Source organism: Rhipicephalus microplus, chromosome 2, assembly GCF_043290135.1.
Source record: "Rhipicephalus microplus isolate Deutch F79 chromosome 2, USDA_Rmic, whole genome shotgun sequence".
Classification (NCBI taxonomy): Eukaryota; Metazoa; Arthropoda; class Arachnida; order Ixodida; family Ixodidae; genus Rhipicephalus; species Rhipicephalus microplus.
Genome location: NC_134701.1, coordinates 194,983,601 through 195,891,100, shown reverse-complemented (window position 1 = coordinate 195,891,100; position 907,500 = coordinate 194,983,601). Strand labels below are relative to the sequence as shown.

General features: G+C 45.5%; 4 protein-coding genes and 1 long non-coding RNA gene across 17 annotated transcripts in view; 3 read left to right on the top strand and 2 right to left on the bottom strand.

Moving 5' to 3' along the window:
- The first annotated feature begins 67,450 nt into the window (after window positions 1–67,450).
- On the top strand, window positions 67,451–660,554 carry LOC119170511 (dopamine receptor 1). Of its 9 annotated transcripts, none has more exons than XM_075887203.1 (5): window positions 67,451–68,915; window positions 432,993–433,112; window positions 567,161–567,251; window positions 641,887–642,080; window positions 656,271–660,554. In XM_075887203.1, the coding sequence occupies exons 4-5, from the start codon at window positions 642,015–642,017 to the stop codon at window positions 657,621–657,623; spliced, it is 1,419 nt and encodes a 472-aa protein (XP_075743318.1). In that variant the 5' UTR covers window positions 67,451–68,915; window positions 432,993–433,112; window positions 567,161–567,251; window positions 641,887–642,014; the 3' UTR covers window positions 657,624–660,554. The 9 variants fall into 9 exon arrangements, with proteins under 9 accessions (XP_075743318.1, XP_075743319.1, XP_075743324.1 ...); XM_075887204.1 differs by having other exon boundaries at window positions 432,993–433,134; XM_075887209.1 differs by lacking the exon at window positions 641,887–642,080.
- LOC142793249 (uncharacterized) lies at window positions 187,968–191,168 on the bottom strand. The gene has a single exon (XM_075885768.1). It carries the CDS (start codon window positions 191,166–191,168, stop codon window positions 187,968–187,970), a length of 3,201 nt encoding a protein of 1,066 aa, XP_075741883.1.
- Window positions 660,555–672,970: 12,416 nt separating the features above from the next.
- LOC119169614 (uncharacterized) lies at window positions 672,971–757,642 on the top strand. Of its 5 annotated transcripts, none has more exons than XM_075887199.1 (23): window positions 672,971–673,479; window positions 674,253–674,302; window positions 674,405–674,436; window positions 676,369–676,505; window positions 676,907–677,007; window positions 677,121–677,236; window positions 678,808–679,621; window positions 682,683–683,025; window positions 685,707–689,582; window positions 689,835–689,944; window positions 690,033–690,119; window positions 694,651–694,766; window positions 697,708–697,870; window positions 700,044–700,187; window positions 704,494–704,662; window positions 705,162–705,280; window positions 705,783–706,083; window positions 706,289–706,347; window positions 710,503–710,679; window positions 724,508–724,636; window positions 726,321–726,454; window positions 732,520–732,668; window positions 756,736–757,642. In XM_075887199.1, the coding sequence occupies exons 2-23, from the start codon at window positions 674,276–674,278 to the stop codon at window positions 756,867–756,869; spliced, it is 7,437 nt and encodes a 2,478-aa protein (XP_075743314.1). In that variant the 5' UTR covers window positions 672,971–673,479; window positions 674,253–674,275; the 3' UTR covers window positions 756,870–757,642. The 5 variants fall into 5 exon arrangements, with proteins under 5 accessions (XP_075743314.1, XP_075743315.1, XP_075743313.1 ...); XM_075887200.1 differs by having other exon boundaries at window positions 672,972–673,479; window positions 682,680–683,025; window positions 732,529–732,668; XM_075887198.1 differs by having other exon boundaries at window positions 672,972–673,479; window positions 682,680–683,025.
- Window positions 757,643–821,402: 63,760 nt separating this feature from the next.
- Window positions 821,403–907,500, top strand: part of LOC119170512 (uncharacterized) — a 106,457-nt gene continuing 20,359 nt past the window's right edge. The window contains exon 1 of the mRNA XM_037421705.2: window positions 821,403–821,538. The gene's annotated coding sequence lies outside the window, so the exon portion shown is untranslated. The remainder of the gene's footprint in view (window positions 821,539–907,500) is intronic.
- On the bottom strand, window positions 874,633–887,449 carry LOC119170513 (uncharacterized). The gene is made up of 3 exons (XR_005109695.2): window positions 886,686–887,449; window positions 876,277–876,394; window positions 874,633–875,645 (listed from the first exon to the last, which is right to left on the bottom strand). It is a non-coding gene; the product is annotated as an uncharacterized LOC119170513 (long non-coding RNA).

Sequence of the window (907,500 nt, the reverse complement as noted above, 5' to 3'; positions counted from 1 at the left end):
AACTAAAACACCAATGCTTCCTTGATACGAAAAAAGCAGAATGTTAATATTGATTTCAGAGAGAGTTGGTAAAAATGACATTGCAATTTTTATCTTGTAGTAAAGTTCAATGCAATAGAAAAAAAGAACATGTATTCTCCCCGAAAAGAGTGATTCACGCCACAATTTTCAAGCCTCGTGGTTTCTCCACAAACACAGCGATATCTTAGTCGACATTGACTTGTATACGGTGAATGGATATTAGGGTCAGACCATCAATCTGCTCCTCAGCCGTCCGATTCCTCAAATACTTTTTCACTATTTTCAGTGTCGGGAAGCTGCGTTCTACAGCAGCTGTACTGACTTGGACCGTCGCCAACATCTTGAGGAGGGTGTGAATTTTCGAAAATAAGGCTTTGTCGCATTCAGCTAAAGTATCCGTCACGAAGCGGGGAAATTTGGCCTTTTGCGTGGCCTTTTGGTTTTCCAGACTTTCTATTCATCATTTAGTTTAAGGATTTGAGCTGTTGTCATATCGCTTAGGTAAAAATCGAAGGCCAGCTGCGCAGATTCAAGTTTTCTTTGGAGGCGTGCTTTGGAAACACGAATTGCGAACTTTTTATTGTTTTGCGGTGGTTTTCAAATCGCCTTTTGAGGAAAGCTTTCAGTTTATCTATGTACGGAATGAAGAGGGTGTTGAATAGTACTCTTCCGCAGAACTACAATTGTAATTGGTACTGTATCTTTGTGTTTTTACCACCTGTTGAATCTTGCACTTCAATTCCAAACTCCGCCGCTGTGTCTTGGCATAGAGAAAATATTTTGTGAAATTCTGCCTCCGCGTCAGCTCCCGTCTCTTTCAGCTTAATCATCACCAAGACAACCTCCTCCAATGCAACGCTCATGTGATTTATATGGGCTCTGCAGATACGCAGACAATTGGTGTGTGTAGCCTAGCAATGTCTTACTAGTAGCGAGGCATATAAGAAAGTTGGGCGGGCAAATTCACCGATGAAGGCAATGAGTGGTGGACGCTGTTGTTTGTCGCAGAAGGTGTCCATGAACTCTTCCAGTGAGGGAACTATATCTCGCAAAACGCCTCTGCAAATAATGCAACTGAATCGCGACTTCCCACCCCATTTCCGGCACAATATCGGCGCAGCTGGCTGAATCACACTGTAGAAGCTTCTATATTTTTGTCAGGACGGCTGTCTTTTTGAATGACGCCCAATACACTCTTAACTAATTGCTCCGAAGACCCGTGGAATGTCTTGCACAGCTGTGGCGCCAGTCAAACAAAGTTTATGGGAGTGCGACGAGCAATGCGTGTACAAAGTCATTTGGAAGTTATTCCGGATGAGCGCTTGCACCCCTGGAGGTCAACGACACTCTTCCCCTTTCTTTCCCACTGCCGGACTCTCATCCTCCCCGCACGATCTTCGAGCCATTCGATTGGCGGGAGGTGCGAACACCGGGTGCCTCAGGGTTGTCCGACGGCTGCCTATATAAGCCGAAGACCGTTGCCTTTTTCCTCTTCTTCTTCCTATTATTCTCTTTCCCCATTATGTGTAAATTAACCTCCGTCTGTCCCACAAGGGCCCATTTCCTGACTACAAAGGATGAATACAGTGACGAAGGCTGGCTACCAGAGGAGACCGGCTGGACCCCATCCCAACAAACTGGAGGCCGTGGTGCGATACTCGTAACCCCTGAGCCTCTACACCACGCAACATCTGGAGAACAGGAGAAATCGAAGAGGTAGCGTCTGATTCCACAGACAAATCTGTGAGAAGGAAGTGGCCCGTTCCCCACAGCTTTTGCCATGCTACGCATATACGAATCACGCAGAAGCTTTCCTGGCTTCAAATCCCAGGCCCAAGCGCGCGGCGACGGTGGCACGGAGAGTAAGTCAGTGAGGCGTCAGTTAGAGAAGTCTGTTGCTCAAGGGATAGCGTGGTTCGCTCTACCAGAGGAGGCGTGTTTTATGAATTGGTGTGGTCACTCGGAGTGTTGAAAAATATCAATAGATTACGTCGCGAGAGCAGTGACAAGTTTTGAAAAGGGTCGCTGAGGAGACATATGATCACCTCCTACTCCGAAGGAGAGCGAACCGTGAGCGCTGCTTTCTAGGTGGAATGAATCGTCAAGCCGGTGAATACGATAGAAGCTTCGTGCAGACCAGCGTTAAAAGGACCAGATACGAGGTGCAGTTCGTGGTGAAGATCATATTTGTTTTGATTACAAATGTGACGTCTTACTCTGATTCTTTTCTTCCTGAAGCAAACAATTGCCACATTGTTGCTTCTGTATATAGTATATACAGAACGTTCGGGCGAAGTGCCCTTCCACGGTGGTCGAACCGAGCCTTCACATGCTTAGGCTCTGATAGCTTTCATTGTTTACCAGTGTCAAACTGATCGAGTGCATCCAATGAGCGCATGTACGACAGAACGAAAGCTTGAGAGCAAGAACCGACGCATCAACTCGCACAATGTCGGAGCGACTCACCTGTCTCAACGCACGGTGGCGATTCATTGCATCCGTCGCTATTTCTAAAAAGGCCTTTCGGTAAATGAGTAAAACCGTGATGCGGGTGAGGGCTTTTGGGGGTTTAGCACCCAACTCCAGAGCAATTATTAGACATCCCTAGAAGTTTCAGCCACCACGCATACGAGAAACTTTGCTATTTTCTAACAAAAAACGGAAACACGAGCAACGCGGTACCACGCGTATAACGACGTAAATAACAACGGTGGTCGTCTGCCTACTTTAAAAAGAGTAATGCCGAAGTTAGGCAACTATGGCGCTTCCGTGAGCATCCAATAGACGAATATCTGGCGAGCCGCATGAACACTCATTCAACAGATGGGTGTCTCAACCGTACAAATTGTTTACACTGTGTACTGTTTACGCCACGTGGGCACCTGCCCGAAGACAGCGGCAGAGGACAAGGGTCGAGGGGTTCGCACAGGTCATGAATGAGGACAGACGGGCCAATAGATCGTCGAATCCGTTGCATTCCGTACTAAAAATCCTTTTTTCAAGCTCTCCGTTTATAAAGTACATTTGGCTGTTTCCCTCGGTGGACGGCCTTTGGCAATATGGAGAAAGCATGTGGTCGTAGGATTGTAAGACACTCGAATTTCTTCTTCCCTGCACTGGCATTGGTTTCGCTGACGTCTCAGGCATAGGGGTGAGTAGTGTTACTGTAGTGGTGTTGATTCTCGTGCCGAACGCTGAAATTCTATGCGAGAATTCTTGTCCTTTCAAAATAAAGTTCTTTGGTAGCTGTTCACAATTAGTTCCGATAGCGTTTGCTTTGCATTTGTTAAAATGCGCGTCAGCTGCTTGTACTTGTGCATCTACACTCGGGCGTTATTGGCCTACTGCATTAATTTAGGGGAAGAAAGGTCCGGGCTTCCCTGGGCTATCCCCTTGCTTACGTGCCTGCTAATGATATTCTCGCCAGTGTCGTCTGTTATCGCGAACTTTACGTCAATGCGGAATTTTTTATCATAGCTGAAACTACAATAAAGTAAATAATTACCAAAGTTTGTTTGTTAGGTTTTTATGTAAGTATCTACTTGATGACACTCGTTTAGATGAGGGAGTCGTAGGACGTTCCAATAAACCACATTTCTTTTTAATGGTGAAAGCTCAACGTAATTACAGATACTTATCACCGAATTTAAATGTTGCTTTAGAAGCTGCAGGGAATGTGACTTCTCTGTTACGTCAGAGCAGAACTGCTTTTGACAAGGAATTGAAGAACGGAGAAGCACGTGTGATTGCCTGAGGCTTGTCATGAGAGAGTGTGAAACATGATCATAATCATAGCAATAGCATTGGAAGCGCATGCAGAAGCTAGCCGTCAGTTAAATTGCACAGAAAACTGACGTGTTTAAGCAGTTATCTCTCTCCTAATAGCACACGTGGGCGCTCCATAAAAGAGCCCGCGCGCCCATGAGTATTGTGTCCACCTTCATTTCCGGCACAGTGCTACCTTTCAGTTGATAGTAAACGCTCGTGTCGTATCGACTAGTGCCCGTGCTTACAAGTCCACTCTTTTTCATGATTTTCTAAAGAATAAAAAAAACTTGTTAAATGTTTTGCTTTGTCTCAGCAAAACCACGTGTTATTAGCAAAAAGCTAAATGAAGCTCTTGCTGGCTCTAAGCTAATACACCTTTCATGAAGATTTCTATACTTTCTGTATATTTTTTTCTCGAAATAAATGTACAAATATACGAATGGGGGAGAGGTCACCACATCTTGGCGACGGCTACCTTTTGCTTCAGACAAGAATCTACCCGAGCTCTGAGGAAGTGCACACAATATACTCCCAACGCTTCCCAAGCCCGTATGGACCCCTTTGTGGTGGTTGTATAGACTTTGAGCATGTCCTGTGTGGCTGTGCCTTTGCCGGTCCCCATGTCCACCAAGAAGATAGTAACAAGCTCATTAAGACCCAGGACCGGATCTTTCAAATCCTGGACGTTCAGAGGGCCCGCGTGAGGGCGATCAGGTTTAAATTGACCGTCCAATAGTGGGGCTAGCCAGGTGACGTTGAGTTAGCTCGCGGCTATTGTGGTCCTAATAGAGACGGTTCACTCACTAACTCTAATGGCTCGTATGGTTCGCACGTGCAATTGACAAAGAACATTCCAGTTGGCCTCACTCGCGTTTTTACAAGATAATTTGCTTGAGTAAAGACCAAGTCAACAGTTGTTAATGACAGTTGTACCCTCCCACATTGACAAAGACCTTGATTTATTGCGCAAGACATTTATACATTCCATCACACGAAAAAAGAAGCCATGTTTAAGTCATTCGGTGCTGGCGTACACCGAAACAAAGGTGAAAGGATTAGCCAGGAGGGTTTGTCAGTAGCTAGTGAGTGTAATACCCGACGTGTTAGGGTGGGGAAATAGTGGTTCGAAAGATGACAGAGGGAGACATTAAAAGGAAAATAAAAAGAAGAAAGAACGCCCGCACGCGAACACACTGGAAGGGCGCTTCACTCGGAGTAGTTCTGATAGGCCGGTGAAATGTGCTTCCACAGAATTCTACAGTAGCACTTTCATGGATTTCTTAGACGGCGATGGTACAGGAATCTTTTGATTCGACTAAGGTCAGTCGTACAACTTTTGTTTTTCAGTCCGTTATGAAAACAATTGTCTCTGTGCACTGTAATCTGGGGCATTCGAGAAATGTGCGCAATAGTTTCTTCATTGCCGCAGTATTCATGGGCTATGGTGTCGGCTGTTTTGTGTGCGAAACGCGTTTGCATTGGTACGTTTAAGAGGGTGATACACCAAGATTTTAAATGCGATGTTTTGCGTTAAGATGTTAACAGAAAATACGAGTTGTTGTGTTGACATGGTGGCACAACTGCAATATTCTGTACCGAATGCGACAAAAACACATCTGCCTACAGGTTTCGAATCTATACATTTTATGCAGTTCATAGCTTCTGCAAAAAAGTAAAGGAGGTAAGGCAAGTGCAAACGCTGTTGCTATACTTCAGTGTGTCTCGCACACACGCACCTATATTCGATAAGCCGAGGGACGCAATGCATTATGGCCAACGCGTAATACTGTGCAGTGCAGCGATTCCCCTGTGCTACAGCATTGCGTAATCTTTCTTCTTTTTTACGGTGTATCGTGGGAATAACCGATCCACTTACGCTTATCGCAATACATGTCACGCTTCGTTTGTTGTGTCTGATTCGCAGGCAGTGCTCTTGCTTTCGCGCACTCCTCAGAGTATATAGCATCGTGTCAACACGTACCAATGATGCCATACGTATAGTTGTAAGATGACAGCCGTTTTTCTCCCTTTTTGATTGCGCCTGGTTTGGTACTCCGTATTGTTCGTTTTTTTTCTCTTTCTTATCGTGTGTGTTTGTTTGTGTTCGGTAAGAGTAGATAAGACCTGTCGTGACGGTCACGCAGTTGCAGTGCTGCGTTGGTGCAGCCTTTGCGCCTTGGGTGGCTCTTGAGCGCGTGGTGATGACGTGCAGTCTCGACGTGCAGGGACGAAGTGCCGATGGGAGCCACAAATTCATGTGTTGTTGCTGCCGCGCACTGTGGTTCTACTCGTGAAGCAAGATTCGATGTCAATAACCTTGTATTTCTTTGGGCGCGCTGTTGTTTATTATATTTAATAGTATTTTCCTTGCGATGTACTTTTCTAACGTCGCAGTCCCAATGCTTTTTCTTTAGCCTTAGTATTTACGACGAGACCTTGCCAAGTGATATCTTTCTCGCCGTTCTGTGTCCTTTCTTTTTTGCGGTAATACAGTTTTGGCAATCACATTGCTATTTCACCACAAGATATGCTTATGCAAAAATCAATCAAAAGAGCACCATAGGCGCTTGGAAAAAAAAACAAATACTTGATGTTGTAAGGCAGGGATGTACGATTTGATTGCTCCACTCTTTGAGGAAAACTAAGTTGCGCAACGTAGGTTACTGCGGTCTATTCTTAATTATTATCCCTAGCTTTGAACTAGAGTGATTGTGTGTACATTAGCGGTGCTCCTTTCAATTTAATACATTTATATTTTACTTCTATGTCTTGCTCCGTATCTTTCTCTCCATTACTTTTCGCTCTAGGGTAAGAACCGTTCATTTTAAATTTCCCTTCAACAGCTTAACCTGTCTCCTCCCTTTAATCTACATCTCCGGCATCCTTTATAGGACCATCCTTGCTCTCCAGCTTATCTAGGTTCCTATCTTTCCTTGTTCTCGGTGGGCTCGTGTACATGTGTATGAAAATAAAATAATAAGCACAAATAATGCTTTATTTGGGGCTTTGCTTCCATAATTATGAACTAGGTTCATGAACATCGTCTCAATATTTGCACAAACGACTACACAGTATTAAGAAACTGCTCTTAGAGTCTTTAATATTAGATTATATTCTGGCATGATTCTGTTCCGTCTTAATGTCCCATATTTGTGCGTCTATAATGTTAAACGTCAGCTAAGTTCAATCCGTTGCAATCCCACTTTTCGTGCACGGTATTTGAAGAAATGCCTATTAACTTAACACGAGACGCAGCTTTAGTCCGGTGTGCATGTCCGGCGTGTTTATTTTGTATTGTTTACAACTAACGAAAATGACATGTATAACATCAAGAGACGAGAAAAGACCAGAGTGGGTCAGGGAACAAACGGGGGTCAAGAATATCATAGTTTAAATCAAAAAGAAACAGACATTGACCGGGCACGTAACACGTGCACTGGATAACCACTGTTCATTAAGGGTTACTGACTGGATTCCGAGTGAAGGCAAACACATGGAGGGGAGACAGATAGTTAGGTGGCAAGATGTCATTCAGACGTTTGTGGATATAACATGGCAGCAGAAAGCATGGAACCGCGTTTATTTGCGAAACGTGGGCGCACTGCAGTGCGTGTTGTGATGCTGCTGCTGCTGATGACGACGATGGTGACGACGGCTATGTACATCAGACCGATGGCCCTTTAACGTAGCATTACAAAGACGTCTGCATTACGGCGTCATTCACCTAGTGTAAACACGCTGAATGTGTGGTCTGTAAGATTATTCGCATTTATCTTTACGCTTAGAGTACAGTTCTAAGGTTAATTGTTAGTCTTGACAGTGCATTAGACGTGCCTTCTTAGTATGAAAAAGGCACACCTCTTATACTAAAAATGTCGAAAAAACTTATGAAAATGTTTATATTATAGTAGAAGCAAAAATGTTTTCCTATAAAGACTAGTGCTAAGAGTAATTTATCTTTACACTTACTGTACAGTTATAACGTTAAATGTTAGACTTGTCAGTGCATTAGACGTACCTTGCCTGCATGACAAAAGGCACACCTCTTACTAAAAAAAACGGTGTAAAATTTTGTTAAAATCTATAGAATATAGAAATATAAATGTTTTTTTCCTATGGAGACTACTGTCAAGAGTAAATTTTTTTACCGGCTACGAAATTATTACCCATCAACCTGCATGTCGTAGCAAATTAAGAACGAAAAGAAGTCATGTGAATTTCTCTTTGACACAGCAACATGTTCCGCATGAAGTATACATGCTCTGAGTTTATAAACATGTAGGAATAACTTCGCTCCACAGACAGACTTTTCAGCAATTCTTTTATTTCTAGTCACGTACGGAGTTCGTGCACGCAGATTGAGTTCCGTAACAGCAGTAGGTGACTTTTTCTTCCGCGCATGCCCTTGTCTTCGCATCCCTAATGCGATAAACGTATACCTTTTGACCCATGTATATATAAAAAATGACACCATTTCTTTTAGCAAATGCCTTTAGTCAAAAGAAAACGAAACTTGACGATGATGGTTTTCCAACAGAGATCACTTAAGTCGTCTCTCGTTTCTGTTGCGGCGCTATTCGTTTTTCTTTTATTCTGTGTTTAAAGACAGCTCACTGTAATCTAGGGGCAGACCGATACCACAGCGTTTGCATAAATCAGGTGGCCGTATTTAAACGAATGTAAGTTCTATTTCAATTGCTACTTTTTCTCTTCATTTTCTTTGACTATCAATGCGTCGTTTCCGGTGTGAAGGCAGTATATAGAGTATATCCGTTTTTGTTTGCGCACTAGAAACACTCGTGTGCTGCCACACAGGATTGGTGCAACAATACACCCAGACTTAAAGCTCTGTAGGAATGCAAACGTTCTTTATTCTTTACTGATTATGTTTCTTTTTTTTGTTTTCGCGAACATTAGGTGATCACAACACTACGCAATAAATGTTTTGATAATGCAGCCCTCAAGTGCGCGTTCGTTGTTTACAGATTGCTTGCAGGAAGCGAGAAAACAAATAGCACGTTAGAGAATAAAAAAAAAAACCAGACCTGCGTGGAACGTGTAGCGCAGTCAGGGCGAAAGCTAAAATATCGGCCTTCCAGAGCTGTGTTTAAACACTTCTTGTGTAATTGCTACTAGAAAACTTGCAGGGTACCCAATACACCACATATCATCATAACATTTTTGTAGAGGCATTCACTTATATGCCATTCCTTGCCCTTTTTCGGAGAAGCGCTATACACGCTATACACTTGCAATGAATGTCGCGCTTTTTTTGTATGGTTTGGCTGACGGCAGTGAAGGATTATGCCTGAAGCTTTTTGTAATGGGGAGATTGTAAGGGGGAGAGAGGAAGTTAGGATGAGAAGGGGAAAGAGGAGAGAGAGGGGTGGTAGCGTTCGACGACCCCCTCATTAAGCCTTACGCATTGTGTGACGCCTTGTTGTTCTGTTGCTGTTTCAAAACGCTGTAATATACTTATATCAACGCGATTCATTTTCCGACATCACGTCTGCCTAAGATCGGTTTGCAACGGAGTTCCAAGATCCGGCGTGGCTCTGCGGCTTGCACGCAGGGAACCTGGGTTTGAATTTTATTGAGTAATTGGTGTTTTTACAGCGAAAGTTGTTATGCAATCACAACTCGGGTCTCACGCAGCATCGTATAGTTGTCCACCACCGCCAGTGTGCGCAACCACATCGCGCGAAATTACAAAAAAAAAAACCTAGTACCAATGGCACAGTGGCGCTCAAACCCGGGTCCGCTGGGTGACACGCCAGAATTCTGCCACTGAGCCACGCCGGTGCTTGGGACTTGTTCTCCAACTTGCCTTAGGCAGGCTTGATGTCGGGAAATGAATCGCGTTGATGTGAGTAATAAAGCGTTTTAGAACATAAACACAAATAGTGTAACGAGCGGGTCTTCCAATGCGCAACCAATTACAAAAGCTCGTTCCTGTTCACCTATTGACTTTGGCGCACACACACTACAGGCATAATTCTTCATCGTCGTCAGCCACTGCACGAAGAATTGGCCCAAACTTCCTCGCAATAGCTTAGCGGATACCACGCTTCTCAGAAAAATGAAGAAAAATAGGATAGTGAATGCCAGCCTAGTACACTAAAACTTTTATCATTCATTCCGAAGGGGGCATCAAGCGTGCTTGCATAAGTTACCCAATGAGTGTTTATAAAATACTCTGAAAGGCCGTTCTTCTAGCTTTCGTTTTGACTGTGCTGCGCCTTCCGCGCAGGCCTGGCGTTTTAGATGCGGAGCATCTAATACTCGAGGCTTGTAGTGCGGCGCCGTCCGCAGACTTCCTCCTCCTTCTTCCACCATCTGTGCATCCCTTCCTCCTCTACACACCGCGCGCGCTTCTCTCCTCCACCATCTGTGCACCCTTCCTCCTCTACACACCGCGTGCGCTTCTCCTCTTCACGAACATTCGCTAGCTGTATAATGTAGCGCGCATGCGCCGTCACGCTTCGAGAACATCGGCAGCTGACGCGCGCGCATGTGCCGTCGCGCTTCGAGAACATCGGCAGCTGACGCGCGCATGCGCCGTTGCACTTCTCCCCCTTCTCGAACATTCGACAGCTGACAGTGCATGCGCCGTCGCGCTGCATATATACTCAAGGTCGGCGCTCGCTCGCTCAGTTGCCACTCGTCGGTTGGTTTGTACGGCGCGTCGACGTCCGAGGTCGCAATGATCGACGTCCCTTCGAGCAGCGCCGGCCAAAGTGTTGGCGGAACCGCAACCAAGTCGTCGTCCGAAGACAAGGCAGCGCGGAGAAGAGCTCGCGACGCCGAACGTAAACGTCGGCGACGAGCGGAAGATTCTCAACTTAGAGAACGTGAAGCCGCTGAGAGACGTCAGCGTCGAGCAGCAGCACCGGATTCGGCCGCTTTGAAACGTAAGCGTCGACAAGAGGACCCGGACTTTCGAAAACGGGAAGCCGAGTGCAAGCGTCGGCGACGAGAGGCCGATCCCCATGCTGCCCGCGAGCACAAGCGCGCCGAGGTAGCGGCGTGGCGCGCCAAGCAGTATGCCACGCCCAACGCTCGCTTCAAGCGCGACTTCCTCGACCGAAGCTTCGGCCACACCTTCAAGGTGTGTGATCGTCTTTGGTTCGATAACAACTTAACTCGGATCGGACACATTCAGAACAACTCCAAAGCGTTGTCGGTTCTTTGCGATACGTTTGGAAAGGGCACCGACTATGCCGACTACGTCGTGTGTGCTACGTGCAAGCAGTCGTTGATTGCCGGTCGAGTTCCCTCAGCTAGCGTGAGTTACGGCTACCGCTACCCGCCCCGACCCGAACATCTACCCGAGTTGAACGCGGTTGAAGAACGACTCATCGCTCCTCGACTCCCGTTCATGAGTATACGACGCTTGACTCACGGCAACGGACAGCACGGAATCAAGGGCCAGATCGTGAACGTTCCCATCCAAGTTCCCACTGTCGTTAGGTGCTTGCTAATTATATGCTCCGCATCCTCCTCAGTGTTCCCCCGAGGGAAGCTGCGGGCAATTTTTTTTACTTACTCAGTTTTTTCCCCTTATTTGGGCGATGGTGGTTGCGGACTACGGTGGTGGCAGTTGGGGATAACTAGGACGCACGCGTCTCTTGTGATCTCACAACAGCGTTCACTGTAAAACAGCGAGCGCAGCCCGCATCTGCCGGAATGCGGAACGTGAGAGCTCATGGCAAACGAAGTAATTGCTCATGAGAAAAAATTGCCCGCAGCTTCCCTCAGGGGAACACTGAGGAGGATGCGGAGCATATAATTGGTTAACGGGGTGTTAAAGTGCGACTTACTTGGGTCGATGGCTAAATTGGTTAACGTGGTTGTGAGATGGGGTGTTAAATTGCGACTTACTTGGGTCGATGGCTAAATTGGTTAACGTGGTGGTAGGAGGGGGTGTTAAATGAGTGAACACGTACACAGGTATGCGAAAGGGCGGCGCTGGTCGAAGGGACGTCGATCACTGTGTTTGTGGATTCGTTGGAATTCATTTCACCGCGACCTTGGACGTCGACGCGCCGTACAAACCAACCGACGAGCGGCAACTGAGCGAGCGAGCGCCGACCTTGAGTATATATACAGCACGACGGCGCATGCACTGTCAGCTGTCGAATGTTCGAGAAGGGGGAGAAGCGCAACGGCGCATGCGCGCGCGTCAGCTGCCGATGTTCTCGAAGCGCGACGGCGCATGCGCGCGCGTCAGCTGCCGATGTTCTCGAAGCGTGACGGCGCATGCGCGCTACATTATACAGCTAGCGAATGTTCGTGAAGAGGAGAAGCGCACGCGGTGTGTAGAGGAGGAAGGGTGCACAGATGGTGGAGGAGTGAAGCGCGCGCGGTGTGTAGAGGAGGAAGGGATGCACAGATGGTGGAAGAAGGAGGAGGAAGCTTGCGGAAGGCGCCGCACTACAAGCCTCGAGTATTAGATGCTCCGCATCTAAAACCAACGCAACGTCCCGAACGCAGGGTGTGCTTACACTCCGAGCAGATGATTCACGCTTTGCCGGTAAAACCCTTCGAAGCTTCGCCTCAGTCATCATTGTTCACTCCGTGGGTATGTTTTGATTCTTTCCCGTTTCTTCCAGCAATATACAATTTTTCGCCCTCAAAAACTAAAAGATGGTTGGTCAGGCTATATATGGCCTGATCAACCTGAATACGTTATATCTAATTGGCTTGTTTGCGCGTAAAAAGAGGAACAACAGAGCAAGAGACAGCAATACAGAAAACGTGTAACGGTTACTTATGCGTTACCCTTTGACAACTGAAACACTAAATAAATTTGTTCAGTTTTTCGTTATTCTTCCCACTCGATTCACATGTGCTGAACTCAGAAGACATTCTATACGTAGCGTTGTTTTTGTTTGGCCTCCGGGGTCACATTTCACTTCTGATCCAGCGAAAATGTCGATTGATGAAGTAATCATGCGACATAATGTCACAACGTCAGGATGTCATCCCAAAAGTTGGCGATATGTAAGGTCATGATGAAGTCACAGCGTGACATCATCTTATAAAAAAGGTCATGTGGCTGTACGTCAATGGCAACTACGCATTCACTTTATCAGGCCAATTTGTATACCGATTTTTATTACCTATAGGTCTTTTTGCATTTGTTGTGTTGATGCCAAGGCCACCGACAAGATCTCGCGTCGTGTCACCACATCTTTCGAAATAGCAGAAAATCTCTCGAAGTATTGTCAGGTCTCGCGATGCCTTGATAATTTCTTGACTCATGAGGTTTACAATGTTATCGTTTCAAAAGGAATGAATGTAGATGATCCACAAACTTGATGTGGCGTAACTACCGAAGGCTTTTCAATTATAGTGGCAATACCGTAATTTACAGCGAATGACGCTGGTTTTTACGAAATTCAATGCTGTCGTTTTCACGCTTCCCCTTTAAAACGCACTGAATCAAAGTTTGTAAGATAAAAAGCATGCAGGGTCGAAATAGAAAAATGAAAGCTACAGAAGAACAAAGTGAGCTTTATTCACCCCGCGCTTGTGTTTTCTGTCACGTTTCAGCACCGTCTATTTGTACAAGTTCGGCATTCATTTTCCACTGGTTATGTTCTAAGCAAACGTGTTTTTTTCCTCAACGGTAAGGTCACAAGACAAGTTAATGTTCGCGTCTGTGGGTTTTGCTGACGGTAGCTTGTGTTAAATAAATCTGACAATTGCAAATTACCGTGCAACGTGAGTTACGAACATGAATTACGAACAAAAAGACACTCGTCAACATTTCGACGTTCTTGCCTAATGGTCACCTCACATACTCGAGGCCTTTTTTTTCCTCCTCGTTTCCATGTGTTCTGGGATACTCGTCTCAAGGAAATGACGAAGAAAAAATACCTTCTTGTTATCCCACGGCAATTCATCAAGAGAGGGCTTTCCAATAAACGTACATTTATCGTTCTCGTACACCACAGCTAGAAGTGCCAGCTGACAAAACTTTCCAGGCCGCTTTATTTATGGGCAGTTGGTCTCCGTAATGCAACTGAACTGACCTCATTTTTCAAGCTCGCACGCACGGGACTAGAGACCGAATGCAAATGTAGCCTATACAAAATGTGCTGTGAATTGACGACACAGCGTCACCAGGAAAATATAAACCACTTTTGCAAAGCATTATGTATACCTTCAAATACTGAAGGAAAAAGCTCCACTCTGAATGAATTGTTGTCACTAACTAAATCAACAGCTTCTTTTTTTTTTTGAGGCACAATTGTGGCTCCAACAAAGCTTTTGGCGCATCATATGGCTTCAATCGCATTGTAAAAAGTGATCGTGACCTAGAACAGTTTAGGGAAAGTTTCGACACACTTCTGCTATGGAGAAAGCGGGCACCTCGCACCTTGGGTTTCACCAAGATCCTATTTGTGGTTCATATCTGTCTTTTTTACATAGCCGCAAATAAATATTTTTGACACAAATGCACAACGCTTCCTGTGTTCTGTCTCAGAACTAGCGCAACGTATGTCCATGTAATATAAATCGTGTTTTTCGCATTGCGCAATTTTCACAACGTTAAGCCGCGAGGCCTCGCACTGTATAAATAAAGCAGGGCGCACGGGAACGCAAGTTGGTACGTTTCTGTTTGTCTTGAACGTATATAAGAACATTTTTCGAGCCTGTTTCTACAGAAATTGCAACTTTGTTTTTTTATTAGCTGTAAATCAGTCGATGATCATCCCGGCCATCATACTTGTATGACTGATTTCCACATTCTCTGCAACATGAAACCGATTGTCTTCCTACGTCTTTCTAGCACTTCACTACGTAATTTATTGCGTGGGCAGATCGGTAATCGCAATAACATTGTTCTTGGTATAGACAGTGAAGTGCTACAGTAATGTGCAAAACTCAAGTAAGAAACAGCAGTCTTGGCAGAGAACAACGTTCGGCGATACATGGCGATACTGGAAGTTGTGAATATGTATACTTAGCACAGGTAGTAACCATGGACCCGAACCATAACAATGAAATGACTAAAAGAATAAGGATGGGGCAGAGCCCTTTCGGCAAGCATTCTTAAATCATGAATAGCAGCCACCACTAACCTTCAACCGGAAGCTATTTAACAGCTGCATTTTACCGGTAGTTACCTACGCAGAAGAAGCCTGGAGGCTTACAAAGAGGGTTCAACCTAAATTAAATAACGATTGGAAAGAAAATAATGCGCGCAATCTTAAGAGGCGGGAAGAGAGCAGAATGCGTTTGTGAACAAATAGGGGTGAAGGATATTATAGTTAAAATCAATAACAACAAATGGGTATGGGCTGGACACGTAAGGCGTGGACAGGATAACCAGTGGCCGTTTAGGACAACTGACTGCATTCCAAGAGATGGCGAACGCGTTAGAGGGAGGCATAAAATTGACTGGGCTGTTTGAGATTACGTTTGCCGGTACAATGTGGCAGCAGGACCGTGTTGATTGGTGAAACATGGGGAGAACGTTGTCCTGCAGTAGGCGTTGTCGGGCTGATGATGATGACCTGCATGTCTACACCCAGCTTCGTCGTTGGTGATTACGTGCGGACTAAGGTATGTGCGGTTCATTGCAAGGTGCCTCCACGAATCTGCGCGCCCAATAAAATATACGTGGACATGCGTCGTACCTGTTGGAAGATTGGCGAGTGAGAAACGCATCCAAATTAGCCACTGTTCAGCATGGAGCCGTTCATATACTCAAGTGAGGTATCTCTGCAGCCATAAACTGGTCATCGGTCTCTAATCAGTCACTGGGTGATTCAAAACCTGGCACATCAGGAGTAGGCAGACACGAAAATGCACACATTGGAGCATCAGCTGCAAAGAGCCTGCAAGTTTTAGCCCATTTTTTGCAAGTTTGCAAGTTTTTTTTTCTCAGGATACGATGCGCTCATAAGAAGACTCCAAAGAAGTAGCAGGACTACGTTACACAGTAAAGAATAACTGTGCGTTTTTTGTTGTTGTTATTGTTCTTTTCTTAAAAGAGGCTATGGTATTGAAACGTTGCTACCAACGAGATCGACGGCGCTACGAGATCAGACGTGCTGTCTTCGCTAACGTGCTCTTAATTATTGTGTATGATATCAAATATAGTAGGCAAGAAGAGTGGAATACATGCAATTGAAAATTATCACAAAATAACTCGGGAGAGGTGTGGATGAGTCCACACCGTAAACAGCCGAGTGAGAATAAGAAAAAGATCTGTAGTTGCGAACAATGTGGGCGTACCGTCAGGCGAAGATTGTCAGTGATATTTAAAGAAACTCTCTCTCCTTCTCTCTCTAAAATGCGGGGTATGAATGGGAAATGAAAAAAAAAGACGCCTGAGTATAGGTATGGTACTGCGTTGTTCGCGTCAAGTTTGCGTGAAGGTGCATTTTCTTGGCGTCATTTCCAACACACATTTGCCCTTTTTGAGTTGCCTCTGTGCAAGCGCTCGCGCAAATACATGCGAAAAAAAAAAACACAGCATGGTGTGACTTCACTCCAATTTCCTCGCGAGCGTGGGATGAGGTGGTCTTTTTATGTAAAATGACAGACCAGCTGGTATTTTCATCTTGATCTCGTCAGCAAAGAGGTTTTTGCACATGCATAGACAAATACGTAGGCAGTGAAAAGGAATTTTTTTTCAGTGCTCTTACTCTTGAAAAGCCTCATATTCAGCAGAACAATGTACTCGCTCCCTTACCATGCCATCAATAGAGAGGAAAAAGACAGTGCTGACCAATTTATTAGAATGGCTTAAAAGACGATATTTAGGTTGCCGTGCAACACTTCAAATGAGAAGCTTTCATCTCTCGGCGTCCGTAACACATTGGATGAGCTAGCTGAGGCCCAACTCTTAGCGCGGAGCAGTTAGTTGGGGCAAACTCCAGCTGACAGAGCTCGTCTTCACAGAGTCAGCCATGAAGAGTGGGCACGCACACATCAGAAGACCAAGGAGCCACCCTGCCAGATCAGAGATTTGTATGGGTATCATCAATACCACAAAACGTCAATCCGTCATTACACGCGTGGCGGAGAGAAGCTCGAGAGGCATTCATGGACAAAGTTTTTGAATGACGTAAGATTCACGGATGCTTTTCCATACTGGGCCAACGCCAAAGATATGGTGGTAGTTGTCGTAAACAGAAGAGGTAAAGTCACAGCCTCTGCTTCAACCTCTCACGCAATCACCCAAGAAACTTGGAGTTGCCTGTGTCTTAGCTATAAGGGAAGTCATTGAGCGCAATGTTCAGCTAACTGTTATCATTGACTCTCAGGCCTCATGTAAAAATTATTAGAAAAAAATCAGTGCCAAGGTGCACCGGATACTTTCTCAAAGTAACAGAGAGCCAGACATAAGCTATACCCATACCATAACTTGGGCCCCGGCACACGAGGATGCTATTCGGAATCTCTATTCAGATGAAGCGGCTGGAGGTTTTACTAATTACCGAGCTGCCGAAGGCCCCACTGTGGAGGAGCGGACACACCTCGATCTCAGTTACAAAACGATCCTGCAATATTACCGAAATTTGCGCAGAACCCAGCACGACACAAAACCTTTTCGGTCGGGGACTCTGCGGCGTTAAGCCGACTCCAAATGAGCACATAAACATCCGCAGATTGCATACGTACAAGGAGGATTAAAAAAAATGCTGGAGTGGAAGCTCCAGCAATGCCTTGCCAGCAGAAGTGAAACCATCTTTTGCCACTGCGAGGATGGCGGAAACATGCTCTTTTCTGATGGTGCCCACTTAAAGATCAACTGGCTTTGATATGTTATGTAAATGCAACGTTAGTTCTATGTTAAAGGATAGTTGTTCCCGACGAAATAGCACACAAAAAGGAGTATAAATGACTGAATATTCAAAGAGCTTTGCCTCCAGTTAGAGGCTCACTAAGGAAAACTAGTAACTGTAACACGCACTTGGAGCACTATGTGACCAGAAAAAGTTCCCACATTGAACTTGTTGGGCGTGCGAGGGAAACGCTTCGTTTTTATTCGCTGAACGGTGATGATTTATCATGCCCCTAGTAAGATGGCCACCACAGCCGCCATCTTGCCAGTGGAACGGTTTCACTTTTGAGCAGCCATTTCCACTCCAGCAATTTTTTTTTATTTCTCCTTGCATACGTACTACCCCACAGCATACAAAGCTCAAAGTGTGGGAGCACATGGACGCTCTACCACAACGCGCGGGAATGCGTGGCACACACCAAGTAGCGGGAACGGGATAGCAGCAGACCGAGGCAACGCTGTCCAGCCCGGCCCTTGATAATCAGCTGAGGTTAGTCAGGAGGGCTGAAAGAATGGCCAGAACCAAGCGGTGCCTCAGAATAGAGGCCCTACCGCGCGGCGTTGCCCTGTTTTTAGCGACAACGCAGTCTTTCGCACAAATAAAATGTTCTTGTTCTTCAGTGCTCTTATCATATATGAGCCCCTACCTGTCGCGACAGCTGTCGAACAAATTGCGTCAAGGAGACTCCTTTCACCTCATGACATTTATGCGGTGTTTTTTTTTTTTTGTAAGCAGCTGCAAGTAACCTCATGGCATTATGGTAGCACACTTGCTTGCCACGCGAGCGGCCCAAGCTCGGTCCTCACTGGTACCAAAATTTTATTGTTCATTTTATTGGCTTCTATTTCTATTTTTCGCTCACTGTCTATTTTTCGCTCTCAACCGACGGTGCCGACACCAATACAACATTTCTGTGACACGAGCTCTCTAACGCTATCGCATTAAAAAGTGTGCGTGCGTACACATGTGTATTCGCTCACTCAGAGAGCTGGAGGCACCGTTTCTTGAACACAACTGCGGTCAACCCCATGGAAACAAAACACGTTTTTAGTGATTTTAATAAATGGTTACGACTACTTCTTAGTTATTTGTGTTAATTATATTACTCTAGACCTTGTATTTACACTTCAACTCAAATTTGAGCATTTTTATCTTTGTTATGACCTATAGCGCGCCGTTACGAACTATTGTGCGAGTATGATCAGGCCACATCCATGGAACGGATGAACGACAAACAGGGCGCCTGAAGTTCGTCGCACTCAATAAGTGAATACGCAAATACGAATAATTTTGCGAATATGGTTCCTGTTCTTGTTAGTGCATGTGTACGTCTGTATGTATGTGCGCACGTGAGAGAAAGTGTGGTGCTTGCCTGTGTGTATACGTGTGGGTCTTCGATAGTAATGTCCCTACGAACGATTATTCCCCCTGAGTTCTGTTGTGGCCGCTTACAATTGCCACTTTATTTTCTGAACTACAATCTTCCTTCGTTTACTCATATTGGGCCGGTAACAACCACCCCATTTCGCTAACATGCATCTGTTGCAAGCTGCTTGAACACATCATCACCTCTCATATATACAGCCATCTTGAGTCAAATAACTTCTTCTTTCTAAATCAGCATGGTTTTCGGAAAGCGTTATTTTGTGATACTCAGCTATTAGAATTTACGTCTGATTCACATAACGGCATGAATAGTAATAAAACTGTTGACTGCATCTTTTTAGACTATGCGAAAGCATTTGACAGAGTTGCCCATTGTCGCCTAATAGCTAAGCTGTCTGCACTTAAACTCGACTCATCAACATTATCTTGGCTTAGAAATTTTTTGTCAAATCGACAGCAGTTTACATTTGTCAATAACTTCAGCTCGTCTACTTCATTTGTTTCATCAGGTGTGCCCCAGGGCAGTGTATTAGGCCCTCTTCTTTTTCTGATTTATATTAATGATTTGCCTTGTAACATTTCTTCCTCAATTCGTCTTTTCGCGGATGACTGCGTAGTGTACAGAACTATTAACTCTGAAGAAGACCACGTACATTTACAAAAGGACCTCGACTTAATAAATCAGTGGTGTGACCGTTGGCAAATGACGCTTAACACATCTAAGTGCTGCGTACTTTCTTTCACCCGTAAGAAATTGGTTTTTAACTTTTCTTACTCTATCTGTTCAGCTGTAATTCACCGTTCATCTACATACAAATACCTTGGTGTCCATCTTTGTACTAATCTTGCCTGGTGTACTCACATCGACAAGATATGCGCGAAAGCAAACAAAACTCTGGGATTCTTGCGCCGGAATCTGCATCATTCCCCATCTACCATTCGGCAGCAGGCCTACCAAACGTTTGTACGTCCTCAGCTGGAATACGCTTCATCGATCTGGTCTCCGCATCAACAATACCTAATAGATAAACTGGAATCCATCCAAAATCGTGCAGCCCGCTTCATCACTTCAATGTATAACCGCCACTCCAGCATCACCCAAATCAAACGCGATATTGCCCTTACTAACTTGGATTCCCGCCGCTCTGTCTCCCGTCTATGCCTCCTCCATAAGTACTACTACAACTCGTGGACCAGTCGTCTATCGCTTGACATTCCTTCGCGTACATCTAGTCGACTTCATAATCATCTCAGTTTCAGACGCATCTTCGGCAACACTCAATCATTCAATAATTCTGCATTGCCACGCGCCATCGCAGTTTGGAATAGCCTTCCGGATGAAATTGTTTCCGTGAGAGATCCGGTCAAATTTCGTGAGCTACTGCAAATTTATATGTTCTCTTGATTTTGTATAACGATGCTTTATTTTTTTTTTCATTTTGTTTTTTTGCTGCATTTGCTTATAGTGTTTGTTCTTCTCCCTTCCATTGTGCAATTTTCTTTGTTTTCTTCGATATAATTTCTTTTTATGCTTTATGTTATTGTCATTTTTCTGTAACCCCCCCTACTCAATGCTCTTCTGGGGCCTGTAGGGTAACATGAATAAATAAATAAATATTGCACATAATTCAATGCCTTAAGAAATTTCGATACACTTTCCTAGGTGTGAATGAGCTAAGAAAAGACAAAAAGAAAAACAATTTCATTACCCAGTGAGCACAGCTTTTATCAGAATCAGAATCAGAGACGGTTTTATTTCCCAACAAAATTGTTGCGGGTCCGTCTGGCGATAAGCTGCATCATACACCTTTTATGTGCCTGAAGGCCCACACATAGCAGCAGTAACATTAAAATCAGTATTCATACATGTTTCAAGTATACATTCAGAAAACCAAATCACATTTTTAATTGAATTGAAAAAAATTGGCAGATCACACGTGCAGTGGGAATCGATTATATGCGAAGCACGAATGAGAAATGTTGATCTGTGACTTTAAATAAGCACAACGTTACGAGGTGGATGGTGGAGGTAAATGATGCCGTTCATGGCTTCCGTGTCAAGGTTAGTATGTTTAGATGTGTCTTTTACCTTCGCCATCTATTCACGTCCCGTTATGCCAAATTTAGTAAATGTGAAGCTAGCGAAATGGCCGGGAGCACGCTATGAGCGTGGTAGGTTGTCATATTCTTACATGACACGCGTGTCAGGATTATCATGTTTGCACCAGTCATCCATTGACGTCACGTGACACCAAATGTTGTATATGTGGAGCTAGCAAAACGGCTGCGAGCGCATCATGAACGGCCCAATATACTCCAATGTAGCGTTGACGCGCGTGAACGCTGGGCACAGCGGTGCTACGCTAGCAAAATGCGAGCACTGTATATATTCTGACGCCAGGCGCGACCAGCGTCCGTCGGTGCGGCCCGACGGCAACCGGTGCGAAATGCGACATACTGCAATTCGAGCCGATGCGTTACCCAGGCAACACTGCGTCTCCCTCTTTTCGAGACAGAGGCGTCCCTCTGTGTCACGCGCATGTGTCAAAGCAACGCAGTGTACCGCGTGCACCTGGTGCGTGGCGTGGAAACGCCGGCGTGACCCGACGAAATCAACGCCGGTGAGCGTGATCACCGCGTCACGTCGAAATGTATAGGCGCCTTGATTGTGACATGTAGTCATGTTCTCACATGACGCGCATCTCATGATTATCATGTTTTCACAAGTCACACACCTTCGTCATTCATTGACGTCACGTAATACCCAATTCGGCATATTGCCCCGCCGCGGTGGTCTAGTGGCTAAGGTACTCGGCTGCTGACCCGCAGGTCGCGGGTTCAAATCGCGGCTGCGGCGGCTGCATTTCCGATGGAGGCGGAAATGTTGTAGGCCTGTGTGCTCAGATTTGGGTGCACGCTAAAGAACCCCAGGTGGTCGAAATTTCCGGAGCCCTCCACTACGGCGTTTCTCATAATCAAATCGAGGTTTTGGGACGTTAAACCCCACATATCAATCAATCATCATCAAATTTGGCATATGTAAAGCTAGCGAAACGGCCACTAGAGCATCATGAGCGTAGAATGTTCAACATGTTTTTACATAACGAGCATGTCGGGATTACCATGTTTGTATGTGTCATTTACCTATGTCGTCCGTTCGCGTCACGTAATACCGAGTTTGGTACATGTGAAGCTAGTGAAACGGCAGCGAGCGCATCATGAGCGTAGCATGTAGTTATGTTGTTACAGAACACGCATCTCATGTTTAGCATGTTTGCACCAGTCACATATACCTTCGCCACCCATTTACGTACCGTAATACCAAATTTGATATATGTGACTCTAGCAGAACGCCCGCGAGCGCACCATGAGCTTGGCATGTAGTCATGTTGTTACATGACACGCATGTCGTGATTTTCATGTTCGGGTCTGTCACTTGTGTTTGCCATGCAGTCATGTCATACCTTACCAGTTTTGCAACATGCCATGTGAGCAAAGGCATCGCAAGAGCTGCAGGACTATGAAATGTAAATCATAACATTCATGACATACAGGTCGTGATTTTTATGTTATGAATAGTAAGGTATGTGCTTCATATAGTAATGTTATGCCATACCAAATTTGGTAATCGTACCGTTATCGAAACAGCCAGGAGAGCTAAATGTCGTGGGTGGATAGATAGATAGATAGATAGATAGATAGATAGATAGATAGATAGATAGATAGATAGATAGATAGATAGATAGATAGATAGATTGCAACCCCTTAACATCGTAGTATTGCAACCCCTTAACATTGCAATATGTTTTTATTATGCGAAGCATTTCTTAACGAACTTCGGCGACCTTGAGCGTATCTATCTATCTATCTATCTATCTATCTATCTATCTATCTATCTATCTATCTATCTATCTATCTATCTATCTATCTATCTATCTATCTCACTGCTTTCGTTTGTGTGCTCTCGTGGTCACCCCCTTCCCCTTAACGTGGAGTGAACCAAAATCAGCATGGATGGGTAAGATGGTTTGACGAATATGACGCGCTGCTAAAGACATGAATAGTGTTCCAATCCTGTCGCGTACGTCGTCCAACACTTCCCGCCAGACAATGGCACATACTCACGGGCGGGTATGTGCCGCTGGTAAGCGGGTATGTGCCACAGGTGATTGACACTTAGTATCTACCCGGGAATGACCAGAACACGCACGGTTAATTTTAATGCGTGAGCGTTAAGGAATACCCAACATCGGTAGCATCGAAGCAACGAACGCATAGAATAAATGTCAGTGTTAATAAAAACCTGACATAGCGTTGGTCACCGGACGAATGCAAATAATAAATTACAGGGTCCGAGCAGGAATCGAACCCAGGCATTCTGCGTAGCAGTCAAGCATTCTACTACAAAGTTACGCCTGGTCTCGGCACTACTATTCAAATAGACGCTAATCATCGTGGAACGTCAATAGTGGTTGCAGTGCTGCCTACCCAGTTTTATAAACATTACAAATGTACTCCTTTCATACAGCCGTCGAATCGGTTTAACGTCAATTGTGGTGAGGTGCCATGCGCGTAAACCGATTTATGTAGCAATGTCAAGGGCCGGCATCTTCGCGAGCATTAGCGCTTCATATCAGCTTTAGGTGTTGCTCAAACTCATTTCCAGCTGAAATCGTTGTGCAAGTGGAAAGCTGGTTATATAAACATCTCAAACTCTTCAACATACATGTTTTCTTTAACATATATCTGTGCGTGCAAGATTTGTACATATATTTAGCATTATTTCATGACGTGTCGCTCAAAAAAAAAAAAAAGAATTCGACACTGTCCCCTTCCCTGCGCGTGTTTCTCATAAAGTCAATTCCCAGGTACGTGGGATCTGCCGAATTTTTTTTCGGTGCCTTTTAAGAAGGCCGTAGCATCGTCGTCGCGGTTATTTTTTAGCGTAGCAGGTGCGCCAGCCCCATGCGTTGGAGAGTGTCCGGTACATTACAAGACACCGGAAAGGTTGGACCATCTACCGGAGCAGAGGTCTCACAAACCGCTAGAAACCCAATCGGGGTGCCTCTATACTTATTGGAAAGTCCAGCTTGTGCTCGGCGACAATGGTATTCCACCTTCGTACCTTCAACATTGTAGATGCACTATCCATCGCTTCGGTATACCCCTGAAGCTGTGTTGTTTCTTTCTATTCTCTGGTTCAGCTGATGCCACCCAATACACAAAAACCTCGCGGGGACACTAGCGCCTATTCCGCCTGTATCACATGCCTAGCCCCATCGTCAATCTCCAAAAGAGTCTCTCTGTCTCTCGTTGTTTTATTGCCGTGAATACAAGCGGGCAGTGCTACTAAATCGTAGGTGCTCAGGATTACGCACGTGTATCTTCGTGCCGCGAAGGCTCGTTCCATCGCAGTAGGGGCTTCAATCGACCGTGTACAGTCAGCATAATAGCTACTAAGTTAGTCCTAGCTGGATTTTTATTGTTTTTAAGTGCCGCACTTTGAGTAGAACGCTTCGCCTTAACACTCGGCTACGATTTTCTGATTGCTACCAAGGCGTAGCGCCTCGCGTAATTAAGTTACGTGTAACTAATTGGAGTCTGAAATCGTCCTGGTCGTCTTGCATCAGTGGCGGTCATAAAGCAACCTATACCTGAGAATTAAAAGCACAAATAAAGCCACGGAAGGAGTCCCATTAGTGTAGATGTGGCTTTTTTATTGCCAGCCACAATGAGCCCTTTTTCTAGAGGCTCTCCGAGTATGTGCTGGCTCTGTGCACTCTGTTTTTTGCGTCGACGCCGAATGCGTGATACCTCGGTAGCAATAATGTGGTAGGACAAAAAAAAAAAAACAAGTGTCTTTATTAGGGCGAACTTGCGCCCACGAGTGTAATGGTCGTCGAAGTCCGAGTAGTCGAGCTACACAGACCCAACTGTCTTCCTCTTCCTCGTAGCCCGATCGCATGAGCACGTGTCGCATGCCAGCCGGGTCTTGCCGGGTTCTCGTGCCACGATTATTGCGGTGGGCTACTTGAACGTGGCAAACCTGTCGTGGCAATATATACTGATTATTTTGTGACCATTGGCGCCTACACGAGTCTATTAATGAAATTCACAGACAATGTCGGCATACATATTGTACTTGAACGATGTGATAGTCATGACTGTGTGCTTTCTTTCGTGGCATCACAAAGAGCATCGTCCGCATCCCTCGACAGCCCACAAGGCAGTGAAACCCCTCTTGTGTTTTTTTTTTGAGGACGACGGGTTTGTGCGAAAGCCTTTGACCTGTGGTGGAGTTCTACAGTCTGCAAGAAATTTACTGTCTGTCTTCCCCTTTTTTCTTTCTATTCCCTCTTTCGCATCTTTCTTGTCCCCTTCCCTAATCTCTCAGTGTAAGATAGCCAACTGGATGTCTTTCTGGATAACATTCCTGCCTTATTTTTTTCCGTTTCCTTTCTTCCAGACTCCTCTTTCAATATTTTACATTTCTTTTCTCCTTCAGAAGTACAGCATAACTAGAGTAACTGTATATGGTCTCTACAGTGTCCCATAGGGACCATATACAGTTACTCTATGCCTAGCTAACGGGAGGCGTCCTCTGGTGAACCTTCCTGTCGTTTCTTTGTTCTATGCTTCTCTCGCATTATTATTCTTTCACTATTGAAATTACGTTTGCAACATCATTTAAATTGTCGCGGAATCGGATCCCGGCCAAGGCAACTGCATTTGCGATGAAGGTGAAACTGCGCGAGGTATGTGCGTTTGTGTTTAGATGCACGTTAAGAAACCTCATGGATGAACAATATGTTGGTCAAATTGGTAATCTATAACTGCAGTACGACGGCACAACGTAATGAAACTCAATGTGGTCGGAATTTTCGAAGCCATCCACTATTGCGTCCCTTATATCATATCATGGCTTTTGTACGGCAAACCTTTGATAACTACTTGATAACGACAGGGCTGGCTGCATTCACTCATTGTGTGTATATGACGGTGTTAGAGCTCAAAAAATGTGCCAAAAATATTCAACGAATCTTGTCTCAATGAAATCAAGTCAAGTTTGCTTGACTTGATTTTGTGTGTGTGTGTGTGTGTGTGTGTGTCTGTGTGTGTGTGTGTGTGTGTGTGTGTGCACTCGTGCATGTGTGTCTAGACAAGTGAATAGCGATGTGTTTCAGACATTCAACATTAAAACTTGCCTTTCAATCTCACTTTGGAGTCATTCATAATTCGTCATTCATAATTCATTTTTATTACCTTAATTCACATTTATTCGGATACACTGGCACAGCTGTTACTACTACGCAAAACAACGTTAACGGCCACGAACAAGCAATCACACCGAAGAAAGTACAGCGTATTGATAGACTGATACGAGGGGTTTACCCAAAACCACCATATGATTATGAGAGACGCCGTAGTGGAGGCCGCCCGAAATTTATACCACCTGGGGTTCTTTACCCAAATCTGAGCGCACGAGCCTACAGCGATTCGCCTCCATCAAAAAGGCAGCCGCCGCAGCCGGGATTTGATACAGCGACCTGCGGGTCATCATCCGTGTATCTTAGCCAGTAGACCACCGTGGTGGGGCAAAGTACAGCGTATGTTATTTGTTGTAATGTTGTACCGCAGCGTGCGTCGATATGTCCCCACTTGCGACCTCTGCCAGCGCTGGAAAAGACCTTCCTTGGTGCCAGCTGGATATCTTCATCCAATTGATGTCCCCTTTGAAACATTTCATCGCGTGGGACTCGATCTTCTTGGCCCTTTTCCCACGACAACACTGGGAAATAAATGGATCGCCGTCGGCACAGATTATGCGACCCGTTACGCAATAACAAAGGCCATGCCAAACAGTTGCGCCACTGACGTCGCGAATTTTCTTCTTCATGACGTCATCTTACACCACGGTGCACCCTGACAGCTGCTTACGGACCGCGGCTGCTCTTTCTGGTCTAAAGCTGCCGACGGCCACCTTCCATCGTGTGCTAGAGCCCATAAGCTATCTACCGTCTACCACCCACAAACTAATGGCCTATCTGAACGTTTCGTCTCGTCTCACCAGGTCACAGGATATGCAAAAACACGCTACGACCACCGGCATCGTAATATAACGTTTGCCCCAGGTGACCCCGTGCTCCTCTGGTCACCGGGTCGCCATGTAGGTCTCCCCGAAAAACTTTTGTCCCGATACGCAGCACCCTATTTAGTCTTACGTCAAATTAGCGACTTCAACTACGAGACAGCGCCTTAGCACTCCAATACGTCACCAAGTTCGTCTCTTGTTGACATTGTCCATGCTTCGCGCATGAAACCCTACTTCTGTCGCACTTCTCCAGACTCGCGCCGAGACGGCGCTCTAGCGCCCGGGGGTCCTGTTATGGAAATGAAGTAAAGGAAGAGGAAAGACACAATAAGCTGAGAGGCGCACGAGTGTGCCACTCAGCCATTGTGACTCTTGGATGTGGCTTTTCCTCTGTGAAAGCATTTTATACAAAAGTCACCAACCCCGTAACAATATAAATACCAAAAAAAGACAACATGCCGCCAGCCGAGAGCGAGGCTGCAACCTACAAAACAGTCGCTTCATCACGCATCCAAAATCCTGCTTTCCGACCGGCTGAGTTGATCAATATAGCAAATTGTATTCTGGACTGTGGTGCCATTCAAATATATTCACCATTACGTGGCTGAGTGCATCGAGTATTCTCCTGCTATTTTTTGTTGTCATCGTCGTCGTCGTCGTCGTCGTCATCGTCGTCGTCGTCGTCGTCGTCGTTGTTGTTGTTGTTGTTGTTGTTGTTGCTGTTGTTGTTGTTGCTGTTGTTGTTCGTGTTGTTGTGTAGCAACGCATTTACGGCTTTACCGAAATTCAAGAAATACCATGGTAAACATTTTTTGTTTACACCAGCGAGCGTAGCCATCATTGACAACTGGATGTACACTAATTTAGGCTTAAAAACTGCGAAACAGGCAATAATTTTGTCTACGTGGTGTTTCTTTTCCATGCACTCAATGATAATTGCGCCCACTGTCGTTCGGCTTCTGTGTCAGCTTCTTTTATTTGAACTATGCAGCCCGAGCAACAAGCTATCGCTCACTTTTCTTGTTGTGAGAAATGTTACGCACGCTACTGACCCCGTGACATTGAGAGCCTAGAATGCTGCAATGCCATTCAGATAAGAGTCTAATTTATGGCTTTTTTGCCGTTCTGTTTTTCTAAAGAACAACAAAGAGCTGCTTTATTTTGCATAGATAGTCACAGTAACAAGGTAAAGTGACGCCACTTTGGAGGAAAATAAGAAAAGAAAGAAAAATATAATAGTTTCCCAAGGACGATATCTGTTTCACAAGTTTATAGCGGACGCGTGGGCAGCATTTGCTTCTGCTGCAAATATCTGCGCGTTTGTCTGAAAGAAAACGTTGTTCCCAACTAAGAAGTCGCAACGCCGACACTAGTTTTTTTTATTTAAAGTGAATTACGAGAATGTCTGCGTAGTTTTCGTTCGCAATCGCGTGGATAATGGATGTTTGTGGACCCTTGAAAGACGCTTCGCCATGCGCGTACTATTTGCTGTCTGTCTGCTTTTATTTTTCCCTACGGTAATGTGTAAAGTTAGGCATTACAATTCTACGACTCCCTATAACGTTTACTTTTGTTTGTCGAGGACGAATAGCCTGCTAGTTGTTCGCTCTGTAGGAAAGAAACAAAAAAGAGAAAACGTTGATGGCTAACGTATCGGCTACACCACTTACTCATAATCATAGTTAACTTCAATTACTAGGTGCGTGCGAGACAAGAAGGACATTACAAAAGGAGATGAAAATAGAGGTGCGAACTTTTGGTAGCGGAAGAAGGAAGTTCTCCGCCATAGCTTGTGTACAATGCAAAGCGATCTGGTATTTGCAGCATGTGAACGAGACGTTCCAGCAAGTGCCACAAAAACAGTCATTATCGCTCCATCACAGAATTGAAAGCAGAGCACGGTGAAAAAAAAACACAGATAAAAATATGGGTTAACAATAAAGCGCACTTTTCTGTAGTTATTACATTCGAAATGGAAGATATTGCATAATATGGCTATGTGTCACAATGCCGAAAAAACCGTGACATCTCTATGGAGTGCTTTCACGGAGAGGAGGAGCGTAGACGCGAACAGGTGCATTTTTGTCACTCTCCCTACCGGCCATTTGCTGCGCCATGCTCCCTACTGGTTTGCAGAAATTAGGCGCCTTCTTCTTCTAACCGCCACCATCACCGGCCGTTCGGTCACTGCTGGTGTCTGGGAATTGTCGCGTTTTGCATGCGCGTCACTTGAAAATGCGGCGTGTTTCCCTTAGGGGCGAAGCTCTTTAAGCCATGGGTCTGTACATACATGTCTCTCTTGGCACGTGACCGCGTAGTTCTATGACTCACTCAGCAGGTGCGGATGGACGGATGGACAGGCAAACAGACAGACCGATGGACGGACGGACGGTTGGACGAATGGAGAGTTTACGGTGTACCGATAAAAGCCTTTGAAGCTTCGCCCCACACATCATTCACCTTGTGAATTGTTTTCTTCTTTGTCTTGCGCTAAAGCAGTTGTGCTGCCGAAAATTAAAACATCAGATAACAGGTCGATAGGCTACCGCGGCGCTGTGTTTGCGTGAGACAATAGCCATCAAAATTACAAAAGGCTGGTAGCCGAGACATGCAAGGTGCACCTTACGTCTAAAGGACTTTACTTCGGTCACATGTCACTTTCTCCGACGAATGCTTCATTATGTGTGGTGTGTGTGCTCGTGGCCGTTTCTTGATTGCACCAGGTTGTGATATTGGTGGGGTGCTGGTGCAGTTCATCATTTGGCAGCAAGAAGCAATATCAAAGCTGGTGATTAATGCAGAGAATGCTTTGCCTATTATTGTTCCTTTGTAACAGGCACTTCACATATTTATGCAACCACACTTGAGTTAAAATGTCTGCAGCTACCGAAATCGAAACGTGTGCAATTCGATTGTGACCTCTTCGGCAATCAGCCATTTCTGATATGACGAAGTGATCGTTTGTGGAGGTCACTTTTCATCTCCTGTTGCCAAATTTCTTTGTAGCATTTTCTTTTAAATTTCATTGTTTTATACATGACCATCATTTTGTCTTGTAGCAACAGATGCCAAGCACACGGGTGCTGGTTCAGTTACCGTTATGATTGATTGATTGATATGTGGGGTTTAACGTCCCAAAACCACCATTTGATTATGAGAGACGCCGTAGTGGAGGGCTCCGAAAATTTCGACCACCTGGGGTTCTTTAACGTGCACCCAAATCTGAGTACACGGGCCTACAACATTTCCGCCTCCATCGGAAATGCAGCCGCCGCAGCCGGGAATCGAACCCGCGACCTGCGGGTCAGCAGCCGAGTACCTTAGCCACTAGACCACCGCGGCGGGGCAGTTACCGTTATGGTGGAAGCAAACAAAGTTCGGAGGGAGTATTTCGCTTCGCGATAGAAAGAAAGAAAGAAGTAAAAAAGGAAGTTAGTAAAGTAAGTAACGTAACGTAAAGTAAGCAAACCGAAGTAATTAAGTAAGAAAGTATGTAAGTGTAAAGCTAATAAGTAAGTAAAGAAAAATATATAAGTAAATAACTGAATAAAGAAGTAAAAATAAAGTAAGTAAAGTAAGTGTACGTAACGTAAAGTTAGTAAACTGAATTAATTAACTCAGAAAGTATGTAATTGTAAAGTTAAGTAAGTAGAGAAACAAAGAAATAAGTATGCCAGGCACACCCATGCAAATCTTCGATAGCCTCAATTTTCCCGATATATCAATGGCTTCAATTTTTTTTTTGTCAGTATACTGTCATCTTTCAAGTTATCCTCCAACAGTTCGAAGTATCGGATCTGTGTGTTCCTCTACACAGACTTAGGCACTTCGGTTCTCTTTTCTGAGCCATCCCCGGGAAACATCTTGAAGAATCACCGGTTGCTAGCCAGAGCAGTAAATTTTCTCTTCTGAGACAAAAAAAAAACACGACGAAAATGTTCCAGTGTATGTGAATTGCACCGACATGATTTTGGTGGCTTTGTTTTTGCTAAGTCTTTGTTTGGAACTACAGCACAAAGGCTGACTTGAAATCGCCCGCGTGACACAGATTACTCACTCGCTAAGCGCTCTGTTGGATCATACATATTGCGACAGGAGGCTTGGGTTGTATTTTCTAAATTAATGCGTCATGGCAAGGAAAAAGTTATTGTATTTGTGTATTTTTTTAGCCGCGTAGCAAACGCTTGATGACACTGGGCTGGATACTGTGCCTGCACTATCAAGTTTCTGTCGCTTCGTAATGTTGCAGTTTATTGGCTGGTCATCACCGGACGCCGTGCAGTGCAAGTGTATGAAAATGATTTATTTCAGCACATTGTTTGTACTATATTCGCTTTTTACTAACGGACATGTATACTTCTTTAAATTACAGCTGTCTGAAAAAGTGCAGCCTTTTAATGTTCTGACCTCCGTACTGTGTTTGTAGTAGTTCGAGATAGCGATTGCTGGTGGTGATCTTCAATAATATACGGCAGTGAGGCGCTGGCGCTCACTTATTGCTGACATCTGCGTTTGAGATGCGGTCGTAAAAAAACTGATCAGTTGTAAAATAGCAGCCGCTATTCGAAGTATTTCTTTTCGTTTCCTTTTGCACCTCAAGTACGAGGTCGTAAAATAGGCTTTTGTGACCTGAGGCGAATGAGCTGTTTACTCTTGGCAGAATAACATTTGGTCTTTCCCGGCTTCCCGGCGTTTGTGCAAACAAATTGGGCAACTGAAAAGAAATATTTTGTTTGTTCACGTCAGAAAGTAGGGTTTTTTGCAAGTATAAGTGCGCAAAGTGCAGCATTTTGTGCAGACGGCGAGGACCTTGTTTACTTAAGAGTTTTCTTATAAACAGTCGAGGAAGTGGATTAGCTGAACACACATGGAGGTGTGCAGAAGTGCTAGCATCACTCCAAGAGGCTACCAAAAGAGACACGACAATAAGATTTTAGTGGATACCTTCACATATTACTGTCAACGATAACACAACAGCAGATACCCTAGCCAATGAACCACTTTTAAGACAACCGAAAGACAAGCAAATGTCAAAAGAGACAGTTCCGTGCCATTTTCGCTCTTTATGTAGTTCGCTTCAACAGCTCTGCATCACAAAAGGGCTTAGTAACGCCGAGTCAACCCTGCTGAATTGATTTTAGAGCATGATTAGCCTACACTGTAGTGCATGGCTATTTAGAGCAAGGGGTTCGCCTTTCCCGCTGTGCACTGAGTGCAATGAAGTTCACGATATACATCGCTACCCCTGGTCCTGTAGGTGCCTTTCGAAAGCTGAGAAAACAATGAAAAAAAAGAGGGTTTCACCACGAATGCTGTAAAGGCATTGTGTTTCTGGCAGGTGTGCTGTTCATGGGAAATGAGGCGGTTAATATACTTTCACGTTTCTTACGATAGACAAGATTGAGGGATGCATGGTGGGATATACTACTCGGAATGAGTCACTCAGAAGAAGCGATTGACGGTCATGAGTGCAGGATCAACGCCACCTGAGACAACATCATCGCGCCCGTCACCACTCAGGGCATCTTACGTTTCACATGTGAAACTCCGCGGCTTCTTTTAAAGAGCGATTACGGAGTCCAGATATAGGGTGCCTAAAAATATTGTCATTGGAAGCATTGTTGAGGCAATGAGATTAGCAAAATTCTTCGAACAACTATCCGCGTTCGTGGATTCGTGGTTGGTAAATCTTAGCGTCATGTTCTGGATGTTTGATATTCGACTGCATGCTGATATTGTCATGGTTCACTCATAACAGAGTGTCATCGCCACAAGTGCAAGATGTACTGCGTCGCAATCGAGATGCAGACCCAGAAGGTAAGCTCGCATGAACGTCTTTTCGTAAGTGCTCACATGCTCCAGCAGGTTGATCATTGTTTTCACTGCTGCCAGGGCAAGCGTTTGAAGTTATGCTCATTTTAAAGAGAGCATCATGATAATTTTTTACTTATGGTCGTTGATTTACAGTCAGCGAGAAATTGAGCGCATCACTCTGATACGGTTGTTCCACGCCCACCACGTGTGCTGTCTCAGCCAGACATTGACGGCATTTCGAACAAGATAGGCTATCAGGAATGACATCACTACTGACGTCCCGAAGACGGCGCAGCAACTAGTGGGGACCGTCTTAATTATAGGCGTAAATGTTCTTCTCCGTAGCGCTGACATCGTACAAGGAGACCAAATCCAAACTACAACGCCGTGCTCAGAAACGACGAATCGATTGTGAGGATTGTATCGTCGGAAGTAACGTTATTGCAGGTTGGTTGTACTGACACCGGCATACTGCCCGGCTTCTTCGGCACGCCAGGTGAAGTCTGCGGTATTAGTTTCGGAATCACTTAATCATCAGCCAGCATAGCTTCCAGCAGAGTCGTAACTTCGCAACCACGAAGTAGTGCAAACGGTGTTGTTCTTTCTTGCAGTATCGCAACATATGTCGACAGCTGTTTGTCCCAATGTTACTGGGTTTTTCCCAATTCTTTTGTTCTACCTCGTCACATATGCTAAGCATGTCGGCTATGGTCTTGTTAAAGCGTTCTGTTAGTCCAATAGTTTGTGGGTGGTAGGCTGTTGTCTTCCTCTGCGCCGCACCACGGAGCATGAACGTCATACGGAGAAGCTTAACTGCGAACACTGTTCTTTAAAGGGGAACTCCGGCGAATTTTCATCCATACTGAGATAATGCTATTTTCTAATAGTATTCACAGACCTGAAAAAACCTAGGGTGGTTCGTTTCGCCCAGGCACTCGTTAATAATTTTAATTAAGCAGAAAGTGACGAGTCAAAACAGAAACCGAAAGAGGGAGCGGTTCTGTTTGTCCATAGCGGGTATCCGATGCCGTCACAAGATACCGTCGCCGATGACATCACGAGATCCGATACAACCCGCCATGGCTGGCCAGGGCATAAACATTGCTCAGGTGCCTAGATCTTCCGATGCGCGAGAAGCAAGTTGGTAATGGAGCTGACAAAATTGAACTGTGCTCGCATTGTCATCACCTCGTAGAAGGAAGCGTGCGCTGCATCCGTCTGCTGAAAAAGGCGGGGTTTTCGAAAAAAAAATAGTAGGCCCTCACGTCATATAGACAAGGTGGCCCGCGTTTACAAGTATGATTCCAAAATTAGCTACAAATTTTTAAATTTGTTTTCTAAAAAAATAAATGACTTATGGTTGTATAATTTTGCACATTTCACCGCGGTACTAACGCGAACACATGTTCAAAGTTTTTTTTTTTGAAATCGGTGAATATCAAAAAAACACCGGAGTTCCCCTTTAATCATTTACGACAACTGCTGGCGCCCGTGGCTCAGTACAATGGTTTCAACAAAGACTCATGATTGCGCCATTTGAGCTTCAATTGTTGACATTGCTCGGAGTGATGTCGTTCAGTCTTGATAAGAACAACGTTTTAAGTCATTTCTTGTCACAACCGTGCACATGCAACACGCGTGCAGCTTGCTTCGCTTAGCCAGCCGAGTTCGGAGAGAACGGGTAATGAGACTTGGGCGAAACAGTGAGGGGCGCACGAGTTGGCTCACCTTCACCCATGTGCCGCCTGACATCTACATGTGCGGGACAATTTTTTTTGTCGCACATCTTGTAGCGCAACCATGACGGCTTCTATTATTTCGTTAGCGTTAATAGCGTCTACATTTTTGCGCGCAAAAACCACGATATGATTACTGGGTACACTGTATTTGAGGGTTCTGTGAATTTCAACCATCTAGTGTTCTTTATCGTGTGCTCACATCACAGAGCACACAGGCCTCTGGCACTTCACCTCACGGTGAATGCAACAGCCGCTGCCACGAAGAGCACCCTACTTTCGAGTCATTGAACAAGAACCGTAAGAGCTGAGTGCAGTGGTCCTGTTACTGTCGTGTTGCCTGACTGATTTGATTGATTGATTTGTGGGGTTTAACGTCCCAAAACCACCATATGATTATGAGAGACGCCGTAGTGGAGGGCTCCGGAAATTTTTGACCACCTGGGGTTCTTTAACGTGCACCCAAATCTGAGCGCACGGGCCTCGACATTTCCGCCTCCATCGGAAATGCAGCCGCCGCAGCCGGGATTTGAACCCGCGACCTGCGGGTCAGCAGCCGAGTACCTTAGCCACTAGACCACCGCGGCGGGGCACGTGTTGCCTGACTGCCAAGCAGCCTGAAGCAAGACTCTATCTTCAAATGCAAGTCACTTAATCAAAGAATGTCCACACATTATACCCACACGTCTCGTGGTCTGAGAACTTGGTAGACGCTCGCATCAGCCCCACTGATCCGCACGGCCTGCGTGTTCTCAGCTCATTGCTATAACTACTGGGATACAGTGCATTATGTCACTTTTATGTGTACTAAATGAGTTAATTGCCTGCAGCAAAAACAAGCTATAGTTTTGCTACAACCGTTCCTAGTTGCGGACAACGTTTATGTTATTTGGTTTGTTTTAACCTAGACGCAATCCTGTTTTATAACAAAACTCGGACTCATAACTACCGCCGCTGGCTTGAAAAGACGCAGTGACGCGGTCAGCCGTTGCGTATAGGCAAAGCTTCGATAACATAACAAAATATAGCTCTGAAATGCAAACTATTAGATGAAATGTGCTAACGCATATTCCATATAACATGCACTCAATCCTGGCTTTCATATACGACCACGGAAAACAATTTTCAATGGCTCCTTTACGTGCACTCCAAGTTGTACGCCTTGCAATGGTTAAACACAATGTTAGAAAGTTAAATGAAACAACGTTAAATAGAACGCTGTGATGGTACCATTGCAATAGTTATCTAATAGAGTCATACTGCTGTAACAGTGCTTCAGTCCGGAACAAAGTTCAGTATATAAAGGCCTTTTTAAGAAGTATCAAATGGTTTAAGTTTTGGATATGTTGGGTGAAGGCATTTGGCCACAGAGGAAAAAAGAAAGGTGTTGGGGCTATTTACGCATAAACGAATAATAACTATTGCCAACTGTTACTAATCAGCCTATTATCGGATTTTAAATCTTAACAAAGTGTTATTACCCATTTTAAGTTTATGTAGGGTGTTGTTTCTGGTCGGTAAATTCCCGATATAGCTTTAGTGTTGATCGCTATTACACAGCACGGGCCTTTCAGGCAGCCTTAGGCATTAATTAAAAAGTACTTTTGCATAGGAATGGCGGATAGCTCCCGATGTGAATCGTGTGACGCTGACGAGACAATAGAACATCTACTGTGTTCATGTGAATGTTTTTTGAGCGAACGCAACTTGCTACGCGAAACGTTAGAGACACTAGACAGTAGACCTTTCTCCGAAGAGAAGATTCTTGGTTCATGGTTGTACGCGTCGCAGGCCAGCGAAGCGACGCGAGCACTGCTAAGTTTTCTACAGACGACCGGACTACGTGACCGCTTATAAGCGTGCAATGGACAAAGTCACATCTACACACACGTTGCCCTTCACTTCTCTCTCTTCTCTTTTAATCCCCTCACCCCTTCCCTCAGTGCAGGGTAGCAAAACGGAAGTGCATCTGGTTGACCTCCCTGCCTTTCATTTCTTTCCTTCCTCCTCCTTCTCCTCCTCCTAAAAAAGGCAACTTTCAAGACAACGATTAAAAGTGCTCGATTTCGACTATCACTAAGTCAATATATGTGTAAAAAAGCTTGACTGAATGACATGAAAAGGCAAACTTGGCTTATTAAAAGACAGGCCCGAAACTGTGGTCTTGTGTCTAAGGCACTAGGCTGCTGACCTGCAGATGGAATGGAATGAAAAAAAAAAACTTTATTTGCTGACCTGCAGATCGCGGGATCAAATCCCAGCCAAGGCGGCCGCATTTTCAATGGCGGTGAAAATTCTTGAGGCCCGTGTTGTTAGATTTAAGTGCACGCTAAAGAACTTCCGGTGGTCAAAATTCATGGAGCCCTTCACAAGACTGGGACGTAAACCTCAGCAGTTCTTGTATTGCTAAAATATAGAGACACTATATACGTTCATAATGACATAGCGTGTACCTAAGTGTGCCTGAAAGCGTCAGTAACTTGTTTAGGTTGCCAATGTCAGCACGGACAAAGTTTTTCAAGTATTTATTTTATAGATTGCTGATTACAATGTTTGTTCTAACTCATTTTTCTACCCGCGCACGTAATTGCGATGGCACAGCTCTTTTTTCGTACCTTACAGCCTTTTCAATTCCTGGAAAGGGAACAGCCCTCGGGGTGTTTACAGTTGCCGATTCACAGAACTCGGTAAGATCGATTTTATCGCATCAGCGTTTTTCAAACGTGCGTTTTGCTTTAATTCACGCTCTGAATCTTAAACTTTAAATAAGCCCAGCATATAGCATGTAACTCTATTCGAACGTTTCCCACGTGTATTTTCGGTTCTGTTTGAATTTTTTTTTTTCACCGAAAGTTTTCCTGTGCATTCGTCTTCGTCTTTGTCGCCTAACTAAAAGCAAGGCCTGAGGAAGGAAAACGGAAGGAAAAGAACGATAGACAGCCGGTTTGCTACCCTGCGCAAGAAAGGGGGATGGGGGAGATGAAAGATAGAGAGGAGAGAGGGAAGAGAGATAGACACAGCAGATTAAGCAGCACACGCGCAAACGACCTGAGCCTTGCTGCCATGCTGTACGGGCTGTTTGTGAAGTAAATTTCAACCTGTACTTGTCTGTGTATGAATTAGGTTTTAAAACAATGCATAAAATGTTTTTGGGTGGGAGGGAAATTTGAATTGCTGAATTTCGCCCGCCTGGTGGCTCACAGCGATAAAGCAGCCGAATAGATATGATATTGTTCTGACTTTTAAAGAAACGTGTAGTAATTTATCTTGTGATGTATTAGGTGTTACATTGTCATTGGGATATTGATAGCTATAATAATAATAATAATAATAATAATAATAATAATAATAATAATAATAATAATAATAATAATAATAATAATAATAATAATAATAATAATAATAATAATAATAATAATAATAATAATAATAATAATAATAATAATAATAATAATAATGCAAACAATTACATTTGCAATTAATATGTGATCACCTCTATCTACTTCTTAATTTTTTGGCTGACCCCTAGTGTAGGTGTGAGCCGCGCATTTAGGCAATCACGATCATCATCCCCATAAAGTCTGGCGTTCATCATAAGTCATCATAAACCCACAATACGAGAGGTTACGCCCAAAACCACAATTAACAGGTCGACGACTAACCTGGCCCTGCGAAGGGAGAGTTATCGCGATGCGGCCACACATCACCTCAGCGCGACGTCCTTCACTCAACATCAGCCGGCGCTACTCCCGCCTACATCTTGCACCCGCGCCTACTGCTGTGCTGGGGTGGTAGCGAGCACCTGGCACTTTTGCTCGGGTGCTGTTTTTGGTGGCAGCTGAGATCTATTGGACTGCCCGAAACCACGATATGATTGTGAGAGACGCCGTAGTGGAGGGCTGCTTAGTATTCTGACCATCTGGTGTTCTCTAACGTCCACTGACGTCACACAGTAAACGGGCCTCTACCATTTCGTCTCCAGCGAAACGCGACCACCACGGCTGGGATCGAACTCACCACAACCTTCGGGTCAGCAGCCGAACACCGTGACCTCTGATCGACCTTGACGGGCAGTAAAATCTCTAAGAGTAAACTAATTTATGGCGTCGAGTTTGGAAAGCGCTTTATATGGATGGTCGTGGTCATAAAGCAGACGACATTAGCCGGGCTTATATACACAGCCCGCAATAGTTCCGTCTCTGTGCGACTTGATTTGCAGTGGTGTATCACCACGTGTTACCCAGCACCGTGTCTCGTAGTTAAATAATCAAAACTCGTTGAAAGACCTACATCAATATCGCGAACCTTTCAGAAATAAAACGACATCTTCGTACGTTCGGGGCCTATAATCACCCCTTCAGAGGCTATGGGTCATTTTCCTTTTATTTTCCTGCGAAACTGCGGTATAACGCCGCATCAAATGCTCAATGTTGTTGATGTCCGCAGAGAAATTGAAACGTGGGAAAGCGAGTTAGCCTGAAGTAATTGCAGATTACAATTTTTGTTGTTCAGATAAATTTTGGGAGGTGTCCACGAGCAAACTCTTTTAGGTAAAAATAAGTAGCATCGAGTAATCAAGAAGATGCACACAATAAAGCAAAACAAAATTTAGCCATCTCCGCTTGTCGGACACTGATCAAACAGCAAGCTTGTGTCGTGGAGTGGGGCTGAATGAAATGAATTGAAGTGGTATAAAGTGGAAGTGAAGTCGGAGTAAAGAGGCATGAAGTGGGGGAGTGAAGTGAGGGGAGTGGGGGAGCACCAACGGACGTAGCGGTGAGTTGTGGGAGTGGATGCAGGAGTGCGACATATCCGTAGTGGGATTTATCCTCTTTCTGTGGGTAAATCCCACTGTGATCTACAATCTCCCACTGTCCCCGCACATACAATCCTCGACCTTCACTGTTCAAACAAATGAAGCTATGTTTAATTCACCTATATTTCTTTCTGAGTATCAAATCGTGAATTAGCTGCTTTAGAATAAACCGAGCAGCGCCATCTCCGAACGCTCAGGAAGCAGCGCCGACACCGATGACTCCCAAACCCATTCATTTCATAGAGTGCACCTTCTGACGACTCCTTCTAGATTGGGATAAGCCGCATGGCGAAGAGGAAAAGCTCCTGCTACTTGTCATGCCCAATTTACATCACTGTAAAGGATATTTGACCCACTTTGTCATTCGTCACCCTGTTTGTGTCTGTGCTCGGTACCAGCAACGTCATATATACACTACAAAGGGCGAAGTGATTCTCTACCTTACAATGCCTGCTGGCGGGCTTGCTGTTTGCCCAGGAGAGCTTTTAGACACTAAGCAATAGCAATTTCTGTTTTTTTACGGGTCATAACAAGTGACGGGAGCTGACGTTGTACGAAGATACTATTCCAGGGCGAATGGCCAACGTTCCATGCCAAGATCGAATGATTTCTTGCTTCCGATAAAAAGACTGATCTAATGCATAAGCTGCGTGACGCTTAAATATGTGAACAGTGTACGTGCCCGCATGGTGGTGGAATGACATTTTTCCGGCCCTGGCAGCAACTGACGGCTGCCACGCTACCAGCTTTAAGTGCACTAACAATTTTATACCATATGGTGTCTCTTCTGAATAATATGCCAGGATCATAAAAAAAACTTTCATCTCAAAGCAAAATATAAGAGACTACTCATCGTTGCAGGGCTTTGCATAAATAGATCAGAAATAGAGGCGGTGATCTTGTGAAGCCGCTTTCCAAGGCGCAAGGCACGATTGGACACCCATAGTGCTATTGTTCTCCTTATTACGAGTGCACGGCAGCCTTGACACACATATCTTCACAAAAAGCTACCAGAAGGCTGCCAAGTCTCTGTCATATAATAAAGCTACCAGTTGAAGCACTTTTCTGCTTCACATTCTTTCGAACAATACTTCGCAAAACATCTGACCGTGCTTCCGTGCGCTGCTTATGCTGAATAGAATCGATCATAAGCGTCCTGTATTGTAGCCATACGTTTGTCCCGCAACCCCGCCACAATGGTGTAATGGCTAAAGTACTCGGCTGCCGACCCGCAGGTGGAAATGGTGTAGGCCCGTGTGCTCAGATTTGGGCGCACGTTAAAGAACCCCAGGTGGACGAAGTTTCCTGAGCCCTTCACTACAGCGTCTCTCATAATCATATGGTGGTTTTGGGACGTTAAATCACGCATATCGTCATCATCATCATCATCATCATCATCATCATCATTTTTCCCGCATCTTACGTGCTTGATCCTGCAACCATTCCGACCTCAACCGCAGGAGTACTTCCATCCCAACGTCAGCTGTAGCTCTGTGAGATAGTCACCGTATGTGACACGAATTCGCACGACTGCGCTACCTTACAAGTGCATATTTACCTCAGATGCACAGGAATGGACTTGAATGAATGTGAACTGCGCAGGAATGACATGTAATTACATCGTTTTAACCCTTACTGATGCCAATGCCATCGCATTTGTGACATCAAGCAGAAAACGCCAGCTCATGTTTATGAACGTGCGGTGTAATGAAAAACACAGGTTTTAGCCCATATTTAAAAGAACTTGCTTTGTTAATGCCAGAGAGGGCCACGATGAAAGCGAATGTTAGAACGTGCGTTCGTTGCTGTCGTTAGCCGAGTTTCTCATTGAAGCTTGGCGCTGTGGCACGTTTGTGCAAAATCGTACCCGTTGTTTCTTCTTATGCGACACGCCGTATTGTCGATGAAAAGTTCCACTTGCTCTTTAAACTTCAAAGTGGTGGCCAAAAGACTTGTTTATCACTGGAATCGTCAGCGCCCTTCTTGCCGCAGTGCTGTTTTGTCTCTCGAGCTCGTGAGAGCTTCACGTATAAAGTGGCTCCCACAGTGCGTGGGATCTGTATAATTTTAGCTAACCTGGCGACACTATCTGCAGTTGCCTCACTGTTTAGCGTGCCTTCTAAAAATATTGTAGATCGCGCATTGATGTCATTTGGGACATATATAAAGAGTTTATTGGTCAGCCAGTCGAACCTAAGTGGCTTACTTACTCTGTTGCCGACGACTTCATCGTAATAATCACTCTTATGTTCCGCCTGTTTTGTTCCAGACGATGTACAACATGTGGCAACACTAGTCTTCCTATATACCTACACGGACTGAAGCTTCAATGCTTAGTAACCAAAATGAAGTGTTCGTGTCTGTATGCACTAACCTCTTATATATCTTCGCATACAATTGACTCGGAAGGAAAGGAAGACTTTTACCTCTCAATTTTTTGGGGCAAATGCACAAGGAACTGTATAGATTTTTAGCAGAGGGGCTGTTTAAGCCTGCCTTAATCTCTTCAGTTCCCTAGCAACCAGCTGGACAGCTGCGCGCCTGCTTCACCAGCTCATACACTGCTCCGCCAAAAGGCGGCCTGCCTGAGCAGTGGACACTGCGCGCAACCACTATAGGTCACTCTAGACGCGACGTGAGGTGCGTTCCTTCATTTTCTATAAACCGGGCGCGCCGAGGCGGTGCACCCCACGCAAAGATAGAGAGAGCAAATAAAGGTTGCACTGTCGATCGATGAGCCATTAACCGGGAATAGCAACCGAGACTGCTACACTCGACTCGTTTCAAGTATAGTCCTTGACGTGTCTACCGTCTAGGTACGTCGTACGCTATAAGCGGTGAGGTGTGACTGCTGGACTCGACTGGAACCTAACATCACTTGGAATGACTTCGTGTAACATGGTAAAACTTCGAATGGTCAGGACTCGTTAGGGACCGATCAGCTCTTCTGTGTCTACACTCTTTCACCTCCTGTGGTTCTTTGTTGCGCCACAACTTTTCACATGTGTAGGAAAGCAGTGGACGATAATGATTGCACCACCAGCATTCATAAAGCTCATTAGGGAAATACTTCCTTGCTATTTTTCCGGTAAAACGTGATGATATCTAGCACTGTACATGACTAAGCGTCACCTCTCCGTTTTAAAAGAGGATGCCTTTATACACACTCATCATTTTCGGGCTTCCTCATGCTCAGAATTATCCACCTGTCTCAGCAGTTCGAGCAAGAATATTCACGGAAAAACTTGGCCGAGTTTGGCACGTTTATATAGGCTTTGCTCAAGGACGTTGATAAGTTGACGAGAGTATCGGGAGTTATCACATACAATACTAAAAGCATCCTCCTTTTTACGACAACTTTGTGTACTGCAGAGATCAGGCAGTATACGTCTGGACAGTAATTAGGGGGCCAACACGTCCAACAAAACCACCATGTTGTACTGGAGCCGGCGGACGCTTGCCATGACAGACGCCCCAAATAAGATGTCTGTGTTCACTGTTCCTGTAGGGTTTTTTTATTTCGCTGCACCTCCTTGAATAGTTCACAAAAGTGTCGTGCCGGTGCTGCGGCAGTTCCTCTCGCATCAGTGTAGCGTGACACTAGCGGTTTCGGTGCAGAGGCTACGTCGGGGGCAAACGTGCAACCATGCCGTATACCCTGTGCTGCTTGCACGAGATGAGAACTCGAGAGATTTGATTGATATGTAGGGTTTAACGTCCCAAAACCACCCTATTGTTATGAGAGATGGACGCCGTAGTGGAGGGCTCCGGAAATTTCGACCACCTGGGGTTCTTCAACGTGGACACAATTCTGAGCACACGGGCCTACAAAATTTCTGCCTCCATCGAAAATGCAGCCGCCGCAGCAGGAATTCGATCCCGCAACCTGCGGGTCAGCAGCCGAGTACCTTAGCCATTACACCACCATGCCGGGGCGAGAACTCGAGAGAAAGCTTGTGCTTAAGGGCTGATGAACTCGTGCAGCATGAAGCCAAATCGATTGCAGAAGCTCAGGTGGCGTGAGCTGCACTCGCTAAATAGAGAGCCAAAATGCAGCGCTCTTTGAACTATAGTATAGTGTAAAAATTGCAGCCAAGTCGAGGAGATCATACGAAAGCTTCTAATTTCTGAAGTTTCATGAGTGTGTTTGTGATCATTCTTGCATGTCGCTTTAAGAAGAGGAGGCGTCTACGTGAACTACCTCGGCCCAATCTAGCGCTCACGAGGACAAACGATGTCATCACCTTGCTCCGGGCGCAAGCAGCACTCACTTTGAGGCACCTTAATTCACAAAGGCACGTTTTCCCATCACATGTTGTCGTACGGAACACCGGGTTTCGAACTTGGAATTATGAAAAGCGTGCATCACATCATGCTTTTCGTAGGCACCTTAGGAACTGCTTCATAATTACATGGCCCACACTGGCAGCCACGTGATCGTGTCCAGGCTAGTACGCGCTGTAATTGGTCCAACTGTCTTTTAATAAGAAGTAACAGTTTTGCTGCGAGGCTACGTGTCAACCAGTTTCGTTTGCCCCTTGTATCGACACGTGAAAGATACTGCTAGCGGCGTTTAATTTGCCATTAGGGCTCGCCATGGGTCGGGCGCCTGTCGTAAGCTGCGAAGAGGAGCAGTGGCAGTACGAGGAAGTTTGGCCCGCCGGTAAGCGCGAGTTCACGTGCCGCCGTCGAGCCAATAGCACCAACGACAATCGGACAAGAGAAGCCAAACACACACAGAAGTTTCCACCTTCGGAACGCTTCCCATGTGATACCTCGAGATTCTGGAACGTTTCCAAAACCCCGTTGATGCCGCGAGTACAGTTCTCTCCGACGTATTCGAAAGTAACGCTGAACTTGCATTCTATGTCTCTTGAATTTCATCAGCAGGTAAACATAGTGCCATTCAAGTTCCCAAATATATACACGCAACAGCTTCGCTGGCATTTCCTCTTCATGATGTTGGGAGGGCTTTAAGCTTGTTTGTGTGTATGCAGCCTCATGAACTGTGAGGTTCCCAGAATTACGGTGCCCGAGCTGATACTTTTTAGTATGACATGCTTTAATTTCTGTTACAAAACTCGAGCTAATATTATGCTCCAGAACCAAGTTATCATCACTTTCTTTGGCGTGATAATATTATAATAACTAACAATGCAAATGTAAAAGATAAAAAAAATGTTTCATCTCTTTTTGTAGTGAGTTTCAGCTAGTAACTTCAATGGAACGGCGTCGAATGCTAGCTTCAAAGCTGGTCCCCTCCGATGACAATAAACTGCCTCCGGTTATGATAAACTACACAAAGCGATTTCAATCCAGCTAGATTCACTCTTCTTATGTGTGCGTGCTCACTTTACAAAGAAATGCTTTGAATGGGAACACTCCGCCCTTACCATTCAAATGGTTTTGTGGCAGTATGTACTGACAGAAATCAATAGATGCAGAAGCAGACCATTTCGCCCCCAGACAAAGTCATGCTACACGGTACGTCGTTGCTTAGTGTGGGTCATCAAAGATCTCATGCAAAGAAATTGCGCTTCCTTGATGTCGAAATGCGAGGCATCGGCCAACTAGATGCACTGCAATAAAGGCAAGTACGATAAGCGTTCAATTTCAATCTCTGAAATGTAAGATATCTGGAAGTGCTCTGCGCAAACAGGAAGTTGAGAAGCGTCATGTTTATAAAGAACCTTTTACCCCATCTAACTTTCTTCTTTTTCTTGAAACTTGATAAGGTCAGGTATCTTGGTTATTTATTTATGCGAAGTGCTTCTGTTCTTAACAGAGTTGATCGAGTCGTCCTTTCGAACGTGTTTGATATTTGCGTCAAATGTCCGGGCCAAGTTGAAATATTCATATTAGAAAGCTTATGTAACCATGCTGTCTTAAACAAGGCTTAAGTTTTCTAGGTTGAAACACAACTGCTTTTCTTCTAGTTTTGCATAATTGATGCTACTATGATTTAGTGCAAACATGAAACGTTGTACGATGCGCGTTTTGTTTCGATATCTCCCAGTATTTTACGAATGTCACTGATTTATTTGGTCAACCATATATGTACATTTTTTTATTGACTTCATTCGCTGTTATGGCATTTTTAAAAACTACGACGAAGCCTATATTTACGGCAGATGTGTGCATTGTGGTGGATCTGTTATTTTTTTTCTGCTCTTGGCAAACTTGTGTTCAACATTCTTGTAGCATAACGATTGCAGTAGATTCATGTACGAGTGATCTTGAGAGTACTTCTTTTGACGATAGTTGGTAAAGCTTAGACACAAAATGAAGCTTCCTCGTCTTGTCATTTACATTTTCTTTTGGTCAACATGCATATGTGACTGCCTTCGCCTCGTAATGTTCAACGACGATCATTCGTAATTGAACAATATTGCTTTCATCGTTTACCATGGGAATCGATCTTAAATAGCCCACTCTATAAGCAATCGCCACTGAGTGCAACAAAGGAACTTTCGTAAGTACAATAGGGAGAGAAAAGCAAAGAAAAGGCAGAGAGGTTAACCGTGCGAAACCCGGTTTGATGCATGGAGGAGCGGTAAAGGGGAGGAAAAGAATAAAGAAGTAAAGTAGTGCACCATCACCATCACAGACCTGTATACGGCAGGCTTGCAAACTAAGTCATGGCCTCTACTGGTATTGCTTTTTGTTAAACACAAATGCGTACGCATTGTGTCAGTCAGCTGGAATAGTGACCAATTTGTGTGGGCGTGCCTTCACTCTCCTTTCTTCATATATTTTCCTTTTTTTCTATCTCTGAAACACGCCCACCTCATGCTGCCCCCTCTCCAGCAGCCCCATTAGAAGGTACCATGCTAGATTTTCCCTAATGGTTATCCTTCCACACCATTATGTAAGTTACATTATGTATTGTTTATGTATTAATTATGTATTATGTATTAATACATTATGTATTATGTATTGTAAGTTACACAACATTATGCATGCCTACATTATGTAAGTTCTGACTTTCCACTTTCACAAAACTCTTTAAAGAGACACGTGCACTTTTTTTGGAGATTTTATACTCTCAGAAGAGTCCGGGGCGGCAGCCTGTTGTTACATAGCAAGTAATTGAGACGATGCTGCCTATTATACCATCTTCTGAAAGTCGTTCGACCCAAAAGAGATTCAACTTGTTTCTTCGTGGAAAGGGGAGCACGTGGAACACGAGGACTCACATAAAAGTGTAACACGTACTCGGTCTTCCTTAAGAGGTTTACCTTTCGCCTCTTTTTTGTTTCTTTTCCCCTCTTTTTACACCCCTTTCCTAGTCTCACTCCTTCCCTCTTTCTAATATCGAAACTTTCGCCTTCTTGAGCACAGGCTGTTTCAGCTAAGGGCTTTGTGAAATTGAACTGCAGTAGTAGAATGCGAAATCGCTAGTCCAAATAATTCTATTCATATGAACGGCTGTAGCTGGCCATAAATATCGTGGCTCTTGTTTGTCTTCGACTAGATTTGGGCTACAGTTTCTCGGGCTTTTGGCTGCATTGCCTCGTCCGGCCTGACAACGCTTTCCGGAGGACGCACTTTTCTAAGTCCCTCAGAAGGGGATGGCGCTTATCTGTAAGGCTCTCCTGGAGAATTGCAGCTGTCAGTGCCTACTCCGAACGCTCCACTGTGCGCGCTTTCCTGCACAATGCCCGTCGAAGGTGGGCGAGGAGTCATATCTGCTTCCGTCCTGCCGGGATTTGAAATAGATGTTGACAATGAAGAAGAAAGCTCACTCCTCGGGGACATCTACGCCAAGAAAATGTATATTAGATAAGAGGCCCGCTATAGCATCAGGCTTCTTCTCATGTTCGGAAAGTTCCTAGTATATTTTGTTGGCTGCGTCCGTGACCTACGTATACGTTGGGTGGTGTAGTTGTATTGTTATTATGACGCCAATTATAAGGGCAGTTTCAGCTGATTTTTACTGTCATCCTCACCATCATGTCCCGTGCCTCGATGTGCTTTTAAGGAACAGGGTGGATACACTGCTTTTGTGGACACCATATTGGTTCGAACGTTCGCTGGCATTGCTTGACATGCAGAGAGGGATCGCTTTCAGTAAAATGCGCGGTAACGTGGCTCAGTTCATCCTTTCTTGCGGTAGGGACACAACGTGTTGGTAACACAACGTGTTAACACAACGACACAACGTGTTGGTAACAAATTATTTAGACACTTATTATTACGCACAAAGCATTTGATAGGGAAATAAAGGCATATATGGCCTATCTATTTGTGTGCCCACTTCACTGGCTGCGTAGATCCTCATGTTTTGGGGGCCGATTGATTATGTTGACGAGCACCAAAATAAACATGGCTTGAAAAGAGCATGTTGAAAACGTAAATGACTACTCATTACTTGAAAATCGTGACCTGTCCTAATTATACGCCAAGCACATATGTGGCATGGTCAAGGAGCTACAATGGCTGTTTGGGGAACTTCATTTGTATGAACCCTGACATGGTATGATAAAAGCATGAGTCAAACACGCATGACTGGTCTTAACACGAACACGTTGACATACATGTCATATAGGCTATGAGATACATGACCCAGTCATTGAGCCGAGTCCTTACGACCACTTAGCTTGATGTGTACCAAAACTGATTTGATATATCATGAGCATATGGTTAACATGAATGACTGGTCATAACACGAAAATCATGTTACGCATGTTATGTGTGCCATGAAACACACGACAAAGTCACAATTTTCTAACGTCGATCATTTTATTAATTTTTTGTATACAAAAATTGACAGGGCATGATAACGGCGTAAGATGACGAAAAAGATGTGTCTGCTGTGGGCCAGCCCCACTTCGTTATCTTTCTCCGTTGAGTTCAAATGTATATATTGACGTACATTAGATGTCAGAACACCCTCTTTTGTCGTAAGTATGATGATGATACTTTTAAGCGTGGCAACTGGGCACTATAAGTGCCACGCTGCCTGTCAACAAGATCAATAAATATAGATAGGCTACTTGATTCACATTTTGTTAATTTATTTTTTTCAATGGATTGGTTTCTGTGAATTTACAAAAAGGGGCACTCTCTTCTGAAGCCTTACCAGTTGGCCCAAAAATCTGTTCCACTAAACTTCGTTGCAATACTTTGTTGCCGAGCTTGGATAACCTCCCTGCCTTTCTTCTCTATTTCTTTCTGTCTCTCTTTCTCTCTTTGTTGCATAGCCAATCAGTTTTTGTATACTTTTCGAGCCTTTCACTAGCATTGAGATATATGTAATGCTAGGCACCATAGCATATCTCTGGGTCTCGTCTGCGCTCTCTGTCACTGGTAAGCTGATTTCGCCAATTATGCGCCTAATCTCTTCTCATCTACTCCCATGACTATTTACAGCTACAGAATATTCTTGTAGATACACGTCCAGTGCACAACCGTCGTGGTGGTCTAGAGCGGTGCTCGACTGCTGAACCGATGGTCGCGGGATCGAATCCCGGACGTGGCGGTCACATTTTTGATGGAGGCAAAAATCCTTGAGGCCGAGGCACTTATATTCAGGTCCACGTTATAAAACACCGGCTGGTGAAAATTTACCCAGCCATTTCCTATACGGCGTCCCTCATACCTTGTCGTCGTTTTGTGACGTTAAACGCCAAGAATCATTCCCCGAACATGGATGGACCGAGAGCACAAGTCTCGAAGTTGTAACATATTTTTTTCCAGCTCTTCTGAACTACAAACGCGGAATAACTTGATACAAGCACTTCGGAGTGTAGGAGCGGGACTCTTTCGGCACGTCGCTACAAGTTTGCGCCGATAGTGTGACGGCAACGCGTCGAGATACGAAACGTCGCAAACATCACTCATCTTCTAGGAACCCGGCTTGGCACATGGAAGAAGTTGTTTCATATCGTGCGTGAGTGTTTTGTAACGATTTACTTTCTGGGTGTGACGGAAGAGCGTGACTAAGCCATGGCTGCCAGCGCCAGCCCACGGGCAAGGGTACAGCTAAGGCCAAGGATGTTGTTTACCAAAAACAATGAGACGAAGTGGATCGTGTGCTGCTGCTACGCAGATATCTGATTGGCCTCGGCACGATAACGACCCCCGGGACATGCTTGCAAGCTTCCGGAGATCATCTTGAATCTCGTCACCGAGTCCTGCTGCTCCAGCTGTTGCGCTGAAGGGGTCGACGGAACAACATGTTTCTAGGGAAATCTCTATGACTGCATTTTTTTCCCGCGTATGTTGTTCTCACTGGAAGCCCGCGCAAGGGGCGCGCAAGGCGACACTCAGTGGGACGCCGCTTTTTTTTCCAAGTTGTAATTACCTAACCACACTGTTGGTTAGAATATATGTGTCACGTTTTAAAGTCAAGAAACCACAGTACATGTCTGCTAGCATACGTGAGCTCTTACATATTCAAATGAAAGGGAAGTCAATTTGCATTCATTTCCACTTGGTACACATATGGTGCCCAAACCTCTTTAGCAGTTGTGCTGTGAGACGAATACAGCCAAAGCCTTTTCGGAACCTTCTATGAGAAGGTTCAGCTTTTCTGGCACCTCGAGAATCGAGTAAGTTAGAGAGGGGAGGCGAATGAATGACGTTGTTCAATGTTATTTTTTTTGTCCTGAGATTCATACGTTAAGAAAGCCGTAGGTGATGAAGGACCCAGAATTAACTTTAACACCACTGAGTTCCTTAATGAGCAGCTGTATATATCTAAATATGGTGGCTCTTTCTCATTCGGTACCGTCTAGTTTTGGTCACTGTGCGCCGGAATCGGACTCGCACCTTCGCATTCAGCGGTGTCACGTCATGGCTTCTATGTCACTGTGATGGGTTCTGTCGTGATGATGGCGCTTATCTCTGCTTAAGTATAGCAAACATTCGAGTCAAGTGTATGGATGTTAGTTCGGCGGCTGAATCTCATATTTTGGGACCTATTTTAGTTGGGAGCCTGTGCTCTTATTTGAGGCTCTGTTACTAAAATTCAAATATAAGGGGATATACGCGCCAAAAAAAAAGAAGGATATTATCATGAGGCACCCAATGATGTGCGCCTGCGGTACAATTCGAGGCACATCGCAAGGGGCATCTGCGGATTAAATTTTAGCGGCTGGGGTTATTTACCTACTATTCAAGTCAAAGTACACGAACCCTTGGAATGCAAATATGGTCACCATGACCTGAATTAAACACGCGACTCCGAGATCACAAACTCAATGCCATATCCGTGACTGGTTATCAGGGTTGGTGTGTTTCTATGCAGCAGTAAGGCTTCAAAAACAAACGAAGTACAATCACTCGCTATTTTCTTCCATGCACTTATTGAAACAGCTCTTGTGACCGCACGTGTAACCACTTCTTGCTTACCCTTCTGTATAGCATCTGATGCAATGATGGTGATTGCCACCACTATTGTGGAGTTTGGTGGCACTGTTTTCGCTATATGAGGACAATAGAAAGACGCAAATGCATTCGATGCTCGGTAGCGTTGCCAGAAACACGTATGTCTGAGAGGCGGCGCGTTGCTGAGAGAAGTAGACAAGAGAAAGGCTCGATAGAGATGTGACACTGTTCGCAAGTCGTGCCAGAGCTGAAAACATAGCAGTCACTATCTTTCGCCGGTGTAGTGTTACGGAGGTCTTGCTATCCCGCGAAAGTTTACATTCTTTTCCAGATACGAGGTCACGCGTGAGTTGGCAGGCTGAAATCACGCTTGCTGTCAAGTTCAGAGCAATCATTTGCTATAGTGTAGCAAGTGTGTCATACTATCGCAATCTACAGCGTAGCTGTAGCCGAAAGCTGCTGCTTAGAGCTTCGAGTAACGTTACTGCTTGTTGTTTGAACTCTTGAGTCGGTTGACGTGAATTCACCAGTAACAGTCAGCAATTTTCACCTCGATAGCAACAGCAAAGTCAGCACTAGCAATCTATGTTATTTCTGTAATCTGTTTTTGTTTAGTTTTTACAATGTCTTCGCTTAATATGATTCGCTGGTATACTTTTCGCCATTAAATCATCATTCGTAAGCTCTCTCCATTTTATTGCTGTGAATAAATAAAACGAGCAATCTGTAAGAAGTGAAATGTTTCAAATAAATACCCAGTTACCGTGTTGAGGAAGAAGACGAGGAAGGGAAGAAATGAAAGGCGGGAAGGTCAACTAGACGCACGTCCGGTTTGCTACACTGCACTGGGGAAGGGGGAGGGGATTAAAGGAGAAGAGAGAGAGAAGTGAAGGGCAACGTGTGTGTAGATGTGAACTTGTCCATTGCACGCTTATAAGCGGTCGCGTAGTCCAGTCGTTTTAGAAAACTCTAACGTTTCGCGTGTCTCTAACGTTTCGCGTAGCAAGTTGCGTTCGCTCGCAAAACGTTCACTTGAACTCAGTAGATGTTCTATTGTCTCGTCAGTGTTGCATGATTCACATCGGGAGCTATCCGCCATTCCTATGCGAAAGGAGTACGCCTTCGTAAAAGCTACTCCTAACCACAGGTGGCACAGTAAAGTTGCATCCTGGCTAGAGAGGTCCGATAGAACTTGAAGTTTTCTCGATGGGTCCAATTTGTGTAGGCGGCGGATCCCGACACTGGGGTCACTCAGCCAAGTTTCCGACATGGTGTTAGCGAACGAGTGAAGGTCCCTTGTAGCGTCGGTTATCGACAATGAAATTGGGCTTGTCTGGGCGTCCGCGTGGGCGGATCGGGCAGCATTATCAGCAAGGTCGTTACAGACAATACCACAATGTCCCGGTAACCACTGGAACACCATGTCATGTCCTTTCGATAAAGCTTCGTGAAGCACTTCTCTTGTTTCATTCACTAGTTGTTGATGCACCCTTTGCCGTAAAGCTGATTGCAAGCTCTAAAGGGATGCCTTGGAGCCGCAGATCACAGCCCATTTTTTAGGCTAGGCTTCTGCGATATAAAGTATAGCAGCACGTAAGGCGGCAAGCTCCGCTGCTGTAGATGTTGTCCTATGCGACAGTTTGAACTTTATAGTGACCTGGTACGTCGGGATGACAGCAGCACCTGTGGAGCTGCCAGCCGAGACCGATCCATCGGTGTAAATGTGGGTTCTCTGGCCGTATTTTTTGTTGAGTAGCCACAAGGTCACCTGTCGTAGGACCACAGTTGAATGACGGCTCTTGTTCGTTATTCCCGGAATAGTGAAGCACACCTGTGGTTGTTGTAGGCACCACGGAGGTGACGCTGGTCTTGTTGCTGGAGTGAAGCCAAAAGAAGGCATTCTCTATGGGCATAAATAATCTTTGAAAAGATCGCGTGTAGTCGTCGAAGTGGCAAAACTGCAACATGGCGACCAGCAACTCGGCAGAGGTGTCTTATGTGGGCTCTCAAATTGTCAGTGGTGATGTATGTTCGAATTGGATGCTCTCTTGCGATCACAATTGCCCCGTAGGTTGAGATGCATCACGTAGTGCTTGTCCTTGCAGACTTTTGAGGGTGCGGATGTTCGTCTTGCACGTACTTGCCAGTAACGGCAAGCTGTAGCCCGAAAATCTCAGAAACAGTGTCCTGCATAGCTGCAACATTGACCTTATCGATGTGCTCCAAGGTTTTCCGCAAAGGAACCGCATTATATGGATGATGGTAGTTAGCCTTCTCTTCAGGTAATCGCAGTGGGCACTCCACGAAAGGTCCCTGTCAATAATCACACCCAGGAAGCGATGGTTCTTCTGGTATGGAATATTTTGTCCATTGATGGTAACGGGTATTGTGTCATGGCTCTGCGAGTAAACGCAACCAATGTACACTTCTCCGTTGAGATGGAAATACCTTGTTTGCGGAGATATGAGCATGTCAGGGTGGCAGCCTGCTGGACTCTTGCACGTACTTGTAGACGAGTTACAGCTGAAGTCTATTGACAAACATCGTCAGCATATATGGATATGAGGATGGCACTTGGCAAAATTTCACGAAGTCCTACCATCACGAGATTAAATAAACTGGGACTTCATACGGCGCCCTGAGGGACGCCATGGGAGGTATAGTAATTGGTGGTAGGTCCATCTGAGGTTTGTACAAAAAAGGACCTTCTCGTCAAATAATCCTGGATCCATTGGAACATCCGACCACCGATTCCGACAGCTTCCAACGAGTCTAGGATGGCTTTATGTGTTACGTTATCATAAGCTCCTTTGACGTCGAGGAAGAGTGCCAGTGGTATGTGCTTGAGGCTCTTCTGTTGCTGGATAAATGTTGTGAGATCAATCCCGTTGTCAAGAGATGACCTACCTCGCCGAAAACCCGTCATGCAGTTTGGGTATACGTTGTAGCGCTCGAAGTACCATCCTAGGCGTGTAAGTATCATCCTTTCCATGACTTTTCCTACGCAACTTGCGAGGGCAATAGGGCGAAATGATGTAAAATGAAATGGTGACTTTCCTGGTTTGAGTAGTGGCACAAGTCGACTTATCTTGCAATCCTGGGGAACAATGCCCGCCTGCCGTGAGTGGTTGTAATAGCATAACAACTGTACCCTGGCCTCCTGTTGAAGGTTGGCTAGAGCGGCGTAGGTGATGCCATCGGGTCCTGGTGAAGATGATCGTCGGGAAGCCGCCAAAGATGCGTCAAGTTTTTCTATAGTGAAAAGATTGTCCATTTCTGAGATGCGGGGTTCAGGGATCACACTCCTAATGGTGCCAGCGGACAAGGCGGACACGCCAGCGATTCGCGTACAAAACTCATTTGCCACTTCAAGTTGGGTGCGGCCTAAATGTAGGGCTAAAGCCATGAACGGGTGTCTTTGTTGGGGAGTCGAGCGCAGGACACGAATAGTGCTCCACATGCGTGACAACGGCTTTCGGGGATCCAATGATTCGCAGAATGATTTCCAGCGTTTGTGTTCAAGTTTGCCTAAACGTCGCTGGACTTTTTCCTGTATGCCTCAAGTCACATATTGCTTTCGTCCGTCTGTATCTTCTTTCCACCCTTCGGCGAAGCGCACACAGTTTTTCCAGTTCAACGTCGAAATCTGAACGCTTGCTGGTGAACGGGAGAAGACAGGAAGCTTCCCTCATTGCCTCTCTGGTGACATACTCCAAGTTCTGGTCAGTGTCTTCATGGCATGTATTTTCGATGAGTCGCTGAAATTTTGACCATTCAACTCTTCGTTTTGTGATCTTAAGAGAGTAGTTAGTAAGACCCTTATTCGCATATAAGTTGGAATGTGGTCACTCCCATGCGTTTCGATGTCTGAAAACCTTTGCACTTGCGACCGGAAGTTTCTGGATACCAGAGTCAAATCGAGGCAACTGCTGCACGTAAGGCCCCGCAGGTATGTAGGACTGCCATCATTTAAGAAACATAGGTCGTGCTTGGAGGAGAATGACACGAGGTTTCTTCCTTTAGCGTTGATCGTCGAAGTACCCCATATTAAGTGATGTGCGTTGAAGTCTCCAGTTATAACCTACGGGCCCGTAGTTGTTGTCAGTATGTATCGTAGTCGGTCTTGTTCAAACCGTCCGGATGGTCATATGTAGACACCAATGAGTTCGCATGACACTTTTTGCTTATTAACACGTAAGCAGACATATTGATTGTCATCATGCGGTTGAACTGCGTGATGCACATATGTGAAATCGGTGCGAATGTAAACAACCACCTTGCTGCGTTCCTCGCACGTTGAAGAAACGAAATAATCATGCCCTGATAGTTTAGAAGGTTGTTGCACGTTTGGTTCACATATAACTATTATAGGAATACGATTCATGAATATATACTGAAGGAATGAAGAGATGCGGGATCTCGGGCCTCTCGCATTCCACTGCAGTATCGACGCTTGTCGGACCTCGTTGCGGAAGGAGAAAATTGGTCGAGCCATGGTTGCTACTAGAGACTTGCTATACTGGACTTAGAGCATCCAGTACTTGTAGTGCACTCTGAGCGAGGGGAGACTCAGGCTGCTGCGCAGCTTTCGCAAGGCATCCAGCAGTGTTCGGAACATTCTGATGACTTCTGTGTCCTCCTCAGGCAGCTTGTCAGTGGCTGGTTGAAGGGATGTGATTGTCGATGTGCACTTGAAATTTGCAGGCGGCTGTGATTTCGGCAATGAAGGCCAAACTGATTCATCTGCAACATTGCTGTTCGTTGGTTTGTTGACCGCGCTGGCCGCCATCGGTCTGGGAGGCAAGGGCGGTGGAAGAGAAGGGTGGTGGTGTGGCGCTTTCGATGCAGCGTCTGCAGCATTCTTTGTTGAACTGCGGTGACGATGACGCCTCTTTCGGACCATCCAGGCAGTTTCTCGATGCGACGAATTGTCTCTGACCATTTGTTTCAATACCGCTATTTCTCTTTGGACTTTGGGGCATTCTTTCGACGAAGCTGCATGTGACCCTTGGCAATTCGGGCATTGAACTATCGAGCATTGAACCGTGTTGAACTATCGCATCCTTCCAATGGTACATTACAAAAATACCGTTATTTCAGGAACCATCATAACAATATTCTTGAGGGACACATTGTATGACAAACATTTCTCCGCATCTAAAGTCATGTACTTTCTCTGTCACTCACTCACTACATAAGAAACGCTGTAGCCTTGCGAAAAGATCTCGAATGTTTACGCTTGTTGCGGAGTGCCCACAGCGCTCTTAAGCTTACTTTTTCTTTTTGCGAACTTCCCTGGCGGCTGGCGAACACAACACGAAATTCACAAATTAACCTCATATGGTTCAAGCAACACAATATGAAGTGATTATTAACTCGTAAATTGGCTTACGCTAACATTTATATAGGTATATGCTCCCTTTTTCCGGCTGCTCGTGCTCTTTCATTTACTTCCGCACCACCCTTCACTCGCAATGTTGCAAGTAAGAAATCTTAGTATTCACATTAGGCCATTGGCGTGATCGGATCTGCGATGCAAACGACGTACGTGCGTTTGTCCAGAACAGGACTGCGACAAGATTCTTGCCGTGTGATGCGAGTGGCATATCTGCAGTCTGACTGCCCGAATTCAAGCGGCCACCTTAGGCGTGGATAGAGTCGAGGCTGGCATACTAAATCGTTCCTGCTATGGTCGTATACATATGCGCAGGCACGAAGGAAGTTAAGGGCCTCCTTGACGAGACATAATAGGTGTTGTTATGGAAGAGGCCGGCTTATCTCTGTTTTGTGCGCAGACTGAGCGGGAAGTCAGTGTCTACTAGATGTGCCGTCAAGCGAAAAATCTTACAGACCACGCGAGTGATATCAAACGGTCTTTCCGCACCCCCCGGTGGTTTACCACCTTCTGTGTTCGCACCGCTGGGTTCATGCTTGAGGCTATATTGTTCTGTAGCGACGCACCTGCCTGCGAGTGACAGCCTAGCAGCTTGTACATGACACCCATCATTTATTTTTATTTATTTAGTTTTTGTGTCACTTGTTTTTATATATTTATTACCCTCTTTCTTTTTTGTTTTTTTCGTTCTCTGATTTTTGTTTTTCTGTCATCCTTTCTTTCTCTCTTTTGTTGTTGTTTTTTTATACCTCTTTCCTCCAGTCCAGAAAAGGTCACACTTCTTACACGAGCGACGACCCAGATTAGCGTGTTTTGAGAACTCCTATGATCTCTATTAGTTCGTTTCTTTGCAGTGTAGAAACATATACGTCGGTTCACTTACTCGTCGCCCATGTTCAGACACTGGTACAGGACGTCTGTGCTATCTTCTTTGTCGATTACCTTTCCTAATGAGCCAAATTATCCGCATTGCAGAACCACCCTGAACTGGAAAATTGAGGGAACCCTGAAGCAGCTTCTCCTTGAGGAGTTGAACGCGATAGCGACATCCGGTTCCATGCGCGCACTTTAAACACTTGGTGCATGAAAACTTTTTGAATTTGCAATGCACCCACTACCTGGCCTCAAGGGAATAGGCGCAGTAGCATATGTGCTCTTTGCAGTGGAGTACCCACTTTCAACCACGTAGCCAATATGATCATCACATAATCGGACGCCCGTTGGCAATGGACGGTTGTACCATGCATTATTACTGCAATATTCCATGTTGCATTGTGAAGCATGTATTCAGGACGCATGTGTTTGTTAAGCATGAAAGCTACTTTCACTGCATTTCCAAGCAGAGGAAGCTTACACTATCCGTTATCTTTTGCCAACATCTCTTGTTGAAGTGCCTTTTGATATGGTTTTCCCCATGGGTATACACAGCCTATGGAAGACGCGTATGCAAGACCGCAATGCAGAACAGAGCATTTCTTCGTGGTCACATTTTATTAGAATGGCTGAAATCTGAAAGACAATTATGATGAAATGGATTTCAAATTAGATTGGTACCTCATCTTGGTGAGCTGCTTGGCGTTGTCACATCTTGTGTATAACGCAATTTGAAGAGCTCTCACGGCTCTACTGAACTTCCTTACTTGTCGAGTGTTTCCATAGTAATGCTAGAGCGCTTATTGTCGCTGTGTGATTGTACTTATGTTCCATACTATAAGTGTCATTTTATGTTCATTATAACACACAGCGTTAAAAATACCGCAAGTTAGAAACAAAAATAACATGCGTGGTCGTGTGGCAAAACATCCGCTTTCCACGCAAACGACAGGGGTTTGATACCCACTTAAAACCAAATCAACCTTGTGCAGTCTGCTGCAGGATTTTTTTATGATTATGTACTTTATTTGCTTCGATATGGGTTTTGCGGTCACACATAAGATAATGATTTTCGCTCACAACCAACGACGTTCACCGACGCCGACACCTAAATTTCTCCGAAACGAGCTGTTTAACACTATCGCGTTAATAAAGTAGGTACAACAATGGCCCCAAATAGTTTACGCGTACTTTTTAGATGCTCCCACTTTTATTATGCACGCACCAAAAAAAAATGTTGAAACTAGTTGGAAGTCAGCTTTTTTTGTAGTGTTTTGCACATTCCGATAATGTACTCTGTTTACTTGGGTCACATTTATTCTACTCGATTAAGAATGAAGCCTTGAGGGAACAGACAAAGGTGAGTGACCAGAAAGCTGGTTCGTGGAACGGGAACTTTTCAGTGGGGTTTGCATTTCAAACACGATGTAACCCCCTCACCCCCCCCCCAAAAAAAAAAAAAAGCTGTGGCGCAATGTATTCGGTTGCACCTGTGGTGTGAACTGAATTTCAAAGTAGGCGGATACAAAACAATCGGGCGTTCGAACAATGTTTCGCCATTTGAAATTGACCTCAGGTGATAGGAGAAAAAAGAAATGAAAGGCTAGGCTCTACGTATGGTGAAATCTCGGATGAACTCAAATGCTTTTTTTTTTATTTCTCAGCTATCGTGAATAGCCATCGTCCTATCTTTGGCCGTCGGCCTTGTGGGGTGGTAGGGAAGTTAGATGCGTGCATTGCAAATTTTCTTAGTTCCTTGACCTCAAGTGGCTGCTTTCGGGGATGCCTTTGATTCAGCTAGCAACAGTCGACAGGAAACACAGCAGCACGTTTTAAATGTTCTATCTTCTCTAACACTTTGTGACTGGCGTAGTGTAGGCTTCGTTCCTTGTTTTCTTACAATCAGACCTCATTCGAGTAATTTTAATTCTTTAGTGTAAAATTCGACTTTAAGTGTTTGCCGGATAAAGCGTAATATGTGTGAGCTAAAAAGAATTGGAATGTCAGTCGCGCCTGATTGGCAAAAAAAAAAAATGTTTACTTTTTGTTCTAGAACAAAAACCTACTATAACAGACTCAAATATGTTCTGGACAATTTAAACGAAATGCAAACACATCAACTTAAACTGTCAACTAATCTAATTGATTTGGTAACTTTTGTTCTATGCCAGAAAATGAGCGGGTTGTTATCTGGCCCATTACTGTTGGATGTCAAAGGAGCCTATGGGAATGTTTCTCGTGATACCACATTTGATACCTTTGAATCAGCTGGTCTTGATAGTCGAGTTTTCTGCTGCATCGGTCGCTTGCCATCACAGGAGTTCATTCTTTGTGCGAACTGACAGTGGGCCGACTTCCCGACGCCTCACGCATTATGGTGTTCCTTAGTTTGGCGGCTTGATCTCCATACGATTCCACATAATTGTAGTCGGTATTGTGAAACGTATGCCGGATCCTGTTCTTATGTTGGTTTATTTAGATAATACCTGTGTTTGGACATCTGGTGTCTACGGCGGTGCTCCTAAATGCACTCCATATGCTTCAACCTACACCACCACTAAAAAGGCACCTGCGGTAGCAAGGACAACGAAGACGACGACGGAGCTATTTTAAATGCCCGTGAACATGGCTATTCTAGTAATAAAAAAAAGCAGCAGCTTTGCCGCAAAGGCGAAGCAATGAACGCGATAGAAACGAATCGGAAGGTCCCGCACAGACTGGTAAGCAGATCGAAACGTGCCCTGCGTTTCTCATGCACAAATGGCGCACGAAACGTACTCACAGGTACAGATGAACGCGAATAAACGTCTCAGTTGTTACTTCGCCCTGTCTCAAAAGCGCACCCTTTTCGCAAATGGAGGATGTGCAACAATTACAGTGACCTTTGTACATCCGGTAACTGCAACAGAAAACTTACGAGACGTACGGACCTCCCCACTGCAAGATAAGGGCGCGTGATCGAGTGTACACCACCTTATTCGCTACGCGGGCCAAAGTACGCGTGAGAGATGAGAGCCGCCATGCGTGCTCACTGCGCCATCTTTCTAATAATGCTGAAAATGCGATAGTTTTCATACGAGATGCCTGCCAACAGCGATAGCTGGTATATATAAATACCTTGCCGTTTAAATGACCAAGGAGGGAGCCCAGTGACCCCACAATGGCTCAGTGGTTAACGCCTCGCATTCAGAACATGGAGGTCCTACGTTCGATTCCGCGCGCCAGAGTTTTTCTGATTTTTCTTTCTTTCTTGGGTTTTCATATATATACATACATATACATATACTGTGCACGACATCGACGCCGACGCCGGTGGCAAAATCCAGCCGAGAGTGTCCATAAAATTGTCTTTGCAATAAAATGACCAAGCAGCGAAAATTCGTTAGCGTGCGCTGGATGTAGAGAACGTATTGTTTTCTGCCAGCCCAGCCACAGAACACCCTGCATTTCCGATGGAGGCGGAAATGTTGTAGGCCCGTGAACTCAGATTTGGGTGCACGTTAAAGAACCCCAGGAGGTCAAAATTTCCGGAGCCCTCCACTACGGCGTCTCTCATAATCAAATGGTGGTTTTGGGACGTTAAACCCCACATATCAATCAATCAATGAGAGAGCCGGGCGTTGGCGATGCTGTTTGCGGCAGGCACGTCTTCTTCTTCACATATGTAACGTCCCAAAACCACGATACGAGAAGTGCCGTAGTGGAGGGCTCCGGAAACTTGGCCATCTGGGGTTCTTTAACGCTGGCGTCGCACAGGAAACGCGCATCTAGCATTTCGTCTCCCTCTAAATGGAACCGCCGTTGCTGGAATCGAACCTGCGACCTTCGCATCAGCAGCTGAGCACCCAAACCTCTACACCACCACGCCAGACCATATTTAATGGATTTTGGAGTGTATCACAGGAATAGGTAATGCTTAACAGTGTTTGCAACTTGCCGTACGTCGTGACCTGTACCGGTTCCCGCATGATATCTGTGGAAGCTTGTAGGATACCGATACGTACCTGCGTGATGATGTGCAGAACTGGTTTCTAAGGGAAAGAGTGTGAGAGAGGGTGTAGTAAGCAAACTGCACACTTCAAAAGAAATAAAGAAGGAAAGAATTACTAAAGTTCCACGAGTATTTGAAATTTTCGAACAATGTATCCAATAGCATTCAATTCGATTCGATACTCGAATGAAATAGAGGTGCCTTGAAAAAACTCTAATACTTTTCTAATAGTATCAAATAATAAGCACCGAAGAAAAAAACCTCAAAGGACGCCCCACCACGGTGGTCTAGTGGCTTAGGTAGTCGGCTGCTGACCCGCAGGTCGCGGTATCTAATCCCGGCTGCGGCGGCTGCATTTTCAATGGAAGCGAAAATGCTGCAGGTACGTGTGCTCAGATTTGGGTGCACGTTAAAGAACTCCAGGTGGTCTGGATTTTCGTAGCCCTCCACTGCGACGTCTCTCATAATCATATGGTGGTTTTGGGACGTTAAACCCCACATATCATTTAATAAAATCCTCAAAGAAACCAAACATCAGAAAAAGAAAGGGGAGGGGGGGCGTACGTGCTTTTTGTATTGTTCTTTAACATTATTAGCATCACCTGCACATTCTTTTCTTTCTTTCCTACCAGACTCCCCTTAACTCTTCTTTGGTGCAGCGTAAAAAAATATATTTAGCTTTCATTTATTATTCGTGGCTTCCACATAATGCTTACCTTTCTCTCTCTTTTTTTGTTGTAACCTTACCATTTGACAAATTCACATTTAAACATACGCTGCATTCACTTACGTCGTCTCCCCTAAGAATTCCTTAACTAAAGCTCGGTCACTTGGTGACAGAAAATCCTACATTGGTGCATACCGACTCCAGTAATGTTCTACACATTACTGGAGGAAAGAGTAACCTGAACTTACAACCGCAGTTTAATAACAAAGGGTACTGCCTACAGCACTACCACGCGTGCATTAACCACCAACAGCAGCCATCATACTAACACACATGCAATCTAACAAGCTCCATTTTGTTCACCGCATGTGTTGCACGTGCCAAAGTCCGGTCAAAATGATGAGGAAGCGAGGCGGAGGGTTTGAATTGTGTTTGTATATTAGCATGATTGATACTGCTAGTTCTTTACGCTTTTTTCGGTGGTGTTCTACGGAAGGCCTTCAAGTCCAGGTTTGTCCTGTGCGTCTCTTTCCTTGTGCTTGCGTTTAAGAGGCTGGAATCCTTCACATTGTTTTTGTAATAGGGTCCTATAGTTTACTACAATAATTGTGTACACTTTACACAGCCCTTAATCCAGGATGCTCTTTCAACACAGAAAGCTGGATAGGAACGTTTACTACCGTTTTCTTACTGAATTAACCACGTTCAACAAATCCGTGTTCCGGTGAACATTTATAGTTCATTTGATTGATATGTGGGATTTAACGCCCCCAAACCACCATGTGATTATGAGAGACGCCGTAGTGGAGAACTCCGGAAATTTTGACCACCTGGAGTTCTTTAACGTGCACCCAAATCTGAGCACACGGGCCTACAGCATTTCCGCCTGCATCGGAAGTGCAGCCACCGCAGCCGGGATTCTATTCCGCGACCTGCGGGTCAGCAGCCGAGTACCTTAACCACTAGACCACCGCGGCGGGGCCGTTGAACATTTATGATGCCTCAAGGAAGATTCACAAGAGAGGGACATAATAAAGTGGTGCTAGATAATTAGAGTGCGGATTGTGAATTTTATTAAGAGAATATTTACAGTGGTATTGCTGGTGGTGTTGAATCTTAATGTATGCAGTGTTGAATTTAAACTCCACCAGCAGGTTATTTCGATAAATTTCCGAAATTATTTCACTGATTGCGCGTAGGTAACCAGTGAAGTAATTTCGGGAGTTTTCCGGGATGTTCACGGTGCATCGCGGTAATTTTATTTTACCCCATGGAACTCATTGTAAGCGCTCGAGACCTTACAGTTCGGGGTTTGCAGCGCTATAACGGAAGCGAAAGTGACTCTGATGTTGACATCACACATGCTTTGACCTGCGGATTTACCGTACGTTTTTGTCACAGCCACAGAACCATGTACGTGCGCCACTTGTGCCACGTCGTCCTTAAAAATTGGAATTTATTCTATGAGACGGAATGAGGTGCATCGATCTTTTATCTTTTTATTAGATAGGCCTTGTTTCGTCGTCTTTCTTTCCCAGGGTAATTGTTTGGCACTGTGAGAAATGAACGTGGCTTCAACTTTAGGAAAATATATGGTAGAGCGAAAGCCCGCTTGTTCTTGCACGGCGCTAAGTCGACAAGTCCCAGTGAGTGCAGCTCAGTACTCTCAGATCAGATGCATACATAGCCTCTACTCTGCTTAGAGCCACAGCAGCACTTGCCCCCTTACAGATCTTAGCGATTTCAAAGCTGATCAGTGATCACTATGGCTTGCTCCTTACGGGAGTCTAACGATTGTCGTCAAGCTGTCATGATCATTTTAGTGTCGCCATCTCGTCCTTAGTCAAAACAGTGTCATCGTCAATCTTGTGTCGTCATAGAATTGCCGTCACAGCGGCGTCGCTATGGGGCCGTGGTTTGCTCCCTCCAAGTGACTCATATTTTATTAAGGCGGAAACATAAAATAATTGATTAAATTCCAAAAATGACTGCTGGCATCGGCGTCCACACAAATGGTTAAAAAAGAATATTAAGATATTCATCACGTTCTTACGTCACACTATGAAGTCAAAGAGACGTCACAAGTAGCCAAAATGTATGACGCCGTCATGAAGTCGCTGTCACGCCATATAACGGAGTGTCACATGATGATGCCATCACATAAGATCGTCGTTTGGCCGAAAGTGCACAAATCTCGGAGGCAATCCCAAACCCATAGATGTGCGGAACACTTCCGATGCCTCCGATCCCATGGCAGTGCAAAAACTGCGTTGGGACGTTGGGCGCTAAAAGCTTTCAACAGGGTGCGGGTAGGAGTTGGGTAAAAAATTTTAAAAAGTAATTGAAGAAGATGGCTTCGTATTCGAGTCTGAACAACGAAACGTGCAGGGAACGTGCAAGCCACTGGTTATAGGTATCACCGTCTAGCGTGTGTAGCGTTCGACCACGTCAGCACGCAGAAACGCGACCAACTCCCGCAAGGTCCACATCAAAGTCTTTTCAAACACGGAACGGGACAGCTTTGTCGCCAAACACAAAACTTTCAACGCGTGCGCCGCAGCCACGCAAGCAGCCGCCGAGTTTTAGTAGTCTGTTGGAGTGAACGCAGCCAAAGAAAAATGGTGACTCTGACGTCATCACAGCTTTTTTTTTTTTTGTTGGCTGCAGCGTGTGGACGTGTGGGAAGTATAGAGGGGTCACTTTGGGGCCACTTTTGAGCGTGTCAATACCGTCATAATTCAGCTTTCGGAAATCATGTAAAATACACTCCAAAATAGATTCACTGCTGATATTTCGTAGTTGAGATACAGATATTCAAGGAAATTGATTAGGCGGGCGATCTTAGCCGTGAAATTTTGTGTCGGTACACTTTGACGTTCTTAGTTCAAATTACAGGTGTTTCAAGTAACAGCTTTTTTCCCTGTCCTCTTTCATGTGCGTTATGAACGACGTTGGCTTATCAAATAAATCTGGTCCTGTGAACTTTACCCTGAATATGATACTAGGAGCACGCTGTTTCACGGATTTTTATACCCTTCATGTATTAATTGAACTGGGTCATTTGGTTTGTGCGCAGGCAACAGGAAGCAGCGGGGGACGAAAATAGGTTGATCTCTATGAAAGAAATGAATACACTAAATCTTCGGGCACGAAACAATGCCACTATATCGAGAACCAACTGCCATGTGAAGTACGAACAATTAACCAGGGTTGATTAACACAAATTTGTTGAATTCGGTGAATATAAAGGGTCAGTCATGAGTTACAGATGCCGATTAACCTCAAGGTTTTTCTGTCACTTGCAGCTTTTGTTTGTGATGACGCACATTGTAATTTTTTGGGCGTGCTTTTGGAGCAGCGCCCAATTGAACCTATGGATCTGTGCATGTGTGATTGGCACTAAGGTCAAGTTTATTGAAAATAAGCTGGCCATCTTGATGGAAACTTTAGCAAGAAAAAAAAAACTGGAGAGATAATTAATGCCTTCTTTTATGGCATTCGCTATACAATTTTCTCAATTATTACTACTTATTTAAGTATGGCGTTGAAGTACGCTGTTTATAACCGGAAGCAGAAATTCTTATTTCCAGAGCTCGAAAATAAATAAAAAAGAATCTTCAGAAACAGGGTTGGCATTCTGCAACGTCACACAGGCACATTGTCTTTTCTTGCCACAAGAAGCGCATCGGGTGTGGTCATTTGCTTCATACTTGTAAGTGTTCGCTGAGTATTTTAAAAATAGTGGTGCAGATGTCATTCTTGGGAAGTGCTCTTTCGAACGCTAATGAACGCCTAACTCTGACGAGTCTCCACAGCGCTTGCTATTAACTTTCTCTTTTTAGGGGCTAAGCTCCTTAAAGCGGCACCCGTTCGTCTCTCGTAGCAGTGCGTAACATGTCGTAAAGTGTCGCTCAATAAAAAATTGCAATACGGTCACCTTTCTTCCGCATGCCTCACATAATGTGGATTCCCAGGTACGTGGGATCTGCCGAATTTTTCCTCATCCTTTGACGTCACGTAACACTACATTTGGCATATGTGAAGCTAGTGAAACGGCTCCCAGGGCATCATGAGCGTAGCATGTAGTCATGTTGTTACATGACGCGCATCTCATGTTTATCACGTTTGCACCAGTATCATAACTTCGTCATCCATTCACGTCCCGTAATACCAAATGTGGTATCAGTGAAGCCAGTGAAACAGCCACCGGTGCATCATGAGCGTGGCATGTAGTCATGTTGTTACATGACACACATGTCATGATTTTCAGGTTAGGGTCTGTCGCTTGTGTTCGCCGTGCAATCATATCATATCATACCAGTTTTTCTACATGCCGTGTGAACGAAACCACCGCAAGAGCTGCAGGACCTTGAAATGTGAATCATGACATTCATAACATACATTTCATGATTTTGATGTTATGACTAGTCAATTATGTTCTTCATACAGTCATGTTATGCCATACCAAGTTTGGTATCGATACTATTATCTAAACGCCCAGGAGAGCTAAAACTCGTAGATAGATAGATAGATAGATAGATAGATAGATAGATAGATAGATAGATAGATAGATAGATAGATAGATAGATAGATAGATAGATAGATAGATAGATAGATAGATAGATAGATAGATAGATAGATAGATAGATAGATAGATAGATAGATAGATACGTTCAAAGTCGCCGAAGTTCGCTAAGAAATGCTTCGTATTTAAAAGGAGCTGAAGAGGACAACGACCCACTACAAAGCGCTGAAGCGCCCTTTACAAAGCCGCAAGGCGTCGCTACGGCACATCCTAAATATCTGCACATAACAAGAGGTTCACTCATATGTCACAGCCGGTATTTATGCACTTGCAAGTAGCCTCTTAAGCGTCTCACTTACTGCAACAGATATATATTGCGCGAACAAATGTTGTCCACCACTGCAGAGCCGTTTATGGTGATCAGCTGCTGACCCGAAGGTTGTGGGTTCGGTCCCAGCTGAGGATGTCACATTTCGATGGAGGTAAAATTTTGGAGACTTGTACACAGTTCGATGTAAGTGCACGCTCAAGAACACGAGACGATCAAAATTTGCGGAGAGCAGTACTACGACATCTCTCATAATCATATAGCGGTTTTGGAACACAAAACCCCGGATATTATGGTCATGTGTAAAGGAATTACAGACAAACACGAAAATATAGAAGAAACATGTAACCAATAATGTCAACTGGCTACAAGAATGCGAACCACATTTTGTATCGAATGTGGCATCTTTGTCATATCTTCTGTACTGTTCTTGTAAAAATTGCTCGAATGCGCGCTCGTGCACGTAGTGAAAAGATTTTGTTGGCCATGAGCGACTGATAAAATGTTGTAGGCCCGTGTGCTCAGATTTGGGTGCACGTTAAAGAACCCCAGGTGGTCTAAATTTCCGGAGCCCTCTGCTACGGCGTCTCTCATAATCATATAGTGGTTTTGGGACGTTAAACCCCACATATCAATCAATCATGGGCGACTGATAGTGGCCGTCACTTTTCTCGGAAAAAGTCGGAGCGACCCGCTAGAGCCCGAGGCCGACTATGCGCGTCTCGGGATCCCATCAACTTTTTGCCTCCGCGCTCTCTTTCCCTCTCTGGCCAGCGAAGAAAAACGAAAGCGCATTCTCCTCCTCTCTCTCGGTGCTTCCTTTCCTTCGCGGGTGAACTCGCGCACCACGTGACAACGCGCGCCGCGCGCTCCCGACGGTTTGCCGATCAGTGTTCGGCGGGCGACGGTGCGTTGGCAGCTGCTGCTGCCGAGAGCTCACTCCTAGTGCGTTTCTTTTGCGGTGTGCATCAGGCTGGAGCTCGCCCCCTTCTCTGCACATTCATCTGTCACTTAATATTTGGCAATGTAGTCGACGTTTTAACGACGCTGTTGACCGTGGTGGGACGGACGTTGTGTGACGTTGGAAACAGACGACGATCGCAGTTCCAAACATAGGCATCGAGCGAATTCACCGGTTGTTGTAAGCCCACGTTGGAACGAATTGTTTTTTTTTTTTCGTCTGGCTAGTAGTGTGATACTTTTCTCAGGACCATTCAAGTGAAAACTGGATTTTTTTTTTCTTCCCCGAAGAAACGCTGTTAAAAAAGGTCACAGCTTACTTCGAAGGCTCGGTGGACGGCAGTACTATCAACACCCTTGTCGTTCGGAAGCCAAACTATTAGAGAAGAGGTGCACGGTGATAGCTGATGTGATACCTGGGAATTCTAAGGCAATTTTACTTGCGCAGAGCGCTACCGTGGATGTCATTTCTGATGTGCGCGTTCATTAACGCATCATGGTGTTGTTGTTCTCACGCATCAAAAAGTGAATGACTGGCCGATCACACGTCGACGTACTCTGCTACAGTGATTCGCTTCTGTGCACTATTTTATATTTTTGTTTATCCTTCGACGGATTCTGTGCACGTGTTCGCGGCAACACATTCAGTGATTTCTCCTTCACCTATTCCCTGCTTCGCGGTGCTTTCCTCTTTTTAAGAATTATTCACTGACATCATCTCACTTTCTCTCCATTTCTTGAACTCAATAACCCTATTTCCTCGAAATTTTCACTGCCTGTCATCTCTCCTCATCACGCTGTCGCTCACGGCCCAGCGGCGAAATACTTCGTGGCACTTTGCCAGGTGCCAAGTCAAATCGGTGCGAAATCATTTAGCTCGTACACCACGACCATATGCGCATATGTGCTCTAATATTCTTTTAGCGCAAGCTTGCAATAGTTGTGCACACTGTTGTCATGACGTAGTTTAAGGTAGGCAGTTTTCTCTGTCGCGTTATCACTTATCGTGTGCGTGTTCGCGAACTTCGCCGTCCTTCTATTCTTTGGTGCGCGTGTGAGGCTGTGAGTGTGTGCAACTTGCGACATGTGCTTTGATCAACGAAGTTCATCGATCCGGCTCCCAACGTATTCAGTGTCTTTGTGTGACTACGCCCACAGCTCGTCGACCCCTGCGATTCCAGCGATCGTTTTGTGAACTTGGCAACCGACCGCTTCGTTCCGGCTTCTGCACTGCTGCTCTGTCACCGTATACGCTGTATTTTTTTCGTAACGTCTTTTGCCCTCCGTGTCTGTGCGCGTGTGAACTCCGGTTCGGAAAAGAAAGTCTGGTGGCCCTTGACATCGCCGAGAGGGACAGATCTGTTGAACGGATTCTCCGGTCTACCTCGGCCTTCGATGGATTAACAGGTTTGGCCTTACTTCATCGTTTTCATTAGTTTCAAGCGTGATAACCTCAGTGTGGTGAGATGGCGCACTATAACTGCTGGAAAAAAGAAAGAGAGAGAGAGAGAAGGCTCAAAGAGGAGCGATGGGAGTGAATGCTGTTTCGGTGACGAAACGCGGAAGCGGCAGGTGCTCCGTGGTGCGCGCGTCATGCCCCCGCTGCTGTCACCATTACGGCGCTGAACCCTTGAAATATTAAATGTCATCGCTTCTTCTTGGCGCCTGAACGATGTGTCATGCGCATTTGTGCCATCTGAAAACTGAAGCTTCTGAGCCGTCGTGCCGCACAATAATTCTCAATTTTTATAAAATAATAATTGGTCATTCTCTCTAACATTTTTATCGTCACTTTAAGCGTCGAACGATGTGAATCGTTCAGTTTTGTGTGTAAAATATTCTCGCCTTTAATTCATTTTTTACTGCTAAATCAAAGAGGGTAAAGTGTGAAACTGGTGCGAAGGCCCTGTATTAGCGTCTTGGCAGCTAGTTAAGTAAGATTATTGCCACGTGTCATGAGCCTAACAAGAAACAAATTAAGACAGCTTAGTGTTCAAATTTCAGCGATGGAAAAGAATCCTCACGTGTACCTTATTAGCCTAGGCAGTTATGTGAGCTCGAAATAATTACAAATTCTGCAAGTATGATTTTTTTCTCGCCACGATTTCGTCATTATTTTGAGCGAGCAATTCAAAATATCTCAGTCTAGTGCTTGTCACGACATTCATTTATGCCAAACTTTGAAGCACTGGAGGGTTGAGCTAGCTCGAAAGCATCGTAGTCATCCTCAGATTGACTACGCCCACTGCAGGGCAAAGGCCTCTCCCATGTTCCGCCAATCAGCCCGATCTTATACTTTCTGCTGCACCGTTATACCTGCAAACTTGTCAATCCCTTCTCCTCACATGATTTTTTGTATATCCCTCGTGCGTTTGGCTTTTGTGGGAATCCAGTAAGCAATCCTTGATTATCAGTGGTTATCGTGCCTACGCGCTACATGCCCGGTCCATATTCATTTCTTCTTCTTGATTTCAACTATGATATCTACAACCCCGGCTTGTTCCCTGACCCACTCTGGTCTTTTCTTGTCTCTATCATTTTCCTTTCCATCGCTAACTGCGTTGTCGTCAATTTAAGCTGAACCTTCTTTGTAAGCTTTCAGGTTCTTGCTCGGTAGGTAAGAGGCGGCAAGGTGCAGCTGTTGTAGTATACCTTCCTCTTGAGGGTTAGTGTTAAACCAGCATTCATAATTTGAGAAGGGTTGCGGAATTTGATTCACTCGGTCTTTATTCTTCTAGTTTTTTCACTCTCATGGTCCGGCTCTGCGGTTACTGTCTGTCCTAAGTAGACATTTTCTTATGCAACTTCGAGCCTATCGCAAAACGCTGTTTTTTGCCTTCCTTAATAAACTGGTCCTCATACTCATAGTGACTATGACTTCAATCTCATCAGATATCGTTAAAAAAACTAAACAGCTTCGCAGTTCCTGAAGAAAGAATAAAAATAATGTTGCCGAGTTTCTTTTTTTCTTTTTTTTTGTAGAGATAAGTCTCTGCTCATCTCATTCTAGATAAAGCTCCGCATCAACGTGGTTGGAACGAACGTCATACGACTATTGGAAAAAATATGCGTAGTCGTCATGAAGAGAGTTTAGTGCAAGGACATTCTTAACTGTGCCTTCTTTGTTCCTCGTTTTTTTTAAGTTTCACTGTTTTTTCCAGTATTAATCATGATCTCAGTTGAATATCGTTCTGACTGATGACGCCAGATACCTTGCTTGATCGTTACATCTAAGTCTTGCTGCGCAGAATTTAAGAGGAATTGTGGTAACCCACACACTAGCTTCTTAGGCGGTTTACCGGAAGCCACAGAGATAACTGTACGTGACCTTAAAGAAATTTGTAATAAATTTAAAAGCGAATGGCACATATGGCGATGCGCGAAGTCGCTAGCTATACCTGACGGCACGTAGCGACAAAAACAGTATTTAAAGTTAGGGCTTCATGAGCTCCAATCATTTTGTCTGACAACCTGCCACGTAACATTGTCCTGATAATGATGTCCACTTTTTTACACAAGCTCATACGAGTTGCACCTAAACTGTCACTGTCTTAAAGCAAGGAAAGCATGCTTGCCGAATTATGAAACAATATTTATTGCCACTGTGCCTATATCTCATTGCGTTTTTAGCAAATTGATATTCGAACCAACCTTCTTACCTAATCCCGATTTCGCAACCTGGTGAGTATCGCACTGTAGTGATAGCAAAAAAAATAAAACAACAGACGTGGGCATATCAACCAGTAAGCGCGTTATGACACTGTAAAATGCAGCTTCCAGTTAAGTGCAGCTCGCGAGGCATTTGCAGCTGCTGCTGCCATGCTCGCTGTCGTATTCGTATACCTGTACGAACGCAGTGCAGGTCTTTCCTTCTGTTTCTGAAGCAAGCGATAACTCACTTCGTGGATGGCAACAGGTGCACCGTCACATTAGGCATCATCATGAACAGTTGGCCGTATTAATCGAGGTTATGTATTTATTGCTGCTATTTAATTTGATGATACGCTTGCTTTGGAGAGTTAAACTTTTTTGAAGGTTTTCTTTTCTTGCATACAGTACATATTTGTTTATTTACTAATTATTCACTTATATGTTCATTTATTTTTATCTCTTGTCATCATACCAGTAATTTTCGCACATCGTGTCCTGCAATCTTGAAGAAAATGCTGTTATCTCGATACCACGCGCAAAATATTTGGGGTGTTTTGTGACTTATGAACACTCAAGTGTTCTATCCTCAACATATGTCGCTTCCCTAATACCGTAATGGCGTGGTATATTGTGTACTGCAAATCCAATTAATATATTTTGAGCAGGTTCGTTGTCTTGTTGTCTCAAGGCGCAAAAAGAAAACTATTGGGGACGTTTTATGACACGCAGACACTTACTTATGAGCACCCTTCGTCATTATATTTAGCGTCTTTATCATCAAACTGAAGGTCTGCCGCTCGATTATTACGTTTGCGACGTGATATAGCGCGTACTGCAGACCCATATGTGCGATGACTCACATTAAGAGTCAGAGTGCACAGACGTGGTTGTGGAACTGTTTTGACCTGTATAAAGCAGGCGTACGTTATACAAAAATCTTGCTTTGTTAGCAGGGTATGCAAATCAGCGTAAGGCAGTTTCCTATAAATTGTTGTGTGGCGTGTTTTGTGAGCTGTGTTGTGGTGTGTGGTGCTGCGTGTGCTGGACCAAGTGGCGTGGCGTATTGTGATGTGAGGAAGCTTCATGCACGTGTTAATTCGTGCTGTGGTGTGGATCGGTAGTGGTAGCAAGCTTGCACTGTCATGTCGTTGTGGTCACGTTGTTCTAAATCCACTATTGCAATATTGTCTTAATCCTGCTGCCTTCTTCGCTGCGATGCCGTTGTGATCTCTGTAGTGACTGCAGTGCCATAGCATTATCGTCATTGTGTCGAAGTGTTGAAAAAATACAGAGCAAATTAATTCCGAGTACAACGCGATATACTGTAAAAGAGCTGTGTGTGACCCTTCTTGAAACAAGCCGTTTAGGAATGAATCGAACAGCTTCATAGAACATGATTTGCGCAACAATTCCAACATATTAGGAACTCAATGTTACTGCCTTGCTTGTACTCCTTGGTATTTTTGTGTTCAATTTTCGGGGCCCTCTTGTGTTATTCGCTTGCGACGACACATCCATGTGGGTGGGAACACCTGCCGTGGTAGCCTAGTGGCTATGCTGTTCGACTGGCGACTCAAATTACGCAGTACCTAATTCTGGCCACGCCAGCCCGTTTCGATGGTTATAGGCCCATGTAATATAAAAGTTAGACGCTTGTTACTCAGGCCGTAGCGGTTTTCAGAGCCCTCCTGAAACTTGAGCCCTCCTAAAATCGCTACCCAGGCGGTAGCAATCTTCAGAGCCCTCCACTACGCCGTCGTTCATATAGGGGTTTTGACACATCAAACGCTGGAATTATGGCGTTATTTATCTGAATAACTTCTTGTAATTTTGATTATTTGGGGGTTTTTCTTGAGATCTTCAAGTTTCTTTTCCCGTTAAATTGTTTGCGTAAACTAATCAATTAAACTAAACAATCAAACTATCTACTTTTCCATAGTTGAGTACCAAATACCGCAGAATCGTTAAACAATTTGTTGAACACATTTTTTTTTCACTTTTGGAGAACTTTATTTTGTCGTCTGTTTATTTATTGCAACTTACAGTTTATGATTGCCCCGCCGCGGTGTTCCAATGGCTAAGGTACTCGGCAGCTGACCCGCAGGTTGCGGGATCGAATCCCGGCTTCGGTGGCTGCATTTTCGATGGAGGCGAAAATGCTGTAGGCCTGTGTGCTCAGATTTTGGGGCACGTTAAAGAACCCCTGGTGGGCGAAATTCCCGAAGCCCTCCACTACGGCGTCTTTCATAATCGTATGGTGGTCTTGGGAAGTTAAACCCCATATATAAATCATTCAATACAATTTTAAACTCTTCTGTTTTACGTTTAAATTTCGACGGTTTTCTACTCTGCCCATTATACAAAAAAGTCCGACCATACTTGTTTTTTTTTATTTTCCCACCTATCTTTGCGCCCCCAACACCCCCTCGTCCATCCTTTGAACGCTGGGTGAACTTCTACTTAAAGTCGAAGGGAGATAGTACGTTCACTTACTATCTCTCTTCGACTTCAACTAGAAGTCAGTGAACGTATGGTTGCGCTGCCAAGCGGAAATTATGCATCATTTGCTGCGTCATGTTCTGATTTTGTTGCCGTTATTGGCCTGGTTCACATCTGCTTTTCTCGGCTCGACACAGTTTGAACCGGCTACTGCTCCGTCTCGAAGCTAAACAACGAAAAACAAGGATGCCCACGGGCACTGCGCGGAGGAAGGAGAGGGAGAGGGTATTGAAGTGAAGAGATAAAATCCAGGGTCTGACGAAATCCCGTCTGGTCTGGAGGAGGCAGTGAAAGAAAAGAAGAAACGGCGACCATGATAAAAACACGATAAAAAAAACTAAATGTTTCCGCTCTGACATGGGAGTCGAAACGACTTTTGTTTTGTTTTAAAGTGTTCCTATTATGGTTGTTGCATATTCTGTCTTGCGGTGAAAAAAAAGATGCACTCACCTCATATAATCACCCTCCACCCCTTAACCACCACCGTACAGCGTCCAGTCTGTCACAGACGTTCGTGTACGTTGGTGAGCTTCAATGAAAGAAGGCTCGGTTTAGTATCTTGTCCATCGTAAATGAAGTGGAGGTGATAGTCTCGAAGTGTTTTCTTCCATTAAGGGCCTGTTGTCTCAATGTCTGAATAGTAATTGATGGTTTCTGGAGGGCAAGTCTAAAAGCCCATCTGAAATGAAGAGAGACTTCCGGTGGATCTGAGGAAAAGACGGTATTAATGCAGCGCCAGTTTAGGAGCACGACTCAGCGTTGCCGAAGGCGCTGCTTCTCTTTGTTCTCGTGTTAATACAAAACGGGAACTTCTATAACTTCCGCCTCCTCATTTTTAAGACCTTTCATGGAGCCAGCTAGGCTTACAGTCGTAAAAACAAGCATTTGGGCGAGTTTGTCCTGATACATCACCGAAATTTAACCAGCTCGAGAAAACGCCAGCTGGAAAAACAAATAGAACACACCAGCTGTATCCAGCGCTCGGGTTTTGGCTATTCTAACGACCCGTAGGCAGCATTTATTCTTACGCTGCTTGACTTTCGGTGATGGACATGGCCTACTGACTTTTTTTTGTTTCACTCTTGTTGTGGTCTCGTCGTCTGGCCGAGCGATGGAATGCAGCGTTTTGCTGAAATTACAATAACATATATTAGTTCCAGAAAGGACCAAAAGTAAAGCTTACAACACAACCTTCACTGTCGCCATGCAAGCCTTTGCCAACGCGGCTGTTCTAACCCCCCCTCCCCCTTTTTTTTTTCCATTCCGTCTGTCGCCAACACCATGCGTCGGCTGGCGCTTTTGTAGAGTATATCTGTGAAACACGCGCACCCCTATGGCGCAGCACTCGTTGTAACCGGGAGGCGATGAGCATGATTCGGACACTGTCTATTTATCGTTTTTTTAGAAACAAGTTAACGTTTCTGTCACATTCTTTTATATTTTGAATTGTCGTATTTTTTCTGTAAACTGCTTGCCATCATAGTTTATGGGGAAGCATGCACTTGATACGTATGATCGTCCAGTGGTCATAGATCGAACCTGAATGCGTTGTTACCAAGAAGTATTCTCTACCGTGCTCGTCAAAATAACGGCGAAATGCCATGAAGTGTAAAATGCTTACGTAAACGCATTGTGGAGACAAAGTGCAGGCTTATAGCAGACAGCTGACGTGGAGCCTGTCACAAGAGGAAAAGTAACGAGCGGCTCGCATTTTCTCCATTGCGAGTGCTCGTGTGTACACGAGAGTCATGGACACACGTGGTCGTTAACGTGATTGGGCTAACGCAATACGATCTGTCTCTTCTGATTAAATTTTATTTGTTACACCAACAGCTATAGGCCTAGCCGCTTTTGACAACAACACTAATTTTGCCCCGCCGCTGTGGTCTAGTGGCTAAGGTACTCGGCTGCTGACCCGCAGGTCGCGGCATTTAATCCCGGCTGAGGCAGCTGCATTTTTGATGGAGGCGGAAGTGTTGCAGGCCCGTGTGCTCAGATTTGTGTGTACGTTAAAACGCCCCAGGTGCTCAAAATTTCCGGAGCCCTCCACTACGGCGTCTTTCATAATCATATGGTGGTTTGGGGACGTTAAACCCCACATATCAATCAAAACAACACTGATTCTGCTGCACTGTAAACGGTCGCTAAAGATAACAATAATTGAATAACTAGTCAATCGAAATGGCCTAGTAGCGTGATCCCAGTCGCGAATGTTGCGCTATCCCCTTCTGCCTCTCTAACCTCTCACTGCCGATATCAGTGTAAACTGTGTAAAAAAAGTTATCTACTTCATTTTGGACTAATTGACTTTTTTACCAAAGGACTAATAAACCTTCTCCCCTAATGCAAAAACATCTGGCCAGGGAACTAAAAGAAGATCCGTCACCCACTACTTACGTGGCAGTGTCTGCATAGGCACTGTTGCTCACCGAAAGTTAGGCCACTGAATCTTCATCGTTTGCACAGCATAACCTTTCTAATGCAAATCAGCTTCGGGGCGCAGACATATCATTCTATGTTCGAGAGGTAAAGGTCGCAGCATACCATCACTTAAAAGCTCGACAGATTAAAAGTTCGATTGTAATATTGCTACTCTTAAGACAGATGCTGCGTCAGTTTGTCGCCCACATTGCGTAACTATATATGTAGATATACATGCGCAGCATGTGCCTTATTTTGCACTTTTTTCCCTTTCCCATCTTTTTTTAGTTCCTACCACACTTAACCCCATATAAGTATATTCGGTACGTCTGGCGTGTAATGTCATATCAGTCATCGTTATGCTGCATTCTTCTCCGATTAAAAGGGCATCCAAGCGCTTGCGGCAGGGGCGTTCGTAATCGCTCTGCTTGCCTTCTCTTAACGCGAAAAACTTTATGCCGGGTTCCACCAATGGTTCAGTGCCGTATTTCTATCACGGATATGTCGTTGTAAAGATGGATGCTAATGAATAAGAAAGAAATATCCACGAAGAAAAATGTCCGCCGTCACTAATCGAGCGTCCTATACCTCCCGGTCCGTGGCGTTATGCACCCAGCGCTGTACCGACTAGGCATATTAGTTTGCGATGCCTCGTCACCGAAGTAGTGGAGCTTACCCTTGCGTCAACGTTGTTTGTCCGCCGCTAACCACTTCGACAGTGGTAGCACCGACGGATAAAACCGCTTCAATAAGCACCGCAGAAAGCAACGATGTCTACGGGCGTCTGTCGCGCTTTGGTGGAGCGAGACAAAGGCAGTCATGTACTCTGTACAGAATATAAGTGACAGATTACAAATATCATTACACCATGTAAAATGTAGTTGATTACACAGGTCAATTACAGCTCCGTAAAAGTAGCTGATGATTAAAAAATATTCGATTACTTTTGTACTGATTCCTTCAAAATTTTATTGCCGTAGCACAATACACATCAGTTCTCTAAAACTTGGATGGTACAGAGAAGGCTGGGAGGCTTACTGTTGCTGTTATATAGTGTTACACCTTATGTCACTTTAAAATCAGCACAATGTCATGAGGTGGAGGTAAATGATGCTGTACATGACTTCCGCGTCATGATTATCATGTTTGCACCAGATATATATTTCGTCATTCATTGACGTCACGTAACACCAAATTTAGTATAAGTGGAGCTAGCAAAATGGCTGCGAGCGCATCGTGAAGGGCCCAATATACTCCAATTTAGCGTTGACGCACGCGCGTGCTGGGCACAGCGACGCTACGTTAGCAAAACAACAGCACTCTATACTGACGCCAGGCGCGATTGGCGTCCGTCGGCGCGGCCCCGCGGCAACCAGCGTGAAATGCGACATGCTGCATTTCGTGCCGATTCGTTACCCAGACAACACTGCGTCTCCCTGTTTTCGTGGCGGAGGGACGCTGGACGGACTAAAACGCGAATGTGTCAAAGCAACGCAGCACGGTGCGCGCCTGTGAGTCTATGGCAGGTCCGGCGTCTGGCGTGGCAATGCCGGTGTGACGCAACGAAATGAACGCCGGCGAACACACACATTGCGTCACGTCAAAATGTATTGGCGCCTTGACTGTGGCAGATACTCATGCTCTCACATGACACGCATCTCATGATTAGTATGTTTGCACCAGTCACATACCTTTGTCATCCGTTCACGTCCCGTAATACCAAATTTGGTATAAGTGACGCTAGTGAAACGGCCGTCAGCGCATCATGTACGTGGCACGTAGTCATTTTGTTACAAGACACGCATGTCATGATTTTCAGGTTAGGGCTTGTCGCTTGTGTTCGCCATGAAATCATGCCAGACCATACCAGTTTTGCAACATATCATGTGAACGAAACCACCGCAAGAGCTGCAGGACCATGAAATGTAAATCATGACATGCATCACATACGTTTCGCGATGTTCATGTTATGTCTACTCAAATATGTTCTTCATACAGTCATGTTATGCCATACCAAGTTTGGTATTGTTACCATTTTTGAAATGGCCAGGAGAGCTAAAAGTCGTAAGAGGATAGATAGATAGATAGATAGATAGATAGATAGACAGATAGATAGATAGATAGATAGATAGATAGATAGATAGATAGATAGATAGATAGATAGATAGATAGATAGATAGATAGATAGATAGATAGATAGATAGATAGATAGATAGATAGATAGATAGATAGATAGATAGATAGATAGATAGATAGATAGATAGATAGATAGATGCGCTCAAAATCGCCAAAGCTCACTAAGAATAAGAAATGCATCACATTTAAAACGAAAGCAAGGGTCATACTTGAGCTACTTTCATTTCGGTCTATTGTCTTCAATACGAACATGCTCACATTATGCGTGTGCCAAAAAATGGCGGCATATCCACGGAGTGAATGATGGAGAGTGGGGCGAAGCATTCGTCTGTCCATTCGTCCTTGCTTCCGTCCGTCCAAGCGTGCGCCTGTGTGGCCGCCCGTGCGTCCATCCACCTGTCCGTGCGTGTGTCTGTTCGTGCGTCCGCACGTCCATCTGTGCGTCCGTCCTTGCGTTCGTCCATGCATCCGCTTCTGCGTCCGTCCATGCGTTCATCCGCCTGTGCACACCATCCGTGCGTCCGTCAATGCATCTGCCGGTGTGCGTCCGCCTATTCAACACTCCAAGTACCACCATCTCTCATCTTTTCATCATATATTCCTCATATAGAAGCGCCGCCATCCAGCAGACATTCCAAGGACTGAACTAGAGGAGGCACACGCACACTTTCCTACGGCTTGCGCTTCGTGTCTACTTCCCACCTTTAACCCTCTAGAGTTCATGATATACGCTAGTTCACTGTATTAATGGCACTGCGGCCCAACGCTCGCTAAACCTTTCTACAACCAAGGAGGTTACACCTAGCGAGTATAACGTAGTAACCCCTTTCTTGTCAGATAGTGCTCAATGTACATGCCAATGGCTACTAAGGAGTAATGAGATACCGGAGAATTCGGCTTTTATTTAATGCGCACGCTGCAATTTTTTTATTGTTCAACAACGCACAGAAGAAATCTCCCACCGGCACCACGTTTGAGGTAAAATCTTAGAATGGTTACACAATATGATTACTACTACTACTACTACGAGAGATGAATGGGTGCCGCTTTCAGGAGACTCGCCCCTAAAGGTAAGAGTATATTCTTAGGACTCCCTGAGCCACGCGAATGGTTTCAAGGTTTCACATCTCACACACCATGAAGAAAAAGCTACGTTGGGAATCTCGATGTTCGTATAAATGACCTCGAGACACCTTATTAATTAGGGCAGTCCCAAAATTAAACTTAGTGAGTATGCGAGACTCAGACTTAAACTTCATCGTGCTCATCGTGCGTTACGTTCCTTAATGCGTAGCGTTAAGATTAAAAAAAAAAAGAAAACGCTCGTTCGCTCTGCTAGTTCGAGTTCTGAGCAATTTAAACATTGTATCGCAAGAGTTTCACTAAAAGTGGTAAACTTCTCGCACGAACTTTTCTTACACAGGCTTATGCAGTGTCCTTGTAGATAAGGAACGGTAGGTTCGTCCTATGTGTTGTAGCAAATACATGCAAGTTTAAGCGCATTCCTCATTAGCGCAATATTAAACTATGATGAGAAAGAATTAAACTTTATTTGCGAGCAGCCGCACGCTATTCTCATCCAGAGGTGCCCCGCCGTGGTGGTCTAGAGGCTAAGGTACTCGGCTGCTGACCCGCAGCTCGCGGGTTCGAATCCCGGCTGCGGCGGCTGCATTTCCGATGGAGGCGGAAATGTTGTAGGCCCGTGTGCTCAGATTTGGGTGCACGTTAAAGAACCCCAGGTGGTTGAAAGTTCCGGAGCTCTCCACTACGGCGTCTGTCATGATCATATGGTGGTTATGGGACGTTAAACCCCACAAATCAATCAATTAATCAAATCATCCAGAGGTGGGTGGCTTTTTCATTCCAGGTGAAAAAGCGTCGCTTTATTTTACTCTCTTTCTTCTTGACTGAAACGTGTTGAACATGCAATGCTCGTAATGGGAGCTCAGTAATTTATCTGTGTCTATCTGCGTTACTTGTGTCTTCATTGAAGCGAACATAAATGAAGCAGCAGTTTCTGCCGTTCTCTGGCACTGGCAATAAGAATTGATAAGATAGAAATAATGTATCTTCTTCGGAGAGTTCAAAGTTCAATAATGCTACCACGAGTAAGATTCACATTTTAGACGTAATTAACTAAATCCAAACCTGACCGCTGCAGCCGCATCCCGATGCAGATGAAATGGTTCAGGCCCTTGTGCTTAGATTCAGGTGCATGGTAAAGAACCTCAGGTGGTCAAAGTTTTTAGAGCCCTCTACTGCGGCACACCTCATACTCATATGCTGGTTTTAGGATGCATAGCACCCACAGTTATCGTTATCTGCCGTACAGTAAATACTCACATCAAATTGCAATCTTTTAGGTGAAGAGTTTGCTGCTATAGCATTGCCTTGTGATTGCCCATTCATTTTATGGAGTGACAAGGATCGTTCAGAATTCTATAAAAGGAGGTCTTGTTTGAGTCATTGCGTATGTGTTATGCACGTGACATAATCAAGCCTCAGCTTATACATATCCTCGCGTTGCTCCCTATTTCTTTATGGCAAACTACAGCGAATTCTTACTAAAGGTGTATTCGTTTCCTTTCGGTAAGGAGTAGTCCTAGATACTTCTCAGATGGTCACCTCAAAACCTCAGAGCTTTTGTAGTCCAATTAAAAAAAAGTAACAAACAAATCATGAATACCACCCTAGCACCTGGCGCACTGCAACTACCGTGAGAGATCAGCATGGTGCGTTTACCTTAAGCAGCGAGCCTCACCTGAGTCAAGAAAATATCTACCAAATTATTTCCTATGCTAACACATTGTTTGTTCGTTTTGTTTTTTTAATACTTTCGCATTCCTTGTCACCCAGCTTTGGCTCCAACCGTACACTTATTCAGCCAGCATGTTCTTATTTTTTCTGTTTGCCATACTCACTGTTACTAAACTCCACCTTTACCTTGTGGCAGCGAACAAATTAATGTTCGCGACCATAAAGCGTTCCATCCGGGTGATATTGCATGCCTAATGAGCATATCGCCGAAATGCGGCCCCTTCACGTTCATAATATCCACGTGAAGAGCTGCTCAGATAAATTGAATGAGGTAGTTATATGCCGTAGTTGTAGAAGCTCTTCTCCAAGAGTTTTCGAATGACAGGCGCACTATTGGAGAAACACTGCTACTCACAGCTCACACACGAAAGAACCAATTTCAGGATCAGAATCTATTTGTTCGAAATTGTTGTTTAGAAGTACTCACTTGCATATTACCGCGGTAGACTCTCATTCGTGGAATTGTGTCATTTCAGAGAGCATTAAGCTTCTTTTGTGTCTTAGGGAGCAACAAGTAGTGACTTCCTTTTAATATGATTAAAGAAATAATATTTTTAGTATTCTTTTTTGTTCGTCATAACCTCAATGAAATAAAAAGATAATTAGGCCAAGAAGGAAGGGGCGTAGGCAGCAGCTCTTTTTTTGTGGGGGGAGTGGGAAGAAGGGGGTAAACTCCTTGATGTCGATCGTGTAGGGGCCGTGCAGGCAAACGTGGTCGAGTATCGTTTCGTGCTCTGTGTGTCAGGGCAAAAATTATTTCGAGAGGGGAAGGGAGGGGGGGGGGGTCACGGGCCCGGTGTTTTTAGGCTACGCCACTGGAAAGAAAAAAAGGGAGCGGTAATCGTACCATTTGAAGCGCATTGTAACAATAAAGATGTAGATGGGAAGGGAATATAGTGAACGGAAGGACAACTTGCCGCTGGAAGGTGCCGGACCTGCGACCTTCCTTGGCCTCAATACTTGCTTTCTTCATTAAGGTTTCTTTCTATTTATGACTTTTGCACGAGTCAACATATATATATATATATATATATATATATATATATATATATATATATATATATATAAATATATATATATATATATGTTTTATTTTTTTCATTTGTGTGTGCGAAAGAACTAGATCTGGATTCAAAGAATATTGAAAATTAGGTCATTTACAATAATGGGTATACTTTCTGACCAGAGGTAGTGCTATCCGTTATTCAGTGTCAGTGATAAAGAATAGTCCTAATCCTTTAAAAGCATACACTTTCGGAATAGCCTTTAACTTGACAGCCTTTAAATATCTTTGTGTGCCGCAAACTAACATTTTTGTATCATCAAAGTGACAAACATCACCCTTTGCTTCTTTAAACTTCACCGCATTTGTCTTTCTGTATGGCAGAAGTACTTCAGTGCTGTGCGTTCTCCATATATTACCGATACGAATTACTATCATTATTGAAGCCTCTCAAAGCTTCTTTGTCTTTCTATTAGATTTCTCTCATTTTTCTTTAATCTTTATGCTATAAAAGCTGTTCCTAAAGGGCTTGCGTTTACATATGGTTGAAAAGTGCGTATGTAGTAACTGAGAAATATTGAAGCATATTACACAATATCAGGCAGATCATTTCTCCCGCTAATGAAAAAAGCGAATAACCCTTTAGCTAGTTATGAAAAACTTTTCACACACGTCCGAGCCAGAAACGCGGAATGGGCTCGGATCGATGCCTTGCGGTCTGGCCTTGCACTGTTCCACTTGTGGAGGTTTTATCAAGCACTCTGGGGACTTCACATAATGTCATTGGGGCGTCCATTGTCTTTCAACTGTCTCTTTCTATTTTCGCCATCTTCTCTGTCTGTGAGGCACTTACGCTGCACGCAATCGATTTTTCTTTATTTTACTCCAAAATCAAAACTGTCGGAACGTTCCTCGGTGTTTTTTTTCTCGTCTTTATTATAGCCCAATTTAGAGTTTTCTTCATTCCGATTGCATAGACGAATAATTACACTCCTCTATACCAACAATGAATAATGACGGGTGATTGGACCTATCGTATTGACTCGCGTGCAACCAGCAACCAACTGCTAGGCGGGTCATGTGGCAGCAGATATAGGCTTGTGTTGTCTAAAAAGGACCGAAGAAGGACTTTACTTTGAATGTGTCTGCCGAAAGTTGGCTAAATAATTGCTAGTGTTTTCACGCGCCTGTTATATGATGTGAGTTACGAACAATACGTGTGCACTGCCTTAGCGTCTGCAAATGTAGCCTTGCTACTAATTTGCAATTACTTTTTTCCCTACTGCTAAGAGGAACGCTGCGAGTTTTCCGGCGCAGCCATGGCCGAATGGCTGCAGTCATGTACACTGCACGACAATGTGCTCGGAGACGTAACGTCACCTCACTTCCCGCCTTTGTTTGATCCCGACCCGCGTGCCTCATGGCAGGGCTGTCGAAGGAAGGTTGCATTTTTGAAGTACGCTATTTTCAAGGGCGAAAAAGAAAAGTGCACGTGCTCTATTGTCCTTCCCGTCTGCGCGTTCAGTTGTACGCGAAAAAGAATGCGCAGGAATCTTGTTTTAGGGGCGAAGCTCCTGAGGCCGTGGATCTGTCTGTTCATGTCTCCTCTTCGTGACCGGTTCGTAACCACCTAGTTGTTTAACTCACTCAGCAGGTGGCACTAGTGTGTGAGAGACACAGACAGACAGACAGACAGACAGACAGACAGACAGACAGACAGACAGACAGACAGACAGACAGACAGACAGACAGACAGACAGACAGACGGACAGACGGACGGACGGACGGACGGACGGACGGACAGAGGGACAGAGGGACGGACAGAGGGACGGACAGAGGGACGGACGAACAAACGGACGGACAAACGGACAGACAGACGGGTGGGTGGGCAGGTGGATGGGCAGGTGGATGGACGGATGGATGGATACACGGACGTACACACGGACGGAGGGACCTCATTGCCAATAACTGCATCGTGCAGTACATACTTTCCAAATACGCACTCAGATGTATCCATATGCAACCTACCACGATCCGAAGGACGTGCATAGACTTAGTATTTGCAAACTTTCCACTACAGCCAGTACAAGAACCTCTCTCGCTTCATTTCACGGACCATAAAGTTGTAATAATGGAGGAACCTCGCAATCTAACCGCCATGACAACAAAAGAAAAACAGAAAAATAAGTGATGAAACGAAACAACAAACGACAAGAACAGAATGAAAGTTTATTCGTATAATATATACACAGCATTGTGTTTTTCAAATGATTTAATGGGCTGCCTTTTCATGGGAGAGTTAGGGTTTACGGATGATCTCCCCTTCTCGAGCTTCGCCCATTTATCATTCATTCCGTGGATAAGGCGTGATTTTTTTCGAGTTTCACATATAACGCAACCTGTAGCACCACGTCGTGTCGAAACTCTGTGACTACAATGACCGCTTGTGTCACATGCCGTAGGCTAACGGAGCGATCAGAAAATAAAGCAACAAAAAACAAAAAGCAAGCCCTTGGACTATTGCTGTTTTTTTTTCATGTCGCAAGCTGTTGCATAAAAACCATTACTTCCAATTATTGCGTCTATGAATTGGACGTGGCCGTTACTTGTGCGCGTTGTCTTCTGTAAGGTAACAGTGGCTGCAGAGAGACAGATATAAATTGGAAGAAAAATTCATTGCCGCGTTCTGTGTTGGAAAATAAAAAGCTGTGTGTCACATGCGCTAAACTGGATAAGCTGTGCTCGTTTCGTAGCAAAACGAGCAAGGCCTTATTTTTTTTGTGACTTTAAATTTTTAGGTGTTGCTTAAAAATGTTTAATACTCACTATCAGAAAGAAATACAAGCTTCGTAGTTTATATGAGCGAGTTTTACAGAGTCGCCACGGGCTGATTGATGTCTTCTAGCTGCAAATCTTTGAACAGAGCTTTTTGTTTTAATTTGAAACAGTAATCCAACAATCGGAACAATTTGTGTTTGATTGCCCATTCCTTCATAAATTGGAAATGTTTTACTTGGTGTTTTTTTTTCTTTTCTCGTGTGTTTCTTACCCATTTCTTACTTTACTGCATTCGAATGTTTCAAGCCAAGTGAATAAAATTAGTGTCCTGAGCAGCTCCGGTTCCGGTGCTCTTGCCGGGTGTGCTCGCTTTCGAGACGAACTTCTGACTTAGGTACAATACCATTCCATTCACGTGCTTGCTCGGACTTCCCAAATAGCAGCAGAACGTTCGGTGTGCACATAAGCTCTTCGGCTACGGCGTCGGACAGCCTCGGCATAATATGCGAAGAAGAGGGATATTACCACAAATATAGAGTTTAAGGGGCGAAATATGTCCCCCTTTCTGACAGCGTATACTTTACACATTCGCAATGGGAGCTCACTGGGCACTTTCGTGTTGTTTTTTGGGGACTTGTGAATAGCGCTATGCTTCGTCCAAAAAGTACGGCGCAGGGAGCAGCGCCTGCCTTCGTACTCACGCTTAAAGAAAAAAAGTGCTCATTTTTTCCGCAATATACGTTAATATTTGGGGCAAAATACGGGAGAAAGAAAGGTACGATAAAATATGGGCAGCCATCCGGTTAGCGGTTTCAGAAAAACAAATACAAAATTTATATAACTGGCGTTCGTCATCAAGACAATGGAGCAGTCTCTGAGAATCACGGAATAATAGGGCAAATACAACAAAAAGCTGTGCAGGCTTGACTTTTTCAAGATAACATCAACCATTTCAATAGACATATGGTCGAAGCAACGTGCAAATTAAACTGTACGCATTCCGTGTGTTCTCTGCACAATTGATTTTTCTTTCCTATAAGCAATGTATATTGTGTATACATCTGGCTTGTAGGCACCGAAGCGTGGTATCTTTTTACAAATATTGACAAATTAATTAGCAATCAAAGCGTGGCGATAGCTTTTCTTCAACGTCGTATAATACGTATACATAATCTCTATTCCCTGAAGCTTATGAAATTTTAGTGTGTTCCATGCCGCTGCCCATCTTACCGAACTCAACGACGTGCTCTGGAAAGCCCCACTTGATCGTCTTGATGCAAGAGCACTTTCAACGGAAAAAGTCGCAGCATATATCCACGGATCCGAGTGAATAATGATCAGTGGGGTGAAACGTCTGATCGTCCGTCCGTCCGTCCGTCCGTCCGTCCATCTGTCTGTCTGTCTGTCTGTCTGTCTGTCTGTCTGTCTGTCTGTCTGTCTGTCTGTCTGTCTGTCTGTCTGTCTGTCTGTCTGTCTGTCTGTCTGTCTGTCAACTATGCCAAATCGTCAACTATGCAAAAACCACTAGCGCCATCTAGTGATAATATTTCCAAGGACATATACACACGCCATCTATTGTACCATAAGGGAGACGCTTCAGGGTACGCCGGAGGGACGAGTGGTTCACCTTGACCATATGAAGCTTCGCCGCTAAAAAAAAAAAAAACTGGACCATGAAACATTACCTCTTGGTTACGTGCATGTTCACGGTTACGAAAGCCTTATTGGATGACTTGAAGTCGCCCGCACCTAATGAGTGCTTCTGAACTACCAGTGCGAGTTCGTGTTCTGTGTGTTCACACTAAGACTTCTTCCCTTACTTTCATTTATTTTGGCCTTCTCTGTTTTATCCATTGTTTCACCTCTTTTCCTCCCCCTACATCCTCTCGTGTAGGGTAGTTGCCAGCCAAGCAATTTTTGGTTAGCCTTCCTGACGCGTTCACTTATCTCTCTTTTTCTCTCTATTACACAATGCTCTAGCATTTAGATATACCTTTAGCATACCTCTTACATCCTAAAGTTATAAAATAAAATACAGTCCTAATGAACTGCGGATAGGCGCGCGAATGTCCACGCATTTTTTTTTTCATTTCTGCAACTTCGCTTTCAGGTCCCACTTCTTGTATTGCCAGAACTGTCGCATACCTGTCGCGGAATGCCGAAGTCACGTTCTCAGCGCCCACTTTTGTTTCGGTCGAAATCGCGGAACACTCTTTCCGCGGGCCCCAGTATGTCGCAAAAAAAGCGAGAGAGAGAGAGAGAGAGAGATAAGCAGGACTCTAGTTTTACGCTCTTAGCCAATAAAGCATGTTTCATGACGACACTACAATGCTTCCCAAAAACGTGAACGCGTCTTTCTCCTGGAAGGAGCGCGGGGATGAAATAAACGTACAGAATGAATAACAAAGCACATTCCAGGCAAGGGACGCCAGCAAGATTTCGCCATTCTCTAGAATACACGCTTGCTTGCTTTGCAAAGCCTAAACGCGAGAGAATACCTTCAACTTGGCCCTGTAGCTCACTTGTTTATTTACTCTTTTTCCTAACCTGCTCGAGAAGCGACGCAAGCCGAAACAAGTCAGAGAACTGAAGCCATTTGTAAAAGGAGTGACAAGAACAAGCACTTCTTCTTGCTTTAGGCATGCGAGCCCTCTTGCTGAGCTCCTGCGCCTGGTCATTAGTCGATGCCTGGCGACTCGTTACGAACACTGGTTATTCTATTTCTCACGCGATGATGCGTAGCGTACAGGCATGTTCTCGTGCGACGATCCTTAGCAGCCTTGGCTTCCTCGTTCTGTCTGTTGTTTTAGCTCTGTCATCATGACAAGATACCTAACAACTATAGCTAGCTCTGCCATTCTGCGAGCCGATGTTCAACACCATCCTTACCTAAAATGCTTTTTTTCTTTTTTGATTATTTGATTGGCAGAAAGCCGAAATGCGATACAAAAAGTTTGGAAATGAGTCGTCACTTTTTTAATAACATTATGACTAATTCAAGACTTTAGCGAGAGCACTTGGCTGCATCTAAGTATATAGGTGTGAAATATTTGAAAGGAACAACGTCTTCAGGGAAAAGGAGCACAGGGACCAGTGGGAAATCTGCAGTTGTTCCCCAGAATTCTCACGAGACGACAGATTTCTTGTGAAATAAGTGCGTCGCGTTGTACAGGTAGCGAAAAAGACTACAAAGATGCCAGAAAGTGTTTTTTTTTCCTCTAAAATCAAGGAGTATGCACAGGAAACTTTAATCTGCTATTTTTGTTTTGCAGTGCTTTTTCACAGACTGTGAAACGTGGGACAGTGATGTGCGCTGCATTGAAAATGAAAGTTGGAAAAATATATAAAAGTGAATTTAGTTAAATATGAAAGCAGACTACAATGTTTTACGTTTTCTGAAGGTTTACGAAAGTGGCTAAAATCGCAGTATGACTAAGCTGTTCTCTGTTGACAATATGTGGGAATAATGCGTTAAGGTAATGTTAATTCCTTGCGACAGGAAAAGTACTCTGATCTTAGCCGAAACGCCGAAATTGGGTAAACGTGAACTTAATAAAATCATTGATATACATCCAATGTAGGCACAAGTGCGTTTATTACCTGCTGGACACAGAAGACGACGCCAAAGGTTATACTATATAAATACGCTTCTAGCCTGGTTCGTTATGTCTCTTCTAATTGCTGAAGGAAGCAACAACCTCAAATGCATTTATTTTTGCCTGCGTGTGTTTATTTCTATGTTTCTTTTTTTTTCGTGTTATAAAGCGCACACGTAAGCATAAATTCAGCTACCAGAGTACATTATTCTTAATCCTGGATGCAGTAATTAAGAAGCGAAAAACAGTACATCGCAGCTGCTGTTTCGTTGCCTCTGGCTACATCTGTTTTGTTTTTGAATTTATTTTATTATCTATGCTACTGGCACGGCTGCTGGATAAAAAAATAACGTTTTTTTTATCCAGCGGCCGTGTTACTGGCTTGCGTATTCAATGGGCGGGGTCTACGCGTATTTTACTAAAGCGCAATCTCCACGAACGCTTTCCGTTAGTTTCGTTTATTGTTTACATCAACGTATCTGCCTAACATCAAGTGTTTCAATGCAAGGAAATAGGAAGAGATACAAAATAAAAGTAGCGCTAAGCTTTTCCAATCAGGTCGTGTCTGTTGGACGTAAGGTCATGGTGACCTTTCCCTCTCACTTTTCTGAACATGGTTCTTCTATACTTCTAATGAGTCTTCGGCGGCTCGTTAGCCATATAGATGACTTTGGGCTGACCAGCCATTCATGGCCCCGAATGCAGCGAGACGAAGGCTGATGGTTCATCACGATGTCGTTTTGTGGGGTTCAAAACGGCCCGCCGTGTGACAGATGAACACGGAAGTTTTCTTATTGCTCGGCAGCGCAACGAGTTGCGGCCTCCTCAAGCGTCATCAGATATCTGTAAGTAGAACAGTTTCGGACGTCGACAATGACATTGGGCCCGCTTGTTAGCGAAAGCTGCGCACTGGCAGTGATCCTGCGCTATCGCCTTCCGCGGTGTGAAACCTACAAGAAACTAAAAACGAAGCACTTGCGGCCGTATATTTGTCTTGCGCTTTTTCTTGCGTAGTGACGTTGAAGGGGGTGTGAGGAGTGGGAGTGAGGTCATTGTAGTTTACGGTTAGAGTTGCATACTTAGTTATAGTTTGACCTTTAGTTATAGTTTAGTTTAGGTCAGTTATAGTCTGACCTTTAGAGCCGAGAACGCGAAACACTGACGTAAACGTACATTCGTGTGTGTGTGTGTGTGTGTGTGTGTGTGTGTGTGTGTGTGTGTGTGTGTGTGTGTGTGTGTGTGTGTGTGTGTGTGTGTGTGTGTGTGTGTGTGTGTGTGTGTGTGTGTGTGTGTGTGTGTGTGTGTGTGTGTGTGTGTGTGTGTGTGTAATAAACGCCAGAATTTGATTCGCAGCTCAAATGAGCTTAAGAGCATTGCACACGTCCTTTGCCTGTTTGAACACGCATGCCGAATCATTCTTCTATGAACAATTAACGGCGCAAAGTTTGAAAAGTGCGCATCAAACGCTAAAATAGAAATGTCGATTAGGAGCGGTACGTGAAGAATCGTAGTTTTTGCACATGCTGACTGTATTATTATAGAGTGTTGATACATGTAACACAACTGCTGCCTCAATTTAAAGAAGGAAAGATAAACTAGATATGGCAACCTTTCTTGGGCTGTATACTTTATATCCGGTTGTGATTCGAGAACCTCTGTGGTTTGCGAAATATAGCCCAAGGACGTCTGAATGAATAGCAGTTGAAGATTCGCAATACTCTGGAGAATGAGGATACATATTGAGCTCATATGTCGGCGCTGCGGGATGGCAATGGGTAGCGAAGTTGTGTTTGTAAAAAAATGAAAGGACTCCACATACCTATGCAAGGTTAGCGCAGTGTAACAATTACTTTCTCCCTCATTTATGTTATTGTTGCCATGCCAGTGACAACATTCGTGAATGGAGCGCGAGCGAAGCGCGCAAGGAATGGCCGGTCGAACTAAGTCCTTCCGTCACGCCTATTCCAAGAGTTGTTAAAGCTTAAAACGTAGTGTGAGTGAACCAGTAGCACGCCGAATTGCAGTTTTAACAATATGACAATAGTATAGCGCGAGAACAGAAGGGAGACACAGAGACAAGAAGGACATGATTCGTCGTCGTTCTGTTCTCGCGCTATAACTATTGTCATGTCATACCAACTAGCCCAAGCTGCCGCACTGCAGTTTTAAGTTGCACTCAGCGAAATTCACCCAATGCGCAGTTAGGTGAAGGAAAGTATAGGGAACACTTATTGCTGTCTTTAGGTGCAGTGTAGCAATAGCGACGTTAATTGCGATGAAATGAATGGCAGGAAAAGTGACCCTGTCTGAATGCTGATTGTGCGATGCCTTCGCTTTCCACAGCGGTATACGAGACGTCCGCCGAACCGGACCATTTCGCGTAGGAGTGCACCTGCAGAGCCTTCATCTCCATAGCTCTGCCTTCATTGCCAGGAAAAGTTGTACGCGAGCGTACTGCACATATTTCTTCGAAAACGCAGTGACATTGCGCACTTGCCCGTAAGGGCATTCATCCATAAGTGACATATTCTCGTGTCGTCCGGTAATTTTTCCTTGTATTATTTACCAAGCCCAAGCGACCCCAGACGGCAAAAACTGCGAACTTCGCTTTTTATCGGACTTTTCGAAATACGGAGAGGTACATTCGGCACAGCTGACTCTGCTTCAAAGTGTGAGCCTGTTTTTATATTTGACCGTGCTTCAATGTTTGAGTGTGCTTCAATATCTGATGTCTTTCCACTTGCCATAATCGTTGAGAGGGCACCTGTAGAAGACGCACGTGCGTCCTCTCTGACTGCGAAATCCCAGAGCTAAGAACGGAGTACGAAGGTTTGTTATGGTCGATTTGTGTCAACGTACCACATTTACGCTCCCACATCTCTGTCTTTGCGTCTTTCTCTCCTTCTTCCGCAGCTTGGAGGTCCCTTGGCGAAGCATAGATTTCACACGACAAGGTTGAGATCCGGGCCAATCGCTGCAGTGACGAAAATAAAGAAAAACAAGAAAAAGCATGGGTAACAGAGATGTTGGCAAGAAAAACAAAGAATTTTAAACACGGACAGAATGAAGAATATAAAGTATACAAAAGCAATAAAGTGGGAGTGCAAGACTGAGTTTTACGACGCTGCGTAGAAAACACTCTACGTTTGGTGGCTCCCACATAGCTGGGCGATTTCCCGAAACAGTTGTCTACGGCAACACACGGTTCTACATGAGAGTCGAGCTACATGATCTGTGACTTTGAGTGCTCGTAGAAGGTATCGCTATACAGCGCCTATCCAAACACAAAAAGTGGTTATTATTTCGATCCCGTTAATGGCCACGCTTTATGTTCATATGGTCGCCTTGCATGCCAGGGCCCATATTCACAAACCGCGTTTAGTGCTAAGAAATCTTTGTAATCCCTATGCTGGACGTATCATTCGCAAAGCAGGCCGGGTAATTGCTAATTGTATTCAATTGTATAATTGTAGATGAGTGAGCGAATAAACGTTTATTGTAAATTGGTCCGGCAGTTTTACCTCGAGCCACGTTAAGAAAAGAGGGGATACACCTCTGTCCCGTCCTATATCCATGCATGTGTCAATCACATTGGTGGTATAGGTGCCTAGGTGAATAATCAATGAGATTTTCATGCGAGGGGCTCGTTTATTAGTTAAACATAACCAAGTGAATTCGAATAAGAAGTAAGCCAAGAAAAGTATACGGGACCCTTATTGTTGTGTTTAGTTTATTGTAACAATTATGACGTAGATAATAAATCGATCAGAGTGAAAGATAAGTCAGCGTTTACAGTCGGTGGGATCCCAACCTAAAACCTTCGAATTACGCGTCCGATGCTCCACCATTAAACCATTGGATGCGTTCTTGGAATGTTGTGGATTGCGATCCCCCGCCGAAAATTGTTATTTTTAGACCGTTTCACTTCATCCAAAACTTGCGCAATAATCGCTACGCTCAATTAAATACAGGTGTCTCTTATGTTTTTCTTCGTCTCGTTTTTTTTGCGAAGTTTGTTTGGTAGTTGATAAAACGAAGTTTTCCTAAGCTTACCGGCCCCCGCCCCCCCTTTAGTCACTGAACGTTTGAAGTGTTTCGTAAAAAGCAGGTAGCGAATACAGTAACTGATTAAGTGATAATCCACCGGCGTAGCGCATGGCTGAACAGGCCTACACCCTCTTCATGAGGTGTACAGCCGAGACAAGTAAAGGTATGTGCGTCGGGACCGAGTTGAACGGCTCTGTATGCGAACAAGGTATACAAAGTGCATCCAGTGCAAAATACTAAAACACATACACTGTTCACGTGTAGGTGCGCGCTTTTTTTTTTCAAGTATACGCTTTGAGGCTGCGATCTTGTTGGAACACCTGGCTTGTAAGCTTTAGATATTTTTGAAAGCAGATTCACCTACGCGATTTATTTTTCAAAGAAGTGAACAGAATTTATTGACGTAAAATAGTTTACAGAAAGACAATAGTGTCAAAAATTCACTTGAAAATCTACCCAAAGACTACTTTGAATTCATACGAAAATAATCATGAAGAAGGGCTTCCCATTTATAAAAAAATGCAAACATAACTATTTCACTAAAGTTATAACACGCGGAAAACTGATTACAGCAAACTGTATTCACAGACGTCGCTTGTCCGCTCGTCCTTCCTTCTATTTTGTTATAGGAAGTTTTCTTTCTATTCACATTTACTTATAGACATGTTTTACCCAACATGTGCTTTCATCGGCAACTCTTGGTGGCTGTTTCACCTTTGCCTTATTTATGACGTAATCACTCTATATTCCGTAAGTAAGCATCTACACTAATAAAAACCAAATCGTCATTGGAAACAACAAATGAGTGTTGTTCTCATTGTGCACACAATGCGGACATCAAAGAATGCACGTCCAAATTAGTGTGTTCGCATTAGCATTGAATGTTTTTTCATTAGCGCATCCTGGACCACCTCGTGCTAGCTAGGCTTGGTCATGGAAAAGATGGTGGGTACCTAGCTTATCCGAACTTGGCCAGGCTCCCACCCTTTACTCTGCTACACTGCGCGTGCTTACGCCTGCTTTTTTTTTTCATCGTTTTTTTCTGTTTCTATCACTCTTTCTCTGTAAATTTCTTTCTCTAACTTTTCTTTTTTTTATCTTTTGCTTATTCTCTTGTTTTCTCTTAATTATTCTAGCCTAGCGGTTACATTATAGCTATGCTTTCTCTCTGTCTCTTTCTTTATCTTTCTATCCTTTTCTCTCTTTTTCTCGAGTTTTGTTTTTCTTTCTCGCTACCTTTCCCTTTCTCCTTCTTTATATGTGAATGTTTATTAACGATATGGTAATTTTTATAGAGAACACACGGCTAACATCGAGCATGGCAGATCTACTGTAATAATTAACGAGCCTCGCCGGTATGTGCCACAGAAATCGGGCAAGCTTACTTACGCTTCGCCCATTTCTATACTATATTAAACATGGCCATGTTCTCTTTATCTCTTGTTTCTATCTTTTAAAGACGATACTCTTTTTTTTGGATACATGAACGCAAAATTTTTGGTCTGTCTTTTTGTCTCGCTGTCACAATTCAGCACACCGGCCAAAACTAAGCACTAGCTGAACGTCAAGCCATCTTGATTGGTGGCTGTGTTACACTTGTGAACATAGTCGATTGAAAAAGAAAAAAAAAACGCCAGGCCTGCATGGAACGCGCAGCACTGTTACCACGAAAGCTATAATCGCGGCCTTTTCGAGCTTTGCTAAACATTTTGTGGGTGTGGTGGCTTACTTTGGGTATTGTTGCAAACACAATTGTAGGGTACACACTACGCCATAGACGAAATTTTTTTTGTAGTAGGGAGGCATTCACTATACGCAATTCTTCGTCATTCTTCTGAGAAGCAGGCACCCGCTACATGCTATAGCAAGGAGTATTGATCAATATTTTTTGCTGTGGCTAACGAAAATGAATCATTCCTGAATCTTTCAATGGGTTGGAGCCACGAGAGAAGGTCGACAAGAACAAGAACAAGGTTGGACCATTTGATGACCCATTCGTTACGCAATTCACATTGTGTGACGCTTTGTTCTTTCTTTGCTGTTCTAAAACGCTTTATTACTGTAGTTAACGAGATTACTTTCTCTAGATCATGATTGATTTGTGGGGTTTAACGTCCCAAAACCACCATATGATTATGAGAGACGCCGTAGTGGAGGGCTCTGGAAATTTAGACCACCTGGGGTTCTTTAACGTGCACCCAAATGGGAGTACACGGGCCTACAACATTTCCGCCTCCATCGGAAATGCAGCCGCCAAAGCCGGGATTTGATCCCGCGACCTGCGGGTCAGCAGCCGAGTACCTTAACCACTAGACCACCGTGGGGGGACTTTCTCAAGATCAAGCCTACCTAAGGTCAGTTGGCAACGAAGTTCAAGCACTGTGGTAAAATACTGGGTTAGCACGTGGGAATCCCGGGATTGAATCCTATGGTGTCCTTGGTGTTATTCGTTCAGTTTTTTCTTACTTCGCGTGATAGTGATTATGGACACCGGTGGCTACGATGACGGTGGCGGACAATCAAGGCGCATGCAACCCTTGTTGTGATCTCATAACAGCATTTGCTGTAAAACCAAATATTACGCATATCTGAGGCGCAGAATCAACACGTAAGCATTAAGTGGCGTGTTCCTTTATTAGAAAATACATAGATGCGTAATTTTAAAGAATTTAGCGTTCATAGAGCTGCGCTGAAAATGCAATGCCATGCACAAAAGAAGGCCGGCAGACGACTATGGTCTTTAGACGACATTTGCAGAGAAGCACGCAGATACACGGTACATTTTTCTTTCTATTCGCTCTTCCTTTCTATCCCTTTATATTGACGATAGTTTTCTACGTACGAAACACGGCCAACTTAGAGCATAACAGCTCTGCTTTAACATCCCATTGTCGACTGTTTTATGGAAGAGTGTACCACGCACTCATCATCATGCGTGATTTTACAGAAGCGTGGTGTCCTATCTGTCGAATAATATTGTATCAGTTTGCGTAGGACCTTCGTCACAAACAGATTTTTCAAAGAGCATTCAGACATGTTGCAGCGTATATTTTGCAGCGGTTATGAGAAATGCGCTAGATGATAGGCTTGCTAGGGGCATCGGATTCGTTTCTTTCTCCTAAGGCGGCTCATGTGGCTAGAGACTCAACCTGAATTACGACGTCATGCTCTACAGGTACATTTTTCGCTACACGTGTCACTGCGTCATCATTCATAATGACTAAAGTAAGGCGACATTTGTCCGGGTGTCTGTCGCACGTACGCGTCATTTCTTCGGGCGCAAAACAAGGACGAGGAACATAAACATTGACATAAAAAGAAAGATAAAGGCATGTATGAATACAGCTAGCGAAGTCACTGACTCGTCACGAGAGCAGTGCTTCTTATTCTTCGTATACAAGTGCGCACTTGTCAAAGCGTTTCTCAACGCCTTAAGGTCGTAGGTTAACGCGCATGCGCACAACGAAACAGACAAGCCTCGGCGACCAAAAGTCAAGCGACAGCGATCCCTCACCTTGTGTGTGTGTTTCGTGCAACAATACCCGGCTCCCAACGTCAGGGAGATGAATGCGTATGGAAACTTTGACGGCGGTCGAAGCGGATAGCTCCAGCGGGAACTCGCGCCCTTGCGCACTAAGCGTGCACTGGAGGTTTTGTGAGCGCGAAATCGCTTCTCTAGATCTCCATCAAAGCTCGCACAAACCGCGAAGACGAGTACGTCTCGGTATATAAAGATTTTGGAGGTTTTCCGTGTCCAAACGACGATGTGGTTGAGACATGCCGTAGTGGAGGGTATCGGTAATTTTGACTACTAGGGCATTCTTTGAAGGACCCCTAAACCTCCCCGTGTTCAAAGGCGACACGGAAGTTTCTCTCTCGCTTTCACTATGCTTACTACAAGCGTCGTTTTCTCCTCGCCACTTTTTTCTCTCTAAAACAGGTCGAATGTCACCACTAGGCGTTGAGTTTGTCAGGATTTCGACGGTACACGCTGTTGTTTCAGCTTGCAGTCGCAAACGCTGAAAACGAAGTGAAATCAGTTTATCGCACGATGTAAGCATGCAATATTACGAAGAACGTGCATGCGACTGCCTGGTAAAGCAGAATACGAAACAAATCAGAACCGATGTATCTCCGATGTTCACTGAGAGCTTATTTCGTGCTGACGTCACGTGACCTAGCTGTTGACGTCACGAATTCAGAATGGAAAAACGCCGGAAGAGAATGAAACGCCCTTTTTTGTATATTCAGAGACGTTTTGGGGCCCTTTAACGCGCGCTGACATCGTGCAGTACGGTTGCATACAACATTTCACTTCTCTCTGAATGCGTCCCCCACGGCCTGATCAACTTCCGAGTCGGGAGTCGGGTACCGTAGTCCATGTACCACTGAGCCTGGTAATGTTGCTCTCGTCGAGACTTGGGCATTCCTTGCTGAGCGATTCCTCAACCACTCAGGCCCGTGAAATTTTTTTATTTATTTATACTTATACCTACAGCGCGCTCTGGGGGCATCGTTGTAAGAGGTTTACAAATTCAAAGTACATTTAAATCAGTGGGAACAAGTTCAATTGCACGGCACACAAGAAATATAAACAAATCAAAAATACCTAAATCACAGCATACAATATCATTGTGTGACCACACACTCCTTTAAAAGGGAAAGAAACTTTGTGGAAGGGGTGGTCACAATGTTTTTTTAGAGACTGTTTCTTTCGTGTATCGTTTTAGGGAAAACAGTATTTGCATACGTTGATGTTCGGCACATATATTCACACACTTTCAAAGAATGGTCCCATCGTGATGAGATGTATGTTTGTGGTCTGATGTATTTGTTCTTCTTTCTCTCTTTCTTTTGACTTTCCTCTTTGACTGGTTATGTCATACTTCTCGCAAGAGGACGCCGTTAGCTTTCGTTTTAATAACCCTTTGTCAAACTGCATTCGGCACAGTGCAGCGTCGACGTAGCAGTCACATTTCCGAATCCAACATCATAGCATATCGCTTTTGTCCCCAAGCTACGTACTTGGCAATATTTTTTTTCTCTGCTGCTCGGTTTCACAATCGTAGGTACACCACGCTGGCAGAATGTTATAATGCGTAATCAAGTCTTCCTGCTCAAGAACTGGCCAGATGGCCAATCTAAAAGTATGACACATTTCCCCTGGGCTTCAGAGACATAGGAATGTAACACGCAAATATGGTTACGTGATAACATGAATGAATGAAATCAGTAATACCCTGCATGCGTTCTTGCTTCACTTAACTGCATAGGAAGTGTGGCATTAAAGCAATATGATACATAGAGACCAAGATCTTGGACCAAGAAGTGTGGCAGTTTGGGCTAGCTGGTATGACATGACGATAGTTATAGCGCGATAACATGACGACAAAGAAACAAGAAAGAGACGAGCACTTGTCTCTTTGTAGTCGTTCTCGTTTCACGCTATAACTATCGTCCGGGGTCGTGGGGTCGAATCCCGGCTGTGGCGGCTGCATTTTCGATTGAGGCGGAAATGCTGTAGGCCCGTGTGCTCAGATTTGGGCGCACGTTAAAGAACCCCAGGTGCTCTAAACTTCCGGAGCCCTTCACTACGGCGTCTCTCATAATTATATGGTGGTTTTAGGACGTTAAACCCCACATATCAATCAATCAATCGATCAATCAAATTATTCAACTATCGTTTGCAACCAAATTCTGATCGCTTCACTTTCTCGAGTCCACTTTCGCAATGGCCAGCTGCTTTCGCAAATGCAATGTACCGCACCGTGATTAGCTGAAATATTCTCATTCGAAAGCATTTATTGTAAAACGTCTTTGTGAATACGGGTCTAGATTCGGAGCAATGCGGGGTGCTGTATCATATTTACGTGTGCTCAAACCACCTGGTCATCTGATATTTATTTCATCAGCATATTTTTTCGTAAGCTATCGCACTCAAAGGTAGGTTTTCGAACCTACTTCGCATTATTTTCGCATGGACGTTACCGGGGGCATTTTTCATATTCAGAGCGCATGAAATTTCTGGTCGACCAGCAGCACTCCATTTCAAGCCACGATGACGAATTGGGCTTTTACTCAATCGCCAACTCGGCACCGGGAGAACCAGAGCGGCGTAATCAAACGGATTTAACGTAGCTGCTTTCCACGTGTTTCTCTTTTCAGAACCCATAAAAAAGTAGCACCCATTAATACGCAGCGAATGATTCGAAGTCCCGATACAGCAGTTGCTCTTCGAAACATTTCTAGCAGTGGTGAACAAACGAAAACCTTCAATTTTCGCCAGCAAGTTCCATGCTTCTAGACGAGCGGCATGTTAACGCGTCACTCTATAGTGAAACGTAGCTCTAACGCAACGTATTTGCGAAACGATGGGACTCGGTGGCAATGCTCCGTACACATGGTGTTGAAAGCGTGGGGCCCCTCATGGCGCCCGAACTGTCACGCTGTCATCATGTGCTGCCGCATGCTGCTTCACGTCGTCTCGAGTCGCATCTGCCTAACGCAGGCAAAATTGCGTATACACCATATAGCCATCGATAACATAGTCGTTTATGGCTATAGGGGACGGAAAAGAGAAGTGGGGCTCAGGAGCAGCAGTGTGAGGGTAAGCAGGTGAGAAGTAAGGAAAGAAGGGAGTCAAGGGTCATCGTAGTCATCATATGTCGTCTCTTGGTGTCGCGCATGTATAGCATAGCCGGGTGTAGCAAGGGCGCGGCAAATGAAAGCAGGGTGAGGAGGATAAAAAGGAGTGAGTAAGAGGGCAAATCACTCCACAGTCATGTGTGGCGTTATAGGCAGACATAAGCATGTAAAGCATAACCACGTATTTCAGTGCAAGAGCTTAGCTTGTAAAAAGTACGGGATACTATACAGAGCTAATTCTTAGAAATAAATTTGCACTTTCGGTGCTTTTCAGTTCATATATATAAGAGATTGCAGCTCCAGTGCGCCGAACCCACAATGTCGCAATACCAGATAACTACACCGTGCCACGGCATCTCGTGTCTCGAGATCTTGTGTTTAAGCATTCGTTTACCTTGGTGTTTCACGAAGCCCGACGTATAAAATTATGCAGAAGCCCTATGTGACTGAGTGGCCATATGTGACAATGTGACTAAGTGCACGTTGCTAACCTTTTAGTGTAGTCAGTCGTATAATTTTTGTAATCTGCTTAGTGTCTTAATTACGCAATACTAATTAACTAACTGTAGAAGCGATAAAAGCTGTGTAGGAAAATCACACGAGAAAGTTGTATACCGCATTGTAAAACGTCCAATTAGACCATTTCTACCTTTCTGTACATCAAGGTACGAAAGAAGGGCCGTTTTCGAGAGAATAATTTCTTTATGAGCAACTTACAAAACCAACTGACGAGTTAGGACAAAAAAATAAACAAAGCGTACATTATTTGTTACGTTTATACTGAGGTGGAACTAGTAAAACCTAAATTTCATTTAAAAGAAAGTACACTACACAAAATTTCCCTGGTTGGAATCAAAGCTACAACCTTCGAACTACGCTACTGATCAGCCAATTGATCGACGGTGAAGGGCGTTCCGTTGTATTCTTAGTTAGATATTTATGGGCGTTTCTATGCATTATGTTGGTGGTATTTATGTGTCTTGGGTATGTATAAGGAGGGGGGTTTCCAATCCAGTTTCCCCAAAATTTCAAATCGCATGGGTACATGCGCACGGACACATAGAAACACACGCGCGAATATATATAAAATATACGTAGTTAAGCCTAAAAAAAGGTAGTTGGACGTTAGCCGTGGAGCAAGCAAACACCATGCATAAGGCCTTACACGTGATCAAATATTCAGTGGATATATGATAGCTACATTCGTGTCCTCAAGGTCGACGTTGGCACTGCGTTCCGACACAGGCACTGCACTATGATAAATGTCACGCTGTCGACGACCCATTTCGCAGGTGCGCTAACACATGGCGATGACGATGAAAAAACAAAAGCTAATAGCTTTGTATAGAGTGAGAAGTGGCGAAGATGTAGAAAGAAGTTCCCAAACTCCGGGAAGCAATGCGATACGTCGGTTCATCATGTCTTTTTTTACGTGCGTTGGTCGAAGAGAATCAGTGTGTTGGTGATGAAGGGTTCTGCATAAAAACAAAAGAATGCATTAAACTCAACGTGGATGAATAAGTCATTGTCAATGTCAGTAAACACTCTAAAAGAAGAAAAAACGCCAGAAGATGCTCAAGAAATATTTATGTAACAACGCAATGTTTGCAAGTTGATAATGAAGACGATAGCCTTTCTTGGGGACCTTCTACGCAAAAATTTTGGTCTGCCTGCCTGCCTGCCTGCCTGCCTGCCTGCCTGTCTGTCTGTCTGTCTGTCTGTCTGTCTGTCTGTCTGTCTGTCTGTCTGTCTGTCTGTCTGTCTGTCTGTCTGTCTGTCTGTCTGTCTGTCTGTCTGTCTGTCTGTCTGTCTGTCTGTCTGTCTGTCTGTCTGTCTGTCTGTCTGTCTGTCTGTCTGTCTGTCTGTCTGTCTGTCTGTCTGTCTGTCTGTCTGTCTGTCTGTCTGTCTGTCTGTCTGTCTACTCTTAACCGCACCGGGTACTTGAAACGGCCGACCCCATCCGCAGCGCCCACCAATGTTGCTTAAGGTTTAGCGTTCATGCTTGTGCAATGGTCAATTAAAAAGCAATTATTGCGTATGTCTAGGGCACCATAACAAATACGTATCAATTTGGCATGTGCATCTTCTACTAGAAAAGGCATACATAAATAATTTTAAGGACCGTAGCGCTTATAACGCTGCGCGGACCATGCAACGCTTGCACGAAAAGACGACTGTTTCCAACGCTTTGCTAAGACAAGACGGTGGTGGCACCTACCCGTCGCCTTGCGTTTTACGCCTTATCAGCGCTGAGACGGGCGCGTACACCCGTCTCCGAGCCACGCGCTTTGTTTTTCAAGAAAACTGCCAGATTGCGCTCACGTCTCACGTGTGAAGTGACTTGATTCGTTCGTTCGCCACCGCTGCACGCTCGAGGCACTCTAACGCAGCGCCTCTAGAAAACCATTCACGGATTTTCTTGGGCAGAACATCAAATAAATGTTTTGTTCACTCTCTTCACATGCAAGACTATCGTCTTTCGACGACATTTGCAGATTAATATGGAGATGCAGGGCCAATTTTTTTCCATCTGTCGTTGCGTACATATATACCAGCTGATACTGGGTGCATGTTATCATCAAGGGGTGGAATCACTTCCTGTTTGGCGTTGTGAAAAATGTTTCTTTCGCTTCGTTAGTTCGGGTGCACTTAAGGTTATTTCGGTCATCGTCCTACCGTAACCTCTCTGGCTTATTGATTGATGTTTAATATGTAAAGGTATCCACACACGTTGTTGTTAGTAAAAGTTGGTCGTCTTTTTTCAAAGGGTACACGGGTTTACTTTATAGCCATTTCAGTCCAACGTCTACTTCACTGTGATTGGCGGTGTAAGAAGTGTTAATACTATCATTATAAATTTTTGCTAGCGGTGTTGTTTTGTTTTTCACTACATTGGTTACAGTGAAGTGTATAATAGTTCAAATAAAATCACGAGATCATCCGACTCAATGAGAACAAGAATTGATGCTGTACTCATGCGTGAACTTAGAAAAATTTGCAGTTTGTATATATTCACTCAGTGTTTTCGCAAAAGGCAGTGTAACGTCGTTTGTGCTTGTAGTCATCGAGGCGACTCACTTTTCATTTTGTTGTGAAGAAGCTATAAAATTTGGTTTATTATTCATGTTTATTTTGCTCATATCATCACAAAACTAAGTTACCATACATTACCATCGGCCGTCACAACTTGTGATTATCATGACGACTTCATTGGTTAAAAAATGGTCACCTATTACAAAAGCCACGCACGTTGTTACTGCGCGCATTCCCTCAAGATCATGTAGCGGGTGCACCGAGAAGTTCAAAAAAACATTTCATGCAAATTGCTCATGGTTTAAGCTGTGCTACCCATTACACAGAATGCAGCCATATGCGAATCATCCACTGACACAAGCCACTTGAAGCTTCATCGATTACAGTTTTCAACGTCGACCACTTGAGGTTCTTGAACGTGTACCCAAATCTGAGCACACGAGGCTACAGCATTTTGACCTCCATCGGAAATGCGTGCGACAAATACAAACCCATCCCCTACAACCTCAAAGGCTTGTACTACGCGCGCGCTTTTTTTTTTGCTCCCGTATCTCGCAATGAAACAGGCATGCATAGTAGAAAGAGCTTCCACTTTGTGTATACCGTGAAACTGTGTCGTCATGAGGTTCACTTGCCGCGTGGTGAGAACACGACAGCTGCCACGAGGCTTACGTGTTCCTTTTTCGCAAGTTTCCGAGAAAAAAAATGTTTCTCTTTTTGAAGTGTTTTCTTTTAATCTATGTCTCCTTCTTCTTTCTATTTACTTTTTATCTTTTTATTCGTATACAGATACTGCCTTTACTTTCTATCTCTCTTCTCTCTCTCTTCTACGTTGCATCTTCAGATGGAAGCTTTGATCCGTCCCGTATGTTATCCTCACCTTGCTGTGTGGTGTAACTTTACCGGTTATCTCAACTGCCGTGCCGCACCCTGTTGTTTACACAACTCGAAGATGGGGGTGATGTAGGTGCCGCAACTGGACTGGGCAGGGGTAGGGAGGATAACTATATGCTAAGACCGGTCTGCTGCCCTGTACTTGGGAAAAACTAAACGAAATATGAGGATGAGGAAGTGACTGGAGGTTCACACTTCTTGCACGCACAGCCGAGCTAAATATCATGGGCAGTATCGTCGAGAGAGAAAGGGAAAGCAAGAAAAGAGAAAACATAGGCGGGTTAACCAGACGAACGTCCGGTCTGCTACCCTGCACTTGGAATAAAGATTCATGAACACAAAAGGACACACAGGAAATTTGGCTGACAATCGCTGGCAGCTAACGGCGCCCAAAACTTGCTTACTCCTTCGGGTAGGGGCACATAGAGGAAAGGAAGATAAGAGGTAAGAAATGGCAAAGAAAAGTGAGAAGTAAGCAAATACCACATACGGGTACTAAAGTGAGTAGTAACCCAGAAAATCGCCTACAAAATAGAGGCCAAACTGGACTTGTTCACTAAAGTTAGTTAGCCGGGTGTCCTCGCTGAAGCGTGCAGCTGTGATGGCTTACGCAACATCTCTCTGTCAGGGCTGTACTGCGTTACACAGCGTATGTTCCGACCACGTCTAACGTAGTGCGTCTCAGTTGAAAGCACTTTTATTCACTTTAAAAACACTGCCATTCACGTTGGGATCAGTGCTCTGTGACGCAAGGCTCGCGGTAGCATTATGATAACCACTTTGCTCTAACTGTGTTATTTATCATCCTCCCTAAACCTGCATGTTTCTTAACTTTATATATATATCATTAGAAATGCTCTCTGATGAGAGTGCTAGCCTAGAAGTGTGCGACCTGGTTCGGAAAAGTCCGCTTTGGGGTTCGCCTTTCATAATTCACGCGCACGTGTCGTCGCGTCGTACACTCGGCTCCAACCGAGGAGAGATGCGAAAAATGAAAATGCGGATTTAGCGTTCAGAACGTTCTGACGCCAGGCACGCACAGGAGTTCAGCGAGCACGAAATTACCTTTTGCCTGGGAGCATTCGGCGTATATATGCGGTGATGAAAGAACAAAGAATGAACTTCTATATAAAAAAATTGAGTCGAAGGACATTGCGCTGAAAATGTGAGATTGCTTTGATGGGTGCCTGGACAGACGAGAACCAGGCTCTACGAAATATTTTATAGATCGATGTGTCGTCCTCTGGAAGAAGGTCGGCTGTACTTTATTTCTCTCCATTATAATATTTTTTAGTAACTGTACTAATACTATTGCGCAAGAAATTACTCCAATACACGCCCTTTTTGTTGGGGGGGGGGGGGAGCATTGCTCATCAGCAAATACTGAATTACGATTGGTTGCTTGTGCACTACGGAGCCGCGACTAAAACTTTTTGCGCAAAGGAAATGTCCTGCTTTTATTTCGCTTCCATGTGGTACGTTTTACATTTGTTCAAGATTCAACAATGTCGACCAAAATTTTCAAGTTCCGTTTAAACTCCATTTAGTGGCTGATGAACAGAGTTAGTTTCACATAAGTTCCTCAAGATTAACACTGCACGTGATTTTTACAGGGTACGTGCATTTTACTGTGGCTCCGTGGCTTGCTGTTGTGTGAGTGATTTACCACACTAAACCAGCACCTGCACATTTTGCTAAAAACCCGCATGAAGGCTTACCAGGTGTTTTTTTTCGCTCGTAATAGAGTGACGTGACAATTTTAAGGCTAAGAAAATGATAACACATCTTTCTCCCACACTAACGTCGGTCTGAGAATGTGCGACTTGGTGCTAGTAACGTTATCGTGACGACATACGTCGTGACTCAGCGAAAAGATATCAGACGTCAGAGATGTTTAACGTAATGTAGAGAGGTTTAATGCAACAAGTAGAATCGGGCAACCAATGCGAAAAGGCAAGAACTCTTTTATTGTTGTTTTTTGTTTGAATAAAAGTTATTCCATGGCCTTTCGTGCGGCCAAGCATGAATGAAAAAGACATCAGAAAAAGACGCCACTTTTTCCAGGCGTGTTCTGTCTGTGCATTTTGAATTGCCCGATGCGTCGCTATATATATCTTCCCGGGCTTTAAAAGGCATTCTGGGATTACGTTTGCCATCACACACAACTTCTCACACTTAGAGCAAACACATCACTTTATACGCGGCGTCAATCGAATTAGGCTGATCGACTGCTGTTTACATTGGACCAACACGGTGGCGTGCGCATTTATTGGTTCTGCGCTAATATAAGAGATGGCAGTGTGCTTTGATAGAGATTTGAATCCCAGTGCGTAAATTTTATCGACATTTCGAAACCGTAGCCGTTTATGTGCACTTGTTGACACTTCAGCCCCGCTGCCGGTGGGGCGTCATTTGTTTTTATCCACTGCCATGCGCCGAATCGAAGAAAATATACGAGTTGTGGCGATTCAGTTGAACCAACAATCCAACCTAAATTGCACAAAACAAAGACTTTCATTTCATTTCATTTCATTTATTTACTCTCAAGGCCGAAGCATTACAGAGAGGAGCGGGTATACATCATACAGAAAATCAGGAAATACAGCAAATCAAAATTATATGCGCACAATGGCGGTCTGAAAACCATAAAAGAAAAGAAAGACTGCGTGATGTGAAGAAGAGGCAGGGTGGTTGTAACAACAATGTTCAACATGGTTGCATCTTTGAATGACACGCGCACACAAAAAACTAACAAGAGAAAACACAGCGTGACTTAAGTGGCGAATTTACGCGAAATGGTTAGAGAGGGCGTTTTTAAACAAAGTGAGGTAAGTGATAGCAGCGATAGGGGCGGGAAGGTGGTTCCACTCATTTGCAGTTTTCGGGATGAATGATTCAAAATATAAATTCGTGCGGGCGCTAGGAACGCCCACTTTAAACGCACTTGCAGTGAAGATCTGCAAGTGCGTTTTGTAGATATCCTTTTCGGGAGTCGACCATCTTTTATGTCATTCGCGTGTTTGTGCGCGTGTATATACGTATGTAAATGCAAAATTAAAATATTCTGAGGGAGGAGTCAGAGCGTTCCCCATTCCTCCCACCCCCGTCAATACCAATGTTGCCTAGTACTTTCTATTTCGCTATTGGATCACATAAAGCCTCTCCCCAGTATCACTAATATTGGTAGTTCTGCTCAATAGATACGAAGCGATTAACTAAACGGTAATAGGACTGCCGGAATGTAGGATCAGTAAAATTTTAAACGCATAACAACGAAGTGACCACAAGAACGTCTAGATTTAACAAAAACAACGAAGATGAAGATGAAAAGCCATAACACTGTAAATCTGTTGTGTTTAAAAAGAAATTTTCATCAATACTCTAGGCAACTCTTTGTTCCTACTCCATTCCATAGTGAATACCAGTAATAAACCAATATCAGAAGCAGCGAGCGACTCACGCAGGATTGGGTCATCGTCATTAATGTGGTAGTTCCGAATATTCATGGAACTGTATCCGAACTTGGCAATACATTGTCCACCCTTTGCGTATCTGCTGCACAAATGAGTGAGTGAGTGAGTGAGTGAGTGAGTGAGTGAGTGTAGCTGCGTGTGTCAACCGAGTCAATCAGCGTCTCCACCGACCACCATCAGCTACAGGCGTCATTTATGTGCCTTATGAACACGCCATTTACCTATATCCTTTATAGCTTATTTGTAAAACCCAAGCTTAAGAGAGAGGGTGCGAACGCGTCTTCGTAGACAAACAGACAAAAAATAGAAATAAAGTATTGGCGCTGGAACACCAACCTCCACACTTCGTGTCGACTAAGTGCTCAGTGCAGCTTCATAGGGCGTTCCTTCCGGGACGGCATTGTTACTATCGCACTCACTCTGCCAGCTTGAAAGTGCAGTCACTAAGCATCTGCCTGGTTCACCTGTCGGACGTCCGTCAAGGCCCCACTGTAATTCGAGCGGCGCTGTTTGTCGTCTACTTTCGCTGAACTCGCCTAGTTCTGCGAGGTGTTTGCGTCTAGGGGGGGGGGGGGGGGGGATGAAGAGCAGTTTATAGTGAATATGCGTGGTCAGTAAACAGCTGCTACCAAGGTTTCATCCAATCTTGATATGAAAAAAACCATAAAAAAACAAGAATAGTGCACCAGACTGAAGCACAAAGTGTCACCTCTATAAGGTCGCTTTTCCGTAAAACGTTCCTTAGTTTGTCGAATTCTGTAGAACCAGTACACAAGCACTTTCCACGAACCTTTTTCTTTGACTGTCATGCGTCTGTATGATTATCATTATCGACCTTCAGAGGTGTATCGGGGCAGGCACCAATACAAAAGGAGAAGCGTAGGATGGCAGCTGGCTAAAGAACGACCCGTACAATGCTTGGCTTGTGTTCAGGTGATTGGCTGGCGAAGCAGACATTAAGCGTATAAATAAGATAAGAGATGAAATGCTGAAAACTCGTGCACTGTGTGAGGTCCGGGTACGTTGAACAACACCAGAAGGTCGAAATTACTTCGAGCGAAATACACGTTTTGTCATAGCCAGAGTTGCTCCGGGACGTTAAACCACAGAAACAAGTGGTGAATAAAATGACGAAAAGAGTTAAGCGAAACGATTACACGTCATATGGATAAGGTTAACCTGATCAGCGAGCGAGCAGGGTCATGCAAATGCTAGCGGTCATTGCAACTGCAGCAGAAACTAACGCATTCGTCATTAACTGGTTAATTACGAATGAATTAAAGAAATCAACACATATCTAAATCAGCCTAGATTTCCTGAGAGAGAGCATTACCATATGCAACGTTTATTTGTGACTTTATTTCTCGAGTGTCCTCATCTTCTTTTTATTTTATTTGCTGTTGCGGTACACAAAAAAACCACACCAAATGCACCCTGATATTCGCAGTGTAGGCAAAAGTGGTAAGTAGAAAAACACCAATACTTTAGAGATGAAATGCAGTAAGGAAGCAACAAAAGGGAGGAGGCAGGGAGGTTAACCAGAGAGACATCCAGAAAGATATAAACTATATATTCTGACGTTTTTCAAAAAGGGTATACGAATGCCACATTGCAATTTCTAGCCTAGCTTCGTGACTTCAAAAGCTGCCTAATTAACTTTGCCTAATTATTCAATTAGGTAGGAGAGAAAAAATAGTTTGGCTAACATCGCGCAATAGCTAGCAAAATGTATTTATTTGCCTCGTCGATGAGTACGTCAACATATTTGGAAACTCTGAATAGATTTAACGAATGCACCTCCGTAAGCCCAACAAAAAGCAGTCTCCCGACAAGCGATGCATATTCGGTCACTCTTTGATTGATCAGCTCTGGAAATTACTAATTCGCAGAAGCAAAACGAGAAATAAAACACGCTCGACACTTACACAGCACTGAACATAAATTCCATAATCTGTACGTCAAATTTCAAGGTTCAATGTCGCTATGTGGAAGAGGGTATAGGTGACTAGAAATACCAATTTGTATATATCATTTATAAATACCGGTCGCTAATAGTGACAGTTCTCATGAATGCCTTTTGGGAAGACTTTATGAATGGGCTAAGAGTGTCACACGTCAATCACCTACTTTACTAAAATTGAAGGCTGGCTTCAGCGTGTGCAGGCGTATTGAACAGAAATCGGCTAAATTCGTAAAGAAAGTCCTTGAAGTATTTCGACCATCACTACTTCGGGCAGCTCCTTCTTGTTTTCTGACAAAAAAAAAACTGAATTTCAGCGAGCCCAACGAGCTTTTTTTTTACGCTGAGAATTCTCTCCTTTCCTATTGCGTATAAAAACAAAATCGGTCACCGTGAGATCAGTTTTAATAACGTGAAAGCTGCATGAATTACATGAATTTCAAATGGTCAGGACTCAAGCGGGTTCTAGCGAGCGTGTCGGTCGGGAAGGGTGCACCCGTTCTTACTTACTTTGTTCTGTAGTAGCATTGAAATAACTGTTGAAGTTTTACATCCCGAAACGAAGGCATGATCATCAGGGACACCGTAAAAAAGGGGGCGGGGGGTCTAGCAGTTGGCCTTCATCGAAATGCGCCGGCCACGGCCTGGATCCGATCTCGCAATCTCTGGGTGAGCTGCCGAGCACCTTAATCACTACAGACCACCCTGGTGAGTCACGTAGTGTGGTTGAAAGAGCGGTCAACATTTCCTTACGAGTTTCCTCTTCTTTCACGGCGCAAACATCACACATACGAGTAGCATAGGAAAAATAAAACGTGAGAATAAACACATTTATTTTATTTTCTCTTATTCTTGTACGATATTTATGGAGCACGCACCCACGCCCCGTGAACACAAAGTTTCACAGTTTCGCACCGGGTTTGCTTGCCTTCTGTGACCGGGAAGCAAGTGTGCATCCATCAAGAAGATGCAGAGGACTGGTGCATAACGAAATACACCGAGCTGCCCTCCGCGCGCGTCGAAAGAACACACACATCTCACGGATCGTGGCGCTGTTGCTGAGGGCACTGCAGCTTTTTTGTATACGCTATATAAAAGCGGATGGCGAAAGCGTCGACGCATGACCATGCATAAACGAGGCGGAAGAACAAAGCTTGAGACAAAACGGTTAAGAAAGCTTTTCACCTGACAGGGCTTCTGGAAGCGGAGCGTCTTCGTCGCACTTCGGTTCGCCCCCTCTCTCGTCGACACCGCTTCCTCGTCGCGTGATTAGGCAGGCGCAGCGTCACCATCATCGTCGAGTTCTAGGTAAACTCCAGCTGCGTTCTCATGAACTGTTAGAATATACAGACGCGATAACACTTTCTCCCGCCTTCCTCTTCTTCTGTTTTCTTTCTGCTCAGCTTCATATCCGCGCCATGGATGCCCTTGTGTCTCAGCTGAGCCTGAACATAGAATCGGTGTACAAGGGCGGAGTGTACGAGATACGCATATACTCCTTGCAGTTTGTGCTTTTCCTGCGTTTTTCATGCTTGTCGCTCTTTATGGCACAGTAACAGCGGATTGTTCAGAGGTGGTAAGGCCCAGGACGTAGGAACACTTTCGAAAGTGCACTGGCTTCGCGAAGTGCGTTCTTATTCCTTACGAAAGTAATTTACAAGTCAGGAGTGAAGCTGCTGAGCACACGGATAGTAGAAAGTGAAGAAAATAATAGTCCCAAGTTTGGAAACAAGCAACGTCTCGTTTGTAGGTGCCTGGAGTGGGCTTAATAAAAGCATCGACGCGTCCCCCTGGTTATGAGGAAGGGTGTTACGTTTTGCCTGCGTTTTGTTACAGTCACCTTGTTTCGTAAGCGACTTGCAGCGACACATAACTGAGCGTGCTGGGGGTGCGCCCGGACAAAGCTCGTGACAGCTAGGACCAGTGTTTACTAAGTGGTCTGGCGTGACGTGCTCCAACTCAATCGCTCGTGCTGGCGCTTCTGCCTGGACTCTATTGCTGCCTTTGTCACCCACCGCGTCGGTCTGGCGTTACCACCACATCTCACCCGCAACCCGACGCTAGCGTGGTCATTACTTAAGCCCTGGGAACTTAATGAAATGTCACTGTAGCGTTTCTCCGATACGCAAATGCACATTTGCATTTGTACTTAGTACCTACTCAGTATTTTCCTTTAGAACTAATCAGGAAAAAAGACACAGGGGAAAGAAAAGGCAGAGATGTTTAACAATGTTAAGGACTGGTTTGCTGCACTTCACAAGGGAAAAGGGTTAGAGGTTTTAAAGATAGAGGACGAGGGAGAACAAATTACTATATTTGTCACGAGTGCCAAACACCGAATTTTATCGCAATATCATGTGGAGAACCGCACACATTGCGATTCGTAGACGCCTGTTGCCTTTACGTTTCCTCTGTCAACGCACACGACGCACCAAATAATGCAGGATGAGACGGCGTTTGCTTTTTAAGGCTTGGTCCATGCGCCTTTAGCCATGTGTTTCCTCCTCTTCCTCTGCCTGTTTTCCCATCTTAGCCCTTAGACAAAAAGTAAGCTGTCCAAGTCGTTTTCCTGCCAATAGGATCGCTCTTACCAGACGTGACAGGCGTGGCGCTTGTAATAGTTAACAGTGTTTTTATTCTGTTCTACTGCATCAGCTGCGGCTTGATCTCAACAGCCTTGTCAGCTCGCTGCAGGTTAGCACCCCGTATACTAATTTCGCGTATCGACTTCTTCTGTTGCGAAACCGAATGCCCATGAATAGTTTTTTAAAACTATTATTCCTTCAGCTCACAGAATTATTACTTCACACTTCGATTCCCCTACTGCTTCGACCAATCTATTCAAATGTATTATTCTCACCGTCACCTCTTTCAAATTAACCCTGATGTCAACCACGACGAAAGCTTGCCTTTCTGCACCACTAACGCACAATTTTCGTTTCTAAGTAAGCCCGCATCTAGTGGTTTTAGGGGCGAAGCTCCTTCAAGCGGCACCCGTTCATCCCTCGTAGTCGTAGTGTGTAACAAGTGTTACATTTTGACCTGCTAGGTGGTGCCGGTGGGAGATTTCTTCTGTGCTTTATTGAACAATAAAAAGTTCAAGGCGTGTGCGTTAACTAAAAGCCGAACTCTCATGTCTCTCATTCCCCATTAGCAGCCATTGGCATGTGCATTGAGCACTATCTGACAAGAAAGGGTTGCTACGTTATACTCACTGGGTGTAACCTCCTTAGTTTTAGAGAGGTTTAGCGAGCGTTGAGCCGCAGTGCCATGAATACAGTGAGCTAGTATATACCATGAATGAACTCGAGGTGGTTAAAGGTGGGACGTAGATACGAAGCGCAAGCCGTAAGAAAGTGTGTGTGTGCCACCTCTCATTTAGTCCTTGGAATGTCCGCTGGATGGCGGTGCTTCTATATGGGAAATATATGAAGAAAAGATGCGAGATGGTGGTACTTGGAGTGTTGAATATATATGGACGAACGGACACACAGACAGATGCATGGATGGACGCATGAACGGACGCAGAGGCCGAAGCATGAACGAACGCAGGGACGGACGTACGAACAGACGCGCATGAACGGGCGGATGGACGCATGGATGGTCACACAGACGGACGCATGGACGGACGGAAGCAAGAACGAATGGACGGACGAATGCTTCGCCCCACTCTCCATCATTCACTCCGAGGATATGCTGGCAATTTTTTTTTTCTGTGACCGATAAGCTCGTCTCAAAGAGACTGAATTCTCTGGGAGACGAAGTTCAAAAAACACTGAACCCTGTGCGGTACGAATATTCGTCTAAACTGTCCCCTTATGTATTTCGCGTATAAGAACCGTGGTCTTGCGTCACAAAATAAGTTCACCTTCTATAGTAATGTTTAGCGCAGCCCACACTTGAGACGTCTTCTGCATCTAATGCGGTGGTATAAGCAGATATGTTGCGCACCGCACATCGTAACCAACCCACGATTAAGAGACGATGAACCCTTCATGGACGTAAGCTTCGCACTACGTGGACGGGTTAACATGTGCACACGCCTAACTGGGCCACCATTACAATGCAGAGCTGTGTCTGCGCGATTCGTAAAATCGTGCCAGGTTATTGAACGAACGTCCATCTGCTTAACCAGGCTGGCATTGGCAGAAAGTTTGAGCCCGTGAAGAAGGTGTAGCTTTATCGTTTAGTTTATGATTAGTTACTAAGGTTATCTATTTTTTCACTCCGGTTTCCGATCACCTGCTAAGTTAATAGCCTAGTTTGACCTTTCGGGGCTTTTTATGGAAGGTATTGGTCGTCCCTGAAGAAATATTAGATGAGTGGAGATGTAGGCCGGAAGCTTAACCTGATATTGGCAACCGGTTTTATACCCTGCGAATTAACAACGTCGAGTACGCCTCTGGTCACAAGATATCCGCCATTTCACATCAGCAGTACCTCAATAAAATTCGATGGTTTTTATGATCCGAAATTTCCCTCCCTTCTCGCTACATGTCGTAACTGGTTCTTGTCTTCCATCGCTGACATAAACTGTATTCTGTATGTCCTTCGGCAATTTCATTCGACCATGTCTCTTCAAAGTATTTCTTTCTCTCTTTTCTTCTTTCTTTCTTTCTTTCTTTCTTTCTTTCTTTCTTTCTTTCTTTCTTTCTTTCTTCCTTCTTTCTCTCTTTCTTTCTTTCTTTCTTTCTTTTTTTCTTTCTTTCTTTCTTGCTTGCTTGCTTGCTTTCGGGAAAAGCAACAAACACAACACTTATATTCTTTCAAATTTAAAAAAGAAAGTGCCCGTACCACGAGTGCATGTACTGCAAGTGCTTTACCAGCCAGTCCAAACCAGGCAGAACTTTAAGAGATGATATAGGCTCCATACAATGAAATATAGACGAACAGGGAACATCGGCAAAGCCGGCATTTCAACGAGAAAAATTGTCCTCCTTAGTACAGCAAGTCTGCCCTGAAGAAAACAAGCCCCCTCTCCGAAACGCAGATTACAGTGACATTCCTTGTTCGTCTATTTTCCTGCACCCGACGATTACACCCCTTGTGAAATAGCTATGAAGTAGTTAGGAAAGAAAAACTATAACATGTACGTGAGTTACGTTCTAGTTATTAAATTAAATGAGGCAAAGGAAGGCGGAGCTGCTCATTGTGTATTCCGTGGTGTTTTATCTTAACACACGCTGCCGTCGTGTCGTGCGTGGCGTAGATGTGCACAGTGGGAGGAAAAGACCCCTGCCTTGACTTTTCTACTCATTTGAAAGGAGCATTAACGGTTACCTCACTTCGAAAGGTCGTGTTTCTCGACGCGACTAGGACCATCGAGCTCTATTGACTTTCATGACCAAATGGACTTGGCCGCCCATTTATGGACATTTTTTTTCTTTTTATTGTTTTCGCCTATTTTAGTCCTTGTCTTTCTCATCCTTATTACTTCACTATTTCTCTCTTCTCATGTTCCTGTCCTCTTCCTTCATCCAAAAGAGTAAGCAGGCATAGGCGTAACGAGAGGGGGGGGCAAGGGGGTGCGAGCCCCCCCACTGAGAAAAATTGGGGGGGCTGAGCCCCCCACTGTCGACAGTGGTCACTCTTGGCTGCACGCTGGGAAACCAACAAGCAAGGCAAAGTTTCCCGTCACAACTATAATCACTCTATCATATTCCTCTGGGGGAACGAAAATGTTATTGAGGCAATGTTACGACATAGTGAAATTTGGCCAACATTTCCGATGTGATGATTTTTCTTGTAGGCTCATTGCTGTGTGGGTCGCCTATGTGAAGTTTTCGCGTCTTGCGCTGTATATTGCAGAGTAGGCAGGTGCTGAACAGGTGCTCTATAATATTGCACCACTTGTTCATGCTTTTATTTTTCTGTGACTTGATGATGCTGTTGCGAATGGGAACGAGCAAACTTTTTATGGACCGGTCAAAGCCTTTGCTGCTTCCGGAAAATAATTTTCTTCGAAAAGGATATATCATCACCACTGATCTGTCGAAGCTGTGGCGAGCCTATTAGTGGGGCGAATCATTTTTGGTGCTTAAGTTTTTGCGAACTGAAGTGCCGAAAATCGCTTCCACTTTAGTCTCTGATAAACCTGATCAGCCTTGCTTATGGTAACTTGGATCCATAGCGGCAGCTTGAAAAGTTGGTTGGTTGCAAAACTTTATTGCGGCAGCCTGCAAAGAGGCCACGAATAAAGCAGTGGACTCCAGCCCAGTATATATAGAAAGCTCAGCTTTTAAGCTTGCCCCACAACTTAACCCACCGGACCAGGGAGTAGTTGGAAGACCGTGGTTTTAAACACTGTACTATAGAGGCTATAGTTAAGAATCAAGTTAGTTGGTTTTCGCTCAACTTGAATTGTCCTTTACATCTCGAACAGCGAAGAAGCACAAACTTGTAGCGCTGCCTATTTCTCTCTATTCCTCTTTCTCTCAGCAAGTATGAGCTCACAGAGATGTTTACACGCACAAACTACTGAACATCATTATGCTGCTAGTGGAAATATTTTAATACACTCATAATCCATCTCAACACATGCTATAAGTAGTCGCTGCTTATGTGAGTAGCTGCTAGCCTACTAAGGAAATGCTCTCCTTACTACTACTAAGGAGATTCTCTCCGGCTTCGGGCCCTGATGTAACGAGCAGGCGATTTTGTGGCGCGCAGAAAATTCAAATGCAGAAGAACCAATGGCAAACAATATACCGTACTGAAAATAGTTTCCCTTAGTTTTTACGTGGTTGTGTATAATTGTTGGTAACGCAAGGGGTCATTTTTGTGTCAATCGTTGCCTTGCGTAACAAGCTGGTGATGTGTGCATGACAAAGTCTGTTTACACCAATAATATACAGCTAACGACCATTTCGAAAGAAAGCAACGAGGAATATTTAAACCTTATAATTGCCCGCAGTTTGTTCTTTCAAAAGAATTTTTTTACACCATTTGTATTGGCGTATTTATCCAGGTGCCTGGGGGGCCCTTAAAAAATGATAATGTAAATACAATGAGTCTAAACAATGTCCTACGCTCCTAACGCCTCAAATTATACAATTTTAAAGAAAGGGGTTCACAAGTTGATGATAAGTTAATAACAGTAATATACCAATTGCAATATCATTAATAATTTCTTGCTCTGGAAAATTGTTCAGACAATTAGCAAACAAAAGAAATTATAATGTTCCCAAGCCTTTACATATGCAAGAAAGCTTAATATTGGTTGAAAAATAGAACATCAATCATTCGTTGAAAGAACATGGTTTATAAAGTAAAACGCGCCTGCACATAGGTAATTGAATGTTTACTGTTCAATGATAAATGGGGGTTTGCTGAGTGTATGTTCTGGTGCTTGTATGCTATAGCCCCGCTTAACGTGAATTTATCCTCGTTGACGCTTGGTACATCTTCATGTTGGCGACTAACATCCATCATAAATTTATTAAGCTATTGTGCCATCATCCTTACATGCTAACTGCCAAAGCATAATCAGAGAAAGTGGCGTGAAGACAAAATGAGTGTTGCATATTGGACGCAGAAATTGGGCTAAGGGCGGCATTCCTCGGCCTCAGCCTGTTAACGTGTGATTGAACTACGTGGTATCCAAGACAGCTCGTTGTGTCACCTCAGGATATGCAAATTCATCATACCAAAGTGCGAGCACGTACATGAAAGGTCTCTCTCGACACACACACACACACACACACACACACACACACACACACACACACACACACACACACACACACACACACACACGCGCGCGCGCGCGCGCACACATACATGCATATATATATATATATATATATATATATATATATATATATAGGGGAAAGAAGTGTATAACTAAGGGCTCGTTTTTCCGTATTTTGAAAGAGCAATAATGAGATATAATAGACGATAATGCCAAAAAATGTATAGAAGAAGTTATTAGAACCAATGTGATGTAAATAAGAAGAATGAAAAGTGGGTGAAAAAATAACTTGCCGTGAGCAGGAATTGATTTTACGACCTTCGAATAACGCGTTCGATGCTCTAACCACTGAGCTATTATGGCTTTTTTCTTTCTTTATTGCACTGAGCTATTATGGCGGCTATCCCTCCAGCCACTTTATTGGGTTTATATGTGAATTAAAACGTGGGACTGTCAGTCAGCGAAATCTGTAGCCATGGCGGCGAGTGAGTGTGGAACACCCTTTTATGAGCCTGTGTGGCTTCACGTAGCAAGTGAACGTATTACGAGCGGGCAGCTGACCAATAGTCCCTCGTATACAACCTAACGGTACCACGTTTAAATTTACATATAAACATAATAAAGGCTGGGGGGGGGGGATAGCCACCGTGATAGCTCAGTGGCTAGAGCAACGAACGCGTTATTCGAAGGTCGTATGCTCGATTCCTGCTCACGGCAAGTGATTTCTTCACCCACTTTTCTTTCTTCTTATTTACATTACATTGGTTCTAATAACTTGCCCTATACATTCTTTGGCTATACTGTCTGTTAGATCTCATTCATATATATATATATATATATATATATATATATATATATATATATATATATATATATATATATATATATATATATATATATCGGCTGTGAAGTAGGTTTGCTTTCCCCCCCCCTCTCCACTCGTGAAAGAGTTGGTACGCCACTGTAGGCAGGAGTTGTGCCCCTCCGGGTAGTAGTTGCCAGCTTGCTCTCTCCCAGTTTTCTGGTCTCCTTTTGGACGGGCGTCTGCAAATCTAACAAACAACAACAACAACAACAACAACAACAACAACAACAACAACAACAACAACAACAACAACAACAATAACAATAACAATAACAATAATAATAATAATAATAATAATAATAATAATAATAATAATAATAATAATAATAAATTGTTGTTATTATTATTATTATTATTATTATTATTATTATTATTATTATTATTATACCAAGGGCGTACTAATTCTACCAGGTACCATTACTCAGTCAGACCTTACGCGTCCTGTCTTATTTATGAGAATGGGAGAATGGTCATGGCTATGCATGTTGTTTTTTACACTAGTGGCTGTCAAAGACTTCAGATGTTGCATTCAAACAGCCATTTGCTTCCCGCCTTTAAACCCAGAAAGCAGAAGACTGATGGCAGGTTTGTGGAAAGCACATCATCGCTGCATTTTCATTTTTGCATCTATAGGGTAGGTTTTCTTTTGGGCTTGGCCAAGAGGAGGGGGCCGGGCGCTTTGAGATGACACTTTTTGTGCGTGGTGTCCATAACGAAGAGGTTGCTTTTGTTCGATTAGATAAAGACTGAGTATTTAGCTCATTGCTGCAGTATACGAGTCGGTTTCAACGATGCAAAGCTGAGGGCAGGCGTCAATAGTGTGCACGGCACACATTTCTTGTTATAGCAGGGATGAACCGTGGTGATAAAAAACAGAAACAACATTATTCTCATAAAAAAACTGAATTCAGTCGGCTCCTGATTCAGCAAAGGCTCAATAAGAATTGTCATCTGGAAATCTATAACATAGGGGTGACTGCGATTGAACAGTAAAATAAAGGCGACCTATTGTAAGTACGTGTACGGGGACTTCTGTTCAGTAATTCTTGGAACCATCACTAATATCCTGTGCCAGTCCTACTTTTCTTGCCCTTCGTTTTTAAGTCTTGGTTAAAAGTCAGAGTTTTCAGGAATGGCTCTCTCCGACCGTAGTCTTCTCGCTTCATTTCCTTGGTCTTCTTCTTTTCTGTCATTGCTTGCACATCCTTTGGTTCCAGGGCTTGCAATCGCCGCAATAATGGCGCTTCTGCACTGGGTGCTGCTGATTTTCTTTTTCATCACTTGCCTTGAAAACCTGACTGTGATGGAACGAAGTTCTTCCATTTTTTCTTCGCACTACTGTCTCACTCATTACCGCATTCGAATCACTGAAAATTAAGGCTTCGAATGGCGGCGAAATTGGTAGCCGCAATGCAATTTGGTACGTTGATAAAGGTTCGCTAACACGAACTTAGGGGCTCCTCTCTTGATGACTGAAACACCTCTTCACTTTCGAGGTTCTTCTTAAACTCATTTTGACTTCACCATTGTCGACATTGGACCCTTTCTTTAGTATCACTTTGCTTTTTTTTATTGCCCCCGAGCACGTAAGCTCCAGAACACTCTTCCAGGAAATTACGAGCTTATTTCGTTCATTCTCCATCTCACATGATCTCACTAGATAAAATTTCTTCTTCTGAATTATCTCACCCCACCGCGAACTTGAAAGAACTTGGAAGAAAAAGGCTCCAGTCTATTTGGAAAGGCAGTTTTGTCAAAAGCCTAAAAGAATGTTCGAAAGTGGACGACTGTCAAACGAAGTCTGTTCCCTCACCATATCCCTCCATCGTATACAGATGGCGCACCTTTCGAGCATTTCGAACATTCTAGTATATATTCTCAATTTTATTATTTAATCTTTCGTCACACTCTCTAGGTTGGTTCAATTTCTTTGCTTTGCATTGACGACTGACTGCTTCCACGTTTCATGACCAGAGGAACTTTGCTCACTGATCCAATCGGGGGCTATCATGCCACGCGAGAATGATATTCTCCTCCTAGTGCGTATACTTCAACCACTTAGTGCATACTTTTTTTTATTGCACAATGTTTCTTGAGAAGTTCCGATTGAGGATTATTACAATGTATCTAATCGATAAAACTTAAAGTGGCTTGTGTAACTGAATCTTTTGCATATGACCGCATTCTGTGTAATTCTGTGTAACCATGAGCAATTAATTATTCGCATGAAAGTTTTTCGAACTTGATATTCGCTCACTACGTGGTCTTGAGAGAATACGCGCCGTAATATGTGTGGCTTTTGTGATGAGCGGCCGGCTTCAATCCACAAAGGCGTTACGATAATCGCATGTTTTGACACCTCATTGGAATGTACACTTGTGCCACCTATATTACTGCGGTATTACATGTTGTATTTTGAAGTCTGTATGCAATGCACCCGTCTTTGTAAAGCATGAACGTTGTTTTCACTCCATTTGCAAGTAGAGAAAGTTATTTAAACTGCATTTACAAGCAGACGCTTGGCTGTGTAATAGAACACCTGCTTGCCACGCAAACAGCCTCTTGTGTTCGATTCTAACTCAGACCCAAAAAATTCTAATATTTATTTTATTCGCGTCTTTCTGGATTTTTCAGTAACGGACAAGTTGGGTGGTTTTTTGTGCAGAACCAATTGTGGTGCCGACGCCAGAATTTCTGCCAAGCAAGTTGTTCATTGTTATCGCTGTAATAATGTAAAAAAAAGCAATGATGAAATTGACTACATGTCTTCATTCGCTTAGCTTTTTTCACCCCTTAGTGAGTTCTGATATTACGTCACCTGGTGGTGAGGTCAACTGGATATGCGCACAACACGTTAAATAAAGCGCCTTTCAAGGAATTTTTTGGGGTGGGCACGCATTTGTTTTTTTTTTTTTGTGCTAGTCATACAGCTGCAAGCAACATCCGCTGAATCAACACGTCACGTGTGCTAAGAAACTCGCAGCAACAAATGTGGGAGGTATGTGAAGTGTATTGGCCTCGGGAAAAAAAGGCATTCATTGTTCCCAGCATCATACTGATGAAGCTTTCTTTACAAGCCTGCCACTCTCGCTCTTTCTATCTCGATAAATATTTGTAGTCGTCGTATGGTGGCTCCTTCGTACATGGCAAGCGAAGCCACAGAGATGAAGCAGATGAGTGTAGACACACTAGTCCACTTCGTTTCGATGTTAGAAATCTCGAAACAGCAACTCACGCGACAATCAGATTTTTTTTAGAGCACGTGTGTGTATGTCTCTTTATATATATAAAGCACATGCGTGCATATGCTTGTATACACATGCATAAGTTCAGCTTCTTGAGATATGGTCTTGAGATATAGGCGATTATTAATGTGAGTGCCCGTACATAATCAACAAAAAAGACCATTACGCGATTTTTCGTTCAGCGACTGCTGAAAAAAAATCCTGACAACGAGGCTTTCAACGCTCTTGAAGAAGACTAGTTCCCAGTCGCGCGCGCGTTTGGTACGGACATGAACAAATATGTAGGGAAGCATCCCGGCATCTTAGAAATAAATGTAGATTGCTTGCCGGGGTCCTACGATTATATATGAATTTCAGGCGCCAGTCCCGAGTCGGCGTATGTATTCGTGAGGCGTAATCATTTTTGGTGGCAATAACTAAATGTCACGAACATAGCTGCTTCCTCAATTTGCGCATAATGGGATTTCTTTTCTCGTTTCCTCACTCAGCCAAGCAAGCCGGGTCACTCATTCGTTAAAATTTGGGCTTTATATTAGTTTTGCCTCAACATTCAAAAGCATTCGGTGTCTCAACTTCCACAAGCCTTCAACCGCACAACATGCAAAAGAACATTTTGTGCTTCAAATTATCCCATCTCATAATCAACCACGGCTGCGAAGTTGCCACGACGCCATAATCCTTCATTTTGAAAATTGGTGAAGTATGCCCCAAACGCACCTGCGCGACTGCACTTCATAATGGGAAGGCACCTTCAAATTATCACTCATTGTGCAGTTCACATTTTATGACGTCCAGTTTGTTTTTCAACGTATGCCACACATTGTTATACAAGTTAAGGAGACTTTTTACACTGCAAGGCATTCTTATACTTTTGTGTGTGTACGTGTGAAAGAGCTTCAATTACTAGCGTAGCTTCCCGTTAGAGAACCTGCTTGCCACACAGAAGGGCTGTGCTTGATTCACACTTGAATCGAACACGTTTTTTTATCTATTTATTTGCGTGCATCCCAAATATTTGCTCACAGACTACACCTTTTTTTTTTTGCTCACAACCCAGGACACTACCGCCGACGCCGACACTAGAATTTGTGCAAAACGAGGCCCATAATGCTGTCACGTTATTAACGTGCCGTTTCCAGAAGTTCTACTTACTGCTTCATGCGCCGCATAAAAAATACAAGTGTTATCAAACAGTGAAAACTACTCGCATCGAATGCGATGGTGAAGTATTCATCAGAAAGCCTGATCCGTTGAGGCGGTAGCACCAACCGGTTGGCTTTGTCTTTTATTGCCATACATTGCCGGCCTCTCAAGTACAAAGTATGTAGTATGTATGTTTTGAGATAGAGAGGCATTGCAGCTTTCACTACTACCTGTTATAAACTCGACAAAACACGACTTTACCGTCCAGCTTGCACTTCGTCCTCGCCTTTACGAATGCTTACGCCTATTTCTATTATGCGAGCAGCCCCGCCGCGGTGGTCTAGTGGCTAAGGTACCCGGCTGCTGACCCGCAGGGCGCGGGTTCGAATCCCGGCTGCGGCGGCTGCCTTTCCGATGGAGGCGGAAAGGTTGTAGGCCCGTGTGCTCAGATTTGGGTGCACGTTAAAGAACCCCAGGTAGTCTAAATTTTCGGAGCCCTCCACTACGGCGTCTCTCATAATCATATAGTGGTTTTGGGACGTTAAACCCCACATATCAATCAATTATTATGCGAGCATGACAGCCTTGTGCAAGATTTTATGACTATGGCAACAGATCGCTATGTGCCGCATTTCTTTTAAGAACTATAAAACAGGCTTTCGGTACGGTTTGAGGTTAAGTGGACGATGCATGAAGGGAATTCTGGGATCATAGCCTCCAATTGGACCTTTACTGCAGGGCATGAAAGTGCTGCTGCATTTCCTGAAAACAGCTAAGTTCTGTGACCATGCGTGGTTCTATGATGCACGCTGTTATGTGTGCGTCTGCAAGACTTGACCTTGGTTGACGTCTCTTTACTTTCTTTTTCTGTCTACTTACCCTCTCCACGATGTAGGTTAGAGGACAAGAAGGAACGTAATATATCCGTCCGCAGTTGCCCTTTTCTTTCTTTCCAAAAAACTTGATAAATAGCAGTAAAGTGGCAATGAAGGGAGTACGCAAAGTGAAACGCGACACCCGTGTATATATTGAGTACACTTTTTGTCACATTCATATCCACCCAAAACTCCGGGCAGTGAAAAGAGCTGCGGAGGTGGCCATCAGACTCTACGTGTACGTCAGCTCTTTGTAAATAAAAAAACTTAAATTTCCTCTAATTGAATTTGTATCTTCCTGCCTTTATATTTCGCTCAGGTCACACTAGCACGTACCCTTTTAGAAGCAGCGAAAAATGAATAGTATGCACATTATTGTTTTATCAGTAAATACGGAGGCTGATTCAATGAATCCGAAGAAAAAAATCGATAATGCAACGCGTGGAAATATGCGAAAAAAATTCACCATGTGATACCTTCATTCCTATCTTTTACTTTTGATAAGATAACTGTTCACAGGGACAACTATAGCTGACAGAAAAAAAAATTGTACCATCACACTAAAAAAATTTCAGCGGTACTATTTCTACCCATCTTTACTCGTACGTCGAAAAACCGTTCCTTTTCTACACCCGAGTCAAAAAGGAAAACCGGTCATCTTTATTTTACGAATGGCTCTCATATTGAGCGGTTGTCAAATCGTGACATGGCGAAAAGTACACGTCTACGCCTCGATCGCACTGCGCCCCAAATACATATCTTACGCAGCCCCTCAAAGCGGGCGTTCATTGTGGGACTTTGGTTGGGGGGTTTGGACCCGTAACGAGGACCGCAAACATGGTACTGCAATAAAGTCAACACATCCATCACGAAAGGGTCGCGCGCTAGAATAGAACTAGAAACGGCGTCCCAAGCTCTTTTCTATTGCACGCCACTCACGGCGCTTGTTGCGTCAGTCTACTCGAGAGATCATTCAATCCAGTCGTCGTTATCTTATTACTTTCTTTACCATGCGTGTGTCTGCATTAAGAAGTATGTGTACTCTGAGAGTGTTGGTGCTTTTTTGTTTTTGAGCGCACACGGGTGCGTTCGCGTGTTTTACCAGAGTTGAGTGAATTCGCCCGTCTTTGTACACCAACCGCTGCTGGGTCACGGCGATGGCGAGTGCGATAATGAGATGGCAGCCCCCCTTGAAAAAAACGAGTCTGTTCTTTTTACCGTTCATTCGATCCACCATCGAGCGGAACTTGACTGATTTAGACTCTATATAGATTGCCTCAGTGCGCGAAAGAAGAGAGTAACGGAGATGGCGCAAATGCAACCACGAGGCAAGTGTTTTTACGTATTTTTTATTGTTTTTAGCTAGCTCGAGCCTCCAGTGTTCGACTTGGCCCTGCTTTCGGGTCATTTGCGCTTCCTTTTCTTATGCCTGATAAAAGTGCCCCACAACCATGTTCTGAACAATTGGACTTGTGCTAGCTCTAAGTTTTTTTGTGGCAAGTCTACGAACGTTGCCCAAGCTGTTTTACCTTGAATGCGCTTCGTGCGGCTTAGAAAACATTGCACAGGCTTGTTCTTATGGCTGCAAACGGTTGGTGAGTATCAACGCCTTCTATTTTTAAAGGAAACGTAGCGCTTGGCTCATTGCTGGTGCTTTGGTGACATTGAAACACTGGTAGAACTCAAGTAAACTATTAGTTTAACGGATGAAGTAGTGGCGGAAAAGCTGCGATGCAAATACCCAAGCCAACTTTACGCAACTGCTCGTAAAATATTCGTTATGCACTGCTAGGCTACGTTATGTACAGTGAGAACTTACAAATCTATACCAACTAACAGGTCCTAATTGAACACCGTTTAGTATATTGTGAGCACAGTTGCTGCCTCTTCGTCGTCATCTGGATAAATCACTATCATTTGTACAATTTACTCAACTGTAGATATCATCATCAATGTGTGTGAGCCTGACCTCGACTCGAATAAAGCCGTGCCTCACATTATGAATAGGGGACCTCTTGTACGTGTTATTGGCGACACCCATAACCATGTATTTCCTGTCATTTAGTTTCATAAACCTTATTTCACGCCAGTTGACCGCTGTGTCGGATTGATTATCACCAGTTTGGTGTATCCTAATACAGTTCATGAAGAAACGGGAGAGATCTTGTCTTGGACGGCGTTATCATTCACCGTTATGCTGTTTCGCATCGCAATACAAAGTGTACCGTCTGAAGAGTCCAACTTTCCAACAGTTTCTGTAGAAAGTGAGTAAACATTTTAACATCGGTCAAGCCGATGTCTGTTTCAGTGCTGGTCAAAGTCAAAAACTGAAACCTTGTACTGTTTTTTACAGGCTTCGCAGTTCCGTTAAATAATAAAACAAATATCATCGTGGTCAGTTTAAGCACGCAAATCGTCAGATAAAGTATGCTATGTTACCATGGTTCCTTTAGCTTTGTTTAATTGGCCTGAAAATGCACACTGCCGTGCCATGGTGGCCTTGTAACTAAGGTACTCGGCTGCTGAACCGCAGGTCGCGGGACCTAATCCCGGCTGCGGCGGCTGCAATTTCGATGAAGGCGAAAACGCTTTGGGCCCGTGTGCTCAGATTTGGATGCACGTTAAAAAACTACAAGTGGTCGAAATTTCCGGAGCCCTCCACTACGACATCTCTTATGTTCATATCGTGGGTTTGGGACGTTAAATCCCACATATGAATCATGTCACTTATGAAAATGCACTGCAGTCGATCGGAAAACATCAACTGTTCCAGCAGCACCGGTACGCCAGCGTTGTGAAACAAATTGTTGCAGTTCCACTCATGCCAAACGTGCTACCAAAACGAACACGAGCTATTCTTCCTAAAGTAACAGAAGTCCCTTGCTGCATTTCAGTTGCGTTTCTTCGAAGGTTTCGTGAACGTGTGAGAAAAGCGAAGCATACAGTACTCTCTGGCGCATGCTAAAGTTACCTCAAGGGTGTCAAATTCAATTTTAAGTTGTATGTTCTCAAGCAAAATGACTCTACCTGCAAGAATTTCTCGACCTGCTACTAGAGTGAAAGACATCTCAATATGGTGGCACTAGCGGCCATTCCTTGTCGACTTTCAATAAAATTCATACCTTTTTACACCAGCCACGATGGTCTGGTAGCTAAGGCACGCGGTTGTTGACCCCCAGGTCGCGGGACAGCATCGCGGCCTCGGCGGCCACACTACCAACGGAAGCGAAAATGCTTGGGGCCCAAGTGCTTAGATTCGGGGGCACGTCGAAGAAACCCAGGCGGTCGAAATTTTCAGAGCTCTCTACCGTGCCTCTCCTATTCCCATGGTGGTTTTGAAATGTTAAACCCTAATAATTATTATAATTCATTTTTATGGCTCAAAAGCACGCTTGTTATGGGCGATGTTGTCAAAGACCTTCTAATTTTCACCACAAACAGAAGGAATTTTTTGAGTGTTCGACAGCTCCTTGAATAATGGAGAATCGCAGTCAACACGGCATTAGAAACATCAAACGTTAAAGCAGTTTTTTCTCAAGGCCACAGACCGAAGTCATTTAGTTTAGTTTATTCAGAATTGAAAGTCATTTAGTTGAGTTAGCCAAAGAGCACCCCATCTACAGCCCCGCCACGGTGGTCTAGTGGCTAAGGTACTCGGCTGCTGACCCGCAGGTTGCGGAATCAAATCCCGGCTGTGGCGGCTGCATTTCCGATGGAGGCGGAAATGTTGTAGGCCCGTGTACTCAGATTTGGGTGCACGTTAAAGAACCCCAGGTGGTCAAAATTTCCGGAGCCCTCCACTACGGCGTCTCTCATAATCAAATAGTGGTTTTGGGACGTTAAACCCCACAAATCAATCAATCAATCACCCCATCTACTTTTTATCACGGATGTTTGTTTTTAGGAGTTCAGTGAAGAACCACGTGGTGCGATATCAGCAATATAAACTGCCATCAGCATAGCAAGTGGGAAGCGTGTATCACGTGCTCGCCACGTGTTTGCCAACATTTGTGCAACTTCGTCACTCTCTCTTTGTAGGCATCTATACCTTAGACTACAGACACCTGCCTGGTTCGTGAACGAGATACCTGGCTTACGAACGAAAATTAGTAATTCCCCGTCCAATGTGAAAAAAATGCCTAGGTAAATTCCGGCAGCTTTAAATATTCCATTTTCTATTATTTGCAATTCAAGCTTCTTTATATCGTAGCTAGTAGCACGTAGGCAGGATAACCGCTGGTCATTAAGAGCACCTGACTGAATTCCCAGAAAAGGCAAACGTACGAGGGGTAGACAGACTATTAGGTGTGGCGATGAGATTAAAACGTTCGCAGGTAAAACGTTTCAGCAGAAAGCACAGAAAGCACAAGACCAGATTGTTTGGTGGATCATGGGAGAAGCCTTCCCCTGCAGGGGGAAGGGGAGTAGTTAGTCTGATGATTGATTTATTGATATGTGGGGTTTAACGTCCCAAAACCACTATATGATTATGAGAGACGCCGTAGTGGAGGGCTTCGGAAATTTCGACCACCTGGGATTCTTTCACGTGCACCCAGTTAGTGTGATGATGATGAATACTTTTGACCTATGTAACCCAATGAAAAAATCCCCCCACCTCTTGGCCATTGTCATACGATTGATATGTATGGGCATGGCTTCGTGTTTTCAGATAAATCGGAAGAAAATCTTAAAACACTCGCTGGTGAAGTTTTTGACCATTCAGTTTCATCCGATGAACTCCGATTTGAAAAAGGCAATTTTAAAGCTTACCATCATCAAGCTGGGCTTCTGTCCCCCTCTCCCCATAAAACAAAACAGGGTATTAACAGCATAAATGAATAGCAAGTAAAACGGAAAGACAGGAACAACAGGATTATTAGCAACGATATACAGCATAATAACCGCAAATAAAAGTAATCAGAACATAGTCGGATAACTTATATTGCAAAGTTATGCACCAAAATACGGAGAACTGGAGATTCACGAAAATGAATCCGGCAAATTTCCGATCTCCAAAAAGCTAACATTGAAAAACAGCCTCCGTATTTCATAGGAAAATAAACTCTGAAAACATCAAACCCTACGCCTGGTGTCTAGAAGAATATTTCTCGGTGTACACCAGTCGGCTGCTAGGGCGGCTACGTGCGCGCACATTAGCCGACACGACAGGAATGTTCGTAAATATTATTTAGTCTGTCGGATTGCTTGCTAGCTCGTAGACAAGTAAGCAGAAAATTCTACCGAGTTCGTGACCATAAAAGAAAACAAAATATCGAAAACGTAGCCACGATGCTAACGAAAAGTTTTCGTTCTCACACTAGGCAGTAATATAGTTAATATGACTCAATGTAGTCATGAAAGGCAACCCTGTCCTATAAAGCTGCCTATATGAACCTATGACGATAAAGCAACGTTGATAAGCAGCAATATCTCTGAAAGCTTCTTGGTATCAAATATCACAATGCTTCGTGTTTTACATCGTGCTGTCGGGGGGCAGACGAATAAAAAAAAAGATTCTGGCACGTTAACCACGCTGCGCCAGATTTTTTATCCTGTGCTAACAAAGGGAGCAGAGAGGCAACTTCAGAGTATCATTTTTGTTTATTTTATTTTATTAACAGATACTGCAATCTGCATAGAGGATTCGAGCTAGGTACAATTAAATACCATGGCGAAAATGAGAGGCAAGAACACTAAAAACGGTTGCGTACATTGCTTACAAAAATGTAAATAAAAACAAAACAAATAAAAGCTCACGCAAGCTTGCCAAAGCAATAATCGTTCAGTGTGGCGCTAAGTTAGGCTTCATATAAAACTGCACTAATATATATATATATATATATATATATATATATATATATATATATATATATATATATATATATATATATATATATATATAGCATTTACCACTAATTCCAATCATAGCTCTCAAAGCGACATCACGCGCCTCCCTCTTAAGCGACTTCTGACTTGACTATAAGGAGTATTTAAAGGCATAAATCCGGGCTGTAGAGTCAGACCTGAGCCGACATTTTTGCCGAATAACGCGCGAGCTCACCATGCAAATTTTGTATAGCTTTTCAATTCAACTAATGCCCTGTGAAGCAAGCTATAGGCAACACGCTTATTGGTAGAGTGGTGGCATCGAGTGCGAAGGAAAGAGACTGCAGAGAATTGTAGTATACGTTCATTGCAACACACTTCTATTTCAAAGGTATATGGTGAAACTTCTCTTTGAATATTCAAATATCTCTTGCGAATATTATGATGTGGACACCATAGAATGTTGTATATTAGACTCCGGGGGGCCGTGTCCGCCTCGGTGAATGAGTAGCTGTTCGGCTGCGGACCTGAAGGTCGCGGGTTCGATTCCGGCTGTAATGGTAGTGGTTCGATTGAGGCGAAATGGTAGAAGCCCGTGCAGTGTGCGATGTCATTGTACGATAAAAATAGCTGATGGTCAAAATTTCCGGAGCTTTTGACTACGGCGTCTCTTATACTTACAATGCGCTTATGGGGCATAAAACCCGACATATTATTATTATTATTATTATTATTATTATTATTATTATTATTATTATTATTATTATTATTATTATTATTATTATTATTATTATTATTATTATTATTATTATTATTATTATTATTATTATTACCGCAACGTCAACCCGTCTCTATGTCACTTGACAGAATATATTACATCAGTCCTGCGAAGCAAGAAACCGGTAGCGACATACCCAGAATCCCAACTAATTGCCAGTGGGCTCATGAGAACCTCCACGCCATCTAACCGGCGCACAGCCGAAGCTAATCCTAGTGATCACAGTGCACCCCCGGCCATCGCAGACCAGTGTTGACCTCCCAATCAACCGGCAGAACCGATATCTCTCGTACGAGATGACCCTGCAAAGGGTTTGAACGCATAGGAAGACCCACACACCGAGGGGCAGCAAAGACCTGTTTATCCGAAAGCCCGCTTTCCGGATAGAGTCCCTCCTTATGAAGCAGGGTGGCAGCTGCACCCTAAGGCAAGCAAGTCCACCGTCTCTCTCTGTTTATCAAGAGTATTTGTCTTGCAGTTTCTTAAGGCTGCTCCTGCCAAGGCAAGGCCGTTTGAGCGCACACTGTACACGTGGTACGATGACGCAGGTGTTAGTCGTTCCGCGTGGAAGTCTGAGCGGGGCAGGTGTGCCCTGCAAAACCATTGCATTCGCATTCATCCCTGCGGCTGTGCCAACACATGTATTGAAGCGTCCACGAAGACAAACGCAATTTTCTGACTGAACTGATCCCATAGGTGTGATAGTTGCTTGACATAACCCGCTATATATCCAGTGAGTGTCTTCTGTGGATTCAGTGTCCAGTGAATAATAAGAATGGGCTTGAGTGGACGAACGTACGAAAACTTTCATTAGTTCCTAAGTTGATATATATATATATATATATATATATATGTGTGTGTGTGTGTGTGTGTGTGTGTGTGTGTGTGTGTGTGTGTGTGTGTGTGTGTGTGTGTGTGTGTGTGTGTGATTCTCAGCCTTCACTACGGCAGCTGAATGCCTCCTGTGTTTCAATTTTTATTTTTACTCCTTCCTCTGATATGAGAAATTGGAATAGCTTGTGCATAAAAATCGGCATTTCGATCTTTCTCCGGGAGGGGCCTACATAAAGTTATTCCATTACGAGTGAACCACATAATATAGGTATCTATTTTAGTTCAAAAAAATTTTCCTAAAGAATTTTTATTTAGATTATTCACTTTGCTTATACAGGAAACGATGAAGCGTATAAAAATAAGCTTTGTGCGTGTGTGTGTGTGTGTGTGTGTGTGTGTGTGTGTGTGTGTGTGTGTGTGTGTGTGTGTGTGTGAGGGGTGGGGAGGAAATTCAATGTGTAGTCTACATATTTAAGCTTGACTGGAGCAAGTATCAATATTACTTTTCGCAGGTCCTCAAGTTTCTCTCCTTTCTTTCGAAGCGCCCACTTCCTTTCGGTACGTGAATTCTCCTAAAGTCAAAGTGATTTGCAATACAAATAAATATGCCTCGACGCGCACGACTAACCTGATGTCACAGAAGTGAACGTATATTTTAAAATTTCTAGCATTCCCATGGAGTGGATGATGGTGAGGCAGGCGAAGCTCCGGACGTTTTTCGGTGATACTGTCAAGCAGCATGCGGGTCCATCCGGAGCCACGCGCACTTCGCCGACTCTTCTCGCTATTGCAAGCAGGGGTACTTTCTCGTTAGCCTGGGGGGGGGGGGGGTGGAGTGATTATAAATGAAAAGAAGAGAAAGGTGAGCCCCGTAGCTGTCTCTCAGGGGGGGACACCTCCACAGTAGTTCACGAGGGATGGGGGTAGAAAAGAGAAGAAAAGGATAGGATTAAAAGGTAGAGAGATAGAGAGAAAGCAACGAGAGAGTGAGGCACAGGGACAAGGAAGCGACGGAAGTAAGGAGAAGACAGGAAAGCTGGACATGGTTGAAGGAGTCTGAGGACGGGGCACCACTGGCGAGAACTCTTGTCGTTGACAGGAGATGGCGTAGGGCTAATCCAGTCAAGTAGAGCTACGCTGTCGTCGTCGTAGTGGACCGGCGTCAGTAGGTGGCGTAGGACCAACCCAGTCGGCCAGAGCTGCACTGTCGTCGGAGATTGCGAGGGCACAACCGGCCGGCACGGAATCCAGCGAGCGAGTGTCTTGTTAGCCCGTTTCGCAGCGGTTCCCTTGGGGCGCACGGTATCGGGATCCGCCCGGCACCACGTTCACCTGGCGGGAGCCTCTCTAGCCACCAAGCGCTGTTCGACACGTGCGGCGGCAATCCACAAGAATGAGATATATCGTGCGCACCAGCACAGCCCGCGTAGTAGCCAATCAGAGAGCAGCGACACCTACAACGCCATTCATCAAGCCGCCATATAGCGCACGATGATGATGATGATGATGATGATGATGCTGATGATTTGAGGCTGATCCCTTTGTATCGGGCGGGCCAGATTCATCTGCCCTAGCCAGAGTAAAAAAAACACTTAAAAAGTAAATAAACAAAACACTCCACAGGCGTACGCACTTGCATCTGCACACCTTCGATTTTGTCCACATAAATCATTACCGCTGCGTCGTGCGCTCCACTGCACCAGCCTTGTTTTGGTGGTGCGTACTGCCGCATAGTTCACTGTACCAGCCGCTCCATCGCCTGTAGGCGGCCTCGGGTCATCTTTGTGAACAAACCCCAGAGCCTCGGGCGGTGTGGTACCCTTTCGTTGGTGTGGGCCGAAACAGGTACAGCGTAGCACTAGTTGGGGGATGGTTTCTTCTTCCTGCCCACACACCCGGCACATCGCACTCGTGTCATCGGTATTCTCGTCGAATCGGCGACGGTACACAAAGATTCGTAGTGCCCTAGCCCGCGCTTAGAACACAAGGCCACTATACATGCGCTCCTTTTCTATTTCATTCTCGTAACTTTGATATACCGTCAACGTTGCCTTGTAACGCATCGCCCTCCGCCACTGCTCATTCTCTTCCTCCCGTACCTGTTCTTGGACGGCACGGGCCCATCCGCACTCTGTGCTTGCCTTCACGGGTTTCGTGAAGAAACCAAACTTTCGGCGCAGGGTGTACACCCGCGCAGTCCACTGGGTCGTTATTCCAGTCAGGCTGGGGTATTGAAACTAGCGTCTTGCCCACCTGTTGTAGTTCATGAGACGCAGGCGGTCCTCGTACGCTATCTTGCTCCTGGCTTCTCGGGCCTCATATGAAGACCATCCAACGTCTCATCTTTATGGGTCAGAGCCATCTAGGAAACTAGACGAGAAATGGCGATGACGATACAGAATGCGTACAGTGCCATCTAGCACATCGTCACCCAACTGCAGTTTGCCTGCATCTCTGTGTGGCAGAGCCAGCTATTGTGTGATAAGAGAGACGCTACTGGGTACGGCGGAGGGACGAGGGATGGGTCTAGACAATAAGGTAAACAAATGTGTCTGTGTGCATCTCGAGCGTCGATGCCGTCTTTCACTCATGCAGATAGCATAGTTGATACAGGTCAATAAAATAGATAATTATTTTTTTTTTGTAAAACAACAGCGCCAAAACTTCAGAGAGCACGAGACTTTAAAAAAAAGGTGAATATTTTTGCGTGTTAAGCAGGCAGTTATGGGTTTACATTTCCAGCCTGTTTTAATACTCGCTACCATGTGCAGTGCCAATCGACTAAAAAGCAGCCACATATTTGTGGGAAATTCAGTTTACTCCGATGTAGCAGCCTCTAAACTTCTGACGCCGTCTGTACATCTTATTTACCACTGTCTTTCTTCGGAATTCATCTTGGGGATCAATCGACAAAAACGTCACAGGTAAAATTTTCTTAATGATATCTTCTGCGATAGAAGAGAGATATGGAAGGTTTGCCCAGCTTGGTTTGACGTTCTGGCTTAACTATTGTACCCTATTCAAGTCACTTGGCTCAACTTTGCAATGTCACTAGCAGTGCCACTCATTTTTTTGACTCCTGTCTGGCACATCAGTTATAAACGGTGTTTATGCATCAAATTCTATACCATCTCGAAAACTAATAAATCAGAACACATCCCACAAATCTCACATTGCGAATTTTGCCACTCACTATTACCTAAAGAGTTCTAAATGAGTATGAGTAACGTAAGATTAAGCCGCGCATGATTCCATCACACGTGAAGCTTGCGTTAGCTTCCAAGCAGCAACATTATCCTGCCAGCATTCGACAGGTTATGACTCTGTGGACGCATAGCAAGAGAGCAAATCCGCACTTCGTCAGGAGACGCGATAACTGTTGTCAAAGTAGCTGACCTTGCTCAAACTTTCAGAATGCGAAAAAGCAAGCTTTCATGATTTGCTAGGACTTATTCCGCTTCAGTCCGGGGATGGAGATTGATTAAAATAAATTACCGTATTGCCGCTTTTCTCCTAGAGCTCAATTTTTCTACCCATATACGAATTGCCGTCGTGTTCTATTCCTAAAGTGTGAGAGTGCTGTGGGCCCTCTAACAAAAATTTATCCGTGAGCTTCTATCTCCAAGAGACCTGGCTCTTCACCATTTTCTGCATTGTTGTGGTCGCTTTTCCTCTTATTATGATCTTTCTAAATCACGCAGGGCATCAATGAGACTACATATAAGCACTGCTTTTTCAGCCATCCCCAAAAGTGTAGCCGCCAGCAGAATAAAACTCGCATCAGTCAACTGCACCGATATGAGGTGAAATTTGTTCAGCGTTATTTTTTTCTTTTTTATAATCTAAAGCGCGTTTCTTGTTCTCCACCTCTCAAAAGCTTGTTGCTCTGTACCCCTTTGGGTATCTGATCAAACAGTAATTACTTGAAAGAACCTTGGCTGCACGCAGCGCCATAAGGAGGTGGTATTTCGAAACTTCTGAATCCATAAGGTGCGCACTCGGGAAATTTTGTTGCTGTATTGGCAGCTGATGGAATGCAATCTTCCTTTCTTCTACTAGGCGGTATTGCACAATGTAACGTTGTTACCTAGTGTGGAGGCGACTTGATAATCTTGGAAAATAAACTGCGTCCTATGTAAGACACAAAAAGGGCGATTTACTAGTACTCAACTGGGGTCCGCTTGTTCGTCCAGAGACATCTATCACGATCCTTCTGGAAATATCTTTAGCTGCAGTCATATATTGGCAGCCAGGGCCTCCACTAGAGTGGCTGGCGCTGCGATCGTCTTGACGTCATTGATAGGATACGCTCTTGCTCGCCTTGCTGCTTATTTGTGGAAAATCCCGGCTGCGGCGGCTGCATTTCCGATGGAGGCGGAAATGTTGTAGGCCCGTGTGCTCAGATTTGGGTGCACGTTAAAGAACCCCAGGTGGTCTAAATTTCCGGAGCCCTCCACTACGGCGTCTCTCATAATCATATGGTGGTTTTGGGACGTTAAACCCCACATATCAATCAATCATGCTTATTTGTGGAACGCGACGTTTCATCGTGGGGGATTGCGGTGCACGGCATTCATTTATCAGAGTGTAAAGCTTAGTTTGTCCTTACGGAGTTAATATTGCCTTCTAAGTAGTGCTAAGCTGCGTCCATCTTTTGATCATATAAAATCTGAGGTTTTACGCCCCAAAATGGCGATATGAGTAGGGGGGGATGCCATAGCAGAGGGCTCCAGAAATATTGATCATCTGGTGTTCCTTAAGGGGAAACTAAAGACAAATAACACTTTATGCTTGAATAAAAGTTCAATGTATGACAACGTCTAAAACAGTAACTTCGCGAGTGTCCAACTACAAATATTCACAGTAATCAAACTAGCTACAATAAAAAAACCTCTGTGCTTCACAAGACGCAATTAAATGCTCCTTGTCCGTTTCTCTTTGATTTATAGAAAAAATGAACTGCCGGATGATACTATGGGCAATGACGCGGGTAGTTCAACAGTTTCATTTTTTTCCTGGTTAAACTGTACAGGTCATGGCATCTCGGAAGCCATGGCAGAGAATTGTTCAGTGGCCGTTGTTGCTGCTGTGGCTTCCGCTACTTTCACTCTACTGCTAATGGCGTCGGTGGCCGCGCAGCGAAGCCAGGCAACATTTCGCATGGCAACGATGACGTGAAAATCTCCACATGGAAGTGGGTATTTTAAGTGGGCCTACGTGATGCGGAGCACGAAATCGTGAATTTAATTTTTGAAAGTCACAGTTTATCCACGGAGTGAATGATGATCAGTGGGGCGAAGCTTCGAAGGGTTTTATGGGCAAACCATGTATCATTCGTTGACCGCGTATGTATGTATGTATGTATGTATGTATGTATGTATGTATGTATGTATGTATGTATGTATGTATGTATGTATGTATGTATGTATGTATGTATGTATGTATGTATGTATGTATGTATGTATGTATGTATGTATGTATGTATGTATGTATGTATGTATGTATGTATGTATGTATGTATGTATGTATGTATGTGTGTGTTCATCCGTACGTCCGCCCATGTGTCTGTCTGCCTGTCATCTGCCTGTCTGTCCTTCCATCTGTCTGTCCATCCGTCCGTCCATCTAGTGAGCACTCCAAGTACCGCCATTTCGCGTCTTTTCATCATATTCGTAACAGAATATAAGTACTTAGGAGTCATTTTTTCCAGCAATTTGACTTGGAATGCGCACATAAATTACATCGTAACAAAGGCCAGCAACACATTAAACTTCTTAAGACGTAACTTTAAACAAGCACCGGCCAGCCTGAAAGAAATCCTGTATATGTCGAATGTACGCCCACTTTTGGAATACGCGTGCAGCACGTGGGACCCTTTTACTAAGGTGAACATCGACGCTCTAGAACGCGTGCAGCTGAGAGCGGCCCGTTTCGTCACGGGTGATTACAACTTTTCTAAAAGATCTTTCGAAATCAAGAGTACTTTAGGATGGCCTCTTCTTGAAGACAGGCGCAAATTCCTACGTCTATCTCTGTTTCACAAAATATTCCAAGGTTTAACGGGTATTCACAAAGAAAACTACATATCGGAACCTACGTATATATCTGCTCGTACTGATCACCCCCTTAAAGTGCGCGAGTTCTCTACCAGAATTAACCTTTTTAAATATTCATTTTTTCCGCGATCAATTAAGCAATAGAACAAACTACCTCATGAAATTGTAGCCGCGTCCAGGGAAACTTTCGCCACTGCGCTGGAACATCATATCTTATCGTAGCCTGAGCACAAATTAAGGTTGCTTACACTTTCGTCTCATCTCTCTAGCGATCTACGCTTCAGCTCTTTTTTTCTCGCCTGCTTTTTATCAGTGTGTGTATATATATGTATGTATATATGTGTGTGTGCGTATGCATTTTATATATATGTATATATATTTTTCTTGCTGCTGTACCTTCACACACGTCAATTTTTATTACGTGTCACCGTTGGATGCTTTATTATGTATCTGTATTTCTTTTATGTTCAACTCAGTGTTAATGGACTGTCGCCTTTCTGCATTTTGAAATCGTTATCTCCCCCCTACACTAATGCCCCTCGCGGGCGCTGTAGGTACTGTAAATAAATAAGTAAATAAATAAATATAATAATCATACGTAAGTACCGCCATCTAGCGGACATTCCAAATACTAAAATGAGAGGCGGCTACTACGTACAGGAGACGAACGACCCATGCCTCAAGGAGCTTCGCCACTAAAAAGCACTTTCTTGGCACAAAAGTAGCACTACGAGGTTTCTGCATCGCTATTTCTGCAATCAACATTGACTTAATACGTGCTTTTAGCGTCCGTTTAACGTGCACTGACATCGAGTCGTACACGGGCCTCGGGAACTTCGCCTCCATCGAAATATAACCGTCCCAGCCGGGATGCAACCCGTGACTTCAACAGCAGAGTACCGTAACCGTGACACCACCGCTATCGACTGCAAGCAGCCTAAGCTTGTTAGTCTACAGTTAGATGCCTCAGTGCCAAACGTATGCGACAGATGGCCTTGTATGTTTTCATTATTGCTCCAAATGCGAAGAAATGCGCTACACTTGGCTAGTAAAGCTGAGACTGGTAAAAAGGTGCCAGCGCTTATGCGCTCGTTCTCAGAAAACATTTTTGTGACGACGATTTCATGTACGACGCCGCAGCTGAGATGTTCTGTAACAGCTGGCGTATGTTCACGAACGCTCCCGACAGCTCATCGCGTGCGTTAGCCGATGAATGTATCGATAATGTAAAACGACAGGCTCGCTGTAAATTACCAAAATAAGTACAAAGAAGAGCACCCACGTCTCAAATATATCTCTTACGGCAAAGTACTTAGAAAACAGTTTGTCTCAATTACCGTCCAATCGAAGGCACTGAACCTTGGTTGATACTGTCAACAAGTGTCAACCAAGGTGAAAAGTAAATTTATGTGTAGTAAAAAAAGTATATATAGATAGTAAGAAAAAACTGAAAAAAATGAAATGCCGATGTACGTCAATAGAACTAACAAGAGCACTGGAGGGCAAACAGCTTGGCCCTTCGTGTTGCAGATTTCTGAAGCACCTCTAAGCATGTGTGGTGATTCCTTCCAATCACCATTCTCACGAGTTCGTAGACAATTGGGCATTCACACCACACTCGCTGGTGATACTACTATACTGCGGCATGTTTACCTGGTTAATAAGCAAGTTTACGCGCTCATATTATGCACTGCGTAATAATTCTTCCGGGAAAGTATTCGCGCCTTATTTTTCCGTGACTTGCATCGTCGGCTATGGTATCAGCTGCTCTCTGATTGTAGCGTGCTACAAGTGGGTGGCAACAAGGGCACCGACTCGTGGTTTCCGTGTCCGAATTATCATGTCATTCTTTCTGAAGACAGGACATGCAAACACGCACGCAAGAAGGAAGTGGGGACACCACAAACGCCTGTCAACGACAGGTGACTTTTTTATGGTGTCCATGTTCACGCGCCGTGTCTTTTAGAATGAAAACGTAACGACTAGCTGAGCGCTCTGCTATTTTATGCCTTATAAGGTGATACCCAACCTTAACGAAATGAGCTTCATGACAAGGAGGACGCACGCGCGGTGCACACAACAAAGACGCGTGGTGTCAAAAGCGTAAGAAATGCCGTGTACCAGCAGACGTCACAACCCGGCATCCTATGAGAGACGCCAAGCTGTGTCCCCGAGGTCAATATGGGTAGCATGGTTTTGGCAGCATGGCATTATGTGCACAATATCATTAAATTATCGATGTTAATAGTCTTCTTGCTTAGCCTTTTCTCAGTGATCCAATGTTTCTCTGTACAGACAGACAGACAGACAGACAGACAGACAGACAGACAGACAGACAGACAGACAGACAGACAGACAGACAGACAGACAGACAGACAGACAGACAGACAGACAGATAGACATACAGATAGATAGATAGATAGATAGATAGATAGATAGATAGATAGATAGATAGATAGATAGATAGATAGATAGATAGATAGATAGATAGATAGATAGATAGATAGATAGATAGATAGATAGATAGATAGATAGATAGATAGATAGATAGATAGATAGATAGATAGATAGATAGATAGATATATAGATAGATAGATAGATAGATAGATAGATAGATAGATAGATTTTGCGATGCGTGGGATCTCAATTGACAGACGCGCCGACGATTCATATGATAATCGGGTGTGCCGGTGAACAAGTTTGCCTTCTCTATACGCACAAGTTACCGCTACTACGCTGGGAGATACCTCCGGTCGAAATCCAACGACTGTGAGTCCCTGATGCCGAGGCATACGTGGAAGGCTTCTTCCGCAATCGAAATGCACTCCACCAAAAGCTCCCGAGATGCCTGTTGCCAATAGCCCTCTCAAGGAAGATTGTGAGCAGCCAGACAGACAGGAAAACTGGTGGTGCATAGGAAAGGTCCGCGCAAGCAGGTTGACTCTTTCGTCCCTGCTTGTAGGGTATATGCAGAGTCCTTCGAGTCTGCGATATGAGCATCCTAGGCCAGCCGGTGATGTTCGAATGCCCGAAGTGCTTTATTATCGCACCCAGCAACTTCCATTCATTCGAGATGCCGAGATGCCTTAATCTCGCTCACCGTCGGTTTCTGCTTTCCTGCAGTATTGGTTATGTAGATAGACGCGTGTGTGTGTGGGGGGGGGGGGGGGGGCATAGATGCGCTCTTCCTGGTGACTGCTGGCGTTGCCGACGTGGGGACGATTTTCTAAATATAGCCCCTGTGGAAGCTGCCACATCGTCCATTGTGTTCAAGACGTGTGCTTGTACTGCTGGCGCCACTAACGGCGGCGACGCCTCGCATTCTGCCGCTGCATGAGCAGTCGTCGCTTGTCTGCGACAGCGACATGCTTGTCGTACCCCGTACCTATACAGAAGCGAAAGGGTAGAGGCGGAAGGACTGCAGCGTTTGAGAGAATAGGTTCGGTGCGAAATATTTCCTGACGTCAAAGAGGCACGCAGCTGAAAAAGAGAAGGGTGTAACAGAACGAAGTTGATGGGCTAGTTCTTCTGTCGGTTGCAGTTCTCATTCGTTTAATAATTATTTCATTGTTATTTTTTTCTCTTAGCATGATGCGTTGAAGTCTCGTATTTGGCGCCAGTTCACAAATGTGCATCCTTAATTGTCTTTGTCATTGCACGTTTTGAAGGGAAAGATATAGATCTTGTTGAGAAGCGAAAGGGACGCTTTGCTACGATCGTCCCTAGACTGCATGAATTTGATAGCCCTGTGGTGCATCAGATTGACCTCACAAATTAGAAACCACCCTTCAGCAACCGCGAGTGGCTCTTTGCAGTGATCTGAAAAATGGGTTTCTTTCATGTCTCCGAAATGTTGAGTTATCGCGTTTGTTTTGCCTATCTTCGATTCCGTTTTATTTTACTGATCAGCAAAACAAGTTAGTGAATGATCTTTGGCGAGGCTTTGCCATGAAAAGTTTGTTTTTCCTTCTCGTTTTTCACTATGACGTTTGATTCACCATCCACCCGTTATGTACACGCGAAAGTCTACAAGAACTTCAAGAAAAAAAGATTCAAGTAGAAAACACTGACATGATACGGACCCCAGCAAAGATAATCCAACCAGCAATGGCAAACACTGTTCTGAAAATTGATCGGCACGCTTCCTTTGGAAACATCAATAACGGTAATTTTCTAAGAAAGGCAAACATGCTGCCACTCCTTTTTAGAGGGTCATGACGGCGTCGACTTTTTTGCTATCACTCAAAAAAAAAAAACAAGAGGGAAACGCCTGTTTCTCGACTCGGTGTTGTTTAGGTCCGGGACAATGGTTGTCAGTTTTCGGCGATCACTCCTAGGTCTCTATCGCACAGAGTATGCAAATGCGGAGTTGATACGATGACCGTCTAGCGTGGATGTTGGAGTCTCCCTTTGCAACTGTGGCTGCTCGTGAAGATCAAGCGGCTTCGACTGCGTATGGTTGCTCTCCGCTGGGATGATTGAGCGCGTGAGGGCCTCGGTGAGGTGCTAAATCACCGGGAGGGCAGCCGCGCTCATTTACTTTGAATGGAATTGTGCCAAATAAAAGAATAAAATAATCAAAAGTGTTCCGTGATCCAGCACTCACGCTCGGCTCATGGCTCAAGCGCAATGTATTACACGCAGGTCTGTCTGGCAGTCATTCGTGTTGTCTGGTCACCGGCTGACCATGACTATTGCTTCGGCACTGTGCCTTCGGATGACATCAAGGCGGCTTTCTTTTTGTTCTTTATTCGGCTGCTGCTCTTTGTGTTAGTTGACTTTTATAATTTGTGCCATCTTAGTGCGTATCTTTCTGCAAACGATCAACGATTACTCACTGAGGAACCAGGCTAGCAACTTCGGGGTAACCAATAAAAAATGTTATCTATCTCAAGCATCTATTCCAATAGCAACGATTATTCAGCCTCTCCGTTAATCACTTAGTTTGCATGTGAATAAACTCTCCTAATGCTTTATCACTTTTTGCAGGCTTCTACACATCGATGAGTGATCTGACCAGCACAGTCTTCTCGGAATTATTGCAATAAAAGCTTGTCCATTCGGACTCTAAAAGGGCTGTACAATTACCTGAATTAAACGGAGCTCGTGTAAGTTAATGTAAAGCCTCATGTCGCCAGCAGTAAAGACCAAATTCGGCGTGTGTCTGCATACATATGTGACCTTTTTGTTTGTTTTTATGTCACGTTTCAGCGCTTTCCCCTTTTGCAATACAATATATGTAGCTGACATATAGGGCATTCACAAACTAGAAACGCAATCAAACGGGACGGGCGCTTGAGTTTCTTTTTTCTATGAACGTGCTTCAACGATACAATTAGCAAACACCAACTAGCCCAATAACATGGTAATCTTTATTAGCGCAATTACCTTCCCCGTCTTTCTCCTAACACTTCTCTTTCACTCTCTCTCTCTCCATGGAAAATTGAGCCGGCGTAATTACCGCCAATCACCGCGGTCAATCTTACAAAGCTTAAAAGATGGAGGCAGTCATTAAACTGCCCATGAAAAAACAAATTCCCCCCCCCCCCCTTTTTTTTTTTGCACTGTCGTAAGCTGCCTCCTAGTTTCATGAAGGAAATTACCAGTTGGCGCTATTTAAGCGCCCTCTGTAGATTGAAACTGAGAGACATTTCACAGACAGCGCCCTCTTCGCTCACTTCGAGACTGTTGAGCACGTTACTGGCATGTAGTAAGAACACTATAAAGGTCTGGGAGAAATTCACGACCACCGCCCGTTTCTTGAGAACGACGGGCACTCTGTAAGTCCGAATTTAATTTCGACCTTATAACGATCCAAGGCCGTAGAAATAATAATAATGAAAAAAAAAACGTCACTCGTCTTCTACGAGTCCGCCTCGGCCCAGTTCGCCACGCGGTGACCCACCCGAGGAACTCATTCTACGAAAAACCCATTGTGAATAACGATTAGAACATAATGATGCCATTAATGTGGTGACAAGTTCTGCGCACCGCGCGCGGACGCCAGGACACCTCCGGAGAAATTCGGTTAATGGTCCTGAGGCTACAGTTGTCTTATAGCTCCGACAAGGCGCGAGTGCTATATGTGGCGGCAATTGAACGCGTCTCTCGCTCGACAGCCTGGAATGAGTGAAGGCGCTAGGACCGGGCGGGTGTGTACGCCGTCCCATTTGCGGCGGGAGGCCATCTTCGGTTAATGAGTGCGGGGACGAGCGGAAGCGCGCAGCGGCGCCAATCTATTCAGAGCGATGCGGCGAAGCGTTCAGGTGTTTCGCCCGACAAGACGTGCTTGTGTGTGAACTTACGTGTGCACATCCATATAGCGGTGGTTAGTGCGTGTCTCCTCTTATCATTACGAGGAGCCCAACCTGGCATCTGCGTCAGCGGCGACGACCACATGCGAACGACTTGCCCGGCAGTTTCGTTTTCGACTCTCCGCATTGCTCGACCAGGATGTTCTCGGTCTCTCTCTCGTTCTGCATCACTTTGTTTGTTAATACCCTCCTTGCGGGTGGGACCCATACTTCGAGTTGAGAGGTATTCTGTGCCCATGGCAAAGCAGCCCCAGTGCATTACGCACAACTAAAGTGCTGCTCACTTTCTTGCTGACCACAAAGCTGAATGAAACTTTGTAAATAGTGGGGTCGACGTGTATGTGATTGTATGCGTTATGTGCTTATCAGTGCATATATAATAATAATCATCCAGAACCTGTAGCAGCGTGTCAGGTGAAAACCCAGAGAAACACGATATCTAGCTGTTGATTAAAATATTTCTCCATCTCTCTTACCTTCTTACGGTCCTTGCCAGACAATTACAACTTGACATGAACTGCGGCATCCATGCATTACGGAATGTTGCACATCAAGTTCTTGACCATTGGTGCAACCTTGTTCGTCGTTACATGTTGGGGTAAATATAGCGTTCGAAATGTTTACGACGCAAGGCGCGACAAACTCGTTAAAACTTACAACGATGGTGTTTTACTGAACCTCACTCTGTCTTCTTATATGGTGTCTAAACGTCTCTTAACTTGTCGATTCGGCTGATATCATAGCACTACGCGGACAGTTATTTACATAGTTTTTTTTTTTTCAGTAGCCAGATTGTTAGCCGTGTTGACGCCGGAGAGCACCGCTACATTCTTACTTTCATCTGCCCATCACGTCTAGGCCATGAAACCATATTTGGCTTCTTCAAACAGTCAGTCGACATTCTGATACCAAGCGATTTTCGTCGGATGCAGCCCTGTCAACAAATGCGTCAGCGCAATAGTTAGTCGAAACCTTTCGTCATATAAGTATTACTGCGTGAACATTAAACCGGCCGGTTAAAAAACTGTTTATTTTATATTGTGTCTAATAACCTTAACCTTGCTAATCAGATATAAAGATTATAATTATTGCGAGGATTAGCTGCTTAGTGCTGTATGCCGGCTTTAATATATTTAACTATGGGGGAGTCGGCGAAAAGCTAAAACACCTGCTTACAAAGTCTGTGACTAATATGAGCCGCATTAAAAAGATGATTGTGTGCAATGAAAAAAAAAATGGAAACTTTTGAGAAATGCATGTCCACATAAAGTGTTTGATTTTCGATAAGGTGATTTAACATATCTACGTAACTAAATGAAATTCTCATAAGCGCCACTGTGTAAAAAATAAGCATTCAAATACTCACAATGCGCACATGATACTGTAGAGATATTATGCTTTTGTTGCCATAAATGCTACTCCACGTAAAGTTCTCAGATAACCTATATGGCGGCCATGCATAACGTTGCAGACACGGGCTAAATGTCACGCTTTCGCGTTCTTGAGTTTGTTTGAATTCTGGGTTTTCAGGTGAAGATTAGCTAAAACCTTTGGGAGTTTGATTGAGAATTGCTCAACGGTGACTGGCGTATAACTAATTCTCTTTGTGTATAGATTTGTGCATAATGCGTCGTAAAGAGACATCAGTTCAGAGAGAGACAGTTAAACAGAGTGTAGTGGAGCATACGCACCAACGCGTATGCGCCTTCGGAAGACAACAAAAAGCCCGTGCTCTGCTTGCGCGAGAGTTTGTGCCGCCTCTGCCAGACTTGCCGTACGCCCACTTTCCGTTGCGACCTCGCTGCGACTTCTCGGCTCGAATAAACGTCATCACATTTGGTGGAGGGTGCTGAGATCCCCAAGAAGACCTGGAGCTCCGCTCTCGCAAGTTGCCTGAAAGACTACCGCGAAACATGACTGACGCAGTCGCCAACCAGCCCGTCCCAGCCCAGCCAGCACCATCGGCTGCCCCGTCTACCTGCCCCGGCGCTACCCGCCAGCGGGACCCACCAATCTTCAGCGGAAGTGGTGAGCAAGACGTCGAAGACTAGCTCTCCTTGTACGAACGTGTAAGCGTCAGCAACAAGTGGGACGACGACTCTAAACTCGCTTACGTCATCTTTTACTTGGCAGACGTAGCTAAGCTTTGGTTTACCAACCGCGAAACCGCCATCACCAACTGGTCGTCCTTTAAGACCCTCGTAACAGAAGCGTTCGGCCGACCAGAGGTCCGCAAGCTCCGCGCCGACCAGCGTCTGCGCCACAGAGCCCAGCAGCCTGGCGAAACGTTTACGAGTTACATTGAGGATGTTCTCGACCTCTGCAGGCGTGTTAACCAATCTATGCCCGAAGAAGAGAAAATTCGGCAGATTCTCAAGGGCATTGAGGATGGCGCATTCCAGATGTTGCTAGCGAAAAGCCCGACCTCGGTGGCAATCCTCGTAAGCCTGTGCCAGAGCTTCGATGAATTACGCCGTCAGCGTTCCATCGCCCGACAGAGTGTCTCACCACCAGATTCGATCTCGGCTGTCGCACTCGCAAATGTCAACGTTCGCCAAGAAAGCCTGTCCAACCAGATCAAAGACTTCATCAGGGAGGAAGTCGCCCGACAGCTCTCCCTGCTGCCGCATAGCGACGCGCCCACCGCAAGTCTGTCTTCGACACTGCAGCAGGCCATACGCACTGAAATTTGCGATGCCCTACCTACAGTGCAGGCCCCTTACGCATGCACTTCAGCAGCATCTAATCTCTCAGCTGTCAGCTACGCACCACCTGCACCATCTTCACCTCTCAGCTACGCAGCTGTGGTTGCGCGACCCCCACCGCATCCAGTATCCTTATCGGCTCCAACTCCTCCGGCAGCGCCACCGGTTTACAGGCCCTCACCTCGCTTTTTCCGTCCATCTAATGAGTGGCGCACCCATGACAACCGTCCTATCTGCTTCGCGTGTGGCATCGCTGGCCACATTGCACGCTACTGCCGCCGCCGTCCCACACCTGCGTACGCCTCCTTTGGAACTCCTACCTATGCGTCGCAGCAGGCCACCACGTCTGCATACGAACAGAGGCACTCTGACTCGGATCGTCGCCCATCAACTTCTCGTTTCTCATCTCCTCGTCGCCGATCACCATCTCCTATGCGTCGTAGACCACCTCCTGAGGAGGGAAACTAATCAGTGCAGTTCCAGAGGCAAGAACTGCAACTTCTGCGCAATTATCAAGGCCTCCATTTTCGCCGCGAAATGTTGTTGATGTCAATGTTGAGGGAGTCGCCACACAAGCGTTAATTGATACTGGGGCCGCCGTTTCTGTGATGAACGCAAAATTTTGTCGCAAACTGAAGAAAGTGACCACATCTCTCTGTGGCATCGTGCTGTCCACGGCTAGCGCGCAACGCATTCAGCCCTCGTCTGTGTGTACGGCGCGCGTCGTCATCCAAGACGTTTTGTACATCGTCCAATTTTTCGTACTACCATCTTGCTCTCATGACCTCATCCTGGGTTGGGATTTCTTATCAGGTCATGAAGCTATCATCGATTGTTGCCGTGCGGAAGTGTCCCTAGTGCCAAGTTGTGAGTTTCCATCGCCCGACCATTCACCACTGCTCTGCAAACTCATCGCTGACGACGACATCACCTTGCCTCCGGAAGCTTCAGTCCCTATTAGCCTTTCATGTGTGGCGCAACCTGACGCCACGGTGGTATTTACGCCATCCCCTGTTTTTACTGAACGCAAGGGCATCGTGCTCCCATTTGCCGTTCTTACGATTGCGTCTGGTTTAACCGTAATGCTGGTTACCAACCACTGCAACTACCCCATTGGCTTGCTTCGTGGTGAAACGTTAAGATATGTGCAACCTGTCGACCATATCAATGATTATTCTGCCCGACGAAACGCCATGTCAGATTGCCGCAATCACTCAGGCGTTTGAGCCATCAAGCTCACCAGCCTTCGACGATGCTGTTGACGCAGACCTTCCCCCCTCGCATCGCAGCCAACTTGTTGCTCTCCTTAACAAGTTTCGCTCTTCTTTCGACTTTCAGAAACCTGCTTTGGACCGCACCACGACTGTCACTCATACTATTGACACCGGCTCACATTCGCCTCTGCGACAGCGTCCTTACCGCGTTTCTGCCGAAGAGCGCCGCGTCATTACGGAGCAAGTAGATGACATGCTTAAACGTGGAGTCATACAGCCTTCTCAAAGCGCTTGGTCGTCACCCGTGGTTCTGGTAAAGAAAAAAGATGGCACCGTTCGATTTTGCGTGGACTATCGCCGCTTAAACAAGATTACAAAGAAAGACGTCTACCCGCTACCACGAATAGACGATGCTCTTGACTGTTTACAAGGCGCTGAGTACTTCACATCCTTGGATCTGCGTTCTGGGTATTGGCAGGTGCCAATGGCTGAATGTGATCGCCCTAAAACAGCCTTTGTAACGCCAGATGGCCTGTATGAGTTCAAAGTCATGCCATTTGGGCTCTGCAACGCGCCTGCGACGTTTGAACGCATGATAGATACCATATTGCGGGCCCACAAGTGGAAAACTTGCTTGTGTTACCTAGATGACATCGTAGTCTTTTCAGCTGACTTCCCGACACATCTTCGTCGTCTCCACGAGATTCTGGCGTGTATAGCTTCTGCAGGCCTACAACTTAACACCAAGAAGTGCCACTTCGCAGCCCGCAAACTAACCATCTTGGGACATGTCATCACAAGAGACGGTGTTCTTCCGGACCCCGATAAGCTTCGAGCTGTCGCTGACTTCCCCATGCCCACATCACTGAAAGCCCTAAGAAGTTTCGTTGGTCTTTGCTCTTACTTTCGTCGCTTCGTGCGCAACTTCGCGTCCATCATTGCACCTCTGACTAGTCTGCTTTCCAACAGCAAAGGTATATCTGCATGGTCACCTGCATGTGACGACGCATTTCACCAGCTGCGCCGCCTGCTGACCTCGCCACCTATTCTTCGCCACTACGACCCCACTTCTGCCACAGAAGTTCACACTGATGCAAGCGGCGTTGGTCTTGGCGCAGTTTTGGCACAACGGAAAGGTACCCAAACCGAATATGTAGTCGCTTATGCAAGTCGCGCTCTTAAGAAGGCTGAATTGAATTACTCCGTGACAGAGAAGGAGTGTTTGGCCATAATCTGGGCGCTTACGAAGTTTCGCCCGTACCTTTACGGCCGTCCTTTCGATGTGGTCACAGACCACCACGCTCTATGTTGGCTGTCCACCTTGAAAGACCCGTCCGGACGTCTGGGCCGTTGGGCACTTCGATTGCAGGAATACGACATCCGTGTCGTATATCGTTCCGGTCGCAAGCATGCGGACGCCGATGCACTTTCCCGATCGCCATTAACACCAGATTTGGCTTCTCTGTCACCCCCTTTTACCACCTTGTCACCACTCGACAGCACCGACATGCTTTCGGAGCAGCGTAAAGACCCATACCTTGCCTTGTTAGTCGACTACCTTACCGATCCGTCTTCTGTCCCTTCCACGAGAGCGGTACGCCGGCAAGCAGCCCACTTTTCCTTACGTGACAACATTCTGTACCGCCGCAACTACACGCCTGGTGGTCGGAAGTGGCTCCTTGCTGTCCCAACTCATATGCGCTCTGACATCTGCATGAATTTCCATGCAGATCCCCAAAGTTCTCACGCAGGTGTCCTGAAAACCTACGAACGGCTGCGCCAACGCTATTACTGGCGAGGAATGTATCGTTTTGTGCAGAAATACGTTCAGTCTTGCACCACTTGCCAACAGAACAAAACACCTCCGCGGCACCTTACCGGCATGTTACAGCCGCTGCCGTGCCCGGCTCGCCCATTCGACCGCGTGGGTATAGACCTCTATGGCCCACTCCCATAAAGTAGCTCTGGAAACCGGTGGATTATTGTCGGAGTCGATCATCTGACACGCTACGCTGAGACTGCAGCTCTACCGGCAGCGACCGCCCACGAAGTTGCACTCTTCATTCTCCGCAGCTTCATTCTACGCCATGGTGCTCCGCGGGAATTACTCAGTGATAGGGGTCGAGTGTTCCTGTCGGAGGTCATCCAAGCTATCCTCGCTGAATGCAACATTATCCACCGGAAATCTACCGCATACCATCCACAGACAAATGGTCTTACTGAGCGGTTCAACCGCACACTTGGCGACATGCTGAGGATGTACACCTCCTCCGACCACACTAACTGGGACGCTGTATTGCCCTTTGTTACCTTCGCTTATAACACCGCGACGCAAGCGACTACCGGTTTTTCTCCGTTCTTTCTATTGTACGGCCGCGAACCTTCCCACCCCCTCGACACTATACTACCGTACCGCCCTGATGCATCTGAGTGCTCCCCGCTTTCGGAAGTCGCCAGATACGCTGAAGACTGCCGTCAGTTGGCTCGGTCTCTGACAAGTGAGGCTCAAGGTCTACAAAAGACTCGACACGACGACGCTCACCGCATAGCTCCTACATTTCGTGCTGGCTCCCTTGTGTGGCTTTGGGTGCCCCCGCACGTTCCTGGCCTGTCTTCTAAACTTCTGGCCCGGTACCATGGTCCGTACCGTATCATTGACGCGACCTCCCCGGTGAATTACATCATCGAGCCGTTAACACAATCACCAGATTTGCGCCGTCGAGGACGCGACACCGTACACGTCGACCGTCTCAAGCCCTACTACGACCCCATCATTGTGCCTACTCCCTGAGTCGCCAGGATGGCTACCCTTCATCCCGGGGGTATTGTAGTGGAGCATACGCACCAACGCGTATGCGCCTTCGGAAGACAACAAAAAGCCCGTGCTCTGCTTGCGCGAGAGTTTGTGCCGCCTCTGCCAGACTTGCCGTACGCCCACTTTCCGTTGCGACCTCGCTGCGATGCGACTTCTCGGCTCGAATAAACGTCATCACAAGAGTTACTTTCTGGTTAACAGTCTTGTACTTTTCTGAAAAGGAACCGTAACGTAAGGAGGAGGAGGAAGAAGAAAGAAATCACAGCATATCCACGGATTGATTGATTGATTTGTGGGGTTTAACGTCCCAAAACCACCATATGATTATGAGAGACGCCGTAGTGGAGGGCTCCGGAAATTTTGACCACCTGGGGTTCTTTAACGTGCACCCAAATCTGAGCACACGGGCCTCGACATTTCCGCCTCCATCGGAAATGCAGCCGCCGCAGCCTGGATTTGAACCCGCGACCTGCGGGTCAGCAGCCGAGTACCTTAGCCACTAGACCACCGCGGTGGGGCAGCATATCCACGGAGTGAATGATGATGAGTGGAGCGAAGCGTCCGTCCATCCATCCGTCCATGCGTCCGTCCGTTCGTGCATGCCTTCGTGCGTCAGATGGCATTCGAGAATGCAGACGGTGCGCGGGTAACGCCGGCGAGACGCGAGCCGAAGAAGCCGAGCTCAAGCGTCTTCGACACGCCCACCGCTCTGCTTCATCCGTGTTCCACCAACGATCCTCCACGTACGGCGACTGTCTAGGAGACTGAGGGAGGCGCTTCTTCCTCGCGCACCCAGGCACAACCCACGCAGCAGCCAATCGGAGAGTAGTGGTGCAGCCCCATCTAGAATATCCTCACTCAACTGCCGTTTGTATGTACTTCTGGGAGACAGCACCATCTATTATACTGTTCGAGAGATACTGCTTTCTGTTTTTCTCGTCTCTTCTCTCAGTTTCTCGCCCCTTCTTCTCTCGATTTCTCGTCTCTTCTTCTCTCTGTTTCGTCCCACGCAGGACAAGGTTTGACTAAGAGAAGCTTAGTCCCTAAAGAAAAAAAAACAAGGAGGTCAACCAGAACCGCGTTCGGTTTGCTACCCCATACTGGAGTGAAGGAATGATGGGATTAAAAAGATTTGAAGGAAGTCGCGTAGTTCAAAGACAATGAAGCCACTGCCTTAATGTTGCAGCCTTTCCTTAAGTCCTGATAACTTGAAAGAAAACAGATACAGGCACTTTAAAATATATTCGCGCTTAAGTCGGTTGGGACCCCACGGTGTAAGCCTAAGGATTCTGTTTGCTGTAGAAATGCGATTGTCAAGTTTGTCGCGCCAACCTCGAGTTCACCGTCTTTTTTTTCTGACAGATGTCCTTCGTAAAAAAAAATGGAGGGGGGAGGGCATTCTTGAAACGAGAGCTGCGTGATCGTCTCTTAACACCAACGAACTTCATATCCGAGAATGCTGCAGTCTGACAGAAAATTATCGATAACTTCGACTGCACGAAATCTGCGCCCTCATGTGGGAGGCAACCCCCGTGTAACAGTCAATTCGCCATCGGTCTGCTCTGAGGTGAATTAAATGATACAGCTTCCCGCAGGCCGCATAAAAAGGAGAAGTTGAACAAAACTACAGGATGAACGCTAAAATGATGGCTTTATGTCTAATCATTGAAATGGAAGCGCCGATATTCTCTCTTTCATCCTAGTGCGCGCCTCTGATTTTTCTCATAAAGGTCTCCTTCGACGCGTGAAATAGCTCTCTTGCCCGCACCTGTTCGTGAGCTTTCCACACTGTTAAGCTCATTTATTCTCAACGCTCTTGTTTTTGTAACCTCAAACCAGCTTGACTTTTCTTGGTTTCACTATGGCTCTTTACTTCTTCCTATAGGTGATTTCACCCTGTCCGCCCAGCACTTCTTAAACGAGGATACGTTCCCACAAATTATTAAGAGGGGTGGAAAAAGATGCGAGGCGTTGTCAGCAATCATTCCGAGCGTTTGCTCTTTGTGTGTATTATGCCGTTTAATACACTTATTTATTATGCCGCTTTTGTAAAAAGTGGATTCTTCGTTTTGCACAGCTGAACCGATTTTCGTCTATTTAAAAAACGCTAACGAGGTTATTGAGCGCTCCTAAGCAATGAGACATTCGCGAGAGCGATGCACGCATAGATGTTTCAGCATTGTACGACACACTGTTATGACTGCTTAGTTTAAAGCGTTCCTATCGCAGTGCGAAAAGTGGAGACGCTGTGCTTTATTTATTACAAATTTTATCTAAGGGCATATTCGTCTGAGTAATTGGGGAAACTTGTCAGTCACAAGGCGGCTTCACTGAAGTCATCTGTGGGCATCGCCCAATGGAATACGTCGGCTTTGTTTCAAATAACGTACACTGCTCGCTATGGTGCGAGACAATGTCACGAGCTGCTCCAGGAATTTGTTTAGGTATGCACGATCCGTCCTCTCCACAGTCCATAATGAACATGCCAATAAGTGCTTTCCAGACTAAATTGCTAATGAAACTTTGTGTTACGATAGCCATTATATATGCACCCTCGGCTATATTTTGCCACCATTGTCAGTGACCGCCGTCAATCACCGTATATGTATACGTACTTATAGATATGAAAACGGAAAAAAGAAAGAAAAAATAATCCAGAAAAATGCCCCGGCGCGAAGAATCGAACGTCCCACTTATTGCTTATACGAACGCGAGGCGTTAGACACTAAGCAACGAAGGAGCGCCTCCTTTAACGTTGAAACGGCTAGGAAGTTATAACTACCACTTACCGCTGGGGATGGTGATCTTGGGGAAACTATCGTATTTTCAGCATTACCAGCGAGATGGCGCAGTGAGCGCGCGTCGACAGATTGGTACAACACAGTGACGTGCGCTGCTGCGGTCATCTCCCACGCGTACTTTGCCCTACGTAGGAGGAGGGTGGGGGGGGGGGTGTAGACGCTCACGTGTGTGAACATATCTCGCGGTCAAACGAATCATACGCTTTGGGCTTTCACCGCAACTATTCTGTTGTAGTTACCGGGCGCACAAAGGTCGCTGCAATCGTTGCACAGTCTCCGTTTGCAAAAAGAGCGCACTTTTCAGACAGAACGAAATTAACAACTGAGACACTTATTCACATTCATCTGTACCTGTCAGTACGTTTCGTGCCTCATTTGTGCCTGAGCGACGCGGGACACGTTTCGATCTGCTTGCTGTTAATCGCTTGACATTCCAATTTGTTGCCATCGCGTTCATTGCTTTGCCTCTGCGGCAAAGGTGCAGAGACACAACTTTGCCTATGCGGCAAAGTTGTGTCTTTTTTCCACTTTCTTTCGCTTTTTATAGGGGCGAAGCTCCTCAAGGCATGCGTCGTTCGTGTCCTGTATGTAGTGGCCACCTCTAGTTTTACTTTTTCGACCTTCCCCCAGATGGTGCTATTTGTACATGACGAATATAACATAAAAAGATGTGAGATGGCGGTACTTGGAGTGTTCAGTAGATGAACGGACGAACGGATGGACAGACATGCATACAGACAGATGGACATGCGGACAGATGAACGGACAGACAGACAGACAGACAGACAGACAGACAGACAGACAGACAGACAGACAGACAGACAGACAGACAGACAGACGGATGCGGCCAGAGGATTATTCACGGTTTACCCATAAAACTCTGATTGATATGGGATGTTTAACTTGCCAAAACCACCATATCATGGAGAGACGCCATAGTGGACTCCGGAAATTTCGACCAACTGGGGTTCCTTAAAGTGCACCCAAATCTGAGCACACGGGCCTACAACATTTCCGCCTCCATCGGAAATGCAACCGCCGCCGCCGGGATTCTATCCCGCGACCTGCGGGTCAGCAGCCGAGTACCTTAGCCACTAGACCACCGCGGCGGGCACAGATAAAACCCTTCGAATCTTCGCCCGACTTATCATCGTTCACTCCGTGGATATGCTGTGATATTTGCTAGCTTTTTTATTGCTTTATTGGAAGAATATACTTAATATAACACCAATATCTGGGTTTCAAGTCTTGAAACCAGCATTTGATTATGAGAGACGCATTTGTGGAGGGCTCTAGGGTGCCTCGATGCGCGAGGCCTCGTCGAGGAACTCTACAGGGCTCCGGAAATATCGACCAGCTGGTGATCTTTAACGACATCGAACAGTACACAGGCTTCAACCATTTTGTCTCTATTGAAATGCGACCCCCAACTACAGAATCAAACGTGCGACTTTAGGGTCAGGAGCGGAGCACCGCAACCAGTGCACGATCAAGGTGAATGCTAATATTGTCGACGCTAAGACGTGACGTGAAAATTGTCTGGTTCATCTATCGTACAGCGCTATTGAAGCATCCGGCACAAACAGTCGATCAGAACAAAACGCACATTATCAGCGTAAACGTTGTCGTCTGCGTCAACGTGTACGTCTGTTCAGAAGGCTATGCAGAATATGCCACGCTAAAAATATACGCAGCTGCTACGAGTTAGCAAAAAGGCACAGTCACTGTCAGTTCTGCGTCGGACACTTGCACGTGAGACATATCTGTGTTTTGAAAACATCATACTGCTTCGTTGTTCCACTGCTTTGCGTGCCCGAAAGTTTCTTTAATTGAACCACCAAGTGCCACATCATTTTAGGGGCGAAGCTCGTTCGGCCGTTTGTCGTTCCCTCCTCTGTAGCAGTAGTATATGTGGCCACATCTACTTTATGAGTTCCTCAATAGATGGCGTTGTGTGTTTAAGTCCTCGTTATAATGTAACTAAACGGCAATAGAGTTTTCGTAAGTCCTCGTTATAATGTAACTAAACGGCAATAGAGTTTTCATAGCTGTGAATAGGTTATGAAAATATTAATACCATCTAGACATATTGGTGTCGTCTCGTTATATTAATGCCGTCTAGTTATACTAATGAGGGACGCTTCGCCTCACTCATTAGAGTGAGGCGAAGCGTCCTTCTGTAAGTTTGTTCGTTCGTCCATCCGTGCATCCATCAGTCCGTCTGTGCATCCGTGGGTCTGTCCATGCTTCCGTCCGTCCGTCTGTCCGTGCTTCCATGCCTCCATTCGTCCATCCATACGTTCATTTGCTTCCATTCGTCCATGATTCCGCCTGTGCTCCGATCCGTCCATGCATCCATTCATCTTTCCGTGCGTACATCTATCCGTCCGTCTGTCCGTCCATCCGTGCTTCTGCCCATCCGTCCGTGGTTCCGCCCGTCTGTCTGTCCGTGTGACCGGATGAACAGAAGCATGAAAGCGCGGACAGATGGATGGAAGCACGAACGTATGGACAGGCGAACGTACCGGCACACGGATGGATGGATAGCTCCTTCGCCCTACTCATCATCGCTCACTCCGTGGGTATGCTGTGATTTTTAACAGTAAAGCTGTTTAGGCTCATCATTCCGCCGGCTCACGTGACCAGATAACTATCATTTTCGTGAACGACTTCTCATTAGTTGGCACCTGGCGTGGCCTATAGCACGTGGCACAGCTGCGCCAAGCGCGTGAGAAGCAATAACTTGGTCAGTGCGAGCTTTCTCGCTCCACTTCATTTTAGCATTGACTATAAGTAAAGACACTTTGCTGTCGGCGACGTACAGCTGAGAAATATGAGCAAGTTATAATGCATTTTTCCTGTATCACCTGGTCATTTGGCGGATAGTAAGGCGTATGCCCAGCACACCCAATAAGCTTGACACCATGGTCGTGCTATGTAGACATAGTTTCAAGGCGTGAGCCTTCCGAAAAGATCCGTAAAAAACATCGGGTTGAATCTCTCCCGTAGTTTAGTACGAAGTACTCGAAATCGTTACACACTTTTCTTACACACAGATCATCTAGGGGTGCTGGGACGCCTTCCTGCCCTCCGGTACTGAAGTGCGAAGTACTCGGAACCGTTTACTACGTCTTCTAAGCACATCCATACCCAGGATAGCCTTTGGCTCTCCTATAATAGTAGCGTGCGTATAGAAATCGTTCGCAATTTATTCTGAACACAAGTGTTGTAGCGGCGATGCTATTTAGAGAAAGCGGGCCGCAAGCCTCATAAAGGCGCGTACCCCACACCCCAGATGCCGATTATTGGAGTTTTGTCGGGCAAGGATCATGAGTGGCAGAAGAGCGGTGACAAATGGTGGCAGTGATGGTGTATTATGGCTCAATAGAACCATAAAGTCGCGTGCTATATAGAAGCGTAAAACTTGCGTAAGTAGTATAAAACTATGAAAGTGATACGTCATGTGATCTATAGAGGTGGAATGAATTTTAAGTAGGTAATATGTGTTGAAACGATAAGCATGGTAAGCATAGGAACAGCGTGAATTCTTTTTCAAGGTCCTTGAGACCAAAGGCACTCCGGACTCAGAAAATGCTCTTCATTATGTGGACTTACCTCGATGAGCAGCGCGAAATAAACGGCGAAAAGGATGTCCTTCAATTTCATTAAAGGGGCCCTGCAACACTATTGAGCAAGGTCATAAAACGCTGCCTATCAGAAGTAGAGCCTCCCGAGCCAAATATTATAGCACGGCATGCGGCCTGGAATTCACAATTATTGATCAAAGCCAGCTAAAGATTACTTTCTCTTCTCTTGCAAAATAACGAAGGAAGCTCAAAGGTCACTCGTAGAAGGCCTTCTATTAGCCATTGGCTGATTTGAACATGCGGTGCTCGGTGGTTACAGGTATCGCCGCGGGAGGCAACAACTTGTTCACGCGTGCGCACGCAATCACACGGAAAAAGAGAAAAAAAAAAGGGGGGGGGGGCTCAAAGAAAAAAAAAGAAAAAAAAGCTCAGTCACGAAGCACACGTGATGCATTTTATTTGCCTATGTCATCCACCCTGCATATTTTATAGTGCTTTGTCGGGATGAGAGAATAAAGAAAGCGGTTGCAACATGAGACAAAGTTTTGCAACTCCACTCGTAGTGGACGGATTATTAATTTTGCGGCGTAGAACTTCTGAGGCAATAAGCTCTTTTAGAGAGTTCATCCTATGGTTACTTGAAAAAGTGTTTCATGGTCCCTTTAATGTAAGGAAGGGACAGCTGGATTTTCCATTTGTCCCGTACTAACAAAGCTCACACTCTAGAATAATCTCCAAAATATCTGCAAAATTGTAGAGTTGTTTGTATAGGTTGTGTGCGTTCAGATAGAGAAATCATTGCACTGAAGCTTTAGTGATATCTGTAAAATGTATATTATGTTTTTACTTCTTTTCTTTGTTTCGATCATTTGTGTACATGTAAAATAAAACTTCTCCTTGCATACAGAACTGAAGCTGCAGTTGAAGTGTTATCTCTGCATGCACGGAAACAGTTTTGTGATAACCTGACCTTGTGGCAGTCACGAATGTCGCACTCATATAGAGTTCGTGTGTCCGACGAATTCTTGCCCAACGTATAAGCAGCTAACGCACGCGGTTCAAGTTGCGCATAGTCGGCACTCGGTGATCACGCTCCGTTACTTTTCACCCTTAACATGAGCGCAGGAACAAAAATTCTCAAACCACGGAGGATGGACCCAACCATTCTTCATGATGAAAACATAATTTCTACGCTTCCGAATCAGGTGGCTGCCTCACTTGCGGAATCGGGGTGCGCAAGTCCGACCACATGGGACCGCTTCAATTCTCGATGCAGTATCATAGCTCGGAAGGCAGGAAGTGCGCGTTCCGTTCACCTCACTACCAAGCGTCTCTCGTAATCATCAGTGGTTTTGGGACGTTAAACTCCACATGTCAATCAATCACCTCACTACCAAATCGAACGAGGTTGTCCGGCGGATTCAAATTAAAGAAAGAGAAGGTCAACCCCAATCGCTATGTATGCTCGAATATGTTGAAGCGTAAGAATTGAAATACGAAACCATGTTAAGGCAAAGAGGTCACAGGCCCCAAGACTAGCAAATGAACTCCACTCACGGACAGACGAAATCGAGACTTGGCCTTCGCGCATTAAATCCGTGTTCGTCGGCACCAGCCCCGCTACATCGATCTTGAATGATAATCTTGAACGAGTGTCACGTTCATTACGACTGCAAAACGAACCATTTATAATAAAAATTGAGGTGCAAGACCGGTTTCATAATGCTTCACCGGGCTAGGCACTGAAACGTCCCTTCTTGGCTTTGCGTTGTTCTTAGAGGCCTAATAGAAAAAAAAAGTTTCTAAAAGTGCTATATAGTGATAACCTATGCGATGAGAAGTAGCACGCAAGAAAAGCAACATAATGCCGCACATTCTGGGCGTACTTTAACCTACTTCGGCTGAATGCATAACAAACTGGCCTGCTCGAAGGTTAGCTTCTACATCTCATCGCATTGGTGTCTCTCCTTTGAAGGCGTGAGAATGACAAGTTCTAAAAAATTGTGGTTTCTTATGTCAATCAAGAAGAGGGCAACTTAAGACAACCGAAATTAATGAAGCTCAGGCTGGAACTGTCTGCTAAAAACACTGACTCAATAGTGAGTGAGAGAGAGAGCGAGAGAGAGAGAGAGAAGCATCACGCTAAAGTATCGCTCCTTTGGCAAAAAGGGATACTAAAAGCAGTCAGGAGTTAGAATTGGAACATAGACGGCACGATATGACTGGTCGTGCCTTAGGTCGAGGCTTCTCGCAGTTCAACCGGTGCGCTAGCAAGCTTGAATGCGTTATAGGTATTTGTGGACGCGCAAAGGAGGAGGTTAATCCGTTTCGGTTATGCGTTTCGACGTCTAACTTAACGCGAAATAGTATGCGCATACACGTTTTTCCTGCGAACCCACCCACGTGCACGTGTGAAAAAACAGACTCCCTCCTATACGCTCCCGAAACAAGAGGTTCATCTCCAAAACATGCGCGTACGCCAAACATTATGCTACCAATAACTACGTTGAATTTCGTAATCTCATAGCGTCACTCAATAAGTTATTTACACTGACTAACGCCCAGTTTTTTTTTTAAGGATCGTACGCGTTCCGGCACCGTTTATGAGCGGTACCCGTGTTCCATGATTACTATTGACGTATTTCTGTACGCACGAATGCTTTTGCTCCGGCAGCGGTCGGCACAGGTGATCGGAATGTACGGCCAAGATTTATGGCTGCAGTGCGTACAGGACATAGTATCATTTTTCGATCTGTATACCCTCTCAGACACGATATATTTCAAGGTTGCGTACGAGACATCTGTGGCGACTTTCGCGCTGACCAGTGTTTTTCAATCGAATGAGAGCCTAGAACATCCTGCCTTATGTATATAGTATGCGGGACAAGGCCAATTACGTGACCCACACATTCACTCTACTCATAATGTTTTTTCTATATGTTGAAGTCAACGGAATGAGTTGCCGGTTGGTCAGAACGGTGATTTCTACTGTCAACACGTGGCTATCTTCGTCCTATACTTCAGTTCCACTTTCTTTTCGTCTTCGTAATACTGTTACAGTATTTAGAATATACTCTAGTTACTGTAGTACTGTGGTCACAGTTCAGCATGTGAGCTTGTTCAGTCTATGTCTTTTCATTGTAGCATGCCGTGTGAGAGAGGGTTGAGTCTGCGACAGTGCGAGAATGACGCTTTATGGAAGTTGTCTCGGACCTTATTAAGACCACTTTGATAGTTTTTGACATTCGCCAAGAGCTATATAATTAACTTCGAACTTAATCCGCCCAGCGCAACCAAGTTTCTCGTCCATATCGGGAGTAACAAAGCTATGACCATTGGACCAATTCACCGCGTGAAATGTACTAATTATAATAAAGAACGAAGACAGTCAAAATCACCGACAGTCCGGGCTGAGCGTCTCGTGCTTAGCACTGACAATGTGTTTGCCGAGATTTGCATGACCCACTACATTCATCATTACATAATATTTGGGTTTTCATGTCCCAAAACCAAAATACGAATTCGAGAAACGTCACATATATAGTCAAGGTCTCCGCATATTGTCACTGTTTGCTGTTCTTTAACGTTGCAGTGACATCACACAGTACACGGGACAGTGTTTAATGGTATGTTCGCATGTGTGGGTCTGGTAAACAACAGGCTTAGGTTAAACATCACGTTAAACCTACGCGCCCTGTCTTTCCTCCTTCAATCCTCCTCCTCCTTAACTGACGCGGAAGCAGCTTCAAGACAACCTACTTTCAATTAGGCACCCTTCGAGACACCCTCCCCCAATCGGGTTATAAACATTAGTGGGTAGGTTAAAAGTTAAAGTTTGTAGCTTTGGATTATACGGCATCTTACTGGCCTCGGTGTCTTTCTCTCCTTTTCATTCTCTTGGTCTTGTTAACTTTGCATTCATTTTATATTATCCCGCTCAGCACCTATATCCCCCTTTTCCCTATATGAACACTCGCGCATGTTTAATCCTATAATGGCCCGGATAGCTTCAAACAAGCTATAGGTCTAATGGCGAAAGGCTGCCATTAACGCTTTGCTTTTTATTATACATTTTTTGGCAAGCGACTGTCTAGCATGGTCACATGCTTACCAGAAACAAAGAAGAAGAATAAAGAAATAATGATTATAAACACGAACAGCTGAGACGACACTTGCAGTGCGCACGGGCCAGCGGCTTGCCGAAAGGCACATTCGAGAAAAGCAGTGTCAGCTTGTTGCGCAAAGTTTCTCTACCGAGCGCCCTGGGGCCTCAAGTGGGGCGACGCTGGCAGAAAGTGCGCTGAACTTTAAATTACTTTGAGCTGCTGCCGTAGAAAGACCAAACAAAGGAAAGATCGACTAAGTTAAAACGAGCGAGTACAACGCTTACAGTGTACCGGGCCGTGACTCGTGCGAAAAGAAGAATTTCGTCGGGCGTGCTTGACCGCTTGGCTAACCGTATGCTCTGAGGCGTTCACCGCCACTTGTAGGAGCTTGTGCAAGGAACAAAACTTTGGGATAGCCATTGGATTCATACTTTCTCCTCTATAGGTTGGGCAGTATTCTGTCCTCCTCACTGATTTAAATCTGCACAACAGAGAAACTTTCACCGTCTACAAGTTCTTGGAACCGTGTGACTACGCGTCGTGGTTATGAAAAGCAATGAAATCGTCATTTCCAATACTGCGAATGGCCGGTCTGCCTGACAAGCAACAAATTGTTATCAAACAATCGATCAATCAATCAATCAGTCAGTCACTCGGTATATCAGTCAATCAATGAATCAGTTGGTCGGGTCGGCCGACTGACTGAACGACCGACTGACTTGTCGAAAGAATAAAATATGGGATATAGGTAAGTACAGTAATCATATACGCCCCGAAGTAGCACTTGTTGGGAGCACCTGTTACATTTCCTTAAGTAGGGATAGAATGTTAGCCAGTATATCGTACTTCAACGACAGTGACAGGCTTCTTTTCTTTCTCGTCACACATTTTCATCCCGTTTTCCAGTGCAGCGTAAAAGACAAGATGCAGTTCCCGTTAAACTACTTACCTTCTACTTATCCTTCTTTATCCCTCACATGACGTATATTTACGAAGGCTGCTTGAATTTTACTGCGTTTACGTGTCACCTCATGTGAATATTTGTTTATAACGTAGCACTCTGTTGTCCGACATGAAGCCAGAAACCATGTAGCCGCTTTCTTTCACGCGGAAGTGATTAAACCTTCATGAACGAATAAACAAAAGCGTACTTACTTCAACAGGGAAGCATAAAGTAAGTGGAAATAACATGAGATAACAGTATGAAAATAAGCATTCTTTTCTTTGTACAAGCCATTGTCGAATGGAATACATTACCAGTTGATTTAGTTGGCCGCAAGACTGCAGATTCATATATGAGGCACTGTGCCCCCCGCAATAATGCCTGAGATGGTGCTGTGGGTAATATTCCAAATAAAAAAATATATAAATATGGCAATATATAACAAATCCAACGAAATAGTAAATAACTAAAAAATCATTTTCTTGAGCCAGTGGATTAAGAAATAAATAATAAATGGCTATATTAGCGCTAAAACAGATTTTTGTGATTGCGAGCACTATACAGTAGTAGTAGTAGTAGTAGTAGTAGTAGTAGTAGTAGTAGTAGTAGTAGTGGTTGTAGTAGTAGTAGTAGTAGTAGTAGTAGTAGTAGTAGTAGTAGTAGTAGTAGTAGTAGTAGTAGTAGTAGTAGTAGTAATAATAGACTTTTATTCAGCCACAATTTACAGGCCGAGCATTTCGACCGCCTGTGCGACCAGTCGACGCTGTTCTTCTTCCCCTTTGGCGCCGATCCAGTCGAGCCAGGAGGTGATTGAAAGGGATGGGGGAAGGTAATAGCTGGATTGCTGAGCAGTTGGGCAGTAAAACAGGCAGTGTGACAAGTCTGCACACGGAGAGGGGAAATTAGGACAGCAGGGGTTAGACCTATATTTATAAGGAAAAGGCGAGAGGGGTTTATCAGGCAATTCATTTGGATGTGCCGTAGAGTTCGAGCCCCGAGCGCAGTGAAAGATGGATGAGGGGGAGGGTAAAGACGCTTGTCGAGCAGGAGCTGGAGACATACCTCCTTAATAGTGTGACGCAAGGAGATCAGGCCATGGTTATTTGCGGAGCTCTCACTGTCTTCCAATACAAACTATTCGTGCGCATGATCAACGGTTGACAAAATATTTTTTGGACCAAATCATTACGTGAAAAAGAGCAGAACCTTGAAAAGTGATCTGTTTGGAGCCCAACCTGCTTCCCGGTAGGTAAAAAAAAAAAGCTCATCTATGGAAAATGTTTACATGGTTATACGAGAGCATTCTGCCTGAACATGGTTTTCAGTCGTTCTTCACTGTGCTGATCATTTGTGCTTTACTTATAAATAAGTTCTAATCAAATAACGCCAAACAGACCGAGTGTTCACTTTACTAATAACATAAGAATGTAATTTACTTTTATGATGCTTCTAGAACGCAGCATACCCCTTCACGAAAATTGGATGAACAATCCAAAATGCTCTCTTACTATATTTCGCTGACAACCCCCCCTTTTTTTTTTTGCCCCACGATTCGCAAATAGAGTGACAAAGGGACCGGTTGTGCGCTTGGACAATGCGTTCAGCGCAACATTGTTCTGGTAAACGCATTATGTTCACGTTCAGGACAGAAAAAACATGCGCCCCTTGTTTTTACAAACAAGGTGTTCTCACTGCATGTAGTAGCGAATTCGCCAGGGACGCGCCATTGTCTTTCGAGACAGCATTCGTTCGTTGCATCGACACGCTTTCCCGGAAACAATTGGACGCGAGGGCGAAAAACAAGCTCAATTTATTTGCATGACTGGCACAAAAAGAATCCATGAGACCAGCTCTGCCGTTTAAAAGAGTGCATGCTAATATTAAAAGGTAAGCACCTACAGCAAAGAACAAAATGTCTTTTCAGTCATGGTTTTAATGGAGAACTTCAGAAAACTGCATTTACCTAATGGACGCGCGAAACGTAATTTGTCCTTTGTTTACATCCATGCTTGCCTTCCTTCAGAAGGGACACGTTTAGTACTGTCTCTCAAAAGCAGCAATGCTAGCAGCACTCGAGCTGCGTTCTCACGGCAGAGAGCTTTCAGCCACTCATTATAACAAGTACTCTCAAACGAACGATTACGTAATTTCACTAACGTCTACAGAACTCATTGTCCGTTGCTCGAAACGCTTTTGTGTGACGAATATGCCGCTGTGACAAGATTTGCTCACGGGAGTTTTAGCGCCCGTCCTGGCAACGACGAAATGACGGTGCGTAGAAAGAATGGGGCGGAAGATCGCGCAAATTATCATATGCCTCTTTGTTGAGCAGTTCCTGAGCAGCGAAGTGCCTCCGAATACGGGAACGTAGTGCTAGCTGTTCGCCAAATTATCTCTTTGTACGCCTTTGTTGTTAGCTCTACGCAGCTATAAAAGTGGTGGGACTAAATACGTTTGCATGGTTATATAGGGTGGGTTAGAGATGGGCGGAAAAATGACTTTAACTACAGCTTTTACTGAACACAAAAAAGTGACCCGTAATTACGATAACGTACTATTCCTAACAGGTCTCACGCATAATTAAGCAATAATTCTGGCCTTTTTGCTGTTCTTTTCACAGCAGTCGTACAGCGTCACAGCAGTCGTAAAGCTATTGGGTCGCCAATTTAATGAGTGGATTCAAGCAGTGAATACATAAAGAACGAAGACACGGTGGAGACGAAATATTTAAGGGCGTTGCTGAACCCCCGAACACGCCTTCTGGCTGTGCCACTCGCTATCAGCAAGCATCAAGCGCCGATGACGGAATCGACCTTGGTAATTGTGAGAGTTCCTGCTTGGCTACCGGCTGCTGCGTACTCCTTGTCGGCCGGCGTTTCAGCGCCGTGCCTTGGGATCTCCGTTCGGCGCGTCCGCCACGATACTACAGTAATCTATGGCAATTAACTTCACACTCAACCGTTATCTTTTGGTCCGTGTGCTAGCGTGCGTGCGTGCGCGCGCGCGCGCGCGTGTGTGTGTGTGTGCATGCGTGCGTGTGCGTGCGTGTGCGAGCGTGTGTGTGTGCGTGTGCGTGCGTGCGTGCGTGCGTGTGAGTGTGTGTGTCTAAACAGAGCAGTGAATAGCACATGTGTGACATATGGACACCTTCCCTTTTTCGTATAATGCCTCGTTGGTATAGCGTTGAATGTTTAAACATGCAAATAACTCGTTTCGCGTTACCTCTGTTTGAAAATCTCCATGTTGTTGCAGAGCCTCTGAACGACCGGGACAGTAGGACGATAATGTTGTCATATATTTTCACTGAGTGTCGTGCTCACGCCACGCCTCATGTTTAGAACTCAAGGAAAGACGTTACGGGAATATAGAGTCAAGCGTAAAGCCACGGACGTCGCTGTCGCTGGCCGCCGGCGTTTGCTTCGAAAGCAAACGAAAGCGATATAGAGGAGGAAAGGAGTGGTGCCTGTGCGCATGTTCGAGCACTTGCAGGCAAGATGCAAAGTATATGTATGCAAGACAAGATAAACGTTGTTTGTGGGGCACGAGTGACGTAACCTTACCTAGACCAACTATATGTCTAATTGCGTGCATGCTATATTCCTTGTGACAAGAAACATGAACTACGCAATATAAAACACGGGCACGAACTCTGATTGACATGTGTGGTTTAACGTCCCAAAACTACGATATGATTATGAGAGACGCCGTAGTGGAGGTCCCCGGTAATTTCGACCACCTGGGGTTCTTTAACGTGCAACCAAATCTGAGCACACGGACATAGAGTATTTCCGCCTTCATCAGAAATGCAACCGCCACAGGCGGGATTCGATGCCGCGACTTGCGGTCAGCAGCCGAGTACCTTAGCCACCAAACCACCGCGGTAGGGCACTGGCACGAACTCTGTCATGGTGTAAACTCTCGGCAGGTTCCGCACAGAACTGCCAATGCCTTAAGTTGTACGCCTAAAGGTGTGGCTCAGGACCCGCCATGAAGGCCTAGTGCGTGCGTGCGTGCGTGCGTGTGTGCATGCGTGTGTGTGTGCGTGTGTGTTTGTGTGCGTGCGTGTGTGTGTGTGTGTGCGTGTGTGCGTGTGTGTGCGTGCATGCGTGTGTGTGTGTGTGTGTGTGTGTGTGTGTGTGTGTGTGTGTGTGTGTGTGTGTGTGTGTGTGTGTGTGTGTGTGTGTGTGTGTGTGTGTGTGTGTGTGTGTGTGTGTGTGTGTGTGTGTTCTCGACTGCTTACCCCGCAGTTGCTTGGGCATGGGATCATATCCCTACCATGGTGGTCATATTGCCGATGGAGGTGGAAATTCTTGAGGTCTCTGTGGTTATATGTAGATGCATGTTAAAGAACCCCTGCTGGTCGAAGTCTACGAAGCCTTCGACCACGGTGCCTCTCGTAATCGTCTCACGGTTTGCGATGTTAAAGCACGTCAATTTATTATAAGGTGATGCAGCGCTAGATTTATCGGCCCCCTCGCATCATACTTGCGTACTAATTGTGTCAACTAATATGCTTACCTCTACGAATACTTTTCTGGAAAGCTCGTTTATAATAATAAAAGAAGGAGACTGATAGAGAGGGTCAAAGTACAATGAAGTATCCACACCTGCGTATACTTAAGACTACACCCAAGAAAAAAAAAGCACTCAGGATGTGGGGATGAGTATTAAACGCACGAAACTGAGGCTGCAGAAAGAAGAAATGTTCGGCTGGTTACATACGTCGAACAAAAAGCGTGTGTACACATACACAAAAGCAAGGACCTCTTTGTCCTGATTTGATTTTCGTGTGTCTTCGTTCCCACTCAACTGCTCTAGGTTAACACGTTTAAGTCGCTCATTATTTGCAACACAATGGAGCGGTGTGAGATTCCTCACATATTTTATTTAAATAAAAATTCATGCACTGAGCAGTGTATTGAAGCACGCAGTAGATGTACGTAGCCATCGTCATCATCATCACAATTTCCAGCTCTATTTCATGTCCACTGCTGAAACACGGCCGCTCCAATTGATGTTCAGTTTAACGTCGAGCAAGCAATATACGGCTTTCACAACGTCACAAGTGAAATCTTCAGGCTAGGCACAAAATCTTACACGCGTGTCAGGTCAACATTTTCCCAATTTTACGTTCCCTGACCTTGCGTGGAACGAGAATGACCCTCAGAGGTCGTAAAAATTTTTTTATATTCCAGGGAAGTTTCACCCGATCACCGACCCCCGAATGGATCTCAAACTTTAGATTCTGATCTCCGCATAGACGTGACTGCTTTTTAATGACCCCTAAATCAGAAAAAAGCGACGGCGCAAAGCAGATAAGAAGAGCAAACATCATGAAAGTGTACGCTAGATAGTCTAGGCGACGGTTCACACTGATATACATAGATTACCGCAAACTGCCCTAAGGCCTTGTAAGTTCGCGGTATGTTCTTGCCACTCCGGGGCCACTCATGCGGCGCTTTATTTACTCAAGTAAAGTGTAGTTCATTAATTCCTCTCGCCAATATTTTCCTCGACATTCATTACTATTTCTTCCAGAATGAAGTTGTTTTTATTCTTTTCTTGTTACCATCGCTTCGAGACAGTCGTACTTGAAAGCGAGCTAAAAAACATAGACCATCTTCCCGAAGGGTACCCTGATGGGATGTGAAGCAGCGGCGTTGTGCACGGGTAGTGTCATAGGCTGAACGGCGCCAATGTGGGTGCTGCAGTGAGCGCTAAAAGATTCGTTTGAAGAGATGGCTGGCGTAGATCTTCTAGCTGACGCGCACAGACATGTTCTGACGCGTACGCTAGGCGCGCGTCAGACTTATTGCGCGTGAACCGATGAGTCGGCGGTGTAGCGAGTATACGGGCCACGGCAGGTGTTGCGGGCGAACGGACGAGGCGGCAGCTGTGTGCGCCGTGGCAAGCGCGCGGCAGGCGAGCGAGACAGCGACATCAGCTCACACTGCGAAGGGAGCGTGGCGTAAACGAGCAGCAGTGGCATGACCTACTTTGCACCGTGCCAACACCTGCGGTGCGCGGTGCGTTTCTTACCCCCGAATGCAGAGATGTTACTTTGCTCGCGTCTTAGACTTGACTTGACTAAGTCAGCGTGACGCAACCAGCGGACTTAAAAACGCCCTAGTCGGCCTTCACGTTTCATAGTTGCTCAGGCTGTCTTGCTTGGTCAAGTCAAGAACGAGCTTCAAAGCAGAAACACGCTGCTCACCTGCTAACGAGGTTAATAATGAAGTTGTTCGCGTAAGGCACGTGCTAAAGCAAAAAAAAAAAAAAAAGACAGCATATCCACGGAGGGAATGATGGAGAGTGGGGCGAAGCATTCGTCCGTCAATTCGTTCTTGCTTCCGTCCGTCCATGCGTCCGCCTGTGTGACCATCCATGCGTTCATCCGCCCGTCCGTGCGTGCGTCTGTTTGTGCATCCGTCCCTGCGTCCGTCCCTGCATCCGCCCCTGCGTCGGTTCATGCGTCCATCCATGCATCTGTCTCTGTGTCCGTTCGTCCATCTATTCAACACTCCAAGTACCACCATCTCGCATCTTTTCATCATATATTCCCCATATAGAAGCACCGCCATCCAACGGACATTCCAAGGACTAAATGAGAGGAGACACACGCACACTTTCTTACGGCTTGCGCTTCGGGTCTACTTCCCGCCTTTAACGACCTCGAGTTCATGATATATACTAGTTCACTGTATCCATGGCACTGCGGCCCAACGCTCACTTAACCTTCTTAAAACCAAGGAGGTTACGCCCAGCGAGCATAACTAGCAAACTTTTCCTGTAAGATAGTGCTCAATGTACATGCCAATGGCTGCTAATGGGAAATGAGAGGCAGGAGAATTCGGCTTTTACTTTCTTACGGCTTGTGCTTCGTATCTACTTCCCACATTTAACCACCTCGAGTTCATGGTATGTACTAGTTCATTGTATTCATGGCACTGCGGCTCAACGCTCGCTAAACCTTTCTAAAACTAAGGAGGCTACACCCAGCGAGTATAACGTAGCAACCCTTTCTTGTCACATAGTGCTCAACGTACATGCCAATCGCTGCTAATGGGGATCGCAGCGTGCACGTTAACTAAAAGCCGAATGCTCCTGTCTCTAATTCCCCATTCTCAGCCATGAACATGTACATTGAGAGCTATTTCTTATTGTTCAACAACGCACAGAAGAAATCTCTCACCGGCACCACCTTAAAGGTCAAAATGTTATACTTGTTACATACTACAACAGCTACAAGGGACGAACAGGTGTCGATATAAGGGACAAGCATATTTTTGCACGGCTAACGAGCGGCGCGTAGTGCCTGCCATAGACTTTCCCACAATACTTACTAAAGGGAACTCTGGCTCTAGTGTCTATGGGAGTTGCAACACACGGTGCTTCAGCGAGCATGGGAATGACGGGTAGTGCACACATTTGTCTAATTTTCGTACTTCTGGCCTGCTTCTGGCTCCGGGTGTGTTCGTGTGGCTTGGAGCTGTTTTTTCACGAAAATATGATATAGCAAATGTTCACCGTTCGCGCTTCACAACGTTATTTTTTTAAGCTTACTATTTCGAATCAAGTCCCTAAGTTCAAAACGGCTTGTTCTTTCTTTCAAAACAAAACCGTAACCAGTAATAAACAAAGCCGCAAGTACGATTCGCTGCCTGCAAGTACGAAGACAAGGCAAATGTGTGTACTACCCATCATTTCCATGGTTGCTGAACGATCGCACCGCCAGAGTGCCCTCTAGTTAATTTTGGGAAACTCTATGGTGCCCGCAGCCGCAGTGATGCGCAGTGTTGCTTCTGTAAACCGTTCGTTGCCCGCTGGTTTTAGTGGCCACCCAAATGCGGCGCGTTTGTTGACGCTTCCTTGTTTGGAGGCAAACCGAGCGTCACGTTGGGGTCTCTAACCATTTCTTTAGGGGCGAAGCTCTTTATAGCGGCACCTGTTCGTCCTTCGTAGCCGTTGTAGTACGTTACAATCGTATCATTTTGACCTTAAAGGTGGTGCCGGTGAGAGATTTTTTCTGTGAGTTGTTGAACAATAAAAAATAGGGCTCAATGTGCATGCCAATGTCTACTAATGGGGAATGAGACAGGAGCATTCGGCTTTTAGTTAAAGCGCACGCTGCGATCCCAGTTAGCAGCCATTGGCATGTACATTGAGCACTATTTGACAAGAAAGGGTTGCTACGTTATACTCTCTAGGTGTAACCTCCTTGGTTTTAGAAAGGTTTAGCGAGTGTTGGGCCGCAGTGCCATGAATACAGTAAACTTGTATATACCATGAACTCGAGGTGGTTAAAGGTGGGAAGTAGACAGGAAGTGCAAGCCGTAAGAAAGTGTGCGTGTGCCACCTCTCATTTAGTCCTTGGAATGTCCGCTGGATGGCGGTTCTTCTATATGGGGAATATGTGATGAAAAGATGCGAGATGGTGGTACTTGGAGTGTTGAATGGATGGACGAAGGGACACACAGACAGATGCACGCATGAACGGACGCAGGGGCGTATGCATGGACGAACGCAGGGACGGACGCACGAACAGACGCACGCACGGACGGGCGGATGGACGCATGGACGGTCACACAGACGGACGCATGGACGGACGGAAGCAAGAACGAATGGACAGACGAATGCTTCGCCCCACTCTCCATCATTCACTCCGTTGATACGCTGCCAATTTTTTCAATCTAGCGCCACGGCGTGTATTTGTGCTGACCTAGCTCGCGAGGTGACGGAATTTTCAAAGTATTCGCCTTTCTATTCAACTGTGGGCATGGTAATTGTAGCGGGCTAAGTCGCAGTTATAAATAGAAAATAAAAAAATTAAAAACAAGTTGAGGGAACGAAAGTGATTCATATGCTTTTGTTGATCTTGGTGAACAAGAGAAAAAGCTGGGGTCAGTACATTGCTTTCGCCAGAAGTTTGTCTTGCGGGGTGCAATAATGTCACGCTGCATGATGGTGAAGGGGGAGGCACGTGGTCAGGAAACCCATGATAGGGGCACCTGTGTGTGTGTGTGTGTGTGTGTGTGTGTGTGTGTGTGTGTGTGTGTGTGTGTGTGTGTGCGTGTGTGTGTGTGTGCGCGTGTGTGCGTGCGCGCGTGTGTGTGTGTGTGTGTGGAATTTTTCGTAGCGTTGTGCGGCAAACGATGCCTGTCTGAGTGAGAAAACGGTGCCCTAGACGGGGCCAAAGGATTGACTTGGCACACAAACACATCGCTGTGTCAATTTTGTCCCGAAAGAGACAAAAACGACGAAAAATGTCGTCGTGTTTTAGAAAAAAAAACAGAAGTAGTCCTTGCGGTTACAGAACACTTCGGCGTCGTCACCACCGGGGCTATTAATACGCACTTGGGCGCAGCCGACACATCCTGTAACGCCAAGGAATTCAACCACTTCCATAAAAGTCGCGCATAACTATAGGAAGTGCCGCCGGCTGCGGAAAGCGCGCCAGCATCGCGTACAGGTGCTTGCCGATGAGTAACGTTGCTTTTCCGACTGCACGGCACATTGCCGACTAGGGAATGCGGACGAGATTCCCGGTGACTGTTCGGAATGTACCAGCACCGTGAAACCTGAGAACCATCAGTAGCTGTAACAATGGAGGCACAGGCTGTCTTCGGTTGTGCTCACTTTCACGAAGCGGCAACATAGCAAGCAGCTGCCGCACGGCGTTCTTCGTGAATCTGTATCGAGCGCGGGATTGTTCCTCGCCGTACAACTCCATCGGATTTCCTCGGTCACGTAAAGCGGGCCGACGAATCTTCGGCAGACAGTGCGTCTCACAAAATGCTACGTTTATGGCGTGGCATGCGAACTCAACAGCGGCCAATCTTTGCGCGACTTCCATGCGAGAGGTGGCCATGTTGTAATAACACATGTAGTCGCTTTCAAGCTAGCCCCGCAGCTGACTTGAAAGTTGTCCATGACTTAGACCGAGCCAAGTCACCTTCAAGTCATCCGCAAGTTCGAGAACGATTTATGGCGAGCAGCAAGACTGTCGTGAGTCAAGAACAAGTGATGTACGAGTCAAGTAACATCTCTGCATTCGGGGGTTATACAAAGGGACGCCGTTACACAGGGTAGTCAATGAGCTGCTTCGCATCTAAAAGCTGTAACTGATTCCAGATAGACCGCGTCGATAGCCGACCGCTGTCATACCGGTTTCTAAATACGACAAACGTCCGTCAGAGCCGCATTGACTTGATGAACAGCGTACGGTCACGCCCGCGTTTTCCAGCGCCCTCGTAATATACGTGATTGCGCGCAATCCAAGCTTCGTGAGCGTGTTTTCGAATGCGTGATTACTCACTGTCACGGCGCTGTAATACGCCCTCGCGCCGTGGTCACACCTGTCGTCATCCAAGTGATATCGTCCGTAGGGCGACGAGAGGGCGAACGAATGATTAATTCATCTACCACATGTCGCGGTTACAGGCTGACATCGTAACTCACGGTGGGGTCTTGTCAGTTACAGTATATTTTGCCACTAAAGTACGCTAGCTTGGCCTTTATATTGTTCATTTTTTTTTGTTTCGGTGATTGAAATCAAGCAACGAAGTCCGAATGATTTCGGAGGTTTTGATAGTTTTCTAAAATATTTCAAACCGAGGACGATGTCGCAACGTGTCGCTTGTCGGGTTTGTTTTCAGGGACGTTATATCTTGTCGCTCGTGGAAAGGTCGAAACACGTTGTAGTATACGTCTCGTTGACGACGTCCTGCCGATACCGAGACGCTGGGACGTGCAAGCTCACGGTACACGCCAGGGGGCAGGGGATCTTATAATTGCTCGAAAAAAGAAAACAAAACTACTAAGCTTGTTTGCGCCCACACAGCAGAGTTCGTGCTTTTGATGGCACGCTGATAACTCTGCAGCAATGATCGCACGCCTTTCCACGCAGGGCTAATAAATCTGGAAAATTGGCTTCTGACGACTTCGGAGCTGTATTACTGAACTCGAATCCAACTTCGTCAATGAGGCCTTACATTTTCGTTCGCGAAGTACGTTCTTGCTTTTCCTCGCGAACATTGCGGTTCGGGAGGTATTGGTGACTCCGTGCTTTTCTGCGTCTTGGTATTTTTCATTCAAAACGAAATGCGCAAAACTTCAAAGTCGTGATGGTGATTTAAATGCGACACTAGAAGCTACTCGCTTTACTTGTACGCTCTGTGCGGAGCACGTACCGAAGGGTGCAGTACATGCGGGTAATTTTAGAACGACACCGAGGTTCGAATTTGGGAGCCTTGTGAGCGCAGGTGATGACATAGCTCCTTGCGTCGGTGGCAGCGGTGATGAGTCACAGTATTTTAAATATATCTCTGCGTCCACTGCATGGATGAATACACACACATGGTTTTATACTGGATACAGATGACCAATGAACACGCAGTTCACGAAGGTGTGGCCTTTCTTCGAGGACCGAGACAGTTTCTTTGTTATTAGGTTTTTTGACGCGACGGTCGCCTTAAATACTTAGGTATTCAAGTAAAGGGTGCCAAAGACAATTATATGTAGTAGCTAAATTGCTATAGCATCGGACGCATCCTTCGAGAGCTGTGGAAAGTAAAGGTTGTTTTTGTGCGATTCAGTATATTTGAATTCCTCATTACTAGACCAAAGGTAAAACAATAATGCCCCCTATTTTAGTCTTTGGTGCTTCATGTAAATGGAGGTGAAATGGTAGAGCCCCATGTACATATGTTTAGGTCTATTTACGGAAATTTGACCATATGTTAAATATTTCCAGAGCCCTTCAGTCTATGGTACCCCTTTATAGTCAGAAAAAGGTTCAGCGGCGTAAAACCCTAACAATAATTATACATAAGAGGTATGTGTGTTTTTATGATAAAAAATGGCAGCATATCCACGGAGTGAATGATGGAGAGTGGGGCGAAGCATTCGTTCGCCCATGCGTCCGTCTGTGTGACCGTCCATGCGTCCATCCGCCCGTCCGTGCGTGCACCTGTTCGTGCGTCCGTCCCTGCGTTCGTCCATGCATCCGCCCCTGCGTCCGTTCATGCGTCCATCCATGCATCTGTCTGTGTGTCCGCTCGTCTATCTATTCAACGCTCCATGTACCACCATCTCGCATCTTTTCATCATATATTCCCCATGTAGAAGCACCACCATCCAGCGGACATTCCAAGGCCTAAACAAGAGGTGGCACACCGACACTTTCTTACGGCTTGCGCTTCGGGTCTACTTTCCACCGTTAACCACCTCGAGTTCATGGCATATACTAGTTCACTGTATTCATGGCACTGCGACCCAACGCTCGCTAAACTTTTCTAAAACCAAGGAGGTTACGCCCAGCGAGTGTAACGTAGCAACCTTTTCCTGTCAGATAGTGCTCAATGTACATGCCAATGGCTGCTAATGGGAAATGAGAGACAGGAGAGGTCGGCTTTTCCTTTCTTACGGCTTACGCTTCGTATCTACTTCCCGCCTTTAACCACCTCGAGTTCATTCATGGTATGTACTAGTTCTTTGTATTCATGGCACTGCGGCTCAACGCTCGCTAAGCCTTTCTAAAACTAAGGAGGTTACACCCAGCGAGTATAACGTAGCAAACCTTTCTTGTCAGATAGTGCTCAATGTACATGCCAATGGCTGTTAATGGGGATCGCAGCGTGCGCGTTAACTAAAAGCCGAATGCTCCTGTCTGTCATTCCCCCTTAGCAGCCATGGCCTTGTACATTGAGCAGTATCGTTTATTGTTCAACAACGCACAGAAGAAATCTCTCACCGCCACCACCTTGGAGATCAAAATGTTATACTTATTACACACTACAACGGCTACGAGGGACGAACAGCTGCTGCTATAAGGAGCTTTGCCCCTAAAAATTACAGAATATGCACGGGGTGCATGATGGATGGTGGGGCGAAGCTGGGTCCAAACGCCGCCGTCGCGCCGCTTCAGCCTCCCATTCTCGTACGCCGGGATCTTGTCGGCGCCGCTGCGCAGCTTCACGGCACGCGTCTTCCTCGCGCACTCGCACATGGGGGTTCCATCTACGAGCTCGAGCCGCCGCTGTCTTGAGTGTATAATTCTTTTTATCGGCAAACCGTGAATCATCCGCTGGCCGCGTCCATCCATCGTCTATCTGTCTGTCTGACGCACGGACGGATGTGCGAATGAATGGACGCATGAACGAACGCAAGGACGGACGCACGAGAGGACGGACGGACGGATGAATGGATGAACGAATTGACGCATAGAAGGACGTATGGACGAACGCAGGTATATGGACGCACAGATGGACGCACAAGAGGACGGACGGACGGACGGACGCAAGGGTGGATGCATGGATGAAAGAATGAACGCAAGGACGCATGGATGCATGGTTCGACGGAAGCGAGAACGAACGGACGGAAGCGCGGACGGACTGACGGAAGCTTCGCCCCGCTCATCATTCACTCCATGGGTATGCTGTGATTTTGATTATTTATCATACTACAAGTAACGTCCTAGCTCTAGTATCGTACCATTTGCATTTTTCAGCTTATAAGCATTTGGTGATATGTACAAGTACAGCCCTCTACGAACGGATCAAGAATTAACGAGAGGTGGCTACATACGACTACGACTGGACGATCAGCCCACGCCTTAAGGAGCTTCGCTCCTAAAATAAAAGTGAACGTGTTCTCAAAGCTAAGCATTTTTTTATTTATATTGAACAGATTTGGATTAGCATGCACTACACAGAGCATTGACAAGGTGAGGAGTTATCTAAATGTACATTTACCTAATAATAACTGCTGGAACTAATATAAAATCGCTGTCGGCGTCCTATGTAACATTTTTACCAGTGTCATTCTGTTCTTCATTAAATGTCCTTGCGGATAGCGCACAGAAATCATCCTCTTTCAGAAACTCGACACGCTAAGGACGATACTAGGGTGCTGACTTCACTCAGTGCATTCAAAAGTATAGGAATGCTTCATAAATATCGTTGTTCTTATTCGTTTTTATTGTAGACATATGTGACGTCTTGTCACTAGTGGACGTGCCTCAACCTAACAAATTAGGGTGACTCTAAGCGTGCACGAGTGGAGGAGCGGGTATCTAGGCACTCTATAACAAATACCTATCCAAACACTCTACGGCGCAACCAAGAGTAGCGCTATTTATGCACAAAGCTCACAAGCCAGAACATTTATCGTAGCCTAAAGGTTCTATAAAACACCCAAGACCATGTCCGACAATCCCCGACCCTAATTGTGTACAGGTTCCTCATCAACACGTGTTCAGAGGTCGCTCATTTTGGCGAGATAAATGAATGTGCGCAACTCTGCCGGCGAGAATCGACGTTGTATGCGTAATCCACGCATGCGCGTGACATTCGTTTTACGGCCTAGCTCTTAAGGTCGAGACTGACTGTGTGTCGCAGATAGCAAATTATCATCATCGGGGAGCGGCCACGCGCCATCTTCGCCCCATGCTTAGCCTTTTTCCTCAGGGACCCTCCCACCTTCACTCACAAGCTTCTTTCAATAAATCTTCACTCTCTCTCTCTCTCTCCTGATTCGTTACCGGAATACGTGTGCCGGTTTGTCTGGCTAACGTTGCAATAATTTCATGAGCAAGAGAACGAGTTCAGAGAGGGATCAATAATGAAATACAAAGAGAGAGGAAAAGAGTCGTTATTGGGAGAGAAAACCTATTTTGTCGAGACGAGATTGAATACCCGTGCTGTACCCTTGATCCAAAGGCGTGCGTCCCTACCACTCGGCTAACTGGGGGCACTGGCCGAGCAGAGCATAGCCTTGTGTAATCAATACAGTACAGCAATCCGGAGAGAGCGAGTGGTTAGGGTGAGGATGAGGGATATCGTATGTACGAGGAGTTGAATAAGGTTGGGATACTAAGGGTAGACAGAGAGAGGTAGAATGAAATGGAAGAAGCGGAGAAAAACATAGAACGCGAGGGACCAACTACAGAGAAAACTACCCACTTCGATGGGTAGTTATCAGTGACTCATAGTCCTCATTAGTTTCTCTAAAAGGAATCAGCTTGGGCAACAAAGCTAGTGATCTCGCATATGAAATACAGAGGACGTACGCTATAGCAAAAGATTTAAACCACACTCTAATGTTCCAGTGTGTGCCCAGCCACTGTGGAATCACAGAAAACGACGCAGCTGATCACATTGCTCATGCAGCACATCAAGGAAATAATATATCACTGCTACCTCTATCATTGAGCGACGCACAGTGTCTAATAAATAAGCTGAGCTGTCAACTGTCTAAGGAAACCTGGTTCGAAAATGGTGCGCAAAACTTTCTGTTGTATAACATTGATCCCAGCATAGAATTTAATATTCCGTTAAAGATTAGCCGATTTGTAAAAACAGTCATCCATAGGCTTCGACTCGGTACAGCCTACCCGAAGGCCTTCTTGTATAGAATAAAGAAAGCTGGCAGTCCTACCTGCTCATGTGGAGAAGCTCAAGAACGCATAGAGCACATTCTTCTGCATTGTAGAAATCATGACAAACTTCGAAGGAACCGTTTTCAAAAATCACAAGTCTTTGGATAAGCGACCTCCATCATTTGCTAAAATAATGGGTCCATAGCCAAAAGGAAAGCTAAAAGCCACTGCAGCGCGTGCAGTCGTTCACTTTCTGGAGAAATCAGAAATAGCTCAAAGGTACTAAACAAAAAACAAATGTACTTCACTGTTAACCAGTATGTTTCAAAACAGTATTTTTGTGTTTCACTCTGATATTTTTGGGAATACCTTCCTGAAAGCAGTTCAGTATTTAAGCGACAAGATCACCTTAGACATTTTATTGAACTTTCATGTTTGTGAACACATAAACGGGCGTGATTACTTGTGTTCTCACAAACTCAGTGTGGTGCGGACACATTTCTATGTTGTTTGAACACATTTCTGTGTGGTGTGGACACTCAGTTTTAAAAAACGTGAACTTATTGTGAAAGTGTTGTGCTATGTACATATGCATAACCTTGTGTTTGCTACAAAATGTGCAATGTCGACTTTTGTGCAAGAGGAGTAGCCGGCGCCACGCATGGGCACCAACCTCTCCTTATATACATTTAATTAAAAAAAAACACCGCCACTGAAAGAAAGAAAGAGAGAAAGAAAGAAGAAAAGAAAGGTAAAGAGAAAAATCGAGAAAAAAGGAAATTGAAGGAGAAAAGACAGAAAGACAGAGAAAGAAAACAGACGCGAGAACGAATGTAAACAAGAAAGAGCAAAAGCATAGCTGCGTATATTGCATTACAGCGAGTATTGCCGGCCATGTTACATAAGAAACAGGAAAAACTGTCATCTTCATACAGGCATGCACTGTATTCGTTATCATCTTCAATTTCTTTAGTTTGTTCCTCTCCTGCTTTGCTTTCTGAACATGTGGGCCGATTTGTCCACCATAGCATGCTATAACAACAATAGGCGAAAGGTGCTACGTTTAACACGTCAGCAATCCCATAACACCCAATATATTGCATTGCACAAACCCAAGAGCGGTTCATCAGGACTGTCGTATTCAATACTTGCGTCACGTAATATGAGCTACGCTAATTCTGTCTTTTGAGAGAGTGATATGTGCCGGTTTTCTTTTCGTAGTGACATTGTGCGCTTACGTACGAGCATCTGCTTGTTGGTTGGTTTACCCTTAATAAACTACAGAAACATTAAACCCTTATTTCACTTTTATTTCTTTGCTGAATTGGCATCATAGGCAATCCATATAGGGTGGGAATCACAGGCTACATTTTAGTAATTAGTGGCAACATGTTTTAAACAAGCGGTGTTATTTGTGAGGGAATGTTAATAGGCAGGAGTCTTAATGAATGTACCGCACTTCAAGTACGACTGTCATATTCGCGGAAGCAAATGATACATGCACATGGAAACACAAAGGACCTACCTGTAAGTACTTGTTAACATTGCCACGTGTGTTTATGTTGAGGCCTTCTTATTTACGCAGCACTGTCTCAGCTTATCTACAGTGTGACTTCGTTAACGCGTCCCTCCGTCGATCGCACGTTGGAAATATGCCTCTGATAAGTAGTGCACTATTTTATTGTCTCATGCGCTTGATACGCCAAGTTTTTGTCCGAGACAGTTTGCCGTGAACGTTATAAAAGACTGCATCGGCGAAGGTTCTGGTATTTTTTCCACCGACGCTGTACCGCACAGACCATCCCGACACCGACGAAAGTTTTTCGCTCAGTTCTCTCATGGGCACAAGTTCGCTCAAACAAAATTTATTTGTATTCAAGTCACCCCATCTCCGTGCTTGTGGTCTAAGAGTGCCGTTCCGAAAAATATTTATTTCATTTGCTATTTTTGACATATTTGTAGGGGTGAAGCTCCTTATGCTGTGGTCGTGCGTCCACAATGTTTACAGTAGTAATGGTAGTAGTAAGCCCCGATGTATGCAGTAGTAGTATAGTAGTAGTGGTAGTGGTAGTAGTGGTAGCAGTGGTTGTGGTAGTAGTAGTAGTAGTAGTAGTAGTAGGTAGCCACCTCTTGTTGGGTCCTTGGAATGTCCTCTGGATGGCGGTACTTCTATATGTTGAATATATAAAATGTCGTGGTTTAACGTTCAAAAACCACCATATGATTATGATAGACGCAATGAATATATTATGAAAAGATGCGAGATGGCGGTACTCGGAATGTTCACTAGATGGGCGAACAGACGAACGCAAGGAAGCTAGGACAGAGAGACAAGCAGACGGATGGACAGACGCACGTACGGACAGATGGATGCATGAAAGGATGCACCCACGGATGGACGTACCCAAATACGGAAGGCCGTACAGATGAACGGTAGTAAGAACGAACGGACGGATGGAGGCGCGGACGGGCTGACGGATGCTTCACCTCACTTATCATTCAGTCCGTGGATATGCTGTGATATGGAAGGCTTTTCTGAGACTCCTGCAGCAGTTTTTGCAAAATTTTCTGTTGGCAACGAACCTAGAAGTTTTGCTAATACCAGCTGCCATCTATTCCGATTGTGTATTTTTTATATTATTTTACAAAAATAATCCTGTATCGATTTAGTTTCATAGAAGTAAGAAGCACACGAAGTCATGTTTTGAGCGGGCACACACACATTTTGCTCAGATCACTAAATGAAAACAAAATTATCTTGTGCAATTCCTTCTCTTGTACAAACAATTGGAGCCTATACTCATGTTATTTGTATATAAGGAATATTGCGTTAACTCCGTCTTTCGATCAGGTGCGCATCATGTGCGTAGCGGCAGCATCGAAACCCGAGTGTAGGGAAGCGAAGCTTCGAACACTCACAGAACGTTTCTTCGAGGATGAGTGAACTCAGTGCCTGTGCAGTTTTCGCGCCCGGCGGCACAACTTACGCAAACATATACACTTCTCGTCGTAATGCGGTCTCGAACATCCACGATGAAATTTAACGCTTGGCTTACCGTTCAGGTGATTCGGCGTTGTGCTTTTTTGTGGACCTGATAATACCGCTGGTAATTCGGCCCCGTAGGAATACAACAAATGATGAGACATTTCGAGTGTTCTTTAGTTCTCTTGGAAGAAGGAGCTTGTGGTTTATAGGCAGTGCAAATACAGAAATCATGGGGCGCGAAGATTGCGCAAGAGTCACTTAGAAGGCTTCATTTGATGTCGATTGAGGACCACTTCGTTTTTGGCTGGGACACTTAAACTGAATAAAATTGTCGCAGCATCGTTTGGTTGGCCCAAGAGAAAACGATAACAAAAAACTTTGATTGGTCGTACAGTGTATGTTAATGAGGCGTGTACTATGAACGATGAGCGACGCAGAGGCCAAGAAACAATGCGCAGAAAAAAAGTAATAATAAATAATGTGTTGGGTGGAGAGCTAACGAACCGTTAAACGCGAAATACCATCAACGCGGAGACCTGCACAGGACGCGCCTCATTTGAATACGAATGCGTTCGTCACGTTCCTTTGAGATCCCGACGGCAGCTCTGATGCTGTCTTCGCCTGAAGGCACGTCTTTCAGTAAGTGCCGCTCCTTCGGAGACGCAAAAGTGCACGAATGACACTTTTATTAACAAGGTTCTCTCGATGGTTAACTTTCCTTACACTGGAAGCCATTCTTATGCCGTATTGTCGTCCGCATATACCGATGCTCGATATCACCGGTGAGCAGTTGACGTTAATAATACGGTTAATAAGCGTCTTATCAGTACTCATTACTTCACTATTTTATGAAACGATGGGACGGTGAACTCACAGCCAGTGGAGCCTTAGAAGATGAACCACTTCCTCGCGCACCACCTGCGATGAACTAATTTTTCTTTATTAAATGTTGTTTCTCTCTCACACACTCTCTGGTTGTGTTGGTTGTGTTAGCAGCGGATGTTTTTCGACGCCATGCATTGTTCGCGCCATTGTTAGAATAACATAGCGGAGATAAATTTCATAACTTTAGCATGTCAACATCCTTGGTTTAAGAAGTGACGGGGCTCAGTAGAAAACAAAACACTTACAACAAGTGCTACTAGTGTCAAATGAAACCTGAATAGCGCAAGCATTCGCGATGGTATAGTGCACACCCTACACTATCGCCGTGGACAGGCACGCATATATGCACAGAGCTGCCGTACAGTCACCTGTCACTCTCACTTGTCCCCTGTCCATGGTGACAAGTGAAAAGCACGCACTATACTATCGCGGATGCTTGCCACTGTTTTGGTTTCATCTGACGCTGATAGTACAATGGGGATCGAAAGAAACGCGAACGCGTGGCGTCTACATTCTGTGGTGTTCCGCATTTACTTACAAGTGGTTGGTAAAAAGCTGCTATAGTCATACTCGATTCAATCAAGAAGCATCTATCTACTTTTTTGCCTCGAATGTTAGAGCGTAGTAAGAACAAAACAAAAATAAAAAAGAGTACGAGAACGCGGTTGTTTGAACATTAATAGAAACAACGCACTCCAGCCATTCATATCGGTGTGGTGAATAAGGTATAGCTCTTCAACTATCCAGTCATTATTTATAATGACCAAAAAAAGAACTTCTGGCATTTTCATGGTGCTTTTAGGCTTGACCGTTCTATTGGTCATCTCGCTTGCCAGCCGTTACATTCACACTTTCTTTCTGCGCGTCTTCCAGAATGCATTTACACCTTCTCTTTGCTTTTTTCTCTCTCTCTCTCTCTTTCGCGTGTTCTCTCTTTTCTTAGAAAGGGCCCGTTTAATGAAATAAAAAATCATGGAGCATAAATCAGGCAAAATCCTGCAATCAGTATTCCTCGGAAAGCTGACAGAGACGTGCGCTAATAGTGTCATAGCTCAACAGTTTATTCCGTTCATTTCCCCAATCTGGTGAATGTCGTTTCCATTAGACCGCCGTAGTTTTCTCAATCTGCTTTCCTTTCTTTCTTTTCAAGGGCACTAGGCCAAGGCTTGCGTGACCAGTCACCAGTTCATAGTCGGCTGTGACACCAATATCCTCTCTGACGTGCAGCTATTTCGGAGGTTTGTTCAACCGATCTGTATAAGAAGAGCGCTTCCCCGTGTACACGGGCAGAATCGCGCTGAACGACGCGTTTCCCTTGGTCACGCTCCCGCGCTAGGATACGGTTTAGAACGAAGACAGGGTGCACGAATCGGTTGCTTCCTTTATCTTCAGAGCGTTGGCTCCTGAGAAAAGACTACAGCGCCGTGACGTAAATTGTTCACATCAGCTCTCGCTGCCGCAGTGCGTGGCATGAGTGAGAGAGGAAGCTGGCTCCTTGGCTCTCTCTTTCCGCTGAGAGGACGAGACGCTGTGAACAAAAGGCGAGTTCTTCGGAAAGCTCAACAAGGCCGTAATGATAGCTGACAGAGGAACGCTCTATAGGTTCACTCGGTCATCGATTATGACTGTTTTTTCATGCATATCAACGAGCCCCTTTATCTATCCCACTTTTGTTTTTGTTACTTCACACCTAAATTTAATTGACCACAACAACAACAACAACGACGACGACGACGACGACAACAATAACATTTTATTATTAATTATAATAACAATATTTGTAATAATATTATATGTGTGAAGAGGTTTATTAGCCGTTAAAGACAGCGACGAGACAGCGTGAAGAACCGTCCAGCGATCGGCATAGCAACGAACCGAAGCACGAGCTGAGAGAGCAGGGCGTTGGCAATCCTGCTTCCTGCAAGCACATCTTCTTCTTCACATATGTAACGTCCCAAAACCACGATACGAGAAGTGCCGTAGTGGAGGGCTGCGGAAATTTGGCCATCTGGGGTTCTTTAATGCTGGCGTCTCCCTCATTTCGTCTCCCTCTAAATTTCGTCTCCCTCTAAATATTTCGTCTCCCTCTAAATAGGACCGCCGTTGCTGGAATCGAACCTGCGACCTTCGGATCAGCAGCTGAGCACCCAAACCTCTACACCACCACGGCAGACCATATATAATGGATTTTGGAGTGTATCCCAGGAATAGGTAATGCTTAACAGTGTTTGCAACTTGCCGTACGTCGTGACCTGTACCGCTTCCCGCATGATAGCTGCGGAATCTTGTAGGATACCGATACGTACCTGCGTGATGATGTGCAGAACTGGTTGCTAAGGTAAAGAGTGTGAGAGAGAATGTAGTCAGCAAACCGCACACTTCAAAATAATTAAAGAAGGAAAAAATTACTGAAGTTCCACGAGTATTTGACATTTTCGAACAATGTATCCAATAGCGTTCAATTCGATTCGACACTCGAATGAAATAGAGGTGCCTTGAAAAAACTCTAATACTTTTCTAATAGTATCAAATAATAAGCACCAAAAAAAAAAACCTCAAAGGGATGCCCCACCGCGGTGGTCTAGTGGCTAAGGTACTCTGCTGCTAACCCGTAGGTCGCGGGATCTAATCCCGGCTGCGGCGGCTGCATTTTCGATGGAAGCGAAAATGCTGTATGTACGTGTGCTCAGATTTGGGTGCACGTTAAAGAACTCCAGGTGGTCTGGATTTTCGGAGCCCTCCACTGTAACGTCTCTCGTAATCATATGGTGGTTTTGGGACGTTAAACCCCACAAATCATTCAATAAAATCCTCAAAGAAACCAAACATCAGAAAAAGTGCTAACGTTTCTTGTTTTAACTGTAGAACTACCGAGATGCATGCAACTGAAGGGTTTACGGCGCTATCGACTCATTATTGAAGTTATGATGAAGGCGTTTTTGCTTAAAACTCCAGTTTCATCAGCGCGACAGCAGTATCAATACACTGTCTTCATCATGACATTCATGATGATGACTCATCAATATTGCTTGATATTTATATATGATATTTATTTAGAATTTCTTGAGAAAGTGCTACGTTATTGTGACTTCTGTGCCAGAACCTAGACTTACAAAATATTTCTAAGGCTCTATAACTGCTGGCGCATGCAATCTTGGATCAGTAAACAAAATAGTAGCATTTTTCATGGTTCTTTCTGGGGGTTCAAGATAAACGTATTGGTCCTCTATACGGCCAGTAAGAATCCCGTGGTCTGAAAATTTTTATGAAGAGAAATATGCTTACTTTTCCTATGTGAACATGCCGCCGCAAGAAGTTCGCGAATGCGTGCTATAATAAGAAAGTAACACGGGTTCAAGCATTTGTTTTAGCTGGTTTTCCCGTCCGATAGGTAGGGCTAACGGGGCCGTCCGCCGTCGTGACTCCACCCACTTCGGCAACGTGACACGACGTCACCGATACGTCATGCGGTTAAGCAGCAAGATACCTCTTTATCTCGGAGGCTTAAGTTCTGGCCACGGTGCAAGAATACTTCAGGTGAGTGAACGTCGGTGCTATCCAATGCCCCTTAGGGTTCTGCTTCGCCAGGAGCGAGGGAGATGGCGCTACAAACTTTGACCCCGTAAAAAGAGGCGTCATGCCCCGGCTTCTCTTCCCCCCATCTCGGTGCAGGAAAGCCCCGTTATGTAGGAAAGTAGCGGTGCTCATTTATTGTCGCCACAGCACCCTCGCCGCGCCATCAACCTCTTCCCTTATCAGCCTCTCTTTCGCGGCGCCACTCTACGCGTGTCGCGTGGTTGATATTGTCACGAGCAAAACAAGACCTACAGCCAGGAGTTCACCTGAACTAGAGGAACGAAAATGTTCTCTTCTTCTTTGCAGCCTAAAATGAGTATGATCCACAGCGGCTCGTTCATCAATGGTGGCAATATCACGCAATTAGCCGGTTTTCTCATATTTACGAACCGTCGCTCACGTCCCGGATGTGCTTTGCGGAATTAGCCGGCAGCCCGCCGCAGTCCTCAGTCCGGCGAGCCACCTATCGGCACGCCGCAAAACGAGAACATAATCTTTCCTTCCCCGCCAAGCGCTCGCCTCACGGCGTTCGCTCACCTAAAGTATTTCTGCACCGTGGTTCTGGCAAATACCGCTTATCCCGATTGTCTCGGGGTGTTCAAAATAGCAGAGGGCAGCGCCGGAAAACAAAAATGCGGACTGCGCAGCCCATACTGCTTTACCAAAGGGACGAGGCATCATTTCATGGGTCAAAGAACCAATACACGAGCTCAGTGGTTCGTAAAGTTGCCCACAGCCAAGCTTTCCTCACTGTGAGCGTACAAGGAGAAGCGGTCAGGCAAAGGAAGCAGGCGCGGGATTGTTTCTCGAAACGGAGAGTCTGCGCTGCGCACAGAGCTGTAATATTCGGAAAATGGGATCGCCCCGGTGAACAGTACGAGGCGGCGAGGACATTTTCGTGGTGTGAACAAAAAAATGTTGGACCTTGTGTACTGACTCCTTAAAGAAGCTTGTGGATATTTGTGTCGAATAAGATGTCGCCGAATTCTCGGGCTGTTTCTAAAATCGTTCCACTGAAATTCTAGGACTACTTTCATAATGGTGGCTTTACTATTCTTAAATCTATTCGATTAGTATTTGGGCTCCTATTTGTATTCGATTCGGTGTCATTGCTATTCAATTCGTATTTGACTAGGATTTATATTTCACTATTCGCACATCCGTAAAAATTGCCTTTTGGCCTATTCTGTAAGTCCCTACTTGGCTCGTACATAAATTTCTTCGAATCTTCTTTTTCTTGCTGCGTAGCGTACCGTAATCAGGAGTGCTATAATGTTTGACAATCAGCAGAAGATAATGCACAGCTTTAGTAAACACTTCGCACGTTCCCCGCTAATCGAAACATGTATATTAGTTCTGCTATTTCGCAATGTCAAGAGCACGATATGAATATGCGGTACACCGCACTAGGTGTTTCAGGATGACTTTCGAACAGCTCCGTTTCTTTAAGACGCATACATAGGCGCTCTTGCATATTCGAATGCAGCCACCGTGGTGTGTAATCAAAAACCGGCCCTCGCACTTAACAGCGCAACACTACATCGCCATAGCAGCTACGGCAGATGTTCTGATGATGCGAAGCTATGCAGTTGAGCCCCTCCTTTTACCCACTTCAAATTTACTTAGTTATTTTTTTTTACTTTTCGTTTATTTATGTATTAATGTATTTATTAACTTATATTACTCTCATGCCAAAATCACATTGAAGAGGGGAGTGCATAAATTAAATCAAATATACAGAATGAAGGATTGCAGTGAATTCAGTCAACACATAATTTTTCCAGATATTATACTACGTATTGAAGTTATTTTAGGAAAACAAAATAAAATAAAATAACACATGAGCAATCCATACAGGTAACTGAATGTCTTCGTTATACAATAGTAGTTCAAGTTTCATGGAAAGGATTGCAGTCAGTGATAGCTGTGACACTTGAGCGAATGGTGGTTTTAATGCTGAGAAGTACGTGAAATTAACGACTGAAACAAAGGTTTGGTGTGACACGATGCAAACCCTACATTCTTATTACGATCAACACGGTTTGAAGAAAAAGTGGCAGATTCCACGTACAGTAGAAATCTATGATATGCGAAGCACAAATGTGGAGGATTCATATGTCACTTTAAAATCAGCACAGCGTTACGAGGCGGAGGTAAACTATGCCATACATGACTTCGTTGTCACGATTCTCATGTTTGAACGCGTCATTTACCTTCCTCATCTATTCAGGTCACCTGATACCACATTTAGTACACGTGGAGCTAGCGAAACAATTACGAGCGCATCATGAATGTCCGAATACACTCCGACGTAACGTTGACGCGCGTGCACGCTGGACACAGCGACGCTGCGCTAGCAAAACGCGAGCACTAATCTAAAGTCTGACGCTGCGCTAGCAAAACGCGAGCACTAATCTAAAGTCTGACGCCAGGAGCGACTGGCGCGACCAGGGTCCGTCGGCGTGGCCCGGCGGCAACCGTCGCGAAATGCGACATGGCGAATTTCGCGCCGAGAACGTTACCCAGACAGCACTGCGTCTGCCTCCTTTCGTGACGGGGGGGACGCCGGCCGCGCTCAAACGCGCATGCGTCTAAGCAACGCAGCGCGACGCGCGCCTTAATGCCGGCAGATCGGCGCCTGACGTGGCATCGCCGTCATGACGCAACGAAACGAACGCGGGCGTGCCGGGTGCCGTCGAAGTGTATTGGGGCCTTGAGGGTGACATGTAGTCATGTTCTTACATGACACGCATCTCATGATTATCACGTTCGCACCAGTCTCATACCTTCGTCATGCATTCACGTCCCGTAATACCAAATTTGGTAAATGTGAAGCTAGCGAAACGACCGCGAGCACCCCATGAGCGTAACGTGTAATCATGACTCATGACTTATATGACATGCATGTCATGATTTCTACGTTAGGGTCTGTCACTTGCGTTCGCGATGCAGTCATGTCATGTCATACCAGTTGTGCAACATGCCATGTTAACTAAACCACCGCGACAGCAGCGTAACCATGAAATGTAAATCGTGACTTTCATGACGTACATGTCGTGATATTCATGTTATAACTGGTCAATTACACTCGTCATACAGTCACGTTACGCCATACCAAGTTTGCTATCGATCCCATTATTGAAGCGGCCAGGAGAGCTAAACGTCGTAAGCGGCAAGATAGAGAGATAGATACGCTCAAAGACGGCGAAGTTCACTGAGAAATGCTCCGCATTTAAAATACACAGGGTGGAGTATGATACCATGAAACAATTGAGACTTTCTTTTAAAAGCGGAGCATTTCTAAGTCGCACGATGTCACGCTTTGACGTCGGCGGTTGCGCCGTCCAAACCCTTACTGTGCATGATCGCGTCTCGTGCCAGCTCTGGAAGACACTCGCAAAACTGTCGGTCTCCTTCCTCTCTCTCGCTGTCACACCTGTCCCGTTATTAGGGAGGCGATCGCCGGGCTAATTCCAAGAGCCGAAGTATCGGCCCCCCGAACCGCACCACGAAAGCGTGGACAATTTAGAAGTGGTCCTTATTGGTGCGCCAGCGGACGCCGGCTGTGGCCCAAAGAACAAGACAGAGCCGAGAGTTGATAAACAAACAAAATTATATTCTCATTAACGGCAGATCAAAACACAATACACACGTATGCACACTCCACAATAGTTACATACAATACGTCACCAGACAAACAATGTACTACACAGTACAATCAACCACACTTGAAACAACGGACACAGACAACAATACGCACTACAATGCAGTCGCATGCATTGAACAACCAAGACACTTAAAAACCAAAGAGATATAAAACCTATTCAGTCCAAAGTCCTTGGAACAAAAGTCTGAATGATACTCTTCCGAGAATCACTCACTCAAAGTCCAGCGTTGTTGTCGTTCCGCAGCTCTCGAAGTTCTCTTCCAGGAAACCTCCCGTCTTCAATTGGCCACTCTTCCAACTTCAACTTCTTCGCCGGAACACGTCGGCTTCACACTCGCAGCGGTTGCCACGGGTCTTCGCTCGATAGCGGTAAACACACACTCTTGCCTGTAGCTCGAGCCGTCCCTACGGACCACAAACTTCGCCGGCTACACGGCGGACTCTCTACGCACTCTGGCGCTCACTTCCGTCTCCTCCTGATTTCTCGTCTCGGCTGCTCGGTTAAATACCTTGCGCGCGACTTTCCAGAAATTTCTGGTCATTTCGTCGGCGCGATACGCGGCGAAAGCTGGGAAGAGGGCGAGACAGTTGGAATGCCCTCTCCGGCCGGTGAGTCAACTCGGTATGGCCCCGCCCCCTTCGTTCTGGAAAAATCGCGGGCTTGCTGGGCCGCCGAAGTGGGGTGAGGAGGATCGTCTGCGAAGCCGTGCTTCTGCGGGGAGAGCGCGCGCCCGGGAGCCCTGGGTGTTTGCTTTCTTTTTTTTTCTTTTTACCTCGCGGCGTTTCTGCCGCCCGTTGTCGCAAGGATTTGGCGGCGCGCTCTTTTTTAGCGCTCGTTCTGTGACACTGCCCCCCACTTTAAGAATATTATCTCATAATATTCAAAACCACACAAACGAGCGCGAACAGTCACCACTCATTCTCACAGACTGTAACACGATCCGTCGCCCATGACACTTCACATTCACAATATATCACGCAATACAATCTTACATTGTAGTTCAATTCCACAACTCATGAAATATAACCACAGGCACATGAGTACAACACTCCACCACAAATTCCCAACTATACAAATGTACAAAGTTCATTCATTGCAACAATTGTACAATACATCACATCACATCACCGGAACAACCATTTTGATTCGCTCGACACTGGATAACACAATAACAACACAGCCTATTGCATTCACTACTGTCAGACCCTTCCAAAACATTCAAACTCGGCTAAGGTAGTCGGCACCAACGTTCTCGCTTCCCTTGATGTGCTCGACTCGGAACTGATACTCTTGCAGAAGCAAGCTCCACCTCAACACTCTGCTGTTGAGCTGTTTAGCCTGTTTTATGTATTGGAGAGGCTGGTGGTCAGTTTGGACCAAGAAAGGAACTCCGTAGTGATAAATATTAAACTTCTGTATCCCCCACACCAGGGCTAGACATTCTCTTTCGATGGTGCTGTAGGATGATTCCCGGGGAAGTAGTTTGCGACTGGCGTAGGCTATGGGATGGAGGGTCCCTTCGTGTGACTGCAGGAGCACAGCCCCAAGGCTGGTGTCGGAAGCGTCGGTGCGGAGGATGAATTCCTTGGTTAAGTCTGGGAGGCGGAGCACGGGAGGGTTCGAGATACATTCCTTGAGTTTCGCAAATGCTTTCTCGTGTGTCGTCGTCCATTTTACTAAGTTGCTTTCACCCTTCTTGATCAGTTCTGTGAGAGGGGCGCTGATCTCGGCATAATTTGGAATGAACTCCCGGTAATAGCTGGTCAACCCGAGAAAAGCGCGTACCTGTCGCTTCGTTTTTGGGGCGGGTGCAGCTTGGATTTTGTCAAGAGTCTTTCCCAGTGGAGCAAGCATGTTTTGTCCAATGTGATGACCCAGGAAATCAATCTCATTCATTCCCAACTCACACTTGCTCGGTCTCACGGTCAACCCGGCAGCCTGAATTCGAGCGAAGAGTTGTCTGAGAGTGGATAGGTGTTCCTCCCAGGTCGTGCTTGTTATGAGCACGTCGTCGTAGTAATGTTCAACGCCCGGGATTCCCTCAGTGACTAGTCGCATCAGCCGGGCGAACACGGCGGGTGCCGTTTTGATCCCGAAAGGCATGTAGCAAAACTGGTAGAGACCGGATTTTGTCGAAAACGCAGTTTTAGGTCTCGACTGCTGGGAGAGTGGGATTTGCCAGTAGCCCTTAACGAAATCTAACTTAGAGAAGTATCTTTTGTTTGTGGCACTGGCAAAAACGGCATCTGCCCTAGGCATGGGCTCTGCATCTGCTATCATGAGGTTGTTCAGGCGCCGGAAATCGACTACAAACCGCTTGGTTTTGTCTGGTTTGTCCACAAGCAACACTGGGGAATTATAGGGCGATTTCGAGACTTCAATTATGCCCAGTGTTTTCATTTGCTGTACCTCGGCCTCGATGTCTTTAGTCGTAGCAAAAGGTAACGGGTACTGTTTGACGTGGACTGGGGACTCCGTCACTGTCTCGAGGTGGCACTCCACCCAATCTGTCTTGCCCGGGACATTCGAAAATATTTTAGACTGCACTTTCATGGTTTTCTCCAACTCCTCCTTTTGTTGGTCCGTCAAACTTGGGCAGATCTTGACGTCAGTAATCCCTTCTGTCTGCACGAACTCCGGCACCGGTAGTTCCTGTTCCTCTCCATTGTCAATAACCCCTACGATGGCTTGGCATTGATGTGGCGCATCTTGGTTCGTTTCCCGCTCCGCATACTTCTTCAGCAAATTGGCATGGAAAATTTTCGGCCCACCCGGCGTCTTTATGGAGTAATCGAAGTCCCCAATTTTCGCCTGCACTTCGAAGGGCCCCTTCCAATGCAGCAAGAGTTTATTTTTGTCAGTTGGGAGCAGGATGAGAACCTTATCTCCTGGTTGGAATACTCTATCCCTTGATTTTCGATTGTAGTGCTTAGCGTAGCGTACTCCCGCCCTTCGGAGTTCTTCGTGAGCTAGGCGGCACGTCTCTTCTAGACGATTTCGGAGATCCAATACGTACTGATAGGTTGTCTTCAGCTCATCGTCCAGCTCCTGGTTCGTCCAAACTTCCTTTAAGATCGCCAGGGGTCCCCGGACATGTCGGCCGTACAGAAGCTCGAACGGTGAAAAGCCGAGACTTGCCTGGGGAACCTCTCTGTACGCGAACAGCAACGGACCGAGGAATCTGTCCCAGTTTTTTGGTTTCTCCGCACACATTCTTTTGAGCATAGTCTTCAGGGTGCCATTAAATTTTTCCACCATCCCGTTGGCCATTGGGTGGTAAGGGGTGGTATGGAGTTGTCGCACCGATAGAAGTCGTGCCACTTCCTTCATTAACTCCGACGTGAAATTCGAGCCCCGATCACTTAGAATTTCCCTCGGTACACCAAAACGGGAGAACATCTCCACGAGGGCCTCTGCGACTCGTTCGGTCTCTATGCCAGGTAGTGCAACTGCCTCCGGATAGCGCGTGGCGCAATCGACGAGAGTCAGGATATAGCGGTTTCCTTGACCAGATGGAGGTCGGATAGGGCCTACTATATCAATAGCTACCCTTCTAAAGGGGGTGTCTATGACGGGGGACTGGCCGAGTGACACGTGTGGCACCCTTCCTTTTGGCACAGTTCGCTGGCAGATATCGCAAGATGCCACGAACCGTTTCACGTCGGCTGTGACACCGGGCCAGAAGAATTCTTCCTGAATTCTGTCCTTGGTTTTCTCGGCCCCCAGGTGCCCAGCCATTATCCCATCGTGGGCTAGCTTCATAACAGCCTCTCGGTGGTTCTTCGGCACCAAGAGCTGTCGTATCCGCCGACCACTCCTCTCCGTATAGTACCTGTAGAGCAGTCCATCTTCCTGCTTGAACATTATCGCGCATTTACTATTACGGCATCTGAGGTCCTTGCCGATTTGCGCAAAGCAGGGTTTTAACGACTCGTCCTGGATTTGTTCCTCGGCATAGCTGAAGCTCGGGTCCTCTGCGGAATTGGGTGCAGGGAGGGGCTGGAATGGCTTCGACTGGGCTTTGGTCTGTGCTCGGGTTGCAACTGCGACTACGTCCTCGTCGGCCGTGGCTGGTTGGTCGTGAGGGTTTGCAATCGATGGTAGATCGATTTCTGAGTCCTCTTCCAGTGGTTCGGGTTGGTCCGGCGATCGGGCGCCCTCGATGTTCCCCACGATTACGTCATACAATGGATCATCCATGCAGAAGGCAGAAACAATCCCACTGTAGAAGGGCGTCTCGATCCTGACCTTGGCCTCAGGCAGCCTCATGACCGAACGGTCGACGGTGTAAATCAGGCTGGTCTGGCCCGTGAGTTCATCGTCGCGGACTAGGTCTCTTCGTACTATTACAGTGGAGCACCCAGTGTCTCTTAAAACGTCTACACGCCTTCCCGCCACTTTTCCAGCCATCACAGGCATTCCCTTCGTAGCACCCGTTTGTTGTTTTGCCAATACAGCACCCACAATAGGGATTTTCTCCCCATTTTTCAACTCTACGAATCCATCGGTGACGTCATCAACGGTTTTTGGCGCCACTTGTGCACAGGATACCTGGTGAGTTTGACTCGCTCCGTTACGACATGCGTCTGCCTTGTGCCCAGTCTGACCACATTTGAAACATTTTACAACCGTGGGGCTCGTGAAGTTAGTTCGGCAGTGGCTAGCACGGTGACCCACTCGGTTACACAGAAAACATCGCGGAATTTTCTCCGGTGCATGCTTCTTTTCCTCAGGAGCCGATTTCTTCGAATCCTCGGGACCCTCCTTCTTGACTTTGGCCAAATTAGTGCCACCTTGCGCTTCCAAGAATTGATCAGCTAATTCAAGCATGTCTTCAAGTGACTTAGCTCTCCTCTCTTTCAAGTACAGCGACAGGCTTGGGTGGCAACTAGTAAGAAATTGTTCTCTAATTAGGAGCTCTCTAAGCTCCTCGTACTCCTGTGCTGTCCCTGAAAGTTCAATCCATCTGTCGAAATAATGGCAAAGTCGGGCGGCATACTGCGTAGCCGTTTCACCATCAGCTGGCTTTCCTGTCCGAAATCTGTCCCGGAATCCTTCCACAGTGAACCTAAATCGCTTCAACAAAGCAGCTTTCACCTTTGCATAGTTGGCCGCATCGGTCGGCGTCAGCCTACCGTACACACTGAGCGCTTCACCACTCAAGCAGGTACTCAAAGCAGTTGCCCATTGCTGTTCCGGCCAATTCTGGCTCCTCGCAATCGTCTCAAATCTGTGGAGGTACGCGTCTAGGTCGTCCTTCCTTTCATCAAACGCTACGAGCAGCTTGCTTGGGTTCAAGCGGAAGCCGTGATCTTCGCGTTCGCTGCTTTCAACTCTAGCTTGGACGGGAGTTTCGTTTCGCTGTTGCAAACGGAGCCGCTCGAGTTCAATTTCGTGCTGCCGCTGCCGTTCCCTTTCAGCCATCTCCGCTTCTCTTTCTTCTTTCAGCTGTCGCTCCTTTGCTTCTCTTTCTTCTCTCGCCCTTTCAGCGGCCAGCCTTTCTCTCTCCAACTCAGCTGCCTTTTCTTCCTTGGCTCTCTCTTTTTCTTCTTTTTCCTTCTGGGTGACCCACTTCCGTAGTTCGGCGCCAGAAAGACCCATCTTTTCACCAAGAGCAACTAACTTTTCGAGATCCATTGTGTCTCGCAACTCGCAACTAAAACCTTGCCGCGTGCAAAAAGTATCTGCCTAAATCAGTCTATCGGAACACTCCCCTGCACTCGTTAACGAGAACACTGAACAACACACAAAATCGTTCCGATAGCACTATCAACAACTCGAGGCTCTTTCTCACTACTTTGGACACACTGTGCACCAAAAGGTCCTGTCGCGGACGCCAGATTAATTGTCACACCTGTCCCGTTATTAGGGAGGCGATCGCCGGGCTAATTCCAAGAGCCGAAGTATCGGCCCCCCGAACCGCACCACGAAAGCGTGGACAATTTAGAAGTGGTCCTTATTGGTGCGCCAGCGGACGCCGGCTGTGGCCCAAAGAACAAGACAGAGCCGAGAGTTGATAAACAAACAAAATTATATTCTCATTAACGGCAGATCAAAACACAATACACACGTATGCACACTCCACAATAGTTACATACAATACGTCACCAGACAAACAATGTACTACACAGTACAATCAACCACACTTGAAACAACGGACACAGACAACAATACGCACTACAATGCAGTCGCATGCATTGAACAACCAAGACACTTAAAGACCAAAGAGATATAAAACCTATTCAGTCCAAAGTCCTTGGAACAAAAGTCTGAATGATACTCTTCCGAGAATCACTCACTCAAAGTCCAGCGTTGTTGTCGTTCCGCAGCTCTCGAAGTTCTCTTCCAGGAAACCTCCCGTCTTCAATTGGCCACTCTTCCAACTTCAACTTCTTCGCCGGAACACGTCGGCTTCACACTCGCAGCGGTTGCCACGGGTCTTCGCTCGATAGCGGTAAACACACACTCTTGCCTGTAGCTCGAGCCGTCCCTACGGACCACAAACTTCGCCGACTACACGGCGGACTCTCTACGCACTCTGGCGCTCACTTCCGTCTCCTCCTGATTTCTCGTCTCGGCTGCTCGGTTAAATACCTTGCGCGCGACTTTCCAGAAATTTCTGGTCATTTCGTCGGCGCGATACGCGGCGAAAGCTGGGAAGAGGGCGAGACAGTTGGAATGCCCTCTCCGGCCGGTGAGTCAACTCGGTATGGCCCCGCCCCCTTCGTTCTGGAAAAATCGCGGGCTTGCTGGGCCGCCGAAGTGGGGTGAGGAGGATCGTCTGCGAAGCCGTGCTTCTGCGGGGAGAGCGCGCGCCCGGGAGCCCTGGGTGTTTGCTTTCTTTTTTTTTCTTTTTACCTCGCGGCGTTTCTGCCGCCCGTTGTCGCAAGGATTTGGCGGCGCGCTCTTTTTTAGCGCTCGTTCTGTGACACTCGCCTCTCAAGGCCGACGTAGATAGCGCCTGCTAGTAAAAAAAAATGGCCGCTCGCGCTGCACCGTAGAGTTTACAAAAAATACATTAGAGGGAACTCTGGTGCTAGTGTTTGTGGGAGCTGCAATGCATGACACTTCAGCAAGCATGAGAATTACGAGTATGACGTGGATTTGCCTAGGCTTCCTACTTTACGTTCGTTCTGACTTGGTGTGGCTTGAAGCTGCTTTGTCACGAAACCACAATCGGCAAGTGTTCAGCAGTTGCGCTTCACCACCTCAATATTTTAGGCTTACCGCTTCAAATTGGGTAACGAAGTGAACACGGTTTCTTCTTTCATTCGAATCAAAGCCAAGACACAGTATTATAGGAAGCCACAAGTTCATTCGCCGCCCGCAAGCACGAATGCTAGGCAAATCCATGTCATACCCGTAATTCCCATGGTCGCTGAATGATCGCAGCACCAGTGTCCTCTCTAGTTAATTTTAGGAAACCCTATGCGCTGCACAACCATTCGCTGGTCACCCCGTATATGTAGGCACTAGATCGCATGTTCTGAATTCAGTCAAGGGCTCTTTACTTGTATTTCGCTTGACGTTGAAGGCAAGTGTTCTCCTTCATACATTAACTAAAAATAATAAAGATGTAACAGCAATTACGTATTTTCAAACTATACCCAATGACGCAACATTCACGCGATACGCCCCCACACCCCACTCTGCGACGCATTTACTCGACTTCCCCCCGTGGGAAGATGAGAGCGGCATTTTTTTTATTATCAATATTTATCAACGAAAAGAAAAACAAACACAGCCAACTTGTCGCATCCTGCGGCATTGTGAGATAAACAGACGTTACACGTCATCACACGAAAGCTGAAATATAGATCGGTCGGCACTTCGAAACGGATTGGTGGTAATAGGGAAAAGTTGCCAACTGTGTGGATATATACCTCCCACGAGAAACGACCACACGCCGCTTCCGAAGTACTTGGCCGTTAGTCCTTGTGTCGGCAAAAAAACACGAAACTTTGTTTTTCGCCGAGCATGGTTGCAGCAAAGTTCCCACCTGGCGAGTCCGTATTAATGTAGACTTAGACTCACCACGACACACGGCGATTAATCACGCAAAGGTGTGATACCTAGTTTTATGCGCTGTTCACGTACCCTGTTAGAATTCTGGTCTTGTTGCTGTGGCTCTTTGGAGAAGAGCAGCATTAAGCTGTGCTGCCAAGCGTTGTCTCATTAACATCTGGCAGATATAACTTCGAACGCGATAACTGACTATTCTCGGGGATACGAGTCGATTCAGACTCATTCGGCGAAGTATGCGACTTCTGGTTATAAATGGTTGGTTTTTACGCTTTCAAGCTCTGCCGAATGCAGTGCCAGCACGTTCAGTCTACGCTCGCTGCGACTCAAATGAATGCGCTAAATCGTGACTGCAGGTGACTCAGCGAGCAAACTCGCTAGCCGGCCGACGCCGGCAAATGGAGATATCATAACCGATCGAGGCAGAATGTGAGCGAGCACGCTATAAGAGGGGCCTGAGATGTTTAAGAATGAACCTTGTTCATCTCGAGTCTCGCTTTTGTGAGAACCGGGATGCATTAACATTTGGCCTCGACCTCGAATCATTCGATTCAAAGCGGGTGGCTTCGTGTCTGGCGAGACAGGGTGACGCCTGTAGGCGGGCGTACACCTTTCTAGATGAAGTGAAACTCAATCGCTCCTTCTCATCCGCGTCGCCTCAGGACGTGGTACCTTGGTGCGCGCTCTGCATTCGCATAGTATGCGCGCAAGACATGGGCGTCAGGGTTTCGTCGACCGAGAGCGTATGATATTGTGAGCGATATGAGCTGCGACAAATAATTAATTTTATTTTATGCATACTTCTAATGTACTGATATGAATGTGACTTGCTGACTCGCGATAAATACCTTCCCACTGGTGCTTTTTCCTGTCGCGAACACTTCCACGCTTCCTAACGGCGTTCAGCCGCTATACGACACTTGAAAGGTAATTTCGCTGTTCCAGCTCATATTGTCGATGACCGTTCATGTCGGTTGCGCCTTGAGTGTAGCATGATGTCCTTTGCAGCGCCCTACAGATCAAAAGTCGCGATGTTGGAAAATAAGGATTCGTACGACGGATCAAAATTTCTGAAGAGTCTACAACCTATCGGTTGTGGAGTCCTAAGAAAGTCGGTGTTTACGCGTCGCGCTGCTAAGCTTGGTGTTGTAGGCTTGGATCCCGGCCACGACCACTGCATTTTGATCAGTTTGAAACTCGAAAAAAAAAAAAACCTGTGAGCTCAGAATAGGGTGTTATGTAAATAGCAGTAACACCTGTGGGCTCAGATCGAGGTGCTCGTTAAGCAAGTTTTGGTGCTCACACTGAATCCCAAGTTTCAACTCTATGCCGTGCTTCGTAAACATATTGTGCACGATTATGACGCTTAAAAGACTAGAATTTAATCATACAAAGATTTCGATGTTGCCTTCTCGTAAAAAGTCGTAAGGCTGAGCTGTCCGAGTAAATGACAACGCACACATAAAAACGTAAAGCTTTAGCGATGTCGCAGCACCAAATTAAGGCACACTAAAGAAAAACAATGAGTTGTTTTAGATTGGTAAACAGCAATCTGAGAACTTTGATGTCACAACATTCACTGCCATAGATTGATTGTTAGCGGTGAAATTTAGGGTTGAAGTTTAATTTTTAAATTTCCTGCTGTAATCTCCGCGTGTGACGTAAGAAATTCCACAATGCATTTTTCGTATTCTCGCGACATTGGCTCGATGAAATTTCCGCAAACTTTGGATGCTAGGTCTATGGCATCGACGAATGACGATGCATTTCAATTTTATTGATTAGAAGCAACGTAGAATCTAGTATACGCCTTAAAATGTCTATGACGTCACAGTGTTTGCCGCGGGAGCCTCAAGATGGCATGTCCATCTACAGTTTTTTTGCATGTTTTCTTACTTATCAAGTGTTATGTTATGGTAAGAGTTGTGTTTTTGGGATTGCGAAATTGTACTTTACAATTATGTGAAAAAGCGTTGTGCTCTTTAGTGTCCCTTCAAAAAACACCAGATGGCCGAAATTTCCGCAAACCTCAACTTCGGTGTCGCTGGTAATCACATCGTAGTTTCGGGGCATCAAAACCCAGATATTATTGTTGTGAGCACCAGCAAGGCACCGATTCAGGCTGTTGCAACTTATTTAATTGAAATACGATCCTCCTGAAGATAAAATTGCAATTTCTCTGATGACCTTAAGTAATCACGAAAAGAAGAAAAGAAATACTACCCGAGAAAGAAGATTGCTTTGGCTTTTTGGTCTTTTTGTTCATTCGTAGCCCAGTGCTATTGAAAGACCGGCGGAAAGATGCCACTGAGTGTGGCCATGAATTTGCTGCGGATAGCTTCGGAAACTGATCGTTACAATGCCTGCACCGAGCGCATGATAATGAATGGCGTAAGAGATGCACTGCATATGTCTACCACGTTAAACGCATGACTGTATAGGTGCGAGAGCACTGCTCTTCGTTGGCGATGCAACGGGTTTGATTCATTTGGTGTCACCTACCCTTATATGAGCCTTCTCTGAAAGAACGTCTGGTGGTTTCTTCTTGGCAGCCTCTGATTTTCGTTCCCAGCGTGCGTGTCTGGCTGTGAAGTGACTTGTCCTAACCCACTCTGATTGATATCTTTTTCTTCTGATTGGAGGGTGAATAAAGAAAATTCGGCAATCGTTTCCCTCGTTCGCAAAATGTAGTATATATCGGCCTGAGACGCCGATCGTGGGCCAATTCGGCGGAAATGTGCCTGGAGACTTCATTTCTATTCTTGCCTCACGCAAATTCCTCCTAAATTGCGCCGCCCCAAATTAGAATCGTCCTATCGAGAGCACTCCTTCTTTTTTATGTATAGAGGAATCGTTGGCCGCTTACTCTGCCTTTGACGTGATTTTTCCTTTTTTTGTTTTATTCTCGAAGTCGTATATTTACAGTGGGAACCAGCTCGATGTGACTGCGCGTTCAATAAGCTGCAGTAAATATGCTGAATGCATCCATACACATTTGCTACCGTTCGCTACTTGGCATAAATTGCTATCCAGCCTCCCAGTTTTTAGCGCTCAATGAGAAAACTTGCAAAGTCATCTTAATCACAAGAAGCATTTTTCTCGGAAATGTTCATTTTGTCATTATGACCATCCAGTTTAGCAGTGCTCTATTTCTTCTTCCTGCACTGTTTTGATGTTTGAAGCTTGATGCATATCCAGCGCTTAGGAGAAAACAAATACAAAAAAAAAATCCAGAAACGCAAGACGTCATATACCTTTCTTGTCTTCGTGTAGATTTTTTTTTCAATTTTTTTAAGCAGCGAAAATGCATTATTGCCAATATTCCAACTAGGCCAACTAACCTCTTTATTAATGTTTTACGTTCTCTACGTATGAGGCTGGCTGTATACGTAACAAGCAAAATTGACCAGAGAGAGTAAACTATATTTTGAAAGACGTACGCATATTCAGGGGGGGGGGGGGAGAAAGAAGTAGTCTCTCGAACAAGCACAATATTTTATGGTGGTTGCGAATCATGGTAGTACAACGAAAGAACAAGATCTGTTGTTCAGAGCAGGGGTTTCAATTTTGTCGCATCTGTGTATATTATAAACAGTTCACACGGCGGCTCCCAAACTACGTTTTCTCCACTTTTTTCCCCATGGCTAACTCAGCGCAACTCCTTGAAGGACGATATAAGCATACTACGGGAGGTATCTATGTCATCTATACTAGATCGCTCATTCAAGAATATTAGTGCCAATCTTAAACCAGTGCTCGAAAAAGAGTGTAGTACAGATTTGCAGGAATGCAACAGGTTCCTTTACCACTATTCAGTAATTCAGTTAAAACGTGGTACCTGGCACGAACTTCCGTTGTTTCTTATTCGTTGCACTTATTGTTCTATTATGCCGGGTGTTCATACGTCTACTCATTAACTCACTGTTTTCTCCTTCGCACCGGCTCCGCATTCTCGAGATTCGCACAGCTTGCACATGTACCTGCACAATACTACTGCAGTACCCTTTTCACTTGAGATACTGAGTGCGGAAGAGGCGTTACGTGCATCGAGCTGAGCGTGCACCCGAAAGTACGGAAGCCCATTTCTTCACACATTCCTCGGCAACGACAACAAGGCAATATGTACAGGGTCTGCTATGCATAACGCGTAAGTCGTCGTGTTAACCGTCTTTATGGGGCGAAGCTCCATATAGCGGCACCCGTTCGTCCCTCGAAGGCATTGTAGTGTGTAACAAGTATAACATTTTGACCTCCAAGGTGGGTGGTGCCGGTGAGAAATTTCTTCTGTGCGTTGTTGAACAATGAAAAATAGTGCTCAATGTACATGCCAATGGCTGCTAATGGGTAATGAGAGACAGGAGCGTTCGGCTTTTAGTTAACGCGCACGCTGCGAATTTTTTTATTGTTCAACAACGCACAGAAGACAAGAAAGGGTTGCTACGTTATACTCGCTGGGCGTAACCTCCTAGGTTTTAGAAAGGTTTAGCGAGCGTTGGGCCGCAGTGCTATGAATACAGTGAACTAGTATATACCATGAACTCGAGGTGGTTAAAGGTGGGAAGTAGACCCGAAGCGCAAACCGTAAGAAAGTGTGCGTGTGCCACCTCTCGTTTAGTCCTTGGAATGTCCGCTGGATGGCGGTGCTTCTATATGCGGAATATATGATGAAAAGATGCGAGATGGTGGTACTTGGAGTGTTGACTAGATGGACGAATGGACACACAGACGGATGCATGGACGGACGCATGGATGGCTGCACGGACGAATGGACGCATGGACGGACGCAGGAGCAGATGCACGAACGAAAGCAGGGACGGACGCACAGATGAACGTGCGGACGCACGAACAGACGCACGTATGGACGGGCGGATGGACGCACGGGCGGCCACACAGACGCACGCATGAATAAACGGAAGCAAGAACGAATGGACGGATGGATGCTTCGCCCCACTATTTATCATTCACTCCGTGGATATGCTGTGATTTTTTGTATTATCGGTCATTGTACAAAACATCACACGGCTCCCTGCGAAGGCCTGCCGCACCTTACCTGGTCTTGCGATGCCTCCTTAGTTGGCCCAACTTCGGCCGAACGACGGTGTCATGCAATAATGTCATGTGGCGTCTCATTGTGCCAAGCCATGATGACGTCATAGGGACGTAATGATTGAGTCGCAAAATCAGCAAAGTTATTTATTCATAATGCCTTGAAGGTCCCACACAGGATGTGACACGAGGTGAGGGTGAAATGAAGAGAGAGAGAGAGAGATAAAGATGCAAGGAAAGGCGGGGAGGTTAACCAGACGCACGTCCGGTTTGCTACCCTGCACTGGGGAAGGGATAAAGGGGAGAAAAGAGGTTGCAGAGAGATGAGAAGGTACACACAATCACGAGCACACTCGGGGAGCACAGGCGGTCTACAGGCGGTCGCTCAGGTTTGTTGACTTTAGGTAAAGTAGCAGTGCTTTAGTTGCTTTCTGCGCAACTGAGGCAGATGCCCAAGGTCCTAGTATCTTCTGCACACAAAATTGTCCGGGGTCAAGTTGGTTCAAAACCATCCGGAGCTGGCATCGCTGTGTGTCGTAGCAAGCGCAGCTGCACAGGATGTGTTCGATGGTCTCTTCAGCTCCGCAGTAGTCGCATGTAGGAGTGTCTGCCATACCAATGCGAAAGGAGTACACCTTTGTAAATGCAACACCCAACCAAAGGCGGCATAACAGTGTCGCATAGGAGCGGGAAAGTTGTGATGGTAGCTTTAGCTTGAGCGAAGGATCCAGTTCATAAAACTGACACCTTTGGAAGTTGGTAGACGACCAGACCGTGCGTGTGAGATCTCGAGCCAGCAGGTAAAGTTGTCTTGCTGCATCATTCCTTGATAGAGGAATCGGGACTACACGGGTTGCTTTATGGGCTGAGCGGGCTGCATCATCGGCTAATTGATTTCCGGTAATACCGATATATCCAGGCAGCCATTGATATATAATGTCATGCCCTCATGCTAGAGCTTCATGATGGCAATGTCTTATTTCTTGTACCAATTGGTCATGACTCCTCCTACGCATGCCATACTGCAAACTCTCAAGCGCTGCCTACGAATCACAGAATATGACCCATTTTCCTGGACATTCTTGAACGAGATATTGTAAAGCAGCCCTTATAGCAGCAAGCTCTGATGCCGTAGATGTAGTCATATGCGACAACTTAAACTTGATTGTCATTGCTGCAGCCGGAATGGCAGCGGCACATGATGAGCTGCTGGACGAGACGGACCCATCAGTGTATATCTGCGTTCGGTCTAAGTACAACTCATGTAATAATAGCAGTGTTGCTTGCTTCAATGCTACTCTGGAATGATTGATTTTCTTTTTGATTCCCGGAATTTCTAGACGTACTTGCGGCTGGTCGAGCCACCACAAAGGACATGCCATTCTCGCAGCTGGGGTATATCCTGATGGAATGCTGTTTAGGTGCTTGGCTATGACGTCTGAAAACGTAGCACGTGGTCTTCCGGAGGGTAGAAGGGCCAAGTGGTGGTCGGGGACACGGCTAGCATGTCGAATGCGCGCTCTGAGGCAATCCACAACTCTATATGTCCTGACCGAATGGTCTTTGGCAAGCATGATTAGGCATAAGTAGAAGCGCATCGGGGCCATCTTAGGCAGATACGCAGTGCCTGACCCTGCAAACTCTCCAATGAAGGAGTATTGGATTTGCAAGTGTTAGTCAGTACCGGCAAGCTGTAGCGCAATAGACCCAGAAATAGGACCCTGTACAGCTGTAGCATGGAGACCACAGAAGTTCCCCATGCTTTCTCGCACATGAATTTCATTATGTGCACAATAGGTAGCAGTCTCTTCTTCAAATACGCATAATGTGGGCTCGACGAAAGACTTCTGTCGATTATTATGCCCAGGAAACGATGCGTCCGTGCATATTTGACACTCTGCCTATTGATGTAACCAGGGTATGGCGTCATTGGTTTGCGTGTAAACGCCATCAACGCGCACTTCACAGTTGATATAGTTAGGCCTTGTTTCTGAAGGTAGGCTGTTGTGAGGGTTGCTGCCCGCTGTATTCGTGCACGCACCTGTGGCGAGTAACTGCAGCACTCCCGAGGCAAATATCATCGGCGTATATGGATAGGCACACCGACTTTGGCACAACCTTCACCAGACCAATGAGGGCAACATTGAACAATGTGGGGCTTAAAACACCTCCCTGAGGTACTCCGCAGTAGGTGTAATGTTCAGCAGTTGTACCCTCATATGTTTGCACAAAGAAACCCCTGCCAGTTATATAATCTTTTATTCATTGAAACATTCGTCCACCAATGCCCATTGCTGCGAGAGAAGTGAGGATGGCATCGTGAGCTACATTATCATATGCACCCTTCACATCAAGAAAGAGTGCCACTGATATGCGCTTGCGACTTTTTTTTGTTGCACAAATGTCGATAAGTCAAGAACACAGTCAATGGAGGAGCGGCCCCGACGAAAGCCTGCCATGCAAGAAGGGTATTTGGTGTATCGTTCCAAGTACCACTCGAGACGAAATAGAACCATTCTTTCCATCACTTTTCCGAGGCAGCTTGCGAGGGCAATAGGGCGATACGCTGTCAAGTCCAATGGAGATTTTCCTGATTTCAAAAGTGGTATTAATCGACTTATTTTCCATTGTCGGGGAACACTGCCACTGAGCCAGGAGTTGTTGAAGGATGTTAAAAGTTCTTTTCTGGCTTTTTGTCCAAGGTGTCCCAACGCACTATGAGTAATACCATCAGAACCTGGCGATGGCATGCGCTTAGAAGCGACTAACGCACCTTCCAGTTCTTCCATGGTGAATGGAATGCTCATTTCTGGTAATCGCGTCCCAGGAACGATCACGGCGTCGATGCTCTCGTTCATAATATTCCCGGCAACTCTCGTGCAAAATTCTTCAGCCACCTCGAGTTCTGTTATTCCATGATGGAGTGCCAAAGCTTTAAAAGGGTGCCGTTGTTTCGGAGAGGAGCGAAGACCACGAACTGTTCTCTAGATATATGACAGCGGTTTATGAGGGTCTAGAAATTCGCAGAATGCTTTCCAGCGTTCACTCTCCAGCTTGTAAATGCGTCGTTGAATCTTTTTCTGGAGCCGTCTTGCTTCCCTCAGATCGTAAATTGATCTTGTTCGTCTATATCGTCGTTCAGCACGCCTTCGTATAGCTCGTAATCTTTCCAGTTCGATGTCAAATTGTGTTTTTTTTTTCACGAAAATGGTAATTTACATTTGGACGCTTGCTTAGCTTCCGCTATGGTATTTTCCAGGCTGCAGGCGAGGCCTTCTTTGCAAGCGTCCTCAACACACGATGTAAACATCGACCAGTCAGTGCCATTTACAACAACGGAAGATAAATTTTTTATGATACCATAGATCGTCACGTAGGTGGGTATGTGATCACTCCCATGAGTCTCAATATCGCAAAACCATTTAACTTTGTGAGAGAAGCACCGTGACACCAATGTCAGGTCAAGGCAACTGCCATACGTGAGACCCCGCAGATATGTGGGGGTACCATCCTTCATGATGGAAAGGTCGTAATCGGAAGCGAATGTAACAATTTCCATCACATGCTCCCCCAACGCCCATTACATGCTCCCCCAAAGCATGTGATGGGATTTGAAGTCACCGGTGATGATCCAAGGCCTATCGGTCCTCATTAGGATGTCTTTTAATCTGTCGCAGTCAAATCGCGATGACGGAGATATATATCCATCAATAAGCGTGAACGAAACTGCATTCTTCTTTACAAGAAGACACACGTACTGATTGTCATCATTTGAACTTATTGGGTGCGAAAGATAAGTCAAGTCTGTGCGAATGTAAACAATTACTTTGCTTCGTTCTTCGCAAGCGGCTGAACAAAAAGCTTCATAACCTGGCAATCTATAAGGCGTTGATACGTTTGGTTCACATATGACAAGTATAGGGAATTGATTGGCCCGAACAAATTGGCGGAAGTCCGAGATACGGGACTTCATGCCTCTGGCATTCCACTGAAAAATCAACGCACTTTTAACTTCAGGGTGGAAGATGAGATTTTGTGGAGCCATTGTGCCTATACGACGTTAGCAAGAACTGGATTCAGTGCATCCAGTATTTGCAGTGCACTCTTAGCAGACGGAGATTGTATGCTGCTCAGTAGCGTGCGAATCGTGGCAATTAATGATTGCACGATTGCAGTCACTTGCCTGTCTTGGTTGGAAAGATCTCGAACCGGGATCGCGGACTGGCCGTCATGAAACTCCTTCGGTTCGCTTGATGCTGCTCCCTTTGAAGTGCAGGCCACTCTGTCGCAGTTAGGCTACGCTCACTGGCTTTGTCCTTTACAGCCTTTCCCACGGCATGTGGTCTGGGAAGCAAAGGAGGTGGCACTGATGAGGGATCTGGCAAACGTGTCGAGGAGGTAGCGGGCGTCCTTGAAGACCGACGTCGACGTGAGCGACGTCTTCGGACTTTAGCTGCGGCTTCTCGATAAGATGAGTGATTGCGCACCATCTCCTTCAAGATGGCAATTTCCTTCTGAATCCGCGGGCAGTCCTTCGATGTGGCTTGATGGGATCCATTGCAATTAGAGCATTTCTTGACAGTTGCGACGCACTTATCCGCATCATGGGGCTCGGCGCAGCGGTGGCATACCACTGAATTCTCGCAGACGCTGCTCACATGTCCAAGTTTCATGCATTTACGGCACTGGAGAGGCTTTGGAATGAAAGGCCGCACAGCATGTCTGAAGTACCCCACCTTCACATGAAAGGGGAGTGATGTGCTCTTAAACGCAATCTTCACACAGCGAGACTTTCCTAGCCGGGTGACATCAACAATATGAGTATCAGTTGTTGACTTGACAAGAAATTGTAAGTCATTATTGGAAATAGCCACATCTGTGTCGTAGATCACGCCTGTTACTACATCACATCCCAAGAGAACATGAGAGCTCACCTGCATGGTTGCCGTCCAAGTCCGTTACACTGCGCAGAATGCCCAACGCACTTGCGTGCAAAACGTCCACAGCCAGTATATTCTTTCTGGCGTTCACTCTTATGTCCGTGATCTCATTTGGCACGAGCGTTTCCAGAGACCTCGACACAGACTGTCTGTTAAGGCGTTTCATGCTGACGGTAGGAAGTGCAGGCAGAAACAGGATGGTATAAGTGTTCGATTTTGGCGCTTCACTTACAGTTTGAATAGTTGAGGATGAGGATGTCCTCATGTTCCTCCTCCTCGCTTTGCGGCTTAGCACAGGTTGGACACCGTAATCTGAAAAGTCCTCACTACTGAGATAGTAAGCATGAGTATCTTCACTGTCGCTGTCACTCGCTTATCCCATCCGCTTCCTGGAGGCGGCCGCCGCTGACGCCGCTGGTGCAGGCAGGCGCCCGGGGTGGTCTACATCCATCCCGTCCAAAGGAGCAGCAAAAACTGATCAACAGACTTAAATTACAACTGAAATACGCTGGAGTTAGCAGAAGTAGCTCCTATTCAAAACACACTTCTTCGTCTTCCAGGGTAAAATGAAAAATCCACAGATCCCACGTACCTCAGGAATCGACGTCATGCGAAGCATGCGTAGGGAAGGTGACCATGTTGCAATTTTTTTTTTTCGAGTGACACGTTACGAAGTGACCCTAAATATAAGTAAAAATGCTCTATGCGGATACTTATGCTGAACAATCGCACATGTTTTATTATATAACGAGTTGTCTACGCTTGCGCAATAATAGCAACAGTAACATGAGTATTAGTAACATGAGCTGACATGTAACGCTTGTGCTCGAGACGGTGATATATTGCTGGACACTGTACCTCAATGAACTTCAGTGGATCGCATTTAACTACAGCTGACGTTAACCGGACGAGATAGCTGTGGCTACATATGTAAAGTATACAAAATTGGGTAGCCAGAATTGCAACCACAATTCACGTTTCAACAACGTTGCACCTGAATACTTCATTTTTTTGAAGCAATACCGACAGGTGGTGTGACTCCGCGTGTGTTAGAACATTTGTTTGTCACGCAGAGTGCTTGGGTTCGATTCCTGCCGAGACCCTATGTTCTTCGGGTCAACACTGCCGTTGTCACTATTTTTAAATGCGAAGCATTTCTTAGCGAACTTCGGCGACTTTGGGCGTATCTATCGATCTATCTAGCCACCTGCAACAATTAGCTCTCCTGACCGTTTTGAAAATGGTATCGATACCATAATTAGTATTGCATAACATGGCGAACGTTTGAAGAACATATATGACCGCATGAAGAACATATGACTCGTCATAACATGAAAATGATATTTGTCATCAATGTCATGATTTAAACTTCATGGTCCTGCTGCTCTTGCGGTGGTTTCGTTCACATAGTATGTTGCAAAACTGGTACAGTATGGCATGATTGCATGGCGAACAGAAGTGACAGACCCTAACATGAAAACCCTGACAAGTGTGTCATGTAACAAAATGACGACATGCCACGCTCATGATGCGCTCGTGGCCATTTCGCTAGCGTCACATATACCTAACTTTGTATTACAGTACGTGAATGGATAACGAAGGCATGTATGTCGCTGAATCAAACATGATAATCATGAGATGCGTGTCATGTGAGAACATGACTACATGCCACAGTCAGGGCGCCAATACATTTCGACGTGACGCGGTGCACGTGCTCGCCAGCGTTTATATCGTCGAGTCACGCCGGCGTTGCAATGTCAGGCGCCAGTCCTGTTTTATACTAGTAGGCGCACGCCGCGCTGCGTTGCTTTGGCGCATGTGTGTTTCAGCACGTCCTGAATCCTTCCGTCCCGAAAAAAAAAAGAGACACAGTGTTGCCTCGGTAACGCATCGGCATGAAATTCAGCATGTCGCGTTTCGCGCCGGTTGCCGTCGGCCGCGCCGACGGACGCTGGTCGCGCCTGGCGTCAGACTATAGAGTGCTCTCGTTTCGCTAATGTAGCGTCACTGTGCACGGCGTGAGCGCGTCAACGCTTCATTGAAGAATATTGGGCCCTTCATGATGCGCTTGCGGCCGTTTTGCTAGCTCCACATACACCAAATTTGGTTTTACGTGACGTCAATGAATGACGAAATATATGACTGGTGCAAACATGGTAATCCTGACAGGCGTGCATTTGAGAAAATAACATACGATGCTCATAGCGTGCTCAGGGCTATTTCGCTAGCTCCACATATGCTAAATTTGGTATCACGTGACGTGAAGAGATGACGAAGGTAAACGACACATCCAAACATGATAATCATGACACGGAGGTCATGTACGGCATTTTACCTCCACCACGTAATATCGTGCTGATTTAAAAGTGACAAATCAACATTTCTCATTCGTGCATCGCATATTGTCGATTCCCACTGTACGTGGGATCTGCCCATTTCTTAACGTTCTCGCATATAAGTTACCAATTTCGGTTGCTGGCGTTCCTGAAGTTGGTACTCATAAACGGTTAATTATCTGTGGTCCATACCCGCATACCAGTCGGATATGCATGCCCGTGGTATGGGATACTGTTTGGCAGGAAGTGTTGAATGACGTACGCGAAGGAATGGTAAAATTATTGATGTCACAACCAGTGAGTCATATTCATCAAACCATCTTACCCTTTCATTCTAATTTTGATTCATCCCAAGTTCATCCCAAGGGAGGGAGGGAGGGAGGGAGGGATGAATGGACGGACGGACGGACGGACAGACGGACGGACGCCAAAGCACCTGCAGTATGGAAAGAATTGCTTCGCATTTAAGCTGTTCATGTTAGATTTCATGACTTCCAAGATGGTGTTCAGGGGCTGCAGCTTTGATTTGAACATTTTCGGTGATGATGGGGATATCTGAAGGAAGGGCATTCCGTTCTCCGGCAGTATGCAGGCAAATATTGTCGATAGGGTGTCGTATACAAAACATTTTGCGGTGAGTGGTGAGAAGAATGGTGTGCAAGAGTGGTGATCTGACTTCCTTCGTCAGAATTTGTCACGTAATTACGTCATATGGTAACGTCCTCACATGCTTATGGTATTTCCCATAACTCCTACTTTACTTAATGTCAACAAATCTGAGCGACCGTCTGTAGACAGTGTGTGCTCCCCCGAGTGTGCTCGTGATAGTGTGTACCTTCTTATTTCTCTGCAACCACTTTTCTCCCCTTCATTACTTCCCCAGTGCAGGGTAGCAAACCGCATGTGCGTCTGGTTAACCTCCCTGCCTTTCCTTTCATCTTTATCTCTCTTTCTCTCTCGCATCACTCCCGGAGACGCAGCCTATATACGCGGGACGTTACCAACGGTCAACTTTCTCTTTTGATGAGGCACGTAAAGCTGTCGACTCGAAAGCAAACAAAATTAACTATACGTTTTTTTTTCGTTTATAACAGTTACACACAAATGCGCGAAGCGGTGTTCTCATTGTGACCTACTTCATTATCTTGTCTAATTCACTTACAGACGCACAGGTGAGTGACTTTCTGCGGCTTGTAACGACCGCAGGTAGCGCACAGGTAACGATGGCTCCCCGTGCGCACTAGGTAGCGTTAGAGAAAGTCAAGCGCGCTTACCACAGTTTGCCCGTCAGTTCGTGCTCAGAATACGCACACAGACCTCTCTGTGCATAAGGCTATGGCGTACGCGGATGTGCAGGCAGGAACATACGCTCGGCAATGCTAGCGTCTGTCACAGCGAACGAGCGTTCGCCTCTTCTCTCTCGACTCGCTTCCGCTTTCCTACGCACGTCGTGTGGATTTCGTTAACGCGATTTCGCTAATCAACTTACGCAGCCTCACGAGCTCTCTCTGGCTGGCACCGTATCAAGGCGCACCGTGACGGCACTCTCGAATGGCGCGCTAAGTACGTGTCGTCGGTAAGCGTAGTACGTTATGAGGTTACGCTTTGAAGACGTATGTGGGGGGGTTTTGCGGTTTGTGTAAGAGTGCAAGGGGCGTTGACGTGTCTGTTTGTGTCGTATTCGCGCGCGCGCGTGCGTGCGTACGTGCGTGTGCGTGTGCGTGTGCATGTGTGTGTGTGTGTGTGTGCGTGTGTGTGCGTGTGCGTGTGCGTGTGTGTGTGTGTGTGTGTGTGTGTGTGTGTGTGTGTGTGTGTGTGTGTGTGTGTGTGTGTGCACGCGAGAGAGAAAGTTAGTGAGCGAGGGGTGTGTGTTGCCGTCAAGACACGGATATGCAAGGATAGCGAGCACAAAGTGCACGTGGGTTCGGTGAAAGGCAGACAGTGGCATCGATTGTCTCCGCGCTAAGTGCCGCTTCCGGCTTTTACGGATAGCGACACTGCGTAGGGGCGGGTAAGAAGCGCCAGCCGGGAGTAGGACGCGTGCTTTTGCCTCTGATATTTCACCGGCGGCTCGGTGGCAGCCTAAACCGCAACGAGACTTTTCAACGTCCGGAAAGAAAAAAAAAAGAGATACTGTCGCTTCATTCTTTCGTCGTCCATTTCTGCCGCACGTGCTTCGCTTGTGATGGCTTTCACGGTCACCAGTGCGTCACGCGTTCAGCGACAAACGGAACCATTTGGTGTGGGCCGCTGAAAACAGCAGAACACATTAAGAGGAAGTTTTTGTGCATCACCACGCCTATTACGGCAAGACGTTCGGATATAAACACAGACGTGTTCGTTAAACAAGCACGTTTCGGAGAGAAAGGGTCGTAGACAATGCCGTAAAATACCCGCGGTGTTGTTATGGTGATTACTAGCTAAAGGGCCTCAAAAAAAAACGTAATATAAATAATAACCACTTTGCGTTCTCGCACTTTTGTTGAATGCAAAAGCTTAAATCCGTGCAACAAAATCATGAGTGAAGAAAATAATGTGGAGAAGAAGACGATAACAATAACAGGCGACACCCTATAAAACGGGGCTGATTCCCTCGCACTACTGTTATTGCTGTAGTTCAATGTTTTGTTCAGCTGCAGTTGCATTTGATTAGACTTTCTTATGAGGGCAAGTATGTGCAAATATTAGACAACATTTAAAAACACGACTACTAATTCCCGCTAATCTTCCTTTCCGCATGAAAATATCTAAGTTCGTTGCTCTACACTCTTACTGACGCTCTTATTAACGTAACGGGGCGAATATTCTTTACGTAAAGAAAAAGCTTAGACACAGACACATAAGGAAAGTGGGAAGTAGTTCATTGTACTTACACGGTATAACGTGATCGGACAAAAAAGAGAAAGGCAACCATGCAGAGATGGTACCACAAGTGTCTCTGAACCTTCGAGTTCGAGCTCTTTTGAGGCCTCCGAAAAGTTATTTATAAGGCCCAAAATTCTTCAATCTTCACCGGCAGGTCGAACCCCACGTGCCTTTGAGCTTTCCGCTGTATAAAAAGCCGAACAAAGCAAACCACAAAATATACAGCGTAAGGCGTCACAGTTGCGGCTTCTTTGATCTCTCTTCAGTGCCGAAACTCGACGCACTATATCAACGCACCCTCATGATCTAAAAACAAAAAACAAAAAGTTTCTCGCGCGATGCCAAGTGCACGCTTTCCGAAGTTGAGCACTATGCGAACTCTTCGATCGAGCCCACTATTGCGGTGCGTTTCAGTGCGGAGCCGCTATAAAATCCACTCTGAATTCGCGGCACCACAAACACTCGAGTGGGCACAGGGGCAGATGTGTCTGCGGTCTGTTCGTTCATGCAGCAGCGCAGGGTACACAATGGGTGAGCCTGTAGTTACCGCACAATCCACCCTCCTACCTACGAAAGCTTACGCGAATGCGTTTGGTGAGCAAGGCGGGATCAGAAAACTGAGTGTGCTGTGTAGACTGTGTAGACGAGAAGCGGCTGGACTTCGTATCGACGATGAAAGGGGAGAGGATGACCACTCGATGAATATGCAAAGATCCGGAATAAGTTCGCGGCAGGGCATCTACTCAGCGCGTAATTTAAACTGTCGGCTGGAGTACGTTAAAGCCATCTCTGAGTGCGTCTTTTAATCAGTTGGGTGGACGCACAGTTTTCACAGATGTCTTTGAAAATATACGCCATTCATTTTCTTTGTTCTTTTTTGTAGCTTAAGTGTTTAGGGCTGATGGCGTCGCTTTTTCTGGTTAAGTATCACCATTATAATCAAAGTTCAAGATCTTTTTTCCGCCTTTACTGTTCTTGCTCGCTACGCAACCGAAAGAGAACAACCATAATGGGAAGCAGCATGATACAAGAAAGAGGAGAAAGACCATACAAAACTAGCCCTATTAGCCTTTTCTCTATTGTTCTATCACGCTGTTTTCTACTCTAAATATTTACGAAGAGACGGAGCTTTGCACGCTTCTCAAGGCTTATCGTAATGTTGATTTCTGTAATTTCTTCAGTGTTTCTTCCTTTCTCAACACCTACCGTTGAAGGACCGCTGATACCAATTCGGAAACTCGAGATGCTTTTGTTTTGTGATGGGGCAGCATGCAGGGACACCTGTGACCGATTATTAGTGGCGAGCATTGCCTAGAAAAGATCTTAATTTGGTTTAAAGTAAGTGCGCACGCTCATGCAACTATTCAAGTGCAATCGACATTCTCAGAGGTTTCACATAGACAGAGCTTCCCCTTGTGACATTGTAGAGGTCAGGCAAGTATTCGTGAAGTGAACATTTGCGGGGTGCGCACAATGCCCGACTGGCAACAGACGAGGATCATTGTTCGAAGGAAGTCCACGTTATTTGATTTCTGCACTACACGGGACGGCTTTCTGCTCTCCCATAGTTGAGTACATCGTACTCTAAATCGTTAACAACTTTTTCTAAACACACACCGTCACCCCTCTTGTTCTGTTGTCGGGCTGCTCTCAAAGTAGTTTCGGCTGCTTAAGCCAGGAATGCACTTCTTTTAAAGACGACAGTCCTTCTTGGGGACGTTCGACAGAAAAATTTTGGTCTGTCTGTCTCTCTGTACATTTGTCTGTTTGTTCGCCCTAACGATACCTCAAGCGGCACCAAACGGCTAACCCCATCCACAGCTCCCACCAATATTGCTCAAGGTTTAGCGTTCTTATCTGTGCGATTGTCAATTAAAAATCAATTATTGCGCATGTTTGGGGCACTACAACAACGCTTCCATGTTTTTTATGTCTACCTTTATACTAGAAGAGGCACACACAAGTAACTCTAAGGAATGTAGCGTTTATCGCGCTGCGCTGACAGTGCAACGCGATGCTCAGAAAGGTGTTTCCAACGATTTGCTACGACGTCACGGTGGCGGCACCTGGCCGTCGCTTTGCGTTCTACACCTTATCACCTCCGGGACTGGCGCGCATCTTTCTCCGCGGGCTGCACGCCTTCGTTTTCGAAGATACTGCCAGACGGAGCTTGTGTATAACTTGCCTCGATGCGCCCGTTCGCCTCCGCTACATGCTCGAGGCACTCTAACGCAGCGCCTCCAGAATACAATTCACCAATTTTCTTGCGCAGAACATCAAATAAACGTTTTGTTCACTCTCTCTAGACGCAAGACTATCGTCTTTCGACGACATTTGCAGATTTGGAACCAACTTTTTTTCTGAGCGGGACACGCTTTTCACCCACATCGTTCTAATCTTCACTACCCGCGGGTCCCCCTATCTTAAAACAAAGCGTTTCAGATTCACCCAAGCTTGAGCACACGTAGTCTTGGGGGCAGGTCCGCTGTGGGGCGCTAGTTTTTTATAGTATTTAAGCGGGCATTTCGAACTGACGCGATATCGTTCATAATTGACGACACTAGAAATAAATGATGATACGATGTGGTAGAGCATTTACTATATCATTTCGGCATTACCAGATGCAAATGTACAAATTACTGTAAAATACTCGCAAACAAACATTTCGCTTTCAGGGCCCAATAACGGTCCACTGATTGCAGTGAAGAATAAAGTGACGATACACCTTTAATTCTTGAGCAATCTTAGGCTAGCTCCCCGCGCAATATTTCCGTCTGTCTGCATATCTGTGAAATAACGCCTGTCCCGTAAGAACACCCGGGCCTCCAAAGAAAAAAACGTGCGAAACGTTGAGCTGTATATATATATATATATATATATATATATATATATATATATATATATATATATATATATATATATATATATATATATATAGTGCCACGCGCGTTTCCCATTCTCACTTTTGTTCCCATCATTCGGTTTTCGCCCACGAAGCGTGCCAGGAACGCTCAGCGCGAACTGCGACTCATTGAATGAGAAGGTTTGCGGTTATTGTAGATAGTTCTGTTAAGAATGCATGAAACACACGAAAACTCGAGATTATTCGAGGAATTGTGCAATAACCAGTGATAAAGCTAGAATATTCGACTACACGCGTATAAATGCCGATGCACTTCGCCGCCTGCCAGTTGATCGACAGCCGACGCCCTGTTCGCCACAGTGCCAGTGTGTTGACGTAATGTGACTTTCCACTTTACCAGCCACAAGCTCAGCCAAATAAACAGTTTAATCATCGCCATACAGTCTGGTTCCTTCATCAACTTAATCACCACGTGACAATAGTGGAAAAGAATAAGAACTCGTGACTTACCTAGTCAGTCGGAGGCTGGAACCGTAGCCCTTCTGAGCATGGAATGTACTGAAACCCTATCTAGAGAACTATCGGGAAGCTCGAATACCGAACGTTCCAAGTGCGTAGGCTATAATATAATCCTCGACCTATAACACCTAAACTTCGAAGTGCGTCGAGTATCGAGTCATTGACTACTGCGATATACGGAAACTCGAACAGCGGAGCTCGCAACTTTGAAGGGCATCAGAGTTGACGCAGTCAAGAAAGCGGCACAATTCTTGAGCATGCTTTTGTAAACAACTGCAACAATTATTTTACCGTGTATGTCGTCATGATTCCCCCACGTTTTGATATGTTACTTCTGTGCACATAGCTGGCATTATCAGAGGTTGTTATAAGCCGCTAAGGGCTATATATAGACGTAAGCCACTGCTTTGCCTCGTATACATCTGCCGGAACATAATAAAAAGTAATTTAACTATATAGGGTGCGCTCGTAGGCTCTTACACACATGGGGTAATGCTCTAGTGCACACGCCGCGTTTGTCGTTCGATGAACACTTGCCATGTCTGGTAATGAAAAAAATATAGAAAAAGAGAAGAAATCGAGGAAAACAAACAAAAGTGCGCAATTTGATATTTTACTCCTGCACATCTCGTGGGATTTCTCAAGATATATTTATTTTAGATGCGAAGCGTCCTATGATCGAGCTCGATCCGGTGTGCGGCGTCCCCATGCTTACTGCGCAAGCGCGTCCACTCTATTTCCTCTCCTACGCTCCCCCCTCTCTTGCCTCGCAACGCCGACGCAAGCAGTGTCGGCTACAGAGTTTCTTGATTGAAAAAAACTGTAGAACCGTTCACTGGCCGCCCCGTATACATAGGCAGTGAATCTTGACCTCCAAGGCGGTGCGGCTGGGAAATTTCTCCTGTGCGTTGTTGAGCAGTTAAACATCGCAGCGTGCGCTTTAACTAAAAGTGAACTGCGCGTCTCTGTGTTCAGTCGGAGTGTTCTGTCTCTCATTGCCCATTAGCTGTGATTGGTATGTTTAAGTGGAAAACACCGGTCTATCAATACGTGATTTGTGCCTCTCCAGGATTTTCTCGCGCGCAACGCCGCGATGAGCTCCAGCTTCAACGCCACCTCCATTTTATAAGCGTGAGCACCCGCTTTTTCGCATACTACACTTGAATCCCTCTAGCGGGATATCGCGGAATGTTTTTCTTTAGCTTTTCCCGTTTTGCAGTAACTCCAATGATGGAAGTGTACATGGAATCTGGTATTCAGGCGTAACGCCACGAATTTATTTCCTCGAGCCTTTGGGTCAGTGTTTCGATAAGAGAGCGCCTGTGCGCGAACGAGCATATATCAAGAAGTGCTCCCTGTGCGGCCGTGCCCAGCGGCTAGGCAGGTGATGAAAGGCCTGACGGAGCCATGCGACCACGGTGCTGCGGTCCACAGGCTTGCAGCTCATTCGGTTAGCAGGATTATCAGATGGCTGCCAACTTTCGTGCGCACCAACTTTACCAGGTAGATGATGCACGCTTGTGAGTGGTGTTCGCTATGTCACCCATCTATCTGCTTTTTTTTTTCTTTTTTGAAGATGTGGGTGGAAGGTGCGTTGAATTTAGAGCTATAACAACGAGCACGTGATAAGAGACACAAACAAAAGGAATTTTGAGTTGATGTGTCGTATCTCCATTGTCGTATGTTATTGTAATTGATTGATATGTGGGGTTCAACCTCAGAAAACCACCATATGATTATGAGAGATGCCACAGTGGAGGGCTCCGGAAATTTCGAGCCCCTGGGGTTCTTAACGAGCACCAAAATTTGAACACACGGGCCTACAGTATTTTCGTCGTTGTGAATCTAGCGCTGTTGATCTACCTCGACGATAATGCTCTGACAAGTCCGGATTTCAACAGTTTTGACAACGCACTGCCTCAGTGCCTTCTGTAAAGTTCGCAAACTTTTTTAACACACAAAGAAGGCCCTGAACTTTCTGAAACAGAGCAGCGAAATGCATTTAATTCTTGCACTTGAGAAAGCAGCTCCAGAAGTTTGAAAGAAACACAGATGTGAAAAGTACTTACACAGTCTTTCAATACAAGAACTCTGGCACAAATACGAAAACCTACGTTTGTTTCAAACTTGCAACTTGGTTTATTAAGTACGACATTTAAACTCTAATATTAAAGCCCAATGCTAGCATTAACTATCCATTCATTTGTTCAACAAACGACCGTACGCGCAAAAATATGGCAAGTCATCCCCCCTCTCCCTCTCTTCCCATAAAATCACGCAACTCTTTCCCGCTTGCAGAATCATGACATTGATACGGGGACATGCAGCGGTAAAACAATGGTTGTCTCAGAATGCGCCAGGCATATCGGCATGAAGTTTCATTGCGACTCTGATAATTCAAGTGTAATTGATAGCAGTAGTTGCTGATGACGAATTCAACCATTACGCTTCCTGCCAGCATTATGATGTTTTCCTTAACGTTTTTAGGGAGAAGTTGGTGCCTATAGGTACAGCCCGGCTACTTTTTTCTTACCTCATATTTAGCATGATGAAGTTATGAATAACAATGACGCAATAAAACATTCACACTTGAAAGTATTAAATCACAAATGCAAATTTAATACGTCATGAACAGTGTTCCTACCCAAAAGGCGTTCGTGCTTTGCGTAGGAGTTGAATCTGCCGTTGTTTACTGACGATGATTACACGAGTCACTCGTGTTACGATGATTGCAGTGCAAGAAACTCTATGCCATTGGCATTCCTTGAGATAAAGCGAAAGCTTCTCTCAGATTGGTGGCGTTCTATAGGTGACACCCACTTCCGATGAACTTGGTTCAGCTCCTCAACCTGAGTGCGTAAGTGCTTACGCCTTTCATGTCTTCACTCCCTCTTTGCTCTTGTAACGTCTCGCCTCCCACCTCCGTTATGATTTTGTCGATTATTTCTTGATTAACTGATTGAATTACTTGTATTTCTGTTGTGAGACGCTGCATATATATAATTGCTCAGCTTCCTAAAATGATCAGTCTGCCACCTAGGAAAAGATTTTACCTGCTCAACAGTTTCTCCTTGATAATACTTTATTAAATTGCTTTCATGTATAAGCCCGAAGCTAACACATTCTCACATTCTCACATTCTATCGCTGTAATGTTCTCAACTTCATTTGATTGTACATAAGGAATATCGAAGATGCCATTGCGAACTGAATGTTATAAAATATTCAGCGAAGGTTTGCAATTTATACCAGTGGCGTCACGTGGCTCTATATCCAACTATTTCTCGGCTCAAACGTATCAAACCACACACGGTATACGCAATGGACTCGGCAACCTCGATTAGTTGCCCGGTGAAAGCGTTATTTTCCCCATTATTCTTTTTAGCATATTTTCGCGCAGTAATTGTTTTTCTCCTCAAGTTGGTCTTGTCGGTCTACTTGTTCCTGAAATAACCCTCAAATGCGACGCAACTAATTATCTTTTGTTCACGCGATTCCCCGAAATTAAAATAAAAAAGTCAAGGCCAGCTGTGTGTATACGCTATATGGGCCAGTGTTTTAATGCCTTCAAAATAGCCTTGTACTGTAAATTGCTCCCTTTCTTTCTTTCTTTCTTTCTTTCTTTCTTTCTTTCTTTCTTTCTTTCTTTCTTTCTTTCTTTCTTTCTTTCTTTCTTTTTGCGTTTTCGCCTTTGAAATAACTTTGTCTTTTCGGTGACGCTAAGAAACTCAGTCCGGCCGTAATTTTATTCGAAGGAAAAAAATGTCTCTCACTTTCTTGTCAGATCCAATTACTGGAGCCCGCGCGTCTTCATTCCACTTTAAGCTCCTTATGCACCTAAGCGTGTCAGGTGGAAAAAAAAACACAATGTTGCTCAACGCAAACGGTGAAGTCTGAGAAAGTTAATGGAATCACCCTTGCTTCCTGCTCAACTGATTCTTTTTACATGGAAGCATGGAAGAAAGCTCCGTGATAGACTTAATATCAGTCACCGATCCAGTCATTTGTATGCGTGGTAGGGATATAAACTGCGCATTATATTTCCTTGGAAGTCAGTTCCGTTTTTCTGCTTCTTTTTTTGTATTCCTGCGCGGTGACTGATTGAATAAGACTCGGAATCCAATTTGAAGCGCGTTATCCAAACCCAGTTAGAAACGTCAGGCTGGCTTTTTGTTGTTGTTTCTGTTTCTTGCATAGAGACTGACCGATGCTGTCACCTGTAAGTCCATTTACCGTAGTCGTTCGTGCGCCTTTACGCAACAAGCATTCATAAGTATCATCATCATCATCCTGACTACGCCTACTGCAGGGCAAAAAGGCTCTCCCGTGTTTCGCCATCATCACGACTAGAAGTTTTAATACTGCACGTATAACAGGGATGCAAATGCAATTGTCTTGAATCCGGACGTGCGCGGGCATAGCTTAACACTTATCTCCTGGGGGAAAAAGGTAACGCATTTAATGGGACTTATATAACTGTTTTTCCCAGAGCTGTGTACATCCACATGAATTGCGTAACACTTGCGTGGTATGAATTACTGCACCAGTTATGTATCTATGAAATCATGTTTCAAGCACGTTTCATCTGTGTATTGCGCCGCACCTGTTGCTGGCGCAATTGTAAAGCTTTAAGCTAAACTAAACTAAGCCAAACTAAGCTAAAGCGCATCCGTTGTAGCAGATGTGAATCTCGTCGTTTGACCTCGTGTGCCTTTGGTTAATCCGTTTGCTCTGTGCAGCCGATCTCTGTAGTGAGTGCTTTTATTAGTGGATATGTACCCACCACCAGACCGCAAGAGAAAATACATTGCCGTAACCTGAGATGCAGGTACTTACTTCTTTTCTTTCGTCGACTGAGAGACTTCACAGCTTTTATTTCGGAATAGTTCTGCTCCTGCACGCTTTTGTAAAAGGTTGCAGGGTTTATAAATAAAATGCTGGTTTGGTTGGTTCTGCCAGAGCATGCAATCTATTTATGCCCCAGAGCTTATTCTCGATGTTTGCTTAGAAGCTACAAGTTCAATCGCAACCCCACTTTGCATTAAAGTGATGTAGCGGTGAGTAAAAGCTCTATATAGAATGTGAGAAGAGGAAAGAAAGTACACAAAAGTTTAACAAAAGGAAAATCTCAATCGGTGTACCCTATGCGATGGAGCACAAAAACAAGTGGGTTGCACCAAAAAGGTGCAGCCGGCTGTTTTTTGTTGTTGTTGTTTTTTGGGAAAAAAATTACCGCGTTTCGTTGAATAAGTTGATATATCATTCAAACACTTGGAATACGAATGCTTCTAGCGTAATTTGAGCCTGACAGTGTATGTATAGGCTTCTTCCTAACGCGATGAAAGGCTATGCTAACGGTGACTTTGAGTGCGCAAAACATATGACGCCACATTAACTTGAAAGCCAATGAAGTCACTACGGCATCTTGACCAATGCTCCTTAGTCAGGGAGTGTACGGGACTCTCCACCGCTCCGCCTTTCTAAAAATATGATCTAGTGCTAAAACTGTCTCTAAGAGAAAATTCTGACTAATTTCTACAGAACGCTGTCGTGGGAGGTGACTTGCTAATCAGAAAGTGCACTTAGAAGATTGAAAGTTTGCGCGAATTCCGCAGCGATTTTCCAATACATATATCAAATGCTTGTGCTGTTCTGAGTGACTGAGGTCTCGGCTAGTTTGTCTCGGTTCGAGAGTATTCTGTCAATGTAGTGGGAGAACAAATTAAGCCACAATGCTATAAATAGGATGAAAGTATTCTCGATAAGTGCAAGGCACGATTATAAATTTGTTCTTTATCGGTGGTTGAATGGGGCATTTCTTTGAAATAACAGAGATATAGGCTGGTTGGTGCGCATTTATTCTAACAAAGTTCGCTATTTTGTTTTTGTTTTTGTCTGAGGCTCATTGTTCATGTCGGGTGACCTTCTTCGTTTTTTTTCCCTCGCTGCAGAACTTATAGATGTGGAGTAGCCGATCTATTATGAACCTGAACCTGTCCACGCCAAGACAGTTGCAGCACGACAGAGACAGACGGGACATGCATACAAGGACACATGAAGAAAGTCAGGGCTGCGGGAGGCTAACTTCTTTTTTGAGCCCGTGTACGCATGCGCAGTCTGTTTTAGAATGAAGGGGTGATTTCTCTCTGTCGTTTGCTTGAATGATATTTGTTGAAACTTATTCATTTCGCTAGTTTACACTCTTGTTAGAGGTAGCATCTGGGCATTCATTATCATAAATAGGCCCAATCATTTCTTAAAAACAAAGCACCCACGTCTCCACCTATTACTTTTTTCTAAAAGCTTTAAATTTCTACCTACATACTTGAACTAACGTTAGCGCGTTTATTGCAAAGGTTGGAATAATACCGCTATTCTCGTCGTTGAAGTTCACGCCATCGCATTATTTAGTTACCCTTTACCATAAAATGCGTGTTTAAAACGAAATTCAGCCAGAAAAGCGCGCCCATTTTAAGGTGGACGCACCAGTGCCTAGCAACTTCATGAACCAAAAATATAACGGAAAAGCTGTAAGTGTCGTTGTAGCTTTTATTGACCACAGCTCCCAGTAGTGGCCTGAAGTAATAACCTCGATCCAGGCCGTTGCTTGGGCTGGCCTTACTTTTTTTACATCATTATGACGTCACACGAAAGTAGTATATTTCAATCGGTCTGACTCTCTCAACAACTTTTTTTTTGTGTGTGAAGTGGTTCACATCCAACCTCTCATTCAACAGTCCCCTTCTATGAATAGAATGAAAATGGTCTCCTCAGCTTTGAAGTTTCAACAGTGAATCTTTATCGCCAAAAGCAAATCAAGTAATTGAGCATGACGTTGTTTTAGAGCTATGGCTAGGAGATCTGCCACTGTTTGCTTTCATATAATATTTCTTTGTATCTGCGCAACATTCTATAAGTGCTTTGAGAACATTCTTCAAGTCTAGAACGTGAAAAAGCGGAAGCATAAAACGAGAATTTTCCTTTTTTTTATGATGCAACTACATATTCACCAAGATGCTGCAGGCTAATTTGCTTATTATAGATTTAGGCGCACTCGATAACGATTCTCCCGTGGTCTTTATTCCCCGACCCTCCCCTACGGCGGCCCTCATAATCGTAGATATGAGGACTTTGCAAATTAAAACCGGGATAGTTATCATCAGCTACACATTTCCTCCATTTAAGTCACTCTCTAGAGACGCGTAAATAATTTTTACAGCATGCTGTTGTTAACTTTATTTATTGCTGCTTCCGTCGTAATTTTATGCAAGCAGTGTTAACTGTTTCTCAATATGCTATTACGATATTCAGTATGGCACGAATCATTACTCTTGCGAGCAGTTTTCCATGCAGTATCTTACAATCGGGCTTTTATAATCCTGCTCGTAAAGGTATGGGCAATCTTGTGCGCGAGCTTGCGTGCGAATGCATGCGTAAGCTTGTCCGGCATTGACTCCGAAATTATTGGCAATATACGTGGTGGACCATCCCGTGTAACTCCATAACGGAGATCTCGGATGCTCGTGCTTGCCTCGCTGTTAGTTTTTAACGGGTCAATTATTAAGCTTTACTGACGTTACCAGTAGGGTCGTAAAAGTAAGAGCCAGTTTGGTTTATGAGCCGTAGGCTTCTTCGAGATGAGCTATACGCTGTTAACGATGTGGTCTGTGCGGGAAAGCCGTAAACGTGGCGCAGATGATAATTCACGTAAATTATGACTTCGTCAGTCCGTGTTGACTATTTTACTCGAATAACTTGCATCGTGAACAACTAGTATCACTCGCACTAGTTGAGAGTAATCTTGAGAGTAAGTTGAGAGCAAGTTGAGAGTAAGTTGAGAGTCAAACTGCAACATATTGACATATATGGGAGTTGGTTATTCTAAAAGTGGCAGCCATTGAAATAGAGCAAACTGAAGAATCACATTTCAAACTTCGTTGACAACGTGACCGTTTTTGTTTAGGTTGCAGTAATTTCATGCTGTAAGCTTGTATCTTACACCGCGAATCGGGCATATCGGGTAGGCATCACAATTATTGCTTACGGATATGAGGTTGGCTTGTAGTTAGATTTAAAGTCAATATTTTTAGTGCAGGCAGCAAAGATTTAGGAATAAAATTATAATTGATGAAGTAAGTGCATGCCTATGAATGATTAAGTTCAAATCGTTCGGGAAAAGATGAAGAGAAATTGTTATTGTGGCATAGTTACTTGCGCTTCATGTCTGCTTTAATAATGATTGATTGATTGATTTGTGGAGTTTAACGTTCTAAAAGCATCATACGATTATGAGAGATGCCGTAGTGGGAGGATCCGGAAGTGTTGACCACCTGGGGTTCCTTAACGTGCACCCAAATCTGAGCACACGGGCCTACAACATTTCCGCCTCCATCGCAAAATGCAACCGCTGCAGCCGGGATTCGATCGCGCGACCTGCGGGTCAGCAGCCGAGTACCTTATCCACTAGACCACTGTGGTGGGGCCTTTAAGGATGATGGTATGTGGCATTTAATGACGTAAAGGCCAGGTATGAATGAAGGGCGCCAGACCCATTTGGCTTAAGTACTTTAAACGATAGATTATTGTGTGTAAGGCTTCATCAAAAGTCGTAAGAGAATCACAGGACTATACATACAAATGGCGCTAGATCGCTATTCTCATCCAGACAGTCTGTTGAGACTCTAATCGCCAACCTAGCTTCGTAAGAGTGGTGAGGTCTTGTTATTGCACCGTATTAAAAAAATGTTACCTAAACTATTAGTGCAGTGCCTTTCTTAGCTTTTATTTTTAAAGTTATCATGGACCCACTAAAAGTAAAAGAAGCATCAGCATTAGCATTATTTCCATCATGACACATTTAACGGTGATATTAGCATAAAACAAACTTGACTACAGTGCGTTTTTTTTTTTTACCAGTACCCCATACCACTTTTGACCCCTTGTAGATAGCGAAAAGACCGAGCTTTCATTTCCCGTTCGACTAACTCATAGCGCTCAAACACTTGCCTAAATCTCGCAACTTTCTTTTTCTCAATTTTCCCCGCCGTAGCGGAAGGCCGAATACGCGTTATTTTGGTCAAAGCTGCTTTTCATAAAAAAAACCCGGTAATGTCGTCCAATTCGAATGCGGCCTTTCCAGAAAGTCCTTTCATCAAACTCCAGGGCAGCCGCGCGCACACCGCGTCCATTTTTTTTTCACTATTAACTCTTCATTCGCTCAACTAACAATGGGAGGCGACGTTGAGCCACTTCCCTCACAATGAGCTGCTGTTGGCTGCTTCGTGGTAGATATGACGTCGACGAGCAGTGAAGGCACAATAGCGGCCGACTGGCCGCAAGGGCTTGGCGCAATCTTTGTGGCGCGTATGAGACCCTTTTGGTCGAGTGAAAAATGTTCTCACGTTATTCTCGACAGTTTAACATTGGCGTGAATACGACTGCGTCATATTGTCGTTATAGATGCCACAGCCTGATATACGTTTATATAGTAATTCTCTTGTTACTTCTAAAAATATGTATTTCAACTCCAAGACAACAAGGCTGGACTGATCTGTAGCGTCTTCAAGTTGAGAAACATTTTTTTTTTTAAAGAATACACTCCATTGAATGAAAGTCGCGGCAGATGGCTTTGTATGCCTGGTACTTTTGGCGGTTTGCAACCAGCGGGTGACGATGTTATTCGCGCTACTATAAGTAATATCATCCAAGCGACGGTGCGTCGGGTTTAGAAAGTTTCAGCTTTGGAGTCTTGTTTTGCTGAATTTGGAAGGGTGTTATAGGGCAAGGCAGATGTGCGGGTACGGGCAACTGATCGCTTTCATTCATTGTTCGTGCCATGTGCGAATCAGTTTTTTACTCCTAAAACGTGGTTTCTATAAGGAGAACTTTCCAAGCGAATTTCGCGCCGCGGCAAAAGAAAGTGACGACACGATGGCTGTGTTTATTGGCTTGCTTTTTATAGAAACGGAGAGAGGGGGTCAAAGAAACGCAAGAAAAAAAGAAGCGTTGATTGAAGAGTGTCTACACAACAAAAACAACTACTACAAAGTTGAGCTTCAACTTGGTCCATGTTTCAGCGACTTGAATGTGTTAACGCACTTTAGCGTTCAGTCAACACACAATGTAAAAGTTTTTGGTAATAGTTACTGCTCGGTAATACGCTCACATACTTCCACTTGTTCAAGTATTTAGCACGTACTTTTCATTTCGATCATTCTTTGCGACCTTGCAGCCAAACATGGTAACGAAATATTTTGAACAATGCAGCATGGCTAAAGTTTCTGCTTTCAGAGGCAATTACTGTATTATTTTATAACAGGTGAACTGGAGTCGTATGAAACTGAGTGCGAGGGGCTATGTTCTCTTGGAAAGCAGTATCTATATATAAGCAAAGCATATAGGCAATACAGCTCCCTCTTGGCTTCTAAAGAGTTCAAAGCGAAAGCATTGAATTAACTAAGATTTCTTGGAATACCTGCACGCCACAACTATGCGCGCAATAGTTGATGTAGTCACTATACATATACACCTTAATGACTGCGAAAAACCGAGTTACAAGTGAATCAAAGTGTTAGTTTTTTTTTTCGCGCAAGAACCATGACTGCTTTAATTAATCGAACATTCTGAACCGCCGTAAGCTGACGTGTTGCAAGAGAACTTGTTGTTGGGCTAGTTGGTAGACCATTTCGAAAAGTTAATTAGAGCGCGAAAACTTTTTTTGGACGTGTTGCACTACCAATCTCGTGAGCACGAGTTTAATTCTTGATCACGGCGGCCCCATTTTCATGGGGCCGAAATACGATATGCTCCCGTGTACTTATAGATTTAGGTGCCCGTTAAAGAACCCCGAGTAGTTACCCTCCCCCTCCACCACGTGCCAAAGAATCGTATATTCATTTTCTGACTTTAAATCACATAACCGATTGATTAGCACTCAAGAATAAAGAACACAATCGATTGCGTGGCTAAAGCAGGTTTCTCAACGTGCCAATGGCTCAGGTAATGCCAAGCAAGTCACTGAAATGTATATGTGCAGCTCAGACTTCGAAACAAATTGCATAGATTGCACAACTAGCCCAAGCTGCCACACTTCTAAGTTGCATAGGTAAATATTGCCTGGAGACGTATTGGGGTGCGGCGGTCTCCAATGTTCCGAAACGTCCTTGCAGGCTGTTTTTGTAACTAGAGAGTGTAGCCTAATTGCCTTTAGGTTTCTCTCGACACTTACCGCGCTCATGTCTTTCCGTTAGGTTCCGGCGCATGGAATGACTAACACCAAACATTGCCTCGCTGTTCCATACGTATATACGATTACTTCTCAACCACATAAGCGATAAATCACATTCACCGAGTCTACGGAGCTCAGTCCTATGTGTTTCATAAGACTCCGATACACAGTGCAACTCGTGCAGTCCATTTCGGTATTCCAATCAGCTTGTGGCAGTGCGTGTTTCTTCACGCATACGGCCCTGTCTCCACTGTGCTTATTTCCAAAGTATTTTTATCGACTACACAAACAAGGCGCGCGCCAACTCGCCCTGTATGGTATCCTTAGCTTGACGATGCTCGTCGACGAAACATGTTCTTGTTTTTTCGATTTACTATGTCTCCTTTGTGTGTGTGCCGCATTCCACGGCGATCCATTCGGAACAGATGGTCTTGGTGATGAAGATCGTCGATGCTATGGCGGGGCAATCTTCTTGCCACTTGCCCTCAAAACGTATACGCAGGGCTTGTAAAGAAAAGAACAGTGATGGAACGGGATCTGCAGAAATGAAGATAGAATGCAGAGCGTGCTCGAAGAAGCAGCTTCCACACAGCGGCGGATCAGTCTTGCGTCGCGCGCCCCTGTACACCATTCCTGGGCGCAATTTTCTGCGTCGCTGCTCATCTTGAGAGGTATAGGTCGCCAGCGAGAGTATTTCCAATTGGATGGTGGCTTACGTCAATAAGAATACTCGGATAATAACGCATATACGACAAAAGTTGTTAAAGACATTAACTGAATTGAGCCTCAGGCTCTCTTCTTTCCGTTTGATGAGGTGTGCGACAAAGGAGGTATATGCTAAAATAGGGTGCATGACAAGAATACGTACTTCGAAAAGATACGTGACACAGTGTATCTGACTAATAGAGAGAGCAGTGCATAGTAAGAGGATGGTTATATGCTTTCGCTTCGCTGGTTCGATTGGGAATCCATTTTCTTGTGAGACGAAGCAGCGCGAATGGTGGGTGCCCGTTGGATTCCATATTCAGTGTTCGAGGAAAAAAGATTGTATTCAAAGCTCAGTATATAACTTCTTTCTGGAATTTTTGTTTGGCAGTGGCTTGTTTTTTTAACGTGGTCTATATTTCGAACAACATCGAACGCCTGAAAAAGCTGGTGCGGCTGGTAGAGTGGAAATGACGCGTTTTGAAATCAATTGCCCGCGAGGAAAACCCCCGTATGCGTAATTTTGGAACGCTCCGTCGGCTCGTCTCAAGTGGTGACAAGGCAAATCGCCTAATCCGATTATGTGCCGGGCAGGTAACTCACGCAAGAGACGACGTACGGGTGATGTACTTCTAACTGGGCGCTTCCCAGTTAGGGAAAGGTAAAAAAAAAGAACAACCACGCTTATCAACTTGACGTCTAAAAAGACAGAAAATAAAAAAGTTTGCCTGTGGGATTTAGCTCAAGGTGCGACTCAATGTGGTCTTGCACTGGCGGTACTACCTGGCGCTTTTAAAAGAGGATGACTGGGGGCAACAGCGTACTCTTCAAAATGGAGATTTTATAAGTCCCGAAATAGCTACCTTTGCCAGGCATTAGTTTTTGGTTTTTTTTTTGCAATTCGACTGCTGTCACATCAAAACCTACGTTACTTCATCCGCAGAAAGAAGCTTAGCTTGGGACTCTGCGGTCAAATATATTATCGTATGAACTGTCGCTTTTTCTGACAAGCCGAAAATTTGACGTACGAAGTATACTTTTATTTTTGTTGATTTCATAACCAATTTATTGCTTGTAATATGGAAGTTCCGAGATATTTCAGAATTCTGCCGTTTGAAAGCGATTGCTCGAAGGTTAACTTGCCCTACTAAATCGTGCTATAAAATTTAAAGAAAGGTATTGATGGGCCAAAAGTCTGAGGTGAGTGGTATTCTGCAAAATAAACTCTGAAATTACTTTGACCGCCTTGACGTGCGTCTAAAACTGTGAGCGCAGGCAATTTCGCATTTCGCTTCTATCGAAACGCGGGACGTCCATGGTGAAATGGCAGCAATCATGCCGTGACTCATGATTGTTATTTCGCTTAAAACCTTAGAATTCCGCGTTGTTGTTTCTTTAGTTTTAATTTCGATGATGAAAGCTTTTGCGTTTAACCTTTCAGGTGAATGTGGCAATGCTGTAAATTTATCAATGTATTTCGTGCTTAGCATTAGCGCACCACAACCACTCGACCAATTCGGCTCAACAGTTTTGCGTTAAAGTGATGCACATAACATATTTTGCTTGGTGTGTCTGTATTATTATATTTTGCTAGACTTTAGTCCCTTGAGTGTAAATGATGAAAGGGGGGGGGGGGCGTAGGAAAGGTTAGTGGGGAGCATCGCGCAACAAGACCTAAACCAATAAACGTGTATCAGTCCGACACGAGTTGCCCACGTCAGAGCACGCATTCGGCGCAGCCAAAGCTGCAGCTACCTGGACTCATGAACGCACTCAGCCAATATGCTGCACCTGCTTCGTCGCAGAGGTCATGTATTGGGCCGACAGACCTCAACCTATTCTCAGCAGACCAGATATAACCAAGCTTAATAGACTCCAGTCTGTCTACTTGACCCGATGCCCTCTCCACTCTTTTATTTTCCTTCCAGCCTTATCTGAAATATTGGCCTTGACTGTAGTCTACATCGGGACAATACGAGCTCAGACACCTTGCGTAACGCTGCGTCGACCTGAGCGGTACTGGGTTTATTAAGCAGCGTCATACACCCACTTGCTCAATAGGTGGCACCATTGAGGTGGCGTCATACACCCACTTGCTCACCACAGCTTGCGTACATCGCCCGACAGCAGGTGACTACAGACGTCGAGATTACAGGTGTACACGCGGTAAGGCGTTTACGAGAGTGATAGATTTGAGCTCTCGCGGACGTGACGTGATCAGCGATGATGAATCGTATACGTTGGGACGTGAATATGGTTTGCCCCAAGGCTGATATGCTCCAGACGGAGTGAAGCAGGGTCGCGTATGTTTGCCTGTCTTGCCATATGACGAGGGCGTTGTGTTTCTTTCAGTCGGCATAGCACTCGAGGCTGTGCACGTACCTGGCTGCTGTGGCCACTCAGCCTGGCCTATTCGAACATGTGTGCACTCGAGATTAGAATGTGTCGTGCGTGAGACGCATCAGTGACGCGAGCGGTCCCCGACTTCGAGAAAAATTGGCGAGGTTGAGGCGAAGCACGTGATTTCCCATATTTTTATCTCGCCTACAACCGATCGATCCAGTGCCCACATAGAAGCTGGTGCTGTGAAACGATGCCGATGACCATCAGTGAATGACGCTTGGCTTTGTCAATGCATGAACGTGTTCAGAATTTTATAAAGGCGCCAAACTAAGCTAGCTTGGGGAGTAACAGAAAAAAAAAAACTGTGAGTGTGGTCACCCCATAGGCAACAAACTCAAAGTACGTTACCGATGTTTTAACTTGTTTAGCTGTTTACAGTGCGCACTGTCGAATTATGCTGTAAAAACCAAGACTGTTTGTGTAAACAGGGTCGTAGTATAGACCACCTCCAGTATGGCGATCCAAATAATAATAATAATAATAATAATAATAATAATAATAATAATAATAATAATAATAATAATAATAATAATAATAATAATAATTAATAATAATAATAATAATAATAATTCTCAGGGCATAACGTCCCGAAACGACAAAAATTGCCCGCAGCTTCCCTCGGGGGAACACTGAGGAGGATGCGGAGCATATAATTGGTTAACGGGGTGTTAAAGTGCGACTTACTTGGGTCGATGCCAAAATTGGTTAACGTGGTTGTGAAATGGGGTGTTAAATTGCGACTTACTTGGGTCGCTGGCTAAATTGGTTAACGTGGTTGTAGGAGGGGTGTTAAATGAGTGAACACGTACGACACGTATGCGAAAGGGCGGTGTTTATTTATTGCGACGAACTTTGAGCACGATGGCTTTTTGGTCGGTAAGGTGAAGAGTGAGTGGTTCGGGTTGCAGCGGTCGTAGGTCGAAATTTGCAAAGACGTGGTCGATGCAGGTTCCGCGAATGGTGGTCGGTTGGTGGAGTTTGCAGTCGTCGTGCGTTGCGCGTTTCAGCGAGTGTCGCGACGCCATGTATTCGACTATCGCGGGCAGCATCGGGATCGGCCTCTCGTCGCCGACGCTTGCACTCGGCTTCCCGTTTTCTAAAGTCCGGGTCCTCTTGTCGACGCTTACGTTTCAAAGCGGCCGAATCCGGTGCTGCTGCTCGACGCTGACGTCTCTCAGCGGCTTCACGTTCTCTAAGTTGAGCATCTTCCGCTCGACACCGACGTTTACGTTCGGCGTCGCGAGCTCTTCTCCGCGCTGCCTTGTCTTCGGACGACGACTTGGTTGCGGTTCCGCCAACACTTTGGCCGGCGCTGGTCGAAGGGACGTCGATCATTGCGACCTCGGACGTCGACGCGCCGTACAAACAGACCGACGAGCGGCAACTGAGCGAGCGAGCACCGACCTTGAGTATATATACAGCGCGACGGCGCATGCACTGTCAGCTGTCGAATGTTCGAGAAGGGGGAGAAGCGCAAGGGCGCATGCGCGCGCGTCAGCTGCCGATGTTTTCGAAGCGCGACGGCGCATGCGCGCGCGTCAGCTGCCGATGTTCTCGAAGCGTGACGGCGCATGCGCGCTACATTATACAGCTAGCGAATGCTCGTGAAGAGGAGAAGCGCACGCGGTGTGTAGAGGAGGAAGGGTGCACAGATGGTGGAGGAGTGAAGCGCGCGCGGTGTGTAGAGGAGGAAGGGATGCCCAGATGGTGGAAGAAGGAGGAGGAAGCTTGCGGACGGCGCCGCACTACAAGCCTCGAGTATTAGATGCTCCGCATCTAATATGAAGAGACGCTGTAGTGGAGGTGTCTCGAAAGTTTAACCACCTAGGGATTCTTTAAAGCGCACTTTTATACACAAAGGTCTCAGGCTCATGCATTTCGATCCCATCGAAAATGTGGCCACCGCTGGTACGGCGATTGAAAAAAAAAAGGGGGGGGGGGTTCTCGAGATGATTGCTCTAGTAAATCTGTTACGTTCTGGATAGGATTTCGTGAACATAAAATAGGCATGTCGGGCTCACTAGTTTAGCTTTACCGCTTCACATGTGCATTAGTGGTCTGGGCGTAACTTCCATGCAAAACTTCACCAGTGTTTCTATCACATTCACTTTTCTCTTTGAGACCCGCCACGGGGGTCCAGTAGCTGAGGTGCTCGGCTGCTGACCCGCAGCATTGGATTAGATAAACTTTTATTTGGTCCTCCAAAACACAGATCACTGTGTTGCGGGCAGCTCCCACGTGGGGACTGAGATGCCAAGCTCCTCAGCCGCCTCGCGGGCTTGGTGGACAGCCCAGAGCTGATCTGCCAAGGACGAGCTGCGGATTGCCGCCACCCATCTGGCAGAGGTGATGTGTGATAAATGAGCGAATTTGGTGCACTGCCAGAGCATGTGTTCTAATGAAGCTATTTCCCCACAATGTGGACAAAGATTACTTCGGTATAGGTCAGGGTACATGATGTGTAACATTTTCAAGGTAGGTTACATCCGCGTTTGCAAAAGCCTTAATGTAAGTGCTTGGGGCCGGGTTAGATTTTTGTGAGGTGGACGGAAAATCCTTCTACACAGGTAGAAATGTTTAGTGAGCTCGTTATGCAGTCGCGGCATGGAATCTCGGCTGTGGTGGCAGCGTTTTCGATTCAGGTGGAAATGCTGGAGTCTCGTGTACTCAGATTTGGGTGCACATTGAAGAACTCCAGGAGGTTGAAATTTGCGGAGCCCTCCACTACGGCGTCTCTGCTGATCATATGGTGGTTTGGGGACGTTAAACTCCACACATTATTACTTTTCTCTTTGAGCACATCGTATGCAGTACAATATGGTTTCCTTTAAATTACTGATTTATTATTATTATTATTATTATTATTATTATTATTATTATTATTATTATTATTATTATTATTATTATTATTATTATTATTATTATTATTATTTAGAGCTGCTTTGTAATTGATCTGCCAATCACTGACCATGTTCTTCGCTACAATATCCACGCATGTGCGTTTTTTTAACCATGGACGTGAGACAGCAAATATTCATAATCATTTTCTTCACACTTCTTGTTGGACGTTACGCCGTGAGGATTCATCTGCCTGGAGAGCGCATGTGCGTTTTTTGAGAAATCACTGACGCGAGCGCACATATTCTTTTGACTAAAATTCGTTGAGAGCGTGTACAGACACTTCTTTCTACGTCTCTTTCATACACTTTTATACTTTCGTATACATCTATTTCATGTACTTTTGATATCTTTTTGAGAAGCTCTCATTCTTCTATGTCCCTTCTAAAGAAGGACAAAGACTTATGCATACGTCTTTGTCAGTTCATGCGAGAAAGTAGATGTGCCTCATTCCGAATGGGTCGAAAGCGACATATGCGGTTCTATGTGGCTGAGAGAAGGTCGTAATTTAATACTCAGTATACAGCTTCCGTACCCCCCAAGCTCAACTGTAACTTATGGAAAACTTTGCATAATCTCTAAACTTAACACAGCTGATAAATTATGCAAAAGAACTTGGACTTTGCGATGCATAACATAACCGTCCTGTTTCACTTAAGAACACCGACATTAGGGCGAGTGGAATTTTCGTGGCGGAACACTGTCAGACGCCTGCAAAAAATGACGTAGTTTGTCACCACCTCCTTCTGCCTCCGTTTCTGTGAGCTTCACAGTGTTTTTCTTTTTATTATGTGATCACTTGCCCGGGAGGTTAGTGACCCTGCTCATATGCCGCCTTATTAAATCGCTAAGCACTACATAAACGGGGTGCCATTGGACGCATAACGTTCATTGCCCCTCTTCTATCCTTTTTAGTACGCAAGTTCATCGAATAGATTACAGTTTGGTTAGTTTCGTTCTTTAGCTTAGGTTGCGAAAATTTGCGTGGCCAGAGTTTGAACCGTCGGGCTTGCGTGTATTTGCTGCTTTTAAACTTTCTAGAATCTTCACATTATGGCTTGCTTATTCTTGAATGCACGCTTTTTACTCGTATTCTGGGTATCGCCTGCACTGTTCATCCCGACCACCATGCGTCCATAGATATATTATGATACGCGCATTTGCAAGATACACCTGGTGCGCACGTTAAAAGTGGTACCAACTTACAGTAGCAAAATTAGGATCTCGATGAAATATACTAAAAACAATACCAAAGAGAACTATACAAGATATTTACAGAATACTAATGAATCAAAACCATACGAAAAAGAAACTACGCGGAAATACGGTTCGGCAAGCATATCGCACGATTAAAAATTGGCAGCATATCCACGGAGTGAATGATAGATAGTGGGGCGAAGCATCCGTCCGTTCATTCATTCTTGCCTCAGTCCATCCATGCGTACGTATGTGTGGCCGCCCGTGCGTCCACCCACCCGTTCATGCGTGCGTCTGTTGGTGCGTCCGCACGTTCATCTGTGCGTCCGTCCCTGCTTTCGTCCATGCGTCTGCTCCTGCGTCCGTCCATGCGTCCATCCGTCCGTGCAGTCATCCGTGCGTCCGTCCATGCATCTGTCTGTGTGTCCGTTCGTCCATCTATTCAACACTCCAAGTACCAACATCTCGCATATTTTCATCATATATTCCTCATATAGAAGCACCGCCATCCAGCGGACATTCCAAGGACTGAACTAGAGGAGGCACACGCACACTTTCTTACGAATTGCGCTTCGTGTCTACTTCCCACTTTTAACCACCTCGAGTTCATGGCGTATACTAGTTCACTGTATTAATGGCACTGCGGCCCAACGCTAGCTAAACCTTTCTAAAACATAGGAGGTTACGCCCAGCAAGTATAACCTAGCAACCCTTTCTTGTCTTCTGTGCGTTTTTGAACAATACAAAAATTCGCAGCGTGCGCATTAACTAAAAGCCGAATTCTCCTCTCTCTCATTCCCCCTTAGCAGCCCCCTTAGCATGTACATTGAGCACTATCTTTTATTGTTCAACAACGCACAGAAGAAATCTCTCATCAGCACCAACTTGAAGGACAAAATGTTATACTTGTTACACACTACTACAACGGCTACGAGGGACGAACGGGTGCCCCTATAAATAGCTTCACCCCTAAAAGAAACCACTAGTCTGCAAACAGCTGAGCATTCCTTCACCATATGGGGATTGCCCACAACAAAGCTGCCATGCGCAGTTTTCTGACATACCGCGGTCGATTCGCAATCGCGCCGCGATCTTCAAGCTCCATTTAGTGTAGCCGAATTTACATAAAATAAAGAGGCACCACCATCTTGTGCGGTTACACGAATGTTTTTTTTTTCTTACTTTTGTTTGTTGCGATGTGAATGAATAAGATCGTGAGACGTCGAATTCACCGATACAACCGTTTTTGCACGTGCGCGTTTGTATTAGTTTAGATAAAACGGTTCATTGAGCTAGTTGGTACGACGTACTCCGCAAAAAGCAAAAGCAAAAAATAGAGAATTCAAAAGAAATGCTTACAAAATATTTTGTTCGTCAAAGTCACGCAATATATACCTATGCAGGGTGCACACGCAGGAAGGGTAATCTCCACTTGCCTATCATTGCCCAAGGGCATTATTTGAAGGGCAATAACTGCGAGTGAAGCCACATTATTCAACATGCTTTTTTTATTGATTGTGGAGGCTGATGTTACAGAAAATAAGTGGGACAAGTATAAGAAATATCAAAAATGCTTTTTTTAAATGTCCTCGGAACTTCTCATTGCATGCTGTTTTCTTGAAGTCATTGCAACTGTATCTTTTTATAGTAAAGTGCTACTATTGTAGCCTTTGGCAGTTTTAAATAAGCACGCTGAAGAAGTAATACGGAACTTTCACCGCTCTGTCATAGGCCCTTTTCTAAATAACCGCCTACAATGTAGAAAAACAGACGTTTCCCGAGTCAAATTCGAGATTTTTCATATAAAAAATCAAGACTAAAACAAAAATCCTAAAATAATTTAACGTAAAGAATACGTCTTCATTTACCTAAACGAATTTGAGGTACACAGCCTTGATGTATTCTGTGTAATTCATCGCCAATGTCGAATAAAACCGCGGAACAGATAAGGGTGGCACTCCACGTTATTATTGATTCACTATGGCTCGAAATTTTGTTTTCAGCATAACCGATTGCGCATATCTTTTTTCCGCTCTTGTGGCAAAAATATATTACATTTTGAAAGAAACTTAAGACAGTGCGCCATCAACATCTTTCCACAAACATGCCACAGAAAAAAAAATAAAGTTTTCTGTATGTTTTTCTTTACAAATGAGGAAATATAAGAGGTTGGTACCAATAAGGGAACACCTTTCTGTAGCAATGATGACCCTTCACCAATGTTTTCGATGCTAAGTAGAGTAAAAGTTCGGTTCAATAGGGCAGCATCGTAGCATCAGTCGTAGAGCAGTCTACAGCTACAATCCCGGAAAGGTTCTAGTATCTGAGACAATGAAATCCAAGAGTGGTTATTGTTTGTTTGTTTCTTTCTTTGTTTTTTCTTCCTTGCTGATTTGTTGTAGTAATTTATATAAGCATTCACATGTGCAATCATTCTTCAATGAATATGTTAACGCCAGTGTTTTCACATGGGGGCACCACACAAATCAACTTCATAAGCGAAATCATAACTGTAATAGTACAAGTCCACAGAAGATGCGTATTCAATTGGTGCCATATTCTTGACGAAATGTTTATAGAAGTTGGTTGTCCTTGCCAACAGCACGCTGAATACTAATGTGTCTCTGTGGCATTCTGACTGGCACTTCCCATAGAGTTTCCCGAAATTAACTAGGGGGCACCACTCTGGCTTTGCGATCGTTCAGCGACCATGGGAATGATGGGTAGTACACACATTTGCCTAGTCTTCGTACTTGCGGACGGCGAATCGTACTTGCGGCTTCGTTTATTGTTGTGTTTCGGTTTTGTTTTGAGAGAAAGATTCAACCATTTTGAACTTCATGACCCGATTTAGAAAGGTAAGTCTAAAAAAATAAGATGCTGAAGCGCAACCACTGAACATTTGCTAATTTGTGTTTTCGTGAGAAAAAAAAAAACAACTTCAAGCAACATGAACACACATGGAGCCTGAAGCAGGCCACAAGTACGAATATTAAACAAATGTGTGTACTACCCATCATTCCCATGCTCGCTGAAGCGCCGTGTGTTGCAGCTCCCATAGACACTAGCGCCAGAATTCCCTCTAGTGTAAATAAGAAACTCTATGGCACTTCCCAAACTCGTGCTCATCTGCCGAGCAGGCCTCATAGAGGCTGTGGGATCCCCACATGCACTGCTGGTGGCCGCGGTAAGCACCGCGCTGCATTACAGTAACAACAGATTGGCTGTATTCAAGGTGAATACATAGCTTGTAACACAGAACGGAACATGATGCGCCTCTTTTCAGGAGAATACAACTTTATTAAAAGAGATTTCAATGGTTTCGAGCTGGCTGCTTGTCTGCGGCGACCTCTTGTGCCCATGCAATGACTGCTTTCTGCAGTTTTTCGTTGGAGGACCGTAATAAGGTCCCATGGAACTGAGCTCCCCGATAGGAGAGGCAGTGACCTCCTGTAACGAACCTACGAATATGCGCCTCTCTTCAAACCTGAATGATTTGTCATATCACCGGTGCGACTCTCTCCAAATGGCTTAGCAAATTTTGCCGTTGAAGTCTTTATTTACGCATAAAAGACGTCCTTACGTAATTACTTTTACATTTGTAGATGTTCGTTACTGTTATTCGCGTTGTCTATAACCCATTTCCTCGATCTATTTCCATGTGCTAATCTCGTTTGTGGAGAAGAAATCAATAAGTCGTGCATTTTTTTCTCGAAATTCTTGTGTGCCTTCGTGCGCACAAGATTACATTTTCTGCATGACTGTCACAGTCTTTTATGATGAACTGTGACTGACAGTGTGTGTGTGTGTGTGTATGTGTGTATCTATCTATCTATCTATCTATCTATCTATCTATCTATCTATCTATCTATCTATCTATCTATCTATCTATCTATCTATCTATCTATCTATCTATCTATCTATCTATCTATCTATCTATCTATCTATCTGTCTGTCTGTCTGTCTGTCTGTCTGTCTGTCTGTCTGTCTGTCTGTCTGTCTGTCTGTCTGTCTGTCTGTCTGTCTGTCTGTCTGTCTCTCTCTCTCTCCAGTCTAGTTTCCATGCCCAGGATGGTGAACTGGTTGTCCTAAACTGCTTAACCTACCTGTATTTTCTTCTTTACCAATTAAAGGGTGAAGCTCTTTAAAGTCGATGCTTGTCCGTTGTCGCATCGTAGCCAGCTCCACTCCCACCCGTGAGAATGGAGCTAGCATCTCTCGCCAGCCCCGCCTCCACTCCTGAGTTGGTGAGGGCAAGGGATGAAGCAGCCAAGCGCCTGATGTGATCGCTACGCGAGTTTAATAATTGGTGACACTGATCTGCTCTATGAGCGCGGCATTCTAAATCGTAGTTTCGGCCACAGTTGCAGTGTTTAAGAGCTCTCATGGTCCGAGAAAAATTTGAACACCATCTCCAGTATCAAAACGAGCAATCCCGCGCCAACGTCATCGTGGTTAAATGGCGGGAGTAAAAGAAAAAAACAATCACGGCGCATTATATCCAAGAAACACTGTCACTTCTTTCACTGACGACAAAGCGGTGATAATGAAAGGTCAGCGAAATGCGCGTCTCACTACCATATTTGGTGAATAATAAAGCATTATGTTGTGTACACACCGTACCACCCCCCTGTTTGTCACGTGTTTACATGATGATCGAGAGGACGAAATGTACAGGTGAGTCACGGTTTCCTACCAGGGCTTCCTGCGTAACTTCGCCCACTCATGATCCTTCACTTCGTCAATACGGGCAGATTTATTTTTCTCTACAGTTTTCTTTCCAACGTCATATATCAGCATACTAGTAGTGCGTCTAAGCCGCATGACAATCATGAACGTCTTGTTCCCGCCAATATTTCACTGCATATACACTGCACCTAATTTGAACGAGATAGCGTTAAAGAGATCGTTTCGCAGAAATTCAGGCGTCGGCGTCGGCTTCAGATTCGTCGGCTGTAAGCGAAATATCACCATCTTCTGCATGACTAAAAAAAGAAGAAAGATGCAAATAAAATAAATAATAAAGAATTATGGGCTTGAGGGGGGTGGGGGCTCGAACCCGGGTCAGGCGCGTGGAAAGCGGGTGTTCTTCCACATAGCCAAGCGGTTATGTTTAAGATGTTGTACCAAAGTGGATGGTGCGCATTCAACCATTGTTACGAATGCCGAAGTATTGTTCAATACTAAGCTCTGAACTGGTGGTTCTTCAATGCATTTTGTGGCTACATTTAGTGGTACCCATGTATTTTGTCGAGTATATAAAATGTTAACAGTCATGATATGCAAGGCACGCCGCTATGCGTCTGCTTTTAAATGCAATGAAAATAACTTCTTCAGCTTGGAAATGCAGTGAAAGCACCTTTCATGCTTTCCAAACACACGCGTCCTGTATACATGTTTCGCAATACAACATGAAATATTGCAGTAATGCTGCCTGATGCAAGCGTACACTTTCCACCGGGTGTCAGAACATGTGATTATCATGATAATTTCGTGGTTTACGCTAAAGCTGGTCACCCCCTACAGAAGACACACCCGTTATTGCACGTATTCTCTTGAGGCTACGTAGTGGGTGCATGGAAAGTTCGAAAAAACTTCATGCACTAAGTGTTTGAGCTACACACTAAGGATAAGATGTCACTCTCGCGTTCAACTCTCAAAGGCACAGCTCAAGGATCTTCTCATTTTGTCTCCTTGTTGTTGCTCATACGAACTTGTGGCCCCCATGCAAGTCCCTTAAGAATGAAGATCAGTGTATATGAAAGTCCAAGTGTAAGTCTTTTTTTTCTGCGTTTAATTATGAAAATCAGTGTTCATTACTGAATGAAAAAGGAAGCCCACGATTTCTTACCGACAGTTCTTTATTCGTGTTTTTTTAGTTTCTTTACGTTATGGCCGTGACCAGGAACTCTGTTGGCCGGTTATCTCGTCGAGGCAACTAGTGGAATTTCTGAGTTCTTCGTTTAATTTCAGTGCAATGCAGTAGAGATATTTATTAACGTCAAGGTCGTCGGCAAACCACGAGCAAAAGCTCTAGAGATCTATTACGCAGTGCTCACAAACTATAACTTGATGTCACCAATAGTCTCTTCTTACACCTGCGTCATTTCTGACCTACAAGCACGTTATCGATAATCGGTAATGTTAACTATTACCAAGGAGAAATTACAGTAGCACTGTTTGCCAGCACAGCTTCTTAAATTCTTTCCCGTTATTATCAATTTCTGAAGATTGACTGGTTACCAGGCCGAGAACAGACAGACAACCTCAAATTAACACACACACACACACACATATATATATATATATATATATAAGGGAAAAGTGTATACTCATGGGCTTGTTTTTTCGGGTTTTGGCACAATATTAATGAAATCTAACGAATATATATATATATATATATATATATATATATATATATATAGAGAGAGAGAGAGAGAGAGAGAGTGGGAGTCATAATTCAATGGGCCAGTTAGTCTTCGTGAAGGTATGGGATATGGCACAACGGGAGCGTTGTCAACGAGGATAAATATATTTATTTCCCAACAGTTTCGGGAGGGGTCCTCCCTTCAGCCCCTGATGAAGGGAGGACCCCTCGCGAAACTGTTGGGAAATAAATATATTTATCCTTGTTGACAACGCTCCCGTTGTGCCATATCCCATATATATATATATATATATATATATATATATATATATATATATATATATATATATATATATATATATATATATATATATATATATATATATATATATATATATAAGGGACAGAAGTGTATACCTAAGGGCTCGTTTTTTCGTGTTTCCTGCTCACGGCTGGTTATTTTTTTCATCCACTTTTCTTCCTTCTTATTTACATTTTACTGGTTCTAATAACTTCCCCTATACATTACTTGACATTACTGTCTGTTAGATCTCATTAATATTGTGTTAAAACACGGAAAAACGAGCCCTTAGGTATACACTTCTTTCCCTTATTTCATTAAACGAGGGTCTCGTACTGGCAGACTTGGTGTCATTAGGTTGTATACGAGGGACTATTAATGAGCTGCCCGCTCATAATAAGTTCATGTGCTACGTGACGCCAAACATGCTCATAAAAGAGTGTTTTCACACTCGTCGCTTGGCTTATAGATGGCCCTGACTGTCATTCCTACTTCTAAATTCACATATAAACCCAAAAAAGTGGATGGAGGGAAGGCCGCTGTAGTAGCTCAGTGGTTAGAGCATCGAATGCGTTATTCGAAGGTCGTAGGTTCGTTTCCTGCTCACGGCTGGTTATTTTCTTCATCCACTTTTCTTTCTTCTTTCTTCTTATTTACATTCCATTGATTATAATACCTTCCCTTGTATATTTCTTGGCATTACTGTCTGTTAGATCTCTTTATTATTGTGTTAAAACACGGAAAAAACGAGCCCTTAGGTATACACTTCTTTCCCTTATTTTATATATATATGTATATATATATATATTCTTCAGTTGTACAGGTGATGCTGGTGCCCTTTCATATCATCGACTGCTTACTTTAACAGTAAAGTGAAAATACTGTACACTAAATACATGGTAAGAAAAAGAGATGGTTTGTCTCCCCGATACAACGTAGTATCGCGCGAAAGCCGATTCGAGAACGCCGTTCTGCGATGCTAGGTCAATTTTTAAGGCGTGTCACTCAAATGTAAGGAGTGTGTTAAGTTCATCTTGAAGGTGGGCTAAGGTGAGGTCGAGAACACCTTAATGCAATTTTGGGCAGGGGCCAAGCCAGTTCGTACAAGAGAGCAATCAGATCTATTGACGTTAAAATTCAGTCACAATCCTTCCAAGGTTTAATTTATGGTGAATAATCTCATGTCCTGAACATGTTCATTGCTACGAACTGCCATTCAAATTCTGCAGAGCTGTCGCGAAATTGTGAATTTCTCGTTGCGTTACTATGCCTCTCTATTCATTCGGCTGAGTCCAGCTGAAGCATGCTGTTGTTTTTTTTCTGACATCCGTGAAATATCGAAATGTTCTTGCATTAAAAGATAGCATAATACGCCATTTTGTTTACGGTGCGCTGTCCCGGGGCAAACACAATGCGAAAGTGGACGAACTCATGAGCAGTTCAATATTATAAACACTCTAACGTAAAAAGGACAAGTTTATTCTTGCTCACCAGGGAACTAAGCGTTCGCCTAGTAGTGTGGAATGAACTGGAGACTTCAATGAGCGAAAAAAGAAAAAAAAGAGCGAGAACTTCAATGTCCACATCCGAGGGGGAAAAACACAAATGACCTTCCCTCATATATTTCTACTTTACCTTGCTTGTATGTCAATAGCTCTTGCAAGTTGCGACAATGCACAGGATGCTTTAGGCTGACTCCATCGATTGCACGCGAATGTCCACCCATAATCGATATTTTCGCTTAGTGCCTTTCAAATATATATAATATAGCTTACGACCATGATGGAACACCAGAGTAAATATTGAAAACTTCGAACATCGTGAATTCAAAAGCCCATCATCCCAGCGAGGGCGTAAGGCCTGCTTTATTTATTCCATGCAAACAATGAATTTGTGTCAACCATGTGATCAGGTAAATATACGCAAAAAGAGCCTGAATATTTTTTTTCACATTTATGGGACACTAAGCGACAGGACCGTAGCAATATCACAGAAATACAACATTAACATTTTACAAACGTCATCATGTCTTCTCTTCTTTTAAATACTACAGGGATAAAATTGTTCTGAAGAACTGTTCATAGTCATGAATGTGTAAGTACATGTAAAAACTATATTTATGGGCTCTACCTGTGGTAACTTCTGTGAGCACCTTCGCGCATTGGACTCTGCCCTTGGAAGTATTCTTTATATGTCAGAGATCCTATGAGCACATAATGCTTTTGATCATTTTTATCGTCCATACTTGTTATCCCATTCTCTATTTTTTCTTACTTTTTTATTGTTTTTAAATTTTACTATCACGTTGATGGGATAGCCAACTCTAACGCAGCCTACCTTCTTTAAGTATTGTACGTAGAAAAAAAAACAATTTCCGGCTGTGTTTTTTTTCTCTTTAGGGGTGACGGCTATCCTGGTTTCTTTCTTCTTTGTTTTTACTTGTGTCCTTACTTTTGCTGAGCTGGTACTAGAAGATAGCCGGAGCAAAAGTTGAACGAACAAAGAACAGACGGGCTCAATGGTGAGTGACAGCTGCACGATCCCTCATGTCCCGTCGACAGCACGTCGCCAAAATCTTCCGCTCTCGTCATGCTTCCCTCTCTCTGGCCTGTACCTTCCTATGCCTCATGTCTGTCGACCACCGACAACCCTCTTCTATCATCTCGCTAATCTCTGCCCATTTATCACTTCCTGCGTCCTCGCGTTCCGGTTATTTGGCGACGAACCTATCCGTGACGAAGTGGGTAGGCCCTCCGATATTGAACGCGCTCTCTCAAACACCTACTCCAGCACCGTGTTCAGTGAAACCCCACGCCCGCGCGCCACTGGTTCGGCGCGACGGTTCACTTAGCCTTCGTATACTTCATTTAATTTTGTTGGCGTTTTCTTCGCCGCTTGCGCTGATGGCGGGAGATCATCTCAGTCTGGTCTCCATTGGTGCGCCCATTAACATTACTCGTTATTGTGCCGGAAACATTACCTAAGTGAAAAAAAAATTATGGCAAATGCCTTTATTATATTTGTGAGTTTGTGTGTGTGTCAAGGCTGGGGGGGGGGGGGGCAAGCTTAAACTGCCTCCTGGGTGCAGTGTCGACGGGCATGAAACTCCTCTTCCGGGCATCCTTGAGTCCCTTGACAGGAATATAGTATTGTTTGGTTAACTCACTGATAAAGGGAAGCCTTCGGCACATGCTGGCCTGGTAAGTTATCCGTGTTATAGCTCTTTCGCTCATACCACTTCTAGCTTGAAGTTATAGCCCTAGTTCAGAAGGAAGAGAAGGTATGCTTTTGTTCAGGGCTTTGGTATTTGGCGAAAAATACATTCTCTGGAGAACAAAACTTGTGTCTCATCGTGTAGGCTGATGGGGCAGGTGGGGGCAGATGTCCCTTTTGCACCAACTGCCTACGCTCATGCATGAGAGCAGGCCACGGGTAGCTGAGCGTGGCACTTTAATTCATGCCCTTCTTTCGTTTATTGCGAGAGCTATTATATGGATACGCTTGGTTCATTTGTTATATAATACTTTCGGATGATATATATAATATATATCGGAGAGAAAAATAAATAAGAGGCAAAAAGTCTACGGCAGCCACCGGAGACTGACTCAAACAAGCAACCAATCGACCCCTCGCTCCTCAGCGCGCTGCGTTAACCAACTTGTTGCTTAACGCACTATTCGAACCGCCTTCCTGGAAGCATCCCGCCATTGAAAACCATCAACTGTTCAAAACAACATTAGCTAAAACTGCATAAATAGGCGCCAAAGAACATGTATTTTACTTATTGTTTGCTGCGTTTCTTGTTTGCTTTTACTTATATTTTTTTGGCTCACTCCCCTCTGTAACGCCTTTGGCCTTGAAGGTACTAATAAATTAAATGAAATGAAACTGAGCCACGCTGTTCAACTGTCCATCGCACCAATGGCGGGTCATGCATATATAACATTTACAACTGGCTTACAAAAGAAACATTCTTGAATAAAGTATATCCTATGTTCGGATAAGCCATGCATGCTTTATTTAGACATTGATGTGTCCGACAGCTCGATTAATGCTGGGATGGGTTCACTGCAGTGCATATGGCTGGACTAAAGGGGCAATTCAAAATGTCTCTGGCTCCAATTTCACCCTAAAGCAACAGGAAGAATCGCTCGCATCAAGTCCAGGGTCATTCGGGAATTTGCTGGTCCTGTCGTGCCTGTGAAATCAGTTCCCATCGAATTGGGCACCGCCAGTATCACTTTAGGCAGACAAACTAAACTCGCTGCCCCCGATGAGTTGTCGTAGCGCTTGTGCGGTTAAAGCATAGCACGGCTTCGTCATCCCACCAGTTTACATCTCACCAGGAACATTGCGGACTGTCGTAATGAACGTTTTCCGGCACGACTTTCGTGTGCTGTGCCTACAGGATGGGCGGGTGGTAGCCAAGGGAGACTTCAACGTTAATGTACTTCAACGTAAAAACTAGTGACTTGACACGTTTTTGGATGCCGAACCTAGACTTCTTCTCCTATTGGACGACGTCACGCAGTCAACTTTTCTCAACAACACTTGCTTAGATACTGTGGTTACTGCATTACTGTCAATTTAAGCACAATCGACCATGTTCGCTACAATTAGTATGGTTCCTAAATCCCATATATCTTTACTTCGTAGCCCGATCTCTTGCTATAGCAATAATTTCCTTTTATCTTGTGCCGAAAGCGTGACTTTCTTTCCCCTTTTTCTGCACGTGGCACAAACAAACATTCGCGAATTAACCACGCATATATTTACTGGTCTCTCGAGGAAAATCAGGGGATTGACGGCCAAGACAGTCCGTGGTCGGCACACGTTTTGTTCCGGCTTCATCATTAGACAATGTTTTTTTTTTTTTTTGAGCTGCCTTCGTAACGATTTATTGCGATATTGATAGTGAATGTAGACTATGTCGTTTGAGCGACGATATCGATTTTGCCGGAGTAATAGCATCGTACGTTGGATTAACCCTGAGAATTAAGTCTCGCATACCTACTTTTCTTTTCATATTGTAATCTACCATGTAAGGTATTGTGGTGTTTCGGCCGTTTCTACTTTTTTATTCTTTTTCAGTCTTATTCTTTCCCTTGTTCAAGCAGATAGGCGCATTGCCCCATATGAAACGCATTTATAATACCGTTTTTTTTTTCTTTTTCTTCCTCCGTAAGGTTTTCAGAAGTTCTCCCCAATAATGAAAAACTCCATATACACCTAGGTACGTGGTCGAGCCGACATTTCTACTAGTGGTCTTGTCTTCTTTAAGACTGGAGTGCTGGAAGACAAAACATTTACAGTTGCTTTAGATACACATTTTTAATGTAAGTTTGCTGTCTATACGAATGAAGATCTTGGCGAGATGGTCTTCTTGTTACATAAGTCTGGCACACTACAGCGTAAAAACACATGACGGAGAGAAGGAACACAAACGACGTCGTCGTTGTTTGTTTTCCTTCCGTTCATTTTTTGCATTTGTGCTGTACTTTGCCAGGACTCCAAATAACTTCACTCGCTCAGACGTCAAGTCCCGCGTTAGAGTTCTATCTTAAAACTGCCCCGTTATGCCATTGACGCTACCGTTACGGTGCCCCTTTCTTACAACCCTCTCACGTATAGGACGCCACGTACCAAACAGGCCGTATGGCTTCCCTTGCTCAATATATACGGCTCGAGACCCTACATTGGGCTTCAAAAGCGGATTTTATTCTGTTAACGTTTGCGGCTTGAGAACATAAAAGAAACGAGAAGGTAGCGTTCATCCAAATTCCACTTAGCCTAGCGAACAATTTTGTTTCGCAGTCTTGCATTAGGCCTACCTACGGAGACATCTTTTTTCCCCCGATTATATGGGCTCTTTTCTGTCGGGCCCACTTCCTAGCCTCGGGCAAATCTATCGCGCGAAGCCGTGATGGCTACGGAGAATTCATGTCTTGTAGAAGCCACGGGCAGACAAAAGGGTTTGCTGATGGCCGCCGTTACCACATCTTTCATCATCCTAATGCACGGCCGCAAGCGGCAGGGCCGTCTTCCTTTGGTCGCGAATGTTTGTTCTCTCGCAAGCCGAAACGTGCACACGAGGGGAACACGTACAGATCAAAAAAAGGAAAATCTCTCTTCTGCTGACTGCGGACATTCGCGGCTGTAGCCATGCTCTCTCGTCCCGTGCTGGAGAATAAGTGAATTCCGATCTGTGCATTCCTAATGCACCCACTCCCGCCGAAAGGCGCCACTTCGGGCGCGTGTGTAACCGTCCTCAGACATCACGTGTGTCGTATGCCCTTTTGCTTTGTGCAGCGCGCCCTCCCCTCCCTCGACCGTTCCGTTTCCCCGAAGAACTCCGAAACGGAGAGCCTCTCGTCCATCACGCACATCACGACACCGCATTCCCGCACATTTTGCGAAATGCGCTGTTATCTCTGTGACGTGCCGCGCTGCTACGGGGCGTGTGCTGAAGCCTGGCGCTAGAGGGCGTTACCATCGGAATGACTGTTGGAAGAGCTCATTTTTCCGACTTGCAGCTGTACTATACAAGCTCGATGGTTGAAACGCCTCAGTTTGTTGTCGGGTGATATTCTTATGTGCTTTAAAAGGCGATAGTCTTTCCTAGGGTACTTCGACGCAAAAAGTTTGTCTGTCTGCCTTTCTGTTTTTCTGTACATTTGTCTGTTTGTCTGTACATTTGTCTCTTTGTCCGCAGTAACGATACCTCAAATGGAGCCAAGCGTTGCCCCTAACCGCCAACCCCATCTGCAGCAGTCACCAATAATACTCATGTTTCAGTGTTAATACTTATGCGATTGTCAAATAAAAAAATTGCCCGCAGCTTCCCTCGGGGGAACACTGAGGAGGATGCGGACCATATAATTGGTTAACGGGGTGTTAAAGTGCGACTTATTGGGTCGATGGCTAAATTGGTTAACGTGGTTGTGAAATGGGGTGTTAAATTGCGACTTACTTGGGTCGATGGCTAAAATGGTTAACGTGGTTGTAGGAGGGGGTGTTAAATGAGTGAACACGTACACACGTATGCGAAAGGGCGGCGCTGGTCGAAGGGACGTCGATCATTGTGTTTGTGGATTCGTTGGAATTCATTTCACCACGACCTTGGACGTCGACGCGCCGTACAAACCAACCGACGAGCGGCAACTGAGCGAGCGAGCGCCGACCTTGAGTATATATACAGCACGACGGCGCATGCACTGTCAGCTGTTGAATGTTCTCGAAGCGCGACGCCACATGCGCGTCCACTGGAGAATCAGGAGAATTGTAGATGTCGAACGCGGTGTGTAGAGGAGGGAGGGTGCACAGATGGTGGAGGAGTGAAGCGCGCGCGGTGTGTAGAGGAGGAAGGGATGCACAAATGGTGGAAGAGTGGGCGACGGCGAGACGGCGCATGCGCGCGCGTCAGCTGTCGAATGTTCGAGAAGCGGTGTGGACGGCGCGGACGACGCGGACGGCGCACTACAAGGCGCGAGTATAAGATGCTCCGCATCTAAAAACAATTATTGCACATATCTGAGGAACCATAACAGGTCAGTATTTTGTATGTGCGTCTTTATACTAAAGAAGTGACACTTAAGTCATTTTAATGACCGCAGCGTTTATTCCGCTGCACTGACAATTCAACGCGATGCTCGAAAAGGAGAGTGTTTCCAACGCTTTGCTATAACGACACAGTGGCGGTTACTGCCCGTCGCTTTACGTTCTACACCTTATCGCCTTCGAGACAGATGCGCATCTTTCTCCCACTAATCCCCATCAAAAAAAAAAAATTGGCCCCGTATCTGCATGTTACACCACAAATGTCGTCGAAAGACGATAGTCTTGCGTCTGGAGAGAGTGGACAAAACGATTATTTGATGTTCTGCGCAAAAACATTGGTGTATGGTATTCTAAAGGCGCTGCGTTGGACTGCCTCGAGTGTGCAGCGAAGGCGAACAAGCGCATCAAGTCGCGTCACACGTGAGACATGGGCGCCATCTGGCAGTTAATCTAGAAAATGGGGTGCGCGCCGTGCGCGCCCGTCTCTGAGGTGATAAGGTGGAGAAAGCAAGGTGAAGGGGAGGTGCCACCACCGTGTCGTCTTAGCAATGTGTTGGAAACACTTGCCGTCTCGCGCAAGCGTTGCATGGCCAGCGCAGCGTTATAAAGGCTACGATCCTTAAAATTAGTCATGTATGCATTTTCTAGTGAAAAATACACATACATAATATTCACGTGTTGTTGTGGTGCCTCAGATATGCGCAATAATAGCTTTTTAATTTACAATCGCACAAGCATGAACGCTGAACCTTGAGCAATATTGGTGGGCGCTGCGGATGGGGTCGGCCGTTTGGAGTATCGCTTGGTCACTTTAATGCTGTTTAGGGTACCACTAAGGGTGGAAAAACAGACAAATCTACAGACAGACAGACAGACAGACAGACAGACAGACAGGCAGGCAGGCAGGCAGGCAGGCAGGCAGGCAGGGAGACAGACCAAAATTTTTGCGACGAAGGTCCCCAAGACCGTCTTTAAAAGGCTAGACGACGAATCTCCGCTCACCCATGTGGGCGCTTGTGGAGCCACCAGAAGCTGGCGTTTTCTGGGCGTTTTAGGCGTGTCCTTGATATAATATCTGGTGGCAGTTGTTGTGATTGTATTTTTGTATTTTCTTTTTATAATATAACGTTTTGGTGGTCATCCAACGCTACACGAAAAGTGACAGACGCCCTAGCGACGACGTCCGAAACGGTGGGGTGCTGTGATCTAAAACTATGACCTAAACCTTAATTGTCTTGCTGGCAAAATGGCACTTTTTCGTGTTCAGCTGAAGGCCAGCCGTACCAAGGCACATGAGGACTTCGTCTAAATGGTGTAAGTGTTGAGAGAAGGTTGACGAGAAAACAATGATGTCGTCCAAATAGCACAGGCAAGTTTTCCACTTCAGGCCACGCAAAATGGTATCAATCATGCGTTGGAATGTTGCGGCTGCGTTGCAGAGGCCGAAGGCCATTACATTTAACTCGTAATGTCCGTCTGGTGTCGAAAATGACGTATTTTCTTTATTGTCCTCATGCATCGGTATCTGCCAGTATCCCGAACGTAGATCGAGACTCGAGAAGTATTGAGCTCCCTGTAGTGAATCCAAGGCGTCATCTATACGTGGCTCAGGGCATACATCCTTGCGCGTGATCTTGTTTAGCGCCCGGTAATCCATGCAGAAGCGCAAAGAACCGTCTTTTTTTTCGAACTAAGACGACAGGTGATGACCAAGGGCTAGCAGAGGGGCATATTATGTTCCGTCTCAACATGTTGTGAACGTTTTCTTCAATGACCTTCCGCTCAGCTACTGATACGCGATATGGCCGACGACGAACGATTGACGTACCATGAGTCTCGATGCGATGCGTGGTGACGCACTGTCCCGATACGGGTGAATGGACGTCAAACAAAGCTTCGTGGTTAGTCAGCAATGCAAACAGTAGTTCGGTCTGTGAAGGGGTCAGGTCAGAGCTGATGGTAGTTTTGAGGGTGGAGATGCATGGGGAACGTACAACAGGGGGATCTTCAGCAGAGGCGTCTTGAAAAGTTACTACAGAAAAAAGCTTCGGTGTAGCAACGCAAGCCAACGCTAAGCCCTTCGGATAAAGAATTTTTTCGGGCGTTGGGTTTGTTGCGCAAAAGAATGCGAAGCCATCGTCGAAACGTATCAGACCTGATGCGAAGGCTATTCTTCTGGTGACACAGTGTACGGAGGGTTGTACGAGCACATCGCCGTAGTCAATGACATCAGACAGAAGAGTAACAATTTGCTGACTGTGCGGAGGTAGCTCAGTGTCTTCTGCAGCATAAAAACGAAGCGATGCATCATCTGCGTGAAACCAATAGGCGGTATCGTTCATTTGTAGGCGGCGTTGCCTGCAGCTGATGGACGCGCACGCCGTTGAAAGAAAGATCCATCCTAATATTAGTGGTTGAGTACACGAATTAAGCACTGCAAATTGAACATAATGTAGAAATCCATCAATGTAGAGACGAACAGTGCACATGGCGGAATGTCGGATGGCGTCCCCTTGAGCAGCGAGCAACGTAGGTCCATCGTAGGGCGTAGTAACTTTGCGAAGACTCGTACCCGAATCTCTCTGTAAATGACTGAGAAACTAGCACCAGTGTCTATTAATTCTTCCAGTTTTATGCCTTCCACCGAAACAGATATCATATTATGAGGATGTTCTGGAGGAATGTTTTCTACTTTGCTAAATGCAGCTTTCCCCCCAGAAGCTGCGTAATTCAATTTTCCGGGCGATGGTCAGCGAACTGAGAGGCTGGTCGAAGTGGCGACGTAGAGCGACGGAGAGGGGACGGCGAGCGATGCCTGGTACCACTTTGCCGGCGGTATCGGTGGAACGAAGGCTGGAGTAACTGCGGCGACTTGCGCGTAAGTCAGTGTGGCTTTAGAGACGTGAGGGTTTGTGTACGCATTACCAGTCATAGCCGCCAACTCCTCCTTGATGACATCCCATAAATTTGTACTGATGGTGTCAGAAGGAAACTGACACGCTGGAAAACCAAGCGACTGCAGCTCCTCTCGTGTCAAGGTGCGGATCATGGATCTTAACGAGGGGTCGGCAGTAAGGTTGTCAGGGATGGCTGCAGGAGAGTTGAGCAGCTGCAGCCGTGCGGATTCGTGCTCGTCCCGGCGCTAGAACATAACTACAATGTCAGCAACGGTACTTGGACCCTTTACGACCAAAGCATTCAAGGCAACAGGCCCTATGCCTTTGAGCAGATGGCGCACTTTGTCTGTCTCGGTCATGGAGGCGTTGACGCGTCGACAGAGAGAGAAAACATCCTCGATATACGAGGTATAAGACTCGCCTAGTTGTTGTTTACGACCATCAAGTGTTCTCTTTGCCAGACTGGCTCGAACTGCTGGAGTAGCGAAGACTTGGCGCAGATGTATTTTTGAAGACGTTGCAGTTGGGAAATTCGATCGGGTGGTTAAAAAACCAAGTCTTCGCCACGTCAGTGAGGTAGAAGGAGACGTGGTGTAGCTTGTGTGGATCATCCCAGTCGTTCGCTGCACTCACTATGTCATATTGGTGTAGCCAGTCGTCCACGTCCCCATTTCGGTGTCCTGCAAATAGAGGGGGCTCGCGAAGAGTGAGTATAGCTGCGGCAGTCGTAGCCGGAGGGGTAAAGGAAGAAGCGCCCAAAGGGTTCGTCCTGCGGCATGCTGGTGGACACGAAGCCCCAACGGCGACCTGAGCGAAGCTCCCAGAGGTAATGCGGGCAAACAGGAACGGGGAATCGAGGAGCAACCTCCACCACTTGCGACGAAGTCCTTTACACGCCTTTATTAGGCCTGGAATACGTGGCCAAGAACAGTCCCCTCCAAGGCACAGAACCAACTCGAGAGCTTTATCCACTAACGATGAAGATGAAGAACGCTAGGTGATGATGGTTTTGTACCAGGGATGAAAAAAAACGTGCTTTATATGCCCACACTATGTACTTCAGCTGTTCTTGGGGTTCTTAATTATGCAACTTTGTATGCCACACTTCGCCCTCCGAAGGTTTGAGGACGTGAACTTTCAGCAGTGCGCTCGCCCCAGATAAAAAGTTGGCAGATCCCACGTACAGTGGGAATTTATAATATGCGAAGCGCGAATGAGAAAGGTTGACATGTCACTTCTAAATCAGCAAAACGCTAAGAGGTGGAGGTAAATGATGCCGTTCATGACTTCCGTGACATGATTATCATTTTTGAATGTGTCTTTTACCTTCGCCATCTATTCGCGTCACGTGACAGCAAGTTTAGTATATGTGGAGCTTGCGAAATGACTTCAAGCATGCTATGAGCGTGGTATGTTGGAATGTTCTTACATAACACGCGTGTCAGTATTATCATGTTTGCACCAATCATATACTTTCGTCTTCCTTTGACACCACGTAACACTAAATTTGGTGTATGTTGAGCTATCAAAACAGCCGCAAGCGCATCATGAAGGGCCCAATATACTCCAATGTAGTGTTCACGCGTGGGCATGCTGGACACAGCGACGCTACGTTAGCAAAACGCGAGCACTCTATAGTCTGACGCCAGGAGCAACCGGTGCGACCAGCGTCCGTCGGCGTGGCCCGACGGCAACCGGCGTTAAAGGCGACATGCTGCATTTCACGCCGATGCGTTACCCAGACAACACTGCATTTCCCTCTTTTCGTGACAGAGGGATGCCGGACGCGCTGAAATGCGCATGCATCAAAGCAACCCACCGCGGCGCGCTTGCGAGTATATGGCAGCACCAGTGCGTGACATGGCGACGTCAGTGTGACCCAACGAAATAAACGCCGGTGAGCACGCGCACCACGTCACGTAGAAATGTATTGGCGCCCTAACTGTGGCATCTAGTCATGTTATCACAAGACACGCATCTCATTTATATCCTAATTGCACCAGTCACATACCTCGTGATCCATTGACGTCACGTAATACCAAATTTGGCATGTACAGCTAGCGAAACGGACGCGAGCGCATCATGAGTATGGCATGTAGTCAGGTTGTTACATGACACGCATCTCATGATTATCATGTTTGCACCAGTGTCATTCCTTAATTCATCATTCATTCACGAAACGTAATACCAAATTTTGTATAAGTGAAGCTAGCGAAACGACTGCCAGTGCATCTTGAACGTGGCATGTAGTCATGTTGTTACATGACACGCATCTGATGATTATCAAGTTAGCAGCAGTCACATACCTTCGTCATCCATGCACGTACCGTATTTCCAAATCTGGCATATTTTACGCAGGCAAAACGCTCGCGAGCGCATCATGAGCGTGGCATGTAGTCACGTTGTTACATGACATGGATGTCATGATTTTCATGTTAGGGTCTGTCGTTTTTGTTTGCTGTGCAGTCACGCCATCATTTAAGTTTTGCAACATGCTATGTGAACGAACTACCACTACAACTGCAGGACCAGGACATGTAAATCATCACATTCATGACATCAGTGCCATGATTCTCATGTTATGGCTTGTAAAATATGTTCTTCATACAGTCATGTTATGCCGTACCAAGTTTGGTATTGATAACATTCGCGGAAAGGCCAGGGGAGCTATAAGTCGTAGGTGGCTAGATAGATAGATAGATAGATAGATAGATAGATAGATAGATAGATAGATAGATAGATAGATAGATAGATAGACAGACAGACAGACAGACAGACAGACAGACAGACAGACAGACAGACAGACAGACAGACAGACAGACAGACAGACAGACAGACAGACAGACAGACAGACAGACAGACAGACAGACAGACAGATAGATAGATAGATAGATAGATAGATAGATAGATAGATAGATAGATAGATAGATAGATAGATAGATAGATAGATAGATAGATAGATAGATAGATAGATAGATAGATAGATAGATAGATAGATAGATAGATAGATAGATAGATAGATAGATAGATAGATAGATAGATAGATAGATAGATAGATACGCGCAAAGTCGCCGAAGTTCACTAAGAAATGCTTCGCATTTAAAAGGTTAATGTCCGACGAGTACACGAACGGCTCGGTACAGTGTGACTTCGCATAGGGACGACAGAAAGATAGCATGTGAGTCCAACCGATCGATAACCACCGGCGTCCTGCAAAGACCGCGTCAACAAAGTATACATTATACTTGTTGAATGCTATAAATAAGGAAATTTCCTGCGTATGCACTCAATCATTTCCTGAATAATTTGATACCTATATATATCCGGAAAACTATGCAAAAAATGTGATTTCCTGGCTAAATCCAGCACTTTACGCGGGACCTGAATAAGGTCGTACTAAAACAACGCTGAATGTTGATTTGAGTGATATGTGGGGTTTAATGTCTCACAACCACTATATATGATTATGAGACACGCTGTAGTGGAGAGAGAGAGAGAGAGAAAACTTTATTTGCGCATAACGCGGAGCATTCCAAATGGTCGGGCCCCTATTCCAGGGCTCCGCTGGCCCTAGCCATCATCTCTACCCGTTGGACCAGCCAGCGCTGATCAACAATGGCCGAGCTGGACAGCAGCGCCTCCCATTGTTCCTCTGTGTTGTTCATGTTGTGGTGTTCTTCATTGTGATGCGTACACTCCCACGTGATGTGAAACAGAGTTGGTGTGGCCCCACACCACGGACATATATCTTTGTATGCTGTGGGGTAGAATACATGCAGCCTGTGTAAGTTCGTGTATGTGTTTGTTTGGATTCTGCGTAATGCCACCGATTCCATTGCTGTAAGTTTCTTATGCGGTGCTGGATACACTTTCCTATTGTCCCTGTAATACTGAAGAATTGCACCAAAGTTAGGGTCTAGGGGCGTTGGATCCTCTATTGCAGTGTGCAAGGAAGCTCGGTAATCTGTGAAGCCTCGAGCCGCCTCATCCGCAAACTGGTTCCCGGTGACGCCCTCGTGCCCCGGCGCCCAGATAATGGTTTGGGTGTATTCAATTGGGAAGTCCTTGTGAGCTTTGGTTAGAATTTGGAAGGCCTTCATACATATTCTACCTTTTTCGTAATTTCTACATGCAGCCTTCGAGTCTGTGATTATTGTCATTGGGGTTTTTCGCTCCCTACCCTCCTTGATTGCCAGCGCAATCGGTATCTCTTCCGCTTCTGTGATAGAGGCTTGGGCTATGGAGGCACAACTTGTGACGTTTCCTTTTCGGTCTGTGACCACGGCCACCATGTTCTTTGCATTTACCTGATATGGTGCAGCGTCAGTAAATCTTGCCGTATTCAGATATTTTGTCTGTTTATCTATGTAAGCGGCTCTTGCTTTACGTCTTCCAGCATGTAAAACTGGGTCCATGTTCTTCGGTAGGGGGCATATTTTGTACCAGGCTCTGACTGAGCACGACAATTCCTTAGCTCTTCCACGTGCCTGTACTTGTTCGCCGAGGCCGATCCTCTGAAGAAGTTTTCTGCCGGTTGTCGTCTGTAGCAGGCGGTTAATCTGGGTGGTTACTTGTGCCTCAGCCAACTCATCAAATGTATTGTGAAGTCCGAGCGCTAATAGCTTCGCAGTTGAAGTGCTTTGTGGTAGTCGCAGAGCTGCTTTATACGCCATCCTTATTATTTTGTCTGCTTTTTCTTTCTCCTCTCTATTCATGTTGTGGTAGGGTAGCGAGTATGTTAATCTGCTGATGACTAAGCTCACGCTGTAGTGGAGGGCTCCGGAAATATCGACCACCTGGGGCCGCCCAGCCACAGTGGTCTAGTGGATAAGGTACTCGGCTGCTGATCCGCAGGTCACGGGATTGAATCCCAGTTGCGGCGGCTGCATTTACGATGGAGGCGGAAATGTTGTAGGTCGTGGTCAGATTTGGGTGCACGTTAATGAACCTCAGGAGGTCAAAATTTCCGGAACCCTTTATTACGGCATCTCTCATAATCATATGGTGGTTTTGGGACGTTAAATTCTACATATCAATCAATCACCACCTGGGCTCTTTAACGTGCACCCAAATCTGAGCACACGGGCCTACTGCATTCTCAGTGTTGTCGTCGGGGCAACGCTGAATGTTGCCGTCACATAAAGTAAATCCCACGCATAGTGGCAGTACGAACAATCACGGTGAGAGACGTAAGAGGTGCCGTGTTTATGGTGGCTGGTCGGAGTTGGCACTTGAACTTTTTTAGCAAAATTAACTTCAAGTTTGGTGAAGCCGCAGAAAGCACGGGAAGTCACCGTCATTTTAACGCAATAAAAGCTTAACGCACAATATTTTCTGCCTTGCTCAACAAACAAAGCCTTTGTCGAGGACGCGGGAAATAAATCACCCTGCCGCTGTGCGCGCCATTACGCCACGCTCTCACACCTTTATCCAAAGACGCTTGCCGCTCATGTGTAGATTGTCATGAAACCCTGATAAAAGCTAATCTAGGCAGTGTGTTAAAGAATGACCAAGAAAAAAAAAGGCGTTGCACAAAACACAAATTAATCTCGACTTCCATATTGTTCAGTGGTTCTAGAGTGTTCACACATGCTTATGCGGATGTCTTCTTCTTTATCTTTTCAGGTAAGCATTCCTGCTATACACCGTTGCATCAATGGCTGCGACTCAACTAGGACGCTTAGAGGAGATGGAAATTGGTAAGCCGTTACCTAAGCAAAAATGGCGACAAGGATCCCAAATAATGCGTTAATTGTTTTTTTCTGCTTTGGTTCTGATGGTTCTGGCTCCTGGGGGGAGCTTGCTTGTCAGAAACTAATTTATAAGGAGCTTGGACGAAAATCTGTGCGTGTACAGCTCCTTGCATTAGTAAAATATGTCTGATATTTTCACTAAAAATATCACAGCACATCCATGGAGTGAATTATGATTGGTGCGGCGAAGCGTTCGTCAGTCCGTCCGTGCTTTCGTCCGCCCATCCGTTCTTGCTTCCGTCCATCTTTGCGTTCGTCCATGCGTCCGTCCGTGTGTCCATCCATCCGTGGGACTGTCGGTGCATCCGTTCTTCCGTGCCTCCCTCCATGCATCCGTCCGTACGTCCGTTCTTCTGTCTGTCCTTCCGTCTGTCCATGTGTCTGTTCGTGCAGCCGACCCTCTGTCCGTCTGTCCATCCGTCCGTCCCTTTATGGTGCATTCAGACGACGGACCAAATCCGGATTTGTCGTGGACGCGGACAGCTAATCCGCGGATGGTCCGCCTGCAGGCGCATCCACACGACGGACGGTCTCCTAGGGGAAAACAGCCGGATTACCCTCGACAGCAGATTCGGCGCTCACCTCCGCCCGCTGGCAGCAGACCGGTTTGAGAGTATTCAACATGGATGCCCGCAAGAAGCGAAGCTTGGCTGCGATGTCTGTCGTGTTGTGACAAATGAACGAGTAGTGTTATTCTTTCAGTGGAAAAGGGAGTTGCTAGCAGGATATTCTTTCAACTACATTATTCCCCACTTGTAGAACTTCTAAACGTGTCTCCCGCCTTTTTTTTTTTTTTAGAAGCGGCACGTCGCCGGTTGCAGAAGTTGGAATATTTCACCACCATGACGGCTAAGAATCTCGCGTGTTAAGCGACGGCGGCGACATTTCCCGAACCACCAAAAGTGATTTCTGCATATTTAATCACCTGAGAACAAAGTCTCCGGAAACTAAGTAAACAATCATCAAGCGTAGATGATGCCGACCAGTCATGCAGCTGTCCGCGAGCCATGGAGGACATGCCGCGAGCAGACGAAAAGTGTACTGGTTGCCACCGTCCCCAAGCTATTCCGCTGAAGTACCGGCTCTCCCCCGCCAGAATCCTGATGTGAGAAACACGTTGGGTTCATCCGTCCGCGAGCCGCGCGGACGAGTCGCGGACGAGGGGAATCGCTGATGTGAGGTCACGTGACGCGCCGTCCGTCCGGTCACATCGGGATTCGATCCGTCGTCTGAATGCACCATTAGGCGTCCACCCCTCTGTCTGTCTGTGCGTCCGTCAGTTCGTCCGTCTATCTGTATGTTCGTCAGTCCGTCCATCTAGTGAACACTCCAAGTACAGCCATCTCATATCTTTTCCTTTTTAAATAAATTGAGGACGACGCAGCGAGCAATGAAAAGAAAAATGGTAGGTGTAACCTTAAGAGACAAGAAGAGAGCAGAGTGGATTAGGGGACAAACGGGGGTTAAGGGTATCATAGTTGAAATAAAGAAGAGGAAATGGACATGGGCCGGGCATGTAGCGCGTAGACAGGATAACCGCTGGTCATTAAGGGTAACTAACTGGATTCCCAGAGAAGGGAAGCGGGTTAGAGGGAGACAGAAGGTTAGGTGGGCAGATGAGATTAAGAAGTTTGCGGGTATAAATTGGCAGCAGCAAGCACAGGACCGGGTTAACTGGCGGAACATGGGAGAGGCCTTTGTCCTGCAGTGGACGTAGTCAGGCTGATGATGATGATGATGATGATGATCTTTTCCTCGTGTATTCATCATATACAAGTGCCACCGTGCAGCGGACATTCTAAGGACCGCTCTTTCGGGTATGTGTCACCGGTGGCTACATACACACTCGGAGGATGGACAGACCAACACCCTAAGGAGCTTCGCCCCTAAAACTTAACAAAATATTTGTGGCACAGCTGATACTAGCAAGGAAAAAAGAAGGAGACAGGATAGGGCGCCAGACTTTCAACTAGTTTATTTTCCTCACATCACCCAAATATATATGCTTCCAAAAGGCGCACACAGAGGGGGCGCAGCAGAAGCGACTATCACATTGCACGAATGAAAACCCAAACAGAAAAAAAAGCTATCGCACAGCGCTATCTAGAAACAGGTATTCTTTCTTGTACAAAGTGATCGATGGGACAGTGACGCATTCGTTCCCCTTACTTTGTATGTGATATGCCTCAAGTACTTCATGTGCTAACGTTTCCTTGCTTCGTCCTAACACACGTTTTTCTCGGAACAGTGGCGTGCAGCCGCAACAAGCACAATGTAACGGCAGGTGCGAACCAACGCCATTCTTAACTGATAATGTATATGCTCCCTAAGGCGATAATTAACACAGTGTTCTGTTTGGTCTATGTACACCTTGTCGGAGAACAACGGAATTTCATAAATAACGCTCACTATGCAACGCGGAACTAGCCCGGCGTGCTCTTTTTCGCATGAAAGGTTAGCTTTTTGCGAACAAATGCGGGCACAAAGCTTTGACAGCTTGTTGGGTGCAGATAATAAATAACGCGTGTGCGCTCGCTTTCGCATTATTCTGGCTGTGCAAGAAACGTCTAGTGGATAAGGTACTCGGCTGCTGACCCGCACGTCGCGGGTTTGAATCTCGGCTACGGCGGCTGCATTTCTGATTGAGGCGGAAGTGGTGTAGGTTAGTGTGTGCTCAGATTTCGGCACACTTAACGAACCCCAGTTGGTCAAAATTTTCGGAGCCCTCCACTACGGCGTCCCTCATACGCATATGGTGATTTTGGGACGTTACGCCCCACATATAATCCGAAAAGTGATGTCTCGGCCATTTATTCGCAAGCTAATGTATACAGGATTTTCTGAGAAATTTGTCCATTATTGAAGAACTACACAAAAGAGGCATCTGCGTGCTACCTCCGGCATTCCATTTACTGCGATAGAGGACATGTTCAGATGTGTACAAGTAATATTTACGACAGCAATTGTAGAAATACAACAATTAACCTTTTAACCTCATCTGCTTATTTTAAACATAAGCGGTTGAGTCATATGGACAAATTCAAGTGCCTCCTGCTAGTAGTTCATAGCCACTTCTCAAAGGCGACAACTGGTAATCAGCGTGGGGTGATGTAATCCAGCTCTTTTAGCAGGCGAGACCGAAACCGACGCACCAAACAGTACGCCTTCCATTCATTTCGAAAACGCCCTCAATGACGACCATGATGACGACGCTGTTTCCCTCGCCGTTACCAACCGTCAATCTGCATACTTCGTTTCGTGACAACGCTTTCGTGCTGCATGGCTCCTTATCGACGCTCACTTACCCCCGTATTCACAAACGCTGCTCGACTCGACTTTCACCCTTCACTTGACAGAGTTGCGCACTGCGCCGCTACTCGGCTGAAAAGGACGCTGAGCTACACAAGAATAGCAGCAAATTATCACTGATATGCAGTGACTTTTCCTGCCTAGAGATGGCGCTCTATTCAGCTTTTTCAAGTGAAGGTAGAGCGTTGAGTGAAAGGGGCGTTCTAGAATACGGGGGTTAGCCTCTGTCCCGATGCAAGGGAAACAGTGTCATCGCTCAGGGCGTTCCCAAAGACAGAGAGTGGCGTTGGGCACTATAAATTTACCTAAAAGAACATAAAGTGTTAAGCCCTGCCTGCTGCACCTAAGTATCGCAGGTTGCCAAATTTAAATATATATATATATATGTATATATATATATATATATATATATATATATATATATATATATATATATATATATATATATATATATATATATATATATATATATATAATTTTTTTATAAAATAAAGAACAGAATAAAAGAAAGGGATGACTGCCACCAGGGGAACGACAGCCAAGGGAGCGGACCGGGAAATCAGGGAATTTATTTTGTATTTACCATAAACTAATTTACATTCTATGTGAAATCTTCATCTTGACTTACAATGATTCTTCTTTTGTCCCCTTAAGCGAACTAATTTGCATACTATTTTTGTCTTGTTTGGTCTTGACTAACAATTATTCTTCTGTTGTCTTCTTGTTATGTAGGCTTCTTGTAACCTTTGTAGTCTTCGCTTGACGACTTTCCATGGAGTCCTCCTCGATTCTTCACCTGTGTTGATCCCCCACCTTTTTTTTCCCTTTCCCTACAGTTTCCTCACCACTGCCCAGGCTCTTACATTTGACGCTTGATTTCGTATACACAATAAGTAAGTAATTGATGTGAATTAAACATTCATACCCTCTTTTTTGTTTGTTTCCCGCCTTTTTTCTTTTTTCTTGTAATTCTCCACGGTTTTTTTTTCTTTTCTTTTTTGTTTTTTTTCTTTCTCTCTTTTCTTTCATCCTGTTTTTCTTTTGATTGATTTTTTCACTTTTGTGCAGGACATTTTCTTTTTTTGTTTTTTCTCTCTCCCTTTTTGGTATCGTGTTTTTGTCTTTGGTTTTTTTTTTTGTACAGGACATTTTTTGCCTTTTTAGACACAAGGATCCTATTGTTGTGACATTGGTAATTTGTGTTAGACCAAGGCCGTCCAAGTGGAACGGTTTATTACTATTAGCTTCTTTCGTTCTCTTTTTGTTTTTTCTAGCGAATTCCCAGCTACGAACATGCCACTGGTATTAGGCCCTTCGAGGTTCTCGATTGCGTTCCCGAAAACAGGTGTCAATGCGCTATTTGGTGCGTCGGTTTCGGCTTCGCTTACAAAATCAGCCAGATTTCATCGCCTTGTAGTGATTGCCAGTGGCCGCCTTTCAGAAATTTCACAATGTCGTTGGATCATTTGCAGGAAGGACCAGAATTCTGTTAAAGTAAAGGAAACAGCGCAGAAAACACGCAGCAATTTTTCAATAATAGTGGACACATTTCTTGCAGCACCCTGTATAATATATACGAGGCTTCATACTTTACTCAAACGCTCGCTCTAACCTCTGTCGTTATCTTCTTTTAAATGCGAAGCATTTCTTAGCGAACTTCGGCGACTTCGAGCGTATATCTATCTATTGTTGGGACTCCAGGTCCTGCCGGTCTCTCCTGGTCGTTTCGATAATGGAATCTATACCAAACTTGGTATGGCATAACATGACTGCATAAAGAACTTATTTTACCAGTCATAACATGAAAACCATGACATGTATGTCAGCAATGTCATAATTTACCACTCATGGTCCTGCAGCTCTTGTGGTGGTTTCGTTTACATGAATGTTGCAAAACAGGCTTGGTATAGCATGATTGCATGGCGAACACAAGCGACAGACCCTAACATGAAAATCGTGACATGCGTGTCATGTAGGAACATGACTACATTTCACGCTTATGATGCGCCCGCGGCTGTTTCACTAGCTTCAAATATGCCAAATTTAGTATTACGTGACGCTGACGGATGACGAAGGTATGTGACTGGAGCAAACATGATATTCATGAGATGCGTGTCATGCGAGAACATGACTACATGCCAAAGTCAAGGCGCCAATACATGGCGGCTCGCCGGCGTCGCCGCGCCAGGCGCCGGACCTGCCATATACTCGCAGGCACGTGCCGCACTGCGTTGTCTTGACGCATGCGCGTTTGAGCGCGTCCAGCGTCCCTCCGTCACGAAAAGAGGAAGACGCGGGGTCGTCTGGGTAACGCATTGGCGCGAAATGCAGCATGTCGCATTTCGTGCTGGTTGCCGCCGGGCCGTCCCAACGGACGCTGGTCGCACCGGTCGCGCCTGGCTATAGAGTGCTCCCGTTTTGCTAACGTAGCGTCGCCGTGTCCAGCGTGCGCACGCGTCAACACGCTACAATGCAATATATATATATATATATATATATATATTCATGATGCGTTCGTGGTCGTTTTGCTAGATCCACATATACCAAATTTGGTGTTACGTGACGTCGTTGGATGGCGACGTCACGTAACACCAAATTTGGTAGTGTGACTGGTGCAAGCATCATAATCTTGACATGCGTGTCATGTAAGAACATGGCAACATACCACGCTCATAACGTGCTCGCGGCCGTTTCCCTAGCTCCACATATACCAAAATTGGTATCACGTGACGTGAATAGATGACGAAGATAAACGACTATTCAAAACATGATAATCATGACACGTAAGTCATGTACGGCATCATTTACTTCCGCCAGGCAACGTTGCGCTGATTTCAAAGTGACATATCTACATTTCTCATTTGGGCTTCGCATATCATCGATTCCCACTGTATGTGGGATCTCACAATTTTTTTTCTATTCAAATAAACATATAATGCCGATTGTGTTTGTTTCTCTCACAGCCATCATATGCGATTACGAATCAGTAGCGAGTAATTAACAAAAATGATGCATTTAAATAAAATTTTACCAAAGCTTTAGTGGGAACTGCTGAGGTCTTCCTTCTTCTGAGGAAGACATCGCAGATTTCAACTCCACTCCCCACATTTAAAGACGCATGGGTGGTAAAGAATGATTTAAGAGAACGACGAGTGACAAAACAAAAATATTCCAGAAAACCGTCAAAGCTTCAATAGCAAAAGTGCTTTCAGTTTCATCCTCCCGTGGAAGAGCAGCAACCGTACATCGGGCGAGAAAGCAGATAGATTCGGGTTTTTTTAAGATACCCGACTCAAGGGCCCGCAACAGAGTTAACTGTGGGGATTTCTCAAACCGCTTGCGCAGTTCTGCCGAGTCTAAAGCGCACTCTTCGGGATGATGCTCTTATGGGGCGAAGACGCTGCTTGTATCTCTGCCGGATTTCGCATTACGTTGGTTCCATGGCTTTCTTTCTTTCGCTCGTTATTGTTGTCATCGTCGGGAGCTTATTGTCTCAAGCAATGCACTCCGTTCTGCTATCTGTCCATTTGCGAATGAAAAGAAGCTGAGAGTCGCATTCAGTTTTAGTCTTGTTTTCGCGTCCCTCCTGAAGCTGGGAGTTAAGCCCTCGTGATGACTGCGAGCCATGGATTTCAAGACGGCGAGATGCGCGACCGCTTTGTGTCGAATGACGAGCCAGATTTTCCTTTCCATCCTTTCGTTTTCTTTTTGCGCAAGATTCTCTCTAGCCATATCATAAAACAAGCGAACATAAGTGGAAGACAATGTGTGCGCAAGAGATTCCTCAGAAAAGAGTTAAAATGTAGAAGAAGAAGAAGAAGAAGAAAGACGTGCCGCCATCACTAGGGTTGCAATCGAGTGATTTCCCCGCATCCAGGAGCCAAATGCTGTGATGGAGGTTGCGCGTTGCTTTAATTGCGTGCTCAGATTTCTGCCAGTGCAATGTAACCACTTCAACTGCCTTTTAAGACCTCGCTTCTCGCTGATTCCAAACGTTATTCGCTGTTGGAGTCTTTCGCGAAAAGGTTTCACTAATTGTAGCGCGTTTTACTTTCCCAAAATTTGATTAGGGGCCTCTGTGTGCTGTATGGAGCACTTTTCAGGCACTCCCGCGTAACGAGAAAAAAATTTCTCGTTCGACATAGTCTGCGAAATCCGGCATTTTCGGGTGTGCCACACTCCTTTGAATCGTTAATTTGAAATTGTATAAAATGCGAAGAGTGTCAGCTGGTGCCAGTGAAGGTAGGAAAACAGAAGAAAGAGGAAAGGCAGGAATGTTAACCAATTTAGTTTTATCTGGTTCACTACTCAGCACAGGCAAAATAGATGGGGATATTGAAAGTAACAAGGGTATAAGAAGCGAAAAAGAAAGAGAGGGAGGAAGAACATAAGCATACGACAGAGCCCATCATCCTTGTGCTTTACGCATCTCACTATCAATGTCTAGCCAACCGGGCAAGTCTCTTATTCTTAAAAATGTTGACACGGTCTTCGATCGCAAGACGTCAGCATAACATTCGTGGATAGCTGCTAGCGACATCAGAATGTGACCTATAGGCGACGTAGAGTGACTGCGACAGATCGCCTTTGCACAGCGTACCGAGAACATTCGCAGGGAATGTGCAGCAGTCTTCTCGATGCCACAGTCGCCGCAAGGAGCATTGTTGGCCATTTCTACACAAGAAGAAAATGACTTAGTGAAATGCTCGAGTGAAGAAGCCGATCTTTGAAGGTTGAAGTCTGAAGTTTTTTTTTGTTTTTTTTAACCCCACTGTTACATTTTTACAGGCATGCACGAAAGTGCCATACCCATTCTAACTATGCTAATGGTGAATTAGATAGATAGATAGATAGATAGATAGATAGATAGATAGATAGATAGATAGATAGATAGATAGATAGATAGATAGATAGATAGATAGATAGATAGATAGATAGATAGATAGATAGATAGATAGATAGATAGATAGATAGACAGACAGACAGACAGACAGACAGACAGACAGACAGACAGACAGACAGACAGACAGACAGACAGACAGACAGACAGACAGACAGACAGACAGACAGACAGACAGACAGACAGACAGACAGACAGACAGACAGACAGACAGACAGACAGATAGATAGATAGATAGATAGATAGATAGATAGATAGATAGATAGATAGATAGATAGATAGATAGATAGATAGATAGATAGATAGATAGATAGATAGATAGATAGATAGATAGATAGATAGATAGATAGATAGATAGATAGATAGATAGATAGATAGATAGATAGATAGATAGATAGATAGATAGATAGGGATGGATGGGGTGCATGGAACGAATTGGGTTGGAAGGAATAAATTGGGATGGATGAGGTGCATGGAATAAATTGGGATGGATGAGGTGCATGGAATGAATTGGGATGGATGAGGTGCGTGGAATGAATTGGGGTGGATGTGGTGCGTGGAATGAATTAGATGGAATTAAAATGGATGAATTGAATCAGATAGTATTAGAATGAATGGAATGAATTAGAGGGGATTAGAATGGATGGAATGAATTAGAAGGGATTAGAATGGATGGAATGAATTAGATGAGATTACAATAGATGGAATGAATTGTAATAGGTTGATTGAGATTCGAATAGGATAGATTAAACAAGTTAAATAGAAAATTGGCAATTACATTATACAAAAAGTAACAAAGAAGTCCTTCTCCGACTTTCTGATGTTATCTTGCTGCTAACCTACTTTACCTTGGTTGGCTTAACGACAACCCGATCAACATATTACTCTACGATTAGGCAAATGCCCCATTCTAGATAACATGTTCTCAATCGATAGACCAAGAGGTATAAAACATGGCTCTCATCCAACTCTCTGCAGCTGTGGTCCAAGATTACAGATATGCTCCCTGGCATCCGGTAGTACGTTTACATTATACCGCTCATCCAAAGGCACACTTACTCCGCTGCTGTTAACCAACCACTTCCGAGGAACCACGTACATCTCGCCCTACCGTCGACGGTATCAGCGTACACAAAGCACCTTTGGTGTCTCCCCTTTTGTCACTTGTCTTATCTCATGCTCCTTATTTTTTCCTTCTTATCTTGGCCGCTGTCGCCTGTGTTTCCGGTGTCCTGTAGCCTCCGGGTTCCCTGCGGGGTGATTTGCACATCGCTTGCCGGGATTACCCTATACACGGTCGCCCGTCTTCTAGGAATGCGGAGGCTGGAAATGGAATCTGTTACCCAGCTAGCTGGCCAAACAGAAACCTGCATGTCGTACCTGTCGCTCGAAGCCCGGAGGGTCCAAGACGGATGGCGATAGATCGATGGCGTGATTTGTGTAAACAAAAGCAGGAGCAGCTTGTCGACGAAAATCTGCAGGCGCAAGAGTAAAACAATGTTTTGCGTGAGAAGTGGTTCTTTCCGACCCCGGGAAACGCTTTACGTGCAGGCACGTCGCAGAATGCAGCATTGGCCTTCTCAATCCCTGTAAGCCTTCTGTTCGTTGCCGCGTTATTTTGTATTTCCGAAAAGAAAGTTTCACGGAAAAGTGCGGCGAGGCTCGTCCTTGGCTACGTCCGCATTGGTGATGTATAAGAAGAGAGTACGAACTCTGTTCTAGGTTTGGCCGTATTCGTGTATATGTTGCTTGTTTATGCGTGGGATGTATAAACGAAGTGACCGTGCTGCTATAGCTGACAGAGAAATCAGTGTTTGTTTACGTGCGTTGGAGTGAGTTTTGTGGGCGACTGCATCTTTGCGCGTTACCTGTTTGAATCTGCTTAGAGGCCCAAGAAAGATTACATCGTTCATCTGTACAATAAACTTGGAGAGTGAGTGTGTTTTTGTAACTCTTTTTCAAAATTATTTATGTCGAAAGGTCCAACACTGATAACTAGGAAAGATAAGTAATATGATCGAAGAATGTGTAAAAATATCGTGTGGTCTCAGTATTGGGTGCACATTCACTGCATTCACTGAGCTCGTCTGCAGATATATTGTAACTATTACAATTAAGGTGTACCATATATACTCGCTGCAAGAAAACAGCATCTTAATGTCGTTACAGCATCTGACCGATGGACTGCCATCTGGTTGGCAAGAAAGAAAACTTGAATATATTCTGAGTGAAGCAAGTGCAGGGGTACACTCAGGTTCATGATCGTTACTCATGATCGTGAACCAGAACGCTAACGCAAGCATGAGAAGAAGGCTTGTGCGCACACAGGTACAAACACGCACCCAAACACACGCACACACCAGTTACGTATGGTATAAGCAATGTTTTTGAGCATTCCATAAAATCTAAAAGTGAAATCAGGCAGTGCTCATGACGTCCTTCTTGGTGACAAACACAGAAGCTGCCTAGGGTTCAGAAGGTTGTTTTTTTGTATTTCGTTATTTTAATGTTTTGCGTCATTCTAGCACCAATGCCAAATACAGAGCAACCACTTTCTCGTATCACGTGTCAAGGTCGCTGTACATGTGTCTCGGTGTCTCGCGCATAAAGGTAAAGAATGCGTGCAGACGGGAGGCGTTTCGAGTACCGCGATTGTTCCGCCGTGTGCTCTGCACTCGTTTTCGATCGCAAACAATCGTTAAGCTACAGATTTGAACATTGTGCGTCTCGCCCAGAACCCCTGTTTTCGCTCTCACTGAGAAGCGTTTTCTTTGCGCCTCAAGTCATCAGCTCTCCCTCTCCTTCCCCCCCCCCCCCCCCTGCTCGGAGACTTGTAACGCCCAAGTCCCACTCGTTTTATTTTTTTTTTTTACCCAAAGTAACTCAATGGTGGCCCTGAAACGACTGCTTACTTTTCCCGGTGTAAAGAAAAGAGGCGAACACGGCTCACCTGGCCCAGTCGTTCACCGAATGCGGCTTCGATCCATTTGTTCGTTCGCATTTGGGTATAACGTCTGAGGGTGGACCTAAAAAGAAAACAAAAAACGGAGCACAGTGCCAGGCCGTCGCGCAAGCGGTAGCAACAGTAGCAGTCTTGCAGCGACTGCTTTCCGACCGATTAACGAGAAGCCCAGAAATAAAGGTAATCGATTTTAATGATTCGCCCCTGACTCGAAGGCGAAACATCCATCGAGCCTGGAGAACGGTGACCTTGAGCTTAGTCGAACAGCCACATCCCGTCTTCGGAGGGAGCTCGACGTTTAACCGAGATTTTAAGTGTCCATGGCTGGGGAAATATACGTATGAACAGTATAAACCTTTTTTACAGATTCGAATCGGCAAAGAGCAAACAAATGTATTTTTTCATGTAGCTTAAAGGCCCGACGGCATTACGTAGGAGGATTATAAGCATACATACATAAAACTAACACTAAAAATGAAGGAAGGAAAGGTTTGAAAAATAAATATCATATTATTATTTTTAAAAATCACAGCATATCCACGAATTGAAGGATGATAAGTGGGGTGAAGCGGGGTGGCGCGTCCATCAGCCCGTCCGTGCTTCCGTCTGTCCGTTCGTTCTTGCTTCCGTGCATCAGCGTGACCATACGTGCGTCCATCCATGCGTCAGTCCGTCTGTCCATGCGTCCGTCCATGAGTCTGTCCATTCATGTCTGTCTATCTGCTCGTGCGTCCATCCATCCGTACGTCCGCGCATCTATCCATCCGTTCGTTCGTCTGCTAGTCCGTCTGTCCGTCCGTCCGCACGGCCATCTAGTGAACACTTCAAGTACTGTCATCTCCCATCTCGCATCCCCTGTGGCACACACTCACTCTAGAGCGGGTATGTGCCACCTGTGGCTACGTACTACTACATACATACATACAAGGGATGGACAGACCCACGCCTTAAGGAGCTTCGCCCCTAAAACTCAGAGAAAAGCAGTTATAAGGACAAACTGCCCTAAAAAGGAAAGCGTAACGCAAAAGCAATTTAGGCTGAATATTTATCTCCGAAAGAACAGTCAAGCTATCGAGTTATATAGCGAGCTAGATAAATCACTGTCGGCACATGTACATCTGAGGCAGTTATACGAGGTCACGCAAAGATAAAGATGAATCTTTAAATTGTGAGTGAATGTATTGTGCTTTTAATACAGACAACACCGTTAGGTAGTCGATACAAATGTTTAACAGCAAGAAGTAGTTGCGAAAAATGAGAAAACAAAAAAGTTTGCTTGCGCAAATAAGAGTAAAACACGCTTAAGAGAGTTGCTTGTTGGGCTAGTTGGTAAATACTTAGTAAACTACAAAACCACAAAACGTCGAAATTGCAATGCTCTGTTTTTATCTGATTTCGACATTTTGTGGCTTCTGTAGTTTACTAAAGGTGAAACAACTGTATCTCCAGAAACAATGGGAGCAACGACCAAGCTGAGATCGAATCTGCAACCTTTAGCGACCGAGTGCTGTTACCGCTGCACCAGCACGGCGGCCTTTTGTAATTTCAATCGATGCTTTTTACCGCGTAAGGCGGAAACCGAGAAAAGTTTCTACATATTGAAGGTTTCAAAAGTGGCTCGCGACATGCGTGCCTTACATGAACATGGATTAATTTTGAATCCATTGCGTAAAAAACTGGTTCCAACTCGAAGTTCATGTATTGCGTTATGAGCTAGCAGTTGCGCCTTGAGCTACTGGTGCTGTGTGTCTTTATGATGACACTGCGCTATTGTAGTGGTCACTTATTTAAATTAACCATACATTACGGGGATAGAAGGGGCGTTTAAGCAAGAACGAAATATGACTGATGAATGGGTCGCGCACGCAAAGTTTCGCCAAACAAATGTAGAAAGTACAATTATCGATGATAAGTTTTGTATACTAGGCTATTATGGTAATGCATGACGATCGTGTGTAACCAAGCGCATTTTTCTATGCCGCAAATCGCTGTGTACTTCCAACTAGTATCCCATTAGGCAAATTTAAACGGATTTTCTCTCGCGCTAGCTTTACTTTATTTGCTAAGAACAGCACGCAGTCATTGTCCAGTCAATGCGGTATCACCCGTTTAACACATCGAGCTTAGCTAAGCCTTTAACTGAAAATGAAAGCTCCAGTCATTTTACTGCTGTGGGATGGGCTTTTATTCTAGCGACAATGCACACGTGCAACATCTGCACCCGCTCTTTCCTCGTAGTTGGTTGTGATCGGGCCTTGATGACCGATACAAAGACGTTCACGCGATAGGCACGTGGTCTCGCTAAAGCAAGTTGCTGTTTGGATTAGTCACCGAACACGAGCTGTCACGTGGCGCAGAGATTATTTCATAAGCATTTTCTCGTCAGAAAGATTAAAATGTTCGAGATAAACGCTTGGGAAAGACGGCCTTTAGCTTTCGCCCGCTCTCTTCTCCCTCTCTTGTTTTTGCGACGAAGGACTCAGCTAACAAGTGAACGGGCTGTCAGTTGCCTAGCACACTCATGCTCTTGCAGTTGTACCCAACACACGCATGTAATAATATTTACATAGATGAATATAGCAGGCTTAACGAGGTCTCAGGGCACCGTTTTACGCATGACAACATGCGAAAATGCATCATACGTGAGTTATATGCATATGCTGGGTAACGATTCTCTTATCTACGGAAATCACGCAATAGAATAAGAAATGGTACCCATATAATCCTAGAGCAGCAAGTATGTTCGTCATATCGCATTTTCTTTAACACAGTTAAATGCTTTTTGAGGTAACTGCGGCTATTCCTCCACGATTGCGATCTCTGTAAATGGCGTCACTACGTACCGTATCCTTCTGTCTTGTGCCTCCGTCATATTCGCGCATATTTGCCAAGTATACGGATTCCTTGATTCACCCACCTCTGTAAGTTGGCGTAACAGGGTGTAGTAAGCTTAGTGCGGGCAGCCCCCCCCCCCACCCCCACGCCCTGTCGAGAATACATAAAAAAAAGTTGCTATACTCTCTCCCACTCACCTTCAAAAAATCTAATGCTAAATGTAGTTCACATTCACCGTGACTCCCCAGTGTGGTCGTTGGTGTAGTTTTAAATTCTGCTCTAAATGCTGGTCCACTGCAGTGAAACTTAAAAAAAATGTGTAGTGCGGGCACCAAGGCATTCCCGTTGCATCTGTCTTTGTCCGCATAGTCTACTGTCGCAGATCTTATTGTCCTGAAAGATCGATTATATTGTCACGTGGTCGGTACATTGATGAAAGCAGCAATCGGCATGTTCAAGACTCAACTTTTTTTTTTATTTTGGCGAACCTGTGCCCGTAAATCCAATTATTACGTACAAGTGATTCACACCTTAAGCTGGTTGTGGTGTGAAGAGTGGTCGGTGGTCAATTATGCGATCTAATAATAATTAAAATCACAGCATATCGACGGAGTGTATGATGATGAGTGTTGCGAAGCGTCTGTCTGTCTGTCTGTCTGTCTGTCTGTCTGTCTGTCTGTCTGTCTGCCTGTCTGTCTGTCTGTCTGTCTGTCTGGGACAGCGCCATCTATTGTATAATAAATGAGATAGTACTAGGTAAGCCGGAAGGACGAGGGATCGCCCTAGACCATAAGGATCTTCGTCCCTAATAATAATAATAATAATAATAATAATAATAATAATAATAATAATAATAATAATAATAATATGTGGGATTTGGCGTGCCGAAACAATATGATTTTGAGAGATGCCATAGTGGAGGGCTACGGAAATTTAAGCCATCCTGTGTTCTTCAAGCCATCCTGCACATACATCGTACAGTACACGGGCCTCTACATTTCGCCTCCATCGAAGTGCGAACGCTGCGGCCAGCATCGCACCCGCGACCTGGGTCAGCAGCCGAGGAGCCTATCCACTGATCCACCGATGTGGACAGTGTGTGATACACGGTGGGATGCGTCCACATTTACACATGCAGCATGGAACATTCAAAAATTTGTCACTGGTGCCCAGGTGAGCTCTCGGATAAACTCGATTGTTCACGTCCACCCAATGGTCACAACAAAACAATCTTGAACAATCGCGAAAGCTTTCAAGCATTGGTGTGTGGACCACATTAAGAATTGCTGGCAGAATTGCTGACAACGAAACCACACGTATTTCTCGTTTTAAAAAAGAAGTACAACTACTTCTGATGTCTCGTGCAAATGTATGAGTTTTCAATGATGTATCGTAAAATGCTGATGTTTAACCGTTTGCTTTGTAATGTATGTGCTTCATATGCAAATATATATTCACTTTCTCTAGTACAGTTTGTAAAACCTTTTTTTCTTATATTCATGTCAAAGTGTTCCTTTTATTTTGATTTTTATTTGCATGCTCTTTAATGAGGAGATCATTATTTCTATTTGTGGACATGTATCCCTGATTTTGTAGCTTTTGTTCCTGCTGTCTGGCATATAGATTCGAAGTAAAAGCCTAATCAGGAGACATATGAGTCAGCTTTTGCCTCACCTCGGGGACATATTCCTCTTATATATAAGTCTGAAATACCTGAATAGAAATATTGAAATATTTTTAGGTGACCCGAGCACATCAACAGGAAGAACTAAACAGGCGTGGCAGTATGCACTAATAATTGCCGCAAGAACTTCACTCTGGGTGTACCGGGATCACGGCGACAAGTGGTATACCCAGAGCTATGCCGGGGAAATATATCCTCACACCCGTATGTACTACCTCTGCGCCCGCATCTCTCGGCCTCAATACTGTACGAAAGCAAAGCGCAAAGGCGGTTCGATTTCGATCGACGGAGATCTTCATATTCCATCACCGCACAGTACTTCGCTTTCTCTACTGCGCGGCGTTTACGCCGCAATTCGATTTCCATTTCCAGTCAGGTCTTAGTTCCGTATACTCCCCTACCCCACTTCGTCCCTTTATTTTTCCTCACATTTTTTGTTTCTTTCCTTTCTTCCACTCCGCAGCTTAAAGGCAGAAAGGATGGAGAGGACACCGAATAGCTCCGAAGTTCGGATCCGAAGCGGCATTGGTGCACGCTTTTGCGCCACTTTGCTTTATCGCTTGTTTATTCCTCTCGAAGCATCAAGGAGATAAGACGCCGAACGCTGTTACCTGTATACTTTGTAGTCCCATGCAGTTCCCTTCGAATTATTTATATTTCTAACGGCCCCGTTTGCACCTTCGTCGCAAGACAGTCCCGATTGCCCATGTAGCCAATGATTGCGGGTCTCATCTGAATACTACGTAGCTCTGTTTTTCTGGTAGAGCCACGATTCTAAGGGAAAAGTGAAGTTTTGGGGACGAAATTATAGAACTGAAAGAAACGAAAATATCGCGAAGCCTTAGCAAGCAAACAATACACGAAGATAGGCAAGGAGGATTTCGTCACACAGAAAAAAGCTATCTATGGCGGCAGGTATAACCCTCGGCTGCTGAGTGCATTCACTTTCTTTTTATCTGCGACAATATTTGTACTCGGTTCTCCTCGTCCGTTTTTCGATGGCACCTTCCTTGATTTGAAGAGAGGTCGCTGTTTATGTGTGTTCGAGAAAGCTTCCCGTTTGTATAGTTGGGGAACGATGACAATGCCTATATTTCTTCGTGATTCCGCATACCTCGGGAAAAGTTGTTACATCCGGGTGGGCATTTGGCAAATCGACTTGCCGCCTTACGTACGTTTCTGCTCTGTTTATCTGATATTCTGCGTTGCGACGGGCTTTCGTCGAGTTAAAGCAAGACGTTGTTCCGCATGTTTTGGGCGGGCGTGGCGCTGCTGTGAACAATGAGCTATCCCTGGAACAGGCTTTCACTTTTAGGCTGCGGAAAGTTTGTTCCGGTGCAAAAACGTCATACGCCATACAGTGGCGAAGGCGGTAATTTGTTTAGGGGAGGGCACGCCCATGTACGACGAAGGGTAATGGCAGGTAAGAGTGGGCGACTCTTATTCGGTGCTCTTTATTTCATGGCGGAAAACATTTTCGTCGGGCAAGGGGCCGCGTGGCCCCAGTGTGCCACCCCCTAGCTACACCACTGACGCACTATGTATACACCTAAAAATTAACATTTTTTTTTCTTTTTTGCCTCGAAGTCGGCAGTTTCACTACTTGTGGCTGTAGGTGAACAGCAGTGAGTGTTGCATCTTGCGCTACACAATTGGCAACTGCGATAAAGAACAGTCATGCAAGACCTCTCAGATCATCACTTTTACAACGAATCATATACTTTTTTATTTGCTTCAGTTGCCGATGGGCTTAATGCTGGAAGAGGGGATTGTATTACGTATGGCAACAGCAACTTACGGGAAAAACATCGTACATGAGACACTCGCGAGGGTCGTTGTCGTCCTACTGGGAACTTCCAAACTAAATTACAGTTGTCAGCCTCTAGAAGGACCAGAGCACTTGATTGACTGCATGCGTTCTTCGTTGGGGGGATTCAGGGAGCAAAAGATGGATGGTGTAAGGGTCGCCATCGCCCTTCGCCTTCGGTGGAAGACTATATATACTTACGCGGAGTGAAGGTACATGAGTAGTTGTTATGGCTGTGGGCGCTTTGCTTGCTGGAATAATGTTAATCTAGCCGTCAGAGTGGTAAGTGAATATATCATGATCAAGGGTCATCCTATGTCACGGCTGCCAATGAACGTCCGTAGAAATCTGTATGGTATCACGAAAGTGTGAAGTGTAGGTTGTGAACAAAGCGTGAGTGTTTAAGTACATTGAGAGAGTGAGTGAGTGAGTGAGTTATCCCACGAGCCGTTCTCTCTAGACTGCTATTTATGCTGGCTAACTTATAACAGCTCGCCGCACAGCGAGCCAAGGCGTTAAGCGACACGTTATACCGACACATTGCTGACTCGCGCCTTTATTAACATACGGAAGAAGAAGTTTGACAAGGTGGGGGCTCAACTGTGGCTAACCCAGCAAGCCCATGAGGCGGCGAGGGGACGGGGTCTTCGGTCCTCGTCGGGGACGGCCTATAGGTTCCTGTCCCGAATTCGCCGGAGTTATCAATAAGGTTGTTACCACCGACAAGTGTTTCAAACAACGCAAAGTGATGTTCCCACAGGAGGGGTTGTGGTCGGTGCATACTGCTGCCCAATTATGTTGGAAATGAAGGCACCGCTTAGACGTCACAGAAATAGCAAAACGCATGAAGCAGTGAGGCATCCTTTCAGAGGGCGTGTGAATAGCATAGCCGCAACGCCAAGAACTACGATGTTCAAGCTAAAACAAACATGTAAACAACTGAATATATATATATATATATATATATATATATATATATATATATATATATATATATATATATATATATATATATATATATATATATATATATATATATATATATATATATATATATATATATATATATAAATACGAGAAACTGTACAATAAATCTTGAAAGATTTTATCAGCATCATGCAACGTGTTCCACTCAATAGAGCAGCGCTGAGCTGTTTATGGCATGCACGCTGGTCAAAGGGAACCGCACACTGCACATTAAGGAAGGGAGGTAAACATTTCATACTGAAATGCACTAGCGAGTTCTTGCCGTGCGCGTGAGTGGAGAGAGGCGACGTGTTTGAGTTTACAGAGTGCTCGCACCTAAACTATTCGCATGTCGGCTTCGGCAGCACAAGTGGCCCCTGAGGACCTGTCAGTGGTTGTCACAATAAAAGCCGATACGAAGGTGACAGTGCTTCAACGAAAATATTGCCCTTCCTTGAGTGCGTTTGTTCAACTTCGCCAGGTATTCGCAGAAGGAACGGTTCCTTAGCTTCTACGAATTGTCAGCATCAGAGCCTCCATATTGACACGCCCGATAGCTGGCGCGTTTTATCCTATTCTTGTGCGAGTGTTTTGCTAGTATTCGTCCTCCTGTTATTTAGCTGTCGGGGTGTTTGTTTGCTCTGTCACGGCTTTCTCTGCATGCGCTCGAATTGTTCACTCGCGTGGACTCCTGGTAATTAAACAGTTAACTTTCGATGAGGTCGGCAGTGGAAATCGGGTCGGAAAGAGAGAAAAGAGTTCCATGAAAAAAAGAATAAAAAACGGCACACGACTGTCCACAGCCCATGATAACAGATGGCAGCATAACACCGTCTTTTTTTTTCCTTGTTTTGCGTTTTGTGACATGATTTTTCAAGGCGCCGACGAATGCTGATGCAACTGGCTGCAATGATGATAATTGTGCTGTTAAATAGTATGGAAGATAAATCGCATTGCTACGAGAATTTTCGAACAGCACTACTTTTTTAAAACATTCCACGGCGTTTTCATTAGTACAGTTTTCAATTGAGTCAGGAATATCTAGAAAATACTCAATCTATAGAAGTCAGTGCTCGCATTGTAGACTATTAACAATTACTTCTGGCCGCATGTATTCTGTCTTTTGATGTGTCTCGTGTTATCGTCTATCGGCATTTGTTTTTTGCAATCGTGACGATCTTGTGCTTAGTCAAGTGCCCAGAGGATGTTGTGGGATCACTTTAATGGACATTTCGGTAAAGCATGGACTTTTAGTGCTGTGAACATTTGTGACGCGAAAACAACGCTGTTCCGTGAACTGGGGCTGCAGTACTGGAATTAGAAATATGAATAATTATTCATGCTAAAACTTTGTACCGCTTTTTGATTACAGACAACTTCGCAATAAAACTCTTATGTAAGAAAATATGAGCAACCGGAGCCACGCCTAAGCATCGATCTCACCTTAAACAGATTAAAAAATAATTTTAACAAATTATTCGCTGGCCGTTAGCTACGTCAAGGACCGAGGTTCCGCGTTGAGCTGCTTTCCGTTGTCGACATGGATGACGATATAGTTCCTCTGATGAAAATCTTGTTAATGCATGATTATTTCAGTGTATTTGCGTTTTCACTTCTAAACTTTAGTGATGCCTGGATCTCCACATTTTATTAGTATAGCCAGTCTCAAGGTTTAGTCTGCGATTGAGAACGAAAGCTTGATTCGGTCACATCGATTACATTTGTTGTTCGGTTATATAGGGTGATTGTTTTTGCACCTTGCCGTATCCCATCCTCTATCATTCTTGCACGAATACTTTCCTCTTTTCTAGAACTGAGTACCAAAGTGGAGGCTTTCGCTGGCCAATAAAAGACAGGCGAGCAAGGTGAACACTAGAAAGAATAGGAAAGGACGGTAAGAAGATGTGGACAACAGCTTTTGTTCTGTCTTCTGCTTGTCCTCCCTTTTATCTTTATTTTATTTTATTTATACCCACTGTGGCTCATCATGGGCTATGGCAGCAGTGGTGATAACATCGCGTCAAGGGCAGACGAAAAATCGGTCATTGGAAAAGCGCGAACACACCCAGGCAAAGCATTTCAACATTAAACTTCTGCATAAAAGCACCCGAGTTTGTACAAATCAAGTCTAGATTTAGGTGGCAAAAGATTAAGTTTACGCAACCTATGAGTACAGGAAGGTGTGTTTAGAGAAAGTATTAATCATTTAGAGCACTTGGTACTCTACTATGGGAGAGAACAAAGTCGGGAAGGTTGAGGGGGGGGGGGGTTAGAAAAAGTGGGTAACAATTGTGAGTACACTCTACTAACTGAAAGTGGTGATTTTAGTGGGCACAGTGTGGAGTTCAATTAAGGTGGCAGGAACTTTAAGCGTTCGGTGTGGTGACATGTTGCCCGAGTAGTCAGACTGAAATCACAGAGTATGCAAGAGAGTGCAAAGTGCCTATCGTAGCGATGGTAGATAAAACGAATAGCTTTTTTTAGCAGACTCAATTGTGTTAATACCGTTTTCATGAAATGGATTCCAAACAATACACGCATATTCTACGGCTGGACGGATTAGTGTTTTATACGTGATCAGTTTGGTTTCCTGAGAGGCTACTCGAAGCGTGCGCTGGTTATCTGTTTTTTTTTTGTTATTATTTCTAGGATATAGTGCCAGTAAGTATTTTTATTCGTTCCTCCATTTAACCTTTTTCTTTCCTTTACTTTTCACTTTCTCTCTTTTAAGCTGCATACTAGAAACTCCCTTTAGTTGAAGGAAGTTGAGCGCAATGTAGCGAAGCTGGGTTTCGAGATGATGTTTTGGATGTAAAAAAATGACACTGCTGACAAGTTCGCCGAACAGCTGTTTACAGAGCGTGGCATTGATGGTCTATATATAGCCATATGCCTTATTGTTTAGAAAAACTGTTTTTGTTTGCATGGGTGAAAAAAAAAGGCAAGCGCGAATTTTTATAGCGAGAGAAACAATAGCCTTCCTGTAGAAGTAGGGTTATTGCGAAGGAAGCGCTTTCTGCAGCTTTTATTGCTCGTGCTTCACTTGCCCGAGTTATATTGTCACCAATCTTGTCTCACTCAAGGAAACCTTCCGCAGAACTGCTCGTCAAGCTAGGACAAAAAGAAAAACTGCTCCAACCCAACCTCTTCGTCCTCTTCCACACGAAAACCACGCGAATTCATGCGGCATTAAAAAGCGGCTCAATCCCAACCTCTTCGTCCTCTTCCACACGAAAACCACGCGAATTCATGCGGCATTAGTCCCCCCTTTTAAAAAAGCATCGACTCGATGCTTCTAAATAAAAAGAAGAAGAAAAAAAAAACCCATAATTAGAACACGCGTTGACGCAGAGAATGACAAAGTGAGTGCCAGGGAAAACAAAGAGGGCGCACAAGCACTTGGACCATGCGCGAACACAACAGCACCAGTGGAAGAGTCAAGAAAAAAAAAAACACCACATGAGATCACTGTCACGTTTGCGAAGTAACTCGCAAGCACAGAGACTATTGTGTGTAGTACGGCTTGAGTCGTACGACATGCACAGTTTCGGGCCGATGTTGTCGACGTGACGACACTGTGCCGTCCGGAAGTACTTCGTATGTAAGGTCACTCACACGTCGGATAACCTTGTATGGTCCGAAATAACGGCTCAGAAGCTTTTCAGACAAGCCTGGTCGTCGGACAGGAGTCCACACCCACACTCGTTCACCCGGGTGGTATGCGACGTTTCGACGGCGAAGGTTGTAACGTCGTGCATCTGCGTCTTGTTGGTGACCGATGTTCACGCGAGCCAGTTGACGAGCCTCTTCGGCGTACTGCGTGTATTGCTCGGCTTCTGGAGAAAGAGCATCGCTATTATCGTACGGCAGCATAGCGTCAAGCATCGTTTGTACGTTGCGTCCATAAACAAGGTGGAAAGGTGAAAATCGGGTTGTTTCCTGCATTGCCGTATTGTATGCGAACGTGACGTATGGGAGGATATCGTCCCAGGTTTTGTGCTGCACGTCCACGTACATTGACAGCATGTCCGCTATGGTCTTGTTGAGCCTTTCCGTCAGTCCATTACTTTGTGGGTGGTAAGCCGTTGTTTTTCGGTGACTCGTGCAGCTCAGTCTGAAAATGTCCTCTAGCATTTGTGCCGTAAATGATGTTCCTCTATCCGTAATCACACATGACGGCGCGCCGTGCCGGAGGACGATGTGCTGCACGAAGAACTTCGCCACTTCAGACGCCGTGCCGCGGGGTAATGCCTTTGTCTCAGCATACCGGGTCAAGTAATCGGTTGCCACTATAATCCATTTGTTACCAGTGGCCGACAAAGGGAAGGGTCCTAGAAGGTCCATTCCCACGAGGTCGAAAGGTGTCCGTGGTGGTGTAATAGGGTGGAGAAGGCCCGCAGGTTTCACGGGTGGCGTCTTGCGACGCTGGCACTCGCGGCAGCCTTGCACGTAGCGGTGTACACTGGTCGAAAGTCGTGGCCAATAGTACTGCTGGCGCACTCTGGCGAGAGTCCGCGAGTAGCCCAAGTGTCCCGACGTGGGCTCGTCATGGCACGCGAGGAGGATGTCATCCCGCATGTCGGCTGGTACAACGAGGAGGAAGGCTTTGTTGCTACCTCGAGCATTTTTCTTGTAAAGAATGCCCCTCCTTAGACAAAAGGATGACAATTCGCGAGCGATGCGCCGAGGAGTGTGAGAATTTCGGCCTTCTAAGGAATCAATAATAGGGCGCAATTCCTGATCGGCTCTCTGTCTAGACATAAAGTCAGAATCACTGAGGGCTCCGAGAAAACCATCAGCATATTCCGAGTCCATATCAGGATGTCCCACGGGTGCTCGAGAAAGTGCGTCGGCATCTTCGTGCTTGCGCCCAGACCTATACACAATCATGATGTCAAACTCTTGCAAGCGCAAACTCCACCGAGCGAGACGACCAGACGGGTCACGGAGATTGGCCAGCCAACACAGCGAATGGTGATCGGTCACCACCTTGAAGGGACGGCCGTAGAGGTAAGGTCGAAACTTTGCCGTTGCCCACACGACTGCGAGGCATTCCTTCTCTGAAGTGGAGTAGTTGGCCTCGGCTCGAGAGAGAGTACGACTGGCGTAAGCTATGACATGTTCTACGCCGTTGTGCCGTTGTACAAGGACAGCGCCAAGTCCGACGTTGCTTGCATCCGTGTGAACTTCGGTATCAGCGTCCTCATCAAAATGCGCAAGAACAGGTGCCTCTTGCATTCGCTGCCGTAACTCTGTGAAAGCTGCTTCTTGCTCTGTAGTCCAGGCAAACGGTACATCATCTCGGGTGAGTCGCGTGAGCGGTTCGGCTATCGTCGAGAAGTTGGTAATGAATCGGCGATAATAAGCACACAAGCCGAGAAAACGCCGTACCGCTTTTTTGTCTGACGGCACAGGAAAGGTGGCGACTGCTGCAGTTTTTTCTGGGTCAGGCCGCACTCCATCCGCACTCACAACATGTCCCAGAAATTTCAGCTCATCGTAGCCGAAATGGCACTTCTGGGGTTTTAGCGTGAGTTCGGCCGAACGAATAGCTTCCAGAACCATTCTTAGACGCTTCAGATGTTCTTCGAAACTCTCGGCAAAGATGACCACATCATCAAGGTATACAAGGCAGCTTTGCCACTTCAAGCCAGCGAGGACGGTATCCATCATTCGCTGGAATGTTGCGGGAGCCGAACAGAGGCCGAAAGGAAGAACTCTGAATTCATAAAGCCCATCGGGAGTTACAAACGCTGTCTTCTCTCTGTCTCGCTCATCGACCTCTATCTGCCAATAGCCGCTCTTCAAATCTATCGATGAAAAATACTTCGCGTGTCGTAGCCTGTCGAGAGAATCATCAACCCGTGGAAGCGGGTAGACGTCTTTTTTGGTGACGCTATTGAGTTTCCTGTAGTCAACACAGAATCGCAGCGTTCCGTCTTTCTTCTTTACTAGAACGACTGGCGAGGACCACGGGCTGCTCGACGGTTGTATCACCCCGTCGTCAAGCATCTCCTTTACCTGCGTCTGTATAGTCTCGCGTTCTTTAGCCGAAACACGGTAAGGTTGCTGGCGGATTGGGCGAACATCATCGTCGGTAATAATTCGGTGCTTTATGAGGGGTGTTTGACCGACTCTAGATGAAGAGGCGAAGCAAGATTTAAATTCCTTCAGCAGGGTATGCAGTGCGGCCTTCTTCTCGTCCGAAAGCTTCGAACTGACGTCGATGTGGTCCAGAAACTTATCTCCATCAACCATTTCCTCGGATGCGAAGCACTCGGTGACATCCGCTACACGGTCTCCGAAGGCCACGGTGGTGCCGCGGAAAAGATGTCGGTGCTCGAAGTTAAAATTTGTGACGAGTATCTGCGACCGTCCGTCACGCACACGCAGAATGCTTCGCACTGCACACACACCTTGAAGCAGTAAAAGGGATACGTTGCTCTCGGCGACCACGTCACCGTCTTGGAGGTCTTCACAGGTGACTTCTACGAAAGCAGTCGCTCGGGGAGGCAACGTCACGCTTTCGTCGGCAACACGCAGCGCAGGTCTACGACAGCTATCAGCGCCTCGATCGGTTGCAAGTTGCGTCGAGAAAGTCACCATTCGCTCGCGGAGATTTATGATCGCGCCATTCTCTCGAAGGAAGTCCATTCCAAGGATGAGCTGACGAGAACAGTCGCGTAGTACGAGGCAGGTTACCACAAACGTTGACTCGCGTATTTCCACTCTTGCGGTACAGCGACCCAATGGAGTAATAACGTGGCCTCCAGCAGTGCGAATACGCGTCCCATTCCAGGGTGTCATCACTTTCTTAAGACTGGTTGCCAATTTTCCGCTCATAATAGAATAATCTGCACCTGTGTCCACCAATGCGCTGACCTGAAGACCGTCTATCAGCACGGGAATGTCGAGTGAGACTCGGCCACTGGGTTCAGACGCACAATCCGGCATTTCTCTCGCACTGCACTCAGACGTCAATTCAATGTCTGCAGCGTTTTGTGGAAGCGTCGATAGGAGGTCTTCCGCACTTTTAGTCCCAGCGACCTCGCCCCCGAAGGTCGCTGCCTTCAGTTTTCCCGACGAGGGCTTGGGGAACGTCCCCGTGCCATCGTACTGAGACGTGGTCCAATAGCTGCGGGTCGTCGTGGAGATGGAGACCGCGATTGACGCCGTGGGAAAGGCAGACGTTGCTGCGCGAGGTAGTCCTCAATTTCTCTTGGCCTCTGACCAACTAGGGGACGAGGCGAATGAATAGAGAAACCGCGCAGTCCAAGTTGTCGGTATGGACATTCCCGGTAGATGTGACCGGCTTCACCGCAATGGAAGCAGAGGGGTCTTCTATCCGACGTACGCCAAATATCGGACTTCCGCGGAGGGGCACGGCGACCGTCGATGTCCAAACCAGCATGCGCAGATTGAATTGAAACTGGCGGCATCGTCTGGATTGGGACTGCAGGGCTTGAGACCGGCATGGAAGTGCGCAGAGCTTCGGCATATGTGCGGTTCCCAACATCAGTGGACGCAGGAGGTGGTTCTAGATTTGTAACCGTTGGTTGAGGGCGACGGCTGTGAAGCACCTGCTGGACCTCGTCCCGAATAATATTGGTGATGCTGCTTACCTCCGGCTGTCTCGCCCCGTGTAGTTTCGCGATTTCCTCGCGGACGACGGAGCGGACGATTTCGCGAATCCACTCAATGCTGTTGCTCCCGAAGCTGGCGGAAAATTCAGTAGGTGATGCAGAATTCACTTGCCGGTTGAGTAGGGCTGACCGCTGATGAAGTACCCTCTCCATCGTAGTGGCTTCGGTCAGGAATTCTGCTACACTCTTCGGAGGACTCCGCACTAGACCAGCAAAAAGCTGCTCCTTCACGCCTCGCATCAGATAGCGTAGCTTTTTTTCTTCTGGCATTGCCGGATCCGCTCGCCTGAAAAGCTGCGTCATGTCCTCCACGTACATGGTGACGGTCTCATTAGGCATCTGGATGCGTGAATGCAATGCACGTTCAGCACGATCGCGGCGGTCGGGGCTCCGGTAGGTCTCCAAGAGGCGATGCTGGAACTCGCGCCAGGATGTCAAGACATCACTTCTGTTCATGAACCACGTTCGGGCGCCGTCTTTCAAACACGCGTAGACGTTGCGGAGTTTGGCGGCTTCGTCCCAGTAGTTGATCGCTGCGACGTGTTCGAACTCGCTCAGCCAGTCGTCCACATCCTCAAACAGCTCTCCGTGAAAGGGACTAGGCATCAGCGGGTTCTGGACAGTGCAATAAATTGGTGCCGACGACGTAGGAGTTTCCATGACGCCTTGAGGCGAAGTCATAGTCGCTCTATGGATAAGCTGTGCCGGTGTCTCTGGTGGTAGGCCTCGTTGGCGGCGGCTTGTTCTGTGAACTGGCGTGTCCACGGGCACAGGGCTTGTGTTCCGGCTCCTGGATGGGCTCTTGTGCATGGGGTGCGTCGTCAGTTGTCGTACCCAGCAGCTCCACCAATCTTGTCACCAATCTTGTCTCACTCAAGGAAACCTTCCGCAGAACTGCTCGTCAAGCTAGGACAAAAAGAAAAACTGCTCCAACCCAACCTCTTCGTCCTCTTCCACACGAAAACCACGCGAATTCATGCGGCATTAAAAAGCGGCTCAATCCCAACCTCTTCGTCCTCTTCCACACGAAAACCACGCGAATTCATGCGGCAATATATAAGCTGACTTCCCAAATCAAACCTGCAATATTTCCTGTCTGATTTTGAACTGAGGCCCCCTTTCAGTTTAATGCTAGTGTTGTGCAACAGGCAACGTTCTCGTACTCATGTGTGCCCGAACTCCGAGTGTACTATAAGCAAAGCTCGCACTTTCACGAGTATCGTCACAGTTCCAATCGTTCCTGCACATGTAATATAAGCCATGGTCTATAACTTACAATTACGGGTTCAAAAAGTACCGCATATTTTTGTATTAACCTCGTATATATGGTAGCAAATAAACCAGTGAACAATAAACAAATTAGCAAGAAAATCATGCATTTCTACGTTGTGAGAACCGTCAGATCGCGAAGCTTCAAGCACGTGAGCTTATGTGATCAAGACAGCTCAGTCTCTTATGTATGGCATCATTGTCGCCACGATGATATTCATTTAGCTTCATCATCATTGTTTTGTCTTATTTATTTATTCACTCCCCTCTGTTATCACATGGCCTGCGTGAGGCCTATTACTACTACGGCTACTACTACTACTACAACTACTACTACTACTAGTAAGTAGTACGGCAGTTGCTGCTGCTACAACAACTACAACAAGAACAACAACCACCACCACCACCACCATCACTACTACTAATACTACTACCACCATTACGGCAGTTGCTGCTGCTACAACAACTACAACAAGAACAACAACAACCACTACTACTACTACTACTACTACTACTACTACTACTACTACTACTACTACTACTACTACTACTACTACTACTGCGGCTGCTGCTGCTACTACTACTATTACTATACATTACTACCACTACTACTGCCACTACTGCCACTACTACTATTACCTGTTGTAGTAGTAGTAGTAGTGCGGCTACTACTACTACGACGACGCCGGTGGCGGCGGCTTTCTGTAAAAAAACTCGCTTAGTTCGAACGCGAAGCGAAGTGCTCTGCATACGTTAAGTAAAATCATACTGTCAGATTGGAAGTTCACATCACGGTCGTTCTTTAAGGTTTCCTTTTTTTTTCGAAAACCCTTGCTTCTTTGCTTTTCTTTTCTCTGTCTTGGCGCATGTGTGTAGTGCGCTACTAGGTTTGTTTTGGTTCTCCTAACTTTCCGTCGTCTCCGAGCCTCGCACGCTGCATACGTTGCGGACGAGACCCCAGGGTAAGGCATCAACGCCGGAAGCCGCGCCTAATGCCTTCCATTAAAACTGACTGTCCACTCGACGACGCGTCCGTACGTGAGCAGCCCGGTCCTTTTACCCCGATGACCTCGGCGACACCTCGTTCTAAGTGCACAAGAGCATAGAATCGCGAGGAAGCCGGTGGTGTATATGACATCGAGGCCAACTGAAGGTTCGGTGCAGTGTGGCGGGAAGCTGGACTCTTTATCGGGAGCGCACGCTTGAGCGCCGATAAGCGAAGCGATCGCAGCTCTTGTGCTCTCTCGCTGCTGTTAATAATTTGGCGGTGGAGTGCTCGAGTTCGCAGCTTCGTCGGCGCGCGCTAACACGTTGTTTGTTGTATCATTCGTGCGAGTGCTTTTGAGAAGAGAGTGGTCCGCATCGCGGCATCGTCAGCGAGATGCGCGGGGTCGTTTCCTTCGTCGGTCATTCCGTAATCTGTCACATCGAGCTGCACTCGCGAAAATTTCACACGCATTGGTTTCTCGCAACATCGAATGCGAGACAAATTCTATACGGAAATTCTGACACGTCAGCATGCTCGATGCTCGGCTGCTGACGCGAAGGTCGTGAGTTCGATCCTGGCTGCGGCGGTAGCATTTCAACGGAGGTGAAATGGTAGAGGCCCGTGAACTAGGCCACGTCCGTGCCCGTTATAACAACACCGGAAGGTCAAAATTCCCGAAACCCTCCACTACGGCGTCTCTCGCACTCTTATGCCGTAGCTTAGGAACGGTGGTGGTGGTAAAAAACATTTATTTCAGAAAAAGTTTACTAGATAGTGCCGACGTTTAGGAACGTAAAACCTCGCAAAATATTATCATTAAAAAAATACGTACACGAGTGCTAGTTCATGTTAATCGTTGAAAACCTCGTTTTCTTTTTTTGTTTTAGTTTAAGTAATAGCGTTGAAGAGCGTTTGTCGCAGAAATTTCAGCGTCCGTGTTGCCATCGCTGGCTGCAGAACGAAAAATCGGCATTACCGCTGAGCTGAAGATCGTAATTGACGTGGAGAAGAACTGCAAGACTTTCGAGCCGGAATGAAGCCCGCGCGTAACGCGTGGTAATTTGGTATTTGTTCACGGAGTCACGCCAGTTCTAGAAAAGGTTCCGGGAAAATTATTAGGGCAGGTTCACAGTATAGGGCAGCCAAGCCTGACAAAAACAAAATAATGCAGAGCTGGGCAGTCTTCGTTTCTATTCGGTTTTCTATTTCTTTCTTCCTCTGTTTTTTGTTTACTTTGATATTTTCCAGTTTGCTTCCTCCTCATCTTTTTTTTTTCAACTGCTCCGCGCTTAATATCATCGTCAAGGTGCTCGAAGAAGAAGAGGACTATCTTTTTTGCCTGAACCGGTGCTCATGCTACAGATGGCTATGCTTTGTGTGATTTTGCGTGTGTTAATATCGTCAATGTAGTTAATTTTATTCGTCAAACGTTAATTCTGTTCATCAATTTTTATCGTCAATAAAGTCAATTTTATTAACACTTTGTTAGACACATAGAACTCACTAGGTTTTGTCTACCCTACCACTTCGCAATGTGCAGTTGACACTTCCAAGTGTCACTTTTGCCCATTTTGATACTTGTTCACATGTGTAGCTGTTCGTGCCACTATTCTTTGTTTGAATTTTTTGGGATTTCTTCTATATGACTTTGTTAAAATTATTTTATCATTTGCGTTTGTGATTGTCATGGTTAGCTTTTTTATACGTTTATTACTTATGAATACTTTACTCTTTATTACTATAGCTATAGAAATTATATAAAATAGATGACTCACTGTTCACCTAGCTTTTCTGTAAACCCCAATTTATGTTTTGTTAGGAGGTCACCCCGACAGTTTTCACTCCGGGACTTCTGAAGTTTCACTTCTTTTTCACCTTGTAATCTCGAAAAATTTCGTCAAATAAAGATCTAACGGTTTCGCCTTAAAAAATTGTGCTCGAAGACCAAGAAGACGTCTGTTTATCGTGAGGGAACGCTACAGATACTTCTGCTGTATGTATAGCTTTGTGCGATCACGGCAGAATACGACAACTTGCTTCTCCTCCCCCCCTTCCTCCTTAAAGTGCTCCCCACTTAAAACCGCTCTGGGAGTCTCGTTGTGGGAGGTCTTGCGTTAACGCATGAAATATCACGTGCCGGAAGCGTAGAATCGCACTGCTCGTCGCACAACGTGGATTGCGCTCAGAGTGCGTGGTTTAATGGCCCATCCATTACAACACGTTAAGGCATAACTCATGATCACCATCATCAGTCCCAGCATCAACAAGGTACGCAGCCACGTGGATTACCTTATATACGGAGGCTTATTGCCCGAAGGGATGAAATACGGCGCAGTGAGCATTTCACAACTGCACTTGCAGCAGACAATCTAGCAGTTCAAAACAATTCATGTCACTCAAACGTGCAGTCATGCTCAATATAGGTTTCAACATGCTGTCTTAACTCAAAATGGCGCCAACACTGCAAAGTGGCACCTACACGGGAAAAAAAATGGCAGCATATCCACCAAGTGAATGATGGAGAGTGGGGCGAACCATTCGTCTGTCCATTCGTTCTTGCATCCGTCTGTCCACGCGTCCGTCTGTGTGAACGCCCATGCGTCCATCTGCCCGTCCGTGCGTGCGTCCGTTCCTGCTTTCGTTCATGCATATGCCCCTGCGTCCGTTCATGCGTGCATCTGTCTGTGTGTCCGTTCGTCCATCTATTCAACACTCCAAGTATCACCATCTCGCATCTTTTCATCATATATTCCCCATATAGAAGCCCCGCCATCCAGCGGACATTCCAAGGACTAAATGAGAGGTGGCACACGCACCCTTTCTTACGGCTTATGCTTCGTATCTACTTCCCACCTTTAACCACCTCGAGTTCATGGTATATACTAGTTCATTGTATTCATGGCACTGCGGCTCAACGCTCGCTAAACCTTTCTATAACTAAGAAGGTTACCCCCAGCGAGTATAACTTAGCAACCCTTTCTCGTCAGATAGTGCTCAATGTACATGCCAATGGCTGCTAATAGGGAATGAGAGACAGAAACATTCAGCTTTTAGTTAACACGCACGCTGCGAATTTTTTATTGTTCAACAAAGCACAGAAGAAATCTCCCACCGGCATCACCTTGCAGGTCAAAATGTAACACTGGTTACACACTACGACTACGAGGGACGAACAGGTGCCGCTTCAAGGAGCTTCGCCCCTAAATTGATGAAATATGTTCTCTAACTCAGGGGTACTTTCTGAAGCACTTTAACGTTTGTAGGTGTCATTGTTCTGGCCTGAAGTCACTTTAATCACAGTCAGCGTTTCGGAGGTCGTACTAAGCACGACCGTGCGTTGCTTTGCCCGAGTTACAGTTCAGGCACGCACAGAAAAGCGAAGCGTAGCGAGCGAGTGAGAAGGCGATGCGAATGGGCATGAATGCACTGCGCCCCACTCATGGATGTAATGCGTACCAGTCATTAATATAATGCGTATCACTCATGAATGATTGGCGTACCACTTATGAATGCACTGCGTACCACTCATGATTGCACTGCCTATCACTCACGAAAGCAAATCTAAAGTGTCGTCCAAGGATTTTCATCTCACCAGCTGTGTTCATGCGCCGGCCGTGCACACACAGACTTCGGGCTAGCCCAGCACGCGTCTTCAAGAAGAATATCAGGGTGAACTACGAAGACCACTGATATTATACATCACCCTTTAAGGCCATCTTCATAATTACCAAACGTACTTTTTATTTATTAAGTATTGAGGTAAGAATTAACGTCCTTCTAGGAGGAGCTTAATGCCTAGTTCACACTGAAACATCCGCTTTCTACAGCGACCGAAATTCCCCTGCCGCCGAAACGCAGCGTCGTTCGCACTGGACGCGCCCCACGCCGCCGAATATGCCATCTACTACGGGGCGAACGCGGCATGGATGCGCTGTCATCCGGTTGTTGTCGCGGCTCGCAAACGCTACTACGATATCCGGTGGCTTATACGTCGACGATTCTCGTACGCAAGAAGCAAGAAAAGGCAGTACTGCTTACTTTGCTGGCAAGTGGCTGTCTTGTAATGCACGAAGAGCAGAAAAAACCACCGACGCCAGCGGCGTTGGTGGGTTCGTTTTGTTCTGCAAGACCGCAACAAGCTCGGTCACGCCAACAGCAAGCTCGGTCACCTCTTTCACGAAATACGGAGGCGAAGTAGGCACAGAGTAGGTTAAACTCCCGTTGGTTTCAACATTCGGTTACGTGCACTGCGGCATAACAAGTGAGTAGGGCTTGGCCGCCATTTTTCAAAATTTCTTGACTAGCGCTCCTATCGGTCCGCGGTTGCCGATTCGGCGGCAGACGCCGCAAAAATCGGTCCGCGAGCGATCGGCGCGGAAAGGGCCCTTTCGGAGGATCTCGCCGCCACCGAACCGGATTCGGAGCACTTTCGGCGGCCGGAATACTCAGTGTGAACGCGGTCTAACAGCCTAGAGAAGCAGTTTATTCTTCTGTGTGAGCGCTACTTTTTTTAACTCTCATTAGAGTGCACTGCCATTACAGTGTATATATAGCACTACTATCACAGTGTATATACCACTACTATATACCACTATTATCAGTGTATATACCACTACTATATTGATACCACTACTATCAATAAACAACCAATATTATCAACTGTGCAGTCAATAGCAGCATCAAAGTATAACTACTGATAGTATAATCACTAGCACTTTGAATAATTAAGTTGTCTTTGGGCGTCAACATTGCCAAATGATGTTGCCCAATTAGAGCAGAGTTCTGCTGGTCGCTTAATTTAGGACCAATCTTTTTGCGAAAGAAATGCATTATTCCCGCAGTTAAATAGTTAAACATGACCATAAATAAATTCACATTCATAGGTACTCTGTTCCAATTCACAATAAGAATATAGTTTTGATATTTTCGTTTTGAAATCACCAAATTCAATAACACTTTGAAGCCACGCAGTTCCGTCACATGTAACAGCTTCTTTTCTGGTAAAGGTGAACAGTTCAGCTTAATAATCATGCGTCAGCCGATCGTTCTGCGGAAGGAATGCAAGCATGCAGCTATTTCGCCCTTAAGTATGCTGTTCCTGCTTCATCATATAGTACCAAACACTTGAGGAATCAAGTTTGTGCTGCAATGAGTGCGCGCCGTTAATTTTCTACTATCGATACTGCCATGAAACTACCCATCGACAGTGCTGTCGAGTTTGTTCTACTATGAATAGTTTGATTGTGACTCGACTCTCGATACCGTTAGTGCCATCGATAATTCTGCATCACTAACAGGAGTAGCGGCGATGCTAAATATGAATGCGTAGTGGAAGGTGCTTGTTCCCGTCAAGGCACCATCGAGTTTTTATGCGAGTGCAATAAGGGTTACACAACAAACATGTTCACCTAAGGAAAATTCATATAACAATATGTGTCGCCGCTATATATAGCGTGCGCTATTACGTGTAGCTAAGTTCTTATTCTAATACGTGTAATTATGTCTCTAATAAGCATGTCCTAATAAGTGCAGTTAATTTTTATGTTTACTTAGTCATTACAGCTGCACACACAACTTTTTGGTTGGATATGTGGGGTTTAACGTCTCAAAGCTACCATATGAACATGAGAGAGGCCATAGACACAACTCTTTTACAGCAGCATACATGGCAGGTGGTTCTATGTCTTGGTCACGAAATTGACAAAACGTCGATTTCCACATTATTTAGCCATTCTATCGTGCGAGCAGCAAGCCACACTTTATCGAAAAGTCACGGAAGGGCGGTATAGTGGGCCCGAATAATTTAAATTTGTTTCGGTGCAGTCGTAGCATGAATCGCGAGGCATATTTATTAATGCTTGTGAATGAAAACCGTAAGGCAATATGTCCAACAGTTTTTATAAAGAAAACAAAACTTTTCTCCTGATGAGCAGCGATATCATGCTCTGAAAAACTGGCTTGAAGTAATAGGAGACATTATAGTCGCATACTTACTACATGCGTCCATCATTCTTTATGCATAAATATATTTATTTAGCTGGTTATTATAGATCTTTATTTATAGAGAACAGAGAATACAAGCAACAGACCGAAGAAACTTCTATGCGGGCGTTCATGTTCTTAGTTCGGGTCAGGAAATTCAAGCAATATAGTATTCGCTGTGTTCTCAAGCATAGAGAGGTGTGATGTCTAGCTCTCTGCTTAGACATGTTAAACCTACTTGTGGCGTAGACACGTTTTGTAACGTCATTAGGTACCTACCAAATTACCTGTAACGAGATTTTTGTGATTTGCCGCAACTACCGTTTAGATACCCTGACACAGGCGACTTAAACGAGTTCAATAGACGTCGATGTAGTGTCTGAACACCTCGCGCAGTGTGCTTCTAAGTCGATGTCGTAGTGGTCTTTGCTGCAGCCGCCCAAAATAGGTTGAAACAATGTCTCACATGTGAATCTCGGTGGCGTCGAGAACACGCGCGAAAGTTGGCTCATGCCTTCGATGGCACGCAAACGAGGTATTTGTCGTTCGGGTGCTTGCGACAGCGCGCGCGCAACCGGTACTCCTTTGTAATCACATTCCGTGTCTTCTACACACTTACACGGTCTGGCTTTTAAGGAAGACGACACGCTTGGATGCTTTTGCGACGAAAACGTGCTCGAAACTACACAACATAAGCGGGTATTCAACGCTTGCATTGGCTCATCTCTGAAAAAAATATATAAAATATCGCTGCATAACTACGGAGTGCATGATGAAGCGTCCTTCAGTCCATCCGCACTTCTATTCGTCTGTTTTTTCTGGCTTCCATCCGTTCGTGCGTCCGTTTGTCCGTGCGTCCATTCATTATCAGTCCGTGCGTCCGTCCGTCCGTGCATCTGTCTGTCTGTTCATCAATTCGCCCGCGCGTCCGTCCATCCGACCGTCTGCTTCACGTTCTCTCCGTCCGTGCGTCAGTCTGTGCGTCCTTCCATCGGTCCATTCATCTAGTGAACACTCCAAGTACCGCCATTTCGTATCTTTTCATCATATAAGCATCATATAGAACTACCGCCATACAGCCGACATTCCAAAGACTAAACAAGAGGTGACTACCTACTACTACTACAGCAACAACAACAACTACTACTACTACTACTACTACTACTACTACTAGTAGTAGTACTACTACTGCTACTACTACTACTAATACTACTACATACATCGCGGGCGCACGACCCACGGCTTAAGGAGCTTCGCCCCTAGAAGAAATCCTCAACCCATCGTCGTAAAAGAGAGAGAGAGAGAGAGAGAGATGAAAGCAAAGGCAGAAAATACGCATAATGGCGCCCACTTGGCGGAGCGAATCCCCCAAGCAAAAAATTAGATAAATGTACCAGCAGGAAACACCCTTTTTTTTCTGTTTTGAAGCACTTGTCGATCTTGGTTGTTTCATTAAATCATATCTGTAAATCTAAATTTACACAATCCAATTTAGCAGACTGCATGCTAAGTGCGTTCCCGCGATGCGCTGGAATAGAGACGACCTTTCCAACACCTTCAGAGTCCAGGTCTAAGCACTTCAGTAAAGCTTGAATAGCGTTTCTATTAGTGCTATAGCTGCGCTGGCACCGTAAAAACACGTTGCGTTACGTTATACAGTAAACGCACTTGTTTAAAAGACTGATGAGCAAAATGCTACAGAACACAGCCGTCTTTTTTTCTGCGGTAATAAGTGCGTTCCGACTTTTACAGCTTTGTTAACTTGTACGCCCGAGGAATGCGCATAAATTTGCACGGATTAAGAAACTGTTCACCCGTAAAAATCAGCGGAGACAGTAAAGTTTTAGTAGCAATGCGCAACGCCTGTGAACGTTACACAACTACTGTTCACCGTATACAAAGACGACACGAATAATTTTAACGCGCCTATACTCTTTTCGGTATATACGTTCTAGTCTTTTCTGTAAGATTGTAGCAAATTCTCGGCCATTTCGTGCAGGCAGTATAGTCATAAAAACGCACCAAAATTGGCCTGGACGTCCCTATTCTGTATTTCTTTGATTGCGAACACGTTTGCGCTAAAATATAACGGTGAGCAGCCTCTGCTTTCATTAGTGTTTTTTGTTTACTGCTTGTTTTCTCAGTTAACCTGGGAGACTTTTGACATTCCTGAAACGCTTATAGTCGAGCCTTCTCTTAGGTATAAGGTACGCCCTGGTAGGGAAGTATGAAATAATTTAGATAACGTGAGGTTCGATGACATTGAGAGAGATATATATGAAAACAAAGCGGAGGGGCAGAGAGATTAGCTAATTTTCGGCTCGACTGGCTACCCCGCACCTGGAATGGGAAGAGGGGTAATAGTAGAAAGAATAGGAAAGAACAAGTGTAGAAAACAGAAGTTAGCAGTTGGCGTGTACACGCACGACAGGCACTATAGTTGTTCGCAGACACTGTAACATGCGTCTAAATCTAAGCGCACGGGTGCTCGCACTTCGCTCTCGTCAAAATCCTTCCTCCATGGCTGCGGCAAGTCCCATCCACGACTTCAAGTTTGGCATCGCGACGCATTACGCACTAAGCTATACCACGTCATGTCGGTTAAACGCACGGTGGGCATAAGTTCATACGTTATTGTGAAGACTCGATATCCCCGCCAATAATCGTAGTTTTGTCAAGTTAGACGAATGGATTGCGCGTGCCTCGATATCGAGAAACTCGAAAAAACGACTCATTTCGGCATAATTGCTGTAGTCTTCTGTCCTCCCACACCTGTGGAAGACTCGCGATCATGCCGAAAATGCATTATTTACAGCGATCATGCTACAGCGATCATGCCGAAAAAACGGCATGATCGCTGTAGTCTTGTATATTGCTACAAGCTATAACCCCGTGGCGACGTCTGCGCAGCGCCCGCGGTACGTGTATAGTCTGCTGGCGATTCGATCCTTCTTTGTTTTCGATTCAATCCGTCACGTTCACCGTATGTAACGAAGACAAGAGAAGCACGCGCGTTGCATGCGATGAATTCTGCGCACGCAAATTCACGCGCGCGACGGGGAATTCCATACGTGCTTGCACGAGGAGCGACTCCGCACGTGCGCATTAGTACGACAATCGCAAACATCGCTTCGATTGGCTAGCCGTCCATTCTTCCTTGCATTTCACAATTGAAAAGTTAAGTGCATATCAAACTAAAAGAGGAAGAAAAGAATAGAAACAGTCCTGTGTCTTTGAGGCAAGTTTCGGTTTTCCTCTGTGTGTATACGTAATGTCCTATGTCATTGCCGGCGGGATAGGAGTGCCGAGGCGTGTTGAAACGAAAGCGTCACCGCTTAGGAGGTTTGAAAGAGATTTCATTTATACCTCTTCAGTTGCCCCTTGTTCATTTGCGTGAATGCGGAATGCCACATTCCCAGCATAAGATTTTCGTGGGCAAGGCACGCATGATATATGGAACAACGGGAATATTGTTGTTTTTCGAATTATCTTTAGTGCAGATTGTTTCCTTTAACCCCGAGGCCTGCCTTTATTACATATGCACGTGGGTGTTCCTTGTACGCTCTCACTGCCAAATGCAGACATCACATAAAGCATGCCTATGTGTGCATTGTGGTAGAGTAATGTAAGGTTAGAAATGAAACTATTTTCTCTGATTTGCATTTATCTGGTAGCTCTGCGTATTGTGCGATTAGAAAGGCGAGCGGGATGTTGTATTTTGCAGTATGGTACACTAGGCCATCATCACCCTACACGAATCAATGTTTGAAGTTGTTGTACCTAGAAATCCATGCAAAGATGTGTATTAGGGGCGAATGTCCTAAAGCCGAGGGTCAGTCTCTCCTAGCTCGTACGTGACCGTCAAGTTCAATGACTCAGTGCGCAGGTGTGGAGAGACTAACAGACGGACAGATGGACGAATAATGGATGGACAGACGATTCACGGTTTACCGATGAAACCCCCCGAAGCTTCGCCCCACTAATAACAATTCATTCCGTGGATATGCTGCGATTTTTTCAGGAGCGAAGCTCCATAACGTGTGGGTCTTGCGTCTCCTGTATGTAGTAGTCACCTCTCGTTTTATTTCTTGGAATGTCCGCTTGGTGACACTTGTACATGATGATTATATGACGAAAAAATGCGAGATTGCGGTACTTAGAGTGTTTACTAGGGTGACGGACGCACGGATGAATGGACCGACATACATGGACATGCGGAGAGACAGAAATGCGGGCAGACAGACGAAGAGATAGACAGACATATGGATGGACCGACAGACAGAAAGACAGACAGATGGGCGGACTGATGGACGGACGGACGGACGGACGGATGGATGGACGGATGGATAGATGGACAGACAGACAGACAGACAGACAGACGGACTGACGCACCAGGTAAATGATTCACGGTTTACCAATAAAACCCTTCAAAACTTCGCCCCAATCATCATCATTGATTCCAAGGATTTGCTGTAATTTTTTACCACAGTCATCAGTTCGTCGTTAGCTGTCTATGATCATATGATATACATGTATATAGATATATGCACAAACATCCAAGCAATGAAGCAAGAAAAAGTAAAGAGAGTAAATTAAGTTTCAATAAATTGTATGCTAACCTACACTGAGTATAGGGGGACGTAGGATTTTCAAAGTTGGAAAAAAGAGAGAAGACAGAGCAAAACAAAAAACAAAAAAACAAAAGACTGAAATTTATAGTGAAGGTGCAGGCTAGGAAGGACCATTTACAGGGGCAAAACACCTAGTTAATATTTCAGAGCTAGTGACTCATTACATGTAATAAAGGTTACAGTAAAGAAAGAGGAAGTAATATAAAAAAAAGTTACACCATCTCCATCTAAACGAAACTATGTAGAGATGTGAAGCTGCGTTGCTGTTCACTCGTGTGTTCATCTGTTATTTCCAATTGAATATTTCCGTACATGTTTAATTTGTATGTGGAGTTGCATACATGTTGTGCACCGCCAATGTTGCCCCCCCCCCTCCCCATTCGATTTGCATGTATTATTGTGTGTGTGCTGCAAAGTGAACACCCAGCGCTCCTGGGATAGTGCAACGCAGCGAGCGAGCGCAGCATTATAAACGAGCGCGCAGCTGCGGCGAGAGATAAACGCGAGAGGAGAAGCGAAGTGCAGGCAGCGCTCTGCCACCTCCTCTCAACTCCTCGTGCTCACGCTAGGAGGTGGTTAACAGTTGGCCCATGCGCAGTGGGAGAGCATACTGTCGCCGAGGGACGGACACAGCCCCGAGCAAAAGCTGATCTAAAGATAACTGACGTGGAATTAGACTGAAATAACGGAGAACAGGAAAAATATAAGTGAAAAGATGAATAAGTTATGCTCCGAAAATTTACAGGGGCGCGATCGATGTAGCTGGCCACGTCGAGCACTACACCTACCTCGTAAGGGGCATTCGCCAAGAGTTGCGTACTTTTGTTTAACCTCTCCTCATTCTTCAATTAGCGATGTACATGACTTGGAGTGGCCTTCTCGAATGCCTATTCACTTGCTATTGGAATGTCTGACAGTTCATCACGTAAAGTATGTGGATGCAGCAAAACAGTCACACAACTTCTCTTTGAGTGTTCAGAAAGAGCAAGCCTCACTCAGAAGAACTCAGAAATAGCGAGCCTCGTCACCATAGACATGCGCACGATAAAAGGGGGCAAAGGGGGGTGGGGGCGAGATGGGGGCGGGGGCATGCGAAACGAGTGCCTTACATCAACGTGATAAGGAGAGGAGCGAGATGGAAGGCAAAGTCAGTCCCATACATCGACATGATTGGAAGAGCGAGGAACCCACACCCCCTTCTCCTGAAGGGAAACCGTGCGCACGCTTATGCTCGCAGCCGCACTAGACCAGCTGGACGACCGCCCTCTCATGGAGAACATCCTGGAGCCCTGGCCTACCTGGTCTTCGAAACTAGACGCTCTGAAGACATTGCGATTTTTTTTGAGCAAATGGGCTTAGTGTCAGACTGTGACTGTTTGTGGACAATGTTGCTCTGTAGCACTCGGACAGTTCAACGGTCACGACCTTTTTTTAGATGCGGAGCATCTAATACTCGAGGCTTGTAGTGCGGCGCCGTCCGCAAGCTTCCTCCTCCTTCTTCCACCATCTGTGCATCCCTTCCTCCTCTACACACCACGCGCGCTTCACTCCTCCACCATCTGTGCACCCTTCCTCCTCTACACACCACGTGCCGGCAGCTGACGCGCGCGCATGCGCCGTCGCGCTTCGAGAACATCGGTAGCTGACGCGCGCGCATGCGCCGTTGCGCTCTCCCCCTTCTCGAACATTCGACAGCTGACAGTGCATGCGCCGTCGCGCATGCGTAACAATATACTCAAGGTCGGTGCTCGCTCAGTTGCCGCTCGTCGGTTGGTTTGTACGGCACGTCGACGTCCGAGGTCGCAATGATCGACGTCCCTTCGACCAGCGCCGGCCAAAGTGTTGGCGGAACCGCAACCAAGTCGTCGTCCGAAGACAAGGCAGTGCGGAGAAGAGCTCGCGACGCCGAACGTAAACGTCGGCGTCGAGCGGAAGATGCTCAACTTAGAGAACGTGAAGCCGCTGAGAGACGTCAGCGTCGAGCAGCAGCACCGGATTCGGCCGCTTTGAAACATAAGCGTCAACAAGAGGACCCGGACTTTCGAAAACGGGAAGCCGAGTGCAAGCGTCGGCGACGAGAGGCCGATCCCGATGCTGCCCGCGAGCGCAAGCGCGCCGAGGTAGCGGCGTGGCGCGCCAAGCAGTATGCCACGCCCAACGCTCGCTTCAAGCGCGACTTCCTCGACCGAAGCTTCGGCCACACCTGCAAGGTGTGTGATCGTCTTTGGTTCGATAACAACTTAACTCGGATCGGCAACATTCAGAACAACTCCAAAGCGTTGTCGGTTCTTTGCGATACGTTTGGAAAGGGCACCGACTATGCCGACTACGTCGTGTGTGCTACGTGCAAGCAGTCGTTGATTGCCGGTCGAGTTCCCTCGGCTAGCGTGAGTTACGCTCCGCATCCTCCTCAGTGTTCCCCCGAGGGAAGCTGCGGGCAATTTTTTTGCCTACTACCACAAAATATTATTCTTCGCTTTTGTTCTTTCACATACCCGTTCTCCTTCCCAACTACAGGGTAGCAAACCGATGTCTTCTTTTTGTTATCCTCCTTGTTTTTCCTTTAGCTTTGTCTCTCTCTCTCTCTGTGCTCTGTAATAAATTTAGCATGTTCTGCTAAAAAAAGAAAACATGTCGATATCAAGTAGCTATACTCATAGCTGTAATCCGCGTAAATCTTAAGCAAAGGGAAATCGGGATGGGTGCTGTTGACATTATGAAGGCTCCCACTTATTTTATTCACATGCCAATATTCTCCGCGGATGCGTTTTAAACTAACGTATGTTTCCCTTGGCCGAACTAACTAATTGACAATATTAAAATATATGAAAAATGTAATATGGAACTTTTCTATTATTAGGAACAACCCAGCAATGGTACCGGCTACTCGTTAATATTGATAAATTTACAACCGAGTATCGCTTTAAAAATCGAAGCTTTCCTTAACGAACCAAAGCCACTTCGACGTTTATATTTGAATATCAGTCTATCCATCTATACTTATCTAGCCACCCTTATCTGGGCGCCCTTGTGGACGTCTCTTTAACTTGAAAAGGACCAAGTTGGCATAGGAAGACATGCCTGTTCAACAAAGACAATGCAGAGGTCATGATCTGAGTGACATGATTTGCCAGTCACGTACGTCCTGCAATCCTTTCCACAAGTCAAGTGTGGCACGCACCCGCTTAACATGACCCGAGGTATATGAGTATGCCCCACAGGTATTTCACAGTCTATGTCAACCCAGGAACAGCTAGAAAAGGCTAGCAGTATTTACTTAAGAGCGTTGAGGATCTCTTGCTGCATAAAGTCCAGTGCCGGCATTAACAGCGTTGTCGTGCAAAAAAAAAAGTCATAGCATATTCGCGAACTGATTGATGATCAGTGAGCAAACCTACGGGGGATCATTCGGGTAACCGTTAATTCCCCGTAAATTGCCCACTCGCACTTGCAAATGAGTGACAACACGTGTGTACAATATATGCAATGTTGTTTCATCGGTCGTGCGGGGTTTAGAGTTGCATATTTCATTTTTTCTTAATTAAGACGGCTTTATGATCTGTGCAGTGAAGATCGAAGAGTTTTTGGATGAGACTTAAGCTGAAGTTCACAAAAACATGGTTTATACACGTTCCCCTGATTGTTATATGTTGCTTATAGTCATATGAATTGCATCTAAGAGCATATCGCGATATGATATGCTGTACAAGCGAGTCTCCGATCATACCATCTACATTAAATTCACCAGCCAGTATGAAGGGGTCGTTCTTATATTTTCTATCATAGCATCGCATCGCTGTATCGATATACGCATATGTGTAGGGCGTACCTCGCTTATCAGCACAATGATGAATGGCATAGGGGCATAGCGAGTGTTTCATCGTCATCGTGGTGACGTATATTGGTTACTTTGCATGCGTGGTGCCGTGATGGCAGGAAGAGAATATATGGTTTGGAACGCGCTTGTTCTTGACCTTCATCAGCGTCAGCGTATTCGTCATGGAGGGGCGATGGCGCACATAGCTCGACCCAAAGGAGCTTCGCCCCTAAAATATCAGTCGAACGAAAGAATCAAAATTGTTCCTCCAGCCGGAATCGAACCCGTCCATCCTGCATGACAGTGAAGAATTCTATCACAGAGCTACTCCAATATTTTGATTATGCTAGGAAAAAGACTCTGCACGAGAGTCGTGTGCACCCCTAACTGCGAGTGCAGTGGGCAGCACCACTTGTGGGTGCAGTGTTGGCTACCCGCTTTCGTAACAAGCTAATAAACATTGACCACGTAATTTATAGTCAAGCGTCGCTCGTGTTCATCGATGGACGCTCCTTATTGTAAGTACGTCACCAGACCGTTGCCGGGAAAACTTGCATTCCTGCTCTTATATAAGCGCTGATGTTACGTACAGGGCCACGCACCAGCCTTACTTTACGCGCCATTATAGTAGAGCTACCTGTTAACCACGCCCCACCGCGGTGGTCTAGTGGATAAAGTACTCGGCTGCTGACCCGAAGGTTGTGGGATCGAATCCTGGCTGTGGTGGCTGCATTTCCAATGGAGGCAGGAATATTACAGGCCCGTGTTCTCAGATTAGGGTGCACGTTAAAGAACCCCAAGTGGTCGAAATTTCTGGAGCCCTCCCCTATGGCGTCTCTCATGATCATATGGTGGTTTTGGGACGTTAAAACCCACATATCAATCAATCAATATTTGTTTACCACCAACAATCTCACCTGTTCACTTAATAGTAGCAGCTGCTCAAGGCGCATAGGCTGCTTCGCCGACCGCTTCGCTTGAATTAGATTTTGTTGATGCGTGGGATCTGCCAGAATTTTTTTCATCTCCTATCATCGCCGATGTTGATGAGAGCAAATTAGCTTTTTCCTAAATAAATCTCTCGTCGCAGTTGTATTTTCCGTATATCAGGTAATCTAGCATTCTTGGCTCTCTTTTAGTTATTAACTTTGTGCACCAATACGCCAATTATGCTTTGTGCGATGTCTTTCTCTTTCACTCATGCGCACTCTCTCGTGATGAGCCAAGTTGAGAGAAGAGAAGAACAGGTGCCAAAGTTCATAGCTATACCAAAGTATTAAAAGACCATGACTATACTTTTTTTGTGCAACTTCACAAACCAACACGCACTATAATAGTACACGTTTCTTTTTTAACATATTAGAACGCTGCGATCGAGCGCTTCTCACAAGCATCGTTTCCTCTGTAATGAAGGTCAAACTATGTTATCCAAACTTCACTCGGCTCTGTTCATATTTTCGCGTAGTCGTCACGGTCGCGTCCCACCTTGCCGTATTTTTTAAAAGAAAAAAAGACAGTTGCCCTACGGGAACACTGGCTGATTGCTAATTAACCAGAACATTTCTCTCATACTCCTAGCTTTCGCACTTTCAATTATATTTCAAGGTTGTGCTCAACCATGCACTCTCGCATGCGCGGGATAGATCTACGCAAGCCTGGATGGCAGAGAGAGGGGATCGTGGGGGAGCCAGTTAAAAGTTGCCTCGGAAAGACAGACCCCACAATTTCAATTCAGCACGAGTTTCGCGGATCGATACGCCGCCATTAACAAGAATAGTAGATCGACTTCTTGGTTTCCTTTTCTTTATCGGCTTTTCTTTCCGAAAGCCCGGAGAGCATGCCCAACTCAGCTGCTTTTTAACAGTCATCACTTCCATCCCGCCACCTTAATCCTCAGGCAATGAAGTACAAACGAAAAAAGATAGAAAGGACCATAAGGCAAAAAAAAAAAGTGGGAGGTGGAAGGGGGGGGTAGAATCGAAAGGGAGATGCTAGCTTTTTTGTTCATTCCGGTGAAGTTCACTGAAACCAAACCGGGTTCTGGATCCATACTCTATTAAACGCACTGTATTGCACGTCTTCTCGCACACCCTTTTGTATATTTATCTCATCGCAATGGCAGACTAGGTTCGTAGCCAAAAATCTTTTTGGAGGTTGGGGGAGGGGGAGTGCACTTGTTGAAAGATTAAAAAAACGTGTTTTTTTTTTCTATTCCTCCTCGGTAAAGCACCCCCTTCATCCGAATTTCGGGGCAGAAGCTTCAGTGGAAAGCTCCGGAAAATTTCGATCACTTCATGTTCTTCAACGCGGTCACTGACATCGCACATAACTGGTCCTCTATCATTTCGCCTCCGCTGAATTTCGCCTCCGCGGATTTCGCCTCCGCGGATTTCGCCTCCGCGGATTGGTGCCGCGACCTTCGAATAGGCATCCGAGCGCAGTAGCCGCTGTGTCGCACAAAATCCATTCAGTCGTTCAGTGTAGTTCACTGGAATAATCGTTGGCTAATTTCAATGCTATCCCCGCGATCGCTTTGTATTTTTTTGTTTTGTTTTTTGTGTGTGTGAAAAAGCTGTTACTTAGAAGACCACGAGAGATCGCATGCCAGCCTCAGAAGATCGCAAGTTGCACAATATTAGCGAGTGTATAGCATAGATATATGAATCACGAGTTCTAACTTAACGCTCCAGTTAAGTGTCAAGAAGCGTTTACGTACCAAAAGGCTTCTTTTTCCCGTTGAATAACAGCAGGTTGAAATTTCCGGAGCCCTCCAGTATGGCGTGTCTGATATTATTACAATTTTTGGTATGGAACCCGAGGTAATAATAATAATAATAATAATAATAATAATAATAATAATAATAATAATAATAATAATAATATTACAGAACTGCTGTTTGGGATTCGTATACCAAAATTAACATAAAATAACTCGAAAAATTTTAAAATTTAGCTGTCTGCTACGTTTCAGACGCCTTGATTCATTATCAGATATGCTACATATGGTCGAATCAGAGCCGCTGTCTGAAAGAAGAAAACAGGCACGGTATTATTTATTATCTTCGGTTTATTTTGGTAAAGTTGGAAAAAACTTTGACTATTACTTTCAGACGCACATCGGTCGAGCCTCACATCACAAGCACAGCCATTGCATCAAACGTGTATTCGCAAAAAACTAATTTATGTAAATATTCATTTTGCCTCAAACAATCACGCAGTGGAATTCATTAACATCTTTTTCACTGTTGCTACGCAGAGAGTTCTGATTTTTTTCTGTTTTTTGTGTCTGTTTATATGCATCCTCTCCTGCTTGGACTACTGTCTGCAGTATTGTGCAAGATAAATAAATACACAGTAGTCATACTAATAATGGTAAGCATGCTATAATTATTATTATTATTATTATTATTATTATTATTATTATTATTATTATTATTATTATTATTATTATTATTATTATTATCTAAGTAGTACTACATTGCCTGGAAAATATAATGCCTTGCTTTAGAAGTACTACCGGGGAAACTCGCTGTCACACTTTAGCTAAGTGCCGCGTCACCGCTGTTCTGTAATTACAATATTTTCCGCATATTCTAAAGACTTATAACATGAGCAAAAAATAATAACAGCAAAGGTCTTCAAAAGCATCCCTCGAAGCGTTAGTGCGAAAAGGAAGCTGCTCGTTCAGCAAACCCTAATTGGAAACGAGACCACTGCGGAAGGGCGGTGGCGTTCCTCGTGGAACACTTCCTTCACCAGTCCCTCTAATTGGGAGTGGCCAGTGGCAGGATCATTACAACTGGGAAAGCGCGAGTTGTGAAGCACGCGTGCGCACTCTGGAGGGAATTCGTCATCAAATCGCTCATTCAGCTAAATTGGGTTTGAGCAGAGCTACCGTAGAGAGACAAGTCGAATTTGCCTCCCTCTGAGCCATATACATTTGTGGTATGTAGCTTTCGCTATACACCTATGTGACATTGTGCTGAGCATTTGTGGAGTGTAACGAATGCGCTGGACGCTATCTCCATGACTGCCCTGGCACACTAGCACTACTACATACAACTAGAGAAGCTTCCTTGTAATTGGGCCTATAGCATGCAACTCTGCAAGGGTATGACGAGGAGTTAAGTCCTATGTACAGTGCACGACATATCCGAAATTTACGTGAAAATCATTAACAAATACTAAAAATACATAATTTCAATACAAGAAGTATATCGCGGAAAGGTCAAAATACACTGTCACGCGAAATGCCCAGGCGTCTATTATCAGCTCATGGTCCAGGAAAGTCGCCTACCACGAAAAAAAAAAAAAGGAGATCCCACGTACATTGGGAATCGATGGTATGCGAAGCACGAATGAGAAAGGTTGATATGTCACTTTAAAAACAGCACAAAGTTACGAAGTGGAGGTAAATGATGCCGTACATGTCTTCCACGTCATGATTACCATGTTTGGATGTGTCGTTTATCTTCGTCATGTATTCACGTCACATGATACCGAATTTAGTATATGTGGAGCTAGCGAAACGGCCGCGAGCGCACTGAGCGTGGTATGTTGTCGTGTTGTTACATAATGCGCGTGTCAGCATTATCATGTTTTGCACCAGTAATATATTTTATCATCCATTGACGTCACGTAACACCAAATTTGGTATATGTGGAGCTAGAAAAACGGCAGCGAGCGCATCATAAAGCGCCTAATATACTCCAGTGTAACGTTGACGTGCACGCACGCTGGACGCAGCGATGCTACGTTAGCAAAACGCAAGCACTCTATAGCCTGCCGCCAGACGCGATGGGTGCGACCAGCGTCCGTCAGCGCGGCCCAACGGCAACCGGTGCGAAATGCGACATGCTGCATTTCCAGCTGATGCGTTACCCAGGCACCACTGCGTCTCCCTCTTTTCTTGACGGAGAGACGCCGGACTGGCTTAAACGCGCATGCGTCAAAGCAACGCAGCGCGGCGTGCGCCTGCGAGTATATGGCAGGGCCGGTGCCTAGCGTGGCAACGCCGGCGATACGCGACGAAATGAACGCTGGCGAGCAAGCTCACCGCGTCACGTGGAAATGTATTGACGCCTTGACTGTGGCATGTAGTCATGTTCTCACATGACAAACATTTCATGATGATCATGTTTGCACCATGCAGTCGCATACCTTAGTCATCCATTGGCGTCACGTTATACCAAATTTGACATATGTAGAGCTAGTGAAACGACCGCGAGCACATCATGAGTGTGGCATGTAGTCACGTTGTTTCATGGCGTGCACGTCGTGATGATCACGTTTGCACCAGTATCATACCTTCGTCATCCATTCACGTCCCGCAATGCCTAATTAGGTATAAGTGAAGCTAGCCAAACGGCCGCCAGTGCATCATGAGCGTGGCATCCAGTCATGTTGTTACATGACACGCATCTCATGATTATCATGTTTGCACGAGTCACATATTTTTGTCATCGATTTACGAACTGTAACACCAAATTTGGTATATGGGACGCTAGGGAAACGGCCGCGAGCGCATCATGAGCGTGGCATGTAATCATGTTGTTACATGACACGCATGTCATGATTTTCATGTTAGGGTCTGTTGCTTGTGTTCGCCATGCACTCATGTCATACCATGCCTGTTTTGCAACATGCCATGTGAACGAAACTACTGCAAGAGCTGCAGAGCCGTGAAATGTAAATCATAATATTCATGACATATATGTCATGACTTTCATGTTATGGCTGGTCAAATATGTTCTTCATGCAGTCATGTTATGCCATACCAAGTTTGGTATCGATACCATTATCGAAACGGCCAGGAGATCTAAAAGTCGTATGCTGATAGATAGATAGATAGATAGATAGATAGATAGATAGATAGATAGATAGATAGATAGATAGATAGATAGATAGATAGATAGATAGATAGATAGATAGATAGATAGATAGATAGATAGATAGATAGATAGATAGATAGATAGATAGATAGATAGATAGATAGATAGATAGATAGATAGATAGATAGATAGATAGATAGATAGATAGATAGATAGATAGATAGATAGATAGATAGATAGATAGATAGATAGATAGATAGATAGATAGATAGATAGATAGATAGATAGATAGATAGATAGATAGATAGATAGATAGATAGATAGATAGATACGCTCAAAGTCGCCGAAGTTCGCTAAGAAATGCTTCGCATTTAAAAGAACATTTCTGTAAAGAATGCGCGTTCTGGCATTAAGGTCATGCGTTCAGATAGCATAGATGGCATCATCAGGTTAAACAGGTCATTTAGTCGCATACTTTGCGCACAAGAAACAGGGTGAACCTCACTTTAATGATCTTCGACGGACAATAACCCACGTATCGATGACGCGGCCCGAATTCAGTGCTTACCTACATGCCCTATCGCGACCTGTACGAGTCACTAATCGTTCATAGAAGTGACGTTAAGATATTCAGTCGTAGTTTAAACTTTTGTGCAAACTCTTCTCCAACAGTTGTAGTCTCGTAACTTGCCAGAGATGCACACCCCGCCACCCCTCACTGGTGGTCCGTTTTATTTATGATGTGGTGAAACTTGAAGTTCCGCGGCTTCACAGATGCCTTAGCGAGGAAATATCCGGCTGCAGGCTACACTTGAATAACGCCAGATGCGTCAGGGAATACGACGGCTCGGAGCAGATTCTGCTGAATTTCAGCTCTTTCCTTCGGTCTATAACACCGTCCAGTGGAGTAACACATGCTCACGTGGTGCGTCTGTTTCCGCATAATACGTTCTTTATTAACATCATCTGTGAAACGATAGAAAACAAATATCATGCGCCATCTTCGCAGGAAGCCGTCCACACATACCTGTCGAGAGAGTATGCGTTAGTGTTGTCTTATACTACTAACGTATACACTTTGGACAGGCCTGCGTGGACGGCTGTCTGCGAATGTGAAGAAGACCTATAATTGAATGCTCACTTGACAACATGGACCCAGCTACAAACGTGCAGCCGCTGCACCGTTCCTACAACGTGTGTATTAGGTCACGGTATTCTACGCATATTGCTGTGCCAGAAAGACTAACCACAGAGTGCGAATACGCGCAACACTGCTCGTACAATTATCGAACGCGTCGATGCGCACAAAGGCAGCGGTAACGGCATGAGTAATTGGTAACTCGCTGTCTCGTGCAGCAAGGCCATCCAGCATACGGAAGAAAAACATCAATTACTCTGCATAATTTATCTGGCAGGCGAGTAACTCGTACTTCCAGTTTCACTCGAGCTTGCTTCCCGATGAGCTACATTTTTCATACGGGTCTACCGTGTTACCGAGGCAAATTACATCGCAGCTGTGCTTTCACGAGTGGGTGGATCTTGCGAGCAGGGCTTTAAAGTTTCATAATGCAATTGCTGCAGTCGTTGCAAAGGATTTTTAAAGTATGCAGTACTCTAGCAATGTGCCACGAAAATTAAACTCCCTGCATGCATCACCACTGTACTTTCACGGCTTGACACAAAGACGCTCATATTTTCGGAACTGCCTCGAGCAGAGCTGAGAATGGGAGTTGGGATGGTTCAGAAGGAAACCGGAGTTGGTTAACAGTAGTGACGATGTGCAATAACGAGAGAGTAAAACTTTATTGAAGGGGAAAGGGAGAGGGGCGTTTTAGAGCCTTTATGGTTGGGGCCCTACGTCCAGGGCTCCACTGGCCTTAGCCGCCCGCCGGACTTGATCCAGTAGTGCGAGCTGCACTCCTGGGTCCGAGCTAGCGAGGTGTGCCTCCCACTGCTCCATACTAGGTGTTAAAGGTTCGCCGAGAAAATTGGTTATGTCGCTTGGTTTACGATCGCACCCCCACGATATGTGGTAGAGAGTCGGTCTTCCGCCGCACCACGGACATACAGCCGGGTAAAGAGTTGGATGTATCGCGTGTAACTTCAGTAGGTGCGGAAATACATCCGTTTGAATTTTTCTAAGGTCAGTGGCCTCTTCCCCATTAAGGGATCTGTGAGGTGTTCCACATTTTTGACGCGTGAAGCGCTGGTGAGCTAGAATCTCCCTAGGTAAAATTGGCATGGTCAATGAAAGAGATGGATTCTCCGCTCGGTTACAAAACGCACGAGCTAGAGCGTCCGCCCTTTCATTGCCTTCGAGACCTGCGTGTCCCGGGCACCAGATCAAGCGATGGTGGTGAGTGAGTTTGGATCCTAGCAGCCTCAGCCCCATTGCTGGAAGGCGGCCCCTTAAAAAGAGCCGGCAGGCTTCCTGGGAGTCGGATAAAATAACTGATGGCTCCCCTCTACGCTCCTGAAACCTTAAGGCTAAGGCTATGGCCATCGTCTCCGCCTTTGTAGCCGAGGTCGTGCGTACGGAGGCACTCGTTAGCAGCGTCATGTTGTTGTCGACAACAGTAATTATGTGTCTCTGCCAATCGAAACTGGCCGCATCGACGTACGCGACATTTGAAGCTGAGCCGAATTGCTTTCGAAGCCAGTTTACCCTCGCAGTACGTCGCTCAGCGTGAAAGTCGTGATGCATATTTTTGGGCACCGGTGCGATTGAGATGCGCCTGCGGACCTCTTGGGCTACGTCGACCAGCTCCTCATCAATGTGCTGTGGGTGGGGCGAAATTCCTATTCTAGTGAGTATCGCCCTGCCTGCTGAAGTTTCACTTAGACGATTCCTCTGAGACATGAGGACTGCGGCACTGAGCTCAGCATAAGTGTTATGTATACCGAGAGCTAGGAGCCGCTCGGTCGGTGTGCTGGTGGGTAGACCAAGTGCTGCCTTAAAAGCGCTTCTAATGAGCACATCCACCTGGCTCTCCTCACTTCTGTCGAGTGAGTGGTACGGTAGGCCATACGTCACTCTGCTCAAAACTAAGGCCTGGACAAGCCGGAGAGTATCCTTTTCTTTCATGCCTTTTTTATGATAAGTGATGCGACGGATCATTCTAGCTATCTGTTTAACCGTAGTCTTTAAGGTGGTTATCGTGTGACTGGCTTTGCCATTGCTTTGGACCCAGAAGCCAAGTATACGGGCCTGAGTAACCTCGGCTATGGCATGGCCGTCTACCTGTAAGTTTATGTCACCGTTACTTTTGTAATACTTACTGTGTATTCTTATGAGTTCAGATTTTTCAGGCGCACAGCTCAGCCCACTTTTTCTTGCGAACTCTGCCACAGCTGTCGCAGCAGCCTGGAGGGTCTGCTCTTTCAGCGCCAGTGAACCCTTCGTAGCCCAGAGTGTGATGTCGTCCGCATACAATGTATATCCAAGGTGCGGGATTGCTTCGAGCTCGTGAGCAAGTCTGCGCATAGCTATGTTAAAGAGCAAGGGGGAGATGACTGCCCCTTGCGGTGTGCCTTTATTTGGCATCGAGAACGGCACCGACCTCGTGTCGCCTATCCCAATAGTTGCCGTCCGCCCAGAGAGGAAGGATTTAATGTAGTTAAATGTACGCTTTCCGCAGCCGATTGTGTTGAGTTCAGAGAGAATGGCCTCGTGCGAAACATTATCAAAGGCCCCTTTGAGGTCGAGGGCCAAGACCAAATGTTCGCCTCCCCTGGGTACGCAACTCATGACCTCTTCTTTTAAAAGGAGGAAGGCATCCTGGGTTGAGAGGTGCAATAACGAAAACCAAGCCAGCAGTTGTGCCTTCGAAAGCCGAGGTAATTTATTCATGCTTCGTGCGCACTGAGTGGCAGTGTAGAGGTGCTCACGCAGTGTAGTTGACAGAGATATGGAGTACAGCTCTGAGTTTCTGTTTGATCATTAGTTTTGGGCGGAGATAGGAAGCAGAAGCTGCGTAGTAACAAATTCAGCCTCCGTAATCTCTGCAGCTCCGGCTTGCTTTTAGAGAAAACACGTGTCTGAAATTGCTACATTTCAACCAGCATTCCTTAACCACAGTCGCAAAGGCAGCTGCAATGGCAGAATGCCTGAGAGAAACATACAAAACATGACCCTGGAGCTCTTGTTGTCGTGCCAAAGAAAAATGTGCTTTCCGCTAAAAAAACATGTACCTGACACGCGCTGTCGTGTGCTCTTGCCGTGCGGCATGTGCATCCGTCGCATGGCGTGCGCGACAACGGCAGACGCGTACGCAGGCAGTGAGCGTTTCGGGATGACAGCGCACTTTTTTGCCCCGAAATCTACGTTCACGACGCTGCCTAGGCGGTATCGTGCTATCTTAGTGCCAGCGTCCGGCCGGAAATGGCGGCTGCCCCGCAGACGTCAAGCCGTCACGACCGCTTGCTTCGCGCCGTAGGAGTCCCTGGAAGAGCAACTCTGCCCCACGTTAGGACTGCGCTGCACCGAAACCGCCGTCGCCTTCGTGTGGCTGCCCATGCTGCGAAAACGTTCGTCCCGTATACAGTGGTACCCGCCGCTGACAGGAAGGAAGCAGCTAGCTAAACAAACAGCCGCCACGCCCGTACAAAACTACGCTCAAGTCGCGATAAAAGAGCGTACTGTGACAATGGTCGTGTCTTATTCGAAGGCCGAGACGTAGGAGTTCGTTCCAGGGCGAGAAGGCATTAGTCAGAACGTATGAACGGCAAGGACGCAACGATGAACGAGCCCACTGATCACCAAGCTGACGTAATGGTAGTATCGATCGATGTGACAATGTGGCCTTTCGTTTAACGCCATGAAATAAAGAATGTCGATGTTGCGGCGGTAACCTAAAGCGATTCACCAAAGCGTCGCCTGCTATTTGTGCTCTATACCCACTGGCAAACGTCTGTAAAATGATATCGATTAATTTAACAATGTAATGAACAACGAATTAGGCACCTGACAGCCATGGCGTTCTTTGTTCAATGTAGTGAACAACGAATTAGACGGCTGACAGCCATGGCGTCTTTGGTAGTCGTAGAGCTTGAACGCTTGTGACAGTGTACCTAGAAGTTTACGCAATGTTTTGCGTGCCATAAATCCGTGATATGACACGCCATGCGAAAATATGGTACAGTTAATTCAACAGGCACGACATGCAATCGTCTCATTCGTGTTACGCTTTTGTGTTCGGCGATAATGAGCTGTACGAATGGCTTCTTCAACCGTACCTTGAGGTGGAATTCTAGCGTCCGCCGCGCTGCACGCTTTTATCTGTTGTAAAATATACGAACCATGCGACGACGACGATGGCCGTGACAGAATGCTTCGTTGCTCGCCCTCGGCCTCAACCCTCCCTCATGCCCCCCAACCCCCTCCCCCCACTTTGATGACACACGGCCTCACCGGGGAGAGGGAGGAGGGTGTTGTCACCCCCTTCCGTCTGTCTTTGTCACGTTCCTTTTGTCGGCATGCGTTTCACCAAGCAGCATACGCTCCTAGCTGGGCCCCCGCCCACGCCTTCACCGAGTGCAGAGAGAATTCATTGTGCTCTCAACGCGTCCCCGATTTGGCGGCGCCAAATACAACAAGCACGTCACTTCTTACGAGACACCGAAGTCACGGCTTATCTGTCACCGTTGCGCACGCAAAGTCGACCGACCGTCCTTGGGCTTGCGTCTGGCCTCTCCAACTTTCGGTTTATTTCAATTTGTTTGATTTGTGGGGTTTAACGTCCCAGAACCACCATTTGATTATGAGAGACGCCGTAGTGGAGGGCTAAGGAAATTTTGACCACCTGGAGTTCTTTAACGTGCACCCAAATCTGAGTACACGGGCCTACAACATTTCCGCCTCCATCGGAAATGCAGCCGCCGCAGCCGGGAATCGAACCCGCGACCAGCGGGTCAGCAGCCAAGTACCTTAGCCACTAGACCACCGCGGCGGGGCTTTCAATTTGTTTTGCAGGTGAACTATCGCTAGGGTTACTTTCACGTTACGAGGCAGCTATATGAGAATCGTCATGAATGTATTTGCAGAATTGCGATAAGAAATAATAAACAATCTCTTCTTCAGTCCTAAGTATAGAAGAATTTTCAGCACAAAGCACTGGCCAGAATATCCAGGGATGACGGCACAAACATTCTGTACCGTCGTGCTATTGAACTTGTCAGAAACAACAAATGGCATTAACAGAAAATTAAGCAATGGAAACCGTGAGCAAGTCACTTGTTTTAATTGCGGCGTAATGGCGATGAATTAAACTGAAAGTAGGGCTGGACAAAAAAGCACCATCTGCATTACTGAGATCCTATCGACGGATAAGAAAGAGGCTTTTTCATCCACTCATCATCATCATCATCAGCCTGACTACACGCCCTCGGCAGAGCAAAGGCCTCTCCCATGGTTCGTTAATCAACCCAGTCTAGTGCTTTCTGCTGCCTCGTAATACCTGCAAACTATTTAGTCTCATCGACATACCTAACCCTGTCTCCTCTTCGTGCGTTTGCTTTCTCTGGGAATCCAGTCAGTTACTCTTAATGACCAATACAGTTTCCAACCTACGCACTACGTGTCCGGCCCATGCATGCCCATTTCTTTTTATTGATTTCAACTATGATATCCTTTATCCCGGTTTGTTACCTGAGCCACTCTGCTCTTTTCTTGTCTCTTAAGATTACGCCTGTCTCCTAAGGTTACACATATAGTTAAACTTGCGTATAGCTTACTGCGTAAGGAAATTCCAGAAGGCTGGCAATACGCATGAAATAGGTGTACGCTTTAAATTTTCTTCGATTTGTTACACTTTCGAGAAAAGTAAAAAATGAATAAATTTGTCAAAGAAGCCCCACTGTTGGCATCTTCGCAGATATACATATTTAGTACTTTAGAACTAATTGCACATTTTACAATAAAATGCTGATTAACTTAGTTTCATATTTCACGGAACCGAGCAGCCATAACGAAGAAGAAATATGTTGTCAAATTGGAAAATAAAGCAGGAAGGCTAATCAACACGTTGACCTATTGACGTTACCACATGTTAGTAGTAAGATAACGCTACTGCAAAACCAATGCATGACATTCAGTGTACAAGGGCTAAAGCGGGAATAGTTCTTTCAGAACTTTCTTCAAATATTGTACATGAGCATGACGTAATTGTTATAAGGTTATACCCACATTGATGGTGTTCCGCCGCCCCTATTTGCGCATGACCGGCTGGAATGGAATGGAACGAACAAAACTCTATTTCAGTCCTGCTGGACGTGCTTAGCGCGTAGCGGGTGTCTCCCTCGTAGGGACCGACAGGGAGTACCTGGCGGCCGCTTCGTGGGCCTGCTGTACGGCCCATTGCTGGTCTCGGCTAGAATCAGTGATAAAAATAAAGAAAAGAATTCCCGTCGCACGCAGCTGTAGCCAATAGTTAAATTTTACAATGTGCAGCCTCATTCGTTCGTATAGAATCAATAGATGCAAACAAAAACGTGCCGCACTTCTTGATACGAAAAATTGCGATGTAGCGTGGCAGGTCCATTAACGAATACTAAAAGCGCCTTGGACTGTCTATGGTGATGTATGGCTGGCAAACCTGTTCTCTTTCTTCTACACTTGTTTAATTGTGACCTCATAAAGAAGTAAAATGTGAAGCTTTAGGGATACCGAAAATTACAAGCTTTAGGTTCTTTCGTATGCTTGTGGTAATGATACATAAGGCAAGAGCCCGTCGCCCAAAGGTGGCTGACACTTTCGTCTAAGAATAGTAAGCAAAGGGCCAACGTATGGACAACACTTGTCGAAAAATTGCGCAATTCAGTTGCATGGATTTTTGAGAAATCGTTTGCAAACCTTCTACCAGAAACCATAGTCACGCTGTTCAGAAACAATCGTTTGTTTTCTGCAGACATGTTATTCAAAAGATGTGTGAACGTCCAGGTGACGCTAGCTGTTGCGTTGAAGAGAACACAAAGTATATAGCTGCTTGATACTTCGTGAAGTTAGCAAGCGCTAGAGAGGCCACCTATGTTTGTTCAGCCACATTTGCAATTTTGTAACCCTTCTCCGTGTCAGGGCCGTTGTAGCGTTGCGCCTAAAGCATCTCGCAGCTGAACTTGAGGGTGTGGGTTTGGTAGATGCATTTAGTGTTAGATGCATGTAACGCCATGCATTGAATCCCTCTCCCATAGCAACAGCTGTGGGCGCGCGCGCTTATGCTCGCTCCTAGCAACTGGAACACGTGGTGCGAGAGAGTGTAGGAGATAGTAGGTGCAGTGCTTCATCGCTTTTTCTTTCCCCATTCGCTCTCTCTCTTCTCTGCCCCCTACTGTTTCGTGTTCACGCCTCACTCACGACCATTCTCTGACTGGGCGCCTCTCAAAAACATCCGGAAATGTGTGCTCGAGACGCTGGTGTGAAACGCCAACCTCGAGCCGAGAATGCTGGCGCCCCACTCTCCCGTCTACTCACTCCCCACTCTCGACCTGTTCGCTGGCTGGGCGCGAACGGTCGAGAGTGGGGAGCGATGGCGGAAATCGGCGAAGGCGAATGTCTGATGGCAACGGTACCCTCTCTCGGCGCAAGAAATGTGTTTGCGTTTCCTCACGATGCCCTTCGGGAATGTGGGGACATTTTTAACGACGATTGTCTTTTTTGAAGTTCTCCAACGCCAAAATTTTGGTCTGTCTGTCTGTACATACGTCTGTCGGCGGTAACGATCGCCCTAATGCCTAGTTCACACTGAAACATCCGCTTTCTACAGCGACCGAAATTCCCCTGCCGCCGAAACGCAGCGTCGTTCGCACTGGACGCGCCCCGTGCCGCCGAATATGCCATCTACTACGGGGCGAGCGCGGGATGGATGCGCTGTCACCCGGTTGTTGTCGCGGCTCGCAAACGCTACTGCGCTATCCGGTGGCGTATACTTCGACGATTCTCGTACGCAAGAAGCAAGAAAGCACAGTATTGCTTACTTTGCTGGCAAGTGGCTGTCTTGTAATGCACGAAGAGCAGAAAAACCACCGACGCCAGCGGCGTTGGTGGGTTCGTTTTGCTCTGCAAGACCGCAACGAGCTCGGTTACGCCAACAGCAAGCTCGGTCACCTCTTCCACGAAATACGGAGGCAAAGTAGGCACACAGTAGGTTAAACTCCCGTTGGTTTCAACATTCAGTTACGTGCACTGCGGCATAACAAGTGAGTAGGGCTTGGCCGCCATTTTTCAAAATTTCTTGACTAGCGCTCCTATTGGTCCGCGGTGACTGATTCGGCGGCAGACGCCGCAAAAATCGGTCCGAGAGCGATCGGCGCGGAGAGGGCCCTTTCGGCGGATCTCGCCGCCGCCGAACCGGATTCGGAGCACTTTCGGCGGCCGGAATGCTCAGTGTCAACGCGGCCTAATAGCACCACATGATACCTCAAACGGCCAACTCTATCTGATGTGCCCACAAAATCGCTCAAGTTTCAGTGTTCATACTTGTGTGATTGTCAAAAAAAGTAATTATTGTGCGTATCTGAGGCACCATAACAACACATCAATGTTTTGTATGTGTGCCTTTACACTAGAGAAGGCACACACAAGTATTTCTAAGGGCCGTAGCCTTTATTACGCTGCGCTGACAGTGCAACGCGATGCTCAAAAAGGAAAGTGTTTCCAACGTTTTGCTAAGACGACACGGTGATGCCACCTGCCCGTCACATTGCGTTCTACACATTATCGCCTCCGAGACAGGCACGCATCTTTCTCCGCGGGTGCGCACGCCTTCCTTCGTTTTTGAAGATAGCTGCCAGATGGCGCTCGTGTCTAACGTGCCTTTGAGCGCTCGTTCACCTTCGCTGCACGGATTGAGACTTTCTAATGCAGCGCATCCAGAATACAATTCACCAATTTTCTTGCGCAGATCATCAAATAAACGTTTTGTCCACTCTTGCCACACGCAAGAATATCGTACTTTTACGACATTTGCAGTGAAACATGCAGACACGGGGCCATTTTTTTCCCTGACCCTCTTCCAATGTACAGTGTAGCAGGCTGGACCGAACTAGCTCAGTATGACCTCTCTGCATTATAATAAATCATGTCTCTCTCTGTTTTTTTCTAACTATTACCATCATTTCTAGAGGACCACTGGTGAGTAAAGCAATTCACCGAATGTCTGAGTGGCGTACTTGTTTAAAATACCAACAACTGTTACCACGGATCCCAGACATGAAACGATCGACCAAGAGTAGCTTCAGTGTTAACGGAAGCACGCGTGCCAATATGTTCTACCACATCTATGTATTTCATTTTCTCTTGCGTTCGTACGGAAAGTGCTGCAGTGAGACTGAGCCAAAGACGCTTTTGTTTGGAACTAGTTTGGCGTTCCATCTCTCGAATAAACGCTGCAAGTATTAAAACAAAGAAAATAAAACAGAAACGCTTAGTCATGAACACAAAGGCCGGGCGCCCCATCGCGGGGGTCTAGTGACTAAGGTACTCGGCTGCTGACCCGCAGGTCACGGGATCGAATGATTTCACTGGCGGCTGCATTTTCGATGGAGCTGGTATTGTTGTGGGCCCGTGTGCACAGATTGGGGTGAACGTCAAAAAACGCCAGTTGGTCGAAATTTCCGGAACCCTCCACTACAGCGTCTGTCGTAATCATGTGGTGGTTTTCAGAGAATAAACCCCACATATCAATCAACATAAAGGGTGGGCGTGACGTGTGTCGACGTGCTCTTTTACGGGCTTCTTTTCTTTCATTTCTTTATAACAACAGCTATCTTTACCATTTCGAATGATCCTCCCATGCACATGCCAGAAAATCAAGTGTTTGCGTCGCAAAAAATACAAGTTACTGTCCTTTATAACGACATCGCCCATTGAGCCCGAATTAAACTTCATGTATTTGCACTGGAGGGCATCATTAGCGGGGAATGAGAATATACAGCACTAGATATTTGCTTATGATTGGACAACACTACACCGATGGTGTACAACGACGCTCTCTTATCACTGCACGTGGTTTGATCTATCCTTTACAAAACGGGCCACCGTACAGGCATCAGTTGCACTCCTGTCTCGGCTTTGGATTGACATCAGAAACGTGAACGGCAGGTGAAGTGCATCAATAAGTGTCATTTGCATGCAGGCTAGCGACTATGTCTAAACAGTGGCCCCGACTGCGCCGACACACACCACTCTCGTGTCGTATAAAGGCTGCGCACGGGTGTGCCTTGTGCCTCTGTAAAGTGCAATGAGAGACACACAACTTAAAAATATACACCTAGGTTTACATTTAAGAACCTGGTTTCCTGCTGGAGAAAGCAGTGCAGTAAGCAAACACGAGAATAAGAAAAGAGAAGCAGACGAAGGATGGGTGAACTTGTAAACAAAATTATTTTTGAAGCTCGCCGCACGAGTTGCCAAGAAAACAAGCAGAAAAACAAAATAAAGACGAGTGAAACAGCACAGCGATGCGCTTGTCTCTATCCCACGTTATTGGAATACACAAGAATGACTGCTTATGCTGAGGCAGCCGATGGTTCATCTCTGTGCAATGATTTTTTTTTTTTGCTGAAGATCGACCGCAGCAGCATACACTCGTGCGTTTTGTTTGTGATTTAAATAAAACTTCGTTCTTGGAAATGGTTGCTTTATCAAGTCGTATCATATGTTGCACAGTTCGCTGCAAACGTGCAGCATGCAGGCGACTATGTAATGGTACGTATCGAGGGTTGTTTCCATATCTAGGTGTATTATATGAGTGTGTGCTGTGCGCGTGCATTATTAGTATCATTTTAGCCATATTGTTTTAGACAAACACTCCGATCAAGACGGGAACGCGGGACCATCAAAGAAAGAGACAACACGGCGCTTAACCAGTTGTTTCCTTGTCGGTAATTAAGTATGTACCGAAGCTTCGCGTTGAAAAAAAACACACTATCTGAGTATACAAAACCCCAAGTCAACGCATTAGATGCGTTGACCTCACAGGCTGTAACATGTTTAGCAAGTAACCAATTTCCCAGTTATAATGGGAAACCGTTCCTTCACTATTCCGCGTCTAGCACTGCTCGTTCCCATCTTAATCATACACTAACCAGTACAGTTAGGTTCACTTCTGCGGCTCTGAATAATAAAATATTATTGTCGTATATACTGTCAAATCTAAGTTATATATGAATTGATTGATTGATTGATATGTGGGGTTTAACGTCCCAAAACCACTATATGATTATGAGAGACGCCGTAGTGGAGGGCTCCGGAAATTTAGACCACCTGGGGTTCTTTAACGTGCACCCAAATCTGAGCACACGGGCCTACAACATTTCCGCCTCCATCGGAAATGCAGCCGCCGCAGCCGGGATTCGAACCCGCGCCCTGCGGGTCAGCAGCCGAGTACCTTAGCCACTAGACCAAAGTTATATATGAAATTAAACACAAAATCTCACCGATAGCATCCATTGAGAGAATCAATGTCATGTGAAGGAATTGGATAGTATGGGTGTATGCTGGATTTTTTGCTTTGAGCCAGGCATTGTGAGGTAGTTCGACGTCTTCGGGTAATGTAGGTAGTTAAGTGCAAAGCGTTAGCTTACCAGGAGGGCTGAGTATATCATCATCATCATCATCATAACTACGCGTGCACTGCAGGGCAAGGGCCTGCTCCATGTTCCGCCAATCAACCCGATCCAGTGCTTTCTGCTGCCATGTTTTACTTGCAAACCTCTTAATATGATCTGCCCACCTAATTTTCTCTCTCCCAACAGCGCGTTTGCCTTTTCTGGGAATCCTTTCACTCAACCGTAATGGCCAGCGGTTAACCTTCCTACGCTCTGCGTGCCAGGCTCACGTTCATTTCTTCTTGATTTTAACTCTGACGCCCTTAGCCATCGTTAATTCCTTGATCTACCCTGTTCTCTTCTTGCCCCACACGGTAAAATGTTTTACACCCTTAAGGGTGTAAACTGGCTTGTCACCAGAGGAACACCCCATGGGTGTTTTCAGATACACCCTAATGAAAGGGTGTTTCAGATACACCCTACACGAAGGGTGTTCAGCAAAATGTTAGGGGGTTCTTATACTTCAACACCCTTTTAAGAGGGTGTTGAAAGGGTGTGCGACCTTCAAGTAAGGCATTATTCGAAGGTCGCAGGTTCAGTTCCTGTCCATGGCAAGTTATCTTTTCACCCACATTTCTTTCTTCACATTTACATTACAATTCGGTCTAATAACTTCCCCTATACTTTCTTTGGCAATATTGTCTGTTTGATCTTAATATATATATATATATATATATATATATATATATATGTGTGTGTGTGTGTGTGTGTGTGTGTGTGTGTGTGTGTGTGTGTGTGTGTGTGTGTGTGTGTGTGTGTGTGTGTGTGTGTGTGTGTGTGTGTATAAGCAAGCTTACTGAAATGCAATGATATTCCTCAAAGCCTTCTTTGTAAAGCCGACTATAGAAATTTAGACTGCCTGTTATAGTAACACAATTAAATACAAATATTCAGTGTTAAACAGCATAAGCATCTCGGGTATATCAATTGGTGGCTCAGTGAGTTGATACAGCAAGAGTGCTTGGTATGCATACGTTTGTGTAGACACAGAAACACATTATATTGAAAACATTATTACCCGTAACAGTGCACACGTCTCATGCAGGATGTAGACATATACATAATTCAGCAACTTAATTTGCAGTTTCACTTGGTATCGCGAAACCATGCGAGTTCAGCCTTATGTAAAACTTTCTGATTATACAAAAATAACAGAGCTGCTTTGGTAGACATCGTTTCCACTTATTGATAAATATCTTTTCCCACTTCCTAAATGTAGACATATATTGGCGTAAGATAAATGTCAAGTACATGTACCACAACACAGGTTTTCTCTCAACTGAAAGCAAACACATTTATTATGATATTTCATACATACTACAGTTAGAGAATTTTACCGTCAATATTCGAACAGGTAAGGTCAGCGGCTGAAGAAAGATGATTAACAGATCAGCCCTCACCCCATGAAGCTTCACCACATATTAAAATTTCATGTTTTATTTTTCAGCAACTTTCTAGGTAATAGAGACAGCATCAGCATCCATTTCTAAAAAAACACATGCATTCTTCACAACAAAATCAAAATGAGAGTCGACAGGTGGAAATGCCTCAGATAGGCAGACCAAAGTTTCGATAGGAGAACCTATCATCGTCAAAGGTGCCTATAGGGTTACACCTATCATTTCCCTTACAATCGCTCGCTGCGTCACCCTCAATTTAGGTTTCACCCTTTTCAAGCCTCCAGGTAAGTGCGTACCTGGAGGTTCCCCGTAGGTAAGTACCGGTAAGTTGCAGCTGTTGTATACCTTCTTCTTGAGAGATGGTGGTAGGCTACCGGGTGCACTGGCATGTAAAGCGACGTAGCTCGTAGTGCGGTGTATCGTCGAAACTCGCTTAAGAGACAGCGACGACAGTATCATAATCACAAACTGCATGCTATACAGGGCGATGATGTGTCTCTCAGACGTAGCAGCCATATACGTATTTGCAGTGAATTTAACTTTAGCCTGAGAATGAACGTGTAATGCTTGTTACAGTGATATGAAAGTAGATAGCCGACCCTACCACCACCACTGCCGTTGTCCTTATGAGACGGTATAGCATCAGTTTTTTTTTTTCTTTTTTTTCTGACACACTGGCGTGACTCTGCGGTATAGAATATTTGACTGCCAATCAGAACGTATGGGTTGAAATGCGTTGCATGTAATGTATAAATGGTTCAGCAAAGACCGTCTTTGACTGTATTCGAAGGCTCGAAATTGTGCCTGGCGCATGATGACACCTTCATGACTTTAATGTTTGCCTAATAAAATCTTGGTATGCTATGTAAACTAATATTGCTTTTCAATGACGGAAAATATCAGACTTGGGAAGTGAAGGCGCACTTTGTTTACAGCCAGATGTGTGAAAGCTAAACGGAGATATCTATTTCTCGTACTGACATTGAGCGCAACCACAAACAGATCACGCTGTCTGTTGACGCAGCAGTCTCGGTCCTCAAAACATGGGCCGTCGTCTCTCTTCCTTTAATTCTTTTCTCGTTTTAGTTGCTGCTCCTTTATCTTTCAATCTCAAAATTGCGTATTTCTTTTTGTCCCACCTCTAGTATCCTAAGATTGAAAATTTAAAGCACTTCCGGCATTTATTTCGCTGTCATTTCATACTGCTTCGGTGGCATCTGAGCGGAAGGTGCACCGTGACAAGACAAAGCACTTTGGCGTCCCAGAAGCAACTCCCTAGCGTCCAAGCAGCCTCATTCCAATAGTGCTATCTTTCCATCATCCCTCAGCCAGCTATCTATTTGTTTTTTATTTATCTTTCTAATCTACACTCCGCTCGACTGCCCTTGCGCTGCCTGCCTCGCTTTAAAAAACCCTCTATCAGCACTCCCAGTGTACTGAGCACAAGGACTACAGCTGCCTCCTCTTTAGGCGCCACCATGTTTGCCAAGCCTGGGTCCGCGCCTCCCTGTTTGCTCTTCAGGGAAAAAAGCACACCCTTGCGGAAACCTCGCAGGCTCTTCGAATTGACCTTGCTTTTGAGACGTTTGCTTTATACGTCCCCTAGAACTCGCTCTGCTGCTTAAGATCCTAATATGAATACTTTTTTTCATTGCATTTTTTTGCTTTTTTTAGTGCATGGGGCATTTATTTTTTTTAAGCATTGGGGAAGCGTGGATTTGTCGATGTAGCTAATGTTCACTGGAATCTTTGTTTTTCGCACTTTTTGAGCAGTCTTCGCGAAATCACTGGCGCAGTGTCTAACTTCATTGTTTTTCTTTCACACACGTGTGTTTGTGTTAAGGCGTGAACGTGGGAAGTGCTATGCTTTTGTGTTTTGTTGACGAGGTTAAGGATGGATACAGAGAGAAAACTAACTATTAAATCGAGAATCACCTTCAAAGCGAGCCGCGTCAGAGACGACGACGACAACTTCTCGTCGTTTTTTGTCTCGTTCTTGCCGAACATCGCAGTTTTTTTTATTTTAGAGTTGCGCTTTTTTTTTCTGTCACTCCTTTTTTCAGATGTCCCATATCACGTAGGTTCCTCCTTACCTTCGCTAAACACAAACACACATCCATCATTATTCTGTTGTTGTTTTTATTTATTTATTTTCGCTCTGTTTTGTTGTCGTTTTCTTTGCTCCGGTTGTAGCCTCCCCGGAGGGAAGGTCCTGGAAGGATTAGTTGAAAAGCGTTCGACGTGCCATTCCAGGCCTTTAGCTTGCTTACTCGGCCTTTTTTGCTTCTTCTGCCGCTGGCGCGCACGCTGCCTGGACATGTTTGTCGTTCTTGCTTCGTCCGTCTCCTTCCTCCCGTCTTTCCTGCTCTTCCTTATTTTCCTTTTTCCGCTCTAATGCGCCTTCGGTATACGCATCCGGCTAGCCTTGGCCGAACGTGAGTCAACACGCCATGACCCACTCGGCCTCCCGATCACGCCCGCTACAGCCGCGAGGATTCACCCGAACTTCCCTCAATGTTCGATGCCACCTGCATGCGTTCTAGCAACCTATACTGATTTCTTTTCGAAACCTGGATTGTACCTCCACGTTGTGTGTGTGTGTGTGTGTGTGTGTGTGTGTGTGTGTGTGTGTGTGCGCGCGTGTGTGTGTGTGTGTGTGTGTGTGTGTGTGTGTGTGTTCGTGTCTGTGTTTTCTGTCATCCTCATGCCTTGCTGCTTACTCTTTCTTCTGTTAGTAAGTGCTACGATTTCCTTCTTTCCTTTTTACTCCGTTGAAGCTTTTTCGGACGAACGGATATCCTGTATGCGAAACCTTCCCCAGTCGTTTCACTCGCAGCCGGCATTCCTTAAGAACCCTGTTCAGGCCCTAAAAGAGGAAGGAAGGCTGTATTCATATACGACAGTCTGCGCGCGAATGCGTTCCCGCGTACGTTCGGGTTTGCCTAGCAAAAGGTTATGAGAAATCGCAGGAAACAACTGCCACGGGAGACAAACAGAATGAATAAAAAAGGGAAAGAGAGAAAGTGCTCAAAGACGTGCGAAGCGAGCAGTGAGCATGTCTTTGCTCAGCGGGGCTCCTTTGATGCGGCTGCTACTTAGAATCGAAGGAGGGAGGGGACTGCCACTTCGACGACAAGAGTGAAAGAAATCTGTGCCCGCCAGACGACTACAAATCTCTCTTCTTGTTTCGTATGTACTCCAGGCGTCAACTGGTGGCTGCTCTTGACTTTCATCGGGATTTTGCTGAGGCGTGCGAGTTTTGTCGTATCACCGCCGAACTGTCCGCCACTGTTTCCTTGTGATTTTTATTGTTAGATTTTGTTCGTAATGATTTTTGGTTCTATAACTTCCATTCATGTGTTCTTGAAGTACGCGTTGTCTTGCTTGCTCTTACCTTCGTCTCCCATTTGAAAAATATATCGCGCACGAAAAATTCACTTGACTCATTTCATACATAAATTGAGTTTAGATATGAAGTTATTTTTGTTCGGCGTACGTTTCGCGCACGTGGGCGCTCGCCTGTTCTTTTTTATGTGTGTGCATGTGTGATGGTCATTCGATAAACTGTAAGGGAAAAAAATGTGCCAGGCCTGCCCGCAGCGCTGCACAGTCCCAGCAAAAGCTGGAAGGGCGGGCTTTAAAGAGCCTTTCTTTAGACACTCTTTGGGGAACTGCTACAAGCTCACTTTCACGAATTCCCCCTACGCCATAAGTCTGCATAATTTTGTGCAATGGGTATGCAAAGCAATTTTCGGTCGCAATATACATCATTTAGGTACTGTACCGGGAACTGAGAAGCCTCTTACCCGAACACTACGATCCAAGCGCTTACATCAAGCTTCATCGGACCCGACATGCAAAACAGTTGCGATGCCAGTATACGAACTTCCTTCTGTATTACATCTTCTCCCTTTGTTAAGAAAAGTATAAACCTTTCGAACCAAAGAAGCAGCAAGACTGCCTTTTTGTCATTTCTTTCCGACAGCATCGTTGTATAACCATCTGTACATACATCTTTGTATAACCAGCTGAATGTCATTTCCCTTAGTTTGAGTGTAATTTACCGTATGGTGCTTGCTACTGTTCGATGGCGCCACGCGGTGGCACGTGTGGAAGTTTCGGTGTGAGAGGTAGTCGTGTGAACGTTCGTTAAATGATGTGTACATGCGCCATCCCCATACATGGCGCGAAATGGAATCTGAGCGGCTGCGTAAAACAGAAACACATCGGGAGATTAAGCAGCAAATGAAGAAGGTGCTGCTTATTTTAGCTCGTGGAAGTTTGAATTTGAGTAAATGAATGCATCGAAAACAATTCGAAGGAGCCGAAAGGCGGAAGATTGCCTCGTGCACCTACCATGCATGAAGTCAGAAAATTTTGGCAGTTGTTTTGTATAATAAAGAAATCAAAATTCAATTAGGTTGTAATAAATCAATGTATAAATGAATTAATAAATAAACTATTAGGTTAATAGTCAAATAGTGTCACTCGGTTGATTGGTAACGAATGCCGCGCATAACATTATACGCATGCATTCCTTTTTATGACGGCTCATGTACAATCGGCATGCATGTTATCTATCTATCTATCTATCTATCTATCTATCTATCTATCTATCTATCTATCTATCTATCTATCTATCTAATGTGTACCAGTGCTTCTCTTATTACTGTTCCTGTTCGGCCCTCTTCAAGAATATGACTTTCAAGCCTGATGATCGTTATATTCCATTTAAACCCCCCTCGTTTCGCGTCCCGTAAGTTTCTCTCTTTCTCCAGCTTCAGTTTATTGTGCTATTTTTTTTTCGCTCCTATTTCAATATGAGGCTAGCACACAATTACGTCTCTTGCCAATCCCATTATGCTCTAGACTTCACAGCCTGCCGAACAATGCGTGTCAACGGCGCTCATTATCGACACAGCCGTCCTCGCAACAGTGTTCTCTCCTTTTTCAGGAAAGAAACATTTTGCCTGCAGGGTTCATAACTCATTGTTCCGCCAACATGTGTCGTTGTGTGTTAGAATCTGTAAGACCCTGATTGCGCTAGCACAACGATCGGCACTCATCCTCTCATGCCTCTGCATTTTCTTTCTTCATTCCCGGTCAGAGCATCCCGAGGCTGTACAACAAAGCACGCCCGCCTCGCGTCAACGGCGTTCGTTCGCGGCCTGGGTCGTCACAAAGAAGCCGCTTGCTCGGCGTTTCTGTTTGCTGGTGCGTTTTGCAAAAATACGAGGGCCGTCAGCGCTAACGGGGTTATTGCTGAAATGCACATGTTGTGTCTTGCGTGTCATGCAACTGAAGCAATGTTTCTCTCAGTAATCCTTGTCACAATATAGATGTTTCTAGGTGAAATATAATGTGACAATGAGACAACAATCAGATCTGCACTGAGAAGCTTGCAGATCCTATGAGAGCGATGGCCGTTTAACAGGTGTCATTGAGGCTGGAAGGTTATAAAAAACATTTATTTACAAAAACATTGGTTCCAAATCTGCATGTTACACCGCAAATGTAGTCGAAAGACGATAGTCTTGCGTCTGGAGAGAGTGAACAAAACGTTTATTTGATGTTCTGCGCAAGAAAATCCGTGAAGGGTATTCTGGAGGCGCTGCGTTAGAGTGCTTCGAGCGTGTGGCGGAGGCAAACGAGCGCATCCAGGCACGTTTGCAACAAGCGCCATCTGGCCGTTATCTTCGAAAACGAAGGCGTGCAGCCCGCGGAGAAAGATGCGCGCCAGTCTCGGAGGTGATAAGGTGTAGAACGCAAAGCGATGAGCAGGTGCCACCACCGTGACGTCGTAGCAAGGCGTTGGAAACAACTTTTTGGGCATCGCGTTGCACTGTCAGCGCAGCGCGCTAAAACGCTACATTCCTTGGAGTTACTTGTGTGTGCCTCTTCTAGTATAAAGGCAGTCATACAAAACAGCGAAGTGTTGTTATGGTGCCTCAGATATGCGCAATAATTGCTTTTTAATTGACAATCGCACAGCTATGAACGCTAAACCTTCAGCAATATTGGTGGGCGCTGCGAATTGGTTTGGCCGTTCAATGCCGTTTGAGGTATCGTTAGGGCAGACAAACAGACGAATGTACAGACAGACAGGCAGACGAAAATTTTTCCGTCGAAGGTCCCCAAGAAAGACTATCGTCTTTAAAAAAGGAGGTATGCAGTGACCGCTTCATAAGAGGAAGAGACCCACAACGAGTATATAGTGGGGATCCCTAGTACGGGACACTGCTGCCTGCGCTCGTCATCTACTGCTTGCGCTCGTCGAACCAAAGCCTTTTGGGCCTGAAAGTTAGAGCAGCCAACAGGGTCGCCTCCCACTCCTCCCGGGTAGGGTTGAGTATACGGGGTCCTGCAGGGTTGCACGGGCAAACCCACACCATGTGGTAGATATCCAAAGAATTCTCCCCACAGTGTGAGCAGCTGCCGGAAACGGCGGGATCGAAATGTTGGGGGGCTTCCGGGCGCAGCATAGTGTTCGTGAAGAGTCGGAGTAAAAGTCACTCCTGTGGTTTACTTAGGCCTTTGCATAGACGTGGATAAAGGCTGTGATCAAATTGGTAATAGTCCACAATTTCGCGGAAAGAATACACCGGCTTGATTTCAAAGTCGTCCTGATCGGCGGAGGTGAATGGGAATGCCCGGTGAGAGAGAGCGCGAGCGGCGGCGTCGGCTGACTCATTCCCTTCGAGTCCCATGTGAGCAGGCCCGAGACTATACGGCAAGGTGCAGGGATTCCCTGATAGTCTGAACGTTGCATTAAGTGGTAGGCCAGGCACGCGGCACAACCGTTCACGATGTTTCGACAGACCACTCGAGAGTCAGAGATGATGGTTTGCGACCTGGGGTGACAACTGGTCAATGCAACGGTGACTTCCTCCGCATGGATTATATCCTGGGCTTGAAACGTGAGCCTGTTAACTGTTTGGTTCTCGCGTACGACAGCGGCCGTGTACCAGTCCCCAGGCTGTGGGCCGGAGACGCGCCTACATAGAACACTCCGGGTTTTGATCCATTGTAGCGGGCAAGGGCTTTCGACCGTGCCAGGCACCGGTCATTGTGGTCTTCTTTTGTCATTTTGTTTGGAAGAGGACGCACGTGGAAGGCGCATCTCCACTCGTATGGGAATTGAACGCGATCTTCCATGATGTGAACTTTGTTATGAGTAGGCGGGCTCATGGGAGGCGCTCCACTACCTTCTGTGAAAGTAGAGTGTACTGATTTGTGAAGTGGGTCTCTTGAAGCTCCCGAAACGTATTCATCATGTTCAGGCCTTGAAGGCGCTGGTTAGTGGTGTTCACGAGGAGGTTGAGGGCTAGCTTTACGATTCTGCGACGTGTCACTGAAAGACCGTTAAAAAAAAACCACGGTTCAGAATGTGTAATGAAGCGATAACTGCACACTTGCCCAATATGAACATGCTGCCACAGAATTTTGTGACCAGTCGGAGTAACAGGGTGTGCAACGACCCGCTTGGGTGGGTTTCTCGTTCGTGCTTGACAACCTTCCCCACCGCGAGTAGGGTTATGCGTACCCTGTTGTTTTGGCTACGCCCACCATGGCAACGTAATACAACGTCATTGATTACGCCATATAAGTGCAGCCAACGACCGAGCGAGTCTCCGTCCAGGTGTCACTCATATCGGAAGAGCGCTAGAGGCGTTGGGGAAAGGTAGGATAGAAAGGGGAATACCGAAGGAAAGCCAACAGTGGGGATGATGGCTTTTCTTTCCTTGATACGGCAGTCTGTTCTTTTATTGGGGCGACTTCGCATTGAATAGTTTAATCGTAATATGGATATGAGCGCACGACCATCGCTGTTGCATGTATAGCAAGTGACGTGTCGCGCCCGTAAGCACTTGAATGAAGGTACCATTCCCCGTAAGGAGGAAGGAAAACAGTTAAGAAGGGGCTCAAAGAAAGAAAGAAGGAAAGAAAGAAAGAAAGAAAGAAAGAAAGAAAGAAAGAAAGAAAGAAAGAAAGAAAGAAAGAAAGAAAGAAAGAAAGACGTACATCGCACAGGTAGATGCAAAGCTTCCCCCGTTTCTATATCTTTCCCTATTCTTACTTTCGGTCTCCAATCCCCTTCCCCAGTACCAAGTTCACAATTTTCATATGCCGGCTAAATGCTCTGCTTTTCAAGATAGAGTTCTCCCTCTCTTCCCCACATTTTTCCGACATTGCCAGAGCACTCGATATTAAAAGCGCTCTACTACGTTTATACCTTCCTACCTACAGAAGTGAAAAGTATTCACCCATACTACGCCATTGCGTATGTTTGCAAACAACTTCATGCCTCTTTTTTTTTTCTTTTTGCAAAGTCCACGCACCCCAATCTCTGTAAACATCGCTATGCAAAGTTGGCGCTATAAAAGACTGGACCGGTGACGCTCTCAGCACTTGTTCACGTGAACGCGTGCGTGCGCGCGCGCGGAGATGCGCTGTAGAGCAGGCAAGCAGAGACGCACAGTCATCGCATGCAGTGACGCAGGGGTATCGAGTTCCCATCGGCGAATAGCAAATAGCCAGTGGCATTCCATGTTAGTAAATGAAAATCATACACCAGTCCATCATCGAATACACTATATATACGCTTATTAGTTCACCACCCACGGACAGTCTTCTGGCGACGATGCACCCTTCCCGAGTGTCCATTAGTCTAAACGTTCAATCGCTTTGAGAGATTTTGAATATACGAGGCTACGGACCGTACAGTACTGTCGAAGTGCGACAGCGTCCAATGTGTGCAGGTGGGTGCTTTTACATAAGTATATGTGGCATTCTAGACAACAAATGTCTAGTATGCACCACAATGAAATATTGTTGCGGGTTCGCGGCTATGCAGCTATGCGGGCGGTGCGAAGAAGAAGACGACGACGTTTTTGGGCTGTTCGAAATACACAACGGCTGCCATCTTGACTGCTGGAGTACTTTTCTACTCTAAAGTAGTAAATACATTCGCAACATTTTGGTGGTGGCGCTGGGTACGACGCAAGACGGAACTTCGAAGCGGACGTGTTCTCGACTGCCCGACCATGGCAACAGAAACCAATTCTGCCGCTCCTGTTTCAGCCGCGACTCCGGCGCAGCCTGTACAGCCGGTCGTATTGACGCAACCGCGCGACCCTGGCAACTTCTGCGGCACCGACCATGTTGACGTTGACGACTGGATTCCGAAGTTCGAGCGGTTTGCAGCAGTGTACCGGTGGGACCCTACGATGATGCTCGCCAACGTTGGCTTCTATCTCTGCGGAACAGCTGGCGCGTGGTTCGAGGCTCATGAAGCGGACATAACCAGCTGGGATACTTGCAAACAGAAGCTTCGTGACCTGTTTGGTAAGGCCGTCGGACGCCAGCGGGCCGCTTCTAAAGAACTCTCTGGTCGGGCACAAACTACGACCGAATCATATTGACACACCTCGATGGGCGCATGAAGAGGAAGAGGTGAAAGCGGTCTGGCTCACGAGCAGCTCGGTCGCCGGTTTCTGGCTCTGAGCTGTACCGATCTCAACCATTTCCTGTAAATAAACGCGTTCCTTCGTCACAGTTGTGGTGGAAGGTGCTGGGTAAGCCAGCTACTGTCAAGCGAGACCGGAGAGCAGCCGTCTACTAACGACGGAACCGCAAGAGCACGAGCTTCGCCGCAGCCGTCGACTAGCGGGCTTGCCACCACTACCTCGAGATATGAACTTGGACGGAGACATCCAGCAGCCGGTCGCGAGGGCGCCGTCTTTCCACTACCGAGAGCCACGCACATTTACAGGAAAACCTGGCGATGACGTTGAAGAATGGCTCAGCCACTATCAACGGGTGAGCCGAGCCAATGGCTGGAATGCGGCCAGCCAGTTGTCCCACGTGGGTCTATTTCTCGATGGCAGTGCTTTAGTGTGGTTCGAGAATCACGAAGACACCTTGACAACATGGGACCAGTTTATGGAGGAGATCAAGAAGTGCTTTGGCGACCCTGCGACGAAGAAGAAACGTGCAGAGCAAATGTTGTCGCAGAGAGCTCAAGCTTGTGGTGAGACATGCAGAACCTACATTGAGGAGGTACTGAAACTGTGCAAATGTGTGGACACCAACATGACGGAAGAGGACAAGGTGGGCCACATTCTCAAAGGAATTGCGGAAGACGTCTACCACTTCCTTATCGGCAAGGAGAGTCTTGAGTCTGTGGCCGATGTGATTGGGCACTGCCGAACGTTTGAGGCCCTGAAGACTCGCCGCATCACTACGAAGTTCGGACGCCTTGCCAATGTTACGACCGTCGCCACTGTCGATGTGTGCCAAGACTCCGTGCCTACCGACCTTTCGTCAACGATTCGCCTCATTGTACGTGAGGAACTTCGTCGTCACCTTTACGCGCCCTTGAACGCCCGAGAACCACCGTGCGATACACCGTCCACAAGTATCAATGCTACGAGTTTCGAGGAGCGCAGCTATTCCAACCGCGGCCCTCAGCTAAGGGCTCCACCACCGGCGTCTTCTTATGTAGAGCCGCCTTATGCTCCCCACAGTCGTTACGGCTACAACAGCCATCCACCTCCTTTTGCGTCTCAGTGGGAACAGAGCGCCGCGTACCCTCAACATCCAGCGACGTTCCCTATGCCCCGTGAACGGCCCGTCTGCTACCAGTGCGGTGTTCGTGGACATATCGCCCGATTTTGCCCAATGCGACGTAATCCACGTTCGACATTCCCTCAGAGATCCGCGACGTTTGCACAACGAAGCCAACGGCCTGACTACACCTACTGGCCCCCCAACCCAACTGACGAGCGGCACGCCTACCAGCCGATCAACCGGAGTGATTCGCCCGGATCTGTGCGCAGCTTAACGCCGCCCACCACCCGTCCACCTCGGTCACCATCTCCACGGCGCCGGTCACGAATGTCGTCTCCGCCACCGGGAAACTAGCCAGCGCGGCCGACGGAGGTGAGGTCGCTGGACGTACCGATTTTCATCAAAGAATGCCTCCACCAGTTTCTATGCTTCAGAATAAGGTTCAGGTACTTGTTGACGACGTTCCCACGATGGCATTGATAGACACTGGCGCAAGTGTTTCCGTGATGAGTTTAGTTTTTAAGCAACGACTGGGCCGTAAGGTTATGTTTCACTGGGACAAACCTGCCACATTTCGGGCAGTGAGCGGCGCATTCTTGCGTCCTGTCGGCGTCTGCACTGCGTCTGTTAGTGTTGCCGGTAAAACGTTCAAGGCGGAATTCACAGTACTGGCTCAATCAACGCATGACGTTATACTTGGCATAGACTTTTTGCGAGAGTGTCGTGCGACCGTGGATTGTGGAGCAGGTGAGGTTCTGTTGTCTACTCTCGCCCAGCAGCCTGATTGTGAGAAAGGTAACCTCACTGTAGCTAAAGATGTACTTCTGCCGGCGTGGTCCACGGCCAGCGTACAAGTGACCACTTCGGAAACCAACTCGAGTTTGAATCCACGTGACATAGTGATTGAGCCGTTGCCTGTAGCTTGTCTCAAGAAAAACATCTTTGTACCACGATGCATTGTATCTCTCGCAGACGAGACGGCTCAATTATGGGTGATAAACAGCTCACCCGAGTCGGTTGTACTACCGGCTGGTATGCGCCTTGCCCTGTTCGAAAAGCAGAGCAGCACCTGCATTGGGGCTTTAAGCGATCTTGAAAGGGCGGGTCCGGAAACTTCTGGTATGGAAGCTGAATTTTCAAAAATGGTTAGCAAGTCCATTTCCTCACAGAAGCGCAAAGACCTGGTTGCACTGCTGGCGAGACATGCTAAAGTATTTGATTTTGCACGGAAGGTGCCTAGGGCTCAGATACCGACCACGCGCGCTCGTCACAAGATCGATACTGGCTCTGCTCATCCTCTCCGACAAAAGCCCTATCGCGTGTCCGTGTCCGAACGCAAAGTTATTGCTGAACAAGTTGGCGAGATGCTAGCCACTGGTGTAATTCAAGAATCGTCAAGTCCGTGGGCTGCACCTGTTATTTTGGTAAAGAAAAAAGACGGGTCCTGGAGGTTCTGTGTTGATTATCGGCGTCTCAATTCTATAACCAAGAAGGACGTGTACCCCCTCCCCCGCATTGATGACGTAATTGACTGCCTTCATTCAGCTTCCTACTTTTCTTCGGTAGACTTGCGATCCGGGTATTGGCAGATTCCCATGGATCCAGTTGATAAAGAGAAGACGGCTTTTGTAACGCCAGACGGTCTATTTGAATTTAATGTTATGCCGTTCGGCTTGTGTAATGCTCCGGCAACATTTGAACGCTATATGGATACCGTCTTGAGAGGCCTTAAATGGGAAATTTGTTTATGTTACCTGGACGATGTGGTTATTTTTGGACGAACTTTTGAAGAACATAATCATCGCCTTGACGTTGTTCTAACATGTTTGGAGAAAGCCGCCTTGACACTGAACTCAAAAAAATGTCGTTTCGGTGAACGGCAAACACTGGTTTTAGGACACCTTGTGGACAAAGCTGGTGTTAGACCGGACCCGCAGAAAGTGGACGCCGTCAGCAAGTTTAAGCAGCCACAGTCTATCCGCGAGCTACGAAGCTTTCTGGGCCTATGCTCTTATTTTCGCCGCTTTGTACCTAATTTTGCTGAAAAGGCCCAGCCACTGACTGACTTGCTGCGCAAGGACGCCCCTTTCCACTGGACACCAAATTGTGAGTCAGCGTTTAAGCAACTAAAGTTCGCTCTCACTTCCGGGCCAATACTATGCCACTTCGATCCCTCTGCTTCCACGGAAATCCACACCGATGCCAGTGGAGTTGGTCTCGGCGCGGTGCTTATTCAACGACACAACAATGCTGAACACGTCGTCGCCTATGCAAGCCGGTCCCTGAGCAAGGCAGAGCGTAATTATACGGTTACCGAATTGGAGTGCCTCGCCGTCGTTTTCGCCGTACACAAGTTTCGCCCCTACATCTACGGTCGTCGTTTCTCAGTCATCACCGATCATCACTCTCTTTGCTGGTTGGTGAGCCTACGTGATCCATCTGGTCGACTTGCGCGATGGGCCATACGGTTACAAGAATTTGACTTCACGGTCCGCTACAAGAGCGGTAATCGCCACGCAGACGCTGACTGCCTGTCACGGCTTCCTCTACCAACGACCGAGTGTGAAGCTGATAATTTTGACGATTTTATCACAGCTATTGACTCTCATTTTCCTGACATCGCGGCTTTCCGGACAGCACAGCACGAGGATCATTGCTTAGATCACCTGTTTGCCTCCGCGAATGACCCGGCCAGTTCAAGCTCTTTTGTAGTCCATGACGCCGTCCTTTACAAGAAGAATTATTCTGGCCAAGGCGCCCGTCTGCTTCTGGTAGTTCCACGCACTCTACGTCCCCAAATTTTTCGGTTCTGCCATGACAACGCAACCAGTGGGCACATGGGCTTCGCCAGAACGTTTCATCGCATCCAGCAAAGGTTTTACTGGCCCAAGATGCGACGCGACACAGAAAAATACGTAGCCGGTTGCGAACAATGTCAACGTCACAAGCGTCCCACGACTACATCACCCGGACTTCTCCATCCCGTACCACCTCCTAGCTTTCCCTTCGAGATTGTTGGTGTCGACCTTCTAGGTCCGTTTCCGCGTTCAGCCAGTGCCAATCGATGGGTCATCGTGTGCGTCGACCACCTGACGCGCTACGCAGAAACTGCGGCTATACCTACTGCAACAGCCTTTCACGTGTCGCAGTTTATGCTTCGGCATATCATTCTCCGTCATGGCCCTCCACGAGTCGTCATTAGCGACCGGGGACGTCAGTTCGTCGCTGACGTCGTTGAAGAGATCCTACGCCTGTCTGCCAGCCAATTCCGCCACGCAACCCCGTATCACCCCCAGACGAATGGCCTCGTAGAGCGGACCAACAGGACGCTAACGAACATGTTGTCAATTTATGTTGATGCCAAGCACAAAAACTGGGACGAAGTACTGCCCTATATCACATACGCCTACAACACCGCGAAACACGAGACAACAGGGTACGCGCCCTTTTTCCTGCTCTACGCCCGCTCCCCTCGCAGTTGCCTCGACACCATTCTGCCTTTTACGTTAGATGTGGAAACATCGGTTGCCGAGTCACTATGCCGCGCTGAAGAAGCCCGTCGCGTCGCACGCCTTCGAACCATTGCATCTCAACAGCGCTCCAAGACCCGGTACGACGCCCACCATCACTCCGTTGCCTACACAAAGGGTGACCTGGTGTGGTTGTGGACACCTGTCCGCAAACGTGGTTTATGCCAAAAGTTTCTGGCCCACTACTCCGGACCATTTGTAGTCATTGACCGTCTCAGTGACGTCACATACGTCATCTCCGGCGTCACAAGCAATGGTCGGCGCTCTAGCAAGACACAGCTGACACACGTCGCGCGCCTCAAGCCATATCACCACCAACCTTCCTATTGACTCGCCCAGTGGGCATCGTCTGCGAACGGGGGAAATGACACACCTCGATGGGCGCATGAAGAGGAAGAGGTGAAAGCGGTCTGGCTCACGAGCAGCTCGGTCGCCGGTTTCTGGCTCTGAGCTGTACCGATCTCAACCATTTCCTGTAAATAAACGCGTTCCTTCGTCACAATATGTCACCTACATCCTTGACGTTCTCGCCCTTTGCCATCGTGCCGACCCCAACATGTCCGAGGAAGACAAAGTAAGCCATTTACTTAAAGGCATTGCAGATGATGCTTTTAACATACTGGTTTCCAAAGACTGTTCCACCATTGATGACATCATCAAAGAGTGCCGCCGATTCGAAGAGCTGAAGAGTCGCCGGGTCGCCAAGAATTTCTTGCGACTTCCGAACACGGCCGCTACGTCATCTTGCGAGGACCTTCAGCCGCCATGCAGTCAACCACATAACAACGAAAGTGTGGTTCGCATCGTTCGTAGAGAAATCGAGGCCGCGTCTCCGTCTTTTCTGACCCGCCCATCTGATGATCGACCAACGATCTCGTTGATCCAACAGGTCGTGAGAGAGGAGCTGGCAAACGTTGGGCTGCAGCCTGTGTGTTCGTTGACGGAACCTCGGGTCAGTACCATAGCGCCTTCTCCTGCACCAGAAAGATTCCGCCGCTATCGTGATCCTGCTCAGTGGAGGACACAGGACGACAAGCCTATATGTTTTCATTGTCATGGTGTAGGACACATCTCCCGCTACTGTCGTTTCCGCACGTATCCACCTCGGTCGTTTCCTGGCTATCGACGTGACGACAACCACCGGCCCCTGCAGTACAGCGCTCGTGACGATGGACCGTACAATGGCACTCCTGCGACACCAGTCCGCCGGTCCAGCCGTTCGCCGTCCCCGCATGACCGTCGCTCCAGGTCACCTCAGCACCGCCGCTATTCGTCGCCCCACCCTAGTGGACGCCCTTCTTCGGAAAACTGAGCAATGCAGCTCCCGGAGGTGACGCTGCATTGGACTCCCGACCTGAAAACCCTCTGCTGACCTTGACTACGGACAAGAACCTGCTTGATGTAGAAGTGGATGGCCTTCCTGTTACTGCCCTTATTGACACCGGCGCACATATTTCAATTCTGAGCTCTGACCTCCGTGCACGATTAAACAAGGTCCTTACGCCGCCAGAGTCCCTATTTGTACGTGTCGCTAGTGGAGCGACCCCGGCTGTGCTCGGAATGTGCACCGCGCGTGTGAGATTCGCCGACCGCCAGACGTCCGTTCTATTCCATGTTCTCGCTCACTGTCCACATGACGTCATCCTTGGACTCGATTTTTTGTCCGACCACTCCGCTGTAATTGACTGCTCAGCCGGCGTCGTGCAACTTGACTTGCCTGCGGCCACCGAAGAGTCGAAGATGGTACAGAACAAGCTTTCATGCGCTGAGTTTGTTCGCCTCCCACCCCAAGCCCTAACTTGTGTCACAGTTGAACCATATCCCAGTGTTCCGGATGGGGATTACGTGGTCTTTCCCTCTCCCGGTGTTTTATTGGCCCGCAACGTTTCCTCCCCGTACACCATATTAACTGTCACAGCGAACAAGACGTGCCTTCCTCTTCTGAACTTCGGACTCAGCCCTCAAATCCTACCACAAGGCATTGTTCTCGCCACTCTTTCACCGTCACACGAGTGCCAGATCTCATCAGTGTCACGTGAACTGGCCACAGTCGCCTCGCCGAACCTGCATAGCACCGACGCAGCCAAATCTACACGGCTCAACAATGTAACTAAGATGATTGCCTCAGACCTCTTGCCGTCTCAGGTCAAAGACCTCACTGATCTTCTCACGAGCTATTCGGACATATTTGACTTTGACGGTAGGCCCATAAGTCAAACATCGCAAGTCAAACATCGCATTAATACCGGTGATGCAACTCCAATTCACAGGCGTCCCTATCGAGTGTCACCATCAGAACGCCAAGTTATCCAACAGGAGGTGAATAAGATGCTCACAAAAGGCATCATAGAGCCCTCATCGAGTCCGTGGGCGTCCCCTGTAGTCTTAGTTAAAAAGAAGGACAATACCTGGCGTTTCTGCGTGGACTATCGGCATTTAAACAAGGTCACCAAAAGGGATGTCTACCCGCTTCCTCGTATTGATGATGCCCTGGACTGCCTTCATGGCGCAACCTATTTTTCTTCGATAGACTTACGCTCCGGTTACTGGCAGATCGCCGTGGACGACCTCGACCGGGAGAAGACCGCCTTTGTAACGCCTGACGGTCTCTACCAATTCAAGGTAATGCCGTTTGGCTTGTGCAATGCGCCGGCAACGTTCGAGCGGATGATGGACACGCTTTTGCGCAGCTTTAAATGGTCTATCTGCCTGTGTTATCTGGACGACGTGATTGTGTTTGCCCCAACCTTTAAATCTCACCTCGAGCGCCTTTCCTCAATTCTTTCAGTATTTCGAGAGGCTGGGCTCCAACTTAATTCCTCGAAATGCCATTTTGGGCATCGCCAAGTTACTATTCTAGGGCATCTCGTTGACTCCTCCGGCATCCGCCCCGATCCCGACAAAGTCCGAGCTGTCCTGGATTTTCCTGTACCGACTTGTGTCAAGGACGTTCGAAGTTTTGTGGGCCTATGCTCATATTTCCGACGATTTGTCAGAAACTTCGCAGAGGTCGCACGCCCCCTCACTGATCTTTTGAAGAAAGATGTACCATTTGAGTGGGGTCCTGATCAAGGCACGGCCTTTTCCCAGCTCATAACACTTCTGACCACGCCACCGATTCTCGCCCACTTCGACCCGTCTGCTCCAACCGAGGTCCGCACTGATGCTAGTGGCTACGGTATTGGCGCGGTTTTAGCCCAGCGTCAATCCGGTCACGATCGAGTTCTTGCGTATGCCAGCCGGCTCCTTTCTCCTGCCGAACGCAATTACTCTATTACGGAACGCGAGTGCCTGGCGCTTGTATGGGCAGTTGGTAAATTCCGCCCCTATTTATATGGCCGGCCTTTCACAGTTACCACTGACCATCACGCTCTATGCTGGCTTTCAGCCCTCAAAGATCCAACGGGGCGCCTTGCTCGTTGGGCTCTGCGCCTCCAGGAATTCACATACACAGTGGTTTACAAGTCTGGCCGTTTACACCAAGACGCCGACTGCCTCTCTCGGTACCCCGTTGACGCTCCAGATCTAGTAACCGACGACGCGTCCATCTGTATTTCCTCGCTCTCTGCTTTCGGCAACATAGGATGTGAGCAACGGCGTGACGCGTCCCTACGCGAGCTAATCGACCGCCTGAACACAGGCTGTACAGACAATTCGCTTCGCATGTTCGTTGTCATAGACGGCATTTTATACCGCCGCAACATGCACCATGTGGGAAACGAACTACTACTCGTAATACCCACTCATTTGCACTCGACCGTACTTCAGCAACTACATGATGTACCAACGGCTGGCCACCTTGGTGTTGCCAGAACGTACGACCGTGTCCGCCGACGCTTTTTCTGGCCCGGCCTCTACCGTTCTGTACAACGTTATGTTAGGTCTTGTGAGTCGTGCCAACGCCGCAAAAGGCCAGCGGTACACCCCGCCGGGCTCCTTCAACCGATCGACGTACCTGCCGAGCCTTTCTATCGTGTCGGCCTCGACCTGCTGGGCCCTTTCCCTCTTTCTACCGACGGTAACAGGTGGGTCGCCGTCGCCATAGATTACTCGACCCGTTTCGCAATTACGAGACCTCTTCCAAGCAGCTGCGCTACAGATGTCGCCGACTTTTTGATTCAAGACGTCATCTTACATCATGGTGCTCCTCGTCAACTGGTCACCGATCGCGGTCGCTACTTTTTATCTAAGGTAATTGACGATCTACTTCGTTCTTGTGCAACCAAGCACAAGCTTACGACGGCCTACCATCCTCAAACAAACGGCCTCACAGAACGTCTGAATCGCACACTCACTGACATGCTCGCCATGTACGTGTCGACGGATCATCGTGACTGGGACATTGCGCTACCCTTTGTCACTTTCGCTTACAATAGCTCACGCCACGACACTGCTGGATATTCTCCCTTTTACCTTTTGTATGGAAGAGACCCGACATTGCCGTTCGACACGCTTGTACCCAACCCTACCGACCTGTCCACAGCATATGCTCGCCGCGCTATTACCACCGCGGAGAAAGCCCGTCAGATTGCCCACCAGCGCCTTTCGGACTCGCAGCTCCGTCAGAAACGTAGCTATGACAGCCACCATCGGGACGTCCACTTTAGTCCAGGTGACCTCGTTCTTCTGTGGACTCCGTCGCGACATGTTGGTCTGGCTGAAAAGCTTCTACCCAAGTATTCCGGACCTTATCGTGTGCTACGGCAGGTAACTGATGTTACCTATGAAATAGCACCTCTAAACCCTTCGATACCTTCCACATCTTCCGACATCGTCCACGTCGCTCGCCTCAAGCCGTACATCTCGTCCAACACCTGCTAACAAGCGCCGGGTCGGCGCTTTTCGCCGCCGGAGGTCGATGTTGCGGGTTCGCGGCTATGCAGCTATGCGGGCGGTGCGAAGAAGAAGACGACGACGTTTTTGGGCTGTTCGAAATACACAACGGCTGCCATCTTGACTGCTGGAGTACTTTTCTACTCTAAAGTAGTAAATACATTCGCAACAATATCAAAGGCATGGTTCTTTTCGTTTTTTGGAAGTATTACTAAAGGCACTATACAGATCAAGTGGCGTGGTAACCATGACAATATGCCGAATGTGCGAATAACTGTCTTTTTATTGACCGTTTTACACTTAAAGGTGACGCCCCAACGAGTTATCTTCTGAGCCTATCTGTTTTTTGTTGTTGTTGTTGTTGTTGTTTCACGTAGCAACTAAAACTGATATATCTTGCGACAAATTTCGTGAAATTTAGTAAAGAAATAGTTGTTTTTCGCTAATTTAGCACTTCTTATGAAGTTTAGTGCTTTTAGAATATTCATAATAGTAGAGGTTCCTTAAGAAGAAAATTGAAACTCAATTATTTTAATGGAACATTCGCACGTGGCTAATTTATAACAATTGTTGGGGTTTTACGTCCCAAAACCACGATGTGTTCGGAGACGCTGTATTGTAAAGCTGCGAAAATTTCGACCACCTGGGGTTCGTGAACAGGCTCTTTAATCAAAGTACATAAACGTTCTTTTATATATAACCAAGAAAGGCAGAAGTGGGAGGTGTTCTGGTCGTGGTCACGGTCATAGTCTCTGAATATGTCAAGGTCATGTGGTGATCTGTCGTGGCCTGTGGATTGCATGCTGTTTCTAGTGAAGAGCTCTTACTTGTTTGGGTAACCTTATAAGGGGCCCAACGAGATGTGACTCACCCTCACGGCAGTGCCGCTATATGTTATTGACCACGCTTCAATCAATTACTACCATTAATCATTGGTATGTCACCTGTTCTGTTACACTTTATGTGCTTTTTCTGTTTGGTTCCCAGGCATGACCACTAATTATTTTTTCAAAATAGTTTTGCCATAACTACTGCGCTGCATGCGAGCATCATTTGGAACTGCGCAACCGAGGCCGCATTTAGAAATAACACGTTATTTTCTGTGTAACAGATACTCTTTATTTTATTTCAACCATCATATTTTGTGATTGTTTGGTGTCCATGTTCTTGATCCTTTTCATCATTCCAAAGTTTTTGTGTAGCAGTAGCATTACAGGAAGTGTTCATCTATTTGGTTTAATAGAGATAAAAATAAAACAGCATGGCAGAAATATGAAAGAAGATATAAAGCGATATTTTGCGTGAACTGGCTCCATATTTTATGTTTGTATACGAATTCAGAATATACCTAGTGAGTAGCTCCGTTGTATAACGCATTTCTATTCTGTATTGTAATACAAGTGCAAACGAGGGAAGGAAAAACAGCTTCACTAATAACAGCACTGTCACTCTTCAGCGTGAGTACCTGGCAATAACGGCGACCTGCACCGGTTGAACTAGCCTGTCGTAGTTTGGTGTGAGGCCAAGGTGATTGGTTTATTTTCGGGAGCTATTCCGGAAGTGTCGAAGCGCGAGCACCTCTATTTTGATGTAGCGTACTGTCCATTCCGGCCGCCGCTGATAGACCGGAGCTTAAAGAACAGCACTTGCCCCGTCTCCAAATATTTTTGCACAGCATCAATATGACATTACGAAGCTTTCGCAACTTTCGATCCTAATGAAAAGGCCGGCATTCACCTGAACGTGGCGAACGTTGCATATATGAAATCTCTTCTGGCTGCGCGAATCTTGGAGCTCGGGCACTAACTCGGTCTCTCCGACCGCAATGGCCATAAATTTAAATTTAATGCGGCCTCCCATTCAACGCACCTGTCAAGGTTGCCAGGCACATTATGCACCATTCACAAGCATCTGGGACGGGCTCACTTGCAAGGAGGGACTTCTCAAGTTTGTTTCGTGACTGTAAATTTTGTTTACTTTACTTTTACTAACGCTGGGAGTGTTTTGCCCAAGTTTGATGCGTCCACGTGGTCAAGAGAACGACGACGATATTGCAAGCAGCTTTCTCTACTGACTGAATGCACTCTGCCGAAACGAACGTGTCCACTAGATTGCACACCTCTTCCGTGAGAGTCTGCCAAGAGAACAGTCAGTTGTGGTGGGTATTCATTGTGAGGAATATAGATGGATAAATATTCAGTAGACGGACGCCAATCATCCCCGACGGCAATCCAGCCCTAAATCCAATCAGCGACAGCTGAGACAGGCAATGCATTAGCGGACTCTTACCGCTGCGCCGCATTTGTAATAAGGACAAGAAAGTGCTTCCGCGTGTTTTGGCCGTGGGACGGTCTCGGGGCCGACAGCTGCGAGCCCATATTGATCCGCGTCCGGCCTGTCTGACAGGAAACCATTGTTATGCTGAGCACGAACACCTTTTGCCTGTAACAAAAAATTAAGAGCCGCGCAGTATCGAATGCAAGAGAGTGGATTTTGCGGGCATTCTATTGCGTCTCGCTGCTGTTTTTTTTTTCTGTATGGACTATAGGTGCTGGTGCTTGAGTGTAATGTGTCACTCACTTTTTTTTTCTTTTGCTGTTGGTGTTGTGTATCCCAGAGTGCTCTATCGAAAGGAAAGGCCATTGCCCCCATGTGCGACCTTTCCTCTCAAGCGGCGAGCAATAGACGGCATTGCCGTTGAACGACAACGGGGCTCTCACCGCACCAACTGCGACCATCAAGAAAGCTTCGTAAACGGGAAAAAACAACTGCAAGTAAAAAGCGCATGGGACAGAACCACAAAGCATTTAGAAAAGCTGGTTAACAATTTCAAGTTCGTAGTAATTCAAAGCCTGATAATCGTATCAAAAATATGGCTTCTTCTATTGTTCTGAAATTTTTTAAATTTTAATATTTCACGTGGATACGAAATAAAATCGGGAAAAAATTATATTGAAGCTTTTGTGAGCCCGTTACATGTCGCTTTTAGTAAGTTCTTTTTCTTAGCCAGACAGCCCCTGTCTAAAATTTAAACGATGTAAGGATGGCAAGCATGACAGTATTACTTGAATATCTCACGAAAGGAAGAAAATGGCCGGGGGAGTGCGGATATTCCCTGAGATAGCGAGTTCCCAGATGCATCAGTGTCTACAGACGGCGCGAACCACACTGACTCTTTTTGACAGCGCTCATCTTATCCGCGTAATTTTAGTACTTCCGTGTGTATGTGCATAGTCAATCGCCACAAACAAAAGTAGACATTCGTTAACATGTATTATGAATGTACACAGGACAAATGCAAAACTATAAGTGCTTAGTTTTTCTTTGCCAGGGGCTGTGATTGCGCAAAGAAAGCTTTGTTCACGAACGATGCATAGGCCAACGCAATTGCTCGAGTATTGCACCATCTAAAAAAGAAAGTGGGGTTGCACTGTGTGAGCGCCACAATTTACCTCGTGTAATAATAGATACGCCTAATTTTTTGGCGTTCTGAAGCCAACGAGAGACATACACAGATTTGCTATTAGGCGATTTCCCCAGTGTGTGAGCTCCACAATATAGTCGGGAAACAAGTGCAGAGATATAGTTGCGCCTCTTACTGTTTACAATATATAATCATGTTCTCTCAGCGCAGATATTTTAATTTTGAGCAGGAATAAAGAAATGTTTGCGTTTCTCCTTTTTTTAGTAAGCTCCTAATCTGGTTATGTATAGAAATTTTTGTGGTTTCGCCTGGATATTCACTAAAAGAAAGAGGGCCTTTGCAGTACATCCCATATATTCCTTTCGCACGGAAGTCAGATCTCTGAAGTCACAGAGAAGCCAGTGTTTCCGAAGTTCCACGCACGAGTAAAAGAAGGCAAGGTAGACGGCTTGGAAGCAATTCCAAACAGCAATAGTTTGTCGGGTGGTGGGTTGGTTGTTTTCTTGCTATATATAGCTTGAAAAAACTCTCCGGAATATAGCTTCGCGTAAATTCGCAAATATATAATCACAGTGGAGCCTGTCATAGAACCCGATAGCGTGTAACACAAAGCGCAAATGTAGGGTAAAAAGAACAGAGAATAAAGAGTGCAGCGTGAACTTTTTCAGGTTTTTCAGACTGCCCCGCCGCGGTGGTCTAGTGGCTAAGGTACTCGGCTGCTGACTCGCAGGTCGCGGGATTGAATCCCGGCTGCGGCGGCTGCATTTCCGATGGAGGCGGAAATGTTGTAGGCCCGTGTGCTCAGATTTCGGTGCACGTTAAAGCACCCCAGGTGGTCGAAATTTCCGGAGCCCTCCACTACGGCGTCTCTCATAATTATGTGGTGGTTTTAGGACGTTAAACCCCACATATCAATCAATCAATCAAATCAGGTTTTTCAGACTGAAGAAAAAAGAGCACTCCATTATTTTTCACAATGACGAAGAAAAAAGAGTGCACGACTTTTTTTCTGTCAAGTCCATTTTTCATACAATCGTACGCTGTCTTATACGGCGTCATCAACCAAAATCAACTCGCCCAAGCCCCTGCTCTTTTATCACAATACGAGGTTGGCAGTCGTGAACTTTTTGGTCTTGTCGCTTTGATTGCGTGTTTCTTTTTGGATTGTTGTTGTTGATAGTAAGACGAAACTTGTTTATTCACAGAGTATATGCCCTTCGTTTCTTCAGCCTTCACCAAAAGAAAAAGTGCTTGCAACTCTATTGAATGAGCTAAAGAAACAACGGCCTTTCAAGATTTATTGTCCTTGAAGCGGTGACAAAGCCCACAAAGCGCACAATGCTAGAACTAAGTTTGTAACACTGGCTGTGAGGTCATTCGCGATGGCATCTACCACTGAGCATGCGCATAAAGGAAGCCTGTGCACCCTTACACTCCAATATATAGAAACGTGACGTAAGCCTTTGAAAGGGACTAATGAGCCGAGACCCCGACGTGCCATTGTACAGCTTCCGGTTGAAGTAAGTGCAACACACTTTGTTGACGGTGCAGGACATATTATTTTTCCGCTGTCATACTTTATGTGCTCACCGAAGATTTAGGATAGGACACTATTGACGCGAACGTGTTCGTCAACACGTCATCAGGGACAAAGTGTTTGTCGACGCTGTTGCAGCCAGCCATGACGAATTGCGTTCGGGACTTTCTACATCTCGAAGGCACCCTTATAGAAGGGTATTTTCACAACTTGCTGGGGTGATGCGGGCATATTGCCACAAGTCCTGATATCTGTAGCACGCTGAAATAACATGCTGTTTGGCATGTTATACAAGAATGCTTGTTAACGGCTATAGTTGCGCTTTGGGTACTTTTTGATATTCTTAATAATAATAATAATAATAATAATAATAATAATAATATCTGAGGTTTCACGTCCCAGAACCACGATATGATTATGATAGACGCTGGTGTGAGCAGCTTCGGAAATACTGACCATCTGGTGTACTCTAACGTGCACTGGCATTGCGAAAATCCCGGGCCTCTATCATTTCAGTTTCGTCGAAATGCGACCTTCGCGGCCGGCGTCGAACTCACAACTTCCGGGTCGACAGCCGAGCACTATAAGAGCCCGTCTACCGCTGCAGATAATGGTTGATAATGATCTTAGCTCTCTTGGCGCACTATACACGAAGTGACTCGTTATCCAACATTGAATTTTTTTTATTGCACCCTGTAAAATTACTCGTTTGATTGTATTCTTTTTTACTTGACAGGTCACTGTTATTGATGAAGGATCGGTAGTCCGCTAAGTTACTTCATTAAACAGTAGCGTCATGGTAGTATTTCTGCAACCTATACAGAGACGAAGAAATCACTCAGTACTTTCTCTAATTACCGCTAATTTACACTGAAACCATGGTGATGTGTTGTGTTTGTTTTTATGTCTATTTCGTGCTGTATACCCCTCTTTATTCTTCGCCGTAACACAATGAATTAGCATGATAGCTACGCTGTTAGGCAAACTTTTGGATGCGCCCGAAAAAACCTTCTCATCTTTCTTTTACACAACGGCTACAGTGATCGACAACTTCCTTATGTAGTTCATAAGGTAAAATTCTGACTACAATAAGTTTTGTTAAGAAGGATATGAAGCAAGTGGTTTGGCAGGTGCTTGAACGAAAGACTAAAAGAGCACATGCTCTTACGACATCTTTGAAAGTGATATTATAATTTTCATTTCATTTCATTTCATTCTTTTATTCAAGGAAAAATCGTTACACTGTACGTTGGGGGACACGACTAAAGGCTAAATAAACGCCTGACTAGGTGTTGCCACCCTGCAGCAAAAGCATAGACACACCAACAAGCATTTGTTGTACAGAATACACTGGTACATAATCATCCATAATAATTAGAGGATTAAAAAACTATAAGCTCGCAATTATATAAACACAGCTGTCTTAAGGTGATAATGAGCTTGTTTTGTATAATTTTTATTGTATTAGCAATTATAAGGACCCTCCCAACTAAATTTTACCGTCGCCTTGATGTCCCAGATATGTACATGTATGTGTATAATCATAAAAAGCACAAGTAAAAATAACTCAGGAAGTAGAATTCCAAGGCCCCCACCGGAGATCCAAACTTGTGACCCCTCGCATTTCAGCGCGCTGCATTAACCGACTAGGCCGTCATATATACTGTCCTTCTCCCTAACAGTGAGCTATGCATATACACCATTTACCACTGACTTACTTACTGTCAATGGGCTTGAAACAAACATTCTTGAACAAAGCATGTACTTTGTATGGACTAGCCATACATGCTTTCCCTTAAAGATTTTTAAAGTGTCCGGTGGATTGCTAAATAGAGAAGAACTTCACTGAAGCACAAACAGTTCGATGAAAGCGGCCTTCCTAAATGTCTCTGGCTCCACTTTCACTAAGCAACTGGAAAAAATTGCTCGCATCAAGTCCAAGACTATTCGTAGAGTTTCTTGTCATGTCATGCATGTGAATTCGGTTCCCATTGAAATGCGCAACGCCACTATCACTTTAGACGGACAAAGTCAACTAGCTGCCCCAGATGAGTTGAGGTGACGCTTTCAGCGTTAGTTTTTTTTCCTTCATAACATACCAAATTTCACTCTTTCACACACCCGTTTACCAGATCCTATATCGTGTGAGAGCACGACAAAAAACCGGTTTCATCGTGGTTTATCAACGCTTAAATTCATAATTTTTACGTGCATCTCTGCCGCCAATGAGTGCGCACTCCGTCAGACCTAACGCGGGAGTTCGTCCGTACACAAGTAGCAAGCTCTCTGGGAATAGAAACTTCGACGCCGGCGACGAGAAATTCGATAGTACGACGGCGAAGTTTCCATGGCCAAGCCGAGCACATTCCCTTTCTGCCTTTTTACCCTTGAGTTCCTCTTAACCAACTATGCGCCACGTTCTCTTTCCCGCAGTGCACTTGAGATGTGCCTGACGTGGCATTGCGTGTCAGCCACTAATTAGAGGCGGCGCGAGGAGATCAAACGAGAAAGGGAGCCACAAGACTGAGATACGGGCTGACTCCCCACTAATTGCGTTCAGCGCTGTTTAAACAGTGCGCAAAAGCATTTTCTGGCTCTCTAAGCTGAAATAAACACTTAAACTGGTAAACTAGTTGAGGTGAAGTAGTGCACCATACTTTATTCGGTGCCCTTATTTTGGCGGGCCACAAGCCTAAATGAAATGTTGTAAACAGTGTTGTGTGTGTGTGTGTGTCACTGTATGTGTTATCTCTTTATCAGTGTACATATCATAGTTATCCCCCGGTATCTCGAATAGCATGTCAGGCGAATAGCCCGACAGACTTCTCCAGCTCTCCATCAAATTCATTCTCTCTCTCTCGTCTTCAATTGCGTGCTCAAGCATGGTAGGTGCTTCAAGCACCGCCTTCAGTCAAGTCAAGTGATTCTTAGACTCACTGCCTGCTTTAATTAAGGCAAGAAAGGACTGGCAAGTGAGTGCAAGCTCGTTCCACTTTCATCGTTTGTTGGTGCTTTGAGTCCCGAGCTATATGTACACCAAGGAACGTCATGCCAACCAGCCAAAGTTGATGCTCTGTTTACCCTCGTGATCGGAGTAGTGAATTGTCAGGAAGAACTAACTATGCAGGGTTTTTAGATGATTCGCGCCGCACGCAACTAGCTAGCGACGTTGAATGTAGTGCATCTAGCCGTGTCAGAAGGAGACACGTTCACCTCCCACCCCCTTTCTCTTAGTACTTCCATTTTTACTGTACTTCGCGTTCACTTAGGTGTCTTGATCAAATTAAGCCTCCCTCCACTTCAGTGGTCGCTAATTAAATGTAGGGTTAGTTGAACCACGAAAAACCTGGACTGCAGTGAGAAACAAAGATTTTTTCCTTCATATAATTCATGAAATTTGTGTATCGCGAAATAGAAGTTAGGGATATTATACAAGTAGCACAGCTTCTGCAGCTCCTTTTTTTTTTTTTTCAACACATTCGTATATTAACCGGGTGAGACGATTCCAGAAAATAAATCGCAAGGGCACGAAAGGGTGGGGAACTTTATACCAACTACTATTTACGAGAAATCAGCGGAGTTATTGAAAAAAAAAAACGTCTGAAATATGAAGGCACCCCACGTAGTCACACACCTATGGTGCAGATAACTTCAGGGCAGTATGCATGGTTACCAATGGGTCATGAGCCAAACTCTTTCGGCCGTTGACGTTTTTTAAATGCGAAGCATTTCTTAGCGAACTTCGGCGACTTTGAGCGCACCTATCTATCTATCTATCTATCTATCTATCTATCTATCTATCTATCTATCTATCTATCTATCTATCTATCTATCTATCTATCTATCTATCTATCTATCTATCTATCTATCTATCTATCTATCTATCTATCTATCTATCTATCTATCTATCTATCTATCTATCTATCTGTCTGTCTGTCTGTCTGTCTGTCTGTCTGTCTGTCTGTCTGTCTGTCTGTCTGTCTGTCTGTCTGTCTGTCTGTCTGTCTGTCTGTCTGTCTGTCTGTCTGTCTGTCTGTCTGTCTGTCTGTCTGTCTGTCTGTCTGTCTGTCTGTCTGTCTACGACTTTTAGCTCTCCTGGCCGTTCTGATAATGGTATCGATACCAAACTTGGTACGACATAACATGACTGTAAGAAGAGCATATTTGACTAGTCATAACATGAAAATCAAGACATAAATGTCATGAATGTCATGATTTACATTTCATGCTCCTGCAGCTCTTGCGGTGGTTTTGTGCACATTGCATGTTGCAAAACTGGTATGTTATGACATGATTACATGGCGAACACAAGCGAGAGACCCTAAGATCAAAATTATTACATGCATGTAATGTCACAACATGACTACATGCCACGCTCATCATGCGCTCGCGGCCGTTTCGCTAGCGCCACATATACCAAATTTGGTATTACGAAACGTGAATGCATGACGAAGGTATGTGACTAGTTCAAACGTGATAATCATGAGATCCGTCTCATGTAACGACATGAGTACATGCTTTGCTCATGATGCGTTCGCGGCCTTTTCACTAGCTTCTCATATGCCGAATTTGGAATTACGGGACGTTAATAGATGACGAAATATGTGACTGGTGCAAACATGATAATCCTGACAGGGGTGTCATGTAATAACATGACAACATACCACGCTCATAGCGTGCTCGCAGCCGTTTCGCTCGCTCCACATATACTAAATTGGGTATCACTTGACGTGAATAGATGACGAAGGTAAACGACACATCTAAGCATGATAATCATGACACAAAAATCATGTGTGGCTTAATTTACCTCCACCTCGTAACGCTGTGCTGATTTTAAAGTGACATATCAACGTTTCTCATTTGTGCTTCGCATATGATCGATGTCCATTGTCCGTGGGATCTGGCAATTTTTTCTGTGTGTTTTATTTTGCAATCTTACAGCCGTTTTCTTTAAGCTATTAGAACACATTTTTTATTATTTGCTGTTTAAGAGATGTCAGCACTCTTGTGCGCCTGCTACTACTTTTCACAGATAACAGGATACGTAAAAATTGCAGCCCTGAAAATAAAAAAAAATAATTGAAAAGGCTTCTAGACGAAATTTATGCAATTCCGTTCATGTAAATATAAAAATATTAGCACACAATACGGTCCACTTTTCAGCATGATACTTCACATAAAATGCAGTCCGCTGTTATAAAACATTGGCTAGGGTGCTTGACTAGTCTCCCAAATATGGCGGGCTTGATTCAGACCGCAGCGATCGCGTTTCGCTGGAGGCGTAAGGATAGAGGCCCGTGTACTGTGCGATGTATTCACACAAAATGGAGTCGCATGAATATCGTGACACCATAAAGAAAAACGTCCAGCCACGTTAATTAGGCAGAGACATTGTCAAAGTTCAGTCATAGAGATTCAAAATGATTTCGCACATGAGGCGACACGCAACGCGATGCGGTCAAGTCAAATTAAATTAATAAAATTAACCTGGAAAGGCTTCCTCGATGTTTTCTAGAAGTACCACTCCCTTCTAGGAACTTGTCGACTGCTATTAGTGTACTTTTTTGCCAGGCATGAAGATAGGATTGTTTCGAGGTTGAAGGGCCTATGGTCTCATGTAATTGAATCTCGTATTATTTGTTGCCTTTTGTCCTGGTGTCATGGTTGGGCTAATAGAAAGTGTAAATATTCACCCACATGCGTACATACGCATTCTAGACTCTCTGCTCGTGAAACGTTGTGTAAGAAGGGTTTTAAATTCGCGGTACCCAGCCAGAGGCAATAAAACAGCGTCTCAAAGATTCTGCCTTCGTTTGACGTTAAAATTATCGGAAATTTAGGAGTAGGATTTATGCAAAATAGATCTGAATATCTGAAATTTTCATCAAGCCATGTCGCTCCACAACTGGCGAAGTGACACCTTTCTAAGTTTGAGCTGTAATTAGCCTTATGTTATAGATAGTCCTTTTGTATCACAAGAGCAATATAAGGTTTGCAGTAGCATTGTGAAATGTTCCTGCTGCTACAACAAAAGTAACAAATGATACGTGCATCTAGACTGGTATTCCTCTAAAAATAACTTGACTTGCATTCAGAGCACCGTATGGTGTGAAATACATTTGCCGTTGTTATTAATCATGACGAATTATTTGACGTTTTTCTATCAGTGCTTCTGAGCATTTCGGGTCGTTATCCAAAACATGCATATAATATTATTAGGGAAGCGAGTGTCTAAATAAGAGCAGCCTGTTCTTCAACTGTAACTTAAATATATGCGCTTGATGTATTTATTTTGTTACTTACATTGCAACGCTTGCACGAGTGAAAGATTGACCACGCGGCATACTCATTGAAGAAGAGCCGTAAATTATTATTGGTGACGCCGCCTAAGTAGTGATGATTCAGGCACGCTGCTGTGTTGTTCAGACTTATTTCGCTATGTCTTGATCGATATGTAAAACCATCTCACCATTTATTTACTCAATACCTTTATTTTGTTTTAATATCTATAAGGGAAACTGACACTTTTGGTATTACGCTGGCTTTTTTTTCGTCGCTACGCAAGCGAAACGAAAACCAGAAAAATAGAATGAAGAAAAAAGGCGCTAAAATAAGACACATACGATTCTTTCTTTTGCTAACTTCAAATTTCTCGCGGTCGTGATACGTTTAGCTACTTCAACACTGGTGATTTAGTTGAGTAGCTTAAGGTTACAATCATTACAAAAAAATAATTGACAAATGTTACGACACACATCAAAAAACTCTCCTGATCAACGCAACTTCAAGCCCTTTGTCGTTCGATAACCCTAAGGCAACATGGTTAAGGCTTCCTGTCGAAAGCATGGCTGTTATTTAAATAAGTGTCGTCGAGACGACTCTTATATTCGGATGAGTAAGGCTCATAGTAATATTCAGATAACAAATTGCATTATCTTGTGCTTTTTATTCTACCTTCTTTCTCTGTATCATTTACCTCTTCGTTCAGGGTAGCACGCGTTGGTGAATACTCCTCCGCTGGCAAATATATCTCATTACGAACAGAAACGTTTCTCACACACTCGAATTAGAGAAATGGCAATACCAGGCTAAAAAATATAACATGCTCCGGATACCTATTCTACTGGGCGTCTTAGGGATCAGCATTGACTTGAACGGGTCTTATTTCGCTCTATTGGTGGTTTAATCTATCAGTAAACTCGTGATGTATGATGAATGAAACAGTTGAACAGCTGCTTTTCAGTAGCCACTGTGCGCTGAGTACTTCTGCCCCTCCCCCCTCTCTTCTTTTAGGTCCAGTGGTCTCAAGGCAAAACCTTGAAGTGTCACGACGTAGCGTGGCTTAGATATATAAATTAGTAAGACTTCCCTAATGAACTAGCAATGGAAATGAACCAAGGCTGACCGTACTTGTGATTCTCTCGCATTCGCCGCGAGTTCAGTTCATCGCCGCTATCTCGCGAACTTATTCGTTTCGATTGCAAAGTAACAAATTCGGTAGCACACTACTGCTGCATATGTTCGTGACTGTCCAAAAGAGGCTGACTTAGATGCGCCAGTAATGTCGAGGCTTGTTGACTGGAAGCCTTGCGATGTAAAACTTACGATGGTGCTACTGATACAAGATCTCGGAAGGCCCTAATGCCAGAAATGTGCCCATTTAAAAAAGTAAACTTGACGTCACTTTAAATGCTGCAGCCATAAAATATATAATTCCCGAGTTGCCTTCAAGTGAGCTTTATCATATTGCGATGGACGGTAGGCCATGCATTGGGGCTTGTTGGTTCATAATTATCAATGAGAAAAACAGTGCTAAAGAGACGAGACAAGAAAAACACGAGAACACGGTGCTGATGACAGCATGGATACAGCGCCATGGTCTGGTGGCGAAAAGTAGGTGTCATGGTTAAATATTATATTTTATGCCACAGCTAGAATATTACGGTCATGGACAGCACACAGTACATTGCATTGTCTCACATGCACATTGATTGATAGGTAGGGTTTACCGTTCCAAACCAATATATGATTATGAAAGACGCCGTATAGTGGAGCGCTCCGGAAATTTCGACCCCCTGGGGTTCCATGACGTGTCATGCGCATGTTCTATGCACATGTTTTTCTGCCTATGCTGCAGTAAGTTTGAATATTGCTACAGTAATCTTAAATACTTTATTTCAGTTCATAAAGGCGATCTGTCAGTTTCACAGCGAGATCTGAAAAAATATACTTTGTTTCAACCACATGAAGCAATGCAGATTCTTTTTTTCTCTCTCTCTCTCTTCGAAACTCGGTACGTACTGTACCTCGAGAAGCCGATGCGCTAGTACGGCTTCTTGTTTAGGTCTTCAGGCACTTTGGTCCTGCCAAGCGATACTAAGCCTAATACCGGTGTCACAGGGGCATATATATATATATATATATATATATATATATATATATATATATATATATATATATATATATATATATATATATATATCGCGATCAGCGTCGATTCTGATTGACCACGATCGCAATCTGGCTGAAAGATGACGATTTCGCTAAGCTTGTTGAAAGCACAATAAGAAACACAACTCAGCATAGTTGAATAAAAACATGAAAAGACAGCTAGATTTTTATAAAAAGGCAAATAATAAGCCCTTTTATTCGGAAGAAAATTTGAAATATTGCACATTTTAAGATTCATATTGACCGCGTGTAGTTATTGGAGAAGCAGACGGCTGTTGTCTTGCGTGGTCGGTTCAACTTTCACTTCATCGGCGCAGTTGGAGCACCTCCAAGCAAGCTGATTATGAGTGTCGCCTGCTTTTCGACTACGTCGCAGCGTGCTCACACTTATTGGTCCAACGAAGATACCTTGACAGTAATTGACTGCTGGCGCGAGCGACTGGTAGACTTAAAACGCCAGAAGCGAAATCCTGGCGTGTACAACGAGATTGTTGCTTCGCTGCGACTGGACGGCTACGAGCGGGTGCTATGAGAAATTGAAGTTCAGATGAAGAATCTTGCACTGCAATACAAGTAAGGGCATGGCAAACTCTATCGAGTGATAGATACGTGAATTTACTTTTCCAGGGGCATGCAAAGTTTTTGACGTTCTAGCGGTTCTCGCGCGAATAACATTGCTGATAAAGGTCTTTCTAGAAATGTGCTACGCTGAATTTTGTCAATGACGTGTTTTAGGGCCACCGCCCGGTGCATTTTATCTAACTTTTTTTTTATTTTGTCTGACCCATGCTTGAACCGGATTAGCTTGGGCCATGTAGCAGAGGCCATAAATTTGACCGCGAGTAAGAAAACTGATACAGATCGCTCTCATCGCGATTAAAAGTAGCCGTGTGACGCCGGTATAAATTCAGTTGACTAAAAAGATAAGTCCTCGTCGTGGACTGCGACTTCGGCAGATTTATTTCAGTCTCTCGGATTAATGCTTTTACATACACACTGGGACTCTTGGAACAGCAACAATCAATACTCTCGCCAATTAGCTAGCCACTATCGTGTTCTCTAAATTATCTTATATCACATATACAGACCACGCTGCTTAAGATTCATCTGCATAGCATCTGTTCACTGAATCGCCACCGTGAAGAGGTGTTTAGTATGCGCCTTAAGCGACAGCTGAGGAGGGAGAGATATTGATTTGCCCACAAGTACTACTCGAGCCGAAGTTAAGCTCAAATCCTGCAGTCGGCAGGGAGTAGAGCCAGAATCTTCCGAGTGACTAAACCATGCAACTTTTCGCTTTACGACACCGTGAAACTTTTTTCGCCGTGCCGTGAATAACAACTCGAGGTTTATTGCGCAAATCAAGGGGGCGTATTGGAGAGACGCTTACGCGAGCTGCTCTATTCAACCTTGCAAGTGTCGTACCAGCTTGCGTGGCGTGTCTGTAGATTAGGGCGTAATTAATTATTGTAAATGATCTACGCATGACAGGGTGACCTTGAAAATGCCTGTAATGTGCATTACGCAATCGTATAGAAGATGAAAAGTGTACAACTTGCCGAATGAATGAGATAGGAGTCTGGCAAACTTTCAGTTGGCTTTGGCACAGTTGTGCCTCACCCAAAGACCACGGGATCATCATCCTTCGGACGGTGACGCATGCAGAAGATCGTACAGTCTTCTACTTGCCAGCTTCTTTTGTCACGAGGGGTCATTCGCCGAGCGCTTCTCACATGCCGAGAGCAAAATTCAATCAACAGGGCGCGCGGGACAAACAATTACACACTGTCGGTGTGAACTCGCTGACCCCGTGAAGGTGTCAGCTGTCTGGCTTCTCCTGTCCAAGTGCGTCGTCAGCGACATTTTTTTTTTTGCCCGAACGGGCTGTGAACCCAAAATTGAAAGAGCACCCACTGCGAACGCAGCTCCAAGACCTGTCTCGAAACGGTTGGTTCGCCACGCTGGACGGGCCAGGTCGAGTTGTGCTGCCAGCGTAACCAGAGGAAGAATCGAACGCGTTGCCACTGCTCTAATTGCCAGGCCCTGACCTTACCACAGCACGTCACTAAGCGTGGTAACTTCGCCACGCGATCTGCATATGTTTGTAGTGTGAATGTGTGGATACAAGGCATGCGTGAGTTAGGGGTTTCTGTATCAATCTATTTAATTTTTTGTCTGCTGTGTATTGCTTTCATCCTGTTTAGCCTAGCGCGAAGGGATGGACATACGCCTCTCTGCGTAACTGTTGGTGAGTCAAGATTTCGCGAAACCTGATCGTACGGTCCTACCATGTCAAGACGTTCGCAGTAGTCCCACGGGGGCTACTCTTGCTCCGATTATGCTCGAAAAGTGAGACTTCGAGCAACGTGACGTGACTTTCGTTTTAACTCAAGGAGCTATGCAGAGTACATCGCGACGTTTTTATGAAAAACAGCTAGGTGCTACGCACTGAGCGGCTGAACAATCAAGACACCCACTGATGTAATACCAGGAAATAGACCAACTACTTGCCTATTCCTTTCATCCACTGACTTTTCCTAAATCGGTAAGCTGCGCCTCGTATGTGTGAATTGCGACAGCTCTCCCTGAGGCTTTACTTCATTGCCTCTCAATATTTTATATGCATGCGTCACTGTGGAGGCATTGAGGTCGTGTGCTTAGAAAAAGTGTTTAAGGATTTAGAGTACTCGGTACTCTACTATGTGGGAGCAGAAAGCCGTCTCAGATTAGTACGTAGCTGTCCCAGACCTGCCTGGTGGTGGTAGTGATTAGAATGAAGAGGAAAAAGGCACCTAATTTCTGTCTGCCTTCAGGCGACACGGCGCAGTGCCTTATAGGGGTGGGGGGAAGGAGGGATAAAAAGAATAGAAGGAAAGTAGAAGCAGAAGAAGACAGCCAACGAGAGGAAAAAGAAGGAGATAGGAAAGTGGGGATCCGGTCGAAGCAGTCCAAGGGCGGGGTGCCACAATGCGAGAGCTACACGGCGTCAGGAGACCGCGGAGGGCGAACCAGTCGGCGGGAGCTACGCTGAAGTCGGAGATCGCGAGGGCACAACCGTCCAGCTTGAAATCCTGCGAGCGAATCCCCAGACCTGCCTGCGTCAGCCTTGCGAGATGAAAGAGGGGGAGGGGAGCGACAGTTTTGCGGGTGTCTTCCTGGACCGGCACGAGTCGTGAGCATGCGAAACCTGACGCCAGCATTCGCAGTGAGGGTGTGGACAGTGCCACCGCCGACGCTGAAGCGCGACATCGTGCGACTAAGAAGTGCTCTCCATTTATAAAAGACTACTCGCGCTGCGAAACCGTTGTAGGCACTGTATCACACGTTCGGAATTCAGTCAAGGGCGTCGTTACTTGGCTTTTGCTTGACTTTAAAGGCACCGCTTCTCCTTCATTCAATGAATAAGAATAAAGAAGAAAACAATTAGGCATTTTTAAATAATAACCAATACGCAACATTTGTGCGATACTCATCCCACTCTGCGACGCATTTGCTCGAGCTCTGCAAGTGGGAAGATGCGGACGGCAATTTTTTTACAGCGAAAGCTGTTATGAGATCACAACTCGAGTCACGCGCAGTTGTCTGGCGCACCACCACCTCTGGTGTCCGTAACCACATCATGCGAAATTATAAATAAGAAATCCGGGTCTTCTGGGTGTCAGCCCAGTATTCAACCAGTAAACTACACCGGTGCTTGTGACTTGTTGGCAAACCTAGCACCAAAGACACAGTGGGGCTCGAAGCCCAAGTCCCAGTATTCTACCACTGAGCTACAACGGCGCTTGCGAATTGTTGGAAAACAAGTCGTTTGTCAACAAAGACACAGTGGAGCTCGAACCCGGGTCCACTGGGTACCAGTCCAGTATTGTGCCACTTAGCTACACCTGTGCTTGTGACTTGTTGTCAAACTTGCCTTAGGCAGGCTTGATATCGGGAAAGCAATGCGGCTTATAATGCGTTTTAAAACAGCGCAAGAACAACCTGTCGTCGCACAATGCGAATAGCGTAACTAGCGGGCCATCCTATGCTCCAACCCATTACAAAAACTTGTTCTTGTTCCCCTATTAACTGTGGCGCATACCCACTTCAGGCATAATTCCTTGTCGTCGTCAGCCACTGCATGAACAATTGGTATGAAAATCCTTGCAAGTGTTAAGCGGATACCACGCTTGTCAAAAGAATGACAAATAACAGCATAGCGAATGCTGGCGTACTACCCAAAAGTTTATTTTTAGTGCCCTAGTGTGTATGAAGCAAGTGTGCTTGCAGTAGTTACCCAATACGTGTTTTCAAAATGCCCTGAAAGGCACCTCTTCTAGCTTTCGCTGTGACTGTGCTGCGCGTTCCGCGCAGGCCTGGCGTCGTTAATTCGAGGCATTTCTTAGCAAACTTCGGCGACTTTGCGCGTATCTATCTATCTATCTATCTATCTATCTATCTATCTATCTATCTATCTATCTATCTATCTATCTATCTATCTATCTATCTATCTATCTATCTATCTATCTATCTATCTATCTATCTATCTATCTATCTATCTATCTATCTAGTCGCCTACGACTTTAAGCTCTCCTGGCCGTTTCGATAATGGTATCAATATCAGACTTGGTGTGGCATAACATGACTGTATGAAGAACATATTTGACTAGTCATAACATGAAAATCATGACATGGATGTAATGAATGTCATTATTTACATTTCATGGTCTTGGGGTTCTTGCGGTGGTCTTGTTCACATGGCATGTTGCAAAAATGGTATGGTATGACATGATTGCATAGCGAAAGAAAGGGACAGACCCTAACATGAAAAAAATGACATGCGTGTCATGTAACAACATGGCTACATGCCGAGCTCATTATGCTCTCGCGGGCGTTTCACTCGAGTCATACTAATTTTGATATTACGGTACGTGAACACATGATGAATGTATGATACTGGTGAAAACATGATACACATGAGATGCGTGTCATGTAGCAGATTGACTACATGCTACGCTCATGATGCGCACGCGGCCGTTTCGCTAGCTTTACATATGCCAAATTTGGTATTACGTGACGTCAATGGAGGACGAAGGTATGTGACTGGTGGAAATATGATAATCGTGAGTTGCGTGTCATGTGAGAACATAACTACCTGCCACAGTCAAAGCACCAATACCTTTCGACATGACGCGGGGCGTGTTCTCACTGGCGTTCATTTCGTCGGGTCACGCCGGTGTTGGAAAGACGAGGCGCGGCGTTTGTGTTGCTTATACGACCTTCGAGTGGCTCCTGCTTCCTACAATGATCTTCAAGTGAATTTTTCGAGTGCGCGTTCAGCTTTGTATGTTTCGCATCAGTGAAAGTGACAGGACCATTTTGATGCCAAAACCTGCTGCGTGAGTGGACTATTTTCACGTTTTGGAACGTTTATTCTACGGAGCCGGCCGCTGCTTGAGCTAAGCCTAACAAGGTAAGCCCACGCCGGCACGACGCCAGCCACGTCGCCGTTCCCGGTTGCCCTTTTCGCTCTTCTCAGGGTTTATTCCCAGAAAAATTGAATATCAGGTGATGGGGGAGGACACAACCCCCGACGAGCTGACAGAAGACCGCGGTTCGCAGTCTGCAGGCACCAGAAGAGCTGGCGCGCGCTCGGCAGGTGCTAATCTTAATGGTGATACTCTCAACGAGACGAAGTCGACAACGACTGAGGCCCCGCGAGGCCGCAACAGTGGCAATACCATCAAGGATAGGATCATACGCGCTGGCCGGATGCCCCAGCTCCCCAGGGAGGATACCAAGATCGTGGTTCGGCCCTGCGGGGGCCTCAATGTCAAGGCCAGCTGCACCGTGGTGCTTGATGCACTCCTGGTGGCCACAAGCATCTGCGTTGAAGATTTATGGGGCGCCACGGTATGCCCTTACGTGCAGGAGAATATAATGGTTGTCAGCACACCTTGAAGGGAAAATTCCTACCACAACGTCAAAGTTCGGCAGATCGTCGTCATGGGCGGAACATACGAGGTCAGTGCCTACGAGGCTGCCCCTCATTCCACGTGCAAGGGCATGATCCGAGGTATTCTACTCGACGACGGCCCGAATGATATGGACAACAAGATTGTAAATGAAAGAAATCCGCTCACCCTGGCAGCCAAGTGCATAGGCAGCACCGGCACAGTAATCGTCGCCTTCGACGGTCATAGAGTCCCAAACTTTGTACGCTACGTCCCCACCCTTGTGATATGTTCACTTTATCACAAAAATGAACATTAAATACACTTGTGGTCGGCTTGGTCACCGTGCTGATGTATGTCCCAGCCCAGGCGACGTCGTATGTCGGGGCTGCGAGGCTTCGAATCCTGACGCACAGCACAAGTGTACCGTCAAGTGCAGGCTGTGCGGAGGGCAACTCCTCACGGCTGACAAGGAGTGTAGGCAAAGATTCAGATCCCGTATGTCGTGCGACGAAGGCGCTGGGAGAAGTCTCGCGCCACCGACCAAGGCCAAGCCACGGCACCACCACCACCCTCCACGGATGGGCAGGGCTTCCAGCAGTTACGCTGTTCCAGGGCCTGTTCCAGGTGACGTTCTTGGTCCCATTCCAGGGGATGTTCCTGGTCCCAAGGAGAAGCGGGTGGTACAAGTCTGAGCGCCGCTCAAGGTCTCGATCCAGGTCTACCGGGCGTCAACAGCAGCCTAGCTGGTTGTCGGCGAGAAGCAAAGAGTCGGGCTCTATAACCTGGGCCGACACGGTCCGAGGAGGGCCAGCTGAGGTACTGTCGGGGTCACTACCAGAGGACGTGGAGAGAGCGCGCGAGATTTCCCAGCTGAAACGCGAGAACGCTGCGATGAGAGAAACCCTAAACAGGCTTACGTCTGAAATTGCCGAGATAAAGAACGCGGGGAACCCACCACCGCAACCCGCCGCCGCCTACGTCGTCGATACAATGTCTCTACCCATGGAGGTGGACAGCACTGAAGCCGGCGACAGCAGCAGTGAATGTCAAAGCACTCCCAAGAAGAGGACCGTCGCCTACGAACCGGATGGTGTAGCGTTTCGAGTCAGGTCCGAGCTTTTAGACACGCCATGCGCGCTCAGTGAAAGCATCAATAGGCTCGGGGAGAATTTCGCCCCACTGCAGATCACTCTGGCCGAGCAAAACGACCGTGTATCTAACATAGAGTCCTTTCTGGAAAGCGTAGTGAAACCTGCTTTGACCTCAACTACCGTCGTACAACCCAAGCTCGGCGGTACGCGCCCCATCGTCCACGCCATTCTTAGCCAATCTGGGGCAGCACCAGCCCACAAAAGCACCAATATGGCCAAGCCAAGTGAGATGTTTCTCATTTGACAATAGAACTGCAGGGGCTTCGCCAGTAAAAAAAATGGCACCGTATCCATGGAGTGAATGATAGAGAGTGGGGCGAAGCATTCGTCCGTCCATTCGTTCTTGCTTCCGTCCGTCCATGTGTCCGTCTGTGTGACCGTCCATGCGTCCATCTGTGTGACCGTGCGTGCGTCTGTTTGTGCGTCCGTCTCTGCGTTCGTCCATGCATCCGCGCCTGCGTCCGTTCATGCGTCCATCCATGCATCTGTCTGTGTGTCCGTTCGTCCATCTATTCAACACTCCAAGTACCACCATTTGGCATCTTTTCATCACATATTCCTCATACAGAATCACCGTCATCCAACGGACATCCCAAGGACTAAACGAGAGGTGGTACACGCACACTTTCTTACGGCTTGCGCTTCGGGTCTACTTCCCACCTTTGACCACCTCGAGTTCATGGTATATACTAGTTCACTGTATTCATGACACTTATTGTTCAACAACGCACAGAATAAATCTTTCACCGACTCCTTCTTGGAGGTCAAAATGTGTTACACACTACAACGGCTACGAGGGACGAATGGTTGCCGCTATAAGGAGCTTCGCCCCTAAAAGGCGTCCTTGCAGCACTACATCCAATGCTCTTGCGAAAAAAACCCCATCATTCTGCTTTAGGAAACATTGACCCCAAACATCACACTGACTGGTTACCAGACCATCTCGCGTTGTTATGAAGGCCGGGGCGTCTGCACCTCAGTCAGTAACAAGCTCACACATGTCTCTCACGACCTCAAAATGGCCACCAGCAGCGCCGAATATGTCATGACGGAGATTCTGCCGCGCAGCTCGGACCAAAGCAGCATCCTTTTTCTCAACGTGTACAGTAGCCCTAAGGACCAAAGCCAGCTCTTCAGGGCCCTCATAAAGAAGGCTAATTACCTGGCGGGTCCAAACCCCCTGGTTGTGGCGGGCGATTTTAATGCTCCGCACCACTTTTGGGGCTACCCGTAAAATACCAGAGAGGTCGCGGAACCGTGGCAGAACGCAACTGACGTGGGCCTGAATCTAATCACCGACAAGGCCTTTCCCACTCGGTTGGGCAGCTCATCCTTCAGAGATTCGACTCCCGACTTGACCTTTGTCAAGAATCTTTTTATTGTACAGTGAGCCAACTCGAACATTGACTTAAGTAGCGACCATTACGTCCTGGTGACGCAGTTCTTAGTGGTATGAAAGAGGGCACGGGAGTTTTCTTGGACAGACTAGGACCAGTTTCGCAAAGTCCGCAACGACCGACCTCTATCTGCAACCTGGCCAAGCCTCGAGCAGTGGATTAGCCAGGTCAGAGAGGACGCTATAATTGCCGCGAAGAAGATTAGTACTGACCATCTGGTTGAAAAAATGGACCGCCGCCTTGCCCACCTGCTCGAGGCCAAGCAGTCACTTCTTGTCCGCTGTAAAGGCCAGCGCCTCAATCGCAGGTTGCCCAAGAAGATCTCTGACCTAAACAAGACCACCGAGGAGCACTGCCGCGTCCTCTCCAAGCAGCTGTGGGGCGAGGTGTGCAACTCAGTAGATGGTAATGGCAAGACATGCAACCTGCTCAACACCTGCTAAATGAGACTAACACCAAAACTAACCAGCGGAACGTACTAGCGCGAGCCATGCACGAAGCCGAGCAGTCCTCTTTAGAAGAGGAGGTTTTGAAGTATCTGGTGCAAAAGTACCTCTCTGTCGACTCGAACCCCGCAACAACGCACCCCGAGTACTCGGGACCCGCCAACACTGAACTAGATGCCGAGATATGCCACGAAGAGGTTCGGCCGGCACTCCACGGACTCAATGGAAGGTCTGCCGCGGCCCCCACGGCATAACTAACAAGACCCTGCGAAACCTAGACGACCGGTCAACCGACTACCTCACTGAAGTCATCAACGAGGCATGAAAGAGCGGCGAGGTCCCCGACCCGTGGAACGTCGCGCGCACCGGGCTCTTTCCCAAGCCGGGGAGGCCTACCGCCTTGGACAACATGCGCCCCATTTCGCTCACGTCCTGCATGGGCAAGGTAGCCGAGTACGTGGTACTCATTAGGTTGACGCGGTACCTGGAAGACAATGGGCTCTACCCGCACACCATGATTGGTTTTCAGGCCACGCTTTCGACGCAAGACGCTATGAAGCTGCTCAAGCACCAAGTCATCGACTGCAAAACTCGAGACATGCGGGCCATTGCCGGCCTCGACTAGAGAAAGCCTTCGACAATGTTACTCACTCTTTCGTGTTGTGGTCGATTGCTGAGCTCGGCCTCGGAATTCGGATTCAACAAATATGTCAAATCGGTTTTGACCCGTAGGAGAGCCACCCTCAGAATGGGAGACCTTGTCTCCGAGGAGATCGAGCTGGGCTCGCGCGGCGCGCTGCAAGGGTCAGTGATATCACCCACCCTGTTCAACCTTGTCATGGTCTGGTTCTCCAAGAGGCTCTCATGTATCGAATGCATTAACCACATAATTTACGTGGACGATAATACCATTTGGTGCACAGGTGGTAGCGACGGACAAGTCGAGCGCTCCCTGCAGGAGGCCATAGACACCACGGAAGATTACCTCCGTCCCACAGGCCTGAGGTGTTCCCCAAAGAAGTCCGAGCTCCTCTTCTACCAACCCAATAGGCGAGAGCCCAAGCCCAAATACTGGCAGCCGATCTCAAAGAGAGATATCAAGCTCTAAACTAGAGACGGCGGCGCAATACCCAGAGTCGACTCCATTCGGGTACTCGGCATGACCATCGAGTCCAATGGTTCCAACAGCAAGACTATACTGAAGCTCGCCGCCAAGATGGATAACGCGGTTTGGCTGGTTCGGCGGGTGGCCAACCGCTACCAAGGCCTCAAGGAAGACAACCTAATCCGCCTGGTCAATGCCTTTGTGCTCTGCCACATTTCATATGTCGCGGCCATGCACAACTGGCAGCTTGCCGAGCGTGACAAGATCAACGTCTTGCTCAGAAAGGTTACCTAGCGGCCCCTCAGTATCCCGATCAGGACGCGCACCGAGTGCCTGCTCCAGCTCGGAGTACACAAAACGTTGGGGGATATTGCCGAAGTGCAGGAGCAGGCCTAGCTCACGCGCCTTTCGAGCTCACAGACCGGCAGACATATACTCCGAGAGCTTGGTTAATCTCCGGCTGAAGTGGACGAGAAGATGAGACAGGTTTCCCGTCAGATTCGCGACCTCATCACCGTGGCACCGATACCAAGGAATGTCCATCCCGAGCACAATCGTGGAAGGCGACGGGCTAGAAGCTGCCACTCTTCTCAAGCAGATTCACAGTGAGGCGCGCGGCATCAGCTTTGTCGACGCGGCAGCGTACCGCGGGAGCCGCGTCTTCTCCGCAGTCGTCGTCTACTGAAAACAGCAAATAACCGACTGCGCATCGGTTCACACTGACGATTCGACGATTGCCGAGCAAGTGGCCATCGCCCTGGCCATCCTGGAAGGTGAAAGGGAGGTCATCTATATTGACTCTAGACCAACTATTCACGCTTTTAAGTGCGGTGTCGTGTCCAAGAAAGCCCTGCGCATACTTCAGAGCGGTGGCAGCGACGGTATCAAGCGCCACGTACAGGTCTGGTTTCCACCACAAGTTGGACAAATCCAAGGTGCTCCCCCCAACCTGAACGAATCTGCCCACGAGACCGCGCGTGCGCTAACCTACCGCGCCGGTTTCGGGCAACGATTCGAGGCCAACAGGGTTGCGGAAAACAGGAACGCGCCTGCCACGTACAACAAAATGACAAAACATTTTTTACCTCGCGCGAAGACTACATCCACTCCCTCATCCATCCTCATCTGCAGTAGTCTGAGCGTAAGGGCCACAGGCCCTTACGCTCAGACTACTGCAGACCGACACGTACCCTAACCTGAGATCCCTTCAGGCTATGTATCTTGACGTGTTCCACAGTGACGCTTGCCCCGCATGTGGGGATGCATCCACGCTGGCGCACATGCCCTGGGAGTGCAACGCAATGTACACTAACCCCGACACTACATCGGTCAGGCGGGAGGTGGCCTTACGCAGCTTCCTTTATAGCCCACCAATTTTGGACCGTCTAGCAGGCCCGCGGAGCGGCCAATAGGCTTGGCCTAACGGTACCGGCGTGGAAGTCGCCCGCTGCGTGCGGGCGCGCGTTTTGCAGGACCACAACAAAGTTTCGCAACCAACCAATGCCGGTGTTGCCACGCCAGGCACCGGTACTGCGTTATACTCGCAAGCGCGCACCGCGCTGCGTCGTTTTGACGCAGCCGCGTTTCAGCGCGTCCATCGTTCTTCCGTCACGAAAACAAGGAGACGCAGTATTGTCTGGCTAACGCATCGGCATGAAATGCAGCATTACGCATTTCGCGCCAGTTGCCATCGGACAGTGCCGACGGACGCTGGTCGCGCCTGGCATCAGACTATGAAGTTCTCGCGTTTTGCTTAAGTATACCGTCACTGTGCCCAACGTGCACGCGCGTCAACACAACATTGAAGTATATTGGGCCCTTCATGATGCGCATGCGGTCGTTTTGCTGGCTCCTCACATACCAAATTTGGTGCTATGTGACGTCAATGGATGATTAAATATATGACTGGTGCAAACATGCTAATCCTGACACGAGTGTCATGTAAAAGCATGACAATATATCGCGCTCATAGCGTGTTCGCAGTCGTTTCGATAGCTCCACATATAATAAATTTGGTATCACGTGACGTGAATAGATGATGAAGGTAAACGACACATGTAACTTAATAATCATGACACGGAAGTCATGTACGGCATCATTTACCTCCACCTCAGTCGTTGTGCTGATTTTAAAGTGACATCAACCTTTCTCAAACGTAGTTCGCATATAATCGATTCCCGCTGTATGTAGGACCTGCCAATTTCTTTAAAACCAGTACAGTTTCACAGCTCCACTCGCGAGTCATGCACACGCGCCTGGAGCGTGAACTTATGACGCTACTGTTCGAATTTTTCGATGCGAAGCAGCTTTTGCTCGAGGCTATGTCCGCACCTCGGCCACCGTACACTCTCCACTGCGCATGCGCTAACTCTCGCCACTCTCCTCACGTGAGCGCGAGGAGAAGGTGGGCGCATTCTCCAGCAGCTAATCTGCTATCAGCACTGGGTGTTCACTTCGCGGCACACGCATAGTACTACACACAAGTTGGAGGGGAGGGGGGGTAACATTAGCTGTACACATCATGTACAGAACTCCACATACAAATTAAACATACACGAAAACGTGTAAATGATAACGAGAAATGAAAACACCAGTGAACATCAGCGCTGCCTTGCATCCCCACATATGGTTCCCTTAGGGGGATAGATAGATCGATGAAAAAACTTTATTGACGTCTAATAGGTCACACTAGTGTCTGATGGTGGAATTTTTGTGTTTAGAAAAAGTGGTTAACGATTTAGAGCACTTGGTACTCTGCTCTGGGAGAGCTTGAAGCCGTTCCGTGGGCCTCTGCACCAGAACGGATAAAAAAGATCTACGTGATTGCAGTTCTGTTCAGAAAAAGTTTATTCTCTCATGGGACGCAACAAAGCTAACGGACAAGTGTCCGTATAACAGTCCTCGCAAAGCTCCTTATAGCGGCACCCTCGTAGTCGTAGTAGTAGTGTGTAACCAGTCTTACATTTTGACCTCCAAGGTGGTGCCGGTGGGAGATTTCTTCTGTGTGTTGTTGAACAATGAAAAATTCGCAGCGTGCGCGTTAACTAAAAGCTGAATTCTCTTGTCTCTCATTCCCCCTTAGCAGCCATTGGCATGTATATTGAGCACTATCTGACAATAAAGGGTTTTTACGTTATACTCGCTGGGCGTAACCTGGGCGTTGGGCCGCAGTGCCATGGTTACAGTGAACTAGTATATACCATGAACTCGAGGTGGTTAAAGGTGGGAAGTAGACACGAAGCGCAAGCCGTAAGAAAGTTTGCGTGTGCCTCCTCTCGTTCAGTCCTTGGAATGTCTGCTGGATGGCGGTGCTTCTATATGAGGAATATAGAAGCACCGCCATCCAGCAGAATATATATAGACTTGGAGTGTTGAATAGATGGATGAATGGACACACAGACAAATGCACGGATGGACGCACGGATGGCGGCACGGACGGGTAGACGCATGGACGGACGCAGGAACGGATGCATGGACAAACGCAGGGACGGATGCACAGATGGACGTGCGGACACACGAACAGACGCACGCACGGACGGGTGGATGGTCGCACGGGCGGCCACACAGACGCACGCATGGACGGACGGAAGCAAAAACGAATGGACGGACGAATGCTTCGCCCCCCTCTCCATCATTCACTCCATGCATATGCTGCCATTTCTTTAACGCTTGCTGTTCCCGTGGGATTGGATACGGCAGTGCTCCGTTGCCCTCAATGGCGCGTTTCCGAAGCTAATCACGGAGGTGACGCACACGCCGCATAGAGCTGAGATCGCGCGAAAAGTAGGCGCTTGTGATGCATTCTACGTTTCTCCGTACTCACTTTGTACACTGTGTGTGATTTGAGAACGCGTGAGCTATGATGCAAGATGGAACTGCATCTTCGCTAGTTTTTGCGTCGACCATCACGTTCTCTTCGGAGAACAAGCATTTGTTGGGAGCTGCAAAACTTACCTGCTCCTAAAAACGCTGGTGAGGAGACTGGTGATGTGGCGGGGAGCTTCAATGTCGGTGACGGTGACGGTAGGGTGCGGGCCTAAGGAGCTTCGCTCCTGAAAAAAGTTGACTTATATTTATGATACTGCCCAATGCGACTTCTGCGCGCAGCTTCGCGTTGAGGCAACGCCAACTGTGTTTGAAGTTTTGACTATCCGCAGTTGGGAGGTAGCATTGTTACATTCATTGCTTTTTGTCACATAAAGTGCAAGCATTGGGGAGCTACATACGTCACTCAATGCATTTCAGGGGTCGCCAACGAAGTGAAACATAGAACAAGCGAAGCCAGTCACAGTAAACCTTCACACTAACCCCCATCGAGAACAAGTGCACGCAACGGACAAAGAAAGCGAGGTTAGAGGCCAGCGAGTCGTGATCAAGGAGGTTTCAAAATGTTTTAGAACCTCTTCGGTCGCGACATAGACATACTGCGTGTTTGCTCTAGTCGTCCTCGTTCACTCTATTGGTTACATCAATGGAAACGCTGCTCAACGCATTAACAGGTGCCTTAGCTCTGAATATCACTGCACTTCCCATAGGTCGTTAATCAGCGAAGCTGAAACGTGTGACCCCGGAGCTTTAGGGACGAAGCTCCTCTTAGTCTAACCTTGTCCTGCGTGTGGTGTAACCGAGAGAAGAGACGAGAAAAAAAAGGAAACCAGTATCTTTCGAACAGTACAATAGACGGCGCTGTCTCATAGAAGTACGTAAGAAATGCTCTGGAGTGAGGATATTCTAGATGGCGCTTTACCGCTACTCTCCGATCGGCTGCTGCACGGGCTGTGCCTGGGCACGAGGAAAACGAGTGCCTCTCTCAGTCTCCTGTAGAGTCGCCCTACGTGGCGGATCATTGATGAAGCATGGACGAAGCAGAGATGCTGGCGCGTTGAAGACGCTTGCGCTCGGCTTCTTTGGCTCGCGGCACGTCAGTGTTACTCGCGTGCCGTCTGCATTTCAGAATGCGATTGGTGCACATGCACGGACTGATGGACACATGGATGAATTAACGGACGCACGCACGCATGGACGCATAGACAGACAGGCAGACATACGGACGGACGGATGTACGCACGAACGGACGCATGAATGGATGCATGGCCGGACGCACGGACCAACACAAGGACGGGCGCACGGACGGACAGAAGCACGGATGGACGTACAGACGTTTCGCCCCACTCATCATCATTCACTCAGTGGATACGCTGTGATTTTTTGGACGAGCTGGGATCTATCAATCTGTTCTCCGTTGTAGCTTTTTATTTCTGTATCACCGTAATAAATAGATGCAGGTCACCCACCATGTTGGTTTAGTGATTATGGCGCTCGACTACTGAACCGAAGGTCCCACGGTCTAATCCAGGCCACGGTGGCCGCATTCTTGATCAAGGGAAAATTTTTTTGGGCCCGTATACGTAGATTTAGGGGCTCGTTGAGGCATCGCGTTCATGCTGCGCGTTGCGTGAAATTCGAGCTGGCGTTTTGATTCACCAGCAGGTTGCCTCGGATGCGGCCCGCAGCCTTGCACTTTGTGAGGCGTTTGTTTAACTATAGAACTGTGTTCGAATTAATCCTTCATGTCTATTCAAACCCGAATCGCATACCTTAAAAAATTGCAGCATGTCCACGGAGTGAATGGTGGATAGTGGGGCGAAGCACACGTCCGTCCATTCGTTTTTGCTTCCGTCCATCCATGCTTGCGTCTATGTGACCACCCGCGCGTTCATCCACCCGTCCGTGCGTGCGTCTGTTGGTGCGTCCGCACGTTGATCTGTGCGTCCGTCCCTGCTTTCGTGCATGCATCCGCTCCTGCGTCCGTCCATTACGTACAGTAATGCCAAATTTGGTGAATGTGATGCTAGCGAAATGGCCACGAGCGGATCATGAGCGCAGCATATACTCATGTCACATGAAACGCATGTCGTGATTTTCACGTTAGGGTCTGTCGTTTGTGTTCGCCATGCAATGATACCACACCAGACCAGTTTTGCAACATGCCATGTGAACGAATCCACCGCAAAAGCTGCAGGATCATGAAACGTATGTCATGACATTCATGACACCTCGTCATGATTTTCATGTTATGACTAGTCGAATATGTTCTTCATACAGTCATGTTATGCCATACCAAGTTTGGTATCATTGCCATAATCGAAACGGCCAGCAGAGCTAAAAAAGACATAGGCGGATAGATAGATAGATAGATAGATAGATAGATAGATAGATAGATAGATAGATAGATAGATAGATAGATAGATAGATAGATAGATAGATAGATAGATAGATAGATAGATAGATAGATAGATAGATAGATAGATAGATAGATAGATAGATAGATAGATAGATAGATAGATAGATAGATAGATAGATAGATAGATAGATAGATAGATAGATAGATAGATAGATAGATAGATACGGTCAAAGTCGCCGAAGTTCGCTAAGAAATGCTTCGCATTTAAAACAGTCGAAACCCTGTAACCACAAGCAAAGACTTTGTAATAGCAGCTTTTACTTTTTTACTTGGGCACCTATTAAATTTCATGACTCTTTAAACGAATTTGTCGAGCAAATCTTGGAGTTCAATATTACGAGCGTTTAACAAGCTATTACTAGCACGAGGACCCGTTCAAGTTCGTCGAGGCATTATATGTAAGTTTAGTATGGGCCCATCTTGGGTGTTGTATAACATATACACCACGTTGAGGCGATATAATGCATTGTAGTAATAACATAATCTTTGTACTAATATTTGATTAAAAGTTCTACGCAACGTTTCTGCCGGCATCTAATATAATTGTAAACTGTCTAAACAAGAAGGCAAATTTAAAATATTTGTTCTAAAGCATGGCCGCCCGCTGGCACCAGTTGCGTTGACCAAACGTATGGGGCTCCTATAGAAGCACGTGTCCTACGTGTCTTGTGGTCTTACTGCCCGTGCAATATGCCCTCTTGGGTACGTCACGTTTCAGCGGGACGGCTCAGTGCCCTCCCGTAGTTGAGTACGAAGTACTCAAAATCGTTAAACATTTTTTCTAAACACACTAGACTCACCATCATCGATGGTGTACTACACGGGACGGCTTTCTGCTCTCCCATAGTTGAGTACATCGTACTCTAAATCGTTAACAACTTTTTCTAAACACACAAGACTCCGCCAGCCGTCAAGGTGACTGTGCGGGCTCGAAGTACTCTCCCATAGTAGAGTACCAAGTACTCTAAATCGTTCACTAGTTTTATCTAAACACATTGTAGAGTACGGCGTACTCTAAATCGTCGAGCATTTTTCTTTAATACACTAGTACTCTAAATCGTTAACAACTTTTTCTCATCAAAACATTTTATCTCTGTGGCACTCATGTATTCATAGGCTAAGTAACAGGGACGGCTTTCAGCTCTCCCATATTAGGGTACATCGTACTCTAAATCGTTGACAACTATTTCTACACACACAACAACATTGATCTTGCGAGGCTTTGGCCTTGGTAGGAAATTGCAATGTCGACTATTTTCTAGGGCAGCGCAAGAGGCCTACGGGGCGGCTTTATGCTCTCCCGTAGTAGAGTACCTAGTACTCTAAATCGTTCACCACTTTTTCTATACACAACCGCATGTGGCTCCTTCTTTTGGGATGGCCATGCGGAAAGCGTCGCCAGAGCACTAGTCCGCCTACCAACGAAAATGGGAGGTTTTAGCATTCCGGACTCCAAAGTTATGTGTCGTGGGTCGGCCTTGAGAACCACATGGGAACTCATCTCAAATACGACATACCGAGGACGAGAACTCACAAAGTACCTGTTGGGAACATCCCGTCGTTTCTTTGGATTAGCATACGAGACAGGACCGGCAGCTGAGCAGCCACCGCCCTACTATACGTACGTGGTGAAATCTCTGCACTTTTTGCAAAATAACCTCACCAGTTTGTGAACTGATGGATATGTCACCCACTGAAGTATGTGAATGTATTGCTGTAAAAAATTTAAATGATGATCAGCGCAAGAAATGCCGCAAAAGTCGACGCTGGTTCATGAAAACCACCACCCTACCCGCTGAAGTCCGAGAGAATGGCAGGCGTTGCCAACGGTCGACCGTCTTTCGGCGTGGAGTGTGGCGCCCTCCGCCTCATGTCCGCAGTGCGGCCGGATGGAAACTCTAAATCATGTTCTTCACGAATGTCCTGTGGCACGTACTTTCCGGCATTTGGTGACCAGCATGTTTCAAGTCAGCATGCAATGGCAGTCGCGGCCCAGACATTTTTGTTGAGTGCATTGGTGGTTTTGCATTGTAGAAGCGTAGGGGACTGGCATGCCTGCGGGGACTCCCTCAGAGAGCCATGTTTCCTCTGCTACATCGCTTAAGAACCATGACGCTAAGAATGATGCTTAAGAACCATGATGCTTAAGAACTACGATTCTGAGGGAGGAAGCTTTCCTCCTGCGGTGGTCAACATGATTTATTATTCTCAGAAAGAACAAAGTGACCATGCCTTGCCTTCATTACTGAGAAGGTAGGCTGGTGTTTGTGTATTCACTGAACCTGCATTTAGTATTGCATAAGTATTTATTTATTCTTATACGCATTTCTTAAATGTTGTTTTTCGTTTATTTTTCATGAATTGTACGTACCCCTGAGCATAGTTTTCCTTATGCACGTTAGAATTTTTGTTAACAGGTACAAACAATTCCTGTTGTGCATTTGAATGTATATTAAGATATATTAGCATGTCGTGAGAACGAACAATGTAACACATAAATGTTTTCTGTGTATGTATGACTTTTTCAGAAATAAAATTCTCTTAAACACGTGTCATCTCATGGGACAGCCTATGACTCTCCCTTAGTGGAGTACCAAGTACTCTAGATCGTTGAGCATTTTTTTCTGTACACCAAGTTGCTGAGTCAGCACAGGTCACAAGCCTCATCAAGTGTGAGGTCTACGGGACAGCATTATGCTTTCCTATAGTAGTACCTGGTACTCTAAGTCGTCACCCACTTTTAAGGGCGAAGCTCCTTTAATGCATGGGTCGTTCGTCACCTGTATGTGTGCATGCATGTAGTAACCATATTTCAGCTTATCTATAGTGTCTAGAATATTCTTGGCACCATAGCATATTCACAGAGTGAATGGGTGGGGTGAATCTTCAGAGGGTTTTATCGCGAACCACGAATCATCCGCTGGCCGCGTCCGTCCATCGTCTGTCTGTTTGACGGACGGTCGCATAGATGGGCATACGCATGGACGAGCGCAGGGATGGATGAACGGACGGATGCATAGACGGCCGGAAGCGCTCATGGACGCTTCGCTCCACTCATCGTCATTCACTCCGTAAATGTGCTGCGATTGGTTTTATAAAGACACAGCCATTGAGGTCTATCAATTCGACCAGACGCTATGTGGTGTGTGATGCAAACACGCCGTTACTTTAGTACGAGATAGAGAGAAGAAACTTTCTTTTTATTCCCTAAAAGGTTTCTGGGCAAGTGGGTGGAGTCCTCAGCCCAGGGCTCCACTGACCTTAGCGGCTTGCTGGACTCAGCGGAGCAAAGCCAGTTAGTTGGCTTTCTAAATCCTTGCTAGCAAGCCAGGTCTCCCACACCCTCCGTCGAGCTGTTCTCCCCAAAAGGGGAGAATTGATGTTTTGGGGCCATGATTCACATTCCCACGTAATGTGTTTTGGCACGTTAAACCCCACATATCAATATCACGTAATGTCGGCAAGATTTGGTAGTTTCTTGCGTTTCTCCACTCACTATAACTAGAAATCATAGCTCCTTCTGCTTTCATTTACTATTTTACGTTATTAGTCTAGCCGCGTATGTAATTACTAGTACGTATATGCGACTCCCAACTGAGGATGACCACTAAGTCTATTTACCAGAGTTTTAATTATTACCCCGAAACGTCAACGAAATGAGATGCAGCTTTAAAGGCAGCGACAGTTTATTTTTTGCCGAAACTGTCTGTCTGTCTGTCTGTCTGTCTGTCTGTCTGTCTGTCTGTCTGTCTGTCTGTCTGTCTGTCTGTCTGTCTGTCTGTCTGTCTGTCTGTCTGTCTGTCTGTCTGCACACTGTTTAGGAAAAATTATTAACGATTCAGAGCACTAGGTACTCTACTATGACAGAACACTGAGCCGTCCCGCCAAAAAGATGACTTGTTTAGAAAAAAGTGGTGAACGATTTGGTACCTGGTTTAAGAGAATTTTATTTACAGATATGTCTTACATGGCTTATGTGCACACAGAAAGTTGGGCACCACGCCCCATTCCGCAAGGTGGTTGGCCGTTGGTAAAGCTTCCCATTCCCTAAGCCAGTTTAGATCACGGACTTCGGAGGGGAGGGACGTGTTTGTAAGAGTCCAACGTCTTTTCACGCGGCATTTCCAGCACTGTTCCTCAGTTAGACTTTTAAAAGCTATTTGTTCACTCATGTCGGTGGGAGACATTTTCATCAGTTCTTGAACTGGGAAATTGTTTCGCCATTGTTGCAAAGATTTTATCACATGTCTGTAATACGCCGGTGGCTGTTCAGCAGCTGGTCCCGTGTCGTATGTTAAACCAAAAAAATCTTCTAGAGGTACTTAGCAGATACACTACAAGTTGCCTGCATCGATACGATGAGTTTTCTAAGAGTGCCCAGGTGTTTTTGAGAGCCAACATGCGGCACTATACATCAAGGTTTGGCATGCTAAGCCCTTTCCATTTTACTGGCAGGCAGACCAAGGCTCTAGCAAGAGCTTCAGCGTGGCCATCCCAAAAAAAGGAGCCGCACGCGGTGGCCACTCTTAGCAAAACCCGACGAGGTGATCGACCGATTCTGGCTACATAAAGCAGTGGCGCTGTTATGCTTGATTTAATAAGAGAAGCTCTTTCAGTGAAAGGTAAATGAAAAATTCTGGCGACTTCAGTGCGTCTGTCCACTATGCGTTGGATTTCTTTCCATGTGGTGTGGGCTACCTCACCAGTTGAAAGGAAAGTTACACCTAAGACTTTAACTCCTTGGACGATTTGGACGCCATCTGGGAACTCTTCAATGTGCACTCCAAAGCACAATGCCTTGCTTTTTCCGGGACTAGGACGTGCTCCCGACAAGTAACTATACGTGTGAAATATTCGCAAGAACGCTCTGTATCCATCTATGGCCCGAATAAACAACGATATGTCATCGGTGTGTGTGTGTGGTCATATCGTGAAACCTGGTCATACGATCCTCCCACGCCCAGACGTTAGCAGTACCTCGCGGGGGTTCATTGTTTTCCGGCAATGCTCGGGGAGTGAGGCCTCGAGCCACGCGGTTAGCCGCTTCGTTGTGGGTGCTCAGTCCAGTGTGTGCCGGTATCCGTAGCAGGTGCCTTCGGTTATCAAGTCGACCTCTCGTGGATGCAGTGGATGTCGCTATAGTATATGCAACACTTCTTGCGAGATGCGTCCGTTGGCGAAATTGCGAAGTGCTGTTGGCGAATCGCAAATTACGTACGTGGCCTTGGTATGTGTGAGAACCAGTGCTATATCCGCTTTCTCTGCAGCTTTTGGCATGTGCCGTTTTCATATTGAGGCTCGTGATTTATTTGCCGCGATAGCTGGTGACTAACGCCACAAAATTTATTAAAGACGATAGTCTTCCTTGGGGACCTTCGAAAGAAAACTTTTAGTCTGTCTGTCTGTCTGTCTGTCTGTCTGTCTGTCTGTCTGTCTGTCCGTCCTCCGTCCGTCCGTCTGTCTGTCTGTCTGTCTGTCTGTCTGTTTGTCCGCCTTTAACGATACCCCAAACGGCCGACCCCATCCGCAGCGCCCACCAGTAGTGCTCAAGGTTTAGCATTCATACTTGCACGATTATCAATTAAAAGGCCATTATTACGCATATCTGAGGCACCATAAAAACAAGTCAATATTCTGCATGTGTGTCTTTTATTAGAAAAGGCATTCATAGATAATTATAAGGACCGTAGCGTTGATCACACTGCGCTGACCATGCAACGTTTGCACGAAAAGGCAAGTGTTTGAAACGCTTTGCTAAGACGATGACACGGCCGTGGCCTTGCGTTCGACACCTTATCCCCTCCGAGACGCACGTGCACGCCGCCACGCTTCGTTTTCAATGATAACTGCCAGATGGCGCTCATGTCTCACGTTTGACGTGACTTTGTGCGCTCGTCGGCCTGCTCTACACGCTCAAGGCACTCTGATGCCTAGTTCACACTGAAACATCCACTTTCTACAGCGACCGAAATTCCCCTGCCACCGAAACGCAGCGTCGTTCGCACTGGACGTGCCCCGCGCCGCCGAATATGCCATGTACTACGGGGCGAACGCGGGATGGATGCGCTGTCACCCGGTTGTTGTCGCGGCTCGCAAACGCTACTACGCTATCCGGTGGTGTATACTTCGACGATTCTCGTATGCAAGAAGCAAGAAAAGACAGTACTGCTTACTTTGCTGGCAAGTGGTTGTTTTGTAATGCACGAAGAGCAGAAAAACCACCGACGCCAGCGTCGTTGGTGGGTTCGTTTTGCTCTGCAAGACCGCAACAAGCTCGGTCCCGCCAACAGCAAGCTCGGTCACCTCTTCCACGAAATACGGAGGCGAAGTAGGCACAGAGCAGGTTAAACTCCCGTTGGTTTCAACATTCAGTTACGTGCACTGCGGCATAACAAGGGAGTAGGGCTTGGCCGCCATTTTTCAAAATTCCTTGACTAGCGCTCCTATTGGTCCGCGGTGACCGATTCGGCGGCAGACGCCGCAAAAATCGGTCCGAGAGCGATCGGCGCGGAGAGGGCCCTTTCGGCGGATCTCGCCGCCGCCGAACCGGATTCGGAGCACTTTCGGCGGCCGGAATGCTAAGTGTGAACGCGGCCTAATGCAGCGCCTTCAGAATACCATTCACCAATTTCATGCGCAGAACATCAAATAACGTTTCGTTCGCACTCTCCAGACGCAAGACTATCGTCTTTCGATGACATTTTCAGTGTAACCTGCAGATACGGGGCCATTTTTTTTGTAAGTATAACGCGCGGCATCAGTGAAAACTGCTTCCGTGTCGTTAGAGTAGCTTTGGGTTATGCGTTGTGTCCGGCTTTATGCCGTCCCGTATGGTGTTGGGGGTACATGTTTCGAAACAATGGGGGCGCTTATACTTGCTCGCGTACCATCCTTGGCATTAAGTCCTTCATGCCGGGTGGCGTATGGCATGTGATGCCGAGTTTTTCGATCGAGCAGGTGTCGGCCCGGGCGGGTCTTGGATAGACGCTCGAGCTGGGATGCTTGTTGCGCCTCCACGAGTTCCTCGAGTGTGTTATGCAACCCTAGCTCTAGGGGTTTGCTTGTGCTGACTCCAGGTGCCAGCCCAACGCGAACGTGTACGTCTTGCGTGTCAGGGCATTAAGCGTGTCTTTTTCCGCAACTGTTAATTTGTGATACGGTGCCATATGTACGTTAGTTGTGAAATGACAAAGGCTTGTATGAGCCGTATGACGCTGTCTTTTCGCATGCCCACGTTTTTCTTAGTGATGCGTCGGATGAGTTGCATTCTACTGGTGGCATTTGCCATTATCTTGCGCACTGCTTCATCACTGCCGCCGTTCTGCTGAATCACCATCTCCAGTACCCGGATCTTCTTTACCATCTGTATAATAAACAACCGTATAATAAAGTTCATTACCGAGAAAGTTCATTAACATCCGTACCATAAAGTTCAATAGCGATAAAAGTATTCTAAATCTGTCTCAAATTGGCTTCAGATCAGGGTGCTTGATATGGCATGCACATATATATAATATTGAGAGTCGGATTCGGTTAGCTCGGTATGAAAGAAAGTATGCCGCATTAGTATCGTTGGACATCGTGAAAGCGTATGACAGCGCTGAGCATGGAGATTTAGTTGAGCAGTTGCACAACACAAAGCTCCCAAACTACATTATGACATGGAATGAGGAATTTTTCCGTACCCAGATATTATTTTGTTCCCAAAGCAGCATTTCTTCGTCTACGTACGCGCAAACACTAGGCGTTCCGCAAGGGTCAGTCCTTTCTCTTGTTTTATTTATTATACTAATGAGTTCTATACCACGCCATCTGGATGTACACATATATGTTTATGCTGATGACATCGCTTTTTTTTTGCTGCGGTTGACAATATTCACAATCTATATCAGGTGCTACAGTCATATTTATCAGCTCTAGAAGGGTGGCTTGATTAAATACATTGGCATCCTAATGTGCGAAAATCTCCGTACTGTCATTTCCTTTGAAAGACCACATTCATATTTCTTTTTATTATCATCTAGAGTGTATTCTGCAAGTTTGGCAAATAAAATACCTTGGTGCGCAATAGGATCGTTCCATGTCTTGGAAGGAACACATCGAATACATATCAGTAAAGGGTGTTCGGGTGGTCAGTTTGTTACGCAAGGTTAGTCATAGTCGATTTGACATGCGAAGGCAAACGCTTTTATCAATAGACTGCTTGTACGTTCTGCCGGTCCTGGAATTAGGATGTTATTATACGCTGGCGCTCCTGCATATAAGCTTCGCCCGAGTGTAATGCTTGAGAGGTAATGCTTGAGAGGCAAGTCTTGCGTCTGTGTTTAGGTCTTCCTAAATTTGTAACAATTAAAGTCTTCTATATGGAAGCTAGACCCCCATAACTTGATTCACGTTTGTAATTGTTGGTGGTACAATCAATTTTTAAAGCTCTATGAATTCACACGCTTCAAGTTTTCCATATGTAGAGCTTTCTTGACAACTTAAATGTCCAAAAAGTGCCGTATCTCCGATCAGTGGTAGCAACAGTTATATCGAAATACAGTTTGACGAAATTTTTCCAATACAAGCAAAACTAATGTCAGACCACACTTCAAGTTATATTCTGAGTGATTATCTGGTTCTTGCATCAATAAGGAAAGTCATTGCGACAGATGCTTCGCAAAATGAAGAAAAATTTGGAATTTGGATACTCGCCCCTATTCAAGATTGGTCATTTTCTCTACGCATTCCAGATTTTGTACCCATTTTTGTAGCAGAGTTTTTTCCGATAATCTTGGCTCTCCGCAAATTAACTGCACCAACTAGTTCGGCAATAATTTTAACTGATTCACTGTCGGTGTGTTCTTCTCTCACTGCAAATGACAACTCCCACGTGATGAGTACTTTTAAATCACTAGTTCTAACTTATATACAGTTGGTAAAATTGGTTTGGGTATTAGGGCATCAGGGAATTTTTCTCAATGAAATCGCGGATACATTAGCTAAGTCATTATTAAATGGCCCAATTATTCACATACTTCCAGCATCTTAATTCGTTATAGGGACCAGATTAAGGAGGAAAATGATGTTAGAAGAATTTTCTTTGCCATTCATAATAAACACATTGAAATTTCAACACCTAAATCATCGTTGGAACAATAAAATATGTGACACGCGTGCAGTTGAAGTCGCAATCATAAGATTGAGGTGTCATAATTCATATCTCAATTCTTATTTTCACAGAGATGGCGTGGCTGCTTCCCCTAATTGGTGGTTTTGTGGAGTCCCTGAGACATCAGAACATTATCTGGTATATTGTAAAAAATATGCTGCATTGAGCAAATTCCCATTAGATATCGTCTTCTGTCTCGTAGGTTTGGAGTTGACCATTCCAAATGTACTTTCTTTGGGGGCTTTGTCCCTAGGGTTCACTGACGGGAAAGTTGCCGATGCCTTGCAGGAGTTTATTAAAGCTTCAAAAAGATTCCGACTGTAGTACCTAATATCACTCCTAAATTACTTTTTTTTCAAATTGCTTTACTCATTCATTTATTCATTGTTGTTAGTAAAACCATCTGTTTCATTTTCTATATTCATTATTTCTAATTGTCCATTTTTCATTTATTTTTGCCCTTTTTTCAATAGTTTAAAAACCGTGAACAAACAAGTTAACAGTATTTCGTCAAGACTACCCGGTTCTTGGACAATCCCCCAGCGTGAGTGTGTGCCACAGTTTCCAGGCACTTCCTTCCTTCCTTTCTTCCTTCCTTCCTTCCTTCCTTCCTTCCTTCCTTCCTTCCTTCCTTCCTTCCTTCCTTCCTTCCTTTCTTTCCTTCCTTTCGTCCTTCCTTCTTTCCTTTCTTTCTTTCTTTTTTTCCCTTTCTGTCTTTCTTCCTCCCTCCCTCCCTCTCTTCCTTCCGTCCATCCGTCCGTCCGTCCTTCCTTCCTTCCTTCCTTCCTTCCTTCCTTCCTTCCTTCCTTCCTTCCTTCCTTCCTTCCTTCCTTCCGTCCTTCCTTTCTTTCCTTCCTTTCGTCCTTCCTTCTTTCCTTTCTTTCTTTCTTTTCCCCTTTCTGTCTTTCTTCCTCCCTCCCTCTCTTCCTTCCGTCCATCCGTCCGTCCTTCCTTCCTTCCTTCTTTCCTTCCTTCCTTAATTCCTTTCTTCGGGATTGGTAAGCTGTTTGGTGCTGTTAATTTGATTTGTTGTTTTTCTGAAGGGACGTAGTCTTTGGGTGGGCGTACCTTTCTGACCGGTCTATACAGCAGTAATTCGGATTTTTCGGCCAAGCAGGCAAGTCCCGTGCCTACGAGGTAGTGTTCCACACATTCTATGGCCGCCTGTACGCTATCCTCGATCTCTCTATCACTGCCAGTTGTCGTCCAGATCGTAATATCATCCGCGTATAGCGTGTGGTGCAGTCCATCAATTTGATGTAATCGTTCGGGTAACCCCAGCAGGACGAGGCTGAAGAGCATCGGCGAGATTACCGAGCTCTGCTGTGTGCCCGAGCTTGCAATATTGATTTGATTTGATTCTAGTTGCCCCCCTCGCATGCGTGCGGTTCTCCTCGTGAGGAAGCCTCGGACGTATTTTTACACAGGTATTACGAGATTCAGCCTGTCTATTTGTCGAAATATCATGCCGTGGCGAATGTTATCGAAAGCCTTCTTCAGGTTCAGGCTGATAAAGGCTCCCGTTGAGCGCCCAGGATTTTCTATGATTTGATGTTTCAGTTGCAGAACGGCATCCTGTGTGGAGAAATGTCTTTTGAACCCAATCATTGTGTGTGGTATTAGGTTGTACTCCTCGAGGTAATTTGTTAGTCAATTGAGAAACGCAGGCTCCATCAGTTTACCTACACACGATGTGAGGGAGATAGGGCGTACGTTCTCCAGCTGCAACTGCTTGCTGGTTTTTGGTATAAGTAGTATCCGTGTTTCTTTCTGTTGCTGTGGTAACTTTCCATGCACCCAACACTCGTTATTATAATCTGTGAGTTTCTCTAGCGATCTGTAATCGAGATTGCGCAGTGCCCTGTTCGATATTAGATATAGGCCTGGGGCTGACTTGGTGTTGAGTTTGACGAGGGCCGCCTCAATTTCAGCGATTGAGCGTTTGGCATCTAGAATGGCGTTGCCTTCTCCCTATACTCCTGATGTGCATGTGGTGGAGTTTGGGATATGCAAACTCCACTCCCTTAGGAAATCTTGTTTCTTTCCCCCGTAAGCGTGTATGATTTTGCATATGCCTTGCCTCTGTGTGGTCTTGGTGTTAGCTGAATCTGTGAGGTACCGCACTGTCTGCCACGTGCGACTCGTAGTGAGTTGACCGCCCATCTCCACGCATTTCTCTTGCCATTGCTGTTGTTGCACGTTAAGTGCGTGCTTTTCTCTTTCCTGGTCGAGCAGTGCTATCCGTTTTCGCAGTCTCCGATTGTGTCTCTGTTGTTTCCAGCGACACTGCAATCGGGTCTTTGCTCGCCCCTTGTGCAGTAATCGGGTGTCCATTCTATCAAGCCCAGCTGTCGACGGCATCGTTTTCATCACCCGCTCCTTGTCCCACTGAAGTTGGTCGGTCCATTGTTCTATGTCTTCGATGTCCTCAACGTGTTGCTTGTCTCGATCTTTTCGTAGTAGTTCCCGATTGGTGATCTTCATTTGGCAACCGCCATCGTGTTTCTGTGGGCCGCTTTCTGCTTTTAGAGATGATGTAATGGTCACTACTCAAGTCTTTCATGGTGTTTCTCCAAGTCACCTTTCGTGTATTGCACGTAAAGGTAAAATCCAGCGCAGTGGCGTACCGACTTTTTCGCGAGTTAGTACGCGAAAGAATTGATATATATATATATATATATATATATATATATATATATATATATATATATATATATATATATATATATATATATATATATATATAGTGGGAGTAATTATTCAATGGGCCAGTTAGTCTTCGTGAAGGTATGGGATATGGCACAACGGGAGCGTTGTCAACAAGGATAAATATATTTATTTCCCAACAGTTTCGGGAGGGGTCCTCCCTTCATCAGGGGATGAGTTATACTGACATGAATTTCCAAACTTTGTTGCTGCCGCGTCCCTCTCGCCTTGAAACATGTTTGCGAGAGTGAGAGAGAACTAAAAAAAGGGGGGGAAAGAAAAAAAAGAAAGAAAAGAAAGAAAGTAAAAAAGAGGAAGAACCACTGTCAACACTGAGAACGAAACCAACTGTCCGTGTACGTCCACATACGTTTCTTATCACGTGCTGTTCAGTTCTCGACGTATGTCGGGCCACCCAAGATTGTCGCCGTGGTGCCGGGAGGGTCCGTGACGGCGTGCGTAAAGAAAGGGTTTCCCCCTAATGGGTCGGTCGGCTCTTTTTACCTTTAATCTTCGTCCGTTTCTCTTCAATGGTCATCATGTGGTAGGCGAACGAAAACACTTTGTATGTGCATGTGGAAAAAAAAAGAAAAAAAGGAAGAAAAGAAAAAATGAAGAAAAAACGATATATATTGGTACGTAGCTATCGCATGAAGGGTGAACCATTCTGTGGACAAAAGACGAAGGACTTGTTTGCTCGCTCTGTGTGCTGCGCTTCGATTTTATCGGTGTAAATACACTGGCGAATAGTAACGTCCCGTTTAATTTTACGTAACAATAAATATAAATATATATATATATATATATATATATATATATATATATATATATATATATATATATATATCGCCCCGCCGTGGTGGTCTAGTGGCTAAGGTACTCGGCTGCTGACCCGCAGGTCGCGGGTTCGAATGCCGGCTGCAGCGGCTGCATTTCCGATGGAGGCGGAAATGTTCTAGGCCCATGTGCTCAGATTTAGGTGCACGTTAAAGAACCCCAGGGGGTCGAAATTTCCGGAGCCCTTCACTACGGCGTCTCTCATAATCAAATGGTGGTTTTGGGACGTTAAACCCCACATATCAATATCAATCAATTACGGCTTACGTCTATCTAGAAATCTTAAGTACTGTTAGCCACCCGTCTGTTGTCTTCTTCAGTGTATACCAGTGGTGAGTGCTGATGTTAATCCAGTTTATGTGGCACATACCCATTCATGTTGATAGTTTTTGGCTAACAATAAAAATTGCACGCCGCGCCAGAACAGCTTCGATCATAAAACTCTCGTGTATGCTTGTGCGCGTTACTGTGCTGCTTATTAAATGCGAAGCGTTTCTTGGCGAACTTCGGCGACCTTAAGCGTATCTATCTATCTATCCATCTATCTATCTATCTATCTATCTATCTATCTATCTATCTATCTATCTATCTATCTCTCTATCTATCTATCTATCTATCTATCTATCTATCTATCTATCTATCTATCTATCTATCTATCTATCTATCTATCTATCTATCTATCTAGCCGCCTACGACATTAAGCTCTCCAGGCCGTTTGGATAATGGTATCAATACCAAACTTGGTATGATGTAACATGACTGTATGACGAACATAACTGACTAGTCATAACTTGAAAATCATGACATGCGTCTCATAAATGTCATGCTTTACATGTCATGGTCTTGCTGCTCTTGCGGTGGTTTCATTCACATGATATGTTGCAAAACTGGTATGGTGTGACATGACTGCATAGCGGACCCAAGCAACAGACCCAAACATCAAAATCATAACATGCGTGTCATGTAACAACATGACTACATGCCACACTCATCATGTGCTCGTGGCCGTTTCGGTAGCTCTGCATATACCGAATTTGATATTATGGGATATTATGAAGGGATGACGAAGATACGTGACCGCTGCAAATATGATAATCAAGAGATGCGTGTCATGTAACAAAATGACTACATGCCATGCTCATGATGTGCTCCCGGCCGTTTCGCTAGCTTCTCATGAGCTAAATTCGATATTACGGGACGTGAATGGATTACGAAGGTATGTAACGGGTACAAACATCACAATCATGAGATCCGTGTCATGTAAAAACTTCACTACATGCTACGCTTATGATGCGCTCGCGGCCGTTTCGCTAGCTTCACATGTGCGAAATTCACTATTACGGGACGCGAACCGACCACATAGGTAAATGACACGTCCAAACATGATCATCATGACATCCGTGTCATGTAACAACATGACTACGTCTCACACTCTTGATGCGCTCGCGGCCGTTTCGCTACCTTCCCATATGCCAAAATTTGGTATCACGTCACGTAAATGAATGAAGAAGGTATGTGACCGGTGCAAATATGATAATCGTGAGATGCGTGTCATGTACGAACATTAATACACGCCACACTTAAGGCGCCAGTACACTTCGACGTGCGCCAGTGCACGTGCGCGCCGGCGTTCCTTTTATCGCGTCATGCCAGCGATGGCACGCCAGGCGCCAATATTCCCCTAGTAGAGATACTGACCTTCATTGTGGATCTGCATGCCATATACTCGCAGGCGCGCGCCACGCTGTGTTGCTCTGACGCATGCGCATTTGTGCGCACACGGCGTCCCTCCATCACGAGGGGGGCGCTGTGAGCGCTCGATGGTGACGGACGCACTCCACATCGCCTCCGTAGATTTTCTGCTATTTCTGCGGACATCCACCTTGGTACCCCTGAAACTTGGATTTATCGTCACCGCCAAGTTCTCCGCTTCGCCTAGACAACACCTTCGTCCAGGTGGGTCCAGTTTTGACAACTTGAGGGACGTCCTTCACTCCCGGCTACAACGCCGCCTCGCTAAGGGCTCTCAGCCCGGCGATGGCGGCCGCTAACGTGGTTACGGGCTATGATCCTACCTCAAGCCAAATGCTGTCCATGGAGATTTCATCCTCCGAAAACACTATGCCATCAGAAGATGAATACCTCGACGACATGGTGAAACTGTGGCAACGCAAGCAAGCGAAATCGAAGTCTGCGTCTCAACAACAACGAGACGCCGCGGCGGGCCACCATTCCCCAGCCTTGCAAGGAACGCCGGCGCGCCATCCCTCAGGCGGTGTGCCTACCTCTGCTCCGTCCTCGCAGCCAGCGAAGCAACGCAAGTGGCGTCCGCGTCAAACTCCTCGCCTCTCTCGCGACGACTACATCGTAGTACTCAAACCTCGCGTTCCCTGCGAGCTACGCACATTTGTCCCGGCCGATCGCGCGGGCGACGCCATCCGCAGCTACCTCGGCGAGCGGACTACCACGCAAATACAAGTGTGGCCAATCTGGGAACAGAACATCTTGGTCTGTAGCACCACCATTTTGCCTATGGCACAGCGACTCCTCGGGGACTTCCAGCTGCAAGTGGGGGATCAGCAGCTGCCCGTTCGAGGCCACGCCAAGGCACCAGGGGATACATGCAAGGGCGTCATCAATGTAAACCCTGCTGAAAGCCCGGAAAAGATAAAGTCTGAACTGTATTGGCCTCAAGGTACTATCCTTGCGGTCCGCAAACTCGGAGATTCCGCGGCGGCGGTGGTGACTTTCGAGGGCACGAAGTTACCCCGCTTCCTATTCTACCACTGCGTGGCGACGTATATCCGCGCCTACAAGAAAACGGTCCCTGTATGCACCAAGTGCAGTACCATCGGTCATCGACCACCTCAGTGCCCTCACGCCGCTCCAACCCAGTGTGCCAAATGTGGAACCCCCGCACCTGCAGGTCTCAATGCCCACGACTGCCACCCCAAGTGCCTCCTCTGCCATGGCGCCCATGAGACTGGGACCAGTGGCTGCACGGCAAAATACCGAAACTATCGGAAACGCAAGCAGCCCTCAACATCTCCTCGAGGGACCACCTCATGTTCGTCACAGCCAGACAGCAGCACAAACCTGCATCATTCGGCTCCACCACTCCACGCCGACTCTCAAGCATTCCCACCGCTCGAAGCACCAGCGGCGGTACCTCAGGTGAGCAGTTGGGCAGGGAAAGCTGCTTCTAAGCCTCTCTCACCCCCTTCTGTCGATCCTCCTTCTCCCGAACTTGCGGCCCTTCGCCAGCAAGTTGCGGCACTTCAAAAGCAAAATTCTCTTTTAACTAAACAACTCGAACTCTTAAATAAGCGACTTCAACCCCAACAACAGTGTACTGCAAGGCCATCCGGTATTGCCTCCTCTGTCCAGGCGGCTACGCCAGCTATGTCCAAGCTTAGTCCTCGCGCTAAGTCCACTCCCATTAAACCGCCGGTTCAAGCAGCCATGTGTACTCCAGCACTCGGAACCGGTGCCACATCTACTCCAGAAGCTCTTGAGGCTCCTGGGGCACCTCAGGTTCTCTTGCCCGCTAACCAAACTCTCCCTAGCGAAGAGCACACCCCGCGCGTAGAGGAACGCCTCACGCGCGTCGAAGCTTCGATTAATCACCTCCTCACCAGCTTCTCGGTCCAACGCATAGTAGTAGAGGTTACCCAGGCTATTCAAGCCTGGGCAATCACCCAGTTTCAACCCAAGGCATCGCGTTCCCGCTCCTGCTCGGTGAGCAGTGAGGGTACAGCTCCACGGCGTCGTCGTAAGGTGGCTACCACCACCCCGCCGTCGGACAATCCGGCCTCCGTGCCCCTCCCTGCCTGTGAGGATTCCGAGCGGGACATGGAGGACCAAATATAAAACCTGGGACAGTCACGATGGCTACCAATCGTACGTCCCGTTCAAACATTGCGTCTAAATTCGAGATCATACAGTGGAACCCTGGAGGCTTCGGGAACAGGCGAAAGCGTTCACATCTTTCCCTTTTCCTCAGCTCACTTGGCTCTCAGCCGGCCGTCTTGGCGCTCCAAGAATCTGGCCCTGCTCCATCCCTTTCTGGATACTGCTCCTATGTAGGCGGCACCACCACATGCCTCCTCGTGCATAAAGCTCCACGGCGATACAGATCGACCTCGATCTGGATCTTCCTTACGACTACTGCATGATATCAGTGCTGTCTCAGCGGAGGGGCCAACCATCAATACATATCTTAAACGTGTACTGTCCCCCTCGCCTTTCGAGGGCTTCGTTTGCGCATCTCTTCCATCGGGCACTGCGTATAGCGGCCCGACAACCACTGGTGATTGTAGGGGACTTTAATGCCCCCAGCCCTCACTGGGGTTACCACTACGAGAAGGCCCGGGGCAGAGAGCTCAAGGAGCTCATTTCCTCGCTGAGCCTGACGCTTCTTACCGATCCGGCACAACCCACACGTTCCGGCAACTCGGTCACGCGAGACACATGCCCCGACCTCTCCCTCACCCGTCACATCCGCGATGCTACATGGGAAAATATAGGCGAAAACCTAGGCAGCGATCACTTTTTACTCCGCATTTCGTTCACACCGCGGCAGAAAATGCGCCAACACTGGGGCCAAGCCCGTCTCACCGATTGGACTCAGTTCAGAATGCAACCATTCCCCGCTGGCCTCTCCTCGACCGAATATGCAGCGTGGGCATCATACGCTCTTCATATGAAACAAGCGAACACTCGCACCCTTGCAACCTCTAATTTGACTCCTGCAATCGATCCACACCTCCTACATCTTTGGCACGCTCGCCGCGGGCTCATGAGGCGCTGGAAACGCAACAAACTTAATCGGAAACTTCGCGCTCGCATTGAGGCGCTCACTGCAGAGGCGGCCGCATACTCCGCACAACTTTCCGATGCTAACTGGGCAGACACCTGTTCGAAGGCTGCAAACCAGATGAGCTCTAAGAGTGCGTGGCGACTCTTTAGAAGCCTTCTCGATCCCTCCACCACCAGGGGAGAAACGCAACGCCAGCTCCACCGTGTTCTGCATGCATTTCAGGGCACTACGGATGAACTCGCGCGAGAACTTTGTGACCGCTACATCTGCCGCACAATTGATCCCGCAGGCCCAGCATATACGTATTCTGGCGCCCCTCACACCGACCTCGACGCCCCATACACGCTTTCTGATTTACGATTTGCACTCACGAAAATGCGACGGGGCACGGCCCCTGGACGCGACGGAATCACAGTATCGCTCCTGGCAAATCTTCCCGACCAAGCACACCTCTCGCTACTCCAGCTTATAAATTCGATATGGGACGGTTCTCCGCTTCCAACGGAATGGACCACATCGGTCGTGACATTCATTCCCAAATCGGCAAAGTCCGTTAGTATTGAGGCACTGAGACCTATCTCACTTACGTCTTGCGCAGGCAAACTCATGGAAACCATGGTTCGCGAACGCCTTTCCGCCTACTTGGAGGCCAGGAGCACCTTTGCCGACACGATGTTTGGCTTTCGCCCGCATCTGTCGGCGCAGGACGTCCTGCTCCAGCTTCAACACGATATCATAGAGCCGACTACTATGCGCCATAACGATAAAGCCGTGCTCGCTCTCGATCTCCGCGGGGCGTTCGACAACGTCAAACACAGCACTATACTCACTAACCTGTCTACCACAAACTGCGGGCAGAAGACTTTCAACTACATTCGCGCCTTTTTATCACATCGCACCGCCTTCATTCGCCTTAATTCTACCGAACACGGCCCGTACTTATTAGGCACGCGGAGTACACCTCAAGGGGCAGTCCTGTCTCCTCTGCTTTTTAATCTGGCGATGATGAACCTCCCCTCTCTTCTAAGCGAGGTCGAGGGAATACAACACGCACTATATGCGGACGATATCACAATCTGGACCAACACCGGCTCCTTAGCGCAAATCGAAGAACGCCTGCAAAAGGCTGCCCTTCTGGTGGACACCTACGCAGGTTCATGCGGCCTGGATTGCTCTCCAGCTAAATCGGCTCTTCTTTCAGTCTCTCCGCTACCGCCTCCTCAAATTTTTCTTCCGTCCGGGCCCGTCCCGTCAGTGCAAAATATTCGGGTTCTTGGCCTTCACCTCACATCGTCCTTGGATCCAAAGGGCACAATAGCAGGCCTTAGACGCACCAGCGAACAGGTGAGCCGCATGATACGGCGAGTTTCTACCAAGCGCGGCGGCCTCCGCGGGTCTCAGTCCCTCCGATTGGCCCACGCGTTTGTGACCAGTCGCGTCCTCTACGCCTTGCCTTACCTTCGCCTGCGTCGTCGACACGAGCACCAGCTGGACGTCCTTCTTCGTTCAGTATACAAACGCGCTCTGGACCTACCTATTGCCACTTCCAACAGCCGATTCACGGCTCTGGGGGTACACAACACCTTTGCAGAGATGCGCGAAGCTCATCGCGTTAACCAAATCAATCGACTGTCACAGACGCCTTCAGGGCGCCGTCTTCTACACAGACTTGGCCTTAACCCGATATCTGACCAAGACCCTCTGCAGCCGGTGCCAGAGCTCTGGCGTCAAAAGCTATGGGTGGAACCTCTACCCCGTAATATGAACCCTGACCTCCATCCTGGCCGTAGACTAGCATGCGCCGCGGCCCTTCATACGCGACACTCCGATCGTCCTGGTGTTTTCTACGTGGACGTCTCGGGTCCCTCCCCCTCGGGTCACTTCACGGCTGCCGTGATTACAGAGGGCAAACACGTAGATGGCCTCTCCTTTCGAGCAGACACAGTAACGCACGCTGAAGAGGTTGCCATAGCTTTGGCCGCCTCTCACCCTGCCTCACGCACCATCCTGACGGACTCGCGCTCGGCCTGTTCTCAGTACCTTCAGGGTTCCATTGCTCCGCTGGCGGCTAGCCTACTACAGGCAGCCTCTTGGCGCTTTAACCCTCATCCCATTCGTATAGTGTGGACCCCAGGCCACTCGGGCCTGCCCGGCAACGAGGCGGCAAATGCCGCTGCCCGCGCTTCTCCTGTCCGGGCCGTTGCCCCTCCATGTCCCGAGACGGAATCTGGCAATACCAACCTGACGCGCTTTCGCGAAATTTTGGCTTATTACCGGGCTTCGCGCCGCCTCTACCCGGACCCCGCACGCGGTTTGGAGAAAGCGAACGAACGACTGCTACGCCGCCTGCAGACGAACACCTTTATCAGTCCGGCGGTCGCCAGGCACTTTTTGCCGGAAATCAATGGCACCTGCTCGACCTGTCATGTACTCGCCGACACATATCACGTCGTAGCATCGTGCCCAGTTAATCCCGTCCCTTTCTCATCCCCTTTTCCTATCCCAACTAGAGAGGCTTGGGAGGAGCACCTGCTCGGCTGCTCTACCTTGGCTGCACAACGCTCCTTGGTGGAGCGTGCACGGGCAGCTTCCAGCTCCACTGGCGTCCCGGAATAGGGTCTTGCCACTCTAGCACGCCGATGGGCCACGTCGGCACTCTCTAGTAAACTTTTTCTGAAATAATTGTTTTTTACCACCACCACCACCACCACCACCACCACCTCCATCACGAAGAGAAGCAGACACGATGCTAAGAAACGTCGTTGGCGTGAAATGCAGCACGTGGCATTTCACGCCAGTTCCCACCGGGCCGCGCCGACGGACGCTGGTTGTGCCAGTCGCGCCTGGCGTCACATTAAAGAGTGCTCGCGTTTTGCTAGCTTGGCGTCACTGCACCCAGCCCGCGCGTGCGTCAACGTTGCGTCGAAGTATATTCGGCCCTTCATGACACGCTCGCCGCCGTTGCACTAGCTCTACATGTACCAAATTTGGTATCACGGGAAGTGAATAGACGACGAAGGTAAATGACACGTCCAAACCCGATAATCATAATATGTGTGTCTCGTAAAACGTGACTAGATGCTACGCCTATTGCGTTTTCGCGGCCGTTTCACTAGTTCCACATACACCAAATTAGGTATTACGTGACGTCAATAGACGATGAATGTAAATGACACGTCTAAATATGATAATCATGACATGGATTTCATGTAAAACATGACTACATGCTAGCTCATAGCACGCTCGCGGCCGTTTCGCCAGCTCCATATATACCAAAGTTTTTATCAGGTGACGTTAATAAATGACGAAAGTAAATGAAACGTCCGAAAATGATAATCATGACACGCAAGTCATGTACGGCATAATTTGCCTCCACCTCTTAACGTTGTGTGTATTTTAAAGTGATATATCAACCTTCCTCATTCGTGCTTCGCATATCATCGATTCCCTTTGTACGTGGAATCTGATATATTTTTGTATATGTGATCAATACATGAATCATAGTCAGCATCATATACACCTGGCGTAGCGAGCCAGGCGGTAAGCTAGACTAGCTAGTCCAGGGTAACCGTCCGAGGGAGAGAGAGTGGGAGAGAGAGAGAGGGAGAGAGAGAAACGACAAAGAAAAGAAAGAAGGGAGGTTAATCAGATGCTATATTCGGCATGCTGCCCTACACTGGGGTTGGGGTTAGGGGTTGAAAGAAGAGAGAGAGAGTAAAAAATAAATAATAGCGAAACACGGACACACGCGCACAAAGAAAAACAATCCACTTAGAGTCGTTCCGATAGGGCAGAAGTTCGCAAGAAGCCCAGTAGCGCTTGCACCGCCTTCTTCTGTGATGATGAGCCACGACGATGGCGCAGTATACTTTCTTCCGACAGCGGCTGGTCATCTAACTTGTTTATTAAGTGCCAAGCATTTCTTAGCGAACTTCAGCGACGTTGAGCGTATCTATCTATCTATCTATCTATCTATCTATCTATCTATCTATCTATCTATCTATCTATCTATCTAGGCGCCTACGACCTTTAGCTCTCCTGGCTGTTTGGATAACGGTATCGATACCAACCTTTGTATGGCATAAGATGACTTTATGGCAAGCATACTTGACTAGTCATATTATGAAAATTATGACATCTATGTCATGAAAGTCATGATATACATTTTATGGTCATGCTGCTCTTGCGGTGGTTTAGTTCACATGACATGTTGCTAAACTGGTATGGTATGACATAAATGCAAGGCGAACTCAAGCGACCCACCCTAACATGATAATCATGAGATGCGTGTCATGTAACAACATCACTACATGCGACGCTCATGATAAGTGACGCTACAGGTCACACTCATGATGCGCTCGCGGCTGTTTCGTTATATAGCTTCACATATGCCAAACTTGGTATTACGTGACGTCAATGAATGACGAAGGTATGTGACTGGTGCAAACATGACAATCATGAGATCCGTGTCCTGTGAAAACATGAGTACATACTACAGTCAAGGCGCCAATACATTGCGACGTGACGCGGTGTGCGTGCTCACCGGCGTTCGTTTCGACGCATCACGCCGGCGTCGCCATGCCAGGTGCCGGTCCTGCCATATACTCACAGGCGCGGGCTGCGTTGCTTTGACGCATGCGCGTTTCAGAGCGTCTGCCTTCCCTTCGTCTCGGAAAGAGGCAGACGCAGTGCTGTCATAGTAACGCATTGGCGCCAAATGCAACATGTCGCATTTCGCGCCGGTTGCCGTCTGGGCGCGCCGACGGACGCTGGTCGTGCCGGTCGCCCTTGGCGTTAGACTATAGAGTGCTCGCGTTTTGCTAACGTAGCGTCGCTGTCAACGTTATGTTGGAGTATATGGGCACTTCATGAAGCACTCGATGCCGTTACGCTAGCTCCACATATACGAAATTTGAAGTTACGTGAGGTCAATGGATGACGAAGGAATATGACTGGTACAAACAGGATAATCATCAGACGCGTGTCACGTAACAACATGACAACATACCACGCTCATAGCGTGCTCACGGTCGCTTCACTAGCTCCACATATACTAAATCTGGCGTCACATGAGGGGAATAGATGACGAAAACAACACATCCAAACATGAAAGTCGTGACAGGGAAGTCGTGTACGGCATAATTTACCTCCAGCTAGTAACGTTGTGGTGTTTTGAAAGTGGCTTGTCAACCTTCCTCATTCGTGCTTCGCATATCATCGATTCCCACTGTACGTGGGATATGCCAATTTTTAGAAAAGTATTGTCTTTCTAAGTTGTACTCCTGGCAGTCACACACGACGTGTCGAATTGTCTCATCGTCTCCGCAGTACGCATAGGCGGTGGTGTCGGCCATCCCTATGCGGAACGCTTCCACGGGTAAACGCGACGCTCAACCATAGTCTGCAAGAAACAGTAGCGTCACCTCGTCGAAGTGTTGTTGGAAGCCGTAAGCCATAGAGTTTCATACAATAATACCTAGAGAGAAATCTGGCGCTGCGATCGTGTACCCCCATGGGAATTATGGGAAGTACAGGCTTCGGATTGGATAGGTTTAGCTAGCGAAGTGTCTACAAACCTTTTTCTACAGTTTCAGTTTTGTTCTTCGCACAGCGTGGGTAGAGGGGTGCGGTAAAAAGCGCTGAAGCCATGCCTTTGTTGTTCGAAGAGGCTAAAACCCACTAGGTATCTTGTTTAGCAGTGATTTCCGAGCTTTGGGAGTCGTATTTGACAGTTTAAACGAGGCGGCGTCCACTCACCGCTGAGCTTTGATGGTGGTGGTGGTGGTAAAAAACATTTATTTCAGAAAAAGTTTACTAGAGAGTGCCGACGTGGCCCATCGGCGTGCTAGAGTGGCAAGACCCTATTCCGGGACGCCAGTGGAGCTGGAAGCTGCCCGTGCGCGCTCCACCAAGGAGCGTTGTGCAGCCAAGGTAGAGCAGCCGAGCAGGTGCTCCTCCCAAGCCTCTCTAGTTGGGATAGGAAAAGGGGATGAGAAAGGGACGGGATTAACTGGGCACGATGCTACGACGTGATATGTGTCGGCGAGCACATGACAGGTCGAGCAGGTGCCATTGATTTCCGGCAAAAAGTGCCTGGCGACCGCCGGACTTATAAAGGTGTTCGTCTGCAGGCGGCGTAGCAGTCGTTCGTCCGCTTTCTCCAAACCGCGTGCGGGGTCCGGGTAGAGGCGGCGCGAAGCCCGGTAATAAGCCAAAATTTCGCGAAAGCGCGTCAGGTTGGTATTGTCAGATTCCGTCTCGGGACATGGAGGGGCAACGGCCCGGACATGAGAAGCGCGGGCAGCGGCATTTGCCGCCTCGTTGCCGGGCAGGCCCGAGTGGCCTGGGGTCCACACTATACGAATGGGATGAGGGTTAAAGCGCCAAGAGGCTGCCTGTAGTAGGCTAGCCGCCAGCGGAGCAATGGAACCCTGAAGGTACTGAGAACAGGCCGAGCGCGAGTCCGTCAGGATGGTGCGTGAGGCAGGGTTAGAGGCGGCCAAAGCTATGGCAACCTCTTCAGCGTGCGTTACTGTGTCTGCTCGAAAGGAGAGGCCATCTACGTGTTTGCCCTCTGTAATCACGGCAGCCGTGAAGTGACCCGAGGGGGAGGGACCCGAGACGTCCACGTAGAAAACACCAGGACGATCGGAGTGTCGCGTATGAAGGGCCGCGGCGCGTGCTAGTCTACGGCCAGGATGGAGGTCAGGGTTCATATTACGGGGTAGAGGTTCCACCCATAGCTTTTGACGCCAGAGCTCTGGTACCGGCTGCAGAGGGTCTTGGTCAGATATCGGGTTAAGGCCAAGTCTGTGTAGAAGACGGCGCCCTGAAGGCGTCTGCGACAGTCGATTGATTTGGTTAACGCGATGAGCTTCGCGCATCTCTGCAAAGGTGTTGTGTACCCCCAGAGCCGTGAATCGGCTGTTGGAAGTTGCAATAGGTAGGTCCAGAGCGCGTTTGTATACTGAACGAAGAAGGACGTCCAGCTGGTGCTCGTGTCGACGACGCAGGTGAAGGTAAGGCAAGGCGTAGAGGACGCGACTGGTCACAAACGCGTGGGCCAATCGGAGGGACTGAGACCCGCGGAGGCCGCCGCGCTTGGTAGAAACTCGCCGTATCGTGCGGCTCACCTGTTCGCTGGTGCTTCTGAGGCCTGCTATTGTGCCCTTTGGATCCAAGGACGATGTGAGGTGAAGGCCAAGAACCCGAATATTTTGCACTGACGGGATGGGCCCGGACGGAAGAAAAATTGGAGGCGGCGGTAGCGGAGAGACTGAAAGAAGAGCCGATTTAGCTGGAGAGCACTCCAGGCCGCATGAACCTGCGTAGGTGTCCACCAGAAGGGCAGCCTTTTGCAGGCGTTCTTCGATTTGCGCTAAGGAGCCGGTGTTGGTCCAGATTGTAATATCGTCCGCGTATAGTGCGTGTTGTATTCCCTCGACCTCGTTTAGAAGAGAGGGGAGGTTCATCATCGCCAGGTTAAAAAGCAGAGGAGACAGAACTGCCCCTTGAGGTGTACCCCGCGTGCCTAATAAGTACGGGCCGTGTTCGGTAGAATTAAGGCGAATGAAGGCGGTGCGATGTGATAGAAAGGCGCGAATGTAGTTGAAAGTCTTCTGCCCGCAGTTTGTGGTAGACAGGTTAGTGAGTATAGTGCTGTGTTTGACGTTGTCGAACGCCCCGCGGAGATCGAGAGCGAGCACGGCTTTATCGTTATGGCGCATAGTAGTCGGCTCTATGATATCGTGTTGAAGCTGGAGCAGGACGTCCTGCGCCGACAGATGCGGGCGAAAGCCAAACATCGTGTCGGCAAAGGTGCTCCTGGCCTCCAAGTAGGCTGAAAGGCGTTCGCGAACCATGGTTTCCATGAGTTTGCCTGCGCAAGACGTAAGTGAGATGGGTCTCAGTGCCTCAATACTAACGGACTTTGCCGATTTGGGAATGAATGTCACGACCGATGTGGTCCATTCCGTTGGAAGCGGAGAACCGTCCCATATCGAATTTATAAGCTGGAGTAGCGAGAGGTGTGCTTGGTCGGGAAGATTTGCCAGGAGCGATACTGTGATTCCGTCGCGTCCAGGGGCCGTGCCCCGTCGCATTTTCGTGAGTGCAAATCGTAAATCAGAAAGCGTGTATGGGGCGTCGAGGTCGGTGTTAGGGGCGCCGGAATACGTATATGCTGGGCCTGCGGGATCAATTGTGCGGCAGATGTAGCGGTCACAAAGTTCTCGCGCGAGTTCATCCGTAGTGCCCTGAAATGCATGCAGAACACGGTGCAGCTGGCGTTGCGTTTCTCCCCTGGTGGTGGAGGGATCGAGAAGGCTTCTAAAGAGTCGCCACGCACTCTTAGAGCTCATCTGGTTTGCAGCCTTCGAACAGGTGTCTGCCCAGTTAGCATCGGAAAGTTGTGCGGAGTATGCGGCCGCCTCTGCAGTGAGCGCCTCAATGCGAGCGCAAAGTTTCCGATTAAGTTTGTTGCGTTTCCAGCGCCTTATGAGCCCGCGGCGAGCGTGCCAAAGATGTAGGAGGTGTGGATCGATTGCAGGAGTCAAATTAGAGGTTGCAAGGGTGCGAGTGTTCGCTTGTTTCATATGAAGAGCGTATGATGCCCACGCTGCATATTCGGTCGAGGAGAGGCCGGCGGGGAATGGTTGCATTCTGAACTGAGTCCAATCGGTGAGACGGGCTTGGCCCCAGTGTTGGCGCATTTTCTGCCGCGGTGTGAACGAAATGCGGAGTAAAAAGTGATCGCTGCCTAGGTTTTCGCCTAAATTTTCCCATGTAGCATCGCGGATGTGACGGGTGAGGGAGAGGTCGGGGCATGTGTCTCGCGTGACCGAGTTGCCGGAACGTGTGGGTTGTGCCGGATCGGTAAGAAGCGTCAGGCTCAGCGAGGAAATGAGCTCCTTGAGCTCTCTGCCCCGGGCCTTCTCGTAGTGGTAACCCCAGTGAGGGCTGGGGGCATTAAAGTCCCCGACAATCACCAGTGGTTGTCGGGCCGCTATACGCAGTGCCCGATGGAAGATATGCGCAAACGAAGCCCTCGCAAGGCGAGGGGGACAGTACACGTTTAAGATATGTATTGATGGTTGGCCCCTCCGCTGAGACAGCACTGATTTCATGCAGTAGTCGTAAGGAAGATCCAGATCGAGGTCGATCTGTATCGCCGTGTAAGCTTTATGCACGAGGAGGCATGTGGTGGTGCCGCCTACATAGGAGCAGTATCCAGAAAGGGATGGAGCAGGGCCAGATTCTTGGAGCGCCAAGACGGCCGGCTGAGAGCCAAGTGAGCTGAGGAAAAGGGAAAGATGTGAACGCTTTCGCCTGTTCCCGAAGCCTCCAGGGTTCCACTGTATGATCTCGAATTTAGACGCAATGTTTGAACGGGACGTACGATTGGTAGCCATCGTGACTGTCCTAGGTTTTATATTTGGTCCTCCATGTCCCGCTCGGAATCCTCAGAGGCAGGGAGGGGCACGGAGGCCGCATTGTCCGACGACGGGTTGGTGGTAGCCACCTTACGACGACGCCGTGGAGCTGTACCCTCACTGCTCACCGAGCAGGAGCGGGAACGCGATGCCTTGGGTTGAAACTGGGTGATTGTCCAGGCTTGAATAGCCTGGGTAACCTCTACTACTATGCGTTGGACCGAGAAGCTGGTGAGGAGGTGATTAATCGAAGCTTCGACGCGCGTGAGGCGTTCCTCTACGCGCGGGGTGTGCTCTTCGCTAGGGAGAGTTTGGTTAGCGGGCAAGAGAACCTGAGGTGCCCCAGGAGCCTCAAGAGCTTCTGGAGTAGATGTAGCACCGGTTCCGAGTGCTGGAGTACACATGGCTGCTTGAACCGGCGGTTTAATGGGAGTGGACTTAGCGCGAGGACTAAGCTTGGACATAGCTGGCGTAGCCGCCTGGACAGAGGAGGCAATACCGGATGGCTTTGCAGTACACTGTTGTTGGGGTTGAAGTCGCTTATTTAAGAGTTCGAGTTGTTTAGTTAAAAGAGAATTTTGCTTTTGAAGTGCCGCAACTTGCTGGCGAAGGGCCGCAAGTTCGGGAGAAGGAGGATCGACAGAAGGGGGTGAGAGAGGCTTAGAAGCAGCTTTCCCTGCCCAACTGCTCACCTGAGGTACCGCCGCTGGTGCTTCGAGCGGTGGGAATGCTTGAGAGTCGGCGTGGAGTGGTGGAGCCGAATGATTCAGGTTTGTGCTGCTGTCTGGCTGTGACGAACATGAGGTGGTCCCTCGAGGAGATGTTGAGGGCTGCTTGCGTTTCCGATATTTTCGGTATTTTGCCGTGCAGCCACTGGTCCCAGTCTCATGGGCGCCATGGCAGAGGAGGCACTTGGGGTGGCAGTCGTGGGCATCTAGACCTGCAGGTGCGGGGGTTCCACATTTGGCACACTGGGTTGGAGCGGCGTGAGGGCACTGAGGTGGTCGATGACCGATGGTACCGCACTTGGTGCATACAGGGACCGTTTTCTTATAGGCGCGGATATACGTCGCCACGCAGTGGTAGAAGAGGAAGCGGGGTAACTTCGTGCCCTCGAAAGTCACCACCGCCGCCGCGGAATCTCCGAGTTTGCGGACCGCAAGGATAGTACCTTGAGGCCAATACAGTTCAGACTTTATCTTTTCCGGGCTTTCAGCAGGGTTTACATTGATGACGCCCTTGCATGTATCCCCTGGTGCCTTGGCGTGGCCTCGAACGGGCAGCTGCTGATCCCCCACTTGCAGCTGGAAGTCCCCGAGGAGTCGCTGTGCCAGAAGCAAAATGGTGGTGCTACAGACCAAGATGTTCTGTTCCCAGATTGGCCACACTTGAATTTGCGTGGTAGTCTGGTCGCCGAGGTAGCTGCGGATGGCGTCGCCCGCGCGATCGGCCGGGACAAATGTGCGTAGCTCGCAGGGAACGCGAGGTTTCAGCACTACGATGTAGTCGTCGCGAGAGAGGCGAGGAGTTTGACGCGGACGCCACTTGCGTTGCTTCGCTGGCTGCGAGAACGGAGCAGAGGTAGGCACACCGCCGGAGGGATGGCGCGCCGGCGTTCCTTGCAAGGCTGGGGAATGGTGGCCCGCCGTGGCGTCTCGTTGTTGTTGAGACGCAGACTTCGATTTCGCTTGCTTGCGTTGCCACAGTTTCACCATGTCATCGAGGTATTCATCTTCTGATGGCATAGTGTTTTCGGAGGATGAAAGCTCCATGGACAGCATTTGTCTTGAGGTAGGATCATAGCCCGTAACCACGTTAGCGGCCGCCATCGCCGGGCTGAGAGCCCTTAGCGAGGCGGCGTTGTAGCCGGGAGTGAAGGACGTCCCTCAAGTTGTCAAAACTGGACCCACCTGGACGAAGGTGTTGTCTAGGCGAAGCGGAGAACTTGGCGGTGACGATAAATCCAAGTTTCAGGGGTACCAAGGTGGATGTCCGCAGAAATAGCAGAAAATCTACGGAGGCGATGTGGAGTGCGTCCGTCACCATCGAGCGCTCGCAGCGCCCCCCTGAGCTTTGATGTAGCGTCTCATGCCTGTGCAGAATATTCCATCAAGTTCGTGTTTTTTTTTCACGAGCCCGGCTTGCTTACACTTATTTAAGTCGACTGCAAAATGGGGACGAAGCTAAGCAGACGCAACGGCAGGCCGCACTGACTCGGCTTCATAACAGAATCAGAGGAGCGTTGGAAGCAGACCACTTGGACAGACGCACCTATAGCGTCGCAGAAGACGAAACGTTAAGTGTTTCTCACTTATGTGATGCGGGTTCTTGTTGCTGATCTGTTTCTCCTGGTTGAGCCCCGGAGAGTTTTTCTAATAAGGACAAAGCCGTTTGCTTAACAAACAACACCTAAACATTTACTGCAGAACTGAAGCAAAACTCAAACACAAACTACAAGAAATGAGTAGCTGGCTAAAAGCGGGTTTTAGAAGGAAAACAAACATCTAAAGTCCCGAAACTGCCGACGGAAAGTCACAGCTACATGATGCAGTTCTGACGCGGTGATTCGGCGGTGCAGGGAAGAGAGCAAGTTCGATCTCACCAAAACGTTGCTGCTGTAATGGTGGCGACGGCGTGTACCGATGCTCTCTGGCGGCGACGATGGAACGGGACTCGCTCGGTGATGCCTGTGGCGGCCCAGATTCGCCCGATGAGGTGGCTGGTTGCAAGGCTCAGGCCCGTGACCCGAACTGCCGTTGCTGCACCCGCACCGGAATCTGCAGGCCTTGGTCTCGACCGTTGAGGCAGCTCGCCGTCCTTGGAAGGCGTTGTCCGGAGGTCCAGACCGGGTGAAGTCCAGAAGGCTCAGGTCTGCCACCCGACTGCCTGTCTTCAGCTCCCAGCTGTGACCTTCCTCTTGCCTCGTTCACCTCGAACTCCTAGCTCTTTTGCCCTTCAGGATTGGCTTCCTCTGGGGCACACTTGTCTCGTCCCGATTGGCCTTTCAAAACTCCGTGGTGATCAGCCATTGGCCCTTGTTTGCTTTATGGTCTTGGATGCTTGCGCTCCACGCTCTCACGTGTACCGGTCCTCGGCGTCGTCGTTGTTCAGGCGACCCAGCACGTGCACTCGGTCATCCTTTAATTTCGCGCACTTTTCAATCATTCACAATTACGCGCACCAGTCGCATCACCATCGCATCACAATGGCCCCCTTTCGAAGAAGTTTTTCCCGTTGAAAAACTGTCGTTCGATGCGCACCACACAAGCTATCACAACACACCGATGGCACCACACTGCTTCTTCGTTGACATGTCTCACGTCGAAACACCGAGTCCACAGAACGTAACATTCAACTAACAACAATAAGAAAAGTTTTTGGCAGCAACTAAGAACAGTACAAATACAGTCATTAACTCCAGTAACAGTCCACCACACAAGCATAACCTTGTAATAATAACACACAGAACATATTCACTGCAACCTACTCATGTAGTCGGCTCCAACATTCTCGGATCCCTTTATATGTTCTACGTGAAAGTTGTACTCTTGCAGTACTAAACTCCACCGCAGAACTCTGCTGTTGAGGTGTTTTGCTCGAGATAAGTACTGCAACGGTTGGTGATCTGTTTGAACCGTGAAATATGTCCCATATAAAAATATGTGGAACTTTTCCACTGCCCACACCAACGCGAGACACTCCCGCTCGATTGTTGAGTAGTTCTGTTCTCGAGGCAGTAGCTGACGACTGGCGTATTTTACCGGGTATAAAACACCGTCGTGCTCTTGCATAAGGACTGCACCGATGCAAGAATCGGAGGCGTCACTGCGGAGTACAAATCCACGTTTGAGATCCGGAGCCTTTAAAATAGGTCCAGACGCCAGAGCTTGCTTTAGTGTTTCGAAAGCTGTCTGCCCTTCAATATTCCAATTGATCTTGTTACTCTCCCTTTTCTTTGTCATCTCTGTCAGAGGCAGTGCCTTCTCAGCGTAGTGAGGGATTAGATCACGATAATATCCTGCCAAGCCAAGAAACGAACGTAGTTGTTTCTTCGTAGTGGGTAATGGGGCTTTGGCGATTTTTATGATCGTGTCCTCTACCGGCTGAATTGTTCCATCTCCCAGTCGATGACCCAGGAACACAATCGACGTCATTCCAATCTCCGATTTCTGGGGCTTAATTTTGAGTCCTGCTTCTCGAATCCTATTCATCAGTTCACTCAGAGTCTGCATGTGTTCCTCCCAGGTTGTCGTAGCGACGAGAACATCATCGATATAATGAACGACGTTCGGGATGCCCTGAAGGAGACGTCTCATTAGCCGGGTAAACACTGCGGACGCTGTTTTGATACCGAATGGCATATAGAGGAAATGGTAGTGTCCCGATTGGGTGGAGAACGCCGTTTTTAGCCGGGATTCTTTGTCCAAGGGCACCTGCCAGTATCCTTTCGTAAGGTCAAACTTGGAAAAGAATTTTCTAGTGCCGATCTCTGTAAACAATACATCCGTTCTCGGAATTGGTTCTGCGTCGGAGACCAACACATCATTGATGCGACGGAAGTCGATGCAAGTACGGTAACTCTTATCGGGCTTCTTCACCAGCACCAATGGTGAGTTGTAAGGTGAGTCGGACCTTTCAATCACTCCGAGTCGCAGCATTTCTCCGACTTCTTTCTCAACTACCTCTTTCATTGCGAATGGTAACGGATATTGTGGAGTGTTGATAGGCTCGGACGTTGTCAGTTTAAGACGACACTCTAACAAGTTTGTCTTGCCGGGGACTTCGGAAAAGACGTCTTTATGGGTGGCTAGGAGCTCGTCAATTTCTTCCCTTTGTCTATTCCTGAGGTTAGGACCAAGCTTGATAGCTTCAGTACCAAAGCCCTCAGTAGCTTTAAAGGTAGGCACTGGCGTGTCTGTCTCTTCCTCTTCCACTACAATGAAAGATGCGGACTGGGGTGATATTTCTGGAGGACGCTCTTCGTAGCGTTTTAACATGTTTATATGGAACAGCTTGGTAGTATGTCCCATATCCAGCCAGTAGTCAGAGTCACCCTTCTTTCCTGTGACCCTGAAAGGTCCTTTCCAATGCATCATAAGCTTGTTTTCCGTCGTGGGAAGTAGTACGAGGGCGCGGTCTCCAACCTTTAGCCGACGCATCCGACTTCCCCGGTCATAGTATTTCTTCTGCGTTGTTTTAGCTCGTGACAGGTTTTCTTGTGCCAACTGCAATGTTTTTTCTAGGCGATCTCTGAGATCCAGGACATACCCATATGTTGTCTTCACTTCCTCGCTTTGATTGTCTCCGGTCCATAATTCTTTAAGTAGACTGAGAGGTCCTCGAACATTTCTACCGTAGATCAGCTCAAAAGGCGAAAATCCCAAGCTGGCTTGCGGGACTTCCCGGTACGCAAACAGGAGTGGGGCTAATAGTCGGTCCCATGTCTTGGGTTCCTCTTGGCACAATTTACGCAACATTTGCTTTAGTGTGCCATTAAATCTCTCCACTAAGCCATTACACATGGGATGATAGGGTGTGGAGCTGAGATGCTTGATCGCCAACAAGTCATTGACCTCTCTCATTAGCTCCGATGTAAAGCATGATGCCTGATCACAAAGTACCTCACGCGGGAACCCGATTCGAGAAAACATCTCTACCAGTGCCTCGGCTACTGTGGCTGAATCGATGGATGGCAGGGCTATTGCATCTGGGTATCTAGTAGCGAAGTCCACTAGTGTTAGTATATATCGATTACCCATGTGTGATATTGGCTTTAAAGGCCCGATAATGTCCACTGCCACTCTTTCGAATGGGGTGTCTATCAAAGGCATTCGACCTAGTGGTGCCTTACCAACTCTGCTCTTGGGGTAGGTTCGTTGGCATGCGTCACAAGAGCGCACGTATCTCCTCACTGCCTCTTGAACTCCTGGCCAGTAAAATGATTGTAGAACACGATCAATCGTTCTTTTTATTCCTTGATGCCCCGACATCAGGGTTTCGTGCGCCAAAGTAAGCACTTGGCTGCGCAATCTTTGGGGCACTACTACTTGTTGAATCACCTTACCAGATGGTAGGTGATAATAGCGGTATAGCAGCCCCTTTTCTATCTCGAACGAATAGGACTTTGATCCTCCCTGTAGCCCTTGACCTACTTTACTCCTGCAAGAATCTAGGGTCTTGTCCTGTTTTTGAGCGGCACTAAGATCCTTTCGGGTCGTCTTCAAGGTGGGTACATCGATTTCAGATGAGATTGACCGTTGCTCTCGGATTTTGATACCAACCACTGAAGACTTCAGGGTACCATCCTCTCTATCTGCTCCTTTTCCACTCGCTATATAGTTGGGGTAGGTTTTTACCGGAATCCTTTCCTCCCACTTGGTATCGGGGTCATGGACTTCACGTGAACCTGGTACATTTCCGACGATAAGGTCGTAGAGTGGGTTTGTCATGCATTTGACAATAGATGTACCAGAAAAATAAGGTGAATGAATTTCCACCTCCGCCTCAGGAACGATGATGCTACTGCCATCGGCTAAGAATAGCGTAGCGGTAGTACCTATGAGGGCTTCATCGGGTACCAGAGAACGACGCACCACCAGTGTATTGCTACCCGTATCCCGCAACACTGAGACGGTTCGGCCAAAGATTCGGCCCTGTAACACGGGCATTTTGTGTGTGGCAAACTTCGGGTGAGTATTCACGGCGCCCGCCATGTCCTCTTCTTTGTCCGGTGAAAGCTTCACTTCCGTTGAGTGCTCCTCTGACGACAAAAGACATGACGTCTTGTTGGCTGAACCGTTCTTCTTTGAGCAAGTTTTGGAATCATGCCCCGCCTTCTGACAATATCCACAGAAAGGTTGTTTTGACCTTGATCGGCACTCCGATGCCCTGTGACCCATTTTGCCACATACAAAACAACGTACTGCTCCTCTCTCCGAGTAACTACCACTTTTTTCCGTATTGCTTTTAGATTCCACTTTTTCTCGGAAAACTAACAGGTTGACTTGCCTCTGAGCTTCTAAAAAGTTATCTGAGGCCTCGGCCATGTCCTCTAGCTTGTTGAAGTTCTTTTCTCGCAGGAAAAGTGCCAAACGGTGATGACAGTTTCTTAAGAACTGTTCTGTAACTATCAAGTTACGAAGAGCCGAATATTCTTTTCCGGTCCTCGACATTTCGACCCAACGATCGAAAAAACTCAGTAGCCTAGTTGCGTACTGCTTGCCTGTTTCGCCGTCCTGTGGCTTGCTTTGTCGGAACTTTTCCCGATACCCTTCGGCCGTAAAACGGAAACGCTGGAGCAACGCCAACTTGGCTTTATCATAATCGAGTGAATCCTCCGGCGAAAGTCTTCCAAACACCTTTAAGGCTTCTCCGCTCAAACATAAACTTAAAGCTGTGGCCCATTTGTCCCTAGGCCATTCTTGACCGATGGCGACTCTCTCGAACCTTTTTAAATAGGCGTCCAAGTCGTCCCGGCTTTCATTAAATCCCGGTATCAACTTATGAGGATTCACGCTGCATGAAACACTCCTTTCTTGTGCTGAGCCTGGTGCTGAGTCAACAGTTCTTGTCTCCACACGGCTACTCTCAGCTTCGGCAAGTCTAAGACGCAGTTGCAGGTTTTGGTTCTCTAATTCCAGCTGCTCCTTCTTTGCGCGTGTCTCCAGTTCGAGCTGTTTTTCTTTTTCGCGCGTCTCGAGCTCAAGCTGCTCCTTCTTGGCCTGCGTCTCCCGTTCCAACTGTTCCTTTCGAGCTTCTCGTTCCGCAGCCCGTTCCTCTCGTGCTCGTGCCTCCTTCTCCTCGTACCATGCTTTAAAATCCGCCCCATCAATTCCCATGCGATCCGCCAAGGCCATTAGCTCTCGCATATTCGACATGATGTCAACCGCGTCAATAAATGAAGGTGTCAAACCAACGGCTTTGTCCTGCCGCTGCGGACGCCAGTTTGTGATGCGGGTTCTTGTTGCTGATCTGTTTCTCCTGGTTGAGCCCCGGAGAGTTTTTCTAATAAGGACAAAGCCGTTTGCTTAACAAACAACACCTAAACATTTACTGCAGAACTGAAGCAAAACTCAAACACAAACTACAAGAAATGAGTAGCTGGCTAAAAGCGGGTTTTAGAAGGAAAACAAACATCTAAAGTCCCGAAACTGCCGACGGAAAGTCACAGCTACATGATGCAGTTCTGACGCGGTGATTCGGCGGTGCAGGGAAGAGAGCAAGTTCGATCTCACCAAAACGTTGCTGCTGTAATGGTGGCGACGGCGTGTACCGATGCTCTCTGGCGGCGACGATGGAACGGGACTCGCTCGGTGATGCCTGTGGCGGCCCAGATTCGCCCGATGAGGTGGCTGGTTGCAAGGCTCAGGCCCGTGACCCGAACTGCCGTTGCTGCACCCGCACCGGAATCTGCAGGCCTTGGTCTCGACCGTTGAGGCAGCTCGCCGTCCTTGGAAGGCGTTGTCCGGAGGTCCAGACCGGGTGAAGTCCAGAAGGCTCAGGTCTGCCACCCGACTGCCTGTCTTCAGCTCCCAGCTGTGACCTTCCTCTTGCCTCGTTCACCTCGAACTCCTAGCTCTTTTGCCCTTCAGGATTGGCTTCCTCTGGGGCACACTTGTCTCGTCCCGATTGGCCTTTCAAAACTCCGTGGTGATCAGCCATTGGCCCTTGTTTGCTTTATGGTCTTGGATGCTTGCGCTCCACGCTCTCACGTGTACCGGTCCTCGGCGTCGTCGTTGTTCAGGCGACCCAGCACGTGCACTCGGTCATCCTTTAATTTCGCGCACTTTTCAATCATTCACAATTACGCGCACCAGTCGCATCACCATCGCATCACACTTAGCATTGTAGTGTTATTTCCATATATAGACAATGCGTACTTCCGAGAGAAAAACAAGCATGCCTATTTTCAAGCGTTGTAAAGAATAATTCATTAAATCTTCATGCCAAATCTGGAACGCAGTGGCAGAGCGATGCATACCGTGGTGGTTAAATTTGCCTAAGTTTCACTTTTGTCGCTTCGTAACGAAAACCTTTTGCACTAAAGTTTGCGTACAAATAAATGAAGTAAGTTTCAATGAAATACAAGTTCATAGCAGTTTGTTTTACACTCGGAAAACAAACGTCGCGAATCTCAAGAATGTAATCCATTTAAAGCAGATCCGAAGCCTGCACTTCCCACAATTCTCATGGGGGTACAAGTGCCGCTGTAGGAGCCCACGTGCACTATAGCGCCATATTCCCCTCTAGGTATTATTGTATGAAAGTCTATGCCGTAACCCTAACGTAGAATCAAGGGAGCGTAATTTTGCATGCGTAAAGAAAGGCTCATTTCAAAGTGATAGCAAGCATGCGGAGCTTCCTAGCAGCGTCCGCCTTAGAGAGAGGTATTGACAGGTCGTGGTGGTCTGTATGGGCTGAACGGGCAGCTTGCTCAGCCCGTTCATTACCGATAATTACACAGTGACTTGGCAACCACTGAAATATAATGTGGTGCCTTTTCCCTGATTGTATGTTGTAGCATTTCTTCCGTCTCAAAAACCAACTGTACCTGCGGAGCGCGGCGTAGGTTTCACCGAAATGACTGCAAGGCTGCCTTGCATGAATATTGTCCACCGTTGCGTGCTTTGGTCGTTATGAAACGGAGCGCAGCGCGAGGCGCTGCAAGCTCTTCTGGCGTTGATGTAGTTGCATGAACTGTCCTGAAAACTTTTATATAGCAGGCTGTCTCAATCCAGGCTGAAGGCTTTTCCATAGCAGAGTACCAAGTACTCTAAATCGTTAACCACTCTTTCTAAGCACACACTTGCTTCACTCACCTTCTACTCTGTTTCCAGTACAAGGCGACATACCGAACTTTCTTCTACCTGATAGCGTTTCTAAGTTCCGGTCTCCGGTGTTTAACTCTTTCTCTCTTCTCTCAAGGTTCGCGTACAAGATTATTTGTTCAGACCTGAAAGTGGGGAATGCTTAGTCCGTCCGAAGGGACGTCTTTGTGATGTTGCGCTGTGAGCCAGCCCTCCGTCCACTTTTTTCCGAATGTTCTAGTCCGCAAAATCGGCCGCCTGAAACGCTTTGTCTGGTCGTCTCGCATTTTGCGTGTTCTCTCAAACATGCGTCTTCGGTCATCGAGATCTCGAGCGTCTGTTGGCGCATACAAATGGAGCGCAAAGGCCAATGAGGCCCTGGACTAGGACACCCACCCCCCTTCGCCCTAATTCCCTCGAGTACAATAAACTTTCTACTTCTATAGACAGAGTGCTTGTATCTTTTCTCTGCCTACTCGTGTCGTTCCCCGCTACGATCACTTTGTCACTGCAAGTATAAATTGCTCTGCCATTCTGTATCAGGCATTTCTCTCTCGTTTCCTTGTGCTAAGATATCTATCTTTTGTCGTCCTTGCGATCCTCGATGGATGCCACGTGACCTTCGAGACGCCCCGAGTAACACCGATTCGAGGCGGCATCTCACGGTCAATACGAGAAAACCACGCTGCTAGCGGCACTTGCAACCATTGCAAAGACAAATGATCACCCATTGAAATAACGCCGTTGCCTTTTTATTTCATTTGCAACGAGCGGCACCTTTCTTTCTCACCGATGGAATCAAAAAGGAGTGCTTTTTGGACGTGCACGATCGACCACGCGAGGATATATCGCTGAGGAGTGTCAGGCATGCTTCGAAAGCCAAGCTATTGTTTTCATCAGAAGGTGCCAGCATATATCAATGCAGGCAAGGCGCAGGAACTAGCACATAAATCGCCCACTGCGTTGGCTGGGCTGATTTGATTCAGAATAGTGATTCTGCGATTAGACCTTTTATTTGGCAAGCTGAATGGGTGGTATCGATTTCCGGCCTACAACGCTTTCGAATATGCGTTTGCACATCGAGAAAGCCTGAATGAAAAGAGAAAAAATAACTGCTCAGCAATACAGCATTTTCGTAATGTATTGTTACAAGCAATTCACCCACTTTTCCACATGAAGTTAGATGTTTTTGTAGTATAGACGCTCAGCTACCTTTTTATCGGCCAGCACCTACTCGCGAACTGTTTCACAGTTGAATGGTTCTAATATTTCTGACCACCGTGCCATTTACGTTTTAAAAACTCCGCAGGGCCATAAAAACAAAGGATCTTAGAATTTACAAAAAGGGGCTGTCCTGTTTAAATAGTGTTCGTTGGAAAGCAGCCAAATTCCATTCATTGCATTCAGTTTTTCTCCAAAAATTGACCTATGAACCATATTCTCATTGAAGTAAAACGGATGCCGCTATTTACATAACTAGTAATGGCACTGGTTATACCACTTGCAGCACGTTGCTCGTAATAATTTATTTTATCGACATGTCTACGTGTTAAAGTGGTATAGTGGTGCCACTATTACTCGCTACCATCAATACTAAGTTATAGTGGTACCATTCATACTCTGTCATTTGATGGCTATCCTCTCTCTTGGCGCTCTTTGTCTAGATCTCGGCCCTTTCGCCAGGCAAATCCACACATCATCACCATGTTATAGTGGCGTGTAATAGTTATCCTACAGTGTTTTGGGTATTGCACTGTACAGCATGTTTTGGGCGTTTTTAGTGCATTTCACACTAGCTTTCAGGAGTTATTTTCACATGACAGCTAACAACATCTGTACAACCTGCGCACGTACAGAATTCCCAACTAAAGGAACACGCTGTTATCTTGTGTTACTTCATGGTGAGCTCTGTCGCGCGCGGTGGTCTAGTGGCTAAGGTACTCGGCTGCTGACCCGCATGTCGCAGGATCAAATCCTGGCGGCCGCGCCTGCATTTTCGATGGAGGCAAAAATGATGTAGGCCCGCTTGCTCAGATTTGGCTGCACGTTGAAGAACCCCAGGTGGTCGAAATTTCCGGAGCCCTCCACTACGGCATCTCTCGTAATCACATGGCGGTTTTGGGACGTTAAACCGCACATATCAATCAATTACTTCATAGTGAAATTGATCGTCGCGGTACTCACCACACCTCAAAAGAAAGGTTTAGCAACGTCGCGAAGGATGCTTGCAGCACTTTAGTTCTTGCGTAAACAAAAAGTTGTTGCGTTCTCCTCGTGCGTAACTTTCCTTCTTTACGCAGTTGTTTCGTAACCAACGTTTGAAACAAAAAAAAAGATTAAGCACCCCAACTGCTGGACACAAGCATCCCGTCTCGTTTTTATCCCTCCAATTCACTCTAATTTCCTCCAATTTTGCACTCATTGCCTGCCGTTCACTCCTCCTCCCCAGCCTGCTCCCCCCCCCCTTTTTTTTTAATCTTTCTATTAAGTCATTTGGTTCAACTCACTTTTGCCTGTTTCAGCATTCCCAGCCACATTGCGTGTTTTAGTTTTTCATCTTCCCACGCACATATCCTTCTTCTTATTTATCCGTTGCCCTAAAAGAGCCATCCATCGATGGTCAGCAAACCAATTTGGCTAGTACTCGCTGGCTGTTTAGCTGTGTTGTTTCCCTTGTTTCATCTATCCTGCACCCCTATAGTCTATCTGCTTCTCCTCTTTTGTCACACTACATCTCCATGTAGTTAGTACCGGTTGTACTTTCGGAGATACGCATCTCATCAATCGGCTCTGCACGGTTTTCTTCTTGCACGCCTGAGCGTACGTGCTTGCCTACTGAGGTGCTACGACTTCCTCTCCGAGTCTCTGACGTAAACTTGCCTAAACCAAGCGGTTAGGGGCATTTCACACGTTAACACTTGAACATTTGAGGAGTAAAACGAAAAGGACACGTGAAATAAAGACAAGACATTCACAATATGTTGTACGCCGTCTGCAGTAATCCTGAACCTGCTGCTGTATACTGGTTTCAGTAGCGCATCATTTCTCTAGTATTCCTCCCCACCTAAGTCCTCTTTCCGAACGTGGGAAGAGGCGTAGAGAAGAAGGAGCAAGCTTTTCAGCAGCATGGTTTTTATTAGAGGTGAAGCAGCGCATATGCGTTCACATTGTTGGAATACGCAACCTGTTTAAAACTGCAAAGTTTATTCGCACGTTTGCTTACAACGAATCGCGCCAATAGGTATTAAGCAGCCATTCTAATGACCTCTTCCAACTCATTCAACATTAACTCTTATCAACATTATGTCATACGTTACTCCCCTTACGGAATGCTGAATGCGTGAGGACTGTTATTTATCAAATTATTGCTCTTTTAGCTTCGAACAAAAAACTGAGGCTCGCCGCAGCCAGCGTCGGTTCCTTGTAATTTGACCTATTCTCATTTCACATTCAGCTTCACAAGTCTCGTAATAAAATTAACAGCCCATACAATTACGAGCTCTGCACCATGAACGCTGATCCGGAGTGTTTGGTGAATTTTAAACATACTCCAATTATCAATATTCGCGGCCTCACGCATCGTTAATTCAATATGCGAACCGAGGCATCGATCGTTACGAGAATACAGGTCACCCAGCTCTATAGTAGAAATGATTAGATCGAAGCGGACACGACGGGAAAACAAATAAGTTTGTCCTTATCAGTGCAATAATACTAATGGGTAGTTTATATTACACTTTAATATAACCACGGTTGTCATTGAGTATGGTTCTGTGAGAGGCTTGCGTCATGTGTGATCCCTGCATTCTTCTTCTTTTTGGCTAACGGCGCGTAGTAAAGACTGACTAGCCCGAACAAACGTGCAAACAAAACAAAAACTACTGTACACAAACAAAAAAGGCAGCAAATAAAGGAATTTAAAAACCCAACCACCTAGTCTGAATTGATTTCAGTAGTGTTTAAGTCGTGTTTCACAAAATACAAAGCATTCAATTTAGCGGTTCTTTGAATATTCAAATTTTGGCTCGGTCACGAGCCACTGAAAAATTGGTGCGAGAAAGGCAAGGAGCTTTCTTGTGCAATGAACGACAGTGCCTCATGCCTGACTTCACCGAGAAATAAGAGACGTCACTTCCCTGTCACGGAAATGAAGTCAACAACACGACACGTGGATATCTAAGACGAAAAAATTCTCACAACAAAAGGCCTCGGCCACGGTGCTCAATCGGTTCGTAAACTTATGAACCGCCTTGGTTTCTTGACAAATAGTTTATCGGTCACTTATCGTATCATTCTTTTCTTCCTTGCCCTCGTCGAAGTGCACTACTTCACTTATACACAGCGATTATTTCAACACAGAAGCCTGCCACTCTAACGTTTACGCTACCGAGACGAGCAAAATCTCCGGCGCGAGCGCTTGTATCTTTTCTCTCGAGAGAGTCTGAGTGCACTTCAACCAGTTGGGTCACATGGCCCGAGGAGAAACGTCACGTGTGACGTCATTGGTACAGTGGCAAGTTGATGTCGACCTTGGCTCTAGCCGTAGCGATGCCCGTAAAATAGTCAGACGACATTGCGAAGCAATAAACGGACAATCCCCTCAGCTTTGCTTGTACAGTTTGCGAGCGCCAGTGGTTCCAGCATGTACCACCTGAAGTGTTAGGCCGCTTATGCAATTCACTTACTGCAAGCGGTGACTGATGGTGATCATGTAAACAGTCCGCAAGGAGGAGTCGTGGCACTATCAAGCATTCCCGTCGGAAGGCGCCGTGAAGCCTCGACAGAAGTTCGCTCTGTGCATACTGTATTTTTCAACACTGTGCAAAGCTGCAACTGCATCTATACATGAAAGTACTTATCGATTTCATGTTCGGAATGATTCTTATGAAAATACGGAACAACTACCATTCTTCGCGACGCTTTCGATTAGGAATCTTCGAGAAGTGATTTTTATTATCAAAGCCATGAACCATGTACTATGTGCACTTGCTTTGTATTTATTTTCCATTTATTTTTGTTTGTTTGTTTGCTTTTCTACCGTTTTCTGTTACATGCCCGCTCTTGACTGTGTTTGCTCTTGAATTGAAATGTGCTCAACACATTGTTCTCCCCCCCCCCCCCCTATGTAATGCCCTTCGGAGCCTTTAGGGTATCTGAAAAAAAAAAGGTTTTGGGACGTTAAACCCCACATATCAATCAATGAATAAAAAAAAAGACAGGGTTCAATGTGCTGTACCAGGGCGTCATATGGCTGATGTAACAGCGCCTTTTCTGTATATAACACCCGTAGTCGTTGTCCATAGGATATATGAAGCACACGTGCCGCCCCCTGACTGTTGAATGTTAAGTTTATTTGCCATTCTTTCATTACCTGTCCACGTTTCAAAACCACAGCGCACGTTGCGGAGCACTCGAAAGGCACCATTCTGCATGAAAAAAAAAAGAAGAGAAAGACATTTATATTCCACTGAAACGAGCAATATGTGTGCTCTGATAGTACGTCCACGGACTATTTCGTTTCTTCTTTTTTAACTTGTCTGTGCAGTAGAAGCGCGAGACCATAGGCTTGAGCGTCGCCTACAGTTGTTCTCACTTCTCTTGTATCACGCGGCATATATATACCGCCTCTGGCCCCTAGAAAGAAATCCGCCCCGCATATTGGATGTGTTACGGAAATACCTCGCTGGACAGCACTAGCTTCTCTTCTTTGTCCCGCCGCGGTAGAATAGTGGCTAAGGTACTCGGCTGCTGACCCGCAGGTCGCGGGATTAAATCGTGGCTGCGGCGGCTGCATTTCCGATGGAGGCGGAAATGTGTTAGGCCCATGTGCTCATGTGATTTTGGTGCACGTCAAAGAACCTCAAGTGGTCGAAATTCCAGAGCCCTCAACTACGGCGTCTCCTATAATCATATGGTTGTTTTGGGACGTTAAACCCCACATAACATCATCATCATCATCGGCATCATCATCATCATCATCATCATCATCATCATCATCGGCATCATCATCAGCTGCTGCTCTTCATTATATAAGGACGCATGCACATTCCTGCCTGCGCATGCTGTCCCTTTTCCCGCGAATTCAGAACTTTCATGTTTTCTTTATCTTTTTTACTCGTTTTTATAACACACCACAAAACGCACTCGCCTACAAATGGCGAAAGGCTCAATGCGTGTGGTGTACGTGTGTGCGTGCTATAGTGGAGGAGGAAAAAAAGAACGGGGATGCCAGGGTGCATGGTGCCTCCCCGTTCCTCGAAGCAATCTGCCGCGCGGCACACTCGAGCGCGAGCGGTATACGCGACGCCCCTGTGCTCACACGATATGGTCTCCTTACGGCGTCGTTGTCGCATACCGACGGCTCCCGCTGCGTTGCTGGAGGCTCGAAATTCGCTCGGGGAGAGGGGGACCTTGCGCCACGATGCGTCTCCCGGCTGCGCTGCTCGTTGCCGACGACACGCGATCCATCAGGATTCCTCCGCATGTACGTGCGCACGGCCAAGACGGAAGGCGCCGCTCTTGTCCCGACGGAAAGAGTACAAAAGGAAAGAGAAGGTCAGACCTGCCTGCGAAAGAACAAGCGCATAAGTTGACAAATGCCTCCGGCCGTTATAGGGCAGCCTATACGGCTTCTTTCTCTTGCTTGTTTTTCCTTTCTTTCAATACCGAAGTCCTGCGTGTATAATAAAGCAATAAGGCGCCACCTCGTATATAATTGAGCCATCGACTGAACGCCGCGTACTGGTCGACGACAAAGCCGTGCAGGAACTGGGAAGCAAGGGAAATAAAGGAGCTTCGAAATTTCTCGACGCATTCCGGCTAGTAGAACTACACGTCTACGCCATCTTCCGCTCAACTATACAAAGTACTACCCTCGCGAACGCACGCGCTCTCGCGTTCGTCTCTTGTATTAGTCGCGATAATTTTGTTGATGTCACTAACAGTACTTCGAGCGGGGCATCATTAAATTACGAAACAGTGATTTCGTCACATCAGTCCACGTGCCTGAGTGTGAGCGTCATCTTATTGCGTCGTTGGGTCTGTTCAGTGGAAGAGTGAAAAGTCTGTTCTTCGGCAATAATGGTTAAGTCGGACACTGGGTTCTACGGCACACTTGTCGTGGTTGGCTCGTCGTGACCGAAACTTGCTTGGCTTTATTAGTCTAGCTGTGAAATCTTGTAAGCCGATGCTGGGGCACCAAAGATGCGCGATGCTGCGTTGTTGTTTTTTTTTTTGCCTTAGATTCGTTTCACAGTCACACGCGTCGAGTACAAGAGCTCGACTCAACCGGGGAACTTGAAACCTAGGACGGCCTTGCACTGCCGGTGAGTCAAGTTAGCTGTAAAGACGTGCTTGTTGGCTAAAGAAAGCAGAAAGAAAAGGCGTACTAGGAATAGTTTCAAGAACCCACATAACATCAATGTTGGTACCGCTCTTTCAAATATATAGGCCTCGTGCTTCCAACACATCTCCTCTCGCTGCATTGACAACTATACTAACTTTTACATATGTCTCGTGCCCGGAAATTGGTATGATGATGTGAGCCCGGCAACTAAGCCTTTCCCCGTTTTTTCTTTCATTATATAGGATGCAATCCTACAACTATGACATGCCCAGTATTGCTAGCATTGTTCCCCACAATAAGCACGAAAACACGAAAATAAGCATACAAATGAGAACGAAAAGCTTAGCTACATGCTGATTTCATATTGACGCATTTGCACAGCGCTAAATGAATCATGACAGTTAAGAGAACACAATACCGTGTTGCAATTATTTTGTTGAGCGACATGTCATGAATTCACGCTAATATATGTATAAATGTTGCCCACACAGACATATGTTGAAGCGTTGCAGATGTTTATATAATCAGTAGTTTGCAGTTGCGCAACGATGTCAACTGGATCATGCGCATTAGCAACACCAGAAGCTTATATGAAGCGCTGATGCTCGCGAGGATGCTGGCCCTGGACACTGCTACCTAAATAAACTGGAGCGCATGACCACTAACCACAATTGACGTTAACCCGACATGACGGCTGTATCAAAGGAGTACATATGTAATGTTCATAAAATTGGGTAGGCAGCACTGCAACCACTACTGACGTTTCCTGGAGATTAGCGTCTATTTGAAAGGAGGTTTCAAAACATGGCGTAGCCCTAGGGTAAAACGCTTCACTGCCACGCATAATGCTTGCGTTCGATTCCAGCTGAGACCCGGACATTTATTCTTTGCATTCGGTGGGTCGACGCTACTGATGTTGGGTATTTCTTAACGCTCGCCTGTCTATGTGCCTATGCGTGTCTCGTCTATCTGTCTATGTGTCTATGTGTGTTCTCGCTGTCTATGTGTGTTCGATGCCACAATACCTCTGGGACTTAAGCGGTGTTCTTAGATCAAAGGCACCGCAAGACTAGTGTTACTCCAAACGATGCATCTATAGTCCTCAGGACAGTGGTATTTGTTAGCGGTCACCGGGATAACAGCAAACTCCCTCCGTCTGCCCAGCCCCAACAGACATCGGGGACAACAAACTGCATGTTCAGCAAAAATAAACTTTGTCTGCAATGTCTTGGCTTCGTCGTCTCGACTGCCAACGTCGTCTAGAAGCTGGGTTAAATACACAGCAAATTTCTTCCAGCGCGATAGGTCAAAGCAAAGATCCCTTCGTAGTCCTCGCCACGTTGCGCTTCGTCGCAACGCTTGCTGCGTGCATGCACTACCATCAGGCAGGCGTTGTCGTCGATGACGCTGCCGTCGCTGACAAGGCACATTGGCAAGCCTATTCTTACGCTAATGAGCTGCCTAAGCGAGTAGATGCCAGCGCTGAGTGAGCGCTGACGCGCTATTTTAAGGCAGAAAAGAACAAAGCGGTGTCAGACGTGGACGCGGCGCCATTGCTCACCAGGATCGTAGTTAGGTGAGGTAATGTCGTGACAGCCAAGACATTATAAACTGGGGCCCTTGCGAAACTGCTGCGTCTTTAAGGCAATGACCAGCCGGGGACGCTGAGTCGAAAGTCAAATAAACGAAAATTGTATCACGCGAAGACCGACTTTTTTTTAAGGACACGGTAGGTCTTTGCAGTCACATACAACAACAAAACATTCTAAAACACCTTGCTGCGTCATTTTCTCATGTTTTCATCCCACGCCTATATTTCTACGAGTGTGATACCGCAAGGTACGTGTCCATGAGCTTGTATACGAGGTATTTTTATCCGGTTATCCTTTACGACAGGCAAGTGGCTTACTTGTTTGCCAACTCGAGCTGTCCCTTATTTGTTTACCCTGCTGCTTAAATTGTGAAGGGATGTGTGTAGCCAAGTACAAAATAAGCTGACTACCGTATATAAATGACTGTAATTTATTGATAGGGGGGAGTTCAACGCCCGAAAGCCACCATATGTTTATGAGAGACGCAGTAGTGCAGAGCAACGAAAATTTCGACCGCCTGGGGTATATAAACGAGTGTAGTAAGTCAGTCACGTGCAATGGTCAGCGTTTGTTAGATGACGAAAGTGAGGTTAGAAGACTACTAATTATCGCTGTTTTTTGGAAGAGCACAAAGTTGGGCGCATGCGTATTGATCCATGAAGATATTTTGTAGCACAAAACTCTCAAAATGCACAAAAAGATAAGGTCACGTACTGTTGTCTATTTCTTTCTGTGTATGTTGTGTGTTTTGCGCTCCCAAGCATATATATCTTCGTGAATCGTCCTTCTCCTCTTCCGTGCGTCTCACACGCTGTGAGTTATGAAAAACTTCCGTTATATTCTGAACGTCGGCTCGTTTTTATCAGTTTAAGAAAAAATGTGAATAAATGAGCTCCTTAATGAATCTTAATGAGGCCTTCCGGGTAGGCACACCCTGCGAACTTACGTAGGGATCATGAGAATTGAAAGAATGCACAGATTTCACGACACGGGCAACTTTTCCCGAAGAACCCAATAATTAATATACAGGCTGGGTTGGCAGCTTAGCTGATTTTCACTGCGCATATGGCAGCGCCGTTTTAGGGACTAAGGTGCTTGGCCACTTGATCGTACAAGAGAACACGCTGAAGAAATCTGTGAAAACTTTGTGTCAGAAGTGCGTACATTAGAGCTTCTTAGCTCCGGGGCATCCAGCGGTTTATATATATATATATATATATATATATATATATATATATATATACGCACGTTGTTGCGTTCCTTCGAGAGTAACATCCTCAAGCCGCTTTGACGCCCAGGTAATACGGCTCTCTATTTATCTGAGCAAGCCAGTCAATGCACAGGTTGTGCGTGTTTGAGGGGGGGGGGGGGGGGGTGCCAAGGGAATACAAGTATGGGTTAAAAAAGAAAAACCCAGCGCATGAACTTACAAGCCTTCGTTATTGAGAAATTCGGTGACAAGTACTCTTCGGCACTACTTGTCTCTCTTAGGCGCATAGGCTTGTCTTCTGGATACTGCTATCGAATTTTCGTGCAGATGAATAGAGTAAAGGTCGCAATTTGTTGTGCTGCAACTTGCGGGGACTGTATTTGCGTACAACTGCATTCACTTGGTATTTGCCCCTCTTCTCACGCCAATCTCCTGATTTTCCCATGCTTCACGCCAACGTTTATATAAGATGTATTTTCGTCATTGAATTCCATTGTCAGACGGCACTTGTGGTGTTTGTTTTGTTGTAGTTGGTTTGCGCTGTTACTTTAGTCTGAACTATTAACTAACTTGCCCGTAAAGTATTGTGTAACCGAAATTTCAGCACGCGTAATCTTGGGGCGCTGTCGCGGGGCATTATATATCTTCATCCTGGTGCCACCCTACTATGGGCTCTGTCAGCATTTGCTAGCAAAACTTTGTCAAGCCTAGCGAAACCTACAATAAGTATAGATTGATCACAAGCCCCGCTATTTGATTCAGCTCCGCCCCACCAATACAAGCTTACCTAACTTTTTCCCACACATTCCAGGTTACATTGTAGCTTGGTTCCGTGTGATTGTAAGTAACAAAAAATTAACACGGAGCTCCTAACTGTCTCCTATTCATCACTGTTAAGAGGCCGCAGAACAAATGTTTCTTGCGGGTACTTGCGCGTTTAAAAACAATCGCTAGTCGTCAACGATACTGAAAACGAGAGTTTTAACATTTTGCGCTAGAAAAAGTGAACGTGTTCCTTTATCCAGAGGCAGCGTTAACGACGTGCTCCTGCCAAGAGTGCGGGAGACAAATGATTTCGGCCTGTACTTTTTGACAGCCCAGTGATCAGCCCCTCCCCCTCATCTTTGCTTTTTTCCGTGTTTCGGGAAGAAACACGGAAAAATGTCCAATGTCTAGCACAAATGTGAATGTTTAAAATGGATTTAAGCCCTGCTTCGCTTGACATGCAAAGGCTGGAAAAAGGTCAAGGGAAGACTTAAATTTAAGGGGTCAAAACGAAAAAAAAAAAGAGGCGGGTCTTTCTCTAGGGTCAACGTTTCAAAAAGCGCCCTTGTCTTCGTCAAGCGAACAACCATTTTCTTAGCGGAGTTTACATATGTCAGTCTTAAGAGTGATTGAACGAAACGCGGTATTTGCCTTCTTTCTAATCCAATACACTTCGAAAAAAAAAAGAAAAATTCCCATCTCGCTGACATGTTTTCTTTTTCATTTACCGCAAAGTGAAGAAAAGTGGAAATGCCGGCTTCACCAAAAACGAGGTGTCTGAAAATTCCAATCAAGAAGTGCTAGAGAAAGAGGAAGAAACTACTTTAAATTGGCAAGTGATGTAGCGATGTACTATACCAGCATTGCGTGTAACATAACACAAGTGGTTTGCATGCAAGTACGGTGTCAACAAGAGCATCACATCAAGAAGCATGCGGTACGTTTATTATTTTGACCATCTCACCGTTTTTTGTACGTTGCCATAATTAATCATTGAAAGTCTCGCAAGTAGGTGCCATAAAGTTGTTATCAGAGTCCAGTGTTCGCGGACGAAACCCGGCCACAAGCGTTTTGATATCACAATCACGATGCCCTTCTTCGTTACACTAACCAGAACTTTGTTATAGCCGAAGAATCATCATCGCTCCACGAATGAGGGGAAAGGAAAAGAGTTTCATTAATTTTACTAAACGCTGCGCCTACATGGCACCACTTCTACGCGTGATGCTGGCTCGCAGTCTCAAAGCTACTGGTTACAAATATGCGCGGATTATCGTCTTATGTTAACTGAAACCAAATAAGGGTCACTTATAATGACAAAATACTAATCTGTCGCGTAAAACTAGTCGATGTAAGACAGACGTACACTTTTATTTTAGCTTTACTGAACCAGTCACAGAAAATAGTACTATATGTTTCCATAGCGAAAGCTTACTCGTTTAATTGTCATGAAAACATTCTGCTGTGTTGAAATAAACATACTTTGGAATTGTTTTTTTTATATAGCAATACTTAATAGCAGTGCATTTTGTTCATATATTCGCTCAAACGTGCGGGTATCGCAGTCATGCATCAGAGCTATATAACAAATCGCCTTGTCACTGCTGCTATATGAATGTCCAGAGCTCACTGAAGCAGAGTAAATTAAAAAATTAGTTGTTGTACTGGTTTGATTATATTGCTCAACTGCAGGGCGTCCATTGGATTCGGGGCGTTGAAAACCACAATGGCGAGCTGACTTTTCCCCCACTTTATATTTATTTACCTTGATGCCCTAGTTACCGGATTACCGCCTTAGAGATAAGCACTCCACATGTTGCCCCTTTGCTTTCCGTGGCTTCACTATCTGTTGTTTTCATTAGGTTGTACATCACATGTAAAATGAAGCCCTGATCTATTCCCCTCCCTTTCGCCAAGCAGCTGGCGCTTCTATCTCACTCACGTGATAATGAGTTTTGTTATTTTGGATCACTCCTACCAGTACTCTTTCTATTCCTGTCACAAGTACCAAGACCAGGCTAGTCATTTTGTTTTTGTTTTTTTTTGGGGGGGGGGGGGCAGAACGTGCCTAGCCAGCAAACACTGCGGCTATAGATAGCGAGGCCCAATCCTAATAAATGAGAGAGCCGCGCCACGTCGTCGTAACCACACCACGACGTGGTGTGCATTGTCACCGACGTTCTATAGCAGCGCAAGGACTACGCAGCAACGCAAATAAATAAAACATTCAGCGTGGAGGAGTGTTAAATTTATAAGTACAGACTGAAATAAGAAAATATTTGATTTGATGGTTTTTGTATAGGCGTGGCGTACATGCAGTTTAGAAATTGCCATCGAGTTGGGTTTCGGGGAAACGTTAGCAATGAACTTTCTCCGTAACTTCGTGCTTAGGCTTGATATACGTATTCACCTAAGGAATGAAAGGTTAAAACCTAATGAAGAAAGGGACAAAATAGTGACGGAGAGTGAAGCGCTAAACGCTTGTTTAATGTTAGCAACTCCTCTAGAGGTGTCGATTATTCAACAACTATGTGTGTTTTTTTTTGTCATCTACAAGTAGACAAGATGTTTTCTGGAACACTGTGTTTTTCTAGGATCTATAAAATAGACAAGTACGGCAACTCTAACAAATATAATCGCAAACTAGTATAGTTGGGAACAAAGATATTGCTTATCATGTTATGTAGGCTTTGAGTGCAATAGAAAATAGAGTGAATGAAAGTATAGGGCAAGTAAAATAAAAAAAAACAGCGGTGCCGCCCGCACACGAGATTGTTATGTGTTGCTTTTTTATTAACTTTATTTGCCGGGAGCTTCAGGCAGCGAGAATACCACTCACCAGGACGAGCTTAAAGGGACACTAAATGCAAATTTTAACTCGGTGTCCATTGCTGAAATAGCGGTCAAGAAACCCCATAGTCCACATACATCATTCTTGACTTTAGTGCCAAGGAAGGGGTTATTTTGAAATAAAAGCACGTTTTAGAGGTCCACCTCGCGTTAGCGCACTTCAAGTTACCCGCCGCAAAGGGGACATTTTCACGTGACTGTTGCCGCTGGCAACGCTGCCCGGCTTTACAGAAGAGCATATGTAGAGGGAGGCACAGCCGCAACAACAGTCATTTAAAGAGTTTGTCCGATGGCCTCCGAGACGGCAGGCGCGCTTGATTCAACAAAGCCTCGCTAGACAGGACGACCAGTCCATTTTAACTAGGCGAAAATGGAACTTTTGAACCACTCTAGCCATTCGCCATAGTAAAGTCCAGCGTTTCTTTTTTCTATAAATCAAACAGAAACAGACATAGAGAATTTTGTTACGTCTCTCGATGCATGGAAGGTTATTTTTTTACTGCTGTTAGTTTTATTGCCATTGATTGATTGGCGGTAACTCTGATGTCATCGGGGTCATTTTGCGGATTTCCTACTCGAGGCGCATCTGTTCTCGTGCGTTTAGTTTAATTTCTTCTTATTCGGGGCACTACTGTTTATAATATTGCTATTTTGGACGTTTTCATACACTGAGCTTTCACTCTGAAATAATTAGTTATTTGCATGAAGTGACCCTTTTAGAAAATTTTATTGGATCACCTATTCACAGATGTTTTATACTAATCGCGTGAGCAGGTGTTGACAGTGATTGTAAAGCACTTATAAGGACAACAATTCGTGTAGATCTGAAAGCTTAGTGTCTCTTTGCAAGCTTCGAATAAATATTTCGAGCATTAGTTCTCAGAAGAATGCAGAAGAGAGCTAAAAGTGGTGAAATCACACAATCAATCCATCAATCAATCAATCAATCAGGCAGTCGGTCGGTCGATTGGTCGAATTTCGCAGCAGACCAGATAAGCACCTGTGCTCGCGATGAACAGATGTTCATTGCATTGTAATTGCAGTCTTCATTGTTAATAATTTTGGTAATTGATATCATGATAATGATGAAGATGATGGTTATTGTCGCTGGGGACAGATGCTAAAATAAGAAACAACGGGCGCTAGTGCCACACTGGTGACCGTGACCTAAAGGAAGAGACACCGACGCCAGCGGGTAGGAAATCTGCGCCATTGTCTCCTCACTTGAGCGGAGTGCGCGAACGTGGATTGTTTGCGAACGGCGTTCACTTGATCGAAGGCCAGGGGCAAATGATGAAGTGCTCCCGAGACGACGTGGCAGAAAAAAAAAACACGTCCTGTTAGCACAAAGTGAATAAGGAGAGAGCATAAAGACAATTGCCCCCTCTCTCTTTCTTTCTTTCCTTCTTTCTCACTTTTTCTTTCTATCTTCCTTCCTTCCTTTCTTTCGTTCTTTCTTTTGTTCTTTCTTTCTTTCCTTCTTGCTTTCTGCTATTCCTCTCTCTTTTTTATTCTTCTTCTTTTACGCTTTCGTACCTTTGCTTTGTGGTGGTCTTGCTTTACACTCTCGATCATGCTACGCGTGAAGAGGAGCCTGGTAATGAGCTCTGCAATTAACCAATCAACACTTCTGCGTTTTCGCCTCGTTCCTTGGATCTCGCTGTATGCGCTACCTTTACACCCTTACGATACGTGTTGGTCGTGCTTGGTTCGTCGTGGCTCCTGCGCCGTGGTAACTGCTCGAAGTTTGCGAAATGAGGTGTTTGTTGACGCAGTAGCGGACAAGTTAGAGTGCTCGTGTTTATGTGCAGAGGCACGGAGATGTTTACCTTTCACTGACTCAAACGCAAAACGTTGCTATCATATGCTGCCACACCGTATACGATTGACGCATTTGTTACATATTGAGTCATATCCCTGGTGACTTTTTTCGCTCACTAATGAACTAGAAGTGACTGAGTGATGACATCTAAACTTGCCGACCTGTTTTGCCGGAGAATTTTGGCAAGGAAACAAATGTTTCACTGTTGTCAAGCATGTATCCAATGAGAAATGAATCATTCGATGACTACAGACGCGGGTTACGTTGCAGGCACGTACAAAAAATAAGCAAGGCCGGCTGCACCACGTCACAAGCTCATATACTAAGCTACGGTGCCTTCCTGGAAACCCTTATATGTATCTTCGGATCCGATGTGACAGCAAAACAGCCTCTGTCATGCATTTCCTTCTTATTGATTCTACTCCGCCTTTTATTACAGATTGCATGCTTTCATTCGCTTTATATATTTTTGTCAGTGAAGAAACGAATCTAAAATCTCCTACGAAGACCTTGTGGAGGTGCAGATAAGTGGATTAGTCTCGTCCCCAGTTTACGCACTGGCGTTTCTTGTCTATGTTACCACTAGCTGTCGCTCGAGTAACACTCATCCCTATTCCTTTATTCGATGCTCTTCGCCGCCATTGGCCGTGTGAGATTGATCGAAGCGTCGCGATTTCATTCCCTTATTGTATGCCCTTGGCCGCCATCAACCGTCTGCATTTGACCAAAGCGACGTCCGAGCAATCGCAGAATGCCAATAGAGGTGAAAAGTATAAAATAAAGAAATAGAATAGTACCGCGATGGCACCCTAGGCTCATCTGGTTTTAAGTGGAGGCGAAAATTCTGTAGGCCCGTATGCTCAAATTTCGGTGCACATTAAAAAATCCTGGACAGGTGGTCGAAATTTCCGGAGCCCTCAACTACGGCGTCTTTCATAATCATCAGGTGGTTTTAGGACGTCACACCCTACATGTCATCATCATCATCTGGTTTTAAAATAGCTTAGTCTGGAATTCCGCTGCGTCTTGAAAAACGCCCGGCATTTGCGCATACGCGCAGCAAAGTCACAGCGAAAGCTAGCAGAGTGGCCTTTCAGAGCCTTTTCAAAACACTCATTGGGTAACTAATGCAAGCACACTTGCTTGGTGCCCACTAGGGCTATATTAATAAACTTTTGGGTAGTAGGCCGGCATTTGATATGCTATTTTTCGTCATTCTTCTGTGAAGTGTGGTATCCGCTAAACACTTGCAAGAAATTTGTGCCAATTTTCCATGCAGTGGCTGACGACGATGAGGAATTAAGGCTTTAGTGGGTATGCGCCACAATTAATAGGGAAACAAGAACAAGTTTTTTTAATGGGTTGGAACATTGGACGGCCCACTTGTTATGCTAATGGCACTGTGCGATGACTGGTGTTTCCTTCGCTGTTTTAAAACGCTTTATAAATCGTAATAACGCCAATGTTTTCTCGACATCAAGCCTGCCTAAGGCAAGTTTGACAAGTCACAAGCACCGCAGTAGCTCAGTGGTATGATAGTGGGCTGGCACCCAGCGGACCAAGGCTCGCGCCCCACTGTGCCATTGGTGCTACGTCATGCCTGCCAAAGGCAACTTTTACATGTTAAAATCATGGCGTAACTAAGTGGTATAATATTGGGCGGGCTGCCAGCGGACCCGGGTTCAAGCCCCACTGTGTCATTGGTGCAAGTTTTTTTTTTAATTTCACGCGATGTGGTTACGGACACCGGCGGCGGCGGCGGACAACATGCAACTGCGCGTGACCCGAAAAGTGATCTTTTACATGCTTTCGCTGTAAAATAATTCACGTGGCCCTATTTGCAATCGTTTACGAGAAACAGAATGTCAAGGCAGTCTTATTCTCCTTCTTTTTATTCTCACTGACTTATTTTTCTTCCACCACTCCCAAAGCTTTCCGCACTTGACGTTCTTTCGCTTTGTCTCCGCGATCAGACGAATTGCATGCTTCGTGCACCTCGCGTGGTTTCGCAGGACGTCAATGATTAAGCTACACGTAATTTACCAACACGACAAACTATTCACCTTGTTGCTCCTTGGTTCACCCGCCCCTCTTGTGGTGAAGCGACGATGACCTGCAAGTACGTGATCTGGCGTAACTCATGATCATCATCATCATCATCATTAGCAGCAGCAGCAGCAGCAGCAAGAAACGGCAGCAGCAGCAGCAGTAAGTAGCAAGCAGCAGCAGCAGCAGCAAACAGCAGCAGCAGCAGCAGCAGCAAACAGCAGCAGCAGCAGCAGCAGCAGCAGCAGCAGCAAGCAGCAGCAAGCAGCAGCAAGCAGCAGCAGCCCCAATCAGCAGCAGCAACAACAACAGCGGCCGTACTACGCCCACTGCAGGAGAAAGGCCTCTCCCATGTTCCGCCAGCCTACTCGGTCCTGTGCTTGCTGCCACCACTTTATGCTTGCAAACTTCCTATTCTCATATGCCCACCTAACGTTCTGTCTCCCCTTTCACCGGCTTACCTTCTTTTGGCATCCAGTCAGTGATCCCTAATAACCAGCGGTTATCTTGCCTTCGCGCTACGTCCTATGCCCATTATATTTTTTTCTTCATTTGGACTATATTATGTCCTTAACACCCGTTTGTTCCCTGACCCACCCTGCTCTCTTGTTCCTTAGGCTTACACCTGCCATCTTACGTTCCATTGCTCGCTGCGTCGTTACCAACTTAAGTTGAACGCTCTTTGTAATCCTCCAGGGGAAGTAATTATCACATCGCTAGTATAGAGCATCTGTGGCGTCATGATGCCACGAAATGTCTCTTAGAAGTTAACGTGGCTTTCTGGCGAGACTTTTCGAGACCTTACGAGACATTCTAGAGACCTTAGGAGAACAGACGAGACCTTACGGTAGCAGAAAGTCGCGCGCAATTCCTGCAGACGAAAACGCCGGCGCAACCACTTAGGGCTTTGCCCCGCCTCGGTTTTCTAGTGGCTAAGGTACTCGGCTGCTGACCCGCAGGTCGCGGAATCGAGTCCCGGCTGCGGTCGCTGCATTTCTAATGGAGGCAAAAATGTTGTAGGCCTGTGTGCTGTGATTTGGGTACTCGCTAAAGAATACCAGGTGGTCAAAATTTCCGGAGCCCTCCACTACGTCGTCTCTCATAATCATATGGCGGCTTTGGGACGTTAAAACACACATATCAATCAACTTAGGGCTTCAGCCTTAAGAAATGGCGATGTGTTCCAAATACTGCTGTGGCCTCCATCTTACTAATCTCTGCATAAGCTGTCGCAACTCTATCGTTCCGACCGAGTACTAAATTCCTCCGTGACACTTCGGTTGCCAAAAGGATATAAAAACAACGGAAAGTCTCGAAATCTCGACTACAAAAGCCTTGTCCTACCAAGGTCATTTACGTGTCCGCGATTTCGTCAGCTATCCGACCAATCACGTTTCTCGATTTTCCAATTGACGATCTGTATAAATGCAGATAATAAAAGGTCACATTACAGAGAGCGTCAAACTTTAGTCACCATTTGCACCATCAGTTCGAGTGTAACCACCCTTATACGTGAGGGAATCAGTCCTGTGCAGTAAAAAAAAAAAAAGCCCTCTCTATTTACCGTGTACTCTTTACCGGACCTTGAATGCTAATATGATCACACGCGAGAATAAAACATAAAATATTCATCCGCAGTTGCTCTACCAACGCATATAAGTGACGGCAAGCGTTTAGCGATCGGGCGATCTAGACGATTATGATTAGCGTGAAAAGCGATGCGAGCTTATATTAAATGCTGACATGTTTGCCTTAGATCCCGACGAATAAACGTTGCGAAACTGTGGGCGGCTCTTTTCTTTTACCTAAAGTGTTCGGTTTGTTCCATTATTTTTATTGTTCTTGTGTAAGGCTATCAAACTTGTATTTTACCTTCAATCTATACGAAATAGCTGTTCCCCGTTGAGAGGAATTTCCGTATCGTCGTAGCCTTATCACGCTCATGTTTCTTTATTTTTTCTCCGTAGACTGCCAGGCTTGCTCCACAAATGCAAGTCAGTCAGGAAGCAAAATAACAATAATAACACCCGGTATCTCCCATGCCAAAACAACAATCTGAATCAATCTGAATTGTAGTACCCCCCCCCCCCCTTTTTCCACCAGGAAGCTTTTCTATCTTGCATGTGCCCATGTGCAAACACCGCAATGCCACAATGAAGGTATATAACAGCTGCATATTGCCGGTACTTACCTACGGAGCAGAAACCTGGAGGATTACAAAAGAGGTTCGACTTAAGTTGAGGATGACGCAGCGAGCGATTGAAAAAAAAAAGGATAGGTGTAACCGTAAGGGGCAAGAAGCGGGGTGGGGTTTAGGACATCGTAGTCTAAATCAAGAAAAAGAAATGGAGATGGGCTGTGCTTGTAGGCAGGATAACCGCTGGTCATTAAGAGTAACTGACTGCATTCCCAGAGAAGGTAAACGCACGAAGTGGAGGCAGAAAGTAAGGTAGGCAGAGAGAGTAGGACGTTTGCGGGTATACAGTGGCAGCAGCGAGCACAGGACCGAGTTCAGCGGCGGAACGTGGGAGAGGCTTTTGTCTTGCTTTGGGCGTAGTCGTGCCGATGATGATGACGATGGTTATGACGATCACACAATATTCCCAAGCGATATAAATTTGTGTGGAGGCACACGACATCCTCGATATATCAAGAGCTAACATTGCCTAGAACATATTTTGAAGTCACTTTCAAAGTGCATGCCACGTGACTGACTTAGATGCGGAGCCCCACATGGTACCGACATCAACGCGGCGCCAATGTAAAGAAGCCTGCGTCACGAGTTTGTGCGTACTGGTTGCTGGCACGCGCCTTGCGTGTCGCTACCGGCGATTTCTTCCTCCGTGGCTGTCAGTGCGGCGCCAGCTAGCGACGGCTCTCACGCGTGACACCCACGTCACCGTTTTGCGTGGAGACGTGGCCAACTGTGTTTACCTTGTGGCCGAAACGGCTTCTGCGTAGCCCGGTACTCTTTCAAACCTAAACTGTGACAGGACGCTCTAAAATACGTCTTTAGACTATATGCTAGACATGATGTTGAAAAAAATGGCAGCATATCCACGGAGTGAATGATGGAGAGTGGGGCGAAGCATTCGTAAGTCCATTCGTTCTTCCTTCCGTCCGTCCATGCGTCCGTCTGTGTGACCGTCCATGCGTCCATCCGCCCATCTGTGCGTGCGTCTGTTCGTGCGTCCGTCCCTGCGTTCGTCCATGCGTCCGTTCATGCGTCCATCCATGCATCTGTCTGTGTGTCCGTTCGTCTGTTTATTCAACACTCTAAGTACCACCATCTCGCATCTTTTCATCATATATTCCCCCATATAGAAGCACCGCTTCCGCCCGACATTACAAGGACTAAACGAGAGGTGGCACACGCACACTTTCTTACGGCTTGCGCTTCGGGTCTACTGCCCACCTTTAATCACCTCGAGTTCATGGTATATACTAGTTCACTGTATTCATGGCACTGCGATCCAACGCTAGCTAAACTTTTCTAAAATCAAGGAGGTTACGCCCAGCGAGCATTACGTAGCAACCTTTTCCTGTCATAGTGCTCAATGTACATGCCAATGGCTGCTAATGGGAAATGAGAGACAGGAGAATTCGGCTTTTACTTTCTTACGGCTTGCGCTTCGTATCTACTTCCCACCTTTAACCAGCTCGAGTTCATGGTATTTACTAGTTCATTGTATTCATGGCACTGCGGCTCAACGCTCGCTAAACCTTTCTAAAACTAAGAAGGTTACACCCAGCGAGTATAACGTAGCAACCCTTTCTTGTCAGATAGTGCTCAATGTACATGCCAATGGCTGCTAATGGGGATGCAGTGTGCGCGTTAACTAAAAGCCGATTACTCCTGTCTCTCATTCCCCATTAGCAGCCATTGACTTCTACATTGAGCACTATTTTTTATTGTTCAACAACGCACATAAGAAATCTCTCACCGGCACCACCTTAGAGGTCAAAATATTATACTTGTTACACACTACAACGGCTACGAGGGATTAACGGGTGTCGCTATAAAGAGCTTCGCCGCTAAAAGTAAACAGGTGCTTTCGCTAATAGTGGCGCATATTTTCGGGGCGAAGCTCCCTAAGCCGTGGATCGTGCGTACGCGATGTATGTGTAGTAGCAGTAGTCGTCGTCTTAGTAGTAAGTAGCCACCTCCACGGCCGGGCTAGAGGAGCGGCACGTGCGCACCTTTTCGAATTGAGGAGGAAGCCCGTGCACGTTAACTATAAATAAAAAGATAGTTGTTTTCTAATAAATAACTCACAGAGACGGGTATTGTTGACTCAATCTTCAATAAATTTGCCTTCAATTTCATCATCATCATCATCATCATCATCATCATCAGCCTGACTACGTCCACTGCAGGACAAAGGCCTCTCCCATGTTCCGCCAGTTAACCCGGTCCTGTGCTTGCTGCTGCCAATTTATACCCGCAAACTTCTTAATCTCATCTGCCCACCTAACCTTCTGTCTCCCCCTAACCCGCTTCCCTTCTCTGGGAATCCAGTCAGTTACCCTTAATGACCAGCGGTTATCCTGTCTACGCGCTACATGCCCTGCCCATGTCCATTTCTTCTTCTTGATTTCAGCTATGATATCCTTAACCCCCGTTTGTTCCCTAATCCACTCTGCTCTCTTCTTGTCTCTTAAGGTTACACCTACCATTTTTCTTTCCATTGCTCGCTGCGTCGTCCTCAATTTAAGCTGAACCCTCTTTGTAAGTCTCCAGGTTTCTGCTCCGTAGCTAAGTACCGGCAAGATACAGCTGTTATATACCTTCCTCTTGAGGGATAGTGGCAATCTACCTGTCATAACTTGAGAGTGCTTGCCGAATGTGTTCCACCCCATTCTTATTCTTCTAGTTACATCTATCTCGTGGTTCGGCTCTGCGGTTATTACCTGCCCTAAGTAGACATAGTCTTTTACAACTTCAAGTGCACTATTACCTATCTCGAAGCGCTGCTCCTTGCCGAGGTTGTTGTACATTACTTTCGTTTTCTGCAGATTAATTTTAAGACCCACCTTTCTGCTCTCCTTGTCTAACTCCGTAATCGTGAGTTGCAATTCGTCCCCCGAGTTACTCAGCAATGCAATGTCATCGGCGAAGCGCAGGTTACTAAGGTATTCTCCATTGACTCTTATCCCTAACTGTTCCCATTCTAGGCTTCTGAAAACCTCCTGTAAGCACGCGGTAAATAGCATTGGAGAAATTGTGTCCCCCTGCCTTACACCCTTCTTGATTGGTATTCTGTTGCTTTCTTTATGAAGCACTATGGTAGCAGTTGATACCCTGTAGATTTCTTCCAGAATGTTTATATGTACTTCATCTACGCCCTGATTCCGCAGTGTTTGCATGACGGCTGATATTTCTACTGAATCAAACGCCTTCTCGTAATCTATGAAGGCTATGTATAGTGGTTGGTTATACTCTGAGCATTTTTCTATTACCTGATTAATAGTATGAATGTGGTCAATTGTTGAGTAGCCTGTTCGAAATCCTGCTTGTTCCTTTGGTTGATTGAATTCTAATGTTTTCTTTACTCTGTTAGCAATTACCTTTGTAAATAGCTTGTATACTACAGAGAGCAAGCTGATCGGCCTGTAATTCCTCAAGTCCTTGTCATCTCCTTTCTTATGTATTAAGATAATGTTTGCGTTCTTCCAAGACTCTGGTACTCTTCCCGTCAGGAGACACCTCGTAAACAGGGTGGCTAGTTTTTCTAACACAATCTGTCCTCCATCTTTCAGCAGATCTGATGTTACCTGATCCTCACCAGCAGCTTTGCCCCTTTGCATGCTCTCCAAAGCTTTTATGACTTCTTCTATCATTACTGGTGGGGTGTAATCTGGGTTACTGCTAGTTCTTATAGTATTAAGGTCGTGGTTGTCTCGGCTACTGTACAGATCTCTGTAAAACTCCTCCGCTATTTTAACTATCCTATCCATATTGGTAGTTATTTTGCCTTCTTTGTCCCTTAGTGCATACATCCGACTATTGCCTATCCCAAGTTTCCTCTTCAATGCTTTGACACTTCCTCTGTTTTTCAGAGCGTGTTCAATTCTCTCCATGTTATACCTTCTTACATCGCATACCTTACGTCTATTAATCAACTTCGAAAGCTCTGCCAGTTCTATTTTGTCTGTTGTACTTGACACTTTCATGATTTGACGCTTCTTAATTAGGTTCTTCGTTTCCTGGGAAAGCTTACCAGTGTCCTGTCTAACTGCCCTGTCTCCAACTTGAACTGCACACTCCGTAATGATACTCGTCAGATTATCATTCATTGTATCTACGCTATGGTCGGTTTCCTCACTAAGAGCCGAGTACCTGTTCTGCAGCGACACTCTGAATTCCTGTACTTTCCCTCTCAGTGCTAGCTGATTGATTGGCTTCTTGCGTATCAGTTTCTGTCGTTCCTTCTTCAAGTCTAGGCGAATTCGAGACCGTACCATTCTATGATCACTGCATCGTACCTTGCCAATCACTTCCACATCCTGCACGATTCCAGGGTGTGCACTCATTATAAAGTCTATTTCGTTCTCATTTTCGCCATTAGGGCTCCTCCATGTCCACTTGTGGTTTTCTCGTTTTCGGTAGAAGGTATTCAAAATCCGTAAATTATTGTGTTCTGCGAATTCTACTAGTAGCTCTCCTCTGGCGTTTCTAGTACCGATGCCATAATCTCCTACTGCCTGGTCTCCAGCCTGCTTCTTCCCTACCTTTGCATTAAAGTCGCCCATCACTATAGTATACTGTGTTTTTACCTTACTCATTGCCGATTCCACGTCTTCATAGAAGCTTTCAACTGAAGCGTCATCATGGCTGGATGTAGGCGCGTAAGCCTGTACTACCTTCATCTTGTATCTTTTATTCAGTTTAATTACGATACCTACCACCATTTCATTAATGCTATAGTATTCCTCTCTGTTGCCAGCTATGTTTCTGTGAATTAGGAACCCCACTCCCAGTTCTCTTCTGTCTGCCAAGCCCCTGTAGCAAAGGACGTGCCCATTCTGTAGCACTGTATAGGCCTCATCTGTCCTCCTAACCTCACTGAGCCCTATTATATCCCATTTAACACCTTCTAGCTCCTCGAATAGTACAGCTAGACTTCCCTCACTAGATAAGGTTCTAGCTTTAAACGTTGCCAAGTTCAGCTTTCAATGGCGGCCTGTCCGGATCCAGAGATTCTTAGCACCCTCTGCTGCGTTGCAGATCTGACCGCCGCCGTGGTCAGTTGCTTCGCAGCTGCTGGGGATTGAGGGCCATGAGTTATTTGACGTAAGCATGTGGGAGGTAGTGGCCAGATACTGCACCAGGGTGGCCAATCCTCCTCTGGTGAGGGAGTGCGTTCTCGGCGGTGTTTGCCGGTGAGGCCGCACCCCAGGCCTCTTAATGCAGTTCCATCAACACGCGGATTTTTTTTTAATCCGGTTGGGAACTGCGCGGTACCGGGATTTGAACCACGGACCTCTTGCATGCGAGGCGGAAGCTCTAACCACTACGCCATCGCCGCATCTGCCTTCAATTTGATGCTTACTAAAAAAAAACTTAGAAAGGACGCACTTTGAGTGAGCTCTATCTGACGAGAAAAGGTTGCCATGGTAAACTCGCTGGTCGCAACCACCTTCGTTTTAGTAAGGTTTATCGAGGGTTGGGCTGCAGTGTCATCGGAACAAGCGACGGTGAAAGGTGCGAACTAGATACGAAACGAAGGTCGTAAGAGAGTGTGCGCGTGCCGATCCTCTAGTCCAGCCGTGCCACCTCTCGTTCATTCCTTGGAATGGCCACTAGATGGCGGTACTTCTATGTAATGAATATATGATGAAAAGATGCGAGATGGCATTACTTGGAGTGCTCACTAAATAGACGGACGGATAGACAGACAGATGCACGGGGCGCATGTATGGATGGATGGATGGACGCACAGACGGACGGACGCACGAATGGACGCACGAACCCACGGACGGTCGCACAGACGGACGCATTGACGGAAGCAAGAACAAACGGACGGACGGAAGCGAAGACAGACTGACGGACGCTTCGCCACACTCATCATCGTGTACTCCTAGGGTGGCTGCTATTCTTTTTGTTGTACACATTAGCTAAAGCATTTTTTCCCGCTCTCTTTCATAATTGAGCGATATTTCGTTGTTATAAATAAAAGCACTTTCGAGAATGGAAAATTTCTTGAAATTTCCGCCTTTTTAGGCCTTCGTGAAAGTCGCCCCTCTTGATTGGGCACTTTTTTGTGATTAATATTTGTTCATTACTTCTGCAGCACCTGACATTTTTGTTTTAAATAGCTGGGGGTATCCGCCTAAAACAAACCAATGTGGCTGGCTGCGTCTTTAGCGCATGCATCCGGCGCCCAGAAAAAAATGCCATAGCAACATAAGTGAGCCAATGACTGAAGATCTGCGTTTTAGTCAAAGCACATTGTCTCTAGCGTTATATTATCTTAGAATACATTTCATGTCGATAGCAGCAGCCTGTTGAAGGTCTTAGGCCTTGGTGCGGCTATGACGAAAACACCAGAGCGACGTTTCTATTAGAGCAGCCGCCGACTATAGGTTTCATCATTGTTATTATTCTAGGAACTCCGCATTAGTTTCGCACCAGCTTTGAAGCCAGTACTCATAGATTCTGCACCATATATACTCCACTCCGTAGCATAAACGTACTGTTCTAGTTCAAAAAAATAATAAAGAAGTAGAGGGCCACTGTGATCTGACCACAAAACTACCTTGACTATGCATGGAGAATGTTCTTTTCGTGGTGGAAACTTCCTTATGCAAATGACCCGTTAGCTACCGCTGCCTGCATTGAGGCCAGCAGGGTCGACACATGCATTCAACGCATGCGTGTTTTCCCGAGCCCAACTAGACATCACCTACGCCGCCGCGAAGAAAATGACGCACATAGAGAACGCACTAATGACGTCTCTTCCTGTCGCGAACTCGTCAGGACCCGCGAATACGTCAGAATCCCCAGCTGGCTCCGCGAGTCTGTTTTTAGGGGCGAAGCTCCTTAGAGCGTGGGCTTTGCGTCCCCTGTAGCCTGTATGTAGCCACCTCTAGTTTAGTTCTTGCAGTGTTCACTAGATGACGGTACCGTCCCCTGTATGTAGCCACCTCTAGTTTAGTTCTTGCAGTGTTCACTAGATGGCGGTACCGTCTCCTGTATGTAGCCCCCTCTCGTTTAGTTCTTGTAGTGTTTACTAGATGGTGGTACTTGTAGCTGATGATGAAAAGATGCAAGATGTTATAAACTAGAAAGCGGTACTTGTAGTTGATGAAAGACGCGAGATCTTATAAAATAGGAATGATGTCACATATGGCGCGTGTCATTGGTTGAAGGCAATCGTTCGATTTAGTGCGGCGACGTACGCTAGGGGGAGCGATGTAATAAAATCGAGTGGGCAAAATGTACAGAGGATTCATGGTTTACCAGGTTTACCTCCGGAGCTTCGCCCACTCATCATCATTCACTTCGTGGATATGGCGGAATTTTTTTTTTTGCCCTGGCAATTCATCTCGGTCTCATCACCCACTGCCGATAGCATCTCTCTCGAACTTTTTTTTTTCTCAGCGAGACGGTTCTTTCTCTCTTTACTCACTATCGCACATGAGCACATGACGCAAACGTACGTAAACTATGCGTACGTTGTGTTGAGGTTCTCCGAACAGAAGCGTATTTGAGCAAATATCCCACTTTTTTGTGAAAACTAACCTAGCGCAAGAATGAATGAGTGTACAACGACAGGCCAGTTCCCCTTCTCGCGAACCTTTGTTGCCAGACATTGAGAATACGGATGTCAGTCACGGCCACAGGCGTGCGCAAGAGTGGTCCGCGCCGGGGGTTGAAGTAAGGGGGCGTTCCTTCCCCCCTAGTCATCTGAGGATGGCGCTAAGTCTGCCCCATAACAACTAAAACTGCTCTGTCCCACCATGCAGTTTATGATTATGCTGGTTTTTGGACAATGGCGGCTCAGGGCCACTCATTGTGCATTCCGGAAACGTTTTACTTAATAACGAACTGAGTAATAACGATCTGCCAGGCTCGTGACAGGCTATTGCATGTGACGTATCCGACACATATCATGTGTACCATACAATTTGGCATTGTGTTGTATAATAGGGCAATGTAAGTGATGTAACATGTACAATCTGAATTGCATAAGGAAGTAGCCTGTTGTATCGCTTTTTGTATTGACTGAGCATTGGTGCTTTATGTATGACTTGGTGGCTTTTATATCAAGTTTCGTCTATTACTCATGTATATAATGACACATCGCGATTCCTAAGATTTATATATTAGATATACATTGCTGGCTGATGTAAGCTATGACTGTCTTTTTGTCAGACTTGTACTGCCTTCCTGTAATGGCCCAATCAACCAACAGTACCTGAAAATAAAAAAAATTTAGAGCGCGAAATACGAGACGAAAGAAGAATCACGCTCGGCCAAAGCTGTACACGTGTGTGCTCTTTCGTCTTTCGTTTCCCTTTCAGTGCAGTACAATTCAAATCGTTATGAATTAGAAGCAACTAGCACGACTGTCCGTTCAGTTAGGCGCGTCTACTCGTGACCCCAGAAAGACTGGTATCAATGCCAGGCTGCTGTGAAAAGAAGTAATCGCGTCTTCTTCATTTTCGTATCGACGGAGAAGCTTAGAAGCTTGGTTTTTTGCGAATCTTCCTAACGGTAGGGTGCGGGAAGGTGCTGATGCAAAACATCATCCCCTTCCCCTCACTTATTAGAGAACCTTGCGTACTTCCGTGGTCACTGATGCTATTAATGGAAATGTGATATTATATATAGGCTTCTAGAACATGCACACCATCAGGACGGTGGGTTAGCGTCGAGCTAGTCAGTTTTTTTAAGGTGTTCTTGTAAACTTCAGGAATATGCGCATTAAAAAAAGAGAAAAAAAGCATTAAACAGGTGAAAAATGGCATTAGTTCTTTATGCCCTTTACCTTTCAATCGTCAACCGCACAGCAAGCTCAACTTCGCACCCAAACCAACAAAGCAGCTATGGCTTTGTTGTGGCGACTAAGAACGTGACGGCGGCAAAAATTTTTAATAAACGAATACAAAGTAAGCTTGTCAGCAAATATAAGAACAAAATCACGAAAATTACAGTCGCCAGGGGGGTTTTCCTTTGTGCGCAAGGTGGATTGAACAGATGGCGGTAAAAAAGTGAGGGAGTTTACACCGGTGCCCATCCAGTAGCGGCTTTCCCGTTCACCGCAGTTACCCGGGTTAAAATGTCTTTTTTTTTTTTACTTTTCTCACGTTAGCCTGCTTCGTGAGGGAGACGATTCTCGCGATAAAAAAAATGCGAAAAAGATATTGCTGCATTATGGCATGTAGTTTTAAGACGACCTCGTTTTTTTCTTTCCGAATTTTTTTCCAGACTTGTGGTGTAACCAACAAAACAAAGTACCCACCTCGTCATATTGCTTTATTTTGCTTATCTATTGACATAAAACAACCTGTCTTTGAGTTGGACCCTTTCCAATGCCTATGCGTTGCGCATTGGAATGGCCAACATCGCAGCCTGTGAACACGGCGACATTGAAGAAAGAATCGGACATATCTTTTGCGATTGCCAACAGTACAGTGCACAGTAGATATACAGTGCAATTCACATGGTTCGGCCTTCAAAAAGGTCGAACCAAATCTTTCGCCGGTTCCTCTCCGCGCACCAGCTTCCCAATTCATGGGGCGGCTCGGAAGATCTCGCGTCCGGGCATGAACCAGCTCATTATAGTTGGCCAGCCTTTTTATTTCAGCACCCTAGTGATGTGATGCATTTTTATGAACAAGCTGCTAGAAGGTAGTTGCCGGTTCTTTGAGTCATCGCAGCTGCGAAGTTTTCCTGAATCCACGTTCGAAGTGCATCTACTTCTAAATAAGCAACCCACTACTCTTGGTTTCGATATTCCTAGCGTTGCAATCAGCTCAAAATTTACTCTACGGAACAATCACATACTGTGGAGCATTTCTGTGAATACGGGCCTCTGTCACAGTACCGTGTGACTACAACAATTAACGCGAAATGGATCAGTGAAACTTTTCTGTTATTTACTGGGATAACCATTACTGATCTTGCCTTTAATCCCAGCTGTGCGCCAGCGTTAACCAGCAACTACCCCCGCCGCGGTGGTCTAGTGACTAAGGTACTCGGCTCCTGACCCGCAGGTCACGGGTTCGAATTACGGCTGCGGCGGCTGCATTTCCGATGGAGGCGGCAATGTTGTAGACCCGTGTGCTGAGATTTCGGTGCACGTTGAAGAACCCCAGGTGGTCGAAATTTCCGGAGCCCTCCACTACGGCGTCTCTCATAATCATATGGTGGTTTTGGGACGTTAAACCTCACATATAATCAACTACTACTACTACTACTACAACGACAACCTTAGAGGACTTCCCGAGCGTTGTTTCGAAAATCGTCTTTCTATTAAGCTTCATTTCGCCACCTCTTCAACTACCTTTTTTACACGTATACATAAGGCAGGGTGCAAAAGATTCATTCTGCAGTCTCAAACCTCTACATGTCTATCCCGCGTCAGGTGATGAACTGCTCTTCCAGTTCATATATTTATGCATTCTTGGGGGAGAACGCTGTTTGTACTCATTTTTTTTTCGAAATTTTTGTATTTGTTTACCACACTTTACCGCGTCTCTTTTGCAGGGATTCCCGGTTCTGGCAGCCCTGATGAGTTCCTGAAACCACTCTTCCAGACTAGCCACAAGGTGGTGGGCAACCTCTTTCTACGCCAATTAGGCTGTCTCCTTTTCGCTGTCTACGAGGGTCAGTATTAAGGCAGACTGCGGTAAGAGCAACGTTACTAGAAGGCATTTTAAGGACGTAACACTTGAAGGAGACCTATACTTGTTGTTCCTACACTGTCTCGTGCCAAATGTTCTCGCTGTGGTCAGTATGCACCTGAAACAAGGGTTAGCAATGCTCAAAAACCAGTGCGAAAAAGTAAAAAAAGGTCCGAAATATTCTCCGCCGCCAATTCTACCTGCCTGGTCTTGCGCGCTCTATACGCTGTTATGTAAGCACCTGATATGTTTGCCAGCGCCGCAGGAGGACTTCCTGTGGTACTAGCAAAGCCCTTCTTCCGTGTTTGTTTGAACCTTCTCGGTCCCTATCCATCATATCCCTCCAGAAACAAGTGGGTCGCAGTTGCTATGCATTCACACTATACTATGCAATCCATGGTTTGCTATGCTGTTCAATCCCACGATGCTATGCGATCATTCGCTATGTAATCACTTAAGCACTACCAACAAGCTGTGCTACCGACGTCGCAGTCTTCTTAATACGTGATCTTATTTTAATGCGCGGTATACTGTCGTCAACTGCTGACAGACCCAGGCCAAGCCTTTTTTGCTCAAGGAATTTACGTAACCTGTGTTTCTCCTCCACCCAGCATAAGCTCATGACAACATTGTAAACAACAGAAATAACTTAGGAATAATCGCAACAACTTTGGTTAAACGACGACAAGCTCTTCTGAAACATCCAGCTGGGACCCGCGCTGTGCCAAAGATGGCGCCACCGCATCGGCAAGCATGCCTTTGTCGAGGTGATGGTAAGCATGAAAATACCAAGGAAAATCGCCGGGTTACTCGTGCTGCAGTGCTCTTTTCCAGCTTTCATGGTAGTGGGGCTGTGCTAGGTGCAGAACTTGGAACTACACCAAGGTCTATCCAAAAAAAGACATTATATCGCATAATTTAGCGAGTTTCGCCCATTACAGGTTCAAAATACTGTTCGTCACAGCACAAAAAAAAAAAAACAGAAGCTCTTCACCGCCAGTTCTAGGCTTAGTCGGCATGGTTTAGAGACGGTTGGTCAATTGCGCAACCTCGATGAGGCTTTATCCTGGACTGGTAGTTAGGGAGAGGGGATAAAAATGCGTTTCTTCATGCTTCAAAAATGAAAAAAAATAGGAATTACCCTTACACTATAATCACCAGAATATCGTAATAATGGTTCTGACTTTGTAAGCGCGAGTGAAAGAAAGAAAGAAAAGAAAGAAAAAAGAAAGAATGAACAAAAGAAAGAAAGAAAAATTCTATGCTTTCTTGAACCGCTCTAGCCGTTCTCAGAGACAGCGGTTCTTACACCTTTGACAGCGGCTGCACATCATAGTCAAGCGCGCTGCCTAATTCTGGAAATGTACTTAAAGAAATGACTTGCACACTAGTCCGCTGCTTTAGGTCCCCGCACAGTAACGGCAAATGACTCAGTGTTATTCTTTCCGACCAAAAGAATAGGGAGTGAAAAGCTTGCGTCAAAACCCCTGCCTGGCGCCACTCCTGGGAACACCACCGTTATAGCGGTCTCGCGTGTAAGAAATTCTACAAAACGAAATTGTATGAAATAATACTTTAGGTCAGTCCCGACAGGTTATGTAAGTGACTCTTTATTAGTAAGCACTAGAACATTTTTTTTTTTGGCATCCACAACTCTTCGAATAGAGTATGATGATCTCAAAATATTGTTCATGTGAATTGTTAAAGGGAGTAGTATGCGTCAGAAGTGAAGACTCGACAAGGAGTCAAAGACATTTTTTATGTTTTTTTTTTTTCAGAGAGTGCACATGAGTCAAAACAAAGTCAGTTTCGCAAGTGCCCTTAAGCAAGTTTCTTCGCCCCTTAGTGAATTTAGGCGCAAAGCATTTTCTTTTTTTTTCCCCGGAGAGGTTGAATTTTGTTAGCGTGTTGAACCTAACTAGTTCGATAGTTATCCAACGTTATTCGCCTGACCTTAGCCGCTTACAACGTTACGTGCACATTGTCCGTTGCATTGCGTCTCACTTTTGCTCTCTCGCTGGCTTTTTGGCGTGTTCAAAATTCGTTGCCTTTTTTATGTTGCAAGGGTTGTCTGGTGAGTCAAATTACTCTCGCCTCATAACAAAAATAAAAAGAAATGTTTATAATCTCCCATGCTTTCTTTCTTTGTTGGTAGTCTTTAATAAAGAAACGAACAAACAACAAGAGTGACGCACCTGAGCCGGCTAAATTATTATACATGCGGATGGTGTCTGACATTAGAGTTAGTTTGGTGCTGGGTATGAAATGATGTTCGCGATATGATATGATCGCGACATAATTATTTTGGAATGACACACTTATGAGCACTCACATCACTAGGTGATGACGTTTTCTCGCAGGTTTTCACAACATCAGCTATCGCAACAATCAAGTTTTCTTTCTAAAAAAGACAGAGGGTACAAACGTGCACACCAGTAGAAAGTTAGAGAGAGAGAGAGAGAGAGAGAGAGAGAATAAGTGGAAAGGCGGGAGGTTACCCAGGGCCGAGCCTCGGTAGGCTACCCTGCACTGGGAAAGGACAGAGGCGGAAGGAAAGTTCTAGAAGTGGAGAAAGAAGTCACTGACAGGGCCGACGCGCAACTGTTTCACGTTACACATCACAAACGTTGAAACAGGCCGGTGTCTCAGAACAAACTCAACAGCGTTTTCGTTGCCTTTCGGAATCGGAATAGGCAGTGCCATGGTCCCAATACCTTCTTGACTGTGAAATCACTTCTGTCCAGTTTATTTAGAACACTGCGGAGGTGAAGCCTCTCGTTTGTGTATGCCGGGTAGGACATCGGGACACCACAAACGCCTTACACCACTTCGTTATTGCGTCTTTGTTTGCACACCATGTCTTTTTTAGAATGAGCACGTTCACTCTGATCCAGCTCTCTGTAATAAATTCATCCGTAACATACACACAGTCTTAACACTTCCCGCGAAGCTAGCTTTCGATTGCAAGAGTCTGTTGGCAGAGGGAACCGTAGACTAAGGGCTTTTTCCGGAGCTGACGTGCATGCGAAACAAGCGGGCGACTGCGTTGCTACGTTTGCACTGAAAAAATACCAGTTCTTGCGCCTTGCTATAGGTGGCGTCAGGGTATTCTAGGTTTTCTTGTTCTGTTTACGCCCACGTATATCTATACCTTCGGGCTAACTTTGCTTTATCGCCTATGCCACTCTACTTAACGATCGCAAAGTGTTTAGCTCGAGCGCCATGCACGTGGACGGACGCCAAGCTCCGCGTAGACGGAGAAGCAATACGCAAACGCCTGGCGCATTTCATCGAGTATCGAAGACGGAGTCATCCTATCGACCACGTACATCAGAGCAATTATCCATTGCCGTGCTCTGTAACTTGACCTGACTGTTTATTGAGACGATTGCACTTCCTTTTATTGCCAGCGTAACATGGTATGGGAGACCCCGCATGCACCTGTCTGTAGATATACCACGCCTACTGAATGGGAAAATGAGGACTCGTTTTCATGTAGGCCCAGGAGTAACAAGTAAAACTTAATTGTCCGGGAGAAAGCTGGCGATTGTCAGCCGTGTCTCCGCGATGGTTTTGCAATACCACTCCCGTGAGACCTTGAGCAGATTTGTGATACCTGAAACTCGTGAAGTTAGAAGGACGCTAAAGTGGAGGACGGCTTTTTCGATTCGTTCGATCTCGCCGTCTCTCTTTTCTTGCCCACATGCGCTCTTTCTTTTATGCTTTTCAGTGCTGTGTCAACTTGGTTGATTGACTGATTGATTGAATGACTGATTGATTGATTCGTTCGTTCGTTCGTTCGTCTGTTTGTTCGTTCGTTTGTACGTTCGTTTGTTCATTCGTTCGTTCGTTCATTCATTCAACTTCATTTGGCAAAGAAAATTCATGTGGTCGGGTTCCGCAATCAGGGGCTCCACAATCAGGGGCTCCACCTCCCTGCCGCACCAGTTTGACATAACATGAAGCAAAGCTGGGATATTCTGATTAAGACACAATAGGCTTATCAGTGAACATTTGCTACTTCAAACTCATTCCCCGTTATACAGGGCTGTTTTTTTCTCTATATCATCAGATCAGGCAAATGAATACTTTATAAATGTAGTCGACCAGCTATGACCAGCTGGCTGTAGTGTTGTGTCGCTTAGGTTGTTGTCGTGGGTTCGGCTTCCGGCTACTGCGACCACATTTTATTGCGAGCGAAAAACAATTATACGGTATTTACACGAATTTACCACGGTTTTTTTTTTAACGCGAAAGTGTTTTATGCATGGGTTCACCCAGACTTCGCTCATTTTCGTCACGGATATTATATTCATACACACTTGAAGTTAATACAAAGAAATAATCAAGAAAAAGGTGTCGTAATTTTGGGAGACCCGGAAGTCGAACCCACAACCTCCCTGTCCACGGTGATAGGTACCAGGCGCTTAACATATCACGCCAGTAGCACATATGCGAAGAGAATATCCGATCCACTTTATAGATCTCACGGTCTTTCTCTGTGTACCTGCACTCTTTGTTTGTCGGGCTGGTGCCGCTGCCTACGAGCACAGGAGAGAAGTACACTGCATTGAGAGTCCTATGACAGTGAAGATCACCGACAGAGAAAGCTTAGATAGGGGTTCTACGGTACAGCGCCTCGATGTCAGCATTGAAATGGGCGCTAGCATCAGGGTGCCCTAAAAACGCTAACTAGGTGGCATCGGCCGTACTCTGCAAAGCGGAGCGTGACCTCCGCAGTAAGCACGTATCTCTGACAACGTTTCAGGGGCTTACCTCGGATGCCACGGAGTGGTTTGACGACGCATTCACGTGGTTTGCATTTTGAGTTGTTCTAGTGAGTACAGCTTCCATAGGCACCAACGGTGTTTCTACGCCGTCTACGGATGCGAGTGCGAGAGCACTGACTACGAGAACTGGTACATTAGATGCCGCCGAAAGGTGAATAGAGCGCAAGTCAGTTTGAGGTAGCGATGTACGCGCCAGAGGGAGCGGGAGGCCTTTCGCACGTTCAAGGCTCAAGCTGAAAACTCTGCGTTTCGCGTTTCCCAAAGTTGACCGCATCGCGACACAACTGGCTTCCATGCACACACCAAAGCAGGACTGAAGTGATCGAGTCTTCGCCGAAGCGACCCACCAGCAGGACGCTGCTCGCTAATACGACCCCGCATGCTACGTGCATCCACAGGACGGTCACCGACCTGTAAATCATGCACGCTTCGCTCAAGCTGGCCATGATTACACAAAATGATTTAGTGAAATTCAGTTCAGCCTCGCTTGCACGCTTTGACAACACCTGTGGTTCTTGTGCGATTTGCGCGATGCTCTTTTGCGTGCAAGACAGTGTCTCTCGAAAATGAATCCCGGTCGTGAGTCTGCTTGTCGTGATAGAGCAAAAAGTGTCACCAGGCGTTAACATTGGTGCGTCAATGTCTAAGAGATGCTGTAGCGACTAAAGACCAATACACGTTATACCTGAATGTGCAATAAACATTCACCTACTTATTCTCTGAAGACACGTTTCACCTTCGTGTGTTACACCGATTCGTATATCGGAGGAATCAACCGGATTTTTTTTTTTTTGCGTTTAAATCGCACACCCTATGAATTAGGCCTTCTCGGTCGGCAAAGCAGCTTGCGCCAGGACAACTGGTGTACTATGGGGCAAAAAAGGCGTCCCGCCTTTTATTGCTTAAATTTTCTTTTTATCGTTCCCATCATCACTTAGAACAAGTGAAAGAAGCTAATCGACGGTGGCATTGATGAATGTTTTTTTTTCACAATTGCACTCACTTCTAGTTCCACCTAAATTGTATGTCATCTTACTTTTTGTCGAATGTTTCTGTACTACCACGTGCTAGTCGAGGATGATTGTTGGTCATGAAAGAAATTTCCAATGATGTATTAGCAATCTTTCAAAAAAGAGGTAACCAGCAACGACATTGAAGAATGTTGTCCAGCTATTTTGCGCAGTAATGTGTATCACATACTTTGTTCGTTTATTTCCGTACTATTCATAAACGAAGCCCACGCTGGAGATGAATGTCAGATTTCCATACCAGATTTATACGCGAATATCTACTTAGAACGAAGCTATATCACGTGCTATTGGCGACACCGTTACTGCTCCAAAAGCATGCCAAGCCAGATTACAGTTAACATATTCGGGCTCTGCGTAGCACGAATATGTTAACAGTAATCTGGCTAACGTTACGGAGGTGAAAAAATAAATGTATTCGAAAAGACGTGGGACAATGTCACGCCACTTTTGCCCCCTTAGAGTTCACCGGAACGCTACTTGTGTACTAATGACGACCTTACGGGGAACCCTCACTGAAGCTCGACACGAAACGTAATCCGCCCAACCTTGTTCTCACTATCTTTCCCTTCGTTTTAGAAGCAGAGAAACAAGAACTCTAAATAAAGGCAACAAAGAAAAAAAGCAGCCGATGATCATCTTCAAGGACTCGCCAGTCCGGTGGAGTGAACGGTAGCGCACAGCCTCACACGCGATAGGCAGGAAAACAGTAAGAAACGCACGAAGTAAAGGGTAAATGAAAGCGCCAGGAAGAGGAATTAAAGTGAGACGAGGCCGTACGAAGTAAGTGGCTGAGACCGTATGAACACGTGAGCTCTGTCACGCACAGCGTCTCCACGACTTTGGTTGTCCACTCAGAGGCCACACGTGACGCCGAAGCCCCGCACGATATTGAAGAGCCGGTGCCACACGAATCAAGTCAAAGGAGGGGAGGGTTGTGCTTCAGGGCATTCGGCAACCTTATCGCCCGAAGTGACGCAGCCGACAGAATTAGCGCCCCTTTAGTCTGCGGACTTGCGCACTCGCGGCCACGCGAGCACAAGTTTTCTGTCTCTCCACGCCTCTCTCTCTCGCGCGCGTGCGTCACAAGCACTGACCACGGTGTTGTAGTGGTTATGGTGCTCGACAGATGGCCCGATGGTCGTGGGATCGAATCCTGGCCATGGTGGCTGCATTTTCGATGAAGGCGACGATGCTTGAGACCCGTGTGCATAGATTTGGGTGGACGTCAAGGAATCCTATGTGGCCGAAATTTCTAAAGCTCTCCGCTAGGGGCGTTTCTGATATTACTCTTGTGGCCTGGGGACGTTGAAGCCCGACAATTAATTCATTTATATATATATACATATATATATATATATATATATATATATATATATATTGTTACGCCACGTATGTGCCGGACGAAGAAGGAAAAAGAAGCAAGGGGTGTGGAAGAAGAAGATCATCATCATCTGCCTGCGCCGATACGGCTCGTCCCTCGAACCGTGTATCAATAAACCCCCAGACGCCTACTGAGGTCGTAACAGAGTGGTGGAGGTGCGGGGTATAGGAACCAACGACGGGACCGCTACCCCTCGGATTTCGCCGGAGTCGTCGCCTCGCCGGCCTGCCTCCTTCTTTGGCCATCATGCCTGACGAAACAGAAGCTCGGGAACCAGTCCCCAGCAGTTCTTGGCCGTATCACAGAGAGCCACGAACCTTCTCCGGGAGGGCCAATGACGACGTGGACTCATGGCTCAAACATTTCAAGCGAGTAAGCAACTGCAACAAATGGGATGCTGCCTCCCAACTGTCACGCGTTGTTTTCTACCTCACTGATGTTGCCCTCGTTTGGTATGAGAACCATGAAGATATTCTGACAACATGGGAACGCTTTGTTGAAGAAATCAAGAAGTGTTTCGGCAACTCAGCTGCAAAAAAGAAGCTTGCCGAGCAGAGTCTTGCACAGAGGGCCCAGCTATCCGGTGAGACCTGCACCGTGTATACTGAAGAGATTTTGAGGCTGTGTAGGGAAGTCGATTCCAGCATGTCGGAAGAGGACAAGGTGGGGCATTTGCTGAAGGGAATTGCAGAAGATGTTTACAACTTCCTTATTAGCAGGGAAAGCCTGACTTCAGTGTCTGACGTTGTACGGCACTGCCGCACGTTTGAAACCCTGAAGCAGCGCAGAATAGCGCCTAAGTTTGGTCGTCTGGCAAATGTCACCTCAGTAGCCAGCATAGAAGCGGCCTCAACTGGTGACCTTTCGGCAACCATCCGCCAAATTGTTCGGGAAGAGTTACTCAGACATGGCGAAATGACACGTGAACGGGCAGCTGCCACGTCTCCATCCTATTTCCCGCAGGACACCACTGCCCCACAGCTTACAGTTTATGAACATCCATCCGTCAACGCAACGGAGGTTGCAGGGCCTCGGCGTATTCAGCAGTCAAGTCCGGTTTTTTACGAGCGATCACAGTACCCTCAACGTTTCCGTTCCGTACGCCCATACCACCCACCGACAACTGATTTCATTGAATCTCGGGCTTACGCGAACGCTCGCAGACGTGAACACTTCGAAGAACGGCGACGACCTCGTCCTGCGCCTGTGTGCTACAACTGTGGTCTGACTGGTCACATATCGAGGTATTGCGATCGTTCGCGCATACCACGCTATGATCAGTGGACAAGCTTGACCGATAAACCTGCTGTCCCACCTTTTCAAGGACACTGGCCCACCGACTCAAGACCCGGCAGCAGCTTCTGGCACGGACACTGGCGCAACAACTCCCCTGCCTCTGATCGAAGTGTGACGCCACCTCCTGCGCCTCGATCCCACCGGTCTCCATCGCCACGGCGCCGCCCATCGTCACCACATCAGGAAAACTAAACAGTGCGGCCGATGGGGGTGAGGTCGCTGGTGACTTGCTGCAAAACGAAATACCCCCGTCTGTGTTGATGTTCAAGAACAAGGTAGAAGTTTTTGTTGATGGTGTGTGTACGATGGCTTTGGTGGACACTGGTGCTACAGTTTCGATTATGAGTGCTGCTTTTAAACACCGTTTAGGACAAAAGGTGATGTTTTTGTGGGAGAAGGCAACAACATTCTGTGGCGTTGGCGGTAACTCGCTGTGTCCCATTGGTGTCTGTACCGCAGAAGTGTGCTTGGGTGATCAAGTGTTTGTCACAGAGTTTACGATTCTTCCAAGGAGCACACACGACATAATCCTGGGGATTGACTTCCTTCGAATGTGTGGCGCCACTGTTGATTGTAGAAATGGAGAGGTGTACATATGTGATGCTGCCCCTGGAGAACTATTAGAGAATTCAGACAGGGAGCACGGTGCGCTCCGGGTCAGTGAAGATAGCATTGTGCCGGCATTCTCTGCAGTCTGTGTTCCTGTATACTCTTCACGCATTGAAAACAGTGACAGTGCGTTCGACGCATTAGTGGAGCCCTTTCATCTCAGTTGCATTAAGAAGAACACATTGGTGCCGCATTGCATAGTGTCACTCGTTCAAGGACGCACAGGACTATGGGCGGTAAACTGTTCAGCTGAGTCGGTGGTTCTACCAGGAGGACTGAAGCTTGCCAAGTTCAAAACATACTCACCGATGGCAGTGGCTGCCCTCGGTGATGCTCCAGGTGGGGCCTCAGCCAATACTTCTACGGCCGATTCAAAACTTTTACCTATGATCGACAAGTCACTTACTACTGACAAACGCCGCATGCTTCTGGACGTTTTGTCAAAATACGTGGCGATTTTCGATTTTTCCCATGACCATGCGCCCTCGATTCCCGCGTCTCGGATTCTCCACAGGATAAACACGGGAACAGCACAGCCCATCCGCCAGAAACCCTACCGAGTGTCGCCGTCTGAGCGCAAGATAATTGATGAACAAGTGCGTGATATGCTGCAGAAGGGTGTCATTCGAGAATCATCGAGTCCTTGGGCGGCTCCCGTGATTCTAGTCAAAAAGAAGGATGGTACCTGGAGATTCTGTGTGGACTATCGCCGTCTAAACTCCGTCACAAAGAGAGATGTCTACCCTCTCCCACGCATTGATGACGCTCTAGACTGCCTCCATTCAGCATCCTACTTTTCGTCCATAGACTTACGCTCAGGCTATTGGCAAATACCTGCGCATTCAATGGACAAAGAAAAGACGGCTTTCGTTACTCCGGATGGACTATATGAATTTAACGTGATGCCTTTTGGTCTATGTAACGCGCCCGCTACATTTGAAAGATTCATGGACACCATTCTGCGCGGCCTGAAGTGGAACATCTGTATGTGTTATCTTGACGACGTTGTTATCTTCGGGCGTACATTCAGTGAACATAACGAAAGGGTAGAGCTGGTTTTGAAATGTATTCGAAATGCTGGCTTGGTTCTTAATGCAAAGAAGTGTCATTTCGGAGCTCGACAAACACTGGTGCTGGGACATCTCGTCAACAAGGATGGCATCAGGCCCGACCCGAATAAGACGGCGGCTGTTAGAGCTTTTAAACCACCTGGCTCAGTGAAGGAGCTTCGGAGCTTCTTGGGCCTCTGCTCTTACTTTCGCCGATTTATTCCCGCCTTTGCAGAAGTTGCCTTTCCACTGACCTGTCTTCTCCGCCAAGGTGCTAGTTTTGAATGGACTCCTGATTGTGAAACTTCTTTCAACCAACTGAAGTTCTTGCTCACGTCGCAGCCTATCCTGCGGCACTTCGATCCTTCTGCGGCGACTGAAGTTCACACCGACGCAAGCGGCATTGGCATAGGTGCAGTCCTGATACAGCGATGTAATCAAGTGGAACACGTAATCGCATATGCCAGTCGCACTTTAAGTAAGCCGGAACGCAATTACACTGTGACCGAACAAGAATGCCTTGCACTCGTCTTCGCTGTGCAGCGATTCCGCTCATACCTATACGGTCGTCCTTTCCAAGTAGTTACGGATCATCATTCTTTGTGCTGGCTTATCAACCTTCGGGATCCGTCAGGCCGTCTAGCACGCTGGGCCCTCCGGCTGCAAGAGTACAACTTCACGGTATCGTACAAGAGCGGCAGGAAACATGCGGACGCGGACTGCCTTTCAAGGATGCCAGTTGATGCTACAGTTTGCGACGCTGACGATTTCGATCATCTGATTGCGTCCGTAGCACCAGCGTTCCCGGATAAGGCCACCTTTGAAACTGAGCAGCGGAAGGACGTGAGTTTGAATCCGTTATTCGTGATCGCACAAGCATCCACTCCGGCAAGCCGCTTTTGCGTCCGTGATGGTCTACTGTACAAGAAATCCATCTCCGGCACCGGTTCCCGCTTCCTGCTGGTGGTTCCAGAGGCACTACGGTCATCTGTTTTGTACGCCATGCATGATGACGCCACTTCAGGTCACCTCGGAACGACGCGCACTCTTCATCGTACCCTGGAACGCTTCTACTGGCCACGTATGCGCCAGTCAGTTGAGTTGTACGTGGCCAGTTGTGCGCAATGCCAGGCGCACAAATCTCTCTCAGCAGCTCCGGCCGGACATCTACAACCTGTGACGCCTCCCAGTTCTCCGTTCGAACAAATTGGCATTGACCTGGTGGGCCCTTTTCCGCGTTCATCGAAAGGCAACAGATGGATTGTGGTATGTGCTGACCATCTTACTCGGTACTGCGAGACTGCTGCCCTGCCATCCGCGACTGCTGGTCAAGTGTCGTCCTTCCTTCTCCATTCTATCATACTGCGTCATGGGCCCCCTCGCGTCATCATAAGTGACCGTGGACGTCAATTCACGGCAGACGTTGTCGAACAACTTCTCCGTATGTGTGGCTCAGAGCTCAGACACTCGACGCCTTATCACCCGCAGACGAATGGTCTCGTCGAGCGAACAATTCGAACACTGGTGAATATGCTTTCTATGTACGTTGCCTCGAACCACAAGAACTGGGACGATGTCTTGCCGTTCGTCACATACGCGTTTAATACTTCCCAACATGAGACCACCGGCTACAGCCCGTTCTTCCTCCTCTATGTTCGACCCCCCCGTTATACTCTGGATACAATATTTTCCTTCTCTGATCGGGACCAATCAGAAATCTCCCTAGCAGAAACTCTTTGTCTCGCCGAAGAAGCTCGTCGTCTTGCTCGTTTACGTACAATAGCCTCGCAAGACAGATCGAAAGTTCGTTATGACAGCAAGCACCGGCAGGCCACATATATTCCGGGAGATCTCGTGTTGGTGTGGAAGCCTTTACGCAAACGTGGCTTGTGCCAAAAACTGCTCGCGCACTACATCGGACCTTTTGTTATCCTTGACCGCCTGAGCGCAGTCGACTACCGCATCGCACGTCTTACAGCTAGCGGGAGACGTTCCAGAAAGACAGAGGTCACGCATGTCGCTCGCCTGAAGCCTTTCAGTCAACGCGACACTGCATGAAACGCGCGGCGCGCTTTGTCTGCGAGGGGGGAAATGTTACGCCACGTATGTGCCGGACGAAGAAGGAAAAAGAAGCAAGGGGTGTGGAAGAAGAAGATCATCATCATCTGCCTGCGCCGATACGGCTCGTCCCTCGAACCGTGTATCAATAAACCCCCAGACGCCTACTGAGGTCGTAACAATATATATATATATATATATATATATATATATATATATATATATATATATTAGGGGGGTTTTAACGCCACAAAAGCACGATAAGATGAAAAGAGACGCCATGAGGAGGACTCCAGTAATCTTGACTACCTGGGGTTCTTCAACGTGCACCTAAGTCGAACAATTAATTAATTTACCTCTCGGTACAAGCACCATGATTTCATTTTGACGATAGCCGCGAGGAAGAGCCGAGCAGGTACGAATAGTGGGTCGTGGTATCTGGGTCAGTGGTAAGCCGAAGCTTTCAGAGAGATCACGGAGGCAAGGAGAGCCCAAACATTCTGAACCTTTACTTTATGAAGGTTATGCACTAACTTAACGTTACTCACACCTACACGAACCACGCGCCATGGACCAACGTTACTAGAATTCTGGTAACGTTGCCGTGGGCTGTTTGTGGAAGGCTCGATGGCAGTCCGGCCTCCCTGTAGAGCCAGAGTTTCAGACTCACCTCAGCTGGCGGGCTGCGGGGGCGAAACTAGTACCTCAAAAGCCTGACCAGTAAATAAAGGGTCATTTCTGAAGGGTGCTTAGCCTGAGTATTGGAGAAGGATACCAGCGCAGGTCTCGAGACTGGCTCAACTGTAGACGTGGATTCCGAAGTATTGAGCATTTGTTCCGCGGTTATGTTTCAAGGCACGGTGACCACATGGTGTGCTTCACGAAGACATTTGCTTGGCTTGAGATCATTACTGTTTGGGTAGCGTACGAACATGCTTATTTAGAAAATATTTATGTACAGTATGCGCGGAGGTTGGGCTGTGCGGACAGGGCTGTTGACGATAGGACGGCAGACCGCGTTTTCGAGACCCCTGCTGTAGGGTTTAGAACAAGAACAACACATGTGGATATGTGGGTGGTTTCGAGAGGCAGTGCCAAAAAGAGAGCGAGAGGTGGGCGTCCATGAAAAGGAGGCGAGGAGATGAGCAGCCACCACGGTTTCGACGTATGCCGTTCTGACCGGGGCCTCCACCGGCGTGCCCTACTCGTCGACGGTCGATTTACGAACGTGCCCTGATTCAAATCGCCAGCATTTCGTCTCAGGTCACGTCGCCAGGGAGAGGAAGCCGCGAAGAACAGCGACTTCTTCAGCCCGCCGGCGGTGGCGGAGTCCACGCCTTCGCTCTATCCTGCTGGTGCTCGTACTGTATGCTTCGTTGGCTCGAGGCTCCCTGCGTGGCTTGTTCTCGCACTTCACGCGTCGACTTTTGCCAGTCTGTGCAGCGGTTGTGCTGTCGCGCTTGCTTGTCGCTGCGGGTGGTATGCTCTCACCAGTCCGACAGCGGAACTGCTCGAGCGATCACCGCACTTGTCCTGCATGGTCTTTCTTTCTTTTTCCTTTCTTTCTATCTTTCTTTCTTTTTTTCTTTCATGCTTCCTTGTTTTCGTTTTTTTTCTTTTCCTCGCATGAAGAGCCAAGGACCGACCTTTGCTGGAGAACAAATAAAAGCTGAACGCTCACCACAACTGCGGTGAGAACGTCAGGTCCAGGTTCCTCTATAATTACTTGGTGGAACCTCTTGTTCGAGTACAAATCTCTTAAAAAAACATTTACATAGCCGTACATTTTCGGCCAGTATGATATATTGAGTTTCATACCAATAACGTTTTCAATAAATATGAACATATACAAAGTTCCAAATAGCTAACCTCAGATACTCTCTCTATCACAGTGCCAATGATACTCTACAAGCGGAGCTTGACGGGTGGAAGCACAATGTGATATAAATGGTGTCTAAACAGGAATGAATATACCTGAGACAGGCTGGTTCACGTTTTGGCGTGGTAAAAGCGCCTCATCATCCTTGGCGTGTTAGTTTCGAAATAGCGAGTGGCGCCTCATGAATGGCCGGTGATGTTACAGATTCAGTATCGGAGCTAGAAATCCTGCGATTTAGCTTATTCGGATCTGTCCAACCTTCAATGTGTTCGTCCGGCTATTACTCTTCGCTGCTGAGGACGCAGACCTTTCTAGTAGAGAAGGTACAGGTGCAATGGCCGAGGAACCGAATAATACCAACACAATGCGAAATAACTTTTGAGTGCAACTGAGAGGGGCCGTCCGTAACATCCACGAAACCCGGCTTGTTGGTTCTGCATACCTCGCGGCTTAACGCATGCATGAAAACTAACAGGATGCTAGAAGACAAAAGGCACATCACTGAGTCCTTGCACCTTCAGTCGTCCAGCATGGTTTCCTTGCACTAAACCGCATGATTTGTAACGCCCTTACCTCTCTTTCTTCATCTCTTGGCTTTGGACAACCAGCGTCATGTGCCATAAAAAATCGCGTGCTTGCGAACTTCGGCGTGCCTTACACTTTCCCGTTTAAACTCCCGAGATGTTCTCGCGTCTCAAGTTGGGAAGGCACGCATTGGGCTTCCCCTGGCCCGAGAACTCTCAGCTTTATGCTAATTTTGTGCAGCTCGCGCGCTTTTCTCGCTTGGAGAGGCGTAAACTTTACTTCCCCCCAAACGGTACTTAAACCACGTGGTTTGCTCTTCGAAGGCATGCAGTTTACAAAGCAACAGTTCCCCTGCTTCCATGAACCTTGTGTGGAAGCGGGCCTTTCAAGGTTGCATCGCACACATTGCAAGTAGCACACCATACTGCAATCTATATACGAGTTCATTACGGGCATGGCCTACATTATTATCGTATACCCCTCGTATGCCCGTGCTGAAACAAGCGGTGCTGTTAAACGCTGTTGCAACGCGTTCCCACGTCTTCTTCATATCATGAATATTATTCCGCCAGTATGGCAAAAGTTCTCGCGAATATTTCTTGATCTTCGATCAAAGTCTCTATCATACAATAAACGAAAAAGTGAGTTACACAATATACCATTAAGAAATCGGGTTTCTTGCACAGATCACTATCGAACGGTCATGACGGCAAGAAATATATTACTTCATAAATGTCTGAGGCTGGCCACAATTTTCCGGGGGCATCGATAGGGGGAAATGCAGCGCGCACTTTGTGTGATAAGTAGATGCTTCAAATATCTGCGGGCGGGACTCAAAAAAGGCCCACTTCTGGCCCGGAGCGCTGCTGTACTAGAGTTTTAACCACTTCGCGTGCTCTGGCGAAGTGTATCGTTAAAGGCATATAATAAAACGCACGTAACTTGATTTTACGGTTTTAGTTACATGAAAGCTATAACTGATCTGGCGAGGAATGCGTTAACTAGTTACTGATGCAGGGGCGCTTCAGGGCAGTGGCGCCTGGTACTTGCATGTTACAGTCTTAGTTTTGTACACCTCTCAGGCGACATCAGCTCCGGCCGGAGAGCTATTTCATTGTGTTTCCATACGATTCAATCTCGTAACTTAAATCTTATCGGTTTAAAATTGTGAAACATTTAGCTTACTTGTTTGGGGATGAGTTTTTTATGTTTGGCAGAATATGGGAAAATAGGCTACGCTAGAGCCCGCTATCCCAACATTATTATTATTATTATTATTATTATTATTATTATTATTATTATTATTATTATTATTATTATTATTATTATTATTATTATTATTATTATTATTATTATTATTATTATTATTATTATTATTATTATTATACATAAATAAAAAAGTTACCAAATGCTTATTTCTTCTTGCGTGCAGTAATATCTTTCCCGTAATTGAAAAAAAAAACACTGACACCGCGAAATGTTGTTCTTCAAATTTTGCTTTTGAGCGGTATAGTGGGTAAATAGGGATACTTCTTAGTCTTGTGTATAACTCCTTAGTATAACTGCGAAGGTCTGGAATAAGGGCAGCTAAAAAGGGGCAACACGCGATATTCGAGTGTCTCCACTGCAACTTTTTCCTCACTTACGTGTTTGACAAGCAGTTTTCAGAATGAACCTGCTAGCACCTCAAGCGAATTAAGCCTGTACGACCTTACAAGTGTAGGTAGTGTTGCAAAGGTGACCGAGAAAAAAAATCATAGATGCTTTGTAAGTTACGAAAATGTGGTTGGCTAAAGCCTGTGGTCATTCGACTGGCTCAGTCATGTCTATGCGATGCTTTCTTTTGAATGTGTAGCGTGTGGTATGGCATCTGGTATCAGGAATATTAACATTTTTGGGTCGCTTCTCCGAACCGCTTGCCGTCGAATCAAGTGCCGGTGCGGGTTTCCTTCTCCTTTCACTGGGAAAGGGCACAATACAGCCGCGCTATCTCGTTTTCGTTGTAACCGGGAGTACTGTTTGTCCGCGAATATGAGTACTCACGCATTATTAATGCAAGCTTCGTCATTACTGTTCATAATATTATGTTCGGCTCAGCACTGACGTCAGAAGATTGAATTAAATTTACGAGGACTTAAAGTTTCCGAAATAAAACCAGCTGCACAATTTTGGGTCTGTATCATGACGATGCCAGAGATATCTGGGCACGGACAGATGGACAGTGAAATGGAGCATGAGGCGTTGAATCGCCTTTAAAAAAAACTTGAACCCATGAGCGTGACAGTGTGTCCGCGATATGCGTCTGTCTATGCACCGTTTTCTAGTAACTGATGATAGCCCTCCACTACGGCGTCTCTCATAATCAAATAGTGGTTTTGGGACGTTAAACCCCACAAATCAATCTAGTAACTGACAATCTCTCGGTCGTGGGGTTGTCTCCGATCAGTCTTCTATGCGACGGCAATGTGATAGTTTTATCGAGGTTGTCGACGTGACTTGGCACTTCATGTTGCCAGATTTTTTTGTTCCCTAGATATGAACGCATGACCATCGTTGTGGTCCTGTAGCAATCGAAATGTTGCGCGACATAACACGTGACATGCAATGATTTCTGGCATGCAACTTCTGGTGCAATGATTTCGCAAGCGACTATATTTCTTGGTCTCTCGAGAAGAACGTGCCCTGGTGGTGGGACTGCTGCTGCTCTTACAGTTCGTGTCAGCCAACCCCAATAACTCATGCGTCCACCAAGTCATGTCGCGACACGACGTGTATGCTTGGCTTTCGCAGTCGGGTCATTAATTCGCTATAGATGTTTCCTTTCCTGCCGTATTTGCTAGAATGGTGAATCTTCACGCTTTCTTGCACCTCACGTCGCTGAAACTTTCTAAGTGGCCTTTCGGGTTTTCTTTTCTTTGCCCTTGATGGAATCACGGGTGAATTTGTGTTGATCCTAAAGAGCTTTTTTTTTTCTTGCTCCTACCAAGACACTCTAATTTCTGTCTTCGCGAGCAATGTGGTTCTCACGCTGCACTTTACGTATTTGTAGAAGTAATAAGAAAATGTGAACCGGAAGAAACTTAACATACCCGCGCCGCGACTTTGCCTGCCTTAAAGAAGTGATCATTTTAATCGTACTTTCGTAATCCTCCTTAAATATATGGTGGTTATGAAATTTTGTTGTTTCCTTTTGTTTGTATTTTTTAACGAATGCGAAAGGATATGCCGCCACATGTAGCCTACTCATCTGGTGCTAAGTGTAAATAAATAGCCGAGAACACTCGGGAAAAAACAAACCTAAATAAGTGCATAGAATCTTTGAAACATGTCGCCAGCAGTCCACAAGTTTTCACATGAAGCTATACGTGTGCAATCGAAATTCGCAAGCTAGAATTGTCGCCAGAACACATAGTAGATGCTTGCTTAGAAAGCAGTCTTTGTAACAGCTGCGACCATCTGACCTGCTCGAAGAGTTTCGGAATGTTTTGAAGGTATGGTAAAGTAAGAGAGAAAGAAGGAGAAAAATGGCGATATATTCACTGGGTGAATGATGGAGAGTGGGGCGAAGCATCCATCCGCCTATTCGTTCTTGCTTCCATCCGTCCATGCGTCCGTCTGTGTGACCGACCGTGCGTCCATCCGCCCGTCCGTGCGTGCGTCTGTTCGTGCGTCCACACGTCCATCTGTGCGTCCATCCCTGTGTTCGTCCATGCATCCGCCCCTGCGTTCGTACATGCGTCCATCCGTCCGTGCAGCCGCCCGTGCGTCCGTCCATGCATCTGCCTGCAAGTCCGCTCGTCCATCTAGTCAACACTCCAAGTACCACCATCTCGCATATTTTCATGATATATTCCGCATATAGAAGCACCGCCATTCACCGGAAATTCCAAGAACTAAACGAGAGGTTGCACACGCACACTTTCTTACGGCTTGCGCTTCGGGTCTACTTCCCACTTTTAACCACCTCGAGTTCATGGTATATACTAGTTCACTGTATTCATGGCACTGCGGCCCAACGCTGGCTAAACCTTTCTAAAACCAAGGAAGTTACGCCCAGCGAGTATAACGTAGCAACTTTTTCCTGTCAGATAGTGCTGAATGTACATGCCAATCGCTGATGATGCGAAATGAGAGACAGGAGAATTCAGTTTTTTGTTAACGCCGACGCTGCGAATTTTTTATTGTTCAACAACGCACAGTATAAATCTCCCACTGGCACCACCTTACAGGTCAAAGCGTAAGACATGTTACCCACTACTACGAGGGACGAACGGGTGCCACTTTCAGGAGCTTCGCCCCTAAAACAAGCAGGTGACCTTAATATTTTACAGAGGGGTCTTCTGGTGCCCCTTCCTCATCGGCATTCCTTTGCCTTGGTGTATTTCCCTAGTTTTTCGCACTCTGCTCGACATTTGCGGAAGTAGATCACAGAGGCCACGTAAAAAGAAGCGCCAGGTTAAGAAGATCTGCTCCTACAGGTGGCAAACAAAATCAGCTGCTCACAAATTTCAGTGAATTCAATATTTATTACTTAAACTGAAAATCAATTCCCCCGTATGTTGAATGAAGATATGCTTTCATATTATATGTATCCTATAGAAATCCTGAGCCAGACCCATGATGTTCCATTTTTCAAAGATCTTTTATCAGTATTCCTAAAACCGGAAGTAAGTGCTGGATGGGAGATGCTTGTAAGAGAAACAAGAGTGCCGCTTGTTGAGCGTAAACTGTGGAGACAGTGGGCAGTGACAAAATATATTAAATATAAGCAAGCCCCCCCCCCCCCCCCTAAACAGTACTATGTGTGTACTTTTCTTCGAGAGGGGCTCTCAAGGTTCACCTATAGTCAGAACCTGTATAAGGACCAGAAACATTATATATTATACATTATATATTTTATTTATTAAGTATTCGTGTATTTTTGGTTCAAGCACTAACGCTTTCAGTTGTGAGTTAGCGCTTGTGGTGTTCACTTTATGGTCCTCGTCTTTTTTTTTTATTGTTGTTGTTGCGCTAAATTTACGCCATAACTGCATAAAAACAGCACAATGGTGGCCACAACCCTAGAGCGAATTCCATCGCGATTTTAGGGGCATTCGATTTGTGGGGTTTAACGTCCCAAAACCACCATATGATTATGAGAGACGCCGTAGTGGAGGGCTCCGGAAATTTCGACCACCTGGGGTTCTTTAACGTGCACCCAAATCTGAGTACACGGGCCTACAACATTTCCGCCTCCATCGGAAATGCAGCCGCCACAACCGGGATTAGATCCCGCGACCTGCGGGTCAGCAGCCGAGTACCTTAGCGACTAGACTACCGTGGCGGGGTGATTTTAGGGGCATGCTGCAAAGAAAACGTAAGCTAAAGCCGATCCTTATAGGAAGGGCCTAATGGCGCGCAAATCGCTTGCATGTTCGAAAAAGTTTCGCATATATGCTAATACTATACCACGGATAGTCTTACGCAATGACAGGAAAGTACGCACAACTAGCAGGATTCTAAATACGCCACTCTTCGTAGTAAGCGTCGCTGTGATCAATAATTTCTAATAGTTGCGTCTTGATGTCGTGGCGTAAGGCATCGCGTTATTCTTACTCGCTTGTCTTCAGGCGCACGATGTACGCTGGTCACGACAAAATAACCTGGTTACGTCACTCCAATACCAAACAGCCAAACCTTGTCGCATTGGCGTCGTTATTATAAAGTAAACGAAATTTCCAAAGACAGTGGCTCGTACTCACACTGAAAGATATACTGGTTGTATGCACTCGCTGACAAGCTCTTGCGAAAGTGCAGTGTTTGTCGAAGCGGTGGCACGTCCGTGGCTTTCATTTCAAGCGGCCTAACAATACGGCTGCGAGTGCACGGCATAATCAGACCGAGTTCTGAGTGGTGCCGCGAAAACAGCCTGTCATGTGCCTGCCCTGGATTTAATTAGACAGCTGTCTGCACTTTGCTTTGGGCTCCACGAATGCCGGCTCACAGCACACAAGCGTGCACACAAACCGTGCCGCAGGAAGCGTCAATATGACAGTACGGCACCGGGACTGCGGCCAGCCTAATATTATACAGACGATTAATAATAATAATACTAATAATAATAATAATAATAATAATAATAATAATAATAATAATAATAATAATAATAATAATAAAATTTACCATAGTATTTTCTACCTCAGCGGAAAAAAACTTGAAGATTGTGGCAGTACATAAGAGACAAACTGTACAAGCACACCATTCAGTAACAAAGTGACGTTTTTTTTTTCATCAGAGACACTACTGCGGCATAAATGAAAGAAAACATAATTTAAGCGTATACATTGTGAGTTGCTAAACACATACCATACCAGATCACATAGTGACTAGGTTTAGTTAATTGCAGTGACAGTATTTCGAGGTGTTGGGTACTGATCTGCAACGTTATGAGCGATTTTTAATACTGTTTCACAACGTAATTGAGCGCATAGTAATTACAGAAGTAATTGGTTTGTTTATTATTAGCGACTATTGATAGGCAACTCCCTGACGATCGTATAGTAATGCGTAGCCCTTAAAAGGGCACACAAGATATTCTACTTCAAGGCTCTCGATGCCATGAGAAAGACAAGACCGTCCTTGTCAAGCTGTCGGCTCGAGTGGCGCCCTATAGTCAAGCATTCCTAATCTCTTCCAGCTTTCTCCTGAACTTCAAAGCCTTATTTAGATAGCAACCGGTGTGCTTTACGGCCCATAATTCCCGAAATAAAGCGCGAATATTTGATATACGCTCACAAAAACAAAATTTATTCACTATCTTTGATGGTTTTCACGATGCTGTGATGGAAAAGTGGATAATCTACACTTCACTAAGCACACAAAGGCTCTAAGAAAAACAGATGCCAACCTATATCGACGTTGCACTGCAGTAGGCACGATTTGCCGCGTAATCACAAGAACTTTATGGCGTCATCGGGCCGTAATTCATTGACTCCAATAAATTACCCATTTACAACAGAAGGGTCACTTTAGAAGAAGTATAACTCATTCTCATTGTCAAGGAAAAGCAGTGAGCGAGCACATGACCTTCAATTTGAATCTGGCCGCCCTTACCCCCGCATTCAGAAACGCTGATTGACTTTAACTTGACATTGACTTCGATGCTGCACGAAGGCATTTCGAACGCGCTGTCTTTAGGCGATGCCACGGTAAATGATTTGATTGATATGTGCGGTTTAACGTCCCAAAACCACCATATGATTATGAGAGACGCTGTAGTGTAGAGCTACGGAAATTTTGACCACCTGGGGTTTTTTAACGTGCACCCAAATCTGAGCACACGGGCCTACAACATTTCCGCCTCCATCGGAAATGCAGCCGCCACAGCCGCGATTTGATCCCGCGACTTGCGGGTCGGCAGCCGAGTGCCTTAGCCGCTAGACCACCGCGGCGGGGCGCGATGCCAAGGTAGCACAAACGCACAGACGCGTTTCAAACGCGCTGAATTGAGGGCGGTTTCAAGCCAACTTATTCTAGTTCTTTATATACGGGGGGTAAGAGGTGCATATTAAAGCGGACATCCTGTCAATTGTTTCACGGTGGAGCTCGTGTGTATGTATATCTGTCACGCCGTCGTGTACATGGTTAGTACCGCTGGCGCCTTAGCGTGACGGGCCACCCTGCAATGAGTGTTATGGTCCGCGCCGGCCGCGCTTCCCGTCATTATTTTTCGTCCTTCTCGCTGTCGATGCCTGTCTCATTCATTATCGTGTAGCTGCATGGTGAGTTCAGCCGCTCCCACACGAAGGCGTCGAAGTTTCATGGCGCAGCACACCGTGGCAAGATTACTTTCACACTGTTTATTTTGCGCACAGTTTATAGAATAACATTTTTTTTTCCTTCGGTGTCTGAAATGACGAAAAGTAAGAGGATTACGTAAATACATTGATATTGTGTTTTTTAACGGAAGGACGGGTGATACAGAGGGAAGAAAGTGTGGTGCACAGCTGGGGGAAAAACAAGACGAGGAATACGGAAGGGTTGTCACTGACTACGGAGAAGCTCGTTCATAGCAGTTGGAAAGAGTGCGAAAGTGATAGACCAATGCATCCCATCAATGTATGCGAGTTTGTCTACAAGTTTGCCAATGTGAGTGGTGTTTCAGTAACTATTTGCTAATGGTGCTTTCTTGTCTTCAGAGGTGTATTCAGACGTGCTAGCCAGAGGAAGAGTTGTCACGAATCGTCAATAATGCTCCACAGAATATGCGTTTTTTTTTCTTGAACTGCGGTGCCGGGAGGATGAAATGTTACATCAGAATTATTTTTCTAGTCGCTCGACATCACTTACAACAACAGTTCTGGGGTCGTAACTGGGACTGACGAAGGATTCAAAACGCATTTCAGTCAAAGAATTCAATCTCTGTGCAGTGAATCTGAGGTGGCTGCAGTCCTTTCTCACGCACTTGCTACTTATAAGCTGGTTTTAAAGCAGCAAAGAAAGAAGCTTTCGAGATGATGAGCTACTTTAATAGCTTTCGCTTTTCTTAGAGTGTTGAGGACGTGCCTCCCACGTTAATTTTTCCCTAAGAAATTAAACATAAATATGGGCAACGAAGTCGACTAGAAAAGAAGCGGAAAAATCGAGAGGCGGACAGTTAAACAGTATACAGGGACGTTCAGTCTGCTACTTACGTTGTCAAAAAAGAGATGACGAGTTATAGGACAAAAAAAAATCACAAGTCATTGCATACAAGGAAGGTATACAACGAGGGAAGCAGTGTATATACTACACAACGCAGTGCTGATACATAACATTGTTGGAAGGTTCAAAAAGTCGTCCTTTTTTTTTTTACTTCAGCGTACGCTCTTTTGAAGCATTTTCACCCCGACAGCCTGCGCCAGCCGTAGTTTGCGCGGTTTGTTTGTTCAATTCATTATTTTCTGTTATTTTTGGTAATCCAGTGATGGGTAGTTGAGCGTGTTCAATTTTTGCGGCATTCACTTGCTAGGGGTATTCTCATTGAATAGGCCACTGTTGACGAGCCAAATGTTCGAGTAGTTACCAATTGCGTAGTTATATCAAGCTTTGCGACTCCCCAGAACCTCTTCGGGAGCGTTGGCGAACAATCCTGCTCAGCTTCCGTTCAGAAGACGAAACTTGGCTATCCAGCAGGCCAGAGAGGCTATTGGCAGACAAGGTCTTCATCTTCCCCTTTTCCCCCACCCCAAGTGTAGGGTAGCCAACCGAGCCAAGCTTGGTTAACCTCCCTGCCTTTCCTCTCTATTTATCTCTCTCTCTCTCTCTCTCATCCTCCATCTGAGTGGTCTGGCCCAAACCAGCAACTAGCCAGATCTCGCAACAAAGCTGTTTCATTCGTGAAGCTTTGCTTTAGAAATAAGCGGGACATACGCGTGGGCAGGCAGACGCAGTAGTCTTGCACACTCGCTGAGCTGCTCGTGACCACTGTGGTAGATTGAGAAATGCCACCGCTTGACTTCCAAAATTGTAGCCACACGCACGTTTCCTTTGAACGCTTGCGAATGCAGGCCACGGTGCGACAATGTTTGCTTCCGAAAACGTTCCTCCAGAAGTACGACGGTCATGTCAACATCGGTCAGTGACCGGATGAGGGTATTGTAAGTACACCGGTGCTTACCTATCCCTATCACGACTTAGCTTCGTTCCCAAATCGTACATAACGCACGCACCCATTTTCCATTTAGCACCAACCTGACATTTTTAGCAGTAAATGGCACACAGAGGACCTCGCAGACAGGGCTGGCAAAAAAAGAAAAAATATACCACCGTAAAATCGGCAGCCGTCAAGCGATCGCCGAAAGCGTCCGAGGGTGCCTTTGGTGCGGGACGTGAAAACGACCGCTGACGCAACGTTCACAATTGATAACGGCCGCTTACGCTCGGCGCCACCCCGCGTTGTTGCGCGCTTGTCGTCGTCGAGCAATATCGGCGATGTGCCCGGCGTTGTATATAGTACGGCCGCACTTAGCGCACGAAGGCGTCCGGCCGTCTGATTTACGCGAACACGATCGAGCCCTCATCCCGCCGTTCTTGCTCGACGCGTGTCGTCAATGCAGCGATGTAAACGGTAGCGTCGATGCTCTCAAACCAATTGGGCTCGCCTGCAGAGCACTTTGCGAAACAAGACAAGAGCGGCACGTGACGCTATTATAGTATTTCCTTGTTTCATTGTTGCCATGCCAATATACGGTAATGACCTAAGTATATATATAAGCTCCACCCACGAGGCCGCATGGCCCACATGGCTCTTACTCCGTGCAACAAAGGAATATAGTTTCCAAACAATGGCAATGATTTTCACGCATACGAACATTATCTTGCAATACTTCATTGATATTGAAATAAAGAAATGAAAGTTCAAATAAAAAAAATCAGATCGCACGGAGTTTTGCGTCAGCTTATCAGTATATCTGTTGTTTAAATCGTAACATCCACTTCACTCATCTCGGAGTCCACGAAGAAGCAATATACATCTCTCAAAGGCTACGTTTCTGCGTGGTAACTATGGTGGTACTAAAACAAACAAAATGCCGCATTTAACGTATTGTTTAAAAGGGGTAATAGTTCTTTTGCGGTTACACAAAATAAAACAGAGGTATTAAACACATTTCATAGGGTCGTTTGAAATTTTTTGTTGCTTTACGAAACATTCGCTATACCTGGTTTCTACGTTGTCAGCTGTAACTATGGCGACTTTGACTCAAAGCGAGGAATGGAAAAGCTGTTCGCGATTGACATCGTGAATTTTTATTCTTGTGCTGCCGTAAACACCGAATGCGCATCTCGCGTCGCCATCATCGCGTTTGAAGCAAACGCCAATGTTTCATTTGAGGTCTTGTTTAATCGAAATAAAAGCGCGTAGCACACACAGTGTTGAACAATGGAGTCATTGTTTACGTTTTTGTTAAGTGAATTCCAAGGCAATGTACGCGGCTAAAGTTCCAGTGACTGTAGGTGAAGTTTTTTTCTCGCTTCGAGAGCTTCGACATCAAGGTGTTGCCATGACCGCGTCAGCCCTTGAATATTCAACTTTCTCATAGCGGGACCAATTTTTTCTGGAACAGGACCCACCATTCTTTATGAATGTTTCTGTGCAGGCAAGATAGTCTTCTTTCTCCAGTGAATGCAAATGAATTGCGTGTAAGACTTAGCTTTCACGGGAGGGTGCAGTGCATCTGTCATATTTTCTTTCACCAGACTCTCATTTAATAAAACAAGTTATCACTACGTAATACACAAAAGTATTACATGTGAAATGAAAAAAAAGAACATGTTATACAACAAAAGACTTCCTAATAAGATATTACGAAGCATCACAAAACGCCTTAAAAACGAAATCTTCTTTTTCTTTTGCGCGATAATTGTTTTAGTGACGCCACTTTATTAACGATCATGATAGACGCAGTTGATCGTGATTGATCATGATCGCTGCATCGATCACGATTGGTGCAGCGATATTACATAGCACGCGTCGCTTCGCAGTTTGAGGGACCTCACAGGGTGCCTTCGATGCAAGTCATTCGCGCCTCGACCGTGAGAAAGAGCTTATGCTTCGGGCACTTCAACCTGTCAATTCCGTTGAGAAGATGCAGCAGCGCCACACACACACACACAAACACACACACACACACACACACACACACACACACACACACACACACACACACACACACACACGCACGCACGCACGCACGCACGCACGCACGCACGCACGCACACGCACGCACGCACGCACGCACGCACGCACACAAACACGCACACACACACACACACACCGCCGCGGTGGTCTAGAGGCTAAGGTACTCGGCTGCTGACCCGCAGGTCGCGGGATCAAATCCCGGCTGCATTTCCGATGTTGGCGGAAATGTTGTAGGCCCGTGTGCTCAGATTTGGGTGCACCTTAAAGAACGCCGGGTGGTCAAAATATCCGGAGCCCTCCACTATGGCGTGTCTCATAATCATATAGTGGTTTTGGGACGTTAAACCACACATATCAATCAATATACACACGCACACACTCACACACACAAGGGATAATTATAGTTCAGTATATAATGCATACAACTTTGCACATTCTCCCTACTTTTTTGTTTTATTTGCTTTAGTACTGTTAATGTCACGTTAGCAGGTTCTGTTGGTTTTTTAGGCATCAGAGCAGAGAGACTTGATCTTTCCGTTTCGACGTGGGAGCGGCCCGCAACGTGCTAAAGCGCAATTCGAAGGACCTAATAAGGTTCACCCATCCATTCATCTATTCATCCGTCTATCGTCCACACTTACATCACTCGTATAGGCGCACAGCACAGCGCATATCACAAATTATTATCAAGATTTTGATGTTGCGACACCCAAGTAACGCGCTCGAACACGCACATGGGGCGACGCTGATGCCATCCATGGCTTTTGCAAGCGGCAAATCACAGAAGCGCCCATCCAGATTTCGACTTCACCTTACTGCACACGGATGAGCGCGACGACAATCGTCGAGAATGGTCACCCTCAGGCGATAGATATGCTTGCTGCATCCGAGCGGCACAGAGAATAGACGCCTTGTTGCAGCTTCACGCTGCCGAAACGACGGAACGCGATGAATCTGTGCCGCTTCGGTTCACTTCAAACGCTGCGAAATCAGAAACTTCGGCAACGATGACGACTGGTGGGGATGATGTTGAGGGCGAGTCGATGAAACAGCGTCTTTTTGATGAAGAAAACACCACGGAAAAACCGAATGGAGGCCTGCCATTCACGGCGTGGTGGCACACCGCCTCTCGTCGCCAACGGCGCCATTCTGAATTTGCTTTTGGCTCATCGTGACTCTTGTGTCACAGGCATTGCGAGAAAAGAGGCCAGTAATACACAGTAATACATATAGACAGTGCTGAATTTTACTTCTTATTCTTTGCCTGTGGCCGACTATAGAGCCATTCGCGACACTGCAATCTACGTGCACTGCACGTAAATCGTTAACGCGCTTGCGGCGCGGTGGGTCATTCTATGTGAGGAGCTGCGCTGATGGGTGCGTAGCTTTCGTTTCGAACACCCTCCGCGGCAGCCGCATTCCGGGAGGGCGGAGTGCAATCACGATTTGATTGATTGATTTGTGGGGTTTAACGTCCCAAAACCACCATATGATTATGAGAGACGCCGTAGTGGAGGGCTCCGGAAATTTTGACCACCCGGGGTTCTTTAACGTGCACCCGAATCTGAGTACACAGGCCTCCAACATTTCCGCCTCCATCGCTAATGCAGCCGCCGCAGCCGGGAATCGAACCCGCGACCTGCGGGTCAGCAGCCGAGTATCTTAGCCACTAGACCACCGCGGTGGGGCGGATTCCAATCACGGTCGTGCAACTTGTTGCGTATGCTCGACAAGGCACCACAGGTAGCCAGTCTTCGTGCAGTCTCCCTCGTAACCCAATGAGCCATTTTTGTGTGTTATACAAGCTATGATTTCTGTTTACAGATTAGGCAAGTTGGGTATACGGTTTAAGGCTATCTATTTTCCCTGGCGTTGTTTTCGTATGCCTCTTCCAAACATACAATGTAACAAGGTATGATGACGTGCTACGTCCCACTTTTCACGGAAATACTGTGTGCCGATACTGCAGACATCAGACTTGCATTGTTTCTAAGCGACGTGATCGTAACCTTTATATTGACTTGTCTGCTACCACCGATATTCAGGATTGACTTATCGTGGCGTTTGTCGACTATTGCTGACAAATTTCGGCAATGCGCTGATGTAAAAGCGACACTGGCTTTAGCCAACCTCAACTCAATGACTAAAGCATCTCTCAATTAGAAGTTCAAAGGCTACGCTATTTAAATGAAACATAGGTCCCGTTAATGTGTACAAAGGTATTTCAGGCGAACTTGTGAAACCTTCGAGTTATAGGAGGAGTAACTTTTCGCAGCACTCGTTGTTACTGAAGCAGCCTTTTTGTCTTCACTACATATGTGCCGCGAAACTTGTTTTTGAAAACAGCATCGGCGTTATTGATTCCATAGATGTTTCCCGCGACGTTCCCTACCTTTCACTCATGTTATTCTCTCTCTCTCTCTCTAATCAACAAAAGCATGCGAGGTAGACGCGCTTGTAAGAAAAAGTAGAGGCGCGGGTATTGTGTACTATTCAGTGTATGCGTGCACAAAAGAATTACGCCAACACTGTGAAGCTCTTTGCCCAAACTTTTTTTTTTATTTTTCCTGATTTCATCGTCCCAATATTCGGTCAAGTTGTCTTCTCAAGATGTTCGCTAATTCATACTCACCCTGCCCACTTTTATCGGTGACTCAGTGGAGCCGGAACGGGTTGGCATTGGTGTCATATGCTACAATTTTAATAATAATAATAATAATAATAATAATAATAATAATAATAATAATAATACTTTATTCTGGCATGTGTACACAACAGTTACATGCCACCGAAATGAGGCAAAAGGGAACAGACGATACTGTTTCCTGACTAGGCCTACATCCCGGCTCGTAAACAAAAAAAAAAAAGGAGTGAGACATATACTCGTGTAAACAGTTTCGTGAACAAAAAACCAAAAAAAGAAACAAAAACAAATTTTCTGCAGAACTTTCGACGGGTTGGCGACGAACGAGAATAATAATACAAAAATTATTTTCATCAACTAATGGTGAAGTTATTTTTCACAATGCAGTCGTTTCAGGAACTTGTTTATCACGGTTACTCGGCTTGTATGGCATGAAAATGCCTTTCGCATGGTATCCGTTATGAGTAATGCGATCAGTACTCGCGAACATCCGGTATACTGAAGGCCGGTGTGCAATGACCCGTGTTGCAACAAAGGCATGCTAAAAGCTCTATGACTCAGAAAAGTAAAGCAGTGGAGCATTCTTGGGATTCTTCTCAAGATGTCGTTAAGCGATTCCGAGAAAACGAGGAAACATTTCATGCCGTTCATCGGGGCTGCGCTGTCACATTATTCTGAGTATAATTTCATTCCTGTTCGGTGCACAAGTATACTCCTCGGATGCTGACCCGAACGACGCAGGTTCGATTCCGGCCGCGGCGGTCACCTTTCGGGGAAGGCGAAGGGCCAGGGGCCCGTTTTGGGGAGTGGTTAGCGTTAAGCGTAATTTTGAGAAGGCGAGTGAACGCTTGGTGCATTTTATGCGTCTTGGAATAGTTTCAGCCTTTTGAATGTGAAAAGATACACGCATGAACCTCGCCTCTCACAAATTTCTAGGAGGTTAAGGGGTCACGCAGCCCCCCCCCCCCTTTTTTTTTGAGTGTGTGTGCAACGTATCCGCTATGTAGCGTGCGTTCTCCGCCTGTGTGTCCACCGTACTATACTTTTTCTTTCTTTCTTTCTTTCCTTCTTTCTTTCTTTCTTTCTTTCTTTCTTTCTTTCTTTCTTTCTTTCTAGTTCATTGCATCGCTGCCTCTCAACTGTTTACTTCCTCTGTGCCGGGAGTTAATCCGCGTGCTTAGTAGTACAACATTTCACTTGCGATAGGCAACATTGACCTTGACGGGTTCATGAGCAGGCTACCATAAAACGTGGAGGCATGAAATGACGAGTGGCCTCGGCAAAAGATCAGAGTTCCATATGAAATAGTGGCCGATCGTCGACAAGCCCACTGTCGAGAGAGTATCATCTACTGGAAAAACGGCGAGCACACACGTGCGTTTGACCAGTGCACACCTTGAATGACCGCAAGCCTGTACGCTCGCCGGCGTCGTGTTTCCCGAGTACGAAACCGCCATACAAATCTGTGAGTTATAAACGGTTCGGCTAGAAAGGGAAAGCGATATCTCAGCTCGATAACGTGTTAGTCACCTCAGTCTCATTTGACCAGCACATGGTGGCCAGCCTGTCTAAGCACTGGTGAAGCCGCTCTCTTTCCGTTCATTGCTCTGCACCGTCCTCCTCGCCTAAAGAGTATACATTGCAAACGTGAGCGGGGTTAGAAAGACATAGATTTTAATTTAGATTAAGAGCAGCCTCCGAGACCTTACTGCCATTGATGATTCACGTCTGAAGGAAGCGTCGGCACTGTGTTGCCACAGCCGATGTGATGTCCTTGAGCGGGTTACTAAGGGTGCCTTGTTTGTATGGCCCCGATGACAGGCGTCCCATTCATAACTCAAGACAAATGCCCCAATGCTGGGCTGTGAAGCAGAACACGAGGACAGATGCCAGTCTCGGGAAAATAAATTTCGCTCTGTAATTCAACAGTTCTTGTGATACCATTCGCTCTTGAATTTTCTTCTTGGTTTTTTCTTTATTCTCTCATTTAGGGCTTTACTCTCGACGCAAAACACGCTCGCACTGCATCAACCAAAGAAATCTCAGGGCCACAAGCATTCATGTCTTCGATCAATATATTCGAAAAAGAGCTGAATATATCTCAACAAAACCCGCTGCATGACAAGACAGAGGTTATCTTTGAGGTTCGATTTCCCTCCCAGTCGAAGCCGCTTCAAATAATAGATGAATATGCATACTCGCATTCAGGTCCCGCTTAAAGCGATAGATATAGCTGGGGAACCTGGTCTTCCTTGCAGGATTTCTCGGATACAGCCAGCATTTAACCAGGATCTGACCTAATATAGTGGAATCACGGACACATCTGACCTGACTAATATAGTGAAATCACAGGAGGAGGTTCTAGTTGTGTGCCCCCTGGCATTTCCCTGGGACATCTTATTGCCATAGAGAAATATACTATATGAAAGGTTGCCACTTGGACTTTTCGCGGTCCAGCCAGAAAGGGTCTGACCTACCACTGGATGGCATCCCCATGCTCGCTTCTACTCCTTTGTCTTGGCCAGACACCAACAGTGCAACTGCGGTCACAAGAGCAGTTATTACCTTTTTAGGAACAACTGGACTATGTGCGCGGCTATAAAATGGTTCTCAGCTAGAAAGAACACTAAATACTCACGTCTCTATCTCACCATCGTCATTCATTAATCTTTCTTTTCCCCTTTCCCTTCCCTCAGTGTAGAGTAGCAGGCTAGAGCAAGCTATCGCTCAGGCCGACCTCTCTGCCTTTCTGTAAATAAACTTACCTCCTACCTACCTACTCCTGCGTCAAGACTTGTATTAGCCGCCCCAGAAAGACAACGAAAACCCAAGTTTGGCGTCAAATTTTCGCAAAGAAATTTTATCCACCAGTGCAATTTCCGATATTCCCTCTACATAGTGTACCGCTGAGGACGTTTAATGCTTTATCACAAAAACAGTGAAATCTAACTAGAAGGTGTTGCCTTTTTGTATATTTTTTGCGCAAAGGGTACGCATTTATGTGGTTTGGATGTGTTGTACATGTATTCTCTCTGTTGAAACATGGGTGTGTAGCCTAGAGGTAAAGACACTCGCTTTCGGAGCATGAAAGTACGGGTTCAAATGCAAGCATCGGAAAGCAAAATTGTTGTTACATTGGTGCAGAAGACTGAGGCGCAAAAAACATGACGTGAAGCAGGAAGAGCAGGAGAGAAGACAGAACAGTGTCTTCTCTCCTGCTCTTCCTGCTTCACGTCATGTTTTTTGCGCCTCAGTCTTCTGCACCAAGTATGAACCAACTAGCCCAAAAACAAGTCCCTTTGGAATGTTACATTATTTGCGCTGAAGACATTATCGGGTCTGACCAGCCGCTCATGGCGCTGAAAGCAGCCCGGTAGCTGCAGGGCCCTACGGGAGTGTCCGCTCGGTACGTAAGTATGTTTCTCTGTGTTATTGCTGTCCCGTAGTAGAGTACATGGTACTCCAAAGTGTCACACTGGTTCTAACACGGACTTTCCTTCGATGATGAAAACATCTTTGTTCAGAGCAATGCAGAAACAACTAGCGTTTCCAGTTCTTACTTACAAACGTAGCGCCCACACGAATCTCGGCGGCGGTGGTGGCGGCTTTTCAATGCAGGCGAGAATGCTGTGCGCCCGTGTGCTCAAATTTGGCTGCATGTTGAAGTACTTCAGGTGCTCGAAATTTCCGGAGCCCTCCACTATACGGTGTCTCTCATAAAGATATTGTTACGGAAAAGAAGAGACAACGTGTCGACGAGGCTGCGGATTAGATGTATTTGAAACTAGCGGTAATGGCGTGACCTGTTGACCAGCGGTCGAACGGAGACAGCCCTTTGTCTTCCTCGTCAGGCAGACAGGCGCGTTGCTCCCAAAAAATATCAATATGCATGCACGTAGCAATATGATGGTTTCGGGACGTTATCCCCTACATATCAATCAACCATCACTCTAGTACACATGCATACGTCACAATAACTACGGGATCCGAGCTCGCCGCCCTTCTATCCGCTATTAGATTTGCTAAGCGAGAATCCCCTGCTAAGTGGGCTCTCTTCTACGACCCCAAGGTGGCCCTTTATTGTATGCGAAGTCTACGACGCGAGAACTACCATCAGATGGTATCCCAAATCAATGAAATCTATCACCGCGCCACTAACAAAGGACATGACATAATCTTTCAATGGCTGCCTGGTCACTGTGGGATTGGTGGTAACCACCGCGCCAACAACGCTGCCCGTTGTGCCCATGACGGAGCAACCGCACTGCTCATACCCCTGTCAAGGGTTGATGCCGCGAAAGAACTTCGCCACATTGCGCATAATACCACACCTATGCATCAGAATCTTCCACTGAACTCCACTCGACGCCCGCAGAACCTTGCTTCATTACTCTAATTACAGCTTCCATCAAAGACTTTGCGAAGGTACGCTACAATCATGAGTCGTTTATGGTTCGGCGTTGCCTTCACCAATTCATTTAGTAATCGCATAGGTCTAGCTGACTCCCCCAATTGCGATAACTGCCATTGTGTGGAAACTCTTGACCATGTCCAGTGCCATTGCCAAAACTTTGAAGAAGATCGCCTGACTCTCAAGTGTGCCTTAAGGACGCTGGATGATCGACCCTTTACTCTGGAGAAGATCTTGGGAGCGTGGCCTTCACGTATTTCAGCCCAGAAAGCCACACGAGCACTTCTACGATTCTTGAGGGCAACATCACTGTGTGACCGCCTGTGAAACCTGAACTGTGTTCGCGTTGTGCGTGTTATTTGCAATGTGTATCTCTTCCTCTCTCTCTCATTTTCTCACTCATTCCCCTCTCCCCCGAGTAGGGTAGCAAACTGCACTTTGTCTATAGTTAACCTCTATACCTTTCTGATATTTCTTCTTCTTCTCTCTCTTTCTCTATTGGTACATTCTAGTCGTTTTTTTGTTTTTTAATTAGGCTGACCCGCAGGTCGCGAGATCGAATCCCGGCCGCGGCGGCTGCATTTCCGATGGAGACGGAAATGTTGTAGGCCGATGTGCTCAAATTTGGGTGCAGGTTAAAGAACCCCAGGGGGTCGAAATTTCTGCAGCCCTCCACTACAGCGTCTCTCATAATCATATGGTGGTTCTGGGTCGTTAAGCCCCACATATCAATCAATTTTTTAACCTGTAGCATTCGGATACACGCAGGTAAATTTGTGCTTTAGTGTCCATCTGTATAATGCTTACACTGTTTTACTTGTTTTATTTGTTTATGTACAAGTTACATGTACAATGAAACTTCCTTTCTTCAACCTACCGTGGCCGTATTTCGTTGACGATGAAGCTCAAGCACCTTCGTCCTCGTCTATAGAAGGACAAGATGGCTTCCACGGTGAAACGGGTATTACGGCGCTCAGCTGCCAACATATAGAAGACTCGGGCTGTCTCATACACAAACTATAGTTGACCAATAATTGATGTTTCGAAAAGCTCTTGACAGGCATGTACGACATTTTTTTTTTCCTCGCAGCAATTTGTTCAATGATCTCATCAGCTGGTTCTATCAGTGGGGCATTTTTGTTCCCGACTATGGTAAGAGTGGATAAACACCGAAATGACGCAAAATAACGTATGCGTTTGAAGAAGTGTAGTCATTAACAGATATGAATGTCGGGCAAGTTGTTTCTAATTAACTGTCTGCTAACTTAACCACTGGCTCGTGCGGCAAAGAAGTGCTACTCGTGTTCCCCCTCACTGACTTATGCTCCATGCTGTTGGTATAGTCAAGTCCATGGAAGATTACTAAAGTCATTAGCGCTACAAGAACCTTATACACGCTACTATGTGGTAGCGTACCGCGTCGCGCGCAATGTGGTCATCTTTGCTTCTTGTTAATTAACAACCAGCGTTGGAAACACATATTAAGTCCACGTGGAAAAAAGAAAAGCAAGGTTCAAATATTACCGTGTGCGTCTTTGCGTAAGCAACTGTTGCTTACGTTTACTAAAGGTTACTAGCAGAGCGCAATCATCCTTTTCGAACTTTTGCCGCTCGTGGCTAGAGACGAGGTGGCATTTCTTGGCATGTTCGCTTTTCTTAACGAAGTGCCCAAGTGGACCGCACTAAGTTGGTTGATTGGTATGTAGGGTTTAACGTCCCAAAACCACCATATGATTATGAGAGACGCCGTAGTGGAGGGCTCCGGAAATTTAGACCACCTGGGGTTCTTTAACGTGCACCGAAATCTGAGCACACCGGCCTACAACATTTCCGCCTCCATCGGAAATGCAGCCGCCGCAGCCGGGATGACCGCACTAAGTTGTAATATATCGAGTACTCCCACTGCCCTCCAGCGTGGCCTGTCTCGCAGACGCAGTCGCACTGACGAGCCCTTGGAATACGCGGCAACGCAGACATGACTCGCATGCTTCGCTATTTCATGTATAGTTCAAGAAAAACATTATATTCGAAAGCCTCGTACGTCTCGTGAATTGAAGAAAACTCGCCGTAGTCGGCGTGTACGCGAATGTGAAAAAAAAGCAAAGAAACTAAACTACAAAAAAAACAAATTTTTACATGACGTCATGAATGGCACCATGGTGTACGTCGTTAAGTGACATTATGTGATATCTTCATCCCACGAAATGGTCGCCTAGCCAATTGTGCGCTGATCACAGAGTCAGTGGACGAGATGCGAGGAGATCCAGACGAGATGCAACACCAGACGAGATGGGAAGTGATCGGGGCATGCAATGCAGTCTACTCGAGACGCCTCAGTAATTTAACGAATATCTCGTGACAGCGTGAAAGATGAATAATCCTTGAACAGGATGCGTCACTGGTGCTAACGCTTCGGAAAGGGGCCTTGCATGTGGCTTAGTTCTTTTGTGGTTCTTCACTATACTAAACTATGTTGATACGCCTCATGACCGACGTTTCTTATTTTTTATAACACAATCATCCGCATACCTTTTTTTTAGTTGGCGTCTAACGATATTGTTTCTTAAACAATCTTGTAACCTCTATTTATGCTCTGGCTGACTTGCGCTACATGTGGCGCTCGCGTCAATGAACTCAATGCACCCTTTCTTCTTATTTTATTCCCCTCTCTCTCATTTTTATATTCCTTTCACCATATGTACATCCGCATGTCTAATCTGTAACCGACCGGAAAGAATTAACCACGTTTATCAACGCGGTTAAAAAGGGTTGGACTTTTGGTGCGTTTTAAAGAGGACACTCAAAAAAGAATTTCCGTTAGACCCTCATGCAATCAGGTATTTAGCAATAAAGAATGAGGACGACTACCATTTGTATTATTCATGATAACAGTCTTGCACAGTATATGGTGCAAAGATACACTGCAACACATGCAACTTATTTGAAAAAAAAAAGGAAACATTCTAAAAACGTCATGTAGTGGAATGCGTCTCCTTGAATCATGTATATTGCGTGGGAGAATCATGGAATCGCACCAAATGCCAAAACGTTCGGTTTGCACTACGATCCCCAACCACACCCCCCCCCTCAAATGATTCCTTCGTGAATCAATAAAGTTGATTACCTACCTACCTACCTTGCACTACGAGTGTGTGTTTTAAAGGCTCATCTATTAGAAAACACTTCGGACGCATTTCATCATTATCATCGACAAAACCAGCTCGCAAAGGAGACCTCAACCATGCCACAAACAAACGAACGTCTGGATGTGTGCAACACTGCCCATTGCAAACTATTTCACAATATCTGCTGTAAGAAATGTTGGGAAGGACCATTAATTAAAGCAGGCATTCTGAGAAAATTTGGGATGGGCAGTGTTACACACATACAGACGTTCGCTGGTTTACGGCACGGTTGAGGTGTCCTTCGAAGACGGAGCCGCTGTCGCGTCCTACACTTGAGGTGAAACTCCAGTGTTCTCCAAATATTTAACGTAATGTGATGACTACCTCCTTCCTAGGTCTGCATTATAACCATTTCTTAAACTACTTTCTCAGATTAATACATATTTCTCTTAGTCAACTGTAATTACTTAGCCCCGTGCTTCTTCGCCGTACTAGGCGGTCAGGGCTCTGCAAGCTGTTCTAACAGCTTTTACGTGTCCGCCTTATAAACAATTCTTGTTGCGGAATAACATTTTAATTTTGATTTGTGTTCCTTCTATCTCTTTTTCTCTCTCTCCCTCTCTCTTTCTTTCTGCCTTATTTTATCCCTGGAACTGTTACCGCGCGCATGATCCATGATTTGTGCCGGCCCTTCGTCTCTTAAATGGTCGCATTACAACGAAAGATAAGTGTCATTCTTTGAAGAGTCATTGCATCCTTTTGTGCAATGAGGTTACCCACGTCACGCTAAAAAAAATGCCATTGAAAGGAAGTTTCAGTATTTCCTTTTTAATGGAAGTTAAGCGACAAACAAAACAGGCCGAAGGCCGTGGAAGGAACGAATATATCTCTTATTTTCTTGTTGTCGTTTTCTTAACTTTCCGGCAATCTCTATGGTGATGGGAGAAGAGATATAGAGATGGGAGAAGGGATGGAAGAAGGATTCGCGCGCTATGCGTTGCTCGCGGTGCCGATTTTAGCGCTACATTGTGAAACCGTAAACAAGAAGGGCAGGACGCGGAACGCACGATGCACGAAAATGATGTGCACACGTTCAGCGTTCGTGATCAGCACTTTCAAGGAAATAGATGTTTTCTTCTCTTCACATGTCCTTCTTCTTTTTTAATCTATTCCACAGGCCTCCGAGCTTCTCCTCCCAATGGATGTGTTAGAGTATTCAGGAAGTGCGTATATGATATATCTGTGGAATGCAAGTGCACGTCGTGTTTGATGCGCTCCTTGGGTAACGTTTATCTAGCCTAAGGCTGTTGGCTCAAATTTCAGCCAGAAAAAAAAATGAGGAATTTCAGCGTGAGATTTGACAGAAAGTCTCAGTGGATGTCAGCGGTAAGTGCAAAAAAATTTCGCGTTGGCTTCGTTGTTGAACGATCTGTATTGCCCCGGGTGTGGGTAACAGAGCAGTCGGTCGACATTGCGGACCGATTAAGTGTGGCGACAACGGTATTCAACGCGTGCACATCTTGCTGCTTACGTCGCAGCCCTGCGGGTGTTGATAGCGGGTGTTCGATGGCCGCGAATATTTCTGCGCGCACAGCATGGTGCGTGCCCTCGTACGGAGGTGAACGTGATTTATTTCTCGCGCTGTTCTTATCTCCGACTGCCGTGGCCCACTTGCCTGTTTGTTTGTTTTTTTGTCTTGGCATGATGATCAGGCAATCAATCAGTGGCCTGAACAACTTTTCCACGCCACATCCTCGCCAACACGCACGGTTCCTTTGATTGGATCGACGTATATATTTTCACTGAAGGCCCCCTGGCTGCCGCCATGGGGTCCTTCCTGGAGTCTTGTTAACGTGCGTGACCCCCCCCCCCCTTCCAAATGCACTGCCCAGGCTGTGACGTCGGCTTTTGTGCTTCTGTTTTAACAGCCCAGAAAGGAGGATGATCCTCTTCTTCGTAAAGAAGGTGTATATACGCTCCTGTTTGCGATTTATCCGGTCTCTCTAAATCTTCTGTCGTGAAACTCTCCTGTCGTGAAACGTCAGGTTAAAACGCCACGCATTTACGAACGCTTGCTCATAAAACATCAGAATGGCCAAAAGCATTGCATGACACTCTTGCGGTTTTGATACAACTATAGAGACTATATTGTACATTCCGCGTCAGTGTGCCACATTTCACTCCCGACGGTGTGTACAGAGTGCTATAGTCTCTCGCTCTCAGACAACGTAGCGTCGTTCCCGGAAGCAAAAGGGCTTGAAACATCGGTCGAGAAATTCCCATACGGGCAAGCCCAGCAATGTAGTAAAGCGCTTTTTTAAGTTAACTGGTTTGCGGAGCGGTTTATGAGTGTATATATGTGAGCAAGCGTTCCAGTGTAGGTGTGCGCACACTGAAATCCAAGAGGGAAAAAAAATCGCCAAGTTCTAACAGGGCATAAGATTAAGAAGGCACGGCAACAGCGTTGACAATCTTCTTTCGTTATTACCCAAACGTGAGCTTTTACGGGTACACTCCAATAGCCACTTTCCGTGTCCACTGGTGCGCTGTCTGCTACTTGTGTTCGTCGTAGCCATCGCGCGTAATTGCAAAAACGATACATATCAGTTCCTGCTGGGTTCTAGCCTGGTTACTCTGAGTGGAAGACAGCTTTCTTACTGATTTACCACACCAAGAAAAAAGAATCCTTAGATGCGTCCTTTCGCACAAAGTTTCACGTGAGCAGCCAAGTAGAAACACGAGTTCTGTGGAAGTTGCGTCGTATTGCCGATGGAGTCACATCGTGTAAACTCCATAATCATCATCAGTATCTTCAACAATTTAGCTAGCGTAGATTCGCGTGTGGAGTGACGTATACTTGCGCACGCTGTGTTGTAGTTATAGCACCGAACCGTGGTGTTACAGCATGATAACTGCGTGACGTGTAACGCTATCTAAAGCTGGCCACCTGATTGATTGATCTGTGTGGTTTAACGTCCCAAAACCACCATTTGATTTTGAGAGACGCCGTAGTGGAGGGCTCCGGAAATTTTGACCTCCTGCGGTTCCTTAACGTTTACCCAAATCTGAGTACACGGGCCTACAACATTTCTGCCTCCATCGGAAATGCAGCCGCCACAGCCGGGATTTGATCCCGCGACCTGCGGGTCAGCAGCCGAGTACCTTAGCCACTAGATCACCGTGGCGGGGCTAAAGCTGGCCACCTACTACAATAGTATGTGCAACAGTTCAGCATGCACTATACCCATCAGCATGTGCACTCTCTTATCGCTGGGAAGCCACATGAGTCGCTACTTCGTTATGGATATTGCGTTGGAGTTCCGTGGTATGCACCCCACAACCGTCCCATACCCTGCCGCTATGTCCCTGCCCTCGCGGGGTTAAGATTTTGGTCCGCCGGATCACCAAATAAAGTATTTCTCACTCACTCACCGCTATCATGATGTACAGCCGGGCACTCTCAAACACATGGTGCTTGTTTGCGCCCACACCGAGAGAAAAAGAAAACGACCAGAATGTAGTTTCGGAACCTTTACAAGTCACGACGAAAGATGAGAGACAGTGTTGACGGCAGATAGCTTGAAATATTAGCAAAGCTTGGTGAACCAGGCAAGAACTGCGGCGTTAGCCAGTCGCTTTTTGGACTTCTAAACCCGCCCCCCTCCGCCTCCGGCGAAGAAGGAACGCCTTCTATCTCACTGTTTCTCACAACAAATGTTTATTCGCCCTCTTTCGTCTTCTTCATCACTTTTCCGCCTTATTCGACTTATCTAGTGTTCCGGCTCCGACGGACACCTTTACGAGACCCGTCAGTTCCCACGGGAGTTTCTCCAAGGAGTCATTAAACTAAGCCCTGCTAAGTCCCGTCTTGTTTACCTGAACCCGAACGGTGTTATCCTTGGTATAGGACGTTCTCTTTGACCTGACATCGCCGGCCGTCGTCTTCCTCGACGGCTGTTTAATTGATGGCCCGCGCGGTGCAGCCGACGAGGCGCAGAAGCGCTTCTAATGAAATACGACGCACTGCCTTTACTCAGGCCGCCCAGGTATACGCCGGCTCAGCCATAGGACACGCACCGATGACGTAGGCGCGAGTGCTGGCTTACGTGGGTGCTCGCTTCCGAGCAGTAAAGGTGATCGAGGTAGTGTAAGAGATAATTTTTTTTGATGACGACCCAGCAGCGCAGGTATAACTGGTGAGAAAATAAAAAGGTCACAAGGTACCCACGTGTACGCTATGTTACGAGCTTTATTTGTAACCCTTTCTGCAGTCGCCAGCTCTCGTTCGGGATCATTAAAAACGAGAGAGCTCATGAGGAGGAGACACTGCACACTGCCAGGGGAACGTGGTGCTTCTCATATTAAAACGATGTCCGAGACATTGCGCAATCTTTGCCGTAGTGGTGTTACACCCCAAATCGAAGTGTAGTTGTGTTTCGTCACCACGAAGATATACCGGAGGGCTCTTATTAGCGCGCTTCAGTTGGTCATTGCGTCATACGGGGGCACCTGTTCCCTCCCATATTTTTTTCATTACTTGAAGCGAAGCTTTATATCGCCAGGTTCTGCCAGATCACGTCTGCGAACAAAACTACTCGGGGAAGAATTTTCGCCGAGCCGTCTAACTCGACTAATCCGACGTATTTTGTGTCAAATAAAAGGGACATAATTGATCAGCACGAGCGCTCGGGCTGTGTGCCTCCTCTTTTCTTCGTGTGTGTGTTCCTCGCGCGCTCTCAGTTCGCCGATCAATTATTAATTACCAACTAGCCCACCTTTCTATCCTGTGAAAAGGGACAATGTGTGAAAGTAAATGTGAATGATTTCGCCGGCTTGCATGAATTGCGAGAACAATTCAATGGCGAGACCACTCGCATTAGGAATGGATATCGTGCCATTTTCGTATACTTTCGAAACAACGCCGTGTTTTATTTGCCACAGGAAATAATTTTGAAACCAACGATGGCCGCTGTTTATGTGATCATATCCGTCACGCACAAAAAAAGCACTGAGATCTCGAAGTGTTTTGTCTTTTCATTAGCTCAATGTAACATGTAAAGCTAATAAATAAGATAACTATAGCAATATTTCCACTATATCGAATTAACCAGTTCCACCATAGTCAAATCATCGGGGTTTTTCATTTTCACTAGTGCAGGGTATACCATACAAGATCCTAGCATCTAGTTAACCTCCCTGCATTCATATTCTCTTTCTCTCCCTATCTTCACAGCGGTGGAAGGACTTTGATCTATAGCCTTTTCTGTTTGCCTACATCAGTGAACTTCTTCAGCCCACACTATTAACAAAAAATAAACAAATCAAAACAAAAAAAGCATTCGATTTTGTTTTTCAATTGAAGTTCTGAGCGTTTGGTTGTTTATAAACTACCACGCCAACTACAATGATACGTATATCCTAGTCTTAACAGTGTTCGTTTGCGTGAAGCACGGTGACGTAAAATACACGAAAGCAGTACTTGTACATGTACTGCTTCTTTCCTATATGTTCTACTACGTGTTCCTCGAAGCCATTGGGAAGAGCAGTAAGATAGCTCTGTTGTGTAATATACTGATACACAGGTGCCTATACGTACACGTTACACTTCTCATCAATCGTATTGGAGGCATGACAGTAGGCACTCCACTTCTAATTCAGAACCGATCAGCCTTCTGAACTTACTGTTTTCGTTTTGTTCTGCTTGTAACTTTTTAATTTTTTTTTTCGTTTTTAATGTACGGACTGCTTCTAAAGACGCTGCCTCAAACTTCTTACCAATCCAAGTCAAATAAATACTTCTATCTTGCACTTCTGGCCTGTAAAGGTGCACGCTTGTATTTCAGACAGAAATAGCTGTTTTCGAGGTAAAGACGCCTGTGGGATACTACCGTACCACTTTCCTACGCCCGCAGACGTAACAGACGGTGAGGTTTTACTGACTTGGGGTGAGGTTTCACTGACCCCAAGGTGAGGTTTCACACATAGTGAGTTCCTGGTGAAGGGTAGTTCCCCTCGTGGTGGTCATTTGTATCACGTCCTACGACAAAAACGAGCCTTCAATTTTCACTTCTTCGCTACTCCGAGTAAGATTTCCGGTCTATATTCAGAAATTCCACTGAAGCGGAGCTTTTAGCACTATAAGGGAGACCTGTATCTTCGCGTTTACACATTTTTGCAATAAACAGCCTTGGACCAGACAGGTGAGCCCCTCTCGCACATTATAGCAGCTGGTGATACATACAATATTGAAGTGATGGCTTTCTAAATTCTTGACCATAAATGCATACAGTTGTCCGAGTTTTGAAGCGTACGCCTCCCTTGAAAGCCCATGGGCGTGTTCCTTTCTGAGTCAGCAATAACAGCACGCTGAAAAAAGGCTATTGGCCAGGTGGCTGCACGTGACGTGCACATTAAGATTTATCTCTCCTTAGCGTCTGCTTCGTATTCATGAGTTCTGAAGCGGTATGTCACGAGTTCTGGGCAACAGGGTCGGAGAAAAAGAAAGAGAGAAAAAAAACGGCAGCATATCCACGGGGTGAATGATGGAGAGCGGGCCGAAGCATCCATCCGTCTATTCGTTCTTGCTTCCGTTCGTCCATACGTCCGTCTGTGTGACCGACCGTGCGTCCATCCGTCCGTCCGTGCGTGTGTCTGTTCGTGCGTCCGCACGTCCATCCATGCGTCCGTCCCTGCGTTCGTTCATGCATCCACCGCTACGTCCGTCCATGTGTCTATCCGTCCGTGCAGTCATCCATGCGTCCGTCCATGCATCTGTCTGTGTGTCCGTTCGTCCATCTAGTCAACACTCCAAATACCACCATCTCGCATCTTTTCATCGTATATTCCGCATATAGAAGCACCACCATCCAGCGGACATTCCAAGGACTAAACGAGAGGTGGCACACGCACACTTTCTTACGGCTTGCGCTTCGTGTCTACTTCCCACCTTTAACCACGTCGAGTTCATGGTATATACTAGTTCACTCTATTCATGCCACTGTGGCCCAACGCTCGCTAAACCTTTCTAAAACCGAGGAGGTTACACCCAGCGAGTATAACCTAGCAACCCTTTCTTGTCAGATAGTGCTCAATGTACATGCCAATGGCTGCTAATTTGGAATGAGAGACAGGAGAATTCAGCTTTTAATTAACGCGCACGCTGAGAATTTTTTATTGTTCAACAACGCACAGAAAAAATCTCCCACCGGCACCATTTTGCAAGTCAAAGCGTAAGACTAGTTACGCACTACGACTACGAGGAGGGGCGAACGTGTGCCGCTTTAAGGAGCTTCGCCCCTAAAAGAAGACAATTATTTCAAAACCTACGTCCACGTCCGAGTGAGGTTTTTCTGACCTTCATAAGACGGTAAGTGCATAGGGAAGGGTGGTTCCCTGCGTGGATGTCGTCTTACCCAGATTTGCAACACGGGTATCCCAAGCTATTGGAAAGAGTGAAAGGTGAAGTGCAATGTTAATCACGTTAGTACAAAGTGAATAGCCAGGAATTGTATTAGCTTTCTTGTCAAACTGTGTGTCAGCATGCCTTTCACATCTCTGAGGTAAAGAAGAGACCACATATCAATAAACTGCTCTTCAGAATCGCGAGTTTCATTCGCGACTAAGAAGATTCTCCCGTCGTCTTTGCTTTGAGAGCTTGGAGTCGCGCATGCATTGTAAGGTTGTTTTTTTGTCTGTTTATTGTCTCCTGAAATAAATAAAAAAAACTCTCGCTGTTGGGCAGTACCAGTATCAAATGGAGACGTAAAGACCTTTGTTCTGAAGAAACACTACGTTAACTTTTTCTAGCTAACCTGTTTACGAGAAGGCAAGTAGCGAGAGTCAAAAGCGGCCTCTTGTTTCCCCATCCATTAGAGAAGGTAAATATTTATCCAAATGACTCCCCCCCCTTCCCACTGTAGACTCCGGAAGCAACAAGACTTTCTGTCAATGCAAAAAATGAAATTTAAGTCGTGATACGCTTCTAACAACAACCATTATTTGTTCTCCGGCTTGTCGAAGGTATAGGAAAAATGTCTCTGGCTCTGTAACAGCTGCAGTCTTCGGTGGTCAATATTGTCAAAAAAGCTGCGTGCCCGTAACATTCCACAATGATGCGACTGGTCCAACTGAGTGAAGATATGACCCGGCGCTCCTCATCAATGACAATGGGAGTGCCCCCCCCCCCTCCTTCCACCATCTACAATTCAGATCGGGCCAATGCGGACCGCCGTATTCGCAATTCAGTATATCTAAACGAAGACCGTTACCCGGTGGTGCATTAACATACGAAGGCAGGAGACGTGCCTTGTCACTCTCACTCTATTCACCATCCGTGTTTCTCGCGCTTTACCTGCTTTAGTGTGTTCAATATATCTTGTTTTTTGTTGTTGTTGTTTATTCACGAGAAGCATGTTTGTCTTGCCACCATGAAAAAAAAGCTTGAAAGTGGCCAATATAAAAAAGACACCAGGTGTCATTCATGAATATCTTTGGATAATAATATGTTCATGCGACGCGGTATTGCTGACGTTTGAAAAATGAATGTAATTTAATTTCCCCACCCCTTCGACGCAATTCGGTTTTGCCACCTGGCACATGCGATGTGCGGTAATCTACACCATTCAGTGTCGGTGGCACGGCGAGAGCGTGGCAGTACGTGTATCAGGAACTCGTATCACATTTCTCGACATCGCAAATGTTTTCTGTTTTCGGCTGCTTCTATTTTCTAATGTTTGAACATGTGCAACAGTTCTTCGTATGAGCCACGGAACCATTAGTCAGCAGTCTCGACTATACATACGATGGTGCCCCGATGGTTGTAGCTGCGGCCACCGCCGATCCTGCGCAATCTCTGTTTGACAGCTCCCTCGCGACATTCCCGTATTAAAGTGCACGCAAGCGGGCGGACTACAACGACAGCCGGCTGATAGTCGACACACGGCCGCTACAGGGCCATTAAAAAGCGCTTCATCATAGTCATGGATGTGGTCCGCTGGCGAAAAAAAAATGAGGAGACTCCCATTTTTCCTTCCCTGCCTCGTTCGCGTTCTCCCGAGTTTATCTGCTTTTTGAGAAGAGACGGAAAAGAACGTGTTTCCAGCGGCTTTCTCGACTCCCTCGGGGCTAGGGAGCTGTTGAGCTCATTTTTCTCGCAGGTGGAGTCGTTGAGCAACCGACTTCTGCTTGAGATGAATAGTTCTATGGGGAGAGGTAATGTCGAGTGACATCGTTTGCTATTCTATATCTATCTATCTATCTATCTATCTATCTATCTATCTATCTATCTATCTATCTATCTATCTATCTATCTATCTATCTATCTATCTATCTATCTATCTATCTATCTGTCTGTCTGTCTGTCTGTCTGTCTGTCTGTCTGTCTGTCTGTCTGTCTGTCTGTCTGTCTGTCTGTCTGTCTGTCTGTCTGTCTGTCTGTCTGTCTGTCTGTCTGTCTGTCTGTCTGTCTGTCTGTCTGTCTGTCTGTCTGTCTGTCTGTCTGTCTGTCTGTCTGTCTGTCTGTCTGTTGCTAGCTCCACATATACCAAATTTGGTGTTACGTGACGTCAATGGATGAAGAAATATATGACTGATGCAAACATGATAATCCTGACATGCGTGATAATCCTGACATGCGTGTGTGAATAGCGTGCTCACAGCCGTTTCGCTAGCTCCACATATAATAAATTTGGTATCACGTGACGTCAATAGATGACGAAGATAAACGACACATCCAAACATGATAATCATGGCACGGATGTCATGTACGGCATCATTTACCTCCATCTCGTAATGTTGCACTGATTTTAATGTGACATATCAACCTTATTTGTGCTTCGCATATCATCAATTCCCACTGTACAAAGGATCTGCCATTTTTGGACAAGCAATCAATGCGTCACGCATTATTTTCTCGTGTTACTTGTGTGGCTTCATGGACACAATATTACATTTTCTACACCACTCTGACAGTATCTTGTGGTGGATGCGACTGACAGTATCTATCTATCTATCTATCTATCTATCTATCTATCTATCTATCTATCTATCTATCTATCTATCTGTCTATCTATCTATCTATCGATCTGTCTGTCTGTCTGTCTGTCTGTCTGTCTGTCTGTCTGTCTGTCTGTCTGTCTGTCTGTCTGTCTGTTTGTCCTTTTCGGTGAAAAGAGACACCGTCATGGTAAAGACAAACATTTCACAATAGACACAGACACATGAGCCGGTCCAGCGGCCCTTGACATGGAGTTGAGTTGCAAACGACTGGTGGTCGGCGATTTTCAAAAGCCCGAAGCTGCTTTACCTCAAGCTTGAATTGAAGGGAGTTGCGCAGCGTTTGCGCTCGACGCACGTATTTTTATCTCTCTATTCTCGGTTCAAGAAGCTGTGTGCGAATGCTATGAAAAGAAGTCAGCAAATCTATATAATAGTAGATATGATGGTTGGTAACCTCGAGGATGACATTTTTTTTTCTTTTATAACGCGTTGCCTACGCAGTGATCAAAAACATATACGTATGTCTCTTAGGTGATACCTAGACGGGGTAAATAAGTAATGACGGTGGAGATACCAGACACGTAAACATTTCTTTCAATGATCTGTCGTCTGAGAAAGAAATTGATTGATTAGGTACACAGGGGAGAGGCAACGAACTGACAGTAGTAACAATATTGAGCCGAATAAATAGCGTGGTGATATATATACTTGACTGAGTAAACACGAAAGTGACTTTATCTCTTCTCAAAGAAGTGTTTAGCGAGTCCTTAAGTGGTAGAGTCGGCGATTGCAACAATTTCAGCCGAAAGTTAAGTTTGAGGAAGCATAGGTGCGTCTGGGAGAGATCCAGCAAGTAAGTACTGTGTTGGGTAGAGAGAGAGAATGTATAAATGAGCCAGTGCCTTATTGAAGACACCAGCATCTCAGCCTTATTGATGGTTTCACTTTAGTTTATGATCAATTCAATGTGTGTCTAGGAAGGCAGCCTACGTTGTGCCTATTCGCTGTAGAGAACTGTACAAATCAAGTGGGTGACATACAGGCAGCCGAGTATATGTGAGAATAATTATAAAATAAGACCACGGTAAAGTAGGTGATCAGGAATTTAGGAGCTTGATACCTGTTACAAACAACGTCATTATGAAGCGCAACGTCACAGGGACTACAGAATTATTGTGATCATGCGAGATTCCTTATAGGTAAACATGATCTAACGAATGTTTCCTTCGGTTTGCTTTGAAACCTGACTGCCAGGTTTTGTTGCGAAAATACATGCAACATGTTGATTCATGGCTAAACAGATGTGTTCGTCGACAGTTTTTGGGGTAGTTTCTTATAAATGGTAATTAAGTTAATTCGACGATTGCGCGCCCTGAACTCGATCAGCAGACCACTTGAACAGACATTCATGTAATCCACACATACCGGTGTTTTATCGTATGAATGTCGTATGAACTTTATGGCGTGTGTATATTAATAGCTTCTCCTGGCATCATGTTCTCTTTTTATATTGTTTCCATTTTGTGTGTGTGTGTGTGGGGGGGGGGGGCTTAGTGTGTTGCCTGTGCCTGCTTCCGTGCTTATTGGGCAATGAGCAGTTGCTGTATATTAAACATGTTTTCGTATAGTCGACTCTAATGCAATATACGTTGCCTCATATTTGCAACCGTTACGTAATAATATTAATAATAATAATAATAATAATAATAATAATAAATAGTGAGAATACAAATAATAAAACTAATATTAATAATAGCAACAGCCAGGATTTAGTCCACCTCACCTTGAGCTAGGCTAGGTATCATCAGCTTGCACGTGGTGTTAGAAAGTAGTCAACCTGTGCCGTTAGAAGACTCATGGCATAAAAAGTGTGGGGGGAAATTGTTGATTGCGTATGCGTATAAGAAGGTGTGATGATAATTCGGGCTCAGGCCTCTTACACAGTAAAACGAGCTAGTGAAAACACAAAGGCTTCAATCTTTATCCGCTACAAAAGTGACAGATACGTTACACAAGCGCACGCATAGAGAAATATACATTCCAGTCTGTCGACAAGTCGGTATACCGTCTATTGTCGCGGTGACGGCCCACTCCCGACACGTCGTACCACGTGACGACGTTGTAAGGGTAGATACAAGTGTATTTGTCGGTACGGAGACCCAGTACAGGACAGACCAAGGACACGGCTCGACCGCACCGAAACACACCAACGCCGGATGAATACTTGTCCCAGGAACACAAGTGACGGCATATGTGGCTTACTAAAAACGCTGGTCCCGCCCTGACAACACCAAGCAACTAAGGCTAATGCCATGACCGACAGGTGATGATGATGCTCCTTGTATGATTGGCACTTCCACCACCACCACCACCCCCCCGGGAGGGGGGGGGGGGGATCGACCAAGAGTCAAGCGGATCATACAGTCTTAAATTTTCAAGTGATAAAGGTTTAAATGGACAATGATAATAACTCCCTATTTAAGCTGTCCAGCACGAACTCCACTCATGAACTTCTTTCTCGCACTATACTTGCGCGCAATCGCCCATGCACCTCGAATAACTAAGCTCCCACTACAGTAGAATAGCATGCACTCAAGCAATGGACGACAGCGGTATGCCTATGGTGGGAGAAACTTCTCACCGTGCTGCGGCGTTGCTAGCGCTATGTGGATTCCTTCAATGACGTCCATCTTTTACCTTCTGAAAGAGATGAAATCTCACAGAACGCGTTTAACAATGCCTATCAAGGTGCACGAGTGGAAATAAATAATAACACGAAGTTGTGTCCGCAAACCGCCGCGAGACTGTACACACTCGCCAAACGTGACGATCGATGCGCCTTTCAAGAGAGGACGTTGTCAACACTTCGTATGCTGTATACACGCATGACCCTACCGCGGTGGTCTATAGTGGCTAAGGTACTCGGCTGCTGACCCGCAGGTCGCGGGATCGAATCGCGGCTGCGGAGGCTGCATGTTCGATGGAGGCAGAAACGTTGTAGGCCCGTGTGCTCAGATCTGGGTGCACGTTAAACAACCCCAGTTGGCCGAAATTTCCGGAGCCCTCCACTACGGTGTCTCTCATAATCACGTGGTGGTGTTGAAACCTTAATATAAATCAAGCAGTACACGCAGCGTAAGCATACGTGTTTTTCTTTAGACGTCGATGAAGTCCGAAGTCCAAAACGTCGTGTTCTGGCATCTGGTGTTATTATAAAAATATTCCGATGAAAGAAAATAATGAGATTAAAAACGAATCACTTCGTTTCACATTATTGCCTTTAAAGACCCTTTGGTACGAGTATTACATAAGTGGTGTGAGTATGTTAGTACATAATTTTCATAATGCATAGCAGGGCACAAAAACAGAAAAATAGAGCAACGCATGCGCCAAACACCATTTTCGTAATGCATACCTGAGCACGGAAAAATAAAAGATAAAGAAAAATACATGCGATCAAGAGTAACGTACGTCAGTCCTAATACATATATACCTAAATTATACTAATAAAAAATTGCACTGTCATTGCGAAAAGTGCGCAGTGACGCACTCCGTAAACATACACGGGCAGGCGATGGCGGCGATTCGGTGTGGCAGTTAACCCCCATAAGTGCTCGTCAACTTTACAGTCCTCGTTATTATGCAGTTTGTCGGTGGCTTCCGAGAACGAAATTCAATAATGTGCTTAAGAGTATGGGTGCGAGCGCGGTTTATAAGCCACACATTTTGTCGACGATGTCTACGTATACCCAAGACCACTAAAAATAAAATAAAAACAGCGGCGAGAAAAATAGCGCGGTGCCACTTCGCACAGAAGCGCTATCGCATCGTCGATAATCAGTACGATAAGGCACGACTGCAATATTCAGTGTCTCTTCGAATCGCAAAGCTTTGCGTGACCTGAAACGATCCGCTGCGTAATGATAATTTATTCTGTTCTGATGCGGGTACCACACCGAGTCATCTCGCTCAAGCTCCACGTCTTGATGCTGACCCGAATCACGAAGACTGACCTTGAAAACGTTACTGACGTGTTTCAGCGTGTATCCGTTCTCGTTTCTGACAGCATTGTCTTGTTCGGCCGCAGTGTGTTAATCCGCTTGAAAGATATATCCGAATCTGCGAGGTTTGAAGCGAGGACATGCAAATACGCATGAGTTGTATATACTGCCAAAGCGACTGCCAACATGGCAATAATTCACTCGCTTCTGTGTTATCCGCATGCATCGCCCCCTAATGTTCGGCAAGTTGAACCCAGGCCTTAAAAAGAGTTGGAAGCGTGAGAAAAAAAAAAAAACAACGAAATAGTGCCATTTGACCGACCGGTAAGTTTTTTAGCAAGCTTTAGCAATTTGCAGGACAAACTTTCGCAAAATGAGTGGCTATGATGTGAGAACACGAACATGACTGACAGAAAAGTCCACCTTTCAATAATTCTACTATGACCATCACGTGACGCATGGAGCAGCAAGCTAGTAGATAGACCAGGCCCACATCTCCGAAAATATTGAGTGTTGTTATCTCTCCCATTCAGACCTCACTCTTTTTTCAGTACCATTGGCATTTTTGAAATATGAGTCCCACCATACAGACAACATGCACAGGATCTTTCACCAGAAACTCTGTGTGATGAAAAACAGGGAAATATTAAAATAGAGTGGGTATGGAAACTAGCAAAAAAAAATGAACGAAATGTTCCACATGAGAAACAAGTTTACCAGAAAGAAGTTGCACACGAAATGCATTGCGAAGGTAATGTTTCAAAAACAGAAAAGTTTACAATTAATATTACATGGAAATGAATAAATTCCCCTTGAAAACACTAACGCGTCATTCGGCGCCGTCCGAAGAAACCAGCTGCAACAGCTCGAACGAGATCACCACAACCACAAGTATAAATCCACTCTCCTGGTCATTCATGCTGTTGCTCCACAAGTCCCGTAACCCAACTGCTGCTCATTCTGAAGCGTAATACAACTCCGTTCACTCTCGCCACATTCCGAGTGCACAGGCAGCTCTTCCTTCCTTCTCATTCGTTCGGATGCAAGCGGCACGGGTGCTTCTCCATTCGGCTTGAGACAACGTGCGCAGCTCGTTCACCATTGCTTCAAGCGCGCAACGCCGCAAACACAAGCACGCTGATCGGCGAAGGAAGCGGAGGGGTGTCCTGCTACACGCTCACGCTCACAAGCGACCGCCGCGGCGCGGCTGCCTTTCCACCTAGCGGCGGATGAAAAGTGTTTTTCGCTGGGAGAGTCGCTCGCACGCGTAAAGGGAGGGCACAAGCAGCCAGCGTGGCGCCGGTGAGCAACCGGTCTTACGTGCGGGCCTATCACTCGGCAAACCCTCTCTTCCCTCTGCTCGTCCTCTTCAGCCGCTCACTGACTCCTCTTCATCATCCAGAGCCTCCTCTCTCCGCTGGGCAAGCAAACTTCGTCCGGCTGGCTCGGGCGAGGCGCCGCACTCGGCGCGCTGACCACGGCTGCATACGGTCGCGTGCGCTTCCCAACTCTCTCTCTGCAGCCTGCCGTTGCGTGCTTCGTCAACGCTGCCGCTGGCGTCGTCGTTCGCCTCTCGGGCTTCAGTCGGTCCTCTTCGACGCGCACCGGTCGAACGCAGTTTCTTGGCGTCCGTCGACGAAGCGCCGCGTTCGTTATCGTCGGCCGACGGGACGCCGCGTGTCGGAGCTCGAAGTGCCCCGCGCTGGTCCAAGGGCCTCCTCGACACTTCGCGACAGTTTGCGAAGGTTCCTAGACAACGTCGGAAGGAGGCACGCGGGTGACAGTGCTCTAATCTAAAATTGAACGGCTTGACGCCAGGTGTCATGGGAGGCTAAAGGACGTCATGTATGTTCAGCGACTCCTTTCTGCGTGCAAAGTCGATGTGCATCTTTTCTCCAATCCGGGTGACTACTAGCTCAGTGATGAAACCAAGGAGTGTGTGATTGGAGTGTTCGGTCCTAACGGACTTCCGGCTGTCTCTTTCTTCGCAAATAGAAGCCTCCTCGTCCCTGTGCTCGTTGTGTGAGTGTCTTGGGCACCTTTCACAACTCCCACCTCAACTCAGCTGGAACTGATCAAGCCCGTTAAGTGTCGCTATCAAGTAGACTATCTAGAGTGGTGGTGAGACGAAGCGTAGTTAAATTGTGCTGGTGCGAAGCGTACTCCTTTTTTTTTTTTTTGGAACACCGCTGTGGAGATTCATCGACCACTCGGATTCCGTCATCGATCTTCGTGATTCCCACTGGAGTTGCATTGTACGGCTAATACGTCAGCGGGTGTGAATTTATTTATTTTTACTACTACTCCTTTGTGTTCATCGTAAACAACGAAGCACGACTGTGACCACCCAGCAGCTTCATATCGACACCCGTGGGTATTTGTTCAGCACCAATCTCACGCCGAAAAGCGAGTAAGTTGGTGCGTCACCATTGATTCTTTAAACAGGAGAGTGAGAGTAAAAAAAAAAGAATGAAGAGAAGATCGCAGTGATCACAAATCTTCGAAAATGCACCCCTGAGCAGGATATATTCCCAACGTCGTTAAGATTGCCCTCCGAGTTGTAGCTAGTTATTTTGAGAAGTATTTACTAATTTTCAAAGACTCGCAGCTGATTAGGTGCCGCAGGGGAGAAGTAATCAACACCTGCGCGGACGCAACCACGGACCCCCAAATCGCACCTCATTATTCTGCAGAAGATATCAGCGAACTTTAATCACTGCCTTGACTTTGTTTGTCTATAGCAGAAAACTAGTTAACATCCATACTTTTTCTCTCTCTCCTGTTTTTCTTTATGCTTATCGCGGGACACTGGATTCACGTATTTTTTTAGATGTTCTTTCTATCCTTCACTTTTATGTGCATATAGCGGGTAAAAAAGAGAAAAAAAAATGCGTCAGTTTACTTTCAGTTCATTTGCTAATCTGTAATTACCGCTTATTCCCGGCGTCCGTGGCATCAAGGTACTGGAGCCTTTACTAATGGTTACACCATGCTAATGATAAATGACGTATGTCCAGAGTATAAATTTTTGCGATGGTGCGGCGTACTTTTTTTCAGCTGTTTGCGTTGAAAAATGAGCAGCAGAGAATGAATCGGCATGAACTGCTACCACGTTACATCAAATGCTAGAACGTGAACTGGTAAACGGCTAGCCTTATATGGCGTGAGTAGTTGCTCCAGTAGTTAAGTCGTTTTGTAGGACCAACTTTATCGACCCTTTTAATGTTTACGAACACAGGCTCTTGAAGACATGAGATTTTGTACACCGATGTGCCTTATTAGCAACGGAAGACAACAAGAGCTTTTAAAAATAGCCCCAGGATTTCTTACAGCTTCCTTCCCTTATTTGGCAATATATATTCTAATAAATGTTCTTTTGAGCTACATAAAAATTATAGAACATTCCTTGGCATTACGCACGTTTCTTTCATGCAAAAAAATGGAAGAGAGACTTTCTTTACCCTTGAAAAGAGCTTGACAACATGCCTTCAGTTTCGGTGTTAGGAGCTGGTAAATGATAGGACCAGAAGTTTTTTTTTTTTTTTTTTCGAGGGATGGGGATACAATTTTCGCAACCTCTAAACCGTCTGATTCACTCGCATAATCAAAAACATTATAGGGCATTAAAGAAGGTGCACTCAGCTGTAGTTAAAAACATGAAACACGACAGTAGTACATATTACATGATCAAGATGTGCAGCGAAAAAAACATAATTGAGTTAACATGTGGTACGGAGACAAACACGGTTTTAGGAGCAGTTATGATTGTGTGCGATAACGTCCCGATAAATTAATTCAGCATACTACAAAGCGAATGAGAGCGCAAGGGAACATTATTTGTTCTTTTGAACTGCAGTGTGGAAATGGTGACAAAAATTGAAATTAACTAATGGGGATGAAAAGTAATGCCCGTTTTATCCGGGGTGCCCGAATACACAACCTTCGAAGTAGGTGGTCCTGGCTAACAATTTAAAAACGATCCGCTTTTGTATTCCGTCACGGGATGGCTTTATGTGGTCTGTAGTAAACGGAACCAAGTACTCCAAGTCGTTAACCACTTTTTGTAAACACACATGATTTTTGTGACTGAATAATATTGCACTGTGACGAAGGGTTGAGCACTCGGCGTGAACTCATTCACGATGTAATTTGTGTCGACAGGGCCTCATCAAGTGTGAGATCTACGGGACGGCTTTATGCTCTCCCATAGTGAACTACCAAGTACTGTAGATTCTTAACCACTTCATCTAAACATGCATCCATCCATGCCTTCGATTCTCCTTCTTCCGTTCAATGTGATGGGCGAGAGATGTGACGTCTTGTGGTAGTTTAGCCTAATACGGACTATTGCCAGAAAACGTCACGAACGACTGTAACGTTAGTGGTGCGAAATGAGATTCTAGTGATAGATGGATTTTCTAAATGATTGAAAACAGATTTACCTAGATTGAGGCGAATGTCTCGCTACATGAATGGGTTGCATAAAATGGTTCGAGAGTGTGACAACAGCGCTGGTACTTCTCCTTTATGATGGGAGGGTTGTGAGAGCGATATTTTGATTTCTGGGATGCTGAAGGTTGCGTGACTTGCATATTACACAGTAGCGCGGAGTATTACGCAGCAATGGTCAATGAAAGTAAGAAAAGAGGGGAGACGATACTCCGTGCATGCAACGAGCGTTAAGCAAGCATTCAAGGTTTGGCACGTCGTATAATTAAATGCCCTTACAACTAACCGCTTTTCTCGAATGGATTTGGAGTGACACACGCTTGGCGTTCTTCGGTGCCCTTCTAAGTCGGAACAAGCGTTGGCCAAGCAGCATCATTTGTCTTCTTACTTTTTCTTTGCTGCAACGGTGATTAGGTGATCGTAAACCACTTTCGCTATATTTAGAGTCCTCGATTAAGGAAAGAGACACAAGGGCTGAAGGGTTTGAAGGGCGATTTAGTGATACTGGCAGTCAGCGTTTTTATTTATTTATTTCTTTATTTATTTATTCATTTATTTTCTTGCTCTTATACAAACTTTGCTTTTATGCCAACCACCATGTGTATATATGACAGACGTATACTTGGAATAAAAAAAAAAAACGCCGAGGAACGCTCATTTTCAGGTTACGTTTGTATTTCGTCCCACTCAAGAGACGGCGCGCTTGTCTTCTCTTCTTTCTTCTTTAATTTCTTCATTTTTATTACTTAAGTTTTTTTTTTCTTGCTTTCACTCGACGGCACAATTGCTGTATCAGAGCCACAAACGACGATATGTTGAGAAAAAAATTTTGAAAAGCATTTTGAATTCAGTTTCAGCGTGATTGAGTCGCACGGTTACGCACCTGTATTTTTTTTTTCCTGTCTGGCTGAGTGGCTTCACTGATTTTCTTTTTTTCTTTACTCGCAGCGCCGTACATACTTAGACGTGATCGTCCCTGAACCGACTGGAGCAATGTTTTGAGTTGTATTTCTTGCTCCTGCCACACTGGCGATGCGAAGACGCTACTCGTTTCTTCGTGATGATTCCATGGCAACATTGTCGACCCTATCTCGATCATTAGAACGCACGAAAGCGGCGCAGCACATTAAAAAGCTGGAAAATAAACAACACGCCTGGTTGATTCATGACCGTAAGGATTCAAGGTTCGCTGTAATATATAACAACCAAGCGCGAGCGCGAATCTTGAAGTATACGTGACCCTGCCTTGAAATAAAAATTTCGTAACTGCTAAGACGCATCTTTGTTCCTTCGCAGATGGTGTTTCCGTAATTTTGCGTAGCTATACACATTTACGTCTTTGGCTTTGTCTCTGTTAAAACCAACAGCGCTTAGGCTTTCCGGTGATACTCTTTGATGAACTCGGACGTTCCGCGTAAACGTTGCATTGAGGTGATTTGGGAAGTGAAATACGCCAGCCTTACTTTTAGCAACCCTTCCATGGAACCTGATTGGCAACCGCACTGTCGTATTCATGGAAGAGGTGGGGGAGGGGGGGACTTTTCGAGGTTTTTCAAGATTACGCGTGCATATTTGCGTGTGTGCACGTACGCACGCACATATACATACGCACGACCATGAAGAAAGTAGGCTGAAACCCTCTAAAAAGATGGCTGCAGATCCTCGAACGAAATGTTCATGATGGAGCAAATGGGGCCCCGTCGACGAAATGATAAGTGATGTAAAGAATGTTAATCAAGATTTTTTTAACCATATGCGCGCTATGTACGCTCTGTAGATGGTGCTGTACACAGATGTTTCGCACATGCGCTTCGACAAGGGACGACAACGAGCCTCGACGACAACTGTCGGACAGTGTCAAGGCCTAAGGACATTCGCTCCTAAAAAAACGTATGACTATGCTACTGGACAGGCGTACTGAGCATTCGGCTTGCACTGAATTTTCGTCAGTGCTGCTCTATCGCACCAGGGAATCTTTCCCGCTACCTGCAGTAGAGCCGGCCGCCGAGTTATCAGTGGCAAAAATAAAAAGATGAAGGAAAGGAAAATGATAGGTGTAAAATTAAGAGACAAGAACAGAGCAGAGGGGGTCAGGGAACAAACCGGGGTTAAGGGTATCATCGTTGAAATCAATAAGAAGAAATGAACGTGGTCTGGGCACGTAGCGCGTAGGCAGGATAACCGCTGGTCATTAAGGGTGACTGACTGGATTCCCAGAGAAAGCAGTCGGCTGAAGGGGAGACAGAAATTTACGCGTGCAAATGCGATTGGGAAGATAGCGTGTATAAAGTGGCAGCAGCAAGCGCAGGACCGAGTTGACTGGCGGAACATGAGAGAGGTGTTTGTCTGGCAGTAAGCATAGTCAGGCTGATGATGATGACAAGCGACAATGGAACGTTCTGCTCTGGGTGCGTTTCGCCACTGTAGGGAATATGTTACCAACATTGTATGCAAAAGTTTCATATGCTTAATCAGACCACCGAAGGCTGTATACATGGTCGAGAGGGTAAATATGTTCGAAGCTGCGAGACCTGCAGAATACCGGTCACTTCTTATAATGGACGCATAAATTTAGTCGTCACAAATTCAATCTATCTTACGCAGTGGGGCTAGCTATTCGGTGTTGTATATTTTGCTGCCGATTGCCAACAATGCGAAGCTTGAAATCACCTTTCGGTAATATGTAATGGAGTATATGGCTAGTCAGCTGGCATCACTCAAAAGCAAACAGAAAACTCGTAAATGAAATGTAAATAAAGGAATAAAGCTTTGCGCTGTAGCCCGCCGCCCTCTTGATTATTCCATGTGCGAAGCCATCGAGCATAATTTACACTAATGAGCGATGTTCCGTAGGTCTCGCTCTAACCACGACAGGCATTGATTCACAATATGTTCAAAAACACAGAACAAGTTATTACGCCACTTCAGGCGCCGCCAATGACGAAGGTAAACGAAACACGGCTCTTTGGCTCAGTTACTGCGCTCAAGCGCAACACTGGTATGCGTTAATCGACGAACAAAACGCAGGCCACTTACGTTGCAGATTGATGTTCCATTTGCATTTCCTGCTCACTGTTTGACATTCTTCACGCATTCCTTTTATATTCGAAGCAGCTCTTTGACTCGCGTGTGTAACGCTGTACGTACGTGCGTCCGTACGAACGTGCCGAAACGCGTTTCTTTCACTGCAGGTGTTGGAGTGGTGCAAAGTAGGTCATGCCACAGCTGCGTGTTGACATCACGCTCCCCTCGCACCCTTCCCTAACAGGTGCGTCCTGACGTTACTATCCCTGACCCACAGCACGCTCGCCACAGCGCCCGCAGCTGCCGGCTCCTCCGCCCGCTCGCAACACACTTTTCTCTCGTTTCACCCTCGCTACCGACCGAAACTCTCCACTGCACTTCTAGTGGAAACAGTCTTACCGTTCGTTTCTCTGCGATGAAACTTACACGAAACGCAACCCGTCCCTATGTTTTTTTCGTTTGAAACAAATGCTTACTCGAGCAAGCGCTACACCGAGTTTCACTTCAAACCCTCTTGCAGCACCCGCGTGGACGACCATTTCAAATAGGCCCACCGCCCTGTGCACCACTGCTGCTTCGTATCCCATCAGGGTGCCTTTCGGGGAGTTAGTTCATGATTTTTTTTTTCGTTTTTGGTAAGGACCCTGAAGAGGAGGACGATTAACGTTACTGAAACCCATAGAAGTTAAGCAGGGCTTATCCTGTTTCGCACATAGCAGTTAGGGAATATAAATGGGGCAAAACGTTGAGGAAGATCGGAGGACGCCGGAGCCTTCAAGATTAGATGGCAATAGCGTAATCGGACCTCGTACGCATGCCTTCGCAAATGCTGGCCTGCTTCCGTTCTCGCTGCATGCTTTAACTGTGTCGTAAGGGTACGAACGACTGTGCACATAACAATGGCCGTTTCATAGTATCAGTCATTAGCTCTTTCAAGCTTTGTTGTTAAGTGCCCCGCAGTACACCCGGATTGGATCGGTCTAGCGAGACATCATCAGTCAAGTCCTTGCTGCTGCTGTGTCTCTAGAGATTCTGGCCGACAGCGGCGACGGTCAATACCTGACGTTGCAGTCAGATTTTTAAAATAAAGTTTATCGCGCGGGCCTGGCAGGTGTCCAAGCCGGAGGGTTCCTGGAGTGAGGTACCCTCCCATATTAACTCTTAAATTTGACCACCTAATAAACGTTTTCTCTCTCTCTCTCTCTCTTCGTTTGCGAATCAGCGAAGTGCCCACATCACGCGAACCTACGCAGCTGTTCATCTTGTGGACGGTTCTGGTGCGGATGATGATGAAATGTGTCTGTGCGCTTTTTAATGGGTGGGCCTTTGTATCACCCGCTTGTTGTGCAATTCACTTCTTGTAACGCGTGACGTGGTTCTGCGCTTGTGCCACGCATTATAGATAGTATGCGTACTTTGACTACAAGATATTCAGATTTATCAGGAAGCACCTCTAGAATGGTGCATTTTCACCGATTCGTAACCAGCTCTCTGTATCGTATTCGAACTGCGTTATGTCATGGACCGTAGGACCAATCGTTGCTGGAAACAAGGCAACCTTAAGAACAAGTACTTCCGAAAGGGCATGACGTAACGTTTCAATGGTTACCATGCCACAGCGTAATAATCGATAAGGAGCATGCCGACGATGCAGCAAAGAACGCTCACGAAAATCGCATGATGGATACCATTCCACTATCAAGAAGCGACGCAGCAGCAAGGATTTATACGCTCGCGAACAGGTCTTTGTGGAACACGCGCGGATTTCTCCACACCCATCTTTACGGCCTGAATCCATGCCTCTATGACTTACCATTCTATCTGGTTTATCCAGATTTTTGCCTTTGCTTGCCGCATCGGATCCATGGGCAGACAGTGCGGCGTGTGAGCGTTGCGGCGCTGACAAAACCATCGATTGATTGATGTGTAGGGTTTAACGTCCCAAAATCACCATTTGATCATGAGAGACGCCGTAGTGGAGGGCTCCGGAAATTTCGACCCCCTGGGGTTCTGTAACGTGCACCCAAATCTGAGCACACGGGCCTACAACATTTCCGCCTCCATCGGAAATGCAGCCGCCGCAGCCGGGATTCGAACCCGCGACATGCGGGTCAGCAGCCGAGTACCTTAGCCACTAGACCACCGCGGCGGGGCGACAAAACCATCGAACATATTCTGTTTCAGTGCCATCAGTACAGCTGTCAGGGACAGTCTTTGTCAGCAGTGTTTACATGCCTCGACGACCAACCGCATTCCGGAAAATTATTTTTGCAGTGCCTGAAAGGTCGAGCTTCACGCCATAAAGTGACGAAGGTCCTCGTGAAGTTTCAGCGATCGACCCGCCTCGTCGAAAGATTGTGGCATTCTAGTGCGCGTGTGTTTTCGCTTCCCTTCCTCTCTCTCATTCCCCATTCGTTCCTTTTCTATCTTCAGTCCCCCTTCCCCAGTGCAGGGTAGCAAACCAGATAGTTGTTTTCCGGTTAACCTCCCTGTCTTCCTTCATGCTATGTGTATCTCAAAATGTAGTGTTGTTTTTTTTTTCAAAGTAGCTTCAGCAAATACTAACGTATCGTTTACGCCACAGTAAGAGTTTGTGGCAGAACACGTGCTTGCCACGCAGGCTTCGACCCTCACTTGTATGCGGCATTTTTTATTATTTGTCTTATTTGCGTATTTCACGAGTTTTTGGTCACAAATAAGACTATTGTTTTTCGCTCACAATCAACAACGCTGACGCCGCCATCGGAATGTTTGCGAAAGGAGCTTTCTAACGCTATCGTGTTAGAAGAGACAGCTCACTGTTAAACATTTACGACGCCGTAACAGTTGTGTGCACAGCGAGGTGGTCAATCACCATGGTAGCCTCCAGAAAGCGTATCTTGTGGCCTTTTTTTTTTTTGCATAGGCATGATGTAAGAAAGCATGGCTGCAGCAGCTTCTTCATGACGAAAGGCTTTTCAATTATTCGTTATACAGCTTCGTGGGGGTCAGTTATGTCGCTGTTAACGGACTTGAAGTATACGTGCTCGTCTGATCAATAGCACAGCTGGTCAAATGGACGCATACGAGCTGATATGAAAGCGAAAAAAGAAGCTCAACCAGACTGTGCCAGATTGTCTTCCATGCAATGAAAATGAGTGAGAAAATATTTGACATCTTTTTTGTGTTTTTTGCTAAAGTATCTAGGAAAAAACACTGGATCACCAATATTTCGTGGAACTTCAGTCTTGGATGAGCAGACAACCTTGATCGAAAAGCGCCATTAACGGGACACAATAACAAGGCAGCACCGATCGATGACAACCCTATGCCGATTCATAATTTGCATATTGGAAAACGTTCCTCAACATGCTTCGTAATGCGTGTCTGAAATGCAGAGTATACGAGAGGTTCGGCAGTATATGTGTGGCACGGCACTGCGTGCGATATTTCTGACTCGTTCTAAATGTCTCATCGCTTCACGTGCTAAGGCGCAAAACAAAACGGACAAAAGTGATGGAGCGTTAGCCAAGTCGGCCGTTTCCGTTACACAGAACTCGTCCACGCACCTAGCTTAAATGGGCGTCGCCTCGCGCTTCCTGAAATAGGGCGAGCCCGGGAAAATGGCCTCCCCCGGCAAGTATATATGATCCAGATCGGCTCTCATACAGGTATACACACACGCCGACACTCGTTTCTCTCGATACTTACGCAGCCGCGTTATATAGAAACCGATGCGCTATATACTCGCCGCTCTTGAGTTATCGACGACCTACCTTGCATTCACAATTAGGCCTCACTCCCGTTACTGCGGCGTCTCGGCTGTCCTTGAGGATTCGCAAGCTGCAGCAACCCAGAGGCTGAGCAGCCTCTAGGTCTGCGTGTCTTCTTCGAAACTCGAGCTACTTAACCGCAGCCGAGTTTCTTTTTTCTTTTTTTGAGGGTGTGATATCTGTTTGGGGGCGGGTTCACTGTTAAAGATGGCTTCAGAAAGAAAGGGATATACAGAGAGTGAATGCATCGGGAACGAATAATCCAGCGGGTGTCATCTTTCTAAATTAACTTTTATCACACCCAGTTTCTTTTCCTCTCTCCTTCCGTTGATTCTTTCTTTCTTCGCAATATTACCTCTTTTTATGATTGGTATCATCGTGGCTTTCGAAACACCAGAAAGTCCACTGTATACGCAGCAAACCAAGGCCTGCTATTCCTTTGGTCGGACGCGGCAGCAATGAATCAAGTATGCTACCGCACTCGTTAAAAAGAGAAGCAGCAGCGCGACCACGCAAGGGAGAGTTGCACAAGCGAGAGGTCGTGACGGTTCATCGGGACGTGCTTCCTGAAGCGCCGAAGACAGGAAATTCTGAGAGCCGCGCGCAGAAAATCACACGTCCGGGTGACCGCTATGCATATCACTAAGAGCCAACACTGAGCGGTGCACTCTACGTGCAAGTTCACGCAGTACCAGTGCAGTGTTAGACCTCCCTTGGGGCCTGTCTCATTAATTCGTAATCTCGTGCCCCAGACGCACGCACTCAAGTAAGGTAAAAAACAAAAACGTACGTGGTATAAACGCTCCAAGTCGTGACATGAATCGACGAACACGGCAGAATAAAGCGCTTGTCTATATTTTTTTCTTCTCTTTGCTGGTCTAAGGTGGAAACAGTGCCGAAGTAGGAACTGCTTTGGGTACGCTGATCATGTCTTGTGAAAAGTACGCCAAAGCTAAAGCAAGCGCTGGTTGCCTAACAGTCATGGAAGAAACACAAGTAGCCAAGAGAGTGGTTACTTCAGCGCAGCGGTAGTTCTTAATTCGTTTGACTTAAGACAGGGTGTTGGGCGAGAAGTAAGTGAATGTTCTCCAAGAACTCGACGGATTTCTTTTCGTGTGCGTGCGTGGGGTGGGGGGGAGGGGAGGGGAAGCGGGCGGGTGGGGGGGGCGGAGATTTGCGTTCAGGTTAGCGTTATAGCCTCATAGTACTGGACCAAACCATGGACAACCTACCTATGTCGTGCGAAATATTACTGCGTAATCGTCCAGACCTAACCTACCCTAACACCGTGGTTCAGACTGAACGTCGCAATAAGAAGGCCGTCCGAGCTCCCCTAAACCTCTTGCGAACCACCGGTCTATTGACTCGTGTGAAATTCCGAAGTGTATGGGATGTACAAGAATTTCTCTCGCATCAAGGTAGTGTTGATTTGTGCGTTATTTTTCCGGTGATTAATGCGTGGCGTCCCATTGTTTATTGCGGAGAAACACAAAGCGTATGAACAGTGTTTTGAGGCAACGCGAAAACTTAGCGCATATAGAATGACTGCACAGGCTGTGTATTTACATACCCAAGTCGGAAGTATCACGTTGTTGTTTTTTTTTTAGACAAGGTGCATTTATCAAATGAAAAAATGCAAAAATTACATCACTCTAGTGAAATATCTACGGCGAATGTTTTAGGGGCGAATTCACGCGCTCAGAAATGTAAGATTATTCTTCTGCCGTATGCATGCATGCGTTTGCGGCCACCTTAAGTCGGTCATCGAAGCTGCCCTTTCGTCGCATTCCTATCAGGTCACCGTCGACGTCCATGCCTAACTTGCTGACGTCAGCTGTTTAGATGTTGGTGGCGGAAACATATACACCAAGCCAAGTTTTTGTTTTCTTTTAAACAATAACTTCCTCGGCGTACCATACACTTGCATGAAGCTCTAAAAAACAGATGCTTTTGTTTACGATAATGACATTTATCAGCGCAGCGGTGGTCCTTCATTCTGTCGTTCATAGTACAGGCCGGATAAGCATGCATTTGTAAGGTGCAATGAAAACATTGCCACTCATTTGCTCATGCATGCGGAAGAACGCTGTGGTCGCATTCCAAGGCGGTCGGGGCACATGCGAGGTATTGTAGTTGGATCGAAGTGGATCTTCTCGCAAAAGTCCTGGATTTTATCCCACGTGAAGCGGTTGCAATTTATTTTAAACTAATTGCTGGAAATCCATGCAATGTGTGTTGTTAGAGCGCGTTAAGCAACACCAGACCGACGAAGATTCCTGGGTTATTCGCTGCGGCGCACCCCATAATTATGTTTTAATTATATTTTATCTTTTATATTCTTTTATTTTTGCATATTGGAGCCCAATTTGGGCTATCATAAAGGTGGATTTCCTTTACGTCAATCGACAACATAAACACTAGTAACACTGTGCAAGGTAGACAAAAAAAGAGAGAAAAGAATGCAACTCATCAGAAAGAAAAATCTAATCAACACATTCATGCAAGAAATCTCATAAAGGGAATGGTCTGGTAGAACCGGGCAATACATTCCACATTTCAATAGTGTTCCGAAAGAAGCTGGGTGTAAATAGGTTAGTGCGCGGTTAGAAGGTTGGGAGGTTGAGTGTGTGGCTATTTCTTTGACACGTGATAAGTAGCATACTATAACTAAAGTTGTTCTTGTAAGTTGTTTTCTGACATGCAGTAGAGTTCTACACGCTGCAGTGAAATTACTGTCAGTCTCTCCCCCACCTTTTTTTTTCTTTTCCCTCTCTTCCCTCTTTCTCGTCTTTCTTGTCCCCTTCCCTAATCCCCCAGTGTAGGGTAGCCAACCGGATGTCTTTCTGGTTAACCTCCCTGCCTTCTCCCTTTTTGTTGCTTCTCCCCCCCCCCCACCCCCCGTTCTTGTAAGGAAGCGAAATGCGCCACTCTGTTCTATAAAGTGCACAACTGAGCACGGTTCAAAAGGGACATCTTCAAGTGTCTGAAGCAGGGCAACGAAACGATAAATCCTGCCGCCGCATCGTGTTTTCTTCCCTCACCGTCCAATACGCCGCATGCAGGTCGCAACGGCATAGCCTCCGAGATTCGCAGCCGTTACTCGAAGAAAACCGTCGCTGAGAGACGTTATGCGTCGATTCCCCACTTTTGAGATCACCACAGGTCAATGGCAGAAAGGACGCGTCCGCCATTGCGTGTTGTGTAACACGTTTGCTACAAAACAATCAAGGGATTCGCTTTCCTGCCATCTGGGATGGACTGTGCGGCGTGAAGCGGTTTAATGGCCGCAAAAAAACAACTAAAAAAACATGCTTCAATTAGAGACAGCAAGGCAAAGCAGACACACGTGTGGCACTGCGCTATACAATATATATATATATATATATATATATATATATATATATATATATATATATATATATATATATATATATATATATATATGTGTGTGTGTGTGTGTGTGTGTGTGTGTGTGTGTGTGTGTGTGTGTGTGTGTGTGTGTGTGTGTGTGTGTGTGTGTGTGTGTGTGTGTGTGTGTGTGTGTGTGTGTGTGTGTGTGTGTGTGTGTGTGTGTGTGTGTGTGTGTGTGTGTGTGTGTGTGTGTGTGTGTGTGTGTGTGTGTGTGTGTGTGTGTGTGGAAAAGCTTGGCTTGCTGGAATGTTAACATGTTTGATGCAGTTCTAAAAGACGAAGATGCAAAAGCAGAAAGCACAGGACAGCAATCCCTGTGCTTTCCGTTTCTCGATCATTTCAACGCTGCATCAAACACGTGAACGATACAAATTAAGCAAGCCTTCGTAATCGTCTTCTTTTGCATATACTGATTAGTTCGCTGCCCCGCCAAGTGGAAGATATTGCAGTGAAGACCACCGCACAAGTTATCAATTGGTTAAAGCGTTTACCTGCAATGAGGGGGTTACGGGGTTTCATTTGTGGTGCTACCGAGCAGCTGTTTTTTTTTTTTCGATAGGTATAAACGTATACCCATGATTGGCGCTCTGTTGCGATTATTCACTTCTACTTTCGAAAGTGGCCTCTTCTTTTGTTCGTCAACTTCTTCCACTCACGTTTCTTCTGCCCCCAAAGCAGCTGTGCCATGCTTCCTTACGGGTTGCAAAGAATAAACTTATAAAAGCTGTTGCTGTGCTAGTCAGTACATAGTTGAATGTAGGAGAGCATTGCAACACGGGACAAAGAGCCCGCCTAAAATGCTGGATATAGACAGTAAACACCATTTTTCGTCCGTTGTTCTGGATATAACCAGAATTTAACAAGGACCTGGCTGAAAGTGTAGGTGTCTACGACTTCCATCGCCTACGTCTTTGTACCGTGTTACGCCATTCTCCCATATTCAACAGAAATACGCGTATTTGTTATCCTCGAACCACTATAGATTAACGTGAGTTTGTTCCGGTTGGCTACCTCGTGCAAGGGGAGAAAAATAGTGGAAGATGTTGTAGCTATCGCTATACGAAGAACACAACATCGAAAAATGAATTTGAGCTGCCGGCATAAAGGCTGTTATGAACACCGCCCTGAGCTACAATCTCGATACAGCACGTTGTCACCGTCAGATCTTGGCTGTGTCGCCGTCGTCGCGACATCGCCCCGCCTAGGCGGTGCCTAGCATTGTTCTCTGTTGTTTTACGGGGAGCCATAGTGCGTAAACAAACCTCGTCGTTCACTGGGAGAGACGGAGGGAAGAGGCAAACGATGTGGGCGGAGGCCGTTCAAGAGCACGCCACTGTTTCCGTACACCACACGTAGTCTGTTTTTCTCGACTCTGTTCGGTGCAGTGCGCTGCAGAAGAGCGCATCAGGGCCCAACATTCCCGGCACGTGGCGCCAAAGTGTACATGGTTGGGATACTACGGTATCCTGTCGCTAGGACACATATGACGATTTACTCATGCTCGCCTCTTGGGATGTGCATTTAGGGCATGCAGATGCTTAGCGATGTACGGAAGAGGAAACACACAATGAGAAGGAAAAGGAAGTGAAAGATAACAGGTCAACTACACATGCGTCTCGTATTTAACTAAACGCGCGTTATTCGTTGTTCCTGCTAATGGGATACCTACGCATTTACAACATAGTACCTGGTCACTCTAAACCTTTTCCGCCAAGTAATATTCTATCGCTCGTGCGTTTAGGCATGTTTCACGGTGTTTCTATTTGAAGTGTTATGGCGATCCTGCTATTCTTTTCTGGCATTTGCAACGTGAAATCATTGCGTTCTTACGTACGAATATATTATCCTCAAAATTCCTTGCTAGCAAAACGAGCCTCGTCGATCACTTAGGGCCTACGCCTGCTGTGTTATAAACAAATTTTCAGTTTCCGATGTGTTTTCTTCACGCACCTCCAAGGCCCAGCAGATGGCCACAGTAAAAGTGCTAAACGGCGCTGTTCAGTGCCGTCGTTCGGATGTACATAACAGTCGTTGCCTGAAGCAATCGCCGCGATCTTATACCCGTCAGCTGTAGTGCTTGGCCGGCTTCAGCGCGAGTACAGTAATTAGCGGCATGAGTAAGTGAGCTTAGGTGTGCCACGGTGATGCGCTTGACGCTGCACAGAACTAAGAGTTGCGCGACTGCGTAGCGGTGGTACGCGGCCTGTCAACCGACCTCAGAACAAAGAGGCGACGGCGTTCGCTCTCAACAGCCTTCCTCCTCACTTTCACCACATTCTCCTCTCAAGACTCTCTCCCAGTTCACTGGAGTAGTCAACCACGTACATCAAAGCGCTTGCGGTCTCCGAACACCGAGTGCTTGACATCCACGGCCTTCTTCGAGACAAGAAACTTTGCACTAAAAGTTCGCGGATCTTGAAGTGTTGATTTTGAAAACTCTGGGTGCTGCGAAACCAAATTCGCGGTGTCTTTGAACTCATCACACGCACGTCCCCCCCCCCCCTCAAAACAAAAAAACAAAAAAAAAGACTTCCAAGATGCACCGTCGAAGGTCACGACCGTCAGAGCACCTGTACTCTAAGCCTCGGTGCCAGTGAGGTGATAGAAATGTTCTGAAGTGCACGTTCAGCACACCGGCTGAAGCACTTGTGCTGGCGAACGTTATATTTTGCCTGGGGGACGCCGCAAGGACGTGGTTTGAGACGCATATATGTATACGACGCTTTGACGAAATGGCTTCGACGCTAACGCTGCGTTATAAGTCAATCGTCAAGAGGACGGCAAACACTGATGCGTGAAGAAATTAGGAGACGCCTACGGAGGACCAGAGGGCAAAGGACCAACGCCGAAAAGCACTCTTGGGCTTCCAACTTCTCTTTCCTCGGGTTCCGCTGTCTTCTGTAAATATCGAGGGAGTTTCTTTTTTTTTTCTTCTCAGCCGCGTGGTAAAGAACGTCATAGCCACGTTCTGAGCTCGGACAATTGGAATATGCTGAGACAGGTAACGAAACCTCAGCGTGTGATTAGGTAGGCCCTGTTTCGGAATCTGCGTTGTGCTTCTTACAATAGATCGCTCGTACTGTCAGCTACATTTTCGACCCAGCTGAAGAAAGTCATTCATGTCGAACGTTTTCTGGTAGGTGTTGTCAACTCTAAGTCCCGCCCCCCCTCCCTCAAAGCTGCTTCAGTAAATGTGAAAACAGAGTAAACGCAATAACAATCGTTGACGTCCTCTGAGCTGACGACATCCATTAGGGCATTTGTCCCGTTGGTGACTAACGGACGTGTCACCAACTGTGTCGAAATGAAGCGGAGACTGTACAGAGAAGGAGCCCTTTGGTCCAACTATGCCAATGCTACGCGGCGCTCTTCCACCAACGGCGTCCCCAGAGAGTTCAACGACGCACAGGGGTTTCCCCTGCCGATGTTCATCATCAGGGCAGTCATGGGGAAGCTCGGTCTTCAGCTGAAAGAGCCACCATCCATTGGCTACAAAGCCATAACACGACGTCGGCTCTTCCAGAACGTAAAGCCAGAGCACTCAACAGGGTGTTAAGATGACGTTACCGGCGATAGCAATCGTTTCCGCGAGGTTTCTTCACAAGAAAGTTGAAGGCGAATTTCTTTGATGTGTAACGTCACGCTTGCGTTGTTGGCATATCACCTGCGAAGCCATGTTTCAGTGTCAGTTTCAGTTTCAGTTTATTTCGGACATAGTTACACGACATGAAATATGTCTACGAGGCAAGGCGAAAGGAGACTCGTATGTCTCCTGACGAGGCCTTCACCCCGGACTTACATGTCGGACAGCCAGGAGCAAAATCAGAGAAAATAGGTACATTGGTCATCGCACAACTTATATAAACAAAAAACGAACAGTAAAAAACACATTAGGAGAAAAATTATACAAAGTTTACATTGTTCAGGTTTAACAGTTTTATAAAGTTACATAAATATACAAAATTACATATTTTCGTGTTCACAGCAAAATAATTGTAATTTCAAAAAGGCAGGAAAAGTAGCGTTACTTGATTTTTTAAAACGACAAATACTTGAGTTGTGATTAGCCAATTCGATTAGGGATGGGCATGCATTGAGCAATGAAATAATCTGATAATCTATAGTTTTAGTACCATAATTAGTTTTTGGTCTTGATCCCGTCAATGAAATAGTGCGAAGGTCATATGCCACTTGTCTATTTAGATATTTGCTTGAGAACATGTTGCGATATTTGGGACGTTAAACCCCACATATCAATCAATCAATCAATCAACATGGTGCGATCACGTTTGAATTCGCGGAAAATCATTGCTGCCAAAGAAAGCTGATATAACTCTGAGATGTGGATAAGACAACACTAATTCATCTTCATTTCTCTTTTTGCTACAATGTTCCATCGAAAAGATGTACACAGGTTCTAGGCTCACTAGTAAGGGTTGGTCTAAACCAATCTATATATTATTTTTAGACCCACCATGGCGGTCTGTGGTATACGGTTCTCGAGTGCTCAGGCGGAGGTCACGGGATCATATCCCGGCTGCGTTGGCCGAACCTCGACGGAGTGCTGCAGGCCCACGTGCTCGGATTTAGGTGCTCGTCAAAGAATCCCAGGGAGTGTAACTTTCTGTAGCCCTTCCCGACGGAACTCTTCATAACCATATCGAGGTTACGTGTCGCCTGGTCCCAACAATTACTATTGCTAGATTTAGCGATCCTTCATAGTTTTTCAATGGCGCCTCTTTTTACAAAGATTTAGTAGGTCATTCGTATCCGCGTAATTAAAAATCGGTGTACAGATACAATTACAAGCTCCTTTTTTTTAAAGTTTTCGTAGGTCCCTGCTATAAGATTTTTTTTTTCTTTTTGGCTGTGTATGTGTCTCTCGTTTGATTCGTGTGCGTGCTCCACTCTCACGTTGATGGTCTTAACCCTGCAGTTCCCAGGCTCGAAGGAAGGAGTACAGCAGCGGCAGTGCCGAAACCTTTCACAGGGGGTTGGTCGCCGTAATCTTATTACACATCCTGCATTCGGGCTTGCGGCTTCACCACAGTCCCATATAAGCGACATAGTGGGGGCTCTAGCCCCGCATATAAAGAAAGATGCAGGCTACTTATCCACCAGAAGGGGGTAAGAGGGAAAAAAATATAAATAACAGAGGGTTGAGAAACCGGATTTATTGGCATAAAGCCAATATTAGCAACGTGCAAGCACGTACATTCGGCTTGCGAAATGAAGAGATAGCCCGATGCCTGAAACACTGATCCGAAGTCAGGCGCCTTATCCACTAAGCCACGCAGACGATGCCTGAAACTCTGTTGCAGAAAGAAGTTTTACTCAAAGCGGGTGTTGAAATGGTCCACATCATCATCATTTTGCGTTCGTTTTCTTACTGTTCTTTTTCTATTGTAATAACATTTTTCGCATTATTGCAATGAAAGAGTTTCTTTATCATTCAATAGAAACAGGCAAGAAATTAAAACAAAAACAAATGAAAAAAGTAACGTCACGTTGTTTTATGTGTTTTGTTTTCTGTTTATTTAATATTTTTTTTGCTTTACACTGTGCTTTGTCGGAAAACATTTTCTATTGCATCATGAATCCAAACTGGCCCTAATTTGTCTATTAGCTTGCTCCCTTACAGAGCTATTTATATGCCGTCAAATGCTTTCAGCATCGCTTATATGAGTGGAGAAAACGCCCTGCAGACATTCTAAAAATATACAAAATACTAGATGCAATGTAATGCATCTGTACGAAACGCACGAATGCGTGATATCTATAACCTGCGACATAAATCAGTGTCAGTTTCTGTAAAATAGTAGATCGCTTCGTACTTTAAGACGGGCCGTCAATGATAAAGGGTGCTATTCTGGACACAGTGTAATACCGCCGTATTGTCAAATTTTCTAATGGCGCCATTTTAGGCCTATCAGAAAGGTCTTTGGAGCTCACTTGGCCAATTAGCATCGATCAATGGCGGAGCTGACAACATCGTGGAATTCGACAATGTCCATAATAGCAACCCAAGTGGCTATAGGTTCTTATACGTTGCGCAAACGGAACACCGTGCTGCAGGAAGTGCGAAATGTAGCCACTTACCGCACTTTGTCGGTGCAGTCACACAAGCCCCACGGCCTTGCAGGTGGGAAATAATTTCGTTGCTCACTCATGCATACACGGGCTCCGACTCATCAATGTTTTCTTGAGCCGGACTCACTTGGAGTCAAACTCACCTACGTATTACTCACCCTGATTCACCCAGAAACCGACTCAAGGCTCGATCTGAGTCTGAGTGAGTCCGAGTTAGTCGACTCATGAGTGCGTTCGCTGAACTGGGTCACAGATACGCAAGAATTACGCAACCAACCCAGACGAACTCATTTGCCAAGAGTCGCTACCTTGGACCTCGGGCTCATTAGACAGGTTCTTCAAGTATATAAGTAAATCTGATGTGGTTGGCCGAAGATGCTCAAGGCTTGCGTGCACAGTGCAACTATTTCCGCTATTATGCTAGTGGAATATTTTCTGGCGATGAGAACGAGGCAGTCCGCGACCAGAACTCGATCCCCATCGACGAAGGAACGCGATCCGGCGCCGCAATCAAGAAAATTCAGCACAGCGCCAAGCTAGAGTGCCGCGTGGACCCTGCTAAGCGCAGCCATCTTTTTTTTTTTTACCAGCGTTGCCAGCTCGCACAGCGTTTTGTGTAGTTGTGAATAGTCTATATGAGGAACACACTCATCTTCAATGATAGCCTCAGTTCATCGGTCATCATAACACCAGCTATCTCTGTATAACAGTGGCACTGTTATTCGACAAGTGACCTGCCATGACGGCCTAGCAGCTGTAGCTGCTTTGCACGAGGTCATACGTTCCATTCGAGATCACGGTGGTTGCATTTAGATTTCAATGAAACCCAAGCACACTCGAGTACTGAGGTTTGGGCTCACGTTAAAGCCCAGGTGGTGAAAGCGATTGCCGTGTCTCATCAGTAAATCGAGACTAAACTGCACTGCGCATCGCAAACAGAAGGTGCGTTGCTAAAGCTACCAATATTTGTTTTTGTTAACCCGTCAAATCGGATGTCGTTCGTAGGAACAGGTAAACACGTGGTGACACACCTGTACATTTCATGAGATACTCAAGCAGAACAATTGATGGCTACATAGGCCAGGGGGAGAAGGAGGAGGAAAGGAAGAAATGATAGGCAGGGAGGTCAACCAGACGTACGTCCCCTTCTGCTGCAGCACAACCCCTATTACCGTCAAGAAGAACTTCACACTAAAGCACGTCAGTAGGTCGCTGTTGTTTGTACTGCAGCTGTAAGAAAAACGGCAACCAGAAACAATAACCAGCAGCAAAAGTATACGCTGTCCAATCAGAAGAGGCGCTGGTGGAATCTTCCGCAGCGAAGTTTTCCTTCGGCAATGAGCTAGGCCGCGAAGTTACGGAGGCCAGCGTGGGAATAAGTGCGACTGTTTCTTTAACTAGAGCCTCTGTCTGGGGATCACGAGAATTATGCATTCCACCTCCGTCGCAACGCGGCCAAGGTTTAGCGCCTCTGACCACTTTCGTTTTGTTTTTTATTTAGTTCCTCGTATTCACGCGTTAGTGGTAGCACTAAACTCGCAGAACGTGTATGCGGCAAAGCAAGTAACGCGCGGCGCGAAGGCCTCTCTCTCATATATTTCGGAGGATGTTCGACACGGACGTGCCTAAGACAGTGGGCAACAAAAACAAGCAGTCGAAATTTGGCGCCGCTGACTGGCATCACCCCTTTGAGTGCAGATACCTTGTTGACTCTTGTTTCTTATCGTTTAGACGTCAATAATGCACGGCGGTTTCAATGTCGGCTACAAGCGGAAGATCGTCGCTGCGATAAGAAAAAAATACCTTACGAGTCGGGAATTACGACGAAGTTCCTCGTCCTCGCGATAGCCGCTTCCTGCAGACGCTACGCCGGCAAGTGTTTTGCATTGTAAACACACTCAAATATTTCCGCACATTTCCGCCTATGTTTGTCTAGCATTGACTTAACAAACCCAACCCCGGCTATGCGGAGCGGCTGCTTCAACTGCCGCCTATTGGATCTGCTGCTGCTGATGTTTCTCACTAACGCACATACCCGTCCATGCTGTTTCTTATGCGTTTCCTTGTGAAAAGTGCAGCGCTTTAAATAGAACGCACTCATTAGCTCGTACATCGCTCAATTTTTTTTTCTGCTACAGATCAAAGAACGATGGAAATGTCATATCAAAAGTTTCGATGGCCGCTTCAGTCTCAGTTATACAATAAGCCTGTCAAAAATTTTGAAAAAAAAAAACGAAAAGTGTTGGTTGGGCCTCTATATAAATTTCATTCCTCCTCAATTCTTTGTGCGCTCTCTCCGTTCAGTTGTGTAGCGTCGCTATTCATAGTTTATGAAAACGCCTAGTTCTGTTAATCGTGGTACTATAGTTCACATGAGCATGTATTGAGCCTCTTGTGACGCACAAATGAAGTGATTTAACAAGCACTGCTTAATTATGCTGATCAGAATCGTCCACAAAACACTATAATTAGTCAGGAGTTATGAGTAAGGTACCATATGTTATGTGAGTTAATTTGGCGCATAAATGACTTCGATGATATGGTGAGCCAACCACTGCACTGGACCATAATAAAGTTGTTCTCACTCACTCACTCACTCAGCCAACCAAAACGTGCGCACGTTAAAAATCCAGGAAAGGTATGTAGTTGCACTCATGTGACCAATTAATGCAAAGTCAAGGGCTGCAAGCCATAAGAAACATGCACACGTGTCAAGATGAGTATACATAAAGCTCATTATGAGGTACAATGTCTTCATGCGTAGTATATTTGCGCTCCTGTCAAGTTAAGTCTTGAAGTATTACTTACGCTTACCGTCGAGCTATTCCAACTGGTGACAGTCGAGGGAGATCCAATTCACTTGAATGCCTGATGTGATACATTGCGGCCAAAAGACAGCGCGCTAATTTCACTAAACGTTTTCTAATCTTGTAGTTTAGTGTGATCACATGCTCCACACCTCCCCATGGAAGCCTGTGTCAGCACTCCCGCCCCCTTCCTTCAGTGCTGGTCGTCCAGCTCCTATCGAGGATTAAGACAAATGAGTAGAACCATTGTGAGCACAAATTGGCAATATTGCTGTTGCGATGGGAAGCCTGTGATGATATTAAGCACTAAAAAAATGCCAGGCCTGCGCACAACGCGCCGCAGTCACAGCGAAAACTGGAAGAGTGACCTTTTAAGCCTTTTTTAGACCACTCTTTGGGTATCTGCTACAAGTGCACTTGAAAAGTACCACTACAGCGTAAGTCATTATAATTTTTGAGTAGTGGAGATGCATTCGCTATGCTATCCTTCGTGAATATTCGGAGACGCGTGGTACCCGCTACAGACATCGAAATAATTTCATGCATTTGTTTTTATTCTGTAGATGACGACGATGCAGTATTATGCCTGAGCTTTTAGTAATGGGTAGGAGCATTCAACGGCCAAATCGTTACGCAATTCGCGTTGTTTGACGCCTGGTTCTTCCTTGTCTGTTTAAAAACATCCTGTTACTCATACTAACGGGATCTCTTTCCCGACACCAAGCCTACCTAGGGTCAGTTTGCGATGGAGTTTCAAGCGCCAGCGTTGCTCAGGGGTAGAACACTGGGCTGGTACTGAGCGTACCCGCGTTCGTACCCCATCGTGTCTTTGGTGTTCTTTGTTAACGTAGTTTCTTTTTCTTATTTTGCGCAATAGGGGTTACGGACGCTGGCGGCGGCGGCGGACAACTACGGTGCATGTGACCCTTGTTGGGATCTCATAACAACTTTCTCTGCTGAACAAGAAACTCAGGGCCCCTACCCCTCCTCTTCTGTATTACTTCAAGTGAATCTTCTCCCTTAAATTTCCCAACCCATTACCAAAACTTCAGGCGTAATTCTTCATCGTCGTCAGCCACAGCATAAAAAAAATGCACGAAACTCTTTGCAAGTGTCTAGCGGGCACCACGCTCCTCCGAAGATTGATGAAAGATGGCATGCTCAATGTTTGTGTACTGCACGAAAAAAATGGTGACTTATGGCCTAGTGGGTACCCTGCAAGTGTGAGTATAGCATTTACCCAAATATTGTTTAAAAAAGTGGGGGACCCTTAAGCTTCGCCTTTAAGAGTTGAACGCGATATCGAAATCCCGCCCCTAGTGCACCCTTCAACGGCTTAGTGCATACTTAGTAAAGTATTTTGTTACATACACACACACGCACGCGCACACACACGCACACAGTAGATTGTACGAGCGCGCGTGCGCGAATGGTACATACAGGTTTTTGATCTAAAGCAAGAGTCGCATGGCCTCCGAGACATGCCGCGCGCTCTCCATCTCGGAGTCCATAAAGAGTCTCACAATGCCTCACAGATGGCAGCAAATTATCTAGCGTTTGCTGTTTGCTTGATCAACGCTTCTGGAAAGGCATGATATGTTTTCAGCTAGATGGACATAATTGTTCACTTTTAGAGCTGTTTGAAAAGTTTCTGTGCGTTTTAATCGACAATGGCTGCACTATCCCGGCCTTTTTCGGCGTAGTTTGAAGCCTCCCAAATGCGCCTAAAAATCGCCGAATGGGCTCGTTTTCGTCGTGACACCTGTCAAACAAAATGCTTAAAGATGCCCTGAAACACTTATTCAAGTGACCACGAAATGAATTCACTAAAAGAGCTGAATGCTTCACGAATTCAACGCCGCAAAAAAAATTTAAGAATCAGTCCAGTGCGAGTGGAGTTATAAAGGTTTGTCGCATGCTGCAATTGCATCATCCCTTCTCTCGTCCCGACTAAAGCGCCGAAAGCTAAGCAGGGAGAGGTGACAAGGGCAAAGAAACTACTTTACCCGTGCCTCGTGACCTTGATGGATTTTTTTTTGTTTCCTCGAATGCGCGGTTTCTTCAGTGTGCTCGCGCGCACGCGTGGACAAGTAGTGGCCTCCCGCGGCGATCTCTGTAACTTGCTTTTTCGCTCACGGGCGATTTTTCGCTCACAACCAACGGGGCCAATGCCGACGGCGGGATTTCTGCGACATGAACTCTCTAACGCTATCGCGTTAAAAGACTCTAAAAGGTCACTCTTCCAGCTTTCACTGTGATTGTGATGCGCGTTCGTGCAGGCCTGGCGGTTTTCGGTCCTAGCCTAATCCCTGATTGCTTAAATATACCATTTAACTTCTTGCACAAATGACAGGGCATCTCCGATGCCTGGTCGGCCTGTGGGCTGGAAATACTCCCTGTTATAGCATTTTGTCTGACTTTTGATTCAACTAAACGTTTCGGTTTGACAAGCGCGAAGAAATTTTCGGTTCTGTTTTTGGTGAAGCAAAACAACTGGTTTAGCAAAACAACTGGTTTAGTTTGGCTAAGTGAAACCGAAATTCATCCATCCTATGCGTTTAGAAACTCCTAGTGCGTACGTGCCAGGCAAACTCCAGTACTCACCATTAATAATATTTCTGCTGTACTAAAATGAGGAAGTGAATACACTGGTCTCAAATGGCAATTAACGTTTGTGGGTAGACATAGGAATAATTGAGGAAGGCTATAATGGACAGTCAAAATTAACCCAGCGATGGACACTTGAGCCGTGCGTTTCAGCTTCGCTGGTTAACCATCTGTGCGGGGTGTTTTTGGGCGGCGGTTATTAAAGTGATAGGCTTTCTTGTGATACTTGCAAGCAGAAATTTTGGTCTGTCTATCTGTCTGTCTGTCTGTCTGTCTGTCTGTCTGTCTGTCTGTCTGTCTGTCTGTCTGTCTGTCTTAAACTGGTGGCTGCGTTGATACTTGTGAACATTTTTTATCAAAAAGCAAATATCGTGCGTATCGGAGGCGCAAAATTAATAAGTAAATATTAGGTGCTGGCTTCCTTTACTAGAAAATACATACACAGTATGCCCCAGCTATCTTTAGCCAGAGTTTAAAATAAACAAACGCAACTACGACGTGACCAAATGAATGTTGCTGACTGTTTCCTGGAGTTAGACTATTTTTGTGTTCTAAAATATTGTTTATTGGATCTTTTTACTTAACTAACTTTAGAAGGAATGAAGATGCATAGAAAATCACTGTATATCCACGGAGTGTATGATGATGAATGGGGCGAAGTGTCTATCCGTCCGTGCATGCGCCCATGCGTCATATCGTGTTCGAGAATGAGATGGCGCATGGGTAACACCGACGAGACGCGAGCCAAGGAAGCCGAGCACCAGCGTCTTCAACGCGCCCGCCACTCGGCTTCTTCCATGCCCCACCAACGATCCGCCACGTGCGGCGACTATCCAGGAGACTGAGAAAGGCCCTCGTTCTCCGCGCACTCAGGCAAAGCGTGTAGCAGCCAATCAGAGAGTAGCGGCAGAGTAACGCCATCTAGGAAATAAGACGATAAATGGTCATCCATTTCTTTGGCCTTATTATTTTTTTGTCTCTTCTTCTCTCGATTACGCGGGAATGGTGACAAGGTAAGACCAAGACAAGCTTCGCCCCTAAAAATTTCAGTCCCACCGACAACGGCTACGGTGTCCACCGAGCGTACCGACTGTTCAGAAGCACGTGCAGGCATGTCACGTGATCCTTGGAAACCATAAAACGTTGACGTGCGGCGCTAAAGAGAACCGCTTCTACTCGTTTGTCTTCTAGTGCTTTTTTCTGTCCTGCTAAGACTATGCTTCGCGAAACGAGGCGCGCGCTGAAACAAGGCATCAGGTGACCCCGGCTCGCGTGATCCTTGCCCTTCCAAAAAGCCTGCGGGAGACCTTCCATTGTTTCTGCTCGTCACCATCATATATTTTTACTGCGTTTCTTTTCCTCCTCAACCTGTCTTTCTTGCTTTTCACTGTTTTTTTTTTCTCGTCTCGCGAGTTGACACGAACTGAATGTCGCTGTTGTATTTTGTTAGCTCATTCTTCCTATTGAAAGTCGAGCCGAGCCAGCATGAAGGAACGTCACTTCTGGCGTACTTCAAGCCCCCCCCCCCCCCCTTTCTTCCTCGTCCTCCTATTTGTTTTAACGCACGAGTGCATTCACTTCTTGGCCTTTAGAGCACGTGTGAGTCACGTGTGCCATAGCCTTGACTATGACTCCTCGCGCATGCGCTCTTTGATTGGTCCTCGACTCGGTCAGGGTCGCAGACGCAGTTGCGGTATCCCGTGGTTCTTTGACAGGAACTTTTTCCCTTTTTTTTTCTTTTTCGCGAGCCGCCCGGTTTCACGTCCCGCTAATTATGTAGGCTATAGCAACCTAACGCAACGTGCTTTTTCCTGTGGCTTATTTGCTGCTTTTTCGCAGTGCGTTGACTCGCAGAACGTCTGGCGTTCGTCGAAGCAATTCGCAACTTCCAGGTACTGTGGCGCCACTGAGCGGTGGCAACCGCAAGCTCTGTTGAAATGAATAAACTTCTGAACTATCTTCAAACATCGGATGTTGGTGCTTGTTTTCCCACGTTTGTGGTCGTTTTTTTTTTTTCAATTGCGAACGGCCTCGATATTGCCGCACCCCTTTGAGTTTCTCAAGTTTAAGAGGTAGTAGAAAGAGCCTACTGATTTCACTGCGAGCCTCGATGCCCACAGTCTATATACATCGGGCGGAAAAGTAAGCCTCCCGTTTAAACTAGTGCCGCAAAAAGTCAGTTAGTGGTTAAGAAGGTTAAATTTAGCAGGTAAACAACCAAGGCCCATGAACGTGGGTAGCACCCGTATTGTGTACGAGTGCAGCAACTTCCAGGTTTGCCGTTTTCGTGCTTAGTTCGTCTGCTCGACGCAGTCGCTGTGCAAACAGTACCAGAACTAAACTAGGAATGCATGCGGCCTCTAGAAAAGAATGAAAGGACCGCTTTCAAAGCGTTCATCCCATCATTGCACATCTGTTGTTGTTCTCTTAATAAAAAAAGGCACCCTAAAATTATATTGCCGGGAATATGACATGCCTCAGTTGGCGCTTGTTCTTCGGTATTGAAAAACAACATTTTTTTTTGCCTGCTTATTCCACTTCGTGCTTTTAGGTGAGCTCAAGAAGCTTCGCGCAGAATGCAATACAAACAAAACTGTAGGATAAAACATATCTCGGAAAGTATGTTTGATATTACTGAAAAATTGGTACTTAGGCTCCTATTATGATACCTTTCGAACACGAGACCAGGCATAGCGCGCGATTACGCAAAGTCAGCAATATGATCACTGCTTCGTCATCGCTTCTCTTTCATGCCCCCATAATCAACAGCAATAAACGATCCTCGAAAATTTTGCGAAGACGCTTTAAGGACTTCTTCGCTGCTCACGTGTTAAAATTACAGCTTGTTGCTACCGGTATGTCCCTTCTATAACGCTTCTTGCGAGCAACTTTATGACATTAAGAATCGTGGTGTGTTGTCGCGATTGGGAGCCAGACACTAATATAATCGCTCTCTTACGACGACCTCCGTAATACCCAAGTATTTGCACTCACGTTTTTCCTTAGGACACCAGTATACTTTCAAATGCGATCGTTATATTTACAGCTTCCGACTCGACGTACTAAGCATCCTAGTTGATAGGCTGTAAAATATATGAGGCGTGTGCTTGGACATAACCTTACAGCGTGTTGGCGCGCAGAATATTGAGTATGCCTCAAGGGCTCCGTTGTGTTAGTCACGGCGAACGCTTGAGAGTAATCGCCTTGAACTGACACCCGTTTACAACCTGGCTAGTTTGTGTTATAGGTTTTTCCCGATGACACGGCTTAACGTTATAGTAATTAATACCAAGTTATGTAGTGCAGATATCAGTGTTGTAAAAGTTAGGCGACGCTCAATATACCGCGGACTCTTCAGTACTGTGTCATGAGCGTGAGATTAAGCTTCGATGCTTACTTACTGCGATCACTAAGAGTCATGCGGTAACACCTTTATCGCTATAGTTACACCATCCGATAGAACTTTCTGAAGCAGGCTGCTTGCAAAACATGCGTTTAATGTGTTCATTCGAGCAACAGAACGCTCTCTCCTAGCCACCTTCAAACCCTTTTTTGCGGATGTTTCGTTTGTGGCTCACCGGCAGCATTTGACACGTTTTCTTGTATTGCCTGCGGTTCGCAGAACTCAGGAGTAAACGCGGCTATTTCATCAGCCCTGTTGATTACGGCAATTTTCTTCTGTTGGTGACAATAAAAAGAAGTTGGTAGCAAATGATTTCAAATATCGGGTTGTTATTTTGTGGTCTTAACGGCCCTTTGCTTCATCAAAAGGTAATAAAGTATATAAACATTGACTGTACTTTAATTTTACACGAAAAAAACGGATCGAGGGAGGAAAGCACGCTGTACGTCTGCTTCTATGCAAGATAAGGCGACATTTCGTACCTTGCGGCATATGATCCGTACAGTGATAATACAATCAGAAATCATAATTCAATTTTTTTTTTCTCAAAGTGATGGACCCTGTCAATTTTTATGAAAGGGAACATGGGAGCGCGTGGCCTGCTAGCTCCGGCGGTAGAATCTTCATGTGAGCGCCACCTCCGGAGGCGGCGCGCACATGAAGGCTCCCTGTCCGGCAGCTGCTGGCAGCGCCTTCAAGCGGGAACAAAAGCAACCGTAGCCTTTTTTCACGTCATCTTGAGGCGATCAAAACCAGCAGTCGTTGGTGATAAGAACCCAGAGGCAAGATTGCAGCCCCCTCACCTTTCGAGCCAAGTACCGGCCTCTTGCGTAATCGTCTTGTAGGGAGAGGAGGTCATAGTATTGCCGCTGGTCTCATATCAGTATCACCAGTGACTGCTTGTTTTTCTCGCCACGAGATGACGCGAAAAGAAGCCGTGTTTGCTTTCGCTCCCTCTTGAACGCACTGCCAGCAGCCACCGGAGCGCGCAAGCCACGCGCTCCCGTGTTCCTTTTCATAAATTTTGGTGCTGTGCGTAAACATCGGACAACTGCGGCACTGTTTTCAGAAAAACTTCTTAGAAGCAGGTGTGAATAGATTTAGGCGCTCGTTAAGGAGCCCCAGGTGGTCGAAATTTCCGGAGCCCTCCACTATAACGGCGTCTTTTTTATTCGTATTGTGGATTTGGGGTGTAAAGACCCAACAACTAGTATCATATATTATTGTTGTGCGAGAATACCCACAATACTAAACTAGGCAGAAACTATACAAAATAAATTAGAACAGGTGAAACTTTATGAACTCTATAAACGCCAAACTCCATAAACAATCGCTCATGCATGCTACACTTACTTTTTTTTTATTTCGCAAGTTTGCTCAACGGCGAAAATAGATCAACACGCATGCTTACGGTGGCCATTTTTCGCTATATAAATTAACAGTGCTCCTTAGTTGGGCCCACAGAGTCCCTTATCGTAGTCAGGTGGTCTCCTCGAACGAAGGCCCATGGTTCTCAGGTAGCGCCATCGTATCTGGTTCAGGCCGGGGAATGTCCATAACAAGTGCTCATTCCGAGGTGGATAACATTTTTTAAGCAATCATATATACTATGAATAACGTGTAAAATCTTGAGTACTGGTCATAGATTGGCATGAAATGATTTCATAAGTGCCTGTAGTACCACGACACCCTTTTAGTCGCGCAATCATTTTCCATTGCAGTTTCCACGGCTTTTACGAGTGTATAACAAGATCGCTTTTGAACGCTGATTTCGTATCCGCTGTTTGTCGAGATTGTCGGTCGGGCGTTGTCTCTATGTCCCCGAATATTCTTTTTTTATTTTTTTTTTAAGATGTGCACTGTTACTGGTATGTTTTGCCGTCCGCCTGACAGGGCCTATAGTTCCCCCTCTCTAAAAGCCGTCCTCCCGAGGCATTTTTGAGCTCAAGGAGTTTTCTCGTGCAAATCTCACAAATAAAGAGACGTTGCGAGCGTCCTGTTTTATGAAGACTTAAGGACAACCGTAGTATTATACGCGAAAACAAAAAATAGTCCATTCCGTCCATCAAAAACAATGCAGTCATGTTGGTTTTCTCGTTTTTCACTTGGAATATTTCTCTAAAACAGGCTCAGAAAAAAACAAAAAAAGAAATATGACGGAGAGATGACAGACTCCTCTGATCTCCCCCGGCTATGATCCCCCCCCCCCTCCCACAACCCGCAAAATTGTTTTCGTATTACAGCACGAATGTGTCTTGGGAAATGTGTGTTTGTTCTTTCTGGCGGCACGTCTCAATCTTGCGGGCACCACAGCGCACGCGCAAGCGAGGCAGGAATGCGAGGAAATGTGGGAACGTGTATTCGCAATATCGATGACATACACAGAATATTCTGCATGAAGGATCGGCATGAATTCGTGACAAACCGGCGCCACACGTCGCCTAAGCGCTTGCTTTTGCACATGCTTTGTCGAAAGCATGGGGTAGGGTATTGTGAGCTTCTTTCTTTCTTTCTTTCTTTCTTTCTTTCTTTCTTTCTTTCTTTCTTTCTTTCTTTCTTTCTTTGTTTGTTTCTTTCTTTCTTTCTTTCTATCTTTCTTTCTTTCTTTCTTTTTTTCTTTCTCTCTTTCTTTCTTTCTTTCTTTCTTTCTTTCTTTCTTTCTTATACACAGGTTAGTTTTTCGGTGGCGTCAACATGGACAATATTGGAACGCCTGTCAAAATTTTTCAACAACGTCATGTATGCTTTATAAAAGAAAGAAATAGCGTTCATTCAAGTGTGAGCTAACTTCAACATTTCAGCCACTACTGACCAATCATTCGCAAGTTTTGCTGCGGTTTGCAATTGTCAGCTGGGTTTTCTTAATTTTATTTACCAGCACTTTCGAACCGGTTGACCGCTTTTCGGCAACTCTGACACGAAGACCGGTCCACCGGTCAGAACCGCTAGTAGATAAAACTAAGGCAACTGCTAAGTTGTCTCTCTCTCTCTCTCTCTCTCTCTCTCTATATATATATATATATATATATATATATATATATATATGTGTGTGTGTGTGTGTGTGTGTGTGTGTGTGTGTGTGTGTGTGTGTGTGTGTGTGCGTGTGTGTGTGTGTGTGATCACAAAAGCACGCGGGCACACACATGACCTGAATGTCAGCACGCGGTGGTCACAGACGGGATGTCGGGATAGAAGTCATTTGTTATTGCCATTCCTACAGTTCCCTATTTCGTAGATGTATGGAGGGTTGCATGCAAGGCACCATCACGATGGAGCACACTAGATTATATTCAATTTTTGGGGTGTATTAACATGCACCGAAACGGAGGTTCACTAACGTTTTCTCAACCGCTCTCGTCGAAATGCGCCAATAAGTTGAACTCATGACTTCGCTCTCAGTGTCCCAAAGCCACGGTCAGTAATTAAGCGAAGGCCCGAACAATTTCACCCAAACAATCAATTTGTCAAGCCTCTCATATTGTAACGTGTGATGAAACATAGACTAAAAAGTGGAAAATAATTTTCATTGTTATGTAGGTCATTTGCATTGAGATAGTGGACCAAGTAGCACACCTACCGTCGTTTCTTTTTTTTTCTTTTTTTTTTGCACCTTTATGCGGATGCCACTCCATTGGGACGCCTCAGAGCAAACAAACAGGTTTGTCTATAATCATGCCGAATGGGAATTTACAATGGGCGTGTCGAAATTCACATTGGCGCGAGCTTCCCTGTCTCAATTCCGAAATTGCCCTTGCCAGCAAATTGCGTTCTGTTGCGTCTTTGAAGCTAGCGCGGGAAAATCTTACGTACTCGTTGCGTTAAATGAAGAGGCCTTACATCGTATTCTATAGAAGATAAACGTTGATTCGAATTTTGTCCTTCAGTTGACCAAGTTCAGCACAGCGCCGCTTCTCAACTGAAAGTTACGCCACGCTTCTCAGGAATTGCTGTAGATTACCGCAGATACGCACCGATATGTTCTGCCTTGTGACGGAGTTCCCGTAGACCTTCTCAACTTAAGGTGGAGTCTTGAGTGAAGGAGCGTTCTAAAATAAGCGGGCTATTCTGGCCATGGCTTCGCTGATTGGTGGACGGAGAACTCTGATGTGCCGACGTTCACTCCACACGTTCGCACCATTTGCACCTTTTATACGTTTATTGTGCCTCACTGGCATTATTAAGTTTATGCCTAATCGACCGGTGGCGTGCCGTGTCTTAGTTTTCTACACGAGCGACGCCAATGATCATCACACGATGATAACATCCCGGAGACAATGTATATCCAAACGAGGTCGGCAAAGCTTGCTATGCCTCTGGTCTTGGAGGCTTTAAAAAAAACCCTGTAAGGAACAAGAGGCTTTCGGCGGGTGGAATGGGGGGATCATTACATCGACTGAGGAGGAAAAAAAGAACAAGGCTTTCGCCTTTCCGTCGCCTTATATTAATCCATGTGGTACATACTGAATATCTTCCTTGCTGCCCTGAATGTCGTGCTGAGCAGTGCTCTCTCGAGGTCTACAGAATATAGCGTAACCTATTCCAAAAATGACAACGTCCGCCCTCTCTTAAACCCAGAGAAGACATAAACTTTAATTTCACCTACTTCTCCGAGGAAGGAATCCTATGGTAGGGCTAATCCCTCGGTCTCCGTCAGCATTGATCCCAGCTAGGACAAAAAATAACTTTGTCTCATTCTCACTCCCTCCCCCTCTACCTTCAATTTAATTCCGGGCTTTAATTTACGGCTGCGAAACACGCATTCCACTCTGCGCGCTAAGCCTTTTCGTCGTCGCATCGTGCTTCGAAAACTTTTTACTCTACGACCTGATCCCCGATACCCGATGTGGTGCGCGTAATTGCAACGTGTATACGTATGCCAACGCTACACGTACATAGGCTCGCGTCGCCAGAAAGGGCGGATTTTCCCGTATAGACCGTCGCTACTTGCGAGGGCGCGCCACTAATTGGATCGACTTCTCGCATCTCCATCATTCCTGACAGCGTCCCACAACAAAGCGACGACGACCGGCGGTGGCGCCTTGCACGGCAGGGAAGTAAGGTCCCTAGATGAAAACATCTAGGGACCTTACAGGGAAGGACTGCGCGCGCTTTTACTCCCGTCCCGGCGTATATCCCTCTCGCTCCGTCTCCGTAATCGCGCTTGGCCGTGAATCGCGGTGGGCTTCTCTGCGCTCGCTAGAAGCCCTGCAGAAAAGAGCGCTAAAACGGGCGACCAACGCGACGCCAGTGTCGCGATGGTAAACACAAAATTCTTCACTGTGCTGTCAAAATCTAAGCAGAAAAGAAGAACCTTTTGTTTCTGTCTTTATTCGGGGGCTAACTTCCGGGTTTTTTTTTTTTTTGTAGGTTCTCTTGCGTCGGATTGCGGTGTTTCTTACGTTTTGCTTCCGGTAATTCGAGGTAGCGCTAAATATAATGCCGCGTCTACTTTGCTGGCATCTGCTGTTGCTGCAATCGACAATCATTAGCTTTTGCTTTGGCTTGACTGCCCAGTCTCATGTTATCGCTATCTCGCTGGATGTTGAATCGCGAAGGTAGCCTTTGCGTTCTTATAAATGAGTGGCCTGCTCCGTTTTAGCGCTATTTATTTATGTATTTATTTATATTTTTATTTACTTATTTGTTTACTCATTCTTGGCGTGATTTGGCTGAAGCCATCTGAAAGATTTGATCTTAGTAGGTTGCACATCCTGGGCTTCTGATGTTGGCCAACAAGGGCTGCTTTGACATAAACTAGATGGCGATGTATCGGTTGCTTGCCTTTTCAACGGCACGGGTCTGGAAACCCCACACGTTGCGTTGAATGGATGAAATAACATCATTGTCTGGCAAATTAATAGCCCGGGCTTAGGTTTCCTGTGTCGGGATGTGAAGGCCTGAAGCCCTAAAGACAAAATAGGATTTATAGGGTTATGTGAACGGCAGCGTGAAGGTAAAATTAAAGAACAAATCCTCGATATTTTGTTCTTGGAATATTTCATGCTATCAACAGATTGAGACACTATTCTAAATTAGCGTGCCTTTAAAGATAAACTTTCAGCGAATTAAGTCTTTGGGCACGTATAAATTCATCATACTCACAATCTTTCCAGCCTCGCAGCTCGGTTAAATATCACGGAAGAGCTCGCCGACTGGCCAGCGTGTTGAAACGCTTAGAGTGTTCGATGTGTGATAGTTTAGAAGTTGGGATGTCCACGCTTCTTACAACCTTCACTACGTTAGGAAGCTATATCCGCGCCACAAATTATTCAAAATTATTTTCTAGATAGTAACTTCTATTTGGCTTCTACTTAACCTTTATTCAGTTTCTATTAAGTGCCTGTCCTGTCTATGTGGTCCTTCGTTTATCAGTGCGGTTGCAATTTTGGCACGAAGTGGACTATTGCTTCCCGATATGCACCAACTAGCCCAACCTGGACTACTGCTATTTAAATACACATCTCTGCCTTTCTTTTTGCCTTCTATCTTTTTTAACAAACTATATATAATCGCAAAAACTACTTGTGCAACTGAGATTGAGTAAATTAATGACACCCTGTTTACTTCCTCAACGGTAGGTCTATTTAGAATAGCGTGTTCAAACAAAATGCTGCGTTTCTGTTTGTGGTTATTAACGTGTGAGGTCACTCATACGTCGCACGCTAACCTCTTGATGCGCTTCTTAACATTACGAAAACAGCATATCGTACCCAAGCAGATCTAACGTTATGAACACTGTTCTAAAACTACATATAATATTGATGGGGTGAAATGTCACCTGCACAACCACGTCGATGCCATGCACTGAGGGGGATATCCTACGTTCGGGCCGTATACATTTCCTTGCAGGAGCAACTGTGTTGGCGCCACCTTTCTGCAACTTCAAACGGTTATCCAAACTGTTACTCAGCATCAATAAATACCGGTTGTAGTCATAAAGGCCTTCAATGTATTCATAGTATGCTATGCTGAAATGCATGATCCGTGTTTGATGGAATATTGTATTTGCAGCAAAATTCAAATAAGGCGACATTATTGGATAATACGGACAGAACGTACTATGGGACCAAATAACCATTTTGTGTTGATTATAATACAGGTGTAGCACATAGGCAAACGTTGTTTTATATGAGAAGCCCCAGCATATCCAAGGAGTGAATTATGATGAGCGGGGTTAACCGTCTGTCCATCCGTCCGTTCATGCGTCCGTGCGTCCGTTCGTTCGTTCACGCATGCGTGCATCCATCTGTCCATCGGTCCGTTCGCGCATGCCTCCATTCGTTTGTTCTTCTGTCTGTCTATCTAGCGACGAGCACGAGCCACCACGGCACTCCGCGCCAGCGACTCCACTTCCTCAATGCCCCACCAAGGATTAGACAAGTACGGCGACGATCTAAGTAAGTAAATGCTCCGCCAACAAACCGACACGTATGGCGATGATTCAGGAGACTGTGAGAGGCACTCGTTCGTCGCAGGCCCAGGCACAGCCCGCGCAAGCCATTCGGAAAGTAGCGGCACAGCGCGATCTAGAATATCATCACTTATCTGCAGTGTGTACGTACTTCTATGAGACAGCGCCATCTACTATACTTATCGGGAGATACTGCTGGTTACACTTGACGCCAGACGAGGTTAGACTAAGAGGAGTTTCGTTCCTAATTGTTCCTTGTCACAAAAATTGTCCCCGTATCTGCATGTTTCACTGCAAATGTCGCCGAAAGACGATAGTCTTGCCGGTAAAAAGAGTCAACAAAACATTTAGTTGATGTTCTGTGCGAGAAAATCGGTGAATTTTATTCTGGAAGCGCTGCGCTAAAGAGTTTGTATCCGTGCAGGGAAGGCTAACGAGTGCATCGAGGCACGTTAGACACGAGCGCCATCTGGCAGTTATCTTCGAAAACGAAGGAAGGTGTGCGCGCCCGCGGAGAAAGATGCGCGCCTGTCTCGGAAGCGATAAGGAGTGGAACACAAAGCGACGGGCAGGTGCCACCACCGTGCCGTCTTAGCAAAGCGTTGGAAACGCTGGCCTTATTGAGCATCGCGTTGCATTGTCAGTGCAGCGTGATATACGCTGCGGTCCTTAGAATTACATGTGTGTGCCTTCTCCAGTATAAAAGCACACATACAGAACATCGGCGTGTTTTTATGGTGCCTCAGATATGCGCAATAATGGCTTTTTAATTGACCATCGCACAAATATAAACGCTGAAACTTGAGCAATATTGATGCGCGCTGCGGATGGGGTTGGCCGTCTGAGGTATCGTTCGGTCACTTTGGTGCCATAAAAACAATCGTTACCGCGGACAACCTGACAAATGTACAGACAGACAAAACGATAGGCAGACCAAAACTCTGGCGTCGAAGGTCCCCAAGAAGGACTATCGTCATTAAAATAAAACTGTAATTCTGACAGAGTGAATGCGTGTTATTTATTAGCGGTACTAACATAAGAACTTTTTAAGAAGTTTCCATCTAACAGAAAGTGCTTTATTTATTATATTTTCCGGATTGTGGTGTTTTACGTCTTAAGAGAACAATATGATGATTGGAGATGCCGTATGGATTGATTGACTGATATGTGGGGTTGAACGTACCAAAACCACCATATGATTATGACAGACGCCGTAGTGGAGTGCTCCGGAAATTTTGACCACTTGGTGTTCTTTACCGTGCACTGCCATCACAGAGTACACAAACTTCTACCCTTTCGTCGCCATTGAAATGCGACCGCCGTGGCTGGCATCGAACCCGCTACCTGCGAGTCAGCAGCCGAGCATCTTAGCCACTGATCAAGAGGCTGACTACAACTTTCTTTATTAGTGTCTCGGAGAAATGCTCGGCAACAATTTATCCCTAGCTTCGTGTGTCGAGCTAGGGCAAAATTACAGTAAAAGAAAAGAGCAGACTTACGATCACGCCCCGCCGTGGTGCTCTAGTGGCAATGGCGCTCGGCTGCAAAACCAAAAGTCGCGGGATTAAATCCCGGCTGCTGCGGCTGCATTTTCGATAGAGACGAAAATGTTCGAAGCCCATGTACTTAGCTTTAGGTGCACGTTGAGGAACACCTGATGGTCAAAAATTACCGAGGCCCTCCACTACAGCGTCTCTCATAACCATATCGAGGTTTTGGGGCGTTAGATTCAAGATAACATTATTATTATTATTATTGTTATAGTGTCGATCATGACCATTTTTGCCATCATCTTTATGTGAGTTTGTTTTGCCCCCATCTTTATTGCAACACCTGGTAGCGATCACATTCCGACTTATGTCAGCATTGATGGCCAAGAGACTTCGTCCTCACCGGTCAATCGGTATATAGACTGGACACTTTATGAAGATCAAGTGGAGGACACGTGCAGAAATGATTCTTGGTGTGGGTTAGAAAAAGTAATTGCAGATGCAATGAAAAAAAAAAAGGCAGATCCCAACACTGGGAATCGATGATATGCGAAGCACGAATGAGAAATTTTGATATGTCACTTTAAAATCAGGACAACGTCACGAGGTGGAGGTAAATGGTGCCGTACATGACCTCCGTGTCATGATTATCATGTTTGGATGTGTCGTTTACCTTCGCCATCTATTGAAGTCACTTGATACCAAACTTAGTATATATGGAGCTAGGGAAACGGCCGTGAGCGCGCAAAGAGCGAAGCGCAGGCAGCTTGACATCAAATTAGAAAAGCTTCGGGTGTTACGTATAGACGTGCTGAGAGAAGATACAGGCGTACCAAGTCCATTCTTGACCTCACAGCAGCAGAGTAGCAAGGCGTACGATGAATAAAATACAGCGCCGAACAGACAAGCTGCAGGATCAAATATGAAAAAGCTTTTGCAAGTCATTAGACCCACGCAAGTCATTGTCTCATTTATGGATAACTCTACAGGGTCTTCGCTCAAGCGCTATGCAAAGTCATCCCTTCAAGGCTCTCGCACTTCGTCTAAACCACCGTGAAAAGGACGTTGCAGAGGATGTTTGCGCGAACATCAACAGCGGGACAGTCCTATTTTCCCAAATGCTTTTATGCGATATCCCCAGTCCACGAGATATAAGTATGGATGCTCCCTTTTTTATGGAAGAGCTAGAATCTGCACTGACACTGGGTGGGCGTTCTTCTTCACCAGGGCCCGATGGGATAACGTATACGGCTCTGCGTCACTTAGGCCAAGCAGCTAGACGACAACTTCTAAATTTATTGATTCGGTAATGGGAAGATGGCGTCGTACCTCAAGAATGGGAACGCAGCCGTCTTGTGTACTTCGAAAAGCAGGAAAATCCCCTCTTGTGCTGACATCATACCGGCTTGTAGCTCTCGCCAGCTGCGTTGGGAAACCAAAGGAGTGCATGATTCCCACGCACCTGGAATGGTTCCTTGAACGGCACAACATTTGCCCCGAATCCGTGGCGGGATTTCAACGAGGCCGTTCATCGATTGGCAACGTCATCGATTGTGTGTCATCAGTAGAACAGCAGATATTTAGGAAACGATTATCACTTGTGCTCTTTCTTGATGTGAAAGGTGCATATGACAACGTTTCTCACAATCTATACCAGACACACTGCTATTGATTGAACTGGGAGGGCGAATATTTCGAGGGATCCGAAGATACCTCACACGAAGATCCTTTTTTGTATATACTGAAGATGGCCCGACCTCAGACCATTACTCGTGTCATGGCGTCCCGCAAGGTGGTGTTTTAAGCCCAGTTCTTTTCAATCATGCCTTGCTTGGCCTGGCGGAAGCTCTCCCAAAAACACCCAGTGTTTCAATATACGCTGACGTCATCTGTGTCTGGGCATCAGCATTCAGCATTGACACGCCTACTGGTATCTATTGCCCACATCCTGAAAGTCATCACTGGAAAAAGATGGGCTCCGTCATTGAGTTCCATGCTGCAGCTATACCAAGCACTTTTTATTGGTGTACTGCGCTACAGTTCTCCTCTGCTTACTAAAACTTGCAAGTCAAACATTCGAGCACTTCAGAACGTGCAAGCACAGCCGCTATGTGTTAGTCTCGGCCTACCACGAACTACCTTCCCCGCTGGAACAGTTATATTGGCTCGGGATCATCCGGTTACAACCTACGTCACAAACGACGTGCTCAGAGCACATATTCGACACATTTCATGGATGGTATCGAGCCATTTGGCATTTCTGCCAGAACAAAGACCGCAGGCGTCGTTCTCTAAGGTCGTCAGCTCCCGCCACGCTTTGCTACCATCCGGTTTTATACCCTTGCCGCGTTCACCGTCCGCCTCGTGGAGCCTACGACAACCCGACGTGCGCCTATCCGTTCAAGGAATAAGAAATAAAATAGTCCTTTCTACCTTGGCCTTGAAGCAAGCAATTCTGAACTGTTTACACACCTTCTGCGCTGACAGAATCCACGTATACATGGATGAATCTACCACCCAGACTAGCTCCACCAGCGAAACCGTCATCCCATCGCGACACATCAATATCATGTACAAACTCTGTCACGTGAGCACATCGGCTGGTTCAAAAATTGTTGCCCTGCGTGGTGCCATCGATTATATCAAGCAACAACAGGCTAATCTATGGGCAGACTCCAAGGCGGCTCTATAATGTCTTTCGTCGGCACTCCGTGAGGGGTCGAACGGACAACTGGTATGTGAGATCAGAAAAATGCTGCACTATGCGAGCGAACGAGGACACAACGTTGCGTTCCAGTGGATACGAAGTCATTGTGGCATCTCCGGCAACGACCTCACCGATGAAGCAGCCAGAAATGCACACATACAAAAAACCCTGTTTCCGTACATTTATCCAGGATTGACTCGGCTAGATATCTATGTAAGCTGGCGCAGAACGTGACACTCCAGAAGGGGCAGTCATCGCAGTTCGCACATCAGCGAGTGTATTCTATCGACCCATTTCTACGACTGTGGCTACCCTCTGGTCTTTCTAGGGAGGAAGGTACAGTCTAGTGCCGTCTGCGTCTGTGCGTAGCCTTCACCAATGCCTATTCATTCAAAATTGGTATGGCCGACAGCGCGGAGGGCTACACTGCACCGTCGATGAGACTACTGAACACATCTTATGTTTCTGCCCGGCATACACAAACGAGAGGCTTTACCTGCGCAGTGTTTTAAATCAACTGAACAGAACTGTCGAGAAAGTATTGGGACCATGGCACTGTTAATGCCAATTCCGAAAGGCAACGAAAGGACTGTTGCGTTTTCTCAAACACACCGGCCTGTTTCGTCGTTTGTGATGTGAAACTGCTACGCGTCGGCCCAGTCAGTGACCTTTTTTTCTCCTCCCTAACTTCCCTTCCCCCTCTGCTATTCCCCGGTGCAGGGTAGCCTACCGGGGCTCAGCCCTGGTTAACCTCCCTGCCTTTCTCTTTGTGTTCTCTCTCTCTCTCAGTCATTTTACCGGGGTCCGTGCCATTATCTTGTTCAAATCTCAACTTTACTACTGCAAACATCTGTAATATAAGGATACAGCCAACAACTCGATCAAACTACACGTCGTGTGACGCCTTTGAATGAACAACTGACCCTTGTACAAATTAGCCGCAAGTAGTTTGATACTTAGCATAATCTTATTGATAGTAATATTTAGTAACCGTACTTGCCAAAGGTACGCCCATTCGAAAATAAAAAAAAAATACGGTGTCTTTAACATTCAGATCCCGTGGCTCTCGTTACTTATCTCGTGTGATCACTTCAATCGAACAGTGATTGATTCTGCGACTTGACTCTCTCGAATTATTGTCGACGCAGCACCACGTCGACGGCAAATTATAGCGCGCCACTATAATGTTATAATGAAGTCAGTGCACGAACCTGGAGTTTCCAAAACTTTTATTTCTTCCCGGTTTCAGTCTCAACCACTATACCACCTCCTTTACATTTTGTATATCTGCGATCCTTACCTTATCCTCGCCTTCTCTCCTCATTCTACTAACCTCAAGTCCACTCGCGGACATTATTCAGCAAATCCCTCCCGAAGCACACTGTGGTCGGTCGGCCGATAACCGTCGTTTCTCGAATACAAAGCAGCCGTGGCTCAGGGTGTGTGGCCTATGTCAGGGCATAGAGCCTATCCTGCTGACACTTGGCAAGCGGCCATTGCCTGCGTAGTCCAAAAAATGGTTGGTTTGGTCTGGAAAAAGGTACACGCAGTAGTATAAAACGGAAATAAATAAATAAATAAATAAATAAATAAACAAAGAAACAAACAAACAAAGTGAAGTGTTATTGAGGTGTGCTATGAAAGCTAGTTTCGTTTTCCTTTTTACACCCACTCAAACACTTATATTGATTGTTCATTTGTTGTTTTTATGCTTTTATCGATGCTATGGTTACTTTGTGTTGAGCATTCCGCCTTTTCTTTCTTCTTTTTTTATCATGATGTCTTCTTTATTTTGCACGCGCTCTCCCGTATGGGCCTGAAAATACCCGCAGTATTGATTAAATATAAAATAATCATTATTTCCCAAAGCTCACGATCTTTTCTGTATATGCTAGGAACAAGGTGCCGAATTCACTTATATATTCTTGTCACCAGGCCCAGTGACGTAATAATCACCACCTCTCATTCACTAAATGTGTGTGGCTTTCTCTCTCTCTCTCTCTCTCTCTCTCTCTCTCTCTCTCTCTGTTAATAAGGAAGCTGTCCTTAGTCGAGGCTCTGATGTCCGGGTCCGTCGTAGATTGGAAATGCTCACGACTCCCACCATTTGCCGCTATACGCCCACTATTTTTCCCGCCACTTCTCCACTTCATTCGCACTTGATGCCACTTCATCAAACCCACTTCATCCCTGCTTCATTAAGCTCTACTTTATTTATATCCCACTGCATTTAACCAGATGAAAAATTAGCAAAGCGAGGGCTTAGCGAGTGCATGTTTTCTTTTTTTCTTTTAGACGGACGAATCGGCCTCGAAGAAATGGAAAGCATATTCATTTTTATCTCATGTTTCATTACGAAAACATAATAACTTATCTCGAAAACTTAATTGAGCCGAGTGAGGGGGCAGCCTGCGTGACGTACAGTCTGTTTCACACTCAGGAAAAATCTCGTAGTGCATGACACGAGCTGCGATCATTGCTGTACTCGCGTGTCGACATAGCGAACGACATGGTTCAACACTACGGCCTTTTAAGTGTATGCGAATGCACCTGCCACTGTCGATGCGGGACTGCAGCGCTGGCCGAACCATCATTCATGCGTTCCGAGATTTCCCCTAAGTGTGAAACAACCTGTAAATGTGCTACATATGATGCCAGAAAAACTGACATTATTGTCATTTTTTTATTTCTTTGTTATTTCTATCAAACAAGGCTCTGCAGGTACCAGATAATCGCAGTCGCTTCCAAGTAACGTGACGCGCGCTTCATTCACACCACTTGTTGACGATGACGTTTTTGCTTTGCGTGTCATCCTTTTTTTTTTTTTTGACGTCGTAGCATGGTTCAGTACCCTCACTGACGATGCTCTCAAGTTACAAATTTTTTTTCCTTTTACGGGCGAAGCTCCTTAAGGCGTGGGTCTGTCCATCCCTTTTACGTATGTATGTAGCAGTACGTAGCCACCGGTGGCACATACCCGCTCTAGAGTGGGTATGTGCCACAGGGGATGCGAGATGGCGGTACTTGGAGTGTCCACGAGATGGACGCACGGACGGACGGACAGACTGACAAGCAGACGGACGGACGGATGGATAGACGCGCAGACGTACGGACAGATGAACGCACGAACAGACAGACAGATAGACAGATGGATGGACGGTCTCACGGAGGGACGTATGGACAGACGGACGGACGCATGGATGGACACACGGATGGTCGCGCGGACAGACAGAAGCACGGACGGGTTGACGCACGCTTCGCCCAACTCGTCATCATTCACTCCGTGGATATGCTGTGAATTTGTATTTCTTTATTTATACGAGTTGATATGAAGTTTCGCACCCACTAAGGTGCAGCCAGGAGGCACAGGACAAAGCGCAGAATACACGCAGAGCCTGACTAATTCGAAGCGCATTTTCCTCCCGGCATTCCACAAATTCAGAAGCGTTCGCAACCAGCTTGCGGTAAAGTTTACGTGGGAGAGTAGTGTAACTGATTTGATTATATTTGGCTATAGTGAATTTCGTACAAACTCAGTACTACAGAAAACAGGTAGTACTAGTACGTACCATAGCAGACCGATACGGACCGAGGCATATAAGCTGCAGACGGGAATAAGACGGTGGGACACGTCTAAAAGTTTGTGCACGAGATTTAGTGCTGTCATCAATATATTTATTCGACGTCTCATTTTTACTTATAGTAGCGAATGTTTCCCCCTTCTGCGTTGTGGAGCAAGTGTAAAAAAATAAAAAAGAAACCAGGGGGAGTGCCTATAGGCTTTTCTCATGTGAAAGTGAAACTATAATTACGATTAATTCTTCGCAAAACAACAAAATTAATTGCCTTTCGATGACGTCACCAGCAAGTCGATTCCGGCGCCAAATTCGAAGTAAGGTGTTTGTAACTTCTTCTCTATATCTCTGCTTACAAAACTTTTCCGTCTCATCAAAGGGAGAAACGTGAGGGGAAAAAAAATTGCAATCGGTGCTGCCTCAGTTTCTATTTTCCTGTATTGCGAAGTTTCACTGCGCATGCGCTGAACTGTTGGTTTTACTATTCTATCGCTAGAAGCTGAGAACTAAGTTCTTTTCAGGCATTACGAGAAGCTCGTTGCAGTATAGAAAGGGAAATAAATGCTCTGTTTTAAGCTCTTCCTGGTATTCTGCCCAATCCATCAGTAGGAGAACAAACACGCCATTAGTATACAGGGCTTTAGTCTGTAGCTTATGTCTAGCACAGGGCTGTCATACCATTTCGCATTAACTGCCGTCTTTGTATCGCGTCGTTCTCTCTCTCTCTCTCTCTTTCGAATACGCAAAATGAAATGCTTTATTGAACAATAATCGGGCTATTTGTTTTTGTCTTCCTCGGCGTTGACGTTCTGGGCGCTCTTGAAAAAGTCTGAGTGCACGCCATTTACGTGAGCATGAGGTTCCAGCTCCAGGAAGTGTTTTGTCTATCTAACAGTATAACAGTGGTTGAAAAGAAAAATGCAGTGAAAGAAACGTCTGCTCAAAGAGCTATAAATATTCCCCATGCCCTTTTTAGTGCGTCTTGTAAGCATTGCGAGGCAAACCGGAACACAAAATCTTTAAATAGATGTTTTTAAAACCCTTTATTTTTTTTAAATGCGGAGCTACGAACAGATAACACTAACAAAAAAAACTGAAGCTTAGCTTGGCCACGCGTTAGTTCTTTTCTGTTTTTTTTTTTCTGCGTGTCTTCTTCTGACGCCTTTTGCGCTGCATCTTAAATTTTAGTCAACAAAAAATTAAAAAAAAGCCGTTAAACTTAAACTGGCTGCTATTGAGAGGTATTGATCCTTTTTGCGCGTTTTGCTTCACTAGCATACCAAAAGAAACACTGGAAGCATAACAACTCGCTGGTTGCAAGAAGAGCGCGACATGGTTCTTCCCCGTGCGGCAGTCGCAAATGGACGCGCAGCGCACCGGCCGCGCGTATGCCTAATGTGAACCGGGTCAGAGCTCGGACCTCCGAACCGCGCATCAGTCGCTGCCACAATAACGATGAGCTACCGCTCCCAGTCGCCAACTAGCGCCGTCCGGGTGATCGGTCTTCCGTTTTCCCTCGGACGTGTTGGGAACGGCCGGGCGACACGTCCTCCTATTAGCTCATCGTTCGGCCTTTCCACAAGATAAAAAAGAAAAAAAACTATTTTTTTTTGTGATGAGCCCCGCTCACCTATCTGTATTGTTTTACTCTTGATTTCCTAACGTACAGTCATGTGGTGCGAACGTCGTTTCGACCCGTCTCACGCCGCAACGCGTCGTCCGACTCGGAGGCGTCTCCCATGGAGACAGAGCGGTGCCCCCGAGAACCTTACGCTCCGCTGATTTGTCATTCGCTTTTCGTGCTGCTGTATCGAGTCGATGAGAATGAATACGCGGGGTCCATTTTGCTGTCCGTGTCTTCGCATTCACGTCGCGTCGCGTCAGCGGGAGACGTCGACGGCGCCGGAAGGCTCCGTCGGCCATCCCTGTTGATGGAGAATGAGCGTAATGCCTGTCACGCAGAAAGCCGCTCGTCTGTTTGTCCCCTTTTTTTTAACGTAGCGCGCAGCACGTAGTGAGGTCACGTGTAGAGAGCTAAGTAAAAGACGTAAGGTATTACAGATTCATCTTTATCGGATAATGGCTAAGAGGACTGAAACGCACGGGCGACGAACGAGTGAATTGTCTGACTTTTCTTTTTTTTTTAATGTGGCCATCTTGACGCTCATCACTGTGTTCGTGAATATTCATCTTTTCCGACGTCCTCTGACTACGTGTGACACCAAAAGTGGCTTCAATTAGCTGTCTCGATGAGAGATAAGTGGGTTCGTCGTTCTTGTATATAAAGCTTGGCTCGCGCCTCGAAGAGCACAGCGCCGAAATTTCTAGACTTTCCATCTCTCGCAACGCTTGAAAGCACAGTTGCGACTGGGCAACGCATTAGACGTGGCTTAAGGCTGACACCAAAGTGTCATTGCCCGTATTTCCCGAGCACGAATGTACACGTTGCAGTAGAAATTTTCTTGACTTCAGTTCAAACTTCATCAGTACAATCTTCCCTTACGGTCTCTACATTTCTTCCCTTTTCTTTTAATTCTCCATTGTTGAGGAACAGGTGCCGGAGTGGACTTTTTTTCATTGACAAGCTGCATGTTTCTGTGATGAAACTAACAGGCTAAGTTTACGTGAGCCCTAATGGTTCATTTTGGTACATGCAAGAGTTACAGCGGTCATGTTGTATTGAAAGTTGAGTAGGCACGTGCTTCTCCATGCTGGGCACTTGCCATGCTGGGCACTTGATGATGACTTAAGCCATTACTGTTAAGTATGTTTCTTTTTCATGTCTCGTCTTTTCACGCGCTCTATAACAACAGCGCGTTGGGCGGAGCGAAAAGTGAGGCAAGGTCGCTCAATCAGCATCGATGAACGGCTCCAACTTTAAACTTTCTTTCACCATCCAGTGACGTAACTATTAAGGCCTGGAGAGAAACGTTGTTTCTAGACATCACGAGCATTGCGAAGTTGATGCTTCGACCAGATCATCCGGCTTGGTGAAATCATCGTTACATGTAGTGTTGTGTGAGATCGATTATTGATTCGAGCCGACTCGACTGCATGCGTTGGAGTCGATTTATTGCTCCATGCGCTCACATGGTGATCTTGTAAAACGAAAAAAATTCGTAAGAAACCTTTGTTGCGACCATTTCATTCCAAACGCATTCACTCCGTACCAATTGCCGGTTGGAGACAGAACCAACACCGGACGGCTCTGTAGTCGACGTGTGACGCAGAATAAGCTCATCTGAACAACATCATTTCACTTTAATATACAGCTACTGCGCACGTCGAACAACCCTAGTACAAAAGTATCAGCAGCAAGTCGTTTAGAATGCTGAAAGTCTTAGTTAAGAAGTCTCTCACTGATGGCGCTTAACCACTACTATAGTGCGTCCTTCTTGACTGTAACACCTATCACGCCCCCGCCCCCCTCCCCCCTTCTTGACTGCAACACCTATCACGCCCCCGCTCCCCCCTCCCCTTAAATAGCTGGATATAGCCAGGAGACATAGAGTTTTTCGTCTTGTTTCCTGGATATAGCCAGTATATAACCAGAACCTGATAGAGACCGTGTTCAACGAATAGTTACATCTTGCTTTTCATAATGTCGACATGTGCTCTCAATGGTATCCATAATAAGAAGAAATCATAAGAAAACATCAGAATGAGATATTATTTAGTTATCAAATATAAAAGGTTTCATCAGCTGTACCATAGAAAATCGGCGTTGAACATCAGTTTTGCATGGTAGAGTAGTCTGCGCTATAATTTTCTTCTATTTTCATGCAGTTCTTTTTTAATGATCCGTGAATAACCGTGTCGTGAGCTCGTAAAATTATTCTTTATCACAGCTTAAGAAGAGTCCCCTCGAAAATTGCTCGTAAACGGATCGCTTATTTTTTTCATATAATATATATATATATATATATATATATATATGCATTTGCTTGCGCATATATTTTTCTTTTTATTTTAAAGCTCTTTTGCTATATCTGCGTTTTTTTTTCTTCCGTCAGGCATTGCGTTGAAAGAAGCACCATTTGTCACTATAAAACCCGTAGTTCAATTGTCGAACTATCTCAAGCCTATGGGTAGAGACCGCCGATGTCTGTTCTTAAGCGCTTAATTATGAAGCTTATAAAAGTTAGAGTAGTGCGAAAGTAGCGCGAATTCGTAACAGTGCTAATGTTAACAGCACAGGACACCACTCAGTCGCAAGCCCGGCCGCTGCGGCTGCATTTTCAAAGGAGGCGAAAATGATTGACACCTGTGTGCTTCGGTTCAGCTGCACGTTGAAGAACATCAGTTGGCAAGGGCGTAGCCAGGAATTTTTCTCAGGGAACGAGGGGGGGACATCACATAGATTTAGGGGAGGGCAGCCCCTTAAAATGGTAATTTTTTACTCTATGCCATGGCGAAAAAAAGTCGGGGCAGGGCATGGGCTTGGTGGGCCACCTCTTGGCTACACTACAGCCTATTCGTCGAAATTTTCAGAGCGCTCCACTATATACGGTGCCTCTGATATTCATATAGTAGTTTTGAGGCGTTCAACCCGTCACTTGATATTGTCAGTGAATCACAAAAAAAGATTTTGAGGTTTGATAAATGAAGTCTTTGTGCCCATAATTTCTCTTGCTAAGCCCTGGGCTACGCACAATATCCAAGGTTACCGTTCAAGCAATAAAATGTTTCACCTGTGACACCTTACATAAACCAAAGTGGCCTTCCGGTTTTACTGTACCAAGCCCGAGTCTGACGACATTGTCGCGTTTCCGCGAAAGCAGCTGATATAAAATCTGTCAGCGAAATTCGCGCTAAGGTCTCGTTCAAACGAAGTGGAGCACTCAACGTGCTCGTGTTCAGTTCAGGCATTCATTTTAAGGCTAATGAAGGCCGTTAAAGAAGAGATGCAAATCCTTTAGCTACATATTTCGCACGACCGCATGCTACTGGAATGTTTGGAACGCCACACTTAGAGCATTCGGGTCACGGCGTCACCCATCGTGTGGTCTTCCGACTAGTCGGATCCAGCCGGAACGATTCGAAGGGCGTGAGGTCGTTTGTTTACCACACGCACTTCGATCGTTTTTTGCGCAGATGGTTGTTTTTAGAGACTCGAATGCGCATTTTCCGGGGAAAAATAGCACTTTCGATCTAAACTTATCTGGCCTTCGGGGGGGCTTTCCGAAAGCGGCTTTCGCATTACGCTTATCGTCCCGGTCTTTAACGGCTTCCTTTTCGTTTCCGTGTTCGTGCTTATCCGAATTTCTCGTAATCGCGGACATATTAACATTCCTACGGTGAAATCTGCAGCTTCGGAGGTTGTTTCCGGGCACAAAGAAAAGTACAAAAACGCTTACGTTGAAAGATAGAGTTTGAAATCACGGACGAGACGACTATCGCTAAACGTCTGCCAAGCTTTATTATTTTTTGTTGAGGTACCCGCGTAATGCGATATTCCATCAATTCCTGCGATTGCGCAAACGATGCCAAATGCGCGACCATGTTAGCTCTAGTTTTGGATCTGTGTCACGTCGGCGTCTGTAATTCCGTCATAAGGGGATGTATGTGACGCGTCAAGGCGTATCGGAACCGAAATAGCCGAGCCGAGGTAAGCTCTGTCATGGTCACACAAAGGCGTCCAACAAAAAAAAAAGAAGCAGACTAAGAAAAGGCTGGCAGACAGTATTCTGCTTCTGGAAGCTACCGAAATAAGAAGAATCGCTAGCTGAAAAGATCAAAGATAAAACAAAAACTTCGATGATGGCGTCGGACAAGCTCAGCCGGAAACGGTCCCACATCGAAACACACGCCCTCGCAAGATGCGATTAGACGACCGAAGAATGGGTGCTAACGTAAACCCCAACAGAGCTTAGAGAGCCACGGAAAAAACACTCCATCCCATCGAGGCTCTCCTTCGGTGCTACGTGCCGAAACATCTGCCCGCCCGAAGAGAGCTAGGAACATGGTGTCCAACTTTTCCCTCAGGTGAGTAGCATACTCGCAAGACCAAACACGCACGCGTGCACCGTCTCTTTGTGTTTGTTCGAGCGGCGAAAGAAACGTGTTCGTTTCGTGATGATCGGGCGAGACAGCCATGTGCAATCACTTGGGCTCCCTAATCCGGTTGTACTGTATGAATACGACCAGAGCGAACAATCGATTCGGCGTGTAGATCCATTCGCTTGCATTGCGTGTCTGATCCGTCCGCCGAATAACCCGTTGGCTGCCGCGAGACCATTTCACTCCTAATCTACTGTCCAGGTATGCTATACAGAAAAAAACTAAATGAAAATTAAAATACTTTGACAAGACTAGCATGTGTTTTGCGATTGACGCCAACTTTATGTGGCAAAAAAAGTTTTTTGAAATGAGGCCAGCATCTTTTTCTGTGGAACGAGCCGTGCATGTGGAAAACGCCAGAACGAAACTCTCGTGCAATACGCTCGTGTGTATGGCTAATCGCTTGCAGGTAGTGGGTCCATTGTGGTAAGCTCTTGTTGTCTTTCCAATCCGGATGCCTGGATTATTTTTTGTTAGTTTTTTTTCTACCTGTGCATACGTTTGAATGCGTAGATTGCTCGAGAACCCGAGAAGGAAAGCAGCGTCGACGACGAGGACCCATGCCAGCGCCGTCTTCGGTTTGTCTTCTTCCTATTGTGTTCCGTTGTTTGTCCGTTTGCTTGTGAAAATTTCGCTTACGTTTCTATGTAAGCAATGCCGACGTTCACGAACGGTGCGCCCTTCGTGAACGTCGGCGTTCCTTTCACTCTGAAGTTTAGGCGCTAAAAATTATAAACATGACCAAAACCAGAATATGATTGCGATACACATCGTAGTGAAAGGCTTCGGAAATTTCGGCCACCTGACGTTTTGCGCGGGCTTGCGGCTTTTCTCCTTCGTCGAAATGCGACCGCCTTGGTAGGTATGAAAATCATGACTTTCGGTTAAGCAGCTGAGTATTGTAACCACTGTACTACCGCGGTGGACGTAAACATAACATACGGAGGATTTGCATCGCAAAACGCTTGATCATGAAATACGTTGAAACTTTCGGCTGTGGAAAGCGCACGCCGTGGGTTTCGAAAGCAATGCCCATGTGGGAACAGACATCTCGCCTTCTCCCACAATGCAGACGCACTGTAAGCAATAAAATTTATGCTGACTATAAAACCGAGCATCAAACAGTGCATTGAACAAAAGTTTATTTCCTTTTCTACAAAAGGACCATTCCTAAAAGGGAAATGACTCTCATATGTCATCTTTGTAGGCCCGTGTGCTCAGATTTGGGTGCACGTTAAAGAACCCCAGGTGGTCTAAATTTCCGGAGCCCTCCACTACGGCGTCTCTCATAATCATATTGTGGTTTTGGGACGTTAAACCCCACATCAATCAATCAATCAATCAATCTCATATGTCATCTTGAACTTCATTCTACTATAAATAGTTTATCTTAAAACGACAGCGTAACGAGTTGGAAACATGCAGGAAGAAAAAACGGGCACGGCGCTGAACATCCACAAATTATAATTTCACGCACAATGAGCATCCACCAAGTTAGCCAAACTGGCGCTTTCGCTTCAGCTTTTTTTTTGTGTGTGTGTGTGTGTGTGTGTGTGTGTGTGTGTGTGTGTGTGTGTGTGTGTGTGTTTGTAACCGCACGCACAAAAGATTACCGTCAGCTATGACTTGCGAACCCGGATTTCAGTGAGAGAAATAAGGTGAAAAAAATGAGATAGCAAAAGCAGATGTCAAAAAGACTTTTATTGTTTCAACTGCCACAACCTGGTATGAGATGACAGTTCTTTAAGGTGATTAGTGACGTTCAAAAATTGTGTTTCGAAACATAGCATTTTACAGTGAAAGCAGAAACTGACAAGCTGCCTGAATCTAGGCAGGGAAAGAGATACTATTTCTGTGAGGACCAAGCTGGCCAGTAATGTATCAGTGTCTCTCTTTTTTTTTTTTTACAAACGTGGTGTTGGTGTTATATATTATACTTATTCACCTTATGTTGCCTCTAGAAAGCCTCGTTTTACTGCAAAGGTTTACGGTAGTAGTAAAATGAATAGCTGGGCGAGTAGATGCGTATCCAACTTTAGGGTTTTTAGCGCGCATTTTTTGTTCTTCCTGGCGCCAGTTTTTCGGACTACTTTAAAACTATTTCGTAAATGTGTAGGGGTACAGAATAGTAAAAGCATCCAACTATTCAGCAAAAGTTCGCGGCGGGAAGTTTGCTGGATAAGAATGAAAGTCGCGGAAGGCATGCGCCATTACGCAAGGAAGAATACATTCGCTGGCTCTGCCTCACTAATAGCGTGCAATGCAGTAAAAGGTACTGCGCGTCGTAAGTTTGGATATGGGTTCGTCTATGGTCGTCTGCTGATCCGTGATTATATCTGCTGGCCACCGTTGATCTGTGCGGCTCAGACTACACAAAGGTACAATGAATTATCTAGTACCTATTTCTATATTACTTCATTATGTGAATAGTTATGAATAAGAGTAACGAAATTCCCATGACTTAGTATACCTCGGCCTGCTCTCGTTATCGACAGGCTCACGTGCACTGCACGAGCATGTTGAGATGGAGTACTAAACGCGTACCAAGAACGTTGGTCATGCGCAAATATGAGAAATCTATGTAGCCCGAGGTGAAAAACGGACACAGGAAGGAATAGACTGAGAGGACAGAGCGCTACTAGATTTTCGCCTCGCGCTACATAAATTTCTTTCAAGTGCATCACCAACAAGCCCACATCGCCACTCTTGGCTACTATGATGACTAATTGGGTTACTTAACGTGCACCTAAATCTAAGCACATAAGCCCCAAGCATTCTCACCTCCACCAAAAATGTGGCTGCCACGCCTATGATTTTATCCCGCGATCTCGTGAGCAGCCGAGTGTCTTAACCACTAGACCTTAACCTTTGATTGCCACTCGCCTCGCGTAAATGCGAGATGCTTGTGGAACAGGCATTTACAAAAGACGAGAGATATAATTGGCCGAGTTCGCATTGCTTGTTCTTGCTTTTCCTTACAGTCCAGCGCGTTCCACCAACGAACCGAGTGTGTGTCCACACTCTTTTTCACTCAAATGGTTCACATTTCTCAGCACTAACGCTCAAGATAATCACCGCGATGTCTCACTTACCGAGTGGTTAAGGAGACGGACTTGGTATACATTGGGGTCTCTCTAAACTGCGCCTCTACAAATCGGCAGGTGCAGCTTTAACTGCCGCTTCCGTGCTAAGGCTTGCAAAACAGCTTTGTAGCGTGTGGGGTGGTTATGCGATTATATTTTTACTTAGTGCTATTATTTTCTTTTTTAGTATGACCGCCTGTGCCTAGTGAAAATGCACACGTTTCGGAAGCCCTCGAATTACTTTTTTATCTGTGAGCAAGCACACCCTTTCTTGGCGATTTCAAGGCCCATCCAAGTTTTTTGCAGTGCAGATTTTTTTTTTATTTTATAATAACCTTTTTATTTTTTTCTTGTTTCGCATGAAGCTACGTACATTCATGCTGACTCTGCCAAGTAGAGTGCAGCAAACCGGAGTCCTCCTCTGGTTAAGCGCCCTGTCTTTATGTTTTTGTCTCCTTCCAGACCACTTACTCACTCACTCAATCAATCAATCAATCAATCAATCACTTGTTGCAAGTCTGGGAAGCAATCTGGTGGCCGTCCTGGCTTCCATTTCATGTCTTCGCACTCACTACCAATCTGCACAAAAGCTTTCATTAGGTGGATCGCGAACCAGGTACGAGCTAGCCTCGACGAAGCCCCCATACTGGTTTCCGCAAAACGGCCTCGCCGTCTTTCACAACGCGTGCGCCTCACTACGAGTGACATGAGCTCGCTTAAACAGCGCGGATGGGTTCTAGTTCAAGATACGTGGTATCCATGTGGTGCGCGGTGATTCCATACGTACGGACTTACGTAACCCTCGCTTCGAAAAGGCTCTGGGCGAATGCGCGGTCAATTCTCAGTCGTCCTATTTGTGCTAAAGCAGACTAATGCTAATGTAATGTATTCACTGACGACGCAGCCTCCGCTTACCAGCTGAAGGAAGTAACTGGTCCGACTTTATACTGAAACCACTTTCGAGATACATTCTCAGCATAGCCGTGATATACTTACTTTTATTCGAAGACATTAGTTGCTAAACTAAGTTCTCTTGGGTTGCGTTGATTGTGGCCCAGAAAGTAAGTGCCAGGAAATGGTAGCGGACTTTTTTTTTAAAGCAATTATTCGTGGCCGTAATCTTATACAGAACAGTCTTTCATGAACACGTTTACCCGCCTTGATGACCGGTCGTTTCCCGAGAAGCCAAGCATGCGTTGCCGGCATATGCAGGTCATTAAAAGCGCTATTTAAATTCCGATGTCAAACCATACCATTAGACGGTTGATGAAACGGCTAAAACTCGAGAGCAAAGACGCAAAGAAAACGCAAGAGCGAGCGCATTACAGGGCTTTTGACTTTCTCAGGTGTTTTTTTTTTTCTTCCATATCAATTTCGTACGTTTAGTTTCCCGCTATTCCTTCTTTTGAAGTATAATAGCAAACTAGCGAAGCTGTTTCCTAGGGCCCACGTTACACTTCTTTTTGCTGCTATACCTCTGTTCAAGTGTAGGTTAGTCGTGCAAATTTTATTTTTACTGATGTGACATCAAGATCATCGTTAAGTGCCCATATCGCTTCCTAAAGGGATCGAACATGTAACTCTCAAGTTTCTCCCAATCGTGCAACGGTAAACAGAACATGGCGATTAAGGAGTGTCAAACAGACATAACTCCAAACCTACCTTCGTTTTACCTATGATCGGGCAAGAGGAGATAGATACTCGAAACGTGGCCCTCGCGTCCCCACTGTAGTCCGACCACGATCAACCTATCTATGTAGCTTCGTAAGCAGCCTATCTAAGTGACGATGACCCCTGCACCCTGACCCTTTACTCGTCGCGGCTGGGATTGCGCAGGGGCACAGCCATAGCTGTTGCAGTCGAATCACCTCACTGATGAATTGCCAGCGTGATCGACAACGGCGCGGTTTTCCCCACCGCATTTCTCGTCTGCGTTTCACAACCTCTCCTACTCTTTCGTTTTGTCGCTTATTCATTTTTCCTTGGAGGAGGTTAACCAAGTAGGCACGCGTTTAAATTACTCCCTTGCTTTTGTTTTTCTTTCCTGCTCCTCCCTCATTCTTGCACTCTAACCTCGTTTAATGGGGAGCGCATCACACCTAAGCTATGTCGTATGCGAAGGCAGGAACACGGGAAGAAAGAAATGGCCTTTTCATGTCCAGGTATAGGCATGTAGCTTTATTTTTCGGCTGTATTAAGAACAAGAAAAACGTGGCTTCATCTGAAGGGTGTAACTCCTTTGACGTTCACTTTGACTTAGGTTACTATATTAGGCAGAATTTCTTCATATTGAAATAAGAAAATACATAACTTCGCACCCTAAAGCTAAACATTGAGCGCTGACGACCAAGGCGCACTTTACGCTTGCACTATATGCTTTACTTAAAGACGGCAACTAGCCTTTTAAGTACTTAAACCCGCTTGGTCAAAGATTTTTTCTTCGTGCAACTATATATACATATGATATATTCCTTCCAGAGGGAAAGCAGCACTGATAGTGTCTTGTAGTTTTTTTTAGCAGTCACTAAAGCGAGTATTGATCAGCCGGGTTTGGCTGCTTTATGTTCGAGTCATTAAAGTGGTGTTGGGCGCCAGGTGCTCTTTCGGCCTGCTAACATGCCACGTACTCTATGGAGCCGAGTCTTTTATACCGAAAAGTGCATTTTAGGCCAGCTTTCGGCGATATCAAGAGCCCTTTACGTAGGAAGCCTGCTGCCAGCTCAGCAGGGGCGAAATGTGATGATGTCCGTACGGCAAGAAAAGTGAAAACGTTTATCCAGAGCGAAATGCAGATACCCTGGTCCGAGAGAGAAATAGAGAGAGAGGTAGAATGAAGAAAATACATGAAGCATAACTATACTTTGTCCGATCCGCTACACCGCACTTGGGGAAAAGAAGTAGGAGCAAAATAGTAATGGAGAAAACATGAGAGCACATGATGCACACTTCACGAGCACAGCGAAGCGTACGCCTGCTACGAAGGGCTTAAAAATCAGAGACAGTAGGATTGGGTGTATGGATATAACATGATAAAGAGTGCTTAACAGCGCAAACGACAGGATGGGATAGAAGAGACGAGACAGGGCGCTGAACTGCCAACAATTTATTTTTTGCGAAAGTCATCGCTTTTGTACACTTATTAGTGCACCACTCATGCGCGTGAATGGGGCAACTGGTAACTGCATAAAAGCGAAGACTTTCGCAAGAAATAAATTGTTGGCATTTCAAGCGCTCTGTCTCGTCTCTTCTACCCCATCCTGTCGTTTGCGCTGTTAAGCACTCTTTATCACTTGAATTCAGACGCAGGAGAAAGGCTCGCATGGCCGCTGGCGTAATGAGCTCTTAGCAGTGACCCCGGGGTGGCGATAGGAATATTATTAGCCACTGCCAGCTGCTCTGCACGAATGACAAAGTGGCATCCTCTCAAAATGACCGCGGCCGCCGCTAAAGTCTCGAGAGGTGACAAGAAGGAAATACAGAAAGGACGGCCAGACGTGCGTGCGGTTTGTTATCCTGGACATGAGGAAGAAGGATAGATAATCAAAAGAGAAAAAAAGAACCATTACTAAGTGATAACAGCGAATACAAGATTAGGAAACGGTGGGGATAGAACGAACAGAGGCAATTAGAGCAGTCGCAAAGTCTGTCTGGTTTTTCTGATCTTGTATGCGCGGCTCATACGTTCCAGTGGATCCATGCCAACTTCAACTTTTCCAAGTTCCGACTCCTTAAGGTAGAATGAGCACCACTTTTGAGCTTTGGATAACAGCCGCAATGTTCAAGCTGTACAGAGACCGCCTCCAGTGTGGGAAGTACCGTACTCATTTGCTGTGTACGCCTGGCACTCACCGCTTTTTTTTTTTTTCATCTGAAGTGGAAGAATTACCCCGGTGCAGCGTTTAGTGTTGTCGGTATTCACTTCTAGAAGCTGGCTGCTCTATGTAAGCTTTTTTTTTTTTTACTCTTCTCTTCGTCCTTCCCCCCTTTCCTGCATCACACACAAGCTATCACACTGTATATATATGTAGCGTCACAGTTCCGTAAAAGTTCCGTAAAACTGTAGTCAATAGAGCTTAATTAACCATCTTCTCGGGTGAATTGGCTGTACTTGGAAACGATGCTTTCAGGATGATAACGTGACTGGCGGTATGAATTGTCAAACAAATGCATATCAATGACAGACAACGCGATTGAGGTATCACTCATGAGCGCGGTGCCTTTGCCTCCACACGCTCCTTGTCACATTTCCACCTTGAATCCGATAGTTTTGAACAGAGGTTTTATAGTTCTTGTTATATGTTCACCAAATATGGCAACGTGCGTAATAACTTTTAGCTCATACGCGCAGGCATCGCAATATCCCCTGCCTGTTTCTGCCTACATTGTGTCTCCTGAGCGACGTAATATCACGTTTTCCTAAGGGATAAACCAAGTACGTAAATATTTTGCCACCTACGGAGACAGCGTGAGCGCTTCCCACGCGAAGCGATTCGAACACAAGCTCGCAAAGCTGATTCACCGAGGTAGTGGTAGCAGAAACGGACGCGAGGTCATGAATGGAACTGAACTTTCTTTATTCTTTCGCTTGTTTACGCTGTCGTGCGTTCGCGCGAGCTTTTATGGACGATTTCTTTTTTTTTCATTCATGCGGCTCTCTTTGTGCTGGAGAGTTGAGGCCGCTCGGCTTTTAGTCGAGCACTGAGTGGCGCACCTCCGAACACATCCTTTTCAACGCTAAGTGTAGAGATGAGCTTCCGGCAAGATAACGCCAGTGGCCAGGATGCGGTGTCGGTGACGTCGAAGCAGCGTTATCCAACGAGGCGCGCATGTTGTATGCCTGCCATGGCTGGTGACAACAGCGGCTGCGCACGCGTGACAAAGTGAATAACGTGGGACCACGTTAGCATACGCCTAATCTGATAATACAAATGGTGTGTTTAGAAAAAGTTCTTCGCCGACGAGAACCGCCGACGAGACAGTGCTCTTTAGCTAAGATTACAGTGCTAGATTACAGTGCTAGATTACAGTGCTCTTTGCCTAAATAAACTCCTCAATTCTCGCTCGTGTTTGTATATACTCTCGTGTGGCTGCAGGGAATACAATTAGCGCTATCATTATATTATATATACGGTCATGTGTTATTTCGAACAACGTGAACTAATAATTTTTTGTTTCTCTACCGCCTTGTTTTGATAGTCCGTCCTTCGTCGTCTTGTGAGATAATTACGGGAGACTGAATAAGGCTGAATGTCACAGTCATAGTTATGTTTTGTCAACACAAGCTCTCATTTTTCTAGTTTCTACAGAAGCCCTTAACCACATGTCCGAATGAGCGACCGTATGCGGTGTGCAGTACTGTGTGTGTATGTTCTGCGAAATGTGTATTTTTCTATCTCTCTGTTTTTTACAACATCATTATTCTTGCCGTGTGTAGGGCACAAAAATATGTAGTCCACTTAACCTCCCTACTTCTCCCATACTGCTTCTTTCTCTCTCTCATCTCTCTCCTTCATACGCTTCCATTTGCTCCCACTTGGAGGCTGCGTAATACATCGTGTCTGGCATATCCGGAGAAAATGAGATGTCGCACAATCATTAAAAATTTGGTATGGTAGGCGTATAACGATGTAGGCAAAAAAAGCAGGAAAAACAGGTTGTTAACGTTTGCATCAGTGGTCCCTTAAATAAAAAGTAAACAAAAGCACGACTGTGTCCTGACGTTTATTCTGTCGGTAGCCGACCTCAGCCTATAATAACGGGGAACGTAAGAGCAAGAACTTTCTCTTGGCGATGAGCGACCGTTGAGCGCGCAGCCCAGTGAAGGATTGCGAAACATTCTTATTTGTGTTAGCCCTGAGTCACAGCCGAAAGCCTGCTGTGAGCGTAGGAAAAGTAAATTAGGTTCGCCTCTTAAATTACTACTAGTGTTTCTTTACAACACAGTGTCATGCTACCGACGGATTTCACCTGCAAGGAAGTCGTGCGTATAATGCGCAGTCCAGTCACGCTTTCGCGGCATATAACTTAATAAGGTGCACTAAGTCACTGAGCAACTGCCATTTCAGGTAGTGTGATGTTTGAATAAATAGCCCTTCAGTTTACAGTCAAACGTACGAAGTTTTTGTTTATAAAGGCTATGTTGGCATGGTTGTTCATTCATTCATTCATTCATTCATGTGTTTATTCGTTTGTTGTTGTTGGTGGTGTTTGTTTGTTTGTTTGTTTGTTCGCTTCTCTACAGCAGTGGGGTACCACAACCTTTAACTTTTCTTTAGTTTTCTTTAAATATCTCCTTTAGCTTCTCGCGGTTTCCGAAGGGTATACATCTTGAGAATGAACTCCGGCCAGTATTTGTCATTTGTAGGCGTTCGCCGACATTGAAACAAGGCTTTGTCGGGCGAATCACGTGATCCCGTCCCTGTCTACGTGTACTGTGCTTCTCAACTGCCTGGCCCCCGTATAGGCACGTAGCCGCCATTCTGAACAGCCTCCAACAATGCGTGTGTGGACTTCTTGTTTACCTGGGGGGCGTCAACCGTTACGCTCCGCCGAAGAGCCACTACCACTGCAGTCGAACGAAGAGCGACCCGCAAGCTGCGCTCCTCAAGTATCTCGGTGCGCACGGTTCTTCTTCTCCGTGTTCGGCACACACACTTGCACTTTTTTGAACAACATGGTGTGATCACCAGCCGCTTGAGTGTCGGTGTTCTACAACGTTCGTGAGTGTCGGTGCTCTTCAACGTATATGCAATGTGGTTCAATTTCCTATTATGCTACAAGAGCACCAACAGCCGAACATTTTTGTCTTCTTTCTCTTTATTTCTTTATTATTAACAACCAGCACACTATGACGGCGCATTCATTGCCCTTAATTGAACCGCGTTTCACCTTAGGTTACAGGGGTGTACCAACGGCCGAACTTCTTGTTCTCTCTCCATTTTTTTTTCACGATACCAACCAATACACTCGTCTGTCTCGGTGGCTGATTGGCTCGGGTGACCCAATGGACGCGGGTTCGATCTCGGCCGTGGCGGTCGCATTTCCATAGAGGCGAAATGATAGAGGCCCGTGTGCTCAGCACGCGCTGTCAGCGTGTGTGAAAGAACACCAGATGGTCCGAATTGGCGAAGCCCTCCCCTACTATGTTCCTCCCAATTACATCCCGGTTTCGAGACGTAAAACTCCACATATGTGGGTTTTTTTTTTACGTGTCACCAGTCGTGTATCGGAGTTTTAGAAGCGAAGCTCCTAAAGGCGTGGGTCTCTCCATCCCTTGTATGTATGTATTGTATGTATGTATGTATGTATGTATGTATGTATGTATGTATGTATGTATGTATGTATGTATGTATGTATGTATGTATGTATGTATGTATGTATGTATGTATGTATGTATGTATGTATGTATGTATGTATGTATGTATGTATGTATGTATGTATGTATGTATGTATGTATGTATGTATGTATGTATGTATGTATGTATGTATGTATGAATGTATGTGACCGCAATAGTTCCACCCTTGCAACTTGCAAACTTCTCACTACTTCGTCCTTGCAAACACCTCACTACGCCCCATTATCGATCCACCGCTTCACCGACTATAAAGTCGTTATAATGAAGGGGCAACGGAAGCGACGTGTAGCCAGCACTTACGAATAATAATATTTCTTGTATAAATATATACAGTGCTTGTCAAGACTTTGATGATGTAGTGGGCGATATTCGCGGATAGTAGACGGCTTAGCGATGAAATCCTCTAGCGTTTCGTACCACTCATCATCAATCACTCCGTGGATATGCTCTTATTTTCTTTTCTCTTGTCACGTCCGTCGTTGTACCGCTCTTAACTTCCACTGCTCTGGAGCCCCTTGTCTTCGGTGTCGTGCTCGTACGAACGCAGAAGCACGGGCACCGATACGCACTTCTTTCAAAGTGACATATGTACTTGCACTGCCGTCACAGAGAGCCCCCCGGTACACACTCCGTCGGTCGCCTCCTCGCAGCCTGCTAGTGCTTCCATCAACAGCCAACGCCGCAGCAAGTGCCTCTCATCTGACGAGAATGCGCTCTGCGCGCGTGCTCATTTTTATGGAGACAACACTTGTTACTGCGCAGAGTGAAGCAGAATACGCACCCGCTGCGCACGCATACGTTTGTTTTCTTTTAATTCATTCATCCACGCCGGCATTCTATCGCTACGGCGCGTTCAATGTAAAGGTCACCAGCTTTACGAGGGGACGTACAACGTATATATATATATATATATATATAATGAAATAAATGTACACTATTAATGAGGTCTAACAGATAATGCCAAGGAAAGTATAGGGGAAGTTCATAGACCGAATTGTAATGTAAATGTGAAAAAAGAAAGTGGGTGAAAAGATAACTTGCCGTGGGCAGGAACCGAACCTTTGACCTTCGAACAACGCGTTTGATGCTCTACCAACTGAGCTACCATGGCGGCCATCCCCCCAGCCACGTTATAGTGTTCTTATATATGAAATAAACGTGGGAGGGTCAGTCAGCGCCACCTGTAGCCATGGTGGCAAGTGTGGCGCACTTTTTATGAGCCTGTTTTGGCGTCACTTAGCACGTGACCTTATTACGATCTGGCAGCTGACCAATATATATATATATATATATATATATATATATATATATATATATATATATCTTCCGAATACGTAAGAAATGGGGGGGGGGGGGGGGGGCTTTACGCTTTCCACGCACAGGTATGTAGCTCGACAGCAATGTCACGCCTTTTTTTTTCTCGTGATCTGCTACGTACACACACACACACACAGCCGCACGTGAACTGGTTGCTGTCTCTGCGTGTAGCCGGGGCGCAGATGTTTGCGCGGCTTCCAGCGGCGAAATGACGTCACGGGTGTCACTGTGATTGACAGCCGGGGGGCACGGCTGAGGAGGACGATTTCCGATCGGCGAAAGCATGCTCCCCGTCGCCGCCCTGAGCATACACGCAGTGACGCAAGCTGGCGTGCGTCACGGCGATTTACATCCATAGCCAGCGCGCCGCTCGCATGCGACTTATCTGTAACGGTACGCGTTTGACTACTACACGTACGCGAGCGTCTTTCGCACATCCGAAAGAAAAAAAATCGGAAACAAAGGGTCGTCCTTATAATAACAACAGCAGGTATCCATTGTTGCTTTAGCTATGTTATCCGCTGACTACAAGAGACGTCAAACAATTGACGGGAGTGCAGTTCAAAAATTTATCCTCTCGACAGCACGCGGATATTTTTGCATTGCACCCCGGGGAGATGTTTATTTTTGCACAAGTGTATATGCTATATATATATTTCTTGAGAAACCAGGTCATCCATGAGGCAGTGTACCAGGTGGTCAGTGTATACGTATCTCCTATTTGAATAACAATGACTTGTGCGTCACGAACTTGGTTAGAAGCCTTTTGTGGTACGCCAAACTCCGCGTATACAGCCGACCTAAGTTCAGCAATCAACAGTTCTTACCGCCAAGCACTGTTAACGATCAAAAACTTATGCTAGCAACAATGGCTAGTGTACACAGCTATGAGTAAAACAAAGAAGGCAAACGGCATGGACAGCATTTAAAAGCTAAAATTCGGGATACGGAAAAATGGGACACAATGAGGACTGCACAACGCAAAGACGCAACCGTAACCGGTTATCGTCTTCAAACCTTGCGAAACACGATTGCAAGAAGCATGGCTTGTATACAGCTCCGAAAAACAATCATCAAAAGAAAGAATTTGCTGGAACGGCCAGTCGCCTTTGCCAGTTTGAAAAGTGTCACATATATAGACCACTTCAACATCCTCATATGTGACTAGTATAGTAAGGTACGAAGAACTTTATTTAAGAATCCAGAGAAGTAGCACACCTTAGGGCGACAACTAGAGCCGCTGTGACTATTGAGATTTTTTTTTACTAATTAGATATTTTTGAGTACTTTTGACTAGTGAGATATTTTGAGTGAGATATGTAACTAGTGAGATATTTTTAAGCACAGCAGTGCTGCAAGTGGGTCAAATCAAAACGATAGAAGTGCAACTAAAGTCATTGACTGTTTGCCACGTCCTTTAAATATCCACTTAGAAAACTAGCTAGCGTTTGCCGTTGTCACTGTAGACAACACTTGCCGCATGGAACAGTCTGACGCTGACTTCCTATCAACTCATTAGTAGTAGTAGTAGTAGTAGTAGTAGTAGTAGTAGTAGCAGTAGTAGTAGTAGTAGTAGTAGTAGTAGTATAAACTTCATTGTACTAGAGGGAATTAGGGTGAAACTGGGTGGGTCAACTATTGTCCAGGGCCCCACTGGCCTTTGCGACTCGCTGGGCCTAATTTAGCAGAGCCACTTTGCTCTCTCGAACCTTTCTCGCAAGCCAGAGCTCCCCCTGCCTCCGAAATGGTTTTCTCCCAGCGAATTAAAAGCGCGTCAGTGCAGAAAACCTTAACAGACGCTGTTACGGAGCATTTCGGCTGCATCAAATTTGTTTCGGAACAGTTACGAGGCACGTACGCTGCACTGAACAGTGCAGCATATGTGTCTCCACAACAACACCCTAACTTGAGGTGACTCCACCGCAATGGTTACAGGGTGCCGCGACACAGTCGTACGTTCTGCTAACTGTACCATCGCCAACACCAGCCGCTGTAACAGAACACGAAGAAAATAAAACGGCATTTGAGGTGACACGACCCGTCATTCGTCGCTCTTTAATCCGCCTCCTGGTTTTGGCGTGTTTCGACGACATTCCGCTTGTTTATGTCTACTTTTAGTTTTTCTTCTGCTCTCTTGTTCTCAAAGCGTCGGAAGTCACGTTTCGAGCCTTCAGGAACGTTGCCCCTATGATATATCTATATTGTGTTTAGAAAAAGTGGTCAATGATTTAGAGTACGTGGTACTCTACCATGGGATAGCTTAAAGCCGTCCCGTGGGCCTCAAACTTAATAAGAAGTGCCCTAAGCTGCCGTGCTCAGGCACATGAACGAACTTTTGTAACTTTTATATCGGGTGGCGACGTTGAACGGTGCCGGCAACAATACAGATATGCGGTCATTGAAGGTATGCTGGTTACTTACGCATTGGTATGCAATTTTCCCGATATTTTACGCTGTCTTTATCGTGGGCTTTTCGGCGATCAGTCTTTTTTGTTATGGCAATCGGAACTTTTATCGGGGTGGCTCGTCCTTTTACGTTGCGCACATTTCATTGTCGCCTTAATACGAACGCAAAACCAGTGTTGTTGCGTGCAGCATCTGAAGGCCGTTATTACGTGGTTCACGGCCTCATTCCTGGTATGGAGGAACGAAATGGTTAGCAAGGACCATTGCACAATGGTATAGAAAGAAGGAGGGAACGAAAAGTAATAGGTGAGGCACGCACACGCCAGGCCTCGCTCGCTCGCTCCGTATTTTAGAAGCGAAGCTTCTTATAACGACACTTGTTCGTCCCTCGTAGCCGCTGTAGTGTGTAACAATTATAACATTTTGACCTGCAATGTGGTGCCGGTGAGAGATATCTTATGTGCGTTGTTGAACAATAAAAGATAGTGCTCAATGTACATGCCAATGGCTGCTAAGAGGGAATGAGAGACAGGAGCATTAGGCTTTTAGTTAACGCGCACGCTGCGATCCCCATTCGCAGCCATTGGCATGTACATTGAGCACTATCTGACAAGAAAGGGTTGCTACGTTATACTCGCTGGGTGTAACCTCCTTAACTATAGAAAGGTTTAGCGAGCGTTGAGCCGCAGTGCCATGAATACAATGTATATACCATGAACTCGAAGTGGTTAAAGGTGGGAAGTAGATACGAAGCGCAAGCCATTAGAAAGTAAAAGCCGAATTCTCCTGTCTCTCATTTCCCATTAGCAGCCATTGGAATGTACATTGAGCACTATCTGACAGGAAAAGGTTGCTACGTTATACTCGCTGGGCGTAACCTCCTTGGTTTTAGAAAAGTTTAGCGAGCGTTGGGCCGCAGCGCCATGAATACAGTGAACTAGTATATACCATGAACTAGAGCTGGTTAAAGGTGGGAAGTAGACCCGAAGCGCAAGCCGTAAGAAAGTGTGCGTGTGCCACCTCTCGTTTAGTCCTTGGAATGTCCGCTGGATGGTGCTGCATATGCGGAATATATGATGAAAAGATGCGAGATGGTGGTACTTCGAGTGTTGAATAGATGGACGAACGGACACACAGACAGATGCATGGACGGACTCACGGATGGCTGCACCGACGGATGGACGCATGGACGGACGCAGGGGCGGATGCATGGACGAACGCAGGGACGAACGCACAGATGGACGTGCGGACGCACGAACAGACGCACGCACGGACGGGCGAATGGACGCACGGACGGTCACACAGACGGACGCATGAACGGACGGAAGCAAGAACGAATGGACGGACGAATGCTTCGCCCCACTCTCCATCATTCACTCCGTGGATATGCTGCCAATTTTTTTTTTTTTTTTTCCGTAAGCGAAGGGTTCCCCTTTTTCTCTTATCAGACATGAAATGCTTTTGCTTGGTGATTATTATGTGACTGAAGCTGGTATGGTAGCGAACGTGTGTCGCACCCCTTTGGGCTTTCTGTGTGCTGTAATCTCTGGATCTGCAGTCACTGCGGAAACTTTCAAGCTCAATCAAGCTCAAGGCGCCTGTAGCCTTGTAAAGCAGAATTTCAATGCAGCGTTGCCACCTTCTTGGAAACGCACGACCGGTATGCTAGCGTAATGTATTGCCTTGCCAGTGGTAAATGGTGTTATAGCCTTCATTGTGCTCGTTTGAGTGCGCTGACATGTATGAATGCGTCTTGGTGAACTTCCTATTAGAACTATATAGCGTACTAATGAGCCAAACTGGCAGCGCGATTCGTCTTTTAAGCAGAGCTGGAAGTTCAAAGATTACAGCGTACCCGTGCCGTGAAAGGTGTTTCGAACGCCCCATTTTGCATTCGCTTCGTTACAGTGGGTCATCTGTCATCTCGAAGGTGCCGGAAGAAAGCACACAAAGTGCGAGGGCATTCAACAGTACTTATCTATAAAGTGATGCAAAGCACTAGAAAACGGGTACCACCATTGCTTTGAGAAAAAAAAAAAAACATTACCACTTAAGGCATCGCGTAGGCTTATCACGTATATAGCGCACCGTGGGTGTCCTTGATCTTCGTTCTTTGACTCTCGATGTTTCGATGCAATTTCGCTGCAGCATCTACTTTATATCCATATACGGACGTTGTCCCTATCGCTGTAACTTTTGTTTAGTCGCACCGCTGGACACTAGATTGCGGCGTTCTGCCAACGTTTAACCACGATTAAGGAAGTGATGTAAAAAAAGAGGATCAGTCGTTGCGACAATGTGAGAGAGTGTGTTGAATTCGTCGGTGCATTGCGCAGAGATCCATGGTGACGTTGGGAAGTTGTGATCAACTATCACTGCGATAGATCTTGGCTATGCACTGGACGTATAAGTTACGAAGGTGATCACGGACAGACAGCGTCCAAAACAAAGCTGCGATCATAGGATATTGATTTCCAAGCGAATGACATAACATTTTGGCAAAAAATGCTAATTCGACAAGATTCAGCCAACAAAAATCAATGTGTAATGTTGTAGACAAAACAGTAAACTTATATAGCAAAAAAGAAAGAGATAAAGTAGTGATTGTGGTACTTTCCTCCCACCTAGTCTTTGCGTAGTATTTTCGTTTCGCAAAAGCGCCTTACATTTGAGAAGTGTGTCATCCATAGGGAGGCCTGTCGTCTCTCCGTGGGTAGTCTTGCGAATAAATTGTTCGTGAATTCATACCACCCTCACACTATAATTTCGTATTGGTAAGTTTTTACTTCCTTTCTTGCTCACTTCGGTGCTATTAGTTAATGTGCTTGACTCCTGACCCGAAGGTCGGAAATTCGAATAGCGATCATGAAGGTTTTATTTAGAGAGAGAGAGAGAGAGAGAGAGAGAGAAAGAATGGTAGAAGGTAGGTAGCTTGACCAGTCCAGGATAAACGGTTTGCTATCATACATGTGGGAACGGGATGGGCGAGATTGAAATAACGAGATGAAAGAGAAGAGAGAGACAGAAAGAGAGCACATGACACAGCACGTGCGCAAGCACCTATACTCGGCGACAACTTTTTGTGGCAGGCTACGAAGCCCTAGCACGCCCTTTTTTTACTACGCTTCTGCATGTAGTCCACGAACGCTAACTTATGTATACTGCGTAGCATTATGGGAAGTACAAACAGAAAAGATGTAAATATATGTTCAATATTGTTCGCATTATTATTAGAAAGGATCACCCGTGAAGGTTTTTCGTTGTTTGCCGTTTTCAGTTTTCTGGTTGTCTCTTGCCATTTCACCTTTTCCCTGCCCCGGTAAACAGCAATGGCGTCACTCGGTTGCAGCAAGTTCACATCAAAGCTTGTGAGCGAGCATGAGAGCATGTTCATTAGGTGATCTGTATTCATCGAGCAGGGAGAAACGAAGACAATGGTGCATCGTGAAATATTCTGTTTTCCGCATATGCAATCGCCGTGAATTTGTGTGCGAGTGATATCATCAGCGAAAGTGGGACTCTGATCGCTGTAGCCACCTCGAAATTGACACCAGCGACCTGCCAGTCTTCAGAAACACCAGCACTGCTTGGAAGGAAACGTGCAATGGGAAGCTGTACGTAAAACTAATGACACATTTCCTAAATTCCGTCGCAAAATGCTGGGGGCCTGTGCTTTTACAATTATAGGGACACGTCGAAGTACTCCGAGTGTTTGAATTTCTGGAGCCGTCCACTGCGGCGTCTTCCATATTTACATCGCTGATTTGAGACGTAGTAACCCAACACTTTTTCTCTTTTTTTATTTTTTCTCTTCTTAAGAACCACCTCCTGTTCAGCGCTTTTTATTTCTCAATCCGCCCTGTAAACTTCACTAATGCTTTCAACTTTACTATAAGCAACAAGCTAATATTTTTATTGAATTCTGCTTACCCTTCATGCGCTCTTTCAACACAACATTTTCCTCCTACCCAAATAAAAATAACTCTACAACACTCAGGGCGACGCAGATACATGAAGAAGTACGTCAGAAAAGCGCTCTCGATGGTGCTTAAAAGCATAAAAAAAGGCGCAAAAAAAGATTCCGAAAATGACAGGTGATGAAATACCCCTCGAAGTATAGGTATAATACTGCCACCGCAGCATCTTTCGCAGCGGCGCGGCGAATAATCAGCCAAATTTAACAATTTCGTGGCGGCGCTTCTGCACTTGTGTGCTTACATCTCTCGTTTTCCTCTTCACTCTCACAGCGAAAGTTGAAGTTGCTCAGAAACTTCCCATTTGTTCGTTTCCCCTGCAGTGAAGCGAGAAAAAGAAAGTTATAAAACCGCCCACACGCAACTATAGGCTTCAAGCTCAAGAGCGTATAGCAACAATTCGTCGCCGCAGGCTTTCAATTTGACTCGGGCGTGCCACCAGACATCGCCGTCGAGTGAAGATGCGGAGAGGGGCAGCCAGCTTTACTTCGCCTGTCTTTTATCTTCTTGGCACGAACTTCCTAATGTGGTTATATCTGCACGCTTCGAGCGGCGGGAACTTCGCACGAGGCGAGCTTCTCTGAAGCTTCATTTTCTTGGTTTCTCTTTTTTTTTCTTAATTTCGCCGACGTTTTTCACTGTGTGGTTATAGCGTTCGCTCTCTCACTTTGTCACGACATGGGTGACAGCTAATACGCGCTTCTCTACCTCGGAGATCATTCTTCTTGGTAAGGAAACTGGAGTGCGTCGCACTCGGTACTTTGAGTGGGTGTGGGGGCGTATATCATACGCGTACTACACCAGAACGACACCACCACGGCCGACGTTTTTCGGCGCAGTTACACCTTCACGTCTTTGCGGACAAAATTTAAGGGCAAACAAATCGATTGCGTTCGGAATAAGCCAGATAAAGATGCGAGCACTTTCAAAAGAAAAAATAAAGAATAACAGAAAAATGTTGAAAATCAAGACGCTTGCAACCGGCTAGTAATCGAGTCTGGCGTAGTGACAGCGACGAAATAGCACTAAAGTAGATTACACTCTTTCTTTCTATGTTTGATCGATTCGTTAAATTTTTCGTTCATTTTTTCTTTGTGTTTCTTTACTTCGTGTTAATCTTTTATTTCGCTTGAGTTTCTTGTTGTTTTTTTTCTTTTTTAGCGCTTAGCTCAAGAGTGCCTCACCTCCTACCCCCTAACGCACTTCTGCCACTTCTACATGCGGTATCAATTCTATGCTACTGCTTTTTCGTACGCTGAAGCGTTCGCTTTCAAAGACGATAGTTTCTCCCAAGATACTTGAATGCAGAAATGGTGTTTAGAAAAAGTTTATTTCTACGTAGTATGAAACGAGCAATTGAACATAGTGTCTGTACAACAAGGATTAATCAACCCACACATGACTATCAGGCACAACACAGAAGTATTGATCTTTAATAAGGGAACGTTTATTCAACCAGAATGTACCAACACTAGAGACGCTTAGACACTGACAACTTCGAAATCGTGCCGGTGTACAAATGCTAGACGCAATTTTACACACACTTCCATAATACACACAAAGACGATAGTCTTTCTTGGGGACCTTCGACGCAAAAATTTTGGTCTGTCTGTATACTTGTCTGTTCGTCCACTATTAACGGCACTGGGTGAAGTTAAGGCATCGGGTACTTGACCCGATGACCCGAAACGGCCAACCCCATCCGCAGCGCCCACCTATGTTGCTCAAGGTTGAGCGTTCATGCTTGTGCAAATGTCAATTAAAAAGCAATTATTGCGCATGTCTGCGGCCCCATAACAACACGTATATATTCTGCATGTGCGTCTATTACTAGAAAAGGCATACATAAGTAATTTTAAGGACCGTAGTGCTTATCACGCTGCGCTGACCATACAACGCCTGCACGGAAAGACGAGTGTTTCCAACGCTTTGCTAAAACGAAACTGTGGTGGCACCTACCCGTCGCCTTGCGTTCTACACCTTATCGCCTCTGAGATGGGCGCGCACACCCGTCTAAGTGTCACGCGCTCTGTTTTCTAAAACAACTGCCAGATGGCGCTTATGTCTCACGTGTGACGTGACTTGATGCGCTCGTTCACCTCCGCTGCACGCTCGAGGCACTCTAACGCAGCGCCTCCGGAATACCATTCACCGACTTTCTTGCGCAGAACACCAAATACATGTCTAGTTCACTTTCTCCACATGCAAGACTATCGTATTTCGACGACATTTGCAGATTACATGCAGATACGAGCCAATTTTTTTCTCGTTTTCTTTTCCTTGTCACTGTCACAATTCAGCCACTAAGACGGAGTTTAAGCACTTGCTGAACTCCCAGCCATCTTGAACTGGCGGCTGCGCTCCTACTCATGGACATTCTCGATAAAAAATGAAATATTTCGCATATTTGAGGCGTAACATCAATACGCGAATATTAGGTGGCATGTACCTTTACTAGAAAACACATGTATACACCATTCTAAAATCGTAGCATGTATTAGGCTGCGCTGAAAATGCGATGATATGCACGAAAAGTCCTCTGCCGACAGCACAGTGCTTCCTACTTCGGCAGGCGTTTACTTTGACGTAGCAGCAGTGCATGCGCACAACCATACACCCTTCCAGGCAATAAAATACATTCATGTCTCACAAATGGTTCTTCGGTGCAAACTATCATGCTACGCAGTGCCACACCTGTCCAAAAATATGGCTGGCATATTAGAGAAGTACAACGCATCTTATCCCAGCAGTGAGTATGCCGTCAAACTAACTGTTCTAACAGATCTGAATAACATTTATCATGCTCAGACAGAAAGGGTACGAGCACAACATCACAAGGGGGAGGGGGGAGGGGGACTCATATACTACGGCCGGCAGAAGACTATCGCCTTTCGACGACATTTGCAGTAAAGCACGCGAATACGCGGCCAATTTTTAGATGTGAAGGATTTCTTTGTGAACTTCGGTTGCTTTGAGCGTATCTATCTATCTATCTATCTATCTATCTATCTATCTATCTATCTATCTATCTATCTATCTATAATATCTATTTTATCTATCTATCTATCTATCTAGCCGCCTACGACTTTTAGCTCTCCTGGCCGTTTCGATTATGGTATTGTTATTGGACTTGGTATGGCATAACATGACTGTATGAAGAACATATTTGACTAGTCGTAACATCAAAATTATGACATGTTGGTCATGAATATCATGACTTACATTTCATGGTCCTGTAGCTCTTGCAGTAATTTCATTACATGTTGCAAAACGGGTACGGTGTGACATGATCGCATGGCGAACACAAGCAACAGAGCCTAGCATGAAAATCCTGACATGTGTGTCATATAACAACATGACTACATGCCACGCTCATGATGCGCTCACGGCCGTTTCGCTAGCGTCACATATACCCGATTTGGTTGTACGGTACGAGAATGGATAGCGAAGGTATGTGACTGGTGCAAACATGATAAACAAGAGTGCGTGTCATGTAACAACAAGACTACATGCTACGCTCATGATTCGTTCGCGGCCGTTTCGATAGCGTCACATGTACCAAACTTGGTATTACGCGAGACGAACGGACGACATAGGTAAATTACACATCCAAACATGATGATAAATACGACATGCGTGTCATTTAACAACGTGACTACATGCCACACTGATGACGCGCTCACGGCCGTTACGCTAGCTTCACATATGCCAAATTTGGTATTACGTGACGCCAATTGATGACGAATGCATGTGTATGGTCCAAACATGATAATCATGAGATGCGTGTCCTGTGAGAACTTGACTATTGGCCACCATCAAGGCACCAATACAATTTGACACGTGGTGGTGCGCGTGCTCGCCGGCGTTCATTTCGTCGCGTCACGCCGGTGCTGCCATGCCAGGCGCGCGCCACGCTGCGTTGCTTGCACGCATGCGCGTTTCAGCGCGTCCGGCGTCCCTCCGTCACGAAAAGAGGGAGACGCAGTGTCCTCTGAATAACGCATCGGCGCGAAATGCAGCATGTCGTATTTCCCGTCGGTTGCCGTCGGGCTGCGCCGACGGACGCTGGTTGCGCCTGGCAACATACTATAAAGTGCTCGCGTTTTGCTAACGTATAGCGTCGCTTATCCAGCGTGCGCGCGCGTCAATGCTACATTGCTATATTGGACCCTTCATGATGCACTCGCGGCCGTTTTACTAGCTCCACATATACCAAACTTGGTGTTACGTTAGGTCAATGAATGACAAAATATATGACTGGTGCAAACATGATAATCCTGACAAGCGTGTCATGTTAGAACGTGACAACATACCACGCTCATAGCGTGTTTGTGGCCGTTTATCTAGCTCCCCATATACTACATTTGGTATCACGTGACGTGAATAGGTGACGAAGGTAAACAACACATGTAAACATGATAATCAAGACACGGAAGTCATGCACGGCATCATTTACCTCCAGCTCGTAGCGTTGCTACACATATACCAAAGTGACATATCAACATTTCTCATTCGTGCTTCACACATCAACGATTCCCACTATACGTGGGATCTGCCAATTTTTTTGTTTGTTCATTTAATATTTCGTAACCTGTGACTGAATCCTAACAACCAGCATAGACAAAAACCCTGCAGCCAAGGAAACGTAGCCGATGAACATTCCAAAATCACGGAGTCATACTTCAAAACGACAAATGATCGTATGCAGGCTCAACTTGCAGATGGTACCGGTATAGCGAAGCTTTAGTAATGCAACAGTAGCACAGCCTTGTATCTATTGCATGCAGTTCATTTTGGTCTTAATCCTATTGCGCTCTTTACTCATGTAAGTAATCAATGAGATCTTCGGGGTCAGGTGCGTTTGAAAACTCGCCTGTACTTGTATACGGGTGAAAACAACGTAAGGAGTCTCGGGGATTTACAGATATGGTTGTCGCCAGGATTTTTTTGGGGGGTGGGGGGTAGCAAACCAGTGTTGCTTCACAAGTGGGAGAGGGGGAGAGCACTACTGTAGCTTGGGTGATGGTATTGGCTGGTGTGGCTTGAGGGGGTCCCATGCTGACAGATCGAAGTACATTTGATGGTATCAGTATTAAAGGTTGGGTGATATTATTGAACTCTAATGTACTTAACTATTGTAAATCATGGCATCAGCAATGAGTGTTAAATTCAATGTAGTGCAAGAAGGCTGATGATAATATGACTATAGCTGAAAAAAATGTAAAAAAATAAAACGCTACGTGGTGCGTTTAAAGGCAATGCAGCTCATTTTCTAAGCTTAAGCTCGGTGTGGATCCTCTAAGAAAAGGTATAACTAAATCGTCAGATGTATGCGGCTGCTATTATACGGATGCTTCCATTCCTGGGAAAACACTCCGAGAAGCCCTGCCAGCGTTTACAAGCCTGCAGGCATATTATATATGAAGCCACCGAGCACCACAAAAATTAAAAACTTGACTTCACCGCACGTATAGTCTTGAATGTTTGCTCAAGTCACTAGAGAACGTACTTCGTGCCAACTTCATCAGAACTTTCTCGCTTCGCATAATGAAGCCGGCAGGATGTAGAAGACCAACTGTGTGGTTAGAGCATATCTCGTCAGAAAACATAACTGCGTCCCAAAGTGTAATGCGCTAGGGTGATGGATGCATTGTAATGAAATTTTCCATCCCTATGGGTCGCGCCACCCGACGGTCGTTGTGCTTGCATATGAATTTAAACTTTTGTTGTGTTTGTGAGAGAGAGGAGGATTGAAAGAGGAAGGACAGGGAGGTTAACATAAGAAAATAGGCAGGAAGGTTAACTAGGGCTGAGCCCCGGCAGGCTACCTTGCACTGGGGAAGGAGAGAGGGGGTAGGAAAGTTGTAGAGGAGGAGAAAAAAAGGTCACTGACTGGGCCAACGCGTAACAGTTTCAAATCACAAACGATAAAACAGGTCGGCGTGTTTGAGAAAACGCAACAGTGCTTTCGTTGCCTTTTGGTATTGGGACGGGCAGCGCCATGGTCCCAATACTTTCTTGACAGTCAAAATCACTTTTGTCTAGTTGATTTAGAACCCTGCGCAGGTGATGCCTCTCGTTTGTGTATGCCGGGTAGTAACATAAGAGGTGCTCAATAGTCTCATCGACGGCGCAGTCGTTGCACTCCGCGCTATCGGTCATCCCAATCTCAAATGAGTACGCATTGGTGAAGGCTACGCCCAGACTTAGACGGCTGTACCTTCCTCCCTAGAAAGACCAGAGGGTAGCCGCAGTCGTAGAGATGGTCGAGAGAATACAGTCAATGGTGTGCGAACTCTGATGACTGCCACTTCTGGAGTGTCATGTTCTGCGCCAGCTTACTAAGAAATCTAGTCGAGTCAATCCTAGATAAGGTTAAGGAAACGGGGTTTGTTTGTACGTGTGCATTTCGGGCTGCTTCATCGGTGAGATTGTTGCCGGGGATAGCGCAATGACTTGGTATACACTGGAACACAACGTTGTGTTCTTGTTCGGTCGCGTAGTGCAGCATTTCTATGATCTCCCACACCAGTTGTTCGTACGACCCGCGACGAAGTGCGGACGAAAGACATTGTAGAGCCACCTTGGAGTCACAGAATACTGACCATAGGTTAGACGGTTGTTGCTTGTTATAATCGATGGCACCTCGCTGGGCAACAATTTCCGAACTAGTCGATGTGCTCACGTGACAAAGCTTGTTCGTGATGTTGATGTGTCGTGATAGGATGACGTTGGCGCCGGTGGAGCTAGTCTGGGTGGTAGATTCATCCATGTATACGTGGATTCTGTCAGCGTAGTAGGTGTGTAAACAGTCCAGAGTTGCTTGCTTCAAGGCCAAGGTAGAAAGGAGTTTTCTACTTCTTATTCCTGGAACGGAAAGGCGCACGTCGGGTTGTCGTAGGCTCCACAAAGCGGACAGTGCATGCAGCAAGGGTATAAAACCGGATGGTAGCAAAGTTTGGTCGGAGATGACGACCTTAGGGAACGACGCCTGCGGTCGTTGTTCTGGCAGAAATGCCAAATGGCTCGATACCATCCATGAAATGTGCCGAATATGTGCTCTCAGCACGTTGGTTGTGACGTAGGTCGTAGCCGGATGATCCCGAGCCAATGTAACTGTTCCAGTGGTTAAGGAAGTTCGTGGTAGGCCTAGACAAACATGTTGTGCCTGTGCTTGCACGTTCTGAAGTGCTCGAATGTTTGGTTTGTAAGTTTTAGTAAGCAGAGAAGAACTGTAGCGCAGTACACCAATAAAAAGTGCTTGGTATAGCTATAGCATGGAACTCAATGACGGACCCCATCTTTTTCCAGCGATGACTTTCAGGACGCGGGCAATAGATACCAGTTTTGCTTTCAAGCTAGTCACGTGGGGGCTCCGGGAAAGGTCGTGGTCAACAATGACACCTACAAAACGATGGCTACGCTTGTAAGAAATGCGCTGGCCATTAATGCTTATCGGGTAACTTGTCATCGCCTTGCGCGTGAAGGCCACCAGTGCACATTTTTCTGTTGAAATTGTTAGGCCTTGCGTGCGAAGATAGTCAGATGCTTGCGACGCTGCCCTCTGAATCCTTGCTCGAACTTGACGTGTCATCTGTGTCTGGACTGATGCAAAGACACAGATGTCATCAGCGTTTATTGAAACATTGACTTTTTCCGGGAGAGCTTCCACCAGGCCAAGCAAGGCAAGATTGAAAAGAACTGGGCTTGAAACACAACCTTGCGGGACGCCATGACACGTGGAGTAGTCTGAGGTAGAGCCATCTTCAGTGTATACAAAAAAGGGTCTTCGTGTCATGTAGCTTCCGATCCATCGAAACATTGGCCCTCCCAGTTCAATCAACAGCAGTGTGTCTAGTATAGCTTGATGAGAAACGTTGTCATATACACCTTTCACATCAAGAAAGAACGCAAGTGATAGCCGTTTCCAAAATTTCTGCTGTTCTACTGATGACACACAATCGATGACGTTGCCAGTCGATGAACGGCCTCGTGGGAATCCCGCCATGGAGTCTTAGTAAATGTTGTGGCGTTCAAGGAACCATTCCAGGCGCGTGAGAATGGTGTGCTCCATGAGTTTCCCAACGCAGCTGACAAGAGCTACAGGCCAGTACGACCAGTACGATGTCAGCACCAGAGAGGATTTTCCTGCTTTTAGAAGTGGCACAAGACGGCTCCGTTTCTATTCTTGAAGTATGGTGCCGTCTTCCTATGACTGCTTAAATAAATTTAGCAATTGTCGTCTAGCTGCTTGGCCTAAGTGATGTAGAGCCGTATACGTTATACCATCGGGCCCTGATGAAGAAGAACGCTTACCCAGTGTTAGTACAGCTTCTAGCTCTTCCATAGAAAATGGAGCATTCATATTTATATCTTGAAGACCGGCGATATCGCTTAAAAGAACATCGGAGAATAGGACTGTCCCGCCGGTGATGTCCGCGCAAAAATCATCTGCAACGCCAATTTCGCGGCGGTTGAGACGAAGTGCGAGAGCTTTGAAGGGATGACGTTGCTTGGTACCTGAACGAAGACACTGTAGAGTTCTCCATACATGAGACAATGGCTTACGTGGGCCTAATGACTCGCAAAAGCTTTTACATCTTTGATCATGCAGCTTGTCTATTCGACGCTGCATTTTTTTCTGCATACGCCTTGCTACTCTGAGACCAAGAATCGACTTGTTACGCCTGTATCTTCTATCAGCACGTCTACGTAACACCCGAAGCTTTTCTAATTTGATGTCAAGCTCCCTGCGCTTCGCTCTTTGCGCGCTCACGGCCGTTTCCCTAGCTCCATATATACTAAGTTTCGTATCAAGTGACTTCAATAGATGACGAAGGTAAACGACACATCCAAACATGATAATCATAACACGGAGGTCATATACGGCATCATTTACCTCCACCTCGTGACGTTGTCCTGATTTTAAAGTGTCATATCAAAATTTCTCATTCCCAGAGTTGGGATCTGCCTTTTTTTTTCATTGCATCTGCAATTACTTTTTCTCACCCACACGAAGAATCATTTCTGCACGTGCCCTCCATTTGACCTTCATAAAGTGTCCAGTCTATACACCGATTGACCGGTGAGGACGAAGTCTCTTGTCCATCAATGCTGACATAAGTCGGAATGTTATCGCTGCCATGCGTTTCGATATCTCTAAACCAGCTCACTTTTGAACGTAGGCAACACGACACTTGTGTCAGATCGAGGCAGCTCCTGTACGTCGTTCCTCGCATGTATGTCGGGGTACCATCACTCAGAAGGCGCTGGTTGTAGTCTGACACAAACTATATCAGGGAGCGCCCCTTCGAGTTTATCCTCAAGCTTCCCCATATCGGATGATGTTATAATGCAAAGACGCTCAGCACAGCGACGCTATACGTTAGCGAAACGCGAGCACTCTATAGTCTGACGCCAGGCGTGACCAGCGTGACCAGCGTCCGTCGGCGCGGCCCAACGGCAACCGGCATGCAAAGCGACATACCGATGCGTTACCCAGACAACACTGCGTCTCCCTCTTTTGGAGACGGAGGGATGCCGGACGCGCTGAAACGCGCATGCGTCAAAGCAACACAGCGCGCGCCTGCGAGTATTAGCAGGACCGACGCCTCGCGTGGCAACGTCGGCGTGACGCAACGAAATGAACGCTGGCGAGCACGCGCACCGCGTCACGTCGAAATGTATTGACGCCTTAAAGAGCCAGTCAACAGGCTCCGAAACGCGCAGGATAAGCTCGTGCATTTTTCCTGCGCGTGACCAACCTCCTTCAACGTGTAGTGACGTCAACTCGGGCATTGGCGACGTGACATAGCATGCAGCTCGTCGATCGGTCTAAACCAGGTATCAAATAAAGAATAATTTAGTCAACGTGGCCGATCACCAAGATCACGTCACTGCGTGTGGAAGAAGGTTGGTCAGGCGTACGAAAGATACGCGAGCTTTTCCTGCGCGTTCCAGAGCCTGTTGACTGGCCCTTTAACTGTGACATGTAGTCATGTTCTCACATGACACGCATCTCATGATAATCATGTTTGCAACAGTCACATACCTTCGTCATTCATTGACGTCACATATCACCAAATTCGGCATATGGGAAGCTAGCGAAACGACCGCGAGCGCATCATGAGCGTGGCATGTAGGCATGTTGTTACATGCCACGCATGTCGTGATTATTGTGTTTAGATGTGTCACCTATGACGTCTGTTCGCATCGCGTAGTATCGAGTTTAGTACATGTGAAGCTAGCGAAACGGCCGTGAGCGCATTATGAGCGTAAAATGTACCCATGTTGTTACATGACACGCATCTCATGTTTATCATGTTTGCACCAGTATGATGCATCATACCTTCGTCATCCATTCACGTTCCGTAATGCCGAATTTGGTATACGTGACGCAAGTGAAACGGCCGCGAACGCATCATGAGCGTGGCATGTAGTCCTTTTTGTGACATGACCCTTATGTCATGATTTTCATTTTTTGGGTATGTCGCTTGTGTTCGCCATGCAATCATGCCATACCTTACCAGTTTTTCAACATGTCATGTGAACAAAACCACCGCAAGAGCTGCAGGACCATGAAATGTAAATCATGAATTTCATGACATACTTGGCCCGATTTTCATGTTATGACTACTCAAATATGTTCTTCATACAGTCATGTTATGCCATACCAAGTTTGGTATCGATACTATTATCGAAACGGCCAGGAGAGCTAAAACTCAGATAGATAGATAGATAGATAGATAGATAGATAGATAGATAGATAGATAGATAGATAGATAGATAGACAGACAGATAGATAGATAGATAGATAGATAGATAGATAGATAGATAGATAGATAGATAGATAGATAGATAGATAGATAGATAGATAGATAGATAGATAGATAGATAGATAGATAGATAGATAGATAGATAGATAGATAGATAGATAGATAGATAGATAGATAGATAGATAGATATGCTCAAAGTCGCCGAAGTTCGCTAAGAAATGCTTCGCATTTAAAGCACTTGTGATGATAGTGTCTTCTGTTGCGAGCTTGATCAAGATTGGCAAGTCTGTGTTGACAAGGGTCTCGTCAACATCATAGATTACTCTAGTGAAGACTTCTTCGCCGAGTGGTATGTGAGAGCGGACTGCCATGCCATTGAGCTCTGTGACTTGGCGCAATATGTCCAGCACAGCCGCGTGGTTGACACCAATTGCTAGAACATGCTTGTGCGTGTTCACTCTGACGTCTTTGATTTCGTTTGGCACCAGTGCCTCTAGCAGTGCAGACGCCTCATATTGTCCGTGGCGAGAACTGGCATGACCAGGACGGTGAATGCCTCGATACTACGCCAAGGTATTATGGTGATCGCACTCGAATCGGATGGCGTGCTGAGAAACTGTCCCTTAGCCTTGTCGCTCTTCACCAGCTCGAAGGTGTCGTCACCGAACTCTTCACTGCTAACATAGTAGTTCATGGTATCGTCACTGGCAGTGCCCCTATCGGTGCCGTTGCGCTTCCTGGAGGCGGCTTCCGCGGGATTCGTGGGGTCTGGTGGACGCGTGTGCGACTCCATCTCCATCGCACGCCGGCAAGAATCCGCACTTGGCTGGTGAAACCAATGTTATCCACAAAAAATAGTAAAACTGAAGGGCTCGCCGTTCTGTCAGAGAGATACTTCGTCTTCCACCTTTAGTTTTGTGGATTGCTAAAGTGTATACCCTGCCCTAACTGGCTGCTGAATTTATGTGCCTATGCACGACTGCGTAAGTGCCCCATCTTGAAGAAGCGCGTACGAGTTTTAGTATTTCCCAGTGCTGCATGGTTTTACGGGAAGGCAGCGCTGTATCCTCTGATTGCATGTCCTTTCTCCGCGCTTTGCTTGCTTTTATCGGAACCGTCTGTTCTATGCAGTGGCACGATGCAGTCGTATCTTCTCGTCTTATCTTTTTATGCACTCCCTCACTTTCGACCTCTACCTTTATCTCTTTTTTTTTTGCTTCCTACTTGTCCCCAGCACCGACGCACCTATGCAGGAGCTTCCACGCCTAATCTTATGCAGCGTATACACGGTGACAATCACTTCTATGACGCGAATCCTCGAAGAGCAAAAACGCGGTTTACAAGGGCGCCACCATACTCCGGACATGCCTGAAGCCTTCCTTGCTTTATCCCAATTTGCTTTTCTTTCTCGCGTTTCTTTCTTTTTATGCCCGGAGTTGCTTAGGCAACGGGAAAGGCGGGTGCCTCTCGGTGGCTAACCCAGATGCTTCGTGCTCAAGCGCTCAAAACTGCATTTTCTCTTAGGCGCATAATTATGATGTAAAGCCACAGAGATTGGCCTGACTAGCATATAAATTAGTCGACAAAATTGACTGCAAGGAATCTCGACTCTGTCAAAAGCGTGGCCAGTTCGTCAAGCAAAGAAATCAATAGATTTTGCATTGGCGAAACTTGATAATAAGGACCAAGGACATACGGTATGTGTATAATTCATCTTCAAAGAACAACTGACCTCTTTATCGTTTCGGCTTGTTATAGCCGTGAGATCTCGCGCAATGAGTGGTGTCGCTTACAACGCCAGTCTGAGCACTTCTTTTTGAAGCTTTACTTTTGCCCTAAGCTGAATGGGGGAACGAAATCGGTTGATTAACGATCACTTAACGTTGTATTTGCTGTGTCTTCATGCTCATGTGTATGTTCTGGTACAGCCTTCAGTGAACGTAGCACGAACTCCCCACGTTGAATCCTGAAACAGTTTGGTTGACGCGAGCACCACGTGACTTTGGGTTCTATTGCCGTGATGTTTCCCATGCATGCTGACATGCTATCCAAGCATATCGAGGTATTATATAGGCAACAGTGTGCAGCGCTTCGCTGCTGGCATCAGTCAAAGTTGTCCACTTCGCGCGTCGGAGTGTTCCCTTTAAGCTCGCTGACGACTTTAGACCCCCAGTGCAAAGATTCATCGAATTCTTTATTCAATTTTTACAGCGTATAGATCACGAAAGCAAAGCTAGGTTTCATCATGATTACCGTATGTGTTTAGTGGAATCAGGCAGCGTTCATTTGTTCGTTAAAGCTAAGTTGCTTTTAAGAGCGAAGCTTCTTAAAGCGGCACCCGTTCATCTCTCATAGTAGTCGTCGCCGTAGTGTGTAACCAGTCTTACGTTTTGACCTGCAAGGTGGTGCAAGTGGGAGATTTCTCCTGAGCGTTGTTGAACAATAGAAAATTCGCAGCGTGCGCGTTAACTAAAAGACAAATTCTCCTGTCTCTCATTAGCAGCCATTGGCATGTACTTTGAGCACTATCTAAAAAAAGGGTTGCTGCGTTACACTCGCTGGGCGTAGCCTCCTTGGTTTTAGAAAGGTTTAGCGAGCGTTGGGGCGCAGTGCCATGGATACAGCGAACTAGTATATACCATGAACTCGAGGTGGTTAAAGTTGAGAAGTAGACCCGAAGCGCAAGCCGTAAGAAAGTGTGCGTGTGCCACATCTCGTTTAGTTCTTGGAATGTCCGCTGGATGGCGGAGCTTCTATGTGGGGAATATATGATGAAAATATGCGAGATGGTGGTACTTGGAATGTTGAATAGATGTACGAACGGACACACAGACAGATGCATGGATGGACGCATGAACAGACGCGGGGGCGTAGTATGCATGGACGAACGAAGGAATGGACGCACGAACAGACGCATGCAAGGATGGACGGATAAACGCACGGATGGTCCCACAGATGGGCGCATGGACGGACGGAAGCAAGAACTAATGGACGGACGGATGCTTTGCCCCACTCTCCATCATTCACTTCGTGGATATGCTGTCATTTTTTTTCTTCTTAGATTAGTTCGAAGTTATATGATGACGTGAGGCCATCTACGCCATGTCAGCCAGCATTTACTGATCTGTTTTGTTATAAACAATTACAAGCTTGAGGTGTTTTCGTCTATATGGATCTGTAGTTCCACATACGCTACTGTTGCGTGGAAACAGAGATTTAGCCAAAGGTGAATTATGTGTTTCTCCCTCCCGTTACCTGCAAACAGCTCAGTTCGCATTAAATTAATTCATTTATCTCTGGTCTGCTCGTGAGTGGAATCGTGGTTGTCGGGCTCAGCCGAATGGCGGAATAGGCGAAATGTAACGGGCAGTACTGCGTGTACCCGCTTGCAAAATACGGCTAGGGTGCCTCACAAAATATGCGTAACCGTGGTCCAATCGGACTGACTTAGTTCGGCCTTCAGCTGGCTCGACACGCTCGCCTCGTGTTCGTATATAATCGAAGCTTGTGGGGCGATCACTCTCTCTTGAAAACTTTCCCCAATTCTTGAACCAATCAGACTTGCACGGACAATTATAGACTGACGGGCTTGTAATGACTGTGAAGTGTGTGACTTTGTGTGTGCAGTCTCTCTGCCCTCTGCATCTCGCTTTCCACCTTCAATACTACCCCCTTCCTTTCCCCAGTGCACGGTAGCATACCGGTCCTTCTAGAGCGGTTAACATTTCTGCCTTTCCTTTCTCTCCGGTTCCTCCCTTCTAAGTCCGCATAGACTCACTCACGCTCGCATTCAAAGACTACACAACTCTCGTAAACCAGTGCAGGCCACATGGTGTGTCATTCGCATTTTTTCACGTTCCGAAATCTTTTGTGTGCAGGTGACGTCAGCCTGTCCGTTGAAGAAACACTGAAATCCGGCTGAACGGGCACGTCTGTAACGCCGTCGGTTTGCACGCCACTCCGAAAAGAGTAAGTTATGACATAAGAAACAAATAAGGTATAAAAAATACTGATTACTTCATTAGCTCCGTGACACGTTCAGAGCTATTTTAGTGCACGGAATACAAATCTATGTTCAGGATTGAATGGTAATGTACCTTACCACTTCGTAAGTGTGGCCCATGGATGTGGTCGTCCTGATAGGTTTTAGCTTTCAGTTAAACTCTTATCTCCATAGACTGAATAAGTTTCCGTCTTTGCCGAGCAATTAGTTCATTCATTCATTTTTTTCCATTGATTAATCTCCGGTGTTTTTAGTAGTTATAAATATGATTAGCAGCAATGTTCAAAACGATGAAAAAAGGCCGGAGGACGCACCGAATAATTATACCTGATGCCAAATTATGGGAAACTCGCGAGCATGCATGCGCACCTACGTACAGTTATTTTCCCCTCTTTTCTTTTTTGCTCTCTCTCTCTCTCTCTCTCTCTCTCTCTCTACCGTTTCTTGGATGTGGAAAGTTGCTGCACTCACAAGCAAGAGGTTTCCTTGGTAAACTGTTCTTGACATCCTTCGAAACGCGGAGTTGCGGTAGCGTCATCACTCCTTAAACTTAATTACAGAACTAGCGCTGTTCCACGTTTCGCCACAGGTTGATAAAACGAGTAAACAAATCACTTGTGGCTGTTTACCTCTCCGTTGGAACGCAATTTAATCTAGGCGGAACTCTTGCACGTTGTCATCCTCCCAAAATACGTGCGCCTGCAGCCGATTTCAAAGAAGGTCACGATCAAACAGCAGATAGAATATTTTTTTTTGTTGTGGTATCTTCGAACCGCACTGGCACTTCCATGCAAGAGGAAAATAAAGACAAAAAAATGAAGTGAGGGAATAACATTATAGAAAAAGAATTCATCGAAGGAAATAAAATGTAAATCAAAACTCATCACCTCGGGAAGTGGTGTACCTCTTTAATTCTCCTGGAAACACGCCTCATTTGGAGGTGAAGGTTGCTGAAGTGTCACTCCCGCCTCCATTCCCGCGCGACATTTCAAACGATTGTTTTTTCCGCACATTTCACGTCGGCGGGTCTCTGCTTTTCGGCAAGGCGGAAGGTGCAAGCATCATTCGGTGCGGCAATGGCCGCGGGCGTTGTCAGAACGCATTTCGAGTCGCGCGCGAGGGCGTGCAAAAAAAAAAGGTAAAAACATGGTATACAAGCAGCGACACCGAAACGGCTATATCGAGCGTGTTTGCCGTCGGTACAAGTCATTGCTTTGGAGGAACAAATATGGAAGCGAAGACGCCATTGCTTTGAACGTGCATAATAAAAGAAAAGAAAAGAAAAGAAAATGAAGATCACAGTGACAACTACAGCCGGTATGTACCCCAGAGCAAGCACGGCAGCATGGGAAAGAATTCTAGATGACGCAGGCAATAGCGAGAATAAACAGAAGCCACGCGTGAAATGAGGGAGAGAGGGTGAGAAGAGTGGGGAACCAGGACAAAGCACCAACGTGACAAATGTCGGGGGAAACAAAAATGAGACTGCGAATTTACGGAGGACTTGATGCCTGCGAGCAGATGCCACCGACCTTTGTAGCTTTTACAGGTCTACAGAAGCGTAACAATGATCGGCCGTTCTCGGACCAAATTTTTTGTTCTCTCTGAAAATGGGCGTGCTCGATAAATATGTGGCATAAGTCTGGAAGATCGAAAAGGGAGCCCTCTCAGCGTACTAAAAAAAAACGAAGAAAAGGGTTTTGCTACGTGGGGAAACCTAACTATATAGGGAAATGGATGAAGAAGAAGGTGGTGTTGGGGTAGGTGGGATGTGAGAGAGACTTAAATGAAGAAAGCAAGATCACGGAAGGCAGATTCACAAGTGATATCGACTGGAGAGTGGAGCTTACGTGACATTGATGCTGAAAGAAACAGTAAGAACGCCAGATTTGACAAACTATTAAGATTTAAACGCGGTCTACAGAATAGCTGTGGCTACTGTGCACACAAAGTAGCGGCCCCAGTAATGATCCAAGTAGTGGTGGTGGTCCAGCAATCATCCAAGTAGCTTCAAAGAAATTCGTAAAGCCGAAAAAACTTAGTGCCACATGTTCTCGCACTTGCCAGAAGAATCTCGTATAGTTTCTATTTTGGCTTTACACTGGCACCCAGCCTTCGGTGCTCAGTACGATTGCTGCGTGTGTTCGAAACGATAGATAGATAGATAGATAGATAGATAGATAGATAGATAGATAGATAGATAGATAGATAGATAGATAGATAGATAGATAGATAGATAGATAGATAGATAGATAGATAGATAGATAGATAGATAGATAGATAGATAGATAGATAGATAGATAGATAGATAGATAGATAGATAGATAGATAGATAGATAGATAGATAGATAGATAGATAGATAGATAGATAGATAGATAGATAGATAGATAGATAGATAGATAGATAGATAGATAGATAGATAGATAGATAGATAGATAGATAGATAGATAGATAGATAGATAGATAGATAGATAGATATGTATGTACTATGTACGTACGTACATACATACGACGAATTATTCTGTCTGAATCAACGTACGGACGGCTTGACGAATGGATCGACTGTCTTACTCTCAGGTCCCTCGTGGCTGATCACTTCGTACATGATTCAGTACGTTTTTTGCGGCATAGAATACTTATCGTGATTTAATTCTTTGACCTTGACATTTAAGTGGCAGCGTAAATTCGAGGTTCGGTCATTTCTGTTAAATCAATCAATAACCATGGCCACAACGCCACTTCAGCAGCAACAATGTTTGCTACGATGTCCAACTATATCTTGATGCGCCTCATTTGACCAATAGCAACTACATCGCTCGAGTGACACGGCGAGGCTCGTTTATCGTCTTGCGTGATGTCGGGAAGCGTTCCGTGACCGCGGCCAGTGATGGCAATCTACGTATGCGCAGCGGTCAGTGCAGGGTGCGTACGGAAGCAGGAGTTGCTTCACGCGTACGTGTGTATATGAATCACGCGTTCCATTCAATATTGCTCGTCTCACGAAAAAACACTAGAAATTATTGACGCACCAGTGACCTATAGTATAAAGCGGTGAACAGAAGCGGCAAGATGGGAAAGAAAAAAAAAAGGGGGGGGGGGGGTGTTCCTGCTCATACATTATGAATGAAGATGACCCCCTCCCCTTTCCTTCTCCCTCTTCCTTGCCCTCGGGGCAGCGGGTGAGGCGACGGCGCATGCGTTGTCGACGGATGAACACCACGCTAACAACGTCTACGCCGAGTGTATTACAGGTGGCGTACCGTATAGATCGCGCATATACGATGGTATATAGCCCTCACCGAGAAGTCAGGTCTTGTTTTTGTTCGGACGTGACTTGCCCCCGGGCCCGTGGGCAATTTGTCTCAGCTTCTGGAAAGGCCTTTGTTCTTCTTCATCGCTTGCCGTTTAATTCTCTAAGAAGGCGCCTTACTTCTTGGCGAGGGGTACATGAAGGCGGAGCTCGAGGGCATCGAGGTGCAGCATTCACTTTATTCAAGTATTAGCGTATTATCTATGTATTAGCGTTGGGACTGACTGCGTCACCTTGACACTCCTTCTTATGTCGTTGTTGTAGTTCCGGTAACATCTTGTTTCCTGGCTGGTAAGAGGGTTGATTGCTGGCTAGTGCTTCGCATATTGAAGAAGGACAAAGGAAATATTATTATACCTTTCTTTGTCAGTTTTTATTTTTTGTTTTGTTTTTGGACACCTCTATCTCGTGTGTCTATATAGGGTCTTAAAGGACAAGGGTCTTAAAGGGTCTTAAAGCTATATAGGGTCTTAAAGGACAAGATTGTGTCGCCTTACTGCATACTTCGGGCTCATTGAGCAAAGCTTACTGTATATTAATGGTAATAAGCAGGGGTGAAAAGAAAGGGAACTTTGTGGGCGGAGATTCCGCCAAATTACCCGTTTTCACTCACAGGATGACATGCAGGTGGTGAGGCCTCGTATAGCGTGAGCACGCCGCTATGTTTGTATGCACAAGCGCGCATTGCTCGTCGCACGTTGTGGTTTGATCTCGCGAGTTATGATTGGTATTGCTGTTTATTTTGCTACTCGGGTCGTTGATGCTATTGTCGTCGTCGTCTTTGTTTGTTCTTGTCATAGTTGTTGTTATGTCTACTTCTTCGCTTTATTGTCGGTCTCTTTTTCTTCGTTTCTATTTAGAAGCATGAGAAGGAAGGCAGCGTTATTGCCGGTTACCCTGACATAATGATATCAATATAAAGACACACAAAAACAAAAATGGCAGTAATAAACAGAAAAGAAATAAAAGGTGATAGTGGCACGAAGTGCGCATACAATCTCTGGTGCATAAATTAATATTTATACGGGCATAGTCCAATACGGGAAAGGTCGTTGCGCAGATTGGCTCGGATGATGACTATCGTCTAAGTCTTGCGTGTGCGGGCATGAGAACCTTTCATGTAAACAGGTGACAACTCTGACTGCCATACGTTAATTAACTCCTGCGGGTGGGTTAATAAGTAAACAAGCCCGCCCACGTGACGACGCGCCACTTACGCCACGTCCGCAAAACATCTATAGCAACCGAGTCGCGAGCGTACAAAAATAAACCGCTAATCCGACGATGTTGTTGCGGAGCTGGAGGATGGTGTCCTGTGTGGCTCGTCCGTTTTCCTCCGCAACTTGACACGGTAATGCGATAAAGCGAACGGCTCTCACATAACCGGAGAGGGCCAAGATTTATTTCGTCGAAACAGAATCGGTGCTCGAGGTCACGTCGTCGCGAATTTGCTGGAGTTGAACGAGTCCAGCTTGCGCGCGCCCGTTGTGCATGACGCGAGTGCTAAATTGGGCACATTTTTCTGGGCCGTTGCCGCGCTATGCGGCTTCTCTTTAGAGAGCTGTGGGAAGAATCGATGGTGACCGAGCAACGCGTGATGCTTTATCGTCCTGCATATTCTCGTGCTGATGTGTACAGTGGCGACCGCACTCACCGAGGCTGCGGCTTGGTTTAGTTGAAGGGATACATGTAAGCACAATCGAAGGAACAAAAATTCGGCAGATCCCACGTACCTGGGAATCGACGTTATGCGAAGCATACGGAGGGAAGGTGACCGTCTTTAAAGGTTTTTACTGAGCGACACGTCAGGAAATGATGCTAAATATATGTACAAATATTGCCCGCACAGACATATGTTAAAGAGTTGCAGACGCTTTTATAACCAGTTGTTCACACTTGCACAACGATGCCAACTGGAACATGCGTATTAGCACCACCAGAAGCTGATATGAAGCGCTGATGCTCGCGAGGATGCTGGCCCTGGACACTGCTACGCAAATCAGCTTCAGCGCATGGCCACTAAACAATTGACGTTAACACGACGTGACGGCTGTATCAAAGGAGTACATATGTAATGTTTATGAAATTGGGTAGGCATCACTTCAACCCCTATTGACGTTTCACGATGGCTAGCGTCGATATGAAAAGAAGTTCTGAGACATGGTGTAGCTCTGTGGAGAAATGCTTCATTGCCACGCAGAATGCTCGGGTTCAATTCCAGCTGGGACCCTGACATTCATTCTTAGCATTTGTCGGGTCGGCGCTACCGACGTCGGGTATTTCTTAACGCTCGCGCGTTAAAACTGCCCATGTGTGTTCTCTTCGCTCCTATATAAGCAGATACTAAGTATATCACCTGTGGCACAAACCTACATACCGGCGGCACATACCCGCCTGTGGATAAGTGCCATTGTCCGGAGCGAAGTGTTTGACGACGTACGTGACGCGATTGTGACATTATTCGTGTTTTGACCAGCGCGTCATGTTCGTCAAACCGTCTTACCCTCTTATGCTAATTTAGGAAGGAAAGGAAGGAAAATAGGAGGAAAAAAACGACAGGGAAGTTAACTAGCCTATAGGCAGCCCGTTTACTACCCTGCGCATGGGAGGGGGATGAGGAGATGAAAAATAGAGAATAGAGACAGAAGAGAGATAAACACAGCGCATTCGGCAGCACACGCGTTCACACTCATATACGCGTGCACACTCAGATAGATAGATAGGTAGATACATACATACATACATACATACATACATACATACATACATACATACATACATACATACATACATACATACATACATACATACATACATACATACATACATACATACATACATACATACATACATACATACATACATACATACATACATACATACATACATACATACATACATACATACATACATACATACATACATACATACATACATACATACATACATACATACATACATACATACATACATACATACATACATACATACTCAAAGTGCTTACAGTACCAGTACGCGAAGAAATGCTCCGCACTGAAGAAATTGTAGCTTAGAGACCAACCTTTCTGCTTTCCTCAATTTCTTTCTATAGACTTTGTTCGTGCCAAGACGCATCCATTCGATGTCAAACTATTAGTTTGACAACAGGTAGTATTAAATACGAAGCATTCTTTGAGCGTATCTATCTATCTATCTATCTATCTATCTATCTATCTATCTATCTATCTATCTATCTATCTATCTATCTATCTATCTATCTATCTATCTATCTATCTATCTATCTATCTATCTATCTATCTATCTATCTATCTATCTATCTATCTATCTATCTATCTATCTATCTATCTATCTAGCCGCCTACGACTTTTAGCTCTCGTGGCCGTTTGGATAATGGTATCGATACCAAACTTGGTATGGCACAACATGACTGTATTGCGAGCACATTTGACTAGTCAAAACATGAAAATCATGACATGTATGTCATGAATGTAATGATATACATTTCATGGTCTTGTGGCTTTTGCGGTGGTTTTGTTGACATGACATGTTGCAAAACTGGTATGGTATGACATGATTGCATGGCGAACACAAGTGACTGACCCTAACATGAAAATATCACATGCGTGTCATGCAACAACTTGACTACAGGTCACGCTTATGATGTGCTCTAAACCATTTCGCTAGCGTCACATATACCAAATTTGGCATTACGGGACGTGAATGGATGACGAATGTATGAGAAGGTGCACGTAAACATGATAAACATGATAAACATGAGATGTGGGGCATGTAACAACATGACTACATGCTACGCTCGTGATGCGCTCGCGGCCGTTTCGCAAACATATGCCAAATTTGGTATTACTTGACTTCAATGGATGACAAAGTTATGTGAATGGTGCAAACATGATAATCATGAGACGCGTGTCGTGTATGAACACGACAACATAACACGCTCATACCGCGCTTGCGGTCGTTTCGCTAGCTCCACATGTACTGAATTTGGCATCATGTGACGTGAATAGATAACGAAGGTAAGCGACACATCCAAACATGATACTCATGACACGGAAGTCGTGGATGGCACAACTTACTTCCACCTCGTAACGTCGTGGTGATTTGAAAGTGGCATATCAACCTTCCTCATTCGTGTTTCACATATCATCGATTCCCAATGTACGTGGGATCTGCCAATTTTTTGGTTTCGTATTTTGTACTACGTACTCGTCTGATAACTAAGCTTCTGCTCGCCTTAATGTGCCCCTTTTTACGAACCTGGGCTTAGAACTTGGCAGTTTCCTATTTGGTGACGAAGCAAAGCTCCATGTTGTGGAGCACCTCCGCATAGGTATTAAACTGCCAGCGACCCAATGAGCAATTAGTGAAACTTTGTGAAATCTACCGGTGTTGCGCCTTGAGTGATGGAACATCTGCTCTTCACAGCTATAGGAAAGGAAAATGACTTCGTCAAAGCCCCTCTCACCACTTTAACCTTACCGTGGTAGCGAGGAAAAACTTGCAGCACACCTTCTGAGTGTGTCCTGGCTATATGCCTAGTGGAGACGTTCACTTGCAATCGTTCTAACTCGTCTTTACGACAGGCCAATTTCGGTAACACCGATCCTGGACTGTCATCCTGAAAGGTAATCGAGCATAAAGGTGACGAATGCAGTGTTGAAATTTCTGAGGACAGCAGACTTGCACAAGTGTCTGTGAGCCAATAGTGATGTCACAGTCCTACGCAAGACTGTGGGCGAACAGCGTGTCAGTTTTACTCAAGACTGAGGGACTGTGATGGTCTACGTGTGCCTCTCTTCTGTCTTTTTCTTTACACTTCTAACTTTGAAACTCGCCTTCGCCTGTACCCAGGGTAAGGTCCCGTACTGGTTAGTCCAAACTGGTTAACGACCCAGCAATTCTCTTTCCTCTTGTATTGAAGTTTTTTCACGACAATCATTTATCGTGTTGAAAGAAGCGTGGCTTTGTGCAATAAGGAAGTCGCAGTATGCGAAATGTCCGATCTAACGTCCGAAAACGTTAAAGACAACGCACGCATGAAAAACAAAAACCGGAACAATATGGGGTTACGAAACATGTATTGCGTTCGGTCATCTTTCCTTCACCGCCATCAACGCAACCGGTTGTGCTAGTTCTTTGATGAGTGATAGACAGATTTAATGCAAAAGAAAAGCGAGACTTGGCTATAACGTTATTTGGGACGCAGAATACAACGATGTCTGTTCTCGGGGAGATATTTTCGATTTAGTCACGCAATCTGTTTGACTTTTCACTACAGCCCTAGCCGGTTATTTCGAAACTTTCGAACAAAGCTCACTCGAGCCTATTTCGTTCTGCCGCACAGCCGTATACGCACCTGCGCACGCGTCAAACAAGCATCAGCGCATGCAGGCACTCCGACGATTGCGTCACGAACTACGTAGTGCATACGGGGCACCGTACCAAGGCAAACAAAATTTCGGGCTGGGTGGCGAACGGTGTCGTGTCATTCGCGCGTCTTTATTGTAATTTTTTTCTTTCGTTTCCGCACCGGATGCTGTTGCTGCCTTGCAGCTGGTTCCGAGAATAGAATGAAGCAAGCGCCCCCCGTCGAGCGCGTCTATCAATTAAACAAAAGAGAAAGGCGGTGGAAAAAAAAAAAGGCGCTCTTGATTGACGTGGACAAAAGGAATCAACTGTCGATGCCCTGTCACGGCATGGCGAGTTTTCCCGTCTGACAGCCGTGACGGCGCGGCTTTGCGAGAACAATCGGCGACGACGCGGCGTGCGCTTTGCGAGCTCGTGGTTGCCAGACGCCGGTCGGTTTGGTTGAGGCCGATTGCAAGAATGCCCTTGGTCTTGACGTATTGCTCTGTTTCTTTTTTTTTTGTCTGCTCCTTTCCATGCTTGTTTGTTCTTCGCCTGCGAAAGTGGTTTCAAGTGAAAGCGGAGTTTTGAAAGGTTTAAAGGGAGACTCGCCAACCTTAAATAAGTGAATAAAAAGAAAAGGAACGAGCCAAAAAAAGGCACTGAATGCTTGATTTGTTTTTATCGTGAAACGCGCTGAATGAAAGTACGAAAACGCTCCGCATTCCGGTCCGGCTATCGCTCACCCGAATAGCACCAAAGTTTTTTTTTATTTTTTATTGCTTTTGCATTCCCACTTGCCTACTCTGGAGTAACGCAAGTCGGGCGCTGTGAAATTATTTAACCCTTCTCGTTCTGCCGGGCGAATGTTTGCTTTAAGCGAGCTACACTATTGCCGTTCTTTTCATTGTGTTGGCGTTGATTTATTTTGGATTTACACTGTTCCAGGTAAAGGTTGAGCTAAACTGTCTCCCAGTCGCTGCTTGTTTATTTATTCGCTTCTCCCTTATCCGGGGTTTAATTCCCTTTAAAGAAGAGTGGTAGCTCGTTTCGCAAGTTCACGCACTCTTTGAAAAACAGAGCGCATCTTCGAGTCATGCTATATAAAGATTTTGCCTCCAAGTCTAAACAATAGATAGAATACAAGCCGTTAATCGGGAAGTTGGGGCAACTCGCTAATTTTTCTTGCGCCTCGCCATCATGAGTGACTGAAAGCAGAGTGTGATCCTTTCCATTAGGGCCGTAACTAGGGGGGAGTTGATGGGGTTTTGACACCCGCCGAAAGTTTTCTATACTTTGACCGTTCGTGCGATGCTAAAGTGTTTACACGTCTTCACCTCTGCCACTAATAGCCAAAGTTAGGTGTATAGAACGAGAGTAGTGGAATGCAGGGCCGTACCCGAAAAGAAAAAAAAAATCCCGCGTACGGCCCTGCTTTGCACCACTCACTAAAGTTTAACGTTGAGGCCTGTGTGTTTGATTTTTTTTTATTTCAAATTTTATATTTCTTTGAATCTCTGTAGAAGCCCTGACTCCACGCTTCGGAACATTTCCGCCGTACTTGTATGGTTTTATTTCCGTCCATTGTCATTGGAACAGTCTCTTTCAAAAAATCTTGCTTAAAAATAAACAGGAACCCAAATGGGAAAGGGAAATGCTCACTGATAGTGCTGCCATGGTTTTTGCTGACGACAAGAAGTGAGTCTATAGGAGCTAGCGAGCACGGTATAGCTCTGACTGCAGGCGCACTGCCGTGCATCAAAATAACGATGCAGTGGCCGAAGCTGTCGACGATTAACTGGCAGAGTTACGACTGGGAATGCTTGCTGTTGCGGACTTGGGGTGTTTTTTGTGCTGTTGTTTGCACAAACACATAACTGAGCACATGTTAAGAGTGATTCTATGCTTGTGTGAAAAGAAGTAACGCAAATAATAAAAAAGGCTTATATAGAATGCCTAACCGCACATTTTGTTAGTTTGTCTATGAGGTGGTTGGCAACCGTCCTAACATTTTCGGTATTGGCGTTGCTTTGAAAAAAACACTATACCGCGTGACACTGTTGGAAAATAAATCATTTTTTCCCGGTTTGATTCCGTGGCAGATTTATCACAAGCTTTGTTGTGCTTTCAAATATCGTGAACGTTGTACGGCTTTGAACAGTGAAAGCTTACCTCTGGGTTGTTGTTAGTATCGCTGTTCCAGAGGATATTTTTAAGGGAAGAAGGTGGTGAGGATTGAAATTGCTCCAGAGTATGCACCAGTCAATGTAACAACAAAAAAAAAGAATGCTTGCCATGAGTAGAACGAAATTGAATTTCTGTGCAGTACACAATATTCAGCTCAACACACCAAAAGCAACCATATTACGAGGGCGTCTCTCGGCTCAGGGGATGAGTGAATGACAATACTGGAGAATGTTCAGACCGAAGGTTAAAGCTTTCAGAAAAAATAGGGCGTCTGGCTTCGGCACGTTGCACATGTGGCATGGGGTCAAGCTTATACTTCGCTTGGCTTTAAATTTCTAGGCGGTATCTTCCATCTCGCCATCTTCCATCTTCATTTTGTTTTCCTTTGGTTCAAAAGACAACATGCAACCGCATAATCCGGCATCTATTATTTATTCCCGCTGAAAATAGTTCTCCGATACCCCGACCGACTATAGGCGCACCTGAGTTGAGCTCTCGCATCTGAACTGAATCCCAGTGTGACAGGCTGTACCTGAAACCCTGGCTATTTTTGGGACTGACTGGATGGAGAACAGATGGAGCGGCACTTGCATACACACCGCGAAAGGACCGCAAATTTGCGGGTGCGACAGCGCCCCCTACACGCCCACTAGTGGCGTCGCCGCCGAGCCGCAGTTTATTCAGACGCTTCTTACGTGCACTCACACCTATTTCGCATCGTTTGTTCTTGCTGACTCTCACCACTGAAGTTTAAGCACCGTTAGCCTCACCTACCTGACATACAAAAGGAAGTGGCTCGCATAAGTGTGTGGAGGTGTTAGATGGAGTTTATTTTACATACGAAACAAGGGCAAATTTCGCGATAATAGGGCAGACTTGAGCCACATTCTATGGGCATGCCCGCAGGCCCTCATGAGAGACGAATGCCCAGACAGTAGTTGACGGTGTACCACGCTCCTCCGCTCTGTCTCGCAATTACAAGCCCGCTTAATACGGCAGGCCGAAGACGCCGCCAAGGCCTACGGGATCATGGCCGTCGTCTACGTTGGGTCCTTCCCCCGCACCTCAAAAAGGAGGAGTATCTTTCTGCTAATTAACAAATTTCGTTCATCATCGTAACAGAGACAATGTTTTCACTGTCTCATAGAAACGCGTACACAACGGCGGCACAAACGATTCGTGCTAGGAGAAACGAAGTTCACCGCATGCAATGGCAGACCTTCACCTTTCTTGGCTGGAAAATCATAGATCCAGGCTTAGTCTGAAGGCCAATTTTTTTTTAATGAAGTTTAGGTTTAAGCAGTCAACCTCGCTCCTCATGATTCTGCAAAAGTAAATTTGGCCCAGCAAGACACCAATTTATATATCCATATGCATACTATCTAGCTATAACTGTTCAGTTATCGTAAGATATTTCAATGCATATACTTCAACACAAATTTCACAAACATAGGACCTAATCTTGCAAGCGCATTTCTCAACCACATCGTGCCGGCCCACTGTTAATTCCTTTGTAATGCGTAACATTGATCTACGGGAAATAATGCTATGAACAAAGTAAACACTCGAAAGGCTGCAGGATCTGATGGGATAACAGAAAGGTTCATCAAGGAAAATATCGACATACTGCGTACCTTGTTACTCAACCTATTCAACCATTCATTGCACACGGGAATCTATCCATCTACGTTAAAAATTGCTAAGCTGACTACGATCTTCGAAGACGCAGATAAATTTGACCCATCATGCTATCGCTCCGTATTTGTTCTTAGTGTCATCAGTATACTATCTTTGAAAAAACTTCTTGCTAAGCGTATTCATTTTTTTTAAGTATCATGTGCTTTGTCCACAACAGCACGGTTTCGACCTCAGTAAAGTACAAGATTCGCCGCATCATATACCTTTCTTTTTTTTTTCAATCTTGCCTGACATGCTGCATAGATTCATGGGCATGGACACTACTTATCAGAACCTACGCGACGTCTGCAGAAACGAGCCATCCGAACTTTTAATTTCTCGCACCGAAGCGAAGCTAGCAGAACATATTTTTCCAAGCTAAAAGTCCTACCATTCGATTTTCGACGCGAAATAAGCATGGAAAAGTGCATTACTAGTATAATAAACGACAGCTAACTGTTCAACATATCACTTTTGCGTGTGCCCAATCGTCCAATAAGAGACAAAACAATTGCAAATTTTAACATACCATTGGTTAAAAACCTATATGACTAATGACTAGTGTAAGTTATTGACATAAAAAAAATTACATAGCATTTGAGAGAAAACAAGCTAAGAACGTACCGCTCTGGCTAAAAAAAAATGTCATGTTAAGCAGATATAATCTGAGCATGTATAGACAGTTAAGCAGAGCACACGGCCTGTATATATATTCTCAAAGACATTTTTTTTGTTGTTGTTTGTTTAGTTTTTTTCTTAGCCTTCTTAGGATGATAACATAATCTGTGTTATAACGTTATATTTAAGTTAAAAGTATCGTTTTTCTCTCCTGTTCATTCAATGTCTATTATATGCATGTATGTGTGTGTTTATATATATATATATATATATATATACCCTGTCTATTAGATTTACCCATTGTATTTTTTTCACTTCGGATGTTGCTAGTTTTCGATTTACACGTGTCTGGTGAACAGTATTGACAATTACATGTTTGTATGTAGCCCCGATACTAGCATTTGACTCACGTGCCATACGGTGTTTGCAATCGGTTTGCAAAACGTCTGATTAGACAGTTTTGAACTTTATATCTGTCAAGTATTAGTGTTTTTCTGCTAACTACAAATGCCCGCGAATTACAAAAAATACCACGTGACAAACCCGCTTGCACGTCAGTGCGCACAATGATTCTAGTGCTCCCTAACGTTCCGCGTACGAACAACCACAGCATTTGCCACATTGTGCTGTCTGGGCACGGCTGCGGCGATGGTGGTGCCTTTACAATGAACACGTTTCGCTATCGGCCACAAAGACGATAACCGCTGCGACTGCTTATCGTTGTGCATGAACCGGTGCGAGGGAAGCATGTCGTTCATACGCGAACGTTAGGGAGCACTAGAATCACCGAGCGCACTGACGCGTGAGGGCGTTTGTCACGTGGTATTTTTTTTTTGTTTCACGTGCATTTGTAATTAGAAGAGAAACACTAATACCTAACAGATATAAAGTTCAAAACTGTCTAATCGGACGTTTAGTAAACCGATCTACAACTTTCTCATTGAAGTTTTTTTTCTGTCTTCGTTTCTTGAAAAGCTAGTTAATTAAACATATCTAATTTAAACAACATTTGAGAACACAAAAATAGTCTAACACTCCAGGCAGCGGTGAGCAACATGCATTTGGTAGTGTCGTAATTACGTGTTCCGGCATATTTTTAAACTCTGGTTATATAGTTACCTGGGACACCCTGTATAGTCAAACAAGCATTGCAACAACCCGCAGTGGTGCTCCACGTAAATCACTGTTTACTTTTCCGCCATTCATTATCGTTGCTTAACTTTCTGTGCATCAGGTGCCCAGCTAAAAAAAGAAAAACAGAAGCGAAGAAAAAAAAGAGGACCCAACCGCAAGTACTGACCACGCCCTGCACAGCGTAAATGAACCAAACTAAGCCAAAGCACTAGCGTCGCTCGTGTGCACGATGACATTGGCCCTCGCGGTTGCGAGACCATCACGGGTGAAAGTTTTTCACCATTATCGTTGCTTCGCCCGCTTTTAGCGTCCAAGGCTGAGCAGCTGACCTCCGTTGTCCCAAAGTGGAAACCACGGTCGGGAAGAAGGGCATTAGCGAGTTGCGGGTGGGGACGGGAGGAAGGCTACCGACCGAGGCCTCCCCTTTTATCGACAGCCAGCTGCGTGTGTTCCTGCGTCCGCACGGGAGCGCCGAGTGGGGAAGACGGGGCTGGTGGGGAAAGCGGGAGTCGGACAATGTTTCGCGGTCAAACTCGCTCACTGCAAGTTTATGCGAGCCGAGCTCGGCACGACAAGCGTGCCTGGACGGAATCAATCGCGTGTGTGTTCTCTCTCCTCTTTTTCGTTTCCTCTTTTCTCGTCACGTTGTACACGTGGTAGTGGTGGTGGTCAGAGGGCAACCTATAGAGAGAGCACGCAGCCGGACACTGCTTGCAGACCCGCCTCACTTACTTCCTACCGACGGGACCCTTGCCGCCCCTATCTTTGCTGCCGGACTGCTGTTCGGGCTGAAGACGACTGAGCCACTGCTCACCAAACCTTTTTTTCTCCTATGCAGTTTTCTGCCATTCCCCTTTCCCGCAGGCGCTGCGCCGTGCTCCCTACCGGGCTGCAGACATCACGCGCCTTCTTCTTCTAACCACTACCACCCCCCACCCCCCTTACTTCCTCGTCGCTCCATTTTTCTGCTCTGTTTACTGTCTCTTCTACAGGTTGCTTTACTTCTCGACTTCTTGTGTCTGCGTTTTCTGGCTCTTTCACAACTCTTTTCTCGACGTTTCTTCTGCTTCTTACCTTGCTTCGTTATGAATTTGCCTCTACACTCTTTTGCTTCTTACATTATATTTTAGTCTCATTCCTACCGCACCTCGAAATAAATGTTGCGGGTTCTGTCGCGTTTGCGCTATCTATCTATCTATCTATCTATCTATCTATCTATCTATCTATCTATCTATCTATCTATCTATCTATCTATCTATCTATCTATCTAATCTATCTATGTATCTATCTATCTATCTATCTATCTATCTATCTATCTATCTATCTATCTATCTATCTATCTATCTATCTATCTATTGACATATGGTTTCAAGACTACCTTTACAAGGTTGCTCCTGCTGAGGAAGGCGAAAATATTCGAAACGACTGGGAAAGGAGGTGGGGCCGAAATACGTAGAAAGCTGGCGAACGTGCGTGCATGCCTGCGTGCGTGCGTGCGTGCGTGCGTGTGTGTGTGTGTGTGTGTGTGTGCGTGCGTGCGTGCGTGCGTGCGTGCGTGCGTGTGTGTGTGTGTGTGTGTGTGTGTGTGTGTGTGTGTGTGTGTGTGTGTGTGTGTGTGTGTGTGTGTGTGTGTGTGTGTGTGTGTGTGTGTGTGTGTGTCCCCGATGCTGGCTCAGTGGCCTCGACCCGCTGCTCGATATACCTGGTGATTGGTCTTCCGCGGCCCCCAAATGCGACTAGCTTCTTCTGTTAGTCCGCTTGCCACTTGCCGCTTTTCTTCGCCATTTTCTTTGCTTTACGGGGCAGCGACACGCGACTGCTGCTGCGCTTTTTCCCGCGAATGCCGTCGCGTGACGTGACCTTTCGTCTTCGCCCACAGACGTCCCGTTTACAGTTTAGTGTCTTTGTTTTCCGAGTTCTAGAAAAAGAAAAGCGCCGCACTTTCCGTTTCGCAATCGGTCGCATTCGTTTCGTTTCTTTTTTTCATTTGCCCTCTTACGCAGCACAACGAGGACGTACTTGTCATCGAGTTCCCTCTCCCAGCGAACCCCTTCTGAAGTCATTTGCTTCTGCGATGCGCATGCGCGTTCGTATTGTCCGTTGCCGCCTCCGTCTGTCGCGTGTTGGGCCTCCGCAATTCAACACTGCAAAAAATGGGCTCTTCGCGCGTGAGTGCTCAAGTCAGTCACGCTATGCTCACAAGCACTGCAGAAGGGAAGACATGTGTTGCTGGCAACCGTTACACTAATTGCTCGCGTGAGACGTTTCCATGTTTGAAAGGACTCAACGTCTCTCTATAGTGTAACGTGACGTGCGTGGGCTGACGCTACGTGAGAGGTGGTGTTTATTCAGGACCGGCTCGACGCCTATGGGCGTACCAAGAGAACGTGCAATTATGAAGCGTTCGCGACGTGGTCTCCGTCGGCAGTCAAAGAGCACATAATATAGGCAAAAAGGTACCATAAGTAATGAAAGTTCTGGCTTACATTGCGCTAGAGGTAATCGCAGTTCAGCCTAAAAAATTCCCAAATGTTGTTGTTCTACATTGAAAGGTAAAGAAGGGTATTTCTTTATAAACCTTCGTGGTTTCGCCCATGCTCATTTTAACCTGCGTGTGTTTAAAATTTACGCGCGAGGTATCACTTCACAGAAATCTTGCATGACGATTCATTTAAAGGCAGAGTTAAATTTCATTCTGTTATTACCAATAGCTCTGCCGTACTCGCAATATACAACAGATGCTTGTACAGCAAGAACAGTTTTTCGCTCACACTGTTTTGATTGCCCTCAGATCACTCTTATGACCAAGCGATGACCCCGGTTTCGATTGGAAACCGAAGAACGTAAGCTTTTCAATGCAGCGCAATTCACATAAATCTAATTGGCGCAGTAAGCGCAAGACGCCAGCAAACAATGATTAAAATGCCGAGAGGGTGCCGCCACAAATCGTAAGCTGCAAGCGTACGAAATATTCCTCGAAGCGTTCTATAGTCTACTGTGCAAGGCGGATGGCGCGAAAATGAATTGTGGCCAATGAACACTAGTGATATACACCTGCATTCACAGAAGCCTCGGTCGTTTGTATTCAAGCATCATTGACTCACCACAGAAAATAAAAAAGACGACTTTCACCTCCGACTGAACTTGCGCGCAAAGAACGGTGTACATTATATTCCCTGCCCATGTACTGTAGAACGGCCACTCAACACTGATTATTCATTGCGCTTTTATGGATCTTGCGTGCCACGATAAATCAACCAGCAGCGAAGAGAAAGAGAAAGCGCGAGACTATAGAGGGAAGGGAAGATTGTGTGAACGGTATACTTTACGGCTTGTCTAACTCTTTTTTTTTTTTTTCGAATCGACATCAATTCTCAAACAACGTTTCCATTAAGCAAACACCGATCTCCTTTTTATAGAAACGCAACGCTCGTGTTCGCCAGCCGAAGCAACGCACTCTCATCACCGAGACGGCTGCTGTTCTTTCTAGGAGCGCGTATACGTGTAACACGAGAAATGAACAGCTTCTCTTCGAATCCCTGTGTTCGTTCCTGCCAGTTTTGAGTTAGTCACGTTAGGCTAAATGATTGCAGTTGCTGGACGAATAAAGTATAGGATGTAAATCGGGACGCCGTGGGTCGGCGCGCATACCAAAGGCTTCAGTGTTAAGTAAGCGGAACAGCGGCAGTGGAAACGTGCGAAAAGTGTGTCCCTATTGCGAAAGTGCTGTGTAAGTCAGTGCGCCCGAGAATGAATTTTTGGAAGTTGGCTCATAGTGTCGTCCTTTGATCCGGCGGTGTTCGATGGCGAGCCACGAAACACTGTGGCAATAAAGCATAACTGCAACTTTTTGTGTAGCGTTATGGCTTCCACGTCCAGCTTATCTCTTTGTTCGTTGTACTCATTGATCGTTGTCTTGATAAATAGAAGCTCACAGTTGTTTATGCGTACGCATACGCGCATGTGCAAATAATGTAGCACAACCACATTCGCCAAGCATTGAAAACTTGACCCTGGTGTCCTCGTGCGAGCGATAAGCAGTGCAGTCACCAAGTGTTCTAAACGGGAAGTGTGTAAGACGTGTTGGATACTCTTAATTAAATTCTAGGCAGTTATCTACCTATACCGCAACATATAATGCGCATCGCAGTGTGCGCAACGTTGCGGATAATTGTTTTGTACGTTGTCTGTAGCTGATCGTATGCATGTCACGTACGTGTGATATATTGTCACCGTAAACTTGCTGTAACTATCACCCTGCACCAGCACAAGATGCCAGATGGTCGTCCCATGTAACTTCTCGGGCATATCATTGAAATATTAATGGGTATTGCTGTACATAGCAACTTTAGCCGACTCATTCCGCTGCAAAAACTAAACAGGGAGAGAGATAAAAAAATGTTTTTTAGAGATGCTGAAAAAACTAAATGACTAAGTGAATTACTGAATGAATAAATGAATGAAAAAAATTCTACAAGGCTGTAATACACTACACTGCAGCATTTCCGTGCAATGAGCAGTGTTGATGAGTTAACGAAATACCGCAAAGCGCATAAAAACATCACACTCGCACAGCTCGTTGCCTCATTGTTTGTCACACTCAGTCACTACGTCGCGCTTTTCTTGATATAAACTTAGAATACAAAATACAACGCTGTGAAAAAAACACGAAGGACCCTCAAGCTTCGCCTTTAAAAGTTGATTGCGATAGCGATATTCTGTTCCCAGTGCGTACTTCAAACGCTTAGTGTATGAAATCTTTTCGAACTTGTCATGCACCCCCTACGCGACCTCAAGGGTACAGTAACATGTGTGCATTTTGTATTGAGTGACTGGCTTTAAACTGTGAAGTTTTTATGACAATACCATGTTCTGACGTTCGATGGCAATGTACGCTTGTATCAGGCATGATTAGGGCAATATTCTATGTTGTATTGTGAAGCATATATATACATGACGCGTGTGTTTGTAAAGCACGAAAGTTACTTTCGCTGCATTTCCAAACTTATGAAGTTATTTTCACTGCATTCACTAGCAGAGGCATGGCTGTGTGAGAGGACACACGCTTGCCGTGCAAACAAACGCGGGTTGGATCCCCACTTAGACCCAGGATTATGTTATTATTTATTTCCATCTTTCTTGATTTTTCAGTCATGCAAAGATAAAAAATGACACCAACACTGATGCCGGAATTTTTGCGTGACGAACTATATTACGCTATCGCGTCAATATGAAGATGATGACAAAGAGATATCAAAATCATAGCTATTCGCGGCCGACGATAAGGTTGAGAAAGTTAGCACGTGTAGCACCACTCTGGATACATCGGCTTTGTCACTGTTGCTTTGAGTTGAGACACGAGCATCGAGAAACTCATTAGAAGGCGACAGCCGCTTTCTACTCTTACGCGTTGTCAGGCAATAATGAACCCAAGTGTCTAAATCTCATCTTAGGCGCCCCAAGAGACAAAGACTGGGAGACAGGGCGACGGCCACTTAAGGACGACCGAAGGTTGTTGCCCTACGAGACCTTTTTGTCATTCCCTGTAGTGGTACTACCGCCATGGACGGCACGTGTTCGCATTTTCATAGTATACTCTTCTAAGGCGCACGTGCCTCCCCTGCAGCAGTAACTCGCGGCTTGACATGTGTCGCGCCACCTTCCTGTATATTCTTTTTCCTTCCTTCAGCTATGTGCTTTGAAATATGTGTATTTGTAACAGCTGGGCTGTTTAAGCCTACCGTTAGTCCCTGCAGAGCGAGCAGAAAAGTATCGTGATCATTAACCCGCATCCACTATCTCTGTCCTTTTCTTCGTCTTCTCATTCTTTTCCCAGAACGCGTTCACCGATTTGTCCGGGATGGCATACAAAAAATCTGGTGGGCTGGAGAAAAAGTACACAGATAAACAAATATATAGAATGTAAAAGAACTAGATAAACAGAGATAAAGAAAGGGAACAAATGCAAAGAAAGAAAAATAGAGATTTATAGTAACAAAAAAGCTATAGAAAAAGCAGTGAACAATAGAAATCAACTACGATAGTAGAGATGAAAATAAAGGGAAACAAAACAGACCGTTTACAGATCCGAACTGTATTTAGTCTTGGTACCGCTAGTGCGAAGCTGCCTTTATTAGTTGACTCGCAAAGTCCAGTATACACAAGTACAGCGAGAAAATAGGAATGGAGAAGGCTGACAGCTTCCCAAATGGCTGATTGGGCCGGTTAGCAATTCATCATTTACTTGAAATACGAGCGCGTAAGGTATAGACAGGGCCTATCTATATAGGACGCTTGTCGTAGTGTTCGTCCACGTTACGCGTTCCCATTTTGAGTAATCATGAGCGCTGCCGCCCTCAGGAAGAACTGGGGCAAAACAAAGACGGGAGAAGACAGCAAATTTACAACAAAAAAGTTCAACCAGTTGGCATAGAGATCTATCTCGAAAGGCAGCTGAAAGAAGAGCAGCAAGCTACGTAAGTGCCACGTGCCGTTTTCCGTGTCCATGTTTTCGCGCCTTATTTTCTTCCAAAAATGTGTTGCTTTCGTTTTGATAAGCTAGTGCTATCTTTTTTCCCCCTTCGTCGTTTGCCTCCACTTTTCCTATGTAACGTCGGAGGGCGAAAAACCGGTGTCTGGTAACGTTCATATCCGTTCATTCTGTCATTTACTTGTCTCTGCAAGTCAGGCGAGACAGTCGCCGCTTCGCGCCGTCACTTAAACAGGAGCTCAAATTATTTTCACGTCTCACTGTAACTGTCTTCGTTAAAGCCGCGTTCGCTGCCAGCGCAGAACTAATGGCAAACTTGGCTTCGTGTGATTATTGCATTCTCACCTTATTCACACACGTGGACCTGTCGCTTTCTATCTGAAATAGCACACTTCATATAAGATATAAACAGTTCGACCTTTTACCGGATGCGACGTCTAATTACAACGTCACCGAAAATCATTTTCGTTTGGCTTTGCTACTCAAATCACACCACCTCTTTAGGCGCGTCTGACGAAACCCGAGTACCATAACCCGACTCGTAATGCGAAATTGCCGTTGTTAGAACGGGCAACGTTTCCCACGCCATTTGAATATAGCGCTTATAGCATTCCAGCGAGTCAACAGAAATGAAAGGGGAGAAAAAAAAAACCTGCTATAAAACTACATGGTTGGCATTTCCAGCCTTAATTAAAGCCGTCCCACGATATATACGTTATTTTTACGGGCCAACGTCAACCGTTATGTAGTCTACGCGGTGCTGCTTCCACCAACTTCATCCGAAGCATTCACACTTTGCCATTAGCGAAGGAGGTTTTGGTGCCGTTTCTCGGTCTTAATTAGAAACTTCCGGCACAGTCGTCTTACGCTCCTTTCGGCATTTTAAATGGTGCTAATTTATTCCTATTTGTCGTTGCTTTGTTCTACTCGATGTTCTGGTGTTTCTTTGGGAATGAACTCCTTGAGCGACGCAATGCGGAATGCGAAAGCATCTCTTGTACAGCGCAAGCCCTTGAACGGGTGGTTTTGCGAGCACCACTCACACAACTGTCGCACTGTTGAACGTTTACATGCGAAATAAATAAGTTGTGAAAAAGTGTTTATTGGCGTGTGTTGCGACGGTGGCTATACAAATAAAACACAAGCGGGACAGAGCAGTGTTCAGGCAGATGCCGGCGACGATCAGCGCGAGGCGAATGAGATGAGCCAAGAACCCAGTACCGAAGCTTTGGTGATGCTGCCTGCCAACGATGCGTCCTCTTCTTCTTCACAATTTGCTCCCGCTGAAAAAGAGTTTTCCTGGCGACCTAACAGTCTGGAGGCGCCCCGCCACGGTGATCTAGTGGCTAAGGTACTCAGCTGCCGACCCGCAGGTCGCGGCATGGAATCCCGGCTGTGGCGGCTGCATTTCCGATGGAGGCGGAAATGTTGTAGGCCCGTGTGCTTAGATTTGGGTGCACGTTAAAGAACCCCAGGTGGTCGGAATTTCCGGAGCCCTCCACTACGGCGTCTCTCGTAATCATGTGGTGGTTTTGGGGCGTTATACCCCACATATCTATCAACAGTCTGGAGGCAAAGGGCGATGTACCAACTTCTTCACAGTTGGCGCATCGCATATGTTCTGTCAATTTAGTTTCATCTCCAAACTTTTACAGAATGAAGCTCTTAAAGCTTGAGGTGAGACATCGGGTGTCTGGCAAAACCCCTCCACGCAGTTGCTTATCAGCCGTGTCCACCGACAGAGGCAGTCCGCGCAGCCACCGCGCCAACTTTGCCCACCACGCGAGCCGAGTTTCAGCGTCGAAAGACCCGCGCTTCTACGGGGGGGGGGGGGGGGGGGCAGCGCTTTGCGCGCTAGTTTTGGCGCTGGAGTGCGGGCGTTCTTGCATGGCCTGTAACAGGCTGCGATTCGCCTTTTCTCTGAGTCTACGCCAAGGAAAGACCTAGCATCAGCCAACAGGGCTACGTTCACCCCATGAGAATAACCAGCTTCAATGTTAAGCTTTGCCCCGCCGCGGTGGTCTATAGTGGCTAAGGTACTCGGCTGCTGACCCGCAGGTCGCGGGATCGAATTCCGGCTGTGGCGGCTGCATTTCCGATGGAGGCGGAAATATTGTAGGCCCGTGTGCTCAGATTTGGGTGGACGTTAAAGAATCGCAGGTGGTCGAAATTTCTTTACGCGGCTTGTGTAAACTCGACACACGCCACGCCCTAAAAAAACAAACCCACGCTATAGCGCGTTGAAAACCCGAAAGCCCAGATCAGCCACAATTCGTGTGTCCCACTCCACGAAGGAGACCTTATGCGAAGCTGTAAACGACATGCGCTTAATATATGACCGCTTCGTGCTCGAACTTCCATTCGCTCACTTTCGTCTATGCTTTGGCGTATGGCGTACTTCCGCAGAGAAATAAAAATGAACACTCTCACTTCACTTATAGAGGCACCACTTTCAATTGCAGCGAGAAAGCCATGGATAGCCACTCCAACTACGAAAAATTCCAGGCTTACATGTACGTTCGCGAACCGAGACGCAATTCAGAGCAGTCGGGAAGTTGAAATTTCTTAGAAGTATAGAGTGTACCGCTCGAGGTTAGTATGCTGTGCAGTCGTGTTGGCGTTTTTTTTTTATTATTCTAGAGGTCTTTTTTTAGTTGTTCGCTCGAAAGAAATGAAGCTGAACTTTTATTCAGCGGAGCGTTATTTATAAACCCTCGTGACAGGCGCAACGTACTATTGTGTTTGCCCGCATCCGTTTTAACATGCCCGCTTCCAAGAGGGCCGCATAACACTCCGCTGGTTGATGCAACAGGGCTTTGCCTTGTGTGTATATATGGAAACGTTTGAATCTATGTTTCCGTCGAATACACGCTGTTTGGATCTCAGGTATAAACAAAAACGAAATGGCACGGCGCATCTAGGCATCTGTTTCCGAAATAAACTGTTCTACGCTCTGAGAATACCCCCATAAAAAGCGGAAAGAATGAGATTGCTGAGCCACAACGTATCGCTTGGTATTGCCTCATCCTTCTTTCTCGCCCTTATGAATTTCGCTGAAAATGCATCGCACGGCCGTTAAATGTACAGTGAGTGTGTGAGTGAGTGAATGAGTGAATGAGTGAGTGGGTGAGTGAGTGGATGAGTGAGTTACTAGTGGGAACTCTGACACCCGTTTGTCACACGTGTATAAATGAGGCCACGCAAATGTCTGGAACTTACCTCGCCACTATGATAGGCTTTAATTCAGATTATATTGATTACAGCTTGTTCGAGTTCTGACTTTTTTTTCTTTGAACACCACGGTTGGTATTCTGCATCTGTTCAGTTGCTATCAATAAGTACTTAGAATCTATTTTTACGTAACAACATTGAGAGCCATTTCTTGCAAGCTATAACTGTGAAATATGGGAACTTGGATCACATAGACGCCAGGGTATTCTGTTTATCGTCACTCCTCTGAACAACTGTAGGTAAATATTGTGCATGTGCATTCGTGTCGTTTGCGCTATACAGCATTATCGGCGTCTCTAACGCATTTATTTAGTTTATTCTCATAACACTAAGCAAGTCTACAAGGTACTTTATTTCAATTAACTGCCAATGCAAAATCAAGCGCTTAAATTTAGCTATGGAATAACTGTAAACAAAAATATTGAAGCAGCTACAGGACTTCGATGCCTAATTTGGGAACTCGCATATCGCGCCGCCTCTCTTGAGCTACATCTTACAGAAAAGTCGAGTGAGATTCTAACATATACCAAAGGCGGTCATTAGCAGCGACAGAAGAGAAATAAAGGAAACAAGGATGAAGCGGAAGCATACGTGTATAAAAAACGCCGCAAGTGAGAGTAAAGAATCAGCGACGTTAATCACCCTGCTTCCTCCTTTCCGATCTCGAGACATCCCTCCGAAAAGAAAACTTCCGAAGGCACTTATTAGGGACGTCTAAGACGTCGTTCAGAAATGGCTTTCGGCCCCCGTCACCCGAGCACTACCTCGCTAAGAAAGCCCGACGCCGAGGGGTTAATTTGCGCCGACAAAAGCTCGTGTGTACGCGTTTACATGTATTGTTCTTCTTTCCGCGAAGGTATAACACTTTCCAGACGACGTGCCTCTACAAGTGCTGTAAGGGTGTCGCAGGGTTCCTGATGAAGCCTTTGCTTCGGCTCTGTCACTTTCTTGCCTTCCTTTCTATGCCCGTTCTATTCAAGCGGTGAAGCACTCTGTTCTATAGATGCATGTGCTGTCCATTGTCTGTTTTGCGAGCCTGTCATGAGAAATTGAGTGACCCGTCCCACCGCAAGAAGGTGTCGGCGAGCAGGCAGGCAGGCTGGGAGAAAGTCAAAAGACCCTGTCTTTATTGAAGAGACTGCTAGCGAGGCGGCAACTTGATTGCAAAAAAAAGCAAAGTAAAAAGCGAGTAGTATTGTCTGCAATGGTGTACATCTCGTTGGCTACTGTTCGCTAGGCGGGGTGGGGAAGGGGGAGGCAGATGAAGAGCAAAACAAGCCTGAGCAGGCTTAAACGCCTCATTAAGCTTATTACGTCATTCAGCGCCCATCTTTTTTCTGTGACTCTGGGTCATGCTGCGCATATGGTGCCTTCTCTTGCAGTCTTGTGTGCTGTACAACTTTCGCAGCTACAGTCACATGACTAAGATATCTGGAGACAGCTTTAGAAGAGCAATTGTAGTGTTTACAAAGTGACACTGTGTCCAATGCACTTGAGCCGCGTGTGTGCATGGGCCCGTGTGGTATCACTTAGTACAACGCTTCTGTTATCGCCAATAAGAGAGACAGTGTGATAGTGATGCAGAAAGCACCAAGCTGATACGTTAACTGATGACATGCCTGGTTTGGTAGCAAATAACTAGACGGGGGAGGGGCGGGGGTAGGTTACATGAACGTGACAGAAAAGCTACTGGTGAATTTATTGCCGGATACAGGCAATACTCCCTCTTAGATCAGGAACCGCCATGGGTTCTTCAGTATTGGTGAACATCTTAGCTGGTGTTCTGAATATTTAGTTCTTTGTTTGTTTTTTCTTAGTACAATGAAGCGTGGCACAGCATGTACCGGTAATAGTATGCCAGCTTGACCCATGTACACTAATATGGAACACTTTTGGCTGCACCAAAGTGGCTGGAAAGGTGAGAACTTTAGAAAAAGTGCACTCTGCCACATCTTGCTTTATTTATTAACTAGTTATTTATTAATTTGTTTGTTTGTTTGTTTGTGCTGCCGTCTTATTACGAGATATTGCAGGGGTGGGTACACAACTTGCTTGTAAATTAGGGATTACATGAAACAAATTAGAATACAGATGAACTCTAAGCTGCGTGATATAAAAAGCGCATAAAAAGGGCAAGTTATAAAAGCGCTCAATACGAAATTATAACGCATCGAATAACACTTGTTAGATGCATGGTAGAAAAAGGCGCAAATGTGCAAAAAGCACGTGGCACATTTAGAATTCATGAGTTAAATGTTGATGTATAACTTCTGCAAATTGTGCGGAAGGTACCTGGCGAAGTGCGTCGTCAAGATTATTCCAGAATTCGACTGTTGATGGGCGAAAAATATGAGTATATAAAACTATGTGAACGTGGGCGGAACGAGACACAATTAAGATAGTAATAGCTTCGAATTGCTCGAGGGAGACTTGTTCCGAAGTGGCAGATTGTTTCTGCAATTAGACACTCGGTGACCGTGGGCCACACCCACCGACGCCGCAGTGCATGCAGCGATGTAGTTTGCAGAATTAAAGAAACAAGCCCAAAGCGCCATTAAAAGCTAGAAGAAAATAATGCCTATTATTATTATTATTATTATTATTATTATTATTATTATTATTATTATTATTATTATTATTATTATTATTATTATTATTATTATTATTATTATTATTATTATTATTATTATTATTATTGATAAGAAAAATTAGTTGGGTCAACAAAACCCCAACATTTATTATAGCTGGGCTATGCCATGTTTCGAGTTGTGCTGTGCTACCATTTGATGCAAGGATGGCAGGAGAACATACAGAGGACTGCGTGCGACAAAAGTATAGCCAAGTCTTTCGTTCCGTTGCAGAGTGCGGGTGCAGGTTATTTCGTAGTATATTATTGAACAACGCATGGACATTACTGCTCTGGTACCATGAAAGTCTGTTGGTGACAATGTGCGGAAATGTTCTGCTTAGTTTTTTAGCAGATAAAGTGACTTTTAAAATAAATTTTAGGATCTTTTATGCCAACTATTCCAATTCTCCTCATCGGAGGGACGGCACTAATTAAGGCGAGCACGTCACTTCTTCACTACAAGAACAAATCAATAAGAATAAATAAAAAAACTCTCATCCACGAGAGTGGCCTAGTTGAGCTTATTAAGCGCAGGGCGCTAATTCCAGGATAACAGTCTAAAGAATTGTCATTTTGTGCATTTGCCAACGAGCATACAAATAAAAAAAGTAGAGGCACTTTCACTAGCTGCAGCATGAGCTGCTCAAGTGGCAAACACATGTGCCTGTACTCTCAGCGAAAATGTCATTCAAGAGCACTAATCTTATATTAAATAATCTTGTGTTGCACGAAAAAATAACTAAACCAAGTTGTTCGTTCACGCTCTCGGTCCTGCGAAATCGCTTGGCTAGCGTCCATGGAAAAGTACTGGAAAGGACGGAAAGACGACAAAAATTTTCAAAGTTTGCTCTTCTTATTTTATGTAGTCTAAGGATTATAAACTTCGCAGATTGTCTTCTTTAGAGGGAATATAATCTGAAGAGGTTGCTCAGCTGTGCTCAGTGTACCTGATGTCGGCGTGATTTGTCACTTTCTTTTAATGACTTACTTATTTATGCCACTAATGAAGCTCACGAGATTTTGTCGTCTGCACCGTCAGCCGCATACCTCTTCTTTTAGTTTTAGTTCTTATACGGATGAAGAGCGCGTGCTAGCGCTCAATTTCGTCCGTGTTAGTCGCGTATGAATATAACAAAAATTGAAATATTCTTTTATGAACATGTAAGCATGTGTGCTTGTCCTTCTCTCATTCTTCGAGGTTGCTGACCTCTCAAGGCGGTAAAATGAACGAAGTTGAGTAAGCGCTTCCTTCGCAGAAGTCGACTACAATTAACATTGCTCACTTCAACTCGTTTCACGTAAGTCGGGAAAACGCTTTCCTGCATAAAATTTACGGTGAAGATTCCCACAATATAAACTGTTCGTCGCACTTCATTTCTTCCTAGGACCGCCAGAAGTGTTACCCACGAACGCCGTATTTGTGCGTTCGCAAGCGATCACTTTCATCGCTGACAAGCGCACTGTCACGTTACAAATTCTGTGTTATCCGGTGCAAATGTTAAGCAGTAAATTTTGCGTACGTATCCTCAAGTCTGAACTTCATCTCAGACCTGGTAGCCTTGCGCAGCAGCATCTTATCACTCCAAAAGCTATAAACTTGAATCTGCTAGTGCACCCGGTACACAATACCGTATGGTGCATTCGGCGAAGTTCCGGTATTGCTTTAGCTCGAGGGCGCGGGCTCAATTTCTGCAGACGGCTCAACGGGTGCCAAGTCCAAAGAACATCTGTGTACTTGGATTTCATAATCATCATCATCATCATCATCATCATCATCATCATCATCATCTCATCATCTTAAGCAGCAGCAGCACCAGGTTGTCTACGCTCCTTTGAAGGCAAAGGCCTCTTCCATGCTCCACCAATCAACCAGGCCCTGTGCTTGTTGCTGCCACGTTAAACCCGCAAACCTCTGAGTCTCATCTGCATGCCCGTTTAAGTTTCCGTCTTCCCCCTCGCACGTTTGCCTTTTCTTGGAATTCATCAGTTACACTTGATGATCAGCGGTTATCTTGCTTGCGGGCTAATCGCTTTACCCATACACGTTGATTTGGGGCCACGTTCATACGAATCACTGTCATCAAAATTAATCCGAAATTCCCCACAATAGAGTGTCTCATAGTGATGACGTGGGTTTGGACCGTAAAAGTACAGAAATTACCGAGTGCTGGTATGACAAAAGAAGATATATCCTTGTCCTCGGCAGTGATTGGTCCATATACACGGAGGCATGTATGTATCCCTATATACGGAGACAAATATGTTTTAGGAAACTCTATAGAGCATCCTAAGGTAAACTAGAGGGTACTCTTCCAATATACGATCGTTCAGCCAGCATGAGAACAATAGGCATGCAGTACACATATTTCTGTAAAGTCTTCGAGCTTAGGGCTTGAAACGCGCTTGTGGCTTTGTTTATTGTGGTGTTTTGGTTTTCAGGAGGGTATCTTGAAGGGCCAGTTGGTGCATGATGCTAAGGGGAACAGCGAATTCTTTCTCGGTCCTGTTTATGCGCTGTGCCATTCAGTATCAGTCTTAGTTTTGTTTCGAATAAAAGGAGGGACCGTTGTGAACTTCGTGAACCGATTTGAATCGTTGAGCCTAATATGGTCGAGGTGGTGAAGCGTTACGGCTGGACCTTTGCTGAACTTCATCCTTAGGCCACATGGAGCTTAATGAAGCCGGAACAACAAAGATTAGACAAGTTTGCTTACTACCCGTCATTGCTGCTATGATGGAGGCACCGTGCGTTGCAGCTACCGTAGACACTAGCGCCAGAGTTCCGTCTATAGTGTATTTATATGAAGCTCTATGTACGGAGAGACAGGGTGGCAACGTTGCCATCGCAACGCCGTTAGCTTTAGCCTCACAAATAGTATAAGGATTAGGTTTATATCAGCTTATCGGATGCCGGCAAAGAAACTTGGGCTTTTTCTCACTAATCTTCGATATGCAGAGCAGCTAATTTGAAGAAAAAAATTGGGAGTGATGACATAGCACATTAGACACAATAGCCTGAGACGTTCTCAGCATCGCAGGTCTTAAACGCATATTCTCGCTTCCTCAGGATGTGCATATTTCTTGATAAATCTCACGTGTATAGCACAAACTGCGTTTTACGTACCTCTTTGTCTTCCGCACCCTGTGCGCACTTTTTACTTCAGGGCTTCCTGTCGTCATCTTGTGCTTCCATCATCTTTGTCCTCGATACATCGTCTAAACTCCTTTCATACTCTCTTATCCCTTGTGTTCGTACTTACGTACCGTATGCAGGTTTAACGCAGGAATAAATTTGGTGACCGGTTAACCGACTAACGAACTTTCAAAATAAATAGAAATAACGAAACGAGACAACAAATTTTCATTCGTATAACACATCTACTTATTATGCGCAACATCATGTTACACCCATCATATGAGTGTATTGAACTGAATGAAGTGTCGACTATTGTGTACACACGAGCGAATACATCTTCATAAAAACCACAAGTGTGTTCTGCTGTTTTGTGCTGGTCGGACTGAATATTAACGAAGGACATTAGCAGAGACTTCATTCGTTGACACTTCCTCATCATTTTGTTTGTGATATGTGCGTATGAGTGTGTTTTTGCATATCTGTGCCCGAGTGTTCCATTTCTCATGCACTGCTTTGTATGTTTTACTTTAAGATACATGTTCAAGTTTCACTCAAGGGCTAAGGAGTAGCCGACGCCATCATTGTGCGCCAACATCTCCTTATATACCATATCAATTTCAAAAAACTTTGCCGGCCCGTTTTCATTTATTTTTCCCGCTCCAATGGTTACCACACAAACGAGCTTCAGGAGACCCTTTGTCAGTTCCTCTCGAAGCAAGTATTTTATTGATTTACTTGTTTTTTGTTGCTGTTGTTGTTCGCTGACTAACGGCGACAGACCAACGTACGTACACCAGTTTACTCAATGTGGTTAGCCGAGCTATTTAAAATATAATACTGATATTTGGTGCACGCAAACAAAGAAAGTACCTGTTCTTTATCGCGACTATTGCTGTATCGCCTTGTTCATGAAGTAATGTTGGAAAATACTCGTCATGGTGAACGCAAAAAAACAAACACGTTGACTATGCTTCAGCTAGCCCAATTAGCTGTTTTACTACAGTTCATCTCTAGTTCAAATGTTGTACTTCCTTGTTTTTCGTGTGCATTTTGCGCTGAACGTCATGAGTCGAGTTCCTGTATCACGTTTTTATTTTATTTTTTGCTATTTCTATTCACCTCTGGCAAGGCATACATTACCATTTCAATCATATGTCTTACCAACTATAAAAACTAACACGGTAGACTTGAAGGCATAAGTGTAAAATCTTATCAAATCATGTATTGCCTGCAAACTTGTCCAAAGTTATCTGTTAGGGTAAGTGAGCAAACATTCTGTGACACGAGACGTAGTTGAAACGGCAGGAAAACATATTAAAAGGCCAGACTTCAAGCTTGCCCGCTTCATTCGCTCTATAGAAACGAAAATACAGCAACGGTCACAGCGTGCCTCCAACTTCGCGAAAACAAAAAGCGTCGGTCTTTCTTTTCTTATTTTTTTTAATATATTAAACCCCACGGACGCAAATAACTTCTGGGCGCGTGTTTACGACTAACTTCTCCACGAGGAGCTGAGCTTCAAGATGCAAATGTTTGCACTTGGAAGAACCCATTTTGTTTATCTTTCGTAAAGACGTTCCTAACTCCTTTCGAAGGTCACGTAACGGATCGCATTTCGAGGCACACATCATACACTCAAGGCATGCTATGAACGCGTTTTCATCACGTCATCGTCAGTGATGATGGTACTGTACAGTTCTACAAAAAAAATCTAGGCTGTAAACATCGTCGAAAACTGGAGCCAATGCCTGAAGTGCAATCGCGGCCAAGAAAAACACTTACCGAGCATGTTTTGGAGCTGCGTTATGTTACGTCAAGGCTTTCAAACAACCGGGGTAAGAGGAACGTGCCGTAAACAGAAAGTTGTTGAAGAAGGGACAGCAAGGAAGTACAAGGATTTCCGAGGCTCACGCACATGCATGTTAGCCCTGTCCTTCAATCGCGTAGTGCTCTCAAGAACAAAATATTGGAAGAAAAAGTTTACTTCACTGATGGTACTTGGTATTTCTGCCTCGACAACAGAGCCTTGCGAATTTCAGAGATAAGGAAATCAAGAGGCCACCCGAATCTGGTCTTGTTTCCTCTTGCACTTCATTCCCCAAAGGCCGTGAAGTCAAGTTTGTGTTTCACCCTGAGATAAATGGCGTTTTCTATAGATGAAGGTATACATGTAAGACATTGGTGTAAACACAAGCGCTTCACTATACACTTGTCTATCGTGCCATTTTGAGAAGCAGTAAGCTTTTTTTTCTGGCGCTGTTTTGTGGTTATTTCAACAGTAGTAGGATACTGGCAATTAAATATACAGGATGATGCGTAAAACCACTATAAATATGAGCATGTGCGTATTTGGGATCTAAAAAAGACATCTTGCGTACTGATATCAAGTCGCGTGTGGCTTTTAAGATGAAGGTTGATTTCAGTCGTCGGAGCTATATTAGTAAAACACGAAACATGGTATCCTGATTCCAGTGACACATCAATTCCAAACTTAGTCGTTTGATTCATCCTGAAAGTACGAACAACCATTGGCGAAGAATTTGCCCTGTTTATAATTGGAATCATCTCTGGTATCCCATGCAAGGGACTCTTCCGAAAGATAAAGAGATAATCGGTCAGAAGTTGTTCTGTTAAAACTCAATAAATACGATAGTTCTGGTGTATACAAAATTGTTGTGGAAGCGTTCTTGCACAAGGTTTTCCTAAAAGGGCAAAAGAAAGCACTGGCTCCTATATAGCTACGTCAACGTCTACATTAAATTTCTAAAAATGTCGGCATTGAGGTGTTCAATTCCTTTTCTTTTATTATCTCTCTCTCCACGGTGCTCCAGATATAGCTGTGATGTAATTTTGTAACGCTTTACCGACTGCACCTGGCTTGATGGAAGTAACCAAAGAATTTATTCATTTTTTAAATTATACGCCAATAAATGACTGGGTTTATAATTTGCTAATTGAACGCATTCGACGTATTGATATTACGAAGAATTTTAAATTTCTGGATGTCATGTTTTCAGCGAACATGTCACGGGACAATTATGTCAATTCTCTCCTACGATAAATAAGCAAAATAACTAGAATAGACCATTTACGCAACATTTTTCCCGCACAATTTGAAATTTCGGTGTGTAATTTACTGTTAAAATCTCCTATGTACAACCTCGAACTAGTATTGGATAACACACACACACACATCTATATATATATATATAAGCAGAAACTACAAGTTATGGTACAAAACACATCGAGTATTGTTTCGAAAACGCGTAACACCTTAGAAGTATATAAACAGTGCTTTAAATACGCAGTATTCAAAGGGTGAAACTTCTATAATTCCGTAGAGTTCGATTTTGTCTCGGCTTCTCCGAAGCAAAACTTATGTACTGTTTAATGCAGAATCTGAATGTATCATGTAATATTTAAGCGTTTTATCTCGTTCACACTGAAAAAAAAGTGCTAGTACGAAGAGAGAGAGAAACGAGAAAAAAGGAAGGCAGGGAGGTTAACCAGATGCTAGTATCCGGTATGCTACCCTACACTGGGGTTGGGGAATAGGGGCTTGAAAGAGAAAGGGAGAGTTAAAAAATAAATAAGAGAAAAACACCTACACACACGCACACACAAAATCAGTCCACTCAAAGGCGTTCCGGCAGGCCAGTAGTTCGTAAGAAGCCCAGTAGCGCTAGTACGAAACATGGTGCAGCATATGAGTGCTGATATATATATATATATATATATATATATATATATATATATATATATATATATATATATATATATATATATATATATATATATATATATATACAAAATGGCAAATGTGCCAGAGTGAACTCCACACGTTCGCAAAACACCAGGTTTGAAATGTGGTACGCCGAGCAAGTGTGGGGTAATGGTGTCCACTGTAACTAAATAATTTAACAAAACCAAGTCGGGATGGTAGTATTCCCTCGCTGCCTATATATAGAATTTGGTTGCCATGAATCTTCTAAATGTCATAGGCATGGACTTTTTATCCGCACATTCTACGCAGCAGAACTGACCTCACCCGAAGGGGCAGCGTTTGGACCGATATTACTTCGCAGTAACGTTTTCTATGTACTAACGCCCCTGCGTGCCCGTGACATTTGCGACAGATGGTTCAAAGCAGCTTTGAACGGTATATCGGCGTCTGCTTACAATATAGTGCCATTCGCACCGTAGCCATTTCACAAAGGCCACGGCGTCCGCCATTGATGCTGTTTTTTTTTTTTCGTCTCCGTTACTAGTCAGCGACTTTTCCTGTACCGACAATAGTTCCTTTGTGTCCGTGACATTCGTGACACGAAATCCCGATGATTTGAAATTCTTTACAGCTTGCCAGTTGCAGCAGAATGACATTGGTTGCACAGTCCTTTCACAAGGCTCCCAGCTTTCGTGACTGATCGAGTTTTTGTTTTGTTTTAGTTTTGTGTTGCTTGCCGAAAGCAACCCGAGTGCTTGCACGTTGTGCAAGCATCGCTAAATTCGACTGAACCAGGTTTGTCACCGATAAATTCAATCGTTTAGCAGGGCTTCAGTTATGTTATTTTAGACATTTGTGAGTGTGACGCCACACTCTCCGTTCTCGTTTATCGTGAAATCGTGTCTTCACCTCTGAAGGGCTTTGTAAGCTTTGGCTATGAACACACTGGCCTGTTTAGTTCGAAGTATACCGTGAATTGGGTTCTGCCTGCATTTGTGGCAACTTTCCGTCGTTGTGAGCTACGCTTATCACGCGTGTCTAATGTACCGCTATAGTCAAGTGTCGCATACTCAATACGTTGCCTGTCCAGCTCCAGAAACCCGCCACGGTGGTCTTATGGCTCGACTGTGGACCTGAAGGCCGCGGAATCGAATCGCAGCCGCGGCGGCTGCATTCTCGATATAGGCGAAAAGGTTTGAGGCCTGTAGGCACACGTTAAATAACCCCAGGCAGCCACAATCCGAAGCTCTCCCCTTAGGGCATCCCTCCTAATCATATCATAGTTCCAGGGCGCTAAACCGCGAAAATCAATATTAGCTCCTGGATTTCGCTTAACCATGTTTGTTCTCCAATCCACTTCGCCGCGCGCCTGTTTCTTAACATCACTCCGACCATACTGCTTTTCATCACACGCTGCGTAGATCTTAATTTCATACCGCTTTCATTCTATCCGAAGTTCTGACGGTTCTGTTACCGCACTGGGAAGAGGCGAAAAAGAAAATATTTGCCCGTGCACTTTCGGGCGCTGGTGTTTTAGCTAACACGTTCGGATCGGTCATAGTCTATACGTGATGCGTACGACGTCGGTGCCAGTGCTTTGATAGACGCTTTCCTCTTGAGAATATCCTCTATTGCCCTTCGCCGCCACTGTTTCTCGGAATGGTAATTCGCTTTCAGTTGTACGATGGTTGTTGGTATTCTGTTCTCGTCGAACGACGCGATGAGGGTCGTTCTTTTTATCTCACTTCATTGAAATCGGGCTATGCGCTTATTATACGGCCGTCATAGTGACGTTCACTCATACTTTGTATGGATTGCGCGTGTACATTTTTGTTTCGCTTTTTTTTAACTGAAAGTTCTGAATAAAGAAACATTCGCTTTTTCTACCTTTAAACCATTATTTTTCTCGCCATACGCTGTTTTCTGAGCTGTGGGCGTCATTATTTCATTTTATTTACTTTTGTCTGGGACACGTCACTGGCTTAAAACAATGCTTGGTATGCATATTAGTAACTCTTATATGGATAGCGTGGCTGTCGTATAGTTAACCAACAGAGCGTTTTACTTTTTCTTGCTGAAGCTTGGTGAATGGAATGTCATTACACTGTGCGTAAAGAAATTTATTCTTTACTGGAAGCCGAATAAAAACGATAAAAAGAAAAACCCAATAAAGTGATCTCTGTTCCTTTCAACAGAAGATAGTTTGCTTGCGTCTGTTCTGCCAGAAAAGTCTCGGGCACTCATAACTGTAAAACGGCGAAATTGTCGCAATATTTTTTTTTATGTTCGAAGAGGATTTTCGAGACAGCTGTTCGCTTGCGTAAAAGCGAGAAATAAAGTATGATTGTTTGGTTACTTTTTATCTATTCACCTGAAAATTTTAATTATCATACCCCGGCGCTGACACCCACATGCATAATTATTTATAACAATAAAGATAAGTGATTGGGTTGGGCTGGGACAAGTGTTCTTGCAGTAGTTACGCAATGAGTGTTTTGAAAAGGCTCTGAAAGGTCGCTTTTCTAGCTTTCGCTGTGACTGTGCTGCGCCTACCACGCAAGCCTGGCGTTTTTTTTATTATTATTATTACAATAAATATAAGTGGTTTGGTTGCTGTCACTATACTTTCCGGAGACGGTTCATATTTTCATTTGCTCTTAAAACCCAAGTTGAGAAACATCAGATCAAGTCAGGTTTGGTGATCTCAAGTTCGAAAGTTCTTCCAAAAAAATCCAAAAATGTCTGCAGCACAGCATCAGAATTGATTGATTGATTGATTGATTGATTGATTGATTGAGTAATTGATTGATTGATTTATTGATCGATTGAGCGAGTGAGCACGAGCGAGTGGGTTAATCAGCCAGTCAAGCAATATTTAATTCGTGTTTATTGAGGCATGCCATGTTTATAAACAAAACATTTCTGCAAATAATGGTGAATGCTTTTGCGTACTTACTCGGTTGGTAATATATAAAGATAATAGAGACCAAGAAGACCACTTCTGATAGCTAATTACTGGGCGAGTTATTGAGCAAGTATATGAATTTATTTCATGGTGCAGATCGTGAAGTTCGCGAAAAAAATACAAGTCACCGTGCAAGTATAAGTTTTATAGCAGGTTTGAACCATTTCAAATCTCAAATTAACGTCCGTTGCCGCCTCCAGTTCTGACGGCTCCAAAACACGACTCTATTAGTTACCCTGCAACAGGAACGCGATATTTTAGAAAAAAAAAGTACAAAGTTCGCTTTTGACGTTGCACCGAGGTAGTAATAGTTGCGCGCGTGATTGTGACCAGTAGTGAACAGTCCGGTCACCTTCAGAAGTGCACTAGTGTTGCGCATAGGGATGGTTCCGAGACCGTCTTTACGGCAATAGCTTTTTCGGTTCAGCTGATGTAGAGCTGTGCGGAGGTCGTCTTTCGATATCGAAAGAAGGCCGTTCAAGTACGAAGGTAGTCGATATTCTCCTAGTCATGACACTCGGCACCGCCAACCATGCATTTTGGTCATAAACGTATTCACGTCAATGAGCGTAACATGCAGGTGTAGACGACACAGTACTGCATCGCCACACCGTGAATAGCCGTAGAGCACACAATCGGTCTTCATCTCTTTCTCTTTTCATTTCTCTCTCTCTTCATCACCTGTCTTTCTTTCTCTCTCTCTACCCGTCTTTGGAACTGAGGCTGCTACTTGGAACATCGTCAAAGGTAAGGTCATCGCATTTGACGCCGGAAACTAGGTCTGGTGTACTGCCGACACTCCCTCGTCACTCGGGCGTCTCTGCAGGCATCGACAATCCGCGCACGGGCCAACAGTTTCTCGTCGAAGCACGGTCGTTTTGCATAAAACGGCCCCGACGTGATTTTGTTGCGTCGCGTAGGCCGAAGACAGAATCGCGTAACGACGCTGTGCGGAGTATATCTCTAATACGGAATAGGGTGCGCTCATTGAGCGTTCCCTCAGCGTTTAATGGACCAGGTCGCTTTCTCTGTGACCCTCTCTACTATGCGTAATTGACTATTCGAAAGGCGTCGCTGGGTGTCTCACTCTTCTGTTCATTTTTTTTATATGCTGGTGGTTTTTGGCCTTCCTGCTCCATATTCTTCCTTAAGAATGATGCAATAGCGCTGAAATAGCTGTACGCTTTAAGAAAACGATCTCTTTGACTCTTCAATGAATGAATTTGTATCCGCCCATTCATATACTTTTTAGTTCCACATACGCAACTGTCATATGCATGACTCTATCTTAAAAGACACGTTAATCCTTTTTTTTGAGGAGTCGTGCATCCCACCACTCTCGAAAATAAAGCTAACGTGTCTAAAGGTAGTTGTATACGCAGGAGTTTTACACATAACAAAAAAGTGACCGGTCTCTTCATTCAGTTTTTGTTGTTTTTTTCATGGTGTTGTGTGTATATGTCTTTGGAAATAATATCACTAGATGGCGTAAGTGGTTTTCGTATAGTTGGTGGTTATGATGGTAGATGGCGCTGTTATAATTATGTGTTACCTTCAGGTATCAGAGTACCGCATTTGTTTTCCAACGCCGCTAGCAACCATGCACTCCTGAGAAGCTTGTGCACATGCCGAACAGTCGAAAGCAGTTGCCGTCCACTTGGAATCTATCAAGTGACCGTCGTGTGCTCTTTAGCTTGTTAGCTACGTACTGGTGTTTTTATTTGCTTTAGATTCATGTATTCCAGCATCGACAGCAAAGTATTTGCGTTGATTCGGCACAACCTTCGAAACACATACTGAAATAATCAATGCTGTGGGCTTAGTGGGGGCACTCCTTGAATCTTAAAGGACCGATATTTTGTTTTTGTAAGTTGTTACTTATTATCCGCAGCCGTATGGCCACGTGACCATGCGGCTGCGGCGGTGCATGTCAATCGGCGCTGCGCTACGCCTCTGCGCTTTGCGTTGCTGAACAAACTAAAAAAAAATGCTTTTGAACTCTGGCGGCAAAGTCCTGAAAGCAGGTGTTCCTTCTTTCTTCGCCGGTCGTTGACACAGCATGCACTTCGATTTCAATTCAATTTCAGTTTATCTTGAACATCAAGATGCGACGTACAGTGATATTGTGGGCAGTGGGCATAGAGCCTTTAAAATGGGCTTGAAAGCGTCCACTGACCTTAGCATTTGACAGATAGCAAGCGGCACATAGCAGGCAGCATAATGCAGTACAGCAGTGCAAGTAAAAAACAATATACAAAAATAAATTCAATATTGCAAATTTACATAATACAGTGTTTTCACAGAAGTGAAAGTGTAGTCATCATACAGGAATGAAGTCAATAAATCAAATACATATTACAGGATAAGCTTCACTAAGCTTCACGAGCCAAATTCTGCCGCTAAAAACAATGTCTAAAAAATGGAATAGCAACAGAAAAATACTTGAAAAATTTAAAGCCGATAAGACTCACACGTTACGAAACTTGTTTATTTGCGAGGCGTGGTGACTGTATGCACAACCTTTGTTCCCCATTAGTAGTTCTTGCCTGGATTTCTGCAACGCGGAACAATCCGCATTTCCCGAAGTCTGGTGTCACGTCTATATACGTTAAGGGACAAGTAAGCGATGCTTCTAAGGGATTGGTATTCTTTTCTGACTTCTGATTCATAACGTCTAATGAGATATGTTCATATAGGTTTGGAAGTGAGACGAAATGCAACTCACGGAAAAGTGGTTCGGAATGACTAACGTGTGAAGCATTCTCAATGGCTCGAATGGCTTTTTTTTTTATTTTGTATAATGGGTCATTTCCTCATGTTAGAAGCAGTTGTAGTACCCCATAATATGTAGTAGTAACTTAAAACTGAGAGAAATAAAGAGTTGTAAATGAGAAGCTTCACAGTTCTGGGAAGTGGATAACGCACCTTACGCAATATAACAGCGACTCGAGCTAATTTGGTCTCGAAGCGCGTCGACTGGCGATCGGCGATACGCTTCGTCGATCGGTGACATGCTTGAGCAAGTCGCCTGCAAAAACAGAGCGCTGCTCTGGTCCAGTAAGGGGCATATACAGTAACTCTGAAAAAATTCACAGCATATCCATGGAGTGCATGATGATGAGTGCGGCGAAGCGTCCGTCCGTCCGATGCAGGCTCAAGTGTGATCTATAGGAGCGAACGGACGGATGGATGGGTGGACAGACAGACAGACAGACAGACAGACAGACAGACAGACAGACAGACAGACAGACAGACAGACAGACAGACGGACGGACGGACGGACGGACGGACGGACGGACAGACGGACGGACGGACGCTTCGCCCCACTCATCATCGTTCGCTCCGGGGATATACTGTGCATTTTTATGTTGCCTGAAGGCATAATTTATGCAACTGTCTTATCGGCTTTATGAATGCTTGTTCCCTGTTTGTTGGACATTTATAAATATTTTAGAGATGTGAACCAATGGCAGGCAAGCTCAACCGACGGTGTCTTTAATATATCCGCAGATAGACAATTAGCAAGTTGAAGAATAGCGTGGTTTATACATTCTCGCTGAGGTGCCAGAAACGCAGCATTGTTCTGTTCTTACTCTGTTGATGATACCCGTTCTAATTACTTATATCTGATAATACAACGGCGTGCACGCGCCAATACGTATGCAGATGCTACGACGTTAACTGGCGCGGAAGAATTCAGCCAGAAGCTATCGTCGCCATGATCGAACACGATCTTCTTCTTCTTTGCCTTTCACTGGCTGGCTGCGTTTATTACTTTCAACAACGTATTCATCTCTCTCATTCTATTCATTTTGACGTCGCTAAATAAATGGCGATTCCAAATGCATGACTCCAGAACTTCTCATTTAGATGTTCCATCTAAAACTCGAGCTAATGCCAGTAACGTCGCGTTTAATGCAGCTATGCACACGCACGCAAAAAGCGCACGCCATTGCGCGCGTTTTGCCCGCGTGTGCTAGTCGGCGTATTCGTGCGTTCGTGCGCGTGCATGAATTGCGTGTGTGTGGCGTATGAATGTTTTCGCGTAGGTAGCGTTCGCACGCGTTTGTGTGCGTATGCGTGAGTATCGTTGCGAGACGAATAAATGCGAGATACATCTCACGTGTTCGTAGGAAACTTCGTCCACGGGAGGCCAGCAGTGTGTTATTCCGTACAACTTGATTCACATTGCACACGTGGGAATCCTCTGTCATTTTTTCTCTACGAGATCGATATCAGAGTGAGGTGCTAAGGCCAGCTGGGGGCGCCACATTCACAGGCATCACAAGCCGGAGTGGTGAGCCTACTTGACTCGCTTATTGACGTTGTGCTGTTTGGGTGACTTGGTGTATAAACCGAGCCGAAGGCATCGGAAAAAAAAGCAGCACAATTGTATATCCCTTCTCTCCATTGCGTTTTCCTAGCAGACGGCATCAAACGGGGAGCGCCAAAGATGTTGTTTGTCTAACTAATGAACTAATGATTCAAGGCTTTAAATGACGTATTTATGGCGGAAACCACTAACAGAACCGACATCCCAAGAAAGGACAATGCGTACACCAAGTTTGCCTGGTTTGAGATGAATACAATATAGTGATAAGATGAATACAAGATAGTGATCATATAGGGACAAAAAATACAGTTAGTACGAGCAAACACACGAACCGGCTGTTCAAATTGCTAGAGATGCCCCCACGTGTGCTAAAGTGTTGCGATTTTCGTCTACTCAATACTCATGTTCCATCATATATTTTCACATAGATAGATTACCTAACATGTATCTTTGACATTCCAGTTTTATTCGGATAGCGCTTGCTGCCTTCTTCGACCATTCCTACAGCACTAATACAACTTCGGACAATCAAGGTTGATTTGAGAGTGTTTTGAGCTTGGCCGTGGTCTGCAGTTAAGCTCCCTATTTCTCCTTCACTCTCTCTTTCTTTCTCGATCACTTTGTGTTAATGTTAACTAGCGAAAAATTCAGGAGCTCTCGCACGATCGAGAAAATAGGGGCGAGCAATGCGTTGCGTCTGTGTACCTATGTGCAAAGTTTATTTATTAGTTGGTTTATTTGTTTGTTTGTATGTATGTTTGTTTGCTTGCTTGTTTGTTTCATTCATTGTGCAATGGTCCTTCTTGTAGCTGACTCGTTCCTGCATGCCGGAAAGCTGACCTTTATCCACACGCCTACCGGCGGAAATTTCCAGCTCCTACATGAAACAAAGATGGTCGTCCATTCATAACCAAGAACAACAAAATGCGGCAACGTGAAATTCAAAGTGACCTCCATGAGAGATCAGATCACCGTATCATAAAAGGCTAATCACAGACAATCCAGTGATCGAGAGAGCGTCGGTTATTGGTAAACGGTGCATACGTGTGTGACCACACGCGTGCGGCCATCATGCTTTCGAGGGCTACATTTCATTGGCGCAAGCTTTTCGCGTGTAACGCCAATATCTGGGCGTCAAAAAGCGCGCGTGAATTCGAATGAAGGCGTGACGTGCAAGATTCTAGCAAAACAAAAAAATAAACATCAATCGACCAATTTGATGAATGCTTTGCGGCGTGAGGAAACTTCCAACGTCACTTCGTCAATAATCAGGCACACGTGACTCGTGCACTTTGACGGGAACCACATTAATTGGCTTGAATCGTTGTTGATGACTCATAACCAGCAGGTGTGAGTCACAGCCATCGCGAACGGGCTAAAGTTATTGCGTGAGGCTCGGAAGCTTTCAGTATTCTCGCTCTTTTATAACGTTGCCCTCATATGTATGCACAATCACAAAAGCTGAATGACAGACGGTGACAGCGGTTCGCTGTCGTAATCCTGTTGGGGCTCTTGCAGGGCGTTGTCGAAGCGCCGAAAGCGTTAAAATGTCTAACCGCGAGCGCGTCGGCTTGCACGCGAGTTCGTGACATGCGCGCTGACATTTTTCGGACCCAGGAATGCGACGATCCGTGTGCGCAAAAGTCGCATACGTCACGTCAGATATCGCTCTCCGTTTCGCCAGTCCGCAGAACGGTCACAACCTATGACGATTTTTAGTATACGCATTCGCCGGCACTGGCGCTAGCGTTGCACGAATGTCTCCAGTTTATTTACGCCTAACATTGGCCATGAAAGTAGGTGAGTTTGCTGAATGTCAACTTGGTGGGTGTGTCCACGGACGATGCCTGTATATGGTGCTATAGCTCTATTCTTTGGGAATACGTTTTCTTTTTCGAGTCGAAGTGACAGCCTTTGCTTGGTAGACGTGTTTTTTTACCTCTTTTTTTTTCGAGCGTCCTGTACAACATCGTGGCATTTAGAGTTTCCGACCTTGTCATTGTGAAGTGCACGAAGTGTTCTGGGAAATCTGAGTGGCCATGCATGGCAGGTCATCGCATAATGACATATGCGATGACCTGCCATGACATATGACATATCCGATGACGGCACGTTCATGACATATGTGGGGCGTGGGTAACAGTTGTATGTGGGCATTGCAGACGTTTTCGAGGCACACTTGATGGAACCACATGAATCTATAAACTTTGTCAGACTGTCTTTTTCTTTTTTTCGCGGAAAGCGGGAGTTTGGGGAATGCGTGACAGCCTCGTAGCTGTTTTATTTATTCTTAAGTAAGATTCGATTGCGGATGAAGAGTCACGTCCTAAACATTTGGATTGCAAGTGACTGCCGAGACTGGGCCAAATGCCACGTCCAGTCCAAGTGTACGCTAATGACAGGATGTAAGGAAATGGACTAAGGCCTGTATTCATACACCATCCTTATTATCCTTGTCTCCCCCGCCGTGGTGGTCTAGTGGCTAAGGTACTTGGCTGCTCACCCACAGGTCGCGGGTTCGAATCCCGGTTGCGGCGGCTGCATTTTCGATGGAGGCGGAAATGTTGTAGGCCCGTGTACTCAGATTTGGGTGCACGTTAAAGAACCCCAGGTGGTCAAAATTTCCGGAGCCCTCCACTACGGCGTCTCTCATAATCAAATGGTGGTTTTGGGACGTTAAACCCCACAAATCAATCATTCGTTATCTCAAAGTAAACGTTCAATGTTTAATCAGAGAGAAAAAACAGACCCTCTCGTTATCATAACGATGACGGCTAACAAGCCAATAAAAAAAGACAAGAACGAGTATTTTCGGGACGTCATCACCTTACGCTAACGAGTCTTTCAGAAGAGCCACGGAATCGCGATGCGAAACACCTAAATTCTCTGAAACAGCAGCAAACGAGGCTGTTTCCTAATCGGATCAGATTACAATAGCGTATTCCAAAACCGCACGGTTATTTGGGGCGATACGGGAGTAAATTACTTTGCGCGGGCTCTGGTAACAGACCTCCACCCATTCCTTCCCCCCCCCCCCCCACCAAATGACGCGAAACTCTTTCCGGCCAATGTTTGTTGCGTAATGTGAAAACACCACAGTGCCGCTTCGCGGTTTGAATTATTGCCTCTTTATGAGCTGTACAGTTGCCGCAGACATGGTTTGCACAAGGCGAGCGTACTGCAATCACGCTTGTCCGAACGAAATCGGTTCGAGGGTGGATTCGAGTTGACAAACTACCTTATCTAAGAATACTTGAACGATGTGATATCGCAATTCTACGTAAGCTATTTAGCGTGGCAGCGATTAGGTGGGGACAAATGTTCGTCGTTTGCTCCTGTGTAGTTACCTACGGTGCGCGTGATCATTGTTGGGTGTACGGAGATTCGATAGTTCCCGGGGACGCCAATTATGCATAGGACTCGCATTTCCAATCCGAGTCCGTCCAAGTTTTTAAGTAGCTGCATCTCTCTGCAGGATTTGGCATGAGTTTTGTTTCAATCAATCTTTATTTGATTCGTCGGTCTTAAACTGGTCTTAACTGATCCACGCACACTATATATGTTTCGCATGAAGCCTCCGAACAAGGTGGCATGTATTTACGGTGGATACAGTGATGTGTTGGGAGGTGGACAGTGGAGAAGTGAGAGAGAGAGAGGATTATTTTATTGGAGAGCTGTAGTGGAGAAGTGAGGGGTATAACGTACGAGTTTGAAAAGCTATCATAATATATGTATATTAATGAGTCACTTATTCCTTTAATGAAACCGCGAATGAAACCGTGAATTGCATGTGGGCTTTTCAACCAGAAGAAATACTCTGAGAAGATCACATAATGCATTCATATAAATGAGTCAACTAATCCTTTCACGTAACCGTGATTAAAAGGTAAGCTCTTTAACCAGAAAATGAATCATGGTGGTAATGCCGACTTCATACTTCTTCCTTGATATGCTGGTATTGGGACATTAAACCACACATTTTATTAAGACTTCTTTTTTTTTTTTAATAGAATGTTTTCCGGCTTCCTCTCTCAAGTCTCGAAATGAAATTCGCATAGGCCACTTAAGGCGCTACGTTTGTTCTTGTTTTAAAGTCGATGCAGTCGATGCACTTGTTCGCACCATGCTAATACCACTCTATGTGAGTTACGGGATGGGCAAGAAATTTTCTATTAACCTCCACTTATGAATGACAAAGTTTATCAAACGTCAGAATTTATTAACTTGGCCACATTTAGGTAGTCAGACAGCGGTGCCAGCATATTGTTCTGATAATTAAGTTTTCATTTTTACGAAGCACATGCGCCTAATAAATGGCGACATAACATAAACCTTCAAATGAAGAAGAAAATGTAAACACAGCGGCCATGATGGCTCTTCACACTCGATGTCGTCATCTGAAGTCGCTTCCACATCCTGCTTGTCGTAAAACGTGCAAGCTGCGCACGTGTACGATGACCTAGAGATTCGTTGGCCAGATATAATGTTGCGAAAGCGCTTTAGATCGCGGAAAAGATTCCCAAGCATTTCGATCTTCTTCTATGGACGTCCCTTGTTGTTAAACAATAACTCATGGTGAAAAATAGAAAAATTTGCGAACAGCGTAAGAGCGAACTGATCGCTTAAAAACAAGTAACAATTCGTTAAAATCAGCTTAGTTTCTCTACAAGGTCACTTATTCAAAGAGGAAGCAGTCAGTCTTCTTATGGGACGCCTTGTATGACCGGGGCTAGTTCGTATACCATAATATTGTGCACTATACTAAATAAAATTGAACGAGGGAAAGCAAATGAACAACAGCGCTTAGCTGATTTGTTCCTTTTTGTCTCTACTGCGTATTCGCGCAGAGTAATTCATCAATCTGACCAGATATTTTTGCATATGTTCAATCATCGCGGTATTATAAAGTTAGGTTTCTCAAGCTTCTGCTTATGCAAGTGTGTCGATTTTTTTATAAAGTGAAGCGCTCACCTCTTTCAAGTCATAAAACGTGTCGCTAACAAACTGCCCCCTGTATCGAATCTCTTAGCTCAATTTCATGATCGGGTTTGGTGCAAGGCAGGTGCGTTCAGCTCCGCAAAAAAGCCAGCTTGATGAGTTTCAGATAAGTTGTTACGTGACGGGTTCCTCAATTTCTCTACATTCTATTTCTTTTGTCGCAATGTTTGGTGTCCAACAGGACTATTCTCCTATTAACGTGCCCGTCTTCTTCCTTTTATCATCTGCCTTCAACTCTAACTATTCCGGTTAATATAGCTGAAAACTCGTTTTGACAACCAAAGTTCCCAAGTTTTTTCCATAAAGTTTCCTTTGTGCACGTAAAAACAGTGCCTTAGAGGGCATGATTCGGACAGCATTTTTATCTCACTACTTAAAGTTCTCGGAAACGGGACACATTTGACCACCCCTGACTCGCTGTGATAAGCCGCAAGAAAACCGATGCGAAGAGAATTTCCAAGAAATAAATGTATATCGAAACCACCTGCTCACTGCAGATGCAATATCACGGCGTCTTTGCGGAACCCAGTGACCCGACGTACCGCGCGGTCTGGTTGGTCACTGTCTTTCTTTCTTTAGTGTTCCTCTAGACCTATCTCTTGTTCGACGGCGCTTCCTGGTGGCCGATTTGTGCAATTTCCGGTTCGTCTTGAAGACCTTAGCCAAAACTTCATTTCCGCTTCAGCACGGCGACGAAAGATGCTTCTACGTCGTAACTTTCTATCTCTTTTCTTTTAACAAAGGTAAAAGGAAGCGTATACAAAAGTAACGTAAACGACTGGCAATAATAGTAAGTCTACTATTCTCAATTTAGTTAGCCTACATACGTCAAAAGAAGTAGAAGGTCCAGACGTGAGTTGAGGAAAATCGTTTTTCTCGGAACCACAACGAGGGTTGTAAAATGACCTCTTCATCCACATTTGGATAAGATAAAGGAGCAGCGGACGTGATTCTCGCTACTTCTTTTTGCGTCTTAGTAACGTTTTTTTTTTTTTTTTCAAGTCGAGCCCCATATTTATTTCTGGTCACGCTATCGTCTACCACGTTAGACCATTGCTGATCAAGATAACCATTAAGGGATTCGCAGTATCGTTTACATTGGCATAAGTCTCTATAGTCTGCCTGTATAGAGACCAGTGTTGGCGGTAACGCTTCACGTGTAACGCCGTTACCGGTGACGTGTTACCTTTTTTCGGTAACTTAGCATCGCTATCGTTGCAATTTCATAACTGTAACGTGTAACGTCCTTAAGTTACAGCTTTTCGGTAACGTCCGGTGGCACACGTTACTCATTACTTTTTTAATCATGTAGGTGCCATTTTCTCAGAGCTAACCCGACAAAGTCTATTATCACAGCGTCGAAGAGCTGTCCGCCTGTAGGTTTAAACAAAAAAAAAGCGAGGGTGGAACCTCCTTTTTTTTTTAATTGCGAATAGAATTCCTAAAACACGCTGACTTCATCACGGTGGGGATTTTTGGCCCATCGCCACATGAAGCTTTAGGAAAGCCGCGGAATCCGCGTAGAGAAACTGTACGAACATACTTTCCGTGGAAGCTCATTGTAGCAGGTAGATTGCTGGCCCCTGAGTGATTTCTGTGTCCAAAAGGCAGGCTGCCCGAAAGGATAGCGTATGGGTTGGTTTACTCCATACCGCGTGCTGATTGTCGCGCCTCGTACGTGGTGGAAGCAAATAACTTCTTCGAATACCTGCGCCACCATAAAAGTGAAGTCTGCAAGTTCGAGTGACAAAGGAGTACACTCGCTGACACAGCGTGGTGAACGACCATTGCGTCACATTGGAAAAGTTATGCATTGTAGAATTAGAGCCAAATTTATAAGCGGCTCTTTGTGGAATCCTAGTCCAACCAGGAGACAGCCGGTAACTTAACCGGTGTCTGTGTGCACTGCCTATAAAGAGCCTGCCTAAACGGAATTCTGCACGTCATGGGCTATAGTCCTTGATTGTGTAGTAACGGTAGAGGTAAATCCGTTACCTTTTTTTTTGGTAAAGGTAACAGCAACGTGTTCCTTTTTTGTAGGAGTAACTAATAACGTATTTAGTTACTTTTTTTCGGTATCGAATACAACACTGACAGAGACACTGTACTATGTGAAGCCCTAGATCACTTTTTAACTGAATAAGGGCGCACACACAGACACGGACACTAGAACAGGAAACCGAGATCACTTTTGGGCCTTAGATCACTTTTTGTTTTAAAAGTTGGAATATGTTTTTTGCCTTTTGCATCTAGTTCCAACAAATCGTCCTTGTTGTTGTGTGAGGTCATTGCTGTCTGCTCAATCAATACAAGGTCAATCACTCTAAGCAGCAAGAAATAGAGAAAGAAAAGACAGAAAGATAGAGAGAAAGATGGAGGAAGGTGAAAGAAATTTAGGAAAGATAAAAAGAACGAATCTCAGTTGGCTTCCCTGTACATTGAAAGTACCAATAGGATATAATGAAGGAAGAAAAGAATGTACAAAGACTCCATAATGGCGTTATGAGAATGTCCGGCTAATTCAAGAAAACATTAACAAAGCTAATAACTGTGGCGACGAAGTGATAGCACATGCAGTTAAGGCAGGAACAGGGGAGGCAAGTCTGCATGCGCAACCGCCAACAAAACACAGCCGCAATACAAACGGACAGCACAACACAAGCGCGCTTAACTAGGTTCGATTGTGGGGGCCTGTTATAGGTTTTGTGCAATGATCTGTCTCTTGAAGCATGGGAACTGATGTGATGTTTCATTGCTCTTCTTTATGTTTTGTCTTCTCCCTCTCGCATATATCAGTCTAGAGAGGTTTTATATTTGGTGTATTTTGCTTCGCCATGGGCAGGTCACATTTCAGTTGTTTAATTCCGCTCCCTACGTTCGTGCTGGGAAGCATATTGGAAAAGGAAAGCAGTTTTTATTGCATATTTCATGACGCCCACATCTTCCCGTGGGAAGAGGCGGATGGCAAATTTGGTGATTTTGTTGAGACGGTGGTAATCGACACTGCAGAAACGTAGGGTTCCGTCCTTTATTTTTTTTATTTTTTGCTTCTTTTGCTTCTACTTTAGGTTCCGAAAAGCTAGTCCTCGAGCTGGTGCGGGCAATTGGGGAACAGAACGAATTAGGAAGCATTCTGCTGCTCGAATTATTTTGCAGAATGCCGTATGCGTGAAGGCTGAATGGCCGATAGGTACTGTCATCAAAGTCATTGTAGTTCTATAGCAGGTACCGAGAAATGTTCGAATATTCGAAGATACACAGCATTTTAACTTGCTCATATATTATATGCGCTTGCGAAGTGCTTAATAAGCCGAGCAGCTTTGATACTACGTAACACTTTTTCATCATGGCACGTTGCGAATGAGAGATGTTGCTTTAGGCTGCAAATCAAATACCTTTTGTTGTCGCGCTTTCACAATTTCATGGCTGTGTTAGCGCAATAAAAAACATACTGAGACATTTTACCTTATTTTTCTTCGGGCCTCCGTCAATTGGGTTGTTTTCGTTGCTCTCTATGAAATCACCCTACGCCGTATATTAGTACGGCAAAAGAAAAATATCCTCCCATAACGCGCCCTTGTTATTGATCCGGCTCTGGAGTGGTCCTCGTTTCTAAAATGTTCCTCCTTCTGAAAAGTACCTCTTCAAGAGGGGTGGTCCAGTTTTTTCTTGACATTTGAAAGGGGGCGTTATTAAAAAAAACATTTCTCCGGAATCAAATTGCATCCATGAACCTGTCGATAAGACAACAAAAGACAAATAATGTGTTTTAACTTGTATACACCACAGCCCTTAAACTAGATTGTCACGCTCCACATGGTACAATTAAGGGTCATGGAATCCAAGGCAAAATAACGTTCACAGAACCAATATCACGAGATCTGCTCGTCTACAGAAAGCTATGCAAAAAAAAAAAAAAACACGAAAGCTTGAGGAAATGGCAGCTGTTCTGGAAAGCAATAGATTTGTGACACGAGCTACTTCGGCCACCACATATTTTCTGCGTGCTTCTTATAGTTCCAGTGTGTATGGAATGTTAACATTATGTCCAGAATACGCAAAACGTCCCTCATTGTGTCAGCGTCGCCTATAATGTATAAACACTACGCACGTTACAGACGTGATTCACTCATTGTTTAAACAGACCCGCCGTCAAATTAATTGATTGATATGTGGGGTTTAACGTCCCAAAACCACCATATGATTATGAGAGACGCCGTAGTGGAGGGCTCCGGAAATTTCGACCACCTGGGGTTCTTTAACGTGCACCCCAATCTGAGCACACGGGCCTGCAACATTTCCGCCTCCATCGGAAATGCAGCCGCCGCAGCCAGGATTCGATCCCGCGACCTGCGGGTTAGCAGCCGAGTACTTTAGCCACTAGACCACCGCGGCGGGGCCCGCCATCAAATTAGCGTGCAGTATACACGCATATAGTATTTTAGTATGTCTAAACACCAAATCAAAATACCTAATTAAATTATCTACGAGAAAATACTGCAGGAATGTTGAACGGTGAACACATGCCGCTTTCCGCTCCATACCCTCCGCTTACGGAAGCTCCTATAGGCAAATGGACCATTGCCGGCAGGTCTAAAGAGCGCGCGGAATATTACATTCAGCCTTATCACAATACGCATGTACAGTGCACAAACTTTAGTGCGCGTCCGTGCTTTCTGCGTGACAAATGCGGCTTCCTGCGATGTTTGTTCATTTCCCTCGTGCTGAACTACATAAACGAATCTCACTTCAACCGCGATGCTCTTTTTCTCTGTTTTCTCGCTTCACACGCACTACATAATGCGAGCGTGCAACTGCCATTACGTAGTCCAAATCACGTGCCCGCTAATGAAGTTATTGATTGGACGCCTCTGCAGAAACATATGCGGATTCTCCTGCACACCTACAGACCGGTATGACAATGGAGCAGTCCCGTAAGGCAGCATGGCCATACACAGTTGTTCATGGCCTCGGCTAATTGCAAAACTATAGTCCTTCACGTATTTTGTGCTCTTTTTTTTTTGCTGGAACAATGGTGTCACCATACCCTGTACGCAGCTTGAGGCTCTCCTAGGCTATAGCGAAGTGGATTAAGGGCGGTAATAGCTTCGAGGCCTCGAATCTCGCAGCCTTTAGGTTTTCTCCACATGCCACCGATGCGATTCAATGGAAGTAATCGTGCGCGACTTCTATTCAGGTGGGCTATGACACGTGTAACCGTAATATTGACAAATAAAAATAGCTTACAGAGTTATTTATGTATTCGGCTAAGATGACTCAAAGGTGAAAGTAATCGTGTTTTTTTTTTTTTTTGCTGAGTTTTTTTTTTTTTTTTTTTTTTTGCTGGGACACTCACTATGGCTACGGGCCTGCATACAGCGCATTGTGCCGCTTTTAGTTAGGGCAATGCACGCAAGACAGGCATAACTAGCGAGTTTTATTCAAGAAGCCTTCCTCTCGTTATGAATGATTGGCCGATTCGTGATCGTATATATTATCATCTCGCGTTACTCTATTACTACTACATTTTACTCGGTGTTGTTTGTGACCAGCAAGAAGACCGATCGACGCAGGACAAATATTATTAGCAGTGTTGAATGACCAATACTAAAACGTAGTGAACCACTGGAGACGTCAACGACTAGTCTGTTGTATTTTTAGCTCAATCACGTTCCGCACGCTCGGTCTGCGGGTGCATTGACCATTCTGACTACATCATTTCTCACTTGTTTATAGAACCGATGGGTCCCACTGTATTGATAGCCATTCTAGAAACATTGCCTGGCTCTGACGAAAAGATTGGTCCTAGTTTAAACTAGCACAACAGCTTTGTGAAATGACCAGGAGACCTGTCATGAAACGCTCGTATAGGATCAATTGTTAGTAAAGAATCCAAATCTCTTGGCTTCATTAGGTGAAATCTGCATCCGGTGAAGGTCGAGACTAAACTTGTTGCTCATAAGTATACGCTCACAAATGGAATACGCCTGCCTAACCTGGAATTCACATCAGGCCTACCTCACACAGAAGCTGGAGTCTGTCCGAAAAAAAAACTACTTGCGCACATCAACCATAACTGACATCAAATCTTCATTAACTCAACTTAGCTCCGTTAGAAAAGTGCAAGATGCTGACACTGTTGTCCTTCTTTCATAAGCTACACTACAATCAGTCGACCCCCGATACTTTTAATATCAGGCGAGCTCGTCATATATCTTCACGACTAGACAACCAGTATAAAATTGAACTCATTTTCGCTCGAACTAATCTGTTTTATTATTCGCCACTTCTCATCGCCATTTGTGCATGGAACTGCCTACTGACATCGCACACATTGTCAGTCATGAATCATGTGTTAATCACGCAAAGTCATTCCTAAAACGCTGAGCGAATCGTTATCAAGACTTGTTTTTCCCCCTCTGATGAAAACATAATTTATTGTTAAGTGTTTCAGTTGTGGTTGCTTTTCTTGTTATGATTGCTTTTCTTTAACTATTGTTTAACTTTTGAATTTTATTGTTTTTCACTTATTCTTATTTATGTATTTTGAATAATCCGTTTAGTGTTTTTGTCTATTCTTTGCCCAAACAATGTTGCCATCCCACCCCCACGTCCCCATTTAATGCCGTCTGGGTCTTTAGGGTATCTGAATAAAAAAATCAAGATGATATGCTCAACATCATCATCACCATCAGCCTGATTACGCCCACTGCAGGGCAAAGGCTTCTCCCATGATCCGCCAATCAACCCGGGCTTGTGCTTTCTGTTTGCCACGTTACACCTGCGAACTTTTAATCTCATCGGCCCACCTAACTTTCTGTTTCCCTTTCGTGCGTTTGCCTTCCCTCGGAATCCAGTCAGTTACCCTTAATGACCAGTGGTTATCCTGCCTACGTGCTACGTACCCAGCCCACGTTCATTTCTTCTTCTTGATTTCAACTATGATATCCTTAACCCCAGTTTGCTCCCTGACTCACTCTGCTATCTTATTGCCCCTTAAGGTTAATCCTATCATTTTGCTTTCCACCGCTCACTGCGTCATCCTCAAATCAGGCTGAACTCTCTTTGTAAGCCTACAGGTGTCTGATCCATAGATAAGTACCGGCAAGATGCAGCTGTTATATGTATACTCTTCAGGGTTAGTGGCAGATTACCATTCATGATTTGAGAATGCTTGCCGAATGTCATCCACCCCTTTCTTATTATTCTAGTTATTTCACTCTTGTGGTTTGGCTCCGCGTTACTACCTGTCCTAAGTAGACATATTCATTTACAACTTTGTGTATTTTCTACCTATCGTAAAGCGCTATTTTCTGCCGAGATGATGCACATTACTTTAGTTTTGTGTATAATATTTTCGGACGTACTGTTCTACTTTCCACGGCCAGTTCAATGATCATGAGCTGTAGTTCGTCCCCAATGTCATCAGCGAATCGTAGATTACTAAGATACTCTCCGTTAACTCTCATCCTTAACTCTTCCCAATCTCGAACCCTGGAGGCCTCCTGTAAACGCGCGGTGAATAAAATTGAAGAGATTGTGTCTCCCTATCTTACACCCTTCTTTATTGTGATTCTCTCGCTTCCTTTACGGAGAACGATGGTGGCTGTGGATTAACTGTAGATTTCTCCTAGTATTTGTATGTAGGGTTTGTCGATGCCCTGATTACGTACAGTACCTGCATTACTGCTGATATTTAGACAGTCAAACGCTTTCTCGTAATCTATGAAGGCTATGTATAGATATTTTTAACGGAGCTTCTTTCTGGGCTGTTGCACGGGTGTACAAAAGCTGCCGTCACAGCTTCGGCCATGTATTTTTGGGATGTCACACATGTTAACAACAGCCCAGAGGAGCTTATGGCGGCGCCTAGGGATTCTTCTGTAAAAAGGTCCATAGGTGTGGGTTGTATTCCGCGCATTTCTTTATTACCTGTTTGATAGTATTGATATGGTCAATTGTGGAATGGCCCGTATAAAATTGTGCTTGGTCCTTTGATTTATTGTACTGATTTATATAATTGATTGAATACATACACTGAATTACGCTGAATGCAAAAGGGTCCTTCTGGAAATACATTGTGTATTTGTTCGCAGTGTGTGATGATTGGCAGTGGTTTTTAATTTGTGTCACACGTGTACTGAACAGCTTTTCTATAGTTACCTACCTTCGTAGAGTGGAATGACCACCCGATTTTCTCTTTTTTGTGTGTGTGTGATCATCAATGAACATCACCACGCGGGTAACCAACGTGTAAACGCAGGTTGTCCCGTTATGAGGTTGATGCCAGAGAATAACGCAGCCATGGTCTCTGCGCTTTCTCTAGATTGAAATATAGTCAGCTCATCCTCACCATCGCCATCATAATAATCATCCTCATTGCGCATTGAATATTCATTAAAGAAGCCTCTAAATCATTCCCGGGACACTGGATGAGATTATATAAATAGATAGCTGCGGAAGTTACAGAAGCCAGATTTTCTTGAGCCCTGCTGAAAGGTTCCATACTTTGTTTACTTTGTCAGCGTATTGTTCTACCGGCTGAGGTTCGCGGGGCTTTTAGCGGGACGGCTCAGTGCTCTCCCATAGTTGAGTACGAAGTACTCGAAATCTTTAAACATTTTTTTCTAAACACACACTTTGGATTACAGTCTGGCGAAAATAAATAAGTAAATATAATTGACGAGCGATTTCAGAGCAGGGCGAGTCAAACTTCATCACGGCTGCGTTTCTTAATTTGAGAGCCGATGTCACGAAAGCGCTCTCTATCGAGCATAACTTCTACCCGCTTCAACCTTGCGCTTAACAACTCCCGATTTTTTGTAAGCCATAGCCGCCGGCACAAGCGATTCAGCTCGTCAAACCACCGGCGAGGCCTTTAACTATGTCGCAAGTTATAATGCGTGGCCACAGCTTTCTGTCACGACTAACACTCGTACATTTTCTCGTGCAGTAGTATACTTTTCTAGCCTGTTCCGCCCGTCGTCCGCTGGGTGGAGTATTGGCTCGAATTATTCGCGAATATAGGCCTAACAGAATGGCGATTGTGGCGACAACTATAGAGACTACGCAAAGGGTGTTTGCTTTAGATACAGTTGCCCCGCCGCGGTGGTCTAGTGACTAAGGCACTCGTCTGCTGACCCCTAGGTTGCGGAATCAAATCCTGGCTGCGGCGGCTGCATTTCCGATGAAGGCGGAAATGTTCTAGGCCTGTGTGCTCAGATTTGAGTGCACGTTAAGGAACCCCGGGAGGTGGAAATTTCCGGAACTCTTGACTACGGCGTATCTCATAGTTATATGATGGTTTTGGGACGTTAACCCCAAATATAATCATCATCTTTAGATACAGTTAAAGCAAAGCCTTAACTTTTTCGGTTCTCTTTTCTTACTTAATTCAGTAAATTGTTTTGCGAACTGTTGTGGGGGCCTCTGAGAACGGCGAGGTTTTGATATTGAGCGACCGCACAAAGGGTACGATTTTGAGTTGCAGTTCAAGCGAAGCTTCAATTTAAAAAATAATCTAGGCCTAAGAAGATGTTAACTTTGCAACATCGTACAGACTAAAAAGCAATAACAAAGTCATTACGAGAATACTTGGTCGATTCATCGTATTATGAATAATTTTCAAGTTTCCTTTTAAAATTTTCATCAATTGGTATTTCACCGTTTCGTAAAAATTTTAACTGCTCTCAACTTGTGAATGACAGCCAGTTTGTGAAGCAAAAAAGGGCATCTTATTGCGAAAGTATGGAAGTGTCAGGCTGAGGGTAACGAAATTATGAATATAAAGATGCGAAGGACAGGAGAGAAGGAGCCGTGTTGTGGCACAGGAGCAGAAACACGTTTTCATTTTGTCCGCTAACGGCGCATCATTTTGCGCGGCAGTTCAATTTATTCTAAGTACCTCAATGAATGCTTTTTATGATATCCTAAATGTAGTTCTACTCCGAAACGAATCAAAATTGTTTCCGAAATATATTTGCACTGTTTAGACACTCGTCATGCCAATCAGCACAAAACAAGCTCTTTATACCGCTGTTGTCTTTAGCTTTCCTTTCCGAGCTCTAAGCAAAAGATATTACACCGTTTTCTTTTTTTTTTTCTAAAACATGAAAGGCGTGAAACATTTCGTCGATGCAGCTTTTGTTGGTAGAGTCTGAAAAAGAAAGGAAGAAGTTTTCACTGGCCGTCATAAGTTACTGCGATGCTATAGTTGATATTGAGGGCTTAACGAGGCTTTTTTTGGCTGATGCTAAGTTTTTCCTTGCTGTAGACAGACTAGAGTCAAACCACAGCCTGTCGCACACCATGGAAGAACGTCGAAACCCCGGGGACAGAAACTAAAGGCCTGACCCCACGTAGCCGTCACAGCGCGTCAGCGCGTCGCTTTTTGGTGTGGCCTCATGTCCTCTCCCCATGAAGAGAAAGGGCGCGTGGCTACGCAAAGCTGCGCGCTCTCTCTCTTCATTCGGGAGAGGGCTCGGTGCCGCGTCAAAAAGACACGCGCCGAAGCGCTGCGACGGCTACGTGAGGTCAGGCCTTAACGCGTAGATCGGACTGTGGCACCTCCGGTAAAAGCGCGAACTTTTCGTCGCTCGTACTCGGCTCGTGCCACGCCGGGCAAACTTGGTGTGGTGGCTGCGCGGATTGTTCCCGTCTGTGGGCGTGGCTTGACGGAGGCTATTGCTCCGCGCATGCGCAGCCGAGCGAGGTTCAGCCCAGGTGGTGCGCAGCTGTGGCTTGGTTTCTGATAAGCAATTGTGCGGACGTTTTTTTTCTTTTTAGAGCGAAAGCTGTTGTGAGACCACAACACGGGTCACGCGCGGCGCCGTAGTTGTCCGCCGCCGCCGCTGTTCGTAAGCACTATCGCACGAAATAAGAGAAAAAAAGGCTCATGTACAAAACATGAAGGACGCAGTGGGATTCGAACCCAGGTCCACTGCGGGCCAGCCCAGTGTTCTACCTCTAAGCCACGCCGGTGCTTGGAACACGTTCGCAAACTTGTCTTGGGGAGGCTTGATGTCGGGAGAGAAATCGCGTTAATATGAGTAATAAAGCGTTTTAGAACAGCAAAGGAACAACCAGGCGTCACACAATGTGAATTGTGTAACGAGTGGGTCGTTCAAGGCTCCAAACCAATACAAAAGCTTGTTCTTCATCACCTATTAACTGTGGCGCATACCCACTCCAGGCGTCATTCTTCATCGTCGTCAGACACTGCATGACCAACGCCTCCTAGATTTCCCGTGCCTGCCGGATGAGCGCGAAACGCCGGTTATCTATGGCGGCGCTGCCTACGTAGGGGTAAGGGTTTTGTACTCGGCCTTTAAGATCGGCAATTTTGGCGTTTGCTACTAATTTCAGAGGATGCCTTGTATTAAAAATGTTGCTTGCTGAATGACGGCGTCACTTACATAGGGTTAATTATATTTACGTTGACGCCTTTTTCAAACTTTTAACGTTATTTTGGTTGCATATAAGCTCCAAAAACGTTAAAACTTGTTTGAAGACACCCCTACTTGAGTGGCGCCACCGCTTCCCGAGTGACCGCCGATAATCCGACAGGCGCGGGAAATCTAGGAGGCGTCGGCATCACAAACAAAATTTGCACAATATTCGTTGCGAGAATTCAGCACATGCCACGCTTCTCCGAAAAGTGACGAGGGGTAGCATATGCCGACCTACTACACGGAAACTATGATTATTTATGGCGCAGTGGGTACCCAGCAAGTGTGCTTCTAGCATTTACCCAAAAAAAGTGTTTAGAAATAGCTCTTAAAGGACGCTCTTCATCCTTTCGCTGTGACTGTGTTGCGCGTTGCGCGCAGGCCTGGCGATTTTTTTTTTTTTTGGAGACCCATTTTATCACGAGATTTAAGAGCTTCGCTCTTCAAACGGGTTCGCTCCAGTCGCGACGCGCCCCTCAGCGATGACCGTCCGTTTACACAATTGCTACTTTGATAATCGGGACGTTGATAAGGTTAAACCCAAGACCGTGTTCACGGGTGACAGCCCTTCTATATCGTACATCTACGGTGCACGAAAAATTACAGAGCATAAACTGCGAAGGGAAAAGTATGCACAACAAAGTCGGGCCTAAGAGGACCCAATCACGGCAATCTTCGCATATTGCGGTTTCTGCGTCAGTGCCCGTGCATCCTTTAGGATCGCCCATTCACTCGATTTCCCCTTTATGCCTAGCCGGCTATCCCTTCCCCGAGCACATATTAATTTCCTCCCCATCTTTCCTTTCTTCCCTATAGAGAGCTTCTCGCTGTCAGGAAGATTCCTTATTACCTGAAGTGGGTGGGAAAATAAAAAAAATGGGCGGATGGGAGATTGGGTTATAGGAAACGTGACCCGAAAACGAAGCGCTTGCGAGAGCGGTCAATAAGGGGTGATCGCTTGGGCAGGAAATCAGAAACAACAACAAAAAAGGAAAGTGGGAAAGGGCGAATTAAGGTCGAAGAGCAATGCGACTCGAGGGAGATGGGAGCTGCGTTGCTCAACTTCGACGTAACGGCCTCGGGAGAGAAAGGCGCACCGCTGCCTAAAAGCGGTGAGGCTGTCCGAGGTCGGAGTTCTGACCGCGGTTTGCTGGACCGCTTTCGTGCGGGTATAGGGAATAGTGGATTTGGTAATACGGGCTCACAGGGCTAGGGTCGAGGTTCTCTTGCCATCGATTAGCAGGATGGCGAGGCAGGACCCATCTAGGAGTGCTTGTGGCTTGTGTAAAACTGATCACGCTGAGAAGAATGCCTCGGAGCGAGCTGTTTTTGGAGATCGCTGTGCTCTTTTCGGAGATTGGTGTGACCTTCTCTCCAAAAAAAAGAGCTTACGGGACTCTTGGAAACGAGCTATATATGTTACAAGTCAGGGCTTAAAAAATAAAAAATAGTAATACAAAAAAGAGTCAAAGAACTTTTATGCTTGTTTTTTTTTTTTCTTGGCGTGCAATAGGAAAAATTGGTGCGCCTCTCTTGAGCACTCCCAAGGGGCCAACTGTAGCCGATGTACGCATACCTCGAGTTTTACCGACATAGCGAGCGTAAAAATGACTGCTGCAAACTGCTTTTTAACTGCGCTCCTGAGACGCACTGCGGCTTTCAGTTGCTCCGTTGCACCACAAGTGTCACTTTTCGCGAAAGATCTCCTCGAGCAATTTAATGTGTCCCTGTCCTGCCAGGGACACATTAAATGGCCCGCCCTGAGGCGACGTGCCACACATTTTGGAAGACGTGATATCGTGGAGGCCGTGTTGTGCTTCTGTGTTGGAATTAATTGCTGAGCACTTTCGGAACCAAGCGTATACAAAGATGGCGAAGCGTGCTGGGCAAATGGAAAGTGGGAAGGGGCGTATAGGCAGTTTTATTATTTTTTTTTTTGCTAGGGACACGTTGGCATTCAATGAGCTCATATGTATGGCATCCTTCCTATGTTCTTCTGTGTTTGTAAGCGTGCTTGTATAAAAACACGAGCTCACTTGCAAAATGGGGTAGCCTACCCCATTCGGAAAGTGGGGTAGCCTACCCTCCCCTTTGTCTATGCCGATGCACGTAGCACCACGTTACGCAGAAATATGTGAGTAAACCACAAGCTCGCGCTTGATTTTTAGAGTAGGAACTCGATTACTTATTGTGTAGACCGATTTCGTGAATCTGGCCGATATCATTGCATTAAACGATAAAAATGTGAGCGACCAGCGAGGCTATAAAAAAATAACATGGTTCGCAGAGTGATTGCATTCGTAATACATTACTCGCGGCGACAGAAGCGCCAGGAAATTAATGCGGCTGTACGTGTTACTTTCGAGCACAAACGTGCCCTGAAAGAGAGGTACGCGAGAAAGAGAGGTTTATTCATGAGTGCCGTGGTAATGTTCGATGAATTATGTGCATAGTGTATAAGCTGCCCTATAACGCGCTCATTAATAACATCTTGTTCGCGCTTGCATTACCTAGCAGCTGCGTCATTTATTATGTGTGCTTACAAGGGTCACAACGTCTTTATTTCATTCTATCTCTTATTCTTTATTTTTTCTCTATATTTTCGAAGCTGCAACTCGGATATCCTATCCTTAGGAGATTGCATCACTGTTCGTACGGGCACTGTACAAACATAGATACAAACCTTACCGTTTTTCCAGTCGCCTCTATACTCGGAAAGGTATACTCCTCCTTTCAGTTTGCTTCCGCCCAGGACTCCTGGAAGTTAATCGAATCAGGGCCTCCGAAAAAAAAAGAGGAATATTACAGCATTCTGCCGTATTTTCCTCGCTATAAATTTTTGGCGGTTTTTAAAAATCATTTTCATCAGACATTACAGACGTGCATTCCTGATAGGGTCATTTCAAGTGAGACTAAAAGAGAGAATGCAATTACGAAAAAAAAGTAATATTAAAATTTGCCGAAAAATTCATAAAAAAATGAGGTGTACACGTGATAATAGGCGACTACATAGTCGGCACCTCTTCTTCCGCAACGAAAGAAACAAAAAAGAAAAAAAAGAAAACGCCCAGCATCTAAGCTCCCGCGGTCTTTCTAAATCGGGTAAAGTGCGAGCGCGGGCTGAGGTGATGACAGCTGCTGCTGCTGCTGAATGGCTGCACAGCGACACAGGGGGTCCTTTTGATAAACGAGATCTCGTTTACGCCAGCTTTGAGCTCCGCGGGCTTCTTCTACTGGCCGCTCATAAATATTCCGCTTCCACCTAAGGATCAACGGGGTGCCAAGGGGTGGATTGGGTTCACACATTGACGCTGATCGTGGCTATTATAGGAGGAGAAAGAGGAAGAAAGGAGGGGGTGGTCGTACAAAAGTGTCGATGGCTGTCGTTACATCTTTTCGCTCCCCCTTTCCATCTCCGACGCTCTACCTAACCAGCCGCCGCAGTGCCCCTCGTTCTTCCGGCATCGTATAGATGCCATGGCCCGAAGGGAACTTCGCAAGGAGCTTCGACATTGCCGTGGTTGTCATCTCCTTGTATACGTAGGCCTCGTTGGCTCGCGCGTGGTTTACGAGAGGCGGTCGCCTATAGCGCGCAGTTACCCGGCCCACTGCTTCTCCAAGTTACGACCTGGCAGTCCGCGCAAGTATACGGGCCTGCCGATTTGCACTACACGCTGCAGTGTCGTGCGGTGTAGGGCACTTACTTGCCAGATGTGGTGTGAACGACTTCGTGGCCCAAGACGCGATGTAGGCTAAAGCTACTTTTGCTGCTGCTGCTGCTGCTGCTGCTGTCATCGAAAGAAAAATGATAACGTCTACATTCTATTTCCGCTTCGTCTTCTCCCATAACGCTGATAGCGGTCTCTATAGAGTCCCGTTGTAGTCGCGTACTTTGGGACCCTCGTCTGTACATTTTGGATTTTGTATGTACTCTCTTTGCCCCAATAAAGCTAAACAAAAAACTCAAACTCATTGAGACGAAGCAGAGGGTACGAAGAAAAGCTAGAAACAAGGATGTTCTCTTTAACGCCTAAAAGACAACATAAAACGAAACGACAGGTCAGGCTGTTTATTTAGGACGCGGGAGTTATTACAGAAATGAGGAACTTCGTTTTGCCGTATATTTTCGGTTCATGCGCGAAGTGAACAAACAGCTTACGCAGGTCACCGACTTCATCTCTTTCCGAACGCCGAGGTACCGCGCTGTATCACACCCTGAGCACTCTTGAGTAACGATGGACTCCCGACTTCACACAAAAGATTACAACTCGGCATCTGTCATATATCACTTATAGGTAGCGCTCAGGTGGAGTATAGAGTAAATGCCTGGAGTTTCTCGCAACTACGTTCCTTCCAACTATTCCTATATAAAAAAGGCTCCTTCTTGCTTCATCTTGCCCTCTTTTTACCACCCGGCTTCAGTAAATCTGCTGTGAAGACGCTAGTCGAAGCTCAGGGGCTTAAGCCCAAAGCTCTGAAGCTTCCAAGCGTTTTTTCCTTCTTTTTGCAGGGCCTAAATATTAAAAAAAATGACGTGGCAGACTTTGAAACGTGTTCATCCAGCGAAAATACAAACGCAAGAACAACCTAATTCACGTAAGATTTTGCGATTGTATAGGCAGTCAGAATTGTCGGACCAGTGTAATATGGACAAGAAGCGAGCTTTCCGCATGAATTGACTTTGAGTGTTTTTTTTTGTTATTAGCTGCAATTGTTTTCGTTAATGTCTTTTGTTTTCTTCCTCTTTCTTTAATACCTCGAGGCAGTGCCATTGGATCAACGAGGCATGATTGGGGACAGCTTTTTTAGGAGGCAATTGCTTAGAAGGAAAGCCTCGACAATAAAAATTGACACCCTTCCTCCCCCTCCCCTTTGTTAGAAGAGGATTTACAGAATTTGTTTCGGCCATGGGCGCTGACGCACGCCTCAATCCACGGGTGTAGGAAAGAAACAATTATTCTGTGTACATTACGCATTGTGTCAAATTGTTTATTTTAGCAAATTATCGGCGAAGTGGACTTAAAGAGAAGCCAAACTCCAACGAAAGCATAGATAGAAATTCAGATGTTTCGAAGCCGGATTGCAGCTTCTTCTACGAGAGTAACATATACTCTACAGAGCGAGTCGCAGCATCGATGGTATGTAAGCACTGGTACAGTTTGCCCTCGTGGATTCAAACGCGTAATTTTATTTTGACGCGATAGCTTAAAGAGATGGTTTCGCACAAATTTCGGCGTCAGCATCGGCGCCGTTGGTTGTGAGTGAAAAATCATCTTATGGGTGACTGAAAAATCGAAAACAATACAAATAAAGCACATTTATTTAAAAATTCTGAATTAAGAGTGCGAACTGAACGATAGAGTCGTTTGGGTCCGAGTTAGGATCGAAGCCGCGTCGTCTGTGTGACAAGCCGATGTTCTGCCACGTGACCTCGCGTCTGCTTGTGAATACAGTGAAAATAACTTCCTCTGCTTGGAAATGCTGTGAAAATAACCTCAATGTTTTACAAACACGTGCATATTTTATACATGCTTCACAACAATAAATAGTGCAGTAATAATGCGTGGTACAAGCGCCCATTCCCATCGGGCGTCAGAACACGGGATTATCATAATGACTTTGTGGTTTAAAGCCGGCAACGCACTACAAAAGGCCACACGCTACTAAGCATATTCCCTTCAGGCCACGTGTCGGGTGCATAGTAAGTTCGAAAACGTTTCACGCGCTAAGTGCTTTAAGTATGCTCTAAGAACAGAATATTGACCTCGCATTCAACTCTTAAAGGTGAAGCTTTAGGGTCCACTAATTTTAGGGGTGAAGCTCCTTAAGGCGTGGGTCTGTCCATCCCTGGTATGCATTAAGTAGTACGTAGCCACCGTAACCTAACCTTGATTGATTGATATGTTAGGTTTAACGTCCCAAAACCACCATATGATTATGAGAGACGCCGTAGTGGAGGACTCCGGAAATTTACACCACCTGGGGTTCTTTAACGTGCACCCAAATCTGAGCACACGGGCGTAACCTAACCTTACCTAACAATGTATATATTTTGAAGGTCATGGAAATGAAGTACGTGCCTTACTCACCCTTATTTGTCCGCTTTCAATCCGTGAATGCTGTACCTATCACGCCATGTGAAAGGTGATTCAATATTAGTGAGACTAAGAAAGGGAAAGAAGACAACCACCATCACGCACAAGGGAGAATTCTTTTTTTTTAAACTAAGAGGTTTCTTTTTATGAAAAATTCTTACAGATTTTCTTGTGGCTTCGTGCTACAAACAGGTGATTGTCTTCTTTCCTTTTCTAGGCCTTCCGCCACCTTGCGACTTTCGAACTCATTTGCTATATTAGCAAGACTGCACTAAATTTCGGCTCGGCTCACGTCGCTGTAATCGATTTTGCAATCACTAAACTTATAAAAACTCGTCTTGTTCTTATTTGGGGATGGCTTACTGCTCTCCCATAGTTGAGTACCAAGAACTAAGAGGTTGAGTAGTGGAGTACCAAGAACTATCAATTAACTAAGAAAAAATAAATATTAGTTCAAAGAGTCTATTGAAAGAGCACACAATTTTTTTATGAGCAGCCGGTATCGTCACGACACCTTGCGAAGCAGATATTGACGACGCGTTTTTTTTTTTTTTTAAGTGGTGTTTGTGGTTCCCTGCGGCAGTGTGACGGGGCACCAAGTTAACCTATAGGAACACACCGGAGCACGCGATATTCGACGTCAGAATGCCACTACTATACACCTAAACTAAGGATTAGGGTCGCATTCGGTCTTTTGTTTTATTGCGTAAGAACTTATGCACCAGGGCTCACAATGGCGTTGGCTGGTTCATTCATTCATTCACTTGCGAGGAAACTGCCCACAGTCTTAATTTAAGGAAACACACCAGGATTTTCGAGGCTTTCTGCGTGGGGACGATGATCGAATCCCTAATATCTTTCCTCTTTTTCTTACTTTTCTTCCCGCTACACCTACCGCCATGCGTAGGTTCGTAGATTAGGTGCGACCTCGACCTCTTTATTTTTGTTCTTTATTATTTTTCTTTCGCTTTCGCTTCTATAGGACCTGTTCTTTTACGTGGTAGTGATCAATTGTGTCGTCGCAGGGGTGCCACCACCCGCAGACGTCTTATTGCTGCTGCGTACACCTAGGTCTTCCAAATTAAATAGCACATTACAAAGAAGAAGCTGCTAGGAAACGACCGAAATATACAGGAAAGAAGTGATGGTGCAAGACCGACAACTGCGATGGTAGCCTCCAATTAGAACGCTTACAGAAGTAAGAGGTTAAAAAAATGTACGGCTGATGTTAGAATGCGATCTACAAGCTCTTAATTAAAAGGTCCTGTCTGGACTCCCATTTTTTTAGTATAATTTTGCTTCGCTGTCCACTCGCAGTGTTGTTACTAGATATTTTTATCCTTTGTAAAAAATTCCATTTTATCAAGACCTGACACCCTAATTGTGCTGTCCGGGACAGAAATTTTTCGAAGCAGTGTGTTCGAGATGAACGGAAAGAAGGGAAATGTTGAAGTGAGCGTTATTTTTTTTTTTTTTTTTGGTGTGGGGGGGGGGGGGGAGGGAGTCTCAGTATCAGCTTAAACGAAAGTCGTCTTTTTCTCTCACGACCAAGTTGACAACTTTTCCTAAATTGCGTGGAGCACTGCACCATCACAGTTTCAAGTGTAACTCGAAGCAGCAATAACTACTGCTATTTACGATGATGATGTAGTACAACGCAGTGGTTATTGCTTGCCTTGTAAGCAAGCCTCGTCATTTCTCGCTCAAAATTATTGACAGAGAAAATTCGAAACTCCACGTGGACGCCATCTTGTTGTGCATTCGAAAGCTGTTTCGATATTGAGTTCGAAGCCATGTGTTTTCTTTCTTCGTTCTTTTCTTTTGTTCTTTCTTTTAAGAAGACGGTTCTTGATTTAACCTCTTCCATAAATTTTATTTCTCCTGTAGAGTAACAACTTCGCGGGAATTCATGCTAGTAATAATCATCCCATACGCATGCGCATGCTCACAGACAAGCATCACTCGCTTCTTTATGCTCGCCTTCTATGTTTGTTGTGTTTAGGGGTGAAGCTCCTTACGCCATGGGCTGTTCGTCCTGTGTTTGTAGTATGTAGTAGAAGCCACTTCTTGTTTAGTCCTTAGAATGACCACTGAATGGCGGCACTTCTGTATGTCGAATATGTGATTAAAAGATGCGAGATGGCGGTACTTGGAGTGCTCACTAGATGGACGGACGGACGAACGCATGTCAGACAGACAGACAGACAGACAGACAGACAGACAGACAGACAGACAGACAGACAGACAGACAGACAGACAGACAGACAGACAGACAGACCGCGACCGACCGACCGACCGACCGACCGACCGACCGACGGACGGACGGACGGACGGACGGACGGACGGACGGACAGACAGACAGACAGACAGACAGACAGACAGACGGACAGACGGACAGACGGACAGACAGACAGACAGACAGACAGACAGACAGGCGGGAGGGCAGACTCACGCACGCACGCGCGGACAGACGGATGAACGCGTGGACGCTTCGCCCCTCTAATCATCCTTCACTCCGTGGGTATGCCATGATTTTTTTTTCCATTATACTCCTTGCTTCAGATGTTCACTGTGAAAAGAAAATAATATAAAATGTATACAGACGTGACTTTCAGTTACGCGAAATTCGCCACGCGCGCTGCATAATAACACAGGTGTCATCATCAACTCCTTTCACCTCATTTCACGAGGTAGTACTGAGTATGAGCTGTAACAACTGCCCGCAGTGACGATGAAGATTTTTATAAACATCGTTATTATATTCCATACAATAACGTGGCATTTTATTTTTTTTGTCATCACTACAAAACGCACTTTTGCAACACAAAATAAACACTGCTGCGAGACGTGAGACGCGTTGGGTGGTGGACACATTATTCTTGCCTCACAAACGCGTTTCTGAGCTGAGTTTGGGCGGGCACGCTGAAAGGTGCACACCGCTTAAGAAGCAGCACCACCTACCGCGTGAACCCTGAACAGCCCACTCTGTAACCATGCCGCTCTTTTCTGTCTTCACAGCCATACGCTTTGGAACCGTATTTGTTTGCACGCGGTGCGTTGTGCAATCACCAGAGCCGTGTACAAAAGGCTTTATAGTTGATTTGCTTTTAGACGCGCACGCACGCACGCATCTGTCTATCTATCTATCTATCTATCTACTCTCTCTCTCTCGTTATATATATATATATATATATATATATATATATATATATATATATATATATATATATATATATATATATATATATATATATATATTGAGAGATAGATAGATAGATAGATAGATAGATAGATAGATAGATAGATAGATAGATAGATAGATAGATAGATAGATAGATAGATAGATAGATAGATAGATAGATAGATAGATAGATAGATAGATAGATAGATAGATAGATAGATAGATAGATAGATGCGTGCGTGCGTGCGTGCGCGTCTGATGCCGCACAAGGCCACGTGCCGCTGCTTCCAATATTGAACGCGGTTTTCGCACCAGTGGCCCACGTGCTTGAACCGATAGTTTTCTTTGATCTTTTTTCTTCTCTTTCTAGCCTCGCATCGTCGGCACATATTGGTTTCGGGGGTGGGGCTATGCTCAGTGATTTCGGCGCTGCATTCAAGGCCATACGATGTTATTGCTTTTCCTATGGAAGCGCGGTCTTCACTGGCGTAGTGTATACCCTCGGTGCCAGCCGCAAGTTGCACCTCCGTGGACTCTGTTCGCGAATAAAAGCGATGTCGGCTCAGGGACGCGGATCGTGGTCTACTCGGGCGAATACAATTGGAGCGCGAGACGCGGAGTCGCCGCTTATACAACACGAGGAGATAACGCTACTTATCAGAAGCCGAAAACTAAACAAAACAACGAAATTGACGAACCCTTCCACCATCGGCAAAATGGGGTATAAAGACAAGGTTGGCAGGCTTGTGCATGGCGTGCCATCCTTTCTTTTTTTTTTCTCCCTTTCTTTCTTTCTTTCTTTCTTTCTTTCTTTCTTTATTCCTTTCTTTCTCTTTTTCTTTCTTTCTTCCTTTTCTTTCTTTCTTTCTTTTTTTTTCTTTTCCTTTCCTTTCTTTTTTATATGTCATTGCGCAATGCTTCGTGCCGTGAATCGGACCTTCATCTATGTAAGTGCTTTGCAGAGCATCATTTCCGTTACTATATGCCACAATAACTGCCATGCGTCCAGATTTTGGCAACAATTAAATGTGGTGACGGGAAATGACGAGTGCCCTAAATAAAACATCGGATTTCCATGTATGAATTGGCTGACCGCTGCACTGAGGTTCTTTCTTGGTTGATAGAGCATCACTATTTGAAAACGGCGAATACAAACACGCATGCGCACCGGCGCATTTCTGTGGGCTCGTCAGCGGTGCGTTTTTCGGGATAGATCAACGCTGTTGCCACTTTCTTTAACACGCCAGTGTAGCTTGAACGATGGTAGAGTAAAAGAGTCAGCCTCTTAACGGCCCACGGGACGGCTTATGCTCTCCCATAGCAGAGTACCTCGTGCTCTAAATCGTTAACAACTTTTCTAAACACACGATGGTAGAATTGATGCTTTTAAGCACGGGACGGCTTCGTGCTCTCCCATTGTAGAGTACCTAGTACTCTAGATCGTTAGCCAGTTTTTTCTAAACACACGATGGTTGCTCAGCGGAAAGTTTCACAAAAGCGCTTTCTCGGGACGGCTCTCAGCTCTCCCATATAGCAGAGTACCAAGTACTCTAATTCGTTGAACACTTTTAGGGGCGAAGCTCCTTGTAGCGGCACCCGTTCGTCCCTCGTAGCCGTTGTAGTAGTGTGTAACAAGTATAACACTTTGACCTCCAATGTGGTGCCGGTGAGAGATTTCTTCTGTGCGTTGTTGAACAATAAAAGATAGTGCTCAATGTACATGCCAATGGCTGCTAAGGAGGAATGAGAGATAGGAGAATTCGGCTTTTAGTTAACGCACACGCTGCGAATTTTTATTGTTCAACAACGCACAGAAGACAAGAAAGGGTTGCTACGTTATACTCGCTGGGCGTAACCTCCTAGGTTTTAGAAAGTTTTAGCGAGAGTTGGGCCGCAGTGCCATAAATACAGTGAACCTGTATACACTATGAACTCGAGGTGGTTAAAGGTGGGAAGTAGATACGAAGCGCAAAGCGTAAGAAAGTGTGCGTGTGCCTCCTCTCGTTCAGTCCTTGGAATGTCCGCTGGATGGCGGTGCTTCTATGTGAGGAATATATGATGAAAAGATGCGAGATGGTGGTACTTGGAGTGTTGAATAGGTGGACGAACGGACACACAGACAGATGAATGGACGGACGCACGGATGGCTGCACGGATGGATGGACGCATGGACGGACGCAGGAGCGGATGCATGGACGAAAGCAGGGACGGATGCACAGATGGACTTGCGGACGCACGAACAGACGCACACATGGACGGGCGGATGGACGCACGGGCGGCCACACAGACGCACGCATGGATGGATGGAAGCAAGAACGAATGGACGGACGGATGCTTCGCCCCACTATCCATCATTCACTCCGTGGATATGCTGCCATTTTTTTTCTAAACACACGATGCTCTCCCACAGAGTACCTAGTACTCAAAACTGTTACCCACTTTTTTCTAAACACACGAGATATATGCGATGATGAGTTTCAGGGCAGAATAGATGCTGTCTTTTTTTCCTGTCTTCATATCTGTTTACTCTCCTCAGCCCATTTGCCCAAACATCCACTTCTCTACATGTCTCACTCATGCTGGAGAGCAGACACGATTGACCGTTTTCTCTGACATGCATCAATCACATAATGAGCTCGTGGTATTGACAAGGCACCACATGGTTATCTGCTTCTGTGGTGCCCTCACAAAACACACCTCACCAGCTTCACGTGAGGTGTGTGTGTGTGTGTGTGTGTGTGTGTGTGTGTGTGTGTGTGTGTGTGTGTGTGTGTGCACGCGCGCACACACACACACAGGCAACCGTCGGAAATAGCCAGCGTCTGCAGAGCAGCAGGGGACGTTCAACAAAGACTGCCTATTACGCAGTCACATCACTCCTAATAGGTCCGCCCTCCAATTTACTGAACTTGCATAACATTCTGGTACACAGTGTCACAAATAAATTTAGCATTCACTCCGCACTTTAATGCCAAGCGTGTTCTACACTTTAATTCAAAGAGTAGTCATACACACGTACGCACGAGTCGTTATAGCGTGCTTGTTCGGCGATCAAGCATTCCCCGCATATACCGCATTTCTGCACACACAAAACACTATATTCACATGAACCTACTACTGAAAAAATATCAACTGCCGACTCACCGCAGCTATACATAGAGTTGCCGCTTTTCACACTAGCCGATAAAGGTACATCCAGTACCGGCAAAGCGCTAGGGAAAAAAGAGCACCAACACGCATCAGTGTTAACCGCTCCATTATTCGCTTTAACCTGATGGCATTTGCGCTGTACCGCGGCATTCCACTCACACCATCCGACGCAATCCCGGTGGAAACATAGAAGTGTTTCCTGTTTACGTCTTAGTACTGGGCACGTGGTGCTGTTCCAATTGCGAGAAGCAAACAGAGGCATCGACTTCCGCTGCTCACCGTATATACGTACGACGCACGATCTCGCCCTTGGAGAAGGCCGTCGATCGCAATAATGGCGGCGCCACCGATAAGCATCTTTCGTTCATCCTCACCTTCCAAAGCTTTCCAGAACTAATGGGTAAACGTCGCCACCCCCTTTATAGGGGCTCGTTTTATGGCACTGGTCACGTAAACGCTTCGGGGCACGAGCGATTCCGATCGCATTTGCGTTCATTGAGAAATCAGGACCTCGAAGCTATAACCCAGTTTACTATAACAACAATTCTTATATTGGCTTTTTTTTAGATAGTCAGGCGTGCGATGTGTTCGTCGCAGCACCGCCCTCCTTATGATGTCAATGTATGGGACAATTTTGCCTCCCCGCTCCCAGTCGCACCCCCTCGCTATTACATCAATGTATCGTATAGGTGACCGGGGAAAGGAGGCGTCCACCCACTTGACCCCCTCCCCCCCCCCTGTGCGCACGCCTACGGATGCAGTACTGTATGCAGTCACCATTGTTGAAGATCACGGTCCACTCGAAGCCCGAGTCATGAAGTGTCATGAGGTGTGGTAGATTACTGTACCTGTCTTTCTTGTATTCTGCGCTCCGCGCTCTTTTGGCGGCTTTGAGCGTTTGTCCTGCTGGCTTCAAGGACGCGGGTTCAATTCCTGGAGATGCATGTCTAAGGCAGCTGAATGCAAAATCACTCGAATACCCAATTATAGACTGATAAGTACAGGTTGTCGAAAATTGATTTGATATCCCCCACTATAAAGGTGCGCTTCGTAATGTTATCGCAGTTTAATTACTTGGTACATCAAGAACCTAATTCTGAATATCTAACGCATTTGCCAGCTTCCACTTTAAATATGGTGTCATTGCGGTGATAAACCGAATTTGGTCGACCTCTATTAGTTTGAGGGTATACGATGACCCACGCAATAAATATGATTTCGGCTTGCCAATAACGGGGCTCGCATCTGTGTTAGGCTTCGTGAGAGAAATAATTCAATTCAGCCAATAAATTGGTTACGGAGTTGAGTGTAAGTATGTAAGGGACAGAGTTGGCTAAAAGGCAAATTAATACCTTACAAGGTGCAGTAGCCCGTTCCAGTCAATAAGGCACACAAGGAGCAGTAATGTACAGATGTTAAAACATTATGAAACAAAGTAGTGACAGTTTCACGTCTTTATAACAGTTCATAAGCCATCGTTAGACGAACACTTACACTTCGGGACCTGTAAGACCTAGTTTATACTAATGGTGTAGCGTAATATTCTTGATATATATTGATATAACATTTTGAAATGTCACGTCAAAACCACAATATGAGTACGATTGACGCCGTAGCAGATATCTGCGGAAATCCTGGCCATCCGGTGTTCTTTGACGTGCACTGACATCCCAGAGTACACGAGCACCTCGCCTCCATCGAAACACGACCGCCGCGGCCGTGGGTCATGCCAGCTTTGAGAGAGCGTATTCTCGTAAAACGTTACGGCGTGCATGATCGGCGCAGCATTCCGACTACTACGCCAGGGTCGATCTGGAGATCAACACTTTATACCCGTAACGGTGCAATGATAGCGTGTGTACATAATGACGCACACAAAGTTTTTTTTCTTGTTTTTTAAGGTAAATTTGGCGAAGAAGCAGAGAAACAGAAAAAACGTCGTGTAAGTGGTGTTATTAAGTAAGAATATTCGATTACGTATTCCGCACCTTTTGCGACACAGTCCGTGGTGTTTCGTTTACAGGTTGGTTGCACTTATCTTTCTCACTCTCCGAGTGCACGCGCTTTGGGTGTCACATCAGTTTGGAGCGCTTACTTTTCGGGAAGAAAAAAAAACGAAAGAAAAAAAAGATACGAAAGTGAGCCGCCTGTGGAAAATGACTCGCGCCTATCGTTTCAACAGGTCGTCTTAGAATCGATCTCATTACGCTGATTCTGTGACCCCGTTTCGAGTGATCGCAGGGAAGTGAAAACCGGGTTAACAACTTGCCGTGGCAACGGTGGGTTTTCACAGAACAGTTCTTTTTTTTTTCTTCTTTATAGCGCCAAGACGATTTTCCCGTTTCCGAAAGAGAGCCATAAGTGTTCACGGCGTGAATGTTATGGCGCCTATAGTGTCTCCACGAATACAAGCCGAGTGCCTCTATCTCTCTTGGCAGCGAGTTCTCTTTGAGAAAGAGTGAAAAAAAAAAGATCGGAAGGGGGGAGGAGGGTCGTAAAATGGAGCGCGATCTAACAGAGAACGAACGTAGCTCTGCCAGAATGGCGTGACATAATCTATACCCCTCCTCCTCCCCGCCCTTTACACGCGTATGCATGAAAAACCTGCGATAAGCGCGCGCGGATGACCCCGTAGTTTTCATCTCGCGCCAACTACGCAATGATGTCGCATTTTATTTCGCTCATGAAAGTTTTTGATGCAGGCACGTTTAAGCACGCGCGTTGAATCTCGAGTGTGATGACTTGTCTTCCTCATTCGCTCGCTTTGTGACTGTCTCGGGGGGAAGAAAAGAAGAAAGAAAGAAAAGAAAACGAAAGGAAAAAGTGAGAAAGAAAGGGGAAAGAGAAGAAACACACAAAAAGAAAGACACAAAGGAAGACAGAAAGAAATGAAAAATAAAAACAAAAAAGGAGAAGAAAAGAAACAAAGCAAGAGGAAGATAGAAATAAACAAAGCAAGTAAGAAAAAAGTGTGAGAGGAACGAAAAAAAAAGAAAGAAAAGACAAAATAAGAAAAATATATGATAAATAGAGACAGAAGACAGAAAGAAAGAAACAAGGACATTAAGAAAGAAAGAAAGAAAGAAAGAAAGAAAGAAAGAAAGAAAGAAAGAAAGAAAGAAAGAAAGAAAGAAAGAAACTGACCGACCTTCAGGGTTCCTATCACGCAGGCATATCTTCTCGATGTTACGAGGTTAATGGCACCTGCATATCTCTTTTCGTTGTCTCTACATCTTGAACGCGATGGCGGTGATATAGCGATACAACTCGTATCTTAATTTTGAATCTCGCTTATACTTCAGTGCGCTATCATGTTCAAACTCTATCGGCGGCCTGCTGCGTTCAATTTGTGTCAAGGAAGAGTGACCCGTGACCAAGAAAGCGTTTCCTCCCGTCAAATAAATAAGAACAAACTAGCAACGCTTTCGTCCGCTCAAACCTCATGCCAAATGTTTCTTCTGCTTATCGCCACTGAAGTGGTTTCATTCACCTTGGATTGAATTGGAGTTGAAACCTTTACGTGGACACGTACGGGTTGTTTTCATTTCTATTTATGTTCACTAAAAGTGAAATCGATGTTTTTTAAGGAAACTGCAGCGCGACTGTTTTGAGCCGCTCTCGATCGGCACGGGAAATATTTCGTTTTCGAAGCTTGCACAGTTCCATCCGCCGCCTCGCTCATCTTCCGTCTAGTGTGGACAGACATCGACATCACGCAGATAAGAAGTACCGTTGTACCGTGCAGACTGTTTTCAATATCGCCGGTAAAGTTACGTAATAGAAGATCGGTTTAGAAGCCTTCCGAGTCTCGTTGAACGGCTAAGGCAACCTTGTTTCGAGAACCGTCCGAGTATAAAGCCTTAGCGACGGAACTTTTTAAATCGCAGCACTAAGTATAAAGAACAGCCACGGCGGGCATTGTTGGTCGGGACACGTAGGCCGGTGCCTGCCCCTGCTACAAGTTGCAAGTGTTGCTGGGATTTCCCGCGGTGTTGTCCATAAATTGACACCAGGCGTCGTTTGCAGTAAGTTGCAACACGGTGCGGTGGCAGTGTCGTCGTGAAGAGCGCGTGCGTATATCGCGTAGCACGTGAGGTCAATTTGTTTCACCAACGCCTCCTAGAAAAACTATGCCTGGAACGTGGCTCTCTCTTCAATCAAGAGCTTGCTGCCAGCACAAAATCTTGGAGGCCATGCTTCTTACCGCGTGTTGCGACCGTCCGCCGCGTGGGACCGCTCGCCTCCGTACCGCTCTACCACGTGACATCACAGCTGCTCGGAGGCAACTGTGAGAGCATTGCTGTGTTTGCAGGGGGCGACCGCCACAGGCGTTCGGCTCCGTACCGGAGGTAGAGGGTAAAATCCGAGGGTAAGGTGGCACGATCGCGGCTCACGTTTCAGGCATAATTTTCTAGGAGGCGTTGGTTTCACAGACCGGTGGAAACACGCGGGGTGCAACTAGTACGTTCACCCTTCATATTGCGAGTGATTGTCAGTAAACCGCCAAATATGCGTTAGGTGCTTTCATGGGCACAATGTCTCCTGTTTGAAAGTTTTGACCCAATAAATCATTACCTGTTTCTGTACTAACGACACCCGCACCCACTGGTATTGGTGAAGACTCCACTTCCGAACGCAAACCAAGTAGGCAAGTCGATTCGATGTGCATCTCAATATCGGATAAACTGCACACCTCGAATAATTAGAACAATTATTTTTGGGGCCCTCCCAGCTTTATGAAAATTGATACTCCGAATGTGTCGCATGACTATAAACGTGGGTCTTACGACAGATTTGTCGAAGATACACTGTTATATCAAACTTTTTGACGAATGTTGTTGTTTTTTTTTTACTATAGTCCGCTCTACGTACGTTTTAAAGGTGTCCGCCTTTCTTTGCGCTGATGGCATCCCTGGTCTGTTTCGCTCCAGGGGGTTACGTGCACACTGAGTGTCCTGCTCGCAGCCGTCCCGTGCGCGAATCCACAGCCGAAGTCGACAGAGGCTTGCGGAGGAGGCCAGATGAAGATCCCCACCGTGTGTAGCCGGGGCTTCCATCCATGAATCGGCTCTACAGCGTCCTCAGTAACTTTCAGCAACAACCTGTCACCAGCCACCGAATACTGGTCAGTCCTCGCTCTTTTCTGATGTGCGATTTCACCGATCAAAGATTACTGTCTCTCAAACGAACAAGGTGGTCAAATGCTTATATGTTGATTGAATTTTCTGATAATATTGTCTTCGTGGGCATCTTCGCCTAATTTTCTGCGTGGGTTACAATGATAATTTCTGGCTGTATTGAACACGCATGGAGAGCCTTGTATCTATAGGCACTTTGCATAGTTCACTTATCAAGGTGTAAAGCGGTTATTGTATTGTTTGAGTAAACAAAGTATAGTGTTCTGTGTATTTCCGTTTCTGTACTTTACTTACTTTAGTTCTGCAGGAACATATATGCTGCGATTTACTGAATTCCAGAGGCAAATATGTTAAAAGGACTGAAACACTGGAACATAGCCTTCACTCTTTCTCACTCCAATCACCGAGATGCCAACTAGTATTTTTCTCTAAACTCGTTTTACTCAACCTTGCCAGCTAAACAAGCAACAGGTGGGTGTTAAATATTTTTGTTCACGACACGACACCTGTCTTCACGCTACTGCGCTTAAAACGAAAACACAACCGGGTGGCCGCCGTGACACCAAACTATAGGCAGGAATTGCGCTGAACCGTCCACTGCAGAGTAAAAATGCTACGGATGGAGTCGAACACTAGAAAAACTGTACATATCTGGCAAGAACAAGGAAGACGTCGTATTTACCACTGGGTGCGTCGTGAATTCACACTCCACCGTTCCACTGAGGTATTTATTGATTTGCGGGGTTTAACGTCCCAAAACCACCATATGATTATGAGAGACGCCGTAGTGGAGGGATCTGGAAATTTCTACCACCTGGGGTTCTTTAACGTGCACCCAAATCTGAGCACACGGGCCTACAACATTTCCGCCTCCATCGGAAATGCAGCCGCCGCAGCCGGGATTTGAACTCGCGACCTGCGGGTCAGCAGCCGAGTACCTTAGCCACTAGACCACCGCGGCGGAGTGTTCCACTGAGAGAGGCGATGCAAACGGAATCACTCATGCTAACAATCGGGACGCTTCCATCTCCTGCGCTTCATGGCGGCCTCCACTGCAGTGCCACAATCATCTATTCTATGCCATTATATGTCTCATGAAAGATTCCATGAAAGGCTAATGTAAGTCGCACACAATGCATGCAAGACAATTAATACGCCTAAAGGACAAATCTGCTTCGCAGTTATATTTTCCTGTGTAATCTATACGTTGCGCTTGAAATTTACGAAGGGCGGATAGCGTCCAAAATAGATTACAAGGTCATTTTTTTTCTCTACAGTATGACTCGCATTGGGCACAAACCGTCTCGCGCAGAGCTACTGTCGCATATGGAAGAGCGAGGTCACTCCGTTTTTTGTTTTTGTTTTTTTTTTTGTGAATATGAAACACGAGATGGCCATCGCGCCGCGTTTTGGGGCAACCCGCCTCAGGCTATAATAAAACGGGCCGTATAGCTGTTCAGCTCTTTGTGCCATTCGAGAGAATGGAACGTGCCGCCCAATTCGTTTCCGCAATGTTTGAATTTCATTACGCAGAGCGGCTCGTTTTGTGCCGCGGACTGCGCTATACGGCGGAAGTAAATACGAGAAATAACCCCCGGGAATCGCTCGTTCATTCCATTGTTTCCGAGAACTGCATGAGGGAGGGCGTTAAACGGCGTAGAGTACACCAAATAAAAAAACGAATCAGAACGATGAACGTCGATTTGAATGAAGAAGCACTGGGCGAATAGTTACGGGCTTGATTCCTCTTTCATGGGAATCGATCATAACACGAAAGAGAACGGCGTGCTCACGAAATAAATTGCAGCTTTGTTGGTCCTTGTAAAGCGTGAGCGCACGAATTTGTAGGCTCTCCATTGAAGAATATAAACGCCGCAGCAGAGCAAACGTGTCCCGTTGGAATTTACACATAGAGCGCCGCTCCTTTCGTTATCTCCGTCTCTCACCGATTAACTCGGCCTGATGGTATAGTGCGTGGTTATGATGATGGACCGCTAACTTACAGGTGGCGGCGTTGAATCCCCGCCCTCCTTCGGCGGCCACATTTTCGGTATAGGCGAAAATATTGGATGCCCGTGTAGTGAGATTTCGATGCACGTTATAAAAAATTGCAGGTGGTAGAAATTTCCGGAGCCCTCCACTACGGCGTCCCTCGTAATAGCATCGTGGTTTCGCCATGTAAAACTACAATTATTCCCATTTTTCACCGAATTCTCCGAAGTGAAGCACGCGACCTCTTTTTCTGGGCTTCTACCACCTTCTCTCTCTCAAGCAATATGTTTCTCAGATGCGTTTTCAGCGGCAGTTGTAAGGGTGAGTGAAGTCTAAACCGGAAGTGAATGAAGAAACGTCTCCCGCGGATGCTCGAAAAGTAGTAGGCTGTTTTACCGACGTAATTTTTAGTCATGGAAATGACGTCGATAAAGTTTTTGGAGTAGCCTGGCATAAAACATTTAAACACGTTAAAAAGAATAAAGGTATAAGCGGTAAGAGAACAGGAAGCCTATCTATAATCGTATAAACGAATACAGAAATAGCAAGGCTTATCACGCTTCAGTCAGAACTTTAGCGTTGCTGCGTTCGGAATGGTGGCATTATAGACGGAGACAGGTACCTTTAGTACGAGAAGTTTGCCGATCAGCTTATTCAGAGAGTGTGATTCACAATTAAGAGGTGCAGTGTGTGAGAAAAATTCGGAGTCTACAATACAATCCAGTATTCAAACTTACTTATTTCGAATATCCGTTTCTAATGCTTAATTTCAGTAAAAGTCTGGGCAAGCCTTTCTGCTCCGATTGGAAGCAAGACGCTCATTTCAATGTTGGATCTGTGGGTGTGGGCTGTGTGTTTTAAGTCGGAGCGTATATGTATATAGCAGTGGTTCAGTGAACTGTAGCGACACTAATTCAACAGAGCACGAAAAGTTGCTCCACAAAACTTGGTGGAGTGAACCGGAAATCGGCATTTCCGGACGTATTTCCCTCGGCGGCCTTTTCGCACGCTTACCAGCTTTAAGACCTCATTGCATAGTCGCGACTTTTCGTAGCAGTGACGGGCTACGTGTGGACGACTCGGCTGAGGGCGCGCGCGAATTTGTTTTTTTTTTTTTTTGGTACCAACTCTGAGTCAGAAAAAAAAAACTCAAGTTCCGGTAAGTGCTTTGAATCAGACACGGAAAGCGATGCTGGAACAAACGCATACGAACTGGCACTCGACAAAATGTTCGGCCTGCATCGGCCAGCTAGCACTTCCGCTTCCGCTTTGCTCCGTCGTTTGGTGTTGTGTTCCAATCGTACATCAGAAGGCGCTGCTTTACGCACGAAATTGGCCCGCGCCGTCGGTCAACTGCTCCAAATCTGTCCAAAGAATATAAACTGTAGAACATTTTTTCTTCTCTAGCAATAACACGTGATCCTTAGAATATAAGCAGTGACACGTGTAGTGTTCATGCAAAACATCCGGAAAACTCCAGCGCTTGACGGCCGCAGAAATGTTTAATTTTAGACAGCGCTAATAATATGCGCTCCCCTCCAGCAATCACAAAGCTGGAATGCCGAAATTGCACGTACTCTCGGAATCGATGTTACCGCAAGCATTTTGCAGGAAGCTCGCTGTATCAAGATTTTCTATTGTTTCGAATACCGGGAGTCGTCGGATTGAATTGGCGGACTTGCTTGTGTAAAACAATCGATAGCGTGTGTCTGTGTGTGCATATGCGTGCGTGCGTGCGTAAGCGTTAAAGCGACTGTCTACCGTCCTTCACCGCTTTTTTGCTTTGTGTCGCAATAAAAAGCGTACCATTTCAAGTGTCCAACCTTGTAGCGGTTTGTTTTGATAGTGTGTAAAGATATTTGAAACATTTTTTTTATCTTCGTTGTATCTTCATTCATCGGTGGGATGAATGCCCACAACACTGGTCCGGGGAGGCGATGACGATTGTGCCGCCGGTGAAAGCGGAAAACTGAAACCGCGTACGGTTTTTGCAGGCTTCATCAAGTTATGTTTAATAATAAAGCAAATGCCTTAGTGGTCGTCTAAAACTGCCGGGCGTATTTTGTTGTTGTTCTTGTTCTTATGAGCGGCGGCGGACGTATTTTGTTGTTGTTCTTGTTGTTCTTATGAGCGGCGGCCGACGCAGTGCCTGCGTTTCTCCGCCGTTTGCAGGCAGGCATGCGGGCGAGAGAACACTCCGCCGGCAGCGCCACCAGGTGCCTCTTTGAACGCAATAAACAAAAAGCAAACATCACTCTCTGGTGCAGCCAAAGGCTGCCTCGAGTGAGTAAAATACAATTCCAAGTCGTATACGTTTGTTTTAAAGCGAAATGAGTCTACCTGCGAATATTCCTTTTTCTGTCAATAGATTGAACCACATTGATGTTGGGTGACGCTAGTGGTCCTTCTTTGTCGACTTTCAACACATAAATAATATTAGAAATCTTTTTTTATCGAACAAAAGCATGCTCGTTGCCGCCAATGTTATGAACGATCTTCTCGTTTTCGCCACAATCAGATTTTTTTTTTCCCTAGCGGTGGACATTCCTTTTAACTGCCGAGCCTCACATGCATGTGTGAAGAAACATACGCGTTCTCCTGCCAAATAGTTGATTCACGGAAAACAGTAACGAAACACACCTCTTTCAGCGAGCATTTCGCGAAGCGAATTGCGGTGGGAACATTGGCGGATAGAAAAACCTGCGGTAACACTCCCTGCAATAAATCGAATGAACGCGTCCAGACTGACAGCTCGTCTGCCTGATTGTAGGAAGAATTCGTGACGTAATCGAGCCACTACCGCTTCGCGCGAGCGAGAATTAAATAACACGATGCGCCATTGCGTCTTTTATTGAGTGGTACTTGTTTTCCTATAAAGTGGGTCAAGTTGCGCGTGAATGTTCCAGTTGTTATTAATGCCATGCATGGGGCCACAGAAAGAAAAATGAACACATGAAAATGGGTATAGGCGTTGTGGTTGGTGCTAGTTCTTGGAGTACAAAATTGTTTGTATTGTCCCAAATATAGATAATAATAATAATAATAATAATAATAATAATAATAATAATAATAATAATAATAATAATAATAATAATAATAATAATAATAATAATAATAATAATAATAATAATAAAGGAATGAAAAAGAACTATAAAGAGATTTATTACAGAAACATCAGCACATGTGGTATACTGAAGATTACAGTTCTAGTGGTGAAGGTGGTGAGATCGTGGTCCCCCGTGAAATTGAAAGTGGAATTAACGCAGAAAAGCGTGAAGGATCGCTATGCAGAAAAGCAGGAAACTAATGGATGCATTGCATGCTGCTATTTTACATATATTTGTTCTATAGGTAGCGCGCAAAAAAAAAAAGTTGAATGCAAGTTGCTTGAAATTTGTAAGAAATGTTTTTTAGGCATTACAAAAGCACAGAGGTTAATCATAAACATAACTGAAATCGTTGCCTCATCGGCAGACATCCAGATTTCTCGCTTTGGATCTTTAGTAGCAGCCCCTCTTTTTATATAAGTGTCAAGGACAAGCGAAGACATCGCAAGGTAGCATGGTTACCTACACATGTTGTTTTGTTATCTTGGCAACATCGGCCTTTCTTACCCGATAAGAGACACCATCAGCGACGACAGGGTGCCAATCTAAATGCGAAGCCAACGTTTCTCTTGGCACTTTCAGCGTTTATATTCATACCCTGCAGTAACGTCTTCAGAATCTTCGCTAACTCAAAGCCGGCCCAGGTAAGCACCTTTTAACATTATCAGTATCAGTATAAATTTTGCTCCGATTACATACAGATTAAGCGCGCGGATCGCCTCATGGCCGAGAGAATTAATTAAGATTAGATCCAAGGCGCGAATCATGAAATCGACGCACTAAAAGAAAAAAAACTACCGTTTTAGTCTTCAGCGAAGCACTGCCGCAACACGCAGGGTAGACGGGTGCTCGTGATCTCGCTTTCACGGCTCCACCATGAATGAAGCTCCAAATGGGGCACGGTCAAGCAATGCACGATGCCAAGAAAAAAAAGAAGAAAACAAAACAAAAACAGCGAGACGCGGGGCGGACGGTAGCAAGTGGAAGCGAAAAAGTTTCGTTGCGGAGGCAGCATGCTCATATATTGTTCCGTTGGTGTCGACGCTATCATACTGTTCTCCCGACGGGCAAAAGATATCCGAAATATACTCTCAGTGCCCGGAATACCCAAGCTGACCTTAGGAGATTTCCGAAGTCGCCTTGCGAGCACATCCGAGAGGATCGCTCCCAGATCCTGGTCACGTGCACCTGTGGCCTTTTCGTAAAGCCTGGCAACACCAGCGCGTACACGCAGCTGCCTGCGTGTATCTGCCTCTTTCATCTCGATAACAGGCGGCTTGTGCTTGAGCACGACTCTGTAATACGGACGCGCTTTCGCGCGCAATGTGTCTCGTTCGGCACGAACGCTCTCGGATAACTGAGTCATCATTTGCTCCTCTCCACCGTTTCGCAATGCACTGCTAGGCTGCACTGCATACTGATTCCTCGTAACAAGCCCTCCTTTTGGGTTCCTAAGCTGCTGCTTTATCACTGCGAGTTTGCATGAAGTACTTGTGTATGCTCTTGGGGAACAAGGAAGGTATTGTAGAAGGTATTGCAGAAGGTATTGTAGAAGGTATTGTAGAAGGTATTGTAGAAGAATACCTATGACTACTGCCGATTCATGTACCAGTGAGTGAGTGAGTGAGTGAGTGAGTGAGTGAGTGAGTGAGTGAGTGAGTGAGTGAGTGAGTGAGTGAGTGAGTGAGTGAGTGAGTTAGAACCCATCACTAAGTAAAATAATCGATGCTGTTAATGAGTAAGTAGCGTCTGAACAAAACTATTCAAGAAGGTATTAAGAGCACTCGTTTGCTTCATTGTTTAATTAATTGCAATTTACTATCGTTATGGCTTTAGCTCTGTAGAACTACGTTTATTACGGCATACGCAGCACCATGCATATTTTTGCTCTCTATAATTCGGTGCGCATTACTTTTGCTGTATTTATTTTCGTCTTCATCTGTTGATGTAAGGGAGTATCTCAATGGAACTACTTCAAAGATTGCAATTGGAAGACAACTCTCACAAATCAACATGTCAACACAACCACCTAACTACCATACAAGCAAACTAACAAACAAATTCTCAGCATATCCATGAAGTGATTGATGATTAGTGGAGCGAAGCACCCATCTGTCCGTCCGTGCGTCCACCGATGCGCTCATCTGTCTGTCTGTCTGTCTGTCTGTCTGTCTGTCTATATGTATTTATGTATGTATGTATGTATGTATGTATGTATGTATGTATGTATGTATGTATGTATGTATGTATGTATGTATGTATGTATGTATGTATGTATGTATGTATGTATGTATGCCTGTCTAGCGACGAGCACGAGCCGCCGCGGCCCTCCGCGCCCGCCGCTCCGCTTCATCCATGCCCCATCAACGATCCGACGCGTATGGCGACGATGCAGGGGACCGAGAGGCACTCTTTCCCCGCACACCCAGGCACAACCCGCGCAGCAGCCAGTCGGAGAGCGGGACAGACTGTCGGTTACGCCTGACGCGGGACAAGCGAACTGAAAGAAGCCATTCGTCTCTTACAACTGTAGGACGCTTCTAGGCCACACCAGCTAGGCCTTGTTAGGATCTCGCTGTGTCGCGATGGTAGCTAGCGGTCGCCGAGAGTGGCTAAAAGCCAAACATACGTCACTGAAGAGCCTTCGCCCATAGGTGGAATAGGGAGGCAGTAGTTTTGTAAAACAGCAACGTTTACTAAAGCAGATTATCGTAGGTATACGAAGCCGGCCAGCACGACGTCGTTGTTAGGGCGAATCCCGCTAACATGGAGCCGGCGCGGCCTTCAATAAGGTTTCACTTTATCGTCTGAGGCCGGTTTCCGGTGCTTGCCAAGGGAAGACAAGATTTCCCCGGAACTCTGAGTGGTTCGCCGCCGTCTCCATGGCGCTGGGAAGAGGAGGCCTTGCCGAAACTCTGTGCAGCTAGCCGATCTCCCGCAAGGCCCCTAGATGAAACTTGTTTTATCTAGGGACCTTATCATCTCCCGAGGGAAGAAGCGCTTGTGCATGAGGACAGTGTTTCTGGCACAACAGTCTGTACTGTTGAACGGTGCATCGGCTCTTCGCCTTTTCTCTGAGGTGTCGAGCTATATCTTTAAGTTCCTTGAAGTTTGGTCGAGACAAGCTGAGCTAGTGAAGTTATGAAATTTCGCTGTTTTTTTTTCTCGGTATACATTTCGTTCACTCTTACGTGTATGCAAACGTGCGCCTTCTCACTTATTATTTCAGGTGCGCCCATGGAAAAGAAAATTAGTTTTATCCTATGCTTGAACTGTGGCGGGCTAAATGTTTGTTCCAACATCTAAATCTATCAGTCATCAATTATGAAGACAACGCTACAACATTGCTCATAGAATAATGGTATCAAACACGGTTACTCATAGTTACGCTCGCGTTTATTTTGCTCTACTTACATTCTTTTGCTTCAGCTTCACCAATATAATGGAATGCTTGCGATCATCCCGTTGTATGCGTTTAGACTCAAACATCGCAGGCACTCTTTTGAGATACCCACAGAGCTTCGTAACACGACAAAATGCAGAATCAGGGCGAAACGCTAAAGAGTACGTCATAATTATTTTATTTATTGATTTATTTGCTTTGCATACACAGGCACACAAGGTCACAGAGGAAAGAGGGAGAAAGCAAGCTGGCAACTTCCAATTGGGGGGGGGGGGGGGCACAATGCCTGCTCACTCTTTCGGGAGGAGGGAAGAAACAGAGAAAACAAAGAATAGGTGGGAGAAAGAGGAAAGAAGATGAGGAAGGGAAAAATGACGAAGGCTTCGACGAGTATGAGCAAAAAAACATAAATAAAATAATAAGAAAAAATATCTCTAAACGGGTGGCCAGGTCCGTTTGGTTCATAAATGTAAGGAGAGCTCGGTGGACCTGGTCTCTTTGGGAAGCACAACCGCTCGGAAAAAGGTAGTCGTCTGAGATCGCGCACTTAAGTCCTAGAAATTTATATTCCTTAATCAGCAAAGACCACCATCATCATCATCATCATCATCAGCCTGACTACGTCCACTGCAGGACAAGGGCCTCTCCCATGTTCCGCCACTTAACCCGGTCCTGTGCTTGCTGTTGCCAATTTATACCCACAAACTTCTTAATCTCATCTGCCCACCTAACCTTCTGTCTCCCCCTAACTCGCTCGCCTTCTCTAGGAATCCAGTCAGTTACCCTTAATGACCAGCAGTTACCCTGTCTACGTGCTACATGCCCAGCCCATGTCCATTTCTTCTTCTTGATTTCAGCTATGATATCCTTAACCCCCTTTTGTTCCCTAATCCACTCTGCTCTCTTCTTGTCTCTTAAAGTTACACCTACCATTTTTCTTTCCATTGCTCGCTGCATCGTCCTCAATTTGAGATGAACCCTCTTTGTAAGTCTCCAGGTTTCTGCTCCGTAGCTAAGTACCGGCAAGATACAGCTGTTATATTTCTTCCTCTTGAGGGATAGTGGCAATCTACCTGTCATAATTTGAGAGTGCTTGCCGAATGTGCTCCACCCCATTCTTATTCTTCTAGTTACTTCAATCTCGTGGTTAGGCTCTGCGGTTATTACCTGCCGTAAGTAATAACCGCAGCAAAGACCGCTGCTTATCAAATGTGGAACATTGCACTGTCCCACATAATCAAGCATGATCCCGGGCAAAATGCGATAACTGCAACGGAGGAAGATGTCATGTAGACTACAACATACTCTTTATACAGAGCACACCACACTATAATCCCGTCGGAGATATAATTACGATGTAATAAGAAAGAGAGAGAAATTAAAATGAGAGAAAGGCAGGGAGGTCAACCTGAATTGTAGCATCTAGTTTCTTACCCTACACAACGGAGAGGGGTAAGAAAAAGAAAAATAGTAAGAGGTAATAAAAGAAAATAAGCAGCAATAAAGGTATAACATAGCATCGAAAATTTTACAACTAGTATGAAAACGCTATTGCCTTTGCGCAAGACGTCTTTATATGTGCCACACACAGCGAAAGGGAGAGAGAGGGTGAGGAGGGGAAGAAAAAGCAGTGACAGTGACTAGATGCACGTCTGGCTTGCCATACTCTCTATCATCCACCGTAGAGTCCTTAAACCCTCTCCAAACCAATGTCTAGCCTTGAAAATGAAAGAAAAGAAAAGAAATACGAATTTGTACACAATGCAAATTGCACTGCAGGGGTAGACACTTTTTTGTAAAAACTTTCTCCAGAGCCACAACCGGAAGAGATTTAGAAACATTGGGAACTGTGCAGCCAGAAGTTGAAAGACAGTGACGCATTTCTGTTTTTTTTTTATTATTTCACGATGTTTTAAGATTCTCCACCGTACCCGGTGTCTAGCAAATCCTCTGCAGCTCTGTGCCCTCCTCATGCTCTTTGAAGTTCTGTATTACTTTTTGATCCTTTGAATTGTTATCTGCAGGATTAGGTGTGCGCTTAAACCTTAGGTCCTGCCGGCTAACTCGCTACCGGACAGGAACTAATGTTTCTCGGCCGTTGCTGCCAACCGAAATCGCCCCCTGACATCTCCACTGGAGCTTTCTGGGCCGGATTGCGTGACAGTGGGTGACTGCTCTTCCTTCGCGCACTCCGTATACGTCTAGCCCCCCCCCCCCCCCCACCCTGACGTTTTTTTCTGACAGCTATGCCCCTTTCGTGGGGAGCTTTTGGCTTCTTTGTTGACTCTCACTCCAGTTCAGAGCACTTCCCGAGCAAGTCCTGTTCTAAGCTACTCTTCCTTTGCCGACGTCTTATTTGCTCCTTGTGTTTTTTTGCAGTCCCATTTTCAGTATGGAAAGTTAACTCGTAGCCAGATTTGACACGACCACGCTTCTTCCCTTAGGTTTCGTGCAAACATTTTGGATTCTTCTTTCTATCTAACATGCTGAGTTTGTCCGTTAGTTTACACGTTAACCCGCATTTCTTGTACAATAAAACCGTCTAGAAGTGTCCGACAGCACCTTTATCAAAAGCCCGAAACGCCATTCTTCGTACTCTCTTTTCCAGAGCGGAGCTTAAGCTCGGATTAAGGCACGCGTTGCAGAAAAATTCAGTTCAGTACGCGCCACGGAAGTTGGACGAGCTGCACTACCGAGTATGTAGCAGGTGCGACGGAAAGCAAAGACAGTAGACGGAGAGAGCGGAGTGAAAGAGAGTGCGGCAAGTGGTCGGGAAAGGAAGGCTCTGGAGAGTGAAGCGTCGTAGAATTACTGTATTACTGTATTACTAAATTACTGTACTAAAACAAGCAGTGCTGAGGCTGGAAGCCGAGAAGTGGGAGTGAGGTGAGTGAGAGCTCAGTACGGTGAAATGGAGAGGAGGAAAGAAAGAAGCTAGGAAGTGGAGAGGCGGACAAGCGACAAACAAAAACAAAATTAAATTTCTTAGCGAGGTGGGCTTGCAACCCATGGTCCGGTGATGAGCGTCGTAACCAACCGGCTGTACAGACACTCTTTCATCGGAACAGCATGATTGCGCTTCTGTGGGCAATATGATGCGAAAAGAATAGGGGAAAGAGAAGCAGAGAGTATAGAGAGAAAGAGGAATAAGCAGAGATAAAAAGAGCTTCAGCTGAGCTTTTCCGAACTTTACTGCTCCTCTCTAGGCCCATGAGGCTATATTTATAGCCTAAACGACCATTTTTAGGCCCACCCAGTTCCATTGTTTCTTCAGGCTTGGTAGTATTTTTTTTTTTTGTTTTCTCTATAGTAACCGGGCTCAAAAACATAGTGCGCGGGTCCAGTGCCCCTGAAAAATGAGGCCTAGTGTGGAGGCATTCCACGTCGTTTTTATAATCTACTCGCATCATCGTGACTGTGTGTGCGTGCGTACGTGGAGCGGGCATCAACTGCGGCTGCATTCATTCATGCGAATCGCCGCGATATAGCGCTAATCTCTGAGCGCGTGACGATGCTTCGTCATCGCTCGCTTTAATTCGCCATCAAGGGGTCCTCCAGCACCTGTCCTGACCCCGTAAAAAAAGAACAAAAGACGTAAAAAGGAGTTCACCCTCGACCACAACTGCTCTCGCGCGGCACTCAACGCGTGAAGGAAAGGTAAGGCGAAAAAAAAATAAGAACACTGGGATTCTTGAGTAGAGTGCTTACTAACATCGTCTCTAAGGTGCGTGCCCGTGGGGACCCGTGAGCGGACGACTCTGAATCCTTCCCGCGGTTGACTAGCGAAGAGCCTCGGCCGTCGGTGACAGGCTGTGACAAATGCTCGGGATGAAGCGGAAATCTGGGGCCTTCGGCGATAATGGATCCCGCTTGCCGGCAGCAGTAGACCTTTGTCCTCGGCTGGGTTGAAGTGAAGGCGATACATCCCGGACGCCTCCCCCCCCCCTTTTTTTTTTTCATTCTTTATTCACTACTCTTCACCCGTCGTTTCCTTCCCAATTTATTCATTTCGGTTCAGAAAAAAAGATGGGCCACTTGGTTTCCTCGAGCTTGACCTTGTTTTATACCTCATTTGTCTTTAATTTGACGCGTTTTGCTATAGCACCGTTCACTTTCACCCTGTTTGAGAGGTCAGTGGACGCGACAAAAAAAGATAGGGCGTGAAAGGCTTTTAAACGACACTATAGTGGGATTGGTATACGATTGGTACACTTCATCGCAGCGTTTATTTTGATGTTGATTCTTTGTCTTTTGTTGTTACTGTTGTTGGATAAATGAGTATGACATGGTATAGAAAAAGTTACCAGCTATACAACATTGCATATGGTTCAACTGAGCCTCTTAAAAACAGTTATACGCACATACAATAGGCTCCTTTCCTTTTTTTACAGCTATGCTTAATAATACTTGTACACTTCAGTGCAAATCACAAAGGCCTGCGTAATGAAGGCTACTGCATGTGAAATGAGGCCACGTGTGTAATTGGCTTATTCGTGTGCGGTGCTTTTGTGTGAGGCGTATGAAATACTATGCGCTTTTGCATCTCGCAGAAGCCTGTTAAGTTTATTGAGTTTGTCGACCTACAATGTAAAAAGACAAGGTAACGTTAATTAACAACTAGTAAGCATTTCCATTGCGACACATCGCTGGCGTACAAAAACATTAGTTCCGTGTATGTCGCCGCATCTCATGCCGAAGGTCACTCGCTACACAGGCGAGCTTTTTTCAAAAGAAAGAAATACATACTTTTCCGAGTGGTCCCCAATGCAAGTGATAAATACGAAACTGATACATGGCGGCTCTTTATTACAAAGAGCTTCATCCATTTGTTTATGGTTAGCTTGTATTTGCAGACGCAGTTTACATCGGCTTATTCCGTGAAACAAGATGCAGTTAACTGTATAGGAGCAAGTAAATATACTTGTGTTCCCTATTACCGCAAAGGTTGGCTCGAAGAACTGAGCAACGCCCTCACAGACGCTTGCATTTTAAGATATTGTGTGTTTGTGCGGCGATAAACTTGACAAATGCATTAAGGTACATTTTTCAGTTGACAATAAATTTTAAAAAAATATGCATACAAGAAAAAAATTAATAGGCCGAAGAGCATTTTCAAAGCGTAATTAAAATGCGAACTCGTGCGTCAGTGCAAGCCACTGTTAATGAATCTCTGTGCCAAGAATTTTTTCAACATCCCCCTGCATCTCATGTCCTTCGAGACTGCGCTTCAGAGTTATACTGTCAACAAACTTCCCATTGCTAAGTAATGCACCTTCTTCTAAAAGCTGCTTGAACGGAACAAGAGAAGCAACGTGCATGGAGCTTGACTAGGTCAGAACAACCTGTACGCTATCTTACACTGGGAAGTGAACAACCTATATATCTTAATCTAGAAATTTTGAGAGTTAAAAGTGTAAATAGCGAGGGAGCGTGCCAAAGAACGCCACTTAACTTTGTAACACGTGTAGGCGTAAGAATAGTGAGGCCCTCGAGTATCGGTTTTTGTCATGGCTCGAGGCACACCCTAAGTGTAAGCTATAGGCAATGCGTGCCTTCAGCAACATGTCATGTGTGCGATTAATGCGCTAATAGGACATTGTCTTTTCATTTGTGTCTTAATTCATGTGGGCAGACAAGCGCGAGAATTTGAGACGAGCGTGCACGTCTGTGCGCAGGTGCCCGGAGAGCGGTTGCCGAGCGGAATCACCAATGCGAGCGCCTCGGCGGCCATGCAGCCCTCGTCCGCAAGCACCCTGGGCTCGATCGCGAGCGTTCTGCCCACGCTCGAGGCGGCGGCCAACAACACGACGGCCGCGCTTCAGGAGGACGCCGTGCCTTCTTCGGGGCATCCACTGGACAGTTGGGACCTATCGTGTCGCTACATCATCGGCACGTTCCTGCTGATCATCATTCTGACCGCCATTACGGGCAACATTCTCGTCTGCCTCGCTATCTACACGGACCGGCGGCTTCGCAAGCTGGGCAACCTGTTCCTTGTCTCCCTGGCCGTGGCCGACCTGCTGGTCTCGTCGCTCGTCATGACCTTCGCCGTCATCAACGACCTCATGGGCTACTGGGCCTTCGGCCCGCAGTTCTGTGACATCTGGATCGCCTTCGACGTCATGTGCAGCACGGCGTCTATCCTCAACCTGTGCGCCATCAGCTTGGATCGGTTTCTGCACATCAAGGATCCCCTGAACTACGGTCGCTGGATGACAAAGCGTGCTGTCCTCGGGACCATATGCGGCATCTGGATGCTGTCGGCGCTCCTATCGTTCCTGCCCATCTCCCTTGGCTGGCACCGGCCTTACCCGGACTCCCTGCTCGTCGTGAACGGCCTGACCATGTGCGCGCTGGACCTGACACCCGAGTACGCCGTCACGTCGTCGCTCATCAGCTTCTACATGCCGTGCGTCGTCATGGTGGCGCTGTACGCCCGTCTCTACCTGTACGCGCGCCGACACGTGCAGAACATACGCGCCGTCACCAAGCCGTGCGTGGTGAACAACAAGGACTCGGGTAGTCCGACCAAGTTCCGAGCCATCGGTGGACAGTCTTCCCTGCACGTGATGGACCACAAGGCCGCCATCACGCTGGGCATCATCGTGGGCGTGTTCCTGTGCTGCTGGGTTCCTTTCTTCTGCGCCAACATCGTGGCCGCCTTCTGTAAGACTTGCATCTCGGAAGAGTGCTTCAAGTTCCTTACCTGGCTCGGTTACCTCAACTCGGCGCTTAACCCCATCATCTACAGCATCTTCAACACCGAGTTCCGCGACGCTTTCCGGCGGGTCATCACGGCTCACGCGTGCTGCAAGGCACTCGCCGAGCGCGCTCGTGCGCCCAGCGACTTGTCGTACCGCACCAAACGAAGCACCATCTGCGAGACACCTCGCGCCAACAGTCTGGCGGCGGTCAACTGCCGCCACAACAACGTGGTGACCGCCAGTGAGAGGATCTCGCTCCGGGCCGAAGTCGACACTCGTGTCGAGATCAGTATCAAGAACATTGGGGAAATTTCGGACATATAGCAGTGACGCACCTGAGAGCCGGCGCACCATGCCGTCTAACGTTTTCCTCGTATAACGACCCGCCTTCGAACTCACCCGGCGGACGTGTCAGCCGGAGGAACTGTGACCACGCCTATGCACAATGAACGAATGATGTCTGTACGTCCTCTGGCCGTGGCCTGAACCTACGGATGAACTGTAGGCCATGCCCTAATACAGAGCCGCGGACGGCGCGCCCAGGCTACTACTTATAATGACTCGAGCAGAGTGTTAAATGTCTGCTCCCTTAATTTATTCAACGTGCCACACGTGCGCTGGTCAGTGATGGCCTGCATCCGTCATTACTACCTCATCACTCTGTGCACCACCATCTTTCTCTCGAGGAGCACAAAACCTGCTCATCCGGTCGAATCGAAACTCAGTGCCACCTATAGACCACTCGACTGGTCGATTACGACGTGCGTGTGAGTTCTGAGCGAACTTACTGCTTAACAAGACTACGTTCGGCAGATGATCGTGAGCAACTGTTATATAGCCCTACTCTTCGGTAAAGAAACGTTGGTTGGCGCAAGATACAACAAAACGGATGTTCGGCAGTCTGGGCGCGTGGCCACCCGCGAGAACCGCATCTTCCGGTGAACTGCACACCGTGTGGTGAACATTACGTCCGAGTTGACGTTTTTGTCGAGCACAGTGTGTACCCACACTTTTCAGACGATTCACGCTTTCGTCGAGATGAGCGCCCTTTCTTCGGGCGAAATCTGTATATTGTCCTAGTCGGCCAACTGCGCACAAACGCGCGCGCGCGCACACTTAACGAAATTCCCCGGTCACATGCGGCGCAGTGTTCTTACGGGAGCCCCCGACAATCGGTCACACGAGCCTGAAACCACACGTACGGGCATCACACGAAACCGGAGACATAACAGAAATCTATACGGGACAGCTGCGAACGACACCGCAGCGTTCGCAGAGTTGTGCCTACTCAGCGACGAGTTTCAAGCCGCCAAATGCCTTGTTCCCTGTCAGCTTCCTTCTGTCTTCGACACGAACCACTTCCCGTATACGCAGCGAGCGGGCGTCTTCAAGTGACTCGCACGTGTCTCGTGTAAGCACCGCGGAGGCGCAGATCTATTAAATTCACTCTTTACTCGCCCAAGAGGGACTTGTCACCGCGCTAAGCACCGACCCCTTCCTTGTACGAATCACTCAGTGAAGTCCATCACCAAGTATAAGCATGGTAGGCGAGATAGTTTAGACGCCAGGTCAAAACCAAAACTGCGGATTAAAACAGGTGTAGTGGTTAGCATGCTCTGCTGCTGACCTGAAGGTAGCGGGTTCGATCCTCGCCACGTAGGTCACATTTCGATGAGGCGAAATGAAAGAGGCTCGTGTACTGTGATGTAAGGGCACGTTAAGGAACAACAGCTGGTCAAAACTTCCGGAACCGTTCACTCTATAGTACAATGTACCTTCACTAAGGCGTTCCTCGTAATCATATATCGCGATTTTTGGAGGTGAAGCCTCAGATAATATTATTATAGACGAAAGACACTCTATTAAACAGGTCTAAATGTGCTACATGTCCGTGAGGTAGAGAAGAGTCCATTTTTGCATGACTAAGCTTGACAATTGACTCCTGTACAGATTGAACTTTGTGGCAATGCGTAGCATGGCGTCGATGAGTTAGGTGTACTCCCTCGTGGTCCGTCCGAATGAAACAGTGGCTGAATTTTGCAACCATACATTTCGGTTAATCGCCTTCGGCCAATGCTCCTGAGGGCATTCGATTGAAACATTAATGGCAGTGCAAAAATTAAGTGGGAACAAAATCAGTCACTGTTACGGAGCGTTACTTAGCGTACCAGAGGAACAGTGCTTGGCGAAACAAACTGGCGCATATTGTACCACTTTCCGCTTGCGCTATTTTCACGAAGCGCCAATGCCAGGAGCAATAAAAGCAACGTACGACAAAAATGCCCTGGCCTTTGGTGGCAAACGCCCTTTAGTGGCGGTCAATAACTAGGCATAAAGTTTTATATCGAGGCAAAGGAATTGCCGAAACGAATGGTTTCAGACCGCGGCCATGTTTCGTTGTTTCATACTACGTGTGCCAGAGTATAGTAACGAGCGTAGCGGCTTGAATATACTCGTTTCCGCAAATACTTATGTGTGGGGAGAACTCTTATGTTTCGAGAAAAAAAAAACGAATGACTTCAGTTCATGTAGCACGAAGCCTCCATCTAGTCTCGGCAATATTACTCCGCTTAGCTGGAGCCTGTGTAGCATTCACACATCAACTTTCTTCTGCCTCTCGCCTTCCGTCTCCTTTCGTTTTCATTCTTAGGGGCAAGACTGACAGCGTTGAGTTCTCGGACGCCCAGCCACCGAGCCCTAGACATAGAATTAGCTTGCTGTTGTATATACGTCACGTTCATCTGGCCTTTCCGCGAGCGTTCTGAATCGGGACACGTCCGGCATCTTCATTCTCCTCCCTCTTCGTTCCTTCTGTAATGCGACATCGGTGCTTAGTGCGTGTGGCAGTTCTGGTCTCTTTCATGTCAAAGCGACCCCTTGTGGTCAAGTCTGCTGCTTGGTCTCACTGTGTTGTGCGTGTGTGTTTTATGGGGTCTTAATGGGGTCGAGCGTGGCTCGTCCTTATATGTACATAATATAACTATACGAGTAGCCCGTGTAGTCAGTGTCTCTTGTCAGGAGAGGACGCCCAGTCGCAGCTGTGACCTGTGTATAGGTCGCACCCACTCGAGCCACCGTGTCCCTGCTTCGCTTAGCTTGCGACCGATCACTTGTCACGTGATGGGACTGCGAAGAATCAAGTGACTACCCTCTATTGCTTCCCTGGAGCATGACAACTCGACTCGTAGATCGTAATCTCAATCGGACAAGCGATGCGTCATTGGACCTAATAAACGGATTGCCTGTTTTTGTTAATGCCGTGCCTGGTTTGAATCTATTTCTTCCCGCCATGTGCTGTCTTGCTGTACCCTAGGGGAGGTGAACCTTCAGCTCGGGTGTAGCGCAGATGGCTCTGAGCGGGCGCACGAAATTGCTCACAAAATGTGGGTCCTTTGTTGTGTTGTGCGCAGGGTACGCTGCGTACCATGGATGACAGTTGTCACAGATGGGTGATTTGTTTATTAGACCACTAAACAATAGTTCAGCGTATATCGACTAAAACGCTAAACGACTACGTTCAAAAACGGTTTTCTATCAAGGGCCACCACTGTGTTAGAGTTCTCAAACTATCAGTTTCACTGTATGGCTTTAGGGCTTTCTGTACGCAGCTTCGTTTGAATACCTTATAGCTTTCAGGCTAGGCGGATGTTCAGGAGACGATGGAGGTTTGAAAAGATGAGAAGCCCTTGAACAAGAGGTGTTTGGAGCGACCGTATTCAGCGGCACCACGTGCTCAAAGACATTTCACCTCTTACAGCGTGCAGGGCTACGGTTTAAACACTACCACTGTGTGAAAACGTGTGATGTTCAATTTTGTGCGTCAATATTTTGCTGACAATGACGCATTTCACTCTAAAATTGTGAGTGAGTTTGCTTGAAGTACCGAAGAAATGTTTCACAGCATGATTCGTTTTTCATATGATCATAAGTTATTAACATTTATAGCTTAAGTGACAAGTGACGTCGGCGTGTCGGTTGTATGTGGTCAAACTAGATATTGAATTATTGGTGTACAGCACCTCAGCGAGCATACGTGGACCACGCTTTCTATTTAAACAACAAGTACAAAATTATAAAGAATTGGTAGCTTGAGTGAGCTGAGTGGCGTCTGCACTGTCTTCACGCTTATGTGGAAGATGAGCTTATATGTATACTCAAGGTGCTATAAGCATTTCCCAGCTTCCCATAGTGACTTAGAAGTGTACCAGTTTGCGCTAGTTGGTATGGCATGACGATAGTTATAGCGCAAGAGCAGAAGGACTTCTTTGTGTCCCTTTGTCGTCGTTCTGCTCTCGCGCTGAAACTAACGACTTCCCGTTGTGACTTCATCAGAAGCTCACCGCGTCCGCAGTCTTTGACAATCAACACGTAATCGGAAGAACACGAAGTACTCAGCAAATTCAAAGCTTCTCACTCTCCTGCGGTGAAACAGAGGTTTGGAGGACTAGGCGAACATGAAATTGTTAAGCGTTAATTAGTCAGAGCCTTTTTCTAGTTTGATGTCAAGTGAAGAAAGAGAAAGAGTCTTTTTCAAAACATGCGGTTGCGTCAACCCCTTGTGTTTCGTGAAGTGGATTATGCGGAGTGCGTAACGGACAACATGTACTTTGTATCAAAGCTTCTTTTGAGGCACTTCTCAGAAAAATGGTGTTCAAGGACACCCGGTATAAAACTGAAGTGACAACTGCGCGCACGCTTCTCCGCAATTGCAATGTTTTAGAGGCGAAGCGAACACGCAGAAAGGATGGCCAAGGCGGGCTGGGGATAGTTCTCGCAGTGGACCAGCTACTGACTAGCTCTTGTTCCGACTGTTGTGTCGCACGTTCGAGTCCCTGCCAGAAAACTTCATTGAATCGGGTCATTGAGTAGAACATATGAGAAAGACGTTCTCGTGTTGAATTCCGACGCGTAATAACCAATCTTAGGTGCTTTAAATGTAATGTGCAGTTGCCGCTACTTTCATTACTTGTACTGCTTATAAGGCGTTCAAGTCACTTGGAGTATGGATGTATCTACATCAACGTAATCACAGCGAAAACATCGCCTCTGAATTTCTGTTTCACTGTAACAGTAACGAAACATGGATGCGCCAAGCGTGCGATGCAGATCTAAATATACCTGGAAAATATGATCGAATATTATAGACGCCAGTGTACACATGGTGAAAAACGCGAAATAGGGGGAAAAACTAAGGGATGATATGAACGAAACAACTGTTCCGACACAAATGGCTTATTATGCTGTTTCAAGAAAAAACAAAGCGAGCAAGTGAGAAAAAGCAGCGTAAAACATTTTACAATTGTACACGAAATATCATTGAACAGCAAGTTAAGATGCGTGCACTATAAACTCGAACAGCTACGGGAGTATATGCAACAGAAAGCTACGCAAATTATAAATAACAACATGAAAAACAATTTACGAAAATATGCACTGGTAAAGCTAACTATACATGCGTATGCTTAAAGACACACTCAAGGCAAGTACAGCGTTCAGTTGTATCAGTAAATGAAGCTTCTGTGATACCCAAAAGATACTGCTGCATGCGCTGGTAGGAGACCTGAAAGCAGAAAAAGAGAACGTACCCGAAATGAACATGGCGCCCTTAAGTTTTCACTCATACCCACTGAGACATCATAAAACTTCGCTGCGTTGTCTCCGGTGAAATACATCCTTTTGGTAAATAATATTTCCGTTTCACTCATGATCATCCAATGATTCAATCGTATCACGTCTCCAAAACTTTCTCTATATACACGAAGGTAAGTGAAAGCTTACCTCTGTCTGAAACGCACTTCAACGACTAATCCACGTCGTTACTAAACAGAGTTGGTTGTTGCTGTCTGTGTAAATCATGGACCTCCCGGATCGCTTTCTCAAGCACCAGCTTTTTGCTCCGCAAAGTTTACGCGTTTGAAATCTTACACCGGAAAAAGAATCCCAAATTAATGCGCTTTTAATGGCGCCTTGATCAGTATACATACAAAGAAGTTCTGGGCCTCTTCTACATGCGGCCCTGTAATAAAGGCATGCATGCATTCAAAACAGAATGTAACATGTGTAACGATTACTATAGCCTGCAAATTCGAATGCTATGGAGAGCTTATCATCATAGTAGCGCTCGTTTCCATGCAACATGCGTTATCTATCAACAACTACATAACTATGTGGCTACGCAGATACGAAAAGAAATGGTTTTTCGTCGGCGACGCGACTCCTTTATTCGTAGTGGTGGCACACACAACAATGTTTCAGGCCATCCGGCAGAAACATAATTATCGAAAAAATTGCCCCTTTTGTTGCCTCTCGGGTTGCACATAGGAAAGCCTTATCGAAAGCCCTAACGCAGTACGACATTTTATTGGTTTAGATACGATACCATCCGACTCTCACCTATACAAGCAAGATGCTTACAGCAACTATATTGCCTAGAGTATAAAATTGGGCATGTTGGTAAGACATACTTAATCGACGTAGCGCGTTTTGAAACATATATGGACAAGGGAAGGGACAGAAGGGAGCGCTTACTCCCAACAAAACTTTATTTCGAGGAACGTACATATATATGCTCATGAAATTCGAAAACAACAGACAGATGCAAAACGCTCTATTGCCATGCGCTAAAAACTTATGATCTCAAAAACGACAATTCTTTTTCACAAAGACCGAGAGGAGGATTGCTGACGCAGTTCAGCCCTAATCTACTGATCCTTTCTGCTTCAATAATCTCCCTTGTCACTTTATTTCTGTTTTTTCCTATGATTAACGTACCATAAAAAAGTGGTTTGCAGCCACACGTGCTGCAATGTAGTGCCAAAAAACCATCTCGACCATTTTTTACGTTGCAAGCGTGTTCGCGGAGCCGGTCATTAATACATTTGCCAGTTTGTCCTATGTAGTGTTTACCGCATGAAAGAAGTATCTGATAAATTACAAATTGCGCGCATGTGACAAACAGTGTTAAGTGCTTTTTAGAGCATCCTGATTTTGCATGTGAAATAACTTTCATACACAGGTACGAGAGCTTTTTCGGGGCAGAAAACACCACCTTTAGATTGGCCCGCTCTCCAACCTTTTTCAAGTTGTGGGAGATTCCATGCAGATAAGGCACTACGGCCAGCTTCTGACGTCTCACTGGCTCAACATGAGGGAGAGCTTGATGCAAGGACTGAAGCTTCTTGACCAGAATTCCCGCGACGGAAACCTGTACGTGAGAGGGGTAGCCAGCGTCCAGAAGTCGTTCTGCTTGCTCCTTGAAACTAGCTGCCATCAGAGGTGGACAAGACTTCTGCAAAGCGTTACTAAAGCACATGTTTACAATGCCTCGTTTTACGAGCTTAGTATGGGCGGAATGGTACGGAAGCAAGGGTTTGTTACTCCTCGGTTTGTACATCCAACAAATGTGGTCTAGGTGAAACGTGAGAGCGATATCTAAAAATCTGAGAGTGTTATTAACAGGCAACTCATGGGTTAAAACAAGGGGACTAAACCGCTCCTTGATGAAGTTGAGGATATCTAGGGCACAAAAAATGAGATCACAGTCAAGAAGAATGAGGAAGTCGTCAACAAATCTAAAGATGCGCATGATTAGGTTGTCACTAAGGTCACCGGAAACGGTTCTGTCGAGCTTGGCTAAAAACAAATTACTTAAGATTGGAGCAATACATGATCCAATACAAATGCTCTCCTTTTGAAGGTGGGGCTTCCCATTCCATTGAATAAAAGTAGATTGCAAATAAAAGGATAAAAGTTCTAAAAAACTACTAGACGATATACCAGCACTATTCTGAAATGTTATGCTACCAAGCTTGTCAATGCTCTCTTCTACACAACTAAGAATGCGGTAAACACTACATAGGACAAACTGGCAGGTGTATTAATTACCGGCTCCGCAAACACGCTTGCAATGTAAAAAATGGTCGAGATGGTTTTTTGGTGCTACATTGCAGCATGTGTGGCTGCAAACCACTTTTTCATGGTACGGTAATCATAGAAAGAAACAGAAATAAAGCGACAAGGAAGATTATTGAAGCAGAAAGGATCAGTAGATTAGGGCTGAACTGCGTCAGCAATCCTTCTCTTGGTCTTTGTGAAAAAGAATTGTCGTTCTTGAGATTTTAAGTTTTTAGCGCATGGTAATAGAGGGCTTTTCATCTGTTTGTTTGTTGTTTTCGAATTTTATGAGCATATATATGTACGTTCCTCGAAATAAAGTTTTGTTGAAAGTATGCGCTCCCTTCTGTCCCTTCCCTTGTCCTATGTTTCAAAACGCGCTACGTCGATTAACTATATTGCCTGCGTCGTAAAGGTGTTCGTTTGTTCTCATCCACTTTCCAAATAGATTCAGTTTGTTTGTTTGTTTTCAATCAGCCAGCGCAGCTGTATTGACCTCTTCCGGGTTGCTTCTCTTTCTTCAAAGCAACAACAACAAAAAAAGCCCCCACAAAGCACTTCGCTTGAAAGAACGAAATAACAAAACAGATTTACTCTAGCGCTTTGTTCACCCATTATAATGATAATAAATGGGCTGAGAAAGAAAATAGGCGCCTAATTTTCGTTGACCAGGTGGGGCTGTCACAAGCGCTTTAAACCGTAATTACACTGATTGCCGAGACGCTCGAGTGATCAGTGGAAAGAGCTCTTCCGGAGCTGCATCTTTCGTTGGCTCTTCCGTTGGCGAATGAGCGCGACCCCTTGTTGTTCTCCCGGCGCCTGTGGATAATCGTGCGGACTTAAAAGGACACGGTCACACACACGAGCCCTTGTCTCGCTCCTCGAAAAGCTCTCTCGCGTCAATGGCCGTCACAGATAGCGACGGGCTACGGTCACAACCGGCCGGACGGAGTGAGAGACGCGTCTGTAGAGCGGAAGCCTCCGAGCGTGTAAAGGAAATGCTTGTCCATCGATATCTGCCATTCACAGTTACGCACGTACCGCCTCTCCACTTCTTCGGCATTCGCAGTGCCCCCTGTCTTGGTTTCGTATGCGGTGTATAGCCGATTCTCCGCAGCACGGCGCTGCGTTCTCGTGCGGCGCGTGCCTCGAATCGCGAGGCTTAGCGCGCTCGTGCCTCGTTCGCCCGTAAAGGCAGGTGCTCACGTATGCCACTGCACCCGTACGTTAGGCCAGTGATTTCTTATGCAGTCGCCTCGCCTCGTGCGGCGACGAACTACGCACTACTTTCCGTTTCCCGTCATGTCCCACACTGGGAGGCGCCTCGATTCATTGATTCCGAGCAGTTAGGTCTACTGATGGTGTGCACCTGCTGGTGCTACTTGTTTTCCCTGAATAGGTTCTTATCCAATCCAGTGCATACAGTATGAAGAGAAATGGGTGCAAGACGGGATGAAAACTAGAGTTAAGTTTCAAAACGTGAGCATGGCAGCAGTCCGCTGTCCGTATAGTGGTGCAAAGTTTTTGAACCAAAACAACGTAGTTCTGTGGCACTGATCCAGCTTCAACTGCTTTAGAAATCATATATTTATATAAGAAATTATATACACATGTTTGCCGTCATTGTGATGTCCTGTTATCAATGACCCATGCGTGGTGCACGCATGACAGAAGTCAGGAAAGCTTATATCTGACGCGGCACTGTGACGACCTGGCAGACGTGTCTCGAAATATCTGGTGAATACAGTAACGTAAATATGGCCATGTTGGCATTCCATGTCAGCGTCTAACGCGCAATGCAAGACAAGGTCGGGTATCGTCTTTAGCGCTATAGATGCTGAACGGCAGAAATTAAGAAGTTTCTCAAAGATGCGCTTCACGCTATAGGCTACACACAGCTGAAGACACGCGCCGTCAGTTCCGTTAAGTTCAGCTGGTGTGGCCGATGCCATGATGGCGTTCAATGTCCCGATGATGACAGCAATGATGTGCGCACGCAAGCATTGGCGTTCCTGAGTATGTACTGATTATGTACTGCACAGCTCTGCAGTAGCTCTGAGTATGTACTGCACAGTAGTCTGGATATAAGTGACACAATACGTTACCGTGAAAAAAAAGCCGTATGGCAGACGATGGCCTAGGATATAGTGAACAATTTGATAAGCGCTGATTTCCTGCTCAATAAATTCCGAACTATTCCAGTCTTACATATTACCATAGTTGATTGATATGTGGGTTTAACGTGCTAAAACCACCGCATAATTATGAGAGACGCCGTAGTGGAGGGCTCCGGAAATTTCGACCATCGGGGGTTCTTTAACATGTGCCCAAATCTGAGTCCACGGGCCTACAGCATTTTCGCCTCCATCGAAAATGCAGCCACCGCTGCCGGGATTCAATCCCGCAACCTGTGGATCAGCAGCCGAGTTTCTTTACCACCACGGTGGGGTATATTACCGGACTTCTTCACATTGCTAAGCATCAGGCCGCTCTTCGGAGAACGAACGGCCTTTGACAGCAGCCTATTATATACAACGCCAGTAAGCAAATCATGAGAATAAATGCACTAAACGTGGTTGTGCGTAGTGAACGGCAACATTAAGTGACCGGTTTTCCTGCAATATATATTTCCTGTCAAATATGTCCCGCGTATATAAACGAGACAGAAAACAAGTGAAAGAGAAGTAAATGATGTAAGAGAAGTCAGTGACATGATGGAGTTCACATGGAATTATACTTCCATGTTTCCCGTCATACGGTGTCACATTTGGCGTTTATGCAGACCTGTACGAAAAATCAGAACAGGGCTCTGTTACTGCCTCTTATGTAAAGAAATGAGGGGTATGTAATACATGAATATAAACACAATTCCACCCCTGCGGTGCAATGAAAAGGGGAGGGTTACAGGAGGGGCTTCTATAGATTAACGGTATCGTTCCTCCACAGTCTCAGTTGTTCCCGTGACTTTAAAAAAAGTGGATGAGAAAAAATGCACGTACATTGCTTATGAAAGTGCTTAATGCCGTATGTAAAGATATTACAAAAGCTCCCCTTACTGGTATAAAAACTCCCTTTCAAGCAATACGTTGTCACCTTATCTTTGAATAAAAATGAGTTCACATAGGATAGCGTAGAAAAAGATGGGGGGGGGGGGATATACTTTAATTTATTTCTTCTTTTTATTTTCAGAATAATATAGTTTAGTAGTGAAAACCTATCTTACAGAGGTACATCGGCCGTCTACACTTCGTGACCAAGCTCGCAAGGTTTCACGGGAGGTGCCAGCCCCGGTGCCAAGACGTACTCCGGCTTTTGAGTGACACACGCACTGCGCTTCAGTGTTCTCGTGCTTATTCTGGTCACGAGGAGTCGCGTAGTCATTGTCAAAGTCAAGCGAACAGGTGGTCACGTCCGTGTGCGACACTTTGCAAGCAGCGCCAACGAGGCACCTCGGCGCTGTCGGTCGCTTCTCAGGACAGCTGCCCACACACATGGAGTTCGCCATTGACAATGGCTCCATGCAACGCCTCGTGCTATCGTCCAGTTAAAAAAAAAACGAAGCCATTTCATCACACGGGGCTTGTTTGGTTGTGGCTAGGAAGTTTGTGCGATGAGCACGGGCGTGCGCAGGATTCTTTTCCGGAGGTTCCCAGAGCCTCTTTGCCGAGTCGTAGCGTGGCGCCCCTGTCGGTCGAGTGCTAAAGAGAAACTTCGCCATGAAAGCAGAAACGACACTAAAGCGACGATGTGCTTACTCACAAAGAGCTGCCCCTTTGAATCCTTGGTTTCTCGGAGTAAACGTGAGAAATAAACGGATCCTCGGCCGTCATTACCGTCATGCACCTGCTTGGCACAAATTATAGCATTGAATGTAACACGAATACGAGGCAATTTTTAGCCTGAGTAAATGTATGGGGTCGCACTCGGCGCCCAAGTTAAATGACGAATGCGGTACCGATTGAGTCGCCCTTCCCTTTGGGCCCGACACGATGATCGGCTGAAGTATATACGTCCCACATGCCGCAATGCACATAGCGCTGAAAATTTGCAGGTGTATGTGCGCTCAGAACAACGGAGAGATATTTTTTTCAGAGTGCAGGTTTAGGCAACCTGCGGGCAATATGGCAGTACCATGCGACCCCCAGTTACTATAGCCCCCCTACCCCAGTCGCGTCGTCCGACCTTTCGCCTCACTTTGTCACTCCCTATCTGTAGGTTGACATTGGAAATTTTTACCTCAAATGTGTTTTTTGCTCGTAAGCGAGGTCTGCAGATTACAACCTTGTGACTTCCGTGACGCAAATAAAGATAATTTCTATTCCCGTTCTTCTTTACATTATTGTCAATTGCAATTCACAGAATTTATTTCTCTTCGGCCCCTTTTTGAGGCGAAGAGCCCATGCGTGCACACCTCAAAAGGTTGCCAAGCCTTGATTCAGAGTCGCTTTCACTCTGCACTGGAATAACGGTAAGATGACCGTAAGATTTGTTGGCAGACGATAACGCAATCAAAAATGGGCCACTGGACGATGCCACAAGTCGCATCGAAGTAAAGAATAGAGTCGACGAGCTAACACAAGCGCACAGGTATTGTCCCTAGATCCCTAGAATATATATATATATATATATATATATATATATATATATATAGTGGTAGTCCTGTGTATACACAGCCTGTATTTTTAATCACTTATCGCTAATTAATTAACAATAAGAGACCAACTTTCTATAGTTGCTCCAATAAAAAAATTTGATTTATAGTAGACATTTAACCCTAAAACCAAGCATATAATTGTTGCTCTATTCAAACTAATTGTTTCTTTTTTTCATAAAAAGAAAGAGAAAAGGTGACGTACAACGTAAAGTTGCTGTTTTACCGATTCAAGCAAGAAACAAAAAGTGAGCTAATTAAACTATTATTTATTTGCGCTTTGTTATGAAAAAAAAACTGTTTATATCCACGCACGACTACCACTAATATACTACGGGTAAGACTTCACCAGGGCTCTTTTTTTTATTCTTGGTTTAACTTATGCGTGTATACCGTGCACTGGATGCGTGTTAAAGACAGGGAGCCTTCATGTGCGCGCGTTTACGGAGACGCACGCACATGAAGGCTCCATAGTTAAAGAAACAAGTTGAATTCAGCTCGGAGTACACCGCTAGAATGCAGAATACCTCATAATGAGATGCTCGTCCCGGGTTTGAGCCTGAATAATAATCTGCTGAGGAATACGTGTCATTGGTACTGAAATACAATATATGTGATGCCAAGCGAATATGCGGTGATGTGTTGTAAATCACTCCTAACGTTTTTTTAGATGCGGAGCATCTTATACTCGCGCCTTGTAGTGCGCCGTCCGCACCGCTTCTCGAACATTCGACAGCTGACGCGCGCGCACGCGCCGTCGCCCACTCTTCCACCATCTGTGCATCCCTTCCTCCTCTACACACCGCGCGCGCTTCACTCCTCCACCATCTGTGCACCCTTCCTCCTCTACACACCGCGTTCGACATCTACAATTCTCCTGATTCTCCAGTGGACGCGCATGTGGCGTCGCGCTTCGAGAACATTCAACAGCTGACAGTGCATGCGCCGTCGTGCTGTATATATACTCAAGGTCGGCGCTCGCTCGCTCAGTTGCCGCTCGTCGGTTGGTTTGTACGGCGCGTCGACGTCCAAGGTCGCGGTGAAATGAATTCCAACGAATCCACAAACACAATGATCGACGTCCCTTCGACCAGCGCCGCCCTTTCGCATACGTGTGTACGTGTTCACTCATTTAACACCCCCTCCTACAACCACGTTAACCAATTTAGCCATCGACCCAAGTAAGTCGCACTTTAACACCCCGTTAACCAATTATATGGTCCGCATCCTCCTCAGTGTTCCCCCGAGGGAAGCTGCGGGCATTTTTTTTTTATTGCGAATGCATTTCTATGTCAGGCGTCCGTAAGGATCCGTCCACCGCCCCCTATTTACTTGAACGTGACGTGCCGACGCCACAATGCAGTGCGTTTGAAACGCGTTTGCGCTGCTGCGTTTGTGTTGATAAGACGCTGATATTATGGCCGCCAGGTACGACGACAACTCGAGCAGATGCTGACGAATGTGCAAATAAAAGGTTACGGAACAAATCCTCATCTCATCGTTAATTTACGACATTAAATTTACTACGCCATGTACTCTCAGCTCAAGAAATTCCTTCGCATTTCCTCGCGATTTTATTCGGGGAGGTGGGGCAATTTTTTTTCATGTCGCAACTTATAAACTTATGCAAATTAGCCATCCTGTGGCGCAAATCAAGAAAAAAATTACAATAGGAGACACAAATAAAACTATGGCAGCCATTTTGGTTTTAAATATGGATTTTATTTTTATTTATGCAAGAAATAAATCATATATAAAAAAACGAGCATGGTATCTGAGCTCAAGTAACTGCATTGTTTTATTCGGTGTTTTTTTTTTTTGCCGGTTGAGTGACTTTAGCTATTTGCATACTTTCACACAGCTGACGGGTATTGAACACAGCTGCACATTAAAAATAGGCCTTAATATAAAGTTGAATTCACTGGACTTAACTCTCAAGTGACTGAAGTACATGACATTATAAAACTGAATTTCAAGGTGGGACACTTGCAGAAAATGTCCCTGCCCTTCACCCCCCCCCAGCCTGAACACAAGGGGAGCCAGACACTGCTGACCTCCTTATGACTTACGCCAACGCAGCCAGCTCAATCTTCTATTATATGAAAACGAAGCACACGTTCAAGGAAGTTGACTGCATGGCCGTATTATTGGCCGTACGCCTAGCGCAGTATACAAGTATGAAGGGCAACAATTGTGCGCTGTCTCTGTACCTCTGGCTGTTCACTCCACCTCACGCACATAACAGAGCTCAAAGGCAGTGATTGTCTTAGTTCCTTCCTGTTGTGCGGCGCTGATACGCTCTTGAAAGGAAGTTGTCTTGCGTACGCTATGCGGAAGTAGAGAAGCACTGTAAAACAGCTGACCGCAAGTAGCCCTGCTTACCTTCATCACTGTTTACGAATTTCTCTTGTTTCGTTAATTGATATGAATATATATATATACTTACCAATAGGATGCGCAATTTCATTCCCATAAAAAGCAGGACTGTTTTCGGTGCCCTTTCCTACGAGCAAATTAATTTATAAATTAACATGCCGGGTTTTATTTTCCTTTAATTACGCCAGCTGGCTTGTAGCCAAGAACTTTTCTCGGGAGGAGCCCTCTTGTTGAAGGCCTTGGCTATTTCACAATAATGCCATTTGTATTATTTAAACTCGGTAATACAACCCCTTCCCGCCCCCCCATAAGCATTTTGGAAGAGGTGGGTGGCTGCGGGGCACACCTTACTCTTCCTGGTTGCAGGCCTGCAAAACGCACCTTTCCCGTAGTGAAAGTGCATAAATTTTTTGATAATGGTCGGTTCCGTGCCGAGTGAGACGCCCTACTCAAAGTGCACTAGCAAGAATGGCGTAAAAGTAATGCTGCAGAATGCATCACACGCACAAAAGAGGAAACATTCATTAAAATCTTGTACCATACGGGGCAGTCAGCAGAACTTTACTTTCTTTAGTTATTTGTGTGAAAGTTTAGGCAGGCAACCATGCGTTTTGAAAAGACGCGGGCGCGCGTATTGACCTTGCCGCATCGCATGCCGCTGACGTCGCCCCCTCTTTCGAGCACGACTCGAAAACAAAAGTTCAGCGTCGTCGGAGAAACGTCCGCAAGACGTCGCTACCTGTCTCGTGACGTAACGTAAACACAGAAACGCGAGGGAAGGGGACGCCAGGGCAGCAAGAGGAGAAGCCGAGGAGGTGGCGAAGAAGGGGTCCCCAGGAATTTCATAATGGCTGGCTGTGGCAGCTTGTCAATGCCAGCCAGCGTAAGGTAGACTTATTTCCTCACCTGTGTCAACAACCCTAAGCCCGAAAAAAGTTGCCACCCGGACCCGATCGACAATGCACCCTTCATGCGGATCGCACGGATTCGACATGGCACGTCCCGAGCGGTCGGACTGGTGGTGCACAGCAGCGGTAGCGATGTGCTCTTGTTGGTGAGGTTTTATGCCGCTACTACGGTTGCATCGGAGCGTCGCCGTGATGCCTGTTCGTGACAAACCCGGCAACTGCTACTGCCGGCATCCAGCGACGCGGAGTCAACCTAGCGTGGCAGGGTTCAATAACACCGCCGGTGAGCTTCCGTCCGTGTCGTGATTACGTCGGCATCTCTGCCGAGGCTGCGGGCTAGACTTCTTCCAAGGTAAGGAACCGCTTCGGGGCCCATTCGCCCTTTCGCTTGCGGTTTCTTTCTTTACCGGAGCCGTTCGGTGTAGCGCGCGGTTTCCGTATCTGACCAAGTGACAGTGGCATGCTCGCGGTAACTCGGAAGAAAAAGAAAATAAAGCTGGAGAAAGTTCAAAGTGATCGCCGTCGTCACGGTTTGGTGCGCCCGTGAGCGAATTCAGGAGCGAATATTTTTGCGCTGCCTCCTTCATGCTCAACTGAAGTAGGACACCGCGATGGGAGGTGCTTCCAAGCGCGCCTCTGCGATCATTAGGCGGTCACTGCAGCGCTACAATGTTTTCTTTTATTCCGCGAAAGCCCCGCGTTCTTCTCAACATAAACGTTTTAAGACAATTGCCGTGTGAATGCTCTTCCTTCACAGCTCTCAGCCAAAGTTATTACTTGCCCTGTAGCCGCTGTACTAGCGTTATAAACCGCTGCTGGAAGTGCTGGAAGCCGCTCGTTAACTAGTACAGATCTTAGCATACCGGTTTGTTAAGTTGTGTGGCGCGTAATTCGAAGAGTCACTCATAAGGGGCTGAAATGTTGAGTTTCATTGCCGTTGCTTTCGCCTGGCAAACAATTGATTTTTTGGCACTTTCAATTTTAGAGCCATCGAGCGCGCGCCTGTTGCCGATGATATCGGTGTATGCATCGATCCTTAATAGCCTTGTTTTCACTGAACGGCTTCCGAAGCATTGATCGCAGCGAGACATGTGCTTCATTTTCCCGCTGTTCTTTTCCTCGCAGGCGCTTTTTTTTGTGTTCTCTGCATGGCGGAAAAAATGGAGCTTAGAAAGGTAAGCTTGTTATCATTGGTTACCGATCGTTTGAGTGATAGTTCTCGTAACGTGTACTCACTCACGGTGTTTTCGTCACTTTTCTCCCCTCACCGTTTGCAGAGCTTGAGAAGAAAGTTCTCAGGAAACATACGGTTAGTTGACAGCTAACTTTACTTATTTTTTGAAGTGCCTGTGCAATGCTTCAGCTTGCATTTGTTAGCTGTTTGTGTAAGAACACGTTGATTGTGGCAAAAAATGATGCCACGTTACATCTTCAGGCCCATGTCATATGCCAACCAATGTAAAATATTTGCTGTTTCTTTTATGTTGAATATATCTGTGTCGAACATGTGGGGAGCTATTACGCCGAGCACATCTGGCAGGTTATATTTTAAAACGTTTACGCGTGCCGGACGTCGGAATGAAGATTTAAGCAATGCGGCAGATTTACGTTGTTTTACGTTTTTCTTTTTTTCTGCTGCAGCAGCCAATCTTCTTTGTTATGTCTGTGTCGCACATGCTCTCCTCACAGCTGTTGAACAGTGTAAAATGTAACATTCACATTTGGAGTCTTGTCACTGTATGATAAGCAGTTGTCATAAAAGCTGTTCACTGCAGTTTAGTGTTCACCGCAGCAGTGCATCCTTCCAAACTCATTGTTTCATTGCTTTAGAGCCTTTACAGTTCATTGCTTTGCTTCATGATAAGAATTTGTATCTAAATTTTTTTGAGCTTTAATAAGGGCTTCTTGCACCCTTGAAAATAATAAAGATGAGTCTTTAAGCAAATCGAAAATGTGCTGGAGAATAAATGTTTTATAATAAAAAATACAATGTACAGAAATTTTTATTTCAAGTAATATGTGCCTTGTTCTACTGCATTGAATCCACTTAATTTGGCAACAAGAAAATATCTAGGTATAATGAAATTTTGTTCAGTTTGATGTTAGTTGAGACGTTGCCCAATGCTGTGGTTGAACTCCTTTTGGATTAAACATTTGGGTGAGTTGATTCACGTGGATGATATGCGAAAGTGGCATGACAAATAAGGAACAAAGAAGAGACACTATGAGAATGTACTTACAGTTGAAGGTTTATTTAAACAAAATCATATGAAAGCGTTGTAATGACTGCTCAGACAATGAAAATGTAAAGAAATGACCTTACACGGATAGAGATTGGCACACAAAGAAAGGAAAAGAGCAATGACGAAACGGTGCTGGTGCCAAAATTCATAATGTGAACGACGTGGGCGGTAGACATATCCAGCTAGAAACATAAAGGACAGTTTTCTATTCACACAGAGCATGACATGCAATGCTCGTAAAATTCTAGAGTTATCATTTTGGCAGTGTCCAGAAAGGCCATCATTGAAGATGATCATTCGATGAGTGATGAGTTTGCAGACCAAATGCTGAAATTCGGATTGTATTTTCTCATTTGGTAACCTATTATTAATAATCTTGGACATTAGCAAATAAAATGAAATTTTGTTTGATTGCATTATGAAGTTTCTTGTAACAGTAGAGTTCATTATGGTACTGCTGGATTTGGGTTCGCTTATAACCGTGTTGCTGCCATTTAAGTTTTATGTTGTACTTCGGTAACGTTACTTTATTATCTTTCAACATGTATCGGCACTACAGTGTGGTTTTTTCCAATCAATGCTCTTTCACGTAGCTTAAGAAAAATATTAATCAGGACATATAGGTACAGTGTAACAAATTTAATCGTAACATATAGAAAATGGTGGTGGTAGAATATTCCTGTTTTATTAAGCATTCTTTCATCACTCCCTGGCTTTAGGCTCGCATTTTCAACTGGTGTCTCAAACTGATCATTGGGTTAGGTATATTTGATGAAGCATACTGCTGTGTTATGGGCAAAAAAAAAAAAAGGAATGGTACATTGTCTTGAGTGGGCTGTCTTTTAAAAGTTTGCTCTTTCACCCCGAAATGGGTGAAATACCGCATGGAAAAAAATTTTAGTATTGAGACAAGGATGAATTTTAATAAATGAGTGATTTGCATGCGCCTGCGTACGTTAATGCCAAGTGTACGCTGGACATATTTTGTATATTTCCAGTTCACCTGTCGTAAGAAGAGACAGCCAAGCTGAAGTTGTACTCAAGGGCTGGCTTTACAAACTCGAGGGAGCAACGATAAAGCAGTGGAAGAAGCGTTGGTGTATCCTTTCAGAATACTGCTTGTTCTATTACAAAGGTACACATTTTAGTGAATCTGCTTCTTAATCTCTTATCTTGTATTTCAAATTGGTCACATGAGAATAACTTTTACGCATATTTTTTTCCCCGTGACATAATTTTACTTGTGGGACAGATAAGCCGAGAACGAAATACTAATTTGTACGTGGATTGCTTGTGTTGCCTTACAGTTAGCAATTGTTGCTACTGTGGGCATACAAAATGTACCTTCTTTTTTTATTCCTTTTGAATGATTTAGCAGTCTTCTAGTTAGGTGTCAGTTCACCCTAAACTTTATTGTTTTATATCCCTTTTCTCAACTATTTGCCATTCAAAAGTCATTATTTTATTAGTGTGTTAAACAGTGGTGCTTTATTGTTTGTAATTATATGTTAAACAACTCAAACACTAACCTTTCAGGCCCTGAAGAAGAGAAGTGTTTAGGTTCCATTCTACTGCCAAGCTACAAGATCAGGCCATGCACAGCCGACGACAAAGTGTCCCTGAAGCATTCGTTTGTGGTGAGTCTCCCAACAGACAATCCCATTTCCATTCTTCGAACCTGATGGAGGGTTTGCCTGCAACTGCGCAAAGCTTTTTTCACACAATACGCAACCGTCTTGGTGTTTTTCAGGCCGAGCACCAGAACACAAAGACGTACTATTTTGCCGCGGAAAACAATGCTAGCATGTGTCAGTGGATGAATGCCATGTCCCTTGCGGCCCTAATGCAAAAGGACACTGAGCGCAGGTGAGTGGTATTAATTAGTGAAATTATTTCCCATCGATATGCACATTGTGCTCATATTTAGTGATATTCGGAAGTGTAACTGTGAAATGGTAAAATTCTTTGCTTACTGTGAACATGAGAAGTGGATGTGTCAACATGGCGCACTATAAATAAGTGTAGCTCATTTAGACGTAATATACAAATTATGAGGTTCTAATTGAATAAGCAATGGTTAATTCAATCCTTGCAAAGCCTTGCCAAGATGGAAAAAGTCTTAGCAAGGCTGTAATGACATGTTTTTATTGTTGTTATTGTTGTTGTTGTTGTCAGCCTTGAAATGGCACCTCGAGTGGTTGTCGTCATGACATAGGCCCAGTCACGTTGCCTCCAGGATGTTTAATTCAGTACCATCTTATCTCGAAGGTCATGCCTAGAAGCCGTACACTCTAGGCCATGACCCTGTAAAGCATCTCTTCAGGCGAATGGTAACTGTGGCATTTTTCTTTTTCGATTTCAGCATCAGAAACACTTGGTTTTGCCAGCTTTGCACGGTGCTTCCACCAGTATTTAAAATACACAATTTTGCGCGGAGGCTCCTCCATGCTTGTGCTATTTGAAGCTATGTTTTCTATGCAGTCTGAAGCTTTTCTGTGGCTGACGTTTAGCCATTTCAGGTCATTGCAGCTTATAAAAGCTGCCTTAGTTAAAGGTTAATTGTTTCTAAAACTTGTCTTTCTCTTTAACTTGTAGCGTGTTATGCAAGCATACCTACATTCTTCTTTTTGGCATCGCAGAGTTTTCTATGATGACTTCTTTTCACGACGTTTTCTGCCTAAATATGTGTCGTGGCAAAGTGAAAACCGTACCTGTTCGCAAGCTATGTTAGCTTCTTGCTTTGCTCCTAATCACACTTCTTCGTAATAAATAGTAAAAGTAATTGACAAGATCGTATTACATGCCAGAATGTCAACTTCTGTTATAAAGGACTTGTAGGGGTGGGCTTCTGGTAAACCTTTAGGACCTACGGTTCGTTGAATTTGCACCTAATACCTTTACACATGGCAGTTTTTTCGATTAGAATGTGACCATTACAGCCTTGAAGTATGACTGAGGGGGCTCAGATTCAGACATTCATAACAGCTGCAGCAATTGTCTTACTTTGATGGGGATAGGTGTTGCTATAGAGAAAATTTCGCAAATTGGCATTTGGTTTCATATCGTTAATTGAGATGTGAACTCTTGACGACAAGATGGCCAACAATATATGTTTGTTGGTAAAAGTCTTTTTGTGATGCAGAAGGTTGTAGATCACTTGTGGTACATAATGCATTCTCATAAAGAAGTGTAAGTGCTCTTGCAGGCAGTAGGTTAATGTTGTCATCAACATCCCCAGAACTGTTATGATCAGCTATGCCCGTGTCAATCAGCCCTAGATATTGTCTACTAGTCCTCCTTCATAAGAATTTATCTTCTATGTCTTTTAATGGCCTTTCATTGCTTTCTTTTGTTGGTAAATTAGTTGTTTATGTTGGTTATTGGGGCATACTGCCTGAAGCTAAGGCAGACGTTAATGCTGTCATTTTTTTATGCAGCCGCCAAGCACTGCCATTACATGGGATGCAAGCTGCAGCTAACGCTTCTCCGGGCATGCCACCAGACTACCATTTCTCGCCGCACGTAGCTCCACAGAGGCCTGTCACGCAACAACCTCAGCGTCCCTCTGACGAGTCTTTCGAGGTTGAGGCATACTCTGCAGGGGCAACCGCGGACGGCCACTATTTGGGCAGTGGTGATCAGTACCCTTGTTCCTACACTCGTAGCCCCATTTACGACCAACGTCCTCCACCCGCCGCCCCACGACAGCGCCCGGGCTATCCAGTTTACGCCAATGCGCCTCCCAAGCCTCTCCGACATGGCGCAACTTCTCCAAATGTAGCCGAAGGGGGCGGCTACGATGCCTGCAACAGTTATGAGGGCTACGACTTTTACGGGGCGCAGGAGCCCTTGCCTGCCTATGCCGGCCGGCCTGTTTCTGCCCACTACGGTGACAATGTGCCAAACTCTACCATGACATCGACTCAACTGATGCGGCCACGCTCAGCCGACTTTTTGGAGCGTGACGACGACGGTGAAGACAGGGAGCTGTACCTCCGCAAGAAGAGTGCGCCGGCCGTTGCAGCTAAGCCCCGCCCAAAGTCCAGCATGGCTCATTACGACTGGGAAAACGAGGACGAAGCTCATGACTGGCGGGTCCAGCAACAGCAGCATCAACAGTGGAGGTCTCGCACTATGGAGACAGTGGCACAGGCTGGTGTACTTCACGACGAGTCGCAGCTGGGAAGAATGCCGTCTGGCAAGGCATCAAGTGCATGTGGAAGTTCGGCACAAAGCAAGAAGGCAGTTCATGTGAGTTTTTACATGCGCCTTATTGACACAGCTCTAATGATCAAATATTCTGGAATGCCCTGGGCTTTCATTACTGAAATGAACCATGCTATGCCCTTGTACTATTTCAGTTCAATGGCCTGTGTTCTTTTCCCTCGAAACAGTGTAACTTATTTAATGTAGTTCCTGATGCCAGAAACATGTTTCAGGATTTTTCTGCGTTAAAGGATGCCTGAAAATGTCTCATTAAATCTAAAGTGCCGATTTGCTCGCTTTTTCTGCGCTCACATGCATACTATGATGACTCTGTTGTAACCGCGTATGACGACTGTTTATTCTCGCGAGCGAACAAGCGACACGGGTGTGAAGAAGCACGCACCCGAAATACGATGATAATTATGAGCCCAAACAGCCGATGATGATTGACCGCTCTTCAATTAAGGATGAAGTGCATAATATATGCCTACAATACTTATAACTATGTGGGAAACGAGGAGAGTAAGCTTGTGTGCGAAATCTAACCACTTTGCACACAGGCATACCCTTCTACTCTTCCGCCTGTGAGGGTGGAGGAGAGTGTGTGCATCATTTATAAAAAAACTGTGAAAAGGACTCTGAACAAGAATTGGAAAAACCTACGAAAACATCATAATTGTATTCGGAAGACATGACTGTTTCGTTAAAGGGAACTTATTTCACATATTTTTCAGCAGTTGGCTGTATATTTAGTGGATCTTGAGTGTGTGGCAGCTGCACTTGAGCGGGAGACGTGACATCTCTATTGAGTATTGTTAGCGGTTGGTGCTGTTCGTGGGGGTTCTGGGAACTATAGTGGTAGGGGAACGGGCAGGGAGATGCGAACAGTGGCTGGCATTGTTGGCATGCTCGTTTCTCGCGAGTGTAACGCCACCTCCTCTAGTTGACAGCGTGGCTTCTATACGCGACAGTTTGCGAGAAACGCATTGAATTCGTTATTTTGCCCAAGTTTCTGCCTGAAATAAAGGCTGTGTTCGTCCGTTTCATTACCCAACCCAATCTTTAAATTTAGCTGAAAATCATGAGAGCAACAATTTCGTTGAGTATCTATTTAAGGAAGGCGGTTGCTGACCTGTCATAGACAAGTCCTCTAGTCAAAACAGCGCAGTTTTTGTTAGACTATTCGTCATTATTTCAGGCCTGCATCATTCCACGAGGTGTTCTTCATTTGTTTTTTGTTGTTCTTTCTGTAATTATATAAATGAGAACTAACAGACGAAAACAGGGAGCTGTACTTCCGCAAGAAGAGTGCACCAGCTGTTGCAGCTAAGCCTCGCTCAAAGTCCAGCGTGGCTCATTATGACTGAAAAAACTAGGATGATGTTTGTTAGTTCTCAATAGTATTGTGTCTAACAAAAAAATGAGCCCTTAAAATTACTTCCTTGTGTAGCTATAACATTTTATACATCAGGGATTAAGTGTTCATTTTAAAAGACAGGGTTGGCAAACACAGACACAGGAACGAAGTCGAGACACCACGGACGTCGACTAACTCACTGGCTTACCGACCAGCTAACTCAATTCTCTGCTATTCCAAGATTGTTCAGCATTGCTTCTTCTTTCTCATCATTCACTGGTTGTAAATGTACTGTGCCTCTTTTTGTGGTTTCCTTCACTTTCGAGGCTTTGGTGTCAATTTTCTATTCTGTGTGAAAGGTTCTCACCAAATAGGATCATTATTCAGTTAAAAAAAGTATCTCATGAAGTATCTGAAGTGGTTGCTTGGGTGTGTTATACGACATAGTGAAAAAACAAACTGCGCAAAAAAAAATGAGGGACCAGACGAAGAAGTACTTCAGCTCTTTGTATGCGTACTTTTTCTGGTCTCATTTTTTTGCGCTGTTTGTTTTTTCATCATGAAGTATCTCATTGGCTGAATACTGCTCTGCCATAATTGCAGCATACTATTGCGTCATATTTCTCCGCTTTACTATAAAGTCTTGCCTTGCTGCAGCTAACGTTATGGCGTAATTGAAATGCAACTTCACATTGCAAATTGTGCAAATGTCTCTAAAGGCACGTCTGCCGGTCAACTCAATTCGTAAACACTCTGTAAAGTAACAGAACAGAGAAATTGCATTTGTTTGTGGTGCCACCTTGTGGGAAAGGGCTAAATTACCTTAGAGGTTTGAAGATCTCCCAATTACTCCCTTTCTTTGCCACCGTTTGTCACTGTTGACAAGAATCTTAAGATGATTCGATTTTGAAGGGCTCATTGATGATTAGAAATGTGTCAGAATTTAGATTGCAATTAATTCTCGTCACTAGGCATCCTGCACTCACGGCCCAGTTTTCACTGGGAGACTGTTGAAGCACTCGCTTGTATCTGTTAGCTTTGTGTGATTGTGCCTAGGAGTGTGCAAATGGTAGTTTGTTAGACAGACTAATATCAATCCAATAAAACCAGAAGCAAATGCAACCGAATATTGATAGTTTATAATATCAGACAGCTGTTTCTACAATTACCTTAAGGTGATGCTCATGCTTTATATGCTGGTCATTTTGGCTGTAAAACCGCAAATGAAACATTGGAATCAGATAAACAGATTTTTAATGCACACAGAATTCTCCAGAAAGGGGAATGAAGCTAGTACAGCCGGCAAAATCTGACAAGCAACTCACGATAGTCTACTGTATTGCGAGCGCTCGAAGAATGAAGTTTATATTAGAAACACATTTGTGCTAATCTTGTGTTTGGTAAGGTGCAGTTGACATTTCGAATTGTTTGCCGCTATTTGAATAATATTCACACTTCTCCACACACAAGTGCTTTTTCATTTTGAGACTGAATAAACTAATAAATTCAATTGGATATTAGACGTTTCCGAACTTTTGCACACCCCTGAGTGTGTTGTACAGAAACAAAACCCTCGATCCACCTCTCACCTTTGTTTATTTCAAATGGTGATGTGTTAATTATCAATTGAAAGGTTTATGTGAGTGTGATACCAGACAAGGCTAACTAAGCTATGCTTGCACCAGTTCCAATGGTTCAGAAGGTCTGCATGAATTTTTTTTTCTGCCTTTTCCCGTTTTGGCATAGAAGGAACAGTCTATGAAGCGACTACTAGAATGGAAGCAACGCATGCTGCAGTCTCCCCTTTGCAAGAAACAGGGCCAACAGCAGCAGCAGCAGCAACACCATCAGCAGCAGCGTGTCGTGCCTTCTCCTCAAGAGCTCCAGTCAGCAGTGCTCCGTAAAACACCGGTGCCTGAGTGCGCACCGCCTCCCGAACGTCCTCCATTGCCTGAAGAGTACAGGAGGCGAGCTTCGGAAGGTTCCAGGCCGATGGATGGCATGATGGGGGCCCACTTCAACACAGAACCACGAGGAGAACCTGTAGGACGGGCGCAAGAGACGTCGGCACCTTTAGGGCCGGACCTTATCCGTGAGTCTTTTATACAAAGCAGTTCTCCTGCATTTGACTCACTTTGCATGTTGCCTTGCTTACTAGATTTTGTGTCAAAGTTTGTTCAGTGCTTTATCACCTACTGGTGCAACCTCTTTTTTTTTTTTAATCAGTGATTGTTCATGATGTCCTGAAAGATGGGGCTCCCTTCCCCCTCTTTATTTGATCTATGTAAGTGCCATTATAGTGGCATTTTATTGTGGAGCATTGTTTGCTGTTTGGAAGAAGAGCAGGTTAATCGTTCGGACTAGGGAGTATTCATTCTATTGAAGAGTAGCATTCAGTTGTCTCTATTTGCTTTCCTAACCACCAGAATCATCCGGGCAATTCACGTAGCAAAAAAGCCTAACATAGGGCCGTCCAAGGTACCAATCAGAACTACCCCTACAAATACACCAAATGCTGACTTTTCTGCATAGTGACCCAGTAAAACAATAATCAGTACCTGAGAAATCCTCAGTGTTAAATATATACCAAATAAAGAGCACAATTTCTCTCTTTAGGAGTATACCTCCTCTCCGGGCATTCCTGGCTTGGTACACCTGTTTAGCTGAGGAAATTAGCAAGTGATTCTCTCTAAGGCATGCCATAGTGGGTGACTCGAGATTAATTTTGACCGCCTGGGGTTCTTCAATGCGCACATATATCTGAGTGCACAGGTACTCTGGCTCTTCGCCCCCCCCCCCCAAATCTAAATGTGGTCGCAATTGTCGTGAATCTCGCTTGTGTAGTTGAGCTTAGTTGTGCAACGCCTTAGCTGCTGAGCTACCACGGTAAGTTGTGAAATTATTATCTCGTAGCATCTGACAGAAAAGCACATAGCTTTGCTGAATCACGATGCCTATTTAGGTAGCGCATCCATGCCATTACGATACAGGTTGACCATGTGCATAGCACTCAGGAACTGTGTGGTATTCTAGTTCTAGTATATTAGAGAAGGAAGTCCTTTTACTAGAAATTTTAAGAAAGCTATCCCAAAATTCAAGTCAGTGTTGTTTGTGAATCAGATTTCTTTCTTGAGAATCATTGGAGCTGTTTTCCATGTTTATTAAAGTTTGTAGGTTGATCTTACATTACCTTGTTACTCACATAACACTGATAAACTATTAAGGGAGAGCTTTCATCCAAAAATATTTATTTTTCTACACTCTGAGAAAGCACTCAAGCCATCATTCCTGAAGTACACTTGACTGTGGCGCAAAATACATTTTGTGAAAAGGAGGGTAGCAGAAGAGAAGAAAGCGAAGTGCCGAACTACCAACTGTTAAATGACAGTCTGAAAAGCCTACAAAAAAAAAAAAAAAAGACATTTCCAAGCATGCATGAACAGCCAACAGATGGCGTGCAGCGACATGGTCAAGACAACATATTATCAAGAAAATGCATTTCTGTTGAATGCAAAGTTATAGTAGAAATGTCACTGACACAATCAGACCCTTTTCTTTTGAGAAAGAAAGCTTCCAACAACCCTCTAGCAGTTTGTTTGCTGCTTTCACCAAGAATCAGTGCTTGTGCAAAGCATGGTTCATATCCACAGGCGTTGCAAAGCACGGGAAGATGTGCATAATTTCTCTTACCTATGCTATTAGCATGCATGGGTGCAATTGAGCCGAGGGGCTGCTAGAAGCAGCACACAAAATCTTTCAGACGCTGTGCAGAAAGGGCGGTATATGGAATACGCCTAAGCTGCGGCAAGTCCTACATCGGACAAACGAGACGTTGCATCAATGACAGACTAAAGGAGTATGCTAATAGGATAGGTAAGAGAGATTATGCGCATCTGCCGGCGCACTGCAACACCTGCGAATGTGACCCATGCTTTGCGCAAGTGCTGATTTTGGCAAAAGCAGGAAACAAACTGCTAGAGAGTTGCTGGAAGCTTTCTTTATCGAAAATAAAGAGTTCGATTTGGTTAGTGCTACTTCTATAACATTATATTGACAGAGATGCGCTTTCTCGATAATATGTTGTCTTGAATATGTCGCTGCTACATCATGTGTTGGCTGTTCACGCGTGCTCGGAAATGCTTTTTTTTTTTTCTGTACACTTCTCAGACTGTCATTAAGCAGTTGGTAGTTCGGCGTTTCACTTCCTTCTCTATTGCTCCCCCCCCTCCCTTTTCACGAAGTATATTTTGTGACGCAGTCGAGTGTACTTCAGCAATGTAAGCACCAACTCTGCCAAAAAGAAGTCTTTTAGGAACTAAAGCCATCATACATGGTTTCCACTGCTTGTCCGAATGGCCCCGGATAACGTGCAACCATAGGAACCACTTTGATAATTTTGCCTCCTTTGTTGGTTTTTATCTTTTTCTTTTCTGTGCTCTTACATGAGCTTGCACTCACTGGCATGCTTCATGACGTATGCCCCATTAGCTGTCAACAACAACTTTCAGGTTATTTGCCTTGTCTACTTGCAATGTTGTTCTGTTTTGATGCTGTTGGTCCTGCCCGTGCTCCTGTTTATGATAGCCAGTTGCATCAAGGCCTGCCTTAGTGTTTTGTTGTTGTTAATCATGATGCTGATGACATTGATGTAGCATGGTTCAGTTTCACTTTTGTTGAACCTGTTTCTGTTCTTTCTGTTTGTTCCCCTTACCCCCTCCTATATTTTTATTTCTTTTGCATAAAATACCCCGGAAAAAAAACAATACCCAAAAGAACATGCAAAGATGTCACCTACAAGGTATCGCGACAGCCCAGATTACGTTAACTTGCGGAACCTTCGTTGCGATCCTGAATTCTACCACGAGAAACAGCCCCAAATTTACACCCCGCCAAATGTGCAAAGCCAGAAACCCTTGCGTTCCTGCCTGAGCCAGTCAAGTGGTGACAGGAGGCACTTACCTTCACAGCACGAACAACCGGGTACTGATCGGAGCAAGCCATTGTCGAAAACAGATCAAAACTCTACTCATTATCGTGATGAAACCTCTCCTTACAATGTCCATCAGGATTCTCAGAACACAAGTCAATTGTCACGTGCTTTTAGTCCATTTGAGAAGACCTACTCCAATGAAGCACACAACAGGTCATACAACGAAGCACGTGAAAAGCCTTGCACTGAAGACAACCGCCCCAGCTTCTATGACACAGCTTATGTCCATTCTGACAGGCAGCTGAGCCCAACTAACATTCTTGTGCAACGAGGGAACCAAAATGCTACTGCTGGTAGTCACATAAACAGGGAGAAAAAGGTTCAGCAGCTGAATGAGTCGTTCAGTGAAGCCAGACAGACTAGTTACTCTTCACCAGGCTCCTCATTGCCACGGCACCAGAACGACGAATCATCATTTCTTGAGGAAAAGAGCTTGCTACAAGGTAGGCCACTCAGATCTCCTCACGGTAGCGCTGTTATTAGAGACCCGAAGAGTGTTCTCAGACATCACAACACACGGCTGTCATCCAGCGACCGTGCCACTAATCAGGATAGCAATCTTTCGAGGTCGGACCAGGGCCTGAGCAGTCCACGGCCTAATGTGCCTCAAGAAAGGCTCTACGGCAATGCTGACATGTGGCTTCGCAAGGACAGTCCTAGCCCGTCGCGTCCACCGCAGCATCCCAAAAATGCCTCTCAGGACGAGGAATCGTTCCTTATTAAGAAAGAAGACTATTACAGAGCTTCACAAATGTTCTATCCCAAGCAGCCGGCTTCGAAAACACTGCTGGGTTCTGTGTCTGACATAGAAAGCAGTGGCAGTGGTGCTGCCGAAATGGAGTCCTTTGACAGCCGTTATCGCCGAAGCTCGACGACGCCAAAAAGTCCACAATGGGAAATTGACAAGGATGTCGGACTCCCTGTCCCGGACAACTTGGATGTCTCCTTCCAGTCGACCAGCAATAATTCCGTCTTTGAAGCATCGTGTGAGGGCCAAACGCCAGGTGATCAGAGCCCGGAGCTATTCCAGGGCACTCTGCGCCCCAATCGAACGTATGTGAGGGACAGACAGCTAACCAAGAGTCCAATGCACCTGCCGAAAGATGTTGGCATTGACACAGAAGTCAAGTGTGTTGATGCAACTGAGGTAAAAACTCCTGTGGGGAGCTCAAGTTTTGAAGAAATGAGGGCCGCATACCAGAAAAAGAAGGAAGCACCACCTGTGAACATAGTACAAGACAGAATTAAGTGCTTTGAACCTAAAGACGAAACAAGTCCAAGGCATGGTGAAAGTGTTCGAGAAAGCTGGGAAGCTGCAGAGGAAGGTCGAATTGGAGAAAGAGCTGCATCGTCAGTGGTGGGCAACAATATTGCTCCGCAGGACGTTGAGTTCAGGACTAGCGCGTCTGATGCTGCAAAAATTGACTCTCTATCAAAGTATGGCAGCACATCAATCCTTGCAAGCCTGCACAGAAGTGCTGAGTTTAACAGAGAGAGTGCACAGCATGCTCGCGGCGACTACTTTCGACAACAAGAACAGGCACAGAAGCCGGACACCGTATCACTTCCCAGGCACTGTCCACAAGAGCCACCTCCTTGTGCAGTTCAATCTAAGCCACCTGAGGCACACTACCTTCCCATGGGCTGGTTGACAAGCGAGGCTGACTACGTTTCCATGAATGTTGATCTCAGTCCTGGTTGCCCGTATGATGAGCCGGTGTACAATGAGCCCGTGTTGCCAGTCACCAGTTATGCGCACGATTCCTATGGAAAGTCTTCGCTAGCTTGTCAAATCCTTAAATCTGAAAGTTCAGGGTCGAGCAGTGGTGGTTCAGTGGAAAACATTTACGAACAAGTCCAGCAGACCTCAGAGGACTTGAATTCAATGCCGTACAGTAACACTGGAAATAATGTACAGTCTAAACGAGAGAGTCCCCCTGTTTACGAAGAACCATATCGACTAGCACCTTCACAGCCCGAGGGCAAGTCACCTGAGAAGCCAAAAAGTCATGAGATGTATATGAAAGACGGATACAAGCATCTTGTGAGGAAGGCTATTCCAGATTTGTTGCACCATGAAGAGGTTAAGGACTCTGGAGCCTCAGATGCAGATGATGAAGCTAGTCGGGCTGATTTTGACACTGCCACATCATCTTTGCCGAGCTACCAAAAGGAAATTCTGAATGATCACGTACCTTCGCCTCTTCGATCACCAGCCCAGCCCTACTTACCTGTTTACACGTCACATGCTACGAAATACTCATTCAAAAAGGAAAGAAAGCCTGATGATGCGACATCGTCGTCACAAGGTACTGATGCTTTTAAAGAGCTCGAGAAACGCAGCCCCAGCCAACATTCTAAGTTTGTGTCATTTGCCGGAACGGCCCCGTTGACAAATTCTAAGATTAACCCCGATGCTTTTGTTAAAGTTTCCTCGTACCAGAGTGAAAACCGGCCTACTAGCATTGGACTACTGAAAAGCCTTGATGGAGAGACAAGCTCCAGTGAAGCTGGTTCTAGCTTGACAAGCTCTGTGGTTAAAACAAGTAGTGCAGATGCCTCACTGCGCGGGTCCTCAAACCAAGGTGACTTTAGCCAGGTTTCATCACCCCTTCTGTCCACTGCCCCTGATGTCTTGCCATCGGAGGTGCGGTGCGTTGTTTCAGAATCCAACTCCAACAAAGTGCTGAACAGCAGCAGCAGTGGCAACAGTGCACCTTACTACTACTCAGACATTTTTGGTGGCAAGCTAGGATCAGCGTTTGGCAGTTCTGCAGCGCGGCCTGCTAGTCAGCAGTCTAGAACGACACCAAACATGCTCAACAATACTCGCGACGTGACATCCATGTCTCCACATTCCAAAGATCTCGTCGGTCGCAAAGTCAACAAAATTTCCACTCCGCAAGCTGGACTAAGTGTCAGTCACACGCGCACCCTCAGTGAGCCACAGTCAACGGCTGACTTGGAGAGCACCCTTCGCGGTCTCCTCCATCCAGCGAACACCCGCAAGTTTTCCGATGCCGAGCGCAACAAATACGTCGCCGGCCATACGCTCGAAAAGACGTCACACATGTCGCGCTCAGTCCTCTGCCACATGCGCAGTAAGCAGGCAGCTGAAACGAGCCAGCCAAGGTCGAAGGATTGCATTCCTGCAAGCTGCGGTGATTCTGAAGAAGGCACGAGATCTCGAAGCCCTGGGAGGATGCTACCGAGGCGCTTGTCTCGCTCGCTGGAAGACATCATCGACAACTCGCCTGGAGAGCATGTGACTCGCAGCAAGACGCCCTTGATACCATCGAGCTGTCAGGATGAGCCTTACTACGAAAATGTTGGATTTGGGAGCGCACGCGTGCAGCCGTCACCTTCGAAAACACTCAGCGGTGCCAGCCCTCAAGTGTCACCAGCAAAGCACAGCATCTACGATGGCGAAGATTTGTGCAGGGAGTTTGTGGCTTCCAGCGTGATGAATGATCCGCTCGGGATCTTAGGAAAATCTGCTGAACAACTTCCCGCCGAAAAGCCGCAGAAGACCGCAGCTTGCAGTGGCGACTTTGTGCAGATGGGCTCTTTGAGTTGCAGTCTAGGATCTCTCAAGTTGTCTTCACCCGAGCGTCAGGAGGTGCCTTTATATTCCAGCCGCAGCCCAATGGTTGAAACAGGTAAACTACTTTTTTTTTTCATTATATTTTTGTGATAACACTCGTGTATTTAGGACAAGTTAGGGTATTCCTACTTGTTGTTTGGCCCTACATACCTGCATGGTTTTGTTTCATTTTTGAGTGTGCATGTTGATGCATCTTTGTGATTTTGTCGTGAAATACTATTGTATATATTTGCCGTTAGAACCCTGTGATGTATGAGCACCATGCCTTCTTGTGACTTTTTAATTTTCTTTTGTAATTTTTTTCCAGGTAAGCGCTGCTGGTCAAATGGCTTCCAGAAATCTGCTGCTCAAAGTGATCTGCACCGGCACAGTATTGACAATCTGCATGGCCATGGAACAGAAGTTCAATCAAAAAACGTGAGTACATGCATAAACTGTGATCATGTAGTTTTGACTGTAACATTGCCCTAGCACACAATTTCAATGCTGTGCTCGCTCTCTGCAGTCACCTGAAAGGGCCTCTCAGCCGACATCTCCATCAAGTCAAAGCCTTAGTCATAGCATTTCGGCTGGTGATCTGCTCGGAAAAAGCGTAAGTATGAAATACATGTTGTGCTTGGTCTGACATCGCAATCTATGCGTGTGACATTTTGATTGAAACGTCCATAAACCTCTTGGCATTGCACGCTGCAAACTTTTTTAGATTGTCTTAATAATTTATACCTGTGTCACATTGACCTTCTTGAAAGGCCATCGAAATGCCACAACTCTATCAACTCAATGGAGTTGTGGCTCTGCTACAAGGCAGTTTTGAACAGCCATGAAGTGGTTCAGGCGTTTATGGCAAAAATCGTGTGGGGCTGTGGATATTCATTTTCGTAATCGTGTCAGCTAAGTAAACGGAATCATGTAAGTTTACTCGGATATGTGTGTTGATGTTGCTTAAATATTTCAATAAATAGTTTATTAATAGTTATGAATGCTTATTTACTTTTAAGTTGTTGGACAGCAAAGCTGTGGCAAACAATACATAGCAAGACAGCACACTGAAGAAACGTACATGGTTTGTTGAGATTATGAGCAGTTTGTCCATTTCAAGTGACACAAATACCCTATTAAAAAACTCACAACCTTCACATATACTGCTTTTAAAGCATACCGGTTTCATTATTTTTCTTTTCTACTAATATAAACGAGCACAATGCAGACGAAAGGTCACGTTTGTGCTGTTACTGCCTTCGTTGCCTCTGTCTAATGGCCATTGAAGTTTCAGTGGAGTTTAGACTTGTCCTTCTAAACCTCCCAACGCCGTGTGAGACTGGTTCAGTTAAACCCCTTTGCAAGAGACATGTACTGGAGTGCAATTCTTGTCTTTTATATGAGCCGTCTTTTTTAAGCAGGGTACCATGTACGTATTTTCATAACAACCCCTCTTTTACTATAGGCATAGTGGTGTCTCTCATAACCATTTGTCTCCAACATCAGTGTCTCTTATAAAGGGGTCTGACTGCATTACGAGTCCTGAGATGACTCTGTCGTTTGATTCCCTGACATTACACCGAGGGCTTGACAGAGCTGCCTTTTTCACTTCGCTTGGTGGATTAGTTTGTCTCGATGTAAACATATGTTTAAGCCTGAAAACAGCATGCAATGACAGGACAACAAAATGAAGCACCTGTCTTTGCAAGTTGTTTTCACACTTGTACTGTATGTACCAGTTGGCCCAATTGCAGTCACTGTATATTTGAGTTGTACTTCTTTATGCAGGTTGCAAGGATGAGTTCAAAAACCTATGTTCTGTGAACCAATGCGTACAACAGTCTGTATTAACCATTTGCAGCACCTGTGATTTTTTCTGTTTTTACTGTAAAGCTGATGAGATCACAACAAGGGATCACAACAAGGGCCGTTTCTCGTGCCATAGTTTTCTGTCGATGCCAGTGTCCTTAACTGCTGTTGTGCGAATTAAAAAAAAAAAGGAATAAGAAACGATATCCTGAATGGAAGAAACAGAGTTTGACCCTCTGCCCTCTCTGTAGCAGCCCAGTATTCAAACACTGAGCCATGCCAGTGCTTGAAACCCCTTCACAAAATATCCTTGTTGAGGCATGTCGGATAGGAACCACTATACTGTATGTAGTATATAGTGTGCTAGGTGAGAATTGTGTAACCAGGCACCAGGCAATACAAATTGCAGAACAAACGGGTAGTTGAATGTTTCCAATCAATTACAAGGGGCTCAGCCAATATTCTTCATTGTTATTAGCCACCGCATCAACAAAGTGCACATAATGCTTTGCTGATGTGTAGCGGGTGCCCCGCTTTTTTGCAGAATGCCAAATATTGGTGTAGTGGGTGCTTCGCGACTTCGAAAAAGTTATGATTTATAATGTAGCGGGTATCTTGTGAGCATACTTTTATTAGTAGCCCCCCAAGGGAGCTTACAATGGCTTCTACAAATGTTTCTCTTCCACATTCTGCTGTGAATGTGCGGCGTTTTCTGCGCAAGCCTGGTGTTTGCTTTTAGTAGCTCTTACTTTTGCTTATAGCAACGACATCCCGCACAACAAAAACAGTGGCAATTTTTAATGAGATACTGTACGAAATTTCCCCCATTAAGATTTGCCGCCCAAGATTTAATGTATTTTTCACAAACTGTCGTGTTTAGCAGCCGCGCCATGTAATAGAGGTGACATTGAACATCTCTAGAAATAGGCGCGCCAGCAGTGCCATCAATCTCCTATGTCTTTCAACCAACGCTCACTACCAACTGATTTAATTACGAAATAACTGGGGTAGTGAGTAGTTGGTAGTGAGCACCCATTCCTGTCTACTTGTCCCCTCTGTCCCGTCTTTTTTTTTTTTTTGCACTTTTTTTATTTTTAGAGAATGCACCAACTCACCCAGCTACGCATTCTTTCAACGAGGGCTGGGCAAACATCAGAATTGTATTGTGAAACGATACGAGATACTCAAGCAAAGAGTATTAGAGATACAAGAGGTACAGATACAAGATACTGCTGCAAAAATTCATCCAATACAATACTTGCCAGTTATATCTTAACTCTTTCGGTACTGCGCGAGAATGGTTGTTTTTCATGTGTCTCAGGAAGATCAAATTTGCCAGTTTGAAAAGTACTCCAGCTTGCATTGTAGCATACCGAACTTTGCAGAATGAAATGCTCTTTCGAAAAATAGATGTTGTAGAGCAACAAAAATACTTTATAATGAGTAAAAATGTGGGAAGTGTGAAATTTTTCATCACCAGTTGGTAAATAGTGCAATAAAAAACACTATAATGCTAAAATATTCAAAACAAAGAAAATGCAGAATATACATTTTGTAGATAAATGACCCAGGAACAGTAAAAAATGGCAGCATATCCACGGAGTGAATGATGGAGAGTGGGGCGAAGCATTCGTCCGTCCATGCGTCCGTCTGTGTGACCGTCCATGCGTCTGTTTGTGCGCCCGTCCCTGCATTCTTTCATGCATCCGCCCCTGCGTCCGTTCATGCGTCCGTTCATGCGTCCATCCATGCATCTGTTTGTGTGTCCGTCGTTCGTTCATCTATTCAACACTCCAAGTCCCACCATCTCGCATCTTTTTATCATATATTCCCCATATAGAAGCACCGCCATCCAGCGGACATTCCAAGGACTAAACGAGAGGTGGCACACGCATACTTTCTTACGGCCTGCGCTTTGCGTCCACTTCCCACCTTTAACCACCTCGAGTTCATGGTATATTCTAGTTCACTGTATTCATGGCACTGCGACCAAACGCTCGCTAAACCTTTCGAAAACCAAGGAGGTTACGCCCAGCAAGTATAACGTAGCAACCTTTCCCTGTCAGATAGGGCTCAATTTACATGCCAATGGCTGCTAATGAGAAATGAGAGACAGGAGAATTCGGCTTTTACTTTCTTACGGCTTGCGCTTCGTATCTACTTCTCATTTTTAACCACCTTGAGTTCATTCATGGTATATACAAGTTCAGTGTATTCATGGCACTGCAGCTCAACGCTGGCTAAACCTTTCTAAAGCTAAGGAGGTTACACCCAGCGAGTATAATGTAGCATCCCTTTCTTGTCCGATAGTGCTCAATGTACATGCCAATAGCTGCTAATGGGGATCGCAGCGTGCGCGTTGACTAAAAGCCGAATGCTCATGTCTCTCATTCCCCATTAGCAGCCATTGGCATGTACATTGAGCACTATTTTTTATTGTTAAACAACGCACAGAAGAAATCTCTCACTGGCACCACCTTGGAGGTCAAGTGTTATACCTATTTCGGGTATGTGCCACCGGTGGTTACATACGAGGGACGCCCAAGCCACGCCATAAGGAGCTTCGCCCCTAAAAAATAAATAATATTGCAAATAATAATGTTTCTCTTCACATTAGCAACGAAAACCAGAACCGAGGTGCTGCTTCATTGCTCATGCCATGCATGCAGTGAAGCATTGCATGGTTTTTCGTGAGACACAAGTGTACTCGTACTCTCTTCTCAGTAAATTTTTGTTGCCGTGCGATAAAAGTGTCCAGGTATTCCAATAGATAGATACTAGTAATGTGAGTAATCCCTCTATAAATGAGATGTCCAATGAACTTCGCTGTTTCATCTAGCGTCATCTCTTTCCATGAGCCACCTCACTCCCCACAGGTTGGCGTTCCAATATATGCATCCAAGCATATTCCTTTGCATCTTCGAGCATATTGTAATAAAAAAGGACAATATCGCACGCAGTTCTAAAATGTTTCGCGCTGCTCCATAGTCGGGGCCAAGATGTGCTCCGGGGGCCTTGTCGTGACCAAAAGAGACTTGCATGACCAAAAGAGACATGAAGGGTGTAACCAGCTTGGTAGTGCATAGGTTCCTGATGGGGTATTTCTTTATTTAAGGATGGTTACATCTAATGAAGCAAATGCACAGCGAGTTGATACTCGTTTGTCTCGACAAGTAGTAGAAGTAGTGCTTGGAAAAAATCAGTACAGTGGCGAGCTGAAAGGAGAGAATCCTAGTTGAATTCTTGGTTGTGGAAACGTAGTAGCCGGCACTTCCACTAACTTCGACTCGTGTTGTTTACACTACATTTCGCGTTTCTGTTTTTGTCTCTTACAGCATGAAGAACTTGTCCTTCTCCTGATCCAGCTGAGAAGAAGTCAGAGCAACTTATCGTCGTGCCAACTTCAGTGCAAGGAGGAGCTGCATGAGCTGAAGCAAAAGCTTGTTCAGAGGTCTGTGCACTACGATATCGCATTTTTTGTGCTGGAAAGTAGTGCGACAGTTCTGAAAAAAAAAAAAATGAGGGAAAAAGAATTTTTTTTAGCGCCGTTCTTGGCAACATGTCAAGATGCTTCAGGTCGTGTATGATTCTTTCAAGTCATTTGACCTTCTTAACAGTGGGACAAACAGTCCAAGAATATTCTGATGAGTCTATTTTCATGACATAGCTTAGGCATATTGCTTCGAAAATTGGTATTCAGAGGCCATACCCTAGCGTAACATGGCGCATGGATATTCGGGATGCACAGAGAGTACTACTGCTCTTATTTGCAGCCCCTAATTCGCAAGTTTTGTTATCGGGGTCTCATTTAGCGTTTTCTTTTTCTCCATGTTGAATACTTTCTGTAAAATTATGGATGATTTATGGAGAAACTTTTGGTCCAGAAAGGGTTCACAGTCAATCAGTTGATAAATGAATTAATAATTCAATTAGACTTTATTTAGTCATTAACCCAATGGCTTCTGCAGCCGGCAATTCAACGGTAGTGATGGCAAGGCCGAAAGCGCTTCTACTGGTGAATCGCGGGCCACTTGGAAAATCGTTGTTTTTGGCAATGCTTCATGGGTGGCGGTACATTATTAGACGTTTGCTAATTGTCAGATATGTTCTTTGCTAGATGGACGTAGTTGTCCGTTGTTGAAGCTGTCTGTGTGCGTCTGTAATTTGTTAGCGGTGAAGGGTGTACATTCCCGGCTTTTTTGTAACATGGTGTTGCGCAAAAACCAGCCTGTCACTACCTCACCATTGTGCCGACTAGCCACTGAGTGGGCTCAGTTTTCTCGTCAGATCCTGTCAAAGAAATTAAAAAAAAAATCATGCAAGGTTGTGCTTAGGTTGCAAGGCACATGACACATGGTCCGAGATCCGATCAAACAGCGAGAAATACAGAGTTGCTCATCGCATACCTGTGTGCTTCAAAGTGTTTGACACATCAAAGTGATACTGAAACAGTCAGTGCAGTGAAGCATTAGTAACAGAATAAAATAAGATTGGTTATTCTATGATTTCTTCTCGATTTTATTGCGATTTATATACACCGACTTATGCTGCCTTTGGGTGCAAAAATTATTCCGCGGAATACCAGGCGAGACGGGCTAATGAGAGTGTGGAGGCCAAGAGATCAAAAACAGGCTTCAAAATACTCATAATGAAGGTTGTTCCGAAGCACATGATTGAATGAAATTGTGAGGCGATAAGTACAAAAACATAGCTGAAAATAAAATATGTCAGTGCAAATAAATTTATTCTAAAAGACACAGGCACTAGTAGAAGATAAAGACTCCACAAACATCAACTACTAACAAGTGCAAAGGTGTAGAACGGGGGAAAGAAGAAAGGCGCAAAAACTTATTTACGCATGCATATCTAAAGGCAAACCTATCAATCCATCACGTGTGCAGGACTCTATGACAGATAATTATTAAGGCATTTGACTTCTTTATTATTAAGGCATTTCATGTCTTCTGCTGATATACAAGGTTTGTTAGAAAAGAATTCGACCTTATTATTATTTTTTTTTTGCGAGCACATGATGGGTTTGAAACAAGCACGCTTGCTTCAGCTAATCTTGAACCTTCGTGCACATGCGTGAATTTTCCCCCACCTACCAATAGCCTCAGTCGCTTGGACACAGCGTCTGAATGAGGTAGTGTGCAGTGCTCTTGTCGGTTTTTCATTGCAAGGAAAATGACGGAGCGACTGAAGCAGCGCTGCTGCATCAAATTTTGCAATAAACTGGGCGATAGGAAAGTGGAAACCATTGGGAAGATCACGACGGCTTTCGGTGACGCCGCTATGAGCCGCACACAGATTAAGGAGTGGTACAACCGGTTTGAAGACGGCCACACATCGGTGGAGAATGAACCACGCTCCTGTCGGCCATCAACACGCCGAAATGACCAGGTCATTGCCGAAGTGAACGCTTTGGTGATATGGGACCAAATTGAAGAAGATGTGGGCATCAGCACTTTCTCTGCACATTCCATTATGACCCAAGATTTGGCCATTAAGAAAGTTGTGGCAAAATTTGTGCCGAAACAGCTCGCAATGGAGCAAAGGCAACTTCGTGCTGAAGTCTCACAGGACGTGCTGGATTTCACAAGCAGTGACCCTAACTTCATGAACACCATTACCACTGGTGATGAGTCTTGGGTGTATGTGTACGACCCGCACACCAAATCCCAGTCGTCAGAGTGGAAGCATTCCACGTCACCAAGACCAAAGAAATCCCGTCAAGTGTGCAGCAATGTCAAAGTGATGCTGAGTGCTTTCTTTGACTTCTGCAGTGTGGTACACCACGAGTACGCACCACAGGGTCAAATAATCGGCAAAGAGTACTACAGGGATGCCCTCCGTCGCCTACGTGATGCTGTGCGATGCAAGAGACCTGAGTTGTGGTCAACAGGAAACTGGCGAATCCATCACGACAGTGCTCCTGCGCATTCCTCACACTTGGTTCAGGCATTTTTGGCGAAAAGTCAGACTCCTGTAGTTCAATGGGCTCCTTATTGTCCTGATATGGCCCCCTGCGACTTCTGGCTATTTCCCAAACACAAGAGGACAATAAAAGGAGAGCGATTTCAGACAAGGGAGGACATTACGGCTGCAACAACAGCTGAGCTTCACTCCATTCCGAAACCGGCCTTCTCAGAATGCTTCAAACAATCACAGCACCGCTGGGAGAAGTGTGTGGAGCACCAGGGGGACTACATTGAGGGTAATTAAATTTCAAATGCTCCAATCATGCCAGTTTTTGTTTTTTTCTTCCATCAAAGGTCGGATACTTTTCTAACAGACCTCGTACATTCTGCCGCAAAAGTTTTGAGTGGTGTTTGTGTTGCATATTGAATGTAAGATGTTGAAGTGCTGCATGTGTCTTTTGACCCATGCAGTGGTACACAGAATAGCGCAGCTGATGTTCAGCGTTTGGTGGGCCTCCAGAGGAGCCTAAATGAGTTGACAAGGAACCTGGACCTGACTCAGCCACTCATCAGCCTTGTTGAGAACATGGTCAAGCTTGGCAGTCTGTACACTGTTGCTGGCATCACCAAGCAGGTGAGGGCAACAGGGGGCTAGTATCTGTGTTGCACTGCTGTTGGTGTATTGGTGCATTGCCGGCAAGGAAAAATAGTATTTCAGAATGGTAGGAATGGCGGAAAGCTGAGCTAGTTGGTAAGTACCCATTCTAAAAGTAAGGGCGTGCCGACACGGACGCAAGAAAGAAGACAACACAGATGGAGTTTGTGGTGTTTTGACTTCTTTTTTGTGTTTGTGCAAGCCCTGTCTTTTAGAACTTGAAATAGTTGGTGCACCCTGGCTGTGACAGCATGAGCACCACTGATTGCTCAGAATAGACCTACTTGTGCAAGTTGCTGCTGACCATGTCAGGTTTGCAAACCTCTCTTTAAAGGGGCCCTCTAACACTATAGAAGCCTCCATGTTTTATTCGTGGGTTGTGTAGACTAAAGTACAGACAGACTAATGCAGCAAGAACGGCAGTGATAACGGCACGCAGTCTGAAGTTATTCGACTAGAAAAATTCAAAATACAAGAAAAAAAAATGCCGACCCTCACTTCGATTTTCGCGGGGTCACTTAACCGCATTTCACTTGCCTATGACATTGGAAGGCTGCCCCAGTGAAATAAGCTGGAAGTGCGTACGTAGAGGAAGCTCACACCCCATTCTTGCTTGTCCTTTTTTTTTTTTTCCAAGTAATGTTGACCTGTGCACTATGTTGAAGCAAGGTATTTTCTGCAACATACTGAGTCACTTCCTTGTCTTATTCTGAAAAAGGAACTTGTGGAATGACCAGGACAGCGAAGTACTGTTGACCTTTCGCGCGCTGTTCGGTGAGCCGCCCAACGAACAACAATGGTGCACTGCACCCCTTCAACGGCGCACGTGCGGAAAGAGACAGCTCGTAAATTCCCAAAAGCAAGAAGAGGGACAACAGAGAAAGAGGGGTCTTTCATATGGATATATGACCCGCGCAAACCAAAAATCCAGTGGCGAAATGGCAGCCAGCGTCTCTGTCGTACTTTGTAGTCGCAGTGACCTTTTTTGTTGTTGTTATTGTGGCCGCGTTTGTTCCAAGGTGCGATGAAAAATTCACCGAAAATAAAATCAAACAGCTTTGTAACAGTCAGTTTTGATCCTACACTAAGATCACTTCTAACATTGTTACTTTTATCCAATTATATGGCGGCAACCTTCCAGCGTCATTTCTTCCCGCCTGGTGAGTGCCACTACGTGGTGATGCAGTCGGCAGCAATGTAGCGATTTTATTGCATGAATAAAATACTAAATAATTTGATATCGGCGTTTAGACCTAGGCTAAAATTATCTCCAGCTATCGGTCTATGCAAACCACAAATAAAAAATAGGTGCTTCATCAGTTTTTGAGGGCCCCCTTAAAGTGGCTCTTGCAAAATCTACGGTTTTCACGAAAGATACAAAGCGTGTTTTGTTATTGAAGGGGTATTAGTGGTTCTGTTGAACAATTACTGAATTGGTCTCATATCAGTGTGTAATTGGAGCCCATTTTGAGAAGTCTTCATAAATAGTTTCCTCATCATGATAATGCGTGAAGAGAGAGAGCACGTCGTCTTTGCTATAATTGTCATGGTCTTATGGCAGAAGCACTATGAGGCCGAAATCCAAACGGGACAGAAGATCAGGGGATGATAGAGTTTTGTAGTGATGGAAAAACGAATGTCGGGGTAGTCATCGTTTTAGCAAGTGCACTTGTCTTCATCAAGGCAGCAACTTCCTTCCTTAGCGCCTGATTACGACGTGCGCTTCTCTCACTCTCTCCCAACCTCAAAAGCTGAAGAGGTGAACAGAAAGCTTATATACAAAGGAGGAAATTAAAACAAGAGGAGGGGGCTATCGAGATAGGTTCGTTTGTCGAATGGGGTTCAAGTGTTGGTTAGTAAAAGGAACGGAAAAAGGGGGGTGGGGGCAGAAGCATGTACAAGGAGCGAGACGTACCCTAATTGCATATTGGTTTTGCCATGCCGCCTGGGCAGTGGGTGAGGCGTTGCACTGAGTTCTGATTGCCTTGTTGCTTCAAGAAGAAAAATGATATCGTTATACGTTTTCAAGAAGTAGTGCTTTGCTGGGCTCAGCGCAAAAATAAGTCTCTCTGTGAAGAAGTAGTGAGGGTTTTCTTTGACTTATCTGTCGTTTGGTTGTACCATTTTGTTTTTTGTTGTTTTCTTGCTCTAGAAGAAAAAAATGGACGAGGGCGAAGACTACCGTTATGAGGACACTTATGCGGACACCCTGGAGGCTGAAACATTGGAGAAGCAGCAGCTGCTGATTGAAAAGGAAATTCTCCATATCCAAAACATGCTTGCTGAGAGCACTTCAGTGAGTTCTTTTAGTTCATATATGCACTTTTTCTAGCGATCATTTGCGTCATGTGCGCAGCAGGCTTTCCTTAAACGCTACTCATGTTAATGGTTGAATCGGTCAAAGTAATCTTATCACTTCAATTGACATTTCAGAGTGTTTAGCGGTGGGCAAAACTAGGAAAGTCACTCTCGGCCATGTTGGATGAACTCTGGTAAAACTGAAGTTATATTGAGTCTAGTGACGACACGATACAGGCTTTGCACCTTTTTGAAATGAACCCTCAAGGGAACAAGCATCGCGATATTCGTCGAGTTTGATGTTACCTTATACACCTGCCGCCTGGCGCAAGTACCTCGTAGTCAAGCTAAAGCAACCAAAGCAAGAAAGGATCGAGTTCTGAGAACAAATTAGTGTAGTTTATTTGTTTATCCTTTCCCAGACAGGCACAGTCAGCTGATTGGCATCTGTGCTTTCAAATTACGCGTTTACAGTGTGTCATGATTCCGTTTTGCAAAGATTGAAAAGTCAACGGGCCACACTTTCCCATGGCCACTCGGCTTGTTCAGAGTGCACATTATGACATACTATCATCTGGGAACAGTCCCGCAGTTGCAATGTAACAGAGGGGCTCCCAATACATGGAATGCTATGGGAGCTATGCGAATACCAGCAGAGAATGATATACCAGCTGGTAAAACTCGGCACTGAGGAACATAACAGCAGGGTGCTCTACCAAATAGCTTGAGCTTTCGAGACAGTGATCAGTTTTCTAGAAAATAATAAAACAGAAAGGGTGTGGGGGATCATGTATTTCTAAGATAAGGAACAGCTTATGGTTTGTGGGATGTTTCCACTGGTTTCATTGTAATAGATATCTTTTGTTCTATCACTTTTGTTGGTTCAAACTTCGTGTAAGTGGAACTCGATGAGCATCCTCTTGAAGTTCGAATTAAAGCACTCTTGCTGTGTTCGATTTTCACCATCTTGAAACAATAATAGGTGGCACAATCGACGTTGAATTTTTTGGGCTTCCTAAAAACTGAGAATTCGTTCATAAGATTGGGCTGTCTGGAAAAACAAATTCATGCTTTTTTATTCTGTTTAAACGGTCAAATCACGGCTGCCACACGTGAAACAGCTTTGCTGCCTGCTACTACATTTATCAGCCATTTTGTGTCTGCCCACCTTTCATTTACACATTAGGTCCTGCTTAGCCCCATGCCAACTGCCAATCGCAAGGAGGGCCAGCGCATGGGCTAGTTGGTTGTACACAGTTTACATTTGCGACGCGCTGTTTGCACACGAAGAAAGCCACATAAAAGGCACAGGTATGACACTTACGAGCGCAAACTAACAACCGTTTATTTGATGGAAACGTGACAAATACGTGAAGGAAAGGAAGAAAGCAGGAGCCTGCGCACTGCCCACGACAAGAAAGCAATCGTCTCAGTAAAAATCGCCAAAGCTGGCCTTCTCGACTATCTAAATTTCTATGTAAAAAAAAACTTCATCATCAGTCAAATGTATCGATGGTGCATTGACACACATATCTTCACCAAGTTCGCGCATAGCGAAAGCTTCAATAATTTCTCTTTCTCTCGTGTCGTTAGATCGCAATACAACAGTAGTTTTTTCGAGATCTGGTTGACAATGTCACCTGCTTCAATGGGTAGCTAAGTTACCTGGGTGACTGATGTGCTTATTGCTGCGATGATGCTCGTGTAAATGTGAATTAAGGCACTTACCAGTTTGTGCAATGTACAGTCAAACCTCAATATATCGAACCAAATATATCGAATTATTGCCTATATCACGCGGAAAATCGCATGCATTATTGATTTTTTATTTCGAACAAAGTTTGACATATAATGGATATATCGAACTCAGCCACCCCAAACGGCCCGCGCTCTATTGACAGGCGGCGAGCTTTCCCGCAACTCTCGAAAGTAGCGGTAGAGCGGCGGGCGTTTACGAATGCTGCACACATCGATGGCGCCGAGAGCGCCACCTTTAAGGTAGCGGCGTACGCGCCGCAGCCTTGCAGCTTGCAGTCGTTGCAGTCTCTATCTGGTAGGTGTTCTGTGTCTTTGTGGTGTCAACGACACACTGCGCGCCTGTTGGGAGGATTCGCTCGCAGGATTTCAAGCTGGACGGGTGTGCCCTCGCGATCTCCGACGCCAGCGTTGCTCCCGCCGACTGGTTCGCCCTCCGCGGTCTCTTGACGCCGTGCAGCTCTCGCATTGTGGCGCCCCGCCCTTGGACTGCTTCGACCGGATCCCCACTTTCCTATCTCCTTCTTTTTTCCGTGGCTTGCCTATTTCTTCATCTATTTCCTTCTATTCTTTTTATCCCTCCTTCCCCCCACCCCTATAAAGCACTGCGCCGTGTCGCCTGAAGGCGGACAGAAATTAGGTGTCTTTTTCCTCTTTCTTACAACCACTACCACCACCACTTGTTGTAAGCTCCTCTCCCGTAGCATCGGCAGGCATCGGTCGTTGTGCTCGCAGTGTTCGTGCGTTCGGAGTTAGGCACAGCGCGCGACAGGCCTAACTCCGAACGGCGGAGCTCACGGCGGAGCTCACAGATGTGGAGATTGTCGCCGAAGCTACTGCTGAGCAGCCAAATGAAGACTATGCCGAGGTGTATCTCGCAAGCGCTGATGGTGCCCCGCTCCCGACATCAGCTGAGGTCATAGCTGCCTTGGCCCTTTTGCGCCGCCACTGCAGCGCGATTGAAGGCACCGGCCTATCACTTATGGATTGCCTGGACTATATTGAGGACGCAGTCGTCAAACACGCCTTGGCCAACAAAAAAAAGCAGGCTACTCTTTTTCAATATTTTAAACCAACACAATAAGTACTATGTTTGAATATTCAAGTGAGTATTTACTGCACCACGCTTGAACGGTTCGTTGGTTGTTTTCAGCAAGCTGTTGATGCATTTTTTTCGTGATTTTTTTATATCAAATTCTGGATATATCGAACTATTTCGCGATCGCCATGCCGTTCGATATATCGAGGTTCGACTGTACTGTTCATCGCAGGACAAAGGTATAGAATGTAGAACATCTTTTCGACTCAGTGCAAACTTGTTAACTGCTTAACATGTATAGTTTTCCCTCTTATTAAGGTCGTTTACTTGGTGACACAGTTAAATTAATTTGTTAGGTGCTGTGAAGGTTATGGGTATGTCGTAGCTACTTGTGATCGTTTTCAGTCCGTGTGAAATACCGTGGACATAGAGAATAACTATAGGCCTCTCCCTGGACATCCATCTTATACATCTTGCTGACGGTCTTTAGGAGCCTCTCAGAGATCACTAGCAGGTACAGCATACCCATGACCTTCATGGCGCCTAGCAAATTAATTTCACTATGTCATCAAGTAAATAGCCAGAATGAGAAGGAAAACCATACATGTTCAGCTAAGCATGTTAACAAGTTTATACCATGTGAAGAAGATGTATACTGTTGTATCCCATTGTCATGCGAAAAACACTATGTTTGACAAACTAGTAGGTGGCTTAATTTATGTTTACGTAAACATATTTACAACAATAAGCACATTAGTCAACCTGGCAACTTAGCTACCCATTGCAGCAGGTGCCATTGTCAACCAGATGAAGTTTGATCAACGATGCAGTTTCTTTTTTACATGCAAAGTTAGATAGTTGACAAGGCCAGATTTTACAATTTTCACATGGATTGTTGCTCTCCTGTCGTGGGCAGTGCACAGGCTCATGCTTTCATTCTTTCCTTCAGCATGTACACACTTGTCATGTTTCCATCAAATAAACAGTTGCTATTTCGCGCTCGTGTGCGTCCTACCTGTGTCTTTCATGTGTCTTCCGGTGCAAACAGCACGTTGCAGGTGTCAACTAAGCCAATCGCAAGTTCATGTCTCATGATGAGTACCAGCGGTACCAACATAGCACAAAAAAAAAAATTATGGCTCTCTCCCATGGAGCTTTTGAAAACGATAATGCGAAACAAGGAAGTTGGGATGGAAGAGTGTGCAACTCGTCTGGCTTCCCCAATACGCTACTTCGCGAAAATACGCTGCCACTGCTGCCACGTGGCATTGATTGTTCCTTCGAAGGTCGTAGGGTTAGTCCCATCTGCCAGCAAGTTATCTTTTCGTCCACTTTTCTTTCTGTAAGTTTACATTACAATCACTTGATATTAACAACCCCTATACTTTCCTTGGCATCAATGTTTGTCTTTTTTCATTAATACTCAGCCTTTGACATTCTTTTGCCCCTTTTCAGCATAAAAAAAGAAACTGAGGTCACGATTGAAAATGAGATCTTTGTTTTTTTCTAGTGCGGGAGCCCTCTCAAAGATGACTTGGAAGTTGAGCTGAAAAGGCTTCAAAAGATTGTAAATGACCTGCTTCAGAGAAGGAGTAAAGTGTCTATGCCTCCCGACACATACGTGGAGAAAGAGCCTCAAGTGAAAGCAAAGCCCCCAGAACCAAGGCATAGCCCGACTGGTAAGTGCTCTGTGGAAACTGTGTGGGATATTCTGATTTAAAGGCTGCATGATGGTGGGGCAGAAAGTACAGTACAGTGGGAGGCTGCGTTAACCATGATACTCGCAACTTTCTGCCACACTGTGGCCTTTGTATGGAACCACTTGGAAAAAATTACACGAACCGTAGACGGATAGAGACAAAGATAATGATGAATAGGTTGAGTACTTACTGGTTTATTTTAACTCCTTGCTAACCTTAACTGGCCATGCTAACCATAATGGTAGAAAACACTCAAAACTAACCAGGCTGGTATAAACAAGCTTTATTAACAAAATAAAGCCAAGGTCGTTCTATGCAGACACCTGCACATAATACTGAAAGATTACAACATTCATTTTATCTTGGATACTTCAAATTGTGTTATGCCTTTTCTTTTCTTTTTGCCTTTTCTTTTTGAGTGTAAATAGTTTTAATTTTCTGTCGTGAATGTCGGTGTTCTTGCTTTTTTCATCTGCAGCAGGTGTACCTGAACGGAAACGGCACCAGAAAACTTACTACGAAACTGATCTGGACTCGTCGGTGACCAGTAACCTTGCTCTGGACAGCCGGCCGACATCTTTGTGTGACATAGTCACTGTGAGTTGATATTCTGTTGTTATATTACTCGAATCATTATGATTCCTGTAGAACAGTGCAGTGAACTGTTATTCAAATGTGAACTTGAGACAACTGTTGTATGATGCTGGTTTTGCAGATAATGGCTTGTGGTGCCTCATGGGCTTCGTCATGCACTATAAGGGGACTTAGTTGCAGACAGAATCATCATTCCAGGCCATGGTTCTTTTTTTTTTGCTTTATAGTTATTGCCTGCAGTCGAACTTGGTTTATATCATACGGGATCAATATGTTTACGTCAATACTTTATAAACCCCCAGTTACTGATCGGCAAATTTTGCATCAGTACTGTAGTAAACTACTGAGCCATTCATGTTATAGCACAGTTCTGTCATCTGTTGCCAGGGTACTTGCTAATGAGTGACCTGGAAAGAGTTAGCTCAGCCACAAGATTCTCTTACCTGTTTTCTGCTCATGGAAGCTGCAGCATTCACTCCTTCCAAACTTTGCGCATTTCTTTTAGACTTCACAGATCGCAGAACTGGAGTCCCCCAGCTTCTCGCCAGAGCCAAACGAGGTGCCTGAGGACAGGTCATCATACGGGGTGCAAGACATCAGCAAGGCCGATGACCGCACCAAGAAGTTCTACGGGTTGCTGCCTCGGGACCGTGCTCAAGAGATCAAGACAGTGCGCATTGTCAAGCGCGAGTCCGAGCGTAGGAACAAGGTCAAGGACAGGCGGAGGGGCGGCCTCGATGACAGCTGCCCTTGGTTGGCTGAGGAAGGGGACTCGGTCTTCCAAAACGAGGAGGAGGAAGAAAGTGGTGCGTTTTCCAGTCTCCTTCTTTATTTGCGATATCCCACATGTTTTGCCACAAAAGCTGTTATGAGATTACAACGGCTTCTTTTGGTGGCATTGCAGAGTGATGCTACTTTCTGGTTCGTGGAAGTAGTTCCTGTTCATTAAATTTCATTTGCCTCATGTATTTCTACAATGTCTGCTCTATTCATTTTTTATTCAATTTTTAGTGGCAGCCAGAACTCCAGACACCACTGTCTCGATGTTTGAGTCGTCATACGAAACCAAGGTAAGGATTTTCTTTCTTTTAGTACTTATTGGGCTACTGTTCTTGTGGAGTAAATATGTATGTCTTGGAATGTAAAAAGCACTGAAAATTAGTTACCACCGTGAAAGATGAATTACGGCATAGTATTAAAACTGATTCTTTTAAGAAGGGTGATTATGGAAACAAAAAGTATTTAATAATTATGCCATAAACGTTGGCAATTCTTTAGTTTATGGCAATCTGACTGTCATACGAAATGTGCATGTGTGCGCAGGCGATGAAAACAGATACAGTAAACCTTCGTTACAACGAAGTCACTTTATTCGACTTATCGCTTTTATCAAAATGTCACGCACTCGCGACCCCACTATGTGTACAGTATAGACTGCTTATATAGTAAGTCGCGGGAGTTGCGAATATCCGCACTATAAGCAGTACCACACTATAACCAAAACAACCTTTTTCAAGGGCCGCACTTGCGCAAAATGTGTTGAGCATGCAGCTTCGCGTGTCCGAGAATTGAAACATGCGATGCGTGCTTGCTAACATTTAAATTTCTGAATGTTAAAGAAATGTAACGTCCAAAGACACGCGTTGCCAATGAAATTAACGTGAAAGGGGGTTGTCTAACAAATGAAAGCACAATCGCGGAAATTCGCCAACTACCAGATTGCCTGGATTATGCGCATTACACAGAAACTATGTTGAATCACGTCCAGAATTTTATGCGTTGAAGGACGCCAACAATTCGATTTCATGGGCACGCACCCGATTAAAGACATCGCAATCAATTCGCGAACCAATATTACTCGAAGCATTGTGATAGCTTGCTACACTTAGAGCAAAGTAACAACTTGGGGATCCGTATTCACGGAGGCGCGGGCAAAAGACCGCTGACGCCACCGGAGTGTTTGCGTGCTCTTTTCATCCGCACTCGCCGAGCGGCCTTTTCTGCGCTGAGCGAGCGATGCTCGCGCTAGCATCGCCAGGCTAAGGCATGCCAGTGCAGACTGGTGCAGACGGCTTGAGAGTCTCTGTCGCATGGATTTTACCCTCCTCCTCCGCACCCTACTTTCGTACTATCTGGTACGGAGGCGCCCGAAACATGCTGGCTGCTCCCCCTCACTATGTCATTGGTTATGCCGGTGGTGTCACGTGACCAGTAAGTACCACTGAAATTTTTTGTGTTTACCAGAATGCAAAAATTCTAATTAACAGTGATGTGTGACCCGAGAAATTTCCTCCAAAACTATCCAAAACACACCTTTGGTGCTCCAGAGGTGCTCCAAAACTTTCTTTTTACTGCTCTAAAGCTGCTCCAAAACCGCATTACTCCCGCTCCCAAAGCTGCTCCAAAAGACTGAAACACACTTCCACCCCAGCTCAAAGCCCATGCTTTTCAGGCTCGCATGCCATTGTGCGCTAACAAAGAAGGAAGGGAATGCGAACATGCAACAAGATTGCCGAGTCACTTCGCATTCTCATTTGGGTATCCTCGGCAATGGGTTTTTTTGGAGAACACTATGCCCACGCGTTAAGACCTGCAGATTACGCGCCAAACATACCGATGCACTCGCAAGCGGCGTGCAACGATCTAGATCAGCGCGATGGAATAGCGCTAACTTTGCGTCAACTGCGCTCGAAAAGAGATCAGAACTTGTTAGAACGCGACTGACAATTGATCAATATTTACTATGAAAAGGGCATTTTCTGGGTTTCGGCGTGGCCCAGTGTTCAATATAGTGGATGTCCCGCATTGAGGGTGTTTGATATACGGGTGCACCTTTCCCATACTTTTGCATGGGAAATTCAAGGGGTCAACTGTTCGATATAGCCAATAATTCGATATATCTGCATTTTATATAACGGGGAGCGACTGTAGTATGTACTTGAAAGAGGCTTAAAGGAGCACTGACATCAAATTTCAATATCGAGATGTGCCAATGATTCAATCGCTTGGTATGCATAGGTCTTCTTGGCCAAACTTCAACAACATTCGTCGCGTGGAAGTTATTTTAATTCAATGTCAAACAGCGTAGAAAAGCTAAAGAAAAAAAAACGGAAAATAGACTGCCCTGCGACATCGACACTATTGCTACATGTTCAGTGGATGATACATTCCACAAATACATCCCTGAGTGACGATGCCCTAGTAGTAATGACGTGTACGATCCGAGCTTTCTTTTCGTGGCGCCGAAGCGCTGAAACGCACTCGCTCGTCGCGCCTGATCTTCATCGCACCAGTTTGAATGATTTCCTGAAATTATGAAGATAAAAGCCACCTTTAGAAGAATGGCGAAAGAAAAGATTATGATTAAACATGTGCTTGTCGGTCAGCATGCTGGGTAATCGTTGTGAGTGGTAGGTGAGTAGCAGTCGTCTAGTTCGAAGCACGGAAGAAGAGCAATGAGGGTGTCTTTTTATATCACGTGTGTGTTACACATGAACACGACCACAAGCTATCAAAAGTGGAACAGCTTATAGTCAGATATCATCGCTAACAAGTAACACGCAGGTATCGTTAAATTTTAGTTCATCTGTAGACTTTGCGTCCACGTAAAAGTGGTAATACCGTGTGAACTGTGAGAGGCTGGATAAGTGGGGCCATCTGGAGGCGCAAAAAAGAGCCTGGCAAGCAAGAAACGAATTCTATTTCTCTGCTGATGCTCATTCGCGATAGCTATATTGCATTGACCCCTCTGCATATACCTGAATGCATTGCACGCCAAAACACGCCAATATAGCTAACTGAGACACACGAGCAAACATGGCTGAAGCATGCATCCTCGGGCACCTCCGCAGTACTGCTTGAAACGGCGTTCATTTTGGAGTCACTGTTCTGCAAAAGGTCGATCGAAGCAAAAATAATTCGCGACGTCGCGAATCGCGGAGATTCCAAGCTCCAGACTATCGTATTAAGCCCAAATCGACACTTTGTACGGGGACGACAGCAATGCAGGCGACAAGGCATGACAGAATGTGTCCGCCTAGCAGAAAAAATGTTTGCGGAGCAGCTGAGCCTGACGTCACTCTTTTCTGTGGAGAAGTTGTCAGTTGTGGCGTGATCTGGAGGTGACAGCGAGGTAGCGCCACTGCTGGTGCTTCCAGTGCTGAAAATGGCGAGATTGCCAGCTATTTTGAGTAGTGCTAGATATCATTGATACAAATCAATAAAAGTGATAGTTCTTCATCTCTCAGTTGCGTTTTAGGTCGCAAATCGCTGCTACAGGGTCTATAGCTACTCGCTGATGCAAAAATCTTGGCATGAGTAAATTTGATGTCAGTGCTCTTTTAAAAGTTCAATAGATCTCTAGTGCCGACTTCTTGATCGTGCCAATTCTCAACATGTCGGTCTCCGTTTCCTTCACCTTCTTCTTAACCGGTAGTTATTTTTGGTTTTCCCCCTGCTGTTTTCTACGTATTTACCCGTAAATTTTCTGGTTCGCTTCCTCTATTTTGTGTCGACATTTCTTATGTTCAAGTCCTTTTTTCTCATTTTTCTCTTTCATTTTTCTCTTCTTTTTTTACATAAACGCTGTGTGTACATCTGTTCTTTTTAAACTTCACCGTAGTATGCCTGTTCATTTTGAAAGTTTGTGATTGTTGCATTGAGGTCGTTAATTTAATCACATTTCGCTCATATGCAGTCAATTAAGACACAAGCAGACTACAAAAACAAATGAATGCTCCCTCACGGGTCTTTTCCCCGAGCCAGATTTTACGGGCTTGCTTGATGATTCTTCCTACTTACAGCAACATGATCTTCTCATAAAACTTGTTTTTAACAGCTAGTGAAATTTAGATTAAAAATTTGAGTGAATGCTTTAACGAGTGGACTTGTTGAAACGTTGCCTCGAACAACCTCACACGTCTTCTTATTCAAGAATTTCTCGTCTTCCCATGAACTTCTGCTTTAAGTTAGCTTCATTAGCATTCCCATCTGTGGCAACTTTCGAGCAGCGGGCCTGTTCACTGCACCCTAATATACAGTTGCCTATTTTTAAAAATATCTGGACAATGCCTAAACATTTTTTTGCACATATTAACAATTTTTAGCACTTTTTGACTTTGACTTTTATAGCTACAAAGCTTATAGGTCGACGTTTCAGCATATGGGAACATTTGGATTGTTTCTTTGAAGTCAGCGTGTTAAAAGAGGTGAAAATGCCTATGCAGAAGCCAGCCCAGGACAGCACAAGTTCGGAAGACAGGAGTGCGAGTTCATCGTCATCGGAGAGCATGGCCAGCGGCCAGCGCACACCATTCAAGAACGAGTCTCGTCGCAACAAGCGCCGCCACTACACCATCTCCGGCAGTCATCCTTTCCTGGAGCAGCATTCACCACCTAAAATGGTAGGTGGATGCTTTCTCGTAAAGCTCAAGCTGGATGCCTGTCATCCTTTTAGCAAGGCCAAGATCCAGGCCCACCAGACATTTGATGTAACCAGGGCAACATCTTTAAGGGCCCCTAAACCACGAAGAGGTTAAAATGTGGTTGTGGTGCTGTGGTTGTGCATGACTCTTTGACAAACGCATAGCTGCAAGAATTTTTCAGAACGAAGCCATAATAGTGGAGTTACGTGTATTTAAAAAGACACTAAATGCAAATAAGTATTTAAGTCAGAGTGAAAACTTAATGTAGAATGTCTAAAACGACTACAGTTAAACCTGCTTATAATGAACTTCCGTCGTATAACAAATTCCTTGATATAACAAAGTGTTTATATTCCCCGCTGTTGCTTCATAGAAGCACATGTATTCGCGACCTCTATGTAACAAAGTAACAGCAGGAGACAACCTCGGTATAGTGAATTTTTCCCACGGGCAATTTAGAAAATTTGCTCCACGTTTTGTTACAAGCATGCATCTTCCGCAACTGCCCCCCCTCCCCCCCCCCCCCCCCCTCGCCGACAAAGCCTGAAGCGGCGCGCCGCGCAGCACGCCCCAGGCGAGAACAAGCGCTCGCTATTGCGCGTCGGTGAGCGCGAGCGGGTCTGCACCCTACGAGCTGGCATTGGTTCTCGCCGCCGCGAGCTCATGCGCAATTGTCCCCCCCCCCCCCCCATACTCTAAATCAAAATAAAAAGAAAGAAAACCACTTTTTCACGTTGGAAGCGCCACGCTTTAGTTAGCATCACATATGCGGGGCCGCGCTGACCATAAAGAACTCTTTACCGAATACTTTTCCGCGGTGTCCATGTCTTTCGCCCTTCGTTTTCGACGTCGTGTGTGCGTGCATAGTTTCACTGCGCGCGCATGGTACGGCCCCTGATGACATTCATCTTTGCTTTTTTATTTATTACGATAGCATTTATGCGAAGAGTCCTGGCTGGTTTATTGCCGTCGCTGTCGCAGACATATCCAATATGAAAACTTGAGGGGAAAAAAAGACGCCCGCGCTCGGCACCCAGCTCGTCACGATGCGCGGACGTGCGCTTATCTCCCACGCGTACTTTGCCCGGAGAATAGAGAGGAGAGGGGAGGGTTAATGCCTCTGTGCATGCGCTTGTTCTTTGGCGGGGAAAATAGTGCATTCGACCTTGACCGGAACGATTGCGTTTATTTGCCGCGCGCACAAAGATTACTTCACTCGCTGAACATGCGCCGTTTGCGAAAAAAGCTTTTCAAAAACAACGAAGTAACAACTGGGGCACTTGTCAGTTCGCCCTCATATCTGTACCTGTGATTACGTTTCGTGCCTCGTTTTTATTTGAACACTGCGTTAAGTGTCAAGGGGTAAATGTTGTTAGTGTGCTCTCGTCCTGTGAATTTTAGTGCGTCATTTGCGCGTGAGCAGCGCGTTACACGTTTCCATCTGCTTGTCGTTCTTAGCGTTACATTCAAAGTTGTTGCTATTGCAGTTTAATTGCTTCGCCCTTGCGGCAAAGCTGTGACTTTTCTTGATTTCGGACAACCGTGTCGTCGTCACCAAGGGGATGTCAGATGAGGCATGGAAGCTCTCCGAGACCACAGTGACGACAGATCTTTGGTGGTCAGCTCGTAGCGTGCTTCTGTCTTGCGCCAAGCCACGAGTTAGCAGACTGGTAGCTCTCGTGATTAGCTGATTAGTTCTGGCAACACGACGGCACGTTGAATGCAATGCAATGAACGCGATAGCAAAAAATTGTAATGATATATGAAGTAAGGCTGCAGCCAACTAACTCTTTTGGATCGGATATCGCGGAACGAGCAAATACAGGCTTTCCAGGGAGAAGTGCTCTTTTCACACAGTCACTTCGCGTTGAAACTGCACTGATACTCGCCGAGATAGCAAGTGTGCCAGCGATGGCAACCGCCCTTAAAATCTAAGTTCATAAGTGCTACTCGATCGATTCCCACACCCCCCGTCCTCCCGCCCTCCCCGCGTTATTTCATGCTCATTCAAGACGGATGGTTTATTCTCTGTTTGAGCATTGGACGGCAGTTATAACACGCGGGAAACGTTATCTTATGTACTTTCCAGGTGATAGGAATGGGCCGACTGATTTGATTTCTGCTTCAGCAGTGCTCCCGCGCTTTTACCCGCTCGTGAAAGTTACAAAGCGCGGGGGCATCTTATCAATTTGGACTTGTTACGGAACATGGAGGCGACGTAAAAAACCCGCCGAGTGTATCCATGTAATTTCCATCGCAATAATAACGCAGTTTCTTTACTGTAAAATAAGTGTTTTGGGTTAGCTTTCCTTCATTAACCCTCTTGTTTAACTTGCGCGTTTATTTTACTAATTTTCGTACCAAACCTGCATGTAACGAAATCCTCTTTATAGGGAATTTTTTTTTAGACTTCATCAATTTCATTGTATCCAAGTTTAAGAGTATATTATCAACAGCAGTGCCCTGCTTACGAAGAAATTAATGCAAATGCACGGGAACATGAGTAAGACATTCGCAAAATGATCCCGATGATGTTAGACTTACCGCCTACAATTAATCACTAGTAATCTAACTAGCTCCACTAAATAAAGCACCTTCCATGCATTTAGAGACGTAATAAAATGTTGCTTGTTTGTTTATGTTTCATTTTTGCAAAAAAGAACCGCTGGACATTGGTGAATGGCACGGGTGGTTCAAAAGTCCCATTTTCGCCTAGTTAAACCGGACAGGTCGTACGATCTAGCGGGGCCCAGTTGAACGAAGCACGCCTGCAATCTCGGAGGCCTTGGCAAGAAGTTGTTCAATGGCCGTTGTTGCTGCCATGGCTACCACTACTTTCGTGCTGCTGCTACTAATGTCAGCAGCCGCGCAAGAAAGCCGGGTAACAAAGTGCACGGATACAGGGACGTGAAAGGTTCCCACTTGAGGCGGGTAATTCAAAGTGTGCTGACATGATTCAGACCACAATAACGTGATTTTATTTCAAAATACGCACTTTCTTAGCACAAAAGTAGCACTACAAGGTTTCTAGACCGCTATTTCAGCACTCAACATTAACCTAATATTTTCATTTTGTGTTCCTTCGAAGAACCTAAAAGGGGCCCTCGCCTGCTTTGCTCTTTCCTTCGCTTCACTCGGTTAGTAAGTTGATCTCTCCACCTAGCCGAGCGCTCCTCCTAGAGCGGTGAGTGCGGGCACCTGTGGGTAAAGCAAACGGGTTTGTTTTAGTGCTGATGTGACCAGATGCAGGTGATGGTACCACAGCCAGCGCTAGGCACGCTGAAAGGCGTAAAGAAGATTGTTTCCTAGAGTTCCTGGCATGCGCCGGGCTTATACACTGCCATTTTTGGCAATGTTAATTGTGACGAATTATGAGCTCAATGTGTGTGTGTGTGTGTACATGAAATGTTGAAAAATTATGGAAGGTGGTTTAGGGTTAAAAACACAGCAGTATAGAACATTCAGACAGGTGAAACCATACAATAAGAAACTCACTCGTGAGTCAACGGACTCGGACTTCCCACGATAGTGGGCCACACAGCAGGGAGATTCAGAAGGGAAACAGATAGTGTGAAATTAACTACAATGCATTAACCACGATGCAGTTAAACATGTACACTTTGTTTGTGCTCTAATTTATCATCTTTCTTTATCAATACACTACGTGCAAAGAAATATTGCACATTATTGTTTATACGTTTCGGAAGTCCCCACGTAATTTGTGCACCCTCTTCCAGGAGCGCAAAAATTATGAGAAAAAGTGTGCGAATTATGCGAGTAAATACGTATTAGAATTATCAGTACTGGCATGCCATCACAAATTGGGTAATAATTCTTTTATAATAAATATAACTTACTCGCCAACTTGTTTTACTTCTAAGGATAATATTGCTTGCACAAGCTCATGAATTGTATCAAGGGAAATAAAATTACTATTATTATTATTGGTGTGTCTCCCATGTAATTATTTGTTCATTGATAAGGAGGGATCATTTTTGTTCTAAAATGAATCATGGCCTTTTGATAGCTTTTTTTTTTCGTGATACCACTTTTAACAGTACAGTCTACGCTCGTTATAATGGACCCGGGTACAACGGACTTTTGGATACAACGGACCATTATTCAGCCTAAGATTGGTCTGTGTATTATATTAATGAAGCAAAGTTCGCTTTTAACGGACTGCGATACAACGGACTATCGGCTACAGTGGATCAAATTAGCGGCAGTTTTTTTAGAAATTGCACACCAATAGCAGACTTTTGCTGTGTTGACATGGGCTAATAACAGATTTGACAACGTCACTTTCTGCGAGCTAGAGCCACGGTAATTTTAAATTGCAGCTGGCAACATTGGGGGCTTTCAGCCAAGCCAGTCTGAGAGCACGTTGGCGATGTTGGCTGTGTTCCAATTCTTAAACGGCCTACGCAGACTGTTTCTTAGACGGTCTACGCAGACTGTTTAGAAGAGGGCCTACGCATTCTTAGACGGTCTACGCAGACTGTTTAGAAGAGGGCACTGAGCCCATGCTGTCCGAAAATCGGAACACGTCTGGACGGCTTTTATGCGACGAGGCACCACCTCACGTTGAAAAAAGAAGCTAAAATAACCAAACGTTACAGTTGTATTTTCTGGCTTATTTCGTGCTGAAATCGAAAACAAATAAATGTTACTCACACTGAGCGTCTGGGAAGCGTCTGCTTGTGTGCAGACGACCATTCCGGCGAGATTAGATCTACCTGAGCGATTCGGTGAGCCGTCATCTTGTTTAGACTGCAAAGTAGCCTGCATCGTATTTGTTTACGATGCAGTCGTCTCGAAGTTGTCTATTTCGTCGGCTACATGAGAATTGGAATTGGATTTAAGATGGCCGCCGTTCATTTAGCTGTCTACTTAGCCGTCTACGGTGAGTATTAAAACACACCTGTTATGCACGAACGTAGCTAGTTGATGCCATTTTGCCCTTGTGTTCCTGTGCTTGACTGTTCTGTCTATTCGCTCATTTCGACGTAATGGCCTCCAGAAAGCGGAAGCAAATTTCACTGAATGACAAGCTCAAGATGGTGAACGCGGTTGCACGTGGTGAGAAACAGGTGGACATTGCAAAAACAATGGGACTGTCCAAGCTGACTGTGAGTTCAAGTTTAAAAAGTAAGAGTATTGCCGGCAAGCAAGTGTCGGGGGAAATTAATCCAAACCGTTTCAGGCTCCGCGAGACAACGTAGCCAGACGTTGAGTTTGCACTACTCGTGTAGCTGCGTGATGCCTGATCTCGCAATATTCCTGTGAACGGATTCTTACTGAGGAAGTGGGCCGAACAGCTAGCTGTGGTCCTCAGACACGACGGCGTCACTTTCAGCGATGCATGGCTGGAGCGCTTCAAAGCAAGGCACGGCGTCACATTCATGCAAGTTTGCGGTGAACGCAACAGAGTGTGTGTCGACGCTGTCGCCGAATGGCAAACCATTGAACTACCAGCGCTTCTTGCCAGATGCAGTGAGGAGGATGTATTTAATGCAGATGAAAATGGTTTATTTTATAAGGCCAAGCAGAATAAGACTTACACGGTTTCTGGCAGTCACTGTCATAGTGGTAAGCGCTCCAAGGAGCGTTTGTCCGTGTTATTTTGTTGTAACACCGGCACTGAGAAGAGAAAACTGTTTGTGATTTGCAAAGCCAAGCAGCCTCTTGCCATGTGGCATGTAAAAAGCATGCCAGTTGAGCAGACTGCTAATACAAAGGCATGGATGACGAAGGACATCTTCAATGCCTGGCTATCGCAGTTCGACCGGGAGATGTTAAAGCAGAAGAGGAAGGTGCTACCCTTCCTGGAAAACTGCTCCAGCCACATGAAGCCACCCCAGATGGAAGCAATTGACCATTTAAAGAAAAGTGAGCGCCCCCTGTCATGTAAACAGGAAAGCTTCGCTTGTGCTTTTGGTTGGAAAACATCTTCGCCAACTAACATGCTCAAGGCAGTGTTTAGCGGTTCAGGTGCGCTTGTTTTGTTACTTTAGGGCCAAAAACAAGTGCCAATTATTGAAATAACATGGTGAAAAAGGAAAACATTCCATTTATGTTTGTATAAAAGGTGAAAAGAAAGGATTTCTCACGTTTCAGTGTCAGCAACAACTAAGTGAGGTGATACCTGCACTCCGCTACTTCGACTGTTCGCCAAACTTATCGCGCCTGCTCCTTCAAGAAAGAACATTATGTTATACACTTGAGGTTGAGCCTTCAAATGTCTGACGATGAACTAGGTTCGATGAGGGCGGCTTGTGCACTGTCTGTGATGCGTGGTGTTAGCGTGAAAATGGCAGTGTTCGTCGTTACTACGGGTCACATCGTTGGAATGTCCTGCGACTGTGTTACCGGGAAAGATATCTTTTTATATATCGGTAGAGTGTACTATAGGCGTTTCTAGTACATTCTGATATGAATGCCTCTAGTTAAAAGCACCAAAGTGTTAAATGACGATGTAAACAAATAGGCACTTTCCTAATACGCTACATTGGATTTCTTCATGTAACACGAGTTTCTACTACTATACCGTATATATTTCGCACGTATAACCCGCACCAAAAACCCAAAAATTTCAGTGGCAAAGTGGAGGTGCGGATAATACGCCGGGTTTTTCCTATAGTGCTGCTTCACAGCAATGCGTGTTGTGCTGTGAAGCCCTTTAACAGTGTAGCGAAGGCTACGAAGGCGGTTTCCGCAGATTCGTGTTGCTCCGCAAGTAGCACGGCAGCTTGCGGCTGATTTTGGTTTCGCTTGCTTGCATCGTTGAAGCGTTTAGAAAAACATTTGGGGAGAGACAATTCGATTGTTCAGTGTAAAATCTCACTGTCACACCACAAGTATATTTTTTGGACGTTCGCGGCCGCTCAGTGACCCTCCACATGTCCCTACGCCACGGACGCCGTGTTTACTTTTGGAAATGGCTTGCCGAAAAGGTGGTGCTGTGTAAGAAAGTTCCATAATAAATAAAGCAGTATTTATTCCAGCAAGGCAAATGAGATGTTATAGTGCCTATAGAGATTGTTGCGCTCGAACTTCGTGCGTTCCCCGAATAACTATGTTACCCACCCCGTGGCCGGCGACCCCTCGCCAACAAGGAAGCAGGGCCACCGGAATGCAAGACGATGACTGTCTGCTGGCCACAAAGGACGCGACAACTCCCGTGCTCCGAGGGGTGCAATTATGGCGCCTTACAGGAGACCAAGCCAGGCTGCAGGTGGCCGGTACACGTGGAAGGTACACGTACGCGTCCGCCGAACAATCAGAATCAGCGGAGGCGTTGGCATTGGTGCACGGGCCAATTGTATTGATGGCCTGTCAGCCCGGCATCGCGGGAACTTACTCGGAGGCGCTTTTCCACAACCTGGCAACGCCCGTCGTCGATCATTCCGAGAACCGATGTGAAAGAAACCTGAGCGACGGCGGAGAACCGATGAGTGCGCAAGAGGCGGTGGGTCTTCGAGGTTGTGGCGAGGAGAGACACATCCGTGCGTTCCGATTGGACTGTAAGAGTGGTGCGTTCCGATTGGACTGTAAGAGTGGTTGAATGGGGAGACAGGGGATAAAACCAGGGGTGCAGGGACAGTGAAAGAAAGGAAAGAAACGAATAAACGTCTCTATATCCAGATGATGTCGGAGCGGTCGTTTCCTCAAGGTGCCAGCAGATGAAAAGTTCTCGTCTTCGGCTTCCTTGGCGGCAGCAGCAAATGTCTCGCAACAAGCGAGAGGCGAGTGGAAAGAACCAAACGGAACGTAACTGAGATATTATCAGTAAATTAATGTACTACTTTTAACACTGTAGCAGGCATGCATTTCGGTTCTGTTGTTTCCAGGGTGCTGTTACAGTGTACTAGAAGGTGTAGTGCTGTCAAGTTGTCGCCGAGTGTGAGCGCTCTTTACCTCGCTGATACTGCAAGTTCTCCACATCTCGACCCGTTCGCCAAGCCTAAGTCGATCTGTTCTGTCACCATGAGTAGCGTACGGTGGCAGGCCTTCACGGCACAGCAAAAGCTTAAGATCATCGTCGTCGCTGAGGAATTTGGAAATCGCGAAGCGGGAAGACGGCACGATGTGGACGAGTCCTGTGTGCGACTGTGGAGAAAGAAGAAAGAGAGCCTACAAGCCGCGCACCGCGACCGTAGGTCATTTTGTGACCCCAAGACTGGTGAGCTGGAGGCAGAGCTAGTAAAGTTCTTCGAAGATGTAAGAAGCAGAGGTCATGCCGTATCGACCGAGATGGCCCAAGTGGAAGCGCGGCGACTTTCGAAGGAGCTAGGCCTACCTCGCGAGTTCCGTGTGAGCCGCGGATGGCTGCACCGCTTTGTGAAGCGGCAAGGGCTCTCAATCAGACGGCGGACTACAATATGTCAAAGCTTGCCAGCTTCTTATGAGGAGAAGCTGCTCAAGTACCAGAGATATGTAATTGGCCTGCGAAAGCAGCACAATTACATTTTCTCGCAAATCGGCAATGCGGATGAAACTCCTGTTTATTTTGAAATGCCGTTGGACACAACGATTGAGAAGACGGGCAGCAGTTCGGTGAGCGTGCTGACCGGCGAGAACACGAAACTGCGCATCACAGTCTTGCTTTGTGCCCTCGCCGACGGCACGCAGCTGCGACCGTTAGTCATCTTGAAAAGGAAAACTCTACCAAAGGTTCATTTGCCTGCCGGTGTGGTGGTGCGCGCACACGAGAACGCGTGGATGAACAGTGACTTGTTCGTAGACTGGATCAAGACGGTATGGGAGAAGAGGCCCGGTGCGATGCTCGCAAAGAGGTCCATGCTCGGGTAAGGTTCCTTTTGGCGTTACATAAGTCAGTTGCTAGACTTTGGGGTAATTGTTGCCAGACTGCCGCTAAATTTGGCTGAAAATTTTTTCTTGTAGTTGTGGCTCCGCCGTAAGAGTTTGGTGCCATTCGTGGTGCATTTCGCGAGTGCATGAGCGACGCTGGCCGTTTTAATTAACGGAATGAACCGAGCCTAGCAGAAGTCGAGCGTGGTGCTGCTGTGCAATTAAGAGGCCGTTTTAGTTCTGTTTTAATTAATGGAATGAACTGCGTATTACAGAATTCGTTTTATATTCACGGAATGAACCGAGCCTAGCAGAAGTCGAGCGTGGCGCTGCGGTACAATTGGGAGGCCAATTTAATTTACGGAATGAACCGCACATTACAGAATTCGTTTTAATTAACGGAATGAACCAAGCCTAGCAGAAGTCGAGCGTGGCACTGCCGTGCAATTAGAAGGCCAATTTAATTAACGAAATGAACCGCACCTAGCAGAAGTCGAATTCGTTTTAATTAACGGAATGAACCGCGCGTTACAGAATTCGCTTTATTTACGAAATAAACCGCACATTGCGCAGCAGCGCGGCGCTCGACTTCTGCTAGGCGCGGTTCATTCCGTTAATTAAATTGGCCTCTTCATTGCGCAGCAGCGCCACGCTCGACTACTGCTAGGCACGGTTCATTCCGGTAATTAAAAAGGCCAGCGTCGCTCGTTTGCGAAATGCACCGCGAATGGCACCAAATTCTCACGGAGAAACCACAACTACAAACAAAAAATTTTGCTGTCAAATTTAGCGGCAGTCTGGCAACAGTAACCTTCCCAGTCTGGCAACCACTTATGCAACGCCAAAAGGAACTTTGCCCATGCTCGTTCTTGACTTGTTCCGCGGCCACACAACTGAGGAAGTGAAGGACCGCCTTTCACGTAACGGCACCAACTTAGTTGTTATACCCGGTGGAATGACGTCAATGTTGCAGCCTCTAGATGTGTAGCTTTACAAGCCCCTCAAAGCGCATGTCAAGGGCTATTACGCCGAGTGGATGGCTGAAGGCTGCTACGACTTGACGCCGACAGGACGAGTCCGAAGGCCTGATATTGCTCTATTCTGCAAGTGGATTGTCGAGGCATGGAAGGCCATTCCAAGTGAGATGGTGCGACAAAGTTTCAAGAAATGCTGCATCACAAACAACATGGATGGAACCAAAGATGACTTTGTGCATAATAGTGAGGACTGCGGCTCAAGTGATAGCTGTAGCGAGAGCAGCGACAGTGAGTGAATTGTGACTGGCCTTGCAGACAGCGTATTCTGCTTGCTAAATAAAGCTTTTTCTGTGTACATATGTGCTATGTTGCTTGAGCAGTAGCTTTTGTACAGCCTTTCCTGTATATCAAATGTGCGGGCAATACGCGAGGATTTTTTTTTTTTCTTTCTCGGTGAGCTGAAAGTGGGGGTGCGGATTATATGCAGGGGCGGGTTATACGCGCAAAAATACGGTACATAAAGGGGCTACCGATGCAGCTGCCACTAATGTAATGTGACTATTAAATTACCCATGCTTCTATCAATTATGGTTTGCACAGATACGTGATCCTCTCGTATTAACGGAAGTATTGTGAGGTCTATTAGAAACGCTAATATACGCAAGACTTGTGTGCTGCCGTGGTACACTAATAAGATCCTAAAGTGTTAGTTCAGCCAGCGCTGGTTCGACACCTATGGCGAGCTGCGTGCGCCACACTCCTCTCTTTCAATAAAGGCTCGTCCTTAACTAACCTTTCATATGCCGTTGTCCGAGCATCTCTTTTCAGCAAGTATACTTGCAGACGAGAGCCTGTCAGAGTTAGTGCTCATTCTCGGTTTAGCTGTGAGAAAAATCAGCAAAAACTCAAAAGAAGGATGATAAAGGCATAGCTTATCACACACAATCACCTGTAATTTTCGTAGGTTTTTCTCACATCTAATCATGAAATATCAGGCCTAGCTCTTCACGCTTCTCTCTCAATAAAATAGTTCGCACAGTGTGCTGGCATATTCACCCTAACTACGAAAGCAAGGCTGCTCAACCACGGCAAATGAATTTATGACTGGCGGCCTGCCGGGAAGATGTTTTCCAACCAAAACCAAAATGCCTGTAGAGGGTGCTACTTGTGCCGTTACTGTTCATGCGCAGTAGTTTTCGCACAAATGGTCAATTGAGCCGGTCCAATTTCCGCCAAATGTGACCTCGGTACTGCAGCCGATTGACTAAGCAGTCGTGCATTACGTGAAGGCTGCCTACCAAACTCACCTTGTCGTACGCCTGCTCTTTGACATGCAGAATAATCAGGCATCGAAAATAAAAATCAGATTTCCTGTGGAAGTGTTGGCAAGCGTTTGGCAGAAAGTCAGCGGTACGTTAATTTAAAATTGCTTCAGGAAGGCTGGTTTTCAACAAAATGATGGCAGCGCCGACAACAGTGCAGATGAAGAGTCGTCTGTCCCAGATGAAACATCAGACCCATTGGTGTGGCCGTCGGTCAGGGAGGCATTCGGGAAAGACAGCTTCTCTGACTTCATCACATTTGACTACAACGTCGTCGACAATGAGGAGGCTGATTGACGAGAAGGTGAGAGCGACGATCGAAGCCCGTTCTGGGCTGTCATCAGATGACAGCGAGCAAGAAGACAAGTCTCCTGCAGTAAAGCTGACTTCACAGCAGGTGATTGACCGCGTTGATAATTTGAAGGCATACTTCCAGCTGCAGCAAGATGAATGCAGTGTTGAAGTGTTGCAGCTGAGTGAAATGCGATGCAAAGTGATAACATTATCGCTCAAGGGTGCTCGTCAATCGTTGATCACTTTTTTTAAGCAGTTCTAAATAAAAAGTTCTTGTTTGCGTTTTGCATTAGATGTTCGTCGCTCATTGCAGTAACGTTGTTAGGCATCGCGACCATGATTTGAAAGCAAGATGTTCCGGTGCTCCGAGCAGGTGAGTACCGCTGTTAAATCGCTTCTGGCAATAAGTGGCCCTACTTCAGCAGAGATGTCTTCGCGTCTGCACAAAAAAGAATTAATTCGGAGCCGATCAACAGGAACCGATGAAAACGCCTTTTATTAGCAGACTAAGTTTTGCTGCTGTGCATGAGCCACATGGCGTCCCTGCATATACTGTAACGGCTCTGTGCTGCAATTTTGTTAATAGCCGCTCCTAGTAATTGAAATCTTGTGTAACCATGCTAGTGAATGCAACCAGCAGACCTAGCCTGTCCCATAATTCTAATCGGAATCATCACACCCCCCTCTCGCCACGAGGTATGGATGTTACAGACTGCGGATGGAAAGGACTTATTTTGCGGGATTATCATGGTCCATTGTAACGAGAATAGACTGTACTGCAATTTTATTGCGAATATGAAAAAGGTAAGATTGATCATCATTGGCTCCTCTCGTAATTACCATCTTTCCTAATTTACTTTTGAAACTCATTACAATGGACACACTTACAACGAACATTAGGATATAATTGACTAAAATATGAGGCCTGCAAGGTAGTCAGGACTTCTTTACAGCGGACTTTTCTGCCATGGAAATTCTAAATTTTGTAACTTCCGACTTAGAGAATGACGTGGCATGCTTTTGAGACGAGAACAATGCCGCAGATATCGGCGTACCGATTTAAGAACGAAGGCCGCCTCTATCCAATCTGTTAATGATTAATTGTGGCAAGCTTTAGTGATGAAAAATCGGCTCACGGTGGGCTTGGTTTTGCGTATTGGGGCACTGACGCGCGAAATCGCTGGCTGCTGCCACCGCTGTTTCAAGCGGTCAGTGCGTGGTGAGCATGGCTGAGGTCCACTACCGAAGCGCAAGATTCGCGGTTCTAAGGAGCCAGCGATCGATATGATTTGTTGCTTGTGACGAAACACATTACAGCTTCTCCGCTCTCGCATATCCACTAGCGTGATAGTCTTGTCCGCCAAGTTCGAGACAGAGCTAGGCCTAGCCACGACTTCGATCAGAAAGCGCTGCTGCGATGTGCATGGCTGCGGTGCCCGATGTTTCAAAATATGACATGCTCGATCGCGAGGACAAAGATCTGTGCCGCGGTGGTGTTTGTCGCAAGGTCATAAGTGCTGATGAGCAGAACCATCTTGCCAACAAGTCAACACTACAACAATTATGCTCATGCGCTGTACTCATCGCGATGTTCGCGACGAGTACACTGCACGAGCGTAATCTGTAGACTGAACATCCGCTTGTTGCTGCCTTAACAACCCGTGAACACAGAACGAGCATGAAAATGCGACTAAGTAGTGCGATTTTAGACAGCCGCGGCCGTGCGACACACTAGAAGCAGACGACGATGCTATCCCGAGGGCGTATCCGGAACGAGCATTGGACTAGCGAGGCGTACTGGAGCAATACGGCAAAAGCAGCCAACTGGAGTCCTTGAAATGAATTTCAACCATCTGCTTTTTCAACACAGAATGTTCTTTACAAAATACTTTTATGACGAGCTCAAAATGGTGGTGGCCAGTTGTGTCGTCGTGAAGCTATAAATTTTTGAAAAATGTCTTTTTTTTTTTAGACTTCCACGGTGATTTTCACCATCTCAGCAAGTGCAAAAAACGTTTTACAGTACTTCTACGTAGTTTTCAGTGAAGATATTTTGGAATCAGATAGAAAAACGGCTACAAACACTGAAGAATGATTTCCAAAAAATCAACTTTTTTATGCTCCATTGCCAATGCATTGCATTGCCAATGAATTGCATTGCCATTGCAATTTGACATGACTCGTGATTCTCTTGGGTCATAACAGACCCATTCAGTGTTTCTATAAAAGTCTGTTGTAACGGTACTTTCATTTTACATACTCCTTTTACAACAGACCAAAATCCTCTTCACTATGGACGTCTGTTGTAAATGAGGTTATACTGTACTGCGACAGTCTTAACTGGTTTATTTTTCCCGTCATCATTTATTCGTGCATTTTTTTTTGCGCACCTTGCTCTTGCAGCCCACTGGCCTGCGCTCACGAGATGACATGGACATGGAGCGATGCCTGAGAACCGTCAACACGCCTGACATTGTACGCTCCACTATAAAGAAGTCTGAAGTCTTCGATGAACAGACGATCGATATGCAGGTGGGAATGCTGTATACTTGCTGTGTAGCATAATTCTTAGAAGTATTCTCAGGCTCTATTAGTGATATTACAGGTGTACCTCGATATAAGGAACATGGCTGTTCTGAAATATCGGATATTAGAAAACAATTCAAGTTGTCTAACCAGTACTGTAATATAACAAGCATGTAATGCCAAGGTTATTGATTAGTCTAAAAATTTATTTCTTTACTTTCTTCAAAACAGTACAATAAAACCTCAAAATTTCCACCCTCATGAGCTTATCAAATCTGTTAAGTTACTGTCGCACATTTGTAAGATATTGGTCGCATCTTTTTGTTAACGGAAATCATGGCCTAATACCGAGGTGGAAAAAGGCATTGAGATACCACTGGCCACGGTTTTTGTGCAAACTCAAATGAAAGGCTTGGGATTTACAAGGATTTTCGAACGCTTCAAGTTATATAGAATGTGCCCCTTTGCATAGGTGCCATCATGATCTCTCTCTTTGTTTTTTGTTTGTTTGTTTGTTTTGCGATGTTGAAGAAAGAAAGCAGTGTATCACTTTGTTATGAGTTAAAGAAAATGTAGGATTTTAAGTACAAAATTATATGTTCATTTGATTTCAGTTTTCACAACTGATAACAAAACTTTGAGTAAATGCTCGATTGTGACAAGTTTCACTGAATCGTGTTCATCATTAAGCTGCAGTCATATTTTAAAACATTCCGTATTTTCTTGCATATAACCCACCCCTTCAGCCTTAACTTCAACTCTATTAACTCTAGCTCCCCTGCATAAAACTCGCACCCTCACATTTAAAGCACATTTTTTGCATTTCGGTGTGGGTTATGTGCAAGATAATGCAGTACATATTTTCTTGTTTTTGACTACTGCTTTACTTCATACATGGTGTCTAGAAAAGTTGTCCTAGTCATACTAGTATACCCAAGTTATTCTTTTTGGCCAAGAACTTTATTACTGTGAGTTGGATTAAATATGCACGTGTATTCCCTCAACTCAGTAGCCTTTCTTTTTCTTTTTTAATAAAAGCTTTGAGTCAGTGTAAACAGTTATTGAAACACTCTTACGGCATCGCTGTCATAAAACTGTCTCTAGCCCCTTCAGTCACGAATTATGACGCTCGGTCAGAAATGTGTCTAATTCGCGTGGCATATTTCTAAGGCACTGAGTGTTACATTTCAAGTAAGAAAATGAAAAAAGCATTGTTTTGTGTGAGTATTAGTAATCAAAGTTAATGAGTAAATAATTGTTCAATTATTCTGTCACCAATCAGTATCAGTACAAAAAGAATCCACTGTTGGGCCCGAAACTCATGCATTGTTTGTTCTTTGGTTGTAGTCGCTTTGAGCGCAGAAAAAAAAAACCTTTTCACGTTGGTCCTGGAGTGCGTCACATCGAACATTCGTAGAACATGGTAGTGTATCGAGCAAATGGATCCTGTGCAGAAATACGCAGCATAATGAAGTCAAATGATCACCAGCAGTCCACTCAGGAGGCACGCACGAATGTGCACACTTAAGTTTCAAGCCATTTGACGTAACCCGCATTGTGAGACATGCTGTCGAATTTGGCGTGTGCATTTGTGCACACCGTGACTAAAAGGGCTATCTTACCTTCGCCATTTATTTTTATTCATGTTGGAGTTTTATGATCATTGTTCTGCTTCGTTTGCTGTTTATAGATTGGCCTTCCGCAGAAGATTCTCATTCCCGAGCGGTACATTGAAGTGGAGTCCGAAAACGTTTCTGCCGTGGAGCAGCTTCGGAGAAGCCTCAAGGCGGCCAACATTCGCAAGATGCTGACGGAAACTGTCGGGTATTTGCCTCCTTTATTCAATTTTCATTTGTCTAGGCTAGTGTTTGACATTGCACTGTCGCTTCATCGAATCAAAGCTCACTATAACAAAGTTGCATCTTACACAAAAATAAGTTTGTTACATCTAAAAATTCGTTACAATGGTTTATTCCCAACGCTACATTCATTGCAAGGCTATTTTTTATTTACTTAGCTATAACTGGTATTTTGTTATATCCAGGTTCGTTATATCGAGGTTTGTTTTATCATTTTGAACTTCAAAGGACGTGCATGATAGGTATACTGATAACTGGAAATAAAAATTGTATACCAATCTAAAGCATATTTAAATGCTGCGCATACCTTGGACAGCCCCTTGAGATTGCAAAAAGAGCAGTAATATGTAACAATTTCGTAAGCCTTGTGAAACGCTGCACGTAAGCTCACTTGTCTTTTGTTTTTTATTTCTACTTTCTTGTTGGATGTGTTTACTGGACCAGGAGGTCTTTCGCATTCTTAACCTTTTAATTAAGGGTCAACTTCTTTTCACGAAATGTGTCCCGAAAATGGGGCATTTTTATTGCTGAATTAAATTCTTCTGGCGAATATGTTTTAAAAAGTTGTCTAAATATTTTGTGTAGTTGACCGTGAAGTGACAAGAAATTCATTTGTGGTGTTGCATACACACATTTTTTTCTTCTTGAGTAACAGCAAGATTAATTCTTTAAAAAAAGCCTTTGCAACTGCTAAAAATTTATGCGAGAAACATCTATGTTCTTCACAGATATACAAAAATTACCTGCATGAAGTAGTGTTAAGTGAGGACATGATGAGACACTTTTATTGTGATAGCAATTATATGCACACGCTTGGCAGGTTTTTGCTGTCACTGTCACCTTCTATATAATCTTCAAATTGATAGTATCCCCCCGCACATTGTATATTCTTTCTATGGGTAAACACGCGCGAGTGGGGGTGTCAAATGCAGCCAAAACAGAGATTCAAACAAGTCAGTCCATCTCCATCTCTTGGAATGTGCATGCGATAACGTCACCCCGCTTTAAAGAATACGCTCCACTTGTCTTTAACGAGCTTGAAAAGACTCTAGAGGGGAGGGGTCATTGTTTAAGCAGCAAATGTGAACTTTAATTTTAAGGGGGGACGCGGCACTTCGGGACCGAAAATCAGCCAAAAAATCGAGTTTTTGCGGACCTTCTTTTCGCGTTCCCGACATCATTGCGCACCTATTTACAAAATTTCATAGCCGAATACCATCAACTTTTATCGTTATTCAACTTTAAAAAACCAAAAACGGGCGTCCTGCCTTCTAAATTGAGAGCAAATAGCGCAGGTTTCGGCTCTACGATACGCGGGAACTACGCGCTCAATCAGCGCCATTTTGGTCTTGTTTGAAAGAACGCGTTTTCAGCTGTTTTTTTTTATTCAGTAAGCAACATTGAGCGTTTCCCCGGCTCGAAAAACGGGGCCTCAAAGACGAAGAGCCGCGCTCACTGCCATTGGCTAAACGGCGCACGTGACTGAAATGGCGCTTTCCGGTTGGCTGGAAGCTCGCGGCTTGCGCCTGCATACGCTACCCGACGCCATTTTGAAAGGGTTACCGCTGTGACGCCTCGAAATCGGCAGAGCACTCTGAAGCTTCTGATCGTATCGCCATGCCTGGAAACGCAAAAAAGTATCGGACCGTGCACGCATTTGGTCGCAGGAAACGCAAAGGTCGTGGGAGAAAGTCTACGAAGTCATCAGAGCCCTTGGTTGACTCCGACGAACGATGTGTCGACGCTCCGCGGCCGTTCAGCGATGGTGCGACCGAGCGCGTTGCCTCCGACGACGATGACGGTGAAGCGAACTCCGGACGACTACGAATCGACGCCAAGGTGGTGACAAACGCCGAAGTTGAAGAAAATCATGCCCGGGAGAAAGCGACGCTCGACCGGCTTTCATCGGCGCCAGCAACTGCACGGAAAATTGACTTTTTCACCGCGAGTTGTAGCGAGGCAACCGCACAGGACTCGGACCAGGCTACTCCTTATCTGCTTATGCATCTAGATATCCTAAACGCGATAATGGGTGCCTTGTGTTGCAAAGCCTGCCACGGACCGGCTACGATCGTCAGAGGGGATCGGGACTACGGACTTGCCGTGAAAGTGCTAGTGCAGTGTGAAAGGTGCGGCGAGATCGCGAATGAATGGACTTCGCCCCGCGCGAACGGCACGAAAACGTGCAATCCGTTTGAAGTAAATCTTCTCGCTTCGAGGGCGATGGTGGCTACCGGCAACGGCCAAACGAAAATGAACGATATTTTCGCAACAATGGGCATCTCACACCGCGGTATGCACCACAAGACGTTTTAGCGGCATTTGAAGAACACGCTGGCACCCGCTGCAACGCGAGCGGCTGAGTCCGCTATGAGCGAATGTGCGGAAAAGGTTAGAACGATTTATGATGACTTGTGCTTCGGCCACCGGGGCAATATTGCCGTTAGCTACGACGGCACGTGGAAGACGCGAGGCCATTCTTCCCACATCGGCGTGGGCACAGTTATCGAATTATTTAGTGGCTACGTGTTGGACTACGTCGTTCTTTCCAACTTTTGCCTAGGCTGCGAGGTGGGCCCATAGCCTAGTAGTGAGGGCTATCAAGAATGGAAGGCTAACCACAAATGCCAAAAAAATACGAACAGCAAAGCGGGGCAAATGGAAGTGGAGGCGGCTCTAATTCTATTTCAGAGGTCGCTTGAACGCCATGGCCTGCGCTACACAACTATGCTGTCTGATGGAGACTCTAGGACATTTTGCGCCATACAAGACGCCAAGGTGTATGGTTACATTGACGTGCAGAAGGAAGACTGTATTAATCATGTACAGAAACGGATGGGCACCGCATTGAGAAACCTGGTGCAGAAACAAAAGTGCGATGGGAAAAGAGGCCTTGGTGGGAAAGGCAGGCTCACAGGTGAGCTGATCACCAGGCTGAGCACATATTATGGCCGGGCTCTGAAATCGCATGAAGGTGACGTGGGCGAGATGCAAAAGGCTGTGATGGCCACATACCGCCACGTCACCTCCACTGATGAATGCTCGGACCACAGTCTGTGCCCAGCTGGTGAAACTTCATGGTGTCGGCACAATGCCGCAAAAGCAAAGGGTGAGCCCGACCCCAGGCATGCCTACAATCTACCGAAAGACGTGGCAGAGGCATTACTACCGGTTTATACCCGGCTTTCGGAAAGAGCCCTGCTTCAGAGGTGCTAACGCGGCAAAACGCAGAACTCCAACGAGAGCCTACATTCGGTAATCTGGAGTTTGGCCCCCAAGGAGCACCATGCGTCCCTGTTCGCTGTTGAAGCAGCTGTTGCAGAAGCAGTGCTGCGCTTCAACACAGGCAATTTGAATTCTGCAACGGCAATCTTAGGTGAAATGGACATGAATGCGACAAGTACTGGTGCCAGGAGAGCGAGAGAAAAAGACCACCGTCGCAGCATTGTCTCCAACAAGAAAAGAACAGCCTCATTGGAACTCCGGAAGCTAGTGAAGAGGAGGCATGAGCACAGAATGCATTCAGACTATGCTTCTGGTGCGTTTTGAGGTTGTCTTGTTGCATCTTCTGCAATAAAAATGTGTGCCCACGTTTTTTCTCGATTTCTCAAAACGACAATTTTCATGTGCTTCCCATTATGCCGGAGCAATATCTCTTGTTCTATCTGGGTTATCATTACGATTTCTTTTTTGTTTCGAAGATAAATGCAGGGGATGTGTCGTAAAGTAAGTTTTATTGTAATAATTTTTGGAGAAAATTCTCTAAATGGATCTTTTGTTTCAAGTGTAGATGGGGAAATTTTTCATATCATATTCAACATCCCACAACTTTGCTTCGAAATAGCCCAGAACAATGATTTATACTTTATTGCACACTGTGAACATACCGAATTGGTTCTATGGGTTGCACATCAATATCTATGTTACAGATAATTAGCTAATTAGGCCTTAATTGAAAAAGTCGCAGTTCATTATATCTTTAAAACTAATTGTCACAGCAAGAAAAGAATTAGATTTTTGAAATCAGCAGTAAAATCAACATAGGCTCTCCAAATTTGACTGAGGTACTCGCAAAAATAAAAGAGTTTTTGGAAGGTGTAGCATCCCCCCTTAAGGGCGCCATCGCTAGCGCATGTGCTGTCTTGTAAGCGATCAGTGGGCGACTTGTATATCCTTCTACGTGCTGCACTGTCAGTGCAGAGACTGCGCAATAAGTGTCCCTGTAGCGGCCACATTCTCTTACACCAGCATTTTGTAGAGTTACGCGAGATTGTATTCAAAAGAGTTAGCTGCCAGCATCACTTCGTAGAACATTACAATTTGTTGCTGTTGCATTCACTGCTTTGCCTTTGTGGTTAAATTGTAACATCTTTTTGTCTAATCAGCATCATCTCGTCATGTACACTTCTGAGATGTTGCTTGCTCATCAACGTTTGAATCTTAACTCATAAGTAATGCCTCATGTGACGAGCTGACATTTACTGAATCAGATTCGGGTCCGCCACTCATGGGGCAATTTGAATTTTGAGGAGTTAGCACTAGACTCACTCTTGCAGCAGAGAAACCGCCTCTCTCTTCCATAGCACTGCGCAAACTGCAAACTGCGCGAGGCAGCGCACTAAAAGAAATTTTGTAGTTGTGAACCCATCCAGAAATCGAAAACAAGCCCAAAACCTATAATACTCATTGGTATCATTGCCAAAGAACGAGAACTGGTTTTGCGAGTCCCCCAAACAAAAAAACGTAATCACAGCGACATCAATTGTGTCAGTCGGCGCCTGCTCGGAAACAGGCATAAATATGTACTGGGAGTATTAAATGAGATATTGACAAGTCCGTTACCTTTTCAAAGATTAGAAACAAGAAAGCCATGAGTTTGCAGGCACAATAAGCGGGTGCTGTCTGAAGGACGAAATCGAAATTAGCCGGTGCACTGCTGTAGCAGAGCATAAAAAAGAAGCGCGGAGGCGTCGGCGCTAGAAAAATATTCATTGTATTCTGTGGGGCAGCACTTGCCAGGCAAGAAAAATGATGAAAAAATGCACGCATTTTGAACATACAGGCAATGACGTGTACGTTTTTTACCTTCAAAGGGTTAAGTGGCATGTTGATCCTCATTCCAGTTAGTAATGACTGCAGGTGTAAGCTTTACTGCACGGTGCTAGGTTTTTTCTGCTAATGTTTAAGTGCATTACGGGGCTGTGTTGTGTTATAACCTGTTAAAATGAATTCTTTATGACTCTGTTCGAAGGCATTTTCTGAATTATAGCTAAATTTATAAAACAGACTTTAACCCACTTTTTCTTCTTTGATAATCAGCATATAAAGACAAAAGTTTTGAAAATTATAGTTTTGAGACACTACTTTATACGACTGAATTGACTCACATGTTCTGAGTGATTCTTTTTAATTACTGTCAAATTTAAATGAAAGAATTGGAGCAGCAGATGGATTTTTTGAGTGCGCATTCGACTCTTACGCCTCCTAATCCATGACTGGAATGCAACTAGCACCACTAAAGCAAGGCAAAAGCAGAAGTTTTTTCTTTCTGGAGTCAAGTTGCGTACATTGCGTGTAGTTATCCCTTTCCGTCGTCGAATTTTGTTGAGTTCCCACTGTTATGCAGCAGTTTCACCCTTGCTGTAACTATCTAATGAATTGCTTGTTCAACAAGTAACTCGGAGCTGTCGTTATCGAGTAACAAAAGCAACACTGCATGATTTGTGAAATCATCCACCATAATGACTAGGCAAACATGCTGAAGGAAGTGCGTCACTCAGAATTCCAGTCCACATCAACAATTTTGGTGAAGCAACTTTTCTTGCTCCACTAGGTGGCTTATGCTCAGAATGCACTGGAACTCTATCACTCTATAATTGTAATAACTCACTCCACAAGGAGAAGCAAAACTTGCTCCAACTGTGACATTGGAATTCAACTTAAGGCTCGGGTTGTTGGGATGTCACTTCGGAAGCACGTGCGTTACTGTGTGAGTGCATGGCCGTTGCTCTGTGGTGCTTGTCGCCGCTGCCCGGGCAGGTACGAGGACCTGGGCGCCCGGGGCTCTGTGGAAGTGTTGCGGTCCAAGGTGGGCGAAGAGAAGAGGCGCCGGGCTCACCTTCTGGCCCTCAGCCATACCATTGCTAAGGAAGTCATGGAGCGAAGCAAGATGGTGGCAGGTGAGCTCTTATTCCACTGGCTCAGCCCTTGGAATGCATAGCGGGGTTTTTCGAAAATAATATTTTCCTCTGTTCCTACCTCCCGCCTTGTGTGACTCAAAATGATAGTCTAATAATCATTTCTGACCAAGTTCAGCTGTTGCGCACTCCTGTAAAGCCAGTACTGACTAATGACGGAATTTCGCTAATTCGTGGCTATATACAGTAGACCCCTGATTATACGACTTTCAGGGTACAATGCAAAACCATCGTATTATGTGGGTGTCATATAATCGAAAAACTAAGATAATAGGCAGTGACACTCAGCCTTGCCAAAAAAAATCGCAGCATATCCACGGAGCGAATGATGATGAGTGGGGCGAAGCGTCCTTTCGTGCGTCTGTGCTTCTGTCCGTCTATCCATGCCTCCATCTTTGTATCCATCCGTCTGGATGGACGGGCGGACGGAAGCACGGACAGACAGACAAGCAAACGTACGAATGCATGGACGGTTGGACACACGAATAGACAAACGCTTCGCCCCACTCATCAGCATTCACTCCGTGGATGTGCTGTGAAAACCACTAACACCATCTAGTTATATTATACCCAAGGACTCATACACACAAGGCCATCTATTGAGCAAGTCATGAACTAGAGGTGGCTACATACAGATTACCTGAATATGCTCACGGCACGACCTTGTGCTCTGCAAAGAAGGTAAATTAAATTATTCTTGCCAGTGGCAGCTATTGGCAGCATTACTTAGTTGGAGGAGGTGCAAGCAAGTCTTTATATTCAACTTAAAAAAAAATCCGACGCGCATTTTTCTAACAATAAACAGAGACCAAAAATTGCCTGCGCATGAAAATGAAACCGAAACCGCGTTGCCAACAGCCTCCTGTCAGAAGGGTCAGACAGTGTCATCACTATACGAAGGGGGGGGGGGGGGGGAGAAATCATATAATGGCTACGAACCATCAGTTTGTGGGTTGCCCAGAATGCCTTCATGTGTGACTGAGCTGTGCGCATTGTAATTTTTTGGCTTGTGAAGTGCAACTAGTGATGTTCTGTTGTTATTATGCACGTTGACCTCGAGTGAGAGTAATTTTGCCTGGTGAAAACAGCTGCGTCGCGCCCTTATGTGTGCGCAAGCCCGTGACCGCGAGTACAATGAAGGAAAATCAGCTGTACGTCGACCAGGAGATGTTTCCATGGACCTAAAACCTAAAAAATATCATATTTCGGCCGGGTGAAGCTCCTCTGTTTGGATAAAGCTTGACTAGGTAACGACATTGGATGCGTGCGCATGTAATTGAGGCGTATGTACAGGAGCATGAACTTCCAGGAGAATAAATTTTCTAATTTATGAATACATTCTTTCTCTCTACTTTTCTAATCCTCAACCTAGGGGAACGCAGGTTTATAGTTGCGCTCGTTTGGACAACACTTGATTCAAGGGAAGGTGGTTTGGTGGTTTTTTTCTTTCAGGCGAAATCTGAAAGCCGACGTAAGATGCGGGGTCAGCGTAAAACTGCATCGTATAACCAAGGTCTTTAATATTTAATACATTACTTCTATGGAGATTTTGCCTGGGCCAAACTGATTCGTCATAAAATTCAGGTTCTCACAAAACCGGGGGACGTTCCACTGTGGTGGCTAGTGGAATTTCGATTTAATGTTGGTCGTTTACAGGTATAGCACCGACACCTTCATTTTCTGTAGTGAATAACAGTGTACTATATGACTTGGACATAGTGAGAACAGCACCAGGCGAACTGTTCTAGCAGCGCTCATGGTGTCATTCTAACTTTGTCCACATCGTGCGTGCTGTTGCTCACCTCAGAAAATGATGCATCAACCAGCCCAACATCGTTCCTTGTTCAGGTCTTCATTCACTGACGTTCCAACGCTGGAACTGTCCAGCAATATCTTGAATGAGCTTTTTCAACAAAAACTGTTTAGAATGTGAACCCTTCATTAGATGCCTACCCAGTATAACTTTCTCTCTTTTCGCATCGTAATGGCACACAAGACAATGCCGGCTCCCAAAGCAGACTTTCGTCAAAGCACTTTTCAAACCACATTTCCGGGAAAGAAAGGCACGCTGTTTAATTGGGTAAATTCGGTAACTTTTTCCCTACTCAATATGCGATGGCAACCAGTAAATGTCGTAGTGCCTGAGTAAATAATTTTGGCATCCATCGAAAAACAGCGATTTCGTCATGTGCGTTCTCTAGCTGACTGAGCTGTGTGGGGTCGAGAGAATGAAATAAGCACAAATCATGCATTGATATGAAAAATTAAATAGTACTTCTACTACAATGAATTTTAACTGGTCCTTATTCCCGCTTTTGTTTATAGGATATTTTAAAAATAATTTTTAGCAGACTGTTATTTCTTTTTTTTTTTTCACTGGCTTTTGAGATTCTCCACTCGCTTCTGCCATGTTCTCTTCGGTCTGTTATTTGTATGCGGCAACTATGTCATGTCAATCTAAGTCCAGTTAATTCACACGGATACTGGGATAGCAAAGTCTACATGTCCATGCTATGTACAGTGTTTGTGCATGCTTTATGAGTTTGAGTGAAAGTCCGTTCCAGTCGCACGCATGCGAGTGCCAAGAAATATAAGAAAAGAAAGCAAGAAAGATCTGAAAAAAAAAAAGGCTTCTTTAACACCTTTGTTCTTTGTTGGCAAGTTCGAAGATCACTTACTGACACAATAGTTCAGATAAGAAGAAATGCTTCAAAATCGTTAACACCACACTGGCAGATTGGCACTGTGGTTCTGGCATGAAGTTTTGCCATATTTTAGTTCAACCATCATTAGTGATTCTCATTTTGAATCAATCTATACCTGTTTGTTTCGTTTTTGTAAAGTACCTCATGAACTTACATGATGCTCCTTCATAGCCAAAAAGAGACTCACAAGTGTATGATGATAGTTATAGCGCGAGAACAAAACGACGACACAGAGACAAGAAGGACACGAAAGACACTGTGTCGTCGTTTTGTTCTCGCGCTATAACTATCATCATGCCATACCAACTAGCCCAAGCTGCCACACTTCTAAGTCACAAGTGTAGGCTCAAGTCTCTCGGGGAAGGGGGACCTGACTTATAAAACTGGTGAACAAAGTGCTAGAAGTCTGAAATATCACAATTTTTGGGGGGCTTGTGCGTGCTTCCAGTGTACAAATGCAATGCAGGCAACTCGCGACAATTCGCACTGCTAAGCAATCTTGGAGGGAACTTACGATAAAGTCCCTCTTTATCTCCCCACACAGTTGGAACACGCTTTAACCACGAAAATTTTTTCATTATTGCTCTCTATCCTCAACCATTATTTTAGTATGCCACTGTATCTGCGAGGAATAAAGTAAATGCTGGAATGACAGACAGGCGACTGTGTCCGCAATGTCAAGTCATGCCTTATCTATCATGTGAAGGTGCCCGAACACCAGAAATGAACATGATACAGCCACTGATACCTACTGAACATGGCTTTTATTAATCACAGCATGAAGGTCACCTGAAGGAAAAAAGGAAAATAAAATTGCAGTGGTGGTGTGCTCGACTCAAGAGCTTGTTATTATTAAAATCTCTCAAAGAATTGCATTGTGCACACATCTACTAGTTCTGCGCTTCAACATTTTTTTGCGTGTTATATTTTGTGCTCTAGTTCAAAATTGGGCTGAGCAAAACAATCAAATCTCTTGTAAGCTTCTTTCTATTGACAGCTGTTGTCTGCCGTTCCCTCCATAGGAAATTGAAAGAATGTTAATCAAGCAGTGCTGTTGGTTAGAATGAGTGGCTTGAAAGTGTATTAAAATGTCCTGAACCTGAAAGAAAATGTTATCATCACTAGAGCTTGCAGAAGCTTTGAGTTATCCAAGTTTGAATTGCTGCAAGTTGCCAGCACGTACCGTATTTACTCGATTCTACCGCGCCCTCGATTGTAACGCGCACCCGATTTCCACCGCGAAAAAAAAAAAAGTAAGACATCGATTGCAACGCGCACCCATTTTTCTCGCTGGCCCGCACGATCACACCACTCGAAAAAATGACTCCTTTCGGGAGCGCCTTCCATTTAAATATGAGGTACGGGCGAAGCTTGTGCCCATCTGACGTGTAACACAGCATTGCCGTCACTGTAGTTTTACCGTGGACCGATGTCAGCACGCGAACTTGCTTCGCCCCCTTCTTCTCGACGGCTGTGGTGCCAGACATGTCGAAGTAAAGAGGCGTCTGATCGGCATTCCCGATTTGCCCAAGCAGGTAGCCGTTGTTGCGCCGCAAGTTTAGGACGAACCTCTGAAAACTGTGAAGCTTTTCATCGTACTCCTCCGCAAAACTTTTTGCATATGCATGTTCCTCTTCGGAGGAAAAAGCCTTTCCTCTTCATAAAGTTAGTCAGCCAGCACCTGCTCGCTTTAAACTGACTCGCATTAGACCTTTTTCTAAGACTAATTGCATAGCCCACACTTGGAGCAGTTCTGTCGTCACGGGCCGCTGTGCCGCTCGCTGCTCAAGCACATACTCGCCGAGCAGCTCTTTAATTTGCGGAAACCGACCTTGCTGTGGTCCACTGAAGCCTTTGCGTGAAGCTTTGCTGTCGACAATCTTCTGCTTTTGTTTCCGCCGGTCCCGCATGCACGTTTTGGGAACTCCGAACGACCGCGATGTGGCCCGATTTCCGTCCGTTTCTGCACATGCGACGACTTTTCTTTTAAAAGCGGCATCGTGGTGCACTCGAGTTTTTGGAGTCGGCCCTTCCACGCCGTCGATGCTAATGCACTACTAGATGACGAACTCCTCAGCACACGTACGAAGTGCCGCACATGGGAAACACATAGGCAGAAATGGCCGACGCGCCATGCCGCCGCACATAGGGGGCGGCCATTTTGGATTTGCCGATGGCAATAGATTGACCGTAATTTTTTTGTTCGTACTCGATTCTAACGCGCATGCGATTTATGAACTCGCTTAACCGGAAAAAAGGTGCGCATTAGATTTGAGTAATTACGGTATTTATGAGCAGCAGCGTGTAATGTCTTGTGCATGTAAATCCTATGTTGTGGTATTCGCATGGCACCGGTTTGCATAAAAAGCATGAACATAGTATCGTGGCTTCTCACCAGTCCCAACTCCACAACCATTCAATGAGGGGGTTTATTTTCGAGTTGAACCTTGTTTTGATGAAGCAACTTTAGGTGTCATGTTAAAACATTATTGTACTACCGAACTTCTTTTGTTGTTGTTGAAATGGATGCCAAGATTGGAATGCAAATGTCTTTAAATTGCACTCATTGAAAATGTGCCGAAGCGCAAGTTTTGGCAAATTGTAATAAAAAAATGTCGGTCTTACTTAACTCAAACATGTGAGATTAGGCAGATTCATTCTTGCGTGCGTTGTTTTCATTGGTAAAGCTCTCACGGAAGTTTTTAGTCTTCAACGTATCATATGCTACCGGTCTCGGCCTGTTTTTCGAGTTCACAGCGGGACAAGAACTTCTGCCTGACGTATCGGATTGAAGAAGTTTCTACACCAAAGGAATGCTAGTTCATACTTGCAAACATTTTTCGGAAGATGCGATGTCGTCGTATCGCAGATCTGTGCTTATTTTAACAAGGTTCAACTCAATCTACACAGTGCAGTCTGGGGAAGCCCCATTACAATGTACATTTCAAATACTACTATCATGCATAGTGTGCGTGGAAGGGAATTAGATGTCGCAGGTTTACGAGTAACTACTGGTATACTACATATCAATCGCCATGGGTATGGCCACTGATGGCGATGTTTGCTCTGAGGCTGCTGTATGAGCCAATACTACAGATGGTGAAGCTCAAAGTCTGTGCACCTCATATCACTAAAATTATGCATTCTGGTTGACGCATGTAATCATATTATTTTCTTTGTTTGAAGTGAAGTCAAAGCTAATGATAACTTGTATAAAATAATTGCGAGCATATTGGATCACAAAAGCATGTAAATTGTAGTATGTTACAAGTTGCATTTCTCAAAATACAATAAGTTATAAAATTTGCCACACTTAGCTCATATAAGCCCATATAACACGCTTTTAAACTTTTGAATGGAATAATTAGGGGCAGGCAATGTGCCTGCTTATCACAAAGTTTCATGGTGCAGTAAAATATGTGTAGTACTCGTTCACCTCCATTACATCAAAGCATCACAAAGTTTTAGTTAATGCCGAAGCAAATTTTAACAATGTAATATTTGTTTGTATATTCAAAGTGCTGGAATATTGAATATATACACAGGCGTATACGCATGTCATTCTGTGAGCACTGTGAATATGGATGAAAAAAGCACATCTATGCATGGAACTTACTTGTCTGTTTTAAGTTAATGTGCTAGTTTATTTTGTTTGCTTTTCTTTGTCATTATTTGTGTGTCAGTTTGTTTTGGCAAAAGACGGATGGCAAGCTGCATGCCTGTCCTGCGTATTCTTTTTACTTTTTCAGCGCACGTGACCTACCAGGAAAACACATAAAAACGGGTTTCTCTGTGACTCCCTTTTCCCTGCCTTCCTGCGTGAACGCAGCGCACGCACATATGCAGTCACGGGAGTCGCACCCGATTTCCACACCCATCCACATGCCATCTCCACATCTCTTGTCGTGTCAGCTTGCATTTAGCAGACGCGAGGGAGAGGTTTATTTCTTTCAGTATTTGAGAGCTTTTTTCCTACCCTTCTTCACTTTGGTTTTGTTTTGTTCGGCCAATGCCAATTTGCGCTTGCCTGTTCCTCCTTTACGTTGCATTCAGCCGACAAAGTATTCCCACCTCAAGAATGTATGAGCGATGGCAGCATTCACTGCACACATGCTGCTACTGCACCTTTTTTCATTTGTGCTACGCCCTGCCATAAATGTTTTCTTTTTCCATTGCATCCCGCCTGTGACGTCGACCCACCTTGAAAACGTACTGTCTGCTAGGACGTGTAGTGTTGTGACATTCCCCCCCTGTATCACTTTCTTCTGTCTTTTTTTTGCTTGTTTTTTTTTTCTTGTGCAGTCTAATGCTAGCCTGTCTTGGTCCTTTCTTGCGTCACATATCCGTAGTGTATTGTTACTTTGTGTAGTTACTGCGACGCACAAACCCATCTTTCGGAGGGCGTGTTCATAATGCATTTAGAAAGGTCGCAACCTTACACGATCAGCATTTTACACTCTTCGGATACAATCTCATTTTACTATTCTATTGCTTTCATGGCTGATACAAGTTGCATATCATGAACTTACCTTAAGTCCTTGTCACCATTCAACACTCGGTGCACCTACAGGTTTGCACTCGATTTGAGGTAAAATGCAGCCTGGTGTTACATACTTTCTTTAATGCTCAAGAACCTGAAGGTCAAACTGGATGCAACAGCATCACACTAATTTGCTCACTGCGCATTGTACTTGACATACGAAGATTTCTTCGTGGTGATGCCGTACGTTTCTTTTTGTAATCTTTCACGTTTTTATTTACCGTGTTGTGTCAGCAACTCTTCATTTTAAGATCCTTTCACAGTCGTTGTGCATTTCGTACAGTCATATTTTGTTGCGGCTGGTAGTTGCCTCAGTACTTAACTACGATTTTTAGCCACCTACTTTCCTGTATCACGCAGCATTACGAGGCATTTCAACGCTAACGCTTTTTGCATGAAGTGGTACGTATATGGATGCTTCCATTATTGTATTCTAATGGCCTGTGCCATTTAATGTGCAATTACTGAGTAATGGGTCGTAATTTTTTCATTCCCTAGTGTATTGTGGGGCCTGTGCAAAGTTGCTATACGTACCAGTACACTGCTCAGATGACAGCGTCTCTGTTTTATATAGATACATATGTCCACGTACTTCATGCATAATATTGCAAACAAGAACGGGTGAAAATCAGAGTGTGCTACTTAATAGTCTTTTGTTTTAATTGCATGTTTAAACTTTTATGTTTTTAAGGTCTTTTTTGTAGCAAGAGCAACTAAACCTTGTGTTTCTTTATTGGTGTTTTTGCATGTGTTCATGACTGCAACAGTCTTTCAACAAACTTGGTGCATCTGTAAAGTGTCTTGTTCCTGTTTAGGCATGGTTCTGTCCTACAGTACCAATAATCGCCATTTTAAAATAAGAACATTCATTTTTGTTTACCTTAAGCAGCTTAACCATTCTCCCATAGTAATGTTTGCCTCATGAGGTTTATATCCAGTAAGCAGCTTGGTGCCTCAATAAGACAACAATATTTGTTTTCCTAATCAAATGAATGCTATGTTAAATATAAGCCTAAAAGCTATTCATAAGGTATGATTTTTTTTATGCTTCCAAAAGCAGCAAGATTAACATATAGAGCGAAATGTCCAGTGATTGACGTGAGTATATACCCAATATACTATAGAAATCAAAACATAAAAACCTAAATGCAATTTAGTGATAATGTAGAGTTCAGTCATTCATTCGTAAAACATAGTGTGGCTACTGTGATGCAGAGTATAAATGCTGAAACAGTAGTCATATTGGCTCATTTTGTTCTGATGATAAACTTAAGAACCAAAATAAACAATGCAAAAGCAGCAAAAATACAATGCCTGACACTACTGCAATGCAAGGCAACAAGTAATGAGCATTACATACAATTTTCAATCATGAAATATGTACTTACATGAAGACCCACAAGAGCATTTTTATCCGTGAAGCTTTTGGATTTGGCTGTGTTATTTAAGAGGTTTCTAATATATGCACCTGCAGTGGCAAATTCTTTTCTGCCATTTCATTGTAAAACCCTTTACATCACCGGGAAGTCCTGTCGAAACAATGTGCAACTTCAGTGATGACTGAGATATGAAATACATTCTGGAGCTTCGGATTTATATATCTTAAACATCATTTCAAGTATTTTCGTCTGAAAGGTATAATTTGGTTCTAGGCATTTAATGTCAGGGTGGCTGTCTGGCATTCGTGGCCAGCGATATTTTAGTTGGGAGATTATTGTTATTGTTGGACAGCGTATCACCGAGAAGGGGCAAGTGATCTTTTAAAGTGCAGCAGTTTTTTCATTGTTATGACAGTAAATATGGTAGCAATAGCTAGGCAGCAGAGCGTGTGATGGAACCAGAGTGAATAGAAGAGATTAGAACGTGAATTGTTCTACCGACAAACCCTTTTCATTGTATCGTAGAACTGTATACAATATTATTCATAAACTATGCTCAATATACAAAGGTCCACGGTCGTCTTTGATGAATCCTGAAAATTAAAGAACTATGCCTCGAAATGCTGCTGTAGGATGTGCTGCACCATGAACTCATGCAAGTTTGTCCCGCTGAAGTTTCGTTCTTCTGAGTTCTGACTTTGTTGCCACTTAGTGTTTGCATTTGTTTCTTGCTTTCGATTTGCTTGTTTTAACTAGCTGTTAATTTTTTTTATTGCTCAGGCTTGGTAGTGCTCGTTTCCAGTGACGTCTTTGTAAGAATGGGGCAGCGACATACCAAGCAATCGTTTTGCCTCCTATTTTATCGTCGGTACAAGTAAAAAGGCACGTGATGGAACTCATTGCATGGGGCAATTGTTATTCGTATTTTCTTTAGTGCGACTTCCTGCATCGTGTGCTTGCTTTCTTAGCTGAAGCAGATTTTTCCAAATCGCTCTTAGAGCAGCATTATTCTTGCGAGTACTAGAATATTTATATCAGTATGTATTTTGAAAGTTTAACTCTTAGACCGGGTATTAAGATAAAATTAGTACAGATTTCTGCCTAAATGTTTGATGTAGTAATGTCTAATTATTGCACCTCTCATAATTAACGAACTTTTCCAAACACACAAAAGAAGTATCAGAGTGGATCTTTTTTTGCATGATAGCCATTGTTATCGAAATTCGTTAGATGCTTATGTCAATGCACGTGTTCATTTCACACACAGCTAAATATTCCTTAGATGGTCATATCCATACCCAGTGTTCATTTCACACATAGCTAATGAAATTTAAGCTTTCAATTACATAGTAGCTTGGAGGCAGCATTTGTAGTGAGCATTTGTCACTTAGTTAACTGTTTCTCTTTCTTTTTTTAATGTAAAGGTGTCTTTTGCAAGATAACCTGGTTACGCAGGTCAAGAAACTAGCACAACAAAGTGCTGACCAAGGCTAGACCTCGTTGCACCGCCTAGTTTTAACCCCTGTATTCACAAACGCTCCTCCACTCGACTTTCACTCTTCACTTGACAGAGTTGAGCACTGCGCAACCACTCGGCTGAAAATGATGCTGCACTACTGAAAATGACGCTGCACTACTGAAGAATCACAGCAGACTATCGTTGATATGCAGTGACTTTCTGCGCCTAAAGATGGCGCTCCTGTTGGCTTTCTCAAGTGAAGGCGATGCGTTGAGTCAAGGGAGGTTCTAGAATATGGGGGTAAGAACCCCAACTGTTCTGGATTAGAAAAAAAAAAGTGTACCTGCCCCCTCTCACTGTCGGCGTGGTCACAAGCACACACTTGCACTTGTCTTTTTTACATATATAGCAGGTACTTGAAGCAAAGTCTAGAATTTAAAATGCTTTTTGCAGCCCACAGCAAATCCTACATTACTACAAATTGGCACATTCTAAGCAGGCCTACTTTTCATATTCTCGTCATTGCATATGGTATTTAGAAACATTGAAGGCAGTTTTTGTGCACATGACTGTAGCTGGGCTTTTAAAATTGATTTCATTAAATGCAGTGCCAGTGTAATTAATGTTATCCATGACAACGTTGCATACAACCAGAATGCCTTACAAGGTGCCCCATGTATGTGTGGAAACCACGTTTCTTATGACGACTGTCACCAGTATTCTTGTGATATATTTCATTGTGTATGTCTCTGCCCTAGGCTTTCACGTCACGGCAGCTTTTACATCCTTTACGCGCCGAAGACTTGGTCACAATTTTGCATGCGTGGCTACTAACACGGAGGTTACCTGTGTGCCTTTGCACTTTGTTTTACTTCGCCAATCATATCGTGGACTTGTCATGACATTCTGAAAAATGCCCTCGAGGGCCTTAACAGAGGCAGTTGTGACAGCCCCAGTTGACATATAGCTTCAAGTTGTTCTGGTTTCTGGCCTATACCTAAAGCTAATGTTTCTGTCTTATTTGGTGTGTAACAAACAGGCACTAGGCTTGGTGTTGTATTCTTGTTCTAAGATACACCTAAAGAAAAAAAAAATGGCAGCTGTCAGGACCGGAAAGTTCGAAGGTGTCTGCTGTTACTTTTTAAAAAATCTATTTAGTTGACTGGGCTTTTGAATAGTTTGAGTGAAACAAAGTGCAGCTCCTGTAGCCGGTGTGAGAGTTCTCTGTTGGTTGTGATTGTGAGTGACTAATGTGATTAATAAAAATCCATCCATTTTTACATGTCTGTGTGTACATTCACCATTTGTGGGACTGGTTTGCAGTGTTATTTATCCTGTAATAATCTCCACAAAAGCTTTATTACAGGATTGCTGGACTTACACACTGGCTATATGTAAGATCCAAGCATTGCTGCATTCTGTTTGTAGCTAGTAAAAAGCAGTTTTTTTTTTATCATTGATTGAACACTACGGAGGAAAGAGGCACATGTAAAGCTTACTTAGGTGCACACAAAGCCCACCATGGACAGTGAAACCTGATTTATGCAGCTGTTAGCATTCACAAAATAATGTAAAAGTCCTGAGCTGGTTTTATCAGTTGGACAGGATAGGGATTAATTGAAATCACATGGTAAGTATAGGAGCCAATGTACTTTTGCTCCATAATATATATATATATAAGACAACCAGAAGGCCACTTTACAGTGATAGCTCTTGGCTAGACTCCAGCAGACTTCTACAGCTGGCCATAGCATAAAACTTTGTCAATTAACTGTCACACCTTTTTTATGTATTATTTTATGCAATTTTCGGATTTTGACAGCAACAACAGCTTGGCCTAGAGAAAATTATTTCTAGGACCTTTTACATCAACCATATTGACAGTGGTGTATGACCTTTATTAATAAGGAGGCCCTGCAACACTGTTTGAGCATAGTCAGAAAATGCTGCTGATCGCTAGTCAAGACTCCTGAGAACACGTGCAAAATACAGCACAGCACGTGGCCTGGAATTCGCAATAAATTCTCAATCTGCTAAAGATCGTTCTCTCGACAAGTGACGCGACAGGTTCGAAATTGCTTCGTGTCAGGCCTAGTACCAGCAATCGGCAGTTTTCGGCATGACGCACTCGGTCGTTACTGGGGCCGGCACGGAAGGCCGTGAGTTGTCCCCGCGTGCACGCCCGATCGCACTGAAAAATCGCGCAGTTAAGGGAGAAAAAAAGAGAAAGTGCTCAAGGTCACAAGGTGCGTGCCTGCCACGTGTTAGGTTCTTTATATTACGTACTGCCACCGAGAAACCGTTTTCGTGGCATAATAAACGAAATTGTATAACGAGGAAAAACAAAACTCAAGTCTTTGTTATTAAGCAAAGCAAGATATTAGATTGATGTTACAGATAATACGGGAAATCGAAATAGTGATTACATAAACAGATTGTTCGATAGTCGAGATTAAGCTAAGGTAATCACATTAGTGTCTGGAGAAACAAAAAGAGCAGTTCCTCTCATAGTTTGTTCGATGTCGGAAGGTCACGGTAATGCTGCGATGAAGCATTGGTGATGTCGGGGTCGGTAGATCGGGGATGACGAGGGTAGGTGCGGCGTGGAGACACGATCGCGGTGCCACACGCCAAGTATTCCCTGGACACCATGACCACAGTGACACGGCACAGTAGGCATCGTCCTTGCCAAATAACAAGGTTGTCCACAGGCTCGGATCCGGAATCCAACAGCCTTGATAGCCCCACGAACAGCTTGGCCCGCCCGTCTTACTCCGGCGTTCCACGCACCAGCCCCCGTCTTCCTCCTTTATTTTTCTTGCTTTTTATTTTTTCGTTCGACGCTTTCTTTCGGTTTCGCTTCACTTCACTTTCACTGGAAACACACCACTTTAGTCCTACAGCTGTGTCCATAATATTTGTCTACTACTCATCACATAAAGCCCTTCCCCCCCCCCCCCCCAAATAAAGTTTTTGGGGAAAAAAACATTGCAAATAATGATGAGAACGCGAACACATCTACTGATGTAATACCGAACGGCTTTTTGTGTCGTACTCAGATAATCTGCCCCAACATTGTCTGAACCTTTTATGTACTCAACACGAAGTGAATATTCCTGAAGGGTAAGGCCCTATCGCATAACTCGATTGATAGATTGATATGTGGGGTTTAACGTCCCAAAACCATCATGATTATGAGAGACGCCGTAGTGGAGGGCTCCGGAAATTTTGACCACCTGGGGTTCTTTAACGTGCACCCAAATCTGAGCACACGGGCCTACAACATTTCCGCCTCCATCGGAAATGCAGCCGCCGCAGCCGCGATTTGATCCCGTGACCTGCGGGTCAGCAGCCGAGTACCTTAGTCACTAGACCACCACGGCGGGGCTATCGCATAACTCTTCTATATAAATGTTTTGCTTGAGCTCAACGAAGGCGGCTTCCTTGGCTGGCGTCCAGCTCACTCGATTGGGTTGTCGCTTCTCGAGCATGTCAACCAACGGTTGTGCTTTCTCTATGTATCGTGAAACAAAGTCACAATAATAGCCAGCTAGGCCGAGAAAGGAACACGCTTGTTTTTTTTTTTTTTTGTATGAGGCTTAGGCGCCTGAAGGATTTTCTCAGTCGTTTCTTCGTTCGGCTGAACTTTTCTACACCCAGGCGATGTCCAAGGAATTGACGGTAGTTGCTCTAATCTCGCACTTTCGCGGCTTTACTTTGAGACTCGCGCTCCTGATTCTGTCAAACAGACGTTGGAGCGTCTGCAGATGCTCGTCCCACGTCATTGTTGCCATGAGAACGTCATCGATATAGTGCATCACATAGGGGAGCCCTGTCAAAAGTCGCCGCATGAGTTGGGTAAAAACGGCTGATGCAGTTTTTATTTCAAATGGCACAAATAGGAATTGGTAATGGCCCTACTGGGTAGAGAAGGCCGTTGTTGGTCGAGGACTCTCTTTCACGGGTACTTGCCAATATCCTTTCGTCAGGTCGAGTTTTGAAAAATATTTCTTATTTCCCACTTCTGCGAACATGACGTCATTTCTTGGAGTTGGTTATGCATCGCCCACGAGCACATTGTTGATGGGACAAAAGTCAATGCATGCTCGAAATGACCTGTCTGGCTTTTTGACCAGAAGAAGGGGAGAATTGTAAGGCGACCCAAGGGCTCAATTATGCCTAATCTTACCATATCAGTCGCTTCTTTCTCGACGGCATCTTTCATGGCGAAATGCAAAAGGGATTGCGGCGTATTAACAGGTTCTGTTGTCGTTAGTTCAAGACGACATTGTAACAAATTTGTCTTCCCTGGGACATCCGAGAAAATATCCTAGTAGTCTTCCAGAAGACATTGCAGTTCAAGAAATTGGTCTGAACTGAGAGCAGCAGATTTTCGGATGCTCTCAATCCAAGAAGTCTCCACTGTGATACTTGGTACGGGATTGTCGGTCGCGTCTTCTAACACAACGAACGATGACACCTGAGCAGGTACGTTTGGTGGGCGTTCCTCATATTTTTTAAGATGTTTATATAAAAAAGCTTTTTCATATGTCCGACGTCAATCCAGAAGTCAAAGTCGTTTTTCTGTTTTGTGACTACAAAAGGTCCCTTCTAGTGCATAAGGAGCTTGTTGTGGCTCGTTGGTAGAACCAAGGCTCGGTCACCTACCTAAGACGGCGAGATGCCGACTATTTCTGTCATAATACTTTTTCTGGAGATGCTGAGCCTTTTCAAGTCCTCTGTGTGCCACCTGTAAGGCTTGCGACAGACACTCTTTGAGGTCGAGAACGTAACTGTACACAGTTTCGGTATCATTGATCTCGTCTTTAGCCCAGAGTTCCTTAAGTAATGCCAGTGGACCTCTTACTTGGTGGCCATATATTAGCTCAAAGGGCAAGAAACCAAGACTTGATTGCGGTACCTCTATATATGCAAACAACAGAGGAGCAATGTACCGATCCCATGACTTCGGTTGTTCCTGGCAAAGTTTACAGAGCAACTCTTTGGTAGTTCTGTTAAACCGTTCAACCAATCCATTGCACATGGGATGGTATGGAATGGAACTCAGGTGTTTGATCTGCAGTAGGCTGTTCACCTCTTTCATCAACTCAGAGGTAAGGCACGATGCCTGATTACACAGAATTTCCTTGGGAAATCCTACACGCGAGAACAGTTACACAAGCCCTTCGGCTACACTCGCTGAATCAATAGCCGGCAACAGTATCGCGTCAGGATAACGAGTGGCAAAATTCACTAGAGTCAAAATATACCTGTTACCTTTTTGGGAGGTTGGAGAAAGTGGTCCAATAATATCCACGGCCACTCGCTCAAATGGCGTGTCTATGAGCAACATACGGCCAAGTGGCCCTTTACTCAACCTTCCTTTCGGAAACGTCTGTTGCCACGCATCACACGACTTCACGCACCTCTTGATTTCCTCTTGAACACCAGCCCAGTAGAAAGCGCTCAGTACCCTTTTGGTAGTCTTCTTGATACCTTGGTGTCCGAAGAGGGGGTTTTCGTGCGCTAATTGAAGAACTTGCGCACGTAATTGTTGCAGTGTGGCCGCTTGTTTGGTCATTTTGCCTGGACACAACTGGTAAGAGCAGCATGTTGGTCCTTTGCCTTTGAAGGTTTTGCCCACCTTAGCTCTGCAATGTTCCAAGCTCTTGTCGGTTATCTGCTCCTGTTGAAATTTCTCTCGTGAGACCTGAATGAGGTTCATTACTTCCTCTCTCTTCTTCATAGCCTTTGCGACAACCACAGCAGGCATTGAGTGGACCTTCTTCGCGTTGCTCCCTTCTTAGGTGGGCATATAGGATGGATTAACCAACATCTTCTTTCAGTTTTTATCTAGGTTTGTGTGGTCCAGAGACCCTGAGACATTTCCGATGATGGCATCGTAAAGTGGGTTGTCAAGACATTTCACAACAATGGCCCCTGAAAAGTACGGTGACGAGACGAGTACGTCGGCTTCTAGTGCCTCAGTGGTACTTACTGCCAACAGTAGGGTTGCCATGGTACCCGTCGATGCCGTATACAGGACTGTCGACCGTCGTTTGTATACGCTGTTGCTGCCTGTATTACGGAGAACAGTTACCGCCTTCCCAAACAATAAGCCTTGCATAACTGGCATGTCATGGCTGTTTAAACTTTTGTTTCTAGAAGTGCTTCTACCTCGCTTTTTATATCGTTAGCTGGAGTCTTGACTCCTGTTGGAGGTACGTCTTCTTATAGAGACACAACCGGCGACTTCTGTGCCTAAGCCCTTACGTCTGCAGTCTTGCATATTATGACCAGTCTTCCGGCAATACGTACAGTATTGTTGTTTAGGTTGCATGCGACAGTCGGATGTTTTGTGCCAGTATTTGTCACAAACAAAACATCGTATTCGCGTGTTGCTGGAACTATTTCCATTCTTCTCTTTTGTAGCACCTTCTTGCGCCTTTTCCTTGTACACCAGCAAGTTTTTCTGCCCTGCGCTTCCATGAAGTGATTGATAGTTTCTTTCTCGAAGAAACAATGTCAGACGATAATGGAAATTCTGGAGCAGTTGCTCGCTTACAATCATATCTCGCACAAGTTCAAACGTTTTTCCTCAATTGGCCATTTCAATCTAACCGTCGAAGAAACTTAACAACCTCGTGGCACACTGCTTCGCTGTCTCCTTATCTTGGGGCTTTCTCCGCCGGAATTTTTCCCGGTAATCTTCAGCCGTGCTGCGAAAGAGTTGTAGTAATGCCTTCTTAGCCTTGTCGTAGTCCACTGATTCTTCAGGGGACAAGCGACCAAAAACCTTCAGCGCCTCACCATCTAAACACAAGCTGAGGGCTGTGGTCCACTTGTCTTGTGGCCGTGCCTGACCGGTAGCGACGGCTTCAAACCGTTTAAGGTATTCGTCGAGATCATGGCGATCCTTTTTGAAGACGGGAATCAAACTGTGGGGGTTAATCATTATCGCGACGACTCGCTTCTTGCCTGTCGTGCACCGGCCTTTCTTGGCTATCTCCAGATTCAGCCAATCTGACCCGCAATGCTAGTATTCACTCTTCGATCTCCAAGCGTTCCCTCGTAGCTTCTCACTCTGCTTGCCTTTCGGCGCACGCTTTTTCTGTCTGCTCGTCTACCCAAGCTTTTAATTCTGCGCCTTGCAAACCCATGTGCAGACTTAACGCTACAAACTCTTACGAAGACATTCCGAACACCATTAGTTCATGCACCTCTTACCACGTGGTTTCGTCCTGTCGTAGCGGGCGTCAATCTGTCACGTGTTAGATTCTTTATGTTACGTACTACCACCGAGAAATTGTTTCTGTGGCATAATAAACGAAACCGTATAGCGGGGAAAAACGAAACTCGTGTTTTTGTTTTTAAGCAAAGCAGAATATTAGAACGATGTTACAGATACGAAAAATTGAACTAGTGGTTACATAAGCAGATTGTCCGATAGCCCAGATAAAACTAAGCTAATCACGTTAGTGTCCGGAGAAACAAAAAAAAAATGGCAGCATATCCACGGGGTGAATGATGGAGAGTGGGGTGAAGCATCCGTCCGTCCATTCGTTCTTGCTTACGTCCGTCTGTGTGACCGTCCGTGCGTCCATCCTCCCGTCCGTGCGTGCGTCTGTTGGTGCGTCCGCACGTACATTCGGCGTATATCCCTGCGTTCGTCCATGCATTCGCCCCTGCGTCCGTCCATGCGTCCATCCGTCCGTGCAGCCATCCGTTCCGTTCGTCCATCTAGTCAACACTCCAAGTACCACCAGCTCGGATTTTTTCATCATATATGCGTCCGTCTGTGTGACCGTCCGTGCGTCCATGCGTCCGTCCATCCGTGCGTCCGTCCCTGCGTCCATCCGTCCGTGAAGCCATCCGTGCGTCCGTCCATGCATCTATCTGCGTGTTCGTTCGTCCATCTAGTCAACACTCCAAGTACCACCATCGCGCATCTTTTCATCATATATTCCGCATATAGAAGCACCGCCATCTAGCGGACATTCCAAGGACTAAACGAAAGGTGGCACACACGCACTTTCTTACGGCTTGCGCTTGTTGTCTACTTCCCACCTTTAACCTCCTCGAGTTCATGGTATATACTAGTTCGCTATATCCATGGCACTGCGGCCCAACGCTCGCTAATTCTTTCTAAAACCAAGGAGGTTACGCCCTGCGAGTATAAGCTAGCAACCCTTTCTTGTCAGATAGTGCCCAATGTACATGCCAATGGCTGCTAATTGGGAATGTGAGACAGGAGAATTTGGCTTTTAGTTAACGCGCACGCTGCGAATTTTCGATTGTTCAACAACGCACAGGAGAAATTTCCCACCGGCACCACCTTGCAGGTCAAAGCGTAAGACTGGTTACGCACTACTACTACGACGAGGGACGAACGGGTGCCGCTTTAAGGAGCTTCGCCCTTAAAATTAGCCCCGTATTTGCATGTTACACTGCAAATGTCGTCGAAAGGCGATAGTCTTGCGTCTGGAGAGACTGAACAAAACGTTTATTTGATGTTCTGCGCAAGAAAATTTGTGAATGGTATTCTGAAGGCGCTGCGTTAGAGTGCTTCGAGCGTGCAGTGGAGGCGAACGAGTGCATCAAATCACGTCACACGTGAAACACATGAGCGCTATGGGCAGTTATCTTGGAAAACGAAGCGCGCGCACTCCGCGCACCCGTCTCGGATGTGATAAGGTGTAGAACGAAAGGCGACGGGTAGGTGCCACCACTGTGTAGTATTAGCAAAACGTCAAAAACACTTCCCTTTTCGTGCAAGCGTTGCATGGTCAGTGCAACGTGATGAACGCTACGGTCCTAACATTAGTTATGTATGCCTTTTTTAGTAAGAGACACACAAACAGAACATTGACGTGTTGTATTGGTGCCTCAGATTTGCGCAATAATTGCTTTTTTATTGACAATCGCTCAAGTATGAACTCAATCTTGAGCAACATTGGTGGGCGCTGCGGGTAGGGACAGCCATTTGGAGTATCGTTTGGCCACTTTTGTGCCGTTTAGGGTGCCGTTAAAGGCGAACAGACAAATTTACAGACAGAGACCAAATTTTTTTTTGTCGAAGGTCCCGAAGAAAGGCTATCGTCTTTAAAAGAGCAGTTCCTCTCACAGTTTGTTCGATGTCGGAAGGTCATGGTGACGCTGCGATGAAGCGTCGGTGGTGTCGGGGTCGGTAGATCGGGGATGACGAGGGTAGGTGCAGCGTGGAGACACGATCGCGGTGTCGCACGCCAAGTATTCCCAGGACACCACGGCCACAGTGACACGGCACAGCAGGCGTCGTCCTTGCCAAATATTGAGGTCTCCAGGTCCATAGGCTCACGTCTGAAACCCAACAACCTTGACAGCCCCACAAACAGCTTGGCCCGCCCATGTTACTCCGGCGTTCCACGCACCAGCCCCCGTCTTCCTCCTTTTTTTCCTTGCTTTTTATTTTTTCGGTTTCGCTTCACTTTCACTGGCAACACACCACTTTAGTCCTACAGCTTCGTCCATAATGTCCACTACTCATCACAGTGTCACACATTTCTTTCCTCGTGTCATACCTCCCTGCTTCCAGCGCTTTCGTCGAGAAGCAGCTGTAGTAGTGCACTAGTAGTAGTGGTTCCAGAAGGAAGGGAAAAAGGACTTCCTGCTGAATATGGCGGCACGGCCAGGTTCCCTGTCGGCTTGGGGGAAGGGGGATAAAAAAAATTGCCCGCAGCTTCCCTCGGGGGAACACTGAGGAGGATGCGGAGCATATAATTGGTTAACGGGGTGTTAAACGACGCTTGCACTCGGCTTCCCGTTTTCGAAAGTCCGGGTCCTCTTGTCGACGCTTACGTTTCAAAGCGGCCGAATCCGGTGCTGCTGCTCGACGCTGACGTCTCTCAGCGGCTTCACGTTCTCTAAGTTGAGAATCTTCCGCTCGACGCCGACGTTTACGTTCGGCGTCGCGAGCTCTTCTCCGCGCTGCCTTGTCTTCGGACGACGACTTGGATGCGGTTCCGCCAACACTTTGGCCGGCGCTGGTCGAAGGGACGTCGATCATTGCGACCTCGGACGTCGACGCGCCGTACAAACCAACCGACGAGCGGCAACTGAGCGAGCGAGCACCGACCTTGAGTATATATACAGCGCGACGGCGCATGCACTGTCAGCTGTCGAATGTTCGAGAAGGGGGAGAAGCGCAACGGCGCATGCGCGCGCGTCAGCTGCCGATGTTCTCGAAGCGGCGACGGCGCATGCGCGCGCGTCAGCTGCCGATGTTCTCGAAGCGTGACGGTGCATGCGCGCTACATTATACAGCTAGCGAATGTTCGTGAAGAAGAGAAGCGCACGCGGTGTGTCGAGGAGGAAGGGTGCACAGATGGTGGAGGAGTGAAGCGCGCGCGGTGTGTAGAGGAGGAAGGGATGCACAGATGGTGGAAGAAGGAGGAGGAAGCTTGCGGACGGCGCCGCACTACAAGCCTCGAGTATTAGATGCTCCGCATCTAAAATAGTAGAATGATAAAGAGCAGGGAGTACTCGCCGCACAGGAGCGACAAGAAAAGAGGGAAGAGATATGACAGGTGTGGGACGCGGTCCAAGGAGTCCAAGGACGAGCATCGATCGGCGAGAGCTACACGGCACCATGAAGTCGTGGACGGAAAGTCGATCGGTGAGAGCTGCGCTGGCACCGGATATCGAGGGCGACAGAACCGTTCAGCATGAAATCCGCCGAGGTAGTCGACGAGAGAAGGAATGTGATCGCATCGTGCGTTGTAACTCCGCTGTGCTGGATGGATTCTGAAAATTTTTGCGGCGGTGAGTTCGTGAGGCATTAAGATTCTTTAGCGAGTCCATTTCATGAGAAACTGAGAAAAGTGTTGCAGGGCCCCTTTAACATTCACTTTTTTTCTGATATATTAAATTTTTATTTGATGTAATAGTTCAGCATGGCCACTTTCGATTCTATTCTTTCAGGAAAACTGGAAGCCCGAATGGAACAAACATTTATTAGCCACCTGACTTACTCAAGAGATGTCGCAGCTGTGAAGTTTGAGCTTGTCTGTCTCTTCGCTATTTACTGTAGACGCAAAGCACCCTGCTCATTGCAATTCCATTCATAAGGTCACAATTTTGCTTTCAGATTGACATTGGTAAATCGAAGCATCATTCGATCACATCGCTGAGAGCTAAAAACAAGTGGTGGCTTTTTGTGTGTGTGTGAACGACGTAGCAGATGGTGCAGTGATGAAATATGATGGACTTGCCGCACATTTCAGTAAGCAGTATTTTGATAATTTTAAGTTTGGTGAAATGTGAGCCATAGTAACATCCGTAGTGTAACATGGTTTAGGAAGTACTAACGAACTACCTGCACATAAATGTCGTGGAAAGTTAGTATTAACTAGGTTATTACTGACCTGCGTCCGGAAAGTTGCCATTGATGATTGTTACACAGAGTATGCGACGACTCCCGATGACGTCGGAGTATACAAATACCAGCAAATACTTGGACATCTGCAAGCTAACACCAGACGTTTCCTTGCGACTTCCAAAATTATACCGTCAATCAACATTGTGCATGGGCAACGCAGCGTTTCGCCTCAACTTCCACGTTGACTGGCATTGATTTTCACTCCATTGAACTGATACCTTGCGTCACATTTTAGAGCTCGAGAGTTCCCCGACTTGCTGTGCTCGGAGGCAGCTTTGCAGCGGCTGTGCCAGTTGTCACTTGATCAGAAAGGGCGGTGACCAGCTTCGGTCGGGGCTGAGCCTTCGCGCCGTGACGTTGCTACAAGCGCCTCTGTATGTTGGTGGCGCCTACCGCTGTTAATGAACGTGTAACAGGTCTATATACTCGGATACAAACAACTTAAGAAGTCTACGGCGGAGAGGACACACCCAGGCAACCGAATCTGATCGCTTACGTGGCTAAAAAAAAAACGTCCCCGCTTATGTACATGACAATTTTCTTCGCTCGCGGGATCACCAGCCGTCCGGCTGGTGGCGTCAGCCTGGAGTGCGTGCACATTGGTGAACGCACTGTGTACATCCGCCTTCGAGGAAGAAATGCCGCGGAGAGCTGGAGGTATATGCGACATTACTATTGTGTGCAAGCACATTCGACCCTAATAGAAATGACCAGCGTGACATTTGTAAGTGACAGCTTCTGAAACTGCGGAAGCAGGGGCGTAGTCTGTGCGGTGGGGTAGAGGGTGTTCAAAACCACCCCATAACTTTTTGAAGCGAAGCATTTCTTAACGAACTTGAGGCACTTCTCCCGTTTTTTTCTGCGTAGCTATCTTTGTGGCTGCCTATGTCTGGGCGCTCTTGTGGTTTTCTTCTTAACTTGACACGTACCAAAAATAGCATGGGAAGTCATTAACGTATGACGAACACGGTGAACAGGTTCTTACACGAACAGCGTGTGGTACTTGTCGCATATGTCATAAACCCTCTTCTTGAGTCACGTGTAGCACATGCCTCATACCCTTGCCAACCCGGAGAAATGAGGCGAAAAGCGCTTCATATGGTACGCAAATCATCGCGCTGTAGCGTGCAGTTCATTTGAATAAAACTGACTCGTGCTCTTTTGTACGTCAGGCCATACTTTTTTTTGGGGGGGGGAGGAGGGGGAGGGAGGTCGTCAGCGTTGTTTACGGCTTGGTAAAAGCATGATCAATGCCGTAGTCGGGAAGCGAGGGTCTAGGGACCCCCCCCCCCCCCCTCCGCTGTTGGTGCTTCTTCAAATAGTAGGTACTTCGCTCAAAAAAGTCGAGGCCTTTACCCATGTCCCCCCCCCCCCCAAAAAAAAAAAAAACTCCTCGCTACGGGCCTGCCCACGATATACACATGTTGCTTTAATATTCATAATGAAGTCGGGTGAGCTCACAATGTTTCACTCGAATCGATGAAAGAAAAAAAAACAAAGCATTACAGGCTACTACTCGCGTACTGTTTCTAATATCTACACCCAGAATGGCTCTGATGTGCCACGTTTTTTTTTTATTTCTTATGTATGTATATATACCCCACAGATGCAAACATACGCATGGACATTCATATAGGGAACTCAAAACGACCCCCCCCCCCACTTTATGTTTATGAAAAAAAAAATTATCTACGCCCGTGTGCAAAGAGCGCTCTAATGCCACTACTGTAACCTCAGCTCTAGTCAGATTCAAGCTGTACCGTGCTTCGCGGTTCTTGCGCATTGTCCTCGTAGAGATATCCCTATTGAAACGATCCGTATGCGATGTCCAATAATTCCATGTTTCCGTAAGATTCTTACGGAAATATATGGAAAATATACAGGAAACATATGTATTCTTACGGAAACATACGGAATTATTGGACATCGCATACGGATCGTTTCAATAGGGATGGCCTCAACAACAATGAGAAATTCGGCAATGCTAAAGCTGAAGTAAGAAATATCAGTGTCTTTCTTTCTCTCTCTCGCTCTTTCGCCGTTAAGAAAAGGGGCTTGTCACCTGTGGAGCAGTGAGAGTCAACTGCGGTGTGTCAAAGCGCGCTTTCCCATAGCTATATGTGTACTGGGGACAAGCCCGCCTGTTTGATACTTCTATTACGAGGCATTGTGTGGGAAGTAAGCTGTGTCTTCGCAAGTAACGTTTAAAGCAACTCAAAACGAAGAGAAATCATTGTGTCAGCATAGTTGAGTGGGAAGAGCTGTAATGATACTAAGCAGAGTATTATATGTACTATAGACGAAATATACTCTACGACAGTTATTGTCTTTTAAAAATTGGGTCTAGTTTCTTTGTAGTGTGATGTATTTACTCGCATAACATGAGCGTTTTTTTCTAAGCAGTGTATGCAGACTCATGCGGGAAGAGGGTGGCCAATCTTTGATTTAGATGTGCGTACATGCGCACCTCTACTCCCCTTCCTTCTACCTTGTTTCTCTTTCTATTCCTTATCTTCCACGGCGATGTGCGGTTGACCTTGCGGCGTGCAGTGATGGCGACCCTGGAGCGGCTGGACCCCGAGGTGCTCCGCCAGGAGGCGCTGCAGAGGGAACGCGAGGAGCAGGACTCGAGCCCCGAGCAGCCGCTGCCGCTGCACCAACAGCGGGAGAACTACCTCACGTGATGTGCTGTGCTCTGTCGCGCATAGGGAACCGAATGAATGAACTTGAATTCGGATGCAACCTTCAGAAAAATCTGGAGAGTACTTGCACAGACCGGAGCGACTAAAGAAATAGTCCCGCTTATGTTCCGGGAGGAGGGGTCTCCAGCCGCACGGTACGTTACGTCAGCCTACAGTGCGAGGCCATTGGTGCATACACGTATTGATCCGCCTTTGAGGAGAAAATGCCGCAGACTTCTAAAGGTGTACATACACGCGACGAACGAGGGTCCAAATGTGATATCATGTCAAGTATGCGTCGGTTGGCGTCAGATTACCGAAGATGCGAGAGCCGCTACATACCTGGTCCGTCCGTGACAAAGTGTTCTTGCGAGAAGGTGAAGTGCTCACGTTTGTTGAGACAGCGTCCACGGCAAGGCACTTCCCCCTGCCTTTAGCGCTTTGCACTTTCTTCTCCTCTCTTTCGTTTGTTTGTTGAAAGAGGGGTACTGTTGCATTTATTGTCATACCAGTCCACCTGGCAGTGCATTTATTGTTACAGGAGCGCGAATGTTTTTTTTTTTAATATTCAAGACAAGTGGCGCATAAACACAAGAGAAAGCATAGTCTGTATAAAAGGTTCTGGTGAGGTGTTCGAAAAAACTGTGACACGAATGATTATGTGTTTGTGCCGAATGTGGGTTTCGAGCCCGCTATCTCAGTGTGACTGCCACGCGTAACAGTGTGTTGTATAATATGACAAAGCAAGTAAAGCACGCCCGTGCAACTCTTACTCCTATACTGTGGATCAGCGGGCTGCAGTTGTTTCAAAGTTTTAATGCCGATTTCACAAAACAGGAGAGACCGTTCACATATGTACAATCAGTGACGAAAGTTTTGGGTACGCTAATGTTTTGCACCTACAGTATTTACCTTGCGGCACACAGCGCTTATCTTGGCGCAACATATACAATCGAGGTATCGGGATGGTCGCAGGAGATGTGTGTTGTGGCACAAAAATGCAGGTGGGCGCGAGCTGTGTGATACCAGTGCCATGTGAAAAGAAAAGACAAAAAGAAGAGGTTTTGTTTGTCATCACGTTCCACTGTTTCAATACTGTTCCCAAACATTATTCTTCTTAAGGAATGACAAACACTTGCCTAGTTTTCAGTGTCGAATACTTCTTCTGAATATTCGATTTCGAGGATGTATAGCGCTAGTTCGACTTTGTCTGTTATAAGGTCATGTACGCGATGCTCCTTGTACAGCTACAGAAAAATGAATGAGGGTAGGTCAGGGGTGGCGCTAGAGGGAAGCATGAGAAAAAATAGAGCCTCGCCTTCCCCCCCCCCCCCCCCCCCCCCGTCCCGTCCCAGTAATATATGTCACAATGCTTTGCAACTCATTTATTTATTTGCCATAGATATAAGATATTGGCAACGAGCACAGTATGTTGCCGGCTTTTCCACAGCTGCGTACATTGTTAATTAAACCAAAATTTGTGATTGAATTTCTGCATGGGTACCTCCGCGATTCTATATCATTGAAGGTCGAAGCGGTAACCGGAAGGCATCATACTATTACTTTGCATTATTAGCATTTTAGTCTGCAGGCATGCGTGTGTGTGCGGTGTAGCGGAGTATTCTCTTTTCAAAGAAATGCTAAAATTTACTTGCGTTCCGTAATGGGTTTCGCGTTTACGTTAGCGCAAGGTATTTTACGTCTTACGCTATTTGGACATCCACGGGGAGCACTCTACTTGAAGGCGTATGTATTAACCACTAACAGACGTAGATAAAATATGGTTTGCATTATTTCTGCAGCCCTGGTTTCTATAAATGCATCCATATCACGCTGTAAGACCTTCCCGGGCTGGTTTAGTCACCGTTATGAGAACATCGTAAGTAGATACTTGTTGGACGGCGGCTTATGAAAAGTCGTCGACATGTTGATTTGCTACGAGACTTCTGGAAAAATAATGTGACAAAGATTCGATTAGAACGGCAGATTTGCAGTATAGCGTACCCCTATTGCGGTTATTCATGCAGTAGTAGCCGTAGCGCGTTGCGACGCCGAACTCCAGATTGTCAGTTCAACCAAGGCCGCAGCGAATTCGTTTCAATAGGGGTTAACTAAAAAAAAAATTGTGTAATTCGTAATTCACTACATGGGCACGTAAAATAAAGTGCAGCTTGCCAGAAGTGATCAACGTCATGTGAAAGCCTGGAGAAGTACGGTTAGCATTTCTGCATTAAGTAAGGATCGAAGAAAAAAGAAATTACACGACCTTAATGATACATCAGGGACGTAGCCTGAATTTTTTTTTTTTTTGTGAAGAGGGTAGGGGATTCAATCATACTTTAAGTATTCCGTGCGTGCATCTGTGTGCGCGCGTGTATATACACAGAAGCAAAAGTGCAAAAATCTGAAAAATTTTGAACCCCCCCCCCCCCCATCCCATCCCAGCTAAGCCAATGCGATTCATTGCCGCGTCTTCAAAAACACTAGCCCCTTGTAATTTAGTGAGCTTTTAGTTCACTAGAGTAGACTCTAATAAGTGATAGACAACCGTTCTGTGATGCTTATGTGCTGTCTTGGTGGCGCAAACCCTCAAGTCTGCTCTTTCAATGAACTCGTTCAATTAGTTTAAGAGCGCTCTACGAGCTGGGATGAGGCTAGCTGTACGAGGTCTTTGCAATTCGCTCCGGCAGCACGACCGCGCGTTCCCGATGCTGATCGCAGAGGCCACATTGAAAAAAATGCGCGTGGTTGAGATCTGTTCCGCCAGGTGCCGCAGTGATCACAGCTGTTCGCATAAGAACCGTCCGGTCTTTCAGCAAAGCCGTTCAATTAATTTTCATTGTCTTGACAGTTCAATGGTCTCCATTTGAGGTAAACTGATGCCTCGATATCGTATCCTATACAACTCTTAGCTTGAACCAATACCTACGTTTTATGTCAGTTTTAATTTTTTATTGAGCTTTCATAGCTTTATATTCTATACAACTTGCAGTTGGCGTGGGCATGACCTCATTAAAAGTATACAACATCAGTAGGTGCAAGTTCTATAAAAAAAAAGTGGCGTTTTTCGCTCAGGAAAGTGACCACGAGGAACAGTATTTTTAGGTGTCTATAGGATGTTCATTCCAAAACGTCGCAGTGAATATACGGCGGAGACATGTGGTTTCCTTGTAGCACATTCCGAAGAACTTTCGGGTAGTCAGCAGCGTCGCTGAAGTGCTGCTCTGACGCCCTTTTACAAAAGTTGAAAAGAGGAAAGGTGTTTAGTAGCACGTTACGTGAAGAAACATATAGGTCAAGCATGCTATCGTTATACGCGAACTATTTGTAGCATACGAATTGCAGATCATCAGTAGTCGATTCTTCGTTGTTCATTGTTCTGCGTCGTACCACCTGCATGCGTCTCTCTTTCTCCGCGCGAAGGGAAAGCAAGAGATGTCGGGATGTGCGTGGGTGGTATACGTAATCGTTGTTTGGCTCGGGGATTTCTACGTGGATGCTGTGGTTAGCAGCGGCTGAGCTTTCTAAGCTGTCTTTGGCCTTTGGGGCGTGAACCGTAGTATCACTCCAGTTGGATACGCGTGGATTCTAGCATTTCCGCTTGCGCGCCGAAGAGAGCAAACAACTTGACGCCACATGGCCGGTGTGGGAAATGAATTCCTTCATCCGTGAACAGAGTACGGGGCGCAACCTATATCAGTACTTTGTACTAACACTTGTGGTCTGAAACTCGGATAACAAAGAGAAGCATGGGTGGTAGTCCAAGATGAGCAACAAGCGAGTTGAAAGGGGTCTGTATTGCGTTGAGGGACGTGGATATTAGCTAAGAATTTGAGAGATAACATCACGTATAACTGAATATTCTAATTGGAATCAGCTAGAGGGCGAACTGGAACTTTGCAGATCCATGGAATGCGGAGAAGTATATAGAGAACCGTTGCACATTCACTGGTGCAGAAGCGATAAGATATAATTATCATTACCACGATATAATTAGGACGGATGCCGTAGTGGTGGGCTCCAGAAATTTTGATCATCTGGTGTTCTGTGTGTTTAGTAAAAGTGGTTAACGATTTAGAGTACTCGGTACTCTACTATGGGAGAGCTTAAAGCCGTCCCCAAGTGTCCAGGGGACACTGTAATGTAAAGACGGGTGTTCTTTAACGTGCACTGACGTCACACGGACCTCTACCGTTCTGCCTCCATCGGAAAGCGACCGCCGCAGCCGGGATCAAAGCTCCGAGGCTGTCCTGCTTTAAAGCACAGCTCTTGGTTGTTGTTGTTTTTTTACATGTAAGGGCGATAATTGTGACGCTTTCAAGCAGCGTGGCACATGTACCCAGCGGGTGATCTTCGGCCAGCAGCGCGGTGACTGCCATGCCAAACGAAAGAAAAAAAAAGGTACAAAATATAAAAGGACGCTACCTATGAAAGGCTTCACTCTACTAACAATACCCGTTCGTCCACGTTTGCAAATACAGAGCTCGCTTAAGCACGGCAGAATGGGAAAGCGGCTTAGCTTCATTCGCAGTCCTCATGTATATTGTCTACTTAAAGGTGCGAACGTTGGTGTATTGTTGGTTCATCAAAATATATTCAGATATAAACAACCTTCTTATGTATAAGAGTCAGTGTCTATATGTAACCAATGTTCGTCATCGTTGCTGTAGTAACACGAGTGCCTGGCGTGGCGAAAAGATTATCCGCCATTACCACTGTGGTGACCTGCCTACCAGCCACGAGACACTGTTGGCCTTCCCGTTGACGGTCGTCGTATAATTGCTTGTTGTCCTGAGAACTGTTAGATCGGCAGTTGTACTAGCCAAACGTCTGTTAACCTGAATGTGAATGACAGTGTACTCGGCGAATGCCCTCTCATTAGAATTTTTTAACAGGCAGAATAATCACTCAGCATCTCGCAGCCATGTTGAAAGGCTACCTGCAAGCATATACAGGTTTTATTGCATGCTGTGTGCACGGTAAACTTGGAACATTTCGGTGGGGTTTTTCTCCAATGCATCTTAGCGTGTCGTCGCTTTGTCGCGGCGCACAGGCTCAGTAAAAGAAAGGCAAAAAAAGAGAGAAAGAATAAAAGATACCCTATAGTCCTTTTGCGAAGGAAAACAAGAAATCTCACGAGAAAGTGCAAGGCATTCCTTTTTCGTGTAGCAATATCGCCTTCTTCCAAATTTTCCCACTTGACCTTGTATACGTGCGTGCATTCTTTCCACTGAGCTTCCATTTCACTGTGCGAGGATTAGTTTCCTTTCATATAGAGTATGTGTATATATTCCAGCAATCTGCTGCATTTACTGGGAACGGGTAGTCCTGTGACACGTACGTGACCACACATCAGGGCTATCTTCCCTCATCGGAAGTCCACTGCCTTTAGAAGACACCAGCTCTGTGGTTTTACATGTGGTTCATTATTTGTATATATGAAGGCTGGTTCTAGTTTTCGAATTGTTGTTTAGGAAAGCGCGTTGAACCTTTTCGACGTTCTTTCGCCGATGTTATCTAGCATAACTCTTGCTGCCATCTTAGAAGCGCGTATGTGTCCTTCGTGAGGAACCTGTACGGCCGTTTATGTTGATTGCCTGTTCTGCTGGCCGTTTTTTATTCTGGCAGGACTTCGATTTCCAACTACGGGTGCTTTGTTTTAAGGTGCACGTGTTCGCAGCGAATGCGCGGAGTATAGAATAATTCACGAATGGATTTCGATGCTGTCATACTGCACTGTTGACCTCGCCTGTTTTTGACGACTAAATGAACAGTGCAGTGGTAGACGCACGTGCACGAATTTGGTTAGGTTGCTGCATTCCGCGTTTCTCGACCTTCTTAATAAACGCCGTGATACGCACAAGTAAGAAAATAATATTGGTATAGCTGCCCAAGGTAGTGGTGCCCGTAAGTTCAATGTAAAAAAGACGCCAGAGACTGGGAAGTAAATCGAAAATATGGCAGTGGGGTTACAAATCGATGGAACAAATTTAGGCAGATGTTACTGCCTCCATGTATTTCAACCATGGCTAGCAGCATTGATTCATCAATATTCCTTAACGTTCTAAACGATCTGATTTCATATTCCGTGAAAAACATGACCTCTAATTTTACGTGCGCGTAATACGATCACATCGAGAAAAAAGTGAGAAGAAACAATGGAACTAATCTATTGCCCGGACAAAGCGCAATTTTGCCTCTGATATTTAGAGAGTTTGGTTAGCGTCATTTTTAACTACCAGCTATAACGACATCTATATCGGTATAGAGATGAATGTCGCATATAGTCTCCTGAAAATTAATTTTCTCATTTATACAAGTTTCATAATTCTTTGTGTGTAAGATTGCGTATCACCTGTTTACCATGACGGTAGGCGTAAGACAAAGAAAGCGATATATCATGTGGTATAGGTTAACGTACGAGGCCTTCACTGTTGTCACAGATGAATATTTTTTGCCTGTCTGTCAGCCAATTTGGTGTCGCTAGTCATCTGCCTATTTGTTGCATATGAAGACCAAAAGAGTGTACTCAATGAAACGGACAAACGGAGCGCGATCTCTGTGTTTGAAGTTCTTTATTTTTATTCTTGGCGTGATTGAAGGAAGTCTTAGCCATAAATATGGCGCCGGCTACTCATAGGCGCCAAACAGATGGTATGCACTTACCTGCTATCAAACCAGCATGGTAATTGGGAGCCTTCACTTTCTATCTCGCACTGTTGTGGTGTCAAACGTGCGGTGGCCGCAAATCCGCACAGTGATATATTCAGCTGTTACGCAAAAAAAAAAAAAGTGGTGTGAATTGCAATACACTGTAGTTTGCGTATGACTTATTTTGTCAACACCTCGTATATGTGGTCATCACATGTATGAGAGTGTTCTTGTTGTGTCGTGTTTGCATAGCTGTATTTTCACATCATTTTTATCTTCTTGTTTGTAATATGTCACTGCACAGGGAGTGGGTCAAGCTAAACTGGTAGATTAAACTCGCTTTCCGAACGTTTCATTGGCGCAGAATGCCGCTTTCTTTTGGGAAAATCGTTATAGACTCGCACATGTGCCGATGCAGGGAAAATGTCCGGAGGCGGAGGATGTCCACAAACGATCTTACGGTCGGCGTCTTTCTTGTATGCTGAGATATATGAATGGACCGGTATTGAATCGCAGATCATTAGGGACAGGTGTTCAAGTTTTACTCGTCAGCAAGAATGAGCGCACAGAACGTGGAGTTTTTATGGGTGCAGACATATTCATGCTGTTTTCGCAACCACCTGTTGAGACTGCTAGTCGTCGGGGGTCGTTATTGGCGCGTTTTGTCAGTGTTCTCGTTAAGCGTGGTTGTATAGTTTCGGTAGTAGATAAGTTCAAGAGAAAGAAGTAAATATATAGTTCACATTACGCGAGCTTCGATCCCAAAGCTACCGAAACGTTTGGCTGACAGCAACTAACCCAGTCCACATCTATTGTTCTTTTGTCGTATCAAGGTATAGTTGTAGATAGGCGCCTGGGCACTATCCTTCCGTAATGTCTTCAGTCAAGCATTAGTTAACTCATATTCGTTGGGAATGAACAATCCCTACGATCTCCTTCCTCGCGAAATTAAAAAAAAATAACCGATTGTTTTTGGAAAATATTTGGAAACTGCATAAATGTAGCGGGACCCGCAGAGAAGGTTTCTTATACATGGTGGGAAGCTAATGTTAAATAGCTATAATTTGTTAGGCTTGTTTTTGTACAATGCCACGACTGAATTCACAAAATCGACTGTGCTAGCCCTATATGGCTTACGCACCTTTATCCGGAAAGCAGAGTCAATGCTACATAATGGAGTTCCTCAAATTCTGAGTCGTATTGTATTGAACAACGTCCGCAAAAAGATTTGTTAGATTCGAGTTCGATGCCCCGCCGGGTGGTCTGGCGGCTAAGGTACTCGGCTGCTGACCCACAGGTCGCGGGATCGAATCCCGGCTGCGGCGGCTGCAATTCCGATGGAGGCGGAAATGTTGTAAGCCCGTGTGCTCAGATTTGGGTGCACGTTAAAGAACCCCAGGTGGTCTAAATTTTCGGAGCCCTCCACTACGGCGTCTCTCATAATCATATGGTGGCTTTGGGACATTAAACCTGACATATCAATCAGTTTCGAGTTCGAAATGAGTACATAGTCGGTTTCAGCATAATATCGGTCACGTTAGGATGTGGTGTCCTAAACATGTTTACAATTCCAGAATTCAAAGAGATCTTGTATTCGCTTTCAACAATTATAGTTTTCGTCGCTTGCATCCTTACGAATCGGTGTCAGTAGTAGAATAAAATTAAACATATGCGACTTCTTTGCAGCACCTACTCTTACGATTCTACACGTTCGATTTTACACTTACGATTGCATGACGAAAGTGAGGAATTGATATACGGCTTCCGATAGCCTGAAGGTGTGGGAGGAAATCGTTTTGCGAGCCCCCTAAATGACGTCCTCGAATCCGGGACGTATTGCCATACGCAATGATTCAACAAAGCTTTGAGACCGCGAGCAGACACATTTTGAGACCGTGAGCGAACACATTTATAGAAAGGCAATCTTTTGAACACATTAGTTCATCCAAGTTGTTTCTTTACATTTTTTTTTGTTTGCTTAATGTTTTATCTGTCCAACAGTTCGAAGGAGGACTTCCACTATTCGTGTTTAACGATCGGTATTCTTACCGTCCACGTATATACTCTAGTCTAATCCCTTCCAGGATATTGTGTTTTACGCCTGACCATTACTACTTCCTACATTAGTGAGACATTTTCACGCAACGCTTGGGCGCCTGTATAATCGTCTCTGGTAGGCGCTGAACAAACGTTACACTCCAAAAGTGCACTGCCTATATAGGCTGAGACGTTAGCCTCTGTTCTGTGCAAAGGTCCATATTGTACGAATGAAGAGTGCAATCTACCACTGTAGCATGACTTAATCTTTTTTCAGCATCTTTTTTTTAAAGATACTCGATTTATGATTGGAAATTATGTTTTAATGTGTATATTGCTGTGTTTCTATGTTGTCGAAACTTGTTTGCTCACTCCTCTATGCGCAGTAGCCGATAGTATAAGTTTCAAAGAGATGGAGCAGCAAAACTTGACATTTGAATGCCGACTTCGTATTTGGCTTTGCAAAGTGTAAGACTTGGACGAGGCGTCAGCGTCGGTTCCTCCAGGCTCGACAGAGGGTCTTTCCAAAATTGTTCGCTGATGGAAAGTTCCATGCTAAAATTCGCATGACACCGCAGCATGTATTGATCTGCTATCAACGACCATGAACGTCACGTGCGGGACTTCACAAATTCAAATTTTTTTGTGGTGTCAAGGATTCTACTTCCTCTTCTTCATTGAATTTCCCATGCTCTGAAGCATTAGTTATAAAAATAGAAGTTTCTTCTACAATTGGATTATACGAAACTTCCTGTAAATGTTCATAAACTTCTTTTTCACTGCCATACTTACCATTGTATATCAACAATGTTGTTCCACCTTCTATAACGGATGGCTGTGTGTCCGGTTGTGTATAAACAAGAGCATAGATTGTCTGCGCTGCATTGTTGTGTGCATTACTGTGATCTTATTACAACGTGGTCCTCTTTTTCTTTTTTCTAGTGTTTAAAAATTTCTGGCATTAAATTTGTACTGAAGCAACTGTGCCGCGTTTTATTATGAGTCACCACTTGTCATCCTTTTAAACTGTTCATATTGTTGTTTTTTAACGGGAACAGAACTCTGGAGGTGAGAGAGCTTTGGCCGATGAATCTGGGCCCTCCGTCACAAATCTTCAATGAAAAATTGCGCATGCTCGGTGCTTCGAAATTGCTGCAGAAAGCATGCAAATCTGCTGCAAATTTCATGCGGACTCTCTGAAAATTCGGCAGATCCCACGCACCTATAAGAATCGTTATGCGATACATGTGCAGGGAATGCGACTGTCCTGCAGTTTTTTTTTTTATTGAGAGACACGTCTCGAAATGACTCTAAAAATATGTACAAATTCGTGCTACACTGCGGCGGAATATTGGCTACTGAGTTACGTTGTATGTTATTTTAATATATGACATCTCTAGACAGAAATTCTGAACAAATATGGCTATGATAAGTGGTGGGCCATTTACCGATTACTTTATACCCCACTTAGATATATTGCCTATAAAGGATGGGAGCTTTCTCGACTTATTCCAGTAACGCCTCCGCTGCTTCGGCAAATGCAGAGGTTTATTCGCTGGCCATTCAAGCACCATCTGCCATAAATAGCACAATAAAAAAGCTTCGGAGTGGCGTATGGCTTGGTAGGTCTCCAGGCACATATACGTAGTTCCACGAAGGGACCTGTTTCTAAGATGAAGTACGCATTTGATTTTATCGATTTGCCTGATATGTGATAATGTTTTTGATGAGCAAGGTGGTTGGATGAGGATCGAGTACTATGACGTCACGGAGAGATGGTGCGGCAACTTCGAAGTGACGTCACAAACAGCATTTTATTTGCAGATGACCAATAAACATCTATGCTACCGGAGTCATAAAATCTACAGGCACGACGCTCTCGCGATGGAACTACGAAAAGGAGGTTGCTGTTCGAGGGGCTTGATTCATTGTTCGACATTGCAAATGAAACCAGCAAACAATTATCCCAAGGAAACTGCTCGTTTCATTGGTTGCATATGACACAGAAACGAGCACCTCGAGTAATTCACATCTTTTCGTAGTCTTTACGTTAAGAACAAGATATGGCTGGTGAACATGGAAGCGGAATGTTTCAAGATCTTCATTAATTCAAATGTCTAACTCGACCTAGCAGGACCCTTGTGGTGTACCTTGTGGGAGTCTTTAACGAAGTGCGTCAAGTTATGTCGTGCTATGCACGAGAAAATACGACAATAGTTATAATGATTGGGCGCTCATTAATAGAAATTCAGGTAATTCTTATTAGCTAAATTAAACAAGACAAAAGCTGGACAACTGAGCAACCCTCGAACACGGAGCATCGCTGGATCCAACGTTCGGAAAAGCGGACTTGTCTTCTTGAAGGTCGTATTTTTGAAGATGTCATAATTGCTTGTCGATACCTTCGATCCAGTAGTGCCACGGGTTCAAGGGTTGTCATCTCCTAATAGCTAAACAGAAGACATGTTAGTGGAAATACATAAAAGGTGGTCTTGCAGTCTGGTTACCCTACATTAACTACGCAGCGGGCTTTGCTATAAAAGTTCCTGAAAACTAAGGGCGTGACCTTTAACTATTAATTGATTACACCTTTCCGAGAGGTTGTGTTTCTAGACGTGACCATGCAGGCTCATTGAGCTCTACTGATTTTTATGGACCAAGTGGACCTAACCACCCGTTCCTAGATGATGTTTTTATTGCGATAGCAATTATATGGACGACCCCGGCTGGTTTTTGCCGTCGGCGTCGCGGTTTGGCCCCTTGATCATGTCCCGTACATGTATAGGTATCTATATATACAGAAAAGCAACAAAGACAGAGTAAGAAAACATTTTTTCGGCACACGAAATTGAACGTGCAGAATAACGTCAAGGTGGGCTAGTTGGTTAGGGGGGGGGGGGGGGTGTAAACAACAAGAGGGAAGGCAGGGAGGTTAACTAGGCTCATGCCCGGTTTGCTATCCTATGCTGGGGGAACATGAAGGGGACATAAAGATGAGAAAGAGAGAGGAATGAGAAGAGAAAGAGAGAGAGAAAAAAAGAAAAAAGGAGAATTCTCAGTCAATCGGCTGGCGCGTAAACAGCGGTGGCACTACACAAACGTTAAAGGTGGTCGCATAGGCCTGTAGTCCTCAAAAAGCACAAGACAGCTTTGACTGCTTTTTGAGCCGACGAAAGGCGATAACGGTGTACCAGTTGCATCTGCACAGAGAGTGGCCGATCGTCCAATTGTCGCAATGTGTGCGAAAGCTTCTGTCTTTCAGAGGCAAATCGAGGGCAATGGCATATCAGATGGTTGATGTCTTCTTTGGTGCAGCAGACGTCGCATTCCGCATTGTCGGTCAATCCGATGAGGGTTCTATATGCTTTTGTGAAGGCAACCCCCAACCAAAGGCGACAAAGAAGTGAAGCTTCACGTCCGGATGGAGGTCAAAGTTCCAGTCGAGGGTTTATTTGGTATAGTCTCGTATGTCTTATGCTTGGGGTGTTCCACTCCTGCAGACTCAGACTACGTGCCAGGTGACGAAGTTACTTTGCAGCGTCAGTCCTTGACAAAGGAATCGGAAGGATGTGTTCTTCTTGGTGCGATGTGCGAGCCGCGTTGTCTGCGGAATCATTGCCACTGATCCCACAATGGCCAGGAAGCCACTGAAACTTGACCTCGTGGCCTGTTTCTGTGACGTGGTGAACGAGCTTGACAACTTCGTAAGTTAATTGTTCATGGCAACCTCGTCGAAGGACTGACTGCATGCTCTGTAGGGCTGGTTTTGAGTCGGAAAACACAGCCCATTTACTTGGTCTTTGGGATTTGATGTACTCTATGGCACCACGCAAAGCCGCAAGTTCTGCCGCTGTGGACGTAGTGACATGTGACAGTTTGATTCGCAGAGTGATTCCTCTAGCTGGAATTACCACCGCACCACCAGAACCAGACGCTGTGGTTGAACCATCGGTGTATATGTGCACGTGGTTGTTGTACATTTCGTGCAGATGGCTCAAGCTCAATTGTTTTAGGGCTGATGAAGGCAAATTCAATTTTTTCTGTATTCCTGGAATTGAAACACGTACTAGTGGAAGTGTCAGGCACCACGGAGGATACACTAGTTTCTCAGCAGGCGTAAAATCTGATGTAAACGACGCACGATGAGCACAAACAATTGCACTAAATTTCGTGCGGGGCCTCTCAGTAGCGAGGGTTGCCAAGTGGTGGGAAGGATTCCTAGCATGTTGCCTGAGGTACGTACGCATCGTTTCAATTGTGATGTGCGTCATGATCGAGCAGTCTTGTGCAATGGCAATTGTTTCAGCTGTCGATGCGCAGCGGGGTAAACCAAGGCATATGCTAAGCGCTTGGGCTTGAATATTTCGGATTGTGCGCAGGTTCGATTTGCACGTGTTAGATATAACAGGTAGGCTATATCGCAGGAATCCAGTAAATAATACCTTGTACAGCTGTAACATTCAGACATTCCCCAACTTTTCCCAGCAAGAAACCTGAATGAGTGACAAATGGCAGTCAGCCGCTTTTTCACGTAGTTTACGTGGGGTGTCCAAGACAGGTTTCGGTCGATTACGACTCCCAAGAACCTATGACTCCGACTGCATGACACCAACTGCCCGTTAATTGATATGCCGTAAGCGGACAATGGTTTTCTGGTGAAGGCCACGACTGCACACTTCTCACTTGTGATTTCAAGCCCTTGTTTGCGTAAGTGGTACGATGTCACTGATGCTGCCTTCTGAAGTCGAGCGCGAAGTTGAAGTCGAGTCACACCTGATGTCCACACACAGATGTCATCAGCATAAATGGAAAGTCGTACACTGCTTGGTTGCTTGCCAACTAGTTCAATGAGTGTTAGGTTGAACAGCGTCGGGCTTAGCACTCCGCCTTGCGGGACTCCTCGGCTGCAGTAATACTCGGGGGTCGGGCCATTCTCTGTCTGCACGTGAAATGATCTATTCTGTAGGTAGCTCTGAACCCACGTATATATCCTGCCACCGAGTCCCACTCCTTCTAGTGCACTGAGAATGGCTTCGTGGGTGACATTATCGTAGGCCCCTTTAACGTCAAGAAACAGAGCAGCAGATAACCGTTTGCAGGCCTTCTGGTGTTCTACATATGTCACCAAGTCAACTACATTGTCAATTGACGAGCGGCCTCGTCTGAACCCGGACATGACATCTGGATATATTTCGTAGAACTCTAAGTACCATTCCAGACGCGTTAAAATCATCCTTTCCATAACTTTTCCCACACTGATCGCGAGGGCAATCGGGCGGTATGAGGAAATGTTCAAGGGTGACTTGCCGGTTTTGAGAAGTGGAATCAGGCGACTTGACTTTCATTCCTGTGGAACCATGCCAGTTTGCCAGGAGTCGTTGTACAGCTGCAAGAGTGCCTGCCCCACTTGATCTCCTAGGTGACACAGAGCGCGGTAAGTGATGCCGTCAGGTCCCGGCGCTGAAAAACGTCTACACAAAGCAAGCGCAGCCTTTAGTTCGTCCATTGAAAACGAAATGTCCATTCGGGGATCACCTGAAGATACAGAAAAGTCGGGCGTATTTGTCCCAGTTGAATTTGAGCCGCAGGCAATCCTTCGACAGAAGGAATCTGCGACATCAATCTCTTCGCAGCGTAAGTGAAGTGCCAGAGATTTTAATGGGTAGCGCTGAGTAATGGTTGTACGAAGACCCCGGACAGTTCTCCAGAATAGTGACAGCGGCTTTCTGGGATCCAAAGACTCGCAAAAAGATACCCATCTTTGCTTGTCCAGCTTGTCCATGGGACGCTGTATTTTCTTTTGTGTGCGTCTGGCCACTCTCAGATCATCAAGTGACCTCGTGCGTCTATAACGTTGTTCTGCACGACGACGAATCGCTCGGAGTTTCTCGAGATCAATGTCCATATCAGTGCCAGATGAGCTCACCGGAAGCGAACGCGTCGTTGACTGTAGGGCACTATTTATTGCGTCCTCTAGGTTGAAAGGTGAGGCGCCAACATAGTCTTCCATGATTAACTTGTATTTTTGCCAATCGGTGCACTGGACGGCTCTGGAGGACTTGAGACTTGGAAAGCCGTCAATCTTCAGGTATGTTGGGATGTGGTCACTACCCCTTGTTTCCAAATCCGAAAACCAGTGCACTGTGCGTGTGAACGAGCGTAAGACGAAAGTGAGGTCCAGGCAACTGCTATAGGCCGATCCGCGCAGATAAGTAGGGCTGCCGTCATTCACGAGGATAAGTTCACATTCAGAAGCGAAAGACACTAACTGTCTGCCTCTAGTGTTTACCCTGGAGCTTCCCCATAAGTAGTGGTGGGCATTGAAGTCACCAGTTATCACCCATGGCTGGAGAGTCGAATTCAAAATTCCGCGCAAGCGCTCTCGGTCTAGAGGACTTGATGGATGTAAGTAGGCTCCGATGATGGTGAATGTGGTCTTCTTGTTTTTTACTGTTAGGCAAACGTACTGGTTTTCTTTGTCAGGTGGTACAGGGTGATTAACATAAATTAAGTCGCGGCGTATGAACACAACGACCTTGCTGCGCTCTCCGTGGGTAGAAAACATAAAGCACTCATATCCAGACAGTCTCATCTGGGCTGACAGGTTCGGTTCACAAATAACAATTATGGAGAACAGGTTCGTGAATACATATTGCCGGAACTCGGACATACGCGCCCTAAGTCCTCTGGCATTCTACTGAAGGACAGATGCGTTCTTGACCTCCTCGCGAAAGGATAACATGTCGCGGGCCATCGTTTTACCTTAGAGCTGCAAGCACCGGACTCAAAGGGTCCAGCACTTGGACACTTTGAGCTCTGCGCTGATGGGGTGTTCATGTTGCTTAGAAGCATGCGCATTGCGCTCATAAGGTTCTGCAACATGTTGATGACCTGGCGATCCTCAGTTGTCTTTTCATCACTGGTTCGTGATGGCATCGAGGTTGGCGGGAATCGATGCACCTCTGAAACAGGCTAAGTTCGTGGAAGTGATGGCCACTCTTCACGAGGTGGGAGTCTTGACCCTGATTCTGTTTTCTGTGTATCCGTCTTCGCAGAGCTTGACGATGGGGGGCCAGTTCTTCTTGCTTGAGATGACGGGTCTCTATCGGCAGATGTCACGTTGCGTGATGATCTTCTGTGGTGACGCCGACGTCGCCTGACAGTAGCAGCGGCTTCCCTGTGCGTTGAATTGTCACGCACCATGCGTTTCAGCACCGCGCGTTCATTTCTCACTCGCGGGAAATCTTTAGACGACACTTTATGAGCGCCGTGGCAATTGGTGCATTTGAACGCAGTTGCGTGGCAGGTGTCTTCTGAATGAGGTTCGGCACACCGCGGGCACACGACATTGCTGGTACATACTCCTTTGACATGTCCCATCTTGAAGCATCTGAAGCATTGTAGGGGCTTCGATATGTATGGACGGACCTGATGGCGAACGTGGCCAACTTTGACGTGTGGGGGAAGACTGTCTCCCTCAAAAACAATCTTCAGGCATCGTGACTGACCAAGCCTTGTGATGTGCTTGATGAGGATGTCATCTGTAGTTGGCTTTATCAAGATTGGGAAATCGTCAGCGGGAATGGAAATGTCCACGTCATAAATGACGCCAACACTGCCCTTACAGTCAGTGGGGATCACTCATTTAACTGTGACTCTGTCGATTTCCGAGATGTTCTGTAGGCTTTGCAGCGCACTACGGTGTAGAACATCAACTACCAGAATATTCTTCCGTGAGTTGATCCTGACGTCTTTAATTTCATTTGGAGCGAGTCCTTCGAGGTATGCAGAGAGGACTTGCCTGTTAAGCCGCCGTAGGTTGGCTGAAGGGTCCACAGCCATGAAGAGTATAGTGTGTGGCCAACGCTGCGCGGTAGCCTGCACGGTGGATATACTCGTCGTCGACGATGTTCGTAGCAGTCTTCTTTTTGCATTGCTGCTCATGACGACTGTGTAGTCGTCGTCCGATGACTCGAAACCGTCGGAATAGAGCTCCGTTGCCTCGCTGTCTGTGCCACTTGAGGTGGTCCCACGTTTTCTATCCGCTGCCAGACGTAGCGGTCGTCCACCTCGAAAATCCTGAGACGCTTCTTCATCCATTCTCGCAAGGAGGGAGCAGTAGCTCCCATAATTTGCGGTAAAACAAATAGAAAATTTGAGACAAGGGTACAAGCGTTCTATGAAATAGACACTTCTTCGTCGTCGTCCAGTTGGTTAGGGTTCATAATAAATTGTATGGGGCAGCGTTAGGGCAAATACACGAACGAGAAAAAAGACAAGTGCTCACAACTTAAATTTTATTGGAAAAACGTCTCCTATATACCCAGCATAATCGAAGTCATTGTCATCAAAGGTGCCAAGTGAACAACGTCAGGGCTGTTTTTATGTGGGACAAAGTGGAAGGTTGCATCCATATAAAACTGCAAGAACACTTACGCTTGCTCTTCTCCACGAATCCTACTACTTATCACCTAGCCAGCCATAGCCACTCATGTGGATGTGACCCACATTTTAATGACACGATCGTTCTTTCACGTCTTCATAATAAAAAGACAAGAGAAATAATGGAAGCTTTTCACTTCAACTGATCAAAAGAGAAATGCATTAGTCAAGCATTCATGGCCCATTCATCTAAAGAAACAGATTATCTCTTGCAAACGTGCGTATCATAGTGCCACTTCGTGTTGCTTTTATCTGTTGTATGCCTTCACGCTGTCTATGTTTTACACGAGGCTAATTTCGATATGATATCGTCCTGGCGTTGTTCACGTGGCACCTTTGATGATAATGACTTGGATGATGCTGGGTATATAGGCGGAATTTTTCCAATAACATTTTAGTTGTGAGTTCAGCACTTGTCGTGTTTCTATCTCGCTCGTGTATTCGTCCTAACGCTGCCCCATACAGTTCATCGAACATGTGACCTCTTGCTTCGGAGCGCGTGTGGTTAGCCACTGAGCCACGAAAACGCGCGTTTGTCGGCGTTCAAACGGCAAGCTATTAATAAACCTCACTTACCGCTGATGTCGTCGTGTTTTCAGCATTACCAGAGAGAAGGCGCAAAGTACAGCGTGGCGCCCCGCTCGTCGCGACGCGCGCTGATGAGCTCATCTCCCACGCGTACTTTGCCTCGCGAGGGGGTGGGGTAGACGCTCGCCAGTGTACGCGCTTATCTCGCGGCGGGGATTGGATTGGATAAACTTTTATTTGGTCCTCCAAAACACAGATCACTGTGCTGCGGGCAGCTCCCACGTGGGGACTGAGATGCCAAGCTCCTCAGCCGCCTCGCGGGCTTGGTGGACAGCCCAGAGCTGATCTGCCAAGGATGAGCTGCGGATTGCCGCCTCCCATCTGGCAGAGGTGATGTTCGATATATGAGCGAATTTGGTGCACTGCCAGAGCATGTGTTCTAATGAAGCTATTTCCCCACAATGTGGACAAAGATTACTTGGGTATAGGTCAGGGTACATGATGTGTAACATTTTCAAAGTAGGGTACATCCGCATTTGCAAAAGCCTTAATGTAAGTGCTTGGGGCCAGGTTAGATTTTTGTGAGGTGGAGGGAAAATCCTTCTAGACAGGTAGAAATGTTTAGTGAGCTCGTTATATGTTGTAAGAATTTCTCGGTTATCCCCTTCACCGGTAGAACGCATCCCCGGGGAGGCGCGGTTGGAGAGTTCTCGCGCCGCCTCGTGTGCTGCTTCATTGATATTGGGAGGGGAATCGTTGATTTGCCCAAGGTGAGCTTGGAACCAACTCAGAAAATGATGCGTTATGTTCTTGCCTTGCAGTATTCTCAGCGTTTGTTCAGAGACCGTCCCCTTGGCGAACGCCCGTAGTGCTGCCATGGAATCACTGTAGACGACTTCAATGTTATCCATCTTGAGTGCTAAGGCGATGGCCACCTGTTCCGCAATGATTGTCGTGGCGGGGAGCATTGTACGTACTATCGGCATCAAATGAAACGCCAACAGCGGAGTGCGTGGCACAAGCCTTATCAATGGCATAGTGCGCACCGTCCAACAGTAGTCAATGGCACAGACAGGCTCGCACATACGGTGCGGCAGCGCTGCACGATCCCTTCATAGTGCAATATTTCTGCTTGTGTTCCAGGTATGGAATTTGAAAAGAGCAAATTTTAAAAATACAGATTAAACTACTGCAACCGAAGGCGAGTATTGTAGCACGGTTTGTCATCACGGAGTCAATCGTCACAAAATGCCTGCGAAATTCTATTTATAGTAAACAAAGGTGAGTTCCAAATGCTGGCAATTTCACGCTGTTTCACTTCGTGCTAGTAAAGCGAAACAATTTGCGCGCGCTCTTCTGAAGAAACACTCGACATTTGCAGTTGAAATGAAGCCCCTTCGGGTCGTTCTCTGGGTGTAGGTGAAGCAGCGTTGGTGAGCGGGATACAACAGTCGTTTGAAAATCAACCACAAACCGATTATATATATCTCTTTTTTGTTTTGTCGTGCCAGGACACCGATTGTACTGTGACGCTGAAGTAAAAGCAAGGAATTGCGAGTGATACGATCACAAGCGCTTGGCACGCCCACGATTTCCACCATTGTCACTGTACGAGAACTAGAGCAGAAACGGAGATAACGCACTCTAGGTGGATCGCGCAGTGCTGCCAAACCGGATGCCTGTCAATGGTGATGACTAGACGGCCAACACTATACTGTTTCTAATGCTTAAAACACGCGCTCCGCTGTTCGGGTTTCATTTGACGCCGATCATGTACGCCTTGGGCTTTCGCCGGAACGATTGCGTTGTGGTGACCAAGCGCGCAAAGGTCACTTCGCTCGCTGCACGCTCCCCGTTAGCGCAAAGGGCACACTTTTCAGACACGGTGAAGTAACAACAATGACACTTGCTCGCGTTCATCTGTACCTGTGAGTACGTTTCGTGCGTCCTTTGTGCGTGAGTGGCGCGCTGCACATTTCGAGCTACTTGCCATTCTTCGCATGACATTCCAATTTGTTACTATATTGCACTCATTGCTTCGCCGTTGTGGTGAAAGTGTGACTTTTTTGTGTGTTTACGTGTGCTTGTTTAAGTCTTAGTCAGTATTTCTCTTTACTTCCCTGTGTTCTTTCCTCTTTCTCTCCTCATATCTTTCTTTCCCCCATCTTTTCCCTCTTCCCGAAAGAGTAAGCAGGTGTCGGGCCCCACTCCCCTAAAGGGCAGTTGCCAGCTTGCTCTCTTCCTCTTTTCTCTCTATTCTTCTCTATCTGGTAGGTTAATGAAATCAAATCAAATAAATAAGTAAACTACCATCCATAGTTTGCTACCTCGTCATCGTTGTTCTTGCGCAGTGTGTTCATCCACAAGAACAGAAGAGAAAGCAAGACATGAGTATAGGCTTGGGTACACTGAGCAGAACCGTACGTACCGACCGCTTTCGATAGCGTTCGTTTCTCACCGTCCACGTAATGCGTGAATCGTGTCCGGTCGTATACGGAGTCCGGTATTCCTGCAGCGAAGTTTACCTCGGGTTCGCGGTGGATCGGTGTTCGCGCGGCTGCTGCTGGGCGTCGCGAAACGAGCTCGTCGTGTCAAGCAGGCGACCGTGAACTGCTTGCAGCATTTGACGAATGCCCTGCCGTGCACGGCCTCATCACCGAAGGCTTACGTGGATCCGTGCAAACCTCAGCGTGATGTTTTCGACATGACCGCCTCGTGTTTTCGTGGTAAGCGTCCTTGAATTTCTCTAAATGAGTGGCCGCGCACTGCGGGACCTTTAGATTGAGCGAAATGTGAGCCCTCCCGGTATCCGCTCTTGCAACGTCCGGAGGTATGTTAGGCGCAGTGTCTAGACGAGCAAAGTATATATACGCGCCTTTTTCGCATTCCCAACTTCGCACTTGGGTGGGGACACCGTAACTTTCGGTGTCCCCACCGAAACTTACGGTGGGGACACCGAAAGGTGACGAGAGGCAAAGGTGACTTTTGCCTCTCGTTCTTCGTGTGATAAAATGATGCGGTTGTTCACGAATGTGGTGGCAGCCATATTCAATGTTCCGAAATTTCCTACATATCCCACGTACCGATTAGATAGGGTGTACGGTACACACATACCACATGCATATCTATACGTATGTGCTGCATCGTCAAATTGTGGGGCATCGGCGTTGTTTTATTTTGGCTACCATTGTTTGGCCACCAAGAAAGCGTTGACAGATGGTTTTCTAAATTCACTGGTAAAAAAAGAACAAAGAACACAGAAAATGGAGAGACGGTGAAGAAGGCGACAACACTAGAGGCTTCCTGCGTCACTAACTTGCCCATTGATGCAGGCACGCTTGTCAACCTCTGTGTATTGCTCGAACTTGTATAACTTCTAGCTATGCAGCAGTTGTATTGGTGAGGTTACTGAACGAAGGGCAATGAGAAAGTTGTGAAGATTGCCCCGCCGCAGTGGTTTATACTCGGCTGCTGACCCGTAGGTCGCGGGCTCGAATCCCGGCTGCGGTGGCTGCATTTCCGATGGAGGCGGAAATGTTGTAGGCCTGTGTGCTCAGATCTGTGTCCACGTTAAAGAATCCCAGGTTGTCGAACTTTCCGGAGCCCTCCACTACGGCGTCTCTCATAAATATGGTGGCTTTGGGACGTTAAACCCAACATATCGATCAATCAAAGTTCTGAAAATTGTCACAAGAACTGCTTTTGAATAACTGTAACCTCTCCGAAGAAATACAAGTTAAGAGACAGATTTCACACTTCGAGGCTAGCACTCATGACCAATTGTTGCGCTATTGTATGCAAGGATTTTACAGCATCATATTGCTGCGCTTAATAGGAAAGCAAATCGCGGATAATGCCACCCACTCTCCTTTCTGTGTTTTATGAGACCGCTGTATTACACGTGTAGGTAATTCCTTGCGCTATCCGCGCCAGAATGCCTGAAAGCATTGTAGAAATATAACTAATCTCTTCGACCTGAGAGCGTGAACAGTCGAGTTTATTATTCCGGAACAAACTCGGCTATCAGTGATAACGCTCGTACGTTCGTCGCCGCGTGTATAAATCCCGACGCGTGTTGCTGCGGATCAGATTATCGACGGTCGACGCAGTGTTCACCCTTATCAGTGTACTGAGTGCACTGATTGCCGTAGCTTGAGTTTCCATTTCCCGGCCACAAGTTCGGCCAAATAAAGAGTTTCATTTTGGAACCGTCGTCTCTGCCTTCGCCATCAATGGCATGACCACGAGGCAATGATCACTTGTGACCGGAAAAAAATCCCACATATCCACAAAGTGAATGATGATAAGTGGGTGAAGCGCCGGGGGATCATTCGGGTAAGGGTGAAACCTCCCCCCCCCCCCTCGTACACTGCCCACATGCAAATGAGTGACAGCACGTGTGTACAGTATACATGGTGTCACACATGCTTTGAGCCAAGAATTTAAAAATAAAAGACACGTCAGTGGCGAGTTGAACCAAACGCGTACTATTCGCACTAGCCCGTAGGTACTCAGGCTATTTTTTTTATTTCTACCTATACCATTTATATATTAATTGCCTATTTTTAATTACGGGCTGGAAACCTAAAATATGAACACTGAGATATAGAGCGCTTTCAGAAACCACCGACAAAATTGTTTTCTGTATGATACGTCTAGCGCTGTTATTTTTTCCGCGTTGTAACAAAAAACCTATGTCAGCACTATAGCAGTGCGCTCGCGGTCCATCACTCGGCTTCTTTTCACGTTTTGCGGGCTTTCTTTACAATGTGGAAAAAATAACAGCGCGAGACGTATCGTACAGGAAACAAGTTAGTTGGTGGTTTCTGAAAGTGCTCTCCATCTCAGTGTTCATATTTTGGGTTTCCATCCCATAATTTAAAAAATAGGTAATTAGGAAATAATACTATTAGTATGAGGAGAAATAAAACATAGCCTGAGTACGTACAGGCCAGTGCGAGTAGTAAGTGTTTGGTTCGATTCGCCTCTTAAGTGCCTTTCACTTTCAAATTCGTGGCTCAAGTTATGTGGGACACCCTGTATATAATGTTGTTTTATTGGTCGTATCTGGTATTGACTTGCAGACTTAGTCTTACACGTGGAGCAAACGTAGAGCTTACGGATGTGACGATCACTCCCTGTGATCGTCATCATCGGCAAACTCGCTTTAAGCAATTGCGTTGGTCCGGGACTATCCGTTTTGAATGTTGGAGGTTTTCGTCAAATTGTTGTCAGACCGCAAGCGATCGCATACCTTACCGCTGTGCCCGAAACTCCGGTCAAGGAAATCGCGCTTGAACCACGAGCATCAGCGCCACCAACCTCAGGCAGCGAACGCTTTTTCTTCTATTGTAAATGAAAAAAAAAAGGTACAAAAAAAGGGACGCTACTTATGAAAGGCCCGATTCTACCAACAATACCTGTTCATCCACGTTTGCAAATATGGAGGTTGCCTAGCTCGGGAAATCGTAGTTACTGTATATGCTACCTGTAGGTAGCGTACCTGTGGGTAGCCTACCTAAAGGTAGCATATAGAGAAAGCGGCTTATAGCTTCACTCGCACGCCTCGTGTATACTGTCTACTGAGAGGGTCGAAAGTTTGTACATTGTTAATGCAGGAAAACACACACACACACACACACACACACACACACACAGTGCTGTCTAGAAAGGTTGTCGCCGATATATATATATATATATATATATATATATATATATATATATATATATATATATATATATATATATATATATATATATAAGGGAAGAAGTGTATACCTAAGGACTCGTTCTTCCGTGTTTTTACACAATATTAATGAGATCTAACAGACAGTAATGCCAAGGAAAGCATAGGGCAAGATATTAGAGCAAATTGTAATGTAAATATGAAGAAAAGTGGGTGAAAAGACAACTTGCCGTGGGCAGGATCCGAACCTGTGACCTTCGAATGACGCGTTCGATGCTCTACCACTGAGCTACTACGACAGCTATCCCCCGAGCCACTTTATGGGGTTTGTATGTGAATTAAATGCGGGAGTGTCAGTCAGCAGCGCCACCAGTAGCCATGGCGGCGAGTGTGGCACACTCTTTTGAGCCTGTTTGGCGTCACGTAGCACGTGAACTTGTTACGAGTGGGCAGCTGACCAATAGTCCCTCGTATACAACCTCAAAGCACTAAGTCCGCCAGTACGAGACCCTCGTTAATGAATAAGGAAAGAAGTGTATTCCTAAGGGCTCGTTTTCCCTTGTTTTTACACAATATTAATGAGATCTGACAGACAATAATGCCAAGGAAAGTATAGGGGAAGATATTAGACCAAATTGTAATGTAAATATGAAGAAAAGTGGGTGAAGAGTGGGTATATATATAGTAGCGATGTATATATATATATATATATATATATATATATATATATATATATATATATATATATATATATATATATATATATATATATATATATATATATATATATATATACAATAATTCTAAGGAAATTATAGGGTAAGTTATTAGACAAAATTGTAATGAAAATGTGAAGAAAAGGGTGAAAAAGGTAATTTGCGAAACCAAACCTGCGACTTTCGAATAACACGAATACAACGGAGCTACCAGGAAGGCTATCCCCCCCCCCCCCCAGCTACATTATTGGGTATATATGTAAGTTTGAACGTCGGAGTGTCAGTCAGCGCCACCAATCACCATTGCGGCGAGTGCGGCACACTCTTGATGAGCCTGTTTAGCGTCACGTAGCATGTGAAGCTGACCAATAGTCCCTCGTATACAACCTAACGGCACCAAATCTGGCTGCACGAGACCGTCGTTGATGAATAGAGAAAGGTGTATACCTAAGGGCTCGTTTTTCCGTGTTTTACACAATATTAATGAGATCTAACAGACAACAATGCCGAGGAAACTATAGAAAAAAGTTATTAGACCAAATTGTAATGAAAATGGGAAGTAAGAAAAATAGATGAGAAGATAACTTGCTGTGGGCAGGAACCGGCAGGCTTGGGCAGGAATCAAATCCTGATCTCGGCAAGTTATCTTTTCATCCACTTTTCTTCCTTCACATTTTCATTACAATCTTGTCTTAATAACTTCCCCTATTTTTCCTTGCATTATTATTGTCTGTTAGATCTCATTAATATTGTGTCAAAACATGGAAAGAACCCTTAAGTATACAGTTCCTTCCGTTATATGTATATATATATATATATATATATATATATATATATATATATATATATATATATATATATATATATATATATATATATATATATATATATATATATATATATATATATATATATATATATATATACAACGAACAAACTTCTGCTTGACTTACAGCACAAACTTCTCCAATGTAAACAAAATCCTTAAAAGACATTACAACATTCTGGAACAAAGTTAACGTCTGAAACGCGCATTCCCATCCGCTCCAGGCGTCGTTTACCGACGACCACGTAACCTCAAAGACACCCTTGTCCACTCCCAAATTAACACATCACCCTTCAATAATTCATGCCGCCCTTGCTTAAAGCCACGATGTCTTGTATGTAAGGCGATGCGAGAAACAGACAAAGCAACCAGCACGCAATCCAAGTTTTCGATTAACATACGAGGAAACCTAACATGCGATTCCTCTAATGTTGTGTACCTACTCGAATGCAACGTGTGTGGTATGCAGTACATCGGACAAACAGAAACACCATTTAGGATTCGCTTCAATAATCACAGAGCCCATGCGAAATCAGCCCCAAGTCTACCTCTATCAAAACATCTCAATCTTCCCGACCATGCATTTCGACAAACTATCAGTAACGCTCTTAGACACGGGATTTAAATCAAATCGAGAACGTGAACAACGAGAGTCATACCTTATCCACCGATTTAACACCCGCGATAGAGGAATAAATGAGAATCCTGGTACACTTGCAGCAATTAAAGCATTAGAAAACAATAACGGCAACAATGAATATAGTAACTGAGTTCACGACACTGCAGCTGCGAAGGGCACTGGACAACCCAAAACAATTCCAAGTGTAAATACTCTTCCTAAGTGCAGCTGTCGTCTGTTTTCTGTTTTATTTTACTACCCAATCAATTGTGCCATGCACGACATGCCCAACAGCAACCCTGTGCTGAGCCGGGAGGCCCCCACTACACGCGTAATTTAGAAGCGGGCAAGGAATTCGCATTGCACCCGCTTGCACAGCCTACCGCAATACGGGACACCCCTATTTTTACGACGAAATGTTGACAGGGCGCGGAGTAGTTAAAGGCTTAGAACTTCCTAAAATGCTCGCTTACCAGCCTCTGCCACAATACGCGGCACCCCTCCTTCTACGACGAATTGTTTACGGGACCCCGAGTAGTTAAAGGCTTAGGACTTCCTGAAAAGATCTTTTTTTGCCCCACACCGAACCGCCAGTGCCAGGAGGGGCCGTCTGATCGGGAGGAATGTGTTAGTGAACGGAAACATACACAGACCGCTGACATCAGAGAGGTGAAGGGGAGAGGGGGAGAGAGATGAAGGGGGAAGTAAAGGGAAGAGTGGAAGGGGGCACCCGAGGGGCGTCCACCGTATATAATTTTTCTCTTCTTCTCTTTTTTCTTCCTTTTCTTTTCTTTTTCTGTTTCTTTTTCCTTTTTTCTTTTGTTTCTGTCTTTTTTCCTCTTTCCTTGCCCTCTGATTTGAGATTGTATAAAGCTGAGCACCAACAAACTGTATCTTTAATCCTGATGAAGGCCAGACTCTAGGCCGAAACGTCGAAATAAACCACGTTGTGACCGCTCACGGAGGATCTACTGGACTATATATATATATATATATATATATATATATATATATATATATATATATATATATTCATCCACTTTTCTTTCTTCTTTCTTCTTATTTACATTCCAGTGGTTCTAAGAACTTCCCCTGTACGTTCCTTGGCATTACTGTCTGTTATATCTCATTAATGTTGTGTTAAAACACGGAAATACAAGCCCTTAGGTATACACTTCTCTCCCTTATTATATATATATATATATATATATATATATATATATATATATATATATATATATATATATATATATATATATATATATATATATATATATAGAGAGAGAGAGAGAGAGAGAGAGAGAGAGAGAGAGATAGGGGTTGAAGGGGTGCTTGCTAGCGGCGTCATCGTGGTCATGATGAAAAAATAACGAAAAATATATGTACACGCTCGTGAAAATTCTTGTACCACCATTTGGAGAACTATATATACAGTTTACTTAATTTAATAGGGCCGCGACTGTCATACTGCGCTTCACGTGTACGTATGTACAATCGCTCAGTGAGAAGAAGGCGTCTATAACTATGCACATGAAGTAAAGGCAAGGCGGAGTGTGCCAGTAATTAGCCAGGTTTGAACTGCAAGAAGACACGTGCCAGCAATTGAGCAGTTTCGAATGCAAAACGCAAGTCCAGAAGCAGAAGATGCTGCATCAATTTAGAAGCAGCGCAACGACATTTGTCGCCGTCTGCGAGTGAACCCGTAGAGTGCAGAAAACAATAAATCGAGAATTTTAATGAGAAGAGGAAGCGTCTGTCGTCTAGTTTCTTGATTGTCCTGTAAGCGCTCTGCGAGACTTCTACGCCTCTCTCTTGCCACGTTCTGCTCCATTCCATTCTCTCCGTCCTTCTTTTTTTTTCCCTGCAAACAATGTCCCACGCAAATATTACGCAAAACCAGAAAATTCATCAGAAAATTGTTCTTTTCACAGCACAACTCCTATACGCAACTGCGGCAGAAGTGGGCCCTAGAGCAAACAACTGCGTCGTGGTACTACCCAGCATGTGCGAAGCGCCTGTGAACGACGCGCACGGGCTACGGGCTTCTGCGTTTGATGCACGCGATGCTTCCACATTTGAGCTCTTTTGCGTTGCAGTATCCTCATGCATGCGCCGCCCATGCACGAAGACGAGAGAGGGGTTCGTCTCACTGCCAGAGTATCGTGGTGCCCCCTGAGATGAAGGGCTGCGCGTTTGCCCAATAGACCTAGCATTTAATTAACGCCATTAACGAGCCGTACCCACCCCCATGTTGACTGTGTCTGCGCCCTTTTATTTGTTTCCAACCACTTTTTTCTCCCTGTTTTCCTTTCTTTGTCCTTCGCAGCAGCACTCACACTTACACTATACCGTTTCGGAAACGCAACACTCAGCCGGCGGGGGGGGGGGGGGGACAAATGTTTCGTTCGACGCCTGCGAAAGACTGCCCCGTTGTTGGTAACGCTACGACCCAGCCCCTCTCACAGTCAGCTCGTTCAACTACCAGCAGCACTGACGGTTCTTTCGCTTTCCTGTCCGTTCCCTAAAGCACGTCTTCCCGTGGGACGGGATGACAACCCCCGCCTCCCCTGCGACCGCTTTCCCATGCCTGGTACAACCCGTATAGTGTTGTTGCCACTGCTACTGGATCCTTTTGATGTAATATGCATGACATTTAGCGTCGAAACGAGGCGTGCCGGCGTTCCTTTCCTCTCGTCTTCGCCTCGCGATCATTTTCAAACGCAAGTCTCGCCAGTCTTCTCCCCTCTGTCGTGTCAACACTCCCACTCGACCGGTCGAGTCCTCTCCTGGTCCCCACAGGGCTAAACATTCGCAACTTTTTGCCCTGGACGTGCGGGTGTGATCCCGTGAAGGTATGCTTTCACTTTTGTTGTTCTGAACGAGTTAGTGTGTGCACGTCAGCATGGTCAGCATTGCTCGAAAGCCCCCGCACGAACACGAGAGGGGACATGACCGCTGAAAACACTGAGGTGAGAACCCTGAGTCGAATCCCTGAGGCTAAAGTAAATAAATAAATGAAACCGTAGAGGCCGAAAAAGAGATACAGAGAAAGATACGTTCTTTCAAGATTATCGGGGACGTTTGGCTGGTGGTATGTCTAGCATGGTACTATAGAAGAGTGAGATTAATAATGAAGAGATAGACACAGTGGGTGACATAAAGTGTTTGGTGTGAAACAGCACGCTGCTGTGCCTGCGCCTCTTACGACGTGCACATGAAATCTTGAATTCTTACATTATTTGCCTATTGAACGCGTAGAATATTGGAAGACGTAAACTGAGGTCTCAGATTCAGTGTCTGAGACAGCGTCAACGTAAAATATATATATTTTTAACACCATAAGATGTTCCTTCAATCGACATTGGAAAAGCAGAACGTCTGGGGTTGTGAAGTGGGATATGTCTTTTGAACAAGAAGCGAAGGGACGCCCTGCAGATGATTCACTAATTTTATTATTATTTGATTATTTCTGATTGCGTGTGACACGTTGCATGCGATGATTTAGCCTATATAGCACACGAAAAGGGGTTGCGAGTATCCACATAATCCGCTAAAACGTGTGAAAGTTGGCATTGCCTCATTTAGACAGTGCTTGTGGGGAAGCCTTTGTTTCTCTCAATGCCTTCGTTTCAAAAGTGTAAATACTAATGGCATTATGACCCGCACGCACGCCCGTACGCCCGTTCTAGAGGAGCTGAGGCACCCTGATTAAGCCACAAGCGCTTATTGTTGAGTGCCTTATCGCCGTCACCACCTTTGTGTGGTGCTTGTGGGCTTTCGACTCCAGTCCCTCGAACGGGATGCTCATGTACACCTGCACGTTTATCTGAATGAATAACCATTTCACAAATGCTTACCTTAATTTACCCTTGGTATATTTAATAGCAGTCTTTAAGTTCAATGTATCTCGCCCTTATTTACGCTAAGATGTCATAGTTCAATTTGTATGTGCGCAGAGCGTTGAGTCGACATACCCAGCCCAACAAGAGCATCATCACCTAGGAAACTCTCCAAGTGCTCGAAAAGAGCAAGTTACCGGTGATGTAGGGAAAAATGGTTGTGTTGATTGCGAAGATTCTTTGTGTGGCACCACTTTATTTTGTTTTCCTGAAGTTATTGATTCAGCTGTGCTCGCCGCAGTGCTTGTCGCTTTCACGCAGCATCGTAGCTTACGATCACGAACTGGGTTGTTGTTACTCAATACAAAGGCGTGCAACTTTGTTGTTTCGTATTATTAATATCCTCTCGCAGGTTTAGAAACACACACTTGTAAATTTTGTTGATACACAAAGAAAACTTGGCACGTACGTTATGAGTATTTTATTGTCCTTTTCTTTTGCACCACACGATCACGTCGTCGTCTCCCCTCACCCCACAGTGATTGGTGAACCACACGAAGAAAAACTTAAATTAACTGATTAACTAGAGGACGTAACCGAGGAACGTTGCCTAGAGCGCCAGGTTCAATAACGTTTAAATCCTCAGCCATCACCATAAGAGGCTTCTGGCGTGCCAGCGTTTTTAATAGCCTCGTATTTTTTGTTGGTCGGCCTGCCTTAATGCTCATGGTGTAGCGATGTCAGAATAAACTGAGTAAAAAGTAAGACGCGAATGCCAGTAACAGGAGTGGGAATGTTTTTTCTTCTTCTTTTGACTCGTTGCATTATAGTTTAATGTGCTTTCCCATACTGCGGAAAAATTTGAGCACAGCGAACATCATATTAAGAAGATACAGTGTGGGTATACGCTACCCTCGGAGACATCTTGTCCGGACATTAGAGCGAAGGCTACGGACGCCTGCACATTTGTCTTACTACGGAAGTTGCATGACGTTTTGCAGTTGATTTATGTTTTGCTCGCTCGCATTGTTAACGTGTTTAGAAAACGATATTCGCGAAAATGCGAATTCTAGAAACATTTCCATGTATCAGTTTATATTTTAGTGTCGTAATCAGAGTATATTATTCTTAAACATATGAAAAACGTGTTTGCGGCTGCACTCGATCCGGTCCACTACGTCATGGACGCCATGTTTACTTTGGATAACAGGTGGGCTGTCATACTGGTGCTGCTCAAGAAATGGAATGAAAAGAAAGGCATTGCCGCAAAGTGAACAATAAGTGTGTTCTAATTGCTACTTTTTGCAACTGTACGAGTCTCTAATGAATAAAGCAGCGTTTATCTTACCAAGTAAAATTTACTAAAGTTCTCCATACCATATATACCAAGTAAAATAAAAAGGCTATCAGTAAACGTAAGGACTATTTTTTTGGCACGGTAGCAAGCCTGCAGTTCGGTTGTGTAGCTGGAGCTTCCACAGTGCTGTCTAAAAAAGTTGTCGCCGATTATATATATATATATATATATATATATATATATATATATATATATATATATATATATATATATATATATATATATATATATATATATATATATATATATATATATATATATATATATATATATTATATATATATATAATAACTAATATAATAACTTCCCCTGTACATTCCTTGGCATTACTGTCTGTTATATCTCATTAATATTGTGTTAAAACACGGTAATACGAGCCCTTAGGTATACACTTCTCTCCCTTATTTCATTGAACGAGGGTCTCGTACTGGCAGACTTGGTGTGTTTAGGTTGTATAAGAGGGACAATTAATCAGCTCCCCGCTCATAATAAGTTCACGTGCTACGTGACGCCAAACATGCGAATAAGAGTGTTGTCACACTCGTTGTTTGGCTTATAGATGGCGCTGACTGTCACTACTACTTCTAAATTCACATATAAGCCCCAAAAAGTGAATGGAGGGACGGCCGCTGTGATAGCTCAGTGGTTAGAGCATCGAACGCGTTATTCGAAGGTCGTAGGTTCGATTCCTGCTCACAGCTGGTAATTTTTTCATCCACTTTTCTTTCTTCTTTCTTCTTATTTACATTCCATTGGTTCTAATAACTTCCCCTGTACATTCCTTGGCATTACTGTCTGTCATATCTCATTAATATTGTGTTAAAACACGGTAATACGAGCCCTTAGGTATACACTTCTCCCCCATATATAAATATATATATATATATATATATATATATATATATATATATATATATATATATATATATATATATATATATATACATGATGCTTTAAGAAGGCCCTGATGCTTCACATTTTTTCAGTACGCGTTTTTGAGTACGCCGTAGGACATTCTTTCATATCTACGCACTGAGCTCAAGGTTGAGTTCGTTGGACGTAAAGAAATAGCTTCAATGAGATTGATGGAGTGAATACATTTTTTCGAGCTACGAGAAATTGACTTTCAGTGTCGGTGCACGCATACCGCCAAGGTTCGATGCCCCGAGCGTAGCCACACGCGAATGAATAATAAATATTCACGATCTTTTTATCAGCATGAGGACCTCTAACGGTCTTTCTAATGGCCGTCCCCGGAATCGAACTTATTTTAGAGTAGGTAAGAGAAAAGCAACAAAAAAAAGAAGGGGGGGGGGGGCGTACAAAGGTCAGGATATGGCTATCGCAGTGTCTACATTTTTTTTTTTACTCTATCCCATTTTTGCCACGATGGTGTGAAGATAAGATCCGATTATACATTGCATCGCCACCGTGCACGCAAAGCTATGTAACATTTAAGCACCATTACGGAACGGTAGAAACTTATTGCCGCCAGAGATTTTAACCGAGTGACGTGACTTCTGACGTAACTACTTTACTACACACAATGCTGCACGTACCAAATTTCAGCTACACTGGAAAAGTCTTTTCCTGCGCCTTTCCTGTCACAGATTGCTGCACTGACGACTCAGAAATGCACTTGCACCGGAGCCCGCGCGCACACATGATCACGCGGGGAGTTGAATACACGGAAAGCACTTTCTTTCAGAGGTATTCACTGAGTTGAAATAGCATAAATAGACGGACGCCGGCATAGCTTTGCCTTTCAAGTCACGGCAGCTCATGCTCCCCCCCCCCCCCCTTTCACGTACGAAAGCGTTATATTCTCGCCCACACATGTCCTCTCAGTTTTTATTCTTTCCAGCACAAACGCAGCCCCCTAGGGAACTCGCAATCCAGACTCAAGCACTGATCTTGGCGACTCGTGAAACTTCATCCGCAGTGACGCAGTGCTCGAGTTCGCGCAGAGGCCAACTCAAGGGCAGACTGTACCGCGGAACAGGCGCGAAGGGCACGCTCCTATCTTTCCCTGCTTGGCTAGTTGGCCTCGCCACTCAGTGACGAAAACCAGGCTCTTCAAACACGCTCGCGGAGTCGCAAGCCTTCGCTCGCTGTCTTCCTCCTCTTCCAGACTTTCTCCCTCTCTCAACTTTTCCCCCGAATTATCGTTATTGTTAGCCTATTTTTGTGCATATGCCGCCCGCGCGGTGCCGCTGCGAAATGCACAAGTGAGCTCGCGCCACCACTGATCTGGTTAAGACTCCGCAGGCATAATTGCTACGTCCCGCAAACGGCTGCGCCAGAGCGCCATGGGTTACCAACACCACCCTCTTCATTCCCAAAGCAGCTGGCACTTCAGCGAAAACAACTTTTCAACTTCGCGTCGAGTTTGTGTGGCCATTCTTCAATGAAGTGTCGACAGTCTAATCTTTGAGATTGGGATATGCTTGGATATGTTGGTAATTCGTGTTCACTTTTTAGCGCACTAAATGAACGAGAGCGGGAAATAACGACGCTGTTTTCTTTTCCGTCGTTGCTCATTTTGTGCGCAGACAAGTTGAAAACGATCCTGATAATTCAACGCTGATATTTTTGCTGACCAATACCACGGGACACCGGTGCGCCTTATCTCGGCTGTCTTGCGTTTGCCAGCTCTGAACGCAGCCAAACTTGCGACTCATGTTTCCTACAAGCACCTTGTCCACCGTGAAACAAGACCACAGCGTTTTTATACATCACGTCATTAAAGTTTTTTTGTAGTTCGAATTTCTGCGAATTAGAGAAAAGCGGCGGCCCAACTTGAGTATAATGAAAAATTAGGCAACAAGGGCACCAAGCGCGTCTATACATTTTGCAATAACTTGTGTTCAACAAAAGCCTTAGAATAGTGATTGTGAATACTGTAAGCACCACGCGAAAAACAAGATGCGAAACTCTCGTAAAATGAATCTGACATTACAGTAAATAAGCGAAACAAAAGTTACATCACGCAGAGAAAATGTGGACAGTAAACTAGCAAATATTATGAATATAAAAACGTGGTAAAGAGGAAATCGGTTAGGGAAGACCAAGTTAGGTGGAGATTTCGAAATAGAGAAATCTCGTGAGCCTCTAATAAAAACCACTACGTACTACAGCTTATGCACTTCAACTGAGAGCTCTTGCTAAGCTCTTGCGTATCTCGCAAATGAACATACGTAGGGTAAGTTAAAAATAAGTAAAGTGGCTGCGAAACGCTTGCTACAGTTCGGAAACATTGCATCAGTATCGCATTTCTTATGGCTTTGACACGTGTGCTCAAACACGCACGCATGCTCGCACGCATAATCGTGCACGCATACTCACGCACGCACACACACACACGCTTCAGTGGACACACTTCAATACACACACGCACACACGCGCACGCACACACGTGCACAGGCACACACACACACACGCATGCACACACACACATACACACATGCTCGCACGCACGCGCGCACACACACATGCTCGCACACACACACGCACACACGCACTCACACACACACACACACATATACACACATGCTCGCACACATGCACACACACACGCACACACACTCACACGCATGCACACATGCACACATGCTCGCACACACACACATGCTCGCACACGCACACGCACATGCTCGCACACACACACACACACGCACGCACACACACACGCACAATTACACACATGCTCGCACACACGCACACATGCACACACACACGCACGCGCACACACACGCACGCACACACACACGCACACATACATACACACATGCTCGCACACACGTACACACACACACGCAAACGCGCACACACACATACACACGTGCTCGCACACACACACCCGCACACACACACACACGTACACACATGCTCGCACACGTGCCCACACACGCACACGCTCGCACACACACACACACACACACACGCACACGCACACATGCTCGCACACACACACGCACGTACACACGCACGCACACACACACACGCACGCACACACACACACGCACGCACACACACACATTCTTGTACGCACACACACACATGCTCGCACACACGCACACACACACGCACACGCTCGCACGCTCGCACACATGCTCGCACGCACACACGCACACACACAGACACACACACGCGCACACACACACACGCACACACACACGCACGCACACACATACACACACACACGCGCGCACACACGCACACACACACACGCACGCACGCACGCACACACACACGCACGCACGCACGCGCGCGCACACACACACGCACACACACACATGCTCGCGCGCACGCACACACACGCACACACACATACACACACACACACACACAGCGTTTAAACGAAAGTTGGTTTTCTTGTAAAGCTAGTTTCTTCTCAAGTTAAACAATAACGTGGCAAAGCCGACGTCACAAATATTTAATCGGCATTTTTTATTCTGAGAGCGTTGTTGAAAGATGAAAAGTTATTGAAAAAGAAAAACAACTATCGGGGTTGCATGACAGGACAGAGTCCGATCATGGGGCAGAGTCCGGGTTCCATGATGGGTTCCATGATGGGGCAGTCCAATGATGGAGCAGAACTGTGGTTCCTTAGGTGTATTTTAATAAACGTGTAAAACGACGCTTGCGATTTCTCCCATTAGAACGTAGCCGCCGTGGGGAGTTGAACTCGTGGATCATACAGAACAACTTAACAGGGCACGAAGAGCCCAAGCAATGGACTTTAGCGGCAAAAGGTGTCGAATGAAACGTTCATTTTTGTTCCGAATGAGATTTCTTACAGTCGCCCAAGTCAGAACCTCGCACGACACCTTTTCGTTGCTTTTATTTAAAAGAGCGAAGCTACTAAGGCTTGACCTGAAGCTTCCGCGTCCTGCAGAAAACGCTGACGCCATCACTTATCAATGACTGAATCACAGCTGCACACCGCCTGAGCTCCTTCATACTCGAATGGCGGCGCCTAAAGACGGAAACAATTCGCGCAGCGGCCGTGCCGAGTTTGCCCGGCGGGGCGCGTACCAAGTACGAGAGACGAAAGGTTCGCACTTCTACCGAGAGCACCACAGCCAGGTGGTGCTCTCGTTTGTCAATGGCACTCAACATGCTGGCATGGTCTGCGACAAGCTGCGGTTGGACTCAGTCTATATACTATACTCTCGAGGAAGGACCTAGCATCAGCCCCTGAAGTACGCCAGCTTCACTGTTTCTTAAGCTTTACATGACTAATGCAAAAATTTTAGTCATGATAAGAACACATAAAACTATATAATAAAAGAAAAAAAAACATGGCTCATTGTTACCTATTGGAGCTGTGTTTACAAAACTAAAAGTTTCCTAGGGTTAATATACGTTACTTGTATAAAAGGTGTTACTTTTATGCAGATATATATTAATGGAAAAGAATAGTCTAGAGGCTAAGGTACCCGGCTGCTGACCCGCAGGCCGCGGAATCGTATCCTGGCTGCAGCGGCTGCATTTTCGATGGAGGCGAAAATGTTGTAGGCCCGTGTGCTCAGATTTGGGTGCACGTTAAAGAACCCCACGGTGGTCGAAGTTTACGAAGCCCTCTACTACGGCGTCTCTCATAATCATATGGTGGTTTTGGCACGTTAAACCCCACATATCAATTATTCATGGCAAAAAAATAACGAAATGGGATCCTGGTCAGCATTGTGCTTCAAGAATTTGTTACCGTCAGCTCGCGGATACGTGAAGAGCGATCGCTGGTATTTTTGTCAGCTAGGAGCATGGTCAAAGGTATGCACTGAACTGTGAACAGCAACAGTTCTGAGGATCCCGCACAAAGAAAACGAAACCTACGTGCGGGTTATGGGTTGTATATTAGATCAAAACGGCTGTGTAAACTGTTTTTTTTTTTTGTTCGCGAAAAGACAAGAATTGGCATTACGGCAATCCACCGATCACGACCGAACACGGCTTGGTGCTGTGCCGGCGCAGACCTGCTCGCAGAGGCGAATTCCACGCCTCAACCGGAGAGAAATGCAGCTCGTGTGCACTGGGGTAATAAAGAATACTAGAAACAATCATACCTGTTCTGTCTACGCGACTGGTCATCAAACATTTGGAATTACTGATAGTAGTGCGATTCTGATGCTGTCGTGCTCACCGAATAAAACCACTTGCTTTCCATTTGCTTCGACTGGTGCGCAGCGTCGATAACCGTCGCATGCCACAAAATAAAATGAGCTGCAGTTTGAAAATGCATAAAAGCCAGGTGGCAAGCTGAGCCGCTCAACCATATCTCCAGAGACTCCAGTAGAACTTTTATTTTGTCACCTCAGTTATTTTTTTATTGAAATGAAAAATAAAGAAAGGAGTTGTCACCGTTGGTGACAGCTACCCCCCCTTTTGACTTAATAATAAAGACTCCGAATAAAGAATTAAGAAAAACAAAATACCGTATATATATATATATATATATATATATATATATATATATATATATATATATATATATATATATATATATATATAGTTCTATACAGGTGAGTACAAAAGTTCTTATTTGGGCAGGACAAACACGTTGCCGACACGCTCGACACGCTCATTTTAACATGGTCCGTTCAGTATAGTGGTCACAAATCTTTGCATCGTCGGAAAAAAAAAAACGTTGCAGCATCTTCATCGCTGTGTGATGTATTCTAGATGGCCATGGGCCTGGTATTTTTTCCAACGTAAATGTTCACTCGGAATTTAGCGTATGGAATTTCTGTTTGAGTTGCCATCGGCGTGTGTCGTATTTCAGACAGTCGAGCAACAGGTGATAGACATCTTCGTCGTCGTGGCTACACGAACATGCTGACGACTTTGCACGTGGAATCCGAAGTATGCACTGCTTTGTATAAACCGTTGCGAATCTTAGGCGATGTATGGGAGTGTCAATACGTCTTGGTAAATATGAGGATCTAACTAGCCCTCAATATTGGGATCAATGCGCATGGGACCGATTCCTTTGTTTTGTCTGTTAACAAGGTAGACATGCATAATTCACGTTTTGCTGCTCTTAAAGTTCTAGTTACAGTATTACCAAAGTCCTTCATTACATTTACTGGTCGTGAAGCTTCGCCGTAACTTTATGGGAGAGCTTTGTGCGCTGCGAGCGGAGGCCGCAGGGTGGCGCTGCATCACTGCGCGGGGTAGAGTGCCTCGATGCGCGGGGCATCGGGCAGACCGGAGGGAAGCTGGCTGCTGGTGCCGCTGTGGGGTCAATGCATAATATTGAGGCGTGTCATCTCACAGTGTTCACCGTATGATTACTATTGTGCCTGAAGATTGGGTAGTACACCGTATTCCTGCTGTGTACCTGCTTGGCTATCCGGTTACAAAACAAATGACAAAAAAGTTCTCGCTGTTTACAAACAAAAAGTAACGGGAAAAGTGGAAACGCGCAATGCCACGACAAGAAACTGGGGGTTTCACATTTGTTTCCCCTAATGTACACGCGTAGGAAAATCACTTCGATGGGAGTGACATCGTCCGCATAGACCAGTGGCTAATAGGAGGTGTTGTTGTGAAGTCGATGCATGCACGTTCCGAAGCTTTTGGCGACGCTGTACCGAGGATTTTATGCCGCTTCACGGCGTGTTTATTAAATATATAGCGCAAAAATATGCAGAGCTCGCCCACTTACAATCGTCGATGAGATCTGCCAGTGAGCTGGATACGATAGAGGCTGTATTGGACTGTGCATGAGCCCTCTTGAAATAGGTTCAGCGAATTATGACGCCTTTAATAAAGGCGAGCAGACTGGCCGCCTCTTCCTCGTTTTATGCCAGTAGGTAATACTCGATGAGTAAAACGCTCACCGTTTTTGTTTATACACGCACTTAAATGACCAAATGCGTAGAGGCGATATTCCAAACAGGCTGAGCTACATGCAGCTCCTCACAGCTAGAAAAATTGGAAGCACACATACGTTGCATGTAACGAGACTTCAGTGCTACTAATAAAAAGTTACTAGGGTGACGGCGCAAGACAGGTTGCACCGAAATTCTGTACAAGACTTGCACAAGCTGTAAAAGCATGAAAAGTCAATTTTTGATATGAATGTGTCATGAGCACGAGAAGATAACTTTTTGCGTGACATGTTAACGCCACCAGTGCGGGACGAAATCACTGAATCTTCGCGTTTGAGGAGGCATGTAAGGGTGTCGCCTTAACGGTCAACACAATAAAGAAATACCGGGAAACCCCGACACGAGTAAGCTACACAGCAGAGTAAGGGACTGAGAAACTACATTGCATGGCCAACCGGACTTAGAACGCGCTACGGCACCATAGTGATACATCAACTCAAAAAAAAAAAAACATGAAATTGGGGAAAGTGTCATATGAAGTATTGCTTGACTTTGTTCACTTGCTAAATTCAAATGACACTTGTTAAATTCAAAGCACTCATTCATAGAAAATGGCTGTTGGCATTGTAAATACGAGGCAATTTTCGTGTGAAAATGCAAAATGTTCATATAGCCTGAAAGCTTGAATATGCGTTGTCAAAAGTTGCAAGCTCTGCACCTCCACGACGCGTTAAGAGCCACCATAATCTCTGAAGGACTATGGTTATTACACGAATTTTCACTAAATGCTGCACAAAAAAAAAAAGCAGGCTTTTATAGCGGTATAGCATATCTCACAGTGGAATCAGCATGCCGTCGAATTTCTAGTGTCAAGGCCTCGTTCGACGCTGGATTTCACTGTATTAGAAATTTCCCTAGCTTTATCCAAGCTAACCTCACTCTGAAGACGTATGAAGTATTCACGGCTACATTTAGTAACGTTTCACAGCTCCGTCGCGTGCCGTACAATTGCAGCGCTGCGGCCGCTCCAATGTCCCGCAGTGGGTGAAGGCGCCCCTAGCGGTTGCTTCTGTCGCCAAAGCTTCATGACCAGTTAACATATTGAAGGACTCTGGTATTACTGCGTAGATTGATTGATATTTGGAGTTTAACGTCTCAAAACCACCATATGAATATGAGAGACTGAAGGCTTTGGAAATTTCGACCACCTACAAGCTCTTTAATTTTACTACTCAGCGGCAATGGAGCTTCATTTTGTTAAAGTCGCGGATAAACAAACTCCGTTCTATTGAAATTCAATACAAGTGGTTTTCTATGGGCAGGAAGCAGTGAAAAGTGAAACACTTTGTTTAAATTGAAGATATATTTATATTGAGGTTCGCTATATTGAAGTTTAATTGTAATGCGCTTTTAAAATTATCTCCTGATAAAATTACGAGTGCCAGGAAGCCACATTGATTGATTGATATGGGGGGTTTAACGTCCCAAAACCACTATATGATTATGAGAGACGCCGTAGTGGAGGGCTCCGGAAATTTAGACCACCTGGGGTTGTTTAACGTGCACCCAAATCTGAGCACACGGGCCTACAACATTTCCGCCTCCATCGGAAATGCAGCCGCCGCAGCCGGGATTCGAACCCGCACCCTGCGGGTCAGCAGCCGAGTACCTTAGCCACTAGACCACCGCGGCGGGGTGCCAGGAGGCCACAGATAGCTCCGTAAAATCAAAGGTGCGTATACCACGTAAGCGTAGGACCATGATTGAGTATCCGACGCAGTGGTTAGCTGGCACATTAGGCGTTTATGTTCAAAAGAAAAGGCACCTGCCACTTTTTGAAATTATCACTGATCTGGCGTATGTTTTTGGAAACTTGTGTTGATTAATAATGTACAGGATCAGACAACATCGAACGACTCACCAAATGCTCAATTTTGTCACGAGTACATACAATTATTTCGATCATGAATGAATGACTGAATAAATGAATGTTATATGTATATAAAGTTTGAATCTCGTTCGATGCGGTACGCTACCCACATGGGGACGTGTCTTGGATAGCATTACTCCACCCTATTCATTGCGGAAGAGGTAAGCGGAAAGGTGACCGTGATTTACTTCAATTTTCGTTAGCATTACATTTTTTTCTCAAACAAAACTCATTACGGCACGCATAAGTGCTCCTAGATGTTTCGCATAATTGCAATCGCTCCTAGGTTATTCGAGCCGCAAACGCACGCATATTGGCTTCAGAAAAAAAACCTATTTATAAGCGATATACGTTTCTTTAGTGCAAAGCTGGGAGCAATCCATGTATGATATTGTATGCCAGATTCCAATAGAACGCACATGGCCTGAGTAACCTTTCGGTTTGGTCAATTACGCAACCAGACACTGGAAGCCCACCGGCATGATTTTGCAGCGATATTACAAGTAGGCAACACTACGGAACGTGGTTGCAGCTTTAAAATTCTGCTTTGCTCTTCGACAAATAAGCCGTTATCAGGCCTTACCAAATGGAGACGCTGCAGTTCTCGCCGAAGGGTGCATGCCTATTTTCAATTCCATGCTGGCTTTTGATTTCCAGTTTGCATAACGTCCCAATTAGTTATTATCGTCTAAAGAATTTTACTTCTTTGTTTGAAAGCGTTTTCCAGGGTTTATGAGGTAAAACGGTAGCCACGAGATAAACGTACGTGGTGTCCCCACATACGAAAATATCCCGTGTGGAACATGTGAAAGCATCAAGGTCTAAAAGTATCTGCTAGCAAAAAATAATAATATCACTGAAACACATCAATGAAAAGGCAGTAATAACAAATACAATGCAGCTGTAGTCGCATATTAAACGAAATGTCACTACAGTGGTGTATCGATTGCATATATTTACACATTCTGATGAAGAGCATGATGACACTCTGCATGCTCTAGGCATCAGCATTACTATAGCAAAGTTATATCTAGAGTAAATTCCCGCTCTGAAGTTTTTATAAAGCTATAGATTCGTTCTAAGAAGACTTTTGCTCGTCTTTTGTAATAAAAGTTGGTTTTAGTGTACCTTGCGAAATATTTCAGGACGAATAGCACGTTTAGCATTACGCTTTTTCTTTAATATTGCTCTTAATCAACAGCTCAAACAATAAACTTACTTATATTGAACGGCATTCGAAAGACCACTTTCACAATAGAGTAGTATTAGGCACTCGCCAAGCTATTTCGAAATTTATATTGAATAGTCTGTATGAAAATAATTACAACAGGCTTAAAAGTAAAGCTAAGCGCAGGTGCCCCATCATGGTGGTCTAGTGGCTAAGGTACTCGGCTGCTGACCCGCAGGTCACGGGAGGGAATCCCAGCGGCAGTGGTTGCATTTTCGATGGAGGCGACAATATTGTAGTCCCGTGTGCTCAGATGTGGGTGCACGTTAAAGAACCCCATTTGGGGTAAATTTCCGGTGTCCTCCACTGCGGCGTATCTGGTAGTCATATGGTGGTTTTGGGACGCTACACCCCACATATCAATCAATTAAGTTTAGCGTGGGCATTCCATAGCCAAAGGACCCACAGAAAATATGGTTTCTGGGGGGCTGAAATTAGAAATTATAACAGAAGCAGCATTGTTTCAAGAATTTTTATGCAAGTGAACTTGGATCCGACAGTTTGCCGCTACGCGTATCAAAGGAGTGTGCTGACGCGACATTAAAGCCTCGCAGGATGCACGTTTTTCGTAGCGTAGGTGTGCATTGTTGCCGTACTCGATTCACCGGAGCATGACAACGCGTATCAAATGATTTACCTTGATTTTTAATGTTAGTCGCAAAGTGCCTTCAAGTCAGCTCCATCAAAATAGATGTTATCGCCCGAAGCGCATATAGAGGGGGGGGGGGCGCTAGGGGCAATCGCCTCTCCACCAAAGCTTGTGTCAGCACCGCACCCCCTTTCCTCATTGCTTGTAGTGCACCTCTTATCACGAGTTAGAAAAAAAATGAGTGGGACCACTGTGTTCACACATTAACACTATAGTATTTATGTGAACAGTATTGTTGATACTAAAAAAATCACAGCATATCGGCAGAGTGAATGATGATGAGTCGGGTGAAGCGCTGGAGGGTTTCATCCCTAAACCGTAAACTATGCGCGAATATCCCCCACTACGTCATCGTGGACGTGACAAACACTGTATATATTTATGCAAAAAATTTACCATTCATAAGTGGTACGTTGCTTCCATTCCCCTTTCATTAAAACAGTTTTATGGTCAGTGAAGTGGTGAACCGGTGATGAGGCGTAGTGGGATGTTTGTAAGGACGAAGTAGTGGGCAGTTGGCAATACTGAAACTATAGGCGGTCACGTACATACATACAAAAGATGGAGCCCACGCCTTTAGGAGTTTTGCCCCTAAATAACAGCAAAGTGAGGATTCCGTCCCCTCCTCCGGTGATACTGCAAGTGACCGCTCCCCCCTAAATGAGTCGCTAGATCTGCCTCTGATTATCTCCATAAGTCAGCATTGGTTCAAGTGAATGCAAGATGGACTGACAATCGGGAGAGTTCGTATGAATTCATACTACCGAGGGGGCCCTGGCCAGGCAGAGGAGAACGGGAACTCGGGACCCGCAAGCGCGGGGCGCAGGAGCCCAAGTATCCTCTGTCGGGTCAGGTTCAACCCCCGAGTTCTTGGCCCAGTGTTCCTAGGACTGCATAGACTAGAACATTAGAAAGGTAGACCGCGACCTGCGAGGCCGGCACCTACCCCACGCAGGATCCTGTGAATGAAGTCTTTTATCTCTCTCTCTCTCTGAAACGGCACCACATGGTAAGACGAATGCAACCAAAAAAGGGAACATGAACACAAGCGCCGACTCTCAACTGAGCTTTTATTCACATGCGCGGAACATGAACGTATGCACACCTACGCGCGCCTTCGCACAGATAAAATACGACAACCGGAGCGAGTAACCAATAAGGCAAAAAAACCACATCTCTACCTATTAAATTATAAGATTCAAGTGTCTTGCAAGGCTAGAGAAATAAAGCTCATGCATGATTCCTTTTCTTTTTGTAATAAAAAAAAAGTCGCAGCTTTGCCGCAAAGGCGAAACAATGAACGTGATAGCAACGAATTGGAACGTCACGTGCAGAATGACAAGCAGATCGAAACATGATCTGCATTTCTCACGCACAGATAACGCATGCAACACACTCACAGGTACAGATGAACGTGATTAAGCATCTCAGTTGTCACTTCGCGGTGTCTGAAAAGCGCACTCTTTTCGCAAATAGAGACTGTGCAACGATTGCAGTGACCTTTCGCCCCAGCGAAACCCAAATGCTAGCCAGGACGTACGATCCTCCACACTGCAAGTTAAGGGCACGCGACCGAGCGTACACTCCCTCGTTCTCTACGCAGGGCAAAATATGCATGGGAGATGAGCGCGCACCGCCACGTCATGACTGCGACGACGCGCGCTTATAGCGCCATTTTGCTGGCAATGCTGAAAACATGATAGTTCCACCCCGATATGCCCGCCATCGGCGTTAAGGGGTAGATATAAATAGCTTGCCGCTTGAACGTTGAGCATTGTGCTCTACCGTAGTTCTGTGGATAGCGCCTCGCACTCACGTCTCAATGGTCCCTACTTCGATTCCACGTGCCGGAGTCTTTTTCTGAATTTTTATGTGGCGTTTTCATATACATGGATATGTATACATATACGGTGAGTGACGCCCACGTCGACGCCGGCGGAAAAATCCAGCCGAGAGCGTCCATATTATTGCTATCGCAATAAAAACACAGCTTTGCTGCAAAAGCGAAGCAATGAACGTGATAGCAACCAATTGAAAGGTCACGTGAAGAATGGCAAGCAAATCGAAGCGTGGCCCATGTTTCTCACGCACAAATGACGCACAAAACATACTCACAGGTACAGGTGCACTCCAATGAGCGTCTCATTCGTTACTTTGCTGTGTCTGAAAAAGGCGCCTTTTTCACAAACGGAGACAGCGCAACGAGAGCAGGGACCTTTTTGCGCCCGCTAACTACAACAGAATCGTTCCGGTGAAAGCCCAAGGCGTACGATTGTGCCCACCGCGAGATAAGCAAGCGCAGGCGTGAGCGTTTCCTCTCCACGGGGCAAAGTATGCGTGGGATATGAGAGCGTGCGCCGCCGCGTCGTGATGATCTGGCGATGCGTGCTCATTGCAACCTCTCGCTGGTAGTGCTGAAAAACAGGATAAGTTTCCTCAAGATGGGAGTCACGAGCGGTATAAGTGGTAGATATAAATAGTTTGCCGTTTGAACGTTCGAGGTGCTCCTTCGTGGCTCAGTGGAGAACGCCTCGCACTCATTATTCAGGGGTCGGACGTTCGATTCTACTCACCGGAGTGTTTTTTCTGCATTATTTTCTTTCTTGCGTTTTTATATATAAATAGGCACGTCTACATATGCGGTGATTTATGGCGGCGCCGGTGACAAAATCCAGCCAAGAATGTCAATATAATTGCTATCGCAATAAAAGCAAAAAATAATGTGGGCGGTGGTGTCAGAGGGACTCTGCAACACTTTTTGAGCATGGTCAGAAAACGTTGCCCATCGGTAGTAGAGGCTCCCGATAACAAGCGAGCCAAATATTGTAGCACAGCACTTGGCCTGGAATTAACAATAAATTATCAAAGGCAAAAATTTATTTCTCTTTTCTCGACAAATCACGTTATATGCCCAAAAATCACACGTCAACGACCCATCTATCAGCCATAGGCTCATTGGAACATGGCGCGCGCGCTCGTTATAGAGATCGCCGCGGGAGGCCACTACTTGTTCACGCGCGCGTGCGTGATCACACTGAAAAAGCCGCGCATTTGAAGAAAAAAAAAAGTGCTCAAGGTCGCGAAGCACGCGTGACATTTTTCTGTGGCCTCGTCATCCCTGCCCGTTTAGTTTCCAGCGCTTTCGTCGGGACGAGGGAATAGAGAATGCAAGTGGAGCATGCGACAAACCTTTCTAACTCCACTATCACAGGACGGATTCTTAAACTTTTTGCGGCGTTCGTGAGACAATGAGCTTCTTCCAGTGAATTAATTTTATGGTTACTTGAAAAAATGTTTCAGGGCCCCTTTAAGCACTAATCTCAAGCGATTGAGTGTGCATCAGCTGTTGTTGGCCGAATCCCCCTGTCATGCGGTGCCGCATACATAGGAAAGACAGGAAGGTGTGTTAATGTTAGAATGAGAAAACATGATTCAGGCGTATACGTAGCAATGGCCTATCGCAAACGGCAGCACATTGTCGGCAGTGTGGATGTGAACCCACTTCAGTGAAACCAGCATAGTGTCGCGGCATCGTAACCACATAACTCAAGAGATGATCGTGGCTTGACACTCACAAAAAAAGAATCACAAATCAGCTTTTCATGGGTAGCCTTGCAAGAAACGGAAATCTTATACCTGAATGGGTAGGGATAATGTTGTTTTTGTGTTTTATTGTTTGCTCACACCGGTTGTCACACGTTTAAGTACGGGCCTGTTATCTGTTTGAAGCCGCGTGTGGGTATATATTTACGTTCTGCGCATGAGAACAAAAGTTCAGTTGAGAGTCAGCGCTTTTGTTCCCTTTTTTGTGTGCATTTGTCTTATCTTGTGGAGCCGTTTCGGTAGTATGAAAGTGAATGCAGCCTCAATTGCCGTCGCAACCTCTACAAGGTCACTGTACGACAATTCATTCACCATTATTTACGCGTACTACGTGCGACTGACAGCTGCTACAAAGAGCGGCTGCTATACTGAGTGAAATCTTTCTGTGGCAGCACAGCCAGCGCTACGAGGGCGGAGCTTCTGCACATGTGTTCCTACGCCAAGCAGTCTGTTTTCGTGCGATCTCGGTTTCGGTTTAGTAAGCGCATCCAACGTGTACTTTTTCGCACGACTGCCATGCAATAAATCTTAGTTATTTGGGAGGAAATAAATGAAATGTTCCATTTTAAGAGAAAGAACACGAAGCTTCTTTGAAGTGGTCAGATTTATTTCAGAAAAAAAAAGTACGGTCGAGCAGGTACTGGGCGATAGGAACAACGCAAAGTCAAGAAACCATTTCCTAAGTTTTAGTGCATACTTAGTCGGCATCGTTGTTTTTATTCTTTTAGAGACGCAAGAACCTTCTGGAGACGCTCACGTTCTCGACGTTCAACGAGGAAAAGTGGGACACGCTCCTGCAAAGTCCCGTCAACTAAGGTCAAATCTTGGCCGTCCAGCGTGCCCGTGATCAAGTCGGCAGGCTCGAACCGTCGGTTGCGCCGTGGGATTAGCCAGGTGTGCGTTTTGTCGCGTTTTTCAGGACCAAACAAAAGTTAATTCACTAACTCACTCACTGACGCTCACTTTATTTGTTTAAGGGATGAGAAGGCAACATTGCGAAGCAGAAATCTTGGCACCGATCAGTCATGAGCGGGCGTCTGACCTTCGTAAATCCAAGTCGGTGAATCGCAATCTTTACTCGGCCAAGAACGCTGTTTTTGTACAGTAAACAGGGAACGCGTCTGTTACCCGCGCAAAGCGCAAGGAACGACTCCCTCTGTAGACGCCGACGGGAGTGGTGTTATGGTACGCGATCATTAGTGTTATCGTATACAATATTAGCCAGCCGAAACACCGACCACGTATGCAATGCAATTCAGGAAAAGGGTTATTGGTTTTAAGTACATTTTCCAGTCACACTTTTTCTTCCAAGCAGCTGGTGTTGCTTAAGACTGGCAGGTCGCCGGTGTCACTTTCAACGCGGTTATGGGGATTATAGTCCCACTTTTACTGATGATGTCACTCTCACAGAACTTCTCGGTCATTGCGTGCGCGGGAAACAAGATATTTCACGACGCACCACTGTCTTCATTTCTCCCTGCTCGATGAATACAGATCGCCTCACGAACACGCACTCATGCTTGCTCAGATGCTTCGACCCGAACTTACTGCAATCGAGTGAGGCCATCGTTGTTTACTGGGTCAGGGAAAAGATGACAGGGCACCGGAAAACCAGAAAACTAGAAACAGCAAAAAACGAAAAACCTGCACGGGTGAAGCTTCCTAATAATAATACGATCAATCTTGAACATAACATTTTCGTCTTATATATTTATATTTTCCATAATCGAACACGGTACACAAAAGTTAGCGTTCGTGGACCACATGCAGAAGCGTAGTCAAAAAGGCCAGGCTAGGGATTTGTAGCCTTGGCTAGGCTGTCACATAAAGTTGTCGGCGAGTGTAGTATTCCGCAAGTTGCGGTCTCTACGACGTCAGACTGTGTTTACACGTCATTATGAAACCGCACCCTCAACATCAAATTCGAAAGTGTTTTCTTTTTTTAAGACAGTGGTTTTTGAAATCGCGCAGCTTGCTTGATGCCTAAGGCTAGAGCCGCTGGTGGAGCTTGCTAAGCTCAGCCCAGATAAATTTTGCTATTGTAAAATCTAGCTTTCGCTAGAGATGCTAAACTTCTACATGTAATGAAAAATCTGTCTAGACTTGTTAGACATTTATCATGGCTATCTGTTGCGTAATGTTATTACTTTAGCCATTTAACTAGCTGTTACGTGGACATGCCGATGCAGCTGCTCGATAAGCACACGAAGATGGTGAAGAAGAATCTATACCATTTTCAAGGACTGAAGTTGCAATGACAATCCGAAAAATCACTAATGCAGAATCAAAATCCCTGTGGAACGCCGAGTGCTTACGGCGCACGTGACTGCATAGACTAGACACGTTTCGTCGACTCCGGCCTCCATCTGGACTCTCTCGACTCGAGACAACGGTGCATTGCCGACTATGGCTTGGTGTCGCCTTCACCAAAGCTTTCGCTTTCTGAATCGGCATGGAAGACAGTGCTGCTTGCGGTCATTGCGGCAGCGATCAAACTATAGAGCACGTTCTCTGTCACTGCCCTCGTTACAGCGTGCAAAGACGGCAACTAGCAGCTGCGTTATCTCGCCTTGACGACAGACCTTTGTCTGAACAATCAGTGCTTGAAAGGCGACAGGATTTGTGTGCTCACAGAAATTCAGTGAAGGCCTTACTGAACTTTTTGCGTGGCAGTGGCCTATTGTATAGACTATACCACCCCAGCCCCCTTTTTATTCCCGCACGCCTATTCCCCTCTTCGCTTTCTTTCCCATCTTTCTCCCCCATTCCCACTTCCCCTAGTGGAGGGTAGCAAACCGGATGCTCCAATTTCTGGTTAACCTCCCTGCCTTTCCCTCATTTTATTCTCTCTCTCTTGGCGCGGAACATGTCACGTAACTAGCGAGTGCACGATGCGCGATTTCGGTCACTCGACTAAATGTTCCGGGATGTTCAGTCATGAGACTAGACGTTACGTTATTTTAATCACGTCACTAGTTATTACGTGATGTTACGTGATTTCAGGCGTGAGTGGTTGTTACATGTAAGAAGCTTACATGACGAAGCTGTTCCATGATGTTTCGCGATTTCAGACCCTTGGAAAGTCGTTACTGGACGTTTCGTGACTTTTAGTCACGTAACTGACTCACCGATCATATTTGTCTTTGTATTCCACGCCGGTCTGATCGGCTCATGTGTTGTGGGGACGAAGCAAGCGAGTACCGGTTTATGGTGATCATAATTCCTGTTCGCACTAACGTACGTAACGAAAGGCTTAAGGAGCTCCGCTTTTAAAATGCGTTGGAAAGGTCATATATCAAAGATATATTCTCTGCATTCCCAGGCACAACGTCATTCGTTATAGGGCTCTCTACTCTAGCATTTATTTTTTTTAATTCCGAGAAACAATCCGAGTGAGGGGGTGAGTGAGTTATTGAGTGAGTGAATGAGTGCATGAGAACTTTATTCGGTACACACAAAAAAAAATAAGAAAACACTCAACGCCACCCGGCTACGCCCACTCGTGGACGGTTAAGTTAAACACTATCCGAAAAGGTATAAAATTTGTGTTCTCCTTTACGAAAAAGCAGAAAAACTATTAAAAATTGCTTACTGCATTCTTTTATTTTAATGTGTTAGTCTACGGCTCTGACAAGAAGAAATAGCTGAAAATCAGTAAGAAGATTTTACTCACACATACGACAAGGCAGTCAAGACCCTTGTAAGTGTAATCGTCTCGCGTGACATTTTCTGATTTAGAAAAGTGTGACACAGCAAAAATTTTGATTTTCAACTGTTTTTATACATATCTACCAACTCCATCTCTATATTCTTACGTAGGAGTAAAACGGCCTGGAACGTTGACGCCACGTGACGTTTCTTAATGCTCTGCGGCCTTCTCAGGCTTTGGAGGTCGAGTTAAAAGCAGGACCAATATAAGGTTTTGGCGCGTTGCAATGAGAGCCTGTAAAAAATACACACACGCAGTATAAGACCAAAAGAAAAAAAAAGTAATTCTCAAATGGCATTCACTCTGCACGTCTCTGTCAACACACTATAGCGAAGTTACTTTTTTTTTTCTCCAAAAGTCTTCGCATTTAAAGCCAGCGAGAACGGGTGAGTAAAGGAGCTTGTCTAGAGTATTCAAAATGTGGGCCGCAGATTGCTGTGAAGGAGTTTGTTTTGTTTCAACTAAGTGATAGATAGACAGTCATAAATGTGCGTTTTAGTAAAAACAAAGAAGCAAAACGGAACGAAATAAAGTCTTTGGTTGCTATAATGGGTTCTTCGTGTTAGGAAGAGTGCTGCGGCCTTTCGATGATGCATACAACGTTAGTTTTTGCCAAAAGATGCGACCACGGTCAGTGGCGTAGCCAAGGGCTGGCACACAGGGCATGTGCCGCCCAACCCCGAATTTTTTGTCGTCATGCCATGGCATACAGAGCGAAAAATGATCGATTCAAAGGCGTTCCCCCTCCCTCCCATGGAGAAAAGAAAATCTTCCAACGCCCCTGACCCCTGTCACAGGCTGTTCACATGATGCCAGTGGCTCGCTTGAGCCTTTGCGTGGAAGTGGCATTGGATGCGGTCCTTTTGGTTGTTGTGGGCCTGAATATTGTGACGTAACAACGCTTGATGTGATACCACTACGTAACGACACTTTTACAACAGCAAGGAGTTTCTTTTTACACTGTCATCCAAGAAAATCTGGGGGCGTTTGCGAAAGTTTGGCGTGCGCACACTGAATTGAATGCATAATTCGTTCGAAAAAAATTGGCAGATCCCACGTACAGTGGGAATCGATTATATGCGAAGCACGAATGAGAAATGTTGATATGTCACTTTAAAAATCAGCACAACGTTACGAGATGGAGGTAAATGATACCGCACATGGCTTTCGTGTCATGATTATCATGCTTTGATGCGTCGTTTACCTTCGTCATCCATTCACGTCCCGTGATACCAAATTTAGTATATGTGAAGCTAGTGAAACGGCCGCGAGCACGCTATGAGCGTGGTATGCTGTCATGTTCGTACATGTCACGCGTGTCAGGATTATCATGTTTCCACCAGTGATATATTTCGCCATTCATTGACGTCACGTAACACTAAATTTGATATATGTAGAGCTAGCAAAACGGCCACGAGGGCATCATGAAGGGCCAACTATGCTCCAATGTAGCGTCGACGCGCGCGCACGCTGGGCACAGTGGCGCAACGTTAGCAAAACGCGAGCACTCTATAGTCTGGCGCCAAGCGCGACCAGCGTCCGTCGGTGCAGCCCAACGGCAACCCGCGCGAAATGCGACATGTTGTATTTCGCACCGATGCGTTACCAAGACAACAATGCGTTTCTCTTTTTCAGTGATGAAGGGACGTCGGACGCGCTGAAACGCGCATGCGCCAAAGCAACGCAGGGTGGCACGTGCCTGCGAGTATGTGGCAGGACCGGCGCCTGCCGTGGCAACGCCGGAGTGACGCGAGGCAATGAAGACCAGCGAGCACGTGCACCACGTCACGTCGAAATGTATTGCTGCCTTGATTGTGGCTTGTAGGCATGTTCTCCCATGACACACATGTCATGATTATCATGTTTGCATCAGTCACATACCTTCGTCATCCGTTAGCATCACGTATTACCAAATTTGGCGTATGTGAAGCTAGCGAACTGGCCGCGAGCGCATAATGAGCGTAGCATGTAGTCATGTTGTTACATGACACGCATCTCATGATGATCATGTTCGCACCAGTCACATACCTTTGTCCTCCATTCACGTACCGTCACACCAGATTTGGTATATGTGACGCTGGCGAAACGGCCGCGAGCGCGTCATTAGCGTGACATGTAGTCATATTACATGACGCGCATGTCATGATTTTCATATTAGGGTCTGTCGATTGTGTTTGCCATTCAATCATGTCATATCATACCAGTTTTGCAACATGCCATGTGAACGAAACCACTGCAAGAGCTGCAGGACCACGAAATCATGACATTCATGACATACACATCATGATTTTCATGTTATGACTAGTCAAATATGTTCTTCATACAGTCATGTTATGCCATACCAAGTTAAGTATCAATACCATTATCGAAACGGCCAGGAGAGTTAAAAGTCGTAGGCAGCTAGATAGATAGATAGATAGATAGATAGATAGATAGATAGATAGATAGATAGATAGATAGATAGATAGATAGATAGATAGATAGATAGATAGATAGATAGATAGATAGATAGATAGATAGATAGATAGATAGATAGATAGATAGATAGATAGATAGATAGATAGATAGATAGATAGATAGATAGATAGATAGATATGCTCAAGGTCACCGAGGTTTACTGAGAAATGCTTCGCATTTAAAAAGTATGCGATGTTATACTTCTAGATGAGGAAATTTTGAGTTTCTATCTACTCGAGTTACACTCTATCTTTTGACGTATGGTTCAATAAGCTGATTGATTGATTAATTCGTAGGGTTTAACGTCCCAAAACTACCATATGATTATGAGAGACGCCGTAGTGGAGGGCTCCGGAAATTTCGACCACCTGGGATTCTTTAACGCGCACCCAAATCTGAGTACACGGGCCTACAACATTTCCGCCTGCATCGGAAATGCAGCCGCCACAGCCGGAGTGTGATCCCGTGACCTGCGGGTTTAATAAGCTGAGAAGCCAAATTTCTTAGCTTAGATTGATTTTTAAGATCTATTTCTGTTGAACTTTAGTTGTGGTTTCCCTCCGCTCTCACATTTCAATTTTTCTACAGCACAAGCAGGTATAGAGCTCTATCAGGTGTCACCAGCAAAGCTTAGCCTAATCAACACCCCTCCAGTCGCATGTGTTCCTTTTGGGTTCGCCATCAGTGCTTTTTATTAATTACTCTGACCGTAAATAGGCTTTCATCTTAAGTAAGTTGATGCTCAGATATCATAGGTGTGCGGTATAACTCCTAAGGTGAGCCATTCTCACCAAATTTTTTTTCTGACTTTTGTTTATATTAGACATTTTCTTATTATTCGAAAAACCGGAAACAGTCGACCCAAAACGCTTGGAAGTAGAACAAGGGTGTAATGCACTACTTATGTCCGTCAAATGAAGAGAAGCAAGGAATCACGTCTTTTTTTTTCTTTCTAAATGCTGTTCATAGGGGAGAGTAACAACTTCGTTGGCACCAGCTGCTTAACTTCCTATAACGTACATAAGTAGACGCACAGAAAAAAAAATAAAGATATGCTTAGTCATCAGGCACAGCTGACAAAGCGAGGAACTGTAGAGGTTTGCCTACGGCATTAAATAACGCGACTGCAGATTATGCCCTCCAAACTCATGTTGTGTTTTATTACTTTCTTTTGCTTTCTTTCTTTTTTTCCTGTATTGACGTCACTCAGCACTGTATACGTCTTGGGCGAGAGTGCTGTATTCAGCTTGTAGATGATATCGGTTGCATTTTAAGGCTTACGCCTAATTGGGAAAAGAGAAACTTGCTACCAATACTTATCGCAAAAAGCGTACATCCTTTATGTTGACCTGCTGCTGTATCAGCCTCGCTCCGAGCGTATGGAGTCGTGGTTTGTTTGAACACTGACTGACGACGGTGACGGCCACGAGTAAGTGACAGCGTAGTCACGTAGAAGCAGGACAAGAAAACAATGGAGGGAGTCAAAGTGGTTCGCTGATAATGGCGAGCCCACGCGGTGACAGTAAAAGACGTGTTTGCGACACCAAAGGACTCACGCCAAGCGCAGCCGCTTGTGAAGTGTATCCGGGTAAAAGAAACACACAAAAATTTAGAGTGATAATATAGCATGTTTCAGGACTCTGTCATAGCGCCTATGCAATGAGGCGAAGCCTTGGTGGAAAGCGAGACAAAAAAAAGTGGTGATACGATATGTTTGTCGAAGAAGATGTCGAGCGCACCCGTTCTCACCGCAAAAGTCAAGTGAAATAAAAAAAAAACAGGCGTTAAAGAAGGAGGATAGAATAGGGCAGGATTTTGTCTTGTGGGGTGCAAATCCGTGTTGGGTCGTGTTGGAGAAAAGGGGAATGCTGGTGTTGCTTGTTGGGGAGGGGGGGTGGGGTACTTTAGCATCCCTTTCCAATCCCTGTTCACTTGTAGGGCGAGTCTGTGCATGATTGTAAAAACGTTCAGTGGAACAATGCTTAGTACGGGATGAAACTTAGAGGGCAGGATATGCACTCACAAGGGAAGTCCATTGAAAAGCTACTAAGAGTAGAAAAATGTTTGTGGCAAGAAAATAATGGGGGCGTGTTTAAGGGGAGCGATGGAAGTGGCTGCCCCGCTGCGGTGGTCTAGTGGCTGAGCTACTCGGCTGCTGAACCGCACGTCGCGGGATCGAATCCCGGCAGCGGCGGCTGCAATTTTGATGAAGGCGAAAATGCTGCAGGCTCGTGTGCTCAGACTTGGGTGCACGTTAAGGAATCCACGTAGGTTCGTAGGTAGGTAGTCAGGCAAGAGAAAATAGAAAAAAAGTTCAATGTTCCATCGCAATTTCGAATAATTTGCTAGCCTATCCCTGTCCTTCCTCTTTCAATCCTCCTCTTGCTAACCTATTAGTACAAGTCTCACCTAGGCACCGCCATAGCTTTTTTTTCCAAAAGAATAATAAATTCATTTATCCGTTCTTTGGCAAATGCTGCCGCCAGGTGCGGTGCTTCGGTATCATCTTCTGCCTGGCATGTCGTGCCAGAATCACCCTGACGGTGACGAAGTTATTACTCTGTCTCCAGAAATTGACAATTCATTAAACGTTTTCCCTTTAGACAGCCAGATCGAATGGGGGGGGGGGGGGGGCGCTCACTGTATGGTATATACAAATCAGTGTACATATAATATTTACGTGGAGGCCCCGTGAATAATAATTCATTTCAACTCTCAGAAGCTCGTCTGCCACTTATTGGTAATATATTGTAGAGCAGCGCCTGGGCTAAGCTGGGCGGGTTTAAATTGCGTCTGGGCAAGACACGGGATAGCCGTGAAGTGTAGACAAGAAACGGAGCAGGAAGACCTTTGGGTGGATGGTGATGTCGAGGTGTGAAATTGATCACACTGGGACAGGAGAAAGGTGTCACCGTGAGTTTAACATGGTACTCGTAACCCCGCAAAACTCGCATGGTTATCGATTCTAAATATCTTTTAGGGATAGAAATAGAAAGTTTCCGTATTTCTGGGAAGAAGGTGACCTCGACCCCATTCTTAACAAAGAACCCTTTGTCACTATTTTTTGAAGAGCTTGTCATCAAAGAGGAAGAGAATGCGACAGATTGTCACCAAGAATGACGTGAAAGTGCCGTAATTGCTGACCTATGAGTCGAGGTTTAAAAGAGAGCGTCCGTAGAAAAAAAAAGCAAGAAACATTAAAGGCGAAGCATCTACTTGCGTTCTCCCAGAACTTTTGGCATCTATCTATCTATCTATCTATCTATCTATCTATCTATCTATCTATCTATCTATCTATCTATCTATCTATCTATCTATCTATCTATCTATCTATCTATCTATCTATCTATCTATCTATCTATCTATCTATCTGTCTATCTGTATGTCTGTCTGTCTGTCTGTCTGTCTGTCTGTCTGTCTGTCTGTCTGTCTGTCTGTCTGTCTGTCTGCCTGTCTGCCTGCCTGTCTGTCTGTCTGTCTGTCTGTCTGTCTGTCTGTCTGTCTGTCCATCCGTCCGTCCGTCCGTCCGTCCGTCCGTCCGTCCGTCTAGCCACCTACGTCCGACCGAGTGCTCTCATGATCCCCTTCTAACTTGGGGCGCACCAAAACTAGTACGGGAGGACAAGATGGTTTGACGAATACAACGCGGTGGTCATGACATGATTATTGTCACAATATTGTTGCGTGCGTCACAGAACACTTTCCAAAAAACAGTGGCGCATACCCGGGGCCGGCTATGCGCCACGGGTATGCGCCACTGGTATGCGGGTATGTGCCACAGGTGATACATTTTTCATGTACACAGGAACGACGAGAAGACCCATGGGTAATTTAAACGCTTGAGCGTTAAGCAAAAGCTGCCATGAGCAGCGTTGAGCGGTCTAATGCAAAGAATAAATGTCAGTGTCCTAGCAGGAATCAAACCCTGGCATTCTGCGTGGCAATCAAGTTTTTCTACCATAGCACCCCACGACCTCTCGTAAATACTTTGCAAATAAATCCTTATGTTCGTGAAACGTCAATTCTGGTTGCAGTACTAGCTATCAAATTTTATAAACATTAATTATGTACTCCTACGATACATCCGTCATGTTGAGTTAAAGTCAGTTGTAGTTACGTGTCATTCACTGAGGTTGAATTGTGTAGCAGTGTTGAGGGCTACCACCCTCGTGAGCAGCAGCGCAAACACCAGCGCTTGATAACAGCCTACCGCTTCTGGCGTTGCTAATATCCATGTTGCTGTTGGCATCGTTACGCAACTGCAAAAAACTGCTAATACTAAAATAAGTGCGGCTGTTTAACGTATGTGTGTGCGTGAATTGGTACATATATTGGGGGCCACTTTTTAACGTCTTATGAAAACACAATGTCCTTGCATCCACCTGCTTTGCATAGAATCGATTTCCAAAGTACGTGGGATCTGCTGAATGTTTTTAAGGTTACATTACACTGTATGGGAAAACATATTTTTTTCTTTTCTGCATTCTTTCACAATGGCCTAATCTGAAGAATTTATTTGTTGCTTTTTGCTTGTGCAACCCACGTCGCATCTATTGAATCGTCTGGTTCAAGTCTTCGCTACATTCTAACTCACCACCCTCTCCTCCTCCGAATGTGTGATTGTTCTTCAAAAGCCTATGTATGTGTTGACAGCGATAATTTTCCATAACATCTAAAAAATACCAAACAATCACACAATAAAATAGGCCTTCAATGTGAATTTGTGAGTATATTTAGTAATTGATCAGTTGGTCAACTTTAATGCAATACTCCTTTTGCCCTCGTTGCCATTTAGAAAACAGTTTTTGTTCTAAAAAACATTTTTTTCTTACAAGAGTTGCCGTTTCAGGAACATTTTTTTTTCTATATTTCTTCTACGTGAGACGAGTTTAAAAAGATTAATGATGGTCTTCATGAAACTACGTATTCATGCATTAGACTTCGCTTGTGATCATGTTGTTGTCTCAAGCACGGTATCGTTGTCTCAGGAATTGTATAAACAAACCATGGTATACTTCAACAGCTAACTTGACCATAGTTAACGTGTTCGCAATGCATTTCGTACAGAGTGTCTCGTACCTAGCTGACTACTTGAAGCATGAATCATTGTGTATATTACTTTAGCATTAGTTCTCAGAAGACATAGAGTGCATTGAAGCACTCAGACATAATAATAATGCGAATATTTTCTGCCTGGGCTATTGTCTCTGGAGACATTTTATCACAAGTTTGAATGACGGTACCGAAAGTGCTTGTTGAGTGGTCATTTGAAATTAAAAAAAAAAACGAATTAGCAGGAACAGTTGGGCGAGTTCGTTGACATTCATGTTAAAAAAATTGGCAGATTCCAAGCACAGTGGTAAACGATGATATGCGAAGCACGAATAAGAAATGTTTGATATGTCACTTTAAAATCAGCACAACGTTACGAGGTGAAGGTAAATGATGCCGTACATGACTTCCGTTTTATGATTATCATGTTTGGATGTGTAGTTTACATTCATCATCAATTCACGTCACGTGATACCAAATTTAGTATATGTGAAGCTAGCAACGCAGCCGCAAGCACGCAATGAGCGTGATAGGATTATCATCGTTGCACCAGTCATATATTTAGTCATCCATCAACGGCTTGTAACACCAAATTCGGTATATGTGGAGCTAGCGAAACGGCGGCAAGCGCATCATGAAGGGCCCAATATACTCAAATGTAGCGGTGACGCACGCACACGCTGGGCCCAACGCCGCTGCGTTACCTAAACGCGAGCACTTAATGTATGACGCCAAGCGCGACCAGCATCCGTCGGCGCGGCCCGACGGCAAACGGCGCGAAGTGTGACATGTTGCATTTCGCGCTGATGTGTTACCCAGACAACACTGGGTCTCCCTCTTTACGTGACGGAGGAGGGAGGCTCAACCCGCTGAAACGCGCATGCGTCAAAGCAACGCAGCGCGGCGCGCGCCTGCGAGTATATGCTAGGACCGGCGCCTGGCGTGACGCGACGCAATAAACACCGGCGCCATGCCGGCGAGCACGCACACCGTGTCACGTCGAAATGTATTGGTGTCTTGACTTTGGCAAGTAGTCATGTTCTCACATGACACGCATCTCATGATTATCATGTTTGCACCAGTCACATACTTTCGTCATCCATTGACGTGACGTAATACCAAATTGGCATATGTGAAGCTAGGGAAACGACCGCCAGCTCATCATGAGCGTAGCATGTAGTCATGTTGTTACATGACACGCATGTCATGGTTATCATGTTTTCACCAATATCATACCTTCGTCATCCATTCACGTCCCGTAATATTAAATTCAGCATAATTGAAGCTAGCAAAGTGGCCACCACCACATCATGAGCGTGGCATGTAGTCATGTTGATACATGACACGCATCTCATGATTATTATGTTTACACCAGTCACATACCTTCGTCATCCATTCACGTACCGTATTACCAAATATAGTATATGTGACGCTAGCGAAAAGGTCGCGAGTGCATCATGAGCGTGCCATGCAATCATGTAGTTACGTGACACGCATGTCATGATTATCATGTTAGGCTCTGTCGCTTGTGTTCGCCATGCGATCATGTCACCCCATACCCGTTTTGCAACATGCCATCTGAACGAAACCACCGCAAGAGTTGTAGGACCACAAAATGTAAATCATGACATTCATGACATGTCATGATTTTCATGTTATGACTAGTCATATATGTTTTTTATACAGTGGTGTTATTCCATACCAAGTTTTGTATTGATGCCATAATTCAAACGGCCAGGAGAGCTAAAAGTCGTAGGCGGCTAGATAGATAGATAGATAGATAGATAGATAGATAGATAGATAGATAGATAGATAGATAGATAGATAGATAGATAGATAGATAGATAGATAGATAGATAGATAGATAGATAGATAGATAGATAGATAGATAGATAGATAGATACGCTTGAAGTCGCCGAAGTTCGCTAAGAAATATTCGCACTTAAAAAAGTAAAAAAAAAAAACAGGACACACCAACATAGAGGAGACAGGACGATGCGATGATCCTATCTGCCCATGTTCATGCCCGTGGGTGTAAACCTTTGTTTAAAAAAATATCTTTTTTTTTTTTGTTTGAAACCAAGCTGAATCAGTAGACTCGAGAAATTGTTGAACCCGCCTACATATAATGCTAAGAAGTGTATTTCTCGCATTATCTGTTTGTCGGTAGCGCAATGAGCCGTGCGGTTGAATATCTCGATGCAACCTATTCTGCATGGTGGTGAAAACGTGCCTTGCGTTTTTTCTCTTATATGCATACTCATTGTGCGATTGCCTGTTTTCTTTCCTTGTTGTTTTTTTTTTTTTGTAATGTGCGTGGATTTATTTGTATTCTTCCGATTAAAACTTCAGTTGCTACCGGCTCATCGTCCTTGTTCCTTCGTGGCCCTGTGTTTTGGTTTTTTTGCGCTTTCCTCAAACATGAAGAGAACGAGCTTGTATAGAAATCGCGACCTTTCGTGTTCACGTTTTAATGACTTGCAGACAAAAATTGCGCGGTACAGAACACGCCGGAGCTGCGAGCTTTTTATCCCAAGCGTGACACGTGTCCACAAATCGTTTCACGCCCCCGCTTCATTATCTCGCACTTGACGCCGTCGTCGCGCTGTCACGATCGCGAATTTGAGTCGGGGACGTCATCTTGGGGAACCTGTAAGGACGATCGCATGCAATAACGTGATTCCGAGAATGGCGGTATACCCTATGCTTACTACACACACCTAACATCAACCTACGCATTCCTGAATACTGGTCTATAATTGACGTTATAGAAAGGGTAAATGTGCCATATTGTCGTGAAGGCTATTCGAACGCTGCTCTAATATTATGCGCTTGTCACTCAACCCATCGCGGGACATGACCAGCAACAACCCACGTGCCTAATATATACGTACCATCTTCCGTCACAACCAAAATCTCGACTTGCATTTTATACGTACCATCTTCCGTCACAACCGAAATCTCGACTTGCATTTTACAGTGAAGTGGTACATGGCTATAGGCGAAGCCGAAATATTTCCGTCCTGTGCGCGCAAAGACTCAGCCTGTATATGTGTCACAGAAACTGGGAAAGCCAGGCTACTCGCCACTGATCAGCTAATAAAAGAGTTAGCGTACTGGGGACTTAAACAAGTCAAGATGGGCAGATGTAACCAATTATTAACTCCTTTAATGAATCGCCAGGACTGACCCTATGGTATAAAAAACGGGGCCACACGTTTCAGCTTCCTTGGTTAGCCATCTGTGCGGAGTGCTTTGGTGGACCCGCATCGGTGCACTTGTTGTTACGGCATTCGACTGCTGACCGAACGGTCGCGCCATCGAATCCCGGCCAAGGTGGCCACATTTTCGATTGAGGAGAAAAGCTTTGAGGCCTTTGTGCTTAGGTTTATTAATCAACCAATGAACCAATCAATGAGCGTTATTTTGTAATAATGTAACGGTTGGTTATTCATATAGAAGTTGGACCCCAGAGCCCATTCAGGTGCAATAGCAGGGGTCTATTTTCTGACGGGACAGTTGCAAGCGAGCTACGTAGCAAATAGGTATAGTATATAAGTGCAATTTAGCAAATAGGTACATGTGGGTGCACGGTAAAGACCCTTCTGTGGTCACAATTTTCGGAGGCCTCCACTACGGCGTCTAGCATGATCATATGATGGATTTATAACGTTAAACTCCAACACTTATTATTATTGGTCGCGTGGTTATTTTCTAAGCGAGCTTTTCTTAACCAAATAAAGTGCTGCCCTGAGGCCGTGCATGCCCACTCTTTGTCGATCCTGGCTGCATGTCATTGTGAAACGGGGGATATCGAGTGCTTAAATATATATATATATATTTAGATACATACGTAATACCTTCCAGTGCGTGCAAATAATGTGAACAATGTTCCCTCGATAAGCATATTCCCACTGAGCACGCAAAGGAACCGATATCTTCATTTCTGCACATAGCTTGTGAATGGTATAATGTCCAAACGAACATGGTGCGTAAGCGAACTGGTTGCTTGCGACGAAAATAGATATGCTTGTAAGCATTGCGTTCACTTGTACAGCGATTTCTGTACGAAACTCCAATAAATCTTTGATTATTATCGCGTACATAGTAGCGAACCGATATAATTTTTTTTTTCTTTTTTCTCCGGTCATTTCTCCTTTTAATCAGAGCGGCTACCATAGCATGTGCTCCGATAATTTGCTTTCACTCTTTCGCGTGTTAATTAGTTTTTTGTGCAGCGTTAACTGAACTGGTAATATTTTTTTACGCTGAAACTGTACGGTTAGGTCCTGACGGATAACATTCGCAGACAAAACGACAAAAGTACAATCCATCATTGCCGTGATGGCTGAAGGATCGCAGCGTCAGAGGTCCCTCGAGTAATTATCGTAGCAAACTCCATGCCACTCACCACCAATCGTGATGCACCTTCGTCTCGCGACGCAAGATCTCACCAGCGCTGTTATCAGCAGCTGCTTTTAAGTCGTTCGCTCGTAGGGAGAAGAGCGGCAATCGAAACAACGCTAAAACGTACAAAACCTTGGGCAGAAAAACACAAAACCGATTGCGCAGAGCACGCAGCCACAGCTTATACCGCAACTTCGTAGGCTTCGACCTTCAGGGTAGTAGAATAACTCTGCATCTTTTTACCCTGGTTCTGCGGTGTCAAAAAAGTTCTACACACATTTCTTATGTTGCGACAAAATCCTCTTTGCGATTCAGTTGGTCGCAAGAAAGAGAGAATGAGATACTCTATTATGTATAGTGTAAGGCGCTCAGGCCTAGCTCGATTTCCACGAGAGATAGACACACTGCAAAGCGTCCCACGCACCTAAGTCATTGGCATCCTTTAATACGTTGGTGCAGGAAAAGGAACTCTGTGAACAACTTAGGCATAAGGTTTTAATTATTCAACGAGCAATGTTGATGCGGCCCACAAAGGCGGTGCTGTAACAGCACAAACAAATTTATGTGCTACTACGCACGCGCACAACTCAATATATATAAAGTGAGCCACTGCTATAGACGATGAGTTGTTTCGAAAGCGAAATGGCTTCTATACCATTTCAGAGCACCGGATAAGAAAAGTTGTTGCGGCGTTACGTTTAGATTGTACAAAAAATATAGAAATGGGCCACCGTGCTTCATCGGCAAGAGAGAAAACGAAAATGGGGTAGTACGATGGCGTCTAAGAAATCATCCGTAGCTTAGAAATATTTTTTCGCTGCGTTAAGTTCAACAGAACATTTTCGCTGTATTGTGAAGGCAAGAGGGACAACGTAAAATTCCTTTCTTAGGCACACTTCTCAAATATTTGACATCTGTCGCTATAGGGACCGCGTGCTTGGTGATGCGATGTGAAGAACCGAGGCGTACCATTTGATTCAAGCACGAAGTGGAATCGTACGTGGTTCATGCAAACACCTAGTGTCTACGCGATACTTTGCTAAAGATGAAGGAACAGCGAAGTATGCCGGAGACTGACAGGCTAACACCGTCCTGCAGAAAACAACTAAACCAATCGATAAACCAACCGAACTGACACCCACCACTGATAAGGAGTGTTGGGTGTGCCTACACGGCTCATAGGCAACGAACGAGCACAGGCGTACGCTAAGTGACCACGGCGAATTTCAAATGAATTCAACGAAAATAAAATACTCTTGGGTACAATGTATTATCTGAAAAGTGTGCGAATATTTTTTTCGTTAGACTTGGCACGTATAGTAGCCCCGCCACGGTGGTCTAGTGGCTAAGGTACTCGGCTGCTGACCCGCAGGTCGCGGGATCAAATCCCGGCTGTGGCGGCTGCATTTCCGATGGGGGCGGAAATGTTGTAGGCCCGTGTACTCAGATTTGGGTGCACGTTAAGGAACCCCAGGTGGTCGAAATTTCCGGAGCCCTCCACTACGGCGCCTCTCTTAATCATATGGTGGTTTTGGGACGTTAAACCCCACAAATCAATCAATCAATCAATTGGCACGTATAGTAAACTGACACTTTCTTTTTCTTTTTGTCTCCGAGATTTTTGTGAGTCATTCAGACGATAAAAAAACAATATACGTGACGGAAAATTATCCGTCTATACAATGAAAGTACAGCTTTTTATTTCCTCGTATTGTTATATAGGTAGCTGTCTCTGCAAAACTTGAGGCAGGTTACTATCATCAAATAAAGAAAGCAAAATGAAAAGAAAATTTATGAAGTCCGGATAGAACATATCGATGCTTTGTTCTCCTTACGCGATATATTATTTATGTAGTTCCTAACCCCGGTGCTGTTCAAGAGGCAGAAATCGTTTAGCCAGAAAACATTAAAAGTTCAGTGACTTCAATTTACTAGAAACTACACTCAAGACAAATGTTTCGAAACTTTGAAACTTATTATGCTTTATTATAACTCGAAAGGTGTGCGTCCAAGCAAAAATTTAACGGCGTTAGCCACATTTTCCCCGTATGCGCAGACGACTATTTGAGCTTGACCTATAGTAAAAAAGTAATAAACGCAATCGGTGGCTAAAGCAAGTGAGTGAAGAAACAAAGGACAGCTTCTTCAGCGAATATTTTAATATCCCTAAACGCTCGAATACGTCATCGTCCGTTTCGTGCTATGAGGGTTCTCAGAACCGAAGGGCGTCACACCATGATCGCAAGAGCATCGCCCCATTACTTTTTTTACCTCTCCCGAACCATCCGCCTTCCTCTTTCCGATTAGGAACCCCGGGAAGCGTCATAACACCAGAATCGGGCACAGGTTCATGGTTTCCCCTTTGTAGCCCTTTTCACCCTTAGCGAGAAACCCGCCGGCCCGTCCGACCTCCCTCACTCCTACGCGTTTATTCTTTCACCCACAGTACGCCGCGCCGGCTCAGTTTTTCCCGACCCCACCTCCTCGGGAAAAACGATACCCCGCACACTTCTCCCATTGGCTGGTAGCGCCGAGAGTCGCGCGCAGAGGGAAACGAGAAAGTAAAAAGGGGGAGAGGGAAAGAAAACGCAACAACAAAATTGAGAGAGCCGCCGAGGAGCGCGGAAAAGGGACCAAAAGGGGAACGCTGGATAGGGAAGAAAAACAGGGAAGAATGGAGAGCTCCTCCGCTCACCCGGGTAGGTATCCGGCCGCAAAGTTCGTTTATTATCTCCACCGGGTCCGTCCTGAAGAGTAGTGAGTCGCGTTGCGTTTTATTGTCCAGCGACGGCTCACTCGCCCCAGGTGACGTCACAGCCCGCTCCCAGCCTGTAGCGCGCTCTTCTGCACGAGCTCGTGACGTGACGTCAGGATCGGCGGTCCAACGAAGTGGGGGGGTTGGCCGAGGCTAAGCGTGTTGGCTCAAAAAGCCCGACGGCCGCCGAAGGGAGTGGTGGGAGCGCACTCAGCGCGGAACTGTGATCCGAGCGAGCGAAAGTTTGTGGGACTGCCGGGGTTTCATCGAAGGCCTGCCAACGCCGCCGAGGATTTGCAACGCGTCCGAGCAGCGTCTGACCGAGAAGTCGACATACCCTGCACAGGTAACCTGTGCCATGTTTATTTCTTCCATTTTTTTGTTCTGGTGTACCTTCGTCAATTTTATTTTAGGTTCTCCGTAAGTTCACTGGATGTGCTTTCACTGCTCTTCAAGCAGAACGTCGTGGGAACACGGCCCCACAGATTCTCGAAGATGTGAAGAACCTTAAAGTTTGACAGCCAATTTTGTACGAATCGTGCCACCGCTTTGTTTGCTCGTTTTTTGTTTGTCTTTCGAGATTTGTCGCCGAGATTCGTCAAAATGCTGATCTGATAAATCTTAAAAAAACCGCTTGGCGTGACTCAAATTATGCCCACATAGTCGTATACGGACTAGTTTTAAATTAAAAACTTCGCGCACCGACCAACGCTGTCAAGGCCGTTCACGGATTTCCCAAAAGGGTTGCTCAGGGTTACCTACAATATATGTAATCATGGTATATATCAGTCATTGACCGACGCCAGCATTGTCAACGAGGCTGGCATATTCGGGTAATCATTGAGAATTGTCATCTAATCTACCTTTTCTAAGATGAGGCATATAGCACGACGCGGCAAATAACGAAAAATGAGGTCACAGGCCAAGTGAAAAAAAAAACAAAAAACAAAGGACAAGTTTTGGCGTTTCCGGACCTGTATATAGATGTTCACTATTAGCGATGTGACGGACGCAGCGCCATTTTCTCCAGTTGGGTATCACGCTATTTCGCGAGCAAGGATTCTGTATTGTTGTAGTATCAGCTAAGAATGAATCGAACTGTTACATTGGAGGTACCAAATTCTCAGAGGACGCAAGCGCTACAACGCTTTTTGCTCAATCGTTGTGAATTGAATTGCTTGCTTTATATATCATGTTTGTCGCCACACGCTTTGATATTATCAATACTGTGGAAGGGAAACAAGGAATAACTTAATCTTGTTTACTCTTTCTCAATAGTAACACGGCACGAAAAGTTAAAGAAAAGATCGGAGGTTTAATTAGCTAAACCCACGACACGTCCTCGAGATTATCCGGATTTTAATTGACCACTGTGAAGTTTATCAACGAGCCTGTAAGTCTAAGTACTGGGATATTTTCCACGTGGCGCCGACAGAAATACTGCCGCAGTGGCCAGGAATCAAGGAGGAAGAGGAGGGTGTTGTTGGCTGCAGGTGGATCTACTTTTGGCCGGGAATCGAACTTGCCCTGGAGATCGGAATGCCTGCAACGGCCGCTCAAGATCACGATGGGTAACACGAAATAGTGGTCATTCATACAGGCACGTAAGTATAGTGGACTGAGAAAACTACCTATCTAGCCACTAGAGAACTCGCAGCGTGCTCGGGACCGACGACGAATCATGGTGGTCGTTCCCGGCAACCGCGATTTGTCTGGTTGATCTGCAAGTCGGACAGGTGGTCGGCCTCGCACAGGTCAGCCTCGGCCACACTGGCATCCGGCATGGAAAGCTGTCGATGACGACTCTGGCGGACGCTATTGGCTGTGCCGTGGCGGTTGACCACCTTGGCCAGGCTGTGAAATTGCAGAAAAGGATCTCTCGTTCTTTTCTAGCGCGACCATTTGGACGTTTCGTGGTGCTCGTCGCTGTCACGGTGTTCACTGTGACACGGCGTTGTGTGTTTGTACGCCGCAGGTTCAAGGCGCTCTCTGACGAGGCACCGGAACAGTGCTGGTTCACGTCCGCGGAATATGCAATACTAGTAGCACTCACGGCGGCGACACGCACGTCCAAGGAAGCATAAGCAGCGTTTCTTGGCATCTTGTATGTTGGAAGAGGACCGGCAACGTAATGCAGGCCGTGGGAAGCTTGAACAGTATTCACAAAGGACAAGAGTTCGTGCGTATTACGGCCTCGAAGTGGTAGCATTGTGTCCAGGTGATGACCTGGTACCACAGGGGAGGCATAAACGCCGTCCACTGATGGTCCGATGGGCAGCTGAAGCGGTGGCCGGGTTTATGACTCCATCGTCAAGGAAGCGTGAACGGCGTTCCTAGATGGAGAAGCCCGCGCTGCCGACGACCCATCAGGCTATGGACATGTGGCTTGTTCCGCAAAGTTCAATTGTCGAGCTGCGCCATTTTAAAGGAAAAAAAAATAGACAGAACCCGGACGCTTGGCTAGTTGTTCTTATTCTGTACTTCCTTCTCTTTCGATTCCAGAGATGACCATTAGAAAAACCGTTAGAGGTCCTCATGCTGATAAAAAGAGCGTGAATATTTATTATTCATTCGCGTGTGGCTCCACTCGGGGCATCGAACCTTGGCGGTATGCGTGCACCGACACTGAGAGTCAATTTCTCGTAGCTCAAACAAATGTTTTCACTACATCTATCTCCTTGAAGCTATTTCTTTACTTTAAGTGAACTCAACCTCAAGCTAAGTGCGTAAATATGAAAGAATGTCCTATGGCGTATTGAAGCGCACGCGTGCCACTCAAACGCTTACTAAAAAATCTGTAACATCAGGGCCTTCTTAAAGCATCGAGTAACTCTATATATATATATTGTACAAGGGGGAAAGTGGTTGGACGAATATGACTCATAAATGGTCATGGCATGGATAATGTCACCATCTCATCGCGTATGTCATCAAATCCTTTCCGCCAGACATGTGGCAGAAATGTCAGGGTCCCAGAAGGAATCAAACCTCAGAATTCTGCGTGGCAATGAAATATTCAACAACAGAGCCACGCCAGGTCTCGCAACTACTTTTCAAATAGTTACCAATGTTCGTGAAACAACAATTCTGGTTACAGTGCCAACTATCCACTCTTGTAAACACTACATATGTACTCCCGTGATACAGCCGTCACGTGGGGTAATGTCTATTGTAGTAACGCGCCATCCACTGAAGTTCATCTATGTGGCAGTGACCATGGGCTATCATCCTCGCGAGCAGCAGCGCTACATATTACCTTCTGGTGTTGCTAATATCCATGTTGCCTTTGGCAGCGTTACGCAACTGTCTGCACGTGCATTTGTACATATATATTGCGCACGTTCAATAAAAAAATTACAACACAGTCACCTTCCATTCGCATGCTTCACATAACATCAATTCTGGGGGTACGTGGCGTCTCCAGAATTTTTATAACATTACGTTTTGCAGAATCTTATTCGTTAACGTGTACATGTGTAGAATAAAGAACAAAAATAGCATTGGCTATACCTTCAGAGCTCGCCTAATACAACGGAGCTGCACAGAGCTAGGTGGAACTAAAGTTCGTCCATCCTGCGTAGGCAAAAACACCTGACACGTATGTTCTATAGAAACTTGCCAGGCCTCACTACTCAGCACTGATGTACTTTGAAGGAGTCTTCTCACAGCATTAACGCGCGTGGCACAGCATCAACACTCCGCAGAATGTTAGGCCCTTTGCTAAGCCACTCGATATAGTGACGGGTTTTACAGTTACTATTCAGTTATTTGTGTTAAATTGGCCGAAGTTTGAAACGCTGACTGATTCTCTATTTCACGAACAAAAGTCTTAACTTTACCCTGTCACCCTAGTTGTCAATATTTGTGTCAGGTTCACTTACACGTGAAATGTGGATCACATAGGGGCCCAGATTGGCGTATGCTTAAAGCTGGAAAAACCACGTACACCGTAGCAATCTGTAGCATACTCAGCGCTTGTTCACACCAAGGAGTAGTCTTTTACACCTTGTTTTTCGAGCACCTTGATGATGATGCAAAGTGAGGAGCACTTTTGAAACCCGGGCTGCCATATGCTTTCGTACGCTTCTTTTTTTTTTTTTACAAATAAACGAACACGGGCCAATGTAACGACGAAAAAGAAATTATGACGTTTCGAGACATCTGGTCTATTTTTCACACACCTGCGAAGAGCTGTTGTCGCTTGAGGTAGCTCAGGCATGTAAAAATCGACAAATAACATGTAAAAATAGAAATAGACAAAAATAAAGAGAAAAATAGAAAGAATAAATAAATAAGCAGAAATAAATAATAAAAAAACAGAACCAGAGATGAGTAAAAGAAAGAAAGAAAAGGGAATAAAGAGACAGAAACGAAGAAGAACTTATGATTACCACAAGAATGGAAACTACCTAAAATTATACTGTTGCTGAAGGAACAAGACGACATGTACATATTGGACAACATAAGGCCAATCGCCTTGACTTCAAATCTGGTGAAATTGATTGACAGAATTATCCATACTCAAATCAATAGATTTATTGATGAAAGGTAAATTGTAAGCCCCTTTCAAATCGGGTTCAGGGCTGGATGTTCCATATAGAATGCTCATGTTGATTTAGAAAGTCGAATGCAGTTAGCCCGACGGTACAACAAATATGCAGCTTTAGTTACTTTAGATATCGCTGAAGCATACAATACTGTAGAGCGTGGTATTCTGATAGATCGACTGAAATACCTCAATTTCCCGGCATACATAGTAACGCTGATTCACAAATTCCTTCTGCACAGGAAGTTCTATTGTTTCAAAGGTGGCTTTTCATCGACTATGCACAAACAAATGAGAGGAGTAGAGCAAGGCTCAGTGCTGTCCCCGGTGTTATTTAATGGGCTAATGAGCACCATTCTACGTAACCGAGACATAACATCTTATGTTTATGCAAACGATATGCCTTCTTTGCAATGGCAGACACCATTCAGACGTTATACAACCGACCACCTCAAGTCTTAATTTAACACCCTGGAGAACTGGCTTGATGACAATCACTTCTTACTAAATCCCAGTAAATGTGCCCTTCTTGGCTTCCCCTTAAAATACCTCGTGCACATCTCATTGTGTTAACATTTTGAGGACATGCCACAGGTGGAATCTAGTAAATATCTTGGAGGGATTTATAATGCATCTCTAAATAAGCGCCAACACATTGAATACATAGCTGGAAAAGGTGCATGAACCGTCAGCATGTTACGCAGGATAAGCAACTACCGAAGAGGCATGAGAAGAGATACACTAGTAATGTTATATCGAATGTATGTTCGTCCTATTCTGGAATTTGGATGCGTGCGTTTTTCTGGTGCTCCAGCCTACAAAATACGGCCTCTCATTCTTTTAGAAAGAGAATCATTATGCTTAGGCCTTGGTATTGAGAGGTATATGCCTAGAATTGAGAGTTCCTTCTCTTTCGTGCAGGTTTCGTATCTTGACCGTTCAGACGTTTTTAATAATTTATAAGTCACCACTCCAGCAGTCGCAGATAGTATTTTTATTCTCTCCAGAATTATATTTTGGTGTCAGATGGCCACGGTTTCACACCCCACAAATTACATTTGTACAACGTTTACTGGACCCGCTGAATGTACGTATCGGCAAAATATGGCCAGCCAGCCATAATTCACCCCATGTGGATATTCAATTTGACGTCATTTTTCGTAATAATGCAAAGTTACTCCCCCATCACCCTCTAGATGCAAGAACACTTGCAGAGCATCAAAACAAGTGTAATTATTGCTACAGATGCATCACAGAGCGACGAAAAGTCAGCTGATGGTATATTCAACCCGAACTTGGATTTGTCCTATTCGCTCCGACTACCTGATTTCATACGTGTTTTCGGGGCTAAGTTTCTAGCAGTGGTACTCGCCTTACAAAATTTTAACGCGGAAATTTCAACTGCTGTTATAATAACAGATTATCTCATTAATTGCGCTGCACTTTCTGTTGGTGTTGAATCGCACATAATAAAGGCGTTTCATGCATTAATACCGCCCCCTTCCCACATTTGAGAAAAGTTAGATTAGTATAGGTACCAGGTCATAAAGGGTTGCTCTTAAACAAAATGGCTGATTCTTTAGCAAAGTCAGCAATAAGTGGGCCAATTTTACTGTGTTTTTCCACCATCCGCATATGTAACGGCTGCGCGATTTCACAGGCGTACCATTATGGAAAGCTCCACAGGTACATCTCTCGCAAATTCGACAGAATGTCGGCACTTATTGTATCCCTGGCGCCGATCTTCTTGTGACACACGTAAACTGGAAGTCGCACTTACGGGTCTTCGCTGTAGGGTGCCCAAACTAAATTTCTACCGACACAGGTCTGGTCAGGCTCTTTCTCCAATGTGCACTTTATGTGGCGAGCCAGAAACTATGAATCATTACTTTTTGACATGTAGACGATTTACTACAGCTCGTAGATTTATGTTAGAAAATACTTTACGAGCTATTGGAATGAATTTACTCATGCCCGTGATTGTGTCCTTTGGAGCCTCTATTTTTGGGTTTACCAGCGTGAAAGTGTGCGAGGCAGTGTGGAATTATCTTGTTGAAACGAAACGACTAACAAACTAATATTGGTCTTCTGTGGTGTCAACATACGCACAATGTCTTTCTCTCTCTCTCTCTCTCTCTCTCTTTTCGAAGTTAGGTTTGGCCAAGGTTATTATCTATTACTAATACAACAACTTTATTGTAGGTACAGATCAGTGATCATCAAAATTTCATTCTAAAATTTGTAACGTTTTCAATTTATAAGTTCCTTCACTCTAACATAGAATAATACTTTATAAGACCACTCAATTATTGGCCGATCCCACACTGTGAGAACAAGAGCGAAGAAGGCTGCTCAGCTCGACACTTATTTTAGGCTTGGCGCCACTATAATTGAATACTGCTCTAATTCTTTGTTTATCTATATCTTTTTATGGTAATTATCTCACCTTTTTAATCTTTTATTCACATTTCATATCTCTGCACGCAGAGAAGCACGCCAGCGGTCGCAGAGCCGCCGGCAAAAATCTCAGCTTTTCCAACAAAGTCTCTCTATGCTTTCGTCGTTCTCCGCTTCTCAGCACTGGTCTGCTAAAAATAAAAAAAAAGGTGTAGAGAACACGAAGGGGCCGATCACAAATGCAGATTTCTGGAAAGATGCACCCAGTAACTGGGAAACACTTTAACGAGCCGTTGGAATTAAACCCCTTGATAAGCACCTTGGCCGCATGATTCCATTCCGCTGGCTAACCATCTGCACAATGTGCTTGGGTGGCACTTGAAGCTGTTGACAATTAGGTGGTTAGGTCCGCGCCGCAAGAAAACGCACTGACTTTCACCTCTAAGGGCTGAACGCTGATACGTCTGAATGAAGGCTTGTGCACGAGGGAATACACAGGCGAATTTCACTCTGAAATGGTCGCCGCATGTACTTAAAAGTGCACTAATGGATTCTTCTTTCTAATTGAGCATCGACTTGTTTCAATTACAGCTGTGTAATATTTCAAATCTATGTAAATCGTCTCGGCCAAGTTTCTTGAAATTTCGTTTTTACATAGTCTCCGAGTTGTCGTGTTTGGATAAACATGCTTAGATTTACAGAAAGCGCAAAAATACCAGAAGAGACAGATGAGGTATAACAATATTTGAGGTAAGCATCCTAAAACCGCGATATGATTTATGAGACATGCCGTAGTGGAGGGGTCTGGAAGTTCCAACCTCCTGGTGTTCTTTAACGTGTGCCTAAATTTAAGGACAGGGACAGACGAGGAAGGAAAGATATGACTCCAATTAACATTTGGCTGGTCTTCTCGACGTCCAGTATATAGACTTTTGGCCGACATCTCTGGGCTGGCCTTGTTGCCAGGCGCTACTTGTGATCCAATCTAGAGGCCCGATAGAAGAGAGACTAGAGCGTTGTAACGCGTAGACATACTTCGGAAGTGGCATCGTTGTACGTAACTACAAAGTTAATTATCAAGAACAATTAAAACTGTGATAAGCACATTGTAACACCAGCGTGGTGCCATAGAATAACGAAAAAGCACTAAGTGCACTCTTCTGTCTCCTCCAGCGTTCTTCGGCTGTCAGTAAATCTTAAGCTAATCTTCCCATCCTATCAATTTCATACATCGTCGTTGCTTGTAGGAATTGTTTATTGTTTGGTTTTTATACACACAAAACGCAAGACATATAGAAACAACCTTCTTGAAATACCTTGGCGTTCCTGTTAATTAGCTCATTTATATGATACAAAAACAGTCCGGCAACGCCCTCAGTGAATTTTCGTTGCCACGGAAGAGACTGCATAGGTTACCAATTTTATGCCTAGTGCCTCACGAGGTGAGGTTCGAGTAATTACCGGAATGATAGTGATGCGTACTGGTTATTGCAATAACGCATAGTAACATTAAAGCTTTACTGAAACGAGCCAGATATGCGTACTCGATGGCAAGAAAATTACTTTAATATTATATACAATCAAACATGCTTAATCCAGCCATAGGAATTTTAGCGTGTACAATGTGTACAAAAAAAGAAAGATGGCTGAATCCTTTGTTATGGTAATCGGTATAACTCCAAAGTGAAACGTGTCGTCGCGGAAGCAGTTGATATTCACGAAAGTAGTTGATAGTTTATTGTAAAATTGATATATGAGAGCTCGTTCAAAGTCTATATACTGCTGGGTTTGATTTACGGTGGCGGAACTCTTCTTCTTATTTTTTTGTCTTGGTAGTTCATCAATGCTATTTTACCGTGAAGAAAATATGTCAGGGAAGTTGTGGTGGACTCCAGCATAAAATATTTTTGTGTTAGAAAGTGTCATCATCTTGAACGCGTACGTGCCACAAGAATTTGCCTAATCCACAGCTGGTACACTGAAAATAAAAATACATTAGACGGCTGACAAGCAGCAATTAGGATTTCTAGATATACGTATTCAATATTAAACTGTGGGAACTAACCAAACACCATGGCTGCCCGTTTTAGCTTCACGGAAGCACTTGTATGGAGTGCTTCAGTGGCACTTGCAATGACAGAACATTAGGTAACAGGAAAGGCAACGAAGGCTGCGGGAAGACCTCGACCATTGATCATTATGAACGGGCGTATGCTAAAGAAATTGGGCAAAACTCAATACTCAACGCGGGTCCACTAAAATGTAGAAGGAAACAGATTGAGGGTAAGCACGAATTAAGATTTCTAAACAACCGCAACCAGTAATTAAAAAAAAAACTTCCATAAATCGTTGGGGCTAACCAAGCAGTAAGCACTATTGCCACATGTATAGCTTTGCTGAAGCATCTCTACAATGTGATTCAGTGGTACATACAGCAAAAAGAATAGTAGTAAATGGGAAAGGCAACGGCAGCTGCGCGAATATCCTGAAGTGATGGAAGGTCTCGGTAATCGGAAATGTTCCAGTAGAACTATAGGAGGTGTGAACACTCGGAACGTTAAACACACCTAATGTGTACAAATTTTTATAACCAGCAATGCAACCACAATTGACGTTTCGCGAACATCAGGGCCTATTGGACACGTATTTCCGAGACCTGACGTGGCTCTGTGGTAAAGTACATGATTGCCACGCAGAACGCTTGGTTATTCCTTGCATTAGTCGGGTCCACGCTGGCGATGTCCGCCTTTTCTTAACGTTTACGCGTTAAAATTACCCATGCACATTCTCACCGTTCCTGGGTAGATACATAAGTATCCATCACCTCTGGCACATACCCGCATACCAGTGCCACTTACTCACCCACCGGTATGTGCCACTGTTTGGCGGAAAATGTTTGACGATGTACACGACGGGATTATGACATTTATCTTGTCTTGAGCAGCGCGTAATACTCCTTGAACCATCTTACCCTTCCATACTCATTTAGGTTTACCCCAAGTTAAGGTGGTCATCACAAGAGCACCTAGACTCAGGTGGCTAGATAGATAGATAGATAGATAGATAGATAGATAGATAGATAGATAGATAGATAGATAGATAGATAGATAGATAGATAGATAGATAGATAGATAGATAGATAGATAGATAGATAGATAGATAGATAGATAGATAGATAGATAGATAGATAGATAGATAGATAGATAGATAGATAGATAGATAGATAGATAGATAGATAGATAGATAGATAGATAGATAGATAGATAGATACGCAGGCACACGCTCAAACTACCTGCAGTACGATAAAGAAATGCTTCGCATTAAAAAAAAAAAGCCCATGCAGAGTATTCGTTTAACTCTCGCATCTGCTTTACTCGGTAGCGGTACTTGCCGAATAAATGTGTCGCAAACTCAGTTGTGGAGTTTTTGACGGCACAGCACAAGTTACCAGTACTTTAAACTGCTTCGCTGTTGGAATATTTGACGGAGAATGCAATCAATAAATTTATATCAAATGAAGGCAGTGTTGCTGATGGGACAGCGAAGTGGCAATATTAGTCAAAGGCAGCTAGTACCGATAGTGTGTGCGCAAATATTGTAGTTAAGTTCCTTCGGAACAGGCCATCATTGCCAGCATGACCCGTTAAATATTTCCAGAACTACAGTTGCTTTCATTACTTTTCCGCTCAAACTGCTTCTAAAAATTTGCTTCCCGGAGGTTGGTTTAGTAGTTTAATACTTATAACTCCTGATTGTGAGAACGCACTTATTTTTCTCTTTTTTTTGTTCTTGAAAGAGCAAGGCACGTCTGTCAGGTTATATAAGTGCGCCTGAAATAATATAAAACGTGTTTACTTACTAAATACATCGCAACCAAGGTAATCTCATAATAGTAATGTGACCCGTTGATAGCACAGCACAATATTGAATGGTCTGGCCAACAGAAAAAAAAATGAAGCATCCTTAGAGGGATAAAAATGAAAACAAGAATTCTATGGTGGGCCATTGTGAGACATCGTAAAAAAATTATTCAATGAATGAAGGTGAACAATAGCAACAGACAGAAAAAGAAGGAAAAGCGGACATCGTGGGTATTTCGCACCATTTGTACGCGTGAGGTTGATCTTACGAGTCTTGCGGGCGAAAAATAGCCTCCATACGCATTTCTAACGGCGAAGATAATTGCTAGCATAAATATGAACGGCCATACACAAACACACCCACGAATAGACGGAACAAGCAATCTCGTTTCTAGCGCTAGTCGTGTTTCAGTCCCCGAGAGCTCGGTGTGCGTGAAGATGTACGCCCATTTCGCATGTGTGATTTGCGTTCCCAGAAGAAGCAGGCGTGCTCCTGCGCCGATTTCGAAGCAGCCTGCACAGTCTCAACAACCGCTGCACGTTTTCGCGTTTTATAACCCTCAATTATTCTGCTGGTCTTGATTTCTCGAGTGCTACACGCGAAACTGGCACGGCGCGGTGACTAGAATGGAAGTCTGCGTGAGCAAAAACCTGTGTCACCCTTTCCCAACTTTCTTATTTATTCACTCGTGGTACACAGGCACTGCGGGGAGCACTACTACTGTTCGTAAACATTCCGCGGCATTGGCGTCTAACTTCGCAGCAAATTTTTTTGTTTAAAACTTCTCCTTTCGCCTCGAAAGGGGGGTGTTCTATTTCTCATCGCAGTCGAAGCTTTCGTCGACACAGAAAATAGTTTATATACTACTATACGAAGCTGCGCTGGAGCAGAAACGCAGTTTTTGTTGTAGTGAACTATAGTTACTTTCTTTTGGTCCAAGCTCAACGGACGAAAACTTATCATCACCAGATTTATGTAAACAGGATTTATGTAAACTTATTCCAGTATGTTTCTGATCCTGTAGGGACGCCCTTTTACAATGGAATGTGTCGAGCTAGAAACAGACATTTTAATTTCAATGACTGCATAGTTCTTCACACACACACACACACACACACACACACACGCACACGCACACGCACACACGCACACACACGCGCACTTACGCACACACACACACACACACACACACACACACACACACACACACACACACACACACACACACACACACACACACACACGGTTATAAGGAGCCGTGCAAACACAAAACGCTAAAGTTCATGGAACAGATGACAAGCTGTTTCATTCTTGAGATTCATTCTGCTCAATCAACTGCACCATGTAATCACTATAGTTGCTTGGATTCACGCACAGCTCACAGAAAAAAAAATTATGTCTGCCATTCTTTAATGGCAATTTTTTTACAAAAAAAAACTAATGACCACTGTCCTATCACTGCTAAAGCTCCCGACTATGATATCATGAAGTGTCAGAAGGACGAAAAGTTGTTTTCTATGCATTTTTTTTTTGCTTTTCATGACATCTCGAGCATGGTTGCCGTGAATGGGACAATCATCGGCATGTCCTGCTTCCACCTGGAGTCCCAACTTCTCTCTTTGATCATCTGTAGTCACCATCATCATGATCAGCCTGATTGCGCGCACTGGTGGACAAATGCTTTTCCTACGTCTCGCCGTTCAACATGGTCTTGTGCGTGCTTGGTGCTGCCCCGTAATACCCACGCATTTTTTAATCTCGAGGTCTTGTCTAACTTGTACACCCCCCCCCCCCCCCGCTTCCCTCGCGTGATCGCCTGCTCTTAGATTCATTGTGTGAACTCTGCGGGTAGTCCGAAACGGTAACACACGTTAATAACAACAGCTGGAGTTTTACGTCCCAAAACCACCATAAGATTAGGAGAGACGCCGCAGTGGAGGGCTTCGGAAATTTCGACCACCTGGTGTTTAACGTGTACTTATGTCACGCAGTACACGGGCCTTTACCATTTCGCCTCCATTGAGATGTGACTGCCACGGCTGGTATCGAACCCATGACCTTTCAGTCAACGCCCAGGCACCATAGCCGCTACACCACCGTGGCGAGCAACCGCGCACCTTCTCTGCGAGTGCACGATCTCCTCTCCCACAGTTTGCCATTCAACCTGTTTTGTCACCTAATAGCAGCCCTCTCCCTCTCACCGAGGACAAAATGTTAGTGCAATGGCGCATACCCCTTCCTCAGCGAGAGCGGTGTTGAAGGCGTTATTGTGGTTTCTGCGAGAAACCTGAAGAACAACCTGTTATAACTAGTCCCTGCTAAAGCACGTTCCGAAGGACCAAATAAAGTTCATCCATCCATCCATCCTGGCAAAGATTCTAGAGGTATTGACGTGACTCCTTAAGAGTCTTTACAGAACTTCTTCTCCTCGTTCATTATTCAACACTTCCTTTCCCTTTCTTCAGTACAGACTGCCCAATCATATTTCTTCCTTGTTAACATCTCTGCAGTGGCGTAGAAAGGGGGCAGTCCATCGAGCCCATGCCTCTCCCCCCTATACTAAAAAGTATTATCGCGATGGCATACAGAGCGAAGAATGATCATTTCTAGGGGGTGCCCTACCCCCCCCCCCCCCTCTGAGGTCATGGAGGTGCTCCTTCTCTGGAAAAAAAAATTCTGCTTATTGCCATGGCATACAGAGTGAAGAATGATCATTTCTATGGCGTGCCTTCCTACCTACCCCTCCCCCTGAGATCATGGAGGTGCTCCCCTTCCGAAAGAAAGTCTGCCTATCGCCATGGCTTACACAGCGAAGACATCATTTCTAGGGGGTGCCCTCCCACCCCCCTGAGATCACAGAGGTGCTCCCACCCCAACGAAAAAATTCTGCCAATCGCCACGGCTCAGAAGAATGATCCTTTCTAGGGGGTGCCCTTCCACCCCCACCCCCCCTGAGATCACGGAGGTGCTCCCTCTCCGAAAAAAAATTCTGCCTAAGCCCTTGCCTCCCAATTTCTTCTCTTTCTCCCCCTCTCGCTCATGAGTGCGTCCAACATTTACAGCCTATACTCCACAAAAAAATTCCTTTACTAGAAATTTCAGGTTACCACTATTTATAGGTATGCATTCATTTGGGTATTTATCAGTCAGCACTACTTAAGTGAATCTGAGATAGTTGTTTTGCGAGGTAAAGTCATGGCGGGATTGCAACGAGAAACAGAAAATATTGGTTACGAAATATTTTAAGCTAATTCTCACTCCTAGCCCTTTTACGCTTTCCGGTTTAAAGAACAAAGGCTCCTTAAGTAATCTAAAGTTTCCTTTTTGGTTTAATGAACAGACGCGCCCTAGGCAATCTAGGCAATCCGAAGTTTCATACCTAAGATTACGCCGTGGTATTTATCTCGATAAATTGTTAGTTGCGTTAAGGCGGTGTACTTAAATTATTCTTTCCTACCGACAGCGCCACATATCCCCGAAGAAAGAAGATATCCGAGCCTCCACCTAGCCTACTGCTGCTGAATGAACTATTCTACTCTATGCTATTCCTATCATACCATAATTAGAGGCCTTGACATTGGGCTGTATCAATGGGTATACCTTGGAAGATGGGGGCGCAATTCATTTTTTTACTCAACTAAATGGCAACCCTGCTAATTGCGTGCATCATTCTTTGTTAATTATTCCTCTTACTGAAATCTGTACTTTTTATTGGTGCAGTTTTTATTGCTCTGTAGTTATTACTTTCCTGCAATATAATATTGTGTCCATCTGTATGATTACTCACTATCATCCTTGATTTATGCTATCTTAAGAAACTAGCGATATATGGAGTAGGCGCAGATGATCATGTACCCTTTTTTTTTCAAGTTGGCGGGGAATGAAATGGACATTTCGAGGGTTACAGTCGGAACGCTCCTGTCACCTCCTAAAAGCCGGCCTTGGCTGCGACAGCTGGGCATACATGGCAACACATTATACAACGCACATCACTTCACACATGACACTGGTCTAACGGTGCACATTATTTCAATAGACACATACGCAAAAATAATATTCCATAAGGGCATGTCTATGTCGATGTATGTATGTATGTATGTATGTATGTATGTATGTATGTATGTATGTATGTATGTATGTATGTATGTATGTATGTATGTATGTATGTATGTATGTATGTATGTATGTATGTATGTATGTATGTATGTATGTATGTATGTATGTATGTATGTATGTATGTATGTATGTATGTATGTATGTATGTATGTATGTATGTATGATATCTCAGCGTCTTTCGGTGTTGTTGCCCCGTCAATTGTTTTACTTTCTTTGTTTGGTTCCTTCCTGTTTCGTTTATTCATTCAAATGTCACGCAATTTATTTGCAGTAAGAAAAAATATTCGACCTCACTGGTTAGTCTAACAAACTTTTTCACCTTGCGCAAGTGTACTTTACAGCGTTCATCGAGATTTATTTTATTTGCTGTGGCACTTTTAAAATTGAATGATTAACTTTTGTTGAGAAATTATCCGCGCTATAGCAAAGTACTTGAAGGTAAATTCCTCCCGCCCCCCTCTTTTTTTTCCTCTGGAATTATTGCAGCCCCTCTGCGTGAACTTGCGCTTGGCAAACAATTGAGTCAGTCGAGACTCGACAAACCATCACTTATTCACACAAAAAATCTTTACCCATTTCCGTTCGCGAAGGTGGTGGCATAGGGGCCACCACTTCTATCGCTACATCTGTGGTGCATGTTGATCTATGCGGTTTCTTTTTTTTTTCTCGCTCCTCTCAAAGTTCTTTTTTTTTTTTCATACGATAGCTGCATCTAAAATTACTTCTTCGCGTTCATGTGAGTCACGCACAAGAGCCTCGTAGGCACGAAATTCACGCGATAAGTTTTCGCACGTGTCACTGTTTCAGGTGAACATAAATTACCTTTTCTATTTCATGAAATAATTCTTCATATTTCTTCCAGCTTTGCGTGAATATGTAGTAGACTGCGAAATCGTATGAGGTTGGGGCGAGGAAACTGAACTTGAACACGTCGAACGTTTCAGTCAGAGCCAAATCGCGTGGATGCAATGGCCAGCTCCAAAAATTTTGCTCATGATCTGAAACCGCTTATTACCTTCCCAGAAAAATCAATGTATATATATGCTTGAAAGATGCATAACTGATGCGCGCTGTCTCGGCCTTGAGGAAGCGACTATCAAAGGGCGTTCCGTAAGCTTCCTTGCTGCCTATTTTTATACGTGGTTACAGTTTTAACTTTTTCAAGAAAATATCGTTAGGCACACTCGTGGTAGGTCACTCGTGCAATCACAAGGCAGGTACGTTAATCACGTCAACGCTCGAATTCAACGTTTAAACAAAATAGTCTTGGGCAGAGATGTAGATGTTTACCGTCACATGTAAACCTGCCAGTGCAGTAAGTAACGTCTAACGTGGAGCTAACTCGTACATCACTAAAACGAGCTTGAGTTGCAATATGAGAAGAGGACTGAAAAACGGACGACATCAAGCGCACTGACGTTTGTTGAACTTATTGGACATGTTGAATAACGAATGATGTGCACGTTGACGGGTAAAAAAATTAGTCGTGGGTCTGCGAACTTTGCTACAAATGTTGTCGAAAGATTTTTTGCAGACAGTGCTTCCTTTAGGTCGAATCACCCGCACCTGGCAGGCGATAATAAAATAGAGGAGGCACTGCGTGAGATGTGGTCGCCATCTGGCAGCGCCGCCGGGAAACATGAGCTTGTGCAGAACCCAGGGCCACCGCCAGGTGGCTGCGCCATATCGCCGGCAAAGCGCTTTTTCGGCTACAGCATTGCATTTTCATGACAGCGTAAGATGCACTAGGGTCCTTCGAATTATGCATCTACGTATTTTTAGTAAAGTAACACATAACCTAATACTTACGTATTGATGTTGCGCCAGACATATGCGTAATATTTGCTTTTTGATCGACACAGATCCCAAGTATGAAGGCAGCCACCAGTTCAAGATGGTTGGGTGTTCAGCAAGAGTTTAAACTTTAGCCGGGTGGCTGAATCGATCACAGCCAGACTGGACAAAAACTCTGCGTTCAGATTTTCTTGAATTCGCAACGTGTTCATCGTTGAACACTCTAAGGTAGATGTGAAAGCGTTGTAGATTAACTGAAAATTTTGTCAACGGGGCCTCGTCAAGAATGAGGCCAACGAATTGGTTTTATGCTCTACCATGGTAGAGTACCTAGTACACTTATTTTTTGCCCACTTTTTCTAAACATAAAAAAAATCACACCATCTCCCCGAAGTAGCAAACCAGGCCTCATCAAGTGTGAGGCCCACTAGACGGCTTTATGCTATCACATAGTAGAGTACCAAGTATTGTAAATCGTTAACTACTTCTTCTAAACACATCCTAAGGAAGGCTATTGTCTTTAAAAAATACATGGTTAAAAATTACATGATCTTAAAAGTAAAATGTATTCTTACAAAAGTAGTTGAATGCTTATTATACATTTGCGTAAAAGATCTTGCAGAATGTCTACTGGTGTTTGGCGGCTATAGCATGGTTTAAAGTGGATACACCAATGCTTACGGTAGATAGTACATCTCACTCTTGATGGCTAACTTCAGTTGTCAATGGGCAAACCAACCTTTGTGATAGCCGTAGTAAATAATGACGAGACGTCCACGAAAGAACAAAAGCACAAATTAAAAAAACGAAGCTTGACAAAAGGAGAGAGAGGGATCCACGTTGAAGAACATTGAGTTTTGTCGGCATATATAAAGGCGCCAACATGTTTCAACTAAAGAAAATGGAGGAAAGAAATGCCTCTATGAGGAGGGCAGAGGACCCTAGAGTTTTCTATACATACACAGGAGGGAACTCTGGCGCTATGTGAGCTGCAACGCACAGCCCTTCAGCCAGCATTGGAATGATCGGTAATACACAACTTTGTCTAAGCTTCGTACTTATGGCTTTATTTAGCTTCTTGTGGCTTGGAACTGCTTTGTCACAAAACGACAATCAGTAAATGTACAGTAGTTCCACATTGCCACATTAATTTACTTGGCTCACCAATTCAAATTGGGTCACCAAGTTCACAATGGACCGTTTTGTTTTCGAAACAAAACCGAAACACAGCGAACAAAGACAAAAGTGTGTTTGAAGCCCGAAATCATGAATTCTGGGCAAATTTGTGTACTTACCGTCACCCCCATGGGGGCTGCACGATCACCTTTAGTTAATTTCAGAAAACTCAATGGGCAGGACAACTGATTTATCTTAAGCGCAGGATGGCCATGAGGATAGAGTATCCCAGAAATACTGTGGGTTATTTCTTTTTTTCTGGCATGAACTGGCACTGTAAATGTGGCTAGTCCGGATTTAACCAGATGATTCTGCACGCTGCGGAGAGGCCATAACTTTAAGGAGCCAATTCATAAATAATGCAGAAATGCACGTCCACTGCACACGTCTTTGTACGCGATCCTGATGATCCTATCGGTTCACTTCCATACGTGTATCCCGCCACCCGTGAAGCAAGCGCTCGCTCCCGTGGAAGTCGTTGCACAGATGTAAAAATCGATAGAGGCTGCCATAACATCACTGAAGTAGACGTTTCTGTATGCCATTGTGGTGGAAGGCCACTTGACAAAAAAACTTCCGCCATATCCACGAAGTGAATGATGATGAGTGGGCGAAGCTCCGGAGGTAAACCTGGTAAACCATGAATCCTCTGTACATTTTGCCCACTCGATTTTATTACATCGCTCCCCCTAGCGTACGTCGCCGCACTAAATCGAACGATTGCCTTCAACCAATGACACGCGCCATATGTGACATCATTCCTACTTTATAAGATCTCGCGTCTTTCATCAACTACAAGTACAGCTTTCTAGTTTATAACATCTTGCATCTTTTCATCATCAGCTACAAGTACCACCATCTAGTAAACACTACAAGAACTAAACGAGAGGTGGCTACATACAGGAGACGGTACCGCCATCTAGTGAACACTGCAAGAACTAAACTAGAGGTGGCTACATACAGGGGACGGTACCGCCATCTAGTGAACACTGCAAGAACTAAACTAGAGGTGGCTACATACAGGCTACAGGGGACGCACAGCCCACGCCCTAAGGAGCTTCGCCCCTAAAAGCACGTAGCCCTTCCACTATTGGCACGTTCATACAAACCGTTACGTCGTTGAAAATGAAACAACGCAGGAGGGAAACAAGGTTTGTGTGGGTGTTCGTTTCATTTCGTTTAATTTCAGTTATCTTACACTCAGGGCGCATAAAGGCGTTAGAGGCGTGTGGGTTATACAAAAACAAAAAAAATGCAAACGATACAACATATAAATTCAACATACTAATGAATATGCATGTTCAAACAAACAAAACCATGACAGGATGAAGACGTAATCGGTTATTGTAGCTTTCAATGATGAAGCGTCCTCGATGCAGGCGATGGAGTGGGGAAGGCGGTTCTATTCAGTGCTCGTTTTTAGTAAAAAAAAATGTCCGAAAGAAACATTAGTGTGGCAAAAAGGAATCAAAAGTTTATGTTGATGATTAGGACGCGATGATACGTATGAGGACATTGCTGCGTTATATAATCTTTTGAAAAAGACATTGACGACAAATTCATCGAAATTTCAAATTTCAAATTAGTGGACCACTAGCTGTGCGGAAATAGTTTGAGTTAATGAAACGCGATGAACAATTCTTAACTGATTTAATGATACGTGTTAATGTCTTTTGAACAGGGACTCAAACAAAAAAAGCATACTCAAGCTTCGGTCTAATTATTGTTCTTTTATAGTAGAAATTTTAAATGACATAGAGTTTCGGAAAATTTTCTCCGTATGTACCCGAGAAATAAATTGGCATTGTTAGTGATGTTTTTCATGTGCGCAGAAAAGGTTATTGGTCAGCTGAATTACGAAAATTTAGATGATGTTATTGATGGCATAGCCGAAAGATGTGAATGAGTCAGGGTGATGTGTGTGCGTGCGTGCGTGCGCGCGTGTGTGTGTGTGTGTGTGTGTGTGTGTGTGTGTGTGTGTGTGTGTGTGTGTGTGTGTAGCCCTGCACGCCCCAGACGAATGTTGGCAGAAAAATGCGTGAAATGAAACTAATGTCTTGTGGTAATGTTGTGGCTGACAAAGGTAGAGGGGTGTTATAAAAAAAATCTGAGGCACAGAATTAAGCCCTTGTGTTTGATTATCGGTACTATCATCATTACCGAAAAGAATATTTCTAGATAATCGCTGTATTGCCAAACTATCTTCTGCGGGGAAAAATAGGCTCAAGAGTTACGTATAAGGTAGGTATAACACTTTAACTAGCCTCCTGGCTTTTTCATAAAGATTCACAGCGGCGGCAGTAAACGGGCAAACGCGCTACAACGTGAATAAGGAGTAACCATAGCTTACGCTGTAACCCCTGATAACGAGAAATAAAGAAACACAAGAAATAAAAAAATAAAAATATTGGCAAGTTGTTGTGGTGGGCGACACAGCGAATGAGTCCCAGGGAACACAATTTACGTTTCACTGCTTTCGCTGTTGTGTGTACTTTTGTGGTGAGCATCGTTTAACTTATCTGTTGAAAAGAGTTAGTATAGATAGCACTTGTGGCGTAAAGGCATGGACTTCATAGAGAACTGCCGCGGCGTATTTGTTGATGAAAAGAGTGGAAAAGAAATAGGCGAAGTTTGGCGTGCATTTATTCAAACGTTCCGTTCGTGCTCTTTAGGACAATATTTACTTTCTTCCTTCGCACTTCAGCGAGAATTCGGTACGGTGTTGATCGTGAAAGTGCGAATGACACAATGAGACAGAAAATGTATGTGATGATAAAAAAAAGGTAGTGGCTCTCAGAAATAAAAATATGCTCGAAAAAAAAAATAAAAGCTCGTGGCAGGAGACGAGAGAAAATGCAAATAACTGCTATAGCTCTCGTCAAACGTAATATCCGGAAACGATGCCAAAATATCGTAAAAGCTAGCATAGAATTACACTGTGTATAGAACACATAAATTTTCTGATGGCACTTCCATACTTTCAACTTAGTTACAGTTCTAAATATCTTTTTCTAAATTTACTATGCCGGGAAGTACGCATATTTGGGTCGGGTAACCGCATTTCATGCTCAGGGAGCTCGAAAAGTGCTAAGAAAATGAAGCAGAAAGCTTTCTCTTTGACGACGTTTGTTGCAACACAAGGAGGAGGCATGTGCTAAAGAGGGGCTTAGAACTAACCCACCTCTTAAACAAAAATTATTGCTCTCCACCAGGCCCAATAGCTTCGAGGTAAATTCGGTCATCACTTGTGAAAAACAAGGCAGAAGATGTGTAACAAACGACAATATGTGCTGAAGAACTGATAATAAGGACTTACATTTAAGAAAAATCTCAGGCGTAGAGGCGGCAAAATATGGAACTAGATTGCGTAAGTTTGACGGTTCAACTTGAATTAAATGTTGAAGTTAGCTAAGCTGTAGGCCTTAGAGGTCTCATTAAACACCACAATAGACCATTGGCAGTTTCGGTGTACCGTGGTATCGGCGTCAACATAAGTGATGCAAAAGATAATCATGAGCTTACGACGTCAGTAAATGGCGTCATCAAGGCGTCACATATAGGAAGATCATGTAATAATAGTATCTGTGGTATAACGTCCAAAAAATGATATGATTATGAGAGACACCGCAGTGGAGGGCTCTGGAAATTTCGACAGCGTGGGGCATTTAACGTGTACCTAAATCGAAATACATGAGCCTCAAAGGATACCACCTCCATCGAAAGCAAGAATATGTCAGCGTCAAGTTGTCTCTTGGTCCATGGTACTGTTCTTCACAATTACGTCATAACTATCTAATCAGTACTCTTAATCTACCAAGAATTGCTGCAACACTATCGGCTTCAACGCTGGTTCTACCTTCCCCTTATATCAAACCTTTAAGCGACGAAGACACGTACTACAGGCACCTTCGAGGCAACATATTTACGCACGACGTTCTAATGCATTACCTCAAACCAACGTCATACAACTACACCAGGACACACTGTAATGTGGCAGACACTCTAGGCCACCTTCAACTGCTATGCAAAGGCAGCAACCCAGCCACACAAGTAGAAGCATTAGATGCAGACCCCAATTTCCTCAGTGAAGCGTGGGAGGCTTTGATCTTCAAGCCGGACCTGGTCAACTAATGCCAACTTGTCGCGCAGGGCTGGCAGGCGGTTCGAAGTTTCCTTGAGTGAGGGACCCTCTCACATTCACTCGTTGGCCACCTAATAAGCGGTTTTGGGGCGTAGCTTATAACAGTGTGGGCTTGTACACTGTTGTCTGTCGTGGCCACCCCTAGCACTCGGAGTGCTCACTACAGGGTGCTGCGGCACTCGTTCCCACAACCAGATCGTGCACGCGGCAGCGACTCGAGAGAGGCGGGCGTGAGTTCATAGACGAAGTGCTCAACCGAGACCTGGCCTTCATGCGGGGCGTACCAAACACGGTGCAATACTGGCAAGAACGCCGCAAGGCATTATTTGCCATCGTTCGCCAGAGTGGCAAACCACATGCGTTCCCCGCGATTTATGCCGTGGAAGTACACCAGGACAGCCTCCTCGAAACTCTGTAACGATTGCGAGTGAGATTCATGGTTTACCGATGTACCTCCGGAGCTTCGCCCACTCATCATCATTCACTCCATGAATATGCTGTGATTTTATTTTCTCTCTCTCTCTCTCTCTCTCTACCTACGAATAATATCCCTTAATACTATTCTTGGTTTTTTTGTCAGTTAGTTTCAATTAATGTTCGAGAAAGCAGCTTGGGATGCACAACGCATTAAATGAAATTGCCGAGGCACAAGAGAGAGCCCAGTTCATTAGACTTACAACAACGCAAGCAGGAAGGAACATCATCAAACGAATTGGTACACCAATTACATCGGTGGATGATAACCTTAAAGAAATACCCAACGAACTGAAGGACAAAATCACAGTTATGCCTGTTCCGAGGAATGTTCACCCCATTCATAATGTCAGCAGAAGACAAGCCAGAGCCAAAACTCTGTTAGAAAAAGCTAAAAGTGAAGTCGAGGAATGCTCATTTGTCGACGTGACTTTCGCGTCCAGCAAACGAGCTTTGACAACAGTATACTTCTGAGCAGTAATGGTCAACTAGTCAACTCCGTCTACGCCACAGAGTCGAAAAATGGCTGAGCAAGTAGTCATTTCATTGGCAATTTCGGACCCAAACAGATCGAGAATTCACAGCGACTCTAGGGCAGCCATTCGAGCATTTGCCAAAAGAGTTATCTCTAGACAGGCTCTGGCAATGCTCAAGAGATAAGTAATCAAGCCACACATGATTATTTGGTTTCCTTCTCACGTGGGAAAAATCAACGGTGCTCCCGCGAACCTCAACGAATCTGCCCACAATGCTGCACGAGGACTTGTCAACCATGCAGCCACAAGATAAGAAGATGCTGAGGTGTCAGCATGCAAGGATCACCTTCTTTCGTACAACGAGCTAACGAAACATTTCTATCTCGGGCGCAGAGTCTTCCCCCTCCACACAGTAAACTAAACAGAACTCAGGTCATTACATTCAGGTGATCACAAACAAGAACCTATCCGAACCCGCTGTTAATTACCAGGATTTATCCGGAGTTGTGCGTTCCCACAACATGCGATAAATACCACGCCATCAACGGTCTTGCTCATATGCTCTGGCGTTGCTCCGCGTTACGTAGCGACAATGAAAGCACTGAAAAACGATTGGATGCTGCTTTGCGCAGTACTACATTATAGGGACAATTATGTGCAGTCCGATGGGCCCGCGAAGTGGCTGAAAGGCTAGGTCTTTCGGTCCCAACGTGGGAGCGGCCCGCTTCGGCCTAGGACACTATCACGACCTATTGGACCCTAATAAAGTTATTTCATCCATCCATCATCTAAAGCGAAGAGAGAACGATAACAAAATAAGCACGGAAAGGAAACGCGAGTGATCGAGAAACTCATTGGAGATTGCGCGAGAAGAATAAAACTGAGAAACAAGAAATGTAGCCTCTGTTTGGAAACGCACAGCTTCTCCGTAACTATACCCTGGAGATGAATGTGCTCCAGTTTTCAGATAGCTGGAGTCGCGTTGCGTGCCAGTGGCATTTTTGAGTGTTCTTGAGACATTCATTCTAGACACGTGTATTCCAACTGCTTACGCAGCGTCATGATACGGAAAGAGAGAGAGAGAGAGGAAAACATTTTAATTATAATGCTTCATCCACCTGTGGTGTGAAGTGCTACTGCGCTGCTACGCGCACATCAAGTTACTTCAGTGTTTGTTACGTACTGAACGCTTCATTGCGTGTGTACTTTAGATGAAACAGGGCGTTCCAGAAAACGCGTCATTCGCTTCTCACGTCCCTGTGTATTTGCGTTTTCTTTTATATTTCAGACTTAATAATATTCAATTTGCCCAAAATACAGTCCTAGTTCAGGACGTTTCGGTTTTTTTCTGCCCCAAAGCCCAAGATTCTCTTCTCATCTTTCTCTTCAACCTCCGGCCTTCTCTTGCGTGTATCTAAGCCAATCTGAGGTTAACCTTATTGTCTTTTTTTATGCCAGCATCTCCTCTCTCTTGCTCTCTCTCAAACACATTGAGCTTAGCTACGCTTTCTACCCCACACTTTCTCTCAGAGCGAAAGACAATGCTATGCGGCACAACCTTTTCATTGCTCCCTCCAGAAGCAACAGCTTGTTACCCATGCAACCCCCCCCCCCCTTCATCGCGTGGGGCGGCTAGGTCCGCGATGAAGGGCGTGTCCCTTCCGGAAGATAAATGAAAGAAAGAGATCAATTTTACGAAGTCGCCAAAGACAAGCCACGCTGTATGCACAGGCACGCGCATGCATATAGCTGAGTAGATTATATAGCTTGCTCCCCATAAAAAAAAGCATGGCGGCCGCCAGGTAATGGACAACTGCTCGTCGCTGTAGCCTGCGTGATGGTGCCAGACAGGAGCGCTGGCGGCCTCTGCTGGACAATGGCTCATCTGACGGCTTCGTTGAATTATGCACCACCGGCGCGACGTCATAGAGTCGATGGGGGCCGTTGCGGAGTCCCTTATTAATTGCGAATTATTCACGTGCGTTTTTGTCCGAGTTTCGTGTCTCACGTGTGCTTTGCCATGCTGGTTGCCCCCTTTGTCTCCCGACGGGACACAATCTTCCATGGACAACTTCGCGGTGGGCCGGGGTTGTGCCGTCCCGCCGACGAGATCCGCCTGTTGCGCATATATCTGCACTGTGTAAACAGGGCGGCTGCAAGTTCTGGCCTCTTGGGCGATGTTGATGAGATCAGTGTCGAGGACGCAAACTCACAACGTTGTTTTGATTGCTACGTGATCTTTTTCAATAGTCATGAGCTTAGTCTGTCGTTTTGTTACCAGTCCTACATACAGGAGAAAAAAGTCAAGCTGGCATTGCGCAGGACTACGCTCTCTTGACGCAACTTATGAGATCCGGTAAAGTCCGTTCATCCGTACGAACTCTGGAGCTACCTCTTTGAAACACCTGAGACCAGCGAGCTGTTTTAGTTCGGCATAGCTCCACAGTGTCACGCCATAGGTGTCGTAAATTTTGTTTGATGGCCCCGTCGAATCACCCTTACTACACCTGTAGCCCTTTAGCTATGCTTCCCTTATGAATCCATATATACACATATATACCACGGGGTCTTGTTAAGTGAGAAATGATATGCTAATTTTCTTAATGGGGTAAAACTGGAGCTGGTTGCACCTGTCCTGGCCATTCGCGTTAGCCGAAAATGTCCTTAATGTAACTCGTGGGTTCAGCGGAATCTACTTTGGGAACTCAGGCTCTACAGAATACTGTAACCATAATATTTAACTCGTCGTATTTTTCTTACATCATATGCTCTTCACGAGAAATAAGAAATTGACGAGTAACACAAGGCGCATCCATCAACTCGACGTTATAAAGCCACCATGAAGACTTCCCTCAATACAGTGAATACAATTTCAGTGCGAAATCTTGCATGCGGTAACAATATGTTATTACGTAAAGATATGTATTAAGTGGATTGCGTTTCTCTTTAATTTAGAATACTGCAGAGCCGATTAGGTGGAAGGCTTCCGGACAGCCTGAACAAGACGAGCACTGAATTCGAATAGGTCAACATACTTGGCACCAGAACAGGTTTCGAATGCATTGCGGTTAGCAGTGATTGCCTTCTCCATGGACTGTCATATGATCGGACAGTATTTTCGAATTATTGCATGCTGTCCCTTACATGTTAGCACATGTAAGGTAAGGTATTACCTAAATATTCGATTGCGTTGTCAACATCGAATTTCAGAGAACCCCTGGGTAATGACAAGATAAAAAGATTTTCTTCCCTCTCCCGTAACCCAGGTGTAAACAGCCTGTGCCTTCTTGTCTCTTTATGCTTTCATATTATAGCGATATCACTGATATAGACACGCGAGGTGCCGTTTTGCTGTCGCCATCGCCATCACGTTCGATATAAAGCATAAATCTAATAACATATTCACGCGCGTCATATGTGCTATGAGCAAGCGAAAGCGTGCGAGGGCTGCTCAAGCAGAGGTGAAATGCGCCAACTGTCTCCGTCCTGATTCTTTCGAAACTTCTGAGCGTGGTCTAGCGAAACCTCGCCAGGTCTGGTGATGTCCGGGCAAGCATCATCTAAGCTTTGCCTTAGATTTACGTTTCGTTATGAAAAAAGCAAAAAGAAAAGCCTAAATAACTGTAGCACTCCATTCGGTGGGCGAGTCGCCTTATCGAAACTACCTGTAGGCGTGCGCCATTTGCTGACTTTCTTCTCTTGCACTGCGCAGAAAAACCCCGCTACGCATCTGAATATTTTGTCATCGGAAATACGAACGAGAAAGAGCGCAATACGTTTAATGAAACACACCCACCCATATTCTTGCATGATCACAAATTAAAGTGATATGACTCCTCTCAGTTCCTCTGTCACTGCTAAAACGCAGTTCAGTATTTCACCATGGCCCTCACGATTGGCTCAGGCAGAGAACGGTGCGACTTCCTCGGCTCACTGGACAACCCAGAGTAGCATGGTGCTCCCGATTTGAGCCTAGAATGGCCGACTCGCAGCCTGCGTGGCTGTAGCTGTTTGAGACCCGTGCCTCAATTACCTCAAACCTAATTTTATTTCAATGGCGCCGGCTGCAGCTCACGTTTATGACGGCGCGTTTCTGAAAGTGCTCTCGAACCAACAGCGCCAAATGATGTGATAGCTGCACTAAACTTCAATATTTGCGAAAAAAAAATAAAGGAAGAACAGAGTAGCCAGGGTGTAAGATTACAATGCTGTAGTCTAACTAGAAATAAATAGTACATTATTATTCTCACAGGTGAGAAAAGCATGAACATACAATAAATGCGCAGATTCCGTACTGTGTCTGTTCCTTTGACCTTCGGTACGGGTGCATACGTTCTTGGCTTTCTTGCGACCCAACAGTTTATTTCGCAGTCATAAATAGCCAATTGCGTTCACGGCCACCACCGTGCGCGACCGTCACAATTGCGAGCTGTGGAAGTGGTCGTCAATCGCATTTACTCCCGGCTACACGGTCGTCTACGCAGGTGCGTTTTGCACGAGGCGTCCGAATGCCCCGCAGGGACGCCAGCACTACCTGAACACAGACCGTGAACGATGCTGATGCGAAAACAATTCCGAGCCGAACCCTTACCTTTTTTATCTCTCAAACAACTTCTTCGATTCACTGTGCTGGAGCTCGCCGCTTGGCAAAACTTTCGCTCTCTCGCATTTAATGAAGGCTCCAGTGCAAACTGTAGTTTACGCGGTGGCAGCGCAGCCCACAAAAAAATACTGCCGTAGCTACCTCGCATGTGGTAGGTAAACATGTGCTGTCAGCACCTAAACGATCGGAAATAATAAGCGCCAGGTATGCGCCGACTGCAAATGCTCAGTCTCCAAAGGCCCGGCACATTATACGCATCCCTGAATAGATGGCAACGATTTTTGTGTAGGTGAAGACAACCTGTAATAAACTGGGAGTAACTTTTTTTTTACCTTTTGGTGCAGTTATATGGGAAGTAAGAATTGAAGAGTAGCATAGGACAGTGGGGCGACTTGAACCTCTTTTTAAAGTACACTCTCAAGAAGAAGGGTGTCTTTGACTCTCCTATCATATATGTGAGAGTCACAGGAGTGTAGCGTTCCCTTTAGATTGTCACACTGACCCTTTTTTTTTTTGGAAAGTTGTGCGTCATGCGATGCTCTAAAGAGAGTCAATGTGCCTCTCAAAAGAGAGTGCTACACGTGGGACTCGCACATGTGTAAAAAAAATTGGCAGCATATCCACGGAGTGAATGATGGAGAGTGGGGCGAAGCATTCGACCATCCATTCGTTCTTGCTTCCGTCCGTCCATGCGTCCGTCTGTGTGACCGTCCATGCGTCCGTCCGCCCGTCCGTGCGTACGTCTGTTCGTGCGTTCGTCCCTGCGTTCGTCCATGCATCCACCCCTGCGTCCGTTCATGCGTCCATCCATGCATCTGTCTGTGTGTCCATTCGTCCATCTATTCAACACTCCAAGTACCACCATCTCGCATCTTTTCATCATATATTCCCCATATAGAAGCACCGCCATCTAGCGGACATTCCAAGGACTAAATGAGAGGTGGCACACGCGCACTTTGTATGGCTTGCGCTTTGTGTCTACATCTCACCTTTAACCACCTCGAGTTCATTCATGGTATATACTAGTTGATTGTATTCACGGCACTGCGGCTCAACGCTCACTAAACCTTTCTAAATCTAATGAGGTTACACCCAGCGAGTATAACGTAAGCAACCCTTTCTTGTCAGATAGTGCTCAATGTAAATGCCAATGGCTGCTAATGGGGATTGCAGCGTGCGCGTTAACTAAACGCCACATGCTCCTGTCTCTCATTCCCCATTAGGAGCCATTGACATGTACATTGAGCACTATTTTTTATTGTTCAACAACGCACAGATGAAATCTCTCGCCAGCACCACCTTGGAGGTCAAAATGTTATACTTGTTACATACTACAACGGCTACGAGGGATGAACGGGTGCCGTTATAAGGAGTTTCGCATAAACAATCGTTGAAGGCGAGAGCGTTACCTCGCAGTTGTTGTAGTTTACGGCGGAGAGTGGGCCCGGGCATGAAATTAAGGACGAGGATGACATACAGTGGGGCGCGTTCGCTCATAGCCGTCCATAGGCTATGTACGAATAACATTAACAGAAAGAAGTAAGACCTTAGGAGTTATCGTGTTGCTGTGAGAAATTTAATTGTGCATAAATCTTGGTTGATTACCATGCGGAATGGTGGGGGGCGTGATCTTGAAAAGCGTGCCGTAGATTTGTCGAGGCTACTTAGACGAATAGAAACGACGTTGCATAAGAAAGAGAGAGAGAATTTATTTACAGAAAGGTAGAGATGTCGGCCTGAGCTATAGTTTGCTCCGGCCTGCTACTCTACACTGGGGAAGGGTGACTGGGGAGTGAAAGAGTGATGAATGACGATGGTAAGGTAGAGAGATGATATGTTCTTATTAGGCTGGGTAACTCTACAGACGTGCATCCAGTCCAGTGGCTTCTAAGAAAGCAATGACGGCTCGTATAACCACATGTGTGCTGCTGGCGTCAGGCCAAGGACCTAACACAACGTCATCAGTTAATGGTCGACTAGACGTTGCAATGCAACGGAAGTTTGCGGCACAGACGCGGGGGCGTGAATAGAAAACGTCCGCGCAATGCTGCGCTTTCACACATTCGGCAGAGGTGCACTTGACTCTATGACAATGGTGCACCTGACTAATACCGGCAATACAGAATGACAGTGCTGATTGCCATCACTGTGGCCACGACTAAACTATCGAACACGTTATTTGCCGCTGTCCTCGCATGAACAGGCGGCTGCTAGCGGTCGTGTTGGCCAGCACTAACAGCAGGCCCCGTCGGAACAAACAGTATTAGAATGCCGACCTAAACTGCCGTCACGCCCGCAATCTGTTAAGGCTTTATTGGACTCTTTTTGCGCAGCAGTTGCCTACTGGACAAGTTATCATACACTCGCTAGTCACCTATACACTCGCTCATCACTTTCGTTTACTTTATTTCTTGCACGCGCCACCACTGTGTCTCCTTGTTCTTGACCGAAATCAGCTCGGAAGCAACAATTTCAAACAGCATATTTAACAGATGGAATTCCCGTGCACAAGACACTTGCGGATCGTCAATGTAGCAACGCCGTCATAGTTCCTTGCATAATTCGATCCCTGGCAGATAACGCAGCAATGCCGTTATAGCCGTTTCCACACACACACACACACACATATATATATATATATATATATATATATATATATATATATATATATATATATATATATATATATATATATATATATATATATATATATATATATATATATATATATATATATATTTAAAGACAGTGTTCAAGAATGTCGCAACCGTGCAATTTTACGCTTCTCTGGCAGGCCTAGTCAGGATAGAACGACATCTATTCCTTTTCGATTTGAAGCTAAGGCACACGCAAAAAATAGGTTTCGCAATCATTTATTGCAAACCATTTGCCACAATATTGCCGTCAACCATGAAGTTTGTAAGGGAGCCCGTATTTTAAAATGATATACCCGTGACTGAGACGTACTGCTTGTAGAAGACGGCAGTCATGTTGTCAGTGGCTGAATAGAATAAAATACTGTAAATTAATTTGTTCTTTCATTCTCCAGTATACGTATACTGTGCGTGCTTATTTCTACACTTCTATAGCAATGGTATAGCGCAGGCTGATGCTGCAGTCGGCCAAGGAGTGTCACATATATAGACAGGCATATCATCTAGCGATATGAATTCGCGCAATACGGCTTGAATTTCGAGCTCACATGTTTTCACTGAGATTGAAAATGTTGGTGCAATCATTATAGAAGTATACCGTATTCGTAGCGCTGCTTCATATTACAGTGATGTCGGCCTTCGTTTTCACCGAGATAAATATTGTAATAGCGATGTAGGGACGATGCTGATGCAAACGCTGATGTCTCTCAATCCTAGCTGTATTCATGGGCATATTTAAGGCTTATGACTACGTTTTACAAAGGTCTATTATCGCACTACTACAATCTGTGGGAATCACAGGGAATACTCAGCGTTTCATACATGCCTTCCTCGGTAATCGAAGCATTCATATTCGCCTCGGAAACACTCTTGATGAGGAGACGAGCATTTCTCACGCTGTACCAGCGCACGATTGCATCATCTCCCTTCTATTGATAAATTTGGCTCTGGTTGGCCTTCCAGGTGCAGTTTGCAGTCGACGCACACAACTCAGAATGTTAATCTACGCCGACGACAACTGCACCTGGGTCTCGGAATACAGCCACAAACGGCTACAGCGGATGGCCCAAGGAGCAATATCGTCCATTCAGAACTATATGTGAACAATCGATCTGTCAATATCTGCTGAGAAATTATATTTTGTTATGTTTCTTGGGTAACAACGAAATGCCGCGCGATCGAAGTTAACCTTGGAAAGTCATACGATGTGACAGCCTACAAGCGCCCGTTCCTTGGCGGTGACTTTGGACAACAGGCTGTCATGGAGGAAAGCTGTGTACCACCTCACAGAAGCATCAGTATAGCGACTTCACACCCTCACGCGACTTGGTGTTGTACGCTAGGGCAATAACCCCGATTCTATGCTGGCTATACATAGCGCTCTAGTAACCAGCCGAGTACTTTATAAACTACCGCTTAAGTGCCCATCTGAGACCCAACATGAACGATTGGAGCGTTTGCATCGCAAAGGTCTCCGCTTGTCTTTGGAGTTCCGAAGGCAGCGTCCAACAGAAAAGTAATTCACAGGGCCTAGTCTCTCCCACTAAGTCTTTTGGCATCACCTGTCTTCCCGTATACATGGATGCTTCCGTAAGTATTGACAATAACAGCTGTGCGGCAGCATATTGGATGCCATCAATTGGAGCAGCATTGTCTGGCCGCTTGGGCAACCTAGTCTTTTCGAAAGTTGCAGAGAGCACACCTATTGCTGCTGCTCTTCGCAAACAAAAGAATGGACCCGCCTAACAAGCTGTAATTCTCTAGGATTGTAAATTGGTAATGACACAACTTTCTCGAGCGACTCCCACAAACAAGTTCTGCGGCCAGTTGCGAGCATTGCTGAAAGTCGCTGCCAGAAAAGGCGTCAACATAACTTTTCAGTGGATACCTTCACATGTTGGTATCAGTGATAATGAAAGAGCAAATGCCCTGACCAACCAAGCACTTTGCACACAACCGACAATCAGGCATACCCTCCCGTGAACCAACAACTACCAAAAACAAAAAAAATTCGATGTCATTTACGCTCTTTATGGAATTCGCCCCATCAGCTCTGTGTCACAAGAGGCCCTAGTCGAGCCGAGTCAACTCTGTTATACAGAATAAGAACAGGATCAGCATACAATCCAGCATTGTTATTTAATGTCAAAGGTGCTGCCTCCCCACTGTGCAATTAATGCTATGAAGTCATGGATATACAGCACTATATGTTGTCCTGCAAGCGTTATTACTGTCAAAGAGAGACATTGATGCATAGTATGAAGAAAGAAGGGTCCCCCACGGACTCTGTGAAGACACCATGCTTCCGGCAGGTACGCGGCTGATGCGAAAGCAAGTGAACAACATATTCTCATGTTTTCTATGAGAGACAGGATTAAGCTATGTATGGTAGTGTACGGTGGTATGAAAAGAGTATCTCAGGCGGAGCAATCGTCGTCCAGGTCTGCCAGGCTTACCCCGCCTGTGACAACATCATCACCACCACACCCACCAATCGTTATGAAAATGAGAGAGAGAGAGAAATAAATGAAAGAAAGGCAGGGAAATTAACCAGAAATTTGGGCATCCGGTTTGCTGCCCTGCACTAAGAGAAAGGGGAATGGGAAAGAAAGACGAAAGAGAAAGCGAAGAACAATATAGACGCGTGAAAAAGAAAAATGGCAGAGCCTACATACAATGGGAATCGATGATAGGCGAAGCACGAATGAGAAATGTCGATATGTCACTTTAAAATCAGCTCAACGTTACGAGGTGGAGGCAAATGATGCCGTACACGACTTCCGTGTCACGATTATCATGTTTGGATGTGTCGTTTACCTTCGTAATCTATTCACGTCACGTGATACCAAACTTAGTATATGTGGAGCTAGCAAAACGGCCGCGAGCACGCTATGAGCGTGGTATGTTGTCATGTTCTTATATAACACGCGTGTCAGTAGTATAATGTTTGTACCTGTCATATATTTCGTCTTTCATTGACGTCACGTAACACTAAATTTGGTATGTGGTGAGCGAGCAAAACAGCCGAGAGCGCATAATGAAGCGCACTATATGCTTCATGTAGCGTTGACGTGGACGCACGTTGGCACAGCGATGCTACGTTATCAAAACGCGAGCACTCTATAGCCTGACGCCAGACGCGACGGGCGCGACCAGCGTCCGTCGGCGCGGCCCGACGGCAACCGGTGCGAAATGCGACATGCTGCATTTCGTGCTGATGCGTTACCCAAACAACACTGCGTCTCCCTGTTTTCGCGACGGAGAGACGCCGGACGCGCTGGAACGAGCATGCGTCAAAGGAACGCAGCGTGGCGCGCACCTGCGAGTATATAGCAGGACAGTGCCTGGCGTGGCAACGTGGCAACGCCAACGTTGCCACGCGACAAAATGAACGCCGGCGAACACGCGCGCCACGTCACACCGAAATGTATTGGCGTCTTGACTGTGGCATGTAGTCATGTTCTCACATGACACGCACGTCATGATTATCGCGTTTGCACCAGTCACATACTGTTACGAAGCGCGCCTCCGATGACGTTACGAAGGGCCCCACGAATCTCGCCGCTGCCGCCACTGTTACGAAAGACGGCGACGCCAACATGGTCCCGAAGGCGCCGATGCTCCAATCTGCGCCGGGAAGGTCATCAGCCGTTTGGTAGCGTAGGTTTCTCAGCTCGCGACTGCTTCTGCGCAGAGCTGATAGACGAGCGGACGAGACGACGGTGAGTTAAACAAGGTTTACGTACAGCATAGATACAGAGGCGTTACAAACTTGGCACTGGGGCCGACAGTTTAGAGACTCGAGGAGCCGAGCTCTCTTCTCTGACACATAAATCTACTGCTCGCGACACACCACAGGGTTTTTTTATATGCACCGGGAGGATTATTTGAGTAGCCGAATGTCCAACCAGAAGCGCCGCTGGCCGTGAGGTCAGAATCCTCCAATTGGGTCGCCGCTGGGCCGCGTCATTCTCATCGAATTGGGAGCCGCTGCACGTGGCTGCACCCAAGGACGAGTGACGTTGCCACGCATTGCGGCAGACTCGCCAGACAGGAAGGCGCCGATTGCTTGCTCGATGGGCTCGCTGGCTGACGTGACTCACTGTGCGTGCGCGGCAGAGAGGCACCGCCGCGTGATGACGCCGTTGAGTTGTTCGCGTCATGGGAGCTCGCGTGCTGGCCTTGACACAGGTTGCTTTTTTCAGAGGCACGGGCGTTCAGTGTGGACTCGCAGGCATAACAATACCTTCATCATCCATTGGCGTCACGTCATACCGAATTTGGCATATGTGAAGCTAGCGAAAAGGCCGCGAGCGCATCATCAGTGTGGCATGTAGTCATGTTACATAACATGCATGTCGTGATTATCATGTTTGGATGTGTCAGTTATCTATGTCGTCCGGTCGCTTCGCGTAACGCCGAGTTTGGTACATGCGAAGTTAGCGAAACGGCCGCGAGCGCTTCATGAGCATATGATGAAGTCATGTTGTTTCATTACACGCATGTCATGTTTATCATGTTTGCACCAGTATCATACGTTCGTCATCCATTCACGTCCCGTAATAACAAGTTTGGTTTAAGTGAAGGCTGCCAGTGCATCATGAGTGTGGCATGTAGTCATGTTGTTACAAGACACGCATCTCATGATTATCACGTTTGCACCAATCACGTACCTTCGTCATCCATTCGCGTAGCGTAATACCAAATTTGGTATATGTGACGTTAGCGAAACGGCCGTGAGCGCATCATGAGCGTGGCATGTAGTCATGTTGTTACAAGACAAGCATGTCATGATTTTCATGTAATGGTCTATCGCTTGTGTTCACCATGCAATCATCCCATACCATACCGATTTTCCAACATGCCATGTGAACGAAACCACCGCAAGAGCTGCAGGACCATGAAATGTAAATCATGACAATCATGACATACATGTGATGATTTTCATGTTATGACTAGTCAAATATGTTCTTCATACAGTCATGTTATGCCGTACCAGGTTTGGTATCGATACCGTTACCGAAACGGCCAGGAGAGATAAAAGTCGTAGGCGGCTAGATAGATAGATAGATAGATAGATAGATAGATAGATAGATAGATAGATAGATAGATAGATAGATAGATAGATAGATAGATAGATAGATAGATAGATAGATAGATAGATAGATACGCTCAAAGTCACCGAAGTTCGCTAAGAAATGCTTCGCATTTAAAAAGCGAGTGGGGGTGGCCTATTCAGTAGGCCACGCAAAAAGCTTAATAAGGCCTTCACTGATTTTCTGTGCGAAGATAGATCATGTCGGCTTTCAAGCACCGACTGTTTTGAGAAAGGTCTGTCGTCAAGGTGAGCTAACGCAGCAGCTAGCTGCCATCTTTGCACGCTATAACGAGGGCAGTGACAGAGAACGTGCTATATCGTTTCATCGCTGCCGTAATGACCGCAAACAGCACTGTCTTCCATGCATATTTGGAAGCCGAAAACGATAGTGAAAGCGAAACCAATCCACTGTCGGTAAGGCACCGTTTTTTCAACTCGAAAAAGTCCGGACGGAGGCCGAAGTCGACGAGACGAGTCCAGCCTATGCACTCGCGTGTGCCGTAAGCACTCAGTGTTCGACAGAGATTTTACGTCTTCATTAGCAATTTTTCGGATTTTTATTGCAGCATCAGTCCTTGAGAATGGTATAGATTCTTCTTACTGTCTTCGTGTGCTAATCGAGCAGCTGCATCGGCACATTTTTTGCCCAATATGCCACAGTGACTTGGAAGCCTTTAAATGTGGTTCCGTGTCCTTCGTCGAAGAGGTGGTGTAGCAGCTCTCTAATTTCCAGCACTGGTTGTTCATGAGGTATGAAAACGACGTATCCGTATCAAAGCTCAGCTTCATATTACAGCGCCACTTCGCCAGTAGAATCGTGATAAAGATTTGCGTAGGAATGTGGGAAAAAGAGCGATTGAAGTCCATCCGTCTGTCTGTCCATTGGTCTCGGTGTCTGTCTGTCTGTCTGTCGGTCTGTCTGTCTGTCTGTCTGTCTGTCTGTTTGTCCGTCCGTCCGTCCGTCCGTCTGTCCGTCTGTCTGTCTGTCTGTCTGTCTGTCTGTCTGTCTGTCTGTCTGTCTGTCTGTCTGTCGCTCACGCAAGGAGGTTTCAAAAACCCCTCCAGCTCAGGCGACGTACATCCTGGCATAGCCGAGCTAAGCCACTCGTAATTTTTTTTCGTCCATTAGTGAAGCACGTTATCCTTGGGATCGACCATGGGGTGGAGTGGGGGCGCTGTAATAAAGCTTTGCCCCCCCCCCCTTATTCCTGACGGACACAGAGGCTATTCTCAAGATAGGTGATCTTGCTTCGGATCCAGCAAAGCGTGGCTTCAGAACAACGCCACAAGGTTCAGTCTTATGCCCGACTCTCTTTAACTTCGCCATGATTGATTTGTCTCAAAAACTAAGTCAATGGCATCAACCATACGATCTGTGAAGACAGCATCGCTATATGGTGTACTGGAGGCAGCGAAGGACGAATAGAATATGTGCTTCATGAAGCTAACGAGGTCACGGAGAGCTACCTGAAACCGACTGAACTTCGGTGCTCGTCGTGGAAATAGGAGCTGATTCTGTACAGTCCCGAGCACAGGGGCCCCAAACCGAGAGGATGGAAGCCATCAGAGGACGTCGGCGTCACTTTTAGGACTGTGAGAGCAGCATGATTCTCAAGGTGTAATCCCTTTGAGTTCTGGGTATGACTATACAATCGAACAGCTCCAATAACCTGACGGTTACCAGACTTGAAAAACAGGCCTTTGCGATATGGAGAGACGATGGAAGTTGAAAAAAATGCCTACTTGGGACAGGTAGTAACCGCGGAGCCGAACCATGAGAGTGAAATAACTAGAAGGATAACGATGGGGTGGATAACATTCGGCAACCATTCTGAAATCACCAATGATAACCTGCCATTAACATTAAAGAGGAATGTACAAAACAGCTGCATCTTGCCGGTGCTTACCTAGAGAGCGGAAACCCGGAGCCTTACAAAAAGGTTTCAGCTGAAATTGAGGATGGTGCAGCGAGCGATGGAAAAGAAGATTATAAATGTTACCTTAATAGACAAGAAGAGAGCAGAGTGGATCAGGAAACAAACCGGTGCTAGGGATATCATAGTTCAAATCAAGAAGAATAAATACACATGGGCTGGGATAAACACTGGTCAATAAGGGTAACTGACTGGATCCGCAGAGAAAACAAGCGGGCTATGGAGAGACAAATTTAGGCGGGTAGATGAGATTAAAAAGTTCGCAGGTATGACGGGGCAACAGAAGCACAAGACCGAGTTGATTGGCGGATCCTAGCAGAGGCCTTTGCTCTGCAGTGGGCGTAGTCAGGCTGATGATGATGATGATGATGAACAAGACTTGCCAGAAAAACTGACAATACCATCAGACTGATAAGAATGGTTGCGAACAGACAACAGAGACTTGGAGAAGACAGCCTGGTAAAGCTTGTACGCACCTTTTGTGATGTGTCATTTCACCTACGTGGCAGTCATGCACAACTGGCAGAGATGGGAGCGTGAAAAACACAATACGTTAATCAGAAAAGCCGTCAAAGCAGCTCTTGGCCTTCCCATGTACACAAGCTCGGACAGACGAAACATCTCGGCATGCATAACACGCTGGAAGAAATTGTGGAGGCACAGGTGCGGGCACAATTCGCCAGGCTATCCACCACGTGTTCCGGTAGAAACATCCCGCGGCAGCTGGAGATCCCACCAGCAGCTGGCAGCTGGATCTCCGGCAGCTGGAAATCCCGCCGTGACTTGATGGAAATCAAGTCACGCTTGTGCAGCATTCCTCGTCAACATCGAGAACAAATCATCGTTGTCCCCGCGTTGCGAAACGTCCATTGTGATCATAACGAGGGTATAAGGTGGGCCTAGGCAAAGACACTACTACAAAGGGCTCAGGAACACGCCGGAAACTGTTGCCTTGTCGTAGCGATTCGGTGTTCCCAGTGAAAGGCGTATGCGACAGCGAGAATCAACCACGAGGGCAGAGTTACAAACATCGCAATGGTCCAGACAATGATGGCTGAAATAGCATAACAAGTGCCGATCGCGTTGGCATTACTGGACAACAGGAGGTCCACAATTTACAGCGACTCGAGATCGGTGGTCAGAGCATTTGCGAAGGGCACAATATTGTAACCGGCTTTGCGGATCCTTCGGGACAAGGAGATTGAGCTAGACACACTCGTTTGATTCCGAGCTCACATGGGATGCACTGACGGAGCCACGCCCAATCTCAACAATTCAGCTGCACAGCTGCGCGAGGACTATAGTAAACCATGTGGCTGTCGGGGGGTGCCGCGCTGATGTTTTGGAAAACTGGGGCCCTCCCATCTCGTATAACGAATGTGGTTTTGGGATGTTCAACCCCACATATCAATCGTATAATGAACTGGCACAGAGACAATACCCACCACCAGACAGAAAACTAAGACGACCTCAAACTTGGACACTCAGGCTTCTTCAAACCGAGCATACCCTAACCCGGTGCTATTGCACGAGATTTATCTCAAAACAGCCAAATAATACATGTTCTTTTTGCAATAATATAGCTAATTTGGAACACATGCTATGACAGTGCACCGCGATAGGCTGTGGTGAAGTCATCACGCCTTCTGAATGGAAGGGTGCTATTTCCAGCCCCGAACTCGAACAACAGTTATGGGCAGTCCATTGGGCCCGCAACGCAGCAGAGAGACTTGATCTTTCTGTTCCAACGTAGGAGCTGCCCGCAACGTGATACAGCGCCTCCCGGAGGACCTAATAAAGTTCATTCATCCATCCATACAACCCCCATCCTTTCATTTCTTATCGAGGAGCACAGCGCATGGCTAGGCACGGAGATGGAATCAAAAGTGAGTGAGTGGTGAAAAGCGACAGAACGCATAGTGGAAACACAATGAGATGTTGGTGTCGTCTTCAGGCCTACTGCGCACACACCACTATTACCTACGTTGCCAACACGGTACACGAGCTGCGCGTTCCCGTGCTTTTTCTGAACCACAAGCCCTTCGCGAGCCTTCCTCGAGTTCTGTGCTTCTGCGGTCCTATAGGTGAACGCTTTAATTTCGTGGTATCGGCGGCGCAGACAAGACAATTGCTTGTCATGCCTTTTACTCTTTCATTTTCTGTTGTCTACTTTCTATCATCTTTACTTCCCCATCCCTATCTCTAAAGGTACTGAGCCGTGACCCCACGATGGGAGGTGGAAAATAGCGTCCTTTTTATCTCCCTCTCTTATTACCCCTCTATCTCGCTCTCTCAAGCGACAGAAGCAGTGGGAGGGCCTCGCCTACGCTGTACAAACAGTGGCATTCCAGCGTCGTGGCAAACGAGCGTTCATTTTCTCGTCAGCACTTTCACTGAAGCTGCATAGAAATAATCGACAGTTCCTTCTCTGGTGCCCTTTTAGCAAGACGTCTTCACATAACCTGATTTCGCAAGTGCTTATACGCAGCAATGAAACCATGTACAATTGGCAGATATGAAGTACCTTTTACATGCGGCAGTGGCTAAGTCAGCCAAGGCACTGTGTTCGTGCTCAATGCGTTCTTCGCTCTCAACGTGGTTCGCAGCGCGAAAGATTGGCTTAGTTAGCCGCTGCTCGTATCTTAGCTCAATCGCTCACTGTTCCGCCAATAAATTAGGCTTCACAGGGGAGAAATGCCCTTCCGCTAGGCGTCGTTGTTAGTACACTTAAGCGAGGAGTTTTAAGACGGTGTGGCATGCTTACAAACGTCAGCTTAGAAAAGGCATCGGCCGCAAGGACTGCCCACGCAGCTGCGCCCGCCAGTATCGATCGCGCTGTTAGTGAGCGGATCTAAGCTTTTTGGCGGTAATCTGAACGTTTTTCTCATGAGCAGCCAGCGCTTATTTTCTTAACGCCTCAACAGACTGTGCCATACGTGGGCGTTCAACATAAAGCCTCCAAACTGACGTCGTACGTCGTGTATTAAAGAAATAACAGTCTCGCCGTAAGGATGAAACAATGAATGCGATAGCAACAAGCATGAATTCTATACAAAGCGTGGTCAAAGCTCCATTGCGTAACTCAGAGCAACGCCGGCGCAAGAAAACACACGGGGTTTCTTATGCATTCCGCTAAAGCGAGTTTCAGTCATTGTATTCGTCTTCCCCTGTCCACTATAGAAAGCTTACTGCACCTAACATGGTTTCACACTGCCTCCAAGATCGAAGGCATTGCGAAGCTGTCTGTACTTCAGCTAGTTTCGCATTGCCTCCGTGATTAGTCAACTTTTGACCAAGTGACCATGTCATGTGATGACGTCACCATGTAGTGCCATGTTAGGTGACAGTACAATGACGTCAGAATGACGCAGAAAAGAGGTCACAAATTCTGGCAATCAGTCAAGTGAATCTGGCATCATCTTATGACGTCATCACATCATGTCGACGCCAACGGTCAAATTTCGCGATATATGAGGCATCCTAACACACCGCTTATGTTATACCCTCTCCGGTAACAGAAACTCTTCATTGAACTACCGACCAATATCTTTGACCAGCGTACCCTGCGAACTCATGGATCACGTCATTTACTCTTACGTCATGAACTTTTTCGACTCTGATAACTTCATTCACAACTCTCAACGTGGGTTTTGTAGGGCCCACTCTTACGAGACCCAGCTTGCCTCCTTTGTTCATGACCTTCATGTCAGCCTCGACATTAACAAACAAACCTATTCCGTAATCCTTGATTTTGCGAAAGCCTTCGATAAAATATCCCACAAACGTCTAACATTAAAACTGCCTTCCTGAAACTTATACCCACATGTACTTTACTGGATAAAAAATTGGGGGCTCTTAAGCTTCTCCTTCAAAGAGTTGAACGCGATAGCGAAATCCGCCCACCAGTGCGTCCTTCAACCGCTAAGTGCATATTTATTAATATGTTTTCTTACACACACGCACACACACGCAAACGCGCACAAGCGCGACGCATCTATAGTAATGCAGGGACTGTGCAGTGTGACCACTTCCCTATGCTAGAACGGCACTTTGCTGTAGTCGAGACACGTTTATCACAATGTCTCACAGATGGCACACAGACATACACATGCGTGCGCACGCGCGAATGGCAGTACATACATGTTTTTGATCTAAAGCAAGAGTCGCATACCCTCCAAGATATACGCTGCACGCTCGCCATATAAGAGGTATAGTGAGTTTCACAATGCCTCACAGATAGCAGCACATCATCTAGCGTTTGCTGTTTGCTTGATCAACACCTCTGGAAAGGCATGGTATCTTTTCCGCTAGATAAACATAGTTGTCCATTTTTAGAGCTGTTTGAAAGTTTCTGTGTGTTTTTAGCGGCGATGGCTCCACTATCCCGGCCTTTTTCGACGTAGTTTGATGGCCCCCAAATGTGCCTACAAATCGTCAAATGGGCTCGTTTTCGTCGTGACACCTGTTGAACAAACTGAGTCAAGGAGACTCCTTCCGCTATATGGCATTTATGTAGCGTTTTGTTTTTTCTGACGCAGCTGCAAGTAACGTCGTAGTTTTGTGGTAGGACACCTTTGCCACTCGAACGACCCGCGTTCGATCCTCAATCGGACCGAGAATTTTCTTCTTAATTTTATTTGCTTCTTTCTTGATTTTTCGCTCACAGCCAACGGTGCCGACACCAACGGCGGAATTTCTGCAACACGTAGCATCCCTCCATCCATTCGTTCTTGCTTCCGTCCGTCCGTGCGTCCGTCTGTGTGACCGTCCGTGCGTCTTTCCGCCCGTCCTTGCGAGCTTCTGTTATTGCGTCCACAAGTCCATCCGAGCGTCCATCTCTGCGTTTGGCCATGCATCCGCCCCTGCGTCCATCCATGCGTCCATCCGTCCGTGCAGCCATCCGTGTGTCCGTCCATGCATCTGTCTGTGTGTCCGTTCGTCCATCTAGTCAACACTCCAAGTACCACCATCTCGCATCTTTCCATCATATATTCCGCATATAGAAGCACCGCCATCAAGCGGACATTCCAAGGACTAAACGAGGGGTGGCACACGCACACTTTCTTACTGCCTGCGCTTCAGGTCTACTTCCCACCTTTAACCACCTCGAGTTCATAGTATATACTAGTTCACTGTATTCATGGCACTGCGGCCCAACGCTCGCTAAACCTTTCTAAAACCAAGGAGGTTACGCCCAGCGAGTATAACGTAGCAACCCTTTCTTGTCAGAAATAGTGCTCAATGTACATGCCAACGGCTGCTAATGGGGAATGAGAGACAGGAGAATTCGGCTTTTAGGGAACGCGCACACTGCGAATTGTTTATTGTTCAACAACGCACAGGAGAAATCTCTCACCGGCACCACTTTGCAGGTCAAAGTGTAAGACATGTTACGAACTACCACGAGGGACGAACGGGTGCCGCTTTAAGGAGCTTCGTTCTTAAAAGATCACACAGAACTTGATACTTACCCCCGTATTCTAGAACGTCTCTTCACTCAACGCTTCACCTTCACTTGAGAAAGGCGATGGGAGCGCCCTGTATAGGCACAGCAAGTCACTGCAAATTAGCGATAATCTGCTGCGATTTTTGAGTAGCGCAGCGTCATTTTCAGCCGCGCGGTGGCGCAGTGCTCAACTCGGTCAAGTGAAAGGTGGAAATCAAGTCGATGAGCGTTTCTGAATACGGGGGTTAGCCGCTTTTTCGCTTGCCTTGTGCTTAAGCACCCCGTCATTCGCGTCCCAGACGGCCACCAGTTCGATTACCAACATCTGGTCGCCAGACTGAACAACCACGTCAGGCTTGCGCCTGACACCATTCCTAGTTGTGAATCGCGGCTCCTCACGGATCGTGACGGCCGAGTTCCTGTTGCTTATCAACCTGGCGACCTGCCTGGCGACATAGTTGTGGCATTCCCTGCAAGAAAGGTGTACCGACTGACATTCTTGACAGGTATCGAAGGCTGCTTCAAGCTTCTAATTACAGCGACGCCATAGTCGCGAAGCGGGACCCGAACTTTGTTTATTGGCTAGTACTTTAGTAGGGTATAGATTTGTCCGCAGTCTGAGCACCCTCATTCTTAAACCCCGTCTTTTAAAAGTTTCGAGTCGTAGCATAGCCACTTATTAGATAAAGCCTGATGTTGGTGAGCTAGGAGGTCTGTGTTGTTGTAATTTGCTTTCAAACGTGACCACCATTTTCGCAAACCTTCTTGAAGAGAGAGAGAGAAAGAGAAGGGGGGAATAAACAACAAGAGGGAAGGCAGGGAGGTTAACCAGGCACATGCCCGGTTTGCTACCCTACGCTGGGGGAAGAGGAAGGGGGCATAAAGATGAGAGAGAAAGAGGAAAGAGAAGAGAAAGAGAGAGAGAAAAAAACAAAAAAGGAGGATTGTCAGTCAATCGACTGGCACGTATGCAGCGGTGGCACTACACAAAAGTTAAAGGTGGTCACGTAGGCCTGTAGTCCTCAAAAAGCTCAAGACAGCTTTCACTACTTTTTGAGCCGACGAAAGGCGATGACGGTGTTCCAGTAGCATCTGCACAGAGAGTGGCCGATCGTCCAATTGTCGCGATGCGTCCGAAAGATTCTGTCTTTCAGAGGCAAATCGAGGGCAATGGCATATATCAGATAGTCGATGTCTTCTTTGGTGCAGCAGACGTCGCATTCCGCATTGTCGGTCAATCCGATGAGGGTTCTATATGTTTTTGTGAAGGCAACCCCCAACCAAAGGCGACAAAGAAGTGAAGCTTCACGTCGACGAAGTCCGGATGGAGGTCGAAGTTCCAGTCGAGGGTTTATTTGGTATAGTCTCGTATGTCTTATGCTTGGGGTGTTCCACTCCTGCAGACTCAGACTACGTGCCAGGTGACGAAGTTGCTTTGCAGCGTCAGTCCTTGACAAAGGAATTGGAAGGGTGTGTTCTTCTTGGTGCGATGTGCGAGCCGCGTTGTCTGCGGAATCATCGCCACTGATCCCACAATGGCCAGGAAGCCACTGAAACTTGACTTCGTAGCCTGTTTCTGTGACGTGGTGAACAAGCTTGACAACTTCGTAAGTTAATTGTTCATGGCAACCTCGTGAAGGACTGACTGCATGCTCTGTAGGGCTGGTTTTGAGTCGGAAAACACAGCCCATTTACTCGGTCTTTGGGATTTGATGTACTCTAGAGCGCCACGCAAAGCCGCAAGTTCTGCCGCCGTATACATAGACGTAGTGACATGTGACAGTTTGATTCGCAGAGTGATTCCTCTAGCTGGAATCACCACCGCACCACCAGAACCAGACGCTGTGGTTGAACCATCGGTGTATATGTGCACGTGGTTGTTGTACATTTCGTGCAGATAGCTCAAGCTCAATTGTTTTAGGGCTGATGAAGGCAAATTTGATTTTTTCTGTATTCCTGGAATTAAAACACGTACTTGTGGAAGTGTCAGGCACCACGGAGGATACACCAGTTTCTCAGCAGGCGTAAAACCTGACGTAAACGACGCACGATGAGCACAGACAATTGCACTAAATTTCGTGCAGGGCCTCTCAGTAGCGAGGGTTGCTAAGTGGTGGGAAGGATTCCTAGCATGTTGCCTAAGGTACGTACGCATCGTTTCAATGGTGATGTGCGTCATGATCGAGTAGTCCTGTGCAATGGTAATTGTTTCAGCTGTCGATGCGCAGCGGGGTAAACCAAGGCATATCCTAAGCGCTTGGGCTTGAATATTTTGGATTGTGCGCAGGTTCGTTTTGCACGTGTTAGATATAACAGGTAGGCTATACCGCAGGAATCCAGTAAATAATACCTTGTACAGCTGTAACATAGACTCGACAGACATTTCCCAACTTTTCCCAGCAAGAAACCTGAATAAGTGACAAATGGCAGTCAGCCGCTTTTTCACGTAGTTTACGTGGGGTGTCCAAGACAGGTTTCGGTCGATTACGACTCCCAAAAACCTGTGACTCTGGCTGCATGACACCAACTGCCTGTTTATTGATATGCCGTAAGCGGACATTGGTTTTCTGGTGAAAGCCACGACTGCACACTTCTCACTTGTGATTTCGAGCCCTTGTTTGCGTTAGTGGTACGATGTCACTGATGCTGCCTTCTGAAGTCGAAGAAATGTAGGAAAGGTAGGGAGGTTAACTAGACTATGCGTCCAGTTTGCTACCCTACACATGGAGAGGGGGAGAGGGGAGTAAAGAAAAAAGAAAGAGAGAGAAGGATTGACACATGTCACATCACACACACAATGCCGAGTTTCCCTGGCGGTCCCTCAATGAAGTTGCTGTCAAGTATCTCAGGAGGGCTCGTGTGGCTTTCTGTGCTGATTTGCTGCGCGACCAGGCTCCTAAGATCATTGCTTCATTAAATGGCCGGTCATCGAGTCTATTCAAGGCACACTGGAGAGTCCGGCGATCTTTATCAAATTGGGCACAGGGGCACAAGAGATGTTCAATAGTCCCTATACAGTTGCAGCTTTCACACATGGATGAATCTGGCATGCCAATGCGATGGCTGAATGACTTAGTAAACGCTACCCCAGTCCACAGCCGGCAAAGCATTGTAGCGTCACGTCGAGAAATCTTGGATGTCAGTTGTTTCTGGAGTAATGACTTAAGGTTTTTAGGGCGATGATTGGAGTCAAGTGGAGAATTCCAGTGCGCAATCGTGGCATTATGCGCGTTGTGACGAAGTTCTCTAGCTGCGTCTACTCTTGACAAGGGTATTAACAGTGTGGGCGCTCCATCGTGGGCACATCAGGCAGCGTCGTCGGCGATGTGGTTACCACTCATGCCAGAGTGGCCCGGCAACCATTGTAAAACAATGTCGTGTCCTTTATCAGCGGCGCGATGACAAATTTTATTAATACGATACACCATCTGGTGGCTTCCACGTTCCACGTCGTAGACTTCGCACGCATTGAAGGGCTGCCTTGGAGTCGCAGAACCTGGCCCATCTACTAGGGGATTCTTGCGTAACAAACTCCCCAACGGCTTGAAGAGCAGCGAGCTCGGATCCCGTAGATGTGAAGTGTGATGTCTTGAATTTGACGGTCATTGATCGAGATGGTATGACAAAGGCACCTGTCGAACTTCCTGAGACCAAACCGTCCGTGTAAACATGCATTCGGTTAGCATACGACAATTGCAAAAGGTCCAATGATATCTGCTTGAGGGCTGCAGAGGACAGGCTTGCCTTTTTAGACATCCACGGCACTTCAAGGTGCACAGTGGGTCCTTTCATGCACCACTCTGGAGATAGTGGTATGGTTGCGGGCGAGAATCTCCACGAGATGGAATTCTGGTTAGCCGCAACAACTTTGGAAAACGCTGCCTTTAGTCTTTCTAGTGGTAAGCTAGCAAGGTGGGGGTGAGGCAAACTTCCTTGAAAAGCGGCATTAACGTAAGAGGCTTTTTTATGCCTGAAGGAACTTTAAATAATGCAGAAATGCGAGAGAAAGTTTTATGCATCACTGTATCAAACAGGCAGTTCACGAAGGGACTACCCAAACGAATCAGACTACCCAGACTTTTAAAATGAAGAGCCTGTGCAACTCTGTGTGGTTGAATGATACTTAGATCCCGACATTTGGCTGGAAGCCAGACATGCAGATGTAAAGGTAGCATATATTTATTATACAGTATCACTTGGTAACATATACATTTTTTCTAGGCGACGCACGCTCATTGTGCCATCTCACTGGTAATGCTGAAAACACGATCATTCCCCCTAGGTGGCCATCGACAGCGGTAAGTGGTAGATATAAATAGCTTGTCGTTTCGACCTTGAAGGAGGAGCTCCTTCGGGGCTCAGTGGCTAGCGCCTCGCAGTCACAATTCAGAGGTCAGACGTTTGATTCCGCGCGTCGGAGTATTTTTCTGGTTTATTTTTCTTTCTTGCGTTTTCATACATATGGATACGTATACATATACGGTGAATGACGGCGACACCGACGCTCGCGGCAAAATCCAGTTGAGAGTGTCCAAATAATTGCTGTTGCAATAGAATAAATCTTTGGCAAAGCCGGAATTCGCCCGGTGTCTTCGAATGCTAATGCTCCTGTCTCATGACAGAAAATGTTCCCTTTTGTTTGTTTTTAATGTCTGGTACAGAGTATTCATATGGTCAAAATACATTGCCGCTCGGCCTACGTTGAAGCTTAGCTGAGTGGTGAAGACACTCACGTTTGAATCGTTACGCCCCAGGTGCAAAACCCGACCCCACTAACGTATCTTTCTTTTACTATTTCCTTACAGGAATCTTAATACATTTCTAAATCCCATAGTATTCAACTTAATGTACATATTCCCACTTCGAAATGATCTCCAAGATGGGCTAGTCGCTCATGCTGTGGATGGGCAACTACTTAGTGACGCGACACACCTTACTTGAATCTTTTCAGGGTAACAAATCTGTGTGACAATGAGCGCACTTGAACGGCAAGTGCACTTAATTCGATGAAGAAAATGATCTTCACTCCTTCTTTCTTTTTGTTTCTGATTTGGTGAGCCTACTTCCCTTACCCTCTTCTAAAGCACCGGGTAGCCAACCGGTTGAAGTACTGGCTAACCTCCCTGTCCTTTTTCCCATTCTTTCTCCCCAGCTATCGATATGTGGGGTTTAACGTCCCAAAACTACTATATGATTATGAGAGACACCGTAGTGGAGGGCTCCGGAAATTTCGACCACTTGGGGTTTTTTACCGTGCACCCAAATCTGAGTACACGGGCCTACAACATTTCTGCCTCCATCGGAAATGCAGCCGCCACAGCCGGGATTCGAGCCCGCGACCTGCGGGTCAGCAGCCGAGTACCTTAGCCACTAGACCACCGCGGCTGGGCCTTTCTCCAAAGCTGAAGCTTCCCCCAATAAATTGGCTTTCCCGCAATGTATGTCGAAAAGCAGCTAAAAAAAAGTTGAAGTCCTTATCACCCCTGATAAGGCTCAACTTTTGTCTGACGTCACACCATGCAACGAAGGTTATACTTTACGTTTATATTAGAGTTTCCCGAACTGAAGCTTCCCCTGGTGCGTTGGCCTTCCCGCAATGCATGTAAAAAAAAAAAGCAGCCGGAAATGTTGAAGCCCTTATCACCCTGATAAGGCTCAACTTTGCTCTGACGTCACACCATGCAACGAATAATTTACTGTACGCAAAGTCTATTTGAATAGGTCGCTAAAATCGGAATGAAAAGTGGTCCGAAACCTGTTGTGATCAACATTGACAACCACCTGAAAATGGAAGCGCGACTAGATGAAGAGGGGACGCACATTGAAACGTTTATTTCTATTAGCTTTAATTTTATTTCTTAGAAAAAATAATATATTGCTTCAAGAAAAGTTTAGTATTGGGTATGTGGTTGAGCGCCCAATTTTGTTTGTTTGGTTTCAGAAACAGCGGGCGGATGCAGGCAGTCTGGTAACATGAGCCAACGGTTTCGCCTTGGAGCGTGGGTTTCATTTTGCGTGGTATTTGGTTCGGCGCATTGCCAGGCTAACGAGGGATCACTCACTTTTCTGTGGGGATTTCGGGCGTACCTTCGCTAGTTTACTTATTTGTTATGCACTGTTTGCTGGTGTGACATTTCAGAGCTCGACTAGCTAATATACTGTATCGAGAGCCACTCACGTGACTGCCGACTGCTTTTGCTGGTGCACGGCCAGCGTGCGATCGCCTCCGGTGACGGGGAACACGACACGCTAAGCAACGAGACGCTGTACTCTATGGCTGCCAAAACTATATTTTCAAAGCTGCTGTCTCGCTTCAGTCGTTTCCGACGATTGGACATCGTGAGTTTTCGAACTGTTTTGCTATTGTGCTAGTGAACAGTTGTCTTACAATTGCCTCTGCGAAGTTTCCAGTGCATATTGCAAGTGCGTCATTTGGCTAATAAAACAATTTTGCTTTCACTATCCTTGCTTTTTTATTTTTTTCTCTCGCATGCAATTAATTACACACAATTAGGCTGCTATAGTACTGCGTAGTAATAACGGCATGTAAACAGTCAACAGTGAAGAAAAGTTTCGATTTCGCGCAATATAGGGCAAGTGCGCGACATCGCTACCGCTTCCGGTTATGACGTCATATTTTATTTTTATTTTTCGTTTGCTGTTAGTTATCCTTCCCTCACATAGATGGCGATGGTGGCAACAAGCCGCGGACTACTTGATGCATGGGCTTCTATCGAAGCTACGCTACCAGGGTACATATATCTAGCTGTACGTTTATATTAGTTCTGCCGAGCTGGAGCTTCCCCTAGTGCGTTTGCTTTTCTGCAATAGATCTCAAAAAGCAGCCGAAAACTTTGTGGCCCTTATTACCCCCGATAAGGCTAAACTTTTGTCCGACATCACACCGTGCAACGAAGGATATATTGTCTGTTTATATTAGAGTCACCGAGCTGTAGCTTCCCCTCGTGACTTGGCTTTCCCGCAGTGCATGTCAAAAGCCAGCTGAAAAAGTTGAGTTCTTTATCACCTCTGATAAGGCTAAACTTTTGTGAGACGTCGCAACTTTCAACGAAGGATATACTGTACGTTATTATTAGAGTCTCTCGAGATGAAGTTTCCTCTAATGCGTTGGCTTTCCCGCATTACATGTCAAAAAAGTAGTCGAAAAAGTTTAGGCCCTTATCACCTCTGATAAGGCTCAACTTTTGTCTGACGTCACACGGTGCAACAAAGGATATATATTACCTCTTTATACTACAGTCTCCCGATCTGAAGCTTCCCCTGATGCATTGGCTTTCCGGCAGTAAATGTCAAGAAGCGGCCGAAAAAGTCGTTGCCTTTATCACCACTGATAAGGCTCATTTTTGTCTGACGTCACAACTTGCAACGAAGGATATACTGGGCGTTATTATTGGAGTCTCCCGAGCTGAAGTTCCCCTGACGCGTTGGCTTTCCCGCCTTGCATGTCAGAAAAGCAGCCGAAAATTTTAGGCCCTTATCACCTCTGATAAGGCTCAACTTTTGTGTGACGTCACACCATGCAACGAAGGATGTAGTGTCTGTTAATATTAGTCTCCCGAGCTGAAGCTTCCCCTCATGAATCGCTTTCCCGCACTGCATGTACAAAGCAGACTAAAAAGTTGAGGCCCTTATCACCCCTGATAAGGCCCAACTTTTGCCTGACGTCACACCGTGCAACGAAGGATATGTTGTCTGTTTATATTACAGTCTCCCGAGCTGAAGCTTCCCCTGATGCATTGGCTTTCCGACAGTAAATGTCAAGAAGTGGCTGAAAAAGTCGTGGCCTTTATCACCACTGATAAGGCTCATTTTTTGTCTGACGTCACAACTTGCAACGAAGGATATACTGGGCGTTATTATTGGAGTCTCCCGAGCTGAAGTTCCCCTGACGCGTTGGCTTTCCCGCCTTGCATGTCAGAAAAGCAACCGAAAATTTTAGGCTCTTATCACCTCTGATAAGGCTCAACTTTTGTGTGACGTCACACCATGCAACGAAGGATGTAGTGTCTGTTAATATTAGTCTCCCGAGCTGAAGCTTCCCCTCATGAGTGTGCTTTCCTGCATTGCAAGTCAAAAAAGCAGCCGAAAAAGTTTACGCCCTTATCACCCCTGATAAGACTAAAATTTTGTCTGACGTCACACCACAAGCCCAAGGATATATTGTCTGTTTATATTAGAGTCTCTTGAGCTGAAGCTTCCCCTCATGAGTGTGCTTTCCCGCATTGCATGTCAAAAACCAGCTGAAAAAGTTGAGGTCCTTATCACCTCTGATAAGGCTAAACTTTTGTGAGACGTCACAACTTTCAACGAAGGATATACTGTAAGTTATTACTAGAGTCTCTCGAGCTGAAGTTTCTTCTAATGCGTTGGCTTTCCCGCATTATATGCCAAAAAGTAGTCGAAAAAGTTTAGGCCCTTATCACCTCTGATAAGGCTCAACTTTTGTCTGACGTCACACGGTGCAACAAAGGATATATTACCTCTTTCTACTACAGTCTCCCGAGCTGAAGCTTCCCCTGGTGCATCGGCTTTCCCACAGTAAATGTCAAAAAGTGGCCGAAAACGTTGAGGTCGTTATCGCCACTGATAAGGCTCAACTTTTTTCCGACGTCACAACTTGCAACGAAGGATATACTGTGCGTTATTATTAGAGTCTCCCGAGCTGAAATTTCCCTTAATGCGTTGGCTTTCCCGCAATGCATGTCAAAAAAAGCGGTTGAAAAAGTTGGGGTTCTTATCACCCCTGATAAGACTCAAGTTTTGTCTGACGTCACAACTGGTGACGAACGATATGCTGTGCGTTTATATTAGAGTCTCCCAAACTGAAGCTTCCCTGATTAGTGTAACGTCACACCCTGCAAAGACAGACCTCATGCGCGCCTAGGAGCGTCCCTAGCAGAAGCTCCCTCTGATGCTCTGGCTTTCCCGCTAGTCGTGGCGGAAAAGCCATCACAGTGTCTTACAACGATTTTCGCGCATATTGATCACCTACAGCCTGCAGTTTGTAACCTGAGAACATCACCTGCATATTAACCTGCACTGTATTACCGTTTTTTTACTCGACTAATGAATATTTATTCATGGCTTTTCCGACATTTCATGGCTTTTCACGCATTTATTCACACTACTCGAAAAGGAGACTGTGAGCGGAGTGCCTACATACGTCGATGGCATGCAAGACGCCTCGATGACGAACGGTGTCCGTGCATTCATCTATCTTTCTGCAACATAATTCAAATCGGACTGAAGAAACATATATAGAAAACAAAATAAAACTTGCAGGTGACGTTGAGTTTTGAAACTACTGGATCACGCTCCAAAGGCGAGTGCCTTATCCACTAGGCTAAAGGTCCCAGCATGCCCTGCATCACTATCTCTGAACCTCGTGAATATGCCATCAAGACATTCACGAAATTCACGATTCAAATAAATAGAATTTGCAACGCTGCACCGAGCTTCGAACCTAGGGCCTCAGGCTCCAAAGGCGAGTGTCTTACCCACTGTGCTAAAGACCGAGGCTTGCAGGACGTGTGTATCTCTCAACCTTATTATAGCGCTAAAGATAAATATACATAAAATAAAGGAACACTTCGAGGCCATACTAAGTTTCCAACCTATTGTGCCACACTCCAGTGTCGAGGGTCTCAGCCACTGAGCTAAAAAAAGCACACTTGCAGAAGTTAGGCCGACCCTCTCTTATTGAAGATATTTTACCGTGTGAGTCATTTTTCAGCCATGGATTTCTGGTTTAGTAGAATAGCCCAATGACCGAAGCCATAGCTTAACCTCCCTGCCTCTGTCCTTCGGTCATCTCTCTCTGTCTCCCGCATTAACAAAATAAGAATGCGTACACGGAATTGCTCTAGTTGAAGAAAAAATTTAGTCTGGTCCAGGACGAATTTTCCTTCAACTAGAAGATATTTGTTCCGAGAAATTCTTGTGGATGTTCCCTTGGGTTCATTCCACAAATGTGTGGCTGTCATTTCTCCCTTTCATAACCCTTCGCTACTTTGCGGGATTCCACACTCGCTCTAACAAGGCTCACCGATAACTACACCAATTAGGTAGCACCCTTGGTTAGCTTCATAGCACACTGTTCCAAGTGAATATTTTGCAATGAAGTTTCAAATGCCCAAGCCATCACTAAATAGAACGCTTCAAATGGGGGTCGTATGTTACCTGTGCGATGAGTGCCTAGAGTTAGGCTCATTAGAAATACCTTCTTTCTCTGTACAAGATCGCTCGTCATGGAGCTCGCGCAAACAAACGACCCTCCAATGGCACAAGGGTAAGAGAATAACGACAACAGCAACAAACATGTGATAATCCTTCAAACATATTTTGAACAGGAAAAAGCGAATAACTTTAATACAGTGGGCTATGGAAATATAACATTGCAACGTCATGTAATAACCTTGATCTTGACACAATAATTCGCATATTCGGTTCCTAATTTTACGAGCACACTTGCCACGGGTTTTCCTCATATACACCAAAGAATATCATTGCGCAATTATATAATCGTCGCAACGGACACTTTAAGGCGGTCACAGAATCATCGCTCAATTCAGTTGGCTGCATATCTCCATTTGCTTGTGGAATTTAAGACATGAATAAAGCCTCCACGATGATCGTTAAGATCATCGTGACTAAAACACAACAGGATTCAAGCACACCATTCAAACACACACAACGTGACAGACTGTTGCTTGGTTTTACCTTTATTTCCTTTTGCCGCAAAGGTTGTTTCAGTGTATTCCGTGGTAACACAGCTCACATGTCACCCACACAGCTGCAACCACTAGACTTATCGAATATGACATGATGCGTCTACAAAACCGTACCTCTATATCACTTCCAACTGCGTGTCCGCCAAAGCCTACATCAAATCCCGTGCCTTCGAGGGCTCACAGTATGGACATCGGCAGACGCTTTGCAAAGGAAACGACGCAGAAGCGAGGTAAATCAGACGATCGTTCTGCCTGTTTTACGAGCACCGTACAAGCAGCTTCTAACGTGCTCCAGTCAGATTGCAAGTAAACTCTACCACTGTCAGTGCTTCGTCACAGTGCTCCTTAGTTAATATTTTTTCTGAGGCCTGATATTCCAAATGTGTGCGTTTACGCATTGAGGTAATGTGCAGCAATGGTATAGAGTATCTTAACGATGCTTGTGAAGTGGCTGTATCACATTGTCCCACGTCAATCTGTGGACAGGGAAATAGTGGAGCACAACCGACATCACTGTATATAAGCAGAACTCGCTGCTAAACACAGGAAGCCTTAATAATAAAACCAACACTCTACGACAAGCACGCCACGTGTTTTACCACGAAGCGCGCTGGAAGAGATGGACGTCACTTCTTTGAAACGTTTCCTGTTTGGCACTGTTTTTACCGAAACGTGACAGTTCTGTGCGGTAACGTACACACACTTCGGAGTGAATACAGACTGTCTTCGCATGAGAGTCCATAGATGCTGATTCTTCTCTGTTCGACGCAAGAAACGGTTCGCAAGAGGTCCGAGTAAACAGGAGTGCGAATAGGTGTTTCAAGGCAAGGGCCGCGGCATGCCACTGAAATCGACCGGTCCACCAAGTCCAGCGTCCGCTTCCAGCAAGCTCATGATGACCGCCATGACCGCCTCGTCGTTTCATTCATTGTAGCCCTGATTTCCGGCAGTCTGGATGTCCCGACTCACGAAGCTGTTCACCAGGTCTATATACAGGATGAAGAAGCAGAACGTAAAACTACAGGCAAGATCTCTAACTGAGGTAAGCATACGCGAGTGTATCACAGTCTCATTTGAGCGGAAAATCGTCTATACACTTGTTTGATGTATTTGCTATATTTTTCATATTTCTTGTGCTGTTAGAATCGTTCGTGACCCTTTATAAAACTTGTTAGGTTCGAGGGTGTAAGTATCACGTCGTTACAACAGTAAGAATTAGAAAAAAAAACTGTCACCTCTGTCTTGAAAGCGAAACAAGTAGCCACCACGAAAGCTGTAGACTATGATATTACACGTCGTGTTAAGAGTCTTTGTTCGACATGTGTTTTTTTTTTCAGCCATTACTAATACTACTAATAATAATACTTCTTAAGGTGAAACGTCTCAAAACCACCATATATTTACAAGAGACACCTTAGTGTTGGCTGAATTTCGACCACTGGGGTTTTTAACAAGATTGTAATCTAAGCACATGGGCCCCAAGACATTTCACCTCCATCGATAATGCGGCCACCACGGCCGGGATTTCATCCCGCTACCTGCTGGTCAGCAGCCGAGTGCCTTGAGTACTGCCGTTATAACGAGGCACCACCTATAGTTAATGAAACGAACACGTACTCTGTGCACCGATGAGTCTTTCCTTCAGATCCAGGTCCGACGAAGAGAGTTGGTCTTTGACTTTGGTAATGTCCTTGGGGTGCAAAATGCCAAACCAGCTTTGTCCGTGAAGATCTCCCTAGGGATGCCGAAAAGAGGGGTGGAAAATGAACCTTGACGATGGTGAATGCATAAATCGACATAACACATCAACATGCACAATAAGCACTTTGCCTTACAACGACGTCGAAGTTTCGGTATAGTTAGAGGACATGAGATCATGTCTACGACAGTGTTTTTCTTTTTGTTCTGCTCACCTGTAAGGACTTGCTCGTTAACCTTTTTTTAATGAAATAGTAACGCCTGCTATAGTGAATTGACACTCATACCACACACGCGGGCACACACACACGTACACACACACACCATCACTGTAACATTGATGAGCTCACTTTGGGGAAAAGCCAAAATCTTTCAGTACTTCAAGTGAGCACCCTCTGAGCCATTACTTGTATTAGTGCGGCGCATATGAAAGAAAAGGTAAAAGACGGCACAGACGTCAAGAAACGTAGGCGCTAAACGCGAACTCGTAAACAAAACTTTCTGGTAGAGACGCACTTGGTGGTACAGCTCAGAACGTAGGACCTTGCATACCCTAGACGAGTGTCCTGGTGGCAGAATGAAGCCTGCTGAGGGGCCATATGCAAGATCCTATGATCGGAGCTGTACCGCCAAGTGAGCCTCTACCGGCAAGTTCTGTTCACGAGTTTGCGTTTAGCGCCTACCTTTCTTGACGTCTGTGTCGTCTTTTCCTTTTTTTTTTTCATATGTGCAGCACTATAGCGTTGAACAGGGGCCCCGTAGCATTGCATCACTTAATGCTTTTATTTTGCCATGACAGACCGATGCAACTATGGGTGGGAACGGGAAAACTTTATCGACCGGTCAAATCATTTGCTGCTTCCGGAAAGTAATTTTCTTTCATCGAAAAGAAGTAGCATCACCGCTGCTCTTTCAAAGCTGCTGAGCCCACGAATGTTACAATTTTTTTAATGTTTTAGTTTTACCATACCGGAAACAAAAAAAGAGGCTTTCCACTTTAATCTCCCATAAACCTTACTAGCCTTGCTAACGGCAACTTGGAGTGATGACGGCAGCTTGCGAAGTGGCAATGAATAAAGCTATGGACTCCATCACAGTAGGAATCTCGGCTTTTAAGCTTGCCCAGCAACTTCAAGAGGATGGTAAAAGTATGGTTTTTACCACTATGGAGGCTTAATTTAGAGTCGAGCTAGTTGGTTGGTTGGTGGTTTTCATTTAACATGACTTGTCTTTTACATCTTAAAATATAACTCGTACGGCAAAGAAGCACGCGTGCAGCGCTCCTTTCTCTCTGTTCCTCTCTTTCTCAGTACGAGTGAGCTCGCGGAGGTGCACATGCGCACAAGCTGCTAAACGCTGTTATGCCGCATAGTGAAAATATATTATTATACTAATATCAATACATCTCACTAGCTGCTACAGTTAGACGCTGCTACTGTCATTGGCGGCTAGCCTATTCGAATTACACTTCGAAAGAGAAGCTCTCCGGCAACTCTATAAAACTTATGGTATTATTCAACACTTGAATGCGTTGTCTATTGAGTATACGTTGTAATAAACATCACGACATTTCATAGATTTGGGACGTCATGTAACAAGCAGGCAATTTTATTGCATCCAGAAAATATTAAGTGCCGAAGAACCAATGGCAAACAATATGGCGTATTTAATAATAATAATAATAATAATAATAATAATAATAATAATAATAATAATAATAATAATAATAATAATAATAATAATAATAATAATAATAATGATGATGATGATGATGATGATGATGATGATGTTTATTTTTCATCAATAGTTTGATGAAGGACAGCTGCAGGTAAAAGCTGCTCTCCAAAAGAGGCAGCTGGACAAGGGCCCACAGCTACCTTTTAGCACGACAGCAGTGGCAAACAATCAGCAATGTAAAGTCAACAACAATAACAACACCAAATAGATAAATAAATAAAAATAAATAAAGATATCAAAATCAAGTCGAAATTCCAAAAATAAATACAGCAACTATGATAATACAGCAACTGCAAAGAAATCCTAAAAACGAAACATCTGTATATCGTGCAATTGAATCTCTGTACAGTGCAAAAATTCTATGCCAGCTTACACATATTTATTAACGTAGGAACTATGTAGGATAACTTATCTGTGTAGTAGTTTGTTTTCGAAGTTTTTATTTTCCACGTTTCTTTATTTGGTGTTTCAAACAATGTAATATATGGCTGCAGTTTTGAGAGGTCATGCAAAAAATGTCGACTTTCTTTCAATCCACGCCTTATTGCCAATGCTAACTGAAAATTTTAGAGACAATGTATGGGTAGTATTCCAGCCTGTTGAAACAATTCACTTGTGTTAGCATCATACGGCAAGTTAAAAATGATTCAATATACTTCTTTTGCATCAGGTACGGTTTTTGCAAGTTCGTTTAAGTTGTTGTCCCCCATACCAAGAAACAATAGGTAAGATGTGAATAAAAAAGTGATTTATAAAGTAAGTGTTTTACCTTGTATGGTAGAACAGTTTTGCCACAGTACACCATACCCACTACGCGAGATAACTGACTCAGCACACTGTCAATGTGTTCACTCCGAAGCATATTGCTCGAAAATGTGACTCCAAGAATTTTTATACTATTTACAAGCTCAATATAAGTATCGCCATACTTGAGACGTATGTTTTCATTAACGGGCTTATTTTTAGGTCGGAATAGTACCGCCTTTGTTTCCCTAGTGTTTATGTTTAAAAATAGTTCATTCTCTTATTTTTTACGTAGTCGTCCATAAGTGGCTATTACGCGATGGATCGTTTTCGCGTCATTTGTTGCTTGACGCAACAAGCTAATATGCGTGCATGACACATCGTATTTAGGCCAATCTTATACAGCTAACGACCACTTAGGAAGGAACGAAAGGTAGTTTAATGCGGGAGTACATGCTCAATGTTTATCTTCTTGTTATAAATTTAGATTGCTAGCACTGTAACCACACTCATTTTGCACCGACTTGCTGTCTGCCTTTTACAAAGTAGATTCAGGACCTTGCATGGTTTAGTTGTATAATACATGACTACTCACGGAATGCTTGGGTTGGATTCCTGCCAAGACCCTGATGTTTATTAACAGAACAGAACAGAACAGAAGGCTTTATTGTGCTAAATGAAGAACAATACATGTGCATGATATACAGAAAGAGGTCCCATAGTCAGAGACTGCAATGTGACCTCTTGTACAATGTAGAATTGAGAATGATTGTGATGTACATAGAAGGGAGACAGAGCTACAGTAAAATGCAATTGAAACAAATAAAAAAAGAATATACCCTTGTAATCTCACAGAAACAATTTAAGAGCAAGAATAACGCGCTAACTTCAATGACAAGTGATTACAGAATGCAACTCAGAATGAACAGGAATCAATTAAGAAACAGCAAAACAGGCTAGTTAGTAGACATGATATGAATTTTTAACTTCGATTGAATTACTTTCAGAGAACGGCATACTTGGATGTCAGAAGGTAAACTATTCCAAAAAGAAATTCCGGAAAAATGAATGGTTTGTTTGCCATAATTGGTGCGAACTTTTGGCAGTAGAAAGTTATTGGTAAGGGCAAACCTTGTGACATTGTTATTTGAGAGAATGGTAGTAAAGTGTGGAAGTTGGTTATTTATAGTTCTATACATGTAAATACCAAGGTTATATTTAACTAGCTCAGATACAGTTAATATATTGTTTTCGTGAAGTAGTGACTTAGCGTTAGAGAGATATGGGCTTGACGTGAGAATTCTTACCGCTTGGTTTTGAATTGTCTGAACTGAAATAAGATGAGTGGTTATGTGTTACCCCATGAAGTAATACAGTAAGAAATGTGCGAATGAACAAAAGAAAAATACAGTGACATAAGTATTGATGGATTGAAATAAAGACGAGATTTAATCAGTAGTCGAACGCCATACGTAATTTTTTTTTGCAACATGTCGGTGGTATTTCAAGTTACTGTCGAGTTCAACGCCTAGGAATCTACAGCAGTCGCTCATAGCGATGTCATTGCGCGCAATTATAACAGGAGGGATAGAAGGTAAGGGTTTTTGTGGTGAAGAGAAGACGACAAATTTTGTCTTAGACGTGTTAATTTCTAACATGTTATTACTGCACCACCGAACGAGTTGTGCCAGATCAAAGTTTAGTTTCCAGTTAAGGATGTAATGCTGCTATCGGAGTTAAAAATTGTGGTGTCGTCGGCGTATAATATACAACTGAATGAAGAAAGGCATTTCGGCAAATCATTAATGTAGAGTAAAAACAAAAGGGGCCCCAGAATGGACCCATGGGGTACACCAATATTAGTTAATTTGGTTGACGAATATGCATTAGAAATTACCACCTTCTGTGTCCTGTTGCAGAGATAGCTACGCAATAATAGTAATGTTGGGCCAGTTATACCAAATGCTTCAAGTTTATTGAAAAGAATATGATGATTGATTGAATCAAAAGCTTTAGTTAGGTCGATGAAAACGCTGCCCGCATAGTAACCGTTGTCAATAGCCTTTTTTTAATTGGTCAGTAAGTGAGATTAGCGCAAGGTAACTGGAGTAGCCGGAACGGAAGCCAAATTGACAAGGCGATAGTATATTAAATTTGTTCAGGTAATTTGTGAGACGTGTACAGATCAGTTTTTCAATTACTTTACTCAAAAAGGCTAAGATGCAAATGGGGCGGTAGTTATTCAATAACGAAGCATCTCCTTTTTTATGTACGGTATTCTTTGCAGTCGTCGGATCAACGCTGTCGAGTCCGGATTTTCGAAAGGTTCTCTCGCTTAAATTACCGGCGACTGTTGTCGTCGCTTCTTGGTAGATACAAAGTTTAATGCACATAGCCGCATACCCGCATAATGCAGCCCGTAGTATACGGGTATGCGATACATGACTGAAATAAAGAGCTTCAGGACGTACACAACATGGTTTTCACGTTATGTCCGAACCAGTCACATCTCATACCGTCGTGCTCCCTATGCCGGTTCTGGTGTATACTGAAGTAATGAGGCAACTACGAGACCAGCAAGACGTAGTTGGCCAGATAGGTAGATAAGCGGATAAAAATACCTAAAGTACCTTTGGTGTTCGTAGGATTGCTTCGCATTTTAAAAAACATTATTGAGTGATACAAATCTATAATGTTAAGGAAGCTGCCATCAATCTCAATGTATTCGTGCGGAAGTTTGTGAGGTAATGTATAAAAAGCGTCACTTACACTATTGCATGCATGAAACGCATGCATGTGATGTCCCAGCGCATGCTGCTTGGAATCTGGCTCTCCCTTTTTTTTATGGTATTAAGAATGCTTTGTGAATAAAAAAATCACATCAAAATGCAAGTGCACTCATGAAGTTCTCTCCCGATTATTGTCAATGCGCGTTTATTTATTTTCTTCAACTCTTTGTTTCTTGTTAGTTTCTTCGTTTCAAAGACTAACCCGATTTTGAGCGCACTTTCAGTGATATTTCATTATTATGGCCATGATTCATGATCCCCTGTGTTCGAATGCCCCCACCAACTATTTAGAAAGTGGGGGCGCGGATATATATATATATATATATATATATATATATATATATATACATACCAGATTCTTTGAACGTCAATCACGCTGGACCCGACGTATTGTATGCAAGAAAGAGACGACGAAACTTTCACGGAAGCGTCTTTACTAAACGTTTTCAGCTGGTGGACCAGCCTTCGTCAGAGTAATGTGACAAGAGTTCATAAATGGCTTTAAAAGCTCCTTTCAATAACAAGTCAGCGCCATCTGCGCTGGTTAGCATTACAATGCGCATCATAAAATGTCATGTGCTTCAGAAAAAAAAAGAAAGACAAAAAAATGGGAAAACCAGAAGGGTACACACATACTGAAGACACGGTTGAAGATTCCCTTACATGTACTGTGACGTGATACCATGCTTATACGCAGTTAAGAGATGTAGAAGCGCAGTGGTGTAATCACATTGCATGGCAGCATAAGAACAATCTTAGTGATATGTGAACGTATAATGGAAGCCACTGTGAAATGAATGAAGATAAATTTTTAAAAAACTAAAAAAACAAAAAGGGAAGTCAGAAGGCGTGATTTAGGCGGTACAATTTGAAACCAGTGCATCATCGCTCTTATTCTAGTGAAAGACAGGTCTGTTTTCCTTTGTTTTCGTTGATTCCAACTGAAACAGTGTTAAATTTATGAATGAGATATGACTCGCGTAGTTCACGATCATGGCTGGTGCGGAATCCCGATTCTAGTATCGTGACTTTAAGGTTACTAAATAAGTGGCCGGGCATGTTCACATGCTTTGATAATGGAAGGTTTGGTTAGGTTTTAGCATGCGATCTGTGATTGTTGAAACTTATTCTGAATGGGGTTTCAGTGTGGTCTATGTATTGCATATGGTAGGTGCCACACTCAAGCAAATACACTACATTGGATGAATCACAATTAAAGCTTCCCCTAATTGCGAAAATGAATTGGTTAGATGTGCTGGTGACTGTTAATGATGGTTCTATATGAGGACAAACTTTACAATGGGGTTTGTTGCAGCGGCTACCACCAGTACGGTTAATGGTAGCAATTTTAGATGACGTCAGGATGTCACCTATGTTTTTTGAGCGCCTATACACTACTCGAGGGGGCTCAGGAAAGACCGCTTTTAGTCTGTCGCTTTGGGTGAGGATGTTGTAACGGTTACGCAGTATACCTTGAACTTTGGGGATGGACGCTGAGTGTGTTAGTACTAAATTGGCTGGCTGAAGCCCGTTGCTTTTTATGCTACCTTTTAAACAGTCCATTCGATCGCGTCCTCTGGCTCGGTGTATCGCGTCGTCAATAATTTTTTCCGGATATTTTCGCTTAAAAAGCTTCTTTTTCAGATCATGGCAGCAGAAATTAAAATCTTGATCTTCAGAGCATATGCGCCTAAAGCGCTGTGCCTGGCTATATGAAATTGCAGTCTTCCAATGGCGCACGTGGCTACTTTCAAAATGAAGAAACTGGTGATTATCGGTTGGCTTATTAAAAAGCTTCGTAATTAGCCGTCCATGGGAAATGGTAATTGTGACGTCGAGAAAGGCTACAGACAAGGGTGAGTAAGTGTGGGAGAATGTTATAGCGGGATGTACCTGGTTGAATTTCGCTATAAAGTTTAGAAGTTGTGTTTCACCATGTGTCCAAATAAAAAATATGTCATCAATGTAGCGTTTGAAATGCTCAGGCTTTAGTGGCACACTCTTAAGAAACGAGTCTTCGAGCACTCCCATGAAGATGTTTGCGTATGTAGGGCCTATCTTTGTACCCATCGATGTTCCACTGATCTGTACGTGATGAGAGCCATTGAATTCGAAGTTATTCAACTCGAGAATGAGCTTCAGCAGTGTTTCGAGAGTTGACGTGTCAATTAGCTTGTCAGATTTGGAGTGGTCATATAAATCTAAAACAGCCTGTATACCGTCCTTGTGGGGTATGTTAGTGTAGAGGGAGGCGACGTCCATCGTCACCAGAAGCGAACCATCAGGCACTGTTAGGTGTGATATTCCATTGAGAAAATCGTTGGTATTCTTAACAAAGGAAGCGAATGTGGGCGGAAGAACTTTTATCAAACTCTCAGTGTAACGAGATTTGTTTTCTGTTACTGTTCGAATGCCCGAAGCAATCGGACGGCCTGGATTTCTGGACTTGTGTATATTTAGGAGCAGGTAAAATCTTCCGGCAACAGGGCTAAGCGGAATGAGGCTGCGTGCTGTCTTATCGTCGACCCTTTTCTTTTCTTACCAATGCTTTAATGGTGTCTTTTATGATGACAAGAAAGTCAGTGGTAGGATCAGCGGGAAGTTGTTTGTAAAAAAGTAGTGTCAGATAACTGTCGTACGGCTTCTTTTATGTAACTTTATTTGCCCATTATCACAACCGAGCCGCCCTTGCCTGCTGGTTTTACGATAATATCATCAAGTGCATTCAAACTTTTAAAAGCGTCGAATTCACTGGCAGAAAGGTTTTTTCGGAACGGGCTATGCGTTTTGTAAGCGTTGAGCACGTCACGCGAGACAGCTTTGATGTAAAGGTCTAGGCATTATATATATGTGTATATATATATATATATATATATATATATATATATATATATATATATATATATATATATATATATATATATATATATATATATATATTCCTGTCGAGCTTCGCACTCCAATAAAAGTAATAGGCTGCCTATAGCAACTAGATCTTTGAAGCACTTGCTTCAATTGGGAGACGGCATGACGACGATAATAAAGTGCAGCGCTTGTTCAAAGATCAGCTTTCGTTGATGGTATGGTTACTATTATCTGAGTAGCACGATTTTCGCTACACAAATAAGAGGGATTAGCGAGGCTTACTTCTTGGAATCCTCGGCCTCCGACCTTGCAGTTTCAGCATCCTCCTCCTCTCCATCCTCCATTTCAGTGAAGCAAGAGTAGCTATTGGTATTAACTTTAAACCGACTATTCGCGCTATTTCTGCTCCTCACGGGACGGCTTTACGCTCTTCCATAGCAGAAAACCTAGTACTCTAAATCGTTACCCACTTTTTATAAGCACACCGAAGCGCTAAACATTAGAATTGTACATTGCTGAGTGGACAGGAGTACATATGAAGTGGCCAAAGGTTCGTTACACGAGCAGTACTCACAGACAAGACGAACAGCAGTACGCTTGTTTTGTTTCTTTCTGTCGTTATTGTGCATTTTTACGGTGGCCAAGTCAACCGGGGATAGTTCCGGCGCAATCACTCGAAGCACTGACGTCAATAGAGACAAGGCTTTAAAGCGTGACGAAGTTTCGACGAAGCTCACGTATTAGCGCGAGACATTTTATCATGTTCGCATTCCACGTTTACTTCAAGAAGAACTGTTCTAGTCCTGACAGATAAGAAGCATATAAACGTGTACACAAATAAAATTTTTGCGATTGGAAGTAGTGTTACTCGTTCTCTGAAAGCAATGTTTTAATGCGATCTACAGGATAGAACTGTTCTCCAACTTTTGAACAGGATGTCGTAGCAGCTGCTGCAGGTCAAAGAAACATGTGGTCATTCCTTCTCATTCGGTGCAGGATAACATAAGGTTATCTTTCAGTTCGCAGAAAAAAAGAAGCATCTAGTTAAGACAGAAAGTAAAATGTGTTGGACATTTTACAGTTTGGGTGCTCAAGTATACTGTAATATAACCGTTACGGATTGAAGGTGTACCTCAACGTCCACAGCGTTCTCTTCGCGTTGGCCTCGCTTGAATAATGGGCTCTTGAGTCCGTGTGACCGCTTGTCTGAATGAACGTTTAACGCAATGTCACCCACAAACCTGCTAGGAGAGTGCCAAAAGTAACACCCAGGGTTACCGAGCTCAACTACGTGTGCTAGGCTCAGATCCCACTTCAAGTACAATACTGAAAAATGCGCGGCCGCAATGTCAAGCTCTCCTCATATTTACACACTCGTTGCAATCAGGGCACATTATTGAAACATGCACGTGTGTCAACCTAGCTACGCACACATGCATGTCGATCTGAAAGCGAAACAGACTCCGAAAATTGACGGTAGTGACTTTGAACGTAAAGACAGGCGCCATTTTAACGAAAGGAAGAAAAAGCTGCAGCATGGCGCTTACCTCTCGCGACTAGCACACGTCTAGACCTCGCTATCACTGGCTTGCCAGGTTTACCGAGCTCAACTACGTGTGCTAGGCTCAGATCCCACTTCCAGTACAATACTGAAAAATGCGCGGCCGCAATGTCAAGCTCTCCTCATATTTACACACTCGTTGCAATCGGGGCACATTATTGAAACATGCACGTGTGTCAACCTAGCTACGCACACATGCATGTCGATCTGAAAGCGAAACAGACTCCGAAAATTGACGGTAGTGACTTTGAACGTAAAGACAGGCGCCATTTTAACGAAAGGAAGAAAAAGCTGCAGCATGGCGCTTACCTCTCGCGTCTAGCACACGTCTAGACCTCGCTATCACTGGCTTGCCAGGTTTACCGAGCTCAACTACGTGTGCTAGGCTCAGATCCCACTTCCAGTACAATACTGAAAAATGCGCGGCCGCAATGTCAAGCTCTCCTCATATTTACACACTCGTTGCAATCGGGGCACATTATTGAAACATGCACGTGTGTCAACCTAGCTACGCACACATGCATGTCGATCTGAAAGCGAAACAGACTCCGAAAATTGACGGTAGTGACTTTGAACGTAAAGACAGGCGCCATTTTAACGAAAGGAAGAAAAAGCTGCAGGATGGCGCTTACCTCTCGCGTCTAGCACACGTCTAGACCTCGCTATCCCTGGCTTGCCGTCTGGCAGAACTGCGGGGACTTGCCCTGCGTTCCCCACATTGCCGACATGCTTGTCGGCCGTCAGGTTAAGACGCGGCTGAAGGTATGGCCGCCGTCCCTGGGCAGCTTTGGCGGAGAGTTCATCGACACCCAGCACTATCGTTTCGGCACCGCCATTGCTCGCCTAGGGGTGGGGCCGTTTCGAAGTAGGACACACTGGTTGATGAAGGTGTGCCGCTCTTCTCGAGCGGCTGCTCGTTCAGGCCCAAAAAGCTCGCCGGCCTGGTGTGCTAGTGAGCTCGCCGTGGCCTTCGCCGTCACCTGGGGTGTCACAGTGCAGTCGCCAGACACTGTTCGGGGTGTTGCTGGGACCTTTCCGGTGTAACCTCCTGAAGCCAATGGTAGAGCTTGTATTCCTGCCAGGTTTCCTTCATCCCAGACGATTCACCTGGAGCTTGTGTGGCCTCCGGAGCCTCCACTTTCGAGGAGTCACCACCGGAAGGCGATGAGGTCACAGGTGGTTCCGCCTGCTTGTTTGTCTCGCCGGTTCCCCAGGCAGCCTCCTAAGCCTTGGATGCCCGGTCGCGGACACGTAGGTACAGTCGCAATCTTTTTGAGAGTGAGCACGGGAGTGCGTGGCTTTCGGAGATATCAGCGCTGTTAAGCGGTGGCACTCAAAAGCATCGCTCATGTGCAGTGCGGCCAGGCTACGAAAATGATAGCGGCGCGCACATTTCGTCAGACGAGCTAGCGCGTGTCGTCTGCTGCACGCGCACTGCTGTAGGAAAACCGGGTACTTCAAAGTGGCAAGAATCTTGAACGTCTAATTATGCTCTACCTAACTCACAAATAAACGTTATGTTCTCAAGATCATCGTGGATTTGTCACTGGGCGCTTTCCCCGACGCACATTTTGTGTTCCAGCATGGCCTGGCGCCGGGGCACTCGGCAAAACTTATTATGAACGAGCACACGTAAAATCGCATGGTTGCGGTCCTCTTCTGGCAAGCTTGAGCATTTGTGAAAACATATGGCAATATACATAAAATAGGCTATTGTGCGGCACTCTGTTAACGCGGCGGCTGCGGAGAAACTGAAGGTTCGACAAGAGTGGCAGAATCTTCGAGCGCATCGTTACTTTGTGCCAGCGCTGTACTCCTCACAACCTTCCAGGATGGCAGCAGTGGTCTTAATTTTCGAAGGTAAACATGCCAAAGTACTAACGTAACATCGAGGTATAAGCTACACCAGATTACTGATAGAACTTCCTTAAACTAATTCATCTTTCGTGGAACGTACACAAAATGACCGCTCGTGTGGTTTTGTTTATTTGCCTTTTCGTTGTACGTCTTCAAGAACGCAGGAAAAAGACAAAAAACAAGTGACACAGCAGGCATAATAATTGCGCCGATTGAACTGCAAGCATATAAGCTTTAGTAGCCATATTATTTTGATCACCAAAGATGCCGAAAATCAGTTAGCAGACGACACAAAAGCACAGCGGTGACGTGATGCGCGCGAAGGGAAGCTACCCTCCTCACGCATGCGCGCAGATACTCTGGCGTGTCCACAAACGGTGCTATAGTAGCGCCGCAAGCCACGCGCTCCTGTATGCACTCTCAAAAAGATTTGGACTGTCCACGTGTCCGTAACGCCGGCGTATTGAGCAGCGGGCACCCTGAAGTCTCGGCGTATGTGGCCCGTGCCGTGGCAACGCCAACACTGCATTGCCCACCCGGGAACAGGTCATCCACCTTCATTCCCGGCTTCAGCTTTAGGAGCTCTTGGCCGACCCCTTCTCCCTCACGTCTTGAACACGCCACCGTTCTCGAGTCACTTCAGTGACGTTGCCAAACGCGGCGAAGGCTCCCTGGATGTCTTCATCTTGGACGCCATAGAGCATTCAATGCAGGCGAAGCTTGACCTACTGATCCTCAGGATTAATTATTATGTACCAGCGGCCCTTGACCTTAAGCGCTTTCATAGCTTCTTCGCTGCTGAGGGTCACGGTCCAGACGAAATCAATCTGGTACGCCCCTAACGCGACGACGTCGGGCAGCACACCGGCCGTCGCGACGGCGTCTCTGAAGTCTTCGACCTTGTAAGGCCGCTCACGCATGTCTCCGTGCAGAAACAACGTGCTGTGGACAACATGGCTAGTCAGCGGAATATGCAGCACAACCTCGTAATCGCTGTCGCCATCGGCCACCATCCTGTTTCCGCGGCTGGCACGGGCTGCTATCACCGTTCCATCGGTGCACATGATCCGCCGTCAGTTCGCTATTGCAGCCGCAAGAATAATTATCGACCACTGGTACGTTACAAGAGTGCGCGACCTGCAATATAGGCTAACCTTCGTCTTTTAGATCTTTCCAAACTGATAACAACATATGACCTTCGAAAATGCGTGAAAAACTGCACCTCAATTGGACAATCGATGCAATTACGAATAGTGGCTCCACTAGGCAACGAGCCATATAACTTTAACTATGAGCTAAAATAACGCACAGCCTTTATGACACGCTCGTTTCATAAAAGGTAGGTCAGTGGTTCGAATCCCGTTGTCATTCTCATGTCCAACATAAATTCGTTTGAGACTGTGCGCTATTTTAGCTCTTAATTGAAACTGTATGGCTCGTTTACAAGCCTGAGCCACTGTACGCAATGGCATCACTTCCCATATTCAGGTGCCATTTTTGAAGTTCATGTGCTGTTGTCAGTTTGGAAAAATCTAAAATAACAAGGTTAGCCTAACATTTCAGATTGCACACTCTAGTGACGTATCAGGGGCCGAGGGGCTATGTGTTCGTTTCACAACCGGAAGGTCTGCGCTACGTATTCGGCTGTGCTCTTTTCTTAACGTGTTTTTTTTTCTTTTTTCTTAAATCCGGTTCAGACACTACAGCGGCATCGGACCGTGAGGTGGCTGGTCCTATATCGCTAAGTTTCTACAAGGCGGAGTGAGACAAAAGATCAGAGAAAAAAATTTACCTGGTGTTCTTTTGCGCGCACTGACAGCGCACAGGCTTCTACCATTTGTCCTACATTTAAATGCGACCGCCGCTGCCAGGTTCAAACCCGCAGCCTTCGGGTCAACCGTCGAGTACCATAAACGTGGTGTGTTAATAAATAAATATTATATTGATTTGAACTTCCAATTATCGGTACTGAAATATCTAAAGCCGGCAGAGTTAGGCAAGACATTCTTTTAGTCGCAACGCGAAATTCCGCAGTGACGAACCTCCCCAGGGCTTTACACGATAGCAGTGGCCCCAAACGGAATAATAACTGGTTCCGTTGATTCCGGGCCCAGCTTGCGAAAAGGTGGTGCTAGCACTGTTCGGTTTGCATCCCCTCCTTCGTCTTCGTTCCACTTCCTTCTAAAGCAAGCAAAAGAAAAAGAAATAGACGGAAACCTCAGCTTAGTGCATGCACGCAATGGCGCATTCCTTTCTTTCTACCGGCACAAACGCAATGGTTTAACGCCGTTCCTCTCCCACTGTTTTTTTTCTCTCCATGCACCGAGTACTGCAGTGAGACTTCGCAGGGTTGTCGGGAGGACGGAAGAGCGCCGGCGCGCAGGCTGTCATGCCCGTCAGACTTCTCGCGTGTCGCTCTCTCGGCGAACGAATGAGCCACCGTCGGCGACCCCGTCGTATAGCGGGATGCCGTAAAATCCGCTAGCGGGCTCTCTTCTGCCGTAATTAAAGCCGAAGCTACGTAAGAGCAGGCCACAACACCCGAACTGCGGTCCACACGTCGCCCTTCCCCCGTACTCGTTCGTATCCATCAACCACGTACTCACCTCCTCGAACTAAACATCCCTCTTTCCCATCAGTTCTCTGCCACCTCCTTCTCAAGCACGCACTCTGGGACACTGCTGCTAGGTTCGGCTGCAGTCATCACCACTACTGCTGCTGCTGGCAGGCGCGTGCTCACTGTCTGCTTTCGACGCTCTAGGTCGTGGTGGGGGTGAGTGCTGTTCTCAGAAGCTTTCTAGGGAAGGGTGAGAGTTAAAGGAGAAAAGGTGTTGATGAAATGCCCCTTTCCGCTTATCATACGGGCACGACAAAAAAAAAAGGGTTGCGATGCCTCTCGTGAACGCAGACCATCGGTAGACCTCCTTTTATGCGAGTGCATCCCCTGTCTTGTTTTCCATTCATTAACAGTCATCGCAAAACAAGTACCTTCAGGCTCTACGAGTAGGGAGAGTCTTTACTTCGCACCATTTTTATTCGGTGGGGCTCAAACTATGACCTCAGTGAAGGGCCTTGGTTGTGGCGTCTTCAGTCTGCCTAGTGCTGCTTAAAGGATCTGACACTGAATTAGGAAGCCCGCTATACTTGTGTTGTTTGATAGTCCTGCATGCGTGGGACCTTTTGACCGATTATTACTAACAAACGCTGTCTTGGGATATACGTTATTCGGTTATTCTGAAGTAAGCGGAAAGGCTCATCTGAGATCTCAAAAATTTGCGACATCACCACTAGCATGGCGTAGACAGAGAGCACGTGTGACGTTCTACAAGCAAAGCGAACATTGTCGACGTTGCAGAACCTTCACTGGATGCACACGAGACCATGACTGGCAACGAATGAGGGCTGTTGATCTTCGTCCTTCTCGCTCTGTTGTCATGTGGCTGTCGAGGTGATTTAGACTACTTATGCCACAAATGATTTATTCTTCACAGCACGCAGTTTGAAAGCTGCGCGTTCAATGTCACTGTATACCTTGAACACACGAGGTCCCAAGGTCGAAATTTCCGGAGCCCTCCACTACAGCGTCTCTCATAATCAAATGGTGGTTTTGGGACGTTAAACCCCACATATCAATCAATCAACACGAGGAACCAAGAGCTTCCCCGCTGTGGGGCGCTAGGGTCTAACATTTTTAGACGGACGTTTTTAGTTGACTCTCAAATTTGACAGAATTAACCACGCTGGCATTTTTTATACGGTGCGTTCGATAATTTGCGATTCCGTGTTCACATTACGCAAGGCTAAAAACTATAGCAAAAAAAGTCGCAAACATTTTTCTGACAGGGTCCTTTAAGCCAGAGGGAAAATGACAGGATCTCCAGTCCTTGCTTGAGCACAACACGGTGCCGTAGTGCCTTTGTCACCCTGGGGTGTTCTCAGTGGCTCCCTTGTTTTGCACAGAGATGTGAACGGCAGTCGTTGTACACGTTCCAACAAAATTTCTTAAAAGTGCTTCCTGTAGTACAAACTACCCGAGGTGCGCCGAATATTTTATAGACCGCTACATCTAGATTGTTCTGTACAGTATATTACTGAGCCTTCGCTCGATCCCATGGAGCCGGTTGGCAATGTGGGGGCACTCTATGCTTAACTTTTTGTTTCTTTTCTTTCACTCGCTTTTCTTTTTCAAAATTAACATTTGACACTTGTCCTGTTCACGTTTTTTTTTTTTAATTCGGTAGCCTGCAATACTTCGATGTAGCGAGCAGGACATTGTTGGTTGTTTTATTTTTGTTTTTCTTAAGCTTATATTTTGCCCACGTAAATTCGTCAGCCAGAGTGTCATCGTGAATAAGAGGCTAGTTTGGTGACCCGAAGGTCACAGATTTTATTTTTCTAGTGGTTCAGCAATGTGAGCACATTCGTCGACTATACGCAAAATCAGCGAACACCACACTGCAACAAAGCGAATATGACAACCACAACCATTCGCCAGTCACCGCGGGCTTTAGTGTCCGCTACCAGTTTCGCGACAAACGGAAACGTATTAACGAGGACAAACTTTACACAAATGTCAATCGTACGCTTGCTCATGGTAGCGGTCTTAGTCCTATTGTCAGTCACCTTGTGCTATGTGTATTTTCTAATGTGAAGTAATTTTGCTGCGTGTATTTTCATTACAAGATTGAATACTTTTCTGGCTAAGGATTTATGAGCCCTATAGCATGCATGCACGCTGTGGCTTAGCACTGCAAAGATGAGGCGGATTAGAGAAATAACGCGCACGTCTCGCAACAGGCGCCCAACATTTCAGAAATAAACTTCCGAGAAGTTGACCCGCTGCCCCTCTCTTTTGAAGATTACGCATGCATTTTATGCGAAGCCTCTTACTTGCATTAAAAAACTCGGCAGACCCCACGTACCTGGGAATCGACGTTATACAAAGCCTGTGAAGGGAAGGTGACCGTGTCGCATATTTTTTTTGTTGAGCGACACGCCATTAAATGACTTTAAATATATGTACAAATGTTGCACCCTCAGACATATGTTGAAGATATGCAGATGTTTATATAACCAGTTCTTTACACTTGCGCAACGATGCCAACTGGAACATGTGTATTACAAACACCAGAAGCTGATATGAAGCGCTGATACTCGCGAGAATGCTGGCCCTGGACACTGCTACATAAATCAATTTCAGCGCATGGCAACTAACCTCAATTTACGTTAACCCGACCTGACGGCTGTATCAAAGGAGTACATATGTAATGTTCATAAAATTGGGTAGGCAGCACTGCAATTACTATTGACGTGAGATTAGCGTATATTCGAAAACTAGTTCCAAGACCTGGCATATCTCTGTGGTAAAATGCTTCATTGCCACGCAGAATGCTTGGGTTCGATTCCAACTGGGACCCTGACATTTATTCTTTGCATTCATCAGGTCACGCTACCAATTTAGGGTATTTCTAAACACTCGCGCGTTCAAATTGCCCATATGTGTTCTCGCCATTCCTGGGTAGACACTAAGTGTCAATCACCTGTGGCACATGCCCGCATACCAGCGCCACATATCCGCCCGTGGGTATGTGCGACTGTCTGCGGGAAGTGTTTGACGACGTACGCGACGGGATTGTGACATTATTCATGTCTTGACTAGCGCGTCATATTTGTCCAGCCATCTTACCCTCCCAGGCTCATTTTGGTTCACGCCAAGTTAAGGGGGTGACCACGAGAGCACCCAAACGTAAGCGGCTAGATAGATAGATAGATAGATAGATAGATAGATAGATAGATAGATAGATAGATAGATAGATAGATAGATAGATAGATAGATAGATAGATAGATAGATAGATAGATAGATAGATAGATAGATAGATAGATAGATAGATAGATAGATAGATAGATAGACAGATAGATAGATAGATAGATAGATAGATAGATAGATAGATAGATAGATAGATAGATAGATAGATAGATAGATAGATAGATAGACAGACAGACAGACAGATAGATAGATAGATAGATAGATAGATAGATAGATAGATAGATAGATAGATAGATAGATAGATAGATAGATAGATAGATAGATAGATAGATAGATAGATAGATAGATAGATAGATAGATAGATAGATAGATAGATAGATAGATAGATAGATAGATAGATAGATAGACAGATAGATAGATAGATAGATAGAAGAAATGTTTCGCATTTAAAATACCGGCAGAGAAGGTGCACCTAGCACTGTAACTTTGATTCAGGGACTATCTCTCATAGCATGCATGAATCTAGAAGTGGTCATCACTCTCCCTTCTTCCCTCGCTTGACCTTCAATAAACGGAGACGTTCTTTTTTGCCTTTCTGGTTTGGCAAGCGTGTGAGTAGTCACGCTGTTTATGAAGAATGCTGAGCACTTCGCTGAAAACGCAACTTTTCTCGAACAACGCCTGTGTAGAATAATCGTGATAAAGATTAAAGAACCGCTCAATTTGTCGCCATTGTCATGTCGAGTGTAAATGACCTGTTTATATTGTCTTACTATGTACCCGTTACAGCTTTTCGATGCTACGAAGTTCTGTTACTAAGACGGAAATTCTTCGAAATATGCGTGGAGTCGGCAACAACCTGTTGGTTCAGCTCCATTTACGCACTCTAACTTAACTTGAACTTCGCATACCATATATACGTACTCTTTAATGGACAAGTGTGTGTTAAGTCTTACTTTTCGTGTGTTCTGAACAACGGGAACTTATTTGGTGGGAGATGTAGTGTCTTCACCCAATAAGACAAATCTTGAAGGGTGCGTAGCGCACCGAAATGATTGAGAAGCATCGCTGTAGTGAATTCGATTAAAAACAATACAGTAAATACCATAAAAGAACGCATGTGAACGAAAGCTGCGATTAAGAAAGGGGCCGTTTATTTCGAAAACATGGATAGACAGAATGCACCACAGCCGATTGGGGGAACTTATCACGTGATACAGATAGAAAAAAAACAATAAGAGATAAAGAACAAATGCAACGGAAAGACAGGAAGACTTAAAAGGAAGAACTCTGGCTGGCTGGCCTGTGCTGGAAAAGGGTGAAAGAGAATTAAAGGGGGGAAGAGAGTCTGTAATGACCTGTATTAGATCATGACATTGGACCTGTCTAAAAGCATTATCTGAGGCCAGTCATCACCTGTCGTTCAGTCTGTTTAGCCAAAGAAAAAAAAGAAAAAGGAAACTTGCGATGCTCGAGTCAGTTTTCCCTGCGATAGTTTGCGAAGGCTCATTTCCGTATCTATCAGAGTCATAGCTGGGCTGTTAGATGTCCCTGTCGAGTGCTGGAAACAACTATATATCACAAATGAGCAAGGTTTTACCAAAAAAAAAGCGGTGACGGTACTGTTATTTCACCTTGAATATTATCTAGTTTACTATGCTGGCGCGTGCAAGTCTATGTAACGCCAGCACTCCGCTTCAAATCGAAACCGTCGCTCTGTCGGCCCCCATCTCTCTTGTCTTCGCACGATTCGCACTTTGTCAAATGGACCCACTTTGTATTTTGGTTGTGCGTTGCAGAGACTACATTTACTAGATAGTCGAGACGTTTCACTGTTTCACTTACTCTGAGCATGGTGCAAGCAAACGGACCTATAGTGACACCATTCAAGCTTATCGTCTATACTAACGTTCAGCTGTGGAGCTCGAAAGAAAGCGTCGCGTACGCTTTCTTTCTTTCTGTCTTTCTTTCTTTTTTTCTTTCTTTCTTTCTTCTTATTTGCAACATGATCTCAGATTATTCAGCAGTGATCCCGTCTAGACTTCAAGGACTCCACATTTCGCACTTGCGTTTGTCGGTGGCACCTCGGCGCCTTCACATACACTCATGACTGTTCATAGAGCTGGACAGCAATGCCTCTGGTCTAACTGCATTGTAAATAAATAACAATGCAGTCCTGCCTCTGCGAAAATGACGCAGTTTACAGGCAGTAAACTATATACAGGCAGTAAATTCATGTATTTACGACTTGTACTTCGCTAAATTTGTTCGTGCGTGATGGTAAGTGCTCTCGTCTATCTCCGAGCACATAAAGCGTCTGAAACTCACGATTCACAGTGTAGCACAGCGCGGTAGTGTACATATCGTCTTGCTTGAGTTAAAATACCCCGCGACTCTTAAATCGCAGATGGCACTCATTCAAAGCTCTTTATCTATTCCCTCACTAAGGCTATGAACGCTACCTCACATACTATTATTGAATAACCTAAATGAGGTAGTTCCGATGAATATGGAAACTTTAGGAGGTGGTAAAATTGGGAGAGAACACTACGCAATAAAAAAGGTTGTTTCACCTTTACTAAACTGAGAGCTGGAAAAGGGTGAATGCTCGAAGCATGCAGGGTGTGCTGCTGCTCCAATTTTTTAACTCTATGTTTAGAAAAATTATTCGCCGACATCATCATCATCAGCCTGACTACGCCCACTGCAGGGCAAAGGCCTCTCCATGGTTCGCCAATCAACCCGGTCTTGTGCTTTCTGCTGCCACGTTAAACCTGCGAACTTCCTAATCATATCTGCTCACCTAACTTACAAATCACTAGTTCGTCCGATACTAGATTACACTTCAACTGTATGGTCTCCTCACCTCACGTGCGACATAATGCAGCTGGAATCAATCCAAAAAAAGCTATCAGATTCATCTTCGGTCGTTATGATCGCAGCTTCTCACCTTCATCACATGCTCACATCTTATCGTTGCAGACTTTGGGGCATAGGCGCAAACGCGAACGCGTAATTCTGCTGCACAAGATCGTTTACACCCCATCCGGTATTCAGGCAGCCTTCTTTTTTGTACCCGCTAATACACATGCCACTAGAATAACCCACAGACGGAACATACATTATTCCTTTCGGGACTGTTTTAAATTTTCGTTTTTTCTGTTCACTATTGAAACCTGGAACAACTTGGATGGTTCGCTTCGCGCATTGTCTCATGATGAGTTCATTGAGAAACTACGAATACCCATCTTGTTTTAATCTGTTTGCATTTTTTAGCGGTTGTCTTTTTTCTGTATTTCCATCAACATCTGTACTCGCACCTGATGAAAGATTTTGTTGTACAGCTATGTAAGCACATCACAACTTGATCTGTTTGTATACTTTTAGGGTTTATTTCTTTTGTTGTTTGTACTAAAATATGTACCCACTCTTGCTATGTCTCGAAAACGAGACAGCAGTATGTAGAAATAAATAAATAAGATAAATAAATAAATAAAACTTCATGTCTCCCCTTCGTGAGTTTGCCCTGTCTGTGATCCTTAAAATTTAGCGGGCCCCGCCGCGGTGGTCTAGTGGCTAAGGTACTCGACTGCTGTCCCGCAGGTCGCGGGCTCGAATCCAGGCTGCGGCGGCTGCATTTCCGATGAAAGCGGAAATGTCGTAGGCTCGTGTGCACATTTGGGTGCACATTAAAGAACCCCAGGTGGTCGAAATTTCCGGAGCCCTCCACTACGGCATCTCTCATAATCATATGGTGGTTTTGGGACGTTAAACCCCACATATCTATCTATGTCGAAGTGTATTGGCGCCTTGACTGTGGCATGTAGTCATGTTCTCACATGACACGCATCTTATGATTATTATGTTTGCACCAGACACATACCTTCATCATCCATTTGCGACACGTAATACCAAATTTGGCATATGAGAAGCTAGCGAAACGGCCGCAAGCGCATCATGAGTGTGGCATGTAGTCATGTGGTTACATCACACGCATGTCGTAAATATTATGTTTGGGTGTCATTTACTTATGTTATCCGTTCGCGTCGCGTAATACCGAGCTTGGTACATGTGAAGCTAGCGAAACGGCCGTGACCGTATCATGAGCGTGGCATGTAGTCATGTTGCTACATGACACCCATCTCATGATTATCACGTTTGCACCAGTCACATATCTTCACCATCCATTCACACACTGTAATACCAAATTTGGTATATGTGACGCGAGCGAAACGGCCGCGAGCGCATCATGATCGTGGCATGTAGTCATGTTGTTACATGACATGCATGTCATGATTTTCATTTTAGGGTCTGTTGCTTGTGTTCGCCATGCAATAATGTCATACCATACCAGTTTTGCAACATGCCATGTGAACGAAACCACGGCAACAGCTGCAGAGTCATGAAATGTAAATCATAACATTCATGACATATATGTCGTGATTTTCATGTTATGACTGGTCAAATATGTTTTTCATGCAGTCACGTTATGCCATACCAAGTTTCGTATCGATACCATTACCGAAACGGCCAGGAGAGCTAAAAGTCGTAGATAGATAGATAGATAGATAGATAGATAGATAGATAGATAGATAGATAGATAAATAGATAGATAGATAGATAGATAGATAGATAGATAGATAGATAGATAGATAGATAGATAGATAGATAGATAGATAGATAGATAGACAGACAGACAGACAGACAGACAGACGGACAGACAGACAGACAGACAGACAGACAGACAAATAGATAGATAGATAGATAGATAGATAGATAGATAGATAGATAGATAGATAGATAGATAGATAGATAGATAGATAGATAGATAGATAGATAGATAGATAGATAGATAGATAGATAGATAGATAGATAGATAGATAGATAGATAGATAGATAGATAGATAGATAGATAGATAGATAGATAGATAGATGGATGGATGGATGGATGGATGGATGGATGGATGGATGGATGGATGGATGGATGGATGGATGGATGGATGGATGGATGGGTGGGTGGGTGGATGGGTGGATGGATGGATGGATGGATGGATGGATGGATGGATGGATGGATGAATGGATGGATGGATGGATGGATGGATGGATGGATGGATGGATGGATGGATGGATGCGCTCAAAGTTGCATAAGTTAGCTAAGAAATGCTCTGCATTTAAAAGTGGGTAACAATTTGGAGTACTAGATAATCTACTATGCGAGATCATAAAGCCGTCCCGCGAGCCTCACACTTGATGAGGCCCTTTCCGCCACGGCCGATGTATGTGTTTAGAAAAAATACATCACGAGTTAGAGAACTACGTACTCTGCAATGGGAGAGCATAAAGCTGTCCCGTGGACGCCACGAACACCGATTCTTTCCCACACTTTTCGATTTTGTGTCAATGGAATGCAAAACTTTATTACAAATAATTTTTTCCGGTGAAGGTGGAGCCCTCAGTCAAGGGCCCCTGTGGCCTTTACCATCTTGCAAGCTCTGTCGATCAGCTTGAGCTGTTCTTCAGGCTTAGAGCAGGACAGCGTAGCCTCCCATTGCTCCGGTGTTGGTGTACAGTTTCTTGGCACTACCTGTGTGTGTTGGCAGGCCCATGTCACGTGGTAAAGTGTGGGATGTTCTCTGCATAGCGGGCATTTGTTGGTGTATATTCCCGGATAGATTTTACTCAGAAGACTGAGATTGGGGTACGTATTAGTCTGCAGCTGTCTCCAGGCAACCGACTGCTCTCTGTTGAGGTCTTTGTGGGGAGGGGGGTATATCCTCCTCAGTGCTCTCTGGTGTTCTAAAATTGCTCCATAGCGTCTAGTAACGGTGGCTGGTTCCTCGTCGTTGTGCGCCCCCCGGTCGGCGTATTCTCGGGCAATGGCGTCAGCACGCTGGTTCCCCGTCACAGTTTCATGGCCTGGTGTCCACGTAATGGAGCAGCTCGAGAAGTTGATTTTTCTTCCCTTGAGTATGCGGATGGCAGCACTGGATATGCGTCCACTGCTGTACCGTCGACACGCTTCATGCGAGTCAGTAACTATTTCTGTAGTATACTCTTCGCTCTGGTGTGTGATGGCGAGCGCGATCGCTACTTCCTCAGCCTCGAGGATGTTGTGGCTTTTGATCGAAGCGGTGTTGACTTCCCTAAGTTGGTGATCAACAACGCTTACAACTGTCCCGGAGTGCTCTCCGTATGTGGTAGCGTCAACGTACAATACGTCGGTTCTCGCCTTGAAATTTTTTTCTTGTGCTTCTGATCTGGCTTTTCTTTGAGCCTTATGGATTTCTGGATGCATGTTTCGAGGTATTGGGCTGACTTCAATGATCTGGCGAATGTCCTTTGGTATGCTCGCCGTGTTATTAATTTCTCCGCAAGCATCCCTCATGCCCAATGTCTGCAACGTATGCCTGCCCGTAGCAGTCAACATTAATCTCATTTTCTGCGCAACAAGATGCACCTCGATGTGTTCTTGCACTGTGTTGCTTATCCCGAGTTTAAGGAATTTCTCTGTCGAGGTGCTGACAGGTAGACCAAGAGCGCACTTGTAGGCTTTTCTGAGGATTGCCTCTAATTGTTCTTTTTCCTGTGGGAGTGGTGCTTGGTAGGGGACACTGTATACAATCCTACTGACCACGAGGGCCTGTAAAAGCCTACAAGTGTCCTCCTCCTTCATATCCCGTCTTTTGTTAGAGATTCTGGTGATCATCCTCGTGAGTTGCGCTGTAGTGTTTGACAGCTGTCTGATGGTGTGGTCTATACGACAGTTGCTTTGTATCCACATGCCGAGAATCTTGATTCGGGACACTTCTGGAATATTCTTCTCCCCTATATAGACGTCTTTGGAGTTTTGCAGATCGTATACTCGTCTGTAGACTCTCAGAACTTCTGATTTCTCCGGAGAGCACACGAGGCCACATTGACGCACGTAGTCGTGAACTGCATCAGCTGCGCGTTGCAGAAGATCTTGTTTTTGACCTAGAGATCCGCTTGTCACCCAGATTGTAACATCGTCTGCGTAGATGGCATGTCTGAGTCCTTCAATGTTTTGGAGGTTCCGAGCTAAGCCGATCATAACGATGTTGAACAGCATCGGCAATATCACAGAACCTTGGGGTGTTCCTTTTGTGGGCGTATCAAACGTGTCAGTGCGGATGCCTCCTATACCAATTGTGGCGGTTCTGTTACTGAGAAAAGCTTTGATGTAGTTGTGTATTCGCTTTCCACAGCCTAATTCGCTAAGCCCTCTAGCACAGCCTTATGACTGACATTGTCGAAAGCAGTCTTAAGATCTAGTGCAAGTAGTACGTTATCGCCATATTTTGGAACATCGGTAAGCACCTCCTCCTTGATTTGAGGAGGACGTCCTGTGTTGAGAGGCATTTTCGGAAGCTAAACATAATGTGCGGCATGAGTTCGTTGTCTTCCAGGTAGGTCTCCAGCCTCTGAAGCACGATTCTCTCGTATACTTTTCCCAAACACGAAGTCAACGAAATGGGTCTTAAGTTTTCCTAGCTTGGAGCCTTTCCAGAATTGGGGAATCATTATTATTTCCGCATGTTTCCAGTCGTTTGGAACGGTACCCTTCTCCCAATGTTTGTTGATGAATTCTGTAAACCGTGTGATAGATTTGTCATCGAGGTTCTGTATCATAGCGTTGCTAATGCCATCCTTTCCTGGCGTAGTGTTCTTTGTTGGCGACAGCATAGCATGTCGAACTTCTTCTGTGGTAATAGGTTCGTCCAGAGCGGGATTAGCTGCACCAGTGTATGCCAGGTTGCAGTCAGTATTCGTTGTATCGCCAATATAGCGCAGCTTTATGTATTCTAGCAGTTCCCGGTCTGTGCCTTTGAATTGGTGTGCAATCTTTTGAGTCGTCTTACAGGTTTCAGTCTTGGTCGTGGTTGGGTCTATGAGGGCCCTCAGCAAGGCCCGTGTCCTTTTCCAACCTAGTGTACCTTGTAGCTCGTTGCATTTTTGGTCCCAGTTGCGCCTTGACAGCTCCATCGCATACTCTTCGGCTTCCCTGGTGACTGCGGCGATCCTAAGTCTCAGTTTACGGTTGTGTTTCTGCCGCTTCCATCTTCTTATTAGGCCCCGGCGGGCGTCCCAGAGGTGTAGGAGATGCTTGTTCACCTCGGGCGTGTTTGTAGATAGGGTAACTTCTCGGGTTAATCGTTTCCAGTCTGCCTTGATTCCCGAGACCCAACTCTCAATGTCCGCAATTTCTTTATCCTCGAATTCTGCCCTAGTTTTTCTAAAAGCTTCCCAGTCTGTAAGTCGAGCCAGGCCATGTCGTTTCTTAACCGGGAGGGTTTCTATCTGGATACGCAAAGTGCAGTGGTCACTTCCAAGCGTATCCCCGCCGTTTTCCCATCGGGCCTCCCTGACACCTTTAACGAACGCCAAGTCCGGGGACGTATCTCGGTTGATACTATTCCCCCCTCGCGTTGGTTGAGTGTGGTCTGTAATGAGGCTTAGCCTTCTGCGATCAGTTTCTCTGGCCAAATCTCTGCTTTTCTGAGTTTCCTTGACATATCCCCAGTTCTTGTGCCACGCATTAAAGCCTCCAAGGATGACAAGACCCTTTTTGCCTGCTGCTTGTTCTGCCTTGCGCAGAAGGGAGCTGAAGTTGGTTTTCCGCTGGCTTGCTGGGCTGTAGATATTGAGGAGAAATATGCTTTCGTCGGTTCTTTGTCTCGTTATGATTTCAATGAGAACGTGGTCAATGTCTGTTGCATCGATGTCATGTCTAATTGCGGTGACCGCTTTGGCAACCAAAGTAGCGACCTTACTTTGGCCAAGACCCTCATAAACCGAAAAGCCAGTGAGTTTCGGTGAGCAGCCGGTTTCCTGGAGGGCGATGATGTCTGGTGGAGTTGTGCATTTATTGATGTATTGATTCAGAAGACCTTGCTTTCGACGGATTCCACGACAGTTCCACTGCCATATTTTGAGGGTTTTCAACTTGACCGAGCATTTACGGCTGCTCGCCATATTCAGGTGATGGCCGAGCGTAGGGTTTGCCTCTGGATTTCATGGCCGTGAGTTGCACCAGACGCTCTCTATCCTTGCGCGCCTCATCTTGGATGTAAGAGATGAGGTTGCCAAGATTTGCTAGCGCATTTTTTATGGCAGGCATGGTAGTTGTGAATTCCTGGTGCCCTACGGTGGCTGTCAGCGTTAATGCCCCTGACACACGGGCACCCTGAAGTCCTTTAGACAAGGGGACATCTTTCGGAAAGGCGTTCGGGCGCAGTGACACACGACAAAGGAGTAACTCCTTTCCGGCAAAGATCCTTTTCGCAAAAGCAGATCCCACATCTACTTTTCTGGCAGGAAGGGAGTACTCTCGCATACAGTGTGCATAATTTATCAATAGATGAAAACGTGTCGCAATACTGCGGTGCCCTGTCAGTACTTTTTTTCGCTGAGAAAATGTTTTCATTTTCAGCAGCAGTGCGATTTGTTGAAAAGTGAAGGCCTATAGTCTGTCCATACTCTCAAACGCCTGCATTACGTCACTAGCGCGATCATGTTAGGGTTAGCCGCGGCAGTTGCTGTGTCGGCGACGTAGTATCTTGTAACAATGGAGTCGGCTCAGTCGGTGAAGAATAAACCGCGCGTCCAGTGGACTGAAAAGGAGACCTGGGCGCTGATAAAGCTATGGGAGGGCCATTGGGACGCCTTGCGAGGGCAAAAGCACGACGGTGGAGTGTACCAGGCGATTGCTGAGAGCCTCACCGACGCCGGTATTCCTCGTACACGGGCGCAAGTTGACAGCAAAATTGACAGCTTGACACAGACATTCAGATAAGACGATCACTCACGCTACGCGTTGTCGCGCGCGTCCCGCTTGCTTATTTAGCGTGTGTTGAGATCGGGCCTGTAAAACCCGGCATGCATGGGCACCTCGCATATCGAGGAACAAAAACAAAAACAAAAACAGCAAACCACCGACTGTTTATAGTTGCCAGACGAACCTAAGTTGCTGCTAAAAACGCAAAAAAGCGAAAGAAAATTACAGGTATGTGCATTATAAGCCACCAGACAATAAAAAAAAACGGTTTTATGCTCCGGCGTCGCTGAATGTGATGTACATGCGCAGATTCTTTTTAATATTTCCAATCTTGCTGCTTCAACCAACAGCGCCATTTTTTATGCAGCGTTCTTCTGAGGGACCGCCTAAAGCAGTAGTCTGGTGCCGTGTGTCATCAGCGCCACTCCTTTCTGCAAATGGTCCCCTTAGGCGACAAAAGGGGTTTACTTCAAAGTACTTTACTTTTGCCCGTGTGTCACGGGTATAAGTCTGATTGGGGGTCAGCAATGGTCTGTCCTATTCTCAGGGCCTTCAGTTCACCTATGAGATCGTTTAGTTTCTGCTGGAGTTCCGCCCTGAGTGTCTGAATAGTCTGCCTTGTGTCAAAACCTGGCGCTTTGAATGGATTACTTTACCGTGCAGATGCCAGTTTGTGTCTCTGGTTTTATGTAAGAAACTTGAGCGCCTTGGTGAATTTCGTCGAGAATTCTGACACCGCTGCTGAGCCTAAGCTAATGTTTTAGGCAGTAACGACGAACTTCTAACCCATAATGTGCCTAGTATGTGCCGGTGACAAATAGTAGGATTTACCCAGTTTGTGAGGTGCGTACCCGTTTATTATGCACCGTGACGACGACTTGACAAGCCGAGAACCTAAGATGCTTAGCCAACGTTTCGACAAGCTAGCTTCCATTTGCCCGAAAAGCAGCTGCTGTCTTCCCAATGGCAAGTTTGCTTGTCAAAGAGTTGATTCAAGTTCGAGGATTGCAACACAAGAGCACGTTTCTTTTCGGTTTCCGACCACTCACTACATAAACTACTGGGCACAGCGCTAGAGTTTCAGACACTTCGTTCTTAACAAAACACTAAATAGAAACAGTGACTTGGTCTCAAACTGTACTGTGAGAGCTCTAACGACGTAAGCTTCAGCATCACAGCTTAAATTTTAGATTTCGCACCCAAGCTTCCCCATGTAATGTCACCAAATTCAAAATAAATTTTGACAATATAACGACATTGGCTCGATAAAAATTTCCAAAAGTTCTTATGCTACGTTCATAGCATCCTCAGATGACAACGTACTTCATTTTTATTGATTAGAAGCTACATGGAACCCAGAAGACGCCGTCAAATTCTGCAATGTCCCTGTGTGTGCGACGGGAATCTCAAGGTGGCGTGTGCAATGGCATTTTAAATGTGAAGCATTTCTAAGCGAACTTCACTGACTTAGAGCGTATCTATCAATCTATCTATCTAGCCGTCTACGACTTTTAGCTTCCCTGGCCGTTTCGATAATGGTATCGATACCAAACTTGGTATGGCGTAACATGACAGTATGAAGCACATATTTGACTAACCATAACAAGAAAATAATGACGTGTATGTCATGAAAGTCATGATTTACGTTTCATGGTCCTGCAGCCCATGCGGTGGTTTTGTTCACATGGCATGTTGCAAAACTGGTATCGTATGGCATGATTGCATGGCGAACGCAAGCGACAGACCCTAACATGAAATTCATGACATGCATGTCATGTAACAACATGACTACATGCCACGATCATGATGCGCTCGCGGCCATTTCGCACGCGTCACATATACCAAATTTGGTATTACAGTGTGTGAATGGATGGTGAAGGTATGTGACTGGTGCAAACGTGATAATCATGAGATGCGTGCCATGCAGTAACATGACTACATGCCACGCTCATGGTGCGCTGGTGGCCATTTCGCTAGCTTCACATGTACCAAACTCGGTATTACTTGACGCGAACGTAAAAAATAGTAAATGACACATCCAAACATGATAATCACTACATGCGTGTCATGTAACAACATGGCTTCATGCAACACTGATGACGCGCTCGCGGCCGTCTCGCTAGCTTCACATATGCCAAATTTGGTATTACGTGACGCCAATGGATGACGAAGGTATGTTACTGGTGCAAACATGATAATCATGAGATGCGTGTCATGTGAGAACACGACTACATGCCACAGTCAAGGCGCCAATACATTTCGACGAGACGCGGGGCGCGTGCTCGCCGGCGTTCACTTCGTCGCGTCACGCCGGCGTTGCCACGCCAGGCGCCGGTCTGCTATATAGTCGCAGGCACGCGCCGTGCTGCGTTGCTTTGAAGCATGCGCGTTTCAGCGCGTCCGGCGTCCCTCCATCACGAAAAGAGGAAGACACAGTGTTGTCTGGGTAACACGTCGGCGCAAAATGCAGCCTGTCACATTTCGCGCTGGCTGCCATTGGGCTGCGCCGAGGGACGCTGGTCGCACTTGCCGTCAGACCATAGAGTGCTCGCGTTTTGCTAACGTGACATCGCTGTGCCCAGAGTGCGTGCGCGTCAACGCTACATTGGAGTATATTGGGTCCTTCATGATGCGTTCGTGGCCGTTTTGCTAGCTCCACATATACAAAATTCGGTGTTACGTGACGTCAGTGGATGACGAAATATATGACTGGTGCAAACATGATAATCCTTACACGCGCATCATGTAAGAAGATGACAAAATACCACGATCATGGCGTGCTCACGGCCGTTTCGCTAGCTCCACATATGCTTAGTTTGGTATCACGTGACCTGAATAGATGACGAAGGTAAACGACACGCTCAAACATGATAATCATGACACGGAAGACATGTACGGCATCATTTACCTGTATCAAATTTAGTAGATGTGGAGCTAGCGAAACGCCCGCGAGCACGCTATGAGCATAGTATGTTGTAATGTTCTTACATGACACGTGGGTCAAGATTATCATGTTTGCACCAGTCATATATTTTGTCATCCAATTACGTCACGTAACATCAAATTTGCTATATGTAGAGCTTGCAAAATGGCTGCGAGCGCATCCTTAGGGGCCCAATATACTTCAATGTAGCGTTGACACGCGTGCACGCTGGGCACAGGGACGCTGCGTTAGGAAAACGCGAGCACTTTATACTTAAACGCCAGGCGCGACCGGTGAGAGCAGCGTCCGTCGGCGCAGTCTACGGCAACCAGCGCGAAATGCAACATGCTGCATTTCGCAACCCAGACAACGCTGCGTCTCCCTCTTTTCGTGATAGAGGGCTGCCGGGCGCGCTGAAACGCGCATACGTCCAAGCAACGCAGCGCAGCGTGCGCCTGCGATTATATGGCAGGATCGGTGCCTCGCGTGGCAACGCCGGCGTGACGCAACGAAATGAACGCCGGTGAGTACGCGCACCGCGTCACGTCGAAATGTATTGGTGCCTTGACTGTGGCATGTAGTCATGTTGTCATACGACACGCATCTCATGATTTTCATGTTTGCACCAGTCACGTACCATCGTCGCCATTGAAGTCACGTAATACCAAATTTGGCATATGCGAAGCTAGCAACACGGCCGCGAGCGCATCATCAGTGTGGCATGTAGTCATGTTGTTACATGACCCGCATCTCATGATTATCATGTTTGCACCAGTCACATACATTCGTCATCCATTCACGTACCGTACTACCAAATTTGGTACATGTAACGCTAGCGAAACGGCCGCGAGCGCATCATGGCCGTGGCTTGTAGTCATGTTGTCACATGACATGCATGTCATGATTTTTATGTTAGAGTCTGTCGCTTGTTTTCGTCATGCAATCATGCCATACCAGTTCTGCAACATGCCATGCATGTGAACGGAACCACCGTAAGACCTACAAGACCATGAAATGTAAATAATGACATTCATGGCATAGATGTCATGATCTTCATGTTACAACAAATATGTTCTTCATACAGTCATGTTATGCCATACCAA

Bases quoted from the DNA above. Each gene is read 5' to 3' on its own strand.
- LOC142793249 (XM_075885768.1), bottom strand. From the start codon at position 191,168: ATGCCTGTGATGGCTGGAAAAGTGGCGGGAAGGCGTGTAGACGTTTTA.
- LOC119170511 (XM_075887203.1), top strand. From the start codon at position 642,015: ATGAATCGGCTCTACAGCGTCCTCAGTAACTTTCAGCAACAACCTGTC. The intron at 642,081-656,270 runs GTCAGTCCTCGC...GTCTGTGCGCAG, and splicing joins TCACCAGCCACCGAATACTG to GTGCCCGGAGAGCGGTTGCC.
- LOC119169614 (XM_075887198.1), top strand. From the start codon at position 674,276: ATGGCGGAAAAAATGGAGCTTAGAAAG. The intron at 694,767-697,707 runs GTCTGTGCACTA...TGACCCATGCAG, and splicing joins AAGCAAAAGCTTGTTCAGAG to TGGTACACAGAATAGCGCAG. The intron at 706,084-706,288 runs GTGCGTTTTCCA...TTCAATTTTTAG, and splicing joins CGAGGAGGAGGAAGAAAGTG to TGGCAGCCAGAACTCCAGAC.